This window comes from Lagopus muta, chromosome 13 (assembly GCF_023343835.1).
Source record: "Lagopus muta isolate bLagMut1 chromosome 13, bLagMut1 primary, whole genome shotgun sequence".
NCBI lineage: Eukaryota > Metazoa > Chordata > Aves > Galliformes > Phasianidae > Lagopus > Lagopus muta.
In genome coordinates this window covers 14,528,269-15,681,701 of record NC_064445.1, presented here as the reverse complement: position 1 = coordinate 15,681,701, position 1,153,433 = coordinate 14,528,269, and the positions used below count along the sequence as shown (strand labels likewise).

The 1,153,433-nt window shown below is 39.3% G+C and overlaps 6 protein-coding genes and 1 long non-coding RNA gene across 40 annotated transcripts; 4 read left to right on the top strand and 3 right to left on the bottom strand.

Moving 5' to 3' along the window:
* Positions 1-29,568: 29,568 nt before the first annotated feature.
* Positions 29,569-174,748, top strand: GRIA3 (glutamate ionotropic receptor AMPA type subunit 3). 8 transcript variants are annotated; one of them, XM_048959396.1, is made up of 17 exons: positions 29,569-29,674; positions 30,288-30,466; positions 32,904-33,062; positions 66,048-66,287; positions 99,210-99,397; positions 116,867-116,920; positions 118,426-118,587; positions 121,471-121,638; positions 124,568-124,672; positions 125,929-126,036; positions 127,228-127,434; positions 137,189-137,565; positions 144,842-145,040; positions 157,828-158,075; positions 170,882-170,996; positions 173,016-173,263; positions 173,660-174,748. In XM_048959396.1, the coding sequence occupies exons 2-16, from the start codon at positions 30,451-30,453 to the stop codon at positions 173,259-173,261; spliced, it is 2,592 nt and encodes an 863-aa protein (XP_048815353.1). In that variant the 5' UTR covers positions 29,569-29,674; positions 30,288-30,450; the 3' UTR covers positions 173,262-173,263; positions 173,660-174,748. The 8 variants fall into 8 exon arrangements, 7 of the variants coding, with proteins under 7 accessions (XP_048815353.1, XP_048815352.1, XP_048815357.1 ...); XM_048959395.1 differs by lacking the exon at positions 29,569-29,674 and having other exon boundaries at positions 30,231-30,466; XM_048959400.1 differs by lacking the exons at positions 29,569-29,674; positions 30,288-30,466; positions 170,882-170,996 and adding exons at positions 31,914-32,164; positions 158,639-158,753.
* Positions 174,749-181,229: 6,481 nt separating this feature from the next.
* Positions 181,230-232,823, bottom strand: THOC2 (THO complex 2). 3 transcript variants are annotated; one of them, XM_048959385.1, is made up of 40 exons: positions 232,644-232,823; positions 227,192-227,250; positions 226,238-226,329; positions 224,409-224,460; positions 222,628-222,698; positions 221,215-221,336; positions 220,265-220,398; positions 218,551-218,717; positions 217,706-217,798; positions 215,183-215,338; positions 212,084-212,256; positions 211,718-211,913; positions 211,168-211,209; positions 208,797-208,838; positions 206,744-206,874; positions 206,552-206,653; positions 204,302-204,386; positions 203,467-203,560; positions 202,943-203,023; positions 202,617-202,713; positions 200,767-200,884; positions 199,837-200,016; positions 199,069-199,233; positions 198,127-198,402; positions 197,192-197,333; positions 196,376-196,533; positions 194,938-195,066; positions 194,224-194,355; positions 193,959-194,143; positions 193,042-193,226; positions 192,657-192,759; positions 191,876-192,312; positions 191,007-191,065; positions 189,448-189,483; positions 186,003-186,140; positions 185,622-185,691; positions 185,376-185,533; positions 184,391-184,464; positions 184,244-184,291; positions 181,230-181,654 (listed from the first exon to the last, which is right to left on the bottom strand). In XM_048959385.1, the coding sequence occupies exons 1-39, from the start codon at positions 232,703-232,705 to the stop codon at positions 184,264-184,266; spliced, it is 4,824 nt and encodes a 1,607-aa protein (XP_048815342.1). In that variant the 5' UTR covers positions 232,706-232,823; the 3' UTR covers positions 181,230-181,654; positions 184,244-184,263. The 3 variants fall into 3 exon arrangements, with proteins under 3 accessions (XP_048815342.1, XP_048815343.1, XP_048815344.1); XM_048959386.1 differs by having other exon boundaries at positions 185,376-185,530; XM_048959387.1 differs by lacking the exon at positions 211,168-211,209 and having other exon boundaries at positions 232,644-232,822.
* A 9,912-nt stretch (positions 232,824-242,735) lies between these two features.
* On the top strand, positions 242,736-261,764 carry LOC125699651 (X-linked inhibitor of apoptosis). Of its 9 annotated transcripts, none has more exons than XM_048959409.1 (9): positions 242,770-242,846; positions 248,186-248,274; positions 248,981-249,146; positions 252,387-253,288; positions 254,967-255,066; positions 255,958-256,036; positions 256,562-256,595; positions 257,818-258,018; positions 259,418-261,764. In XM_048959409.1, exons 4-9 carry the CDS (start codon positions 252,415-252,417, stop codon positions 259,609-259,611), a joined length of 1,482 nt encoding a protein of 493 aa, XP_048815366.1. In that variant the 5' UTR covers positions 242,770-242,846; positions 248,186-248,274; positions 248,981-249,146; positions 252,387-252,414; the 3' UTR covers positions 259,612-261,764. The 9 variants fall into 9 exon arrangements, with proteins under 9 accessions (XP_048815365.1, XP_048815366.1, XP_048815367.1 ...); XM_048959410.1 differs by having other exon boundaries at positions 248,948-249,146; XM_048959405.1 differs by having other exon boundaries at positions 242,784-242,858.
* An 8,321-nt stretch (positions 261,765-270,085) lies between these two features.
* Positions 270,086-340,476, top strand: STAG2 (stromal antigen 2). Of its 6 annotated transcripts, XM_048959390.1 has the most exons (35): positions 272,308-275,548; positions 275,652-276,093; positions 302,851-302,995; positions 304,872-304,950; positions 305,556-305,717; positions 307,286-307,382; positions 308,665-308,741; positions 309,422-309,626; positions 313,269-313,420; positions 315,323-315,396; positions 315,519-315,642; positions 316,745-316,843; positions 316,946-317,025; positions 317,403-317,510; positions 318,032-318,143; positions 318,970-319,087; positions 319,662-319,765; positions 320,252-320,344; positions 320,549-320,638; positions 321,418-321,621; positions 323,124-323,194; positions 323,540-323,627; positions 323,741-323,821; positions 326,839-326,931; positions 329,316-329,490; positions 329,886-330,025; positions 331,086-331,187; positions 332,895-333,043; positions 333,315-333,443; positions 333,779-333,984; positions 334,390-334,579; positions 334,664-334,777; positions 335,331-335,457; positions 335,785-335,862; positions 338,183-340,476. In XM_048959390.1, the coding sequence occupies exons 3-35, from the start codon at positions 302,952-302,954 to the stop codon at positions 338,204-338,206; spliced, it is 3,789 nt and encodes a 1,262-aa protein (XP_048815347.1). In that variant the 5' UTR covers positions 272,308-275,548; positions 275,652-276,093; positions 302,851-302,951; the 3' UTR covers positions 338,207-340,476. The 6 variants fall into 6 exon arrangements, with proteins under 6 accessions (XP_048815351.1, XP_048815345.1, XP_048815348.1 ...); XM_048959394.1 differs by lacking the exons at positions 272,308-275,548; positions 275,652-276,093 and adding an exon at positions 270,086-270,277 and having other exon boundaries at positions 334,694-334,777; XM_048959388.1 differs by lacking the exons at positions 272,308-275,548; positions 275,652-276,093 and adding an exon at positions 270,086-270,277.
* Positions 340,477-367,617: 27,141 nt separating this feature from the next.
* Positions 367,618-384,586, top strand: SH2D1A (SH2 domain containing 1A). The gene is made up of 4 exons (XM_048959417.1): positions 367,618-367,897; positions 378,338-378,401; positions 380,328-380,463; positions 380,723-384,586. The coding sequence occupies exons 1-4, from the start codon at positions 367,761-367,763 to the stop codon at positions 380,758-380,760; spliced, it is 375 nt and encodes a 124-aa protein (XP_048815374.1). The 5' UTR covers positions 367,618-367,760; the 3' UTR covers positions 380,761-384,586.
* A 45-nt stretch (positions 384,587-384,631) lies between these two features.
* TENM1 (teneurin transmembrane protein 1) lies at positions 384,632-922,294 on the bottom strand. 10 transcript variants are annotated; one of them, XM_048959375.1, is made up of 33 exons: positions 922,242-922,294; positions 867,534-867,638; positions 616,921-617,199; positions 588,633-588,893; positions 534,559-534,799; positions 522,967-523,205; positions 511,571-511,723; positions 506,148-506,347; positions 504,350-504,560; positions 501,052-501,153; positions 500,086-500,280; positions 496,156-496,356; positions 479,806-479,991; positions 478,639-478,662; positions 476,255-476,401; positions 465,721-465,937; positions 458,756-458,875; positions 456,676-456,937; positions 453,347-453,614; positions 447,955-448,098; positions 443,215-443,464; positions 442,278-442,298; positions 438,064-438,296; positions 428,358-428,512; positions 412,896-413,262; positions 410,759-411,269; positions 405,895-406,067; positions 404,781-405,016; positions 398,361-398,657; positions 394,260-394,647; positions 392,362-393,582; positions 391,748-391,890; positions 384,632-390,390 (listed from the first exon to the last, which is right to left on the bottom strand). In XM_048959375.1, exons 3-33 carry the CDS (start codon positions 617,135-617,137, stop codon positions 389,632-389,634), a joined length of 8,142 nt encoding a protein of 2,713 aa, XP_048815332.1. In that variant the 5' UTR covers positions 617,138-617,199; positions 867,534-867,638; positions 922,242-922,294; the 3' UTR covers positions 384,632-389,631. The 10 variants fall into 10 exon arrangements, with proteins under 10 accessions (XP_048815332.1, XP_048815334.1, XP_048815335.1 ...); XM_048959377.1 differs by lacking the exon at positions 922,242-922,294 and adding an exon at positions 630,283-630,371; XM_048959378.1 differs by lacking the exons at positions 867,534-867,638; positions 922,242-922,294 and adding an exon at positions 856,399-856,464.
* A 165,744-nt stretch (positions 922,295-1,088,038) lies between these two features.
* On the bottom strand, positions 1,088,039-1,151,546 carry LOC125699655 (uncharacterized). Of its 3 annotated transcripts, XR_007379644.1 has the most exons (5): positions 1,151,450-1,151,546; positions 1,143,976-1,144,045; positions 1,128,381-1,128,443; positions 1,115,108-1,115,240; positions 1,088,039-1,088,980 (listed from the first exon to the last, which is right to left on the bottom strand). It is a non-coding gene; the product is annotated as an uncharacterized LOC125699655 (long non-coding RNA). The 3 variants fall into 3 exon arrangements; XR_007379646.1 differs by lacking the exon at positions 1,115,108-1,115,240; XR_007379645.1 differs by lacking the exons at positions 1,088,039-1,088,980; positions 1,115,108-1,115,240 and adding an exon at positions 1,123,122-1,123,421.
* Positions 1,151,547-1,153,433: the final 1,887 nt, after the last annotated feature.

Below are 1,153,433 nucleotides of genomic sequence, written 5' to 3'. Positions count from 1 at the left end.
TCTTCCAACTTAAGAGTATGCAGGACGCAAATTAAATTTGAAAATTTTGATTGGCACCATTCATTAGCCTTTCAGCAATGAACCTCCATTCCGTGGTACCTGTTTCAGTGTGTTCACTCATTTTCTGCTTGAATGTAACCGATCACTTCCCTTTGAAGGGAGCTCTGAAAATCAATGCAATAAATAAATACCAGTATTAAGCTCTATACTTGTTTGTTACGAAATCCATTGTCTTAAATGAAAATTTCAATACTTTCACATACTACAAAGTAGAATCATTGTAAATTTTAACCCAACATTCATGTACTGTAGGGTACACCCATAACATTTGTAGAAGTTATTGGATTTTTTTACTTGTAGGTTTCTTTAATATTGATTTAAAGCTGTTACCCAGAAGGCTTGCTGATATCAAGGCTTTTTTTTTTCTTCCACAGTCAGGGCTCTGTCTTCAGTCAGAGTGCAGCCTTTTAATGCATAATTTTGTGCAACCTTTTAATAATACAGCAAAAGGATATGCAAATCTATCAATTTCATTTAGAGTTGAAATCTGCTTCAATAATTCTTGTGAGATAAAAAGAGATAAACTGTGTGTGTTCATTTGCATCAAAAGCCCATTGACAGCCGCTTTTAAGAATAGCTCTGCTGCTTTCTTTGTTCCGTAGCACAAGTTTGAATTTTTCTTTTCTGATAGAAAAAGAAGATGCAAGTGCAAATGGGCTGTTTCATACTGGATACTTCCCTAGGAGACAGTCTGCAGTGCAGTTTAGCTGGAGGTCTATCTTCTTCAGAAGCCTAGAGAAAATATTTTCCTTGCTGGTCATTATTTAGGCAGTTCTTCTCCCACATCTCTCAGCCAGTTTGGAACAGTCTGCACTACAGATTGGGAATTGCAGTGTATATTTTTTAAGTGATTTGTTTGAATTTTCCTCCCAGAAAACAACTGAGATGCAATTAATGCTGAGATGATCCTGCTGCGATGCCATGGGATGGTACTGAAAAAATCTTTGACTCCTTCAAGATAATCCCCTCAGAACCTCAAATCAGAGTAGCATATACATTTTAAGAAACTATGATAGGGATCTCTCCACAAAATGGCCAGCAAACTATTCTCTGATTCCAAAGTTAATTGCCACCTACTGTTAGCAGTAAAAAGAATGAAACATCAGTCCTTCCCTCAGCAGCTTGAGGTTGCTTTCGGCCTATCAGTCTTTTTTGCTGTAAGAAAATGATTAGCCTACACTTTGCAGAGAAAATCTCGAAGTGCCTTAGCTCTGCTGGTCTAGAGATTAGCCAGCGAACATATATAAATGTAAGAGAGTGAACCAACTTCCTTGGATTGATAATTTATTCTTCAGGGTGACTGTATATCACTATTCTCATAAGTAATGCCACCAGCTTTGCAAATGAGTTGATTAAGGAAGGCCAGATGACACATCATTGTTGAGTCTTTGTTCCCCAATACTTCTGCTACTTTCTGTGCTACAATAGCACACTTTGCTTAAAGCAGGGAGCCAGTCAGAGAATCCTTGCTGTGTGTGTGTTTATCATCCAAACCCAGAGCTGGACATTTGGTGTGTGCTACAAAAGACTCTGGCTGCGTTCTTTGTCTGGGGAAAATTCCTGAAAGTAACATTTCCTAGTTGTTTCCCTGCTCAAATAAGAGAAACTATGAGGGAAAAAAATAATAGTAAGCAGTAGATTTCAATGCATTTATAGGTACTGTCATCTTCATTCTTACAACCAGCATGCTGAGGACAAGAGTGACAGGAAGATTTAGGGGGAAGGCATGAAGTTTAGCAGATGCTGCCTGGGTTTACTGCTGAAACGACATAAAATATTTAAAAGTACTGTAAGAGGCCTACAGTAAAGTACCTCTAATAGTGCTGTTTAAGTCTGAATTTATGGAGATGTAACACCTGGCAAAGCTTGAAAAAAAAGAAAAAAAGATTAGTAACTTCTGCGTCTTGACAAATGGCAAATAGAAACACAACATTTTTTCCTTGACCTACTTGTGATTGAAACCTTTAATTCCCATCCAATTAAAACTGGGCAGTAGAACAACAAGAGCATTGGGAACAAAGAGAACAAGCTGACAGTGAGTTATGCGGGGTTGGTCCTGTAGTTGATATGAAACGAGAAAGATGTTCCAATTAAGCTGAATACTGAAAGCTGAGGCAGTGAGACAAGTGAAAGTATAAGGTAGTATTTTCTGAAGCTCCTGACTGAGTTTCAGAGCAAATTATCTAATTGACTAACTTCCTTTCTCAGCGAAAGGATCTTCTGATGCCTTCAAAGCTCCAATACCCTCTGAATGTTGAGAGAGCTTCGTTGCTTTGCGATAGCAGTTGATATTACTGAGTCTGTGTGCCCCATCAGAAGTTACCACTTCCTCAGAAAAACAAAGAGAGAGTATCTGCTGGAGCCTTGGTGCCTTAATTAACCTTAGCAGCAATGAAGTTGTACCAAATTCAGTGGCTGGAGCCAGTGAAATCTGTGCATCATCTGCTGAATGCTGTTGGCTGTTAGCTGCCAGTAAAACACCATGAAAGGACTGCTGGGAAAAATACCTTCTTAAACTGAATAAAAGAACTCATGTCAGTGCCTTTTAAACTTCTTAATATTTGTCCCAGGGTTACCTAACCTTAAAAGTTTGGCTATCTCCGTAGCATCTCAGCTTGTGTGGAGGGGCTCACTTCCCCAGACTCCATCAAACAAAAAGGCTTCTGGGAAAACTCCTTGATGGATCAGCGCCTGATCTTTTCACTCTTCTACCTCCCTATATTGGCAGTACACACAAGATATTTCAGCTGAGGGATAGCTTTTGCACAGATATGCCTATTCTCTATACAAACCTCCTATTATATGCACATTTTAAAGAATATTGCCTGCAGGTGTTATCCAAGTATTAAAAAATGCACCAATTTAGGCTTTGTTTAAGCAATAATGACTGATGGAAAGGGTGGGGTTTTTTTCAGCTGAGTGTGCCAAGCTTTTCTGGTAATTTAACTGCTGGGAAAGTCCTCCCTGTCAGTCATCACTGCTTAGCTAATTATTAGATGGGGGAAGGTTTGTTATTACTCACCAGAAAGTTCCAGATAACTGCTTTTTTTGCTGTTATGAAACGTTCAAGTATAAAGAGAAACCACCAACAGTTCCCTTTCAAGGTATTCTACATTGGTCTTCAACTCTTCCCAGATATGGATCGTTTTTGTACAGCATTTAGAGATCAGCACAGTAGCTGATAAGAAAATAGGATGATGCCAAGTAGTTTTCAGTACAATTGCTGTTGCACTTGGTTGCCTTCAGCAAACTTTCTAGTAAAAAAAAGCAACTTTCAGAGACTGGAAAGAACTGCAGCCATCAGCCACAGGTCCAGGCAGTAAAGAAGCTGGTCTGAGCAGGCAGCAGGGGCTCTCTTCGCATTTGTCTGCTATGTGCTTCATGGCAATCTATAATTAATAAATATGAAACATGGCAATAATTATAGATGGCTAATAACAAACATTTTATATTTTTGTATATATAGATCTATATAATATCAAAACAAAGATTATATAGATGAATGTTAGATAAATATGCTAAGACAAGATAAACAAATTAGTATAAGCTGCCATGTGAACAAAATAAAAGAATGTCTTATATTTCTGCATGGGCAAAGGCTTATGGCTGTCTGGTGGTCCTTCAGCTCCAACTTGGGCAATAACAGTGGCATGGACTCATGCTCTTGTCTATAGAGAATGCTGTCATACTGTGGTATTAAGACAAAACTCGACTGCTCCAGCCCTCAGCTGGTCTATAGACCTAAACCTGTATTCCAAGATATGTGTGTAGTCCTGCTCCTCAAACATTTTGGTCCTACCATGAAGCAGATGCAGGCCAGTGGCAGCTGGTGCTGAGTTACAGTAGCCCCAAAAATTTGTACGCTCAGAGACAAGTGCTGTTCACCTGAGATGAAAGGGGACTTTGGTTACATCTGTCACTGTGTACATTTGTCTCTCAGGGAAGTATGAAATTGAACCCTGTCATTCCACAGAGCACAGCCACGAGCTGACTGCTGAGTCAAGAGGCCTCCATATGTGCCTCGCACGTATTAGAGAATTGCAAGCAGCTTCTACTCTCTCACATTAGGAACCAATAGTCACAAAAAAGCTTTTTCTGTTGTACCGAGAGAGTGATTAATGTCACTGCTTTCCCTTTTGTAGCAGCAACATTCGGTACCAAGACCCTTCGAGGCAATATATTCCAGGATGAATTATCAGCTAGTGCATGGATGCGATAAACATGACTAGATTTGCATGCTGGTGCACATATGGACTGAAATTCTAACCTCATTGGAATGGGTGGGAGCTTTGCTGGTCACTACACTGTCACCAGGATCTCATCCACTGTATCTTAAAATGTAAAATATGGCCATATGTGATGGATGCAGAGCCCTAACAGAGCCTCTCTGCTGTACCTTCAGCAGGTGTTCCATATGGTAACACTAAGATAATTTCTTACAAGTTTTATTGTCTTGAAATCATGTAATTTCAATTGTGTATTGATGATATCCAGAAGAGACCAACTGCTTCTAAATATATATTACCAAAGATACGTAATTTAAATCCTAAAATTTCAGAACAAGAGATCAAATATAGCTTCTTGAAGAATGTAAGGACATAGCAGGTAGTCCAGAGGCAAGTAAGAACTAAGGAAGCCACAATATTGATGTGGGCCCAAATGCATAGCAGACTTAACAATTCAATGCAGACAAATCCCCCTCTGCAACAGGATTGAAGTGTTTGCCTATTATACACCATTTGTGCATACCATATTATACAGCTCTTTTCTGTGCACACTGTGTAACACCCACAGACAAAAATTGTACCTTGGTTGGAAGAACCACCCTAGCAAAGAGAAGAGAACAGGAGAATATTTCAGTAAGCAGACAGCCCGTGTCAAGCAAAGGAAAAGATGGAATCAGTGATTCATTACTTTGACTTAGGATCAGTTTTTTTTGTATTGGAAAACAAGTAGAACAAAAGAGTACATTTTTGAGTAATCATAGATTATATTTTTGGATTAGCAAGCAAAGAGAGAAAAAGGCATTAAAATGTTCATATACCACTCAATATTTTGTTGCAAAAATTGGTGTGGTTTTTTAATAGTATTAAATCATTTCAGGCTGACCTGTATTAATGTTAACATTTCTTGCAGAAATGGTTCTCCCTGATTTTAGGGCTGATGTCTTGGTTTAGGATGCATTGTCAGTTTTATCCTGTCACCTACTCCCTCAGAACTTTTGGACAAGTCTATTTTCCAGTCTCAGCTTTTTACCTCCAAGATGGGAATAGCAATCATAACTCCTTTACTTGTCTCATCTGTTCATCTCTCTCACGTGTGTACGGCCTTCGGACTTTTTTTCGGACTTGGTGTATATCACAGGCAGTAAGATATGAGCCTTGGTAACATCTCTGGGGAAGTATTTTTCTTTCTGGCTGTGCTGTACATCCATTATTCCTTGATCCCGTATGACCATACTGCTGTTATATAAATGCTAAGCGGTGATGCTAATAGTTGCAGAGAGACAGTGTACAAATGAGTCTTCAACAAAGGAAAGTTGGTTACTGAGGGAAACAAAGATGAAACAAGTGCAATAAGCCGGACTTATACTTTAGCAGTGCAGAAACATCAGTGTCTAAAATGAACTTACGGGTACAGCTGGATGTCAGGCTTTTCTCTGGTGTCCAGTTCACCTGTTTGTCTCCTTGCCTTGAAACCTTTCTGTAGTTATTTTCAATATTGTTAGGTTTTAATTTGACCTAGGACACAACTTTAAATTATATCCACTGTTTCTCCAGGCCACATTTTTTTGTAATTTTTTTTTTCTTGTTAAAAGCAGAAGTTTTGTTTTCTGCTGTGTTAAGAGTACACTGTGGATGGCTGTTCTAGATTATACAGAAGAAGTAAAGAAAAGGGTACTCTGCAGTTATTTTTATACTTCTTATTTTAGAGCTCTTTACTAAGAGGAAATTGGAATTGAAATGGCTGGTTCAAAGCAGAAGCATTTAAATGATCTGCACTTGGTTTCAGTTATCCACAAGATAAAATCATGTTATTTATTATTTTATCAATGCTATCAGCATTGTTAAAGTAAGAGGTATCACTACCCCTTACTCATTACCAGTGTAATTTTTTTTAATTACTTTTTAATTGAATCACAGAATCACAGAATCACAAGGTTGGAAACAACCTGCAAGATCATCTAGTCCAACCCCCCTCCCATTCCTATCAGTGCCACAAGCTACTAAACCATCTCTCGTAGCTCCTCATCCAGGCGCCTCTTGAACACTGCCAGGGATGGCGACTCCACCACCTCCCTGGGCAGCCATTCCAGTGCCTGACCACTCTATGAGAGAAAAAGTTTCTCCTAATATCCAACCTAAACCTCCTCTGGTATAACTTCTTGCCATTTCCTCGGGTCCTACTATTTGCCTGGGAGAAGAGGCCAGACCCTTTTGCACCACAGCCTCCCTTCAGGAAGTTGTAGAGTGCAATGAGGTCTCCCCTGAGCTCCTCTTCTCCAGACTGAACAATCCCAGCTCCTTCAGCCTCTCCTCATAAGACTTGTGCTCCAGACCCCTCACCAGTTTCGTTGCCCTTCTCTGGACACGCTCCAGGGCCTCAATGTCTTTCTTGTAGTGAGGGGCCCAAAACTGAACACAGCACTCGAGGTGCGGCCTCACCAGTGCTGAGTACAGGGGATGATCACCTCCCTGCTCCTGCTGGCCACACCATTTCTAATGCAGGCCAGGATGCTGTTGGCCCTCTTGGCCACCTGGGCACACTGTCAGCTCATGTTCAGCCGAGCATCAACCAACACCCCCAGGTCCCTTTCCTCTTCACAATCATCCAACCGCTCATCCCCAAGCCTGTAACGCTGCCTGGGGTTGTTGTGGCCAAAGTGCAGAACCCGACACTTGGCCTTGTTAAACCTCATCCCATTCATCTCAGCCCAGCGATCCAGCTTACCTAGATCCCTCTGCAGGGCCTCCCTGCCCTCAGGCAGATCGACACATCCTCCCAACTTGGTGTCATCTGCAAATTGGCTTTGTTTCAAAACACTACTAGGTACTAATAGTAATTCTAGTTGTGATTTTTTTTCTATTTACAAAAGCTTTTCAGGGGCTGAGTACTTTTGGTTGTTATTCTTACCAGGCAAGCTCTTAGAACTCCCTTTAGAATCATAGAATCAACAAGATTGCAAAACCCTCCAAGATCATCTGGTCCAATGTTCCACCACTTTAGGAAGGAGCTCTTTTTTGCTAAAGCTACAAGACCAGAGTCCTATGAGTGCTCACTGGAAGGCACTCTGTAGGGCCAGCAGCCTCTGTGGGCTGAAGGCACAAAGCCATGCCGGCCAGTTTGGCCAGGAGCTCAGGAGTGCATTTGCTTCGTTGTTAGTGTCCAGTACACCAGCTTCTCTCAGTGACATTCTGTATTACCTCCACATCTGCACTTGATGTCCATAACATGAAAGCACTGCTTCCTTTGTAGGTCCAATAAAGAAGTGAATTAGGGAGATGGCCATGAGCCCTACTCTAGTTCAGCATGCAGTACCTCTGATAGTGGAAGGCTGCATGTGTATGTTTTGGCTGTTATTATTTCTGAAGCAGCTTCAAACTGCCTGAGAAAGTCACAATAAGCAAATGAAAGGTAAAATGAACTCAGTTAAAGTGGGGAAGGAGGAGCTGGATTTTCAAAACTGCTACTATGATTTAGAGCCAGAACTCCAGTCATAACTCCCAATTCACAGGGAATTGACTGTCTATATCTTTCAAGCTTGTTCGAAACCACCACCCAATAATTTTTCCCTGGGCAGACATCACTAGCTATTGCTTTTCCCCAATGAGATAAGTATACCATAAATAACATTCAGCAAAATACGTCCATAATAGACACTTTTTATGCACTGTTTATACACTTTCACAAGGGTAAATAATATCTGTATATAAAGTTAAAATGGTTTAGTTCTGCTACAGATTAATACATACTTAAACTGTAAAATATTGATTCCTTGCCAAATCTCATCTGTGGTAGTGCTTTCCAAGTCTGTCTTCCATTTCAGTTTGGTTTAAAGGATCAAAGAAGTTCCATTACCTAATAATCCCAGTAAATCAAGGAGACTGAAATCTGAGATATAAAATGAAGTGTATCTAAAGGCTAAAAAAAAACCTACTGTCTTATGTTAGAGGTAGGTAAATTCTGTACAAATGCATTTACCTCACTGAAATAAAATCCACAACCCACTTTGGTGGCTTACAAAGTTTATTTTTCAGTACACGTGAATGAGAGGCTTCTTCAGTTCCAAGCCAAGCTGAAGTTCATTGAATATTTAGAAGCGCCAGACACGTATGTGTGCAGCCCAGGCTGGTTGATGTGGGTGCTCTCCCCATCTTGCCATGCACAGCTGCACCCGGTAGTTCTTTACTTGCAGGCAAGGCTGCAGCACGATGTGCAGTTCTCAGTCAGACCCACTCCACTTGAAGGTACACGGAATAGTTCATATTAAATGTATCAGTTTCTGCTGGAAGATTTTTCCTTCTTTTTGTTGGTTGACAGTTTCAAATTATCAAGTTATTTTTAAAAAAAAAAAACAGCAAACTTGTAGACTGTTCCAAGTTGAGAGGATCTGGGGACCTTTGCTCTAAAACAGTACGACTTTTTTGTAAGCAAAGTATAACAGGAGAGGAAAATGAGCTGTTTTGCTAATGTAAGCATGTTTGCAGCTATTTTATTGAGAAACTCTGCTGATTCCATAATTTGAAGAAGATATTTTGCATGAAGTTCTTGACTTCAATCATCCAGAAACTTGATGTCCAGTTTAAATTTACCTAGGATTCTGTATGGCCAAGAAGTATCACAAAGTCATAGAATCATAAATGGCTTGGGTTGGAAGGGAACTTATAGACCATCCAATTCTAAGGGATACCTTCCCCCATCCAGCCAGTCCTTGAAGGCATTCATTCCATCTTTATTTTACTCAGTTTAGGGTAATATGGATTGCGTTATGGTGGCACCTATCTCCTGGCAATATGTAGAACATGCAATTTATCTTTGACTACTGCCTAATTTTTGACGTTTAACACAAGGTGAGATTAATTCTAACTTTAAAATTTGGCCTGAGAAATGTCCTGCAGTTCGGGAATTGGCTCCTATCCTCACTGTTTCAAACACTCAGTAGGGACTACCTGTGATATTGAATTCTCTATGTCAGTAACTCCTCCATACCACATTGTTCCTTCAGAGGAATCTTCTCCCATCCAGGTAGCACTGGGTCTGAGCTGAACTTCACCACAATTATTCTTTGTGCCCGCAAGAGCTCCCATGTACAATAGAAGCAAACAAGCAAGACACATTTGACTGTGTGGGATCGTGGCCTTCTCTGTCACTTCACATGTGTTGGTCACATCAGATCACATAATATCCAATTTTACCCACTGTATTTCTGGTGAATTAACAAGCCAGTGGCTGTTCTTAGGGTGAATGTAGATTTCCTGTGTGTCATTCGTTTTGCTCCTCAGCGTTAGCACAAGATGATGTTTTAAGGGAAGAAGCAGTGGGATTTAGAAATAAGAGCATTCCAGCTTGAGCATAACAGTTGCCAAATTATGTTGTAATATTTACCTCCGTACAAAAACACACCAAATAGGTGCATTCAACCATAAAAAAAGAATATTAGAAAGGTTGATATATTGATGTTATTAAAAAATACAGAACAAAAATGCATCTGAGTGTAATTTTTTTTTCAATTCCATTATACATTGAAATACGTGCACTCAATACTGGACATTAACTGTGTAAACTATGATATAATGGCTTCCCACCTAATCCTAAGCAAAGCCATTATCAGCAATTTTAGCATATTTTATTGAGTCAGTGGAAATTTTATTCTCTGAAAGAGAATGAATTGCTTTAGGAAAAATACAGCATAGTACTGCACGTGGATTGAAGTGCCAGTGATGTTCCCCAGCTTCAATAAATCACCTGAGTTCAGGAGCCACGTGCTTCTGCTCTGTGTGCAGTACCAGGGAATGCCATCTCTGGTAATGGACCTCTGCCCTTCGGACTCAAAAACTCTGGTTTGAAAACCACTGCAGTAAACTCACAGGTCAAGCAGTGGCACTGCCACTGTTTGTAGGCTGTCACTCACTTCACATTGCTTTGTCTCCAGACTGCAAGCTTTCCAGGGTAGGAACTTACTTTTTCTGTGTATAATGCTTAACACAGCAGGGACTTGATTTCAGGTGTCAATATTTGAACCCCAACAACAAATATCAGTAACGAATGAACACCATGATTGTCATCCAGTGTCAGAAAGCACGCTTCCAAGAATCAACCAGTGCAGAGACCTGAATACAATGGGACAGAGAAGGAGGTGAAAGATGCTTTCTCTCCCTCCTGTGACTCCATCATTTGCTTATCTTTTCTACTATTTTGTGAAGCAGGACAAAGTTGCTGGCCTGTAGTAACGCGTATTTTCTTTTCATAGCGACTCCACTTGCAACAAAGTGCAGTATTAAAGGTTGTAACCATGCTTGCTCTCTTACATGTGACTGTCTAAATACTGACACAAGTATTGTACCCACACTGTTCATTCCAGAAATCTGACATTTCTCAAGATGAGGCCAAATGTGTTTACAGATAGATTTCTGAGTGTATTCAAGCTGAAAGGTACTTCTCATCTTTTGAAATGTCAGACTGCTGCTCCAAGAAAAATGAGTACAAGAGATAGGGCCACTGTTGCACAGCTCCATTTTTAAATGAGCAATATCTGATTGAAGATTCCAGCATTCACACAGCTCAGTGTTTTGCTATGATATATTGGCTGCACTGGCAGAGTTTAGTTACTTGTGCCTGCTGATTTTTCACTTTCAACCGAACTTCCACTGCAGTCCCAAAATTCTAGAATCCTTTACAACCTTTCTATCTATCTCAACATCTGTAATACCACCTGAGGGGCTGTACCTTTTAAAACGATCCACTTAATAAGCTAGAGGGCACGAGTTTGCCATAGAGCTGCTCTGTATATAGGTAAAGAAAAGCACAAGGAGAGCATAATGTTGTTAATAGACTTGCTGTGAAACGGCAGTCAGCAGACTGCGTGTGTCAAGAGCAGGTTGGGATCTGCAGCGCTGAGAACATCAGAAAAGTGATGTTCTAATGTCTCCTGCTTCAACTCCCAGTGCCTATAGATTCTGTATCTCTATATCTAGCTCTGCATCCCTTTTGTACTTCAGAGTTCTGTATAAAGTCCACATGTAATAGCTAAGCAATTGTACCATACTCTTCACATACCTTCTGTATATGTACTGGCCAGAGGTGCTTTTAAACAGGAGTCATTTTTCAAAGTATGGAATGTGCCACTTTACTTTGAACCTAGATGAACTCAAAGAGTATCTTTGGCTATTTGCCTCAAAAGCATTCAGATATGGAGAATGCATTCCTCCAGAAAATTGAACAGAAGACTGGAACATTAAAAATGGTTTCTAAATCACACCTGTGTCACTTGACTGTTACACAAAGCTGTTTGGTTAGTCTGGTAGCTCTGGAATCACGTTAGAGCCTGCTGCAAGAGAGCAGTGTGGACCTGAGCTTGTAGAAGCTGTGATTTAACCTCTGTCCCGGAGAAGAAATGATCTGTTCCACACAGAGCTTTGGAATCACCTTGGTCCAGATCTCTGCTAGAACAAGGAGGATTTTGTTCAGTTTAATATTATTCTGTGCAAATTAAACGTTAGATTATCTGTAACAGCAGCCAAGTTTAAATGTGGCAGAACCTCTGTGAAGAACTGGGCAACGTAGCTAGTAATGGAAGTGAAGCAGCTTGGAAAACTGCCTGTATTTTACTTTGTTTTGTTCTGATGTTTATCTCTTAGGTTTCCCTTTCTTTTAGGTTTCACTTTCTTTTAGTGAAGGAGTCTTTTGTCAGCACATCACATATGATAAATCTCAGTGCTCGGCATCAGCTGTTTTATTTTCACTTGTCTCTTCAGACAATTTCATCATGGTCTCTCGTTTTTTTATCCCCACATGGCACCCTCTGTGAGAACAAATATCGACACCAGGTCTTTTCTGCTCACAGGGAGAAAGGGAGCTATAATGACTTAAATGACTTTTAAATAAAACAAGTACTGCTGCTTCAGAGAAGGTAAGGGCATGTGGAATTTGTAGTGCAGAATCTATTGGAAAGGAAAATTTATGTGATTAGATTTCTATGAACAGACGTTTCTGTAACTGCAAATAATAACAGCTCCTAAATAGCACTTAACCTCTACAGAGCTCTGTGGGAAAGTGAGTTCTGTAAGAAATGTCTGGATACCCTCTGTAGGCATTGGAGAAGAAAACTAATTTGCAGTCACTGTGCTGTGGCGGTCATCTCTGTGCAGTCATCTCTGCAGTAGAGGCCTGAATTCTTCCAGCATCTTACACATGTCTGACTCCAAGTTTTCTTCTGGAGACACTCATGAAACCCACTGGAAAATCCATCTTTGTGTTACGCGCTGTGTGAGCGGATGCCAGGGAGACAGAAAACGCAATTCCCTTTTCTCCCTTGATTTTGCAAAGCTGCACAAAGAGAGAGGACAGGACCTGTTAAAGAGTTCAGAGGTGCTGTCTTTTAATCCAGTGATTTTCTTTCCAAAGTATAAAAAAGTGATCCAAGTTAAGAACAAGGAGGAAAGGGATTAAATTGCAGTTTTCCTAGAGCATGTTTTAATTAAGAGAAACGATGGTGTTTTCATATAAGATGAAATACATTTGCTAAATATGTCAAATCTGGCATCAGGTTCGATTTGGATACGCACCTCTCAGAGGATCTCAGCGTCTGACGTTCATGAAGCTGCTTCTGGTAGGCTGCCTCTGTTTGCTGCTGCAGCAGAAAGCATTTACACCTAATGATGACAAGTATATCCTCTTTACGCCATAAACAATTGATTTTCAAACAAAGATAAGAGAATTATATATTATGTATTCCATCTGTAAAACTAATTAACTTCTTTGATTTAGCTGAGAAAAGTGATGTTTTCTGAAGCTCAGCTTTACTGAAAATTGACCTTTCCATCTACAAACATACCATTTAATTTACAAGAGAAACAAAACCTTCAGAATTGTATTTACTCAGTTACTTTAATAAAAGTCAACCCTTTACAGAAACAATTGTAAATGTGGCATTTAGCTTTTCATATTTTGGAAAGTGTTGCTTGAATCTCCACATCCAAATAGAACATTGCTTTTGAATTAAAAACAACTACATAAATAAGAACAAATAAATTTAAGAAATTGCTCTCTATCTAAGATGTTGTAATTAACCCTTAGCTTTTATGCTTCCCTAGGACTATTTTATTTCTCCTGTGGTTAAGGTCAACTAATGTTCAGTACATATCCAAAGAATGAATGTAATGTGTTTTAAAAGGTCCCCCAAGTTCATCAGGAAATAGAAGCAGCTTTTTCTTTGACCTTTAGGAAGGGAAATTGGCAAATTCATTGAGGAAAGCTTTTTTGTCTGAGATACGGAGGCCTCAGTCCAGCAAAGCACTTTAGTATATGATGACTTCAAATGTGTGTAGCCCCACTGCAGCCAGTGGGTCTGCTGCTGCACCTGCAGCACTAGTTATGATGTGTATTGTAGCTGAGCCCTGGGATGTCCAGCAAGAGTGCAGCCCCACTGTGTAACGAACTAAACAAACCCAACACCAAGCAGTGGAGTATGCTAGAAGCTGACCAGTGTTTGGGGTTGTGCTGGCTTGATGGTTTTTCTATGGAAAGTAGGGAAAGTGGCTTCAGGATAGAATTTCCTTGTTCCTTCTGTTTCTCTCTCACCTGTATATAGCTACCAGGAATGAATCTTTTAATATGCCAGTTTTCTAATAAAAACTGCAACAAATGAAAGATATTTGGATAAGAATCCCTTAAAGTTTTCAAACTACCGTACAAACTCTGTAGTACAAGCTGCAATGAACAAAATAAACAATGAAATGAAAGGAAAGGAAATGAACAAATAAGAGAGCTAAGGTGAGCAGAGGCTTTTCACTCCTGCCTCTTCTTTGGAGCTGCACTCTTTCTTAGGAGCTGACAGTGCTAAAGACAGGTAGAAAGTTTTCTGCCATCTCCTCTGAAGCTGCAATAGGAAGAAGGAGCAGAAGTGTTCGGTGGACCAGAAGCAGTTGTTTTAAGCTTGGGCTTGCTGAGGGAAACCTTGTCTCTTACAAGGTATTTGTGCTGCCTTTCAGCGTGTGGATTCTATAAGCTACCACAGATCCCTTCCACCAGCTTCAGTGAAGAAAGGATTTACATAAATCCAATAAAAAAGCTTACATTTGTCATCATATGATAACATTTCAAACTACCATGTGGAAAAATCTGCCTAATAGAATTAGCCTGAGAACTGGATGGCTCAGGACATTTCCGTCAGATTAATGCTAATTTACAACAATTTATAGTGCAAGGAAACTTTCTCTGCAGAATGAGCCAGTACAAAAATGTTGTAACTCTTGACTTCAGTGCTGTTGCATCTGGAATGTAATAAAGTTCTTCTCCCACATACCTTTTTTCTACAGTTCTTAACCAGCATTGTCACGCAGTCTTTACAAGCCTAAAATAATTGTGAATGAATCCCAAATGATTATTTGATTGTTTTCAATGTTGCGTGCTAATCCTGTGTTTTGTGAACTGAGAACTGTAGGCTAAAATTTAAGTTTGGGAGCTGCTGAAGCAAGAAATTGTTTTGCAGAGGCAGCATAAAAAATCCCCTACAACAAATGCAATGTACAATCTATAACGAGGCTAAACCATAAATATCTTACTAGATACAGAAATGTTCTGGATTGCTGAAGCTCCCCATGGTTTCACTAACATACAGGTTCAAAAAGCCTCTTGCCTATAAAAAGCTTGACCGAAAGTGGACCAGCTTCCAGCATCATTTATTCAAGACTATCATCATAGTTCTTGACTTGCCTTAAGCAACTGAGTTAAACTTCTACAGCTAGAATCTCATGAAGTATCTCAGTGAAGAGCCAGCCTCAACCCCGCAGCGCAGTGCACTGTGTGACTGATATCAGGAAGGCTGTTCAGCTCATTCCACCAAGCAAGCCTGAGAAGTGAAACACCTGAGCTTGCTCAGAAGGCACAGGGGAACCCACTTCAAATGACTCAGCAAATAAAACCAGCTAAAATTAACTGGCAGTGTGTCTTGACATAACCAAATGAAACCTATCTAGCTTTGACTTGGGGAGTTTTGTAGCAGCTTTTCCCATGAAGACATTTTGTCACCAAGCCGCTGGGGTCAGAATAGGTGGGCAAAATCCAGAGCCAGGACAGGTGAAAAAGAACAATTAGTGTTTCTGGGTTTCCTGGTGCCCAAAGCCCTGTCTGACTGAAAGAGGAAGGAAAGTGTGCTCATCTTTCCCTCTGTTCCTGAATAGTAAAAGCAAAGCACCTCGTTGGTGTTCTTACAGCAAAGTAAAAGACAATCTATCGTCTTACCATATTACTCCAATGGTTTTATTTGCTTGACGTTTCCAGAGGACTCTCCCGTGCAGTTTTTGACAAAAGCTATATACAAAGAAGAGGTGTTTGCTTCTGCAGCCCTAAATCTGTACAGATTTTCAAACATACAGTTCTGATGATACAAGTTCAGTTATTCTTTCCCACAGTCACAGTAATGCATGGTTCATCTCCATCAGATGACTGTGTTCTTTCAAGTCATTCAGTGTCCTTTGCGCTGTTGCAGTCTCGCTCAACAAAGTAATATGTCTCAAAGCTAGCTAGAGAACTCTTTGTAATGTATTTTAAGTGACACTTCTGTCTTGTCATGTGTCATTTGGACAGTAATGAAATGACAACAGTTGGCATGAAGCTTGAAGGATCAGACTTTATGGATTGGATCAGGCAACACATTCAGCTTTGTTACAGAATGAAAACACGCATTTGTGGAAAAATCTTATTTTGTGGAAGCTGTGATGCTGCTAATAATAGACAGACAAATCAGCCTATTGCAGCCGGGTTCAACAAGCCTTTTAGTGCATCCTTTCCTGTTTCTGAAACAAATTCTCCTCTGGGCTCAAGAGGTGAAACAGTGATGTTTGAAAGCCTCATTGCTTTAGAGATGAAAACATCAAAGGTAAATGGAAAAGGATATTTAGGTGTATGTCAGGGCGTTCGGTGATGTAAAAGAAACACCAATAAATGTATTGTTTGTCTTTCTGATTTTAATTCTGAAAACAAATATTTATAGCTTTCAGAAACCTCAGCACTAAATATTAAGATTTGCTGGAACTTACTCTGTCGAGATAACATATTTAGTAATAAGCACTGCCTTGAACCAAATAGTAGAAGCAGTCTGAGGCTGAATATTAAGAAGGTTCTTTTACTAATGAAGGATCTCCTTAAAAGAGAATTCCAAGAGATAAATACTTCCACTGTCAAGCACCAGCTGTGCTGGAGTTTCATGTTTATCTTATAGAGACCTTGGTTACAAAAAATGTGCCCTTCACTCTTTTGCAGTGGGAATAAATATTTCAGTAAAGGGAATTCTGAACATCCTTTCTTCCTTTTCTTGAAAGAAGACTAAGAAAAAATCCGTATTTGTGGGTATATGCTCAAATATTGCAGTATCATTTGTTATTTGTAATGGGATTTGTGAATGGGATTTGTGTTAAAAAACTTAGTCATTAGGGACTGCAGATATTGCAATTGCAAACGTGGTGCTTCTGGAAGCAGTTCCAACGTACCAGCAGCATGCCAAGGGGTTCATTGGCAAGGATTTGGCACACAGCATTATCTAACTCTGTTCACATTCCCTCACATTCTCCTTCTCCCCTCTCTTCCCGCAAGGCTGATGCAAATTCTTCTAGCAGTTTAAAAACTGAAGAGGAAAAATAGCCAGTTCCCATGTATTCCCTAAATATTCAGCAATCCCACTGATGGCAGTGGCAAGTTTGCATAGGAGAACATGACACAGTTGAGATGTAACCAAACTCTGTGTTTGAAAACGGCAGAAGCTCCTTGCCCTAAACTTTAGAGATTAGAACGCGGCAATCTCACGTTGCCATTCATTTGCTATTCTAATCTAAGCATCTGAACAGTATAAAGGCATAAAATCAATCAAAAGGTTATTATTCAAACTCCAGGCTGGGTTATCTTGATCAGTGGGTATTTCTTCATTGTGGTTTTGTGGGGTTTTTTTTCATATTGGTTCAGAAAAGTTAAGCAACAGAGAGCATCCCAACAAAGAATAGATGCAAAAGGCAAGAAAAACTGAAGCTATATTGGTGATGTCATATTTCATATTTCAGTGTCCCAGTAAGTTATATCCTATTTGTGGCTTCGAAGCAGCTTCAAGCTCCTTGCTAGCATTTGATTAAAACATCACACAGCGTCTCGAAGGTAATATGACAGCTGCCCCCAGACAACTTGAAACAAAAAATAGAGGTGTGAGTGCACCCACACGCATATGGGCAGTATTGACTTACACAGAGCTGATCTTCTATGACGGGTGACAGATAGCCGATGAGTCCGGGTCTTTGGCTGTGCTCCGAAAACCACTGTTCCTGGCTGTGGATTTTGCTGACTTGTTTGGAGCAGTGTATTAACTCTCGCATAAACTGCCTGTGCACATTTCTCCATTTTAAATGCGGTTCATTCTTTCATGGTTTTGTGAGCCTCTGCCTGATGACAAAGTAGCTCTTCGCTTGTCAAAGGCTGAATGCCACTTCTGTACAGCGCTGGAGCTTTTTGTGCCTAGCTATCAGTGCATGCCAGTGTTCAACAGCAAAGTGATGAATTCATAAAATGTACTAGCTGCTCGGCATTAACAATTCTGCACCACGAGGATGTGATAATCGTACTGACTTTTGAGAAAATGTTTTGGGGTTTCCTATTACAAAAGGTCTCTCTGTCTGGGAGTTGGTGCTCTGACCCCTACTAGTACGAGAAGACTTCTGCAGCGCTTCCCCTCTCTCTAAATAGTGTGCTTGCTGATGTTCAGCTTCAGTCTGCAGGTTCTAGGAAAGGCGGCTTTCCCCCTTTTATGCATACTGGTGACAGGAGGAATTTTCTTTCCCCAGGACTGTTTTTGGTAAATGAGGTGTGCTGAGGACTTGAGCAAATAAACATTCTCACTGGACATGTTTGGAAGGCCGTTTTGAATAGAGACGAGGTGCTTGCAAATCATCCAGGTAAGGATGAAACAATGGCTGGTGACCGAGGCAACCAGTAACACTTTGACAACCCAGAGGCAGTGCTTCATTCGTTCAGTATGTAAGGAAGATGGATAGTGCTATTGCCTTTAATTCCTCTTGAGGGTTTTTCACATGAATATGTATATGCAGGCCCTGCTGTTCTGTTTATAGATTAAGTTTAGAAAAACAGAGAGAGTTTGTTATTAATGCTGAAGCTAGGAGGGAAAAGCGCAGCCATTGACTATGTTTGGCTACAAAGTATCCATTTTATTATGTGCAGTCATTAACTTGCTTACAACTCAGGATACGGCTGTAAATGGTTATGAAAGTAGTCTTGGTTTTCATTTGCTCGCAGCAATGTTCTCAGGCTTATGGGAGCACTGGGTGAAGGGGCTGCTGGAGGCAGGTGAAGGAATGTCAGAGAAATGAGAAGAGTTCCACTTGTACACAGCAGTGAAAATTCTGCAACCCAGAGGTGTACGGATGGGTGCCTGCATCTGTGCCTCATCCAAAATAACCAGGCTGCTGGCTCACAGAACTCCTGCTGAATTCCTGATCTATGTTGTTTTCAGGTGTGTAAATTAGAGACTTCTTGTCTGAGAATATTATTCGTGGCCTAAAAGTTAATGCAGAATGCAGCTGCTCAGTGCAGTTATTCTGTCTGCTTTTGCACAGTGTTCACACGTAGAGTCGGTTGCCTAACTGGGGAATCAGAGTTTGTTTTTCACCTCTCTATTTCAGTTTCTTTCTATCAGTCAAACTGCTAAGGTTTTTTTTAGGGAAAAAAAAACATGTATCGCATAATGTGTTCTTTGAGGGTTTGAGCCTCTGCCCATTGAGGTCAATAACAAAGCCTCTATTGACTTCAGTGGTACAGAATTGAGTCCCAAGGCGCAAAGAATTGGTGCATTCTTAATCCCTTGGAGCTAGGAGGGAAAAGGGGCTTGTAAATGCATATCCCACTGCCAGCAAATGGATGCCAGGCAGTGAGCAATTCTTGCACCAAAAGCACGTGCACTTTATACCCACGTAGGTTTTTAGAAGTCTAAATGAAGGATTGTCCTTCCCTCGCCAGAAGTTACATCTCTCCAGTCCTTACTAAACAACACTGGCCAGATGCATTCTGAGAATAAGACATAGCTTTCTAAGAAATATCAGAGATAACTTTTCTGCCTTCCGTTTAAAGCATCATTAATTAGCAACCCAAATTTTGCTGAATTAATCAGACCAAATGCAATTCCAGCATCTTTATCTGAAGCAGAGCTATAGGCTGCTGGCTTTATTATCTCCACTGCCATTGATCACGTACAGCACATTCAGAGTAAAGTTTTGAAATGATTAACTGCCCTGTTCCCCCATAGCACTTTGCACATTTGATCGATTTCTAGTCATTTCATTCAGCCCTGACCTTGCTATGTAACAGGCATTCTATAGCCCCAAATCCAGTTAATCTGTGCTTAGTATCTGAATTTATCTCTGAACAACCAAAAAAATGAAATATTAACTAACCTTTGCTTGTGTTTATATTCTTTTTGGCTTCCTATGGCATGATTTCTCTACTTCACACACAAGCTGTAGGGCTAGATCCCGAGGTATGCAGTCCTTTCTTAGGCAGAAAAATGTTCTGCTGAAGAAGTCAGTAAACCCCCCAAAATTTGTTCTATCTCTCCTTTTTAGAAAACTGCCCTATTTGGAGGAGAATCTCAATCTCTGTCTTTAAAACACTGAAAAACATTATGCAGGAGAAGTGAAGTTTAGGAAGGATATAGGCAGTTTTCTAATAATCTAAACCCATCGGAAGGGAACATTATTGCTATGTTTGTGTGCAACAGCTTTCTTTTCCATGCTGCTCGTGCATCACCAGAGCTGCTTTTGTGATCAAACTGCCTTTCATCTCCAAATTGTCCCGGAGAAACTAAATCATGTACTCCGCTGAGCAGGAGAAGTCATAGAAAGAACTGCAAGCCATGCTAACCTTCACCTGAGCAGTTTTGCCCAGCGTGGGGAATGTTTATTGCACATCCTCACTTGGCAGTCCTGCTCACATTTTCCAGGGTTAAGAATCAGTTAGGGTGGTTTTCATGCCAGAACCAGGCTTTCACTGCTCTCTTGCTTCTGTTTCCCAGAAAGAGCTTGCAGGTGCAGGCTGGATTCTTATGAGCATTTTCAAAAGCACTGTGTAGAAGTTTCAGAAATTTCATTGTTATGGACACATGGCAGGCTTTGAGCAGCTATGGCATCACTGGGAGTACAATTAGAAAGCTGTGGTATCACACAGAATATGTCAAAGGCCTTGTATGGACTTTATAGACTGCACTTGGTAGTGAGACTGGGAGGGGAGAGCAAATAACTCTGGTGGTCTCAAATGAGTTTGCAGAACTGAAAGCTTGAAAGTGCATTTTTAATCTCTGAAGGAGTATGTTTGGTCATTTTGGGGTCATCTGGAAGCATTCCGTCTTCTGAATCAGAAATACATTTCCTCTGGTAGGGAATATACACATGCATGTAGTGCGTTATTTTAGGATGTGATAGTCATGGCATGGTCAAAATAAAATTAGAATAATGCTTCCTCCCTCTTCTTGCATTTGTGATCTCATAACTCAGGAGTCTAGTCTGATGTCCACAGGGGTTTCTTATTCACTGTACTCAGAACCCAAACTTTATCTCCAGGATACGTCCTTATATTTCTGGGCACAATCATCTCATAATCTTGAGGCAGTCTGTGAACTTTGGAAAGTGCTTTTGCCGTTGCCAAGTGCTGCCATTCAGTTTCTCTTTTTCTTGAATAGCTTAAATGTTCTTGTATGTCCCAAAACCTTAGTAATTCAGCAAAAGCGTTTTGATGAACACCAACTACACTGAGAACATAGATCTTCCCTGATGAACCGATTTTGGAAACTTTAGTTATGTTTTGTAGTCAAAAATGAACGTTGATGACAGACGTGACAAGTGCTGTCTGCTGATCTGTGCTTAGCTTACAGCTATAGTTCTGAGAAAAGAACCATTTTCATGTATCTATTTTAGAAGATCGCTATCAGCTTCTTTGAAATGTATCATAATTAAAGCATACGTGAGTTTGTAGTTATGGAGACCCATATTTGACCAAATAACTCTTAGGAGATTTGAAGAACACAGGAATAATTTTTAATGATTTTTGAAAAAGCTGGTTTGTACATTTTGTACTGAAAATATGCAGAAATTAATTGACTTTCAGTTCATTATTGTGCAAAGTATGGGAAATGCATTCACTGTGAATAAGTGAAACAGCTGGATTCTGGTCGTTTTAAATGCAAGTCTCAGCGCTCATGAAGCTCCCAATGTCATTTCCAATGTGAAATTGCTGTTTCAGCTTGATCAAAGCTTGCGCTGCCGTTGAGGAGGTCATGGTCTGAGCTAAAATTGAGGAGTATATCTGGAGTACATAACCAAACTCACATAGTCTTTTGTCTTTGTGGAAACGTGTCCGTCACGGCCTGGTATTTGACAGCAGGTCTGCAGCAGTATAACTAGGACTGCTAATTGTATCACTGACTTGAGTTTCTTTATATATTGCCTCACAGGGTGTCCTAGGACTGCTTTTGCCTTTCCTGAGTTGCTTCCATCCTCTCAATTACATTGTCATCCACAAGCCCCTTTTTCCCACTCAACCAGAGTACTCTCCTCAGAAATCAGAGGAACTGACCTGTTAGAGCAATATCACTGGGCTGATTATTATTTACTTGTAAAAAGAATTTCTGTTAACAGCTGACTGGAAGGGACTGGGGTTCCTCATACTCTGAGCCATACTTTACAGTTGGCCATTTCTATATCTACCACAGTGAAGCCTGCTAAGGTGACATCTTTCAGTGTTCTTCTGCAACGAAGGGTTAAAGGTTGAGTTAGATGTATATGAACTGCAAGTAGTTTCTAGCAAGAGCCAAACGGGAGATGAATGATTCAGAAACTACATAGTCCAGGAGTCATTATGATCCAATTAATAGAAAATTGGAAAAACGCTCTGTCTCCTTGCTTATGACAGAGCTTTTACTTGCTTTTCATGCTTTAATACATTAGGAAGTCCATAAGAGAGATATTTATTCTCCAAACTGAATCCATAATCCAACTGGATATATATAGCAAACACATGATTTCATGTGTGCCCTAAAGCCAATCTCCTCTTTGAGAACTTTAGGACCAGTAATCTACTTAGAAGACAAATTGAGCTCTAAAGGCAAAGCCAGGTTCAAAGTTCACATGTATCTATGCATGAGGGCTTGTGTGATGCTATGTGGAACGGGGTGGCCCTAAAGGTATGAACAAGCTTGCAGTGAAAACATAGCCTTTGGTGCTGCTGACATTGACTTTCACCTTTGACAGCAGAATGTTTTCCTAAACAATAACGGAAACAAGTGTTTTCCAAAAGATTCCAGCATGCTGCTTTTCACATATACTTAATACTTCAAAACCATATAACAGCACTCCAAAAATTTACAGCACCAAGGAGCCCTATTTAGCAACACCTTTCCATTACTCTCGTTTTTTTTTCCCTCTAACAGCATAATTATGTTAGCAATAAGGAAAGCAACTGTGTATTCATGGTCCAATTTAATAGGCCCCAATACTTTGCTAATAGCACTGCAGTGGATCAGTTGGAGTTAATTATTATACAAGATTAGATTGCAAATAACAACAGTATATCAAAGCAACGTGTAAGGTCTGCCTTGCAACACAAAAGCAAGAACTTTCAAAGTCAAGTCTAAAATTACACTTTGGATTTCCCCCTTAATTCATTACGTTCCACTTAACATATTATAGCCCCAAAGAAAACATGAGTGAGGCTAACCCTTCTGATAACAAAGTGATAAGGTCAGTTTCCAATTGTCTTGCTTTTTAAACTAACTAGTTTATCACTATGAAACTAACTGTTGAGCTGGTTGCCTCTCAGAGTCAGTACCCACAACCTGGGTATAAATGGCAAAGGTCTCGTTTCTGAGCAAGGGTGATTTTCACATCAACAGACCTCAAGTTAGAACTATAAGGCGATCGATCTCTGCCACTTTACCCAAAAAAAGAGCGGTCTGTGCTCTTTCATTTTATACTTTATAATATATGAGGAACAAATAATTTATGAGAGATTTTAAATAAAAATTCTTGCCTTGCTTCTCCTGTTGTTCCCTACCCTTCATCACAACTCAAGACTAAGGATATGTCTACACATCCTATAAAATAAGCTCTTAGACTTAATGAAAGACTGCTGAAGTCAACAGAATGATGCTTAACGAAGGTAATGTTTTTTAGATTAGGCTACTGGGCTACTGAATCACAGGTACCAAGGAAATAGCACTTCACTTTGAAAAGACGGATTTTACTCGATTTACTTTTATTGTTTTGCATCTGCTACGATACATGAATGATTATCTGAGAGGCCCTATCAGACAAGTCAAAATAATTTTCTTTAAGAAAGATTGATCATCCAGTAATGAGTTTATGTTTTAAACAGTTCTCTTTAGTACTAGAGGGGTGCCAGCTAGAAAGTGGAACCATCACAGAATATTTAGAATAACATTTAGAAAAGAATGTTTAGAAAGTAATATAAAAGATAAAATAACTGCTTAAAGAATTAAAAATAAGTCTTTCAAGATTTCAACGCATACTTGGAAGAAAAATCACAGGGCTCCTCATTTCAGCTTAATTTTGCACACTTGAGACATGGTTATTCTGGGGGTTCATATGCATTTGAGCTAAATAGTTTAAAAAAAAAAAGTACAAGATTATAGAATCAATTTTAAACAACAGCAAATTTCTGCTCTAACTTTAGTCTTAAGGGATGACTGGAAGGACTGGGAGGTCTGCTACCTACTTCTTAAACAAAAGACATGCAAGGCTGAAAGGAGTGCAGTCTGGTATGCTGGCCAATCTCTGTGCCATGCAAAATATGGTATTTCGTTTACATTGCAGAAAAGTCAAATAGAGTCCATGTACACTACTCCACAATAGCAATATATCACTGATCTAAAGTACTTTACACTGAATGAAGACTTGGCCCAGTATATTTGAAGAGCAACACTAAGAACTGGGTAACTATGAACACCAGACAGATGGGTGACTCTTCCTAAGCTTTGCTAGCGAGTTACACTTAGACAAATGCCTTCAAACTTGCTGAAAGTAATGTCTGTCTGTGCAACACAGTGCCTGGAAATCAAAAATAGGATGCTGTAGAAACATCACTGCTTAGAAAAGCTTCCCAAAAATGGATGTTCGCTGGGCATACCTTCATGTTAGTGCTTGAGTGCTTACTTATTATTACAGGATCACGGAATTGCAGGGGCTGGAAGGGACCTGACTGTTCATAAGGACAAAATAGAACTCAAGTGAAAACAAGACTCTAGCAGTTTTTATGTTCAACAGTAGTTTCAAGTTAAACTGATAATAAAACAAAATGTAGCTGCTGATAATAAATATCTATTTTCCTGCAAATTGGGTCTGCGGACTCCTTGGGGCTCAGGGGCTACTTCTGAAGAGTCTGCAAAAGGTAATTAAGAAAAGTAAATCTATTGTCAGTTGACTTCAATTTGCTATATAAGAACCATGTCAGATCTATTGGAAAATGCTTAAGACTCTTCAAATTGATATAAGGTGAGAATTGCTTTCACAAAACCATTTTGCAAGGTTGCTTTTTTTTCACTTCTTATGCCTTCTATTGTGCTGAAAGAGCAATCAGATAGCTAGTCAATTTTGTACTGTAGTTGTCAGGATCCAGTGCAATTGCTACAAGGTGTGAGTTACAAAGCCAAACAACTTTTAATTGGGAATAGAAATGTTATAAAGTGTAAGAACACTTCTTTTAACACGATATATATTGTTAATATCACTTCTTTTTTTCCAATAAACTACTGTGTTTTTGAAAGACTTGATGTCTCCCAGACACTGCAGATTATCAGAACCATATTGCTTTATTCGCATCAAGGTAAGTGTATACAACTGCAGCCATCTTTGTATTCTCAGTTAATCCTGCTGAAATCGATGAAACAAATCATGTTAGGTGGAATTCATCTCTGTGCAGATGGATAATGCAAGTCCTTCACAACAGGACAAAATATGGTTTAAAGACTGTGGATTAGATCTTTTAGTACACAGAGGTCAGACTCTCCGGCCTGTGGCTTAGACTGTGATGCTACAATCAGATATATCTCTTCTTCCTTTGGTTTTCCTCTCTTTCTTTCTCAGATTCTGGACTGTTCTCCCCTGTGTAGACACTTTGCTTTTTTCCTGTTATTATTTTGTTAGACCTTGAGATGCTGTTGAACTTGAGTGATAGATAAGGTCTTAAGGTAAGAGGAAAAAAAGGTCTAAAAGTACCAGTGATGCTCATTCTTCTCACACATGCTTTATGCACTTCTTTCTTTTGAAGAAATAGTTCATTTTCATGGAAGTTGCACAGGCAATTCTTTTTACCATCAAGGTGGTATTTCTTGGCCAGTGACAAAGCAAGGGAGAGACAAACACCCCATAGTGTCCAGAACTAATGGAGGCAAAGCTGCCTTTGCTGTTAAATTTTGTTTCCTTATTAGTACAGTGTCTATATGAAGTGAATTCCATACCCTAGTGCTACAAAGGTTCAATCCAGAAGTAAAACCAGAGGTTCTTTGAATGCTGATACAGAGCTGTCAGTATCTTAAAATAACTCTAACTACCTGAGTACTTGCTTAGGGAGGGTAGGAATTTCTGTGATTAAGTGGAATGGGCCAAAACTGGAAATCTTAAACTTCAGTGAAAAATGTAAATTCTGAGTGTCTAGAAATCCCTTTCTAAGAATCTTTGTGCTGTTTTCCAAATATATTTTCACTAAAAAAAACACTGCTTGAGATCTGAATTGAGCTGAACTGAGTTTTAGTAATATGCAAATAAACACTGGGAAGAAAGCAGACTTTTTGACTGGCAAGCAGTTATCTGAAGTGATTATTCACTACTTACAGCTAAAGGAGATTGTCTTAAATAATATATACTTCAGTAATTAAATTCAGAATTAAAATATTTTGAACTGGATATAACTCTCAAGATTGCTTGAAAACAGTATTCATAGGAATGGGAAAAAAAGAGAGAGTGGATTCACTTTATTAGCAGTGTATGGGGGATGCCACTACGCTTTTATTTGATTTACTGTTTCCTTAAGTAATAAATACAGATGAGCACAGCAAAAGTAAGGGTTTAAATAAGAATTGCAGGGCTATGTTTTGCCAGCAGTGCCTAGTGTACAATTCATCAGAAAGCAGAAGGTAATATAAATTGTTTCTGACATTATGGGACTGTAATAACCCTACATTTCCACCATCCCCCTAGCTCTTAGGACTAGAAGTATGCATCCTGAAAATACCACAAACCCAAGAAAAATGAAGACATTTGTACATGCTGACTGTTTCCACATTTGTCTTAGTTGTGCAAGTGTAGTATATACAGGTTATTGCTGTATCAGTCCATGTTCAAGTCCGATTAAAATTGCTGCAAGAATTTCTGTCTGCTACCTAAGGTTGAATTAGTCTCTAATAATGAAGTAATGACTTCTATTTATCAACGAGCTTCCTCTTTGAGCCTGTTCTTATACAAATCTTGGTCACCCTTCCATGAGCTAGAACATATTCCTATATGCCTGGCAAAATTATTCTGCCAGGATGTAATGGATAAAGTCCTAGCTGCAATGACCGAGGTAATAAACCTGTCATACGTTTCTGTGGTTCCAGGATTTCACCTGTTGACTATTCTTAGCAAAACAAATAATAATAATAATAAAAAGAAGCCAACAACCAGTGTTTCAGCTAGATTGCTATCCTGCCTCTGCAGAAACTTTCAGAGAAGGACAGACAGACTGTAAACTCCCATCATGCACAGGAATAGGAAGAACAGATCTTTCCTGAGGCATCCAGCAGCTACTTTTTTTTGCCATGAATTCTGAATATTAATCCCAATGTGTTGTGGTTTTTCTTATAGTTAGTCTGATGCATGTACTCTGCTAATCATATAAAACTTCAAAGTTTTAAAAATAATTATTTTTGCCAATAATATACCGTGTAGAAGGCAGCTTAATAATTAGCTATTAACTGCATAGCAAAGTATTTCTGTTAAACTGTCATCTGCTGCTTTTTTAATTTGTGTGTCTCTGTTACTGCTTGGTAATGAAAGATAAATAAGAGAGCTTCAACAGTTTGTTCTCAAATCAAATCTTAACTGCATGTCCTTTGACCTGCTCTCCAAAATACAGGAAGCTATAATGTCTATTTTCATTCTCCCTCTCCCAACCCTTGACTCCTGCTATCTGTAGTTTCATCTTCTCCCTAAATCCCTTTTCATCTTTGCTTCTGTCTCTCCCAGCTATCATTCCTCTCTGTAGGCTGTCTGTTGTAGAATTAATCAGTTAAGCTAATCAAAATGCTGAGATTAACATAAAGTTCCATCAATTCTATCTCCTGTTTTTATGAAGAAATAAACAGTTAAAAAATAACTGTAACGTAATTGGTAATACGTTTACTTACAGAATCATAGAATCTTTTGAGTTGAAAAGGACCTTTAAAAGTCATCTAGTCCAACTGTGATGAACAGGGACAGGCCCAATGAGGTGCTCAGAGCCCGGTCCAGCCTGACCTTGAGTTTCTCCATGGACGGGGCACCGCCACCTTTCTGGGCAACCTATGCCAGTGCCTCACCACCCTTACAGTGAAAACCTTCTCCTTATGTCCAAACTGAGTCTCTCCTCTCTTAGTTTCCCCTTATCCTATCACCACAGACACTACTCAAGAGTCTGTCCCCCTCCTTTTTATAGCCCCCCTTTCTGTATCTACCAACGGGCCGCTCTCAGCTCTCCCCACAGCCTTCCCTTCTCCGTGCTGCACAGCCCAGCTCTCAGCCTGTCCTCGCAGGGAGGTGTTCCATCCCTCACATCCTTTTTGTGCCCTCCTCTGGATGCGCTCCAACAGCTCCGTGTCTCTCCTGTGCTGAGCACTCCCCATCTGGACGCAGCGCTCCAGGTGAGGTCTCACAGCACGGAGCAGAAGGGCAGATCCCCTCCTCGCCCTGCTGGCTGTGCTGCTTTGGATACTCCCAGTGCACAGTGCTGGCTCATGCCCAGCTGCCATCCTCCAGTACCTCCAAGTCCTTTTCAACAGGGCTGTGCTCCATCCTTACATCTCCCAGCTTGTACAGATAGCAGAGGTTGCCACAACCCAGGTGCCAGACCTTGCACTTGGCTTTGTTGAACCTCACGTGATTCTCTTGGGCCCACTGCTCGGCCTGTCTGGGTCTCTCTGGGTGGCATCCTGTCTCTCGGGCCTGTTGGCTGCTCCACACAGCTTGGGGTCATCTGTAAACTGCTGAGGGTGCACTCGATCCCACTGCCAATATCATTGATGAAGATGTTATAGAGCACAATTTATTGCTATTTATAAACTTTTGAGGTTTAGTAATGGGAGAAACAACAGTTTCTAGATACTCACTATCTGAAGCTCTCTCTTGCAAGTAAAAATACAACTTACAAAAGTTAGAAAGTCAGCTTTTTGCTGTTAGGGCAAAGGTACAGTCACAGAATCCTGATGTAGATTTTGCCATGACTTTATGCGAAAACCATGAGTTTAGCCTAGTAACATCAGAAAGCTCAGTGAGAACACTGTGTCCCACATTCTATAGCATTTTTCTAATCCAGTATTAGACATTACAATGAGAACACGTTAGCTAATTATAAATCATTACCTCCTCTTGATCAGGTAGACAGTAGTCAGAATCCCCTGGTGTCCAAGGCCACCATAACTCATCTAAACACAAAGCTCTGATTATCCTGCAAGATCTCAGTTGTACTTAGTTAAAGAAGGCTTGGGAAAGCATCTGGTATGACCTTGGTTAACATGGAACTCATTAACTTGAGTCACGGAGCATCCCAACTAAAGTATGTGAACTACTTGCAAGGCATTCATATATACATGAAGCCAAATAAAATCATACTAAGACAGACTGGGTTCACTGTAAGAAAGAAACAGGGATGAAGCCTCTATGACATTCTCCAACATCTGCATGGTATGGTCACTGTACCATTTGTGTCCAAAAATATCACCATGAGACCAACTAACTAAGCAAAAAAAAATGAAGTGTGTGTTGACAATGCTAATAGTACTGATAGTACAGATATAGTACAGATCATCTTTTTGTTTAACAAAACATTCTGAGATGAGGCTGTGAAGCCACCATTTTATTCAGGATGAGGTGCTCATCCAACTGGCTGTTCATGGAAATGAGAGACTGCCCTATGCCCCCTTCATTCCTGGTTATTTGTGTCTTCTCTTGTCCTAACATTATAATGTTAAATGTAATTTCTTTCATGTTTTTTCAGTACATCATCAGAGGTGGCAGATAGCAGGAATACAAAGCTGGAGGGACAGGAAGAACTTGGTGAGAGCAAGTGAACAGAAACAGAAGTGAACAGTAAAGCTTTGAAGGTAACAAAGCACTGGAACAGGTTGCCCAGAGAGGTTGTGGAGTCTCCTCCTCTGGCTATTCAAAACGCACATGGATGCTTTCCTTTGCAACCTACTGTAGGGAACCTTCTTCAGCAGGGGGGTTGGACTGATGATCTCCAGAGTTCCCTTCCAACCTTTGGGATTCTGTGACTGCAGGACTGTGTGAATGCTGTGTTAAAAATGGGCTGGAGATAGGTAGAGCACTAAAAAGATAAGTAGCTTTTAACCAGAAAGGCAAATTATTGCCCTATGGGGACAAACTTTTCACAAGTATCTTGGAATTCTAATGTTCACATACCTGCCTGTAACTGTCAGGTCTGCTGTGCTTACTGGAGAACATTTGAGAGAGGTGTGCTCTACAGTAAAGCCCAGCTGTTGTTTGTGGTCTCAATTCTGAATCTGAAAATTCCTGCCTCGGTGAGCTGGGTGAGTTACTTCCACTGATATTTAAGTTTCTACATCTGCAAGAAAAGAATACAATTCTGCTTCAGAGAGATGTTTAGAGGAATTCATAGATAATATTTGTAGAGTGCTTTGAGCTCAGAGTGCAATAGATACAAAGATGGCATTTATGTTCCACATATCTCTACAGATAACCACTTATTTCTTCAAAGAGATAAAGTGACAACAGCCTAACAACCTAAGCAGGGAACATTACAAGCCACCCCACAGCCTGGTCTCTACCCCTGCCTGAGCTGAAATAGACTCCATCTCCTGGGAGTGATTCACATAAGGGAACACACAAGCAGCAGACAATGTATGCACCCAGAGGTAAGGAGTCACATTTATGCTGCTAAGGTAATGCAAGTGTTTAATGGCTCCTGCTTCATGAATATGATGCCCTTTTATTTATATGTGTCTTTGGCTTCCTTCAGGAGTAGTGGTTTGAATTGGTGATGTTCTTTAGTGATGTGTGCAGTCACCTGCCAGTGTCTTACATGAGCACTTACCTGAGCTACAGCCAGTGTCAGTGGCTGATTCTTCTGCAAATGCAAAGCCAAGTGCTTTCAGTATTATCCCTAAAGCAACTGAATGGAGAACAAAAACCCACCAGCTTGAGATTAAGAAAAAAAAGAGACAGTGGAGGACCAAAGGAAAGTGACCTGCTGAAATTAGAGGAAAAGGAACATTAAGTGGAGAACAGTCTTCCCTGGGCCTGGGAGGTGGACTGAGCGACCCAGTATCTCTTTTCTATTTCCATCTCGCACAGTGAGCCTCAAAGCAGCAAAAAGAAAAGAGCTGCAGGATCCTTCCCGTGAGGTGTCAGAGAGAGCAGGGTGCAAGACGAGCAGTCAGGGAACCAATCTCCAAGCAGAGGCACACCAGCTCCCTAAGTGCCTGTGCACTGCTGCCGGCACACGGTCGGAGGCAGTGGGTGTCTGCCTGCAGCGCTGCCCCGCGCCCGCTGCTAGGCCACAACTCGGCAAGGCACCTGGGAGAGATGCTCCCAGTTTGTCTTTCTCCAGCACGAGGGACAGCAGGGAGACTTTGCCGGATTTCATTCCAGGGGATGGCCTCATCCCCGGCTTTAGCGCTCTGCGGGTGGATGAATGCAGGAGCCCTCCCCGCGGCGCTGAGCACCGGAGCGGGATGAGGGCAACTCCGGCTCGGGGCGGGCAGCCCCGGGAGAGCTCCGTCCGCCCGACCGCCCCAGCCCCGCCGCCCCGCGGCGCCCCAGCCGTGCCCGGGCGGGACCCCGGCCGCCTCCCCTCCCCTCCCCGCACCCTCGCCCCGCTCTTCTCTACGCGGCCCCGGCTCTCCGCCTCCTCCCCTCCCCTCAGGCAGCGCACGCCCCGCACTCACACTCACACACACGCACACACACACGCAGCGGCGATGCAGCTTTAAAGGGACAGCCGCAGCCCGCGGACCGGCCCTCGCGAGGCCGCGCAGCTCCCGCCGAGCGCAGCCCCGAGCGGTGCCGCCCCGAGCGGCCGGGAGACGGCGGGGGCCGGGCGGGCCGAGGGCTGCGCGCCCGCCTCCCGCCAAGTTTGATCGATCACCCCCTCCCGGGCCGGCTCCGCTCCCACCATCTTTGGGGGAAGTCCCTGCGCTGGGAGGGGGGTGGGGGGGGGGGCTGCCGGAGACGGGGGAGAAAGGCAACCTGACAGCCAATGAGCCCTGCCCGGCTGGGGTGAAGGCAGGAGGAGAGGGAGCTGAGGAAGGGAAAGGAAAAAAAAAAAAAAAAAAAAAGAAAAAAAAAAGAAGAAAAAAAAAAGAAGAAGAAGAAGAAGAAGGGAAGCAAGGAGGGGAGCATCCTTTCACTACCTCCACCAGCATCGCCTCCACCATTGACACCGCTCCGCGCCTCCGCTCGCGCCCATCCATGCCCGTGCCGCCGGTTCGGTGTTAGGGCTGAACCGCAGCGGCTGAAGAAAATGGGGCAGCGCGCGGGCCGGGCCGTGCTGCTGCTGCTGGCGGGGCTGCTGGGCGAGGCGCGGGCAGGATTCCCCAACACCATCAGCATCGGTAAGCGCTCCGCCGCCCCGAGCGGCGCCGGGCAGCGCGGGGAGACGGGGAAAGGTCCGCGCCCGCCGCCGGGAGCGGTGTACGGCGGTCCCCGCGATGCGTTCCGTCCGCCTCTCGGCGACGCGGGGTTCGCTCCGTGCTCCTGCGGAATCGCGCCCTGAGGCAGCGCATCCCGTGCCGCGGAGCGCTGAATGGCGTGGATCCGCAGCGACGTGCCCCGAACCTGCGGCCGAATGAGCCTCGGGGCCGTGCGTGCGAGGAAACTTGCCTTTTTTTTTTTTTTTTTTCCCTTCCTCCCTGACGGGAGCGCTGAGCCGTGCGCGCTCATCGAGCCCCGCTTCCGCACGGCTGGCAGTCCGCACCGCGCCTCGCCCACCCCGCACCCCGCCTGCCCGTGCCACGCAACCCTCCGGCGGAGCTCCGGAGGTCCGCACCGCCGCTCCCGGGCTGCGCCGCCCCCTCCCCCGCGGGCATCGGCGGTGGCCGCGTCGCGGTGCTGCAGCTCCGGGTGGCTCCGGGGCACCGGGCTGCGATGTGCGTGAGCCTCGCAGCCCAACTTCGGACTCGGAGCAGCGTTCCGTGCGCGCCCTGCCACAGCTGCACGCTCGTAGCTTGGTGCTGTCCGTTCCCCGCCGTGATGCGCGATATGCAAATGTAACTTACTGCCGCTGCCTGCGCTAACAACCCGCTCTGAAATGCCTTCTTCCTTCTCTTTTTTTTCTGCTTTCTCCTCTCTTAGGTGGACTTTTCATGAGAAACACTGTTCAGGAGCACAGCGCGTTTCGGTTTGCTGTGCAGTTATACAACACAAACCAAAACACCACCGAAAAGCCCTTCCATCTGAACTACCACGTAGATCACTTGGATTCTTCCAACAGTTTTTCAGTGACAAATGCTTGTAAGTAAATACGTGCTTTTAAGAAATACGTTTCTTTGTTATCTGTTATTACATTCCCTTTGCCCCTGGCAGCCTGGAGTACTCCTTCGTGTGATACAGCGCAACAAATGTGAGTGCTGCCGTCAGGCTCCGTGGATTTGCAGCATTATGTGGTTGAATAATACCTTAGGGAAAGTTCCCTCACCACTTCTTTCCTCGTTTTTAGTTTTATTTTCCAGAAAAACAACCAGGCTGTGCATATAGCATCACTGTGCAGCTGTGATCAGTGGATTGCCACTGAGGTAGCATCTCTTCTCTGCTGAGGCTCCAGCCTGGCTGTTTGCAAATAATACTATGTAGGAATAAAACAGGAGCAGCTGATCAAAAATGACCTTCAGAAACAGAAGCAGAGGGGCTTACATACCTCCTCTGCCCTGAAATATTAGCTTCTTTCCTTACAGTGAAGTCCTGTTAAAAGCTGAGAAGTCTGTCAAGTGATGAATGTCTTTAGAGCTGAGGGGAGAGAGATGGAATCAGAATGCTTAGCATCATGTGAAACAGCTCTGCATGAGAAATGCATCTGTATAATTTGAGCCTTTATTAACAAAGGAAACAAAATAGAACTTTGAGTGGTGGAAATGTGTTAAAATGCCAAATCCCATTCTGAAAGACCAGTGCGTGTTCTGCATTTAAATAAGCATTCCTTTATCAGAAGTGGTTCCTGAATATGTGTTTTACTGATGTGTCTGTATTCAGTTTTATGCAGTTTTTATCATAGGCTTTTGAAAATGAATGGAGTCCCCTTGCAAGGTAGTTGCAGCACACAGCACATGATCCAAAGGACCTCTGAGTGCAGTGTACTAACTTTGTGCTACACACAAGATTCCTGTTTGTACACTCGCAATATTGCATTTTCAAAGAGGAGGCATTGCAGTGAGATACTGCACTGAAATGTCAGCGTACTGAAAATCTCCTGTTTTAAAACAATTCCACGTTTGAATGATCTTTTTCAGTTTCGTTTGATGGGGTTAGGATTGTTCTTATCATTTCCTGAGTATTCTTCCTCGGTATTTGAATTTTCCAAGAAATGTGGTGGCTGTGAAGTACACCACAAGGAAATTCTTGGATAACTTTTGGGTTGACACTCTAACGTATCCCCCATGTGACTGCTTCATGTTAATGCAGCACTACACTTTTTAAAGGGCCTTGAAGTAGGACCTTTAAAAGTTGGGGGGGGGTGTGAGGGGGTAATTATATCCAATTAAAATATTTGTAAAGTAGAAAAAAATAGGGTAAATAAAATTGTGTCTGTACTTTGCATCTTATTTTACTAATCCCATCCTGCCTCAACAGCTCTTACAACAAACATCTGACTATTAATCCTTAATCAGTGTAATCCCTTCAAGAGGGCTGTATCTCACACATAGTTTCCTAAATATCAATTATAAGGATTTGAACTAAATACATTAAACTGCTCGACTGATTAGTGATTAATTGTTTTTTAAAAGTTCTCCCAGCACTTCTTCACAGATCCCACCATGACCAGTGAACCACACGTGCCTTCAGAGACAGCCCATGTATTATTTAGTCAGCGTGCTTCTCGTCCTGTGACATCTAATGATTTTTGTCATTGCTTAGTGAAAGCTGGGCTGGCTGTAGCAGGATGAGCTGGTTTTCTGTAGAACAGGGCTGCATATTCCAACACATATATTACCAGTGTAGTAAAATTTGGGAAACTCAAACCTCTGGAGGAACCGTAGACCAGAGAATACCAACCTACAGTAACCTATTTAAAAATAGAAGATGTGAAAAATGAAGCAGAAGAAAGAGAATGAAAAGGTGACCTTGGCCGTAGCTATGTTAACCATCTGGTAACAGTGTTGGTAAGAAAATAGTACAGTGAATGGAAGTCACTAGGCTGATAGGTCTCAGTAGCTGAAATCAGAAGAAGGAAAGAAAGAAGGAAGTAGAACAGTTGCTCTTGCTAGATCTGCAAGCAATTGTCTTTGAAGATCAGAACGCTCATACATATCAGTGCATTGGGATGAATGAATTAAGCCCCTCATGCTACATGGCTAACATGTAAAAGGTGCTGGCTCCCAAGCCCCTAATCCTATCCTCGCTTCCTCCTGGAGTGGCAGATAATTTCAGGGTGCAACCACGAAGGAATTCTTCCCACAACATTTTTGCTTCTCTTGAAGATAAGCATAAATTGTCTCCGGTGCTGTCACACAACCTTTTGATCAATATTTGCAATTGGCAGGAATCCATATGAGAGAAAGCTGCAGTGACTCTGTCTGCACCAGAGACAAAGGCTGTGACTGACTTTGTGATGGGATATATAATGAAGCTGAAGGGAAATCAGGCAAAGTAGCCTATGCGGGTTGAGCTTAGTGCCTCTGCGAGGCCGTATCCATCAACTAATAATTTGTATTCTTTGCTCTGTGTTGTACAGTACTAGCTGTAGTAAGTGTCCATGTGTGTAGGAATTGGGCTCTGCTCAGAAGAGACTTAGGTTTTTACTGTACTACTGCACATCCCACTTGCTGCAATCTGGTGCATTCCCGAGGCAGGAAAAAAAATCTCTTCTAAAGTGTCCTCATGAGCCAGAGATAAAAGGCCCACCTCCAGTAGGCTTGATTTGGCAGTATCCCAACATGAGAACAAAGTTGTTTAGAAGCAAAAGAAAATTCCTGCCCTAAGCCCCTCCTTCTCATTCCTTTTTCAGTTAAATGATGCATAATCTGATTCATGTACATGCATTCTCTGCTTCACTGCTAGCACCGAGCCTCTCTCTGTATATTTAATTTACACGCGTGCAGAAGGTATTCATTCACTCTGTGTTTATCTACTCATCTATTTATTTAGCTGTGTGATATCTTCGCAGAGAAGATATGCAAACACAGAGGAAAATTCCAGCGTATTAAAGGTGAATTAAAGTTTATCATTTAGCCTTGGCAGGATTTATTGTACCTTTTAGAATAGAAAGCTTTTTGCAATCAGAGAAAAACAGAAAGGAAGAAAGTTACCTGAATGTCTAAAATGAGCTAAAACATGGGTGTTTTCTTCAAGAAGCTCAGTGTGAGCGAGCTCTTTTCTTTCAAAATAACATTGCTGTAACAACTGAAAGGTATAAATTCATCACTGGAAGCACCTTTCACGTTTTCATTGCAATCTGTGATGAAGGATGTTAGTATTAATGTTGAATTATGCGTGGTTCTGTGGATTGTATTCTCTAGAAATAGCCCATGTATGTCTTTCTGCTCTGCACTTGTAGTGCACTATACTAACACTGCTCTAGCCTCTGCAGTGTCAGCTCATTAGCACACAGATCTCATATTCCCTCTCTGCACTGTCATTGCAAAAAATTGCTGTTGTACACCTTTACAGCCAACAAATGTGCTCGTGCATTACATGCAGTTTTCAAGAAATATTTAGAAGCGTAGTCAATGATATACATAGTTCCCACGGAATTTCTCTGAAGAAAGCATTAGTTTTCATAAAAATCTGTTGATCATGTAATGATAGCGATGGGATGTGTACGGGAGAAAGGGAGTTTGATGGCAGAATCTCAGTAATCTACAGGCAGATTCCCTCTCTCAGCTGCACCCAGCCTACTGGCTGCATGTTCCTGTCCCATTATTTTTTCTGTCATTTCTTGTGCATCTTCTGAGCCCAGAAGGCTGTTTGACTAAATTTTGGTGTAGTGTTTTTTGTTTTTTTTTCTTTCTTTTTTTCTTCTTTTTTTTTTTTTTTTTTTTTCCTGCAGGCATTCCTTCTTTAAGAAACCAAAAAGAAAGAGGAAAGACAAGAGGGTAAATGTAATTACATGCTTACTTTAGGTTGCTAAAATCACTTGACTGATTGTATGGGCACTTTCTTAATGGGGTCAGATTTCTGACTTTCTTTGAAAATCATTCTCTAGCATCCTGCAGTCCTTTGTTTCATGTTGAAGATTCAGCTCAGATTTCAGTCAAAGTGCAGTTTGTTTCTGTGAGAACGTTACAGAAAATGATACCACAGGACTAGCAGCAGACAGTTTTGCCAGATGAACTGCATTTTTTCTTTTTCCCAATGCCCAGGTGCAGATGTACATGTATGTAAACATATATATATACATGCTCACATGCATACTCAGTCACACATGTGGACTCCTCCATACACAGGGTTTTTCCTTACGTGATGCTCAGCATTTCTTTTTGCCAGCGGGCAGATAATTTGCTTCCCTTGCATCTGTGTGCTCTTTGGCCAGCTGGCAGAGGACACTGATGCTGAAAGTGGTCAGCTCCCTTCTGCCAAAAGCATAAGGATGTCTCTAACAGCCTTGCCAAGTTTGGGCCATGTACTGGTGTCTTTGCTCAGTAGGAACCACAGGGTAGATGCCTAACTCTCCCCATACAGATTGCGCTGCGGTTTCTGCCACTGTAGTAAAAGACCAAAAGAACTTTGCTTTCCGTGTTGTTCCATTGATTACAGATCCCCAAAGCTTTTTATGTTTGGAACTTGCTCAGGCATTGTTTGTTACTGCTGTGGCAAAACAGATCAGCTATTTTTAGCTTATGAGCCAAAGCTTTTGTAATACTGGGGTAGATAAAAGGGTGACAAAGGGTGTATTCCAACTGAGGTTTGTTTCTGGTTCATGGCAGAGCAGGAGATTTGTCATTAATGTGAAGTTGACTCAGCGTTAGCAGAAGAAACAATATTGTTTTAAATTGGTTTTTATTATTTTGTAATTTTAAAATGAGCTGGTTCTCCTCTCTCTCCTCCTCCACTATGTACTTATGCATGCACATGTTAGATGTTAGGATTAAATTTAACTCACGTTGTAGAGAAGGAAGAAAACACTGGGCACTTTTTTGAGAAGTTCCGTGAATTGACTGAATGAGAGTACATCACGAGGAGATCCATTTACTTGCTCGGTTTCAGGAAGATGCAGAGATCCATTTGTGCAGTTTTCCTATATAGCATAGGGTCTGGAGGACCTGTGAGACAGTTGGCATGGGTTGGAGAGCTGCTGATTAACTTCAAGTCCTGGTGAAGGGTGTAAACAGCTATAGTTTATCTCTGGGAGGAAACAGAGATGCCATGATGGGATATGCCAACAGCATATGCCAACATCTTATGAACAGTTTCAACTTCAGAGCTTGCCAAAAAGCCACAGAAAATAGTGGGTTTCTTTCCTTTGGGTTCACGGTGCTCAGTGTCAGGGAGGTGGGAAGCCGTCCCACTGAAAGCGTGGGTTTGTTACGCAGGAAGGCGTGAAAGGAGGGAGCTGATGTATCTTGAGTGATTCTTTGTTGTCACAGTCCAGCAGCTCAATGTTTCTCCATTTAGAGTACATATTTTGTCATTATCCATTCTGGAATGCTAATTTTGATCTGGCTAGGCATCCTTACAATGTTATTGGAATATGTTCTTTTTAAAGCAGCGACACTTTGGTTTCGTGTTTTGTGTCTCAAATCAAAGCCAAATTACACTCATGTTCACTTATTGTGAAGAAAATGTTTGTATTGGTTTTGTATTTGGCGTTTAAGATGCAGCCTAGAGTCAGTAGTTTCCGTGCTACTGTAAAGGGTAATCATTGGAAGGCCAGGGCCTCTATTCTAAATGAGATTGTAGGCAGCCTAAAAGCTCCTTGCCCGTTGTCATAAAGGTACATTTGGTACACAGGACCTTGTAGCTCCACTAGAACAATGTAACGATCTAAAAATCAGAGCATAAAAATGATTGATCCAGATCAAGCCAGTTTCTCTGGAACTGTGTGGTGGTCACTGCAGTGAAGCAATTTCCAGCTTTCTTGCATGAGGATTCTGTTTCTCCAAAGCCAACATGTTTGTGTCACACTGCCCATCAGAGGCTGAGGCATGCTTCCCTTAGTTATGTTACCTGCCCTGTGTTACTGTTGATCTTCAGAATATCAGAAACCTCAAAAGCCTCAGAGCTGCAAAAATCCTGGAGTCTTTGACGTGCAGTCATAGAGGGAGGACTGCAAAGCAGACTCGCTGTTGGACTGTTTGTAGGCATTGCAGCATGGAGATCTGTCGCTATCACACGGCTTCACGTTGTGTCGTCTGGCCTTACTCTGTCAAGGAGCCAGGAGGTAGTTCTGTAGCACCAAACACGTGGAGTTCATTTATCACACATATCTATATATGAAGCATTCAAAGGCACCGTGTGCCTTCGTAGCTGAAACCACCGTGATGTAATTGCTAGAGGTTAAACTATCGTATTTGCACAGAGCAAGAGAGAAATGGGCAGTAAGGTTTCTGCATAAAGAGGAAGAGTAAATGTAGGAAGCAGTAATATCAATGAATCCACCTAGCAGCCATTCATGCGTGTCCCCATTGTGGAGTCTGAGGCAGTGGATCTGCTTTATCATCTTAAGTGCTTCTAAATTAGCGAGTGGCAGTGTGTAGCCCTCACACACACACAGCACAGGAGGCACTGAAGCCCTTATGCACAAGGATCAACCTGCAGTGGCACTGCACTCGGGATAACTTGCCCAGGCACTTCTAAAAAAAGGTGCATTGATCTCCTAGAATTGGATAGTAGCCCTGCTGAATGCTGTTCTGCTGCATGGAGTGACACAGCTCACCACCTACATGTAATTGTTTTGCTGGACCATGTGGATGTTTTAGATGTGCTGAAAGTTGTTTTTAAATGCAGTTTACAACATGATCACGTAAGTTTTGTGATTGCATCTGAATGCTTGATGCAGCCCCATGTATTGGGCTTACATTTGTTGGCATTCAGTCAAGTTTAATGTTTGCAATTCTGATCAGGAATTTTTAAAAATAATGCAAGGCTGCACTATGACTCCACTTTCTTGAGTCCATTTTAATATAAGAAGTGCATGATAACTCTGCTGTCTTGAATCCTAACACAAGAGCAGTCATTAAAATGATATGCAGTTGTTTGGGAAATGTATATCTGCTTCCTGATAGTATGTATTCCGTGCCTGCTTACTTTATTCAGTATATACTTCATTATTTGCACACTTCATTCTCCTGGACTGATGCAGGGTGCGTGCTGATTTCACCTGCAGTAGTTTTGTTACATGCAAACATTGAGCATTTGGGCCCAGCCCATGTGGTCAGGGGGCTGAACTTCAGAAATAGCAGTGTGTCTGATGGCACTTAGAATGATTAGGAATGTGTCAGTTTGCTACTTTTGCCATTCCTTATACAGCAGTACATTTTGCCTGTGTTAGGCAGGACAGTTTGCAGTGAGAAGCTTGTAGAGCTGTGGCTAGAAATGCCACTATATTGATCACTTCTTTCACTGCTAGCCCTTCTTAAAAACAAAACAGCAAACAAATTTGTACTCTTCATTCTTCTGAAAAAATAAATGGAAATGAGCTCCTACTAATTTGCTGTCCTTGCCAGAAAAAGGCATGTTCCCACCGATGGACCTAGGACAGCATGTGTCACTGCTGTGCAACAAGCTGATCTGTCACTTGACAGAGGAGAAAACTTCAGCTCTTCACCTGAAATAAGCAAAGCTGTTGGAAAGAGAGCAAGTTTAATCCTGGAAAGTTCTTTGCCTCCCACACAGCCTGGATAATTGTTACAAACATGTTCTGCAGCACAGTCCATGCCCAGTTCTTGCCTGCCTGACCTGTTCCCAGGCTTTTTATTTCAGTGGTAGGAGAAAGAACTGTCTTTAGTGCAAGCAGCATTGCCTGTTGCTTTCTCCCACTGAGGTTTGTAGAATGTGCCATAGTTGAAACCACAGGGCTGCCAGCTTTGCCAAGAGTTGTGGGGCAGTGCTTCAGGGGGATTGCCGCAGGATTCCATGATTTCTTTTATCTGATTTCTGATTCAGAGATCTCAGTCTGAGATGGACGCTGCAGCCCCTTGGTGAACATACCTTGGGAAACCATCATGTCTCATTGTGGGACAAATCCTGTTTGGTCTTTGTTTGAGTTCCCAAAGACTCTTTAACAATTTTGTTGTTCTCGTTGTTTTGGGAAAGGATGGAGATGCAGAGTGAGAGGTGGCTTGGGAAAAGAACATGTAAAGCATTGATCTTTATCAGCTGTAGGTTTGTCTTCTTAGGCCTTATCAGTTATGTCACCAAGTTTGGATTCTAATGAAGTCTGGTGGTCAGAAAACTCCAGTTCATGTGTGTTCCTTTTCCCTAGCAGTTAGATAAGAGCTAATTACTGTGTTCATTGATCTGCAAAGGACTGACCCAGGGTCTAACCTTGCATTGAATCTGAATTGGTTTGGGGACTCAAAACTGTCTTGCAAGTTTAATGTACTCAGAGTGTTCAGTGATCTCGTGACACCATCACGAGTGTCTTCTCTACCATTGTGGGGTACTGCAAAAGCAGTTGGACCTGAGGATGTTATGTCAGCATAACATTATCCTGCTCTTATTTTAATCAGTGGTAGTCTAAACATGTTTATGTTAACAGCTCAGGCTGTGTTCCTCCATAACACCACGATCTCACTGCAGTTCTGAGCATCCTATAAACGGATTGGATATCCCAGAATATCATGCTGCCTGATTTCAAAACCACTGAAACATGAAACATTGGGACATGATGGGAAAAGATAGCAGCTGTGTAACTCACTGGTCTTTCATTTCAAATATACTTGCAAAAAGATTTTGGAGATTAGCTTGGGATCAACCAGAAAATTGGAGAATTAAGAATAAAAGCTTCTATAATAGTTTCAGGCTTCAAGAATTGATTCAGTTTCAGATAAATCCAAATGTTTTGTTTTTAAAATGGTGGTTTCTGGGTTCTGTAATTTATTTTTTTTTCCTGACTGAAACAATTTGGTGAAGCCTGTATCAGTTAGCATAATGTTTCTGCAGACATGAATCTGTCTTTTTCAATGTTAGAGCACCTGTTCTGTCCAATTTTTCTGATGACATATAGGTGATGGATGAGAAAATTGTGTGTGTGTGTGTTTTGGAAGAAGCTGTCTATATTTTCCAGTGTATATTGTTCAAGCTGCTTGTGATGGATTTTATGGATAGACAATTTTTGTCAGTTCAAGTATGTATAGCATGTCTTTCCACACCATCTACAGGCAACTGACTTTATTGCCTGGAGAGGCAGTGAGATAAGCCCCAAATTGATCAAAATGAGGCCAGGGAACTCTCCTAAACCTTTCCACTATTCTAGTTTGGCTCTCCAGGAGCAGAAGTTACCTTGTTTAAAGCATGGATTGGTACAGCTTTACTGCATACACAGTGGTAAACGTAGCAATGCTTCCTACAACCACGCTGTCCTGTTTAAAAACTGTGCATTCCAATGCATTAGTTGTGTTTTGTGCTATGTAACACAAGAGGAAATTGCACACAGTGACACACAGCTGTGCATGGCTGCAGGGACCACTGAGAATGAGATGATTTTGTGCCTCATTGTTCAACCGTAGCAGGATTAAAAACCCCCCTCTGTATTCCATTAAATAAATATAGGCAGTCAAGATGCATAGTGGGTCCTTCTTCTGATCTGATTAATTTGCAGTAGCCAGAAAAGGGTAAAACCATAGCAGTCCCTCATGGAATGTTTCTGACTTTAGTCATGTGGGTGAAGCAGGGGTGCAGGTCCTGTGACAGCCTATGTATCCTTCAGGGGAGGCTGTGAGCCTCTTGGCAGACTGCACAGCTCTCAGCAGGACTGCCCAGGTTGCCTGGGCTCTCCAGCAGCCAGCTGAATGCCCCCTTGTGCCGCGTCGCACATATTTCCTCTGGCAACGTCAGGAAATTTAACAAAACATTCACGTTCAGCAGTAATAAGTGTCCCTTTATAAATGATGCTGGGTGTCTCAGAAGTATCTGTAATAGACTGTGTAGAGTAGAATCTGCCAAGGAAAGATTTTGTTTTTCAATTGAAACAAAATAGAGTAAATCAAATAGTCTCCAGTGCGAAGTGCTGACCTTGCTTTTAGCAGGAGTGATGCCATCTCCACTTCCAGGGTTTCATTTTTCTTTTTTCCCTTTTTCCACATGCTTGTATTTTTGCAGCTGTGAACCTTTCAATACTTTTCTCTCTCTCTGCACCAGTTTATGGATTTTGCAATTCTTGTATGAATAAAGGCTGGGTGACATTAAAGACCATAGATTTCCTTCTGAAATTTAAGTCATTGTGTCTCACCTTGCATCAATAGTTTTTCACTGTTTGAAAAACATGGCATCTTTTTCTGAGGCACTGTAGAGTTAAGAACAGGTCTTTGACAAAACAGTCTTTTGGAGGAAGTGTAAAGCTAATGTTTTAAGCTATTTTCATCTGTAAAAACACCCTGTTATTTTCCATGAGGAGTGATGCTGCTCACCCCTGCAGCCTGGTTAGGCTCTAGCCTGGATTGCTATCAACATAAATCAGTTATTGTCCTGGAAGCTTTATTCAGATAAATTATCTGCACTTCCTGCCTTAAATTCTCCCTGTGTTGTTCTGCAGTGTGAGCCCCTCAATCTCTGCATACACTGGAGGATGCAATTTGATATTAAAGTATGTTTTTCCCTGCAGGCTTTTCTGAAAAGATTTTATGCTTCCTTGATAATGTCTGGAGATTCCCTGTGTTAATAAGAATTGTTTTGTTAATTGATTCCAGAGTCTGCTGCTTTGGAATACTCTGCCTTCATCAGGATCTTCACATGAATTTTAAAGTGGCATCCTCCTGGACAAAATTGCAAGCAGGATTTATATGATTCTTCTTTCTACTATGCGGTCTCTCAAAATGCTTGTATCAGCCCTGAGTATTTCTTGTGCATGTCGGATTGAATTCAATCTATTGCAGGGTTCTCTGGAAGGGAATTAAAATCTTCTTGGCAATAACATAATTAATATTGATTGTTAATTGTGTTTTCCAGAAGGTTGGGCAACACTGCATGTAAAATATGAATCAGGCATTTCAGTTAACTGGAAATTCAGCTGTGTAATTCAGTGTATGTGCTGCATACTTGCAAACAGTATCAGAAATCTCCACAGACAGGAAATGTGCAAAATGGGTGTAGGATGGGCAATAGCACTTTAAGTTTCTCACATGCTGCCCTGCCTGTTTTATTCCTGGATGAAGGATCCTGTGGAAGTATGAGGTACTGATATGAAACCCAGTGGATGAGCAGGACCCCACAACTTTATTCTGCAGCACAGCTCACTGTGGGCTGTTTCTCCCCCATGCCCGCAGGCAGAGCTCAGTGATGCCAGCTGCAGCTCTGCAGCCCTGCATCCTCTTGGAGCTCTCCCTTTGAGCTCTCGTTGCTGGCTAACATTGTGGTGCACTGCTATCTGATCACTTAACCTGACAGTGAGAGACCAGTTTCACCATCTGCCTACCCACTTTAGTTTCCTTTGGTTTTGTGACTCTGAGTGCGGCAGGGAAGTGTACAGTGTTGTGCATAATTACCATGCAGGTGTAAAGAGTTATTGCCAAAATAGAGAAAAAAAATAGTGACTTTGATGATCAAAGCAATAAAGATCTGCAGCTCGATACATTCATCTTTAGAACCTGGCTCTTCTCTACAAATGTCCTCTGTGCAATTCTGTTTCAGAAATACCACGGCTTTCATGTTAACACGTATTGACTTTCTGTTTGCAGAGGCAGCTTCCATGTTGCAGCTGGACTCGTTCCACAGAGGCACCAGCTGGGTGGGGGGTTTCCCATTTGTCCAGTCAGAAGGGCATGTTCAATTTCAGAAGTTGTTGATGCCATTCATGCCTTTGCTGTTGACAATTAAGCTACAGGACATACCGGCAGGATGTGCTAATTGTCCTTCACATCATGACCTAGCAATGAGCACGGTTAGTGCTACAATTTAAAGATTATTTTGACTGTCAGTTTATCAATATTCTGAGCAACAGGCTGTAAGAATGAGCAGGGATTTCTTAAGGGTGTAGGAAGCACAGCATGATGTTTTAGCTCGGCACAGCAGCTGTTTGGTCACCCAGCCATTGTGTCCTGCTCAGTGTGTTCAGATGGCCTGGGCATTTCTGCAGAGCTCCTCTGAGGGAGTTTCCTGGAGTGCTGCACTCTGCGAAAGAGCTGAGGTGACGGAGGTTTGGCTCCCATTCCTGGTATCTGCAAGGAAGAATTTGCTGCAGTCCATGGTGTATTGAGCTCTCTGCAGTGATGTCTCGTGGCAGCACAAATCCTGCCTGGAAGCAGACAAGTGCTATCCCCTAGCTGTGTGAGTGAACTGACCATTCCTGTGTTTCCTCTGGAGCGCACACCAGGGATACTGTGAATCCTAACAGCTAAAATGGGGTCAAAAAACCCCAAATCATTCCCCAGGTTGGGAGATTTTCCCGCAGGCTGCATTCAGAGCCCCATCCTCGGGTTCTGCTCTGCAGTGTGTCAGTGGGACAGCAGCAGTGCCACAGCATCCAACCCCCAGCAGCTGGACCTTGCTCCATTTCACAAATCTGAAAGCGTTATGTGGGGTCTGCTCTGGCAGAGCTGTGCTTTTCCCCTTTAGTCAGCTGCCTTTATTCCTTTTCCTCTTCTTTGTGCCTGACTTACCTTAATAGATAGAAGTGGATAGAGCATAATTTTTAAAAAAGAGCTATTTCACTTCCCAGGGACACAAATTGGTCTGTGAATGGTGCTTTCTGTTCCCTCTGCCTGGGCTTACCTTGTGCTTCAATCTCATTCCCACTGAGCTGCTTGGCTTATTTCGTTCTCAGAACCTCCGTGGGTAGGGGGCAGGTTTAGCACTGAAGTAGTTAAAATCCTAAAGTTGCTCGGGTTTCCTCAGAACTGACACTGGTTACCCCAGGGTAGGCTTACACAGGGAGTGGGAGCTTCCTTTCAATCCGGTTTGGCTTTGATATGCTACAAATCCTCCAGACCATGCAAGCTCCCTGCAGAGCTGGGGCTGCCAAAGCACCAGAGGGGTGCTGGTGCTTTCAGTGGGATCAGCATATAAATGCAGTGAGTGGGTGAATGAAAAGGAGACATTCAAACTCTTCAGTGTTCCTTTAGTTTCTTGAAGCCTGCCGTGCCTTTTGCACTGATGAGAGACTTGTGCAGATCCCGGTGATGAACCCCCTAAAACAAACAGCTGAGATTAGTAATATTTATAGATAGCCTCAGAGATCATTCATCCATCTCAAGATGTTTATTTTTGGGCAGCCCAGTGAAACTGATGAGATTGCCAGTTGTCTGAAATGCCACTGCCAGTTGTTTGAATGAACGGTATTGATTATGGTTACAGGACTATTCATCTCGTACTGGCATGCATACAATACATGTATTATAAAAATGTTGTTTCTGTTGACAGCTGGGTTATGAAATGGTGCACTGAATTACACATCCTTAGCGACTACATATACATAGGCTTTCCTTAATACTTTCATGAATATTAAGAGTTATTTAAAGAAAAAGAAAATGGAGTAACAGAAACTGAGGATTATTACATAGTTCACTCTGAAAGTAATGCCTCCTATTTATTTCCATGCAAACTACAAGAGATACAAAGAGCACAACACTATTTCATTACTCAAATTTTCGTCTACAAGCATCTAGTTTTCAACATAGTCACCACCGTGAGCCATGCATTTTTGCCACTGATGAACAAGAGTCTGCATACTGTGGTTGTAAAGATGCATACTGTGCCAGATTCACAGCTGCTGTGATGGCATCGTTGCTAGGAAAATGTTGCCCATGCACTCCATCTTTCATTGGCCCAAAAAGGTGGAAGTCAGAAGACGCCAAATCTGTACTAAATGGTGGATGTGGTACAACAGTCCAGCCAAGATAGACAGTGATGCTCTGTCTATCTTGGTTGAGAAGAGAAAGATTGTCTTCTTCTCTGGCATGGCTCTGGAAATTTGAGCCGTCAGCATAATCAGCATCACGGTCTAATGGCCAGAACTGATGTGATGGTCTGTCTGGTTTCTTGGAAGTCCAGAAGAATCACCCCCTTCTTATCCCAACATCACTTTACCCACTGAGGGGCTGCATCTTGAACATTTTCTTTGATGGTGAATTTACATGTCCCCACTCCATGGGCTGCCATTTTGACACAAGCTTGTAGTGATTATACTGTCTCATCACTGGTAATGATGTGAATCAGGAAACTGCCACCTTTAGCCTCATTTTGATTCAGTGGGTCCTGACAAACTTGCATACGGTGTTCTTTCTGTTCCTGAGTGAGCATCTGTGAGACCCACCATTTTGCAGTATTCCATGTTGTCACCATCATTTCCAGTGTATTAGAATTGGTATTCAGCTCCGTACACAGCACCCTGATCATAATCTGCTGATTCACATGGAGGACCTGGATCAAGATGCTCTTCATTTTGTAGTATAACTGTGCAAGGTCATCAAGAATGTGGCTTGACTTTCACATCACTGTTGCCACTGCTGAAATATACCATCCACCGCTTCCGTGTGCTCAGCATCCACTGTTTGATCTTCAGGAACGTTCAGCAAGTGTCGATAAATGTCACTGAGTGCAGTTTTTGCTGCATGGAGGAATTCAGTTCCACCCCTTTGCTCCATATGTACTCCCATGTCAGATGCCTTTCTGTCGGAGTGCCCCTCTGCTGCCAGATGTCACACGGCCACGCAATGTAATGAGACAGTGGTTCAGTCTCTGCTGCCATACCACCAGCATCTGCCTCTGATGTTGTGGGCCTACATCATAAAATAGGAGGCATTATTTATGGAGCAGTCTTCATATGATAGCTGCATTAGAAACAACCAGTTAATGAACTTATGTTGAAATGAGCTGACAGTGAAACTCCAGAGGCTGCTAACAGGTGTAAACAATCTAAACCATGTCCTCAGGGACAGAGACATTTTTACTTTAACTGATTGAAGAACGCAGACTCAAAAGGCCATTTCAGGCTACTCGATTGCCGTGGTTTTGGTTTGGAATCAAACAAACCATGTGCAAACCCAGTCTGCAGTTCTACCTTCACAAAAAGTTCTGTCTCTCATTTTTTTTATTAAAAAAAAAAAAAAAGTGATGCATTGATTGTGTTCATCTACACTTACCCTCCAAAGTTTTCCATCCTTCATTCTGTCACTTGGTTAATGGTGTGTATCCCAATTGCCTGGGTGCTCCATCACCTTCTCCTTTTGCTGTGGGATTCACTGGAGGAGCTCAGCAGCTGTCCCCTCAGAGCAGCTTCTGTCCCCTCGCTGGCACAATCTGTTGTTCCAGCTCGGTGCTAAACTAACCCTGAACGTTGAAAGAAAATCCTCAGTCTCATTTTATAGGATGTGGCCTTTCATCGATGGCATTGCTATATTTTTAATGATCCTTATTTTGAAAAACTCTGATCGTTAAATAAAGATTAGGTTTTTAAGTGCTGTAAAATTTCCATTCTTTTACTCAGTAGTAATGAGTGATCCAAAATAGATTAAAGTGCTCAGAGCATTTTTGTTCATTTGCTTTAATGATGTTGACTTGATTATATCTGAAATAACCCCAGTGTCTCCTGTAGTTGCCCCAGTTTAGCTAGGTGTGCCTGTGAGTAGACCTTCCCCATTTCTGTCTGTATTAATGGGTCCACTGAACATAATCTGAATGGTGCACGTGGTGTGGTGACAGGTGTAACTGTAGGCTCCCTTCATCTGTGTCTTTAACATATACTTGAAATTACAGCAAATTTATTAAATGACTACATTTAAGTATTCATAAAAAATGTAAATCTGAATTCACAGCTGGAGCAGCTTGACTTGGTATGTGTGATTTAAGTGGATGAAAGCAGTTTTATATCGCCGTGATTCCTGAAATGGTATTGAGCAATTTGTTCTTTCTGGCAATATAATGGGTAGAAATCTGTACTAATTCATGGGTTGCTCAGTTTCCAAAGGATCTTATCCTTCCTCACCTTGTGTTGCCTACGGTAGTTTTCAATTTGATAATTTTTTTAATCTTAATTTCTGTTTTCTGCGGTATAAACTACCAATTTCCTGAGCAGGAAAGTCAGTCTCTTTCTTTTGCTCCTACTTCCTTTTTATTCACAGTCTGAGAATTTTCTTCAGTCACATGAAATACGCTTGTTACAATGAAAAAACATCATTTGATCAGCTCTTGTCACTGCTGCTTCAGATCCTTGCAAGATCCGTCTGTTTCTTTCTGCTTCATACTTCTCGTCCTTTGTCTCCACAGTGAATCTGTGTAATACAAACACGCTAAGTGATGGTGACTTGTTTTTGAAAATTCATTAAATTTCTCTAAAACTTTAGTTGAGTGTTAGGAGATGGGATATTTACGTGCTTATCCTCCCTAAAACTTGATGAGTTAGCAGAACAGGCGTCCTGTGTGTTCATGGAGAATAGCCGCCACAACTGCTTGCCATCAGCATGAAGCGTGAGGGGAGGATTCTTCTGATAACGTGCGTGTGCTGCAGCTGTGAATGAGGTACAGTAGCAGAGGTAAAGCAGTGCTGCATCACTTGCCAAAATTTAGGGGCGTCTTCAGCTGTGAATGATTCTGCTTAATTGTTATGGAAGCCTCCCCTGCTGAAATTACGCATCAGAGTGGCACAAGCTGAACAGTTGTGATGGCTGAACTTGCTCCTGTTGCTCATGAACCAGACAGACTGTAAATGCAAACAGTAGGTGCTCCTCTTATCTCTAATTAAAGCATGCATTCAAGTTTGACTATGCAGTGGCTGTATCAAGTTGTGCAAAGAGCTAACTTGGGAGTTGAGAAGCAGGCATCTTTGCTAGGTATGTGCTCTCACCTGCTTTGCCTTTCTAGTTTCCTTGGCAGAAAGGACAGTCTGAGGGGGAAAAAAAGTAGTGGTGAGTCTTTCTTTTCTCTCTTCCTCTCTCTTTTCTTAATTATGGAAAGTGCTGATGTTTTCTGCTGTTTATTTCAGTGTGAAGAAAAATTTTCTTGGAAATTTTAAGAAATTGCCTAAGCATTATTTTTCCTTTCTGGAGCTGCAGTATGACTGATTTTTGTCCTGCACTGCCTGGTACCCCAGGACGCATGCCCACAGGCACAAAAATTACTAACTTCACATATTGAATATTCCCATGAAAACTGAGCAGAATTGCCTTGGTAGAGTTAAGTGTGTGTGTGATAATACAGAGAATCAAGACTCATAACGGCGCTCCTATAGACCCCAATTAATATAATTCTTTCTCCTCATAGCTGTGCTGCTGCCAATAACTTATTCTTAAAATACCAGGTCGTTTATAATAGTAAGATTTATATGTGATGGTTATTTGCACTCTTAAGAAAACCAAGGGAGAGGAGGAGACAGGGAGAGGCCATGTGAGGGGGGGATATGTGTAGCTAAAAGTCTTCATGCATGGTATTCTTCAATATTCTGTGCACTCCTTAAACACAGCAGTTCATCTGTATAAATTGGTTGGTTGGATGAATTGGTTGGATACTCTGATTCAGGCTTGTCCTTTGATCTTTGTTAGCAGCAGCACTCCCTGTGAGAGCCGATGTGCAGTGTGTTTTTGAGAGGCACTGATGTAACAGATGATCACACACACAAGTTCTTCGCCCCGTCTTTCCAGGGTCATCTATTTAAGTATCTTCTTTTTTTTTTTTTTTTTTTTTTTTTTTTTCTTTTTCTAAGCTTAGGCAACAATTTAACTTTTCAAACAAATTTTGACTATGCAGTTTAAAGAACAAATCCTGTCTTCTTAGTCACGTTTCCCCTTGTGAATGATTTTACTTGTTTTTTTTTAAACTTGATTTTTTCCTTTTTTTCTTTTTCCTTTTCTTGTTCACAGCAAATGGTGTGAATGAAAAACATATTTCTGGTTTGTGCAGACAATGTCAGCTTGTATTGAGGGTAAAAAATTTTAAATTCTATGTACAATGCTATCATGGTGTAATATTATGGTAATCAGTAATTTCTTAATCAGCTACACAATGCGATTGCTTGGCATGTGAGAAGAGTCCCATAAAGATGAGTTAAGCTTTATGGGGTGGGACAAGCTTCTCACTCGCTCTCCTCAAATAACCCAAACCTGACCTTCAGAAATAAATCTTTTAGGAGGAGAACTTAATTATCTTGCATTTCCCACATCGTTGCATCTAATTAACTGACTATGCTTTAGACTTTCCCTCATATGGGAAGTTTGAATGGACTCTTTAGGTACCAGAGTTCTGGAAACAAACATCAAAATACATCTTGTCAGAAGACTACAGCTCCATCCAGCATGATTAGTTTCACTTGTTTGCTTTATCTGTCACTTCTGTTTACTGAAGAAAATGTTAAGACAATCATGGAATACCAGATACTCTATTATTTACATTTGTCCTAACGGTCCTCTTGGGAAGAGAAACACTTTTATGTCAGTTTCTCCTTATTCCCAATCAATACACTCCACAATACGTATTTATGCAAAGGTAATTTGGTGGTAATAGGATACTTCTTATTTGTGAATAGTTTGGGTTGGGGGGCTGGGAGGGGGAAAGGAGAGGACCAAGTGCATGCAGAGCAGCCACAGCTTGGAAGAGGATCCAGCACCTTGGGTGTTAGATACACTCTGCTTCTAAGACATGGGCTTTGTTCAAGTGCTCCTTGCTAGGGCACAATCTTATTCTTCTTCTTTTTCCTGATTTATTTGCACATGCAGGAGCAAATTCAGACTCATTGCAGGATTGTATCTCAATGTTACTTCAATCACTTTTTAGCTTTCAATCTTTATAAGGTAGCAAGGAAAAGGGGAAGAGCTGTGCGTAAAAGCATGCTGTTAAATCCCTAAAAATTCTTGAGGGATCTGCACAGAACACAAGGCCTGAAACTACTTTAAAAATGATCTTTAACAACTGACCTTATAACCAGTCAAGGATGGAACAAGTGCATTAAGGAGAGTGAGGAAAAGAAGCTAGGGCAACACAAATGTACTACTGGAGTCATAAACAGTTGCAGTCCAGTAACTCAAAACCTGGTTACTTTTCTTTGTAAAACAGCTTTAGGATTTAGACTTGGGATTAGACTAGTTGCTCTGAGCTGCTGAACCAAGCAGGGTTTACAGAATCAGAGAATCACCAGAGTTGTAAAAGACCTCCAAGATCATTCAGTCCAGCCATCCACCTACCACCAGTATTTCCCCACTAAACCATGTCCCTCAGTCCCATGTCTGTAGTAACCTGTTGGTTGGTTGGTTGGATTTTTAATGTGGATTTTTGGGAGTTGTTGTGGTTTTTGGTGGTGTTTTTTTTTTTGTTTGTTTTTTGTTTTTTGTTTTGTTTTTTATGATTATCAAAATCATGTTGCAAAACACATAGGAATTTTCCATTTGTGGAACTCAGCATTTGCTTGGTTTGATTTAGGTTCAGGAGGTCTCAAGACTTTTGAAATACTGGGCTGACAGTGTGCTTAACTACAACCAGTGACAGACCAACCTTGTTTGTCTTTCTGGCGGGATTTTGCAAACTTTTCTTAGTTCTGTAGAAAACTGTAAGCTTGCTATCTGTCCAGATAGTAATTTCAGGATGCAGAACCATTCTGCTAACCAGAAAGGAAGTTACAAATATATTACTATAATAAGAAAGATTAGAAACAAATGTGAAATATGTGAATGTTTCACAGTTATGGAAGATTCAGCAGAGCATTTAGCCCCATAGGCGAAGAATGACTTAAGAGAGGAACATGAATGCCTGTTTTTCTATTATCGTTGATCTGCAGAGCAGGAGCTAAAAAACATTGTCTGGGCTTTTCTGGGAAGCTTGGAGAAGCTGAGAAATATATCAGTCCTTTTTATTCAGCACTACCAGAGGATTTAAATCTTTCTGTCTTCAGTTTATTAAATTATTATGAGAAAGTTCTTCTGTTATCAAATTCCTTTTTCTCATGCAAAGTTTCTATACTGTTTTTGTTAGAGGAAAGTATTGTCTTGCTGATAACATTGCCAGTGGGAAGGAGGGCCTGGTCTGGCTCGTGTAAATTATAAATATACAGACACTATCAGAGTACAAAGAAGTCTTCTGTGCCTCTTAGTGACATTTCTTGGAAAATGAGATCCCTTGTGCCTTCTATTGTAGTCTGGAGAGACACTTCACTCACTCCATTAATCTATCTAAGAAGCCATACTACCTAAGTTCAGCAAAGAAATCAATTCTAAGGCCTACAACATTTTTCAAGTCCAAAAATAATCTGTGTATTGGCTGCTTTGAAAGAATTGACACTGTTGGTGAATCTACTTGAACACGGATTGCAAAAATTCAGTGCCTCCATACAACATACTGGTTTAAGCAAACACAAAGGCACATTCTCTCAGTGCTTTCTATTGCCTGCAGTTTTGATAAGGAGTATAGAATTGCATAAGGTATATGTGTGTGGGGTGGCATAAAGAAAGAGCTCTCTTGTTTTAGGGCCTGAGTTTGTGATGAGTTGATTTTTGCTGGGTGACACAAAGTGCTTTTCTTGATGACAATTGTAATAGTTTAAATGAAAAAAAAAATATTTATTCTAAATTTAAACTAAAATTGATGTTCATTTGCAAGTTAAAACTGGGTGTCATTATGTATGTTATTAGTCTTCAAGATATTGTTAATTAAACCAATACATTTATATTTGGCAGGACATGGATACATTTTCATGGAGTTCATGGTATAGTTCCAGCATCAGCATCCGGACAGCCCTGCCAGAACTTTTCTTAACACAAGGAAATTTATGGCCAGCTATCATCCATACTGCTCTAGTTTGCTGTTTGGTGCTGATATATTTGCTACAGGGACTGCTGTCTTAGAGGTACACATTGCTACTTTCTGGCTGTTCCCCAAAGCGTGGCACTGATCTGTGTCTGCGCAGTTGCATTTGAGGCACTGGTGAGACTCATCTGAGCAATGCCCCCTGATGGGCCATTTCTAGATGGTATTGGCTGCAGCTTTGTGAGGTAGGGAGCCACGCCACACTGCTGTTTTGAAATTCAGACTTGTTTTCTGCCGTAAGGGTCAGAGGTTTTGCTCCCACATCCAGGAAAGACTTGAAGAACATCGTGATTCCCTTGTTTTGGACTTTCCTTGGTTTTCCTCTCCTTCCTGGGGTTATAAAATGTTTTTGTGGAATAACTGGAATTTCTTGGTGTATTAAAATATTTAGGGATTGTTGTGAAAAGCCAGAGGAGTATTTTTAGGCATTTCAGATAAATGCTGCAATTACAGAGGAATTTGAACTAAGGTCACTAATTCGTCTCTGGGAGTGGAGCACCTCTGTGAACCAAGAGGGCCAGGGAATAAGTTGGAAAGTAGACCTGATACACATAGGAGGCATTACTTTCAGAGCAACCTATTTATTTTCATGGAAACTGCAACACATAGAAAGTATACAGTGACACTGTTTGATAGAGTAAATTCTCTGCTACAGAACATAATCACCACCATCAGATGTGCATTTTTGCCAGCAATGAGCAGAGCCTGCATACCACACTTGTAATAGTAATCCGCAGCAGCAGAGGTGTCCCACTGCTGTGGTCACCACAGCTGAAATGCACCATCCATCTCTACAATGTTCATATCCATTGTTTGGCCTCCATCGACATTCAGCAAGCGTCGATGGATGTCAGTGGGTCCCATTATTTCCACGTGGAGGAAGTCAGTGACACTCCTTGTCTCCGTACATGTTTCCATATCAAAGGCCATTCTGTCAGGCTGCCCCTCTGCTTCCATCTGTCACACGGGCACAAAATTGAACGGCGTGTTTGTGGGAAGGTTCAACCTTTACTGCCATACCACTAACATCCACCTCTGCTGCGGTGGGCCAGCATCACCGAATAGGAGACATTGCTTTTGGAGCAGCCCTCATAAATTGAAGAGTAGGTTGAAAAAATACTTATTTCAATAGCAACAAAGTTGCTTGAATATGTATTTTATTTGCATATTTACATGTACATATTTTATTTACAAAGAAATATTGTAGAGAAGCAGGCCTGTGTTTGAAGCACAGAATGCGTGATTAATCCAGTCATGTACCAGCTCGGGATGTAAAAACAGAAGTTTGCAGTGATCAAGCTGGTTAACCATATATCTGCAACAGCAAATGCACAGCACATACATTTTTTTCAATCAGAAGATTTGCCAGGTTGCTGCTTGCAGTAAAGTGAAAAGGGAAGAAAAAAAAAAAAAGCCACAACACAATGAAGATGCTTTAGCACATAAAATTGCTCCTTGAGTCACTTTAGGCTTTACAATATACATCAATAATTCAGGCATAGGAACCTCCTGATCAGGAAGATGTGAATGCAAAGCAGCCTTATACCCCACTGATGTTCATCAGATGAAAACAATGTGATTAGCTTGATAGACTTGATAAATGTCTGAGTATTTCCAGGAGAAAGCTATTTATTGACTATATTTTCCATATAGAGGAGCTGTAATGGAGATAACATAATCCAGAATTAAAATCTGCAGTTCTGCATTCATTTGTATTTGTGGAAACGAATGTGATGAGATCATAGCAGTGTTCTCTGGTCTAGATGGTGGTTGTGAGTAAAAGAACTTCTAACAAACAACACTTGAAGTTATGGAAGTCATGTCATTTTCTGTTACCTCTGTGATAAAGCTGGAGATTGAGAGATGGGAGAAAGGGGTAATAAGGGTAATGAGGCGCTGGCATACGTTGGTGGTGCTCCTTCTCTGGAGACACCCAAGGTCAGGCTGGACACCTGATGGAGCTGTGGTGTCCCTGTTCAGTGCAGGGAGGTGGACTAGCTGGCTTTCAAAGGTCTCTTCCAACTCAAATGATTCTGTGATTCTACAGAAAGGCTGTCACCATCACACACTCACTGGCCATGACCTCACGCTGCCCCTGATGATGGACCAGGTTGTTCTCTGCTTTCGAGTGTGGTGGGGTTTCATGGAGCCCAGAAAAACAGTGCAATTGCACCAGGTTATCGTTTTTCCTCACTGCTGGCTGACAGCAGAGCTGGATTCAGTCTTTGCAGCTTCAACAATCTGTCCAAGCCCTCTGAGATTATCAAATCATTTCAGACTCATTCTGTCCCTCCTCCTCTGGAAGGGCAGAGATCAGCTAAGAGTTAATATTTGGCAGTGTTTTCACAACCAGGCCTTTGCTGTAATGTTTCTATCATTTTTGGCTTCCACATTACTCAGTTGTGCACCAGACAACTCTTTCGTTATGTGCCAATTAACCCAGCATGATAAATAGTGATTATGCATAATTTATACGGAATATTATTCTTGTTGTTTCCTGTAAATAAGGCACTGAGTTAGCTGAGGGAACTGGGCTGTGAATTATTGTCAGATGTGATCATGATGGTCCAGGAGATCGGTAACAAGGACTCTTCAGGCAGCAAGGCAGATAGAAATGCTACCAAACTAAATGTGGGGAGAGGGTGGTGGTGTCTTTACAGAGGAAGTTGAGATTTAGCTTCTGCTAATAGTAGAAGAATAGTCCCATAGTATGCTCTTTCAGTGTGCTGAATGGGCCTCTTGGTGCTCATCCACCTCCCAGTGAGGTTCTTGGGATCTTCTCCTGCAGTGGTACTTTGGACTTGGGCTGCTCTCTAAGGAGCATCTTTGGATCATATCATTTCCCTGGCTGCAGAAGCCAAGTTTCATTGCTCTTTCCTCTTGACTGCATTAGCTGATGGCACGTCTCTCAGGTTGGTAATCTGACAACAGCATGGCACAAGGAGTGGTGAGAATTGCTCAGCCCCATGAAGCCTGGATAAACACAGGGAGGAGATATGGAAATGTGACATCTAGCCCACTGAACCAGGAGGCACCCACTGTGACAGTCCCCGCTGGAGTCCTGTTGCAGAGCCTCCAGGAAAGTGTTAGGGTCTGTTGTCTTGGGTAAGCTAGGCTGTATGTTGGCCAGTATGGCACTGGGCATACACAGAGCCAACTGGGAGCTGGAGGCTGCTTGCACAGCTGCCGTACTTGTGATCACATCCTCTTTCTCCTTGGCAGCCTTATCCCTGGCCTTACCTTGCGGGGAATTTTCCCCACGTCAGTGTTTCCAGGTGTGTTTACCATTTTGCCTCTCCTGTCTCACACTTGGTAATAGATCCCCACAGGCCCATAAATGGCACCACCTCAGCAGACTCAGCTCAGCTTTCATCATGCTGCCCGAATCTTGTTTTGATTTATTGCTTTTCACCACAGTGGCCCAGAATGAAGTCAACTTCTGAAATAAAGGAAGGATCTGCTGAACAAGCATACACTTAATAATATGCCCTCATCTTTCTACTTCTTCTGTACCAGGATGTTCCAATGAAATGGCTGAGAAATCTGTTTAGAGTATGGGAGTACTTTAGCTAGCCGGCCACTGACCTGCAGGTCTGATTGCCTTTAATCTTTTACATTTTGGGATATTCAGCCTAATGTTCTGCGTAACAATCTGAGTCTGAAAAATGCTCCTGATGGGTAATTTTTTTTCTTTCATATCCTTCCAGTTTCTTAAAGTATTGATGGGAGGTACAATATATAATGTCTGAATATAATATATATATATATATAATGAATATATAATATAATGTCAATAGATAATGTCTGAAAATGACAATGATAGTTACTTGGATATTCCTTGGTCAACAAGATTTTGTGAAATTCACATCAAAAATGCTTTTCTTGTTCCAAAGCAATGTGCTTGATGTAACTGTTGTTACTTTGAATAGAACAATAGGAAGGTTTATGATTTTATGTCAAGCTGTTCAGTGTTACTGTTTACCAGAATATGCATATGGGTAAAAATGCTCTGGCTGCTTCTATGTAAACTGCTGCTACATGTCTTTGTTTTATAACAACATGACTTCTGAAACAATGAAATTTTTTTTTTTTAATATTTTACCTCTTACCAATGTTTTTAGAAAAATCACTTTGGAGAATAAGGAAAATTAGTTATAATCCAAAGTAATGATGCTGGCATAACAGACTAGAGTGAAATAAGAAGCATTTCGAATGGTAAAACAATTGGAAACCAGGTATTTAACTCAAGCATATGTGACACTGGCATTGCATGCACGCTGTGTCTGCAGGGACTTAGCGTGAAGCATGAGGTGGAGTCTAAGATGTGAAGGACACAAGTGACCGTTGTTTGCTGTGGAGATATTTAATCTCTCCTGGGGAAAACTTTGCCAGGTCCTCTGACTCCTTTCCACAGGTGTTGGCTTATCTTGCACACTTTGAGGAGAACAGTGTGTGGGTGCATGTGTGACAGACTGATAGACCGAGGGAAGAACCCAGTGAACAGTGAGCCCAGAACTTGTGCTGGAGGCCAGTGGCTGAACTCTCAGCATCCAGGAACAAGGGGCTGTCAGGAGCTGAGCCTTGGCGTTGTGCATGATGCTGTTGTTGGCAAGGCAGGATTCTCCTGAGAAAATGAGCAGAAACATCCCTTCATCAAATGCTGCTTGTATGAAAGTCATACCAGATGAGGTATGGCAGATATCAGTTCCTTTCCATTTCTCTCCAGCACTGAGAAGAGAAACCTTGCTGCTCCTCCTCTGAATGCCTTTTTTGGTGTCAAGACCAGCACAGGTCGTAAGCTCATGAGACAAATGCACATGATTTATATCTGGATTTTGCAGTAGTGTTACAAAGCATTTCTAAAAGCCTTTTATCTCAAACAGCATGGTACACATTTGATGTCTTCCCCCTGAAAACTAAAGGGAAGTTTGCATTGTGAACAGCTTTTGGAGGTGGTGTGTCTGGGACAGAAGTTGGACTGTTAGTGGGAGAACATCATCCATTGCATGGATAGCTTTAAAAATAGAGCGCCTCGATGTAGTTTTGCAGTGCCTGATCTGAAAGCTTGACTTCATCTTGTAAAGGAGCAAGGAAGATAACGTAGTATTCTGATTAGCACAGACTGAAGTACAGTCCTCAAAAACTTAATACCTTTTTAAAAATCAGCCTTCAAGTACTGGTTGATTTGTATGGCATGTCTGAATCTTCTCTCACGTTTAATCCATGTTAAGCTTTAAACCACCTATTTTGGTTTCCTCAAATTCCAGTAGATTATCCTTCAAACTGAGCCATGATAATCTATTTAATAGTCTTTCAAAAGAAGTGTTCTCATGGCTCTCTGGATCCTGGGAGTTTTAAAAGATCAGTGTATAGTAGTGATCCTGGTTAAACAAAATGGTTTTGGAATTAGGATTTACTGATAAGGGGCTGACACTCTTCATGGACTCAGGGTGGCTGACTCCTGGGTTCCTTACTGGGTTACTAACACGTCAGAAACGTGTTGCAAATGTAGGGATTCTGAATACCATGTTTTCTTTAAGAAAACAGAAACATTTATGATAGTTCAGTATGTATGCAAGACAAAATATTCATTTTGTGCTGGAGTTTCATCAAGTTTATTAAAAGAGAGAGAACTCTCTTTTCAGACTCTATCATCTTCATCTTAGCTTTGAAAGCAGCTCAGGACTGATCAGTAAGCAGACAGGTATAGCAGCAAGTTACACAGTGTATTCCACATCACTCAGGTCACCTGTATGTATTCTCTGATAAGAAGAATATGGTTAGAGAGCTAAGTACATCTTTCTCAGGATGATATAGGTGGCGTTTAGCCTGATTTTCTGTCTGTCTTACAACGTGGTGCTCAAGGATGCCTTTGTTACTGACATTTTAAGTATGTTAGATTATTTTTTTAATTACTGAAGCTTTTATTTGTGTATGTGTAGAACTGGCAGTTTGTGGGCGGAGGTGTCTAAGTAATTTTACCTAAGTAAATTTATGCTAATGGACAAAGTCTTTCAGGCATGAATGAACTTGTCTTTTCAGAGTGCTTTCTGAAGCTGGGCCTCTCATCAGCCTTTCTGTCCAAAAGGCTCTGACCTTCTTAAAAGAGCAGTCACTGCAGATCTCAGCTGGCACCCCTTGGCACTGTGGTGTGCCTGTAGCTCAGTGCTGTTAGTGCTCCCACTAGCACTGCCATAGCCTAAGTGGCCTATTTTTATTGTTGCAAGCTGGCATTTTTCATACGCTCATAAAATTCATATGAATGTTTCAATCAGTGTGAAGAGGAGATCCAGCAAGCGGCAAATTCACGTACATTGTTAGGGTTTTATTTGACTATAGGAGGATAAACAGAGGCCAAAATGCATAAAATTTAATGAGTGGAGTCATGTAGGTCATAAATAATTGGGAATACTGAAAGAAATCAAGGTTGTGGTAACGCGTTTGTAGAGCACCCCGCACCCAGGAGCTGTGATTGTGATCAAAGTGATCTGGAAAGTAGAAAATAAATGAATACTGTCGTTTAGTAGCGTCTGATGGAGTTGTGATAGGGTGACAGAAGTGATCTAGAGTGGGATCTTCAGAGAGTGCTTTTGGGTGTGCTTGGATCTGGTCATTCATTTTGGATTGCTTTTCGTTAATGGGCCTGTAAAATAGGAATTGAATATTTCTTATGCCTGTCATTTGCAAGAGTGCTCTTCTCCTCCTAGTGGAATAAAAACATGTTTTTATCTTATTGGCTCTTCTAAAAAGAAATGCAAAGTGAGGGAAGAGTCTATGTATGAAGAGGGCTCTAGATAGAACATAGCAAGTTGAGTAGTATTTTCTGAGAATGAGATAAAGCATACTTGAATTGAATCACTGAGAAAACTGTTTGATTCCACGAATGAAGTACCAACAGTAGATCGTTATTTTATTTTGTTTTCTGCTGTGAGGTTTCTTTTCATTTGGGGGACATTTTTTATATTTGTAAAGGCATGTTTTTTATCAGATATGATGCAAAGTGATGTTATGGCCAAGGTCTCAGGAGGATTTGGATCCAATTTCAAGCTGTAACTTCCTTGCTTCACCCCCATCTCCATGAATAATTGCTATTAACTATCTCAGAAATTGTTTTCAGAAATGCTTCTTTTCTTCAGCTGAATTTATAACAGCACAATGAAATCTTTTCTTGACAGAATTCAGCGCCTTAATGTGAAAACTAGTTTTATTAGTAGTAGATAATTTAATTTCATTTAAATGATAATTTTAAATACAGTGAGTTTGTCTTTAAATGAAATGCTCAGATCATATTGCCTGGAGCATCCCCAAAGTAGCTCCTTCTGCATTCATGGGCACTACTGTGCTCATTTCCTCAGGGCTGCAAGTAGAGAGAGACTGCCTGTTCATTCCATGTATTGAAATGAAAGGGAAAGAAAGAAGTAGAGACATTGTCAGTCTCTCTAAGAGCCGGTATGCTTACTGTATGAAGTGGAGTTAATGATAACCCTTGTATTGTTGCAGCAAGGAAGTCATAGCGGGGAGACTTTAAATAGAAAGTAGCAAGTAGTCTGCAATAGGCTGTGTGTTATTGCATGTGAAAGTAGAGCCCTTAGTCCATTGGCAGAGTTTGACGATGAGAATTGTCCAGAGTCCAAGACAATTGGCAGAGGAAAGTGGAGGGAAGAAAATTATTTCACAGCTGAGAGAAATGCAGAACACAAAACTAGGGAACCAAAGTGAGCAACATACAGCAGTATTGGTTGTCACTGTACTCCTATGGAGAGTTTCAGCCCACAGAAGGATATAATTATCAATAAAACAGACTTTACAGTACGCTTGTGATATGAGTTTGTTTTTTCAGACCGTCTTACAAGATACTGGTGTGAACAAAGTGGAAATGATTTGTCCATACAGATAGTCATGGAGAGGGAAAAGTGTCTCAGGTGCTGTAATCCCAGCCCTGACTGCAGGGCCTGTAGGGTCTGGAGGGCACTGCATGCCATGCTGGGGTGCATCAATGGCATCATCTGGAGGAATGACACAGTAAGATCCACCCATGTACTTTTTGTTTGGGATTTATTCGTCTTTTCTTTGAACAAGTGCATGGGAGCTGCTGAGTGACGGCCTGAACCTCTGATCGATCACCTGAGGCGAGCCATGAGTCAGCCAGAGCACAGGTGAAGGCAATTCCTAGACCTATTTAAGAGCTGGCTACCAGTGGGGAAGGATCTCTTCTGGAGGTCACCTCTACTGGTGTTTTATGGGTGAGCCCAGGATAGGGGTAAGCCTTCTATTTATTCTCTTTTGTTATCATAGTCTACTTTGCCTAACTCTCTTGTTTGTGATTATAACATCCTACTATTCTTTGATTATACAACAAGCAAAATCCAAACCTACTTACAAATGTTCCTAGTGAAGTTTCAGGGTTTTTTGTTTTTTGTTTTTTTTTTTTAGCGTGAGAATTGGACTTAAAAAATAAAATAAAAAGGTGTCAGAGATATCTGACTTTAGCTTCCGGGCAACAGACAGTAGGGATGTCAGAGCCTGTACAATCTTGCTGTGTCAGGAGTACTCACAGTCACAAAAGGTAGGACAGCTAAATACAGCTAGAAAGCAAAAAATAAATTATAAAAAAGACACTAAACATGTTACAGCTTGTGTGAAATGGGGCACCTTTTGAGATTCTGACCTGGAGCCTTCATGGGGTCAGAGTGAAAAAAATGATTGTCTGGTTAATCTTGGCAAGTTTCTGTGAAGGGGCTGATGTGACTGGGTCTGCTGGTGGAGCAGCAGAAGTTGGGTTCACTGAGTCACGCTGGTGTCTGGATGGTTCAGCTGCTGTTCAGTTGAGATGCAAAGATTTAATTTATTTGGGTTTGATTAGGTTTGTGTTTTTATTGCTGGTGCTGTGTACGTGTTTTGTTGCCGTTTTTGCTTTTGTTGTTATTTGTTTGTTCATTGTTGCTTTTTACTATTACATCTTTAACAAATCTGCTCACTGCTGTGATCAGTCTTGCTCTGGGCATTTTCTTTCCTTTGCAGAAAGCAATTCAGTCTCATGACCCAGAAGTTCCTTCTCTTCTCTTGGCATGCTTGAGAATTCACAGGCTTCTGCCATACGTCGCTGCCTTTTTTGAACCTGATGGCATGTGGCTTTTTACTCTCATCTTACTCTGAGAGCAAATTCAGAGTTAAGCCTACCTAAGTAAAGTTGTGTCTGTCCTGCACCTGATGCTAAAGTTACAGCTTATTGTGGTCCTCCATTGCATAGGGGCTACTTAGAACCCTCTGTCCCTCTCTTATGGAGCTTGCAGCTCTTTCAGATGAGGTGATAAACAACTTGGATATGTGCTGTCCTGTATGGTTGTACATCCTCAGTATTAGAAGCAATAACTGAAAAACAAATCTTAAAGACATCTCAGAAAAAAAGAAAAAAAAAAGGCCATTTTGGGGGCAGCGAGGTTTCATCAGGATTCATCCAAATCAGTTTTTTAATGCCAGAGTATGAGTTTGACCATGTGCATTTTTCAAAGGAGGAGAAACAAATATAAATCAATGGTGGTTAATTAAGGAAAATACCAGAATTCTTACTCTAAAATGAGGATTGTTCTGAATGTCAATGGAAGGCAGTTTGCATAATGAGCTGAAAGCTAAGGTTTAGCTACTTTTTTTTAGTAATTATTTTGCTTTGATTTAGAATAATTTGATGTTAGAATAGTAATGTCATTAAAATGAATGTAATGATGTGTTTGGTTTTTGGATGGCCATGGCTTCATCAGTGTCTTCAGGAGCTTCATCTGATCGTAGGAGATTAGGTCACAGAATAAACAAAAGACCCAGTGCTACAAAACCATAACAAAATTGTCAGTTCAGAACACAAATGAACATCGAGGACCAAGATAATTGGTCTTTTTATCTCCCCCTTATAAAAACAAAGGTTTATTTGGCTTTTAAATGGGCCAGTAAAATTGAATTGGCACCCTACAGTGCATGCAGAATAGCTAGTCAAGAAGAATAAGCTATAAAGAAAAAAGCAGAGGAGCTTAAGAGATGAAGATATTAAAAGCTGGTCTACTGATAGCCTATTAAAAGTGTTAAATTTTGAAGATCTGCAGTGAACAGAGATCTAAGTTGGAAAAAAGTTCTGGGCAGGGGGATACTTTTGTTAGAAGTTATTGTTGATGTTCCTCCAGAATTCTGTAGGAAAAATAGGTGTAAGTATCCAAAAGGGCCAGATCAGAAGCTCTTGGCTGCAGTGGGTTGTCTTCTGCCAACAGTAGCTCCATCTTTGCTGTTAGATGGTGCTTGGAGAAGGACTTAATTATGGTCATAGAAGCATAGAATCCTGAAGGTTGGAAAAGACCTGATCCAGGTCTATAAATATCTAAGGTGTGGGGGCAGAATGGCGAGGCCGGACTCTTTTCAGTGGTGAGTGGAGACAGGACAAGGGGAAACGGCTGGAAACTGCAGCATAGGAAGTTCCGCACAAACATGTGCAAGAACTTCTTTACAGTGAGGTGACGGAGCACTGGAACAGGCTGCCCAGGGAGGTGGTGGAGTCTCCTTCTCTGGAGATGTTCAAGACCTGCCTGGACACCGACTTGTGCGACCTGCTGTAGGGAACCTGCTTTGGCAGGGGGTTGGACTCTATGATCTCTGGAGGTCCCTTCCAACCCCTACAATTCTGTGATTCTGACCTGCAAGATCATCCAGTCCAACCATCCACCGATCACCAACAGTTCTCACTAAACCACGTCCCTTAACACAGCATCTAAACGTTCCTTGAACAGGCTGTCCACAGCCTGATTTCAGTCTCTGCTTACTCGCTGCTTGAGAGCGTTAGCTTATGCTAACATAAGCATGAGCTTTCTGAGCCCCTGCTGAGTCTTCATTCAGGTTCCTATAACTCTGAGATTTCATTGGAGTCATAGTTCAGAAGTATTCCTGAGTCTCAGAGCTGATAAGAACGAACAGGTGAATCTGGGGTCGCTTGAAATGCTCTGGGCATTTGGCATCAGGAGGCTTTTGGAGGTATGTTTTGTTTGCATTGTGTGAAGGGATATTTCCTGGAATACAGTGACTTGCTCTCTTTTGCTTTCTCCTCAGTAAGAATCTACATAAAAACTGGTAAACTAGGCCATTAATAAATATGCAAGAGAAGCCTGATCCGTGAGATACTGACTCAGTGTATTTGAGGACACCCAGCTCCTGCTTGCCCCACTTCAGTGACTGTTATGATGGAATTAGAGAGTTTATTTGCCATTGAAATGATTTGGAGACTGCCAGACTTTGTTGCATAGTCTTTATTTTTCCCTTTTGTTCACCTGTAAGTTACTGCCTTTTATTTGTTACTTCAGCGGATAATTTTTATGGTAGCTTTTCTGCTTTCTATCCTGCTGGTATATAGTTTAATGAAATGCCTTTTGAAACCGTGTGTTTAATTCCTCAGTCGTGCCTCTGGGAATTAATTCTTGCTGCATGGTAACTTCTTTTATATCTCTTCTTGGCTGTGGTTGGGAACTTTTGCAAACTTTTCTTTAGGATATCAGTACTTATTCCCTCTCCTGTCTCATGTGCATCTCTTTTCTGCCTGCGTCAGCTGTTATTTGCTGCTGGTGTCTACTTCTGGTCAAGGCCTGTTAGAGTGCCTTAAGCACTTAAATTCCTTAATGGCATTACTATTTTTGCATCTGCACCTCTGGAAGAAAATTGAATTTTCACACCCGAGTACCTATCTAAGGTGTTATCTGTGAGACTAATGAGTTAATATGGTGGAGAATCCTTTAAGAAATTACTTTAACAGGTTTTGGTGATTCTGAATAGCATTTATGATAGGAAACGTTTCATGATGATACTTACAGAAATAGCAATGTTGTACTTTTTTTTTTTTTTTTTTTTTTTTTTTTTAGAAGTCATGTCTTCCTAACCAGTAACATATTCTCCTTGCTTTCTGAAAAGTTACGTATGCACAGTTTTGGCAAAAATGGTTAATGGGGCTATTTGAAAATTGTTGTTAAATCCAACTCTTGGCAAGTGGAATTGTTAACGTTGAGTCATTTTTTTTGGAAGTGTATTTTTCATTACAAATGGGACTTGCTTATCTCAGTCCAGAAATGTTTTGGTTTAGAAGTGCTTCTGTGCTGTATTGTACTTCATTTATCTCCCAGTCACAATCACAGTCCTTGCTATGGACAGAGCTTTGCACTTAGCCTGTGAGATTCCTTTGCCATCTCTGATGCAATCTCTCTGTCGGCTACGCTGAAAGTAGTATATAATATCTCACAAATTCATTTGGTCTATTGCATCATACAAAATAATTTCAGGATTCAGTAAGTGGGCTTACTTCAAATGTACTTCAACATGTTTGTTTGGTTGGTTTTTGCATTCATTGTATTTCAGTTTTTAATTCCTGTTTCTCTTTGTCAGTTTGCTCACAGTTTTCGAGAGGAGTTTATGCCATCTTTGGATTCTATGACCAGATGTCAATGAACACACTGACGTCATTTTGTGGAGCCCTTCACACGTCCTTCATCACACCCAGCTTCCCAACAGATGCAGACGTGCAGTTTGTCATCCAAATGCGGCCAGCATTAAAAGGAGCCATCTTGAGTCTCTTGACCTATTACAAGTGGGAGAAGTTTGTGTACCTCTATGACACAGAACGGGGTAAGCACTGTTGTTTGATTTGACTTCCATGCTTTATAATTTGCACAAGTTTATAGAATCATAGAATCACCAAGGTTGGAAAAGACCCACAGGATCACCCAGTCCAACCATACACTGATCACCAATAGTTCTCGCTAAAATAGTTCTCACTATTACCAGAATCAGTGGTTGCAAATTCCTAGAAAAAAAGTTTGTTTCGAAGGAACAAAAATGAGGGGATAGATGAGAAGAGGGCATCTTCATTGTACTTGTCATTTGTAAAGACGTTGCCTGGAGGATAATGTAAGCATTCAATTTGGAACACCTGGTTTCAACACAGCTTCAAAGTCAACACTCACCAGGATTTGAGTCCTTGCAAAATAAAATCAACAATATGAAGAATACTGTGAAGCAAGACTTTCCGCTCTGCGGGGCATTGTAAATCCCTCATTGCTTTACATAAATGAGTTTCTCCCATTGCTGGATAAAAACAGTCCATGCCAATATACATGCTGGAAACATCTGAGCATCAATAGCAGCCTAAGAATATAATGCATAAAATGCTTTAGGGCTCTGCTAGAGTAAAGATGTTCTAGATATGTCACACAGATGTTTAGAGATGAAGGTAGATACCTGACAAGAGTGACCAGAGATACACTTTGCAAAATGAAGATACGTTAAAGTCAGTGTATCCATGGTTAAACCAACTGCTGGCTAATTACTGCACCCTTGGTAACAAATCCTGTCAAAGGTAGATCTGAACAGCAGAGACCGTTTTCTGTGAAACTTGCATATTTCTGTGGAGCAACTGTTGCCAGGTTCTCTGAATATACCGAATTTGCTTAGTTACAGGTTTTTATATTTCTTTCATCAGGGAGAAGTGTCACTGCCCTTCCTACCAGTTTTTTTTTCATTAATAACTCCAACACCTTCAGAGGAGTCTGGGTAGAGCCAAAGAATCTCCGATTCCATTCCCAATTCCCGTGACAGAGTTCTGATACCCTGACCTACTACGTGTTGGGTGGAGAGCAAGTCTTCAGTGGCTATGGTTTTTACACTGAAGATTAATTATATCACCCAACTAAGGATGTACTGTACACTGAAGGTGGTTTTCAGACTGCTAAGTAGCGGAATGCCAGGAGTTCAGCATTTTTTAGTGATCTGGAGATGCTAAGTATTGCTTAGATCGAGATCAGGTAGAAAAGGTTGGTTAAGGAAAATATGGAAAAGCTAAGAGTGCCATGAGTTTTTAAATCACAGATCTTGCTGGTGAAATTAGCCCCATGAATTTTGCTTAAGCTCTGTTGCTTTCTGCCTGTGTACTTTCCATTCACATCCTGCTAACAATCTTAGAAACACTAATTAAAATCACATTGTGAACCCATTGTGGCTAGTGTGCATGCTATGCTAGCCAAATGTTCTGTCAGACATTCAGACTGAGGCTACCAGAGTGGGGAGTCTGAGTTAGATGAGAGCATAGCTGGCTCTAAGATTATAAAATGTAGCTGAGAGTTAGAAGATAAAGGACACCGGTGCCTTTGAGATGGAAGAGTCATCAGTGCATATACATAGCTTGATGATGTGCTTTGAGTTGTTTCTGATGTGCATCTGCCACATCTTATCTTTCCTTCCTTTACATACCCGCTCACTGCTGTTGTTTGATAACATATTTGCCTTCTGCTAAAATAGGAGCAAGAGTGAACTGTTAACTGTATTTTGTTACCCTGGGTTTATTCAGGTTATAAAACAAAGCTGACAGCAGTTCTATCAAAGCTGCAATTACTGCATTTTTCCAGCATTAGAAGAAATTTAAAAGATTTGTATAGGAGAGAGCATGGCATTAGAAAGTGAGAAGCAGATATTCTATTCCTTCCTTTGGCAAACAGTAATCATGGATGACAGCACCTGAAACTTTTGGCAGTTCCAGTAGCCTGCCTCATGTCTTGTGATAGGCATTTAGGTACAAAAGACATCCCAAGATCTTCCACAGTAATGGTGACTCTATGTTTCAGATAGCAAATAAGACTATATGTGTTCCTATCCTGAGGTACCACCACAGGTGAAAACACTGGGGCTGTTACAATTCTTAGTAATTCCTGTGTGAGAAACTTCACTGCTCTGGAGCACAAGCACGTTAGAGAGAAGGTGTTAAGCTATTCCCTGCCAATTCCTGAAATGAACTACCATTATATACTGCCTTTTAGGAGGATTATCATCTCATTGGTTTGTTCTGAGAATCTGAGAAATTGCAAAACATTAGGCTGCTCTTTCTTATGGTGAATATTAGTTATGGAGTAAGTTGTTCTTGCAAGCAAAACACTGCTGTGTATTAAGTATTGCATTTGCTATTAATAAATACCACTGCGTATTACAGATGCTGTACAAAGCCTTCTTGTGGTTTTATACTGCTCCTTGAACTATTTTAGGGCAAGCTTAGGAGAATGGACAGTCAGCTTCTTTATAAAATTGCTTTCCTTAAGCAATGTTTTTTTTCTTTCCTTCTTTGCCATCAAACAACATAATCATATGGTTTCCCCCGCGGTGCCAGTAGGCACAACACCACAGCATTTGGTTCCTGCAATGAGGACAAAAGATAAATCTCAAACTGTAGAACAAAGCTAATATCTACAATTACTTAGATAGGTGGTGAAGCTTTTAATCCAGTGAATTAATGCGTGTGCATTGCATATGTTTATTTTATGTAAGTACTTCATTTTCTGTTGCTATGTGATGACTGCATGTTGCGGATAGTGCTTTCAAATGCATATTTATGTGCAGGTGCAAAATTGCATTTCTTAAAAACAGGAACTTGGCTGCTAAAGCACACAGGGAAAAAAAATAATGCCTGAGATTTATGAATTCCAGAAGCAACACTTATCTCTTATTGCTTGCTTCAGCTGCTGGGCTTCTTCTGTGAAGAAGCTGAAATTTAAGAGAAATACCAAATTGTGTGTTTTCCCATACCAGCAGAAAAAAAAATACACATATATATATACTTTGCATTAGGAAATATCTGTTAGAGGAAGAAAGGACATTAAGCAGTGCTTAGAAGGAAAAGTGCCGTGTTTATTCCATGCCACATGGTTCAGTTCATGTGAAAAGGAGGGGCAGAGTTTTTTCTCTGTGTTAGCTGTATCAGAAAGTTGACACTGTTGGTTACTGTGATACGTGTGAAACATCTGATTAATTACATGTTGCTAACTGCCTCACTGGGCTTCTCTGCAGTAGAACTAAGACTAATTAAGATTATGTCAGGGTGAAGGAAGATGAGGTTACACACAGAAAGCCGTTATGAATTTGGATGATGCTTGTCACAAAAGTCACCTTTTGCATCTCGTGCTGGGGATTATATTTCATCAAAAATCTCAAGTTCATTTCCAGTCTTCAGGTCCATCCCTCCTCTTGCTTGGTGCTGCTGCAGTCCACGCATGATTCCACTGAAGGCAGTGGTGTGGAGTAACACCCTATGAAGGTGTGGAGAGGCTGGCTTGTGGTTTTCATAGCCTTCTTCCTGTTGTGGTAAAGTGAAGTACTTCTCTTGGTTTAATGATAAAAGTGGTACATTAGATTACAATACTGAAGCTTTTATTTATTTAAATTTCCAAAATGTTTCTTAACTAACGTTTTGGTTTATTTTTGTCTGAGAAACGCTGCTTTGTACAGCTTGTTCACTCCCCATCTGTCAGTACAACACAGGCCTCTCGTCCTAAATTATTTTGATTTATCCTGTCTGCTGCACCCAAACCACTGATTCCAGTCATGCAGATCACTTAAAGCAAATCTCACCAAGAGATCTCTGTGATGTGCATCTTCTTTCTCTTACTTAGATCATAATGAACTTCATCCTTGTAGAACTATAGAAGGACTTTCTGTTTGTATAATGACAGCTCACAGAGTGGGACCTCAGCCCAGACACAGGTGCACATAGACCACTGTATTTTGGCATTGTAACTAAATAGCTGTCCAAGCTTCCAATGCTTTCTTTTTTTTTTTTTTTTGTAGGTATCTAAGAATATTTAAAATCAATAAAAAAACCTTTGGTAAATAGGTTTACCATTGGCTATTAAGCATTTTTTGATTGGTTAACATTGGCTGAGTGAAAGCTGAGGTACATTAGCAGGTATCTAAAGGCCTGGCTTGCGTGGCTAAGATTTCCAAATATTTGCTTTAGTTTCTAAAAGCAACTACATCTTTAATCGTTACTGCCACAGAAATACAAAAAATATGATCTGAGCATAACTGATAGGTAGGTATGCAGAAGGGCAGAGCTCTGGAAAGTATAACCTGTCCCATTCACCTCCACTGTGGTACTCTGTTGAATAAACACCAGGTAAATAGCAAAAAAATAAAAAAAGGGAAGAGAGAAAGAAAAGGAAACAGTGTGATTGTAGGCTTCCTGATGATTATGCATAAGGCGTTGAGTTTTCTTCAACTGGGTTCAGTACATGGCAATGAGGTCTGATTCAGTGCTGCTGAAGACAAAGAATAACTCTTCTGTTTCGTTCTGCTTTTACAAAATGAGGTTAGTTATCTATTGCTATCAAAGGACAAGTCGCTGCTGTACTGCTTTCCCTGGGGAATGAGAGATCTGAGCTGATAAAAGAAGAGGCCTGTAGAACCAGGCTCATTATATCTTCCACAAAACTAAAGTGATGGATATGACTGGGGGAGGGTGAAATAGTTGCATTGAAAAAACACAGATGTGTAGGACACAACATTTTTGGTGGTAAGACTGGGATAAGACCAATTTTCTGTGGAATCTAGAAAGACACAGCTTTAATAGCTGGTGAGTTCTCAGGGATTTCAGAACATCAGGTGGTGGTACAACATACCTGTGTAGGCTGAGTATCTTCTGAAAACAGCAATGAAAAATGTAAATGACTGACCCCTGCTTTTAATCACCTTCCATCAACAGTCAGATGCAAAAGAAGTCCTCTTAGCACAAAGCTGGCTTCTTAAGTTCTGTACTGTTTCTGCATTTCAAGGAGTGTTTATCTCCGTTTGTAGAGATCATTCTTTTGTAAAGGGCAAAAAAAAGAAAATGGTGGCAGCAGCCACACCAGTGTTAGCAACACCTGAATTCAGCACCTGCTGAAAAGTCAAATGTCTGAAGAATCAACAGTTAATGCTCAACTCATTGTTAGCAGCATTAACATGTTTATTCTTCAGAGCAGGGGAGATCCACTGGCTCTAGGGCTGCTTTGACCCCAGTGCAGGAAGGAGAAAGGACATAAAGGAGATTCACAGACAGTTTTCTTGGAATTAAATGTGGCAATTTTCAATGTAAGGATGATAATTCTTGGTTATAAAATCTTGTTTACCCCTTTAATTCTTCTCAGTTGCATCTGTCAAGTTGATATAGTGCATTTTGTTTGCACTTCCCAAATAAGGAAAGGATTTAAAATCTTCACATTATTTCTCTGAATATCAGTCCATTATTGTCTCTAAATATGGCAAAGAATAGCAGAACATGCAGAGCATGTTTGGAAGCCTGTAAAACACCAATGGAGTCAAAATGGGCAAGAGTTGCAGTAAACCTTGATTCCATTGAGCTTTCTGGCTCACACACAGAGTTTAAAGACCCTTGTGGTAGAACATCCATTATCTAGATTTAAAGAACGATATAACTCTATGTAGTTATGTGCAATAAGAAAACGATCTGTTTCTTTCACTATCAGCCTTTAAAGAATGAGTGATTTTTACCATCTTGTAATGCCTAGAACTTGTATTTATATTGAATGGTAAGTCATAGATACTGCTTAGCAATGTTTGTGTGAAATATAAGTAATTTACCCTGACAAAGAGGCAAATTTTGACATTCTTATTTAGGGCACATTGCTTCGTTGCTTTCAGCAGTATAATGTATGAACTAAGGCACTGTTCAGGAAACATGCCAGAATCCTAACTGAAATATTCCAGGATTGCTTTACTGATCGACTTTACTGCATAAATGTGTTAGAGAGCAGTCTGAGCCTGAACAGTTAAATTGAGCTTTTTGATAATCACCCTCCATTTATTTCCTCTGAAACCTGTAAAGCGTCATACAGACTCCCTTTCTTTTGGTCTCTGTGGTACAGAGATGCAGAAGAAAGCTCTCTTACCGATCCTTCCCCAAACAAACACTGAGACCCTGTGTGAGAGAATGGATGCTGGTTCTTTTTAGTGGACTGAGCCTTAAGCATTTCTCTCCTGATCTTTCCCATTAGCTGCTATGTGTTTAGCTTAGCCCTGCTAATCACATAAACCCTTTTTCTAGCTTATGAACAAAAGGAGTGAACCAGCTTTGAAAGTCATCCAGCATGAGATGCATCATATTGGCAAGGCAAAGATGCAGCTAGAGACAGAGTTCATCCTGGGATTCTATACTGAAGCTCTGTGCCACTTTACAAGTTTTACATGTACACAGGGTTGGTGTTGAGATGTCCAGGCAAAATGCCTGAGCATCCCTTGAAGCTGCTGGAACATGCACTACTGTCAGCAGTACTTGCCAACAACAAGTAGAATATGTGCATGTGTGCAACAAAGGTGTCTTGTTTCATGGAGCTGCTGGGAGTGAGGAAGTGTGTCAGCCCATCCATGAAGAATGGGGACAGCAGAACAAGGTAGCACTCATGCAGCAATGTTGTGCTGTCATTCCTCCTCCCATACACACATAGCAGAGTTGGGATAGGGTGTTTATGGTAGCCTCACTCACACGGTGTGAATCCAGTTGTGACGAAGCACATCAGAATCTGACCTCAAATTGTGTGAAATCAGCTTATAAAAATGAGTCAGAACACTCAGTGGTACGGACTGTGAGCTGGGCAAGTCCTGAATGAATATTTTCTGGAATCTCAAAGCAGGGTGTGTGTTTCTCAGGTAGCACTAATGAGAGCAACTGGTACTCTTAGGAGTATGAGCTGAAGCCTGAATAACTTGCTTGGGAAACAGGAGAACTGACAGCATATTGCCTGTGCCGTAGGGATGAAGGTCTCAAGGCTTTGCATTTATAAACTGATCTGTCTAAATGCATGCGTTTAATTACTTAGCTTTTCATGTATATGCATCTCTTAAATGTGCTATGGCCATACCAAAAACTAGTTTTTGTATTAAGTGTACTAATTAAAGTAGCAGAAGCTTTTTTTCCCAGTTGAGCTTTTGTGTATCAGCAAGATTTAAATGATCAGAATCTCACATTTCCAGATTTCCTGAAACAATGGTAATAGTCAAGATATTTTCCAAGAGCAGGTGGAGCAGGTTAAAGGGTTGAAAAGATACATGAGAGGAATTGTTGGCTTTTTTGCTGTGAAACAAGGGCAAGGACTTAACAGAAAGCTGAGTCTCAGAGATGAGGAAGGGCTTTGCTTGGAACCAGAGGAGACAAGGTAGAACTTGTTTGTCTCTGGGAGGTTGTAGGACATTTTAGGCTAGAAAAGAAGGATGGGAAAAAGAGTACTCACATGTAAAGGATTGTGAATACACTTTTTATCAAACTTGTTCATTTAACCCATCTTATCCAAAAGCTCTAGGAGTATAGTAGTGCTTCTTTGGATCTATTATTTTGTACTGATATTTACAGCAAGGCTGGAAATCTCTGCTGACTTTGATTTATAGGTGCCCAGAGCTTTACCTGGGGGATTTGTGCTGGTTCTGTTCATGGAAGTGATCTGTCTTCCTGACTTAAAGACTGTGTGAAGGGGTCGATTCTTTGAGTGGTATGGAAGAAATCAGCATTATTTCTTGGTGAACTCAAGATGAAGTAGTATGCATCAGAGAGATGCGTAATATTGCATTAGTATATGAACTTTATTCGTATTTCAGTGGAGTTGCCTGCTGTGGTTATCACATGTTTTCCAAATCGGAGAGGAAGCAGCAGGACTCAGGTAGCAGGCCCAGGAGAGTTTGTCAGCATGCAGGAATTCTGTAGTGAGGATTCTGATGGCAGACACCTCTGTTATTCTTCAGCATCGTGATAGAGCACAGAGCAAGTCCAGGAAGGAGAAAGGCAGGTTGTGAGGCTTCTCATGGCATAAAACTTCTTCATGAGGAATCTTTTGCCAGAAAACCTCAACCTCATGATTGTAGGTCCCCTTTTTATCCTTCTTCTTCTGCTATCATGGCATTCCTGGGCACTTGGGTAAGAGTCACGTGCAGCACCTTCTGAGACAGCCATCTTCCTCGAGATAAGGCCACACAAAAGGCTGCTTCACGGCCATTAAGCTGCAGCTTATCTCTCTCTTGTTGCCCCTGGCCTTGGCCATCTGTGTCCCTCAGACTAAGGATTTCACAACTCTTGCCCAGGACTTGTTTGGACTTATTCATCTCTGTCCCCAGCAAGCTTTGAGACAATGATGTAAAAGAATAATCTCTTACAACTACTGATGTCATCTACCTGGACATGAGCAGGGCCTTTGACATGGTCCCCCACCAATCCTTATCTCCAAATTGGAGGGGTGTGGATTTGATGGGTGGACCACTCGATGGATAAGAAACAGGCTGCAGACAGAGGGTGGTGATCAATGTTCTGTGTCCAGGTGGAGGCCGGTAATGAGACAGGCTGAGGGAGCTGGGCTTGTTCAGCCTAGAGAAAAGAAGGCTGCAGGGTGACCTCATTGTAGCCTGCAGTACCTAAAGAGAGCCTACAAATAGGAGGGGAATCAACTCTTTGAAAGGCTAGATAACTGCAGGACAAGGGGAAATGGTTTGAAGTTGAGGGAGGGGAGATTGAAGTTGGATGTCAGGGGGAAGTTCTGCACTATGAGAGTGGTGAGGTGCTGGAACAGCTGCCCAGAGGTTGTGGGCACCCCATCCATCCCTGGAGGTGTTCAAGGCCAGGTTGGATGGGGCCTTGGGCAGCCTGGTCTGGTACTAAATGTGGAGGTTGGTGGCCCTGCCTGTGGCAGGGGAGTTGGAGCTTCAAGATCCTTGAGGTCCCTTCCACCCCTGGCCATTCTGTGATTCTGTAACGGGGGCAAGTGGTAAAAACTGCCAAATGCAAAGGAAATTTCTGCAGTGCTTGAGGAATGTACAACTGAATTGAAGCATCTGAACAAGTTAAATCAACAGTTAAATCAAATCCTCTTTCTTAGGTTGGCCTGGGATAGTGAAAATTAGGCTCTCAGCTAAGCAATAGCATGTTCTTTTCTCACTCTCTAAAGAGGGGCTTTATTTCTTTTGATAAGGACTGTATAGCATGCTGGATGAATGGTGTGTAAGAGTTTCACCTTGTTAGAAGCAATTTGTGCTTCTGAAGTTATTCACATTTGATGGTATCAAACAAGAATATATGAAGATTAGCCACACCTGTACAGAGCAAACAATGGTTTTGATCCTGTTTTTCAGATGGAAGATTCAGGCCCTGATTAGGTTAATAGCCTGATCTATGGCTGAGTCTACACCACATTGAGCTAGGATTTAGGAGATATGCTGAATGACAGTCTGCAAGCCAGTAGCCAGTTTACTGATGAAAAACAGCTTTTTGTATTCTTACACAAGGTTCATCTTCCCTTAAATTTTACTGTGAATTTCCCTTCTCACCTAGGAAAAAAAACTTGAGCCTTTGAAGAAACTTGTTACAGATTATTAAGAAATTTTGCATTTAAGGTGCTTAATCAAGTGGTGTGTGCCATGGAGTTTGTGTGAAAGATCCATCAGTTACAGCATCAGTATTTTCCTTCACCTATATTTGATCTACACACTTTCTATATTTGACCCCAGTAGGGTTAGTTTATTCTCCTGTGCTTTACAATTGACTAAGCTAGTTTGACTGTATGCCTTTTGCATCCTGGAAAATATCAGCTGATTCAGGAAGCGTAAAGATGACTCAGACACTTTGTAGAGAGAAAAATGCATTTCTGATAAACCCACTCATCTGGCAAGTGAAGTGACCTCATATTATATTTGGGTTAATGATTCTTTTAAGGATTTTTCTCTCAAGGAGACAGATTTTTCTCTGGTTTCTCATGAGATATTTGAAATCGCACCTTTTTTTTTCCTTTTTCCTTTTCCTCTTTCCTTTTCCTTTTTCTCCTCTGTCTTTTTCCTTTCTTCTTCTGCAAGCATGCATTCCAGAAGCTATGTAAAACAACTACTGTAGTACTGTAGAATGAAGAGCGTCTCCATAAAATGATTAAGTATTAATCTGTGAAGAAAAAGTGTGAAAAATTCCTGCCATTAATTTTATACTCCATAACAAGTGCTTGTTCATTTCTTCAGCTCTAGATACAGAGCTCTTGCTGGCCAGCTCTTTTGCTTTTATTCATAGTGCAGAGAAGAATCCATGGGTGAGAAAGGTGGGCTAAAGTTTGATTCCTCCTGATCCTAAGCTCATCATCTTCATGGCCTGTTGCTTTGCTCTTAAAAATATTTCTGGCTTACCTTGGTTGCTAACAGTTCAACGAAGCAGATCACCAGGGTGTGATTTGCAGAGCAGCATTCACTCAGAACTCTTCTTCAATTTAAGTGATTAAGCACAGAGCTGTCATCTCTTACAACAGCAAAATACATTCTTTATTGGTGGTGGTTCTCCTGTTTCTGCCGTGCAGATTAGGTGTGCCGTGAAGTCTGGATTTGCACGAGAAGTGCATCTGTGCACTCCATGTGAGTGGAATTGAGCCTGAGGAAGACAAGGTGTTTCTGCCAAGGCAGTGGTCATTTTGTGAGCAGTGTGGGCCAGTGCATCATGTCTGAAACTGAAGAATTTTATACGCCTGAACTGTGGCAACTTCTGCTGCCGGCCCCGGTGCAGTGATGTGTGCTGGAATTGTGCGTGTTATGATAAAGCACATCAGTCTGGAAAGGTTCGCAGATACCAAGCACTGGTTGGTAAGGTTTCTTAGAAGCTCCTAAGGTATTGTTGGCTTTGGGGATATTTTTGTCAGTGCTGATAATAATTACATGCAGTGAGTTGCTGGGGCTGTACACATACCAGATATAAGAGGACTGCTGTAATGTGAGTGAACTGCTAATATTTATTGTGTTTCTTCTGCTGCTTGTGAAGTTATAATTTACATCTTCACTCTCTGTTCATGTTCAGAAGAGCAATAATTAATTTCTGATAATACAGATATTGATAATATACCCAGCTGTACTTGAGAAAGGGATTATAAAGGAGCTTGAGTACTCCATACGCTGCATTAAACCATGTTACCCTCGGCCAAAGACAGATCCAATTTGCTTTGTTTGTGTTCTGTTCTTTTATCAGCACTTCTCTCTCATGAGTATTTAACTGAGGTGCCTTTCCTCTTAGTTAAAAGCCACTTCCAGCTCTTGTAGCTTAGCCTAATGACGAAATGGCCACTGATGGGTGAGTCTTTCTGTTCCTTTCATGTTCTCTATACGGCATGGTATGTGAAGCTGCCTCAAAGACAGTGGTTCTAGTCTGTTCTTAAGCAGGCTGGACTGCAAAGCCATAGTTAAGGAGACTTCTCCAGAGAGGAAAATACGCGGCAGTGGTTATTAGGGATATTCTCAGGGTATTTTAAATATTTTAGGCACCCTGAAGCAGAGTACATACCGCAGTCAATTTTAGGTGTCTTTTTCAGAAAGGTGATTCATGGTGATCACTCTAAAGGCATATTATCGCAATCTTTGTCACAAGGGCTGTATATGGCATGTAAATTTCTGCTGCGATCCCCTTGGTGATACAGAAATAATGATTTGGTCTCAGAATTAACATGGGAAAGCATTTGTTAGAACGCTGGGTGCCTTCAATTCAGTATGTGTGGTGTAGTTGGTGGTATATCCACGTATGGGTGGTTCTAATGGGTGAATACATCAAATAAACGAAAATGTTGGATAAAGTTATGATGTAAACAGTATATTTCTTCTATTAGATGTAATTTTCAATTGGTGTTACATCTTGCAGAGCAATCTAAAATATGTGGAAGAATCCATGATTATCACTCATCTTTATGAAATGTCAAAGCCGTATACTCCATTGACCTCAATCTATGTGCATTAATTCATGAAGAAATTAATTTGATGAGTTTAAGTCAGAGCTGCAGTATGAAATCCTTTCAGTGCAGTTTAATTATTTTGCCAGCACTATATACACGTAATACCATCACAGTCTAGACTGCATTGTCATGATCTGCTCCGAAGACTAAAGTTATTGTAAATGTGTTTCTAGATCAAAGAACGCTATTTGCTGCAATCTTATTTCTTAGTGGCTTTTTTTTTTTTTTACCTTGCTTAAAAGGGGGAAATTACAATGTGGTGAGCAAATGTGAGTCTTCTTTTAGTGTAATTTAACATATCTTTTATTGAGAAGATAAGGCTTTATTCTTAAATAGAAAAAAAGAAAGGAGACGGGGTGAAGGGAGATGGAAAAATAAAGCCAGTCCTCTGACATTGTTTGACTGAGCAAGATCAAACCTTTGTGCTGACTACACTGGTGTCAGTAATTGCTGTGTATGCTCTGTGGATAGAATTGCCTATTGCTTAGTAGTACTAGCATTATCGATCAGTTGTTTCTGTCCATGAACTGACAATGATAACCTCAAATGAGATCAACATTTTATTAAGGGAAGAAAATCAAATTATGCTTGGCTGTAGACAAATAATGAGTTATATGAACGTGTAGTTATTGCAGTAACAGTTTTTGCAAAGATTTCTTGAAAATAAAACTCAGGCCCTCCTGTTTTTCAGTCATTTGTGGCCCTGTTCTCTGCCTCCCTCCCGTACAAAGTGATGGGCAAGCCTACATGCTTGTAATGACTGTATCACGGCTGCCACAACCAGGGGAGAGGTGAGGGGTGATCTGAGCTTCTTTCTGAAAGGGAAATTTCAGGGGAGGTGTGTGAGGGGGTGAAAACAAGGATGCATAAGTTAGTGCAGCCTCAAGGCAGCAGTAATTTATGCACTGACAGTTTGAGTTCCATGCCACGCTATTTTTAAAGAGCCCTACAAAGTAACTGCCTCAGTTACGTTAGTGTATGTGTTGGTTTTAGAGGTATTCCACATCATGAAGGCAGTTTGAACACAAACATTTGAGGCACGTTCATCACAGTGTGGTGATTGTCCTCCTTCTGTGAGGAAAAACATATGAACGTAACAAGGATAGTTATTTTCCACATTTTAACAGGAATTCATGTTAAATTCAGTACCCTAAGGAATTCTTCAGGGTTGTTTCATTGGTTATTAGTTGTTGTTTTCGATATGTTGATGAAAGTGAAAATCATGCCTGAAGATGACACATGTATGTTGTATTGGAGTAATTATTATTTTAGTGGCATCATTTTGGTACACTTCTCAAAGAAAGCAACTGAATGGATGTGAATGGCATAGATTTGAATAGTGGCCATTTTGATTTGCATGTTTTCCTTATGCTGCAAACCAGAAAAGTCTAGCTGCACGCTGCATCAATAGTGCCAGGCAATGCTTCCACTTTGACATGAGCAGTATAACCATATTTATGTATTAATGTATTTCCTTAGAAGCAAGTATTCAGCCTTGCTGTTTGATTATGAATTCCCACTTAAACGTCAATAATTTCATTTGTTTTAGTAATTACAGTGAAACTATCTGGAAGGGTAAATAAGAACAGTGGCTTCAAAAGTTTGAAATGAATAGAATTACATGGAGTTTTCATTAATAATATATGTGAAGCCAAACATTAAGTGTGAGCAGCTGCAGGCCATTACCATTTAGATTTAATTTAAATAATCTCTGAACTGACCTTCTTCAAAAGCTTGTAGACAATATAAAACCATCATTGTTGTCTGACTTGTAGTGAATTCTAGATGCCAGCTACATCTTCATAACACTTTATTGGGTCTCCTATGAAAATTATGGATAAAAAGATAATGGGAGCAATGATGCTATTTGTTCCTAAGTTATAAGTGCCATTCATTTTGCATAGATATCATTTTGGTTTATACCACATTCATTTGCTTTCCTCTGCAAATAATGCTTTTGTGGCTACACTGACTTCCCTCTATAAAGCTGGATTTTGTCCATGTTTCTAACACTGAAACTTTTACTGCAGGGAATTCAGGCTTCTGAATATAACCAAGTCAGTTCACTTGTGCAGAATTCAGAATATGCCTCAGAGCCCAGTGAAAGTCATTACTACAGGTCTTTGAAAGCAATGCAGATTAGCAACAGGTAAAGATCTGACCTTTTGTGTTTACAAATAGTTTCATGACAGGTTCAGTGGAAACAGCGACAAAACGGTAACACAGACATAAAGATTGTACAAAACCTTGGTTGTGAAAGAAGATGGAGAATTTTCCCATATTTTGAGCTTCAAACATATTCTGTTTACCTCATCCCAGAGGGGTGACTTCTAGGACTTCGCTATTTAAACATTAAAATATGCCATTTAAACGTTTGCTCAAGAGCAATGGGTTCATTGTGCCAATAATGAGAAATGGTATTGTGGGTCGCTTTGTAATATTTGAATACAGTTTTTTATACCTTTTTTGCATTCAGATGGTAAAAATCCACCTAGTTATTGTATCTAACCTGCAGTCGCTGCTGAAGGTGGGGAGGGAATGCCTTCCCGCCTTGTGCTTCTGCAGCATCTGCCACAATCAGGGCTCTTGAAAACTACTTGACAAATAAGGCAAGAAAACAGGCACATATTGCCTGAAAAGAATTAGGAAATGGTCAGTGAAAGAAAAAATGGCAATTCATTTTTTTGGGTTTTTTTTTTTTTCATTTTCCTTCAATTTTTTTCAAATTCATTTGGACCAATCTGAGCAATTTTAGATGCAGTTTGTTATTTTAAAAATAACCTTTTATTTAATTTTTGCTTGGATTCTGAAGTGAAAATGCAGGTAGAAGGATCTTGAAAATATTTTTCCTCATTTTTTCAGCCAGAGTTATGAATTCAGCTTGACCTGAATTAACTTACACTTGTGCTCCCTTCACCTCCCTAAACTCTGTTCTTTCAGTATCCGTACTGCTCAATGAAAAGAGCTCACCAGCTCTATTACTGAATAGGTGCAGCAGGAATTACTCATAGGACACTTCCCTAAATGCTAAGTGAAGTTCTGTGCCCATGTGTGACTCATGCAGTGTATCAAAGAACATTTTTAATTTGTTTGAGAATGGCCAATGGCCACATTTTACAGAACAGCCAGTGGTAAGCGTGCTGCTTTTTGCCAAAAAGAAATGCATCGGGGTCTTTTTATGGCACTCTCCACATCTCAGTTAAATATTTTGTTCTTCTGCACAAATATATAGTTTTACTGAGACTAGAATTATTTGAATTGCTGCCTTTGTTTATTAGCATTAATAGTTAATTTTGTTTTAGAAATAACTTTAAAAAGATCATGGTTATGAAACTCTAAACATGTTATAAACCTTATGCTGAATTTGTTCAAAAGCAGAATTATTATTTAGCAGTGCTTTTTAAATCATTAGGTTACAGAATTACTGCCCTTCTACACTGTATAAAATTATTTGGTGTTCATCAATCATTTGGGGTAGGTTTTTATAAGTATGTCCTAATTAAAATGTCATTAACACTGTTGGTAAAGATTAATATAGCAGAAGTTTTGATTGCAGTTATCCAGGTATGGAACAAACTTTGTTTGTGTCTTTTTCTGCTCCATCTAGTCTTGTCCATATGACTCCTAAGTCCAGTGTTGATCATGTATTATGTTTGTAGATTTCTTAAGCATCATTTGCTTAAACAGTAAGTTAGTGAAGTGATTAATAGCACCGTATTTTATTGATGCAAACGAGATGTTCTCCCATTGCCACAAATGTTAGTTTGGATTTACTTTAGGAGTGATGATCAGGCACAGATGTCTGAAGTGCAGCTGTCGTAAGGAGCTGCTTAAGAACTGAGGCTGTGCCACCCGGATGCAAGGAAACCCTCAGACAAAAAGAAGTCAGGTACTGCTGTCATATTTCTTGCAGGGTACTTTCCGGAGAGTCAGCCTCATCTCTGTTATTTTTGTCTTGTCACATAGAGAAGATAAATAGTGCTGTGACACCACAGGGGTTGTACAAAGCCATGGTGAATGGTTGTGCCTTTTCATGGTGAGAGTATTTTTGCAGATGGGGTGCATGGACAAAGCCTTGCTTTGAAACTCTGTCATCTCTTACCCTTCATGGCGTGCATCAGTCATTCTTACACCCGAATCAATGAAGCCTTCTCAAATGCCATGATAAAAATCCCGTTACAGCTGATGACAGCTTTTCCTTTGTCCTATTCGGTTTTCAAAGCAAAAGTCCTAAGCATGAGAAGAGAGGCTCCAAAATCCATTTAGCTAAGTAACAAAAAAACTACCCTGCTAGGAAAGCCAGCTTGTCTGTACTGCTTGTGGAGGACAGAGAATTTGGTGTTCCAGAGGCTGTGTCCCTGATCACAGAGGACCACTGCATGCTCATGCATTCTAGCAAAATGGCACAAAAAAGGATCTACCTGCCACAGTGTTATAAGGCAGTGTGGCCCCTCTTCCTTGCCTTTTTTTTAGAAAAAATCAAATTGCAAGCTAATACCAGATTTTTCCCACACAGTTGATAGAAATGTTATCATTTAAGAGGCAAGCTTTTAACTCAGCCTTAAATGGCATTGAGTTGCTCCAGGGGAGGTTTAAATTGGAAATCAGGAAAGATTTATTTATGGAAAGGGTAGTTAGGCATTGGACAGGCTGCCTAGGGAAATGGTGGAGTTGCCATCCCTAGAGGTTTTTCAGAGGGCAGTGTTTGTCCTACTGTACTCTGCAATGGTGCAATGCTTGCCTCGAGCATTGGGTGCTTTTTTGGGTGCCACAATGTAAGAAGGGCATAAAACTATTTGAGAGCATCCAAAGGAGAGCTAAAAAGATGGGGAAGGGTCTGGAGAGCAAAATGTATGGGAAGCAGCTGAGGCTCCTGGGTTTGTTGGGCCTAGAGCAGAGGAACTGAGGGGAGGCATCATGGCGGCTGCAGCTCCTCACAGGGAGCGGAGGGCAGCACTGAGCTCTGCTCTCTGGGGACCACAGCAGGGCCTGAGGGAATGGCATGGAGCTGTGTCAGGGGAGGGGCAGTGGGGGTTAGGGACAGGCTCTGCACCAGAGAGTGGTGGGCATGGGACTGCTCCCCAGGGCAGTGGACACTGTCCCGAGCTGCCAGAGCTCAGGGAGCATTGGTACACTACTCTCAGACATTGGGTTTGGTCCTTTGTGGAGCCTGGGATTGGACTCAGTGGTTCTTGTGATTCTTCCAGGTTCTTCCAACCTGGGATATTCTATGTTTCTATGATTCTTAGAGACGTGTGGATGTGGTGCTTAGAGATGTGATGTGAAGTTCATCACTATCAGTGATGGACTTGATAGTGTTACATGTATGGCTGGACTTCAAGATTTTAAGGGTCGTTTTCAACCTAAATGATTCTATGATTCTATCATAAATTAAAACTTTAGAGCTTTGTTTTCTAATCATGCCTACAAGTTACCTTATGCACCAACTCTGCCTGTTTCATCAGTGGAATCTGGTTAGTATTTATAAATATCTGAAGGGAGGTGGGTGGCAAATGGATGATGCCACACTATTCTAAGGGGTGCATAGCAATAAGACAAGGAGCAATGGCTTAAAACTTGAACATAGGAAGTTCCATAGAAACACACAAAGAACTTCTTTATGGTAAGGGTGACAGAGAAGTGGAATAGGCTGCCCAGAGAGGTGGTGGAGCCCCCTTCTATGGAGATATTCCAGACCCATCTGGACAGCTACCTGTGCAACTTGTTGGGAACTTGTTCTAGCAGGGAATTGGAATCGATGATCTCTTGAGGTCCATTCCAATCCTCCTGTTCTGTGATTCTGTGGTTCTGTGAATTGTTGCAGCCAACTGCTATGAGTTGCTTTGAAAATGCCAAGTGGCATTTCCAAGAAGCCACACCTTCTATGGGGAGGGGCACAAATTAGGTGCATCACCTTCACTGGAACAGTAACGCTGTAAAAATTATCAGACTTGCTGACTGTTCTATAAAGGCCATTCTGTTTAAAACAGAATGAGACAGCCAGAAATTGCAGCTTCTGTCTGGGAAAGTAAATAAATGAACAAACAAACAGAGTAAAGGCGCCATAGTAATGTTTTTGTCTTTAGAGGTCCCTGTTTTTTTTTCTGCTGGGCATTCTTTCCAAATAAATGAAGTATATTATCCATATGACTTTCGGGAGGAAGAAGCATTTGAAATAGCTGTTTAGAGTGCATCACTGAGGTCAGCGTGTGTACTTCAAATACACCCTGCAGTTTTATTTACTACACACGAGAGGGATGCAGTTTGTCCATCCTACAAAGTGACAAAATCCTGATTTCCACAACAGTCTACCTGGATGCAGAATAGCTACTTTAGCATAGTCTGAATGCTGCCACATCTTAAGCTGCGTCTCACTGGGACCCATAGGCTAATGAATGTTCGTGTTCCTCTGGCAATCGCAAACCTGGTCTTCACTCACAACAGGAGAGGCATCTCTCTCTCAGTTCCCACCTTTTGAACCAAGTGCTAGTAATGGTGTGCTGCCACACTTCGAAAAAAGCCATAGTTTGGGTCCTCAGGTGCCAGGAAGATTTAAGTTGTTCTTTGAAACATGGCTACTGTAAAAGCTCATCATGTGTGGCAAGGGACTCCCATGGCACAGAAGTGTTAGAGGTGGATCCAGTGCATTTTTGAAGATCAATATTGCTGCTCTGAGAGAGGATGCAGGAAATGAAGCTTCAGAAGGGATTGAAACCTTTCTCACATTGTCAGTGCCAATTGTTTATTTAGGAGAAAAAAAATCAAGCGAGAAAATATGAATGTCTGATAGCAGAGATACTTTCTGTGCCACAGCAGATAGACAGCTGTATGCAAAATTCCTAGAGAAGCCAATGAGAGGTATGTCTAGTGCATTAGACATTTCCATGCAGCTTGAGTCTTATGTCTGTTATCTGTGAACACGTGACCAGAAATGCTTTTTGTGACTTCTTAAAAGATTGTCTTTGGGATTCAAATGTACCCTTTCTTTCTTCTTTTGCTATTAGAAAATCAACTCTGTAGAAAAGATCTAAGTTACTCCTGATAGACTGTGACAGCTACATACTAATTTCTTGTTAACAGACACGAGTTTCCACTTTGGTAAGTGCTGCTGGTACAAATTAGAGTCCTGGTGTTTGAAGACATCCATCAGGAGGGAGCTAAGAAAGATAAGCTGGAGATTATAAAGCTGACAGGTGTGGGCGAAGAGGTTCAGTTCCCCATTTCTACTTTGTAACAAAATGAAATTTTATTTTTCTGCTTCTGTAGTAACTTAGTGCACAGTTAGCCAAGTTAATTTTAATTCTAACAACATTATTTTTTACTTCAAGAGGCCAACCAGGTTACTGTATTTTACAAGAAATAATAAGCCTCCAGCAAAGTGGAAAAAATGCAGAAAATGCAGTGCAGAATCACAGAATCTTCTTGCTGCTCTGTGTTGAATGGTGCCCACGCTTCAAAACAGCATTTGATGCTGGTCCGTCTGCAGTAAATGGCAAAGCTCCCTGGAACTCAGTGCTGTTGGAGGCATGTTCGGTGCTTGGGATTAAGTGAATCACTTCGTGACTTCTCTGCTTCAAAATAAATATTTGCAGGTCTAGACTGTAAATAAGACTTCAGTATAGATGTAGAGAGGAGCTATTACAAACCACTCTGTGGCCATGGCCTGATGAGCCAAAGAATTACATGAAAAATACTGCAAATTGCTTGCTTTTAATTCTGAATGCCACAGGCTCCTTTTTCTTTTAGAATTATATACTTAGAACTAAACACAGTCTTTCTGTGAGCTCTTTTAGGAAAAACTCATACTAACCTCTTCAGGAATATGGCAGGCATGTTCACAACTGAGCTCTAAATTCCTGCAGAATTTCCAGATGTCTCTAGCTGAAGCAGATTTAGGCTCATGGTGATTGCCAGTGTTGTAAAACTCTACAGGGAATGGAAAAGAACTGGTCTAGAGCACATACTGTTAACTTAGCTTCACTCATCGTGCTTTGCTCCCAAGGTGTTGTGGTCCCAGGAAGAAAGAGGGAGAAGAAAATATTATTGGATGTGAAAAACAAGGTGGTGGTGCTATGTGGATGGCTGAGGAGCTGGGAAGTCAATTTGTTTCTCATCTGCTACTCAGGATAGATAAAGGCATAAATCTGTTCTCCTCTGGAAGCTTAAATACATAAAGACATTCAGGAATGCTCTTAAGTTAGGCTGAAGGTGCCCTGTGGCTTGTACCTGAACCACTAATGCAACACATAATTAATGGCAGTAGGTATGGGACGTGGTTAACTGCATGGTAGGACCATGATCTCAGCCCTGCATCTTTCAGCATGATTTCAGTTTTAATCATCCCTCGGTTTCACATCATCCAAAGTGACAGACATGGATCGTGATGGTGAGCAGAAGATGTGAGGTGTAGCAAGAGAGACAACAGTGCTACTTCTTGTATGCAGAAATGAAGATGCCAATAAGACCTCCATTACCAAAAGGGCTATCTAAAGAATGAGGGCAGAGGTACACAGTATAGGCAGTTGGGTTTTTTTTGTTTCAAAAGAAAAAAAAAGTAAAAAAAAAAATTAAGCAAAGTGATGGGACATGCTCCAAACAGTCAGCAAGGAAGTCTGGCATGAGTAGCTAAGACTAAATGAGAACTGGTGAGTATAGAATTACATACGATTCATGACCTTTTGATATATGCTGTAGTTTATATCAGTCATAAGAATCTGGTGTTTAGAGAACATCTGTTTTTTTGGGTTTGATTTTTTTTTTTTTTTTTTTTTTTTTTTTTTTCCAGAAACAATAGAACATCCTTTAGAAAGAAAGATGTTAGCTTGATATTTCACTGTAAGGTGAGGGTTAGTTAGTGTTGAGTACCATCAGAGGGGACTAGCTCCCTGAAGTAAGCCTTGCCATTGTATTTTGAGCCTAGAACATCTGTACATTAATAATTAGTCAGGTTAGATGCTTTTTTGTTGTTGTTGTTGTTGAATTCAATTCCAATTGCTCACAGGCGCAACTGACCTGGTTTTCCCTTGCTTTTCATACTTACATAGAGATTATTTCAGTGGTAGAAAATGTTAACATAAAGAAATCTTATCTCTTGTACCTTGGGGAAAAAATAATGACTAAACATCTAAAAAGTCCCACTCTACTGAGGGAGGGCAGTGGTGGAATGATAACCTTTTAAGTGTTCGTTTGTGCAGAACGCTTACAACCTTCCCATTCTGTCTGTCAGGGACCTCACTTGTTCTGTGAGACCTTTCTCTGCCTGAATGACTGCAGTAATGATAAACTAAGCGATAAGGACTGTCAGTGCTTGTGCTTCTAGCTCTGTGCACCATTCACTGTATATATTCTCCTTCAGATTAGATAGATGATACAAATTTTTTTGCATATTTTATCACTGTAGTTGGCTAACCATGCAATCAGATTTGTGAGACTTCAGAGTCACAGAAGAGTAGACACGCATCAGCGTAATATCAAAACAAATAGAGTAGAATAGTTATTTTGTTTTACTGAATATTGGCTTGAATATTCTAATAGCATATAAATGCTTTAAATAAAGTAAACACTTGGCAGTGTAATTGGGTGCGAAGCCCAAAGTAATTGGAGTACTGAGGCTGACTGGTCCCAAGGATGTGTTTGATACAGCTTCCTAATTTTACAAAATAACTCTAAGAAAATGTTAAGAACAATTTAGCTTCGAACTATGAAAATAAAGAGCGTGTAGATTATATGCAAGCTTCCTTCCTTTTAACTGTTCTGTCACTGCAACAACTGATAGCCTTTCTCAGATGTGTACATCCCATTTAGGCAGTCCTTATCTGTGCACTTGTTGAACACATTGCAGTGCAATAGCTAATTAGCAGTGTATTCTGTGGAGAATTCTGTGCTACTTTTTAAGCAGGCCACAAAGTACATACCCCTGAAAAGCACACATCCTATTTTCATAAGTGATTTCCAAAGATATACGGGACAGGGCTTTTTGAGGTATTTAGGGTTTCAACATAAATAGAGCCAAGTTGTGAGAAGTACCTCATTGAGATACATGCCTGGTTGTCCTTTAAATCAGAGGAGTGCTCTGCTGAGATGCTTCAGCATCTTAATTGCCTCTGAAAATCTGGCAGGTCCTTGCTAGGCAGAAGCAGTTTTGTCCAAGGTGGTCACCTGTAAAGTTGAGCCCTTGTGTAAATTGCCTTCACAGTTCTGTGTTGTTCCCTAAGTCCTGTTTCTGTCTGAAGCCCATCAGACTAGTAGTTCTAAATCATCAATTCTCAGAGTAGTAAGTTAGACAAACTCTGCCCATGCCTAGATAATCTTACCATTTTTAATTTTCTTTTTAAATAGAAACTGTGTTGTGCTTTCCTGTGCAAATTCTATTTGAGGAGCATGAAAACGAATGGGATGGCACCGCAGGGAAAAAGAAAAAATCAATCCTTGGGCATAATGTCTTGGAAGGAATTGTGCTGTAATCACAAGCTGGAAAATTTGAATCTGAGGCCCAGCTTAAGTGTGGAGCCAACTCTGAGAACGCTCTCTCTTTCTTTCCCTGGCTGAGAATATCAAAACTTGGAAAAATGAAGCCAGAGCTGAAGTTCTGAATCATGTTGATGTCTGCAGTTACTGATACCTATCCTGAAATGTTCACACATTTCCATATATTTCAGCTTAATGTTTCATCCATGCTGTCCCCATGAGCTAAGTTAAGTATAGCATCCTCAGTAACTGACCACAGATACATAAATCTGTGTGTTTTCTTTTTCCCCAGCTAAGGATACTGACTGCAACCCCTGCATTTGGGAGTTGCAAAATACAAATCTGCACCCAAAAACTAATGCGTGTGAACAGAGAAGGGGTGGCTAATGTTAAAATTCTTACTGTTTTTGATATAATGAAGCAGACTCACAATATTCAGATAGGATTATAAGGTTGCATATTAACAACAAGGCACTGTTTCACCTCTGCTCTCCTTCTCCAATAGCAAGTGAATAACTGTGAATCTCCTGGCTGGCCATTGGTAGTTTCAGCTCTGCAGGCAGCGTGCCTGATGCATATACCATCCTGTAGGATAAACCAGGTTTCACTGACCCACAGTCCACCACATCGTGGTGCAAAAGGTAGTGGAGTTAGGTTACCAGCACTGAGCACTGAGCCAGCATGTACTCATTCTGCCACCTCGTTTGTTTTAAGGGGTAACTTGTTAGCCCCCCAAGCTTTATGCTGATTCAGATTTTGTGTTGCATATCAGTGTCATGCTAATCTTCTGCAGAGTTTCTGCATCGTCATCCTGTGGCCTCACTCCAGCAAGATTTAGTATACAGCAAGTGGGGTGACATAATGATGTTCTGGACACTGCAGTCTAACTGCGCTTGTATGTTCAATCCCAGTTCAGGCCAAGTAATGCCAAGTAGTCAAGGAGGAGTGTAGATCTATCTCAAACTAATGTGAGACCTTGTAACTAGCAAATTCTTGGTTGTCATGAAGGGAAGTGTTTGAACTGAGAAAATAAAGGTAACAGTGTTGTGTGAAAGTGTTGTGTGCTAGCTATGGGCAATGAAAAGGCAGAAATAACAAACTGAGTGGCTGAAAAGAAACACACATGCATGCTGTGAGTATAGATCCATAAATTATCATCTATATTACCATAAAAACTCATTTAAATTTCAGAATACTTTTGAAATCAGCACTCACCCTTTGATTGCTGTATTTTTTTAGTGTTCAGAATAAATAAAAGGAAATTAACGTACTGGTTGAGATGTGAGACGTATTCCAGCTGCAAGGGCAATTAAAATGCAGGATACTGAAGGGTGAGATGTTGATGAAGAGAGACTTTGAAAGGCCGATAGCATCTGTTAATGAAAATTCTCAGAGGCAAAAGGTTTGTTTGCTCAGGTAGCTTGGAAAGCAGAAAATGTAGATAAAGGTTAGGGAGAGGAATAAATATTTTTCTAACGTGATTGACTGAAGGTCAGATACAAAGAGTAATTTTACTATGTTTGAAGACAATTCAACTAGCATAATTTTTTTTAAGACGTCTATCTGAGGTGAACTCAGTTGTTCTTTTGTGATGAATATGTATTTCAATTCATAGTCTGATTACCATAATCTCCTGTGATTGTTTCTTCAAAGGAATAATATTTATCATTTTTTTTAGGCTCAGCAGTTCCAGACATGTTTTAAGAAAGCAGTCAGCAATACCCTTGCATACTCATGCTAAAAACTGTTCATGTCATGGCAAAGAATTATCTTGTGTTATCAGTAGTCTGAAGTTTGCATCATTTATTGAAATTATATTGTAGCTCTTTAAATGAATGCAGGGGTTTATATATGATACACAAACTCTATTTTATTTTAGCTATTTTCAAAATTCTCTGCTGTTGATAAGTGGATAAGTGTCCCTGTTCCAATGCATCAGAATACATGCACCAATATTCTCTTCTGGCCAAAGAAGTGTTTTAAGATTAAAAAAAGGATTAATTTTTATTTCCTTTCTCATATAATAATTCCACAAAATATTTTCCTTTTAAGTTTATTTGCAGTTGTATCCAAATTGCTCAATTTCACCCAGAAGAATAAGAAACTCTTCCCATCAATATCCCATATCAGTAAGGGAATAGGTAGCTTTCAGTGCACTCTAGCAAATAGGATTAGAGGTAAAATGTTTCTGAGATAACGTCCTGGTGGTTTTACTATGTAGTTTCACTGGTGTTTGTAGTCCAAGAATCTCTAAATGTTTATATTCAACTATGTTGTGGCTTGAAATAAATCTCTATATGTGAATTAGGAAAACCTGAAATTGAATTTTGGCCCTATTACTGATTCTCTGTATGGCATAAGACAATTCATTCTTCATTCTGTTATTAAGATTTATTAAGATTTCTTTCTGAAAAGTGAATGATATTAAAACATCTCATGTCATATGCACTGCTTTGTGTTAAGTGTGGACTCTGTGTGCCCACATTTGTGCCCACACGTACTTCTGCAGTGACGTATGCCAATAGGAAGGACAGCATTATTGCACACAGGAGCAGGCCCTCTGTTCCCTAGATAGAGTCAATTTTCATTACAACACCCCCCCTCAATTTGACAAGCCTTGAGTAAGGTGCTTAGCAGCCCACTGTTGCACCATTGTGGCTTTCCATTCTGTCTTTCTCCAAGTGATAAATAAGCCAAGTATACCCCCTCAAAGATCACCTTGTCACCAGAAGATGAGCTGGATTCATCATGTGTCATTCAGCATCTCCACATGCTCCAGTTCTGGCTTCTGTAAGCTTTCCCTTTGAGAACTGGCTTCACATGATGTGCTTGAGTTGTCTTGCAGACATATTAGGTTTTCTTTTCCAGCCTGGTAATTGCTAACTCTGTGACTCCTAATTAGACTCTTTTTGCTGCGATAAACATGTAAACACAATTAGGTATGTATTTTTAACATGCAGTAATTAGCCTCATCAGTTGAGTGCTAGTCAACACGTTGGGATTTTTGTTCTCTTTCAGCTTCTCAATTGCAGGTGCAGGTCATGAACGATTCCTACAAAATGATGCCTTACACAGCTTCATGTCTGTGTTACCTTTCATTGGTTTCCATGCCTCTTACAAACATGGAAAAAAACTTTGTTCTCTTATGTTATCTCTCTCTCAAACTAGAAAGAGAACCAAAGGGACTGCGTAGAGGAGGTGCTAAGTCATGGCTTGAACCAGTGATTGAGCACCTGGTGGGAAAGTAGGGCCAACCTGTGGGAGCTCAGATCCATGCAATGCACCTGAGTGACTGGACGGGTGGAGCCAGGATCCACCTCTTCCCAGACCTCATGTAAGGGTTGACAGTGGAGATGGGAGTATCTTGATGGAGATCCCTGCCTATCTGAGGCCTTCCAAGGTCAAGCAATTTTTTTTCCTTTTGCTTCTGTGTCTAAGGCTGCTGCATTTGGGCATATCCTCGCATGCTGCAGCCTGGGACATTGCTGTCCTGCTATCGTTGCTGTGCTTTCCATCACATTGTAGCATTACAGGCTGTCATCCAAATGTGCCTGAAGTTAAGGGCAGACTTAAGGCCTCATTTTAGTCAACTTGGTAGCATCTGGCAGGCTAGGTTTTTGGTCTCCTGACAGCAGTTGGATGCAGAACTGTAGTGAGTAAATGATGTTTTCTGAGTTTGCTGCTGTCTCTTGGAGCATGTCCTTGCTGGAGAATTCAGAGCACTCAGGAAATAGGCACTGGGCAGGAATATCACTGGAGTTCAGCTCCAAGTTTTGAATCCCACTGTGTTTGTGACAGTATTGTGCTTGATTTGTAATTTCAGGCTTTCAGGTCTCTGCTGGAAAGAGACAAAGCCCTTGACTCAGTGTAGAACTTGGCAAATGAGATCACTCTGCACTTAAGCCATTTAATTATTTGCATTCAGATCCTAAAACTTGGAAGTTAATTATTTTTTATGTTTGTGTAGCTTCATGGTTCCACTGCTTCTGTGTAAAAACTGTTTTCCTTTTGGGAGGTCTCTGCTCCATAATCCTTAGGCCCATGTCTCCAAGATCTCAGCATCCTCTGGTGATGGATGCCCTCACCACTATCTCTGTCATCTTTCTACAGCATAAGTATCAAGAGGGGTTTTTTTCTAGTAGTAAATGCAGAGATAATACCCTGCAGCCTATGCCCACTGGACAACACAATGCTCTTCACCTTTTGTCACTTCTCAGATTATATTATTGCTTTATTTTGTCTTCTTGCTAGTTCTTCTGCATTCTCTGCACAATTGTTTACCTGTTATATTTTCCCCAGGTAGAATGCTCTGGTTTTTAAGTGCCTTCATCTCATCTGTTTTGTTACCCATTTGCATCCAGAAGACTATAACAGCTCAAATATTGTTATTCACTTGAAAACGTTTAAAGAATGGCAAAGCTAAAACTAGACACAGTTGTTTCAATAAGCTTCAGATCATAATATTGTGTTGAGATGTACCTGTATGTCATATGCTAGGAGACCTGTCAACATCATTGTGAAAGTCATATGTAAAAGTCCTCTTAGAGAAGTGACAGCATTGCTTATGGTATCTTTACATCTGCCCTTGGTTATTGTACTCTTTGCTCCCTTACTACATTACTCTCATTTTACACTGGCACAGCTGTATTCAAAATCACTGAGTTGCATTGACCTAAAACCTGAGTAAAATTTGAGATGAATTAGATGCAAGAATGTTAGAGAAGAGCAGATCAAGGTGAAAAGCATTCTGAAAGAAGAACTTAAAAAAAAAAATAAATAAGGCTTTTACTTGCCTTTGGCAGATCTGAATTCCTGCATGTTTACCTGTATCCCATCCTGAACAAATGCAGACCAGATGGTTCCTGTAAATTCTCTTTTAGAGCCAAGCAAGTTCACTTGCACACATCCAAGCCGACGTGCCTGTTTGTATAGATTTCTGTGTTTATGGGTGACAGGTTGCAGTAATATAATGTGTGTACAGGGGAGACTAGAAGTTTACTGAATCCAAATAGAAGCAACAACTAACATTACAATGTGTTTGCTGCTTGGTCTAGAAGATTGTCTGCTAGCAGAACAGCAGAGTGTAGCACTTCACATGTTGGTTACCAGACAGAAACCGGTCAAAAACAGTAGTCAAAAACAAATGGAATGTGGTTATTCAACTTTTATTTAATAATTTGAGCATACATGTTTTGGACTGAGAGAGCATTCCAGTGTAACACTCAGTTGCCGCCTCTCTTTCTGATGATTAATTTAGCAGCTCATTCATTGCTTCTTCCCCTACTTCAATATCATTGAGCAGATGCAGGCAAAGGGTGCTTACCAAACTAACATGCTTGCACTTTGAATGATAGGGCAGGATTTGAGTTGGGTAGCTGGTTTTTAATCACACGTGTTGTGTCGACCCATTTGCTTTATATTAGTGCTAGGCTCAGCTCCAAACACACAGAGTATCTGTGTGTAGCTCAACTTACAGACCTCTGCTACTCTTGAAAAGTAAGTTGGCATCATAGGACTTGTGTTTGGCTTGAGGAAACACTTACCTTGATGGCCTCCTTCCTGGTCTGGTCAAATGTGAGCCCACAGTTAAATCCCTGAATTTTGCTCGTAAGCCAGAATCTCAGTTCTTTGGGTCATGTCACAGATTCAAAATACAAGTGTTTGGATCCAAGCTGATATTCAGGATATTCACCAGGCAAAAACATGCTGCCTTCCAGGAAAATATACTCCTTAAAGATCTAATGTACTCATCAAGGAAAAAAGAAAGAGGGACTGCAAGTAAATAATCTTCCATTTCTAAATGGAGGTTAAGATCCAAGGTCTTACCAGGAACATTCAGAAAAGGAGTTCATTACATCACTGGTAATCTTTTCTTAGTACTTTGGTGCCATCTGTGAGGGCTCTCGTGTGATTTTACAGATGTTCCAGTGTGGTCATTTACTCATGGCATATTAACAACTGCTGTTGTCTAAATAAGTTCAGTGATGAATTATGTAGAATTTCATCTGGCTGAGCAGACTGTGTAGGTGAATTTTGCTTATGGGGTGTGGGAGATGTTTTGTGAGCTTCATGAACGGATGAAAAAGAGTTAAATGTCCTTTTCACCTCTGCTGGTAGGGTCAGACATTGTATCAAAATAACTATCTGAAAGACAAAGACAGAAGCATTTCTTCCTGTGAAGATGCTGAGCGTGTGTATGTCTGAGTCTGGCTGCAGTGAGGGCTGCCCAGAATGTAATTCTGTCTGGCTTGTTTAAAGCACAGATACAGCATTGCAACAAATTATATTTTCCATGCTCTAAGGAAAAATTGTATTGAATATTTTCTCTCTTTGCAAGTTTCAGTCAGCAAAAATCAAAGTACTTGCTTCAGCTCACTAAGTAGTAAGTTGGGCACTTGTTTTATTTGAGTTTTATTGCTGTAGTTTCTTCCAGCCCAGTCATTTTGCTGACAATTTAGGTGAGGGTTAGCTTTTTTAAATCATTAATAATTCAAGAATAAGTTGGTCTACGTTGCACTTGAATATTAATTCCAGAGTTGGTGCTTTTAGTAGGTACAGGTCAGACTGACTTGTGTGGTTGCATTCAGCAGTCACAGGTGAAGCTCCCCCACAGGACATGGTTAGAATCTCCCAAAGCATAACATGACTGTTGTGTGACCTGCCAAGTATGGACCTTGTCGTCGTGTGGCCAGAGATACCTGTATGTCAGTAATGCCAGTGTGTTGGTGTCATAGCAAAGGGACACGGTGTCATCAAAAGGGCTGGCGTTGAATCATAGAATCATTAGAGTTGGAAGGGACCCTTAGAGGTCATCTAGTGCAACTTCCCTGCAGTGACCAGGGACACCTACAGCTCCATCAGGTGCTCAGAGCCTGATCAAACCTCACTTGAATGTCTCCAGGAACAAGACACCCACCATCTCTTTGGGTGGCCTGTTCCAATGCCTCCCCACCTTCACTGTAAAAGTCTTTTTCCTTATATCCAACCTAAATCTACCTTCTTTAAGCTTGAAGCCATTTCCCCTTGTTCTGTCACCACAGACCCTGCTTAAGAGACTGTCCCCTTCATCAGCAAGATGCACTTCCAGCAGCAGCACTTCCAGAGAAATGTGTTCTTCATCCTGCTTCCTTCATAGCCACAGTCTGACTAAGGAAAAAAGTATTTAAAAGATCAGGTTTGGGGCTGACTGAGGTTTTCCTGTTGTACGTGTTCATATCAATAGCTATAGAATGAGCAACTGCTGAATTTCAGTCATGGTGTTGTTGTGAGCCTGCTTAGAGATGGCCTTGTTGCTGTCATCTCAGAGAAGAAAGTCATTTTTCTTGCCTTATAAGTATTTTTTTGGCTTTAACATTTGAAACAGCATAGACCAGCAACAATATTAATGAAAACCCTTTCTGCATTGCATCTTCACATATCTGTTATGGATTGCCAGTTCTTTAGCCTTTCCGGGTAGCAATGATGCAGACCACAGAAAGCTACAAAGCAGAGATAGCTGGGTGTCTGGCTGCTTCCTGCAGGGCAGCTGGGCTGCAAGGCACTCCTGAGAGATCCGCACCACTGGGGGTGTTGGAATGAGCATCCTTTGTACAGCATCCCTGCAGTGCACTGGCTGGAGGGCAGGAGATGGGAAGGCTCAGCATGCAGGTCTGGTCACTGATGTGTACAAAGCAGGGAGCACCATTTGTTCATTCATTACTCAGACGTAGCCCTGAAGAGCCACAGCTTGCATTGCATTGTTAAGGAGCAAGAAGAGTTCATATTTGAAGCTAAAATGGTCCTTTTGTTTACACAGTCTCACTGCTTATATAACAGCACTTTTAATGGTAAAGTACAGCTGGAGCCTGGACATGTCGTCTTTAGAAATAACACATAATGGGGAGCAATGCAAAATGCAGTAAATGGTGCTGAAGGCAATCAGCATAGTAGGCACCAGAGGTCGGGAAACACATGGTTGTGAAGGAGCACCTGCACTGCCTTTCTGCAAGCAGCAGTGCTGAGTGGGGTTTCTGAAAAGCAAGGGAATGGGCTTGTAAAGGGCCCCAGGGAGTTGTCAGAGGAGGGGCAAGTGGCACTTGCCATGGTGGGGAAGGCATCCCCAGCAGCTGGCTGACACGGCACAGGTGGTGGCCATAGGTGTGTTAAATGGGGAAGTTCTGCAACTTGTTTGTTTTGCATTGAAAGTGTTGTGATTGTATTGTTGTACTTTCACAAAGAGGAGAAAGGCCACTGACTAACCTTGTTTTTCTCTTTCTCGAAATGGTAACAACTAATACACATATGTGCAAAAACACCACCTCGCACACACAAATATAAGCAAACAGTGGGACAAAATCAGAAAAATTGCCAAGCTTTCTTCTGAGATATTCAAGATTGATGAAGTGAGCTCTGATTCAAAAATGAAACAAGGGCACATGGCAGTCAGTCGATGGCATCTGCACTCCAGCACGTTCGTTTCCATTTATTTCGTTGAGACGGTTTGTAAGCTTTGCATGTTATAAACCAAAAAGAGCTATTGATTTTTTAAAGTGTCAAGTTTTTTTACAATCTGTTAAACCATTTTTTTTCAATTCTGAGTGAAAAAAAATACTTATGATCTGTGTTCTGCTGCTTAAAGAAACTTCAAGATTCATACTTGCATGTCATATGAATGATGAAACAAAGTTATAAATATTCATTGCTTTCTAGAATCACTTTTTTAAAAAACATATCTTTATACTCAAAGTGTTTGTAAGTCCCCATTAGTGCTTTTTGTGCTCTCACATCAGAATTCCTAATTTTTAGCCAAGCAAGTATCTCAGGCCTAGATCTTCCTCCTACATGGAATGGAATCATAATGCTGTCACAGATATCACAGCCATTTTTGTAAAATATGATGTTAAGGAAGACCGAGTTCATTGTACTATACATATGTAAATGCCTCTGTTTCAATAGTCTCAGGGGAAAGCAGATGCCAGAAAGAATTCCCAACCAGTGTACATATTAATTGTCACCACCTATCGTGGTGAAAAAGCACATTCATATGAGGAAAAGCGTGAAGAATCGGGAAGGTTTCCTTGGGAGAGTAAGGGCATCTGCGTGAGACTTAAGGAAGCCACATGGTGAATTGTAATAATCTAACTGCAGTCTAGAAAATCACCCTTTCCTTCTTTGTATCTGTAATGCTGCTATGGTGCAACTCCTGCCTTCAGACGGCCGCTGTGGATTTACAGCAGGCTGCAGAAAATCAGACTCTGGCACAAGTTGTTTGTTATCAGCATAGCCCTGCAATGACAGATAGCTAGTGGTACAGCACGAAACAGTGAATATTTTGCTTCTCTGTAACTCAAAGTCTTTTCAGCTTCAGGAGCACAGGGGACGGGTTATCACAGAGCATGGTGAACTGATCTGTTGAACATGTATGCTTATGTAGGTGTTCGTGGGTGTGAAGACATCCTGAGCTTCTCGAGCCTGGATGTGGATAAGAAATCCACAGCATGACCAAATGATTAGACAGAAAGTTCTGCCTATAAATTATCTGGGCAGAAGTGTAGCTCATGTGGATGTTTCTATATCCAGAATCTACACTGGAGACAACTGTGTGGGTTTGAAGGAGATGAGCTCTGTATTTGATTGGCATCTACCCAGTTTGGAAAGAACAATGCGAAAAATTGAATTTCCTGAATCAAAACAGGCAATTCACCAAATTCTCAGCTACATACAGAAATAAAGGGATGCAAATTTATGTTCGGTGCCTCCCCTGCATGGCATGACTTGAAGGAAGTTGCCGTATGCAGTTGCACCATCTCTCACTTGGGGATTTGAGTTCTTCCTGCAGCCCAGGCACAGCTGTTCCCAAGAAATGTTGAAATGAAATGTTGTTTGCTTGTATAACTTCCCACAGTGCAGCCTTTGGTTGGTCCATGCTGATTCTCTCTGCTGTTTCGGCTGCTGAATAAGTTGGTATTCCCTCAACAGAAGCATTGAAAGTAGAGTTAATGCTGCTACGCTCCGTATTTAAAAAACATTTTTTGAAGTCCGAGTGAATGTCAGTAAAATATTCTCTCATGGTTCAGGGCTCCCATAGCTGGTACAATGCCTTAATTGGCATTCTTGTGCAGTGCTTGGACCTTTGCCAGTTAATGACCCATTGCTGCAGTCTGCACAGGCAAATTACCCCTTCTGTCCGGCTCTTCAAACTGATGGACTTTTGCCCAAGTAATGGCTGCAGGCTCCTATTCTCAGCTGGCATCAACCCCAGTGCGACTATAAACATCCCTGAGAGGGTCATAATATGATATATTGGACAGATTCTGATGCGCCTCACAGTCGTATACCACCAAACAGTTCTGCTGAAGTCAGTGACTTTGGCAGTGGCATAGCAGAAATAAGAAACTGGTCCTTACGCTGTAGCTCTCTCAAGTAATGAAACAATTCCAGGTTATTAGCTGGTCTGTGTCCCTTTGGATGATGTATTTTTTGCAAACACTTTATTAAACATCCAAAATAGTTTCTACTTTTGTTCTGATTTTAAATGGCTGCATTATCTCTCCTGCTACAGGATTTTCCATTCTCCAGGCAATTATGGAAGCAGCAGTTCAAAACAACTGGCAAGTGACAGCCAGATCTGTAGGAAGCATAAAGGATGTTCAAGAATTCAGAAGAATTATAGAGGAAATGGACAGGCGACAAGAAAAAAGATACTTAATTGACTGTGAAGTAGACAGAATAAACACCATTTTGGAACAGGTATGTTTTTGAAACTTTCTGGAACTGTGGTTTCTCAATGATACATTTTGTTAATGTTTCCATAACTGTCCATTCCTAGAAATTAATTAAATTTAATTAAATAATTAAAGGTTTGAGTCCCAGTGACCAGCCAGTTACCTAGTAAAGTTAAAATTCCTCACTGATGTCCACAGTTGGTGGCGGTACTTACATGTAACTTACCAGGAAATGTCTCTGTGATATTTTTTCCAAATGTTAATAATGTATTATTTTTAAGTAGGTTAAGATTCTGAAGCCTCATCCACCAGAGCAGCATTACTACTGCCAGGGTTTCTTGCAGGGAGTGCCAGGCAGGTGTGGTTTGTTAAATGGAACCTGGGACAGGAAATAAAAGGCCAGTTAAACAATTCTCAAATGCAAATATTGCTGATGAAAAATTCAACTGGTCCAAACGGTTCAAAAAGTCCAAACTGTTCCTTAGTGCTTTTGGGGACATTAATCCCTTCCCTCTGCACGGCTGGAGCTGTTGACGAGCCTAAATCGGAGGTGATAGAATTCACCTTTTCTGATGAGGGCCCAGTTTTGAGTCACTAGTTTGCTGTTGCCCAGCCTTCTTCACCCACAGCCGTGTCAGGTTGCAATCCAAAATACCTGCATCCCTCTCTGCACAGCATGCTTGAAGAGACAGACAGACATCATGGGAAGCAAAAACAGAGAGGGTGCCTCTGCCTGGACTTGCCACCTAGCCAGGGTTGGTACAGGACCTAATCTATGTGGCTATCTATCACTGACATGTGGAAATTCATTTGTCTTAAGACTGAAAAACCCTCTGATTACGACCAACTCATAAATTTAACTGGGGATTTACGATACAGAATAGATCAAAAGTATCATTTAAATTTCATGAAGCATTAGCATTCTTTTAGAAATGTTGTCTTGTATGCTAGTAGCAAGCTGACCTCACTGCTATAAACAGATCCTGGAAATGCAAAAGATACGTTCTCCGAGTTTCTTCCAATATATTCCATTTTGGTCCAGCCCTGAGGTATGGTGGAGGGCTGGTGTGTGGGGATGAATCACTGCCACAGGTCCCAGAGATGCTGGTGATAGACAGCAACAGGCAGAGGAGGGAGCTTTGTCTCAAGAGCGTAGCACAAGGCCATGCTGACCCAAAACTCTACTGCTAAATGATTGTAATACTAACATGTAGTATTGCATTCTACACTGTAATTTTCAGTCAATATGGTGACTATTCTCTTTGGGGAAGTTCATGAACTGTAAGAAACTTAACTTTTACTTTCTTCCTTTTGCTTATATTCTTGCAAAAGACTACAGCCCAATCTTTTTTCAGTGATGCAAGAGAACACCCAAGCCGAGATTAATAACACTTTGGGTCCACTCTCAGCTGGAGAATAGGCACTTTGTTTGATCTTTCTAAGTCCATTTACATTTTATTCACTCTTCTTATTATAATGTGCAAGTGAGAGAAAAATAGTCAAACCATTTGAAAGCCAAGCATGAAAGCCAAGCACCAAGCAAATGATCTAGCAGAACAATTGGCAAATGTTTCTTCTGCAGCCATTTGAAGCTGAAAGACAAAGAAGTTATAATTTTACTGAATATTTGATTCCACTTTTTATTCATGTTATTAGCATCTGTGTAACTAAAGATTTGGTGCTGGGGCTGCCAGGTATCCCTGAACTCTACAATAGTTTGCTCACACTTTGGCATAGTTATAGCCCTTTCTCTTGCCTTCAGTTTGCACACAGCTCGTCCCTGTATGATTAAATGAGGCTTTTCTCTGTTGTTATGCTCACTGTCCGTCTTTTGAACTTACTTTTCATGAAATCTTTATCCAAAATAATCTGAAATATTTCTAAAAGATCTAAAAATTTCCTTCTGGTTGGACTTTGTAACTCAATCAGCTTTAGCCAAGCAGTTGAATCCAGTTAGTCCATTGCTTTGCAACCAAACCTGTCAGACATTTTCACATGCAAGTGTTATGTCCCGTGTGTTGTCCCATGGGTGTAATATAATTATTTTCCCTTAGTTTTACTTAAGGTACTCATGAGCAAAATTGTTTGAATTTGCAGTATCAGAAATGGATTTACAATATTTTGTTTAGGAAACAAAAACCTGTAAGGCAAACCAAATGTAGCTTCTGAGACAAATACTTTGGTACTAATCCTGTCTCATTAGAAGTCCAACAAGTGGATTCCTGTTGTGCAATATTTTCATAGGCATATTATCCCATTTATTTCAGCAGGACCATTCACTTGACAGAAAAATTGTCCAAGCATATCCCTAGCTGGTGCCTCATGTGTTAAAAATACCTTCTGGCAACATTTTCCAGAGTTTTATGTTTGTTTTTTAATCTGGAATTCAAGAGGAATGATTAAGTTTCTGCAGGGAAAGTCAGTAATGCAGGTCCCCAGATTGTCAGCTGAATAACTATTGGTTTTAGGCATTTCGTTCCATCTCATCTCCTTTCCTTGTTATCTTCTCATAAGGTAGCTAAAAAATTTCACAAATACGTGCAGTATTAAACCCAGCCATCCAGTTTGCTCAAGGGAATGGTGAGTTGTCTTCGTTACAGCCAGCTGTGTTTGCTGATAGCATACCATTGAGGGGAAAGATAACTCTGGATTTGCATATTTCAAATCTGTGTTTGATTGCAGTTTAGAAAGTCAGATTAGTGCTATGCATGGAATCTATAGGGGCTGCTCAGCTACAAGGCAGTAACATCTCCATGCTGACTACATCACTGCAGGTATACCCAGCAAGAGAAAAGGGGAAACCATCAGGGCTCCCTGCCTGTGATGGCACAGATCTGAAGGACAGACTTCCCACAGCCGTTGCCATAGGCTGCCTCAGCACCATTACCCTTTCCATCCTTCTTTCTCTGGACCCCTCAGGGCCCATCCTCAAGGCTCCCCCCAGGAGCAGTGCCTGCCCCCAGGGAAGGTGACTGCCTACGGACACCCTGGAGGTGTGGCGACTGCCATTTCATTCTGCAAGGACAGCACTTGTTAGGGAACCTAGATTTGAGAAATGGAAATAGGTCTTATTTAAGAACACAAATCATAGCAGAAATAAATGGATCATAAACCACTGAACAATCTATGCACGTTCTGAGTTTGCTATCAGACTTTTAGGCACATTACCAGACTGTTCAGCAACTTGTCAGGTCTCTGCTCCAGAAATCACATATTGTGGCTTTGTGTTAGTGCTCAGATTAAAGAAGAGTGACCTCTTCTCAAGAGTCAGGCTGGTCAGTGAGTGCAGTTCTCTTCCTTTGATGTTTTTTTCAACCAGTTCAAACAGGGATGCGCCTCTCTTCCAAAGGTGTAGGCTTACCTAAAGCCAAATACCTACCTAAGGATTTTCTTCAGAGACTTCAGGTCCTACTGGAATATTTTGTACCTACCTCCAGTGGCATGCAGATATGTGAGACAGTGACCTTCATAGTCCACATGCCTTTAATGTCTGGCACATCTGTATGTCCAACTGTTTCCAAGTTCTGATGCCTGTCATATGAGGTATTTCTATCCTCAGGGCTGGCTGGTACCCATGAAGGGTTTTCTCCTGGTGGGTGAATGTAAAGGAAGAGAAGGAGGACACCATAGTTTGCACTCTTTCTGGATAACCTGTTTTGTGTGAGGTTTCCCTGTGTAGCACATCCGATTTCGTTCAGCATCCCAGAGAATCCTTTTGTGGCTCCATATTGTGGATAAAGGTGGAGGCCGTGCCCAGATCACCTCTAGTTATATCTTCTTACCTGTGGACTAAAAGGAAGCACAGAAATCAATAGTCATTCTCCTGGTTGCCGTCTGTTTCTTCATTTGCCCTGTAGTTCTGTAACCATGTGGATCCATATCACTTCTTGCACAACAAAGCTATATCCAATTTAATCATCTAGTGTCCTCTCAAGCATACGGATAGCAACACTTATGTCATGCAAAATTCATAAGCTCCCCACACTTCTTTTCCCTTGGTGCTAAAATATTACTGTATTCCTTCATGGACAGATATAATATTTTGTTCTCGTAAACTGAACATTTTCTTCTGAAAACTAACAGTAAGCTTTAGCCTATTCGACCGTGTATTTAGAGGCATGTTTTCGAGTTAAAAAATGTGTTTTTTCTTATTCCCAAGATAACAGACTGTATTTCAGACTAGAGTGGCTTTGTGTCCATTTAGAAGTAAAGCTCCCGAGGGAAAATAAGGAGGAAGAAACTCCATTTGGGATCAAAATGGTGAAACTTTACAAAAGACCCAATTATTCCAGAGACCGTGTGCTTTTATCAAAAGGGTACTATCTCCAAACACAGCCATATAGGTTAGGTTCCAAGGTAATCTCTTTTCTGAGTGGAGGCATCTCACAAAGCAGAAGTAATATTATAGCAGAGAATGCAGTCCCCAAAATTTTACGATGATAATGAAACTGTCAAAGATGACTTGAAGTAAAGCATCCATGGGATTAAGAAGGGTAATCTGATTGACTGAACTCTGTCCTATCCTGGCACTGACTGTGACTTGACATTTGAGTGTGAACGTTTGAGATTAAGAAGACTATCTCCAAGTTTTTCTCCCTCTGCATACCTGCTCAGATCACAAAGGACTGGGCTTGCTACAAAACAGCTTTGCCATTTGTCAGAAGAATAAATGCAAAAACACAGCATTAGGTTGCACCAGTAGTCATCAAAAATAGCAACAATAACTGCCTATAAACACAATAGGACACTTGAAGGAGAGAGCATCCAGTATGTATGGTGTTGTATAACATCATTCAGAAAGTGGTACAGTTCATTTTTATATTTCCAGCAAACTAGAAACTTAATATTTAGGGCATTCCTTCATTAGATGCCCATGAGTATTGTTGAAACTGGGATCTAAAGCAGAGTGACAGGTCACTTCTTTCCCCTCACATTCAGAGAGTTTCAGGTTTGTTTGGGCTTGTGGGAAGCAAAAGGGAACTACTTGAGTCAGTTACCCTCAGGACTGTAGCTAGCAAAAGGTAAGTAAAAAAAATGGGCATATGTCAGAACTGACAGCTGTATCTGCCTAAAGGGCCTACTGCTCTCAGCTGTAAAACTAATAAAGAGCTGGAGATGGATTGCTAAAGCAGAGAGAAGCAACATCTCGGGTTAATCTGCCCCACATGTGGCACACTGCACACGTACCTGAGGATAGAATTTCTAATTTGTAAATAGGAATGGCTCTCCAAAGCCATCACCCAGACTTCACAAGGCAAGGCAGATTCCAAATGACAGGAATTGAACAGTTTGAGTACTGGTCGTCCCACAGACCAAGGTAATGGCGCACAGATATTGAAAATGTTCAAGAAGCATTAAAGAACAGTTTTAAATGTATCTGATCAGTAATAATAAAAATTAATGCAAAGTGTCCTTCCATAAATTTACATGCTGACTTATGGAGAAGACCTCTGCCAAGCAAATCTGATTTCCTATGCCAGAGACATATGAACCTCAAGTCATTCAGAATTTTTATTTTCCTGCGATAGTAGCAGTTACTCATTTTATGTTTGTGATAACTCATGGGATATAAATGTGCACACCAATGCACGGACATGCATCTGCTTTTGGTATTTTCATATCTTTGCCACAACATCTGCAGTATGCTGTTATGCAGTTACAGAGATATTTATGTGGCAACCTCTGCATTGCCATTAAACGTACAGTGATTCAGAATCCTTTCTCAGTTACACTGCTGCAGGTGTAGAGTCAATCATTATCCTGAACATTATCCTGGAGACAATATTTAAATTGATACCATTCTACTCGTAGAGAGACTGTCCTTGCTTTGAATTTCAGCTAATAGGTAGCTGTGAAGGCACGTTTTGCTGCACAGTTTGCCTTTTTCTGCAGCTTCAGCACACAGAATTTGTGCATTTGCATTTGCACTCGCAAAGCCCTGTAAGCATCCCACTCATTCTTAAGCCCATGTCCACATCATGAGACATGCTCCTGCACTGGCATTAATTGTTACCCTTGCTGGCAGTCTCAGCAGAAAAGTTAAGCCTGAGGGCCGTTTTGTGATAGCCTCTCATTGCCACATTTGATGTTCTTTGAAAGTAAATGTACACATGGGTGCTTCCCATGCAGCGCTTGGACTGTGGGGACAGGATTTGGTCTTTCATTAGCTTTGCTGGTACTTTTTAAAAACAAGATTCAGAAGAAATCTTTTAAAGGTAAAGAATATTTGGGGGAGAAGGAACTGCTGGCTGCAACTCGCTCAACATGTGATCTCCTCAGATTTTTGTCCTGCTGCATCTGTCCATCTCCCTATTCCTCACAGCTCTGGGAATCTTCTTTCACCTCTTCTTAGCCAATGTCTGATTTTAAAATCCCTGGTCGCACATCTTTTCCAGGTTTTAAAAAATCAGTGTTGTATAGAAATTGCCTTATTTCAGTTCTGGCATTTAATGTAGGTCTTTCTTCTCCATATAAAGGATAAACCCTTTCGTCTTCACAGACATTACCTTAATTTCTGCATCTGTCTCTCAAATAGTTTAATGCTTGAAACTCTGCTTCTAACCAGAGGCTTTACTTAATTAGTTTCCAAGGCAACCACCTTGGCAACAATCCAGATGAACCAACTGAGGGGAGAGGAAGGAAACACGCTATCAAAATGAATGGTAATAGCACAATACCACTGTGCAAACAGGCGTTGTACATCACGGGAGGCAGTGTGATAGCTGTGGTGTCTTGTAAGTTCATTTACAAGAGAAGAAGTCCTAACTCAGTGAAAGAAAAGGCACACGAGAACTTATGTCTTTTTTTCACAGCTGACTAAACCGGAATTAATTGGTTCAGTGTGAAATGAATCACTGTTATCTGGGGAAGAGAACCAGTAGTGCTTCTCAGGACTCCTCTGCACCAAGATGTACCCAAACACACTTCATAGCACACTGAAATGCTGCAGTTCTCATTTTCAGGGTGAGACAAGCAACCAGTAGCTACAGCCTAATGGGGATATGGCTAAATATGAGGCCCCTAGGTGTGATCCACAACTGTGATACATTGATTGCCAGCTACAACTGGAATTGTATCAACCCTAATACAGCAAAATATCATCCCAGCGCAAATCACTTGCTACCAGTAATTACATATCCACATGTGATTCCTTTCTCTTATCCCAGCTTCACACCAGTGCAAATCCTTTCTAGTGTTTTGAATGGATTAAAGCTTGCAGGGCTATCCTGGGGTAGATTTGTAGAGACTCAGGTGCTAGAAAACATCAGCCAAGCCTGAAACGCCAGCATGCTGCAGGCTTAACTGGGAAGGTGCAAAACTGTTATAGAGGAAATTAGAGTGCACATGCTTTAAAAAGTTCATGTTACTATATTATGTTTATTTGTTTGACACCAGGGATGTGCATTTGTAGCAGTAATGGAGTATGTACTACTGGAAACTCAATCCTCTGGAGTAGGAGTTGAATAAAATAATGTGCAACATCACAGAGCCTTAAAAACACCCTGAGCATCTTTTATACTGGAAAAATGCACGTAAAGAATCAGAATGGAAAAATATTACTGCAACTTTATTACCTCATATGAGTTAGGAGGCTTCCCCTGCTGCATAGACTAAATCTAGTAAAAATAAATTAACTCTTCATAATCTCTTTTGGTTCATGATTTATGCACCAAGTTATATGGCGAATATTGCTGAGTGCTGTTTATAGTGAAGCAGAATAAACCTTTCAAACTCCTTCAAAGCATTGAAAAGAGAAATTGAATGCAATTCTAGTCACAGTAGAATTCATTTACAGTAAAAAGTAAAAGAAAAAGTAACCTTGTCTTTCCTAGAGAAGGTTGCACTGATTTCCTTTCCCTTAATTTCATAGGACATTTAAAGAGGAAAGGAAATGCTCAAAAGTAAAAAGAGATTGGCTGCTATTCAGTGTTTTTCAGTCTGCTTGAAGTGCAGTGCTCTGCAGTACAACCCCCCCTCCCCACAAAAGACTTTCCTCTGAGCATTGGGACTGAACGACTGCGACACTTCTGGGTTATATCCCAATAATAGTTGAAGTGATCTTGACATGCAATAATAGTTTATATAAACAGAATTCTGTTTCCAAGGACTTCTGTTCAATTCCAGGAACTAAGACTGGGATTTTAATGCTGAATGGAGGTATGGAAGGAAAATTTATGTGTTTTTAAATGATAGCTGTTCCTCAGTTTGCCTAATCTCTTCCTCTCTTCCTCCAACGTGTATGCATCCTATCATGTTGATAAAAGTTAGGACTAATAGAGTATCGTTTATTCTGTGGGCTATGAGAAGAAATGAACCTTGTTTATGTTTGTCTGTGACTGCAAGAGTGTGCTCTTCAGAAATTCCAATGCACAGGTTCACCATTTTGAAAGGCAAAAGGCACAATTAGATATCATCTCCTCTGTCAAAGGGGTGAGGTGCTGAAGATCACAGAAGAGTTGCTTGTTAGCAATGTGGGTATGTGGTTAGCAATGTGGGTGTCTTCACACCAGATGGTGGGGGTGAAACATCTGATTCCAGCAGAAGAACTGGAAACTTCTGAGTAAATGTATGACTGCTGTTGTTAATAGTCTTTGTGAAAGTGACTTTAGATGTTGAGAGTAATGGAGGCTGGTCTGGAAGTCAGTTTTGATGGTGCTCAATTTGGTATGTGTGATATGGATTTGCACTACAATGAAGGGACTCATAGCTGCTAACAGGCAAGAGGGCTGTCACTGTCATGGGTCTGTCTTTTGTTAGGGTAAGAGCAGGGCATCACATGCTGAAGGAAATCTGGAAGTTTAGCCATGAATGTTGCTGGAGAGAGCCCATCAAGTGTAATAGTACAGCCACATACAACCATTTGCTTAACTTCCCTAAGCCAAGAACCACTGATGTCTGTTGTAAAGGCGTTTGTGTGTCAGTGCAAAGCATGCGATGGTTACCAAAAAGTTCACCCAAATTAACAGAAACTCTTATTCCTATGGGCTGAGTAGGGTATCAAAATAGAGATATCAACACAACATATTTGTTCTCAAGTTAGCAAAACTTCTCAGAGATGGTGAACTTGCACAGCACGGGATCCATTTCCAGAGCCTTGACTGATGAGTGACAGTCATCCTTGACTGGGTAAAATGCAAAAAAAGTTGAGTGCTTCAGAATTTGTCAGAAGCAATAAGAACACAGAATACGATGAAGATCTTTGCATATCTTTTATCAGTAGACTCTGCAGAGTCCCAGATACTCCAACCAAATTAAATTCCAAAGAAGGCATCAAAAAGCATGATTGTGTTCAAAAAGATGTTTGGAATTTGATGGCAAGAGTCCTTTGAATTGCCTCAGACCAGGTAATTGTCCATCACCACACCAAAAATGTATCAGAGCAGAGAAATCCCCTGAGATCACAGTTGCTGACCTTCTGGTGGTGTCTGACCTGAGAGGTTAGAGTTAAGTGGGAGGAAGACAAAACACTGAAGCAGTAGATAGAGAAGATCCATCTGATAAGTAGAGTAGCTCTGCCTGCTTACTTGTAGTGAATTAAGGCAGTTATGGCACTGAAGGCAAAATACTTGCTGTGGTTTGAAATTTCCTTAATTTCATTAATTTCTGGTTAGTTTCCTGTGAGACATGAAGACTCTGTGAAAATACCAGCATGAGAATATACAGGAATCTCTGTGAAATCAGTTCATTTCTGAACATTTTTCAAGGTGAGATCTTTATCAGAGAATATACTAGAACTATGCAGACAATTAAAATATGGACTCCTTCCTAAAATGATCAGTGTTTGGAAATCACTGCTGCAGGTTAACATATTTAATTGATTTACTTTTCCTGTATGTGACTCCAGAACTTCCTCCAAACACAGTTTGATTTTTGCTTCATTAATCTCACTCAAAAAGCCAAAGAATTTACTGATTCAGAAATTCTGCAGTGCACAGGTCTCTTCAGGGAAGCTGTCACAGGAACAACTAGCTCTTCTTGGGAACATAAGAGGCAGAGCTCTCTTGGCCATTTTGGCAATCGTCTTCATACACTACAAAGAATTTTCATTGTGATTGTAACGAGCCTCTGTATCTGATCTTGGTTTCCCTGGAATAGCTTTAAGTGATGAATGGTAGCTTAAGTCCTGATTGATTTTGCTGTGAAGGTTAGGATCTGAAGGGTGTGACTTGCAAAGAGAGATGCAGTCCTGAGAGATAGAACACTGTTCTCATCTGTCTAAATAAAGAAGAAATTCTGACAGAAAGAAAAGTTTATGTAATGAATGTTATTCAGCTTACAGAGTAAACAACTGTGATTGTGAATGTCAGTTACTAGTGATTGTAAATCTCTCCATCTCAGCGAAGAGAAACCAGAGTAGGATGCTTTTGCAGAACTGTATGTCTTTTAACAATGATTATGCCATCAGATTAGTTAATCTCATAATACTGCTAAGTCACATCAAGGAAAATTATTTCTGGACACAGAAAATTCACAGAAAACTTTATTATCACAATTAAAAAAAATAAATAAATAGGAGAGAATATCATGCCCAAAGAACCTGTGTTGCAGTTTGTAATGTTTTGCCTCTGTAATTTCTCATGTAATCTTTCATGCATTATTTAAAAGGATATTCTACTACACGGTCTGCAGTCTTCAGACAGCAAACATCAAATTAGATGTGGGAAAAGAAAGAGTAGCTTTCTGGAGAGAGGAGGAAGCACAGTGTGCTTTTGGTTGCCTTGCTTTCCAAGGACTAACATGTATGACCATCATCGATACGGAGATGGCCTAGAAGTAAATTTTACTCTTGGGGTGATTAACATCTGTTAGAAATACGGGGAAGAGAAACACACAGAAGGGGACCAAAGGAAGAAAAAATATTAATGAAATGCTTCAAATACATTTCAGATCCTTGCTTTTACCACACATATTTTTGTACTTTCTAGTAGGAGACTCCTGTCTTCTAGGAGATTATTCCCCACGACAGATACATTGTGAAGGGCTGAAAGGTGTTTGACTAATGTTTTATAAGCCCATACTTACTATGTGTGCTATAGAGAAAGATAGGAATATGGTTTCGAGGTGTGGTTACAAACGTAAAAGGTATCAAGTGCACACAAGTTAGATCTGTATATTGTGCAAAAAAAAAAGCCCAGCAATCTAGACTGCCTATGGATTTGTGACATTCCCTAAAGAACAGGAAGCCCCTGAAATGGTGCATAAGTTAGTCTCAACCGTATATGCTATTATTTTCATCTGCAACAAACAATACGTGTGTAGAATCTTCATCTTAATATTTAATACATTCTTCATTTAATATTTAACTCAAATTTAATATAGTACTCATTCTTCATATAAATGAAATCATTGTTTACTGCATATTTTACAGCCTCACAATCCCTAGCGGCCAGATTTTCATCCCATTAATATTAAGTGAAGAAATAAATCTCCTTCACTGGGTTTGCACTGTGGTTATCATTATGAGGATTTGACCCTTTGTACAAAGAAAGTCATTTGTACCCTGTGTGGAAATGGCTTTATTTCTATGGAATTAAAGCCAGGATAAGTATTATCTGTCTGGCTGTGAGAAGACCAGTGCTAGCTGTGATGCTTCTTTTGCCACAACAGTACTGTGGTTCCTTTGAAATTTCGTATGTTGGTGCTGGTGCTGTTGGTGTGATAAACATAAAAAAGATGTCGACATGCTATTTGTTGTAATTTTTCTCAGGGCAGCCCCTGCCATGTCTTGTGATTAGAATCCTCAAAGGGAACTCCTTCTTTGGGCAGGGGCTTTGTGTGTGAGTGGTAAAACAAGGGAGAAGGCACTGTAGACTGCAGTAAATGTATCTGCTGAGGTTGCAAAGGATCTCATTTTTACTTTGCCGTCTGGTTATGTGAAGAAAATCCTCTTCTGTTCTCCAATTTATCCTACTCTAGTCTGGAAAATTTACATGACAAAAGGCGATCTGTGCAAAGTAAAGACAATGAGGAATGATTGTGTATGCCTGTCAAATGCACCAGGTTGCACCAGATCTTTTGCCTTTGCACACATGACAACACTTCCCACAATAATTACGTTGCTGTTAACAATGCACCCTCCTTTGAGAACCAATGTACAATCACTGCCAGCCCACGTGGGCAACTCATGGTAAGAACTTCTGAAGGCTTTCACTTTTATTGAACTAATTGGAGTGTCACACTGATATTCTGCTCCTTTCCTTTCTAAACTGGTCTTGAAGACCAAATTAGTCAATGCCTCTGGTCCAGTGAGGTGCTGCCATGACTTCTCAATTGTTTATTCCAATATCAAGTAGGAGCTGCTCATATCTCAGATGTAAAATGTTGCTATCAATAGGGTTGCAAGCTAGAAAATACCTGATGTGTTAACCAGGAGAGCAGGCAGTAGCAATTTAGGACTGCAAGACGTTTCTTGCCATGCTTGAGATAGCCAGGGCCAGTTGCCCATGCTGTTCCCACAAAGAACAATCAACACTGAGCTGATCCTGATGATGCTGTTGGAATTTTTTAGACATGTCCATTTCTTGAACACAGAACATTTTGGCTTGTTTGCCACTGAAAAGAAGGAATTGTGCCACTGCTTTGTCATAGGTGTATTTTGAAAGCAAGGCGTACTGGGACATTGCTGTTCGTATGGAGCTAGCTAAGCTTTCCTGTCCTCAGAAATGTAAAAGTAGACTTAAAAATCAGAAGACATGCTAATATGCTTGAAGTTAATCATGGGCTTTTTGCAAAACTGGGACCCAAATTAATGTATAAATAACTTCAACAAAGACAACAAAACTCCTTTTTGACTCTGAGCTTATAGGAAATCTCATTTTTCTCGCTGCCTTTTTAAAACCTAGGAAAGAAGAGTTCTGGATTTAACTTACCTCATTGTTCACAGAGATGCTAGAAATGGAAAGGTGCATTACAGCAGGTCAGATCTCTCCCTGCCACTCCATTTAAGTGGCATATTTCTTTAACTTGTCAGAAATGAAAAGCAAGGGAAAAATCTTTAGACCTTCTTTGTGACAATACTGCCAGTCAGCATCAGTATTGTATTTTATTGAAAGATCTAATAAACTCATAAACTACCAGGGTTTTGAGCTGCAGATGAGGTAGTCTGTACTTTTGTGATCTAATTTACTTTCTTCCTTTTTTTCATTTCTAAATAAGGAGAGAGAAAAAAACCTTGATTAAAAAGACTGAACTGACCGGATCAATTCAGGTGAAGGGAAGATGAGCTCTTATTTGTTTTCCTTACAGTGCTGCCAAAGTCATGATAGCTACTTGTCTACGTAAAAACACAAGCGTATCCTCCTAGCATGTACTTTTCAATGACACCTGTTAAACTCAATGCTCACAGAGACAACACTGCAGCAGTCCTAGGCCTTTTCTGATTCGGTATGTTTTAGTGTAGGGTTGCTACACTGAAACTGATCAAGTCTAGAAGTGCTTTCCTCACCTCAGTCTTTACTGGTGAGATTGCCTTCAGGAATCCTAGGTTCCAGAGACCAGTGGCGAAGGTTGGAGCAATGAAGACTTACCTCAGTACAGTATCAAGTCAGGGAACTTTTATGCAAGATGGCCTGAAAACTGAATTGCTGGCTTTAGAGGGTTGTAATCAGCAACACCGAGTCCAGCTGGAAGCTAGTTACTAGTGGGATACCCTAAGAACCAATACTGTTTAAACTTTTTATTAATTATCTTAATGATGGACAAAGGGCATTCTTAATAAGCTTACAGTTATTACAAAATTGGAAGGATTGTTTGATAGGAAGGCATGCATCAGGTGCCAGGGTCTTCCTGGTGTTTCCTGGCTGGAAAGCAGCTCTGCAGAGGTGTCCAGTGGCCCTGTCAGGCAAATTGAACACGACCATCACTGCATGTCACAGCAAAGATGACCAACATCTCTGTGGGCTGCACGGGAGGAGCGTCGGCAGCAGACAACAGAGGTCATCCTTCCCCTGCTCAGCCCTGGTGAGACTGCACCCGAAGTACTATGTACAGTTTTGGGCCCCCTAGACAGAGACACACTAGAGCAAGTCCCACGTAGGCCCATGAGATAATTCAGGGACTGAAGCATGTGGCACTCAAGGAGAGGCTGTGAGAAGTGGAATTGTTTACCTGGAGAAGAGAAAGCTCAGAATGTAACTTAATAATGTGTATAAATACCTGATGGGGAGGACTGAAGAAGAGCTAGACATTTTTTGGACAGTCTCAGTGAGTTTGAGTCTCGGTGGTGCCCAGTGACTAGACAAGGACACCGTCTGAAATGCAGGAAATCCTGTTTAAACATAAGAAAAATCATTTTTATTGCGAGGGTAGTCAGACACTGGAACAAGCTGCCCACAGGGGTTGTGGAATCTCTGTCTTCAGGGACGTGCAAAATGTGACATGTCCTGAGCAGCATGCTCTAGCTGTCCTGCTTTGAGCCAGGCTGTTGGAAGAGACAATCTCCAGAGGCCCCGACAACCTCAGCTGTTCGTGATTTCCTACATCCAGGAGTCAAAGACAAACCAATGGTAATTTTTAAAAGAGAAAATATGACTGCTCAGTTCCACCTCCCAAACCTGCGCTATTCTTTCACTTCTCCATTTCTTTTGAGCCCGAAGACCCTTCTAAAATTGTAAGAAAAGTTTAAAAGCTAAGGCAAAAAAATTAAGTTTCCTATTTGTTATCATTATGGCTAATGCAGTGAAAACCAGTATGTTCTTTATGCTTTCATTCAAAAAATTACTTCCCCAGGCAAATGAAAGACTGAAATTGGCAATGCTGATTTAATTTCTCAAATCTGGCATATAGGCCCACACTTCCAGGATGCCAGCAGTCTGTGACTTTTGTTTTAACATGAGGTACATTTTAATTATGTTCTCTCTGGATTTTCTGTTAATTAATCGGAAAAATTCAAAGAGTTAATTAAAAATACAAACTTTTTTTGGCTCCATATCAAACCCGACATTACATTCTTTTTATCTACACAACAACAATTGTTTGTGATCAGATGTCTGAGTTATTAATGATAGTTTCGTCTTTTTTTTCCTCCTCCTTTGTTCAATGCAAAATCCTGTAAGTTTTTCTTTCAGTCAAAGTGAAAGCAATATTAAGTCTTGGAAGTGAAACTTACCAAAGACATGTAGCTCTGTGAAATCCTTGTCCTGTAATCCTGGCTTTCTATTTACCACCACTATTCAATATCTCACTTTCTATATAAGCTTCACAATATCTAAGCAGTTGATGAGATGTATTGGTTATATTCCTGCTCTCTTTCTTCAAAAAAAAAGCTTTGTCCATTCCTGTACTCCCAGAGGAGTAACATTGATGTCTGTGATTGTTTCTGCTAGGCTCGCTAATCCAGCAGCTCCTGCAAGACGCTGGGCGGTTGGTAGAGGTGGAAAGCAAGAGGGGGGGGGGAGGAGAATTGCCCTCATGGAGATTTAGGATAGCATGAGTAGTGAGTTTTAAAAGCACTGCTAAGGTCCAGTTAAATAATTATGAACTAACATGGTTGATTGTAAGAATAGAAACAGTAACAGGTCGTTTTTGAAAGATGCTTTACAAATTAAAACAGGGCTGTAGTGTGTTGGGCCTTTCTAAGGAACTGAACAGAGTTAATTCTGGACATTTTGGAGGCACGACAATAGAGGAGATAGAAGTTGAATCTGATCTATGCTAATGAGTCCTACATTTCCTATGTGCAGTATTTCTCCAGATGCCTGTAGCAGCTCCATGCATGTTTTCCTTACAGCCCCTGACTTCATCTGTCATGGTATTTTCTCTTAAATAACCACATTTCTGGGTAGATCTGTAAAAGCTTTCTTATTTCTTATTAAGGTTAAAATGGCAAAGCACATTGTTGTTGTTAAGCTCTTTGTCTCTAACCTTTTAAAAGGAAAGCGCTGCCATTAAGGTGAAATTTAAACACACAGAGAATTCATTATGCAAATAGCGCGCACGCCAGATGATCTGAAGGAAGCCTGCACATTTCCATAGAAAACAAGTGTGAGTGTAGGAAGGCAGATGCTTCCTACCAACAGAGTGTACATACAGTTCTCAAGAGGACCAGAGCAGCAATTTATTTTCAGACTGCTGGAAGTATGCAAATTCCTACAGAATTAAATGTGAATTCGAAAGAAATGACATCTATTAAGGACAAGACAACCCAAAGAGACAACTGGGAACTTAATAATTTAATCAAGAACCTTAAGAGGCTCTTCTGTGCATCCAAAGGCAGTGACTCAAATGTCATCTCACTTTAGCAAGGACATAAGTGGTCCATCGAAAAGCATCACCTGACCACTTGACCTGCTCTTTGGTACAGTCTGTGATACAGCTGTGGTGTGTGGTCAGAGCTAGGTTTGCTGTTTCTAACTTTCAGTAGTTCACCCTAGAAAAGTCTGAGTTGGTTTCTGTCCTGACACACACGTTATCACCACATTCATTAATTAAATTCTTTCTCCTGGACTTTTTTCCCCCTAACCTAGATGAAACTAGATGGAATGAGATGGATGTTACTGAGGCTATAGCCTGAAGGCAGGGGAACGGTACTAAGTGCAGTGGCATGATTTGCACAGGAGCTGTTACTGGTGAGCCATTAGCCAGCTGCTTGAACACGGGGAGTTTTTTCTCTCCTTTCTACAAAAGTACAGTATTACTGGAGTGACAACAGAAGCACGTGGGATGGCAGAACTCAGTTGCCAGCCAGCACTGCCCTGGCTTGTCCTCTTCATCTTTGCAGTGTCCGACTGTTCAGTTCAGCCTGCTGCTTTTCTGTCTCTTTACTTTTCCATTTAATGGCTCCATTTGCACGCAGAGATAGCCAGCTGGGGTCAGGGAGGGCAGGAGATGTTGGTTTAGTGGAAGTGCTGCATTGTACTTAGTGCAAATTTTCACTAAACATGTAAGGTCAAATATCCCCACTTAGATGCGCTGGAAGTGACACGTTTTCAGTCCATTTGAACTCCATCTAAAGACAATGAAGGTCACTGCGTATAACGAAGAAATTAAGCATTCATATATGACAAGGTTTGGTCAGGGCTCTCATGGCAAGAAACCCCCTGTACAATGAGTGCCATCAGAGCCCCCTGTGCCAGCACAGTTCAGTAAGCAGAATGAGAGGCTGGGCTGTCTCATATGCTTCTCACACAGCCCCCAAACAGTGAGTTTACTAGGTAAGTAGATATATTGCTACCTCATTGCAGAGCAGAAATTGTTGAAGTGAGAGCTAAAATGAGTATGGTCAGCGAGGAAACACTGTGGTCACAAGGGTGAGATTGCCAAGTAAGGTCATTTCCAATGGAGAACAGCCCTGTGGGTCAGTCTGGTTGGTGTAGTGCCCATGTTTTAAAAATGCGTGTGACTGCATCATGTCTGTAAAGTCAGCTGTGTAATATTCATGCTCCCCATGGATTGGGCATAGAGGATTACAAAAATATTCATTTTCTGTACCATTTTTTACTGGTTGAGACTCATCCCCTTTCTTACACTGAGTAACGTAATTTTTTTCTTCACACAGGTTGTAATCCTTGGCAAACATTCTAGAGGCTATCACTACATGTTAGCAAACCTGGTAAGAACTTTTTTCTTCATTACAAGTATAGCTAAGGTTGAGAGGGTAATATATTCTGTTCAGGTTGTGTCAACTTTAATCAGCAGTAGAGAAAATGCCTGAGTGAGTTCTTGGATTATGAGAAATAACTTCAGTAAATACTGGGACTGGTAGGTTATAGCCATTTGTAGTCAATTATGGTCTGCATTTTATCTAAGCAGCTAATATCCTCTACTGATTTTAAAGTAATGATTTAATTATGTGTTTTCCACTAATTTGCGTCCTCATAAATAAGACACTTGGTTACCATAATCTTCTATGTAACACATTTGAAATTTAGCACTCTAGGAAAAATAATTGTAGGATATTTATGTATAAAATAAGTGATGAAAAGCAGCAAATTAAAACAATAATTCCACCAAGTGAAATGGCCAGACTGTTCAGCCATTCGTTTTTATTACAGAGTGAGAGTGTGGGTTGGTGACAGCATGTGTACTGACCTACCAGGATAAAACAAGACATTTTTATCTGTATCAGGACTACTTCTGGAATCTAAAATTGGCCTTCAGGGGTGAATGTGATGACTTGGAAACTGAATCCACTAGAGTTCCTTAGAATAAGTGTCATATTGTAGTTGATCCTTGCAGAATCTAGTTTTGGTTCCCGTGTCTGCTGTGAGCAGAAAAATGTTCTTCCAAAGATCACACTTTGGAGTTAGCAATCCCACTTGGTAGAATGTTCTCCGTATTCATGTTTTGATCTGATTAAAACAAGACAAATTTAAAAATATCCTTACTTAATATGAGTACTGCACCACTTTAAAATGTGCCATTTTGCTTCATAAGGATCAGTCGTGATCTGACTGATTAGACTGTAGAGTGTGCATAGAAACACGTGAGTTCTTACTCTGAGTTGCCTTTTAGCATGTGTAAGCACTGGCATTCAAGTAAACATGACTGCAATCAAGTCACGCTAATCAAAAAGACACCAATTTACTGCCACAGGTATAAATAACAAGAGAGTGGGAGAGAATCCTACCATTATGTTTGAAAGCAAAATGTTAAGCGGTGCGCTGACTGACGGCTGCCTAGCCAGGAGATTCGTGCCTCGCCTCCGCAGAACAGCGTGCCTCTTCAGTGGCTTTCTGTTCCCAGCACTGAAGCTTTGCTGTTCAAATGGAAGTGAGATGTTGGACAGATTTGCACCATGACAAGGAGGAGAGGAAGAGGTGTTTCAGGCTTCCCTGCTGTTTTCTTTCTGACCAGTGGATGTTACGTGCGACACAGCCGTAACACAGCAGGGCAGTTTTCCATTGCAAAGGTCTAAACCTTAGGACATTTACAAATTCTGCTATCACAATCCCAACTGCTATTGTGATAGTAATGGTCTCCGTGGCAGAATGTTCTCAGCCAGCAAGAACGAAATTCAGTGGTTTCTTTTGTGCCAAATTCCTAGCAGGTAAAACTGAGACAAAGAAAAGGTGGTTTAGATGGCAACAATTTTTGTTTTTTTACGTGTCCTCCCAGGGTTTCACAGACATTGTGCTGGAGAGGGTGATGCATGGAGGTGCCAATGTTACTGGATTCCAGATAGTTAATAATGAAAACCCAATGGTTCAGCAGTTTCTACAACGCTGGGTGAGGCTCGATGAAAGAGAATTCCCGGAAGCCAAAAACTCACCATTAAAGGTATTTATTTTATTCTGTCAACGGTGGAGATTAAATGAGTTACTTTAAAGCAATTATTTGTTATTTAACAATCGTATTAGTCCTCCAGTGCATAGCCTGTTTGTATAAAAAATAAAATGATCAGCTATTTTCCAGAGATACATCATACTGTAAGGTAAATGATGCTAGAAACTGCTCTCTAGTCCAGCCACCAAGAAAGATGGCATGGCCAAGCCCAAACTACCTTAGATGTTAAACTACCTTAACATCTTTAAAAGGTGGTAGCACCCCTTCTACCCATTGGTAGGTCCCATCGCATGCCTGGAGACTGGTGGCATAGAGTCTGAGTTGCTCCCCAACTATTCCAGGATGGTTCTGATCACCAAACAACTGCCGACAGTTGAGTGCGACTGCCTTCACCCGTGTTTTGGCAGAGTTTAGTTCTCTAATCACATATAGACACAATCAAATGTGTGCTCAGACAGGAAGCACTCAGCTGAATTGGCATTCGAGATGACTTGTAATAAACACAGAAAAAAACATAAGTGGTGCTAAGTACAGTAATATGTATGTTGGGAGATAAAGGGGCCTCTTTCACAGTGCATTTAAATGCAGTGGGTTTAACAGACGTACCAGGGATAGTCTATTCAGAGTGGCCCTAATTCAGAAGAAAGGAGTGGACCGGACACTGCACTGCAGTCTCTTCCATCCCTGAGATCACGTGATTTCTTTGGAGAAGGAAAATTATCTCATGCCATCCCATGGCCTTGCTGGCATTTCAGAGAAAGCAAGGAAAGGCAAACAGGGCTTGGCTCAGTGTGTTCTTTCCTGTTGATTACAAACTACTCCCGCTTTCTAAAGCTTTCTAGAAGCGAGGCAGAAGTGAAGATAAGTGTTGTACTAACCTTAAAAGCTCTGAAAGATAGGAAGTTAACCTGGGAATATTTTGTTCCACTTGAAAGCAATTTACCTTGAGGGAAAAATTATTCTCTATCCTTAAAAAATAATCTTAAGTGTATCATACAAACATAGAGAATGTATTACCTTTCCACAGATGTACCGCTCATTATAGAAATGTGCACAATATTTGTCAATCAGACAAAAAGCATACTTAAAAATTGACGTACAATATTTCTGATTAGGAAATAAAATTGCCTAGAGATTAAAGCCCTGATGTTTAATTTATTCCGTATTTTATCAGCCTTTCCCTTCCCTCTCTCTTTTTTTTTCTTTTCGTGTTCATGCATTTATAAGCAGAATTCAAATAAAGTAGAAAATTAGATAGCTCTCTTGGCATGACTTGGAAGGGATTGCATTAAGGTTACTGACAATTGACGCGTTCTGCTGAAAAAAATTATCACTGTAAATTCTATGTAGTGCTAGATTGGACAGCTATTACAAATTTCTTTTTTTTTAGCACAAGAACAAATGCCTGATAAAATTAACACCACATCCTATGTTGTTCTGTGGAATGTGATATAATCTTTGTTAACTAACAAAACAGTTAAGAGGAGAGAGTGAGCACTGCAAGATTACAGGAAGAGGTAAAAGAGGGCAGGATCAAAAATTGCCTGTGCCTTGCCACAGTCGGAGCAGGAACACCACACACACCAAATGAAAGTTTGTAAACTGCTGTCATTTAAAACTCAGTAAGAGAGGCTGCTTGTAACCTTCACAGTGCTACCTTTGCACTCCTTTTTCGTTTTGATCTGCACATGCAGGTATGCCTTGTTCTGTGCTGACTTCCTAAGGCTTTATATCATATTTGCAATAAGATGATACGCATTTCTAAGAAATGCAAACAACCAGTCGTGCTGTTCTGCCCTACAGGATATGCCTCTCCATCCTCATACAAAATAGTGGAAATGCAAAGGGTCACTCAGTTACAAGGGATTTGAAATCTGTTCTTCTAGACTGAGCACATTCAATTGCTGCCAGTGTGCACATGTTGAAATGGTTTCCCCTAAATTGCACAGACCCCTAAATTACAGGTGCGCAGACTGACAGTGAACACCAGCAGTGTTATGTATAGAACCTTCCTTCCATCCTAGGAGGGAAGAACTTTCAGACAAGCACAGGAACGGGGCAGAAATGTTTTAACAAAAAAAAAAAAAAGCGATATTTTGGTAGTAATACATTGGGAGATGTCAGCAGATACATGCATCAAGCAATGGATGAAGTTGACAGCAGCATGAACAATTCATTAAGGATTCCCAGGGTTTTGTAGAGGACTTGTTGCTACACAAAGCTTATCACCTTCCTCAGATTTACAGTGATGTGAGAGAAGGCAGATGGGCAATTACCAAGGAGATGTAATGCCTCACATGTGTTTTTTGATTGCTAGCTTGTATAGCCGTCTACTAAAAATGTTAACTGATCTATTCCTGGCCACAGATGCTACCTAATCAGTACTGTGGTCCAAACAGAAATGATTTATGTTAGCTTCAATTCAAAACCATCCTGACAGTGCTGTTGTAAAGAAAAAGAATTACTTCAAGGAGTAAACAAATATGAGCTCTTGCTATCAGTAGCAACAGGGGCCGGCATGGAATTGCCAATTTTTGTAGTGATGTCGTTTAGATGAACAAGCTTCCAGTTAAACTTATACTTTATGCAACTCTGAACTTGTTCTATTATTTTAATCCTTATTATTTATTTTAATGTATTTTTATTATTTATTGTTATCATTTATTTCAGTTAGTCACTTGAAATAAATTGAATTGTTAAAAAAAAAGCATGTGTGGCAAGAGAGACAGAGAGCAAGCAAAAGGGCTTCTGAGCATGATTCTTATAAGAGTATATTAAAGATAGAGGGACAAGACCCTCTATCTTTAAGGTAAAGATAAACCTAGGGTGATTCTAAGATTACAGTCTGTCATCATGTTCTATTTGCATCAATTTCAGTATACATCTGCCCTGACCCATGACGCTGTCCTAGTCATAGCAGAGGCTTTCCGTTACCTCCGAAGGCAACGTGTGGATGTCTCCAGGAGAGGTAGTGCTGGGGACTGCCTGGCCAACCCTGCAGTACCATGGAGCCAAGGAATTGATATAGAAAGAGCGCTGAAAATGGTAAGGGCAAAAATACTGTGGCTATTGGATGTGTATATTTCACAACAGAAGCAACTCTACTGGGGCAGAGCTACTCCACATGCAGTTTCTGCACACAAGAACAGCTGATTCTCAGGACAGAACAAAACAAAAACAGCAAAACCAAACTTTATGACAAACTCCAAAGGATGGCTAAGACGTATTCAGTAGCAAGCAAGCCATAACTAGTTAGTTCTCAAAGAGTTGGCCAAAGTCACATCCCTGTAGGACCAGTGTAACCCCAGAGCATCTGTAAGCTGACTTTTCCAAGACCTTCTGCCTCCCACGAGAGTGAGCATGAGCCAGTTTGGCATGTACTGAGGGCTTCTAAAGTCAAGCTCAGGCTGCAAAGATGACAATCAAAACCAGACTGGGTCTTCAGCATGTGTATTGTGCATCATGCAGGGGTACATATTTACTAGCTTGAAGACACGTATGTAATTTTTTTGTAGACATAAGAGACAAGAATAAAGTGTGCTTTTGATCTGGCTCAAGTAACTGTAAAAACATTCGGATAATTAAGTGACTGTAAAAATTTAGGCATGAAACTGAAGTGAGTGAGATCAGAACTAAGCCCCTGTTAGGGAAAAACAAATCCTGGGTCAGACTTCTTAGTTTACTGATGGCTTTTTTGTCGCCGAAGTGAAAAGATTATATCCAAAGGTTTATTCTCCCCCTCATCTGCTTAAGGAGAGAGACAGTTCAGTCTCATGTTGTCAGAGCTATTCTTATGCCATTAGGTTGCACCCTAACAAATGCACTACCTGCATATTCACTCATGTAGCATTGCCCTCATTTGAAGAAACGTTATCTAAAGTTAATCTTCATAATAGTTAAAGAATTTGTACTGTCTATTTGAACTTTATTGTAAGTGAAACATAAAACCTCTTTGAATGCGATACAAAGCGTGAATATCAAGAAAGAACATGAACACTGCCATAGGACACTACGTCATGTAGAGAATATATTTGAAAAAATGTCAATCACAGGATATACAAAGCCCAGATCACAACTGGCACAAAAGTAGGTGTCAAACTTCCAGCAGGTTGTAAATGAGGTTCATGTCATCTTCTGCAATCACTGCAGATCATCCCATAGAAGCACTGCCTGTTGGACCCCACTCCATTCATCAGTCTCCTCTGGTCAGAAAAAAATTTCATCAGGAAAAAAATAACAGTTTCTCCCCTCTGCTCCGTAACAGCAACTCAACAAAATTTTTTCAAGACCTCCCAGAAGTATCCTTATGCCAGCAAAAGATGCAGTGTCACACTACAGATGTCCTGCTGGCAAAAGGGAAATAGGCATTACCTGACTGCTTCCCTACAGCCTCAAAAGCTCTGCATGTCTGTGTTTCTAAATGTAAGGCACCAGATAAGTGACAGACAGTTTACCTGAGCAGATCTGGGCAGTTATAAATAGTCATTTAATTTGTGATTGCCTCTGCACACTGCTACCAGACACGTTCTGAGTCCTGGTGAGTCTTCCTGCCTCTCTGCAGCCAGATTTTGAGAAGTGCTGAGTTTTCCCACCAAAGATAGAAACAAATTAAATTTGAAGTCAAAAGGTGTCAAATGCACAATGCTCACATCTCAATACAGCTCAGGATGAACCAGACCTAACAAGCTCTGCTGAGACGTACCCTGTGCTAGGGTAGTCAGACAGCTTCTAGCAAGTGCCAAAAGCAGGCATAGCAGCTCACATCTGGCTGCAAATTATATGTCAACTGCTCTACAAATGCTCAGTCCACAGTTGATAAAACCTCTTTGGAACACATTTGGCTTTCAAAGCCTAGTGCACATCTCTAGCTTTCTGGAGACAGGAAAAGCTCACATATTCTTCCTGACTCTTGAGAACATGAGCTGCTAAAAGGGCTCAAATCCACTAACTAACAACAAAAAAAATCACACTACTTATATGTCATTCTCAGTTTGGCTCACTGGATAATTTGGGACCAAATTTATTTTTTAACTTTTTTATGTAGCCTTTCCCTGTCCATCATAAGAAGTTTAATTATACCATCTCTAAGGCATAATGAACAGCTCAGTAACCAGCTCTGAACATCTTCAAGGACTATGGTTTCACAGTTTCCCTCTGACAAGTTTTCCACCACGCATTTCTGTAGCTTCTGAAGCATTCTGCTGAATATGAAAGCTAATCTACTCCTAGTGCAGTTTCAGACTGTTACCCCTTCTGCCTAAGATGAGAGCGTGCCAGTGTCAATAAGTGATAAATGGAAATACCTCACACTTTCACACAGGGAAATAAGAAAGATTTTTTTTCTTTGAAACAAATTACTTCATACTTCCCTTTAAAGTGATTCATGTGAGTACGTAATGATAATGACTTACCGTCTGTACACCCATCCATCCAGATTGAGACCAAAACCCCATAAGCAGTACAGACAATTGTCTATGTTCATTCAAATACATTCATTCCTTTCTCCTACGCTGGGACTGATCTTAAAATAAAGCACTTCCCAGAATGAGCAATGACATGAAATTCTGGTCCATATCACAAATCACTCCATGCCATATTGCGAGGGCTTTAATAGCACTGAATTGTTGCAGGTAGCTCGCAGATACCCCTTCTACATCAGTGAACCTAGCGTGACTAAGCGTGGCAGAGTCAGTCTTTCTTATATTTAACATGCATGCAGGGCTAATTTCACTTACTTACACTTAAATGCAACTCACTCTGCAGTGGTGAGTCACCAGCAGAGTACTAACAAAGCATATGTACAGCTGAAACTGAGAGAATTGGGGCTCTTTTATTATGAGCAATACCACTGTCTGTCAGAAGTGCTACAGGTCTCTTATACGGATAAAAACTGTGCTATGGCTAGTGAGTTCCTGCAAAATGTAACAGAGGAAAATCTATTATTAATGGTTTTTTTTCTACTTCTTGCCTTCAGGTGCAAGTCCAAGGAATGACAGGGAATATCCAGTTTGATACTTACGGGCGGAGAACAAATTACACAATTGATGTGTATGAAATGAAAGCTTCTGGATCAAGAAAGGTCAGTTTCAAGATATACATTCAGATTTCATATCTTTGGAAATAATATTTCTGATAATACTATTCCAGCAAACTAGTGGAACTCAGTAATGCTGCACAGACACTGCAAAAACAAGACCCAGAGGAATCCCTGCCTTCTTGCCGTCTTCCTATCCCAGGAACCTTGTTCTATTCTGTTTCTGAAACATATCACTCATCCTATTTAATATCTTCATTGGTTTCCATTTGAAGTTAACCCCACTTCATCTGTTAGAAGACACCTTGAGCTTTTATGCTGAGCATGATGTCTGCTGTCATGTCCCTGTGTTCAGCCCAATCTCTCAAATTCCTCTCCATCTTTCCCTTCCCCTTAAGAGGCCTCAGAGCAACAGTGAAACTGGAATGAGTGCATTTTAGAGACCTTCTGAAATTATCAGAAAATAATTTGGGCTTTAATTAGGATTTTCACTGCTTGTTCTCTTATCTCCTAAATAAAGTATAGATGCTAAGTGGCGTGACTGCCTTTTATAAAAGCAATTTAGGGCAAATTTTCAAAAATAATTAGGTAGGCAGGTTCTCAGGGGTGTTGAGTGATGAGGCTGAGTAGATAAGATCATCATCCCCCTGATTTCAGAGACAGCAGGTACCTAACGTGTTTAGTCAACAGTGCCACTCCGTAAGTTCTTCTGCACTTATTTGATAACAAAATACCTCTGGACACGACCCAGCCACTCAGCTAGGTTTTACAGCAAGTCTGTGCAGAAATACAAAAACTAGTGTAGTAATAGCATAGCAACACAGCCACGGCACCATGAAGGTCAGCACAAGCCAGCTGACAAACAGTCACCTCAGACTCAGAGGGGTTTGTAATCCGCATTGAGGATTATGCTGTTGTGCCTGCATTGCTAACAGACTCTGTGCATCTGCTCTGAAGCTGCAGGTGCTGTCCTCACTGCCTGAACTGCAGCAGAATACTGATAAAAAATTCAAACCTGGATAATTTGATTCAAAGTGCTTTGCAGTGTTTTCTTGTCTTTTATGCTGTGGATACAGAGAATTTTATTCCACAGGTGAATACAGTGTGCAGTTAACAATGTGAATTTAGACACTGAGAATTTAGTATGTATTTTCACTTTGATTTGCCTTGTATCTATTAAAGCTAATGCAACCCTGACTAAATGTTACCAAACCATATGTTTTGACAGTTCTTGTTACAAGTTCACGCACCAAAGTCCTTGTAAATCTATGTAGTAAGGTTAACAATATCCCTTTTTATAGGCTGGTTATTGGAATGAATATGAAAGATTTGTGCCAACATTAGATCAGCTGCCCTCTAATGACACTTCATCTGTGGAGAACAGAACCATAGTAGTCACTACCATCCTGGTAAGTTTAATGTTCTTAGCGTGTTTGTGTGTAGGAAATAAGATGCACAGCTCCTAAGATGTGTTGAACACCTTGTCAGGAGTCTGATGTTGAATACTGTGTTACTTCAAGTGACTGAAAAGTTCAGTATCTGCCAGAGATTTGCTGAGGGCTTGACATTGCAAGCTTCTATGCATTTCCTTGAGTTTACTCACAGGAATCCCACTGAGCTCAACATTGTGCTTTCCTGCTTCTCAGACACTTGAATGCCATCAAATGCCTCATATAAGTGAAGTTATGCATGTATATGACTGCTGGCAGGATCTGGCCTTCCTGCTGTAGGGTCCAATCTTGCACCCCTCACTCAGGTACGGCTTCTGTAAACTCAACCCCTGTGGACTGAGGAAGGGTGGTGCAGTGAAGCCTGTAGAGAACTGGAAATGCTCTAGCACTGGGAGTAAAGCTATGTATACGCATGAAATTCCAAAGGAGTAAAGCTCTTCATGTGTTTCATAAACAGCAATACCTGTGTTAGTCCCATTGCTTCTAGCAAATGTGCTCTGTGTAGCATTGTTTGTAACTTTTATGTCTGTTACAATTCTACAAAGCATGATCTGATTTTATGCTCTTTCCTGAAGCATTGTGTTTTATACTCCTATGAAGTTAGCAAGATACAATCGGCATTTCAGCCAGAATTTTCCAAGATGGCTAAGGGAATTCAGTGGGGAAAAAAAAAATGCTGCTGAGGATTTTAGCCTAGCTTCCTTTAGGCTGCTTTGAAAATATCCCCATCAGAGCCCCATCCTAGGCCAAGGGGGACTTAGCAAATAATTCTGCTGCTACAAGTGTTGGGTATGTTCTAAAAACACTAAAAACTGAATTATTACTGCAGTGATGCTATTTGACTGTCTAATAACCTAAAAAATGAGGCCTAATCGTGCGGACAATAGTGCAACTTTGTTAAAGTGGAATAGTCCTGTTGTCTTCAATGGGTCTGTACTAGGAGTAAAATCTACAGTATGTTTGACTGTAGGATCATGCCAAGGATTTTTAAAGTGTGAAAGTCTGTCTGCCTGATTTCTGTACCATAGTAGGAAATACTGTAAATACTTGCCATTAATATAAAGTAAGGATCGTAACGTCTCTCATTTTGTATGTTTTAAAGCTGTGTTTTACATTCATAGACTTTTGATCTTTACTTTTGTTTCAAAGGAATCACCATATGTAATGTATAAGAAAAACCATGAACAACTAGAAGGGAATGAGAGATATGAAGGATATTGTGTAGACTTAGCTTCTGAAATAGCAAAACATGTTGGAATAAAATACAAACTGTCAATTGTTGGAGATGGGAAATATGGAGCTAGGGACCCTGAGACTAAGATATGGAATGGCATGGTGGGTGAACTGGTCTATGGGGTAAGTTTCTCTTAACCTTCATTTTCATGTTCTTTATTATGAAACGTTATGCTCAAAGTTAATAAACTGCAAAATAAAGATAATCTGTTTGAATACCACTTTTAAAATTCTAGATATTTCTTTGTAATGCCATTTTTGTAGCTTAGCTTTCTAATCATGTCATTAACAACAAGTGTCACTTTTTTATCACTGTTCTCCAAATCAGATTCCACAAAACATTGAAATTTGCATTGGGAAAATTTCAAATTCCTGATCTACAGCAGACTTTCTAGTTTACCCTTCATGTGTGCTCTTGTTCTTGCCACATCTTCTTTTTCTCCATCAGTCCTGTGAGTGATGGGGGCTGCCCCCAACATTAAGGGTGTGATCTTACGATGCTGAGCCTTGTTAGATCACTGAGGTCAGTTTTTGTTTGATCAGAGACCAGAGACTCAGCACCATGCTTGTTTTTTAGCATAAGAGGCAATACAGGCCTGAAACCACCCACAGTTTTTTCTCTTTAAAAATCAACTGTCAGACACACACAAAAAATCTAATTCATAATATTCCTCATTATATTTCTATATTGGGTGCATATTGCTTTCTTTAGTAAGAAGAAAAACAGTCTGGAATTGCCATTTTAGGAACTTCTTTGAAAATGCGAATTTTGGAATGCTGATACAATGAGCCAGATGGAAGGGGGAGAAAGTTGGCTTTGCAGAAAAGTCTTTACAAGCTGATATTTCATCTTTGCTTTTTTCCCCCCAAATGCTAATGAGATGATTTGTGATTCCACCCAAATCCTTTTTACAGTTTATTTTTAACAAGCTTTCCTTTATTAAAAATATCTTTATAGAAGTGAATGTTTCCATTACATCCTTTTGTTCCCTTGATAAGTGCAGTTTCTAAAAGTATCCTCAAAATTTCCCTATGATAACATCATACCATCATCACTTGCAAAATGTGTGGTGAGATAACTCTTTTCCAATGAATTGGTCTTTTCAAAATGTAGTTGCTAGGTTTCCAAATTTTTTTTTGCCTCTGGAATCCTAATCCTTCATTACATACTTTCTAGCCTATTTGAGTTCAAATATTTTATGTGAATGAAAATTATTTTCTGGTGTTGCATTAATGGGATGGAGGGAAATCTACTGTTGAATGTAAACAGGGCTCTGGATCCTGGGGTTGTATCTTTGTTTTCCTATTGCGTTGAAGTTTGACATTATCCGAATCTTTGAACATCCAGTGCCTCAGCTCTGTGACTTGGGAAAACAATATTTCCTTTCTTGAAGAATACAAGTACATTAAGAACATCTGAAGGAAAGATTAGTTTAGTTTCAGGCATAATTGCATTGCAGTGAAAACCTAAACCCTTGGTTTCCCAGTGTGCGGTTCAAGAAATATCAAGAGTATTAGCCGTAATTGGGTCCTTTTGATATATTTGCAAGTGACAAGCAATGAAACAGTTTATTCACTTAAAAGAAAAATCATATCATACACTAAAGACATGACAAAGAGAATCTAAAATTACTTCTAACAGCCAGGGCAAAAGGACCAGAGGAAGAAAGGTGCAGTACGGGCCACTGCTTCTGGGAGCCAAGTAGGATTAGCCCGAGCAGCTGCTGAGCAGTGGAAGATCCATCTGTATGAAGGGCCACCTGAACCCAGCCTTTGCTTGGATAAGCAGGCTCCCTATTGCAGCCTCTTCCCTAGCTCCCTGGGACGAACCTCACTCAGAGCTTGCCTCCTGAGCATCAGACTGAGCCCTCTGGCCCAACCGTGCCTGTCACCTGCCCAAACCTGTGAAGTACAGCCTCACGGGCGCCTTTGACCATATTTTAAAACAACCCCAAATCTGCCCGTGGTGGTCATTTTCCCTACAAAAAAGACCTGTTCCATTCAATTCTGACACAGTTTTCACCCATGCTTTCTCATTAATGAAAATTTGAGGATTGCTTCCCTCCCTGGCCCCCAACAGCTCCTCCTTGCACACTGAGGGCTCAGTTACTGAAGCCTCTTAACCACAATACTCAATTATTCAAAGGTCAGATGCACCCCTTGAGGTTTGACTGCAGACCTGGGTTAATGCTGATGTCTCCACACTGCTGAGCAAGCTCCCATCCTGCTGAGCTGAGCAGCGAAGCTGGAGAGCTGTGTGCAGAAATCCACCTGGCTTTCTGCTAGCAGGGGAGCAGCTCCTGGCCTCTGAGCACAGACCTCAGGAGCCCCTCAGGCACTTTCCCAGTCCTGTTTGCTGAGATCATGAGATGCCCTTGGCCCTTTCCTCCAGTTGTTGAGAGAGGGCTGTGTACAAAACTCACAAGGATGTGCGAAAAGCCCTTTAAGAAGGAACAGTACTCTAGATGTGCTAATTATTAGGAGCAACTGTCTCATTTTTGTGCTGACTTCCCTTTATCTCTCCAGGGCTTAAAACTCTATTAGGGATCTAAAACTGTACATTTCCCCTAATGCCCTTGTGAGCCCTGTCTGCAAAATGACTGTCATATTTGGCTCTTCCAGATTCCATTTTGGGAAGACAAGAGGGAGATTAGATTTTAAATGCGTTTATTAGCACGTATAGAAGATAGACATGGGGGAATCAAAGGGGCCTGATTGGTTTTGGTACCAGTTACCCAGCAGCTGAACTGAGCTGTGGCAGAAAACAATCTTTTAGATTGCATTTGTCTCAAGTGTTTCATCTGTCAAACGCAGAACATTCCTGGCCCGACAAGCATGCCACTGCCACCCACACTGCTGGGAAGTCTTACCAAGTATTTTTTAAACTGAGCTCTATCTTTGCATAGACTCATGCGTGCAACCTTTTTCTAAAAGGGCCCTTAGCACAGCCATAGGAAGTGAATGGCTTGAAGCTTGAATGCCAAAACCCTAATTAACTGTAATTAATGTTTAGTTTGTGCCAGTTCTTTATTGCCATTACTCCTGCTTCCTGTGGGATGCAGCGTGCAGCCAGGAAGGTGCAGCCAGGAAGGTGCAGCCAGGTCCTCACAGCCTGTAGAGCCTATACAGGAGGGGTCTGAGTAGGGAGGATGTGGGGAAGGAGAGGACGAATGGGGTGGTCCAACGCTTCAGGCCCAGGTGACCAGCACAGCCCTGACCAGAGTGCAGGGCCTGCCTCAGCTCAGCACCATTGGGGCTAACTAGGGCAGTCCCAGGAGCCACACATCACCTGGAACAAGCACGCTAAAACACTTTCCACTAGAGACTTTCTCCCTCTCCTGTCCCCTATAATAGTACTTCAGGGCTGGCTGGAGGGCACAAAGGCCTCCTGTGCTGTCAGCCAGGTCGACCTCAGCTGGCCCTGCTTGGACCTTTTGGTGTTGCTTTGCACCAGGCTGTGTGATAATCTGGCTGCAGTGCAGACTTGCTCTTGGCAGCATAGAGGTGGCAGCCCCAGATGCAGGGAGTGCTGGCCAAGCAGGTGTCCCCAAATGGCTTTGCTTCCTACCCAGAGCCCAGAAGTCCTGACAGAGATGAATTAGCTTTTGATTTGTTAGCAATTACTAAAAGTTGATAATAATAATTGTATAAAAATTTGACATCGGGAATGAAAATTGTTTAATTTTTGATAAATCCAAAAATGTCATTTTAGGTGGAACAAAACCTTAATTTTGATCTTTCACTCTACTGGTATCAAAATAAGACTTTACCTTCTACCATAAAAATGCTAATGTAATGCACTACTGTTTTTTAAACTAAGGGAAACTTCTAAAACATAATGGAAATATTTGACAGTAGCCAAGTAAGTAGTGAAAGCTGTTTTCCTGGGCATTTTAGAAGAGTACTTTGCATTCTTAACTGAGACTTGAAAAACTGTAGAAAAGTATTTTTAACTCTTAACTGAAATTTGAAATATATCAAGTTAAGTTTACCTAACACTTAAGCGTTCCCAGATGTATAAGTTTGTTTCATTTTAGTTGTTCCTGGTGGAGAATGGTTTCTAGTTCAGCCAGCAGCGAGCTCTAGGTTCTGGACACCAGGGAGCACCGGGACCGCTTTATCCCATTCCTGTGCAAACCTAAAACTTGCCATACACATGAGCTGCATTCCCCACTAAGATCAATGGTGCGTGCTTATTAAGGAAGCTAAATAGCGTGTTGTTAAGACAAGAATTATTCTCATCTCTCTACACAAAACACCACCCCATCCTAGTGCATCCCGGGGCAGCTCATCCAGGTCCAGGGCCTGATCAGACAGACCCTGCCTTCTACACCGTTACAGCAGCTGAAGCTTTCTCAGTTTGTGAGTGAGCTGTTTAAATCCAACCAACACGGCAGGTGTTGCCCTCCCCAGTCGGCGCTAACGAGCTGCCCTCTGCCAGCACCACTGCAGCCGCCCCTCCTGGAGCAGGGCTTTGTGCGCAGGGCTCTGTGCCCGCCTGCCATCAGCCCTTGGCACTGCTCTCCTCTCCTCTGCAGCCTTTGATTCCTTCCCGTCTCAAAGAACACCACTGTTCTGCTTTCACCGAGCCGCCAGGGAAAGCTCCCTCCCCGGGCCTGGTGCTTTCAAGTCACTGAGGCTAATTGAGAGTAGGCTGAACAGGTCTCTTAATTGTAGCTACAAATGCACTGGGAGTGGAAAGAGCAGACAGACCTTACAGCCCTTAAAACTCCCCTCAGGTGACAGAAGGTCTTTGTAAGAACCTTTCAATATGTAAAACAGCACAGAAGAATGAAGCTGGGATGTAAAGCTGAGGCGTTCCCCAGCCACAAGGCCTCTGGAGCCGCTTGTAGCAAGGCTGCCCACTCCTGTCCCTGCCCAGCTGGGCCTGCAGCACAAGTGCTCTGCTTCTCACAGCAGCAGCAAGACCGTGACTGCCATGGGAAGCCCTGGGGTTGCAGCAGCTGGTGGAAGGCTGCTCCCCCTCCTCAGTGTCCCTGTTGGTTTCACCAGGGCGAGGTCCGTGCAACACGGCTCCCAGCTCCAGCTGCACCACGCCAGCTGGGAGGCCGAAAGCAGACCTGCCTCCACTTCTCCTTTTTCGATAGTACCTCAGGAGGAACAGTGTGCATCCAAATTAGGCTTGTTTTGGACAAGGAATTCAATTAATGTCGACAAACTACAGCAGCCAAGGCCAACTGCAGTTTCAACACCGTAAAATGAGTTTTTTTCAGGGCTGGGCTAATACGCAGTGCAACTTCAGTGCAGTTTGTTGCTGCACTGATCTCAGCTGTTGTTTCTAAATAAGTGTGAGTAAGTGTGTTAGAAGCACAGTGTGCTCCTGGCCTTCCAGCACACCCTGATATCTGGAGAGATAGTGTGTTCCACTGACAAGGCAGCTGTCAGGCACCGCAGGTGAGGTGTTGCTGTGTCCGACATCCTGCACTGACGGTCTTACGCTGCACAGTCAGCCATCTTCCCAGCACAGTCTCAGCTCAGAAGCATTCGGTACCTCTGGAGTGCCTGGGGATTTGGCTCCCAAAGGAAGCTGGGCAGTGAGTACCAGGCACAGTGTTCCACTGTTTTGGTGTGAGCACAGGCTGCGCAGTGAGTGCAGCCAGCACCAAGTTTCTTGGAAAGCCATGCAGTAGTGAAGGAATTCTTCAGTTCTACAGGCACGAGCAACCAGAAACATGTACCAGCAGAAGCCTGCCCAGTGTCTCTTCCTACCTCTAGTGCGCGTCTTTGAAGATAGTGAAACTCATCTTCAGGCCTGTAAGCAGATTTCCACCCCACCTTTCAGATTACAGAGGTGGAACATCTTATCACTTCTTTCTCTGCACGGAGGGATATTTCCATTTAGTATTTTTCTCCCTCCCCTTAAGAGTTTTGAGATATGCAGCCCCTTGGGGTTGGCTTTGAGCAGAGTGGGCAGCGCTCTGTGCTGCATGTCCTCCCTAAATCCATCCTCCCACACTGGTAGGCAGAGACAGAACAAGCCTCAGAGGAATCCATGACATTTTCTCCCAGCTTAAATGCAGTGAGGATGATGTTTGAAACGCCATTAGTCATGAGTGATTAGCAAAGCTCAGTTGTTGAGGTTCTTAACTTCTCCCCCTCCAACTGCACAGGGTAAGGCATGTTTGCGGTTCTAAGGCATGTTTGCGGTTCTGTTGTGTTATTTTTAATCTAGTTCAATTTTTATGGGTTCTGCTTATCTGCAGCCATAATAAGAAGAGAGATTCACAACCATATTGCAGTTATTAATGATCTGTGGGGGCGCTTAGAGCTTTTCATAGGCTCTCCGTTTCAGATATTATATATCTAGATAAATAGGCAGCAAGTGCTCTTGTTTTAACTTCTCTGGTGTAACTAATAGTCAGGAAGCAGGCTCGGGTGCTGCACTGTTGCTGGGCTGCTTTCAGTGCCAGAGTTGTGGATGGTTTCCGAGATCCTATGGATACCTGGTTTCCTTTGATGAAAACAACTACTGTTGTATTCATTGAAGGCCAGAGGATGTTTATTTATTGGTGTTCCCAATATGCTGAAGGCCTACCAAAAACAGTGGGAAAGCAGGAAGGCTAAAGTGTATTAGAAAAATTGGCATTTATTTTTCTGCTAATATTAATGTAGTTTAAAATCATTTACAAAGAAATTCATGCTTTGTGATACGAATGAGGACATGGTAGCAATCAGGCATTTAAAAACTGATTTGTCAGTGCTAAACAGAGCATCAGCTCCATAATCCCAAATACCCCACAGGAGCATCCTGCATGAACCCAGATGTTCGTGAAGGAGATGCAGACTTTATTGCACGCTGCATCAGCGCTTAGGAAGAACTCCACTGTGTCTCCTTCAGCAATTAATATATTACTTTGGGAAAATTCAATTTCTTTGAGTTCAGGAAAATGCTACAGCAAATAATGGCACCTATGGCTGATCCAGCCCCTGACGAGCTGTCCCACAGCTGATGGCCCCGCACAGGCTGCGGGGCTGCTTCCTCCCTTGTATGGGAGCAATTCTCGAGCAGTCATTGCTAGGGGCTCTGCAGAGGTCCTCATCCACTCAGCTCACTCTAATAATGATTAATTTGTAATTACTTCATTAGTTCAATTCGAAATACAGTAGCTGTGGTCAAAGTGCTTAGTCTTCCAGCCAGCAGTGGACACTGACTGCATTTAAAATGGATGTCCTGTGCGTATCTAATACTGACTGGAGATGCTTAATGTTGAACAGAGGTTCAGTAAGCAGTAGCTAAAAGACAAATATGTGTTTGGGGAGAATTCATCAGCGAGCAAGCTGCAGAATCATCGAGTCCCTTCCCTACACTCTACCCATGTTCCCTCAGGTCTCCATTACTTCGGTTATTAACTCATTCATCTGCAAAGCCAGTAAACACCCAGCATCCAAAAGCAACTGGCACTTCTAGTTTCTAGATGCATGCCACAATAACATAGATTCTTGCAGCAAGCAACCACAGATTGGGTGAGGGTTTTCTCCTGAAGGAAAGCAGTCACTCAAGGGGAAGGGCAATGTCCTGGTACGCATGAATGTCTAAAGGAGCTGAGGAGGGCTATAGCAAAGTACACTGTGGGCCATGGTTTCCAAATGGCTTCCTTGTATGTGTGGATGTGGCTTATTTGATTATTCCAAGCCATGAGTTTGTACACATCCCTCATAGCTGCGCATGCAGGTGCAGACGGTTAGGAGGCCTTCCTGAGGGACTGGAGGAAGCCTGGAGGTTGTGTGTGTGCTCATGGGGAATGGAGGCAGGCCCAGCAGGGCTGCCATTGGCCTCAGCTGTGCAGCACCCAGGGGTGCCTTGGGAACCAGGGTTGAGGCACCTGCTGGTATGGGGCAGAGAGGCGGAGATTGCCTTTACAAAAGGCTTTGCCATTTCTGCTTATTAAACCTCAAATTAAATTAAATTAAATTAAAACCCACCACCACAAAGAAAATTAAACAAAACAATGAAACTGAACTTAGTAGATCGAGAAATCAGATCTTGGTGAAAGTCAAGTATATCAACATCAGATTTACATAAAGCTATTTTAAATTATTTTATGGCACAGATTTTAATCAGTTCTTATCAACATTTACAATTAATTTGTATTCAAACTTCTACTAAATCAGGATTTATTTTTCGGTCAGAAAGACACACACACTCACTAGTTGGAAACAAAAGTCTGATTTAAAAAGGTGCACAGTGATTTAGTTACTGGTAAGTTAAGCTTTCCCTAAGAATCATTTTTCCTTCTGAAATTCTTAATTATCAGCAAAAGGCCATCTTTAAGAGAATCAACATCATGAATAGTTACAGAATTGTTAAAAGTAGGCAGAAGGTTACGAATAATGTATGTGGACTCCTGCAGTAAAGCTTCTTCTTAAAATGCAGAAGAACTTTTTTTTTTTTTTTAAACGTTCCAGTCTCCTCAAATACAATTTCTGACACCTGCTTGAGTACTTTGCCAAATCAAGGCTAGGTTGTCTAAACAGCGTGACTTTAATCTGGTATAAAAATATAGACACAATTATATATATATTGAAATTCCATTATGGAATACAAATTTCTATCAAGTAACCAAATAATTTTTATTAATTGACTGATTGATTTTCACTTCACATTCTTACCTTCCCTACGGAATTCAGGAAAAACAGAAGGACTGAAATGAAAGGGTGTTGGTTCCAGCCAGACATTATCTCATTGCAAATTGCCCTGGTGAATGACAATGCAATGAGACGAGATTGTGCTTCTGTATGATGCATCCTTAGAACAGTGTCTATATTGCAGATCTGTAGAGTTGAGATTCTGTGTAACAGAATGACGTTACACTTTTTCCTTTTCCCCACATGATCTAAGCTATTTACTGCTCAGAGATTCATGGATCCGTATTACTGTTCTCAGTGACCACGGAAAGCTGCCTGGTTCCTATCACCCCACTATCCTTCCATCATCTTTCCTTTATTGTAATGGAGTTTCAGAGGAATATATAAATTACAGTGCCCAAATCCAGCTGAAATTCCGTGACTAATTACTTATCTTAGGTTTATCTGGAATAATCAGTAAGGCAACAGAACCTGCTGGTAGAATGAAAAAGAAAGCATCCAAATATAACAAACACATAATTTGTCCAGAGTCCTGAGGACACATGGACAGATACAGGCTGTTACTAGAAAATGACATAGAAGTCAAAAGGCAAGTGCTTGCGATGTCGCCATGTCTACCAGATAAACAGGGACACACTTGTGCAAGAAGGAAAGCACATGCTCTCCCACTTACCCAAGAACTACTTTTAACTCCTGGAATTAAAAATTTATTAATGTCGAAGAACTTTTCCTAAATAAAAAGATTAAAAAGCCATCAAACAATCCACATACCTTTGAAATCCTTAACGGTATAGTTTCTTTTTTGCTTTTTGTTTTTTTGTTGGTTGTTTTTTTTGCCTATGATTTAAATATGTTTTTATGTGTTAAACACTGTTCATGACTGAACTGGACTAGAAATCACATTTCATATGTGGAATATAGACCCTTTACATTACCCTAAAAAGTACAACTTTAATTGCAGTTTCGTTGTCCAGTCGAAATAGAGTTTATTCATCCATTTTAAATGAACAGAAACATAAATACACATTGGTACTGATCTCTTTCTCTCTTGAGGCCCTTGCACAGATTGGGTTGTAATTTTTCTTGTTAATAATTTTCTGTCGATATCACATATTTCTTAATCAAATTCAGTGATTGCCAAATAGGTTGAAAAGAAAATGCTTCCTACTCGGTTTTGTAATTCATCATCTGATTCATTAACCTGAGATTCTAGATTGTGATTATGTTGCAACTGTTTTGTCGCTAACTTGGCCTTGTTTTCCCTTTCCAGAGAGCAGATATAGCTGTTGCCCCCCTCACCATAACATTGGTGCGAGAAGAGGTCATAGACTTTTCCAAGCCTTTTATGAGCCTGGGGATCTCCATCATGATCAAGAAGCCTCAGAAATCTAAACCGGGCGTATTCTCTTTCCTGGATCCTTTGGCTTATGAAATTTGGATGTGTATAGTCTTTGCTTACATTGGCGTCAGCGTAGTTCTTTTCCTAGTCAGCAGATTCAGCCCTTATGAATGGCACTTGGAAGACGGCAGTGAAGAACCACGTGACCCTCAGAATCCTCCTGATCCTCCCAATGAGTTTGGAATATTTAACAGCCTTTGGTTTTCCCTGGGTGCCTTTATGCAGCAAGGATGCGATATTTCTCCAAGGTTTGTTTCATATCACTCCATCACCTTTTTGCATTTTATGGTCATTTTCTGATGCCATGGTGCATATATGTTCCATTTTCAAATTTATTTTTAATTCTAATTCTTTTGTTTTGACATTTCATTTAATGCTGAGCATCATCGTCAAGCCACTGTGTTTGCTAACAGTCACCTCCAGAGTGAGTGGCATTGCTTTATAATGCTGTTTATGCATTTCTGCCAAACTTATATACACCATGTTAAGGCTGTAAAATGCATAGGGTTTTCTGTTTTCAGCAATGCTTGGAGGGCTACCGTGTTTTTGCTGCATATCTCATTTTACGGTCATCTCCTTGATGCATAAAACACATTATGCTTTGCAAAATAAGAATTATTTATTTTTGGAAAACTCACATGCAACAGCACTTTAAAACACCTCCACTGTCACGGCTTCTGCTAGATTTTTTTTTTTTTTTTTTTTGCTTTCTTTTTTACCTAATTTCTCTAATTTTGTTCTTCTTGACCCATCCTTTCATTTACTACTCATTTGCTTACAACCACGTTTCATACATTCAGATCTGTATGTGCACCTGTCTGTCAGCTATTACATGCTGCCCTGTATGGGTCATCGTTTAAATCTAATCCATCATCCATCATCCCTATGCTCATAGTCAATATGGTCCAATAAGCATTGCCAGTTTCCATCCTTTTTTTTTATTCATGAAGACAGTCTTTCTGAGTAAGGCTTTGGTAAAGTATGTTTGATATTAGCTCCAGTTTAACAGAGAGTGCTGCTAACTACTGTGGAATTGTATTTCTTTTTCAAAAAAGCACTTTGAAAACCACCAGAGAATAGTGAAGTTCTTTGTAATTGAACAATGCAAACCTCAAATGTATTTTGAGTAGTTTATATGCAACACTTCTACACGCACACTGCTAAAATACTTTGGTGACATGCCTTTGATAAGCAGTCGAATTACCTACACGTAGTTTCTTAGTGATGGAACAGTAATTCTGTTTTATATGAAAATAATTTTAAATCCAGTTTACAGTTATTTTAATTATTAAAATGCCTGCGTAGTACAAACAGGATGCAGGATAACAGGATAAACAGGATAAAAAAGTTGCTAGTCAAATCAAGAGAGAGAGGTATTCTGACTGAATGCTTGTCCTCAGAATGCACACTGGTAATTTCCACATTTGTGCTCAAAAGTTACCAGGCTTTCCTAAGCTGATTAGTGGAAGACCTGCTGAATGGTCTCACTGCAGCAAGTAACGAAATCTCATGGAAGGAAGTTTCACGGAGAGTACCAAGATTTTCAGTTGGAATGTAAAAATGATTCTTTAAGGTCACAGTTATTGCACATTTAGATCTCCTAATTGCAGCCGAACCCAGGATTTGCAGAGATAATGGCATGTGCCTGTCAGTATTTGATGCAAGTCATTCCTATGTTTTAAAAGCTTTGATAGCAGCAGTTAGATTCCACGAGCAGTTGACAGGTGCATATATATCCTATATAAGGCACGCACGTGGCTTTTTTGCCTGGACAGAACCCTGCACTATTGTTCACAGCTCCCAGTGTTCCAGTGTGCTGCCTTGCTGTAGCTGCCAGCCTTCTCCTTGTGTTTATACACTGTGTTTCTGCTTTATTCCCAAATTCTGTAATGACACTTTGCCTTTCTTTCCGCAGCTAAATGTGATGAGTAGTGCTAGCATTTAAATTGCTGTTGACCATGTGTGTGCCCAATATGAAAGACCGGGAAATAAGCACTGGGACATCACATGGAAAGCTGCAGGCATTGCACTGTTTCCACTAGGTCTGTTTATTGACAGCAAATTGAAGTCCATAGGATTTTTGTTAAGCTCTCATGTGATCTTTGATATGTTCAGCCATTTACTTTATATAACAAGTGGAACATACTCTATTTTTTTCAATACTAACATGATAAGTGCCTTGGAAATACGAGAAAAAGAGTTAGCAGTAAACCTGTTTATTTTATCTGTCCATCAGAAGCTCTTAACTCAGTAACAGTATGTGGTCCTCATTAGAAGGCATTGTCTGGCTATTTTGTTATCTTCCATGATAACGAGTTCAGGCAATTATGTGCACTGTTACTGAAAAAAAAAAAAAAAAAAAAAAAGGAGATTGAATACCTTGGTTTCCATTCCAGAAACACCACTCCTTTGACTGATAAGTTGATTTAGGTTTATTTAATGTCAGATTTCTTCTCCGTCTAAGAAACTATTCCCAAGGGTTCCATTCCGAATCCAGATCTTTGTGAGGTTATGCCATTCACAGTACACTGATTATATGAATGTTTCATACTACTTTATTGCCATTAAAAGGGGCTTCATTCTTCCATTGTGAGTTTTGTCTGAATAAATTTCTTATTCGAGAGCATACAGCACTTGTAGAGAGATGCCGACAAGCAGTCTGGAGAGATCACTTTTGTACTTGCTGATAAAGGCTCTTTCAGCTGCCTTTGTGCGGAACAGCTGTGACATCTAATGACTAGTTAGATCTGTCCTCGGTGAGTATGCTGTGCGGATATTCCAGAGGATATATCCCTGTACTCTCCTCTCTGTATTTAATAGGAGTCATCTCAGCTGAGTCAGAAGGCAGCCAAAGGATGGTAGTTAGCTCGTCCCACGATGGAAGCAGCATTTGTTCCAGAGCTTTTGTTCTGCTATCAAAGGCTGCTGTGTTTTCTGCTTAGTGAGCTAAAGTATTGAAAATTCACTTTTGATGGCTCAGAAGCAGATTATTAAATTTGCTTTAATGTAAAATGTATACAGCAAATGGAATCAAGAGAAAGCAGTAGAATTTGTAACACTGTTCAGAGCAAAAGTACCTTTGAAATCTGTATGAGACCATATATTTTCATTTTGCTCTTTGTTCACTCAGAACAAAGAGGCAAGATTAACTAATTGCTGATAGGAAAAGACAGGGGGTTTCATTAAAAATTATCGCAAGAAGTTGGTCATTTGAGAGGATATATTTCTAGATCCCTGTTTTTGTAGCAGAAGGCTCAAGAGACTCCTATTAAAGACCATGGGAATGACTTAGTGGGAGTTTTGGAACGACAACAAGAGCTGGGTAGCTAGGCGCTTCTGAAACTCCCCCTGCCAGTTCCTATGATGAGAGAATAGAGCATCTCAAGGCAGAGCTTTAGATGCTGGTATTTACTGTGTTCTGTCTCAGGTGGGTGCCTCCTGGCCAAGTGGGGCCAACAGGGTAGGCAGAGTGCTTGCTGGGCTGGTGAGCCAAGCACTGAGCTCCTAGCATACAGGGCTGCGTGCTCAGAATGAAAAGGGGGTCTCAGACAGTAGATTTTGCTCTGAGGTTGGTCAGAGCTTTTTGTCAATATAACACCTATCTTGTATCGATCATAAGAGCCCTATTAAAAATTAAGTAGTGTGAAAAGCTTTTTTCTGTTTGTTATAGGAAGTCAAGGATGTTTTCTGGCCATGAATAGAAACAGAATTCAAGCTATATTGATAAATAAATGAGATTCTGTTTGAATGTATTTTTCTCTTGGAAACTGAATGTGAATTTGAATATTTGTTTTCTTTCTTTTCTTGTTACTAATTTGCTCTCATTTGACTCCATGCTTCCTTTTAAATTTCCTCTCAAGGTATGCACTCTTCCTGTTTACTTCCATCTGATCTTGTTTTGGTAATTGTGTCATAATTCTGTTATATCAAGGCTTTCTTACTTCTCTTGTTTGTTAACAGTCTAATTCACTTCAAAATGATGTCGTGCAATGTATTGATTTATTGAAGTAATTTGGAAAATGGCACGTTGGGATAAAACATTAGTTGCTTGTTTTTAAATTACAACACTGCACGCTTGGACCGGTATGCCTTCATCACAAAAAGTGGTGCTGGTATTAAAAACTGGGATTGATTTTTCTGTAATTGTTATCTGAGTAACGGAAAAACGTTTCTATGGTTCACAGTACAAAACAAACAAGTTTTCTCTTATTGCCAGCCTGGTGGTTATGTACTAACCCTTTTTCTCCCTCATCCCTCCACACCAGCCCCTGCAGTGGGTATAAGGAGTCTTCATATCAGCAGATGGACTGGGGGGAAACAGGGTGCTTTCAGAAAAGGAGGCTGCCAGGCCGTGTTCAACTATGCTCTTGTTCTTTGAGTCTTTGTCTGTCTTTCCAAAGTCAGCTTTGCAGTTTGTTTTGTTTTCCTTTTGCTGCATCCTGTGCTTGACACCAATCACAGCAGTGGTCACCCAAGGCGCTTCTTAGCAGCAACTGTTCTATCTTCTTTTCTGTGCTCATTGGAAATCTGTGGGAGAAGGAGTTCTGCAATGACATCCAGTTTTCTTTCAAGTGAACTCAACTCTTCTGAGAACTGCTCTGGTCCTCACCTAGCAAGACCACTCTCTTGCATGTAGGACCCAGAGGAACTGTCTTCTTCAAGGTACCCAGGCATGCCCTCCTGCCCTGCCTCTCAGTTGTTCTCTGTAGTTTGTCCTGTATCTGTCTGCTTGCTTTATGCAGGTTGCAACATCTTGGGGGCAAGATATTTTTATCTTCATCTATGTTATAATGCACTGTATGAACATGCAGCTCTACACAGACATTGTGTTGTTACAGGATTGTGGGTACAGTGGTTTGGAAAATGCTTCCCTTCCTGCACATCTTCACCACAGTAATCTGTGCTTCAAGCAGAAGGGGCAGTTCCTGATGCAAGTATCACATTTCCTAAGGGAAACCACAGGGAGGATGCATACATGCCTTTTTTTTTTTTTAACTGATAGTTCTATTAAATTTGTCTAAACATCCTGTCAAGTCTTTTCTTCATCTTCCTCTTTCAAGACCTACTGTAAAGCAAGAGGGCCACAGGAACCTGGAGATGCCAGATAAAGCTGGTCTTGCTGTGTGTAAGTGGATGCTTCATCTCCTTAGTCTGGCTCTGAAACTGCCAACGTGCTGCAAGGAGGAAAAATTCAAGTCTTTTTCACCTTGAAGCTGGAAATTATGTAGTGAAAGAGTGAGCAAAAGAGAAATGAGTTTCACCTGGTAGAGCCACCTGAAAGCAATATACTGTGTTCTAGTTAGGCATCTTAGGCCCTCCATGCTCATGGGAGACAGATGGGCACCTTCAGATCTATCCCACGCTATAGCAAGTGAGATAAATCTCATTCCAAGGGTGTCTGTCTCGTCTTTGTCTTGGCTTCAAAGGAAGCCTTACTCAGTGAGATCAGTAGGCACTGCTGTGTGGATGGCTCAAATTAAGTTTAGCTTATATGAGAGTTTGGTTTGTTGTGTAGGATATCCAGTTTTATGAAACAGCCAAAGCAAGCCCCTAGCTGGCCAGAAAAGGCCTTTACCATCTCTAAAATTGCACAAGATCGTTCTCTTGATACATTCCATGAATGTATAGTGAGGTAGAAAGATTTTTTATCTCACTGCGTTATTCTGGATTTGTATTTCTGGAATTTACCTTTGCAATCATTCAGTAGCCTTGTGTTAGTTAGCGGTGCTGCAGCATAGCCCCAGCTTGGAACCTGAAAGCCTTTCATCCTGCCGGGAGCCCTTAGGACGGACTGGGGAGCCTCCTGTGCTTGACAGAGATCCATCAGGCATGGTCCTGCCCTGAGGAACTGCACGCGGGCTGGAGCAGAAGCCATTTCTCTCAGCGTTCTCACCTCAGAAGTCACTGATCCTGATGGACAAAGAGGTGATGCTTCACTCCTTAGGCTTCCTGCAGCCTTGTGACCACCTGAACCCTGCGCGTTGGTATGGACCTGCCACGGGCGAGCAAGCGGAGCAGGCTGTAACCCACAGGTCCAGCCCAAACCTGCCCTTCCAGCAGGAACTGCTGTTCAGTTCCTGGGAAGAAGGGAGTGGAGAACTACTTTCTTTTGCCTTGTAGTTTGTTTCTCCACGTTCCTCTAACCTATTCCAGACTGCGCTCTCTGTTTTTATTGTGTTGGAAATATTTTTCTTTGGTGTGTTCTTTTAATGTTGGATGGATTTTTTTTTTCCTTTTTTTTTTTTTTTTTAATTTCTTATTAATTTAATGGGATTTTTTCATGGTTCAGGCAATGTCAGGCTCTGGCCAAGACTAGGCAGTTTACCAGCTCACCTCCCTCAAGTGGGCAGGGTGGGGGCCCGGCACCAGACTTTTTTCCTGTCTCCATCTGTTGGTAGGACAACTTGTACCCACTGTCTGGGGGTGGCACTGAGGGGCTGGAAACAAACAAACAAACAGGTAAGAGTTTTCTTGTTTTCTATTTCTTCCCTTCGCACTAATTGAGAACTGCAGCACACAGGTTCTGTGGATTTAATATATTTGGGATTGAATCTTCCATCTTTGATATCAGTAAAGAACAAAGGGAAACATAAGAAATAGCTTTGTCAGCTCCTGAAACGTTTCCCAGTCAATATGTTGTGTTTGAAGAATGTGCACAGCAGTGAATTCCCAGTGTGTTCTTCAGCCCTACAAAGATCTTTTGAGCTTGGTGCTCAATTGCTTTACACAGCCTAGATCTCCTGAGCAGTACGCATTTTGTAATTGTATATTAATACATATGGATTTTTTAAGTCTTCATGTTATTTTTATTTAAAAAAACACACACAAAAGCCCACAAACATTATTTTTCTACTTCCTCCTACATTGCTCTGGTGGCTCTAGAGCTGAAATGTGCTTGTCTTGAAAAAGTGGATTTTAGGCATGCAAATGTTAATTAACATAAAACAAAACAGCTTCTTTCCTCATTTAAATATTTAGATTCAGTCTTTAATTCCTGCTAGGATATAATGAGAAAATGGTACTGGATCACTTGTATTTTATTCGTTTGGATGCTTACTCACAACTTCTTGCAGTTCATTTTTACATTTTAAGAGTCAATACAGTAAAAGGTGTTTTCTTCCTCAAAACGGGTCAGTATCCAAAGAGCCAGCAGTGCTGGTGTGTCACAGCGGGTGAATCCAGACAGAGGGAAAGGCTGGCCTAGCAGAGAAGATTAAAGTCTTCTGGCTGAGGAAGTCAGGGGGGCTTACTCCTCCTCAGCTCTCCAGATGGAGTGGGCTTGGAGGAACCAGTTTCTTTGTCCTTGTTTTCAATAGCAGGATGAGGAGTGTGTAGCTAGGTAAGAGCAGGTACATGCCTATTTGCTCTCCCAAGGAAGGCTTCAGGAGCTAGCTATCTCTTCACAGATGCCTGGAGGATCAGGACAACAGGATTGTGCATGTGAATTTCTGTTCTACACCAAAAACAAATGAATAAATCAAGGGATGTATCTGAGGAAATTTGATGATCTGTGTTTTTCCATAGATCTCTCTCAGGGCGAATTGTTGGAGGAGTCTGGTGGTTCTTCACTCTCATCATTATCTCTTCCTACACTGCTAATCTTGCTGCCTTCCTTACGGTGGAAAGGATGGTGTCTCCCATAGAGAGCGCAGAGGATCTGGCTAAACAAACCGAGATAGCCTATGGCACTTTGGATTCAGGCTCAACCAAAGAATTCTTTAGAGTAAGTTGCATGCTTTAAAGCAGTTCTCTTGTATCTCCATTAAAGATTTTCTAAGCTGTACATGCCCGATACACGGGGGCCCGGTATTCAGTCATTTGTTTCTCCCTGTCTGTAATAGCTGTTCTGATGAAGGCTGCTTTGTGCAATCAGGGTAAGCCTGAGTGCAATATCGAAAGTCATTTTATCAAAAACTGGTAGTTTTGCTCACCTGAAACATCTCAAGATGAAAAACCTGAGCTCTACTTTTGCAGGAAACCAGATTTTAACACCAGTTTCTGAGCCTCAGCGTGATGAGCAATAATGCAGTTGTGCACAATATTTAGCGAACAACTTGGAGAAGTGACTGTCTTGACCTACTTGTTCTGTTTGCCCAGCTGGCTGCCATTAATGGCATCCAGCAGTGGTGTTTACTTGCCAGAATGAGCAGGGGGTGGAAGCTTGTGTTGCCATTTCTGTGTGCACTGATGGCTGCAGTTGCTGTGGCTGCCTCTTCACTGCTCACGTGTGTGACTGGGGCTGCATCAGCCAGGATGGAGGGGAACTTTTGTATCATGAACACAATCATGTGTTCACGTGGTTCAAAGAAATGCTGCATTTGCAGTATTTGGGAAGGGAAGAGGGCAGGGAAAGATATGCAGACTGGAGCACCTCCCCTGTGAGGACAGGCTGAGGGAGCTGGGCTTGTTCAGCCTGGAGAAAAGAAGGCTGCGGGGTGACCTCATTGCAGCCTGCAGTACCTAAAGGGAGCCTACAGAGGGGAGGGGAATCAACTCTTTGAAAGGGTTGATACGTGTAGGACAAGGGGAAATGGTTTTAAGTTGACAGAGGGGAGATTTAGGTTGGGCATCAGGGGGAAATCCTTTACCCAGAGAGTGGTGAGGTGCTGGAACAGCTGTCCAGAGAGGTTGTGGATGCCCCGTCCTTGGAGGTGTTCAAGGCCACGTTGGATGGGGCCCTGGGCAGCCTGGTTTAGCATTAAATGTGGAGGTTGGTGGCCCTGCATGTGGCGGGGGGTTGGAGATTCATGATCATTGAGGTTCCTTTCAACCCTGGCCATTCTGTGATTCTGTGATTTAAGATTATCCTTTATTTTTTCACATGCCAAACCACAAGCTGAACTGCAGAGGGGTGTCATTAAAATGTCTAAATATGACTTCAGACTGCTTTTTTTTTTTTTCTTTTTTCTTCCCTGTATCAGAAAATGTTATGACCTGGAAAGCTCTTTATTTCTGGCCTTTCCGAGGGTGAATGAAATACTCAGCCCTTGCAGGAAGCTCCTGGCTCTCTCTCAGCAGTGCCAATCAAATGCCATTCAGGGCAACAATTCTTCGTTTAGAAAAGTGGTCAGTGCTGCAGGATTAATTACTGCCTATCACGCATACTGGTCAGGTGCAAGTGTGAGGGAAAAGGAAGAAATAAAACCTTGCTGCTGTAAAGTAGTTAAATACTGACGGCCCCTTGAATTTACTTAAGATTTTGAATATTTAGTCTTCATGCTCAAATGACAATAGCAAGTAAAGACTGGAAAAACTGAGACGTTGTAAGATGAATATCTCTGCCATGGATAAAAGACTGCACTCACACATGCATGGGTGTATAAATTTGATACAAAAAGCTAGCAGTGAATACAAAGCTATTTTATGAAGCTTTTGTACTCTGCCTTACTTAGGTGTAATGTCTCTATATAAAGATGAGTACTTGCTAGTTCTTACTTAACAGTAGTGGGGGATGTATTAACAACAGCTTCTCTTTGTATTAAACTCCTACAAGATTAACACTGATCTTCCTAAAGATGAAACCAGTGTGTAGAATTTTGTATTCTGTTTAATTATCAGACTGTGGTGCTGTTATCTGTGTGGCAAAAATGAGCTGAGTGGGTCTGTCACAAAAGGTGGCACAACTTGATGGGTAATACTGGTGCCATTCACAGCCACTGTACTGTTCTTAGGGGAAAAAAATCCCTTCCTTTGAATATCTCTTTACTGTTAATTCTAAAAGAGTTATTGTATGGAGGTCTTTCTTCATTTAGCTGTTAGTTTGACGTAGCATGGCAGTCCCTTCTCACTATGCGATCAAAGTAATGAGTGTTTCTTGTGAAAATCTACAAAGTCTAGTGAATGTATGAATGCTTTGTCGTGCCGTTAACAGCCTCAGGATGAGCCATGGCTCTCCTGGTGCTTGAAGAAAGCAGGGCTCTGAGGGAGGATAATCTATCAGGAGTCAGTGACTCCACTGGGCACAGGGGAATGGGATGGGAAGGCAGGGAGGCGATCTGCAGTGCCGATGGAGTGGGATGTGATGCCACTCAGTGGGATCCAGGTGGACCAGAATGGGCCCTGAGAGGTGCTTGTCTCTTCTTGGCATTCTCGAGGCACACAACATAATTTTAGCTGAATTATCTTTTTGTAGAGAAATTAATTTGAATAGAGCCGTGCAGCCACAAAACTGTCATAACTAGAGTCTCCTTTAGCTGATGTGAGAAGGACAAAAATTTTGCCTTAAGTGTGTATGTTCACATAAATACTTCACTGTGCAGCCTTTATAGCTACCTAATAAGGTGGCAATGATAGCTGAAACTTGAAATAGGTCTTAGAGCATGGTGGGTTTCTGAACATCTGCTGCCCAGAGGCTGTCCTTCCCCCAGTAAGCTTTTCTCTCACCACTGCTGGAGCATCAATAGGAGTGATAGTTTGAGCCCCAAAGAGCCATGGGTTCTCCTGGATTTGGTGTAATGCTTATTCTCCTTCTGAGGTGTCCCTAACCATGGTGGGGGTTGGATGATCTTTAAGGTCCCTTTCAACCCAAGCCATTCTGTGAATCTGAGATCCCATAAAGAGGCTTCTATGGCTTTCTCTCTCCATAGAGGCATGAAGCTATTTCTCAAAGATACTGATCATATATTGATCTTAATGGCTGCTGCTGGCCAGTGAAAGGTGCCAGACTGGCCACAGCAAGAAAAAATCTGTAGCTTACAGCCAGATACAACATTGCTGTTTCAAGCATGCAGGATGAATGCTGTTGGTGTGACGTTACTCTCACAGTTAAAGCAATCAAGAATATTTTTGGTAACATTTTCACAGCAGTCACTGTTCGCTCTCCTCAGTCGTTGGTGACTCTCTGTATCAGGGTATTTGTCCTTGCAGTCCATCTAAGAACCAAATGAGCCTTCCTGTATTTTTATGGTTGTTTCTTGATTCTGCTCAGAAACATTTTATGTTTTGCACTGATTAGTTTATAAAGGCAGTTAAATGGCAATCAATAGATTACATCAATTCCATTTTGGCTTTCAAAGGGCATTCATCCATACTGGAGAGGAGAAAAACCTCTCCTTAAACATTTATTCACATACAGTCTCACATTAAGGGCTCCAAAATGCCTCTTTTTTCCTTCCTGAAAACCAGTGAAGGACAAATACTAGAAAGCAGTAACAGGCAGTGACATTGCAACTTCTAAGGGTATATCTGTTAGAATTAACATCTTCTAATACATTCAGTTAAAACTTCAGCATATCTGGGCAGCTCATTCAGTCAGTGTAACATCATTTGATCCAAATACAGCACTCACTATAAGTCTATTGCCACAGTCAGATAGGTTTTGGACCTGCAACGTGCGTACATTCTACAGGTGTGACCTTTACAACCAATTAGTAATTCTTATATAAGCTTGCTGTATTTAAACTATTGAAGAAATGAGTGAACGTGCTTCTAGACATTTGGAAATAGGAACTGATCTTCAATTTATTGTGGTTTCTTCTAATTGATAGCAGATAACTGTATTAAGAGGCTTTTGAGAGACTTCTCCGTGATACATTATAAAGCATGTGCTTGGTCATCAACAAAGGCAGCTGACCAGCTTGTTTGCTTTACTGGATACCTGAAATTTCAGAAAGTGTCCTTGAGGTTTATCTAATGTGTCAAGACTTCAAAGGATGAAATATTGAGATAGGTAGTACTTTGCAAGATCTTGCGTTATGTCTTTCTCCTTTTTGTAGGAAATTGAAGGCAACTCATATCATACCATTAATCACTCTTAACTAAAATTAGAGAAAAAAGGAGGCCTCGAAGTATTCCTGTTTCATTTTAGAGCTCTCTATTTTCCTCAACAGTGATTTCAAGGTTGTCTGTGACACAACAACTCTGTTGCCCGACAGCTCCCCAGTGCCTCAGCTGAAATGACTTGCTGCTCTCAAGTCAGTTCCTAATTTTTTTCCCCTGGCAATGGCATCAATTATCAGGGCTGTTAGGAGCTCCAGCAGAAAGGCCAGAGATCCTTCGGATATGATGGTTCCTGCTGTTACAGCTGCTTTCTCCTACCTGGCACTGATGTTCATTAGTATGGGATAGAGTCTGACATTAGCATTACTCCTGCTGTCGATAAAAACAAGACTTCAGACTCAGTGCCTACAGAATTCAAACAGGCTGACAGCCTTCAAACACAGCTTGGATACTTCAGATATTATTTTTAGAATTTTTTTTTTTTTTTTTTTTTTTTTTTTGCAATATTGTATGAAATTCACAGCTGAAGTTAAACTCTCCATTACCTCAGGACATCCAGGAGCAATAGTTGACTTGAGGACATCGAAAGGTCTACATATGCTTTCCTTATGCCTCTGTGGGAGTGCTTCATTTCTCATTGCATTTGGATAGCCCACTGGACACCTCAGTGGCATTTTCTCTAAATTGATGTTGTGCTGGAAAGTGATACCATTCTTTTACTCTTTGCAGGAGCACTCAGTGCTTGAAGTTCATTTTCAGCAGTTTTCCCTGAAAGGGATTCTTCCAGTTCAGGCTCAGATCTCAGACCTTTCTGGACTTCATTCATACGCAAGAATACGATACCGCATATTCTTAAGACATGGAATGTCATATTGAGGGTGGCCCTATGATGGCCTCATTTTTTCACTCCCTGGTTACTACCGGGAAGAGTAAGGACACCTATATGTTCTGAAGCACTAGTGTATTACACACCAGTTATAAGGTGAAGAGCTCATTGCTTTCCTCTGATAAATCTGTGGGAAGATAAGAAGTAAGGGAAATAAATGCTATCAGCAAGTAGTTAAGGAGAAGACTTGAATTACAAACCAATAGCTGCTATGTGATTCTTATGCAATCAAACGATATTGAGACCATCATTAGAGCCTGTTAAAACCACCATTGTGAACTCTGTATCTGCAGTGCAAAAGGTTTCGTCTGTAAGTTAAACTCCTTGATTTTTAATTTAAAATTGTATTTTGCTAGAGAAGATGAAGGACTTGTTTCCAGCACAGCATTCATACAAATGTTTTTCTTTTGCCTTCGGATAAAGCTATGATTAGCAGTTTTAAGCCTCCAGTGTTCTTGGCATCAAGCAAAACAACGCGGTGATCATAACAAATGCCTGACAAAAATATTGAAGTGTGGCTGTTTTTATGGACTTTAAAGAAGAGAACATCATAGGAAAGTGATAGCTTCAAAGATGAGCTGTGCAGATCTTTGATATGTAACGTGGCAGCAATTAATCAGAAAAAGTACTGTGTTTTAACTGCTTCTCAACACAGAAATATGAAAAGCTTATTCACCCATACATTCTCTCTCCCTTCCTATTTGACGTAGGTGAGTGTGCACAGATGCTGAGAGATGCTTGCACGTCTGCAGAGATCACCAGCTCTCCATTGCACAGTGATGCACAGTCTGCTTGTAGGTTTTTTTCTCTTAATTTGTCGGGTCTCCCTTCTGTCACATGGCTTACAGGCAGTTTTAAGGATGGCAGGAAATCAAATGTGACATAATTACACAAGAAATGGGTTCCCATGAAGTGATCTAATGTCTTTAAGTCTATGGATTGAAAGGGAAAATGTATCCTTATGGGAAGTAAAATTAGCAGCTCATCCATCACCTACTCCTTGGCAAGGAAGTGCTTGTATGGAAGTGGGGCTAGGGTGCCTGAACCACTGACTTCAGCAGACAAGCCAGGATTCAGCGGAGCTCTCAACAAACACTTAATAACAAATATTTGAATAAATCTCTCCTTATCTTCAGTAGCAGATGGCATTTGCCTACCAGGTCTACTTGTGCTCATTCTTGAGTCTTTCCAGCTTGTGTGCATTTCTGTACCACTCAAAAATGAGTTTCTCTAAGTCCAGGGTTGCAGAGTGCATTGTGCAGAGGAGCTGTGACCTGGAGCCCAGAGCGGGCATGGAGCATGGCCCTGCTGAGGCTCAGCATGCAGCCAGCAACGGGTTAACTCACAGCCATGCCTGCACCAGAGGAGCATGCAGAGAGTGCCTGGGGGAAAATCACTTGCTGTTTGAACTTTCTGCTTCTTGGAGAACAGCTATATGGTAATGCTAATGACATCGCTCCAGACACTGAGAACCCAGGATTTTCAAGTCTCTCCTACTTTATGTAATGTGACTGTGTCACATTAATATGTGCTTGTTGGGGATTCATTTAAAATACATGGGTGCTGATAAATTACTCACAGTGCTGCTGCCATTGCTTTTGCATAATTAGAAAATACGTCGAGGTTTAGAAACTCTAACGATGTGAATATGAAACATCTCCTCTTACAGTCCGCTGGGGTTTCTCTATCATTGCCTGTACGTTGGCCCATTCTGACTGGAGCTGAAAACTCATTAGGCCTGACAGCACTCAGATACTGTGCTGCAAATGCTGCTGTTAATTTATTGAGGGCTGAACCCAGGGCAGGGCTGGGCTGCTCGGATACACAGAGACGAGCCTGCGCCATGCACTGCGCCTGGAAGGATGCTCCTCTGCCTGATGTCATTCTGCCCCTTGTGTGTGTTGCCTCCTGCTCCCCAGGCAGTCAGACAGACAGACAGACAGACGGCCATGCTGGTGCCACCCAGCCTCACTCTCTGCCTGCTCACCGGGCATGGCTCTGCCCATGAATTACAGCAGGATTTACAAAGACAGCTTGTCTACTGGTGAAGACTTTCATTTTAATTTTCCAATCAGTATTGCGACATGGAGGAATGGATGGCAGCAGTAAAGTGAGGAGATGGATCTAGGCGTAGTCTGTGGCTCAATATTGTGCCAGGAAAGGATGTTTTAAATCTTGATTTACATTCTGCTCCCTGGACTGACATGTCAGCAAAGCCTCATTACGGCCAGAATGCCGATTTGCTCAGCTGTGTGTATGAGCAGTGCTCACCTGAAGCAGCTGCAGCACGCGATCTGCTCACTGCCACAGCCAGGGACCCCCTGCCCACTCCTTGCCAGCTCCCCCTGTTCTCTGTGGGGCAGAGCCTGCTGGCAGCTCACAGCCCTCTACCCTGTCAGGCCCTGACAGAGCCTGGCTGAACCTTCCCTTAATGAATGAGTCGTAGAAGGAAATGGGAAACTGGGGCCTGGAAGCCCTTTGAGCTTCATTCGTCTCAATTGGGAAAGGAGAATTCGATTTCTAAGCAGAAGTTATAGCTTCATTAATTTTGGTAGCAAACCAGCATGACAGTGTCTCCCATCCCAAAACCCATTCCTTTGTACCTAGATGCATATATGCATCTAATTCTTGCCAATATACGGACTAGTTGACAGTCTTTGGCCTTGCTTATTGGCAGCACCCCACAGGTTCATACTCCGTGGGCAGGATTTGGCAGTTTAGGGGCTGGGCTTGCTGAAAGTGAAGCGCCCTGTGCTTGCTCACGGCATCTGACCTACTTTCTTCTGCCCAGAATGTAATAAAAACAAGAGGCTCTTGTAATGATGGGATTGATTTTTCTGTCCATATAGGTAAGTAAATTGCTGGCATCACAAGTTATCAGTGGCTAAAAGCTGTGACATTGATCTATTAGGCTGTGCCCTATGACCTTCAGTAAGTGACATCCCTGCCTTCCCGTATGCAGCTGGAAAGGGAACTAATGTGCCCTCAGGCCTTCTCTGGGACCTATTTTTTCCTTCTTTGTGAAAAGCTTGGAAATCTCAGGCAGAGGCACCTTAGTAACAATGTTTATCATGTTTGTATTCCTGATGTGGCAGGCTAGGCCAGCCTCCGTGTGCTCCAGAGCTGGCCTTTGGCCAAGGGCACCAACCACTGCCCTGTGCTCCTTCCCCAGGCAGCTGTGGTTGCTCTGTGTCACGTTTGTGGGGAGCAGAAGGCACTCATCTATACTCGTCCTAAAGCCCGAGGCAGGGGTAGCCGTGGTTTGTCACGGCGGGAGCAGCTGCCCAAAATGGATGGATGTCACGGTGCTCCCAAGGCAGGCAGCGGAGTGGTAGCAGGGCAGTCGGCTGGTCCTTTTTCACTCCTGCTGAGTCACTTGCTTCTTAATGGTTCATAAGCTGCTGGATTCATTAGCTGCTGTAAAAGAGATAATTGCGCACATGGAAGAAAAGCAATGAATGATGATAATGAAGCTAAGGTTCATGCTTAACTACTTAGATTCCTATCGGTGAGGTGTGCATATATCTAAAGGCAGTGTGTATTATTCAGATTAAAGATCTGTGCTGTTTGTAGTACGGACCTCTGTGTTTTGTGTCAGCAACATCTGCCTGATTTAGGGCTATAAATTTCCCTTGTTAAAGAGCTATAAAGAGCTGGTGAAGTAGAAGAGCGTGTGCTGCGACAGGTCCCTGCTCACAACTGCTGCACGTTGACATTGCGTTTACCGCATAGCAGTGCATAGTGAGCTACACCAAAGTGTATGAACTCTGCATGGCCTGGACACGGCTCTGAGGCAATACAGACTCTGACTCTGAGTCAGCTGTAACTGGCATCCTTCTGGGTCTTCTTCCTCTTCCATCCACCTGCACCATTTATTAGAATGCTGGCTGATTGTGCAACGTTCTCCCACTTCTCATAGCACAGCTCTGGTGGCTTTAGATTTCTTAATATCTTAGTTTTGAAGACTCTTAATTTTGAAGAAGTGTAACATCAGTATAATCTAAAATGTTAAACATGTAGACTGAAAAAAATGAGAATATGCAATTAATTTTAAATGTAAAATTGATGTTGGTGAATTTGGCTTATGACTGGATTGTCACCAAAAATCACTCGTGAATAAACTTTGAGCTTTACTGCTGGGAAATAATTTGCCAGTGCCTGTCAGAAGAAACAGAGGTCCATTTTGGTCATTTTAATGAAATACTCCACTGGCACATGGGGTGAACATTTTGAAAAAGGTCTGTGGGCAGCAGAGGTGGTGACAGAGAGGGAAAAACCTTCAGGAATGGGCAGAGATTATCCCCTTTACTTTAGCTGCAGAGGAAAAGCACTGTTTCTTTCAAACATAACAGCTTTGTGACACTTGGTGGCGGAGGAGCTGACACAGTGTCACTTTTAGTAGAAGTGTGAGACAGGCGTCTGCTCTGGGGGGAAGGTGATGTGGTCAATGGGAGAAGCTTCTGTCACAAAGAGATTTTTCAGAGTTAAATTTAACCAGTGTCAAATAACCATCTGAGAGGTGTTGGGTTTTGCAATATTAGGCAGTTTGAACAGCAGTTTTGGCAACGAGCAACCAAGGCGCCTGGTCCCAGTGCTGCAGAGCTGCGCTGCTGGAGCTGGGTGGCTGGAAGCAGTCAGCAGGTACATCTGCTGCCTTCCTGCCTGCACATGCTGGCAGTCTGAGCCAGTTTGGCCTTTCCTTGAGCTGCTGGAGCCAAACACATGCACAAGGGGGGAAAACTGGAAGGCGAAGCGATGTTAAAAATGGGGACTGGCTCTGCAGGACACTGCATCTTGCAAAGGGATGCAGTGTTGTTGACAAAGCAGGGCCACTCTATTTATATCTGCAGTAAGGTTCTAATCATGAAAGGATGCTTTAATGTGTCCCAAGGCCCAGATGAAACACTGCAAATGTTGCTTTTAAGGAAAAAATGGTAATAATATCCCCTTGAAATCCCAAGGAAATGTGTGAGACGGACTTCTTGAGAGCAGTATCAAAGAAATGAAAGAAGAGTTAGAGTGTGCAGGGAGTTATTGCAGTTAGGGGCTTTGAATTGGCTTACATCTTCGCTTTTAAGCTTATTTTTTTTTCTAAATATCTCTTTAAGAGTAACATTTAATGAGAAGGAAAATGTTTTGCTGCCACTGAACCCTATCAGCAGTGCAGTTTTGTCCAACCTTACCTCTCTTGGGAGCATAAATCCTTTGCATGCCAGGCACCTCTGCTGTCAGCCCCCCTGGTGGGTGACACGGGGGATTCTGATATGGTTGGTTGGTTGCTTTTTTGGGGGGGCAATTAGAAATTAGTCGACCATTTACTGAAAATGCCATCATCTTTTATTTCATCACATCATATATTTGACAATCTTTAGCTAACTGGTCATTTTATTGAGTGGAGAAGGTGCAAAATAGGGTCTCCTGGGTGAGCAAAACCTGGAAGGTTTCTCAAATGCCAGCCCAGGCCTCAGGCTGCACAGAGCAGCTCTGGTGCTGTGGGGTGCAGTGGTGCCACTGCCCCATCCCCACTCATGGGACCTTGGCCACAGCACCCACCAAGCCTCTGGTCCTCCAAAACCTGTGTGTCTGATGCATTTTTTTTAACTATTCCCACTCAGTGTTGGCATTACTGGTTTATGTTTTTATGTGCTTACACTAGATTAGACCAGTCTGCTGTACTCATTTAGTTAATTTGCTAATAACAAGATATTGTGAAAATCCCCACTTGGCAGAAGAAGATGTGGGCAATGATGATCATATAGAAACATCATTATTTTTATTAACCAGATCATTCAGAAGAGCAAGGGAGCAATTTATAAAGTTTGGTTTATCTGTTAAATTTTAAAAGAAATCTGTAATCTCAAATGTTTTAATTGTGGAATTTTGTTTTCTGAATGATGGATGATTGTGTTCCCCCTTTGCCCTTGGAGCTTTGTTTGGACCATTTGCAGCTCTGACTGCGCTGTTGGCACTCATCAGATAACTGTTATTATTAACAATGCACAGATGTATTGGCAATTGCTTTTAGTAGTCAGGCCAGCTAGAAAGACTATGAAAGAACTTATTAAAGACATATTCCAGTGTGGGTTAGAAGATGAAAAGGAAAAGAAATTATGGTTTATCTGTGTAATTAAAGGCACGCTCTGCAGAGGAAAACAAGCAGAAGCGTACTTAGCATATGCACTGTTTTTGAAGGCAAACCACTTTATCTGAACGAGATAGAGAGAGAGAAGCAGGAAAGCCACATTTTTACCTTCCTTTTGTCCTTTAGATGCCCGTTGCAAATACAAATGGGCAGGTGCGTTTGTATTATTTATGTTAAAAGAAGATTAAGGTTGTAAGGACAAGCACCTTGAAAGTAGGACACAGCAGAATTAACACTGCTTATGCAGTCCCTGTGTCGGCCAAGCAATCCGTTTCTATTACATTTCTGCGTGAGCAAATTGCATGAGCGGAGCGGGCAGGCCTGGCCATGGTTAGCCCCGCGCCAGGGGCTGCCACCAGCTCTTCTCCTCACACAGCTGCACACCATTGCCCATAGGGCACCAGGGAGGTGACAGTCATCACTTGTGGGGAGCTTCCAGAGCCCCGTAGGGACATCCTTCCCATGCTGCACAAGTGCCCAGCATCCCTTGTGCTCTCATGCAGCCAACCTTGGCTCTGGAGGCATTCACCTCAAAGCCCTCAGGCTTGCTTCTAGCACCCCACCCTGCCTGTTAGCTCGTAATGAAGCCACATTGCATTGCTCTGATTTCCCATTGTTGATGGTGCTGCTTTTAATTGGTTAGCATTTTTCAGCTCATCAGGAAGGATAATTAAAATAAAATCCTGCCCTCGATGCTCTTCGCACTCCATCATAGCAATGCTAGCTGGTGTTTTAGTCTGAGGAACGGTGACGGCAGGATTTACTTCCCATGAAATGTTTGCGGGCTGGTTGTTAGGCACTGCATTATTCAAAACACATTAAATTGGTCTGAATGCAAAGGAAACGTGTCTCAATCATCAAACTGATGGACATTAACGGTCTTCTGCCACAAGTTTGTTAAATTTGAGCTAGATTTAGCTACTGCGTGCTTCAGTCCTGTTCTGCAAGGAAGGCTGTGGACAGGAAACTGGCAAGGAGTAGGAGGCATAAATTCAAGATAACCACAGCTTGGGCTGAAAGCCTTGTATAAATCCTTGGAATTTCCAGACTTCAGAGCAATACAGTAAGCATTACTGCCTTCTATCGACCAAGCAGGAAAGTTTTAACTGGCAGTGCCAGATAGCAATGCTTAAGAGTCTTGAGGTGGCTTTAACATCTGAGGGTGGTTTAAATCCCTCTGGAGGGGATGAGGATGAAGGAAGCAATACATTTCTCTGCTTTTCCAGCTTCACAAAGCCTGTGTGCTGAGCTGGAGGCTGTCAGCATTGGCTCAGTCTCAAAACCAGGAAACCTGAAAAAACAGAGGTAATATGTACATGACACACAAGCAGTTAACTAGGAATTTTCTCAGCTCATTCCTAACATTTGCATTTGTGATCTTTTAGGGGAATGTGAAACTGAATTTGAAAAGTTTGATTATGAAGAAGGGGTTTTTTGATTGCTCTCGTTTGAGCATCATAAGGTCTGCTTCATCTACTGTATTATGAACTTTCCACTGCTGTTGTGAAAAGCAGGCTTGTGCCTTGCTGGGAGTTTTCAGTAAGCAAATGTTGGCATTTCCTAACTCTGAGTGAGCCCAAAAGCCAGTGCTGAGGATTCATGTGCAAAGGAGAGGTTTCCTTTGCCAACACTGGCCATGCTGGGTCAAGCAGCCTCCCTTTGGCTGACAGAATGCGTACAGAGCCCTGCAGAAGGACAGCTGGGGCAGCATTTTTATTCTGCTGACCTGACCTCCCTTCACCTCCCTCCTTTCCTCTCTCCCAGAGATCAAAAATTGCCGTCTACGAGAAAATGTGGTCTTACATGAAGTCGGCCGAGCCCTCCGTGTTCACCAAAACCACGGCGGATGGGGTGGCGAGGGTGCGCAAGTCCAAGGGGAAGTTTGCCTTCCTGCTGGAGTCGACGATGAACGAGTACATCGAGCAGCGCAAGCCCTGCGACACCATGAAAGTTGGAGGGAACCTGGATTCCAAGGGCTACGGGGTAGCCACCCCCAAAGGCTCAGCATTAAGGTGGGTGGAATAATATAACAATATCCATGTTGTTATAGTATTCCACCTACCCTGATGTATTGTGTTGTCATTTTCTTTCTTGTGGATTTTGAGGTAACTTTTAAAGTTTAAAAATCTTCAATATTCCATGGAGTTAAATAAGACGGTAAATTACGGTTTCGTTTATTTAATGCATCCTTTTTTTTTTTAGTGCTCTCTTCGTGTTGTCCTTTCTGATTGTTTGTTGCTGTTTTAATTTTACAGTTCGATGGCTTTTTCAATTTAAATGGTAAAAGCCGAGTTAACCTGCCATACGTGACGAATGTTAACTGCATGATGTGGTGTTCTTGTTACTTTTTTTCTCAAAGACGATTTCCCCATCCCGCACACTTCAGTTTTGAGCAAATGTTATCCTCCATGCCACCTTCCAATATTTAACCCTGTATTTGCTGTACAAACATTTTTATAGCTCCACGTTCTGTGAAATTTTAGCCAATTTGTCCTCTTGTGCTCCTTTTTTTATACGTTACGATTTCCTAAGCATTTGTGCATTTTTCTTACAAGTTATGTTTTATCGTTTCAAGAAATGCTGTTAACCTGGCAGTATTAAAACTGAATGAGCAAGGCCTCTTGGACAAATTGAAAAACAAATGGTGGTACGACAAAGGAGAGTGCGGCAGCGGGGGAGGTGACTCCAAGGTCAGCCTCAATGTCACCACAATCGGGTACCTTAGTGGAGAGTAATCGGCAAGGCTGTTATTGTGCTCGCCAAGGAAAAAAACGCTGATCAAAACCATCCGAATCATTGCGATGGGGGAAAAAAAAAAGCCATTCACTTGCCCAGTAGCTCTTGTAAAGAAACAGCCATGTTCAATGGTGGCAGCAGTTTTTGGTCAAGCCTGCGAACCTCACTGAACTAACAGATAGCAAGCCCTGTGCTGGTGGGACCAGACCACAGCCCTAAGCACAGAGCTTCTCTCCTCTGTGACATAGGTTGGCTTAGACTTACTTCTGAGAGACCTTGTCCACTGAGGAGGGCTCCTTCCCCCATGCTCTGCTGGGGCTGGTCACCAGCCTGGGGCTCTCTGCAGACATGGGCTGCTGTGCTAGCGGCCTCAGAGCTGAGGCTGGTCTCAGAACTGAGCTGCTTCCTCTGCTGTAGGGGGGCTGCTGGCCCAGCGTGGGGTCACAAGGTAAGGGCTCAGCACTGACCACAGCAATGGCAGTAGCTGGGTATTATCGGTCATCTTAGTGCAGGAATTACCAAGGAATTTAATTTCAATTTTGTTGCTCTACTGAAAACTTAAGCAATGACGGGAATCATCCATTAGTGGCAAGGTAATAGCAATAACAGCAACATATAAGGAACTAGAGCTTGCAAGAGATGTTGTTTGCAGCAGTGAAGGGCATTGAAATGATGCACTGAAGTGGAAATTAATCTTAAGGAAAGGTTTGGGTAGCTTTGCTCAGAGTCACCTGTGTATGACAGTGACCAGCCTTCTGCACACAGGAGCACTGCACTTGTGTTTGCAGTGCTTTTAGAATATGGATTAAAATCCTGGCTTCAGAGGCATCAGTGTGGCATGTTCATGGGCTGAAGCCTCCCCCTGTGCCAGGCAGCCTGTGCCTGAGCCACACTCCCTGAGATGCTCAAAGGAGATCCTGTACTGGAGGAGCTAACTGGTGTTGCCAGCTGACATCCTTAAGCTGGTAAAGAGAAGCAATAGCTAGAATGGGTTGGATGTTGTTAGTCACCTTGGGTACAGGAATTACCGGGATATTTACTTTCAAATACAGTTTTATATTAAAAAAATTGAGATTAATTTTTATAGTGGCTAGTGATAGTAAAGTCAGTTCCTTAAGGAACAATAACTTCTGTTCTCCCTTACAAAAATGCTTCAGCTTTGGTCAAAGATCAACAATAACAGCATTTTCAGTAAATCACGGTTTTGGACAATCGCTGCAAATTACTGCTTCATTCCATTAATGTGAGTTGCATGCAGCTAGCTACCTAGGGAGTTCCTCAGCTCTTCATCTCTGGCATAGCAAAAGCCACTGAGTAGTAGTAAAAGGAAGGAAAAGGTCTTGCATCCTGGCTTGTTCAATGCCCACGTTTGCAGTGCACAACAGCAGCCTGCAGAGCTCTCACATGCTTTTTAGCTCAGTGGCTTATCCTTCATACAGCATTTTTATATAATGATAGACTTGCTGGTATATTAAATGTTTAATATTCTCCTGGGATCCAGCACTGCATTTTCTAATACTGCCTCCATGGAAGCAAACTTTCGTATGAAGCAGCATCAATGAACTCCGCTGCTTTGAGTTCATTGAATTAAAACCAGGCAACTAATGCTTGCAGCCCTGAGGAAGTTGAAGAGGATTTCAAAAATGATCATAATTAGAGCAGGGTCATTCTTCTATTCTTACTTGTGCCGAAGAAGCTTTTAAAAGAGCAGTGTCATTTATTAGCAAGCTCTGGCCTTGCTCGATGGATGCTGAGAGGCACACCAGAACAGAGGAGCAAATGTGATGGGCAGGCAGGGAAGGGTGACTTGTTATTTCTGGAGATGTAGTAAATCAAAAAGGGCTTTTTTTTACAGCAAAATGGCTTTTCCTTTGAGGCAGCATTCTGCGGGCATTTAATCCTGCAGGCTCAGGCTGCACAGCACTTGGACAGGAGTACAGACAGACAGATGCCTTCCTGGCAGCGCACATTGGCATCCTCATCCATGCCAGCCTCAGGCCGCTCCCCTCTGTCCTCCCACCAGAGCCTGGCTTGCCCTCGTGCTCTCGTATCCTATCTACACAGCTAATTCTCTGTACCAACGTGGCTTTATTAATAGGGGATCCCATGGGAGTCACTTTGGAGCTGTTCTTTTTTCCCTTTTCCCTTGGAGGAGGAGATGCTGAAGGAGACTGAATGAAGGAGGCAATACCTGGGAGAACTGAGTGAATGATGGAGGTGATACCTGGGGATGACTGACTGGCAGTACCTGCTGAATCGCTGCTCGAGGCAGGCTGTGGGTGGCCGCTGGAGGTGACCACATGGGGCCCATTGCTTGCTTGAGGCAGCTTTCTTTACTGGCAAAGCTAACAGAGCCCTTCTCTCAGCTTAGCCAGTAGAGACCTGGGCTTGGGGAGCAGCTGCCTGAGCAGGCCATCGACCCTGCCTGCCTCCAGTATGGTCTTGAGCTCTAGCTCATGCTGATGGAGTAAGTACGTATTTGTCTGCCTGTGCCAGCACCCACTGCAATCCTGTGGAGCTCCCTCCCATGTGCATCCTTCCTGTGGTGCAGCATATAGGTTCTGCACACAGTGCTGTGGGATTCTGAGCTGTAATTGTGAGTTTACCTCTTGTTACCACATGTTCCTGGCCACTGGAAAATTACCCAGTGACTCCAAGTATCAACAGGATTTTGAGTCCTACGGTGCGAATCAGAGAAGGAGCTAAATGGCCTTTCTGGAAGTGTTTAAATCTACTCCATGACAAGTGCATGGTGGGCACTGCACTGCCCTGCAGTGTCCTGGCTGCTGGGGCTGCCCTGGCAGGGGCTTCCACAGTCAGTGCTGGGCTCCTCTGAGCACAAGCGGGTGTGTGATACACGTTAATATATGTGGGGTGACTGACTTACCTGGTGCAGCATCCTGTACCTGTTCACTTCGCTCTCCTAAATGAGCATGAATTTAGGTTCGTCCATTGGATTTGTGGCAAAATTACACCATGTTCTCAACCTCTTATGCATGTCAGCTGCGTTCACAGTTGCGAGAGGACACAGAATAGCAGTTATAAAACAAATGTATTCCAGGAAATATGTTACAACATATTACCGGTTTGGAAACTAATTATTTTGTTTATTATACAATCCTATCATCTCATAGCTCAGTGATGGCTGAATAGGAATTTAACGAGAAAAAGACGAAACAGGATGTAGGCAGCAGCAGCAGGATGAGTGACTTAAGGGAAACTAATTATTCAGTTGCATAGGAACAATTTTCTACTAAGATTAATTTCTATAGTTCTGCAGTTGAGACATTTCTTGTATTCTCATACTTTCATGGCAATGCTGAATGACAACCAGCACGGAAGGAAATTGTCTGAACGTAGCGTTTTACCAGCTTCACATGCCAGGAGTGCTTCCTAATTATTTGACTTAATTTCTTTAATGTATTCTTTTTTAGGCTGTTATCTCTTTTGGAGTGCGTCTGTGAAATGGTACTTGATGCAACGCTGCTTCATTTTTTGGTCATTCCCTTTTAATCAGTAGATTACTTTTGCAGAGAGCTAGTTGAGTCCTGCCCTCAGAGCCTCACACTGTAAAGCACTGCATTTCCCAGCCCTTCTGAGACGAGAGCGGGGCCATTAGCAGACGGGATTTGTTCCCCCATCTTTCGCTGCTGTTTTGCTTTGATACATTTGCAGCACAGCAGTTAGCATTTGTGGCATCATTTTTTAAGTGGCATATTTTTAGAAGAAATCTGCTGGGCATCATTTTAGATGATACCTGACATCTAAAGAGCACCACTGCCAAACGTGCGGTGCTTTATAGCAAACATTTGGGTTAATGGTGATCTTAAAAAGATGCAGCACAATTTATTTGAGCAATTTGTTGGAAATTACGTTCAGTGGTGTGAATTTACTTGCCACCCATTCTGTAGGCCTGGGTTATGATCTGGAAAAAGATGGAAGGGCTGGTGAGAGCCAGCGGTGGTGGCACGGAGATCATTCCCACTCGGAGCTGGGAAAGTAGTGTGAAATTATTGCATTGTGCAACTGAGTGACAGAGCAAAGCAGTACTTTAATAAGATAATAGCGCTTTTGGATGAAGATATCAAAATATGTGCTTAATTGACAGCTGTTATTTTATAGCGTATTAGGAAGCAAAACTGTGTATGTTTTATATCAACAGTGAAGTCTTAGTGCTTTAAGAGTTCACTGGAGCATCTCGTTTACAGCATTGCCAGAAGGACAGGGGGCCTGCCTTGTTTGCAGAAACTTCTGTGCTGCTGTGGAGCTCATGGGACAGCCATGGGTTTTACTGGGACAGCCACTAGGATAGTCAGGATAAGGACTGAGGGCAAGCGGGTTGCCCAGGCTGGAAGGAGCTGTTGGGCTCAGGGCTGGCATCGGAAGACTGTGTACCTTTTGTTTTGTCTGTGTAACCCTCAGCAAAACTGCCATGGGGACTTGCTTTGCTGCCTTGACAAGGAAATGCACTTGTGCAGCGCTGACTGCGGTGGAGCAACCACACATTCTGCTTCACAGCCACAAGAATCCTCAGCAAAAGGCTTGTGAGTCATGCATTTGTTTTGATAATACCTGTGGTGCTTAAGAGTTGTTTTCCGTGAATTTCTTGCATGAGTCATTTATCCTGCATTGCAAGCATCAGTGCGGGGAGAACTGGGGCAGGGCTCATTGGGCCTGGAGAAGGGAAAGGAGAACGCAGCAGCTCCAAGTGGAGCTCCTAGGGCAGGAGCAGGACTTGTGCACTGAATGCCTGCATTCAGCTCTGCACTCAATTCTTTCCTCACCAATGGTAATGGTTGTCACATAAAATACAAAGGGAAAGATAAATGCTTCTCTTCTTCTTCTTCGAAGTAATTCTAACCTTCCAGCACTGAGCTCGCATGGAGGCAGGCACTCTGCGCGCACCAGCACTGTAACCATGCTTTGCACACCTCTGGTTCATGCCAGCAACACGGCTGTCCCACGGTGCCTGCGTGCCTTCGGACCGAGCTGCAGGACCTGCAGCAGGAGCTGCAGAAGAAGCCATCGCAGGAGAAAAGTAGTTCATTGAAGATGGGGGAAAAAGTGGCTATGTCTAGAGGCAAGAGAAGGAAAAGGTGAGGGGGTACCCTGCACGCGAGGTAAGTCGAGTCTCTTGCTCATATCCCCTCAGGCTAGGAAGGATGCAGGTAATGTCAGGAAGGCCCCACATTGCTGTGTCAGATGGTGTTGGCTGTAGCGTAGCATGAAGGCCCCACCATCAAGCTGTTCCTGCCTGGCAGCAGTGCTGCCCACCCTCTCCCCACGGCTGTGTCTCAAGTCTCAGGCACTGCTACAAATGAACTACAGTGACTTGTTACGGGTTGCATTTCCTAATCCAATATGCACGTATTATTGCATTAGCACTTGGCACTTCTATTAAATTATGATCCTGTTAGTACAGAGTTTAATTTATTTGAGCTACGTTTATGAAACATATAAATATACTTTCCTAGAGACAGTTGCTGCTGCCAAACACATACAGCGTACACTCTGCAGGTTCAGGTGGTGACACATCTGGCTCGGTGCAGGTGTGTTCAGAACAAGTGTTGGTGGTGTGATGATGGCACCCTACATTCACACTCGTCTTCCACGCTGCAGCAAATACAGCACCAGCAAAAACCTGGTTTGAAATTGAACATCTAATGCCTGCATGGAAAACTCCACAGGTTCCATGAGGATGCAATAAGTGCTCCATTGTGCCTATAAAAATAGTAAGCAAGATCTCTTGAATTGACCAAAAGAACACTTTTTATGGAAAATCATAGGAATGAAGACCAGAGCAAACATCTGTTAACGCAGCTACTAACTACTCAGCAGGAACTGTGGAAAACCATCCGCTGGGAGATCATCTGTGTAGCTTTCACATGGCCACTGTGCAGCCTGCAAGCTCTCCTTATAGGCAGCTGCTGTCTGAGCAGAGGGATGAGCTGCCAGCCCACAGATGCCCTCTGCATCGATGCAGTCCTCGCAGGCTGCTGTACCACATCAAAACGGCAGCACGAGGCACTGCCTGCACAGCCTTCTGGCTCTGATGGAACTGTTTGCATCCTAATTCATTCCGTGACACCTTTCGGTACTGAGAGGCGGAAAACAGGCAAGCAGTGCTGTGCCCTCCCTGACATCTCAAGTCAGCGACAGCCCCTGGGGACACCGTTCTCCATCCCCGTCAGCAAGGGAACCACATCCGGTTGTGCCACTGAGAGCAAGAGTGAGAAAAAACCCTTCTGCTGGAGGATTTAACGCTGTGACTGATGTCTCTGAGCACAACGCCAGCCGTCAGCGTGCGGCGTATGTCTTAGGTGGCTGGGGATGTATGGGGCTTGAGGTGCCTACTTTTAATCTTCTGATTTTGAAGGCTCTTTGTCTTTTCGAACAAGACAGCTTTCTCTTCTGTCCCATCCTCCGCCCAGCCATAAAACATTTCAGTCCCTAAGATGTCATGAACTGTGTAAAGGAATGTTGGAGGTCTGAAGTGGTGGCAGAGTACAACCCAGTGTTTGTTTCTTAAAAAAAAAGCAAACAAAGACACACCTGGTGCTTTCGTAATGAATAGTCACTGCTCAGTGTGAGATACAGATCACTTGCTGAGGCAAACATAAATAGGAATAGTGAATGACTGTGTTTTCAGGGCTTTGCTCATGCCTGCTTCGAGTGCCCTGCAACTGTGGGCTTTAAACATGCACAAAGCGTTTTAATATCGAGTCCATTTCCAGCCTAAATCTTCCCCATCCCTTACATGTGGATGCAGAGCAAAACATGAAACTGTGGCATGGAGATGCTGCTAAATTGGTAAATTATGACAGACCGTATCTTGAGAGAGAGCTGATCTAGGAAAGAGCAGAAAGCTTGGGCAATGCATTCACCCTCTGGTCAGAAATTATTTCAGTAATAAGATTTGACAAAAAGTCCTTTCAATAGTTACAGATCAGGCCAGGATTTATAGGGCCTGGGGGGATAAAGTGCCTTATTTGATTTAGACGGGTCTTTAACCTCGAGCAGTGCCCTCCAGAGAACGGTGCTGGATTTGGTGTCTCTTCCTGGATTCTTTCTGTCTTTCTATTTTAATGACGTTAGTGAGATTTGTGTGGTGCACTGTCAGGTTGAGAGGAGTGCTGGGGTTGATGCCTGCCTCCGCCGGTGCCCCTCGCCCAGCTCAGTGTCTGGGTGCTGGTGATGTCAGCAACTCCAGCAGTGCTTCAGCCAGTGAGGACAGCTGCAGGCAGAAGAAACAAGCAGAATTTGTGCTGCAGGTGTTGGAGCGCTCTAAATATGTCAGATTCCTAAATTAAAGGGATTAAGAAAGAAAGAACACAGATTAAAAGCAAAACCAGCTGAATGAGCACTTTACAGTGTGCGCATGGAGACCTGGTGCAGTGTTGGGCTTTCTCCTCCTTCATGTCACTGAGATTTGCATGGGAGGTGAAGGCCCCTCAAGAAAGCTGCATTTTGTGTTGCTCAGCAAGGCATTAGCACCAAGTGAGGATGTCATTCTTCATTAATCTTGCTGTCTTCAGAGGGACAGATTTGCCAGAAACCTCGTGGCTTTTTGTTGCTTGGATCTCACAGACTGGCCATAAAAATGGCCTCACCAGATACATTACACCAGATTTATGGCTGGTCTGCGCCCATGCAGTGTAATGCAGCTGTGGCCCAGGAGTGCCCTTGGCTGTGATGTTGCTTACCCTGATGCACCCTACATGGCCAGGGCCAGGGTATGTGAGAACACAAACAGCTTGGTTGTAAATGCCACATCCCTAATGTGCATCCGTGCTTCCACAGGACTTCTCCACTCGGAGTTTGTTGGCATCTGGAAAGGAAAATAAAAGGACCTTCTGTGGACTATTCAGGATTTCATGCTGTGAGAGATGTGGTTCTGAGTACACTGGGAACGGCATCTTCAGGCACTCAGCCAGACTTGTTTGCAGTGGACAGGCTCCAGCTGGCCTTGTGCACTGTGCATTTGGAGCCCTCCACCTGGGGAGGAGAATCCCCATTGCCACTGGCCCCAGATTTCCTATCCTCAGCACAGCTCGTGTTCAGCCTTGGAAGCAGATGCAAACACCCCTTTGGGTGGCCCTGGGGACACAGCAGCTCCCAAGCTGCCCACTGGGGCACCATAGGAGCAGGCTGGGCCTGGTGGCATTGCTGCAGCTCAGCCCCTGCTGCCATGGGCCCCAGCTGGGCCACAGGAAAGAAAAGGATGCTCTCCAAACCAGAAGAGCTCTCACTAGTGATGTTCTGCTCTCCCTTCAGCTTGTGGGTCACTTCCTCACCCTCTGCTCCCAAAAATGCTACTTTTGGACTCTCCAGATGCTGCAAGCAACAGTGCTGAGACAACACCATGTACCCTGCACACAGATCATCTATAAAACATTAGAAGATGGCTGGTAGTGGGTGAAGGAACAACTGCAGATTGAAGTCTGTAAAAGCTGGGTGGTGAGAGCCCAGTGCTGGGGACACTCAGTGCAGCCCTGATGGAGTCCTGCCAGGAGCCTCTCAGTGTTTGCCTCTTTGTGGTGCTCTTTTCTGAGCAATTTCATCTAAAAATCCTAGATTAATCATGAGCAGTGCTTCATCTGGTTTGAAGGGAGCAGTGTGCTGTCTGCAGCGTTCATTTGCTGTCCTTGGCAATGATCATTTTTGGGTATAACACTTATATTACATCAATTAGAGCATGGAATGGGATATGAATTATCCAAAGCTGTTCCAATCTTAAATCTTTATTGATTGCAAGTAATAAACATAACTGCAGTGTTGCAGAGAGTTTATGCCACACAAGCACCAGTTCCCCACAGCTGGTGAGCATCTGGGGTTAGTGGGTGAGGTGTTTCAGTCACATCTGAGTTGTGCTCTTGAAGCACCCTGGCCATAGTTCCCTTCTGCTGTGATGAGTGAGGGCCCAGCCAGGCACTGGGCCATCAGTGTGTCCCACCACTTCTTCCTGCAAAATGACACTTTCCTGGCAAGGCTGGCAATGGAGATGGTCTTCTCATAAACTAAAAGCACCTTTTCCAAGAAGCAGCTCAGCCTCGGTGGTTGTTCAGCAGTGCACTGGCACATCACTGCAGTGGGCAGGAATGGGAAGCTGAGCAGTGGAAGCGCCAGCCTGGCGGTGTTGGCAGCCATCCGAGGGGCTTCACTGCCATGTGCTCCCACAGCATGCAGTGACAACACTGGATAGCATCTGGCGCTGAGCATCTGCTTTCTATAGGTGAAGGTAAAACCACAGAAGCGGACATAAGAGGTCATTAATCAAATTAAAAACCTGTTATGGTTTATAATTTGTGAAGCGCATTTTACCTGCTAACATTTGAGTCTGATAAAGAACTGTTTCTTTGATAATTCATTTACTTTTCTTCAACTTCAAATTCATTCTGGCCAGAAAGAAAAAATCACCACATCACAGCCCTTCTTAACAGAGTAAAAAAGACTGCAACTAAGCTGAAACTTAGTGCTGAGGCACTGCAGCAAGAGCTGGGCAAGTCCCTCAGACAGGGAGATAGTGTCATGAAGAGAAGGAAAAAGAGAAGATGGGTTCTGTCTCAAAGCATTTTCCATATCCATGCAATGGAAAAATAATCAGATAACAAAGCAGAAATGCAGTAAAAGCTCTGCAATTTGCACATAGCAACTCTTTTGAGGGATTATCACACCTGTAAGCATGGGGAACATACCCAGGCTGGAAGCCGTGCTGTGTTTATGCCAGGAGGGGACAAGGAGGTGCCACAGCAATTCTGACATTTAGAGGGGAAGTAGCCAGGATTTAGAAACGGAACCAGAAGCCTAAGGGACACAGACCAAGGGGGTGGCTTCAAAGAGTGAAAGTACAGTGCCTTTCAGAAATCACACCACCAGCACTGTCCTGTGCAGACAGAAGCAGGATTTGGGGCTGCCATCCCAAGCCAGGAGGGGCTGAAATGTGCAGAAAGCATCCTGGGGGTCTGAGCCCCTCACAGCTGGGGGAAGAGCCAGTGGGTACCTTGGAGGCACCCGGCCTGTGGGGACAGAGCAGCACCTCATGTCTTCTGGCTGTAAGGGGTGGGTGCTCACACCAACACCTGCATGACCAGGAGCAGGGAAACCAAACTGCTGAGAGCAGTAAAAACCGTCTCTGTCCCAGGTGTAAAATAGTGTTTGCAGCAGACTCTTAGAAAGCATCAACTGTAGCAAATGGCTTAATTTGCCAGCAGGGCACTGTTGTGCGGCATTGGGCTACTGGTACCATTCCCCTTGTCTCAAGACTTGCAGTCTTACATGGACATTAGCAACCAAACTCTTCAGTAGCATCTGGGAAAGCCCAGCAGCTCCGACCTCGCATGGTTACACTGAGCTCAGCCAAATCTGGTTGTGAAAAAAACACAGAATCAAACAAAATTCTTCTGTTGTGGTGAGGAAGAAAACTGCAGCGAGTCTGTGCCCTGACTACTGTCCCACACCAAGGGATTCTGCCGGCCTGATCCCACTCAGTACAGCTTGCTTTGCTGGTATACAGAGCACAGAGAGCTCAAGATCTCAACCCCTGAAAACTTCACTTTCAGAAAAGCAGCCAAACTAATCAGCAGCTGGTCTGGAAACCACACAGGGAAGATGAAAAAGAATCCCATCATAAATTAAAGGCAGAGGAAAGGCAGCCGAATCCACCAGGGAAGGGGCTAAGGACCTCACAGAGCATCCCGTACAGCCCCAGAACAGTGACCTAATTAAAGAAGCAGCTGGAAAGCACATCATCATCCCAGGGAAAAGATGAAGAAACGTCTTTTGAGAGAGACCCAGAAACAGTGCAGGGGATCCGCTGAGCCACCTGTGTTGTGCCCAAGGGTGTCAGTGGCTTGGATGCAGCCTTCCTAATGCAAACGGTGCCAGGATCAAGCTATGAGAAGAAACCTTCCTGCAGCAAGCGCAGAAAAACCTTCCTGTATCTTGGGTACCGGGCAAAAGACTGAATCTGCCCCCAGATCCCAACCCTTTCCATGTGGAGGACTTTGGTACAGGTGGGTGCCCACCATCCTGCACACTCAGTGCTGGAGCCAGGGGAGCCGCGCGGCCACCTGGGGCTGTGACCAGCAAAGGCAAATTCCCCTCTGTTTGGTTAAGACAATTTTAGTTTACTTTTATATATACATATATATATATATATACTTCTTTTTAGCAGTTGCGTGTGCACAATTAACTGCAATCTTGGCTTTAAGAAAAATAATAAAGCGCCCTAATTAGCATGTTAAGCCTTCTCATTTCCCAGTACTGTATAATGTTGTGAAAGCTAATTTATAATGTATTGGATGTTATGCAAATTCTCTGTGTTCCGTAAGGGGTTTATAAAGGCATGCAAATTAAAAATAGTGTTTGGAATGGGACTGGGGGGAGGGGGAAATTTGCACAGTATAATGTGCAGAGGAGCGAGAAAGGTGTTTATAAGCCTCTCCCCATTGTTTGTGTATTCTCAGCCGCACGATGCTTTTCAGAGCAGGGAGATGCACTGCATAAAATCTCTCCAAACCGGATCGTTTTAAAATGAAATGTCGAATGAAAGAGCCGTCCTCCAAGCGGTGAGCCACCCGCTCGCTGCTTGCAGCACGAGGTGATGCAGCCTGCGGTTGCTGGGACCGGCGGTCCCCACACAGCAGCACGGTGTCAACGAGGATAAAAGCTCACAGCCCGGCGTGGGCACACGATCCCAGCCTTCCCTCAGCCACAAAGGTGTTTGGAGCAGGGCTGCTGGGCTTGCTGTCTGTTAGTGCCACTGAGGTGCCGTGGACCGGGCCCTCCAGCGCCACAGAGCTGCTGCCAGTGCTGGGCTGGGCAACGGGGCGATTGGGCTCGCTTTGTTTCTCCTACCCTCATTTAACAGTGAGTGCCGATTACTCAAAGCGATATGGGCAGGACCTGGTAATATAGCGTTGCTGTAGCGTTAACTTAAGGGGATGATCCAGTTGCCTGCAGTGTAAATACTTTGTGGCCAGGAACCCTGCTTTATCGCTTTGTATAGTTTTAAAGTAGTTTAAAGCTTGAATAACATAAAATAACATAATATAATGTTATTTATGTTATTTCCCACGTGAAGAACTCCTGTAAACCTTGCAGTATTGAAACTCAGTGAACAAGGCATCTTAGACAAGCTGAAAAACAAATGGTGGTACGATAAGGGTGAATGTGGAGCCAAGGACTCCGGAAGTAAGGTCAGTCGCTGAAGGTCTTTTCGTACTGATTAGCAATCACATTTTGACCCACTGTTTGTGTGTACAGAGAATGACTTTCAAAAGTTGCTATTTGCATTTCGAAGGTTGAAAGAAAAGAATAGAAAACAATTGTTAAGTCTCCGAAAATGACCGCAGTTTTTCTTAGATGCAGTAACAGACTTTAGTTGTAAGTATGTTTTGCTATTTAGTAATTTGCTGCACAGACATGGAAGGAGAATCCCCCAGAGCGCTCGGAGCTGCCTCCCTCGTTTGAATTTGCAAGTTTCCTCTCAGTCAGGGTGTTTTATTCAGGCCAGCATCTTTTTCCTTACTATTATTTTCAGTTTGATTGAACGCCTGCAATTTGTTTCAAAATTGTAACATAGATCCTATAGAGCTCAGTCTGCAGAACAGTCAGGTGCTTGCAAAGGGTAGACGAGTTCAGGACAGAGCCCTGGTGAGGAAGAAGCTCCTTTCCTGCCCTATTTTCCTCTTCAGTTCAAAATGTGTTTAGCTGAATTTTGGAGCTGTTTTTGGCGACTCTGTCTGCCGTTCCCTTTCCACCTGGACCCGTTTTGCTGCTGCACAGCCGCTGCCAGCTGTGTGCCCAGTCCCACGGGGATGCCATATGGGCAGGTCCGGCTGCATCAGCCGTGCTGGGTTTGCAGCAAACACTCATTTGAGCCATTCAGTTTAAGCTATATTAGGATTTCATTGTTGTTTTTTTTTCTTTAATGCCTATATAGCCACTGAGGATAACAACACCGGGGTGAAGGAGGCTTTCAAAGGCACCTCTAGGAGTTGTCCTGCTGACATCAGCACAGCTCCCTTGTGCCCTTGGAAACACTCACTGTAACTGATCCCCCCAAAATGCTCCCAATTTGGAGGCCCCTCCCCATGTCAGGCTCCATTCAGCATTCCAACCGAGCCAGCAAGCTGCTGCCCTGCTTTCAGCTGGGCTGGGGGCTGCTTGGGGTACAGTCCTGGATCTGCTCTGGGAGATGAAGGGAATCTGAGCAGAGTCCCTGCAGCAATTGGCAAGAGGCAGAAATGAGCAATATTTCAGATCTCAGCGCAGGCTGTTTGCTAAAATGCATCTATCTATCTAAACTGCCTATTTAGATACAAGACAGACACATACAAAGTGCATCCTCCTTTATTCTGAGTACATGGAAGGTTGGATGCCCCTGGAGATAGCTACACACTGTCTGGGAACACCTGGGCTTACTTAGCCTTTCAGCTCAGGCATGAACCAGCAGCATCTCCCATGTGCAGCAGCAAAAGGGTTGTATTCTTGCTTAATCTCATTACAAAATCCTGGTTTTTAAAATGAAAGCCTTCTCCCCGCCCCTTTATTTGCCATGTCCTGAAGGGATGCAAATCCCAGGCAGAATATTTTGTGCTGCAGTAATGTTTTCTGCTCCCTGCAGGTGCTGTCTTAGCTTAGGGCTCTCCTGACCTTAGCCCAGCTGACCATCTTCCTAGGGTTGTTTGTTTTTTTTTTAAAACTGTTGGGAAAAAAAAGGTAGAAAAGTTTAGCAGTGTGTATCTCACTAGTTATATCTACATTCACCAAAGCCAGGCATCTAGTGGCTTGGGTATTTCTGTTTACTTCCATAATGCAAGAACCTGCTACTTTAAGTAGCCCTGGGCTGTGCACTAGAGCTTCCCAAAGGTGCCCTGGCCTCCAGCTTTGCCCTGGGGCAGTGAAGGCCTGGGGAAGCCAATGGCAAAAAATCCTATTGACTTCCACATGGCCGAGGTTTTGCTTGGCAACCAGTGCAGGACAGAGCAGCTCCTGCTGCCATCCCTGTCCCGTGGGGCCAGCGGCACCAGTAGGGTCACGCAGCGTGACCACAGCGGGTAAGGCTGTTGGGTTGTGTGGGGGTGGGGGGGATTTGGACTTGATTGGAAAGTTTGTACCGTGTGTGGTCGTTGTTGGGACTGAGTGCAAAGTAACCTGCTTTCTGTCTGCCTCTTTCTCACAGCAAAACTAACGGTGTGGTTCGTTTCTCTTAGGACAAGACCAGTGCTCTGAGCCTGAGCAATGTGGCCGGGGTTTTCTATATTCTTGTCGGAGGCCTTGGGCTGGCCATGATGGTGGCTTTAATCGAGTTTTGTTACAAGTCTCGGGCAGAGTCCAAGCGAATGAAACTCACCAAGAACACCCAAAACTTTAAGCCTGCTCCCACCACCAATACCCAGAATTACGCTACGTACAGAGAAGGCTACAATGTGTATGGCACAGAAAGCGTGAAAATCTAGGGGTACGAGTAAGGTCCAGTCAACTAGAAATCCTCTTCCTTAACTTCTGTGTGTTCTTCTAACTTCTGTGGGGATTTAAGTGAGCCTTTCCCTGCACAGGAGCAGGCTGCTCTGGGGGCTCCGGGCTGCAGCACAGCATCATCTCCCCAGCAATCCGTGGCTCGCTCAGCCCACGTCTTTTGTTAAGAAACAGCTGCACGGGCAGCCATGGAGAAGCGTCCCGGGGGTGGGAAATGCCCCAGGCCCCCAGCGCTGCTGTGCTGCCTGCAGGGAAGCAGGACAGGGGCTTCCCCGCTCTGTCAGAGCTCCACGCTGCCTCCTTCCCCGTGCAGGTTGGTTCCTTGCTGTCTCATGAGGTCTTCTCAGAGGAGACAAATGAAGTCTTGTTTTTGTTGCAGATCCTCGCTCTGACAGCGTGCAGGAGGAGAAGCAGCAGAGAATGTGGCTACTTCATGGATTTGGACCACCTGAGCCAGTCGCACTCTAGCCGAGGTGTCAGGTATGACACGCATTGATGATGGTGCAATGAACTTTTAATAGGAAAAACTGATTTTTTTCCTTCAGTGCCTTATGGAAGACTCTGAGACTCACAACAATGCAAAACCATCACTGAAATATTCTTGCTTTGCTTGAAAAAAGAAAAAGAAAAAAGAAAAAAGAAAAGGAAAGAGAAGAAAAGAAAGGAAGAGAAAAAGGAAGAGAAAAAGGAAGAGAAAAAGGAAGAGGGAAAGGAAAGGGGAAAGGAAAGGGGAAAGGAAAGGGGAAAGGAAAGGAAAGGAAAGGAAAGGAAAGGAAAGGAAAGGAAAGGAAAGGAAAGGAAAGGAAAGGAAAGGAAAGGAAAGGAAAGGAAAGGAAAGGAAAGGAAAGGAAAGGAAAGGAAAGGAAAGGAAAGGAAAGGAAAGGAAAGGAAAGGAAAGGAAAGGAAAGGAAAGGAAAGGAAAGGAAAGGAAAGGAAAGGAAAGGGGAAAAAAAAAAAGAAAAGAGAGGAAAAGACGGAAGAGGAAAAGGAAATGAAAGAAAGTGAAGAAAAAGCAAAGGAAAGGACTGCTAACAAGATCTTAGTATTGAGAAAAAAAAAATCTTGTAAAAAAATCAGTGCAACAAAAGCCATTCTTTGATACCACTGCACAGAAACTGAACTCGAGTCCCGAGCGCGGCCGCGGTGCGGTGCTGGCAGCTGTGGGCACGCGGCTCCGGCAGCATCGCACCCAGCCTGGCCCCAGCGCAGCCGCCCGGGACCCGGCGCCCGTGGTTCTGAGCCGCTCTCAGCTGTCGGAGCTCTTCTGTATATCAGCAAAGAACACCTGAAGAAAAGAAAATGTGCATTAAATACAGCTAAGGTCACTGACTGTGAATCTGTAAATCCAAGAGAAAGCAATCTGTGGAACTGCATGTCCTGCTTCCAGACCAGTAAATTCATTTCCTTGACAAGGTAGCTAAGTGCAGGCAGAAATATTGTATTCCTTTGTTTTTCTATCATCGGGCATACCTACAGGTGCTTTATGAAAACAATATTGGGTGGCTTTAAACAAAACAAGCGACGTGCTGTTTAGGTTCAGACCATATATCTCTTTTCTTGCTGTGCATCTGCATTTTAATTCAATGTTGAATATCAAGCAACGAAGCAAGAGAAGCGCAGGTTAGTTTTTCCCAGGCCCGCTTCTGCCTCGCACCGGGTTCCTCCCAGCTCGCAGTGTGCTCAGCTAAATGCTTCTCGGCAACAGTTTCAAACCGGAGCAGGGAGCAGCGCCCCGAGCAGCCCCGCCGTGCTGGGAGATGCACAGCCCTGCCCCAGCAACCCGCAGCCTCCGCCTGGCAACCGCGCAGCGCCATCTGCAAACGAAGCAACAACGACAACAAAAGGTTAAAAATAATTAAAAAGAAATTAAGAACAAAAAGGTGAAACGTTGTCAGTCACGCCGGAAGCGTGCGGTGAGATATCTGCGTACTAATTACCTCTAATACGACAAGGCGTATTTTCTGTAGTTTACTATAGAATTTTGTTCCGTCGGTAACATGCGGCGCAATGAAGCTCATTTAAACCCGTCTGACCCGTAGGCGTTTAGTTTGCTGATGATAGATTCGAACTTTTAATAGGATTTAAACAACAACAAACACAAAGAAAAGGACTGTATGGGCAAAGTCTCGCTAAAAATACGTATTTCCAACCAAATGTAATATAACGACCATTTTAAAGGCTCATAGGAGAATAATTTATCGTTCCAGTTTTTAACAGGCGATTAAACAACAAAGTTGTGGCTTTGGTTTGGGTTCTTTTTGTCATGAAACTGTGATTTTTTTCACCTTCTGATCACGACCCGCTCCGGGTGAGGGCGGGCTGGAGCGGTGCGGTCCTCCGTTGGGTTCAAACCACGAGTTTTTCTTAAGAGCTGTATAAAAATGTATGTTTATCAAATCCATTTTTACCGAGTGGAGGCTTCACACCAGTGAAGGGAGTTTGGGAAACGGTTCGACATTTTTTAAACTTGCATGTAAAGCTAAAACAAAACGTGGTGATTGCTTACAAACCCCAGCTACCAGCTCCAAGCTATGGGAAGTTCGGCGGTAGTCTCACGACGATGTTCTGGTTTATTCTTTTCCTTTGTGTTGCTTTGGGCTCTCTTGGGTTCTTTCCTTTTCGTTGTCTTCTGGTATTTTTTTCTGTTTTCTCTCTTTTTTTTTTTTTTTTTCAGTTTGTAATTTAAGTTCCTATTTTTGGTCATTGAAACTGCACTTCAGTGAGCAGAAAAATTGCCAAGCAAACTAATGGCTGTAAAAGCATAAACTGCATGTGTGGGCATCAATTACTGAGCCTCATTTTAATGAGGTGTTGTACAAAGAGTTTTAATACATTTTGTAAATAAAACTGTAAAGAAAAAAAAAAAAGAACCCACAAAGAGTTTGCTGATGTTTTCCCCAAGGAGAGGCACTGCTGCGGCCACAGAGCTCTGCTCTGACTTGGGATGCCCAACGTTTGTTCCTTTTGGGGAAAGGCTTCGGGACACACAGCTGAAACGAAGCACAATGCTTTGGGAAATAGGAATTTGGGGTTTGGCACCCTGAAAAGAAATGGTGTTGCTCAGAGAGCTGTGGGTGCCCACCCCCTGAGGTGCCCAAGGCTGGGCTGGGTGGGCCCTGGGCAGCCTGAGCTGAGAGGCAGCAGGGCCACAGCAGGGGGGGGCTGTAAGGTTCCTTCCAACACAAGCCATGCTGTCATTCTCTTGGTGTGATGCAGGCAGGGTGTGCGGGGCTGAACTGGGGCAGTGCAAAGCCCACAGGGATGGCAGGGAGAGCCATCTACAGATGAGACAGAGACTGAGCCCATCAGCACATGGTGACAGCACCATGCAGGCACTGCTCAGCACCAAGAGGGGGCAAAGCCTTGGGTTGGCAGGGCCGCTGCCCCCAGCCCGGGCAGCCTTGTCCCCCAGCAGCAAACCAGCCAGGGCTCCGCACCGCGGTGGCCCCACAGTGCCCCGCTGAGGGCCGGTGCAGAGCATCGTGATTTGTTTTTTAAAAAAAATCCTTATTTGTGGTTATTAAAATAATAATAATAATTCACAGTTATTAAAATAAAATTACGGAATTTCCCTGGTGCTCATATTCATTGCTTCAGTCTGAAAAATTGATTCTATTTTGCAGGCAGCAAGACATAAACAAGCTCTGGATAATGATAGCTCTATTCAATTAAACTAGGGGATTTAAGTACAGTGATAACGTTTTCATGGGTATTGTAAATCTCAAAGCACTGTTAATTCAGACCATGCCCATCCACAACTGCTGCTGGGGACAAAATTGCCTGTAGCTGCTGTTGTCCACACCCAGCCCTGTGGTCTGGGCAGGCTGTGCAAGGGCCTCACCACCTTCAGTGAAAAACCCCTCACATCTAATATAAATTTCCACTCTTAGTTTAAAACTGTTTCCTCCTTGTCCTATCATTACCTGACCACATAAAAAGTCAGTCCCACTCCTGCCTATAAGCTCAAGTACTGGAAATCCACAATCAGGTCCCCCTGGAGCCCTCTCTTCTCCAGGCTGAACAAGCCCAGCTCCCTCAGCCTGCCTTCACTGGAGAAGTGCTCCAGTCCTATGAGCAGCTTCATGGCCTCCTCTGCATCCTTCTTGTGCTGCAGACAGCAGAGCAGATGTGGACAATCTTCTCCCTGCCCACTGCCACCCTTCTGGGCTGCAAATGCACATTGCTGGCTCATGCCCAGCTTTCCTCCACAGGGCTGCTGTCAAGGAGTTCTTCTCCCTGTCTGTACACGTATATGAGATGGCCCTGACTCAAGAGCAACACCTTGTTGAGGCTCATTAGGTTTACATGATCCTACCTTTCATGTTTGCCCACGTCCCTCTGGATGGCATCCCTTCCTTCTGTCACATCAGCTGCACCACTCACCTGGGTGTCATCAGCAGTGCTGAGGGTGCACTTGATCCCACTTTCCACGTCACTGATAAAGATGTTAAAGAGCCCTGGTCCCAGTACAGACCCTGGGGGCACCACCTGTCACCAGCCTCCACCTGGACGTAGAGCCACCGACCACAACTCTCTGGCTGTGACTTTCCAAGTGCTTCCTCACCCACCGAAACCCAAGAGGCTGAGGCTCTGCTCCACAGCCAGAGCTGTAAGAAGAGACCTGGAGGAGCAATGGGCTCGGGGCTGGAGCTTTGAGCCTTCAGGCCGTTACAGTGCTGCAAGGCTGAATGGGGACTGCAGTGCTGAGCTTTGGCACCGGTGTGGTCCTGGGGAGCACAGCTGCCATTGGTTTTGCTGCAGGTTCAGGCTGTGCTTTGCTTTAGTTTCCAGCAGTGTGAAAGCAGCAGTTGAACCCGGAGTTAAATGAGCAAAGGCCAAAGAGAAGAAGCTCTGAGAAAGGCCCGTTAGGCACAAGGCATGGTGGGGGACAGGGCTGCGGGCAGCACGGAGCTGAATCTCCATGGCAGGGGCTATAAAGCCTTTAAGCGCACAACATCTACGTTAGATAACGTCGAGCACACAAATAAAGCAACTGAGCCATCAGTGCACGTGAGGCAGATGCTCGATCTGCCATAAGCAGGGTTCTGAAGCGGAACCAAGGTGCGATTCCACGCACGGACCGCAGCTACAGGGCGAGCTGCAGCCGGCGCCCACCGCCCGCCCCACGGGTCCCAACGCAGCGCTCGGGGCCGAGCGGGAGCCGCTCCTCCGCACAGACACTGAGCCCGAGAGGCTCCGCGGTTCTTCGGAGCAACACTGACATGCAGCGGCCAGCCGGGCTGGAAGCCTGCAGGCAGCAGCCCCGGGGGGTCTGAATTCCAGATAGAAACTGAGCGGGCTAATCGCCAAAAACCTACCAAATTAACGTAAGGGCCGCGCTCTGAGCTGAGGCAAATAAATATAAATGGTATTTATTCAATATTCCCCTGCCCTTTGAACACGGGGAGTTGGCCATCTTCAGCCAAGCAGCTCATTAGGAGCCAGCTGACGCTGGCAGCACCCAGCTGTGAGCAGCCCTGGCTGCTTTCAGACGAATTTCGGATGTCTCTTCCTCTGGCATCTATTGGCCACAGGGGTGAGCGGTGCAGGAGAAAGCACTACAGCTGCGGCAGGACCTGTAGAGAGCCACCGCATTGAGCACAGCATACAGAATTCAGTGGCTGTGAAGTTTCTGATGTCATTTGTGTTTCCTCATGAGCTTTTAACGTAAAAGGACACACGGAGCACCAAGCGTTGAGCAGAACAAGGTGTGTTTCCCAGGCAAACCATCAGCATCCGTGTAGTGACAGAGGTGCATTTCCCACACCTGCCTGCGAGCAAAGGGCAGGGGCAGAGCAGTTCACACCGCACAAATCTGAGTTTGGATCACTTTCAGCCACTTCTTTTTCCAGAAGAGAGAGCCAGCAGAAGCACCAACGGAGATGGCTGCTGCTAAGCAGAGGTAAGGAGAATTAAGGCACAGAGATCAGTAGGGAGCGTGGCAGCAGTCATACAAACCAAAGCACTCCCACAAATAGAACACACCTCCTGCTTGTCAGTCTAAAAGCATAACCTTGAAAATCACAATCATCCCTTCCTGTTAGAGACCATAAGGGTGAGGACAGACTGCCTTCTGAAGGCCCTGAGGGACTGCCAGTACAGGCAATGCAGCTTTCAAGGGAATACAAGCTCTACCTATGAGAAACCTTCACCCTCCATTACAATTTTCCTTATAAACCTTACAAATCCTCTGCTCCAACTCATCTTAAACTGGCACGACTTTGCCTTTTAAAATAATTATTCAAATTAACTATTCAGCTCATCTTCAGGATAAAGCAGCAGCATGCACTCCAGCTTTTGCACAGCAGCCACAGTAGCAAGCACTGCTTCCACTGCCTGCCTTCTGAGGCTCCATAAGGGTGAAGGCTGTCAGGTTTCATCCTCCTGCTCACATTTGCCTTCACAGTGTTGAACACCTCTCTCTAGCATCCAACTCCTCTCCTCCACAACCCAATTTATCGCAACAATATCGAAGAGAGAGCACAAATGGACGAGGGGCAGAGCTGAATTAAAAACGAGACAGAAGATGCAGTAAATACAAAAGCTGCAGAGGAACAGTTGAGCACGGTATTACAGCTCAAGTGACAGATGTGAAGGTGTCACCAAAGGGGAAGCAGTGACCCGGAGAACATTCTGTTCTGCCATACCTATCGGCTACCAAAGCAAAGGGTGGCTCACAGAACGCTGCTGGCAAATGGAAGGAACAAGCACACAGAGTTCAGCTGCTCCAGGAGATAATTTGCTGTGAGGAAAACATGATTGCCACACCATCACCAAAATTCAATAAGAATCTAATTGTAGCATATGCATCTACAGTGCTGGACATAGGCAAAAAAGCTCAGCACCCAAGATACCTCTTTAAATAGCAAACAGGGCATTTGGGCAAGACACCAGGGCCATTCCTCCAAAGAGCAGAAGCTGGCAGTATTTCCCAATCCCTGTTTCCTAGCTTTAACTACTCATCACTTTCACTTCACAAGATTCACAGCTCCAGGGTGAAAAAACAACTCATCTTTAACATGAAGACTTCCAAATGCAAAGATCCCCTTACCCAGGTGAACACAGTGACTTCTAAGTGAGCTGCCACGCTTCATCAGAAGGGCCAAAGCCCTTATTTTTGCCAGGCATTAAATTAAACTGCCAAAACCAAGCTAAGAACTTTTAAAGTCAGCCTCATTTGACCAGATTAGGAAATCAAAAGGGGAAAAAGGCCCCAAAGATTCTTCGGAGTTTTGGATCACAAACATCTCAAGGTACAAACCTGATTGGATTCAAGAAAGCACACCTTGATCTTCCTGACAGCGCAGCAGGGCTACGTGTGGCAGCCCCAGGAGGCACAGTGGGATGCTGGCAGACAGCAGTGAGCACAGTGCTGACACAGCTGCACTCATCCCCTCACAGACGCCGGCAGCGGCACACGAAGCAATAAAGCGACCACACGCACACAATGATTTACGACCCATTGAGAAAACTATTGTTTATTTAGAAAAAAGGTTACACTGGTAGAATTCAGCAGATAAAAAAATTGGTTTTTTTTTTTTTTTTCTTTAAAAATGTCATTGTGAAACTTTTCAGACTAAAGTTCAGCGATAAAAAGCTCCTGCAGCTGGAATTGGAATTTTTCTTTTTTTTTTCTTTTTCTTTTTTTTTTTTTTTTTTGAAGAGAGCATTTCCAATTAATCTAAAAACAACATGACAAACAAAAGGTGGCAAGGGACAACTGAGCACAGGTTCAGGCTGTGGAGGGATCGGGGTTTGTTCTTTATTTTTTGTTTCTCTGTTTTAAACAAGCCGACGTTGTACACAGAATATACAAATAATCCCTAAGCATCGCATGAAAACAGTGCTCCCACTTCGTTGTTTTCTGTGTGTGTTTTTTTTTCTTCTTTTCTAAGTCACTGGTATTAAAAACAGGCCAAGTAATAAATAAAAACTGAGTTTAAATGAGGTAAATTCAAAAAGGTTCAATAACTGTTTATTTGTGGTTTCCAAACATCTAAAAGAACGCATTTCATACTGAAAGAATTACTAAACTCAGGCAGTATTTTAGACAACCCAAAGTGGAACTCTGTACACATGAAACCTCCTTTGCACTATGGCAACTGTTTGTTTGCAGCACATTGTGCTAAAATATGGAATAGGTAACACTTTCAGCCAGGTACTGAAAATAAATGTGTAAGAAACTAAGCAACAAGTTAAAATACAGTAATGTACAACTCAACAATTAAATCTTCAGCACGGGGAAATAAAGCAGAGAACTGAATAATTTAAGGAGATGCAGATGGGTCCTCTTCATTCACAAATTTCTGTGCAATCTATACTCTGGAAAATACATTTCTGGTCACAGCTGGACATCTTGTCATTTCAATCTCACCTGCAATGAAGGCACACACAACTGGAATTAGACACTGCTCAAATGAAAACCCAACTCACAGTTGAGTATTTTACTTCATTCACAATTCAAAGAATGTGAACCCTTGGGCCTCATCTGTTCCCTAACTATAGTTTATTCCATAGCAAGAGCTATGGTAACGTAAGCATCCGTTGGCAGTGAAATACTCATTTAAAGACAGAAATGAGGAGCAAGGAGTCACTTCTCAAGGCAGTATCTGCTGTGCACGCACACCTTCCTTGGAGCTGTTCCAGTCTCTAGATTAGACAACAATAAAAGCCCCAACCGGATGCTTTGTGCTTTGTAACTACAGTTCTTCCTTGACACTGAATTGCTGGTTGAGGGAAAAATTCTCATTTCTATTCAAGAAGCTGCAAGTCCACAGCAATGGGCTTCAGCTGCCAGAAGTATTTTGGAAGAAAACTCTTTTAAAGGAAAAAAAACTGAGATTAGACAATATGGGGTTCAAAAAAGATCCCATGAAATTCTTTCTGGAGACTATTCATATATTTTTCAGTTTGGAAGCTATTGACAGAAGCATGTTCTATTATTTCAAGAGGAGAAAATAAAAAATAAGCAGCAGTAACTTGAACTTTTACTGCTTCTCTTACACCAACATCCCCCACAGAGTGCAAGAGGTCACTGCAAGCTTTTTGTTACCCAGAACCCCTCTACATATTTGCATTCAGCTTCAGTAGCAGAATAATGGCACCAAGTGAAACTCTTGAGATCTTTTCCCCCCAAATAGTCCATTCCCCCAATTCCAACATTCCACCTATGGACAGAATCTTCAGAAGACACTTCTGGATGATCAGAAGATTTCAGCAAGTTTCTTCCTCTATTAATTCAAGAGCTAGTACTGAAGATGAGAAAGCAGATCTCTTGAGCCACTGTATTTCTGCTTACAAAGCAGAAAGCATTTGTAAAGAGAACTTTGCTTTTACTGTTTTGTATTGGGGTTTTGCTCACAGTGATGGGTTTTATCTGCTGCTTTGTTTTTAAGGCCCAAGCAGAGCACAAGTGCAGTCTCTTGCAAGGGAACTCATGAGAACACTCCTCCATTACGTTACACCAGCCACAACCCCTACAGCTCCTGAAAAGGAATTTCCAAACAGCAAAGCATCTGCACCTTTCAGGTTTGGTCTCTGTTATTTTAAACAGCCAGATGCAAACAGAAGAACTTGGGAATGTCACAGAAGGGTTCACTAAAACAGCCTGCTCTGGGCTATGCCATGCCAGGCCAGTTTTAGAATTCCAAGGCTAGCAACACTGTACCTCTCTGGGCAGCCTATTCTAGTATTTGACCACTCAAAGCGTTTTGCCCTTGTTTTCATAAGAATTATATTGAAAAAGTGTTTGTAAGAGGTTTCTTGGCTAAGAAAATGGACAAGTTCTCAGCTTCATTAACCCCTCTTCAAAGTCTGAGACAAAAAGAACCTGTCCAACTAAAAGTGTTCTCTTACCTCCCTCTTTAATCACAGAATCACAGAACTGCAGGGGTTGGAAGGGACCTCAAGAGATCACTGAGTCCAACCCTCCTACCAGAGCAGTTTGTTTAATAAGTTTAATATGCGTTTTTCTACAGTCAGAACAACATTATTTGAGGAGGCAAACAGCTCACACTGCTAAAACATGCAGCATAAGAAAAATAGTTAATTCCATTCACAGGTTCTGTGAGCTCCTCAAGCAAACGAGGAAAAATTAAACAACTCATCAGTTCTAAACAGTGAACAAACAGGAATTACAAAGCACTTGGATGTGGAAACAAAGATGATATCTTTAATATTTTTTGAATACCAATTGGTTATTTTCCTATTTACCCAATATATACACACTCTCTCAAAATAGCCTACTGGTCTACATGGAAATATTGCTAGTGATGTGTGGCTCAAGTTAGTAGGTCATGTGAACTAATTTTCAATCAAGTGAGGCACTGTGCTTCTCAAACAACCAAAAATGAAAGATGAGACTCAAAACTGTTAGATGCAAAAATACCCTCATATCCCTACAGCTAAACTTAAGCCTTTGTATATTTGCAATGGTATGAAAAAAATCAGAATAGTCAGCTTCAAATCACTATTTTTTCTAAGCTAGAGTTACTGAAAATAGGTGCCTGAAGTTTTTCCTTTCAGTAAATAGTCAGTACATTCGTGGAGATGAAGAATTGCCTTACTACACTACACAGCAATTTGATACGGCCAATACTCTCTGTACAGATAAAAAGGAAAGAAAGGATCAAAAGTTTCCAATGCATTAAGGGTATTCTTAACTAACAACGTAGGTTATTAAGACTGGCAACTTATCAGTATCACAGTGATTTGTCTTCAGTTTTGTTCTTGACCCTACCCACACCATCCTCCCCTTATTTTTGCCAAAGAAGTTTAAGCATCTATTCCAGTTCCCCAGCTAATGACAGGGAAAGCTATTTCCCTAGGACAGAATTTTAAATTGAGTAGTTTCAACCCTTTACCACTCAGACTGCTGTGTGTGTGTGCCTCCTTTACCAGCCAAGAGAAGCCACAGTAGCTGTCTGTTCAAAGAAGGTAAATACATTATTTATTTTTATTTTACCTTGACTGAAAAATTCTTCATTATCTGTGCTTGTCTGAAGATTTATGAGTAGATTCAGCATTAAGGAAAAATATTTTGTTTTAAATTATATAATAAAAAGCTACTTTTTTTGTATTTTTCCTGAAATGCTGACATGTAAAAGGATATTGTTTCTTTTCTTCTTTCCCTCCAGTGCTGTCTCGTTTTTCTTTCTTTTCTTTCTCTTTGTCATGTCTCGATTCCTGAAAAAAACAAACCAACAACCAGAAGTTACACATGCAGTTTATTACAGTATATGCTGTACTGTCAGACTGGATGTATTTTATTCTCCATGCTTAATACTCATCAGAATATCAGTAATCAGCTTTTAAGATAGTCAAAATTACAAACATCTCAAACAGCTCTGTGATACCCTTTACCAGTGTACAATCAATGATGATACAGTACATTCGAGAGCTGATGCAATTGTTACACCAGAACAGAAAAGGACACTTGCCCTGTCCTGGGCTCACGTAATAAACTCCGGTGGAGCAGATCTCCAGGAGAGATCCTTCCACACTGGCAGTCAGCTCATAAATAGGTCTAGGAGAGGTGCAGCCAGGCTTCACCACTTCCTACAGCACAGCTGAATTGCCTTCACCTGAGCTCCCCTGGCTGAACCATTGCTCACCTCAGGTGATCAATCAGAGGTTCAGGCCATGATTCAGCAGTTCTTGTACAATCAGTAAAGAATTACAACTAGGAAGCAGTTACTAAATACTTACCTAGCTCAACAGAAGTACTTGTGACATATGCACTTGAAAAGATGAATACAGCAGCTTGTATTTAAATATGCCCTGCTTTTACATAGCTGCAGACTGCAAATATACTTGAAGTTTTGAACACACTAGCATAAGAGCATAAGTTCTAAATTTTCCTGACTACTGCTGAAAGAGCTATTCCTCTAATTTATGCTATCAGGAGTGACCACTGAAATACTTAGAGCCAGAAGAAATTCCAGAAGCATTTCCCTACAAATTCAGGCCATACACAAGCATTAAAATGAGGGAAAAGGTTAGCTTATTCTGTCAAAAGCAAACAACAGCAGAAAAACATAACACAGGCAAACAAACCAAAAGGAAAAAAATTGACTAAATAATAGTAGCTTATTTACCTTTTTGCTACCAGAGGAGCTCTTCTCCATCTTTTCTGCTTTGATTGAGTCACCTTTTTCTTTTCCTGAAGATTTTGATTTGCTCTTCTCCCTCTCTTTTTCATTTGAACGAGGAGAATCAGAAGGACTTTCGCTTTTACTGTGCTTTGAAGAACCTGCTAAAAAAAAGCAACCAACACAACAGAAAGTTTTAATTCCCAGTGAGTAACACTGAACACCCCCCCACACACAACCCAAAACACGTACTTGTCCCATTTTCTTCCTTGCGCCGTTTAGTTGAATCCTGTGGCACCTCTCGGTCACTGTTGGAATGATCCTGGCACCAAACACAATTATGCAGATATTAGCCAATTAACACACACTGCTGAAGCAGGCAGCTGCTGACAAGGTTATTCTGAATAATATTTCTGAAGGCTTAAAATGTAATGGTGTAATTACAGCTTGTGTAACATTCCTTCAGATCGGTTTTGAAGGGAAAAAAATAACAGAAGCAAAACCAACCCTGGTAAGGATCACTCCTATTTAGATAGGCTGTGCCACCAGTTATTACTGCCAAAACTTGAAATAAGCAGCTTCCCACACATTTATCAACTTTCCATACTACTAGTTTACAAAAGTTTCACCAACCCTTTTTCGATCTTTCCTGTCCTTTTCCTCTTTCTTCTCTCTCTCTCTGGATCTTTCCCTTGACTTGTCCAAGTCTTTCTTGTCCACTTCTCTCTCTTTACTCTTGGACAGTGTTGGAGTAGTGTGGTTAATGTAGTGCTGTTAAATTAAGGCAATATCACCAAATATTAATATGTATTCCTAGATGTGTAAACAAGAAGTCTTACTCTAACAAAACAGATCTGGCTCAAAAAGCAAGACTTATCATTACTACTTTTACTGACAAAAAAGTGATCAAAGGCACTTTTGAACTGTTCATCTATCATTTAACCTACAGCATTGTTTTCTCAGCACTGAAAATGCAGGAACCCTTTCACCTAACTGAAAGACTTACATGAAACAGACACGTTTGTTTACCAGTATTGTCTGACACATCAAAACTGATCAGCAGTGCTACTGATTCAGGATATGCAGACTCTCAGACTTAGCACTTGCAAATTCTGCCTGGAATGAATGAATGGAAACAGTTTCTATTTTTTTGTTTGTTTGTTTTAAATAATCTTAATCCATAAAGTACTGTAAGTCAACTTTGAATAACATGTTTCTGCTGAAGTCATACAAAATTCCACCTTCAGCCTGACATTCCAACATGCAATTCTGTGCACTGCTTTGTAACACGCTCTAGGTTGTTACTGCACTCCTCCTCCTAACCAATCTTAAGTTCTGCAGAACAAGCTGAATATCTGTGACACGAACTAAGTAGGGAGAGAGGGGGACAGCAAGAAGAAAAATCATAGTACCATCAAGCTTAACACTTGGCAAAAATAAAAGGCTGTACCGTGCATACATAAGGTAGTAACTTGGTTACCGTAGTACATTCATACTTTTTTTTACAATAATTACATATTCTAATTATAATTGTATCTCTTGAAAAGATCAGACTATAAAAATACTTCTCATAAAAAGACCAATTAAGAAAACATTTCAAAATGAAAAATGCCTTTTTGTGGTATTTCATATACTTAAGTTACAGCAACACAGAATTAAGTCACTATACTTGAGGATGCCCTTTAGTTATCAATTTTATCTGAAAAATATTTGCATTAAGGTGTTCCCTGTATTTCTTATTAGAGAGACATTCTGCTTAATCAGCACTCTAACAAGATAAGCACAAGATTTGATCAGAACAATCCAGACACTATTAGAACCAGCCAAACCAACTCAAAGAAAAATACTGTTTCAAATAGTTTTAAAGTTAATTCTGTCTTTCTAGAATTCTAGCAGACATTTAACCTAAAATCAGCAGGCTCAAACTTTGATAAGAGGCACATAACAAAGGTTCCTTTTCCTTTTGGCACGTGCCAGAACGCTGCTATATAACTGCCACACCAGTGACTTCAGTAGCCCTTTCTTTCTGCTCTTTCCCCTCACTTTTTGTGTTTCTCCTGCATTTATTCCACAGGTAACACCATCCTTATTCCCTGCTTTGTTATCACCTTTTAACAATGACTTGCAACAAATACATTCTTTCAGCAGCCCCATTTAGTAGTTGTCACCCACGGATACTTTCCACATTTTGCTCTGCTTTCCTCTTATTCTGCTTCTTGCATTCAGATGGTTGTTCATGACAGATTCCCACTGCTCTTCTACCATTCCAATGGAGAGTTACGGAAAGTTTTATTCCTTTCTCCTTACAAGAAGAGCCAAGACTTGGCTTGTCAAACTTTATCAGCTCACTTCTAGAAATGCTGCTAGCTGAATCCACATCAAACCTGGGGCACTGCCACATGCTACGAAACTTAGGCAAAGGCCAAAGAGTAACACAAACCTAACTCACGTCTGGCAGCATGTACTTTATAACCTGCAATGTAAAACATCATTTCAGTGTTCTGCCCCATGCCCTCATCCTTCTCAAAAACAAACAAAAATAAAAAGTCAGCAGAGTCAGGAATAAAGAAACTTTGTTAGCACACAACAGCACTTGAGTCCCTAGCTGTGAGCAGAAGCTGAACTCAAATCTACATCCTTTCCCTCAAACACGTACATGAAGTGAAGCAAAAAACTTAGCTTTTGTTACATCATATACAGGAAAAAGCCAAGAACTCCAAGTTCAAGGCAAACATCATACTTTCCTAATTCTAAACAAATTGGATGCACAGAACGTCATGGCAATCTATACACACTATCATTTCATGATTTTAAATCTAAGAACCAAAGGATGCCTCCTGTGTGCAGTCCCCACATAGACAGGTACAGCTGATAAAGGACAGACCCAACTCAAAGCTAGCAAGCATCCATCAAGCAGTCAGGGCTATTTTGAACTGAAACAAGCCAAGCATTCTGAACACTCTGTTTCATCAAAGAGAGCAACAAGTAAAACATCAGTGCAGTGTATAACACAGCTAGAAAGCAATAAAGCCTTTGTGCATTGTAAATGAATATATGTAATCTTACATAAACCTACAAGTTATCCAGAAAGTCCAAGTGTTCAACAACTTCCAAGTGATAAACATCTGTGCTATATATATACTGAGTGCATGACCCAAATTCTTAATAGCAACTTCAGAAGACTTGATCCATTTCTATTAGTCAGATGCAATATATTTTAAACTCGCCCAAAAGAAACAGCAAAAAGCTTTCTTAATATTAGCCCACACTATTTGTGATTGTCCTGTAATTCATTTTAAAAAGCAACACAATGGCTGCAGAATTTGTCTAAAAAATTAATATTCTGAAACACCACTAAGATCTCAATCCTTTAGCACAGCCTCCTGTAAGACACTCTACCTTCAGTGTGTTCACAGGACAGAAATAAATGATTATTTAGAAAGTTGCCTATGAAGTGATAGAATGGTAGCAAGGGGAAAAGAATTGCATGTTTCTGTTTTGAAATAACTATCTTTTATTATTTCTATTTTTTAATACCAATTAGTTTAACTAGTCTATTACCTCTTAGTCTAGATAAATGACCTATGAACTTTTTTTAATTAAACATACATGTTTCCATGAGGACCAGTAAAAAGTTTACTTTGATCAGATTACCCAGAGCTGGATTTTACTTTTTTCAGCTCTGACTATTCAGATGGATCATTCGTTTAATTTTCTGAAAGTCAGTGAAGCCCAAGACACTAATGGCAGCTGTGCTTCTTTTTCATTCCTTCCTTTTTCATTCCTCCTTCAGCTTTAGCCTGTAGAAGGCTGAAGTTACCATTTGAAGGAGAAATTACTATGACATGAAATCTCTTCAAAATATTGGGTGAATGTTAAATTTAGGGAGTTTATGTTGCTTTCACCTAACAACTCTCCCTCTCTCTCCTGTAGCAAAGTTCTACATCCCTCGGGTCCAATGCTAGGATTTACAGGAGTGGAATTCGTATTTTCTGAGGTAGTTTGCCACAAGACCAAGGTTGCATTTTCTCCGAAACAAAACTCAAGTAAATTTTGGTGGTTTCTAAAAGATTCAAACCTTTGTTGAAGAGTCCTTGAGTTCGTTGAGGTTGTCCTGTAGAAAATGAATGGAGATGACACGTAAGCTGGAATAGTTTTCAGAAACCAGAGGAACTTTGGGAAGCGTGGCCGCACCCTTGAAACAAAAAACAGCTACTCCTTCTGGAATAAATCTGAGGTTAATACTTCACACACAATAAAATTTAGAAACTAGGGTTGTTGTTTTTTTTTGGTTTTTTTGTTTTTTTTTTTTTTTAAAAAAAAGGCTGAAAAAAGACAAGTCTATTCCCTACTCAGTTGTTATATTAACTACAAAATGTGTTCATACCCAAATCTTCACAGAATACTGAAAAACCGCTCTCCCACCAAGAAAAATAGCCTTAATTCTAAATACTGCTGAATCACAGTTGAAATAGGCTTAAAATGCTTTTAAGCCTGTATCTTCTCCACTTTCAGTTAAATGTGGCAGAATTCACTCTAGAACTTTACACTGCCACTTACAAAAACAGGCAAGAAAATCTTTTCAATTCTATTTTGAGTAGTTATCCCTGCCACCTGCTTCCTTAAAATTAATAAAAGCTACTCCAGTTCTTCAAAATTAATCTAAATCTTTTAAGCAAATCTTACATTGAAAAAGATACACTCTTCTGGGAAGAAAAAAGAAAAGAAAAGGTTGTTCTAAAGCTGGTAAAACGATGAATTTTAAAAGCTCACATAATCCATCACAGTGCTCTTGATGAAGTATTAGTGACTTACAGTTTTAAATGTTCAACGTACTGCAAATTCAAAGACTCCACGAACATGGTGGTTTAGAAATAAAATAAATATAGAGCAAGGAATGGCTACCCTGAGTCTTCAAAGTAGGCTACGCCCAAGGTATTGTGCTGCGCTTGAATGCTTGGGGTTTCTCTTTGCTGGGTAGTAGGCTTGGTTGCCACATCTGGTTTTATCGTACCGCAGGGCTCAACATGGTGGGAACCCATTGGAAATAAACAAACCTCGTAGGGAAGGTACGACAGAAGCTGCATGCTCACTGATTATACACAACTACAGGAGAACTGATCACCAAGGAGACTTTAAAATGGAACTCCTTTCAAGACTCCTCCTTAGAAGGCACATATCGGTATGACGCTCATCAAGAAGCCTGATGAATTCAGAGGTATCGTACATCCCGTATCATCCAGGAATCTTCAGTGTTAGAGATTCTTCAATGGAAGTGCAGAAAAATATGCTCCACTCTGCTGCAAAGACTCATTTGCTTGTAGCTACCATTGCACTCCAAAAAAACTGACTGTTTAAAACAGTGAGGCACTTCTGGGTAAAAATTCTCTTGCAATTTCCAAACACAATTTAGGAAATTTGTGCTAGGTCCTTGAAGCTTTACTTTGGTTAATAAAAAATATTTTAATAGAAAAAAAGACAGTCCACCAATAAAGAAAAGGAATGCATTTTCTAATGCAATATAAAACCTCCAGTGGTTCCAGTGTATACTTGGCACAAAACTTGAAGGAAGTCGGACATTGGCATCCCAAACTTGTGAGCCTAACATGGGCGCTGCCTTCCTCAGGCTATACTAACCTTTACTGTTGAGGAATGTGATGGAGAAGAATGGATATCAACTTTGCGGCGTTTTTGTTCTGAAAAAAGGAAGAAGAACAAGAGCATTATTAAAGCAGATTTACGAGAGGATATGACTTTTTGAAATACCAAAATAATCTGAGTAGTAAAACTTGATTTTAACTAAGATTTTGTTTTTCAAAACATGCCTTCAACTCCCTACGCAAGTTTGGAGAAAAATAGCTAAACATGAAGAAACTGCTGCAAAATTGTGCTCAAGCTTTTTTTTTTTCCCCTTAATCTGTATCTGAAGAGCTGAACAGAACTGACAGCATTCCAATCCAATTGCTTTTCCAGAAAAAAGTACTATAAAGAACTCAGCATCAGCCTCAGCTTATGAGAATTTAACACATAACATTAACAACTTGAGATCTTTAATTTTTGAAGGAACTGATAAAGTTTATTGTGCCCTTAAGGAAGCAAATCTTGCACATCCCTTGTTTCCTTTCAATTCAAAGGCTAAGACCAAACTCTCAGAGAACACTCTTCAGGAGGTTTGCATTAAATTTTTGCAAAACTTCTAAGCCACAGTTATATAAACACATTCTGAATGGTTGCTTATTAGAATAATTCTTACTTTGTTATTAACATGCACACAAAAGATTGAAAGGCTTTGCAGAAATCACTCTAAACGCAAGCTTTATACATTCACACTTCTCATTTTGGAGATATCCTGAATACCTTCTTTAGGCACTAAAAAGTCATCACTGCATAATAGCTAGCCTTTCTTCTCTTCAAAAGGGCTGAGGCATTGCAGGTATTGGCAGTCAGTGATTTTCTAATGCCATGTTCTTATTGTCTGTATAACGTTTTTTCTAGAACAGACTCACCCCTCTCACATTCTGATGTTTCTGATCGGGGAACAGGAGACTTCAAGGACCCAGCTACTGGAATCTTTTCTCCTCCTTTAGTATTTTCCTTGGATTTCATATCCTTTGCTACATCTTTTTCTCTGGATGGCTCCTTCTCTCTCTCCTTTTCTGTAACTGACTTTGACTCAATGGTGGTAACAATTGTCTTGGATTTTTCTTCCTTTGAAGCTTTTTCTTCTTTCTTGGCCTTCTCCTTCTCTTTGTCAGATTTCGGTGTTTTCTCCTTAATCTCTCTTGGTTTCTCATCTTTATTTGCCCGTTCTTCCTTTGGTTTATCTTTCCCATCCTTCCCAAGTGCCTTCGCCTCTGGAGTGGTAGCTGGAATCTTTTCTTTCTTTTCTTTATCTTTTTCCTTCCCGCTTTTTTCTTTATCATCTTTCTCTTTAATAATTTTGCTGCACCAAAATCAAAAAGGCCAATTAGGAGACAAAAAACTAGTATGTGTTATAGGTGAGTCTTACTCCTGATTAGATAGAATTTCTTCAATCAGTCACTGCCAGATTATTTTGCTGTCACTTCATCAGAGCATCAACAAGCAAGAGTACTAATTTGGTTTTCGTTATTTAAAACAGAATGCATTTAATAAAAGTGTCAGCTTAGTACAGCTATGTATTTTGGCAAAAATCTTATTTATTAAACTGAAATAGGAACAAGTTAAACAGCACATGAGAGGATTGAAAAGCTAGGTCAATCTCAAGGAAGACAACAGAGCATATCAAGGAAGGAGTAGATTTCTCACCTATTAGAAGCACTGTTTCCATTGCTTGTTGTCACCTTCGGTGTAGCATTGACAGTTTTATTAATGACTTTCACAGTACCCTGAGACTTCTCCTTTAGTTTATCTGTTTAAAGAAAGAGAACAGCTTTATTTCAACAACATACATCTCAGTAATAAAAACAAGCATCTCAGCACACTCACGCAAAGCTACATTTAGCTGGTAGTTCAAATAGGTAATTAAACAGACTACATTCCTGCAAAATCACCCACCAGCTGAACAAAGAACACATAATGCATATTGACACTAAGCTCACTATTAATAGATTTTTTTCTTTTCAGCTTAACGAGCTGAGTTTTGAGACAGTAGCCTGCAAATATCATTCAACTAAGAATCAAGTTTGTTTACCAGTCTCTTCAGCAGCGCTTTCCTCCAGTTTCGCTGTATTTATTGTGAGAGATGTAGGCATCCCAGCACCACCTGGCCCATTTTGTACTGTTGCAGCTACAGCATTCCTGGCAGGTGGGTCTTTGTGGTGGAATTCATTTTCAGGTATCATAAAAGGCTTCCTACTTTTCAACTGCCCAGAATAGCTGCAAGTCGCACAGATTGTTAAATATGCACAAACAAAGCAAAATATGGGTTGAATTTTAAATGAGGACTTAATCTAACAGTTCCGTCTGTTATTTTTCACAGTTTTTCCCAACTGATATGCAGTTTCTTCCCCCTTTATCAATAAACTCAGAGTAAAAAAAAAAAAAAAAAATTAAAAGAACAAACAAAAATAAAACCTCACAACGGAAGCAGCCCTACCTCAAAGCCCTTTTTGCTGCTACCATCACACACACACACACTCCTGCCAAACACACAAATAGCCCACTGTTAGCACAACCTTAACTACCCCTCAAGTCTCCGTAGATGATTCTGCAATCAGACTTATGAAAAACATAATTAAGCATTTTAGATTAAAATTTTAGAATCCTATCAACTTCCAAACTATGCAATCTTGCAACAATTGGCTTTCTCCATTTTACTCTCCCTTGTGTCTACTTGCTGTTATGCTATCTCTCTACAAATAAGCTATGCTCTTGTGAGTGAAAATCTTTACTATTAAATGTGTTTTACTAGAGTCTTGAAAAGGAAATTAGTGATCATCCAGCACGACATGAAAGTTTTCATTCACAATGCCAGCCCTGAGATGCAGGATAGTGAAATCTTCTGTGATAAGGTAAAAATCAAATATGTTAGGACTGTAAGAGTTCCAAGTCTTTAGAAGCCTTTCATGATCCACTTTTAACCACTTTCTTAAAGTAAGGTGTTGTTACCCCATAGCCAATGCATATAGATCAGGTCTCTTCTCTTTCTCTTCCTGACATATCTTATGTACTCTTCTTTCCAAGGCTTGGCCCAGGTTCAACACTTTTGGATACCATGGAAGGATTTTGGTCAGCACAATCAGGATATTTCTGATGTGTGTATATTCACCAGTTTCAAGGCAGTGTACAGAAGCCTAGAACACAAGTTAAATCTAATCAATTCTTTTCATTAAAGATTCAAAAAAATAACAAGTTTTTCAGCATCTTTAATTACCTTAGTTAATTTATAGTGCCATTTGTGCACCACGTGTCTGAAATTCTCATAATCCAATTGATCAGCTTTATTTCCACCATCAAACCCAGTTGCTCGTAATATAGTTAGGAAGCCTGGATAGTTGCCACATTCCTATATATGTGCACAAGAATAAAAAATAAAAATTCACAATTTAAAATACTAATCTTTTCCAGGATATATAAAAAGAAGACGACTGTTGCAATAGTTAATATTATCGAAGCACTTTCTCACTGACACATAACACAGCACTTCCTCTCTTCCTACAGACTAAGCACGAGCTAATTCTCTAGGACTTACATATTCATTTGTTTTAAAAGCTTATTTATGTTGAAGCCTTTCTTGGGGGTGAGGAAAAGGATTACTTGCAATATAACTAACTTTAGCAAGGAGATTCCATATGCTACTTAAATCTTCAAGAAAAGCTATGAGAAAGTCAGAATTCATTTCTTTTACTTCTGAAGCTATACAAAACTAACTCTGTTAAAAGTACATTAATTACAATTGATTAATTACAATTAGAATTGAGATAAATACAATTAGAATTGCTGTTCTAACATGAAGCCATCAGAAAAATTAAATCACATTCTAAATCAAGTGAATGATTTTAGTAAATCTGGTTCTGTTAGTCTGTATTATACAAGCGGTCATTATATAACTCTTCATGAACAAACAAGTTTTAATAACTTTACATACCTTCTCATATATGACTCTGTCACTGTGCCATCTAGTCACAGTCTCCAGCATGCAGCACAAAAACCTGCCATATCTACTAGCTTCATTTTCAGTACAACTTGCTACTGTATATATAATATCAGAGAAAACCTGTGAATGGCAGCAGTAAGAAGTTACTTTGACTTCACTGAATTGCAAAGAAGGATCATCAGTAATTCCAAATTGTTCTCATCTAAGCTACTGTTAATATGGTTTTTAAATTTAGAGAAGATTGGATTACAGAAATATTTGGAAACCAAATCAGATTTGCACAGAAAAACAAAAAAGGGCTTGTGTACTAAAGCTTCTTAGCAAATACTCTGTTTTCAGGACTTTATTATCCAATTACTAAATCTTCACTCTGAGCCCAGAATCCAGGTGCTGCACACATGTGCCACTGACACAGAGTCTTCCACAGGTAAGGTGCATCTCCACTGGAATGTACCTGTTTCAGCTCTAGATTTATCAATTGATTTGAGCAGGCAGATATCACAGAATTGTAGGGGTTGGAAGGGACCTCTAGAGATCATCGAGACCAACCCCCAGATATAAACACGTAGAACACAAACTGTGTCTTTGAGTAAGAATGCTCTTTTGGAGCAATGAGGCCAGAGCAGATCCCTACTTCAAAAGTCTCAAAGGAAAACGGACAACTTCTATTGGATGTTTACACACACACACACAAAAAAAATCTTCACCATAGTTTTCATAATGAAGCCCCACACAAATCCTCTTAATCAAAAGTTGTAACACAATCTGTTGCAACCATACAGATGACTAAATAGTCATGACTGAATAAATAGCTACTAACTAACTTAATCTGGCTTCTTACAGCAGAAAGCACCAGAAAGGTTCTGACGCTGCAGAATGGAACAGTCAGCCAGTACTGCTGGAGCAGTTTGATCCAGAAAATCAGGTTACTGCAGCTATCAGTACCTCCTATGGCATCGTATTTCCACATCTCAGCAGCAACAAAAATTAATCCCATGTCTGTCACCAGAGTCAGAATGTCCCAAGAACTATTCTTGTTAGGGCAAGCTTAAAGGAGGTTGCTACTACAGCAGCACAATACACACAGCTGAAGTTGGAGAATTAGACAAAGTCTTAGAAATGCAGATCACTGCAAGGCTGTGAAACCTGCATGCAGTTTGTATGACTGCTGATGACTATCCCATACAAGTTTAGCTGCTTTAGGATAAATCAGAAGGAAAAAAAACGCTCATGAAAGTAATCCCCATAAGGTCTAGGAAAGAGAAAACTTCATTTGTAGAACAGGAAGCACAAAGGGGACCTTTTCATTGCCATGTCAGATTTTAAAATTAAATCTAAGTAATGACTTTGTTGAGATCTCTTCTGAAAGAGAAAGAGGATACTAGTTTTGCATGCTTCTAACAACACACACACAGCTCTAAATACTTACTCTATCATAACAGAGAAGCGTGGAGAAGTTGGGTGTTTTCTGCTGATGAACCAGTTCTACAAAGTGAGCACAATAAACCGCATCTATTGCCGAAAAAATGCAGCGAGGAAATATACATAGCTGCAAAAACTTTGTGATAGTCTCATTTTTGGTAGACTCTTCAGAAGCAAAGAAACAGAGAGAAAAATAATCAGTACATTAATGGGCAAGCAATTAAACTACTTCTCCCAAGAAATGCAGTATTTCATAACATATTCCCCAGTTTGTATTCCTGTCGTATCTCTGACATTACTCACCATCAAAATAAGCTTTTTTACCTTTGAGTAATATGCAGAAGGGTAGAAATATTATAGCAGATCTTTATATCTTACAGGGAAAAGTCTTTTGTTACAATAGAAAAAAGCTCAGAAAAATTATCATGAACCACTTCAGTTATCCAGATTCTGCATACCACTCTTTATCACAGTGCTCAAAGTTAACTCTAATCACTCACTGGGTGTTTACATTTCTATGATCTGCAACACAGCAACTGATGTGCAAACCATCTTGTAACTATCACCTCACATCAAATCTGTCAAGCTCTCTTAAGTCAGCACAATATTAGAAAGGCCTTGCCATTGGAAGAAGCAAATAAAACGTCTCCCTAAAAGAACTAGTCAGCATTTGCAAAAAGACATGCTGCATTCTAGTTAGAAATTTCTTCCTGACAGACCTTAACCTATCAAGAAATCAAATGTTCAAAATCAACATTTAGCATGCTAGTGCAAACTGAACTTTCAGTTCTGGGGACAGCAATGACTGTACACATGCACTTACTTGCCAGAAGCCAGTTGTCCTTCTCTAATTTCAGTCTCTGTAAAACTCTTTGAACATGCTCTAACTGTTTCTTCTCCTCTTCAAGGAGCTTGTCCTGAAGAGCAGTGCAACGTTCTTTTTCTTTTTTCTTTTTATTTGGAGGCTGTAAAATGTCAATGCAATTCATTTAATACACTTACACTAATACACTAATACTACTTACATCTGCTACACAGCAATTAATTATCTGGTAATGCTAAGAAATATGCGAAAAGCTATTTCTTCATTATAATAACATTCAGCTCTAGTAATGAGCTGATTAATTAACAATGGATAACAAATGATGTAACTAAACAGCTGAAATACAGGTATCAAAAGACTGTTATCTGAAAGATAGGTTTTTCCAGTGAGTGGAACCACTGGTAGTTCTGAAGTTGGAACAATGAAGCATGGAACAGCGAGAAATCAGAATGGATGAGCCAGCAGACACAGACTTCTCTCAATGGACCAATTTATTCAGTTAACACAGGTTTAAATTCAGTTAGTTTAACCTGAAAATATGATTACGTAAAATAGAAGAACTCCAATTAAATGACTAACTCTAAGTAGTACTTTGGTATGCTGTCATGCACTACAAGTCAGCAGTTCATTTTTCACAGATCTCTACCAAACTAAATGCCTACACACCACCACGGAGACTACCTTGCTCCATGAAAGAGAGCAAAACTTAAAATGCAAATTACACTGATGCTTGCATAACTTGCAGTTGCAGGGAAGGTTTTGTCTCTGCTGGGAGACAACTAGTAACAGTATCAGTGATACCAGTGAGTGAAGATAACTCCCTTCCTTAGGGCAAAGAAGTGCATGCAAAAACTTACTTGTATCTTAATGTAGGTTTTCATGAAATAAAAACTGCTTTAGAAGTGAAACTGGAGCAAAAAATTTTATAAACATACCATTTCCTGATTGTCATCTATGGCTTTCATCTGCACTTTAAGTTTATTGACTTCTCTGTCATAGCTGCTATGTGGGACAGCAAGGTCATACATAGTCAGAGACCAGAATGTGGCATAAAACTGAGGACTGATGTCATCCCAAACCTTGGGAGGGTGTAGAGAAATCACAGCTTCATGAACTGGAGCCATCACCAGTTCACATGCTGTAATGTATTTGTGAACTTTGTGTTGCTGTTTATTTCCCTTTTCAGCTTTTTTAAGTTCATCATACTTTGACTGTGGAAAAAGAAATGAAAAAAAAAATGGTCATCTCTGTACATGAACCAAATTTAATTCAACTTCTCAGAAACTTTTCTATGTAAATCATCTTTACAAAATAAATTTATGTACGTAAGGCTCCTGAGAACATCACAGTGAACTTTTAGTATGCTTCCATGCTGGATATTTATCATCCTCACTGATGCTATCCTTTCAACTCACCTCTTCTTACAGCAAGCTATTATACTATGCTGAAAAACTGTTTTCAATACTTCTTTTAGTTGCAGGGACAAATTTATCCTGAAGCTTCCTTATATACCTCACCTTTTGACAGCTGCAACATTTTCCTCCACAACAAAAAAATTAAAATATCAACAAAAAAAAATTACACATTTGTGGAAATCTGGGTAGGAGAACTCTTGATCACTCAAATTATCAGAAGAGTTGAAATCATTAGCTACAACTGCTATCAACTGTGCAAAAGCTGGCACATGGCCTATATTTTCTATGAAGATAAAGTAGACTCTCTTCCAAATCACAGCTTCTGTTTCTATCTCAGCTCTTCAAAAAGCATCCAGAACTCTTATTCAGCAGACAATCTTTGCAGGAACCTAACACAATTATAATACATAGAAGGGCATCTCTTAACAGAAGACAGACAAAAAGGAAATGAGTTCTACTTACTGAAATTTGGTGTGCATACATGGGCCTTGAGAGGAAAAACGCAGCATCATGAGGCGTGTGGAACTCATTACAAAGAACGTCAATTGAAGGCACTCGCTTAATGTAATCCTCTGTGCTCAGATTGGATGCTAAAAACCCACCAAACTGTACCAGGGTGTCATGGCACTAGGTAAAAAGAGAGTTAGAGAGCAGGTTTTTTTGTTCAGAAATTAAGCTTGGGAGGGCTTGAAAGATCCTCGTAGGTTTGTTTGGATGGGGACTAGTGGCACCTGCTTGCTCTTAAAACAAAGGTATTAACACAATGGCAAGAAATTCCACTTGGAAGAAAAAAAATTTCCATGCCACAAACTTCTGCCCCTCATCGATGCTGACTCAACTGCATGTAAGGAAAAGCCTTATGAAAGCCATAAGAACTGAAAGAGGTCTCTGAACTGGAATTAAGCTACTTCCTATTGCCTAAGGCAACAGTGGAATTCAGGGTTAAAACTTTCTTCTAACAAAAAAGTTCATCTAAAAAAAGTAACACCAGAAAAAAATGATAGGCGACCTTAGAAATTAAACCCTTTTTTCTGATGACAAAGGATGTTTCTATCTTTTACTCAGAGGTATTAAGTATATATTATGTTGACAACTGACATTGATGTATTACAAAAGTGAGATCACTGCAGATTTAAAAAACCACGTATATATTGTGCTCATATAGAATACTGATACATTAGAGGTTACCAAAGAAAAGGATGCGTTCTTATAAACGTGGTTTTAACTTACTTGATCATACAGTTTTCCCACCAGCTTCAGATGTTTTTCCCCTCCTTCTTGAAAGATCACACCATTTCTCTGTTGAGCCATAAGCAGGCATAGCGGAAGGGCAAGATCATGGTCCAGTAATGCATCCTTCAACCTCTGAGAAGACTTCTTTGTATTCCTAATTTGGCCAAAGTATCCACCCTGCACAGTACAGAAAAAAAAGATGCTTAAATTTGTAAGCAGAACTTTAAAAATTCATACTGCAGAAATTCTGACAAATTAACATCAGCACAGTTTCTAGACTGTTTATAAAAATCTCAGTGTTGGAAACACTGAGAAACAAAAATACACTGGAAACAAAAATAAATTCATCTTGCATGCTACTGGTCTTCTACCCAGTCAACAAAAAATGACATCTCATCACAAGCATCATGACACGACACTACATCTTTATATCTAAAGTTTGATCTGCTTGAAGGCTCTTTCCCATTCAATAAAGAAACCTCTGATTTTAGTTCAGAGCATAGCTATTCGTGTGCCTTGGGAGTTATCTAGGCCAGACTCATCTAAGACTCTGAATAACCGTTAAGATGGGTTACGATGTTACTCCACTCAACGGGGAGTGACCACACTCCAATCAGTTCTGACACAGCAGGACTGCACAACATACAAGCTCGCTGGCTGCTATAATTTGCAACCTGTCATGGAACAAGAGATAACGACGGCTGCTTTCATTAATATGGGATGCTGTGAAGCACAGCAACTAAGGCTCAAGTGCACTTTGTCTTGGCTGCCTGTCTGCAATGCTCGTAAATTCAATGGAGTAGGAAGTTTTGTGATAAAAGTAGCAACACCTCTCTCAGCTACACTGCCAGAGGTCATGAATCAGAGTATTCAGAAGCACCATTAGCAAGCAACAGCTATTATTAATTAACTTTAATATGAACACACCTCAGCTTTTAGTTGTTCTCCACCAGTCATGGCTTCCAACTGTTCCATTGTCATTTCTTCTGTAATTTCTATCCCTGCCATTTTTTGTACTACCTCTTTTAAAATAAGCAAATCAAAGCTGCACAGAAAACAGAAGTGGAGTAAAAACAAGAAAAATTGTTTAAGAAACACAGGCTATGACATTTGATACACAGTAACAGGGTATCATTTTAATTTGGGAGAAAATAACAGGATGCCATTGCACAGAAGGATGTCTCTGTTACAGGTTTGTTTGTTTGTTTTTAATGTAAAAGCATTCAAGAGTTGTATTGTTCATTAAAAACATTTCAGCATTTCTAAAAAGAGCAAGTGTAGTGCTATTAGCTTTAAGTATCAACAAGTTATTAAAAATTCAGAGCTCACTTTTGTTTTTCAGCATGCTTCCTACCATATCTATATCATCATATCTACTACGAGCATGGAAATCTCAGAAAATTTTTTCTCTTTTAAACTTCAACAGCAGTACTGTCCTAGGAACTGACTGGCAAAATTAGTCTTGAGAGTTGATTTGGAACACAGCAGACATTTTTCACTTAGAACACAAACATACAACACACTCCAATAATCATGCCCTCCAGCAACAAAGCTTCACTTCACGCTCTGAGTTCTCTAAGGCTGATGACTTCTCCTCAACAGAATACACAAGTCGTAGCCGTAGCACAAACATTCAAAAAGACTTCTTTGTAGTATCTGAAATTTTTCGATATATTTTTTTAAGTAGGTCACAAAAAGTTCTGAATATAGATATTTTATGCTATTTGTATGTTTGTTTGTTTTCCAGCTATAGGTAGGTTTTCTGCTCAGTAACTGTGCAATGCCAGTATATACTCCAAACACTGGAATATTCCAGTCACAGTGGTAAGAATATTACTTCTACCATCCCAAATATTAATTTGAATACAAAAAAAAACACTTAGTCATAACATGTAGTTCATGGGAAAGAAGAAATAGAACTTACCCTTCTCTGTAGCTCAATGCCTTTGTACCACCATCAGAATACAAAACAAATTGGGGACAGGGGAGCACATGAGACTGAACGTCTACATTGCGGGGAAGGGGAAAAAAACCTGGAGTTCTCAATATAAATACCCTGAAGCAGCATGCTGTGTTACCTCCTGCTGGCTTTCAGCAACCATATAGGGGTTCATAATAGAATATAAATGAATACTCACCTATGCAATAAGAAATAGTCCATTAAAGTTAATTAAATAAGGAAGCAGTAATACTGACTGATGATGGTGGATGGACAAAAGAATAAAAGGAAGATTCAAACTGCAAACTTTGTTTAAAAATTTCTTGTGAATGGTCAACACTGATATACAAAAAAGCAGTTCAAAGGTCATTAAGTAAGACAAAGTATTGAAAACAATTAAAAAAACACTAGGAAATCCCTGCAGAAAGACATGAGAAAAAACCTAGAATTTTGAACAATTTAATCCTTTTTTAAAATTACAGTTATTGATAGTTTATTTTCTTTTTTTTTAAATAAGGTAAAGTGATTTCTATTACAGTATTACAGACTGTTAGGGCTTTTTTCTTTTTGCCTGGCTAGGTTAAGAAAATCATATTAAAATAAGTTACAGTTGAAAAAAGTGTCTTTAAAACAATAATGTGCCACAGCTTAACAATTACAAAAAAAAAGCCCAACAAATATGCTACTCTTTTATTGAAATTTCTTAAGCTTTCTGTTAAAATGAGTGGAGGATTATTACTGGAGTATCTACTAGTTGAGTCCTCACATATCAGCAGAAGCAGCAGCCAGAAAAAAAAAAGAAAATGGAGTTTATGAAGCTCAGTTGTGCAAGATTTACCTTTTCCCAGCTTTCAATTGGTTGGCTACGTATTGAAGTAGACCAGCAAGTTCAATCGGGTATTTTCTGAAAACAGCACCACAGAAGCTAGCCAGACCTAAAGTAAGGAAAAACATTTGTGATTGAACCTCAAGGCATGCAGCAGAAGATATTAATCCAATCCAAATAAAACGTTGGCAGCATGTCTATTTTTGTAATATAAAGAAAAAGTATTTTCTGATTTGTTAAACTTGTCAGCTCTCCATTCGAAAAATTCACCGGCAGATCCAAGTGAAAGACTGGGCACTTTATTTTCAACGTGAGTGTAATAAGATCAAAATACTAACTCTGCAGCCAGCTCGAGATAGTGGTGTCGTCATGCTTCATTCTCTCCTTCTCGGGGTTTGCCAGAGCTTCGATGATACAATCTTTAGTGGAGTTAGAGAGAACACGCGTTTCTCTATTTGTCCAAACAGAAGCTGTACAGAACTTTTGTTCCCAGTCCCAAAATTTGCCATGTATCAGCACGGTAAGCAAGCAAAGCAAACAATACAGAGGATCTAATAACATACAGTTCTGTTTTTAAGAAGTAATGAAGAAAATGGTTACTTATTCAGTCTACAATTTACAGGTTTACTCAGCTTTCAGGAGCAAAGTGAAATCAGTAAAGCAACATAAAAGAAGAATTTTCATAGTGTGAAAGTAGGAAAAACAAAGCACTCTAATTCAGTACATGTAAAAAATGTGTTGCAAGCTCACTAAAATTTCCAGCAAATAGCAGCAACAGCAGAAACAGTATTTACTGACAGAAGAGATTCACTGCAGCTACAACTCCACCAGCACCAGATGTATCAGTTACATAAAAGGATACACGCCAAGACGTCGTAATTCAGTGAAGTGAGGTATTTCAGCGAATCAACAACTGGGGTTATTAAGTTATCGTATTTTTGTATTTGTGATAAAATCTGAAAGCAACAAAGAGACACGATGAGCTGAAAAAAGAACAGTATCTCTCATACTTCACGTAACAGATCTAGACTGTTAAACTACATTTGTCTTTAAAACCTACACAGAGCACTCCTTGAAAATAGTTTTAGAAGGACCTGAACCACTTCCAAAGTACAAGTAACCTGACTGACTTTGTACCTTTGACAAATCAGTGAAACACATCTCTAAGTTCTAAAAATAATTCTACACTTGTACTTTCTTTAAAGTTAGACAATTACAACTTTATAACATCTAAAACCAAAAATCACCAAAATATTTCACTGTTCTGAAGACCTCTCAAGAATTCTAAACGTTACCATAAGTCTCCCTCAACTACCAGTTCAGAAAAAGAATACAGGCAAATTGCCTTAAGTTCCACAGTGTTTCCTCTCCTCCATGATTTATACACATATGCTTAAGTATTAATTTCTTCAAGTAACATCTGAACACTAACAGGTAGCCTGGGTAACCCTATCAGGGCATCTTCACACCTCACTCCCATCTACCAGTCTCAAACTAAACACTTAAGCAGATGCAATTTTCATTTCAGTTTCAAGCTATTCCATAGTTCTTGTCACATTTAGTATCTCAGATTTTTGTTTCTGTACTACCAGCAAGTTACCAGACTGAACTGCACTCTCTTATACCATAGGTACCTTTCCCTACTTAATTATCTATGGTTAGGATATAATGGTATTTAATTACATGTAATTACATACATAATCAAATAAAATGGTAGGATTGGCATGGCTGAGTTTCCCAATCTGTCTTCCAGATGGTTTCACATTTTCCTTAGTCAGACGCCTGTAAAAAAATGTTTTATTACAAAAGTTGAAAGAATAGTAGAATAGGTCAGCTCCAATGAAGAACTTGGTTAGCTGCACAGATTAAATCCTCACTAGAGCACATGTTTAGGAAACCGAAGTAGAGAAATACTGTTTCTCTAGGAATCTGAAGTCTATAATCCTATGACATACAGAGGGTGAAAAACAACCCATTAACCTCATGTTACTACGGACTGTATTTGAGTTTCAACTCAGAGCACTTTGCATTTGGAAGCTGCCACAGAACCTATATGACATAGTGAAATAGGCTGTGATGTCATGGTGACTCATGCAAATTTAATTCAGCCACAGCTCGGTCACTTAGCACTTGTTGCACTGTTTAGATGAGGGGAAGAAGAGCCCCCCAATGCCAATTTTGTTGTGTTGCATTTTCACAGCATCCCCCCAATGAAGATACTTAACATTAAACCTGAGATTGATACAAATAATCATATATGTAATATTAAAGCAGAACGTTAAAGCAGAATGGTGGCACCTCAGTCTTAGCTTGCTTCCATTTTATACCACAAAGATCTTTATGCACAGTTTCTGCTTCAGCAATCACAACAATAAACCACAACCACTAAGTAATCTGTCAAAAATTTCTATGGAAGAAGAACTCTCTGTACAACCATGCTGCAATTATTTCTTTCAGTATGTTCCAGAATGATTAATTTAAACTGTTTATACCAAATTCAAAAGTGCCCACAAATTAAAAAACCTCAAGAAACCACCACCACCCATCATCCAGACAAAAATGAAGGCTATTTAAGCAAGAAAAAAAAATTGGGAGCAGGAGGTGGTGTTCCACTGTTACAACTATTAGCACATAAGAAAGTACCATTATTTTCAAGTTGCATCACGAGGGCTCCTGCTTAAATAACACATACTGGTAAACAACATCCTTTCTTACTGTCCTTCATACTGTGAAACTTAGTTAACAGTGACTAATTCAGTGATATATTGTGTTTAAAATCCAATAGCACGTTTCTTGAATATTTAAGCTCAAAGCATAACAACCTGGAAGTACAACTTAATTGTATCAAAGTATTTGTGAAGAAATTTTGCCAATCATCAAACAGCCTCGATAGAACCCCTGCAAGGAGGCCATACTGCATTTCCAGTTCTCATGAGCACCTCCAGTATGAAGATGATCATTGGAAATGAATCTGGACTTTGATACTTAACAAGGATTTATAGAATAAATCAAGCAATGCTGTTCTCTTTTAAATTGTACTTCAAAATTCTAAATAATGACAGTTCCCAGTCTCAATTCTCTACCTGGAAGTGGAACAGGACGTAAATCAGATAACACCTTTAAACAAATTGGCCAATAACACAGTGAAATGGCCAGAACAGTCACAAACAATTATATCTTTGTTTTACAAGCTTCTCATACCATTAATAACTATCAGCATTGTAGCTCATTTGCATAACAGAAACCTACTGTAGCAGAATAGACACAAACTTTTATCATCTACTCCAGCTACACTCCAAGCCAGAAGAAAGGATCATAATCCTTTCTAGACTCCACAACTGCAGTTCAAAGCCTCTTAGGATATTTCTGTCTTGCCACATGGAAACATTCTAATTAAGTGCATTAAAACAAATAAATAAAACACAGCATTTGCTTTTGGCCCAAACTATATAACAAGGAGAATCCAAATCCCTGACAACGATATCATAGAGATGCTATTTTTAAGATAAAATTGTTCTGTGTCTGCTTGAAGATGAGAACAAAGCACCCAATTCAACTTGTGTTCCTCCTACAGAGAAGCTACAGAAAATGACAACACTTTTCACTCTGTTGAGACTAAATGGTGTCCACACCCAGAGAGAATCTGTAGCACTCCTGTAAGCAAAGCAATTCATCAATAGCAGCACATCCATGGAAAAGTTTTAAACCACTTAGTGGGTCCTTTTTTTCAAATGAAGCACTCTTACTTGTGGCCAACAACTCTGTATTATTATTAATTTGACAATTTTTAATCACTGTACATCAAATATTCCACAGGCAAGGATCATCGATGAAACTGAGTCATTAGAAAAGGAACACATTTGCCAAGGGTTTTTTTGTTTTCCTTCATTTGGTGAAATGCAGCACACTGTGTTACAGCTGGTAGTTTATGGAATCAGACAACTTACTTCATGATATACTTGGCTCTGTCTATGGTTTGAGCCTTAACTTTCACTAGGAGTGGATGGCTATTGTATGTTTCGTTCTTCCACTGTCCATAAAGACGGTACCTTGAAAAATGATCAAAGGAAAATTAGTTTTTATACTGATAGTTTAAGATAGACCACTTCCAAAGAACAGAAACGAGCAATTCTACTCACCGGTACTGGTATGGAAATGTTTTGAACATTCCCCACAGTTCTTCAGACATGCACGCATTGCAGTCCATCAAAGAAAGAGAAGGAAGCAGAACCTGATCGGTAATGCTCAACACGCAGCTGAACAGTACCTCCTGTAATAAAGACAAAACTCAAGGTAACTACCAGATATAAAAGCAACATGAATTGCACATCTTAGTAAAATAACAAAATACAAGTTGGCCACAAGATTATGACTTCCTAAACAACAAAAAACCAGACCAAATACTAAAAGAAATTAAGTATCCCATTGAACCTTCTCTTAGCTAACTCATGAACCATATATGTTGTCAATATTTGCTTATATGATGTAATTGAGCAATGAAGCTATTTTCAGTGCAATACATTAATATTTTAAAATAATTCATAAAAAAATACACTACAGACTTCCATGAAGTGCAATAGCAGAAAATGGATTTATTTTGGCAACTACCTTCAACATATTAAGGTATTCCTTTATCATTACTCCAACATTCAAAATTATGGATTTAAATTTGAAAGCATTATACATGTTCTCAAGACACAGAGTACCAGTTTTCTTCTTCTCAGTAACAACTTGTTTTTTTAAAAAACCATTTGTTCCCCACTGAGTACACTAGAGAAGCCACAGGGGAAATAAATAATAATCAAAAACACTTATAATTACTCTCAGCTTAATCCCTCAGAGTCATTTTCTTAGCACTAAGTGAACGTTCTCACAAGAGTACAAGCATTAGCACCACATCCTACACCACAGTATGCAAACACTAAAAAATTATCTTTGTCAGTACATAATTCACACTTCCATGTACAAACAGCTACTTGTGTCTCCAAATGAGATTTCTTTGCAAGAAAGGACTCAGTCATGGAAACAACAGTCCCAAGACTCTCAACCGCTTCCCAGTTATGAACTCTGTTCTCTTCCAAGCAGCAGTTCCCTTCCAGTCAGGGAAAACCAACCAGTTCACGCACTATTTGGCAGTGTCACTTTACCCTTAGGTCAACTTCCTACAAGACTTGGACAGACTCAGCCTACCACTGATTCCCTGAACCACACAGTTACCTCTCTAACCCACAGAAAGGTTCTGGAACGTCAGAATGAGTGAGATGAACAATATCTACAGAAGGTCAGTGACCTGTAGGCCACGAGCTCATAGCAACTATGGGTGACACTGGTCAAGTTACTCAAAATCTCCAGTGACTAGTAAGATCAAACTCAGTTATCCTAGTTTAATTATTAGTGCTTTTAGTAACAGTTCAGAAACTTTATTTCCCTCCACTACAACTGCAGTAATCAGTAAATCATGACAAGTAGTAACAACAACTTGCTGAACACTATACTAACTTGATACAGAAAGTCTGCTTGTTCATTTAAAAGAATGAACAGACTTTTTATTAAACAAGTTCAATCTCAACTGGATACCCAGATTTCACTGAGGCCAATCTTGAATTGCTCAATAAAGAAAAGTTGCCCTTTGTATTTTGAGTACCTTCCCTACATCTAATTTCTCCTGATTTCTATGCTTTTCCCCAGTAAGTTACTTAACGTACAAGATGCCATCATGAGAATCTGTTTACATAACAGAGGTGCTCCACCCAATTCAGAGCCACTGAGCAGTAAAAAGCACTATGCTAAAAGAATAAAATTAAATTTGAGGAATCCAGGGGAGGTGGGAAAGGCCAACACCACAGTAATGCAAAACTGTGACGTGCTCAAGCTCATCCAACAAGACTACATTGTATATTTTGGTAAATAATTAAATGGTACAGAGAAAAAGGCTACAAACTCTCTTAACTCCTTCCTCTAAAAAAAGCTCGCTCCTCAAAAAATAAGATTAAAATTGACAACATAAATTTACCTCCTTGAATAAAAATAGATTGCCATTTCACTGATGTAAAATACATAATGAAAATCAGCATGTGGGAGGGATGAGATTACAAGAACATTCAGAACTCTGCCAAGAAATACATAGTAGCTCTAGCAGAGTGGATTCATATGTTCGTTTTTTGATTGAAAGTCTCTAAGAAACTCACTCACCATTTTCTCCTTGTCTTCTTGCTTGCTTCCATCAGACTGAAACTATAACAAAGAGAATGAAGTTAATTTTAAAATAATTAGTCTAACGTTTAACAGTTTCAGAACAAGGCTTTCTCAGCACAAGCATACACGAAGAGGGTTACATGACTAGCAAACATTTAATTTTACAGATCTGCTAGCATTGAAATAGTTGCAGGCCTAGTGGGTGGAAGGGCATCTACACAGATCCTCTCCAACTCTTATTAGCACCATCTGCTGCAGTGTATGCTCTCAGTTCTGCATGCTGCAGTGCTTTCATCTATTCTCATATGGAACCTTCCTCCTGCAACCAAATCTTAATATCTACCCTCATCATTTCTGAATTGTGCAGAGGACACAAGTAAACTTCATGCATAAATACCTTGGCTTCATTATATTTGTGCGTGCAGCATTTGCAATCCCCTGATAAAGTTTAAAAAAAAGCTATACTATGGGCTGTTGTATTTTAAAACAGTTCTCTTGGAAAAAAACACAACAGGGAAAAATGAAACCCGCTGACATTTTAGAAAATACCATCAGGCTTATAATACTACTTCATGAATCTAACATTAATTCACCACCTGTGAATACAGAAGTCATTACTGTTCTGTCCTCTCCTATGAGGAAAGGTTGAAGGAACTGGGCTTGTTTAACTTGGGGAAGAGAAGATTCCAGGGAGACCTCATTGTGGCCTTCCAGTACTTGAAGGGAACGTATAAACAGGAGGGAGAATGGCTGTTTATGAGGGTGGATGGTGACAGGACAAGGAATGGTTTTAAATTGAGATAGGGGAGGTTTAGGTTGGATATTAGGAAGAAGATGGTGATGCACTGGCACAGGTTGCCCAAGCAGGCTGTGGATGCCCCATCCCTGGAGGCATTCAAGGCCAGGCTGGACGTGGCTCTGGGCAGCCTGGTGACCCTGCACACAGCAGGGGGTTGGAACTGGACGACCACTGTGGTCCTTTTCAAGCCAGGCCATTCTATGATTCTATGATTGTTATCATACAAAAACAAAATCTTGACTCTCCTCCAATCAAATTATACTTGGCCTTCTACCTTCTTTGAAACATTTTTATCTTGTTAAAATCGTCACTAAAACTATGTTTTCCTGTTAATTTCAGTATTAGCAACCATGAAATACCATTAAATCACACATTAAATCATCCTAAGAATTCAAAAATCAGATTAGAACCTACAGGAAGGAGTTTTGTTTTTTTGTTGTTGTTGTGGTTTGTTTTTTTTTCCTGTATCTCCAACAGCTTTTAAAGCAATGCAGAGTAGCATATTCTCAGCAGTACATGTGTGTGGCTTGTGAAATTATTTTGCTGATACAAGGCTTTCTGGACTCTGTCAAAACCCTGAAAAAGGAAGACTGATCTGCAATCCAAGATCAGCAACTTTAAATTTACAATAGAAAAAGCAGTAATAAAAAGAAGTTTGGATTTCATGAGGAAATTTCCTGGGCTTTGTTATACTTTTTTTCACCCAAACAAATGCGTTATCTAGAAATATATCTTGTGGTCAATTACAGAACAGAAAACACCCCAACCTCCAACTGGTGAGCAATTCAGTAACTGCACGCTGTGCTACACTGTAGTATCAATTTAAAGTTTTTGGCATACAAATCTAAGTACAACATTTTCTCAAGAGCTGGTAAGATTTACTATCATTAAGAAAAACAAAAACCATACTCTATCACTAGCTACACAAATTCCTTGATGAAACTGGTAACTACTAATGAGTTCATGAAGAACTTCTATAGAAGAGATACTAGCATACTTGAAAGCTCTTTAATTACTGTGAGCAGAACTAACAGAGAAATAGCAAGGTTGAACTGAAATTCAAATGCATAAATAAAATGCACTGATTACACGTGTAGTGACTCTGCATGCTTACATTGGAAAAGAGACAACTGAAGTTTTGAGGAAACCTACATCTATACACACACACACGTAGATGTGCATATAAATAAATATACACTCCATTTTCTTACTGGAGAGAAGCCTAAAGAAACAGGACTTCCAATTCAATTATCAACAGTCAGAATCGTTTCCTCACCTTTCTTTCACAATAATACCCACTCAAGATTTTAGTCTTAATTACAAAATTGCTTCCTTTTCTTTTTGCTCAACTCACCATTAAAAAGCTTATTAAGCTAACACACCAGTAAATGCAAAATCATCTTCAAGCTATGCATGAGCACGAAAGTTGCAATGCAATATTAGTAGTCAAACTTTAAACTACTGTATGGGTTAGCTTACAAATCATCTCCAGTTATAAACACATCTACTGAGCATTAAATGGTTTAACATGCTGTTGGCAATAGCGCACTAAAACTCTCCCTATGTTACCTTAACCATTCTGTCATTGATGAATTTCTTCGTAGCTCCAGCCTAAAGCAAATAGCTAAGAGTTGCTCATCCTTGTTGTAAATACATTAAGCTACCATTTTTCTACTACTTAGAAAGAAACCATGTGTATATATTTATAAATATGAACTAAACTATAACAAAGCAACCTCCATTTTAATGTGTGTATCCACAAAGAAAAAAGGGCTTTCCCACAAATCTTTGGTACTGAAACTTAATCACAAAGTAGTCCTTATAATCTGCTGACAGAAGTAAAACAAATTACTCACTTGAAATTATGATTTCCAAATTTTCAGTGCAATTTGGGGTATCTTAATTATCAAAACTGTAGTTATCACTACAGTTTCCAAGATACAAAACCACTATGTTCAAGCTATGCAAGAAATGTTGGTTTACGTTCATTGATTGTAAAATTGATCAAGAATTAAAATAAGATTCTCCCTTTTTTTTTTTTTTTTTAATTATTTTAATATAACAATGCTCGAGCACCTTCTGGCAGGTTCAATAAGCTGTTTGCTTTTATCTCACCAACCTCTTTCATAAAAGCTTTTCCAAGGCGCACCACTTTCGCAAATAAAATGGGATCGTGGGAGAGATGAGGACCAAGGTAACACAGCATGTTGAACACTTCCTTCCTCAAGTCTTCAAAGCTGTCTGCTTGTTTCGGTGCTCTCTTGTTTGGCAGAGGAGAAATTGGTGACCCTTTAGCCCCTTTTGGTACACCAACCCTAAAAATAAGTTGCACACCATTTCACATGATGCAGAAGTGAAAGTTTTAAGAAAAAAAATTAAGAATAGGACACTACAGCCAGGCTTATTAATGAATTTATGCTTGCAAGTTTTACACACTTTTGCACTATTCAATGGAAACTACTGTTGCAGTTACTTTCCTCTTTACCTGCGGTACAAAGGTTCAATTGTCACGTGTACAAGCTGGCAAAGGGCAATCGCAATGGGCTTATGTGAAGTAGCATAAAATGGAGGCATCTGATCCATAATACTCTGTGCGTGCTGCCAATCACCAATTTTTAATAAAGCTTCCAATAAACCAAGCTTCTGATTATCTGGAGGCTGCAAGACAATAAACAATTAATGAAAGTGTGCTCATCTGCCCTTTAAACAGTAGCCAGATGTAAGCTGCAAAAAGAAATCCAGGAAGAAAACATACATAGATACACATACAAGATATAAACACGGAAAAACAAAATTCAGCTAGATGTTTACACAACAAGGACACTTGAACAACAGCAATAAAATTAGTCCACACGAAAACTAACAGCTTCATGAAAGAAACAAGTTACAAAATAAATTAAATGTGTCTGGTCATGCGTTTTTCAAAAACACCAGTTTAATGCAGCTTGCTTCCTTACATGTCATTTTAAGAACAAACAAGCATCTAAGAACTCTTGGCATGACACGTTCTGGATTTTAAAAACATTAATTTCTCTCAACTTTTTCTCCATGGAATTTCTCCTACAAAATCAGATTAAAAATTAAACCTATCTCTCTCTGAATTTGCTTGTATCAAGCCAAGTCACTAGACTAAGTGCCAATGTGAAAAGTCCAGCTGTAAGGCTACAGAAGACTTCCCACATATCCCACTTTGCAACAAAGAGGGAAACCGTGTCTTGAAGCAGCTTTGCATAGGCATGTTATTGATATATTACCTCACTAGTCTAATACTAAATGACGCAGTGAAGTAACGGAACGTAGCTAAGTGCTGCAAGTTTGCCATTACTCTAAACCAAAGCTAACATTACATAGAGGGACAGAAGATTCCAACGTTTAAGTCAAATCGTTTAAGCATATTAAGGCCTCCCTCCCCCCAAAATAGTTTTCTTTAAAATTGTATAAACTGACATGAAAAACATGATGACAAAAACTGGAAGCTAAATGTTTCTCAAGTTCTATGGTTCGCATGGACTTTTTGTTCGTTTTAAAACCACTTTAAAACACTTGCAACTCTCTTTCCTGCTGGTTGTGGAATTAGCAGACTAGTATACAGTAAGAAGAAATTTTCAGAGTGAAAACATTCATGGTGAAATCACAGTAATGAAATTTCACACAATATGTTTTATTCAAAATATACGTGTGCACATCAGAATAAGATCAGCCTCTGAAATATCAGTTCCTCTGATGCCAAGGATTGTCTCTTTCAGTCACCCTAGAGTACACTAACCAAAGGGTAAGCTGATCCTTTCCTGCAATTGTTGGAAACTTCTCAGCAGTGTAACCAGAAAGCTTGAAATCCACTTCCAGCATGAAGGATTTCTTGAAAATCAAATTGCTTAAAAACAATTACAAGCTGTAACTACTCAGTCAGTATAAACATACTTGTTAAAACTAATGATCAGACTGCACTGTTGTGTGCTATTTCCAAAGCAGTCACTGCTCACACGTACATACTGCTGACTGCATGTCCTCAACTAAGCATGCACTTCTGAAATATAGCCTCCAACTGCAAAAGCACACAACACAGAAGAGAGTCAATTCGAACTTGCTATGAAGTCTAGTCATACTGCTGAGTTAGGAACTCAATATTTTTTTTTTAACCCCCTACTCATTTGTTTTCAGTATCATTTTGTTATGCATTAAATGCATCTCAAAAGGCAAGAGAAGATAATGCATTTGCCAACACTAAACTATTCTTATTAAGAGTTGATTATGACACAATAATTCATTTAACAAAAAACAGCACTTGACAGCTTTAAATTAAATTAAGTTAGGAATTGTTATATGTATTTTTCCCTTCTTACCCACATGTGTATTTCACAGTACTTTACCAAAAGTTGTCAAGCTAAAACTGTACGCTGGATAAAAAGCACTCAAATTGAAAATGCCAACAGCTTTCACTTGTAGTTCCTCCATAAACTGCTCAGAGCATATGAAAACATTAATATAGAAACTATAATATAGAAACATTAATATAGAAGGCTATCAAGAAACAGCACGCACTGCAGAGCAGCATGCAAGGAATTACAGAAGCTGTTTAAGTTCAGCTCATCATTTTCCCCACTACGCACACCCAGATTGTGCTACTTGTCACTGTAACCCTTCAGAAAAACACTGCAGCTTCCAGCAGAACATTGCCTAGTGCTTAAATTTAAATCTTAGCCATAAAAAACATTCTTAATCCGATATTACTTTAAATACATATGCTCCTTATGCCCAGGAGTTTATCCTTCCATCACTGTACTGTGATGTGTGCTCCAGAGGACGCTGAGAGGATACCTAGCTCAACTAACCATAGAACAGATAGACCAAAATGATTTGGCATAATAAAAAGCTGTGTGGCACAGAGATAAAAAACTTAAAACTAGTGAAAGGAATCAGTTTAAGCAGCAGATTACGACTGCAGTTGGGAGCCAGAGAGCAGTGACCACATCAGCTGCTTAAGGGATGAGAATGAAATTAAGTTTTTCAAGTTAGTCAAGAAAAAGAGAAAGAAAGGTCAGAGATGTTCTATCCTATCTTGATTCTGTACAAGTAGGAATAAGTAGACAAAACAGCTGGATATGATGAATCAGAAGGATAAAGAAAATGAAAAGCAGGAGATGTCAGCACTCATGGATTTCTCTCTCCTTTCCAGTACAACTACATGATGCAAATAGTCAGCAATTGACCTTTTTTTGTGCATTTTATTTAAATAAGACATGAGTAGCGCTGAAAACACTGAAATGAAGGGGGGAAAAAAAGTATCTTGAGAACTTTTTAAACTACAAAGCTTGAATACACTTAAGCAAGTTAGACCTAGGGCACATTAACAAGACATGACACAGTAGCACCTTAAATGTAAAGCACACAATTGCACCAAGATACAGATCTTAAGGCAAAGAGGACAGTTTTGACTTAAAATATACAACTAACACTTTTTTGTTCAATATTTTCTCAAATATAAAAATATTTTCATAGTCAATGCCTACACTCAGCTTACAGTTGTTTTCTTGAAGACTAAACACACACACACACACACACACACACACACACACACACAAACCTTCTCGGTTTTCTCCTCCTCTTTTTCTTTTTCCTTCTCCTTTTCCTCAGTTTTCTCAGAGGATAAGACAACCATGGTGAGTTTTCTCACAATCTGCTTAGCTTCCACTATCTCTCGCTTGTGCTCTTCAATGATGGCATTATCCCCTGGAAGAAGCTAAGAAAAAAGAAAAACATTATTCATTTTCAGAAATAACTGATTTATTCCTTCCTGATATTCACCAACTGAGCACCAGGCAGAACCTGTGTTTTTCTTTGACACTAATCACAAACTTACCTCTTGGAAGATTATCCTCCTTGTTATCATAGCTCCAACAAAAATTATACTATTAACAAACTTCTGAAATCAAGGACAGATCAAGAATATACTGTTCACCTTCTACTCCTTACCATCATAGTTCAACATTCAGTAGTAGATGTTTTTGTGACAACTGAGCACATGACTGATAATCACATTAAATGCCTTAAAACAAAGAGAATAGTCATGTAAAGAAAACTGTATTTCACCACTAAAAAAATAACATACAGTTATTTTTTATAGCATACATACAGTTCAATGGCCCTTCATTTTATAGAATCACTTAATGCTTGACAGCATTTCCTATTCACCAGCAATTTGGGTTAAGCAGGTGTAACATCTGCTCCTTAAAGAGGTGTTACATTAAGAAACCTGATACAGTAAAGCCTGAGCATCATCTGGTACTTGATTGAGTGAGGAAGATAATTCTACATGCAAGAATTAGAAGTTCAAGCTGTGACAGAGTAGAAAAGGTCTGCTCGAGAGGGACACGCTTCAAATCCACACAGATTTCATTCCTAAAAGCCAGGCTCAAAATTTTAACTGCAAATGAACAATCATAACTTACTGCAGAGTTTGGCCCCCTGGCAAAGTAATCTTCTACTGGTTTTAAACATGGGAATTTTTTTTTTAATTTGATTTTTTTAACTGTTCTCTCTTCTAATAAACTGATAGTAGAATTCAGACAATCAACAAAGAAAAGATATGAGAACTCTTCCATTTCTTACAAATTTGGGGGAAAGAAAGAATCCCAATAGGAAAATTAAGATGTTTAAAACACAATCTACTAAAGTTCACAAAGAAATACCTTGTGAGGAAAGCCAAGAAGTAAATTACATCTTTTGGGTTCAATATCTATTATATACATGATGTCTGTGTGAGCAAAAAGCAGATCTTACAGGACTGAGGGATGGAGGGAACAAGGATATTTTTAATGAGAAGCATAAGCCCAACAACTGCTGTACAGAAGGTGCACAATGTAAGTGTTGTATTCTAAGCAGCACGTGTGTTAGACAATTTCATGGAACTCCTCTAAATAAAATTAAGCCTGTCTGAAAAAGAGAGGCAGAAAATGGCACGTCAAACATTCAGTCAAAGGTAAAACATGCAGCCTGCCAGAGAACTTTGAAATGGAAGCAGATAGCAAATGAGGTCAAGAATCAACACAAGAAAAGGCAAGCAGTGCAAATAAATGAAGGGGGCATTCCAGCTGTGAGACTGCAACAAAGGCATGCATACCTATTCAGGTCTGAGCCAAGACTGGGCAAGTTCTTAATTCTCAACCTAAGCATTCACCTTGTAACTTTATTAACATTTCTTAATAAACCAAAACAATCATCATGCATTCCTCCCTCCACACTGTTTATCTGAGATACCCACTCCCACTCCTGCTCCACCTGACACAGTTTTAGCCAAAAAGAAGCACGAATGAAGAAACAGTCAGATTGCTACTAATGCCATTAACTGCCACACAAATCAACAGCACAACTACGTTCCAAGATTCCCATAGCTTTAATTAGATCTCACTTCCTTGATTTCAGTGGAAGATTTAAGGGTCTTGAGATACACAGATATTGTGAAATTAAAATCTGGTGCATAATGTAAAAATATTTTGATAACTGTAACATTCTGTTTACCATCTGTCACATCAGTATGCTGGGTGGATGATGGAGTGCCAGCCTCGAGAATACGTCTCTCAGATTCAATCAGAGTACGCAACTTCATTTTGCTCTGGCAGGCTAACAATTCAGAACTCTTGTATGTGAAGTTACATACCTATCCAGGAATACCCAACTTGTTTTTTTTTTTTTAAGCTAGTATTAAAATAAAAGGTAAGCTGTTGATCATTCTATCACTTTTTTTCAAAAACCAAGTTTAGAGAATTATGACACTCCAAGAGTCTAGCTCTTAGGGGAAATTACTCAGGACATTTAAAGCCCACTTCCTATCACTTAACTCATCTCCTGCACAGACAGGAGGTAAATAAATCTAGAGGATAGTACACTCAAAGGAAATAGTTTTCAGACTTCAGTGTGTGCTTGAGTGAATATGCATCATTAGAAAGCACTGAGAAATTTAAAAGACAGTAAGTGCACACAGACAGGTGTCAGAAGGCATATTATGAGGTTTAAGCTTTAAGAACAGAATAAAACATCTGGCCTTTTTTCAAAAACTATTTTTTTCTTTTCGCGTCTGACCAAGTAGCACTGTGACTTCAGCACTTACATGAACATAAAGATCTTCCAAATCTATGAGATTATGTTGCAACAGGACAGCAGCAACTCTGTACAGGGAGGAAGGTGTCTCACCACTGGGATCCTAAAGACAAGATTGCAAATTAAAAGTCAGGAAAGAAGTGAAAGTACTTAAAGGTACATTAACACAGTTCTCCTTGCTATCATGTTATTTAAGTGATTCAACTCCGAAGGCATATTGCCATATTACTAGAATTAACTGCAGCACACAACCAGAAATGTTCGGAAATGACAAGATTCAGCTACATACACACCTTAAGGTGCTTGTATGCAATTCCTCACATTGAAAAAAATATTTGAATATTCTCTGAATAGAGTGGTCAGGTATTGGAACTGGCTGCCCTGGGAAGTGATTGTCACCGTCCCTGGAAGTGTTCAAGAAAAGCATGGATGTGGCACTTATGGACATGGTTTAGTGAACATGGTGGTGGTGGACTGGCAGTTGGATTAGATGATCACAGAGGTCTTTCCCAAACTCACTGTTTCTATGACTTTCTCAAATATCATCCAGAATTCCCTTACAAACATGTTTCTGTCTTACAAAGAACAGTGCTTCTATAACTATGTAAGTTAAAATGAAAGCATCACTGTTGATTTTCCAAGACAGCCAGCTGACAGCATTCTGCTCTAAAATACATCAGAGAATTCTACTCAAGTCATGAAGTTGTTGCTTTTAAAACTGGAATGTTACAACAGATTAATTTCTATGTTTTGGGGTTTTTTTAAAAAAACAGCAAAATTCTTATCACTGACTGAGGTTCAGCACTGAGTAGAATCAACCACCAGAAACAGTAATTAAGAATGCAAATACATTACCTGATAAAATTTGAATTTGAACCCAAGGATATGGCATAGAGTTTGAGGTTCACACATGTACATGTAAGACTCTATCAGTGGTACAAAGAAATCATCATACTCAGGCCTGCACTCATAGACTTCTAGGATAATATCCAAAACTCTGTTAGGATCAAGGTTAAAACATCCTACAGGAAAAGAACAGAGAAGTTTACTATTGCTACTTCTCATTTATATTCTGTTATTAACCCACAAACACATTTGTTTTTCCAAGTTACATCAAACCTGAATTTTAACAGAAAAGAATTACATACAGCAGAACAATCTAGATTACCTGTAGCTACACTGACTGTGTTAACTCACATCTAATATTGAATTAGGCAAAGACAGTCAACAGGACTTTCAATCCAAATTACACAAGAAGTATGAAATGCCATCTTAAGGGAACCATTTTGATAAACACAAAGCAAACATCACTAAACCCACTGTGCTTCTTCCTTTCCTCCTTTTCCCTGTGTTGGGGCTCATTCATGCAGCTGCACAGATGAGCCATGTGAACACAGTGTTATTTTACATTCCCAAAAAGTGATAGTTGGACTGCAGCTGCATCCTGACCCATCTAGTTGCACTGTCACAGCAATTCAGTATTACTGCTAGCATAAGGGTGAACATTTATTTGAAGGGAGCAGGAACAAGGACACAGATCATCCTATGCCAATGCTGAAAATTTATCTGTATATCACCAAAACTGCAGGAGTCACACCACAAAATAACGTGCTGCAGTCTACACTTAGACTGCTTTCATCTTTGTTTCGTGAGAAAATTTAATCCAGGCACATCCAACTATGCAGATATCTAATTAGTTTTTCTTCCCCCAAAAGCTATTTCCACTGTATTAGGACCTGGTATGTCAGGAAAAATGACATTTTACAGGAAGTCTATCTGCAATATTGGAAATCCCAGCAGACAAAAAAAAAAAAGCCATCTTCTCCAGCTCTCTTCCAATAGGAGTACTACTAATGGGATTTGGCAGTTTCAAGCAAAACTCTGTGAAAGATGGCAGAATATAAAATATTAGCACAGCTTTTGGAACACAACTGCAATGTCACTGAATAAAACAAGCAATAGTACAAATACATACATTACACAAAGAAAGCCTAAAATATATTTAAAACAGGAAATGCCTATAATTCCCTGTACTTTACACTTCATAGTTCTACTGTTACCACGAATCAACAAAGAAATATGGAGGAAAAAAAGAAATCACAAACTGAATTACACACAGGAGTAACGTTTGCTCCTTCATGAAGAACCACTTTTTCAACTTCTCCAAAACTAGAATATTTATGAACTGAATTCAGTAAAACAGCAAGAAACACTGCTACTTTCTAATCCGCCTGCTGAAAGACAACTGGGACATCCTCAGAAGATGTTACTTCTGAGTGTGTGCTGAAACAAAGCCACAGAAGGTATGTGTGGAACACACTGAAAATAGAGTATTTAAATTAATTGCAACCACACAACATTTGCAAAACTCAGTTTTCCCAAAGAAACAGGAACTTCCAAATGTCATAATTCAGTCAGACAACCTAACAATATGTGTTGTTAACACAGCGTGCCTGCAACAGACCATTTGATCCCCAGATGATCTCAAACAGCTGCCTGAAGTCAGCCTCCACTGTTGTAAGACCATTTAAGAAAATCAGTGACCTTATTCGTCCAACAAATCCCTTACCTATTAAAGATTTGATATTTTCAAGGATTAAATCACTAGTGATGTTTCCAGATAGGTCTTGCCCCAGTTCTGCAATCAGCTTTGCATAACCTTCGTTCTCCTCTCGTAATAAATTGAATTTCTGTTGCTTGTAGCTGCAAACAAAGAGAAATCAAATGTTATTAACACATTCATAGTAAAGTTTATTCATGATCTTATAAATATTAAGTTCCCCACACAAATTGCTAATCTTGAATAAATTCAGTAAATAAGTTTTATCAGCTATTGGAAAAATTGAAGAATGCAGTCAAACAAAAACCTTCAAGGGAGCAAGCAGTCTCCAAATACATCCAGCTCTCCTTTTGCTTGAAATTAAGGTCATTTAAAAGCAAGATGATGTTTGTACTGACAATGAATCCTGTTCTTGCATCCTACACATGACAGTCTCAGAACTACCTATCACCTTAGCATGCTGCTCACTGGGACTTGTTGCAGCTTTCAGCGCTCTTTGACACAGAGACTGACACATTGGATGCAGAAAAATACACATACACAAAAACATATACTATGTTGCTAGGACTAGCATAACAGCATTTATGGAAACACCAAATGCCTATGCTTAACAGATGCAGCAACAAAAATTTGCTCATATTTTGCAAATTAACATTTGTGACAAATAAAATGAAAGTATTTCATCTGCACATACAGAAAATGTCACAGCAATAGGTCAAATTAGAACAGCCTTCAGTTTCCACATTCTTGAGAAACAGATGAGGGCTAATGAGGTTCTATCATCACCAGTGATTTCCTAAAAGCACAGCAAACCTTTTTCCTAAAAGAAAACTGAGTATTTTATTAAAACGAACTTTCTTAGAAAACACTGTTACCAAATCAAATACCACTGCTCTTTCTCACCTCACATTCCAAAAAACACAAAAAAAGAAAAAACCCAACCCTTGTCCACAACTTACAATAGTTTTGTCTTTATTTTAACAGATTTCTGGTTGAACTGTTGAGACTGCTTGATAAGTCCTAATGATTCCAGTGTTTCTGGATCTAATCGCTCCTTTAGGACAGTGTCAGATACAAGATACTAAAAGAAAACAAAGACACACAGCAGATTTGTCAGCTATGAAGACCTAGACACGTGCACATCGTATACCTTCATACTAGTTTTGTAACAATCCCTTTAGAACAAAACCTGGAAACTACTTCACCCAAACTGGAACTTCAGAAGGGTAGAAGTCAGGTACAAGAACACCTTGAATAACAAGCTGTAGAGCTTAATTGCTGGTTACTATACATTGCTTAGCATCCAGGGATGTTATTACAAGAACCACACATTTGTAAAGCTTATGCCCACTCCCCACCATCCATAAGAAAAGCCTTTATTTCATATGATGATTTTTCTTATGAGTTAAGCTTATTCTATATCATTAGGAATGCCACTTCAAAAGACAAGAGTTGGATGCATAAAGAAGTCCTACAACACAAACTTCAGAAGCAAAGTTTCTGTTTAACTGAAGGGAAAAAAGTTCAGCTCTCTCAAAACTCCTTAGAAGAACCCAAGGGACAACTATACCCATCTCACCATGATGCAAGAGGTAAAGGTACTCAGAAAGCATTCCGTATTAGATTAGCTAAAGTAGTTTAGAAATACAGGCATAGGAAATGGTAACAACACATCCTACTTAATCAGCTGGTCTAATTAAAAGATGTGGTTACCAGCCTTCTTCCAGTATTGCTTGTTTTAAGGATTTTTAAAATTCTCATTGAAGAAAAAAAAGAAGAAAGAGGGAGAAAAAAACCAAACAAAACATAGATGCCTTTAGGAATTTAAGAGTCTCCATTCAGAATGCAGGGCACAACTGTGGATCAAAATCACTTGTATTTTCCCTCTTTCCTGAAAAACCAATGCTTGTTTTTGATAGCACTTCTCGTACTTTAAGTTCTTACCTCATCATTCCTATGCTATATTCTTCCTCCATCCAAAAACCCCTCACTGAACAATAATGCAGCAGCCTTGCTGCACGACAAGGTTGTTTGGATTCCAACAAACATTTTGCTCTTCATTAAAAACAATGGGAAAGTAAATGAACTGTTGGTATACAAGCAACTTTGCTTGTGCTCTTGAACAAAATTACACTGTGGGTTCACACTGCTACAACATTAAAACTACATGCAGTATTTTCTAAAAACGGGAAAATAAAAGTGTGACATAGGTTGGGCCATATCTTCAACTTTTAATCAGGACACTTTTCTTATAAAAAAAAAAAAAAGGAAAGAATTCACCCATCATAACCACAGACCTTTAAAAATCTGCAAATCATCTTCTCAGATTTTGGCATACACATTTACTAAAACAATTTCTAAATGCAACTTACCAAGCATGATAACACCAGCTGAGTAAAACAATCCCTTTTAGTTTTTTCTTCTAAGCAACTTGTTTCAATATCTAGAACAAAGGAAGATGAGAATGGGGAAGAAGAAAAAGAAGCAATCATTACTTGTGGAAACTTGCCTGCCATACTCAAAGAATTTAAATACTTTCTTCCTTAATTATTATCCTGATAAGTGCAAACAACAACGCAATGCAAAGTATCTTGTTTGTACCTTGCTAACTTCCTGCTACCTTTTAGTTCACTTTGATGCCCATGCAATATTTTAACAAATCTCAAAGACCCACAAATCATGTGAAAAGATAGAAAAGAAACCAGAGGAACACCATAACAATGATTACTTCCATTTTCTCTTAGAACAACGTTTATAGCAAGCATTAAGAATCAATAAGATGGAAAGAATAGAAATACAAATTGCTGAAGAAAACTGGGTGATCCTAGCCTTAACATCATAATGTTCTAGATTCCTTTGCCTGGACTTCAGAGTAACTGCTGCTTACTGCCCAGTCACCAGTCTTTTACTAGCTATAATTCTGTATTTCAGTTCTTTCTTTCTTGTCAATGACTGGACACAATTCAGAAATTCATTCCTGTGAGGAGAGGCCATAAAACAATCACCAAGGAAGAATGCTCATCTAGAACAGATGAAAAAAAGGAGTGGAAAACCCAGTAAGATGGAATGTTACTTGCGGGGGGGAAGAGGGGGGGAATAAAGAAAGCAATCCTAATAGTAACAGACACAGCTCAGAGAGGGGAAAAAAAAAGCATTAAGCTCAGTCAAAAAATAAGCAAGCAGTTACATTGAATTTCATTTTGTCTCTGCAGTTTGAAGCATAGCTCCCACTCATACTACCTCTCTGCTACTTGTAGCTGCATGGCATTTGGCTACATAATTTCAGCTAGGGAAGCAAGCACATATATTAATTTCAGTCATTTAAGTAGTTCAAGGAGTGACCCATTCAAGTTCTCTAGCTCAGCTGAAAAGTAAAAGGTGACAATGTAGCACTGCATTATAAAAACCTAATTATTGCAAAGAAAATGATGATACAAGTAGACAGAAATATTAGGAATGAAATAACCAAACTGTATCAATGACAAGTTGCAGAATTCAAGCTACCTACTAAAATGTAACTGATTGTGCACAGCCAGGCTCAGCATTGGCTGAAGCCACATCTGTGATGAACAGACTGGCAACAGAATTCACCCAGATCTGTTGAGAAGTACAGAGGAGCACAGAGCAAGATGTTAAAGTGTGATCTGAAAAAAGGATATAAAAATTCTACTAACGATAGAAACAGCTTTGGATCAACAAAATGCAACACAAAAATCCAGAAGTTACTAACAGAGTAAGAAGTACACATCTCTAAGTTGTCATCGTTAACTAACAGTGACAGCAGAGGTAAGAGTCTTGACAGAGCCCGTTGTGAGAACAGAAGATGGCACAGCAGGAATGCAACTGATTGTCACTGGCTGCACTAACTGGCACCCAGCTCTCTTACGAGCCACCTCCCCTAACTTCTCTTGGCAGAGCCATTTCCACTCCCCTTAGTAGGTAAAGATATCTAGAAACTGTAACAGAACAAAGCAGAATAAAAAGACGTTAAGAACTTAGGTACAGAAGCACTGAACAAGAATGAACACATTTTGTAATTTTAAGTCATGCTTTGCAGATCAAGTAAAAAATCCTGCAGAAATGAATAACTAAAAGTACAAAACATGTATTTCTTCAAATCTGTCACAGCGTGGAAAGAAAGCTTACAGCTTACCTAATATGCAGAATGCATCAGCTAAGATGGAAGGCATGTCCTCACGAAACTCCTAATGAGGAAAAAGAAGAACACATAGTAAATACAGAATTTACAACATGTACACTGAAAATCCTTGCTCTACTACATAAAAGAATATTTGATCAAAACATTCAGATTAATAATGCGTTGTTAAATGAAGTGGCCCATTCAACAATACATAAATAGCAAATAATTACTGATTGCAGGGAAGATGCACCAAAAGACCCAGTAAGAATATTTGGGAAACATCTGAAAGAATTCCCTGACAGACAAATCTACATACATATTAGACATTTAAAATCTGAAAGGGATCTTCTACCACTAATCAATTTCTTTCATTTCTATGTGTGCATAGCAACTGATTTCTAGAAATAAGTTCTGTCTTTGCTTATGAACCATGTGGGAGAAAGGAGGGGAAGAATACAGGCGTGTGCACATTAAGAAAGAAAAAGATATGCTTTCCCTCCCCCCGCCCCCCACCCCAGTGATTCTCTCAGTCTGGAATATCAAACAAAAAATGTTCAGTCTTTACAAAAACTCACAATAATTTTCTTAAAGAGCCACACACAATTCACTGCATATGCCTCTGTAATTGTGCATAGCATAGTAATATGCACAGTAATAACAAACAGTGAGAATGTAATTTGGGCATTTAAGATTTCAAGACTGTAAAATAATTGATACTACATTAATGTAGGATTATTTGCTACTAATAACAGTGTGCATACACACACTTTCATAGATGTCATCCTGCACACGTTACAACTGCAGAACTTACACCCCAGCAGCCAATTAAGTATTTTCAGAAAACAGCAATGCCAGCTAACAGCTGCCCTAAAGGAACATCCTACCTTTGAACAGCTTCCCACTTGATATCCAAGATGGGGTGACTGACTCGCAGCATTAAACCTGCCATCAAACCAGCACCAATTCTGTGTGTGTTTTTCTTAAGTTACCCATGAGTACTTGGTATTCTCCCTATCACACACCTGCGTTTGTCCAGGAATAAGTAACAGGGAGAATGAGCTCTTAGGCATATTTGCCCATGTCAAAGTCTCAAATGAATAGCAATCACGGCAAGTTTTAAAGCAAGAGAGTTGCAGATAAGTGAGTTTATAATTAAAAAAAAAAAAAAAAAAAACAAAACATGCAGCTTTAAAGCTTTTCTAGAAAACCTGTTTTTCCATCCTGCAACTTCCAGTACCTTCTACAATAAACATGTCATACACAAAAGATTAAAGGGTTTTACTCTAGATTTAGGAGAGGATCTTTACAATTATGACGTTTATTTTCATTATGCATGCCTGTGCACGCAGATGAAATGCACCTAATGTACCTATTCCATACACCATGCACATATCTCAATATACACAAACACTGCAGCATCAAACAGGAACACTGTGTCTAAGGTGATCATGGGACCTGGCCATCTCAGCTGTAGAACAGTAAGCAAGCTTGCTGTTACATTAATATATAAATAAAAAAAAGGTAGGTGGCATTACTGGCATGCTGCATACGCAGTTAAACCTATTTCTAGCATTTACAAAAAACTTTAGTCTCCACATAGCCTTAAATTACCTAATTTGTAATTTATGCTAACATGAACATAACTACTCACCACAAAAGCCAGAAAAACAGAAATGCTGACAACCTGTATGTATTTCAAGTGACAGAAATGAAGAAAAAGGATTCGACAAGTTTTTAGACATGAAAAACTATCTTCTTGAATATCATCCATCTTAATCTTCATTCAGATTTCATAACAGACTAGAACTTCAGTAAGCAAATCAATACAAATATAAACTTACTATAATATCAGCAAGAACACCAGAAGCTTGTTCATGCTTTAAGTTTCCTCTCACAACATGAGATGAAAGCTCATACAAAGCCTGCTGGATATCTGTCAAAAGAAAGCACATTATTGAAGCACAAACTAGGTACCTCTTGGCCTACATTCTACAGCCAGGGATGTGTATGATATTGCTGTAGACTTCAGACACTTGACAAGTAAAGAGGGACACAGCGTATACGAGAGGGATTATTTTACTGATTCTGACAAAACTGGAGTTGACCATCAGTGTCTACAGCTTCACAAAGGAGAAAGTCAAAGACTATCTATTCTCATGAGTTTACTGAATAACAGTAAAATAGGATGAAAAACTGCAGTTTTCAGTGAGCGTAACGACTTGAATCTTTGCTGTTGACTTAAACAGACACCTTTAGCTTATAATTCACATGGGCATTGGGTTTTATTTCAGAACATTTTCTTATCTCATAACACATATGCCATCAAAAACTATTTATCTTTCAAGAAGAGAAAACTTAACAGGAATGAAATGCCTCAGAAGGACTTTAATTATTACAAAAGTCTGCCACAACTGAAGGAAACGATTTTCCAAAAGCTTACATTATAGTGAAATATTAAACACAGGTATTACATCTGAGAAAAATCTTGCAATGTCAAATGTGGTGGCTGCAAAAACAGCTACGGTCAGCTCGTAAGGAACTGTTCTTTAAAAAAAAAAACAAAAACCTGCAGCATTGCTATATTTTTGATGTACAAGAAATGTTAGAATTCCACACTTCCAACCTGCAATTGCAGCATGCAGTTGGCTCAATAAATAGTGCTTTCCATGAGCACAGCCACTGCGGAGCGCATCCAAACTTCTCCTTTACATTTCAAATATTTCCTAAAGCAAGAATTTAAAAAACCCTGGAATTTTAATGTCAAAGATAAAGGAAAACAAACGAACACAACTCACCTCTGAAAGTGAGGCTGTCATGGCTTTTGTCTTCACTGAGAGCGCGACACAGTTGCAAACTGTAGTAAAGAAAATATTAACAGTATTTAAAAACAGCTAGATATTAGGAAATTAGCATTAGATAACCCACAAATGTTTCAGGGCTGTTGTTGTTGTGGCTAAAATAATTTTAATTCAAGGCAGTTTAAGTGCCTACGTACATTTTGGCTTTCACACACACACTAATTCACAGAGAAAGTAAAGGAAGAGCAAAGAAACACAAAGCTCCTAATACATCACATACAGAATGCGATCTTCATGCTTCACTCACAGGAAATTCTGACCAATAATTTTTAACACCAACACAAACATGATTTCCTTATACAGTGCTTTAGCAAGAATAAAACAGACTTCTATCTCCAAGTACATGCTGTAACCACTGAGAATTCACTACAGGCTGCAAAGGCCTGTTGTGTTGTGTTATGTTTTCTTGGTCACTCTCAAAGTCACTCCTTAAGCAAATCAGCCATATGTAAGCAGCACACTAAACACCGTACAGACTGGTCCACAGAACAAAATTTTAGCTCCCTGCATTATGAAATGAATGCTGCAATAGCAGGCTACATGACACTGAAGGCTTAGACACAGACATGCAACCCAAGCTTCCAAGGGCTTTATCTTCCATTACAATTTTCACTCCAGGAGGAGGCTGCAAAAACAGCTTCACCTCAACGAGCATCAGCACTCAAGAGGTGGCGCTTTACCTCCTTTATTACAGCCACCAAAGGATGTCCTCCAAAAACCTTATTCACACTTGCAAGTTTTCAGTCAAGTTTACCATTTTTCCAGAACTTTCCATAAAAACAAACTGAAGGCAGCAACAGAGCTACATTGTATTCCTACATAAATCCTAAGTCTACAGCCTCCTACCTGACCAATTCTTTCACATTACCTAACAAGGCAAGTAAGTACTACTGCTACAGAGTCTCATTATGGAAAAATAAACCACAAAGAAGCATTTGGTAGCAATCCATCACTCCTGTTTGTATCCTGCACAAATTATTATCTCTCCAGCAGGACTAAACCACTGCTCCAGCAATCAAAGAATAATATTAAGCAAGGCATATTTACCCTCTAAAGACGACTGGAACATGGTTAGTTTTACACAGAAGCAGGATATGATCATAAGAAATACGCAACCTGAGCAAAAAGCGACGCCAGGGCAATGACATCTCTAATGCTATTGCACAAAACGAAATACATTCCTAAACTACCAGAAAAGACAGTGCAAAGAAACGGACAATACTCTGTGTTTCACAGGCTGTAAATGGTAATGCTAAATGCACTTCTTATTTTTGAAGCAAGGATGGGGTTTTTTCAGCCATTCTCAATGACAATTTAACTCACGTCAGACCTAAAATTTTGATAGCTACTCCACGCCCAAGGTGTGAATGAAGGAATCGTTTTTAAGCTCTGTAAACAAGTAACAGTGAGGTGAAACCTCCAATTCTACAGAATTATCAGCTTATCAAGAAGTCAAACACCAGAATAAAGGGAGCAGTAAGGAAGGAAGACAAGGCAGAAGCCCCCCATCCAGTACCAAAAAGCCATGATGTTAAGTTATCCAGTCTTAGCTGAGTACAGAAGTTAAAAAAATTAAAACATCAGCCCTTCCAAACCATCAGTATCTGTATGATTTACCAACCAAGAAAGAAAAAAAGAAACAATATTTTCCCACTTAAAGCCCAGAAAATGGAAACTTATCAGGTCCAGCTTTCAGTTCAACAGTCCAAACATCAAAAAGTTTACAACTCTAACTTCACTCTGGTTCATTTCTGCAAGTTTAGGATGTGGAACTTCCCTATCCTACTACATTCCACCTGGGTATAACCAATGTAATAAACCCAAACTGCAAGCTGAGTACAGAATAAGCCAGGAAATAAACATCTAAACACAACAACACAAAGAATCACTGCTGAAAAAAAAAGTTGTTTTGGTTGAAGATGGGCTGCGTTTGTTTAAACAACAGCAGCTCCAAAGTTCTGCAGGTGCTCAACACAAGTTTGCACAGAGCCAGAAGTTGGACCTCAGCCTCCCAGTTCACACACAACGTCCTACATACACACAGTTACACTCTCACACATAGCATAAGGCAGAAGTTATCATAAAGTGCACGTGTCTGCAAATATTGACTATATGCAGAACTCCACTGATGCAGGTAGCTCTTTTGTTGAGCTGAAACACAAACAATGGCATTTTGCAGCTAGGATGGCCAAACTACAACTGAAGCCTGCTTTCCTGACTCTCAGCCCTCTAATTGCTACTCAACCTTATGACACACCTCACGCACACAGAGCAACAAACACTGTAGGAGGGCCAGAACGACTTTGTCTCAAAATCTCAAGTTCACTGAACATTGAGCTTCTTCAGTTCATCATGAAGTTTAACAGACTGCATAAACGGCCAGCTGAGCGCGCTATTAAAGTCCTGCTTCTCTCTTCAGTCTGTTTGATCTGTCACACACAAAAAAACACCAACAAGCAAGAGCAATCCCATAAGCACTTGCCATTGCACATCTGTTCTCTACGTTCCTGTTCGCTACAGCCATACACCAGCACCTTGCTGTGGAAGGCACTACAGAAAACAATACAGCGTCCATACAAAAGGACAGTATACACATACACAGATAGATAGGATCCTATAAGCACAATAAGCAGTCACTCACACATGCCAACTCAATCTCCACACTACCTTGCAGTAGCAAAACAAAGAATTTAAATAATGTCTCTTCAGACAGAGAAGGATCTGAACAAAAAGAAGACAGGTGATGAGCACTTTGTGACAAACCTCTAGCTTTGGTAACTAAAAAAACCTCAAAACTAGTACGTGGTCTACATTCATGTATCCATATCAGACATTATTACACATTGGTTGCTGGGTTAATTAAATTAGAAGAGCTCAACAGTGCCCAAGAAGTGCATGGTCTCCACTCTGCAGGCTCCAGAATGCCACCTCACCTATTCACCTGGGACTTCTCAGGACACACAAAACCCTCATCTTTCAGGTTCTGACCACTGCCAAACCATGAGGACAAAGGGATCATATCAGAAATAATAAGTTTACTCTTTCCCATAGGAGTGAAAGAAAATATAGAAGATAGTCAGTCAAAAAACTGATTTTACTACTGCATTTCCTTAGGAACGACTCTGTATTTCACTTTCAAGTAACTTTTTTTTTTTTATTTATTTATTTTACTAACAGAACCTCCAAAAGACTACAGTCATATTTTAAATCTGTACATCTTACAGAATAGGCAGAGCACTGCCACACATCTCAGGACTGTGTAAGAACACATAACAGCAACCACCTTTAGCATTCGTTGGTAATTGCAGTGCAAGCCAAAACACTAAAGGCAAATCATTTACTTTTTTCAGTACACTGCCAAAATACCAACTCAGGCTGACCTAATCAGATCCTGTAAAATAATCCAGTAAATAAATATTTCTACTTAATTCATATTTTTGGGTCTTTGTTTTAGATAAGTAGTTTGGTAAAACAAGAAGTATCACTACATCTACTTTCCTTTTAATTTAGCACTTTAAAATATTTTGTGTGCTTTGGTTTGGAAAGAAAGTATAATCGTTTTATTTTCATCCAGTTAGAAGAAATGAATAGGAGATAAGTTTTGGAAAAACAAAGGCTAAGTTAAATACCAAAAAGTTCCTCCCAGAAAATGTGGTTTCTTACAAAGTTCTCCAGGACAGATGCATCTACGGATGCATTATCTTGTGCCTAGAAAATAATTTCATGCATATTTCACATTCATAAAGCTGACAACTCTTATCCAGCTGCAATCACATTGCCTTTAGAACTAATGGCATTTCTTGCAAGCTACTGTTAACACCACGTCTGAAACTGTATTTCAATTGGCATAAGGGCCACAGTAGAGGAATTTCACAAATTTTATTGCCCCCACAGGAGGTTCACACTTTCTTCACAGTCACGTTTAAGACATAGGGCTGCAGGAGAAAGGGAGACCCACAAGAGGTTTGTCCATAGCCTTCCCACAGCTCAAATTCTGAGAATTCAGTTGAAACTGTTAACTGATCAACTAGAACATTGCTGTCCTCAGGCTCCATATAACCTCAGAGCTCATAACAGGGAAGTTACAAAAATCATCATCTTATTTGATGACAAAAGACAAAAAATAACTCAAGGGCTACTATAGGAAGAAAAAGTGGATCTGTATGCACATCACATACAAAACCACATTTTATTAGAGCTACTAGCATACTTTCAAAAGACATCAGTATGTATGTTCTTACATGTTATCCTTTGTTGTTCATACAGAAGTTTAACTAAGTTCAGGCAATAAATAAGGAGACTTTTTACTAAGGATTCTCCAGCTGTTGTTGTGCAGTCAATGCTTTAAAGTCAGTGCAAACCTCCATTATCCGGGGGCTCCTGAACACTTCAGTTTTTCTTTTTCAAAATTCAGGAACTGAACAGACTTTCTTTGCCCTTGTTTCACACACTTAGAAACACATTAACTCCAGCACAATTCAAGCACAGCAGTGACACAGACATAAGAAGGTCCCTTCACTATAAAGCAGAGAGTCTGGTGAACGCAGAGTTTCGTGCAGAGCCTCTGTGTTTACTCTCTACCCCACTAACTTTCTCCTCAAACATGAGGCCAATCATCACCCTAACTGCTGAATCTAAATACACGAACAAAAGAAAACGTCAAAAGGAGCAAAAATACCACAGAGTGTTTCCCATAAAGTGATCCCCAAATATTTGCCTATATTTGAAACCTCAGGGCTTTTTTTAGTTATAATAAAGGGCTAAAGGAAACAGAAAAACTAAAATAGGATCATTTAAGAGCACACAGTAAGTTGGGCACCTCGTCGAAACTGATGCAGTACAGAAAAACTGACAGCCTGGTGAACGACGTGTGAGCAAAAGAAGGCCGTGAAAAGGAAGCCCACAGCACAGGTGGATCGATGCGGGAAGCTGCACCCAGCCCCTCTGGTGCTCGATTGCTCTCTAGGATAACTGGAACGGGCCGACCCTACCAAGGCTGAACTGAAGCGGCACAGCGCCAGGCGGCCGGGAACAGGCATAAAGAGCGAAACGGCGGCCGAGCTTTCCACTAAGGAGACGGGCAGCGCGGGGCCGGGTGAGATGGGAACATTACGAGGCGCCCGAAGCCGCGGCGCGGCCCGGAGCGGGAGGGGGCGCTCGGGGCCGGCCGAACTGGGCCCGGTACCGGCAGAACGGCCCAGCGGGCCCGGCGGCGCGCAGCAGGCCCGGCCCGGCCCCCGCCCTCACACGGCTTCGTCCCCCAGCGCCGAGCCGCGGCCCCGCGTCCTGCCGCCCGCTCCCATCTCCCCGCCCCCCGCCCCTCCCCCTCCCGCAGCCCGGAGGCCCGTCGGCGCCCCGCCGCCCTCCCGCGCGCGGCCCCAGCACTCACAACTCGTTCCTGCCCCCCTTTTCCCAGTTCTTTATCCACTCGGCGGGGAGCACGATCGCCATCTTCCCTGTGTGGCGCCGAGAAGCCCGGATGCGGGAGCGACGGGCGCAGGTCAGAGGGGACGCCGCGGCCCGCGAGGCACGACGGGACGGCCGCGCCGTGCCTAAGGAGACGGCGCGCGCAGGGCCGCGACGGCGCGTGCTCCGCAACGCCCCGAGGAGTGACGTCACCGAGCCCGGTAACAGCGCTGCGGCGTATGGGCGTTCCGTGCGCCGTCCTTTCGTGCCGAGGCGGGCGCTGCAGATGCGATGTCGCAGCTGTGCGTTTCGTAACTGCCATTTTTTACGTCTGTGTTAGAACTCGGAGACAAAACGTTGTGCTTTCAAATACGGGCTTGCATAATTTGAGCGTGGTGCTGAAGCATGCAGCTTATTCAGCCGTGGAGGAGAGAAGTGCTCCATGCTACATGCTCTCAGTTCACATAGCCGTGGCAGGGATTAATGGCAGAGCTGATTCTTAAAGACTGTAGAAATGCGGTTGGGACCACATGCAGAATGCACAAGGCTTTCAGCAGGTCTCGTATCTGTGTGGCTGTCACCCGAACCTTGGCATGTATCAGTCAAATATGGAAGCGTGACAGTTCTTGAAGGATGAGAGTTGTATGCAGGTTTTGGTTCCCAAAGCTTCACAGTGTGAATGTCACTGAAAAGAACTGCAGAAAATCCATGCAAGCATTGTATGTCAACCATTCCTTTCAGTGCTAGGTGTATGTGTTTAACTGTATGAGTTTCAATCGGGCCAAGTGTCGGGCCCTGTATTTTGGTCACAACAACCCCAGGCAACCCTACAGGCCTGGGGAGGAGAGGCTGGAAAGCTGCCTGATGGAAAGGGACCTTGGTGTGCTGATGGGCAGTGGGCTGAAGATGAGCAGCAGTGTGCCCAGGTGGCCAAGAAGGCCGATGGCATCCTGGCTTGGATCAGGAATGCTGTGGTGAGCAGCACCAGGGAAGTCATCCTGCCCTGCACTCAGCACTGGTGAGGCCTCACCTCCAGTGCTGTGTTCAGTTTGGGGCACCTCAGTACAGAAAGGAATGGAGGTGCTGCAGCAGGTCCAGAGAAGGGCAGCAAGGCTGGGGAAGGTCTTGGAGAATATGGCCTATGAGGAGAGACTGAAGGAACTGGGGCTGTTCAGTCTGGGGAAGAGGAGGAGGCTGAGGGGAAACCTTACTGCTCTCTTCCAATATCTGAAAGGTGATTGCACTGAGAGCGGGGTTGGTCTCTTCTTACTGATGACAGGACGAGGGGAAATGGCCTCAAGTTGTGCCAGGGTAAGTTTAGGTTGGATATCAGGAAACATTTCATTACAGAAAGGGTTGTTAAGCACTGCAATGGGCTGCTCAGGGAGGTGGTTGAGTCACCATCCCTGGATGTGTTTAAAAACTGTTTGGATGTGGTGCTCAGGGACGTGATTTAGCGGAGGGTTGTTAGAGTTAGGGTGGTAAGGTCAGGTTGTGGTTGAACTCAATGATCTTTAAGGTCTTTTCCAACCTGAGCAATTCTGTGATTCTATGATTCTAAGTGCTTTGTAATATACTCACAGTCTGTTTAGGGCCTATTCTTGTGTTATGTCTGTGCAAGCTGAGACTTGCAGACAAGGCATGAGCAGAGTTTTCCTTTTAGGCAAAGGATGCCACTGTCAGGTCCTGAAATATGAAATATTTTCTTACGTAAATATTGATTTGTAGCTCAACATTATCCACAGTTTTCAAAACATTGCCATTCTGAGTTCCAAATTACTTTTTTTTTCAGTTTTTAATAAAATGATAAAAATTAGTAAAAAAGAATTTAAAACAACGCCAAAAAGCATAGAATAATACACTTCATAAAGAATTTTCTTATAAATCCACATGAAATTAAGTATTTTCTCAGAAATCATAGTCAAACAGGCATATTTCTCCAATTTCCTGGTTATAACTAGATCAGAGCAAAAAGCAGTGGCAAGCATATATAAATGTATAACTATTACTTGTGTTTTAGAGTCTAGATTCATTCTAGTCTAAATCTGCTTTCCACAACTTCCATTAGCATCACTGAAACTATTTGCTTTCTCCAGTTTAAAACAGACGTAAGAAAAGCCTGATACAAATCTTCATAAAGGATCAAAATAAACCTGTATCTCGGTTGGCTAAAATATATTTTAGACATCTTTTAGAAGTTCTCTTGCAGTTAATTTAGCTATTATATGCTTCCTATTATTATTTACAAATATGCATACGTGTATATCATCCATTTATATTGTTACAACGTCTTCAATCATAGAATACTTCAGGCTGGGAGGGCCTTTAGGTAGCCACCTGCCCCAGGTACAAGTAGGCTGCTCAAAGCCTCATCTGAGAGTTTCAAATCCTTTTAAGGAGGTGATTCCACAGCAAAGATTTTGAGCACCGAAGAGATTTTTCCTTGAATCCGGTTGGAATTGTGTCTGTTCCCTCTTCTTTTGCAGTACTCTCTGAGAATAACCTGGGTCCACGATATTTGTGTAGAACTAAAGAAGCACTTGGTGAATGTGAATAAAATTTGTTCTACTTATGATACGCAGCTCCTAAAACACAGACATTCATACATTTGAATGGGTACTCGACAGCCTCTAATGTTTATTCTCCATCCATTCAGAAGGCTTTTGTGTGCTTGAAAAAAGTGTCATGGATATCCTAAGGTTCCTGTAAGTGAATCAAAGGCCTTTTTTTAAAAGCTAGGATGTTTCTCTCATTTCAAAAATTCTTAGAGATTTCATCTCAATCAGGATGGATCTATTCAGAGAATTTTCTTTTGGCATTTTGTTTCCTTCTGCTATTTTTATAAGCTTACATTTACCTGTCTAAATATTTGGATAAAAAGAAGTCTTAAAAAGAATGAAAAATAATGATGCCTGTAAAGCCACTATATGTCACACTGCAGTCTTGAGTCACCTGCTGTCCCTCCAGCCTGAATAAAGAAGAAATCTGAACATTTTTTCCAACTTCATTGAAGAAAATGCCTCAGTTGGGCTCTATGGTAACAGCTGGATAGCAGTAAGTTATTATTAAGCCTGACTGCAACTGTAAGGCTTTCAAAGCTGTGCTATGTGATGAAGCAAAGTTACAAGAAAATAAGTGTTAATCTTAAAAAAAAAAAGCATATGCTCTTGGTTTTCTAAATAAATACTACACTAAATGTGCAAAAGCAGAAGAAAGAAAATGTTTGAACAGTTTGTTTCCTCTATAATAACCTTCATGAATTTGTGCGACAAGGCACAACTTTATTATCCTCTGTGAGATACAAACAGCAGAAGGTTTTGCTCTTCTTGCACAGACATTTAAGAGTAGCAATTTGGAATAAAATGTCCTTTAATACTGTTGTGGGTTTTTTTAAGTCATATTTATGTAAGAATTAATTACTCGACATTCCTGAAATATGCAATTTTATTTATTAATTTATTTTTAATCAGTCACAGTTGGGTGTTATTCGTGCTTTTTTGCGCTTGTTTTTTTATGGTTTGCATTTTCTTTTTTCCATTTGTTGATTTTGGTTGTTGTAGTTTGATGGTGGATTTGTTTTGCTGGTTTTTTGTTTGTTTGTTTGTTTGTTTCTGGGAACATTTCCTGAATTCTCACACAAAAGAAAAAGGGGATGACTTCCATTTGGTAAATGCTGTTTAGACAGGGTTCCTCATAAACATTATCTAGTACTGCCTGTTTCTATTCCGCTGGGCTATTGAAAAGAGAAACACTGTCACGTAAGTGACTGCCAAATTGATCTTCTAACAGTTAGGGTATTTTCATAGCTAGACTTAGTATCCATCAGCCATAGATTTAGGTTCAATTTCCTGACCACATGGGCCTGGAAGGGGTCTGGTGCAGGTTTTGAAATAGTTTCATTCCACTTCTTAGTCTTTTGGTTCTGTGTATGTTCATGTGTCTGCTGATAGAGAATGGAGGGCAGAAATACTTTTTAAGCTCCCTTCCACACATTTCCTGTGAAAAGGTGGCTTATTTTATTAGAAATGATGCTGTGAATTTGGAGAGCACTTCATCATCTGACCTGAGATTGAGATTGTGTCTGACAGGAATTAGAATAGTTATTTACTTGAGAGTATTTCAATCTACCTCAAGGTAGCTTGGGTGTTTGGAGGGTGTTCTTCTTTCTCTGATCAGCATAAGTAAGCAAAAATAAAAACACTGGTTCAGCAATGGAACTGAGAAATTAGAAATATGGGGGAAAAAAGATAATTGTTTTTTTAATCACAGCTTCACTGAATGATCAAATGTTAGCTGTGAAATGAAGATTGGCAAGGCAGTTCCTGCTGGGATTTCCCTGTAGGGGGGGGACAAGCTGTTCTGATGGGTTGTGCTCCCAGAGCCACTGAGAACAGGGGTGGTTCCTTCTTGCCTGCTTCAAAGGCACAAGGAAGAAATAGCAAATGCTTTAAGAAACGTTTTGAAACACCTTGTTTTCTGGTACATGCACCTTCCTAGCAAGTGCTCTATCAAAGTCCATTATTAAAATCTCAGATATTAGTATTTAGAGTTTGAAAATATGGACAAAGTTAGGAGCTTTGCAAGTTTTGCAAGCTGAGCAGTGACAGTGTCACTGGCAAGGCAGCTGAGAGGCTTGCAGCATAACCTGGGTCCACTGCTGCAGAAAGGAGGAGTACAACTTGCAGAACAGGTACTCCAGACCTCACAGCTCATCTTTTGCTGTGCCTGATGGCTGGGTGTCCTGCAGGATGGCCCTACATCATTACACCTTAATGTAGCATACACCCCATAGAACTCTGTGTTTGACTTTACGGTATTTTGCTGGCAAAACCCATCGGATAACTTCAGTACATCATCAGCCCTCAATCCTGCAAGTGAGAGCATGGTGCAGCAGCTCTGAGGCAGAGGCCATGCTGGTGTCTGAGGAACTCTGAGGCAGCAGTGCTACAGTTTGTGCTCCTGTCCCTCCTGTCTGGGATGTGTTCAGAGGAGACTGGAGGGTTGGCTGGGTGCTGCTGGAAGCTCAGGGAGCCAAAGTCTGCCAAAACAGCCTCTGCTTACCAATAGCTGCAGCTTGCAGGAGCTGATTGGTGTGGCTGCTGTTGACGTTTGTGGGCCCTTACCTGTAGCACCTGTTAGTGGGTGAAAGTGTGAACACTGTAGTTGCCTCACATTTGTTAATTGTGAGAGCTAAGAGTATTACCATACTGAGAAAATATGAAGGTTTGAAGGTCAACCCTGCATTTGGTGAGTCCAACTCTTATCAGCATGGTCCATGCACTCATTACCGTTGTGTACCCCAAATATCAGGTATGTTAAAATGGAAGTGTCTGTGCCTGAAGATAATCATGCAAGAAAAACCTGAATTCCTAATCTTGGGGCTTGCAGACTGTTAGACAGAAAATATATTTCTCAAACTGTCAGTCCTGACTCTTTATTCTCAGTCTCAGATCAGAAAGCACTCCTCCATTGTTTCTCTGTTCTGCTGTTTCTTTTTCTTCTGGTATCTTGATTCTGACTAGAGTCCAAAGGCAGTGTATTCTTAAATAAACCTGCCTTTGTTATGAGTAATCATCGCATATATTGCTTACATGTACAGCAATATAAAACGCTCAAGAACTAAAAACAAGCCCTTCTAAGATTTAGACAGCCATCTTGAGTTTCCCCCATTTGCAAAAATTCTCAGACATCATCAACACGGTGTGGGGCAATTGAAAGACCAGGCTGACCAACTAAAAGGGATATGTTTGTTCCCCATAGCATCCCTCTTCATGCCTATCTTCCTCTTTTCTGCCTTTAGGACAGCCTGTGCTGAATACAAAGTAGGAGATAGGCAAGCACTGCCTTAAACGTGGCCTTTTTCAAGTTACTGTACCACTAAATTATAATGTATAGTAAGTACCTGCAATCCAATGCTAATATTGCAGCATGAAGGAGTTATGAGCAGAAAACCACATGTGGCCATATGCCAAATGCTTGCTGAGTTCAAATCCCAGCTCTAGATGATTATTTCTTGCATTAATCAGTTCAAACGGAGCTAAAATAAATCACTAGTTACACGTTTACCATTTTCCTTTCCATTTGGCGTTTCTCTTTACTCGTCTGCTCAGAAAGTTGTGAAGGAAAGTAAATATTCCATGCTTCTTCCTGAGTTGACATTAGATGCAAGTGAACTTGGAATTAGTTTCAGCTAGCAGTATACCAAAACACCCAAAGACCTCTTGTTTCATACTTAAACACAAACTTTTCTGTGGGACATCTGTTACTGGATTAAGTACGACCACCTTTATTTCATGCTTTAATTTTGCTGAGGATATTTTATCACTAATAGATTTGGGAATTGCAGGAAAGTATATCCTGCCTAAGATCTTATACCTGAAATTGAAAAAGCTCATCATGTTTTTTCAACTTTTCTGTGGTATGATGATACCCCTAAATATTTCTAGCTTCCATTTAGTCCTTTCTACCTTCACTGAAATGTAGTGGGAATGATGTTCATCACATGCTGATGAAAAGAAATAAAGGCCTGATGGGAGTCATGCTTTTCTGAAAGAGAGATATGATATTCTGTGGACCAAAATAAAAATGCAGGACTTCCATATTGCCTTCAGACAACTCCATCTCTTCCTCCAACAGCAATACAGCAAGAACATTGGATGTAATTCAGAGAAAAAACACAGATTTCAGGCATCTGTTCTTTATCAGTTATTTGATTTAGTAGTGCCATATTCATTAGAAAATGTTCCTAGTTAAGTTACTGTTCTGTACTGCACTGGGCATCAGAATTCCTATGTCAATAAGATTAGTAAGAAATAAGAAGTTACTTTAATTTCTTGCAGAATATATCAACAAAGGTGGATTCCCATATTAACTTCTGTGACTTGCAACCCCTTACTGATTAAACAGTCCATATCAATGAACTGTTTGCTGTCTAGTTCATATTTGTCCGACTCAAACATCCTGAAGTGTATTGAAATATGAAACATGTTTGTGTAAAAAAAAAAAGCCTGAAAGAGGCATTTGGTATGACTGTCAGATTTATTGTGTTACAGACTCACTGAATAGTTCAGATTGGAAGGGATCTCAGGAGGCGATGTAATCCAGCGTTCCAAGGATCAGCCATGAGATCAGTTCATGTTGCCCTAGTCTGGTCGTGAAACTCTCCAAGTTTGGAGACTGCTTGAATGTCCTCATGTCTGGAAAAGCCTTGTTTGTTTCTGTTTATCTACATTGTCTACCGCTCCACCAGGCACCCCTGTGAAGAGCTTGCCTCCATCCCCTTGGTAGCTCCTTTGCAAGTGATGGAAGGCTGCTGTTAAGTACTTCCCAAGCTGTATCTTCTCCAGGCTGAACAAGCCTTTCCTGTTCCCTCTGCCATGCTTCACCATCCTGATGGTCAAGGAGTGCTGGCCTCACCCCAGTTCAAGTTTTTTCTTGTTCTGGGCTCCCTAGTACTGAACGCAGCATTGTAAATGTGGTGTAGGGAATGCTGAGTGGAGAGGGATAATGACTCCTTTCTATGTTCCTGTTCACACCATCCGCAATGCTTTTCAATCTAACGGACTTGTTTCTTCACCTATTTGTAGTATAAATTACATGAGCTGAAAGAAATACATTACAGTACGTCATGCAGGTACGCAGTATTACGGAAACCACACTGCATCTATTCATGCTTATACTTCCACCCAGTAAGAGGATTTTCCTTACTGAATGAAGTACATCAATCAGATTGAGAGAGGTATTACCTTATCTCACTAAATAGTTCATCTTTGTAAAACTTCAGCTCCTTTTTTTGTTTATCTGGGAATAAGATTCAGGGATACGACAAAGACACTCAAACCAATGGAACTGCTTTGTGATGAGTTAAGATTTGTAGGCAGTGGTTACAGGTCCTTCCATGCAAATACAAGTCCTTCCAAAGCAAATAAAAAGCACTGAGAGGCTATCTCTGTTTGAAATCAGCAAACCAAAGTCTGTTGTTTTGTTTTGTTTATAAATACAGACTACTCAACCAATTCCAGCAAGTTTGTTTCATTTTAAAGGAAAGAATGAATACAGCAAGCAGGAATATTTGTCTACGCCTAGTTCAACTTGACAAAGATATTGCCTGTGATTTTCTGCTCAAAGTTTAATTACTTTCTTTGGCTCAGTTACCAGAACTCTGCTTACTGTGAAAGGTACTTCAAAGTAATACAATTAATTTTAATGTTGAGTCACCAAAGATGTTGTTAGTTTTGGCTTACAGTACAACTTACTGATTCAGAATTTTATTTTAAACTGAACTTAAAATTGTTTGTACAGAAGAACAAGAACTAGCTTGTGTAGAAGGTAAAACATTTTATAAGCATTACTCTTCTTGTTGTCATTATTTTTCTTTTCTGCTATGTTTTCTTATATTCTGGCTGTTCTGTGTATTGTGACTAGAAGTTTTGGGTTTTGTTTGATCAAAATGTTTGATTTAAACATCAAAACGCAGAAGTGGGTCACTGTAAAAACACTTTGTATGTATTTAAAAATATTTTGATATTTAAAAATGATTTGCCTCTTTGGAAAAGTATCAAAATCTCAACAAAGCAATGGCATTTGTGAAAATCATTGCTAATGAATGTATTGATGATGTGGGGGTGATGAGGATTTATAAGATCAAATATTCACACTCATTCTGCACTGTTGCAGTGCTAACCTCTCACCATGTCATAATATTTCTGAGATCTTTAAATAAATAAATATGCTTTGCTATGGTGTGAACTGAGTTTGGTTTGATAGGAATCTCTACTATTGAAATACAGCTATTTCTCATATACTGAAATCAGTACAATTATCATCTTGGATTTTTTAGTCAAGTTCTTTCTAGCATGCACAAATATTGACCTTGATACTCAACCCTTTTACTTTTGATTATTTTCTCTTCAGTAAATAGGAAATAAAATTAAAAGAGAGCAAGGAAGAGAAATGGCATGTGTATATGGAACAGACAGCAATTTAGACTATTAGAAAAGTGTGTTTTAATATTTCAGCCAGCTGTGCCTGAAGCAAATTGTTTTCACAGAACATTCATTGAGGCCATCTCTGTTCATAGTGAAGAACATCACTTTAATTCTTAAATAATATTTCTGTAGTTGTGTTCCAGAACGATGGGCTGCATTTTCAGTACAGTCGGTTTGCTCATCTAGAAATTACTTTGTTTTTACGCTGTACAGATACACCGAAGATTTCGGATAGGAGAAGTGCCAACCTGCTGAGATGTCAGCCTACACACTGCTAACTCAGGACTGGAAAAACTCGTTGTTCTCTTGAGAGAGAAGGCTGCAGTGACCTCACCAGATGCCTGAAGTATAGGAACAGCTTTACCGACACCATTACTTTCCTGAGCCACTACTTTGTTATTTTTGCAGTTCTGCAATGTAAGAACTACAGGACTTTAGTTAGATTGTAAAGCACGAGAGCTCCCAGTTTTCTATGGATTAAAAAAAAGAAAGGTTAGTGGGATATTTTAATATTGCAGAAGAATCATCTTGGTCTTGAAAATGAATAGATGGTTCTGGCTACAGCTACCGAAGAGACTAACCTGAGGTTTGTGTATGAGCTGGGATATTTGAGTACAAATACATGAAATGCAACGACTTTAATAGCTGCTGAGAGCAGAATCTAAAGGAAAAAAAAAAAAAAAAAAAAAAAAAAAAAAAAAGGCAAGTTCCTGGCCAAGTTAGCAAGCAGTGCTGCTGGCAACCCTCACCTGCAGGGTACCTCCGAGAGCAGCACCACGGCCTTTGCGCAGCCCCTGTAGGAAACACCACGGACTCCAGGCAGACAACCGCTCCCTCCCACCACTTTTCGGCGGCCCTCGAGCATCACGCCCGGCCTCTACGTAGCGGGAAGTGCTGACGCCCGTCCTGCGGGATGCCGAGTGGGGCTGGGGCTCTCCGGTCGCTCGGCTCTCGTGCGTTTCACCGGCACAGCCCACGAGGAGCAGGCGGGAGACCCGGCAGCCGCCGAGGGATGAGGCGCTGCCCGCCCTCCGCCGCTTGGTGCCGCCGTCTGACAGCGGGCGCCGCGCTGCCGCGATCCCCCAGCCCGCCGGGGGGCGCTGCCGCCGAGCCGTGCGAAGCCGAGAGGCTGCCGGGAGCCGCCATTTTCTCAACGTGCGCCGCCGGAGCGCTTCCCTCAGCCGGGGTCGGTGAGGAAGGTACGCGGCGCGGTGAGTTGTCAGGCGGCCGCGGCGCACACGGAGCGGTGGGCGGCTCCCCGCGCGGGGTAGGGGTGCTCCTTGCCACCCCCGGCGCTGCTCGGCGTCCACCCGCCCGACGTGCAGAGGGTCGCGGGAGCGGCCGCCGCGCCGGGAGGCGTTGCCACGGGGACGGGCGCGTCTCCTCAGCCCGGAGCGGAGCCGGGCGCTGCCGAGATGCCTCGGGGCTGTGCGCTGCTGAGGGGAGAAATGGCTCTGTGACAACGGCTGAATCACGCAGTCACGGACCGTCTGCTGCGCGGGGCTGTGCTCTCGCTACAGCTGTGCCTCCGCGCACTGGAGCTGTGCTTGAGTTGCCTTGTGGATGCTGTGCTTGAGTTGCCTTGTGGATGCTGTGCTTGAGTTGCCTTGTGGATGCTGTGCTTGAGTTGCCTTGTGGATGCTGTGCTTGAGTTGCCTTGTGGATGCTGTGCTTGAGTTGCCTTGTGGATGCTGTGCTTGAGTTGCCTTGTGGATGCTGTTCCTCCCACAGTGCGCTCATTTCTTTGCTTACACAAAAAGAAAAAACGTTTTGCTGCTGGACACTTATTTGTTGCTCAGTGGTCATTTTGAACTTTGCCTCCTCTATTTTTTCTTCCTTTCTTTCTTCCGCCTCTTGCTTTGAAGAACCTTCTTTCTGTTCTATCAACAAAAATGCAGTTCTGTTCAGGTTTTCTCAAGTGAGGTCCTTGTTTGCTCCAGTCATGTTTTCTTCACTTGCAATTCAGGGCACTTCAGGCAGTTCTCTTTGTCATAATAGCTATGTATTCATGCTAATCTATTTCTCTTTAACATTCAGTGTGGTTCTGTACTACTGCCTACCTGATCCTCCTATCGTACTGCTAGGTTCCATATCCGTGGATGTAAGGGCTGGTTTTGGTCTTGATTGCAGTGCTTTTTAACTGTACTATCAGTAGGCATTTGCTGAAAGCTACATTTGTTCTTGAAGCTACTTTCATATATTTTTTGCAGATCTGCTTTGTCTTGTCATTGCTGTTACCTCGTGCTGTGATTTTAGTACTTCATATAGCTAACTGGAAGGACTTTGTTTCTTAAATGAACAACCAGAAACTCTGAGACCTTATGCTAGGCCAATTTGGGGGGAAAAGCAACCAATCAAAGGAAAATATGCCTTATTATCTAGATAAAATGTCAAATCCTTTCTTAACTAATAGCTTGATGCAGTTAAATTAGATACTTAATTTAACTTAATTACTAACTAAGTTAGTATTTACTCTCTTTGTCTCTTGAAATAACTGCATAAGACAAACTCAATCTAAGAAAGCAAGTTTCTTCAATAAGTCTTTATTAGGATATATATATATTTTTCATTTCTTAAATGCTTCCTTTTGCTGTCTTGTAGTTTTATTTAGGGCCCTTTAGAGAACACACAAGTGCTTCTGTCCTTTGGAAGATGGACACCCACGCCATTGGCCAAGAAGGGCAAGGAAATGAGTTAATGATAGCCTTGTACTTCCTCTGACCTTGTTCCTTGTACCCAGCAGCAGGAGTGAAAGAACTCTGATGTGGGTGTGGTGGTTTGTTGTTTTTTTTTTGTCTGCTGCAAGTGATATGAGACAGACTTCCTTCTGTTATCAGAAGTTAGAAAACGGGTGTTCCTATCAAAGCTTTTGAAATACGAAGGTGGATTTTGCTGCAGGCTTCTGTGTGCCCTTGATAGTGATGGTGCACCTGTTGCTGTACTGCCAGGTTGGGCGAGACAGCCGAAGGGAGCTGAGGAGTTGCAGAATATCCAGTGCATAACTTGATGAAGCACCTCCCTGTGAAGGAAAAGATTTTATTTTTATTTATTTATTTATTTATTTATGCCTAAAGATTGGTGGAAAATAGGTGAAACTAATATCTGCTTTGGTTGATCTGCTGCTGACCTTGGTTGGTACTAATTTCCTAGGGGAAAGCCATTGTAAATACCCTTTGCATTCTTCTTTTCTGTCAGGAGTTAATGAGTGTAGTCTCCTGCAGCTTCTTATTTTTCATAGCAAGAGATCCACGAGGAGCTCTGTTCAAAACACTCTGAACGCAACTATTGGAAGTCAGGCTCTAGAAATAGATTTCTGAACCTAAGGGGAAGAAAATAGCAGTTGTGCAGCAAGGCTGAAGGCACGTGAACATGGAGGAAGGCGTGTTGCACAGCCTGAGTTGGGTTGTCCTTCAGGACTAGGAATGCTAGTATTGTAATGGGTGATGCTTTGTAACAGCTCAGACTATGTCACAGTGTTTTATTTTTTGCCTTTTCTATCCTTGGTTGGTCATCAAGTGGATGCCAGCAATAAGATGTTTGATCCTTCATATGTTGCTGTTGAGTAGGTGAAGAAGGGACAGAAGTTGATTTCATGAGGAGAGATTCTGCACGTCCAGTTTTAGGAAGGTTTCCTTTTTTGGAAATGGAAATTGTAATACTGCGTGCACAACTGAAAATTGTTACCAGAGAACCTGTGTGCTTTCTGTGTTAATTTTGGACTTGATGACTATCCAAAATCTTCTTTACTAGAAGGCAGGTTCTATTTTAAAGCTTGCTTAGTGGAATCTTGTTGGAACTGAGAAGCCGTCCTCTGTGAACAGTGTCACTTATGCAATATAAAACATGAAGTGAAGCTGCGTGTGTCTTGAAGTTTGCTGTCCTTCCCCTTCTGTGTCCTGAACAGTTTCTTATTAAACAGAAAGGCAAGCTGAGTGCTTTCAACAGGTGCAATTTTCATATTTCAACTTCTGGTACTGTGTTAGAATTGGTCCTCAAGTCATCCCAACTTGCTAACAAACTTCAAATTAAAGTACAGGGCATAGGTAATGTAAGAGATTCCAAGCTCACAGCTGTGTGTATGCACACCAATCTGTGTGTGTCATTTCATCATTTCAGCCCAGCAATGAATGACCAGGCATTGATGTTAGTCATTCTGGGCAGTGCCGTGGTGCTGTGCCCATGGGCTGCCGTTTGCACGTTGGAGTGTGAGCAGCCCTGCTGGGCAGAGCTCGTAGCTCCCTGCTCTGCCCTGCTGTGCAGCTTCTTCCTTTATAATCCCAAGGATTCGGCAGTTTTGCTGTGGCATTTATCATTTCACTGCAGCTGAAGTCCAGTCTTGTTATGTCCCCTTGAGGAGAGCTGATCTCTTGTTTCGTCTTCTCCCTCAGTTATAGGCATAAATGTTTTCTAGCTGAGCAGTAAAAGCGTGTGATGCTGCAGGCTGGAGCACGGCTCATACTGGAGGAGGGAGGTGTGCCCAAGGTCACTGCAGGTTTTGCAGGCAGCTTTTATCATTGCCCATTTAGTAAATACATTCCCATTGACTGGCTTTTTTTTTTTTTCTTCCCTAACCCAGGAGAGCAGTAACTCTGTATTCCTGCAGTGATACATTTATAATTGCTGATGGATACTTTTTTCCTGTTTCTAAACTTGGGAATTGACCCCAGTCGCTCCTAATGTTGGGTTTTAGGAGGGTTGGCACTGCACAGCTTGCTTCTTTGCTTATTGAAGTGCTTTGTTGTAGCTCAGGCATGTGTGTCTGTTTTGGTCAGAGCTGTCAGGGTTGGTGCTCTGTGAGGGACTGCTTGTCTAATTCAACTTGGAGGCAACTAATGGTCATCCTATTAACCTTAGCTTTAAAAGAACACAAACCAGTCCCCTGGAGTACTGTAGGCTTGAATGGATGAAAGTGTTTCAATTTGAGTGCTGTGTTAAGTATGGACTCTAAGCTCTTCGCTATCAAAACCAATGGTTCTGCAAGCTCAGCTGCAGTTTTCTTACGCAGATCTTGAAGTAAAATCGAATTCCCACTGATGATACAGAAGTGTAGGAGCTAAAAGTTCTAAAGTTAAAAGCATGAAAACAATATGGAATGGAATTTTGCACCACTTAAATTATACTTCTCAAATATATGTAGAATATAAAAATGAATAATTTGTGAAAAAATACATTTTTGTTTTCCCTTTATGTAATTGTTTTGTGGTGCTACAGAATTAGAAATGTGCAAGAGGCCTTTTGTAAGAGGGAGGCCAGTAAAGTATTTGAGAACATTCAGTTATTGGTAAAGGATATGGAAACAGCATGGGAAAAGCTGATAGGCTGATTTTCCAAAATGTGCAAAACGAAACAAAACAGAAAAAAAAATCCACTTATGTTAATTTTCTTATTTCCATACAGTTCATCTGGAAAGAATACTTACAGAATCTCCTCAAGCTTAAATGGTGCAATTCCAAGGATCTGTAATTAAAAAATGGCAGCTAAATCACAGACAGTTTCCTGTATGGCTACAAGAGCACAGTGCCTCTCTTGAACAATGTTTTGTGATATTTCCATTTATGCTACATATAGGACAGTCATCCCACTAGAACTGCTGGGGAAATTTGACTCTGTCAGGATTGCTTTTTCCTTTTTGTGTGTTTTGTTTTGGGGGGGTTATGTGAAGGTGGGTGCTGTTGGAGTTCTCTGCCTTTGCCTTTAGACTCTCTTTCCGCCTGTTCTCAATATGCTTGAGGTTTGGATTTGGTGGGAAGTTTTTGATTTTTTTTTTTTTTTTTTTTTCCTCCCTTATTTTTAGGTACTGTCATCTGCAGGCAATTCATTTCAGTGGCAGTAACTGTCAGATCTGAACTTCTGCTTTGGATAGGTTTTCTTGTGTCCAAATTGAAAAGGCCAACCTCTCTCTTGCGCTGTATATGAAGCACTTGCAAGGAGCTTCATTCCTTCCTTTTCCCCAGTGGGAAGCTAAGCTAAGTAGGGCTGGTCTGAAAACCCTGTATATCAGCTGATGCACTTAGATAAGATTTGGTGCCAAAGCAGAGCGTGTTGTGTACGTTCCTTCCCTCTTTACTTCAAACAAACCAATCTCTCCAAGCAAAATGGCTAGTTATTTTTCTTAAATCACTACTGATATGTAGATATGAATGTGCTCAAATTTGTAAATACTTTTAAGGCTTCTTTCCTTGTTCATCTTTGTAAGTACAGCTCAGTGAGTAGCTCCTTCTTTGATCGGATTGCAGCTGAGCAGGCACAAAGTGACATATGCACGGTGCGTGGTATGTGCCATCAGCTGGTACGGCGTGTCCTGCTTGATATTTACTTGGTGCACTGCTCTCACATTTCAGAATTGGGTCGACAATAAACACTAACATTGCTCTCATAGCGAGCGTGTCAAGCAGTACAAGGTCTGTGTTGAGTGCATGCTGTGGCCAGGAACGCGAGGCTGTGCCACGGGCCGGCTGGTTTGAGGGTTGCTGCCATGCTTGGCCTTTGGAAAGAGACAAGAATTAAAAATAACTCCTTATAATGTCATCTGTTTTAGGGCTGAGGATGGAAATAATAATGTGTGATAACGTGCTTGAGAGAGAAAAGCAGATCGGTTGTTTTTCCTTTGAAGCATTCCAGCCCGAGGTAATGTGATGGTGTGGTATTTTTGCATAAAATCATAATTTGCACAGAACTTGAATTGGAAATGCCTGATTGGTAAAACTTAGGCATACAGTTCTGCACGTTGAGTAAGGTTCTACTGTGAACTTTGGTCTTTTTTCCCCCCCATCTGAAGCTTAAAAAGTAGACCATCTAAATGGGTACTTCAGCCTGAAAGTGGGAGATGCCTTGTGGCAAGTAACCTTCAGGTACCTAAAAATAGGATGGAACTTGGCTCAGCTTCTGGAAGTCTTTCAGGTTAAAATAGGCTTTGTTTACTCACTTCATATAGAGGGAGATATTTAATAATACATCTCCTGCTTTCTAAGTGAAGACTAAGTTTAATCACAGAAATTTTAATTAAATCTATGTGGAAAGGATTAAGTAAATTCTTTTCTGAGCTCAGGCCCACTGTTGGCATGTATCATGAAGTGTTACATATGTGTGTGAGGTGGCTACATATTATTACTTTATGTTCCTCGGTCATAAACTGAATTTTTTTCTTTTGCTTAAATAAAGTTAAACAATATTTTGGAGTTCTGTTGCTTTGCAAGATACTGCTTTTCGTCGTTATCCCATCTGATATGTAGTCCTAAAATATTACACAACAGAGCTGATGTTTCAGTTTTGCTTTCCATTCTTTCCCTCTCTGCCCAAGTGTTCCCTTCTAAGCTCCTCAGTGTCCTTACAGCACCCAGCTTCCAGCAGACACCCAGAGGATCAGCAGAGGAAGTGGAATTAGGAATACAAACTGATGTACGTAGTAGTTTGTCTGATGCTGTTACTTCTGCAAGGAGAGTCTGTCCCAGTGTGCCACCCACGGGATATTTTGAGTTCTACAGCCTTTATTTTTAAAGGTGAGAAGGTATTTCAGGAGAGGAAGGAAAAAAGGCATGATGAAGCATGATGTGCTTATAAACATTCTGGAAACAAAACTTTCCTTAAAAAAAAGTTACTTTAAAAAAAAAAAAAGATTACTTTTGATGAAAATCTTTAGAACAGAGGGGGCTGGGCAGTGGTTCTGTGAAAGACACCAGAGAAGCAGCAGAGCCTGGGCTGGCACAGGCAGCAGAAGGATGACCTGCAGGGCAGCCCTGGAAAGGGCACTGCAGACTTTGGGGCCCTACTCAGGATACAATATGAGTTCAGGTTGCTTTGACAAAATACAACATTATTTACAACATGAAAAATGATGACTTACTGTAAGCAGTGCATTCATTTATAAAGAAGTTCACCTAGTGCACGTTGGTATTTATTTTTTCTTTACTATGAGAGTGGTGAGGTGCTGGAACAGCTGCCCACAGAGGCTGTGGATGCCCCGTCCATCCCTGGAGGTATTCAAGGCCAGTTGGATGGGGCCCTGGGCAGCCTGGGCTGGTATGAAATGTAGAGGTTGGTGGCCCTGCGTGTGGCAGGGAGTTGGAGATTCATGATCATTGAGGTCCCTTCCAACCCTGGCCATTCTGTGATTCTGTGGTGCTCAAAACCAGCCTTGTGCCCACAGCTGTGCAGTAAGCCTCTGAAGTGTTTTCTCAGCCTGCCTGCTGGCTCCTTCACTTTGTCATTGTGGCCAAGTGTGCCACGATCTTGCAAAGCATCGTAATTTTCCCCTCCCCATTCTGAAATGTAAAAAAAGCTTTTGCTCTTCCTGTAGAGGTTGAATCTAGTATTGTTTAAACAAAGAGAATAATTCAATAATTGTAATATCTGCACTGACCTTGTAGAAAATAAAATCAGCGTTAACACAGCTGTTGAAGGACTGAAGCTCAGAGCCAGTCAGAGCCCTACTGGTTTCTAGGTGTTTTCAGTGTTACACAATTTGAAGTGTCTTCTTTCTTTTTTCTTTTCCTTCAAACTGTCTCAGAGAAATGCTTCTCATTGAGTGAACAGAGCTGTCACAGAGGGCTGGATTTGGGTGTGCACGTGCTTCTGTAGCACTGTGCTGAAACCTTTGATGACAGTAACTGCTGGCAGTGCGGAGTGTGTCTGTCAAGTAGTGCATGGCACATGTATGGAAGGTTTCTCATTTGCTTTATCTATCTTATGGGTATAAAGCACATTCCTAACTGGCACAAGCAGCAGAAGGCTGTGTAGTGGCCACCTGGGTGAGAGAAGCTGCAGTGTGCTGGCTCAAACTCATTGCAGACAGCTGAGGAGCTGCTGTAAACACCAGGGGAAGCCAGGTGCATCAAAGCTTTACTCTCAGGCACCACAGTGTCATTCAGCTGAAGAAGCACAGCACCCTTTCTTGCACTTGGCACCCCGAGGTTGGATGTGCACTCCTGGGGAAAGGGCCCTGTGTGCCAAAATGGTTATGAGTGCTGTTCATTAATGATGTCCTGCCCATAACAAGTTAGGTAGGTGCTTACTTGAAGCATTTTTGTCACAAATGGAGGGAGCAAAACATAATGGTTTTGCAAGAGGAACTACTTAGGGGATATGAAGATTTCCAGTGATAATTGCCAGGGTTGGTTGCTAGTTTTGCTTCTGGACTTTCCTGAATGCTCTCAGTGCTCTGAAATCACTGTTGGCTTAGCAGCTCTAGAGGGAAATGTCCTTTGACCACTGGCTGTGACTTGGCATACCCTGTATTTGTTTGCATGGTACAGCTAAAAAAGGAATCAACCTTCAGTTGGTTGGCTTATTGGAAAGGTTATTGCTAGGAGTTTTGGGGGGATTTTTAAAAGAAATGCAATACTGTTTTATCCAGACCTTGTGTCATTTTTGCTGTGGGGTAAGGAGAGGAGTTTTTCACTCGTGCAGTTCTGTAGATGCAGCTACCAAAGCACTGCTTTTGTGAGGCACTAAAAATGTCAGTGTGTACTCAGAGAGGAACTAAAACTGTACTTTGTTTCCAGGCTGTGCTGTAAGTCCTGTACATGTTTATGGGAAGAAAAATAAGGATAGATGAAAGGTATCTGCTGGATTTGACATTGTTGATTATAAGGCTAAGCGTGCTTTTTCAGGATTAGCATTTGGCTTTGTAGCGTTTCAGTTAAAAGATGGGAAACTTCTGTGCATTTATTTTCTTTTCCTAAGTATTTTGTGCATTTCACATTGTGTAGAGCGAGGGGCCACAGCTCTTGAAGTCAGCATCTGCCTTGGAGCTGAAAAGGCTTGCTGTGTCTCGCTCTGCTCTGCTCAGCAGCTGGGCAGCACTTTGTGAATTGATGGGAGAACCACGGATGTAGGATTTGTCACTTCCTTCTGCTGAAGGTTGTTACAGACAAAAACAGCCAGATGAATCTCGTACCTGAGTCAGTCGCTGCAGTTGCTGGGCCTTTCTGGAGTCCTCTCCAGAGGATAGGGATATCTCTCTGTTGAAGACTAAGCTATTTGGCAGTGTATATTAGGAGATAGCTCTAATTTGTAATGCTTACCTGTACCTCATTTAGTTAGTTAGTTAGTTAGTTATTTTTCTGAGGCCAATTCCATCAATTAGGTCTTTGAGGGGGGAATATACTTTGCAACCTCAGAAAAATACTATTTTCTCTCTCCTCCCTCCCTGCTTGCTGGTCTCATGTATCACTGCTTTGGCATGAGCACATTCAAACAAGCCTCTTTCCTCCCCTCTGCTTTTCCTTCTGTACAATCCTGTCTAAGCAGAGTTGACCAAGAAAGCGCTCCAGCGTTTCTCTCAAAAGGAGTTACTGCAGCCAGTCAAAATTTGACAGATGTTTTATTCCATTAGATTGTATATTTAATTCTATAACTCCATATTCTTGGCTCGGAAGCCTTTTGACAGCTTTTGTTTAATTCTTCCTTAATTTCATTACTCTTTCAGTATTCACTTGCTAAAAAATAAAGTATTCTCTTAAACAGATGAATGTGTAAATCTGTGTAAATCTGTATGCTTTCCAGGCAAGCTCTTATTAGTCATGTTTTGTAATGCATTCCTGTAATGTTTCGTAATCTTCCTGCCATTTCTTATGCTTTATTTTTGTTTTGGTTTGACTCTGGATGGTGAGGTGGGAGGGAACAGGAGATGTTAATTTAATACATAAAATGCAGCCAGTTGAATGTAGCTCATTTCTGTGCTTGGGAGCGTGAGTCCTGAGTCCTTCTGTCTGAAGATAACACAAATATGCTTTGTTTAGGGAACTGAAGGAAGAGCCCTACGAAGAGATGACATGTAATGGCCCAGATAGCGCTGAACCCGGTGCCACTCCAGCCACTGATGGCGACCAGGAGTGGAGCCAGGAACACGACCGACTGGGAACCTTTGTGGAGTTTCCCCCTGATTGTCCGGTTTCAGCATCAGCACTTGCTCGAGCTGGCTTTGTTTATACTGGAGAAGGGGATAAAGTCAAATGCTTCAGTTGCCATGCGACTGTTGAAGGATGGCAGCCTGGGGATTCTGCGGTTGACAGACACAAAAACCTTTCCCCAGATTGCAGATTTCTTTCTGAGTCTGTGTTTTTGGAAAATAACGTACATCCTCTTGTGCAGAGCCACCAGCATAGAACTGAAAATGGCTCCAGCAATTTAGCTCTCTCGCCTGCTCTGGAGGACCTGTCTGATGTGGAGGCAGATTACCTGTTGAGAACCAGGCAGGTTGTGGACATGTCTGATACTCTGTATCCTAAAAACCCCTCTATGTGCAGTGAAGAAGCCAGGCTGAAGTCCTTTCACAACTGGCCCCCCTACGGCCTATTGACTCCAAAGGAATTAGCTAGTGCAGGACTCTACTACACAGGTGTTGGTGATCAAGTTGCGTGTTTTTGTTGTGGTGGGAAACTGAAAAACTGGGAGCCTGGTGATCGAGCTTGGTCTGAGCACAAGAGGCATTTTCCCAAGTGCTTTTTTGTCCTGGGTCGGGACGTTGGAAACGTTTCAACTGAATCTGTTTGTGCTGAGCTTGGGAGAAGCTGTCTGAACAACGAACAGCATCCGAGGAATCCATCCATGGTAGAATATGAGAGGAGGATACAAACGTTTCTAACTTGGGTACACCCTGTTAACAAGGAACATCTTGCTGAGGCAGGCTTCTACAGCACAGGTAAGACAGACCTCCAGATGACAAAGATATTTTACAAATAAATGTGCAAATATGTTTTATTATTATGAAAAATATAAGCATTTTCCTATTCTAATGTAGAATTCTGCCAGATTTTTAGTTGAATTGAAATTCATTCTTCTTTCCTCTACAAACTACTTCTTGCATTTCTCTTGCAAGATTATATCCATCCTACCAGGTATTTTTATTAGCATAATACAAAATTATCATATATATATATATTTAGCAGTAGAGCATCAAAGTGAGTTTTCCTTAGCTGCTAAAACCCTCCTAACACATCTTTCGCAATGGCAATTATTGAAACTAATAGTTTAAAAAACAAAGTGCCATCCTGCAGGAAACCACCTCAGGTCTAAAGAGCAAGTGTGTTGCTGTGAAGCTTCTGAACAAGACAGCACAGGTTATATGCCATTTTAATGTGCTTACATTATCCTGGCATCCAGACATCCAAAAAAAGCAAGTGTCGTTATTACCTACTGTAAGAGCTTTAAAGACAAGGACTCTGCTGGAAGGGATTTTACTCTTAGAAATACAGCATATCATTTGGATGAAGCTCTGATATCTTTGTGCGTTGCTTTTTTCAATCTGGAGAAGGCAAATAATTCCTTCTTGAATGCATGGTGCAGAGAAAGCTCTTTGAAATGCTTTACTGAGAGGTGCTATGTGAAGTTATGCTATTATTAGGTCACAAAGAAAAGGAGATTATCCGGGATAATTTCTTGCTCTCATCCTGGCTTCTCCCTTAGTAGCTCCCAGAAGAGCTTTTTAATCTGATACCATTTGTTTTACTTGTGGCCATAAATAAAACTCATGATATATTCTTACATAAGTGGAACACAGGCAATATTTGTACTCAGTAGAATTGCCATATTAGTTCCATCTTGGATTCCTAACAGTAAATAGTTTAGCTTGGCCAAGAGAGATCTGTACCATGGAGGTGAACTAAACAGGCAGTTTATCTGACCAAATGGCTTTTAAAGTGGCTTCTGCATTTCTGGTGGGCTGGGAAGGAGTTGGTTTTGGTGAAAAAACAAAAGTAGCCCTGCCTCCTCTCATTTCAATCAGCATAAATCTGAGCAATTCCTGTGCAGTGTTTGATGGCAGCAGGCACAGTGCTAGTGCTGAAGAGTGCTATTTATTCAGAAATTGCCAGCAGTTGTGCTGCTGCTGTGTAGAACCCATTAATTTTAGTGGTGAAATGGAGGAGCATAGAACACCCTTTAGAATTAAATTCCTGTTAGTGATTTCCATTCTTGCTTAACTGCTACTTAAATAGAAAGCAGAACTCTGGTCATGAGGACAGATAAAGTTGTGTCAATTACTTTCCAAATAAATTTTTTGTGGTAGTCACTTCATGGCTCGTTTATCAGTGGAATGTGCTGTCTGATAATAGACTCTTGAGCATTTGCTTTTTATCTGTTTAAGTACTTGCTAAATTAGAATTATGAAATATTATATGTGACTTTATTTAATGTGACTGTAAGGCCAATTTTTTTCCTGAATGTTTGTTTCAGATCATATTTATTGTGCTCTTTAAAACAGAGTCTTTCCCAATGACAATTGCTAGTAAGTAATACAAATGCTTGTTTTCTGTGATAATGTTTTAGCTGAGAACTCATTGTCACACCTACTAAAAATTGTCACCTGGCTGTTTCCCAAGGCAATGGCGATCACGTTGTGTGCTTCCACTGCGGTGGAGGATTGCAGGAGTGGAAGGAAAATGAAGACCCGTGGGACCAACACGCCAAGTGGTTTCCTGGGTGAGGTATTCTTTGTTTCTGCACAGCGTAGAACCATAGAATCCTTGGGGTTGGAAGGGACCTTTGAGGCTCATCTAGGCCAACTCCCCTGCAATGAACGGGGACGTGCACGTCTGAGTCGTCTTCCTAGTATCTTGTTTTTATGACAGAGCCTGCCAGGAAGGGCTTTAGAGGGCTGACTGTGACTTTGATGTTGTTGCTATTTATGGCAGTGGAGGTTTTTTGGTTTGCACATCCACATCAGTGTCAGTGTTTCAGAGTCTCACAATATACTACATAGATGATTCCAAAGGTAATGTCTCATTTATTTACAGGGAACCTACAACAGCTGCAAAAAGCACAATTGCACTGTCTGACAGAGCACATTCTCAGCTACAAAACATTCTTTTTCAGCGTAGCCACCACCATTAGGTGTGCATTTTCACCAGCAATGAACAAAGGTCTGTCTGCCACACTTGTGTAAATAAGTAAAATCTGCCCCAGCTACTGCCCAGTAGCTTGGACTGGTTGGAAAACAAAGAAAGAAAACACAAGGCATCTGCATTACCAATGGCTGCTTTTCTGTGATGGCAAACTACTGAAAGATCCAGTGCTTTGACATGGTGTTAGCTATTCGTTATCCACTGCAATTTTTCCCTTCTATAAACCTGTAGCATAAGGCAGCATGGCCAACATCTTTAGCTTTCTGTTTCACCAAAACTGCAACACATAAGTACTGCTGAAGCAATTAAGAACTGTTTGGAAACACTTAGGTGATATTACTGATGTTGAGATTTGGGAAGCAAGCACCCTATATGAAGTAGGGATTGTGTCAAACCTTTATGAAGTTACATTATTAACTCTGTTTGCTGCGTATGTAGTTATATGATAACTAAATGTTTTTGTTTATAGGTGCAAGTTCTTGAGAGAGGAAAAGGGACTAGAATTTATAAATAATGTTCACTTAAGAGATGGATGTATGGATTCAACAGTAAGTTTCTTATTAATAAAATATCATTTTACTAAAGTAGAAAACAATCTTCACAATTTTCATATGAAATCAATCTTCTGATCATCTGCATAACTTTTAGTCTTCCTGCTGTTTCTTTTCTTGGCAGAAAGTAAAAAACATGGAAGCATGTTTTGATTCTGCTATTTGAGCTTCATAGACTGTACAGTTGTCCCTTCTTAGGTAATGAATGCCAGGTTGGGTGCCTTATAGATGTTTTATATTCTGTACTGAAATGCTGATCCTTGTAGGCTGGGAACCAAGCACCATGTACATCTTATAGCAGCAAAAAAATATCAAAGTGAAAGCTTAAAGAAATGTGAATGCCATAACTAAGTATGGAGCCCTTTGCCAATGTTCAGAGCAGGACAAATCTGCTCTAACTATAGTAGTTTTACTCAATAAAATAACTGGGATCAAATAGCTGTTTTGTGCCCTGCAGCTGTACAGGTGTCCTTGTACTCATTCCAGAATTGTAATTTTGTCATCTTTTTATTTATTTTTTAGATAGAAGCTGCTGAAGTTACAGTACTTCCTAAAGGTATATATTAAAAATAACAATCATAATAGAAGCAAATTGTTAATTTCTAAGTTAACTCTATTACATTTTTCAAAAACAGCAGGCAGGTTGTTGGATGATACTCTTCTACTGCTTCGTTCCTTCCAAACAGCTGCACAGTGAATTTTGTTTCTCATGGGATAAGAACTAATGAGATAAGATAACTAATCATCAGTGGATAAATATTGTGGAGAAGATCTGTGAAAATGGCTGCACTGAATTAGTAGTGGTGCAGGACAAACACTGCAGGATACTGAAACGAAATGACTGTTGTTGCTTTTCATGAGTTGGGAAGAGTTAAATTGCAAAATGACAAAGAAGCTGAGAAAGCTCAACTTATGTGCAGGAATGTCTTCTGCTGGAATAAAGTTTCTTATGAATATCTGAAAGGAACAGTAGGCAGACAGCCGTGCTGCAGCATGGCGTGGAATTAAAGCTCTTCCAATAAGAGTGCTTGCACAAGACCTATTTTTAAAACTTTTCAAATATTGCTTGTTTGTGAGAGGAAATTGTTTAAAAATTCTGCTCTTTGCTCAGTAATGTGTGGTAAAGAAGAAATTAGTTGTACATGTGGTGGGAAAGTTGGCCATAGGGCACACTGCTGGAGAACCTATTCAAACAATTACATTGAAAAAGAGAGAGAGGAGGAAGTCCCACAGGCTGAAGAGCAGTTGTGTCTTAATGAGTGCTGTGTGGTACCCTGGAAAGGCTTCAGAAATTCTGAAATGATTGTGCTTGTGTTTCAGTTTCATAAATTCATGTTATGTGTTGGTTTCTATTATCAGATGGATGGGTTTTTTCTGAACTGCATTACAATTAATGTGAAGTTAGCAAATACTTTTGTGTTTATTGTTCCTTGGGATTTCTGACAATTGCAGTCAATGCTCAGTTTTGGAATTTGGGATGTTAATTATGTAGGATGTGATTTAAGGAATTATGTTGAAAAATGTTGAAGTAGTTGATTTGAATAGCAAATTGAGGAGGATTTCCATACGATAAGTGGATGAAGAGACTGGGAAAGCAAGGATTGAAATGCTCTCGAGTTCTCCAGTGCAGTACTTAAAAGTAGCAGAGCTGTGCAAACAGAAATGTAGTTCTTTTTGCTAAATATCTGCAAAGGAGTTTTAAATATAATGAATACTGTCACTTATTCAGTCTCATCTCTGTTAAACTCTGGTGTTTTTTTTCCCTTCTGTTGTTTTAGATGACCTCTTACAGAATCAGTTGGTACAGAATGCCATTCACATGGGTTTCAGTTTGTCTGAGATTAGGAGCATTATGGAAAAGAAGTTGCACATGTCTGGAGAAAGCTATACATCTGTTGAGGACCTGGTAGCAGACTTAATAAGTGCTCAGAAAGAAAATGCAAAGGGAGAACCACCAAAAGAAAGCCCACTTGAGCAAGGTGAACTTAGTAAATTGTAAAACCTGTGTGTGTACTTTCATAATAACTTGTTTGTCTGAGGTACATCCTATCATTATCTATTCATTCTGCCCTCTGACTCAAGTCTTGCTTAACATGAACTTACAGTGTTGAACTTAAACCTCTATATTATTTTGGTGCATCAAAGAAGTTGAACGAGGGGGTGTTAAAATACTTGAGTTTAGTAGAATGTATGCATGTCATGTACCAAATAAATTTAGTATTAATACCACAAAACAGTATAATATTGAGATAATAGTCCAGTGCCCTCTGAGGTTAACTAAAAAGTCAACACTACTGTGACAGCAGCAAGGATAATTGTAGATGTGGGGACTGTGGTGAAATAAACACAGTTGATTGTCAAAGATTCAATGTACAAAAAATTAAATACCTCACTGCTGAAGTTTTTCAAGTGTAAAATTGGTGGCAGTACGAAGAGCACTGAATGGAAGCATTCTCCTTCTTGGCCAATAAGGAAATGTACTTGTGGACAACGTTCCTTTCTAATTATTGGTGTTGCAGTTATGCTGGGGCGTGCAGGCCTTGTTCAGGAAAGCCATTGTGGTATGCTCTGCAGGTTGACCAGAAACAAGTTGTCTGAATCAAGAGCTTATTTGTAGTTTGAAGACAACCATACGGATGAATTCATAGGGAGAGAAAAGCCCATCTGGGTGGCACGACAGGCAGGGATCTCACTGGCCCATTCCTTTAAATAACCTTTTTCATGGATATTATGCAGAGAAAGAATTTGCAATGAAGATGGGCATTATTTTTGTGACTGACTGCAGGGAACTTTCCCCATGCTGTAGAAGGCTTCTGTACTGTGTATTTTCAAATGAGGCTTACTAGAAATTACAGAGCTAATCTACAATGCAAAGCAAATTATTTCTGTATGACAGTTCTTTAAGCTTTTGAAGTGTAGGCATTTTCATAAACAGAAGCAGGGGGGGAAGTGATGGTATCCTCATTCTTTAACCTGAGGAAAAGAAAATCCAAATTACTTAACCAGGATTGATGAACCTTTCCTCCACCTTCTGTGTAGGTTTTGAGAAAGCTGTCAGTGGGAAGTCAGAAAAAAATGGCCCCTGGTTGCAATATGCATATCCTACATTCCACAGATATTTCAAGGTCTTACCAATATGGATAGCTGAATTCCCTGCACTGGTCTGGGAGGTGGGGAAAAAACAACAGTTGAGGATTTCATTTTAGTTTGGTTTCTCATCTTGTGTGGGGTTTTTTGATTTCCTTTTCCTTTTCTTTTCGGTGTAACCTTTAAACAACACGGAAAGAAAATCCTTCCTCTTTCTGTGGAGAGGGAAAAAAATGAGATGAGGCACTATGAAAGCACGCTAACTACCTTCTGTGTCTTTATTTTTCTTAGATCTCAGTATTGAAGAGAAGTTAAGACGCTTGCAGGAAGAAAAGCTCTGTAAAATCTGTATGGCTAAAGACATATCAGTAGTCCTCATTCCCTGTGGTCACCTGGTTGCGTGTAAGGAATGTGCTGAAGCAGTTAATAAATGTCCTCTGTGTTGTACAAATATTATCAAGAGACAGAAGATTTTTATGTATTAATGAAAGGCACAGTACTGCGGATGTAAGTGCTCCTGCTTTGTTTCTTTAAACGTGTGATGTGACAACAGAAGGCTGGGTGTTCACCAGTCTAGCACACACTTATGGTGCATCTCACTTTGGAGATCATGTAAACACTAAAGCTTTAATCAACACCCTGAAAAATGAGTTGACTGTCAGAAGCTGCTAGATTTTGGTTGAGAGCACTCGTATCCTACTGCCTCCTTAGTGCTCTCCTCACTTTTTGTGCTTTTACTTTTTTCCCCCACCAATAAGTTTGAGAAATCAGACAGCATATAAATAGCAGAACAAAATCTACTATTTATAGACTGTGTTTCTACTAATTTGCTCAGCTCATTTATCAGAAATAGACCTGCTTAATTTTCTCTTCTAGTGGGACCAAGGGTAAACAGCCTCATCAGAGGAAAGAAATGCTTTAGGGTAATTTTTGTGTTGTTATTTTGAATATTTAGATATCCGAATGGATTTTATGGGGTTAAAATCCTTTCTGATTCATTGGATGCTACGTTAAGGACTTCATTTTGTGCATCGTATCCCCTACTAATCTGGTGTTTCTAGTTTGAAAAACATCAGCTAAAGTATCTTTTTGTTTTATTCTCGTCATTCGCCTATCTTAAGAGTAAAATCACATCAGTAGGAGCAGCTTTGCTATAGGTTCTGTCTTCGAGCTACAATTGTCTGTGTGATATTCTGTAGGTCACTAATTAGATGCCTTTACTGCCACTGAAGGATGTCTGTCTGTTTGTCATTCTTGTTTACACTTGTAAGCCTCTGTAAGCGGTCTCAAATAATAATTAACAGGCTAAGCAAACATGAGCAACGCAGGAACTAGCTCTGAATGGTGTTGGTTTTCTTCTCTTTTCTTCTTAGATGGACAGGTTAGCAACACCCTTGGAATTAATGGACCCTTATAAAGCTGCTCTAAGCTTTAAAAATACCATAACTGCCTGTGGATATCTGTGACTGACGAAAGGTGGAAATTGTAACTGATGTTAATCATGATGTTAATCAGAACACACAGTCTTAACTTCATTTCATGTGCCACCTACAGACATAAAATGCAGACAATCTTAGGATCTAATCACCTGGCCGTATTTAAGTTTTTTCTGCTGTCAAACTACACGCATTCAAATATTCTTAAAATTTTTCTTAATTGAGTTTTTCCACATCACATCTGGTACTGAAAGGCAAGTATGTAACATCTGGTAGCTTCACTTCATAGACCTGGTTTGGCAAAGCCTAAGCAATGCAGAGCTTTATTTTTCACTGTGGAGAGACTCTGTCTAGCTGAAGTTTGTGCAAACAGAGTTGTTTAAGAAATCAGGCCCTCTATAAAACTCATGCATGCTCATTTCTGAAATTCTGACTGCTATTCGTATGTGTCTCAGCTCAGGTTCCAGCATCCCAAAAACACCATACGATTGAAAATGTTAGCTCTGTAGCTTTGGTTTTGATGTGATTCAGAGAATGTGCAAACCTGCTGCTGAAATTTTAGACTGTTACTGCTACTTTGCCAGTTCTTCTGTTGTGATCAACAGCTCCTGTGTCCCCGCTCACTGTTTCTGTTGTTGCTGTATAAATAGGCCTCAGAAACTGGTTTTAGCCTTCTGCTTTTCTCAATGCGTCCCTCTTGTATACAGATGTCATTCCTTACAAGTGAACTCGACAGAAATGAAGGATGTTCTGCATACCTCGTGCCCTCCATTATGACAGGAGCTATCTTATCTTAAATCTTCCCCCCTGCCCATGAGACATTCAGTGTGTGTTTGCCTCACGTTTCTAACATTTAGCATCATCCTCACTTATTTTTTCTGCTCGTGTTGTAAGTATAGCTGGTTTACAGTAACACTAATTATGTGACTTCCTATTTATGTGGGCATACTAATTTGTTTCTGTTCATACAGAAATTTTATCTTGGGTCCTACACACTGAGTAATATATTTGATTAATGATACTTTATAAAGAATATATAGTTTTTCACACGATGAAGATTTTAAATGCAATATACAGAAATGTAACGCCTCTATTTTTGGTTAGATATTTGCTATGATTATATGAGATTTCACAGAACTGACATGTTGCTCCAGTGCAATTTTGTGTATATTTAAATAAAGTGCAATCCAGTTGTTCCCAGAGCAGTGTGTTTGATTCTTACATGCAAAAGAAATTCCAGAAGGTTGAATTCTCTTGCTTTTTTCTTTTGTAACTCAACTGTTCCTAATTTAACACAAGTGTTAGTAAGGATGGGAAGTATGTTTTAGGTTGAAAGGAAATAATATTTGATTTGTATGTGTTAAAATCCGATGCATTTTTGTTTTTAGTACTCATTTAGGTACTTTTTGTAATAAATTGGAATTTGGTTCCCAGGAATTGAGTAGAAACTTCATAAAGAACTCAGCACTAGGATTTACATTCCTCTTCTGGGAAAAAATAAATACATCATTCTGGTGAGAAAGGTTTTGGTTTTGGTTCCCCCCCCCCTCCCCCCCTTTTTGAAGAGTTTGGTGTTTGAGAACTCATGCATGCAGGGCCTTTCCAGGATTGATGCAGGTTGGCAGTTCTGGCAGCCTTTCTCCAGCTCCCGTTTTCACTTACAGGCAGGGCCTGTGTTAACTCTCAAGGGAAACTGAAGTGGGGGTGTTGGCCACTGGTGTCGGGGGTGTTAGAAAAACTCAGTTAAGAAAAGGAGCTAATCTATCTCACCTGAAATACAAGGAGCTAATAAAAGGAGCTAATCTATCTCACCTGAAATAGCACGTTTGGTTATTGGTGCAAACCGGGTTATGCTGCCTTGCCTAAGCAGACGGTTTGTTACCTAACCTTGATCCAAGTCATGTGAGAGCCTGAAGGAGCTGCGTCTAGCTTACAGCCTGCAACTTCTGCCGTGTGGACTAGACGAGAGTACCTGGGAAGAGGCTGACCTGTTCTGTTTAGAACTGTTACAAAACTGAACCCGAGCAGGGAGGTGATTTGGGGTGTTGTAACCATGTAACCTCCTCAAGGGACAATCAGAGAAGTAGGTGACAAACAGTAACTTCAAAACTGAAAGAAAAACATTATCCAGTTTCTTTGCAAATTAATACAAAGTGCTTCACTTTAAAGCTTCTTAATGCTTCTGAAAGGTATACTGTGTATCTGGGACTTTTAAAAATCAGATATGAAGGAGCACCATAGTGCTACACTGAAGTTGAATTCTTTGGGAACATTACAAGGTTAAGAGCCTGCTGGCCAATATGACAAGACTGCTCTGTAGGTTTAAGGGTTGTGTTTTACAATCAGAGTCCTATTCAGACTAAGTGCAAGAAAATAATTAGCATAGTCATCAAATTTTGACAGCTTGAATTGGGAAGATTTCCTTTAATTACTTTGATTTTCAGTATCTAAAGGAGCAGACACTGATACTGAGCAGAGTATTTAAAGAGAGAGAAATGAAGGATGCAAATAAATGGAATAGGGGCACAGGCCCTTTGGAAGAAAGCTGGTAGCAGGACAGAGGTGCCTGAAGTTGGTTTCTTAAAGAGCTGCCTGGAATCAAGAGCTGTGGGGGAAAGTCAGGTACCAATATTTGGTCGCTTTCTTTTACTGGTTACTACGTAGAATCTTATTTCCATTTTGCTGACAATAGCAGAGCTATTTGCTGCTCTATGTGAGAGACTTACAAGAGTTTTTGATATATTCTGGAACGTTTTATTTTAAAAATATGGAAATTGCAACCCCATTTAAGAATACCAGAACAAAACAAGGAAAAAATCAAAGTTTTTGTGATACCTTCAGCTTCCTCTCAGTGCCTTGAAATATGGAGCCCAAAACAACATACTGATTTATCCTACAGACTGCTGTAGCTGGTATCTGCACAGATGCTGAGCCTCCAAACTGATTTTTCATTTGTTTTGGGCTTCATGCACAGCCCCATAGCCTAACAGTAATGTCATTGATTGCTGAGGATTTGATTTTATTTGAATTCAGCTTTGTTTTTTAAAACTTCTTTTAATGTTGCATAAGTAGTTTTGACCATGATGAAAACCCAACTGCATATTTTGGTTAGCTGTATGCGTGGCCTGGAGCTACAGGACACATAGTTTGAAGCTTTGAAAGTGTTTTTGTTAACTGAGGATGTGGGTTTTTAAAGTCAGCTTTCATACTGATTTTTGTTAAAATTAATAAAACGAAATATAGTAGGCTATTAGAAATGAAATCACTTGGATGAGATGTTAATGCAAACACTTGATTACTGCATTTGTGGAAGACTTCAAGCTGAAGTGTTGTATATTAGAATTAAATTGAACAAGATGGAATACAGTTTGCTGACCATCAGATTTAGTAACTACTCAGAAGAGAATCTGCCCTGCCTCTCAAAGCATGGGAGCTGTAGTGCATCATGTGCAAGGCCTACCCTAAAAGGCCACAGAGTGAAGAGCGTGCAGATCTGCCTGGCTTCAGCAGTGCTTTCTGTGGAGGTAGATAAGTGACCAAGTTGTTGAACAGTGTTCTTCTTATACCTTCCACCTGGTGCAAGATTGACTCCTGCCAGCAAGAAGGCTGGGTGCCCCAGGCAGCGTGTGACAGTGTCTCCTGTGCTGGCCTTGCCTCCAGGAGCTGCTTTGAGAAGAGCGCTGGCTGCCTTCTCCATACCGCCACTGGTCCGGTGAGATTGCTCTCATTCCTCATGGAGCTCAACTATGAGTTAATACTCAACTGCCCTCACCCCCTTTTAGTTTTGTGTTCTGTGTGACTGAGTTTTGCTGAGTGGCTGGGAAATGTGATGAGGAAGAGCTCTCCTCGCTGTGCCTTCACACTGCTTTGGGTTGCTGACAGTACCTCTGTCTCTGTGAGCCACTGCTGGGCAGCTTCAAGGGATGTGCTGATGCTGCTGTAGAGAAATTACCGAGCCATAACTGTGAAGTGGCTCTCTGTGAGGGGGCCAGTGACCTGTGATTATACACAGAAACTGAATTTCAGCAGTTTTATCCTCAATTTCTTTAACCAGGACTCCATTTTTAAGCAATAGTGATGTTAACGTTACACTGAATTACAAATGTTGATTCAGAGAATAACAGCTCTGTGACTGACAGAGCACAAAAACTCACTTTGTTCCTGGGGCAGGGAAGAAGACAGTGCATTGCCAGTGATAAATTGCTTGGCTAAGCAAAACCCTTGAGAAAATTTGGAAGAAAATGCTATTAATTTTGTTGCAGGTATCTGCTACTGCAGGATAGGTGAAAACTACTTAGTTGCCTTTGGATGATTACTAATTGTGTAACTTACTTTTGCACAGCACGATGAGATTCATCACTTAAAGCAAATGGTTATCTTCTAGAAGTTATCTTCTCAATACGGGCTTTTCAAAGGCAGGTGTCAAGCTGTGGCAGTCTCTTGGAACTCTTGCATAAGTTCAGGAATCCAGGACTGCCTTTACCTCCTTTTCCATTACCTGACCCTGATAGCGTTACATGGGAGAGCCAATGGGGTCTGCTGTCCTCAGTGCTTAGTGCTCCCAGAAGGCCCTGTGGAGGGAGAAGCCCTTCAGCTGCTGCTGTTGAGGCTTGCAGTACTTCTGTAACCCTGCTAAAGGAAGTTGCGTTCTGAAAGGGTATTTTTATCTTAACTGTTTTGAACATCTGTGCAAGCTGCCAAGATGTCACGAACGAACTGTTGCACTGCCTGCTACTTGTCATGCATTGCTTTGTTAAAAGAAAATCTCAATTGCAGCTCCATGACGAGATCACACTTTGCTTTGTTTGTACCTTATGCTGTATCAGGGATTCAGGCAGCAAGAGCACCCTTGAGCCCCATACCGGATAGGAAAGACTTTCAGGAAGAAACCTTGAAGCTGGTTGATGATGAAAACTAAATGAAACGGTGACAAAGATACAGGTAGAACTTTGGGAGTCTGCTAAGTCAGCCCAGAAAACCATGCAAGCTTATCTGAAGGAGTAATCTGCTCCTTAACCTTATCTGTCCTGTGGGCACCGACCCCCATTGCACATGCTCCCACTGCAGCACTCCCCAAGCTCTGGCCTCAGCAGTTTGTGGGGAAAAGACCAAGATAAACTGATCCACTGTCAATATCCAAAATGGGTGTTTGCTTGAAAAGACAGGAGGGAGCTGACTTGTTTATTTGATGGATCATTTTCTTCAAAGCTTGCTGATGACAATTTAAAGATAAATATATTTGACTTCACTTGTTTATCATCATTTCGCTCTGTGATTTTGGGCAGAGCTTAAGCTGCAGAACAATGTTTCTGTCCCAGTTCTACTCACCTAACCACAAGCCAGCTGCCTTCCTTCTCATCTCAGGTAAAGCCCGGTTCTGTGTCACCGTCTCAGAGAGGCCTGTGGTTCTACAAAGCTGAGCAGCTGAGAGCTGCTGTGTGCTGCATGCTCCTGGGAGCAGAGCAGCCCTGTGTTCACAGTACTGTGGGGTCTCTGCGCAGGTTTTACTGTCCCAACTCAAGGTGCCTCCTCACTCAGGGCTAGCTGCTGCTGTTGGGCCCACCTAGCCTCATGGCAGCCATCGTCTGCTTCTCACTCCATCTTTTTGTTGTTGGACAGTCTGTTGTCTCCTGCCTCTCTGTGTACACATGCCTCTTCTGCAGGTCTTGTCACCAATGCTGCCGTGGCGCCCAACTCACAAAGCACTGCCTGCCCCGTGGTCCCTTTGCTTGAGTGGAAGGCTTGCTTCTGACTCCTGGAGCCTCCTGGTTTGGGAACAAGAGTAGATCCTGCCCTTGGCTCAGTGGAGGGCTGGAGTGGTAATGCTCACTGTCAGATCTGTAAGGCTGAAGTCATGCCTGCAGTAAGGGCAGCTCCTCTTAACTAGGAGAAGGGCTTTTCATTATTTCCTCCCAATATTTAGTTTGGCTTTTACACAGTTTAATGATGAAAGCTTTAAAATGTGGCTATGGGGTTATTATCTCAAAGAAGGAGAACTAGCAGCAAGAAGCCCCTCACCTCAAATATGGGAACGAGAGCAGGGCCCTGGCAAGCAGGTGGCACAGGCGGACAGCTGAGGGGAGAATGGCAGGAAGGCGTTTGTGCCATTAAAGCTTGATATGAATTAAAACTTGCTAGAGTTTTAATTCATATCTAGAACCAAGAGTGAAGCAAAGTGGGAAGTGACAAAGCTGTGAGCTGTGACTCCACACGCCTCTGTGGGTCTGAGAGCACGCTGGGAAGAAATGGAATCCAAGAAAATTCAGAGCTGAGTAGGGTGGAAAAGACTGGTGAAAAGCAGGAGCAAAAAGGGTGATTTATGTGAACCACAAAAGGAAGAAGTTATTCACAGAACAGGGAAAGGCCTAAGGAGCTACTGATGTGAAATCTCCCTCTGTGAGTTAGGGGAAAGTAACCCATTTCTTGGTCTTTATTTTAGTTTCTTATGTAACAGCTCATCTCCAAAAGGTTTCAGAGCAGATTTCCCTAGAGTGACTGAGTCAGTTTCAGAAACTGGAGAAAGAAAATTGGACTGGGAAGACTGCTTTTTGTCCCTGTCCCCAGCAAGACAGATAAAAATATGGCTGTAGCTTATTTAATACAGGTGATCAAGGTCACCACCTCTCCTTGCAATTAATCCAGTGCACCAATTCTATTGTTTTTTTCCCTCTTCTTTTTGTTCCAACACTTATAAGCAAATCTTTAGAAAAGATAAAAGGAATGGTCAAGGGATGTGCTTTTTATTTATTTATTTTTAAAAATAGAGAAGAGGAAACAGAATTGCAGAGCAATTTCCTATTCTGTTGCTCTCAAAGGGAGCAACATGAGCACGAGTCTCCTGCCTGGAGGAATGAATCAGCCATCTGGCAGCCTGGGGGTGTTCTGATCTGCCCGAGCAGCTCTGGCCATTAATCAGACACGGAACTAGTTCACTATCTGCCCCTTCCTAGCACTGTTTCTTAAATGGGTGACTGATCAAGAGCTCTCTTTGGATCCAGTGTTGTAACAATCCCTGTTGTAAAAGCCATTGTTAAATCATCTCTGAATTGGGCTCACTATCCGTAATGGTGGACTTTGAAGTCTTAAGAGTGACTGTTGTAAGAAAGGTGATGTCGTCCCATAAAGTTCTTTCTCCTCCCATCTTTCTCACAGCTCTTCTGTCAGATGCAAACCCTTTCTAGTGAGGTGAGAGCTGTAAAACGTCTCTATTTCCTCATGCTTGGATGGCGGATTTCGGAATTGTTATTTTATTGGAGAACATGCTGGAATGCTGCAGTTCTACACAGACCCTTCAGGATGTTCTTTGGTTCCTTCACAGGTTTTGAAAATGGGTCAAAACACATCTGGAACTGTCCTTAGAAAAGAGTAGTTATGTAGCAAGAAGGGCTTTTCAACACATCTCCCCTGTTGCTATAGGTGTTGGAAGGCTTGGGCTCAGGAGAATGATTTTCTTTTTGGGGAAAAATAGCAGAACGCGGAGCCTTTGTGGAGCCTTTTTTGTCTTTTGTCTTTCACAACAAATGTCGTGGTTCAGAACTTGTTCCGCTATTCTGTCTCCTGTACTCCTGTACACAGCTTGAGATTGTTGTGGTTGCTTTTCAGTTGTGTGTCATATAAACTGTTTTCTGTTTGCTTTCTTATCTCAGTGTGGTTCTGCAGGATGAATTCTTCCTGGGTGCAGCTGGGCGAAGAAAAACCCGATCTTCTGTCCTCCAGAACAGACAGGCACTTTCAGGGCCTTGAGGAGCTCCTGCACCTCCAGTTGTGCTGACTGAATTGTTTGTGTGGTTGTACTCTAAATAGCATCTGAGAAATGATCTGGTTTGCAGAAGGAGGAAAAAAAAAAAAAAGAAAAGAAACCAATCTCTCTAGAAAGAAATGGCCCATCCCACCTCTCCGATGATGCAAGTTCTGCTTACGCAGTGTCTGCAGATGAATGGAGCAACTGGGAGGCAGTGGAAATCCTCCTGGTCTGTGTGCCCAGCGATTGGCGTTGTGCTGCTGCACCTGGAGTCGGGTCTCTGGAGAGCTTCCACGCTGTTGTCACAAGTGCACAAAACCAACTGTCAGATGAGTCAGGACGTGCAGAAGTGTTATGAATCTGAGCTTTTCAGGTCTGAGTCAGCTTTTGTACCTGCCACGGCGCTGTCAGCACTTGTGCATGCATTCCTTCCAAACCGCGCCCTAAGAATAATGTCACGTTTTCGTTGTTGAACACAATTACCTAAAAAAATCTCAGCTATGAGGTCGAGCGTGTCAAATTGCACCGCATACCTGACGTGTATCTGAGCGCTTGGGTTTTCCACACAGCTGACTGAGGCCGCCTGCAGCGCCCAGTGCTTCTCCAGCTCTTGCAGTAAAGTGTTTTAATCTTTGCAAAACGTTGGGTTTTAGTGCGAGTAGCCACTGCTGAAACCGTGCAGGCAAAGCCTTGGCTTTGGGAGCGTGCTGTTTATTCTCACGGAGGAGTCTGGCAGCTGTCAGAAGCTACCTTGGTGTGGGGACAACACAAATAGGCTCAGCTCCTTTTGATTTTTTTCCATGTGTAATTGAATACCATGTGTAATATATATATATACATGCTATGATTAAGTTTGGAACATATGTTTTTATTTGTATTTTTATTTTTTTAACAGTGTTTTATTCACAATTTCCACACATATCTACAATCTGCACAGTGGCAGCTCACACTGCAGATAACAACTGCAACCAAACCTGGAGCGCTGGCTTACGACTTGGGGCTCAGGATTCCCACGTGCCCTAAAAGGAGACCTTTCTCCTGCCTTTCTTCACTCAAGGCTTCTTTCCAACCTTTCCTACAGAAGTAATGCAGTGAGCACACAGCACGAGCACCGTGCTGGGCATTGCACAAGACAGGAAAAAAAAAAACAGAACTTGTTTTTACTTCCAAATATAAGCACGTTTAAGTCCTTAGAGATGAAAAACACAAGAAAAAAAGAAATCGCACGTTTTTACAGGTAAGCTCCAAGTTTTGGGAGCCCACAGGCGAGCGGCGGTGCTGCGGGGTGGAAGCAGGAGCTTGCGAGCTCAGCATTGCACAAGGAAAAAAAAAACAACACAAAACGAACAGAGTTGAGAGACAAACGCAGCACGTAGGTGCGCCGCGCCGAAGCGCCCCGTGTCGCCTGCGTGTGCGGAGCTCCGAGGGGCGGCGCCCGAGAAGAACCGTGCGGAGCGCAGCCTGGCCCGCGGACGCGGCCGGCCCTCCCGGACGCCTTCCTCCCTCGCCCTTCGGTCACCCGATCCCGCCCCGCGAACGAAGCCGGCGGCCGCGCCTCCTCCCGCGGCTCGGCCCCGCCCGGCGCTCTCCTCAGCGCGGCCCCGTGGCTCCGCGCCCGGACGAGCCGGGGAGCGGGCCGCGCACGCGCAGCGCCTTGTTTACCCCGCGCGGCGCCGCTCGCCGCGGCCGGCCGGCAGATGTCGCCCCACGCCCAGGAGAGCGGGCCGCGCCCGGCGGCCGCCAGGTGGCGCCTGCGGCCTCCATTCGCTCGCGAGCCGCCGAGCCGCGAACACCCCAAACAATCCCCGGCGCCGCCGCCAAATTAAATAACCTGCCCGCTCCCCGCCGGGCCCAGACCCCCCCGCCGGCACGTCTCCGGGCCGGGCCGGGCGCGCGAGCGGCGGCCGAGCCGGGAACGGAGGAGCGCGGCGCCGCGCCCGGGCCTCCTCTCCGCCCGCGCCGACGCTGGGCAAGGTAAGTTAGAAAATGGCGGCGAAGCTTCTGGAAGTTTGGAGGGGGGACGCGGGAGCGGGGCGCGCGGCGGCGGAGCGGGGCCGGGCCGGGGCGCGGCGGGCCGCGGGGCTTCGGCGCGGCCAAGATGGAGGACGGTGGGGCCGAGCCGCCAAAACGTTCCGGGCCCCGCGCCGCGCCGGCACCCCCCACCCCCGCGCGCGCGGCGGGGAGGGGGCGCGAGAGCGGCCGAGAGCGGCGGGCCCCGAAAGCGGCCCCTCGGCGCGGGGCACGCGGGCACGGCTCCTCCGCCCCGGGGTGGGCCGCGGGCAGGCCGGGCCCGGCGCTCGGCGAGCTAAAATGGAGAACCTCCTTCTCCTCCTCCCCCTTCCCCCGAGCCGAGCGGCGGCTGCCGGCAAGATGGAGGACCCGGGCATTGTGTGCGCGCCGCCGGGCGGGGAGGGCACGGCCGGAGCGGAGGAGGGCGACGGGAAACGGAGCGGCGGCCGCCGGGGGCCGAGCCGGGACGTGCGGGGACATCGCGGCCCGCGCCCGAGGGCGCTCGGCCGCGGCTCGGCGCGACGCGCTCCTTCGTGGGCTCATTCTGCTCGGAGCGGGGCCGGCAGGAGCGCTCCGAAGGCCCGGGCCGTTCTTTCCCCCCCCGCCCCGACGACGCCCGCTGTAGCTGCGCTGCCCCGCTTCGCGCGGCCGGGCCTTTGTGGGACCCCGCGGCCTTTCCGAGCGCCTCGGGGCGGCCGCCGCAGCGCGTAGAGCCGGGCGGGTCGGCGCGGCGCTGCCGGTGGTGATTGCGGTGACTGACTGTGCGCGAAACGGGCCGGGCCGCGTGCGGCGGGGTGCAGCCGGAGCCTGGGCGGCTGCGGTGGGGGAGGAGGAGGAGGCGGAAGGTCGGCGGCCGTGCCGGGGGCTTTTGGCGCCACTTTTGTTCGGGGCGCTCCGCCCTGCACGGCCGAGCTGCTGCCCCGCTCGTGTTCTGTACGCGGACTGACGGCCAAAATAACATAAAATAAAGCCCGGATCCAACTCCAGCCGCCGACGCGGTGCGGAGCTCGGCGCGGCCGGGAGCTCGGGGCTTCTCCTTTTTATTATTGCGTTCGCGGTCGGTTTCTCCCCCGGCTCCGCGCTCAGCTCCCCGCGGGCTCCCGTAGCCCCGCTCGCCCTTCTCTCCGCGCTGCCTGGCCCCAACCCGCGCCCGCCTTCCCTTCCCTTCGGTGTTGGGCCGTGTGGAAGCGCTGCCCCTCCCGCTACAGCCCGCCCGCTCCCCCGCCCCCCCCTTTCCCGGGGCCCATCGGGCCGGGGCCGCGCGGCGCCGGGCGGGACTCGTGTTACCGAAGTGCGTCACGCGCGGCCCCGCCGGGCCTGCTCCGCCGCCGGGCGCCTCCGCGCCCCGCCCGCCCCGCGCCCGCCGCTCATTGGCCGGCAGCGGGCGGGAGGCGGCCGCTTCCTCCCGTCGCCCGGCGAGCTCCGGCCCGCGGCCCCGGAGCCGTGCGGGTTCGCGGGGCCGGTAGGCGAGGGAACGCCGCCGGGAGCGCCGGCCTCGAAGCCCCGCGCGGCCGCCTCGGCGCTCCCTGCGGCGGCGTCGAGCCCCTTTTCGAAGGAGCCGAGCGGTGCTGCGCCCTTCCTGCGGCGCGGCGGCCCCCCGGCGCCGGGTCCCGGCGGCTCCCCGCCGCTTCTGGGCGCTCTCCGCCCGCCTCTTCCCCGTTTCCGTGCCCCCTCCCCTAGAGCCGTCCTTCCGCCCCTTCCTGCCGTTCCTGGGGCGTGGATCTGCCCGGCGCTCGCCAGAACGCCCGCGTGTGGGTCAGTTACCGCAGGTACACGAATACCGCAGCGATAGTGCGACGCGGGCCTTCGTCTGCGCCTTCCTGGTGCCGCCTGCTCGCCCCCAGCGCTCCCTGCACGGGTGAACCTCTGATGATGGCAGCAGGGCCCCGCCGTCCTGTGCCCTTTGAGCAGCCAGGGAGGGAAATCTGGGAAGTTGGGGCTGTTGCGGTGAGTTTACCGTTGGGTAAACAAACAGGAAACAACACTGGGGCTGGGGAGATGCGTAAGTTTGGCTGTGGAGTTTCATCACGCTCAGACACCTCCCCTGTTGCCTACCTGGGCCAAAGCTGTGTATGTGGTTTTCTTCCTCTCATTTACATTTTCAGGAGGTCAGAGCCGAGTGCAGCCCATGAGTGCTGTGAGGGCCGGCTGGTGCCCTGCTGCACCACTCTGGCTCAAGTTGTGGACGGCTCTTTGGCTCACCAGGTCTCCACAGTTTGCAGTTGAAAGCAGAGCTCACCGGTGCCACTAAAGGGGTTTGTAGTGCTCAGAGTTCAGTGCATAGAATATATTTGGAATCTTTGTAACTACAAAAGGTTGGTAGCTTCGTAGCTTATTGAAATAGTTTGAAAGTCGTTATTTGCTTAAAGAGCGTTCAATTTTTGAAATAGGAATATTAGACTAGCTGGTTGTTGACTCAGATTCCATAAATATATAGCATTCCTGGTTTACATCCTAATGCATTTAAAGATGCAGATGTATAGAATGAAGTCACTCCCACTTGGAAGCCATGTGGATAACATTGATACATGATCTCCTTATTCTGTTTCAACCCAGTCTATGAACAGCATCAATGTTCTTAGGTTTTGTGTATTAAACAAAGCAATGTGGACAGGTTCTCTTGAATATTGCATGGCACTGCAGTCGCCTATAGAAGATAGCTGCAGGCTACAGACCACTTGAAAGTGAGCACTCGGTGGTGGAAGCAAGTACAGGAGGCTTAGTTGAATCATGGGATGACTTTAGCATCAGAGTGCTGTGAACCTTTTTATTACATTGTTCTTTGTCATTTGCAGTTCAAATTTAGAATGATTGGAGTGTCCCCATTTGTCATTCTCGTCTGTAGTGGTATTGCCTCAGTTTGTTGCTGCAGGCAAATATAGAAGTTTGGTTTTCTGGAATTGTGTGCTGTGTGTTTCACAGAGGCCCTTCAGCACTTGAATTGCTTGTTTTTATCAAGTGAATCCCAGAAGTAAGCAAGTGTTGGTGCTGGTTATTTTGGCCTCTTGGTTGTGTTCTTGCAATCCTGTGCTTTGTTGAAGGAGCTGAGGTTTTGAGCTCGCTGTGATCTCTGCCAACGGTGTGACCGTTTCTTCTCCAAGTAATTTAAAACCCTCAGCAGATGCTGTAGGTGTGAATTTCCAAAGTGGTACTGTCTGTTCTTGGGTGAGGAATCAAGGGAACAGATTGGGTGAGGGATGCCTTATAGATTGTACCTCTGTCAGCTGGATGCTGTTCTTCTGGGCTTCATCTGCTTCAGTAGTTGTCCTTTAATGGAAGGAATTGGTTGATAGCAGCCAACGTTATTAACAGCTTAAGACTGTTAAGCTCTGGTCATTTTCTTGGTATAAACAAATATGTCCACATTATGAAAACTTCAGCTTTCTTATATGAGGATCAGTGACAAAGAAGGGAGAGAATGAAGCAATAACCAGTCCTTGGGAAATGGGTGTGTGGGCAAGTGGGGCTTTGGATGGGGAACAGGAAGCTTGAGCACAGTGAATTCATGGTGGAGTGGAAAGGGCTGTTCCACACATCCCAAAAACTTACATGTGACGTGCAGTCCTAGCGCATCGGCTGAGATTCAGAGCAGTCCGACATTTAAGATCACTTCCACTTCTGAAGTGAAAATGGGAATCTTTGATGGTCTCAAACTGTTCTGTCACTGACCTCAGTGGTCCCCTTCTGTCCTGTCCTGACTGCGTGCCCCTGGACAAGTCCTGGGATTCCTTCTGCCAGGGAGGAGCTCACCGTGTGCCCAGTTTGGGCCGTAATGCTGCCAGCACTGGGCTCCTGGATCAGCTCTGGGAGCCCGTGTGGCTGCAAGGCACTGGGGGCAGCTGAGGGCCTGCCTCCCATAGCACCATGGAGCGGCATGGTGGGGAAGCCGTGCTGGCAGGGCAGCCTGCAGGGCAGGGGTGCTGGATGTTTTGTCCTGGTGTGGTGTGTTTGGCAGGGAGACCTTTGGGTAGGCTTTGCTGTGTTATGGCTGCGTAGCTGAAGAGCTTGTTTTAGTATGTTTTTATAAAGGTTCTTTTCACCATTCGACTTTTTCACCATTCTGTCAATGGTTTTTGCATCTAAAGATTATCCAGTGCCATCAGTTGGCTTTTTGTATTTGAAAAAAGACACCTGTTTCCAACAGGTCAGATATCTGCAGTTTGAGGAGGGGCCTTGAAATGTGACATGACTCATGATAAGGTCTGATATTTATTTGTGTTGTACAGTGAGAACTTCTGGGAGCTGGAGATTCAGAATGTGAATTCATACAAAATTTTATTGGAATCTGTTTTCTTTGAACTCAGTTTTCTCATGTTGTGGTTCACAAGATCTGGTCAGGTTGGATCTTTTGGAGAGTAAACATGGAGTTAGAGAAGCTCCTGAACAAGGCCCTCATTCAGATGCAGATGAATTTGGTGCTGGTGCTGGCTTGTTCGTGTTGGGAAACTTGAGGGACTGTTCTCTGAGCAGTCAAACGTTTTCAAAGGTATCAGTGCAAAAGCTGCCTTCTTTTCACGTTCGTTCAGTTTGGTGGCCAGGATCAAGTCCTAAACGTGTTACAGCACTGCTGCGTTTCACAGTGCTGTGTTTTTAGTGTTTGTTTATTTCCAAGCTTTGTGCTATTAAGGAAACCACAGATGGGCGAGGTACTGGGTGGAAAAGAAGGCACGTGAGGCTCCCTGCCTTCATCTCACTGAGTGCCCTGGACTTGAACGGAGCTGAGGAGGTCTGGCACCTGGCTTTGGAGAAGGGGACGTGGAAAATCAAGGTCCTGGAGGGCTCTTAGGTAGCCCTTTGTATTTCAGTGACAGCTCTTTTCTGGTCTTCAGTGGCTGCAGTCATTTGGAGAAACACAATCTGCTTTTAAACCAATTTATTCCAATGAGTGTAGAAATAAGGTGCACATGGACCCACATTTGTATGCTGTTACTTCATCTTATTGCAACGTCAGATGGAAATTAAAAGTTCACTGCCTCGCAACTGCTGTGTAGCCCTGGATGTACTTTACTGTTTGCTCTGTTGTGTTCTGTGTTTGTTTTGTTTTGCTGTAGGTTGCTATAACTTTCACTGAGGGAAGAAGTATTTTTTTGTAAAAGAGCATAAGAGTATGACTGGAAGAACGTGTAGACGTGAGAAGACTGGCATACACAGGAGGACTGACTGATCTGTGATTGAGAAGTGACAGTGCCCACTCGAAGCCAAGTGTCTGGAGTGGAAAGCATGCCTGGCTTTTTGGTGCGCTGGTACCTGCTTTCTTTTCTGTTCTCCAGTCTCATGGATTGTTGGTGCTGCACTTACATTGCCTCGTACATCTTACTTCTCTTTGCATTTATTTCAGTGAATATTAGTTGCTGGATTAGAGGAGAGGAGCAGGAGTGCTCAGGTTCAGTGGAAGAAGATTTGGTTTTTACAGCAGATTTCTGTGCAGCTTCTGAAGATGGAGGCATTCCTGTATTTGTTCCCATTGCCTTAGGGTTGATGTGACAAGCAAACTGCCACACACTGGCCTGTGACTCCTACATTATGGAAAAAAAGCATCAAGTGATGGGTTTTACCATGCAGTGTGCCTGCATTGAGCAGGGCAGCTCCTGCCACCTGTGCACTTGTGCCATGTCTGCTGCTGCGGTGCCTTGGCTGCTTCTGGGGCACACGTGGGGCACTCTGTGCTTTCTGGAAGAGATGCTCTTGTAGTCGTCGGGCAGCAAAGACAACTTAATACAGCTGTTTTCTTACTGTTCCATACACACCGTTGGCCTCAAAAGACATGAATACTTTTTGAGGTAATGTTGCACTTCTTGGCCATGCCTGAATTGCCTTTTTTACGTAACTAGAATGTCAGCATAAGTTTTATGAGAGAGTGCCTTCCTTGCAGCACGTCAGATGGGGAAAGAAGACTTTTGCTTTTTTTGCAAATAAAGATAAGCTGTTGAAAAAGAGACCTTTCTGTTTTTAATGCAATTACTTGCTATTCCTTTGGGCAAAAATCTCAGGTCGCCTCGTAACGTGGATGAACGCTGGGAATTTAGACCATATCAAGTCTTAGTAAGCAGATAATTTGCAGGTAATGTAATTGGCTGGTTTTATTTGTTTGAATTGAGTTTGAGGATAGTTTGTGTGGGGTGATTTGAGGGGACTGTTCAATGTCCCTATTTCTGGTACTTTTGTTCTCTGACTGTGGGTAGTTGATTTTGTAGTTAAACAGGGGTAATAAAAATCACTTTGAGTAATAAATGTCAGAAATGCAGTTTTGTAATTAATGCAGCATGCATTTGAGGTCTCTAGTTTTTAATTTGAGTGTGATTTTAGATGATACGAGTCCTGTAATAGGGTATTTTGTATGGTTATGGATGCAGTAGCCAAATAATTCAATTTGTGTGAGTAACAAGACACTACGTCCTGACCACTGGCAGTAACCTTTGTTTCACGTGTGATCTTGGAAGCAGGCAACTGACACGTTCCAGTGCTTTTTTCCAAGGTAAAAACTTGGTAAAAACTTTTAAAATGAGGATGAGCAGTGACTGCAGTGTAAATACGGCCTCGCTGTGCTTGTAGCAGACAAATGGGAAGTCAGAAGGATACAGACTTAACTGCTTTCATTTCAATTACCTTGAAAAAGAAGGAACGTGATCTTCATAACGTAAGAATAGCAGCAAAAGTAATTTTTGAATGTCATTATTTTCACCTATTTTGGTACTTCAGCTGTATTCTGACGGGAGAGTTCTGGTTTGGCATGCTGCCATGTGCTGTTCTATTTTTATTGTTGCTTTAGGTGCCTTTTGGAAAACCGTGTGCCAAGCTGTTCCTTTAGCTGCGGGCGGAACGGAGCTGGGCGCTGCGATGGGGGGCAGCCTGTGGTCAGGCTGGGGGACCCCGCTGGAGGGGTTGGTCCTGCCGTGCTCTGAGTGCCTCAGAAGTAGTGTTTTTGCAGTCACACTCTGGGAACTTACGCTGCTCTCAGTTGGAAGGACTGAAGTTGTCTTACGGTGCTGGCAAAATTAATTCCCTGCCTGTACCCTGCTGTAAGTTTGGGAAGTAGTCCTTGATGACGGAGGCTGGGGAAGCTACAAACCTGTTTTGGATCTGATTATGCTCTATGCTCCTTATTGGTAATTACTGTGGGAAAAGAGAGAAGTACCTTTCAGTGCCCATTCTCCTCTTCCCTTTGGTCACATTTTCTGTCTTTATTTTTCTTGGTACCCAGCCTCCAGCTTCACTTCTGTATCTGTGACAAGGCCCTGCCAATAAACCTGCCTTTCCGGGGCGACTCACCCGCTCACTGAAGTGTCCTCATGCCCCAGTCAAACGATTTTCCAGTACTGTGTCTTCAGTTTTCATATTTAAGCAGCGATATTTTTATTAATTCTCCTAAGTATTATTTCTAGAAACCTGCAGCTCATTGGAAACTATGGGTACCAGGAGGCAAGGCTGCCCCAGTAGCTTTGTCACCTCTGTGGTGCAGCTGGTTGTTGGTGGCCTAAGAAGTGGTTGGGCAGAAAAGGTGAAGCTGGCTTTTGCACAGTTGATTTACCAGGCACGGTAATATTTTATTAAACACACGCTTCAGGGATGGAGCACGGTTTGTTTTTTTCTTACCTGTAACGTGCTGCTGGCTTACGTTCACCTCCACTACTGAGTGTTTTATTAATTGGGCTTCCATCCAGTGTCGATAAGCCATATTTTATAAACCAATGTGTTTATGTCAGTATTTTTTTAATTTTCAAAGCATTTATCAATTAAAATATGTTGCTGATGCAGCCACGTGCCTGTGTGGTATTACTGTGCTAGTAGAGAACAGAAGGAATTGTGCAAACTGGGAGACCTGTGGTTTGACACTTGAAAATAATCAGACAAATCAGCCTTGAGGCGCTTTGTTTCTCTTGCTGCATTGCTTTGCCTTTCTGGTTGTGTTGCTCAGTTTCTGCTCACCAATGGGGTATTGTTATGGAAGTTAATAAGGTTCTCTTCTTCAAGGTTGCATGTTTGTGCCTCAAAGAGGGGCCATGGCAAACTGCACACGTCAGTACAATCCAAAAATGGCTAATGTGCAATCATGTAATTCCCTTCCCACACAGTAGGTCAGGCATTAAGATTCATCAAATAACAATAACAGTATGTACAAAATGGAATTCTCAGGTTTTTTCCCCTGTTCCACGGGGATATAAATGACAGTAAGCATACCTTGAATTCAAAACTGGTTAGGGAAGTTGTGTTTACAGAGTGGATTAATGGATTCTTGTGTAAACCTGCAAGTGGGCTTAGGCTTCCTCTGTCTCCAGTGAAGAGGAAAATGTGAACAGTTCTAGATTAAAGATTGCAGCCATGTTCTAAGCAGTTTGGAGCTCTAAGACATTTGTTGGTGTTTTTCAAGTGTGCTTTTTTCATTAAACGTAACTTGAGAGTGTCTATTAACGGATCCTAGGAGATGAGGTAGGGTTACCAGGTAAACAGAACTGTACCGAAGAAGATGGGGAAGTGGAGGAAGGTGTGTGTGCTTGCTGGAACCATTTGAAAAGCATGTTGTGTGTCCAGCTGCATCACCTTCATGTTGCTTCTGTAGTGAAGCATGCTGCCATTAGGCTGTTGGCTCCATCAGGCGTAGATGATGGCTGTCATGTAAAGTCTGAGTTGTGGAGTGCGTTGTCCAGTTAGACATGGGAGGTACGGATGTTTGCCTTAAATGTAGGAAGGTTATTTTCTCAAATCCTTTGGGAGGATCTGTAGGAGCTCAAGCTGGCAATCCGTTGAAAATGAAGAGCTGTTCCTTATGCGTAGAGGGCAGTGATGGAGAGAGACTTGCTGGAACTGATATGATAGGCCCAAATTGGGCACTTACGTAACCAAGAGTTGTTTTGGAGCACATGTTCATGTTCACTGAGCTCTGTTGGCCTATTCCACCTGCAGATGGTGTTCGTTGTGCCACCAGGCCATTGCAGTGCCTTGCTTCCACTGGTGGGATGGTCCTGCACATCTCTGTTCCTGTGGCTCTTTCTGCCTGATTTGCACCCCTTAGGTGAACCTGCCTTGAGGAGCTGAGCTGCGGAGCAGGAGTGGTTTTCTGCATGGCGAATGCCTAAATAAATCCCCATGGAGCCCATGGGTGGAAGGGCACAGGGCTCCTGGCAGCAGGAAGGAGGTGCTGAGCAGTGCCGTCCCTTTGGGTCCCAGAGGTGCTGCATTGGCCGTCTGGGCAGGCAGCGGTGGGAATGCCTTCAGTTACTGCAGGGCTGGGCAAATAAAACTTTACTCCTGCTGTCATCTGCTTTCCTACCTGATCTTACTCTGAAAAACCGTTTGGGCTATGTGCCAGTTCCAAAAGTAATCCTATAATCTGTGCTGTGATCTCCCTTTTATCTTTTTCTGTCTGAAATGTTACACAGTCTGTACTAGATCAGTTAGAGCTCTGTGAGGAAATTTGGGACTGCTGTTGATTTGCATTAATGTATGCAGGCAGGAAGATCACGTGCGTTTCTGTTTGGTTTCCGTCTGCACCCCACGGGAAGCTGCCCAGGTGTTAGCTGGGGTGGGGTGCAGGAGATGAGGGAGATCTGGGATCGTGGTGACAGGAACATCCTCTGCATGAGACTTCTTCTAGCCTCACCGCAGTTAATCAGATGCTGTTGTCAGAACCCTGCTAGACCTCCTGCTTCAGTTGGATGCGTACCAGCCTGCTGTGGTTAGATCTCATTATGAGCCTTTGCACTTTGGAGTTTTCCGTGGTTTATGTAAGCTGTAGTGCCAGTTCTACACTTGAGGTCTGGTGTAGGTCCATGTTCTGTGAACAGGCTGATGTGGGCCACCCTACTCAATAAGTCCTGTTCCTCCCTCTTTGTCTCCTGCTCAGCTTCTGGAAAGTAGACAAAATGATGCCTGAACGCACCTCCCTGCTCTTCTGTCTACCCCTTTTTGTTCAGAGCAATTTGTTTTTTTTCCTGCTGCTGGAAGAAAGCTTAACCAAACACGTTTTTTGGTTTCTTTTTTGACTAGGTGGAATTACCTGATTTTTCCTTCACGTAGAGGATGGTGGTTTTCCTTACGTGTTCAGGAGGAGCTTTCCTGTTAACTGATCAGAAACTGTGGCACGTAATAGACTGCTTAATTCCTCCACTTTGGAGTTTGCATCTGAGGAAACTGGTCTGCTTTAGGCAGAAGCTGTGATTTGCTGAAAATAAGCTTCTACGTGAATAATCAAAGTGACAGCTATGCTGTAGGCTGTGTGTTTTGCGCTGCAGAGTTGCAGTCTGGTCAGAAATACTAGACAGCCAGAGAACCAGATGTACAAAATATTTGGAGTTTTGTAGATCACTTTGGATTGTGGCGAGGACCGCAGAGGTTCAGGTTGTTGGTATCCTTCTGTACGAGCTGCCTTGGGAGAGGAGTTGCTTTCTGATGTCTAATTTTTGTAGAAGGATGTTACAGGTACTACAGTCCTGTAGGTGCTTCTTGGAAAGGCTGTTGTGGATGTTGCTGTGATTGCCTGATCTGTATCAGGTTCTCTTTACTGCTGTAAAAATGTTTCTGTGGGACTTCCCTGCTTGGAGGCATGCCAAAGTGAGTGTGTGGGAAGACTTAATACTTGCTGCTTACATAGCATTTTGTATGTTCACAGTCGTCTGCAAATACTAACTAATCTTTATTTAACGTTCGAGCCCAATTTCTGTCACTACAAATCAGTAACAGCCGGTTATGACCCCTTCTTTTTTAATGTCAGGAGAATGAAATGCTGTAAGCAGCATACTTAAGACTAATCTTTGCCATCTTATTAATGTACCATTTTTGTCACCACTGTGCTGGCAGTGCGATGCAGAGAAAGTGACGGATGGAGTATGGTGTGACTCTTCAGGAGGGCTGTGTGTTGTAGGATGCTGCCTGCTGGAAAGAATGGCAGTTTGCTCATTTTCTGTGTGGAATTCTGGTCTTTTCTGTGCTAGTTTTTGTTTCTGCTGCATTAATGTCTATTTTTTTTTTCACTTTGACGAGCAATAGCAAGTGATACTGTTATTGTGAGCATGCTTCTGAAGAGCCGTCATTCATTTGTCTTGAAACTTAGTCTTAAGTTGGAACTGATTTCAGTTACTGACTGTGTTTGTGTACTTAAAAGTCACTGAAGTTTTCCCTGTCTACGTTACGGCGTATAAATGGTAATTTTCAGTTAACTGGTGTATGAATACGGCTAACAGGACAAACTCATGGAGCAGGCGGTGGGTGAGTTTAAGTGCAGTTTTCACAGTGCCGAAACAGTGGTAGCTGTGGACATTTTTACTGGGATCCTGAACTCTGCTTTGAAAGCTAAGTGGCAATTTCTGCAGGAAATGGTGTAGATGTATGTTTTAGCTTGTGTTAACCAGACTGCTTTCCTGCTTGTTTTTCTTTTAAAGAAATTTTGAAATATTTCCTTCTCTAATGGAAGGTGGTAGATATGTGTCTGCATGGAAATTGGATGCATTTCCACCTTAAGCATCCTTCTAAATAGAGGCTTGAGCAGCTCTTATGGTTCAAGGCTTTGTCTTCTCCTCAGAGAGTTAGAGGAAAATTTAGGAGAGTCTGCACATAGTAAATTGAGTTGGAAACAGCGTGGACTCAAAGGAGGAAATGCCGAGGTCAGTTTGCAGGTAGGTGGGTTCTGTGCTGCAGCAGCTCTCCGTTCTTGTGCCAGGACGGCCTGGTGTCCTGGGGTCAGGTGCAGCACACCTGGGAAAGCCAGGGGTTGGAGGGTTGTCAGCAGGAGGTGAGAAGAAGCCTGAGTTAATGCAGTAAACAGTCTGAAGGAGATGGATGGTCTCTGGCAGAGTTTGCAGTATTAAGAATGAATTGATATTATTCTCTAAGCAAGTTTGAATTGTAACTTGTAACATTAGGTTGACTGTGTCAGGGGAAAAGCCTATAGAAGCAGGCCCTTTGCTTTCCGTTGCTTTTCCTCTCTGGCCAAGCAGTTCATCAGGTTTAATTTCATTGCACGCAGATGTTATTGAACTTTGGTGCACAAGGATGGTGTCTGTAGTAAGACACAGCATATTCACAGCCTTGGAACTTCTGGTCTCTGGAAGTGTAAAAATTATGTACCTTCTTATGAAAAGTAGTGTTCTAGTGTACTATATGAAGACCACAATAAAAAAACAAAGCCTAAGTAAGCCATATACAGGCTTGGTGCTGTTTCATACAATATCAGAAGATGAGAGCTCTCAAAACAACTAATGTGTGTATTTCTGTTTAGTTATAATCCAACTGTCAGTCAAACCAGCTCAGGGATGAGTGCTGCCTGAAAATTTTCATTTTGTTTGTTTTCTGATAGTAACACCATTTTAGAAGATACACAGATCAATGAAGAAGATCATTAGAAACAGCACTAGTTATCGCTGCAGACTTGAAGTAGTGAAGTGCTCGGTGGTGAGTGCTGTCTGTAATTGAATAAAGCTGGTCCTGGCTTCATACTGTGCTATGGCAGGCACTAACCACGTCTGCTGTGCTGAAAAAACACAGTAGTAGCAGTAGTAATGGATCAGAGAACTGAAATGAGACCATTTGTAGCTGTACTTGGTGAAATGAGCGGAGCTTCTTTGTTCAACAGGGATGTCACATGTTTCTGTCACATCTCTGCTGCCTTTGCTGCCTTTTTTAGAGGGTTTAAGGAAAGGTGATCAGCTGTTGGCTTGTCAGCTTCAGGCACTACAAAACAAGTGAGTGAAGTTCTTGTCGCTGTGGGAAGAGCAGCACATTGGGGCCAGGCTTCTGTGTGGTAGTGGGCCCTGGTACCTCTGGATGCTGGTCCTTGAGTGCTGGGCGGGCTGCGCATCGCAGTGCCACAGCCACAGAGAGAAGGTTGGTTTGGAGCCTCCAGTGGCAGTGCTTGAAGCAGTTGTGGTGCACCTGAACAACATGGATATCTCTTTTCCTTCGACATAATTTGACAGTCGATGACTCCTGCAGGAATGTCACGCCGCTGTGGCCTTGCACCAGCTGCACAACTCTTGTCAAGCCCACTCAACTTACTGAACCACTGGAAAGCTAATTCATCCAACACATTAATAGATGGTTGCTCAACTGGCTCAGCATAGGGTCTGGCAGTGGCTTGGGCCTGCAGACCTGGCCAGAAGCAAGCAGGCAGCAGGACTGTTGCTTTCACCAGTAGCTGCCCATCCCTTTTATTAACAAACGGCTGTTGGTTTTGTTGGGTTATTGTTTGTAGCTTCATTTGTTATTTAGCCAAAAAAACACAGTTTCTTCAAGTTGGTATAAAATATGCTTTCAGTTGATAACTGAAAGGAATGTTGATGGGGAGGAAGTGGAAATCCATAGTATTTGGGCACACTGATTCTGTAAATGGTTTTCTGAGGATGAATGACAACATGAAAAGGCATATAAAAGACAAAGGCTGTGAAAGAAGGAAGTAAATGGAACTAGTTGGCGTGCTTAAGTTTTACCAATTGTGTCTTGTACAGTGTAGATGTAACAAATTCTGTATTCCAGCTCATCTTGCAATAGTAAAATGAGTGTAAATCATACCAGCCTAGAGGAGAGTGCATTGATTCTCATCACTTCATTTTGAGGATTTGATGGTTCCTACACAAGTGACTTCACAACTCAGAGTTGGACGTGTTGCGGGTGCCGTCTGTGCATCACAGCTGGGCAGTGCGTCAGAAATCCGGGGTGTCTGCATCCTCAGACCAGTGTAATTCACCGTATTGTTGGCTCTGTTCTGTGGTTCTCTGGAGACACTTATGTGGGAGTACATCACCCTCTGAATAAAGAGGAGAAGGGTTGTGCAGTTTATTCAGAGAACACAGAGGTGAAGGAATTATTCAGTTGAGTAGGCTTCAAACAGTGTAACTGACATATTGCTGCAAAAATATTGCTGTTCTGGGCATAGTACAAAACCGTAGCTGTTGCAGTTGTTGTGCTCTCAAATAGTATAATGATACAGCAAACGAGAACAATTAATGTATCTTTATAGTCATGAAGAATAAGCAAAAAACGTTTACCATCAGTATGCAAAAAATGTTTATTGAGAAGCATTTCACCAGTGTTGTACTGGACCCTCAAATGTTGAGAAAACAGTGCTAAGGAACGCCTTACTATGGAGAATATACATGGGATGGGATTGAAAGGAGAAGAAAATAAGGAGTTTAGCTTAAGAGAAACATAAATGACCTGGAAACAGAATTGTCAGAAATGTTAATGTCAGATAAGAAGATATTTGTAAAGATACGGTGTATCAGGGAATGTGGAATTGAGCTGCAAAGAGTGTCTTTTGGGGAAGTGGAATAGAAAGTATGTGGTAATGTGATGGAAATACTGCCTTGGGATGGTGGCATTGGATTGGGGTTAGGCAGATGCAGTTAGGCAGATGCAGGCATTTTGTTTTGTTGCATTCCACGCTGGTTTTAGTGGACAAGTAGCACATTTATCTTTACTCTTGGAGTTAGTTGCCTTCTCCTGCTAGATGAATTAGGCTTAGTTTTCTTTTTAAATCACTGATGTGTTTAACTTTGTAACCTGTGGGTAATGTGATATTTGAAGTTCGGTTCTTCATGTGCTCTGTGCCTGCCTGTGCACCTGCCTCCTGCACCTCCCTGCTTGGTACTGGGAGAACACTGAGTTCAACAGGAGCTTTGTAAAGGTTGGGCTTTGGTTGTCTTTAGTATTGGTTTAAGTACTGCTTCACTGAGTTAATTCTTCTATTCTTCACAAAACAATCCTGTTTTGGTGCCCATCCTTTGTGAAAAATGCCTGAAAGCACTCAGAATCCAACTGTCAACAGATCAAGAGAGCTACAGCTGTAGTTTGAAAGCTCCTACCCATTCTAGCTGTTGGACAGCTTATGGTTAGAGCAGACTTGATGTGGAATCACATATGTCTGGTGAGCAGGACAGACCCTGCACGGTGTCCCTGCAGACTCACACAGGTACATCTGCATGCCTCAGTGTAAGCTGGGCCTGCTCTCATGGCCACGTGCCCTGCGGTGGCTTTGACCAAGTGCTGCCAGCTCCATGCTGGGTGGGCATCCTGTGCTCATCCAGCAGCTCCCTGCCTGTGGGCAGAGGCTGGGAGCTGGGGCAGCTGGCTGCAGTTTCTGCCTGTCCTGTAAGTTCGATCTTCGTGTGCTGAGGTTGTTTTTCAGATGACTTAATTCTAGAACGAGATGGTTATTTATTCAGTAAGATGGTTATTTATTGTAATATGGTTATTTAATCTGCAGACGTTGTATGATTATTTGGAAGAGGCAGTGTTACTTTTGCCCTGAGCATTGTTCCATCTGTATGGTGGCAACAGAGGTGAGTGCAGATGTTGGTGCTGCTTGTTTGCACCGCTGCATGGGGTACAAAATGGAATTCATAGGTTGTGCTTTTCTTGAAGGTGCTGATAAATGTGAATTATTACTTGATACTGAATTTCTTTTTGGTAGGAGCATGATTAAAACAGGCAAAAATATTACAGAAACTACTACTACTACAGCACTACTAATTTTTCTTCATAAAGGCCAAATTATCTGGCAGGTAAATGGCTGACAAGTGATATTCTGTTTGATAGTTGTTACCTTCCTGAACTAATTCTTCACCCATGCCCTTCCTGTTCGTCTCCTCCCTTTCCCCTGTTCCTGCCCTCACTTATTTAGATTTATGGATAGCATCTGTCTTATACCAATGTTAATTCTGCCGTCTTTAGGAATTCTCTGAGATGCATGGCAGTGCTGCCCTATCTAATAGTGTTTATAAGATCTTGCATTGATGATTGATAGTTCTTCCTATGAAATGAACTGTCTTCAGTGTTTCAAGTGGAATTGGATAGTTGGCAGTGATGGCGACATGTTTTCTTCCATGTTTCCAATGGTTGTTTGATTAGAGTGCAGGTTTTTGGGCATTAGTGTAAGGGTCTTATTTATGGGAGGTGCATTGTTATCCCTCATCACAAGAGTGTGAGCTCCCCATATCAACTTTGTCCTGACTCGAGGCTCATAAAGCTGTAGTTGGACCAAAACTTCGTTTTGCTCTTGTGTGTGTTGGTGGAGAGGAAAAAAGGCCCAGGGAAGGTGTTCACAGTACGGCAGTCAACTTCAAAGTATTTAGTTAGAATGGATATTTTACTCCAAGCTTCCAAGAAGTGTTCTCTTACCATAATTCTAGTGGCAGTTGTTCTTTAATGCACGTTGCTTCTCACCTGGTGGTGAGGTGCTTCCCAGGAAAGGTGCTGAGAGCTGCTGGGGATGGGGGGTCAGAGCTCCCAGCCTGCAACACAGTGTGGGTACAAGAACTTCAGCCTGGGAGTGTTGAAGGGAACGTGCTACAGCATTGCAGTTGTCCTTCAGTGTAAGCAGCGGCACCTGGGCAGCTTGGCTGTGCTGGATGGTCTGTGCAGTTCCTTATGTTTGACCAGCTCACCTTAAGTATTTCCATTCCTGCATTATGTATCCATAGCTGAAACTACAGATGCTTAGCTGAAACTAACTCATACCCTCCAATAAGCCCTCTTGCCATCAGCACTTGTGGCATTTTGCTGTTAAGTACAGTAGTGTCCAGTCACATCAGGGAGAAGAGTGTGGATTTGGATCGTTCATGTTTTTGTACATGGCCAAACCATGTGAAGTTCGAGCCTCCAGAAAAATTTTCAAAGGGTTGCACAGTGTTCTTAGCAACAGGGGCTTAAACTTAAAAATTCCTTTTTCTTGTCTTGTACCATTGATTGAGAACACCGTGGTGTTCTCAGGGAACTGTACAAAGCTTGTCTTGTCTGGAGGGTAAGTGGGAGGTTAATTGCCTATTTTCAAGAGTAAGTTAATGAAAATGTTGTCTTTTAAAATGAATAATGGCTAAATATTTGCAAATATTTCTGATAGATATTTTTTGAGTATAGGCCTTCTGCAGACAGATTTCTCTGCATGTCATCTTGCTTGTAGCTGTAGAACCACGAGCAGCATTTGTTGCTAACCACCGATACATCAGCTGATGAGTTATTGCCTGGGTTTGTCCCCTGACTGCCCCTACGCCGTGTCTTGTAAGATTTAGAGTTCATTGGAGGAGAACTGTGGAAGCCTCCCTGAAGCACGAAACAATGGCCGTGGGTTAAAGGGAGATGGAGCAAATGTAAAAAAGTCCAGCTCGTGCCTTTCCCTGATCAGTCAGGGATCGTAAAGGACGCAGGGAGCCTGTGCTGCTGTACTGCGTTAGAGCTGCAGTGTGGAGTGCTGGATGTGTGCTGATACTCAGAGGTTTTGAGAGCTCAGCTTGTTCAGAGGCATCGACCTGCTTCTTTCTCCCCACAGCTGAGTACAGGTAGCACTGGGGCTGACATAGCGGCAGAAGTTCTGTCTTCTGTAATGTGCCTGGGTAAGAACACGGAGGTGAACATTTTCTGTTCCAGCTCTGCAGTTTTCTTTGGGGTTTGGTTTGTGGGTGGCCATTCTTCATTCTGTTCTGAAGCAGTTTGATTGACGAATAGGTAACTTGCATCCAACACGAGACTTTTTTTTTTCATGTGTAAAAGTTTGTGAAAGATTTGTTTTAAATGAGTAGAAATTATTATTAAAAAAATATTTTCAGTCTTTCTTAGTGATGTTTTTCATGAATGACTTTATTAAAAATGCTCAAGTACCGAAATTTGCTGGGTAAGAGCAGAGATTTGCTAAATGTGGGATAACAAATGTTTTTCACCTTAAGTTCTCCTTGCTCTTTTGCAGAGTGCCCCTGTGCCCCTCTCCCATGGTGGCTGCAGGATTGCACTGGTGCTGGTTTCACTCTTGTGGCATTAAGGGCAAATATGAATGCAAGTCATGTGGTCTCTCACCTTTTTCCCCTTCCTTAGAAGTGCAGGATGCTTGTTACCTACCTGTGCGTAGCTGCTGTGTGTTACTGATGCTGCTTTAATCAAGCACAAGCAGTTTCCAGAGAACATCTTGAAGGCATATTGTTTCCTTGGGGATTTATTGCATTTGCAGCATCGCACCTCTGTTCCTGCTGCTTACAGAATATGATTATCAGCCATTAGTACTGAATACTTAAGCATGGCCACTGCTTTCCTTCTCATCTGTGATTTCCCTGCTGCTCGTTGTGAAGGATGCCTCCCCAGCCTTGTGCAGTTTTGTTCACCTTTCATGCTCTTTGTTGATTCCTGTCCTTGCAGTTCCAATATGAATTCTTTCCAATTCTGCTGACAGAAACGTTGGTAGGGTTGGTTGCTTGTTTACAAGATGTTCTTCCTACAAAATGCTTCATTTTTCCTAAGTAAAAGTTCCTTCTTTTTTTGCTAGTGATCAGTCAATGTCTTTGAGAGGAATTTATGTGTTTAGGGGATTACAGTGTCAATTTCTCCCTCTGCCCCATTTGATCTTCAGTTGTGTGCTCTAGAAAATGGAAAAATCTCATCCAGAGTTTTGGACTTCTACCTTTGTGTTGCTTAGATTAGAACTGCTAACAAGTAATAAATTATCTTGTGCATGACAGGCAGCGTCACATATGAACACATAAATTGCTGTTTCAAATCCAGTAGTTTAAATTCTTTTGTACTTAGAATCACCCTTGTGCATTTTCCTGCTGTCCTGCAGGTGGATGTTTTAAACCCTTGGTGCTTGTGTAAGACAAGATTGTGATTTCAGAATACAGATGCTTTAATAACCACGTGTAGTCTGTTAGCTGGATCTGAGCGTTGGACATCACGGACAAAACTTAGGTTTGTTCTTTTCATTTCAGCACAGCTAATCGTCCTAGTGCCTGGGTCTTGATGCCTTAATAGGTGAAGGCTTGGCCCAAATGTACAGCCATGGCACTTTGTTTTCTCTGCGTTGACGAATGCTAGCTTCCATTTGGTGTGGAAAAGGGGAACCCCCAATGGCATTGCTTTCTGCTGGCTCTCCAGAGGTAGAACTATTTTGATACAACAATTTGTTGGAGAGTTCTTGAAGTGGAAAATGTTTGCTCCAAGGAATCCCCCCATGTGTAAAGTGAATGATAAATACTTTCTTAGGGTCATGGGAGAAAGTGAAATAACGTATCTGCCTCTGAAAGTAATGCTGAGCAGTTGTCTTTATTTTTTTTCTTTTTTTTTTCCTTCCCCTCTGCAAAATTCATTTGCCTTCCATACAAATGGGGAGGAGTTGATTCCTGGGGGAAGTCAGGTGAAGATATGCTGACATCATTAATAATCAGAGGGAAAGCAACTTAAATTTTCTCCCTAAAGCATTCTTATATACTGAGTTGTGCTGTAATGCGCAAATAAATGTGGAAATAGCATAAAGGATAATTCTGCTTTCACTGCTGTAGACTGCTGCTTGTAGTCTGTAATCATCATGCACTTAATACATCATTATATGGTCCAGTAGAGAATGGCATAGCATTATTTTGCTTGTGAATAAGTGATCAGTATTTGGATACATTGGAGAGTGACCTGATGCTGTTCTCTTAGGCGTGAAGTGGTCAGGTGTCCTTCCTGAGCCTGCTGTTGTTGTAGACTGCATGAAATGCCAGAACTAGTGTATCAAGCACATCTCAGGCTGTAAGGTTGCTTTATGAACAACACTTCTGATGAAGTACTTTCTGTTTCTTTGTGTCACTACTACAAAGGTGGCAAAGGCTGTTGTAGGGCTGGTCTCTGGCAGTGTTTACTGCATGCTCATTGAGCACTAAGGTTTGATACCTGTTTTTTGGCACTTCCTGTGCTTTGTTATTCTGATTAATGAATGTGGATCTTAATTAGAATTGATTCCCTGGGAGACATGGGCAGAGTCTGGTCAATCAAAAGGTATCTTTGTTTCTTCAACCTTTTTTAGTTTCAGACGGTGGTTGCACTTCATACTGGTGCATTCTGCTGTTAAAGCTGTGGTGGTTTTGCCATTCTTGTACATTACACATCCTCCAGTTGCTCTAGCTCAGTCCTTAGACCGTTGCTTAACACGTAGGCTCAGTTCAGGAGCAGTAAGTGAATTACTGCCCGTTCCACAGCTGTGCTTCAGCTCCTGAGCAGTGCAGAGCAGTGCCTTGCTGCCCGCTCTTACCTCTGGTCCTTCCTGCAGCTGCAGCTCACCGAAGAGGAATTCACTGGTTTGTAGCTTGCTGAGCTCACCTGCGAGTGGAGCTTGTATACCTTTCTGCTTTTATTCTGCCTTGTTTACACACGAGGCTGTTTATTATACAATGTCCTGCGGTTCTAGAGTAGTTTTAATGCTTAGCGTATAAAGTCCTAAGTTAATTCACATAGTAATAAAATTTATGTTCTGTAATTAGTTTTTTTGGCAGGCATCTGTTTCACAGTAATGAATTGGTAGCAGTTCCTAAAATGTCTGTTGACTGTCTAGAGAATTGTAGGAGAGCTGGCATTCTTAAAATGTTTCTTAGAACTGAAAGAAGTGGGCTGCTTTATTTTAATTCATCTTTTCTCAGAAGGAAAAATCCCAGACTTTTCAACTGAACTGAAAATGAGTTGTTTGGTAGATTATTAGTATTTTTTTTTCTTTCATGGCTGAATTTAAAGGGTAATAGCTCTCTCTCATTGTTGAGTCCATCTTTAAATAAAGAATATTCTAAAGATGCAGGTAGTGGTTACAGTTCCTTAACATGTACTCCCCACCCTCCCCCCCTTCCTCCCCCCACCCCAAAAAAAGCAGCAGTGGCACAGTGTTATCTATTATCCATTTGTCTGTTCAACTCTTAACAGCAGTTAGAAAACCATGGCTCTGCTCGCAGGTTCATTTTAGGTTGCTTGCAAGACGAAATTCATAGCATTTAATGATGTAGGATTTTCATACCCTAGGGCAAGATTATAGTAAGTGGAGGTCAAACTGAACAACCGCCAGACCTAATTTACACTCAGATAAAAATGTTCTTGTCTAACAATTAGATTGAATGCTATTACCTCTTTCCCTGACTCTTGCTAGAATTTGGTGTATATTGTTTAAAGACCAAGGCAGTCTGATGCCAAGGAAATATGCTCTGATGGAATATTAGTTTGTGAAATTGCACGGGATCAGCTATCCATGTTAATGGCCCCCTAGTGTGCTTGTGCTGGAGGGGCTGGGAGATTTAATCCAGATAGGATGCTCTCTTAATATACAAACTCTTCTTAATGTACCATCGGCCATGCTGGAAGAAGTCTGGAGAAGAGATGGCCTTTTAAATGTATATATTTGAGTCTTCCCAGACAGATCTGAATCATTTGTTTCAGTAGAATTCAGTAGAATAGTTTCTTCCTCAGATCAATTGATGGGCTCATAAGCAGTGTTTTGCCTCCTCTGTATCTGGTCCTGACCAATCTCTTAAGAGCTTTCCCATACAGGTTAGCTGAGGAATGACACCTCATGGGTTACTGTGATTCCATTTGGTGTTGTATTTGAGTAACAGAAGTAAGGGAAAGGTGATAAATATATCAGTCAAAACATTCGTGTTTTGATAACTAAATATCGTGTAGTTTTTTTTTGGTCAGCTAATGTTAACTTTCTGTGATCTGTACATGTAGAAGATTCATTTAACTTCTGTAAAACTTCAAGAGCAAACCTATCTAGAAGAAGATACACTTGTAATCCTGGTTAGTATTACTGCAGCAAGAAATTCTGTGCTGCTGCCTTACTGTAAGAGCAACTCTCAGCACTAAGTGGCTTTTTGAGTAAGCAGAACACAGAGGTGGCAGTTTGCATTGCTGGTGTCGGAGATCAGTGCAACAACTTACAGCTCATCCAGCGTTCACATGAAATCAGTGTCTGGAGCTTTGGGAAAAACTGACTTTGTGATGCTTGAGAGTGTGTGTGTGTGTGTGTGTGTGTGTGTGTGAAGGTACCTGGTCACTGACCTTACTTCAGTTATTGTGCTTTAGTCTTCCTTTTCCCCACCATGAATAGCTCTAGCTCCTTGGTAACAAGCTATACGTAATTGATTTTTTTGTGTTTTTAAGTAGACCTTGGTTTCAGTAGCTGCAAAATTGGTATAAGCAGCAAATAATTTTGAAGAAGGGTGAGGTTAAAACCATTTATTTGCATTAAGTGTTATGGTTTGGTTCTAGAATCTGAGTGGTGATCAGGAGCTGTTGGTGGGAATAGGCTGCTAACAACATCTGTTAGCCATAAGTCAGAGCGGGGCTGCTGAGTTCAGCACAGGAGTAACAAATAGTCGTGTAATTGATGGCTGGCTAATTAAGTCGCACAAACGCTGCTCTTGAATAACAACATGGGGAAATTCAGCTAGATTAATTTTGTGTTTCAGAAATTTAAACATGTGGTTTAGAGAAAGTGGATTGGCTCTTATTTAAGTATTGCATAATTTCAGTGATAAACAAGATTAAAAAGGAGTAGAAAGATGAAAATCATCTAAAAGAATTTTTTCCCATTCGAAGTCATCTCTCTTCTTCACAAATGTTTAAAGTACTTGGAATTACTGCTTACTGAGAAAAGTTAAGGAAACTAAAGCAGGGCTGAGAAAGCCCTGTGCACTCAATAGAATGCTGGTCTTCAGCAGCTGAGCTGAAGTGAGGAGGTGGGGAGATGTCCTTGGGGCAGAGCACAGGAATGCAGGGCAGGAAGGCAGGTAGTTGGGAGACTGCAGAGATTGTTGGGGAAGATGAGGTGGGAGATGCAGCATTCGCACTCCAACAAATTCTTCTGACAATCGTTAGAAATAATTTCAGACTGGTAGATCAAATGCAGTCATCAACTGGACGCCACAAGATGTGAAACATCTCTGATATTAAATAAGGAGAGGCTGCAGTGGGCAGCAGCAGCATCTTTTGGTGCGAGGGCTGGGCGGGCAGCTCCAGGTTCTCCTGCTGGCTCCAGGCACACAGCTGGCAGTTTTGCAGCCTCTTTGCAGGGCGCCACGCGTGCAGCACAGTGGGACTTGTCAGCTCTTCAGTTCTCTGTGTTTGAGTTCGGGACGTTTGCCTCAGTTGTCACCAGAGATGGTCTGTCGTTAATAGATGTTAGCTTCAGTTGCCACTAGAGATGATCTGTCATTAATAGATCCGACTGCAAACCAGAGCATGTGAAATGTGAAAACTTGTTCTCTTTTTTCGGTGGTATGATATTTGGCCTAGTTGGCTAATTTTCCCCAAGGCAGTGAAAATGGTAAAAACGGCAGTTCACATTCTTTGCTTACACCTGAACCTGCATTTTTGTTTCAGCTGTAAGACAAGACAGCCCAAAGCCCTGAGCAGCCAGCTTTCGGACTTCTCTCACCAGTGAGGTGGGTGCTGGGATGCGATGGGTTCCTGCTGGTCCCCAGACACCTCTGTGTGTCACGGCATCCTGCCTCGTGCCCCTTGTACCCAGCACGGGTGGCTTGTTGGAGCCATGTGGTGTGCTGCTCCTTGCTTCCTTGCTTTTTAGAGGTTGAAAGCAGGAGTAAGAGAGTGAGCATGCCCTGCCTCATCTCATCTCAGTAGCTCCTCCTGCACTGCTGAGCTAGTGAGTGCAACAGTTGTGACTTTAAACATGTATTCTGTGTATTCAACATTGCTCAAGCAAAACAGGTAGAGAAAACAGAATATGATACTTCCATGGTGCAACCAGTAATTTTTTAACAAAATCTAAATCTAGCTGTAGGCTATAGCTCCCTTCCGAAGGAGGAGGGAGCTACTAGCTAGGTTTATTTACGTCATGAATTTGTAAGGATGCATTTTTTGGTACTTTTTTTTTTCCTTTTTACATTAAATGAAGAAACCAAAGGTTGGTTTTGGTTGATTTAACAAGCTGTACGTTTTTGTATTTTAGATCTGTATGGAGTGGATGCTCCTGTATCCCTTAGGTGCCTAATGCATTGCATTTGAGAGACTGATGAGAAGATAATTTCAGGACAAGGCTCTCTGACCTTTGCTTCAGAATATTTTATACACATCAGGAGTTTCTCATTATTTGTCAGCTTGCTTATTAAAATGAATTTAGTCTGTAAGAAATTATTCGGCTACTTCATGTTAGCTCTTACAATACAGGCATGGTATATCGTAGCTCTCACACTTAGTGCAGTTTGTTACCTGCCACAAATTAGCAATTACGGAGTTGGAACAACTTACTGATTTGAATAATGCCAGTATTTTTGCAGTGTTTTTAGGATGTATCCAAGTGGGCAAGCAGACATCCTCTGGATGTTCAGTGGGTTTCAGTAGCTAACTCTAGGTCTCTGTAAAAGAGATTCCAGCATCAGTTGTCTCTCTCAAAGTTCTTGTAAGAGCATTCTGTTATAGGCTAAATAAAGGAAAAAGAAGATGCTCTTTAGACTTGGTGATATGTGTTTTTCACCCATTAATGGATTATTATCGTTCCACATTGTTGGGTATATTCAGTTCTCTAAACTGTGTGGGGGAAAGTCATGCGTATCACAACTGCTGTTTCATATAAAATTAGTATTCAGTGCTGAAAATCTCCGAACAAACCCATTGGGATTTTAGCCCAAATGTTATGAAGTAGAACAGGAACAAAATGTTGAGTATTAAAATCTTGATGTTGTGACTGAGGCTGTATGGAGCGCAGATGTTCTGAGGCTGGCAGAACTGCAGGGAGAAGTTTGTAGTGAAAGTAACAAGATTTTTACCTTTATCTCTTCCGTTTTAGGGGCTGAAAGAACTTTCGCATACTTGAGTGGTTGCTCGAATTTTTATTTTATAAGGATGATTATTTAGATTGATCCTTGGAAGAGCCATAATCCACTTAGGGAAAGGCTTAGCTTGTAGCTGTTGTGCTGCCTGGTCTGGATGTGGAAACATATTTATTCCTTCTTTCATAAATGCTCCTTTTTCCTTTCTAATGGGATAGGTTTATTTGTGCTATTTAGTTGTCTTCTGCACGAGCTGGCTTGTCATCTGAGTTGAGATGGTTCACCTTGGTGGTGATGGAATGGTGGTTTTTGGAATTTCACTGTAAGCAGACTTTAGCATTACAGCAGCAAGGCTGCTGGTGCCCACAGTGATCCAGCAGAGCTTCCTGAGGACAACCCCCCAACCAGTCCTGGCCATGGGTCAGGTGAGCCGTGGGGGAGCAGAATGGTGCACAGGGAAAGGGAGCGCACTGATGGCTCAATGAGCATAAGGAAAACTGGGGTTTGTCTTCGGTCTGTGCTTGCTTCTTTATCTTACACATCAAGGATACCTATATGGTTTTCCCATTCGTTTTCAAAAGTTAGGATCTAGAGTGTAAGTATGGGGAGGAACACTTGATATTGCCACTGTCTGTGCTGGTGAAAGCTGCCCCTAAGCGTCCAAATCTTCAGAGTGTATCCTAGAAGAAAATGTGAGGAAGTCAAAGTGCACATACAGATGTGCACTGAGTTGGACTTGGTGGGTGTGTTGCTTCTAGAGAAGGCAGAGACCAGTGAAGGGACAGGGTCTGCTGCAGGTGGGCCTTGGCTGCGGTAGGGAGATCTGGATTTGTTTGAGTAGTTTGTGGATTAGTTCATCTGGAGACTCAAAAGTATCAGTTGGTCCCATGCTGAGGGTTCTTTTCATTTTTCTTCAGACTCAGACAGTTGCAGTTTGACTTCTGCTTACTCTTTGGTGCTTGTTTCTGTGCTGGACTTGGTCTCTTTAGTTGTCATCTGGAAGCAGTTGAGCTGTTTTTATGTAGTGTTGAAGCTTTGCTAATAAACTGGTGGATCTGAGCTGACGAAGCACAGAACCAACCTGTGCTTTGCTTCTCTCCTGCTGCAGAACACTCAGGGTGGGGAAATGTGGGCTGTCCACGTGCTGGAGAAGCTGGCTTGGGAGCTGTGGTGGAAGGATTTTACTTTGCACTTCTCAGTAGCTTCATTTTGGAGGCGTTTCTTGTGTTTGTAAAGCTGGCAGTGTCTCCAAGTAGCAGTGATGCTGCTGTGGCATGTACATGTAGCCTCCCTCCTAGATCTTACAGCTGAACACAGTTGTTGTTAGGCCCAAACTGCCTGCTGACCTGGGCTTTTCAAAGAAGAAAATCTCTGTGGCAGCAGGGAAAGCTGAGCTTCCAACAAAGTGAGACAACTTGCAGGCTCACAGCGGTCAGTGGGAGCACAAGAAAAAGCAGAGTTTGCTGGATGGAATGCCTTGTCTGCTGGAAACCCAACTGCTGCAGGGTGCTGCCATCTCACACCATTGCTGGCTGTACATGGAAGCAGTGCGTGTTCCGTTCTTGTGTCCTGCTGCCTAGCTGGCTATCACCTGCTCACTGCGGACAGTGCTTTAGCTCTAGCTTTGGCAAGAGCCAATGTCTTCATGGGTGATGCATTTCTGAAGAGTCTGTTTGCAAAGGGGCAAAGGAGCGTATGTTCTGTGTTCAGTTTGGAAACTGGGCATTAAGGCAGCTGCAAGGTGTGCTGGTTGTGTCATAAATTAGTGAGTGCTTCTAGTACTACTTTTGGCTTGTCAAAATAGGCATATGTGGCTTTTCTTCCTTTCTTTTTTTTTCAAACTTCGGTTGTCATCTGACTTGGCGGATATTCCTCCTAAGAGCCTCATTTTCCACTCAGTCGGACTGCAACATCTGGAAGCCATCTCTCCTTTGGCAGGAGGGATGTGGCAGGCACAATGAGGTGTAGCTTCTCCTTTTGTTATCTTTCCTTTGCCTTGTTAGGTACATCCAAACCAATTAAAACCCAGCTGGGAATTTCAGGTATGTTTTAGAGAAGCTCAGGGATGCTGTTGGGCAGAATAAGTAGAAAGTATTATTTCCTATGACGAGGGCAACTGTTGCATTTGTTGTACAGTTGATTCATTTTTCAGTATTCTGTAATGCCTGCATCATTTGTTTTAAACACTTCACTGGACAGTGTATATGAATAAATGCAGGCATAGGAACTTCATTTGGTTCAAACCCAAACAGTATTTACACAACGGAATAGCATTTCACTTACTGTGTTGAGGGAATTGATATTATTAGTGGTACTTTTATGAAAAATCATGACTGTGAAGCACTGTAGCAAACTCATTTCCTTTTAGAAGAGATATTCCAAATATTCATAGAATCTTTTATTTTATAAAAGCAGCAGAAGCCTAAAAAGTATTTGTAAGAGTGGGGCACCACTCATGATGTGAGGAAAGTCAGCGTTGGCAGTTGTTGGCTAGGGCAGAGGTCCCCATGTGCTGGTCACTAAAGTAAGCCTTTAGAGGTTGAAGAGTCAAACCGTTCATTTTAGGTTCTAGCATGACTTCTCTCACATCTTTGAACAGCCCCCTTCAATCTTTGAGCTCACTGAACTGTGGGAAAAAATGGCTTCTCTGTTGACCAGCTTGTGCTTTGTCTCTGGGGACCTGTGTTCTCCCACTGCTGGCTCTTTCCTGGCTGCTCTCCACCAGTGGCGAGCTGTGCTTTGCTCCTTGGGGCCGGTAAGAAGCAAACTGCTGTGCAGTTGTAATGGCAGCTCAGGAGGAAAAAGAAGGAGGGTGTGTGCTGGTGGGGTGGCTCTCTGAGGACGTGGGCCCTGGTGGTGCGTGGGGCTCTGCTGTGGGGCTGCAGATAGGAGCCCAGCTGGGCTGCAGGACCGGCCCCAGGGTCAGGTGGGAAGGTCAGCAGCGGTGTCACGAGGGCTCGGGTTGGCCATTCTTTCTCTTGGTGCTTTCTTTGGTCCCAGCTCTGTGGGTCTGAGCCACCCTGGTGCTGCAGCTTGGTTCGATGGAGAGCGAACCGCACAAAGATGAAATAATAAGGGTTTTGCTTTCAGAATTCTGTTTGCAGCTGAAGAGAAAGTTTTATAAAAGACAAAAGAAAAATGGCAGCTTGATGGCAGTAGGTTGTGAGGTTCTGTGTTGGGATGTTAGCTGTGCCCTGAGCTCTATGCTGCAAGCCACTGCTGTGCAGCAGACCCAGTCTGTGTGGGGCAGCGCGGGCTGAGGCTGCTGCATCGTGTGTGCTTGTGAAGCACTTGCAGGGCTCACTTGTTGGGCAAATGGCACAAAAATAGCCACGCATCTAACGGTTTTAATTGCATTATTGTTCAGTTTAGTCTTGATTATGCTATCGTAATATGATCAAACTGCTGATACAGTTAGAACTAAATCATGTTAAAGTGCGGTTGTTACAATATAGAGTGCTACTCGAAGTATGTTTTCTGTGTTTTACTCAAATGACCAAATTGCTTTACAGCTAGTTGGCTGTTGTTTAATTTTGGTAGAAATAATGCACACTTTCAGGCCTGTGGGGAACGCCAAGTGGGTGCTCAAAGTCTTGCTTAAAGATCCCTTCTGTAGTCTTCTTAGGAAGTTGAATGCAGATTATTTGTAATTAAAAAAAAAAAAAAGTATAATTATTTGGAAACAAATGAACCATATTTTATGAAAACAAATTCTGATTGCTCAGTACATATTGGGGGGCACACTTTATTTTATACCGGCTTTCTTCTTGTGAAACAACTCAAAGAAATTATTGGGAATACTTTTGGTCCTTGATGTAAATCTCGTCTGGCTGACATTTTAACTGTTGCTGCTGCATAATTGGTTCTGAAGAATCATCACCTCTCCTTCACGGACAGATAAATAATTCAGGGACAAACTTCTTCAGGCAGCAAACTGTTCTTCAGTCAGCTGAGAGCATCCTCCGAAGTCCTCTAATTTTCTGAATTAAGGAAGCAAGGTCTCTGCTTTTTATATATGATTAACTGAATTTCAGTGAAAAATCAATGCACCTCTGAGCAGTCGTTCTGCATTTCCTCAATCTTTGTCCTGACCGTGGAGCCATGTCCAAACTTTGTATCTCTTTGCTGTCCGGAAAATGAAAAGAGGTATCGCTCTGCTGAGTTACTTTGTAAAGAAAAGAGGGAAAGAGAGGGAAACAAATGGAACAAAAAAGGTGTGTGTGTATGGGGAACCCCTCAAAGCAGCCCCCCTTACCCTCCACCCAAATTGTTATACAGGCACACTCGTATTAGTGTGATTACACAAGAGTATAAAACCCAGGTTGTGGATCAGGTCTCAGGATTCGTTGCATTTTGTGTGTCTGTCTGTGCTGTTCGTATGCGTGCTCCCGTGCTGAGGGCTGCTGGCTGGGTGGTGCTGGTGTTTCCTTGGCCTGCTGGTGGCAGGTGGCTCAGCACCGGCTGCTTGCTGTGTCAGCCTCTGCTGGGTCACAGCATTTCACCAACAGATTTGAGTTGACTGCACCTACTTTGTGTTTTGGGGATAAGTACGTTTTGACATTTAGAACAGATTTCCAGTGGAGGCACATGGTGCTTACGTAGCTCATGCTTGGCACTTCCTTCAAACAGTCAGATTTTTAAATAGAAACTGTTGCACGTTGAGCTAGCAAGGTATTAGTGCTCCTGCGCTCCTTTTGTCGATCCCCTGTTGTTTAGTTCACAGACATATCGTTAGCAAAATGCCAAAGGCTGCTGCAGTAAGGAGCTGCCTTGCTTCTACGAAGAAAGCATATCTTGAAACTTTTCTGCTCCCAGAGCCTGCCTGTACAGCAGGAGCGAGGTGCACGTCTGCCATGGAATCAGCCGTGTGCGTGCATTAATTTCAGGAAGAGGGGGATCTTCCGGCGTCCTTCTGTAATTGAAATATACATCTGAAGGAAATGTGCTGCAGTATTATTGCTGTTTTGGCAATCTGTTATGAATTTTATTGCAGAGAAATAACTGGGTCAACCTCTGGCTGACCTGTCTCCTGGAGTTCCTTCAGTTAGCTTGAGGCTAGAGCTCCACCTTGTGATCTTTCAGCAGGATACATTTTCTTTTTATAGTTAATAATTTAATTATGATTTCACAAAGTTGAATGACTCCTGAAAGTTTCCGTAGTCTGAGAGGTTTCATCATCTGCTTAGGAAAATTAAAGTTGAGATCCTATGAACATACAAATATGCAAATATATATATATGTATATACATATATATATATATATATATGAAGAACTGCATTTTGTGATGCACTGGAGGTGGATTTAACTTACTAAAAGGATGTGCTTTTCATTGCATGTCAGTAGGCTATGGGGGATTTCCAGGTTTGGGATGGGATCTGCATGAATGTCACCTTCCTGCTTTCAGCCTGCTCTAGGAAGAGCTTGGTATTTCAGAAACTGAAATGCTCTGCTTCTGTGAGCAGTTCTCATTTCTCACCAGTTTCCCAGGCCAGGGCTGTGTGTGGCCCATCAGAGCCGCCCAGCAGGGCATGGCCAGTGGCACTGCTGGGAGCGGGGTGCTGGGGAGAGGCTGGCCCAGTGTCAGAGAGTGCTGGTGAAACTGGGATGCGGCGAACTTCAGGGTCAGCACGCGGCTCTTCGTAGCATGTGGCCTTGTTGTGGCATTTCTTGTGTGGAACATCATGGCAGCTGCATTTTGGGTTCAAAGTCAGTGGAAGTGTTCATGGGAAAAAATAGTGATTAGAGTAACACAGCAGACAGGCTCCTTTCAGGCAGCTTCCTTTAGGCCCTGCTGGTTGGGGTCACTGGACTGGCCTGGCTGCCTGCCACAGCTCTGGGACTTTCCTGGGGCCCTTACAGCTGTACTGGGCACTGTTGGGGCCTGGGCTTCCTGCTGGAGTTCCCTTACAGTCTTACCTTGTGTATTCTTGCAGGGCACTCACCTAAGTACAGTTCTCCATTAAGACCAGCGCCACGTTGCACTCATGAAGGCCAAACTTTTTCTTCTTCCTTCAAGAGGAATTCTCTGAACGTTAACTCTTAGTTGTTAAACTGTTCAGCCCCTAGAGGACCGTGGTGTTTCTTACCTGTTCTTGTGCCCTGGCGGTGCCATTTTTCCTGTCTTGTTCTGTTGCTTGTCCTGAGATGAGCGATTGGGTATAAACCACAGGCAGCAGGTTTCATGGTTTGGTCTGACTTGTTGACTTAGAAAATGCAGTTTGGTCATTTGCCCGGACTCTCATGTACTTTTGTTACTTTTTTTCTTTACAGTATTCGTCTGACTCTCAAAAAACAGACTTACACAGATGATACAGTTGGAATAATTATAATCCTGAGCGTGGAGCATTGCATCATGCATGCAAGGAGCAGATGACTGTGCTGACACCAGTGCTTGCCCCGCTGGTGGCTGCATGCTGGGTTCCCCCCTGCAGAACCAGCCCGTCTGGGTGATTTGGGATAGAATAGAATTCTTGGGATGTGTTCTGCCCCGTGTTAGTGGGGAGCTACAGCAGATGGTGCTGACTGACAAGCCCTCGGGAGATGGGCGGCAGCCATTCCCAGGCAGGTTGATGTCCTGGCTGGATGCAGTCCAGGCCCGGGGACAGAAGCGCGATGTGCTTTGTGCTGTAGGCAGGGGCCCTGGCAGCAGTGATAGTGCCCTGCAGGAGCTGTGCTTTGAAAACGTTGATCTGTGTTCTGGCTGCACTTGGCTGTGGCGTTTGTAGGCTGTCTGGGGGTTCTCCTGCCTACCCTGAACTTCCCTTCACAGCTGTTTGTTTCCAGTCTGGTTTTTGTCTCCACATTTTGTATCCGTATGAAATGTGAAGAAGCAGAATGAGATAAGTTTAGGGTTGATGGTTTCTCTCAGCTCTTCAAATTCTGGAAGCTGCAGTGGCCCCTAGCATTCACACACAGCATTTGCAGGAATAAATGTGCAGCCTTGATCTGTGTGTTGGGCTGAAATGCAGGCTTGGAATCACTGCTGCCAGACAGCAGGCAGAATGTACTTAGCATGCCGAAGTGACATCCTTCCCACACATACCTCATCAGCCCAGCATGCTGCACGGTCAGCAGTTTCCAGCTCTGAAGGTTCCTCTCCTTGCTGTTGTGACTTCAAACACCTGAATCTTGGGCTTCACTGATCTGCATGGAATTTATCTTGAGGGAGGCAGATGGCATAGGAGGTTTCGGTATGCATGGTGCAGTTTCATATTTGAAGCATTCAGTGATTTCTTTTCCTCCTAAGGATGGGAAAGTGAGTTAAATAAAATGAAAGAGGAACTGATAATATTATAAAAAACTTGAAAAACGAGGATTTTGCAGTCTTAAGTTTTCATGGTAAGGTGTTATGCTATTTCTGAAGATTTTCTTTCTTATAATTTATAGGCAGTATTTTCCTCCTTGATGTTGCTTGAGGCATGTCAATTGCTTTACATGTTCAAACTGTTAGAAGCCCAGATTGTTGGCTCTTAAGGGAAGGCAGTGAAGTAGCTTGTTGGGTTATAAGGACTTTAAGAGAGCCTGTCTTTGCACTAAGTGTTGGCCAGGTTTACACCTTGGAGAAGAGGAGTTGATGTGCGTAATGTCCTTAGGGGTGCTCACACTGGGCTTTAAGTTTAGCATCAGTTCTGCTTTTTGGTTTGTTCAGCCACGGTGTCTGAGTGCTGATGGTAGAGCCTGGGCTCTGCAGAGAGCGGCACTGAAGTTCAGACTTCAGTCTAGGACAGACTTAGGAAAAAAAGTTACTTTCAAAGCATAGGTGGAAACCTTTTGAGATGGCTCATACTGTTGAGAAAAACTTTTTGTACTTAATGCTGTTGTATTTCTTTTTACTGCGACTCTCCCAACGTTTGTGGAGGTGCTTTTCAGGAGGATCACGGGAAGGGTCAAAAACACAGCATCTTAAAGAGGAAAAGCCTTGGTTGGAAACAGTGGTGTGATTGAATGTTTTCTGTTTCCAACTTTTCTACTTCTTCATATGTGGGGGGGAGAAAAAAATAAGAACTGTATTTAATTTTTTATATTTTTTTTAATTGCAGAAGTTGACTGCTACAAAGGAAGAAAGGAAAGTAAGCTTGTGCTTCAGCCTGGTTTTTGAATATCTTTCTAATACAGTGGTGTTCCAGAAGATGATAAAGAAATGATAGCAGCTCCAGAAATACCAACTGATTTTACTCTCCTCCAGTAAGTGCTTCCAGAATTTTTAGTTTCATTTAGATGGTTTAAACTTTCTGGTGTGTGCTGCTTAGTGGTAAGAGCTGCGGCTGGTTGTTTCCCTTGGAAACAAAATAGAGGAATAGGGTTCTAGATCGTTTTTCTTGTTGAGAAGTTGATGAAAATAAAGCATTGTTAGAGTTCTTTCTTGAGCATTTAGTGGTGAATAAAACAGTTTAGAAGCGCTTGGTTTTTGTTAATTGTTTTTAAATCAATTTTTAATCTTTGCTAATAGAAAACAATCATGATCAACTTTTTGGTCTTGTGGCTTTGGGATTGAAGGTATTGAGTAAGAAACACTTTGAGGGGTAACAAAAATTCAAAGTTCCCTCTTCATAGGGAGTTGAAACCTTGGAGTATTTACCCTTGGCAACCTGCCCCAGTTGCTCATTTACAACCCCAAATGCCAAGTGTGTTTGATGGGACCGCTAAGCTTCCTCCAGTTCTTAAGAATAGGTATTAAAATTTACAGTATTTTAAACCAATAATTATTTCATTTCTGTATTCAAAATGTAAAAATGGATGAGAAGAATCCAGTTCCCTCCTTTTAGTTTGTTGTTAAGAAGTTAGCATGAATCCTTTCCAACAATCTGTTGACATGTATTAAACTGATTGGAAAAAAATCCAGAAAGACACAGTTTTGTGCTGGTTGTGTGTGTTCTTTTAATGAGAAAGCAAATTGTAATGGTTTTGGTTTTTTTAGCATGTGGGTACAGTTCATTGTTTAATGAAACATTTGGAGTTTGTATTCTGCTCTGTCCTCTTAAAGAACCCATAAGAATCATTGAAGAGTAAAGGTTTCTCATCATTCTTCTGCAAGATTTAGGTTTTTTTTTTTCCAATCTGTTACAGAATATATAGTTGGCAAAACCAGAAAATAAACGTGGCAGGACAGAAACCTCCTTTCAGGCAGTTCTACAGCAGTGGGGAGCCGTGGGTTTCCAGGGTGTTTTAGAATGTTAGAAGTAAATATATTGAATGGGTCTTTCTCCCCACAGTCCAGGTCATCTTTATGATTACATTGCTTAATTGCATCAGGAAAGGTGTACTAGAAATTTGTGATAGCAACTAGAATTGATACTGCTGTATGTGTTAAAATAAGCTCTAATGGCATCATTTGAGTTGTTTCCTACAGGAAATGCAGAAATAGAGAATCTAAGCTATTACTTTATAATAATTCAGATGATTTATTTATTTGTTCGTCTGTTTCTGGTTTGGACATGGCCAGTAAAGAATTTGCATTCTGATGCAGCATCTATGAATGATGTAGGAAATCAAACAACTTTGGAAGTTATCATATTAAACATCTTTTTATCTTATGTAACCTTACAGAGAACAGCAGATGATCTCTGGTGGAGAAATGTCACCTGAGACCTTTCTTCCCTTGCACGTTTCAACAGAGCTGCTCAGTGTGTCTCTTAGTGAGGTAGCAGGAAATGTATGGAGACACTTTGGTTGTGAAGGATGGTGGTGGATTCATTGTTGTGTTTTCTCTCTCAAGTATTCATGACAGATATTAACAGTGCTGTTTGATGGCAGAGGCACTGTAATTTTTGCACATGCCAAAAACAAAGTTTCCAACTTGCTGCTATTTATGCTGACCTTTACCTGTGAAAACCATACAGTGAGGCTAAAAGGAAATGATTGTGTTTGGCTGAGGCAGGGTGAGCTGTGAGCATGGGGATTTGCTCCGATTTGTCCTTTGAAAGTAGACTTAAACAGGAGGAAGAGACGGCTTCCCTGTTGGAGGTGGCTTACTGAACCGAGGGCATGGTGTGACTCCATGTAGTTTATTTAAGAATGATTCTGGTAAGATGTGTAAATGGTTTGTCTTTTATCCTTGCAGGGAGTCTGAAACACACTTCTCTTCCGATACAGACTTTGAGGATATTGAAGGAAAAAACCAAAAACAAGGCAAAGGAAAAGTACGTTCATTTTACTGGGACACTGAAAAACTTGTAGTGTTGTAGAAGTAATGGTTCAGCACTCATTGTGAAGCTGAGACAGAATTGAATTTTTTTTTAATTGAAATGTTCTGAGGGGAGAGTTCATGTTTGTATTTTCATTGGAATATTGATCTTGATTATTGGCGTGATGTTTCCTTCCTGCTGTGAAGGTGCTAGCAATGGGGGAAAAATGCAGTACTTCAACTTCAAGACTGCTAATAAGAAGTCTTTTCTGGTTGGTGTCATTAATTCTGGCTCTGTTTTCATTGGAAAAGTAAACAAAAAAACCAATAATTCAATTAAAAACTCATTAATCTTGTTTAAACACAAGGAAAACATTTTGTGTCTTAACTGTCACTAATAGCATTTTTAATTGCCAAAAGATTTTAAAGAGGAGGAGGAAATGGAACCTGTAGAATCCAGTTAGTCTTTGTATCAGTCAGCATCAGCTGTTATTCTCAACTTCAGATTTTAAATCTGGGTTTTGATAACATAAGGCCTGTGCATAGTTGTATCATGTAAGTGATACGTTAGCGTTGATCATTTTGTTTATTTTTAAGAAGTGTGTGTGTGTGTGATTGCAGACCTGTAAAAAAGGTAAAAAAGGACCTGCAGAAAAGGGGAAAAGTGGAAACGGAGGAGGGAAACCTGGTGGTCCAAATCGGATGAATGGACATCACCAACAGAATGGTGTGGAAAACATGATGCTGTTTGAAGTAGTTAAAATGGGCAAGAGTGCTATGCAGGTAAGGCGTGGGATATTCCTAAGACTTGGGTGGGTGTACAGGTTACATATAACAATGGTTTTCCATACAGATCATCTACTAAAATTAAGCTTGAAGTATTTTTTGTAGCTTTTAGTTATTGGTTAAGGTAAGGAAATGTTTTTACATTGTTAAAATTAGAATTTGGAAGAACTGGTTTTTCATTTCTAAGTACCAGATGTGAATAATCCAAGTGTATAATAAAATAAAGTTCAAAATATGAATCAGCAGAGTTTGCTTGACTCTGCACATCTTCAGTGAAGAGAGGGTTAAAGTGTGAGGCTGCCAGCCATGGAGAGTTCCTGCTGACTCACTCATGTGACTCCTCAGCAGCCTGGCAGAAAGGCTATCTTTGGGATTGAAAATGCAGTTTGCAGCTTCTGTGGTACGTATGCAGGAAGCTGGGTCTGTGTGCAGCCCTCTTGGCACTTGCAGGCTCCTGCTTCAGGCCCCAGCTTTTAGGGCGTGATATCAAGTGATTCTCTCCTGCTTGTTTTAATAAATAAATGGTATCCTGTATCTTTTGTATGTTTGTGCAGTAAATGGTTTGTACTATACACATGAATGATTTAAAGATGATTGTGCATGAATTCTTCCTGCGTATAACATTGTATAATCAATAGATATCAAGATGTTATAATCACAATATAATCAAGAGAGTTAGGCAAAGCAGACAACGATAACAAAAAGAGAATAAGTGGAAGAGCTTACCCTTCAGCTGAGCTCACTACATAACACCAAGAGAGGTGATCTCCAGAAGAGATCCTTCCCCTCTGGTAGCCAGCTCTTAAATAGGTCTAGGAGGGGTGCAGCCTGGTTCCACCCCTTCCGGCAGCACAGGTGAATTGCCTTCACCTGTGCTCCTCTGGCTGACTCACGGCTCGCCTCAGGTGATCAATCAGAGGTTCAGGCCGTGACTCAGCAGTTCCCATACAAACATTATTGCATATTTCCTGCTAATTTGCTTCCCTTGAAGGTTTTGTAGCAGAACAGTTCTGTTGCTTTGCCATTCTACTAGTCATTGTGCTTTGGTTTTAGTTAACACAAAGCAATTAATGCCCATGCAGCATAGGGCAGTACTGTTCATTATGTTACAGCTCACGTGCGTGCAGCGCAGTTCATCATAGGGGTAACGATTAGGAGGAGCACAGGGAGTTGCAGCTGTTGGAACTGATCACCACAGTTGTATCTTTAGAGAAGTTAAAGCAATGAGCAAACAAAAAACTCTGTTTCTGTAAAAAGCTACTTGTTATTTTTGATCTCCTCTTTGAAAAAATGAGGGTACTGTAAGGTAGTCCTGTGCTTTTTGTGCAGGTGTCACTTCTGTACCTGTGTATGTTTATGGATGACACTATTTTTATTATTGTTTTTGACAAAGCGGTGCTCTATGAGTAAAAGCTCGTCCAGCATGTTGTTCTACATCAGTCAAAAAATGCAGTGTTCCAGCTATTATTGTAAGGACCAAGAATCCCTTACAGAAAGCACTTACATAGTACCAACTGCTCAGTTTCTAAAAGCTAAACGTTGCCTTTGTATTTGTTTATTTTCAGTCTGTGGTGGATGACTGGATCGAGTCATACAAACATGACAGGGATATAGCACTTCTTGATCTCATCAACTTTTTCATTCAGTGTTCGGGTTGCAAAGGTAACATGCTGAAATGATACTGAAATGTTACTTTATATGCTCCTTATGTGCTGCTATAGCATGATTTTCTCTTTGTAGGCTATAGTATTTCTGAAGTTGGGAGCTGGGGGAGGAAAAGGTTTAGAAGTATTACAGAAGTACTTTAAAATGTAGATTAAATCTTTTGTGTTCACACTGGAGAGAATGGAGTCCTGGTACTTAATACTTTCCCACATCTTCCTCAATTGCTGGTATTATTTCAGAATACCATCTGTGTTTTAGTGTTGATAAACTTGACTTGCTTGGTCTTGCAGCTGTAGTTTATATTTAGTTATTTCATATCAGTGAGGTGTTCAGAGATCACTCAGTAGCCTTTTAGAAGTGTTTGATGTGCAGGGTATTATGGACAGCATCATGGTAGCCTGTCTTCAGTAGATTGTATTTCCATTTTTCTTTTGCTTGGGAGCTTCTGGTTTTCTTTCCTCTAATCCACATCCTCCATTCTTTTCCCTCTTACCTCCTTTAGAAGATGAGAAGGTAACTCTGCAGTGTCACAGCACTTGAGTATTAAGTGTGACTGGATGTAGTTTGCTCAGTTCAAGTGTCTCCTGATAAACTTATAACACGTATAAATCTTCAGAGAGCTTACAGCATTTCTCAGAGATGTTAATCGTCCTTTCCAGAGCAGTGACCTTTTGATTATTGTTACCAGCCAAAATGACAGAATCTCTTCCTACTTTCTGAGATGATACATGTCTTGAATTTTGCAGTACAGTTGCAATAAACTTTAGGAGATCTGTTTCTTTCAGTATCTCCCTTTGCACTCTAATAATTTGTGGCTAAGAGAAGTAGAAATTTCATGAAATCACTGAATTTATTACAGTGCAGAAGTCAATAGGTAGCAATGGAACTGTTCAAAATTTTGTCTGATACCATTTAGAATCTTGAATCCAAAAAGATCAGATAATTATGTTCTGCCAGCTGATGAAGAGGGCTGGTACACATTTCCTTGACTTCTGAATGTGAATGAATGAGTGAACTTCAGTGTGCACACATTGTATGTAGTGGCAAGAAAACTGCTGGTATTCCTCTCTTCTTACAGATGCCAAATTGAAGACTGTTTAACTTAGTTTTAAAAAACAAAACAACCAACAACAAAACCCAGCAATCAAATGTAAAACCCCCATCACTAAAAAAGATACCCATAATCTGTAGATTGAGTGAAAATTGGTCATAGCAGGAGGTACATCATCATTTGCCTTCTACCTGTTGAAGTGTTAATAATCTAATATCTGAATTGCAGGAGTTGTTACAGCTGAGATGTTCCGACACATGCAGAATTCTGAAATAATCCGGAAAATGACAGAAGAATTTGATGAGGTAATTTAATGAAAGTGCTGAGAATGTGTGTTGTTTATTTTTTAAACCTGTCCTAATCTTACTGGATCGTGCTGCTGCAGGTTTCTTTCGAGTGTAAGAATAACCATAAAAGTGTCAAAACCTCATGAAGGAAAATTGTATTTCTTAGTCCTACAAATTCAGTGAAGGCTGTGTGTGTATATGAGCTGGCTTATTCCTGGGTAAAGAAATCAATATCTGCTGCTCAGTTTTAGAACAGTGGGAACTCCCGTTGCTGTGGGGCATTATGACATGCTTCCTCTCATCTCCTCCACACCTCCCTGTGTTTGTGAGGCCCTTAAAGGCTTTTTTAAGGAACTTGTGAAATATTTGCTGTATTTATTTCAGTGTGTCCGTTAATCTGTAAGTGGTGTATTTTTTAATTTGGTCATGCTTCCTGTTAAAGGCATCAGTACTTTGTGCTTTTGGGGACTTGTAGCCTTTTTGCTTATTTTGCAGTATTTACTTCCAGAATGTTGTCTCTGCATATAACAAGCCTGAGCTGTAAATTATGGTGGATGTCTATTAGTGGAATGAGTTTATTTGGAGATCTTGGCTCTTAAGTTTTACTCATCTCTTTTTAATCTTCACTTAAAAACAACTTCTAAGACTTTTGAAAGAATTTCCTCTTTGTATATCTGTGCTTGTTTGTTTTTTAATAGGACAGTGGAGATTATCCTCTAACTATGGCTGGTCCCCAGTGGAAGAAGTTTAAATCCAGTTTTTGTGAGTTCATTGGAGTACTCGTCCGACAATGTCAATATAGCATCATATATGATGAATATATGATGGATACTGTCATTTCACTGCTCACGGGGCTGTCAGACTCACAAGTCAGAGCGTTTCGGCACACTAGCACGCTGGCAGGTCAGTGAACTTTATTTATCTGTGTACTGCTTCCATGTTATGTCTTGTGTTGCACAGGAAGAAATTGTTGAATGTTTTGATATTCAGCGTTCAACTCATGTTCCTTCGTATGATACACGTCTGTAATGCAGCTAGTTTTGGTACAGCTTTCAGCACATTACTGCAAATTACTGAATTATTTAAATAGTTCCTTACCAGCTGCCTTGTACTTCATTTTTGTTAGCTTTAGGTCTATTAGGAAAAGCAAATACCAACTGTTCAAAATGCACTTGAGCTTGTACGTGCTCTGAGTTAAGTCAAACCAGAGTCATGTTATAAATGGAACGCAATTTTTATTACAAATTTAAATTCCTTGTAATTGACAGTAGCATTTCCATTCGTTACATTAGCAATAATTATAAAGAATTCATCATCAGTGATACAGCCACCAAATTTCTCTGTTTACTTGATTTTTAAATTTGTCCTTGATGTGTTTTGAATATGACATATTTATTCAAAATTTTCCATGATGAGCAGCCTGCACAGGATAAGGAAGAAGGGCCTGGGACGGCATTGTGCAGCAGTTCAACCACGCGAGGATTTATTGTAGCAATTGTGAGGTGATTGGACTGCTAATAGTACTGTGCTAGAAGTACTTCTGTTAGTTGGCTGGAGCTGGCTGACTTATCTCTGACTTCAGCTGCAGGTGGCTGGTCAGATGCTCCATTTCACTGTCTGTGCATTAGAACACTGCACGTTAGGATGCTGCTTTGAGATTCCCAATAGCCAAGGCCTTTATTTTAGAAGGAGGAACAAAACCTTTTATTGCAAGTGAATAAGCTGATCCTGCTGCACCGTTGATTTGTTGTACCATATGGCAAATAGGAATTTTGATTCTTCAGAAACAAGGTTTTACTACTTTCTAAAACTTGAGTTGTGCATGAATAAAAGTTGCTGAAGTTACTCCGTTGCATGTCAATTTCTGTCTCACAGTGATTTTTGCATTTGTTCACGTCAGTGGTCAGTTCTACTGATTCTGTGTAGTGATTTCTGCAGTTCACATCCAATGTGTCACAGCCTGTACTCTTGATGATTGGGTTTTAAATGGGATTGAGACAGCCAACAAAGTCTTTTTACATATTTCATAGAATCATAGAATTGCTCAGGTTAGAAAAAAGCCTTCATGACCAATCTCAACCAAACCATATTATGCTAATAACAACCCATGGCTAAATCATAGAGTCATAGAATTGCTCAGGTTGGAAAAGACCATCAAGGTCATCAAGTCCAACCACAACCTGACCATACTACCTTAACTCTAACAATCCACTGCTGTGTTGTTGTATCCTTGAGCACCACATCCAAACAGTTGTTAAACACATTCAGGAATCAGCCACCTCCCTGGGCAGTCCATTCCAGTGCTTAACAACCCTTTTTTCCTGATATCCAACCTAAACCTCCTGGCGCAACCTGAGGCCATTTCCCCTCATCCTGTCACCAGTGAGAAGAGACCAACCCCACTCTCAGTGCAATCACCTTTCAGATATTGGAAGAGAGCAGTAAGGTCTCCCCTCAGCCCAGTTCTTCCCCAGACTGAACAGCTGAACAGCCCCAGTTCCTTCAGTCTCTCCTCATAGGACACATCCTCCAGGCCCTTCACCAGCCTTGTTGCCCTTCTTTGGACCTGCTGCAGCACCTCCATTCATTTCTGTACTGAGGTGCCCAAAACTGAACACAGCACTGGAGGTGGGGCCTCACCAGTGCCGAGTGCAGGGCAGGATGACTTCCCTGGTCCTGCTCACCACAGCATTCCTGATACAAGCCAGAATCCTTCTTGACCACCTGGGCACACTGCTGGCTCATCTTTAGCCCACTGCCCATCAGCACACCAAGGTCCCTTTCCATCAGGCAGCTTCCAGCCACTCCTCCCCAAGCCTGTAAGGTTGCTTGGGGTTGTTGTGACCAAAATGCAGGACCTGATACTTGGCCATATTGAAACTCATACAGTTTGCCTCAGCCCATCAATCTAGTCTATCCAGGTCCTCGTGTAGTTTTACTGTCCTCTAGCAGATCTCCCAGCTTAGTGTCATCCATAACTTACTGAGGGTGCACTCAGCCCCCTTGTCAAGATCACTAATGAAGATGTTCAATAGGAGCAGCCCCAGTACTGAGCCCTGGGGCACACCGCTCGTGACCGGCCGCCAGCTGATTTAACTCCACTGACCACAACTCTTTGGGCCCGGCCATCCAGCCATGTTTCACCAGCAGAGCGATGCCCATCCAGACCATGGGCAGCCAGCATCTCCACGAGGGTGTTGTGGGGACAGTGTCAGAGGCTTTACTGAAATCTGGGTAGACCACACAACAGCCTTACCTTCATCCACTGAGTCGGTCACCTTGTCATAGAATGAAGTCAGGTTTGTCAAACAGGATCTACCATTCATGAACCCATGCTGACTAAGCCTGATCCTCTGGTTAACCTTTAATTGATCCGTGATGGCTCCTGAGATTGTCCGTTCCATAACTTTCCCCAACACCGAGGTGAGACTGATAGGTCAGTAGCTACCAGGCTCATCTTCTTAGCTCTTTCTGAAGATGGGCATCACATTTGCCAGTCTCCAGTCCGCTGGACATTTCTGGTTAGCCAGGACTGTTGAAGGATAATGGAGATTGGCTTGGCAGCCACATCCGCCAACTCCTTCAGCACTCTAGGGTGCAATCCAGCTGGCCCTGTGTGCTGTTTGCAGTAATCCTGGCTTCTAGGATTAGCTCAGACTACTCCTTTTCATCTTGATGTCCTTGTCGCAGTGTATGAGGATGTTTAGGATTGTGTGCATGTCTTTGTGTCAGTATGTTAGCTTTCTGTGGGTGAGACATGCTCCAGTAACATTCTGTCTGTGCCCTGCCTGTGTAAGCCAGTTTCAGGCTTAGAGTTAAAAAGGTGATAGGAAAAATGAATTTACTGATGGCTACTCCTTAAATGTGGAGGTGGCCAACATGGTCTGAATTATTTTTCAAAGGAATGATTCAGAAAAAAACACTAAAAAAGCCACCAAAGCCAAACTTTTTACAGTGGTCAGCTCTCTTTCCTCTAATTGCCCAGCATCCTTTTGGTACTTGTGCACATGGATGAAGAGATAAACAGAGTTGTCTTGTTGAAATTAAATCATGAGAAAAGAGTGGTGCAGTGTGGTGTGATTAGTTGTCTAAAACATTTCCTTTTGAAAGAAAAGAGCTGTGTATTTGAGGCTGAATGATGGGGTAACATGAGTCTGTTAATTGATTCTAATAGTGGAATCCTTTTAATGTTTCTTGGACAACATTTGTAAATCCTGCATTTTGCCCATGTTTTGGGGATACGTGTCCCGTAGATCAATTCCATAATAATGCCATTAGCGTTAAAAAATTGATGGAAGGGAAGGAACAAAACATTATTTTGTGTATTGTATTGGTAAGTAATGATGCTTGGCAATTTAAAGTAAAGGATTGGTGCTGTGTGAAACAGTGCTCGGGTCCTGAAGTTTGCTTGTCAAGAAACAAATTTACATTGAATACTTTCGTAAATGCAGAAACTGTTGACAGGAGGAGGTATCAGGGTGTCCATCTGTCATCCATCATAAGTCAGGTGCCTTGTAAAAAGTCCTTCCTTCTGCTCTTTTGTAGCCATGAAGCTGATGACTGCTTTAGTGAATGTGGCGTTAAATCTTAGTATTAACATGGACAACACACAACGGCAGTACGAAGCAGAACGAAATAAAATCATTGGGAAGCGTGCTAATGACAGGCTGGAACTCTTACTACAGAAAAGAAAGGAGGTTAGTGCAATTTTCTTTTGCTGGAGTGCTTTGTGACTGCTGGAGGACGAATGCTGCTAAGTAATTATTTCTGCCCTGGGACTTGTGTTGGTTTTTTGGTTTGTTTGTATCTGTAAAGGTAGTTATTATTCTCTTTGTTTCATTCTTTAATTTGTTCGTGCTTAATATTCAAAAAACTTAATTACTTTGAAGGGCGCTTCTTCCATTCTGTTTTTCTGTAGAAGGAGGTACAATTCAGGTAGTGCCAGCTTAGGAAAGTTAGCAAGAGAGAATGCAGTCGGTAATAAACAAGATTTGTTAGGTTCCTTGATGAGTTTCCTGAAATATGTAGCATTACCATGCATGGGCTGCTTTTTGGCTTCTAGAGAAAAACCTGATGATCTCAATGTGCAGCACTGCTCACATTGTCTGTCTCAGTAGAAACTGCACTATAGGCTTCTGACAGGGTCCTTTCTTGTATACCAAACACCAAACAAGTTGCAGTGCATCCTACTTCTGTTTTCTTTCTTTCTGTACATAAGAGATCTGCTGATTCATTGCTGACAATTGCTGCCTTGCTGAAAGCTCTAGCTCTTTCAGGTTTTAGTTTTTAATTTCTGGGGAATGAGCTTTTTCTTTTTTTCTTTTTGGAATTAACTTTCTGATGATCAAAGGGAAAGCATCTCCCCTTTGCTCTGCAGCTTGTTGTGCTGTTGCTTGTGCTTTTACTGCCTTGAAACAGTTTAGGTAAACCAACAGCTTTGTTTGCTGTCACCTCTCCCAAATGCCTGTCTGTTTGAGACTGACTTCTTAAATACCCAAGAAGCACAATTAAGTGCAGTGTGCTAGATGTGTGTGCCAAACCAGTGCAATTCTATGTAATACATGATACACAGATGATGGCAGTGATGCGAATTTTTCTTGCATATATTGGCTGTTAGGATTCCTTTCCACCTTTTCTAGCTTTAGTTGAGATTTTTTGTTTTTGCACGAAAATGAAAATAAGTTTCCAAGCAACATTGATGTTCAGTTTTTGTTTGTTGCTCCATTGGTAACTCGGCCGTATCTGATGAGTGCATCATGTTCTTGGATTCTTTTTGTGTGTCTTTCATTTAAATATTGTTTTCTTCTCTCTCCAACTTAGAAGGCAGATGTTATTAGATTTAGGCTCACAGCATGTCAGCTTTTTTGGTTAGTTAGTCTGCTGCTGCTGCTTGCTTAGTTCTTTATCCTTCCTTCCAGTTTAAAAATCTTCTAATGGTGTGGAAATGTTGGTTCTTGTTGTTACGTGTAAAATTCTGTAGGAGATTTCTGTATGCAGGAATTCTGTAACACCTGCCCATCCACTCCATTATTCTCTCTGGGTAATGTCACATCACTGTTCATTTTGGTCTCCTCGGTGGTGGCATTTGTTGCGTGTTTGTATGTTTGCTGCAATCTGCCCTACTGGAGTGTCTGCTTCCCCAGTCTTCAACTTCGCTGTTGAAGAATACTGCCTCATTCTGTCCTAACATTGTAGTTCAAACTGCAAAAATAAATTGTCTTCCAACAATATTTAGTTGGTTTTGCATCTTTTAGCTGACTTTCTTATACATCTAAAGCAAACACAACTTTTTTGTTTTAAAGCACTGTACGCATCACTTTTCCAGTTTTTGCTTGATTGCATTGAGACTGAATTTGTCTCTTACATTATTTTTCAGCTCTGCATTCTTATATTGCTTGTTTGTGATTGATTTTGTCCTGCTGCTCCATATTCTTGAAATTACTCTTCTGCAATACTGTATTCAGATTTATATTTCAGGAAAGAACTTAATCGCTGCATTATTTGTAAATGATAACTTAGTTTGGTTTGTCTAGATGCAACACTACCCAAACAAACTAGAAGTGGTGCTCAGTGTTCATATGCTCTGTTCATTTTTTCAGCTTCAGGAAAATCAGGATGAAATAGAGAACATGATGAATGCAATATTTAAAGGTGTTTTTGTGCATAGATACCGGTAAGTTGTTTCTTAAATATTTTTTATATTTTACATGTTTTCATTAATCCAGATTATAAGTTGTGATAAGTTAATTATAACTATTTATCTTCTTGCTCCTTTTGCCTTTTGTGTGTCCACAGTGATGCAATTGCTGAAATAAGAGCTATCTGTATTGAAGAAATTGGAATATGGATGAAGATGTACAGTGACGCCTTTCTCAATGACAGCTACTTAAAATATGTAGGGTGGACTATGCATGATAAGGTGAGCTGCCCTGAGGATAAGGAGCAGAATCATCAGCCATAAAGTCCACATTTTGGTTGTTGATCCTGCCAAACCGGGTTCTGATCTCAGCTGTTCTAACCAATCACTGCTAGCCACTTGCTAACACTGGTGTTTGAGATGCATATAAAATACATGTAGGGTTTGAATGGTTTTAGAGGGTATGTACAGATCTGTAAGGAAATGGCCTTTGCCCTTTTATCTAGTTACTTATATTTTTGCTGATGTAGACTTTTGTTTTGTAGTACTATTTAAATTGCATGCATTTCATATGGAATAATCCAGCCAAATAGCCAAGCTGTTTTTTCTGTTTGGCCAAATTAATGATCTATTTTAACATCTTCATATAATTTTAAAAATCATGAGAAGATAAGTCCTCTCTGGTGCTGGTGAGTGCCTCAAACTGTTACTTGCAAACTGGAGATTATTCTCCAGGTGGAGCCGTCAAAAATCAGAGCTTATGAATGATCCTTGATTCATTGTAGAGTCAGCAGCTTGCTGCAGATACTGTATTGGAGATTCTCTTCAAGCTGCTGAACTTGAAGTGAAGGAAATGTGGGATTCTCACCCATGTTGTTTGCGAGTTTGGCATGGAAACAATGGTAGCTCCTGGCAGCTGAGTGGTAGGAAACTGTGTGAAGTCAGTTATCACAGACCTTTGCAAAGTGCATCTGTGGCTGTACATGTTGGGAGGAATACCTGTCCCTCTATCTACTTAGTAGCTCTGATCTCACAAGAGATGGTTGTTAATGCTATAGATGATCCCTGTTGTAATTAAGTGAAAGGAAGCATGTGGAATTTTAGTTCTAAAATGTTCTAAGCATTTAAAATTTATCTTCAGATAATGAAACGGGTATATCTTGACTTAAAGATACCAACACAACAAGACTTTATTTTTTTCTTCACTTACTATAAAAAAGGACATTGTTGACATTGTTATGCCATTAACGTGGTTATCAGTAGTGTATCTTGCCAGCATTCAGTCTTTGAATGAATTTGGACAGCTAAAGAAACTTGCCTTGTATGATCTGAAGATCACATTGTATACATGACTTTTAATCCAGTTCTTAAAATCTTGTTTTAGCAAGGGGAAGTAAGACTGAAATGCCTAACTGCTCTGCAAGGGCTTTACTATAATAAAGAGCTTAATTCCAAATTGGAACTCTTCACCAGTCGATTCAAGGTTAGTGTGACTTCATATTTTTAAGAACATCCAAAAATTGTGGGTTTTTTTGCTGTATTTCCTTTCTTTCTTTTCTCAAAATATCTTCTTTTGTATTCTTAGGATAGAATTGTGTCTATGACTCTTGACAAAGAATATGATGTTGCAGTCCAAGCAATAAAATTACTCACTCTTGTTTTACAGTAAGTATGTCTCCTCACCTGACCTATAACAAATATTAAGATTGCATAAGGGCTAGAAATGTAGAACTGAGCCTTGTGAGTTAGAAGCTATTGTGGAAGACTTGAACTGAAGCAGTACGTGTCTCCTGAACAGTAGTTGAACTGTGAGCATAATGACCTACCAAATACTCCTACTGTTTTGGTAACTTTTGTGTAGGAAGACACTGAAACTAAGGTACCCTGTTTTTACTCTTAGAATGCTAGGTTGACCTGGCATTTGCCTTCAAACCTTTGAAGGCAAAGGTTTAGATTCTTCTTTATTTCTATCTCCCATTGCTGGACTTCATACTTTTTTGAGACAGTCTTCTTTTCTTTCTTCCTCCCATCCTCACCCCTAGGAGTAGTGAAGAAGTTCTGACTGCAGAAGACTGTGAAAATGTCTACCATCTGGTTTATTCAGCTCATCGGCCAGTAGCAGTCGCCGCAGGGGAATTTCTTTATAAAAAGTAAGAGGGGGAGTTATATTGGCTTACTTGTTCTTCTGGATTTTGTTATTTGTGTGCATTAATACTAGATTTATGATTAGCTTTGATTAAAAAAAAATGAGTGATAAACACCCAGATTAAACATTTAAGAAAACAAGACCTTTCATCTAGACTTAAAGACTTAAAGACATAAAGACTTTTCAGGCCTTCACATAGTGTTTCTTGGCTACTTTCAGTAACAGGTTCAGTAAATATATTTTGCTAAAAGGGAACATGAGACCTCAAGCATCTGCAATTATCACTGATGTTTGTAAGGTACTTTGTAATTACATGTTCCCCTGGAAGCTGTCAGTGAAATACCAGCTCAGCAAATATAAAGTTGTTCAAATGACATTTATACCAAATCACTGGCTTTCAAAATAAAACATAGAGCTTCACAGGAAGAGAAGATATGCCCATTTGTAAAAACAATATCTAGATGTGACTTAACCACGGCAAAGGGAGTGACAAAGAAATTTATCTTGAGTTTATTCTTTTTTCAGGCTCTTCAGCCGCAGAGATCCTGAAGATGATGGAATACTTAAAAGGAGGGGAAGACAAAGTCCAAATGCTAACCTCGTGAAGACATTGGTGTTCTTCTTTTTGGAAAGTGAAGTAAGTTGAATTGTGTGGGTGTTTGTTTTTGTTTTGTTTGTTTTTTATTTTGCTTTTTCAATCCCTCCATCTGCCCCTGTTGGTTATTAGCTGTTAATCTGTCCTAATTTTCCTCTATTGCTTGGGCATTCTGGAGGACATAAGACTCTTTGGGTTGTGCTTACTTGAAGGATTTGCTAAGTGTTTAGTTATGAGACAGGCTGTGAGCCCTCCTTTGACAAAATGCTCTTCCCCACCATTCTCCATTATAACATCCATCTAAAAAGAGACTGAGTTGGAGTTGTTATGAGGAGGAAAAAAACTTTCAGAAACACAAAATGATCGCTGAGCACCTGATTCTAAAAAGGTGCTGAGGACTTCATTCAGTGAAAGAATTTAGGATGTTTGCTATTTCTCAGGATCACTCTGTAGGGTCCAGTCTTGTTACCTTGTTTCACAATCTACAGACTGATGGTTTTGCAGTATAGTGATGAGGATAAAACTCAGTATAAGGTCAAACAGGAAAAGAAAAGCCTGCCAGACAAGCAAGCAAAACCTGTCAGCTGACTAAACAACAACAGGCAAACACAAAAAGCCCTACCAGATTCTTACAGATACTGCAGCACTTGATTATTTGTAATAACTGATCTGGATTCATCTCTTACATTAATCAGGAAAATAGGCTTCTGTTAAACCAGAGAAGTCACAAAGTTTTCTGGTTTTGTTTGGTTTTGGTTTGGTTTTGGTAGAGTCAAAAGCTAGCAAGGCAAAAATCCTTCTTTTATAGCAACTTGTGTAGTGAACTTTATTGCTGGTAAAGAAAAATATTTTTTTGTTCTCATTCTAGTTGCATGAACATGCTGCTTACCTAGTGGACAGCATGTGGGACTGTGCAACAGATCTCTTGAAAGACTGGGAATGTATGAATAGTCTTCTGCTGGAGGAACCTCTCAACGGAGAAGAGCGTAAGAGATTTTAGTAGAACTTTCTGTATGTTGCTGTGTGGTTTCTGATAGCTGTGATTTATAAGGAAATGAGATGTTTACATCTGGGTCACCATACAGCCTCTGTTCTTGAATGACTGTAATAAATCACTAATTATGAAATTTGAGGAGAAGTAGAAAAATAAGGGAATAGACATGTGTTGTCCAGTACTCCTGTTGTTCCACAAGTTCAGGCTGTACTTGCAGCATTTGAGTAAGCAAGTTGTTTGTGAAACTAGTTCTTTTATTGAATATTAAAGCCACCATATGGGAGAGCACTGTCATTTCTTTAATGACAGTAAAAACAACCATAACAATAAAGCCCACCTGAGACAGTTCTCTAATTTGTATGTACTATTAATGGACCTCTGAATAACGAAGAGCAATTAAAATGATTATGAAACTTGATATTCAGTTGATATCTCTCAATTTCAAATATTTGCCTATGCTGTTCTGTAATGTAGTTATGTTCTCTATTCCCCTGCCCCCAGCTGGAATTGAGCTATTGACCTAAATGCCTTATTTATTTTTTAACATCTATTCCTTGAAATTTCAGCTTTAACAGATAGACAGGAGAGTGCACTGATTGAAATCATGCTGTGTACAATTCGACAAGCAGCTGAATGTCATCCTCCTGTGGGAAGAGGAACGGGGAAAAGGGTAGGAGCCAAAATCCTACTTATCTAGATGTGTGCAAGTGGCTGTGTGAGGAGGACTGTGAGGGAAGAAGGAAAAGGTTTTAGCCTGTTGCTACTGAGGGGACCAAATTCAGAAATTGAGTTTGTCACTGCAGCCTCCAGTGTCTGACAGCCATGGTTCTTTCATTTTTTTCATGCCTGTAGCACGTGTTTAATGTTGTTTGGACTGCTGTATTTGTTTTCATTGTTAAAGATGCAAAATTGATTTTAAAGGAAGCATTGTTTGGAAAGAGACCAAATTCAGTATTTGGAAAAACAACAAAATAAAACAGAGCAAAATAAGAGAGAGGGGATATGTTTCACAACCTCTTTGAAGGGAACACAGTACAACCAACTGGCTTTACTCTGATCATGTGAGGTTAATGTATCTGATTGTCATTTCATTAATGGCAGTGAAAATTTGCTCCAGAGCTGTTGTTGTCATTTTCTAACAATACCAATATTGTAGGTGCTGACAGCGAAGGAAAAGAAAACCCAGTTGGATGACAGAACGAAAATTACAGAACTTTTTGCAGTGGCTCTTCCACAGTTGTTAGCAAAGGTAAGTTTAATTCCATCTCTAGCTGATGGGCTGCTGTTAAAATGATAAACAAAAGCAGCTTCTGTAATTAACTGTATGGCTTACACAACTCTTCATTTTGCTTATTAGTTTTTACTAATATTCTATTGGTCTGTGGTTAATTGTGTGGTATTACGTCCCAAATTTTTTCCATTAAAACTTCCTTTTTCCTCGTCAATCTTACAGTATTCTGTAGATGCTGAAAAAGTCACCAACTTGCTGCAGTTGCCACAGTACTTCGATTTGGAAATTTATACAACAGGGCGACTAGAAAAGGTAAGGTAATGTTTAAGATCACTTCACACAAAAGGGGTGAAACAGCCACAATCAAAGGAGAGAATTTTGGCTTTCTCGCTTGAAATTCAGTCTATTGTAGGTGCAGCTTTTTTTACTGAGTGTGACTTGCTTTACTGGAACCCTCATTGAGGATGGGACCTGAACTTAAGCTGCTCTTGTCTCTGTTTTCTGCTTCTCAAATGCACTGTGTTGCTGCATTGTTGAGAAGCAACTAGCTGGAAGTCACTGGGGTCAAAAAAGGAATAAAATATTTAGTTGACAGCGTAGCCTAAAGGTGATAGAGCAATAATAAGCAACTCAGGGTGTGGAGAGGTATATGAGAGCAAGTGAAGTTGGTTTCAGTGCTTATTGCCTGGGTGTTATGCAACTGAATCTTAATTTGTACAGCTTCTAAGACCAAGTATAAATTTTGGTGTGGGTGGGAGATAAGTGCTTCTGTGTTGTTTAGTTGTCATTGCAAATTGAAGTGAAATGAAGATGAACGCGTACTGACAACAGCAAATTTTTAATTATTTCCTAAAAAGACATGAAATCTTCAGGCTCTGACAGGCTTCTACTTCATTTCAACTTGTGAATTTACCTCAGAGTTTCATCAGGTTTCTGGTGAACGGTTTTAATCTGTACTGTAGTTCTGAGAGGAGGGAAATAAATAGAAGCAGCATGAACTTACTTGTAAGTTTTCCATACGCATTACATGTTGTTGTCACAATGCCTGTGTGTTTGTATATTTAGGTTTCTTTTCCTTGTTGTTCTTGTAGCATTTGGATGCCTTACTGCGACAAATCCGGGACATTGTGGAGAAGCACACGGACATCGACGTTCTGGAAGCCTGTTCAAAAACGTACCATGCTCTCTGTAATGAAGAGTTCACAATCTTTAACAGGGTTGATATTGCAAGAAGTCAGTTAATAGATGAGCTGGCAGACAAGTTTAATCGACTTCTTGAAGACTTCCTACAAGAGGTACTTTAATGTAAAACACCAACTTTTCCTGCTCTTGTAAATACATCCAGTATGTTGGTTTGCCTTCCTGTGCAAGTCAGTGAGTTGAGGATATGAACTGCTGTTCCTTTATATCAAGACAGTGATTCTTGAATCTGCTTTTGGACAAGTATCTTTTGGGAATTGGAGATATATTTCAGATAAAGTGTGAAATTGTGTGACATTTTCACTCTGAGGCTTTGAAGCTCGTGGTTTTGAGATAGGTAGCTTTGTTGTTGTGCTGGGATTCTCTTCAGATGTATTGGTGCCACCACTCTTGCCTCTGATTGCACACTGCTGTCGATAAAAGCTCAAAATCTCTGGAAAACACTTCCCCTGCCATCCTTGAATTACAAGCAGATGCATTTATTAGCACAAGAATATTATTTTGTTCCTACACTGTGCTAATTAGAAGAGATGATTTTCTGATACGTTATTTAATGTGACCCTGTGGGTCTCTGACACTCAACTAAAACTTGTTTCTCCTCCTCTTTATCTGTGATAAGGAGCATGGGAAGCTTCTTTGCTAACTTCTGGCCCCACCTCTCAGATGCAGACATACTTTTGCTGAGCTCTGCTCCTGTCCCTCCTGCTCATTGGCCAGAACTGGGACTCCACCCCACAATCACAGGGTGCTGTGGCCTCAGGAGGGAGCGCTCCTGTAATGCAGTTACGTCCCATTTGTGAGGAATAGGAAGAGCAGGGGGTAAGGCAGGGAAATGGAATGTCAGACAGGAAAATGGCAAGTACTCTGGTGGGACTGGTGAAACCCGCAGTGCTTTGATAATGTGTGGCTGCAGAACAGTAACATGCAGGGGACTTGTGTAATCTCTAGCATGCTGATGAAGGCTTTCCATGGCTGCAGGTAGTTTATCCTATGTACTTCAATAGATGCCTTCATGAACTTTTTCTTTTGGCTGCTTTTTTCTCTTCAAGTGCAAACTTGTCAGAACTTCTGGGGAGATTAGAACAAAGCACCTCCCATATCCCTCCCTCCTAAAGACTTTCTAAGACTTTGTGATTAAAGTAAGATTGAGGTACTGACCCGTGGCCCAACTAGTCCAGTATCTATTGTCTGACAGTGGCCTCTGCTGGATTCTTCGGAGAAAATGGAAGCACCTACATTATGCCTTATGTTCAAGTAGCCTGAGTTTCTTTTCTCCTTCTCTCTTGTACCCCTCCACGCCCTGCCCCCCAGCCCAGCATATTCTTCCTTATGCTGCTGACTGATTTCTAAATGTGAAGGCTGATTGCTCTTCCTGCAGTTTGGGGCATGCCACGCATTACCTTCTCTCTCAAACTCTTCAAATCTTCTGAAAACAAATGCACGGAATTGATAAATAATTTAGTTGCAGTTCTTTTTACTGTCTCCCCCCATCCCTCTTTTATTATTATTTTTTTGTTTTTTAATTTTCCTCTTTGAAGTTCCCTGGTTTGCTTGGTGTATTTTGTTTAGGGTTTCTTATGATATGTTTTTGAAATAGGGGGAAGAACCTGACGAAGATGATGCTTATCAGGTCTTGTCAACATTGAAGAGAATCACTGCTTTCCACAAGTAGGTAGAACTCTGCAAATACCTGTCAGGGTCCATGTTACATAACTTTGGTTGTTGTTGTAGCTTTTGTTATAAAATTTGATAGCTCTAAGTTTTATGCAACCTGTGTTGCATAAAAGCTGGAGTGTCATGTAGAACACATCACATCTCTTGAATATATTAAGAAATAAAAATCTGAAATCTGTTTTGTTTTGGGCTGGGTGGTGTGTGTGTGCATGTGTGTATCTATGTACATATGAAAAATGGATATTGAAAGAACTTAAGCTCTTAGCAATTATTAATATAAAACTAAATTACAGAAGTGATGTTTGTTTTACATTTCTGCTTCCTTTCTAATGCTTCCAGTGCCCATGACCTGTCAAGATGGGATTTGTTTGGCTGCAACTACAAGTTACTGAAAACTGGCATTGAAAATGGAGACATGCCAGAACAGGTTTGTAACTAAAATCTGCTCTTTAGGAACAGAAGTAAATAGCTTTTGTTGCTGATTTTTTTTTTTTCAACTGGCCTTTTTCATCAAATATGTTGTTTTCTTTTGGATTTCAGATTGTTATTCATGCACTGCAGTGCACTCATTATGTAATCCTCTGGCAGCTAGCAAAAATTACTGAAAGCAGTTCCACAAAGGTAGGCCCTTTTCCAGATGTATTTGTAAACACGCATTTGTACTTACCTACATGTCATCTGTTGGGAACTGTGATGGAATGCATTAAAAATCAGGGCTGTTTAATTCAGAAACAGTTCTTCAGAATTCATCATTCCAGCAATGGAATGCTTGATGTTTAAGTCATACCATTTCTTTACATTACTGTGTTCTTATTATTGATGCATTCTGTATTTAAGTTGATAGAATTTTAAGAAATTTTAGTAAAGAAACAGAATGCCTGTTAGTCTAGGATGGTAGCAGTGCTAAGGAGGAGTAGGAAACCACCACTAACACAATAGCCTTACTACTCAGAGTAGTTTGAATTTGTTTGCAAACTGAAATATTGATGAGAAATCTGTGAGCAACAAAACCTGTGAGATAACAAGAGTTCACACGCTGTCACACTGCTCTGACTGCTCAGTTTGCTGCAGTCATGCTTTGTTGCTTTTCAGCAGTCCTTTAAACGTGTCATATGAAGACATTAAAATATTAAGCTACATTAAAAAATTAAGCTACACTTGAAATTTATTCCTGAAACAGTGAGAGGGTCTTTTCAAATTCTGTTTGTAGTAATCTTGCAGGACAAAGCTCGGGCCAATGCCCTATTTCCAATTTCACTTCATAAAATTGTGGAGGATTGTGGTTTCTTGTGTCCACACGATAGCACAGCTTGCAGAGTGGTGAGCTGGTTTGCTTTGTGAAGTGCCTGACGAAAGGAAGATGGTTTTTGGAAAGCCAGCTGTTTTCTAACAGACTTGATGAGTTCCAAAACATTTTGATGACCTTTTAAATTGTTCTATAGGTGCACATATAGATGATTTTAATAAAGGATGGTGCATTCTTTTTTTTATGATAGCTTTCCACACCCCATAGGAAGGGTGAATGTTGTGCTCTTACACCTGAAATTTCTGCACTTTCTGTTATTGGAGTTACTGATAATGCACCTTTTTTCAGAGCTGGAATAAGAAAATCCTTGAGATGTGTTTTTGTAGTGCTTTTTTTTCTAAATACTTTGCTATTGTTACAGTTAATTTAAGAAAAACATGTTGTGGACATCTGTTGTAGTTTGCTAGTGAGAAAAGGAGCTACTCATCAATAATTTACAATCAGTAAATTGTATTTTTAAATGAATAATTCATTGTTACAATACCTGTGTTTTTTTTTTAATGCTGATGATGTATGTATTTTTGCTTTTCTTGATTTTAGAATGTGGTAATGTGAGCACTGAGTAGAGGGCAGGAGTGGAGCAGCATGCTGTGTAACTTGTGCTGACATTTTCTATTTTTTAGTAATACAACATTTCTGTGAGATGTGGATCTTTTCTTTATATTTTCAGTCACATTAGGATTTCATTAGTCCAGTAACTGTGGCCTTACTGACTCAGTAACTTGAGTCAGCTAAATAAAAGATTGGTCAACATCCCAATGTTAACGTGTACAAAACAGGGAATGTCAGATACAAAGTGCATAGCTGTGCTGTTGAGAGCTCCTTACGTGAGTGAAGGACTTGGAGGCTTTATTAGCTTATTCTTTAAGAGAAGCAGCAGTCTTTTTTGTAATAAGGATTAAGATTTTACCACAAACCCAGAGACAGAAACTGAACTAAATTCTGGGGAGTCCTGTTGGAAAGGAAGTTTCACTTGGCTGTTTTGCAGTAAAATGAAATTTGTGATACTGTTCAGCAGGAATGAAAAGAACTTACTTGAAAAAGTAGACTTTATTAATACTATTTTCTGCTTCTGAATAATAAAGTCTGGTAAATAAAAGCTTTTGTAACTGTAGTTCAGAAGTGAAGCCTTTTTTGTTGTATTTAACTGCCAGACATACCAGGTACAAACAAAAGTTCAGTGTCAATGGAACACAACTGCAAAGAAGTTGAAGTGCAGCCCCAGAAGTGCCTAAACACACTGTGCCTGAAGATTCAGTTCTAACAAAGGCAGACTGCTAACTGCATGCTCTTTGTGAACAGGGTGACCAAGTGTGGGGATTACTTTCATAATATGGGCTGCTTAAAATAAAAGCTACGTAGGCAATTTGATTTTTATTAAAATTTCAGAGAATATTTTTGTGTAAAGGAAAGAATATTCTCCTGTTGGTAGCCCTTGTAACATTGTTAAGCAGTGAATGGTAAACGCTGAGAGAAAAGGTTGTATGTGGTGAAAGTGTTCTGAAAACATAGTAAAAGAGTCTGTCTTAATAAGCAAGTTAGCTTGTAGCAGTAAGCAGCTGCTGCTTTTCTTTCTGCTGCTGTGATGAAGTGACACATTGTACCAACGCGTTCCCTGTTTTCTTGACGGGAGAGACCTGTTGTGTTTTAGGTTGCATGACAGGTTTTTACATTTCTCAGGGGTATTCCTTTTTTGTCTGCCCCAATGCTGCTTCGTAATGTAACTTCCCCAGCTCTGTGTGAGCTGGAGTCTGTGTGTATGAGTAACTGAAGGAAGGACTCCAAGTAAGCTGCCAGTGCATGAAGATATTTGGTATTTGTGTCAGTTTGATACTTTACTTGCTCAAAATCAATTTCTCCAGAAGTAGTACAGCTGCTTTTAAAAATTAGTGCTTATTTTCTTACAGAAGGCAGGAAAGCCCCAGCCCTCATCTGGCACTGTGCTTTATCCCCAGGCAGAGAAATTAACAAATAGTCATACCTTATAGATGTGTCTGTTGTAGTCACAGCTACCTAACAGCCATCCTTTGGGGTGAATATTCAGCTCATTTAAAAAGAAAATGCACCCTGCTCTGAAGTTTTTGTTGCTGTTACTTTTTTTTTTTTAAATAAAGAGCTTTGTGAATTTCATCCCATGCCTTTAGTACATGGAGGATGACAGAATTGATGAAATTGCTACTTACTGCTTTTGTTTCTGAGTTTAAGTAATGCAGCAAATTTTCATTGACAACATAAGAGGTCTGTGGTGGATTGCTCTATGGGTGTGCATGCACTGCATGTGAATATGAAGTTGAAAAAGCAAAATTGGTGCATTAAATCCTGTTCTTTAAAGGAGGATCTTGTACGTCTGAAGAAGCAAATGAGAGTGTTCTGTCAAATTTGTCAACACTACCTGACCAATGTAAACACTGCTGTTAAGGAACAGGTGAGTGAGAACATTAAGATTTTCTAATATGATACTTAAAGCCATGTGAAAATATGAGCAAGATGACCTTTTCAAACTCAATTCTTGTCGCTTCAGCTAGCAGAAACTTTATTTGGAGTATGTTTGTTGTTTTTTTTTAAATTTAATTACTGCTTTTATTTTATTTAAACAATGATAGGCAGATGCACTGCATCAACTCTCCAGTTTGTGATTCAGTGGGAGAATTCCATCTCAAGTCTCGGTTGTCATGACACGCATCTGTACTGGAGCAGCTTGTGGACTCCTAGACTCAGAGTTGGAAGGGATAGGAACAGCCATATAAAAGATAGAAGTTATCTTTTTCTTCTGTCTTTGAATGCTAATATTCCCACATTTCAGTTATGGTGTGTATGTGCTCAAGTACTCAAGACCCATGAAAAAATCAGCATTCCTCCTCTCACTCTAAACATATGGGGACATACCTGGGCAACTTCTCTTATGACTGCATAGTGTGTTCCTCAGTTCTTGTAGCCGCAGGATTTTGTCTGGATCAGGAGAAAAAGGATGAGTAGTTAACATGCACGTGTTTATGGATGCATGCATGCATGTAACCTGAGGGATTGCACTGTTGAGAGGCAGCATTTGTTTTTCTTGGTCTTCTGCTGGTCCACTTAGGCAGTGGTCATTTGTTAGCAGTATTAGTTCAGAGAGAATTGGAGACCATTCTGTCGAGCGTTCAGAAGCCTCAGCAGTTATGTAGCGCTCACAAAAGATGAGATTGGAACTTGAGATCTAAAGAATTGAGCCATTGAGTAACGTTGCAGATTTTGGTTGAGTTCCAGTGAATTGCCTTTTCATTTTATCAAGTCAGTCCCCCATACAGTTGTTTTTCATTGGGAAGAGTTTTTAGCTAACATTATGTCTGAGGAATCTACAGACTTCAAAGCGTGTAGGTGTTTATTCCACATGAGTAGTGCCTGTTAGCAGGTAGGAGAGAAGGGTCCATGCTTTTTGAAGAAAAACACAGACATGAAGATGGGGGATTGGTTTTTGTTTTTCTTGTATTTTGAATGGAATTGAGATATTGAGAAAGTAGTTGCCTTGAATTCGGAGGGTAATTGAGTCAAGGAATGGGTTCAGCTGCAGGGACTGGGTGTTTTTTGTTCTGTGTTCAAATAGTTTTCTGGCCAGAATGTTCATAGGAGTTTTAGGTTCCACTGAAGCACATGGATTTCTTATAGCAGGATTATTTCTAAGTGAATGCCATGAACAAAATTTGAACGCTAGAACTTGAGCCATCTCAAAATGAGGAAGAACTAAGCTTTTTTCTGTATGCAGTTGTGATTTAACAAATAGAAAATAGGCAGGAGCTCTTTTTGCCACAAACAGTAAAAAAAAAAAAGCCTGGTTGAGCTTGAAGTTGAAAATCTGGTCTGCTTTGTCACACCAGTGCAGCTTTGCAACGCTTGCTGTAACAAGAATGTTTTCTTTCTGGAGCTGAGCAGGTGTGTTAAGGTCTGAATTATCTAGTATCAAAATCACAAAGTGCAGAGTGTGAAAGTGTGAGTAACAAAAATTACTGAATCTCTCAGTAGGTCTCCTTAAAAGGCTGTGTAACTAAGGTGAATGCCCTGGATGTTAGAACTGCCTCAGTTGTGTACCTCGTGTAGGTGTTTTCCCCTTCTAATCCTGTGAAAGGGGGCTTCAAGGGGAATGCGTTTACTTCCATGACTGGGAAAGTGGTATTTTCTTTGTGGAGTTTGAGAACAGATCTGTTCATTGAAGTGGAGGAGATTAGATGGATAGGTACATCATGAAGCAGTGTATTGTCCTGAACAGTGTCAGTCGAGGTGTGGGTGTGTTCAGACTTCGTGGGGATGCAGTACAGACGTTCACATCCTGGGTCAGATGGAAGTTTGCCAGCAAAATGAAAGAGGTTGGTTCCTTTTTTGGAAGCAAGATGAACCTAGGGATCTGAAAGGGTTGAATGACCTGAGTTGTGCTAGATGTTTTACCAGTGTGATTAATATATATTTATCTATTCAATTTTAAAAAGCAAAAACTGGACTATTCTGTGGTTGATGCCCCAAAGCTCTCAAGTGACCTCATGTAGCATTCTTCTAGCAGAAAGTTTTCATGCTCCTCGCATTTCATTCTTAAAATACTTTGATATTTAGCTGTCTTCATCCATGCAGCATCTTTATTTAGATGCCTGATCTCCATACAGCTGCCTCATGTAAGGAGCTCCTCATGTTTTAAGTTCCAATTAGCCTGTTCAGTTGATTAGGACTTAAGAGGCCTGTGTGCACCACTGGGATCAGTGGAAATGCTTTATTCTCTGTTTAAATAAATCGAAACTAAACTCCACTTTCCAAACAAGTATTTACTAAGGTTTCTTTTGGTAGGCTTTCACAATTCTGTGTGATGTTTTGATGATCTTCAGCCATCAGATTATGACAGGAGGACGTGACATGCTGGAACCACTTGTTTACACTCCTGATTCTTCACTGCAATCTGAGCTACTCAGTTTTATTTTAGATCATGTCTTCATTGATCAGGATGATGATAATAATAGTGCAGGTTGGTACAAAACTTCACGTTTCCTTCATGCGATTTGCTTTCTAATTAATTAATTAATACTTTTTTTATTGCCAATGCTCTTTTTTTTTTTTCTTCTGGCTGTGGTAATTGTGCATGAGCGTGGAGACAGGTTTGACTGCTAAATGTCAGCAGCCTGCTAAAGCATTTTATGTTTTGGGGATGCGTAAGGTGATAACGATAAAAATTTTGTGTCATAGGCACCAATGTTACGTGTCTCAAGAGGAGAGACTTGTCAATAGGCACTAAAGCACGTGGCTGTCACAACTGAGATGTTGGTTTTTCTAAATGCTGACCACTGGCCCGCATTGTTCTGTATTACACTTAAATTGGAAGTATTTAAACCCAACAGTTTTCATGTTTCAAACTCTTTCCAGATGGACAGCAGGATGATGAAGCTAGTAAAATTGAAGCATTGCACAAAAGAAGAAATCTACTTGCAGCTTTCTGTAAACTCATTGTATATACTGTGGTGGAAATGAATACTGCTGCAGACATTTTCAAGCAATATATGAAGGTAAATCTGAATCTTAGTGGTGATACTTCTTAGAAGTATTAAAGTACAGAGACTGAATTTTTTAAAATTGTTTTTAGTTTGTTCCTTGTGAGATAACTGATCAAAAGGATGAAGTCTATAAAAACTCCAAAGCAGTTTGTAGGCCTGCTAAAGTTATTCTTCCTTGAGAGGGGAAAAATGGCTGATTGTTTTGCAGTTCCTATGTAGGCAGTGGGGAGGGAAGAAGGAAGCCTGATAATTATTTTGTTTCTAGTTAATGTATTTTCTTTCGTATGTCTGTTTGATGGTCTGTTTTTACTTCAGCTAGAAGTTTAGCAAGATTTTTAAGAATCTTCTCACAGAGATAAACTTTATGTCTGGCTTCATTAAATAATTTAAGCTTGCATTTTTTGGAGGAGAAAAGAAAATTGATTTGCAAGTTTTCTTCCCTGCCCCCTCCCCCCCCCCACCCCAGGAAAGAATGTGCTCTTTATATCTGTTTCTGTCTATGTTAAATATAAAATCCCTTCTTAGCTCCTGAGATTCACAGCTACACAATGAGTTCTCATTTTGTGAGCATGTTAAAACTTTGCTCCTTAGTGATTACATTAAAAAAATTAAGATCTGGGCAGCCTGCTTTTGCCTGAGTGCCCTACATATGTTTTGAGTCACTAAATAACTAATTGGGTTTTCTTTGGACTTCAGATACTTCAGAAAATGAACAGGCGACTTCATTGGAAAAATTGCTATGAAGTTTTCCATAAGTGCTTACATTAAGCAAAGAAAATAATTTAAAAAAACCCCTCCCCATCAGAGTCATAGCAGTTACTAAAAAGATTAGATTCTAATCTCATACCCTGAAGGTGGTGAACATGTGTCATTAACAATTGTGTCATGGCCTTGAAGATAAATAGGTCGTTCTACCTCTAAAGTAATACTAGTGACATTAAACCATAATGTCACTACAAGCGTGAACATGTTAGTAATTTTTTCCTTTTCAGTGTCTGAATTCTTCTTTCAAGTGTAATGTTTTCAACTAAAATCAAAAGCTAACATATTCTGTGTGATTTTTTTTTCCTAGTATTACAATGACTACGGTGATATTATTAAAGAAACAATGAGTAAAACAAGACAGATAGACAAAATCCAGTGTGCTAAAACACTTATTCTTAGCTTGCAGCAGGTAAGAATGATTTACAGTATTTTATGCATGAAATTCCATACAGTATATCATGTGATGTTGCTTAATAGCTCAGGTGAGGTAGTAATGAAAAAAAGTCTTAGGAAAGGCAGGGAGAAATAGATTCAGACTGAAACGTTTTGTGCAACTATTTGAAAAACCAGTGAAAGCTTTCCTAAATATTGTCCTGCTGAAAAGTCTGTAGAAGACTTTCTGGCACACACCAAACATTGCAACTGTGTGATACCTTAAAACAACAATTTAAGCCACAAATTCAGAAATGTGTTGTGAAATTTCTGGTTAACCTATTTGTGAACAGATTAACAAGCAAAACACTTCGATATTGTGTTGTGCTGCACTTCTCCACACTCCTTAAAACCAATCTTAGTCATTCAGTATTTCTAATATGGTAGGGATTTGAAATTAAATCATGTTTTACTGCTCTTTTCAGTGAATGAGCTTTTTTGAGAAGTTCAGTCAGGAGTTGGATTCCTCTGCTTGCATGAGCCATCTCCAGGAATCTCATTATTTACAGTATTGAGGAGATCAGATCAGTAAAGCACATCACTGCAAGCCGCTTTAATCCAATGTAAATCTTTGCTATTGTTGAAAGGACAAAGCTATCCCAATTTGTCCTCCTTCCCCACCCCTTTATTTGAGCACTAGAGTTCATGCAGTTGCATTAGTCTAGTTGAGAATTACCCCCAAAAAATCCTTAATGAAGCCCCTAAACTGATCTATCCGTATGGATGTTATTGCCAGTACAGGAGAAGGATGACACCTTTATTTTTTGTAGAGCAGCATGACTTTAGCTGGTGGAAACTGCAACACAAAATAGGCAACTGAAGTCTGTGTTGTCCTTGTACAGGTTTTGCTGTACTTTTCACCAGAGTTTGCAACTACTTGTGATAGCAGCAGAGTTCCACCGTTGTTAATCTTTTCTGCCCCATATATTTTAAAGGAAAGATAGAGAAAGTAGATGTAATAAATACAATTTCATGCAAAATAGGAAGGCAGTCTACCTTACGTTACCCTAATGGACAGTAGGAATGGTAACATGAAAGTACCCAAATATTTAACAATATTTGGTACCTTCCAAATGTAAAAACACACAACCTGCCCACCAACTAAAGAAAAGCCACTAAAGCCAAACCACCGTAAACATGTGAGCTAGCATTAAAATAGAAACTGAGCAGAGAAGGAATACTGAAAGTGATGGGGATAAAGGAAATAACTGAGTTGGAGTGAGCTGCAGCAGCATAAAAGAGCTATGCTCTTGTGGTCCAAAGTCAACTCAGTCTGGTTTTATTTCCTTCATTATTCTCATTTATGAAAAATATACCAAAAATGAGTTCAGTAGGAGTTGTAGTTTGACAAATTGTCATAAAAATGCCATGTTAGAATTTAGCCCATTTGTTTCATTGCTGTCAGTATGCAGATCAGGGAATCATAGACGTCCCGCTTAGGGAAGGGCTGGAATCTGTTGTCTGATGTATTTGTCTTGACGCAGTCCTTGAGATGAGCACCTTGTCCAAGCTGGTCTCAGACAAGAGGGGCCTTATCTGAGCTTTCCTAAGCCTGCACGTTTCTCTGTTGGGTGTTGGGCTGTAAAAACACATTTTACTGAAACTTAACTTTATGAAGCTTGTGCAGAACTTGTTATAATCTTTTTAAAAAATAAACTGAAATCTCCTTTTTCATTTCAAACAGCTTTTCAATGAAATGATTCAAGAAAATGGTTATAATTTTGACAGATCATCACCGGCATTCAGCGGCATAAAGGAGCTTGCTCGACGTTTTGCTTTAACATTTGGACTGGATCAGTTGAAAACAAGAGAAGCTATTGCTATGTTACACAAGTAATTGTGGGCTTTGTATTACTTCCTCATTCATAAATGCTTCTTGCCCAGCATGGTTGAAGTATTTCTTTAGGCTAATGCTGTTAGTTTAATACAAACCACATCAGCACTACAGATGTTAACTTTATGTCACCTAGTTCCAACTTAGGTGCTGACTGAATGGTTGCCTTCTGAAATAGGGAAAAAGTGTCCAGTGTTGATAGCACCCAATTCTTAGAGCTTTTTCTACAGTTTTTGCCTTAACGTTTTTTTGTTTTTAATGTTTTCTTAGGGATGGCATAGAATTTGCCTTTAAGGAGCCTAATCCACAAGGTGAGAGCCACCCACCTCTGAATTTGGCATTTCTTGATATTCTGAGTGAGTTTTCCTCCAAACTTCTCAGACAAGACAAAAGAACAGTGTAAGTATTTTCTTGGTGTCATTGGTATTTGTAATGATAACTGTGAAAGGTGTGCCTCTGAATATGCATGTGTGTGTTGCAGTAACCTAAAATAGAACTTCAGGATCATAAACACAACTTCACAGTGATGCAGTCACATATAATCATAAAGGATAAATTGTGTTTTACTTTTGTTTTCTCACTTTATGGTGGATGAACAGAAATCATGGTCTGAGTTTCTCATTACAAGGCTGTTTTGTTAAATAGGTGATGATTTCAGTAGTTACTGATCTTGACAAAGTAATGTCACGTTGCAGGTATTTGGCATCTTTCTAATTAATGTTTTCCACTTCAAGGTATGTTTACTTGGAGAAGTTTATGACCTTTCAGATGTCCCTACGAAGAGAAGATGTGTGGCTTCCTCTCATGTCCTACAGAAACTCTTTATTAGCTGGTGGGGATGATGATACTATGTCAGTAATTAGTGGAATTAGCAGTCGAGGATCTACAGTAAGAAATAAGAAAACAAAGCCAGCAACAGGGAAGCGGAAAGTACCTGAAGGTAGAACTTTTCTCATTTTAAAATTTACTACAGCAGTTACTCAGAAACTGAATTTGTTGATCTCTGTTTGTTAGCTTGAGTGAATTGACATACTTCAATGTTGTTGTTTGTTTGTTTTTAAAGACAGAATAAGTTTGTGTGCGTTTTGGTTGAAAGCCTGTTCATCTGAGGAGTTTGAATAGCATTAACATTGAGGCACAAAAAGAAACAGAGGCACTGCACTGTATTAAGTTACAGAAAATAAAAGTATTCTAGGGTACTAGCCAGGGCTTTGGGGGTCACGTGAGAATTTGTGAACAAAAGTTAAAGAAATTGGTTGTCAGTAACAGGAAGTACATTTGGTAGATTTACACATTCCGTTTCAGACAAGTTTAAAAAGGTTTAATACCCAGTGTTTCCTTCTAGCTGAAGAAAGCAGCAGTAGTGACAGTATGTGGATGAACAGGGAGCAGACAATGCACACACCAGTCATGATGCAGACACCTCAGCTTACTTCCACAATAATGAGGGAGCCCAAGAGATTGCGACCCGAAGAGAACTATATGGGTGTCTATCCTATGCAGCCTGAACACCACCAAGCTCCACTGGATTACAAGTACGTAACCACGTAGGTCTGCATTGTGTTAGTGTTCATACACAAAACAGTTTTTGTTTAAAATAGAATAATGGTCTTTTTAAGCACGCAAGTAACGTGGATGTTGGCTCAAAGGCAACAGGAAGAAGCCGCACGACAACAACAGGAGAGGGCAGCGATGAACTACGTCAAGCTGAGAACCAACTTGCAACATGCTATGTGAGTGAGAGTGGAATGTGACTGTGGTAGTTTGGGAAGGGTGTTAAACACGGCATTACTCTTAGATGTCTTAAGTGGGACATGTTCTGATCTTTCAGTGTTATATTTCTGCCCGTGCCGTACTTACATTTGACCTAGAATTGACATAAAAGCTGAGAGCGGTCCTGTAGAACTAGATGTCTGCTTGTATAGATTGATTGTCATGCAGGTCTTCTGTAGAACTTCCCAACTTAGACAGGTATTCCTTCTTGCCTTGGCAGAAGGCATGGAAGAAGAGAACTGGATCGTTTCTCTGTTGAGCATGAATAGTTTCATGGAAGTCTCTGAACTAGATCTAGTTTTGATCTGCTTGTTGATTTCTCCTGCCTCTCGGTACCCATTTGGAGTAGTCTTGCAAAATTTACTCTTAGAATCTTCTAGCTGGTTGAATACTTCCTTTAATAGTAGTTAGGCTTTAATTGAATTACTTAATATCTATCTGAAGGATTTGTCATTTATTGGGAGTTTTTTGCTGAACATCAGCATTGAACATGCTTTCTCTTTTCAATTCCAGTCGGCGTGGCACAAGTCTAATGGAAGACGACGAAGAGCCAATTGTGGAAGATGTGATGATGTCATCAGAAGGGCGAATTGAAGATCTCAATGAAGGCATGGATTTTGACACCATGGACATAGACCTAGTAAGAAACTCACTTGTCCTTTTAGTTTGGTGTAGATGCGGGTTTCTGCTTTTAAAGTAAGGAGGCTGGAATCGAATTTTCCTTTTGGTGAAACAAAATAATTGATGTTAATCTCTGCATTCCTAAATGGCTGTGCCACTGCCTGCGTGCATATTCCATTTTATTTCAAACTGCCACACAGAGATCAAACACGTAATAACAACGTAAGAAAATCTGTGCCTCATAATTTCTTATCCCTTAAGACTTAGCTTCATGTATTACAATGGAAGCACTTCACGTGTATGTTCTGAAGTCACTATAAGGTGTTTATTTGCTTACTTTCTATAGCCACCATCGAAGAACAGGAGAGAAAGAACGGAACTAAAACCAGATTTCTTTGACCCCGCTTCGATCATGGATGAATCGGTAGGTTAACTTACGTAAGAGGAAAATAATGTTAAATCAGTCTTAAGGTTACAGCACTCTCTTCAAGTTTTAAATGGGAAGAATGCAGTCTTTACACTGTCTTCATTAGCCCATTTTGGCAGACTGGAACAGCCGATGAAATACTTTTTGCTGTAATTCAGCTTTATAACTTCTAAGGTATTTACACGTTCATAGGATTTTTGTTCTTAACACTTTACATGTAGCTCTGTCAAATTCAGACATCTTCATACTTAAGAAAAAAATGCAGAAGTTAGCAGAGCTTAAAATAAAATAGAATCAACAAAAACCTGCATACACAATATTAAAGCAACTTCCCTGTTACGATGAACTTAGTTGAGTGACTCTGATGGCATTGCCAGTTGTCAGTGTTGGATTGTTTGGGATTTTTTAAATTGCCATATTAACTTCTACTCATAAGTAAGATAATGAAGAAAATAAATAATAGAGACAATACAGATCTATGTTTATGGAGATGAGAGGTATTTTTTCTTTCCATATGAAGTTTTAGGTCCAAAACATCCGAAGTCTGTAGTTTCTGCTTGCAGTTGCCCTTTTTTCCGACTTGATAAATCTGCAGTCTCTATTCTCTTTTAAAAAACTGCATGAGGGATTCCTTCTGTCTTGAACCACTTGTAATGTATGCAGCCATTTTTGACCTTGTGTAGCTGGTACAAAATTACACTGGAAATAACAAGCTGCAGCAACCCAGCAGAGGACAGTACAGCAAGGCTTCCTGGGAATCTTGGACAGCTTGGTGGAATTTGGAAGACGGTTACATATTTTTGCAGTGTTGTTGCAGCGTGAATCTGTTCTTGTTATGAGAGAAAAGAAGTCCTAAAAACTGTTTTAAATGCAAATCCATATATTTTGTGCTAGTGCTGATGAATCAGAGTAGGTTGTGCATCTAGCTGTTGTGTGTTCTGTTCTTGAAGTAACAGCCAGAAAGTTAACCAGTCTTCTGACTTTTTGTTTTAGAATAGCTCTTCCCTTCCTCCTCTTAATTTTAGCTCATTGATCTGTGAAATACCAGTCATTTTTATTCTGGCAACACTGAAAATTTGGTCTTCTGCGGGTGTATCTCACTCCATTTCAGTAACCTTTCAGCTTTTCAGTTTCAAAAATTAAGAGTGGGTTTAATTTGTTTCCTGTTAGCTAGTTTTCTTCCCTGTTACTTTATTTCTCATTCGTTTTACCATCGTCCCATGTAAGCCCAAGACTTGCGAGGCACTCCTTGGCTGCAGTTGGGCAGCGTCGCCACATGATGGCAGCCAGCTACAGCCTCATTGCTCTGCAAGCTGTGGTAGTCGGTTCTGAGGCTGTAGCAGCGTCCTGCTTGTCTGTGCCAGAAGAAGCTGTAGTCTGTTTCCTGCAAGGAAGGAGAAGTGGCACACTGAAATAAGTCGGTGCAGTCAGGGGGACACGATCTAGCAGTCATCCCAGTGGAACATAGCAGGAGTGGTTGACCTGGAAGCAGGACTGCATTGAACAGCTGCATCACAGAGGAGAGCTGCTCTTTAGCATAAGCTCCACCTAAATGAATTTAACTGTCTAGATGGGGAAGCTCTACTAATGCTGAGAATAATTTGTCTTAAAGTAGAGCTGTGATTGATCACTGGGTTTTTTAAATGTTTGACTTAGTGGTGAGGATACGTGCTTTCATTGGCACAGAAAAGAATGTGGCTTGCTTCCACGTGGGAAGTGGAATCTGATTCTTTGTTTCTGGAAAGCTTTCCATTTAATCATGTAGCGTTCTGAAGGACAGTACTTTTAATTCTAGCTATTTACGGGTGTTTTGCTTTGCTTTTTCACTCTTTTCCTGGCAGAAATACTGTTTTTATTACAAAATGTCAGGCTGGTGTCCCAGCTTGGTGCTGCAAGCTGACTTGTGGTTAGGAACATGGGCATGGCAGCAGCCAGCACGTGGAGTGTCTCGTCTCAGGCTTAGTTGCCAAGAACTGCACACCTGATTTCAGGTTAAGACCTATAGAATTGCTGTTGTGAAACAAGTCTAGATTAGGCAACTAATTAAAAATGACTTTGTGATTATTATCTAAAGTAATTAAAACACAGAATCTAGTTTGTTTCAAGTGTGGGGGAAAAAATTTCTATTGAATGAGGAGCCCTTTCCATATAATGACATGAATCAGAAGTGTGGTAAATTTGGTTTGGAGGAAAAATAAACTTACAATGCCTTAACGTATCTTCAAGTGTCTTAATCTTAAACCATATGTTAATTGCTTTGCTTTTGTTAAATGTGTAGTAGACTACAAATTGACACCGTTTCTAACTTTTTTTTTAGGTTCTTGGGGTGTCAATGTTTTAATACCAGAGCAGCAAATAAATCAGTGGTGAAGTCATTTTCTAAGTGGAAGAGGAAGTTTTTTCAATACAAAATTGTGGTAGATACAGTGAAATTCTGAACAGATTTTTCTCTAAGGAGAATGACATGCTTTCAAGATCAAGTGCATTGAAGGGGCAGTTTTGTTTGCCTGCAAAAAAAAAAAAAAAGAAAAAAAAAGAAAAAAAAAAAAGAAATGTAAAGGACAAGTAAACAATTTGAGGATAAGCTACACTTTTTGTTGGAAAAATCAATATTTTATTTATGTGCTATCAGTTTATTTCCGGATCACAAGAAGTATTCCCTCTTAGTTTTAACCTAACAGTCTGAGAGGTGTTTGGTACAGATTTGAGCTCCTCTCTGCATACATTTGCTGGCTGTAGTAAATAAGCACGAGCTCTGCTGGATTGCCGTTCACACCACGAAGCGAAGCGATAGGCGGATTGGTTTTCTTGTGGCAATAGAGCCAGAAGAGTGTCAGTATTTAAAACTAAACGCAAACTTCAGCGGCAGAACGTTTGTGTGGATTACGAAGGCATTATGTGGAGCAGAATTATAACCGCTTTTTGATCTAAAACACTCTTTTATTCCAAAAGCTTCATGCTAGCCTTCTCAGAAAGGTCCAGAAACTACGAGTGACCAGAAGGTAACAGGTCTCAGTCATGCTTGCCCATTTCCAACCCTGAAAGTTTGCTTGTCCTTTAAGAAAAATGTAATGTTGTGAAATTCCTTCCAGTAGTGCCACTGTATTTTGTCTCCAAATAAAAGAAGCTTATTGTAGTATGTTTGCAGAAAAATTCTAAACAAAAATTATACAGCTTATTAGAGTGTGGGAATAGGGATCTAAATTTTAAATAAAATTATATATATATATAAATTGGTGCTGATTTTATAATTGCGCAGTTTGTTTAGTTTTTTCTTACTTTTAAATTCCAACTTAAAATTATGAGGTTTCAGAAATATATTGAAAGTTTAACAATGTTTAAAAATAGAAGAGCATGAGAAGTCATGCTTTAAAAATGATTTTTAAATTTGTATTTTATATTGTTTTATCTATCTGTCTTTGCAAGCAGTCTTCAGGTTAAAGATACTTCTAACAGGTTACAGTACATTTCCTCTGTATGTAAATTAGATTGGATAATAGAAATTCATAAACAACCCATAATCTTCTTTGAAAGCTAAGCTTTAAACTTCATTTTGTGTCCATTCACAAATAAATTAAATTTGGTCTAAAACAGAGAGTGGATTTATGCCATTTTGACATCGACTCATTTTGCAAGGCTTAGGCAGCTAGACATCATCTTAAAGGAAATATTAACTTATATGACATATGTATATTTTTTGTCAGTTGTCTCTCAGTTCTCCAGGTATATTATTTTAATCATTCCATGCCTTAATACGCTTGCAATACAAGGATCTCCCAAACGGGCGAACACAAAAAGGCTTCCTGTTTTTAGACTTGGAAATAAACATCGGGCTGTGGTAGCCAAAAACCATAGGGTGTCAAAGGATCACGATGAAATGTAATTATTTTACTAAATCACGGGATAACGACAAACTCGGAACTAGGCCTGCCTAACTCATTCTGCATAAATAAATACTCATGTCTAAAAGTACTGCCTATATTGTTTTTCACACCACTGCATTTAATAGAACTGCTGAGAGGACTGTATATATGATTTTAAACTTAAGTTGATTTTTCTTACTCTTGAAGGAGTGTTTCTTTGTGAAAGCAGTTCTTACAGCTTTGTTTTCAACCAGCTAAAAATGTTTTATATATTTACCTTAACCTGTTGTCCTCCACATTCTATTGTCCTAATTGTACTGTTTTCTGATTTGTATTTATGTCTTGAGACAGTAACTTTTTGAATAAAAATAAACCTGCAGTATGTTGTATGTTTGATCTTTTTAAATCGGGGATAGGGGAGGCCGGTGAAGAAGGGGGAACGAGTGATGCAAATGTTATGTTTATAGAAACCAGAATCTTTTTCCATGTCTTTTAAGTGTTTGTCTCAGAGTTGGGATAATGTATGGAAAAACTGCACTGTTTTATATTTGTAATAAATTGTACAAGTTTTTAAAATGTGAATAAAGCACTAATTGGGTTAATAATTTAAAGTAGAAAAGTTATGCAATCATGATTGTTTGAAATATGCTTTGAGTTCAACTTGTTAAAAGAATCAGCGGTGTAAATACAGAGCGAGCTTTTCCAGAGGTTAGTACCTGCAAATAAAATTTTTAACATTTGTATAGAACTTTTACATGCCCAGAAATGGATGGTTAATTATTTTTGTGTTACCTTTTCTAAAGCCGTACCGATAGCCTTTGTGCTGCTTGCTTCTTCCTCCGACCTTTGGCCTGACGTTCCTCAGAGTGCTTTTGGTCCTGATGCTGTCCACAGCCAAACAGGCCGCTGGGTAAGGTCAGCTGGAACGGGGCTGACTGCACCTACTGCTTTCAGCCCTTCTGTGTCTCATGCACCTGATAAACGTTGTCAGCTTAACTGGCGAGAGGGGAGAAAGCTCCTTCCTGGTAGAAGCCCTGAAGGGATCCCTTGTAAGATCTTAGTGCTCCTCGTCCCTGCGAGTGGGACTTTGTGCTTCCTCACTACGCTCCTGGCTAAATCTTGCTGTAAGTTCAGTAATAATACCTCCTGGAACATGGTCTTAGTAGGTCTGAGTTGATAACGCAAGGAAAATACCCTCACTGTTCAATGTACAATCTGTTCTAGTCAGAGCTTTGGGTACAGATGCCTGTAAATGAACGAAACCTGACTTTGGAAAGGACATGTGATAAAAATGTAGAGAATAACAAACGCTTCAAAGAAAGTGGAGGCTGTCCTCTGATTCACTGAGGAGGCCGCAGGGAAGGTATTGAGGCTGAATGAAACTGAAAGGAAATAGTCATCAGATACTCTGTAAAAAAGTATTTCCTGATATTAAACAACCAAAGAGAATATGTAAGAAGCTCACGATTGCTGTTGTGTTTTTTTCCCCTTTGGATGCTGCGTTCCCGATTCAAATAGCTTGTTTTAGGGTCAGGTAATTCACTTCTTCTCTAATCTTGGTTTAACTGAGCAGTTGCCACATCAAATTATTACTCCTCGCTGTTCTCCTGATAGTTTACACGTGCATTTGTCCCAGCACACAGCTTCACAGTCCCGGTACTGCTAGCTTCCTACTCATAAAACACTTAATGCTTATTTAGAGATTGACTGCCTTTCAATCTGTAGCTACTTGACTTTGTTTTTCAGTGGCCTGATTAATGTCACGGCCTACTTTGTTCATTGAAGCATTTATTGAAACTGACAATTTTTGCTTCAGGATTCTGACAAAGTGCAAATTGGTTCCTTAAAAATGCTGCTTAAATGTTTTGACTGCTTTCGTTTAATTTTAGCTCAATTTTGCATGGATGCCCCGGCCCTGGAGACACCCAGGGTCAGGATCCAGGCACCTGGTGGAGCTGTGGTGTCCCTGCTCAGTACAGGGCAGTTGGACCAGGTGGCCTTTAGAAGTCCCTTCCAACTCTAAGGATTCCATGGTTCTGTGACTCTGTTACAATGGATTTATGATACTGAACAGCTTGTGCCGTTCCTGCTGTTCATAATTGTAGGTGCACTCTGATAGTGAGAATTTTGATGTCGGCGTCCAAATGGAGTCATTTCTGTAGAGGAGGGAGATCGTACGTGGTTGCAAAATGCAGTAATGCAGGGCAGTGTTAACAGATCCATACGAAAACAGACGATTCGTATCCGCTGTGCTGTCTTTTGCCTCCGCTGTCTTTCCTGAATTTCTTAGAGTTAATGTTAATTTTTACATATTTATAAACAAACATGCCTTTTAACAGCTGAACTTGTTGTAGATGTTGGTAGATGAGATTCGGTTGCTTTATTGTTGTGGTTTTTGTAGTTACTGCCAGGTTTTACAGGTGGAAATCACGGTAGCATTACAGAGTGAAGCTCTGTGCCCCTCAAATTACCCAAAGCGTATTAAATTGGTTTTTGGTATCTGCCTGCCAGAACCCCACATTAAAACTATTATTATTGTTTTAGAGAATGTGTTCATTTCTTTGTGATGGAACCATGAGCTGCACTTCCAGTTTTGCAAGTGAAATTTATGTTCAGCTCGTAACAGCTTGAATTCTGCCCTTCTAAAGAAGGTTTGTTAAGCTGGGTATCAAAATATTAAATCCTTTAAGGGTTCCCTGAAATAAGGAGGTGTGAAGTCAGTAATTGCTTCTCATTAAGGCGCCCAGGTTCTAAAGGGGAGGTTTGGAGGTTGACTCGTGGTGCTGGGGCTCCATCGCAGCCTTCTGCCTTGGCACTGCCAGCCTGAGTGCTGCTGGAGCTCCACGTGGCAGCTCCAGTCAGGTGCTGCACTATGGCTGTTCCAGGAAGCCATGCAGTTTGCCTCTGCTTTTTAAATAGCAGTTAAACCACAGTTCTTGAGTGACAAACCTGCAGATCTCTTACCATTTCAGCACGTTCTTCACGGGTTTATATTCTGTTTTCTTCATTTTAGACTGTTGAACTCCACCAACAGCAAAAATGCAAACCACATCCACTTGTTTTTGTTAGCGTGCACAGAAGCGCTTTGAGACATGGTGTATCTTGTGTCTAGTCTGTTCTTGGTGCTTTTCAGCTTAGAATACCGAGCTGGCTCTTACATACCTGGTTTGGAACTGTCACCTGACAGAACCTGTCTTCTGCATCTTGGAAAGAGCAGATCCTCTGTTTGCTTTTTTCTTCTCTTTCCATGAGCTCTCCCTCTGCAGGCATGGCAGTGCATCGTGCACCCAGGTTGGGTTAGGGAGGTGGCTTTATTGGTGGAAGTCTCTTGTAGTTTTCTTTCTGTTGGAGGTACTGAGGGGTTACAGTTTAAGGACGAAGCACAAAAATGCTGGTAGCTGGAGAGTCCTGTGTGTTTGCACTATCAGGAGCTTGTTTGGGAACATTTCGTTTTTCTTGCTCATTTCAGTATCTTGTACTTGGTGAAAGCAGCTTGTTTGAAGTGCCATGAAGCTAAAAGGAACAGATGCTCTACTTAAAGTTGCTTTCATTACAAATTCTTTTTTTTTTTTTAACCTTGCAACACTTCATCTTCCACATCTTCCTCTTCAGAATGACTTGTAACTTGCACAGCTCCCAGGCTCACCTGGGCTGGGTGTGTGGATCCGACAAGAAGCAGCTCTGTGTACAGCAGTAAGAGCACTAAGAAGGGGATTTCAGCTGTTTGCATTACCTCCCTTTCTCTAGGGTTTGTTTTGCATTTACCAAAGAGAATACCTTGTTTATGTTTACTGTGTTGTGCTGCTGTTCTGTCACAGGTTGTGACAGATGCTTGGGTACTGTAGTGTAGAAGTGTCATCTCCTCCTATGGTGTTGCCTTAGCCTGCAGTATTAGAGCTGGGTCACACTCCATTATTAATAGTGAAAACATCTGTCATTTACACATTGGCTGAATCCCTGCTTCCAAGGGAGTTTATGTGTATATAGAATCTCTTACTCATTAACAGCTGGGGATGGTGTGTGGTATGATCTTGCTCATTGGAGACTGATGGGGTGGTCAGTATGAGCTGGGCCAATACAGGCAGCTCTCACCTGTTGGCACAATGAGGGAATCCATTTTTCATCAGAAAACATTATGGACAAACAAAGCTGCTTGGTTGTGGGTCTTTTCAGACCATGGTAGACGGGTGTGCTGCATCCATACCTCCTACCCGTGCAGGGGGAGCGGAGTGGGGGTGCTTCTACCAGTGATGTATTAGCTGAGACCTCTTCCAAAGTCTTACGGAGTAAAGTAGTTCCAACTCATCCCAGCCTATTTTTGAAGAAGTCCTCTTGCTTGAAGTGTCCCTGTTCTGCTCTCCCCTTCCAGCACGAATGTAGAAGTGCCCTCTTACTCCTCTCCTAAAGCGATGCTGTAGCTGTGGCAAGTGGGCAGAAGCATTCCTCTTGGGGTACTGAAGTGATGGGCATGCAGGGGAATCTGCTTTATCAAATTGTCCTCTTTAACTGGCATGCATACAGCAAAAGGACTATTTCCTGAATTTAACAACAGTGATTCTTCTAATGATCAGCTTTTCCCTTAAGATGTTAAGGTACAGAGGACAGAGCGTGCTGCAGGAATTAGGAATTAGGTCTGACTGGTTGGGGGAGCTGAGGCTTTCAAGGCAGATGCCTGTCATCGAGTAAACTGATGCACTTGGTACAGCTGATTACAAAGAGTTCTGCTCTCAGAAGAGGATGCTAGCAATTATGCAAAGTGAAGCTCAAGTTGGTAATACCACGCAGCTCAAATCATTGCAAGGGTGTTCTCAAAAGTGACTTGCAGCTCTTGCAAAAGTCAATTGAAAGTCTTAATTCTGCTTGCATTCTTGTACCCATGGTGTTCAGGGCTGAGATTCGCGTGGCTCTTAGCGTTGGATATAGGTAAATAATTTGTGATAATGTATTCATTCAGGTTGGCCTCTTTGATTTGTCCAGGCACCTGATGTTCTCTCAGTTATTTCTGGTAGGACTGTCCCTTGCTGAGCTTCACGATTTACCTTCCTGCAACCCTTCTGAAATATGGGAAGCTTTCCTAGTTAGCTGTGGTGTTGTGATGTGGCTGCTTTTGTTGTCCTTTCAGAGAGCCAGGGCTTTTCAATGATGTTTCAGTGCAGCTCATAGAATCTAACACATCACTGACTGAAGGCAACATTCATTTTAGCATAGGGCAGCTGTAGAGCTTTCAGACAGCCCCTAGTCTCCAACCAGACCAGGAAAAGCTGCAAGCAGTTTGCAACATCCAAGATATTTGTTACAGCATCCAGAATGCATGTTACACCATCCAGCCTGCTCGTAATTGTTACTGACTGAAGAACCGTTGGTTGAAAAAGGGCTCTGAAGGTCATGTAGCCCAGCATCCCGTGGAAGCTGTGTGTCACCTGCACCTCCTGACACCAGCCTAAGTGGAGCAGCTCTTCCATAGCTGAGGCCTCAGTCCCCTCAGTTGGCCATATTTAGGTTCAGCCAAATCTCTGCAGGTGTTTTCTGGATTTCAGGGCAAATAGAAATAGTGCTGTGCATCGTGTTAATGCATGACTGCTTTAAGGGAGCATTTAGCATTCTGGCTGTGCTCGCTCAGTCGCTTGGTGTCACGAGGAGAGTTGCTGTGGGGGATGAGCCGGGAGGTGCAGCCCCACACAGGTGGGTTGGATATTCCAGGCTGGAGCTGCTGCATCCTTCTGGAGCTGCCCTCTGTGGTTTGTGGCTCTTGGTGCCTTAGGGAAGTTGCCCTTCTGTCTGAAAATGAGTTAATTGCTCCATTTAAATGGGCCAAATTCTGTATCTCAGGAGAGTATTCGTATGTTAGGAAAATATTGAATTACAGGAGCTCTCTAATGGAAATAAAGAGCCAGTGGAGCATAAAGATAAAACAGATGTAGATCCTCCAGCTGCCTGATAGACGCCTGTGCTTCCACAGCATAAAACGATCTGCTGCAGGACTGTGGTGGGCTTGCTGGATTTCAGGAGGTGCGCAGACATCAGAATGGTTCCTTTATGAGACTCAAACCAACTGTTTAATTCCACACTCTTACCATAATGCCTTCTGGGGAAATATTTGGGCTTATTTCATGTCCTTACAGACATGCATTGCTTTGGTCAGCTGCCTTTGATCGCTGCCTAAGCTGGTTATTCCATTTCCATCACAGTGAGCACTCCCACTAGTTCTTCTCCCTGTTCAGCAGGCATTTAGGGCAGAAGCCAGTCAAATCCAACTACTGAGATTTTCCCTGAATTTACTTTTTCTCGAGGTCTCTTTTCCAAATAGACTTGCCACAGCTGCCCAGCTTTTCAGCCTGCAAGATGCTGGATTTACCTGTTGGCTGCTCTGTGCCCACCTGCCCCTGCAGCCAGCACCCATGGCCCCATGGTCTCTGGGCAGTGCGGAGCGTTTGGATAAGAAATGCCCAGCAAACACTAAAAACAGTAACAAGAGCTGGCTGCTGCTGAGTGCTAGCTGATGAAATACAATACACAGGTGTATTGTTTCACTGATAACAGTAAATCAGTTCATTTCAGCATGTGGATGAAATCAGCAGCCTCTCCTAAGTGCTGCTGTCCACTCTTTACTGCCTAACTTTCCATTCCCTAAAACTGTTACCATCTCTTACCTCATTTGCACGGTTGTTGGAAGTGTTCTTGGTTTACAGAAAGATACATTTTAAAAATGTGCTATGTATATAGATATATCTTTTTTTTTTATTTTCTTTTTTAACCTGAATATATGTGACTTCACATTCAGCTCCTTGGCTGTTGTTGGGACCAAACAGATGCAGCTCCTGACCTGGGCAGGTCTGATCAGTTGCATTTAAAATAATTTAGCACCTGTCAAGTTGAGCAGGTTTTCCACTACATAATGAGTGTTTCTGTCTCCACCCCCTTTCAGTAGTAGTTGAAGTCACTTTGGTGCTGTGGATGGATTTGCCCTAATCCAGGCTTCTCTTAGTGAGGCATCGCTGCAGCAGTGAAAAGAAATGTGAAGGGAAGCCAGAGCAGAACTCTTTCTTGATCAACAATCATACAGCCTGGGGGTGAGCTAGTTTCCTTGGTTCCCTAGTTTCCATCTGACCAACACACCTTTGGCTGCACAAACCCAGCTGGTGCTTCATGGCCTCTGCAATGTGGGGCAGCAGGGACCGAGCTGGGTGGCATCCCTGGGCAGGGGCTGTCACTGTGTGTGCTGGGGAGCTGGGTTTGGGCACAGTACTGATGAGCCGAGTGGGACAGCAGTGAGGGTCCTCACAGCAGGGACTGAGGCCCATGGGTCCCTGGGGAGGAGGCTGAGGGGGTAGATAGCACTTCTGGGGAGGAGCAGCGCCCCTCCTGTGTCCGTGTGAGCAGCGTGTTGGAAAGGCTCACTGCAGGAGATCCCTGTGGGAGGGGTTTCAGCCCATCCAAAGGTGAATTTTAGCAAAAGCGGGCTCCTCTGTCCCTGAAGTTGCTTAACAGAAGGCTGAGCTGTGGGGAATCGCAGAGCAACTGTCCAACTTTCATTTGTCTTCTCGGGTGCCAGGATGGTGTCTAAGCAGTTTGACAGATTTGCTTAAATTATTACAGTGTATTGCAGCATTAGTCAAATCTGTGATTCTCCGCAAGGCTGATGGAAACCGCATGCAGCCTCTCACCCAGGTAGTTTCCTAATCACCTCTTTCAGTGCATCACAAAAGACCACTTTGTGCAGCTTTTGAAAGCTTATGTGCAAATCAACCTTCATCTTTAACAAGTGCCACGTATGTGCATCTGAATAACAAGCCATGTCTCTCCCCAGGCTGCAGATTTGGGTTTCACTTCCCCATGTATGGGCACCTGCTTACAAAAGTGGTAACCTGTAGTGGTTGGAGGGGTCTTTAAAGGTCCCTTCCAGCTCAGTCCTTTCTGAAGACCCGATGGTCCTCCCAGGAGCAGGAGCCCATGTGGCTGGGGCTGTGTGACCTGAGGACAGAGGGATACAGTGCAGGGGCTGGGAGAAAGCAGCAGTTCCCTGCCCAACCACCTGGGTTCGTTGACAAATCCTTGGAATCCTCTTTGCTGTCCTCCAGTGGGGGTCTGTGTTTATCCTACGTAAATAAATGTAGTGAGGGATCTGGAGGGTTGTGCAGTGCACCCAACTATGGAGGCCATGGTGGGGCTGTAGGGCAAGCTGTGGCCTTGGCAGTGTGTGCAAAGGTGTGGCATGGGCTGGGGTCTTGTCTGGGCATCTGGAGGGGCCTGGGAGTGGAGAAGAGAGATGGGAGGCAGCAGTGGAGAGAGGATGAGATATGGGTGGGGAAAAAAGCACACCATGGAGCGCGGGGAAACAAGGGAATTGCGGCAATATCAGCCAAGAGATTGACCTGGTGGTTTGGTGGAGCTGCACGTGTCCCAGGATAAGGAGCCTGTAAGGAAAATGACCCCTGTGCAAGGGTGCTGCTCACTCTAGGCTGACTCATCCAGCAGGGAAGGCTGTGGTGGCTCTTCCCAACAGCTCCAGGGGCAGAGAGGAGTGTGTTTCAGTTGAAAAAGCGTTTCCTTTGCATGGAACGCTCCATTCTTCTCTCAGCTACTTGAATAAATGATGGTTTTTCTGGTGCAGTAATCCCACTGCATCTTTGAGAGCAAATTGAAGTGGTCTGAGCTGGCTCACTCACTTAAAAAAAAAAGAAAAAGAAAAAAAAGAAAAACATTTGTTTCTCTAGGTATATAAATATATCAGGATATTTGCATTTCTGCTCCAAATGGTGTTCAGAGCAGCCGGCTGCAGCGGCGGCTATTTGTGGGCGATGGCTGCATTTCATCTCTCAGCGCTGCCCCACGCCAGGTTTTTTAACAGCTCCTGAATTCCCCCGAGGATGAGGACGGCTTCAGGAGTGCGTCCTCTAATCTGAGCAACACGCAGCAGAGCGGCCTCGGAAGGGCCATCAGTGCAGCTGTGTGCTTAAGTCAAAGCAGTGCCTTTGAAAACCCAAATACCTGTCTTTTGGTCAAAGCCGCTACATGCTGGTTTCTCATTTTGAGTTACTTGAGTATCTAGCTCAATATTTGAGCAACTCTTTCAGGATGAGCTGAGTGCTGCCTTCAAATGCAGAGGGAGAAAGCATGCGCAGCATTGCTAGTGGGGATGTAGTGGGGAAGATGTGTGTTGTGTAGAGTGGCCAGGTTAAATAAGGGGTAAATAAGGGTTTGGGGCACGTAGCCCCTGTGCCCGGGGATATTGCTGGCAGCTTTGCATTTGGTTGTGCTGAAGACAAGCGGGGCTCTCGCTTGTGATTTTAACATCAGGGTGAATGGAATTTAAGGGGGCAGCTCAGAGGCCAACACGGTCCAGGCTGAGCCCTGCCTTGGGACCTCGCTTTGGCCCCTGCTGCTGTGACCGCTGTCCCTGGGCGCTGCTGTGCTCCAGCAGGTGCCCGGAGCTCCTGGCTTCAGTGCAGTCATGGCACTGTGAGTATTGCTGTGCTCTGCAGGAGCACCAGATGCAGGCTGCTCCCTGCCGCTGCACCCACAGCAGGGAGGGGGACGTGTGCCCACACTGGCTGCAGAGGCACACGGATAGGAAGAGCAGCAGCTCAGCTGTCTGATTAATATGTAAATGTACCCCGCTATGTGCCAGTGCTCTTAATGAAGTAACTCGCGCTTCTGCCTCCATATATCAAAGGTGATTGATGGAAAAAGCACTTCAGGTGCCTGCTGGAAAGCGTAAAAGTTGTTTTTGTAGACGTCTTTCCCCTAGAAAAAAGCTGTAGACCTAAGGCTGAGATTTCCTTCGGGAGAAAAAACAACTCAGCCCAAGTTTAATCTAAACTAATCCAAATTGTTGGCCACGCTCCTGCAGTATCTGTAAATTCTCAGATAGGAATAATCCATCAGGATCTCGTACAACAATCCGCCCGCTCTCTTAAATAAACCATCTCCTGGGCCGTGCTTGCAGCTGATGCCTCCTGTGCTGCTGCGGTGCTGCTTTATGGGGAGAGCTGTGGGCTGAGTCAGGGGGCACAGCCTCAGGGGCAGTGGGTGCTGCTTCACCTCCTTGGCCTTTCCTACCTGTAGCACATGGAGCACGAGCTGGCTGACAGTAGCTGTGGGGCAGGGGGGGCTTCGCCACAACAGCAAAGTTGGGAGAGATGCTGCAGGGTGAGTGCTGTGGAATGCCTGCTCCCCAGGACAAAGCTGCAAAGCTCTCAGTTGTGCAAGATCTCTTAGAGATAAAAGGTGCATCTCGCTGCAGCTCTGCCACTGTGGCTGGGGGCTCCCAGCTGGGCCCCTTGGCTGGGTGAAGCCCTGTTGCACAGGCTTGGTGATTAAGCTCCATCAAGTTTCCTTCCTACCACCACACACATGGGCTGTTGTCCTGCCTGAATGCAGCAACCTGGATGCATGCTCCGGCATTTCAAGTATTTGCTTACTTTTCTTCCCATTCCTCCAGTGCAGGAGTCGACCCCTCGTGAGCTCTGTGCAGATAATGGCTTATTGTATTCCGGATGACAGATTAGTTGAAGACCATTATTAGGCAGATGTTTAAAACTTGCAAGGTGGATCAGTGCAATTAAACACGAAATAACTCGTACAGAGGAATATCTCTGTGTGAGGCTGATGTTTGAGAGCAAAGCGCTCCATGAGGATCGCTCAGCCCACAGCACCACAAGGGGCTGCCCTGGGCTGCAGCGTGGGCTGGATGTGAACTTCAGAAACATTGGTCACTCTGCTGTTTAATCTTACAGCAGTTCATAGAGCTAAAGTATATAACATACGTAATATATATTAATATGACGTATATATATCCCATGCCTGAGGGATGGGATGCCAGCCAGAGACCCAAACAGGCTGAGCAGTGGGCCCAGGAGAACCTCATGAGGTTCAACAAAGCCAGGTGCACCTGCTAGAGCTGTAGGTTCATTGCAGGGGGGTTGGACCAGGTGGCCTTTAAAGGCATCTTTCAACTTAAATGATTGTATGATGTATTTATCTACGTGCATTCACTCTGCAGTTGTGCAACAGGCTATTCACACAGTAATCATAATTAGCAGCACAGATCTTACATCCTTCTGGCTGGATGGTGCCCAAGCTTCCAGCGGTTTGATCCTGCTTTAAGACTTCAAATACTTTGATCCCACACTACAAAAATATGCTGTAAGTTCTCACAAGACACCACTTCTTCAGCTGCTCCTTGATTTCTCTGTAATTGGGTTCAGCGTTCCAGTGGGGCTGAACAGCCCAGCCCCTGGGCCTGGCTGGGGCTCAGCAATGCCACCAGCCCTGGAGCAGCCCTGTGCCTCACTCAGCCTCGCCAATCAGCCTTTATTGCTATACCCAAGTCTTTCATCTTGTGGATTTTTTCCCATCCTAAACTGATTTTAAAGCCTTTCAACAGCAGCGAGCGTGCACCAATGTGCTCATTTTCAAGCTGCAATGAATGTAGTCCCTCCCTCAGCAGCATTAATTCCAGCACCTGAGGAGAGAAGGGCTCACCACCTCTGGCTGATGAGTGGGACAGAGCCGCACTGTTAATTAGCAGCAGCCCACTCCTACTCCCCTTGCTCCATCCCCGGCCTCGCGGGTGGGACAGATGCTTCCCATCGGCTGCTGGGAGGCTCTGGAGGGAGGGGGGAAAGGCGAGGAAGAGTTAGAGCTAGGAACAGCGGGATGTGGCGGATGCTTTGCATATCATTTAGCGTTTGTGAGAGCAATCATCGCCTGCTCACAGAAGGGTGACATCAAGGTCTGTCCTGTCAGCACAGCACGGCCAGGCAGTGGGGAGAGCTCCCAGCTCTGTGCTGGAAGTGGGCTGGAGACTGGGCTGGGGATGGCCCTGCATGACGCTGCCGTGAGACAGATGTGCGGCAGCGTGTGCCAGGGTACGGCTAATGAAGGATGGAGAGTTATTCCATCACTGTAGGGTTACAGAAAAGAGCTTGATATCTTTTTAATGAGATTGCAAATTAGACTGCTAAAGGTAATAATGTTGTTGTAATTTGCAGAGATATTTGGTTCTTCGAAGCTATTGATTAAGGATTTAGAATTCTATGACATTAATAACGTTTGGATGAAGCAGGTTTAGAGGCAGCTGCCTTGGAAGCCTCAGCGTGGCTGCAAGCAGGAGCAGGTGGGCTTCTTTCTTCCCAGTCCCGTGGGCTCAGACCTTGCTTGCTCACAAACTAATGTGTCTGTCGGTGGTTTGGGAGAGAAAAGAGAACATTCATAGCTGACATTAAAACAGAAGAAAGGTGAAGAGTGCGGTAGCAAGTCGCTGAGTATCAAGGGGCTGCAGCTTGGCACAAATAAACAGGGATTGTTTTTAATAAGGTCAAACATCAGGTCTCACATCCTGCCGAGCAGCAGCGGGCTGTGATGGCGGTGTGGGGGTTTCTGCCCAGACAAGCAGAGATCAAGGGAGCTGCAAAGAGATTACAGAGAATTAAAGCTCCTCATCCAAAGCCGTAGCCTAAAGGTGTAGGAATAATTCTGGCTGGAGAGAAAGGGTAATTGTCACATCAGGAAGGGGGCACTGTGATTGTGTGACACGGAGAAATTCCGCTGCTGGGTGTGCTCCATACGGGAGGGGGAGGCCGGGCTGCAAGCAGGGCCATCGCAGCACTCAGTGTGTGTTCAGCATCTTCCCTCTGCCCAGATAACCTCCTCCACCGTCACTTGTTGAGAGCCTACTGTGGCCTTCAAGCATCGCAAATACTTAACAACCATTCCCTTTTCTCAGGGGAAAGGTGGCATTGCAAAGAGCATCCGCGTTCCCTGAGCGATCAGTAAAGCCCTACAGGAAGCTAGATCGTTCTTTATTAATCTGATGAATTAGCCTAATGCAGGGAGGAAGAGATCAACGGCATGGAAAATAAATGCATGCCCTGCAGCAAAGCTTGTCAGCTATGGGAATGGAAGCATCTTTCCTTTTATCCATAACAAATAATCTTGAAAGTTGGGCTGGAAGACCAAAGTGACTGCTGAGGTTTATCAGTGCTGTGTGGATGGAGAAACTTGCTTCTCTTTGAAGAGCAATTACACAATCACACAGAGACAAGCAGTTCCCTGCTGTGCTGCTGGATTAGAGAGCTTGAATGTCTTCCTTCTGCTGTAAGAGGGCCTGATTCAGCAAAGTACTTATGTATGTGTTTGAGCATCAGGCTCCAAGGGAGCTCAACATCAGCCCTGCAGAATCAGGATCCTGTAAACAGAGAGAGGAAGCAGCACCCTCTTTCCATCTGGAACTGGAGAGGGCATGAGCAAGGAGCGAGTGGCAGCTCTGAGCAGGGGATGCAGCCCCTGTGCCAAGGTCTTCCCTGGGCTTCACAGGAGCACACTGCACACTGACACAAACAGAAGGAGCTCTGAAATTGGTGTGATCAAGCCGTGCCTTGTTGCAGCTGCATTGATTCAGTCAGGTCAGGGCTGGCTGTTCTGCAAGCTTTGTCCAGAGCTCAGGGAAGTATTTTTGAAGGAAAACATTGTTTGTCAGTGCAGAGAGTCTCTCACTCTGAATTGTGCCCCAGTGTTCTTTTACTTTTGGGAAGGACGGAGGGCTTCTCCAGTCGTGTCATTTTAAATGCTTTCTCACCACTCTCAGTACAGATGGTCCCCTGTAGGTCTGTGCATGCCCCTAGGTGCTGTCGCATGGCAAGGGGGCACTCGGGTGGGTTCAAAACCCAGTTGGAATGATTAAACCCCTTCTGGGCAGAAGCTTTGCTCTGCTCGTTTCCTTTCCCAGCCTTGTGGGCAAATAGGATTTTTTTGAACCTTTAATCTAAAGCACTCAATGTGTTATGTAAATCCGGTGCAAGGAGGAAAGTTTTTAAGCTGTGATGAGGGTATTGTGGTCCTCTCCCATTCTGTGAAATTCCTTACAGGGGACAAACATGCCTGGTTGAGTTTTGTCTCTCAGTTAATCTATGCAGTCACCTGGGGGTGAAAACGAAGAGCTGTGTGTATCTATTAAACTGGGGTGCATTGAAAAATTATCCTCTTATTATCCTGAGCGTGGAGATCCCATGGTGTAGCTGTAGGAGTGCACTTCTGGGTTAGAGGCTTTGGAAGCTTCTCATTATAACTGTGATTTATTTTTAATGTTTTTATTTCCTCCCATAAACTAGTACTAGAGATTAAGGAGAGTGTATTTCAGGTGATAGTGAAAAACTGGATATTAAGGCAGGGTGCTGCGAATGGGAGTGCGTTAAGAGATGGCGTGTGTGACTCATTTCTCTAATGCAAGGGGTGAGAGCTTAACCAAAAGGGTGAAGCTGGAGCATTACTGTCAGGTCCTGAGAAATGACACTGCAGCCTTTCCAGGGGTGCTGAGTAGGGAATGGCTGGGGGCCAAGCCAAGGAGCAGCACAACCACATAAGGAAGGGCTGGTACTCATCCCCAAGGGCCCAGCACAGCGTGCAAGGCTGCACCCATCCCTGAGGTGTATGGGGGCTTCTCTCCCCATGGTGAGGGTCATATATATGGCGAGGGTCATATGGCAGCCCTCCTGTCTGCCAGCAAGGGGGTTGAATACGTGACTGTGCCCCACTGCTGCGTGTGATGGATGACGACAACGGGGAGTGATGAGTCAAAGCGGAAAATCACAAGCATGGCAGCATCTCCCCAGCACCCAGCCCTCCATGCAGCCTCACTGCTGTGGGCTGCAGCACGAGCTCTGTGCGCAGGTGCTGGGCTCAGGTACGGGACATGGGGGCACACCTGGCCGGCCTGTCCCTTCCTGCCTCTGTCCCTTCCTGCCTCGAGGAGGAACACTCACGCCGCATTGACTTGCTCATGTGCACAAGGCGCACACCCTCAGGCTCCCCGTTCTCTCCCACCCAGCACCCAGCCACGTGCCGAGTGAGAGGCGCTGAGTGCGAGGTGCCTCGTGGAAGATGCGGTCATCACTCTGTGAGAGCCACCAACAGTGGTGAGGAAACTGCTTCCTGCGAGCTAGCAGAATGCGTGGGAGACAAAGGAACAAGAAGAAAGCCTCTTCGAGTTCTTTGTGGTGATCAGCTTTTACATTTAGCCACCCAGAGACTTGTGAGCAGACCGAGGTGGAAAGCGGTGGCCTTTGCTGAGGAGCAGGCGGTGGCGGGGTGCTGGTTTGTGGCTGTGCTCCTGTGAGGGCTGTCCTGCTGCTGGGGCCTCCAGGAAAAGCAGCGCACTCTGCACGTGGGCACCTTCCTCACGTAGCACATCGCTGCAATTTACTGCCTGGACACACAGCCAATACCTGGAGGCACAGACGGCTCTGTTGAGGGGGCAGGGATGCGTTACTAACTGTAGGAACAGGCCCAGCGTGTAGGGATGTGAAGCAGTGGCTGTGGGGTGTCTCGTGCAGCTGATGTTTGCAGGAGCTCATGAGATCTGTGCCAGACCCCACTCCTCGGCCATCCCAGCGCTGAGACACGTGTGCATGCTGCCAACAGGGCTGAACTCACTCTTGGCTACCCCACCTTGCACACCTCAGCTTCTGGCAGCAAGGCCTCAGTGCTGCCTTGGCTTTGGGTGCTGCTTGCCAGGGCTCCTCTTCTACAGCGTACCAAAAGGGAAAGACAGGTTATGCTACACGTGCCCAAGGCTCTGGCAATCTTTTTTCCTGCTAGTATTCTTTTACTGAGCAGCAAATGGAAGTGTAGAAGTGCTGTGTACGAGATTATATTCCCCTTGCTAATCAGACACTAATTTTTCTTCTTCATTTTCTCCCCCAGTGCTTTGTGCTGTTAGAGCACATTGCACAGGGGAAAAGACATCTACTGAATTTTAGCTCTGTCTCATGCAGTTCTAGGGGCCTAAACGTGACACTGAACTGAACTCTGGGTCTCTGAAACTCAACCAGAAAGTCTTCTCTGTCTGAGAATTGTCTCGAGTTAGTTACTGAGGATTTCACACTGAGGACAAATGCTTCACTTTTAAACACGTTTAAGAGCAACAGGTCAGTGTACTGGAGAAGATGCATGGATAGAAATCTTGTAGAGAAGATGAGGAAGGAAAAGTAGAAAGATAAGCCAGATACAGAAATGAAACGGAAAAAAACATCCAAAGAAGTACAAAATCATATGCTCCTTCCTCGCTGCAGAGAGCCCCACTGCTGGGCTGGCTGTGGCTGGGGCAGGGATGTGTTGCCCCCAGGTGCTAAAAGCCTGCAGCACCCAGCTGGGAGCAGGGGCCCTGCTCTGCACCCCGGCTCTGCCGTTTGTCGACCGCGTGTTTGTGTCAAACCTCACAGCACCCGAGTGTGAATCACACCATGGAGATGCAAGGTGTGCGAGTTGTTCCAGGGGCCCGCAGTGCACAGCCGGAGTGATGAAGGCCCTGCGGCCTCAGGGTTTTTCCAGCCCCGCTCAGTTGCACCGTCCCAGGGTTTCTCATTTCTGCTCTCCATTGCACCTCTGGTGACTGCGTAAGGGGAGAAGTGCATGCAGCCCCCATGCATGCAGCCCCCTGCGGCCTCCCAGCAAGCTGTCACTACACGCTTTATTTCCACAGCCCAGCACAGTGAGCTGCAAACATTGCTGATGTCAAAACGGGAGAGCCCTGCAGGCCAACACATGCCCCCAGGTCGGACATTTCTCCAGTGTTGCTGGTGCTCTGGGTGCAGATGATCCCTATTTTCCTAATCTGTTGTAGGCGTTCATTGGTGGGCAGTTTTCTGGGTAAAGCAGGGGTTGAACTTTTGAAGCAGATGTATGGGACATGACCTTTATTTCTCCCAGTCACCATTGGGCTGTGCTGAGTGCTCTGCACCTTGACATTCAACAGAGCAATAAAGAAGTGGTATGTACTAATGTAACCTTTATAAAACAGTTAAAATGATAGTTTAATATTTAATCTCCCGATGTAGTGTTAAAATAAGCTCAATAAACCATGGCAGTAAATTACATTCAGAAGGAACTCAATTTAAATAACATTATGGTTATGGTAGGCAGCAAATTATGTCCTGAACTGCTGCTTCAAGGAAAAATACCCTTCGGGTGGGGATGTTGACCTCACCCAATTTTTGCATGATAATTGGGCCACTGTTCGATTTTTGGTAGTTGGTCTGGATCCCTAGGTGCTTTCTTCTTGCATCTCCTGCCTGGACAGCCCAGAGGATGTTGTAAATATACATCTCTCAGCAGCCAGAGCAGCTGAACCTTCTGTACTTGAGCTGCAGTTTGGGGTTTCATTTCTTCTTTATTAAAGCACACAAAAAGCACCAAAATAATACTATACCGAGGAAGAAGTAGAGTTGAAGAAAATAAAGAATTTTCAGCAAGATCATACAGTTTCATGATAGGTGAAATAACTTCTTGTTCTCTGTATAAAATGGTGCGGTTTGCTGTGTGAGTGTCACAGCTCTGACAACCAGGCTAAGTTTGTACCTGTTGCAAATTGAAAGTGCCACAGGCTCACACATACAAGCGTCTGCTAGGTGCTGGAGATAAGGTGTGACAGTGCTGTGGGATGACTGAAGTCTGTATATTGAGATATAAGCCCTTCAGAAAGGCATATACAAGATTGTGTGTTGCGTCTCAAGCGGAGGGACCTTAAACTATTTCACAGACAGCTGTTTCTCAGAACTGTGTTACCCAAAGAGTTCCTTCTGCTTCTAGTGGTGAAACAGCACCTTCACCCTTTGGCCTGGATGCGATTCTGATCTCAGTGCTCCCTAACCAGGCAAAAATGCTCAGGAGAGTGAGGGATGATGGCCCAGTGCTGGCTTGGCTGGTTCCTGGAATCCATGGACATTATAAATGTTCTACTTGTTCTTTTGCAAAATTAAACCCTTTTCCCCTTGAGCCTGCTTTTAATTTGGCTTGTAGAGCTGAGAAAATGCCTGGACAGAGACCATACAAATACTCGGCCAAGTAGACAGCAGTAAGAAACCAGCCATGCCCCAGTACTGCTCACCCTGCCATGGAAGTGGACGTGTGCCCAGAGAAAGTGCGCCTGGACCACGACCTGGGGTAAGCCAGGAGCTGTTGCTGGAGGACTGGAGGTTTCTGTTTCTTTGACACTGATGACAGCACAGCAGAAGTGAGGGAGGTTCAGTGAGGGGAGAGATGGAAAAAAAAACCAAGGCTGGTACTGAAAGGAGCCAAAGGGAAGGGAACAAATCTTCAGGCTGAGAAATGATGGATACACATCACCTACTGGTGGGTGCCGTTTCCCAAAGAAAGGTGCTGTCTGTGGGTGGGCAATCTGGATTGCAGCACCAGTGGCTCGTTGCGTTGTTCCCAGTGCTCCTCTAGGCTGAGGCAATGTCGTGTTTTCTCTGTAAAGAAACAGCCTTCTGAATGAGTTTTACTGTATGGTTTCCACTGAATGTAATTTAAAAAGCCTTCAGTGAAACAGCTCTTTACTCCTCAATGGAAACTGAGAACTAAGAGGTCAGAAATTAGTGATCTAGTTTCATGTTATTAGATTTCCTAGCATCGTGGCAGCAGTGGATGGACTGCATTAATGTAGCACCAACCATATGGAACAAAGGGGTGATGATCCTTCTTTATAGTAATACTATTAATAGTTCATCCCTGCATACTTCTGCCACTGGAAATAAAGACTGACATTTAGACACATAAAGCATGATCTTAACTCCATAGAAGTTACTTTCACTTCCTCATGACTTAATGGAAAGATGGAGATTTTTGTCAAGCATCTGTCCTTTGTGCTCACAGATTGAGGCAGATAAGTCTGCTACAGACTCTTAATTGGAAGGGGTTTGTCATCTATGATGGTACAGTTATTACGTAGCGTTGGTAAGGTTTGGGACCTGTGTGCATTGTCTCAGAAGTAAAATTTGGCTCGCTCATTCAAGGTGACACTACTGATAAGAAAGGAATAGGCTCTCGGAAACTCTCTGACCCCAAATTCCTGGAAGTTAATAGCCAGGTGGCTTGTAATCCAGACATGGCTCAGCCAAGGGACCAGCACACATCTCGCTTTTATTTCCCAGGGGTTTGCCCCTTTGTCTGTTGAGTAAAATGTGCTCAGTGGTATCTAGAATCATCTCGTTTCTGTTACTTTTATTTCTTCTTTTCTTTTTTTTTACTCAGTAATTTCTCAGCTATTTTTCAGTTAAAGCATATGCATGCTATCAGAAAGTAAAGAAGCTGGTTTTACATCTCTGTATGTGCAGTATAAACTGGGGAAATTTTGAAAAATGTGTGAAAAAATATTAAGCCCAGGAACTGCTGGGGAAAATGTTACAGGAAGAATGGAGGAGGGTGAGTCTCACCAACACAGAAAGGTAAATACTGAATTTAATTAAACTAAATGAAGACAAAGTCATAATTGTATTTTGCTTAAAAATTTGCTCTAAAATATCTCAGTAAGGGACAAAATATCTCACATTTGTTGAGCTTTTCTCTGGGGGTAGGAAACAATTTCAGGCAGGAGTGTTCTGCTGGTTTTAGCTGTCAGACAAGAGCAAGAAATTGAAGTCAAACACATTGACATTTGGCAGCCAAAGAGCAATGTGCTGTCAGGCTGTAAGGACCCACCTGCCACGGTCTGAGCAGCAGAGGATGGCACCTTATCCTTACTGTGGGTCCTGGGTGCCCCTGCCCTGCTGCCTTGCTCCTGCACTCTGGGCTGCTCTCTCTCTGTTGGGCCAGGATCTCTGCAGCCTCTGGGTCAGGGCAAACAGGTGCCCAAAAATGTAACTGAGTGCCTTCCTCTGTAAGCAAGGCCCTAATGTGGTTTTTTGAACAGCCCTACGCGTGCTTATGAATAGTTCATAGTAAAAGCTTCCACTGAGAATATAAAAGGCAATTAAATGTTAATGGCCTGATGTTTACATTTTTTTGAACTACAGGTTGGAAAGCCTGAGTGCAAATCGTTCAGACACTGCTAACATCCTCTCATTCCTGCTAGAAGCAAATTTGTCGTGAGCACTGGGTCAAAAATGTGCAAAATAAAGCACCGATGCAGTGCCTTTTTTTTTTATATACACTTTTTTTTTCCCCTTGTATTTTTGAGGGGATTCAGTTGTATTTTATAAGACAGTTCCCTTGGCAAAAGGCACGGTGTCCCAGGGAGCAGGGAATCATAGAATCATAGAATGGCCTGGGTTGGAAAGGACCACAGTGATCATCTGATTTCAGCCCCCCTGCTCTATGCAGGGTCACCAACCAGCAGGCCAGGCTGCCCAGAGCCATGTCCAGCCTGGCCTTGAATGCCTCCAGGGATGGGGCATCCACAACTTCCTTGGGCAACCTGTTCCTGTGTGCCACCACCCTCTGTGTGAAAAATCGGGGAGCCCGACCTCATCCAAGTGAGGTGCTCAGGGTGAGGCTGCTGCCCCGAGAACCATTGGGATGCACTCTTAATGGCTGCACACATGTGACACAGAGTTCAGATGTGAGGTACATCACAGCTGGTTTTTAGAAGCTGATCCCACAGAGGCAGCAACTTCGCAGGAGCTCTTTAGCCTGACTGAGACTTGGGACCCAAGTCATGCATGCCTGCCAGCAGCCTTTCATGTGCATGTTGTGCCAAATCAAGCAGCAAGTCTCATCTCTGGATTAAATTTTCCCTTTCACACTAAGGAGGGTAACACCTCTGCAGTCTTGAGCTTTTCCTATTCCCCACCTAGCTGTTGCCACCTCAACAGGGCTGTGAGCCATAGGCCAGGAGCCCCATCTGGGAGACAAAGGCCTTCTTCTTGGCCTCTCAGACTTCACGTCATGTTGCCTGAGGCATTTTTATTTATCCTAAAATAGGGTAGCAATCTACCACATGTAGTCTCCTGCACCTTGTCCTGCTTCTCACCATGATCCTGGTGTTGGGGGTTCGGCCATGTGTGGGATGTGGCTTCCCAACCAGTGGGGCTGCCAGATCATGCCAATCAAGGGGAATGCTTCTCTGCAAGTGCTTATGAGACATTGTTGGCGCTCAGAAGACACCCATCCAGTACTGATGGAGTGCAGTGACCTGGAGCTGTGAGTCCTTTGCAGCACCCAGCTTGAGCTACCAGTTGGTGGAGAACCCCATGTATGCTTTAGAAAATGGTCTTAATGCAGGGAGCTGTGACAGTGATAGGATAGCCTCTCTTGGCATGGAAATGTTGTCTTGGCCAACTCAATTCTATTTGCTCTTTCCTCTTACTGTATTTGATTTAGCTTGCAACCAGTAGCAAAATGACAAAGACGTGGGTTTAATCCACCCTCACAATTTCATGGTGCTGCTTGGAGCTGCCAGTACTGCAGGGCCCTACTAATCTGCTCCACAGCACATGGCTCGGGATGGGGCTGAGCAGAGGCAAGTGCTGGCAGTCCTTGCCTGAAGATTGCTGTTGTCCAACACTCACTTCCTGTTTGCTGAGAGAGGTTTCACCTGTGTAAGCTCTCACTGCAAGCAGGAGATTCTGTTGGTTTCAGTCAGAGTAAAATGAGCCCTGTGAATAATTTCACCTTCCACAGAGCTCGTGGTATGACAGTGCAACCTGGCAGAGATTCAACGTACATAGGTTCTTTTTCCTGGGCTGGAGAAAAGTAACTCCATCAGTGCAAAAAGATAAAGCTTAATGAAGACATTTTTCAGAATCTGTTAGGATAAATGTAATATAATACACACAGGCATTTTAAAATACATAAGCACCCTGTATGAACACTCACATGATCGGTTCTATTTGCTTGGTTTTTTTGGACAGAAATGTAATTGCTCTTGTTGCTGCAGTCTGTGGTGTAGGCTGGAAAAGCAATTTGTGCACAAAATGCTAAGGTGAAACTTCCAGAGAGCAGTTACTGTGACCACAAGTTGTTCCTTTTCCTCAGCTGATATTGTGCCTGCTTTGCTGCCAGCCTGGTCTGTGACAGCAGTGGGCCACGATGTGTGCTGCTGCTGTGCTCTCTGCAAAGTGCTCGGAGTGGAGGAACTGAGAGCAGGGCAACATCACTGCTGTGGACTCTGATTTATGAAATGAAAAATCTCTCCTTAGTGCAAGAGGGAGTAGATGCAGGGCTGTACTGGACTATTTGCTCTAAAATTTATTTTGAACCTGGTTAATCGAGCATTTGGAATCTACACCTTTAAGAGGAAAGATATGTCTCTGTATATTTTCATTTTCTGCTGTTCTAAGTAAAGTTATGTCAGGAACTTCAAAATATTGGACACTCCAGCTGGCAACAGGAGAGCGCACAGCACATTTTCATTTTGCCATAAGCAATGCAGTTTGCAAGCCATCACCAATCACTGCTGGAGGATGACGAGGTGAGTACAGTCATAAATTAAATCTGGTTATACAATAAACCTGTCCTGTTGGGATGAAAGGAGATGTACTGAAGTTTGTATTTATGAAACTTCAGCATGGTGCAACTTCCCTTGCCCTGCAGCTGGGAGCTGTGCACTGGGAGGGAGAGGCTTTGCTGCAGACCACAGCTGATCAGAAGACAGCAACTCAACACATGCCTGCAGTAGTTCACCTCCGTGCTCCACATTGCCGTCAGCAGAAGGGGCTGGGTGCTGCTGAACCCATACCGTGCAAAATGCAAGCAAACACACGGATGGGCAGGAGAAAACACTTTACACTGTGACTTTTTAGAGTTCAGCAAAGCCTATCAGAAACAACAAAACAGAATAGTTCAGAGGTGACTTGACTCCAGAGAATAAATACTTACTGAGGGGAAAAAATAATGGGTACCGAAGGGCTTTTTAACTTAACTCTAGGAAGTATAATGAGAACCAGTGGATGGAATCTGGAGCCAGACAAATTCAAATTGGAAACATGACCTACATTTTTAATAGTGAATGTGATTAACCATTGGAACAAAGTACCCACAAAATAGTGAATTCGCTCCTCTTGATGGCTTCAAATCAAGACTAGATGCCTTTTTGGGAGATAAGCTTTAGTCAAAAATAGTTATGCTTTAGTCAAACACATGTTAAGGGGCTCAATATAGAGGTAATTGGGGAAATGTAATGGCCTGTGATATCCAGGAGGTCAGGCCAGATGGTATAATGATCCCTTCTGGCCTGAAACTCAGTGAATCTCGGAATGAATATAAATGCTATCATCTGGATGTGCATTTGAAATAATTGCAGGGAGAGATTAGACACGCAATTGCATATGGTTCAGAGTTGATAAACTTTCCTCCCCTCCAGAACAAAGGCCCTTATTTATACCTAATTACACGGTGCTGTTGTAATTCAGATAAATATCCGTTAGGAACTCAGCTGGGATGTCAGCAAATCAATTTTTACTACTGTGCGTGCATGTTGTGCGAAAATCTAGTTTTTAAAGCTTATGTGCAACTCCAGACTCGCTCACATAGGAATGCATCCAGGAAGAGCTCCAGCGTGGACATTTTCTCCACCCAGAGAGTGCCATTACACGCTTTAGCCCTGTCGACTTTGAAGTTGCCTCGGTGAAATCATGAGGATGCGGAGGCCCTGGTCTCCAAAGCAGCTGGGTGCGTAATGCTCACGACTGCCCGCACACTGCTGAATTTTACGGGAAAGCGTTGTCAAAAGAGTAATAGCGGGAAACAAAAAAGCACGAGCTCCTAAGAGTGGCTTTGCTCGTGCTGACATTATCACAAATGGCATCTCCGCTTGGGCAATGCAAACGCACCTGCAAAATGGCCAGCTGTTGCAATGGTGCTGCAGAAAGAAGCACGAAATAGTAACTGGTATAAGAAACCGCATTAAAACACAGATAACTTCTAATATGAATGTCATCATATTATGTAGCTTTCAATTTTAGTGTTATCTCGCTCAAAAAAACATTCAAAACAACTGCACAGGTAAGCTGTGAGGCCACGCAGAGGAAATAGCGTTGTTAAAGTTCAGTGAAATGATATCACTTATGGTATGCATGTGCTTATCTGTGCTCAGAAGAAAAATGTTGAGGAGCATAAAGGGTTTCATTCATAAAGGGCCTTAACCTTTTGTACTCTCAGTCTCCTCCAGATCCAACTCCCACAGGCAGTACCAGACGTTTGCCCACTTTGCCAGCGAGGAGAAAGTTTATCTTATCAAGTTCTGAGCCCAGTACAGAGCTCCAGACAGCACCTAAAGTGCCACTGGAGGACTTAATGTTCCCAGGTAAGGAGAGCTCTGCTTGATTTGAAGGGCTCTGCAACCTCCCTCATGGTTACCCAAAGATTTGGGCAGTTCTGTGTGACAGTCCAGTCTTACAGGTTGGCCTTTCTCAAAAGCAAATGTGAACTGACCAAACTATGCATCCTCTAGTATGAAGTCTGGAACCTGCTCCCGAATCCAAACTTTATATATTATAACCATCTTCTACTTTTTTCTTCCTTTTTATTTATTTTTTTTCCAAGCAACATCCACTGAGCATCATGACTAACATGAAGGCTGCAGAAGTGTATGCTGATGTATAAGCTGCACGACAAAATGTCCTCAGATTCTGCTTTGCTGATGCTCAGAACCCTGCAGTTAATTTCTCATTAGCTAATTGTAGCTGCATTTTTCAATCTCATTTCAGCTCAAAAAGGAAATGTGATAATGGTGACTCTGCAGGTACTCTGCAGCAAAACCAAAATTTTAATGAATCTCAGTATTACTTTTTCATGTGAATAACAAGGCTGTCTGCAAATACTATTCTATACAGTTGTTCTGATTATTTTGTTAGATTACACTAAAAATGAAAGTGACAAGAAATAATGAAAATTACATTTTAAGTTAGCTGCGTTTTAATGTGGCTTTTTGCCAATTAATTTTTTCTACAAAACGTTGCAATAGCTGGCAATTCTGAAGCTGCTTTTTCAGTACTTCTACAGCGATGGCCTTTATGATACTACTGCTGCATCAGCAGAACTACAAGGCCTTTCTGTAACAGTCCTGCAGTAACATTAATTTCTTACAGGTCCTAAAGGTCGTTCGTATTTTCAGTCAAATAGCAATATCTGCAAATTTTAATGATGCTTCTTCATTCATGTTATAATATCCAGATTTGTTATAAAATTCAACAACGTATGAAAATGTCATCACTAGGGATGAATGAAGCAGCTCATCTGAAAATGAAAATCGGCTCAAATCTTTGCAGGTGTTCAAAAATCTTAAAGTGATTTTGTTTTGCCTTCCCTGCCTCCACTTCTCAGGCCCTTTCACAAGTACCTGTCTAAAATACCATGATGGTGCTTAAAATACCATCCTAATTTACTTTTATAGACAAAGGAAATGCTTAGAGCTAATTATCTAAACGTAAGTACCACAGTTGGTACAGAGCCATATGGGAAATTATTAGTTAAAATAAGAGATTTGTGCAAAAAAATTGGGAAGTGGATAATGAAGTAGTAGGAGAGGATTGAGTCTGAGAGAAAGTAGTTTCCCAAGTGTTAGTCTTGAGCCTGATATAATTTAGCATTTTTTATTAATGATGATGGCATAAAAAATATAAGCATGTGCTACTTGAATTTACCAGTGGCATCAGGGAGGGACCTACTGTCACTGAAAAGACTTCTCATTTGGGAAGAACTGAGTGACCATGAGAACTGGGATAATATAAATTGGATGAAATTGAGTAGGATTTGAGTGCAAGATCATGCATGTACATTTGGGCACTCAATGGTAAGAACTTACTAAGATGGAGAAAGGCACAGAGCATACAAAGCAACGTATTTTACCTGGGGAAAAGGTTAGAAGGCAGCCAGGACAGCACACGCTACTCACCAGTGATTCACTTCACATCTGGGAAGCTACCAAAAAAGATAACAGTGACCATGGGAAGGGAGAGCCTAAAGTGTGAGAGTAGCTTGGCAAAACAAAGGGCAGGAGAGGCACTATAAATACTGCATGGGCATGAGCTCCACAAAGAGAAAACCTCTATTCAAACCAAAGGACAACACTGGCACAAGAGCAAATGAGTATAAATTGGTCATGAATAAATTTAGGATAGAAATTGGAGGCAGGTTTCCAAACAACAGAATAGTGATGTTCTGCAATTGCTTTCCAATGAGAACAGAGGGAACAACAACAACAACAAAAACAACCACCCAAGTTACTTTTAAGACAGAGTATAATGAGTTTCTGAAAGGGATTATGTGCTGTGTTTGGCTAAGATAGCAGGGAACTAGGCTTGATGACCCAAGAGGTCTCTGCAGCCCTGTCTTTCTAAGCCTGCTTTTCATGGCCAAATATTTCAGAGCGCCGTTAAGTATTTCCTTCCCTTCATGTATTTTTTAGATAAATTTTTACAGTGTTCTCCAGGGACTGCCAGCTGGACTGATTTAGTGAAGGACCGAAAAAACGGTGTCCAGAATATGTTGAATACCATGCAAACCAAGCAAGAGAAAGGGACATCCAGCATCCTACAGCAGGCAGGGGTGCTCAAAGGGACCATCAGCACACTGCTGCAGAACTCAGTATTTCCATTATTTCTTGAAGCTGCATATTCCCTTGTCAGTGTGCCCATGAAAGGATGTGTAGGGAAGCCCTGGCTTCAGGATTGGGTAGCTGGATTTTTGTGGGTTTCTCACCCGCAAAAGCAAAGGTGGGCCTTTGCAGCTCTTTTTTTTTTAATTCTGTAAAAGCTTCATCAAGCTGCTGGGAGGAGACAGGCTGGTCTGGATTAATGCAGTCACTCCCTTATTAAGAGATCTTCTTGTAGTCACAAGTTTTATGATTTTCTATGTCTGCTTCAGTTGAAAACCGATGAGGGGGAAAATGAGATCTGCAGCAGTGGACAACTCTGGTGGTTTCTCCTTTCCAACTAACACCAGAAACCTTTTTCTGAAATTGGCTATCAGTGTCAAAGATGGGACACTGGAAACAGTCAGAAGAAATCCACAATAGTGCAAGTAGTTTGGAAAAGGAGAAAAGATAGGCGGTAGCTTTACCAGGGAACAGTCCTTTGCTTAGTCCTTGTCACCGTCCACATCAGTCACACGTGCAGCAGGCAGCAACTCTACTTTGTTGCACAAATACTTCAACAATCCATTAAAAACAATGACCAGGATAGCCCAGTGCTCAAGTTCAGGAAATGAGGCAAGGAGCACCTGCATCACCAGACAGAAGAATCATTGAACAGTGGAAGTGGTCAGACTAATTTAAGAGGAGGTTTTCCTGCCTCAGCCCCTGGGTTGGGAGCAGACACCTGCCAGGACACGATGCCCTGGGGATGCTGGAGCCTGGTGCTGATGAGAGGGTGCAGCACCCTGATGCCAGCTGCACAGTGACATGCTGTTGGAACTGCCATCCTGCAGGGGAAAAACCTCTGTTCAGAGAAACTCCGTAGCAAGCACAACCCGTACTTACTGCTGTGTTTCAGTTCATGCCCTTTCCCCCGCACCCAGCTGTGGGAACATGGCTGCAGCAGGGATGCTTTAGGGGACACAAAAAGCAAAGTTTCAACCATGAGCTTTTGAGTAGGAAGCATGCTGAAGAACTGTGTGAGCACGGGAGCTGGGAGAAGCAGCTTTTTTCTCAGAGATGTCTTTGGATTTCAGGGCCTGCATGACAGCAGTGCTCATGGTTTCAGGAAGGATGTGTGGGGCCTCCCTGCCTGCACTGCGGCCTGCCTGCCTCCAGCAGGAACAAGTGCTAGCAGTGATTAAGTACCACCGACCAACGACTATGAAGACAACCCCTCAGAGGTAAATCAGCCTGGGGCCTGGGCTGTGGCTGGACACTCAAGCCTGCAGCTTGAGACCAGAAGTCTGGTGTGGCCACAAGCCCAAGCTTGCTGCCTTCAGTTTCTCACTTCTCAGGATTTTGCAAAAACAGAGGTTTAAGAACTCCATCTACAATTAGCAGAGAATCCTCAGGATCCTACTTTCCCCTCTTTTGTCAGCACTTCAGCTCATGCCAGGCACCACATCCTGCGTGGGCTGAGCAAGGACACCTGGGCAGGGTGGGCTGTGAGATGCCTGTGATGCTGTCACAGCCTGCGAAACAGGAAGACAAAAAGTGGCAAGGGAAAAAAAACCCAGTGCTTGAACAAAAAGCAAAAGATGCAATGTTCGTTCTTCACTCTTCCCTCAGTGCTGCCTTGCCCTTTGCGGAGGCTGAGAAGTGTGAACACATCCTGTTTATCTCAGCAGCACCACCACCGTGCTGGGTTCAGTGGCAGCGGTGCAGACACAGCTGGCGAGGCCATGGAAGCGCTGCCCATCTACCACGGGGGCATCACTCGAGAGACTGGGGAGAAGCTGCTGCTGGCGGCGGGTGCTGATGGCAGCTACCTGTTGCGGGACAGCGAGAGCATCCCGGGGGTCTACTGCCTCTGTGTGCTGTGAGTACGGGTGGCGGAGGGCTGGTAGGGCTGCTGCAGATCTCAACTTGGGAATCTGCATGGTGGGGGAGTCCCGTGCAGTGAGGCTGAGCGCACTCTGAGCACAGATGGGTGGGTGAGGGGCCATGGACAGCTCAGCTTTGTGCCTGCTGATTGCTGCTCCTCCAGCTCTTGCTGGAGAGGGCAGTGAAAGCATCGCCCCTGTGCGTTTTCACTTCACGGTGCTCTTGGTCAGGGTGCATCCTATAATCCATCAGGCATGGATTAAACTACCTTTAAAGAATGAGGACTACTGATGGGCAACAGACTAATTGAAAACATTTCACATAAAGTGAATGGGGAAATATTCAAGGAGGTGACCTGCCAGAGAGGTATTAGTAGATATTGCCCTGGGTGAGCTGGAAAACGATGAAGTCACAGGACCTCATTTTAATGAGCATCTTAGTTTCCCTACTTTTGGCAAAGGCAGAGGAATGAGACATCCTTCGAGAGACTATTGTACAGCCAAGTACCAATGCACTGTCAGAGCAAAGATTTGCCCATGCAGATGGTTGTATCTCTCTTCAGCAGAAGAAAAGCAAGAGAAAACAGTGCTAGGACTGGAAAGAAAATAGCTAACAGTGAGCAAAGAGAGGGCAGAAAAAAGCAGCGGAGGAAGAATTGTTAGTCAGGTTTTCCCCAGAGGTCTTGAATACATTTCCAACAATATGCAATTAAGCTCCAAGTGAGCATTATTATTCTCCTGTTGCAGACCAGTAAATGGAGAAATGCAAGGAGGTAATAGGCAATCCACAAATATACCACCTCATAGCAGAACGTCTTCATGGCAGAAGATATATTCTTTCTTCTCTTCATGAAATCAGAAGATGAGCCAAGACAGGCACTTCTGCTAACAAATACAGCCCTTAACAGCTAGAAGAATGTGAAATAAGAAAATGGAATAGAAGTAGCAAGGGGTAAGGAGTGCTATGATTCCTGCGATGGCAACAGGCAATAAAAGCAGAATCTTTTTAAAATAGCCATCAGAGAAAGTGATGATATACCTCCTTAACACTCAGAAGTCAGTCAGTGCAGATGGAACATCGAAGTGTTAGAGAAAGGGTCAAGCAGAACATTACAATGCTGCATAAAATAGGGAATTTTTTTATTAGTCTAAATCAGGCTGTAAGTACATAACGTGGTCTTCTACCTACATGCAATCAGTTGGGATTTTTTGCCACGTTAATGACACATCTTCAAGAAGAAATTTCGTGAATTAAATATATAAAATGAAATATATAAAATGAGATATATAAAACAAAAATAGGAAGAACAGAAAGGATTGCTAGCTATAAAGCTCTGCAAGCTTTGGGGAAAGAGCAACAAGACCCACCTAACTGTATCTGGAAATTATGGGCCTCTCAAGTCTTCTTATCATGTCACCTTCAAACACATATATGCTATGCAAAGGGAAAAAAGAAAAAAAAATTGCTGATGAATTTTATGCGGGTTTCTTGTAGAATAGAAATCATGAACATTTTTTCTTTTATTATAATCCTCAATGTATGAGGGAAATTTCCAATAGCATCTTGGATAAATTGTGAGAAAAAACTAAATGAAAAAATGTGGTGAAAATGACCATACAAAGATGGTAAGGTGGCTGAAAAGTGGTAGAGTTAAAGCTTGGATCTAATGCTTCCTAATATTTTAGCTCAGATAAACAACATATTACACAATAACTTTGAGGACAGTTATCATAAAGGCATCAAGGAGTAGCCTCTCACTGGAGGTAGCAGTGACAGGTTAGATAAATGTGTGCCATAAACTACAGAAGCGCCTTAATAGGCAAATTTACTAAAGCTAAAGGTAAAATGTCTCTTCAGAAGAGAGAAACTAGAGAAGAAGACAGGGAAACCATTAGAGGTGTAGATATATATTCAACAGATGATGCCAAGATGATGCCTGGCTTTGCAAAAATAAACCCATCAGTCCAAACCCTCTACATTCAGGTCCAAACAGCACGCACAGAGATGGAACAGGTGATGAGAGTGTATGTGTACAAGAGCTTGGTAAAATCCAAGGAGGAATCACGCAGCTCCCGTGTTCACAGTTTATCAAAAGGAAAACAAGAGTCAGGAAAGTGGCTGCCCTGCCCACCCTGATGCTGGTGAGTCCTGCAATTGCCTCCGCCTTTCTGTGGCTCAAGCAATGCCTCCTTTCTTGGAGAGACATTGTAAGTTGATGGTGGCACCCTGCTCTCTGCACTCCCCAAAAGCCTCAACATAGTTTGGCAGTCTTTGAGCACGCATAATAAGGGCAGTGGCGTTCACAGCCAGGTTCATTCACCTTCTGCTTTTTCAATTAAAAAGTGGAGCCCTGACCTTTAAAAGGGAGAAGAGTCAAAGATTCACGAATCCCTTGCGCCTGACACTGATTTTACAGGGCGATCATAAAAGAGACAGGTGGTAGCATAAAACCTGACCTGTAGAGATGGGTAGCTGTGTCAGGCATGCCCCTGTTGTCAGAGCATTTGTCTAGAAAACTCTGCTTTTTCTCTGTTTCTCCTGATGTATTCTCTGTCTCCCTGGAATGCTGCTTTCTGCCAGCCCAAGTCACAACGTACACGCAGCATGCCTGCCAGTCTGCAAAGGAGGAGCAGATTTTGGTGTGGCTGTGGCAAAGCACAAAGAACCCACTTTCAGAAATATTTTATGACCACAGTTATACTTTGCACGGAGGGGTAGAGGGGTAGAAGGGTTTTGCTTTGGACCAGGGTCACCTGGGGCTCCCGCAAACAAAAATGCTGCCTGCAGTCTTTGGCGAGGTTTTCTGTTTCAGATGATCTTCATGGTACCTCATGAACTTTGTGGTACCAATGCCATTATTACATTGATAACTGATCTTCATGGTACCTCATGAACTTTGTGGTACCAATGCCATCATTACATTGATAACATATACTTTAAGGCCATCCTTTGTTCCTGTTTGACAGTGACAACAGAGGAACACACTCATTGCCTGGAAATTTGTTAGGGAAGAAGGAGGGAGAAGACTTTTACTGCTCCTGAAAACTGGAATAGAAGAAATATATATGCTTTAAAAAAATGTACACGTTTTCTCTGTAAATGTGCGCTATGTGCAGCACTCTGAGGTGTTGCTGTCAATGCCTGGCTGTTCCAGAGAGCTTTCTTTACTGATACGGCTTCCTCGCCGCTCGATATTCCATCTGACGTTTTTAGCACTGTCAGAAATCCTCCGTGCACATTGCTCCTAATGAAGTCGATGGGGGACACAGGACTCAATAAGGGAGGCCAGCTTGGGATGAAGCCTCTTCAACGGCGCATAAAAACGCATGGAGTGAACTCCTGAGAGTGCCAAAAGCACCGCTTTCCTTTACAGCTATATGACAGCGTGTGCAGAAACAAGCAGTTCGTGCCTGCAATGGCACAGAGAAAGCAGTTTGTAGTTTGGGCCTTAACATTCATATACTTGGCGTGTTAGTAGCTGTTTCAGACCTTCAAATATTTCTCGGTGAATGTTCAGCTAAACATGACATACTTGTCAAATCCTATGTTCAGATCATTTGTTTGGAATCAGCCCTTCATGTGCTGTGTTGCATTCAATTTGCAGACAATAATCAAAAGCCAGAATAGAATATTGTTTAGAGGACTTGAAGCAGCAGCAATGGCACTGAGGATAGGCTGTGATATCTGTGCTATCAGACTTTTACACACACAGTTATTTCTGTCACCGTTACCACAGTGCAATGTGTGGAAACTTCCTGATGAAGCAGATCTATCAGGTGTGCAGTGTGAAGGTGTGAGGTGGGATCACGAGTCATTTCAGCTCAGCATTTCCTTTGTTTCCCATGTTTGACAGAAGTTACAGAATAATTGCATTCATTATAACGCTGCACATAATAAGCATCGTCCTTTGGAACAAAAGCTTCTCTCTGTGGGGGAGCTCCTCAACTCAAAGTTGATGTTGTACATATCATGCTCTATTTTCAGCTTTGAAAAAATCTTTTGCAGCAGAGCAGAGGTATTTCAGCTCCCTGCTGAATCTTTGCTGAGGAACAACTTGTCCCATGGCCTTCAGCTATTCCAGTGCATTTTCCTGGAAAGATTTTAGGTCAGCAGCCTGAATGATGGCTAGTCACCGTGCTAGGCAGGCTGCACACAACAGAATGAGTGCAGTTGGTAGATAACAAAATCTAGATCAGCTCTACTCGATTTTCCAGACCTGAGCTTTGAAGATTTAGTTCAAGCAGTGATTTCAGCTCCAGGGATTTTATGGTCAGAACTGTGCCTCCCTGCTCGGAGAGAAATGGGAAATCTAATTATGAGCTACAATGCATCACTCCCAAGCAGTCCTACAAATGTTTCAAAGGTATATGAAGCTATGAGATTTTACCTTTGTGATGTGCTGTTCTGTAGGACATCATCATTCACAAAGCTTTGCTACTGCCCCACTGGAGAATAAGTTCCTGCCTTTTCTTGTCTCAGATTGAAATCAATTCTTATTCCATTTCCAAATGTCAATAAATTCCCATTTGAGGCATTCCTTTTGGCTCTGCTATCCTGTACCAGACCACCACAATCACACCTGCACGCTGTCCCTGCAGGTGAACCAGCTCTTATGCTGGTCATCAGCAGTGCTCAAATGGCGATGCTGACAATCTTTCACAGCAGATTGCTTGCATATAGACTCACCGGCATTTCAGAAGCTTTGACATTCCTTTTTTCAGGCTTTTGCTCATTTTAGAAAAGAAAATCGTGAGAATGCCTTTGCTTATAATGCTGCAGTGTTATGGTAGATCTACACATTACAGATTTGGTAGCACGAGTAGGGAATCAGTGACAGAAGTGTAAACTCAGATGGGCGTGTATGGAGTGCTACTGTGAGCTTGGTTGAGCTTTTCAGACCATGTAAACACTGATTTAAACTATTCTGTGCACTCTTGCTGACAGAGAACTTGTATCTTGCATATCATCTCAATGCAAACGCTATTTCTTCAGCTTGGGTTAGCTGATGGGTGGTAATTGCTAAGCTGCTGTACCTTGATTGTGTGCCTGAAACCTAAACAAGGCAGGAACCAGGCAAGCTGCTTGTCAGCCAGAAAATATACATTCCAAGACAGAATGAGGAGATATAAGCTTAAGCAGAATTTTCTCCTACATTAACTAACAAGACTCTTTGGCCTTTCCGTGCTTAATAAACCAAGTAGCAATATAACAATTAAAAGAGGAAAAAGAAAGCTGTTTAAGAGGGTGTCTGGATCTGCCTATCTCTTGGCAGCTGTCCCTACAACAGCAGCAGGGATGAGGAGTGGGGGTCCCTCACGAGCACAGGTGGGCCTGCAGCCCCCAGACATGGCCACAGGGCAGCTGAGTCCCTCTTGGATTTCAATGCTCTGCTCCACTACCACCACCATGGGCCCACTGGGGTCACCCTCTGGGGTGCTGCCTGGGGCTGGTGCCCAAGCAGATGTGTGGGAGCCACCAGGCTCCTCTGGATGAGCTGGAAGAAGCTGTCATCAGACCCACTCAGTCTCTTGCATACTGTGTGTCCTCCAACCCCTGCTCTGCATACAGAAGTAGTGATTCCCCCATGGGCTCTCTTGTACTCATCTCCATAGTGTTGTGTGTGGTTTAACACTACCTCAGTTTGTGAGATGAAGATCTTGCTAACTCTGTTTCACACTTGAGAAACTGTGACGCAGGATGCTCAGGGCTGCAGTACTCTTTGGCTTTGGCTTCCCAAGGAGAATGGGACAGGAAAGCTCTTTGAGAATACTCAGCATTACTATCCTGTACAGCCTGCTGACTGCTTGAATTGCTGCAGGCTGTTTCATTGTTTTTTTTCCATTGCTTCCTAGCTGTTCACTTTCTCTGGCTGATTTTTTCAGCCCTCCCCACCTCCAGCTCTTTGTAAGGCCCTCAGCTGAAGCCCTCAGGCTTCATTTCCCTGTTCCCCTTCCTGGTTCGGCCCAGCTCTAGCCCAGCACTTTGATTCTCACTGCTGTGCCATTGCCCAGCTTATGAAGCAGCCTCCCTTTTTCTCTCATGGCATTTCTTGACATTTCCCATACTTCAAAAAAGATTGAGACAAACACCCAAGAAAAAAATTTCAGCCTGAAGTGCAGAGATGTGGTGAACATACAAGAAACCAAGCATGGTCAACATGCAGTGCTGCGGGCCACTGCTTTACAGCTGCAGCTCGTTCCTAAGCAATATCATAAAGAGAAATTCTCAAGGAAGATCAGGATGCAAGTACACCAGGTGAGAGGAGTTGATTAGTACATTGCAAAGACATCCAAATAAAAGTTATGTGAGGAGGAAGAAATTGATGTCATTTGTTGCTGACCCGGCTTTCCCTCATCTCTCCATCTTTCTCCCTTTATATTTGCTCCATTTTGGACCCAGAAATGAATACAAATTAGTTTAATAAAATTTCCCAACTGAGACACAAAACATTTGGAAATGATTTTAAAATACACCATGCAGCTGAAATGTCATGGTTAATTTTAAGCTGCAGCATGCAGCTGATATCCTCCGGCTATTTCAGCAGTGCAGAAGATTGTAATTATTCACCTGCTAGAGCAAATGAAGCTTTAACAAGCCTGATCGCAGTTGAAAAGGAGGAGTGGAGAGGATGGGGAGACAGATGCTGTCTCGGTATGTCATCTGTGAATGATGCCTTTGTAGCTCTTTGGGAGGAATTAGCCAGCTATAAAGAAAAAAGCTATAATACAAAATGGACCGTTCTCTGTAACAGCAACTTTTTCAGATTTCCCTTTGACAAAGTTTTCCCAGTTAACTTACTGCAGCATGGTCATGATAGTACAGTTCCCAGCTGGTATAACATCTATTTTTATGGGGAATTAAAAAAAAAAAAGTGAAATGAGATTAAAAAAATATTATCAGTGGTGAGCAAACTACTGTTTCTCAAGTGCTACCTAGTATTGTCTTTACAGCAATGGATGTATTCTACTTTTGATTTTTGCCTTTGATCAAGAGTCTGTGGGGCCCCTGTTCATGCTGCTGTTGATTCAGGATCGCTCCCATCTCTGGGAGCTTCCTAGGTGTGAATGAGGAGCTTTGTGACTGTGAGCAGGGCTGGGGCCAGTCCTTAAGCCAGGAGAAGGGGCAGGGAGCCTTGTGCTGGGTCTGTCCCAGGTGCAAAGAAATGTTCCTCTCCCAAGAAGTGCAGGGAAGGCAGTGCCACTGTGAGTGCTCTCCCAAGTCCTTCTCTCAGTGACGTGACCACCTCCTGATGATTCTCTCCAGCATGTAGATGAGATCAGGGCCCTGAGCACAGGTTTGGGTGGGTCTGGTATGCCTCAAGGTGTGCCACTATGAGAGGCCCCAGATGACAGTGCTGTGCCTGTGCTGTCCTGTCTCTGCTATTTGCCTGTAGTTTACATGGCCACACTATATAAAGGACCAATGTGTCATACTGGCAGCTTTTTTATCTGCCATAAATCAAGAAAAATACAGACAACTGAGCTGTCCCCTAATGGCGGCTGGGGATTTTCTCATCTCCTTGTACTAATGCTCCAGTAAATGTATTTTTCCTCTTGCTTTTGCCTGATGTTCTGTAATCTGCAGTTTTAGAGGCAACATTCTGCTCAACCACAAGTTTAATTTTTCTGTTTAATTTTTAAGAGAAACAGCTTGATCTTCCTTCATCCCACACTGATCTCAGTAAATATTAGATACTTTGAATCACAGAAACCTTTCTCACCGAGGCAGTGCCCATGTAGCAGTGAAAAGAGTTGGACACGTCAAAATGATGTCACTTGCTTGCTTGTGCATGGAAGTTAGAAAGCACTTTGAAGTGGCAATGAAGTAAGTTCCTGCTACTTAACAGAAAGTTTTGATAAGATCATATTTGTTAGCAGAATACTTACCAGAAGAGCTGTAATCCACTGTTCTGTGGAAACAAAGATCCTGATGGAGAGCAGCTGGTCTCTCCTTAACAAATCCGTCCTCACTCCTTGCACGTTTCCTTGGAAGGAGCTGGGTGGTGGGCGCTGGGCTTGGGCCTTTGACCCCCTGCTGGGTGCCTTTCTTTCCTGATGTCTTCAGAGCCAACAGCAGGTGATAACACTGTGTTTCTCACCTTCAGCACCAGGAACCCCTTCATGCCTTGCTGTCTCTCCTCACCTGAGAAAAATGTAGATTTGCCAGATGATTTGAAGAGCTCCCACTTGTGATAGGAATGTCAGACTCTCCCCACGCTCGGGGCGGGGATCAGCACTCCACAGTCCCAAATTCTTGTTGCTTTTTCTGTGTCTCATTATCTGAACTACCCTTTATATTTTCTCTAGGCTTGAGTGAGTGATTTTATAGCTGAAATTCTTTTTATACGAGATAGATGTCTGTAGCATACCCCACCCTGTTTTGGTCCTTGACATTACTTAAGCTGACCTTTATTTACCAGTGTCTTACTAAACCCACCTAGCAGAGTGCTAGGAGCCACCAGACATTTCAGAGCAGCACCCCAGTCTTTAAGTCATGCAATCTCTTAGGAAGAGAAAGAGCCATGTCTGGAAAAACCAGACTCTAAAGAAACTGAAGCAGCTGGAATGCTTCAGAAGAACAAAGAACAGGCACTGGTAACATGCACAGAGTGTTATGAAAAGCAGGAGGCAAGAAAGAAAGTCTAGATTTTTACTAACTGATCCTATTAGAGGCAAAAAAATAATTGTGGAGATGGCTAGATGCCTTCAAAGAGAGAGGACAAAATATCAAGATGCCCCTGGTATTCCCCAGAGCACTGTGGGCTGTAAAGTCCTGACTTCAGTAACCATACACTGACTGGCAATCTATGTGCACAGATGCAGGGAAGCCCCTTGTGATTTCCAGGAGTAAGACTGGAGTGAGCATTGTGACATACTGAAGACATAGGCACAGCTTGTGGAGGTTTTAATAAAGGACATAATAGTGCAAGATAGTCTAAGGGCACTGATGGCACTGAATTCCCTCAATGTGAACATATACAGTGGCTCATAAAGATGTGCTTGTAAAGAACCAGGCTTGAGCCGTGGCACCAAGCAGCAGTGGCTGGGGTTCCATGGGACAGACAGAGCAGCAATGCTCTCCTTCCATGGCCTTCCTTCCTGCTGCAGGCACAGCACGCTTTGCACACCTGGGGCTCCTTTGGGCCCATCCGCAGCCCTGATGGCTGCAGCAGTGGAGGTTGTGGTGGGATGGCGGGGCTGTTGGCGGGGCTGTTCTGCTCCTGGTGTTCCACTGTGGTGCTGGGAGCTTGGTCCCCTCATTCCTGGCAGGAGGCAACAGTTTTGTGTCTCTGGGAGGTGAGGAGTGGTGAGGAGAGCTCACAAATCATGTCAGGGATTTTTGCCCCAACTTCAAAGGGTTACAGCAATGTGACAACTGCTAACAGCTTCCTGTGCAGGTAAATTATATCTGAGCCTGCTTTGCAGAGGTTGCTCTAATGACTTGCTAACAAGGATTCATCCAGGAGCCATGACATGGAGCGTAAGTAATTGCAATCATACGGTGCCTGTGTCATTGACGCTTTCTGCTATTCTGTAATAACTACTATAATACTGTGTATAATTGGAAAGAAATGTAGTGTATTTTTGCTTTCTGAAGAACTGATGCTGATAGAGTGAACGGCCTCTAAAATCCTGCTGGGTATTCGTGTATATCTCTGTAGTGTAATATATGGTCTTCTTATCTGACACTGCCTAAATTAATGTTGAACCCGTGGAACTACTGTGAGTTCTCTCTGCTTCTGAGTTAGATTTCTGGATATTTACCATGTAAATCATTCACTGCATTGGGCTCTCAAGAGAAGCAGGACAGACTCTGCACATCAGAACACCTTGCGCTGTTAGTGGATGGCTCCTTCTTCTCGAGGGACTCAAATTAGATTCAAAAAGAAGAAAGATTTCATACTCTTTCACATTCTGTGTTTGAGAATTAAGAATGTACTCATGAAGCAAAAGGTAGTTTATCTGGATTTTGTGGTTCTAGCTTTCCAAACAAATTGCAGTCACGTTAATTTCTTCTGGGAACATCTGCATTTAAATAAATCATAAAACAGGAGGTTTATATGCCAATATTTCACTTTTTATTTATACTTTTTTTCCCCCCAGGGAAAATATTCTTGGTGTTTGTCAGTAAAAGAAGGTCAATGAAAAATTAAAAATAAAAATGCTGAAGCAGGAATCAACGCATTGTCACTTAACCTGGAATAACAGAACATTGCCAGACCAGATCTAAGTCAGAACAGTCCCTCATTCAAAAAAACCCCGTATGTTAAAGACTGCCTCTGGTCTGAGTTCCAGTTTTCTATTGACTTTGAATGTTTATGGGTGGATTTATTGTTAAGGAGTGGTTAGCAGATGAGCCGACTCCCCTGTAATGGAGTGAAACCTGGCAGTAGAAATGAGGAATAAATAGCTGTTGGCTTTTTTTCCCTTCACAGGCACCAGGGTTACGTTTATACCTACAGGGTATCCAAGACAGAATCTGGGTCCTGGAGTGCTGAGGTGCGTGCTTCTCTTTTCTGAAAACTTCGGTATCCTGTTTGGTGTTAGTATTGATTTAATGAAATGTATTCAAATTATTCATGCTTCTGCAAAGTCTGATTTTCATTGAAGGTAATCGATGTTGAGCGAACCCATCACAAAGATGTCTTGGTGCCACTTCTGACAATCTTGAACTCATAAATTAATTCCCTGTTACATTTCAGCTGTTGCATAATGCATTAGTGCATTACTTTGCATCATTTTCAATGGCAAAAAAATATTATGTTTTTATAATTTGACAAGCACAATCAGTATTCAATTCCTTTCTATCTCACATGCCATTAACACTAGAATATTTAAGGAAATACTTTTCAATGCACAGTGTTTTAAACTCAGTTTCTCTTCAGAAACTTGTTACAAAGTGTATTTTCACTTGGTTGATAAGAAACCAGTAATTCAGGCATAGCGTAACTCTATTTGCAATACAGATGACAATTTAGATTGATGGAATCTAAATGATAACCTCAGTTTCTTTTATGAAGATCTTGTTCTTTGGATGTAATCTCCATATTGCTTTATAATTGTATTTCTGTTTGCACATTAAGCCTGATTTACAGACACTAAATAATTGCTAGGCAGGCGTAATTTCTTGGTTACTGTGCTAGCAGAAGTGGTTGCAATGCTCTGGAAGACAGGAGTGAGTCGTGGTGCTACTTGGAATCAGGTCAAGAGATAAAACATGCACATTGCTGCAGCTCAGTAATTATCTGCCTCAGTCCTGAGAGCGGTGCTGAGGAAGAACTCACAACTTACTGCACAAGGGACACCCTGAGGATTTGTGCTGCCTGGCAAGTGGGTCTGGAGCACTGCTGGAACCCGTGGGGCATCTACCTGTCAAGGGAGCTCCAAGGGAGGCCACAGCATGCTTTGGCCCTGATAACAGCAATATCTGCAGTGCTCAGAGCTGAATGGGCCTCCTGCTCCTCCATGGTATCCATTGGATTCCTGTGCACGGGTTTTTCCTGGTTGCGTTTAGGCAAACTTCATCCGTGTTTCACAGAGCAGGCATTCTGAGGGCTCAAGAATCTCAGTGAAACCTCTGTAGAGGAAGTGCTAGTTATGACACTAACTATTCCTTTATGCAACAGTAAACCTTAGTGCAAGCAGTGTCAAGACCATGCTGGACTCTACTGCTAAGAACAGGAGTCTCTGTTTTGCCCTCTTTCTTGTCCCCACGGGATGTGCCTTCAAAGCTGATGCTGGAGATTTCCCGTCTCTGCTTTCTGCTCTGGGATGTGGTGTGTGAGCAACCCCAGACCACATCCATCCTTCAGGAATAATGCAGGGAAATGAAAACAGTGCCAGTCAAATCCCTCTTATTGGAAACCTCTGGCATATAGCAGTGGAGGCGGGATTTAGTGCAGCATTTGCAAAGATGCTAACATAAAAAGATTGAAAAAATCCCATTTTTTATCAACTAGGTAATGTCTGACTGCTTCCTTTGCACTAGAAGATGGGTGGGAATACTCAGTGAACACATTGAAAAGCAGTGAAGGCTTAAAGGCTTGCAATTGTGCAGTATCTGTGCCTGAGATTAATGGTGTGAGGTGAATGGTCAGTGCCAGGCAGCTCTCACAGTCATCTTACTGGTGTTTCCCAGGGGGACTGCAGACTGCCTTGACTTGGGATCATGAATAGCAAAAGACCACTTGAGAATGTGCTCAGCAAGAACCACAGGCTCTGAGTTTCATTTGCTGAGGCAGTGTTGGAATCATACTTGGATGGGAGGAGAGCAGGAATGGCTCATAGCTTGTCGGCTGGCACCTGGAGGGGCTGAGGGAAGGGCTGGCTCCATCCCAACGCATGGCTGCTTTTCTGAGGACAAGAGCTCATCACCAGGGCACTGACTGCCTCGCCTCCCCTCACCTCTCACCTTTGGGTTCACAGACGGCACCCGGGGTTCACCGGCGGCTCTTCCGGAAAATGCACAACCTCATTTCAGCCTTCCAGAAACCCGACCAGGGCATTGTTACACCTCTGAAGCATCCGGTCATCAACCATGCGAAAGCCAGGTGTTCTCCAGGTACCCATGGGGTGCAGGCAGCCTCAGCTGTGAGGGGCAGGGCCCTCCATGGGGGTGGTGATCTTGAGCCTGAATGAGCCAAAAATATGACCCATTAGGGAATTCAACCTGATGAGAAAATCCATTTAAATACGTATATTCCTGAGTAATACATCAGAGGTAGATACTTGCCTTCCCCGCTGCTGTGGCTCTGGTAGGGGTGGGTCATCTGATCTGTTCTTTTTCATCCTTCTGTAATTGTGTGATTATTTTTCTCTAGGTAGAAATGACGGTCGTGACTACCTGCAGCCATCATGAAGACGTTTCCCCGTGGAATAACCCCAGCTCCCAGTAGTGCCTCCGGTCCTGCTCTAGAACAGCACAAGCTATGATAGTTAGTACAACTCTGTGAGTTTCCTTGTAACATTTGCTGAAATGTGTTTCATAGTATTTCTAGCTCAAAGTTTAGAAGTTTTAGGTTTCAGAATGTTTTTTTTTTTAATTTTATTTTATTTTTTTTTTTGTAAGAGGTAAGAGAAAAGCATCAACAACTAAATGGTGTCATATCATTTTTTTTCTTTTTTGCAGTCCTAAGTGCAAAATATTTTCTAATCTCAAGACTAGTCACTCTATTTTACATAAACTGACTTTCAACTCTTCTATGCTTTCTTCTGATAGGCATTTATGGGTAAGACCCCTTTTGTAGGCTTAGGAAAATTGCTTATATCGAGTGTCCTTTCCTTGAACACAGACTTGGTGTCTGTGTGACTGTCGTACAGTTCCAAAAGGTATTCCAGACATGGCCTCAGGAGAATTCCCACTAGCTGATTTCCCATCATATCAGGCTCTCTGCAATCCAACAGAACCACTCAGTGCTGTTTCCACATACAAAATTTATAATTTGCACAAAGAATTGAAAGCTCAAGTAATGTTTTGAGTAAATGAGAACAATCACTAGTGGAGAACCTCATACTTTTTATTTTTCCAATATTTTCTCTACTTGAAAAAATCGCCACCACATGTAAATAAAATATATATATATATATATGTATATGTATTTACACAATATTTACTTTTATTTCATTGTCATATGTTTTAGTAAGTTGCTGCTGGGTTCCTGTAGGAGAGGCTTACATCTGGAGGACTTGTTGCCTTGCAGGGTTAGCACTGTCTCCAGTGCTGGAGCACTTGGCTGCTTAACTTGGTGAGCTGCCCGGGTTGGCCGGCAGTGGGGAACACTTCCCTGCAGACTCGATGTGCTGGAGCCCTCTTGGTTTGTGTTGTGTTACTTTTCACCAGCAGATATGGGCCTATCACAAAAGCACTCCCTTCAAAGGACACAGCTAATGTTGATTGCAATTGGGTGAGCATGGCCAGCAGGGCAAGGGAGGTGATCCTCCCCCTCTGCTCTGCCGTGGTGAGGCCACATCTGGAATGCCGTGTCCAGTTCTCCTCGGTTCTAAAAAGACAGCATCTCCTAGAAGGAGTCCAGCAGAGGGCCTGAAAGGTAGTGAAGGGCCGGAAGCATCTCTCGTATGAGGAAAAGTTGAGAGATCTGGGACTGTTCAGCCTGGGGAAAAGACAACTGAGGGGGGTCTTATTAATGTTTGCAAATATGTAAAGGGAGGTGGGAGGCAAATGGATGAAGACAGGCTCTTCTTGATGATGTGTAGCAACAGGACAAGGAGTAATGGCCTAGAACCTGAACATGGGAAGAAACATGCGGAAGAACTTCTTTATGGCAAGGGTGACAGAACACTGGAACTGGTAGCCCAGAGAGGTGGAGGACTCTCCTTCTATGGAGGAGGTTGTATTGCTTAAATGTCTAATACTTGAATGTTTCATGCCTGTACTTCCAACTTCTTCGGCACAGCTTGGAAAGCTGGAAATTTCTGAGAAGATGTAGAGAGCTTTTCCAAAACCACCAGGCTGCAGGCTTGGGAGATCAGGACAGATAAAATCCCACCAGATGGGGGCAAGCTGTGAACTGGGGGTATAGGGAAAGGCAGGGCTGCAGCCATGTTTGTAGCATCATACTACACTGGGGGGCATCACCCAACCATTCTACCAAGCAGGCAGACAGACTTTCGTAATCCATTTAGCTGTTTTGTCCCAGATTCTGACTTGTTGTCACTTCACTGAAAAGGAAACAGTGAAGAGTTAAAAGGGCAGCAAGAACGGGCACTCAGCAAGGTTCAGCCACTTGAAGCAGCATTTTAGTTTGGATTTGATAAGGCTGCAAGTTTTATCTTTTATTTTATTCCTATAAGTGGCCATGTGTGTATGAACGAGAATGAGAGAAAGAGAGAGAGAGAGAAAGTGCAGCAATAAAACATTCATCATGAAGCACAAAATGCTCCTTGTAAACCCTCAATGAGAGTAAATGCAATAAATAAACAGCTGTGTGATAACAGGAAGCGGTGGACAATGCTGTTGCAAATTTGTGACGATTGCTGTTCATTACTCAATGTCTGTCTAAATTAAGGCCACATTTCATATGTAGTGAAATGTCCTGCTTCCCCTCCCCTCCACTTTGCATCATATTTTACTCTCTGTATGTTTTGCTCCATGTCTCCCTGCTACTTATGCTGATTGGTTGAAGCAAGGGTCTTATCTTCATACAGTGCCATACAGTGAAAGATTCAGCATGATTTACTCTTTAATAAAATATTTAAAAGCTGTTTTTTTTTTTTTTAAATATTGTTAGACAATTCAGCAAATGTCAGCAGGAGAGGCGCAGTGCTGAACGCTACCAGCTCAAAGCACAACATTCAGCACCAGCTGATTCTGGGGCTGTGCTGATTGAACCCCTTCACCCCTTGTCTGTGCCTTAAAGGTTTCCTGCTGCATGTCTGTGGTGGATGCTCTGTGGCTGTTCCAGGTTTTTGCTCCTGCAAACCTTCCTTTCCAGGTGCAAGCAGTCGCAGTGTGGGCTTACTGGGGGAGCAAGCAGTCGCAGAGGCTTACTGGGGGAGCTCCTTTGCTTCTGGAGTGCTGTGCCTGAATCCTGGTTTAGGCTGGCTTTCTCAGGACAGAGGAACTAAGACAGGGTGTGCTGAGAAGTGGTTCCTGTAAATGACAGAACCATGGTGATAAGCATGGTGGTAAGCAATGTGCCTGAAGGCTGTTCCCTATAGAAATGTCCTGTTGACTTCGAGTGCCGCGTGGTACAAATCCTGTGGTGCAGTGAGATGAGGATAGCTGCTTTGACTATGGGTGACTCCAGAAGAGCAATGTTATTTTTAAAAATAGATAAAATAGGCCAGAAGTTGGCATTTTAGAGCTAAAGCTAAGAACACTGTATGTGAGTTACTAAGATAGAGTCTTGGTTGTGTTGTTTCTTTTGTGTTCCCTCTGGAATCTGGAATTGCTATACTCTAGAGCACCTCTTGTTTGAAGACAGGTAGAAGAAGCTGGGGTTGCTCAGTCTGGAGAAGGCTCAAGGGAGACTTCCTTGCAGACTTCCAGTGCTTAAAGGGAGCTTATAAACAGGAGGGACGATGACTTTTTATGTGATGGTGATTATACAAAGGGGAATGGTTTTAAACTAGAAGATGGGAGATTTAGATCAGAAATAAGGAGGAAATTTTCCAGCCAAGAGTGATGAGTCCCTGACATGGCTGCCCAGAAAGCTGTGGATGCCCCATTCCTGGAGGTGCCCAAGGCCAGACTGGATGGGGCCCTGGGCAGCCTGATTTGAAGGGATAAGGGATGTGTCCCTGCCCACAGCATGGGACAGAACTGGATTATCTGTAAGGTCTGTTCCAACCCAAGCCAGTCTGTTATTCGGTGCTTTTACGATGCTATGATTAAACAAGCTGCAGACAGTCAGAGAAGCTCACACTATCCATCACAAAAGGAGCTGGTATTTGGTTATAGGAACAGTAATATGGCAAGTACACAGATTTCATGCGTTTACTCTGCTAGGAAGAGCTACAGATCCTTTTAGAGAGCAGCGTGGGCAGGGCTTCATCAAGAAACATCTGTGTCCCCTTGTTCCTTGTTTCTTTCTACCAGCCCCTCTGGGCTCAGCAGCACTGACTGCTCCGTCCCCACCTGCCCTGGAGCTCCTTCTCCTCCTACTTCCCATTTGCAGGCTCTGGCTCTGACTGCTGCTTTGGTGGATGCACCAAAGGACTCTGTGTCCTGCCCCCCCCCCCCCCCCCCCCCCCCCCCCTCCCCCCCCCCCCATGCAGTCTCCTGCCCAGCGCAGGAGATGCTGCTGCTGGTCCCAAACAGTGCTGCTTTTACCTCAGCCAGACCCTCCCCTGCTCCCTGGCTGGGCTGTGACAGGCCTTCTGCAGCAATACATCAATATCCCAGGCCATTTAAAAATTCCTTTCTTACTACAGCATCCCTTTGGCCTTGCTGCCTCCTCATCCACCCAACACAATCCTCGTGCTGGGTCAGCACCCAGCCCAAGCTGCTCCCATCAGCTTTCTACCGTGTACCCCTTCCTTCAGCTTTAAATGCTCCTTCTGCTCCCCCCCTTCATTCTCTCCTCCTCTCTGCTGCATGTGCTGTTTTTTAAAATTTTTTTCTTGCACAGACTCAGGCAGTAGTTTATCAGCACCTGTTTGAATCAGGCTGGGAAATCAGATGTACTGAACGAGCAGATGCTTCATCTATGCTACTCGTCCCTTAGCACCACTGCCTTCACCCACTCAGTTCTGGGAGTGCAAAGGCACAGAACAACACGCCTTTTCACTCTCACACTTGCTCTGATAAGAATCCGTGCACAGAAACAAGCTGTGGACCAGCATGTAGTGCCACAGGAGTTGTACACATGAGCCCTGAATCAGAAGTGTAATTCAACACTGCCAGCAAACCCACTGCAACATTCACACTGAGAAGTACTCTTTGAGGACCTCAGTTTGATGTACGGAAGCACTTCTTCGTGACACAACCAGTAAAATCCCTAAGGTGTGGTTTAAAATAAGACAACGTCACATGCTGTCAGTTTGCACCTTTATTTTTTAAAAATGAAATAGTCAAAGTACTTTCTTTTTCAAATATCGACACATAATATATTAACTTTTAATATTTACAGCGTGTTGCTGGGATGTTCTTGTAGAAAATGCATGCTTCTGGTCTGAAACCCAGAGCAAAATGCATCAGACCATGTAACTGCAGCCATGTAACATAACGTGTACAGTATCCAGTCACTATTCAGCACAGGAGTTAGAGCAGGAATAAAAAATTGGGATCTATTGTTTCCTAGCAACAAGGCTGAGGCCGTTATAACACAATTTCTGTAAGATCAGAACCTCTAACTGGTGTCGGACAGAAACCAAGATCTTGGCATACATTGTAAACATTTTACTGTTCATGAGAAAGCGAAAAAGGAACGTTACTTTGACATATATCGTATGCTATGCTTCTCTTCTCTTTTATCGACACTTCTGCCCGAAGAGTATGAAGACTTAATGTGTTATCATGGTTCATACAAGTAAAATACTGTCAAGGACACAATCTGATATACTAACATTTATTAAAAGGCTAAAGTCCACCACGAGATCTAAGGAAAAACTGGGAGCTGCCGAACGCGTTTCCTTAGACAAGGAATGGCTGGTGGCCAACGTCTGGGCGCGTGCCCGATGCCAGCGCCCCGCTCCTGCTGAGCCGTGGTTCTCCTCACAGCCGGGACGCTTGTGACCTGGTGATGGTTTGTGTCAAGGACAGCTTGAGTAACAGTCAGTGTTTGTCGGGAAACCCTCGCGGCCGGCGGTGTCAGCTGTGCTCCCCGCAGCAACCAGCACCTCGGCAGGACCCTGCCTTCGTTCAGCTCCAAGCGCAGCCCCTCTGCCGCCTCTTTCACCCCGAGCTCTGTGCCTTCCCGCAGCACCGAGCAGCGCCCCGACAGACGGACGGACAGCCCTGAGGACGCCGGCAGGGAGCGTCCAGAGCAGCGCCCGCTGCGGCAGGGAGAGGCTGTGCCTGGTGGGTGCAGCTGGGAGGGCACTGCAGAGCTCGGCCTGAACAGCCGGCACATGAGCACCGAGTCGCACATCGACCAGTTCATATATAGGTATTTGGCTATGTTCTACATATAGAGCTATATATATATTTATACCTTTGAAATGTTGTAGGCTGGCTAAATAAATAGGAACGCAAAGGAAACGTTACTTGTACACACTATTGATTTGGCTGTCATAAAAAATACACAGCACGTGTCTCTCATGGTAGGTACTTGGCTACAGGATAGTGTGCAATAGTGGGTCTTATTTTTTGTTTTATTTTGTTATTTTATAATTTTATTTTTTCCTTTTGCAGAACCTTGTTTGCAGTGCAGAACGCTAGCATCAAATTATCTGATTTAAAGAACGATACACATTTCCATGCACTTATTTTTCCTTTGTTTACTTTTACTCATTTGGGTCTCTAGGTGATAGTGCAAAATTAAAAAAGCAAGAAAAAAAGGAAAACTACAAAACAAAACCCAATGCTCAGAATTATTCTAGCTACTAGAAGAAGGAAATGGAGACTGAAGTGTTCCCTGCCTCCATCTGAGGTTGTTCATGGACACAGTGGCCCACAGCTGTTTGCTGTAGCTGCAGTTCTCACAAATCACTGCTGGCCCACGTGGTGCTACGACTTCAGCCCCCAGTGCTCATTCATTAATGAATGCTCTTTAGCACTGCCGACTCGACACGACACTTCTTTTTAGTTTCCTGAATTTCTGAAACTGTTTTGATAAAGGCATTTTTTCCTGTTCTAACAGGGCCGAGTAATATCACCAGATTCTTCATTCATCCAGATTCTTGTAAGAAATACTATTCAGAAAGATACCATAGACTGTCCACCCAGGAACAGGGAAAATGCCAAACTTACTCTTAGAGACAAACTTGTAACACTTCCCACTCTTCGACCTTTTGGCATTATCTGAGAACAACAGTAATCAAGGCAGTATTAAAAAACACAGCTGTAGGTAATACAAAGTGCATTTCCTGCATATAATACAAATATAACTTTAAGAAACTAAAGGCACAAGCTAACTAAATAGGTATTACATACTAGAAATGCACAGTTCAATCTAATAGCTTCAAAAATTTGTTTATAATGGATATTTAAAGCAGTTTGAAAATGATACGTCATTATTGAATTGCAAAAAAGTATAATTGCTTAAAATATAAGTAAAATAGACTCTAATATTTGACATCTTGGATCAGTGATAAAATACATCATCACGTTTATGAATGCACTCTCTATATACAATTCATAAATTATTTTTCCATTGATTAAAAGCATATTAGAGGCTCAAGGATTCAAAGGTCCATTTTTAGGCTGGTGTGGAGGTATTCAAATTCTCCATGATTTTATGGAAAATTGTGTCAAACGGAACTGCTGTTGGCAGCTCCAAATCCTGTACAACAGTTAATGATGAGCCTGAGCAAAATGCGTTTTGGTCCACGGGTCCCCTTGGCTGTGATGGAGGGTGGTCAATGGGCCAGGATCTGCTCAACCTGACCCCGAACCTCTGAGCCAGACTCTGCACCCCCAGAGCTGCTCTGGCTGCAGAAGGAGTAGGGGGAGTCTGTGTGAGGCTGAGACCCAGAGGGTCCAGGTCTCAGGTTCCAGTTCAGGCTCATCCCTAACTTTGGTACAATCTGCTCCACATGCCCAAAAACAAGGTGAAAAAAAATGAAAATTTGAAAGGGAAGAAAGACAAAGAAAGCACTTTGTTGGCTTCGGGAAATGTGAGCAGAAATTGCTTCAATATATTCACCATGTCTGTTTTGAAAGAAATGTGCAATAACATCACTGTTACAGATAAACAGGTTCTATAACAAGACTTCTAGCTCTTTTGGAAAGTCAGCAAAGGAAATGTGCTTACCCAGCCTCTCTCCCAGGCACCCTCCCCTTGCCCGTGATAATCAGGTCTATTAAAATGACAAGTGAAAAAACAGGATCTCCTACTCTGCTATGAGAGAACTGTGCCAGCAGCGCATGATACCTTGGGAAATAAAAGTTTCTGCCCATGCAATATAATGCTTTTCTATGAGCTCTAGATATTGAGCTGAAAAGTGAAGAGTCATCCCCGAAATGTTCTACGTTTGTACAACATATGTACTATCCACACTTAGGTTCATCAACTCCCAACCCACCAATCTTCTTCACGCTTGGAATAATGATCAATACAGTGGGATTATCAATTTGAGATGAAAATAACATGATGCCTAAACCCAACACCACCACAATGATCTGTGAAAAGAAGGTCCTGGCCCAAGGACTACAGGCAGGACTGATCCCGTGCGGCTGCTCATTGCTGCACCGCGCGGACCCTCCTGGCTGAATAGTGAAGGTTGTCCCAAAAGCACTGAGCTAAAGCCCGTTCTGGAGCCTACTGATGTAGGTGGGAGGCTCGTGCTGACTCTTTGCTCACCATGTGCTGTTCTGGCCAATCCTGGAAGCTAGCTGAGCCCCAGTCGTGCAGGGCAAGCCCTGACCCCCTGCAAGATCTGCAGCTCCACGTGTGCTGCTGGGCTCCACAACCAGTGCCAGGGGAAATCTTGGGGAAGAGGCCCCTGAACGCAGATGCAGACACAACATGGTGTTCCTCACCGAGTGAGAGGCAGCTATGGCCCGGCAAAGACAAAGCTCATGTGGGGCAGCCTTTAAGTGCTGCATCCAATAAAAGTACTTACGTACTGTATCTAATAAAAGTTGGGTTAGAAAATCCCATAGATCACAGCTGTGATAAATGACATGTGCAGGGTTGGTGAGCAACTACAAAGTTTCCATACACAGTCTGGTTTTTGTATGCAATCCCTTGAACCTATGGGAGATCTCAATGGGATAAAACTACCCAGTAAGAATAGGTTGCAGAATCAGGCTCTGTAACCTCTTAAATAACCGGTGAATTATTAAACCACCACCAACAAAAAAAAAGAAGTAGTGTTTCTTTAGAAGAAGACAGAGCATGCTGCGCTCACGCCTGCCCTGCGCGCTCTGCTTCTGAAAGGTTTGAATACTGCCACACAAGAACTAAAAATCTTCACTGTAATCTCTTGAAGAATTAAACGAACAATATTAAAATACCATCTTCTGTCACATTTAAAGGCAGTTGGATATGTTTTTTCCTCTATATTTATATATACAGAGTTCTGATCTAGAAAAACCAATACAATAAACCATTTTACGTTTAAAAACAGGCAGTCTTTGGTGACGCAAAGGCAGAGATTTTCTTTGTTACCTTCTGCCTATTTCACTCTGTCTCATAAAGTGAATATTATTGGCACTGTCAGAAAGTTCGAGATACTGCTCCACTGACAAAACAAAATATCCATCGTAACCTTGTACCCGCCCAGTGTTTAGAAGCTGCTGTTTCTCTCCATCTGTCCATGCCCTAATCCCCTCTTCCCCCTCCTGCAGCCGTCTCTGCTCCTTAGTCCAGGCCTGAGCCACAGCTCTCTGCCTGGCTACCTCTAGGACATGGTTCTTTTCCTCTTCCACGGTCGTTCCGTAGCGAACGTTAAAGCACAGTGCGCCGTGCTGCAGCTGTATGTCAGCGAAGCGTCTAGTCCTCCCATTGATCACGGAAGTCATTTGCGACACTGTGACATTCACGCCGTTCTCCAGGATGCGTCGTCCTCCAGTGTTGCCAATTAGGGCCAAATCTTCTTCCAGAGACCCCAGCTTGATGAAGTAATGCGTGTCCCGGCCCTCTATGGTGAAGTGCAGGTTCTCCAGATAGTGAGCGTTGTTGAGTATGGCAGCGATGCGCCGGCTGTCCTCGTTAGCCACACCGATAATGTCTGCTGTGACAATGCCATCCTTGATAGCAAATTTGATGCCTTTTCCAAACACTGAAGGAATAGCTGCAAACCTCGGTTGCTTCACTCCCTCATAGCACTTGCCATCACTATACCTGGGGGTCATAGGAAGTTGATCCAAGGATATAAAGTTTCGGAGTTGCTTCTGTAGCTCACACTGAATACCAAGGATAGTCTGGAAAAGAAAACACCAGCAAAGTTTGAAGGAGAGAAATCTCACAGTCTCACAGTCCCTACCAGTATTTTAACTGCTTAAAATGGATTTGCAATTAGTTTGCAAACCATCGTACACATCTATAGAGCGTGGAAGTACGCATAGGCTTTCTAATTACCAAAGGTACTACTTTATATCTCTTGGACTCTTCAGTTTCTAGAAAACAAAAAGAAAACGTATTTATCACAAATGCTATTCTCATATTTATCTTCCCTTTTTTTTTTCCCCTCTCTCCTGTTGTCACTCTAACAGCTGGTCTTTTGAATTGTAGGCATGGGGAAATCTGAACTCAAATCTGTACTCTCATGCAATTCTAAGCAAATCACTTGTTCATTATATCTTCTGTAAAATAGCACTAACAGTTCATATTGCCCACTCTTCAGGGAAGGCAGGCTGTGAAGGTCTCAAGACGCTAGAAGAATAGGAACCAGGTAGGCACATCAGATCTGCAGATCTTCCCCCCACATTGTGCAGAAGAAAATCTCCCTCCAGCTGTCTGTCCATCAACACAATACATATCATTATACTCTTCTTGTGCCTTTGTTATAGCTTCTTCAATATCGCACTGACAATTCTGCATTAACATGCTCCACGGACATGACCCTCCAGCCTTCTGCACTCTATGTGGTCATCTATGCATGGGAAAAGAAGCGTATTCAATACTGCTGATGTGAACTCACAGCATTTTATGTTTCCTTTTCCTGGCTGAATAAGAGAAAGGCATCTATTCTATCTCTTCTATGTAAAATTATGTTTCTCTGTTAACAGATGCTCTTATGATTAAATGCAAAACACGAACACCCGCTCAGAACATCAGTAGCTGGCCCTTACAGTGATTGCTGGACCCTGTGAGCTGCTGCATAGCACTTCTTCAGTGACAATTAGCCCTGGAATTTTACAGACCCTCCACAAACCTGTAGTAACATTACTATTTTCCTGCAGTAACTATGCAGAGGAGCAAACTTGTACAGTTGTTTGCATTCTTAGTGATTTCGCACCTCTTGAGGCTTCTTTACTAAAAGATAACAGTTGTTTTAATTCTTAAATTCCATAAAATTCTCGCAGTTCAATTTGTGCATGCTTTTATCCATTTGCTGCAAAGTTTCTTCACGGTGTGCCTAAAAGCTTCTCATTAAAACTGTCCTCCACTTGATGCCAGTAAATAATGTGACAACATGAAGGCTTCTAGTGCAATTAGACTATTATTTGTCTTGTCAATCAAGCAAAAATACAGCCACATTGTTTCCTTGGTCTCCACACTTTCTAATCAAGCTGCTTACTTTAGAAACAGAAGCGACTGAACAGAGTGTTTGCTAACCTTTCCAGGGTCCCACTCCTGGGTTTTTGTTTGAAGCTGTAGAAGTTCATATGTTGTCTCCAAAGCTTCGATCTCTGGTTTTGGAAACCCAGGCAGTACGTTGTGCAACTGAAAACCAAATAGCTCTAGCCAACTTCCAATGTCTACAAAACAGACAAACAAAAAAAGGGATTCTGGAAATGAGGCATGTAAATCCTAGAAGAAGTCAGTGTAGTTTGCAGAAATCCAAGCTACGCAGAAAAATGATTTCATGTCAGTTTGTTTTCAATACTGGTTTACAGCATTTATTGTAGGAAAGAAATCATGCGATTATAAAGCATGGCAATAATCAAATCAATAGTGTACTTACTTTCTATTTATAATGGAAAAAAACATTTTCTTCCCCTTATTTTAGCACTTAAAAAAGCAGCAGATACAACTATTAATTATTTTACTGGTTACCAAAAAGACTGAAAAAAACAGATAAAGGTCTGTGAGGTGTTGGCTCCCAAAGGAATACAGTAGATTAGAGCCAAATACTAACTTTAGATGTCTGCAAAGGATTTCTGGAATCTTGAATCCATACCAGAATCTCACCAAAGAGTGTATTTTCATGAGAAATGTGTTACTTTTACCTGTTGTATACTTAGCAACATCTTGGATCCTGCCAACTGGGTAGTTGTTTTCAAATGAGTAGAGATTGAATGGTTGTGGGACAGCATTCAGGTGTTTCCATATGTGATGGTTTGGTGTTGTCCACCGACCAGCAATAACATCGTAATCCCGCTGACCCAGATGAACCAATTTGGTGAGAGAATCATAGAGCCCTCCATGAAAACCAATGACAACCTGGAAATCTGGATTAGTGTCCTGGTAGATCTCTCCATATGGAGTGTACAAAATTTCTTTTATGACTTGGCCCCGGCTGCTAAATACGGCTAGAGGTGTTCCTGTGTTATCGCAAGCAACATAATATTCTTCTCCACTGCTTAATTCCATTGCAATGAGATGACCTTGAAGATCATAATACAGAGATGTTATTTCTGAGCTGCTATGATTGTACAAGTGAGTAACTCGTATTGGGTTGGAGAGATCAGCATAAAAGAACTGCAGGTGTTGTCCCAGGCTTGATTTGCTTGCAACTCGTCTTCCAAGACCATCGTAACAGTATTGAACAGTCCAGCCAGACACTTTGTTGTATGCTTTGTTCAGCAGACCATTAGAGTTGTACTCAAAGATCTCATTGCCTCTTTGCCTGAGAAAACCATCTTCATCCATTTTATATTGAATTTCTCCAAGTCTGGTAATGCGATCTCTAAGGTCGTACCTCAGAGGAGTGAGGCGTGCACTGTTTCCATGGCTCAGCAAGTTGATGTTGCCATTAAGGTCGTAGCTGTAGCGCCACTGGGTTTTATCATTCACAGACACGGTCTGAAGCTGACCATCAGCATCATACTCATAAAAATACCGTGTGATATTGGCATCTACACCAACGCGTGTATCACAGATCACCATCCGGCCCATATTATCATACTGGATGGTCATCCAGTAAGCAATTGACTTGAGAATTTCATACTGAACTTCAATCACCTGGCCGTTGGCACTAAAAATTTTGGTATGTTTCATCACAGTGGTGGTTATAACTTGATTTAAATCATAATTAATTACACTGAATTTCCCAAATTGTTCAGTCCTGCCAGAGACATCAACGTAACGGTACAGATCAATGGGCAGAGGCGTCTCGTTTATCATGGCCTGCATACTGGTGACACGGAAATTGTTGTAACTGTAGTCAAACCTGGCATTGACGAGCCCTTCTTCACTAAACCTGAAGATCTGGCGACCGATAAGCGGACCTGTGCACAACAAGCAGGAGAAAGAGGAAAAGCAAGAAGAAAAATGAATTACGTCTATGGAATACTTTAACCTACACAACTGGCACAGACAAGCTGCGAACTCAAATGAACCCTTGAGCCTCATTGCTACTTGACTGTCTCAGGCAGTACCACTAACCATGTTAGATTATTCTCTCACAAACTTTTATTAATGTTTGCTCTATGTAATATTTATATTTTATTAACGTTTGTTTAAATGAATGCTTTTTTATTCATAATTATGATTTCTATTTACTTGCAAGATAATTCTAAACTGAATTTATTTTCCATGGTGATCTCTTTCCTTATATGAACAGTTCTCTTGAATTTATGTTACGTTATGGTATAAACAGGGAAACTTGAAAATGCAATCAATAAAACAACTTGATTTAGTATTTAGCAAATATCCACACAGTGGAATAAAAACAATCCAACACTGTAAGAGCTATTCCGAACCAAGCAATAAAAAGAAAACCGTATTTCAAATGGGGCAGCTATATATGCCTGTGGACACAGACATAGACACACACACACACACATTTTTCTATTGAAACATAAAAAATAAGAACTTGTAGAAGTAAAAATAATGGAATTTCATGACAGGTAAGTACAGAATCAGGGAAAAAAAAAATTAGCAAAGTAGTTATAGCTAGACAAACCTGTTTGCCTGTATCTGATGGTGCAGATGAAGCCATCATGCATTAAGTGTATGGTTTTAATAACGCCAGAAGATTCCTCGTAGGTAAATGTGACTTGAGTAGTGTCATAGAGAATCTCAGAAAGTCGAGACTGTTTGGAGTACTTATAGAGGACTCTGCGTCCCGTCCCGGGATACAATGTCTGCAGAAGCCGTCCATCTCTGGTGACATCCTGTATGAAGGCCGCACCACTGTCCGGTGGGGTGTAGATGTTGCGATAGTACCCAACAGAGAGCATGGTCTGCAAGGCATGGCGTACCATGCTGGGCATGGTGACCGACAGCAGGTAGTCTGACTGGTCATATTCAAAGATGTAGCGGCGCTGGCTGTGCAACAGGAGCATCACAGACTGCAATCAGACAGGAATGGCGGTGTAAGAGGCCGATCAAGCGCTTTATTATTCATCAACTAGCTGCTCTTGGAGGTTGCTCTTACCGTCTGTTTAACCCCAGGTCAAGCTTTCAGCTCCAGCAGACCTGGCCAGCAAGGTGACGTGGAACAGAAGGAGAATGATAATAGGGCTGGAGGTAAGGACCCCCAAACTGGAAGGCAGATGTGGCTCTCATTGTCATTTCAGCCTCATGCTGACTTGCTGCACAACTCTGAAACATTTAGGTCATCCTCTAAGGAAACTCCAACAGAGGGGACCTCACTCCTAGGTAGAGCATCTGTACTAGCAGATGTTTCTACAGGAGGTGGAAAGGAGAAACGTTCAGTGTTGTGTGCATGGTGTTTAGCTTTTATTGGAACTGTGCATAGTTCTAGCCCAGCCCTACCCCTTTTTTGTACATCTTCATACTGTCTCACAGCATGCACGCTAACTCTGCTTACACAGATGGGTGAAAATGGACTGCAAGTTCTTTGGTGTGACTACTTCTGTCTCTGTTTTTTTTTGTTTTGTTTTTGTTTTAAAATATATACAAAGATTGGGTCCCCAGCCCGCAGTAAGGTACTGGCTGAACTCTCTCCTAGCACCGATGTGGTGCTGCTCTCTACATATTACTCCCGTGCCTGTTTTTAAGCTGTCTGCCATTGACAGGGTATGAATAACAAGATCAGTAACATCACTAATACAACTTTAGTGCCCCTCTGTGTCATTTTACAGCACTTTGAGGCTTTTCCACTTTTGTCCAGAATAATGAAAAGACAGTCCATAAAATGGTTGGAGGCTGAGTATCTTGTCTGGCTTATTAGGGGACACTATAAAGAGAAAACAAAATAATTCCCTATTCATGCTAATAATATTGTAGTAGATTTTTGAACTATTTGCACAGACGGGGTTCTAATCGTTTTAAGGAGTTTTGGAGGCGGGCTCTCTGTGAAACATCTCCCAAAACTGTCACTTTGCCAAAGCAGCCAGAGCCTGGTCAGTGGCACAGATTGGTGCCACATGGAGTCCAAGAGCCGCTGGCAACTCCTCGCGGCTCTGCTGGGAACAGGCAACTGCTGGGCACGGCCGCTAGATGTCATTTGTGCCCAACACATCACACAGCCCTCGGCCAGCTCCCACGGCAGCGAGCGGCAGGATTTGGGAAGGGATCTCGGAGTGAGCACAGATTTGGGAACGCCGTTGGCTGACGGAGAAACGTGAGCCAAAGAAGGGAAAGTGAGAATTGCGTGCAGGGCCACCATCACGGCGCTCCTGAAAACACAGGAGGCTGGGACTAGCCCTGGGAAGTGGAAATCTTTGTGAAGATACATAATTAACTCATCAGGTGCTAATAGATGGGAAAGTAAATAAACAGGCGTTGGAAGAGAACTGTGTAATTGATTTTTTGATAAAAGGAATTATTGGTTCTTATGAGGTTTCAGACAACATTTAGTAATCATTACTTAATTAACACAATGAGCTATTGACTTTAATGGGCCACAAAATTATATCTCCATGTCTAATTCTGACAATGAATTCATCTTCCTCTGGCACGAGGAACAAATTGTGATGGAAGTACATTAAATAGCTGGGAGATTATGTCCATGGTGTGTATGACTTTCAATAATTTAATGACAAGTTGCAGCATAAATCAAGACTGCCGCTACCTAGGCCTGTAAGCTTCTGTCATTTGCTTTGACACGATCAGGATCTGTCCACTTGTGCAGGATTGCAGAATGACAGATTTAAGTCGTACGACTTCATTTATCAGCTCCTCATAAACTATGAGCAGACAAAGGAGTTGGAGGGATAAAAAAAACATACATCTTTCCAAAATTACAGTCCATTAGGCCCAAAGAAAAAATAACAGATTCCTCCAAAAGGCATGCTGCCCAAATATTTGGAGGCTGCACAAATGCCTGTTTACTTGCAATTTGCAGAGCATACAGACAAAAGGAGCCCTGACAAATTTATCTGAACCGAACTTCTGAAGCTTCCAGGGTTTGCCAATCTTGTTAACAAGTGCGAGAACCATACTGCATGCAGACAAAGAAAGAATCACATTTTTATGCATCTTTTTTTTTTTTTCCTCTGGGTTAGATTTAAGGTTTTGGTTGTTTTTCTTTTTTTTTTTTTTTTTTTTTTTTTTTTTTGAGAATCAGGCTTAAATACATTCAAAATAAGTACAGCAAAGTTTATCTTAAAAGTACACATTTGGAACTTTCTAATATATAAATAACTTCAAAGCTATTGGATTTCTTAGTGTAACATCCGCTATCAGTTTTACCTCACCTGCCCCTTCCCTTCCATTCCCTGCGGTAAACAGGTTCAGAAAACCGTTCTGCAAATTCAGAATATATCGAGGAGTCTGAGATGCTGCCATTCAAAAATAAAAAAATTTGAAGGACACTGAAAATAATCTCACACTGAGTTGCGAAAGCTTTCAAAATACAGATTTTTGGATTTGAGAGACAAAACAATTCTGAATGAGATGCTGCTACTGACGAATGTGATGTTGTTCTTCCTAAGACTATGCAGCATTTATTCCCCCATTTCATGACTATTACCTACAGTCATAAATGAAAATTACAACACTCAGGCAGTTTAGACATGAAGTCACTGTAAAAGCATGGCAATAACTCATTTTGTATTAGTTTATGTTTTTTCCTCATAATGGGCAACATAAATAGTAAAGTAATCTTTCTGTTGGCAGGATCAGTCCCTTTTTGACAGCAGAGCACTGAGCAGGCGCTAGCTTGCCCTCACCACTGTGTAATTCTGGCTTAAGAGAGCTGTGTTTGTTGGGAGGAAACAATTCCACTTCAATGCCTTTTTTCTGACTACGTCACACAGAGCAGCAATGCATTTTTCATCAGTGAGAGTGTCCTTTGTGCTTGGACAGAGACGAGGAAGCCTTTTTACCAACTGATTAAACAAACCTGAGGTGCTGATAACTTTCTTCTGAACTAATCTATGGCAGACTCAAAAGGATGACACGTAAGTCTGAGACATTTGTTTAGGTCCTCCCCCTCTACTCTGCCCTGGTAAGACCTCATCTGGAGCACTGCGTCCAGTTCTGGGCTCCCCAGTACAAAAAAGACAGGGATCTCTTGGAAAGAGTCCAGCGGAGGGCCAGAAAGATGGTGAAGGGCCTGGAGCATCTCCCCTATGAGGAAAGGCTGAGTGAACTGGGTCTGTTCAGCCTTGAGAAAAGGAGGCTGAGAGGGGACCTGATCCAGGTCTATAAATATCTAAGGTGTGGGGAGCAGAATGGCGAGGCCGGACTCTTTTCAGTGGTGAGTGGAGACAGGACGAGGGGAAACGGCTGGAAACTGGAGCATAGGAAGTTCCGCACAAACATGCGCAAGAACTTCTTTACAGTGAGGTGACGGAGCACTGGAACAGGCTGCCCAGGGAGGTGGTGGAGTCTCCTTCTCTGGAGATGTTCAAGACCTGCCTGGATGCCTACCTGTGCTACCTGCTGTAGGGAACCTGCTTTGGCAGGGGGGTTGGACTCCATGATCTCTGGAGGTCCCTTCCAACCCCTACAATTCTGTGATTCTGTATGCATTTTCTGTAAGTCTTATATCCTATTGCAAGAGATGAAATACTAACACAGCTCACAATATGGTGCCTGTATCAAAACAAACATTCTTGTGTTGGTACAACAATCCACTTATAAAGTGATTTACCTTTTCTAAGTACGTGTAACTCCATATTTTGCCATCTGCCCATGTTCTGGAAATGATGTTTCCACTTGGATCATACTCCATTTTCTCAGTCCAGGTTCCTCTTTGGATATAGGTCACTAATCCAGAGTGGGAATAAGTGATGTTGACCTCATTGTATTTGCTGATGGGTGACCACAGAACTGGCCGCCCCGTCTGGTCATACATAATCCGAAGAGTGAATTTTCGATGATCATCATAGATCTTTCCAGTTCTGGTGACATGGTCAAAATCAATGGAGAGCAGATTTCTATTGTGGGCCTAAAAACAAAGAGAGAGGAAGATGATGATATACCTTAATTCCAGATGACGGAAACATTTCTGCTTCGGCTCTGATCAGAACAGGCAACGCTTTAACAGCATGATTGACAATGTAGGGCACACTAAAGACAAGAAAATAGAAAAACGTTCAGTTGAGAAATAGGAGGACCAAGGAATAAAATGCTGCTTGCATTCGGTGTTACATATCACACTGCAGAATGCTTTCTATTTCCATATGCTCAGCTTTCTTTTCCCAAGCTTTTCAGCTTTCATCTCTCCTACAGGGTGTGTGATCCCAGCCAAAGATGTGTAGTTAAGCCCACAAATAAACAAACCTCTCCTAACTCACCTCCTCTCTCCTAAGCTCCACTAGTGCCAATGGGTCAGCTGCTGCTTTGGAACAGCCCATCCAGGTCTCATACCAGTGTGAAAAAGGAAGAGCTGTGCTTTTGGCTCCCAAAGACCCTACTCACTAGTGTCCTCACACTTCTTCACAAAAGCAGCCCACTCCCAAGGCTTGTGAAAGCTGGTGCCTTGGCAGGGGATCAGGCTGACTGCCTCGATCTGCTAGTGCTTGTAGTCCCATGGCGGGGGGGGGGGGGGGGGGGGGAGGGGAGCAATCAGAAATCAAAGACAAGGCAGACTTCTGAAGACAAAATATGCTTCTCCAATGCTTCCACCATCTACCTCCTAACATCACTCAGCCACTGGGCAGTCACTATTCAACTTCATTTAATTCTGAATTAGAATTTAGGGAACCATAAAACACTGCTCGTTGACTTGTCATTTTCAGATCAATGCCCAATGAACTCTTTGTATTAATTGACTGCATTTTGCCTAATCACTTGCATTAATGTATTCGGATTAATACATTCCTTACAGCTGAGATGATGTCAGCTCAGGTGTTAGAACTGCACAGCACAGTGCCTGCCTCTCCTTGAGAGCTGGAGGCGTTGCAGTAAATAGTTAAAAATATCTGTTTAATAATTCAAGCTGTGATGGTATGGTGGTTGTGGTTAGAATGAACATTATTTTCATTCCCTTTTCTGTTTTTAGATACAAAATAATTTGAAAATCTAGAAGAAGCAGGTGTTCTTTCTTCAACTACCATTCCTGTGGTTTTATATACACACATGTCTAACTTTAATACTGTTCATTTACAATAGCTGTAAAATACCTATACACCCCTGTAGACTGCTGTAACTATTACAATTTATGCTCTAATGATAGTTAAGGAGCTGAAGTAAAATGTGATGCTCAATTCAACTATATTTGCTTGTATACAGTCTGTTGGATTAAGTTTATGTTAATATATTTCTTTGCAAACTTCTTGCAATTTCTGAAAAAACCCTCTTGGTGGTAAAATATCTGAAAAGCAAGCAGGAGATATGCCCTGGCTCATGCTCATTTACTGTATATGTACATACTTATGCTCTTATTGCTAATATTATTATTATTATTGTAAAATGCAGCTAGAAGAAATGAAAGTCTTGAATACAAATTGCTTGCAATCTAATTTTCAGAGACAATATAATGAATAAGAATGGAAAACACAGAGAGACAGAATTAGCATTGAAGAAAAATAGCAGCATCATTTAAAGGCTCACAGTCGATGCACTGGGAGGCCTGGGCACAGGTTGCCTGGAAAGGTGGTGGTGCCCCATCCTCAGAAACACCTGAGGGAGCTGTGGAGTCCCTGCTCATTGCAGAGGGGTTGGACCAGATGGCCTTTAAGGGTCCCTTCCAACTCAAAGGGTTCTATGATTCTATGATGATCCTGTCATAGTTGAAACAAGGTTTGGAGAGGCGCCGTTGCTTCTTTTATATTCTGTATTTCATGCCGTTTGTGTTTATTTTTTTATATTAGATTTAAGTTAAATTTAACATCCTTCTTAAGACGAGATGCAGTGATACACGAATAGCAGGCTGCATTTCAATGCTGTCATTGAAATGCTGATTTCAAATCCCAGTGGCTTCCTACAGATAACTCCTCCAATGTATGTGCAAGTCTACAAGGAGCCCCTGTGAGAAACTGGAGCTCACGTGTGCGGTTACAAGCCGGTAAAATCTGGTTTCTGAAAGCAGTGTTGGGTCCAAATTCCACTGATGAAAATAGGGAGAAAATTCAGCTGATTTCAATAATCATGTTAGTACTTCATAACAAGATACGTTATATATTTTTAAACATTTTTTGGCTCTATTTCTATTGATTTGCTTGCCAGAAATTTTGCAGTTGTCAATGATTGCATAAACCTTCTCTTGACATTTACTCTCAAATCTAAACTGTCTCAAATGTGAAATCAGATGAGATGATTGTGTATTTCCTTGTCTGTGTCTGGACTTGAGTCAACGCAAACTGATACAGGGTGACTGAGGATTTGACCTTACCATTACAACTTGCTGCAAGGCTGGTAAATAAAGGGAGATAATTTGCTAAATATGATAATAAACATAGCTGTCAAAGCCTAAATTCAAAGGACTTTTGACTTGAATTGAGGCCAATGAGTTACTTCCATTTTTGTTATTTAAAAAGTAAAAAAAAAAAAAAAAAAAAAAAAAAAAAAAAGGTGAGACTGGCCAAGCATTCAATTTTCAATTTTGTAGATATTCAGTTATAAAACCTGGCCTGCATCCAACGCCAAGTTCCTCTAACTTATGCAAAAGACAGGAGGGAGCAGAGCTGAATTCTAATCAGTATATTACTATGCACCATGCTCATTGGTTTTAACAACAGCTCTGCTTCATTTTTAGAAGTCAATTAAAATAGCACTTCAATTGATAAAAAGAAGTCCTGCTAGATGAAGACTGATGTTAAAATGCCTGATTGTACATAGATTTATTATTAATATAAAATGCATACATGCCTACGGACTGTTTTATGTACTTTCATGAAGTGCCAGGGCAGGCAGTTCTGCACTTAAAGGAAAACTCTGATTAATTCCTGTTTCCAACATTGATTTAGATGCTGAGATAAAGTTAGCTGTCTTTTCCAGCATTTCCATTAACACACTCATTTCTGCTTTAATTCTAGAGAAAGGAATATGTATCATGGAAAAAAAAAACCAACACACCCTTTTCAAAACCCAACTTTTATCACATTATTGGGAATGTGCTAACAGTGGCCTCTTTCCACAACTTATTTTACACTAACAGTAACAGTAACTAACACGGTTTCAAGATGGGTTTTAATTGCAGTTAGGAATTAAAAATGTTAGGAACTGGCAGAAAAGGAGTAGCTTTCGTCTCTTCAACTAGGTCATCCTTTATCTCATCCCCAGTGACCTGCCTTCTAATTTACACCTCTTAGCATTCAAAGCCGTTTGTTTCAGTGACGGTATCAGGACTGATCTTTAAGTGACATCTTTAAACTTGATTTCTATGCTTTTTTATTTCCCTAGAAAACTTCTCCATTGTACTGTTTTCTTCCCTTAACTGAGGGCTCCTGCAGATCTGTTCATTTCCACCGAGAACTAGTCCAATCCCCAGAGCTTTTTTTTACATTTATTTTCAAAGTTCAGCATAGTTCTTTTTGCCCTACATTGCAAGCTTTCTAACACACTTCCTATTGTGTCAGTCATGGCACATTAAGTGCTTAACAACTTTTTTTTTTTCAAGCTGGAACTCACTAGAACTCACTGGAAGTTTTCTGTAGGTCTCATCAGAACCTCATCCTCGATAAGGGCTGCTACTGATGCTATGTTTTTTTTCAAGCACTACTCATGGAAAGGATTTGTCAACAGTGGGCCTTAAGTGCCTTTCAGTATTGGCTCAGTGATTCACTGTACATAGTGGCATTTTTGCTCCTGATGTCCTGCACGTTTCCTCTTATAAACAAGTTTCCAAGAAAGACAGCTGTCTGTGGGTATGTTCTGCTGCTTCTTTGCCTCCCTCTCCAGCTGCACTGTTCTGGCTTCTTTACACCAGCGCTGGCTCCCAACTCCATCAGCACCCCATGCAAACATCTCAGTGCTAAAGCTGAACCCTGGGAATCATGTATTTAACCTCTCCTCCAAACTCTATTCATCGGTCACAGCAGCCTCAATAATCCATTTGCCTTCTGTGCTTATTTGCATGGTTTATCTTATGTGCAGAATACTTCTGCTATCAAATCCTTCTTGCTATCCCACCAGATTTCTTCCAGCCTTTCTCTGACAGCCCTGACAACTCTAAAGCTCAGTGCAGTAAGAGAAGGGGAAACAGCATAATGTAGGCAGCTGACTTTCTTTTGGGTAGGCAAGGGCAATGCTTAATCCCCCCATCATCTTGGGTAGATATAAAAGGAAATCTATAATTCACAGAAATAACAATGCAATGTCCAGCTGCTGTGATGCTAGTGGATACTTCTGGAAGGACAAAGCATACAAATGGCATACTGGTATTGTTCTTACACCACAAACTTTCTTGCTGGAGGGAAGATGAAGGAGGAGGAAGAGAGAACACAAGTGCTTCTATGCACCAGCAGACTGACTCGGAGGCAGGTCCCTCAGGTGAACTCAAGATAGCTTCAGATTTTCAATATTTCTCTGAAAAATTTATGCCTCCAGCCAGAATCCATCTAATCCTGACCAGTTTCCTCCCTTTTTTGGCAAGCATTATTAAGGATCATGCAGAGGCAAGTGAAAATGAGATAAAAGAACTGGCAATCAATTTCAACAACAGAAAACATAAACTGAATAACAGGGAAGCTGTGCAGGACGAAGTACTTTGAAATGTAACGGTGATGAACAACTTGGCCCTGGCAGCGTAAGCAGAACAGATGACTGGCAATATCCTTTCCATTTGAGACTTCTATTCCGTAAGATCTTTAAAAAAGTATGTGCCATACAGTTACTTAAGCACAAAATCACACAGGAAACCATTTGATTAGATAAAGTGAGCCACGGAGGCCACAGCTTCAATCCTATGATCTTAACAACACACCTTTGCAATGACAATACATTCACCTGCCTCCCTGGACAGAGAGCTGGAGAGCAATACTAGGATAGGGCAGATGCAGTCAGAGGATGAGCAAGAAACACCACATGAAGATTTTTTCCCACTTGCAAGACCCTTGTAAGTAATTAATTGTGACTGCCAAGTCTGAAAGATGTCGTTTCAAATGTTTTTTTACACATGGTGGTAATATCATGGCCACATCATACAAGTTTTTTGTTTCTACCTCATAAGCACAGCTGAAAATCAAACTGATACATTTTTAAAGTAAAATAATATATGGGATATGATAACCAAAAAGAAATCCAGTGATTTAGTAACCATCTCCATATTTTTAGAGCTAACAGATGTACCTTCAGAGATAATACTCATCCAGCCATGTTGCAGTTAATAATGTAATATTTTAAAGTCCAGAATTCCCAGTTGTACTACTGGTACAGGTGCTTTATGGACTATTCATGTGAAAAACAGAACTGATTTTGTAAAAAAACCATCCTGCAAGGTAGTGGTCTCTTTGAGCCTTGGTGTTACCTAATTAAATGCTGAATGTTGACCATCTGTCATTGTAAACTGCGAGTTCTCCTGAAAATAAATATAAACCATGGATGTACTGTTAAAATGATTCTCTATTAGAGCTGTAAGGTAATGCAGTCAGAGGGAAGTGGGGGGGCTGAAAGCACACAGTGGAGGGCAGAATCCACAGAATTGTGGATAGATGGGGAGGCTCTACAACATCATGGCTTACAGGAGATGCCCTGGCACAGACACCCAAGGTATGCCCTGAGAGACCTCTGCACTGAGCAGCGGCTGGAACCTGCTGTATCCCCCAGAACAAAAAGGTGGTTAGATCTGAGAGGCAGAATCTGGCTCCAAGTCTGCCACTGTACTGCAGGAACTATGATTCGTCTGTTGCTCGCAGCTTCTTTCAAAGACATAATTAAGTTCTTAGTTGAAAAAGAAGAGGAAGAAAAGAAGTAATTATGTCTTGAGGTCAAGTCTAACAACCAAAATCAAACAGAGATTAAACACCCCTGCCAGTATTGGAGGAGTTTGGTTTTGAAATTCATGGCTGGGGCCCACCATTGATACAAACTTCCTATTACACTTCTTACAAAGTAGAGCATTTCAACATCATTTTAGTTCAACGGCTTTCAAAGGGAACACTGCACTTCACACAAGAGGAAACCTTACCCTTAGCCTTCTCTCAAACGTGGAGATATTGCCTTTGGTCTGCTCCCTCCTTTGCCTCCATTCAATGAGATTTGAGTTATGCTCTCCAGGAAGGGAGATATTGCACTTCCCTAAAGTGGGACTGACTACTCCTGCTAGAATATGAGGCTCTGTGTTAAGCGTGATTTCCATTCCACTGGCAAAGGTGACTCTCAGAGACCCATCTGGGCTGACCCGGTAGATATTCTGTGTGTTATCTGTCAAAAAAACAACAAGCAAAGACAGGGAATACAGAGAATTTCAGATTCACAGGTCTATGAAGAAAACGGGGCTTTGTTTGTCCCAAGTTTACAGACTTCTGTTCATGCACTAACTGCAGTGTGATTTTTGGAATCTGTAACCTCCAGATCTACACATCCACACATGCCTAAGCCTCTCTTTTTTACACTGGGACAACTGATTTCCGCTGTCCAGGTTTCTTAGGAGGAGTAAAGAGTTCTGCTTTCAGCCTAGCAATACATGAACTCATAGGCTGCATTCTGACCACTGTTATTCCTCTACTCTTCCCCACTAGCATCAGGACCCTGGGGCAGAGGTTCCATGATGGCCAGCCTTGAGACTGAGTTCTACTGTTTGCTTAGGACTAAGAGACAAAAGTGAGTGTCACCCTTAATAATCAACTCCTCCTTCCTACATGTGCTGCCATCAGATACAGAACTACCAGAAAGAATTCATGGCACCGGCCAAACATGGCATTTCACTACCAAAACAGCAGCAGAGCACATCACTCTTTGGGCACAGTTCTCAGAATTACAAAGCTTGGTGTATTATGGGTCAATCCAATTCCCCTAGATACTGGCATGGTTAATAGCATGTAAAGCTTGGAGACATCAGAGATTTCAATAACTAGAATCTACCCGCGGGATTTTTCTCGGAGGAAAAGAATTCACTGGTGGTTTGTTCCTAGCAGGAACCTCAGGAGAAATGTAAGTACTATCGAGCTATTTGTACTGAAACAAGGAAGAAACAAATGAACTAATTTCAGTGTCTTTCCATCAAACAGTTAAGAATGCAACAATATTCAGAGTCTGAAATGTGAAGACTAGGAAAGAAATAACAGAAATGCCTTCATTACCTTGTTTTAAAGTATATATTGTAGAAGTAGCTGAGAAGTTTGTAGCTGTGACCACGTTCTCCCGGTTTGAAGTATCAAGTTCCACTCTCGTCAGTTTTTCAACATCACTGTGGAAACTGCTGACTTCCCCGGTTGGGAATGTGGCATTGGTCAGGTGGCCATCAGAGTCGTACCTGTAACACACAGCATTAACACCACAGGAATACTGTGCCTGCAGACACTGCTGACATTTTTAAAAAACAGAGGGGAAAAAAAAAAAAAAAAGATGCATTTTCAACACTGTTCAACAAGCAAAAAGGTAAGAATTGGTGCATGTTTCATTCTGAAAGCCAGACCTTAGGCTACTGCAGCACTCCATAGTGTGAGGTGCTGCCCAGAGAGGTTGTGGATGCCCCGTCCCTGGAGGTGTTGAAGACCAGGTTGGATGGGGCCATGGGCAGCCTGGTCTAGTAGCAGATCTGGAGGTTGTGGACTTGATCCTTGGGGTTCCTTCCAACCCAAGCATGAGTCTGTGATTCTATAACTGCCTTTTGCTGCTGATGAGTGAAGCACATAGTATGAATGGCAAAAAATGAATTGAAAAAAAAGGGACTTAAAGCATAACAAGAGCAATAAAATTAGGTGGAAGTCTGTTTGGGCAGCTGTGTGGTTTTCACTCGTGTTACGTTTCTCAGGGGCCAGAACTTCTCATCACAAGTAAAACCACCAGAATGCAGAGTGCCCCATTTCAGTTAACCTAAACTGAATCAGTGCTAAAGAAACCGTTCTGGTTTAAAGTACTCTACGCAATAATCAGGCCACGTTATGAAAATGTCAGTGAGTAATTCAAAAGCTGTGGAGCAATGTTTCTAATGGGTCTCTTCAGTCTACAGATAAGTTTGTTCTTTCTGACGGTTCACACAGCAAACAACGCAGAACAATGGTTGGTATTTGATATAGCTTCATATTAGTGCCACCAATCTTAAAAATCTCATTGATCCTGAGACATTTTTACTCATCCAAGAGAACTCACTGAACATGCTGAAGATGCTTTTGCATGAGTAAAATCGACAAATGTTCATAAAATAGAAGCCCACTTAAGCAGGTAGGAAAGCATAATTAAGTTTTCATCTATTATTATCTGTCTCTCTTGCACTCGCAAAATGTATCCTCAGCTGGTGTACCAACTGGCACAGCCCTGCTCCCTCCAAGGGGAGCTCTTCCAATTTACATCAGTAGATGATCTGGCAATGTCTTTCACTTTAACAGGTTAGCATCCTTTCTTTCAGGCCCTCACCTATCCCTAATTAGACAAAATCTGTGCGCCACAGAAGATATTGATGAACAAAATTAGGAATTCCCTTTTCCATTCAATATGAAAAAGAAAACAGAGCAGCTGTTCTTCTCAAATGAAACACTGGAAAAGGAACTTGCCAAGCATCTTGTATTTTTTGACATGTAAATTCATTAAATGTTAAATGCAATATAATCTCTCTCTCTTTCACCTCTTACTGCCCTAACACATTTTATGTGACTTCTTTCCATCTCACCCTGATGTCAGTGCTGTGCCAATGGACTGAGTGCCACTCTATGTGATTAAAACAGATTAAGACCACCCCTCTTCATCATTAGAAAACTCTACAAACACTGGGCAACTATATTTCATTTACTACTTGATCAAACAGCTTGCTAAGCTATTTGGATTTTCTACATTACTACACAAAAATCCCCAAATGACACATTTTTATGGGATAAATGCAGCCAGTTTGTTGGAATATACTTGTGCGTAAGAATCAGGATCCACCTCTGCGGTTTTGCTGCTGGATGCTGCTGATGAAGAGGTACAGAACTTCCTGTGTAGCTGAAAACAGGACTGGATAGCAGACCAGACTTGGCATTGAACAACTAACATGAGGCTGTAGAGCACATGCCCATGTACCCTAACTCAAGTAGATGGTACAGCTGACTTCAAGGTCAATGTCTCCATAATGGTTTCACAGTGTAACCATCTAAAGGGCTTTTTTATTCCAGATTGCTTCAAGAAACCTAGCCCTCTGAGGACAGGTTCTGCCACCTTTCACATGATGAATAACAGCACACTTGGTCTCAGTTCTTGCAGAGCAATGTCCTACGCATACTAGTAGGGGCAGAATCATGACGTATTTCTTAATGTTAATTTGGTGCCCAGTTATTGCACTGTTAATCATTCTGGTGACCATTTAATCATGCAAATAATTGCACTGATTTCAGTACTCACATGAGGAAGTGCTCACCAATATTAGAAAAGCACACTTGGGTATAGAGCTTCACAATCTATTTGCATTTCTATGTGTAGCACAGTTAAGAGTTATACCATTTCAAAGGGAAAGCAGTCTAATTAATTTTTTCAGAGAGGGCTGTTTCTTGCAGATGTTTTCTTGTCCTTGAATTAATAGAGGCCCAGTGGCCCCCCTCCCTTTTTATGGCTTTAATGATATAATATTAGGAAAAAACCCTACATGACTGAAATTGTACATTAGTACATAATTTTATGCAAGAGCTCTTTCAGTGCTTCCATTCTATCAGATTAGACTAGATGGATGACAAGTACTTTTGTAGGTGGTTTTCTACCTCTTAATAATTTCCCTCTGAGCGAATCTGACACACAGGTATGTGTTCTGAACAGTTCATTATCTTTGCTATGTGTGATATGTGTTGTTAAACAAACTCATTCCTATTTCAGCTTGATAGTGACATGGATTGAACTTCTGGATGTAATGCAAATCTAGCTTAAACAGAAAAGTTGATTGCAGGCAACTGGAAAGTTGCTTGTATGTTAATTCTCTAAACTCCAACACTATGTTTATATATGACTAAGGACCATCATCTACCATGAGCTATTTATAGTGAAAAGGAAAATCAGCTTCTGAAAACACATCCACATTCAGCATATCATGGATTGTACCAATTGTCCCTCTGACATGGCATCTCAGCCACTCAGAAAGTTGTAACGTATTATGAAGATGACTTAAAATATTGGTCTGAACAATAAATATTAACAATATGACTTCACCATTTAATATTGCTGCTATTTTTGTAATGTTAGATCTGTAACTGTTAATTTTGCTGGCAGATCTACACTGGCAGAAGTGCACAAACATACGGTCTGTACGACTGAATGCATCAGTGTGGATACTGTCCCTTCATGTATCTCTGGGTGAGGAAATCAGTAACTACGTAAGTGGGAGGACCTTGCAAGCAGGCAAAGTCCTTTAAAAAGAAATCTTACTGAGTCCTGCATTACAAACTACTTGCCAGAGGACAACAGGCATGAGCAGTAATTGTCTGAAAAGGTTTACAGACGATGTCAGAGGGACAGAGTAGGAGTAGCAATATTAAAGCCACTGAGAAGCACAGCACTACACATTATCCCCTCTAACATGCTCGAACAATAAAGGCCCTGAAACAATGCGTAGTGTTCAGCATTTTAGGAAGCAGCAGACATGACTTGGAGCTACTGTGAAAGCTTTTTGAAAGTGTCATCTGTCCACCACCGGAATTGATCCCATCCTCTGGAAGGAATTTAAATGAATCCCTCTTCTTTCAAAGAAGCACATATTTTAATTAATTCAATTCTGTGTAGAACAGAAATCTCTCTTAGATCAGTGTTTAAACTGCACCAGACAGCAAGCACCAGCCTTGTGTTCTTGCATGAAACTTGCAACTTCTACTGCTAGATGCCAGATAATGAGAACCGAATCAGGGAGGCTCTGTATGGTTTTGTTCTGAATATCGTCAAAAACGGCCCCAGTTGTCTATACCTAGAGCAACTCTATCATTTATTCTGTTTTAGTGGTATAATGGAGGATAAAATGGAAAAATATCCCCTTCAACAACAAATCCCACACTCTAGACAGCAGTCTCCCCTGCTTTTATCCCACTTGCAGTTTAATAAAAAATAATTCTAAAAAACCTGTAATGATGGTGACTCAGCTGCCTTTCCAGGTGACTTATGCAGTAGCTTAATTTCTATTCATATCTCACCTGGATGGCTTTTCATTTTCCTTTTCGACAATGGACTCCTATGCCCTACAGAAAGCAGGCATTATTTTCCTTGAAGAACTTTGAACTAGTAGTGCAGTGTTAACATATGATTTCCATCAGTCACTTGCCATGTTCTCAAACAGGAATTATGACAATTATAAATAATGAGAAATCCTGATATATCACACCTCTGTACAAATCAAACATTGCTCTTCTCTGGGGTTGTTCTCTCCCAGGGACCAGACTCTAATGTTCTGACTGCACCTGTACTGCCTTGTCTTGCCCTTTATGAGTCCTGTCAAATGTCTCAAAGCTCCTTCCTTATAAGGCCATTCCTATACCACTAATATATATCTTTTCCCTACTAGATATATGTATATTTAATTATATATCCTCTTCCCCTAACAATGGAGACAAATCCATTCTTGCATTTGAATGTTCCTTCCACCAAGATTCTCTGTTTCTTTTGTAACACTCCTTGCTCCTATGAGTATGTTAATTTTTCCCATTTTGTCTTCCTCAGGGTTTTTGCAAATCTGTGATTCACATCACAACTGGCCTCTACTTCTTTAGTTACCAGAAATTCCAAAACCATATTTGCATTTGGAGAAACAGAGATTCACACTAATATGGTATGAATGACATGTGGTTCCAGGCAGTTTTTGTACATGTAATGGGCACTGTGTACATTCACATTGCGTACATTTACATTTGACAGGCTGTAACACTTAAGAAATGTTTTACTGTTTGTAAGAGCTTGTACAATAGCTTTGTCTTTTGTAATTACTAGAATCAAAAAAACCCAAAACCATTTGTTTAAAACAGGGCTCCTTACGTCAGAAATTTAATGCCATGGACTTACTCATACACAGTGGTCCATCCATTTTCATCACTTTTGGTTGCTAGAAGTCCTGTGTTTCCAGGATATGTCATCAGAGCCAGGTTGTAGCCTTGGGCATAAACCCTTTTCAGAACACCATTGCTGCTTATTGTCAGCCAGTATACCTGGCCGCCCGGCACCACGACCCACAGGGGCAGGCCGCTCGTGTCTCTGCGGATGTGCACCGAATTCCCATTGCTGCTGGTAATGGTGACAACGTCCCCTTCTCCGCTGTAGGTGAAGTTGTAAATGTAGTCCCTCGTGATGAGGTTCAGGGTGTGCAGGTGGGTGCCATTGATGGTGAACTGATACAGCTCTTGGTCTGCTGGTGACGCAATCTCGTACAGATTCGTGTCACTGAGGTGAGCCTTGTTTCGGCTGATGGCGCGGATGCGCACGTTGCCAAGGTCTGCTACGTACAGCGTGTCATCAGCAGAGACTGCTAGGGAGGAAGGTGCTTTCAGCTTTGCATCTTTGGCATATCCACCGTCACCTGGGACATAAATGGCAGTGTTAGTAATCTGCAATGTCTGCATTTAAGCTGAACCTCAAAGCCTGGCTTACTGCTGCTTCTCAGCATTTATATGTCAACAGGAGAGTATCTGCTTCCAATTCATTAAACCTCCATTATTTAAAGTTGGTGCAATTCTGGATCGGTCTCAGTAAAGACAAACTAGAAGACAAATTATCCAACTTACACCATTTTTACTAACTCCAAAGCCCTGATGCTCAGGGAAGCATCACATACTGAAACATGAAAGAAAAAATGTTAACGACAGGTGAAGTTTCATTTCCTACTTCTTGTATGCTGATATGTAGTCCAAGCAGAATTGTGGTATAAATAAAAATCAGTAATTCAAAGTAATTAAGGGAAGCAAAGATTAGATTGTACTTACTACAATCTCAACATTATAGAAAAGTAAATGAGATTAATAGCCAAAAAAGGCCTTGAAAATATACCCTCTCTTACATCAATCGTAATTGTACTTTGTACTTATAAATACTATGTGTTTTAAGATCCAAAGAGGATGTTTTCATGATCATGGGCTGTATACCTGAGTATCTAAATGACTCCAGATGAGAAAGATTTTATGTAATCAGAAAGGAAGCGTATTAAGCCTCACTCTTAGAGAGCAGCATGTTACAGTTACGACTGCTCCTTTTCTCCTGACTCAGAAATACAATTTGATGGAGAATTTGAGCATATCCTTTGCTGCCTTGGAAACGGACAAATGAGCTGGTCTCTGCCAACCGGTGTCTGCCTTTCACCAGCCCAGCACTGGCACAATCATTAGCTTTGCCACAGCACTTTTCTGTGTGTGTGCTGAGGGTAGATTCCCTCAATCAGAACCCCGGACAGGATGCTATTCAGCATCGGTACGACAGAGCCATACCTGAAGCTGGCAGCACGTGGCAAAGCTCATGAGATTTTGATTATCCATAATGGGTCAGGAACTCACCTCCTCTGGAAGACCATTTACATTTTTTTTCCTCTCCTTCTTGACATACTTTATGTTTTCTTGTCAGTCATTAACCTTTTACTCGAAATGGGCGGCTTATGAATTATGATAGCATTACAGAGCTGAACAAAGTGGTTCTTGGAGACGGCAAGATGACAGTGTACTGCCTTCCTCTGTGTAAGGGAACATTCTCTTTGGTTCCATCATGAAATAGGTTTATGTGAAAAAAAAATGCACAACAAGAAGGCGTGAGATAGCACTTTTCACAGGATGTGGAACATTTTGATAATCTCCTTGGCAAAAAGGGCTTCCACATCCAGGAGTATTCAGGTGCAATCTGCACAGGGGCTGCTAACATCTTCAGCATGAGCAAAGCTGACATAAAAAACCATACTTAGAACTCATTTTGAATGATGTGTAATCTCTGTATCGAAACAGGAAAATCTGTGCCCACTCAGAGGTTCTTCCAGTGCCAGCTGGAAGACTCATGCCTCTGCACCCAATGGATTAAACAAATTCATGCGGAGCTGCTGATAAGGCTTTCTGCTTTCCAAGGAAGTTGAACCAGCCTGTTACTCCTGTCGCTTTGCTAACCTGCAGCTATGCCAGAGGGTCTCGACAGTGCAGCAACAGGAAAGTACAGGATAGCGCTGTCTTACCTGAGAAACAGTCACAATTAGGATCAATCTTGCAGTCACAATCTGACGGGGCTCCGGCAATTATGGAGATCTCCCCGTTGGTTGTGACCTGTTGTATACGGTTGATCTTTCTTTCATCAGTCTCAGCAATGTAAAGAATCCCGCTGTGGGACACAGCGATGGCTCGGGCTGACTCCAGGGTGGAGTGGATGGCCACCTTGCTGACGATGAAGTGGTCGATGCCGGGCACCTGGCAGTGAATGGGGCGCCCTGCGATGATGCGCACACGTCTGCTCTCAGAGATCTGCAGGACGATGTTGTTGTCCAGGACGTACAGCGAGTTGTCCAGCGGGTTCACTGTCAGGTCTGTTGGCCACTCTAACCGCACCTGTGAAACCAAACCACGGGGAGGGCAGGTTCAAAAAAACAATGAAGACATAAAGCAGTTTTGTTCAACCATCTCTGAGGACCATGTCGTCTAGGGGATTTACCCGCTGCTGCTGTGCTAGGATGTACCTTCAATTGCGTTTGTCAGAACACGTTTCTACAAGCATACCCTTTTTGTGAGATCCAGCACCAATGTGGAGCTAAATTTGATTTCAAAAGTAATTTAACAACCCCTGAAAGGTATTTGCAGAAGTCCATTAAGGGCGGAACTTTATTATACCTATGCATTCATGCAAATAAAAGCATACACTTTGTGTCATGCAACATCAGCCAGAAAATTCTCCAGGTCTGAATGTTATTGTTTCAAGGTTGCACTCAACACTGGCAGAGTGGGAAAGTTAGAGGTTGTCAATGTCCTAACACTTTAATTGACCGTTAGCACAAAAGGAAAATGACACGGTAGAAGAGCATGACACATTGCCACAATTTATTTACTAAGCCAGAAATGTTAATAAGACTTATGTGCCATAAAATATATAAGCTCATTAATTCTTTGTAATGTAATAATGCACCGATATATCAGACTTCACACAATACAGTAGCCCAGCCATTATATATATAGCCACTTATTTTAGTTTGTGAATTCAGTATTTCTGTCACGTGGTAAGTAAATTTGTCATAGTTAAGGTGAGCTTTTTGCCTTTTGCCATGAAGGTCAAGGTATCAACCAAGCAAAGTTTCCAAACAGCATTGGAGAAGATGCTACAAGAATGACCTCACTGACTTGATGCCTGTTGCATCAGGACCTGGAGGAATTCAGCATGTTCCCAGCTGGAGGTGGGCAGCCTGTCACCCTGCAAGACAGCTGGTATGGAGGCTGCTGACCACAGTGTGTTCTTGCAAAGGCTTCAGATTCCTCCTACAGAGAATGCTCTGCAACCAGTGCAACAGTTCTAGTCTGGGAATGAGCAGCTGAGGAGACCGGTGCTTCTCCCCAGTTAAAGGCTGGTGGAGGATTTAGTTTGCAGCTTGTCTATGGAAAGGTCACAGAACAACTGAGTTGCAGAGATTGCAAGACAGACTATTTTTATCTCAAGATGCTTTGCTTGTTATCTTTTGTGAAGAGATGGCTGCTTTTATCTGAGTGGAATTTCTATGGACTAAATATTTCAGTCATCAGAAGAGAATAAATGCCAAACTAAAATGCAATGGTTTTATAGGCGCAGAAGCTTTCACTATTTCATGTACTGTTTTTGTTCGTGTTTCCACTGTGCTAATTAAAAGATCTATGAATGCAGAGCCCACAGATGATGATACAATGCTCAGCACTGCAGAATACCATATGGTAGAGTGTGTGGCCATCACAGGCCACCTGCTCACCCGGGGTCAGCTCAGGCACCAGGCTGAAGGCCAGCTTCTGCCTTTTGCAAGCATTGGTACTTCCAGATAATCTCATTTCCAGAGGCACGTTGCTGGTTTGATAATTGATGTTTTAATAAAGCGAGGGCACTGCGGCTCCTGTGTCTCGCCCTGCGTGGTTACGCGGTGCACCACACCATTATGAAGGCTCACAGAGTAATCGAACTCCTCCTCGTGCCCAGTCCATTTCACTAGACAACATAATAACTGGCATTAAAACTATTGCTGCTGGGTTCAAGATCTCTTCTGAACCAAGTGGCAGAATCCCTCCAAATGATGATAACTGCGGTGAGACAGCTGGAAGCAGATTCCTCCCATAAAAATGCTGAACTGTGTGTCCCACCCAACACGTATGGGCTGCTGCGCACTGAGCTGCTAGCGCATGCCTTCCTCGCTTCAGCTGAGAGCTCGATGGGACCTGAACAAAACTTCAGGCACATGCCAACCTCTACAAGGCTGGCTGTGGGAAACTTGGGAAGAAACATATCTGCAGTGTGCTTTCAATGCAGAACACTTGATTGCTCTGTCAAACCGAATGGATTATTTGCAATGGCAGACACCATAACGCCCCCTTCACAGATCACTCTGCTGTAAAAATAATCTGTGATTAACTGTAACTAGATTATTAGTGAGAAAAACTTTGGGTTGAAACTCCCTACTTTTGCCATAACAGCTACGCATAGCACCTGCCATATCTTAATACCTGGTTTGCCTTCACAGACCAGCCACATTGTCTTCGCCTCAGTGAATAAATTGAATTCCTCCCACTGTGAAGGTATGTCTGGTGTCTTGCAGATAAACAGCGTCTGATCTGGACCAAAACAACTTCTTCTCTGGTTGATTTGAGGCTGGTTTTGTTTATTGAGGTAGAATAAGCTTTATGGAAATGTCCATTTCACTTGCAGCAAGGTGCCTAAAACCTAAGAAGAAGCTGGATCTTAACAGCTGCCATTATCTGCAAGCGCACTGCTTTCATACGGATTGCTTCTGCAAATCTAGCTGCATTATGGTAAAAATAGATCAAATTTAAATTGAGGACATCTAAACAGTTCTGGCTACTAAACCTGACCTCCAGCTAGCTCTCTGCAAAGCTCGCAGAAGGATGACTGCACTCATTCCTGGGTTTAAAGCAGTTGTGGATGTATTAATGGTCTAATTCCAGGCAAAATGTTAAAGCTAGCATGTACCTGTCTAGAGACTGCAGCAAAAAAAACAGCTGCCACTTGCTGCTGGAGGGGAAAAAAAGGCCATGTAGACCAATTAAAAGCAATCAAACGTACGAACAAATGCAAAATGCAGAATGTTCTGAATCCAAAGAAGAATTTCAGATTTGGAAAGAAATCTGCACTGCTCTGGTCAGGATGCGGCTTCATGGCATTAAAGGAGTGTGAGCTGGGGCTGCTGCTCACCCCTCATCTGCCCCTGCAGTCCCCAAAGCAGTGCTGAGCTTTCCCTGCTCCTGCGGTGTGTGGGTTCAGGAACCGTGTCTGGCTGAAAACTAATCACCTCAATCAGCTTAAGCTGAAGTGTAAGTGCACCCTCAGGTTCACTGTTACCTTGAAAAGTCACCGGTTGTTTCTTTTCTTTGAAAGCAAGCTGCCCTCTGGCAGGTTTCTGTGACCAAACCATCAGTTGTGCTGCGTTCAAAGCCAATAAACATATTACAGAGAAGCACTTCAATTCTCATCTGATATGACTATGCCTATTAAAAAGTTTTTCCAGACAAACACTCAGTTAGGGTTAGAATATTAAGTCAGTTAATATACTTTTTAATCTGAAGCAGCACTTCATCTGCAGAGTCCTCTCCTATAGACGTATATTTTTCTTATAATTAAAAATTGAGCCAACTGCCAAGTGTGTTTGCTTATACCTGATGGGTTTTTATTTTTAAGCAGTGCTCAGAAATGGCTTTGCAGATTATCCCATTATGAGCAAAAAGATAAGATTTGTTCAGCGGCAGTCAATACCTTACTTCACACATTGAAATTTTCAGGTGACAATCTTGGTTTGGTTCACTGGAGACTGAGCGTATGCAGTGGAAATCACTGTGTAAACAAGTGAACCCTTGAGCAATGAGACCTTTTGCATGTAAGTATTAGCATGCCAGCTTCTCCAGGAGTCCAGCATTTAACTGTCAGCATAAGGCTTCAGCTATAGGTAATAATCAATGTCTGGTTTGAGAAGTGCAAAATTAAAACCCACTGGCCTGGCTTTCTAACAGTTTTTTTTCATGTCAAGTGTTCTGGAAAATACAAAATGCACTGAGATGGCTTTGACTTAAATACCTTTTCATGGGGAGATCTACATTTAGGTAGTTAAATAGCTCTCAGGCTTGAATGGTTGGTATATTTTCTTTCTTGCATCAATATGCATGTGCCTGTATAACCATCTGCCTATCTATCTATCTGGTTGTGAAAATCTTTTGTGCAACAGAACATTGGAACTAGGTAAATACTGTGAGTTTTTTGCAAAGTAGCACCCACACCAGCACATTCACCCATACACCTGTTAAGCACACAGAGACAGATATGGACACACATCAGTGTTAGCAAAGAGTACCATTTTGCTTTTTGTTTTGACCACATGACCAAAACATTCTGCACAACATTTTACAGCTGTGGCTTTTTTGGTGTTACTTTACAGAAATCAGATCAAAAACTGTTTTACTGTTCATATCAAAACAAGAAAAGTAATGAGGGAAAAACTTATCCTTGTCTACAGATGCAGATTTCAATTCACATGTTTGAGATGCTGGGGTAAATTTCACTGGGGTAAGTTTAATTTATTGTGGGTTAAAAGCAAACTGCATAAATCCATAGAAAGTCTTCACAGTTGCTTTGATTTCTTGCCATGCACTGATTGTATGTTTTGATTCAATTTCATGTAGTAGCACAAAATTCATGCCAATTGGTTCTGATAGTCCTGACTGATGGATTACTTCCTATCGGTACTGCTCAGCCTCAAGCATTTCTATTTATGCTAGCTTTGTCTTTATTCTGCTCTATGAAACGCATTTGCAGACCTCATCACAGCCTCCTCTATATTTCTCTTTTGCTGCTAACCTCATTCTCTCATCTCTTTCTCTCCACACTCACTTCAGATGTTGCTTCCAGCACAGCCATGTATGCACCCCACTGCTATGTGGAACAGTATTTTCCTCCTCCTGCTGAACCCCTTCTTTCTCCTCCTCCCCTGCGTACAAAGGCTCAGAGAAAGGACTTGCTCAGGTGGGGCTCTAGAGGTGAACACAGCTTACAAGGCTGGAGGAGCCTGCTTCTCCTTCCCTGAACTTTCTACACGATGTCTCACTATATATATTCCTCGCTATTTCCTCACAGTTGACAAGCACTGATATTTTTTTCATCATTTTCTGACAGTTTGCTCTCACTTCTGGGCTCTCTCTTTTGTTGACACTGACACTGTCAGCGTATCTCCTTCCTTAATGGCACAGAGACAGAGCTGTGCTCACGCAGCCTGACACAGGGAGCACTTGGCATGGTGGGATTACAGCTTCCTCCCACTCGGAGCCAGCCTTTGTTTCCCGTGCTCCTGATGCTGCCTACTACAAAATTCAGAATTATGCAGTTCAGCTGTAGCGGTCCCTGCTCTAAACTTCACAAACGTTGCTCTCTATGCATTCATCGTTCCCCAGTGCAAAATCCAAATAAATGAGTTTAGCAGCCTAACGACCGCTGTTTGCTGCTCTAGGCTAGGCAAGCAGCTGTGGCACATTGACAGAAGCAGCTCAGAGCTCTGAGACTCCGATTCCCTGGGATCACAGGGCGGGCAATGCTTCCCCCAGCCTGCCCCTACCCTTGCTAATTTCCAGTGGGTGAGGGCCCAGCAGAGGAGTGCAGAGCGAAGGCACACACCACCAGCCTTCAACACTCCTCTCTGCTTTGCTTGCTGCAAGCTCCACTGTTCTCTTTCCAGCTTTCTTCCATAATTTCTTTTTTATGCTTTTTTTTCCTACTTGACATCTTCAAAGACTGCATGAGGAATCTTGGGTTGACTAAATCGATAGGAAAGTTGATTTCTACGGGGACAGGTTTCACACTGTCTTTATTTAATAACAGACAGAATATTATCTAGAAACACATAAGCCCATTGACTATGAAGATCAATGGGACTTAGATTCCTAAGCCATTTAAGTCTGTTTAAACATAGCATCCATGGTTTATACAGGTTAGGAAGAAAATACTTCGTTAAACACCCAGAAGGAATTACAGTGTTTCAACCAGGCTGGTGCCTCTGAGAGGAGGAATTTGAGACTCTTCACTCAAAATGTCTGAAAATAAATCATGAATCTTACTCAAACTTGACTCCTTGCAGAAATCCTTCTGTGAGAGTATTATTTACATTCAGTAGGTACTCACAAGAAAACCCATCAGAGAGCCTTTGAACCTTGCCTGACACTGTAAACAGGCACTGATTTTGTCAACTGAGGGTATTTGTTACTGCTGTGATGCATATTTGGACATGCATTATCAGATCATGCCAGAAAAGCATAGAGAAATAAATTTTAGGACTAGTGCTCTCAAGTGAAATTCAAGACATTTTCAGAATGGTTCTTGATATCTCTAGCAAAGTTTTCAATCTCTGGATCTCAGGCTCTCAGGAATTTCTCAACTTAGAAAGCAACCACTGACCTCTTCCAATTCGTTCTATTTCTGATGTATCTTTCATGAGCAATTCAGTGCTCTTATTATTGTTCACACTAACCACCAAAGACATTGGCTTTGTTGTTTCCACTGACGTGGACACAGAAATCTAACTGAACTGGCAAGTATAATAGAAGAAAGAAATACATATGGATGGAAGACCTAGAGGGTTTTACATCATATCATGACTTTCTCCAGTTTTCACCAGAGACAGCTACATGCTGCTCAGTTCTCCATTTTGCTTTGAGCAGTTGATTGAATGGCTATTGAGTGATGTTCAGACATTTATGATTTTCCTGCAATGTGACCTACATTGCTAAACTTCATAAATTTATCCTCTAAGGCAGTGTATCATTTTGCATGCCATACCCATCCCAAAGGAATCTATCAGCAGGAGATGAGGCCCAGTTTGTACACGCCGAATGTCCTTCAGACATTTTTAGCTAATTTGTTTGCAAATGTGTGTGTTATTGTCAGCGTAACATACTGCATAAAATGGCGCTCTCTATCATCCTGTTTGCATTTCTCTGTGTCCCAAACTTAATAATTCACAGCCATAAACATAATCTCTGTATGGCAGGCTACAAATGGGTACAACCAATTTCTGTCTTGACATCTGCATTTTTTTTTCCTGCACTGACACAGTATCTATTCTCATTTTTGCTCATGAGGAACAATGGTAGAAAAGATGCCAAAGCAAAACCAGTATCATGAAGAGGGGAAATCAGACACTCCTCCTGCCATTTTATTCCTGAGGCTGCCACAGCTTGCTTTCATTTGACTTCAGCAGCCTGTAAGATAACTCAGTCCTAACAGTAATACTGGATATATCACTAATTCCTCCAAAGCAACTGGTGCTAAAACCTTTCCAGTCCTTGTTTATAATCAAAGCAGTGAGACCCAGAAGCATGAGATAGCAATGAAACAACACTCTCTAGAGTTCCCTCATGCTGACATGCTTCAAAGCCCTGCCCTTTGTAAGCAGTTATTATTACAGCATTGTTTTGACACCATCTACAGACTTCCAGGTTCCCCTTAGCACCCGGAAGTATTGCCATGCTGGCTTTTCTGAGCCTCCTCCCCGTGGTTACCGTGGTGCAATGTTTTCAGTCATACAACCCTTCCCACATTTGCTTATTATAGTTTCCAATGCAACAGTTTGCCACCACAGAAAATTTCAATGATCCAACATAGAACTGAATACCCATTCCCATTCCCCCACCCCCCCATCACTTATGCACTGGTATTATTCCTGTAATTTCTGTATGCTTTCTTCTGATCTGCTATGGAAAGACCAAAATCTCAAAGACCAGCCCTCACTGACCAGCAGGGTGTGATACATCACTGCAGGAAGCACACCATCATCCCTGGTGACTATTGCCTTCCACGCTCTCCTATACAGAAGCTCCGGACTTGGTCTCTCTCACCCTAGCACTGTGCAGTGTTTCCAGATGCTCAAAGCAGAATATGCTGGGCAACCTAAAATACTTGGAATAGAGGCAGTAAAGACAGATCCAGCTGAAATAATTCACTTTTTACAACATGCAAAATTTGTGCTTTTGACTCCACAGATTGTATTGGATTGGCTGGTGAGAGGAGGAGAGCAACACACACATTACCAGCCCTGCCAATCCTAAGAAACGGTGGAACAGTAACCAACTCCATCCAAGCACTAATTTCTTAAATCATACACGGTCCTTACTATCAGTGGGTGTGGATGAACAACTGGATTAAAATAAAGGAGGGACACTGCCTACTTGGCTTGCTTCTGAATGCTCCTATCAACGGTCACATTTCCTCCAGGTAACTCCAGGTTGACAGGGACTGCTTTATAATATCTGAACAATTATGGGAGCTCTGCAGGGTATATAAAACCCAAGAAATATATAAAAGTATATAAACAAAAGTATATATATACATACTTGCAAATGGAAGTATTTCCATATGCATCTATAGCATATAGTAAGTATAAATTTATTCTTCATGCATACATTTTGTTCACTACGTCTCCTTAACAGCTGAAAAAGTCAGATACAGTCATCAATATAACTCAACCCACTGCAGGCTCTCACCAACCTGGCAAAGGTGTGCTATCAATTCTCAGCAGTGCAATTCAGCACTGCCGACACCCCTGCCATAAATATCGCCATATTCTGTTGCATTGAAACCATCCTTAAACAGGAGAGATAATCAAAGATGACTTGTGCATAAGGACTAAAACATGCGGCAACCAGAGACATCAGTTGCTTAGGAAATTGCAACAGGAGGTCCTCAGTGCTGGCCAGCCCTGCTAGCACCTGAGAGCACTAACATGGCACTGAGATGCTACCTTCGTGCCAGCACCCAGATCTTGTAGACATTACTTACTTTCTCCAGTCTCTCATTAGGAAAAAATAAATAAAAATTAAATCTGTCTCTAGCAAAAAGTAAGGTAAAAGCCATGAAAGCGCTGTGCCACAACTCCTCTTTGCCATGGGTCACATGAAGCGTCCAGTGCCTCCTGCCTCGACAGCCAAGGAAAAGGCTGCAGGTGCTGAAAGCTGATTAAAATGTACATAGTATTTTTACTCAGTAGTAATGCATTATTTATGGCAGGTAATTGAAATAGATGGCTGTTTTGCAGGTGACCAATAGAAAAAGAGCACTTGGGACTTTAAGGAAGAAATTGAGCGTTTCTTCACCGCATGGTATCTCACTTCTATGAGTAATATTTCAAATCCAGTGATAGAATAATTTGATTAGAATATAAATTAGGTGTGATGAAACCATCCTGCTCTCTGTTTGATATTCTAAAAATCACATTATACACCTACAAGTTTGATTCATGAGCTCTCACAGATTCTTTTCCACCTGAGGTCCTAATCCTATGAGACTCCTTTCTCTCAGTCCCTGTTAAAGAGAGGCCACTTAACCTCTCCTCTACCCCCAGGAAAATATTATTTTATCCTCTACCTGAAGATCCCTTTTTGAAGAGGCTTTCAGCTTGGTTTTGCTTCAAAATATGAATACTAGCAAAGTCTTTTCCTTGCAAACGCGATTATGACTGGAATTATTTTGTATAGGTTTCTGGTTACAGGGACTAATTATTTGAGGGAGGGCTTTTCTGGACTACTATCAGCTTTTCTGGACTACTTCATACATCCAAAATCAGAAAAAAAATAACAAAACGAAGAAAGCTCTGACCATCTCCTGTAAAGGAAGACCACAAATAATTAAAGATCCTGTAAATCATCATTTTAGCTTTAATGAGCTTTAAGTTCAGTGATTTCAAGCATACATATAATACCTGCTTCTGCAAAGCACCAAAATGGACAGCACAGAGAATCTGTATATTTTAGGTGCACTAACCACACTTAATTAGAAGACTGTTTCAAAAGCCTCACAGAGATAGAGGACTAAAAGCAGATCAAGAGCAGGAGTAGTTTTGCTATAGGGAGAACCAAGCCTTTGCTTTTTGATGGCATGTAGCTCTTTAACAGAGTAACAGTACTAAACACATACCACTAAAATAAGGCAGCAAGAGAGCATTCTGTGCTTTCTGCTTTTATAAGAATGCAGTTTATACTGTCATGTTTATAGAGAAACACCTACAGGAACAGTATGTCTTCCTCCAGCCTGCAATACTAATTAATTAATGGGCACTTTGTAATCCTGTAGTTCGTTTGTGCTATCCTACTCTCACCCTGGCTTGAAAGCGTTCAGCCTGGAATCCATTTGGCTTTCATGCCGGTAGCTTGCTCCCTCTGCTTCTCACCTGCTCATCAGATCATGGCTTTGTCTTTGTATTTTCCTTTCCTGCTTCCGATGCACTCAGGGAGAGTCCTGTTGAGGCTGCTTGCTCCGATGAGCAGCCCCTCATCGCTGCACTCAGCTGAGGTCACTGTGTCCTGGGAGCTTTTTGTTCTGCTCAAAAGGCATCCACAATGCCACTGAAGCGTACTGTGCCTGTGCAGATGCTGGTGGGGAATGCCTGCAGCATGTGTGACTGCGGGAGCAATGTCAGTGTTTGCATTTTTGAGAAACAAACTGCATTTTAAAGCGATTTTGCTCATCTTCACTCCTGCTTTTCAGCATTCTTTTCTGTTTGATGTGGGTCTTCAGCAGAATTACTGCTCTCTCCTCTCTCCTACACATCATTTGTTCAAGGTAGGCTGCCCAGGATGTGGCACTTGTGCCACATGTGGGTCCGTGTCTAGTCACTCCCCTTTAAACCTTGTTCTGGAAATGTGCCTTTTAATTTGACCTATGCAAGCAAATTGCCTACATAAGTAACACTGACACATTTTTATGAGGGAGCAAAACATTTTGCAGTGTCACTGAAGTTTATGCGAAGCAACACAATATAGATGGTTCCCTCACATGGAGAACTGCTGAACAAAAGCTGATGAAGTGCAAATGTCAAGAAAAAGTCTTCAAACCAGACCTTTCATTTTGCAACACAGCAGTGACAGTTATTAACACCATCAATCAGGCCGGAGCTATTGCTTTGGCACAGACTCATGCCTGCTGGGACTGACATCAGCTTGAGAGCAAGGCCATGGTTTCAGGCTAAGAGAAAGCTCTTGGGATTCATTTTCTGTTTCCTTGCAAACGTTTAGTCTCTTCATTCGCAGGGAATGTGCTCAAGATTGGTTTACGCTGCTCCCAAAAACTAACTGCAAAAATATAAATGACTCGAGGTTCAGAGTGGTGGAAATTCAGCCCACATATTTCTCATGGGAGGAAAGATAGGAGGTGAAATTGCAAGATGGTAGAAATACCTGCTCATTCCCTCCTCGGCTCTCACCAAAGCAATGGAGGCAGAAGAGAAAGAAAGCTTATTGCTCAACCAGAGCTGAAATACGTTTCCTTTGACACAACACCTCCCACCATGTCAGTATAACTTTTAGGAACACTGGATCTAATGAAGTCCAGTTTCCTAAGGACTTGTGTCTCATGGCTGCCTGACTTGGGAGTTTAATAAAATCCAAGCACCAAACGAAGCTCTTCCCGTGAATGGGGCATTTATTAGATCCTGAGTGGATTCTCTAGAGTTTAATAAAAGAAAGCCCGTGCTGCAATATTTCCTTTTGAAAGGGCACTTTAGGTCTTTCTCCCGTAACTGGATTAATATTTTGTATGGGACTTGTAGGAATTTAATTGCTGTGAAGGCAATTTTCCTCTGCAAATTTGTTGGAAATCAGCCAAAGATTCTGGTTTGCTGTATATTAGTGAGGTGAATATTTACGCTCACAGATTGAGGGAATACTAGCAGCTCTTCTTGATATTCTTGAAAAATGTTTTACCTTAAAAGCTTAGCCCTTGTTCATGTGGCAATATTCAGAGTTCTGGGGTCGGCATTTACAAAAAGGATGACGAGCTCTACAAAGGAAGATACCGGACAGCTGACCTTAATGTAGGTAACCACCTAAATTTTGGCACCCATGGCGAGTGCTGAGCACATATACATGTGTAAAGCATGTTCACAGATCTGGTTAAGACATGCAGCTTTCTTTAGATGGGCTTCTCATTAATAAATGAATTGCACTGCGCTGAGAAGTCACTCAAGCTAGCTTTGCACACGCAGAAACAGAACTGAGGAGACCAGAATACCATATAAATACCTCAGCCTAATGTCCCGTTCCTTCTAAATTCAGATTAACACCCTCAGAGTGAAGTATGAGATCAAAGCCATTAGTCAAAGCCGGGTAGTTGAATTGCCACAACTCATAATCTTTTCAACCCCAGCTGTCCTTACCCCCACCCCTATCAGTTATGAATACAAAATTCTCTCTTAAGAATGAGAAAGCACTGAATAACAAACAGAGAGTGATTAGAAAGATGTGTTTCTGTCAAACCTGATATTGGAATAAATGATTAAACACTTTCATAATCAACTCATATATTAAAGTGAATGCCTTAAAGTGAAAGCATGTCATTTATAGTAGTTTTCACAACAGGCAGTTATTCTATGTGTTTACTTCAAGAGTACATTTTAGTATTTCAGTAAATCAAGATATATTGATTTTGAGCAAGTTGTTGATTTTATTGTCAGAGCAAATTTAGCTTTGAGAATTGATTTTATTTGCCTATTTCGTAAGTCCCGCTAAACACACAATTTGTGAGCAACCCACACTCACTTGATGTAAATGCCACTTGTAATTTAGCCAAAAAACTATCTAACTGAAGATGGCCAAATTCATTTTTCATTACTGTTGATGCCAAGCTGGAATAAACTCAGTGGTCTTGCAAGGACACAAAATTATTCTGACTAAGTGAAAATATCCCTTATTTTCTTAGATATAATTTCAGATTAACATGTTTGACGTCAATGGGGTGTGATTATTTCTCAGTTTTCTGGTTATCAGCAACAATTTTGAAAAAAAAACAACAACACCCTATCAAGCCAATTTGATAGAGCTACTTTTCAGAACACGCATTCCGGGTATTCATTTAGCATCTATGCTTTACAAAATATGTGAAAATACTCAAAAGTCTGGATTTTGCGAAAAACTTCAGTAAGAAGAATCTGTTAGAAGCCCACAAAATAAATGTTCCAAACAAGAAATGCTTCCTTAAGCAACATGTACATCTATGCTGCAGATTGCTAGCAGCGTTAGTTCACCTACCAGTGACAGAGAATTAGACAGCAATTACTACTGCAGCTTACTTTGCTGCTTTCTAGGTTTAATTTAATGGCTGATTTAATATGCCATCACTTATTTTGTTGTTACGAATATTTACTGACATGCATTCTCAATTTATCTGAAGATTATCTCACAGTCTGTGATAAGAAAGTATCTCCATTTCCCAGAATGCTGAAGCCTTTGCAAACTTTTCAGAAATTTGTTGCAACAGAAGCCTGTAGGTGCTGTGAAATGGCAGCACAAGGCTTGTTCATGGAGAAAGAACTGCCTTTCTGCTTCTGTGGAAAGAAGACCTTATCCCAGCTGAATGCCCATGCCCAAAAAGCAATACAAAGAAGAACTCGCTTTGTGAATGCATCTTCTTATCTATGATACTGCAGAAGTTTTTTTCTCTTTCTCTCTATGGTATTGGGCCTGTATTACCTTGTACTAAGGTAAATCTGTTTCCAGCAAGTAGCCAGCCCACCATAAAACAAGATTTTAGGGGACAGAGCTATTTACAACTTTGGTATGTTTGATTTCAACCTGAAGAGTTTTACCTTTTCAACTTCATTTTCATGTTAAAAAACAAAGCCATTTTATCTCCACATTTGCCAGACCCCCTGTTGAACGTAATTTGCTAAAGGGTGTTTGTATTTTTTAAAAAGGAATACAAAACCATCAACATGAAGCACTGCATTTCAGATTTAGGGAGGCATTTTGTTACTGAGCAAAATGAGGGAAATAAACCAAAATTTGCACGTAAATACACACTCACAAGTTATATGACCAAAAAAGCAGTTATGTGTACAGCCTCAGACGCGTATCACAAGGAGGAGGCAGGGAGCAGACAATTCCATGTCCCTCCGAGATCTCTAATCCGGTTACTGATGCCCCAGGCATTTGTTATGTGTATCCAAGAAGCAAGCAAACGTGCTTCAGGCAGCAGTAAGTTCCATGAAGCATGGCTCCTGCCAGCAGGTCTGCAGCAATGGAGCGGAGAGTCAGTGCCTCCAGCTGCAGAATACTGGTTGCTTCAGTGGGTTCCTGCTCATCATCTGCAGGACTGGCTATCCTACAAGATGAGGTGCCGGAGCAGAAGTCAAGGTGCCCAGAAGCAACATGTCCTTAAGACAACTACTAGGCTAGTTTAAGCTTGGGCTTAGCACAGCTAACTCAACTGACCCTGTTGTTCTGCTTTACATGGAACAGCTACATATCTACTGAACCAGAGAGAATAAGAAGGTATATATATCATTTCCCTGTCCTGCATTTTCAAACGCTTAGTGACATGTAAAGTGGAACAAGGACACTATCTTCAGTTTTGACCCTAGTAATACAATCCTCTGGTGCTGCTGTGACGATAGCACTATATTCTATTGTTTGTCCCTGTGAAATCTGATAAAAATTATCCAAGGCATTGACTCCATATTCCACATTTACATTTTTACTGCTGTAATTCAAACTCTATTCAGAATCCAAGAGCAAGTTCTTACCACTGTTATTTCTTACCACTGTTACGCAGTATATTTTAGCTGTGATTTTGCAATTGTGAAAGATTGAGGGAAGAGCAGGGAGAAAATGAAATGCAAAATCAACAGGATGGCTGTTATTAGCCTTCACAGTCCATAATATACCCTCTGTGTGCTACATGAATGCCTCAAGTTTTCTTCAAGTACTGCTTTCCTGTTTTTCCCCATGTTGAAACTGATTAATTCAGGTTTTTATTGGTATAGGGCAATTCCTTCCTTGTGCTACCTGTAAGGGTGGCTCACTGACTAGTCAGGAGTACTATTTATGTTTCTTCATGATTATCTAGATATCTTTTTAGTGTAAACTAGAGAGACGGTAAGTGTGCTTTAGTTCAATTTCTTTCACTCTGCCCTGAAAAGAACTGAAAAGCACTTGGAGAAACAGGCTGAAAGGCAGCAGCTTCAGTACACTACTGTTTTGTAATTACATACTGTAATGCTCTTCCGTGATTTAAAACAGACTTAGATGTCAACAGAATGTATATTTTTTCCATTTAGCAGTCCAAGCAAATTAGTCTGAATACTGGACTAAAGGAAAGTACTCTAAACATCCCATAAACTCCTAGGAAGCTGTACCTGAAATTAGCTAGCAACTTTCTAAAGCAGCAAATATTCATTATATACTCCCCACACACTCACATGAAAACTCCTGGATAAAATCAAACGCACAGTTTTGCATTTACATAATACACCTTATACATTTATATAATACACCTTGAAATAATAACGTGAATGAAAGATTCACTCCACACTGTGCAGTTCAGAGTTACCTGATTCACCTGGCATATTCTGATATATAATCCTCCTACAAGAAACCAATTTTTCTGTCTCCACAACGTGCAGAAGAGTGACAAAACACACAAAAAACCAGGTGTCTACCTGAGTGATGTCCATTCCAGAGTCACAGCTCAATGGCTGGGTTGATGTGAGGCCGTTGGAACCTATTATTGTTGTGATCACGCCATTCTCATCAATTTTCCGAATCATGGTACCGTCAACAAAATAAATAAATCCATGCTTATCTATAGTGATACCTAGATGAAAGGAAAGGGGGAAAAGAAAGTGTTAGCATTGACATTTTCCAGATTAAAGAAATATTTCCTCTCCTCTTAAGGCCCTGAAAATCAGATGATTAAAATGAGTATGGCTCAGTTTTTTTTCTACCTATTACTTATTTGAGGCTTATTCAAATTGTATATGGAAAGATCTTATCCAGACATCTGACTGTCTCTGACTCACAGAAAGAAGGAAAATATAAGGAAGAAACAGAACAAAGCACCAGATGCTTTTCTTGTCATATATATAACATAAAATTATGCTCAACAGCTTCATGGCCTTCATCACAGAGCGGGACAAGATCAGCTTTTCGAAAACCTTATCTTGCAGTTGATTTTTCTTCATTTTCCACTTTCTCAATTCTCATGCAGATGCAATTTTTTGTATTACTGCATTGTGTGACTTCCTGGAGCACCTGAACAAGGAGGAAGCACCAACAGAAAGCAAGAATGACTTCTGCAGTGCAGGGGCTATACATACTAATGGTACAAAATGGGCTCTGCTTACCAGGTGGAAGGAATACCTGTGCTGCAGAATATACTGCAGTGTGGTGTTGCCCAAAGCACAGGGTCACCTACTGGAACCAGTCTCATGACAAGAGTGGCTTCAGCAAGAGCTGGTGCTGCTGGGTCTGCATTAGCTCTAGCATCACTACACTGCAAAGGAGAGATGGACCCTGAAACAAACACGAGGGCACTGCAGAGTTCACGGTCTTTCCATGTTTTCTGTATTTCACTGGGGAAATTGGAGCACAGAGTGCTTGCTGTGTCCCACCAGCAGCGTGTGGTGCCTCCCTGTCACAACCCATGCCTGACCCTGGTCTATCCCAGTCTCATATTTTTTCCTCATTTCTCCCTGCATTCAGTATTTGTCAGACGTTCCTATATTGTGCGAAATGTATGTAGGATCTTTCTTTCCTGAAATGTTGAAATAGCTAGAAGAGCACTTCTATTCATGTTAGGTTTGTGAAAATACTAAACCTGCTCGATTTCTTGCTTTAAACTACTTCATAATTTCCCATTTAAAGTTGTGTAACTTGCAATTATAGCAGCTGCTGTGCACAGCCAAGCTATTTTAATAATGAATTTATGTTCTGCTACAGAGAAATAAAAGGCAGAGGGCTTGAACAGATGGTTTGGACAGTGGCTTATATGGTTCTTGATTTTTGTCCCCTGCATTTAGCACAACTGAAGGCTGCATGTTCTCTGAGTTTACAAAATACTTGTCTGCCTGCCAGCTAAGGATATCAAGCAGCAATTCCATGCACCGTAAGAAAAGAAAAGAAAAAAAAATAACTTTACCCCCATCTCCTAGTCCATCTTCCTGATATTTCACTTCTTTAAATACTTAGGAGCAGTGGTAGCTGAGGGTAGTGGGGAAATAGCGTGGGGGACAGAGGCAGGACCAGGCAGCTGTGATGGGCATCACACAGATCTGTGAGGCTGACAGTCCCTCCAGGCCCCTGGGTACATGTGCATCTGGCAGCTGGAAATGTGTCTGACCTTCAGGCTGCCTCTTACAGTGCTATCACCCAATGGCAGAGCCCCCGAATAAATCACCCATGGATGCTTTTCTAGCAGAGAGCAAGAATAACATCAGCACCAGTCTCTACAGAGGGGCCAGCAGGTTACAAGGGCTTGCCTTTCCCCCATACCAGGCAGACTGATGGCCCCGGTTTCATGACCTGATCTTTGGTTTGTATCTGTGTAAATGAGAAGGGCTATGTTCACCTCCTTCTACCGCAGTGTGGAGCCACAGAGCAGGGGGAGCTCTTGGTATCTTGTCTTGCTGAGGCACTCTGCATACCTGAGATCCTTCCTGGGCTCTGCACTGCTCTCAGCAGTGCTGCAAGGTAAAGTTAAAGCGTTAAAGGTGTTCATTAGAAAATGAGAAAGCTGTTAGGAAACCATATTAGGATTTCTTCTTGGATATGGGAAGGTCTCTTCAGATCCAGCCCCGTAACTCTTACAACTTTCTTGGAAGTCTCTTCAAGGCTCTTTCTGATGGAAGGGGGGAAAAAAAGCCTTGCTGTGGAATGGATGGTGTGTGAATGCAGCTATGATTGTTGGAGGTGTTTCTAACCTTCCTGATAATGCCTTATGGAGCTGTGTCAGTTGGTATATCAGACACAGAAAGGTGAGCTGAGACTTGCTTTGCTTTTCAGCTTAGCTCATGCTTTGAAGTGAGAAAGCTGATGTAGGTGGGACCTACAGCACAGCTGCTGTGCCTTGGGGCCTGCCTTTGCATGGGCAGCAAGGAGCAGTACTGCTCACCTGGGCCGGATCCATGTCATGGATAACCAAGGCCAGGATCCATCATCAGGGCAAGTGCATCTTGTTTTACGCAATTTCCCTGCAAGCAGATGGCTCTGTTGGCTGCAAACCAGCCATTATGTAAAAGTCAGAAATTAAGCAAAAATGAAGCAAAGCTACTCAGCTGTGTTGCTGAATGGATTTCAAACACTGCCTATACAAGAAAACCAAAGATTTTTTTGCGATAACAACACACATTTTACTTTCCAGCCATGGCAGAAAGGCAGGCTATCTGCAGGGGAAGCACATATGCCAGTGTGGCATGAACAAGCCCATGTCTTCAGTATTTGAGCAAAAGATGATAAATGCCTAAAGAGGCTTTCATATATATGTCATAAAAGATGATAAACTTAGCCTAGTTAGCTAAGTTTCTTCAAGTACTAGCATACAGATGTTCCACAGTGGACCTGTGCTCACTCCTATATACTAAAAGAATGTGACTTTGCCTTTTTGAAAAAATTACTTATGCATTTAAAACGTGTTGAGAAATGCCCTGTGTAAGGCATCCATTAGAAAACAAAACACAGGTTTGTGACTCAACTTCCCCAGTTTATTCATTGTTACAGCTGGATTCCATGATGCTTCACCTAATCCGTAGTCCAAGAGCTTATTTTAATCCTTTGCAGGTGTACAATGTAATGTTTAATCACTGAGGAAGTAGAGGAACCACGTGTACGCAATGTGTGATGATTTGCTGCTCTGGATGTAAGGGTTGTCACTGCTCACTCTGTGCTCACTCTGAGTGGGAACAGTCATTCCTAGATGTTGCTTTGCTTTATCATTTTAATTCTGCTAACCAACATTTAGCAATGGAGTGCTGCTGGTGTGATCACATGGGCTATGAAGCACCATCACGAAAAAGACAGCAGCAGAAGTTTTGCTCTTTCTGTTTTCTGCACAAAATAATGCTTGGATGGGCTCATTACAGCCATGACGTATGTAGAAGGCTGACTGTTCCATCTCCTATTATGTGCTCTGAGGAGTGATTTTGGTACAGGGTTATTTCTCCTGACAGATCTTAGTGTGCATAGATACGCTATTAAAAATGCAAATAACACTTTGAAAGTTAACTGATCACTTCTGTGTGTAGTTCCCATAGGTATAAATTCAAGATACATATGAATGTTATAGATCTGACCTTTACTTTCACTCTTGAAACTTGGCCTTGCATTGTTAATGGAGCTAAACTCATGGTGGATTTATAATTAAATTTGAAACTACAGATTAAAATTAATACAGCCAGTTCCCAATTAAGACAGATTCTTTCTGCCTCGTGTCATAGAGCACAGTCATGTTTTAAGAAGCTTCTTGGGAACAAATCCTTTTTAGAACACAACAGTGAACAACAGCTAGAGCTACCTTCTACCTTCTTCTGAATATTTACTTTCTGCTCAGCTTAAAACTTTGCAAATGATCATTTCACATTGAAAACTTCCAATTAAGCTTCTGAAGTTTATACATGAACATCTAAAAGCACTGGTGAGGACTGATAAAAGAGAATGCCACCTTCAGCTGGAGAAAAATTGTATTTAGAAGAAACTTGTGATTCTCATAAAACTTTTAATAGGAAGAAGTGAATCAAATTGGTTAATTACCATTTTATGGTTGGTAAAAGGGCAAATTACATGCCATCTATTTCTAAACTTCTAAATGTCTCCGGTGCTTTTAATTAAAGCTGCCATCTAGAAACTACTAAAGCAATTTTATGCAATTAGTTATTTATATGTTACCATAATACACCACTCAAAATATGATTCAAATGATTTGCAGTCTGGTGCTTTGTGATCTTTGTCATCTTTACTTCATTACTGTCTTAGTACTAGCGGCAAAATTAACAATTCTTTGTCAGCTGGAACATGACTTCAATACTTGCATTTCACTGTTGTTCTCTTTGGAGATGTGGAGCAGCAGAGCTGATGCAAAAAGCATTTTTAACTGTTGACTCCAGAATGTCCTGCTTCTAGTCAGAGACATGCTGGCTGGGGTCACGCTTACTGCTGACAGTAGTTTGCATAAAGATGAACAACTAATGCATTCAAACGAAGGCTGGAGCAAATTCAGGAAAATATACTTTCCCAAAAAATTCAGTTAGGTTCCACAGGCCTCTGAAATCATAGGTAACCCAGGCTGCTGAAGAAAAACAATGCATTTTGCTAAATCAAAAATGGCATGAGATGGATTTTTTACTACTGATGCACATATGATGATTTCAAGCTGCAAATTGGTTTATTCTTTACAAGTTGCTGCTGAAACATTCTGCTTTTCTTTTTGAATTGCGTGAAACGTTTCAAAAGCTGCTATGAATCTATAAAATGGTAAAGATTGATGAATGAGCAGGAGATTAACTATGAAGGAATCCTATTTTCGTGAAAGAGCATATTAGGAATTTGGTCTGCATTCTACTGGAGCAAAGGGGAATCTCCAGCTGAGCAGGATCAGGTCCTAAATGGCCTATTGTGATTTGACAAATGTAAAGGTTTAATCTGAGCAGTTGTTCTTGCAGCTTTATTTACTTTAGCAAGAAGTGCTGCAGATGGTGAGCAAGAAGACTGATTATTTCAGGATGTAAGCTACTGGAGTGAACACATTTTCAAAGCCATGATTCTTTTAGTAGTATTTCCTTACTAAAATAACTTCAAGCAAAATGCATAAAACTAAGCTGCAGAACTGATTTTTAATTTAAGCTTTCATTTGTGTTGCATGGTCATGTGCCTGAGTGGAATGCTGATTATTATGCATGGACTTTAAAACTTACTCCAGCCTTCTACTTTTCCCTGCTGCCTGCTTTGTGGTCACTGCACTACATTCAGGTAGGCTGAATCCCGTGTGCGGTTCTCAATTTCTTCTGCAGCAGTGACTCTCCACACAGCACAGATGTGACCCCCTGTCTTACAGTCCCAAAGTCTGGTCTGGACCCGGCAGTCAAAAACCATGCACTGCAGATGCTAAGATAGTAATTCTTTGGATTCAGTGCTTGTACTCCCAAACACTGTCAGTCATTTTGGTGACTTACTGTTCAGTCATTGGAGGGACTTGCTGGTTCAACTAGGTTACTCAGTTTGCTCTGCCATGCTAGTTGTCCTGCGTGCACGTTCTGAGTGTCTCAAAACACACAGTAATTCAAATCAGATGTTAATCTAAATCACCTTTCTTGGTATACTGATGCAGAAACACCATCTCAGCAAAAAACTGGTAACTTGATTGTCTCAGCCTTTCACCGCCTCTGTCATTTAAGCCTGGAAAGTCAAACCTATTTACACGTGCAAAGCCCATTGGTTTCAGAGGGTTAATGGTAAGTATCTAATGCCTTCGATATAGAAATTGCCTTTGCAGTGTTAAGTAGACAACTCTTTGGTATTGCTATTAATTTTAGTGCTTACTGCTCCAAAATTTAGTGACTAATCTAGTAAAATCGGGACGCTATTCCTTAGTGCCCTATTATAAATATTACTCAGGACAGTTTAAATGTTCCAGTGTTGGTGACTAGATATGCCATAAATACTTTTTAATCAAAAAATAACCCAAGCCACCAAACAGAATTCCCACCCCAAAATTAAAATCCGTTGCTTAGTAAAGTTCATGATATTAGAATTGAGTCAGTGATTAATATCTTGTGTAGTTACTACTTCATTTTCAATATCTTTTTGTATAATAAATGTGTTCAGCTTGTCACATATCTTACTTTATGTCCCCACCTTGTACCATTTCACATTTTGCTTAAGTACTTGGTCATCTATTACATGACTCATTACTCTGAGTTCTATACAGAATTAAAGAAAGTTGCAGTAAAAATAATATATTGAAGTTCAAGTTTCAACTACATCACCCATGCATGTTTAAAAACATCTTTCAAAGTCAGCTCCAACACACAATTGTGCAAGATTAATATTCAAAAGGCCCCATCGCCAGTTCTTTGTGGAGAAGTGGGAACAGACTGAATAAAGCCCCACACGTTTGTCAGGTGAGAAATGAAAGCTGGGGAATGATCAAATCATCACTGACTAGTGTGACCATGATGTTTTACTGTCTGACATTCGGCTCCTGGTCACTTGGCAAAGTCAGCCATGCCAGATAATTAGAAACAGAAATCAACAAAGGCCTTAACTCGTCAAATAATTACTCAGGACTCTCCAAAACTGAACTGAAAACCAGAACAACAAAGAAAACACCCTACCTCTATGCTCACTGAAGTAGAAAAACCTGAGTTCAAAACAGTTAAACTAGTATTTTTTGCAGTATTCCTTCAGAGAAGTAAATAAGTATATATGAATTTCCACTTGCTCCCATACTTCTGAAGACATTACCAAACAGGATTAAATTTCACGACAGTATTACACAACAGTTATTTCTTATCAATTTTAAAAGTGGATAAACCGAGTCATATAGATAAGGTTCTATTCACAGTTGCAAGCAGTCAGCAGCAGAAATGAGAATACAACTTCTGAGGTGTAACTAACCAAGGCCAGCCACTAAGCGACTAGATACTACCTTTCTACTACACAAAAGTACTTTATTTATTGCAGAAAAAGGGAGCATTCAGAGCAACAATAAGGCAGATAGACTAAATGGAGCCAAAAGGAAGTTCTACACCAGCCTAAGAATAAATGTACATCTTGTCTCGTCAAGTAATGCATTTAAATATAATTAATATCCTTTTCTATTACTTTGTCTTTATCTGTGTGATAAGGTACAAACTTTTGGACTGCAAAAAATCTCGCTGATGATGAAAAATTAAAGTAATTTGTTTGGTTCTGTGGTCAAATACTACATAACATTATGTTGCTTTTTGTTCAAATATCTTTAAATGTGGAAAAGATGCTCTGGGCTCACCAACACCTCTGTCTCTTCTAGAAATAATATGTACAATTACATTTTGAATGTAATTTTAGTAGAAAGGTGACATCTTCTAACTTAATCACGATTCCATTGACAAACCAAATGAATGACCCAAAATATTCATTAAATTGTACTTAGCTATGTAAGTCTTTCAGTTTTTTTTTTTTCATAAATGCTAAAAAGTGGGCACCAGGCAAGTACTTTCTATTGCTTCCAAGACTTTTCAATGTCTTTGTGTAGTGGAAAACAAGGACGTGCACTTATAAAGCCATCATGATAATGCACAGCTAACACTGTGCACTGTGCTGGTGACTGTGGGCTGATGCTGCGTTATCCCCTGCCCAAGAAGGGGCATGTGACACTCCATAGTGACTTCAAATGGAAATACAAAACCCAGAGCATAGAAAATGAAATACAAAACAGAGAAAACGATTTCAATTTAAGCTGACATCATTTAGATGTGTATATCAGCTGGGAGCCATTACCTGAATTTGCCAATGTCTGAGCCATTGTCTGTTTATGGTTAATTTTTTAATTTTTGCAGTCTGCCCCAGCATTCATGAATTATACTTTTTATTCCTGTTACTGTCTTTATGACTAGAACCTGTTGAGGAAAACAGCTACACATGCATATTTTTATAAGTAGATATATTACAGATTTTCACCAAGATACTGTCTGGCAAGAAGGTACAATGAAACAAGGAATTGTAATTAGATATAATCAATTGTAACCAACAACAATACATTGATTATTTTCCTGCTAAAGGATGCGAAAACCTTTCTTCTCAACTATTTTTAGAATTGATTCATAGCATTAATTAGCTGCCAGAAGATTAACATTTATTTGTTCTCGTCTCACACTTAACTTCCATCATTAAAGACATGTTGAAGTTGCTCTATCTATAATTAAAATGTGTCACTTGCTAAGCCTTAAAACAGGATTATTTGCTTGCCCTAGAAATGTTTGTCTGTACATACATTCTACTTTCCTACTGATACACAAGCCTTCCTTTATTAGCTGAAGAAAAATAATTCCTCAGAGCTAGTCATTAGGAGCAGCGGTGTGCTGCAGGGGGAGCTTGCTAAAAGCCCACTTACAGGCTCTGCCATCAGAGCTGCTGCTTATCCTCTGTTCCAGGGATCTCAGCAGGAGCTGAGTTTGATCAGCTTGTTTAGATGACCAAATCCAGGCCCTCTATCTCAATTCTAATGCAAACTGCAGTTTTAATGTACCTTGTGAGGTGATTAATTATGCCACTAGTGGGGATTCAAGGCATCAGGTGCATTTTGCCTGTGACAATATAGAATGAACTCTGAAAGAATGGCTGCAGCAAAATGCCCCCTTCACGTGGAGCTCCTATTTTGGAAAGTGCATCTAATGGGGAAGGAGAAACTGGATCTCTCAGTACACTTAATCCTACTGTCTGTTTGATTTAAAAAGCCCTGACTTGAAATGTATAAGTAAGCCCCACTAACCAGACTCACCTGATTGTATAAAAAAAAAAAACAAAACAGAAAAATTACAACAATACGATTTGCTTAGAAGTAAATTATGGTTAAATGCTGCCACCCTGCAATAGAAAGGTACTTAAGTAGGAGTGTAACAAACAAGGAAGGAGTACGTAGAATGACAAACCATGGGATGTGGGTTGGAAGGTACTTAAAGAGCGTCCAACTGTGATCCAACTGTGCCATAGGTGGCAGGAACATTTCTCATTAGATCAGGCTACCCAAAGCCCCCACCAACCTGGCCTTGAAAAATTCTAGGGGTAGGGTACCCAAAATGATCTGGAATAAACATGTTCCAATGAATCACCTCTCCCATAGTATAAATTACTTGTCTGAAAGTAATGCCTCCTCTTTATTTCCACAGAAACTACAACAGATAAGAAGAGTATAATAACACTGATAAAGCAAGTTGTCAGCTACAAAGCACTCTTTATCAACAGCAATAGTCACCAGCAATATCTATGCATTTCCACCAGTGGTGAACAGGAACCTGCATGCTGTGCTGATAAGTGGAAGCGCCCTACAGTCACTGTCACCGTTGCTAAAACCAGCACCCAGCCCTCACTGTGCTCACATCCACTGTTTGGTCTCCATCAACATTCAGCAAGTGTTGATGAATGTCAATGGGTGCCATTTTTTTCTGCATGGAGAAATTCAATTCCACAGCTTTGTTTCATACACCCTTCTACGTCAAACGCCATTCTGCGTGACTGCCCCCCTCCTGCCATCTGTCACATGCAACAAAATGTAATGGAATATTGATGGGAAGTTTCTGCCTTTGCTTCCATATCACCAACATTCACCTCTGATGTTGCTGAATGTAGGGAAATAACAGCTGACCACCGCATACTTCAAACATGCTCTCTTCTTACCTCTTGGGCTGTTGAGAGACGCCTCTGATGCCTTCCCACCATCTCCACAGTGACTCTGGTCAAATGGGAGGCACTGATCACCTGTTCCTGCCACCACATCCACGTTTTTGGCCAGGTCCTTTGTTTCAATGAGTGATTTTGCTTTGTAAACTCTTCTGGTATTGGTATCTGACAAGTAAAGGGATTCTGATACTGGGTCAACAGCCAAGTAATATTTATGTGCAGGACTTGTACTAGAAAAGAAGAACAACAAAATTATTATTTTTTCTTAATAATTTTTGTTCATGGTAGCCTAAAGCTTGTATACTCCTATTTAATTCTGCTGTGGAGATGAGAATTATAAGTGAGACCAGCTATCATGCAGCTCATCCAAGCACCACTGTAGAAGCAGCTGCAGAGCCTGCCCATCCTGGTTGGTGTCAGATAGTAAGCTCACCCACAGCAGTACTGCTGGGGTTGGTGTGGCCATGAGGACCAAGAGACCCAGTGTAAAGCTAACTGAAGTGACTTCAGCTTACTTAATAATTATTACTTTCAAAGGCAAGGCCATTTTTTTTTCCTATACCTTTTCTGTTTTAGTACACTTGGCATTGGCATCTTGGCATTGAAAACACATCTGACTTGCAGCAAAATGAATCACAGATTGCTCTGCAAGGGTATTACTATTCACTCTTGGTTACTTTTATCCGTTTCTAAACCTTAGGAAATATGAAGGTATGAAATATGGCACCTTAATTCATGCCGACTGTATTGTCAGGAGCAAGGCAGAAGGCCAAGCACTGTCAGTGCAACTAGGCATGAATTAATACACCGTAATTCATGCACCAAAGTGCCTTATTGAGCTTATAAAATGCTATTTAAAAAAATATTTACATACGTTAATTAAATGGTGAGGATTATAAATTCCAATCAGAAAAACTGGGCTTCATCTTACAATCAAGTATAACTTCTTGCTTCGTTTTGAGCGCAAAGTTAATTTCCCGTTTGAGGAAAATGCCTGGGCGCAAACCTGGTGAGACTGAGCTGTAGTCCTGATGATGAAACAGACCCTGGATGGGTGTAGATCCTTCAGACCACTCAGACCATTACTGAAAATCGAGGAGCTGGGCAGAAGCAGAGGAGTGGCCAAAACTTGGTGTATTGTTCAGTCTCAGGCAGCATTTTACTGCTGTCGAGTTTTGCCTAAGGAGGTGATGGCTGACTGCTGCCTGTATGTGACATGGTGCTCCTGCCACTCTTCATGCAGCAGTTCTGTATAAACATAGGGATTGCTATGTAGATTAGAAGATAGTCAATCTCTATCCTAATGAAATGCTGCTAGCACCTAGGATTTCTGCAACTAAGTTAAGAAATGAGTTCTCCAAGTTTTGTCAGTTTTGTTCATGGTGGCTTTGGCAGTGTGCTTTGCCTAGCCCAGTTTTCTGTGCCACGGCAAATCAGGACAGACAAAACAGAGCTGAAGAACCGGCAGAGATCCCAGGACAGCTACATAATGTCTGAAATGACATGGACTTACTTTACTGTCCAGATTCTGGGTTGCTGTAGCCTCTTTAAAAACAAGCTTTTGCTTGGCCCCTAACAGACAATCAGTTGAAATCTTCATTTGATTTATTAGCAATTAGGCCAATGCTGTAACTTTGATAAATGCGATGGAGCTCGGGCTTATTTTATTTCTCATTTTCCATTCAAAAAGGGACAGAAACTACTCAACACCTCTGAGTCATCAGCTAGAGTAGCTTAATGCTGACCTTAGTCATAAGCTTCTCCAAAAGACAGAAGGGGGAAGTAGAAGGAACGAGACATTCCCACATCTGTGGAACAGATGTGAAACCCAGCCCAAGGAAATATGGGGAATGGGAGATAATCAAAGCATCACGAAAAACGAGTAACTGGATGTGAGCAAAAGGTAATTAATGTTGAATGACACATCATCATTATTATAAAATTATTTGTTAAAAACATTTGAGAACCATTTGTGCTCTCAGGAGTAAGCTCAGAAGAGCCTGGCCAGCTAAAAAATGACTTTTTAATAAAATATTGCTGATGAAAAAATTGCAAGGAGAATTCTAGATGTTAAATAAACATATTCTCCAATATGTAGAAACTACAGAGAGCCAGGAGTCATTATATACCCTCCTTGTAGACACATTTTCTATCATCCTTGTCATTACATTTAATAGGCCGTCTGTTAGAAAATTCTTGATGTTATCTATGCTTAAAGCCTTGAATACTAAAATGTTTAAATTTATAGAATATTAGCAAAAAATGGAACAAAATCAAACACTCCTTATTGTTGCAGAAGTTTGCAGTCAAACCTAAATGCAAGTTTATTTAAATTAGTCTATCAAAAACTACATAAAATAGCCTAGGATTCACGATTCGTTTTCCAGAACAGGTGATTATATCCTGTAGTGCAGTTCACCCCTGTAACCTCAAAGCCTGGTTTCTATTTGACCAGTTACCAAGCACCCTGGTTAGATCTTATTAAAAGTTCAATGACAAAGTTCAGAAAACTGAAGAGGATGAACTGTTTTTAAGCAGTCCTTTAAACCAAGGACTGTCTCTTCGCTGTCTCCCAGTCTCCCAGCACTACCCTTTTTTACATGGTATTTTCTTTGTTCTGGCAAAACCTTCTTTTTCTCTCTTTTGTGCAGACCAGAGATTGTGTGGAGAACTTGGTTGTTAAGCCTTCTCCTCCTGGGACTGTCACAAGCCTCTGACAAAATTCAGTTGTTTCTCCCAGGTATGTGGACATCACAGAAACGTCCAAGAAATAATGACCCTGTAGTCATCCTCACCGTGGCCATTAAAGCCTGAACAGAACAGCATACACTGGGACTGACGAGTGCTCCTCCATAACCTCAAGGACTACAATAACTTCAATTTACTTCCTCAGATCTTCCTCAGATTTCACTTGGACAGGATATGGATAGAAATAATTATTACTGTAATTACTTGTGCATTCTCACAACTTGATTTAATTAAGGCTTAAGCTCTTCTCAGAAAAAAAAACAAAAAAACAAAACCAAAACCTGTTCTAATGAGAAGGTATTTCAAAAACTCTACTTTCCAAAGAAATCCCCAAATTAAAAACCTGATAGAAGGTCTGAATGCACTATAGAATAAGTACATTCAATTTACTTCTTTTCATCAGTGCACAAAGATACTGATCAGTTCACCATAAAGGCAAATGGAAATGACCCTTCAGCTAAAATATAAAAACCTTGCACTTTTAAGCTAGGAATTATTCATTTTTAATTAATCTCTCATTGTAAAATATATGAAATATGACATCATCTACAAGCAGGCTGGCAAATAATCTATAGTATTCAATAGCATCCTAGCGACTACATCAATTAATTCTGACCACTGCTTTCAGTCTGCAAAGCATACACTCAGTCCATGCAGCACTTCCTGCTATGCCATGCAGTCATCAGCCTCAGTGGTTTATTTATCTCATGTACTGAAATTCCTGAAGTTTGCTCCTAAAGGTACACAGTGTCTCAGTGCCTTGCTCTCTCTTCCTAGTCTGCAATGCTACTTTTGCAGGTGGACTGTAATACCTTACTGTATGTTACAGAAGTCTCGTTTCCAACATTTCAACATTACTTCTTTAAAAGAAAAAAAAAAAGAAAAAAAGAAAAAAAGAAAAAAAGAAAAGAGACTTTACATTGCAATGTCAAAATGTTACATAGAAATGGGAGAAGGAACTTGCTGTAGCTGGAGGAAGCAAGGTTGGAGATGCAATATGCTTTGGTACTGCCTTGTTCTCGGTGCACACCTTGTAATTATGGCAGCTTTTAAAGCTCAGGTATGCTAGAACCTCTGAAGAATGGGCTCTTGGAGGACTCTGAAGCCCTTTTTTTATTTCTTCATTGGCAAAACCCCAGCTTGCTTGTCTAGCTTTATCTATGATCATACAAGCATAACATGAAAACTGTATGACAGCTCTGGACAGCATCCCAGCGTGCAGGTTCAAACCTCTCCGTCTCTGCTTGGTGATTAATTGATTTTAGGACCAATCAGTTGACAAAATCAACTGATTTGTTCCCTTCAAAGGGAAAATATCAAACAACCTTAAAGGTGAATTTGATTAGCATTTACATTTATTAAATTCAGAGTTTCTCTGTATCAGGATGTCTACAAGTCAGGACTTTTCTAAGGGTATTTCCTTGAACATGGTTCACATATTTGCATTACCGTGTTTTACTCACCTGTGCCTTGTGTCTCTATTCCTGGTAACACAGTCCGGTTCAGGTTTAAAAAAAAAGGAAAAAAAAAAAAAAAGACAAGAAATATTAATTCTCCAGAAAAGCTCTATTTTTTTGTCTGACTGCTGTACAGCAATAACAAAACACTGTTTATCCTGGCATTCAGTATCACTTCTTCCTCTCAAAATATGTTTCCCTTCTGCCACCCACCACCTGCACATTTTCAAGTTCATTCTGAACAACCAGCTCACAATTACTGCAATGCTGCAATGCTAGATAGTTAGATTTGTGACTTCTAAGTAAGAGGATTTTAGTGTACCAGTGTCCAACATCTTTCCTGCTTTTCTCCACATCCCTGACTCCAAATCATGGGACTTCAAATCAGGACTCATTAATACAGTCAAGCCGCCCTGCCTGAAGCACATTGGTCTGCAATGCCAATCTCGCTCAGCTGCTTAAATCCAGCCACATCCTGTTATTTGTGAAGAATGATTTAATTGTATTAATTTCAGCCGAGGCAGGTATATCAGACCAATAGATCAGACACACTGAACATCTGCTACTGAGTGGGGATGATTCTTAAAGAAAAGAAAAAAAAAAAAAAAAAGCTTCCTGAAATTTCTAAACTTTTTGGGGGAAGAAATAATTGCATGAGAATCCCCATGAGAAGAAAGAACAGCACTATTAACTCTGCACTTCGTAGAAATTCATTATGCAAAACCCATTCTAAAGGCCACTTACGATGCCCTTTTTTAACTTATGATTTTAAGGAATGCATAAGTTTTCTGATGACCGAGTTTCACTGTCGATGAGATGCGTGCTCAGGAGACAACTAAACGCAGCTGTGTCTTTAAATCAAAAAGGACAAAGTCTCGCTGTAGTTTTCATAGGCGTATCACAGCCAGGATAGGGACACAAGCCAGAGCTAATCTCTTTTTACCTCAACTCTAATATGCCAATAGAGTTTCCAGAGGGAAAGATCCGTCTGACAAAATTGAAGTCTCCAATATACACACTGCCATCAGGCCCAGAAGTCAGAGCAACTGGGGCAAAGAGTTTGCTGTTGAGTGCAAGACCATTGCAGTTGGAGCAGGAGACACTCCTCTGGTGTCCATTGCCCATCACAGTGGAGATGACCGGTGGCTGCTGGGAAATGAACATGTTTTCACCATTTCCTTTGTGCACAATTCCTAGGCAGAAGGCGGGAGGGGATGTGAGAAAACAAGAGAAAACACAACAAACAAACAAAGCAGATATAGAGCACTTGAACTGTTCTGCCGTTTGGTATTTTGAAATGCTAGGGAAAAGCAGACCAGCAAAATAGCAACAGACATCAGATCTGTGAAAACTTCATCACAGGGCTCCAGGAACCTCCTCTGATTTTGCTCAGTCCCAGGCTTCGCCATCACCATTTTGTCGATTAGTGGTTAGCGGCTATTTCAAAAGCCAACATCATGAGGAGAGCTCACGGTTGGTTAATGCTCTAACAAATTGACTGTTAATTGCAGCGCTATCCGATTTCTCAGGGATTACTACTTTAATATTCATTTTATTCATAAATTTTTATTAGGTAGCAGAGGAATTTCTGAGGCAGTTTGAATATTTAATTAAAGGAGATTAATGGGACAACTATGCATTTTTCACAAAGGAGCACTGAGTGGCAGTACAAAATCAATATTCACATTTAAATGCGAGCCCTTCATGGTATATAAAAATGGTGTGGCGTGCAGCAGAGCCAAGCTCGGGGTCACAGCACCGCGGCACCAACACATTTCTTACCAACAGGAGTGTGTTATGTTCTGCCATAAAGTTCAGAACAACTTGTCAGAGGATCAGTTATTTCAGCACTGGTCTGCAGCATATGGTGTTGAATTTTCCTGATCACTACATTGGCAGTACCAGACCCGCGACAAACAATTATTTTCTCAAGTAGATATTTGCAGCACTTATTTTTAAATAACATAAAGGGCGACATATTCAATGACAACTGCAAAATTTTGGCTGTTTCTGTTTCTATTCTTAAAAATTTCTTATTCCCCTTCGAGAGCCCAGTACTTCATTAGGAACAAAGTGACATAATTAAAGGAATAAACCCAAGGGAATGTGCTTTCTGGAGGACTCTCACTGATACACCAGGAAACGAGAGACTGCAGTAAGGACACATTAAACCTCCTCAGTGTTTTCCTGAAATGCGTGTGCTGCCTCTACCTGCTTTTCTTAAATTCTTCTACAGCATGCAGTTAAGTCCAATTAAAATTTACTGCGTGTTGCCATTGCTGTTTTGAAAAGCATTCTATTAAAATACAATAACATTCAGAACAGTAAAGGACAGAATGCACATGTTTATTCAAATGCTGGCTAAAAGAAAAACAAAAAAGGTATCTCGGCAATACGCCAGCAAAACTAATGGCAATACCCTCCCTTATGCACCGGACAGAAATAGTGCTAAATGAAGATGCTGCCCTTTGTCTGAAATTAACAATATAAAGGTAATCGTTCAACTGGCTCATACAAATTCCAGTAAATAATTAGGGCTCTCGGGAATGTTTCGCTGTCAATACATGTAAACGTGTGCTTAATTTCAGGCTCCTGAGTTGCTGCTTTAATTTTAGCCAGTGCTGTGCCGTGCCGGGGCTAGAATTACCGTAAAGCACAAAGTCCCCTCAAAAGTAAATCAATACCCCTGCCCATCAGAAGAAAATTCTAATTCAAAGAATACTCCGAAAAATCGGTTAATAGCACATTTATTTCTATTCATGAGATAGCTGTGCCTCTACAAGGACCCTCTAGAGGAACCACTATTTATAGTATGTGTTCTCTTCTGGATTATGAGAAATGCCCTGAAGATCTTCCAAACTGACCAATGCCTTCATGTTTAAACATCAAACTTAGGTCACGTCATGAATTGTAAATGACCAAACATCTGCACCAGAGGGAAGAAAAGTGGGAGAATAAGAGTTCACGATGGCTGAGGTGAGGATGTGATCCTCAATGTGATGCAAAAATGCTCACATTTAGAAAGCTTGAGCTTGAGACAGCCACACACTGGAATACATATTTCTCATATCTACACTGCAGGAATCAGATATTTTCCTTTCTTTTTAAGATACTTACATTGGCACTAGAACACAGCTTTTAATTGGTATGGTTTCTGCATGTCACTACTTGTCCCTCCAAAGCTTAGGCTGTGCTATGAAGTGCAACCCTATATAATTGCATCTATTTGTTTCCACAACTACTCTATTCTACTTGATTTATTTTGTAACATCTCTGAAAGGAATAGATTTGTGAGTGGGAGGGAAGCACAGCTCCCTTTCTCTAAGTATGAACAGCAGCAGATCTGCTGGAAGCAAGGCTGAACTTAAATGTAAGCTCTTTAGGACCAGTTAACTCACTAAGCAAAATGGGTTTAGTCTGAAGACAAAACTGCAATTTTCAGTAGGGAATTTTTAGAAAGACATTCAGTGTCATTTCTGTAAATTAATCCAGGGATGGTGTTTCAAAACAGGATAAATTTCATGCTACTCAGAAGTGTAGCTCTCCATATGTACAGAAGTATGCTTTAATTACAAATGGAATTCTCAATATCTTCATACTTGAGAAGGCTCCTCATGCTTTCTATTTCACTCATGGTGGTATGGAGATAGGTCTGAACTGTACAGTTCTGAGTCTGAATCTTGTCCTTATTATAAGCACAGTTTACATATCTGAAATGGAAGAGCTGTCTGCTAGTTTCAAGATCAGAACTGTACCAGTTATTTTTAACCTTCTGAGTAATGCAATTGACTATTTAGTTTTGTTGCTTCAATAGGAGCCTACAAACTGCTGTTAGGAGTGTACTAGCTATGACACAAAAATCTTTTTTTTCTGTTCTAATTGCTTTTCCAGTTCCTACATACATATATAAGCCACGGACAAAGCCTACTACAATGAAGAGGAATGCTCAATGACAGAGCTGAGCCGTGGCTGAGCTCCATGCTCCTCACGACTGCACACACGTGCTTACACCCTGCCAGATGTGTCTCAGTAGCAGCAGATGAAGACGTCCAATGCTTTCCCTCTGACGTCAGCCCCCTTCATGGCCAGTGCCGCAGGAACACGTGAGGAAGAGGAGCAGCTATGGGAAGCTGGGGAAGTGTGCACAGCCTGTATGATTTCAGAGGAGGTGCTGTGTGACTGACAGGTCGCTGCTCTCTGGTGCTTCCTGTGTCACACAGCTGGGATGGGGCCAGCAAGCAATTCATCACAGTATATCCCATGGTCAGGAGTGGTTTAGCACTGCTTGCATTATAATTGTGTATTTTACAAAATCTGAAAACTTAGTGACTATAGGGGTGAATTACAGCAGGAAGCACCGCAGTTAGCAGACAGCCATATAAACTGGAGTTAGCGCCAGCAATTTAGTCTTGAAATTAAACTATGCAAGTGGTAAATTGGCACTAAGGAGGAGACTATAGGGCACACAGTTGGGGGCTGAGCTGACTGAGGTCAGATTTCTCTTTGTGTTAAATGTCAATAGCTGGCATTTAAAAGAGACAATCTATACAAACCAATAACACAGGGTATGAAAGAACTGCTGCTTAAAATGTCAAACTATTTTAAATCAAAACAGAAATCCAAATAATTTACAAACTAAATTTGACCTTTTGTATTTGGAATATTTATACTCTAGTTGCGCATTCAACAACAGAACTTGTAAAATCCTGACAGCCATACATCTGTGCATGAATCTTCATTATAGAAGTTTGCAGATGGAAATAGATTTCAGTGGAAAAACTCCCAGTTGGAGCAAATTGAGATAAATTGACTAAATCCAGCACTATGTTGGTTCTTACGAGCTGAAATCTGACCCCAAGTCTCCCAAGGAAAGCGAGATACCAGTTTACCTGCAAAATCATATTTTTTCTGGTTGGCATAACTTGTATTAAATTATTGTTTTGATAGTTTAATTCCTGATTACAGATATTGAGGGTAAAAAAAGAAAAAAGAAAAAAAAAAAGCAAAGAAGCAGGAATAAAATAAAAGGAATGATAAGATAGATTCAAGTCTCCATGCTTGAAGAATCTCCATGCTTGAAGAATCTCCATGGAGCGTTAACAGCACGACAAAAGGAACAGCATGACATCAGTTTTTCTAGTGCTTTAAAAGGTGCTGGATTGCTTGTCCTGAAGAGTAATCTACTGCACTTCTTCACAAAGAGGGCAACCACAAAAGCCTCTGCACATTGGACTTTCCATCCATCATTCAAAAGTTCTGATTCCACACCTGCTCTGTCTCCCTCTATCTGTTGGCACCAGAGATACCGCTAATCAAGGTTGGTCGTCGGATGAATTACAGACTTCACTGAGAATATAACATACACAAACTCACCTAAAATGTAATACTTCCTTACCAACGGTGTGAAAATGAGCCTAAATGAGAGTGCCCTTTTCCCATGCAAATGACCAAAACGTTGTAGTGATCACCAGTTAGAGATTATTAGCGTTTAATACCTGGGAGCCAGAACATTTAAAATATCCTTTCAGATGGCATTTACAGTTCATTTCTCAAGAAAGGAGGATGCACAATCAAAGAAAGGAGATTAAGTAGTAGGAACAGTAACACTGAATATCTGAACAATTAATTCCTTTAGAATTTGTTTTCTTCTTCTGCATGGCCAGTTAATAAAGGAACGACTTACCACTTTGTGGATTTAATACATGGTGTTTGTTTATGGACCAGCCTCCCAGATTTGAAGCATCCATTTCAAAGCCTTGAAGGATTACTGTTCTTTTCTCCCACAGAATAAAATCAGGACATGTCTCATATTCATATCCCACCGACACTGCAAACAAATAATTAAAGATCTATCAGTCTATTTTTTCTTCCTCTGTGAACTACTATGTAATTTTTCTTTCCAGGTTTTGATATTCACCTGTCAAGTAATGACAGCACGGATTTACCTCTGCTTGATTGCTATTGTTGAGTAGTATTTTTTAAAAGAGTTTCAGAGATTAGTACCTTACAACAGCTATGGTTAGTACCACTTCAAAGCAGAGAAATGTTTGTATTATCAGTTATAGTTGTCTTAAGAACATCAATCTTTTCAACTAGTGTTTCTGCTAATTATCTGAGCAGTAGCCAAAGGAGAAAAACAAAATCCACATTAAAACTCAATGAAGGGGTTTTGCTTGTTTGTTTGCTAGGTGCGAGAACACTGGTACCAAATTCTCATAAATTAGATTTTTTTTGAAATGCAGCATTCTTCCACCTAACCTTGCTCTAAGGACTGCAGTTAGACAGAAATGGACCTCCAAACAGAAAATTAGGCTATTCTGACAACAAATCCTAGATGCTTGGTGTAGGAAATATTGACATATTTTAGCCTTTCCAAAATAAAAATGTCTTCAAATATATTTTAATATGAAATAGTTCAAAAAACACAGTTTTCTGACATTTTCAGTCTTCTCACTTTTTTTATCTAGCAGCTCTAGGTACATTTTGCTTGAACCATGCATAGTTTATAATACCATCAAAATTCCATTATCAGATTCAATCACAACATTTTGATTAGCAGGGAGCATTTTTGTTTGTAAGATAAATGTTTCATGGGAAGCGGAAAGCCGTTCCTTACATCAATTTCACTTGCCAGAGCTGCTTCGTTATTTTAGCAGAAAGAACCTGGTTTTGCAGCTAAACTCTGGCTTGGAAAAATCACATCTCCTTAAGTACTGCTGATGTTTAAAACTACAGGTTTCAGTATTCTCTCATTTTTGAGCTCCAGGAGCTCTTGTGACTAAAACCAGCACTCTTTCTAGGTGAGTCCATGGCTGCGTGCCCAGCTGTGTGTACGGAGCTTCTTCCAGAATGGCCACTGACCCCCTGTGCTGGGATGAGCCTTGAAGGTTCAGTAGCCAAACACACTATTTTCTAGGTGTTAATCCAGGGGGAAGATAAAGGGTAGATTTTTCCTATGAAGCAACCTCACACTTGTCACCTACATGTTAGCATCTTCGCCCCATTCAGCCACTTAACACATGCAATCCTGGGTCAGACGTGTATAGTTGAGAAAAGGGAAGACCTATAAGACAGAGTCACTCAGCCTAGCTAAGTGAATCATTACAGACCCCCACAGGACAGAGTTTCAGCTGCTGTGAGGTACCACGCTGATATTTAGGTCAAGGGAGGTGTAACAATCCATACCATCTGAGAATCTGTGCCAATGGATCCACAGTGGCACACTTAACATCGCTGTAGCTAACACTAAAAGTGCACCTGCTATTCCCCCCTTACATCTGATGTTTCTGAGCTGTCAAGCACCCTCTAGAGACTATCATTCCCTTCTTAAAAGTTCCCCTGCTCACAGGCAGTGTCTAGCTGCCTTTTTGTCCCTTTCCATCAGCAACACTCAGACATGCACTCACTCGGTGTGTCTACATAAGTGTTTCTATGCATACGCTAAGAATTTTTCAGGCACCTTATGCTCCAAAAAGAAATAATGGGATGATCTTAATGCAGGACGTCTCAAGCCATCTAAATGGATGTTCCATACATTAAATGTTCCATACATTAAAATTTCCTTTCAATTGTTTTGCATGTAAAATAATCAAGGTGAAGCATAAAAATTACAAAGGCAATCAAGTGGCTGTGCTTGAAAAGTATTTGTGTCTGGCAGCGTTTGAAAAATGCTGTGGCTTTTGTAAATGAAATGACAATCTCAATTTTAACATCATTGTGGAGTGTTATTTTCTGGCCAACTTCATTTATAACTCTTTTATGAGGTGACTGAGATTTCACTGCAAGAAGGAGAAGAATTGCAGTAGCTATCTTTTTGGACACTAACAGCCAGCAAGAGCAGTTGCAGCCTTAAAATGGATTTCAAAAGATTTACTGAAATCACCTGAACCAAAAATCTATTATTTTCACACAATTATTTAGAAGAATCAAGAATAATTTGTTAGCCCCAGCATATCACAGTTTCAGGGCTGCTGCTACTGTTCCAAAATAAAGGTATAAAAACATACGATATGATTAAGCACAACAGGAACCTCTACTTCAACCTCTCCTGAAGTATTTGTACTTATCAGTGTCTTACTTTGAACAGTGAATATAACTCAACAGAAGCAACAAGTAGAACAATAAACTGAGGAGACCTAGGACTAATCTGCTTGAGAGTTTACATTTGCATCCAGGAGTGTAAGACGTAGCACATCGCTTGTCCCTGTTCTAGGGGACGCAGTGTAAGATTGACCATTCTGAAGGATTTACTGATGTTTCTCTGGAAATCTTGCCTTTTCCTATGCTGAATTACAGCAGCATGCAAACTATACCATGGAGGGTTGCTGTTAACATTCACATGATATTTTTTTACTTCAAACAAAAAGAACCAATCCTATTTTATCAGCCTTGCTGCTACTCAGAGAAAAGCAAGTGGTCTCTCGTTAAAAAGACTTCTGGAATAGAGAAATACCAACTAACATTTTGGCAACAAATTTAAACAAAACTATTTTTGTGGTGAAATGTACTCAAAGCCATCTTTCCTGTAAACAATTCCATGATAATTTCTGTCAGCGACCTCAAAGAAGAATAAAGATGTTTATGGTAGTTATAAAACCAAATGCAGATGGTTATATTCCTGAGTTACAGGACTTCAACCTGCTGCAATTTAATTTAATTAAAATAAAATCTGAACAGAATGCATTATTAAATATTGGTAATACACTGGCAGAGAAAATTATTTTGACAAAATTTACAATAACAGATGCAGATAAAGGCCCCTGAATACTACAGTGTGTCATATTAAAACTTTATTACAATCTAACAAGCATGCTAACAGTTCTCTTAAAGATTTTTGATCCTATCTTGCAAGAAGCATGACTAAAGTAAGCAAAAGAAAATAAAATTACGTCACAATTAAATGATTAAGAAGTTGCTCTCCTGCACCATTTTGCAAGCCTTATTCATATTTAAACATAAGACTCATCTATTTCTAATTTGAGAACATGTAACCACAACACCATTTCATAAGACGTTACGTATTTGATTTCCAAACATCCAGGCATGTACTGGACTTGATCATAATAAGGTTCTTGAATGATGTAGAGGGAATTGGCATACTGAACATTTCCGTCTCCAGAAGGTTAGTGTTAACATGCACTGACAGAGCCTTGGTACAGGGCACATGTAAACAGTCCAAAGAAAGGCCCTCACTACCCTTCTGCTCCTGCCTGATTACCAGTGGGAATGCCAAAGGGCATGCTGGAATTTTGCTTTATTTATGGACTAGTAGAAATTTATGTGAAAGCAACAATCCATTTAACAACTTCCCTCACTCCAAAACACTAGCAGGAATCTGTCAGTATGAACTGAGATGAGATTTGGCCTCTAGTAGTGGAGTTTCATGAGATGAGCTACAAAGCTCCTGCTCCCTGCCATGTGCCAACCCAGAGGTTCAGAGAGCTCTCCCGTGTTAGTGCCAGCACCTGACTGTTCCCTTAGTAAAGCAGTTCACCCTTCTGCAGGTTTGAGCCAGATGTGGTAGATCAGAGGCAGATGGGATAATGCAGCAGCTCAGGATGCCTTGTGCTAAGGATGGAGCTTTGATTGCTTTAGGCCAATTGTAATGTGTGAGCTTCAGCTGAAATGAGAAGACCTGTGTTTCAGCACTAGCATTCATAGCAGATCAGAAAGCTAATGAAGCTGAAAATTTGTCACTTATTTTCTGGTAGCTTCAGTTTTCAGCTGAATTTGTTCCCGATCTGGCTCATTTCATGATCAAATATATGTGAGTGGTGGCCCAGGGGAGATGGAAGGACCACGGGAACGTTCCTTCTGGCAGCAGTCTGCACTTCTATCAGCTTAAATAGGCTGTGGGATTGCTGTCCTAGAATAAGCTCCTTGTTTTCTGATATATTCCTATGTACACCTCATGATATAAAGTCATACTCAGTATTTTTGTTTCTAACATAATCCTTTATGGCACCAACAGCTACGTCTGCACCATTCTCCAAGCAAAAATGGAAGTGCTATCGTCCTCCTTTCTTCCATCTCCTATCCACACAGCTGCTTTGCAGCCTGCCTGGGAGCATGTGATAAGAGAGTCAGGTATGAGATGTGCTGGGAGCTGCTGGGGATAGTGCAGCCTGGATGGCACCTCTTGGCTTTGCATGGGCCAACGTGCCACAGACAACACGACAGGTCCTAAATGAAGCTTCTGGCTGCTGCCCAGATTAGCACTTTGCTCTCTAGAATGAGGCACGCTCCTTGTGAGGATGGATGGCTTCATGGAGGCCTTGCTATACTTGTTTTATAGCCTGTTCCTGCCAATGCCTCTTGCTATTATCCCTCAACTTAAAAAGCAAACCAGAACTACTAAAAAAGTGAATAGGACTCATTCACAGCTCTAAGCTTTGCTGATAAAACAAATAATCTTGACAGAAATAGGTATTAGGATATGTAGGATTAGTCCATTAAGAAAGAGAATCCCAGAATCAATTAAAAGAAGTAGCAAGACGAATCAAATAATGAAAACCATAACAAAGAATGTTGGATAAACAAACAGCACTTTCACAGACACCTTTCCTGTTGCAGTTTTCAACATATCTGCTTGGTAAAGAAAGCCTTTTTAATGTGATCATTTTCTTATAAATACCTTCAAACAACAAATCAAGAAGTTGTAACTGTTAGAGACACGAAATGTAGAAAAAAAAAATGCCTGAAAGTTAGAGTTTTGCAAACCCTAAGTGGAAATGACATTTTAAATGTCACAGCCAAAAAATGAGAGAAAAAATGACACACCAAAGGTCATATTCAAAGTAACATTCAAAAACAAAGACAGCTGAATATAATGCTGTTAGTACATAGCCATTCTCAGAGGGAAAAGGGGATTTTCAAATTGATTAAATTAGAAAGATGACATTGGAGGAACAAGAAAATAAATATTCCTAGGAAACTACAAGTCATTTTAGGCAAAGAGGCATTTGATTAAAAAAAAAAAAGATAAAATGTAAGCGTGGCTACAAAATGTATAAGCTGTACTTTCTAGGCTTCACTCATGTTAGTGCTTTTGCTTATACCAAGGTGATTCTACATACCCATAGCTTCTGCCAGACCAGAAACCTTCTGTCCATATATATCTGTCTTATTCCAGGCAAATGTGTAGACCAAATTGGCTGCAGCAGGAAACCATTTCTGAAGCAGGCGTCCCTCAACAGCAATGATCAGATGTACTTTTGTCATTCCAGAAGGGATGGTTGTGTGCGTCAGAATGACGCGCAGCAAAGTTTTGTACCCCGGCGTTCGACTGCTGAGATAACTCAGCTTCACAAAACTGGAAGGAATTGGGATCTCCTCCTGGACCACCTTGGGGAAAAAAAAAGACATAAAACATCCTTGTATCTATGGCTATGGAAAATGCACAATTTATTTATCTGCAACGACAACAGAAGGCTACTTTGCAATTCACAATCACAATAGTGATCGCTTCTGTGTTGATCTGAGCAATGCAGTATAGAATCACAGAATCATGGAATGGCTTGGGTTGGAAAGCACCCCAAAGATCATCAAGTTCCAACCCCCTGCCACAGGCAGGGCCACCAACCTCCAGATCTGGTACTAGACCAGGTTGCCCAGAGCCCCATCCAACCTGTCTTGAACACCTCCAGGGATGAAGTCTCTCCAACTGTCTCCAACACTGAAAATTTATTGGACAGTGGTCCATCTATTTTGATAAAGAACCTCTTCCTATAATTCTTCATGTTTACCTACTGAGGAGCAAATGCTAGCTCCCTGTAATAAGTACTACAGTTCATAATGATCTGGATGACTGTTATAGCTTTACCTACGCTATATTATTTGGGGTACTCGATGAGTGTTCTACACTCAAACATAACCAAAAAAGTGTTTTTTTTTTTTAAATTATTATTTTATTTTAATATGCACACACTTCATACATTACACCATGATTTGAAGACACTATTCTGTTTTGGAGGCAATAACTCTAATGTTGGGAGAGCAAAGAAACTAGAAAAACTTTCCTGACAAACCAGCTTCTGTGCAGCAGTGCTTGCACTGGGGCTAAACTCCAGCAAGAGGGGGCATGGTGTTAGAAGGCAGGGCATCAGAAATCTAACAAGCTAACTGGGGACACACAGCAGTGAAGATGAAACAGTCGGGGCATCCGTCATCTCGCTAACAGGTGAGTCAGTCCCCATGGTGTGCAACAGAGTTCACATCCCACAGCACTGCTGTCAGTGCCGCCGTCTGAATCACTGGGATCAGAGCTGGCGTGGCTCTGCCCATGTGGAGTGGTATCAACTTCCCAGCTGCTGCGAGAGGGACTGCAAAGACAGTGAGCTTGCGTGGGAAATGGAGAAGCTTGGCCTCGACCTTCTGAATGGCACAGGCCTCCGAGCTACAAGGGATTTAGCTCTTGTGATCTATTGAGAGAAAGGAGCTCTTGTAGGAATGGCTGAGATGGGGAACAGGCAAGAGAGGGGAACAGCTTCCTGAAGAATGCCAGCACAGTTGCTCCAAAGCCACTGGAAACCTTAACACTGAAAACCTTAAAAAGGTCAGTGATTTGAGTGAATTTCAGTAACAAGCCAGTCTCTCACAATCTTAAATTAGCTGAGTTCAGAAAAAATACAAACTGTTTTGTTTATATTCCCATTTTCCCATCTTTGTTGTTTAACAATAAATTCCCTCACTCTCACAACATCCTTATTTACGTACTGCAACAGTGTCACTGCCACAGCATTGCTGCAGTACAGCTGGAGGCCTGCCAGCACTTGTCCTTTCAACATATGAAACGCAGTGTTGCCAGGGAAATCCTGCTCCCTTTGCTGTTCCCGATTTGCAGTGTTCCCCTTCTTTCCTGCTGACATCCCAGCTGCCCCCTCTGTCATGCATCTGACATCTTCTTATTTTTAATAGAAAAGCAGGAAGAAATATTCATGCATTAATACATGCTAATCTACATTATTCTCCCATTATTCTGGGTTATTTTTTGCTCTTTTCCCAGTACTGTACAAGTTGACACTCTAATGACCCTCCAATGCTGAAAAATAGACAGGGGCCAAGTTCCCTCTGAATAGACTGCATCTTTATGGACCTCATTGTTGTTTTCTTTTTAAGAAACAACCAGGAAGACCTCGTGTGGAGTAATGTAATCCATTTTTCCTTACTGGTGCACATCAGTTATTAATTTCTTAGTTCTTCTCAGTTCATTACTTCACTTCATATGTTTTTTGATGATGGTCACCAGCTGGCTGAACCAAGATCTGTTTCTGATCTTACTGCTTGAATTCTGTGGAAACAACATACACTAATAGTGGGGTTTAGTTTAACGTGACCTAAAACTGGTGTTGCTGTATCTCGTGGGGCATTTTACATACATCACCTTTATTAAGAGCAGTTAAAGGCAAGATTAATACAAAGTGGTACTAAACACATAAAAGAGATTCGAGAATAAAAGATATTTAAATGTAAACAATCCAAAAGATCACATTAAAAGTGCTCTATGTTGCAAAGAATAATAGAAAAGAAAAGCAGCTAACATATCACTGGAGAAGCCATTGTAAAGAAGATGCGAACAGATGAAAAATCCCTTGGAGTCTTTAAGGAACTCTGTGGAATGTCTCACATTGATGTATAGTGATGTTGTACTGTTCATCTGTAACTTAGGAATGGTTTTGTTCATTTCTATAAATAAATAGGGATTTCAATAATAAATCATGACAAGACTTCCCCTCTCCTCCTTCTATTTTGAACGAAGGAATAAAGTATTTTAAAATATTAACAAAATGTGAAGAAGGAGAAAAGCATCTTGTGTAACAGTACTGAAGAGATCTACGCTAACCTCACTGCGATGAGTAACATCACAACGGTTCATTGCTTTCATTGCTCCCTACTTGGTAGCAGTGTTTTCACAGCAGAAAAAATTAAAGCAGAATACGTACAGAGAACACTCACCATACTCCACATCTACAAACTGGTTTTAAAGTCTGAAACTGCAACTTTTGAATTCAATTTTAATGACTGACTTGAGTGAAACCCTTCTTTTATTTTTTTTTTTTTAAACTTGTGTAGATCTGAGGTCTATGTGCTCTTCTGTTAATGTGCACTGATCAGGAAAATGTAAGCCTTCAGTAGAAATGTTTGATAAAATTGTAATATGATCCTTCACTGATAGGAGTAATTCGGTGACCGAGTTTAACAAGCATGGACTTGTTTGGCTTTCAGTGTCAAAATTCACTGCTATTTGCAGAACAGCCAAAGGAAAATGTTTCCATGTCACTATCACCAAATAACTGTGCAGGTTACATTAACGAAGATGAGGAATGGTAATTTTTAACATTGTCTAGAACTTGTTCAGCAACCAAACCCATTTTTAAAAATGTTAACTTAAAAGTATTTTCATTACCTGTAGCTCTGGAATAACAGTTCCTCTTTCTGGACAGGAGCCTCCAAATGCTGTCAGAGGTGAAGGGAGTACAATAGGATTTGGGCTGATGAAACTACTGACGTCACAAGATGGTATATCTGACTCTGCTCTTTGCATTACAACTTTGTCTACAATGACAAATCTATTCCAAGGCAACCAAAGTGTCCTTTTTTCAGATATGAAAGGAGATCTGTCAAAAACCAGGGTGACAGAGATGCCTCCCACAGCCACAAGGTCGAAACTGGAAAAGACAGAACAAAATTCTTAATTCTTGTATTAACATTACATTACCAGAACTTTCAGTGCATCACAAACAAAAAACTTTATATTGCTCATTATGGTCCTTAATTTACCAGGTAAAATCATTCCAGTGTATCTTCCTGATGTTACCACAGTATTCATGAAAGAGCTTCACCTCTCCACAGATCCTTTCTATAGGCATCAATAGCAAGGTACAATGTTTCACTGCACTTCTGTCTCTCTCCCCTCTACTTATCACAGAATCATAGAATGGCCAGGGTTGGAAGGGGACCTCAAGGATCATGAATCTCCAACCCCCTGGCACATGTAGGGCCATCAACAACTTATCAACTAGAATTGATAATAACAAGTCACCTGTAACAAGAATCTGGACCTAGTTGATTTGGATTATAGAAAAAGAAATCCCTAGCTCAGGAAAGGGACACTTATAATCTGTGTGGGTATGGTCTGCAGAATAAGAAGCCCAACAGTCTGGTAGGCCTTTTCTTAACATATCCCTTTTCCATTTTCTGAAAGTTGCAGGAGAGTAGACTGAATAAGAGACCCCTCTGTGCAGGATATGATTTTGGGAAAATTGTGGATTATTTGAGCCAGCAATGAATCAGCTCTTGTAAATAAGGCAGGTGAACTTCTGAAAGTTACATTGAAGCACCTTTGGAATATCTAGGCTTCAAAGCAGTGGGATATAGGAGGCAAGATACAAAGTGTTAATTTTCTGAGTTTCTGACATCCATATTCAAGCAACAGAAGACAATATGTAAATAGATACTTCACTGTCTGTGTTACTGAATGCATCTATTTCTGAGACTTTTGATGGTAACAAACTGTGATAAGAAGTCAGGCTTAATTATGCATATCTCATCACATTTCTCAAATGACACCGATTACGTTCACAGCAAAATACAGGTAGCATATTTCCATGCAACAATTTTATCCAGACTAGTGTAAATAAGAAATGGTAATTACCAACTTTCAATAGTGTGAAAGTCAAGAAAGTAAAGTAAAATAAATATGCATGCTCCTTATGGTGATAAAGTGACAAACAAACAAAAAAAAACCGAAAAAGTGACAAATTATACTCTCCCCTTGCAGGAAGAGAGCTTCTGGCTTCTTGTCTTTCGTAACACAGCCAAGAAAGATGAAGCCAGTAGAAGCTTAATACATCTGAAGTTTAAGAGTACATCATGATCCTACTGCAAATGGGTGACCATCCCTGCAGGGCAATGTAGAATATATAGGAACTCATCTGTCTTTGAGAACTAAGCTCAGTCGATTAGGTCAGGGAAGGGATGGAATGCTGGACAGGATGCAGAGCAACAGCGTGACAGTTCTGTCTCCGTGAAGATTCCGTCCCCAGTTTTACTTGTATGGCTTAGATGATCAGCTAAAGGAGTTAACTTCATTGACACTTCAATAAACTACTTCCCAGATTTACAACAGGAGACAGAAAAAAGAGGGAAGACAGAATTCTCTGGAAAGCCTGACTACTGAACATTTTCAAATGTCAGGGATGTGCTGGTGCAGCAGTACTGTCAGATTTTGACTCCACGTGTTTGAATGTCACTAATCTTGTTTCTGTTCAGTTTTTTTTTTTTTTTTTTTTTCTTTTTCCCTGTCTTCTTTGCTTCTTTACCACAGGCAGCTCTAACAGGTATGCTACCAAAGAGGAGTCAGATGGCATCCTGAGTCCACACTTTGACGAGTGAATTTTATGAGAATATTGCACATGAAGGGGCAGAGGTAGATAGATCCAAATTAAAAAAAAAATAATAATCTGGACTGTACATAAAAATCTCACCTTCCATCTTGTCGACTGATGGTATATCCATACTCATTGTGGTGTAGAAAGCTGACATTCACACCAACCAAAGGAGTTCCATCTATTGCTACCACCTGGCCACGAATGACACATGCACGTCTGCAAGAAAAAGCATAGAGGCAACAATGTCAGACTCATCAGGACAGTGAGAAGGGTACTGAACTCAGAAACTGAGCTACGCTTCTGCCCCAAGCAGGGAGAATTGCTGTAATGTCATCATGACTTGATTTCGAATGAAAATTCAAACAAGCCCAGAAGATCAATTTGAAAAAACATTATAATGAAGAAGTCGCACAGGTTGCCCTATGAATCGTTAGTGTATCAAGAATACATTTCCCTTTCTGTCTACATTTCAGGACACCATTTGTTCTGCCATTGAATATCAATGCAAATGTTTCACTGATTTAGTTTGCTGCAGCTCCAGTGGTGATGATTTGTGTAAGGGGAGAATGAAACCTCTTTCTCTGCTGCTAAGAATAGGGCGTTGCTGCCTGTTAGAAAAAAAAAAACCTGAACTAATGTGGTAAGGCAGCAGTGAGGCACATGATCATACCTCAACCTCAGAAAGTTACATTGATAAATCTAAAGAGCACCTGAACAGGTTATGCCCTCTGAAATTCCCTGTAGTACATGTTGAACTTGTTGCCATTTTCCAGCATAAAAATCTTCCCATTCCACTAAAGAGGATGGAATATGGCAGCATGACAGAATGCACCAAAATCAACAGGTAGGAAAGTGAAATCATAAGTGGGTCCAAATATAGGCTGACAAAATCATACAAAATGAAAGCTGAAAGGAAATACAAGACTTAATCTTGTCTGTTCCTTTGCCTCAGGTAAGATTAACTATGCCTACATTACTCCAGACAGATGCTTGTCTATATCCTCACCAGATAACTCACTCCAATCCTTCTGTATGAGTGCTTTACTCATGACAATTTTTTCCTTCTGTCCACGCTAAATTTGTACGGTTGTCTTTTAAGACTGTTACTTTTACCTTAGAATGCTCTCTAAGCTTTGGCCTTTTATAAATTTGAAGACTGAAGAATAAAGGAGAAAAACACCATCAAGGATGAAGAATAACATATGAAATATTCTCACTGTGCAAATTAAGACCTGGTGAGATTTTCTTACACATCTATATTCCACTGAAATACCTTTCAGCATTTTGCCCCGTGCCCTCAGGTATTCTACATTAGCACAGCTCTGCTGGCTGCAAGGATCCAGGCTTTAGGATCTAATGACACAACTGCACAAATTTCCTGGAAATATGCTTTCACACAATGAACTGAACAGTGTAGGCAGAAGTAATTGGATAACGTTAAGACACGTAGGGTCAAAAACATTAGGATGCCTATAAAGACAACTGGTATTATTTATTATAACCAATAAGCATAAATTTAGACATTGTAATGTTTCCCTTTCAAGTTGAAAGTTTGCAGCAGACCCCAATAGGAACACAACAACTTTGTGGTGTGAATATGTAACCAAAAGGGAAAACATGGGGCCTTAAGTGGGAATTATTTAAGAGTCTGTATATAAACTTAAGAAATATCCCTTGAGAGACTAATTGATCAGGATCCAGTGAAATCATATATGTGAATTAGAGACCATAAATTTCTGAAAATCTGGACTTGTTTCCTAAGATCCAAAGCCACTTGACAGAACAATAATTTACCGCTATGATATCATCAAATTGAGTTGACTGTGACCTGAGAAAATGCAACTGGTAAAAAACAGCCTCTTTTTCTGTATGCTATTCACCATAGCTGTTAGTAAGAATTTCATGCTCCCAGGACACAGAAAGATACTAATTATAAGCAAAGTAGATGAGAGTTCTCAGAGGAATGGGAAATGCTGCACTAATGTCAGTACGCACCTTTCTGCTCCCTACATTAACTAAGTTGGTTGTGGCTTGAGCTGTGGGCAAAGTCCGCTGCTCCACTGAAGGCAATCAAACTCTTGTGTGTTTCAACAGACACTCAAGACTCACTGAAGAAGAAAAGCCAGGCTCAATTACTCTCTGATGTATTAGAATAGTATCTACTGGTTCCAATTGTTTTCTCGCATTTCTGACATCGACAGACTTATCTCTCACTTTCCAATCCTGTTATTAGTGCAGTCCATGTTTAAAAAGCTTGTGGGTCTAAGAGAGACTTGTAGGAGTCATCATTATTCAGCACGTTGTTCTAGTACTCCTGTTTGTTCATTCACTGATCCTCATTCCACAGATCTATCTTCTGACTCCACTATTTCCTCATATTTTATCAAGCGTACAGATTTCTGTGATAACAACTCATCAAAGTCTTCATTATTTCATACACAGTTCTTTTCCTCTATTCATTCACTTCTCATTATTCATAAATAATATTAAGAGACTTATCTTTCAACTTCCTGCTCCTTTTTTTATTCATCATATTTTACAAGCCACACACATTTACACTATGTGATAAAGACTCCTAAAACTCATTATTCTACGTTTATCTGTACTGAACTGTCTTTCCACTCTTTTAGATTTCATATGTTCTAAACCTTCCTTTGTGTCGACACATTTGTTCTCATTATTTACTGTCTTTTTACTACCCACTCAAGTTGAAGAGTCTTCACTCTTTGGCCTCTTTTTGAATTACCAGCACCTACTAAATCTTCCGCCAGGCGTTTGATCAGAATTACTTCTAATTTTTGCATTTACTGCAGGCATTAAGACCTTTTTCAGTTACTTTATGGCCAGCATGAATCTGCAGGGCTCTGGGAAGTAACAGAACGTCCCCACACTGCAGCCACTGGCTCTGCTTCCCCAGGGTCCTGACAGCTCACAGAGCAGATGACCACACTCCGAATGGAGTGCACTGGCTTGCAGAAGATCTCGCTTAATTCCTTTCCTTAACAGAGTTTTTAGGGCTCTTTCCCCTCAGTCATCTGACTCCACCTCTGTTTCACTCTTTCCTCGCCTCAGTGAGGAAATTCACTCTCTTTGTTGGACCTTGCTACTGCTCACTGCTATTCTTAATTTTAATGAAGAAAACTCTAAACATCATTAGGCCTCCACAATGTGCTGCATTTTCCTCTTGGATTTTCAGCCTCTAAGGCTTTTTCAACACATTTGTGACTGACCTGCTTTGACTTCTCATGTGGGGTAACAACTCATACCACTCATCCTACAGCCATTTAACTTGCAAAGACTGCACGATCTTGGAGTAAGGTTGTTCAGATGTTTAAACTTTATAGTGAGTGCAAAAATGACTTTTACAATTAGGAGTATTTCGGAAGGGAACAAGTCCCTGATAAGCTGCCTTTGTGTTTTCAATGGATTAAAAATGTTTCTAGTCCCCTGATATGCTGTTCTAAAGCTGCAGCTCCAGAGGGAGCAGTTGAGAGAAAGCAGAGATTCCTATGGGTTGTAGGTGGCCTAAAAAAAGTAGAATTTCTCTGTAAATGCTTCATGGTCATTCTGTGCGTAAAAGTGAGGAGCTCAGCTCTGTGACTCTCCGATCTCTGCCATGTAGTTTGTCTGACATCTCTAATTTAAAATATAAACAGCAGTTTAAAATTCCAGATGCATTCTTTCACTGCTTGTAAAGCACTTCATTATTCCACCACCGTTCTGTCTTGCTCTGCTACTTCTTATTTGTTATTTTTCTGCTTTTTGTTTAGTGTGTTGAGCTTCCAATATTCTCTGAGCACCTCAGGCTGAGACATTAAGCTCAGATGTGGAACTCCGTCAAGCAACGTGTGAATTCGCAAGTGTCACATTACCAGAAGATGTCATTTACTGTATTACATTTCTGATTAAAGCCTTCAATCAGAGAAATTAAGCTAAAGGCGAGCAAGGTACATTCATTTCTTCCTGCTGACAGTGTTGCTATAAGCAGCCTTTGAAGGGTAATTAATTCAGTACCATGCACTGGACCCCTTTTGTAGGCAATTTGCAGTGAGTCAAATAGCTTGCCAGCAGCATGCATTAAAAACTCTCAGCAAAGAAACAAGCTGAAAATCTTCCTGAGAAAGGAAGTTGATAAAACATTTTAATCCTCTACACCACGCTACATGTAGTGGCTCAAAATCATTCCTGATGTAAGCTAGCACATTTCCATTTATTCAGAATTTGTCTCATCTGCCTTCAAGCATGTCACTGTTCAGGTTAGCAGCATGTCAAAAACCCTGCGCAAGCGACACAAGAAGAAAATATATTTTTTGAAAACAATGAGTTCCTTAATATTCATTTTGGTCTATGCACTGAACAAACACTGTGCTCTAGAAGCCTAGTTTTTAAAAAATTAGATCTAATATAAAGTCCATGATGCAAAAGGACAGACGTCCCAGTAGTTGTCAGAACTACTCATTTTAGTATGTCAGATGAAAATGCCAGGAATATGGCAGAGACCAAACACTTTCAGGCTTAAGGACAGAGATAATCTTTGCTGTTTTCTGATAGCTCTCCCTAAGCAATTCAACATGAAATCAGCATTATCTACAGTGAGATTCATGTAAACATCGCCCATACTGGAGTACCCCTGACACACAATACAGTAATACATTTCACAACGTCATTTTCATCAGAAGACTGAGAACATCAGTTTTCAGATAGAAGAAGAAATAGATATTTCTTCTGTAATCCTAATGACCCTCCTAATGATCTTGGGGACTTGGAAAAAGTAAAAAAAAAAACAAAAAAAAAAGCCAGTTAGGGCTTTGCAAAATTCTGTATCTGAGCACCAGTGTGAATGGATGCCAATGCTCTGAAATAAATGAATCCTTACAGAACTTCTCATTTAACCACTAATGCTACAAATACGGCATTGCAAACAGCCAAGAGTTAATGTCATCTGCACAGACAGAACCTCTTCAGCAGTAGCCAAAAGGAGATTAGAAAACTCAAATATTCTTTGGTCTTCTTTGGATAGGCAGGATCACAGATTTTTGATGTATTTACAGTAGTAATAGGAATCTACCTATATGTTTTTTTGTTTTTTTTCTTTTTCCTATAATCTTAACTCCCAGGAGACAAACAGACATAGATGACAACCAGACTGACTATGTCAGGGGAAGATTCTGAACACATACAGTGCTGCCAGGCTACTGCTTCCTTCTGAGATTTTGCTTATCCACGATCCTTAAGGAAAATTCCAGCAGTTTTTAATAATGTTTGACTTATGGATGAGCAATTTTTCAACAGCCTGGAAGACTTGGGGATCAAGTGAAGTGTAGACCGATGAACTCCTTAGGGTGCCCCATACATGGCAGATCACTGCTGACAAAACCCCAGAGACACGGTGCAGGGCAAATCTCGAGGCACTGCCCTAACTCGAAATGCAGAAGCAGCCACATCAGAATCCCAAAGATCTCTGATCTCTTTACCAAGTGAGGAAATGATATCTGGGGTGTGTACAATGCACCGGCCCAACTACAAGTCACATTCCTTTATATTATAAAGCCTGAATTATGAAAACATGGCAAGGATGGGCTGCTGCTCACACACAGACCTTCAATGCTCTTCATTCTCCTAAAGCATACCAGACATTAGGGTAAAGAAATGAAACACTCAGGAAAAGCTTTTAAATCCAAGTTAAATCCCATCAGTGATAGCTTTAAAAGATCAGTTCCTTATATCTACAAAAGCATAGTGATGGGATTACGTGCAATCTGGCTGCTAACATTTGCAATGCCACAGAACTCCATTCAGGCGACTTGAGTGCTAACCTCCTCTGTGAAAACACCTCATGGTGAGACATTTCCATGAGGAAGATCTTTCACTGGTGACTTCTGTTTTAAACTGCAGTCTGCTGCATGGCATGTGCAGCCAGCCAAGGATCTTGTAGGAGGTGCGATGGCACTGTTCCATCAGTGCTGTACTCAGAAAGACCCATCTTTGTCAGCTGGTGCTCTTCACACAGTTCATTCTCATGCCCTATTGTTCTACATATTTATAACATCCTGTTTCGTTATTAATACTGATTAAACGTCTAGGTATTACAGATCAATAAAGACTCTGTTTACATATTTACTTTATTAATAATTAATAAAGTACAAAGACAAAGTGCACTGAATTTGTGTGCTGCTATGGAATGAAGTTGAGGTTGTAACCTAAGTGCTATTTACTGTGCTCTGAAAATAAAATAAAAAAATCTTATGCCCTTATTACTGGAACATGGTTTATCTAATGTATATGCCTAGTTGACAGGGTAATAGTTAGGTGATGTGGATGATTTGTAGATCTCTTTGTCAGCATGTAAGTTATAGCTTCCCAGGTGAACTACAGCATAAAAACTTATATGTCCCTATATATCAAATGCTCAAGAAAATGTGTGTTACTGGGTTTCTGAGCATGTAAGTGCTCCTCTTCTATTGCACGCTTTTCCTATTGAAGGGCAAGCCAATCTCCAAAACACTCAACAATCACACACTACTGTTTACATGACAGCATAAGAATTATCTGCAACACAAGATAGTTAACTTCATACTCTTTATGCATATGTAATTAAAAAAGCAAGTTTGTTAATTAGATAGCTAGATTACACATAAATAACTCACGTTGAATTTATTACTCTGAATACTAAACAAATTCTATCGAATAGCATATATGAATTCAAGACATTTGTTTCCTGCCATTACGTGCATTTGCAGCACAAAGAGTTGTATGTCCCCTCACTTACTTTTCAAGTACTGATAGTTCACAGCAGTTCAGTCTTTTTAATAAGAATAGTAGAGTTACTGTGATGCTTTTATAGGCTAGATGGGTAACAATGAGAATATGATAAGGAAGACCCATGAGAATATGACAAGGAAGACCCACAGCTGTTGGGGCTTCAAAGTTTGCTATCTTTTAAAATACTTTTGGATTGTCAGTGAAGACTTCTCCATAATCTACATAGCACTTTCTCCTAGTCAACTAACTTCCTTGCTGTTCTCAATATTCAGAGGCATTACATCTAGAATAAAACTCACCTGCTCTCAAATGAGATGTCTCCTGGGATCACGTGAGTGCTTTCCTTCCCAATAAGAAATCTGATTCGATCATAAAAGAGCCTTGGAGGATGCTGAGAGAAAGGCAGTTGGCTGTGTTGGATAAGGTCAAGGGGATCAGGCGAACCCTGGCAGAGAGGACTCACGTAACAGTTGTTTTGCTGGCAGCAGTCGGGGTCTACGCAGTCTGTCAAGCCATCTGAAACAAAGAGAATAGAAAGTTCAGAGGACTGAGTGATTCTGAGAAGCACAGCATTTACTACTGGAAAGCACAGGAGGTATTTAATCAATTGGAAGGCATGCTGATTATGATACATTCAAACTCAATAAAGCATTTATATACATGTTTAATTCCGGGTAGGTGTTTCTAATTATTAACACTGTATCACCTCATAAAATCCCCACGTAACAATGACAAAATAGAAGTTACAAACCCAGTGTCCAGGGAAGAGTGGGACTGCAGAACAAACAGAAGAAAATCACTACACAATACTGCCACATGGGGCAGCTGATCTCTCTCACTGTCCCCTACTGTATGTTCACACCTGTGAAGGATGTACATTCACTAAGCAGGCTGCAATAACAAGAAAATCTGAAATGTTATATAAGTTCCATGAGCATCCTTACTACAGTAGTAAAAAAAGATCCTTGTAGCAGTTTTCTAACTTCCATTTTAAGCCCTACAATAGCTTTAGATGTGCTTCAGGATGTTTGTTTTCATTTATTGGTTGCAATACTGAGATGATCCCAAAAGGGCAGATTCATGACTACAGTCCTTTGGCAGTTGGTGATAAACAAATTCACACATCCATACAGGCTTTATCCCAGTGACTTGAATGGTGCAGTCTTCTCCATGGATGTATGCCCAAGGAAAGGAAATTTGGCGAGTGAAAACAAATCTGTTTCTCCTCCCTTCACTCCTCAAGCATGAAAAACTGAAGCAATAATTGATTTTTCAAAAATCTACATTTCTTCATGGAGAAACTTGCAGCTATATTCGAGGGTGACAGTAACTTACTTAAATGTCCAAATCTTATGATTAAAAGCAAAGTGAAGCACTGAAGTAAATCTAAATTAAACACCTAAATAAAACTTAAAATTGGGCCATCAGCATTTAATTGCTTCCATCAGCAGCCCAGACGTCCAAATTGCTTAAATTACATACTTCAGCAGAAACTGTCAGATTTAATAAGGTATGGTAAAATGTCCAACTATCCTCTTAAAAATCCATTTCGTGACTTATCAGTTGCTAACTTCCTTGGGTTGACAAACACTCTAATGCATATAAAGGAACAGTAAGGCTTCATATCCTTTAACCTTCAAAAAAGGCATCTCTTCTTTGTATTTTTAACAAGGTCAGCCTGTGTAAGTGTGGAGTCATCATATCACTGCATGGATTTCCCTTGTGTTAAAATTGGAATGCTACAACATCAACGTACTGTCAGATATTTTCACTTCAAACTTTGACTTTTCCTGCTCTCTTTGTGCCGACACTTTTGTGCCTATAAAACCCTACCTCCTCAGGGCAAACTGCATTATCAAAGAAGCTGCTGTCGTTTTGTCATTGACTTTAATGGGTGCAAGACCAGCTCTCAGTCAACTCTGCTCTTTTCGCAATAGAGCTCACTGCACTATGTGAGTATTCAGTAAATAACAGCATAAAATATGCACTTTGAAAAGAAAGCAAAAGCTCTTCAACTGAACAAACAAGTATAATGAAATGGGCTTTCCTGAAAATCTTTGCCTGACCTTGAGCGAGGTAATTGTTTGGCTAAGCAAAAAATATTAACAAATCTCTGCTACTGCAGCTGGGAAATCAGATAGTGCAGGCTAGCTCTTGTGATGATGAGACAAGGGCAACTGTAGGTAGCTAATAACAATAATCCGAGCCCCTCAGGTCTGGCAAAGCTGGCATAGCTACAGGTCAGCTCTTGCATATTCCCCCAGTCCTGGAATGCAACAGGCAACTGCTAGTAGTGGGAGAGGAGCTTCACAGGGCCATACTGAGCTCATTGACTTTGAGAGTAGCAGTCACCTTATATTCAAGAAAACCTAAAAAGCTATTTAAATTTGCTGGGAAATCTGTTAGCTGAAATAATAAGAGATCTCCACTGTAAAGAAAGCCACGTATGAAATAGAAGGAGAAGTAAGCAATATGAGCCAAAGGAGAGAGTTTCAATATGCTCTCATGAAGGAAGAAAAAAAAAGGTATTTTTTGGGTTGAAAAGCAAACTTGGAATTGCAAGGAAAAAAACCACCTATTCCTACTGCTTCCCCTTTCTTTGTCCAAAGTGAGTCATTCTATACTCTAAATATCTGAATTGAGCAGAAAAAAGCACCAAGTTTACCACTACCCCCTCCAAGACTGCAAATACTTGCAAGAATTCTACAAGACTTGAAAAGGCAATGAAGAAAGTAAAACCCCTTGCTTTTACTCTATACTTTTGAAGAACCCTGCGTGGGCTCTGATGTGGCAGGCTGTGACCACTCAGGTCAGGTCTGTACTGGTGGAGCAGTTCCAGCAGTGACAGCTCTTCTTCAAGGAGCCCAGGCACTCCCTGCAAGGCACGAGTTGCTGTGTACCTGGGAAATGTGAAAAACATTGGTCTGGCAGAACGAGTACCAACCATTAAAAAGACATGCTTATTCCAGAATAAGTATCTGTGGGGAAGCTATTTTGGAGTAATTTATTCTGCTGTAGCTCCTCTGATTAATTTTTTCCTTGTCAACAAGCCATTCAATGTGGGAACTGAGCTGACCTGATTCTCTCACTTATGCAAGAGGCAAAAGTGGAAATTCTCAGAACTATTAGAATCTGAAGATTTGCTTAGAAAATAAACAGCTAAAAAGGCAACAATTAAATTCTTTACAATTGCTTTCTCTAATAGAATCCTCATTCTTTTTTGCATTGGTCAACAGCTGACGTCTGGCAACAAGCACTTGGCATTCATGCTGTGTACTTAAAGAAAGCAGGCAAAGGGAAAAACGCTTTCTGTTTTCCAAGCAGAATCAGTTGTCATCTGTTCTTTGCAAACTGACCATCTTATAAGCCCATACAGATTCTGCGAATGGTGTTATTTTGGCTTGAATTACACATATTCAGGGCTGTGAAAGGGGTGGGTTTCCCACTAGGAAGGGTGTGAAGTCCTGGAAGCCTATCAGAATAACCCAGGGCGGCATTTGAACTAACAGCACAACAAATGGATACAGAGTTTGTATTGAAGACTTTTTAACTATAATACTTTTAAATAATGCAACTTTTTAGCTTTTTTTTTTTTTTTTTTTTTTTTTTTTCCCCAAACAAACAGAATTTAGGAAGTTGAATCTTCTTCCATAAAAGTGAAATCAATTTCTTACACTTTGCTGAAGTAAAATAATAAAACATCTACTTTGGGGCCAATTTGGAACTCTTATCCAAAACAAATCGTTTCTTCCACTTAAAGCTCATTAGTCTTCTGCTTTAATAAAAAAAAAACACATATATATATATATCCTACAAATATAAATTTAGAAATCAAACATTTTATTTCGAATAAATCCACATGAAATATTCTATGATTTCTGAGCAGAAGTGTTTGAATAAAAATTATTGAGGACATTTTGTCCCAGTCTCCTCATACACGTAGCTTGCCTTATTTGGATCTAGTGGCACAGAGAAATGAAGGCTGACTTTCCTCAGCTTAAGCCTCCACTTACACGCATTTCATAAATCAGAAATTTCTGTCTCCTGCAAAGGTTTGCTTTAGCTATCTTCTTGTCATTTACTACCATAATTCAGCATCATACCCGATAAAAGGAATTAGTAAATGCATGTTTAGATACTCAACAAGTTCTCAACAAGTCAATCCTATTTAAACAGATTTTTAATCCATGGGAATAACATGGGAAAAAAAAAATCTCATTTATAAACTCATTCATTTGGAAATAGCAGACACACATAATTTTCAGTACTCAACCAATGGTCACAGTTGTTTGTGCTTTTTTAGTGTGTGTGTGTATGTGCTAAGTTTTCAGATCAGGAACATACTATTAAAAAACTTAGTGTGTTAAGAAAACAGCAGGGTTTCTATTAGATCTCAGGAGACAACGGTAAGGAGTATGAACAAACCACTGCAAACAGCAGAAACTGTAATTCATACAGCAGGGGACTCTGTATACTGGAGTTTTTATTGTCAATTACAAACAGTGCATCACAGCATAGGTGTAGGCTAGGATGTATTACAGGGGTGTAAATGACTCTAGTTTGCTATTAGCATTTTCAAATTTATCTTACATAAAAGGCAGCCAGGACCTTCACAGTGCAGTACAGATTATATAAAAAAGTGATTCAGATTTTGGTGAGACAAATTTCAAATTCGAGAGGTGGCAAGAATTACGTGTTCACAACTTCCAGGTATTTTGCTTTGTATGCAAAAGGTAATTATAGACCATTCTTTTTTTTTTTTTTTTAAAAAAAAAGTAAATAAACTAGGCAGTCAAAATACTTCTAACATTACTGCTAAAACAGAATCCACAAAGACCAACTCGAGGATAAAAAGTGCTTCATGGCACTCTTAAATAATTTAAGCAACTTCAAAGAGAAGGCAGAGCATGCCAAAACAAGCTGTTCTGTTCTCAGCCTCACCACTCCTCTCTGTGCTGCTGTAGCAGTGCTAGGATGAGGTTTGCTCATTTCCTTGCTGGGAGAAGGATCCTTTCAGGAAGTGTTCAGTAAGGAATAACATTAATATTTATTGTGTCGGAAGTTTGTGTCAATGGAATCACACAATGTTGTTCAATAAAAAAAGAAAACAACACATTTTCTTGCTTACACAAGTATTTTGTATTCAATATGATGGAAAAAAAATACATAAATGTGATGAAATTAATTCTTTCTCACCTCTTTCTCTACTGCAGCCACTGAGGGTTCTGTGTGTGCTGAGTACAGCACACTCTGTAATGTACGGATTATGCAGCAATCTCTCTTCTACATGGAGGAGCACCCTCAGCATCTGCCTAACTTGGGAATGAAGCTATGGACCCTCCTCTTTACTTCCCAGCAATATAACTATTTCCTTATCAGGTTTGAGAGAATGCTTCACAATAACTGTATTTTATATAGTTTGTATTTGAGCACGTTACCTATATTAACAGCTCAAGAAAATACAGTAATGGTTGGAAAACGAAAAGGTACATTGTCAGCTGAGGTGACATCTCACTTGTTAACGTAAAATCTAATAGCAAGACCACAGAACAAGTGAAATATTTCAGGCACGGTATTCACATCTCCATGCCACCTACTTTTAAACTCATGGCTTTGTGAATCTTTCCATCAACCCTTGAATTACTTTCAATTTGTGTTGCAACAACATGATGCTGAAAATGTATCGGTGTTCACAATTGGTTTCCAGGTGGCAGAATACCATGAAGACATTGGAGAGGCACTGGGAAGGTCAAAGAAGGAAGCAAAGAACAAAGCAGTTCCCACTGCAGCACTGGTCCCTTCCCCAGCTCAATAATGCAAAGCGCAGTAACTTTCACCACAGCTTCTTTTCTATTAAACCACTCAGAGGCTTTATTGGCTGGATATGGAAATGCCAAATTCAATTGGATTCTACTTCCCACATTACTAGGCTACTGCAGATTTTAATAATCTGTCCCCATTATCAAATGCTGGCAAGCAAAATGCAAATAGTAATACAAATTGCAATTCTTCTGCTTTAAAGTTCAAAGAGCACAGTTCTCATCTCTTCGAGCCTTTTCATACATGGAGAAGGCACTGCTAATGTTCTCTATTTAGGTTTGAAGTTTTATGTTTACCGTGAAAACCAGAATGCTGCACGTAGCAGCCTGTATGCTCATACCTGCATACACATGTACACAGGGATACTCCCAAACACATGGACCAAGAGACATATGTGCTCACTCGCATGAAAATCGAGACCATCCCCAAGCAGTGAACTGTATTTAATACAAACAGCACCAGTGCCCTTTGCCTTCCCTGCTGCAGTGACCCAGTGGTGCCTGTGTAAGTGCTCTCACTCTCCATACTGATCCTGATGAGGGCAAGGCAGGGATGGAGCTCTGAGAACAAACCTCCAGAACATTTTCACAGAAAGCAAAATGAGCTGCAAGTTTATCCCTTCAGTAAACAGATTTTGTTCGCTGAACTCCTTATTCACAACAATGTAAAAAAACTCAATGCTGAAATTCCCAGGTCTTGAGGGATTTGAGCTTTTCAGTAATTAAACTCATGTAGTCAATTGTCCAACACTTTTGTTGTTTGTGAAGAAAAATCCACAGGAGTCTTCAACTTACATTTGCTTTCTTTTACAGATTTCAAATAAGCTTTAAACAATGCCTGTGCCAACTTGTTTCACCACAGGCTCAGTTAAGCCCAATTAGGGTTGCCAGGAATCTGGGTGAAGTGGATCAAAGAGGAACTTTGGAAGAGACCGGGCAGCAGCAATGTTAATGAGACTTATTTGTAACGCATTAATCCAAACATCTCCCCAAATTTCAGCTGTAAGAATGCAGCAAAGAGTGAGGCTGTTAACTGAAAACATTGCTGTTGTGTAAGGACATTGGAAACTCAACATTATGTCCCAGGAAAGGCTGTTCAGTGTTCTGTTCAATGGGCAGGAGTATTGTTTGGCCTTCCACACGCAGCAGAGTGCAAATACATCATATTTTCAGAAAAAAGCATCCCTGGGGAGCCCTCGCTGCTCAGCAACAGCAAAAACCATTCCCATCAGTATTATTTATATTGTGTAATAATAGCATATTACTTATATACGGACTCAATATCCCTGTGACAGATAGGTTATTAAAATACCAATGGATGGGTCAGGAATACATCAATATTTTAGCAGCGACGGCTATCTACCAAAGGCTGTGCTGAGTCACATGTTTTCTTGTGCTTGGAAAAGCCTGGAGAAAGCTACAATAACTGTCTGAAGTGACTGAAGGGGTATTTGGAAGGGAATTCAAAGCTTGCAGTAAATAGCATTTTCCTTAAAAACAAACAGTCAAGATTGATCCAGGAAAGAAAAAAAAAAGATGAAAAGTGATCCAAGCAAATTTAAAACAGAGATCAGTATCAAAGGAATTCAAGGGAATGACAGGCTGTATCTTTGAGGTTGTAACGATGACCCACATGTGCAGCAGCAAGGTAAGCATGGGTAAGAAGAGCAGAAGAGTGTCTGGCAGGCTGGTGGTGGGATGGTACCCAGCCCTTCACACATCCCAGCACTCAGGCTCTGCAGCCATGGGACACTAATGCTCACCTTTGGAGCTACCAAAGCTTCCAAAGAGAGTAGAAGACAATGGCAGGACAAGAGAAAATGACCTGCTCAAAGGAGCAGCATGCTCATCTTATAAATTGAAAATGAAATCATGTCAGTCATGATAACAAAAGAGTGAGAAAAAGAAATGGGGAACTTGCAATGCTGAGGAAATCTGCAGCAGGGGAAAGGCACACCCCACTGTAAAGGACATCTTGACGTCTTGCTGTTATTTAATGGACATCACTGTGCTAACAGACTGCAGATGTACTCCACAAGAGCAAGTGCAAACCATGTCGTTGCACATCTGTTATAATGCTAAGACCTTTCCAGTGGTATTTATAGTGATATTTGAACAGGTAAACATGCCCTTAACTCTGCAAGGAGAGAAAAGCTAACAGAGAGTGATGAGAAGGAACAGTACAGCTCTGATACAGTCAGGGTGTGAGTACTGAGCATACTAACAGAGCTCTAAAAGAAACATCTCCCTGAAGATGGGTCTGCATGTGTTTAACTTCACCATCAGGAGCAACTGCCCTGGTGTGGAACTCAGTGTTTCAGTGCCTGCAGAGCTGGGATGCACATGAGCACACTTGTGGCTTGCCTTTAATATAGCAGGTCTTACAAAAACAGTTCAGGGCTTCCTCCTCCCTAAAACTTCTGTGCCATCGCTACAGATCACATATATAATATATATAATATATAATGCTAACGTTTCACGCCAAACAAATGAGATTATTTAATCTCTGAAGATGGAATCACTTAAACTCTTCCATTTTTATAATAAAATATTTTTTTCTACCACGTATTTTGATATAGTAACAATGTCAGGTTTTCAGTCTCAGAAAGTACTATATAATAAATCTACACAAAATTATCATGCTGAGCAACTGCAAATTTGAAGTTGTTGAAACTACTGAAATTACAGTTTGTTTGAAGTAGCATTTGTCCAATGCTACCACAGATTTGGTTGTAACTTCCTTCTAAAGACTCAAAGCACAAAACACCTCATAAGAGCTGATACAAAAATGCTTGATTTAAACATGACTGCAATAAATAAGACCTTTTCTAGATATGAATACCATGATTTGGACTATGCATGGCACTAAATTAGGTCTGGAGCACAATTTTTTAGGCTACGTGTTGCTGCCTGTATGTGATCCTATCATAACTGACTGCTTACAAAGTGACTACCTGCCAGCTGAACTTTGGCAACTTGACTAAGTGCACACTCTTAGCATACCACAACTGCAGGCAAAAACTTAATAGGCTCCACCTTTATGAGCCTAAACCTGTTATGTAGCCTGATGGATGGGAACTCATCATGCCACCATAATGATCTCATAGTCTAAGGCATAACCTCATGGCGTGAGGAACTTAGCAGGTAATGTCACAACTCCTTCCCAATTTTGTTTTTATGGTTGCAGAAGTACACAAACTATGAAACAATAGCAATCAGCTTCTGATTTCATGTCAAATTAAAACTGGTATAGCTCTAATGACTGTAGGGATATTTTTCTAATTTATGTTTGTCCAAATCAGGTCCCATGAATTTCACATATAAAGAGAAGTGGGTTTAATATGTAGATATTATTTCCTTTTCTTATATAATATTGATTGTGAAGAAAACTTAATTACTTTTAGCCCATCTGTACTAGCCAAATTAATTAAATATTTCTCTCTGTACTTATCTCTAATTGTAACGTCAACAGAGCTGTCCTAGTACATGTTATGTTACCATTAAAAAAGAAAAAGAAAATTACTTTTAAAACCTGCAGTGAAATGATGTTAAGTGTCTGCCTTAAACTGACAAATTCAAGGAGATTTAGAGTTAAGACTGCCAACTCTTTCAATAACTCACCTTTACTGCTGAATATAAAGCATAGAAAATCACAATACAGCACAGTTTATACGGAGCCAGTTCAGAGTGTATCAGAAAATGCTTTACATACATTACAGGGAAAACAGGATTTTTGTGGGCAGATTTAAGAATGTACACAAGTGAGTCAGAGGCTCGGACAGCAGGGGAGAGCACTGGACAGATGGGAAAGCAGGCGGGGGGCAGCGATCCCAGCTGTGGGACCTTGTGTAAGAGAGATGCACACTAGCATAGAGGAGCAGAGAGAGTGGGCAGAGACATGGTTGTCAGTGCTCTTGGAAATAAGGTAAAAAAGGAAGGATGAGAGAGGTATAAGGCAAATTTGAATGGGATTCAGAAATGAGGAAGCCTTTGCCAAAGGACAGCATGGTCTTAGAGACCACAGGATACAAAATCAGAAGGTCTCAAAATATATCTGTAAATGAGGAATCATCACTGAGTCACAGTGTTTCTATTGAGGTCCCACAGTGACCTCAGTTCTTGGCTCTCAATCAAGTTTAATTTATCAATGACCTGGAAGAAAATAGATAATTATTATACTAAGTTCTGATACAACGTTGAGGCACGAGATCTCTCCCAAGATACTGAGATGTATAATAACATGCATCCCAGTATAAAGTCTTAGGAAGAACACAACCATATTTGGGGCAGATGCATTCACAGTCTGACCAAGAAACCTATTCAGCTCCGGGTACGGGGTGAGCCAATGGGGACAAATAAAAGCAGAGGAAGCAACAGTCCTCCTTAACTGTCTAGTAAATCAAGTGTTCCTAAAAAGATAGGAACAGTATTTTGAGAACAACCTGTGAGGAATACTGCTGCTTTTCTGGAAAGTCTGAAATAAAGACTGGATGTTTTTGTTGGAAAAAAAAACGCTGCTTCCTGAGAGGGAGTGTTCTGTAGCCAGAGATCCTCATCACCACTCAAATGAGTCAACTTTTTTTCCTACAATACTCGGCCTGGTATCGCAAAGAACTTATCAGAAGCAGTTTCGCTGCTTCCAAGAGCAACAGAGGGTTTTTCATTTGGGTATCCATTCACTGATGAAAGAAAGGAAGAAAGGTGAAAGAAGAGGTGAAAGAAATGACTCATTAAAAGATTTTTTTTTTTTTTTAAATATATTTTAGAAAATACCCAAGTAAAAATACCCCTAGGATGCTAGGTATGGCACATACATAAATTCTGCCTTGGAGAACGTCTAACAAAAAGGTCCATTCTGTCACTGCATTGATGAAGTCTGTACAGCAACTGTCTCGAGTAAACAAACAAAACATTGATATTCTGTGATAAAAAGTAAAACATACAGCAAAACTATAGATTCAAATGGGAATCGAGGATGTGACAAATAAACAGAGCCATGAATTATGTATCATACCTCCGTCATTGTCCAGGTTATCCCCACACACCATTTCCATGACAACGTTACATCCTGAGCCGCTCCAGCCCACTTGACAGACACAGTGCCATCCGTTCTGATCAAGAGTACACCTGCCATTTCCATAACAGAGACCTGGGCAGCCATCTATTGAAGAAAAAAAGAAAAAGTGAAAAAAGAAACAATCGTTGAGGAGTTTTTTTTTCTCTTCCTGTAAAGTTGCAATTATTCAACGACATTCTTCAATCCTTGCTGCCTAAAAAAGAGAGCAATACAGCTCCTTTGCATGACATTCACACTCTTGGCTGAATATGGAAAAATACCTGTACTTATCCCTACTTATACTTGCCCAGGAATCATTTGTCATTGAGGAGTGAGGATTTTTTTAGTGTGCAACTTTTTGTGCACAGGCAAAAGTGAATAAATGTGTAAGAAGTTACTTAACAGCCTGCTGTGTCAATCTCTTTCTCTACACATAGAAAAAAAATGTTGTGTACCAGGAAATGTATATACATACTCAATGTTTATATCAAAGGTATACATGAGAAATATTTTTAAATGACAAACTGGCATTTTTGGACATGATCCTATATGCTGCAGGGAAACGAGGTGATTTATTTATTCTGATTGTAAAGACTGAGCTGAATGTGAAAAAGCCTGTCTGGTTTATTCTACTACACAATGACTTTCTACAGAAGGAAAATGAGGCAGCATTTCCCTTCAATGTCTATTTCTACCTCTTTCAATGAGCTGATTCAAATGTGACAAACAGTTGCCCTTTAGTGGTGCTGGTTCTAGATAAAAACTGGAGCAGCTTTTGCAGTATCCCCTGGATTATATGCTTGTAAACTCTGAATCAATAGCAATTTGGACATTCTCATCTAGACCTCTTGCCTATAAAAGTAACTGAGTAACTGTCTCTTGGATTCATACTCACATGTCCATCTGCTTGCATAGTCTAGTGCCAGCTCAGACATTTGTCAAATCCTTGCCCTGTCATGCATGGAGCCAAAGGACAATGAATAAAGCCCAGCAATAAGACTAACAGTGCAAGCAGCATCCTTTCTAAGAGGGCTCCAGTTTACCAGTGTGAATTTAGAGGATTTCAATGCTCTCTTGAATTTGAGAGTGAATATCAGCAGTTAAGTATGACCAGAGAGAATTTCTTTTGAGGATGAGGAAGAAAGAAAAGGCCTCAGGCTTGGAAGAGGCTGACTGGAGAGTGCCTACAACTGGTCTGGCAGATGGGACTTAAAGGCCGAATGCAGCATGTCTCCTAACAACCTTACACCAGACACATCATCTTTCTCCTCCCCCCTTCTCTGGACAGTTTATCAATCACATCTGGAAAGAGAGAGGAGAGTCTGAGTCTCTCGCTAGGAGGAACTGAAGACAGGTGGCATGGTTTTCTCACATTGGAACTCACTGCTCTAAAATAGTTCGAGGTTGGCAACCACCAGACATACCGTAAAACCCAATTATTTGTCTTTTTGTGAGCTGGGGGAAAGGACAGGATTTGCGAGGGGATGTTTTTCCACTTCAATTTACCATCCTACTGAGTTAATTCATGTCTTGTACACGATTATATTTTGCTGTTGTGTATGGTTATTGTCTAAGACTATAAATGTAATCAAATGAATGCTTACATGTTTTTATTATAATCTAATTCTGAAGAAATGAAATAACAAATAGATACCAAGCACTCAGCTCTTTCTGGAATATTGGTTAGTTTGATATTTCAGCTCGGGGCAGTTCTGTAAGGGGCAGTGTGCATCACTGCTCTGCACAGCAGGGCTAGGACTGAGGGACTGCAGCCAAGCACGGGAAGGCACTCACACTCCCACGACCAAGCAGGACCTGAGGCAAGGCGTGGGAATCAAATGAACAAAACAACACAAAATTTAACCCTTGTATCAGGCGATTTGAAGAGAACTCTATTACGCATCTAGCCAAGACAGCTGTTATAAACAGGTCCCTCTCTATCAAACAAAACGGGCAAAAAAATAAAAATATTTTCTTCTCACAGAAGACAGGATCAAATTTTTCCAGCAAGTCCTCTGCTACTTTGCAATGGCAAGAAAGAACAAAGATCTGACTTACGGAGCAGCACATCAGATGTCTGCATGAATAATGTGTACGTTGCTATAACTTTGCAAATGAGCTGAGTACATTATTTGCATAATCTGCAAAAAACTGCACAAAGTCGGCATATTTTTCTGTAAATCTCTCTTTGTATATACATATATCTCTGTGAACAAATATTTGATCTGTTTTGGCAACTTAACAGTACAGAAGCTCAGACAAAACATATAACACAACACTTAATTCCCAATACTTTTGTATCTTTTCATTATTCTTTTGCAATGCTGATAGGAAAAACTTACCTCGAACCGCATCTAAGTAGTGAGCTTAAAAAAGAAAAGAACAAAACTGAGATGGATTGAACTTCTGTACCAATATGAAAAAGACAGAAAGCGTTTGCTTATGGCTTGCCACCTGTTGGTTAGACATAAAGTGCCTCCTTTCTACTGCAATCATATCTATTCCTACCACTGTGATCAAAGCATGCTGCGCTTGTGATTGTTCTCCATTTGATGACAAGCATGCAGAGGAAGCTTGGGCCACGTGTGCAGTGCCTACACTGCGAGTAAGAGTGATGCAAAGCTTTACTTCTCTTTGTTATTATGTTTGCCCTGTCTGGATTTGCTCTACACAATCTCTGATAATGTAAGCCGTTCCTTCTTCGCGTATCTAAAAGTAGATTTAGCAAATCTGATGTAGTAAACTCTAGAGTCAGTGAATTAATTGTCTTAATTATTAATTACCTTAAAATTATCAAGATAAAGATTAAACATTCTACTGTATTCAGGAAGAAAACATGAAAGCTCACACTGTTTACTTCTGAAAATTAGATATGCTATGCTTATAAACAATTAAAATGTTTATGAATAATATTGCTCTGAGACATTTTAGGGTGAAACACTATTAGATTTTCTCAAAATAACCTTTTGCATTTCAGTAAACATATAACTATTACATTTCTACAGCAGAGAAATGACTTCTGAAAAGATCTGAGAGTATTGCATTTACTAGAAATACTGTTAGAACCCAGCTACAGGAAAAAAGAACCTCTAGAACAAAGTAAAATGTGTGAATCCTCAAATGCTATGGCAAGAGACAATGCAAGAATTACTTAAGCTGAACAACAGCTTCATCCCTAACACCTCAAAATCTCAAAATCAACACTTTCTCAAAACCTTTTTTTTATCCATGACTCAAAGTTCATGCACAACTTAGAGATACGCAGGGACCTACACAACTATGCTTTGTGTGTGTGGTTGTTTTTGTTTTTTGGTTTTCTTTTTTAAAGTTAATTCTTCGGTGCTATTTCCTCTAAATAAGAGTACTGTGCTGTTGCCATTCTGTGAATGCCATTCTGATTGCTGGCTCTGCGTTTTTCTAAAACGTGAGTCCTGATGGCCCTGGCAGATCTTTGCAAAACTGGTTAAAACGTCATTCATTTTATTTACAGAGGTACAAATCCCCCTTACCAATGGTGCAGTGGTCCCCTTCCCATCCGGGGCTGCACTCACACTTCCCATCTTTGCACTGCCCGTGCTCAGCGCAGTGGGAATGGCAGGTGCGCTCCTCACAGGTGGGTCCCACCCAGCCCTCCTCACATTGGCAGATTCCTCTTGAACACACACCATGGCTGCCGCAGTCCAGGGTACACAGCTCTGCACAGGAATACAGAAACACATCACGTGAAAGAGCAACTTCATACCGCAGGTGGACTTTGCGCTGATGCTAAATGCAATCACTTCTATCCTAACAGCGATCAAACATGGGATTCTGTCACCTAGCACAGACCTCACACAACGTGGCTGCATCCTTCTTTAACAGCTTGTATTGGACTAGAGACTATAGTGATGGCTTTGCTCATGGGGGAGCAATGGGTCCGAATCAGATGCTAGTGACACAACAGTCCACGTCCTTTGGCTGATTTCAGCTGAGAACATGTCATAACTGTTGGGCTGTGCAGGCTGGAGAAGCATAAAGGGAGGCTGTGAGAAGGAAGGGGACAGAATCCTTAGTGGGGTCTGTTGTGACAGGACAAGGGGTAAATGGTTTCAAACAAGAAGAGAGGAGCTTTAGATTGGATATAAGGAAGAAGTTTAATGGAATAAAGGCAGTTTATGGTGGTGATCCATCTCTGGAGACACTCAAGGTCAGGCTGGACCAGGCTCCGAGCACATGATGGAGCTATAGTGTCCCTGTTCAGTGCAGGAAGTTGGACTAGCTGACCTTTAAAGGCCCCTTCCAACTCAATTTATTCTATAAATCTATGATAGTCATGCCCACGGGCTCATTTCTGAAATTTGTTATAAACTCAAACACTGTGTGTGGGATGAGCTAAAGGATAAAGTGGCGTTCTGAACACACAAAAGCAAACCAGCCTTTGATTCATTCAGATGTTTGCAGTGCAGGTAAAATGGCCTTCCCTTGCAGTACAGAGAACCAGCAAGAAGCCAGCACAGAAAGAAGGGGAGCCTGCATCCCATTCCACTGAAGCTACCACAGCTCTGCCTGGTTCGGAGAGAGCTTTCAAGGTTTAAGTCTCTCTCCTTTTTTTTTTATTTTTTCCTCCTTCCTTCCTTCCTCTCATGAGTCAACTGTTAAAAACCAGAGGAACTGTGTCAGGAAGGCAGGAGCACCTCCTGCACTTTGTTCCAAACAATTCCTCCACCTGGGCACTGGGGAACGCACAGTGAATTGGAATGGGAGTCCTGAACTGCTTCAATACATCAAAATATGCCAATTGCAATTCTGCTTCCACTTAGACTAAAGTTATTCTGTGAAAAGAATGGCTTCATTATAGGGGTTCTGTGCAGTTTGATTTTATTTAGAATAATTAGTGTCAGGAGACAGAATTTGCTTGTTATTCGGCAATTAACCTGCCACAGAAATGTTTCCTCCTTTTTCTTCTTGGAGAGCAGCTGATAGCACAAGTGTGAGCCAAGTAACCATGCCTGCTCCGATTTCAAATGTCAATGTTACATATTTAGTTGTGGGAAGATTTTTCCCTTGACAGATCTTAAATAGTGATCATTTATATCCTGGAACTATTGTATATAAACATGCTTAAAAGCATTTGTAGCGATAAATGCTGTCACTGAACACGCCAAGCCAAGTTTTTAAAGTTTAAATTGAAATCTGATCAATTCCAATCATTTTAACATAACAAGAAAAGCAGCACAGAAACTGAACCACGCTGAGACCAATGTGCCTGGGATCTAATTCGAGTTAGATTTCAGCTCTTATTTGCTCTCGTCAACAGCCTGCATGATGCACAGAGTGCAATTGAAAGGAATGGTGAGTGACAAACTGTAGCAGAGTGAGGTCAAACTCAAAACCACCTTCAGAACCTGGAGGTGTGGTAAAGAACAATGAAAGATGCAATGAAAGCAATTGCAAAGTGCTGTGCCTGAGGAACTCAAAACCAACTACATAAAAAATAATTAATTTTTCTATTCAGACAGGGACTTGAGTTATATTGGAGAGCAAAATAAACACAATTATCTGTTGCTATTCTCACAAAAAGAGAAAATTGTACGTCCTTTTGTATGTAAGACCAGAAAAGAGACTGCTCTGCCAAATTCAACTGCAAAGATGCCTCAAATGAAAAACTCTGCTGAAGCTGGGGAATTGTTCTTTAGAAAGACTTGATTGCTACCTGCTGATCGTGTATTTAATCTAATGCTTCATGCTTTCAGCTGTCTGCCTGCAGGTTCTGGGCAGGATTTCTTCCCTGTCACCACACGATTTGGTTTGACTTCTTTGCTTGGCTACTTGATCCTTGGAGAGCTGGGATACTGCTCAGGGGGCACTGGATTGCAGGGGAGAGCCTCCTTTGTTACTTCTTTGGTATTAGAGTCACTCAAATACTTTTTGGTCCTGTGATCAGGGATCACAAAAGTGATCATGGCATCCATCTACCTTCTGATCATAGGACCATCAGGTATCACAAAAGCATCCCCCCTGCCCCTCAGCCAGCCCGAGGACAACTGGCATTTCTTTCACTTACCTTTATACCATGGGGCACAGGCAAACTCCTGAGAATTAAATCCAATGAATCACCTGCTACTTCAAGGATTTAGGCTGCTGGAGGGATGCCTTTGATCTCTCCTGATCTCCCTGTAGTTCATTATAATTATAGTGCTTGCTATTTTACTTTAAGTGGCATAGATTGTTAAGAGGATTTTAAGAAATATTCCGTGGCTTACACTATGCTGGGATAAGTGAAGCATAGAAGGTTTTTTTTTTAACTCTTCTGGATTGAGTGCCTACTAGTTTTTGCAGATGTGGTACTGTTTTAGCTCAACCAACGCCAAAACTCCAGGGACTATTCTAGGAACACACAAGGGAGCCCGTGGCAGTGTAGGCTGGAAATGTTGAAGTGGAGAAACTAGGTGATACATAGAGCTTCTGATCTTGTCAGCAGCTCAGGCAGCTTCCTCCACTTCTCTAACTGTAAATAAAACAAAGAACCAGCTGTGGAAAACCTTGAACACATTCTCATACACGGCATGACTTCCTTCTGCTTGTCTACCCCATAGAGTCTGATCTCGACATCTGCATCCTCCAAAGAAACAAAGAAATAGCAGGGGGAGGAAATGTAGGCACAACTCTACTGCTGGGATGTAGAATTTGACTATATTCCCACTTTACAACCTAAGGAAATAGCCCTTAAAATACTGGACAGTTTTCCATTGTTTTCTCCATTTTTCCAGCCTCTTTTATCTATTTCACACAAGGAATAAAACATTTATACACTATTTAAGCACATTAATATAATTAGATTAATAAAGTGGAAACAAAGAATACCCTAGGCCAGACAGTACATGCTGTAAGCACCAGATTAGAAAGAAAAGCAAAGTCCATGTTTTTCTGTTTGGACCAGACACCTTCCCCAGTAGCAGTCATCCAACTGCTCAGCCCACTCATCCTTTATGGCCATGAGGCCAATTTTAGGAGCTGTTTCAGTGATTTAATGTGAGGCTTCAGAAACACTGTTTAATGTGTTAATGTGGTCTTCTGAAAAGCAAATCCCAGATTCTTCCCAGACCTCTCATGCAAAGCAAGGGAAATCAAGCCTAACACCATTCTTTTTATAACATGATAGTACACACAGATTCAATTTGCAGCTAATTCAAACAACTAAGATTAAAGAAAAGAATGGTCAGTTTAATTTGTCCTCTTTTTAAATGCAAAACAATTCCTAGTTCCTTCTGAGGATAAACAATGATGGATGACATCTATCTGGACTTCTACAAAGTCTCTGACGTGGTCCCTCATCACATCCTTCTCTTTAAATTGGAGAGGTGTGGATTTGAAGGATGGACTGTTCGATGGATTAGGAACTGGCTGGCTTGATACTGGCAAAGGGTTGTGATCAAAGGTTCTGTGCCAGGGTGGAGGCTGGTCACAAGCGGTGTCCCTCAGGGATCGGTGCTCTTCTATATCTTCATCAATGACAAAGATGTTGACACTGAGTGCACCCTCAGGGAGTCTGCAGATGACACCAAGCTGAGCGGTGCAGTCGATACATTGGAAGGAAGGGAAGCCATCCAGAGGGACCTGGACAGGCTGGAGAAGTGGGTCCATGAGAACATAATCAGGTTCAATAAGGCCAAGTGCAGGGTGTTGCACTTGGGCTGGGGCAATCCCAAGTGCTTACAGAGACTGGGCAAAGAACCCCTTGCAAGCAGCCCTGTGGAGAAGGACTTGGGGGTTCTGGTGGATGAGAAGTTGGATATGAGCCAGCAGTGTGAGCCTGGAGCCCAGAAGGCCAGCTGTGTTCTGGGTTGCATTAAAAAAGGGATCATTGTGGTCCTTTCCAACCCAGGCCATTGTATGATTCTATGATTCTACGAAGTACAGAAATATCAGCACAGTAAGAAATCACATTAGCATTTGTGTTTGTACCATGGGAGGGTTTCCACAGCACGACTAAATGAGACACTGAGTAGACAGTGATCAAATAGGAAATGAAGGAACAACCTGAAATAGACAAATAGCTTAAAACAAGTCTGATGTAAGAATTCAGAAAGTACAGAAGTCCTCAAGTCAGATGTCATTCAAGTTGTTGGCACATCCTCCTCCTTCCATAGCAGTTGGCCCTACAGGATTCAGAAGCACCCCAAAATGCAGTGAATGCTCAGGAAGGAGCCAGCAGAGCAAGGCATGGCTTTGAGATGTGTGTAGACACAGTAGCCAAGCCAGAGATCTTACCTGTATGTGAATCAGTAGTTCCACCCCAATCCTCTCCATCCATCTCCTGGGTCTGTGTCCCTGGTCTTATCTGGAGCTTATTTGAAACTGGTGAGCTCACTCAGAACATCAAACTGGCAGATCATTGTTCACTTTATCATCCTAGATTAATACCCGACAGCTTGCTGAGCTAAATCAGCCTGCTGAGGGATAAGAGGAGCAATGTGGGCAGGGTAAAGGAGGAGATGCAGAGCCCAGCCTGTCTGGAGCTGTCCTGAGGAGCCACAGTCTTTGTCCCAAGGGAAAGTGACACATATTAGGTAACAAGGGAGGCAGATGACAGGAGGATACATTTTATATTAGAGAAGTGGACTTTGGGGAATATTTATTATAATATTCTGAAGCCTTTAGTTGTGCTGTTACATCATCAGTCTTTCTCACAAGGTGCAGTGCAACACGTAACTCACGAAGATCTTCATCTGCTTTGGTATTCAGGCTTGTGGATGTGCACAAAAGCCATTTCCTCCCCTTCACTCTTGCTCACAGCTCCATGGGATGCCTCCTGCCCAGCTCTGCTGCCCGAGCTCCAGGCAGACTGCAGTGCTTGTGTAGGGCGCTGGGCTGGAGGCTGCTCCATGCTCAGACATCAGATCCTCAGCAGCTGCGAATTTTCTCTGCTCCTGGGAAACCAACAGTCACCCTAATTCACACTAATTAAAGGCTTTGTTTCAGTTTTGTACCTGTACACTTCGCAATCAAAACAAGGTTCTGTAAGTGTAGAGCTGAGAAGTTAATTTCCTGATTTAAATAAACCTCAGCTGTGCAGGCTGACTGTGAGCAACACGCTGGCAAATTGCTGGGAGCTGGCCTCAGCCGACCCCTGCAGTTTCTTATAGACTTTCATGAAATACAGCCTTTATCAAATCTAAAATTCAGATTCCCTGACTTAAACCAATTAATGAATAAGAGACTTAAAAAATGTTCAACTCAAGCAGTCTAGAATCCTTACTGACACGTCTTTAACTCTGAATGTTCATTAATTTTATTGAAGGAAGGCAAGTGTGAGCTGTGAAGCATTATTTATTCTTGAGAACGAGACAAATATGTTGATCGTTCCTGAGCTAATCAAAAAAGCATTAAAAATTCACTCCACATTCTTCATTTTAATTATCTAAGTCAACAATGAGTTCTTTTAAATGTATTTTATAATATGTTTCTACTTACGTGACACGAAAAGGGAAATGAAAGCTAAATATTTTATAATTTGTAATGATAAGGGAAGATATTAATGTTAATTCAACATGTTTCAGGAAATTCATTCTTGGAAATTCACATAAAGAATACAAAAACATATGTAAGCAAAAGTGGTCCAATAATACGAAAACACTTTCATTTTACTTTTTATCACACACGATGAGGAGCCTTCCGTTACTGACTCTCTAAACCCTTCCATATCGCATTCAGAACTTTGCTATCCATTTTTTAATAAGTGGATTTCCATAAAGATTAGAAATTAATCTAACCCAACTTTCACCCAATATTCTTAACTGCTGGAGGCAGCAAAAATCACCTATCTAGGCCTAATAAAGAAAGTTTTTTCAATTTAAATATACATCACATTTAATAAGCTTGTATGATAATTTCAACAATGTTTCTGAGCTTTTTAAATTACATTCCCACTGTGTCCTGGAGACAACTATGTTCCAGCTTTCATTTTCGGCATCTGACTTTATTAACAATTTTTTTTACACCATAAAGAATTTCATAATGTTCAAGTTCTATAAGTTTCTGAGGCATTTGAGCTATTTTTTTCCAGTGAAACCTAATGGAAAGCTGTCCCCATCGGTTACCTGGCAGAGTGCAGTAGAGAGATTTGATGTGGATACCAAGTTTTACAAACTTGTAATAAAAACTATACTATTTTTATGGCAGAGCTTATCTAATTTCCCTCATTTAAATAAACTCCTTTGGCAATCTGGGTGTTACAACTGCATCTGGGTTGGGCTCCTCCTACAGAGTTACAATCTGCCACTTGGGTGTGAATGTTTTTCACATTCCTAGCCAACCCCAGCTATGCCACTATGCTGCTCAGCCAAGGGCAGCTTTCCTATAGGGGCATCACAGAAGTGGGCATGGACTACAGCAGCATTCAGGGGTATCTGATCTTGAAGCTCAAGTTAAAAATCGGATGGACTTGGAAGCAGCTGCAGAACAACAGCCAGCTTTTGTGAGAGTGCTTCCTCCAGCAAACAGGAATGAGGTTCCTATGTGCAAGAGGCAGCATGGTCCCAAGCCATTACTGCTAACTTTTTATGAAATTTGGTGTCATGAAATAAAACTGTCCGGACAGATCATCACTGAAATGACTGACAATTGTTTTAATAAACAACAAACACATAAATGAAATTAATGGAAATTTACTAAAGACAGCGATGCAAAGGAATTCACATGATAATCTATAATCCATCCCTGTTTGAAATCCAGTCATGATTGGCATCCCTCAGCAAGCTCCCAGCAACAGAGAACCTACAGACAGCACTGAGCAACCAATCCCTACCATCCCTGAATTCCTGTAGCTGACAAATGCTTTTTCAGCCTAAATTTCTTTCTTGCTGCAATTCTTCTCATCCCTTTCCCCACGGCTCACATACCTACACACCTGACAATATCCCAGCAATTTGTGGATTTGAGCTTCGCATTTTAATTGTGTGAATAAATGCAAAGTAACACTTCCTTGTTAATTATATGACTACTTCAAAACGATTCCATTGAGTTGATTCTCACCCATACCTCCAAAATCATTTCCACAGATGTTTCCAAAGATTCTGCTCTTGCCCAAGGTGGGAACACAGTGGTGCATCCCAATAAAAGGCACAAAGATTCAGACTCATCTCACCCAACTTGAGACGTCTGCATCTGAAACAGTTTTCTACCGCAAATCTGGATCCACTTCAAAGCAGCAAAAACTTATCTTGCCAGTAGTATTATTAATACATTAACACACAGTGATCAAATATTTCTACCAAAGGCAAAATGAAGTTTCATTTTAAGCCTTTTCCCTGTAATCTTTATGCAGTAAACCTTTTGCCATGTTGCTTCACAGATATCCAACTACCTTTCTTATCTTCTTGCCACAGTCCAGAACACACAGAATGAAACCACTGGAACGAAAATAACCAGACCTCGCCATTTGTTGCTCATGATGGTTCACCATCAATCTACTGATGGTTTTAATTGCTTGCTGAAAATAATCCCACTATCATCTCGCTGTACCTAGTTCTAATGCATTAAGTATTCCATAAATAGCACTTCTGACTTCCAGCACGGATGCTGCCATTAACACTATTGTGTATCTCAAAATATATGAATGCAATTTCATTAAAAAAAAACAACCCACCACCACCACGATACTGTAATGTAACTTGTGATAATACTATTTAGACGGTACCTTTTTCACACTGGGGAGACTCCTATTTCTTCAAAATTTGCTTCTCTGAAAAAGTAATCGGTGAGCAAATAGAAAGGTCCCAGAGGCAGATTCTGCAGAAGCAGATGGGAATGACAGAGAAACTTTCCCTTTCTTGGATCTTTTATCACACTTTTCTTTTCAGCTTTATTTTTCATGCGATGAAGAATATTCTCTTCCTGATTCAAATCCAATTTGTATATATAAAAAACCTCACCCTTTATCGATTTCACTATGGCTCAAAATGGTTTTTTTACAGTGGAAAAATTTAATCAATACAATCTTATGAATCTGGACTGGTAATGGTAAACACACTCACTGATATTTCATTTCAGGGAGCCAAAGCTCTGCAAATTGATACCACTGAAAAGAATTACTCATTTGCCACTGGGTATATCTCTGTTTACCCAGCCATAGTATTGGTGAAGCAGAATACGATTATGCTGTGCTGACACACAAGGGACTCTAGCTGCAGAACCCGTCTCGTTCTTAGAGATGATACACGTTGGCAGGTCAGATAAGGCCTTTGTGGGAAATGCTTAAAATAAATGAACTGCAACCTAACAGCAAGGAAGATGAGACTGACACAAAGGTGAGGAGAACCACAATGCTCTGACCAGCCCTGTTTTTTAGTGCCCTGTTTCCCACGTAAACGCTTTCTTGTCAAATCTGCTCCTGTTTTACAATTTGTCCCCACTATTTGATTTCCACTTGTACTTCTTGTAAAGCAGTGAAATTACAGTCGTCACTGGAGAATCATAGTCTGACTAATAAGCTCCGAAATCCTTCCCAGTGTTCTGAGAACCACAAATGGAAATGCCTTGCAGTGTCTGCCTCATTTGATATTTTATGTGATCGGGAGACTAGTAAGAAAAAGCTGTTCAGAATAATCTATCCTGAGTCAAAATGGCTGAGATGTAGGCTATGAAAGCTTTGCCTTCATGTCCACTTACAGAAGGAAAATGCAATAGCCAGTTCCTTGGGCTGAAAAACAGTCATATAGGAAAATGGGAAACCTAAAGAGTAAGTGACAGACCACGAGAAACAGTTTGGGCAGGAGGCAATACATGATAATGATGAGAAGCCCAGAGAGTACCCGAATGGCTTAGCAGACAGAAAGGTAACAGGCAAAGAATTGGCTCTGCTGGTACTTTTAATAATGCTGTCTCACAGGCACAGCCTGAGCTAATACAGCATCAAAGGAAAATAAAGATTTGGAAACAGCTGTTTGCAGCAAAGGTTCACAAGATTGCCTGAGTGGATCAGGGTATGTCTTTATACAAGCACTAAATCTTTCATGATACACAGAAGTATTATTATTAACACCAAATAGGGCTCTGCTCGGAACATGAAGTTTTCACAATTATTTAATCGGTAAATTTGATTAGTAATATTCAGTAAAGAAATAATGAATTATTTAAGCACCGCAAAGAGCAGACACCATCTGTAATACAGAGGTGTAGAAGCCGACCTCTAGCAAGTGAGTCTACTCACAAAAACTACAGTAGTGAAGATAGATATTTTACTGAACACATCTGCAAAGGGCTAAAAACGCTGGAAAGTTGGGAATGGATTCTGGTTCTCAGAATATTAAAGGAACATCTATTGAGAATCACTTGTGTAAAGGCAGTGGCAGCCCAGAAGTGGCATGCATGCACTTGTTGACTGATTGGGCGTGGGGCTGACCCTGAGAAGGAAGGGGGACAGTGGGGCACAGTCAAAAGGACATCCATCCATTTTTACAATTCTTTTGTTTTTGGTGAAGGACACAACAGGAACACTGGATCAACTAAATTATTGGGAACATTGTGTTCCCGAGAAAAAATGTTTTTAGCACAGTAAAGATAGTAAAGAGGAGAAATTAAATGTCATTACCAGCTTCTGAGCAGCACCTCAGTGTCACAATCAAAAATAAAATTAGCTGAAGAGGTTGGAATTGCTTCCTCTCTTTTTAGCACAAATAAGGAGTTTCCTGGGGAAACTGAAGAGCCAAGCATAATGAGCTCTTCCACCGGAACCAGGAGCACAGCCCCAAGTCATGCAGTATTCGATGGCTTACTATGAACCCCGCTCGCACAGACTAGGAGCAGACATTTCTGTGCTCAGTGCTGTGTTTGTGAAGATCAGCACACTGCAGCTCTCAGCAAATAAACCATAACCTCCTCTGTGTCAGCAGCACTAATAGAAATAGCGACATGCGTCTGGCTGCTGCTGCTCTGCTTTGTTGCTGCTAATGCAAAGATGTAGCTCCTGGCTTGCACTTCTCTGGTACTGGTGAGAAGCAGCACCTTGTGCACACAGCCCTGGCTTTTCAATGTGAGCTGCTGCCCCACTCCTCAGCACCCTAGGCACAATTGCTTTCTAGATTTTAAGAAGCGAGTGTCCTTTATAACTCTGTGCTCCCTCTCCCTTCTACACTGCATGTAATTTTCCACTCACTCTTCATTTCTCCCTGGTTTTGCCCACGCTGGCACAACCTTGCTGAGCAGTGCAGTTGTCCTCCGGCCGTGCTGCTGGGCACAGCCTGCTCGGAGGGAAGCTGTCCCTTCACAGCTGCCTCTCCCTGGGCACAGCTGGTGGGGCACAGCCCGGCTGTTTGGTGGCGAGGTGGATGGGCACGATGTGGGACTGAAAATAAAAAGATGCCATGTGAACTACCTGCTTTCTGCAGCACATCAGAAAATGATTTCGGAGCACAAGGTCGCAGATACCATTTTAACAATCTGCTCATAAAATGGCCAAGGCTTCCTAAATTAAAGAGCACATTGCTGCTACAGTACACAAGGAATTTATTCTCTATCATCCCTAACATTAGCTTGCATAATTACAGTAAGTCAAATTTTATTTTAAAACTGTTACTGAAGCCTAAACATTTAAGCAAAAGTCCTTGCTTAAAGAAGGCAGAGACCACGATTTCCTTAAAAGTCTACATATATTATCCTTGCAACAATCTACACAATCAGAAACCTTAAAAATGCAGTATGCAGGAGAAAAGAAAGTTTCCATGATTTCAACTTTTATCAGTAGCAATTTCCTATTTTCAGAAGTAACTTGAACTTAATAGAAAGAGTCTGCTGCATAAGTGTATTGAAATGATAGCTATTTTTGTAGAACTCTTACCATGACAATAAAAAATATTTTAAATAGCTGCTTTTCAGGGACCTGTGCGACACATCTTGCATAATAAACTTCAGAGGCACAAAAACTCTAGCTATCCTAGTGGTTTTTTGTACTCTTGCTCTCATCTGTGCTTTTTCAGCTGCAAGGAAGGGAAGCTGCCTCCTGCTATGAGCTCCCTTCTTTAAATGCTCCTGGCATGGGTAACTTGCTGGATATAATCACTGAGTTTGTCTTTGCAAATTAAAACGTGAAGGCCTGTGCATCTTTATTGCCCTTTTCTCCATCTCAGCTTTTCTATTCTTCCTCCATTACAGCACCAGCAGGAGCTTCCCACAACTTCCCTGCTTTACAGAGACCTCTTACAAAAGGGTTCTCACAGAGTATGATCCTTTCATATTCAGAGTCTCCATCTTGATATTTTCTTGCATAATGAGTGTTCACATAACTCCTTTCCATATGATAACCTATCAGTTTTTTACTATGTTTTACTACAAAGTAAATCTTTCTACCAGATCACCTACCATATAGTTGATAGGGATGAGACGCATAAAGGGATGTGGGCACCTAACTACCACTTTAAATGTCTGAGTTTAAAATTTAGGTTATAAAACCTTTTGCTCAGCTTACCTAAATCTGGATGCACTTAAACCACTTTGGCACTAGAATTGCTCCTAGAATCCCACTTATTTGCCAGGTTCTGCTACCGGATAATACCCAACCAAGGTCATACAGCTCTGCTTCAGCCTCTGTGACCTCACAGTTCACAAGGTCCTTACACAGTTGTTGACTGTGGATACTAATGAGTATTATCCTTAAAACAGATCTGCTGGATTAGGCCTAGAACAAACACGTTGAGGTGGATATTTCCTGCACACAATGCACTCCTGCACTCCTTATACAGATGCTATGCTAAGCGTGCGGAGGAAAATCTCTGTTAGCTATGTGAATGGAGGAGGGACAGGACAATAATGCTGTTGCCACAAGCAATTCACATATCTTGGTCCTGGATAAGGGAAGAGCTCCTGGGACAGGAGAATCCAGATTTGCAGCCATGGGTTCCTCCCAGGGGAATAAGTAATACTTGTCTGTGGACTGTAGCAGGATTTACATACCTGACTTTATTAAATCAGGTTTACATTTGAATTGGGGATATTTCTAGTAACTGCTGTATAGCTGCAGACAACAATAGATTAAGGATCTTAATTTTCAGGAAGGAAAAAGAAAGGAAAAAGACATTTTTGGCATATCTAGAAAATAAGCAGCACTCAGTTGAATCACAGAATCACCAAAGTTGGAAAAGACCCACAGGATCACGCAGTCCGACCATCCACCGATCACCAAAACATCCCAACTTTCCTCACTGTATCTTCCATCCTTGACTTATCCAATTTCTTAAATAGGGACATGACTACATCAGGTATTCCTGGTTCATGCTGGACTGATCTCAACATGTACGACAATTAATTTTTACTGGAGTGCTTCTTCATTGCTTTAAATTTCTCATGTTTAAAATTCTCCAGTAAAACATATTAGCCGTTCCAATCTTGAACTATTAAGCTTTTAATAGAAATCCTGCTCACCAGATATCTTCTTGCAAACTCTTGCAACTCGACGGGAGATTCAAGTCAAATGAATCACACATCACTTTTTTTCTATTCGATGAAATATACAGTAGTAAAAAGAGTCTTTCGACAATGTCAGACAACTTACAGCATGGGAAACTTCAATCATCCTTTTAATTAGCAGAGCAGTAATAATCAAAGCTCTTCACAAATTAAAGAAAGCGGACAGTTAGATGAAATTAAGTAAGTCCATCATTTCTTCAGAGCAAAACAATGAAGGATACTTACAGTGTTAATTAAAAGATTCTTGAGATTTCTCTAAAATAGGGAGTAAAATGCCAACATGGAAAATAACAGTCTGCAGAAAACGTACAGTGGATTATATCACATACGGATCCGAACACTGCTGTGAGTTGTTTGTAGTGAATATCCTTGTCCTTGGCAAATCAGAATGACTGACACCCATAATTTGCAATTTCCTAAACCTGAAGAGTTTTCTGATTGCAATGAAATGGTTTTACCTAATTATTTTTTCAAGTTGCAGTTTTTGATGTTTAATTTTGAAATCAATTTGAGATGTCTTGAACTATATTAATACACTGTATTATGCCTTCATTTCTTTTTGAAGCACTTTACTTTAAAAAATGCATACTTCTAATGATTTTTAAATTACTCTACTCTGCACATATCAATTTACAACAATTACAACATTTTGCATTTTTCAAAGCACTTCAATTTTAAAGAGGTTTTATGCCTTGCAAGATACTGAGGAAAGAGGCTGCTGATCCATTTTTACCCTTTGTAAAATTACCACCAATCTTGCTAGAGAGCTTAACCAAAAATAGATATGCTAAATATATACCATCTACATATAATCATTTTAGGATGAATGTTTTTGTGACTAAGAACTGCCAGTATTCTTTTCCCAATCATAATTAGGTTGCTTCAGTGGTATAAATGGATTCAGTGGAAGTATGACAAATGTCCTGGAGTAAGGAGGACGAAAGTGGCCTACTTTGGCTGAACAGAGTCTAGAGAAATGAATACAGGATGGAATGTCAGAGGCATCAGCTCTGTCACAGAATTCAGGCTGTAAGTTCTAATATGAAACCTCATCACAATAAATTAATGACACGGGGCTAGATTGTCACCTGGACTGGCTTTGCACAGTGACACCACTGCAGTTATGCTAGTTGATGCTAGCTAAGGATCTGCTCCCCTCAACAACTCTGCCATCCGTTTTGATGTTTTACCCCCTTAATCTCTAGGCTCCACATTATACATCTGAGAACAGAGGATGAGGTTTTCTCTCCAGTTTGTTGATGCTGCACCTTCAATTTACAAGTTTCCTTTCTGCCTGCCAACGAGTAGATAGTATTCACAAGTTTGATTTTGTCTTTTCGAAACACACTGCCTATTTGCCTCAAATCCAAATGACTCATTAACATCAAGGAATCACAGACATTAAGTAGAAATTTGACTCTCCTGATGTACTACCAGGCTTACAACACTATCAGTGACACCTCTAACGCAGACGGATGTGACAGTGCACATGACTGTTTGGCCATCCATCATGTTGCAGAGCCTCATGAGCCTTGTGTAAGGGCATCTGGGAAGGTGAAGTGGGCCAGGAGGGGATACAGCTACAGCTCTGAGCAAAGACCTGCTGCCATTCCTCTCTACCTCTTAAATGACCGCCCTACTGCCTAGCGGAGACAGGGCAGGAAATCCTCTGTATCATGTGCTGTGATTGCCTGACACCTCTGTCTGAGCTGGCTGAGGGCTGTCACCCTGCTGGACTGATGTTCTGAGAACCCTAAGGCTGCCCTTGGAGGTGCAGGGGCAGGTCTGTGTGCTCTGCAGGGGATTCCCAGCTCACGTAGGCCAGGCACGCTGCAAATTCTGCATGAATGTGCCAGCCCTAGGACTTGTTATGTGCTTCCATAGGACGAATGAACTAGGAATAAGCTAAAAGTATGTGAGGAAAGGGATAAATTAGATACAGAGGAATCAACATGTTTGTTGATGGTGAGGAAAGCATCCTGTCTTGATAACACAGTGGACACTAGGGACACAGAGAAGCATTTTCCCAGATGGTGTATGAAGGTAAGAAAAAAGTGACTTTTCTTCCAGAAATTCAACGAAGCAGCTTTGAAGGTGAGAAAAACATGAGAACTACGATCCTAGCACAGAACACGAAAGCTTCACTGCAGTTATTCATTAGCTTTTTGTTCCCTTAGTATCTAATTGCCCCATGTAGCTGACACAATGGAACCACTGGAGTTTAACATCTCTTTTCAAGCTACAGTAGTTTCAGGCTAGAGCAGAATTAGTTTGCATACTTTTTGAGGAAAAAAAATAACTAATAAATTACTGGCAACATTCCTAATTATTTGCTTAATCAATGGAAGTCTTATTTTAGCACATAATAAAAGACATAAAAAAAATGCAAGCTGAAAGCCAGTAAAAATCAATTCTTATCAGAGCAGGTACCCTATCTAACAGAAACCACACGTGCTAATTTTGGAGTATGGAATGAGTGTGGGGTCTGTGTAACAAATACTCAAAATTATCAACACATCGATAGTTTGTGGCTGAAAAAGTTGGAGTCAGCCTAAAAATCATAATCGTGAACTTTAAATAAATGAAATCTAAACTATTCCATGTGTTCTTCTGAAGGATGATTTCTAAGGAAAATTGGTGACATGGACCACTGGTTGTATTCCACAGCATTCAGCAGATCTGTCACTTAGATCTCCTCTGTACTAGGATGCATTACTCATCATCTGAGAATCTAGTCTTCTGAGCTCCAGAGGAAAAAAAAAATGGCAGTACCTACTTTAGTAATGATATGCTCCATTACAGAGTAAAATATCCTGAGTGCTCTTGATTCAAGAAAACGAAATGTAAATGTACAAAGCACATAAAAAACCCATTTCAACTCTTAATCAAATTCAGCAGGATTAAACTCTGATAGTCTTCTAAGAAAGGAGTTTCTATTCCAGCATGAGAGAACAGATGACCATTTCTGTTTAAATATTTTTTGACAGCAATTTCCTACTTGTGAGTCACTGAATTCACACTACGATATCCTCCCAGTCTCTCTCAGGATTGTATATTTCCTCATTGCATGATCCTGATAAGCACTGAACACCTCAGGAGAGAATCCTGCTTAACTCCTGTCCAAGCTGGGAGCCACTTGCACTCTTGCAGGCCTACCATTCTCACTGTCAGGCAGTCAGCATCCTTGCTGCAAAGGAAAAGCCATTTTTATCCTTGTTGGCACAAAACCAGTTGTTGCCAAACCCACTGGCGTATTTACCAAGAAATTGGCATGCAATGTCACAGCACCCCGGCTCATCTCTGTCTTATTTTTCAAAGCAATACTCGCGCAGCAACAGAAACTACTTTCCTTCACAAGGCAAACAGCAAGCATAAACTTTTAACTGGCTTAATTGTAAAAAGACAATCAGCAAACAAACCTGTAGAGCAGTCAGAACCCGTCCACTGTGGCTCACAGCTGCAGAGCCCCACATCCAGGAGGAAGGTGCCATGCCCTGAGCACTGCTCCTGGCAGATGGGCAGTGATGTCTCGCAGTTCACGCCGCCCCAGCCCGCGGAGCAGTGGCACTCCCCTTGAACGCACACGCCGTGACCGGAGCACATCGGATCCAGGCAGTCCTCTGGAAAGCAGGGAATGCACAACTTAAGAGAACTAAACACCTTTACAGCGGTTTCCCAGAGACATCCAGCAATAGAGATTAACTGCAGACTGAAATGATGGTGACTAAAACACAAGAAAAAACTGCCTATACTAACATCTGTGCAAAAATATAAGCTAAAAAAGGGAAAAAAGTCAAGTGCATAGACTCACGGAGAACATGGTTCTACTCATTGCAGATACTCTTATATCTGTCGATCTAAGTCAAGGCAGTATGGATTTCAGCAGCAGAGCTGGGAAAGAACTGGAGCAATTAAATGTTATTTTTACAATTATGCGTTGTGTTTTCATTCTGGTATTTGTGTTCTATGCTTTATTTACATTTGGGAAAAGACAGATTTATCGTTTCACGCTCCTGAGGAAATCTCTCTCTACAGCTGAGAATCTGGTAGGAAAAAAAAGGTCATCCACTAGCTCTAAATTGTGACTCTCTGAATACACACTGTGAAGAAATCTCATATTCTCATAAAAAGTATGTGCTGGGCAATTGAAGATAATGAACAGATTCATAAAAGTCGTAACATATTGATGAACGATTTGCAAACAGACAAAGAGCTAAATTTGTTCTCAATTTGGATTAAACCATTCTTAGTGAAAAATTCAGGAGCTCTGTAGAAGAATTTAAATCAGCTGGTTAGTCCCACATAATCAGCATATTCTTTCATCAAGATCCAGCATTTCTTTAACAAGATAGACACGAAGCAGAACACAGCCTGCCGTCTCTGGAGGCCACAATGAGGCTACAGAGCTAGAGAGGAATTCGTGGGGTGTTTGAGCATGCAAAACAATTAGCCTATTCATATTAGATCGTGCTTCATACCAACATTGTTAAAAAAGGCACTTTGGAAGTTCTTGTATGCATTTTTCAAGTATTAGCCCAAATACAGTTTTAATAGTTAAATAGTACACTTAACAAACAGTATTTCGTATTACAAGAATGAAGAGATGTTCACTGTTTCAGCAGCAGAAGACTAAACATTTCTCTTTGAGATTAAGAGCATCCAGTTTACAGCATCTTTTGACCTACGAATTAAGAAGCAACGCTTTGTATCTTTGTGCTGCTGGCCCACAAGTTCAAGATCTTAAGTCAGCTTTTATTCTGTATCTTTTTTTAGTCTTCCAGGCTTGTGCACAGTGCAGTGCAATTCTGAAAAAGAGAAATCAATATTTCTGGACAAAGTACCTAGGTTGCTCTGAAAGTAATGCCTCCTCTTTATTTCCGTGAAACTACAACAAAGAACACTATTTGATAGAGCAAATTCTCAACTACAAACACTCTTTTTCCAACACAGTCACGACCATTAGCTATGCATTCTCACCAGAGATGAACAGAAGCCTGAATGCTGCACTTGCAACAGTCTGCATCAGTGGAGATATGCCACTGTCACCAGTGCTAAAACACACCACCCAGCCCTGACTGTGCTCACATCCACTTTTTGGTCTCCAGAAATATTTGGCAAGTGTTGATGAACGTCAATAGGTGTCATTCTTTCTGCAGGAAGGAATTCAGTGGCATCGCTTTGGTTCATCTTCACTTCCATGTCAAATACCACTTTGTCAGACTGCCCTTCTGCTGCCACCTGTCACACAGCCACACAATGGAACGGGATATTGGCAGGACAGTTTAGCTTCTACTGCTGTACCACCAACATCCACTTCTGACATCGTGGGCCAACATCGTAAAATAGGAGGCATTACTTTCAGAGCAAGCCTCACTCACCTTGGTAAGCACAGCACAAAAATACTCGGCAATTTTCTTTTATCCTGAAAGACAGCTCTTGATTTTGCTGATCTTTTGAAACTGGGAGCCTCCATAAGCAGGTTAAAAAGCATTATTTCTTTTAGTAATAATAACCTGACTGCACAACACTGAAGGTTGTCCATAGCTGTGAATACATACAGCTACTGGTGTGCCCTGGATTGAACATCTGTTACTGTCTGCTGCAGTCACAATGCAGCTGCAATATTAAACTCATATTTACATACAATATTCTAATTCCAGTCCCCGACAGAGTTACCTGCATTATTGTACCAGTTATGAAGCACAGTACAGTAAATGGAATGGTCATGTCATGCACACACTATTACAATAAAAATCCACTCCACTGTATAGTTCTGTTTTATCTACCCTCTTCCTACATGATTCCACTTTTATTTTATAATTATTTTAAAAAATCCAAGGTTTTCATGCACTTGTTTTCAATACCTGTCTAAGTACATTCATCTCAATTATTTTTTCAACCATTTTGTAGGACTACATTACGCCAACAAGCCAAGTAACTGCAAATGGCAGTCTCTTGTCAGCTTCAGGCTTATTTAGCATCACGGCCTCAGTGAGTATATTTGTGCATAACTTGCTTTTTCTTATCTGAGTTTTCTTGTTTTTTTTTCCATTCCTGAAACTACAAACAGCAGAGAATGTCAGAAATATTCTGTGGATCCTCCCTTTAAAAACCATATCAGGTATGTCAAATCCATCAAATCCATCCTGGACATTTTTCTGATTAGAGAATTCAGGCCCCAGAAGAGCTTCCTCTGTGTGCTACTCAAAAGAATTACCTAAAATCTATATAGCACGAAGCACAAAGTATGCTGGCACTAGCTTCAGGCTAACGGTACTACTGAAAAATCATCAAATCAGGGCAAGCATGAAGAACAGCTCTGCTTTCCGAGGCTATGCACAGGGGAAGAAAGTCATAGCTGATGAGCTATCTCAGAAATGCCAGCAGCCAAATAACAACTGTTTCTGTAGATGAGGGCAGAGACACATCGGTACTACAAGCAGCTGAAGTACAATTACTTCTTCTCGTAATTTCCCACTTTTTATTAGCCAAGCTTTAAAGGATGCCAGTTTAGTACCCTGAATAGAGGCTCACAGTAAAAATGACATATGGCAACAGAATTACACAGCATGCCCTGCTAAACTGAACCTGTTCGCATCTCAAGATGCAAAAGAATGAAGAAAGGGAAAAGATGATTATGATCTGCTGATTACTTTGGAGAAACACCAGAGCCTATTTTGTTTAGATCATCTTCTGACTGCCTTATCTCCTTAGATTTTGGCAGAAAAGAAAGAAACAAACAAAAAGAGTCTTTGACAATGCACACTAAGGGACTGAGGTTTCTGGCACAAGGAGCCTGGCAATCCCAGCTGCCCTTTCTGAAAGAAGCGTCAGGGTCTTGAGAGAAAAAAAGCAGAAACAAACATACTGGGATGGTCTCACTGCTTTCTCTCAGAAAAATGTTGTGACATTTTCCTTACTGGATTGAGAAGCCCCTTCTTGCTGAAAGGCAACAACATCCCCCCGATTCTTGCTATCAGGATTTGGAGGAAGCGAAACCACCTGAGAATTCATCGTGGACAGCATTTCAGAGGACTGCTCATGTCCCACTTACTAGGTATACTTATTAGACAATGTTAAACACTTCTAATCTTTTAGGATATAAAATGTTTTATTCTTGGAAATTGTGTGATTAACCCCCATTGACTGTCACTGAGACCTGAACGCCTTTATCTTTGAAAATTTTCTATCTCACGTTCCCCGAGACTTTAAAGGTGCTTTTGTGAAAAGGAGCATTACCTTACAGTAAGTCTCTCACATCTGTGTGAGTTTTAACTACCTTAAAACAGCTTTGGAGATTAAAGACTGAAATGAAACTCCCTAACTATAGAGAGGGAAACTTCACAAACCTTCCTCACAGATCTCCCCTTTGTATCCAGGGACGCAGATGCAGACTCCCATGATACAGGTGCCATGGCCAAAGCAGGTCGGGTCGATACACTGTTCCTCAGGAACATCACACTCTGGTCCTTTCCACCCATTTCGACACACACAGTGACCTTTCTCATATTCTCCATTTCCACTACAGAGCACCGGGCAGGAATCTGAAGAAGGCAGATTGACCTTTTTAATATATTTGCATTCTTACATAGATTAACATTTATTGCATTTGTCATTCTGTAAAATCACTTTTCCACTCCTGCTCTCCCAATCCTTCACTAGATTTGAGGACTGTGACAAAGAAGTAGTGCAGCAGTGATCCAGGCAGCCTAGTATCCTCAGCCTGCTTCACTACCATACTTAATTTTGACTTGAAATGGGACATCTTGCAAGACAAAAATCCCTCCCCTTGTTGGGCCTCTGCAGAAATTTTGCACAGTGATGCCTGCTTCTCATTTTTTTAACATTAATATTTGTTCCCTGCGAAGCAAGACAGTGCCTTATTCTTTCTTCTAAGCAAACCTCTTACTACCCAAGTTTTTAGCCATTGCTGAGCTACATGCACACCACTGATATGGAAGCTAAGTTTTACAATCCACTATCAATTTCAGACCCAATCAATTTCATAACACATAAAGTCAATCTAAAATTTGAGGAAACACAGGAAAAACATGAGAACCTGCAGACAGAATAGATGACAATACAGAAATAAGATCATATGATCTCTTTAGCAAGTTTTTCTCCATGTGCTGAAAAATCTTAGCTAAAGTACAGCATAAAAAACTTTCTATGCCTGTGCTTGTGGTGCATTTGCCATCTGTCTGTAAAAAGGAATCAAGTCTCATTTAATGACTTTGAATCTTTGTAAGCTCAGCCGTCACACTCCATAATCACGATTCCTGTCCTGCACTGCAGGTTGGTTGATATGAGATTACCTTTTGCACAATCCGGACCAAGGAATCCTGGGAAACAGTGGCAGTGCCCCGAGATACATTCTCCATTCCCATTGCAATTAGTAGAGCAGTCATCCAGGACTTCTATTTATTCAGATTGTCATGCAGAAAGGAAAACACAAATTAGTTGAATTTGAAAAGCATGGCATCTTCACCCTGCTTTGTGGGACACATCTCAACATACAAATAGGCGAGGAAGCAGTAAAAAGCCCATTTCCATTCACAGGAAGAATAAAACAAGATTCCTGTTCAAGCAGCTTACAAATATTAGATTTTGTCTTGACAGCTTTGAGATAATAAGTGCATCATTCATATTACACCAGAAAGCTTTTAAAGTAAGTGTTCATGTAAAATTTACCACCATTAAAAGCACTGCAAGAACCAAAGTATTTGTGGAGAAATGTTCACCTTAAACACTTTCTTTTACTGTTGAAGTAATTTGTTGGAAACTTGTCTATAGAGTGTATCATCTACTATGGTGCTCACTCCAAGCATGTGCATTGCATTCTTTGGGGGAAGGCAGGGTTTTCACTTTTATACAAGATGAAAAAACATCTTCCATAAAGCAATACAACTCAAGGCCTTTACAGGCCTAACAAGAAGATTTGAAGAAAAAAATCCACCTTTAGGTCTAATCTTAAACTACTGCATGCTTCATCATACAGCGTTGGATAGGAAACCACTTAACCTCACACGTCTTGGGGCAGGCTTATGTCTGTACTTCTGTTAGCTGTCCTTAATCTACACATGTATTTCCTACAGGATTTCAGTGGATTCAATGACTTAGATGCATTTTATGTGAAAACTGTGAAACAAATGTAAGGCTAAGATGCTTCCAAGATGGGTCATAAGCATACGCTACCATTAATATGAATAACTGAAGTAAGTTTATTTTGATCTTATTTATGGACACTTGGGCAGACAAGAATTGATTCCTCTGGAAATCTTGTACTGATACTGAAAAACATTAATTTCCTTCCAGGCTTTCACTTTATACCGAAAAACGGGCATTTTCTATGTAACTGCTCATCAGATATGCACAACCTAGACATAGATATTTGTTTCAAGGTCAAGAAATCAGCCTTATTTTTTTTTTTTCCTTTTTCTTTTTTTTTTTCCCCCAAAAAACAAGTTTTTTGCAGATATACAGCTTGTTATTAATTTTTACATATTACTGTTCATTATCAACTCTGCTCCTTGCCTATTGAGAAGACAGAATCCCTAGAATCGCATGATGAAGGTCCCCTACACTGACTTGAAATGAAGAATCAGCTGTTCGAACAGTTAATTCCGTGGGACACAACGTCCAGTTTGAACTGGCCTTTATTCAGTCTATGGAAGTACTGGAGGCATGACAGATTTTGCAAGCAAATTACACACCATCCCACTCCCCTCTGAGGGGAACTCGGATCAGAGCTTTAGGTAAAGTGTCAGCAAAATCAATTTTGTACAACACTGACATCCAGCAACTGAAAAGACTTCCTAATGGATGCTCAAGAGGAAGCCAAGAGTGCCTCACGCAGCCAGCAGTGACATACAGCAGAGATGCGTGCCAGCTCTTATACTGACTGTTTCAGACTGCAGTCTTGGTTGATTCAGTTGTTGGTAGAGTGGTAAAATATGACTCTAGCTGTAGACACTCCCCAACGTCCGTGGTAAGGAGCACAGCTCAAGGATCAGAAGATGATTAGATTTTTTTTTGTGACTCCCTCTTCTCCACCCTCCACTTCCCCGCCCCCCAGAAAAACCCAACACAACAACCAAGAACCACTGTGCAAAGAAAAATATGAGAAGAAGATATACAGGCTGTGAAACCACAATAGCTAGCAGTATGTTCAAATCCATCAGCAGTAGATTCTTGCAGCATGAAGCCTCATTTTCCCCCCAAGTTCTTTCTGCCCAATTTCTTCTCACAGCCATTTCTCAGGTTAGTGGACTCCTGTCCACCCCATGGCCCTCACTGTTCCCCTCCATAAGATTCAGCGTGTTCTGCTTATTGGCCAGAGAAGAGATAAGCAGCTTCTTCCTCACCAAATTTAATGGGAAATGAATTGCAGTATTCAATTGCATCTATCATTATTATTTTTTTTGTGTGTGTGTGATTATATGCTACTCAGTGATGAAATACTGTTTAGACTCCCCTGTATAAACACTGCTGTGTTAAAGTAGAAATAAACAAGGGGGCAGACATTTGGATTCTGATCTGGACTGGAGTTTGGCCAGGTTTTATGCTCCTCATAGAGCATCTGTGAGCATGCTTCATAAATTGCTTGAGAATTATTTTCTCACATAACACTGAACAATTGTATTTCTCCCACCAGTAAAAGATTCATGCTTCTCCACAAAGCAAGTATGAACTTTTAAACATAAAAAACTCATTGCATTTCTATTTCAGTTTTAAAATAATTCCTGTAAGTCCTTCACCAGTCTTGGTACTTGAATCATACTGTCCTGCTCCACAAGGTGTTTACCATCAAGTAAAAATAGCATCCAATTGTTCTGAAGAGCAGATGGCATGTCCATTACTAGTAAAGACATCTTGCTAAACATATGGCAGAACAGGTTAACTAAAGGGCAAAGTGGTTAAAGTCTTGCAGCAAAGCAAGGCACTCATAAATACAACACTTCACCTGAAATGAAATTCCAAACAAACCCTATGTGTGAGCACTGCTCTGCAACAACACTTAGAGTTGCAAACATTTGTCCACCTTTATTTATTAAGGAGGCAACAGGGATTTCATATCCCACCAGCACAGGGTCTCCTCTGTTTGCCTTTGAGTTCCAAAGAAAATGGCGCAGTTGAATGATTGTATAAAACGACAGCAAACACCCATCAAACAGCAGCAATCAAATCCACAAAAGCATCCTTTTAGATTTTCTAACTTGATTAAAATACTGAAAACACAAACATATAAGGTGTGGATAATTTCTGTATGATTTATGGTTCCAGTGTAAATAGATAGGGCAGACATATCCTCTTTCTGCTTTGAGCAAGATAACACCAGAAATTACTCAGCTATTTAAGCTATTACATGAAAGTTTTAAAACACATGACAACTTCACACATAATTAATTTAACATCCATCTTTAACACACAAATGTTTCTATTTGCCTAATATCAGCATAAATATGAAGTCACTCCACTGAGGTTAATTAAACAGAACTGAAATAAAACATTTTTAAGAGAATATTTAAGAGACGCTGGGATCAACGATCTACTTTCAGATGCAGCTTTCCAACGCAGTAATCACTGTAGCAATTTTACTGTAATTGTTCTTACCGATTGCCGTGGTCAGCACAAACACTTGCTCCACTTTCTTTCCATCATTGTAAAATGCCATATGCCAAGCACCTTGATCCATGTACTCAATGAAGCCTGTCTCTTGTAGTGAAGTTAAGATCAGATTCCTGGGAGCTTGCTGAGGCTCCTCTGAGTTTTTTGGTTCCTGCTTAATTAACTGCTTTCCGTCCATCAATTTTACAAAATCAAACTGAAATAATAATGAGCAACAATTAACCACCTAGTAAATTTTTATGGAATCTGCTCTCCGTGTCTCATTCAAACAGCAACAAGCAGCTGAAATCTCGAGAGGAATGGCCTGTTTGACTAAATGTTCATCAGTGTGGACAGTAGTTGCATAACCTGGTCTGTTTAGCATCAGTTCTTCATTCCAGATACAAAGTATTATGGTAGATCAGAAATTTGGCATCAGAGCTTGCTGTCTGCTATAGTAGAGTAAATTCAGACTTGCTGCACTAAATGTAGCAAACTAACTTCAAATTACATCTCCTTCATGGGAATAATTCCAAAATTCCTAAGCTATAATGCTTAGGCATCTCAAATGCAAAAAACAGATAAAATGTGTTATTCTTCCATACAAAATTTTAAAATATCTCTTCCTATATATCGGTATCAAAAGCTATTTCTACTTTTTATTTATAATTAATTTGACTCATGGCAATAATTGACTATTTTGTGACATGGAAACAATATTGAATGGAGTTGATTCCAACAATTGATTTTCAGTAAAGTTCAAGTTCAGCTCAACTGAAGGCCTGCTTTTTATTAAAGCCAATGATAGCTAAAATCTCTCATTTTTAAGGTCTAACCTCCTGTAAATCGTTTTTGAGGTTAGACTACACAATCTCCACAGAATCACAGAATTGCATGACTTGGTAGGGACCTCTGAAGACCCCTCAGTCCAACTCCCTCTGCTAAAGCAGCTCCCTACAGCTGGTGGCACAGAAAAGCGTCCAGGCAGTTGAGATATCTCCCAAGGAGGAAACTCCACCACTTCTCTGGGCAGGCCATTCCAGTGCTCTGTCACCCTCACAGTAATGAAATTCTTCCTCTTGTTCTTGTAGAACTTCCTGTTGCATTGCCTCCTACAACTTCCTGTGTTCCATATTTTGCCTACTGCTCCTTGTTCTGTCATTTCCAAACAATCTTTCTGTGATTCTGCATCTGAGTTTATCACATATGGTGTAATCCTGCTATCAGACAGCAGAAAAGCCTATTATCATCCATTGAAATGAGAGCTTCATATGCCAAATGCATTAAGGAAAAAAACCCAGTTGAATGAAACCAGCAATACTGCACATTCTTTTTGCAGAGATAGCCTTTCTCCTGCAAATCCCCTGCAAAAAATAATAGTTGTATCAGAAACTAGAATTATAAGCAGCATTTTTTCTTCCTCCTATTTACACTGACTGTAGTCTGCTTGCTTTGATGAATACCTAGAAAGATGAAAGCATTTTCAAATGAACTGGGAACTGGTATTTCATGCCACTACCCTAAGAGAAGATGCTGGATCTACACACTGTGCACCTGTCCAGGCTCCCACAGTCATCTGGCAGTGGTCAGAATTGCTGATCTTGTTGATACAATGCTGCCTCTCCATCTGAGTGGGTGTATTTTCAGGGTTCAGCTACACCTCAGTAAAAGGATGAGATGAACAAAATGCTCTGTGTGGTTACGGTCAGTTCTTTCCTTTCTCCCTGCCTTGCAAGTGCATGGGGAACACTAGCAACCATTGCTCTTTGAAACTGTAATGCACGATACCATTGCTAGTAATTACCTGAGTGTGAGTAGGTGGAATGTTTCTTCTGCCATAAATTCCCAGCAGAGAATCCTTTGCCAGTGAAATGTTAAATTTCAGGTACACAGGGTGATGGATGGTGATCTGAAAGCGCCAGAATAAGCCGGGTGGGATTGTTTGCATAACTTGTGCTCCAATCTCAACTTCTCCTGTGTCTATGGCCCGTCCCTTCTGAAACACTGATTTTCCAGAAACAAAGAAAGCAATCAGTTACATATTCATAAGGGGGAGAAAATACCACATCAGATATAATAAATAATGTCTACACTGAGGACATTTCTTTGAAATCACTGTGTTTCTCATTCAGCTAGATGAAAAATAGAAATGAACTTGTGTGCAGAATTACCACGATGGGTGTCACAGCATGTTTTTACCTCGGAAATCCTGGAACACTTTACTGACTACAAAAAGGTACCGGTGCTGCTGCAGGAACCACGGCCTTTGCGTCTGTCTATCAGCTGTGCAAACAGAACCCATTTGACAGAGCGTGGAGAGCACGCAGCAGGACAGCTTCCTCTGGCACGGCGCTCCAGCTACTGTCGGGTGGGCATTGCATAAGCTGCACAAATGGACACCGGCGAACAGAGAAAAGCCATCAAACTGCTAGGTTAGAGCCCAAGCCCGGATTTCTGTTAAGCACCATTCCAGTGATAACCTAGTCCTAGAGAAATAAGGAACATCTGTTTTTGCTTGGATTTTCTGCACAAAAGCATAGCAGGGGCATAAAGACGGGGACAGACAATTTAAAGGGAAAACTGGCATCATTTTGTAGAGCCTAACAATAAATCTGCAGACATCTACAGTATGCAACTTCACATGTGGGTATGAGAGAGCTGAAATAGAAAGGGAAATGAAATGCGTTAAGGAAGCCACTGCGAAACTAAAACAGAGCTCGCATGCTTTGCTAGTGTGTATCATCATCTTTGTCTATTTTAGTGCCTGCCTGTGATCAGCATCCTGACATGCTGCAAGCTACACCAGTCCTGCTAACATCTGAGCTAACTCCTGCTAACATCTGAGCTAACTCTACTGAAAGTTTTGCAAAACTCTAAAGCTCATTTGTAAGCTTTCTCTCAAGTAGAAAAAAAAAGTACAGCATGCTACAATGGAGAGTGAATCAAGAGATCAAATTCAGCAGCCATATCTATTTCTGTGTCATTTCCACATGATTCCAACATCGTGGTGATGGATAAAGAGAAGCAATCAATGTGACTGGAGATTCATTTTTTTACAATAATGCACAGAAATATAGGATGCAAAATAATGTACATGAAATGATATAAATTGTCCTTGGAAACAAACACAGCAGTAGTGAAGCTAGGGCCAGATTTTTCCTAAACATATTAATAACAAAGATCCTCGGTGGGATCTTTCACTGGATTTAACTTGTGTAGGAAGTACTTAGCATTCTTAATGAATAGAGATTTAATTTACAAGGCAGGAGCAATCCTCAGGGTACTGGATCTTCCAGTTTATGGCTGCTTTGTGTCATGGGAAACAAAAGCACAGCAAGAACGAGGAGCTGACTTTTAACACCTTACTATATAAACGCATGAATTTTTGGAGCACAGAAATTGTTTGCTAGTACTCTAAAAATATATCTGTTCCTTAATTAACAAGCTAAAAAATTCCCAAATCACTGCTTTAGTAATGTTCAAGGTGAGATTTTTTTTTTTTCACCTCCTTAGTGAAAAAAAGTTGTGTGTTGAGTTTTGAGAAGAGATTTAAATGCCTGGTGTAGCTGGGCAAAGAAAGCGAGTCCCTCCCACGCCAGCCCATACATTAGATCCCACTCAGCTGATGTAAATTTAAAAACCTTTTCCCCCATTTCCAGTACTCCAGAGATATTAAATCTTAATGATTCTTTGCAAGCAATTACCCTGGGTTAAGTAAAACACTAAGGAACTTTTTGGTGATATTGACACATGGTAATTAACGTGATTCAATTACAAGATGGTGGAGCACTAAGTAAAAAGTCAAGGATACAGTATCATTTTTGAAGTTAATGGCATTATTGGTCCATGTTCAAGGTCTTTTAAAATACAGTAACTGCCTTTGAGTTTGTTGAAGTGAGGCAGCCTACTTCGTCGTTGAAAATGAAACACAAAAGGCCTTTACGTAAGGCACAGGCATTCTTTGAGAAAGTATTTTCACTAATTGGTGTTATCAAATTATGCTGAATAGCAGTGAGTGTTGCTAGGCTCAAAGCAACACTTCTCTGAAAAGTCATTCCACGTTCAGATGAAAATGTTGTTTCAGTAACGACTTCATATAATTAAAAAAACCCCACACATGTACTTGGATTTACTGCTATTTCTCTGAAAGAAGTGCATGCTGTTGTTGACAATGCTAAAATGAAAAAATCCACGTTATCTTCCACCTACTGAAAGCAGCACCGGCAGCACCCCTACCTTTCCAACACTATTTGTTCAGATAACCACGCAGCATGAGAAGGCGACTGTAAGCACCACATCTGAAGTGCATTTTCATATTCACCGAGCCACTGTGCTCTCCTCTATTGAAAAAACAATTTAGCTCTGTTTTTGTGCTTAACTGAATGAAACAGGTATTTGGCCAAACAAATAAGGCAATGAAGATATGCTATTCACAGACTATCCTCAAATGCTTTCTTACACTTTCTTGTGAAGTCGTAGGTAAGCTATTAAAATTACAGTGTTGCAATACAATTTCTACACTTGTTCTGAAAGCTTCTTTCTCATACCATTTTCCCCATGACAAAATATCATTTAATTACCTACGTTCAATTCCTAGTACTGCTCCCAGTCTTACAAACTGGTACTAATTCTTCCCCATTCTTCCTAAGCACACTTTTCTCTACAATTCTAAAACAGAAGATAGACTCCTAATCACAGGTTTCTTTTGGCTTCAAGAAAGTAAAGCTCTAAACAGCATGGTGCCAATTATCTTCACAAGAAAGAACCCATATGCTGATTATTACTGATCCTGAAACAATCAATCTCCTTGTACTCTCCTGGTGAATATCAGCATCGATAGGACGCCTGAGATTTTAATCACATTGCTACATATTAAAATGTTAACTCATAGCCATGGGTCACTGTGTTATAAAATGACTTCTTAAAGAAATCTGACTTGCTGGTTTGTAAATTTGATTTTCATTAGAAAATTAGTTAAATATATGCTTTCAAGGTCTGTTACAGCATCTCGTGCTGTTGCACAGAGTTGGGAAAATAGGGGGTCACAATTTCTGATAATATTTATTTATCCTTGTGAAATCACATTAGAGGCTTCAAGGCAAAGTATCAACTTTCTGAGGTACACTGTTGAAGTGAGGGGAGTTCCATGTTTCTAGTCCTCCTTTCAAGACATCAGTGTACAGTATTTGGCACAAGTATTGAGTATAAAATTACTGATACATATTGAAGATGATGGAAAGAGAGAAAGAGAAGAAGGGAGGAAGGGAGGAAAGGAGAAAGGAAACTATCATAAAGCTGCCAGAGATAGATTATGCACGTATCAATGCTTTGCACTGAGTCCACATGGCTATTCTTATGCTTCCTCAAGCGTATAGCCTGGATTGTAGGTTTCCCAAGAGGTGAAAGACAACAAGATGGACAACAGTCTACCTATGTTCAAGACTGACCCCATAAACTACCAGATAGGCCCTTGGAGAAGTGGCTCTGGTGTTACAGCTCTCCACACTTTAGTGTTCTCTGAGAATTGTGACATTAGGATCACTTGAGACAAGGGGCTGTTATTTATTTATTTAAACTACTACATTGTGTTCCCTATTGACTCATTTGAGTCTCTTCTCTATTATCAAATATCTAATTTCTAGGATCATGTTTTGATGTTTTTCCTATATCTTCTCCTCTGGAAGCCAAACACTTTGGATGGGTTTTTATTAAATCTGTAATATATTGGCAAAGTGATTTAATGCACTTTAGAAGAACTATTTGAGACATCTTAGACATTTTCCATGGTGCACCAGGAAAAAATACAAAAGTGTATAGAACGTTTACTGTAATTCACTGTCAATCCATTCTAAGAGAAGAAATAATGGATAACAATATTATTGCGCCCTCATATATATTTCTGCTGCTCATTTATCTACCACGATCTCTATCCAGCTGTGCCACATTGATTTGTAAGACTACTGATGTGAGATGCAATCTTCCTTCTGGACAGAATGGTACAAACCCTGCCCCACCTTGTCTCATATTTAGAATCATATATCTAACCTTGCAGACACAGAATCAAATCATTGCTCCACTATAAATGCTGGAAATTCTGGAAATCTTCCACATTGCAGAACTCTCAGTACAGTTTTACTTTCCTTCTAACAACTGAAAGACTAGGGTTAATCTTCTATTTCTATTCATTTTTCTCTGATATAATCCATCTGATTTAACAACTTTTTCTGAGTATTTTAAAAAGCAATGAGAGCAATATCTGCTTCTTAGAGTCAGAAAACATCATCTTACTGTATTATGTAGTGGTCAATGGAAAATATGGGTCAGGGTTTCTAGCTAATATTGGGGTAGGTGAGCTAACAACACTGAATTAGGGACTTGAGAAAAAGGAATGATGCAACCGCTCAACAGCTCTGCTCTATTTTACATTGCTGGCTGCACAGTCAACCCCTTTCCCGTGCCAGCTCTGGCACTTCTCTGCCCCTTCAGAACAGCTGGTTCAGCCTCTAAAATGGCTATACAAGACTATTCGCCATACCACCAAAGCTATTTTCTGCCACCACAGTATGCTGAGATGCTTCACTCATGCCCAAGACAATTACTGCATTAGGCATGGGGCTGCAGAGAGCAGTGCTGTGGGTCCATCTCCCCGCTGCCAAATTGGCTCGGGCATTTTGTGAAACCCCAGGAGGTTCCTGCATGCTGATTCAGTATGACTGGTTAAGGCAGGATGTGGCAGGATGTGACAGGATGCTGTATTTTAGTTTATGCCTTCAAGAACCGGATGCCTCTAAAAGCATTAGGATTCCTGCCCTTCTGCATATTCTGAACTGTCAGCACAAAGATTTTCGCGTGGCTCAGACTGGCTTTGGTCTTCAAGACATGGGCATGGCAACAAGCCCTCAGCACAGTGAGGGGATGTGGCAAATACACTCTCACCTTCCCTCTCTAATAACAGAAGCCAGGCCCTCTAACCTCTTACAAAAAAAAAAAGACAATTACTTTGCTATTCAACATTACCTCCTTAATGACTTGGGTCAGCTGCTAATTTCAGTGAGACTTCTGATAAAGCAAACAATCAAGGTGTGGGATTCTGACATCTGTTTTAAAATTGTTCCAGAGAAGCTAGAACCTGACTTCAAAACATTGCCAAACTGCAGAAAATATGGAACCTGAAGCATAGAAATATTTAAAAGTTCCTCACCTGTCTGTCTGCACCTTCGCACATACCTTTTTTTTCTGTTTTATCAGAAACTTTTCCTCCGATCGGTGAGAAAGTAGTATCCGTGGATTCTGCTCCCTTATTTCCTTTGCTAACTCCATTTTCATACAGCTGCCCTTCAACAGGCTGTAGCTGCCAGGTTAAACCGAACAAGTGTACTGCTGCAAAAAAAATGAAGACCAATTAATTGATGTCTAAGCTACAGCACCTTCAGTCACATAAAGAAAGAATGCTATGACCCAGTTTCTGCAAAGTCAAGTATTATTTAGTTCTGTTAGCAGTAAATCAGAATTTCGAGGGTTCTAATGAGCAATTTACTACTTTACCTTAAAACTCAACGTTTAATTAGTTTCCACACTTTCTTTTGGAGCTCAGCCAGGTCAAGGTGATGAATTTCTACAGCAATTAATGGAAGGAAATACTTGCAATTAAAAGGATAACAGTTGAATGCCTTAAATATTGTGTGACAGATTCTAATGCTTCTTCAGTGCTGTCCCACTGCCTTCAGCTGTCACAGTTTGTTGGATTAAAGCACAGCCACCAAGTAAAACTTTCCAACCCATCTCTAACTGAAACTTGTGCCCACCATATTCTCAGACCTTTTCAATTAGATCAGTTTAAGCACTAGTAAAATAGCTGACTTCAGCAATTTGCCCTAGAATTATACTGCAGATAAAATAAGGCTTTGGATAAAAAATATATACAATGTTATGTTGTAACACATTAATGGAAATAGGCTTTTATTTATGTACACACTGGGAAATCTATAATTCTTTTATGAATTTATCTCCATCCATAGCGTCTGCTTACTCCTTTTTGGCAACAAAGTCATTCATTTTTTTTCTGCTTTCTTCTCTGTTCTTTCTAATTTTAGGTACAGAAGAACGGTAGGTGAATTAAAGAAAACACACAACAAGAGATGACCTTATTTTAAGCATACTATGATAGTAATGCAGTCATTTGAGACAATTACCTTGGTCTTACTGAGACAGGCAAATTCTTCCAAAGAAGACATTGCCTTAGCATTGAAGTAACTCAGCAGGGAGCACTGATGACCCACTAAAATATGGATTGAAGATACCCCCCACAGAGGAGCTGAAATCATCACAAAAGGAGCAAAACTTGAGAAACAGGTTCTTTAGCCACATGCAGCATTTTGCACTAAGTTCTGCCCACAGTGGGCGCCTAAAAAGGCACCATATCTTCCTTTCCTGAATTAGGAACCTCAGAGGCTCTCAAGAGAATTGAGGAGGTTCTAGAATGAGGCCTTGCTTTTACCTCATTTTTCCCTGTATTGGATATGTTTTAAAAGAAAAAGAAATCTCACTATAGGAAACTTATCTATTTTCTACACATTTGCTCATGTCTCCCTTGCCTACTTCAAAGTTAGACTACACAGCAAAACCCCCATGCCTTCAGTGAGTTCCTGGCAAGGGTTTGCCAAAACTACAACACGAAAGCAGAAGTGTCAGTCTACAATCATTAATTTCAGATCTGTGTGCTCTGGGATCACCCAGCACAGACACATGATCTGAATTAAGCAAATGACAGCACTTCTATCAAATCAAGGAGGTGACACAGCCCAAGTACAAGCAATGTTTATATTTATGTTGGCTTCAAGTTGAGTGACCCAATTCTCACTGAATTCTAAAACCGCTGCACTAGCACCAAGTCTGGGCTCTGAAAACACAGCTGAAAATTCCCACTCTCCAGAAGAAGTGCTGGAGGCTTTCCCCACTGTGCCAGTGGAGACATCTCCAACTTGAGACCTGCTGGACTGCTTCATATTGCATGGATTTGAAACTACCAAGGGACTGTGCCTTCACTTTGAAAAGGGTCTTGCAGTCAGATCACATAGACCTAAGCTCTGATCCTTCAGCTTATTAATGCAAGACAGATTACTTCTACTTACAGAAGGTACAATAAAAATCAGTGTGCCTTGATATCTCCAGAGCAGGCAGCGCTGGCTCCTGGCTTGAGCTTCAGGGCATTATGATGATTTAAAGAGTTAATAACAAGAGAAAGGAACAAAGTGCAATGGGACTGGTAACTAATGCATGTACATTTCTTTATCCTAATGAAAATAATTATAATGAGCACTTGAAACAGATCAACACCAGATGCAAAACATAACTGCATACATCAATAAGTTTTTAGTGGCTATACAATCATGAACATAGCCTAGTTGCTTTCTTATGCTATTTCCATTGGTGCTATTATTCATTTCCTAAGACAGTATTTGCATGTGCTGCAGAGGGTACATCACTGAAGCAAGTACTGAATATGTAATACATATTTTTCCTTACTGTATATCTTTTCCAGATAACACACACCATGCATTCATTTTGTCATCCATTTGCACCAATTCAAAGAGTTTGCTTGCTCAGTCTTCCCTTCAGGCTGGGAAGTGCTGTTGTTTTTATAGTTTGTGCCAAAGCTTGGCAAGCTAGCAAAACTGTTTGTATGCATGTTTGACAGTCTGTTTCCTTCCTGAGAAACGCCAACTGCATTGTAGAGATGATGGTCTCTGCCAGCATCGGACTCTTGAATTCTACTCTGTGGGAGATCACATGTGATGCTGGTAGTGCAACTTCATGTTAAAGAACATTCCAGTCTGAACATTTGAACTGCTATGAAAATAAGATCCACCTGAATTAAACTAAATGATTGTCACTGCAGAAAATTGCTCATCTTGCAATCTTTAAGTAAACCTGAGTTTCATTGCATCAGCTATCAAGTTGGTATGTATACAAACTACTGCTCTTGTCAGATTACCTTTGGATTCCGGCATGACTCTAGCAACAAACAGACCACATACCACAGAGAGGCACTTATTCTTAGGGTCACTTTGTTCAGAAGCTAACTGCAGGGACTTAGCAGACACAGAGCTTTGTCTTCCATTTATCTTTGCTGTGATACTTTTATGTAAATGTAATTTATACAAAACCTCTGTTTCCTGCAACATATGTGCATCATATTAAAAATACACAGGTATTTTACCAAATAAGATTAAGTAACATTTTCAAATCTTTCTCACAAATCTCTTCAGAAGTAGGCATATACAGAATTCCATTAAAACACTCAAACTTTTCTTTTCAGTCATTCTCTCTGATTTTTCCAGCAGATCTCTTGCTTTTACTGTTTCTGCTTTACAAGGAGAAACACAGTGATATGGAATTGAACAATGGGACAGAACGTTATTTTCCACAGTGAAAATCCATCTGTAAGATGCTCAGCTGTAGGTCCCATGTGCAGTACACAAGTATAAGGCTTCACTCCACAGACCAAGCATCTGTCCAGTGCAGGATTGGGCTGAGTAGAGCAGGAATGTTTGTCTTCTGATGAAGATATCTGCTCTGTCCTCAAGATTTAGTCTTCCAGACTGATGTTTATTTAAACAAACCGTAACTACAGCATTTTTGAGGGCATGTTCTGACTAAGCATCGAAAACCATCATTACAACTAAAAATGCATTAATTTACATAAGTCAAGCTCCTTAAATATACAGCCCTCAAGGTATGATGACTACACCGATACTATAGGAAACACAACATTAACTTTGGCTCTGGCCACTTGGCATTCCAGAAAAATTCCACCATCAGATACCCTGTATTTTGCATCACTTAGAATACCTCAGTTACCAGTGGGGTGCCTAATGCCAGTGGTGGATGCTACAGTTTCAAGCAAAACCAAAGACTATGAGGTAAGTGGATGTTACTGTCATGGTTTCATTACAGCTTCTTAGGAGCCTCAGTATTCTTCACAGCTACAACACTCCTTCTTAAAGCTACCAAGGATTGCAGTGAGTCACTGGGAGAATCAATCCAAGATGTCCCCTCACTGGGGTCTAAACTAAGCCTCTTGTCCAAAAACAGTGCCAGACTGTCACTGCTGGCAGCAACCACGCTTCTCTACCTGGCATTCTTCAACATCCAGCTTGCTTTCTGTCTCCTCGATTCTTCCATCTTACTTCAAATCTCATCTGAAAAGACATTCTTTTTTGGGTTGCTTGAACTTCCAGTATATTCACTCCTCTAACATGACACTATCACTTGATGCTATGTAATTTATGAGTTCCATTCTGCCACAAGCAAAGTCGTACGTTGCTCTCACTGAGGTGACTTGGAGGCAGGCAAATATAACTGAAGGCAAATTCTGACTCTCTTTACGTAATGTTTGGAGATGGAGCTTATGCAATGGATGCCAGCATACCTGTATTTTATTGAACAGTCCTGTTTAATTCAAAGTTTCAGATAAAATTGCAGTATAACAGAGGAAGTGTGTTTTTTTGTTTACAACATACATTATGGATGGCAGTCCAGATGCTAAATTTAGAGGCTTCTCTGTTCAATGAAGTTGAAGAGAGGATACCATGCGAACACGGTGAAACTAAGCTTCTTCCTCAGGCACCCAGCCCTGGCTGGACCGCATGGCAGAGCTGCTCAGGGGCATTTAAGTGACCTGTCCTGAATACAGAGGATTCTACCTGCAGTGCGGAGCTTTTCTTGACTAATTTATTGTGCTTCTTAGCTAAAAAGTAATTTTTAGATATAAAATAGATCTCTTGCAAGAAGAAGATAAATTAAAGACCTATACCTTCTAACCTACCTATAATTTTCCTTCCTAGAACAAGGACACAAAAGGATAATATAGCTGTATGCCATCTAAGGAATTTTCTCTATCTAGAGGCAGATCTCTGGTTACTTAATTGCTTAAAAAGAGCTGAACTGGGCCAAAACTGTGGCACAGATATATATATATATATATATTCTAAACTGCTATTTACTGAATTCAAATAGAATTGCTCAGGTTGGAAAAGACCTTAAAGATCATCGACTCCAACCACAACCTAACCATGCTACCCTAACTCTAACAACCCTCTGACAGATCATGTCCCTGAGCACCACATACAAACAGTTGTTAAACACATCCAGGGATGGTGACTCAACCACCTTCGTGGGGAGCCCATTGCAGTGCTTAACAACTCTTTCTGTAAAGAAGTTTTTCCTGATATCCAACCTAAACCTCTCCTGGCTCAACTTGAGGCCATTTCCCCTCGTCCTGTCACCAGTGAGAACAACCCCACTCTTGCTGTAAACACCTTTCAGGTACTGGAAGAGAGCAGTAAGGTCTCCCCTCAGTCTCCTCTTCCCCAGACTGAACAGCCCCAGTTCCTTCAGTCTCTCCTCATAGGACACATCCTCCAGGCCCTTCACCAGCCTTGTTGCCCTCCTTTGGACCTGCTCCAGCACCTCCATTCCTTTCTGTACTGAGGTGCCCCAAACTGAACACAGCACTGGAGGTGAGGCCTCACCAGTGCCGAGTGCAGGGCAGGATGACTTCCCTGGTGCTGCTCACCACAGCATTCCTGATCCAAGCCAGGATGCCATCGGCCTTCTTGGCCACCTGGGCACACTGCTGGCTCATCTTCAGCCCACTGCCCATCAGCACACCAAGGTCCCCCTAGCTTGGTGTTATTTGCAAACTTACTGAGGGTGCACTCAGTCCCCTTGTTAAGATCATGAATAAAGATGTTAATTAGAGATGGCCCCAGTGCTGAGCCCTGGGGGACACCGCTCATGACCGGCCGCTAACTGGATTTAACTCCACTGACCACAACTCTCTGGGCCCGGCCATCCAGCCGTGTTTCACCCAGCGGCGTGTACGGCCATCCAAACCGTGGGCAGCCAGCTTCTCCATGTGGATTACTTCACACTACTGCTGTAATTCAAACCAGTTGGGCTCTATTTGGAACCAAAACTTGGGGTTTTACGTCTGATGTAAATAAGCAAGTTACATTCAAACAAAATCAACTGATATTTCCAGATAAAGTAACTGAGTCTTTGCAATTCTGCAGCATATTTAAGTAAATATTCACAAATATACCATTTTTTTTTCTTCAGAACTCACTTTGTAAACTGGATTAAACCACCATCTGCTATGAAGCCAATGATCTAATTTAATTTATTCTTATCTACCTTCTGTGTAAGCACAGCTTGTCAACTCCTCTGCTACACGTTTGGCAGAATATGAATAGGAGCCTTGGCTGCAGTGCAAAACAGGCTCTCCGTAGTGAAGAGATGTCAGAAAAGTCCTGTGCAGTAAGTACTTATCAGTCCCCAAGACAAACTTCAGAGGACAAAAATCCTGCATACATGAAGTCTCTCCAAATTGCTGACCTCCACTAAGGGCTTTTGTTTAGCTTTCTGCTCTGTTTCCAGTTATTCTGGAAAATCTCAGTAGATCATCCCCCTGAAGCCTAGTCTTCAGAAGAGCTGTAGTAGAAAGTATCTCAGCAGCTGACTACTCTTCCTGCACCTGCTCTGACCGAGTGCCAGAAAAGTACTTATTTTCTGTAACTGCGAGCAAGTTCCGCTTATAAAACTGGATTTCTCTGTGGCATGAAGCCACATGGTGCATCAGTTCTCCAACTGCAGCTGGGCACTGTAAAGGTGGATTGATGTGAAAATACCTGAATATATAAAAGTCAGAATCAGGGTTCTGATATTTTGGCCTACATAAGAGAAGTTCTTTTGCAAGTTCACTCTGTAACTAAAATGCTAGTGCCATTCTGCTCTGAACAAATTTGAAAATTTGAGACTGTTAATATCATTTTGAACCAAAGAAATGCCATTTCAGAACACGAGGGTTTTTCCACACAGTTGCTGTGTTCGTCCTATCTCAGGCATTCTCCTCATTCTCAAGCAGCCTTCTCTTCATCCACAACATATTTCTATACCTGAGAACAAGAACACCCCCCCTCACCTACAGTCCTCCTACTCAGAGATATAATGACCATCCTGGCTTCACTTTTCATTACTAAACCATCCATTAGTCTTAGGAACAAACAAAACCTAATCTTAGACAATAGTACAATGCTGTCAGGCTTACTCCTCAGTGCACTTGAAGATTTGTGACAATATCAAGCTCATCAGCAGGATGCAGGCTCAGAGAGAGCAGAGGCCATGGTTTCCAGCTGCAAAACCCTGATGGACCTGTCTCAGCCAGAGTAATCTCACTGATGAGTTCAGAAGCATTACAACGTTGCACATCTGTATCATGGCTTTTACTTAGACCTGAAGCATCCAGCAGCATGGAAAATACCACGGCATGTTTCAATGTAAAATCAGCACATTAGCCCCTTGACCCTTTCCTGCAGAGTTTCTAGCCCCCACCTTTTTGTATTGCATAAAGGTATGCAACCAATATAATCAGTTGAGGGATGAATATCCTTAAAATTTGGTCTAGCCTTTCCCAGTCCTGAAGCCATCACTCTGCCTCGTAGAGTGCAAGAAGTGGTAGGTAACAACAACAAACACAGAGGTTTTAATTTCCTCACCCTCTGTATGAATATAATTTAAGACCCAACACACATCAGAGATAATATCACGAGGAATAGGGACAACTTCACATTCATACTTGAGAATTCATTTGTATATAAAATAGTCATTTTGAAGTCAGGGATGGTTACATCTAAGTACATGGGATCCAATTTTCAGAGGCACAGAACATTTGCATCTCCTGCTGAAATCAATGGGAACCGTAGGAGTTCAGCACCTTTAATCAATAGGACCAATGATTTGCAAGTCCAAATCATCTGCTGATAAAAACGGAAGGTGTCATGGAAGAAAATTCCTATTTAATAATGGGCTAAAAATAACTGACTAGGTGATCAGGCACATCATAAATATTGTATTGCCTTTAAAAAAAGAAAAGGCAGGGTACTGAAAACTACAGAAAAAATAGTGCCATTATTATTCTATCTCTTGCATTTGCCTTGTACACTCTTAAATGTTGCTTGTTTTTCTTCTTTAATTAATGATGGCTGCTTAGGCTTTTATTACAATGAGATTGAAAAAAGAGGGTATTCAGTACATCACCCAAAAAAGGTAACATATTTTACATGTTTATACCAACACAGACCAATAGATGAACAGAGAGACTATTAACTGCATTGAATCACACCGAGACGGTCTCATTTTTCATTTGATAATTAGGAATCTATTTACCTTTGGCCACTAATATGTGCACAGAGTTTGCTAGCTCTCACCTTACTTACCAAATCTGAAGGCTATTTGAAAAGTATTTCCCAATGTTTTTAAAGAAAACTCAGTTTTCTTTCCCACCCTTTCGAATGTGCCATCTGCAGAAGTACCTGAGCCCACCCCAGTGACACACATCCAGCTCTGCTGATTGAAAACAGCCGATGGCGGAGAAATTGGCGTGAGTGCACTGAAGTTGTCAACATGTATGAAATTACAGGAGAAAAAATTAAAGCACAATGCTTTATTCTACTGAATAAATATATGTAATTCAAGACGTTCACAGAGACCAAACGCTGCTGTACGAAATAGGCATTTTTTGCAGTAACTATTATGGCTTTAAAACTTATCTGTGGAAATTATTCCTGCTGAAGTGACAATGTTTTTCACTCGATGCGCTAAACATTCTGCTTAAAAGTTTTCAATAAATCAGTTGTTGTACAACCGTTTTTGGGGTTCTATACATAATTTTCTTACTGCCCATGTAGCAGACAGATTTATCTCAGCAAGGTCCAAGTAATGAGAACACTGATTTACAGGGCACCAAGGGAATCAGAGAGATTTGTTTTTCCAAATTGACCAGTACTTCAAAAGAGAGGAAATGCAGAAGTATTTGCTTTCAGGTGAAGTTTCTCTTTTGAGCCTCACTGATAATGGGGAAAGGTTGAAAAACAGAAAAGTATTTCAATACTTTATCTTTCAAATGGAAAGAAATCACAGCTCAGAGCACGTTGGCCTGCACAGGTCTCAGATCTTCACAACTACAAGAACTACTTGCACATTTTTGGTCTGGAAGAAGCACTGGATTTTCCAGGACTTTGGGAACATCCCAACTCAAGGCTGAGATCTGAGTTTGGTTTTGACAGTAACACGTAGCTCTGGCATCTAATGGTAGCGCGAGGTATTGAAGAAAGCACATTTAAGTTGATAAGGGGAAGAAAAACCTTAATCTTAAATTTTGATCTACCTTCAATTGGCTTGAAATTGCAGATCATTATAGTTTAGTGCAGATCATACCATAAAACATAATGTTGAAAATAAAATTGCCTTGCTTTTCCAGTACCAACCATGGAGTTGATCCCAGGTATGTCTGACTCTGAGTTCACCATGAGTTCTGCTGCACAATTTGGCTCCAAGTCTTCAGCCACTGCTTGGCCCTAACTCCCTCTGACTTGAAGGAAACCCTGAGCAAGGACTCAGGGAGCCAACCCAGTGTTAAGCATGGTGAGCAAAGAGAAGGTACCTGCTGCAGTGAAATCTAACTGCACAGGTTACATGCTGTCTGATTCCATACATCCACTTATTCTCGTATAAAACACATTTAAATTCTTAACGTGGAATGCAAAATGTGAAACCCTACACAGCAAGTGAACTTTGAAATCAGTTCGTATGCTGGTATCCATATCTAATCAAATGGAAAGAATTAAGGACAGATCACAAATGCATTTAAATGTACCAACCAGAAATGGGCAGCAGAATGTTAATTTGGAATAAACAAGCTAACTGCCAAATTTACAGGAAAAACTTATGCAACTGAAAAAAAAAAATCTGGTGAAAATAAGAGCAAATAATGGCATTTTGGAAAATCTTTTAAGTTAGAATTTCTGGTTCATTGAATTTCTGGTCTTCCAGGCTGCAAAATGTAGAAAGCCGGGTTTCTGTTGTAAATATGCCACGGTTTTTAACCTTAATTCCAACTCATGTTTTCCTAATTACATTTTTATGTCTAAAATATAACTAGAAATACTAATCATTCATATGCAATTCAAAGGTACATTAATTTTACCCAGTTCTGCCTGAATCAAGAAAACATGTTATACTTGCATGTTACAATCTTAAGAGAAAGACAGACATGTCTACAGGCAGCTCATATAGAGTTTTTAACATCCTAGTGATATTGAGCACTTACAGCCTTCTCAGGCCAATGATTTACAGCAGAACATCTCAAGAAAGTTAAAAACTATTCACTGGCAGAGACTGAAATCTAAGCAGGGATGAAACACAGAGTGCTTCAGATAAAACAGAAGCAGTGTTGGTGAGATATATATGTAGCAAGCAGATGAGGCTGCAAAAATTATACAGCCAGTCCTAACTGAGGGCATATGTTCAGCAGCTGTTATGTAAATCTGCAATTAATGTAGCTTACTAGATCCTCAGGTGCTTTCAAATAATCATACACCAGAAACGATCAAATCTGCTTTCCCATCTGCATTAGATCAGGATGTCAGAACAAAATCCCTTGCGATGAGCAGCTCACCAACAACAAGAACTTTGTCACTATGGGACAAAAGATACAGTGGGAAATGGAAGTGACAGGAATTTTCATCATCATCATTTTCATCATGGAAGCTTATGGATGGAATGCAGAAAACCAGTGGCTGCTTTTCTGCATGGAGCTGCATCTCAGTATCTGTACCACTTTTACCAAGTATCAGCTTCTGGGCAAACTCAGAATTGTTCCCACTCACACCATAAGACAGTGGGGATACTCTGGCTTCTGCTCACCTTGAAACAATTGATAAAATGAACCTTTTATAACATTTTCAATTCAGACTGAAAGAACATTACAGTTGGTGTTCAGCCAAAATGCCATACAGTAAGGAAAACATTTTTCTCTCATGTATGGTTTTAATCACACAGATTCGAAGCCCACCTTCAAAAAATAAACAAGGAAAGAGTTTCTAGCTACAGTGATAAATGCTGCCAATCTATCATGCCAACGAAATTGCAAAATTAGTTACTTACCAAAAATGAGTTTGAAATTAAGTACTTGTACTTCAATCTATGTCACATTGTTCTCAAACATAAAGACAGAAATACATTCTAGAAAATATGTAGAAATTATGGTTTAAAACACTACATCATTTTAGAGCTAGTTGCAAGGTTAGTCAGTGAAATGAGTATTAAAAGGAAAATAGGAAAGATTTAAACAGAACAGATTGAAGAAACGAAATATGGTAGCAAACCAAAATACTGTTTAGAGTTACAGATAGCTGTTCAGAACAAACATTTAAGAGAAACAATGTTGTAAGCCTTCATATGAAAATCAGATGTTTAATTTAAGAAAAATATCACAGCAATTAAAATCAGTAGGAGTCCTCTGTTGGTATAAATATGTCATCCTGAGTAGTATTTATTTCTGTATTAGGCAGCATCAAGGTTAACAATGCAATAAGTTAATGAGAATTCTGTGTTCAACCTCTGGCCAACCTGGGATTTTGCTCGCCAGAATTCGCAAAGCATCCCACAGCAAACATTATTAGTAAAACACAATTTGTAGAGTAATTCAGAGTAAAAGCAAGCATGACAGCAGAGCAGAAAAGGTACAAACAACTCAGCATAGAAAAGAAAGAGAGGCTTACCGATAACATAGGCCAGCAACAACGCCAGCGTAACCGTAATGGCAGTAGCACTCAGAGCAGTGCACTTCCAGTTGCAACACCTGTAAGGTTTGCTAAAAGTGAAGGCAGGTCTAGAAAAGGTATTTCTAGGAAGAGGCCTAGGAGGTGGAGAGTAAACAGTATTGGATGTTAAAGGATAGTTCTGACTGGCTGCACTGAAGATTGCTGAAGACCCCGATCCATGTTTAAATAGGAAATGCCTACAAAAAGAAGACAAAGAACCACATTGTAAAAACCAGTTTGTGCTGCAAGGAGCAAAAGGCACTATTAAGCATTGCATGATAAATAGTGCATACGTCTACAGAAAACACAAAAGTCAGGAAAAGATATAGTTGAACATTCTCTGCTCTAGAAGCATATATGACTTTGTAACCACACAGCAAGATTTCCAGCAGCTTTTCAACAAAAACAAGATGAACACCTCCTAAGCTGCCGGCACAGAGCAGTGTTGGGATGGGGCAGCCCAAGGTGCCAGCCCTGTGCTGCTGGCACAGCCGTGCCTGGGATGCAGACTTGGCCTGCAGCACCTGCTCTGCATGCAGACACACAGCCAGCTGTGCTCATCTCCCCAGGAGCCCCAGGAAAAGAAAGGGAAAAGCCACCCCCGTTTTGAGTATTTGTTTTTATTGTGGATTCTCTCCAAAATACATCCTTTAAAAAAAAAAAAAAAAAAAAAAAAGGAAAAGTAGTAAGAGTCTACTTAGTAGAAAATCAAAAGTACAATAAATTTTGGAAGTCTTCTGCCTGTAAGTACGATTTCTCCAGTATTCTTAACTGAGCTATTCTGAGAGCAGTTTTTCATCAAACGTTTTTGCTTATTATGGTGATTCTCATCATGCTAAGAACGAATTCATTTGGAGACCAATTTCAGCGAAGGCTGGAGGGCTGATTGACTTCAAGACAAAGTAGGGAGCATCTACGTTAGCACAAAAAACAAGGTACAGAAGTGGGCCGCGCAGCATGGAGGCTGGTGCAGAAATACAGAGTGGTTTCCTGCAGGAAGGTGGATGGCATTCAGAGCTCTCCAAGAGGATTAGGAAAGAATGTTTAATTTGAAACAATAACTCAGAGTGCTGTGCACTCTGAAATTGTGGTAGAACGGGACAAAATCAGGACTGATCACAGCAAATATTCCTTTGAAAACACCGATGTTCTTTGGTCTTTCATTCTTTATATGAGCGATTAAACATCTTGAGTGCACTCTTTTCTGACGGAGGCACACCTAGGTCTCCTGCCATTCCCTCAGCTGCTTCAGGTGTGTGTTATCTCAGCTTTCTGCCCCAAGCAGAGGTGAGAAGTGAAGAGGTGGTGACATGACACAGCTGGCATAATAAGGACTTCCCCTGAGGTGCTGCTTCAGCCTGGGTCTCTGTAGCCCTTCTGTATACCCAGGTACTGCGACTTGTGTGTGCCAGAACTGAAGGACTAGCATCAGGCACTGGATGTCTGCAAGTCAGAAGCCCCAGGCACACTTCTCAGCTTCAGACAGTTGACCAGCACTGGGCTGGTCCAGAGTCTTCCCAGTGCTACATCCACAGTGTGAAGTGCACGGGATCAAACACTCAAGAGTATGAAATATTATTATAGTGTGACATTTGACTTCAAGAATATTGTAAATACTTGTTCCTGAAAAGGTAATTGCTAAAAAGGTGTAATGAGTATGGTATTATGTATCTCCATTATAACATTTTGAAAGAAAGGTTATGGTTCTCCAAAATGGCAGTTTGTAGAAAATAAAAAGATACTGCAGAGCAGTTGTAACTGCTAAAAAGCCCATTGTTCAGGCAATTCCACAAAAAAAGAAAGCAAACAAGGATAGTGGCCAGCTTGCACTCACAGTGCCTGTATGTCATGATTCCTGTGATGAACCACAAGCAGGAAATTCTGTGTTACTGACACCGAGTACCAGTCGTTCTTGCATCATACTTCTTGCACAAGTAAGTGGCACTCAACCAACAAACGGACAACTGAACTTTATGGAGCACAGCATCCAGAAGTTTGACTCTAATTTCCTTTCTTTTCTATAGTTGTAGATATATATTCTATGGCCCTTATTTGATAGATGGGAATGCTCTGAACATGGTAATGCTATCTATATTGAGTATTTGAGTTCAAAAACTCTAAATTCAAATATAGGAATATAATAAATTCCAAGAAATAACACCACTGTCTGCAGGACTATATATTCTGTTTTGCTCCTATCAGACCATCAGAATACAGTTGGTTATTTTGGTTTCAGTGCTTCATCGTCACACATGGAGGCTTCTGCAAGTACATGAGGTCTTACTTTTTAGTCAGCACTTACAAGATACATAATCACTTGGACTTGCAGTGGATAAGAACATTGCAGCAAAATTCAAAAGTCCTAGTGATCTTCTAGGGAGCTGACTCATCATATAAAGTAAGAAATGTGTTATTATACCAGCATGTACATATATTATACATACACATATGTACATAGCAACATGCACAAAGATTACATATATTAATCAGTTAACAGTAATTTAATTGCCTTACATTATTAAGAAATAACCTAAGGAGACCCACTTATGTGATATTTTTTCCTTCAATTTTTTGGGAAATTACTGCAAAATGGTCTGATATTGGCAGCACTGATTGACCTTTAAGGTGCACAGCCGAAAGGTATCAGAGGTAAAGGGAAAGAGATGCTGAACCAGAAGTTATGAAGTTATTAAGTTATTACTACTCCTCTAATAGACTTGCAATCAATAGGCAGGAATATTTTCATTCTTTTGCACAAGGATTTAAAAATGTGGCTTCACAGCCTAGTGGTAAAATACTAGCGTGCAGATGGGTTTCTTTAATAGCAGAAGTACAGACAGATGCTGGATCCAGCTCATACCCTTGTAGACAGATGACTACACTGACACAGAGGAAAATTTACATAGCTCTAACTTGTTCAAATAAAATTGAGATCATGGTGAAAAGAGAGCTACCAGTGAAATAATGTCGAGAAAATGTTAAAAATCACAATTGTTTATGCATTTCATATTTTTTGAGAGAGTTTATTGAGTGCCCAAAGACACTTCGACAGAATTTGAAAAACACTGGTGGCACAAAGACAGATTTCCAAAGCTAGACTGCAACTACGTTCTCATAAACTCAGATGACTCCTCATCTGTCTAAGCACATTGCTGCTCCCAAAGGTTGTTAAGACACGCTAAGCTGTTGCTATCAATTCCATAAAATCAGGCTCCCTCTGAGGAGCAAAATAATAAAAACTGCAGTTCAAAAGTTTATATGTGACTGCAGCCTGGCATGAGCCTTACTATTCGATCAGAGAGAAAAGGTAAAGCTTTTTTAATTTCTTTTTAACTTGACTGAAAACAAATAAAAATAAATCAGAGAATTTAAAGAACATATTACATTATCATTTGTTTTAAGTGGGGGAAGTTCTAAAGCATTCACAAAAACATCAAAAACTTTCAAAACCAAGAAGATAATATCCTCAACAAGAAGAGGAATAAGAGGAACAAGACATAATCTGCACCCATTCACGAAGTCAGGTCACTTCACAATCACCATGCCAGTTCACCTATCTGTCCACTTGTTCATCTCTCCAAAAATAAAGCATCCAATCCTTGGACTCTTTCAATCAAAAATAACAGGAGGAAAAAGATTCTATCATAAGAACAATTCTGATTTTTGCCAAAATGAAAATATATGCAAAGTTGGTATCAAAAGGGACTGGAACTGAAACAGCTGCCCTTTTAATTTACTTGGGCAAATCCCAAACAAACCCATTACTACCTGACTCTTCTAGAAAAGTGTTTCCTGTGGCACTGGAAAGAAGCAGAAACTTGCTCTTTACTCATTTTCTATCTATTCTATTCCTTGTCAGAAATGGAAGAGGAAAAAAAGAGGAAACTTCTAAACTCACATGATGATCAGAATATGGACATATGTTTGTAAGTCACTCCTTTATCTCCCATATTTAGCAAAGAGTTTAGTATAAAGATGTGACAGATATGGTATGGGAGGTATATAGTATAAAAACAACACATTTACTTAACACAGAAAGATACACTAATCATCCTGGCTTCTTTAAAATCAACCCAGCAAAACAATATGGGAATTATATGATATGACTTATGGAAAAAATCTGACCCATAATTTTATCCAGTGCAGTGGTATGCCTGTTTTGCCTCTCTGTGTACAAGGACTGAGAGAAACAAAATGCCTGAGTCAAAGAAGAGGGAAATGGCCATGAACAGTATTTATCTAATTTATTTTAATCATTCTATTTTTATGTGTACAATTGAAATACCTTTAAATCTCAGTGGGACAGCAGAGATTTGTCTTTGGGAGTACAACTGCTCTGTTAAGATTTCCTCTTTGAGCAGGGCTTGGTTTTTAATCATTGATGCTTCCCTTTATTCACCACTGTTTACTTTACTCGGTGTTTGAAAACCTTGCCCTGTGACTCTGGATGCTAAAAGATGTGAAGTCTGTGTCCCTTACTTAGCACTTCAGCACAGCCAACAGAAGTGACACGGTGCTGACTCACTTGCCTGTTGTTGCTGTAGGCGAGTCAGCTCAGCAAAGCATGTGATGAGACTTTGAAGTCCTTGGAAGAAATCTGGGACAATAATTATATAAATACAGGATTTATAAACACGCATTTGCATCTTTTCTGTAAAGAATAGTATGCAATATTTGCAGAGTACTTTGAAACCATGAAGTGAGAAGGATAAATATATTAATATCTTATTTTTTTCCCTTATAATCTGTGGTTAAAAGTATGACTTAGACCAAAAGAAAAGAACATGACATAACTAAAGTAGACAGGCAGCCATGGTTCTCTTTGCCATGAATTTCCTCCTACGAGTATTCATGCATGTTCCAGCTGAATTTATTACTACATCTATGCTCAAACTTCTGTACGGTCAAAAGCCAAGGTGTAAATCTAAAGTGACAAATGATACTATCAGCACTTCTTACTTGATGAGATGTGTATCATATTTCCTATGGAAAATATTATCTAGTTATCCAAAACAGATTTCCTAGAAGTAGCAAGCTAGGGAATAGATACACATTTTAGGGCAATAACATTCCACATGCCTATGTTTCTTTCACAAATAAAATGATAGGCTGCTCTGCAGATCTGTGACTCCCTCTGCTGCAGTGTCTGTTCTCCAAATCAGCACAGACCTGTTGTATTAATCTGGAATTCTTTTTCTCCTTCCAGATTTACACTCTAGTCTCTTTCTGCTTTTGTAAATGAAAATACTATGTTTTATAGAAAGATAACAGGTGCTCTTGCTTATTGGTGGCCATAAAATAGCAACGTAACTTTACTTTTATTTATTACTTCATATACTCTTCCATTATTCAAAATAATGAGCAAAGACTATATGCAGCATGACAGCCTAAGTTACTACATTAAGGCAGCATAAAACCACTTACACATGCATATACAATCATCTTGTTCCAGGGAAATCTAAACCACAGCCTTTCCCAAATAAGCCTTACAGAAGAGTACATGAGCAATCGCCTCATTGACTGAAGTGACTGGGTCTCAAATTTTTCAAAAGAAGGACCCTCAAGTGCCAGAGCTGCTGACATTAAAATTGTAATTCACTGTAGCTGACAAATGTTTACATTTTTATTTCTGTAAAGAATGGTTTCATTCGTGCATTATTAAAGTTAAGGTCATATTTACAGCTTTTATTTTAAGTTCATTGTCATATTTACTCTTTTCAATTCGTCTTCTACAGTTCAGAAGCCTTAATTTTTTTAGATCTTCTGCATGGTGAAAACACATAGGAGTTGGACTGGATTTAAACCCCTTGCCACGTGTTGGTTTTTAATATGATCAGTCTCTCTACTGCTTAGATTTATTGTTTAATTAAGTAGAAAACAACAAATTACAAGAGAAATGTCAAAATAGCAAATACCAAAGAATGTTGGAAGGATCATAAATGAAGCTCCCTGGGTTTATATTTTTGGAACAACCATGAGGACGGTCATTTAACCAGGGGAAGGCTCCATTCACAAACAGGTTCCTAATGAATTGCACTGCTCAAATGATTGCTTGGAGGTTTATGATCACCAACACCTGCATGCTTCTGGACCTATAAAAGCCATCCTGTTCACTATGCAAAACTTGAACTGGGAAACAAAGTAGGCACAGAATTACTTCCTGTATCTCCTCACTGGGGGCTGGATTCACAGGTTGCTCAAACAAGAGACCAAGGAGAAATAACAAATTTTCAAGAGCTCACTCTGAAATGTTTGTGTACTCCTATGTATGCATTTTTCTGTAGTTATTTCTGCTTTTAGCAGTACTACAGCCTGAACAGAAAGTGAGTGTGTACAGATTGCTGCGGTTTGAAAGGCTATCAGTGCATTTTTGAAGAGCAAGAATAATTATGAGTTTGATTAAAAAAGAACAAGGAAAAACCACAGCACTGAATTCTCCCTTGCTAAGTGATAGTTGCTAAGACCTCCCCTGCTCTAAAACGCATCACAAACAAGATGACCTTTGCAGGAAAACAGAAACCCAGAGCCTCAAACTTGCACCTCACATAAATATATGATAAAAAAAAAAGAATGATACCACCTACATGAGGAGCTCAATAAACTTGAACTCCGAAACTCTCAAAACGTCATCGTTCAGAGTCACAATCAAACTTGAGAACTCTGAAGTACTGCTGAATACTAAGGCAAAATCACAACTGCCTTGAACCCCAAATACTTCTCCTAATATTCTAGTATTTCTAAGTTTTATATGAATTAATGATAATTGAATCACAGGTTCATGGTCTGGTACCTTACTGTCCCTTTAGAGGAGCTATTACCGCGGTGATAAGATTGCTTAAATTAAGCTGTCTTTTTCACAGTGCTTGGCTCATTGCCAGTGCATTGAAGGGAGATTTCAGTCCATTCAGCACAGCATTAACCTTACTGCCAACACTGCTAAATAGGTTATAGGAACTAGAAAAAAATTGGGTTTCAAAAAGGACGGGACAAGCAAATATGTAAAATACTAACGCACAATACGGGAGTAAAAATGAGCACACTGAAACAAAATTAAAATGAAGTAATTCTTGATATGGAGACAGAAAAAAAAATTCAAATCCTTAGGTAATTTAAATGCAAAACTTTACCCAAAATAAGCATGTTTATCTATGGAGGGCGGTCTGCAATATACTATAGGGAACCTCAGGAATAATTTAAGCTAATAATACATATCTGACGCTTTCTCTTCTTATTTTGAAATTTAACTGAACTGAAAATAAAAAAAAAAAGAAAAAAAATAAGTAAAAATGAGAGATTTATGGAAACAAACACTAAGCAACTAACAGGGCATGGAGGAAATGAAAAACACTCCGCTGAATTGTCAGGATTTAATACAAATTCCATAAAAAGCAGTAAGCTATGTTCAGATGGGGCTGTCAGAGATAATGACAATGTAAATCATAAGATTTGAAACATTAGAGCAAAGTGTTCATGAAACTTGAAAAAAACAATTATTTTATCGGAAAGGAAGAGAACAGGCAATAGGTTGTGAGTACTTATTCTAGGGGAGTAGAAGAAATCAATTTATCTATGAGCCCAATAATGTTATCCTGAAGAAGAGAATCAATGTTTCCTGTGTTTTCATGTGGTGTGAAAAGTCTTTTCAGTCTTTTTCTCATAATACTTACAAATTAGTTTTTTGTGTGACAGAGTGAAATTACTGCATGTTCATAAGACATTTTAATAATGAATAAGTTGTTTTTCCAATTGCGTGCAGGTGCACAGGCAGAGTTTGCACGTGCATTTGAAGGCTGCACAATGGTCAGTCGGCACAGTGAGCTGCTGTAAGTTCTGCAGCTACAGTACAGTTTGTCTCCAGTTTCTTCATCTGCAGCTACTTTATGACTTGTACCTGAAAGATTTAAGGCCTTCCTAATTCCTGCCTTCACTTGGGTTGCTTAGAGTCATACCCACCAGGAGGGCAAAGAACTTGGCAGTGGCAGAGCTCTGGACTGCTCTTGGCTTTGCCAAAGGTTGCACAAGCCATTTCCTTTATAAACAGTTGGGCCAGTAAGGTGGGTGCTGCTAAGAACGTTTTGTGGATCAGCCCACAAAACTGAGTTTCAGAATTGCCCTTTTAAATAAAACATATAACCAAGTTTTAGTCAACAGAAAGCTTCCTTGAACACATATCACAGTAAACGTCTTTACTACAGGCTCTTCCAGCCTGAAGTAGGTTTCAAAGACCAACTGCATAAGAGTACAACTCTAATAATAGAATCATAGAATAACAGAATATCTTGGGTTGAAAGGGACCCCAAGGATCATTGAGTTCCAACCACCCTGCCACAGGCAGAGCCACCACTGGCACTAGAGTAGGCTGCCTCATCCAACTTGGTCTTGAACACCTCCAGGGCCAGGGCATCCACAGCCTCTCTGGGCAGCTGTTCCAGCACCTCAGCACTCTCTGTAAAGAACTTTCCCCTGACATCCCATCTAAACCTTCCCTCTTTGAGCTTAAAACCATTCCCCCTTGTCCTGTCACTAGCTGAGTAAACAGTTGATTCCCCTCCCATTTATAATCCTCTTTTAAATACTGGAAGGCTGCAGTGAGGTCTCCTTGCAGCCTTCTCCAGGATGAACAAGCCCCATCAGAGTATGTTCAACATTTTCAGAACTACAGGATTTTCTTTTCCATAAATATGGCACATTATGAGCAGCCTCATAAACCTGCCTCATTTCTGAGTATGCAGAGTGACCAGGATTTCGAGTCACACGATTAGGTTTAGGGAATCTTTTTCTGTCTGAAAAATCTCTAATAACTACGTGGCTGTAGCTAAACCATGCAAACACATGTGCTGTTTATGGATTAACAGGAGATACGGTTGAATAGAAAAGCTGAACATGTGCATTCTGATTTCCGCCCAGTTATTACAGCAGGGAATGAATTACTGTCTCTAAATCTTCTTTTTGATTGCAAATGTTCCAAATTAGAAAAAAAAAATCTACTTAGATGTATTAGTATGCACATATTAGGTAGATTCTGCACTGTTAAAGACTTAGCGCAGAAATGCAGCTGCCATTGACATGCTGCCCTTTATTTTACAGGATTATTTTTAATGGACAGATAAACATCAATGCAGGAGGAAGGCAAGAGAACCCAGATATTAGGCCAATATTTTTATTCAATTCTGGCTGAATCACTGTCTGTTAAAGACAGGAAAAAACAAGCTGCTATCTTTTCTTTTTCTCTAAAGCTGTGCTGCATACTACAGCCTTCTGAGAAGCAGTGACCACAGATGTTCTTTATTACAATGCTGCCCTACTATGTCACTTGTTCTCACACCAACTGCAGATACATCTTGGTGAACAGCCTTGCAAATTCTCCTTTCAGTCACCTTGAGGAGAGGCTGCAGCCAGCTAACAGAGGGTGCACAGAACAGCTGAAACAACCACCAGAGGTCAGGAATGTGGTAATTCCCAGAGGGAGTGAATTGCCAAAGGGGAGCCAGCAGTATGGATTCCAGTCTGAATCCCCAGTCCACTGCACAGCCCTCTCATCACTATGCAGTTATAGAGATTTTAGCTTTAGGTAGGTACCTAGAAATTACACTAGAAAACGCACCTCATAAGGAGTATGAAGTCTGGAAAACTTAAAAAATAAAAAAATTAAAAAAAAGGAAAGAAATTGAACAAGATTCAAAATGGGAAAGTACTTTCCCCAGCAAGGAGGTCTGAAGAGGAAATAGTGAATAGGGATACAGAAAGGCTAATTAAGATCTACTTAAGTGTTGACTGAAGGAAGCTAAAAGATACTCAGTTGGCACAGAATGCCTAGGGAAAAACCTTTCACATAGCAGAAGGTATGGATAGATAAGCTTGTTACATCACAAGGGGCAGAGATTTATCTTTATAAAGATTATGTGAACAGAAGCTCTGATCCTAGCCATCTCTTGAATATTGATTTTTTTAAAGCACATTTAAAGAGTAATGGAATTTCAGTGATACTTAGTGATGCATTAATATCTGAAACTTGTATTTTTTATTATCTTCAATGAATATTATTTCATTATTATTCCTTTATTGCTTTTTTTTTCCTGAAATACTCTTGTTCAATAAGATAAATATATTCTTTTTTGACTCAAATTTAAATGACAGTTTTTTATTTTGAAATTTGATAAATGTAGTTAAGAAGGATTTTCAAATGTAACAATTTGAAAAATAACATTATCCTTGTCTTTCTGTTTCTATTTTGAAGAAACATACAGAGATGAGGGACTAGTTAACGAAAATTTTCCTTATGTTCCCTTTTGGCAGAAAGCTTCCAACCTCTTTCACTCTTTTTGTAATTTATCCTTAAAACAAATAAAGAAAGTCTGACTGTAAAACCAATCAATTTATTTCTCAATCCCAACTTAATAACCTTTCAGTAAGGAAAAAATGAATTTGACAGTTGTGATTAGCAGCAGTTAAGTGTTTAAAGATGTATACTAAAATTAAATTATGTAATAAAATAAAAACTTATTTCTATAAAAGAGAAAATACAGTTCTCGGTGATAATTGTGATAAATGGCAATACACATTGGATATATGTGTATAGACTTCTTTACATATTACCTTACATTCTGTTGATCAGATTGGCTAAACGTCAGAGATTTATCTGTGTTTCACCAACTACAATTTTACAAGACCTAAAGGAGACCCTAGTCCAGACTTCTTGGTGCTCTGCTCACAATGAAGTGGAAGAAGATTGTAGAAAATCAAGGGTTTGTGTTCAGTACCAAACACAGATTTGCTGAAAGCCAACAGATTAGGTAATACCTACCAGGAATAAAAAAATGTACGATCAAAATGACAGAAGAAGCAGTTCATGTACTTCTGCAGGCAGAATGCTGAGTACTGATTCACAGGTTTGCTGGACATGGGACATACTTGCTTTCCACTATTTTCAGAATATATTATTTATAAATAATCACATCTGAACCCGGAATTGAACTGTCCTTCTACCAGCTCCCAAAGGTAGGGCTCTTCATGCTCCATAAATGCCCTGGACCTGTATAACTTCTCTATTATCAGATGGTGTTCTTTGTAGGTATGTGCAATAAAATGTTTAAATACACCTTGATGAAAACATTATTTTAATATTATTTCCTACTGTTTCTTATCATCTGGAAGCCAAAGCCTGAAGACGGACCAAGACCAGAAGTGCCATAGATCACCAATTAATCAATACTTCTACTTGCTGATTACAAAATGTCTCTGGGAGAACGTTGGATCATCATACAAGTACATAAACACAAGTCTTTGCTGCACACACCTTCAAAGTCATAATTTACACTACTTAAGAAAATCAGTCTCTTCCCCAGCTTTGCAAAACATATGCTTTTACAAGCTCTGTCAAGCTAGATGAATCAAGTGAAAAAAAACCACACATGGCTACACAACATGGATTCAAATCAAAATGCTTTTGCATGGTAATCATGCAGTCCTTCATCTTCTTACATCGGCATCAGACCTCCCCCCTCTTTCTTTAACATTTCGGTAAGCTGTGTAGAACAGGTTGGTCCATACCTGGTTTCCAGCGGTATGTTGCTGTTCAAGACCCAGCTGTTATGGAGATGCACAGAATCCTGTGTGCTGGTGGGGGGCGTTGGGGCAGCAGGGCTGGGCTGGCTGCGGGTCGTCATTGATCTCCTCTGGAGAGAGTCGGCCGCCGGCGGTGGTTTCCTGGTGCAGGTGCACGCGTGTGGCGGCGGAGGCGGTGGTGGGAGAGGTCTGAATGTGAACTGGTTGTGCGGGCTCCCCGGCATGTCTGAAACAACACAGAGAAGAAACCCGGGGGCTTACTGCTTGGAAAACACTGGGAGAGCATTGGGGATGATATACGATTTAATGGGATTAAAGGACTGCGAGCATTGTGCGACCGATCACATTAACTCAGGTGTCTGTAAGCTGTTAGTGCAGTGTGAAATAATTTAAGATATAAAGCCCTACTGAAATGAAGACTATTAGATACAGACACTCTTCAGCACTGCAGTTAGAGCAACAAGGGAAAAAAAAAAAAAGAAGATATAACTTTCACTTAATTTGTCCCAGGATTTTTGGGGAAATAAATAAATCAAGTTGGCATTGAATTGCTGCACCTACACCATTTGATTTCATGAGGTATAAATCTCATCTAAGAAGAGCATTGAAAGACACAGACACAATATAAGAATTAGCCCAGCACTTCATATAAAGAGAGAAATAACTGAATAATTCCTACCACCTAATAAATGCCTCCCATAAAATAAGGTCAACGCATTTCACCTACCTTGGCACAGCACTTGTGAAATGACGGCTGGGAGAAGGCCACCTCACAGGCTGTCTGAATGACCCACCTACCTGCAGAAGCTGAAGGCAGGTGGGCAGGGCAGCCCAGGGGTCCCACAGCAGAGCAGGCAGGGATGGGTGATGGGGACATGGTGCGGGGACACCTGTGGCCCTGCCCCATGCGAGCCCGAAAAAATTCCCTGCAAGGAACTGCTGCTGCCACCCATTTACAACACACGCTTTCCTGAAATTATGACATATTTTGTCTTCAAGGTGAAGGATGAAAACATGCCCCTTCCCTTCTTGGAGTAGCTGGCAGAAAAACAGCACTTTTTTTCCTCTGTGACAGCCACAATTTACCCCAATTGGAGGAACAAGGTTGTTCAGTGCTCCACATAAGCTTCTCTATGCTGTGGTAAGCAAAGCTGTCACGGATTTGGCCCAGGCTTAATCCTTTTAATTTCATTGATCTTTTATCAAGGCAGAATTCTTACAGTTGCATTAGGGTTTACACTGCTATATTAGTTTGCATATACCAGAAAAGCATTTCTAAGCATATTAGAAAATTGGAGGCCTCAGTAAATTAAATCACTGGAGTCAACAGTCCGGAGCTCTGAAATAATCTGCTAAGACACTTTCATATAATAATTAATCTCAGTAAATCCTGTATCCTGCTATTTTAGAATTGAAGCTACCGAAATTTTGGATATATCATTTGACGTCCAGCATCCTCAAGTATTTGATCAGTGACTTTCTCAATCTTGTATCCAGTCTACAGAAGATTTGCAGGATTACCATGCACACTACAGTTTGTGTGACACACAATTCAGTGGTCTTACTGCTGTCCTGTCAGTTAGAAAATCACTGCCAGGAAACACAGATAGATGCTATAAGGTGCTTCAAAAGCTCTGCAGTAAACATTGAGCATCCAAGGTGACTGCTTCTCTAGGTAAATGGGAAAAACCTGTGGAACCAGTATGGCAACACACCTTTAAGTTCCTTTCTTCCCCTTTTACTGCCCCTATGCTGTCAACAGCTACCATTTGCTAATATTTTTCTTTGCTCCATGCAGTAGGCTGGAGCCTACTGCTTTGTGAACCGTAAAGTATTTCTGGTCGGTGGGGTACGCAGTATCTCCCAGTGCTATTTCTCACAATAAATTAATGCACCAGATTTCCTGGGGGATTCCTTTTTAATTATCACACTTGTCACCCTTTCCTGCAGCTACTGGCGTCAAAGAAAACCTCACATCACATTTGGAAGTATTTTGGTGATTTGAAGACAGGTCTTCCCGCATTAGACCTTTACTTCAATGAAGCACTGAGAATTCATCAAGCTGAGAATCTGGCCTGAGTTTCCTATTAGCTTTTACAGACTTTCCTAATTTTCCCTATTTAGAAAAGTTATTTTTGTTTTGCTTGAAACTAAGTCTACATCTCATTAGCTTTATTTTTATACCACAAACACTGTTGCTTGGAATATAAAACAGCATTGTATCTAAATCTGCACACTCACAATTCTGCAGGGCCCTGACTAAACAGTAGGTTCTGTAAAATAATTTCTGTAAAATAATGCAAAATAATAAAATAATTGGAAAACTATTTGAACACCTAAAAAGAGAAACTACACAAACTAATCTGTCTAAAGTCACAAAGTTTCCAGTGTATGAGAGCAATACAGAAATTAACTGAACTGTAAATTTTATCCTACTGCAGCATAATGCCACCTATCCACGAGAACACCTGCTTTTATCTTTAATGATTACTTAAAACATTTAGATTTAAAAATTTTTTAGACAACAAAGTTTATGCATGCTATGCAAACATAACATTGTTCCCAACGTGTTTATTGACAGAGTAGAAGTTTGAAGTAATCTAAAGATGCAATGACAAACACAACTTCATCTCAGTTTCCATTTACAATGATATCCTACAGATCAGATTCTCATCTGAGCAATATGCAAACAAGAAGAGGTGCTCCTGGGCCTCACAGATGGACTTCCTGTCAAAGTTGCACTGTTCCCACCTGCACATGAACTTAGCTTTTATTTATTTCCTTATTATACAGTCAGAAAAACGTTCTTTAGAATACTTAAGTTTATTCTCCTATCTTTTTTAAGAGTTCTCTCATGTCCAAGAGCATGTCTAGAACTTTCCTGTTTTCCAAAGGCATAAATATGACATTCTGCTCTCTTTGTACTTCCCTGTTGAATACTGGATCTGCTTTAACTCACACATTGCCCATCTACTCCACAAACTGCACTTAAACTTCTTTTCAGTCCCCCTTTTTAAGGATTTCTCTTTCATTCTTCAGTAAGTGTTCATGTGTTCATCTTTTTTCTTCTGAGACAACTCCCTAAGTCAATGCATGTGATCCAAAGGAGAGAATGCTCTATTGACGTTAGCTATAAAAAAAGGAGAACTCTCATTTCAAGGATTTTCACTCACTGTCCTTTCTTTTAAGCTTGATAGGAGGAGTTTGGTTATGTCCTGAATGTTTCTTCATCTTTACTTCTGAATCATTCCTTTGGATTGCTCTTAGTCAGTTTGGAATACAACCCGCTTTGTAGCAGTGGAATAACAAGGCTCAATATTCTGCAGCTAAAGAGTGCAGAGCTAAACAGCTCCTTTCTATCTGTTGAGTTCTCCTGCTATTGCTTTTTCCTTCAGGGAACACCATAATTCATATCTTTCTCTTCTAGTAAGCAAGCATTTCTTTCCTACAACAAGAGGAGAGGTCATCCACTTGGAACTTCCCTTTCTTGTTCTTGCTGGGCTGCTGGGCTGCCATTCTGATCAGGGCAACTGACCAGCCATTCTGTGGCACAAACCAACGGACAACAAAAGCCTTCACATCTACTCATTTTCCCCAAAAGTGAGGATGAAAAGCCTTCACTATCTTAAAGATGCAGCAGAATTGTTTTAGAGTCTTGCAAAAAAATGAAATAAGAAACTGTAGCTACTACCCAACGCAATTATTTTTGAAAACAACCCAGAACTTTGGGAACCATTTTCCTAACAGTTTTGAAGCATAATTTAGAGTACTTCTCAGATCCATGAAGTAAGAAAGAGTAATTGAACAGTTTTATCATTCACTGACAAGACTACAACAGCCTGCATTGTGACAAAGTGAAGTATATCAGAAAGAACATATTAAGAAGTAATGAACCTTAACAAGTTTGCATCTAACCTGTAGTACTTTCAAAGTATTTTCATTTTTTCAGTTCCTAAATTCATTACTTACTGCTATGTTTTATTCTACCAGGCATGTCTCAGCTGAGTAAAAATTAGTTTGCAAGTCATTATTTAATGAACTAAATAGCAGCATGTGCTCAGAGATGTTAGTGTAGGTTTCTACTCTATGGGTACAGTACTACTCAGTTACAAACCAATCAGTAATTTTTTATTAAGTGGAGGTGAATTATAACAATCCTATTTATGAAAATAAAGCCTTGAAACAGGTAACTCTGCACAATGCAGAAAGGCATGTCTGACAGAAGGATCTTGCCCAGAGTCTTGCATCCAATCCACATGAATGGGCATTGAAGAACTGGGAAACATTCTGCAGAGAAAACAAGCTCAGTGCTGAAGACTACAGTTAAAACCACAGGATAAAAAAATTCAATTTTACAATGAAATGCATGTACTGGGTCTAAGCAGACAAACTAAGAATTAAACACAGCCCTTAATACTGCAGAGTGCTACATGTTAATACTCCTATTGATCTTGTGCAAGTCTTTACACCCTTTCCTTCCATTCCAGATTCAATTCTATGATTCTATGATTCTATTCTATTATATCTCCAGACTTATATTTCCACGAATGTCCTAATGGCCTTTCCAAGTCCATCATTATTTGTTATTTCTCTGAATCCCTTTTGTTTATCCTGTGATATATTTTGAGAAAAGGCAAATATATTAAAAAATGTAAATTAGATTGCTCTGTTGATGTGTAGATTTGTGCTGTATTTTGATAATCTGCTTTGCGCTTGCTCCTTCAGACACAGCTTGGTGTTTAAATGGCTTACTATATTTGCAAAATGCTTTGCTTCTAGCACTTTTTCAGAGCACTAAATTGTGAAAGTATCTTTAATACCAATTTGCCCTTACATTATAGTTCTGCTCTATATACATTCAGTTTTTCCCCTCCATCTTTTACTCTGTAAATCCACCAGAACATAAATTATCAAACATCTCTGAAGAATTCTACAAACCATTTGGTCTTATGCAACATAAAGATTATAATGCAGTGAAAGCTTACAAACTACAGGACCCATGGAATCAGAGTCCACATAGTAAGCAAGAGAGAGACCTCCAGAGACCTCCCTGTCACAGGACATCCAGACAGACTGATAGAAGGAGAGAACAACTAAGCAAAGTACATAACTTGGGGGTTCTGAGCCCTTTATGAATCAGTATGGATATAACCTGATATAGTCAAGACTAGAATTTTGCACCACAATGCCAACTCTAAGAGTAGAACGAACCCAATGTATCATGATTTAGGGGCTGTACAGAAAATACTGGGCAGCACTTCCAAGGAAAAAATAACAGAGGTCGTAGGCCATGTGTTTTGAACAGCCCCAATGAACATAAAATACAGTCAGATTTGTACTATGATGATGTAATGATATAAGACAAATTTGTTATATTTAAACATAAATTGTCCACTGTGTTCATAGAAGTCCCATTAAATGTTTCCTGCATATTAGTTCAATTCACTTGAATCCCTTACAGTCATTCATACACACTAACAGTGTCTATCTTGTGATTCCTAGATCACTTTAACAGGAAAAAAAATGGTGACGTAAGAATACTGACAATTTCCCAATGCCAACTTGCTTCTTCTGCTTTTTCTTCAGCACAGTCAAGTTTAGCCATGTTGAGAAAGGAAATACAGACATTCAACTCTTTCACAAAAGCAAGTAACATGAATGATGTACAGCCTCTGTGCAGCCCTGTATTTTGGCCACAAGGAAGGTAGGAACTTCATAGAACTTTTGCAGAACATCTTTTTCTATTTTTACAATAAAAACTGTACTGTGACAACATTTTGTAAACACTTGTAAAGAACTTCATTCTAGTGAATTTTATGAGAATACAAAGACCTACTTTCAAACACAAGGTAAAAAGGAAAGCAAGTCTTTATCTATTGTGCTTCTACAGAGGTCAGTATTTTCTCTTTCTGTAACTCTGCTTAGCATACTCTCTTATGAAACAGTGCTATATTCATCTAAAAATCCTTCTGAAGTCCACATTTATTTTGGAAGATTAATATAAAACATTATTTTAATTTACATTTTTGGTCTCTTTCAAATAAACAAATGCTGGTTTACTTAAGGTGCACTAGGACTTTGCAAGTCACAGTATAAATGATTTTACATGCGTATAATACTGGTATCAGTACCTTACAACATTATCTGCTACTTGATCTAAAACCTTCTTGAAATCCCTTCCAACCCAAGCCATTCTGTGATTCTATGAAAAATCCAAGCTACAGAGAGTATAAGGGATTTTCACTAGCAGGACTTCTGTATTTGGGCTGTTGCTGTTGTCATGAGGGTGATGCTGCTGGGCTTCATTAGTAGTGTGTCAAAAGCAGAAAAAATAAAAATACTGGAGACCTTGCAGCATTTTGGAAAGTAAGAAACAGCTACTTCAGAATTGTCTCTGTAAATAAACTGTTTAGGAAAGATGTGGGAGAAATTTTCTCGCCAAAGAATGGAGGTTTGTACTCATTAGAGAAGGGAAGGCAGTGATTTATCACTAGGGAGCTGTCACACAGCAGCCCTTTCTAACTTTGCTGATAGGATGAATTTAATAATATTCTCCCTTTCAAGATTCCAAAGATCCTGGCATTTGTCTTTTTTGCTCACCGTATGCCTAGCTTGTCAATTTTTACTTTGTAAAATTCTTGTAACAAGACTGATAAGATTCTTTTTTTTAGGTGTGTGGGTGGAAGTGTTTTTCTTATCTTTCTGATGATACAAGTGTTAATATACTCAAATCCAAAGAAGTGCTCGTGTGCCCAAAGCCTTTTTTTTTTTCCCCCCAGCTATATCAGCTAGTGCAATAAAATACATTACCTTTCCTGACAAACTTTGCCTCACTTAGAGGCACTTATATCTGTAGACCATTAGAGCTCCAACAGCACTACTCCTCCTTAATTAACTCCATCACTCAGTGTTTTAACTTGGGAGTTTGACTGCTGAAGTAGAATAATTTTGGACATAAACACTGCACTGTAAGGTGCCATCTCTGTGCTGCAGTTTGTAACCAGCAATGAGTTTCAGGTTATAATGCTTTGTAATATGCAAGTTTAAAATGTTTTCATGCAGAAGCACCTGACAATATAATCACACTGAAGGGTGTTTGTAAAATATAAGCATTGCCAAAAGGGAGCAAAGCATCACAGCTCCTGAGGTGCTTTTATTCTGCTGAATTGCCTGAATTATAGCTTTACTCTATGGTATTTCTTCACGTGTCTGTAAGTATCAGTATCCTGTTCGTATAATATTTATATGCAAAGCATCACATTTACGTGAGATGCTCACATGTACATCAATTAACATGACAACTTAGAAATGAAACAATCTTACTCAGTCCCTTCATGTCATTTTGTTGCAGGTGGTAAAGAGCAGACTGGAATGGATCCATCATCTCAAATCTCCTCGTAAATCATTACAGCATGTGCAGACATGATAGGCCTGTTGGTGTCTGAGTCACAGGGGTCAAGGGAAGAACATGGGGGGAGGGAGAAGAAGCACAGCACTCCAGGTACAATGGAGAACAAGAGAACTGCCTCACCAACAAGCTTGGGCTTCCAGAGGTCTGTTTGGCAGATCAAGCAGCTGCTGGTACAATTAATATCACACAGCATTCCCACAGAGGAGGTGATTGACAGCCCTCAGTCAGCTTAAAGGCGTTATTTCAGGAGAATGCATAATCCCAGCCCTTACTTAAAAGCGAGGGGTTCATTCAGTATCACAAGTTGTGAATTCTACTGGTGGTAGATCACTGGGGACATTACAACCACTATGCCAAAACAAAGCAAGGGAGATTATGGTTTACACAGTATGCCCGGCTTTACAAGAGCCTGACAATTGCAGGTAGCCTGGCAGCAAATTTTGATGACCTTAGAGGTGAACAGATTTTCATTAAAGAGCAGTTTATGATTGGTAAAATAGGTTGCAAGCAGCCATAGCTGTAAAAATTAATGGTTCCCCAGTTATTGATGGCTTTCGGACAAGTGATATATATTCAAGTTTTGCCCTTTGTGTCATTAAATTCATTAGCTGTGAGGGCTTTTAAAAAGGGATCTATGGGTAATGGAATTAGGAACTATAAATCATACTGAATACACAGTGTATTTAGCCCAGTGGTCCAGTGGAACATGGATACATTAAACCATTTTGTTAACAACCTCTCTATGACAGATGGCAACCTTGCCTCTGACCTACCCCAATGTGTTCCTGCTATTTTGATGCGTTCTCAGGAAGCAGGCCTGCTGAGCTCTAACCATGTTACAGGCCCAAATACGTAAAAATCCCTGCACTGTTTGAGCTCACTGCACAGGGATGGCCAAGGAGAGGACTGGTCCACTTGACTGCCACAACAGCTTCTGGAGAGACACAGCCCTGCTCAGCATCCCTGTTTGCCATGAGACAGAGCATTTTAGTGAATATAAAACATCCTGCAGCTCTACAGAAATGTGAAAGGATGGTAAGCCCTATTTAAACCTGTGGGTCACACTGGGACACAACCAGAGCAGTAGCACCGCCTGCCCTGCATGGCTGGGATGACGTACCAGGGATTGCCCTACCTATGGGAACTCACCAAGCTATCACTTGGTTGGCAGCACTCAGTCTTGCTTTAAGCTTCCTTCTGGGTGTGCGTTCCTGAACACTTTGGATTCAAGCACAAATCCCAGGTCCAGCTTCTTCTACTTGCATATGTAAAGGTTTAGTGTTCCAGCTCACTGTATCACACCCAGCACAGCTCCTGACATTATTTTGCAGAGGATAAATAAAAATAACCATCCATTTGTATCATAAACAACGCGTACAAACAAAGGGGCTTGAAGCTTTTCTGGCTCGTTCAGTAATTGTGCTTCTATCCTCATATACTTCATTTTAAAGACAATCCTTTTAGAAAGACTTAAATAAGAGAGCATAGGGAGAGATACAGACCAGTTCCAACATTCATAATATTCCAAAGAACAGGTTTATAGCTTACATAAGAAAATGAAGGAGTCTGTTTTATCCAATAAAACAGCACCCCATATGCTTTTATTATAGATTTCATGCTGACATCAAATCACTTGATAAGAACATCTTTACAAATATTTCCAGTGACTGTTATATGACTGTAGGGAGTATTAAAAAATATATTTATCTGTGGTTATATAGTAACCTGCGGAGGGGAGGAAATAGCTCTGAAATGTGTCTGCAAAGTGGAAATGTGCAGAGTTTAACTATGGCTTTATATGCCAATGTGTATATCTATCTCAAATTCATCCAAATAATATTAATTTAGCACTGTTCACAGAATTACCATGGTTGGAAAAGACCTCCAAGACCATCCAGTCCAACCATCCACCTCTCACCAATAGTACCCACTAAACCATGTCCTTCAATGCAAAATCCAAACGTTCCTTGAACGTTTTTATAAATAAATGTTTTTATCTGTCTCTACCTGAATATATTCAGATACCTTCAAATAAATTAGGAATATGAACCATTACTCTTCCCAAATGTAAAAAAAAGAGACTTTCACTTTGACTTAGTAAAGGTTAACTTTAAACACAGCTGATGAATTTACAAGCAACAAGAATGTGTGCTTCTTACGGGTCAGGAAATTCTGATGACAGTTGTTTTTTAATTTTTAAATGCAAAAGGATGCAACCCCTCCTTTCCTCTACTCTGAGCAATCTGATCTATAAAATAATTTGCAACTAATATATAAATTGCAGTGGGACATTCCCACTTCTTCCAACAGTCCTACTGGCTCCCTCTTGGCCCGAGCAGAGAGCTGGTAGTACACCAGACCATTTCCTTCAGCTTTACTTTTGTCCTGCTTCACAGACAACATCTGTCATCCTTCAGCTAACAGATTTCTTAGCAAAGAGTTAAATCAAATTACAGATTTAAAATATAGAAGGGCTACTCTAAAACTAGCACCTCCTATTTTACTGTGTTGGCTCACAACACCAGAAGTTGAAGTTAGCGTTATTTCCATGGAAATAAAGGGGAGACACTACTTTTGGAGTGACCTGCACATATATATCCTTTTAAAGTTTCATTTCTGAAAAGAAAAAAAAAAAAAGAAAAAAAAAAGGAATAATTTTCAAAATAATTTTCAAATTTCCTAGAATTCTCATTTAAATATTGACTTAGTGCTCTAAATAAGAGAAAAAATGTATTTTATAAATACAAGGAACATGGAAATCCTGGCTGCCGAAGAACCAATGTCTTATTTAAGAAGGAGGTTGCATGCCATTGTCAGAGAGCCTAACAGAAAGGTGTTTGTCACTCACCTAATGATTTTACACGGTATCTAATACCAGCTGAAGAATATGCTTCAGTGTAGAACGAGCAGACTGACTGCTTCTGCCTTTTATCCCAAGAGGCAGCAAGTTGCTGCCCCTCGCAGTTCAATCCACAAATAAAAGAAATACTTTTACAAAAAGATCTATTCCTGCCATTGATGCTTGCTAGCATTTTGTTTCAGAATGCTGGCACTTCTCCTATAGCACTACGCTTGCTTGGAGGAAAGACAATGTTACATGTGTAAGTGATGGCAAACAACAAATCGATTATTTTCACAAAGAAAACAAAAACTCCTGTACGGGAAGACCAAATCACAACTCACAAACAGCCTGAAAATGAATGTAACAGACTAGGCGTAAACCCACAAGCTTTCAAGTCAGTCTCTCAAATGCTTACTTAGGTTTTTGCAAGAGAGAGTGTGGATTTTCAGGCACACCAACATGCTGACACCGCTCTGCTGAAGCTGCGGCTGTGCCCTACTTCTTCACAAGGGTTCAGGACTTTTAGCTGCACTCTTACACGCCTTTGAAGACAGGAGCTGAGCATCCATCAGGTAGCCCTCAGGTCACTTTGGTACCAACTAATTCAGACAACCAGCTTTAGGAAATGGGTTTCGACAAGCTTCTCCTATTGCTCTTGCTCAACTTCCAAAGGAAATCCGGCGCAATTTAAAATTCACAAAGATGACATCATTTATGGCATTAATAGGTCATAAAAGTTCTCTGTGATCATTTCCTCAGTTAACCTCGATGCTTTTCTAAGTTGCTTTTCATTCAAAGCTTATCTATAGGCAGTTATTTAAACTCTTTGTAACTAAGACACGCATTTTTGAATATTATTAGAAATTACATCTATAAAATATCGAATAAAACCTTCAAAACAAAAGCATAAAGAAGTATCAAGGGTAACATACTTTTTCATAAGAATCTAACCAACAAAGTATTTTAATGAGTGCACATCTATTAAGAGAATTCTCAGGATGCAGTAATTATTATTCATTTTCTAGAATTGTTTCACCATGAAGCTTTATGCTACTACGGGGACTTTAATGTTTATGTTTTGTGACGGCTGCATTGACTATTAAAAAGCAATTTGGCTGACATTTTAAGTCTTTTGTTGCCAGTTTTAATTGGATTGTTCACCAAGCATCAACTCCCCCGTTAGCTGCAAAAATTACAGGCCGACATCAGTTTATAGTAATGACTGTTTAATGATTTTTATCCTGTCAGTATGCCCGCATCGTATGGATGCATGCATGATTAGTTTCATATCAAGACCTGTAATTAAATAATTGAAACCTAAACAAAGCAGAATACCAAACAGGAACACATCTTTAATAAAGGCTCAAAGATTTTTCAAGACACTTGCTACTAATTAAAAAATAATTAATGTTTTGAGGTCTAACAGTGCAGAAGTTGGTGTCAGAGGAAGAAGTTCTCTGCATCTTTTCCAAATTCATGGCTACAGAAGAAATTTCCTTTTCAGTAATGCAAAGTTGGAGAGCTCACAGCAACGAGTCTTTGCTTTTTGGTTTTAAAATTGACTCAAAACTATTCAGTGTTTGTTAGTAGCTGTTTTTATTTGCTTCTGAGACCAGTCCAAGCTTCTTTTAGAATGACAATTCTAAGAGACAACAACAATTATACCTCCACTGAAACTTACAACACTTACAATCACAAAATGAGCGTGCAAACTGCAGAAACTGCAATTCTTGCAAGAAAACTATTATTCTCTATGTGGTTCTGAATCCCATGCCCAACTCCTGCATACTTCAGAAGTCCTAATAGTTATAACCAACAGCGGTCTTACAAAAACAACTCTTTCAAAATGTGAAATATTGCTAGAAAGTGAAGAGCAGTGAGCCCAGAGCAGGGCCAGCCCTGCAGAGCCAGTGAGTGCCTTCCTGCTCACCTGGCTACAGCGGAGCTCAGAAGCCGGGGGCTTTCTGGGCTCCACACTTCATGTTTTTTTGGCCATCTGACACAGCTAGGAACTTCCTGTAGGCATTTCAACTCTTGAACCTTTGTATTTTGTATTCTGACAGCTAGAAAGCTCAGGGAAAAAAAATCACCATCGAAAGAATAAATTCTCAAAGGGTTTTCACTATCTTACTAATAAGCACAGCCGCACTATAAAATCTGGGCTGGGCTGCCTGTCAAACAATGTCTCTATAAACAGAGTTGGGATGTGTATCGATTCCCATTAAACTTAGACCCCAGAGTTCAAATACCAGACTTCATTTTGTTATGCGTTTGGTAAGTATTCAGGCAAATTTCAGCAGTTTATAGCAACTTGGAAGATCTTCTGTTCATCTGTTTTCAGGCTTGATTTTATGGGCTATAGTGACCTGGTAGAAAATGTTAACCTACTGGAAAGTCAATAGATTTTCAAGGTTGCTTCATTTTTATGTACAAAAAGCTGTATTCCTAGCAGAATCATTCATTTTCCTTTTACTGCCTGGATGATGGCTTAAAACCTGTTCTGACCAAACTTCTGAGCAGATGGCTTTATTTGAAAGATTTAGGGGTAAATTGAGGACCCATCTCTTTTCCCAGTTACAACAGCATGACACGGGATTACCTCCATTGATTTCAATTATGCTATTCCAGCTTGATTCACTAGAAATAACCAGAGAACCTTGAACTCCAACCTTTTTGGAGGTATTTTTTTTTTTTTTTTAGTATTTATTTAGAAACAGAAAATTTCCCACTTCAGAACTCCAGCTGCGAAGCAACGACAATTCTGTTCCAGGAAAAGAGGCTCCTGCATTTGTGATTTAGAAAGGGATGATAACTGAATCAGTGCGATATAGGTTGGCACAAACTTATTTAAATCTGTAAATATAAGAGGGCCAGCAAAGGCATGTGAATCAGTAGATGAAGACTTACAAATGCAACATACCTCCAGGTGCTTGCTGAGTTCTGCATTAACTCCAAGTGCTCAGAAAATGGACCAATGTTACGCCAGTGAGCAGCTGGATGAAAACCTCTTTGCTGTGCAGAGCTTTACTAATAGAATGTAACAGTATGAAAAATAAAGCAAAGTTGCACAAAAAGCAAAATAAAGCTAAATCATTACTTATACATGAGGTGAAATACGTTGCTGCTCTTGCCACTTTTTTTTTGGGGGGGGGGGGGGGGAACACTTAGGCATAAATAGAAGGGATTTGCAAACAGGTGAGTAGAATAATGATGTGGAAAAGCCACTATGTCAGAAGATGCTAAACAGACTGTGTAGTTTAAAGACAAGCAAGATGTAAATGATAGAGAAATAAGACAATTAGAATTTAATAGGTAAGCAGATATTTACTCTCTCAATAAAAGTACGATGGATCACTAAGTGAAACTGTTAGGAGACAAATTTAAAACTGATCAAAGGAACTTGTTTTTCTTCTTTTTTTTTTTTTAAACAATATTTAATCGGGGAAACTGTGAATGCTTTACATATCAAATCCTATATAGATAATTATTCATTCACACAGAGTAAACAGGCAAACCCAAGCGTATCTAAGTTTAAACTCCAAATATAAAGAGGAAGCAGTTTTATATGTATGTTATATATGTATGTTTTATGAATACAAAAAAAAAAACACAAAAAAACAAAAAAACCAAAAAACTCCACTGAATACAAATTCCAATGGAAAATAAAATTTAGACAGATATTTGCTCAGTTTATTTACAAGACTAACTTTTTATCACCTGGAAGGGTTTCATTTCATAGACCTTAACATACCAGCGCAGAACAAAACCTGTACTCATTGCTTGCTTCTCGTACCAGCCAGAGAACCCTAACTAAATTCAAGCCTTTGGTGGCTTTCTTTTTTTTTTTCCTATTTGATCAGGTCAACCCTGTTCTACTCAGAATATCCTTGGGGAAATAAGAAATGAATGGCATTTACTTAGCCAAAAAGTCCAAAGTGATCCATTCTTACAATTGAAAAAGAAGAACAGATGAACCCTTCAGTCTTGTACCACCAATAATGCAAAAACAAGAGATGCAATACTCAGTCTGTGGATCTTGGAGTCAGCTAGGTATGGTTCTTCAAATAGCAGTTTGAAACTCACCATGTATGAGGAACCACTGCTACAGCATTTGTTGTGCAGAACAGAGAAGCAGTTCCAGCTGTCCCTCACCCTGATATGTTTCAATTCTGATTTTGAAGCTTAATTGCAGCCCTCTGAAATCCGTAACTCTTAGCAAATACAGTAAAGAGCCTCATACTGACTTTGTGACAGCAATGGGAATACCACACTTACACCTGGATGATGTTGTACAATAAGCTTGTAATGAAGTACCCTGTGCCAAACTCATCTCACACTCCTGAATAACAGGATAACAAAGGAAACTAGAATACAACAAATAGTGCTTTTCATACATTTCCTTGTCCATCTGCCTTACAGTGCTACAGAACTTGCAAACAGAAGGTAAGGAAAGCAAATGTATCACAGAGATGGACGAAGGACTTAGGAAGAGCACTAGCTGTAGGTACCTTTGACTGAAAAGGGTGGACATAATGGGTGAGGATCAGCAGGCAGTTTCAGCTCGTGTAATTTCAAAATGACCTTTTAAATGTGATTATTAGAGCTGAGTCATAGCACTCAGCTGAAATTGAACTCTTCGGAATTCCACATACTTACAACATACAAATCATAAAGAAAAAATCATTATATGTATCAGAATGGAAGGACAACTCAGACAGTTTTCTTCCTTCTCCTCCAGTCTGCTTTTCACAATGTCACGCTGACAAAAAAGCAACACACCACACATCCATCAAAATAAAGCATATCCTTCCGCAGAAAAAATACCCTGCTGAAAAATGTACAAGTAAATATGTCAGTAAATTCATTCCAAATGAAGAAATAACAGAGCACAAAGATAAAATATAAGACAGCTGTATGTATAGTTCAAAGTGAGATTCTTGGGATGAAAATTTTGCATATTGTAGGAGGGCTTGTAGGGATACTCCAAGGCAGTCTGCAGCCTGTAATGGTCTCCAAAGCCCTAATTTTGTCATTTTTTATCAACAGCAACAACAAAAAGGGAAGGGGGAAGGGAAAGGTACTGTCGTTGACTCAAGCCTGCAGGGAATGTGCCAGCACCATTCTGGCCCTGCATTCTGCAAAGGAACTGGTGTCAAAAGGGCCACAAAGAAGGAATTGGTACCTTTGCCTGGAACCACCTGGTTCTGCCAAGCCAAAACTCACCTCACCCTTGTGAATTGATTCATCACCTTCCAAATGATCTCTGAGTATGACAGCATTGTGTATATTTACATTTCTCTTCATTGTGAAGTGCTAGTTAGCTCCATTTAACACTGCTGTGCATTATCTGTATAAAACTACTTTACACTACTTTCAGAATGACTCTACCACCATAAAAAGGCAGATAAAAAACAAAGCAAAACTATAAACAACAACAACCTAACAAAAAACGGACCCCACGGCAACAACTGCAAACTCCATGTCTTTGCAGAGATCCAGCAAGGCAATGGTACATCTGTTCTATTAGGTTGAACTAATAGAGAATTCTTGTATGGCCAGTGTGAAATTCTGTGCATGTCATCGCTGAGGATGTAAAATCACCTGGAAGATTTCCAGCACAGACTCCATGAATTACAAGAAAATTCTGCACTCGGTAACACCATAAATTCCTGCCAGAGCACAACTGCGTACAAGCGCTCGTGAAGCACACAGTGAGCACAAGCACAAGAGCTCCCTTAATGTGCCAAAAGCAAGGGCGAACTCTTGTCACTGGAACAGAGCCAAACCTCAGAGATGCTCCTTTCTCATAAGTGAGAAGCATGGATGAACTGAGACACTGCCTTATTGTACTTTCCAATAACCCAGCTGAACACAAGGGAGCTGCAAAGCGTGTTCCCTTGTTGGGCACAGTAATACAGTCCTTCTCTCAGTCTCTCTTGTTGCTTTCACTGGTGCAATGAAGCTCTTTATTTTCTGTCCTAAGTTCTTATTGTCAAGCAAAACTGAGCAATGAACTGAGCAATGAATAGTTGAGCTGACTGCAGAATTTGATTTAATACTCCTATAACACATTGAACATAAAAACGCACTACGGAAGTGCTAAGTCTTATTAGGCCTGGCAATAGTGGATGCAAGGTGACAGCTTCCCTAGACTTGACAGTATTGCTCACCAGAAGACTCCAGTGTGTAATAGCATAACCAGGCATCACATATAATACTTAAGGGCAGAAAAAAGAGGAAGTGCTCCTCCTCACAAATCCAGAAGTCTAGCTCTGGTGGCTTTCATCTGAGCATGGGAGGCTCAGCTTTATTTGCTATGTCTGACACAGAAGTGGAGCTTGAATCCAAGGCACTCATAGCAGACACCTACTACTGAATGCTCCACTCTGCGCCCTTAACAGCTAGTTGGCAGAGGGATTTGAGCTTCTGTCACATAACATGGGAGCTCCTGGCCTCTGCACTGCAGAGCAAGTCTGTCTGTCTTGCTGCTCCAATAAATATTTCATTATTTGTATGTTCTGAAGTAGCTCCCAAGAGATGATTAGGAGAAAGAAAGAGAGATGACTGATGGTGTAGTAGGTGCTAGGATATCATTTTCAGTCATCTCCTTCACTGTCATTTGACTTTCCAGGTGAGTATCTTGACAAGTGCTTTGTCTCTGTGAACTTCATGCTCTGATGAAGAATTTCACCTCGGAACAGAAAACTCTTCTTTGGGGAAAAATCATTAGAATTGACATGCTCCCTGAAATGTTTGGGTTTCAGCACAAGTGCAAAGGAATCTGATTTAGCATTTTAAAGCTCTAGCACAGATCTGCAGGCAGCTCTGCAGGGTGAGGGAGAAGGCACAGTGATGGACTTCCCTCCTGCAAGCAGCAGCAGAATGCTTCCAGCAGAGAGGATGGCTCAGGTGAGATGCAGATGGCCCCATGTCTATCAGTTGGGGAGGCCACCAGCTCTTCCCCTCACCACTTCTTACTGTACCTACCAAAAGTAATGCAAAAAGAAAAAAGGGAAAAAAAGAAGGTAGCCAACAGGAGCTTTTTGTTGATTTCAGTGGGAACTGAGTAAAACTCAAAGTGCATAATTTCAAATCCATTTAAAACAGTGAATAACCAATTTAGCAGTTTTCTTCATATAGATGAAAAAGACTCCATGAATGCTGAATGTATCGACGCACTGCTGATGCCACAAAGACAGACTAATCTACTGTAGAGCCCAATAAAAGTCAGATACCTGGTAATCTGCCTCTTTGTCAAGCAGTGCTCCCTCTAATCTCATACAGGAGAGATAAGAGACAGCACGGAAAGCTAAGAGGACAGCACTTTAGCCCTTTGTTTGAAAATTTCAATAGAGAACATTTTTCAATGCACTAAATGGGTTCTATTCAAATGCAGCACGAAAGTAAACGGTGTCTAGTTCAGTGCGCATGGTGACCTGCCCCAGTTTGTAGGTGAACAAAAGCATAAAAGCAAATGATACAAGTTCCATTTTGCTCTCCAATATTTCATTAGGGAGCTAATTAAACTGGCTGCACTCAAATGCAGCACATAAACAATATTACACATGAAGGGGAGAATTTCTGGGTAGATATTAGCTGATAGCACTGACATAAATGATTTTTTTTTTCCTTTTCTCAACAGTTAGGAACAAAAAGCTTTTTCCCCATTACCTCATCCTAAGTAGTTTTTCAAATCAAGCCCATGTTCACACTCACGCTGTCACTGATAATGGATCTTGTGTCAAATAAGAACAGAGTAAAGGACTTGATAATAAGTGCAATTATAAAACATCAAAAATGGTAGATCAAAGTGGATTTCCTTTATTCCACTGTGTACAGTCACTTCACAGCTTCTCAGTGTTCCTGTCATGTGGTCCTGACAGGATGTATTAATTTTCTCTATTATCATAGCAACAAGAATGGCACACTTCAGAAAGCAGCTGACAAATGCAGCTCCTCATTATTACTCTGTCTTACTTTTATTCATTTTGTTTATAAAAACACTTTTTAAATCTCCTTCTCCTGAGATTCTCAGGCATGATGATAGCCCTCAAACGGTTGATAGCCTTGCAATAAACAAAGCCCAGGGACAGTCTGAAGCCTTCTGAGCACTGACAGTCTCCGAAAAAGAACTGAGTTACAACCTGCAAGACTTTCAAAGCCAGTAATAAGTCAACATTAGGAGAACTTGAAAACTTCAGCTAACCATTCCCACTCTAATTCGTTTTAGAAAGGTATCCATTTTCTCTACATTTACTAAATTCTGTATGGGAATTTACAGCAGAGATTGGTAATTTAACATACAGATTGCATTTGAAGAAGTAATAAAGCACAGAGTAGCGCAAAGCTCGGTTCCATTCCTCCTCTTCTGCCCCATGGGTGCTGCGACAGCTCCTGGCAGCTGCTCAGCTTGGTCAAGGCAGTGACAGCCAGATCCTTCTGAAGGGAAAGGTACAAGGCAAGAAAAGAGTTTTAGAGCATTTTGCTACAGGGGAAAATACGGTTAGAGGCATTGAGCCAGTGGCCTCATCAAGAAATTATGCTTAACTCTCCAAATACGAAAGCTCACAGAAACGGGTTTTTTTTGAGCTGATTACAACACGTTGCCATTGCTCTTGTTAATATCCAAAGGAACACAGAATTGAGCCCAAACTGTAAACTGCATAATATAAACAAGCTTATGCAAAATAAAGTTCTGAAGCAATACACTGTCTTACAAAATTGCACGCCTCTGTTGAAGTGAGTAAACCATAACAATTTGTACTAAGCGAAAACTTAATATCCACACTAAAAAATGAAAATGATTGTATTCAACATGTAGAATTTCATAGGATAAATTCTGCTTTATACAGGCATGCCACTTGAAGCACCACATCCAAAGCCTATAACGTCACCCTGAATTTAGAGCATACTTGCATAGTATTGACTTTCATGACTGGTTTGAAAGGGTAACTCTAAATTCTCTACAGCAGTTGTCTACAACATGGCTCTACACAGCTGGAAATAAACCGAAGTATTATGCCATCCTGCCGTCACAAAGAATAACTACCTTGAATATTAGTATAAAAGTGGATGCAGCAGTTTCACATCCTATCATGAATATTGCGGCAATGATGCGTAGAAGTGATTTACATCTTCATTATTCCTAGAATGTAAGAATCGCTATTACTAGCGCTTTGTAGAGTCATTTGCCTGCATTTAAGCAAGTTATGATTAATGTAATTTGAGTAGAACGCATATTGGACAGATAGATTATAGCCCTGCTGATATTGTATGTACAATAATTAGTACTGTGACAACAGCTAATTATTTTTAATTTTAAAGCTGAAGGATTTTATCTGCAAATATTGTGGCTGTAGTTAATAGATCAATCCTTTCCGCAGCCAAAACAAGGTGACAGAAGTGATGCATTAAGTAAATGAGTAATTTCTTATCAATATTTAAAAGTAATGGAGCGCCAATCAATAACAGCACTAGACATTTAAAGCGCCGCTATTAAGTATTACTGACAAAATTAGTATATAAAGTATCCACATCACCAGCTCACCCAGGGTGCTGCGCAGCACAAGGGAACTTACTAAACGACAATTGAAAACATAAAAACTACCTGCTTTAAATTCAAGAGAATTGAGGTACTGAAACGCTGTTTCAGCTGCATGGAAGACCATCTGTCTGTGTAAGAATTGGAGTGAAGAAAAATATTCTCAGATGAACCCAAACAGAATTACCTCATTGATTTTGACAGTAATAGTCTGGAACAGCATGTCCAAATCATATGGTCTGCAGTTAATATTGGGACCTTCCTTACCTGCTAATTACCACACTAATGTTCTGTATATCATGATCACATACATCTAAGAATTCAGGTAGCAGAACACCAGGGAAACGGTGACATGTCCAGTTAAAAATGAGCACCAGGTTTACTTTGGCCTGGAAGCTGTCAGCTTAAAATATTTGAAAAAGAAAACAATAAAAAATGTGCAGCTTTGGGAAAGGAGATCTGAGAGCTTCCAAGAGCCAAAAAAGTAAAAAAGCCGTTCACTGGCACGTGAAGATGTCACGCAACATCCAGTATTCCATAATGGGCAATGAAGTACTTATTCCAATACGAGGCACTAATCAGCTATAGGTATAATATGGGAGAAACTAATAGCACTGGGGAGACTGCTTCAAGCTTTCACATCTGCTTTTTCTACCCCTGGAGAGTCCATCAATCACCAAGTAACTGGTTCATGCACAAACTGCAGCTACCGATGATAGCACTGCATAGCAAATTCTAAGGCAGCCTGCCTTTGTGCTGAAAGACCCTATGATATGGGTCCAAGCTGTTGCCAAACGGGTCAAACCCCAACATTTTGACAGCTTAAATCAATACAAGGTGGAATGGAGGAAGGCAAACAATATTTATCATCCCACTGTTCTGAAATAACGAAAGAAAGAACAGAAAACACGGGATAAGTCTAAGTACGAGATTTTCTTAAACCCACTTATCCATTTTCCTTGGAGCTCCTTTATCCCAAAGAGAACGATTTCATGCTTTTATACAACTGAGAGGAACACTACTCTACTTTAAAAGAAAGCCTCATCCCGTCAGTATCGCCTCCGCAATGCTCCTGGGGGAGCAGGCAAAGCTGGAGGAAGGCTCTGCCTGCAGACTGATCCGAATTTTAGAGGAGTCTTGGGCATGCTCCATCTACATCATTCTCTGGGATTGGAGCAGCACACTGATTTTCTTTCAGCCCTTTCAATTTTATGGCAATACAGAACATTAATAATTGATGTTCCATTGATTCGGTTATTTTCTTTAGGAAGTTGTACAGTTCTTCCACAGCTAAGAGCTGCAGAATGTTCCCCAATGCATTCATTTTTAGCATTACTCCTCTGTTTCACTTTGAATCAGTTTATTAGCCTTAATTTGTACCCTTGTGCTTAACATCAAGGAAGTTACTTTTTGATTGACTCTGAAGAAATAACCCTTAAAACCAGAAACTAGCAAACAAAAGCTTTCCCAACAGAACAATATTTAAAACTTAGTGATACTAGAACAAACTTCTTGGTATCATTCACTTGAGTGGTAATTGCTCAGTGGAACAAAGAACCCATTTCTAATAGAACACTAGAATATTCACGTCCCTAGATCCTTTAAGTGCTTTTGGTAGCAGATTAAATATTAATACAAAATAATCTGTACTGCTATTCAACCATTTCTTGCATTGCTCATCTATAAGGGATCACAGAATGGAGCAGATGAAAGACTGATGTCAATATTATAAAATACTTACATACAAATACTTATAATACAAATACTTTGCTTTTCTTTGAAGCCAGTCAGTCTTTACACAACAAGAGAGGGACTCATCTGCTGGCCCTTAAGATTTTCTTGAGCTTCTACATCTCAGAATCTCCACAAGGTAGAAAAAACAGTCAGAAATGTAAATATTGTTTTTATTAGACAGAAGTTCCATTATGTTGAGAAGAACCTAAGAAAACCCATCAGGAAACTGCACCTGAACATGCAGAATGAGAGATATGCAAAGCTGGCAAGAACAAGCTTAATTTCAAGGTAAAATTTTGCTACAAATCTAAAACAGGCTTATCAGAAGACTTATGAGGCGTCTGCTCTCACCACAGTGATGCCTGTTTCCCTAGCTAACCCATATATACACACCTGTACTGAGCTGCAGCAGAGAGGACCCCAGCTTCCCTGCATTCTGTGAAGTCTGGGCCACATCTTGTGTCCTTCAGATATCCAACAACATACAGGCTTAAGTCACATGAGATGACTAAAAGCAATCCGACCCAAACCCCAGTCTCCATGCTATTACCCAGTATCTTCTCTCCACACATCCAAGCCTTCAGAAGCAAACATCAGCTTGAAGCCCGATAGTGATAAAGATTGAAAGTGGTAACAGATATCTACAAAAGAAGCTAAACTAGTAAAACTCATGAAAAAGTATGGGTGGTACCACTGTATTTCCGTAGATTTTAATGTTTCTCTTTAAATCACAATTGGCACTGACTGCACTACTTATATGTTAATGAACAACACCTGGCCTCAGCTGGATATAAAGAGGCTGGTAACATTTTCTTCTCACCTCAGCAACAAGTAATCGAACATGTACAGTTTTACAGAGCTAAGCTTGCCAAATAAAAAGCATCAATAATTAGAGCAATGTGTAAGCAACCTAACTTATCTGCAAAAGTATAACGTTACAGAATTATGTTTCTGAATTATTGAAGAACTGGACTGAAACTAAATCTGAAACACAGGTATAGGAGAGAAGCCAAAACAAGAGAAAAAAGACTGACTCAGTTATCTTGTAAACAGGATGAAAAAACGCCCCACAATTCTGTCTGAATAGATAATCTCCTGTATTTTCCTTATAACAAAGGCCATTCTGCTGCAGCACTTAGGGAGGTAAGCACCCTCAGACAACTGCACCGGTGAGAACAACACAGCCGTGATGAAGCTCAAAATTTATACCTATCTGGTTTTTAAATAAAAAGCCATCTTCCCACGGAGTTGACCTGGGCCAACTGAAAACCCCATTACTTCCTACTTTTGGTTAACAAGTGAGTCATTTCCAAAAGAGTTACTCCAAAAAGTGTCTAAATTAATTTGCTTCCTCTCTTTCAAATGTGCACTTTCTCAACAAAATTGCAGAAGCTATACAAGCGCTGCTCCTGAAAACAGTCATTTATTCTTGCTAATGACCACATCTCTGGAATTCATTTCAGAACAGCAGTTCTTCAGCATCTCACAACTGGAAGACATGACAAAAGCCAGAAAACTAAATGTTATCGTATGCCTTACCCAATTCCAATGACTCCAATCTTTTCCAACTAACATTATCACTCCCATTATAGACAGCTTGAAGGATTCTACTTCTCTAGATCAGAGAAAATATAATCACTTGGATGTGTTTCTTCTGTCTGATTCTCTAACAATTCTAACTGCATTTCCATAATACAAATGTACATTCTGAAAAGATCTGAGGTAAAAAAAATGTCCTCATGAACAGAAATACAAGTAACATATAATTAGCTGTATGTTCCCCACTGTATTTTGTTTTAAAAAATAGTGCCTTAATTACTGATTTTTTAAAATGTTCTGATAAGGAAAAACCTAAGCATTATAGTAGCTTGAATAACTACTGTCACATGTGGCATTTGGCAGAAAACAACATAAACAGAAAAGCTAAATCCATTCAATGGCACTACTCAATATGAACAAGCCGTACCTATGACATGCAGACAGCATTTATATATTAGGAATATTTGTGTACAATAAAACTCAGCTCATGAAGATTTTCTTCAGAATAACCAAATATAATTTTATTTAACAATACTGCATACAACAGAACAAAAGCAAATTCTGTAAGACATGAGATTCAAAAGTGGAACATAACCTGAGGGGACTTAGTCTGATAATGCTTTGAACAGAGGACAGAAAAGGAAGATGTGGTTAAAAGAAAGGGCTGAGCATAGCTGCAGGAAGAATTGCCATGTTTAATTTAGAAAAGATGGGCTCCAAGTCCAAAGTTACATTTTAACAGATACTTCAATTGGGCTTTAGCACCACACCTTAGGGAAAAGAAGGTCCACAAATCGCGATACGCATAAAACCAAGGTGCACAATATGAAAACAAACACTGTTTGTTCGCCCTTTTTCTGAACTAGTGGGAAACGGTGCCATCCATAAACAAGCTCTGTGATAGAGTAATTAATTAATACAAAAAAGACATAGATGTTGGAGGGAAAAGAAAGACTGCAGGAGGAAATGCAAGTACTGCCACACTTTACTTCAGTGTACTATCAGCTTTACTTCAGTGACTGAAGATGGACAAAATAGGTAACCAAGTGGTATATAAACACGAACGAAATTCATTCAGCTCTTACACAGTGAGACTGATCAGCCTTCCTTTCAATGCCATAGCTAAATTTGGCCTTAGGTTCTAGCTGGGACACTGCAGAGTTGAGTGTGTCTCTCAGCTTCCATCCGGAGGACTTGTCAATAGCCTTTTGTTATCTCTGCAGATGATGAAGTGAAAGCCAGAGGAAAATAGAGGAAAACTCATACAATTACTGCAACACCTAATGAGAAAAGTTGCTGCAAAGTCATCATGGCTGAGCCAAAAATACAAATGTTAGAAGTGAAAGCCTAGAGTTAAAAAAAAAATATATAGAAATTAAACCACAAGCAGTTTCGACAGAATCAAAATTATCTTATCCAAGTTTAGCCTTGGAACAAGGGGAAAAGGCACCTGAATTCCTTATGTACATCCTTCCCAAAGACACTTAACTGTTCAACAGTCCACACTTTGCAGCTATGTCTCTCTCCAATGATGAGACAGATTAATTATGCTTCCCCATGAACACCTGAGTGAATGGAGCCCTCAGTGCACACATACAGTACCACCACCACCACCAACTTCTGCATCAGTGATTCACTCCCCTCTCATGTACACTGGCTTTCATGCCAGCTGTTTTCCAAGTAACAAACTTATTCAGCTTTCCATCTAACCGTGATATATATCACCTTTATCACAATAATTTTCCAATATTTTCATACGATAGGGAAGTTACTTTAACAGCATTGCTATTTGACACAATAAAACATGCATTATTAGCCATGAGTGCTCATTTACAGAAGTTCAGCTGTATTTCATTAAAACCCAAGCAAAAACTCAGTTAGCAAGTAGCCTTTTTGCTATTATATGTTACAGTTTCTTGCATATTACTGGGCGCTTGCTAGGAAAGCAAGTTAGTGAATCTGATCCCTCTGCAAGGACACATAGAGGCAGTTCTAGAACATACTGATAGAAAAGTATAGAAACACTATGCTAAGGCAGGGAATGATAAAAATTACAGACTGGTCTTTAGGAAAAGACCTACCCCTAAACTAATTTCTCTGCCAAACTGTAATTTCAAATTGGTATGGAAATACCATAAACATATGTATAGAACTTGCGTAGACATTCCCTCCATAAAATGACACTGCAAAAACGTACACACTGTACACATGTGATAATTAAATCACTGACAAAACTGCTTTCATTCTTGCTCTGATTTTTCGTAACAGGATTTAGCAACAGCAGCAAAAAATATGAAATGCAATCTTCATGAAACTTAGAGCTCCATCAATCAAACAAGCAAAAACCCCATAACTTTATGAGAGTTCAGGAAGAAAAATCTAAGGCTGCAGCAGAACGTCAGAGGCATGCTAAAAGGTGTGGAGTTCCCCAGGATTGGGGGGAAGAAAGATTTAAAGGGAGATGAGAAGCAACATTTCATATAACACATAACTGACATAAAAACATAGTATTTATGATTGAGAAAAATCAATAGGGGAAATAATTTTGGAAATAAATAAAACTTAATCATTCACAACTATGAAAACAGAATTACAGAAATTAATTATAGCTAAGGCTGACATTCTGTGGCAAATGACTTTGTAACACACACCTGACATGACCAGATTTTATAGAAATTTTTTACAGGGACAAACAGGTACAGATTTGAACTTGATTTCTCAGTTTTTGTCAATTTTAGTTATGGCTTTCTTATTTATTCGTATTTCAAAATCTCGTTTCATTTTGAAAATTTCTTTTTTTGAAAGCTGAAATTGTATTTTACTTACAGTTGCTGAAATATTGATTTGTAACACAGATCACAAATACAAGTGCTGATACAACTTCTCTCCCAAAGGAAACCAGAGCCAGTAGTGGTCATTACCTACACTTAAAAGTACAATTTTAATATTGAACCAAGTTTCCAACTTGCTGAGGATAGTTGGAGGCTATCAATTTTTCTTCGCATCGAAGAGAACTGTCTTTGTTAGAAATTCTCCTCAGCTCCCTCCCCTCCATAAACAACAGACCTTGCTGGCTCTTGTTTTATGCCCTGGAGCACCTCTGCTTATTTTTCCAAATGATACTCACAGAGTACAGCAGTTCCTTTTCTTTGACTACTGAAGTTCATTTTTCTTGCTCATGTTATTTAAAGTAGTTTTACATTTGGAAGATAAAATAATGTTCCTTGCTACTGTACATTTGAATGTTCTAATATCACAAAGAAAATACAACTCTAATAAAAACATGAAATGTACATATGCTCAACTCTCCAACAACTGATAGAATAAGGGAAAAGATCCTATGCACTAGGAGTGAGGTGTATATGAAGAGTTAAAAAAAAAAAAAAAGAAAAGAAAAGGAAAACTTTACAGGACCTTGTTTTGGCTCTTTGCACAACTATTTTTATTATTTAGAAGTCTAGGTTTTGTGGCAAACCTGATTCAATTAATACCACCATTGTGATTTGACTCTTGCTTAAGACCAAGATTTCCTAAGGAGGAAAATCTTTAAGAAATAAGTTGAGCATTTAAAAATAAGGGCTCCGAGCCTCCTGACAAGTAGTATACCTAACACATTCCTGACTGTAAACCAGATTAGACAGGTGAGATTTTCCATCTCGAAGCCCCGATTTTCCTCTGACAATGTTAATTGTGATGTTTTTACAGAGGTACATTTAATTACCCTTGCTATCACTTCACCTAGTCATGAATCAGTAAATATCACGAAAAATCCTTGTCTGACATTTTGTGCTGACTTCTGAATTATGCTTTTTTTTTTGCTGTTACGTTTATTAACAAGGCTGAAAGTAATTTTCTTGTTATAAACACGAGCTTCTTTGCCATAGCATAATATCGCATGTGAGGCACCTATGCACAAGATAGATGTGAATTAGAGACGGAATCACAGTTCTACAGAAGATTGATCTCTCTCCCAGAGCTGTCATGTTTCACGGAGGGAAGGAACAAGCTGGCAGTGCTCCAAGCACAGTCATATCTGCAAGATCCACGCCAAGGTGGATTTTTTTTCCCAACTGACCTTTAAAAAAAAGCACCCTGCAGAATAGAGGCCTCATGATAGCTAATCTTAAGGATCTCTCATGGCAGTGAAAAGTCGCAGAGGCATTTCCCATCTTCCCGAGACTCATTAACATCACACAGCATCTCTTCCAGAGTCAGACAAAAATACTTGCATGGCTCTGTTCACCACAAAGAAAATACAGAGGTTTCTTTGATTTGGATTATTTTAATGGAACAAATATAGTACAAACTGCAGCCAGGACTAAGGACGCTGTAACATCCATGCAACAGTCAGGCACTGAAAGCTGCACAAATGATTTCTGATGAACAGAAGACTTATGCAAGATTATTGCACTTGCAAAAATAAAGGCCTGAATCTGGAGTGAGAAATCAGAGAGGAATTTTCCAACAAAATTAAAAATGTTTGTGTGTGTAACACCAATGAGGCTACGACAGCCAACTGCAGGAAACAACCTGAGCAGTGGCAGGAGCTGGGGCTGAGCCTGAACCTTCAGCCCTGATATGCTTGAAGGGAGCAGAAAGGAAGAGTGCACAAACAAACATAACTACTGCATGATGAAACAAAGGGAGGGCAAGCTCTTTCTTTCAGTCATGAAAAATAACCTTGCATGAAAATTATTATGACAAACAAGCCTTGAACTTCCAGGGACAAAGCCCAACTAATATCAGAAGTGAGAGCACGCCAGGGCTGCACTAGATCCTTCTTTGCTCCATCTCTCGAAAACCAAGCAGAATACAAAGTAATAAGCAGATCTGAGAAGTGGTAAGCCAGCAGTGTGAATAATAAGTTTTGTTATGGTAAACTACAGCTAAGAAGAAACATCCTTGCACATAGCTCATTAGTAAAGAACACAGTCAGGTCTGGAAGTGCTGCATGAGCATCAGCATAATACCAAGAACAGAGCTATGTGAATGGGCAAAGTGTGGTCTAGAATCATACTGCAAAACTATGCTCTTGTAGCTGTCTACCTTGAAAAATCTATTTAAGGGAGTCTAACTTTCCTGCAACGTTTACAATCTTATTAGCCACGCCATAATAAAAATAAACTGAAATATTCATCAAAACAATTAAATGCAAGTCACACTGTATTGAAAACAAATTCTAGAGTGCCCTCCAAATGCGATTTTGTCAGTGTACGCTGCTACACCTCTATTTACTTATTTATTTAATCCCTGCCACCTTCTCAGGATTCATCAGGTGGCCTTCAGTGTGCTATCAGCTATCGTGTGTCAATTGATAAACCTGCAAACAAGCTGGATGCTGTAAATAAATCCACCATGAGAGAAGCAGGTAACACTGCTCTGAGCTCTTATGCCATTCCTTCACCGGAATGTAGTGAAGGTGTATCACAGTTTAAGAGAGTGAAGCTCTGAGAAGCCACACGTTTACTCTTTCCCCTCTTTTTTCTTCACTGGTCCTCACCCTCCTGTGCGCAGTGAACTGGTTCAGGGCCCACCATGAGGAGCATCAAGCTAGCACCAGCACTACCTTTACGTAAGATACGGACACTAGGCTAGCATCAAGGAGATGGCAGGAGATGACTGGAGTGGTCATCTTATCTGTGGTGTAACTGAATTTCAAGAGCAGTGAAAGAACAGCCTGGGGGCAACATACTGAGCATCCCCCCACTCCAACCCACCACCACCTGACGATTCCATGCAAAAGCCTGCAAACACATAACAACTGACTTCCGACCATGGCACTGTAATTATATATATATATAAATTTTATATATATATATATAATTTTATATATATATATAATTATATATATATATAAATATATATATATAATTATATATATATATAATTTTATATATATATATATAATTTTATATATATATATAAAAGCTAAAACTGAGAAAAAGCATAAAAGTCAGCTGGCATACACCTATATATTCAGTTGTTCAATTTCAAGCTGATTTTATTGAAGGAAAAAAAAAGAAATTTGACTTCACTGTGCCACAGACTAAAGGATGACAGAACCTGAACCATAATTAATTGCTAAGTGAAGCTGTACTGCTTTTTGTTTCCCCCCTGAGCCTTCATATATACAGCAAATATATAAGGAAAGCAGCAGCCTCATCTCATAAGCACTGAAGAGCAGGGCACGTGCCGAAGTCAATCGCAGCCCTGTTTGCGCAAGCTGGCGAGACAGGGACCCTTGTGTAGAAATGGTCTCATAAAAATGTATTTTAAAAGAAGATGATTTATTTTTATTTAATCACCTCACTATATATTCTTGTCATCCTGGGCAAACAGCCAGGAGGAGATTAGGGAAAAAAAAAAATAATCTTCTGCAACAGTAATAAAACACATGGAATTGGTAATGTTATGATTCAGCCATTTTTCCTACATGCCCCAAATACAAAGGAGCAGATTGCATTTTCAGGTTGAAATAGGCTCCATTGGGTGCCAAACAGAGGGAAAGCATTTGAGATTTTTCTTTTAAAGAAAGAATAAAAGTTGCAGCCATAATTCCTACAGATTAGGAATTTGCTGTGATTAACCTCCAGCATTGCAGTGTTCTGGGAACACCCAGTGCCTATGTGCTGGGACTGGCCACGGGTGCACAGTGGATTCTCCTGGCTCAGGCCTGCCCTGAGGCTTACACCATTGGTCCAGGGAACCAATAATGCCAACTGCAGCTTTTTGGGTTTTGGATAGGAAACCCAGGTGGCTAATTATGAGCATTGAAATGCCAAGGTCCCTTTTTAACTATTTCGTTGTAGAACAGCAGAGCAGCAAGATCAAGGTAATGTGCTCACAAATGCAATGAGGGGTTATTCTCATGTCCCAACCTTTCTTTCATTCAGGAAGTTGCTCTGTGAGAACGAAGTTAATAATACACTCTCTTTTGGCAGTGTTTGTAAGTACACTCATGAATATTCAGACAGGTATCAGCTCAGGGAATCTGTTGTTTAAGTTGTTGGGTTGGAATGTGTTCACTGTTTGGCAAATGCCAGATGGAATAAAAACATTTTCTACACGCTTCAGAAACGGAAGAAGAGTGGATCACTATAATCTCACTATAATCCTTATCTAGGATTAAAAGCACAGAGCATGAGAGCATCTTGCCTATAACATTTTCAGCACCAGCAACATAAGTCTCTATCAAGGCTGACTTCCAGACTCTCTGTGCTAGTGGAGCTCATAGTAACTTCCTTCTACAGTTACAGAATGCATGCATCTAATCATTTGAGTATTAAAATTTGTAAAACATTTAGAAAGTAGTTAGAAAAAATTCCTTTTCAGAAAGAGTGGTGAGGCTCTGGAATAGGCTGCCCAGGAGGTGGAGTCACCGTCCCTAAAAGTTTTCACAAAAAGAGTAGACGTGATTCTTAGGGAAATGGTTTAGTCAGCAGGGTGCTGATGGACTGATGGTTACACTTGATGATCCTAGTGGTCTTTTCCAAACATTATGATTCTACGAGTTCTTATTTTAATGCTAACATTACAACACAGAAGATACACTGACGCCAAGTAGGGAACTGTCGAGAAAGAAATAAGGACAGATTTACTAGAAGTTATTTTCAGTACGAAAGTCTGTTAAGTAAGTTCCTAACTATCTTCCATTTCAAATACTTCTAAAAGTGTATGCCAGAAGCATACCACAATGCTTGCTCAGCTCCTCAGAAAAAAAAAGTAAAAAAAAAACCTCAAGGTATAGAAACACACAATCATAGAACAGCTTGAGTTGGAAGGGACCTTGAGGATCATCCAGTTTCAATGCCCCTGCCATGGCCTGGCTGCTCTCCACCAGATCAGGCTGCCGAGGACCCAAGCAACCAGGCCTTGAGCATCGCCAAGGATGGCACCCAGAACTTCTCTAGGCGACCTGTGCCAGGTCCTCCCCATGCTCTAAGCAAAGAATTTCCTTCTTACCTTCAATATAAATCTCCTTTCTTTTAGTATGAAACTGTTTCCCCCTTGTCCTATCGCTATCAGACCATGGAAAAAGTTGCTACCCATTTTTTTTTTTAAAGCTCCCTTTAAATACCGGAAGGTCACACTGAGCCCTCCCCAGAGCCCTCTTTTCTCCAGGCTGAACGAGCCCAGCTTCCTCAGGCCTTTCTTCACAGGAGAGATGCTCCAGCCCTCTGAGCATCCTTGTGGCCTCCCCTGGATCCGCTCCACCAGTCCTACATCTTCCTTGTGCTGCATGTCCCAGGCCCAGATACAGTACTCCAGGTGGGACCTCACAAGGGCAGAGCAGAGGAGGATAATACCCTCCCTTGCTCTGCCTCCACCCCTCTGCTGATGCAGCCCTGTCGGCCCTCTCAGCTCTAAGTACACATCGCTGGCACAATATTTTATGTTGGCTTTTAAATAGCACAGACATTTAAAGTACAGTTTAACTTAAAAAGAGCACATGGTGAACCTGCAGGGGAAAGGAAAACCAAGTTGTTCAGAAAATGTGAATTCAATCTCTCTGGACAGCATGTTCCTTTGCTCCAGCACTTTCCTAGAGAAGTTCTTCCTTGAGTTGTATGGAACTTCCTGTGTTACAGTTTCTGCTGGTCAGCCCCTAACCTGCAGCCCATCCTCAGGTGCAATCCTCTACACTTGCTCCTACTGAATCTCATCAGGTTTCTCTCTGCCCAACTCTCCAGCTTGCTCACGTCTTATTGAATGGCAGCACAGCCTTCAGGCATGTCCACCACTCCTCCTAGCTCTGTATCCCCGGCAAACTTGCTGAGGGTGGACTCTATCCCTTCATCCAGGTCACTGATTGAAAAAGATCCAAACCACATTAATTTAGTCTGACTGTACTACTTTAAGATACATCTATTTGGTTTGTAATAGAAGTGCAAGGCTCTTGGTGAAGACTTTCTGAACTCCAGTATCTACCTTCTTATTCACTTATCTGGGAGCCAGTATGCCCTCCAAGCCAAAAAGTGGTCATTTTTCCTGCTGGTAGCAAGCATTTCTAACTCCAGTAGATCATAACAGATTACAGATCTGCCATTGTGCCAGGACTGGAATACTGTCTCTTGTACTTAAACAGCACATGAACAAATCCTCCAATAGAGGAATACTGCAGAAATTTTGCTTGCATTCATAGATTTCTTGTTTTAAGTTTTTTCACAGCAAGAACTACTAAAACTAAGAGGGGTGGGGCAGATAGGCTTGGTAGCAGCCACATCTGTCCCTCCTAATGTTATTAATACAACACACATACACTCTAAATAGACCTCAAAGTGATCTGAAGTTCATGAAGTTCCATGAGAACAATATGGTGAAAACCACTTATGGGACACCTTTTATAATGTAATTCAGCAGTCTGGAAAACATATAAAAAATTATAAACTGAAAAGATTTAAGTACAATAATAAAACTGTTAAATCACAAAGCTGCAAAGTAGGATGGAAGGAGGAAAGCATTACAGCTGACAAATTTGAATTCCATATTCAAGAGCAACATAAAGATGTCACAGCCCACTTCAGTATATATTCAGAAACTACATTTCTCTTGAGTAGAAGTAAACAAGTAAAAGTATCAGAAACAAAACTTAAAAGCACAGACCAGCAAAACGGAGTTGTGAAATAAGAGAACCTTTCTTTTCCTAAATGAAGTGTGCAGGAGAGGAAGGAAAGAGCCTCAGAGTTGACAGAAGGCCCAAGACAGAAATAACTGCTTCCTTTCTCAAAGGCTTGTACAGAAAAACCAGGAGGAGAACAAATTCCCCTGCAGCTGCCCTTTGCAAAGGTGGAAAGGTGGCAGCAGGTCTCTGATCACCCCTGTGGGACCATGGCTGTGTGCCAGGTAACTGTGGAACAGCTGAAGTGAACCCTGACTCAATCCCTTAGGTATATGCTAAAATTTGCAGGAGAAATAAGCATTTTTTTCATTATGCTATTAGTTTGTAGCTTTTTGGAACCACATAACACAGAGAATGTGAGCTTTTCAATTTCTAAGAGCATAACTCAACCAATAAAGCTGAAGATCAAAGATGTTTTCTCCATTTGTCTGGTCACTAAGTGGTAGCACACATTTATTTTCATAAATAATTAAAGCTAATGGAAGTATTAACTTTAAAGAAATTACTAGCAAAAATAGTTCTTTTGATAGGAAGCACAGCAAGCAGTATAAACATATTGATACTCTTGGGAATAATTACATTTATACTCATTAAATATATCTATTCCAAGGGCATCACTGTAGTTAAAATGGCTTATTACATAGCATTCCTTGTGACCTAAGTATGACACTACATGGAAACCATTGGGCTGGATTATAATTTCATAATGAAGACAGGCTATAGTTGGACTACAGCAGGTAAATTTACATGTTTAAGTAATATAAATTAAAATATGAATAGTTGCACTCTTTCATTTGATATTAACTCTTCTCCATACCCATAAATAAATCACATTACACCAAGAATGAATTTTTTCTTGCCTCAAATGTTAGGACATTCTACAAAACAATGTATTTCTCGAACCATCCAATTTATAGTGAGTCAAAGTAGGATGATCCAAAAGAAGGATTAATAATCTCAAAATTAGATTATGTGCATTATCCACAATCATTAATAAAATAGAACTCAGACAATGTTTGACTCAAAACCAAGGAAATATTGGGCAGGGTCTGTTGCAAGTGGAGCAGCTGCTATTTGGTATGCAATCAAAGTGACTGGACTAAATACCGAATATTTTGGGGCTAGTGGAATATTTCAAATCTCAGGCACTAATGAAATACATTGTAATATGACCTCTAGGTCACCGTCTGCTATTTGAAATTGAAACTATAGCAAGTGATAACCTCTGTACAGCTGAAAACAGACAAACATCAACCACATTACCTGTAAATTAAAAAATGCTTCAGACTACATATCACCCATTTTACTGAGTCGAGATCTATACGCACGCATACACTTTTAATGCTGTCAACCAATTATGTACTGCGTGCAGAAATCACATGAACAAATGCAAGCATTTATAAAGCAAGATGAAAACAGCCTCTGAATGCAGCACTCTCCAACAGCTATGGCAAGGGCTTAGCCTCCAGAATTAACAAACTGCAAACATATCCTTCCAAACCCAAACCAAACAAGCAGGCCAGAAATTAACCACCAAACCAGCACCACTCCCATAGGGAAAATCTACCGCAAATTCAGCAAGACAAGCAGCAGTCCAGCTGCCCCAAGACGAGCATTTGGAGTCTGTAAACACACGAGCACATCTCCTTCGCTGAAGCAAGCAGAGGAGGAAAAGAAAGGAAAGCTTCCCAGAGAAGTGCCAAGGTGGCGTGGAAATTGCACATATGGCAATGCAGAAATGACAGCGTTACCAGAAGAAAGCCTAACAGGCTCGTGGAAGAAGCTATTGTAACGAAGTTTAGATTTTACAACGGGTAAATCTAAACACTTGCTGAAATAGAAATGATTATAATTTGCGAATTTACAAAGTTTACATTTGTTGGTATATTGGTTTTTAAATATTTATACAGTGAAAATTTATACCCGTTCTCCTGTAGGAGGAAAAGAAATCTTACATAAAACACTCCAGGGTCTTCCTTCATAACTTTTGTCACACTTCATTTAGAGCTTTAACTGACTGTCTTTGAACAAATGTTTTAAGTAAGGTAAGCCGTAAAATCTTTGCACAACTCAATTCTCTATTACCATACAGAGACAGATGATCCTGTGCAGTCACTTCCCATGACAGGGCTTCCCAAAACTCAGGAACTATTTGTATTACAAATGCATTCAAAACGTACCCAGAAACACCCACCAAACAGGACTCAAATCGATAATTTTGATCAAATCACAAATATTTGTGATCACAAATGAGAATCACATAACAGGGAATATGCTGGAGACTTGGGCCAAAGGAGTTGCAGAATAAATAAACCATTGGGAAGTAGTAGGGTGCCGACCACAAACTCAATGTTACAGGATATAAAATATCTTGAATTATTTTTGAATGAATTCATTTCAGTGAAAAATCTGTAGGAAGCTGGTATATAGGCTATTATCCTAATGTGCTTAAACAATTCTTTCTGCAATATGACAACATGGCGCTTGCATTTGTTTGTTTTCACTGAAATTCTAACCGTTTAGCACAAATCTCTCATCCCAGGTATGTACCCCAGGGTGCTTGGGGAAGAGTTACTCAGATCCCCCCAGACACCTCTGAGGAGGATGTTAGGGACAATGTGTTTTACATATGTTGCTGCAGACTTTTCCTCTACGATGTTCCAAGTCCCCTAAGCTGTTAGAACAAGAGATTTGCAAATTATCGTAGCATTAGCTTTTCTGTCAGTCTTGCATCCAAACCAAATGCACAGAAGTCCTCAGAAGCCTCTGGGTGGCCAGAAAGTGCTGGCTCCACACTGAGGGAGGCTGAGAATTCATCAGCCCAGGGCAACAGTGGTCAGGTCTCTGCTTTCACTGCTACATTTCCTTCCCCAGAAAGGACAGCACTGGGGAATAAGTCAAAGAGACAGAGGTTCCTCCTCCTACGCCCCTAAAGATCTCTGTTTAATGGCACTTAAGTAGGATGGAGAAGACAGGCAGTTGATTTAAACTCCTGCACAAGAGAGAGGATACAATGAAAGCATCTGGATACGAGGGAATGGTTAGAAACTATAATTTGCAAAATGAGAACAGGTAGGAGCAGACAATAGCTATTTTAGCAGGAATAGTGAGATTAGGCTTCCTCATGATTAGTTATGGTAAAACGGCTGGAATTCTAATGAAAAGCACAAAAAGAAGAAATTAAATGTAAGTAGGAGAAAAAGCCTGGGGTAAAGCTCGGGCTTGGAAAGAAAGTGCCTGGGACTGCATCATGGAAAGAAGTCAGCTCCAAGGAAGGGGATAAAAAAAAAACAACAAAAACAACAAAAAAAGCTGTCATGTAGCATTTGTGAAACCAAACAGCAAGGTATTGATTTCTTCTCCTTTCAGTGTTGGTTTCAAAGAGAAGGTGACAGCTTGCTCCTGCTATTAGCAGCTCTTCAGCTATGTTAGATGCACAAGTTTAGTGGGTATTTTTTACTTTAACTTGTACATATGTGAATTCACCACCCATAAAATGGAGGTAATACCTCTACCCCTTCCCAGGGTTACTGCAAAGAGAAATACATTAGTCCCTGTGAAGTATTAGAATACTACGGCGAAAAGCACCACAGAATTGCCAACAGGAAATTAATATTGTTGTAAGAGCAAGGTTTGAATAGGAGTAATAAATAAGGCTTAAGGCTATACATTAAACAATGTACTACAAACAATAAACTAAAATATTGAATGGCTTGTCATCATGCTGCCAAAGGCCATTCTGTACGCGCAATATGTGGGGGATACTGCAGGCGAGGACATAAGCAATGCCTGTAATGTAATGAATATGCATACACACCTTTAATTCTGACACTAGAGTTTTTTTGCCTTGATATTCGTAAAATAATGATCATTACCATAACTGAAAGAGAGCATAAATATAGGACAGCTACATTGTTCACACAGAAAGGTGAAAAACACTGAAAATGTACCAGTGGGCAGAGAGGAGTATTCAGCACTGCTGCAGAGTAAGGTTTAACAAAGGTGGTGACATGCTGTAAAATTCTTTTTGCTTGAAGCACTTAATTTACCAGTGAGCATTTATTATAACTGATGAATGCAGGAACATGGGTTTCCTCTGTTCTAGATTTTTTTCTCTCTACACACGTCTTCACACAGCCACAGAAGATCATTACTCCAACTTCTTCAGGAATATATTCTGTTTAATTTCATGGCATAATACATTACACAATAACACACACACGTTTACCTCTTTACCTCCTTATTTCTTTGTGATCTTTGTTTATACAAAGAATAATTAAGTAGAGATTTTAGAATTTGCTTTAATAACATGATGAAACAAACATATAAGTGGAATTTATAGAGCAGGTCTGAAACCTCCTCATTCATAAAAAGTATGGATTAGCTAGCATATAAGCAACTGCAATAATTAAATTACCATAGCCACGTGTATTTACACAGAACAAGTGCCTTCACCATGATCTATTTTCAGCACTTATAAGCTAATTCAGGAGGAGGCAGTAGGCTCGATGATGCTAGCAAAGCGCTTGTGCTTTGAAAGCAACCTCAAGAGAAGCATCAGCTCTCCTCTGTTCCTGCTTCAGCAGCTCACTCACTACATGCTGAATCACACAGTCCTTCCTCATGCGAGAATCCCAGGTCAAACAAATATCTTCTCCCAAGGAAAAAAATCCACAATACAGTGCGAAGTACAGCTGGTTCCTAGACTACAGACTTCCACTGGGCTGTGCCAGCAGTACGGAGCTCTGTGGGCCTGCTGCCCTGCCCATGGTTGCACTGCTAGCCCTGCTCTGCGCAGCCATGCGCGCTCCATGTGCTCCTCTAACAAAACCAGGCTGATGTGTGACTTGACTCTGCACCTTGTTAAAAAATTCCAGGCCAAAGGTCAAGGATCACTGTTTCATATGAGATAATAATGATGGGGCACTCATGAGGTATAATTCTCTCGTGATGGACAATAAAAAGCCTTTGGTACGTTCCTCTGCAGTAATGAAAGAAAAGCAGAACACAGTATAATGCTTAATAAAACAGAAGGTAGCCAGTTACACACTCCAAATGCTTGTGTAAACTCATTTTAAACACTGATCTGCTGTAGTGAAGTTAACACACTGTTTTACATTCACATTCCAGTCCAATTTCTCTTTCTCAATTAGCAGTGACAGCACCTGATTTACACAAATAAGTATCACAACCTGCTTTCTAAATGAAGTACCCTTTATTTAACTGACTACTGCACAAGTATGTCTCTGATGTTCTGGATTATTATTTTACAAATGGATTCTACCAGCTCATTCCCAAATGTATAGTCTTATTCAATGAGCTTTCTGTGCAAACAACAAATTGAATGGCCTTTGTCCATCTTTGCTGATAGAAAATTAATTTCTTAGTATTAATTTTTGGGTTTGGGCTAGTTGCCAAATATATAGGGTAGAAGCTAGAACTATAGACAATATCACACAAGTCATAGATGGAAAGATCTATTAGGTTATTTTCTTCGACTACAAACTGATGAAGAGCTGCAATCAATGAATCACATGCCTGTCATGTCCTCTACAGTGTGTACTCAATTGTGTTGGCTCGTTTTAAATAGCTGCGGCCACAAAACCTCCACCACTTCATTTATTGCTTCATACTACTCTAAACAGATATGTCTGAAAAATGTAACAGTCAGTAAAAACATAATAGTTTTACAGGGTACGAAGCAAAGCAAGAGCTGATGCGCCCATCCAATCTCATCACCTTCACAATCTGAACTACTGTTTCAACCAGTGACCCTCGCATTAACCCTAATGATGCAGGGGTTAGCTTAAGCATGTTTTGGAAAGCATTTAATCCCTAAGGGCTACAAGTGTTAAGGGCTTACTGTCCCCTGGCAAATTACCCCCGTGCTGAACGACTAAATCATTCTCAAACTATATTTGATTTTATATTTAAACATTTCAGACTGCAGATTACAGCTACTGAGAAAACATTTCTGTGTCTACGTTCCCCTGTATATTCTGTACCTTATTCTTAGTGCCCCTGTGATACCACACACCTCCTAGAGACCTTCTAAACTCTCCTCCTTCCCTGTGTTCTGCCTGCTTCTGTTGTCCTTCTTCCCCTCAGGTGTCACTCGGCCATTCTCTACACGTTCAGACCTTTTAAAGACCTTTCCTTCACTAACAAGTCCTGAAGACATAATCGCGTTTTCCCTCCTCTTGAGAATCTCTGCAATTTCATACACCCCTGGTGTTGAACTGGCTAATCACAGAAGTCTTAGCAGCATCTGCTGTACTTCACAGACCCCAGAAAAGTCAGACACACGCAGGCAGCCCAAGGTAGTACTCGACTTGTTGGCTCCAGTTATCTCACCTACCACACCTTAAGGTCCCTTACAGTATCGCTGCTTACCACAGTAGACTCTATTAAACATGTTATTTTTGGTTATCATCCGCAACACTGAGTCCCACTCGATCTCCTCTATATCATTCTGGATCTCTGAAGTCTTTTTACATCTAATTTTGTGTCACTTTCTTTTTTAACATCTGCAGGCTAAGTATTGGATAAGAAGCACATTTCTGACATCCTTAGCTATAATTTTTCAGAGAGGTCTACATCCCTACTACAGGTTCTGTGGCACACTACACTTCTTCACCTATTTGAGATATAAAAGTAACCAGACAAAATAATAATATTGTAAGAAATTCCTGTATTGTCTATGCCCTAGTAAAAAAAAATAAAAATAATAATAAATCAAAGAATTTTAAAAGCCCAAATATTCTGTTTAATTATTTTCAGTAATTAATAATTCTAACCATAAATAGCAGCAAAAGAGCAAACACCATTTTAAAAATCTGTTCCATTTCCAATTTTAACTGCTATAGCTTACAGCTTCTGGGCTACAGAAGACCATTGCAAACAAAGGTTTCAATAAATTAAAAACATAAAAAATGACCTACAGAGTTTTGCTTGATAAAATAAAAAGATTTCTTATACAGAAACTAAATATTTGTGCAAATTCTGAATTGTTACCATATTAACAGACAAGATAAGGATAATAATGAAGTTCACAGCTGAATACCAAGTCCTGTATCTAAGAGCTTTGTGCATATTATATGAAGCTCAGAATGAACCTATGTGAGATAGAGGAGATAAAATAATCAATACACATACACTGCTTGGGTTCTTCAGAGGACTGTCTCATCTGTTAACCACGTCTGTGTGATATGAAGTAAAATAAGCCTCAATTTTGATGGGAATCTCAGTACTGCAACATAAACAACAAACTGCCTGGAAGCAGCATTTAGGAGATGAGCAAACTACCAAATGATAAGGTCAATACTGTTAACTAAAACCTCTTATTGTGAGCTGCATTTAAGGCAGCGCATTATTATGACTTCTTATGTTTTGTATTTTTCCTACTATTTCATTAACTGATGAACTTCATTGCATATTCTGAACACAGGTAAACATTTCAAAGTAATACTACACAAGCTAAAATGAAGAGGGAATCCTGTATAATGAGGACAAATACAGTATTTCCAAATGCTTTGTACTGCATCCAGCAGAACAAGGGTAACTAAGGCTTTCTCATTACTACAATTCGTCATGTTTTAGCCACAACAGCTCAAAGAGAATGGGCTTTCTACTCACAGTTTATTCTGGTTTAGGATGACTGCAAATTTCAATCACACTTACCAGCTTACTGTACAACTGAAGTGAGCCAGAACCATACCTCTAACCAATCCCCCAGGTGCCCCTACATGAGCACAAGCAAGCAACATTCAAAAGAAAAGTCAAGAAATTAATTGAGAGGTGTTGAGTTCTGAAATGCTATTATATCTGGTAGGCATTTATAAAAGCAGTCAGGTTAGGCTGCTCCTTGTTCTGCTACCCTTAAGGAAATAAAATGGTGGATCAAGAAAAAAAGCACATCCAAGTTTTCTGTCTGTTTTCAGGTCTCCATTTAAAGAGAAACTAAAGGAAATATTTGTAGAAGTGATTTTATCATCTGTGAGACTGTAAGGAAAATATGTAGTAGAGAATTTGTAGTTAATTGTCTCTTTATCTGCTAACTGTTCCAGGTGCTCATTGGAAGTTTCTGAAGAGGGGTCAAATCTGAAATTACCAACAGAAGCTGCTTCACCTGAAATGGAGCGAGATGGAGAAATTCTGCAAATAGAATTGTGAATTCATATGAACAAGACCACGTGTTCAGTTGCCAGTCAGCTGCTATTCGGTATATTTGCTCTTCTTGCACATGGATCAGTGTACAAAAACAGGGGAAGTCTCTAAAGAAGTCTGAATTTTGAAACACACACTTTTCAAATTAATTTAAGTTTCAGTGCAACATTTGTGCAAGTCAGGCTAAAAAACAACCGCAAGTTTATCAGCTGAGATGCACAAATTCAAGACTTACATGACTTTGTTTCGTGACTGCACAAACCTGAAGCCTTGAAATAAAACGAGCTGAAACTACTCGAAAATGGTAATGCAATGCCATTTTTCTTAACAGAGGTTTTTTAGCACAAATTTGATCATTCTTCAACTGTTATTACCAAACTTGACAGAGATCTCTAACTCAAACTGCAGAATTTGGTGTCGGTTTCTGCAACAGGAAAGCATGCGTATTTTTTCTTCTACTTTCTTTCTTTCTTTCCTTCTTCCAAACAGAAGGTAACCATTTCTAACTTATTACAGAAGCTAGGACTTAACAAATAATTCTGCAAAGATTAATTTAAAAAATTAATGAAGATTTAGACAATTTATTATGGCTCATTATTTAACATGAATAAACACTGTTTAAATGCTAAAGTAATATACATCTACACATTTTATAGTATTTCTGTCTTTCATTTTAAAAATATGTAAAACAACCTTTCTACTTTATTTTCCAGAATCTTCTGATTTAGGTTTTGGGGTTTTTTTTCCCCCCTATTATTAGCCACTAACCAATTTGTAAGTTATTTACAAGTAAGCTAAAAAAATTCAGCTAGAATTGACTGCTAAATTACAGAAAATGCATTCTATTTGATTCTGTATTAAAAGGAAATTGGATATCAGAAGACTGAAATGGCAGTGCCAGCCAGAAGGATATTTAGAGACAAAACGCAGAAGACTGTCTTCAGAGGAAAGATGTAAACAAAAATGAGTGACTGTAATAATGTGGATCACTTCAGAAATGGACAAGAGGTACTAGGGATCAGAAATGAATTATTATGCTCTAAAACGATCCAATAAAAATCGAACCATAGTGCAGTAATCAGAAAGTGTATTGGAAAAAGAGAAAGGTTATAAAAAGAAAAAGGAGCTTCCAAGAACTGCAGGTTATTAGCTACTATAGAGAAATCTGTACTCAGGAGATTATATTCCTGGCAAAATATGTACACAACCAAACACAGTTGAATTTGCTGTTCTAAAGGAAGTGAACTATAAAAATTAAAAAGCTAGAATGGAGACAGAATCACAGGCTAGAAGAAAAATAATCAATGCAATCACTGATCGGACTGTTGGGATAAACACTGAACTGACTGAACATACAGCCAGGCAGGCTCGAGGAAGAATGACTCGATTATAATCTTCCCCGCGAGCAAAGACAACAAGATAGTTGTAGGCACATCGAACACATGACAACAAAGCATTTGGGCAGTGCCCCTTGTTAGAGAGATGAACTGCACTTCTAAATGTGAGTTCTTACAGCCACTGGAAGAAACACTGCAGTTCTGTTCCCTTCGGCACCGCAGCACTGGCAGACCACAGCAGTGGCGCCCAGCTTCGTGTGCTAAACAGCACTTAATGCTGGCTCCTGCTAGCCCTGACACTTGTACAGAATGGGAGGGAAGGTTTTCCTCTATTGAAGCAATCAGGAAGCACTGGAGCAGCCCTGATCTCATTAATTTCTGAGGTGGGGGTGAGTCGAACCAAAGGTTTTTGATAACGGCACTAACCTATTTCTTAATACTTTGATGCTAAACTAGAACAGGGAAGAAGTGGGATGCAAGGGCTTCCCCAAGCACATATAATCTCTCATATCTTTATATCAAAGCAGGCAGATTTCGGAGGGCTGCAGCATCCTTTAGTCCACTGGCAGAGACACAACAACAAAATGCTGCAGGGACTTGGCAGAACACCAACAGCCAATCCCAAATGCACTTAACCACATATGGTGAACATACACTGTTTCCAGTGGAGGGAGGCACCTTCAGAGCAGCCTCTTGCTCCTCCTTTCCATTGCCAGAAAAGAATGACTCTTCAGGATTTTTCAGTCTTTAGGACTTTTTAGTCCTATCTAGGATACTGAGACAAGAATGTTCCTTGACAGTTAGGATAGCATACTAGAGCATGAAGAGGACTAAATTGCTGCACCATTCCCTACAGGAAAATCTATATTGCAAATATATGTGTAGGCATAGCTTTTTATTCATAGTTGAACTAATTTGAATGAGCTGCTACAAATATATACATCACCTTACTTATCAAGATATGGCCTCTGCTAAATCTTTTATAATCATATCAGGAGGGCAACTATTCCTGGGAGCTGGATATAGATTCTTTATCTCAACCTCTCAACAGTAATTCCTCCAACTACTTCCTCACCTCATGGATGAGCAGCACAACCCAAACCAGTACCCTTTTCTGGTAAAGGGACAAGGGAGTGCAATCCATTGCCGCCCCCTTGACACAGTGGTGCTGCAGACAGTAAGATCTGGTTCATGGAGACAAGCAGCTAAAAAAACCTCTGAAGACATTACTAACTAGTGAAGGAGTTTGAGAATCTGCAACAGTAGCTGATACTTCAGCACATTCTGCTTCTGATATTTTTGTGGAAATCAGAAAGTGCAAGCATCCATAATTTGTTTTGTCATAAGTATAAAGTAAATTAAAAGCTTCCAGTGCTCAGCTATAAATACTGCACCGCTCATCAGATCTCGTTAACTACTACAGATCCACCACCAGTAAGCAGAAGTGCTGTATGATCCCAATATCACAAGTTCAAGAAGATTCAAATCACATAAGCCTCAAGTAAATTACATCAGCTACTTTCTGACTGTGCAACTGAATTTATCTGTTTATATCAAATGCACAGAGAGGCATAAATTCAAAGCATGCACTATGATTTCCCCATTTCAGCAAACAGTGAAACACTTGCTCAGAATGAGCTTAACATGATTGGGCAATGACAGAATGTTTACTGTCTTGAAAGCATTGTTTGGGGAAGAATTAATCAAGTATGCTGTTCTCAAACCAGAAAGGCCTATTGAAATTGCAATTAGACAAAACAATGAGAGGGGAACACTTAGGTCTAAACAAAACTCACCCATGGCTGTGGTACAAAGCGCAAGTATTACTTTTTGCTTTATGTTTACTCAAGAATAACTGCAGGCAGGGAGGGAAAGTCATATTGTGCAAGCAGCTTAAGAGCTACATTGAAAGCTGTAAGTAATATCCTTTCCATTAAGTGTTTTACTGTACTGTCTATAGACAACCTGGAGAGTATCTGTGGCAAAAAGACCCCTTTTCACTCATCATCTTTTAACAAGACAAAGGCACTGCTTCAGAGTGTAGGAGGGAGCCACCTCATTCTCTCATAAATGCTGAGCAACCCTCTGGCTGAATTATAGCTAGGTGGAATGATAACATGGTGAAGATCCTATGGGCAACCGTACCACAGAGCAAGGAAACACCCTCTTCAATATTTGGTTCATTAAGGAAATAGCTCTACCCACTTCAAAAAGAAATATACCTTCTATGCTTCTTTGGCCATGGTGTTTGAATAATAAAAAATGTAGCAATATTTTGCAAAAGATAAGAATAAATCACCGCAAAATATTTCAAGTCCATTTACAAATGTGAATTATTCTTTTCAGCTCCAAAACAAGTGGCATGCTTATTACATTGATGTAAACAAGCCCAGAGCAACATTCAGTAATGCTCATTATAATGACTGGATTCAAATGCCAAAAGAAAATTAGCAGTTAATCAATAACATTCAACTGCTCCACAAATATACCCCTAAAACGAGACAACATCAGCTGCATGAAACCGGAATAATACTCTGCAGTATCTGTAACCAACACTAAAACTATATGGAATCTTCAGAGAAAGAAAAACAGGGATAAAGTCTAATAGCTGGAGTCACAGAAACTCAGAATCATCAATATTCATGTGCTCAAAAAATGCAAAACATCCTTATCATTTAAGAGAAAATTTAACAGATGCAAATATTTTTCTTTCCCTCTTTAAACATAACTTTTGTTAAAATATTGATTCTTTTTTCCCATTTTTGATCTAGCACAACACGCTGCCTTGCTTGCTTTCCTAATGGTGCCAGAGAAGGAATAATTGTATAATGTATAAAACTGATGAGATGTGGGGAGAGAAGTGCTGTGAACCATAATAAACAGCTTAGGAATACACCAAACATTGTTTTTCCTACATTCTTTTGGTAGCTTAAGCTGCCTTCAGCAAGGTTTCTGATGAATAGCATCGAGCAACCCTGACCCAATGTCCTAAGCCATTCTCACTTGCAGTCATTTTCTCCAGCATACAGGACCTTTCAGCAAATTTGGTGTCACAGTACAAAGGAACCTCAGGGTTGCTGACCTTCCACAGCTGCTGTTCCAGATACACACAAAGGTATGTACCTACTTTATACCACTTGGTATCTGCTGCCCAAGGGGCTGGCTGCTCCTCGGAACAGCCAACATGTCTCACGTGGAGTAACTTGCTATCAGGTGTGGACACGTGCTGCTCAATTCAAAGTCAGCACTGTGAAGAACTATATAAAATCTACATTGCAAATCATTACAAGTAGAAACTTAAGGTAAAGAAACAACATTGGCAACATAATTACTCATCAGAATACGTGACTCTAATTAAAATATTACTGAAAAACATCTGGTAGGGAGAGGAAGCAGCCTGCAGGAATTATTCAGTGCTCCTAGGCCCGTATTCTAGAAGAGCTAATTATTCAGATTCTCTTATGCTCCTGTTACAAAATAAGAAATTGAGGAATAGAGCCAGTTACGATTAAAGAAAACAAAATTGATATCTAAGATACTGCATTTCATTTCATACAAGCTGTACATAAAAGCAAGTTGAAAAGAGCTGCATTCAGATCTGTATTACTCTGCACAAAGCAACTGTAATTTTATATGCTACTTCCCATTCTCATCTTATTCTCTGTTGCAAAAAGATAAACTAGTCAAGTACGTTTGGGTGAGCTTCCATTTTTAGAAGACTATGGAGGTCACAACCATGGAAGGCAGCCACTTTTTCCATTTTCTATGTTTCTTCTTGATGGTCTCACCAAAGCTATTTCCTGCTATCAATAATTCCTGTGTGTAAGATGAGGATATGCTAATATTTAGTTCTAAATAATGCAGATTTGTGCTGATCTGATTTATCATGCTCCCCAACAGGAAATGAACTACTAACGAATTTGAAAATGGAAGATAAGACTTCCGTGTGTAATACACAATGAACTACATGGGTGAAAAACAGGGAAAAAAGGCTGAAGAGAAAGGATGAACAATCTTTTCTAATCCACAGTAGGACAGAATAATAAATTCTTTGGAGATCTCATACTATTGAGAAGAAATTATATTTAGATTAAACTTTGCTAAACCCTTAAAAGATGATTTGTCAGTATTCTCCATTCACTACTAATTTTGTACTCATTTGGTCGTTCACTTTTATCAAATTGTTACACAGTTTGAAATTTCTGGAAAGCATCTTGCTGGGGGGAAGAAGCTCTCAGGTATCTCTGTACTGAAAATCACGTTGGCTGAGAGAGCAAGGAAGTAAATATGAGTAATAGCATCTTTTTGATCTAGCAGCCTTAATAATCTCCCGGCTCCAACTGTAAGGAACATTTGCATGCCAAGACATATAAGCAAGAATTGCATATAATTCAAAATAAGTACATAAAAGTATTAGCACTAAACTAAAATAAATATTTTATTCCAAAGGAAATCTGTATCAAATGACTGCAGGTTGTTTCTGCAAAACAGCTTTCTGATCTTCAAATACATTTTAAATTTTAACCAAAGAAGATGAGAAATAAAACATTATAAATTTAATAATAAAACAACATAAATAAAATATAGGGACAGGCGTGTCTATTGTTTAGCATTGAACAGTTCCTAGTTCAGAGCTGTCCTCATGTAGAATTCACAGTAAACATTCCAAAAGAGGATTTTGTTCAGGGGTCCCCTGTTCTCACCAAGGTTGCTGGAATGAAAGGCTGGATAACCCTCATTGCAGCGCTCTGACAAAAGGCAGGGGCTGTATGCTGATCTCATCTCTCTGCTTACCCCCATGGCTGCCTAGATAACAATGCCCAAGAACTGCAGAAGCATCGCGACATCACCTCGCATTGCGAAATGTTTGTGCAAATACTTCTACCGCGTGCTCATTTCCATCTGAGAAAGTCAAAAGGATTTAAAACCAAAAAAAAAAGCAGCAATAATTTGTATTGCTACAGGCTCCTTAAGCCACATTCACTATCCTTTCTGCATAACACACAGGGGGAAAGTCAAGAGATTGTTTTTGAGCTTTATAGCCAAGTTACTCCCTTCTGGGATAAAAATTAGACCTGACTGCTCTCCTCAAGATTCCCTCCCCCCTGCTTTGAGTTACCAATGAAAGAAAACAAAACAGCAATGCTAAAAATATTACACAATCTTGAGTAAATACACAGCTACATTTCACTGTGCTGTGGGCAAAGGTTATTTGAGTTAGGGAATACATGAAATCTCTGTTATGTTCTAAATATTATTATTTTTAATGTAAAATAATACTTCTTAATGTTTGCCTTTAATGTTCACAGCGCTTACAGGACAAACATGGGAAAGGGAATATTTCAGCAACAAAGATTGTAACTTAGCATATGAAAAATGTTAAAACAACAGACAGACAGGTGTAATACCCATGTCAGTCAGCGTAAGTAATGAAATCATCCTTTTAAAGGGCAGAATTTTCCCTATAACATGGGAAACAATTATTCATCATTAGCAAACTTTCCATATATGAGAAATTTCATAAAGGGCTTTAATACCAAGGGAACAAATGCAGGAATGTCATGATATTATAACAGAGGTGATGCTACAGTGCTTACAGATGCATGTCTTTCTTATCCATAGCAGTTCAGATGACTTACATGCTTCCTTTGAGACAGGAACATTTCCAGAGGAACCTCTGTGAGGTCATCAAAAGCATCCTACACCATTAACAGCTCCAGCAGAGCAGTAACAATGTCAGTGTATACTCCAAAACTCCCACAAAAAGCACTGCTATGTTACTGCTGAGATTCATGCACTTCCTTTGACAAAGAGGAGAAATCTCTAAAACAACAGTAGAAGTAACTAACATAAATACTATTTAAACACTAAAAAAGTTAAAAAAAAAAACACCAAAAACATGACAGATGCAAAATAAATCTTTTATTAAGGGAGGATTACTGGCCTGTTCCTGTCAAATATCCAAGAGTCTCATATATCAAATAACTGACAACCTACAGTAAACTCCAAAAATTCTAGCTATTTCACACTGGGGCTTTGTATTTATGTGTAAACCTTGTGGTTGCCTTGATCCATTAGGTGTCTGAAACCACCCAACAGTCAGTCATCCAAAAGGGAATTATAAAAACAATACCTGCTCTGAGAAGAGATATGCACGTGATTCTCTATGCAGGATTTTGTTTGTAGTAACAATGACTGTCTGTGCAATCCTTGCCACAATAAAAAACAGTGTAAAGCACACTAGGAATGGAGAGGAAAGAATAAATGACACACACAGAATGGTAGTTAGACCAATATTTACCTGTGTATTTTCAAGCTACATGCACATATTTGACCTCACTCCTCTACTTGCAAATTAGTAACTCAATTTCCTAATTGCACCATTGTAAACAAGAAGCGACAGGACAGCAGCTAATAGAAATACTTCAGACAGTCATTGTTACTACAAACAAAATCCTGCATGGAGAATCACATGGATATCTCTTCACAGAGCAGGTATTGTTTTTATAATGTAGCTGTTGGTAATAATTTCCTGGTGAATTGAGAACGTGAGCTATCAACCAAATGACTGGCTTGTTTACAAAATAGCAGTAAATAACAGCAGCATTAATCCAAATGCTCTCAATTGCTTGTATTAAAGCACAGGACTTTTACAAAGTGCTAAATTCAAATTTAATTTAAACAGGTGTGAATTCACAGTAGGTCTATTGACACACACTATAAATTAGATCAGAGCCTTGTCCTTAGCTAAATCCTTCCTGGGGTTTGAATAGCTGCAGTGTTCACAAAGCTGCATTTCTCATACTGCATCAGCAATTTCAACATTTCTTTTACTAATTAAGCATCTTTGCCCCCTTAGCAAACACTGCTAAGATACTGAACCCAAAGTGCAAATTGCTGAGGTGATTTGCCCCAAAGTGACACATCCACCCAGCAATCAAAGTGACAAATCCTCAAGGATTTAGCCAAAGTCAGAAGCTCCATTAAATGGGCCGCTGCTCTCAAGGTATAAAACAAACACTTAAGTGAATTACACAATATTAATCTTATATGTTTCTATGCCATTAAACTCAGCTTCGATGTTGCCCAATAAATACAGACTTATAAAGGAAAGCGTGATTTATCCAGGGTAGAAGAGAGGAACTGAATTCTGATCTCATCAGAATTGATTTGTATTGATACCAGTAAAGCTATGCTTGATTTATATTTTAAATATGCATTTAAATGTTTGAAACTTAGTCCCAGGATGGAGCATTAGGGACCATCTGACACTATTGCTGGTTCACTGTCTGAACACGGGCAAAGACCTCATCTTCAGCGCTCTTTGTTTCTCACTTACTTTACTTCTCCTCATATATAGCTAATAATATTTTGTCTTTACAATTGGCTGTTTAAAATTATTGATATTATTAAAATTTATTACTCTAATTAGAATCTGATCCTGGACACCGTTGTTAAGAAAGAGGTTTCCCAATAATTTCTGTAAAAAAAATGGAAACAGATGAGTTTCTTTATTTCATTTTCTTCCTGATTTTAGGTGACAAGTATGTTATTTAAAAAACAAAACAAAACAAAACACAAAAACATCCTCTGGCCTCAAACACTCTGTAGCTATACCCCATGATAAATCTAGTGGTATTTCAGCTTGTAGCATGACCTTAATTTCTTGCTTGCAAATCTCAAAGAAGCTATTGTGAATTAAAGTTAAGTTGACACAAAATAAGGCAGTCAAAGGAACGGAACATGAATTTGGATCCAAGTGAAAGTCCTTTCACATGGCATGGGAATCCAGCATTACGCTGGTTTCCTCTACTTACTGAAGAAATGGTAACTACTTGCAAAAGAACATGTAAGTCCATTTCAGGAGTAAGCAAAACCAATTAGTCTTTAAAGGACTTTATAACTGCCTGAAAATCTGAAACAGGTTAACAAGTGCGTTATCATGGAGTCCCTTACTAATGTTCAGCTGAGATGTGGTAACAAAAACTAAGAGTTGGTGGCTGTGCACATAAGTCAAATGTGGCTTAGAAATGGATTACAGTGTGGCACGAATGAACTTGAGGTAAACCACACTGCTTCATGACTGCACGGGCAATCGGTAAGGGAAAACACAAGATCGGCATGAACGATTCAGTGGGGAAGAGTGCATGGATACAAAATGGACTTCAGTCCATTATCAGCGAACTGGCTGGAAAGGGATGTAGTTTCATGTCATTTGAGCAGTTTCAGATATATGATCAAAGACAACTCTTTTTGTAGATCAGGGTTTTATTCTTTCCCGCACTATATATTTTGTTCTAGAAAAATACATTTGAAAAAAAAAAATAATGGAAAAACAAGATGTGCCAGCTCAGTATTCTGGCAGACTAAATCACTGAACTCAATGTTCTGATATTCTGCAATGACAGATACTATTGTTCCAGTGAACTGAGGCTATAGCAGAGGGATTGGAATTAGATGATCATAAAGGTCCCTCTGAACCCAGACCACTCTGTGATTCTATACAGTCTTCTAAAATGGAGTAAGTAACTATTTTTAATATTGTTCTTTTGTAGCATTTCTGTCCAAAATTTACATTTCCATACCACACAGTATTTTAGTGTTAAAATAGAGCTGTTTATACCATTCCAAGATAACCAATGATCCCCAAGAAATTGGTCGTTCATTACTTGCCATTAATATATATTTTGCTTAGCCTCAGGCAAAGCCTCAGGCAGTTTGTGCACTAATAGGCTATTATTAGTTGCCATTAGCGTTGACAACACTAATTTAAATGGGAATGTTGGTATTTCACACAATCTGTTCAATGCTTTCAAAACAACAGAGTATGTTTAAACAGGGATAATGATAGAGTTGGTGTGTCTATGAAGGAAAATATTCCTCAAATAAATTCTCAAATCTGGCTAGTTAGAATACATGATGAAGTATAGTGACATGAAAAAAAGTGCATCCAAGAGAAAATTTACAACCTTCATTAGTTACTTGGAGTAAGAAGGCACTGTTAGCTATGTAAGCCAAAAACAAAAAAGTAGAATTTTTTGAGCCATTACCTACAATTTCCTAACGGTGTTAAACACTGATATGTTATGCTTATCTTCTTTCACTAGATTTGGGTTCCACTTTACCTCATGTAAATTTCTAAGGTTATTTCTGACCTTTTACACTAGAATACAGGTTCTCAGAGTAACAGGCAGTCAATGGAGTAGGCACATACCCAGAATACTGACACAAAGGGTTTACCAGAGGTTCACTTAAAAAAAAAAATAAAATCAGGTCACTTTTACAGCTGCTGACATAGAGTTCTGAGTTACACCCACTCAACCAACTGCCCTCACAAAGATCAAGGGTTTGAAGTAAAAGGTTGTGCTTTGTCTGTTCACTTGTTCTTCAGAACACAATTGTTCTGCACCACTAAAAATATTTCCATCCAGAATGTTGTAAGTACAAACCCATCAACGTTCCATCCCTGGAATAAGAAAATCTTTCTTTGATAAACTCAAATAGATTAAAAAAAAAAAAAAGAAAAAAAGAAAAAAAGCTGAAGGCAGTAGTGCAAGATCAGTGTTTTTTTTTCTTATCTGGAATAATTTCTACTTATTCAGTCTTCAGGTTATGTCTGCACAATAATAGCAGCACAAAATATGCAAATGACCATTCAATTACCTTATTCTATTAGTTTTAGCACTCAAAGGACACCAGAATTTCAGTCAGTCCATGTTACCTTCTTATACCCTTATCAGATTTGTGAATGAGCAGCTTGTCCCTTTTAAGTTAGTTTGCACTGAACAGTACTGCAGGTACAGATATATCATGTGTCAAGAAACCTCTCTAGAGCTTTGCACGGATAGGACAAACTCAAGGAATAACTTAACAGAATAACATTTGTAGAAATATATTGGAGTTCTATGTAAAGCAAAGCATTTCCTGAAAACAGGTTTACCTGAGTCTATTGCATTTGACTATTCTGCATTCTACAAAAAAGCTACTATGCATTTGCAGCAGAAATTTGCCCACAGATTAATAAAAAACAACAACAAAAAAATCAACAGATCTTTTCAAAATACAGAGAGTAATAGCACTTAGTTTTCTCAAACAATGCAATAATGGCAAATTACTCATTAATTTTACTCCAGTTTCAAATCGGCTGTACCCACCTGGCATTTGGACAACCCTTCTGCAGCCAGAATTTCTAAATCTATTTTTTTTACAGCACAGTATCACAGAAACAAGAATTTCAAGAAACAAGAATTAATGGCTTCCAATGTACTCAACCATTTCCATACCACAGAAGTTTCTGGCTGGCATAAAGAAAGTCTGCTTACGTGGTAGCAATTGACAGGAACAAATGCAGCACTTGCAGCTCTTCAATAAAGCTTTTTGCACAAATAACTGCTTAAAAAGAGAAAGATTTGTCACGTGTTATTTCATTTACTAAGAGATTTACGAATGTCTGTGCTCTAAGAATCCTGAGAGTTACTGAGAGTCAGCCCAGATAGAAAACAGTTGCTCTCTGGGTCAGAACTCTTGACTATGAACCAACCTGTGTAGTACTTCACAATCACCTTCATCTTCAAATTTATCCACATTAACTTTCAAGACTAATTATTCTTACAAATACTCAGCTCCCTAAGAAACACTGACACCCCATCTGTCTACCCTGTCTGAAGAAAACTTAAGTTCATTTCAGCTTGTGGTCTCAATTTCTCTTCCAGCTTAATTTTGCACTTGCTTTCCTCTCCCAGTTTCCTACTTAAAATTTGTATTGAAGCATCTAAAACACGAATCAATTAATTGAATTAATTAAAAACGTGTTATTAAGCTTACAAACACTCAAATATTAAATCTACGTGCAGGACTACTCTGCTATATGCTAGATCATGTAAGAAATGAGTTTAAATTGATTAAATTCATTCCTATTATAAATATAAAAAGGATATTCATGAGTGAATCCTTTTTCATATTACTATAGATCCATTAAAATATATCACTGTCAACACCGAAGTGTCATCTGCCACTTTCACTGGTTCCCTGATCTCTTATCAATTAAAAAAAAAAACAAAAAAACAACCAAACAAAACCACTTATTGACCACATTTAACTACTAATGTAGCTAGCATTTGGTTAACTACATTAGCTACAAGAAAATCATTGAGTTGCAAGGGAGACACAAGGATCAACAAATCCAGCTCCTACATGTATCTGTTAAATGTGCAAACTGAGATATGAGCTAAGCAGATTTTCATTAATTTTGATGCCTTGAAATAATCAGTGGAATTCTTTTCCCCATTACTCAATTAAATACACATTTTCCATTTCTAAAACATAAGGTAAGCAAATAAGTAAAAGGATCCTGAAGGAGAATGAGTGCTTAAAACAAAGAACTACTAACCGAGAAATTCAACTTCCATGCACAGAATCAAGACCTGACGGAGACCAGCTTGGTCTGCTCTGCTGATAAAGGTACCTGTTCAGATATAGCCTAACTCTCAAGTCTTAAAGCTACACTCAAAAACCAGCAAATACAGGATGGATTGTACACAAAATGTGTGATGTAAATGTACACATAAAGATTTAAGAACCTAATTCATAGTTCACGAAATTAAAATGATGATCTTCCTACTGCATAAAAACAGAGAATACAGGAGAGCAATTGTTCTCTAGAACTACACAGTCTCATTTGTTTTTTGCCTTATTTTTCATCTACACTATAAGCACAATTTAAACGTTTTTATCTTGTATAAAGAGTAGATGATCTAGTAGAGATCTAAGGATGAAGGAGGAGAAAAGAAAGAGAGGACAATAAAGGAGAATAAGAAAGTTTCAATGAAATAATACTTCTATTCAGTATGTCAGATGTATTTCTTTATTACCATTCTCCCCATCAGACTTCCTCTCATGGTCAGTGTCAGTCAGGGACAATGCTGAGTTGGCCCGGCTTGACAGACAGGAGCTGTGTTCTGACTTCATCCCCCTCATCCACATCCTCAGGGCATGATCTGGTGATGCTCCACCTTCGGTTTCAGTATCCACGTCTGAGCCCACCTCTAGTGGGTAGCTGTGCTCTGATACACCATGTAAGTCTGTTTGGTAGCCAGAGCACAGAATATGGGGTGTCTCACAGAATTCCATGTCTGGGGGGTTGAGAAAAAAAAAAAGAAGTGTTTAGAAAAGAATTTGGAAGTTAAAAGCAACATACATTTGATGTTCCTCAAGAGAATCTGCTTTGAGAATTAATATTGTTAACACCATTAGAAAACTTTTTTTGATCAATGACTTACTGCTATCCAATCCAATTTTTTTAAAAGAGTGCTATTTTAAAGTATATAATACAGCACTATTACAGTGCCTTTTTGTCTGACAGAAATATGAAACTTCAGTTTGCACACCTACACACTAATAGCAACATATCAATTTACAACTGACCTGAGTTCATATCGAAGACTTAAAAATACAGATACTCTTTTTTTTTTTTTTTTTTGCCTGAAAGATAACAGTTCTAAAATTGATCTCACAAATCAGAACGATGGTTGTTTTTATCATAAGGACTACAAGTGAATTTGCAAATACAGAATTTACAAAACAATGTCGGAAATATTAGGTTAATCACACACACACACACGAAAAAATAAAGACTACTTACCAATGACTTGCTCTTTGAGAGTGCTGTCCTTGCATATTCACACCAGTGGGTTTTGGTACTCCAGTGCTGGTGAACTACAGGAACCTCCTGGAAGAGCAGTGACTACTAGGACTGTACAAGTGCCATCTCATGACACCAAGTGATCAGAGATATTGGAGAGTTGTACAGTGCTCAATACTTCAGTTATTCTTATTGAACACTGCAACTGTAGAGCATCAGAAATCCAAGGAAAAACAGAATGTGGACAGGAACCATAATGTGAATATGCAGAGAAAACATTCTCGAAGAACTACAGGTAAGTAAGACACATTAGCAAATTATAGCTTTCCTTTGAGGTGGCCTCTGCATATTCTCACTTGTGAGAATCCAATTACAAACGCAACTCCCAGGGAGTCAGACAAGGAGTTCTAATTAAATAAGGATTACAGAACTGTACTCCCTAATTGAACATCAGACCTGGGATGCCATCTTCAGAGACTAAATACAATATCAAACATGCATACAGTATTCTTTCAATTTCTAGAAAAGAAACATTAGAGATGAGGGTCATTGAGAGAGACTGAGGACAAATATTCACTCCTACTGTCATCCTAACGAAAGCCGCAATTTGCTGAACTAATCCACTTACCAGCTGGTGAGAGGAATGGTTATTACTTTAAGCATTTCCTCAGAAATAACAAAAAGCCCTGGTATTTTCTTGAAAGCATTGACCAAAATCTACAAGCCAAATGCTAAGCTAAAATAGACAAGTGGCTCAATATTCAAGTCATCGATCTCTGTAAATCAAACCTCTTGGCCAACAAAACATTTCTGAAGGTCTCTGTTGTGGCAACAGCTCATACAAGCTCAGGCAATGGCAATGTGTTTTCTAGAGAGCAGGAAAGTGGGCAGGGGCAGAAAACAGAATGAACTGTCCACAACCTCAGTTGAGTCCTGGAAGATCACTCAGGTTCCTTGGTGCTACTGCCCAGGCTGCCCCATCCCACAAGCACTGACTGTGCTGCTCATGCTCCTCTCAAGCCCCAGGGAGCTTACATGGGGGCCCTTTGGAGAGCTCTACCACCTCCCTGATCTCTCCTCACAGGCAGAGGACCTGATCTCAGGTCTGTATTTGTGAAACCGCAAAATGCATCAACTTCACTAGCTCTGCGCTCCAAGTCTCTCAGCTGACTTGAGGTGGACTCTGAGGTTTGATGGAGATGGCTAGGAGATACCAGGAAGCAGCTGCATAGTTTCTGCAGAAGAGGGAATAGCTGGCATTCACTTTATCTGTGTTTACAATGCAGTCTTCCTTCCTGTTGCCTGGAGTCTGTTTAAAATTGCCACTTGGCAGACTGGAAGAAGGAAGGCGGAAAAGTGGTTCCAGTGGTTGCAAATGGAAGCTGAGGCTGGACTTTGCACTGACTGCTGGTTCTTAAACCTATGCAGATACCTGCAAGAGGCCCTACTGGCCTTTCTGAAATAAACTCTCTGTATCTTATGGCTAGAATGGTAAACACAAAACATCCAACCTCCAAAAATCCTTGCTTTTCTGAGGCCTTTAAAGTTCCTTGGACACAGGAGACATACACAGAGGCCATCTCACAGGAAGTTATTGAAGATAAAATACAGCATTGTTCATATAATGACTTATTTGTACCTCTCATTTTAAATATACACAACTAGTTCCACTTGGTTTAATTACCCAGCATTGACCAGATTTTCCTATGACGCAGTCTAGATACTGATACTGGACACAAACATTGCAGCTGTATTACACTCAGCCTTTACTTTCCTTTTGACAATAGTAAATGAATAAAACTACCTTTATATAAAATACAGTTCCAAATGGTGCATGGTATCTCTTATTTTTTCTTGACAAAGTTCGAGAAAGGACTTGTACATAAACTAAATAAAAAGCCAGCAATGGTACTAAATGACTAACCCATTGCCTACTATCAGTGAAATAAAGATGAAAGCACTAAACAGGCTGATACTATTCCACACTGAATAAGGCCTGTTCATTTAAATGGAGGCTGTGGACGCCACTATTTCACCAAACATTTCCCAGTAACAGTGAGGTGACTGAATGCTTCCTTGTAAAATAACTGATTTAAAGTTCTGCTTAAATGAACTGAGCTGCTATAAAATGTGACAAGAGCTCTAGTCCATACCCTGCCCTCATGCTGTGAAAGGAAGGCGAATGCTAAATCTTGCTGGCCAACAGTAGACAACTAGCAATGAGGAAGCTTGTGACAATTCTGACAATTATCACATGTATTAACAGATGACATAAAAAGGAGGAGTACTGGCATTTCAAGAAATGTGCTATCAAAGAAAACTAAGATTTATCTGCTAAAACCATATAAAATCCAAGGAAAGTAAATTAGACAAATAAATTGGATAGCTGCATTAAAAAAGACTAGCAGTTCTGTAATGCTTCTCATCTACCCTGATGAGAGCGTATTTCCAAAGGATGAGAGTTTATCGATTTACATCAAGAAAAAATTATGGAAATGACACTTATCACCTCATGAAACAAGAGTTAACAGACTTAATTACCAGTCTTAATATTCATCTAGATTTTGATCAAGGCTACAGAAATAACCTCTGCTAAGTCCGTCTGTCCCGTAACACTTTCTGCAATTCTGTCAAAAAACAGTTTTACTTTCTTTTTTGAATTTAGACTTCTGTAAAATACTGCAGCAGTGCCGTGATCTTAGATTATGCCTCTCTTTGTCAACTGAACAACAATTTCAAGAAGCATCTCCTTCCCTTTAAAGCCAGTATCTCCTTATTTTTAGCAACTAAGAAACTTTCCTGTAATAATAAATACTCTGGCAATTTCAGGAGCCGTGTCAGCTGATGTCAGCCCCCCGGGAGCTAAGATGCAGGCACTTCCCTCTGCGGATGTCCACCACAGGCAGACTGTCTGCCCCTAGCAGCCTGCAGCCCACAGCCTTTCCGTTTGCAATTGCATATGCCAAGGGCAAAATTCATCCCAGTAAATCTCACAAATGCTAATTAGATTACACATGTTTAAGAAGCATAGAATTTAACCTTCAGTCTAGAAGTTAATTCAAAATGTAGCAGCTAACAAATTCAATATTTCAGCTATTTTTTTCTCTGGCAGAGTAAAATAAATCGATTTTTTAATACTATAACTCACAGCCAACCAAATCCAAACTCAATATATTGCATGAATAGCCTATTCCTTAAGTATACAAACCTTTGTAGTATTTCAGCTCTCATGGGATGCATTTTCTGAAAAGCACTTAGCGTGCCAAAATTGTCTGGTTTGGCTTGCACGTCTAACCTTGTTACCTAAAATACTACACATTTCCACAAGGAGATAAAGTTCAAGTGGATTTATGTTAGACATAGTCTAACCAAAGAGACACAGTCACAAAAGAAATGAGGGAATGTTAATGTGAAATTCAAGTTCTTGCATGAACTGCCTACAGAGGAAAAAAGGCTGCTATTATATACTTATACAGAAGATCACGATAGGATTTTCACATCAGAAGCTTTGTGGAGTTCATTTTAAGTGAGCTTTTAAAAAACAAATATTTAATCTTCTGCTTTTGTAAAAAAAAAAAAAAAAAAAAATTGATATTAAACTAACACATAAAGAAATGCAAAATATTTTATGAACAGGAATTGGAAAGGAGGCTGGTTGCATTAAAAATAATAGTTTCAGTTAACTCATTGCTTTCTTTCACTTTCTGCAACTTAATTTTTATGAAAAATAAAATCTTCACAGAGGATCAGCTAAACACATCTTTGTGCACACTGAACAATATTGTTTGCTCTTCTGTAAGACGTTCAAGCTGACACAGGAATGATGGAGTTCAGTAGTAGCCAGCTCTAACACTGCTCTTGGCAATGTAGAACTGCTGAGAACTTTTGCCTTCTCTTTCCAGATACACACTCCAAGTTCTGAGAATCTTACTACAGCTTTAATTTAACCACCAGGACAGTTAATAACTTAGTTAGGTTTACACGTGTATGCACAGCCTTTATCGCAATGCATCTTCAGTACTATCTCATCCTCCTTTGGATGGCAGTAACTCATGTTTACTCACATAGTAACAATGGAACAAAGTCCCACTGCTCAGCTCAGCATTTCTGTAAATTTTAGTGGACCTTCAGGACTTGTGGAATTTCCACAGTGTTTCCATTTGCCAAGAAGTTTGCTAATAAACAAACATTAAGCAAAATAAACTACTGTCCACAGGAACACATAATGAAGTCATTTGGACTTACATATTTCAAAGGTCTCTGAATTCATTTGAGTCACAATCTTTATTTTTTTTTTTTCCTAATTCTTGCTCTAGCATTCTTATTCTGAGGAAAGTTTCACCCAAGTACACAACCACTCAATTCTCCACATGGAATTCCACAGAGGATCATAGAGCTGTCTGAATTGGAAGGGACCTTTAAAGGCCATCCAGTCCAACTCCTCTGAAATGAACAGGGACATCTACAGGTAGCTCAGTGCTCAGAGCCCCATCCTGCCTGACTTTGAATGTCTCCAAGGATGCGGCATCCGCGACATCTCTGGGCAAGCTCTTCCCTAACAACATGCCTGAGAAGCCCCTGATAAATCTAAAGACACGTTCGCTCCAGTGCTTTCTCTTGTACAAAACACAGCCTAATTGCTCTGGTAATTAAATCATAATATCATGTTTGGCTTCAACATATGCCAGTTACTATTTGTACCATGAACATAATGTTACTTACCAGGAGCAGTCGCTGTTTCTCAGTCCCTCACCACCATACATGTCATCTATAATATTTAATCAACAGACCAGAATTGGATAAAGTCGGGATGGTGGCTAAGCTTTAAATAAATTATTGCAGAGATGCTGCGCGCAGTCGATGGTGGGAGCATGCTGTGAGGGCTCTGCCCACAGTATCTGACAGTAAGCAATGGTGCTGATGACAAAAATCAAAGGAAGATGGATATTTCTTACGTAAACAAAAACACAGCTTTGAGGAACCATTCAGCAGCAGGTGCTTGGGGATGAGCAACAGACATGGCGCAGACACCCAGTGAGGAGCTAATGTGTGCCCTTGGAAATGAAGATCTTTAGGTTCTTCACCAGTTAATGTTGCAAACAAAAAGTGAAGCTTGCTTATTAATTTTGATGGACAATTTATCCGGCTCAAGGGGTTGATTTGACTAGAGAAGGAATGTGCTTTTTCATAGGCTAAGACAACAAAAAGATTGGAACACCACCTGCCCACATACTTATGATAAAAAGATGAACAATGTCTGTTAAAACATTAATTTCCCAATCTATGGGAGAAATGTGCAACTCACACCCAAGATGGTGCACTCGGTGGTCAACCCATTTTGGCTAGGCATAAGCTGTGCACCTATCATAGCCCCATCACATTGAGTGTGTGATGGACCTGAGTACATTGGCCTCTCTGTCCCTTCAGCTGTCCCCATGCCTGGTGGCCTTGATTTCCCCATCCTTCCTCCGTCAGTTCCAAATTGCCTGTGCTACGCACAGGGTGATGCATTAACCTGAATAACTTCATGCCTACAGTAGTTACCAAGCTAGTGTCTGAAGGAGTGATAGCAGGAAAATCAAAGGAAGAAAAAAAACAAACATGCAGTTTGTTTTTACTGTGTTACACAGTGAATGCACTTTCACACTTTAACACCAATAGGTTAATCAGTGAGTGCATTTCTTTTACTTCAAAATAAGAACACCAGCTGCTTATGGTACAAGATAGACAGACAGGAGGAGGAACAGAGAAAGGAAGGGAGACAATAAATCAAATGGAGAAAGTGAAGCTCACATTCATTTTTTGAAGCCACACACATGCACCCTCCTAAATGAGAAATTTTGAGGGCTATTGAGCACTCCGCTAAATTCAGTGTGTTCAATGGCCCTGAAAATTTCTCATTTCTCACCTGAGCACCATGGTTTACTGGCTGTACCCTGGACTTGAGAATTAAATGTGCAGACATCTTAAGCTGCTTTATAAAGTTGTTTGCGTAACGTAAGCTGCGGGATAACTGTGTGAATGCTCTGTGTGTGTGTGTTCACATTTGATTGAGTTAGAGATGGTTATTTTTTAAATTTTTTTTTGTATGTTCCTAAGTTGAGAACATGCTGCTTCTTCCCTAGGACAATATTATTTAAGGACATCAAATTTCAGTAACTTTTCATATTGGAATCATTGAGACAGAAGCCAAATATCCATTAATTTGCAAAAGCACTTTACAATAACTGTTAATTTGCTTTTTAAATCAACGTTTATCACTTGATAGAGTATTATCACAATCCAAGACAGATTTAGTTGCATCTATTTTAGTAAAAAGTATATTACACATAAATATCATTTGAGCTTTTATATTTAGGTATCAAATGCACAGGACTGGATGTTTTCTCCTACTGTATTTCAATTTTTCCTTGTATTCTTTTCTCTCTTTATTTTCTTATATTAATCTCTGGTTACCACCAGAAAATCTAGAAATTTAAAAATAATAACAAATAGTAATACAAATTATAAATAACAAACAGTAATAACAAAAGGAAGATTAAAATGGGAATCCAAATCTGCTGTATGTATGAGAAGGAAAGAATCTATTTCTCAACTCCTTCCCCAGAGGAAGCAGAAGATGACAAACACTTCTCCCATCTCGTCTTCAAACCAACTCTTCAGACTTAGAGGGAAAACTGTAATGTTAGAGATCTTGTTTTTCCAAGAGTAACTTAGCAAGGTGCCAGAGGTAAAGCTTTTACAAATACAGTGTGGATGCAGTGGGTCTCATTTTAACTGTGCAAGAAACACTGTCATTATCAGATAGACTGGGAATGTAATCCTTCAAATTCAAATACATCTTAAGTATCGCTGGCTAATGCCTTCCCTATTCTTAAAGTGTGGCTTTATAATGTAAAATACTTCCATTTACACAGGTTCTGTTAAAGAGAAATTTCTATTGTGAATACTCATAAATCACTTTTAACGAACTTTAGAGTTATAAAACCACAGCAAACACCATGCGCTAGCATTTAACCCACATTTCTGTTAAAAGAAACCTACTTATTCTCAAATAATGACCACGTTAATGCTACTCTACAAACAGCAAGAGGAAAGAAATACTATCACAGACAAGAAAGCACCTCAAGTATCATTTGTGAGAACAAATGATGTTTTTATAATGCAGCAGTTGCAATAGAGTTTGGAAAACTTGTCTTACAATACATTCAATTTCAATATACAAAAATACATCAGGAAGGAAGAATTTTCAAGGAAAAAAAAAAAAGACTGGCTGTTTTCAAAAGCTGTATTATAAGAGAAGCATTGAAATTTTCTTTCAGAAGCTTAACAAGTTTCCTTGATTCTAAAATCATTTGTCTGTCACAATTTTTGGTATTTCTGCACGTGTTTAAAGGAATCAACAGATGCTGAACCCTTTCTTCTCATGATTACATTTTCATAATTAAAGCTAGCTAGCCACAATCTTGCTGTGTAGAATCTGTTAATTTCTTTTATTTATTAAAAAAAAAAAAAAAAAAAGGAATTTCTTGAAGGCCAGCACAAGCATGAATCAAATCATCTGGAGAAAATTGACTTTTCTCTTCGAAGGAGTTTTAAATGAATGCATATTCTTCCTCAAGGTTAACTTCAGAAAGTGAAAAAGTGGAGCACTGATAGCTTTAATCCAGTATGTTTATAACTTAACAGGCATGGATAATGTAGTGGTTCCAGCTTGAAGGCTGATCTCTCGTTTAGGAGAATGAAGTCTGACAATTTCTTTAACAGACTAAGTTGTATACCACCATTTCTCAAAGTGACATGACTCTCTAACTGTTGCTAGATCCCTACAAAGTTCTTGAAGTCATTTCTGAATGTGGTTTACATTTAAAGTAGAATCACTTTCATTCAAATATCAGTCCTTGAAGCTTCATGACAGATATCACATCCTAATAGCATTCTGGATGGGAATATAAAATTAATTTCTACCAACAGTTTTGATTCTGGTTTGTAAAGTATTTTAAAAATACACCAATTGTTTCTAGAAGTCTTGAAATTGTTTCCCCTTTAAAAATTCTAGTGGAACCATTCATATGCTAAATGAAAATCAAAGCCTTTTTTGAATTAAAAAAGTGCAGGTATCTTTACAATATTCATTAATTTAGTGTTAGAAGGCAAAACAAACAAACAAACAAACAAAAACAAAACAAAAAAAAATCCACAACACAACAAAGTGTAAAATCTGATTTCATTTACATGCTGTAAATCCAGAAATACCTTGAATGATGCCAGTAGGGCACATCAAGTAGGTAGCACGTAGGCTTCGGGTCAGTATGGCTGTCTGGGAATAAGCATCTGCAAGTGCACATCTTCATGATGATGAAACACTTTTAGAAAGCCAACAGAGACGTAACAGAGATGTTCTTTGCTGATGGGTTACTAAAAATCTGCTTAAAAGAGTATCTACTACCCATTTTCCTTTGAAGATGGAGGGCTGAGTATCAGAGGCAGGCAGGATTGGAGGAGGGCTGTTAACGTCACCCTGGGCCATCTTCAGGGAATGCACTTACAGTTACTTCAAGACTGAAACAACACAAGCAGGACTGAGGTTTCTGTAGGACTGCTTACTTTCATCCATTGGCAAAGTTCACAGCCGTGCTGGCAAGTTTTTAAAAAACCCTGACATTTTGAAAAATGTATTTGCAACAGGGTGGGTATCACTGAGAATTGTAAGTGGGATCCTTGAAGGAAAGGGTGAGGCATAAGGCTCTAACAAGAATCAGGTCGTGCATTCACCAAACAACAAATGGGTGCCATCACAGGAACTAGGGAAATGGAAGAGCAGTGGCTTCGGGCAGTGTGAGGTCTGACCCTCACACGTCTCCTCAGCAGCCCCTTCCTGCCCTGCAGCTGTGTCAGAGCCAACATGGTGTGAGCTCTGAGGCATAGCAGCGCCAGTGAGGGCTCTGCTCCTGCCTTCTTGGTACGCTCACTGCTTTAAGTATAATCATCTTTTCCACCAAAAAATCAATTTAGACTGTGAGATAGCTCCTACTTCAGAGTTTAGGACAGCTAAACAGATTAACATTGCCTTGTTTGGATTGCAGGTGCACAAATTTGCACTTTTTCCAACCTTTTCCCCCAGGATCTTCGAAAAATTTACTTATAGCATACATGAGCTTAACATCTATGCAGCATATACTTTTAATTTAGATAAAAACAACTGAGTAAAATTTAGACCAACAAATACCCCCTTTTTATTAATCCTGTAAGAAGAAAGGGAGAGCTCGTGCACGTGAGCCCTTCAGTACTTCCATTCACATCCAATTACATCCAGCTGCCAACCTGACATTGCTGAGAACATATGAAAGACAACTTGGCACATCCGTTGCATTTGATTAACCAACTGGGGATACAGATTGTCAGTCAAATAACCTCTCTTTCCCCAAAAAATCTCTTGAGGAGTTTGTCACCAAATGTTCCATCTGATCAAGAAAAGGGAGATTACACTCCCTTCAAAAAATTTGGACCAATTCAGTTCCCTTCTTTTCTCAAGTGTTCATTTTACCAAAGGGCTATCAATATCAGCAGTTCAAATGTTGCTGTTTAAGTAATATCAAAACAATTTAATGGAAATAACTGGGTTTTTTTAATCTCTCATTTCTACTACGTAAACCAGTTTTTCAAGTGTTTAAACTCATTTCCCTCCTTTAGATCTTTATTAGTTCGTTTCACATTTCCAGAAACTGTTTCTTCAACACTACATTCCATGAACTAGTTACTTTAAAAGTCTCATATTCTGACTCAGTAACTAGAAAATCGGTTTTCTTTTTGTTTTCATACTATCAAGATGGCTTAAAGTAAATGGTGCAGTAATTGCAGGTGTGCACACCCACAAAATACACTGTGGTAATCTTAAATAAATATCACAGGACATTACTACTATTTAAGTTAAATAAACATCTCTTAAAATGTATTTCACCCTAAAATGCATGTTGTGGTTACCATGGAAAGATGAAAATCGCAGACATTTATGTCAGCATAATAAAGTTCCTAAGCATACAATATGGTATCTACAAAACTCAGGGTCATAAAGTAGAGAAATTGAGCACAGAAGGGAACAACGTACTTCCAAGAACATTTTTTCAGAATTACTCCAATAGCATTTGTCTTTACGCTGTTAAGCTACTTAAATAGGTACTACAAGATGGCCTATTCCCTATATATTAGGAGGGATAATATGCTTAGAATACCAAGAGCTGTTTTCATCTAATTTTCCATCTCAAGATTTGATATAGGGCTCCAAAAGAGGGAATAAGTAACATCATCCCTGTGCTGCGCCAAAGGGAATGAAGTATGAATAGAATACCAAAGCATACCAAAAGACCTCAGTACATTTTCACAAAGTTTAAACAAGTGCTGTGAGTCTCTACCATCTGTCACCAAAAATTTATCCAGGCTTTGGGAACAAAGCCACTACAAGATGAAATACCTCCAGTATTTTTATGTGTTTAGGAGCACTTGGCTACATTTTTTTCTAGCTCTAGACCTCTTTAATTCCCCTGCCCTTTCTTAATGTGTGTTCTATTTGTTTTAAAATACCAAATAGTTTATTTGGGTATATAGTACTCATTTTAGCTATTCGAGTCACTGACTTTGAACACACTAGGCTGCAGTTTAACCACACAGCATCTTTATCTTTCATTCTGACACAGCCATGTGATAGATACCTTGAAAATAACAAGTTACCGACTGGTAAGCATTAAAATGTGATTCTTCTCCTTTTGAAAATGAGTAGACAAGCAGCTCCTCTTTGATGCAAATCACAGATATTGCTGACTAAAACAAAGTCTCCTTCATTGTGGAATAAATGGATACATCTGTATTGCTAATGTGATGGTTGGGATGCTAACCACCCAATATGAAACAGTTAGAAGTTGGTAACTAACAAATTCCCCCAAAAAGAAGTTAGAAAATGAAATAATTTGTTTGGACCTCAACAGACTGAAAAGTAGAAGCAGAATAACCCACAAAGTATTTTACACAGACAGAGCTTCTAAAGGTTCCCAGCTCTACCTCAGAGAAAGTAAACCAAACCAAAAGAGCAAGACATCTCACTACCAGATAAGCCTGCAGTAGCCATGTAAACTCCTCCATGCCCCAAAGGAAGGCTTCCCATAGACAGACAAGCAGAACTCAAGTTCAGCGTTGCTGGAAATACTTTCTGCCTCCTTATTAAAAAATTCACACAGTTGGAGGTGAACTAATTGAGGTGGTGGAGAAAGTAACACAGAAGGCATTTAAAATGTAATTAAGCCATGATCAGAAAAGGGACGCATAAGGGAGACAGCTCTCAAAATAGAGACTCCAGGGAAATACCAGATTCAAGCACAAATGAGAGCAACTGTGCATTGAACCACATTCAGAAACATTTATACATACAGCTAGAAGAATCTGCACAAATATCAATTAAAGACTTAGGCTACAGCTAACCAGAAAAACAAGGAGGAAAAAATAAATTTACAGTTTGAGATAACTATCATTAGCTTTACTGCACATCAAAGAGAAAGGTGATCTGACAAGAAAAGGGCCCAATCCTGCACCTGAGGGATTCTGAACCACACTGGGGATTTGAGAAGAACCCCACAGGATCAGTAAGCGTCACAATTCTTTTGACATTATTTTGTCAAATCATGCTTTAACTCTGCTTTCTGCTGTTCTGGAAGGATAGCAGCAGCCACTATTTCACACAGTGAAAAACACAACTCACACAAGTAATTCACTACATTAAGGAGAAGGAAAACAAACAGAAGAGTAAAAACACGTAATTTATAAACCTTACAGTTTTGACCTAACATATTTAATAAATATTCCCTTTGTGACAAAAGCTGCTTTGAGAGACTCAAAGCAATAGCCTACAGAATTCGGTTCAAAAATTTCCCTCAACATAAGCTATTTTACAGAAAAAAATGCATTAGAAAAAATACAAGCTACTACTCAGCCATGTAATGAATTGTTTTCAGATGACAATAGGAACTGCTTAAACATCCTTTTGTACAAAGCTTTGTTATCTAACAGCTTTGCATTTAAACATATCTTCAAGCCTTTTTCCCACTACTTTCTCCTAATAAATTTGTTTCATGCAAGCCTGCTGAGTTCAGTGTCTTCATGAGTAACACTTTCTCTCTAGAGCAGGAGTCCCATGTGGGTTTTGCCTTTCTAGGCATTATCTACCTTATCTTTGGTATTGTCTCGTTCTCCTACCAGCTGCTACACCATTTCCTGAGCTGCACCACCTGGTACTGTGCCCAATATTAGCTATGACAGGAACAGAGCAAATAAGAAAAAAACCAGCACAGCTGAGCAGGATGACTGGCACAGGCTGCAGGCAGTAGATCTAGAAGTGGCTGCAACTGAAAAAAAAACCCACATTTGTAGGAGCTTTAATCGCTTCGCTCTAGAAACACAGCAGGAACCTCTCAGATACTAACCAGATCAAGCTCATACAAACTAGTCTCACTCATAAGTCAATGTGTGAAGAACAGAGCGTTGAATTAGATGCCCTTTAGTGACAGATTTCAGTGCAAACCATTGAACAAGGATGTGGTGGCTCTGAACAGGAGGAAAACTTAATTTGAAGGAAAAAGAACAGGGAGTTGTAGTGCTGTAGAGAATTTAAAAAAAAAAAAGCACAGTGCAAAGAACCATTTTCACCATGCTAATACAATCTACCTCTCTGAACCATCCTTTCAAAAAAAACCCCACATTCAGAAGAGTATGTATATTCCTCGTTGCTGAAATGCTTCCTCATGCCTCTGGTTTATTTCAATTCAAAATGGGTCACATATGAACCAAATGGGTGGACACCATGATGGAGATTGGAATACCAAACGAGAAGGAAGCTGTTGATGCTCTGCTACAAAAGAATTTAAGAGTTATTGGCCAAAAAACTTCACAAGTCGGTGTTTTTGTGTTTAACACATTACTTTTTTTGCTTAGAATAGTTTGCTGAATTTTAATAATTAAACAAAGACAATAGCCTTTACTTTCCTTTTGTTCTCCTTGAAAAGGACCTATTAGCCAATTAAATGTATTTTATACATATGAGTCATTTTAAGGGGAGTATAAAATAAAACTGAAATATGAATATTTGCTAGCAACATTATTCCCACTAGCAATCTACAGAGATCCATTCCTGTAAACAAATTAAAGACTGAGATTACTATTATTATTATTATTTTGTAACTACAGTCGTAGAGAAAAACTTTAAAATACTGGAATATTATGTCTGAACACTCATTTGATCATAATATGCTTTCTAAATTGGAGCATCAAGGTACAGCAAAATAACTTTGGCTGCTGTTCCTGCCCATTGTGCTGTTCCTTCTCAGTCAGGTTTGGTGTTCCTAAATCACATGCAGTGCACACAGGCAGTTTTTTAACACTTGACCCATATCTGATATCCCAGATGATGGAGCATTATTAAAGCATAAGGAACCATAAGCTCCCTGCTGCCAGAACAGTGACAGAAATGACTGCTGGTGAGAAGTTTGGTGTTAGTGGAGCTGTGCGGGGATGATGATAATTATCTGTCAAATGAATATTTATTACATGGAGGAATTCAACAATGAATAATACTTCATTGAAGAGTGGGAATAATGCTATGGAGAAGTTGGCCAAAGCAGACACGGCTTCCTTTGTGCTGAAGTCCAGTGCAGCTGTATGATATACTGATGGGTGCCAGGAATTTGTGAACTAGAATAACAGCCTGCAATAAGTAGACCTATCTCCCTTATATTAGCCTCCAAAGACAAAGCTGAAAATTGGCTAAATGAGCTTTTATATTCCTGAAGGCATGCTCACCCTACCACAATAAACGCACTGTGGCTAATGATTCTGGAAGAAGCACTGAGGTATCGAACGTCACACCTTTGACTCCACAATTGCAATTTCTTCTCCTGTTGTAGAACATGTTTATTTAGAGTAACATTCAGAGGCAGCCATTTCAGATGTTCAGCCTGTCTCTGCTGATTTCTTTGCGAGTGGCACCAGCCTCCAGCTAGCTGAGACAAACACCTGGCGAGTGGCTCAGTGGAACAATGGTCACCACAGTGGGACCGAAGTATGGGAGCTTAATTTTAGTTGATCAGAATCAAAAAAAGCTGGAAAAAAATCTCTGTGTGCCAGAAGACCCTTTTTTTTTTTTTTAATAAATATTCCCCACAAATAATATATAAAGCAGACTCAATTGTTTTGAAACATCCTTTCTTTCATGACCAACAATGAGCAGAGCAGCAACTTGTGATAACAAACTTGAGAAGAATCCAAGAGGAAAATTAGAGAAAAAAGAAAATACTGGCTGTATCTTCTACTTTCTAAGAAGCATCCAGGGAAGCTGTGACACCCCCTAAACTGCAAAGCAGCAGTATTCAAGTGAGTAGCAGTAAGTAAACCGGTGAACGTTGTAAGCATGCATCAATAAGATCTTTAAACATCTGATCCAGCAAGTAGGATATTAAGATAGACAAATAGTTCAGTAATGGTGGAGGGGTTTTTTTTTGTTTTTTTTTTTTGCCTTTTCCCACTTTGTTTTTTATCTGCAAGTAGATTTCAAAGTATAGAACAAAATCAAATAATTACAGTCATTCTCCCCAAACATCTAAAGTCTACAGATCAATAGCCAACAATTAATTGCAAACATCCTATAATCACTACTACAATATCAGCTAAAACTCAGGCTACATCTGTAAGCCCAAATCTCCCTGGTACTAAAAAGAACTGTATCCCTAGAATCAACAGTTTGATGAAGCCTTTGAGAATCCACTTGCAAACCAAACCAATCACACACATCCTACAAATATTTCCTTTCCACGACCACTAATTTATACATTACTGAAAAAGTACTCTCCAAGGTATGCACTGACACAGGCTACACCACATAATTTGTAACGTAATTTTTTTGTTACTATAGATAGAAATATTAGTTTCTGTTTGCAGCAGTAAGAATAGCAAAGTTGAAGAACTGATTGCATACAGAATTAGAAGAAAAAACAGACCCATGTTTTCATATTTTTTATCCACAAGTAGAAATACAGAATTTGATCCTATATATTCACAGAAATATTTTACAGAACAGTAGGTGTCTTAATCCAAAGACATAACCATTATGCAAAACTACATGACAAATAGCCCCTTCAAAAATAAATACAGGGTAAAAATGAATGCATTAATTTATTAGGGAGATCAGACCTCGAGAAAGGAAGCTTTAAAAGACCATTGATAATTGTAATAATACAATCAAAGCACAAATTCTCAAGCTAAATTTAAATGTTGAAGCAACAAAGCCTGCACCTTGAAGTCACGCAGGTAGAACCTGCGCTATGCCACTACTCCATGCGTATCTTTCTGTGTTTAGACACACATATGAAATAAGTAATTTGAAAACTCCCATGGAAGGAACAATGAGACATCACTGAAACATTTTAAAACTAATTCATGCCTCCAGCTGAACATAAAAAGTCAGTGTATGTAGGACAATATGTGATCCTTTCTACTGTCTTCTGTTTCTACTAGAAATAATTATTCAACCACAGACTTTGTTAATTTCTTTACTCGGAGGAATTAAAAGTACGTACCAAAACATTACAAAAGATCAGATTATCAGTGCTCTGCTATGATTGTCATTTAAAAAAATTCAAAGCTCTATTTTTTTAATGCAACAGCATAAGAAGTTAATTTTCTCTTTTTTCCTTCATGCCAATAGACTATGACATAAAAAGGTCAAGCTAGTAAACACCTTTAATTTCATGCAATTATTTGAAAAGAAGGGAAAAAAAAATATGCTCAAAATTAATAAAATGCAATTTTCTTAAACAATATTTGGAGCTCCCTTTTATTGGAATTCCAATTCTAGGAAAACTGAATGTATCTTTCACAGGCCACAAACAGTTGTCTGAAGAAAGAAAAGTGTATTTTCTTTCTTCTCTGCAACCCTTAACAGCAGGAGTTGTTAAGTATGTTTCTAGATATCATGGATGCTTATTTTCATTATTTTACTGCTTTCAAATAATATTGACACAATCGTGCAATGTCAGAAGTTAGCCAGTGTAAGTAAGCTTCTGCTTTTCAGAATCACAAAAAAACTCCAACAAACAACTAATAAATTTAATGGATTAAGAAATCAACATATGAGTAAACGATCACTTCTATGTGACCTGAATTTCCATTTCTAGAACTTTCACAGATAACATAAAACCTACTTCATGTCTACATTTTATTGGATTATGCTGTTAAGAAAATCTCATGTGAATGATTTTCGCTGTATAAATTAAAATTAACAGAAACTCAAGATTTCATACACTTCTGAACACCAACCACTTTTATCCTATTAAAATATCTGGAATTAACTGTTATGCATTTCTGGCAAATGTCCACAGCGACTGTGCACAGGGGAAAATAAGGCCATCGATACTGGAAAAGTTATGGAAAGCTTAAATAAAACTCCCCAATAAATCAGTTTAAACTGTGCCATGTTATTTTCTTTCTTAAGTCAATTTTACATCATGCTTCTTCATTTGTATAATGAAAGCAATAAATAAGTTGAGTCTGAATTAGTGAGAAAGAATGTAGCAAATTCAGAGAATAAAGAGTTCTCCTTTCAGTGGGAGAAATCAAAATAAATTTAAAAATCAGGCGAAAATAAAAATAGATTAACCACAGTGAGCTCAAACAAAATAACTGTATCAACAGAATTTTTGATGAACAACAGTTCATGAATCTTCAGTACATTCTGCTTACTGTTTGTCAGGGATTGGAAGGGACCTTGAAAGATCATTTAGTGCAAAGACCTGATGAGATGATTATATTCATTTTTCATATTATGGTAGCCTTCTAGCAGCACAGGCTATGTGCATTTGCAAGCACAAGGATTCTGCCAGGCCACCTCTACTGCCTGGCTGGTTGCTCAAGAGGCAGCAGCCTGTTTATGAGGCTGTATCGTGCAAAGCTTCTTAGAGACAACACCCAGAGGAAACTGGAATGACTTTGAGCATCTCTAAGATTCTAAAGGTGATTCACTGTTCTTTATTATTTTCTTTCTGTTATGTTAATTCCATTCTTATGAAGCAACCTAAAAATTCCAGGAAGAGTGCCTTACTGGTAAAGTACTGAATGGCTGAATTATGAAATGCACCACTCCCATTTAATAGCTTCACAAGGAAAGCTCTGCAGAGTTTGCAATACACTTCTGTGTTAAGGAAGTGCTCACTGAAGGCAGGTACAGAGTATTCTCCTTTTACAGGTATGCAGGAAGGCTGATTTTGGCACTTGAGGCTCGAATACAGATTTGCCCCATTTCCAGAGACCATGGCCAGTATCATCTGATTCTGCTTCTCTTTATTCAGCACACGTAACCTCTACAGCTTTCTATTTAAAACATGGCAACCAGTCTGGCCCCAATGCTTTATTCTCAGCATTTCAAAAAACCTCCTCTGAAGCCAAACAACTTACTTTGACTAAGCAGCAGCGCCAAATCAAGCTTTTCACTTACCAGAATAAAGGTCCAAGACACCAGGATTTCAAGTATAGTCCTATTCTGAGTGCAGTATTTAAGAGAGTCCCCTTGTTCATGTTCTTTCTCAGCGATGTAACAGTTACAGATTCCAGTATTTTGTATTATCACACTAATACTGAGTAAAGCAGAGCTGATCTTTACAAATGTTTACGTTTCTTGACAGTCAGTTTCATTAGTTGTCATGTTAATATTTTAATCTGAATTTGCTGACTTCCTAATCTCTTGCTGATTTTCACACCAACAGTTTATATTTTGATAAAGGACATTTCTAAGCTTTCGGGTGACGGTTGGAATTGTCAGTACTCCCTATTTTGTTGTGTAACTGGTGCTTACAGTGGAGAAAGAATCAATCTGTTGGTGTTGAACATTACCTTATTCCTTTCAAGCTGTTTTTTCCATCTGAGCTAAAGATGCTTCGTCCACTTGCAGAGCATTTCTAATGAGTGGCAGTCAGCAGGAAACTGATTTTTGAGCAGCTTCCAATAGAAGTGTGGCTTCAAAAGGAGAACCCTAGATTTTAAATCACATCCACAATTTATTTCACATAAATACCTTCAGAATGAAGTTCAGAAGCATTTGAGTCTAATTCTAAAAACAAAAACTAATTCAAGTTCTAAGTTAGTACATAACCACTCTTCTGATTAACGAGAAACATTATGGAATCACTGAGCTGCTTCTTGACAGTTCTTTATTTCAGGAGGTACAAAATCTTCTGACAGATACGTAATTGAGAAACCCTAGGAAGAAATGTTATTTTGTTTCAGCACCTGCTCTGTAAATGAAGATAATCAAATCAGATTTCTGATTCCAGAAATTAAGATGACTCTTTGTTTCAAGAGTGACATAAAAGACACAGCAAGAGTGCGTAGAGCAAAACGCCTTGCAGAACAAGTGCAGAGCTCTTCACTCGATCTGAAGCTCTCTAATATTTGCTTAGACATTCCCTGTGTTCTTTCATATCCCTGTTTTAACTTATGGCAGAGCTTGGACACTTTCAAGTGTTATATAAAGAGGCTCTATTCATACAAGAGCATCCCCTCCCTTGACCTGAGTATGGCTGGCCCTTTTGGATAGATAACCAGGGAATACCTTGAGTTGGAAGGGTTACACAGTGTCTACTGCAGATATTCTAGTATCACAGGGTACAAGTTCCTGTAAAGATTGTTTAGTGTTTTTTACAGTTACTCTTCCCTCCTGATTTTTATTTCAATGACTTCAGGCATTTTATATCATGGAAAACTGGTAATTCAAAGAAGAGAATGGAAATTAGGGTTGTCTTCTGTATCTGTACACTGACAAATGGATTGTTAAGCTTGTGTAATGTTTGGAGAGTGCTATTTTAATCCTTAGATGAGATTTGTTAGCAGGGGACTGGAAACATGCTGTGATCCTTCTCTCATTTATTTCCTTTCTCAGTAGTTTTTTTCTCAGTTTTCCCCCTTGTCAGATATTCACTTTTAAAACAAAAAAGATTACATATGAGAATGAAACTATTTTTGATAATACAAGGCACTAAGATGATGGTAAACACTGTAAGGTTGGAAGCAGCACTACTGAAATGGTGACAGCAGGCTACAAGGTTCTGTAACATACTTGTGATACCATATGAAAGCACCCACTCCATTCTTGTGGGAAAAATCTCTTTGTACGTTCAGTTTACTTGGGTACTTTGATCTGACGAGGGAAAGGAAAAGTATTCCCTCTATGAAGCTTAAATGAAGCCTCAAAATCCAGTTTTCTCACCGCAGTTATTCCAAAGAGAGAAATTTCCAATTACTTGGCAAATCAAGAAGGACTGTCCCAAGGAGGCCTGAAACTAAGTGCATCTTTTTCCTTCCTTGGAGTCTGCTGATACTCCCCATGCAGAAGAGAAGGCTGCAGTCCAGGAAGCTGCAGAGAAGAGCTCATCACACTATTTTTCTCTGGGAGACAGTAACATCATCACCATTAGACCACAACGAGCCAAACAAACACAGCACAGCACAACAGGAATCTGTATTTCTGCGAGAGAATGCAGCAGGAGGCAACGCACTGAAGCTTTAGGAGTATGGATTCTTTTATTCTGCCTCATACGGAATCTTTTTAGAACAATGTGAAGCTCATAAACATTCAGGCCAGATGGCATAACACAGCAGCACAAGCTGGAGCTTATTAGCTATTGCTTCTGTTCATTAGTATATGGCCCAGAAACCTGAAGGAGCTTTAAACCACACTCTGCTAACAGCTGAGCAAGGGCAGTGCGGTACAGACTGCGTGCCTCTTCACACGGCCATCATACTTGGGCTATGTTTCACATTTCTGCTCTAAAGCATACAGGTACATAACTCTAAAATAAAGTTCACAAAAGATCTTCTAAAATTGATGAAATAATGTGGTCGACAACATAAAAAGTCTAAAAGTTAAGTATTTGGCATTTACAAACAGGTGAGAACTGAATCTGATGATACAGTGTACATCAACATTTTTGATACAAGTCCTATTTAATTATTAATTATATTTTACCAAAATATGTACTATCAAAGAAAGCCTTTTATATTTTCTTCCCTAAGCTATGGGGTTTCAAGGAAAGTACTAACAAAAATAATTGGTTTCCTTTGTAATCAGCCTCTTCCTATCTTCCAAATCTCTGTAATGCTCCATTCCACAATACTGCAGTCACTTCCCAGATAACTTAATAAACAGCTCTAAACAAATTAAGCATCTTAAAGGTTCAAAAAAACAAAAACCAAACCCTTTTCATTAACTCCACAATTTTCATCATGAAGAAAATATGGGGAACAGAATTAAACAACAACCCAAAGAGTACCTCACCTTCTAAAAGCACACGTAGCAATGGTTCTTCCAAAGGAAACTTTTCACCATACGATGTTCCTTTCTTTTTCAAAACTACCCATTCTCCCCTCCACATGCAAACTTAAATAAAAAAAACCAATACCTGTTACTGTGTCTTGCCTCACGTTAATCACTTGTAATCTTTATTTTGATAGAATTTATCCCAAAAATAATGCTGGCAAGAGCTACACCAAACTGCTCTATCACACTGCCCTGAACACCAGCTCAGCACTGACAATACTTGACCACTGTCTTCTGAATAGCAGTCATGCACAGAGATGCCTCTCGATAATACATTTTCCCTTCATGAACTGCTGGAAATGTCAAAGCACATAAGTCCTAAATTCACACAGATAAGACAGCATTCCTGTTTTTAACAAATGATGCCAAATTACACAAGCTGTAGATACGACTGTCAAATAATCATCAGTTCTAAATCTCTATTAGAAACGATGAACTTCACAGCCATTCTTTTGGCACCCATCTCCACTAGGAAGGCTCCCAAGATCTTTAACTCACACTATGCTTGAGTATTATTTTAATGTTTCCAAGAAGGGGAAAAAAAAAAAAGCTGATAAAATTTTGCTTCTTTACCCTTTTATGTTATTAAAAAATGAAGAAACTGAAACAAAGAGGACAAATTTGATTCTCCATCGCTCCACTACAAGTGCAAAACAGATCTGTTGGGCCAGACGGATTTGCTTAATTCTTACATCAGAGAATAATATAGCTATTATGTAAAAAGCTTTTCTGTTTCACAGATGACAAAAAAACACCGTGACATTTTCCTGACAGAACCATTTCCTACCACTCCTTCTCAGCATACCTTATATTTATGTCTCTACTAATAAATAAAAGTGCTTTTGACTGGTCAGATGAAGTTAAGATTTGCATGTGTTTAAATCTTTCTTCCTGGTGAGTTTGTGTTTGCTGACACGTAAAATGCCCCCCAATTCCTGCACTGCACTGCATTTCTTCTTTTCCAGAGAAAGTGCTGTTGAGCACCAAAACATGTCTACACACAGAGCTGCAATGCTAAGAAGTATAGGAATGAGAATATGATGGAAGCAGCAGTGAGCTAAAACAACGGAGTTTGTTGAAGGAAGATGTCGCACAACAGCCAAATCTACTTACCTCTTATTCCTTAAGACAATTTTATACATCTTCTCTGAAATATTTATCAGTCTGTAGCTCAAGGCCTACTTACAGGGCTAAAAGCAGAAAATGACAACATTTGTGGAGCACTCTAAAATCTTGTTTTCTGGAATAGTAGTAATGCTGATTTTTTTTTTCCCCACACATTTATCAGAAAAGTTTTGGCGTATCCTCTTTTCAGGAATAACACCACTTTGCCTTACTTATAATGTAGTTCAATATATCTGTCTTGCCAGGAAACACACGTTTGCCTAACCAGAAATTTACCGCCGTATGCTCATTTTGTTAATGATCAATACACTTCGTCATGCCAAAGATTCAATCCCAGATGCTTATCCTATCAGGGATTCATTCCTCTCAACTAGTGTTTTCTACAGACCTATAATTAGCCTAAAAGCAATAAAGCTTTTTTTGTAGGGACAATATTTGCAGAATACAACTTTCTTCATATCTACTTCGGTGGAAACAGAGAAAGCTGTGGAGGAAAACAGAGTTTTAATGATGTAAATGTGTCACAAACAAATTAGAAATGAAAACACGTATGGTACATTTGTGAGAACTTATTTCTGCATAGCCAGGTCCATCGATGAATTTCCTAGCAAGAAAACATTTCTGATGGCTTCTGCCAATTCTACCCCAGCTTTTCCAAGTACAAAACACTGTGTTTACCAATTCTTCCAAGAATTAATTTACTGTGTTTGCCAATATGTACAAGCTATATGATATTGGGTCTGGCAGGAATTCATAACATCTTCTTGCCAGGATGAGATATTGTAGATTTACACATCTTCAGATAGACAGGAGTTTGAGCATTCCAGTGATTAAAAAAAAAAAAGCATTTTAAAGATCACTCATCATACAACTAGCACTGACTTTTCAGGAGTGAATGATGACACTGACATAAGATTTGTTTTATCTGTTTGCAATGAGTTGTTAGGTGAGGAAACGATAGCTGAGCTTACTCCAGAACTGCAACTGATCTTGCATTGTGCTCTCCAAAAGGGACATAAGTTCTAGATGTCAGGAAAACAATCTAGAAATGATAGTCTCTCAACAGATTAAATCCGTATTTACTGTAGATTTTCTCTCATATTCCCATCTATTAAAATTGTGAAAATTGACCAAGAAATCCTCTTTGAAGAACAAGATTTGAGAGAAGATTTCAGGAAATGCAAGGAATACAAGAGTAACAGAAAGTTAAGTACTTTGCATCCGGGTGTTGTTTTCAATGTGTAAAACCAAAAAAATCTCCAATATCACATGAATTTTCAAATAATATTTTGACATAAAAAGATGTTTGCAAAAATATTAGCAGTGCTATTGAATGCTGTAGGATATAACTGAGACTTCTGAAAATATTTTGAGACATGCAAAGTTACAGTTTATACAGACTGCTTATATTCACAGAATCACAGAATCGTAGGGGTTGGAAGGGACCTCCAGAGATCATCGAGTCCAACCCCCCTGCCAAAGCAGGTTCCCTACACCAGGTCGCACAGGTCGGCATCCAGGCAGGTCTTGAACATCTCCAGAGAAGGAGACTCCACCACCTCCCTGGGCAGCCTGTTCCAGTGCTCCGTCACCTCACTGTAAAGAAGTTCTTGTGCACATTTGTGCGGAACTTCCTATGCTGCAGTTTCTGGCCGTTTCCCCTTGTCCTGTCTCCACTCACTGCTGAAAACAGTCTGGCTTCGCCACTCTTCCCCCCACACCTTAGATATTTAGAGACCTGGATCAGGTCCCCTCTCAGTCTCCTTTTCTCCAGGCTGAACAGACCCAGTTCACTCAGCCTTTCTTCATAGGAGAGATGCTCCAGGCCCTTCACCATCTTCGTGGCCCTCCAATGGACTCTTTCCAAGAGATCCCTGTCTTTTTTGTACTGGGGAGCCCAGAACTGGACACAGTACTCCAGATGAAGCCTTACCAGGGCAGAGTAGAGGGGGAGGATTACCTCCCTCGACCTGCTGGCCACGCTCTTTTTAATGCACCCCAGGATGCCATTGCCCTCTTGGCCACAAGGGCACACTGCTGGCTCATGGCCAACCTGTCATCCACCAGGACACCCAGGTCCCTCTCCGCAGAGCTCCCCTCCAGCAGCTCATCCCCCAACCTGTACCGGTGCATGGAATTATTCCTCCCCAGATGCAAGACTCTACACTTGCTTTTGTTAAACCTCATCCGGTTTTTTTCTGCCCAGCTCTCCAGCCTGTCCAGGTCTTGCTGAATGGCAGCACAGCCTTCAGGCATGTCAGCCAATCCTCCCAACTTCGTATCATCAGCAAACTTGCTGAGGGTGGCCACTATCCCCTCATCAAAGTCACTGATGTTGAACAAGACTGGACCCAGCACCAACCCCTGAGGAACACCGCTAGTTATAATTCTCCAACCAGACTCTGCATCGCCAACGACGACCCTCTGCGCTCCGCCAGTCAGCCAGTTCTCAACCCACCTCACTGTCCACTCATCTATTCCACACTTCCTCAGCTTTGTTATAAGGATGTTGTGGGAGACAGTATCAAACACCTTGCTGAAATCAAGGTAGACTACATCCACTGCTCTCCTGCCATCCACCCAGCCAGAGACAACATCATAGAAGGCTACCAGGTTGGTCAAGCATGACCTCCCCCTGGTGAACCCATGATGACTACTCCTAATAACCTCTTCTTTTTTCCAGTTGTCTGGAGATGGCATCCAGCACCAGCTGTTCCATCAACTGTGCAGGGACAGAGGTGAGGCTGACTGGCCTGTAATTACCTGGATCTTCCTTCTTGCCCTTTCTGAAGACTGGATTGACATTGGCTATCCTCCGGGGTATTTGCAAATATATATATTTCTACACACATATATATATCTACATCAATTTACATAATCTCAGATTTCAAAGCTTTTCACAGAAATAAATCAAGAATACTGAAAGTAATAAATAGTCAAACTGCCCATATAGAAAAAAACAAAAATAAAACTTAAAGAAATTGCTGAGATATATCAATATTCTAAGATACAAATCACATATACAATGTTCTTATGTACATTAATGGAGACAGAAATACTTCCAGTTTCCATACACTTCTGAATGATTCTTTTCACAAAATAAGATCAATACAAACATGTCTATATTTGTTATTGTTATAAGCTCCTCTGTTCTACTATTTTATTTTATTCTGAAGTGATGTTCTTCTCACATTCAATCATTAGAATTCACATTTGACTGCTGTCTCACCCTTCATCATTATCACTTTATTCATGACTGTTACTATGTGCCTGTTTTCTCAACTATTCTCACACCTTTCATGCATGAAGTTAATGGATTTCACCCTCATTTTGCAATCCATTAGTTCATCACCTACTGGGTACTATTTCAATCGTAGCCAGTGGCTAGAGAAGAACACCTGGGTATGTGACTATGAATATCGCTTTAGCTTTAAAATTTAGGAATTTTTTTCAGTTTTAAGTAATATTTCAGTTAGTAACAACCTGAAGCAACTGCACAGTACAGCTTTCGCCCCACCAAACAACCTCTTCTAGGAAAGGGCACTATAGGTTTTCTTTTTTGTGTGTTTTGTGTTTTAAATTCCAAAGATGTGCCAAACATGAGAAAAACTTTGTGAAAGATTCTGAGAAGGAATTTTAGAGAAGAATGCATTCCATGCACAGTCTAATGGATTCAAGGCAAATTCACTGTTCAAAATGGAACCTGCTGTTTTTCTAGTACCGACTGAGCAAATACCAACATTCACCAAGGACTCTAAAACTCAGAGCACCCAAACCATGAAGCCTGGCTGCCCTTTTGGAAACAGTACAATAGTACTGCAGTCAAATCAAACTCTGGCTGAAGACTAAATATTTACACTCAGCTTTATAACCTTTTTTTACTCTTGTCTGAATTTTGAACTCAATCAGTCGAGCTGCCCCAAGGTAAGCAATCATTCAGGTGCTTCCCTACTGAAAAACTACCACTTGGCTGCAAACACGAACGTTCAACCTCATACTGCAGTTTGAAGCAGTACAAATCTGCATTGCTTCTAACAAGAAAAAAAATACATAGGTTTTAAAATAGAAGACCTGCAAATTCATACTGCATCTCCTAAAAATTAATTTGCCTGGAAAAATCTTCTGGCATGTATTTCCAATAAAATCATTTTACAACATGAGTATAAAATACCTGCTGGCGTGCTAAAGCACCAATTTGATTCCTAACATATCAGTCCTGAATAAGTGAGGTAAGTTCATGCCTGACACCTTCTTGCAGAAATGCACACTAATTTGACTTTCTGCAAAATTATCATCATCACTGCTTTCAGAGGCACTGTTCTGAAAGAATAAATTTGCATGACACAGACTGGTTCCCTGTGCCTACAGCTGAATGATTACTTCATGCTTTTGTCTAGGCCACCAACACTACAGCTAACACAGGCCTCCACAGCAGTAAACTCAAGGAGCTCTTCAAAGGCTTAGCAATGCAGAAGCTATGCTTTCAATGCTCAAATTTTCAGAAATGAGGTGGCTGCTTTAAAGAGGTCTGCACGAACATTTACTTTATCGCCAGCCTCAGAAACATGGACATATCTTCATTAGCCAAGCTCTCCTAACAAGAGTGCAAGATCAAATCATTTATCGTGAGTCAAATGTGTTGGTGAAGTTTTCTATAGGACTCTAAAGATTTGTATTTGTGACTTTTTCTTCCCTAGTACTGGAGAGATAATGTGTATATGCATAGAGGCTATCTCTGGCAGCTAGCTAATTATTCTCCCATGAATTACAGGTACTTCAGACAACACCAGCCCTATGAAAGCTACTTATCTGTAGTAAAAGTTAGAAGACTATATGAACTATGTAGCACAGCTATTCTAATTTTTGCATTAATTTACACATCACAGAGGAGACATTTTTTTCCATCTCCAAAAGCATATTCGTGATTTTCTTGTCAAAAAATGAAAATTATTTTAATACCTAGAAGACTAGGGAAAGCTTTTGCTGAGCGAGGGGTGGAAGGTTGTTTTATTTCTCTTCATAGTGAGTATGGAATTTTTTATCTGAGAAATTGTGGGCACACGATTTAACCGCTTCCTTGAAGAGCAGGAAGGGGACTGCTCACAGAGACCTTTTCTTCTCCTCTGAGGGCAGAGGCCCCTCTACTTCTGATAAGTACTCCAGTTCCTAAAAATGCTCTTCTTTCCCCACCACGCTGCCTAAATCTGTGATGGAGCTAAAGGCAAGAGATAAGCCACCAGTCTGTATGAAGTGCATTAAATTCAGCATGCAGGTTACCAGGAGAAGCAGTCCATCTGGGAATGCTGCAGTAAGTGCAGCACATTTTCTTCCACTTTAGTCTCAATTGTCATCCTTTATCTGCATCCAATGAGTAGCTTTTCCTAACCTTGGCTGCAGCATCATAAGCTCTCTAATATTTCTCCTAGACTTCCATCCATATCAAGCAAAAGGCAAAAAAAAAAAAACAACCTTCCCCACACTCAAGCCTCCAAAAAAAAAACAAAAACAAAAAAACCACCACAACAAAATACTAAGCCATCTGATAATTATCTGTAATGTTTAAATAGACTTTAAAAATTACAAATTTTGTTAAGAGTATGGTAGCATTTGAATTCACTGTAGACATATGCAGAGACAACCACAAAATCAAGCTGATTTTGTACCAAAATGCACACAACATGTAAACGTAGTAAATCTTTATCCACTCAAAGTTACTGAGAAGAACAGCCACTGCTATGGAAAAATTTTTCAATCATGTGATGTTCTCCAGAATGTCACTAAATTTATACTATTAGAATAATACTTCTAAAAGTGATTTCCCATATTTATGATATAATATCACAGGAAAAAAAAATAAAAATAGAAAAAGCAGTTTATTGCTACATGCCTCTGTAAACAAAATGGCTGCTTGCCTGCTAACATCATAGTATTTCACAGTGAGTAATCAAAAAGTAATTTTTGTAATTAGAAGACAAAATAAACAATTTACCTTGTGTGGATTGGTCAATATTTTTTCTTTTTCTGCTTTGACTGTTGTAGTTCAGTCTTAGCTCTTGGCTGTATTCATTCAGAGTTTCTCTTGAGTCATAAGACTGCCTTTGCTTTCTGCCATCTTCACTCTCATCTGAAGAACTTGTGTAAGTTAGATCCACTTCATGTTTAACTTTTGACAGTGGCTGGTAGGGTTTGCAATCCATCTGCTCCATCTCTGGCTGAATAGGCTCAAAATCATGAAAACAAGCAACTGGAATTCCTTAAAGAAGGAGTCCTGAGAAATAAAAAAACACAAACAATAATCCCATTCAGATATCATATTAACGCTCAAAAGGCTGGTGTTATTTTCAGTCAATATAAACCAATCAAATTGAATTTGAATCACTATGATTCAAGAGAAATTATGAGTATGCCCTATTTTGCTGTTTTGCTTTAAAAAATGGTGTTCAAATAACAGTAACTTTAAGTACTAACCCACCATGCCAAGCAATAATCATGCTTTATGCACAGAATCTGTTACCTGTTTTGTGTTAAAGGTTCTTGAAACTGTTACTCTTTCTCTAAAGAAATATTCATGTGCATTTATTCTAAGTGAAAATAAAATCTTAATTTATTTTAAAATACGAAGCCTAGAAACCAGAAAGTTCACTGTTTTGAAGTATTTTCTTGTAAATAAAATTACATTTAATTAAGAATAACAGACTTCTCACTTGAGAAAATAGTCAGACTTAGAAAAACAAGAATATCCTTGTGTTACTCTACAAGAGCAAACAGTGGCTCCAAAAGAGGACATTTTCCTTTCAGGCTGTGTAGGCATCTCAAGAGGAGGCTTCCACCATGCAGCACAACCCCTTTTTATCCTTCTCATCACCTGTCTAAACACTTACTGACACGGGGGCCATGCTGATCCTCAACAAAACCTTCTGAACTGCAACTTGCAGTTTGGGATGTCATTAAAACGATGCTCAAATACTGTATCATTAAAATCAAGTGGGCTGCAGTTGCATGCGTACTTGCAAGGTGTATTCGCTGTACAATCCTGCTTTCGTGAAGCTGTTTCTATCATGCATTTTAATGCAAACTCTGTGATGAAATAACAGGAATGGATGACACACTTTCTACAGCAGCAGCATGTTTCTCAGACAGTAAGCTCTGAGAAAGTAAGCTTGCAATTTCATTTAGACTAACAGATGGCTATTATCTTACACAATGAAATGCAACAAAAAGAAGGCTGTAAATATCACTACTAGATGACCAATACCAAACAAGGTAAGCAAGATTTTACTTAATGAAAAAGTAATCTATCACATCTTCATGCTGATCCTAAAGTCAGCAATGGAGAGAAGGAAGTTAATGCCTAGTCTGTCATCAGCCTAACTTCCCATCTGCAACACGGACTTGTAATCCCACACGTCCTCAGCAACCACAGAAAGTGAAAAGACACAAAAGACAAGCACAAATGTTAGAGAAAGCACTTCTTGTCACAGGACTACAGAGTTGAATTTAACTTCTGCAATTGTCTGAAGGCTTGAAAAACACCAGTGCTACCACTGCGTTTAAGCACAGCAAAAGCACATCTCCCGTGGACCCCCAATACTTTTGAAGGACTCAGCATCCTGAGCAGGAGTGGCAAAACCCTGACAGGAAAGCAGAAACGAGGCCAACCCAACTGCACAGACAGAGGTGAAAGACTCATCTCTGCTCAAAACAAAATCTCCAGGAGTTTTATCCAACTATTTAACCAGAGATGGAACAGCTCTTCAGAAACAAATAGAGAAGGACCTGAATAAAGAGCTCTAGTGTACTAAGAAGAAAAAAAGAAGCTCAAATCTCTTACACAACAAAGCGGACTTGAAAGCACACGAGCTAATAAAAACTCTTCAACAGGGAAAAGGAAAACAAAAAGCTGAGCCAAACAAGCTTCCTGCCTGACAGAGACGCATGCACTGCGGGCACAAAGCTCCATGCTCTGGGTATGATCACATCATATCAGGTCAGTGTTAAGATGGTTTTGTAGACAAGCTACTAATACTGCTATCTACCTTTCAAAGGCTATTTGCCTAAATAATTTACTACTATTTACCAACATTTCCTAAATGAATACTCATTCTATGAGTTGCTTTAATACTCTGTGATAGAAGAACTCAAAGTGCCATGTCTCAGAAGCATGACGGTGGCTTAAAAGATTACTTGATGGCTCTGTAGAGATGGTCAGTGGTGGGGAAAAGCCTCCCCACATATCCTATCTGACAAAGCAAATAGAAATGATGCTACAGAAATGAGGGAAAAATGGGGAGATACTAAGGGCCTCTGCTGACAAAGTGCAGGAGATGACAGAAATTGTGCCGTGAAGACAGCTAGTGTGAGGTTTCTCACACACACACAGTGCATCCCTCTTTCAGAAGCACAAAACATCCAACCTGACATACTTAGCCCCTTAGTACAGTTATAAATAATAACAGAAAGAAAAACCCACGCATTTTTGGGCACACCTTTTGCTCTCAAGGTAGAATCACAGAACTCCTGGGGTTGGAAGGGACCTCCAGAGCTCATCCAATCCAATCCCCCCAAAGCAGGTTGCACAGGAAAACATCCAGGTGGGTTTTGAACTCCTCCAGAGATGGAGACTCCACAGCCTCTCTATGCAGCTTGTTTGAATGCTCTGAACGATTTAGGAACAATTAAAACTCACAACCTACTTACAAGTATCCCAACCACATTGCCCATCCTCTGGGACCCCCTGACATCTCCTGCAGGGTCACACCTCCACCTGCAGGGTGCTGAGGGCTGGCCCACGTGTGCAGGCTGCAGTGCAGCCTTTCACAGTGCAAGTGTTGTAACTGGGGGCCAGGTCTAACCCTGGCTGACTGCAAGGTGCCAAGGGCTGTGCTTGGTTTTCTTTCATTTTCACCTGGTGCGTGAATGTGCCATAAGACCATGGCTATATGAAAGCAGGTGATAAATCATTTGCAAGATAAGGACAAAAAGAAAACCATCATGAACTTTTTCAACACAAAGTCATTTTATATGAATCAGGAAGACACAATAAAGTTGAGACCACTTCTTCAGACTTTTTCACAGCAAAAGTTACTTAAATTCACTTAAATTTAGAAAATGATGGTGTGTTATGATAACTTGAATTTAAACAGCAGCAATCGAACACTTGACTTTCTTTTATATTTTGTTAGGAAAAAGGCAACGTACCTAAACAACAACCAAACTGCTGGAGTAAGTCTGGAGTTTAAAGAATATTGCCTGGATGTTGACACAGGTTTCTGCTCAAATAACTGGCCTTCAAGTAACTAAACAAAACACCCAACTGATCAATATCCAGCTGACCTTGTCAGCAAAATAATTAAGTCTCATAAAAGCTTACAGTTGCTCCAAGCGACCTTTGTACGAGTGTCTTAATGCTTTCCTTCTCATTGAGCACTTTTTCCATCTTCTCATTAGCGTTCTGTCATTAAAAGTTTTAATTGATATTTAACAATATAAACTTTATAAAATATATCAACCTGTTACATCTAATATGTAAATTATATAAATATTTTCATGTAGGCACTGAAATGCAAGTACTACTCAAACAAACTCTGAAATAGGTATCACACAAAGTTTCCAGTGTTTAAAGAGATGTGAGGATATGGATAACGGAGCTGAAGAAGGTCTTCCATAAGCATAAAGAGCAAGGACATGAAGCGCTGGGACCTTTTTTGGCCTTAGATGATCATTACATCCAATCCTCAGAATGGACTCATAAACTAAGTACTTTGAAAAATTTGGGGTCCTGAGACCCAAACTACATAGAATTAAAACGTAACTGCAGTTACAATGCTAAAATATAAGCAGGCAATATTCATTGTTTGCAACATGAATTCAAAAGACAGCCTTCAGTAATTCCTTTTTTCAGTCTGAGTGAGTTTTTCTATCAATTACAACCACCAAATGCACATTTGCTGAATTCCCTCATACGTTACTTTGCCTTCAATATACACCCTTATTTGAAAGTTAGCATTTGCTTATTACATCTTCAGACAACTGATTTCTGAAAACGAATGACTAAGCAGAAACTGCATCTCTGAGTAGCTGAAGGCAAAATGATGGCATCGTTATTATGAAAATCTATTCTGAAATACAGAACTGCAAAAAAACAAATGGGAAACCAAAACCAAACACAGGATTTAAATCTTTGAAAAATGCAATATGAGGAGGAAAAAAAAAAGAAAAAACAAAGGGAAACAATCTTGTGACATTGTGCTGACCATCAAAACCATACCCCTCAAATATTTGTTTAAGCATCAAAAGCAAAGAAAGTCCTTTCATCCTTTTAAGTTCTACATTTTACAGAACGGTTAAACACACTAAGAAAGCTAGCAGTTGAACAGCCATATACTAGGAACAAACTAGATCCTATACAGCACATAAAATCACAGTATGAACATATATGGAAAGTCTGTTTAGTTTTGCAGGATGGAAGTAGCTAAAACTTTCCTCTGGAAGGAAAAAAAAGTCATACAACAACCAAGAAAGAATAATTGAAGTTACCCCTGATGAAAGACTGCAAAGAATTTGAAAAACAAATAAGCAAATCCAAAAGTAACCTAAATTTACGTGAACATTTTTAGTGGATTATAGAATTGGAGCACATCAGAAGATGTTGGAAGATGGCATAACAACGTGTGAATCACTGAATACCTTGGGGCCAATATGTCTCTGTGTACAAGATTCTGAAATTGACACATTGCACAATTCCTGCCTTAGAGTGGACTACATAGTAAATCAGACATGCATATGCAAAATGCAGCTGTCAGGAACACACCATGGGTTTAACACACTCCCTAGAGGATGCATGGTTATAACCTGTAGGCGAATTATATTTCTCCATACATTTACATGCTGTGATAGACAGAGGAGGGTTGTTTCATTTCCACACTTAATAGCCTTCAATTAAAATTACTCAAAGTATAATTTAATTTTAGTTAGCAAAATAATTCAGAATGTTTTCCCTTTTATCCACAGTTTCAGAGAGAAACCACTATAGAATAAAACCATAAATAAAGTCAGTCAGGTTGCTGCAGACTGACAAGACTGCAAGACTGACATGAACAGAAAAACACACGTTATATAATCTGCTCAACTGCAATACCCAATTCTTGGCCAACATGTGCCCTGCACTTGGAGAATTGCTACTGACTGCAAAATCACACACATCCCTAATGCTTTCTTTTGGATGCCAGTCATCTGATGCTTGTGAGCACAGGAGTTCAAGCACGAAAGATCAGTCTCTAATGCTGGTGGATGATGCACATCCATGATTCAGGGAAACACATCGTGGACAGGCTCAGAATATTCTGTGGAGCACAGATCTTTCTGGAAAACTGTTCTTTAGGTAATACAATTGCAGATTATGTTACAGGATAACCAGCGTACACTTTTAATTTCAGATCAAGAAAACATTTTGAAAAATACTTCAAGCATCTCAAAGCTTTTGGAGTGCTGCAAACGTGAAGGAACTCTACGCTTAAGTAAAACTAATCAAGTGCTTTACATCTACTGATCCAGTACAGAACACAGGACCATCACCTCATTCCTAACTATAAAGCAGGGATGATGCAGGGAAGTGTAGCCTGTGTAAGGGTGCGTAGGCTGAGCTTATTCCTACACAGAGCCCTCAGAAGTCATTTATGACTCCAGGGAGGATGTATGATCAAAGTTTTGTTTTCTAAATTTTAAAATTAGAATGGGATTGAAGAAAGGGTCATAATTCCACTTCAAACTCAACTATGCTTGGGACCACTAAGCTTCCTGCCATTGCACAGACTGTTTCCAACATGCACTAGATACTTGTTTGTATTAGACATATCTGGATGTAGCGTTAAAAATTCTTTTCAGTGGAAGTTTGTGTTGCTCTCCATTGCAATAATGGAGACAAAAAGAAAGTTTTGCATTAAAGAAAAATTAGAATTTTGAGCTTTCTATTAATAGCTTTTTTTTTTTTAGTGTAAACATAGTTTAATCTTGGAACTCTTCTGAGCAAAAGATGTTTGAAAATCATTTATCTTTGTGTATACAAAGGCTGCTCTGAAAACAATGCCTCCTATTTTATTACGCTGGCTCATGGTGTCAAAGGTGGATGTTGGTAGTATGGCAGCACAGGCTGACACTTCATGCCAATATTCCATCACATTTTGTTGCCACGTGACAGATAGCAGCAGAGGCCAGTCTGACAGAAAGGCATCCAACACGCGAGTGGGTATGAAGCAAAGGGGTGGAACTGATTTCCTCCATGCAGAAGAAATGGCACCCACTGACATTTACCTGTGCCTACTGAACATTTGTGGAGACCAACCAGCGGATGTGAATGCAGTGAGATGGTGGGTGGTGCATTTCAGCAGTGGCGACAGTGCCAGTGGGACACCTTCACTGTGAATTATTACAAGAGCAGCATGCAGGCTTTTGTTCACTGCTGGCAAAAACTGCCATAATGGTAGTGACTATGTTGAAAAGCAGTGTCTTGTAGCTGAGAATTTGTTCTATCAAGTAGCATTATTGTACTCTATCTGTTGTGGTTTCCATGGAAATAAGAGGAGGCATTACTTTCAGAGCGATTTATGTATTTATCATGCAATTGCCATCACCTAACAATAGAATATGATAAAGTGAGGTGTACATGTACTTATGTATATGCCTGTAGAAACAAGGGGATCTTCACCTAGTAAGCAAGCATTGCCCTCTGTAACACAGTGTGATTTGAAATACACTGACATGGTGGAAGCATTATATTAGAAAACTGAATTGTGTTTTTGCTATTTGTTGATAATGCAGATTGTATGGTCATTAAATTGAGATAATTACTTTTACGTCCCTTTTCCAACTGTGTGCCTAATTAAGACGACCCAGTAATCCCTAATTAGCAACAACATAATTTTTAAAACCCAATTTAGTAGCTAAGAGATTGCAAAAAATGGAAATAACATGTTCAATTCAGACATTAATTTCTTGAGATACCAATTTAAAATTTTTAATATAATAAGGTTAGCACGTGAGAACAATTTACAACACATCAATGCCATGGAACATCTAAGAAAGCAAAGTATTAGATTGTTTGATACTAGGATGCATTGGCAATGGCATCTGAAACATTCTGTTTCCATTTCCATTTTTCCTGGTTTTAATTAGAATAAAGAAAAAATTCTTCATTGAAAAAAAATGTGAGGTTTTCACCAGAGCACTTATGGACATATCAAAGCACAAGAATAAGTATCATCCTTGATAAAACCAAAGCTTTGATCAGTTGACATCACAGTGAACAAAGGCACAAGAAGGGAAGTTATTTCTTTCTGGCACTGTACTTGTGCTTTCATTCTTCTCTCTGTGAAAGACCCCATAAGACATGATAGAACATCCCAGGGGGCCTCAGCAATTTTCTTTTCCACCTGCAAAACCAAAAAACCCTACCAAACAAGCATCTCTGAAACAAAACACTACAGCCTCTCAACTGAATATTGCCAATCTTAAATATTATCATTATCGCTCATTTTGTCTACTGCTCGGCTTTGTTGTGGCTTGTTCATTTTTTCAGTTAAAGTTTTGCAGAAAGGAATAACTGATTCATTATTTTTGCTATATTACAACTTCAAGGATTTCTGAAGCAGCACCGATTTCAGCATCAGGTTAGTTTCCAGTACAGCCTAAAATGTCTGAGCACTTAGACCAGGCATATAATCTACACTTTGATGTCTGCCAAGTTTACAGATATCTGAATTAACTTGCACAGCAGCTTTGTAAGAACTTCTACTTGCAAAGCCAGCTCAACTGACTAGACATCGAAAACAAACTTTTCATTCTTCTCCTACATACTTGGTTTTCTTAACTTTTGCTCTTCTAATTCTAGAAAGAAATGCCATCAATTATTATACAGGTTTGACATCACATAAGTTACAACTTAAAAAGCTTTTCAGGCATTTGATGTACCTTTTTTTCTCTTTTTTTGCAAGAAGACCTGCGTACTGCCTTGACCACACGACCAACATCTGCATCGCCTCCATTTGAAGTATCACTCAGGTTGCTGTTCGCATGCCTGACACCATCACGCCTGAGAACTCATCTTACTGTTCCTTTTCTTCTTGCTTTGATGTCTGCCAAAGTATTCGGTGTCTTCAAGTGCCATTGTTCTGACAAGCAGACCCTCCCGATGGACTTGTACTGTACGGTTCCCAGAAGTGCTATTATTTGAGCTGGTGTCAGATTGATTTTCCTTCTCTTCATGATAATGCTATGATCTTGTGGGATTGAAATTACTGCTGATTTATGCCTTGATGCAACCCCTCGAGAACTGCCTTGTATCAGCATGTCACCTATGAAAAGCTACATTTAAATCCTTGGAGATCTTTCTAGTGGAACCTTTGTTCTCATTTCAATAGAGAATCTTTTGTAATGGATGTTTGCTAGAAACTTCTCCTGCAAGTGCCAGAAGTCTTCTGTAGTGCAAACTGGAAGTACATTATGCACCTCTTCATTTTTACCACTCACAGCTGTGGGAGACTTCTTGGCAGAGATGAATTTAAGATAAGTTCTCCATCCACAACCGCACACTTTTTGCAAAATGATTATACCGTGTTCTTCACAAAGGGAAGTGCTGGCACTGGAGGGTAGGAACATTCCTGAGCTTTATTTCTAAAGGTTCACCTACACAAGGAAATGCATCCAGCTAAAACCATACAGCTACACCTCCAGAGTTCCCGTGGAACTAAATCCCTTTATGCGCGACATTCTTCTAGTTGGATTTCGGAAAATAATTTCCTCTGATGTTGTCTGAACATTATTCACATCTTTAAATATTCTGCTTTTCAGTGTCATGGACATTTTTTGCTTTCTCATTACAAGTACCAACTTAGCAACATTTTTGTAAGCATTTTTTTTCCATAAAATATAGTATCTCTGGAGGAACTATTCATTAACAAGTAGAAAACGATTTTACTTTTAAATAACTGACCCTCCAAGTTGCAACTGAAATCCTCTCACCTGTTTGTAAAAGCAGTTTCTGAAATCCTAAAATAATCTCAAAAGAATAATTTTCTTTCTGTTGATAGAGCTAATTTAGCTAAACTAATTATTTCCTTTTTGTGTTCATCTTTGCTTCCACAATGGGAAAGAGAAGACAGACATGGGGATGCAGCCATGTTTGTTATGACTTTATGAATGACATGGCCATCTGCTTCCATACTAATATATAATTCCAAATCAGGGAAAGCACATTAGGTAGATAAAAATACCATACAAATTCAGACAGTTCAGTGTTGAAAATGAATTTGTTGAACTATCTATGAACTAAGAACAGACAATTTTTAATAAAATCCTTAGCCTCAACTAACTAGTCATTTCCATTTGGAAATAATGCTTTTAGACAGGTAGCTGTTGTATATTTACTAAAGCATTGTTACATAAAGCACCTTGTCACCTCTTGACACACCTAGACAGGCCAAACCTATTTCGTTGAGAGGTTACTGACCAATTCCTGTTTGTACATGTCTTTTTTCAGCGTAGGTGCTACTGATACAGATAGATACTGCCCTCCCTCTGAATTTAGGCTCAATACCAAAAATACTATAAGCGGGACTGAGGGTGACAAATTTTTTGTATTCCGCAATAAATAATGTTAGGTCAAAAGCAGACGGCATTTGTTCCAACTGTTTCTTCCTTTAAACAAGAATCTAAACAGAAGTGTGTAAGAAGCCACATGGCCCCACTTTCTGGCCTTGGTGCAAGAGGAAGGTGAGCCTCCAGGAAGCCACCAGAAGGTCCTGTGTGCCCAGCGACCTCCAACAGGGACAAGGATGACAACAACCCCACCACGTCTCCCTCAGCTGGAAACAGTGAATTTGTGCCACTCCTCGCTGATCGGAATAAGTTATCAAAACCATACATCATGTACCTAATTACATTAGCATCTCCTGTGATCACTCTGCCACATCACTTCAAAATCACATTCTCCTTAGCACTTCAGCAATAACTCCTTTTAGCTCAGCTTGCTTTCTTCAGCTGTAAAAATCACAGGAAGAAGAAAGAGAAGGATGAAATTGAAATACATGGCTTTTGTCTGTTGCCTTTACACATATCTATGTACACACACATACACGCATATGTCTCTGCAAAAGTTGCCTTTAAAAGAAAAACACAGAGCCATTATCCTTGCCTCACTATTAGGATCCGCTGTTGTCACAGTGAATCATTTTTCCTCAGGGATGTTGTGTGGATAACAATTCAGCTCATGTTAATTCTATTTACATTGGGAAAAAGTGGGAGGACTGTAATGGCTGTTTAACTGAAGCTCTCTTCTTTCATGAGCAAGTAAAATGTCACTTCCCTTACCCAAAGCACCAAGAGGCTCCTTTTACTGTCACAGAACACAATTATATGTTAGGGCTCTGCTGTCTTTTTCCAGCCAACAAGGCAAGAAAATGACCTTTCTTTAACCTATGGCTGAATTGCATTATATTCAGTTCAGTGAACAGCCTTTTTTGTATTCTCCTGTATCAAGTGCCTTACCGAGGTTAGGAGATGGGCACCTGCCTTTCACATCTGCCAGGGATCTCACACTTTCCAAAAAACCCTTCTTTTCAGTGGAGAAGGGCTGTTAACTCTCATCGCACATTTCAATCCCTGCTTCGTAACATTTGTAAATACCTGACACCATTCAGCTCTGCAAGGAGCCTCTGCCAGCAGCATTGGTTACTAGCTGCTTGTTCTGCTTTGTCTTATTTGCAGCTCGGCAGTGAAGGGAAAGAGACATTTCCCACTGCACAGGGATCAGCCGCTCTGGGTTACATGCTGGAGACACTTGGGGAAGCAGAAAAAAAGTGGCTGTGACATTAATGAAGCAAACCACAGCTGATCTGCACAATACAGCAAGTCAGCAGTGACGGATTTGCGAACATGATGCTGAACGACAAATACTGCTGAAGAAAATGGCCGTGTTCAGTTGTCACAGAGTATGGGGCTTTAAAATTAAAGTCAGCAGATAGAATAACATGAGGGAAAACATCAGGTATACACAGAGCTCATCTCCCAAGTATAAGCATCCTCAAAAGACACCCAGCATCGGTTCTTCTGCAGAGAATTCTCACCCTTGTGCATTGCAAATATTCACGTTAATGCTTCTAGGTGAGCAGGAGCTCCAAGATTCAGCAGTTCGGCATGCAGCAAGTTTTCTGACAACTGTTATTAGAGATGACTCAGACTAATCACTCCTCTGCCTAAGAAGGAAAGGTGTGTAGCTTGAGGACAGCTTCTTAAACACTGCCATTTCTCTGACAGGTTGCTTGTTATGTTAATGCTGCAGGCACCTTAGCACTGAGTTAAGATGAGACTGAGGATGCCAAAGTAGACAGAGCAGCTGCATGGGCTACATCAAGCTCAGGGAGAGCTCCAGTCCCTTGCTGAACCCCGAGCAATTGCTCTAACACTGCACTGAGACCAAACGGGAAGGAGAAAATGTTCAGAATGAAACACCACACATTTCTCATGCTACAGTAAAAGGAAGCTCTCTATATAGTTGACCTTTACATACATCTGGAAGCACTTCATTCCCAAGTGAATGCTGCTTTGTGAAACATCTGGGGCTACACATTACGGCAAAGCCAGAATCTAGCATGTATGGACACCACTGTGCAGAAGAGACATCAACACAAGGTGTACCTGTATACGTGATACAGATCCTATATCACTTTGAAAGGACAAAAGTTTTTTTTTTAGTAAAAACACAGTAAAAAATTGTCTAAACATTTGCTTACAGATGTTGAATTCTGCAGCAGTAACACATCAAACTGTCAAGATGGTTGTTTTTTTTTTTTTTTTTTTTTTAATTGATACTGGCTTTGGAGTTTGATGTGAGCTGAAGTTAAAAACCTCCACTATGAATAGTGGAATAAAAAACACCCTAATAAATATATGCGTTAATCCTTCTTAGGAAGACTTACAGGCACCTACAGTAGGCTATATAACTGTGATTATGGAATGAACATGCATTGTCTGTAATAAAGAAGGAAACAAGCAAAAAACCACCAACCCCCTAAAACCAAACCCCAGACCCCACCACTGTAGATGCAGAACACAATCTTTTTTTCTAGGAGCACATCTGAACATACTCCTAGAGCATGAGTTTTAACTCCACGTTCACTTGGTAAGTGTCAGGCTCTCAAACAGGGTTCCTTGTTTATGATTTTTACATACACAACTATATATACATATATTTTGCTTCAAAAATAGTGCAAAGTTATGTTAATTTATGCAAATTTTTACCTCCCAGGAAAAAAAAGCACAGAATTTCCTCCCACAAATAGAACCTTCTTCTCTTTTAATAGAACTGCAAGTAACACAAAGCTGCAGGCTTAACAATAAACATGAAATTTGTTACTAAAGTGATCATTAAAGGAGCCATTTCTCATGTGAGCTTCCACAGTTCCTAACTCTGTTATTAACCGACTTCCAGCTAAGCTTTGATGAGGACTGGAGACCTAACCACGGTTAAAATACAGACAAAACAAATCCTTATTCCTAGCTGTACATCCAGCTCTTACAGCAGATACAACTTTCAACTACACATGGTACAGATGCCACCACAAACGGGAAGAAAAGAAGGAGCTCCAGTTCTGCACTGCTCCCAGGGTGAGCACTGCAGCTGCAGCACTCTGAGGAGGCAGCACTTCCCTTTCCAGTGGCTTCAGCCGATTTATATACTTAGGGAAGGAAGCATTCCTTAAGTGATCATGATATGGCAAGCATCATATTAACGAAAATAAGGAAACAGTCAACTTATTCCTGGGAAGAGCTAAATAGTTGGGTGGAAGAAACCTTGGTTAATGTCTGGAACTGCTGAGAATGGAGTCTCATTTTACTCAGCTCTTGTCATTTTTTTTTTCTTTCTTCCCTTGAGTTAAATCAAGAGCCAAGTTTCTTTAAAAGCACAATGATCATTTGCTCCTGAAACTGACAATCCCACTTGAGTTTCTTGCTCAAATCCACTGTCTAGGAAATCTCTGTCTGTTCAAACTGTTGCAACACTCAGCAAAACGGAGCAGTGGATGCTCCATCCCTGGAGGCATTCAAGGCCAGGCTGGACGTGGCTCTGGGCAGCCTGGTCTGGTGGTCGGCAACCTTGGATATAGCAGGGGGTTGAAACGAAATCATCATTATGGGCCTTTTCAACCCAGGCCATTCTGTGATTATGATTTATGGAACCTCCTGGTAGCTCAGCAAAACAAACAAAAAGCACCCTAATGCTAATGGGAGAAGTTGTGTTGCATGTTTAAAGGAAAAAAGAGATAGCACAATGAAACATGAAGCTCCACTAATCACTTACCAGGAAATCAAAGGTTGAAACTTGAACGCTCCTATTACTGCACTGGACAGAGTGGCTTGATTTCACAGAAACAGAATTCAGGGCAGCATCTATAGGAAATCACCAGAAATAGAACTGCAGCATCCTGCCCCACGGGCAGCAAAACCAAACTTTTACTCAATTCCAAAAAAAGCCAACAGAGCACTGGCACGAGTCACACAGAACATTTTCATAAGCACTCTATGAATTAAAACTTCATTATCCGACATAACACAGGCCAGATCTGTAACAGTGCTAGGCACCACAACTGCAAGCAGGCTCACTAAGCCCTGGTGATATCAGTGTTATCCAAACCTGAAGACCTGCAGAAGGCCTATCTGCACAGAGCTTAAGTCTCCTGACGTGCTCCATGAAAGAAAATGTTAAACTGTGTAAGAACTCGGTTCTGCTCTACCTCCAAAACCTGGATGTTCAGTAGAACACACGTGGGATTTTCTTGTCTGAAATAGATTTGGGTATAAAGGCTAATTGAAAAACAATTTTTAAAAAACAATGTCAGCACTCTCAGCCTAATAATTATTAAGAACACAATGCTTATCAGCAAAAAATGTCTGCTGGAAAGAACAAAGTAGGATGGTTGTAATTTTCTTTCCTCTTGTGTTTTAAGTTTATTCCTCTTTCTTTTAAAGACAACAAAATGCAAATAAATGAGTTTAGTTGATATTTTTTCTAAACATGAGTTCTTTGGTAAGTGAAAAACTATTAATTTTCATGTGACATCCTAAAAAATACAACTTTTTGGTTATCTGACTTGTTCAAATATAATGCATGCTTCATTAAAAAACAAACATGAACAACAACTCCTGTTTCAGACTGCGCTGTAAACAGGTTTTGGAACCTCCCTGTATCCACTGGTTTCTTATTTGACAGTTTTATAATTTATGATGCAGACAAAACCTGTCTTATTAGCAGCTTGAGCAGGTCCATTTTATTACACAGATGTCTGCAGACTGAACCACTTCAATAGCTAGGCTTTAAACCATCTTAAGCTGTATTTCAGCCCCAAAGTAATTTGGATAACAAACAGCATTAGTTGAGTCTGGAATGAAAAATCCCCTTTCATCTATTTGCGACAAAAGGAGAAGAGAAGTTGATATTCCAGTGAAAGTCTGTGGTGCACGAGATGTTAAAAGTCAATTCAGAATTTACACCCTTTTTTGGATCATATCCAAATGCTGATGCACAGAGGTCTCAAATTAATCAGCTGACCAACACACTGAGTAAATTTGTCTCCCCTATGACTTGGAACAAAAAAGAAAACATGAAAAATTGAATTCTTATGGCACAAATACCCTGGGTGAAATCTGGAAGGTAATCAACACTGCCATGCTTACCAAAAGTTGAAAGACTTAAATTATTGAGTGCCACATGTTTATCTACCAAATTTCAATTTGCTAGTACTCCACCTTGATCATCACTTTCCAAGTCAAGTGGTTACAAGATGCAGTCAATAAATGCTTAATAATGATCAAATGTCTTTTTACATCAAAGCAAACAACCCGAACTTAACCCAGCATATGATTTCATAAACTTCATTCACAGAAAAGGGAAACAGGTCTGCTAGGGACACTGCTGTTTATAATAATGAAAAATAGTCTTCCACCATAAATCGATGTATTCTCTGCATTGACAAGATAGGAAAGAAACTAGCACATCCACTGAGCGACCTCTGATTTCAATAGTACTAGTTCACATTTTAGCTAATGAACACACGATCCCATACAGAATACGCATAAGTAATGAGGACAAAATGTGGAGAAATGTGGCACTGGTGCACACACACAGCTGCCTCCTACCATCAGGGCCACTGCCATAGGAACACGAGCACTGCACAGCTGTACCAGGCGTCCCTTTTATCAGATCCATGTTATTTAAAAAAAAAAAAAAAAAAAAACACACAAAAAAAACATTATTAAAGAAATAAAATCCACCCAACTGTCAGTTTTTCAGTTCAGCATCCACTCCCAGTTCCCAGCTGACGAAAGATTATTTCTGATTGAGTCACATTAAGCGGTGAACTCCACAGTCGGTTTAGATTTTGTAATTCTGAGTTCTGTCAGCAGGATTAGGTTGATCTCAGCAGAGATGCATAAATTCCTAAGAAGTTAAGGTCTCCCAGATTTAAAATAAACAAATAAGGAATTTGAAGTTAATCATCAGAAACAGCCTAATCAGATTAAGGTTGTGAACTCTGGACTACCGCTGCGTTTCCCAGCAGCTCAGCATGCTTAATCCACAAGTGGATAATATGATACAAAGCATTTCTATTAAATATTCCCCTGAAAGACACTAAACCTATCATTTTGGTAAAGGAAACAAATATCTCTGCTAAATCTGAGATTTAACCAAGATCTTCAGCTAAGTCATCAAGGGCAATGACATTGCCATGTTAATCCTTTTTCTTGCCAAAAATATATTTCTTCGGGTATTTGAACTCATTGTCATTCAAAATAAGATAATTGAACAAATATTTCACTAAAAATGTATTAGTGTTCATCCTTCTTAAAGCACCTTGTAGTAACAACTAATTAAAAATAAAAAACCACAAAATTTCAGCAGACACATTCATTAACAAGGGCCACTCCTCCTCCTCCATGGGCAATCTGATTGCACCAAATTTGCCCAGCATTTCATGCTGCCTCATGCATCTCTCCACGTATTCTGAAGGTATCACAACCCCTCTCCTCCTACTTCATGAAAGAGTGCCCTACTGAAAGGGGGTCCGAACACAGGACTGCTACAGGTCTTCCAATTAATGGATAGAGAATTTGTTTTCACATGAAATATCACCTTCTGTGCATTGCTGAGGAATACCAAATTTCACCGCTACATTATTGTGCGCAAAAGGATAAGTGTTAAAACCACTATAATTTCTACAGGCTTATTTTTATGGGTAATGGTAAATTCTAAGGCTGGATATCCCCCTGAACAAGCTGCGCTAAAAACGTGACAACTTCTGGGAATACAAGTGGCAAAATTTCCTACTACTGCACCCACAAACTATAAAACTAGACTGCATGTAAAGACAACATTAGAACCCAACAGAAGAATTCTTCCTCTATTCCTTGTTCCTTTCTCCCTTACTTTCTATGAAATGTAAGGTTACTTTCCAGAAAATAGGTTCCTTCACCTTTATCTATAATGGGATGAAATAGCACAGAGCCATTTCAAAATACCATTTCATTACAAGTGGCTTAGTGTATACCACGTGTGATGTAACTTAGATTGCCTTATTAGCAAAGGTCATCCCCATAGTCTAATCTTAGCAGGTACATTCTACTTGACAGTTAAGCTTGGGTGAATAAATACAGCTAACAGATTGAACAAGCCCCACAGATGTTTCCTATCAACTCTTGACAAATGAGAGATAGATAAGGCCATACAGCTCTCATGAGTTGCTGATTTTGACATGCTGGTATCTGTACAACAAACTGTGTGCAATTACATGCAGAAATTAAAACTGTGCCACAGAATTCAATTTAGCTTGCAGCTAAGAAGCTGCAAATTACAAATCATCACAAATACGATACCATTCTAATACATGTCATGTACTAGACGTGTGCCACAGAAGTTCTGGGGCCACCTAAGTAGTCTCAAAATATTTGTCCAGCTATTTTACAACGAATACACAAAACCACTTTTCCCTGAGTTGAGTAGGAATCTCTCTCACCAACAAGTTTCTTTCCTACAGCTCTTTAGAAAAGAGCTAGAAATGCTTTTCTTTGTCCCCAGTGCTGCCTTCGTGTTCCTTACATGGCTTTCTACATGCTTTTCGGCCACCTTCTTGGACCTCTCTCTTCCCTCCCTTCGCATGCTCTACGTGTCCCTAATGTTCACACTGCCAAACGGATGGTGCAGTGCCTACATGCAGCTCAAACAGCTGCACGCTGCTGCACAATGTGTTCAGAACAAGTGCTACATTTCAACTCCACACTCTATAATAGAGGTTAATTTTCGCTTACGCTTCACCTGAAGGAGTGACAGGAACTCTCGTCTACCAGCCCTAAGATTTATCTCAGTCCCCTGCAGGAAAGCATTAAAATTTCATGGCATTGAAAAAAGCTAATCAGACCATTCACGCACAATCCTGCTCAGTTTACAATGAAATAAACTATGTCTCAAGAACATGCAACTTCAGAATATAAGCAGACAATCTTTGAAGACTTCAGAATTTGCTTCTGGAATCTTGGATATTGCAAGATACACAGTAGAGTCATTGTTTCTGAAGTACTGTTATAAACAATACTCTCCTCCCACTGCAAGGTTAAGGTTAAGGAGAACATTCATGCATGGCTGATGTTTCCTCCATCCGTCTTTAAACACAGAGCCCAAGGTGAAAGAAGCAAAAGCCAAAGGACTAACGTGGGTATCACAGTCAGTACTTCAGCAGGGCTCTTAGAGAGGAATTGCCAAAGAAAAATAGCATTTCATAGAAAGGACAAAAGGTGTATGATGCTGCTTCCTACCAACTGTTCTTGGACAGCCTTTTCTCTCAGGATTGATCCCTGACAAGCAGAGCTGCTTTTCTGTCTGCAAAACTCCCAGCAGAAATACCATGTTCCATCACACGCATGCAGTGAGTTTGAAAGTTCTAGAAGCATTGGACTTGTGCCCACACCGCATGGTTGATCCACACACATGCCATGAATCCAGAGAGTTGAGACGCACTGGGCTTGCCTGCAGCACGATCCACCTTACCAAACACACACACGCAGCAGAAATTGTCAAGGATTCCCAGCGAAATGAAATTTTGCCCAAACAAAATTTCTGCAAAGAAAGCAGAACATGTCAGGACATTACCCCAACTGTAGCACGCCTCCTGAGGTGGCCAGATCTGCTTTGGAATTTTCAGAGTGACCTCTGCAAGGGGCTCGAGGAAGATGCTTACTTATACCTGAGACATCAGACTGGATTAATTCACAGCTAAGTAGTATTCAAGCAATTAAATTATGTTGGGCAGGGAAGACAACAGAGGCTCACATATTTCACTGCACTCCTCCAAAATATGAGCGCATATCCAAGAGGTAATGCTGAGAAAGAATGAAAAGAGCTCTAATATGGAATAAACATGGATAGCAGATGGTTTAAAAGAACTACGTGTATTTGTGTTTTAAAGGCTATGCAAACAATACTGCATTGGGTTGTGCTTTTTTTTTTTTTTTTTTTTAGGCTATAAATCAGTTCTTGCACTTTCCCATTCATTTTTCACAGAAATGCTCAGAGTATGTACTGGACAACTTCCAATTAGCTATCATTTGTTTTCAAAGAAGCAAAAACATTTTTCTTTTGAACAAAACAATCCTCTCCAACAGGAATGTAAATTAGCTGGCTTCTTATTCTCCAGTACTACTCATTTACCAATGTGAGTATCAGATCTACAACCAATGGGTATTTATTATCTAAATAAAACTGTATCACTCTTCAGTACAATTAATAAAGAACAACTTGACTTCTAACACATTTTTTAAGTACAACTCAAGCAGCCCCTTATGTATAAATATTGTCTGAGTTTGTTTAACCATTTGTTTCTGCTTGATCAGTTTGTCCCTATGAAAATTACAGAGATAAGACTGAAATGTGTAGACCAGACACAAGCATTCCTTTGTTCAGAGAGATGCCACTAAAATGGGATCATACATCTAAGTTATGTTAAAGCATCAGCAGTTTTTGATTTCTTTGATAACGTTTCTCCTCTCTGGATTTCTGGTGAGCCCCCATTACTTTGCAGCTCCAAGTCATGACCCGAGCCTCTAACGAGCTACTCTTTCACTAATAGCACAGTCAGTTCCTTTGCCAGTCTCACCAGTAGGAGGAAACCTCAGTTATATTGGAAAAAAAAAAAACCAACACATCCTAAATATCTATGTGAAGTCTGAATTTCCATCAATAGGTGGCAATACTGTAATGTGTGACATATGAAGCATGCATGTTTCTGTGCACTCGTATGCCCCCCAAAGTTTCTAGTCCACTATGCTGTACTTTATTTTTCCATTTCAAATGCTACCCAAAGCCATTTTTCAGGTAGATACAAGTGAAAACTATTTGGTTTGTGCGCTTTTTATAGAACTTATGTATCATCCTGACACTTTATTTTAGTGATTGTCCTTGACAAACTGCATCCCACACCAGCTGGGTTAGGAGGCAAATATGTGTATTTGGTCTATGGTCATCTGGGTGACATACAGGGCTGCTCCATAAAAACCAAAAGGATGAAGAGCTGCTCTTGTCACAGGTGGAGCCCAACCTGACTGTGGGGGCACAGGTGGGATTTTGAGGGTATTAAACCTCTCTGTTGTTTGTCATCTCAAATATATTTAATACTGCACTGTGATGCAGAGAAAATCCAATTTCTGAACAGAAAATTTCAGTGGTGACTCTTTTTATAAGGTATCTTCTGTTGAGTCTCAAATCCTAAAGTGCTACGGGGAGGTAGTACCAGTGTGCCACTCGTCCCCTCCCCTTACAGGTGGCAGTGACACAGTTGGAGATGTGAAACCTCTGCTTCATGGAAAAAGTCAGGGTCTGGGATTTACTGGAGGTCAGAAACCTGGTGATGGGACAGTGAGCCTGCCCTGCCAGTAGCTGGGTGCCCTGAGCCCTCTGCCAGCTCCAAGAGCTCTGCTTCCAACCTGACACCTCCACAACACTCACCTGCACACAGTGCATTGTGCTAATTAGTTCTCTTTCCAAATATGTTCGTTTCTTTTTTAAACTTTTATCAGACCAAACAAGAATAGCACTTTAAAGCCTAGTGTTGCTAAACCTACGTTTCTAGAGATGCTGTTTGTCTACAGAGAAAAGGCAAAGCTTCAAAGAGACAGGATTATACAATGAGATAGCAGTTCAACACACACAGATATTCTTTTGTTATTTTCTGAACTACATTCATCTCCCTTTTCAGCAGGGATTTTTTTTTTTAAACTAAAAAAAAATCCATCTGTGTATTCCCAACCGATAAGAAATGGGTGTCAGTGCAATAGGAAAGCTATTTTGATAAAAGCTCTTTCTGAAGAAAAAAAAAAAATGGCATCAAAGAGGTTATGTTGGACAGTATATTAGATATCATGGTTACAGCTGACCAGAGAAGGAGGCTCTCTCTACTACTTATCTTTGGATACTCCATTAATTTTTAGTTTCACAGCAATGTCACATGCTGGCTAGGGTTCAAATATGATAAAAGAGGCATATAAATGAAAGAGATTTACAGATTACTTAGATAACATTAAAAGTCATATCAAAATTTAAACTATTTCTAGTATTATGAGATTAATTAGTATTGTTAATCCATCAGGATTAACATCTCAGTATTGTACAAACTCATGAACTCATGTTGATAAACACAGATATCTCAATACACGCACATGTAGAGCCACATCCCAGCAAAACTCTCATGTGGGTGCAGCACTTTTAATTCTACTTGTCTGAAATAAGAAGAAATGATTTAATTGATTGCATAGTGTGAACATATGCAGATTAAGTAACTAAAACTCAAAATACATATATGTACATACAGCAGCAATACTGCTGGGCAGTTTTAAAACGGGGGGAGGGAATTATTTCCAGCTACCCATGATCTGTTCACCTTCATTATCATCTGCTAGGAAATACTTTATTCGTTTAAAAATTATGGCCAAACTTAACTTTTTCCTTCATTCTCTTTTCTACTTACTCATTTATCTTCCGAACACAGATACATACCGCACACATACACAGCCCTTCAAATAACTGGAAATCAGGCTGCCACCTTTACTGAAATTATTCCCACTTTTGCAGATGATGAAAATCACGTCTCTAGGACTGCAATCCATGGTACTTTGCAAAGGCTAACAAATAACATTGGTACTGTTTTGAGCTTTGGTAAAACACATCTGCCGCAGGGAAACCAGAGGATTTTTAGCAGTCAGACTGCAAAGTTCCTTGCAGAATCTACTCAGATGTATTCTGTTTCAGGACAGCCATTTGTTTATTTTTCCTGCCTCCTAGGCAAAACTGTCAGCCAAAAATCAGTCTGTAGAATAAAAGAGATATCTACATTTTCTCCATGAGACGCTTGTGTTCTGCTTGTGCTCCTCACCCTTACAGCACAGGCAAGCTGACCTAAACAGCTACCCTGACCAGAGAGCTATTAGTGGTAGTTTAGGGAAAATACGTAGCAACTGCCTATGAAAGTGACCGTACCATGCTTTTAATCACACATGAAGTACTAGTAAATTCACCACACACTTACAAATATCCTCCTCATCCTTTCTATCTTATTTCTTGACTGCAGAGTGAGAATTACGCATTTTCCAGTTACGAAAACCACCATTAGCACTCATTTAAAAATCCTCAAATAATGACATGTAACTCAGAGGTGAGTGCCACAGTTAGAAGTGTTCCTACATACACTTCACTGCAGAAGTAAATCTGTAAGGTGACTGCATGCTAGTCAGCAAAAGAATCCACCATTTTCTAAGCGTGCTGTAAGTGTACGTGATGTCCCAACTTCTGGGCTTTGTTTTTCTATCTATGCTTTACCTGAAAATGTGTAAGAACCCATATCTCTTGACAGCCCTTTATTGGCTATCCACCTGATGATGCTCAGGAGAGTTAGTCTAGCAAAAAGATGGTGGTAATTTACACTCAGTAAAAACGCTCAATAAATTGATCCTCTTTTTTCAGACTGATCCATGAACTAATCTGAAGATCCGCTAAGGCTTCATTTCTGCAGGTCTGTTATCACGTTTAGGGGTGGAAAGACAATAAGGAAAACACTTCTGCATCAAGTCTGCTATTAACACCATCATCCAGGTCAGGCCCATGTAAAATATATAGAAGCACTAACTACGCAGGCAAAACATATGTTCGTGCAATCAAAGGCAGGCAGGGAGAACAGATCTAGAAATGAATATTAGGGTACCTTGACGTAACAGAAGTGTGAAGCATAACTACTCTAAAATACTGCATGTTCAAGATGGGGAAAGATTTCCTCTAACAAAATGAAGTCTCAAGCTCTTGCAACAGAACACAGTATTTCCAGAACTAACCCTAGTAACATACCTTACAAAATGCCAACAATCAGGCTATCAGAAGTTGGTAGAGATAAAGAATGTGACAGCTCACATTTTACAAGCAGAGTTCCAAGTTTCTTAGAAAAAAATCTGACATAGAACGTAAGAATATTTCAGTGCCGGTTCAGATATGCCAGTTTGATTTTATCCAGACATAACCGAGCTGCCCTCTTGCTCCTATTTTAATTTGATTAATATAGCAAGGTCTGCTTTTATGTAGTGTTTAGAAATAATCACAGCAAGATTTCACTTGATGCGCCTTGCATGCCAGATTGTCAGAGCACTAAAACTTTAATTGATAATAAAGATAATATCATTGCCTCACATTTATATAGCGCCTTTCATAGTGAGAGATCCCAGAGGCACTGTTGACTTCCAGGTACCACCGGAGTGGAAATGTGGTTGCTATTTGCTACCACACAGAAACTGTGCCACAAGATGGAGCATAAGTGACATCACTCCTCAGAAGTTCAGGATCCTCTTCTACTTCGTTCCCCAAGTACAACGGTCCTACTTAATAATTGGGATTAGATAAGGAAAAGTAAAATCTGAAGCTCCAGGTACTGAGATGAGGAACTTGCAGGCTGCCTGGCCAATGGTTGCATTGTGTGTGCCAGCACTGAGTGCAGAGCCAAGCATCCAACTCCCTGGCCAGGACAGCCCTCTCCCTGTGCAGGGATAACAGCAGCTGAGCGGTGCTCTTTCTAAAAGCTTTGAAACAAGGCTTCTCAAAAGCAGTGATCATCTCCATATTCAAAGAAAACCATGATCTTCTGAACCCAATCAGTGTGCTTTCTACCTGGTGGAAGAATCACAGTCAGCTTACCTCAGGACAGAACTCATCACTGCCTCAAATAGGTGGGGGAACAGGCAGACCTTGTTCTATGTTCTTTGGGCACACCATAGTCCAAACAACACAGGAAACATCAACATGTGCTGGAGTTTTCTAACTGCTGTTGGACAGCAGACTGCTATTAAGAAAGGAGAAGTGCCTGACAACTGGCTGCTCTTCTAGACACAAAGTCGAGGTCCTGCTCGAGTCATGAAGCAAGAAATGAACCTCAGCAACACTGATGCACAAATCTCTCTCCAGCGACAAATGGTAAACAGACATCTGTTCCCACACTCCTTCCCTACAGCGGTTAACACTGTGGATCAGAGAGATGGCAAGGATCCAAAGAACTGCTCTGAAGTCATTTAAGTCCTTTTTGAAGGCACAAACAGAAAGTAAGGAGGCAAAAAAGCAATCTCAGCAATGCAAACCTGTCCTCGGAGACGTGACAGAGATATAGTCTCTCCATTTGCATTCAGGATAATATGGACCAATGCAGCAGCAACAGACATATGGCACTGAAGCCTAAGTTGTATTTATCTCGTGTAAGTACAGACAGCCCCCAAACCAGAATTTTGTAAGGTTTAGCTGCCATCATAACTAGAGTTCAAATCTGAAGCCAGATTCATTCCAAAGTGAAATACTGAACAAGTGCCAAACATCAGTCCTACAACTGATAGTGAATGTCAACCACAGTCATCAGTGCCCAGTCATCACAGCTTCTGCACTCTCCACAATTTCTTTTTCCAGAGCAAGGTCCTGCAAAGCAATGCTTCTAGTTACCATAGCCTCACCACCTCACAATGGACTGGATTTGGTATAAATCATCTGAAGGCAGGTTGATTTCAGATAAAGTGGGAAACATTCCAAGAAGAGCAAAATTACCAGGAAAGTCAGCACTTAACAAATCAAATAATTTAATTCTACCTCTCAGCTTCCTAAGTATGATGAAGAAGACACTTTTCTAAGCTCATGACCTTGGCCTACACAGCTACGCATACTTAAATTGTTCCTTAGACTACAAGAAGAGAAAAAGACAGATACTGCATTTTTTCCCCCAATCTGGCGTGCAACGTAACAGAATAATTCAGAATATCTTTGTATTTTCAGAAATTGTTAAACAATCATAACTGAATTTGCCTCATCTCACAAGTTGTTAGGTCAGCTTATTTTGCTGAAAAAAATAAAGAAGAGGAAAAAATTAGTCTTCTACTAAAATTAATCTCTTACTCTTGCACTTAAAATACCAAATTGGGTATTTCAAAGGAAGGAACAAGTGCTGAATTTATTCCTTTTACTTGAATATTTTTCACGTCTTCAATATATGAAGGCTCCAATAGAAAATAAGATAAACATTTAAAAAAAAAAAAACATCATCCAATTTAGAACCATTTCATTAACAGAACTGTCTTCCACCCATATAAAAAAAACGTGCAGACATGCTACTGCTCTCATCTTCGCTCTCTATGTTGACATAATCTGTTTCAATTGAGTTATGTGAATGCTAAACATGCGCCTAAAAATGGATCCACTCTGTTTTCAATGGACATTCACAGCCATTCCAATTTATGCATTTGTTGCTGAGCTTAGAACACATTTTCAATTTATATATTTTGTTTGGGTATTTTCCAATTTATTTACTGCATCCATGTATTTCATGGGAAAGAAAAAAAGACCCAAATGAAAATTCTGTTATCTAGATAAAAGCAACATATGGATGTATTTTCTGGTTTATGTTTACAAGAGCAGATGTTTCTGGCAACAGAAATACTTTTATGGACGAGTTGCATATTAAATTTGGAGGAGAGGGAAGCTATTAGTAGATTCAGATTAATTTTATTGTTGACAAACGCCAGGCAATGCATTTATACAACTGGGCTCTAAATAAAACGCATTTACTCAGGAGGAAGACCTTACTCATATCACAGACAATTTAGTGAACGTTGCTGTTCTCATATCCTGAGAATAAAAACTAACACAAAAATAGTGGGGTGTCATAAAAAAGAAAGCACAACGTGAATGATTAAACACTGTAATTGACATGTGGCATTCAGTTCATGCTAAGACTGCAATACCGTCCTTACACTGTTTACAGCAAAAACAAGACACATTCAGAAACAGGCAATGAAAATGATTATCGAAATAAATGTGCTTCAGGTTTTGAACCCTCTGGGGTATGTTTTCTGCTGTTATCAAGTGAGGACGCAGCACTTGTTGGACTGTGCAGTATTGACGACAACAAGCTAGTTACACTTTTTTGTTCAGCCATAAACCAGGCACACAGCCCAAAAAGCAAACATAAACTGGAATTTAAGTTAGAACATACCATTGAAAGACAACAGCAAATGCCCATCCAAATCAGAGTCTTGCACTTCAGACAACTCTTACACAGAGTGAGCCCTAGAATTCCTATCATCTACTTATTCTCATTTAGAGTGACTACACATTGAAGGAACCATCTCTTGGGATGCCTCCACTCGAGCTGCCAGCCGCTGCCCTCACACCCAGCAGGCCATTTTCCTTGCTGCTTAGCAGGATGCTTTGCATCTGGCTGCACAGTGATGCCAAGCCTTGCCCATTCTGCTGCTAATCCTCTCCATGAAGCTCCTCTGATCTATTACAAACATAAACCCTCATTAAGATCCATATCTTTTCTCCTTTAGGAAATAGACACAACCCTCCTGTCCAGGCCTGTACCCTTGCACCATCCAACCAACCCCAATGCCTCAGCAATGCCCACGCACCAGAGGCTTGTGCCCTTCTGGTCCCCGAGCAAGAAACCACACCTATAGAACAATATGGCTTTTCCTCACAGCTGCAATTTTAACAGATTCTATTCAGGTTTTTAAAAAATATATTTCTGAAATCAGTTTGCCCATCCATAACACAAAAGATTCTTTGCCATTAGGCTTACAATATCTTCCCTAAAAAACTCCTTCCACCACCACTTGGATCAACCATCACTTGGCCCAAATGGCCTCACTGAGAAGCAGGCAGGAGCATCTCAGGCACATCACGCTGAGCACAGCTTCTCTGGGTTGAAAGAGAACAAGCAGGAACATGTCAGAACAATAAAAACAAGAGCCTATCTATGTTCTCAAATTTTTAGTACCTGGGGAAGTACAGGCACACATGAAAACAAACAAAAAAACATTTAGAATTTCTTTCTGCGTCAATATATAGACAGAAAATGGGTACACGGTTTTCTTCCTGGACCAGATATATCTGGAATGTAACTTCAAATTCTCACTAGTTTTCCTACCCACCAATAAGCAGTATATGTTATATTTGAAATTGAAACATTGAAAACAGTATATTATTGACAGACTAATCAGAAAACAGTATTTTGCCTTAAAATTCTTGCTTCAGGGAGTTACTGCTGCCTAAAAGCCAGTGGTGGTTTTTTGTTTTTTGTTTTTGTAAAAATCTATTTTATCAGCTCATGAGCACTATTAATAGCAATGAAGTTCTCCTGAACAGTGCAGATAATGACTTGAGAGACAGCATGTAGGACTGTGAAAGAGTGGCTTCCCTAAATGCTGGCATTTCCAGAGAGAGGAACCATCCCTTCCACCACCAAGTGAGCCAAGAAACAAGACAGATAAATGCATCATTTAGACGTATGAAGAGATGCCATAGAAGGAACTTGCACAAAATTGAACAGTTGCAGAAACAGAATTCAATCAGGTGACCAGGAAGGATTCACAGAAAAATCTGCAGATTTTGATAAAATGCTGATCTCATTTCAGCTCCAAGAGACTGACATCTGCACTAGGAAAATTGCTTACCGTGAGCTTCGGACTTGCTTGAGTTCAGACATGTTACACAGCTATCTCTAAAACAGTAATGTAGTATTATTTTCATTTCAGAGGAATTATTTACAGATCAGAAATGCTTAAAAATAAATCCTTGGATAACTGCAAGCTAACAAAAAAAATGTTGCTGTCTTGTTTTGTTATTTTTTTTTTTCTTACATTAGAAAGGGTTTTATTATGCCACTGCATGCAAGTTCAGAGAAACAAGGATTCATCAAACACCTGGGCAGGTAGGGAAAGCTGGGCTCTAGAGTGCAATTAAGCATACACTCTGGTGCTTGTTGTAAACTCTGATTGAAACAGGACTGGCAAGGAAGCTTCCCAAACATAACAGCCTGCAGCAGAAAACACTGTTTTATATTGTTTCATGTTTGTTACTGATCTTCCTTTAGTCATTAAATATATTATAGACAAAAGATTTTGCAGTTAGATGTAGGTGAAAAACAACTTCACTTCTACAGCTGCACAGCTAGAAACTTTGAGCAACAAAAGGTATGAACTGGAAGAGAAAAAAAAAAAGAAAAAATCAGCAAAAAGAATTTTCTGTCCTTAAAAAAGGAAATGAAAAATGACAATAGACAACTATCAAAAGCTCAAGAAAAAAAAGATCAATGGCAAAGTTTAGGAGCTATATTTATCTCCACATCAAACCTTACTGTAGCCTCTCAACCCAAGAGCTATTTTGCAAAGAAGGGTAACAAGAAATTGAAATCCTTTTTCTTCTATACAAGTAAGCAAAGACATGCCAGGTATAGGTGTACAGCACATGCATCTGAAGCGTTTGGAGATATATGAGATTAAAGTGCACATAAACGATGGATTTAAGAGGCAAGCCAGACAGAAATCAATGATCTAGATGCAGTTCTTGGAGTGGAATACAATAACCATGTTCCATACTTGAGTAACAGAGAGGGCCTTGCAAAAAACACAGAAGGTAACATCTCGATGCTGGTAGCTTTAAAACGCCAAGGAAAACTCTACTTTGCAAGCAGAATAGGCAGTATGAGCAGATTATCTGCTAGGTGGCATCTAGGTCTGCATCTAAACATCTCCCAGACAGATAACAGAATACTCACTGTTTTACAACAGGGAAACCTAAAACAGCAAGATCTGAACAATTTTAGTGTATTCTGCAGTCCCTGTCAAGTTTGTTGGGAAAAAAAAAAATTGTTTCAGTCTGGAAGCATTTATCATTATTTTAAAATAACGTCAAGAAGTTCTCTACGAATCCTCTGTCATATATCATCTGTGTCCTACAGAGGATTCAGATGGCAAAAAGCAAACAAAACAAAAAAACAGATCCACTTTTTCTGATCTGAGAGATTCTGGAAATAACACTATATATCAACAAATGAAAACTTCACAGTTGCTATTGTAAAAAAAAAAACAAACCAAAACAACAACTCTCTATTCAGTGAAAAAGTTGCTTTTAAAGCACCATTTATTTCATGTTGCTTCATCTAGAAGTGCATTTTGCTCTGGGATTTCAAGTTCTTTCTGTATATCTTCACTGTCAGAATTCAAATCCTGACAGCGCTAGTATTAAGTACTGTGGGACAGTTCCTACTCCGCTGTTCGGCTGTCCTTTGCAATCAGGGCCTCTGCTCAGCCCTTCACTCCAGTTTCACCCCAGACTCTCTGTACTTCTCACCTCTAACTCAAAGACACCAACTCAGACCTCTGCTATCCAGCAGCCTCCAGTTTCTTTACACTGGAGTGCAGACTAGCTACGATGGAACTCTAACCATTCAGTTGTGCTCCTCTTTCATTCCCCCCACGTGGCATTTGCCACATGCTTAAGGCGGAAAGAAAAGCCACAACACCTCAACAGTGCCGTGAGCTCATGCAGACCATACCATGGCCCCAATGGCCTTCAGGAGGTGTTTCCACCATGCAAGGAAGTAGTGCTTTTCTGAGGCCATTGGGAGATGAATATCCCGAACAAAGAGATATGCTTTATCTTCTCACTGTCTGTACCAAATGCACATACACCTACATACCTACACAGCAGAGATGGATATGCATGTCAGTAGGAAGTGCTCCTTTGCTCCATACACTTCCAGCTCTATTCCACAGATTTCTATTGGAGAAAGAACACGAAGGTCTGAAAGACATCACTGACTTCCTTAGCTGCCGTATTCTCCTGTTTAGCATCAGCAATAGAAAATTGCTATGATGGTACATAACTAGCAGGCATTTCAGGTTCCTCCCTTTAATGCCACTAATCACTGTACAAAAAATAAGCCTAATCAGAAAACTGATTTAAAAATCAATACGGGATTGAGCTACTAATAGCCTTCAACCATAATTTCTGAGAGAAAAGCAGAGGCAGACCACGGAAGTCAATAGGTTACTGAAAGTCACTCGCTATTTGGCTCTCTTGGAAATCTTTCCTTCTTCCTCTCTCAAAAAAAACATCTTTTCAAAAGATCTCAACCCTTTTGTTAGACATAGCATGGAATACTAAAGCCTATATATGGCATAGACAGTGATGCATTCAGGCTGACATGCATTCAAATCTGTTGCAGAAATCTCTAAAGCTTCCCATTAGGAGAACCACAGAGGTGTGAGAGCTCCTGCAGCTGCCTTGCTATCAGTTCCTGCTGAGTACTCACTAGTCCTCCCTCCGCTTTTTCTGACTATTTCCTTTCTGCCCAGGCTAGCTGCTAGGGCTGCTAAATCAGATCACTGCAGCTAAGCTACTTTCTTACAGCTTTAGTATTGCTTGTAAGGCTACGAGGTTGGAAATTAGGCGCGCATTTTTACCTCTGCCCTGTACACGTGGTAAAGTCAAAATAGTGTATGTATTAAGGGATACTCTTTCACAATTACAGCACCACTAATGCTGTGCTAAACTGAAAACCAAATAGGAACCCTAAATCCACTGCTTGTTCTCATTCAGAACTACATGAGAATTCTGTTGTTGTGCAGGACTACAGGAAGTTTTTTCTTGTCACACTAAGGACAGGGAATTCGGCCTTCAGACCTCAGCACTGGGGCAATCTTGTGTGAACTTTGAAAAACTTTTCTCTATTTCCTTTAATAAAACAGTAAAATTTTTCCTAGTTTTCCAGTGCGGCTTGCATCACTTCATCCCCGATATACAACTCTTGGGTGCTGTAGTCACAAGCTTCATACACCTGTCAATCAGAGAAACCCCAAACGAGGGCTTTGGAGAGGACAGGTGTGATGCAACACAAAGCTCACAGAATCAGTCACTCTCAGGAAGGAGCTCACACATAAGGAATTTTCAAGAACCAGGAACTCAGCAAGTATTCTGAGCTGTCTGCAAACACAAGGAGTAAATACTGCGCCTACACAGATAGAAGATACCGTCTACTCATTTACTTGATGAGTTTGATTTTAATTTAACAACTGCATTGATATCCAGTCGCTAAACAGATTTCATGTTTTGTAAATTGAATTCGTTTGTCTACTTAGTATTACATTACTAATATTATAACATTAATAATTAGTAATTCAGACACCTCTCTAAAAAAAAAAAAAAAAAGATGTGAGATAAAGCTCTAGAAAGGACAGTAATTCCCATGTGTGCTACACAAGAGGAGTTAGCATGAAGTTTTCAATTTTCTTTTTAGCTTGCTGTACTAAAGCTTACAAAGACAAACAGAGAACTCCAAGTCCACCGCCTCCGGCAGAAATAACGTCTCAGTTCTTTTAGCACCATCCTTCCTTTGGTGTCTGGATTCTCATACAGCTCTCAAAAACTGATCTCCTCCCTAAACATTAGACATTTATAAGAACAGACATCTGCAGCATGACAGCAGTGGAGGAAGTGTGTCCTATAGGGCAGAAAAGAAAGACTTCACTGACTAACATGCAGCTCTCATACAATGAAGTAGTTTTTCTTAATGTTTTAAATAAATGCTGCTTTTCATTCCTCCCAAATCGCATTTATAATATAATTATATGATTGCTGGGGGCTTCATATAGCTGAATTATAGGGTGTCTCTTCTACATTAGGATTTGTGAAAGAGTCTCCTGGCTTCCCTTCATATTTTTTCTAACCACCGACAGGGATACTCACAAGGCATTCTATAATTCAATTACAACTATCCTCTGAGAAACATATAATTTTATAGAAAGAAGATTTAAACCATCATGTACCCATTTTTTTCCTCTTATGAAAGCATTTGTCTAAAGCCTGGTATTAAATTTAAATAGGTCTGAAACAATCTTAACCCAATTGTTTTCAGCTGTGCCATTTGACAGGTGTCAGACTGGCACAACCCCCTAGGCTCATTTCTAACTTATCTTCCATATGGGCTAAGGCCACGTTGAACTGCAGCGGATAGGGAACAGCACACAGAATGAAAAGTTGTGTGTGCGTGCAAATATTTATGGTATATGCATTCACCCCAACTGCTGTGAAACTAAATTTAACATAAATAGACACACTAAACCGATGCAATGTAATTCAGCTATAACATCACATTCTTAGGTGATGTACTAAATGTGGTATGTTGATTATAATTCAAAAAACAAATGTCTGAGCTAATAAGTACATGAAATAATATCAAAATGCTTTCGTGTCAGGTACATTTTCCCAGGCACAGAAGTACTGACATACAGCAAACCAGAAATTGTTTTATACTTTATTTTTTTCCATAAAGAAGGATACAACTCTTGATTTTAGCAAAAACTAAAAGCACTTAAAGCACAATGGCCACTCAGTTAGTTTTCATACTTTCAGCAGTAAAGGAATGCCTATCTACCACAGGTAGGTACTTGCAATACCTGCAGTAAGGCACACATGCCCCGAGTTTGTATTCTAACAAAATATCCAGAAGCAAAATGAGTTTAGATTCACAAATCATGACCAAAGGTTTCTCCTCTCTTACATTAAATCCACGGTAGATATTTTAAAAAATTGAATAATTTCAAAACACTGTACATAAGTGTTTGAAGATTTTAACCTAGCATTTTTCTAAACATCAGTAGTGTAAGACACAACTTATATTTCATATATTCTACGCTTCCCTAAGCATTATCACAAGAATACCACATTTGAAACTGGATCTCCAGGTTATCAAGCAAAATCAGAGGAAAAGTGAGTAAATTGGGAAGAAAAACAATGCAAGTACTCATAAACACACACAGTTCTGAGAAGAGCAAAGGAAAGAAAGCAGTCTGCCCCCAGGTGAGGAATGCTTGGACACTGCCAAATCTCATCTCTTCACCAGGGACAGGATAGTCAGCGTAATTAAGCAGGACTCTATGATGTGAGGAACTCCTTCTGGTAGGCATTTGAATGGGTTGGTGTTTTACAAAGCCACCACCAACAGCTTTCCCAAACGCCCAATTTAGCTGAGGAACTGTCTTTGTTCTTGATAAATTCATCTGGCACTTATGAAAACAACATCTCTGGAAGGAAGTATACCAGTGGACCTAGAGCCACGTTCCAGATGTACAGTCTTCTTGACAACACAGTCTTGCTCAAATCTTCTGATTTGGCACTATACACTATACAACAATGAGGCCAGAAAGCAAGAATGTGCACCATCAATACATATTGCTTTATTTAGACACATCACAAAATATCTTTGTGTATATAAGTAATCATTTGTAGTTTTTAGATGCCACCTGAAATGGATTATGAAAGCATCCTTGGGGCACAGAACCCCAGCTGTACCATGCAAAGAAAACAGACCCTCTGCATTTTCAAGTCATCTTTGCTCTAGTTCATTTTAGTGTTTTTGAAATCTGCAGCCTCAAAGCAATCTCTGACTCATCTTTTTCTCCAGCAAATTCAAAACAAGCCATCAGAATAATTCAGCTGCACCATGGCAGTTATTTTCTATTTCCCAGTATTTCAAGCATGACTGGATGGCAGCCAATGCCAAATGCTGATTTTTGTAAGGGTAACCACTACCTACCTAGGGAAGGGAAGAAAGTTGCTGGTTGACATATCATATTTCATCTATCATAATTTGTCAGCTAAAGCCAAGAAGGGTTTCTAAAAAGAAAACCGAGACAGCATTTCAAGAGCTTTAGTTTCAGATAACTCTCACAACTGAGAAAGAAAGGGATCTTTAAAGCCTTTCCAGTCTTCCGATTAAATTAAGCAGATACAGTGAAGCAGCACAGAATTATTTTCATAGGGATGTTTCTGGATCAAGCAGTCTAAAATGCTGTTACAAACAGCACTGCAGTAATGTTGAATGCACAGATAAAATTAGAGGTGAATTTATTTACCTTCATTTTGCAAAACAGACTGCATTAGCACAACTTCCAGCACACAATCCAATTGCTCTGTGGCAACCATCTAAACAACAAAGCTACTTTTTGTATTTTGGGGGCTAATTCAACAGTAGTAATATCTAAAATAAGTGAAAAGTTGTGACCTATATCAAAATAATCCCAACAAAAAACGCATTTGAAAACTATGAGAAAAGTATAAAGAAACATATCAGAACATTCGTGCTTTCCAGTTTATACTGACCAAAAGATACCTCATGAACATGCAAGTAAACTGAGTATAAACCACTGCATCGGTTCTGCAGTGCCTGGCTGCTGCTGAACTAATGATTGTCAGAGAACAAAAAGCTTTAGGGGAAAAATAAGAAAAGAGTCAATGTTCCAATTAGAATATTATGTGTGTACCTACAAACACACACAGCTGTCAATATTTTACTTTGTATTCAATTTGGATGAGTGTTGTTCATTAGATAATTTTGGTGGTTTGCAGCAATATTCATTTTGGAATCGCTTCCCTTTTTAAAGCAAACAAAAAACAGATACAAAATGTCCTATCACATAATAATCTGAGCTGTAGTTACAACTGTACATAGAAATAACATTTATTTCCATAATGAATTCAGTCTTACTCAGTTTAACTGGAAATAAGTTTTCACTTTAACTCTTTCATGTAAGAAATGCTGTCCAGCAGGCAACCTTCTAAGCTTGGGGCTCGAGAAGCATGCTGCCTTAAACTGCCCATGTGACCTTGCACAAATCACTTCCAATGTGTAAGGCTGAGATAACAGCCTTCTCTACTTCGTAGGAGTATTTGGAGAATAAATATGTTAAGGAGTGCAAATTACTGGGAAGCTGCAATTGTAAAAAAAAATAAAATAAAAATTGCAGAGGGAGATTAGCATCCATTTATACAACAACCCATTGTCAAACTCAGATGTAGCAGGAACAGACAGAAGACTGGGAAGAAATACTTCTTCTCTTGGATTTCCAGGAGCCTTACAGCAACCAGTTTAATTTTGTGAAGATAGATAATGTTTTGACACTTCTATACAAATCAATTTGTTGATGCCTTGAAACTTGACAAGGTCCTGTCAAAGGAAGCAGAGTGTTTTGGGTGGACCTTCCTTCCCACTCCCCTTTGCTCAAGGACTGGTCAGTCCATCAGCATCAGCACAAAGACCAGTCTAACAGTTCAGCAGACTGACCAGTCTGTCAGCTCGATTTACTGGGAACTCAGTTATTGTTACTGTAGGTTCAACCGCCCTGCACTTATAACTGGGACTGTGTACAGGAAACAAACAAATAGAAACACAAACACTCAAAAAACCCAACATATTTTGTCTAGATTCAAAAGATAGTATATTAACACAGGAGTGATGGCTTTGGAGTTACCTCTGCAGGTAGACAGAGCTTGTCAGCCATGTCAGGCCTGATTATTTATCAGTCCAGCGTAGCCCAACAGCACATAACCTGGTTTGAATATTTAAAATAAATAAATAGAACTCATCTGAAGAGATCTATCTAGAGTTCATGGTGTGCCAACAGAAAACAAGCAGTTGTATCCAAGAGAGGATATATCTTTAGATCCATGGAGAAAAGGTCTCTTCACCCTCTTCAGTTTGTAATGATAGTAATGGACACAACGGATTTGGTCACCATCCTGTCTCCATTTGCAGCACTTGGAGCATGCAACAAATGCAACAGCTTTCACTGTTCATTCTCCTTTACTTACATGTTAGGGACTCACAAAATGCTCACCCAGGCATCTTCCCTCTGTGCTAGTACTATAGCACATGTACCTTCAGCACAGTTGAGGTGTAACCCTTGCTTTGAGATACCTAACAGGGCCAGCAGACTCGTTTGTCTGAGCAACAAAGCACTGGGCCATAATGGCTGAAATGTTTCTTAAAGATAAAAGTGTATTTGAGAAAGATGAAAAAGACATCAACATTATACTCTAGATCTGCCACCAAATGTGAGCTCGTGGTTCTACATTTCCTCTGCGCTTCCCCTATCATGCGGGGAAGCATTCGTTTGGATGTCAGGAAGCTGCCTGGATTGAAGTACAGGAACTCGATCCCTTGGTGCTGCCAGGGAAAACCCAGGGCTAATGCAGGGAGCCAGCTTGGAAAGAGGGAAAACACAAGTACAATGAGGACAGAAATAACAGCAATGGGCTAAATATCAGCACTGCAGGCCTTCAAAGAGAAAGCTTGCTGGAAAGAAAATATCACATCAGATTTGTTTCTAATAAGAAAGTGAGACTATGCTGAGAAGCCCTGAAGAGGAAAACTGCTAAATCTTTGTGACACTGATCCTTGGAAGACGGCAGAATAATACATTTTAATACAGTGTTGAATTTTAACAAACTGCAAAGGCTTTGCTAAATGTTAAGTGAAGAAATGAAAAATTATCATTATTTTCCAGTTTGTGAATTCCTCCTAGCTGTGATTTTTAAAAGGGAAATAAAATACGCTGATAAAAATGTAGTAGGCAAGTATCAGCAAGTATCCTGACAGTTAATGAATAACCAGCAAAGAAGAATAGGCATGCTCGGATTGCTGTTGTGACAAGTTGTATCTAGCAGTAAGCCAAACTAAACAGTATTCTTCTTCTTTCTATGTGTAAGATGTTTCCTCTGTTTTCAATGCAAGTCTTAGAAAGATAAAAATTATCATTTTATTTTTGCCTAAATTAAAACCACGTTCAAGAGGAAATCTCTTAGATGTTGTAATACTTCTGTGAATATCATAATCCGGTTATCTTTGCAGCAAAAAATAATAATCATCATACATATAGAATACACAGAATTTCGTCTAAAATTCTTCATTTACAAGTTTTTCCTACATCTCCCAAGAACAAAGACTAAGTAAAAATTTCCACTCTTCTATATTGACCGTATCAGTACAGCAGTATTCTGATCTCTGAGGATGTCAGTGCCTGCTGTGCTGAGCCCCATTTACATGCTGTTACTCCCCAGGGACCCAAAGGAACACTGCAGCCCATTCTGACTATATAATATTGACAATAAGAATGAGTGAATATTTAAACTAGTTAAAGCACCTTCTGCTGAGTTAGTGGCACTTTTTGCCACTGCTTCTCGTGCTGAGACTTCTATTCTGCAAGGAATCACATAAAATAAATAATTTCACCTAAGCTAGGTGGAAAAACCTGGCAAGTAGTATTTATTAATCACCTGAATTAGAGCCTGTTGTGAAGTAAAAATTATCCTCCCATGATATCTAAATGAAGCTTTATTCAATGACAGTGAGAAATCTCAATACCATTGTACATGACTTACAATACCTGAGAACATTTTCATTTTGCTGCCAGATTAAAAGGTAAACTTTGCAGTCTACCCAGCGAAGAGAACTAGGAGGTCTTTGAACAAGACTACAAAGTAATCTTCTACTGAAACGAAGAAGGAAACATACCTCAAAAAGGTGAATCAATTGCTTTCATTAAACTCACCCTAGTATTCTTGCATAGATTCATTTGTTTTCAGCAATTGGTTGATGCTAAAAGAATCTCTCAATATTTCAAGAAGCAAACAGAACAGGAAAACTCAAGTGCAATCCACTGAACCTCCATGACCCTCACCCATGTGTAGCTGAACCCTAAGGCTCTGCTGCAACTGGCCAGTGGCAATAAAGGCACACTTCATGCACTTGAGCCAAAATGCTCAGAATCCAAAAAGCCTCCCAGCCCACACCAGCTTAGGTGCTGGAATTTAGGTAGGAGGAAGTTGTAACCTTTTTTCATACAATGTAGGAAAGGAAAAGAATATTTTATTCTGCTTCTGCTCCCAAGTTTGCCAACTGTACCTATGTACAATCAATAGGTGTACAAAGGTTAGGCTTAGTAAGATCATTGCAATGGAAAGAGAATCAAAATAAATGGAAACGCTCACCAGTGTCATAGGCTCACAGTAAACTCCACAAGGAGCAATCTCCATAAAGAGTTCCTTCCTCAGGGGCAGTCAGCCCTTAAATGGATCTAGAAGTGGAACCAGGCTCCACCCCCTTCCAGCTGAATTGCCTTCACCTGTGCTCCCAGTGCCAATGCATTGCTTGCCCCAGGTGCTCAATCAGAGGTTCAGGCTGTGATCAACAGTTCCCATACAACCTAGTCATTAAGCATGTAAACTAATAAAATGTATACTATTTAACATGTATCAGGTATAAAAGTTCATGAAGATAGCATCCCACAACTTTGAGTTTGTGCCCAAAGACAATTTCCTTAGCAAAGATTAAGAAATCATCATGGATGCTAAGATTATCACTGCCACTAATTTTTTTGAAGAAGATGCTGGAAAGCTGTGACTGCAAACACATTTATAGATACACATTACATTTTTGGAATGGAGACTTCTGCTCAGAAGAGCAACCCTATGAAGATAAGAGCAGATAATTTCTTTGTGCCTTCTGCTTGCCACCTGACACCATCTTTTTTAACTATTTAAATGCCTTAAATACATGGCCAGACTGAAGAAAATGTTTCCTGTGTGTTTTTCTGAAGACATAAAATAAAACTAAGAAGCCTAGAGAAAATGCAGTGGGAAAAGTCAAAACTGCTATGGACTACTGTTGCTAACAGCAGCCATTTTAATGAATTTCTCCAGCAGCTGGTAGATAAGCGACGATTTCAAGAGTTTGTTGAAAAGAAAAACCCAGAAGAGGTAATAGGGAAGAGAAATGTTTGGGAGTTTAGATGCACTATCATACTTTCAGAGTGCTTTCTTTCTGTCAGTATAAAACCTGACTGAGAATGTAAGCAGGATGAAGATATCAACCGTGAACATCCATCACTCTTCTCCCAAAAGCCTGGAATAGAGCTCCAGCCCTAAAATTCTGATGATGGGGGAGGGAGAATGGAATAGCAGAGGTAGGGGAACAGTTTCACTCAACTTATAATGAGTTGGTGTGCTGAGGAGAGGACAAGTAATTTCATGCACATTTATGCACGTAAATAGCATATGAACATGACAAGGAATTTCTGGGTGCCATGAATTCCACTAAGTCCATACCTTGTAAGAACTGTATCTTCAAGTAATAAAGGAAAAAGTCCAGGATTCATGCTCTTCTCAGTTACAGAAAAGCATCAAAAATGTGGGAGAAAGACTGGACTATTAGACAGATAGTAAAGCAAAACACAGGCTTATTAAAGACTATTGTAAGCAATGGATCAAATAAAACATAACATCCTTGTTCAGAAAGTCCATTTTTCAAGAAATGTGATTACGAATAGAAAGCGATACCTTTTTAATCACTCTGGAAATATTAAGCTGTTTAATAGGAGAAATACAGGTGTATTATTCCTTAACAGCAGAAAAGTAATTGGCAAATCAGTCTGATCCCAGCTGGCAGGATCCATTATGTATTAACATATTCCAGCTGGTAACAGGTGAACACTGTTGGACTTGTAAGCTTCCTGTTGACCCTCTTCCAACATTTACCCAACTATTATTCATGCATATGTAAAAGGATTCCTTGAAACTGCAGTCACAGTCTTTGCCAGTGGCACTATCTCTGAGTCTGAGGAAGGAGATTGTTCCCCTCTGCTCTGCCCTCACGAGGCCCCATCTGGGTTTCTGTGCCCAGGCTGCAGCACAAGAACTGTAGGAGCAGACCCACAAGAGGCCATGAAGATGCTCAGAAGGCTGGAGCACCTCTCCTATTGAGAAAGACTGAGGGAACAGGACTTGTGCAGCCTGGAGAAAACAAGGCTTTGGGAAGACCTTCTAAAACTTGAAGAGAGCTTATAAACAGGAGGGAGACCAACTTTTTACATGGGTCTGATAGATGGGTGGCACAGGCTAGGCCTGCTTACCTCTGCATTGGATTTAGATATTTGCAAGAAATGCTCCAGCTGAAAATGCTGCTGGAGACACAGTGTTTATGATTTCCTAGAGAAAATTAAGTGAGGTTGGGTTTTCTGGAGCAAGGAAGAATCCTACAGAAAAATAATCCTGAAAGCACTAAATGTTGATTTAAGGTGAAACACCTATGAATGAAAACTCTGACTTTTGACATTAGGCTGGCTGGTCACTAATGTAAAAAAAAAAAAAAAAAAAAAAAAAATTCCTACAGAAAAAAAAAAATCAACATAAAACATGTTAAAAACTGACAGGGCTATTGCAAGATTTTTTAATTATTATTTTATTATTATTATTTTTAATATATACACATTGGATATTAAGTGAAAATATAAAAGAAGGAAAGTAAAAAAAAAAAGAATACTAAATAATACAGACATCATAAAAGTTGCAGGTGGGAAGGGATGTCTGGAAGCCCAGCACCCTGCTCAGACAGGTCCAAAACTAAGCAAGGTTCCCCTGAGAGTAGCTGTGGGCAGCAGGGGCTGCCATCCCTCCGTCCTCCCTTGTGGAGGCAGCCCAAACCTCTGGCATTGACCTCGTGCTGCTCCATTCATCAGCTCACACCCAAGGCTTATGGAAATTCCTGCCTACTGGTCTGCTAGCTGAATGTACTATTAATAATTAAACAATCAAAACTATCTGTTTTTGCTGCTTCCAATACGGAAGGTCCAGTGTGTTGTACGTTGCTCAGCTGTAAGGAAGCAGGCTGAATCCTGCCTTGTTCTGTGTCTTCTGGCAGACTGGTTTTCTTGCTGTCCACCTGAATGATTTCCTTTTGTTTTTCAGATGGGAGGAGGTGAAGGTCTCTAAAGCATTTTTATTTCTTCGTAACACACTGCATATTCGATATGTCTTTCCTAACAAGGAAAGAATGAGGTGTATATTGTTGGATTCTTACACCCAACAGATTTTGCCTAATTGTATTTAAACATGGAATCATAGAATGCTTAGAGTTGCAAGGGACCTCTGAAAGCCACCTGGTCCAACTACCCTGCAATGAACGGGGACACCACAGCTAGATCAGGCTGTCCAGGGCCTGTCCAGACTCATCTTGAAAGTTTCCAGGGACGAGGCATCAGCCACATCACTGAGTAACCTGTTCCAGTGCCTCACAACCCTAGCACAAACATGAGTCACTGCACATGCATTACATAGATAGTATCTCCTCTCAAACTATCAGTTTTATTCTACAAAAATAAAAAATTAAAAAAAAAAAATCAATAGAACACAGGAGCGAAAGGAATGATCTAGATCCAACTATGTAAAATAGAAACTTATTCCTAGAAGGGGCTGACTGTTCTAGCCAGACCCTGCTAAAATGCGTTAGCTCATCTCCTCCAGAAGCAGAAGAATCAGTTAGCAAAAAGCACTCCAGGTAGAACATCACTTCCAGGCAGCAATGCACTGGCAACGAACTTCTGTTTGCAGAGTAGCCTGGCTGCTGGGCAGCTCTGGGAAGGGTGCTGGTGGATCACAGGGAATCCTACAGATCCATCCATGTTATGACTTTACTAGTAAGACTAGAGCATCCTGTAAAAGCAGCTTTTCCTTAGTGACTGAGAATTATATTTTAGCTTTATTTCAAGACACACATAAAAGTTTAGTGGTGAAAAACATTTTTCAAATAAAATGATTATCTAACAGAAAGTTAGGGAGATGCTGAAATGATGTTTTTTTTTTTTTTAAATATATATATATATATATATACATATATATATATATATGTGTTATGCTAGAAAGAGTATTTGGTAATATAAGACCTAGGACAATCAGTAAGAAGCCCTGAAAATCTCATTTCAGTGTCTGCAACCAACCAGTGCACAGTAAAACCCAACAGGCCAACACACTGTTGATGAACAGCTCATTTGCATTCTTTCTTCTGCAGTAAGACAAGCAGCCAGCAATAGAACCCCATTCTCATCAGAACTACAGAGACAGAGCTCGCTACTGAAGTGGAAGGCAGGAGGTGCCGTGGGGCAGTGCTATGCCCTGCTGCTCAGGGCACCATGCAAGCTAGCTGGGGGCTGCTAGACCCGCTGCACTGCCCTGCCCTGATGACACCAGGTGCTGATTCTGCTGCTTGAGCATTCCAGGGTGTTTCAACCATTGCTGGATTCCAGCATGATGTAACATTAATGTAATAAACCAGCCTAGCAGAGTTGGAAATGTAGTAACACTCTGCTTAGAATGACAGTCAACCTCAGGGGGAAAAAAATACTCTCACTTGCAAAAATGCTTTACTTATTTTCTCTTTATTTTTTTTTTTTAAATTTACTAATGTCTTCAAGAAGATTTTTTTGCATAAGAAATTAATGATAGTGAATAAGAAAAGTAAATTGTCTCCTCAAAGTACCTTCCTGTATTTTCCTGTACTTTTTTCCCAAGGAAGAAATAAGACATCTGAAGACAAAAATATGTCTTCAAGCCACTAATTATCATCATCCTTTTGTTGTAGAGGCAATGCCTTCCATGTGTTTTATATTTCATATCCTTTGGACAGATGGCTGCAGCCCTGACTGCAGGGACATGAGGATAACAGCGAGCCAGGAAGACTGTAGCAGCACAAACCCAGCACACAAAGCCCAAATTTAGCCAGTGTTAACAGGGATGTTATGTTGCCTTTTGCAAGCCTGGAACACGGTCAACCCACTTCAGATCCCCAAAGTGGCTGACCAGCAGTAGTAAGAGCCCATTAATAGCTGTATGTACACAATTTACAAATAAAATTAGTATCAAGTGAGCTAGAAAAAATGCAGTGTTTATAGGAAATGTATGGCACTGCACAGGCTTTTCATACATTGAATGCAAACACTGCCTTACCAACCAGCAAAGTGTTTTTTCCCTCTCTTGCATATAGATGAGCATCTTGTTAGTGGAGCAGTAAAGCTCCAGGACTTTCAGCAGTTCTGGAGGAGAAAAAGACTTAATACTCCCTTCTAATTAAATTAATTACTGCAACTTGGAAAAAAGGAGAGGACAAAAATTTACCTCTATAAAAACATACGCAGGGTTAAGGCAAAAGAAAAAGGGACATATACAAATCAACATTCTTTTCCAGGACAGTAAATCTGATAGGGCTCCAGCTCTTACAAGTCTGTGTGGATACTAACTCATCAGATGGGCAACATCAGGAGAACAAATTCCCTTCTCTCAGGAGGCCTGTTTTTTTGTATTCTTGTTCACTCTTTGCCCACAGCTCCTATTTTTCCTATCTTTACTCTTCTGTTAATATTCTTTGTGGATCTAACAGAGATTTCAGCAGAATTGATCCAATAAATGGTAATCCACCACTACAAATGAAGCAGCTCTTATAAGCAGCATGCTTAATAATTGACATTGATCAAATGCTCTGAAGGATCCTGCTGGGATTTAGATGGAACAGAATGCTCCTCTGCAAAGTCACACTGCCTTCTCTGTGAAGTCACAGTGACTGATGAAGGAGTCAGAAAAAGATGACGTGTGCTAAGAGGACGTTTCGTTGACATCCATCAGAAGCGGAGTTCCCTTTCGTGTCTTTGTCCCTTTCTCTTTCAAACTGAAATGTATTCGAACAATTCCTTTGCTCCATTTCTCTCTATCAATCTGGCAAGATGAGTAGTAAACGCCACAGTACCATATGGTAGAAGACAGCTGAGATATAAACGTGTTGTGTAATGTCAGGTCTAATGAGTGATAGAAATAAAACTCAAAGAGCTAAATATCTGGCTTAAGCATCAGAAAGCATTGAAAATTCACAGTTAAAGATAAGAGCCTATTATGTTGCAATGCCAAATATTTCCGAACTATAATGCTGTACCTTACAGACCTGTGGTACAAGTTTTGCCCCCTGAAGCAGGCTGACTAGAACAAAAGACATGTTCTCCAGAACTACCAGTGATGAGCTCAGTAATGCTCTCAGCTGTGCCTAATTGCTCAGTGCTGCTGGAAGAGAAAAGGAATATAAACACACGCATTTATCTGTCTCTATGTGAGCACAGAGATGAATGGAAGAGAGAAGAGCTAGAAGTTATTTTCAGACTCTTCAGTGCGGTTTATTGCGTATGTAAAAATTCAGCATGAAAAGACCGATAATGAGAAACACTTAGCATTTGAGAAAGTGTAGGTTTTAAGACATCTTAAGCATTGTAGTTGTGGGTTTGTTTGACATTGAATATATCACTGACAATCCAGGCCAGAATTTCAGAGCTAAAAACAAAGCAAGAAAAGGCCTGTTCTTTCCCCTTTCCCCTCTCCACCCCCCCTTTTTTTCTTAATTTATATATCTCAAACTTTCTGTTTAACATTAAAGCTCTTTTTCCCACCACCACCCAACTCTTCTTGGATTATACTTTAAAATTAGGGGAATTTAAGCCTCCACCAAAAGTGACGGTTATCAAAGCCCAGAATGTTGTACAGAGAAGAATTTCTCCTACAGTGTCAAAGACAGAGGAACAACTAATATGGGAAAACCTGAACCTGCTGAATAGTCCTCATGCTAGGCTGCTGAATGCACTCCTCAGAGGAATCGATCTTGGTCGTTCCGTGCATTAACCACTGCTGACAACAGCACCAAGGGCTCTCAAGACGGCTCCCTGGCATTGCCCTCACTGTTCCATGCTGTAGCAAGGCCCTGCAAGCACAAAACGGGCTGCTACTGCATGAAACTAAGCCAGCAGGATCCACTCCAGCCACTACCCTGAATACACCTCCAAGCCAACGGGAGAACAGCCATCAAGACTTCTGTATTAATACCATCCACTCCTATAGACTCTATGGTTGAATTTGGACTTCTCAGGAGAGAGACACAAATATTTAAGATTGGAATACATTAGATTTCACGCTCAGGATTATAGACTGATGCTTTATCCAACCTTTTTTCAACTAATAACCCCACTTTTAGTCTGAAACATGTACATTTGCTGTTCTGCTTGGAACAAAGTCACAAAGCTTACGTTCAGTGAATCCACCTGCCTTATACAGTCCTCTTTACACGCACATTGCCTGCCATTGCATTTTTAATATTGTTTCATTGCACTGTACGTGCAAACTAAAGATTAGGAACTCTTATTTGCTTCACTTCCCATGTCATATAGAGATTTTGGCAAGGATAGATAGTACATCAACCTTGTTGGTTCCAAATACACTAGCATTTAAATTCAGCTGGTCTGCCAGTGCATTTAGGCTTGTATCACACAACAAAGCAAGCAGCCAAATGCAGTGAACTCAAAAAAATCACAAGAGATGACTGCTCTAAGCTCTCTGACTGAATGCTTCATTTTTGGTCCAACAGGTATCGAAGTTTCCTACACAGTTTACGCTACAAGATTAACAAAGTCAGCTCTTCTATGAATTCTTAACAGAAAATTAAACATGGAAAATTTCAGTTAGCATTTCACCTATTAAGAGTCATTAGTTGGAAGGATTTAGTGAAAAACATAACACAGAATGTAAATCTCACTTTTCCTAAGTCACAAAATTCAAGCCTAAAGAGTCACTGCATTAGAAGCATTACCACAGACCGCAATCCTGACTTCACGATCTGGTAATCAGAAGTTGGCTACTAATTACTTCTTTATAAATTATACCCAAACACAATTAGTCGTGCTTTAAAATTCAGTAAATTTGGTTTTAAATATCTGGACTATTACAGCTTAGTTCAGAATCATTAAATAAATATTGCTGAGGACGTTCGCATTTGCCTTCAGTTTTGCAGCCAGGTAGAGAGTATAAATAAATTTAGACCCTCCTGCACTGGCCAGAGAATAGCTGCATGCTCTCCCACGGCCTTAAGCTCTGAGGAATGCATTGAACATAACTGTGGAGGGAAAGGACAACAAGGAGAAGAGAAAGGAGTAGAAAGAACAGCTTCTCCCCAACATGTTCACTTCAAATACCCCTTACGTGCAGCTTCATAGCACCTCAGTGTTAACTTTGCCTTAAAATGATCATCACTTATTTCAGCAGAACTTGCAGACTGCTCTCCTAGCAGACACTGCACAAATATAAAATAGAAGTGATCTAAGTCAAACAGTTTGTGAATCAAGAATGAGACGAGAACAGATTAATACAGCAAGCAGATGGGAAAAGAGAAAGGAAATAAATAATGAGACAATACTGGTTAAAAGGCAGCCTTGGAGCATAATCTGAAGTGACTGGGGTTAAATGTTTCATAGAATATTGTGAATGCAGAGTTCTACAAAGGCATTTAAGGATGATGAACCAACTTGGCAGACATTCATGGGTAATGTTTTAGCTGAATAAAAGGGACAGAGGTGATTTTCTAAACACTTCACTAGGCGGAGGCAAAGCTTGGCACGAGTTTTCTCTTCTAAGCCACAGAAACTAGATTACAGAGATCCAGAAAGAGAAAAGTCAACCAATTTATATGTGACGAGGCATAGAAAGCGATTTAGAGGAGATGCTGGAATGACAAGCCAGAAATCTAGTTTTCACTAAACAGCTTTCAACAATTATAAAGGGAATATGATTAGGGAAGACTAAACAAAATGGCCACAGCAGTCAAGAATGACAGAGCACCATTGAGATTTAACTCTTATTTCAAAGGATTGATTTTATCTTAGAAAGCAACTCCAAAAGCACGCTCACTATGCCAGTTTGGGTCAACCAGAAGTAATAAAACTGGGCCTGCTGCAGTGCTGAGCATGAGCTAGTGAACCCTGCCAGATACCTTCCGGGAGAATGCAAGAGCAGATAGAAGGAAACGACTGCTGAATTTGTAATTTTAAGGTGGCCCAGGTTAAAGTTATATGAAGAGAAACAATCAGTGCCAGATCCTGCCCCTGGGATGGGGCAGCCCTGGCTCTATGCACAGGTCAGGGGGATGTGAGGCTGGAGAGCAGCGCTGAAGAAAGGGATGGGGGAGTTCTGGTTGGAAGCACACTGAATCTGAGCCAGAAGTGTGCCCTGGCAGACAGAGAGGACAACAGTGCCCTGGGATGCATCAGGCCCAGCACTGCTGGCCGGTGACTGATTGTCTTGCTGTGCTTTGCACTGGAGCCACCTCACCTACAGCACTGGGTGCAGTTTTGCATGCTACAACATAAAAAGGTCAAAAAACTATTAGAAAACATCCAAAGGAGGGCTACAGAGATAGTGAAGAATCTGGAGGGCAAGATGCATGAGGAGTAGCTGAGATCGCTGGGTCTGTTTGGCCCAGATCACAGGAGGTTGAAGGGAGCCCTCATGGTAGCTGCAGCTCCTCACAGGGAGTACAGGGCAGTGCTGAGCACCAGGGGAGAGCTGGGGAGGTGGTCAGAGAAACGGTCTGCCCCAGAAGGCAGTGGGCATGGAACAGCTCTCCAGAGAAGTGATGACGGCACCGAGCTGCTGGAGCTCAAGGAGCATTTGGATAACGCTGCTTGAATTTTGGGTGGTCTTCTGGAGAGCCAAGGGTTGGACTCAGTATCTACGTGGGTCCTTTCCAATTTGGGACACTTCATGATTATAAGGTTTTAATAACAGTAATTCAGGGAAGTTGGTGAAAATTCAGCTGTAAAGGTAAAAGGAAGAAGAAGAACAACAAAAACAAAAAAAAGGATTAGTGACTAGCAGATGATCAGGAAAAGGCTGAGCCACAAACGTCCAGGGATTTCATGAATGAAAGGTGGTATGAAATGTTAAAAGCATTAAATGGCTTTCAGAGGATAAATGCCTTTTGTTTTGACCTTTTCTTTGATATTACTGCCTAAGCAAAATAAAATACATTTAGCATCCCCCACAACTACTGTCAGAGGACTCCTAACAAACTACTAAAACACTCGGTCACCAAGAGTTATCTTTAGCAACCCCTTAGGTTGCAAAAAATCATTGAAGTCTTCACACAGAGGTTTCTCTCAGTAGCTCTCTACTTCCAAGGAAATTCTATTAATTATTAGACTTCAGAAAAACAAGTTCAAGAATGTATTTTTATCGACCCTGTAAGCCAGAAATCTTCTGCTTGTGTTCGCACTAACATGGAAAAATAGCAACTCGTATGACACAAAGGCTCCCATCCCATTCAGCTACCACTGACCCCAAACACAAAACAACAGCTCCACTGGTCCCACGCCATAGCAGAGTTCAGCAAGAATTTCACATGACAGTGACTACTACGTTCTTTCACCTGCACACGAGGAATTAAGTAAGTGAAGGCCAGTGTTGGTAGTATATATTGAGGCAGCTGAGGAGCAGTAGCAATCTGCATTTTAAGAAACTGGTTTTTTTCATTTATTTTTTTTCCTCCTCTTTCCCCCCTCCATAGCCTGAATGCTGAGAGACACACTTGGAAAACAGGTCACAAACTATGAGATGATTTTGTTGCTTGAGCAGAATGTTATTTATTTTTTCATGTATATGTATATACACACATACATACACACACAAACACACACACACACACACAAAAATAGATGAAGCTAAGTTTATTTTCACCACTTTTTTTTTTTTTTCTGAAAAGAAAAACACACAATAATGTTGAAATTTTTCATGGTTACCCTCCTCCAGAGTAGGAGCAATGAAAATAAAAAACATCTAACCCAGCACTGGCCTCAATATCTAACTGTCCAACCAATTTGTCAGGAGTGACTTGACTTCTAAAGGCAAGAAGATGCTGAACCTTATCCAACTTTGTTAATTAATAGCCTCCCTAGATAAATTCCTTCTTACTGTTGTACTTGATTACTAAATCTCTCTGCTTCAAGGCAACAGATGGCTTAAGTTCTTCCAAAATTAAAAAGTCCAGAACTCTCTGCATTACAACAATATAAATTTAGTCAGATGCTTAAGTATCAATACCATTTTTTAATTGAAAAATGAAACAGCCATGGATTGATGGGAAATTCTCTCTTGCAAATTCTCTTAAGAGTTAAAAGGTCAGACAGTTGTTTATAAACTCCAGTGCAGTGAATTGTTGATCAGCACCAAGAACATCAACATAAGCACCAGATCCTTTACACCAAATCAGAAACTGTTATGACCAGATTGGGTCAATCACACACACCTGTTTAATTTTTCACTGAACACTGTCCATCACAACACACTGAAAAGACAGTACAAATTCCCAAGTTTTCAGTCCTGTATCCACCTCCCACTTCTAACTTGTTCCCAATGGAAGGAGAAAGCTCTTCTGAACTGACCTAGATTAATTGCATAGTTTAAGTGAAGGCTACAGTAACCGTTTTATTTTGGAATAACTGGAAGACTGCAAACACAAGCCACTTATTTTCTCCAATTTCTATGGCATCCTGACCTAAAGGCCAAAGTCAGCAGAAATCTTTTAATTGATTTGAAAGTATGTCTTCTGACCCTCATGTTGCCAAGACCCACACAGATAGATCCTTGCTTCAATGACTGTGCATTTCTCTGTTGAAGCAGGGCAACTAAAATACAGCAGCAGATTCTTTGTAGTAATTTTAAATTGCGTTGTATAAAAATGCATACTACAGCTCAAGTTGTGGAAAACACTGCAGGGTTTCTCTATAAAATTAAACCAGTCCCATAAAAAGAAAAAAACGAGTTTCACACGAACAAGTGTTTCAGAAGCCAAGTGCAAAACAAAGAGGTTGGATATCAGAAGCTGCTCATGAGTGTGGTCCTGAATATATCACCTCTGCTCATTTATTAATGCTTTCATAATGGGGTTTAAAGCAATATTCCTACACAGGTTACTTTAAATTGCACTCTGTGTTTCCTTTATTCTTCTGGAGTTCCTTGTATCTCATCCTTTGTATCTCATGTTTAGAAACGTTCTCAGATATTTGACAGTGTTTTTTCCAGGTCACTCCGTTTTCCACTACGGCGTTACTCCTGACTGCATTCTGCTTTCTCTAAGATTGATGTACGGCAAAGAATTCATCAGCACTTCAATTATATCCCCCCTCCCCTTTATTTTATACGTATTTTTTTAATTTAAATTTTCATTTAAATTAAATTTAAAATTTTAATTCAGAAGCAGCTTATACTAGAATTAAAGACAAAGACCATCAAACTTCTGGGAGCTGAAACTCAATTATATGCATGTGTCCACTGGTGCTGGGGGAGGAGTTGATCTGCATCTGTGGAAACCACAACACAAAATGCTCCACTGGTTGATGGAAGATGAAAAGCTTTTGTCTGTTGTGGCAGTCACTACATGAATACAAAACTTCTAATCTGAATTTTAATTATAAATTAAGCTGCCCTGGATACACAGGGTACTCCATCAGCTACACGTAAACACGAGGGTTTCACAGCCACCCCGGGTTTTGTGACAGTGCTACAAGCACAGAGAGCACTGACACTTGATTTTCGAGAAGAGCTCAAGTGCTGCAATAAGCAATCCCAATGGAATAATATGCTCTTGCTTCTCTTAAACTGTACTGTCTACTGAAAGCAAGTCTAATATTAAAGGTACTCTGGCACTTTGCAGGAGAGTGGTGAGGTTATTTGACTTGTAGGAAAAAAAGCAGCCCTACGCTGGGCAGGAAAGCTGCCCAGTTCCTGCGGCTCTTATTTACATGAGCAGCTCCCCTGAGATCTGTGAAATTCAAGAGACAATAATGCAGCTCCTTCTCACAGTTATGACTGGACTACTCGTTCAGTTCACATGCAGGAAGTTACATGAGCTCATTTAAGGCTTGCATGTATTTAGAGAAGTATGGGAACCCTTTGTTGCACAAGGTTCACTAATTACAACTGTATTTTGAATCAGTAAGCCTTACTTTAAGCCAATAAAATTAGGTTGCTATAAAACAATGTTCAAAAGCACTGTCGTGATTTATTTAAATATAAATTCCTAAGTGCATGCATGTGACAAAGGATGTAATTCAGAAAACCAGGTACATTCAGTGGTCGGGTTTTTTTCAGTTCAATTTGCTATCCTCTGTCCACATATTTAAAACTTATTTTGTGCCTGCATGGTTAATTTTCAGAGATAATTACTGCACACAAAACTATTTTAGGTATAATAACAACAGAATAGCATGGTTATCTTTCCATTTATTTGAAAATACATTATTCCAGGAAGACTCCTCCCGTGTCACATTTAATTGCCTTTGAAGATTCTGCCATTTGAATCTGTCTTCTGGAACATGCATTTCATCATTACTTTTTAGCCTTGTTACATCAATCACCACAACTGCTACAGAAGATTTCTGGGCTGTGAAGTGATAATTTGTTCCAGCGATATTAATGAGGCAAGCAGAGGTCTGGAGGGAGGTGACAGCCCATTGCTTTACAGACAGCAGCAGATTAAGGTGTTGCACTATACATACTTTGAAACATACTGCTGGAGCCTTCAAAATATTATTTGTTGCTTCTTAGGGTTTTTATTTTTTATTTATTTTTTGCCAATTGAACTCAGGGAGTCCATTGCAGCCCTCACCATCACAGCATCATGCAAGCAAGCAGTAGCAAAGTTAGGTGCTTCAGGGCCACCGGGAGAGATGCAGCAGAACCAGAAAGAAATGATTTGTTGGCGCTGCGATGGCGTTCCCAGTATGCTGCTGCAGGAAGCAGTACAGCTGGAAACAACAGATGGCCTGGGTTTAAATGGGAGCGAATCGACTATTTTAATACCCACACATCTCTAATTCAGTTCTACAAGTTTGATTTCTATGTTTTGTCAGATTATGGAGTGTTACAGGACCGGTATGACAGGCTTTATCCATATTACTGTTGCTATCAATGTCGCCAGCTAAAACCCTAATGTTGTACTATCTTTATCTGTGAACTCTGACTTCGCCATATGTGCACTTTCAGAAAAGCAGACTTGCTCTTTAAAACAAAGCTTCAACCAGAAATTTATATGAAATAAAATGCTATTCATTACAGGCCAGATGCTCTACCACCCTGAATCATTCATGATCACCTGCTTAGCCTTTCCACTTTATGGTATACTTTCTGCAGGTACACATGGCTCTACACATACAATTTTAGCTGAAAGGAAAAAAAAAAAAAAAAAAAAAAAAGAGTGCATGTGAAAGAGAGAGAACACTTGTGAATCCTTTACATACATCCTTTTCATATAAATGCCTCAAGCTTTAACTGATTTTTACATGAGAGCTACTTACAGGCTTTCTGAAGAGTAATCCTAACCGTGCATGATTTACATTTACACATTTTGACTCAAGGGAGGAGAGGAAAGAGGATATGGCCATCTGTGGAGTTTCAAAGCCTTCTGTGGATAACAGCTAGTGCAACCAGCTCTCCCAGTTACTAATGCCAGATTGAACCATTTGTAACTGGTGCATAGGGAATGGCTGGCTAAGAGCTGGAAGATAAGCTTCTAGAAGAAAGACTGCATGCAGTTTTTAAGCAGAAAGCACATTTATCTTCCTGATGATTCATCTCCAGCAGAAAGATAACATGGTAAAGATGAAGGAAGTATGACACTTCTAAGAACTCTTGGCTTTTCAGTATTATACACTCTCAAGGCATTTGACCTTTGAGCACAACACATCGTAAGACATATTAAACAGGTAGGTTATACTGCAGATACTGCTGTGTGTTATACAGACCTAACAAAATAGATATTCACTTGGAAATGTAAAGACGGGCTTCTTACAAATGGCTGAAATTGGAAATTTGTTCAAGCATAATTAGCCCTTATGCTTTGGTAATAGAGGTCAGCAGCTGTTTAAAGTAGGATTTGACATCAACTAAAGCATATGGATGGGAATCCAAACTCTTTTTCTTGTTAGAAATACACCATTTAATTTGGCTAAACTCATGACGATTAGCAATATGTGCCCAAAGAAAAGCATACAACTGGAGCAGGCAGTGTTGGCTTGGGCAGAAGCGCATGCACAGAAGAGAATCCAGAAGCTTGTAAAGATGGCCTGCATACCCCATGCCAGCCTCCCACTAATACTATTAGCTCTTCATTTTCATAAGCACTCAGACATATTAAGTAATCAGCCAACAAGAAACATTTAACAATGACACATAAACAAATGAAACAATTTATCTGTCTAAAATAACCAGAGCCCTGTCTTCCAAGCTTTCTAGAAATAACAGATAAAATCCCTGAAATGTTATTTACACCTAAACATTACTAAAAGTAGTTAGATTAAAATAGGCATTTGAAGAAGAAAGCAAAACTGCTATGACTCATCGTTTAGAAGAATATGCAATCAAATGCATTGGCAAATCTAAGGCTTGTATAGTTACTGAAATGTAAGCTTCAAAGAATGCTGCAGTTCAAGAAGTATGGTAGAGATTTCAACGTGAAGCCATAGCCCTCTCCAGTAGCTATCCTCATAGAAGCTAAAACAAAAACCCGCAGCCTATTACCTTAGCACTGCTGTAATAACTTCATGCTTCAAGATTATTTAACTGAAGTCAATTGGAAAATAGGAATTCGGTGGCACGAACTTTAAAACTTCAACACTATATTTTGTGTGAAGTTTTAAAAAGAAAGCAAAAGCTTCCTTCCATCTAATTTCCTTACATTTCCTCATTTTGCGTACCGAATATTTATGTGTAATCTCGCTACAAGATGAACAAAGCCCCCACATCCCAACACAGCACATCCTTGCCTCCTGCTGGTATGCAGGCATCTCCTGCCCATTCATTCTGTGAGTGGGATGACCTGATAACATCAGACAGACACTTTCCAGAGCACTGTCACTTCATCATGATGTAACCATGGCACATCTGCTTACAGCTTTTCCTGCTCCTACAGGAAGTGACTGCAAACTCACTTCTCTGCGTGCCAGTATTTCTAGTGCTGATGCTGGTACAAAAGAGAACACAGAATCTCTGTCTGTGCTCACAGGTGTACAAGTTCACTTGTGCGTCATTTCTAGGTTTGATTTAGCAGGACCTGTATCAAAAACCTTGCCTTGAGGCTCTTGACAAAAGTCCTTTCATGTTTCCAGGGCACAGCGTTACGATATAAAAATGCAAACATCACCACTTCTACACAGCCCTCCTCCTACTCTTCCTAAGAAACTGGTGGAAACAAGATAGGCCTTAGTACATCTTTACTTTCACTATTAACACATTCATATAACTCTCACATAAAATTTATCTTTTTTTTTTTTTTTTCTTCCTAATGTGCTTTTCATTAAGAGACTCACTAGATTGTGTTTAATTACAGATTCTTCTTCATCTATTCAAATAACGAATCAAATTTTGGAAAAAACTGCTTTGCACTGTAGCTCACTTCTAGTTAATTTAAAACCCCACGACACTCTATTCTTTGACTGTCAGTTTGAAAAGCAGAATAAGCTAACCGGATCTTTCTTCTTTCTTAATAGGACTGAGTGTTTGCATGAAATATGTAGAGAAGAAAGGAAAACAGGCTCTTACTTTTTTCCCTTTGGATTTTTCAGCTAGGGAGAATACACTTACCAAATGGTTTGAAGAATATCAAAGTAAAAACCTAAATCTTCAGCTACATAATACAGTCATTTTCAGGGGGTACTATTTCATGGTGTGCTGAATATAACAATATTAAAATGTACTTAGAATGGCACTACTATTCACTGCTGGTTTGAAGGCACAGTAAAGAAACAGACATGGCTATACAACAGAGAATTTTAATTTGCCTAATTATGAGAATTTGCCAGAACAACTTTACCTCCAGATTCAAGAATTAGCACACTTTCAAAGCAATTAATGCTAGTTTGTTTAAGCAAAAGAAAAAAAAAAAGGGGAACAAGGGAGGAGAAAATGCCCAAAACAGCTCCTCCCCCCATACTAGACTGATTATTGTACAAGATACCTTCCAATCACAGTCACTGCTTCCAAAATTCAAAATATGAAGAATTACGACATATCAAATTTGTAAGGATTCGAGTGGCTTAACATTATGTAAAAAGGTGTTCTGTAAAAACATGTTTTATAAAGGACTGCTGTATTACAGTGAGACAAACAGCATTATTTATTGGACTAAGAGAAATACCACAAATGCTCACAATTCTGTGTGCTGGGACAGACACCCTCAAAGATGAAAGTGACATTCAGATTCCCATAATTATAATTACAAAAAAAAATAATAAAAGATAGTGGAAAGTTGGGTGGGACTCATTACTGGCTCATAAAAAGATTGTTGCTTAAGGCTGTTAATATGTGTCAGTCTTCCTGAATCTGAAAAAAGGTCTGCTTTTCTAGCTAGCTGCAGTACAGTTGCCCACTAGCAAATATGATTGGCCTCCAAATTAGAAACACAGATGTTTCCAGAAGAGCAAAATCACATATCTGCAGAGTGGAGTTTTCCAATCTTTTGTTCAGGCTGAAGCAGAACTCTCATCACAAGCGAAGGTTAGTAGCTGTATTTGGGTACGCTAATTAAATCTTAAGGTACTAATTTTTTATTAATTCACATTAGAGTTAAATATTTTAGGAAATAAAGTTTTAATTTTTGCTGCTCAGCTGCAGTATCTTAGTCTAACTTAGCACTGTGCATGGCGATACAGATACAAGGACTGCCACAGAGGAACGTCAAAATAATAAAGCAGATGTTTTAAAGAGCTGTTTCTAGTCGTATCCTTTTCCTATCATTCCTCAGAACTAACATAACAATATGCATGGAATTATGACAGCTCTTCACACTAAACAAAAAAACGGCCAAATGCTGAAAGTACAACTAGCAAAACACAATCCAATTTATAAGCATTCTTCTAAAGAATCTACTTACACACTGAGTAGTGTTTGGGTGTGTTTTTTTTTTTCAGATAAGCAGAGACTCAAGCATTTGTTTCATGTATCCAATATTTAAGATTTGTTTAGTCTAACAGAAAACTAATGTTTTTACAATACACAACCTCCTAACGCACAAGCAGATTTTGCCTCCCCAAAACACTCCATAATATTAGACTACACTGCATTGTACAAACTTATTCACCCACTACTGTTTCATTATATGCAAGATTAATAATAGTCATCTTTTTATCTTTATTAACGAGACAGATAAATTGAAACAAAATCTGATATCTTTTTAGATTTGAAGACAGAAAGAACTCAAAATTTTCCATCCATTATCTTGCGAAAGAGAAAAACCACACAGTACCATGCACAAGACAGAGTACCAGCCTGCCCACTTTAAATTGGGTGCTTCAGTAACTGAAGTATCCTCGACCTGACCTATAGCTTGAACCTCACCTTAAAGGGAGGGGGGAGGCGAAAGGAAGTTGCACCATTTCCCTCCGTGATATTAAAAAAAAAAAAAAAAAAAAAAAAAAAAAAGGCTGTAGCTAGCATAAAAGCCTGAAAAGACTCTTAAAACTTCAAACTGGAACCAGAGCACTGGGGAGCAATTGCAGCTGGGAGGAGCAGGAAAGTGAAAACACGAGACCCTGGAGTCTCCTGTCCTCTGGCATCATAGCAGAGGGCCTTCGAATGCTGGTTTGAAAACAGCAGTAGTCCCACACTTATGTTAATCCACAAATAAAAATAAATACATGATGAGTCCAGTATTTCATTCAAAAAAAATAATAATAATTAGAAGAGTCACTGACAAAGTTATTTTCAGTTCAGGACTTCAGGAATAATTCCATTTTACCTTAGAAAGCTTGGAAACTTCTGGATTAAGTGAGAACATCTAAAAAGGTTATTTACACATCAAAATTTCCAGCAAACCCAATGCTTGGTGCAAGACAGAGCACAGCCTTGCTGGGAGCACCCCCTGGGCTTCCCACGTCCTGCGCCTCCCAAACAATTCAACCATTCTCCAGGACCTGCTTGAACATTCAGGAGAGATGGGAGTAATTCAACAGACACGGGAGTTTTACAAACTGGAAAGCAAAACGTCCGCTTCTGCTACCTTCAAATCCTAGCACATGCCTCTCCTCTTTAGTAACAGCAATTTTAAATCACCAATGCAAAACAACAAAACATTTTTTTCTTTTTTAATGCAAGAAGTTTCTTAATCTCAGAATAACACAGAAAGACCATTTGTCTTTGAACAACTCTTTTTTTTTTTTTTTTTCCCCTCATAATAATGTAAGGACAATAAAGAAGATTTCACACATCCTCTTACAATCAAGAGAAGAGGAATGATATTTTCCTGAAGATGAACAATTCACCTGCAGAAGTTTGTTTAGAATATGGTTTAAGGAAATACTCTTCATGAGAAAGCATAGTGAGATATATATGAATTAAGAACAGTCCTGATTATCTTCTGCTGGAGTAAATACTTATGAAAGCTTTAAACACCATATACATTCAAAGCAAACAGTCTTTTATCATACCTTTTCATTAGAGAGGGAGGGGAAGATTTTGGAAAAAATATGATGTCTGCAAGAATGCAGACAGAAAATGCTGCTGTATATTCTCTTCAGTCAACAGGGAAGGCTAATCTAGCAGCTGCTGGCTTTCACCAAAATCTAAGCTGATAACATCTTTCAAAGACAAAAACTTACACTGAAGCACAGCATACATGTGCAAAGCATTCCAACCCATCTCCATCTCCATACCCAAACACTTCCTGCATCACTGAGGTTCTGTGTGAAGATGAACGTTATTACGGCATATAACAGCGATCGCTCCTTTCTCTGCATCCCACCTAACCAGCATTCATACACTTGGCTGCATATTTAAGCAACATACAATCAATAAAGCTGGACTTTAAGCATCACCTAGAAGAAGACCACAACACCTTTCATTCATTGAAGATCAAACTAATGGAGATACACGATCCTTTGCCATCTTACAGCAGACTTCAAACAGACCATGAAGAACATATGAGGGCACTCAGGAGGAGTTTCAGGTCCTCGCATGCTCTCCTAACCAGCACTTTAGTGACTCAAAGTTCAGGAGTGGGGCAAGAAATGAACCAAGACAAAATACAAACACATTTTTACTAAAAACGTTGTAAACGTAACGTACGTAAAACGTTTCATGTCTCACTTACCATATTAACAGGATACATAAATAAATTGGATTCCAGATATGGCTGACCTAAAAGAATGGAAGATTATTATGACATCTTTCTTAGCTTAGTCTCAGCTGGCATACGCACAAGTATAGTTTTAAAAGCAGGTTTCTTCTCAAATGTATTTCTGAAAATCTAATTAATTCCCCTCTCTGTACAAAATCTACAAGATACTACTCTCTATTAACAAGCATCTTAATGACGGACTAGTACAATGATAAGAAACAAGAAAAACATTGCCACCTAGCTGTTTCTACAGTGACCATATAAGATGGCATGTTCAGCTTACGTCTCTCAGATACTTCAGAGAAAGAATGGTCTGAATCAGCCATAGGTGAAGGGCTCCCTAACAACATGGAGAAGGAGACAGCCTCTGCCTCTATTACCTTGAAGCTGGCAACAAAATACACGCAACAGAAGCCTTATCATAAAAGTGATTCAATACAATCATGATGTGGTGTCTGACACCATTATTTTTTATGAGATCTCAGCACAAAGTCAAACAGACTAATGTACGGGTATATATATTGGTATTTGTAACTTAAGAGCACAATGAAATTCATGCAAAACCTAGAATATCCTTGGAGGGGAGACCCATCTGTCTGTAAATAATGTAAATACTGATGGACGGCTGTGTTTCTTCAAAATCTATTTCCTGCTTTCTTGTTTTAAATGTACTTAACCAGGGTAACACTTGAAAAGAAGTCCCGGCACAATTTACAGAAGGCAGCCAGCTCCATACCTGCAGCACAGTGACTCCCCAGAACACTCAGAACGATGCAGCCCAGCTGTAATGTGACATCTCAGACACCCGCACCGGTATTTCTGGGTGGGCAGCTGTAAAAAACGCTGCGGTGGAAGGGCAACTTGCTCCTGCCCTGGGCGAGAGGAAAGCAGCATGGAGCTTCTCAGGGTGCTGCTGTGCTGCAGCTGGCAGCTCATGCCTTCCCCCAGCATTCCATTGCTGCTCTGAAGCTCCTCAGTCTAACATGCTCCATGTAGCGGGATGCAGCACTGAGTAAACCACCAGAAAACCGGATAAAGCTTCTGTACTGCTGCAAGGCTTCAGACATGATTTGATCCCCTAATCCTATGAAAACTTGTATCGTCTTTAATCTAGAATGCTGCCATTCTCTGAGGAATGGACTAAGGCTTCCTCTTGTTAGGAAATGAGATGTGACAACACACCAAGCCCGTTACAGCCCGCTGTGGGTTGTACAACCCGCTGTGCTCTCTGGCTGTGGCAGCCATGTTCCTGCCCAACCCACTGCACTGCCAGGCTGTGGGGTGAACACCAGATTTGCTTTGTGGAGCTGCCCACCCTTCCCAAAAGGCCCCATGTGCACAGCTTCCAACTGAGGCCTCCGGCCCTGTGACACCCATTGGGCACCTTCATTTGGGGCCTGCAATCCCCACTGCGAGGCGTTCGTGTCCCCTTACTTTGCATCAGCCAAACGTGTCCCATTTAATACCACACTTTCATGACAATCCAGCAGGAAATTACCATTTCATAGAGGAGGATGGTTGGGGAGGATATATAATACTTTACACTTCATTTGAAACAAAGTAAAATAGAATATTATTGACTAGGATTACGCCCATTTATTAAAGGTCCAGCTAATTACCAACTCTTCCCAAGCCAGGGCACTGAAGATCTCTCAGCTGTGCTGCTTCATCAGCCTGGCACTGCAGCATGAATTTGAGCCACAGAGAGAACTCATGTGTCTATATCACATTCAGAAGCACACATGAACTTGGCAAAACCTGACTATCACATGCAAATAGCAGAAACAATTATTCCAGGTAAAGACATTTCCATAATAAGCAAGTATGAAAACAATCAATTTGCCTGGAATTAGTAAACATGAGAATTAACTCAGCTGCTGCAGATATGCCAAACATCCAGTTGTGTACAGTAACTGGTAATCACCTCAATTCATTTACAGAGATAAAAACAGAAATTCTGCAGAAATTAATGTAAGGTTCTGAATATACGTAACGTTTAGCACTGGTACAAAGGGACAGCAATATTATACCAAATAAGGTGAATTCCACCAAATAAGATGTATACAAATAAAAATTAAAAAACGTACAAAAATACAGTGAATAGATTCTTTTTCCTAAATAGGAAATTGAAGTGACCCAGGCTGACAAAGGCAAGAGTTCTGCTTTAAGCTGCCTAAAGGACAGCACTAATTAGGAAAAAATGCACACACCAGTGATCAGTGCAGATACTGATGTGTTTGGGGGATCGAACACATGAAGAGCTTGAAAACATACACCAGAAAAAATGAAAGCACTCAGTGTAACCATTTATCACAAGCACAAACTTCTTTAAAGTAAAACTGCACTTTTTTCTCCTCAATCAAATCAGAATGTATAGCTTCATCAGTGGAAGAGATATATATCATCAGTATTTAGTATAACTATCTGCAGTTATTATTTGTTTGTTAACGGCTCAATCTCTGCAAAACTTAGCCTGCAATAAAGAAAACACAACCACAGATCCTAGAATTTAGTTAATCTTTTCCCACCAACGCTTACACTACTTTTTATTTAGAAGTTTGTCATTCATGTTTGCCATCAGATATTTCTTTATGTGCTTATCAGACACGAAGTCCAAGTAATAACTTAGCCAAAGAAAAGAGATTTACATGACTGCACTAGTTCATCCGTTCCAGTATTTCTTTATCTCTGTCCCGTGATTACTGAGTTTATTGAGTTAAACTCGGTTGAAATTATTCAAAGAATCTGAAATTGTCCAATCAGATACCCAGAAATGCCATGGAAAAAAAAACCTTCCACCTAGATATAAGACAAGTGTGTGCAGTGCTCTCACACATACCTCCCTTCTTTGTCCAGTTTGACAAACATACATTTGGAGCAGCCACAAAAACCACTGTCACATCTGGCACGTCAGGGCCACGACAGCTGAAGGACAGCAAAAGAGCAAGGAGTCCCTGGAGGCCCCAGGAAGAAACTCAGACTGTTCTCGCCTATTTTTATGATGAAAAAAGGATCACAGAGAGTAGATTTGGCAGCATCAGCTGTAACACAGGATATAACACAGCCTTCGGGAAATCACCCCTATTTCTTTTGTTTTTAGAAAGAACAAATTTTAAAAACGGATTAAACTGTTTTTAGCTTTCTGCTTCAAGACGTGAACCTATGAATATCTGGGCACCGAGCAAGTGTCACAACCCACAGCCTCTCCTCCCTCAAAAGAATTGCCTGCCTATTTCAAAAGGATACAGAAAAAGTACACATATTGAAATTTATGACTGCAGTATGCTTTCAAACAAACATATCTGTAGATAATGAATATATATACACACACAAATACACACACACACACACACACACACACACACACATATATATATATATAAAACACATTTTCAACCAAAACAAAGCAAAGAACATGCTTTAAACTTCTTTCTAACAAAGAGGAAAAAGATGGTCAATAAACATAATCTGACACGCTACTCGCATAATCGCCACTGCATTACGTTAGTTAAATCTTAGGGACTACCAATGTATTGTTACTGATCCCGAGTTTCTCTAGGCTGCATGGACTTATTTCTTACAGTTATGTTGAGCTGGTTCAGTATAAAAGTAAGGAAAAATTTCAGAGGCTTAAAAATGCAAATAATCTAAATCTAATGTAAGTGAACACAGAAAACAGGATTCGCTGCATGAATCCTAATCCTTCCCTCCATGAAACACTGCATAAAACTCCCATTACATTTTACTGTGTAACTAAAAAAGAAGGGGGGAGAGGGGGGAGGATAAGACAAAGGGATGCTCTTGTATTTAACTGAATTTATGAAACAAAAAAGGAGACAAACATCAGGTATAAAAGAATTACCGTAATCTCATTCTGTAAAAACAGTATTATTGTGCACACAAAATGGAGAGGAATAGGAGCTGAGAGATGCTAGTAAGCAAACAAACAGAAGGCTAATGAGAACGTGGGCTATTGTCACTCGTATAATGTACGTTTAAAAGCTGAAAAAGACTGAGAATACCTTTTACAGTTCTGTAGGAGGGCTTTTGCTAATTAGAAGTGAGCCAACATCTTCACCACCAAAGTCTGTCAGAAAACAGAACTATTTACTTATTTGCCTAATATTTACTTTTTAATTATTTTTTTTTAAATAGGAATTTCAATCTAGAAGAAGACAACTGCTTTGCATTTGTGCCCAGAAAATGCAGTTCTAAGATGCAGGGAGTAACAAAAGTTTAATAAGTCAATTCCTCTTTTACATCCCATTTAACCCAATGTAAATGAACCCTTTCTCCACTTTAGGAAGAAGTAATACTTGCATTTAAGGTGAACACAAAACCTTCTTTTCTTTTTAGCTTAAAAAAGGCTGTTAGGTTACACTCTTTCCCCTCTAAAACTTAGAAAATAGGAACGGAATCCCATTTGCAGAACACAGTTTTACAAACTTTAAGCCATTTGAATTGTAAAGGTCAGAATGGACTATGGACTAGGTCATTTCTACAGAAACAGAAAAATGAGATGTGGGTCAATATGCAGGAAAAGTATAAACCCTTTCCTTCTGTGTCACCCAAATTTCTCCTACAAAATCACTACAATGTATTGGGGGAAAGAAAGTCATAGGAACCAGATACATTTTGTGAGAAAACAACAGTTCAGTCTTTTTGAAAAAAAAAAACAAAAAAAACCCAAAAAACAAAAAACAAACAAACAAAAAAGAAAACTGATGAAAAGACATCATAAAGAGAACAAGGAAGTGCAGTAATTAAAGCAGGCCCCAAAACCTCCAAGATTGAGCCTGGGGAAGTTTATGTGAACGGGTCTCCCATGAAATACCTTGGCCATGGTGGAAATGCCCGGCCCTTGGTTGCTCTCCTGTGGTGCCACCACCCTGGCCAGGGTCACTGCAGTGCCAGCACTCCATGCCTTGCAGCATGGACACCTTCCATTTTTTCCCTAAAAATGAAGTTGCTCTCTGCTTACACAGAGCACAGGCACAAGTGCAAGAACTGTCCTTGAAAGAAACTACTATACAAGGTAAAAAATAAAATGAAAAGACGAGGCATCAAGAAAACCTTACAGTCAGTGTTCATGTCAGAATAACAGCAGCAATGTACTGCAAATTAGTCCAGTAACCAGGTCAACACAGCCCATAAAGATGGAGTACAAGCCACACCTGGCAGAGCTCTAGCCATGGCTTCTCTTCAAGATTTGATGGTGATCAGCAACACCATCTACCTTATCCAGCACTTCACCAAGAGCAGAAACTATCTTGCCGGAGTTTGAAGGAGGTGTTAAAAAGGTGTAAATAATGGGGATCTTAAAAACTGATGACCTAAGTTGGTCCAAAGTATCTTCTGTGATATTTTGCCCGTACACACATTTGTAGAGACAGCAGACAGATATGCTGGGTTTACAGAATCCAAAACTAGCATCTGGATTTCTTCTGACATCTACACCTTCATCTACATCTTCACATCTTCATCTTCTTCTGACTTCTACATCTACACAAAACATGCTATTGAGAATCAGGCCCCTAATATCATTTGGTATTCATTATTCATACACATCGTAGTCAGTAACCAACAAACTGTACTGTTCAACACTTAGCACAGAAGTTTTCCTGAATTAAAAGGGAAAGCATAAAGCAAAGCAAAGTTCACACTCACGATGGAGCTTAAAGCACAAGTGATGCATAAAAATAACATCAAGATGAGTCAAAGAGAGAGAGTAAATGGCATTTATCATTGCTGGGTGGTACATTTATTTTAAAGTTGAATATTAGGACAACTGAAAATAAAGACCATATCCATTTCCACATGATGCTGAAAAATCACTTCGGCTTTTACGTTGTTATAAAAATCAATATACCAATCATTTCACAGTAACACTGCACTCAATTTGGTACCAATGCCAACTATATTACTCATGTGAAATACATCAAAGTATACACTATCACTTTGTGATCACTAACTTTCATTATTTAACAGACGTATATCCTGAGCCAATGGATAGACAGAGTCTGAATACTGAAATGCAAAGTTTATTACATTCCAGAAGAAAAAATGAAGCACTTTTACAGACTGCCTTGGTCTTCCACTGTGGAAGTGTCCTGAAAGCAGCAAAGTCAACCCTCAAAAAAAAGAGAAGAGCTATTTGGAAACTTCCCTTGACATCTCAAAAGTTCTTGAACAAAATACTAAATGACAGATAATTTTTAAGGCATGTAAGTGCCTAATTCCCATTACCCTGTGTGGTTCTTAGCCTTTCTGTAAGTAACTTGCTCATAACAGTATGACTGGAATCCAATTCAAATTCTGAACACTCCAGCAGCTCGTTAGCATTTGTAAAGAACACTGAGTTTATCAAAGAGGAGTTTCCTCAGTTGAAGATGCAAAATATTACTGTTAATAAAGCAACACAGTCTCTAATGGTTAGCAACAGAAACACAGAATAAAAAGGAATCCACAGGATTCTCAAATACTAACAAAAGTGTCAGAAGAGACAGATCACATTTATCACATTCATCATTTAGTGGTTCTTGCTTTTCAACACATGGACTTCAAGGATGTTTATTGTATTCTATTGTGAACTGAAAGAAACTTTCCTGTTCAGGAGAGCTTCTTGCTCAAACTGATATGTTGAGTAGAACACAGAGGAGTAAAATATACAAGATACCCAAAAGTCAAGCTTTGAGAAGCTGCCAATACGCCATAAGAGCGTAAATAAAAATAGTAGTGAAAAATTATGATTAACAATGTAGTAATATGGATAAGGAGACAATTAAGTGAATAACTGTGGAAGGAAGTAGAAAAAATAATGGAAAAAAATCTGACAAGATGGAGGAGGATAGACATTAAGCACGGCTTGTTCAGTCACTAATACAGCTCTGAAATTGTTGCTTGCCTATGCCTTCCTAGATCTTCCTCAATATAACAGCATGAATGTCATTTAAAGTATTCCTCCATACAAGTTAGAGCTGTCTCAGTTCAAACGCTAATGCACGAGTAGTTACCACACAACCTCTAGAAGCAGCTTTGTGCAATTCCAGCAGAAAGTCCTGAAGAGGACGACATACTGGTTTTGTAATGTCCAGGCAGTGTCTTTCGTTCTGAAGTAAGAAATAATAGTGCCAGACCCCTGCATCACAGCAAATTCTATCTGCGTTCTTAGAAGCCTCTGGTATCAAAACAGCAAAAAGGAAGAAAAATAAACTTCAAGGTCCAGTATAGCCTATTTCTATCCTGTAGGATTTCCTCCCGTAGGAGGAATAAATAAAATTCAGATAACAGTTAAATTTGCTACAAGACCCATAATGCAGCAATTACACAATAGACTAGAATCCTAAATACGATGGCTGTGGAGAGGGGATGCTTTGGAGCCGGGCTTTAAACACTGCACAGTGCTTCCTGGCCTGGCCCATGCCATGGGAGTTTAGTTAAGAGGTGCTTGCCGCAGGGCACGGCTCACATTAAAGTTGAATAGAAAGATGTAAAGACAAACCAGGACGGAGCACAGGGTTGAAGAAAGGCTCCCTTCTTCTTTAGAAAACCAGAGGCAGAAGGAGCCAGGAAAACCTCAAAGCTGCAAATCGCAGAAACGTGCAAAGCAAAGAATCAGCAACTCATCTTTTTAAGGTCAACTACGAGAATAACTTCAAAACAGCCAGCGTAATTTGTGGTTAAATAGAAGCAAATTCTGGCAGTGATGGGACAGATACGTAACAATGCTCCTGGCTGGTTACTTCATCTGCTGAATGTGTAGGTTTGTGGCAAGAAAAGCTCAAGTTTTGGTGTCGAAAGTATCCATGGAGCTGCAAAATACTAAAGAATCATAGGAATAATGTCAGCTACCTTCAAAACATGAAGCATGTTTTTCAAGATAATTAATTTCTTGTTTTGTTTTTTTGTTGTTGTTGTTGTTTTAATAATTTGCACCGATTTGAGAACTGTGAGCTGCAGTAGTTAAAACCAGAAGTAGCATGAAGGTCTGCAGAAGTTACAGCTATTTGCTGCCGTAGCTCTCACACAATTTACTACTCTGTGCCTTAAGGCTGCAAATATGTATTTTTCTCCTCTTATCTAAACCTGAGAAATATACTGACATTCTTTTTCTTCAGAATAAAAAGGTGAAGGTCTATTGCCTGAAGAACTATGCAGATAAGTCTTACCATCAAAATTCCTTTACAAAAGGGGTTTTAAATGCCAGTCAGTCATCTTATCGCTTCAAACTGCAGCTTCACTCCTATCAGGCAACTTGAAGAAAAGATGAAATTGTACCACAGCAACCAAACTCCCCAACTCTTTGCTATTTACTTATTTTTAATAAATGTTCAGAAGCACTCATTGCTAAGTTCCCTTCACTCATTCCACAAACAGCTTGGAACCTTTTACTATGGAAACAATTTTTATCTGACATCCATTGAAGTTCTTTTGTCTATTTAACTGCACAAGGGGAACGAACTGCTTCTAATTAATTTTTCAGTGAAATAAAATACCAGTCAAGTATCTACAGCATCCAAAATTCAAACTGACAATTGTCATCTTGAACACCACTTCTTAAAAGCCACTGATCTCCAGGAGAATTATAGTTTTTAGCCAGTGAGACCTGCTATTAGATTTATCATATAAAAATAAATGCTTGCTTTTTTAGAGGTATGTTCTCTAAACATCTGTCTTTATGTTCAATAAACACACATTTGTTCAGAGCAGAGGTGTATTAACAACAGAGAATGCATAAAAAACAGAGCCCTGGTGAGTCTGCCACATCTCTACAGTCAAACGAGAAGTAGTTAATTGGAATACAATAATTCTGATTTCTGGAAAAAAACTTGCCCAAGGATCTTCAGGAAAAGGTTGACAAGTTGTTCCAAGAGCTTACCATTTCTACACAGCATGTATATGCTCTTTTTGCTCAGTTTATAAGCAAAGACTTCATCTAATAACAAAATCACATGCTGAGTTACCTTTAAAGTAAGCAGCAGTTGTCTTTAAGTAAGATTCTGTGTCAGAATCCTAGTAGGGTAAAAACCTAAGCAGTGAAAAACCACCCATATATCAATGCGCAGCAGAACCTCAGAATCCTGCAACCTCGGAATCCGCTCCTATTCTGCTTGAAAAATCTATCCGATCACATTTTGCTTGGACCTGTGCCTCCTGCGGATGGCGGCTGTTCATTGAGCGGTGCTTCTGGGACCTTCTCAGAAGAACAACCCCGTGGCAGGGAGGACATCGTGCTGCCAGGGTGAAGGAACAGCTCCCGGGAGTAGCAGACCAAGCAGCGGAGGCAGATACAAAAGTACTGTTTTTTTCCCCCCATTAGCTACATTTACCAGAAGGGCAAAAGTGAGTTTGGATATATTCGGGGAATGCTTAGAGACTGGATGCGGTAAATTGCACTTCAGGGAGCATCATCTACATATTTCCCAAAACAGGAGAGTTATTTTTGCAAGCAGGAAACAAGAGATCTTTCTACTAATTCTGTCATCGTTTCCCCCAGGCCTGTAAGCCCATCTAGAGTCTGATTTTAGCTTTATATTCCCCAGAAACATAATTTTTCTGAAACAGTGCCCTTTTCTGCCCTTCTTTTTAAATACACAAATCTCACTTAGTATAAAGAAAGTGCCAATCTAATCAAAATATTTAAAAGGGCTAAGACAGTAATTCGTTTAAATGGTCATAGTTTTTAGTAAGCATTACTTGTTGAAGAGCCCTACCTAAATACCTCAGGTAGCCACAATTCATTTTTCCCACCAGGAATGAATGACAGATTTTGATTCACGTGTGCCAGGTTGTTCAGCTCCCAGGATAATGGCGAGGAGCAGAGCTCCCACTCTGTTTCTGCAGACAAAGCAGACACCAAACTCAAGTTTTTGTCCCTAGGAGCTAAAACCATAAAAGAAGACAAGCTTTGTTAACTGTTTATGGAAATAACCTTTTAAAAGTTTGCACACTATACAATTACATCCTAAAGCATTTTGATTCAAATTTCCTATAGCTGTAATCTTCTTCATGCTACATATTGTCATCTTCTCATCTATTAACAGTCTTCTAGTCCTGCAGCCCTGTTGTGCTGGCACACGAAGTACTTCATCTTTGGAAGGGCATTTTGCTCAAATGAGAACAAACAGCTTTTGTTAATAGGAGTGATACCATTAAGTCTTCTAGTGCCATGATCCGCAGACAGCAGGCATCAAGAACACATTTCTGACCCCAGGCAAGGCAACAGAGATGAACTGAGAGTAGAACTTGGAGGTTTATTTCTTAATTACAGTGAGCTGCCTGCAAATTCGGGGCATGACAGTCTTGAATTGATCCATCCATTCCCAGTGCTGGAAATGAATATTTAAGTGGTTTCTGGGTATCAGTTTAGAGTATGTATAGACCAGAGTGTGCCACACACACTATTTGAAAAATTCTTCATTTCCACTTCTGATTTATTTCCAACTTTATCACTTACAGGATTGTCATTATTACGGTTTTTTTGCTTCGTTTTGTTTTTTCCTGAGGACTACTGTTATTTAGCCTTGAATTCATGCTCCAAATAACAATGCAGAAAGTAGCAAACAGATCTGCACTCCTCCACTGCACTCCCTCGTACTCTTCATATGAAATCCGTGGAGCAGGTCATACTTCATTCAAAACAAACAGAACTCCTGCAGATACCAAGATGTGTTTTTTCCCTCAAAAAGCAGAGCAATCTCAGCTCAAGATAAATGAAGTACAACCACCAAAAAGAGACTTGGGAAACCTCGAGTTCTTTGCAACAGCAGAAAACCTGAACCGGAACAAGCAGGCGAGCCATTTGCACAAGGCAACTTCTCTACTTATTTGTGGAAAACTAGAAATATTGTTCTACCTATATAGAAGACATGAAATTATGAACAGTCCTTTTACAAAATACTTGTGCACGTGTACACGTGCTTTAAAGTTGTCCCAGTAAACAAAAGAAAAAAAAAAATACACCTTCCACTTTTCCATTTGTACACATCTTCCATGTGTGAGTCTCTCAGAGCATTTCTCAGAACAAGAAAAGCTGTTTCAAACCACAAGATTTTGAGATATTGAAATGCAAATGCAGAGCCCAAGACAGACGGCTATCACCTAAAGAAGAGAACAAAGATGAGCACAAATCCAAAGCGGAGCAATTCACAGTTGATTTATCAATGGATATCACAGTTCAGCCTAGCTCCACAAAAGCTCACAAATCTGTGATGTCACTGACACTGTTGCTATGAACCTTCCCATGGGCCTTCACATCAACAGAAAATATACAAGAAGTTAATTACGGAAAAATCACACTGTAATCTAACGTAAGCTCAGAGCTAGTGGAAGAGCACGTGCATGTCACTGCAAACAAGCAGATCGGCATTTGAGTCCGTCAGTCAAGGCCAATGCAGAACTGCTCACAGCTGCCAACAGCACTTTTCCATTGAGTGCCATCGGGAGCCAGCAGCACAGAGCTGCCTGCTGCCAATGGCCTGGAACACAGCAGCCACAGCTTCCTCCTGCCCCAGTGCCACAGCGGTATTCCCCAGCTCTGCCCCATCCCTTCCCTTCGTGATGCACATTTTTCAGTTCACCTTCAGCTAATGTTTTGCACAGGGCTGTATTTGCAAGCAGTTTTTCCTCTTGGAGCATTAGCAATTTGTGGTTAATTTTTTTGAGGTTCGAAGCGTCCTCTAAACATTCAGTTCTTATTTAAAAGGCTCCTGGAGAGTTACTATCAGGCAGAAATTATGGGCATACAGTGCAAATTAAAAAAAAGAAAAAAAGTGAATTTATAGTTCAGTTTTATTCAGGACAAAAGGCAACTCCTAGGAGTATCCTGGTACCATAGCTGTGCCCCTTCATACAGAATATTAGGACCTCAATAGCTTTATTTGGCACAAAGCAGGTCCTTAACATTCTCTTAATGCAGTATTTTAACTGATATGGTGCTTATGCTTGCAGAATGTTTTGATGCATTTACATTACATTTGTGATTTAATCTACAGCTCTACTCATATCCCTTAGGTGTGCGGTAATCCCTGCTGTTAAAAAGGCAAAGCAAAACAAAAAAGCTGAACACACATTATTTAAGCAATCTATTTTAAACAGATGTCAGAGACATATTTTATTATTCCTAAATTAGGCCATTGATCAGCAAGATGATGAGCAAAGAAAAAGATCTGCTAACCTAGAACGTGTTATTTACACTGCACTTCCAATCAATAAGGTAAAAACATTAGTAAAATATGAAGTTGTGGTTTGGATTTATTGCTGCTTCCCATGTTCCGATGTGGGGTCCACTCTCACTCTGCAGTAGAATCGTTCATACTTCATGACACTAAGCCTTTGTCACTGTAACAGATCATTACGGATGCAGAAATGGTTGCTGTACGATCTGAATTAACAAGGTTCAGAATTTTAAGCTCTAATAAAGGCGCCAGGTTTCTCTGGCTGGCTGACACAGCTGTATTGCTGGTCATTACTCCAGATACTAGTTCATCCTGTATTCAGACAGCAATTATTATGATGAAATAAAAGCCTGCAAATACTTATTCACAGTTTCTGGGTGGTTTTTTTTGTTTTGTTTTGGTGGGTTTTGTTGTTGTTGTTGGTTAGTTGGTTTTTAAGACTAGATCTGCAACAGAAACATTTAATGTCCTTTACTCATCCACAAAAAAAGCACGTGTGGAGGAGGAGTGGGTAGTACACATTTCTCTTGCATGATTCCTGCTTTTGACCTCGAGTAATTTCTTTTGAACATGAGAACATAACTTGTCTCCATCTGATAACAATAAAGACAGTGCATTTAGCATCCAGCGTGATGATGTTCACTGAAATGTCAACTGTTACTCGTTAAGAATGGGACTGGAATGACTAATGCTTCAAGGCCCCCATTTGTACTGCCTTGATGATTTATAGCACTGTAGTAATAACTAATGATAAAACACAGCACAGTCATATGGCTGTGAAAAGTTCCAGGCAAAGCACATTTTAAAATTAGCAACACAGACATCTACCTAGTGCTAGTATTCACCTTCTGAAAGTTCTAAAATAAAAGCACTTCTTGATTTTGATTATTTTCATCATTTTCACTGATGTGTGCTTACGGTCTAAAGTTTAGTGTGACAGCAGCTGCACAGACTATCACGGAATACACTGGGACTTTCAAGGCACTGCTATATGGCTGAGAGCACAACGGGTGACAGTCTGTGTGTAAATAACAGGGCTCCATTCAGCAACCACTCAAACTCGAGAAACTCAGCATTAAGCCTCATTTTGAGAGCACGTAAGCTTTCTGTATCTTACTTCTCCAGCACCCTCAGTCCCAGCTGCTGAATCTAGTCATCACGTTCTTGTTCTGCTCAAGAGAAAATAGAAGCAGACTCACTACAACCCAGGAACTTCAAAGTCAAGAACGGACAAAGCTTTAATGCTACTGAGAGGTGAACTTCCCAGTGGGAAACAGTTCTCCTCTTCAGCCTAACTGGAATGTTAGCAGAGAAACACTGCAAACACCACCAGTAACACCTGACACCCAGTCAGGATCCAACAGGGCTGGAAACTGCAGCACCCCACCAATAGGCCCTTTCTGTGCAAAGGGCAGGCGTACCCAAATGTCCTTGGCTCCAGAAGAAAAGGAAAAGGAGTTTATGCCAGGCAAGTAAACAAGGACTACTCAGCACCAAAAAGAACGCCGCGTTTTCTTGTGTGCCAGGATGCTCCTCACAACATTTGTCTGTCATTTTTTTTGCCCAGGGACTTTTTAAGAAGATTAATTTTGATGCCTCATATCATTATTATTCAAGAAAGTGCTTTAGATTTTCTATTCAAATATAACACCAACCGTTACGTTACAAACTGTGTTCCAGGATGCATTTCCCCAACATTTTAGAACTCATTTCAGCTTTTAAAACACCTTGAAATTATTTCCAACACACAAGTTACAATAAAGGAGTTAGCATTTCTAATCCTTTGGATGGTATTTTTTCCTGACATTTAATTAACCCTGTATCATTGATATTAATATTTCAATTTCCACTAACGTTACCTTTCAGCTGCTTTTTTTTTCACGCTCAAATACGTTTTTAAATTTATTGAGGGTACATTAAGGTAAAACCAATGGCATTTAATGCAGTGAATTAACAGAACAGGTAACACCTACAAGCAATTTAAAAAGCAGAGAAGCATCTAAATTACATCTTCTGACAAGTATAAATACTGGTGGCATTACTGTGCTACAGAATGCTAACTACAGCTATAATTTATACACAAAGGGTTCCACACTATATTATACCAAATTTTAAGTTGGAGAAGAGCTTTCAAGCAGAGACCACTTAAATACCAACAAATAAAAAACATGCAGCTTCTCCAAAGTTAGACAGGGATGGCAGAGCTTATCTTCATCTATGAGATCTAACTCTCTAAGTGTACCAATAAAAGCACAACATATTTTTTTAAATAACTTATAAAGTTATGTAGTATGGAAACGTTTATTTATTATATTCTCTCTCATTGTAAAATGCAATGGGAGATTCTCAGGAACACTTATCTACAGTCCATAAGAACATAACCAAGACCTTAAAAAGCCTCTCCTTTTTACTCAGGCAGCATGAAAACCTTATTTTTCTTCCAGTGGAAGTACCACTAAACATAATTTCAGGGTTTTTTTATTCATGGGGACCCATTTACACTTTGTACATTCATGTCTCTTAGCTAATTGCTTGACTCATGAAAAGCAGAATGATGGTGTGATGTAACAGGCTTGACATTCAGTTGGAAGAAGGCAGACAACTCCATTGGAGCTGCTGGAACACACTGCAGTGGTACAGTGGAATAACCACACAAATGCTCAGCCAAGCATCGCTGCACTCTACTCTTGGCCAAATAACATGAAGTAGTTGGTAACTTGGGGAGGGCAGGTTTGCCCCTGATTTATTTCGTCTCCAGAGGGATTTCCATTTAGTCTGTTACAAACTAGCATCACACTGACGTAAACAGCACTGGTAACGGATGGCATGCCTGATAATCTGTTCCATCATCTCAATAACCACGTGCCATAAATCAGCATCTATAAGGGAGCAATAGCATTGATTTAAGGTGTGCCCATCTAGGATTTTAAGTAACCTTACACAATAAAAATCTTATTTTTTTTTAATGTGATATTTTATTCTTTAATCCAAGGCCCAGCAAGTCTTACCCTCAGCACAGCAAACATTCTCACTTTCAGACAACAAGCTTTTTTTCCCCATCTCATCAGAGAGGGCTGCATTTAAACACTGGGATCAACACAGAGGCCTCAAATTCACTCCTTTGACACTGTGATATTAACTGGCAACCTCTGCACAGCTTTTACAGGTTGTAACAGGAAGAGCAGAGAGCTCCTCACACGAATGCCAGCAACTGGGAGGTTTGTAGATGGTATCACCACTGCTCCAGCCCAGGGAGAGCTGCAGAACAGTTATGGCACTGAGCACAGTTACCACTCGACAGCAGCAAAGCCAGCAAACACACAGACTGCTATATGCTACATTGCTTCTGCTGCTCATGCTGCTCTTTCCTAAACTACAGTCTGACTTTACCCTATTTGCACTAATTTCAAAGGCAGAAAACCTTATGATTCAAATCAGTGAGATTGGGATTCAGCCTTTAGCAGGAACGCAACACTATATTCAGGGTGGTTTGGTTTCATGGAAAACTTTGTTTTCACTACTTATCCTCCATGTCAAGGACAATACGGCAACTGAAAAACAACATAAAAATTACACAAAAGACTCCTAATGATTCAGTTGCACAACAAAAACAAACAGTATCACGTCTGCTTCTTAAGTCTTTTACAATTGCATTCAGTAGTTCAGGTCCCTGGAAGCTCAGAAGCATTTGCTCAAAGACAACAGTAGGTTGGACACCAACATACCGGCCTCGTGCAGCCCCACCAGCTCACTACTCGTGGCCCCACACATTCACGGTAGCAGCTCTTGCACACACAACTAGAGGCAGTAAATCCACGTGGTACTGAGAATAAAGCACACTGATTAATGCCTTGGGTTGTTTTGAAGCTGCTGTTTTTGAAGATTATTTTCTATCACAAAACAATGTTGAGAGTGTGAGCTGGGCAAGTGTTTAGTTGAATGTTTTCATCACTGAACTATGCAGTTTGGTTCTGATAAAAAACTATCTAGAAAATTTGAGAGAATTTGTGGGTTGGTTTTTTTTTTCTTCTTCTCATTCCCAGGGGATTTTTCTTCATATCAAAGCAATACTTCCACTTAAGAAACTGGCTAAGAAAAGTTATAAAGTTGTACTAGAAACTGCTCTAGTTTTCTGTTTTATATCAACACTAGATGTAGTGTTTCTCAGCCCCAATGTTTTCTGTTCTTAGTTTGCTCATGAAATAAACTTCAAGTAATTCCTGTGCTTGGTTCTGTTCCCAGTTCCAGCATGAAAAACTGGCACTGGGCATAAGATGCAAGATCCTCCTGTTTTTCTATAATGTCTTTGATGATAGACCATACTTGCACAGAAAAGACATCAGTAATATAACAAAAACAAGCACAGAAAGAGAGGAGGAAGAAAAGAGTGTAAGAAGTGAAAACAGAACATTTTCCCTTAGTTTCACCATATGGACAGCAATTATTTCTCTGACCTGCAGTCCAGTGCCACCAAAGCTAAAAACAACCTATACCTTCTATGGTCAGCATTAAAACAAACAAGCAAACAAATGAAAGTTGCCAAAGAAAAAGATTAAAAATAATAATTATTAATATATCAGTAAGGTCAGTGCTATTACCTAAATGAAGCCTTCAAATAGCAGTGCAGTAATATATGGTAATTTCTTGCCTACTTTACAGTTTTGCATTAGGGAATGGCACCATCAACATATAAAACTTCTCCTGGTGTATAGTTGCCTCTCTAGAAAGCTTAGGAAGAAGCACTCAGAGCAGTTCAATACAGTTCATACAGGCTTTGTGATTCCAAAATTCAATTTTCTAACTCATAATCAACCACAAAAATATGACAAACTGAATACAAGTGACATTAAAAGGCCATTTCTTCTCACTATTGACTACTTATCATCTGACAAGTTAGTCTGTTGAAATTAAAGCAATTGGTATATTTTATGGTGATTGTTAAAGCTGCTGACCATAAGTAAAATTACTGTGCTTTACAGACTTATAAATCGCTTAATCTAAGCAGCCAATTCAATTCTAACAATTCCAAAGAAAGACAATGGAACTTAAAATAAAGTATGTTAACGAAACACTAAAAGGTTGCACAATTGAATTATAGTTGAATTATATCCACATTAACTCTTCTCTCCAGTACGTCTGCTGAGATAAGAATCTGCTTTAGTTACACAAGAAAATTGCACAGCATGTCACAGAAATGATGTCTGCACTTATAAAAGCTCAGATGAAAGACATCTTATCCTTCTCCTCCTGTTCCCTGCTCAAACCATTAATGAGGTAACACATGAGGACCAAGTCCTTCGCTGAACCCCTTGGTATGACTGCATGTGGAAACGCCTATTTACACCTCTCCTTTAGTGCCCTGTGTAACTAGCACCACCAAACCATTAATTCTCAAACCAGCACTGCAAGGTTCAAACAACAGGCAGCTGCAAAGCTCCCACTCTCATCTTTCTGTGCTGCATTTTTCTTCATTAATAACCAAAATAGCTGCTTACTACTGACATTTACACTGCTATGCTTTAAAGACATCTAGGCCATTTTGACTCTGATTTATTGAAATACTTGGCATTTATGGAAATCCAGCTAATGCACTGATAAAACTCCTAACGTTGTAATGCTGTAATTACATTGTAATACAGGTTTAGCTATCACATCCTTGCAAACATGCATGAAAGTGCACCACACAGATAAGGAACCTTTCATGGACACCACATTAGTTGAACAAATGCTAGAGGCATCGTTTGCAATAATACATTGAATAAATTCAGCAGATTTGCAGTATCCCAGAGAGCTTCCCTGTATTAAGCTAAAAATTTCAATATCAACAAAAATTCTGTTCTATGAAAAAAAAAAAAAAAAAAAGGTCATCTTTGTCAAGAAATGCAACTAGCCTGTATGTTGTAAAATCCATCTTGTCCTAGGTGAGGTAAGAGCCTGGTCTGCTATCACTTGACTAAGGGTTTTCCTTCTGCAAGTAGTTGCTTTAAAACGAGAAGAATGAGGAAGAAACAGTGCCAGACTGGTCATGGGCAGGATCAAAGCTGCAAAGAAAACAGCTGGAGTTGGAACTGAGTTGATTTCAGTTTGCCGGACTTCATGAAGGAACAGTGGAGACAGACAAGATGATACAGAGCTCTGCAGGAAAGTTAACACAATTCTGAATAACCTGGGAGCTCTGTGAAAGGGGCTGGAGAAGAAACTGAGGAAAATGAAAGAACACGAGATCATAGGTGCACCTGTAACGCAGAACGTGAGGAATATCTAGTTGTTATGGTTTATAAAGAATATCAGGTTCTGTGAAAGAACTAGAACTGTAAACATGGCTCTCAAATAGAAGCGATCAGAATTTTGTGAAGATAAAATACACCGAAGAAGAAGAATGGATAAGAGCTGTGCAGGAGTGGGAATAAGAGGAATTGGAAAAGGAAGAGGAAAAACTGTTTGGTGAGTACGGTAAAGAACCAAGACAGAAAAACAGCAGCAATTGGGAGCCAGAAAGAATTTGGTGAAACTCGAGTTATGAGAAAAGCAATTTATTTGTTTACTTTTTAAAAAAAAGTATCTGTGCAGCTTCATATAAACAGCACAGCTTCCATGGACCTCTTTCCCACTCACCAGAAGTGGAGCAAGAAAGTCTCATTCCTCTAGCCACTGAATAGCATCACTGGAACAGCTTGGGCTGGAAGGGGCATTAATGCCCATCTGGTTCCAATCCCCAGCTGTGTGCAGGGTTGCCACTCACTGGATCAGGGCCAGCCATGCCTGAAAGGTCCAGCGTGGTCCCCTCTCCACTCCTGGCTGAACTTCCCCCCTGTTCTTCCACACTTGGAACACTTTCCTGAGGATCAGAGCTCAGGGAGGAGGAAGCATGGGGGGGAGTCACCCATCTCCTGGGCTGGGATCACACAGCTGGCCACCACCCGTTACCACTGGAAAGAGCACAACGTGTAAAGGTTTGGAGTTCTTCTTTACTTAAATACTTGAGGTTACAGTAATTAACACCCAAGTTTATCAGGGAAAAAATGTAAAGGTAGTATTTCATTGTAGCACACCTAAGAGGAGGACCCAAGTTACTGATACTCCATTCAAAGCAAAACCAATACAGTGACTCTCATGTATGAGAACCTTTATTGCTAAACTGCTTTGAGTGCTTGCAGTTAATGGGACCCAGCTCAGAAGTCTTTGGTAGATCAGGCAAACACCACATGCACTAAGGACGGTCCAAGTTCTCAGAAACTTTTTTTTAGATGCTTGTTTAAAAGTTACTTTTACACAGCCTCCCTCCTCCGCATTCCGCACCTCCTCTGGCAGCCCACAAACCAAAACCAACCAGGTATCACTTGGAGTGCAAACTGACACAGGAGTGACTGTATGGAAACACCCCGCAGAAGAGCATCCCAAACTACTCCTCTACCTGTAGTCCTGAAACCAAGCTACAGAAGGGACTATTTGCGCTACAACAGTTGCTCACCACCCTTTTTAGGTTTAAAAGCAAGCATTTCAGTAACGGAAATATGAATTTTCAAAAACTTGTCAAACTGTTGTCAATTCTTGCAGTCTGACGTCCACCCAGACAAACAGATGGACAGAGCAGACATGCCCCCCACGCAAGCTGGGAACACAGACAAAACAGCAGAACATCACACCTAAAGCCCCACGTGCCTTTGCTAGAAAGGAAGAGTTTGTGGACTCTTCACCATCCTTGGAAAACATCTGTCTGCACCCAGGGAAACAAAAGAACCAAAAGACCACCAGCCAGAAGGCAAACCGGAACAGGAATCTACATTGGAACAAGCAGCACTATCCACTTAAAAGGCTCTGAACTGGACGAGTCAGTAATTGGTCATTAAGGCTACAGAAAACAACTGCTGAGTGAAGGCTTCCAAAGCAGCAAGCCAGTACCGAGCTCCATTCAAAACAGTCAGTTTGATTTCAGTATTCTTCCAGATGACATTTAACTACAAGTGATGTTCTTCCTCCAACCTTACACTAATTACATCACAATACTCAGTAATGGGGAGCATTTTGTACTGTGAAGTAGAAAATAGTACAATAGCCTCACACAGTAGCTTCAGTCAAAGAGATTAATACCAAGTACATCTGATTAACACCAAGCAGTTGACTGCAACAGAAGCAGAAACGAAGAAACACTTGTTTTCAATAATATAAGCAGTAAGCTGAAATTCAGATTTGTAGAAGAAAAAAAATATACTAAAAAATGAATTAGCTTAAGTGCATTTTAATCAGTTTTCAGAGCATAAATGTTTTGTTAAAGCAGTAAATAGAAGCACAAGAGAAATGGACATGTTTGCCTAGTAACAACTGGTGCACTGAACATTAAGCTTTTGAGCAGGTGAGTTTTTGAGTATCCTTAGTATTTTATTGGAATGAATTTTTACAAAAGAGATGTTCTCATCAGAAGAACAAGAAAACCAACAACAAAAACAGAAAAGAAAAACCCACTTATATTCAGCTTTATACACATAGGTAGAAAGATAGATTTATATATTTTTCAAAGTCATAAAAGCTAATCATAGCAGATCTCGTTTTTCAAACCTCTAAGGCTCTACTGCACATTTTCAGCTTGCTTTGGCCCTAAATATTTTGTGAGAGGACCTCAGACACAGGAGCACGCTGTAACGCACCAACCCAGCACCATGTGGCTGCTGCAGCTCAACTCCCCCTGCCTGCATGCTTTGTGCAGCTGCACGGTGTTGAACACTCGGTCTTTCTGAACCTGTGAAATGTGATCAGCAAACAGCAAACTCTGGAGGAGCAAGCAGCAGACAGCAAGGCAGAAGCATTCCCTGTTCAGACGCAGGCCATCACTTCCTCAGTCGGGCTCCAGAGCACGCCAAACCTCGGTGTGGTACTGCCGGCACTAAGGCTACCAAGGAGGGGCACGCTGTGCTCCCAGTCTGCAAAACGGGAACAGAAAGTACCACTGACCTAATAAGATGACTGCTTTTCCATAATCGAAACCCTGAGCAAGCAGTTGGTAAGCAACGTTGTACCCTTTGTGTTTTTCAAGATGCCTTTTTCCTGTGCAGACCACTGAAAAGTTGAATTCACAAAACGCAGACCTGCGAGCAGCGCTGTGCCAGCATCAATGCCCACAGCCTCACAAGCTGATGGAGAGGTACATGTACTCCTCTGAGCCAGGCAATGCTGCACACCGGACACATACCTGAGCAGCAGAAGGCTTTCTGCAGCTCCTAAAATTGTCACTTCAAATTGCAACGCCCCATCGAACAAGCAGTAATAGATTTCCTTTGCAGCATCCTTGCTCACGTGATGCTGCCTCTATAGAACTCGGAGCACATTTCAATGGCTTTTTTTATATATAAGCCATCAATACAACACTTTCATTTACTTCCACACTCGGCTGCTCGAGGCTGTAAGAAGAGTCATTCGCACTCACACCCTTAACCGTAAGGGTTGTTTTTAGTAAGAATTCTCTATTTTTCATTTAAACTTGTTGTTCACGAGTTCTAAAACTCAGCACACGTTTGTCTTTAAAAGTAAAGAGATTCATACTTTTGTCCATCAGTTGCACTCCTCTGATATAGGGCCAGGCAGCCCCGAGGGGACACGTTACCCACACAGCATGGGTGCTCTGGTGAACAAAAGGTGACACCCACAGAGACGCCTATATCCCCGAGCTGCTAAAAGCCCTGAGTCCTTGAAATAAGTTGGATCATAAACACTACACCACCTTTTGCGTTTTATACTACTGACAATCACGTAGGGAAGCGCGGGGATTAATTTAATAACGACGCTACCTTCCATCTGCGGAGAAGGACGGCAGGCTCAGCCCGCAGCTCTGCGAGTCAGACGCAGCACAGGTCGGGGAGCCGCTCCGGGCCGTGTCTCACCGCAGCTCCTGCCCACCTCGGCGCTCCGCTCCTCCCGAGCGAGCGGCGCCGCGCCCCGGGCACCCGCAGCACAGCAGCGGGGCACCGCCAGCGCCCGGAGCTGGCAGCGGCGGGGCTGCGCTCATCAACGCGGCGGCACCGCCGGGATGGGCGTCCGCAGCCCCGGGTACGGCGAGCACCGCCCGCCAGGGACCCGCGGAGACAGTTCACGTGCGGACTGAAACGGCAGCGCAGGGGACGGGAAGACGAGGGGACACGAGTTACAGCTTTCGCACCGAGCCCCGCGGTGCCGCGGCACCGCACCCGTCAGGCAGACTCCCCGCAGGTGTGCGTGGAGCGGGGACCCGCGGAGCGCGGCCACGGAGCCGCCTCGGCGGGGCGGTGGGCAAATGAACACCTGGGAGAGGCGGCGGAACGAAGCGAGGACCGCGCACACGCCCAAACCGCACGCTCAGACGCCGCGGGGCCGAGTCCGCACGCCGCGGGCAGCCCGCAACAGCCCGCCCCGGGCACCGCGGCTCCCCGCGCCCCGCCCTCCCGCCGCCGCGCCCCGCGGACCGCCGCGCTCTCCCTCGGCCGCTGCAGCACCACCGCGGGCGGACAGCGACGCGCGGGGAAGCGGAGCCCGGCGGCGAGAAACGCGGCGCGCACGGAGCCGCCCCGCACAACTCCTGCGAGGCGCCCGCTCCTCTCCGCTCCGGCCGCCCCCGAGGCGAAGTTCGGAAGCCCGCGGCGCCGGCAAACTTACCGCGCTGCGCGGCCACCGGCTGAACTTTCAGCAGCGCCCCGGCTCGGCAGCTCCCATCGCCTCTAAGCTCGGCTCCCGCCTCCCGCTCCCCGGCGGCTGCGGCGCGGGCGGGTATAAATCCACATCGCCGGCGCCTCGCGGCTCCCTCCGCCCCGCCGAGGGGCAGCACCGCGGCGCCCCGCGCTGACGGAGCCGGGGAAAAGGGAGTGGGGCCGGGCTGGGCGCAGCCGCGCCGCCGCCGCCGGTGCCGCTCCTCTCCGGCGGCTGTAGTGGCAGCGGCGCCGCTCGCTCTCTCGCTCGCTCTCAGGGTGGGTTTTTTTCCTCTCTCTCTCTTTTTTTTTTTTTTTTCCTCCCCTTTTCGGCTCCTTCGCCGATAATGAGCATGCCCGGGAGATGTGCGCAGGCGCGCTGCCGGCCACCGCGCCTCGAGCCGCTTCGCGCCGGGCGCCGCCGCGGGCTATGAGGGAACGCCGAACGGGGTCCGCGCCCGCAGCACCCGGCCGGGGGTGTGGGGCGGCGGGGTAAGCGCGGTGCCCAGGTCCCGCGGGGTGTGGGGGGGAGCACCCGGCGTCGCACCGCCTCAAGGAGCGCGGACTGCCACCCTCCCTCCCGCACGGCGAGCGGTTTACCTTGCCGAGGAAGCGGCGTTGCCGCGGCTTCGGGCGAGAAACGGAGGGGCCGCGGGTGGAGGCGGTGCCGCGAACGGGGCTCACGCTCTGCCTCCCTCAGCAGCTCGGCGCAGGGAACTTGGTGGTGACGGCTCCGCGATGTCACCACCGCGAGTGCACGGTGCAGCTCCGGGAGGACACGCACAAAAGGCACAGAGGTGGTTACAACCGCCTTTTTTTCCTTTTTTTCTTTAAACGGTTAAATCTGCACCTGCAGTTTCTTGAGAAGAAGCCGAAGAGAGAGGAAGCTGGACGCTCTGCTCTCTCCTTCGTCCCCTATCTGCGCACGCTGCGGCCACAGCTCCCTGTAAAGCACCGCGGTCATTGCTCTGCTGAGCGTCGGTTATTTCCTTGCACCTGGCTCAACCTGAAGTCCAGTTCCTCTTTCTGCTCCGCTCCTGGGTTACATTTCTTTGAGGAAGTCAGCTTATTCCCCCCCCCCCAAATACCCAAGTAAACAACATAACACATACAGCCATATGTACACACACCCCAACAACAACAAAATACAACCAGAATGCAAAACTTCCTGACGGGAACTTAAACTGATTTTTAAGTAAAAAAAGAAAAAGCACTATACATTATTACATGTTGCAGTGCATTCCTGAAGACTAGCTTAGGCAAGGCAAGCTGTGGTTCTAACACACAGCCACCATGCACTTCCCTGCCACTTCTGCTCTTAGATACAGCCCTGCTCCGAGTTGGTTCTGTCAAAGGCAAAATCCAGGTGCACACAGAAAATCTTAACAAGGCTAAGAAAGCCCTAAAGGTAAAACACCTACACACAGGTTTTTCATGTTCAGAATGACTTTCTACTAATGAGGTTCCAGGGGGCACTGAACAGCACACAAAGGTGATGATTGAAACTGGCTTAAAACGCTACCCCCTTTTTGGAGCATTTATATCAGCATCCTCATAAATACGAAGTGATGGAGATGCACATCCCCAGTTTGCAGGCTGCAACCGGATTCTGAAATATCTTGTGAGGTTACAGTAGTTCCAAAGACAGCGTCTTTGAAAAACAAAGGACGGGAAAGATGAAAAGAAGTTTGCGGAACAAGAAAGATAGTAAACAGTCTTCAAATCTAGCATTAACAATGCTGTTTACATGAATAACAAGGTAAAGCACTAACTTTGCACCTTCCTTTCTAGAACATGCATTTTTTCCCTTTTATTCTACAAATCTCTAGTGCTGCAAATACAAACTATTTAAGATGGAGGAGTTGGTCCAGTCCTTCAGAATGAAGTCTCCTTTGAAGGAAATTTTGGGAATCTATATCTGCCACTCCCTAAAGAAAGGGCAGCTGTGAAGATCCCAAGGTAAATAGAATGGACTTCCTAAAGGACTTGCACCCTCCTTCTGTTAAAAGCATCATATGCAGCAGAAAGGAAGTTTTGAATGATTGCCTACAGATTACTTCCTTAGAAAGGCCAGAAGTATCAACCAAAACTCATTTCTAATGAATCTTGCAGCCACTAAGCAGACATCACTACCGAGTCTAAAAAAGAACCCCCCCCCCCAAAACCCAAGCATTTCAGCTCAGAACAGTCATCTGTCAAAAGCTGGCTCAAATGTCTGTAAGTTAGTCCCAGTAGGTGGAATAATTCTCCAGCAATATAGAAGAGTCATGAACTATTCTGAGTTACGGGGAGGAGTGCATTTTCCTTTCTGGGAGACACGGTTGCTTTGGCTTCTTCTCTCTTTGGGTAGACTTTAACATTTGCTTTTCATTAACACAAAAATTAAACACAGAAATAGTTCAAAACCAAAAGGTGTTGCATGAAACAGATACGTTTGTTACATAAAGCGAGACAGCTGGGCAGTCTAGGAATTGATTTTTTAGATACTATCACATTCAGCTAAATACTGTTCTTCTATTAATAGACATAAATATCACAAATTACTATTAGTGCTTCTGCTGCTATGCTTTGAAATTGCCTGTTGTATTTGTTAACATATGATGGCCATTAAAGGATCGTGGCTTCATCAAGGGAAGACAAATAGATAAGCAGTGGACTTGGATATTTAGCCCTGCCTTTCTCTACTTAACTACTACAGAGATAAATGAGCCAAAGCTGATAGTTGCAACAGAGAAAATTGTTGCCAGATATCAAGTGGAATACCTGGTAATTTCAGATACCCGTGGGATGCTCCTGAAGGTAAATCTCATGCATACTCCAACAGAACTAAGAACAGATTCCAAAGAGATGAGACCAAATGGGTGATGAGAGCATTTCTTTTGGAGGAATTACTCCTGAAGAAGGAACAGACACTGATATAGATTTTTCCAAGAATCAGAACAAATATATTTATAACTGCCAACAAAGAGCCCTTAAGCATATCACACCTAAAAGTACATCTCAGAAGTGCCTCAAGCAAAAAATAAAAATAAAAAATCTGACCCTCAGATTTCTCAACCAAGTATGCTGAACTGGTTTAGAAGAGAGTGATAGATTTAAAAAAAAAAAAAAAAAAAAAAAAAAAAGCTGGATAAACTGATGGCAAGTGGAACTTCCCTGAGTGAAAATGATTGCAAGTTTATATGGTGTTGCAGCTTCCTGCAATGAAAGAGTGACAAAGTATATTATCTCTAGTGTGCAGCTGTAATAATATTCAATGCTGTGCTAACACACAGCACTGTCTTGACATCTTCTGTCTAGTTCTAGTTCAGAAGAGCCACTTCGGTGATTCATTGTCCTCTCCTTTACTGTTAACAGAGCTATGCTGAAGCACTGGTTTTAAAGCATCTTTGTGCCTCCTGTGGGAGCAGAGACTGTTGACTGCATTGCAACAATTTCTGGTAGAACCTGAGACACAGCTGCTGGTCTCTCTGCTGAGTGGGATCTTTTCAACCTGTTTGGAGTAGGATGCCATCACACTTAGAAGAGCTCAGTCACACTGCATTTGAGGACGGTGTTGAAATGCTCTCTTTTTGCTCCTTAGTCTTTCAATCAGATGAAATCTTCAAACACTCATCTGTGAACTTCTGGGGAATTTTCCGAGCTTATATGACTGCATATAAGATACTTCTCCGTATTACTTAAATGTTTGCTTGGTGTGCTGCTTATCGCAGTCACTCCTTATACAGCTAGCAGGTTTCAAAAACCAGAGGTGTGAAATCAGCCAGATCCCTGGGCTTACTGTGCTATATAACAGAGGTTTTTTTTGAAATACAAGGATTGATTTGTTTTAGTCTTTGCAAAGAAAACTACTTAGAAAAGAAGATGAAATATTTACACTAAGTCCTTTAATACTGGTAGAAAGCTAGCCAAATATAAAGGGCATTGAGACCCAACTACCTGCCATAATATTACAGAAAAATCTGAGTAGTGTAAGCACTGCCCTGCCTTTTATATGTAGCAAGCAAAAACAAATAAATCTAAATACTAATTTGAGACAGACTCTGAAAGAATATTGTTTTAGAAGTTCTTCTCTGTGTACATTAACACGAGATCCCAAGCATATACCAAAAGCTTAAGTTATTTTAAAAATATCTAGTTATTTACACTTGATAGAACTAATGACATTAATTCATCTGTTACAGTAGTGCACAATGGTTACAGAACATTGGTATTGTTTGAAACGATACCTGCCATCTGTAAGATGTAGGTATTATGAGGTGGGGATGAAAAGCAGGATCAAAACAACTCTCACTGCATCTGATGCTCATTCACTTTGACAAGGCACACATCATTACACAAGCAGAGATGTAAGGGGGAAATCGGGATCACTTCTTTTTTTTTTACTTATGAATACGTTATATGTTTATATATTTTTATAGCTATATTTCTACTGAACAGGAATTGGTAAGTTGCACTAAAGAAACACACACAACTTTGCCCTTTATCTGGGAGTAGTCAAATTTGTGCGAGATCAACAAAAAGTGATAGAGAAAACACCATTTAGAAGTTTACTTTCTGGACCAAAACAAGACTTCAGAAAGCAGGGAAAGTTATTCTACTCTTCCCCTTTCACTGAGAAGCAAGGAATTTCTTAAGCTAGTCTACGTACCATATACCATATATATACTATATACCATTATATATACCATATAGTCTATGCACTATATACCATATATATATATACTATATACCATTCTATGTACCATACACAAGTTGCACTCCAGTAATATTATCAGACCCAGGCAAGAAATAATTTGCCCCCAGACTTTCTACCAGAAACAGTCCATCACACAGAGCAGAGATAAGAGCAATGTTGATGGTATATCGCTGTTCAGAAACTGTATCCTAAGAAAACAATTGAAAAGGAGTTGATATTTTGAAACAGAAATGTAAACCAGTGTATTTTGAAAGTCATCTTGGTGACAAGTGTACCAGAAATAGATTTGTTTACAAAACATTTTCTACTACACACGAATGACTGAAGAAAGCAAAGCTGCCTTGTGCCACATTTGCAAGCTTTAAAAGAGTAGTGCATATGTACAATATTGGCTACCTCTCCATTGCTTTCTGTCATTGCCCGATGCCCATCTCCTCACTTTTTAAATTTTCCAAGAAAACACCTTCTTGGTTGTCTTTCACATTCAGAAAGAATTCCTGTGCACAAACCAGGTTTTGTTTTGTTTTTTAAATTCCCCACTAAATGATCTTGTTTGAAGATGCTTACCAGAAATCAGGCAATACTCAAGCTCTCTGTAAGCTATGACGACAGCCTAGCACGCTGACCAAAACACATATGACGTCTGAAGATATACAGCCTTGCCACAAATATGGCTCCTTCGTTAATGTGCAGCAGAGAGAACAAAAGTGCTGCACTATTAATGGCTGAAGAGGGGTGTTGCTATTTTCCTACCACATGAACACAAGGTGGTGCTACTGCTCCTGTCACCAGCACTGATCCTCCTCTTTCTCCACTAAGCCTTACCTGAGTGATGGTAGATGGCTTTAATGTAGCTGGTCTACCAGACATGTTCTTTGTTTAAACAAAATAAAAGAAATAATGTCCGTTAAACTAACTTTAAATGAAATATTTTAAGAACTTGCTTTCATTTTGGTAAACTGAATAAAAAGAACCGATTCCCAGTTGATGTAGGCAAATATCTTCTTCAGTAATTTGGCTTGAATTCTACAAACAGACTGGTTGTATGCCTAACTTCCCTTCGCAGACATTAATTAACATGAATTCTAGGTCAAAAAAGAAAGAAAAAGCCTTAAGAACATCAATATTTTTTTCAGTTCTTAAGACAGACTTTAAACAAACATGGAATGAACAATGAAATATATAAATAAGTATAATCCCAGGTGATCAAAAAGAGCTGGAAAAGATCTGTTTAAATACCTTCCAGCTGTTAACAGAAAACCCTTTGGTACTACAGAAAGATGCATCTAAACTAGAAAATTAAAACCAAACCAACCAACAATATTCTACTAAGAAAGATGACTACGCTTGCAGCCCAGAAAACCAACTGTATCCTAGGTGCAGCCAAAGCAGCATGGCCAGCAGGGTGAGGAGGTGATCACGCTGCTCTGCTCTGGTGAGACCTAACCTGGAGTGCTGTGCTCAGATGTGGGGTCCTTGGTACAGGAGAGACAGGGACTTGTTAGAGCACATCCAGAGGAGAGCCACAAATATGGTCCAGTAGATGGGATGCCTCCCTACAAGGACAGGCTGAGGGAGCTAGGGCTGTGCAGCATGGAGAAAGGAAGGCTCTGGGGAGAGTGGCCTAGTGGATATATGGAAGAAGTTTATCTTACGTGAGGCACCAGCACAGGTTGCCCAGAGAGGTGAGGAGTGCTCTGTCCTTGGAGACGTTCAGGGTCAGGCTGGACCAGGCTCTGAACACCTGATGGAACTTCAGATGTTCTTGTTCATTGCAGAGATGACTTTTGAAGGTCCCTTGCAATTCAAGAGATGCTATGATTCTATTAAAATGACTCAGGAAAAATAATGGAAATGTTTGTTCTTGAACATGAGTACATGCTAGGAGAGGTTGAAGTTGATAAGCCTACTCTTCAGAGTGGTATAGCAGTTTTGAAGAGAGATTAAACTTCCAAATGACAGGCATCATTTCTTTCCCAAATAAAATAACACTGCATTGAAAGATTACACTGAAGAATAAGCACAAAATCAAAGTCATATTTCTTAGGATATTTTAGATATATTATTTCAAAGTCATTGTTAGTCTGCAGTGTAATTTGTTTCATAGGAAGGAAATTGTAAAAGGAGCTTTCTTTTAAGTACAGTGTATAAAGAGAGTCCCTTTTTCATATTTCTTTTTAGGTCTGATAGTTACATAATGATTGTGTTAAAGAAATTCTGACTTAATATTTTGCAATATTTTTTAAGGCATTGAAAAGCAAACATACTTTATATAGGATCCGACCTGCTGCTTCCTGCTCCTGTTCTCTTTAATTACATAACAATTCCTGATGCTACTACTTTTCTTTGTATTTTACTGATCTCTGTTGCTCATGTATTTACTTTTCCCTTGAGAAAATATATAAAAAAATAAAAAAAATTAAAAAAAAAAAAAAATCAAACCCAAACAAACAAGACCTCAATATCTTAATCTCATCAGCTTAATTAGACACAAAAGTAACTCTGGCCTCATTAAGAAGTATCCTAAAGCTCACCCGTTAGCAGGTGAGCTTGAAAATACATCCAGAGATCAGCTTGTCAGCCAGCCCTAGTTGTTACCAAAACCTGGGATACAGCTAATGTAGAGAAGGAGAAAACTAAACGCTCAGTAGAAATCTCAGCGGAAGAGATGACTAATTAGAGATAATTACACACAGATTTCTTCCATTAAAAGTGCTTTAAAACATAAACATTCAAATTTTACTTAGACTCCCAAGTGCTTTCCAAGAGGTAAGCTTGCAAAAAATATCTTTCAAATGATGTCAAGCACTTTTAAGCCCAATGACTGATCTGTTAAGAGCTATCTCACTGAAAAATTCTGGTGGCTTGGATTTTCTTGTTCACCCCCAGTTTAGTAAGAAACAGTAATAATAAGTAATATGGCTTAAGTTAGTACCATAGTTGCCCTATAGCAAAGATAATCAAGTGCTCAGTCCCAATTTGCTACTGCTCACCAACCACTGCAAAAGCTAGACCAAACATTTACTTGATATGAAGACATGGAACTCTTCAGAACTGAAGCTTAAACTACCAGCGAATTTTTAAGTGGCATTGAGAGAAAAGGATGCAGTCCTAAAATTGCATTATCTGTAACATTAAAAAGCCTTACTACGCAACCTATAAGAAGGGTCAAATCTCTGGAATACTTACGGACAATTTCTAAAGTCACTGTAGCAAACTGTGAAATATCTTCATCCCTTACATAGCTCTACATACATCAGAGCAAACTCAGAATTTCAAATTATACAAAAGAATTCCAATATTCTTTCAATTTTTTAATCTGTCAACACCAATCGCATTACACCATGCTCTGCTCACGAAAAAGCAAAATTGCTTCTGACAGGTTCTTGGCAACACCAAGCAAAGTATTCACAGGTAGGCCAACAGCCATTACAGAAAGAAGAGCTGAACTCACCCAGCTGGTGAAGGGAATCTCTGGCTGTGCAGCACTCCTCCTCAAGAAGCAGCCTAGCACCAAGACATGCTCTCTGTTCTGTGGCCAGTCCTTGTATGAGCCCAGGTTGGCTTTCCCCTGGCTGCTTAGAGAGCACAGGTGCAAACAATTTGCCTGCGCTCCCTGGGCAACCATAGCTCTTCACTAGGTGCTCAGTCACCAGTTCAAGCCCTGACCTAACAGTTTGCTTGCAACCCACAAAATCCTTAGGTCAGTAACATACTGTGAAACTAGTTAGTAAGATACCACAATTCACAGCACATTCTTAAAATATATAATAGTTATCATGCAGGTACTTAGGAACATCTGCATCTACTCATTTATTTGAGAAGTTCCAGTTTTCATCTTTTAAAATAATTACAATTTATGCAGCTTGTTTTGGAGATACAGAAGAACACAGCATTCATCTATTTATCCATGCAGTTGCCTGTCAGGTTCTATACCTTATTACCATGCATTCGTGGCAGAAGAACAGTTAGGATCTATGGGCAACTCACACAATGGGCAAGAACACACTCAACAAGTTTGTAGACAGTAATATCAGGTTATGGCAAGTGGTCCATACAGCGATCAGGGCTCACAGGACCAGATCTGGTATACTGTTTTGAGCTCCATGATTCAGGAAAGACATAGCTTTACTGGAGTGAGTAATATGGGACGGGACAAGAAGCAAAAGATACATGTTGGAATGGTTTCATTCTAGGAGATTTATTTTCCAACCTGGGATCATCCAATGTTGGAACATTTGAGAAATTAGGGGTTCTCTGTGTAAGGAAATATACAAACTCGACAGAGCCAGGTTCCAGCAAGCACTGGACCAGAAGTCTCCAGACATGTCTTCCAATTTGGTTTTATTCTTGATGAATAAACTTTTTCACTGCATCAAAAGAAAACAAGGCAAAAATACCTGCATATAAAACCTCATAAAAACTCAATCACTGTATTTACAACAAACTATTCTAAGCAGCTTTAAAATAAACTAAAACCTATCAACATTCTTCCAGTGAGGTAACAGCCCTGAATATCCACAAAAATGGCAAAACTTTTTTCATCCAGAAACCTGAACTTCAGCACTTCACTTGATGCAGTTGGTAATACTTGATGATACAGGTGACAGTGACACAGTTTACATCACTGCCACCATTTCAGTGCATTACTGTCCTCCAACAAGGGTTGTTACTATCAGCATATATGTAAAAAGATTATAATTCTAAGTAGGTAAATGTAACTGTAGGATAACTGTAACTAAGTAGGATATGTAACTGGACATACTGATAATGTATGTTTAATCTCTGCTAAAGCATTAAAAGGAGCTGTTTCCTAGGAATACAAATCTAAATTGTTATAACTAGAATATACTACTCGTGTCAGTAGCTAGAAGCTAATAATAGCACATGCACCAGATTGATATTCTGTGTTCCTTTTATTCTCTCTTGCTATCATCAGAACACACTGGAAGAGCTGATGGGGTAGACAGTCAACTAAAGCAAAGAGTGTGGTCATACACACTTCATAGAAAACACACTGCAATGAAATGAATATTGCAGAGGCTGTAAGAATGTCAGAAAGAAGCAATGAATTTGCAAGATTTGTAGCAACAGTAAAAACCAAAATAATAAAAAGAATATTGTGGCCACATTTGTTCTGTTGCTCAGGTCATTCAGAGGTTTCGAAGCAGAAAATATTTACTTATTTATTTATTTATGAGAAGCAGACTTCAAGATAGAACAGAACCAGAGAGCTGTTATTTATCAGACAGAAAGTATTAATCAGTTGTTGGAAACTGCTCGAGTCTCAAAGGGTTATAACATATAGATGGTAACTGATTGTGATATGTGTGCAGTTTGGGGCACAAGCTTTACAAGACTGGTTTCTCCAGTCTTCAGTACTTCTTTAACTAAAAGCAATGTGATGGAAATGCTGGTATTCAAGGCAGCTAGTTCTCTGCCAATTTACATTTATATTCTTAATGTCTAGGCTGAGCCTAGGGAAATTTAAAACTTTATTTCATTAATGCTAACTTCTACAGAAATCCCAACATGCACAGATGTTCCTAGATTGCAGGGCTAGTTAGATGAGAATTCAGAAGCTAAACATAATTGCTGGGTGGTTATGATAGTTAAATATATACTGTCAGTTTTGACTTTTAAAGTCCCTACGGACATAAATCCACTGTTCTGAAAGTTAAAAATATAAAATAACAGAGTAATGAACTAAAATATCTTTAAAACACGTGGTAAGTTCAAACCTTTGTTTGCAAATATGTTTTAATCTGTTAGAGAATAACAAAATGGTGTGGCTTGTTCGGGAGAAGTTTCTGCAAAATGCTAGACAATGTAATCTCTGTCTTTGGCTTTTGAATGGATGGCAAATTACAAATGTGCAGCTATTTTAACAGCCCAGATTGGGTTATGTTCTGGCAGGCTTTTGTGAAGTGCTGCAGTTTTACAATGCTAATGCAGCATTAATGTGCACCCATTTACTGGCTGTCATCAGCTCTGTGCAGAAAGCTCTGATACAAGTTCTTAAAAAAAAAAAATCCATGTAGAGGTCTGTGTGCAGAAATGCTGGTCACAGGCAGAAATCCTTGCAGAAGTACAAACAGAATTAAAATCACCAAGGTTCGTCCAAATTGGCTGTGTGACTTCTCTCCTGCAAAGCTGAACATCTCTTTTTATACCAATGAAACTGAGGAATAGCAAAATAAAGGCTTGCCAAATCGACACATCTGCTTAGGCAAAAATTAGCTCAGGATGAATGAGACCTACTAGTTTCGTTATACAGTGATTTACTGCCATTAGCTTTGTTTGTAGCTGATGACAGGCTCATGCCTCCAGAACGTAAAGCTTTGCCTCAACCCTATTGAAGCTGCTTAATGCACACCTAATGTCACACTATATGAGCGCTTCTTTAAGTATTGAGAAGGTCCTGTTCTGATCTAGTTCATTTTCATCTTGCAAGATAAGACTGCAACAGTACAAGACTGTAGAGAATCAGACCTAGAATAAATAAATTAAAAATGATTATAAAATATGCATAGGGCATTTATATAAAACCATATTTTCTGCAAGGGAATCTCTTATGAAATTTATAGTACAGTATATCACCAAAGACGGAAACTGAAGAAAAGGTTAATAGCTGAACTAATTATAAGTCCAGATATATATAATTTAGTCTCCTAAACAGCATCAAGCCCTTGCGGTTTAAGTAAGAGGTTATAAGGGAAATACTCTTTTGGAACCTACTGGTCTTTTTTGTAATATTTATGAGTATGCTAGTATTTAATTCATTATTTATAGGTTTCTGACATTCATCTCATTTGATTCATATATATAATTTTTATCGGTACTTTACAAACAAGCAAGTACTTCAGGAAAGCAGACTATAATGTAAATCTGCAATAGCCTTTGGGAAAATGTGTTAAGTATGTAAACCTGACTAAATAATGTGCGGACATATGGGACACTCTGTTAAATTTACAATTTTGCTGTAGCTGAGGTAAGTTTTAACATTCACGTTATTCATTCTAACTGCAAAAAAAATTAATTTTAAATTTCACTGTACAGCAATAGATAAGAAACACAGTCTCATGAGAATTAGAACTAAAACACTCATGTTTCTCATGTTCCTTTAACCTAAGGCTTCATTAGACTGTTAGCTCATTGGATGGGAAGAGTAGAATGAGTCTGAAACATTCCAGTGTAACATTTGTTATAGAAACTAATGACTGGAGGAGGTCTGTTGATAAATGAGTGAATAATGTTCAGTTTACCTGTACATAAAATGATAGCCACATGTATGAGGGCTGCTCCAAAAGTAATGTCTCATATTTTATTATGTTGGCCCACAAGGTCAGAGATGGATGTTGGTACAGCAGGAGAGACTGAACCTGCCTGCCAGTATTCCACTACATTTTGTTGCCATGCAACAGACGGCAGCAGAGGGGCAGACTAACAGAATGGCATCTGACACAGAAGTGTATATGAGCGAAGGGGTGGGATTGAATTCCTCCGTGCAGGAAAAAATGGCACACACTGACATCCATTGACACTTGCTAAAAGTTGATGGAGACCAAACAGCAGATATGAGCACAGTGAGGGGTGGGTTGCATGTGTTAGTGGTGGTGACAGAGACAGCAGGTCCACAGGTGCAGATTTTGATGAGCATAGCATGTAGGCTCTTTTGTCACTGACTAAAATGCACAGCTAATGGTGGTGACTATGTTGAACAACAGTGTTTTGTAGCTGAGTGTTTGCTCTATCAAACAGTGTATTTTGCTCTTTGTGTCTATTCTAGTTTCTATGGAAATAAATAGCAGGCATTACTTTTGGGATGACCTACATATATATTTATCTATAATAGGTAGCTGTAAAGCAATGTCAAATGATTACTGTTCATCTTGTGGTCTACGACTGGAATGTAAGTAGAAGAAAGAAGTTCTAATAGCTCTAATGTAGAATTTTGGATGACAGGACCTTAAGCCTATAAATTGTTTAAATGAGACTAATATCTCTCTGTGGAAATGCATATGAACATTTTCTGGTGTGAGCATAAATCAAGTATGTCAATCTAAGTAGAAAAATATAGAAATACTGTGACTCATGAGGAGAAATAAGAGTCAGAGACAGACCCAGTTGAAAGACAAAGGCAAAAGCACAGTAATACTCTTTGAAGTTGTGCTTAGCTAAACAGTCTGACCAAATTTTTACAACTGAAGATTATACCTTTTGGTTTTAGATGCTTTCTTTGTTTCTCCCCGTGTATTACTCTGTCACAATTCTCAATTATTTGGTAATTTCATTTAAGTTGTTGTAAAAGGGGAATAATTTTTTTTAAGGCTTCATCATATGTAGTTATCCTTTTACCAGATAACCTTTCAAACGCACAAAAAGCTTCTCCCCATGACCATGGGGAACAAAGAATTAGAGGCATTTTCTCTCAAAACTAGCAAAATGGACAACTAATGAAGCATCTCAGTAACTGGAATAAATGCAGTGACTTTCAACATTTTTGGAACAGGATTCCCTACTGAGTCCTACTCCTTCAGTTCTTGATGGTGGTAAAAGCAGCAGCACCAGGATTGCTTGGGATACAAGCTGCAAGGGTCAAGGGAGTTACTGTTCTGAGGTCTGCTGGAATCAGTCTTGCCAAAGGGAAGTAAAAATCAGTCTGACCTGCATGTAGCTACTGCTGCCTTCCTGACAGGTCAGATGGGAATAATGCAGAAGTACAGCCACTGTGTCTCTAGGAACCACTGCCTTGGGAGTGAGCACTAAACTAGGTCTCTGTCAGTGAGTTCCTACTCCCACTTTGCCAACTAGACCATGTTCTGGGCCCCATTTTTTCATCTCCTAGAATAACACTGACCTTTATAAAAAGCATTCATCTCTACCAATGGAAAGTACACAGTATGAGTGAGAGAAGTCTCTATTGATATTGTGTGAAGAAGAGCAGAGAAAAAGGTAGGAATCATTTTAGAAACTCAGAATAAACATTTGGTGTATTTAGCTCTGTGGAGATGCATGTAGGTTTGCTGGACAAATTCTTCTGAACCAACATAGTATGCTTTTTTTACAAGAAAGTAAACAAAAAGCAGTTGACAACAAGCTATTTGCAATACATTTAAACTTTTTACTTTCAAATGTGAGCAGAAAAGTCCTTTAAAAACCAGTCAAAAAATCCCCAAACTTTGCCCTCGTTGATATCTCATGTAGGCCTCCCATAAACACAAGCACTAAATCTTTAACTCATTACCTCTTTTCTTGTTAGAGGCTAAATGATACTTCTTCCCATTGTAAGAGGAATGAAGAGTATGCATTTTCTGAGCTGCTGAAGCTTGTTATTGAAATTAAGCTTTATGACACTGCTGTTTTCCATACTTGGCCCTAGTCTATTGGATTTGTGTGGCTGCTTCCAGAAATAAGAAGGGCAAGTGTCAATGCGTTTTCAAAAGCAAAGGCAAAGATCTGGTTGTTAAATGGGCTGAGTGAAGCAATCTCCTAGAAAGGACACCTACCAAAAGCTGTACATAGAAGAACTTGTCCTAATATGCTCCTCTGCTTTTGTTACAGTACAGTCCAAACTTAACCATGACCTTTCCTTTAACATTTAATACCTTTGCATGTCTGTGGTTTTCATTAAGATCGATTGCTTTAGAAAGGCTGGGTGACAGGGAAAGTACCATCCCTTTTACTCATCTTTTAATAAAAGATAGTGTATTTCAGTGTTTATGATGTAGTGAAGAAGTACTGCCTCTATTTTCCAAAGAGTTCTTGTCAATTTTCCTTTCCACATGTTATAAACCATATTGATGTGAATGCCTTCTGAAGTTACTCAGTCAAAAAAGTAATTCATTTCAGTAGAACGATTTCTGAGGCACATCACTGCCTTGTAGACTTTCATCAGATTCCTTTCTTCACATGAAAAATGAGTACATTTCTAAACTGCAATTCTAAATATTGAATAAGGCTACTGATATCAATAAGTTTGATTATTCAAGGCATGAGCTTACAAAATGTTGAGCGCTTCCTCTCTTGTTATCAAGGTACAAAGTGAGAGTGTAAAATCTTTTCTGTGTAGTATGCAGCACTTTGCAGGACCAGACCCTAAAGAAAGATGATCAACAGTTCACAGAAATTCACAGAGAGAGCTGGAAGCACACACAGTATTAGCATGTATTGAGTGACATTCACAAAAAGATATATTAGGTCATTTGAGAACATTAATTTAGAATTAGCAACAGAGGCTGATGTACAAAGTAATATTATCAACGGCATTGCAGGGAAAAACAGATATTTTTTAGCTCATATACATCGAGATGGTAAATAACTCACATGTCAGCTTCATATTTTCACGTGGCTGCAATGGAAGTGGAAGAAAACTGAAATGAGATTTATGATTACAACTCTATGTTCTTCTACTCAGTATTGTACTGTGTGATACTTCTGGAGTTGGAAATCAGCATCTATTTTAGTTTTGCATCCAGTCAGTTTTCTAGTTAGGTTTTACTATCTGAAAGCCAAGAGAAATTCTGATGGGTAATGGCCTTATATTTATCTACCTGCCATAAATGTATCATCCTGGAGCATTAGTGTTTCCATTAGGAGATACCCCGTATTAGTTGAGCACTTTGATAGATGGCAGATGCAATTGTTTGCAGATTAGTTTTGTTAAGCTGATTTTAACCATACGCAGTACATTCTTTGATTCCTACGGCATTTTATCTCACTTCTTGATTTTGTAGTTTTCTTTTTCAAGGATTACATGCTTTCAGGTGGACATTTTGCTGTTTTGCCTAGGGTATTCCGATTCATCTTATTCTGGTCTGCTTTCTGTTCAGATATTTGTTCTGAATCAAAAATTCATTTTCTTTTTATCAAGAGTTTTCTTTTTCCAAGAGGTGTAATTTTATTTACTTTCTCCCTTTTGCCCTTTTTTTTCTCGTTCTTTTTGATAATTCATTTAAAGGAAACAATATTTTATTTAATGCCATTGAAAGCATCACTGAATATATTACTTTAATGCAAACTGTTTTTCTTTCATGAAATACAATAAGAACTCTAATAGAAATTCTGTAAAGTCAGTGGAGTAACTTGATTGAATGAGAGAAAACAGCATCCTCTCATTTCACCAATCCAGGTAATACAAATTAGATAACAAAACATCAGTAAACACCGACAAGCCTATTTTGCAAGCGTTAAGGGCAAATAGAGAGGTAAATCTTGAAAAGCTTCATCTTAAATCTGGGCTGTTCTTGCTAGACAGCATTTGAAAGCACACACAGCACAGACCACAGTAACGCTGCCTGTAGTAAATCTGTCTTCCTATCTTCTGTCCATCAGAATCTTCTACATTAAAATTTCCAGCTACTTAGCAGAAATCATTAATCATGTTACTCATCTTAAATGCCCAACTTTTCAAATATAAGATCAAAATACATCTTAGGACACAATGGAAGAGTCTTCAGAAACACAGAATTTCTCAGGTTGGAAAAGATCATTGAGTCCAACCACAACCTAACCAAACTACCCTAGCTCTAACAACCCTACCCTAAATCAGTCTGCAATCAACAGTGTCTCAACCTGATATTGTCTTCTATAATTTATATCATAAAATGTATACTACATAAATATGCTCCATGCATGAAGAAATATTTTCCACAATGAAAAGATAAAAAGAAGGAAATATTCTACCAATACAAGAAAATTCCCAATTTACATTGGAAATCACACCACTTGAAAATCTAATGTGTTGGGTAGAGATAAAATATTGTTTTTTTTCCAGCCTCACATCGAAAGAATCTTATTTTCCAAGCTGTACATGCAAGGCATAAGAGAGCCAAAGCAGCCACTGCTGTACACAGAAAGAAACATGATGGACTTGGGAAAAGGAGAAAAACTACAGTTAAGTAGAGAATCAATGTATTTGCACGAAAGCTACACTTTAAGATTTTAAAATGCAAATATAAAAACCTTGATTTTCACTTCAGATCAGTAACATGTCAGGTGCAGCTTTGAAATAAGCTGGTGAAATACATGTATTTTTTATGAAAGATCGTTAAAAAAAAAAAAAAAAAAGAAAAAGATTAATGAGCAGAATAACAGAAAAGTTGAAGTTGAAGCAAAAGTCTCTTTGGTCCCTTTTTCCTATACCCTACCCTCACGTGGAGATGAAAATTCCAAGAAATTCTATTTAATAAAGGCAGGAACATCTCTTCCAAAATTAAGATATTGTAAAAGGGAACAGGAGAAAAGGCCACTCACAGTGAATAATAGAAAACACAAAGAATAAAATAGGAAAGTAACAGAAAACACAGTTTTAATAAGTGTTTTAAAATAGGTTCTGTAAAGGGATAGCAAGATAACAGTTCCTGTAAAAATAGCCGCCAAGAAAAGAGTCTGTGGTGGAAGAGTAGCTATAGACATACTTTTCAATAAGCATTCAACTTCTACCAGTCTTTTAAACCTATGACCTTTAAAAATGTGACAGCTGCTATACTTCTCATTGCATAAAATTTAAAAGAAAAAATTAAGACCATTGTTTCCCTACACACTGTTAGAAGCTAAAAGGTTGTTGATGATTTTAAGAAGGACTCTGAAATGAGAATCCTATTTTTCATATAAAAGTATTCTCTCTTGAAGCATTTAATTCTCACTTTAAAAATATTGATCTTTATAATTTTACCAAATTCCAAACCTTCCTATGGAGGAATTCTTTGGTACTATTATGCTTTATGTGGGGCTGATTCGATTTGCGCATCTCAGAAAGCAAATAATCATGAAAAACAGTTCCTTAAATAACACTGTGGTATTTTATCTTTCCACAAATACATTCCTCTATTGTAAGTAAAATGGTGCCTGTTTATCAGGGACAAAATTAATTTTGTGGTTTAAAGATCAAGCTCTCAATACGTAATCTATCCACAGATTGCAGAGAAGGATAATGACACATCATTTATTTTATATTCCCACTGTTTTAAAATTATGTCACCAATTTAACCTACTCATATGAAACACTATTAAAATGGGAACATTTTATAATGAGAAAGTTTACAATAGTGTATGGATTTCTCTTAGTAAAGTGAGAGGTACTGAGGCTTTTACTTCACTGGAACTGCAAAGCTGCAAATGAAGGCCTAAGATGTGATAAGAGATTTCAAATGTCTTTATTTTTTGGATTTTTGTTCTGTGAATGTCTGCCTTTTGCCCAGAACTTGGCCTCTGCTTGAATTCAGCTATGAATTAACTGTAATTGGAAAAAATTAAGCAACCACCGATGACAGTGTTTCTGATCCTATCTGAATAAAATTCTCTTCAATCTCTTCACTTTTGTTGGCCTAACTGGGAGGAATGCGGCAAGAGAATTATTTTTACTACTGAAATATGCACAGAAAGCAGTACTGCTGCATAAGCAAACATCACATTTGTAATGACCTGGATATGCACCTAGATCCATAAGCAGCACATAATAAAACGTATAGCTCACCAAAACATCAGTTACTTTTTAGTGACGTTCTCACACGTATCACAGTTTCTCTTTAACTTTTGAACAGTGGTGTGTCTTGCAGTTTGTATTCCTCATGGAAAATCCTGTACGTTTGCAGTACCTCTGCAAGTGCTATATATAGCCCAAGTATTGTTCATGCTGCTTGCAATCCTTCTGCTGTGGAAGATCTACAGTATGCAGATGTTCTGTACTGGTATGAGTAGTATTTACTCCATTTTTTGGAAAGTGTTTCTCTTATCTGATAGGATAGTACAAAAGAAAAGGCATAGCAGACAAGGAAAGGTTTACCCTGGCAACTATCCATGTGAAAACGTGTCTTTTACTATACAACATCCTACAGAAGCCAAGATGCTTATTAGAGGATTTCCTACTCTCATTATCTGCGTGCTGTTGCAGAAGATACCCACCATCTACTGTCATTTACTTCCATGCAGAATGATACCCTCAATAGTGTGGCGTTAGGTATCTAGACAGCATTAAGAATAGAAAGACAGTATAGAAAAAGAACGTTCCTGCTTCCTAAGAACTGGTGAACATTGATTCTCATCTCTGTTCATGAGAATAGCTTTTAGTTTATGGTTGGGATACAGGCTCATTTACTTCTAGTGCTGAAAGAAGCCTTCCATCTCTGCTACACATCTGTACCCTCAGACAGAATATTTCATCAGTTGGTAAAGGCAGCTGTGATGGAAATTTTTATCCAGAGGACATTTCAAATACAGAGGAGTCCCATCAAGGTGACATCGGACGTGTGACCAAAGCCATACAGCTGGCATAAACAATGTGCCTTACTTCTACCCCTGTAGAGCTGTGGCATGCCACCAACTTCAGATAGGGTTGCTTCTGTGTGTTGAAACATACGACATTTTGTGCTGCACTGTAGAAGAATAACTGAGAAAATAGTTTTTACTGCAACATGAAAATAAAATTAGCAGTTTGGCAGTAGTCAAAAGCCACATCATTCTCATTGCAACTACTCCAGATGTCCACAGCTGACTGGTATCACAGCAGTGCTTGGTGATGCAGATAATTACATCATTAACAGCAGAGTAGCTACTACTAAGTGAAGGCTTTGTCAGTAGTCTTGATAAAAAAGGCAAGGATTTCAAAGAAGGCAATGTGAAACTTCATCCTGTTTTGTACATAATGACACTTCAAGGTCCTGGCATCGCAGTGTTGAGAAAACTCCACTGTTGCAACCTGTGCTATGTCAGCTCTTCAGAAAACGTGCCTTTCGGTGCTGCAAATAAAGACTTCTCACCGTATTAAAATTTACTTTCAGAAGATTACTGTATCACCTGAAATATGCTTAAATCTATAAATAGAAATAAGTATTTCAGCTTGATATGGTGCCAGTGAATACTAAGGAATGAATATCATTCTGTTACTCTACTCAGCTTATTTCGTTTTGTTATCTAAGAATTCTGATCTCTATTCCTTTGCCCTTACTGAATGGATGTTCCAGGATTCACATACAGCATTTTGATAACTCCTGCTTTAAAATCTGTTTGTTATATCTATTGCTACCCCTATAAATTTGTCATCCATGTCGTACCATGGAAGATGCAACACTGCAACCTTAAGGTAAAAAGGATGAACATACGAAATTCTTTTGCAGCTATATATTTACACAGCTTTATTCTGGTTGGTCTATGAGTTACTTAAAACGAAGGCCCTATTTTGCAATGCGCTGGGCACAGTAAAGTAGTATCTTGGGGCCTAAGACAATCTCAAGCAAACTCTGCATATACATATGAGATGTGCAGCTGACAAACCATTTACTGCCTTTTAAAAATACATATTTTTATATTCTATTTTGGAGACATGGCTCGCTACTGGTAGACATGAAAATCATGACTGACAAGTCTCAGGATATAATCTCCTCCATTTCTTGCACTCCACTTACAACTCTAGGCTCCCGGTGCGGTGCTCTGGTCTATCCCAGCATTGCATACGCAGCATGAAGGTGATTGACAAATTGGTGATATGGCTGCAAGCTGAAGATGTCCAAACACACAAAGAAACCCTGTCTGCAGGACATACTTTAGACACTCTCCTGGTCAGCTCAGCTCAGCTGAATGTCTCTCCATTCACTAGAAAATATTTCCAAGACTGTATTTCAATGTGTACCTTGACTGCTAGTATGTTTCTGCTTGATTCTGTTGGACTTCAGAAGGTGCAGGATTCCATCACAACTGCTTTGTAATAGTCCAACATTACAAAGGAAAAGTTTCAACTTCATAGGAGGGAACACAGAAAAACGATGAATTAATTCACGACTTTTCAAAGTATTTGAAAAATGATTACATTTTTTAATCTGCTTTATATTTGCTAGTAGCCTTCAGATTTCAATGATATCAGGAGACAATGATAACATGAAGGGCATCCACTATCAGGAAAACTGCTGCCAAAAGGAGAGAAAGAAAAGTAACTTCCTCTTTTTCTATACTGTTCCAATAGCGTTGTTTGTTTTTTTTTCTTTAGCAAACTTGAGTCTCTCACCTCAACAATATTTAAGATAGGCGATAGCCATTTAAATTTTGACTTTTAAAATTCAACTACATCTCAACATTATTTTGTCCTTAGCTGACTGTGAGCCTTGTGTATTCGCTTTAACTCAATCTGTATATTAATGGTGTCACATCTGTTTCCAGGTTTTCAAGCTTACTGTTGTTAATAGAGAATTTTTCTGACAGTTTTGCGTAGCATTTTCCATTTTAGTTGTAATGCTACTGACCTCAGAGTTTCCATCATGCACTGAAAAGTATTACTGGTATAGATTTCAGTTTCTTTTAAAAATTCATAATACTCCAAGCTAAAAATTTTTCACGCCAGATTTCACAAAAAAATACAGTTCCTATCACAATAGAGAAAGTAATTCTAACCTGCTAAAATTAACATGAGTTATTTTAACTCTAATTAAAATATTACTGGAGTATTAGTAATAGCATTTAAACGGGCTGTGAGTAGCTGCTTTATAAAACCATGATGGGATATTTTTAGACACCCAGCCTTCTCAGATGGAGCTCTGAGAGCTACATTAGGAAGCTCATATTTTTGTGTTATAAAAATCTGTTATTAGCAGTGAGAAACAAGGACTGGAGAAGGAATGTATGTTCCTTGCATTTATTCCAAATAACCCAAACTAAATGCAAAGTGAGAACGTTGATGCCAATGCAGATTGAATACAAGGTGCATACATGCTTTGTCTGAACCAAGTTACAGCAGTAGTATCGAGTAATGTTTGCAGTACATGAACTGTAATTAGTTTTAACGCAGACAAATCTAAAATGTGCCTTATATGTAGACCACCCCCAAAATAATGCCTCCTATTTATTTCCATGGAAACTACAACACATACACAGAGCACAGTGACACTGCTTGATTCTCAGCTACAAAACACTGTTGTTCAACACAGTCACCACTATTAGCTTTGCATCTTTGCCAGTGACGAAGAAGAGCTTGCACGCCACGCTTGTTCGAACCCTCACCAGTGGAGGTAATGCACATCTGCCTTTGACGTCGTGGGCCCACATAAAATAGGAGACATTACTTTCTGAGAAGCCCTCATACTTCAGGTTCTATCATAGAGATATATGGGGCCAATGGCTCCCACTGAAATAAGGTGTTCTTATTTTTAAGCTCTCAGGAAATGCCCGAGGCTCACCCACTGAATATTTGGGAAGCACACATACATCAGCAGATGCCAAAGACTCTTTAGTTCATAGGAACGAACACACCTTCTACAAATAATGAAGAGTATGAAAGAGAAATCAATGTGCAGAAACACAGATCTTCAAACTTTTATGCTGGAAAGCCACACACGAAGATCAAATTCAGATCTAAGCATCAGGCTTAACTTTGAATGACCTGATTTTGGCCCAATGTGTCACAGCTTTATTATCATTTAAATGTAGGCCTTTTTTCTTGTGTCTGTGAATATTAGCAAAGTCCTTGCTGCTATAGATAAGCAGATGACATTCCATTCCTCTTCGTTTCCCTCATTAAAGCAAAGAAGTAGAATATTAATGAGTGTGGAGAATTATGTTGTCATGCATGTTAGCCTAGAAAGTATAAATCTATCTCATAAAAAAGCCAAAGGATCAAAGAAGGTTTTTACTGTTAATTGGAAACAAAGTGTCAATGGTGTCCTGATTTAAAGGGCGGTCAAGGATGATAAAGCAGTTTGCTGTTGTTTTGTTTGGTTTTTTTTTTTTTGCTTGCTTGTTTTGCTAAAAAAAGGAAATTTAATTAAGGTAGAGTTACTATTAGTGCTCCTTTACCAAAATGCTTTACATTGCTTGTGGCATTCAATGAGGAATTCCCAATGTGCAAAGTAATTTTAAAAATAAAAAATACATTATTGCAAACTGCCTTCAAAATTACTAAAGGTAATATTTTTATAGCCAAAAGCACCTTCAGTGTTATGGTTGAAAGTATTTTAAATGTGGTAGTTTTACATACTTCTTTTAAATCTACACATTTAATGCGACTATTAACTTTTCATATTTCTTTTGGAAAGTGGATTTAAAAATAGTGTATGTGTCTCATAGACCAGAGGTTTTCAACCTTTTGGCTTGCCTGAGCTGCACTGAAGGAACGGGAATTGTCCTGGGCCACCTAAACAAAGGTCGCTCTGAAAGTAATGCCTCAAATTTATTTCCGTGGAAGCTACAAGTGATACAAAGAACATAACAACACTATTTGATAGAGAAAATTCTCAGCTACAACTTAGTCACCACAAGTGAAAATGCCTTTTCACTAGTGATGAACAGGAGCCTGCATGCCACATTCATAAAAATCTGCACCAGTGGAGATGACCCACTGTCACAACTCATGAAATGCACCACCACTACATCACTGTGCTCACATCCACTGTTTGGTCTCCATCCACAATCAGCTAGAGGAGGAATTCAGCTCCACCCCTTTGTTTCATCTTCACTTTCATGTCAGATGCCATTCGATCAAATTGTCCCTTTGCTGCCATCTGTCAAACAGCAACAAAATGGAATGGGATATTGGTGAGAAGGTTCAACCTCTACTGCCAGACCACCAACATCCGCCTCTGACATCATGGCCCAGCATCGTACAACAGGAGCAGCCTTCATAAAATATATAATATAATTCATGTACTTAAGTTACAAGATTTACGGGTGTGCTCCCAGCTCAGGCTGCTCAGTGGGTCAGAGCTGCCACCATGATGGTGTGACAGAAAGGAGGCAGGTTGCATTGCAAGCTGTGCTGGGCCCATGGGTTGGACATGTTTGTCATAAGCTAGCTGCCAGACAGAAGGTAAGAGAGCATGACCTCTTCATTTTGCATTCCTGGGTTCAGCCCTAATTGCAGCAGCAAAAATTAAACCTGTATTTTCTGAGTAAGCCTAGAAATGTTATATTACTTGCACATGCATATGTATATCAGCATAACAGACTGAGTTTATTATGCTACCATGGAATATAAATGTTAGCATTTCCTCCAGTTTGAGTAATAGATTGGATACACACTGCACTACCACAAGTGTATCTGTCTTGACTGCTTAGACTTCACAAAGCTCTGAGAAGGAGCAAATGTCTTTTACAGGTCGGAGAGCAGACTATCACAGGAGTATAGACAGGGAACAATTTTATGTTAATGTTCTCTCTAATTAAACACACAAACTGTAAACTCTAAAGTACAAATCTCTAACTTTTCTGGTGAAGTGCTATGACTTGATACATTGCAAGGTCATTTTCACTCGTTTTCTTCAACTTTAATTGCAGCAGTCTTCAGATTCCTCTTGCAAAATAATCTTATTGGTTACTGTAGCAACTGTACTGGTTATTTTCATATAAACAGAAATTTGCTGAAGAAAATGAAAGCCTATTCTTTAAATTAACCTTGAGAGACAGTGATAAAGCCAAGTGGATATTGGCAATACTATCTGAAGCTCTTCTGATCCTTTTATATGATTTCTGAAGTTCCACTTAAATGGCTACAGAATTAGATAGTTCGGGCAATCAATTAAAATGATTTTACATTGATCAAGTTATAAAATTCACTTACTAATGAGACAAAGTTTAAATAAAAATACTCCATGCGACCTTCCATACGCACCAGCGGAAGAACTGAAATATCACTATTCCATGTTATTGGTATACTAGTTAATAATATCAACAAGTAGGAATTCAAATGTAATATTAAAATGCATATTATCACTGCTTAGAACAGAGTTGCCTGAACTTTTTTTTTCAGTACTAATAAAATTTACACAATCACAAGTACAGCATATGCCACAAAAAAATTAACATTTGCCACCATCTTGTCATTCTAAATCTGCATATATTCAGAAGCAGTGATTTTGGAGATCTTAAAGCACCTGCTGCATCAGTATAAATCATAAATAATATTTCATCATTAAATAATTTTAATCTCTGATGATAGGATTTTTCAGGTGGCTGAACTTGCTGCTATTATTGTTCTTTTAACACAGACCTTCTAGATCAATCTTGACCCAAAAGACTGCTACACTGCAGTTGTCCAAAATGCAGGAATTCATTTGCCATTTTAAGGAGATTCAAATCTACTCCAAGCACTTGAGGTCCCAGAATGGATTCTTCTTTTCACTGGCAGCTAGATTAGAAATATTTTCTAACTGGCCTTCATGTCCTTACTTTGAAAAATATATTTGCACCTGTATTACCGTAGGCTGCATATGCATGAAGAATGATTAATAGTACCTTGCTCATGCTACCCATATATGTCTTTTTAAGATTTCCCAGCTGCTGACACCCTGAATGCCAGAGACTCCATGAACTCCCCCCAGCAATGGCAACTGTCCCCAAAGCCAGAGGGGGAGTCCCATTCTGCACTGGAGAGAGGATACACTGCCTGCCAGGGGAGGGCAGTGGGATACACAGATGCTTTCCTGATCCTTGCAGTACAAAGTGACATTTCTTCTTTGCCGACTGAGCAACTCCAAGGGATATTAATGTTCAGTGGTACATTTTCCACAGAATCACTTGACATTATTAAAAGCCATAAGCAGAAAAAGGCCTCAAAGCTACAGAAGATCTTACTTTTATTCAAAGCTTTCAAGGCTGGCCAACTCTTCTGCTCCTCTTGTACTGGCATCATGATCTGCCTGCTTCTGTCTCTTTGCAAGCAAGGTTTCTTCCCTAAAAAGTGAATGTAAAATGTAATCTAGTCTGCTGCCATTTTTGTGTGTTTACTGTAATGTCCTCACCATGAGAGTTAAAAAAAAAAAAAAAAAAGAATCTAAGAAAGAAGTCCCACAAAAGTTTGTCAGATCTCTCACTACATGGGATGAGGATGGGATGTTGGCTCAAGACTGATCCACACTCCCTCAGGCTTTGTTGGAAGCTCAGTGTTGAACTACTTGGAGTTCACACCTTGGAGCACTCCCAGCACTGATTGTGCCCAAAGTTTGCAGAATTGCAAATCAGTCAAGAAAGCTCTCCGTTAAAAACATTCTTACCTAGAGGATATTTCAGCAATCCCTCCCTTCTTCTTTGAGGAATCTGCAGACATGAGTTAATCACTCAGCTCACATAAAAAGGACTTCTGTGTGCATGCTTGGAAGGGAATACCCATGTGCCCATAAAGCAACTCAGCAATAGATATTAATTCCAGCATGACATGAAGTAATATCTAATGTGGTTTCAGACTGATGAGAAATTAATCATTTTTTCTCCTCCCCACTTGAGTTATGAAGGGCAACACAAATTGGAGAGCTTGGGGAACGCACGATGAGAATCAGAAGCTTTTAGGCTTCAATTTCAGAGCAGAGCACTGCTGGAGTCAGCCTGGGAGGGAGCAGGGCAGCTCACCTGGCTCAGGCTGGGTGAGGCAACGCTGGTGAGACGTAACAGCTCTGACATGAACATTCTGGCTGAGCATCCTGCTTTGTAATGTAAGAAGGGAAGCAGAAAAACCAGCTTTCTGCATAATTGCCATGTGTTCTGCAATCACATCTAGACTATCAGTATTCCTGTAGATCTACCTAAGGGGCAACAAAGGCTCCAGAACTGACGACTGAGCATGCTAGGACATCCAAATGCCCTGACTTCTTCAGGAGGGCACTGAAGAACGACTAGCCTAGCTGCACTGCTTTGCTGGAAATGCTTGTAAAGTTTCAACCTCAAAATGACATCAGTATACTCTTCTATTAAGCTTGAGTGAGAAGAATAACAAAATAAGATAGTCGTTACCTGAACAAGAATATTACATTAACTTCTTCAATTACTTGCTTTCATATGCTTGGCTTAGATTTACATCTATAAATCATAGCATCAGTGCAGTTAGAAATACAAATGACCAATTTAGGTCACCTAGTCCATCTTTGCCAGCACCGTATTATTTTCACCTCTGTATTCTCTATCTTCTCTTTAAATCTTGATAGTCTGTGAGTCATTAAAGGGTCATAAACTTGGTTCTTAGCAGAAATGTTATTTGCTGATGATAATTACAAACCAAGAAAAAAACAGCATTGCAACGTACACTAAATTTGTTGATTTGGTTTTGTCCACTGCAAAATGACTATTGCTATTGGTATCCAGCTATCTGCAAAGTCAAGTATAACACAGACATACAATTGAGGATTTTTTTGCATTTCGGCTACAGCATGCTGCACAGAATTGCAATTTCTATTTGAAGTGGGCCTAGGAGAACTAATTCATGCTGGTCCGCTGAACAGAGAATCATGCTGTCATGAAATTTGTTTCACAAACGTGTCCTAGAACTCCCCAGCACAGACACTTTGCTATAGGAACATGATTCAAGATTTGTGAGAGCACGAGCACACAAAGGGAAGCTAACTGTGGAGGTGCTTATTAACAACAGAGTCCCTACAACTGAGTGAGGCTCCCGTCTGTAACATATTAAATTCAGTTAAGGTGAATTCAGCATTCACTTAATATTGTTTTTAAGTGATTATAAGTTTAAGAACACCCACATCTGCTATTGAACCATAGAGAGGTAACATCTGTGGAACAAGAGGGGAATACAACAACCTAGAAAGCAGGCTGAGAGCTGCTGCTTAGGCTGAAGTGAAACAGAACCATTACCCATGACTTGCAGAAAACTCAAAACCATCTCCAAACAACTCTAACAGATGCAAATATATTTATACTTAAATATATATTTAAATGCCTTATGAAGGAGATGCTTGATCTGGAATCCCATCATTAACAGATTGTTGTGTTAAGTCTGAAAACTGAAATGAATGCCTCAGTGCTTTCCATGCTTTCTCAGCACAGTAAAGATGAACTTAACGAGAACATTTTAAACACTGATACAGTCAACTGTTGCACTCCCAGAATCCTGTGACTGTGGAGGTTGCCTGCAGTCTAGCAGAGAAATAAGTTCTCAAGAGAGAAACAGTGAAAAAGGTGCTGTCTGGAAAAGACTGCTAGGACAATGCAGGATGCGTAGAATAAGACTAAATGTTCAGGCATTTTGGTCACTAGAACCTGTACCTTTATGAAAGTGAAGAAAGAGAAATCCTTTTCCCATATCTTCTGTATGCTCCAAAAACCCCCTTGTCCTTTTCCTCCAAGCCAGAACAGTCTCTAGCTAGCTGTCAAAGACTCTAGCTACAAATTTCCTGCTTTTATCTATATTTTTGGAAATAAACACCTCTCCAGTTCTCTGTGGAGTACTCTAATTAATGAAAGCTCATGCATTTATTCTGCATAGCATATAAGCCTTCTTACAAAACAAAGCAGAATAAAGTTCATCACATCACTCTTAGTCTGAATTTTCCATTGCTGGAAAGCAGAAGGGGTAAGAACAGTTGACAGATTCAGGGCACGGGATGACAGTCAAGGAGTGGAACAGTGTCCCAAAGAGTTTGTGCATTTTCTGTCTTGGAGCTTTCAAGACCTAGAGATAAAACCCTGAGCTGCCTGGCTGGACTTCACAACGGACTCTGCTTTCATGGGAAGCTGGGCTCCAGCCCATCGAGAGCCACATTCCTGATCTACTGTATGATGCTTTGACTTTTTGCCTCCTTATTCAAACCAGTTTTAAAACAAGAACCACCCATAAAACAAAGGGTAATTAAGAATAGTGATAAGTAGACAGTTATCAAGAGTTACTAGAACTCAGAGATTACATGAATACCCTTTTGAACAGCTTTGATCACATTCCCACTTCTCGAAGTCTTTTGAGTTTGTGATTATAAAGTCCTTCAAGATGAAAAGCACTCCATGAATGGCATGTATATTCATTTTCCCTGTATTTATAACCCTTATGAGGAATCAACGCAGACACAGTTTACTTTGATGACAGTTACCTGTTAATTTTGCTCTGGCTTGTGAAAACATGCAACTAATCTGGAAGTTCCGTGCTGATTTATTACCCTGTTCTATCAGGCAACTCTCTCCTATTAATTCAGAACATTAAAATCTATGCCAGCATGCAAGGGATTCAGAAACACTGTGCCAGATACTTTGTGTGTAAACCTACAATCCAAAGATAACCTAAGCAACCAGAGCACAGACTCCATGATACAGGAGTGTGCAGCAGTGATCAGGATTATAAACAGAGTAGATGAGGATTTTTTAAATACACAAAATTGTAGAATTCCCTCCAGTGAATCTTGTATGCACTATGTACAATCTCATTTATTTTAAATTCTTTCTGTTCTACCATTTCCCTTTTAATAGGAAAATGCTTGGAAGGGTGTATTTTATTCTCTCCAGTCTTTATTTCTTTATCGTTGATAAGCGAAATACACTATCAGCTGTTCTAACACTTAGAGAACAATCTGAAGCATCACAGAACAAATACATGAAGTGAAAACACTTCCTAAGAAGAGCAGAATTTCCCATCTGAATACATCCCCCACTCCCATTGACAAACTGTACCTACATTTGGGTATGGGCATCCTACCAAAAAGGTCAAATTCCTAAATGCAGTGGAAGTATTTTCCCCCTACTTCCTTCCTAGCACTACTACATATGAGATGAAATGCAGCCAATACAACAGACATCCATGACAACAGTCTAGGGAAAAAGTAAAGCACAATACTACATTCAGTAGAAACAACAAGGAAGACTGAACTACGCGTGTTGTAATTTGATGAACATAACATAGCTTTTGTGGTGAGAAGTTTTAGTGGATCTTCACCAACTGCAGATTGTGGAGAATCTCCTGCAGTGCCCAAGTCCTCTTCCCCAGTTAGAATTCAGACTTTCTACTGAAACTTCTTTTTCTCCTTAGTCTGTTTCTTGTAACATGACATTTTGTAGCCTACCAGAAGTGAGAAAAGGAAAACTGCAGCAGAGGGAAAGAAGGGAGAAGATTGCCTGCATGTAAACTGATTTTTTCTCCCAAGATTCTTGCAGTAACTGAAATAATTGCTTAGTTTTATGAAATCCAAAAAATACTCCAAGTAACAGTTTATCCCTGGCATCACAGCAATACTTGAGAAGCACAGGTGAAGAACAAACCAACTCCCTTGCAACTTCTCCCAGAAGTTGCATCCCAGCCCTGAATCTTGTACATTGCCTCAAATGAGCTTCAGTCAAATACTAAACTGCCTCACATCTGCAGCGTGAAATCACACGGGACTTTCAGGTCAGGATAGCAAGTCTGCAAGTTGTACACTCAGATATACTCTTATTCATTATTTTTTTTTAGAAACGCACATTCCAGAACTAAAATCTGATTTACAGAGAGTGAAATTCTACTAAAGATAGGTAGATTCATTTATATTTAAAATGGCCTCACCTGTCAAGTTTCAGATGAGATGCAAGAAGTTGCAGTTTTAACTACTTAATTAACAGTTTTTCAGGCTGCATGTTATGGACTATGACTTACTATCTGAGTAGCTAATGAATGGGTTGAATTAGGTGACACAGTTGAAAAAAATTCAATACCTTTAGCAAAGGTATTGGTCTGGTAATTTCGTACTTCAGGAAAACACTTAGATATACTAATATGCATTTGTTAATGCACATCGATTGTTTTAAGTAGAAATTATGTAATATTGAATGTATAGTAGATACCTAAGAGAGGGGGAACATATTGATTGCATTTCCATCTCACAAGCATTATAGAAAGTTAGTGCCTTAAAAGTGTGTTGCCCTTGTAGAAAGAATGATCCAGCTTAAATTAGGATACTTGTAACCTGTTCTGGTAGGTAATATTAAAATGCCTACTTGGAAGGCCTTCCTCCAGACTTATGACTTTGAAATGAGGACAGAAGAGATGCTTGAATACAGCAAAGCCAGGTACAAGCCTAGCAGCCTCTAAGTACGCCCAGACGTTGCACCCATTTTCTCCAGGAGCATACCTGGAGAGCTTACCTCAGCTCTCTTAGTGACTCTGCAAAGAATGGGAACAGTGGGATGCAAGTGGGCCTGAGCACAGGCTCAAATAGGGTCTCTATCACTTTGAAAAATGTAGCTCCTGAACTCATTCCCATAGAAATATTGTGTGTGCTATCCATGTGCTGATGTGCTTATTATAGATGTGCTTGGAATTCGGATAAGCAAAAATAATGTAGGCTGTGTCCCTTGGATTTGACAATCTGTATAAGAAAAATAAGGTTTAACTCTTCTGAAAAGAGGATGATGGATAGAGCCACTTTATTTACCCTGACAGAAATATCTTCGTTGATTAGCTTTGTGTTTGCAAAAGAAAAGGAACAGCGAGTATCTAGATTTATAAACGTGAAGTGAAATATTGCTTTTTACGCTGGAATGTATAATTTCATAGATTATGAATTTTGTTTAATGACTGACTGCAAAACTGATATTTTGGTGTTTAGCATTTCAGTGATTTATGGTCTTGTCAGCAAAGTTTTAATATGCTTTATGCCCACAGATGTTTTTACTATTGTGACATGCTGTACAAAGTCACAGTGGTCAAAGGCCCTCTGGTGCTTTTCATGGTCTGTGGCAGAAAGGTCAGAGTTCTGCTTAGCAGAGCTGAATGAATAGCGGGTAGGGAATTTTTGTCATTAGCTCGTGAAGTTTCTTGTGGTTAATCCCTGTTGGCAAAGACACCCGTGCTTCCAGAGGTGTCTAGAGGAGAAAGATTATTTTAAATAAAAGCAAGGAAAAAAAAAAAAAGCAGTAGAAAATCGCTACACCACCTTTTCAAACAAAGAAATGAGTGTACGGTCCTGGCTTACTCGTACCTAATCTGAGGTTAAATTGTTCCAGCTAAATGGAAAGAGCTTTAATTAGAAAAAAAAATACATCCAAATGTCTCATCAAAATTATTTCCTCAATAGAAAAATCCCTCACTACATAAAAGAAACAAGCAGAATTGGAGTAAGTGGATTTTATGGGGTTCATGAATATTTCATAACATTCATACCTACTGACAGTAAAGTGTTGCTCTCCAAATGGTTTGGGGTCCACCAGGATGGTGTGGAGGAACTCTCATCCACAGCAATGCTGTATAATACGAAAACATCTGTACAATCTCTTGGCACATATTTGTCAGACTTGAATAAAATTAAACATCAAAGCACTCTCAGTTCGCAAGAGCAGAATTTGCTAGATCCCATGACTCCTATTCTAAAAGCAAAATATCTGGTCCTTGTTTTGTTGTTTGTTTTAAGGTTTATTTTTATCCTTCCACTCCGTTCACTTCATTTTGAAGGTCGTGCTCGCTACCTATGGCTGTTTTTGTCTGAGTACTTTTGTCTCATCCTAGGCCTAAGAAAGCAGAAGAGAGTTGTGACATTATGTGGCAAACCACGGATAACATCGTTAGCTTGGTACCTGATTGGGAAATTATTTCTTCTGCCTTTCTTTAAACTGCTCTGCAGTCATCAGTTTCACTTTTCGCTTGACAGACCTATTTTCAGTCTAACTGAGCTCATTGAATTACAAAGGAAACTAATGAGTATGAGCACTGCAACACTCCCACAGATCAACTCTTCCACCTGGATGCCTAACTGCCACACAAAACCCTTGCACAACTCTGCTGGATTCGTTGAACAACAGCAATGTATCAGAACAACAATCAACAGAATTTAAAAAGCTCTTTCCTCATATGAGTAGGTGAGAAAACAAAATAAGCAAAGCTGTGTTCGAAAAGTTGAGCATGTATAGGAAAAGTAGAGTACCTTTAAAATCTGCCTGACTTCTATGTTCTTTTGCTGGTGTGGCTGCTAGGAAGCAAACAAAGTCAAACAAGAGCGATACCATTTTTCCCCCATTTGGATTGGCTGATGTATCTAATATTGTAACATCAAAAGGACATTCACAAAAGATAACTGGGATGAGTATCATTCCTAACATACACTGCTTCTTCCACAGCATCAGCAGGTCTGACTGCCGCATCTCTGCAAATTCCTGGTAATTCCACATTCCTCCCCAGACGGGAGGACTACAACACAGGTCTAAGGATGTGTGAGAAATCAGCTCTTCTGAGATAAAGAATATAAAAAGTCAGTGGCTTGGGGATATTTCAAGTAGGGTCACATCTGGCCATGCCTGGTTTGCAATTAGCTGTGTGCATTAACATTAGTTTGCAGGAAGAAAAACAGTTCTTGCTTCAAAAAAGGGGTTTTGAGCTGATTGCTTACGAACATGGTTACACAGAAGCAATACTGTGAAATAAGAACTTCTCTGCTCTTTACTGCCCTGTCATTATAATTAACTTCACCATTTATATTTATAAAAAGGATAAACAAGAAGGTAAGCTTAATTTTAGCTGTGAAGAACAGATGAGCCTTAAAAAAATACTATGAGTGGTCAAACACATAGCAACAGATTTCAGCTCAAGTAGAATACGAACAAATTCCCATATGGTAGCATGAGCAATCATGACCAAAACAACAGTATAGATCTTGCAAATGGAATAACAAACAATCACATTTTACAAAAGAAAAGAAAAAAAAACAACAAAAAAGACAAAAGCAACAGCAAGAAAAAAAAACAAAAACATCCAACAAACCAGCAAAACTTCACTGTTTTATTGGCATTGAAAAAATAACTATGTTTATTTTGACATTGAGCAACAGCAATTGCTGGTTTACTAAACATAAAATGGCCTTCACCAAACTGATTCCAGGAATCACAATCAGCTTATATCCTTATTTTCTGCAGGATAGCGTTCATTAAAAAAAACTGTGCAACTTGTTTTGTAGGCTTTACTCAGTGCACATCCAAGGATATTGCTGAATTGAAATTCAGAGAAAATAAGCTAGATTCCATTTGAAAAAGGTGTTAGCAAAATAAATCTGGACATTTTCTCTGATTGTTTATCCCATATATTTCTACTGAAGTCCAGGCAGTGAGTGATATCTGCTGCTTCTGCAGAATTCAACACTCTGTGGATGCTCTGGGATAGCTGCCCAACCACAGAGGGTTTACAAAGCAAAGAGTTCCAGTGGAATAAGCTCAGAGCAGAATACCTGATTGCTTGCATAAGGTCTAATTGGTTGGACACCCCTAGAGAAGATACCTTCACTTCTTGTATGCAGAAGGGGAGTGGGAGGGCTGCCTGCTGCCAAAAAGCTCTCTTACCTACGATGTCTTCATAGCTTTCAGTACAAGTGCATTTATGCTTCAACGGTAAGCGTAGTGCACAGTAAATGAGGTGACTATGACATTTCTTTTATTTCTTACAACTGTTAACTTTTCCAATTTTAACTTTACAGTAAATAAACACTACTGAAATTTAAAATAAAGGTTAAAAAAGAAAAGCACTTATGTGATACCCCATTCCCAACAAAAAAAACCTCTACAGTTTTGATGCATTCTCCTAAGAAACTTCTACATTGCTTGCCAGGTGGCATTTCTGACCTCAGAATCTCTTTCCAAACAGCCTGCTGTTGCTAATGCAGTACAAATTCAAATTACTCCTTCTACAGAAAGAGGTTGAATCAACATTCAGACAAGGTACAACACCTACATTTGTTCTATATTAATTACACTTCTGCCTTGTTCAGTACTTTACATCTGGCTCAAAGCCATCAAAAAGTCAGTCAGCTGTACAGAGTATCAGCGTGCCAACTCAAGAAGCACACAGAACAGTCTCAGACACTGAGCCACGCTCCTACCTGTCAAACATCACACATAACCCATCTCTCTCTTATAAAAGCATAAGATCAGTTCTTGTAATGGTGTAGCAAAAATTGCTACGTTGCTTCAGAATTATCTTACAGTATGTTTATCTATTCATCAATATGTTAAAAATAGCTAACTCCGTATTTTTTTCTCTTACACTGTAAGAGATAGCATAGGGAATTTCTTAAGTGCACACAATAAATAGAAAACCATGTCCTTAGTTTGTACTGGTATTCTACATACTTCTAAATTCAGTACAAGGACTTGCATACCCTCACCAGACAATGGTAACACCATCCACAGTTAATATTAAGAGCTTTCTGTTTCCGTATCTCAAAGAACATTGCAAAGACATCAGTATCAGTATGCTCACTTTTCAGCCAGACACACAGATTTCTCATGTTTGGGTCCAGTGCTACGTGAACACTATTAAACATAGCTGGATAGCAGACATCACTTGTCTTCAATAGAAATACATACCACACACCATATGCACCAGAAAGGACAGCTTCAAGGAAGCCAGACATCGCACAGTGTGTGTGGCGTTTCCATCATGGAGCTCTGAATAAAAGCTCTATGAGCTCAAGTTGACTGTATACAGGTGGTATGTTAGTAGCCTCGCAAGGTGTCAGTGTTTTTCCAGAGGTACTGCACAGTCAGAAGATGGCTATAGAATTGATAATTACAGCAGAAAATGAGCAACAATACTACAAGTCAGCTGGTCAAACTCCCTCTTCATCTTACAAATTGCATTTAAACTGTTGGCAATGACTACTAACAGCAAGAAGTGACCCCTGCTGAGAATTTATGCCAGACATTGAATAAGTGGGTTCATAATAACCATAGAATCTTCTCCTTTGATTTCTGTGATCAGTAACTTTTGAAGTCAAACACAAGAAGACTGCATGCAACAGTTTTTGAATTTGTTAATGCTTACTCGCTATCAATGTATTTCTTCCTCTCCCATCCCTTTTTAATACTCTAAAGCTCATTTTAAACAGCAATCACAATTCTAAGGACAATTCTAAGAGCGCTTTACAAAATATATGTTTTTCTTTCCACCTACCACAAACTGCCATACAGTAGATGTGATTTAGAAAAAAAAATAAATCAGGCTGTTTGCCAACAACGAACTGTGAAGAACTTCTGGACATGCACAACATATGCAAATCCACCTCCAGCAAATAATCTGGTGATAGTGAATCTCAGTTTGCTCAGTTTTTGATTTGTAGCCAATCACTCCTGATCTCTAAAAAAGAAACAAACAATTTAAGCTTTTTAAGCATTCACTTATTGCTTCCTCTGTAATATCAGATTTGAATACAGTCTAAATTCCAGTACACGTAAGATATATAGTTAGATCCACTAGCTTCATGCAGTTTCTGTATGGATCAATCTGTCTATCTATCTACCTACTATCTATCTGTCTATACGTATTAATAATTCACAGTATCAAGATCTATCTGACTGCAAATCAATAGAGACACTTAATGTTAGAGCCACTGTTAGAAGAGTTCAGTCTCTGAAATTCATTGTTCTGTTTTGGAAATCACACAGTCTGTGTGATGAAGTGGCCCGATTCTTTCACTGTCCTGAGGTCCATAGTATTAAAACTGTGCTGCAGTATACAGCTGCAGGAAGCACACAAGACTTCTATGCTCTTCCTGGTGTGCACAGTATTACCATGAAATGCCAACAAATCACCAGAGACAGTGGTACTGAGTCACTGTTCACTACTCCCATTCTCTGTGACCACTTTTTAATTAATAAGAAAGTAATGCAGGCATGTGCTTTTGATGTGTCAGCATAGCTGACTGAGATTACTCCGTGGTTTGATTTTCAGCATGACTGCAAATTTTCCATGTCAGAACTGGAAAAGCTCCTTCCCTGTTGCACCAGCATTGAGATAAATTTGCCCTTCTTGTTCTACGTAAGCAGCAGGGCAAATCACCAAATTTGTAAGACCTTAAAAATCAAGTGCAATCTTTATACCAGCAATATTTTTCTCATGACAGAAAATCGTAATGCTGCTAGTAGAAAGTTTCCACTAAAAATCACAGCAGTGATTACTGTCTGATGCTAGAGAAGCTCAGATCTGTTCTTCTGTTCTTTATAAGAAGTCTGAACAGTCTGCTAAAACTTTTTTTTTTAAGCCTATCAACTGAGAAAATACAAAAATAATTTTGTTCATTACTCTAAGTGACTTTGAAAACACACATTTTCCTGTCTTATACCACAGAAGTAACTAGATAGGTTAAATAAGAGGTCAGTAAAAAAAAAAAAAAAACACAAAACTTTGGAGAGCTTCTTGTAGAACACAGTAGGCTGCAAAACCATATTCTTCATAACAGTAAAGTCTATCAACTTAAGCTCTTCATTTTGTTTGTTCATTACCTGTCTACTTCCCAAGAGAATTTCAGAAATTAGCATATAATTATAATCAGCAGTTATTTTCTGAGGTCTACAAGACCTCCCTGAACTAGATGACTTCTTTTTCAGTCGCAAGCCTTTCTGTACCACTAGTAATTTCTCTAAGAGGTCAATCTTACAAATTTAGATAATGAATAGCAATCTCCGTTCCGCTGCTTTACCAATTGATGAGCATATCTTATATAATATGACTTTTCAAGTGCAATTACTTCTATTTCTGTTATTTTTATCTGAAGTGAGAACCTTTTGGCTCTGGTGATAGACAAGGTACACCAGCTGTACTTTCTAAAAAAATAATAAAAAAAAAAGAAACAAAAACAAAAAAATCCCGAACAAAAAAACAAAATCTCAAAAGCAGAACTGATATTTTTTTTGTTAATTCTATAATCATTTTATCTTCCTTTGCATTATTTTCCTTGTCATTCAAAGGCTGCATGCAGTTCGCTACTAAGACATGGCAAAGTTAAAAGAATATTTTAAAAGGAATTTTCAAAATTATTTATACTTGCATCAAATCAGATTACTTTTAAAGTACTTGCAGGGGAGGACTCTACTCAGAGTTTCAATTTGATTTTACATTTTAGTTCACATTTTTCTACCTTAACCATCTGCAGAATGTAATAAACTATGCTAAAATAAAATGAAGAAGTAATACTTCCAGTGTTCATAGAATCATTAAGGTTGGAAAAGACCTCAGAGGTCATCTAGTTGTAACATCCACCTACCACCAATATCGCCCACTGAACCATGTCCTCACTACCACATCTCCAGAGGTGATGAATCCACCACCTCCCTGTGCAGCTGTTCCAATGCATCTCCACTCTTTCTGAGAAGTTCTTCCTACTATCAAACTGAACCTTCCCGGGTGCAACTTGAGGTCATTCACTCTTATCCTATCACTGTCATCAGGGCGAAAAAGCCAAAACGCACCTTGCCATAATCTCCTTCCTGGTTGTTGCAAAGGGCAATAAGGTCTCCCCTGAGACTTCTCCAAACTAAACAATCCCAATTTCTTCAGCCACTCCCTATCAGACTTGTGCTCCAGTCTCCTCACCAGCTTCATTGCCCTTCCCTGGACACCCTCCAGGGCCACCATGTCTTTTTTTTTTTAATGAGGGGCCTAACACTAAACACAGAACTTGAGGTGCAGCCTCACCTGAGTATGAGTATAGATCACCGCCTGCTGCTGCTGGCAGCACTATTGCTGATACAAGCCAGGATGCCACTGGCCTTCTTGGCCACCTGAGCACATTGCTGGCTCATGTTGAGCCAACCATCAACCAATTACCCCAGCTCCCATTCCTCTACACAGTCTTCCAGCCACTCTGTTCCAAGTTTGTCACATTGCCTGGGGTTGTTGCAGTCAAAGTGCAGGACCCAGCACTTTGTCTTGTTGAACCTCCCACAGGCAATCAGCCTGTCCAGATCCCTCTGTAGGGCCTTCCTATTCCCAGGCATATCGACAATTCCTCCCAACTTCATGTCATCTGTAAACTTACTGAGGATGCACTCAATCACCTCATCCAGATCATCAAGCAAGATATTAAACAGTATGGGTCCCAAAACTGACCCCCCTGGGAAATACCACTCATGACTGGTCACCAGCTGGATTTAATTCCATTCACTACTACTTTCTGGGCCTAGCCCTCCAGCCAGTTCTTTATCCAGCAAAGAGTGTACCAGTCCATGCCAATTCACACTTTGAGATAAGTGGGACCCCTTTGCAGCCATCAGGCTGGGTGCTGATGGTCCATAGTGAAGATCACAGAAGAATTTCACTGAAGATCTCATGTTGCAACAAAAGACATCTACATTTACAATGCTAAATACAATTGTACATCCCTGCTTTTCTTTATGAATATATAGTTTATACATTTCACTGATACTGATAACACTCCATAAACCAGACAAGTGAAACATTCCCAACTAATGTTGGGAAGCATGTGGAAACCTTTTTCTTTAAATTATTATTTTTTTTATTTTCACTTGAAGATGCAATAAGCTAGCACTCTGAATAGTGGACAAAATACAACAGATGGTCACTGAAAAAAAATGAGGTCAGCATAGTAGAAGGTGGTGGGTTTAGAATGCTAGGAACCAAAGCACTGGCACAGTTTTTTGTGACAGCATGGCTCCTCCCAGTCATGAGCATGAAGTAGAAATAGAATACAGAGCACATAGCTGTGCACCCCTCAGCAACCAGAGGCAGAAACTGGCATCCCAGTAGCTAAAGAAAAATGATATGTTTATCTCTTTATGAGCCACCATTCTACCTGTCACACTTAAACAAAAGCATGGTGCAGCTGCGCAGTGGGAGGTGAGATGTCAGGATTTCAGGTGTTACTTGGATCAGATGGGGATGCTAAGTGGAAGGTGAATAGAGAAACAAAAGCCCTTTGAGGATTTCTGGCACTTCACAGCACAAGCGAAGTTTACAGATGGGGTAAAGAAGAACTAAGTGCAGCACAGCACTTGTGATTTCCCCCCCCCCCCCCTTCAAATACTTACAGGTAGTTTTCTCTCTACTTCAAAACCCTCTAGAAAGTAAAGGTCATTTAACTTGGTGTATCTGCATTTAGCATAGTGCATACTTAAGTACCACCATGCCACAAACACAAATATTAATGCAGCTGTGCAAACACAGACTTAAAGTCAGAGTGGTTGAAAAAAATACTTAGAAGAAACTCCTAGAGAAAGAAATGTCAGGGGGAAATTCTTTACAGAGAGAAATTCTTTACAGAGAGAGGTGCTTTACAGGTGAGGTGCTGGAACAGCTGCCCAGAGAGGCTGTGGATGCCCCATCCATCCCTGGAGGTGTTCAAGGCCAGGTTGGATGGGGCCCTGGGCAGCCTGGTCTAGCATTAAATGGGGAGGTTGGTGGCCCTGCATGTGGCAGGGGGTTGGAGATTCATGATCCTTGAGGTCCCTTCCAACCCTGGCCGTTCTGTGATTTTGTGAAATGAGGTAAGTAAAAAACAAAACAAAACAAAACCAGTGTATTATAAACATCACCTGCTCTGTGTAAGCACAATGCAGCTGGTAAGATTTGCTCATAGTTTGCATTCTTACCAAGACTCTATGATTATCTCTAATTAAGAAAGATTTCTTTTTGCATTAAAAGATTCCCATGATCATATTATTCACCTCTCTCTGTTCACTCTGTATACAAAAAAAATCTGCTGGACTGGAAACATCCATCATTTACTTAAACAAAAAACCTACAAGGTGTGTGTTAAAATGAGATAAAACATGCCCCACTAGTCTCAAATGGTCCAATAAAAGGACTATCTTACAATACCACACTCTTGGAAATGTCTTATTGTGATAATGAAACGGCACCAAAGTTCGTTTTGTTATAGGAAAGCTGTTTTCATCGGCATACTGCATGACTGTAAGCAAAAAAGAAACCCAGCCTTTCTATTATTCTGAGGTACAAGCAGAGAAACACCCACTTAATGATTTGACACGAATTAAATAATGCAGTGTGATAATATGTGATAACGAAAAAGTGCATAATCATCACCACATTGCAGTGTACCAGGAAAATGCCAATTGCTCTGCTAATTTCCAGTAAAATTCCAGGCAGGAGACTGACACTTTTCTGTATTAGTAACATCTGCAATAGCATGAAAGGAGAAAAAGTAATCGGTATTTTTTCATATACCTGGAAGTCTTTTTCCCCAGATCCATCCTACTGTCTCTACTGACTTCTTTCTACTGGACAATTACCACCGTTACTGATAGTAAATTTTCCTATCACACATAGTACTCTATAATTAAGACCTAGAGAATCAAAATACATTCCCTGTTTAGATTGTCGTAATTTAGAAACTTGGAAAGCAAGGAATCGCTGCAAGACAGGAAAAATTTGACATCTATGACCTTGAATATTTCCAGTCATACATCAGAGTATGCACCAAGGGCACTTGCCCATACAGCAGTGATGGAACCAGGCACTGAAGGCATCACTCCTTCCATTTCTCATGGAAATGGGGACTCCTTAAAAGCAGCGGCAGCAAGGCTGCCACATTATTCCTTCCTCTTCCTTTCTTCTCTGGAGGGTGGCTAAAGCTGAGAGACTGATGTTCTAGTCCAATTCTATCACCGCTGCCATAGATTAATTCTTAAATCTTTGTCTCAGTTTTACAATGAAATGGGAACAAACAATTTCTCACTTTTGTAAAACATTTTCCTTCCAATGAAATCCTAGAAATGAAAGATCTTAAATTGCCTGCACTTCTACCTGAGGAGAGAAGAAAATCTGAGTATTTTGGAGATGCAATAAAGGCTATCTTCAGCTTCTGTCCTTCAAACAGTAAAAAGGCTGAGAGGAACAAAAAAAAAAAAAAAAAAGAAAAAAAAAAAGAAAGATTACTAAACACACTCCAGTGCAGTATTTGAAATTGAAGTGAGAAACAGTGACCCATAGCCAGGAATTTTCATTACCAAGTTTTATTTTTTCCCCCTCACTGTCTTCATGTCTGACATAGATCATCACTAGGCACACTGTTCTCTGTTTTGATGGTGAACATGAAGATAATCAAAGAAATTGGCTATTCCTTTCTGAAATACTGTAGCAACAAGAGTCTTTGGTGGAATATGAATCTTCTTCAGAATAGTACGAGAGTATTAATAAATGAAGAATAAGGTGAAGATTGCTTATATATTGCTTTAGATTGCAACATTTCTTAAAGTCATCAACATTTAATTGGAGTTAATACACTTTCCAGCTTTTCCTTTTCCATTATGCAAGTTTGTTCCTACATTAGAAGTTACACACTTACTAGTTTTTTAATTGCAACTCTTGCTTTTGTCCTACATCTTTAAATAAATGCACAATTGGACTAAACCTGTAGCATTCCTGCCATGGGACAGCTGAGCTACTTTGTCAACATACTGACGCTCAACATTGCAGGCTTGCACCTTAAGAAAACCTCATGTCTTGGAAATAACACAAGTAATATAAACTAGAAATTTTGGAACTCAAGGGCAGTAAAGATATCCACCTACCCATGGACCACTGCTTTAAGTTTGTGGAAGAATTATGTAATTAGCATGTTGGCTTGTGATGATAATTCCATGCACTGAGTCTTTTATCAAGGCACAAATTTGAAGGTTGCTTGAATTTGGGAATAAAACCAAATATCATTGTTATCCCAAGCACTACACACCCTGAATGTCTTAGCACTTGAGATAGAAAGGAAAGGAGACCGGAGCAGTTAGGAGCTCCTACCATTTCAAAGACGAGGCCCTTCTCTCTCTCCCTCTCTGAGTGGAAGAAATTAGTAGTGAAAAGAAATTACAGCAAGATGACTCTGTGGCTGTATTTTAAGGGAATCCACAGACCAAATGGAACACTTACAGTACTGATTTCTTTTTTTTTTTTCCTCCATTCACAGATTCCTTCCAGAATTGTAAAGAGAGCTATTGGGCATTAATGTAAACGTGTAGATTTCATGGGGATCCTTAACCAGCTGTCACAAAACAGCCACGTCACTTTTTAATAAGGGGAAACGTGGACTCCAGTGGTCAATTTAACTGATATTGAATCGCTTGACAAAAGGTATTTACGTGGTACCTCAGGTATCTTTTTACTGCCACTCACATTTCATGTCTGAATTTGTAGTAGTGGAGCAAGATTCCTAAAAACTCCTCAGATGCACTGTAAGTTGTAAATTCCTACTGCACTGTAAACAGGATGTGTTGTTTACAGCTGTTTAGATCCACTAAATATTTGTGGATTTGCTTCCTCAGCTCTAGCAGGAACTTACTGGTCATAACTCCCTGCCTTGTTCAATAACTTCCAGTAATTATCATGAAGAAAATGCGATAAATTTATGTAATAGACTGCCCCTTTGCTGTAATATACAATGAGAAGCAATCAATGCTCTTTACAATAAAGGCGAAGAAATACAGCTGTGCTTTATTTTATAGCTTTAGCAATGCAGCTTCAGAAACCACCAGAGGGAGTGCAGGGAGCTGGAGCCCAGCCGGAGAACCACTGCCCAAGGCTGGCGTTGTACTAAGTGGCAACAACACCAGTTGTGTACTCCTTAGTAGACTATTTTATTTGTTCACCCATCCAGTAAATATAGCTATGAATTGCTACTCTTATTTCATATGCTTGGGAACAAGGGCAATGTATGAATCTCATAAATAACCACCAGAATTAACCTTTGGCAAAATATTCACACAGAAAGGAAGATGACAGCAAAACAGCAACTTCTGCGATTACCAACAACAATCTTGGAAAACAGGATGGCTATATTTAATCACAGTTTTAATACATAGCTTTACTATAACTTAAATCAAAGAGCATTTCTGAGGCCTTTCTAGTTATGCTTGAGGTATAATTACACGCTACATATCTCAGAAAGTAAATGAAAGCCTTTTCTTGGTGATTTGTTATACATCTCTTTTTTGCCTCTGGCTAAGTGAAGGCCAGGCCTCTAAAGAGTTTCAAGTATAATGCACAGTGAATATAAAACAGTCCATTAATTGGGATAATAGGTCCCGGCATGTAATTGCATTGCTAAGGTACTATGGATAGCTGCTGAGTGAAATGGTATTTATTCAAGGTTGTTAGTCACCCGTGGATAACTTTATTTGTTCACTGATGCTTAAATAAATGCACCATCCATCAGTAAGAATACTTAGGAAAAAAATTATAGCAAAAATCATTATCATGTCTCAAATTATAAAAAGAAACAGTATATAAAAATTGCTGAACAGCAGTACAATAAAGCCATGTCATGCTGCAATTTGCTTGTTTTTCTGCAGCGGATGGTAGAATATCATTGAAGAACCAAAGCTCAACATCAAGTTCTCAAATTTACAATATTTCTCCTAATCACTGAATACACTAATTATATCTCTAAAAAAATAATAATTCTGTAAGTATTGTAGAAAGCAGTCTAAATAAGAGAAATATGTACTCAAATTGTACTTGCACACCATCTGAAAAAAAGTAGATAATTACCAGTGCTGTGTATATAAGAGGCAGCATATTTTGTTCATGTCATCACTTCGTTATCTTGTGATGATCGCTAATCCCAGACAAAAATCATGAAAAGTAAATCATAAACATACAATAGTAACACATAAATATTTTGCTTGGTCAAGGACCATCCTAAAGAAAGCTTCAACAAGACAGAAAACACCTTCAAAGAATTCCCACTGATACTGCCAGTAGCTTAGCTCAGAACACCTTCATATCTCATATACAAAAAGAAAGAAATTATTTATCATCTGATTTTCAGATAGAGCGCAGCCACATTGCCTTCTATCTTTAGCTAGATATGCACACTCCTATTATTTTGAAAATCCTATCCTCAAGATCTTATCTTGTCATGCGTTCCTTCTGAATAGAACTGACTAATATCTAATATACAGGGGATACAAGTTCCTAAACAAGATTTAGAAGGAAATTAATGCCTGAATTGAAATAACACTGCAGAAAATACTTGAATTTTTTTTTTTCCCCTATCCTAAGTACTATGACTGGGATCACGACGCTTGTTCTCTTGGGTTCACAAGTACATCTCTTTTGAAAGAGCTGGTCTCAGTATTTTAGATAGATACAAAGAGAAAATCTTTCTTGAATTCAGAAGTATAGCAAAAGCTTTCTTTGCTGCACGAGATGGCTTTGGCCATGTCTGATCTTTACATCTCCCACCACTGCACAGTCACTGCAGTGAAAATTCCCAGCTCACAGAAAGGTTTAGTAGTTGCATCTAAATACAGTGCTCATCAACGCAACCTGATCCTGCCAATACAGACTCCTACCACCAATTTTAAATATACAAGGTACTGCAAATAAGTAACTCACGCATTAAACTAAATGCAGCTATATTAAGAGAAATAGAACATAGCAGCACTGTGTTTTCCTTAAGATTCACATTGAGGACTTCAAGAAGGTATGAAGTTTTGTCATATCCAGTAATACTATATGACTGAACAACAGTAAATTGAAAAAAAATCTCTCCTGTCCTCTATCAAAGTCAGTCGGGGCTCAAAGCAAACATGCAGCTCTTCCTCTGAATTCAATTCCACAGTCCATATGTGGGCTCCAGTCTCACTGCATGTTACTTTACTTTCACCTGTCTAGACCAAATATTTGCAGGTTTATCAACTACACTTCTGAATATGCTTCTGTTTTATCCCCTGATATTGCTGTTCCAAGTATTGAATTTGCAGAAGTCTGCCCTAATGCTTATTCCCTATGAAGAGGTCTATAAAATAAGTTCTATTTCATATTAAATGTCCATCTGGATACCTCAGCCTTTACTGCTGCTATACAAGCTTTTAACACTACATCTGCCAATATGTATGGAATATTTCTTTCTGACTATCACCTAACTCAATACCTAGTCCAACTTGTGTATTTTTTTTCTCTGGCCCCATATCATCATTAAACACTTGGCTTTATTGTGTTTAATTTTTCACCTTCCTGTCCATCCATTTAATTTATAAAAATTACACTGTAAAGCAACTACAACAATCTGCTGTTTAAACAATCTTTTTAGTTCAGCAGAACCTGAAATATTTATTACATTACACACTTAGCTTAAACTAAATCAATAATTAAAATACTAAGGAGAACTATCCCAACAAAGAAATCAAAACCGCTGCTCTTCAATGATCCTTCTAAATCTCTGCTCTGCTTTCATTTATCTTGCTCTGTTTTCATGCATTTTATTCTTGTTACTTAAGCACTCATCCCACACGCAGCAAGATTATACCAAAAACTGTTGTGTGAAATTTCAGTCAAAAGAAAAAAAGCTTTCTCAAAATTAAGGAATATATTCTTCTCTTTTTCCACTCACGTTCAGAGAATTAATTTAGTTGCTTAATATGATTCTCCTTTCCGAAGTCCTTACTGACTCAAGCTGATCTGTAAAATTAATAGTTTTTTGCTAACATTCTGAAAGTATCACATTTATTAGTGCTCTAACTTTGAAACTGTTGATGTACACTCGCAATTTATGAACAGTAAGCAAAGTTACTTTTCAACCTCCTGGAGAATTTTGTATCAAAGACACATTGAAAATAATAATATTATCAACACTTTATTTTTACTGTGAAATGTAAAGTCTGTTTCTATACTACATACTTCTAAACTGGGCCCAGCGCTTGAAAGAATGCCATAAGGAGAACAGTAATTAACACAACTGACATTATTTAAATGTTTTTTTTTCATCTTTTCAACACAGTTTTCTGGCTTACACATATTGTACTACGTATGATGGAGCCCCCAGTTCCTGCATATGAGGCACAGGACTGTTGACACCTGTAGTGATGCCTTTCAAGACCCCTTGGAAATGCATGGTGCTCAAAGCATCCTAAATGCTGAAGGTCTTACACTTCCGTTTTACATTCCTGCCAGTATTTAAGTACCTATTTGAGTGCCTCCTTCCTTGTGTTCCACCCATGGTTTTATTTATGAAGACAGACTGTATGCTTCTGCTTTCAATAAACTAGACTAAACATGTCCTATTATGTAAAACACTTTCACTTCTCACATGATAGATTCTCCATTTTGTTAATCATTGTAATTGCATTTCTTTCCATCCTAATTAAATCTCATTTTTCTTGAACAATTAGTCAGTTTGTACTGACTCATTCCTCACTATTTCTTTATTTCTTTTTGAAATACTTTATGTGATCTTTATATTCACCTTAAAAACAAACAAACAAAAAGCACAATACCAATACATCACACAGCAAGAGAAGAATTGAATTACCAGAGAAGTCTAGATCAGTTATGACTCACAACTGTGCAATCAATTAATATGTGGATGTTATAATCAACATACAGGAAAGTTAGGCTAAACAGGTTATCCCGTTAAAGAAGAAAGGATGGAAAGCTTACCCTTGCCCTCATCCTAGGCTTACTAAGAAGACTCCAAGAGGAGCAATCTCCAAAAGAGATCCTTCCCCAGGGGCAGTCAGCTCTTCAATGGGGTCTAGAAGAGGTGCAGCCAGGCTCCACCCCTTCCCTGTCTTCACCTGTGCTCCCAGGGCTGACTCATTGCATCCCTCAGGTGGTCAAGGAGAGGTTCAGGCCATGATTCAGCAATTCCCATAAAAAACTGAAAAATATTCTGACATATTAATGAAAAAATGCTACCCAATAAACTTGTTACTTATGGGTTCAGAATTTAGGATGAGGTGCACTTTGTATAATCAATGTTATTCTAGGCATCAGCTTATGTCTGGCTTTTGAATCCAGTAAAACAAACTGTACAATCATCTGCAAAAAGAATCTCCTTACGGAATTTATTTCACCTTCTTTTTAGTCACAGTATACAATCAGTAAGTTTGAAATTCTCCATGAATGTAAAAACTGCTGTCATAGTAGAATTTGGATCGTTCTCCGTTTTTAGCATTCCTATTTATTTTCTCTACTTTTGCCCAACTATCCTGCAGCAATACTAGCTGTCAGAAAACTAAAGACAAAGCAATAAGTCTGTTTTATTGTTACACAGACGTATAAATGTTACCGTCAAAGGTAGTTAAATGTTCTTTAAATATCCTTATTTTTTCCCCCTTTAATATTATTTTTCAAAATTTTTCAAACACAACCAGTACTATCAAGTTTACAGTGAGAAGAATGAATGAACTGTTATTAGAAAATCGCCTAAATTTAACACATGACAGGCACACAGGAGGAAGGAAAAGTCAATGTTAAAGGTTTCATTAATTTACTTACCCAACTCAGTGAAAAACTATTTGTTCTATATTTTGGGAAAATACATTTCTAGACAACTCAAGGTCAGATGTAAGGCTTTAAAATGGTGGAATTTGGAAAGAAAAATGTATATGCTCCTTACCAACTGTATTTAGTGATGAAGCAGATATTTGTTCTAACACCAGTGAATAAATTAGCTTCTAAAAAGAATCTTCAGAAGTGAATTCACTTCATAAAAGAACCATTCTCTCAACAGAATGCTACACCCATATCTTAAAATCTCAGCACTTTCAATTATTTGCCATTTATGTATATACTAAGAAAATATTGGAGAAAAACAAATACATTTCAGTTCCTATGGTACGAAATTGAAGTCCTTTATGGTCCATTCCCTTTGAAGAATTTACTATTTAGCATAAAATAGAGCAAGCAAAATTGCAAATGGAAAAGGTGAGTTTGTAAAAGAACACAGCTATACTATTGCAGAGTACTGTTAAGCTACTCAATGAAGTTGGCTATTTCTGAAACAGAATGACAGAATAATTAAGACTTCTCCCCCCTTTCTACTGTATTGTAATAAAGAACACGCTGAGTACATATTACTAAAAACTGCTAGACTACTTCCTGTTATAAGGAACCTTGATAAAAAATAAAATTGTCTACTCAAAAACAATCCACCCTGAAATCACATGTAGCTTTTAACCGAGAAGACCCTGGCTCACAGCTCCAGGACTGCATGATCTGCTGGCTCTTCTGTAATTTGCATGAGCACAAAACCCATAAAATCATTCCCCTACTTTTCCAAAAACACATTTGAACAGCTGACATCAGTAATCACAAAGGAAGAAAAGGCTCAAGTAAAAGCGCGCAATACGTTCAATCATGAAGGGAATTTTCATTCACTTGCATATAATTTTCACATTTAATGCTCTAAAATTTACCCTTTGATGGGGTAAAACCACTTTGTATTTTCTGGTAAGGAAATAACTCAAAGGAAGGAAACGTTTTCCTACAGCAATGCTTTTAAGAAGTCATTCACACAATTTTAGAATTCAAATATATGACAGACCCCTGCTCCTCATTTTCAGCTTTGCTCATTTTAGTGGGGGTTTTCCATGTCCATATAGCCCAGAATTTCTAAGCATCCTATGAGGTACTAAAATTCAGCTGAAGACTGCAATAAAAGCTAATCTTACCCCTTAGACTAATACTTTAAAGATAATGCCTTTTCTATCTCTATCTTGCTCCAATTCTGATAACAAAGGGATTTTTTTTTTCAATATAAAGGGAGTAATTTAACGTAGAGTTTCTGAACATCAAACTTAAGTCCAGCTGTTAGCACAGGAAAACACTTGCATGACACTTCATCAAGATTTATATATGTGTATACACACATATACATATATATATATATATGTATATACACACTTCTGAGTGTAGAAAGCACATGGATATAAAGGTTCCTGAGGTTTCACTCACAGTTCACAAGGACCATCTTCTGCTTCCCCTATTGCTATGTGTAGTTAGCAAGATAATTCTGCTGAGCAAAAGATGGCTCTTTGTTAGCAGCAACAAATACAGGTGAATGTTAAGGCACTGCAGCTGACTTTGCTAATGATTTTCAGTCATTTGGTACAACTGCTGTGGTTGGTTTTTTTGTTTTCTTTTGTTCTTCTTTTTTTTTTTTTAAGGAAGTCAGTTGCATCTCTTCCACAGAACACTGCTCCAAATAAAAAATGGTATTTGAGATCTTGGAATTTACTGATACTAGTAGTAATACTTCTTTCTATAAACGTATGTCAGATATGTGTGCAATAATGGACTTCAATTGCTTTGTTGGGTATAAAATACTAAGATGCAGTATTTCTCATTTCAGACAAAATTTCCTCCACTTGACAAGATAGCAAAATAATTACAGTGGAAAAAAAAGAGTGTACAGAACCCTTTTAGTTTAATAAACCCTTCATACCATACCCACATCATCCTGTACACAAAATGCAATCAAGTGTCACGCTGCAGACTTCTAACCACTTAATTTGAGTTGAACATCAGTGCAGCTGAATGCCAGTTTCCAGCTCCAGATGCATGCATGCATGCATACATGAGGCATTAACCCACTGCCCTCTGCACAACCCACCTCATCCCCACTGTCACATGCAGGCAGGGTGCACAGGTGGCATTTGGGGGTTTGTCTTGTTTCTGACTTTCTCTTGACCAATGAAGATACCAGTGGATCCATCCCAACATTCTTCAAAAACCCAAGGAACATAAACTGGCTGCAAGCCCCAGTGCCTATACTTCCCTCTGTTACTTCAATGAACAACAGCATAAGACAGCAGAGAGACTTGACCTAGTAGCACAAGCTAAGCAGGAATCTCTTAAAAGGCAGAAGAACATCACTAAGCTGATGTCTTGGACACCTGAGATAAACGTGCCCTTTTTTTCTTTTTTATGTTGCTGATTTCTAGATTTCAAGGGTACAAGGATAACAACAATTATTTTCTCAGCATATGCAATCAAAACAGAATATAAAGAAGTGAGGAGTATACTATATACTCCTGTCCTGTCTTGAACAAAATGAGAAAATGCAGGAGTGCAAAAAGAAATTACCTGTAAACTTATTTGTAGTAGAAATGTTTACAGTCAATGGGATTCTTGTTTCAACTATCAACAACAACTTATAAACACTATGAAAATCAGAAATACAGTTTAGTCAGTTACAGGCTACACATAAAAAAATACCCATCTGAATACCATCAGAAGAGAATTTACGCTGGAAGCAGAATAAATGCAGTATTCTGGATGCTGACAAGCAGTACGTGAGAGCATGCAGCACACTGAGAAGGATTCCAGTTTTAGCTACTGGATTTGAGTGAAGCCCAAGTAGCTGGGAGAATCCATCACACATCAGTGGGCCCACTGTGGTGCAGGGGATGCCAGGAACACTACGCCAGTTAGGGGAGTAACATTGGTGAGGACAGATAACAGGAAGGTTGGCTTCTGTATACGGAAGTGAACTGATATATGCTCCTATCCTTTGATATAAGGAGACATAAGCACAGTGCAAGGTCCTCCCACCAAGTTACTGCTCCCCTTTCTTTACCTGACAGATGTAATCGCAGAGCTGAGCAAGCTAAAAACACAGCCTAATAAGAATGAGTATCAAACAACCATTGGAAATTAAGTATTTCTGCTGCATTACATAAAATGAACCATCACTAAAAGTGAACATGGGTTTTGTTATTTTTTTTTCCTTTTAATGACAGAGAAAAAGAGGCATGAACCTGACATAAAAGCACACTGCATGTTCTCCTGTTGTCATAACTAACAGTTTGGGAATGAAATCTGTGCTCATCTGCAACACTACAGCTCTCCTGATGGCAACCCACTGGAAGCTCTGAAGCCTTTTCAAGTCTCTGCTGGCCTACACCAGAATGCACAGCTCACTCTGAATCACTGATAATGCTTCTGGCTGTCTTAAGTGCTAGTTAGCTCCTGGTTAGCTAATAAGTTTGCATCACTAAATGCAGAGTTAGAGAAATCTGTCAGGTATGTTTCAATAATTAAGGAGCTGCCTAGATGGCCCAAATGGATTTTGATTAGTGTGGTACTAGTAGCTGCTCACATTTCAGAAGTATAAAGTACAGGCCATGTTTTAAGAAAAAAAATCATATTTCTCACAAATTTTCCTTCAAATTGGATAGAAAAGAAATCACAGGGGAGGTCTGTGGATTATCACATGCTTTTGATATAGGAATTTGGGGCTTTCTTTTCATTGAAAACTGGAAACCATCTCTTCTTCCCTAAAACACTTGGACTGTTCATATCAATACCAATAAATCACCTGCAGCTTTGTACTTTCTCTCTGAATGTCTGCAGAAACTTCTTGAAAAGTCTGAGTAGCAATCTCAGTGCAGCAATATAATTACAGCACTTTTTTCTTGCCATGATATACTCTTCTCTCATAGAACTGCAGTATCCACTTTGTAAGAACTGATGTGAGTTTTACTATAGAATGCCTTTCACATGACTATGAAAGGGTTGCTAATTTGTTTTGTCTTGCTTCTTTTTTTTTTTAATATAAAAGTATAAATACATTTCAAGCATTTAATCTCATGGTAGTCTTCAAGGTAACAAACACAAATACAAAAAGGATAATCAATTTGGTCTGGGTTCTCAAAGAAAACTAATGGCAGGACCTGAATTCAAACTCTTAAAGTTGTAGCTTAGTGAGCCTGTCAGTTTTGTCTTTTGGATGGCAGCATAACTAAAAGACATTAAAAAGAAGGCAATGTTAACCAAATTGTAACGAAAAAAAAAAGGAAAAGTACATTATATTTTGAAGACTATATATATTTTAATGTATATTTTATATATATTTTACTCCTTATAAAGAGAAGCTGTACATGCCCTGTGCATGGAGGGTTCAAGGCCCAGCTGGATAGGGGTCTGGGCAGCCTGATCTGGAGCCTGACTTAGTGATTGGCAATCCTGTACACAGCAGTGGGGTGGAATTAGATGATTTTTGAGGTCTCTTCTAACCCAAGCCATTGTATGGTTCTATGATTATATGATTTCTTAATTTTCCCAGCCCATCAACACAGCCTCATGAAGCACGTATGCTATGAGTCGTATGAGGAACCACCTTCCCTCCCTGAGCTCTGCACTGAAAACGAATCGTTCATCCAGTGCATCAGCACCTCAGATGTCTGAAAAGAATCACCAAATCAAAATGATGAAAAATGAGTAAAAAAAAAAAAAACCAACAAAACCAAAACAAACAAAAAGACTATTTTTCTCCCAGCGTTTTAGTAACTCTTTGGAAAACACGAGCAGTTCAACAGCATGTTGCACTCAGGAGCAATGGCTGTTAGAGGAAACGTGGCCAGCAGCTGGATAGAAAGGAGCTGGGCAGTTCTGGCAGCTGGAGCTGCTTACGCCAGGGTGAGCAGAAGCTAACCCTGCATTTCGTTGTCAGAGCTGGCAGCTCTCTTCTGAGCATGGGCAGAAACTTGTCAAAGCATTAGTATTTCACCAACTACAGATGGATTTTCACAGAAAGGATAGAACATTTGCGAGACAAAGTTTTTCCCTCCTCCTGCCAAATATCAAGCCTCTGCTTTGTAAAATGTAAATCAAAGTGGAGTCAGACCTTCCATTTTCAGAATCTCTTTGAATTTGCCTTGGCAGTTTCCTACTCTTTAATGAAATAAATATGAATCATCTGAGAACTCCTGACCCATTCTGCAAGTTTGTTTTGGTTATTAGCTGTTTTCAAGATACCAGTTTCTTGTTTGCCTTGTGCAGCCAGTCTATCAAAATTAAAACACCATTTTTTTCCAGCTGTATTATTGCAAATATTTGTTGGAGAAGAACATTTAGAAACAGAAAAAAAGAAACTTTCCTACGGCATTTTTGACAAGCTGCTTTCACAGTAAAGTTTTTGAGCAAATTAAAAGTCAGTTCTTTAAGAATTCATTTACAAAAAGGCATATTTTTGAAAGGACAGACATTCAAAGGAGATTAAATCGAGTGTATACTCACAGAGGATAAAGAAAATCTGTCCATAAATACAGCAATAAATGAATTTGGAAAGCAGGAGAAAAGAACAGGACAAAAGTCTCTTTGGCTTTGGGCTCAAACACTCGACACAGATGGGACTGAAGTAGAAAGGGGATGAAAGGGACAAACATTCCAGAAATATTAACAAGTGGATGCATATAAATAGATGTAGATAACCAAAACATTTAGTGAGAGCTTCTCTAAGGGTCGAACTATTTGATTTGGGATATAAAATACCAAAATAATTTCCTGTGTTTTTATTTTGCATTAACTCACATGAATTAAAAGCACTAATAAAAGGGAACAGTTAATTGAATAAAACCATGCTGTTTATTTCCACTTCTCTTTATAGCAGAATGCACTCTTTTCTGTAGAAAAAAAAAAAATTAATTGAAAAGAATCCAACTTTCTCTAGATTTGGGAATACTATCAAACAATAAACAAGTATTCTTCCAGCACTCGATGCTTTTCAAACCACCAAACAGCATTAATATTTAATGTCTGAAACAGATAAATATTGTTAGGGATCCAAGACAGAAGTTATTTTCCTTGCTAAAACCACACAGCAATTTGAAAGGAAAGCTGAGATGCAGCTCTGTATTTTTTCTGTCTTTTTTATTTTGTGTATCTGTGTGTGTAGTTTAAATGTAACATCTTAGTGGAGGTTGGGGTGCACTGTTGAGTCTTAATCCTGCCTAGTTTCATCCTGAAGCACACAATTCCCCCTTCTTCCCCACCTTTCCCCCATTTTTAATTCCCTTCTCTTCCATTTGAAAATCAGGAACGACATCTGCAAATATTTTATACTCTTTCCCTTCTTCTCTTCATTCCAACACACAGCATTCTCAACATCCTTCTGATATTCTGCGTTTTATTCCACAACCATATTTTCCTCTCTTATCCCATTATTGTTATTTAAGCACTTCTGAGGTTAATCCAGTCTATTAAAGTGAATGGGTGCCTTGCCATTAACTTCAATGGATGAAAGATTAGCCTCTAACCTCTCTACTCCGTTTAGTTCTTTCAGTAGAGCATTCAACACTTATAACTCTTTATTCCTTATTTATACTGCTGTTACACATGTCACATATTCCTCCCACTTTCTTTCCAAGTTTTCTGCTAGTTACTTCCTCCATTTTAAAAGGTACTACTTGTTATTAATTTTGTTACTTTAATTTGTTATTAATATTTGAAAATGCTTATCTGAAAACATCCGAATGTTCTTGCCACAGCTGCTCATTTCTCTGTGCTCATATATGGCATTAGAGGAAATTCTCTGGTAACACAAGAGAGCTCTATTAACATCTAAGGAATGGCATAGGTACAACCAAGGGCAAAATTTTAGGCTTTCACAGAGCTGGAAGCCACCGCAGAGTAGTTTATAGCCAATACAGCATAGAAACAGAGAACACTACAGTACAGCTTCTCTGTCTCTTACTGTATGCCTCCATACCATTAATATCACAGCTGTCAGGTAGAACTGGCCTGGATTTTTCCCCTATCAATAATCACAGTGGTGTGTTCACATTGCTTCATTCTATCAGCATATCTCACATAAATGTCTTTCACCAGGTGCTTTTGGGACAGTCTTAGTAACGTGTCAAAGGCATCAGGACTAATCTTGCTGATGTGTAGCACTGCCTTCAGTGGGCTGAATTCACAAAATAAGTGACATCACTTGAGTGTGTGCTTGGAGCATCTAGCACTAAAGGTACCTTTCAACAAAATAAAAGAATAAAACCAAAAGTAAGAACATTAAAACAATAGCAGGTCACAATAGGATTAATCATGAACAAAAATATATTTTTACAGCTTTAGGATTTATTGTTTAGTCTTATTACAGTTCAGTTTTAACTCTTTATATCTGATAATCTTTCTGGCCCTCCTCTGGACCTTCTCCAACAGCTCCACAACTTTCTTTTGCCAAGGACCTGTGCAGTTGAAAATCTCTGCCTTTGGTCTTTAGCTAGCTACTAATTTTCCAAAGAAATGACAGCTATAGAATCATCCATCTCTTTCTGTTGAGCAGATCTATTTATAATTACAAACTTGTGGCCTTTCTGGATGAAATATTCATGTAAACTCAAGTGCCAAGCTGCACTTAGTGCATAGTAAACTGCAAACATTATCATATTAAAAACAATTCAGCAACATGCTTCCTGCCAACTTAATAAAAATGCCATCTTAAATATTGTTTAGGAGCACCAGTCTAAAAAATTTTACAATGTAGGATCCCAAAATGCATTCAGGAGACAATATTTCAGAAAATGAAAGCAAAGAGGAAAAGAGCTGAGCCCAGATAAATAATTTCCAGCTACTAGCAAGGTATTTTATTTGGTTAGAAGTGTTCTCAATTGCTTTCCAAGATCTGCTATAGGTACTCCAGACTTTTGTGTGCTTGTCAAACTCACAACTAGTGAAGTAAATAACAGTAGTGAGGTTATTTAGATGGCAGTTGAAAATAAATGTTTATGATTTTTTTTTGCTCATACATATGTAAACTGATTTCAGAGATTCGTAAGAAAACTTTTAAGTCTGATGGTTACTCAAACTGAAAAGAAACAAGTTATTTTAATTAAGTAATACATATATTAATTCAAGAGGTATGTACATAAAAACAAAGATGACTTACACAGTGCAGAGGAATACTAAGATTATATGGTTATGGTATCATTAATGAAATGTTCAGAAGTAGCATCTCAGGTTTATTCTTGTTCCAAGAAGGAGTGCTAACTTAACAACAGGAAATCCCTGCCATCAGAATTTCTGAAACCATCAGACTGGAAAATTGAGGAAAATTGCATTTCCAAAGAATAATGAATTGCTCAATCACTATGAAAAATAAAGCAAATTTGAGGAAAACTGGAATGATTTTTTAGCAAAATAAAATTAAAAACCATATATTTTTATCTGTATTAAATGAAATATTTGTATTTCCTGACGCTTAACAAAAGCAAAAGTAGTTCAACGGTGTCTCAGGGGACAGGGACAGGGCTTGAGGGAATGGCATGGAAATGTATCAGAGGATGGTGAGGTGGGTGTTAGGAAAATAATCTGCATCAGAGGGTGCTGGGCACGGAACAGCTTCCCAGGACACGATGTTTGGCCCTCCTTGAGCTGCTGGAGCTCAGGGAGCTTTGGTACACCACTCTCAGACAATGGGTTTGGCCTTTGGGTGATCCCTGTGAATCCCTTCCAAATCTGGAAATTATACATATCTTGATTCTAAATCACCATTTACAACACGAAAGTAAAGATGGTGGTCCTGGGACTTAGTTTTACATAGCAGCTAGTGGATATGGTACCAGTTTCTCCTTTATTCATTATTTAATACAACACAGAACAGTACCAACAGTACAAACTGAACATCTTAATGTATGTCACTCTACATATTCTCAAGGAATATTCTATATTCAAATTTTACTATGAATTTGCTGCTGAAAACTCAAATACTCTTCGACACAAGTGGAAACTGAATCTGTCTTTCACCTCCAAGGTCTAGTAAGCCTGAGTTGTTCTGAAGAGTACCTGGGGATACTTCCAATCTTTGCTCTTGTTCATCCTGCTCACACCACACAGCACACCCAAATAATCTTTCTAACCACAAATACTGTGCTGTTTTACATTTCATTTTTATCCTCACTCCACATCCATTCCAAAGTCCAAACTTTGCTTTCTGTTTTATCACTGTAACACAAGCAATGTTCACATAGCTTCCACAGACTTATAAAAAAATTTATCTATTTTGATAAACTCTTCTCTCACAAAAAAAAAAAAAAAAAACAAACCAAAAACCTACAGGACAGATAAAATAAGGAAGAAAAGAAGAAAATTTCCTCAGTAATCCCCATATTTTCCTAATAGGAATGTCAATGAACTTACTTCTAAGAGAAATAAAGCAAGGAAATTAAAGGAAACAGAGAAATTATTGACAGTGATGTCCAACAAGCTTGCTGTAGGAAGGTGATCTGGTCATACTCATATACTTCAGCGATTCTGTGCTTATATTTGAAATCATTTTCTACCAAAGTAAACAAGAGCTCTACACATATAACCCCTGCTTATTTGTTGGCAGGGCATTTGTCCACAGAGACTGCTTTTCTACTCAAGGCAGCGCAGAAGGCACACAATTTGTGCTGACAGATATTTGCCAATATTCTACTACCGTTTTGGTTTTTTTTGTAGTTGCTATGTTCCAACAGGCTTCACCTGTAGGAATTTTACTTTTAAAACACTTAAGTTATTCAGGCTTACTGGATGCTTTCTGTAAGAGAATTTCAGAAACTAATTTTTATTAGCTAACACACCTTCCTAATTTATGATAAAAAATTTAATGACTCCATATTTTATATTTCTTCCTAAGAAAAGTTACAAAGCACTGAAGAGAAGCTTTACTATTGAAATTTTATTCTGTGGCAAAATATTTTCTATAGTAGAATTTCATAAATGTAACACCTTCCATATCTGGAAGGAAAGGGAAAAACTACAACAACAACAACAACAACACACACGCATTCTCACTGCATTTGGCTTCAAAGTAGTAAAAAGGAATACGAACCGTTGGTCTGCAAACCCCACTGAGTTCAGTGCTCAGTGCAAATGAAGGCAAAGCCAATGGCTGGTACCTTCTGGGGATGTTAACATGATTTTTTTTTATTTTCTTGCTTTTTTAACATTACAAAAATAAATACTGCAGCTCTAGAGGTTTATTCAACCAGAGGAGACAATTTGAGCAAATAAGCTCCTGAAACTCATGAGCCTCCTGACTTTCCCACTGAAAGCTCACATCTTACCTGGGGCCTGTCTGCACGATGCAGACTAGCTCTAACATAATGATAAGAATAAATCTAAATAGTGCCTTCAAATCACTTGGCCTTCGGGAAATTCACACTTCTTTTATGCAGAATCCAACAGACCCACTCAATAAAATGCTGCTTTACTGACAATTCAAGTAAGTTGTTCTCTTCATAATTCACAAGATCACAATCACTCATCTAGGTACAGATAGAATACCACGTTCTGCCCTGTTGTTACTGCTTAACTGCAATCATTTCCATCTTCCTGATGAGAGCTGACATGTTTTCCTTTTTTTATTTCCCCTTAACCAAGAAGAAAAGCTGCTGGTGGTGATACCATCAAAGTTGCTGCACTGCCTAGTGTGGTCTTTAGGACTTGCATATCCATATTATCTCCCATTAAAAATGTTCTATAAGGTCTTAAACATTTGTTTCTATAAGTGGAAAAAGTAAAAGCTCAAGTAATAAGCAATAGACATTTCACAGCATATAAAATGACTGCATGCTCTATGAGGTCAGATGGATGAAATGTATTCCTCTCCTGGAAGAAATTATTTGTGCACAACACTGCACAAATTACTGAAGTTTCAGAACCAGGCATTCATAAATTATCAAACTTCATGATTTGGATAAGCTGCTTTCTATATCCTATCCAGTTCACAATCTTTTAGTGATAAATGCCCAAATTAATTTTCCTGCAGAAATAACTGCCCTCCATCAGTACACAAGATGGCAATAAATCACCTCATGATACTTGTTCAATATTATGTTTTTCTCCCCACTGTTTACTGTATGGTACCATGCCTTGTTTATTGTATGCTATTCAAACTTGTAGACTAAATGATTAATTTCTTTAGAGCCTTTCTGTGACATCCATCAAGGCAGCATTTAGGTCCTCCACAGCACATTCATGACAAGTATCTGAGATAAATGCATATTGTTATTCTAAAGATAGCAGATGCAATGCCAGAAGTCTAAAATCAGATTTAGTGTTATATTATACATTATATATCTGAGGCAGAGCAATTTACTTCAGTTGTAGCCATGAAGACTCAGCACTGCTATATATTACAATCCTAAGTCAGATGTCCAGCAAAAAACACACCTGAGGTAAACCTCTTATCAAGTGTTGGTTTAGCAATGAGCATAGCATTACCGTGTGCCAAGAGCATGAAAAAAAACAATTCTCCAGGTCACTAACCATGAGGCCACTTTTTTCTTCCTGTAACACGCTGCCTCATTCACTGAATCCTATTCAGCTGCTGAAATAAATGAGACAAGGGATCGAAACAGTTTTTATTTCTACAGAAGTCATTGGGTCACAAACTGTTAGAGAACTGGAGAGTTGTCTGGAGGAGGATCATTGCAGTTTTTCACTCAGCTCTTGTCTAACCATCCCCTGTAGGGAATACTGGCAAAGATCAGCCTCTCTTGATGCAGAAAGTTCTTGCTAATGTTCTTCTCTTGGACAAAACATCTGCATTGTTCGTAACTCCCTTAAATTCCTTTATGCCATCTTCTTTAGAGCCACATATCTCCTTACAAGTGCTGGAACGTTACACCCATCACAAAGGTAAAAGAGCTGTCATATTTCTTGTGGGCCAGTTCTGGAAAATGGGTATAAAACTACCACTGTGGGTTTCAGGAATTTGTTGATAGCTGAAGAATGGGCAAATTCAGCTATTTCATCTGCTCTGCTGAGGGGCTACTGACAGCACAGGAGGGAGAGTCTTCCTACCTGTGTGCTCTCTCTCCTGGCAGAGCTTACACAATCAAAAGCTGGAGTTGCAAGAAAAGTCTTGTTTGGCTCCAGGGCTGGAGCATACCCACTGTGAATAAAACTTCTGCAAAGTTATCCACAGAAATAAAGCCTGAAAAAACAGAATTTATAAGAAGGTTTTTAAATTGATTTAATTTTCAGTTCCATATTAAATATTCAGGAATAACACCAGGATATAACAGCTGCTCTTTTTCCTGCGTAAATTTGAGGATAGCTTTATGATGTCTCAGATTATCTTGCAGTTGAGCAGAAGAATGTCTTTTTCCCTCGCTTCATTCTGGACATATACTATATTTTTTGCTTATTTTTTGAAGTAAATTCAGATGGAGACAGACAAATTTTAAGTACAAATTCTTTCAGTCTGTATAGAGTGATACTGACATATGAAATCTGGGTCCGATGACAAAGCTAGCTAAAGTTGACTTGGCTGGTGCTTTCCACTCTGCTTCAGTAGGAAAAGGATGCCCATATATTTGTCCACATGTTTGGCTTCTCAGATCATCACAAAACTATTTTGAAACAGATATGTGAGCATCTTCCTGTCAATATCTAAATGGTTTCATGGAAATTAGCAGAAACATACACATAGCAATTTATGATTGAAAATTCAACAAAAGAAAAAACACGGAATACCAAAAAATCTGAAAAGTAATAACATTTTACTTAAATAGTGTATTGGGGGGAAATAAGCCAGAGCAGGGAACATGTACAGAAATATAATTTGTGAGATTTGACTTAAAAAAAAAAAAAAAAAAAAAAAAAAAAAAAAAAAAAGTTAGAGGTAAGAAGAGCGAGAAAAAGGAAAGCACAATTTCCAGGTCAATTTGTTATTAGAAAAAAAAAAAATAAGAAAGGATACTTAATTCTTCTTGTCACATTCACTATATAATATATAAACTATGTATTTTTTTCCCTCTTTTCTTATAAATAAATGGACTCCAAATTTCAATTTCCATTTTTCTGCTTTTCTTTTACACAGAGTGCAAACTTAGGCAAATAGCATTCAGGAACAATTGTGGCTCAGTTCTTTCAGCATATGAGAATGAACTAGAGGATCTCTTGAGAGCACTTCCAGGTCTAATCTTCTATGATGAGTACCCAGAGACATCTGTAACTCAATGCATGTTATCAGTCATAGAATAAATATGCATACCACATAGCAATCATTATGGCACTATTTCTCAGCACACAGTCACTCCAGTACTGGTATATTATTTAATTGTGATGTGATCCTCACTCTAAAAGGAAAAATGAGACTTTGATGCATGAACTTTTTAAAATAAAGTGCAGAGAGACAGTCTTGAAATCCCTTACTCCTCAAGTCCACTGCTTTCAACTGCCTGTATAGCTGCAGCACACATCATTTTCCCATTAAAAAGCACTAAATGTTTGAAGGACTGAGATTTAAAAAAAGTCACTATGTGCCCAAAGAAAGCATGTAAGGAAAGGATAAGAATGACAATATTTGCTAAGTCTTGCATCAAGCAGTAAACAACAGAATTTATGCAGAGACTAGTGTGCTAGAGAGAAAATTTATTCTTTTTTTATAATTCCTCATCTTTCCTCACACATTTCACATTTCTTGTTGACACAAAGCATAGCATTGTTTGATCTCCTTGCTTACCCATTCTTTCATGACATAAAGCTATCCCTAACTCAGTAACATCAGCCCAATCCATCAATTCACCCTAATCCTCTCATTGAAGCCATGCAGACTCGCTCCATTTCTACTTTACAGTACAGCAATGATTCACGCTCCTTAACCAGGCATCTTCCTCTGGAGCTCTGAGAGCATTCTTGGATCTGAGTAGGATTTTATTCCTTTCAGACATTGCACTGAACAACACACACTCTGCAGACACCACAAAAGAGATGCCAAACTCTTCTCTTACTGACCAGTTGCTCACGTTTACGTTTCTTTACAGACTGTGAAATTGCCTGTCTGTCACATGCAGAATCATAGAATGAGCTGGGTTAAAAAGGACCACAACGATCATCTCATTTCAAACCCCCTGCTGTGTGCAGATCGCCAACCAGCAGACCAGGCTGCCCAGAGCCACATCCAGCCTGGCCTTGAATGCCTCAGGGGATGGGGCATCCACAGCCTGCTTGGGCAACCTGTTCCAGTGCCTATTCTCCCTCTGTGTGAAAAACTTCCTCCTAAGATCCAACCTAAACCTGCCTCAGTTTAAAACCATTCCCCCTTGTCCTATCTCTATCCAGCCTCGTACTCTGTTCAGAAGCCAGAACTAACAGAAGATGTTTGTGCTTGGAAAGAAAACATTCAGGAATAATTCTCAGTAACGCGCAGAAACTTACACTGATAGCTTTCTCAGTCTTCCCACATTTTTGGGAAATGGAAATAAATTTTCACAGACATGTAGTTTTCAGAGCATTTAAAAACAGCACACAAGAAAAGTGCAGTAAATTAACGGAAATGAACAGCTAATTATGAACTATAATTCAGATGAAGAGAATCAGACTGCAAAAAGAAATGGAAGATTCAATTTGATCACATAAATCCTCAATCACATATTTCAGGGCAGCACACCCTAACAGAAGCAATTAACTGTTGGCAGCAAAATATTCTTTCCTACTGCAGTGTCTCCCCCCAACCCTAGATCCTAAAATAAAATAAAACTTCTAGCAGACCTAATGGATGTCAAATGATTCTCGTTGCATTTTAGTTTTATTCAGATGAGTGTCCCCATCTACTAATACCATTTCATTTCAAAACTTCATGCTTATCCTTTGTGGCATATATACATTAGTACATTCTGTGCATTTTAGTTGACAGCTCAATCTCAATTAATGTGTGACTCACTCAGTAAAATAAATATATTTTAAGCTATTAACTGCTTAATATTTAGGGACTGTCAATGACAGAAGCTGTGACCATAAGAGAGAAGAAAATATGTTTCTATTTTTCTCTGAGAATCTAAGAATAATGTGAATGGCTTTTCTGTGACCCAGTGAGCCAGACACTGAGTAAGATGCTTCAATATGCTGGTAGTGAAAATGCTTCACTGCAAACTGACTGGTTATCCACAGTAAGTTGAAAAATATGCAAACTAAATGCTGTTTGTTGAGATATGCAATGTAAAGAGACATTCAAGGCAAGGCTGGATCAGGCCCTGGGCAGCCTGATTTAGCTGTGGTGTCCTGGTTCACTGCAGTGGGGATGGACTAGATGGCCTCAGATATCCCTTACAACTCCTGAGGATTCTATGATATGCTTCTATGATTAATGAAATACTAACACGACCAATTTATACTTTCATCTTTGATTTTCAAAGACTAATGAATGTAGACACTAAAAATGTACTTTTAGAAGTGTCAAAATGTACAGTAAAAGAAATTTTGGTTATGCTTATCCATATTGTATGAGATAGAGAAAACTCTAGGCATCTTTTGTGGAACACTGAATATGTTAGTGCTATTTAAACTTTTTTGGTAAAATCTGCAGTGGAAAATTTAGCACCACCTTCTGGCAACCAGCAAATATAGATTTAAAGTGTAAAAGCTTGTATCCACAGTTCCTTCTTTGCTTTGTAAGGTAAATTTTCAGATAGAATGTAAGCATTGATTGATTTTCTGATCTGAACTGCTATAATTTTACTAGAAAAGAATACTAGTAACATAAAGTCAAAATGTCTTTTTAATTTTATTCTGGTTTTAAAGAAGAACTTGAGGTAAATATGTACTGAAATAAAATCAAAACTAATTACAAGCTAATCACTAAAAATAATTTGTGGTTTTAATTTATAGATGGTTCTGTCCTTATCAAAATGATAAGCTATTCATATCACTTAGGGCAAGGACAAAGTAAGGCCAGCTGAGTTCATCACTGCTCTACGCTGTGGCCCATTACCTGAACAATCCTTACGGTCCCTGGAGAAGACACCTCACTCTTTAAGTCAAGAATGAGAAAGCGCCCTTGTACCCTTAAAGAGCATATTATTTCAGATGTATCTCACAGAATCATAGAAAACCATAGAAAATATACACCAAAATGGCCAGAAGCTATCAAACAAACAAACAAAAAAAGGGTTTGAGCAGAAATAATGATAAAAAGACTGAAGTTAAATTGATTTAAACTTTTTTTTTTTTTTTTTTTTTTAATAGACTGCATCACCTTGTAAGAAAGAAACAGCATGGGTCTATAATGCTGCCTTGTATTACCTCTTTCAGCATTAAATTGCGCAGAGAACTATTTAGCCACTGGGGACCTTTTCATTCAAGTGTTTATACATCCAGGCTTTGTGATGCTCTAATCAGTTCCATGGTAGCTACAATCGCTAAAAGAAAGTATCAGATGTGATATTAAGTGCGAGCAGACACAGCAGGAAAGGCTGGTCGTTTGGAAGAAAGGTTCAATTTTGTTTATATCAAATATTTCAATCACGAGCGAAATAAAAAAAATAAAAGCTATGATCCATGGTGTGCTGAGGTCTCTTGAGGTATTGTCTTATGTCCCAGCTCAACCTTCAGAAAATGGTCTTTTTTTTTTTTTTTCCCTTAAGAAGAAGCTCCCTTTCTTAGTACTTCCCAATATTCTCTATTCTCCAGACTGTTTCTTTCAGGGTATTTGGGAACTGTTTTTTTTTCCCTTAAGGCAGCTGTAAAACATCACACTTGAAAACTTATCCAAAGTTTCAAAAGACTGAGTAGATCAGAAAGCAACAGTTCATTTTCATTTTCATTTCCTGCATTATAAGACTACCAAGACAGAAATCTCCACATAGCCAAGTTGCTGACAGTTTTTCTGCAAACAAATTCCATTTTTTAACTTTTTTACTTATTCTAAATGTTCTGACATTTAACAGTTAATATAAATCCTAGACAGAGAAAATGAAGTAAAGAAATGGTCAACACTGCTTGACTGAAGAATAGAATAATCCTCAAGCCAAACTGGCCCATAATGCAATTTTTGCAAATTATGATAATGCACTATTCCATTATTTCTGCATTTTACCATGAGATAAACACTTTACCTCTATAGGTATGTTATGAATACTCTTAGCTGAAATATTAAAATACTATGATTACTCATGAGAGAGAGAAAGCTATGTTTCATATGTTAACATGTAATAAAATACTAGTTGTTTATAATTTAATCAAAGCATAGACATTTATGGCATGTAAATGCTGATGATAGTTACAGCCTATACTAAATACATAACAGTAGAGTTAACGCCCACAGCAATTCAGATATTTATAGAAGAAAGGCAAGCCAGCTTGGCACACACAAATACAAATGGACATGCTTTCAGCAGCTGAAAACCATAAATATTACTGGACGTAGTGTTTTATGTGAAATTTTAAATAGCTGCTAAACTCTTACTGCAGCTCAGACACAAAGGCAGTCATTTTGGAAGCATTTCTGGTAGACCAGTCCTGCCTGACCATGAGGATCTGAAATAAGGATCCCTCAACTTTTGATTAGTTTTAACAATATAAGAAAAAGTAATAACGTCCCAGTTACCAAGTATAATACTCACCTTCATCCCTGGAAGTCTATAGTTTATTCTAAGGCTCTTCTTTCTCACCACCTCAATAAGGCCATATATACCCTTCCAGTATTATGCAATGCGTACAATTTTTACTTTTTTGAAGGAAGATGTGAAAACTTTGTCTCAGACATTTTTTTGTTGTTGTTGTTGTGCATAGCAATTCTTTAAAGATGTGTGATTGGTGTTGCTCTGAAGGAGATGGATAAATCAAGACTGCTAAAACTGCACAGTAAGTGTACTGATATCAATACTGCATGCATTGTGAAAACAGAAAAATTTTGGAAGTACATTTTTTTTTAATATACACCATTAGTTGCTGAAGGCATAGCTATCCCACGGCACTCCTGCCTCCAGGTTTCCCTTACATCCTGCTCCATGTCAGTGACAAACTGAAAGTGGACTGCAGGTGGAAACCAGATCAAAGTTACACACTAAATGCCACTGCGTAGCATCTGGCTGGAATGTGCAACAATAACTCAAAGGAAATCAAACTGTACAATATTTAGGATAACTTCCCCTCTCGCTTTTGCCTCTATGTGAATGCTTAAATTGTGTGTAAATACACAAAAGGCACACAAAAAGCTTACATATGAGTACCACAATACTCTTGCATCAATTAGAGATGCATCTGCACTTAATTGCTTTTTGTTAAATAAGGAACATGACAAGCAGCATCACAAAAATTGATAGCACGCTAGATGTACTAGGCTGCTCTTTTGTTGCGGAGCATTGCAGAAAACAACAGCACATGTATGACAGAAATTATGAATTGTACGTGCAGTGCCTGAAGGCAACCACCAATCCATTTCAGTGACTTGTAAATATCTTGCCCTTCTTATGCTATTGATAATCTTGACCTTAATGTCAACTCTTGAGCTATCTCAAAAGCTCACAGTAAAGAATTAGCACGCACTCTGGAGGGTGGGTAGATGACAAGCTAGTGGAGCAAACTGATAGCGTGGGAGCTAATATACAGAGGTTAAACCATAAACTATTTCTTGGAAAACAGCTACTCATTCAATCACGTTAAATACAAGCTTGAAGGTCTTTTCAGGAAAATACAACACAGAATATTTTAGCTCAAAATGCAAAACCATTGAAGCTCTACTGTTTTTATTTAATTGAAGGTTATACTTTCACTGGTAGCACTACTACCTTTTACATACTTTAGTTAGTTAAAAAATATATATCTTTGTAACAACCAGAACCGGTAACAATATGTAAGTTATTACTGAATGACATTTACTCTCTGACTTGGTTTTAGATGGAGAACAACTTAAATGGGCTTATTGCTGATCCTAGGAGGTATAGCACAATAATCCTTGAGCAAACACAGCCAGGTCAATCTACAGCAATACGACGAATAGTGCAGAGCTTTTAGCTCCACGAGGGGCAAACTGGGTAGGCAGCCTACATGGCATGGAGTGCTGCATCCTTCCAGGAAACTCTCATCTGCACTTCGATACTTTAAACACCTCAGGAACCTCTACATCATTGGACGATAGCAAATAGATGTCTAAATTAACTCACAACGCAGTACAAGTTCCTACACTTGAGGACAACACCATTCTAAATATCAAAGAGACTAAAATGAGTAACACATTAAAGCATAAGTGGCTTTCCCACTGCTTCCAGTGCAACACTGCAACATTTTACCTTCCTGCTCTTCGACCTGATGAAAAGCTCTAAAAGACATTTCCTGGCAGCCAGCAGCCACGAACAAGCCATGAACGCTGTGCCGTGCTCTTAATAACAAGCCCTATTCCTGTCTGGCAACCTCTGATAAATACATTGTTCAAAGCCACTGGAAGTTGGACCAATGTAAAGAAACATCATCCCAAAGACATATGCACACAAAATTTTTTCAAAGCAGGAAACTGCTGAGAGAGAAATGGCATTGTTAGCATGGCACAGCATCCAAGCAGCTGTGCCCAGGCCTTGGCACTACCAGTGAAATGTCAATAGACTTACTAAAAATGTTTCAAAAACTCTTAGCATTGCAAAAATAACTATAACTACTACCATCTATAAACACAGGGGATTGTTTTCTTCTTGTTGCCTTCATCCCCACCCTCAACTCCTTTAGTTGTATTCACACTTTCTTTTCGTACTTCAAGATTTATGTACTTCAAGATTTAGCCAATAGAACCCTCAATATGAATCGTAACCAGCATGCATTCACAGGATACTTACCTGCATTCCTACAATTAATTCTTTAGTGCAATTACTTGGAAAAAAAAAGAAAAAAGCAAAAAAAAAGCAAAAAAAAAAAAAAAAAAAGCAAATGAGTAGATTTTTATTTGGACTATATAGCAGATAATAAGTACAAACCTATACAGATTTGTCTTCCATTTTGCAGTACCTGAATCATATTAGAAAGTGAACATGTCACAATTACCATAATTTATTTTATTTTATTTTATTTTATGCAGGGGTGGTTGTGCAATCAAAAACTTACAGATTAAGGAATATATTGCCTTTGAAATTACGTGAAACGAAGCACAGGGCTATGACTGTTTGAAATTAGAAAAAGTCATGGTCAAGCAATCATATAAATGAACCTAAGTTAGAATGATATGAAAATCACTGAGATCTGTATTTCATCCTAGTCTTGCAAATTCTACTTTAGAAATGAAATACTATGCGGGGGAAAAAAAGGTAACATCAACATTTTTTGCATCAATACCTGAGTATTTTAAGATGTCACATATGCTTTTTCTAAGATAAGGTTTCTAAATCCATCTACTTTGAGGTCTTTGGTTGATAATTAGAAGAATTTTAAAGAGTTCTGAATTACCCCACAAAGACTCCACACAACTCTAAGCTGAATACTCACTGGCTCTAATACTGTCGCTTCTATGGCAGGTGGCTATGTGTTTTTTGGCAAGTAACTAGGGATGAAACTTGATTTACTGAAGTGAAAGGGCATTTCAGTGCTACTTTAACGAGGCCAGTTTTTCCTAATCAGATCACTCCCATCTACAGAGGCACAGTCAGAAATGTTTGAAGACTGCATAACATCATTTGCGATTGATAAATAAAATCATATTCTAAAATGCAATCTTTTTAGTCCTAAATTTTAGTTTCTCTGGTAAATATGCACTTCGTGAGCATCAGAGATCACCAATATTTTTTCTAATTACGTTTGCAAGTAATTAATGCCATTGCTGCATTACTGGATTTGTAGTATTCCCTAGATGTCCCTGTACTGCGTAAATGGGGAATACTGTGATAACATACCTAATTGAAAAATCAAATGGTAAAGATTTTTAATAGCAACCACTTCATAGCACTTTTAATTTTTTGTCTGCTTCATGAACATTCAATAATGATTTTTCACATCACCCATGTGAGTAGGTCACGCTACTTCTGCCTCTAAGCATCGTATATTCTCATTCTACTGTGATGTTGAACATGTTATGCTTGAGAGGCACGTATTTCACTTGCAGAGGCTGACTACTACTGTTTCAAATGAGTCTTGTTATTGAGTTGTGTAGCTCCCTAGCATCATCCACGGAAATTTATGTTACATGATCTAGCAATACCAAATTTGATTTCTGTATGCAGACAAATTTGGAATGAAGATTTTCTTTTTCAAATTAGCAGATGATTACTCATGGAATACTCTGAAAGCACCTGCTCTAATCTTCACATTTTAGCTGTTCATATTCTAAATACCTGCTGTCAAATATACACTTTGGTGTTATTACTAGGAGCCAAATTATGGTCAAACTTAGTGCCACCAGAAGACAGGAATGCTGTAAGGGTATACGTGAAATAATTGTCACTACATTAAGTGTTCACACTCTCAAAATATATTTTTGAAAGGAAAAATGCAAGGTTCTCCTGGAAAGCAAAGAAAGGAGGACAGATCTTTCATCTTTCACAAGTCAATGACCAATTTTTCAGCAAAGGCAGCTATGTATGACTACCCAGTTTTTCTTGGAGCAAAACCTTTTTAAGCCATAAGTCACTATGTGAGTTCAATAGCAATCTTTTGTAAGAAGGGCAGACTAACAGCTACCACTAGCTGCCCAGAATCCCAATAGACATATGGGCTGTAGCAGCCCAATCTATGTGCCGGAAGGCAGAGCACTCACAATGGGTTATCTCCAGGAAGCTTGAGAATTTTTCTTCAACATAACTCAATTTTTTCCTGACAAATGTGCCACACACACACTCTTCCTTGGGCCCTCTACTTACTTCTCATTGTACATGACTACCAACTACCTAATCCTTTAGGATGCCTAAGTCACTGATACATTTTCAAAAATGACAGATTATAAAGGGAATCACTGTAATAATTTGCTTTGATTTCTTGAAAAACACAAAGCATGGGATTATTTGAAAAGGTTTTTTTTTTTTTCTGGATACAGTATCATTAAGAAAAAATTCTGGTCTTAACTTAAAGATACTATGACTTTTTGAAAGCTTTATCAGTGCTTACTTCTTTAATTGATAGCATGTGGCGGTTTTCCCCCCCCCACTTTTAATTGCAGCTACATTCTCTTTCCAAAGGTTGTTATTTTTGTTGTTCTTCTGTTAATGCTGAAACAGACAGAATTGGGTCTGTTTGGAGATAGGCACATGTATTGATAAGTAACTGATGTGCCAACTATTTTGAATATATTAAACTTTTATATAATTTAATAAAAAGGATGGAAGGTCACAAACCCAAGTTAAGATTAGAAACTGCTTAAAACTTACACTGGTAAAATTCAAATCAAGACAGAATGGTATACAAGAGTTCTTCATTGGGGTTAGTAGGTTGTTAAATGCAACAAACACTCTTTCTTTAAAGTTGTCTTGGGAATCTATTGTTTTGGGCCAACAAAGACAATTTTCCTTCTGACAGTCACCTGGACAGAAACCTAGTAAGCCTGACCTGGTGAAACTTGGAAGTTGTTATCTTTAGGTATCACCCCTATCATCTTTAAACACAGTTGAGACAAATATAAACAAATCAAGTCTAGAGGAAGAAGTAAGCAAATTCAAGACGCCACAAGATTCACTATGTGTTCTAGTCCTATCAAAGAGAGAGGCTTGAAAAAAAGAACTTGAAGACATTCTTAAGAAATTAATGTGTTTGCCACACAAACTATGAGATGACAAATTTCAGCAACAAATAAAGAATGTACAAGAGATTTATGCTAAGTAGCAAATAACTAGTTCTCATCAGTTGTACCAGTATTCTGTAGAATTTGAATGGTCCAGTGCATACTCTGTAACACCTCTAATCTGTAGATGTTTAATAGAATAAAGGATTTCCTTCTTGAATTTTAATTCCTGTCTGACACAACTGCCTGACACTGATCAGTCATTTTAATTTTATCTATCCATCACATTTTTCCCACAACTGTGAATATTACAGGTGTGGAAGACCTCTTCTATGAAATTACACCAGAACAGAAAGGAATGCAAGGTTTTGGGCAGAAGAACACTACTCAAAACTACATCATCATAGACTTAAACAGATTTTTGCACATATATTTGTGAAGCTTAGGTGTATGAACATTATACAACAGGAAAATTTTATGTACACTGTATTTTTCAGATCTGCTTTCATTTTGTAGAAACACAGAATGGCTTGGGTTGGAGGGGACCTGAAAGATTATGTATTTCCAACCCCCATGCCATGGGCAGGGTGGCCAACCACTTGATCAGACTGTCCAGGAAACCATCAACCTGGGTTTCTATTCTGTTTTTCTACAATTAGTTTAGAACAAGCAGAATAATCAAGCACATCAAGTTAGCAGAATTAAATAAACCAGCCTTACTGCTCGAAACTGTCTGATAAATTATAATAAACTATTCAAACCTTAATGTATTTAATGGAATCATATTTGAAAATCAGAATAATATTTGAAATTGTATGAGTTCGTTTGAGCCAGCAGTGCAATGCTATCACTTTCCTCATTCGTGTTCAGTGAGGTAAGAATTTCTTGTCTCTCCTTCATCTCATGCCAGAGATGCCCTCCACTTGTCCTTTCACCTTGAGCCATCTCCTATAGTTCATCCATGTCCTCCTTCTTTTGTGCTCTTTGTTCTGCACCCAATTCTCTCCCTTTTTCTGTACATTTTTCTCTTCACCATTTCTGAGTGCTTAGTGATTCCAGAATTTTTGCTAATTAACAGCCACAAAATTCCTATGAGACTCATGCTGAATGACAATGTCTGCTAGATAGGTAAAATTAAAGGAAGGAAGTCTAATTAGTTTGACCAGGCCCCTGCAGGATTCAAAACCAGAGGTGCTATCAGGGCATAGAAATCCCTCAACAGCGCTCCTCGTTCCGTAAGTAGAACAGTCAGGTAGGTATATACCAGCTGCTCTGGGATTCGGTTATTCTTGGTGACAGCTTGACAAGCATCTTCTGCAAAGCCAGCACTGCTCTGCACAAAGCTGTAGTATGGGGAATTTATGATTTTTACAAAGAACTCAATGTGAAAACCTTTTGATCTTACATGATTACAACCCATAGTTAAGGCTTTTGAATGGAAGGACTGAAAAACTACTTACAAAAATGCAATTTCAATGCCAGCTTCTGAGCAAAAAAAATCACAGTAGCAGAAGGGAAGATGAGCTAAAACTGACATAGACTTACAGTGTGAGGGCCAAATTCACTCATACATCTGATTTCAGAGTAAGCTTATAAAGAACTTCCACTTGCTTGGGAATGTCTTAGGTTTGATTTGGATGAGCAACAGAGAAGCCAAGCAAGAGTCATTTCATGGAGGAAAGACCCAAAGCTTATAGACTGCTATTCACATATGCACCTAATTTACCCTGAAAACTTTTTCAGCTTTTGCTTTGCTACTTTTTCCTATCTGCAGGTAAACCCAGTGTATAACAGAAAGAGATTAATTTCACTCAGCAAATCCAAGACTCTGGGATGGAGTTAAGCATACCTCCTTACATAGCAGGCAACAACTGTCCCAAAAGGTTACTTTTTAATGGTGGAATAGTATATACAGAATAAAAATTGTTACCTATTTTTATCTACAATGTTGGGGTTTTTTTCGTCAAGTTATGATCCTTACTACCTGATTTCCTCCTATTTTGGGGACACAGGGAAACAATGTAGACTGAGCCTATCATTCTCAAGATCACAAGAAATGGAAAGCCATTGCTAATGCCTTCACTGCAAATACACCATCAAATGACTGGTCAGGGAGCAAAATTTATAATTTCATAAGGGTAATTGGATACATTTTCTTCTGTTACAAGCAAATTGCCCCTTGGCACAAGAATTTTAAAATCTTTTGGCAGGGGACTGAAAATCCATCTGTGTTAGAAATTAATTTTTTGCTTTTGGGCATACTATATTTACATATTTTGGTTTTATTTCTCAATATTTAATCTAGTGAGAAAAGAAACTCTTAGGGCAAGCACTGAAACTTCTCAACAGATATATGCATATATTTTAAAGGCAGCTCTCCAGAAGAAATTAGCCATATTCACACAGCCAATATGCAAACCTGGAAGTGACTTCACTTTTATTTATGAGATTGTCAAAAGTTAATTTTAAGCCCATCTATTTTTAAACATCCATTATTTATGATATTAAGCTGCAGAATATCAAATAGCATTTACTACAAAAGCAAACGGATGACTGTTCTCTCATTCGTTTATAATTTCCCCAAACTTTCCTTCAGTGCAATGTGCCATGCATGGTCTCCTAGCAACACTGAATTCCTGTTGTTTTCAGGCAATCTGTTTGTTTAATATAAGCAAATTATAAGATGATCCCAGCTACAAAAGCACTGGATATGAGCACATACTCATCCCACCTAATTTAGTAATTTAACACACGGTCACCTGGCTCCATCTCCATCAATGGCATGAGACAATGGCATGCCACATAGTAATCCCCAAGGTAAATCTGTAGTTTAACTCAAGTTTCTGATGAACATTCACCTTGCAGTAGCAGGAGTATAACAGAATGAAAAGAATATGTCATAATTTCAGTGCAAAAGTAACTTTTAAAATTGTACTTAGTGTAAAAAAAAAAAAAATCACAATTTTGAGGGGAGAAAAACTAAGTAGTACAAATTGTAAAAGCATGGTTGTCCAAATCAATAGTGTGCTTAAAAGCATTTTCTACTATGCAATGGCCGTGCTTCTTAACATAGAGGTATGTCAGCACGCAGAAAAACTTCATATTATGTGCTATGTGCACAAGAGAGAAACATCACTGTAAAAGCTTGACCTAAGTTGTAGGAAAATTGCACTTCAACTATTACTAAGCCAACAACCACTTTAAAAACTAACAAAAAGTACTCAAGGTTATAAAGGGTGAAAACTATGAAAAAGACAGTATTAGAAAATCTGAAAGAAGAGCAAAGATGATTTGCAGAGCTGACACAACTCAAAAACCGTAAGTAGAAAAAGCAAATGCGACATTTCAAAGGACACGTTGTGAAAATGATGAACTTCAGGGCACAAGCTTGTTCCCAGATGAGGTTTGGAACAAATTATTTTCTTCTACAGCATCTGGCGATGTCTACTGCCAAAGAAAAGGATACCCAAGTAGATGAGCCACTGCTCTGATTGGCAACTTCTATACTCTGGCTTATTTGGGGAAATGATACACTTATGTATGCTGTATGAAGCATACGTGACCAAGGACAAAAAGAAATTCCTCCTGATGGGCACGCATCAGATATTACCCATTGTTACAGACATGAAAGGGCCGAATAACCCAAAGTGTTATAAATAACAGGTCAGAAAAAGAAATTCCAGTTGTCAAATACATGAGCAATGTGAAATTTTTATTCATATGTGGATAGGTTATCTCAATGCCACTAATCAGCTATTGCATTAAATTCTCCAAGTAGATAGATGATAGAGATAGATGTAACTGCTAGCACTCACATGGATGGCAAAGGATGTTAGCAACTTCTGAAGTACAATTCCTACAATGTGACATATATGGGAAGTATGATAAGGTTCCACTTTGAATCTCTGCCCAAAGAATGTGAAAGGCATTAAAACAACCAATCCTCAGAGAAAGCAGCAGATATCATCTGCAGCTGATACAGTCTCAACAGAGGGACAAGAAGAAAGGTAGCAAAAATTCTATGATGGCCAGATCAAGTAATATGATACATTGCTCCTTCTGTCATCCTTAAATCTTTCTTGTTCTCAATATTTCTCAATGGATCAACTAACTTTTAACCCATTGTTTCAGCTCAAGCATTTTCTTTCACAGTCCTATCAAGGGGCTGTTGTTCTGTGGTGCCAGAGCTCAGAGACACGCCAGGTGCTGCCAGGGATGGCAGATCCGGGCTTGGCACTGCCAGCTCATGCCTTCAGCAAAGCATCACAGGTGCATCTTGCCTTGGAGGCATAGCTCCAGTCTGTGAAAAGCATCAGATGGCAAAAGGAACATACTCCATCAATTTCTATTTTCATTTTTGGTGGATATATTTTAATTTCCCTCTTTTTCCAAATTCTGAATAGAGTGCCAATATTTCAGTTTCTGTATATCAAGTTTCTGGCAGTCCTCACCCAAACTTTAACCTCTGCTAGGCCAGCAGTGAGCATTTAAAAGGAGATCGACTGAATGTTCATGAGACAGCCATACTGAAGAGTTTTGTTCAGCTTTCTCCCAGAGTACACTGAGTGGGTATGATGAGATAAAAGACCATTACACATCACATGTGTGAAACCTATGAGTATATCAGTAACTCACTGTTAGAGTCAAGCTATATTTTAGTTGTTCAAGGTGGAGCAATAATGAAAAGGAAGGTTGGACTTGTTACCTCACCAGCACCTAAGGACACAAGACAAGCAAATACAGAGAGGATACTTCTCTTCTGTCATAACATAGCACTGAAGGAGTTGAAAAGGAAAAACAGTTCCAGTGTCTGTATCTAGAGCACAGCTGGAACCTGACTGAGAGGAAAGTACTCTGTTAAATTCCATGATGAAATTGCCTGCTACAAAGTAGGGCATCTTCTTCACCAAGAGCAGATGTGCTCATTTTTGGATGAAGAAGAGAACAGTTCCTCATTCAGGATAGCCAGAGCAAAGCATTCCAAAGGTTTTCTGGCCAGAAGGGTTCATCACCATTATCTGCTGTTTTGCATAAAACAGACCATACAATTTTGTTGAATAATTTCCACATCATCCCCTAGAACAAGAAAGCCATAGATAACAGAAACAACACTGATCTGAAGAGAACTTTCTAGCTATAAAACTGGAAAAAAATCTATATATCAGAATAAACTAAACATATAGAAAAGAACTAGTAAAATGACCAATAGCCTTAATTTAAGGCTTTAATGTAAGCTTAACAAATATAGGCAGTAAAATATATAGGGAAAAAGTGAGTCACGTTTCATGACATAAAACTGTATGACTGCAACATATTAGCATATATATATATGCTAATTAGTGTGTGTGTATATGTATAATATATATATATGAAAACAAAGTAACTAAGCTTTAATTCCCGCTTTTCATGATAAGGCAAGTAGGAAAAATGAAATTGTAAATACACCTCAATTTGTAGCTAAACCAACGAAATAGTCTTTGTAATATCTTCCCATATTGGCATTATGCTGAGCATGTTAAAAGAGCATAGGAAAATGGCTATATTAAAAGCTGATGAACTTCAACAAAATGAGAGCTGTAGACATATTTGGTTTATGAATATGATGTTTGGAATTTAAAATGCATTTTATTAGAATCTTGAAGTACGTGGAACAAAAATGTGTGTGATGAGGAAAGAAAGCAAATTTTTATATCTTAAGTGCAGTAGTAATTTATTTGTATTTTCATAGCATTCATACTGATAGCATAAGCCCCCAGAATAATACGCAAGGAAATTTCCATGAATTTCCATGTTGCAGCTTTTTGCAACATTTGCTCATGAAAAAGATTACACTTTTACTAATTCTTTAATAATTTAACAACCCCAACGCTCTTCTTCAAGTAGGAGAAAACCATTTGTTTAGTTTTGCTGTATTGAATAGTTTTAAAGACAGGCAACATACACTGTCAGTAATATAATTATTAGATAAAATTCCTGAATTTTAAATGTAGGAAAAAGTAACATTGTTTTTTTGTTTTTGTTTGTGTTTTTGTTTTTTACCAGACTTCACTGGTAGAGATAGAACTGCATCTGTGAAATAAACCACATAATCACATTAGCTTTAGAGCACTGATTACTCCACGTTCAAATAAAAACCAAAGAATAATTCATTTGATGTACTTGTTAAGCTAAAAATGCAGAATTGACAGAATATGGAACTTCTTTGATCTTTTGTAGGTGTTCAATATAATCACAATGCTTCTTGATGAGTGACAACAATTCATCATGTTTTAAAAATAAACCTCCCATGCAAAGAGGGTTTTTTGCAGCTTATTATTATTATTATTACTGTCTTTAAGCTTATGCTTTCATTATGTAACTGCTGCTTTGAAGATTTTTTTCTTATTTAAACAACATATTTTATGTTGGTCTTGGAATGCAGAGCAGGGAGCCGAAATAGGTTTGTGAAAGGGGAACAAAGTTGAGTCAGATTCTTTTTAGAGAAGGTAACATTAAAAATAAGGCTGGTGGGGTAAGGTTCTCATTCACTTTCCTTTTCAAATGCGATAAAAAGTGACAAGAGTCAATTTGGGGTTCACTGTTGCAGCATCTGAGTATGACTTTGTGAATATCAAGTTCAGAGTCAGGTCTATCTTCTCATTTGTCTTCCATTTCCCACTCTCTCTTTCACCACAGAGGCAAGCTTCTGTGGAATATGAAAACACAAACTGCGTGCAAGCTTCCCTCTCCTCATTTCCCAATGCATACACTGCTAGTTCTTGGCCCCTCCTAAAAACAAGTCAAGATTTTCTTTAAATTACAGTTACTCTAGCATCAAAACTGACAGGAAAACTCACTCTTGGAACATTTTTAACAAAGAAGCAAATTATATTTTCTAACTAGGAACATTTTTAACTTACAGACAAGCTGTTCCTGTCACTTTCTTTATGTATAGAAGTGAATCAAGTTTATGGTGTCTCTTTAAAACTACAAAGCCATCATTTGTTGCATTGGGACTTCTCATCTGCAGTGGACAAAAAGATTGCTTATTATGGGTTTCCCACTTAAAAACAATTAAAAAATTAGAGGTAAGAAAGAGCAATCTCTAGCCAGTGTGCAGGCTGGATTTGTTATCTCACCAAGTCTGTATCAGAGCAATTTGTGCAGAGCAGCCAGGTTAGCTAGATAATGGGGGCAAGACATTCAGCCTCACTGAAAATCCATTTTCAGGCAGTTAGTGAGGTTGGTAACAGAATGGAGACAGTCTGCATTTCACTAACTCTTCCTTATTTCTTTAACTACGCTCTGAATTTGCCCCCACAGGAGTCCTTGACATGAAACAATTCTGTGCTGTTGAAATATGACCATTAACTCAAATAGAGCAGAGGGGTCTGAGTCATCCACAAGGGTACAGTGAAAAAAGTTTCAACAAAATAACCTGAACATAACATAGGGTAGGGGAGAGAACACAGGATATTTTTACCCCTAATTACACGATCCCTTGTTGCCTCACAGAAAAGAAAGGAGATAACAGCTATTATAAAAAGAGAAGATATATTATGGAGGAAAAAAACCAAATCAACTGTGTGTACCAAGTGTGTGATTCCAAGTGTATTTTACATGTATATGATACACGTATCCCAGAATCATAGAAGGGCTTGGACTGGAAGGAGTCTTAAAGATCATCTAATCCATGTGATTGTAATTCTCTTAGTTATCAGAGGCTGCTTCAGCTGCACCATGAAAGGACACATTAATTAGATTCCTAATGTAGTGTTACGCCAATTCATATCAGCTTGACTGTGTTTTCTATTCTGATGATATTTATATTTTTTATGCTTTTTTGCTCTTTCACCTCTTTGACATTTGTGCCAGAGCACCAAAATAAGTATCTTTTTCAAGTTCATACTAAAACAAAAACTCAACCGTAAGGGAGATAGAAAAGCAGCATTGGTGGTTATTAAGACTCAGCTGCATGTGTCTGCAACAGCGTCAGCACCAGAAACAATCTCTTCCCATGATTAAGTGCTCTCATGTGACCTTGTAAGCTGAGCTCATGAGGGATTTTGTGAAAAACTGTAGTCTTGAGCATGCAACAGTGACTGAATTCTTCACAAATCACATATGATTTACATAAACGAGCGCCTCAACTCTCACGCAGTCAGCACTAGACCTAGTTACTAACACATGAAAAATGCACTCCCAGACTTGGCACATGGCTTTTGCAGCTGCCAAATATGCTCTCTGTGAGATGAGAGCAGGTGGACGAGGAGGGCAGCAAAAACATTTTCAACACCGCTAGCGACAGGAAGAAGAATGAGAATTCTGTTTATCTTGTTAGAGATTTTCTGATCATATTAGTGATTTCATTAGGCTGTTCCTAGAGACCAAATCTTTTATAATGGTATGGAGCTCAAAAAATGCCCTTTGAAAAGAACTGCTATAAATCAGATTCATGTCATCTTAACAGCACAGGAATTATACAGTGTCGTGAGAATACAAGCATACCCCAGAGCCAGAATGTGAACAACCTTGAGCTCTCTGGTTCACACAGCTGCACCTGTATGCATCCCATGGATTTACTCAGAGCCTGATCTGTGGCCTGGCTCCTCCAGAACATCAGCACGCTCATGGGCACAGCTGCTGTGCTGCTTTCAGGCAGGCGCTGGGACATGGGAGCAGCGATGGATGGGAAGCACCTCTGAGCAACCAGCACAGTTCAGCCATGACTGGAAAAGGTCCACCAGGTTCTTTTAAAAACTCATTAAATTTCCAGCCTGATAAAAGAGGGGAACCTCAAAAATTCTGGTGAAGTAAGAAAAATTTACAGCAGATATTCTTCGACAATTCAGACAGAAAGCAACACAGACCCAACATGCCTAATTGTGTCTTCCACAGTCAGGATGACAGAGGCCTGCAGTGAGGTTAGAGGAATGCTACCAAGAGATCTGAATATGTTTCTAAGACTTGATCTTTTTGGTCTATAATATTTTTCATTTCCTTATTCATATTTAAGTACTTTTTACCTCTTTCCCTCTCTTTAAAATAAAACTTTTTCTCTATGTCTGTATGTAGTCTCCCTGCCCAACTTCAATTGCCAGCTGATCTCCTCTGTTGATCAAATCCTTCACAAATAAAAATAAAAAATCACTTTTTGGAGACATCCCAAGCCACTTTGCAAGAGAGCTACTGTGACTTCACCTAATCTAAACCTCAACCAACATTTATTGCAGAGCAATCTGATAACGGGGATAACTGATAAAAAAAAGATATGATGACATACACTGACTTGTTTGTACACAAACTGGACACTGAGCCTTCAACAGAAATATAAGTAGTATTGCTACCACTAGTTATTAGCCATATTTTTCTTGTTCAGATCATAATCTTTGTTTCTACTTCAATTCTAATCCTTACTTGTGGATTCAGCTTCAACTTTCCAGTTGTAAAAGACACGGAAAAAAGCTCTCAACACAATATTTTTGAAATTACTGTTTCTTGTGAATGGACTGTGAGAAAGAGCTGGTGTTTGTGTGGCTTTAGTATCCTGGTACCCATGAAAGTGTGGGGAAGAAAGTAATAAAGCATTGACATAGCAGCATAAAGGATAAATAATTTTTGGTGTTACATAGAAATATTAGATATTACTTGGAAACCATTACAGAAAGGTAATAATCCAGATAGAAGTCAGACTTCGGAGAGAAAGACTGAGTATTTTCCTTTTTTCCTTTATTTTAAATGGGATCTCACAGCCACACTCCTCCAATTTCTGCCTGTGTCGCAAATGCAATTACTGGACCCAGGAACTGTGTCCAGTGTCTCTAACAGAAATTGAAGCAGACCTTCTATGAAGTGAAATACAAGCTTCTTGCTCATCTCTCTTTTAAACCTTAATGTTCTTACTCAGACATGTTTTTAAAAAGGAAGAAAAAGTGAACTTAGTTATATACAGTAGAACTATGTCATCTCCTCCATAATTGAGGAGAGTTGGCAGAACTCTGTATGAGAAAAAGAAATCTGTTATCAATAATAACTTACAGAGCACAGGAAGATCCTAGTCTTGATTTTCTTTATTTTGGCTGTCCAAAGAAAAAGCATCCAATCATTCCAGGGGAGAATGAACTGATTTCTTTTTTGAGAAATCCAGAATTCCTTTGTTGTGCAAGACAAGTAAAGATAGAAGCAAGCATTTGGCTTAATCTTTCCTGTATTTTGGCAGTCTACAGAAAAAGTGGCAGACAGGATTTATCTGGAATACAAAATCTTCTAATCCTAGACTGATTAGAAGTACCATTCTTTGTCAGTTTTCCAACTAATGCCTCTTTTGAAAATGCTATTAAAAAGGAATATCTACAGCAGTAGAGTAGGGAATAACTGCAGCACTGAACACAGCAAGTGAAAATAAAGACTATCTGATATCACTGAATATTAGAGCACAGAGGAGATTAAACAGATTTGTTACAATATGTTGGACCTGTATTCGGTAGTTTTCTCTGCTTGAATTGGTGGACTGGGATAGCAGTGCTGAACCACAAAACGGTACCCAACCTCTTTGATAAAAATTACTATAATTTATCCCACAGACTTGACATTTTGCCATTATACCTAAACAAAATGCATGTGGATGTGCCATACTTGGCATGTCTAGAATAGTATATTTATATTTTCCAGAAAATACAGAGAAATATTTAAAAGATTACAACAGCTTCATAGAGGAGAAAAATAAAGAATTTACAGTCTCAGTAGTCTTATATGCAGCCTTGTTTGTAGTATCAGGTGTCTGAAAATTCATTTGGCTGAGGAACACACATAAGGCAGGTGTACTTCAAACTGTTTTAGAAGTATCTGGGTAAGCACCTCGTCTGTTATACTTAATTTTACCCACAGTAAATGCAATAAGGATGCATCCATGCTTGTTATCTACTACTTTATTTTTCTGTATTAATACCACTGTTTCTGCTACTTCTCCAAGTTCTCTAGTTAGCACTGGTGGAATTTTTCATGCTTTTCTTCTAAATTATGAAAAGTAAAATTTTTGCCAGGATACTGGTACCTTGATTTTATTCTCAGAATCACTCTCATAAGCATGGCAGAAGTGATCGGCAAGATGCTATCTATCATCTCTAAAAGGTCTTGGAAGAGGTGTCTGAGGGACTGGAGAAAAACCCACATCACTCCAGTCTTCAGAAAAGGCAAGGAGGAGGAGCCAGGAATCTACAGGCCAGTCAGCCTCACCTCCATCCCTGAGAAAGCGATGAAACAACTTATTCATCTTCAAGCAAGGAGAAATGATCAAGATGAATCACCAAGGGGAAATCATGCTTGACCAACCTGGTACACTTCTATGATGTCATGACTGCCTAGATAGATGAGGAGAGAGCAGTTGATGCTGTTTACCTTGATTTCAACAAGGCATTTGACATTGTCTTCTATAACATTCTCATAGGTGAGTTTTGGTCATTGGAGACAAGTGGATGAACAAGGTGGATTGAGAACTGGCTAACTGGCAGAGCTCAGAGGATCGTGATCACAGTCTAATCAGAGGCCTGTAACTAGCAATGCTCCCCAGGGGTCACTACTTGGTCTGGTTTTGTTCAACATCTCCGTCAGTGACATGAATGAACAGATTGAAAATGCATGCACTCTCAAAGATTGCTAATAATACAAAGCTGGGAGGAGTGGCTGACACACCAGAAAGAAGCTTTTTGGAGAAGGACATAAGTGTTTTGACGGAGAACAGTGCAACTGTAAGCCAGCAAGCAGTATGCCCTGGTGACCAAGAAGGCCAATGATATACTGGGGCAAATCAAGAAGAGCATCGCCAGCAAGTTGAAAGAGTTTCTCCTCCATCTCTGCCTACCCTACTGAGACCACATCTGGAATTTTGTGTCCAGAGTTGGGCTTCTTAGTTCAAGAAAGACAGGAAACTGCTGGAAAGAGTCCAGCAAAGCGCCTCAAAGAGGATGAGAACCATGGAGCACCATTCTTATGAGGAAAGGCTGAGAGACCTGCAACTGTTCAAAATGGAGGAGACTAAGAGAGGATCTTATCAATGCATAGAAATGTCTTATGGGCCGGAGTCAACTGCATGGAGCCAGACTCTTTTCAGTGGTGCCAGTGACAAAACAAGGGGCACCGGGCACAAATTGGAACACTGTAAGTTCCATATGAAATGAGAAAAAATTCTTTACTAGAACAAGATGCCCGAGGTTGTGGAATCTCCACTAGAGATATTCAAGGCCCTTCTGGACATTTTCCTGTAAAATCTAATCTGGGAAACCTGTTTCAGCAGGGGTTGGCATAGATGATCTCCAGAGGTCCCTTTCAAATCCCTTCAATTCTGTAATGCTGTTCCCTCTCTATGCTGTTCTTTAGCCTCTAGACAATACTAGATTTCACACCATAGTGCTATATCACAATCAGTAAATCCTTGATGGTGGTATGATACACATTACTCTTACCTGCACTTGCCACACAGAATTTGCCCCTATAGCTTTCCTTGTCCAAATAAGTAGCATCCCTTGATAGACTATTATCCAGGAACTCAGCATTTCCTTTGCAAACAGAACAACTACATTGTCCGATGTGTTCTTAGTTTCAATTCCTTAAACTAGTCTCTTCTCCCCCCATTGTTTCTCCCTCAGAAGAGGAGCTAAGATAAATGATACCCCATAAAGTTAGAAACGAAAGAGAAATATGAAGAAGCAATACTGCAGATATTCCAATGTCATAAATGATGACTGTATTTTGAAACTATTAGTACTCATCCTAATATTAAAAGAAAATACATGGTAGATAAAATGAACCGATGACATGACCATTGATGGTACTTCAATGTTGCATGGTTTATCCTTGCCCTGGAAGGCTTCTACCACAATGCAAATATCACAGCTATGTATTAAAACCATACACAGAACTATTTGTCTGAACATCTAACAGATAAATGGCTTTACTGAAGTGAAACTTATGAAAACATCAAACCAACTCCTAATCCAGATCTAAAAGTCAATAGGCTAAGCTACTGAAAGTCATCCCCATAATATTAATCTGGGAAATCTCAGCTATAGGATTGTCAGCTTGCCTGAGTAATACACAGACAATAAGCACTGTGATGCTGGTGATATAAGCCTTAAAATAAATGTCTTTAAAGGTATAAAACAGGTAAATAGCTATTCCCTAGGCAACAAATACAGGACCATGGCAATTTATAATTTAGAGAATAAATTCTTTTCCTTATTACAGGAAAAGAATTTCTTCTGTTGCTCACTGTGAAAGTTTTCTCCTCTAAGTCCACTCAAGTTCGATTGGACTTTTCAGAAAAATACATTCTTGACATTCTTCAAGAAAAGCAGAACCACATATATTGCTTTTTCCAGTTACTACAGAAGATATTATTACAAAAGGTGATATTATATCAGTGATATATTTTGGTTGACAGACTGTCACAGCCCTCTAATATTCATGATTTGGTTGTGTATGCACCCCATTTAACAGAAAGGCTACAATATATACAAGCATACTCTTTATTACACTATTATAAAAAATTCAAAGAAACATTATCATAGTTACTTATAAGATGAAGTAAAATTAGGGACACCTCACATATACATAATGTTATAAAAGTATTAAAATATGTCAGAGGGAATTGATGTTCCTAAACACCAGAATACAATAATATCCAAGGACACAAGACTGGAAACACTAACTGCAATGGCTAAGTGAGGAACTGGCTTTTAAAAACCAGGTGTGTAAACTTATTTGGTCATGAAGTATCCTGCACAGAAGCTACATTGGCCGAGTCAGCCTCCCAGATTCTCCTCTTCTAGTCCATGGAAAACTGACTGCTGTTCTTTTGACCATTTGCATTCCAAAAACATATGGAAAACTTTATTACTGCCTTTCAATGACACGCTAGCAATAAAGAGCAGTGAAGAGATCATAAATTGGTCCAGCTTGAAGAGAACAGATAAATAGATTTATGTCACATTCTGTTTTCGCAACTTGTCAAAAACACAGAGTCATAGAGCCAATCATTACAAAAATCCTTAATTTATTATTATTATTATTATTTTATTTATTATTATTATTATTTTTTACAGAGACCCCTATCAAGATAATTCCTTTCTAACATAATGTTGTTGCGGGGTCTCTTAGGGCCTTCTTCTCTCCATTATTGTTTTTTTAAACTTCTTTCTTTAATCATGATGAGGTTTCCCTGATTATATTTATTTGCTGTATATGAAATAAGTTTCTTTTGGAAAATTAGGCTGCTACAAATTCATGTATTCTTTACATAATTTTAGGAGGAAAATGGTTAACATTTTAGACTCATGACTTGCAAATGAAAGAAAATAATAACGCTTAGCAAAAGACATTAGAAGAACACATTCACCATGAATCATACTGCCCTTGAAGGTGCAGCTTAAAAAAGCAGAGAAATAGATTTGACACCACTTGGACTTGCAGCTTGGACATGCTGCATTAAACTGTTCAAAATTAATTTAATCTGAGCATGGAGAATAATAGCCTCTCAGTTCAAGGCTTCTGATAGCAGTAATTTGCACTCGAAAGTATTTCCAAAGGGAAAGAATAAATGAAGGGCGACTCTCCAAAACTGAGTGAGCAAATGTATTCACTAAATGAAAGCCTCTTGATCACCCTGTAAAAGAGCATTCAGGAAAACGACACATTCTATATCGTTCTGTGGGCTTTTTTTCTTGGAACTGCTCTGCTGCTACAAGGATAGATAATGTTCTTCCCGGGCCGATGGTGGGACAGGTAACTGTTCTCTTTGAGTCCTTATGTTTCAATTCAAAAGCCATGAGATGTTCGCCTAAGAAACAAGCAAGGCTGGTGTAGACAAAAATTCTCATCTCACAATTGTAATAATGCCCTCTGTAGGCTATCTGTATAAAGAATACCTAGCATTTCCTTCTGCTTTTCCAACAAAGGATTAAGACCTAACTAACAAAGTGTTTTAAGTTACTTATCAAACCCAAACATTCTGTATGTTTGAGAAAAGTCCCATTCTTCTCTTTCATGTGTTCATGACTTTCATCTCCTTTCACCATGTCTGCTGACAAAGCTTTTTGGTTGCAGTTTTTCTCACTGTTACTAGGAGGCACTGTGAGATTCCACAAAAAGGGCTCTGCAGTGGGTGACAAGAAGTGCTGGTTCTCTGCTCCAGCATAAAAATGTAACTGGTGCTGAAATGATCAGAATGAATCCCACAAAAACTTCTTGGGTCACATGAGGTCTACTAAAAAAAAAATTCATTCTACTGCCAGCATATGCAATCTTTCTGTACTAGTGAAGAGGACAAGCCAACCATTCCAATTGTAATAGTTATTTATAGCATAGCAGGGAAGCAGTGAAACACATGTGAGAGTCTTGCCTGCTCTTGAAACAGGCAGCTGTGAGAAGAAGGCTCAGAGCCCTAAGCTACGCATTACTGTAATTTTATTGACTTCCATTCTCCTGTGCTGTACATTTGCAGCTACACCTCTGAAGGAAGAAGTAAAAAATACGGTTAGGTGTCATTAGGTGTGCAGGCTCATGCAGCAAAACACACAAACGATCTTTGTTTTCCTCTAAATCTAGCACCTTTAGGAGCCATAGAGTGTATGAACTGCACAAAGCAAAACCACATGCTTAAGCAACAGTAATAATTAACAATATCCTCCCTATCCAGACAATAATTTGCAATGGTGCACTGACAGCTTGAAAAATGAACTACAGTAAATGATGAAAAAAATAACTGGACAAAATGAGCTCTTGACATCCTTTTATTTAATTTTCTCCTTTATTTCCCCTCCCTCTCTCTATTAAGAATACACTTTTCTGAACAGCTTAGTGACTGCAAGGAACTCTTAGGAAGAGATACAAAGAAAAAGTTTAATCGAACAGTGGGAGAACATATAATGTGTTAGTATTCGAGTTTCATTTCCAATCCCAGTTGCATTACTTCTGCAAATTTGCAACGAAAAAAGCTGAAAGGTCTCTTAAAATTCTTTGGTACTGCTTAATTTCTTCTGAATAATTTACCTGCCTCTAGCTGTTTGTTCTATAATAATTCAAAGAAAACTGGTTATGCCAAAAGTCTTAAAAAAAAAAAAAAAGAAAGAAAAAAAGAGAAAACATAACATATTTAAAAAGTCAAAATAAATTGAAAGCCTTCAGGATATTTTTGCTCATACACAGTTAGTATGAACCACGAGGTCCTGTTTTGCTCTTCTAAAAGCAAAATATAATGTTTCTGGTAACTCTTACTGGATCAAACTGGGGACTAGACTGTGAACTTCCATTGTCTTTATGAACATTATTCTTCAACGAAAATGCAAGATGCATTTTCAAGTCATTCAAGTCTTGGGGGCTCATACCTCTGCATCCAATTTTCTTAAAATGCCTATTTTTACAGTTCTCTGATATACCTAACACCTAAAGCACAATGATTGAAATAAGAATGATACCTCTGTTTCTAAAATTTGCTTTTTCAAGCACGCGCTCTTTATTTGGTTAAGTAAATTTTATCTAACTCTCATTGAAGTACAATAGTATTTAACTCCTGCCTTTGCCATGCATTAACGTAACAATATTTGGGTGAGTTACAGAAAAAACACTGCAAGCTAATGACTGGTACTGGTGAAACATTGGAATACATTAGCTCACAGGTTAATTTCTTAATAATACTGATAGCAGAGAACAACATGAAGGGAACAATCAGTCAATAATGCAACGCATCCATCTCTCAAAACTCACGTTCAATTGTATAGACAACTATTTACAAAGAAGTATTTAAGTTTCTTCTCCAAACTAAACAGGCATGCCTATGATAACAATTAGTTCACAACCAAGTGTGGATTTAATTCACGCACCTTTCAAGAGAAGGATGGAACAATAGTAACCTATGGTTTAAATCCAAACTCAACAAAATATATATCTGAAATAACAAGAGGAATGACAATCCCATTTTTGTTTTGACACAATGAATGACTTTGTAGATTTTTTGGTATCTGTGGTGGGGAACAAAAGTGCTTGGTTTTACAACATTTTATAATATATGTGCATTTTTTATATTTACAGTTTTCACAGAAAAGAATAGACCATTCCTTGATATGATACTAATTTTTGTTAGGCCATGAAGTCTTACAGCATGAATATGTTTCAAAACTGAAAGCTCTAACACCGTTGTGAAGAACTGAATTTTATAAGCAGGTTTAATGTAAACATTATGTCTCTGCTTTAAAAGGTAAGTGCAGGCAATTAACCCGTTCAATGACCTCTGACTGCACATCCAGCTAAGGAGCTCCCTCATGCCCATGTACAACCAGAGCATATTTTAAAAAGATGAACAAAGCAGCACGGACCCAGAGTTCATGCAAGGTTTATGCAATCAGGACATTAACATTTTTTGCTTTCAGAAGAAATAAAAGCTTTTCTCTGGGAAAGCAAGATCACATAGAAAATTGCAGAACATTCAATTTCAGTCATCAGCTTTTTGAGAACAGTGGCACAAGACGCTGAGGAGCTTACCCCGGCCATGGTGGCAGGAGATGAGTTGCTACCCAGTCTCTGTCCTGTTTTCCTTCCATTGCATGGGCATGAGTACTTCCCGTAAAATAAAATCAGAAGGCTCAATTATGCAATCCTTGAAATAATTTTCTTAAAGTTAAGACATTTTAATTGACTTTCATCATCATACAGCAACTGCCAACCACAACATATGAGGAAGGCCATCATCTCTAAAAATGTTGTGGCTCTTTTATTATTACTATTTTAGCAGTGGGAAAATATTCTAGAGGCTGAAAAAATGTATACATTTGCCTTCTAAAGATAAGATAGGGAAAATGAAGATGCCTACCATAATAATTCAGAGCGGGATAAATGTCTTTGTGAGCTATCCCTGGGATAGCATATTGAGCTTTCTAACAGGTAAGTTCATACAAATTTTAAAGGTTCGTGATCCACTGCAAAGAAGGATCTGTGCAGAATGAGCCCTGCTTGTGGGAACTTGAAAAGTTCTATCCCTCTGTTGATAGGAGCATCAGATCACGAGTTACCTACTCAACCAACATCAGACAGTACTGGTCTAATTTATGCTAATTCCATCCAGATTATAGAGCACTAAGTGCCATGGATGTGCAACGATAACCAGTTCATTAGTAACAACAACAGAGATTGATGCATGCAGGAGAGAACAGAGAAGCTGAAGTGAGAATGAAAATTTACTTTTGGCACAGCACAATGCAGAGAATTAAACAGACCGCAAACCTCTAAAGACCAGTCAGGCTTGTACTTGTATATCTTATTGTGCCACAGTACTCGTAGTTGAAGGAAGATGGATTTCTCACAGCATCTGCAAGTACTTTTCTGGTCTGAATTTCTAGTGAGCACAAATTTTTTTCCAAAGTTGGAAATATTAAATATAATACAAATTCTGCTTTCAGGCAACATATCATCATTCTTCAGCTTGGCAAAATTGGCATCTCTACCTATTGAAAGCAAAGCAAGCACTTCCCAGCAGCCAAAACCAGTGGAGTCCCTAATGTTTAAAATGCTACCTGGGGTCTTGGGAGATCGGTGGAACCTCCAGGTTTGTTTCTGATTAAGTCCAGATGCAGCCTGTCACTAAAATAGCATCATTATGCATAAGGATAGTGTGCTGTAGCTGGATCCAAATGATTTTAGAAGGGTAAACAAAGTCATTTTTCCATTCCTGGAAATCATCAATAATACAAGAAATAAAGTTAATATATCACTTACAGATAGGGTAACAGTTGCATTAAAATCTGCGTATTAAATAAATGAAAGAAAAAAGCAAATAGTTCATTTTTAAGCCTTCAAATAGTGTACTTTCTTTCTACCAAAAACAAATAAATTTTGTTTTTGAAATTTTTGAAATTACACAGCTGATCCAGTCTATTGTGGCAAACCAAGAGTTACAGAGTGTCACCACTGGGGTCTACTTGAACTAAGCCAAGAGGTAGTGAAGAAAATCAGCTATGGTAATACTATGGCAAAAGAGTAATGTTTCTTTTGAAACTTCTCAGTTTAAAGAATAACTGAACGAAACCAAAAACATGAACTATAAAGGCTATTAAACAAGCAGATGGTGTGAGAATAATTTGGAAGCTGTTATCCAGTTAAAAACACTTCTGCCTAATGACTGACAATGCAAGGGATTGGCGGCATTTGTTACCAAAGTGGGTACACTGTGCTTTCTAGATGAAGACCAGCTGCAATGTAAAAATGCAGAAAAGAAGCAAAAGGAAAAGCAGCAGAAACAATTATTGTAAAGAGGAAATAGAGCAGAAAAGTGGAAATGTGGAATTAAAATGAAAGCACGGCAATCAAGGAAGAAGAGTAGGAAGCAAAATATTTTGTTTCCAAACAATTAATTAGAAAAGTAATTTATGATCTTCATCAACCGTATGAGAAGTCTACTGGATATGGATCACAAACTTCTATTGCTATTACTATTATGTCAGTCACCACTCTTTATTAACTCTATTACATCATACTCTGTTCACACACTTACCTATAATTAGGATCCTCTCTTAGGCTGCACCTTTTAACAGTCCAAATCACCTTGAAAATGTGGCAAGCTGGCCTATCTCTCAGCACAGAGATCATGAACAAGTTCAAGAACATCGGATTTACTGTGACTGGTTTTAAGAAGTATTGTTTGAGAGCATGCCTGTGCTTGACTTCATTCCAAGCCTTGCTAAGTTCTGACAACATATTTTTACCTTCAAACATATCTGGCAAACCTTGCTAATCTTCCCAGGGCATGTATGTCACCACCTGGCTGATAACACATGAACCGCATTTTAAGAAGCCAAATGTCATTTCTCTAGAGGCCTTTTAGCTCTTTTGAAAATGCTGATGCACAATCCCTCCCTCTCACTCTACCCTGCCTTGCCCTCTCTAAGTGATTAGCACCTAGATAGCTCAGAACTGCAGCTCACAAAACACCTACTCAGAAATGCTCCCAGTTGACCAAATATTCATGCATCCTTTGTCAGAATATACAGCTGGGCTTCTGTAGAAAACAAAGCACTGAAAATCTTTCACCTTCTCAAAAGAAGTATGCCATAACATGTTCCAAGGTAATGGCCAGTAATCGCTTATATAAAATATTGGCTTCCATGTGAGCTAATCTCCACTTTTTTTTTGTTTTAATTGTCTTTCTTTAGTAACATTTGCACAGTAAATATTGCTTTTGCACATTCAGATCTTTTACCACAATATTGCTTTTCCTTGCAACTATAATGAAGATTGATTTAATCTCAACAGCATTAGCCTCTTGCCAAATACTGTGCTGTTTCCATGAGCCAGAAACAAAACTCTTTATGATGGCATTGTTTATCATTCTGCTTTCTAAAATATTGACTTTCATAAAACACAGTTTATTCACTTTAAGTTAGGAGATCTCTCATACTAAAGGACCAAAGATTAAACAAATATTTTTGTCATTTCTTTGAAGGATCATGCAGTAAGTTACAAGCATTCCCCTGCTAAGATCTTTAAGGAATCAAATAATTTATCTTTTCAAGTGTCCCTGAATTGAATGCCACTTTACTCATTTAGGTCATGCCATATCAATTTCATCAAAATTAAAGCATACATTCAATAGTGTGTTGCTAATGACTGCGATCCTAACGATCTTTTCACGGCACATCACGTATGGGAGAAATGGCCGTAGACTGCAGCTTTCAGAATGAGCAGGAGGTCCCTTTTCTGTCTTTCTCTTTTAAATTTCTGTCCATCTGAAAAGCAACATATCCATCTGCTAGCATACTTAAGGAGAGAATCAATTTTTTGTTTCAAACATGTTTCTCACTGCAGGGATCATTAAATGCTTGGACTCATCAATAAATGCAAGGATTTATAAAGTTTTACCTCCTGGACCTAGACAACCAGAGAAACCCTCTCCAGCTGTTTTAGTTATGCTTTCCTAGCTGAACTTTTATCACATGGCTAAATCAACATCCATTTTAGTCTAATCTTCTTTTTCAGGACTTGGAGAGTGAATGCTAACTCACGTCTTCGCGTGTGACAAAACAGAGTGAATAAAAAGACAGAGTAACACAAAGACAGTAAGACATTAGTGGCGCAGAGGCTTGACTCTACTAATACAAATGTGTTCTGAAAGTACTATTAGATAATCATAAAAATAATGAATAATGAGAATTAAGTAATTCTGACAAAGATGGCATATTACTTATGGCATATACACGATACGGCAAATCCAAAATACTGTCATATGCAGGGGAAGGCAGATGGCGGTATTTTGAGATCAGTAACTGAAAAAAAGATTGGACAAGAACAGTGAAATAACAAAAAAGAAAACACTGACAGTTCCTGTTACTGTAGCATATAAATTTGACTATGATGACTTTTCTTTCTATAGAATTAAGAACTGATTATGATCTCTCTTTAACTCAGATGCTTTTTTCTACACAAGTTACTTATATCTGCTCTTCAGATACAGTAAACAAGTACTGCCATAAAATGTGCAGGAATCTACTAATACAACTGTTAAGATAGGGTATTATTCCCTTTTATCAGTGAGAAGTAAAGAAAAAAATAATCAGTAATCTGCATAGGAAAGAGTTTCTGTGCCTTAAAGAAAAAAAATCAGGCCTCAAGCCGGACCTTTAAATAACTGACTAAAAATAAAAAGCAATCATGAGCTAGTTTTTTTTAGTGCTCATGACACCCTAGATATTTTCAAAAGACCTTTTATGTCTTTTCATTTCTACCTTTCAAAATGAAATGGATATTTACCATTTCAATTCCCTGTATTTTTAATCATTTCTAAATCTGTCATTTTAGAGATCACCAGAAATAACCAAAAGCATATTCCAGCTTCAAAGATACACTGTCTGCGACACACAGAATCTACCTGAAAATGAAAGGTCTAGGCTACGAGGGAATTATAGAAGCTTAAAGACTGATTTTTCACTTGCTAGCTCGAGATTATTTTAAGTTCACTTAGCATCTTGGTAGGATGCCAGTACATTCAGGAGAGCTGTCAACAGGATGGGAAGACATATGCAACTTAGAATTGATAACAAGAGCTGTGAAGATACAGCAAAAGCAACCTCGAGCACACCAAGAACCTCAAGCACTTACTGAAAAAGTTAGCCTAGGCTGATGTTCGTGCTATCACGTCTTCACTATCACCAAAATAAGTGAGATTACAGCTTGGCTATGGAAATTTATTCTCACAGCAGGTACTTTGGATAGGGATGAAGCTAAACAACATATGGAGAAACTTTAATATACTCCATAGCACTTTTTTTGTATTCAATAGTTTGGTTAAATCCTCCACAATCATTAAGTTATTATGCTTTGATTGGTTAAATCTCACTTTTTGTGAGTGGAGAATGCTTCACATGATAATGCAGTATTCCTGTTTTTGCTGCCCCAAAACAGCAGCCTTTTCTGCGGGTGAGGGAAGGCAGCAGCCACCATGGGATTTAGTGGTGAATCAACCACAATTTTCTTCTAATCTTTTCTTTCAATTTAAATGGCATAAAGAACAACACTGCCAATTAGATAAAAACTTTGGGAATATAGCTGTTTTAAAAATCAAAGGATCATATTAACCCACCAAGTCCCTGAACTTACCACCAGATATTGTCTCATGTGGCTTCAGCATGTAGTACACCCTGAAGTAAATGACATGTCAGGAATTCAAGAAAAGCACATAAAGAGGGAAGGAAGGTAAAGATGTACCTGGAAATATTATATCCATGCTTTTAAAATTATACCAATCAGCCATTTCCTTTTGTCTTCAGTTAATCATTGATTTTCACTCATTCAAATCAGAAAGTTCGATTTTACTGTCCCTTTCTCTGCCATTTTTTTTTAATCCATTAGCATTTGATATACACTTTCAACTTCTAAACAGATTTTTTATATTTTCCTGTTACAATGCACTTAATTTTATTTAATCTATTAAAATGCTTTCAAAATGTAAAGTCCCTGATCTAAAAAGTGATACCCATGAGCAAAAATGGCTGCACTGATGCAGTCAATAAATAGAATTCAAACAGAGCAAGCAGCAGATTACCTAATCAAACATGGTCAGAATGCCCATGATTTTAAACCACAAATCACTGATTTTCCTGATTTTCTCCTCACTCCTTTTTCCTCAAAAGCTATTGGTTGAATGACTTAATGCTCCTGATACATCTATTACTATTGATGTTCTTACTAAAGGAATATTTGGAAGAAAGTCTGCTACTAGATAAACTGTTAACAAATGCCTGAGGAAAACACTTTCAGAGACAAAAATACAGCTTTGAGCTTCCTTTATCAGCTCTGCCAAGGGAAGCAAACTAAAAGTTAGGTCAGTTTTGGGACAGACCTTTTATTTTCTTGTGTAGATGCTTCTTGCACACTTTAGAAATCCAAAAGAATCTGAAAATGATCACGTACACAGCTCAAGAGGCTGATAAAGCAGGAAATAGTACAGCCCTCAGCCCTACTGATGAAAATTCCTAGTGTATTTGCAATAATTAATCTCCAGCTTAACTGGTGAAAAAACTTTGAGAAGAAATACTGAAAAAGAAAGTGGCTGCTGCTTACAGAATGAGTAAAATTATTGACAGTGCTCTATTTTGACAGAAATTAAACATATTCCTCCAAATTATCTCACTTTGCAGAATAATTTGAACTGTTTAGAGATCTGTTTCCACAGCAGTGTGTGGTGGGTTTTTATCTTTTTTTTTTTAAAGACTATTTTTCCTGTCATAATGGGACAATCAGCTGTCAATCCATGCCGTAAAAAGTTCCTGGGGAAAACAAAGTATGCCCAGAAATCCTCTTTAGATCCTACCTACTGGTGTCTAAAAATATTTTTAGAAGCAAAAATGAGGCACATTTTTATTCTCTGAAGGATTGGCAACCTTCTTGACCTCTCATGTTAATTGGGTCCAAGTTCCTCACAGTAGCTACATACGTGTACCTTGACTTTCAAACAGGCACATTCTGCTTCCAGCTGAATCCACATAATTATCCCCTAAATCAGTCAATCACTTAGCATTCAGCCAGCCATACTCTACAAACCTGACTATTTAATAAAAATTTAAATGTGCACACAAATATGAAGCATACCAGAAGAGATGCAAGTAAATGTCAATCTGGGAAGAAAATCTCCAAAAAATCATAAATCATGAAGTCTGATACAAGAGAAGGCAATAGATCACATACTCAGCAAACGTCATCCCACTTCATTCCGGTTTGCCTCCAGGAAACTAAAGACTGGAGCAGTTCAGGAACTGCTCTATTTTGTTGACCAACTAATGTATAGTTCTAATATTTACTACATTAAAAAAAAAATAAACAACACACTGATAGTTATAAACTTTTGCAGTAAGTGTCTTGTTATTAATACATTATTAACTTCAAAAAAAAATCTAAGCTTTGAAGTATTGCAATTTTTGAGGAGAAAGCTCTGACTGAAGTACTTCACTGCACACACACTGTATTTAAGATGGAATGTTTAATGCAAAAGCTATGGATGAGATAAGAACTTGATGTGGGGAAAAAGATGTTTTCATGTAAGGAAATGTAAAGAATTCATGGCTACAGACTCACTTATTTTCTGGAGATGTATGCTCTCAAAGAAGAAAGAAAAAATGTACACAAGAGGAAAACTTCAGAACTTCACCCCCACATTGCAAAGAAAGCAAAAAATAGGGGCATGCAGGGAGACATAGTCTATACGTAGTTCATGAGGATCAGCATCCTGTTAAGAGCACATTCACTGTAATTTTGGTCTATCATTGCTCTCACTTATGATCTTAGGCTTTTTTTCTATGGATTGTTGACCCTGAGAATTTAAAGAAATTTCTGGTATCTTGCATTTCATCTGGATTTCCTTAATGCCTAACAGGATGGAGGGAAATAGTCCTCTGCAGTACTGTTGCCTGTCATTTTCTGAAGTAGAAATGAGCAGAAGTACTGGACCTGCAGAAAGCGTAAAGAAGTGAAAGAACGCATCAAACAGGCGAAATACAACTTGCATGAGCAGACTCATCTATTTCTGAACTTTTGTGCAAAGCTCTTGTAAACTAAATAGTTGATTTGTTTCACCTCTCTCTCAGAATCCCTAATTTCTACACATTTTAACCAGCTGCCTAAACTTTGTCAGCTTTCTGGATAATGTGATATGGAGTCACTTGACTTTTCATCAGACGGGGGCTAAGTTCTTTTCTTTTCAAGTGCCTAGCAAATCTGCTGTGGAATTGAGAATCCTTGCTACTCACGGTATTTATAAATATTTGTTGAAGGCAGATAAACTTATCCTTTCCTTTTCCTCATAAAGCACTCCAAGAAAATCCCGGGTTTTAATGATTTCTTGAGCAGAGTAACAAATAGCCTGTGACTAGACTTCTGTATACAGAAGTTCTTTTTGAAATTGTGCTGACACGAAATGAATGTAAACTAGAATCAAGCAATTTTTAGACCTACTGAGATCTGTTCTTTGACAACTGACAGAAAGACTCAGAAATTAGCATTTTGGTAAAACCTTTATTTGTTTAAGACGCCTCTTAGCCAAAGAGACTGTCTGTACAAAAGGATTAACCTATTGACAATGACTTTCCAAATCCTAACTCATTGAATAACAAGCACTGTTGTGTTTACCTTCCTAATGCACCCACAATTCACAAGAAGCAGACTTTCTTGAAAAGGTCAAAATGCACAAAGAGCTGAATTTCAATAGGAAAACCCACAGAAATTTAAAGCTGAATAGAATGTTATATATTCAGTGGGAAAGATGGTTTATTTAAGTGCATTTTGTTCATCTACATGGATACAAGACTTAAAAAGGCTACCTTTATAGGCCTCCTTCACTCACCTGGTCAACCTCTAATTGTCCGTGCATTAAATACCACATCCAACCACTTCTCAACTCCACTTTATAGGAACTTGCTTATTTGTTTCATTATTTGAAAAAAATATATATATATCAGGAAATCAAATAAAAAGCATAGTATCCTACTTATTTAGATAAGTGAATATGTGCATTTATGCTTTCATGTTCATCAGTTTTATGCTCCCTCTGGGAAGGCAGGTTCAAAAGTGCGAAATGAACCATTAGAACTTATTTCAGTTTTCTCCTGAAGAACCATTTTCATCATGCGAGGCAAGAACACTTGAAGGATTGTTTTCTTTGCCTATGTATAGAGCTACTTATAAAACAGTTTTATTTATTTTACAGACTAAATAAATATATGTTGCTTATTCAAAATGGTGCAGACTAAGTAATTATTAAGACCGCTTGTAGAACACAAACATTCTTTCAGGTAAGATAATAACTACAAATATAGCAGTTTAGACTAGGCAACAGTCAGTAAGCTGCAGATATCATAATCCAAGTATTATGCACATGAAAGTTTTTAAGGAGCAAGGTAAAAAATGCAACAGAACCAACACAGAAGAATGTGCTTGCAAGAATAAAGCCTTCACCACAGAAACATAAGTTCCCCCTTCCAGTTTTCCCCCTTACAATTTCTAAAGCAGCTAAGTTATGCACGGAACTTAGAAGTAATTTTTGAAACATTACACAGCCATCACATTCAGGTGTGGGTTTCACATCACATTCTGCTGGGTGGATAAGTCATGGCTAAAAGCAATGCTTAAGTCATACAATCATTAAGGCTGGAAAAGACATCTAAGACCATGTAGTCCAAACATCCACCTACCACCAATGTAATCCACTAAACCATGTTCCTTAGCACCACATCTACACGTTTCTTGAACACCTCCACAGACTGTGTCTCTACCATATCTCTGGGCAGCCTGCTCCATCATCTGACCACTCCTTTGGAGAATTTTTTTTTTCCAAACATCCAACCTGAACCTCCCCAGGTGCAACTTGAGACCTTCCCTTTCAGGGAGAAGAGGTCAACACCCACCTCACCACAACCTCTTTTCAAGTCACAATAAGGTATTAAGGCCTCTCCTGAGCCTCCTCTTCTCCATACTAAACAATCCCAGCTCCCTCGGTCCTGGTAAGACTTGTGCTCCAGGCCCCTCACCAGCTTTGTTTCCCTCCTTAAAAAAAAAAAAAAAAAAAAAAAAAAAAGTCATTTCTCTTCCTGCTATAAGCTCCTTTCAAGCACTAAAAGGCCACAATAAGATCTCCCCAGAGTCTTCTCTTCTCCAGGCTGAAGACCAACCCCCTCAGCCTTTCTTCATAGAAGATATGCTCCAGCCCTCTGAGCATCCTCATAGCCCTCCTCTGGACCTACTCCAACATCATTCCTTTGCTGGGGAACACTTCTCCAGATGGGGCCTTACAAGAGAAGAGTATTTCCCTTGGCCTGTTGGAGACACCCCTGCTGATGTAGCCCAGGGTTCTGTTGGCCTGGACTGCAAATGCAGAGTCCTTGCTCACATCCAGCTTTTTGTCCACCAGGACCCCTATATTATTTTCAGCAGGGCTAATCTCAGTGAGTTCTTCACTCTATACTCAAGGCCCTGGTGAACCTCTTTAGTTCTCACGGGTCCACTTTTTGAGCCTATCCACGTCCCTTTCAATGGTATCCCTCCCCTTCTATGGTATCATCTGAACCACTCAGCTTAGAGTCATCTGCAGATTTCCTGAAGGTGCACTCAATTCCATTAACTACGTAATTGATAAAAGTATTGGAGAGCACTGGCCCCAAGTCAGACCCTTGGAGGACACCATCGTATCTGACCTCCACCTGGACATAGAATCATTGACAACAACCTTCTGGCTACGATAATCCAACAATTGCTTATACATAGACCTGTCTTCAAATCCATCTCTCTTCAACTGAGAGATAAGGATATAGCATGGGACCTCAAAGGCCTTGCGAAGTCCAGGTAGATGACATCTGTTGCTATTTCTTTGTCCAGTGATGCCACCGATCCATTACAGAAGACCACAAAGATAGCAGATGACTTCATTAAAATTGAGAAAGTGTTGTACCGAAATAATTCAATATTCTTAGAGAGAAACCTGAAATGAAGCTTATGTATGCAAACACACAACTATATTTATAGGTGCGTATGTACTCTTATACATACATATTTAATCACAAATTTGCCCTTTAGGATACAGAACATCAAATATGCGGGGAAGATAAAGGGCTAAAATGATAGCATTATACGGTAACTCATTTTCTTGTTTTGCAGTACAGAATCCTGGAACTTTATATGCAAAATGGGTACTGTGCAGAACAAGCTCTGAAATATAAACTGCTTAAACAATCAGACTGAAGAGTTCTGATTGTCAGGAATGTGATTTGAAAGACAAAAGCTAGAGATTTAAATGACAACTAATACAGTGTTAATATATATAAGCATCTGTAGATCATTCAGAATATTTCAACCAAGAGATGACTTTTCATTAATACCAGCTGAGACAAAAAGAAAAATGCAATATATGGTAATGACAATAGAATGAACAGATGAAAAATTCATTCTTAGCTATAAAGCACAAGGAAATGACAATGTAATAAACCTATACTATACACATTTGAGAACAGCATATCAATTCCTCTGTTATTTGGAGTACCACATCCAAAGATCTTTCCGAAGTTACGAGAATCACAAAAAATGGCCATTGTCAGGGAGAAATACTTATAATAATTTCTGATGTGTAACCATACATGGCATTTATTTTCTTTCCCATTCTTCAAACTTGTTCACAATTGTCAGGTGCAATTTGCATCAGTTTTAAAATTATCTGGAATTACTAGAAGAAAATGGAAATATCTATTGCTCTTTTAACTACATATTAATTCACTTCTGTCTGGTAGTATATATAGCAGGAAAAAAATCCACAAATGAATTTAAGGGCAACTCCGCATTCACATAGTCTTAATGACATCAGGAAAAACTATTATGCATGTGTTCAAAGGTCCAATTGACAAGTGCTTGAGCCCAAAACGCAGAATTAAGTTAAAGGTTAGAACTGCTTATAAGCTATTATTTTCCTCCTGACAGTTCACTTCAAAAACATACTGTGAACAACAGGTGTGAAAAACAGAGGGTTCAATAATGGAAAAAAAAAAAAAAAAATCCATATTTTAAAAGATGTTTTAAAAGTACTTAATTTTTCAATAACAAAATTTAGTTAACTGTAGTGCTGTAAAACACTGTGGCATTTCAAATAAAAGTCAGTAAACAGGCTACTGAAATTAAACATGTGGATAAAGTTTTTATTGTTAGAAGATGAAAATCTTTAAAATCCTTTTGACTTAAGGAGTGCATTCAGATGCATATCTAATCGATTTCTTCCTACTGCACTGATTGCATGCTGAAGACAGGATAGCATCATTTTTTATTCTAGAGTTGTTTCTATATTTTATTACTACATAGAAATTAAGAGTTTCCCTAAATTTAAAACCATTGGAATCAATTAGAAAGTATCCTTTACTCTTTCCAGATGATAAATGTTTTTCAATAATAATAGGAAAATTCACTAGGATTAGAACAACCTAACAAAATAATCAAGGGCTCCACTCTACTGAGTAGATGTTTTTCTTTTCTGTGTGTATTTAAAACGTGTTACATATGACTCTCATCATATAACCCTCTGTTTTACTATTCCTATTTTAACAGGATCTTACTCTATCAAACTTTTGATTACTTATGATAAAATTTAAAAGTAATATGAAGTGAACATGCAGTGTTTCTGAGTCATGGAGAGCTGTAAATGCAAACATCGAAGAGCTAATGTACCTGCATTTAACGCAGGTCCAAGTTGTGACTGTTAGTTGAATGCATTAACATTTTACTTGCTTTCCTGATGTAATCCAGCGTGATTTTCCCTTTATTTTGCTTTTTCTATTGTGGTAGATCAGTTAAATTAAAGTGGTATGTCAGTGCTGAAGTGCTGAACATCATACTAGATATTAACCATCATATTGCAACCAACTGATCACAAGCTGAGGTCATTTCTGCTTCCATGCATTTGCATGGAACTCCATCCTCTTCTCATGGAATCTTCACAGGGATGAATCCAAGAGCAAATGAAACTATTTAAAAGCACTTCAGCCACAAAGACTTCTTTTAAGATCCACAGGCATGCAGGTTTAAGCTCTGTGCTGAAAATAGCACAATTGGTTTTAAGAGGGTTATTTATCATATGCAGTTTGGACAAAAGGAAGTAAATATTGTGTGTGCGTCTACAGCAATGCAAGAAATATAAGATGTGATTTGGAATAACTGCTTTCAAATGCAGTCATTAACACGTTAGGCAAATGAGGAACTTAGTAGAAAGCAAACAATAAGTTGAAAACTCTAATATCAGCAAACAGTATACAGAACTGTTTATCAGCAAACTGTACAGAATTGCAGTACATCATTCTATGTTAAAGAGCACAGCAAAAAAAGGAAGTAATTTACCAGTATCAAAGACTCAAATACCAAGCTTAAATAGAAAAGAGATTAGTATTAGACCTATAATAGTGACAATGTGACCAAGGGCAAGAGTATGTGAAATCCTAAGGCAGATTAAACTACAAGGGCAGAAAACAGAGTGGGATTGAAAGACTTCAATTATTTGAGGCAGACAATGTAAATGTCAGCAATGGTTGTTGGTTCTCACATCAAATTTACTCTTATAGAGGACACAATTTTCCCCAAAGACAAAAAATCAGGATCCTTCTATGCAAAACAGTGCATGTGTACTCTGCACCTTTGTGCCTATCGTGGCCCTCTTCCTCCTGCCTCCAGACTTCAGCAACCAAATCTTTTCGGTCATACAGCTGAACACTGCTACAGAGGCAAGGCATGCTACATAGATTGGTAAAATTACCAAGAAAACTCCTGCTCTAATTGCATTCTGACACAGGGAAAGCAAGATGACAACTAAGGAAAGTTTGTGCATGAAGATATGGAAATAGTAATAGTCCTCTGGTTGGGATTTTAGAAACAGTGAGTCAGTGACATTTGGTTTCAAGCTGAAGCTGTAGTCCTATGCTGGCTACGTGGGATACTGTTACCATCTCCAGTTCTGAGTTCATACAGAAGGGACTCAGCAGCATACAAATTGACTAGAAAGAGAATAAAATCCATAACAAGATGATCTTATTTCCCAGGGAGGTTAGGGGAATATTTTGCTATGGAAGAGGCACATCTTTACATGCTCCACTGAAAATTAGCTACACTGCTTTACATTCATGATATTGCTTCAAGTACAAAGAGCAAGTTAAAAGTAAGGTGTAAATCATAGGCTGCTTTGGATCACTTTATCTAATCCTTTACACATACATTAGTCACACTGTAAAACAGTTGTAATTTTCCTTTGTCAACTCTAACTAAATTTTAACATTATGTAAATAGACATCTGTTCCTTTAAAACAAAGCTAAAAAAGCATCAAGTCACATTTACTGTGCAGGGTAAGGCAAAAAAAGGATATTATTACAGTCTTCCTTTACTTGATTTGCTCCTGCAGTACCTAGGTTTAAAAGCACTGAATTTTTCTTTGACCCATGTGGCAATTAATGTTTCTTTGAAGCACTGGTACAGCAACAAAAACCTCCGTACAGCAAATCACCACTCTTCATATGCAGCATGTTTAAGGCAGCTACTCCCTTTAAAAGCATAGCATCCAATGCAACCTGACCACATAGTTTTAAAATACCTGAAACATAAGGACACAAGATGGTTGTACGCTTGAACAAGAACACCTGACTGCAACACAGATAGCAAAATTAGGTACTGAGAAAACATCTCTGCATTTGCAAAAATGTGTGTTTCTTTGTGTTCACATCTGTTTATCTTAATATATTTGTTTTCCAGTAGAATGAAGTTTTCTACCTTTTTATTTTCACTAGGAGTTGTTAAAATGCAGAGCTGCATTTATGTACTTCAATGATGTCAAGAAAAAGATAGGAGAAAACAGACCGGGGAAAAAAAATGCCCAAGTATTTCAGGCTGTTTCTAAAATCTTAGAGAAACTTCACTCAATAATTATAGAAATTTCCTGAACAAATAAAGTAGGATTGCAGTAGACATATAACCTGGAATTCCTTGTCTGGTCAACAAATATTTAGTAATTTATGCAAATACAGTACAATGGAAGTTGGTATACTTCTATTGGGAGTCAGAATCCAAGACTATACTTGCAAACATACGATCATTTTACCATGAGATTTTATGTTCTGCATGCTGTAACTGAGGACATCAAACACCTTAAACTGCTTGCGTGGGTGGTATTCAGGTATAAGGCAGAGAAATTTGTACAAGATTATATTATACCAGATGATGCTCAAAATCCTTGAACCTCTAAATGAAATTCATAGATATGCTGGTGTTGTTTCATGAAGAACTGATAACAGAAGCAGTTTTTCAGAGATTACAGTGACAGGCAGAAATATAAAGTTCATAGGAGAGAACAAAACACACATTCAGTCAGATTTTGAAGTGCTCAATCAACTTTACATTGGCAAAGTCCAAATTATTTTAACTGAGGCTCCTGTACGGATGAAGATGATTTCAAATCACTGGAAAAAAAATCTAAAATTAAGATGCTGTTTAGCTTTATCTCAAAATACTACAGAAATGTTACCAGGTCTTCTAAACCCAAGATTAAGAAAAATATCATGTGTTGAAGGTTGCATGCACTAACAAAACAGTGCTACTCGTTTAGTTACTGCATAGTTTTCTGATACATCTGGGACAGTAAAGAACATAAAGGAAAATGGAAACTGCTCATAATTCTTGACACTGTTATGCATATGCAGCAAAATAGCTGCATATCCAGTCTGTTCTTTATGTTGCTTTACACTGGGCAGAATGCAGATCATGCAGCTTTCTATGCAGAACAATACTGTGTGACAGACAAAATTCATTTTTACCTTCTAAAATTCCTAGCAGTGGCTGCTCTGAAGAAATAGGACTTTAACCTAATATGCAAAGGGCTGATTCAACTGAATATTAAATTTACTATATTGTACCCAGAAAAGCTATGTGCTTATTTAGAGGATAGATCAAAATTGTTCAAACTCCCTCTGGGGGCTTTAAATTTTTGAACACTATGTCCAAGAATACAGATTAGGATAGAACATGAATTCCTTTTTCCTTTGAATTCCAGAGAGTAAGAATACACACTGTAGGAACACATGTTAGATTTTATAAAAAGGTTTTCCAATACTGGAGCATGCCTCTTACAGCCTACTCATCTCCAGTGAGAAACTAGATAGGAAGCTATGTTGTTGACCAAAAAGGCATCCATCTTACGTATGAATCGAGAAAGATAAGTAACCAACTTTTAGAACTGTACGTCACAGTTATCTCTCTAAAGTGGTTTTGAATGATTTAGCTTGCATAGAGCCGATTCAGCACTTGTCTTCAAGTTCTAGAGCAGTTTATTGTATTTTTTTTATATAAGCCTCAAACATTTTGTGTGTCAGGAAGGGTAGTTGTTTAACTGATAGACCTCAACAGTCTGAAAATAGTTTTGCATTTTCTTTCTTACCCATTACTGATCCCACCAATTAATTCTGTGACTCTCGGAGGTTTCGGGAGCACTGTCTAGTCACTACTTGTCTGCTGGTGCCCCTTTCAGTTTGTTTTCTAAACACAGTCTCACATTCATATGAAAATACAGTGACGTCAGCCTTTGCTTAGACCAATCTGTGTCCAACCAGAAATCATACGTGGAAGCTGGGTGCCCCAGTGTTTTGTTCCAGAGAGGGGATACTTGGGAGTTGTGTTCCTATAGCCTGAGGTGGGCAAGGCATTCACATTGGCATGTGGATTTCAGTTATCAAACCTCTAACATTGGGGTATTTCACACCATGTTTCACAGAGGAAGAAATTCTACTCGTGTTTCAACAAATGATACGTTTCAGCAGATACTGATTATTGGCAAGGTTTTACATATTAGATAAAATTATACTTCTGTTCTTTGCATGACAACATAGTTGTAAAAAAATCTATTGGAGCTACATGATGAGAGTTTCTGGCCCTTTACATGACAATATTGTCTATGAGGTGACAGCCTCATTTGGCTAAAGAAAAACTCTGCATAAGCCAATTACATACAGCAATTCTGCCTGGAGGAAGATCAACTTCAAAGTAAATAATCTTTACTGGTAACAAGATTTCTATACCAAGTATTTCATTGGAAACTTGGAAATCCTTTCAAGTGCTTATTTCTCACTTCAGTAGCTAGAATGGTTTAGCTAATTTTTTCCTAATTCCTTAATTTTTTGAAGACAATATTGACAACAGGAAACTGAAAGCAAATTGTACATTTTCATATTATAGAACAATTAAAGATGTTGACTAATTAATTTTAATAACATGCTCTTCTTGACTAACCCAGTGCAATGTATTTAGCAAACTCTCTAAGTTTGCTATTTTAAATTCATACTCTTCTCCTTTGCAACAGAATTCTTTCTTACATGAGTTAAAGGTATCATTTCTACTTATGGTCTCGAGCCTCACTATGAGGATCTTATGCTCCTCTGTAAGCTAAAACATCTGAATTTAAGTGTTTTCATTAAAAAAAAAAAAAAATTTATTCTGTATATATTGCTCACCTTTGTCATTCACAGAGTCTTTATTCTAAGATATACAACAAATCTAAACCAGAACACAGTAAATCTATACCATCTCCTCTGTATCCATATGGAACTGAGCAGGCGTAAGTTTCACAAACTATTCTGAATACCTTTGGGTGACATTTCTAAAATCAGTTCACTTCTCTTTCCAAACTGATCGTCCTCATGGCAGAACTCAAAAATTGACTGGTCTGAGGCAAAACAGACCACAAGACAGGAGAGCGGAACATGAACAACAGTTTAGAAAAATACAAAAAATTATCACATCTTACTCATTATAAGAACAACCCTCCCTTACCTCCGCTTTTTCTTCACTGCCAAAAAAGAACATATTTCAGTGGATTTCAATCCCTCAAGTGTTAAACACTTTGTACTCCTTGGACATATGTGACCTCCTGCTCCCTCATGTTTATAGGGCTGCTGTCAAACAGCCACCACTGTGCTTAATGCTGAGATTGCTGAAAGCAGTGCATTTTCACAGAAGAGTTTATGATTTTATTACATGCTTTGCTTTCTTCGCAGGCTTGCCCAAATTTGTGTCTGCTTCTCTTCCAAATTTCACATCGAAAGGTAAGCAAAGATAGCATTATTTTGACAACGATACTAGAAACATTTGTTTTCATGCAGGCCCACTTTACCTACTCTGCAAGTCTTCGTTGTATGATCAACTTTGTAAAAAGGGTGTCTTTTAAAACAAATTAGTGCCTGAATTTCCTATGTTTTAGTTGCAGAAATCAAAAATACGATTTTTAGAAGAATTATGATTGACATTTGGGATTTACAAGTGCAAGGCACTGATATCCCCAATTTCATTTACAGGTAGTAGCATAGCAAGGATTGTTATGTGAGTGATTGTTATGTATGTGATTGTTAAGTGAGGTCCTGGCCTCCAGGCAGGAAACCAAATGAGCCCCAGGACACATTGCAGCTCACTAAAACAGACTTGCCCTAAGGACTGATTCTTCGAGCCAAGGCTCAGCTGATCATTCTCTTCCACCAATTAAATTAGTAGAACCACTTAGAAATGCACAAAAGAGATTTCTGTAAGGGGTAAATGGAATTTATATTTCACAGCATGAGCAGTAAATCTGAGGAAACAATGAAGACAGGACAACTGCTAGGAACTGGCTATTCTTTCACTGAAGTAGCATACACAGTTCAGGAACCCTCTGGAGAACATAGTATTTTCTATAGTTCAACAGAAACTCAAAAGAAATGAAATAGGCACTTATAGCCTTCACTTTCTGGTATTGGTTTTTTGTGGAGACAATGCTTACCACGCTTTGCTGGTTCTGTTTGTATCTCTGTCTCCATTATCATTAGATTCCAGGTTTCAGATACTTATATTTTGGCTCTGAAACAAGGATTACCTTACAGTTCAGGACATCAGCACATCATTATTTATGGGACTGAAGGATAGGGATAAGCTTTGATTTCACTTTTGCAAGAAGGTTTACAGCTAAGTTTTACAGTGAGATCCTCTTTACACCAAACAGAGTACAAAGCATTGAAGTAAATAGAATCATTTTAAATCAAATTCAAATTCCAAACTTTCCAGACTGCTGGCAGGGACAGAAAAAAATGAAATACTCATTTTGGAGTATAATTTTTACTTACTTACGAGACACCTAGAAAGATTAAACACAATAACCTTATGGAAACTATAACCCTCTTCTGGCATTTACCTCAACACAAAAAGGCATTCTTATGATGGCATACAGCATTATTTGATTTGACAAAAAGTTCCATTAAATACATATTTTTTTTATATACATGGTCTAATTACTTCAGCATGGCAGTATGATATCCTATATGCTTTGTCAAGCTCTTATTTATTATTACATTTGCAAAGAGTATTATTTAAAAAAGAAAAAAAAAAAAAAAGGAGTTGAAATTCACAGCTTCTGGTAAACAGAAAATAAACTCAATATGGAAATTCGGTGATTGTGTGAATTATACACAAAGGCTTTCAGAGCTCTGCTCAGTAATTGTAAAAGCTGCAGAACTGAACATAAATAAGTAAACTCCATAGATCTCCTAAGCCCTTTCCTGCAGCACAGAAATAACCACCTCCCTCTTATCTGCTCCAAATAGGAATCAAAACTTGCCATACAAGGAACCTGGATTGAACGACAGTTGTAAAGGCTTCCACGTTTCACGTATTTATTAATCTCGTTATGGGATTAACTAATCTGGCTGTTGTATATTAATACAATGCTTATTTGAAAGAGTTGATGCATTTTTTGATGCCTTCTTCCAAAATTTTGCACAGGACCAAGAGGAGCACATCAGACACGCTCTCTGAAACAGGGGAATTCATTACACAATCTGTTCTCAAGGAAATTCTGCAAGTTTGTCAGAACCCCTGACCTCACGAGATTGTAGTCAGGCAGTGATTGAAAACCTGTTTCATTCATGACATGATCAAAGCCTCTGAAACATTTGAGACGTAAGAATATGAGAGTGTAATATGAGGTTCCTTACTGTATTTCCTTGCACATAATAGCCTATCTAAACTTTATTCCTTACAATATTTACTCCAGGACTGATGCTTATCTGCTTGCATACAGTTAAATGCAAGAACTGTGATAAAGGAAGCCATGACAGAGCATCCCTGCTATTTCATGCTTAGCTTTATTTTTGCTGATGAGAGAAATAGTGACTAGGTAGGGAGCGAGCATAACTAACTGCTGACTTAATGTAAGAGACAGTTAATGCCTACTACTTCAATAACTTGCAGGCTGGACTGCATATGGCAGTTATGGAAAAACTTGATTTAGAACCACAGTGATAGAAAATACATATAGAATTTACAGAACACCTAGAAAGTGGGAGTACAGTGACATCATACACATCACACAAGTCTACAGATTCTAGGTGCAAGAAGCAATATTCTGAGTAGTGGAAACTAAAGTAATAATTGCCCAGGAATGGGTTCATGTTGGAAATAGGAAGGCCACTCATTTTTGTTCAGATAAAACTCATTTTCATAGTGACTGCTGACTTTACTGAGTGTACATTTATCAAATGTTATCTAGATTTTTTTGCCCTTCGTCTTCAGAAAGATTAGATGAACACAATCTGTTTTGTCCAGGACTTCTACAAAGCTACTGCATTTATTCAGAGGAAAGAAGGAGTCAGGTTTGCACATACTCTCACTTCTGCTAAGGCACGTTTTAAAGTTTTAAGTGCCCTGTGGACATCGAGGAATGCAGTTCGCGCTGAAAGAATCTGAAAACTTAGCTTTTAAGAAACAGAAATATTTCCTGATTTATGTGAGAGCTGGAATTTACTTGTGGCAAAAATTCTAGGATATCCCTAGTGCTGCTTTGTCAGAAAAAGATACGTAAATAGGAGTAAGAGAGCATGAAGATCTAAATCAAGCTAGCTGTGTGGCAAGCTGGAAGGCAGAGATCAGATCAGAAACCTAAGCTATGGATGAAATGCAGAGCCCATCAGAAAGCTTGACTCCACTTTTAGGTCCCATGATGAAAAAAAACAACACATATCTGGGGTCATTTGGGGGACATTTCATGAAAAGGCTGCATTAAGTGAAGATGTGAACAAATCTGTTTCCTTTAATGCATCGCCTACAGTAATGGTAGAAATGTTTGTAGCCTAAAGTACTCTTAGATTCTTTCAAAACCTGCGAAGTGTAATATAGTGGAAACTATGTATGACTTAGTGTAATCTTCTGTGCCACACTTTCAGTAGAAGCTTTTAAAAAGTGTGGGAAAGGTTTTTTTTATAATACACGTGGGAAATCAGAAGCAAAGCCTAGATCAACAAAACGAGGTATGTGTGTCTAACTTGGAAAATCTGGAAAGGTCTTCAGTGTGGTGTCCTCATAGGAGGTTTACTAAGACTACCAAAGCTGCTTTCTGAGTTCACTAGGACATGCAGGACTGACAACACCACTCCAATAGTTTCTAGTCCACATAGACAAAACAGCTATCCCTAAATCCACTCAAGTGTTACAGTATTTACCAATGTCATTATATATTCCTGAACAGATAAATTTATCTTAGCACCTTAATAACCTTACAGTTGACACAGAAAATACATTAACATTTTCCTCTCTTCCTCCAGAAAGATAATTGTAAATCCTGGTACTTTCAACATCTGAAAACTGCGAAAAGCGTTTTTCAAATATAGCCTAAATGTTAAGCAACATATCAATTCTATAACAATTTACCACTAAACTCAGATAGAAAGATTTCCAAGTGATTTAACCATGAATATAAAACAACATGGATCTAAAATTATGTTAATTTATCTATAACACAGATATGAGGAAGAGAAGACACCATGCTAATTTATGTGCATTTTCTAGGCTAGGGCAAAGTGTGGAATCCTTCAGTCTTGACTTTCAGTTATCTACGGTAATGATTAAGAGTAAAAATAATAAGCTCAATATTTTATTCAACAGTAAGCTCCATATAGTCAAACCAGTGAAGTGGCAGGGGTAGGACAAAGGGAGAGTTGATTCTGACTTACAGAAACCTTTTCAAATGAAGGTGTATAAAGTTTATCCATGGTACTGCAAAACCTGCCCCAATGGATACAGATAGCATAATATGTGTTTCTACCTTCACTTTCCAACATACACAAGTATGGTAAAATGAGTTGATTGAACAGCTATCAAAACGAAATTCAAATTCTGCATTACAACACAACAAATAAAATTGATTGCTTTCTACTTAGTTTTTTTTTTTTTTTTTTTTGTTTTGTTTTGTTTTTTTCTTTTTTTTTGCTACATTTATTACTGCGTAAATCATCCTTGGTTTACATTCATGAGAACCGTAAGAGCAGATTTATAGGTACCCTATAGATGAATTTTGACTTGTATTGTGAGAATTAAATCTAAAAAAAAGGTACCCTGCTTTTTTATACAATCCAACTGATGTAGGTATCCTTTCCAAAAAGCATGTTCAGAAACTGCTTTAAGAAAATAACACATCTTTAAAAACACATTGCAGAGCTCCTGCCACTGAAATATGTGAATTATACTCCATTACTGCTGGCATTAAGAAAGCATGTTATTTGCTGATCTGGATACAATTTTTTTTGCACAGCTAGGAAACGATGCATTCCAAGAAACACTGTGATATTTTAATTAGGTAATTTTACTATGGCCACCACTACATTTTATATACGTATATTTTACTTCATACTCAACATTCCAGACAATAACTGCTCTTAATAAGGCAAGACATAATATATGTGTGGAAAAAAAAAAAAAAAAAAAAAAGAAAAAAGTATTTCAGCATAAATCTCTCAACTCAGAATACTTCCAAAAATTGTTTATGTCTTTCTACTGAGAGGCTTAGATATAAATGACTTTGAAATTAATATTTGAACTTTACCAGAAGCATGCACTCCAAAGTCAATGAAGCAATGCCTGAAGCATTAACAGCAGATGCTCTTTCAAGAACCTCCCTGCTCATAGTGCACCCATTTTGCTGACCCTGTTATCCTGTCATCTGTGCCTGGAAAAACTGCATTCACAGTTACTAGACTGAATTTTGGAGTAGTTCACCATTATACAAGGTCTATCTAGAGCATCTGATCATCCTTTATTTATTTAGTTACCTTCTGTTCTTCCTAGCTTGTAGAGACCTTTAGGGTGAATGCCCCAAAATGAAAAGATTTTCTCGATATGGATATTCTTAGCTCCAACTCTGGAACTTGTTCCACTGTGTGAAAAATCAAATCTTCACTGAGACAGAAAAAAACGTGACTCACAGCCCTCTGGGCTGGCACTCAAGAGAGGAAAGCTATCCAAGCTCCAAAAAATTATTCTTTTATTTTTATGTGAAAATATTATTGATAAAAATGTAGAAAACACCCTCTAGCATCAGCGCATGAAATACTAACCTTTCCCATCAGCTTAGCACCATAACTAAGAAATTACGTGCTTTATGATCCAGTCAAAACGATACATATTACCAAAGCATAGTTTTTTTCTAAAGAGACAGTGAAAGGATGAACGGAGAACATTTCCTGTGGTTCAACGATTCTTCTGAGAACAGAGATGTAGGCTTGTACTCTCAGGCAAACTGAAAACAGCTTTGATTCTTTGGAATATTTCCTAAATACCGAAGTGCCATGTGAAATGACAGTGCCACTGTCACCATCAGTTTTAAACAACAGTAAGTAGAAATGCCTGTTCAGCACTTCAAATCAAAGGAGGACACCTTTTGCTGCAAGACTGCACATGGTTTTCTCCAATGGGACAGAGACTGCCCAATGGGGAGTGAAATTTGAGTCGTGCCTTTTCTCAGCATTTCCACAGAATTCAAACAGTGAGCAACTACAAATAGTACTTCGATATGCTCATGTCCTGCTCACATTGAAACGTCAGTACTTGTGTTCACGTACAAGGTAGTTAAATAAATTACATAGCCAGGTGTCAGCCTTTTCATAGAATCACAGAACCATTGCAGTTAGAAGACTTCTGGAACCTCCCCCAGTCCAATCTTCTTGTACAGCAGTTCGCTACAGCAGGTTACACAGGAAAGCATCCAGATGGGTGTTGAATATCTCCCAGAGAAAGAGTCCACAACCTTCCTGGGCAGCCTATTGCAGGGCTCTGTCACCCTCATGGTAGAGAAGTTTCTTCCTCACATTCACATGGAGCTTACGTTTTACCTACTGCCCCTTGTTGTGCCACTGCTGAAAAGAGTCTGGCCCCATCCACCTTATTCCCACCCATTAGATGTTTTATGCATTGATAAAAGCTCCCTTCAGTCTTTTCCAGACTAAGCAGTCCCAGAGCTCTCAACCCTTCCTTATACAGGTGATGTTTCAGGCCCCTCATCATTTTTGTGTCCCTTCCAGTTGTTAAAGATTAAGCCTGGATTAATAGCTGCTTCTGAGCTGTCTGAGCTGAGTGAACAGCTCAGACAAAACACTTCCTGTAATACGCTTGAGGTTTAACCAAGTATTTTTGATGTGGATCCAAAAAAAAAAAAAAAAAAAAAAAAAAAAAAGTCTTCATAATTTACCTGAAATCAGTGAAAATGTGAAAATGTATTTTAATAGCTATCAGTATCAGGGCCACAAACCTAGGTGTGATGGACTACTCTGGATGCAATATAGCTGAAAGAAGGTAGAGAGCAAAGCAAGCAAGCAAGACTCCACCAGCCTGAGAAAAGAACTTCATCACTAATATTAAACTAAGAATTTTTTTAGAGGAAGACTTAAGACTAGTGAACAAGTTAAACAGGACTGTAGAGCAATTACTCAAGTAACTTTAGAATGGTAACACGTAAAAAGTTCACAAAAAAAATACAATTTAGGAAACATATTGTTCTAAGATGATCATATGCACTTTCCCACCATTTTTATTTCTATTAGCAAAACTAACTAAAGATACCCAATCCAGATCATCATCTCAGTATCTACACACCCACACAACTTCCATTACAGGTACACTAAGGACAGTATGAGATTTCCATATTTACCTCTGGCCAAAAAGCCAAACCTCCATTCCAAGGGTTTCTTTGCTTACTCAAGTCTCATGTTTTGCACTCCGGTTTTCCATGACTTCAAGCAAGTGGAAAACATTGGCAGGAAGATTGTTTTCAACCGATAACTCAATGAATGGTGAATTCCCTATTCAACAAAGAAGTTACTTAAGAAGCAACTTGTTTGTTTGTTTAAAGCAAGATGTTTCCCCAAGCTTTGTGCTGCTATTTGCACTGGCCAATGTGGCACAAGGGCTGAGGGTATTTGCCATGAAGCCTTGAAGTCTTCCTCTGAGACTGAGCTGAAATGCCTTATCTCAGATGGGAAGCAGATGTAGGTCCAGGATGACAGCAATGACACCTGCAATGGCACCCAGCAGAGCACTGCTTGTGAATTACCCAGCCTGATATGGACAAGACTGGGACAAATAATACTTGTTCCTAAGTCAATTATTTGAAAAGAGAACCCATAATGTGAGATTTACTGTGATACCGTTAACTTTGTAGTGAGTTGAAGTGTTTGTAGCATCTGTAAAACTGATGGATTGTTTCTCATAGAGCTGGCAGTTCAATAGCAAATATGCCTTTTATGTGCAGGAACCCAGCAAGGTCAAACAGCTGTGAAGGATACACTGGAAACACAACTGATTTCTAGGGGAATAATACATACACTAGAGTTTACTATTTGTTTCTTCAGAAAGAAAGCAGATGTGAAAATATCCACAGATGTAATCCATTATTTTTTGCCAGCTTTATGCATCTAATGTGAACAGAATAACTAAGAAAAAATGCTAGGTTTTGAGTTTATTGTTAACTTTCAGCAGGTTTCTATACAGACAAATCTTTTCCAAGAGGATTTCAAAACCTGAAATATATGCTCAATTCCTTTCAAATGTAGAAACAGTGCCCAGTTTGTCTCTGTACCGACTCTAGAACTCTGCAGCAATAAGGGAAGGAGATGCAACTTTTTTCTACTCAAGCATAAAATAAACGCAAGTTGGGATAAAGCAATTCCCATCAAAATTTTGCTTTTGTTACCTTCTCACTGCCTTCAATTCATGCTTCTGTCATAAACAAGGAGAGAGGAACAGAATATAACTCTTTAGAGAAGATATTTCCCTATTGTATGAAAAAGTATTGTAAGTTTCTCAACATAAAGCCACATTGAAGAACTGACTAGAAAAAGTCATCACAATGTAGTTTTTGGTTTTGAAAATATAATGAGTAACATTTGAACAAGCCTTCTAAGAACCAATCAGTGTGAAAAGAGTTAATGATGTTCTATAGTTTAATGAAATCTTTGTGCCTTGTCATCAGTGAAGAAGCATTAACCGTTAATCTTAACAGTTAACATATTAACATATGTATCTTGTCAAGCAAGGAAAGTTGGCCTGACTTAGGCTATTGTTCAGTCAAAGAAGTCTAGCTGAAGTGCTGAGAAACAGTTAAATGAGAAATTAGTTATTACAGATCTGTTGAATTCCTAGTTCTGCTAATCTTCCTTTCACCTTTACTGAGGCACTTAATCTCTTTATGTAACCAACTCTAAGTACTTGTATAAGAATGACTATGGTATGCTAAACAGCATATAAGAAACAAGCAAAAAAACCCTAACAAATTATTCATCTGTTGTATGAGAAGCTTGCCTCCAGCATGAGTAAATAGAGCTTTTCAGCCTGAATTATGGTGTACATTTAGTATTTTCTTTACAGTGAATTCATTTTATTTGCTATCTACCTTACGCGCCTCCAACACCAGTAAAGTGGTGTCAGCCATTCTCTCTCAGGTCATTTATGATGAAATTACAATTCCACTTAACAAACTTAGAACCTAAATACCATTCCTAACACCTCCTCAATGCAGATTTCACTCTTCAAGGTACAGAGTTACCACTTAGCCTTCAAAGGATTATTTTTTCTCCTACATTCAGAAAGTAGTAAAAAACTCTTAGTTTGAAACACTTATGCAAGTTAGATCATCCAGAGGAGCAGGCCCCAAAGGATAATTTTTGCATAGATCTAAGTTAGAAGGATAACAGGGACAGTTGATCACCTAAGCAATTTCCCATTTCTTCCCAGCCAAGAACCCAGCGAGGATCCATCCACCCTGCCAGCCTTCACCACTGTCTCCAGCAGCAACTGGCACCCCAGAAGACGACAGGAAGAGAAAGCTCCAGAGAGCAGGCAAGCCCACCGCTGCTTCACACCAAATCCTTTGCCAATTTGTTTACATCTCCCTCGCTTTTATTTAGCCCTTCTCCCAATTTTCAGCCTCAGGAATGTGAGGTCATGAGCAGAACTTGGAAAACACTGAATACTGTTCCGTGCTTTCTTCCTTGTTCAAATTGAATGATGCTAAGACAAAAAAAAAAAAGTTAAAAAGTAGAGCAATAAGCAATTTGTTTAAAACTATTTGACAAGTCAACTTGAAACCAAGTTTCACAGATTTATCCTTTTATCTACATAACCTTCAGTGTCATTGCTCCAGTTATTTCATAACATGAGGTCAACCCAGCCTTCTGTGAAATAAAAGCTCTGCATTCCTAGAGCAGTGTGCATGCTGAAAGCGCTCATGATTGCTTGATGTAGAAAACAGAAATTAAAAAGCTGATTATACTCACATCCAGTAACTGAGCTATAAGTGTGATGACAGTAAAGTAATACCCCTTCATTAAAATGCATATAATTAATTTCAAATTTGTGCATGTCAAATAGGATGCCTTGTTACTGAAAGAACCTTAACTCTTCCATGATGTCATGAAAATAAATTCATGGAACTTCTTTCCTATCTCATTTAACAGCAAGATGCAAATGTAACTAATGTTTCTCTGGAAATTGAAGAAAATATCAACATAGTGCCTAATCAACTTCAGCAGTGTGATGCCATTTATCACCAACCAGAAGTGTAAGATTGCTTTTGCAAAACACGTAAGTACTGCTTGTGGTTTGCACTGCACTTTAAGATAACTTCCAAGCTAAGAAACATTTTAGCTAAAATATGAACAACGGATTCAGATTTTACTTTTATCTTTCAGTATGCATTACTGGACCTGATTCCAACACAAGCTCAGGAGAGGAAATTAAAGAAGCTTCAGTGAGTGAAGTGCACACATCAAATGTATTTGATTAATAATTTAACAATTTGAACAAATAATTACATAAATATAGATGTATAATGAGACACTTCTGAATCCAAAGCGATTGCAAGAAGTTGAAGCAGATCTTCTAAGAGGACAAGCTCTAACTTACTGCTGGACTTTACTAAAGTAAGATGCCAGCTCCTTCAATTAACATTTTACATGCTTAATATGTCAGAAACAAAACCCCCTTATTTCTATTTCAGATAATCCTAGTGAAATAATTCCATATCTGGAAAGAAATTCCCCTGGTACAAGTTAATAGTGATCCTGCAAAGTAATAATTATTGACATGCACTAAATGAGGAACAAAAAAAAAGAAGTTTTCAAAGTACAGTTAATCTTACTGTGCATCTGATCCTAAGTATCCCTTCAGTTTCTATAAACTCCTTAAAAATAGAAAAAATTATCGATATCTATATTTCTTGATCATACAGAAAACATACAAACAAAACAAACAACCCAAAACAAAGTAACGAAACGTGTACATTATTTGATATTGAGCTAATTATTTAATATGAAAAGGAGACAAATTAATTCAACTGGGATATAAAAGTGTGTAGTATCGCAGTAAGTTTGAAACAGGTGGAGAATGTAAAGCTCATTGACACTATCCTACATGTAAGATCATGCAGTGTGATTCTGTACTTCACTCGGTTTATTTTAAAGCATTTCTTAGCACTCATCAGATCTCCCCTTCACTCCATTCTCCAATATCCTCCTACTGATAGTTTTGAACCCTGCGACTGGCCTGAGCATTGTCACAACTGTTCTCTGGTATTTCTTGATGACACATTTACAGACACATTTAACAACCAGTTTCACCCCAAATCTGGTATGGGATAGAAAGACTGGGTACCCAATTACTCCGTGTTTCCAGAAAGCTATTTTATAATTGAGCAGAATCTCCTCAAGAGAATAGTATCTGGCTAATTGGTTTCAAGATAGTTCGGAAAAATTTCTTCTTCAAAAGAGTGATTAGGCGCTAAAATGGGCTGCCGAGGGGGGTGGCCAAGTTCCTGGAGGTATTCAAGAGTTATGTGTTATATTGAGGGACGTGGGTTAGTGGAAAAATTTTGGTGGCAGGCACACAATTGAACTGGATGATCTTGGTGGTCTTTTCCAAACTCGGTGATTCTGTGAATTACTGTACAGTCTGGACAAGGTGGGCAAAACAATTCTAAAAGAATTAAGGTTTTATTTCTGGACTAGAACTCTGAAAGGACCCTTCAGCCCTCATTCTCACCAAAGCAGTTTCATTGAAATAAACAACATCAGTAGGTTTAAAAGAATTCAGAAGTTCAGCTCCTCATTTCTACCAGATACAAGCCTGCCTATAATGAAAGAAATTTCTGTACAAAGCATGAAGCAGTTTGAAAAATAAGCTGTGGCACTCAAAGCAGCCTCAAAGAACTGTGAAGTAACCTACAAGACCTTTTCTATATGAGAGCCTGAGATGAGAATTCAGATCTTCTTGCCACTACCGGAATCACTTCTGGAAAGTCAGGATCGCTAACTCACCTGATTGAAAAAGAATTTTTGGATGGATATAAGACTCAAAGCCATAAATCTTTAACATTATTTTCAGTCAAAAACGAAAAGCCACGGTTATAATATTTTCTGTTTATTAGAAATAAAACCAACTTCAAACTATATTAGAATCTTTAGAATTTTTTATTGCAATGTTAGTTGAACATGTTTTATGTGGCACCAAAACCTTAAATAGGGAAAAAACAATTGCTTGAAAGTTATGGACAGACAGATCACAATTTTTAAAAGCTCTTACTGCTGTTATGAACATGAAGAGGAAGCCATTCAACATTTCACCTCTTCTTAACCACACAAAAGCATTTCTCCCCTTGTTCTGCTACAGCTTTTATCACTGATTTCATCCAACTTCATCATTCCCTGTAGTTAAGTCTTAACTGCTGCAACACCAGCTTGAAGTCTCACTCAAAGCATGAATGACATCAACATCCTCTAAAGACTCTTTAACCTTACTGTGCAATGGCAGTTAATATAATTTCAGAACAATGCTCACTAAATTGATTCATTTTAACAAGCAAGTTTCAACCTACTTGCTATTTTCCTGACTTTTCAGCTCATCCCTATTCAATAAACTGTCCTGTCATATTGTTATTACTCTGATTAACTGATCAAAGAATGACAGCTATGAATGTACAAATGGAACAAACTTTGGTGCCTTCATATTTCTATGCAACCCCTAATTGCTTGGGCTACTGAGAATACGTGAAGTAATAAATCTCAAGAAATTGTTTATCAGGAGGCATTATAGAGATCAACTTGCAAGTTAAGCAAGTGCATTCATCCTAAGATAGAAAATTTTCTCTTAATAAAGAATGGTTAGCATCTTTTGGTGTTGTATCCTAGTGAGTTTACCAAAGTTAATGAATACCCTGAGAAAAAGATAATTCCTACGCTAAAATATCCCCCACTTCCCATATCTAAATGGGAAGTGAAAAAGACTTAACAAAAAAAAATAGAGATTGATATGTTCACTTCATTAAAAATGAATAGTATGCCACTTCATCTTTGTTACCGTGCTGTAACAAAGGTAAAAATAACATCCATTTGCACCAAATCTAACTGAAAGTCATTACTCAGTCAGATCTCTTATTTGGCATTCACACGCACAGCAGGACCACATAGCAAGGTAGAAACCGCAATGGAACACAGTAAGAACCTAGCTTGTTTCAACAATTTTACAAATCCAGCATTTATTTATTTATTTATTTTTAAGAGTGGAAAGAGGAAGGTAGAAAAAGGAAAAAAAAAAAAAAAAAAAAGAAGAGAGAACAACTACAACCAACTATCTTTTATTTTTGTTCTTTAAGAAGGAACGCCTTTCATCCAGAACAAGCAAGATGATGATGTTGATACTGACTGGTTATCCACAAGTTATGCAGACATCAAAGCTATCAAAGCTGAAAATTCCATTAAACTTTCCTTATACCCAGCTTTGTTATTTTAAGCAGTTTGTACTGCACCAGTTCAGGCTGCCCACAAATCCCAATGTATTTGCAATAGGCAACGTAATGATCTTTCCAGGAAAAAAATAGAATTTTGTCTGATCAGTATTGAACGCCATACAGATAGCATTTAGAACAGAGAGTTGCTGTAAATTTATACAAGTTCCAGTAGACACACAAATACCTATGCAAAAAAAATACACTAAGGAGCAAAAAGTCAAAAATCACACTGCTTCTTTCTCACTATTTTCAAAGCACAGCCATATTAAGTCTCCAGCTCAGCTATGCCCTTTATATCTCCTGAAGGTTAAATCTTATTCCACTACTGACAGTCCAGTGTCAGGAAAATTGTCTGTTCCAGCCATCTTTAGACCTCTGGTTTCTAGGTTCCAGAGAAACATGTTCCCTAAAGATCGTGTGTTTCTAGAGTCAAGTAAATAGCTTACTGAAATCAATGCTCTGGCTTCTATTGACTTCAGATCTCTGGTTAATCTACGAATTTATGAAGCTTAGGATTTAAGTTACCCAGTTTTGAAAAGTACTGTATTACATGGCAACCTGAGATAATGGAAATTGCTGTACCAATCACAGAGACTCTGTTTGAATCAGATAATTTCTGCTCTCTGTTATCATTTAACTTGAACTCCATTTATCTATTAGATGTCTGCTCGTCTGCAATTTCAGTTTTCAACATACCACTTTCTACTCAGACAAATAAGTAAACAATTAAGAGGTTGCATTTGTGCATCACCTGAGCCTACAAATAATGGAAGAGAATAGTGAGAACTATTTGAATCTTACCAGTTAGAGACAACAACTCACACTGCCAAACTCAGGTTACATCCATCAAAATAAGGAAGGAGCTCATCGGCTTTGGTGTTTGTAGTTACAAGCTACCAGGGCTACACAGATTCAGTGTTGCATCATCTTCAGATGGCATGGAGCAAGAGTAAAATGGCTACTGATAAGTTCAAAACATACAAATAACTAGAACACACGTACAGAAAAACTAATGTAATTGTCCCTAAGGAGCTGGTGTGAAAATAGCCCTAGGAGCAAGAGACACTTGACAAGAGTCACTACGCAGGCTATCATATGTCTTGTTTGGGCATTTGAACAAATCAGAAGTACAGAGACGCCTGCCTGGAAGATGCTCAATGCATCTTTCTACAGATAAGGATATTCAGGTTATGAGACATTTGGATATCAGACAATATATAAATCATATATTTTATCCTCTGTGAGAGTGAGTCCATGGAAAGATAGAAATGAGTAAGGAATTCTTAACAGGACATTCTCTCTATAATGTCTACCATCAGTACAGTACTGCTAAGTAGCATATGAGAACTGACAAACTGTAACAAAACTACGACTTCAGCAGTTATCTCTGTTTGCAAAGATTTTTGAATACAGATATTCAGACAACTTAAGACAGATATTTTACCTTTAAAAATCAAAGAGAGCTCTGGTGGAGAATATTCCTGAAGTAACCAATTTAAGGAAAATGCAGAGAACTACACAGTCACTGACAAACTCTCCATTGAAGAACACGGCTGAAAATAGTATGCTCAGCATCACCAGATAGGTAGCAGGGAAGTACCTCTATCTATATCATCAGGTTGCTATTACCTTACACAAAATTAAAAATAAAACAACCAAATACACAACAATACAATAAATAAGTATCCTTACTCACGTCTGACAGGCTTTTGCAATACCAGGTGAAGAACCCACAGCTAGGCCAATGGTCACACACAAAAAGAAGAGTTGATCTCACCCAACCGGTAATGGGGATTTCCAGCTATATAGCACTCCTCAGAAAGCAGCCTGAATGCTCTCTGTTCAGTAGCCAGCCCTTGTTTGAGCCCAGGGTGGCTCCCCCTGGTTCCACCCCTTCTGGCCAGGAGGGGAGCACAGGTGCAAAACAATTTACCTGTGCTCCCTGAGCAGCCACAGCCTTTCACCAGGTCCTCAATCACCAGTTCAAGCCTGGAGGTAAGTTTCCCTACACAAGGTGAACTTAATTGCACACCATTACCAAACTACGCTTTTTTTTTTTTTTTTTTTTTTTTTTTTTTTGCTAAAAAGTGAAGGCTTAATGCTGGAAAGGAAAAGAGAGACCAAAAAAAAACAACACAGAAGTGTTTTTATTTAGCAGTTTAACAGAACTTTAAGAAATAATTTTTAAAAGTTGTCATAAAAGTAGCTGCTCTCATCTTTGTGACAGACCATATCTGTACCTTGTTCCCTGAATTAGGATAATCAATTCCTTAGCAATTGCTTAGATTTCTTTTTGAAAGTAGAGCACGCTATTTACATGATACAATTTTTTACCAATTTTTATGTACTGTTAGAAAGCACATATTTTAAAGCTAGGATGTTTATCTCAGATTCCGCTTCAGAATTGTTTTAGAATGTGACAAAAATCACATTTTACGGTGAATTGGAAATTGTCAGGCAGTGAAGGGGTCAACTTTCTGGGAAATGTGTAAATATGTCATATAACATTAAATTATTTTATTTGAATTTTATCTTAAGTGATGATTTTCCATCAGTTTCAAATTTCTATATAAAAAAAGTCAAAGTTAATATCCAGTACGGGGGACTGTGATCTTACACAAAGGTACAAGAGTTCAATCAGGTTCATTTGAGCCGAATTCTAACAGTGCTTTCACATTTCTGGGTGGACACATGGCAAAGTAACACTTCATAAGCTTGATCCAACTCAGCTGTCAAAGAACATACAGCCTTTCCTTGTTTTCCCTGCTATTTCTCAAGCAGATCTGGCTCTCAGCTTGCTCTCTGATTAAGATAAATCTGAGAGTAAAATACAAATTAACCATTCATGTTATTTTGCATCTCAGTTTATTTTTGCAACTGGCATCTTAAATTGCACTGAGATTAGATACAGACTAAACTGGAATACTAAAAAAAAATACAGTTTTTTGTTTAGACACCTACTTTATTACATCACGCTGCCTTATCTGTGAATTAAATAATTCTGCCTATCAGCTTACTACAAAGCTATATCATGTAAATAATCTATATGCAAAGGTTGTAGCAAAACTAACATTTTAAAAATAGAATGACATCAAGCTTTCAGGATTAGGTACCAAATGTTACCCAAGTACAGATGATATTCAAATAAGTGAGAAGGAAAAAGAAGCAAAAGTTTCCAAGAAACCACTGAGATTGTAAAGATGTTTTTGAAGAGGAACGTATATAGGAAAAACTCACTGAGTTCTAGAACTGAAAATATTGTGCTTTCTTAAGAAAGAAATAGAAAATGAAAGAACTTGAGGTAGCTGTAAGTAGTGTATGTACTGCAGTTAAAGCAATAAAAAAGAAGTGTACTTAATTTCAGTCTGCATATTCGTTAGAGCCAGCCATTCAAGCATAAAAGTGGATTTTCTGCTGTAGCAAGAGTTTTAGTTTCTGGTTTTCATCATAAAACTAATTAAAAGAAGAGAAGGGTTGAATTGCTTAGAAAAAAATATATATGTGGTTATATTTCAATACAGGATTATTCATTGAGATATATATCATTTACCAAACATGGTTCACTTCTACAGACTTCAGGCTTTTCAACACAAAAAGCTTCAGAGTTTGCCTGAAGCAACTTCCACAGAAGTAATATCCCTAAAATTACCCCAAAATATGTTTGTTTGTCTCCATAAAAATATATACTTCCTCTTTCTGTGTTAGCTAATAAAAAGCAACGTTCTACCGTGGATTTGCCAGGAGGAAGCATCTACTAACAAAAGCTGTATAAAATATTTGAAACAATTTTAATTAAATGTGTATATAAAAAAAAACAAAAACAAAAACACCTCAAACGATTGCTCTTAAACTCCATTCTTTCACATTCCTATTTATGTATGTGTAAAAGTAATGGAACATTTCCTGAACTGAACTGTGTATGCTGAAATATTTTAAAGTCTAATCCAGCAAACCTCCTACTTGTTTACTCATGCATATGTGTATAACTTGAAGCATTTTCAGGAAGAAGAGTAAATGGAAGAGACAGTTGGTTTAATAGATAAACCATATCAAAACTCAAGAGAGATCTGAAAATGAAGATAATGGATGTGTGTTAAGAAAGTTACCAAAGACTTGATAGAATATAGACCTGGAGGCCAGAAATGGGTTAATGAACCATAACTTTCCATTTCACATTTCTTATTTCAAGAGCATGTGGAGTGCTTGTATTCTCAGCCCAGCACCTACCTAGCTGGCAGCTGGGGACAGGGGACCTCAAGGTGGCCAAACCTGGGGCATGCAGCACGGATCAGCCCCAGCCATTTGTTTATTATGGCTGTTCCAATACCTATGAGTCACAAGCACTTGTGGCCAGGAGTACTGAAACCATATTTTACTAAAAACTGGTGTAATTATTTTCAGGTTGTATACTTAAATAACACAGGCACCTGATGCTCACCTGCAGGGAAGCAAACAATTTGAATAAACTCTGTCCTCCTGATGGTTTCAGCTGTCATGGTAAGCTCAAAATCCAATCCTGTCCAATTTCTGATTAAAAGACATGAATGAAAAGCTGACGTGCTTTTGTACCTGTGAAGATTCTTTTACTCAGAGAAATAATATACTGTGCAAATATTCTAGAAGCTGGACGTTAATTTGACAATTGAAATATATTTCTGGTGTTTAAGTCATGCAGAGCATCTGTAATATTCAGACAAATATTTTGTTACCTGTGATAGCATTTAAAGTTCAAGTACATTTCCCCTAAATGCCTGCAGCCTAGCAAAATCATTTGAATTCTGAATAGATATGTATCATAGTATAAATATTATGAATAAATAGTTCCCTAACTAGAAGTGCTTATAAAGCAGAATTTAGTTTTTAATAAACGCTTTTTTAATAAACGCTTCATAGGTATGTAAGCTTATATATGCAAAACTTATTGGTATGTTAATAATTTTATTTCTCATTGTTACTGATTGTTACCATAATGACAAGACAAAGGCTTTTTGTCATAGTTCATCTACGGAAAGCTATTCAGATTAAGACAACACAGCAATTAAAACTTTAGAACAAAAGAATAGTTTCTTCCACAAAGCACAGTGCTTTAGTTTATACTAAGGATCACCTACAAACTTACAAATGCACATTTTAATGAACAATTTCAACATGTCAAATAGCTTAAGAGAAGGATCAAGTACTGATTATACCTGAGGAATATAAATGTATGCATAGAAAGAAAAAGCTGGAATTTTTTTCCTTTGAAAAGGAAGCAGAAATAAGTTAGAGCAAACTGGACACAACTGATAAAAATCAAATTGATTTCCCTAAGTTAATTTACATAGAATTCTCTTATCAGTATAGAATATATACATTACTATCTACTGATGAAATGAAATTTTCTCAATTATCCATATTCATACAGTAGTTATACTTGCTGCTGATCAATAGTTGTCAAAGAGCAGTTAACTTTATTAATGGCCTAGGGTGACTGTCCCAAGCTTAGCTGTAAATTTGCAGTAAATCCAAGTAGGACAGAGCAATCAATGGAAATATAAAATGAAAGCAAAGGAAATGAAATGGGTTTGGATTATTTTGTGTTTGTTTGTAACATAACACTAACTGACAGTGGTTACCTGACAGTGTGTGCAAAGCTTTAAGGAGGCTAGATAAACAAATAACAGTTATTGCCTTGCAACAATTTAGATAGATAGCCCTTTAAAACTCTAGAAAGACCACTTCCCTTTCTGGAGGTGGTACTCATACTCAGTATGATTACACCTGTGCAAGTCTCACCTTGATCAATATCATGACTTATGCTTGAGAGGAAGATGACAAAGCACATACATCCATGGTTTGATTTTGAACAACAAAATTGTTTGCTCTTTCTTAAAGCCTGAACATCAAAACTATTATGTAAAATGACATTTAGAGCTCCCTATTAATTTTTGTAGCTCCGCTATGCAGTTCTCAGATTTAGAGTAACAGCTTTATTTGGTTTCTATATTTATCTTACTCATAATGATTTCTTCATGTACATGCACAAATAAGGAATGCCATACATTTCATTAAACAAACAGACATTCATACCTAGCAATATTTCACATGGCAGCTCCAAACTGGAGGTCAATTTAGAACCTTCAGGCCAGGTTAATGCAAATGCGACTTTGTTAACTCAAGCTAGAAAATAGCATCCTAAAACATTCCTTCTAGCAGAAGTACGATTTACAGAAGACAAAGCCATGAGCAGACTGGCAACAACAGTGCCCACAGACACTGCTAAAAGCTACCAGATTCCTTCACTAAAGTATTGCCACATATCAGCTAAGAAAAGAAATATCCTTGCTGCAGCTAATAATTAATCTGAAAGTACTTCCAAACAAGTGCTTATTACAAATTGCACTTTCAATTCCTCAGCAGAGGCTGAATGAAAATGAAAATGCATATTTTAATTTAACCTATGATCTGATTCTACAAAGTAATCACTTGATAAATTCTTGTCGTAATGTAAGGCCACCACTTGGTACAGAAGTATTATTAACAAAAAGACTCATAGATATACTTTATTTTTTAAAAACCCCTTTCAGCTTCATAGTGTAGAAATTAAGCTAAAAGTCTGTAGACACGGTGTAATTTGCTGTGATTGCAACACATGCATTCACAAAGAAATTACATGAAACAACTTCAGGAGGCTTGTCTGGGGGAAGTCAAGTCATGATAGATCTACACAAAGATCTTCAATATGTTACCCATCAACACTTACTCCATCGAGTGCTTGTGATTCTTCTCTCTGAGCTTTGCTTCAGTTTTGTTCCCTAATTCCACTCTATCAAAAGCAACTAAATTAAAGGTTGACTTAAACATAAGGTTTCAAATGACTTTGTTCTGTTACTATATTGGAGAGTTTTGAATGCACGTTCAGAGTCTTCTAAATTGTTTCTGCTTGGAGAAGAAACTTGTCTTGATTTGATCATTTTGGCTGCTAAGCTTCCTTAACACATTGTTCTGCATTCAGCTTTTCCTTAGCTTAAAGTCTTTTGTATAGGCATCTTAAAGGCTTTTGTATATGCCACTTTTTGCACTCAGGCCCTAAACTTTCTTTGTTTACGGGACTCATCTTCTACTCCAGTCTAAATACCACACTCGAGTTAGGTGGTGATTCCCACTACTCTGCTGAGTATTGGTGTGGGAACTCACTTCTTACTCACAGGTGTGTGCACATGTGTATAAACTCTTTACAGGAAAGATAAAGCATTTGCTACTGCTGCCTAGTATCTTCATTCTTCTCGATATTATGAATAGCTGAAAACTAACTGCCGTGAAATTTTCACAGAATCACAGAATTGTAGGGGTTGGAAGGGACCTCCAGAGATCATCGAGTCCAACCCCCCTGCCAAAGCAGGTTCCCTAAACCAGGTTGCACAGGTAGGCATCCAGGCAGGTCTTGAACGTCTCCAGAGAAGGAGACTCCACCACCTCCCTGGGTAAGGTAATTTTCTGAAAGTACCAAATCTGCAGGATTCCTCTGTGACTCCCCAGCTTGCACAGTGACAGCCAGCCAACTGAGAGACATTCTATCTCCACACAGGCTATAAATGCTATATCTAGAATAATAACTTTGTCAAGTGAACAAGAGAACAGAGAAATCCAATAGGTTACCAATGACTGTTTATTTTCCTGAGTGATGTGAGAGAAGGGCAGGAGCTTCCTCTCATCCTCTATACCCAGCACAAAGCTCAGACTGAAGCACTGAGAATCAGTTTCCAGTTGGCCTTCACCTTGCACCTCGTAGGTATAGAGATTATTATTGTCCTAATGATAAGTACAGGATGGGAGACTTAGAGTTACACATGCTAATTAAAGCACCATTATTTCTATCTATTATTACCCTAGAGAATGGTAGAGACTGACTTTCATATACTTTACCAAGTATTCCTGGACATTTTACTAGCTATACAAATTAGGAACTGGTACTTGTTGAAGACCATTATTGGTTTCCTTTTTTAAAACAGTTTCTTTTCAGGTATGCAGTTCAGCTGCTATACTTGGTCTGATTTGTTGGTGAGCTTCTGGACTCTTTAAAACATTTTTTGTTCAAAAATATAGATCACTGCAGCAGTTAGTAATCAAACAGATGATGGATTCTTTTCAGTTTGGGGGTGTTCAGATGCCTGTTTATATCTGGAGTGGTCTTCCATGACCAGGTCAAGTGGAACTATGTCATTAGACACAGAAAATTCAGTGTTAAGCTTCTTAGCTTATTTCTGTTTAAATATACCAGAACAGATCCACAATTTCCAAAGCATTTATCAATAGTTAATGAGGTGAAATATGAATTGACCTTTTTGTGATGATATTTAATGAGGGTGCCAGTCTTGCTGTGTGACAACTGCTAAGTCAGCTCTCTATCATGAGTACAATGAGAACAGAAAAAGACCCCACATAAACAGTGCAGTGCCTACAAGGAACTACAGCCACAGACTTTTCATGATTACTAAACTGAAGGTTTTCCCCATTTCTTTATGGACTATTTCATTGAGCTTTGCCTTTTCTTCCCTTCCTTTCTTTTGCTCTTCTTGTATTCCACAAACACATGCACATTCCTCCATGCGTTATGGAGGTCTGGTCTGTGCTAAGTCTCAATATAGAGTAGTATTCCCATAGCTATCAGATCACAGCTGTATGCTGTGTCAAAACAAACAAAACCCCAAATCATCTCTACAAAGCTTCTGGTGAACTCAGGAAAATTTAGCACAGTAATAGCCTTTGAGATTCCAAAATCACAACTTCTTTTATCAAAAATATTTTGGAAATTAATTTCAAGCTGGCAAGCTTTGCGAAACCCAAACAGCTAAAACTGGCCAATCTACTATTTTAATGAGAGTGAAAAATGTGCACTTTTGTTGTTACTGCTACTGCAGAGATTAAGCAATTTTCTATTGAACTGTTTATTGTTCAGTAACGTGATTTACAATATGTGCTGTGCCAATATTTTGAAAGGAACGCTAAAAGAACATTCCTTTCTGTGCCTTTTTAAGGAAATAAAACTTACCCAGAAATACTAAGAAATATCAGAACTGGGAGAATTCCACTGAATTCAATATCTGCAATGCTTACTGGACAAGAATAAATACCAATCTATACAGTCCTCACTAACAGTAAAATTCAACTTTACTCTTTATACTTAGGTATATCCATCACCCCCTCCCAAAATTTTCAAGTATTTGCATATCACTTTGTCATTAAAATACTTGCTGTGTTACAGGACCATTATGTGTCACCAGCTGTGAAAGAAATAACTGCTCCTGAGTTGTATAGTCCATTATATTTTTACATATAAAATACAACTGAAAAAAAACAACGAAAAAAAAAAACCCCACCACCACCACCAACAAAAAAGCAAAACAAAAAACCCAAGGACTGCATTTATGTATGTAAGAGGTACAACATCACAGCAGGAAACTGGATTTGATGGTGAGTACCAGCGATAGACTATTTCCTATGGAGGATATCATAGAGTAATAGAATAGCAGTTGAAACAACGCTTTTGGTAACACATTATACTGGCTTCATTTATCTGTTCAATGAATAGGAAATCTACTTAAGCCATAGTGCCAAGATATGCTATTTCTTTCTCTTTCAAATGCATTTTTCACATTGCTGTACCACTAATGGAAAATGTGTTACAAACAAGAAAAAAAAATGTATTTTCTCTCACAGAACACTTAATTCATGCAGAGAAGATTTTAACTGAAGTTTCTGTCATTTTAAATATGAATGAGGTCTTTTTCTACCCCCGAAGTTTTATGACCATTTTAAAATGATGTATTTAGTACAAGTTAAAAATACCTATATGGATCATGGTTGTCTGTTAGCAGTGCATATAAAAAATAAATGCCTTCTCTTTATTTAAACTGTCTGTTTCAAGTGGTGGTCAGTAGTAGAAGGCTATTCGATGCCTAGCTTGATTTGCATTCTCAAATTTCAGTAAGGGCCAAGAATGCACAGTTACAAACTCCATTGGTAAGAAAATTCTTCCCAGTTCAGTCTGGTCGTTAATCATGGAGAAGCATGACTTAATCATTTCTGCACTTGACCCAAGCAGCATGATCTATCTGGTAGATGACTGCTGACTCACAGGATAACTCAAACTCCAGTCAAGGCTATCTGCTGCTGAACAGAACCAGAAGCAGGGGCACGCCAGGGATCTTTACCATGTGGTGGCTTTCAAGGTCTTCAATAGACATCACAGCATATAAAAGAAAGAGAATGGTTTCTGAAACTGTATCATGGAAGCTATCATTTTTAAATAGAATCATAAAAGCATAGAAAGGCTTAGACTGGAAGGGGCCTTAAAGATCATTGGGCTCCAACCCCAAGCCATGGACAGTGTTGCCCCCTGCCAAATCAGGCTGCTCAAGATCCCATCCAGCCTGGCCTTGAGCACCTCCAGGGATGGGGCATCTACCACTTCTCTGGGCAGCCTCACCACTCTCTGAGTAAAGAATTTTTTCCTAACATCAAACATCTAACCTGAATTCCCCTCCTTTAGCTTAAAACCATCCTGCCTTGTCCTGTTGGTATTAGACTGTGTAAAAAGTCTCCTTCTCACTTATAAGCTCCTTTCAAGTAGTGAAAGACCACAATGACATCTCCCTGGAGCCTTCCCCAAGTGTGTGAGAAACAGTAATCACTGAACTCAGGTCGGAGGCACATTATGTACTGCTATATATCGCCGTGAACAGTTATATAGCTTTATTTTAATGGAGGAAACAAAGGCAGTTGAACAGGATTTGCATTTTCTGAATGCAGCAGTCTGTGTTCTACATACTCAAAATCAAGGCACAAAAAGTTCGTGCTATGGATGTGATAGAAGAGAATCAATGTTAAAATCAGAGCTAAGGGATATTTATAAAGGATAAAACATTTTGAAGTTTCCAACGAGGGAAAGGTGTGGAAGGCAAGAATAGTACTATATTTATTTCTCAGATTTACTGTCTATTCAATAGACTCTCTTAAAAGACGCATAGCCATAAAAGACCTCTCGTGCTATGACAGTACTCCCTACATTATACCCACTGAAAATTTCACCCAAAAAAGAAAACATTCCTGGTACTATTATAGTAAAAAAATTACGGAAAATGGTTATGTCAAGCAATATTCAGAAATCTTTGCCCCCATCAAATTCACTTGTTCTTCAAATTTCAGACTAATCAACGTGTTCAGGTGATCCAAGTAGCAGCAGTCAAGCATTTCAGAGTAAAGATTTTAGGCATGTTGCCCCATTCACATTAAATTGTTTTATTTTCAGTGCTGCATGGCTGCATTTTTTGATAGCATAGAGTGCTATGAAATAAGTTCTTGTGATTTGTGAAGGGCACAGGCAATCAAACACAACTCTTATGTCATTACCACTGCATAAAAGTGTATGTTCGCAATAATGTTCTAGTGCTATAGGAAATGCCAAGTAAAAGAAAAACAGTGTTTGATTGTTTACTCACTCAATTTATCCCACATTTATGTGAAATAAATAAAGGAGCTGTAACAGTGCTCCAATGGCACACCACATTTAACTCTTGCTGTTGAAAAACTGGAATATCATAGATATTCCCAGAACATTATGGAGAAGTTTATGGTATTCACTTTCTCATACGCTCTCTATCCCAAAACACTGCATTAAAAATTACAGAGGAAAATATTAAAGAATATTTATAAGGTACATGTGTGTTTTTATTACACATCCTATTGCAAACAAAAGTAACTTTTTGCTTTGGCAAATATTGCTATACTAACACTTTGAAATACAACACTCATTTGTTCTTTAGAGCAACAACTTTTTGTTGGCCTATTGCAACAGCAGGTAAGGTTGCTTAGCATCTACAGTGGCAAATGTCACAATCTGTCTGGAATCCTGCAGATCCCTACCAAGCTGAACATATACTTAATTGCACTTCAATAATGTATAAATTGCACTTGGTTTAAGATAGCAGAGAAAAATGCAGAGTTACTGGATAGGCTTGAAGTGTATTTTCCTATTCATCATACAGATGATATGCCACTGAACTCAGTCTTAATGTAAACAACAGATATGGCTTTTGACATGTGCATTCTGATTGTTTGAGAGAGATTAGCAAATTAAGAATCTATAATGCAGCAGTCAACACACTGTGACTGCCCACGTTTAAACTATTACCTGCAGCAAAAATGAGGTATGTTCCATTTGGAGGAAAAGGGAGCTATCTTACCACCCTATCCCACTCACTGAAAAAAAGACACTTCTTAACTTCAGACCTTATTGCAATGTAATTGTTTTAAATACCTTTATACTTTCATTCATCAGTATAAAAGAGATGTTAGCAACAAGAAACCTTTCTTTGTTACACACAGTGATTCTCCAAAAATGAAATTAATAGTAATTTTTACAAAAGACTGTAAATAAACTAAGCCCAGAAGATCATACTTTCATTGCCACACTTATCAGGAAACGTACTGGCCTTCCCTATTAAAACAGTGAATGTTGCTCTCATGACAGCAGTAATCCATCACATCTATTTGTCACCTCTTACAGTGTCCACTAGCAGAAGATTCAGTTTAACTTGGAAGAAAATCTGCATGAACAGAATAAACTATATAACTTAATTCTTTGTCTCTTCATGGAGTTGATGATTTGGGTTAAACTTAAAACTTAGCATTCTGTCTCCTTTAAAGAAATCTTCATCAACTGTAATTGCTTTCATGTGGTTCATTTGTAGTGCCAATTCTCTCTGGAACCTCGAGTCTCTAGTTTTCCCATTTAATTCAGTTTCTTCAATTTAGAGTCTAGCTTCTTTCTTTGAATGATTAGTTTTCTACTTTCTATATTCATTAAATTTCTCTTGATGTAGGCAAAAACAGAATGGCATGATATGCTTCACTCTGTTGTTCAATAATTTCTACATAACTCTATTGTGTTCCAAAGATTAGATTATCTAATCTTTAAAATAACATTTACATCTTGTCTTCTTCCTTTCAGAGGTGCGACATACCGCTAATATATTTTTTTCTTGGTTAAATTTCTTTTGTATTTTACTTTTTTTTTTTTTTTTTTAATTTTTAAAGAGACCAAAACCAGAAGAAAATATAATAATACAAGACAAGGGAAACTGTAAAATTTTCTTTTTTTTTTTTTTTTTTTTTTTTTTTTTTTTTTTTTTTTTTTTTTTTTTTTTTTCCCCTCCAGTGGCTCTTACTATTGTACAGTAGGTTTACTGAAAAAAAGCAGCAGCAAAAACCAGTTTAGGTACACAGACCACTTCCTCACTGATGATGCCCAGGCATTTTTTTCAAGGTATTACAATCAAAACCATGTAATAAGTACAAATATCTGAAGTGCTATGCCACCATAAAGTACATGTTTAAATCATCTAAACTGGAATGAATTGTCCACATACAGCTTATTTGCCAATTTTGTCAAATGGTATGTCTTTTTCTTAAACAAAAGCATCCTTGTTTCTTCTAAGAAATATAAATATTTGCAAAATATATTTTTAATTAAAGCTTGCCATTTTTAATTTAACAACAATTCCTCAGTCATGTTATGATCCTAATTGATAAGAATTAAATCTTGAAAAGACAACCACAAAACTGAGATAACTAAGATGAACCCAGCTTAAGAGCACAGATCAAAAAATCACCATTGATTATGACAGCAGAATAACTGAAGTTCCTACAGTGATCAAGGTTCACCTGAACAACAGCATGTGTGCCTTGAGAATTTGGTTCAGATGTTTGGAGATAACATAACCATGTTGCTAAGGTAACAAGTGTGTCTTTTTGCTTGGAAGAATAAACAGGCATGTAAAACCAGTATAAAATCGACAAGTAATATCTTGACACCCTAGGGCTTTTCTAGTTTATACATTGCACTTTGCGTAGACACTTGATATTCATCTTTCACAGCTGATTACCCTTTTCCAACTTTAGAGATTCCTTTAGAAACCCATTGTGTAAAATGGAGAAATACTGACGGATTCAGAAGGAAGAGCAACATGGGCAGGGAAGGCAGTGCTAGTCTTACCCAGCTGCTGCATTCGTGAGTGAAATGCTGACTTTTTTTATTTTTATTTTTTTGTCTAAAGTACAACAGAAAAAAATGCCAAAGCAAAGCAATTTTTCATAAGGGAATGCTAAGTCATACATAAGTAAAATTATGAAAATAACTTTTACATTAAATAAAATTCGGTATTTGTAGTACTGTGAAAACTACAAAAACAAACAAATAAACTATAGGATAAGATTCCGGTATAATTAAAATTATAGATGGAATCTTCTACCATTTTACATTAATTTTTCTTCAGCTGTGATATTTCATTTTCATGAGTATTCTTGAAAAGTATTTTTAAAAAAATGCATTACAATGGTAAATCTCAGGGTCCAGAGAAAAATTACTACCAGCATTCATCGTAATATTTTATGGATTAAATTAATTAGGCACATCTCACTCCACATGCTGAAATAATATAGGTCTAAGGTCTGGACATTATACCTCAACTGTGCTTTTCACTGCTGTCTCATTATCAGGTTTTATTCAGAGAAGGCACAAATTGAACTACCATTTTACTTAAGTCAACCACCCTTTTCCACTACAATCTTCTTTTTCTTCCTTCCTTCCTGCTATCTAGTTCCTTCCTCTCAGGGAAAGAATAATTCAATAAAGACTCAAAGAAGTTTACAGATTTGAACTAGACATCTATAATACAGAATTTAGCTGTAGTTCTGAGGTTTTCATTCCCTATGAATCTATTCCTTGTGCTTCTGGGAAATCATCATCCTTCCATTTACTATTAGGAAATTCAAAGCTCTGCATTCTTCTGGGGAGTGAGGTCAAAGGCAGGAACACTATTCTCACTCAGTACTTCCAATCTGTCCACATGCATCATCACTATGAAAAGAAAAGCTACTTATAGTTTAATGAATACCATTCAGTGCTTTCCCAAGCTAATGAGCATTTCTAGGTTATACTTGAACACATGATTTGCTGTCAGAGAGGTCTAATTTGGCCATGGCAGTCATTAATAATAAGGTGACAGGAGGTGACAGCATAAAACGGGGCTGAAGCAGAGAGATATGATGGCAATGGCATCTCATAGAGCTGGAGTAGGAGCTGTGCAAGGGGATAAGCACAGACACGAAGAACAGATGACTGAACTGATGAGAAGAGCTGGGAAACTCAGCTGGGAGATGGCGGGAAGAATAGGGTTCTCTGAGATGGGAGTGCTGCATTTAAGAAGAAAGGATAGGGCCTCTGTTACAGTTGGAAAACCTTAGAAAACTAGATGGAACAAGGCTGGGCAACTGGACATCTTTTGTCAGGAGGAGGAGAAAGGGAGTTGGAAGAAAGGGAGTGTGGAAGCTCTGTGTCCACAGAAGTGAGGGGATGCCTTTTTGGATTAAAAAAGCTGGGACCTCAGGACCTCACCTTGTAGCTTTAGAACAATTCCAACTGTGCTCCAGTTGAGCAATAGACATCACATACAAAATCACCAGGATGCTCTCATTTTCCTCTCTTACTGAAGTCAAGTATACTTCCTTTTTGCTATCAAAAGCATGGCCTAAACTGAAATTCTTTCTAACTGCAAAGGTTTGAGGGAAAACAGAATGACAGCACCTTACTGGGAAGGAAATTGTGATTGCAATCCGAACCAGAGAGCCTGCACAACTGCAGCACACTAATTTATAGAAGTTTCTTAGTCAAGGAAAAAGAAACAACAAGTAAACTCAACACTTTACAACAATAAAATAATACAATACAGATGTTTTGGTTTTTTTTCAATATATAAGATGTTTAAAAAGTAATCTGAAAATGATGTTGACGCAACCCAGATTGTCAATCTACAAGTCATACTTTCTCTACTGGAAAATTGCAGCGTATTCCTTCACAAGACAAACAAACTTTAAATTATACATTATTAACTCAAAACAATGTATTTATGTAATAAACATTAGTATGAATAATGAAGAACAATGTTCAAGTTTTTGCATTCTGACTAGAGAATATCAATAATTTACAAGAAGCCTTCACCTGCTTTATCATCAGCTACTTGAAATCCGTCACACTCATACACATGGAACAAAGCTGTGCAATGCAGTATTTGAAGCCCTTACATCCATTTTGGTAGCAGAACAAATGTACAAAACTCTGAGATAAAACAGAAGAAAATGAAAATATTTCAGAATATGCAAAGCAACTGGCCAGCAAATGTTATTTGCTGGATCATATTACACATTGAATCATAATACTGACAATTACTGCTATCAATTGCCATTATTATGCATTTAGTAACTATTCTCAAGAAAGCAAACAGGGAATGAAACATATCTGCAGCACTTCAAATTAAATGCCAGGTTTTTGTACATCACAGATCCTCTTCAACAAGCTCTCACAAAAACAGTGCTCAGTACTGGAATTACAACAATCCAAGCTTTTATCCAAAGATACTGACATAAAAGGTGTTTCCCGAAGCTCTTCCAAATGACTTTTCCTCCTACAAGTCAACCTTATTTTCTCCATATCATAGAAATAATACTTCCACAAAGCAGTTCATTTAGCTCACTGATACCTCTGACACTATTTGCACAAGTCCTTTCCAACATTCTTGAAAAAGATTTTAAGGAAAATGAACCTAATTAATATTACAGATAGCTATAAATATTTTGCTTTTGGAGTTTGGAACAACTTGAGATTTCCTGTTTGATTGCTGAAGGGATCTTGTTTGTTTTAAAAACTCTAATGAACTCTAGACCTTCACAACTGAGTAGAAGCACCAACAGTACGAGGTTGTCTCTGTATGACTTACACCAGCTTGTTCAGAAGCTGCAGTCTAACCGCAGCCTTTGGGAGTTAATGGAATGGGTAATTTAGCAAAAATAAAACTCAGTTCTGCACATTTGCTTTCCTCTTCCTTCTCTTTTTTTGCTATTACCTGAAACACAGTGAAAGTGCTCTTGCTGCTAACTTCCCACCTGAAACCTTAATTATCATTAGCAACCATTTATGATATCAAATCACTGTATTATAATACAAAGCTAGTAAAGTGTTGTAGAAATAAATATAAGCATATGAAATAAAGTTACTTTCTAATATGACTATTTCCATAATTTTTCAACAGCTGCTGAAAATAAAGAGTGTCCTAATTAGAACATTGTGGATTCTTTTTAATAAGGTCATTGTGGATTCTTTTTAATAAGGTTTGGAAGAATTAAAAAAAAAAAAAAAAAGCCTTAGACTTACTGTGTGGTATACTGCATACCTTGCTTAAGGTACAGTGCATTAGAAAAATCTTTAACATACGTTATATCTGCTCTCCATTTAAATAATGTCATATGTTGATTTGATGTGTAGTAACTGAATTGAACACACGGAGAACTATTTCTAAGGCATTACCTCCTTTTTTTTTTTTTTCTTCTCCCACCTCCCCCACTATGTGCTATGTGTAAAAAATTTATGCATTTGCATGTTAAAAACCATACCCAAGATTCTATAGATCCCACTCCTTATGCTGCCTCACTCCTTCGAGCAGCAGATCTCAGGGCAGCTGTAGCAAGGTGATGTTACCAGTAATCCTCAAGAATTATCAGATACTCTCTTCTGCTCATACCGTTTATTCTGAAATGTAGTGACTGGCAGCATCAGAAAGAAGAAAATCCAGGATGGATTGAACTTACTGGTTTTCTTACTATTAATCAAAAATAAACCTTGTGTCATGAAGACATGTTTGTATCTTGGAGACCTACATGGGATGAAATAACAGGCCTCCTGCGTAGGCAAGCAGCTCACGTGTACAACCAGCAGGCTCAAAGCAGTCTCAGCCCCTCGTGTCTGGGCTTTTGATGGAGATAGAACTGAAAATCAATGAATCTTCTATGAAACAAAGCAGGCTGCCTTGGAAAAGTCCCAGTTATCCAGATTGGTTAGGAAAAAAACCCTAAATGTCCCATCTATCCAAAGATTCTAAAGGATTGAGAAGAAGTCTAAATTCTGAAGAATACTGATACGGATGGAAAGCAGCAAAACAGCGATATCTCAGGTTTGAGAAGAAGCATCACATTACCATCACGGAGCTGACAAGAAGTGACAAACGTTTGCCTCATCCTATAAGCTTGTTTAACAACCAGAAGGGGACAAAATGTAATGTGTCTATCACAGACACACACTGTTCAGAATTCAAGTGGTAACTCAGAATCTCAAATACAGAATTTTAAAATGGAAAAAAAAAAAAAGTGTGCCCATTTCTATTAAACCACTGCAAGATGCAAACTCATTGTGATAGCCCTGTCATCCAGTTTTATCCCCAGCTCCCAAAACTTGCACAAAGAATGCTGCAATCAGCTTCAGGATGACAAAAAATCTCCCAGGCCCTGACAGGCATAATCCTTTGGTAAGATAGGCTTCTTTATCTGTAATGCTATCATCTGTCGACAGAAGTGATGCGATGCCACATCAAGGACAGAATATAATGCGATTCAGATACAGATTTTTAAAAAGTTTCCTGTGCGTGAAATAATCTGGTCTAGAGATTTCTGACAAGTGCTGTAATTATTTGAAGTGCTTATGACAAAATGGCATCATTTGTCAATATAGGAACCATAATTGCAAGGTGACTTGTCAAAATAATTCTCATTAAAACACTTTATAGGTACTGTTTAGATGATGATATAATAAGAACGACACAGTCCAACTACTGACGTTTAGAACTCCTGGAAATATTTCAAACACCTCAGGAACGATGTAGATGGAAAAAGATTTTCTGTTTCAATTTTGACATTACAGAAGTGTTTTATACTGGGTTTTTTTTCTGTGGACCTGTTAGCGAAAGACTCCAGCTTTGCACAGGATGTTCCATCTGTCTAATATGACTGTTCTGCCCTGTGCATTCAGGAAGAGACTCACCACTCCTGTTGTCTTTTCTACACAAACCTGGGTCCCTTCTCAGCATCTCAGATGACTGCGAAATAGTATTAGGCAACATGCTTTACAAATTATGTTATCTATTTATTTCAGGATTTCTCTCAGGTCATTACATTTAACCATTTATTCCATACATGCAAAAATTTTAAGGACAGAAAGGACAGTTTTATGATCATTCAATTCAGTCTCCTGCATAACACAGAACCAATAATTCAGGTTGGTGGATGAAAAGTTATGGTAGAACTACAGTTTATCTTTTAATAAGAATCTGGTTTTGATTTAATGACTTAATGCATTACCAACTCTAGCACATTCCTACAAAAAGATTTCTCTTCTTTATCATGTGGCATGGTTATTTCCTAGGATCACTTTACCAAATTCCCTGCTATTATGGAGGACAGTGGTGCTGCCCTTCATTTCTTCTACTGTCTGTTACAAATAGCTCTAGGCTTTGGTCTCATTAAAAAAATTTCTCATTTATAACATTCAGCATGTACGTTTTGCAACCTGTGTGATGCAGGGAAGTTTAAAAAAAGATGTTCCTTTGCATCCTTCTGAGAGTGACAAACAAGACACTGATTGCAAGCAATTGGACTACATGACTACCTGCAGTTAGATTTGTTAAATCAAATAGTTTCTTCTCACTCTGCACTTCCATACCCCTAGAATGACTTAATAACCTTATTAAAAATTAGTACTTTCATTCTTGTATTCCTGCTACCTCTTTGATTATTTTTTTTTGCCTTTATCTGCTAGTTTAGAGATCCACTTATATCAAGATCTTTTCTCCTGCATGTTTCCCTAGATACATTTTTCACAAGTTCTTATTTCTCTTGGAAAAAAAAAAAATGAAAGAAACAAACAACTTATTTTAAGAAAGATCATTCTTTTATTATTTTTGTGATTGGTTTCTAATTTCAATTTTTTTTCTGAAAAAATATTCTCTCTTAGTGACTTATTTCATGTCATACACGGGCAATAAAGCACCCACTTTAACCTAATATCTTTGCACTTAAAGACAAGAATTACCTCTCATAGGTATCTTTCCACAGACGATAAATGGCAATGGGTTTCACTATGTTGACACTTCAGCTATCTTCAGAATTATATTTTTCAAGACTATATCATCACTCTTCCCCTCTCACCAACTTCTCTCTTTGAAGTGTGGCAAATCTTTTTATTCCTTGAAGCGTGATCTTCCATTTTAATAAAGAGTAAAACTATGTGTCCTAGGTGATCAATTTGCAAAGTGACCTAAAATTCTATTGAATTAAGCTTTTATGACATATTCTTTTCTCATTCGGTCTTTGAGAAGGTTTCATCCTCTGACCCAGCAAAAAATACAAAATCACAATATTTATTCCAATTCCTCCCACTTCAACTACTAAACAAAACAACTGTCACTCCCACAAACTTATAATTAGTTCTCTATTTTCAACTCAATCTCTTGCTCATGTCTTGTCTACTGCTTTGATAGATAGATAATAACAGAATTTTAATACAGGTGATACTTTCTCTTGCACTGAGGAATGGTAGAGTACAGATGAAACTCTTGTGTTAGTTTTATATGAAATCAATATGTCAATTAAAAAGAAAATATATGCATGGAGGCCTGGCTTAAAATTCATTTTCAGCACAGAGGGTTGATATCAGAAACACTGATCTGAATGCAACACGGTTTTAAGCAGCTTTAACACATTCAGATTATCTATCCAATGTACTTACTGAAGCCTCACAGTCCTGACAGACTCATAAGCCTTCAAAAGAAATATGACCACCAAAATGCACCCTTGAACTTGGGAGGGCAATGTGCAGTAGATCATTTTAATAGTGATTTGAGAGTCGATGTCTTCTGGTATTTTAATAATGCCAGCTAGTGTTATAGTAAAAATAATGTGCTTGAACTTTGGAAAATGCAGTTAAACTTGTGTAGCACCTTCCAGATTTTTTTCCCATCTACCTAAAGCCTATTATATGATATTATATGAGATGGTTGATTATTTCTTGATTCTATTTTATAAAATTAAGACAGTTCTTTGCAGAGTAGGGTGAAAAATATTAATTCCCAGAGTTTTCAAAATCTAGGTTTTTTTTTTTTTGTTTTTTTTTTAAAGTATTCTAGTTACTTTTTGCTTTCATTATACTTGGAGACTTAAAAACCAGATATTTCCTAATCAGAGCAGAACTACCCTTTCAAGCTTGACCCTCCAAATCTTGACTTCCAAATCAGGTCTGTCTTGTAGGAAGAAAACAACACTTCCACATCAGAAAGCAAGCAGAACAGCACATAAACAGGGAAATAATTCTGCAGCTGTATTTCCTACACCTGTACTCTCAGCCTTCTGATGGTGGATCCCTTTGGCATCTCCTGCTCCATGGGGCACATTACACAAGGCAGGGGCTGGGCTGCATTGTGAGCGGCACTGGGCTGCATGCATCCCATGGAGTGGACATGCCTGGGTTAAGGGCTACTGGTACTGCATTGAATATATTATACAGAGAACTTTGAAATCTCTGAAGAGCAAGCTATGAAACAATTACTATCAAATAAACAGTCTTTCTAAAGGCATGCTAACGAAGAAATGTTCATTTCACAAGAAAAATTATGCCAGCTACCTTTTTCTTTCTTGGTACTAGTACATTTCCATTTTCCAAAGAACACTTCTCATAGAAGTTACAAACCTGATTAAAAGTATAGACTACCTGTAGGTAAGTTTTTCCAGTGCCTACCTTATTATCACTGTTATCTCTGCCCTAAATTTGTCAATCTTCAGCTTTCACTTATCAGATGTCTTTTAGTATATATTTTTAAATCCTTCTCTGCTAGATTGAAGGTACATCTGTTATGCATTTTCTACTACACTGACATTTAGGAAAATTCTGATCAACATCTTGTATTTGATAAACACTTCAAGATTTAGCTTCTTGAAATTTTTCTCTATGAATTGCATTTTCTCCTTAATCATTTAAGTTTCTCTATTCTTTAACATTCGTCTTCAATTATGGACACCAGAAATGAATACAGAGCTGGCAACAGTACTGACAGAGAATTCAAATAAGAATAAAAAGTTACTACAAACCTGAAAGAGAAGATGCCTCTGTTTAAGAACCACTGTCACTAGAAACTCAAATACACAATAGTAAAAGTTCTGTCCCACTATTTATTCCATGTGTAGATACGTATCATCTTATTATAAGCAGCATCCTACACTATGGAGGTATTTAACAATATTTCTTTGATGACTTCTACCCAGTGCCACTAGTTCACTAATTCAATGAGACCACAGCAAAGGCTAAAACCCCGAACTGGGTGAATACAGAGATTAAAGTCTTCCCAATACTCACTGGTAGTTCATCACTACTCTTTCAAGGACATCATTTAGGATGGCAGCTGATTAACTCCTTATTAGTACAGCTTAAATCACATGGCATTCACTGTATTCAAAATTCAATACTTTTAAGGTACCTTCCTAGAAGTGCTTTTCATGGGAGTAAGGAAGGATGTCCTCAATTCCAATCCTTTCTTAGCTTATTTTCAAGCACTTTGGCTTCTTGTTAAATGACATTACAGTGTATTTAATTTTCTTTGTGGCTACTTCCCTCATTTATTCCTCCTGTACACATTTTAAAACAACGTGTTTTAACAATGAAGTTTAGATGAATTTACTTCATTCAAGGCCACCTAATGCTAATTACTAGGGTGAATCAGCTGAAATAAATTTGTTTACTAGTTTCAAATGGAATAAATTGGCTGGCCATGGCTTTTGGATCACTCTCCAGGTCAACTAAGTAAAGCAATAGACTATTTTATACACAGAGACAATCTAAACTGAAGTGCTTTGAAGTCAGTTATGCACAACACCTGAAGAGCGATGCACTACATGTTGATTAAGTCTATATTTAAGTCTACATATTTATTTCTTAAGCAGAAAGAAAAAAATGTGCAAGTGAAAGTAAATGAAGAATCAGTGACTAAAGCAAGGTAGCATTTTGATTTATAAGGACAAAGGGCAACTTTCTGTCAACAGAAGTGTACACACAAACACACGAGGAATGTAATTCACTGTCCTGAAGTGAATTGTCACCATTTTACCATTTCACTGTCATCTTTCAATCATCCATAAACTCTCTGGGGACCTGTAAATAACAGCAAACCATATTCTGTTCATGTCATTTTAGAGAGAGATTGATGTACACTCTCCTGATCTAAATACATAGCAAAGATGTCACAAACCTTTGTGAGGCCACAATTTTTTTAAAAACTAGTATAGAAACAGTGCTGTAATCCTTCAGAATTACACTGAACTCTATAGTCTATTATTACAGTAATTTTTCAATACAATAACCCATCCCTACTTTTAAAGCACAGTTGTACTCGGAAGACCATAACAGGCCTCAGATAATAGAAATAATGCTGGTAATTGTAATCCTTCTGACATGATCTTGCCTAGCACTAGCCAGAGTATCCTCCCATTAACTTTCCATTATACTTAGCATCATTTTTGCAGCTGCTATGCTATTTCTCTCAGTATGTCTCACTGAAAAAAAAATAGCATCTATATTTTATAGTAAGAGATCACCTAAACATCCAAAGAAAAAGAGCACGCTATACTCTAATTTACCTGTCAACAGGGATTATATGTGCAGAACAGTAGGAATGTATAGTTCCACATTAAAGAAAATGACTTGAACCCTCTAATTAGGAAGATGACAAGCAAGATAGGAAAAAACACAGAAATGAATCATTCACAGCCAAGGGAACCATGCAGCTGACCTCTTGGATTTCTATCAGCCAGCAGAGCGAAGAAGCCAAATAAAAAAATTTCCTCAAAAACAGACACTGAATGAGTTTTCTTGTTTTATTTTCATCCCTTGGTAATTGATTAAGTAAATTGTTACCTAGTTTCACGATGATAGTTTATAATCAGTAGTACTACTGACTCACTTGAAAGTGCTCATCAATAGAACGAATTCCTTCAGCGCTCCTTGTGTTACTTTCATCTACCACTAAAAAATAATGCCTTTTTCCTGGTGGTGATTTAATTAGTAGAGCTCAGAAATGCTGTTTTTCATATTCTAATCCACTTCTTGTAACTCAAAATATTTTTTAAATAGTTGATGTTGATTGGTGAGTACGTTTCTTAAATAACACTTATGTGCCATGCGTAATGATCTAATGATAGATAGAAAAGAAATGAACATAATTTAATTTTAAAACAAACACTTTTTAACAGTCTGAATGGGACTTTGAGTAGCTTACAAGATTACGTTTTCAAACATTAGCAAAAAATACTAAATGGAACTTTAGCTGCTGATGTGTTTTCACCATCATTAGCTGTTGAAATGCAGCTAATTAAAATCCAGTTATATTGAGAGGTGATGGGCGTAGCTTCTTCCTTCTTTTTCTCACATTGAATCTTCCTTTAATTCATTTTATTGATGTGAAATATTTCCAGTTTTGCTGGTTACAGAAAGAAGCTATAAGATTAGGAGTGAAAACCGTTTTGTAGAATGAGAGGTTCAGTCAAAAATGTTTAGCCAAGACTCTCAAATTCGTTTTTACAACCTCTTTGTATGGCTCGTTCAAGCTAGTAGCCCACTGTTCAGAACAAACATGTCATGAAAACTCACATGGCCTCACTGGCTTAGGGAACAATCACTTTTTACACCAGCTGAAAAGCAGAAATATGCAAATATTTATATAAAACTAAATTACGTAGAAATCATTGTTGTAATTATAATTTAAGAACAGAATTTGAAAATACAATCTTTCTAAAGGAATAAGTTGTATTTTTTCTGTCCATCTCCTAGGAAAGACTGAGTTGGTCTATTTAAATTTTACCTTATTTACCAGACTTAAGATGAACCGTGTTAAGGACACATCGTTTTTAACATGTACAATCTCAGCCAAATTGATGTCCTCCTCCTTTTCCTACAAGATGTTCCATACCACAGGCTCTAATAGAAATATGAATTAACAAATAATTGATTTTCCTTGGAAGAGACTTCAGGTAGAATGAATTGAGAAATTTAATACACAAAAAGGAGTGTTACACTAAATGCTTAAATAAAAAACAACACGCATCAAATTCTTCCCCTACATCTTGACTCAGCCAGAGTAAACAGGTATGAGAGAAATAAATTGAGACCCTATATAAGTTTTAGTTTTCCCTCTCTGCCAGTACATAAACATCAAATTTACACTTGAACGTGCAAGTCCCTCACCTCCTGGAACTTATGGACCCATCTTGTGAAGCACTCTCACTAATATTATTTTTAATAAAAAAGATGTTCTTGGATAAAAGGAAAGTCTTTCACAGTGAAAGTGTTGAGGCACCGGAACAGGCTGCCTAGAGGTGATCCTTATGCCCCATCCCTGGAGACTTCCAAGGCTAGACTGGATCAGGCCCTGGGCAGAGTGACCTAGCTGTGGTGTCCCTGTTCATCGCAGGGGAGTTGGACTGGATGGCCTTTAAAGATACCATCCAACTCTAAGGATTCTATGATTCTTTGATTCTATTCTATGATTCTTCATGAATTTTCTGATGGAACAAGCTTGGAAGAATTCATCAGTGCAGAAAAGGTTCAGGATATTATACAGAAGGAACTTAAGGTCCATAAAGGCTTAAATAGTACAGACAAAACAAAGTTCAGTAGTGCAAGAAAGGTAAGGCTAGAGAATTGGAAACTACCAACAAAAGCATCAGCAAGATTTGAAAGAACATGAAATGGAAAATACAAAAGAATAAAAATCTTTAGGTACTAGCTGGTTAGGAATGAGATGAGCAAATGCAGTCAGTGAGACTTGACTGAAAGAAGCTCGGTACACAGAAAAGTATTAGCAAGCCATACTCTTGGGTATAATTCATCATACGTATTCAAGGAACAGTGCTGAAAGGAGTAGCAGCCTGAAACTAGATTCAGAGGGAAGTAGGTTCCCCAAATAATCAAGAAAGTAGATCCTTTGCATGAGCAAAGATGACCAGACTCTCTAATTTCTACTCGAGCAAAATTGAAGCCAAGAGAGAGACACAGATTGACTTTGAAGACGATTTCAAATCCCACAGTAGATACGCAAAGCATAGCTGGGTTTCAGATGAGTTCAGGAGATATCTTTTTACAAGGTTTCATTTCTTGTAACGTTTTCTGTCTCTACTTACGGGAATGAAAAATAATTGCCTTTGAGATAAATACTTGTAGATACAGAGCACGGAACTGCAGAGTTTTGTTAGCTGTTTACACCAACTAGAGTATAAAGCAATTTCTATCTTCAAACCATGAACTTAGGAGACCTTATTTTTCTTTACACTTACTATGTTGTTTTTACAACACATCTAAGTTCTAAATTACAACAACAAAGAAGCCCATTGCTGTATCTTCTTATTACACCCAATTATAGAACCAGAGTTGCTTTGTTAAGGTATTCATTAACCTTTTCAGAACTTATAATAGGAAATCTAATCAAATAGAGGTGGTAGGGTGCATTCTTAAATGAGAACAGTTGTCATGTATAGTAAATTTTAATACCCTGACTGTTCTTAAATTAGCTAGTTTTATTAAATTCTATGAGGTGAATTTCTTTTAATCAGCACTAACTGTACAAAACAGAAATTATTCTGCACTGTAAAAATAACATATGTGTCTGGAAGGTGTGTTTCAGACTATTTTGATTTTTTTTCAAATTAGAAGTGTAATATTTATTAATTTATTATTGTTTTTTAAATTTTGTGCCAGGTGAATTTGCATTCTTGTAGAAATCACACAAAATTATAAATAGACCTAATTCATTTCTTCAGTATTCTAGAAATACAGAACATGCTTTAAAACAAGTAGTGACTGAAACTGTGAACAGTTTATAGAATAATTTTATCAAGTTACCTTATGATATTATTTTTATAAATAGTCCCTGTGAGAGCAGACTATGCATGAGGTGAAGCCACCTGGGGATGTGTTGCACTGTGGCCTATAAACCTAGGCAAAGCCTCCAGTGAAAGTCTAGGTAAGAAAGCCAATGAAGCTGCTCTTTGAGAGATATGGATGAACACAACAGCTAATTAGATCGGTTTCATGAAACCTGGGACATCTGGGATCTAGTCCCTGTTCTAATGAAAATTTTAATGTTCTGTATGAAATGATACAGCTTCAGAAGGAAAGATGAAGAGACCTCATAACACTTTACTGACTGACATATTAGCAACTTACTTGGGATAAAAAAGGAATTGCCTTTGTTCTGAAGGAAGTTTAGTGGATTTGAGCCCACATCTCTTATTTACCATAGGTATAATGTAACTGCCAGAAAGTATTTATTAAATGTAGATCCTCATTATGATTCTAGCCTTTGGTTTTTACTTAGCTTGAAAATCAACATAGTTTCCTTCAGTCTTATTTTTTTTTTTTTGTCACTTGTCCAAATATTCTGCTGAGCACACGAGATTTTTCTTTCCTAAAACTGCTTCAACTACCCTAGATAATGTTTTTATTTATTTGTTTATTTATTTAGGCATCATTGCAATCTTAATGATCTATTCAAGAGCACTTGGTGCTCCTCCTCCCCTACACCTACATATTCCTGAATGTAGGAAGACATACGTGAGGCAGTTTTAGGACATTGGGCTCTATCAGACCAAACATTCCATCTACTATACAGCTGTTTTGGGGTGTTTTTTTTTTTTTTTTTTTTTTTCCTCCTCAGAGATGCCCTATTCTGCCTGGTTTCCTCATGTCCATGCTTCACGGGGTGGTTACTGATTTCAGTGGTATGGAAATTGCTTGCTGTTCACATTTGATTCTCAATCCTATTTGGAAGTTGTACAGTGACATTTAGCAACATCATACAACTGTGTTCTGCTGCACAGAATCAAACTAGTTTGAAAACAACTATGGTGGCACATAGAATACCTAACCAGATGAAAATTTTTCAGTGCTGCTATGCTAATTTAATACTGTACACTAGCAATGAGCTCACTGCTTTTTGAAGCAGCAACACTGCGTGAAAATGCAGTTTTATAGCTTACAATACCAACAGTTAAAAGCCACAACTAGAGCTCTACATGCACTGTTGTTTAGGTACAAGAAAATAAATGGAGAGCTTTATGAAATACGTAACACTTACCATAGGTTTGGTGAGTTGGTTTCTACCCCTTATATCAAATCCTTACAACTTGTCTCAATGATAACAGCCAGTTAATCATCACTAATTGTTCAAGGGATTATTTCCCATACATAATTACAGTTTTTGGTTCACTGATTTCCTGTAAAATATTGGCCTATAAAAGCCCCTGTTAACTTGACCTTGCTTGTAAAATACGTTATGAAATGACTAAAGCTATTAGTGAGGAAAACTAAAGGCCAATGTGTGAAGGACAGGGACATCTTTCTCCACATTTAAATAACTCCAGTACTAGATTAGAGTGTATATGAAGCCAAGGTCAAATAATTAATGCTTATTCTTACAAGCAATTTCCTTGGGTTACTAAGTATTAGCAATTCTGGAGCTGAACGAACAAACTTGATTAGAATTATAAAATTTCAATCAAAATAAAAGATTCATGGAAGCAAACAATGCGTTGTAATTTGTGTTTGTACTATGTAATTCCTATGCTGAAGTTGACAATGAGATCACAGACTAAGACTCTACTGAAAAATTCAGATATTCAGGAAGCTGTTGAACAGCTAGGAAGTGAAAGTGTGCAATACAAAGTAAAGGAATATATAATATACATCTATTATACATTCCTTAGAACTATTTACTTGTAAAAAGCTTTCAGTTTAGATACTTGCAGTAGATGTGCTGTATAAACCTACTACACTAACACTTGAAAATGTAGCAAGATGATGAAATCTCAAGAGTTCTTGGGTTTAATATCTATTCTCCAATCTTCATAGAAGTAATCGAGTGCCAATCTCAAAGGTTTTTGGAAAGAAAAAAAAAATATTGGTGTGTTCCCCCCTCCCAAAACAAATACATAGCTTATCAGGTGCAGAAATTATTTCCTGGACAGAACTGCATACCCTAACAAAACACACACAACAGATGTGTTGGAGCATGCAAAATTCTCACTAGATAATACAACAACATCTTTTCAATATGAAGGTGGCCAGATACTTGAACAATGATTCAGAGATCTGGTGGAACTTCCATCATTGGAATTATTTGAAACAATTGTACAAGCCGTTGAGCCAACACAGAGCCAAAAATGCTGTACAGTGAATACGAAGCAGAACTGAGGATAACAAGGTCTCTTCCAAACAGAATCTTCTGGGGACTATTTTACTAACCTACTGCAAATGAGTAGATGTTACCACCCAGGATGTTGCTATTCTTGTAACTTGTTAGCGAGCAGTTTTTGAATTAATTTCTTGGTGACATTAAGTTTCAAGAGTGCTACTAGTATGGTGACAAGAATACATCAATATTTTTCCAACGTCAGCTCCTAAAATGCAACAATATTTGTTAATAATAATTTTCAAAACTGACAGCATGTGCTCACTTCATTTGCTTTCAATAATGTGACTGTTATTCCTCTGCCATCAAGATCACTTCAAAGAACCTGTGCAACTATAGAACAAAGGAATTTAGGCAAACCTACCATGACATTTCCACCAGCAAACCCTCCCAGTACATTTCACTATATACAGTCCTGGTGCTGTATTATTGCTTGTTAGGATTCAGATTTTGATGCAGATTTAAGCATTCATGGAGACTAGAAAAAATATTTAGAAAGAAATTATAATAGAGGACAAAAAAATGAAAGAACATCCGGAATGTAACCCTAATGCATGACCCTGAAATGAATCAAAGATAGAAAAATGTCATGAAGCAAAAAGGAAAAGCATTGTTTACATTGGTATGGTTTCCAATCATTTTCATTTTACATGTAGTTCTGTTACTTCAAATATAGAGCCTCTGGGCAAAGAAAAAGCACTGCTCAAAGCATTCTTCTTTTCCCTTGTTCTCCCAAAGAAGAGACAACAGACTCTTTGACTACATCCTCCACGGAACAAATGTTCTGCAGTGTTCAACACCATCAAAAAGAAAACGAAAGACAAAGGTGAAATCCTTTCCTTTCAGTGCAGTTGAGCAGCAGCCTTACTTGTAGAAGTTGTCAATTTCTCTCCATCTCACAGTGCTCTCTGCTTACCCCTGACCTATCACTCCCTTGCATCCAAAAGCTGCATTTCCAATCCCCAGTGTTTTATAGCACTCCTTACTATCTCACACTCTTCTCTGAAATAAAGGCAGACTGAACATTCAGAGTGAGCTCATGTGTAGAAGGAAACAGTTCAGTGCTGTCTTGAGTCTTCTTACACAAAGAATTGCTATTTTTTGACTCCTGTAGTTGAAAAACTGAAAGGAGAAATTTTTCTACATAGATCACATTGTTTCTTTAAGAAATGTTTCAAGCTGAATTAAAAATGCTAAATAATGCAAAGCCTGTCTTTGGCAACAGCTCAAGGGATAAAAAGAGGTTTAAAAACAGCAAGGCTTTCTTTAAAAAAAAAAATAATAATTAAAGAAAGCACGATACACTTGGAGAGACTTAGGGATCATCTTTTAGAACAGAAAAGTCATAAAAAACAATGACAGTCCACAGTTCTGCTGTTAATCATGATGTAGAATGAAGAATTCAAAGGACAACATTTGAATGCGTTTTTGACATAGATATCTGTAAATATGTGCTAACAGAACATCTTATAAGAATTAGTACACAGCAGTATAATCCAGGTTAATCTTAGAGACTGTCATGAAAATTAATTTGTATTCATGAAGTAATTCAGAGTTAAAAACATTAATAGCTGATGTAATTAGTTTATTCCATGTGTTCAGTAAATGTTCATCTACTCATCTGAAAAGTGTAACACAAACAGTCTTAGCATCAAAAATGATCTCACACTAGTAGTGTATATACATATATATATATATATGTATAGTAGTATATATACATATATATATATGTAGATGGCCCAAAAAGTAATGCCTTCTATTTATTTTCATGGAAACTACAGCAGCTGCAAAGAGCATAACAACACTATCACTATGGATAGAGCAAATTCATAGCTACAATACACTCTTTTTCAGCACAGTCATCACCATAAGCTATGCATTTTTGCCAGTGATGAACAGCAGTCTGCATACCACATTCATAACTACATATCTGTTGCAAAAAAACCAACCAAACAAACTTGTTTTACAGGTCCCTGTCACCACTGCTGAAATGCACCACCTACCTCCTCACTGTGCTCACATCCACTCGTTCAGCAATCATTGATGAATGTCAATGGCTGCCATTTCTTCCACACGTAGGAATTCAGTTCCACCCCTTTGCTTCATATGTCTGTCCATATCAGATGCCATTCTGTCAGACTGCCCCTCTGCTGCCATCTGTCACATGGCCACACAACATAATGGAACAGTGGTGGGAAGGTTCAACCTCTACTGCCATCCCATCAACATCCGCCTCTGACATTGTGGGCCTACATCATAGAACAGGAGCAACACTCTCAGAGCAGCCCTTGTAATCCCTACTCCTTTTTCCCCCTCTGCCTCTCCTAGAAAAAAAAAAAATTAAATGCTTCACAGTAAATTGTTCATTTCTGCTTTCCCACTCACATGGCTCTGAACACATCACAGAGCTTATTTCAGCTCATACCCATCTGTGTGAAAAGTAGACTACTCACAGTACTGCAAGAGGCAAAATTTACCGGTAGACATATGTGAAAGGGTGTTTTTCTCCGTAAATCAGGTATTTGCAAGTCAGCAACAGCAGTAGGAGAACTGTCAATAAAATTATTTAGGAAACGGCTTAAGTCAGAGCCAGCAGATCGCAGTAATGGTTTTCACATTTGTGATAACTGAGTGAAGTTAAATGCAGAAGCTGAAGAGATGCTTATGGAGCATAAGCATAAGTTGGTACAAGATTAGGTTTTTATTACTTTTTTTAAAACCAGCTTCACACGAAGTTTCTATCTTCAATGAAAGGCTGGAGCCAACATACATTGTCATGGATCAAATGTGCTACTTTAAGAGGCCATAGAAGTGAGAAGCTGAAGAGAGAACTACTACCCTTAAAAATTAGGCAGGAGGGCTTGCTAAGCCAAAGGTACAGACTGATTATATCGTTTGCCTGGCATCTTCTCAAAAGGATGGCTTCTCACCAGCCACAACTATCTCACTGGAGAGAGGCTGGGACTTTCTTTTGACAAGAGCCAGGGTGCTATGCTGCACTGCATATGGATATGTGACTGGATATGTAACTGCTTCCTGGCAACAGGCAGCAAACACCTGTTCAAGGCAATATGTGCAAGGAGTGGATATAAAATCTCACTTCCCAGTGTCTGGTAAAGATTCCAAGTACCTATCTCTATATCCAAATACCTAGTTCTGCTGGCACTGAAGAGCTCATCCCATGTAACAGATCAGCATTGCTTTGCAGGACAAAAAAGAATGCATACACAAAAGAATAATTAGTGTATATTTCCTGTTGCTTAGTTTCACTAGGACATTAGTAGATGCTAAAAAAAACAAAATGCAAAATTATTGGAAACAGATACCTATATTTTTTCCCCATAGAATGACATACCAAGGAAAAAGTACCAACTAGTTTGATTTAGTTAATCTACTCCCCCGTTTTCTAAAAATTGGAAGATAAAAATTGGAAGAAACAGAACTATAAATTTGCAGAGCTCTGTCTACATGATCTGCAGTCAGAAGTCATTTTGCATCCACCTTTTAAGATTCACATACACACATTTTAAATATGCTCTCAGGCAGAATTTCACACAATTATAGAAATGCTGATAGATGTAGAAGAGAAAAAGTCATCATTCTGTCCTCAGATGTTCTTGCTCCCTTCCTTCTGGAGAAGATAAGAAATTCATCAGCACTATCAAAGAGAATCGCTTGTCCACAAGGATGGACGTGGAAGTTACTTTATGCAGCATTAAAATGATAAGAAATTTCTTGAATTCCAACCACAAGTGAATGAAACACCTGACCACTGTCATATTAACCACCACTCTTTGGAATTTAAACACAGTTATTTCATCATCATTTGAATTTGTTTCTCACAGTCCTCTTCTACAGGACTGAATTCTAATCCTCATTATTTTTCAGTGGAACATACTTGGAAAAAGGAATACTACAATAATACAGGATAATCTTAACGTTGATATATTGGTATAGCAGATGGATTAGAGTGTTCATAAGTAAATTAAGCTTTATTACTTTTTCTTTGTATTTGCTTACAGCATAACTGTGATTTCATAACAATAATTCCTCTGGCTAAATGCACTTTTTAATTAGCTGATCTGCAGTGATACAAAGAAATGTAATATCTGTGACAAGAGTGGTATCCAATTGCTCATGTAACTCAGTATCTGCATTGTTGCTAGGGAATATGTTTGCATCTCATCTGTTTTCCACCATTTTAAGGCTACTCCTAATGTTATTATTAAGGTTACCATGTACTTCAGGTGACAACAGGTTTATTTGCAGTTCAATTATTTATAGATAAACCATGCAGAACTCTTTGCCAACCAAGCTAAGTTATAAAAGCAGGCTGGTCTGAATTTTGAAGTGCCCCACTGAAAACTGTGTCTCTCTTACCTAACAGCTATGCTTCTAACATAAGCACCTCCTAGAAGAGGTCAGATTGTACACTGAAAGCATACTAGAACTGTTTACCCTATTGTTTTAAGATTTTTATGTAGAATTTGAGAGGGTTTTTTGGTTTCATTTTGCAAAATGAGTCTTTGCTTTAGACTGCTGACCTGCCTCCGCAGCTTCAGAAGAGAGACTAGAAGCATGACCTTAACCCAAATGTTATAAGACTAACCGCACTTGCTTCATTACTTTTTGAAAACCTGTCCAAATATCAAACTAGAAGAATGTGAGAGAGCTGAGCTCTTCAGAACACTGAGTTGCATCTGTCCTGAAAACGCAGACCAAGAACTACAAGCAACCTAGAATTTTTAGTCTTGCAACGAAATGGTATTCACAGAAGTTTAATTTTGACAAAAAGTTATAAATGTGAGAACTTATGAAATTGAATTATTTTCTTCAGGCTGAGTTTCTTCTAATTCTCACAGTTGTACCTTTTGGCAGAAGCCATGCAGATTGCTAGTGGCATTTTGTTTATAAGCAACAAGAACCAAAACTGCAGAACAACTTCAAATTGAAGAAGCCTCTGCAGAAGTAAACAGTTATCTTAAAAGAATTATTTCATGCAAAGGTAATAAATCTAGCAAACAGAGAAGAAAAATAAAACAATAAATGAGCCATGAGCACATGAAGTAATAAAAATTTAGCTGAGCTGCCATCTAAGGCAGAAAAATAACTAATTACTGTGGATGAGAAAAAACACTAAAAAAACAGAGTTTCATCTGCTGATGGATGGAAAAAACATTTAGGCCTGCTATGCAGAGACTTACATTGCTGGTGATGCACAACTAGGTTGGAACTCGGAATTCTGCATGGGGTTTTCAAATGCTCTTCAAGCTGCTGCTCCATACTTTTATTTTTCCTGTAATCTGTCCTGTGTATTACAATTGAATATGCAACTTCTACATACTGCTGGCACAAGCAGCATGGCAATACCATACACAGCAATGTGTTACAGAAAGCACACTAGAAAAGGAAATTAAATGATCAACAGTATGTTCTAGCACCAGTAACAAAAAGGAAAACTTAGTAATACTACTACCATCAGGAGTAAGTGGTAGGAAATTTAAAATCCATACCTCAGACAATGAAAAGCAGCAACTTCACTTACGCTCCAGAACCGTTGTTTCAGGTATGACAGTGCAGACAGTGCAAAGAACTACTTACTGAAATTCTTAAAGGAGACAGCATAGTGCTAAAGATAAGCATTGACTGAATTTCACGTTGATCATCCATTTACATAAAACACTCATTTTTATTCTCAAGTCAGTGCTTCAAGATGCAGTAATACACAAAGGTGATTGAGCTTTATGCAGAGATCACCTAGATTCTACACCTGCTTTCTAAAAGTTATTTGGTATATAGCTTCTGAAAAGCACTTATTGTTTGCAATCTGATTGATGCACTGAAAATCAAGTTAGTAATGGCTGTAGTAGAATATTTCTTAGAAATACATCCCAATGGTCTGAGAGCTCTTCCTTCTTTCACTTTAGATAAGAGTTTGTTATGTGGACTGACAGACTTCCTAGAGAAAGTAATAGATTGTATCAATAGACAAATATCACTGAAAGCAAAACAATAACAGGATTACTAGATGAGAAAAGTAGTTCTGCTAAAAATTTACTACCAGAATTTCCTATTTTCTGCAAGAAAAGCCACAGTGACTTTCCTTATTCTATTTATTCTACTACAATGAAATAGGGAGAGACAGATGCTAAACCACTCAACCTGTGCCTAGCATTCACTTTTAATGGAACAAACACACAATTTGAGAACACTAGGAAAATGTGAAAATATGGACATTTATGAAAGAAATGACTGAGAACAGGTCTGAGCTTAGAAGAGTTCATCAAAGGATAATCAGTAACACTGAAGAGCGTGTAAATCTGGCAGCAAAGCAGAATCTAGGAAGTAACTCAAAAAGGATGAAGGTAACCTGGAAATACGTTACATATTCTAGGAATGATTATTCTTTGGATGATATTCTACACCTTCCCTCCACCATCACACACAACCTTCCCCCTTTTATTTTTTTCCTCCCTCTTGTGATGCCCTCAAATCAGAATCAGATACTTCTATGGAGAATGAGCTCAGTAATATCAGTGTGAACAAAATAAAACACAAGGGTACACAATGTAAAATAACCTCTGATATTCATTGGGCTAAATTAGATTATCTCACGATGCGACTGTGCCTCAGACTCAGAAAGCTGACACTTAAATCAACAGGAGAAAAATCTTTCTCATGTTACACTATTGCGCTCAGCAGAATTCCGTTATTTGAATTTTAAATAACACTGCCCTATGATATACACAGAGACTTACAGTCACCATTTAAGATAATTAAAGGACAAATGTCATATTCAAGCAGAGCTTTTGTGATTCCAGAGCTCCCATTGTCTCATAAGCCAGAACTTGAAAATATACAGCCTTAACACATTTGTGCACTGAAGTATTACACCATCTAAAAACCATATAAACATTTAACAACACCGACTTTATTCTGCTATCTGCTAGGTAAGAACATCTCACACCTAAGTTAAGTAACTGTCAAATCTTTAAATGCTTCAAAAATCTATTCAATTTAAAATCTGCTTCATCTCTCAAGGCAGCTCCTTCGCCTTATTTGTTTTGGGCTGTGGGATGGGGATATTTAGCGGTGGTTTAAGATTTGTTCCTGTTTGTTTTCAAAGATGAGCATTGAAAATGTTCTATTGTTGCCATTGATGAAGTATCCTCTCTATTTCATTAAAAATTAAATAAAGACCCTGGGGGCTGAAGGAAAATGGATTTTTCATTTTTCTCCCTTTTGCTCTTGAGAATGATTTATGAAGTACAAGTGCATTCATAAACTAGATACTATACCCTGGAGAAAATAAACTAGCTATTATTCAATTGTTAGTGGTTCATATTATAAATGGCCACCACCAATTTTACATTGTTTGTTGAAATCATTTTTAACCAGATAACTCTCACTCAAACCATGAAAGATTGGACAGAAAATGCCCCATTTATCATTCAGATCAAAACCTAAACTCACGTCTCTCTTCCACTGTTATACCCAAAATTATCTTGTCATGTTTTATTTCATTCATTAAACACATTGAAATAATGCAGTCTTAGAAAAGCTGGTCATTCACTTGGCTGTCACACTGAAGGAGCACACCAACTCATACCATCAGTTACATATGTCTCTCCAATTATCCTCCAAAACTATATAACACTCACATTATTTTAACCTGTAAACCGTGAATGAAGGAAACATGAAATAAAGAATAAGGATGGATGTTTAGAGTAACCAAAACAGCATTTGTCAGCAAACCTGACAACTGGTAGAAGAATATTTTGGCTATTTCTAAGACACCTATAAGCTTGTGTAACACAAACTCTCATTCTTCAAAGATTCTCCAAGTCTCTTTGGACAAGTGGACATGAAAATGGTCCAGTTCTCCTTAAACCCTTTCTCACTGTATAAATTCAGAGGCGATCTACACATCAGTTAATTTTCATAAGCCAACCCCAAAAGAAGCTATCAGATACCACCACCTCATAACTGAAGAAATCTAAATAGAGATTGAATAGGGCTTTTGTTTTTGCTACTATCTAAAGTGCAGTCAAGCTAACAAAAGTCTTAGTTTTCTTTCATGGATCCCAGTTTATCAAACACAGGTGAAACTGTAGTTTTAATGATTTAAATCTTAATGAGACCCTAATGTTACCTGACAATGCTCAAACTGCACTGTCTTGTCATTTCAGCTAACACCACTGACAGATAACAGTTACATGTGTATTTAGAGTTCAATTAACAGCCACTGGCAGTAAAACTGCAACGAACTGCATGTAAACACAGTCTCTGCACTGCTACTTTTTCATTCATTCCCAGCTGTAGAGCTTGAGCTGCTGCAGAAAAGCTTTCCTACAGTTTCTACATTCCTACAGTTCACATTCATGCCCTGCATCTCTAAAGCTCAAATAATGATGAGACTAAGTGCATTTAGCACTCCATTTTTTAGGAGACAGCAATGCAGTCTCATCATGTAAATATTTACTAGCTCCAAGAAAATGTACAAGCAGTCTGGATGGGAAAAGCAATGGTACCCAACACAACTTCCCAACCTGGCCCAGGTTAGAGGCACTCTATCTTCCTGACATTGAGGTTTCACTGAGAGAAAGGAAGATGACCTGTCTCAGTCACCAAGGCTCAGGCTTCTTGTTTGGTAAGCTGCGGAACAATTGGCACCTATGAAGAAAAGCCTTTTATTTAATGTAGAGGTCTAAGGACATTCATTTTGCCACATCAGGGAGAAAGTTCAAATGCAATACAATTAGCTGTCTAGAGGAGTCACGTTCTGGATGGGAGTAGAAATTTCAGCAAGAGCCTCTTTCCTCCTATTAACAAGACAAGTCCACTGAGAACCAATCAACCCTGCCACAGCAGAGCCTGCATGAGGACTGTTCAGCCTTAATAGACTGTAAGAAAGTAAATAATGACTTTTTAGTATTCTGAAAGCTCTGTCTAAATCACAGAAGGCCCTAATAGCATAGTTACACACTTAAAAATAATATTCACGTAACACATGATGTTGGGAATGATTCATAGAGTAGGTTTCAAAGTCTTCCCATCCCCCTGCATCACAAAATAGCAAGAAGCTGTTACAGCAAATGATTTTTTGCTTTATGAACATGATAGCTTTTGTTTAGTGCCTCGCCAGTTGGCCTTTAAACAATTACAGAAATAGCAGTTTTAAACTGAGCACTAAATTCAGCTCCGTATTTTAAGAAAGGCAATGAATTTGGTAAGGATGCAAATCACACACCATGCGTTTGTATTTCTTCTTCAGGGAAAGCCTAGAACAACTCCAGACAAAAGTAGTGTGGCTATTTGCACTATTCACATAGAAGAAAGATTCACGTTCTTAAAAGTCCACCCTATTTAGATCTCTTGAGAGCATTTAAGCACTGGCTTGCTAGTGTTCATTCTGCTGAACTTCTTCAGGAGCAGAGCACACACTTTATGAGAAGAGAGAAAATTAAAACATATTTAAGTTACAGTAATGTGAGTATTGCACTTTTGACAATATATATCAACCTAGATTATTTTACAAGTACAAATTTGGTAGCATTCCATGAATTAAAACTGAGTCAAATATTCCAACTTTGGTGGTACAGTAGATTACACTGAACAGCCCATAAAAAAATAAAAGATTAGGAAGTCTACTGTAATACAAGAAAAGGACGAAGAAATACTTGGAAACTGGCTAAAATAATAATATGACTAAATTCAGTGGATTCTTAAAGCAATGAACAGGTATGTCTCAGGATGGCACATACACACTAAGGTACAAGCCAGGCTGGTTTCAGTAGTAGACATACAATATTTAAAATGGATATTATTTGTTAATACTTAATAGCAACTGCTGCATATATACACTACTATCCACATATAGACTACTATTTGTCTATCACAGAATTACAGAATTGTTGGGGTTGGACAGGATCTCTGGAGATCATCCAAGCCCAAACTCTCCAAAGCAGTTACTACAGCAAATTGCACAAGAAAGCATGCAGGTGAGTTTTAAACATCTCCAGAGAAGGAGACTCTACAGCTTCTCTGGGCAGCCAGTTTCAGTGTCCTGTTGAAGTAAAGAAACCTTTTCTCATGTTCATATGGAGTTTCCTATGTTTCAGTTTGGACCCAGTGCCACTTGCTCTGTTGCTGGGCACCACTGAAAAGTGAAAAATGGCTCCATACAACTCACTCCCATCCACCAGGTATTTATAGGCATTGGCAAGATCCCCTCTCAGTCTCCAGGCTGAATTCCCCCACGTCTCTGACCCTTTCCTCATACAAAAGATGCTCCAGGCCCCTTAACACCTTCCAGCTGTTTGTAGAATGATTCCTTAATTTCCTGCTCCTGATCAGGTGGCTGTAGAAAACATCCACAAAGGTGTCATCTGTATTATCTTGCCCCTAAATTCTCACCCATTAGCTCTCTGCTCATTCATCATTCACACTTAGGCAGAGCTTGATACGTTCCAGTTATTCTCTCACATAAAAAGCAACTCCACCATGTTGCCTTCCTGGCCAATCCTTCCTAAAAAGCACATAACCATTCATGGCAACATTCCTGTCACGTGGACTGCTAGGTCTCTGTAATTGCAGTGACACTCTAGCCCTCCAACCACACACAGATCCCTAATTGTTCCTATTTATTCTCTGTGCTGCATGCACTGATATAGAGGCACTTCAAAGAAGAAAAGAGAGCAGAGGGTGCAGGTATAGCTAGAGAGATATAGGAGTATACCTTTACTGTACATCATTTTAAAAGTAAAACCTTCCATGTTCTGTGGCTATTTAATGACTCTTTTCTCCAACTTGAATGCCTTCTCACTTTAATTTAAAGCACTATCATGCTTTATATATAGCAGATGATATTATTGATTTATACTAGTTTATGATTTATATATATATAGTTTACATTTATATATATATTTTGATTTATATTAGTTGATTTCTTAAGGTACACAAGAGGCCGATCGCTGTACTACATGAAATCATTAAGTTTATCAAGATAAGCATATCCATACTAACTATAACTGTGAAGCAATGCATTTCTTTGGAAACGGCTGGGTTATTTTAAATTGAATACTCCATGTTCTTTCAACCTACACTTGACTTATCCCCCCAGTTTAATTTTTCCAGCAGATCTCAACTGAGCTCACTTGTGCTTTTGTGGAGGGGAGGCCACATCTTGACTTTGACATGTTTCTGACATGGCACAGGAGCAATCCCCAGGTACTGTAGTTTAATGATCTTCTCAGATGTCTACTAATAGAACTCTACAGAGTAAAACTGCTCTGCAATTGCAGAAATGCTTCATCACAGAATTAAAAACCAACTCCTCAGGAAAGAAGTATGTGTTTCAATGAAAAAGTACTGCAGCAGAAAACTGAGAAGAAGGTCAGCTTCTGAAATCATCGAGCAGACGATATTTCCTGCAGCTGAGGGCTAGAATTGCTTTCTTAAAAATCCTTTCCAATCCACTTCACATATGCTTATTTTTATTTAAAGCATGGAATGGACAAATTCTTTCTCTGTGATCTCCTAGAATAACACTAAATATTAAAAAAAAAAAACAAAACAAACAAACAAAAAAAAAAACGCAAAAACCAAATCACAATAATCTAGAAAATACAGTTTTCTTCTGATTTTTGCAGTTACAGCGTGATGTTCCAACAGACAGGCACAGAATTCAGTAATATATAGCCACAGCCCATGCACTCCTTCCCACATCCTCCTCTCCTCCCACCAGATTCAGACACTACATTACTTTGGCATTAGACTAGTACTCCTTAAAAGCTGGCTTTCAGCCTGGATTCTGTTGGCAATTAAACCATTACATTGTGTAGATTTATATAAGCCAAACTAGACATAAATGAAAACAAAGCAAACACAAGAAAACCAATAAATCCCACTAGTTGTGTAACTCAAAATAGAATTGCACAATGGCTATTAAAATATTCTGCACCTATTCTGTAAGAGATAACATCTAGTATATCAATGCCTGTTTCATATATACAGGAAGCAACAAAGCTGCAAGAGACGTGGTTTAATCACTCTATAACTTCATTAACTTTCTTAGAAACTACACATGGATGAATTATGCAAAGCAGAATATCACATACCTCAAAAAAAGGTTCTTTTCTCACAGCATTATTAAAAGCTTTAAGCAGTTTTTTTTTAAATAATGATAACTGTCTCAGACTCATTAGTAATTGGATGCCCTGGCCTTTGCATCACCCAGCTAACCACGCAGCACAGATAACGAAGAGGGCCTACCGGGCAGGGTTGGCTGCATCTTCTGACATCTGCTGTCCTTCTCCTCCCAAAACCAAGGAAATCCCTACAGGAGGAAAATTTTGTTCCTCATTAAGAACATCTTCATTAAAAACCACACAAATCAGGGGCTACAGCAGCAAGCAGCCATTTTTAGTCAGACAGCAGAATACCATCCTAATGCGCTGCAGTGCCCTTCTAATTAGTCCAGCTTTGTAACTCAGCTGCAAAGTTTTGCTCCTCAGGTTTCCTTAGAGTCTAATTAGGGTTGTCATCACCCTGCTAATCAACACTAATCACCCTCTAACAAAGAGGCCCCTTGGTGCTGTGAAAGGGCAGGTTTCACTGAACTCTCCCAGCCCAGAACTGCCCTGCATGAGCAGGCATGTCTCTTAAGGGACAAAATGCATCCACAAACCTTCCAAGGCAAAACTCCATCAGGCTCTATATAATAACCATTTTCTGAATGGTAGTTACACAACATAATCATCCATGCTGCACCAAAATTAAATGTACACTCAAAGATTTTCTTTCTTTTCTAAAAGGAATATGAAAGACCAGGGATGCAATTTGATGAGCCACTATGTCCTACCACAGCAGCATCAGTACTAAGAAATTATATCCTAACAGCATCAATAATCACAGCACTAAATCATCACAACTGAAATATTACAAACAGCACGAGCAGTAGTCACCATCTGAGCAACAGCTTGAAGCTGGTTGCATGCAGTGACTATTCAGGGCTGATGGGGCAGAGAAGCCCTGAGCAGTGGCATTGTGTCCTTCTGCATAGGCTGCCCTTGCACTGCCTTCATGTCCTGCTCACAGCTGTGAGCAGTGAGGCAGGCACAGCCCTGTGGAAGTGGGAAGTACACCTCTTTCAGAACCAGCTTATCATCCAACAAGTCCAGATAGATACGAGTATCTGAATGTGTAAGGAGGACTGTGATGATCATGAGGAATATTTCCAGAGTGCAGGAACAGAAAATGATGAAGAGAATGCTCTTGAAAAAATATGGAATTGTATGAGAAAAGAAGCAAAGCTTCAAAAATGAAAATTTAATTGGAGAAAATAAGCAAAGAGTAAGCAGAGTAGATTAAATGAACTAAGAGATAAAGATGAGTGATATCAGGACTTTGCAAGATACCTTAAATGCTGGAATCTGATGCAGTAAAATACTGTGATGGTGCAGAATCATTTAAAGAGAAAAAATAATAATATTGGGAGTTGTGGGAATGGAAGATTTCTCATCAGATCTCTACAAAACAATTGCCAAGCAAGGTGAAAGACAGGAGAAGAAAAAAGAAAAGAATTCACCTTCAGTATGGCATGAAAATCAAAAGGCTTAGCTAAAATATATAGGAAAGAAAAGCAGGTAGTACATGAAGTCTGGAAAAGTAAACAAAACAAAACAAAAAACAACAGCCCCAAAAAACAACCAGTGCAGCCATTGGTGGAAATCAGGAAATAGGTAACAGAAAAATTCAAGGAAAACATGAGAAGACCAATTCTGAGAACAAGATATGTAGCCACACATTTCCTTTTGAATGGTTCCTTTCCTCTCCTCTCCTCTCCTCTCCTCTCCTCTCCTCTCCTCTCCTCCATTTTCAAATAGCCTGGCAGTAAGGTCTCCAAGTGGAGAACAGGCCTGACTTACACAAAAAAACTGATTCATCTTTTGGAGCCTCTCAATTTTTTTCCCCCTAATATCTCAAAAATTACATTTCTGCATTAAAATATATCATCAGTATCTATCTGATGATGTCTTATATCTTATCGGTCTTTATCTCAGTTTAATTCAGGCAGATGCAGGGAAAGCAATACCTTATCAATAAAGAATATTATATCTATATGCAACCTCCATCTCCCTTCTCCATTTCATTTGTTAGAGTGAGAATTTTTGTGCTGTACTCTGCAAATACATGCACTATTATAACAAATTAGCTCTTTCCACATTCTTTTCAGGGTAACACAAGTCTACTGTCTCTGCGGATACATTATGAAATGATTGATATTGAAGAAGCATTTCCTTGTACTTTTGAATGTTTCAATGATAGAAAAATAAATGGAGTTTGGAAAATTCCATCCTTTTTACTCTCTCCTCCTACTGTGGGGACGTCATTTTTTTTTTAAATTAAAAAAAAGAAAAAGCGATCACATTTCAACCATTATTGTTCTCACTGAAATTATAAAGCAACACTAAGTATATCCCTTTGACAGACATATATGAGCACCTACTCACTAGTGTACTGCTAAAAAATAAATGATTATACACACTGAAGTGATTGAGCCAATGATTCTAATGCAAGGAGAAAACCTTGATTAATAACAAGTGCCACTAAGAGAACAGATTGTTTTATGAGGAATGAATCACAAAGGAAGTTGCAATACGACATGTTCTTGTTCATTGGCTGAGAATTGGAAAGGAAAAAAATAAAAATACAAATGCTTAAAGATCAGTAACATTTTGCTAGAAAGATTTCTAGAATAAATTTATGGAATAAACTTCTCCTCTCTTTTCCTCCAGTTCACAGTCTGTGAATGATCTTCTATACTCAGCACCATGCTGCTGCTTTCATGGTTTGTACTTAATGCACAAGAACCTAAAAACGACATAAGGTGATTGATCACAAAGTAAAAACAGTTTTCATTTTAAGTTTGCATGCCAGTTCTGTAAATTAAATATCATACAGAATCATGGAATGGTAGAGGTTGGAAGAGACCGCTCGATCCACCTGGTCTGCTCCAACTCCTGCTCCAGCAGTGCCACCCAGAGCAGGGTGCCCAGAATTATATACAGATGCTTCTGACCATCTCCCAGAAGGGAGAACAGCACAGTCTCTCCGAGCAACCTGTGCCAGTGCTGTATCACCCATATAGAATTGCTTACTGGAGTTCCTGGAGAATGTCCTCCATTTCAGTTTGTGCCTGTTGCCCTCTTGTCTTGGCACTAGCATCCACTGGAAAGAGCCTGGCTCAGTCATCCTTGCACACTACCTTCAGGTATTTATGTACAATAGAATTGTTCCATCTGCTTTTCTGGAGCATCTGCCCCATACTGTAGCAGGTGAACTGTACACATGTGTGCAACCAGTAGAAACTGCTAGCCAGCAGTATGCCTGGCATCATCCTTGGCTGCAGACTAATGAAAAATCACCTGTGCTGCAACATGATGCAGCTCTGGATATGGACCTAATCAAACCGTACCACTGCTTCTATTTCTTACCAATTTTTCACTTGTTAGAGTGCTTAAAAAAAATCATCAGACAGAATTACTTATTTGGCGCATATTTGTTTCAAATACTCTCAGGGGAATGTGCAGTCCTGCTTTCCTGAGAATACAATTCCAGCCTTTTCAGCAGTACTAACCAGATAGTGGCTTTTCTTCTTGAAAGCATGCAGATTTGTTGTTCCACAACAAATGGTTTCAGATGCAATATTTGAGCAGAGCAACTTGAGAAACTTATTTTGGGGAAGAATGAGGTGACAAAAAATATGGAATGCAAATAATTACCCCTGCCCTACTAAATGTTACTGTTGAAAGAGCATGATTTGTAAACCAATATTTTGTAGGGACAATGCTAGTTTGTACAGGAAACAGCTGAAGTTATTGATGGAATATTGAAGAGTTTGGTAAGTAGGCTGCAAATGGCATATTTCTGATTCAATAGGCTTTGCCTCTATAGAGTACTCAAAAATTCGGGCTCTAAATCAGCAGAACACTTAAATGTCTTAATTGTATAATTACACCAGTAAGTATAAGAGTAATTCCATTGATTTTGACTCAAATGTAAGCACATGCTTATTTCAAGTATTTTCCTGCACAGTGACCTTTAGTGTCCACCTGAGCTGGAGTGTATTCTTAATTCTGTGTTTGTCGTTACTCCTGACCTCAAACTGAAGCTTTGCATTCCACCAACATCTCTACACTTCATTTTGAAAACAAGGTAATAGGCATATTTTCACAGTTCTTTAAAACAAGACTTCCTTGCTGCTGTAATAGAACAGACCAGTAAGCTCAGCAGAATAGGAATTGAACAAATCCATATTGATGACACTGTATTATTAATAAATTACCTTCTGTGAACTTTCCATGAATTATTAAAGTAAATAAATCCTATTTTCAAGTATTATAGATACTAGATAATTTATAAATATGGGATCATTGAATAATAATTCAATCTTTTCCCCTGATCTCTCTGTATTTCCATTTCCAAATTGCTTTTAAAATGTCCATGCAGTATTATTGGCTATAGCTGCTTATATATGAATTGGAATTTTCCTACTTCAATGCACTGTTGTCGAGCCTGATACATACCTGATGCATTGCGGGCACCATAAAAGGCTGCAGTGACTTATCTGGAATCCCTGATTTGCAATGAAACGACTCTTTGCACCACCCTTTCTAGCAGGAGAAACATATTCCCCTCTACACCAACAAGTTTTTCCAGTCTCTTGTTCCTGGATAGGGAATGCTAACTGTACTTGAAAGAGCCTGACAAGGGAAAGGGAATGAAATGTGAATCTGTCTATCAAGTATTCAAATAACTTCTACTGGCAAGCAACCTTTCTTTACTCTAAAATTTTACTTCTGCCCTCTAACAGCTGATGGCTTCCAGCAGTTCTGCCATCAGATTTCTGGCAGAGATTCTCCAAATGCTGTGAGTAGGTGACACATGCAGTATTGTCCCAGGGTGAAGCTGGGGGTGGCACAGCACTGAGCAACATGTGGCAGCGTGCTAATGACCAGGCATTATTGCTTGAACTCTGGTAATGGCCTGAAGTTCTCCATTCCAACTTATACAGACAGCCTGCATGCATACAGAGATCCACTGGACATATTCAGTGGGGGAACTGCAGATTTTATACATTCCAGTAATGGAAACTAAGAGCCTAAGTCATGGGGATGGATCTATGCAGCTGAAAGACCTGCTGACATTGGTGTGTAGGATAACAAACCCCTCCAAGGGGGTTCTGGAAATGTCAGGGAGAGTGATCTCCTGGCATCTGGATGGACTCCAGTTGCTGCCCCTTTCCTTCTCGACCTCAGAAAGAACCAGAAACTCTGCTATCAAGATAACCAATATAATATCCTGAAGTTTGTTGCATGTTGAAAATAAAATGAAAATAAACCTTAAATGACAGAGTAGAAAATTTAGGAGCTCTCCAGCTTGTAAGTCTACAGAGAGCTTAATGGAAAACACTGTGCATTGGAATGATCTATTTTTATTCTAGCAAACAATTTCTCTCCTGCCTGCTGTGTTTCAGATACAAATCAAAATAAATCTGCAGTAATTAAATTAAGAGCTTACACATGCTGGTTTCGTTTGTTTTCATAAAGTTTTTTTCCACATTTGATACCTCTTTAGGTTTTTCAGCTGAATTTAGCACGTGTACCATGAAAGATAGTATTGCCAAAGCAATGTTAGGTTACCACAGTTCACCCTTTCCCACCCACACACTCCCTGACCTGTAGCACCTATTATTTCAAGTAGTGACCTACTTGAGTTAAAATTAAACATAATTTTTTTAAAAAGCAGTAAACCCAAAGTATTGTGAGATTACAGCAATTGTAGTTTTAAGATTTGGACGCATGTCTAATAAGGATTAGGATGAGATCAGTCTACTAAAATGGTTTTATCTAAATCTCTGGAGGCAGAACTTCATTATATCATGCCAGTGTAGAGCCATTACAGTTACTATCCAAGAGAATCTCCAAATAAATTCTCTGGGAATGGAGGGAATAGTTGAAGTAGAATTTGCTGCATTCAAAGAGAAATGATAAGAATATTAATTCTGAAGTTATATATATTTTTTCCTTAGCTGCAAACAGAATCAAGTTATCAGTAAAAGACATTAAGCTGTTCTTTACGTAAGAATGGTCTTAAGTAAAGTTAAACTTGGACAGCAGCTATTTAGAGATCATGTACTGTCAAGGAACAAAGAAAACACCATCATGCTCCACTTCACTGCCCCAACTCTAGAGTACAGTGAGGCTTAGATGTGCACAAACGCTCAGCAATTTCAGCGGAAGACCTTGAACCTACCACCTTGCTGCAGGCCTGCGCAAGACCGCACCAGTGTTAAAATGAACCTTTGAGCTCTCATGCCTAAAACAATTTGAGTTTCTCTAGTGTTATTTGTAGCTTTGCTGTTCACTGTCAGCTTAAGAGAAGGACAATTTAGGGCTGATTTCCTATTAAGCAAGGCAGCATTCAACCCCAATAGCATTCAAGTAGACTGAGAACCTACTGTTCAGTGCCTTGGGCTTCACTTGTGCTGGAAAACATTCACTAGTCGAACAGTAGAAAGAACAGGATATGAATACTTCTGTGGGAGTCTTAAGTAAGATGTGCCAGGCAGAAGACATTATATGTTCAATCATTTATTATCTTTCTGATGCCAGCAACATACATCAAAGAATGTACTCACATGATCTGTCTAATACTAGTAAGAACACATACTATGATATTTACAGATATAGTAAAAAACTATCATCTTTATCTATTCCAAAAGTCATTTTATCTGTAAAATAATGGTTTTGGGCCAAAAAAAAAAAAGAAAAATATACTGAAGATGTGAAGATGTAAGCAACTCTTCTCCTCGGTCAGTATTGATAGCTTTTGAATTACTCATTTTATCTTTCTTGTTACTGATGGACTGGTTTATCAAACACAGTGAAAGTAGTTAGAAACATCTCTACCACATACGGGCTTTTGCTAGAACAAACTCAGATAGATGATTAAGTTAATACATCAGTGATTTCTAAAATGAGACTTTAAAGATTGTAAAATAATTTGAATTGCATAAGGATATATTTTTCTTAAAGGACAGAGCTCTGGAAGATTGCAAGTAACCGTCTCCATGGTGAATTGCTAAGAAATTGCTCTGCTGGAACTCTATAGCAATATTTTTTTTCATGTACACAATTAAAGAAGTAACGACATTTCTCTGCTTGATAGTTCAAATTCTCTCTAAGAAATGTTTTAATTCTGTTTTCCATGTTTTGTTGTTGTAAGTGAAAAAAAGGAGGATATGAGACCACAGTTCAAAAGGTAAGGTATGGCATGTGATTCATAGTGCCAGACACTATATAAAATATCAATTTGCATTATGGACTGCTGCTGACTTAAAAAAGATTTTTTTTGCAAAGAAGAATATGGGATTCAGTGTACAGTTGTCTACTTTGCTACCTCAAATTCACACCAACAATATTCATATACTTTGGAATCACTATGACATACTGCTAGAGCATGTATAGCCTGTGAAGGTGGAATGAGGTTCCAGGAGAGAAATTAATGAGACACAAACATCATAATGGGACATTTTTTAAAAATGGATAATTCAGTAGTTCTTATCCCACATTAGGCCACCTTGACTAGGAGCAGTAAATATAGATTAAGACTATTTTAATAAACAAAAATCACTTTAAACTTTCAATAAACACGACAGAGTTTTAGTTAATTAAAAAAGCTGTGCTTATAATATTTGAAGCAAAAGTGAATAGCTGGTTATTCCTCTTTGTCTTTAATTCATAATTACTCCTCTAGGTTTTCTGCAGTGTAGAACAGCCACTGAACACAATCATTCTAAGAGAATATCAATACGTACACAAAGTGAATGCTCTCCTTAGGACGATGATTTTACTCTTAGGGATTTCAATGAACTTACACCTCTCCCGTTAAAACCTTTGTTTCCTATTGATTCTTCAGACATCTTTAAGATTTAGATCAAACTAATAGAAATCTCCTTACGGAGCAGCGCCCTGACCAAAGAATCAAAGCTCTCTCAAAAAATAAACTCCAGTCCCGGGAAGCTGCAGTTCATGAGTATTTTTGGGAACAAAGTTTCATTGCCCTCCAAGATGGTCCACAGAAAACATGTAAGTTTCCACTGCCGTAGTGCAGCTGTTAACCGTTTTTATCTCAGTTTGCAAGTTTCTAGGACTGAATGCTCAGGAGCTTACTGTAACACTTTATTAACGTTAGCAAATTGCTTTCACAATCTAAAATGAAAGTAGAAAGAACAGTATTGTTGCAAAGTGTTTTTCATTGATTTCCTTGTGATTTCCAACAGTCTCCTATTTCACTATAGCATTATTAATAGAGAATCTCTGATAAGAGTACCACTAGAAATGAATGTTTAAGATCCTCAAAGTGAACCATCTACTACATGGAGAAGAACCCTCATGCATTTCAAACCATGCTATATCTAAAATAGAAAGTGCAAGGTATGCTTTATCATATATAGCTTGCAAATCCAAATCCATCTTGAAAACATGAATACTTAAAGACACATTATACAAATTATCCAGGAAACCACTTTTCATCTTAAAGGTATGTAACACTACAGAGGCTTGGCAAAGGCTGGGAATTGTGTGTGGACATGCGCTGCATGTCCTTATGGGTTTCACAGCAGAAACCTTCCCTGACTGTACAAGCTAACAGGAATTAATAGAATAGTAATGTAAACATAGTTTATAAGAATGATATCTAATCACACACCTAGTATACCTAATAACAGAGATAAATCAAATTCTTTCACCCATGGTATAAGGATTGTTACTATTCAATAAGAACAATAAGCTGCCCTATAAGTAAAATGAATGTGGGTGGGTTTTTTTGTAGTTTACAGTCCAAACTGCAAATATAATAAGCCATAAAACACTGTGCCTGGCAACCATACATACAATAACACTCTTTGGTCTTAAACACAAAAGCTACAACCTGAACAGAAATGTTCCTAGCACTGCAAGATTGATCCCCTAGTTTTGATATCAAATGTCAGCATCATATAAAGAAATAGGAAACATGTTCACCGCACAGAGCAGGGAGTTTGATTTCCATTGCAGAACCCCAGGACGATTCCCTGCATTCACAAATTTACTCCTCTGTGGATTTTCCCGTCTATAAAAGGCACAGGTTCTGACTAAAACACTTCTCTAAGCCTGGCACATTAATTAGGTCTCTTTCTTTTGTAGACTGTCTTAGAGGAACTTAATAAGCAGCCTTCCCTTAGGGCATTTTAAAAAATCCTTTTTTTCAGCACAGCCATGTTTTTTCACTAGTATGCCAGGAACTTAATTTTCTTTCCAAACCATCTTTCCATTAATAAAAGTCACTGGGCTAAAAAATTTCTTGTCAGTTAGGTCAGAAGTTATTAGGGGATAGAAACACAGATATTATTATTGTAATCAGGTGAGTCTAGAAACTACAACAAAACCTTGACCATTTGCTTTATCAATAGGGGTTCCAATTAAATTGCATACACAGTCAGCATGTTTTTCATTTCAGTTGCCAATTCAGTGCACAGTCCTTGAAAAACACCATCCACACTCATCATCTCAAAGTATTTAAGATGTTAGCATACATTACTAGCAGGATTTTGAAGACATAAAAATTTTAAAGGTGGAAATGTTAGGGTTTTAAGCAACAGAATACCAGAAAATCTTTAAGTAGATTTCTAGCAGATAGGCATAGCTTTGAAATGTAATTATAAGACACTGAAGGGAAGAGCTATAGATGGATCAAGTGCACTTTTTCAAAATTAATTGTAAATTTAAAGTTTGAGGGTTTTTTTTGGAGAATGGGCTTTGTTTATAAGAAGTTCTATGTGAGCTTTTCATTACTTCCATATACAATGCTAAAATGTCATTTTTTATTTAATTGTACAAATGTCTTTATCCTCTTATCTTTTGCTGTCTTAGAGACTAATACAATTGAGATTTGTTTTGCAACTGCTCAATAAATGGACAATTCAGTCAAATTAAGAAAATCAAAAATCAGTCAGAATGATTTCCTGTGACCATCCCCACCTTTTAGCAGAAACAATGTCCTAGATGGGTGAGATAGAAGACAATAGCACTGTAAGACACAGTTCAAGTAAGATGGGATTCAGAAACCACAAGATTATTTGGCAAATCTCTAAAGATTTACACACCACATATAGAACAATCTTCATATGTAAGAGTAGTTTCTGATAGCAACTGTATAGAAAATATTTTAAGAATGTTCATAATAATACATATTATCAGTTGTATCTGGAGGTACAAATCTCCCTCAGTGACACATGTTTTAAAAATACACCTATTGAAACCAGTTTTACTCATGACTGATCTCACACTCCGGTGATGCCATGTGAGATATTTTTTCCAGCTACATAGTGATATCCCTTATGCAACTAGAAAAGCAAAATTATAAACAGTATTCTTGACTCTGTAAAAGGTGTATGTTCAACAATCCAGAAACAAATCAATAACATTGTGTACTGAAAAGCAGAGAAGCCAAAAGACTTTCTAGTCTGCTGGTTTTTGTATGAGGAGGCTGAGTAGTTATAAAGCCTAGTCTGCACCAGCTAGTATTAGTTTGAACATGATCTATGGCACAAATTTGAAAATGCAGAATGGAGAAGAGAATGGGGAAAATCTGAATGTCAGCAGTGACTAAAAAGGTAGCCACTGCAGGCTATACTTTTCAAACCCAAAAAAAGCTTATATTTTTCAAACCACATCTCCCTTACCTACTTATCCCATCAGAGTTAAACCACTGTACTACTCCCCTGTTTCACCCGTAGTTCTGCCTGCCTTACTAGATATTACTGCAATCCTAAGCGACATTGAAAAAGACACTTCCAGGTATTTCCAGAAAGGTCCATTATCAACAACAAAGGGAATCATTGCTCTAGGTGCTGGAATGTGGAAGCCTTCATACAGCACCCAATATCGCACTGTACTTATTTGGAGAACATAAATTTAGACTGGCTCCAAACTGAATTTGAAATAACTTCAGAAATGTAAATTACATTCATAAGTTCAGCATCAAGATGTCAAACAATCTTTTAAAGGTCTCCACAGTACAGTGAGGTTCATTTAGCAATTCCAGAGCTCTTGTTCCTATTTGTCATTTGTATCCTGTGGCTACATCTACAGTAAAGCACTCACACAAACCACCCAACCTGCAGTGTATGCAAGAATATAACGATAGTAACAGACCTCTTAGTATTAAGATGCGTAACATAAACACATTTAGTTCTCAATGAAATTTTTTAATGTCATTGATCCTGGATTTTTTTTTTTAAAGCTACTTTCTGTTCCTTTGACAGATGTGCTATGCTGCATTTCATTACTTTCTCTCCTTACCTCGTTCTTCTTTTGTTTTAGGTAAGTGATGAGGCTTTCGGAAAAGATTAAGCACTGGCAGGCAAAGCAATGGCCCAAACACTGTTTTAATTGGAACTTCAAATCCTGTGGAAAAAAATAAGAAATTAAACCATTAATAATTCAACTTTACTAGCAGAGAGAGTTCATGTATTCTGTTGTAGGCAGCTTTTAACATATTTCTTCATATTTGATTTCAACATGTATAAATTTATTAGTCAAATCACATTAGAAATGAAATAATTACCACAAGATTTCAGTGAGGTATGCACAGTTACTTAGAAGTGTTACTGTGACTACTTCAGATCTAGAGACATAGTCCACTGATTTCTAGTACAATTTACTTAAGCTCTGAATTCAAAAGTCTTTGTTCTGTAAAAATCTTGCCCTTTTTGTATAACATTCTTAGTACTATTTTCTTATGCTGCTGTAGCACACTCTTTGCCCCATGAATGCTTGACAGAGTACAACCATTATAGAGCAATATGACTCAAATGCAACCAAGACATAATGCTAAACAATTCAAGCTTCAAGACAAAAGGTAGTGAAAGATATTTCATTCCTCTTGAAACTGGCCAAGTCTCTAAACATAAATAACTCCATAAAAGTAAATCATAAAAGCAATATTTTTAGCGAGTCAGAGGTTATGTATTGTAGTACTGGGCAAGCAGTAACCAAATAACAAAACAAAACAACTCATTGTATGAATAACTCGGTTATTTCTGCAAACCAGACATTCTTGCATTTATAATTTCTCCTTAGGGATACACGACAAAAAATCCCAGATGCATCATAGAACACCTTTAAACATTTTCTGAGAATTTCACTTTCTGTTTTAAAAGACCTTGGGCCACATTCTTACAGATAGTAACTGGCACTGATCCAATTCCTTCAGTGGACCAGCAGTAATTTGTACATGTAGCTAATCTAGCCACAAGAGCTGACATTTTCTAGAATCTCAAAGGCACATCAGGAGAGGAGGTTGTTTCATTTCTTTCTTTGGCCTTTATGGACAGTAAGTGTATGTAAACTTAACTTGGGATTAAAAGCAACTTTATGTACCGTGACCTTAGTCACACTAGGCCACTGGAATTAAAAAGACATTTTTTAATAGGCAACTGGTAATCATTACGTGTGTTTAATTGCACATAGTGCTGCTACTCAGTGCGGTAAATATATCTAAAGCCTATGCAGAAAGTGGTGTATGGTGCTGCCGTGTGGTCATATAATTCCAAGAACTCCTTTCATAATGATAGTTTGGATGAATAGTGCATCTATTTGTTATTATTTGTTAATTGAGGCCTGCAGACAGCCAGAAGGGTTTTAAAGTCTAAATTGATGCTTACATCTGGAACAAGTGGGATTTTTTTATTTTTCACTAAACTTTTTCTAGAGAATGAATTTGCTGAAACATTTCTATAGACAATCCACTGAGAGCATTTCTTCAGACAAAGAAGGAGTATCTGGTCAAAACAAAGGTAAGAGAAATGGAAAGCCAAGCTCCAAATTTCTAGTAGACCAGTTTTTGAGAAACCTTATAAATAACATTCTTCTTTCTCAATTCTACCCAGGACTCAAATCCACATCAGTGCACACTAAAGCAAACTTTAGTCCACAGTCAGATTACCTAGAGTACAGCAGTCTAGCATCTCACAGAATTGACTGGCCAAAAACAACACAATGCAGATGTGACAGCCTGCTCAGTGAGCTGCTTGGGATCAAAAGTAGCTGCAGTTTCATTGCATAGCATAGAGATTAGGTTCCATGCTCACAGAACCTGCAAGGACAAGACTAGATATCTCCGTGTTATCTGCCCCATTACGTCCTCTCAGAAATGAAGCAGATGCAGACAATAATACAGATACACCAAAGATGCTGTGTAGAAGCCAATGTAAACCAAGCACAACTGATGACACATGGTTAAGCAAATCTGAGCACAGTCATTCATATTAGTCTCTGCATTACACTCTACAGTATTTCTGGTCATTCCTTGGTTATCAAGGTCTTTTCAACTGCCGAGGTAGGTCAACCTTTCCTCACCCTGCTAAATAACAATGGGAGAGATAGATGTTATTGCTTTATTAGGTGCAAAGTCAGGTGATATTTGTACTAGATGAAAACTGTCATGAGCACTGGGAATGAATTTTAACCTGAACAGAGATGGAACCAAAACAGAGGTAATCTAGACCATCACGTTTACAGTAAAAGTTCCACTACTCTTCACGTAACGACACACTTGTAGATTTCTAATGTTCCATATGTAGCAAGCAATTGATGTTCCACACCAGAAATTTAGCCTTAAACATTTTTAGAGGTTTATAAGACTTCTTATTCTCCTTAAGCTCAGAAACAAGAGCTTGACGGGGAAAGGGAGATATTTCCTCCTGAAAACAATTTTCAGTCCAAACATCACTTCTTCACTTCTCCATTAAGAAATAATTTTAAATACAAGTATGGACTCTTCTATGTACATTTCACAAACGTCTTACAAACTGCAAGCTTTCTGAGCAGCTTTGCTCCTCTTAGTAAAAAGAAACATTAAAGTCAGCCATTCAATACCTAGCCATTCAGAGGCATTATTAACATTTCACAGGAGGCAATTTCAGAGCCTGGTTTTCTAAATGAGATCCACGGACAAAGTCTCTGCCTAATTTTTAAAATGTATTTATTTGCCTATGGAGCTATAAAAATAATAAATACTAAAACAACAACCATCGCAATAGCTTTCATTATTGTTTTGTAGCCAAGCCCGCCAGAACCAAAAAAGGACAATATCTTTGCTAGAGCAGTAAAGGAAGGACAGAGTGGCAGTTAGACTGCCTCTGGAAATGTGTGAGCCCCTGGGGCATTCAGGTTGTGCTGTATGAGAACAAAGAATGCTCTAGGTGTGATCTATGAGAACAACAATGGAACAACAACAAAATAACAAAACTTTTGAATAGTTTAACTGCAAATATATTAATTGATGCTTCGGGCAGAGAAAATTCAATAAAATGGTGAAGTACAAAGTAAAAAACCTCCCATTAGCCTTCAAATTAATTCACAGAATTATCATAAAGATAACTTTAAGAGAGAGAAATGAACTCCATCTGACTAACAAACTCAATATTTATTTAGTGAATAAAAACATTTTGCTTGATTTACTACCAGCATGTCCAACAGCTCTAGCAGTTGTACATGCCAATTTGCTCTTATTTTACAACTAAGTTTTTAGTATCAAAAGAGGGCCACACTTTACTAAATTCTTACATAATATAATACTAAATTTCTTCTAAGTCTACCTTTCCATAGTGAACATACGCTTTGATTGTAACTAGAGAAGAAACATTGGCATCTCCTCCACAGCATGTGTTTGTATAAGAATATACACAAAAGAAGAAGAGAGAGAACCTGACATGTCCTTGGGGTATGATTAAAAGCCCATAAAAGAAAACATTTCAAAAAAGACAGCTCTAACTTTAACCACTGCTGGGTACAAGAGATCTTTCACCTAAGTCATGCCAGTTATTCATAAGTGCAACTGAAATCATACTGAAGACAAATGATGATTAAGATACAAACTCCAGAAAAAATAAAAGACAGAATTTAGAACATATTTTATTTAGTAGAGAAGAAATCTTCTCTAGGCTGGTTTCTGTCTGATACCACATTTGGGCCATCTTAACACAGTTGTGTAGTAGAAGTCCGAGTTTATTCAAAGCTATTGAGATTTGTAACATACAAATTTAACAATAAAAATTTTAAACTAATGCTGTCCTTTAAGTGGTTGTATTTTATTAAATATATTGTTTCGTAAGCTTCAGAGCTTGTTCCACTTTTGTGAAGGCTGAGAAAGCCTTCAAGATCATCCAGTCCAACCATCAACCCACCCCCATGCACCCATGCACTAACCATGTCTGGCAATGCCACACTGAATCTTTTCCTGAACGCCTCAGACAATGGTGACTCTACCATGGCTCTGGGCATTCCATTCCAATGCCTCACTACTCTTTCTGAAAAGAATTTTTTCCTAATACCTAATCTGAACCTCCTCTGGCTCAATTTGAGGCCATTATCTCTTGTCTTATCAGAAGTCACCCACCAGAAGAGACTGAACCCCAGTTAACCACAGCCTCCTTTCAGATCACTGTAGAGAGCAATGAGGTCTCTAAGCCACCTCTTCTCCAGACTAAACAGTCCCAGCTCCCTCAGCCGCTCCCTATCAATCTTGTGCTCCAGACCACTCACAGTTCCACTGCCCTTCCCTGGACACGCTCCAGGGACTTGATGTCTTTCTTGTAGTGAGGGGCCCAAAACTGAACACAATACTCAAGGTGCAGCCTCACCAGGGCAGAGAACAGGGGGACAATCACTTCACTGCTCCTGCTGACTGCACTTTTTCTGATACAAGAAATGCCATCGGCCTTCTTGGTTACCTGGGTCCACTGCTGTCTTATGTTCAGCTACTGTCAGCTAACACTCCACATTACTTTAGCAGGGTTCAAGGTTTTCCCAGGATGTGCAAGCTTGAAGACTCAATGGGTAGTATTGCACCAGCTTTTAGAAGCAGATCATCAGGTGGCAACTATAAACCCAAATAATCCAAACTCTTGGGAAAAATTCTGCCCCTTAGAACTCATCCTTGCTCTGACTGAAGTCATTGAGGGCAGGATGGAGATTCTTTCCCTTTGAGGGGAATGGTGTCACACTCAGATTTTTTAAGAACTTCCTGCAATTGCATCTGGTATTATCTGTACCGAGATATAATGAATGGATGATTCCTACTGTGCCTCAATACAAAACATGCAATAAGGTTTAAATAGAATCACAGGTCCCAGGTGCTTTACTTTGAATTGTGTCAACAGTTTATGGGCTGGTTCATCCCAGCTCTGTGACTAGCGGGGTGGAGGGATCCAAGATCGGCACCTTCGGAAAAGGGGATAAGAGAAAAAGGGTAGAGAGATGGGCTCCAAAACGACCTGCAGCAACGACCTGAGAAGCAACAAACTAATTTACTAAATATGGTATCGGAATGCAAGATAACACACTATAATACAATGTAGTTAGAATTGAAACTAATAAATCAAATATAATGAGAGAGTATCTGAAAGCTGCAGGCCTTACACTAATGCTGAGGCGATTTATGTGGTCAGGATGAGCAGCAGGGAGGAGAGCCAAAAAAAAGGGAAGGTCTCATCACATTGCCAGGTGTTATATCTGCTCTCTGAACACAGAGTCCTCTGGGATATGTAGTTCTTCTCTTCTGGAGAAGGGCCCGGAACTGGAGCATTAACTCTTCAACTCCCAGTGCACTACATGATATTATGATGTGGAATACTGATAACCAAAAATCATAAAGTCATGAGAAATTGCTATGTCCTTGTACAACAAATTCTACAGCAGGATACTGGATGTTATTTACTCTCAGTTTTACTTACTGCTTCTACAAACCAGTGCCTAGCTTCCGTTTAGTACCTACTAGGTGAGACTGTGTGTGTCACTGTACATGCATGTATTTTGTTTTGTAATGTTGAATTCATAGAATTATAGAATCATAGAATGGCCTGGGTCAAAAAGGACCTCAAAGACCATCTAGTTTCAACCCCCCTGCCTCGGGCAGGGTAAATGCCTTCACAGACGGGGTATCCACATACAGAAGAAAACAGAAGATTCACTTGATGCTTCCCCTTGGAGGTTTATCTTTTGAAATTAGCTATAATATTGCTTTTATATTAATATCAAGCCCATTAGTAACAGACTACAGCAATTAGTAGATAGTCTCTGTCTTTATCAAGCATCGATGCCAGCAGAGAATGTACAGTGTTCAAATTGCTTTCTCTGATGTGCAGGGTGTCACAGTTTTGACAAGCCTAAAATATGCAGTTTCCTGACAGCAGTGAAAACTCCAAATACTGGTGTTTTCCAGTTGAGGAAAGATGTTTACAGACAACAAATCTAATGCCAATAAAGCAGTCAAACCTCTGAAGGCATTTTTCTTATCCATGAACTCCTGCTTTGCTACACTATTATTCTCAGGCATCCCCTCCCTTTAAACAACTTCCTTAATTAGTGCTGAAATCTTCTAGCTGCTATTTTAGTCCATAATAGATTTGTGGACTTGGTTTAAGGCCTACATTGTCTTTCCTCTTTATGTCACCATGTTAGGATTTTCTATTGGCTTTCCAGCCTAGATGGAAAACCAACTTCTGAAGCCCTTGGAACAGACTCTTAAGATCAGGATGCCCATTTCTGAACAAACATAATATTTGGTTTTTGAACAATAATCCCATTTTTATTAACAAACTAAAAGCTGAGTGAAAGCCTGCTTTCTGTCCTAATTAGACTCAAAGAGGGCTGCTCTTTTTTTCCTCTATCTGTGCCCTCCTCCCTGCAAAGTGTTTACATACTTCTACCATATAAATATTTTTCAATCTCATTACTGTCAATAAAAAACTGTTATCGACAGTAACAATATAATTCAAATTTTGCTTAGGTTGTTTCTTAAAAATATATATATCCATCAGATAAATAGATTTTATTACTTACTTGACTCACTCAGTGTTATTGGCTGTTCTGGCAATCTAAACACATAGTTGTGCTGGTCCCTACCAAAAGGGTCCCAGCATTATCATGTAATTACTTAGTTAAGCTTCTAATTCATTTGTTGTTAGTTTTGTTCCTTTGAATGGTTCCTCATTAAGTTATTGCAGGGAGCTGTGTTTACACAGCAAAACAGAAAAATACAAGCTCTTTATTGCATTCTTTTTATACTCCTTTTTATCTAGCCAATTAGCATATTAATTAATTAGATTATTAGCACTCATGATTCTACAACTGACTATGGGTACTACATTCTACTGATTTAGTATAATGCCAGATGTACTTACATCATAGTAATATCTTCACTAAACTTTGTTCAGCCGTGCCAGATATTTCAGAACTAAAACTTTGAGTGCTTTAACATATCTTATTAAGGGTAAGTATCCAAATGAGGGGTTTTTTTTTGTTGTTTTTTTTTTTGTTTGTTTGTTTTTGGGTGTTTTTTTTTTGTCAAAACTTTCCAATCCTAACAAACACACATGGCTCATTAACTAATGAGTTAGTTAGGAGAAATGAAATTCCACAAATTAAAAGCTTAGTTCTTTCCCAATTTTCCTAGATTCCATTTTTTATTTTTATCAGATCTCTTATTTTGCTTTTTAGACTGTACTGATTTTCCTGACAACATCTACAATTCCAATGGAAGAAAGAAAAAATTGAAAGCAGTGGCTTTGAATGACAATTGCAAACCAAAAGTGTTTTCTGCTCCAATGCATGCTTCTGCTGAACGGACATTCCAGGCATTGCCAAAACCTTACCAAGAACACCTCCCACCAACGCAGAAATTGGTTTGGTCCCTCCCACTTCACTTATTAACATTATATCTGCCACAGCTAGAATTACACCAAGAACTCTACCCAAACTCAAACTTTTACCCTTCCTAAAGACACCGCCTTCATAGAATGAAAGCAAAGTTGTGCTTTTCACATAATGCAAAAGCCATGCAATTGACTCCACCATGGATGAAAATGGTGAAAGTACGTCAAATGCTATTCTGTGCTTCATGTAGCTATATGCCCATCAACATCCACACTCGGCATGTGAAAGGAAGAGAGAAGCAAACACAAAAACTACATTCCCTCTCCTGGCATTAAGACCTCAAGGAATTTTTTCCATCCAGGTCGCTTGAGAGCAACTCCAAGACTGTCTGATTGGTAAATAAACAAATAAATAAATAAGGTCCTCAAACAACAGCTGCACAATATTTCTGGTCTGTTAATCATGCCAAGCTGGCCTCATCCCTCAGAGATTTTTGGAAATTAATTTGTCGTATGTGGCCACGTAGTTGCTGCATCAAGGTAGCCTTGCTGATCTAAAGATAGTACAGCTGTTAGAAGGCATGAAGAATCTGTAATCTTGGTCAGTCTCTTCAGGAGCTGTACAAACAGAAGGAAAGAACAGCTACATCCCTCATACACAGACTATGCCTCCCCAGCTTGGCTCAGCTGGGAATGGACACTCTAGCTGGGGCTTTTTTTGAATATTAAGCAGCTCGGTAATAAACTCATAATTGAAAAGAAATTCTCATTCACAGTGAAATAAAAGAAATTTTGCTTTGCATTAGCGCATCACAGATTGGTCTAAAATAATTCTGACAGCCAATAAATATCTGATGACAGCTTCAAAATAAATGCTCCGATTCGCTGAGTAAAATTCATCTACTGGAGCAGTAAGGTTACATTTTCTGTAGCTGAGCATTTTACAATACAAAGAATTTTCATTTAAATGTAACATTTGGGAATGCCCTCATAAAACTCTGGTTACCGGGATCTATCTTTTCACAAGAAATCAAAGGAGCACAAACATTTATAGCATGGCTCGAGAGCCTGAATGCAAAATGCCAATCTGAATAGTTATAAACTGACTTCAACAAGGATGTAACAAGACTGAGGACTGCACGGCTGACTGCACTGTAGGGACAGAGCTCCTGTACTGCAATTGTTCATGATAGTTTCCAAAACATAAAAAGACCTGCTCCTGTATGATTTGATAAACGTCAGCCTTGTCTGCACTGCTCCCTCTCCTTCCTGTCCTATAACTCCTCAGTCCTCTGGATTCAGGCAGTAATCCAAAGCAATTTTAAAAATGAAAAGATAAATTACAGGCTGCCCGTTTATCATATTTCTATCTTTGCAAAAGCCTATTGATATTAACAGGTGTTTATGAAGTCACATACACAACAAGACAGTATTTCAAGCTGGCTGTGGCCTTGAGGGAATGTACATAATGTATATTATACTTTTTGAGAAACCTGGCAGACCTGGGCATTTTATATTCAGCTTCATATAGACATTGATGTATTGGCTGATTTACAGTGTGTATGCTTTGCATTTGTTTGAAATATCTGACAAGTAGATATTTTTGAATTAGTGATCTAAAGATTTTTTTGATGATATAATTATGAGCTTGAGGCTGAATTTTTAGAAGTGAATTTGGTGGTAGATTTGCAATTCAAAGGAGTTACTTAAATTAACAAAAATGCCCTAAAAGAACAGCTGTCTACCTGACTGATCCAAGAAAATGAACACTGAAAATAAACAGCTGCCCTGTAGAAGACTATGTGATAAAAACTAATCACCCTTTGCATAATGTATTTATTTTCCCCTGTGCTTATTACAGACATGGTGAACCTTCAAAGCTATAAATATTTAAAGGTAACAGACATCCCAGGCATGTGGGTTCAAATGAGAGCAGCCTAACTACAGCAAATCCAGATCTCTTAAAGAAATCACTGGTTCTGATAGTTATATAACACTCTAAAGCATTTTGGTTATAACAATTAATCCCCATTAAAAGGACCTTTCTGCTTAAATCTGGATGCTCTCCAAACAAAAACACAGGCAAAGGCTACAGCTCTCTAGTGTCATCACAACAGTGCAATAGAAACTGCAGATATCAGGAGTACATATTTAAAGTCACTAGAATAAATGCCCCCAGGTACTGTACTTTATCAAAGATCCACCAGAATCAGATCACTAAAAATGACCAAAAAATGACACTATCCACTAGTTAAGATGTCTTAACTGTATACTTTTTTTCCACTTTCAAGAAGCTAGATGGATGCACTGACACAAGCAAAGATGCTTTCCGGTATTTTTGGGGTGCAAGCCAGGGATTAGCTTTAGGTGAAGGTTATTTCATAGCAGTGAGGACTCAGCATTTGCAACCCAGATAAAGACAGTTCATGGATTTCCAGCTGGAAGAAACTGCTGTAGAACAAATGAAAGTGTTTGGACATGGATCAAATTCCCTCTTTTTCCATGCAATGAAGGAAGGTGGGATATCCTATCCTTCAGATCTCTCTCTCTACTCCAACAATTTTCAGTGGCTTCCACCATTAAGATACTCCTTCCTCATTCCCTTAGCATCAGATCTGACTGGGACAGTCCAAAATCAATGCCAACAATCTCTCCTATGGCAAATAGCACCAGAGAGAATATCAAAGCAAAGCCAATGCAACCATCTGTCACCCGTGCTTTATTATGGGCACAAAACAGCTTGGTCTGATTTACCAGGAAATGTGTGTTGTCCTGAAAGCCTATTTTGAAAAGCATGATTTGGGGTGCTGCCACTGGCATGGAAGCAACCAGAAAAGCTGTGAGAGCTATGGATGTGGTCTCTGAAATGAAGCACCATGGATGCACACTTCATAGCTTCATTCATCCCAATAGACCCTGCTGTACACAGGACTTACTGCTAAAAGCCTCCTGATTCCAGACAGACCTCCCACATCCTGCCAACCCTGCTGCCATGCTGCACAATCTCCAGAACAAGTGTTTTTTGTACTCAGCATTAGAACAAGCTCCTCTCTCCAGGGGTTCAGTCTCAGCAGCAAAGATGAGGGAATCAGGCTGACACCCAGACGTACCTTCCTATGCGCCATACACAGCCACCCCACAGTCAGCTGAACAATTATTTCATTTATCAGACTTTGCATTTTACTTGTATTCATGCATGGTCTTTATCAGAATAAATAGCCGCAAGATTCACTAGATAGAAACACTGTGATAAGTAAATATATAATATTTACTGCATTCAACCTACTAAAAAGTTTATGCTAATTTATAAAGGCAAAGATCTGCCTATTATCCAGTCAGTTCCCTGCCTCCTTCAAATCCATTACAAAATCCATCACTAAAAATCAGATGCAGTTGTTTCTTGCCCAGGTACACAGCAGGAGGAAGATGCAAGGAGCAGCCTTCCTGTCACACTGTCATGAGAGGTATACATTAAGACCAACTCCTATAAAAACAGATGAATGTAAGTAGAGATGTTCCAGTCAGACAGCAGAGGTGCCAGCCTGGACAGGAGAGAACAAAATTGACTTACGACAGCTTTGCCCTTAGGGCTTTAGCAGAGGTCTGTCTTTTTGAGGCTCATATTCTTCTCACTTTACCTGTTCAAAAGGGCACTCTATGTAGAAGCTCCAGTTCCCACCAAAGTCAACTGGAGGCTTTTCTCCGATTTTAATGAGGCTGTGGGGGTTGGCCCTCAATAAGGCCAACTTTTTTTTTTTTTAATTCCAGAATTGCCTTGCACAGGCTGCCTGGAAGGACGTAAAGAAGATTATCAACAATATTCTGAACTAGCTTAACCTAAGAAAAAGTATTTGTTCTAAAAGGTCTCCATGCACTCACATGCACTACACGCTATGAATATTCAGCATAATCCCTCACCTCCCTTCCCCCCATAGCCATTCTTTGCAACACTATTTTTATTAAAAACCATTTTCATGTGACATATAGAAAAGATAAGACTTCTTATACTAAATAGGATTCACTGGAAATACTTTCTAATGAAATTTTTATTCTGTGTAAGCTATTCTGCCTGCATTTCTTTTGGCTCATTTTACATTTGCTGCTACAATACATTTGACTGCAGAGCAAGTTAAAAGAAAAACCAGTGTGATCATCCATAAGCCTGTATATAGGAATATGCTATTACAGTCAGAAGATGACCCAGGCACTTCTCAACAGTGAAATATTTACCTTGCATATCCTCACTATGCTATCAAAATTGTTACATGTCCTTTAAAATTAGTAACAAAAATAAATCTTAAAGGACAGTTAATAAACAAGCGCAAGAGAAAGGAATTTTAAATAGCTCCTGTTAATTGTGTTTATCTCAGTGTGAAGTCATGTCAAAAAGCCTGCAGCAAATGTATTTTGTTGAAAGTACCACTTGCGCAGCAGGCGCTGAGCATTAGAAAGCAAGCTTGTCATTAGTGGCCTACAACTGAAAGGCTACTAAGACTCAAGTAAATTATTAACGTGCTAACTTAATGTGAGATCAAGAATTAAACTCCTTTTGCAGTACAAGATTTTAACACTACTTTTTCATGATGTTATTTTGGTTGCAATGTCCCAGTTCATATAATCCTTGAGAGAATGGCAGAAGGCAGCCCTGTGCCAGCCCCTGGCTTGCACTCTTCTCTGCGTGAAGTCTCCCTTTCCCTTCCATCAGCCTTCTGGGGATCTCATATGTAACGTGTGCGTTCACGCAAATGGAATTAAGAATTTTGCTTGTTTTCTCAGATTATTTATATGGTCAATGAAGCACAAAAGATGACTATTTTCTTTTATTTTTTAAATTTAAAACCCTAGTGGCATTTGGGAACCCTACTATTTCTACAGATGTTGTTTCATCTAAGCCAGTTCTGCTGTTGTCTCTAAGTTCCTAACCCAGTTCATGCCCAACTAAGGACTGAGTCAGTTGTCTTAGAAAATGAAATGTACTCTTTCAGGACTAATTTTCCATTCAATCAGCCACACTACCAGAACAGAAAAAAAACAAGAAGCAGGTGGTTTTTTTAGGCAGAAACATGCCAGTGAATTAGTTTCTTTTAGCATAAAGCCCAAACCTCAAATGTACTGATTTACAGAGAAGGGATGATATCTGGAAGATACCTGCGACTACTAATAATTTCTTGACCATAACCTCAGTGTAGGAAATGAGCTACCTATTGTGTTGTCTATTTAAAGTTTTGCTTGCTTTTGTAACTCATTTGCAGCTCTCCACCATGAGCAGGCAACGTGCAGACAATGGTAACATTTTTTCCTGTTGCTCTTTGAATCTGACAGAAAAAAAGAAAGATGAGAAATATGAGAGATCCCTTAGCAACAGAGCTATGATCAGAAATTGTGTTACTTTGAAACGTGAACAGACTCTCACCCCAGCACGCTATAGAGTCTCAACCACCAGCTGCATGGGTCAGTGCTCACATTAATCTACCAAGCCCAGAAAAGAACTTCTGGGGGTTAGAAGCTGATTTTGCTTTATGGTTTTTTTGTTGTTTTTTTTTTTTTTTAACTGACAGATGTTTATGCTCATTCTACAGATGACTTTTAGTCAAAGAAACCATCCTGGAAAAGACAATGAAAGCCCAGAACCGCAATTTCATCCAATTTTTATAGCTGAAAATAAGGTACAAAAGGTTATGTACTCCAATATCATCGTGGGTTGCAAAGCAAAAAGCTGTACGAAAAATATTTTATTCAGAAGAATCCACAGCATTTGCTATTAGTTTGAGTCCTTTTTGTAAAGGTATTTTGTTCTAACTTCAGAGAGGATCAAGAGATGAAAAAATATGAAGAAACTCATCTCCATGAGAGAAACCTGGAGTGGGAAATGCCTTGGCGCCAAGTGAGAATAGCTAACTTACTTTAAAATTACTTGGGAAACAAAGAGGGAAAGACTAGTGACACATGCCTTCACTGCTGTCTGAGAACCTGGTGTTCAGGTGCCACAACAGCCCAACACGACTTTTTCTCAGTGGTCTCTGAGACCAAATGTGACATCAGCGAGCAGCTCTGGTGCTGTGTAACCCTGAGCCAAGCTCCAGGCCACTCACTGCACATAGGTGTCCTGGAGAGCTCATCAATGAGTTATTTCCCAAACTTCAGGGTTTTACAGACTGGAACCATACTTAGGATGTTTACATGTCAATAGAAGGCTCCCTAACACACCAGGCATTCGAGATTTGATGAAATACAGCGGAATCCTAGATGCAAGCCAAAATTATAAACTTGAGGTTGTTTAAAAAAAAAAAAAAGCACGAAAATAATCCTCCACAGAGTGTTTCAAGGCAGTCTGGAACCTAGGGTGTTCAGCTGAGGACCACAAAAGTGCATCACAAGCCTGGTCAAAGTTCCCTAGCAGTACTCTCTCTGCTGCCCTCTAAATAAAACCTAAGGTCTTTCATTTTACTTATAAAAAAAAAAATCTTAATGTTCATGTTCCTGCCTATTTCAAGGATCATATTCTCCATTAAAAAAAAAAAATACTATTACAGAACATATTCAAGGCAGAAAGTCCTTTCTGTTTAAGAGATTATTGTCAAGATATTATCTATCATACAACTCCAGATGACAGTGTGCTCCTCCCTACTCCAGTGGAAAAAAAATATTAAAATTGCAAATTTCAGGGAATATAGGAAGACATTGCTGTCCTTAGAAAAACAGGGGTGGGGGTCAGTTACAACCAGCTTTAAGGATGGACTGGAGGTAAAAGAGCCAATTGAAAGAGAGGGATTGAACTGCAAGAAAGACTGCAATCTGATGTTTTAATCCAAAATGGAATACACTTCTTAACCATCTCATCCAGCCAGCAGATAACTTTGTTTCAGTTGCTTAGGTAGAACTTCCATATTTTTAATAATTGAACAATTTTTTTTTTCCCCCAAATAAATTCATTACGTTTGGGAAGGTGGGGATATTTTTATGTTTATAAACAGTTATGGTTAATTAAAGAGAGAGAAGCAGAAGGCTGCACAAAATTATGTGGCAGAACTGGGGAGTAAAGGAGACAGGAAAGTTTCCTTAGCTTGGTGCTTTCTCAGAGCTTAACTCATAACACTAGTTACCATTAGACTGCTTCCCCCTTCTGCTTTCAGGCTCTTAACTCTTTGTAGTTGATTGAACTCCCTTATTTCAGTTACTTAGTTATTCTATCTTCATTTTATTATTAAAAAACAAACAAAAACCAAAATACCCAATGTATCAAAATAGGTTAATCATACCTGTCACTCTGCAAACCTCCCCTCCTCCCCCAGGTTTTATACATCATTGCTTTCAACTACATTAAAAACTCTTTAAGTACTTCAGCCTTTGAGCCCCCTTGAGAAGCTTTATCAATCATTGAATTTTATAGGGAGGATCCCAAATGTTGATGTAAGTGTGAAGGTTGACAGATTAAGGTAAGAATAAATAAACTAGTACACTACTGCAGCAAGGATGCAGCCAACGTTGTGTGAAATGAGGTGGTCTCTGTTCTGAACTGCCTTGGGAGGCCGGGGAATGTGCAGCCATTCTTTCTGAGCACAGTCAAGGCCCACTTAACATCAACATTTAGAAATACATAAATAAATCCCAATAAGACCAAGACTTTGCTGAAGAGACAGCTTAATCACTCTTTTATTGTAAGTTTAGGGTCTGTGCTTTTATCCTTAGAATGATTTGCAGAAGTACTTGGGTGAAAACACAACAATATTTTCATCAATGTTATCTCAAAAAAGGACATCGTACTAAGATCCTTCTGTTCACATGTGAGTTGTTTGAAGGTTAAATTTGACAAAAAGTGCAAATACCAAGCACCCAGTGTCTACAAGAAGCTCATCTGCGTGCCCCCATTAGGATAACCAAGGCCCCCTAGCTCCCAGCAGCACAAGCAGAGCTGCAGCTCTCTGGGAGCTGACACACATCCACATCTCATGGACAGCACACGAGCAACAGATGAAATTTCACAATGGAAATTCAGCACTTAGAATTTATTCTCACTTCATGAAGTCCAATTTGCTTTCTTATTGTGCTCAATCAACAGTGCACATTACAATGCTTTATGCCATGTTGCAGTGTCAGATGGACTCGTGCTTGTGTGGGGATCAGTTGCAATGGGATAAAGTCTCTCCTTCATTAACGGTTGAGCACAAAGAAGATCACTACAGGTATTAGCTCTTTAAATATGGGCATTCTTTTGCTCTAATCAGCTTCCTCTTTCCCATTTTATTCATGATTAATATGGAGGTAGGGACTTTGTGTGTCACATCTGTCAAACAGTGAGGTTCTGACCTACTTTGCTGTTATAATAAGGACAATATTCCATCTACAGAGCACTGCAATAAAAATCTCCTTTTACCACAGTCTTTTGGAGGTAAAAGCGACAGTCTTAAATTCCTATATATATATATATATATATATATATATATATATATATATATATATATATATATATATAAGAGATGGATATTTAAAAAACCCTTAACTTTTCAGAAAATATCCCAAAGAGATGTTACGAGAGCAGGAGTAAATCATTATCCATCACAACTTTCCCAAACATTCATTTGCCTAAAACAGGTAGGAAACCTAGAACTAGGCAGATGCCTTGACACTTTTCTCAAGAGATTCATAACCTTATGGTTCCCAAAACTTTAATGTTCAATAACATTTCATTAGTATACTCCAGCGTATTTATTATTACGCATTATTAATACAGATATGTGCCTAGGAGATGTACAGTTTGTAATTATTTTTCCTTTCAAAACATAATAGCTTCACACTGGGCTTGTTGCAGCTACAATATTTCATCTCTGAATGCTCCTTCAAACATTCTGGGACTGTGACAGAAATTTGTATTTGAACAGAAAAGCTGTCATGGAGGTGCTATAGGGCTATCCATCACATTTTTAATCCTGACCATACTTAGACATTAGTGAAGCTATCTGTCCAGGACACTAAACAAAGACTGAAATTATGCCTTCTGTTCTTACACATCAAAGCTAAAAAGTTAGACTGAATTCAATAGGTCCGTATTACACTCTATTAATTTCCTATTAGTTCTCAACTACGCAAAATCCAGCCATGGTGTCACTGTGGTTTAGACATGCAACCTTGATTTCAGCATCAAAAAATGGAGCCTGTCACTTTTCATAATTTTACAGGAGATTCTACAAATGTAAATCCTTTTTCATCCTGTCATCCTTTTATGTCTTTAATGAGTTTGCTCACTAACAGCGCAGAATCTTAATTTTACACTCAGAAATACTAACAGCTACTATAACTTCCAGCATCTGAAGTAGCTGCTTAATTAAAGTGCAATTTCTACTTATTTTTAGAAACAGCAATGACATTTAGAGTTTCAAGTTTTTCCTTCCCTCCCCATTTACATTTTACCTTCCTGAGAATGAAAAAAAAAGATGCTGTTAAAAACCGAAGCAAAGATCCTAAAACAAAGTCTTTAATCAGGAGCAGATTATGTAGTATAACATGATTCGTTAGCAGTTAAAATCTAACATTTGTAAAAACAAATGGCACGCACTTGACAGGCAAATTACACATGGATTACCAATTGTTAAAATTTCATCACAGAAAATAGTTTAACTGTTGTGGATATGAGCCAAGATCAGCCTGACAAGTACTCTACATGAAAGATTAGCATATTCTCTTCCAGAGGTTTATGCTTAATTTAGATGCATTGACTTCTCACCACCATTGCTGACCTTTATGTCTAATCAAAGTCCCTTTGAATCCAAATCCACAACCTTTTATCTCTCCTGACAGCTTTTAATTTGAAGCCTTGTAATAAAGTCTATTAAAATTCAAAATGTATCTGTGTTTAAAGCTCGGCTCAATTTGCTGGATTTTTAGATATGAAACTTCAAATGGGCTGATTACAGAGACAGCAAACTTTTCACTCTAAGATTTAGACTGAGGTGAAAGAGCCCTTTGGAAGGAAAATCAATCTACAGAATTGGTGAAGACCCCCTTCTCCTCACAGGCCCCCTCCTATTCAAGTATGATGCTTCTGCAACTGGCATTTTTTTTTAATCCTTTCACAGTAGCATGCACAAATCCAAACACACATATCTGTTTGCACACACAGTCCTGGTATTTCATCAGGTAGGTGATATCAGAGGAGATGTAGACAGAAAAAGGAGATTAAAAAATATTCTGAAATAAGCCAACGTTACAAATTCCTTTAACAAAACATCAGAAGAAGTCTAGAACGAAACCTGAACAAAGGTTATATTTTATATCTTTGCAGCTGTACTTGTTATAGAATTATGTAAACAAATGAAACACCATCAAAAGTCAATCAACAAACAAACAACCCACCAACCAGCAACCTGAATACTGAACGCTGCCTTCGTGCAAAGCGCTGCAAAGGTCAGTGTTTGTCCATAAGGTCTCAGAGATTCCTCCATAAAGACCACAGCAAAGGACTTTATTTCCTTGCAGCCCAGAGAAGAAAGGGAAAAGAAAAAAAAAAGAACCTACGTTTTGGCACATCTTCTTCTTTTAAACTCTAGAATTTGTTGCAGTACTGAAGTTATAAACACAATATTCTTTGACTGCCACTGAGCACAAATAGGTTTAAATCACAGCGCTTTTTACAATGTTTAATTTCTTAAAATTTTAACAGTTTGCAGCTGCTCCTTATTCTGCTATAAGAAGTCGTAACTTCTCACATCTGATTAATTCATTCCCTAATCCCATCCCAGCAAATTATGCATCACCCTCATGTGATACAAGTGAGACACTGGGAAACACGAGGAATGTCTAAGTACAGAATCTAGGACCCCAGCTCCAAGGCTGCACTGAGGAACCCAGAAAGGCTATTTACAAAGTTAACACGGCTACATACACATAAAACAGAAAGGACTGACCTCATCTCAGCACTGAAAGCAGTAGGAGGTTACAGGTGCAATTGTAGCTGAGCTACACTTCCATATTATCCTGTTGCTCACTTCTCATATTCCTCTTTAAAGTCTCTCTAACATCCTCCTTTCCAGAGGCTGGAAACTACAATAAGATGAACATCTTCCCATCGCTCCAGCTGCCTTCCACGTGATCTCAGAAGATTTCCAAACTGCCTCCAGACAGATGTTCCTCATGCCCCAGTGCCACTTTCTGGCACCGAGCTGAGCACATGCTGCAAATGCATTCAGTGTCATCCAGAAACAGCTGGGCCGTTTCTCCCAAAAAGAGCTGTTGTATCACACAGATTTTTTTTTTTTCAAGTAGAAATTGGTTTATATTATTTACTTACTTACACGTTAAAGTAATTTTGGTTTTGTGTCATTAAAGACCTGTGCCCACATTAAACACATCTTCAAGCAAAAATTTATTTGCTTTGTGCTGTCATTGGTTATCAACACAAAAGTAAAAATTTCTCTGATCCTGAAACAAATCATAGAGACTTGTTAAATTTCATATTTTAAACTCATTTTTTTCCTTATAATCCTTTTTTTTTTTTTTTTTTAAATCATAATTTACAGTTATCAGAAGTTAACAGCTCATAGCTAGGAGACAACTTCTGTTTAAGTCCTTGATTGAGTTAAATATTTTCTTTTTAAACAGATAGATTTAAACAAATTCACCTACAAATAATCAGATAAATAAAAGCTAAACTTTAAATTTCAAAGAATGATCCCTGTAGAAATTACCAGAAATGATTATCACAATCAGAGAGATATTACATTAATAAGGAGCAAATCAGTTACAGGCTTAGATTTTAAAGTGCCCTGCATCAGACAGGAGATGGGCTTAAGCATTTGGGTAGCATTTTCATTCTGATTTTTACCTTTGCACATTATTTTTAATACATTCATCACTTGATTCAAGAGACAGTTTACTTCTCCAAGTTTGAAGGTGCATAATTACTCATTACATCTAATTACACAGGTTCAAGTTTCAAGCCTCATCCCCATGAAAAAGAGGAAATTTGGACAGTATCATTCTGCTGCTTCCTACACTGTGACGTACTGTGATGCTTCAGGAAACTATGATTTCTAAGAGCAACCTTAAGAACACAAGTTTTTTGAAGTCTCAGCTCCAGGTAGCATAGGTAAATTATTTTAAAATTTCTCCTTTTCACTGATTTCTGAAAGTAAAATGTGGCTGACTTGCATATGCTGCTCAGCCCATGCTTTGAGAAGAATCTGAAAAGTTTGCTTCATTTTTACTATTCTTTATGCTGTTGTGAGCATCTGTAAGTCTATGGATAAGCTAATTTTCATAGCAGCCTCAGAGAGAAGAATCAGCTATATGATTCCCATTCTATAGATCAGGTACAATAAGTACCAGGTAAACAAAAAGTCTGTTCATTTTAGACACCTAATTCAAGATTCATTTAAATAGTTTCTATTCTAGCACACTGTATTTCCAAAGCACAGCTCCACCAACTTCAGTACAAGGAATCAGCACTCAGTATTTCTGTGAGTCAAATCCTGAAATAATTAGATATCACCTAGATGAAAAGCAGCCAGCCAGCAACTATCTGATCTTCTAGCCTTATACGACATAAAAACTTTGTGCAATAGGCTGGGACACAATCAGATCTCCAGCACAACATTCAGCTGCCTTATATGAGACTATTTCCCCCACTGAGCTCTACATCATTCCCTTGATGTTCTCCAACTTCTGTAACTAAGACCGGGATGCTGCACAGAAGATAAATCCACCTGACACCATTTGCTCTTGGGTAGCTTGAGCACACTGATTCACAGAACCCTTAGAGTTGGAAGGGACGGTCTGCTTTCATGGGTGGGCTTCAGCTGCTGCCTGTGATTCCCATTGGAGCACACCCAGTGCCCTGCCTCTAAAGGAGAAAAGAAGAAATCTCATATTGTATTATTGCCATTGATGTGCTTTACTTCTCTAAGGGATGCCAGATGTAAGTTAATAAATGTACATGAAGCAAGTCTTCTGATTCTGAAAGTACCGCCACAAATTTCTAACACACTTCAGAATAAAATCTGCAATATGCCACCACTCCACACAAAAATGACATCAATATAATTATCCCTACTTTAGGGAGATATTATCATTTTAGCTAATTAAGTCAAAATGTCAATGAATACAAAGGAAATTGAACTTTTTTTTTCTGAAAAATCTCCAGTATCTCAGGGGATGATTTCAGAAACTCACATATGATATCCAGTGGAACATTCAGCATGGTTAGGGACAGAACATTTAATATTCAGAGTAGTGAGACAATTTCCCAAAAAGCTGGTTTATGTAAAAGACTAATCAAAATATTCATTTCCTGTTTGTAACTTAACTTGAGCCCACATCAATTAAACTATAAAGCAATAAAATATGCTTAATGGTTAAGCAGCAATAAAATGCTTAATGAGCCAAATTATACTTTCTAATGCCACCGGATTTGTGTTATGGGAGGAAAGACAAACAAACAAACAAAAAAAATCCAAACCCCACCAACTTGGATTCAATTCTCAGTTAAAATGGATCTGCTCCATGAAGAGAAAAAAACCAAAAGGTTTTCTTATACAGCATTACAGGTGTTCAGGAAAACAGAGGGTCTACACAGAAGTGTTTACTCGTCTTTCTTGGAGGGGGCTATAGAGTTAGCACATGCCACAGTAACGTGTGCCAGGGCAAACAGACTACATTACAAGATTAATTATTGAATCTTTCACACATCTGTACAGCTAAGATAAAAGACTAGGTCTGGTAATTCTAAACCAGAAAAAAAAGAAACGTGAATTCCATGAGGTCTAGTGCTGTACCTCTCTACCAGAGGTGGATCTGCCTATGGAGAGCACCTGTGTATTGGGAAAGTTTTTCCAGAAACACTGCACTTGAAATAATGGGTCTTCCTTGCAAACACTCAGTTACCATCAAAGGAGTTTCAGAATAAGAAGTATCATTTTCCTATTCTCGGTTTGGCTCTCCATACTAAAAGGTTTTGAAAGCACCTAAAAAGTCAGTCTGCCCTTTAATTAACAGCAAAAAATGTATATGAAAAAAATCCCATGCAGGAGGCACAATGTACTGTATCTGGGAGGCTGTTCAAATAATGAAGAGAAAACCTGATGAGATTTGCTATATAAAGAGATGTCTTTTGTCAGTATTAGAGTCCATTTGAAAGAAAAGAGCTTTTCATTACTTTCTTGAGGCTTTACCAACTCAAGAGTCTGCACCATCCAATTTCTGAAAAAAAGACCTAGAATGACCACTGGGAGAAAGGTCTACAAAAAAAGAGCTAATAATTGTTTAATTTACCTGTAAAGATGAAAAAATAATAATGGTTCTATGTATTTAAATACCTCATTTGATAATATCTAATCCACACATTTTTAAGAGGGGGAAGGCTCTCCTGAGTAACAGAAAAACCTAGACTTTAAAAACATAAAAAGGTAAACTTCCAGAATAATTAAATCCCACTGGAAATCAAAATCAACTTCCTGGTTTGGACTTCTTAAGCAAAACCTTTGTGCTCCAAAAGCAGATATTGCATTCACCAAATTAAGAAATAAAGAAAAAACAAACAAACAATGATTTACCAAAAGATTCCCTTGTGCTCCTGTTCATGGCAACTCTGTGCCACAGGGCAGGGGCTGATTAGTTCCCCATCAGCTCATTCCAGTCATGATGGCTGAAGAGCATGCTGCAGACACCCGTGGGAAGGTACTGGCTCAGGTTGGTCTGAGCTCTGGGGTTACTAGCTTGTGTTTCATTATAGTGGACAGTTATGCCAGAGGTTGTCTTCATGCAGAATGTGTGTTGATGATTTTCCCAAGCTGAAAATGAGGAAGAGGTCAAATGGTTCTCCTTCAACATTTGCGCTGCATTTTTTACCGTTCAATTTTGGCTCACGCAAATACAAACGCTATTCTTCACCAGAACCTCCAGGAGCAAGAAAAGCTCTCTGATCCTTTTACATGGTGCTGGAAATGAGAAGGGAAGTTTTCTCAAAGGATGTAGATCATAACTATCTGTCCCCTACCATCTGGTCCTTGAAACCTTGTTAAGGAGTCTGAGGATATTGCATCCCAGCCATCCTCATTGACAGACAGTCCCTCAAGATTTGTAACAAATCAGTGAAGTTTAGAACAACCTCCAAAATTCTAAACATCACTGCAGCCACAGTTGTCCTATATTGGCTGGCCCATATAGAAAACTATAACCATCTCCTCCATCCACCTCCCCTCTCACTACAGCTGATCTGTATGTTTTTGCATTCAGAAACCATTCACACCTGAAAGTCGACTATTTTTTCCATGTAATCCTCTTAATCAGCCACAGAGCGTTTATATATTTAATTCTAGACCACATTTGATGGTGGTTAATACTTTAATTAGCTATTTACACATGGTAAAAATTACAGAAGTAATTAAGGATATTCAGATTAATTAAAAGCATTAGGTAGTATTAAATGTGAGAGAACAGATTTTAATTAAGTCTTACAAGTTTTTTTTTGTTTGTTTTGTTGTTTTTTTTTTACATCTCTTCTGTTGAGAAATAAACTGTAACATAACTGTATCTGAATCAAATAGCTTAGCAACATCATCACACGTACAGCTTAAAGAAAGAAGATCCAGAAGCACTGCATTAACTTACTCTTCATTGTTTATTAAAACCCTGCCCACACAGAAACTTTCTTTTCCTTCCACAGATTTGTTCTACTACTGCTGATATGGAATGCTCTCTTGGTTTCACTGTAGCTTATTCGCACCCTTCTAAATCATCTGAGATTAATATCTTTTAGCTTGTCTGAAAAGTGCTACTTGGAGAACGATCCCTTCTTTATCTACTCTAAACTCAGAAAAACCAAGAGCACTGCAAATACCTGTGGACCGGAATGTTGCTGTTCAGACAGCCTGTAGGCAGACCATGCAATCAGGAATCTACCAGTGTATGTGTGGGTCCCACACTCAGATTTGTGCCCAAGGTGGTGTCACGATGCACTGTGCAGCACGTGCCCTGTGCCAGCGGTGTGTGGGCAACCTGCATTGTGCCTCGGTACACAGCGCACGGAAGGGCCAACAGCCTCAGCAGCTCTGTGCTGAATCCTCACCTGGGCGCTAAGAAATAACGTGAGAATATTTTCCCACCAGAGTGAAATACCAGTTTTGTGATTACCTGTACATACAGACAGCATCCTGAAGCACAAAAGCTACTAAGCAATGGTGGGCTGAAACAGCTGGACAGCCGAGAGGAAAAAGCAATGTACTAAGACAAATTCCTGAAGAAAAGCAAAAGACTTGTAGATCCCACAGTATCTGGCATTGTGTCTGGTGAACACCAGTTCCATCTACATGATTGCCCAGCAGATTAAGTCAGCAGATATAATGTCTATATTTTAAGCAAGCATCGCAGGTTCATGTAGATAAACAGCTTTTGGATGTTGGGGCATATAGTGAAATAAATGGCACAGGTATTTACATGCAAACTACCAATAAGTTGTGTGCTTACTAAACCATATAGCTCTTCTCAAAATATCACCTTGAAAACCCGAAGATGTTTATACTGTGTTAATGGTATATATGTGCAAGCCAGAGTAAGTTATTTAAGTTCTGCCTTTTTTACTCACAAATGAATCACCCACATGAACACCTGTGCTGTTTGTTCCATTCCCATATGCTCCAGAATACTATTTTGTCCTACTTTTGTGTGTATACAAAATTAGAATTGTAAGACGCATCAAGTTTAATCTCTAAATTGGTTTTACTTACCTCTAAAGTTCCAAGATTATTTCTAGTAACATTTGCATCAAATGTTAGCTTAAATTATTCATCACATATCAGTTACATCATTGCGCGCTTCAAAGTAAAACTCAAAGTAACTTTTCAACTTCTCTTTCCTGAGAACAAAAATATACTTCCCTTGCTCTCAAGCAGAAATTCATACAAAGATGAAAGAAATACCAAGAATTGTTAATAAACAAATTTGTGGAGTAAATTATAAATAGAAATAAGTCTTCCAGTTCTGATGGGAATATTTTCTAGCTCTAAAAAAGCCTCCAAACTCCAATTAAGTGTAACCAATTAGGATAATATTTGATTTATGTAGGTCAGAACTCAAAATTTTTGCCATTTAAGTAGCATCAGAATGATGTACTGCTTTCTGCGTAGGACTAGCAACTGGAGCAAGTAGTACTGCCACCAGACTGACCCAGAGCTTCTGAGGGCCATATGGAGACCTGCTGTAACCTGCAAGCAAAGAGCTGGTGCCAGACAGCGCCCTGAGACCCTGCTTGGGGCTGTGACAGTCTCCCCATCACATGCAGGGCTTAGGGCTGGGGCTTATGGTGCCAATAAAGGAGACCAGCAAGCATAGGGGGTACACTTCAAGCCCCTACTGCCATCCTCTCCTCCAACAGACACATCTTTTCACATACAGCACTAGAAACAATGAACTATATATAAACATGTAACAAGGATTTCTGCTTATTTAAAAGATGAGAAATTGGGCTGAGCTTATTAGAATTTGTCACCCTAAACTCCTGGTCTCATTTTCATATTCTGGCTGTGAGACAAATGTCACACATGTATGACTGTGGAAGAGCGGCACATTACAAAGCTTCTGATTGAAAGCCTTGAATCAAAACTATCAATTGAGATCCTTTTTCTTTTCTTTCAGTAAATAAATAAAATGCCAAATTTTTGAATGTGAGCAATAACATTTATGACTAAAATGCAACTTTACAGTAAACGAACAATTAAATTTAACATTGAGGTTTGATGGTGACTTATTTCTCAACTACCTTTAAAACAATACCAGAGAAGCACAGATTTATTTTTTGCTTCCTCAAGAGGTTTCCTCAAGTGCATGATTAAGCATATTTTTGTTATCACAACATGTTTCTGATTTCACACCAAATCATGTGAGATGTGAAGTTTCATATGGCTCAGAATCACAACCAAGTGGAAGTGTGTTAAAGGCTGCCAATATTTGACTGAAACACCGCACTGTGACAATAGCAGTTGATTCTGATATGCAAGTGAAACAGGTCACAGCAACTTACTGAAGTAGGTGATTTATTTCATGGGAAAATGTGTTGTTTTTTTTGTCTGTTTGTTTGTGTAAAGTTTGGACAGAGCAGCCTTCCTTGAAGAAGGATTTAATTGAAGTGTAGAAAGAAAAAAAGCAGCTTTAAGCTGTATTTCCCTTATCATCAGCTTCCACATTAGAAAGCTAAGCAGCTGCAGTTTGAAATGAGAATTCTGATAAAAGAACAGATTGCTCTCAGGCTTTGTTTCCCTTCTTTTTCCTCTGCTGAGTTCCCCAAAGAGGCTCACCAACACAGAGGGGCAAAAGCGAAGGTAGCACCAAGGGGCCTGCTGTGCATGCTGTACTGGTTGTACAGGGGACCTAAGGCCATGGCACCCTGCCTACAGGTCTGGCAGAAGAGCACTGTGCCCAGTGCCAACCAGCATCTTCCCATCAGCCAAAGGCTTCAGCAGTTCTGCAAGAAGAGAATTTAAGGGATGAGAAGGCAAGAGAGAGAAAGGATTACAGCAAGACATTTCCGCATTTCTGTTTCCTGTTTGCCCTCCTGAAGTTTAGCGAGGAAGGAGAAGAATCACCTCAGGGGGAATATTATTTTGTAGCAATGTTTCCATTAGCTCAAATGTGAATGATGTTGCCATCATCTACCACACTGACAGGAGTGGAGGAAAGCTTAGAAATGAAATTCACATTTTAAAATCTACAAATATTTACTTTCTTTGTGGCAATAGAAACAGGGAAGAGATACAGCAAAAACATATGTTAAGTTGTTAAAACTGTTCAGGCTTAAAGAGATATCTATGTGCCAAGATTTGATATCTTAAAGAATAACTATTATTCTATGCTAAAGACCTAAAAGAAATGGACTGAAAAGAGAGACATCTGCTAGGAATTATCTGAATAGAAATAAATGACTAATGATGTAAAGCTAAGGAGACAGATGGTCCACACTTCAGAAGCTAGCTGGAGAGGTGGAATGAGCTTGAGCTGTTCTTCAGGGCAAGGCTGGGAGAATGGCATGCTAGGAAGCTGTTCACATTTGCTTGAAAGGTATTATTAACTTTTTCTTTGTAAAACTTCCACTTATTTTTAGAGTACTGTCTGTCATTCTAACATTTACTTGCTCTCAATATAATCAGAAGATGCCAAAGAAGAATTAAAAGGTTACAATATCCAAAGAAAAAAGGTGATGCTGGAAACAAATTTACTTCTTAAAATACGCATGAGAGTGAAAACATCTGATGTGGAAACACTAGCAAAATAGAAATCTGCAGGTGAGGAAAAAATAAAGTCGCTAAAACGTATTGGGAGAACCTTGAAAAGCAGCATATTAGAGTTTCTTTCTTAAGATGCTGCTCAATATTTTCTTGAAGATCAGCAAATTGAAATTGAATAAGCACACTCTTGGAGCTGCATTAGAGAACTTACAAAATGACACATAACTTCAGAGATGAAAACTGCCAACCTACTTAAATTTCTTTAAGGCAATCACATTGTTTAGATATGATCACACTGCAACCGTCACCAATCAAATTATCTGACCTTCATCTAGCTAAAAAAAGGAACAAATAAAAGAATTATGAAATCTACATAAAGAAGGAAAAGGCTTATTTCTCCTTCGTAGGTCAAATAGTCATTATTATTGTGTTCTTTGGGATCTGGAACTGACATTTGAAAAGCCAGGAATGTTTTTTAATGCAACTTATAGGAAGGGAAGCACTGTCTTTTCTACTAAAAGAGATGTTATCACAGCCTGTAAATAAGGCAGAGTTGAGGTTCAGTTTTCACCAATGGAAAGTTAAAATCTATGTGAGCATTTTGGATACAGAAAAAGATTTTCCTGTTACAGTCTTTGCAGTAATTATCATTATTTGCAAACAGTGATGTACGGGAACCACTGCCCAGAAATAAACATTTAATTTAAGATCTTTTTTTCCTGAAATCTAGCTTGTGTGGAAGGAATGACTGCCCTCATGTTCACAGGAAAAAAGAAAAAAAAAGAAAAAAGAAAAAAAAAAAAAGAAAGAAAAAAGAAAAAGAGGGGAAAAAATAAATCAAGAAATAAAATCTTGCAAACCCTCAGTCTTCGTAATTTCAGAAAGAAATAAACACCATCTGACAGCAACCTCTTACTACAAAGAGATACATTAAGCAGAATATTTTTCTGACAACACGCAGAGCTGACTTTTAGCACTGCTCTGTGATACATGAGTAGACTGAAACCTCACAGTCACTCACACTGAAAAAGCGTTAGTGATGTATATTGAGAGACTAGCTCTCCTCTGCAATGTATTACTACCTGTCTTCCTTCCATTCCACTAAAAAGGCTTTATTATAAAGCTGAAGAACCATTTCTTTTGTTGTCAAGACAAATACTGACCAAATCAGCAAATAAAAGCCTCAAGTTTTTTGGAGGTATCAGCTTGACACCAGTTCTTATCAAGGAGGGTAGGAACATACAGATTAGGATACATTGTCTTCTCATTTATTCACAAACTAATTCCCTAGGCATTTGCTACAATCTGCACTAGATATCAGTATTTGATATGATATCAGAATATCAGTATTTAACTCCTTTTTGGGATGATTCCTGGAGAAAAGTAGAATACCAAGCAGCAACAGCAAATGGCCTTTGAAATGCAAGTGCATGCATTTATATAGTAGTAGCTGTCAAGACAAGATAGCTGATCTCACATCAAAAGCATTCCCAGGCAAAATAGCTGGAGTTGTAGGGGGAAAAAAAACCCACAAAAACAAACAAACAAACAACAACCCTCCCCATGGCTGCCTTTCTCCCGTTACAAATAATTAAAGAAATGGAACACAGCAACAAGGGAGTTAACGGCCATTTATCTCAACAAGGAAGAAAAGCGTCTCTCCCTCTCATGATTCACGCTGCTGGCTTTACAAATTTGGCTCTTCTTCTGATGACATATGAGGTAGCTGTAAATAGCAATCCTGGTTATCTGGACAGGTCCATATCAGCTCTATTTAATAAAGCAGGAGTTGTGGTTATTTTCTGCCTCTGATTCGTGCACTGTTTTTTCTCCCCAGAGAACTCTGAGGTGCAATGCTTTCTTTACCTGGAAGCACTCCAGAGCAGTTGCCTACTATTTGTTCAGTCTCTGGTTTTGAGCTTGCCCCAAGGTGGTAGGACTAGAAGTACTTCCAAGCTCCAATAACTCTATTAATTAGAGATTAAGGAACAAAACTTTAAACGTTTATTGAAACAGCTGCCCTCTCAGACAGTTGTGTTATAAGAAATCCTGGGCTAGGATCCTGCTGCCAGAACTGACATTTCAGCTTCTCTTCTGCACTGCAAAATTAATCTCATTAGGTTCTGTTCATGTGCTGCTGTTTTGAGGGAATTTTTACTGCACTTTCAGTGGTAAAACAGTGGTTTGACAGCACTAAGAAACACTGAAGTAAGGATTCAAATAAGAACAATCATTGAAGCTGCTTAAACCCCTACATGCAGCTTATGAATAAATGTGGTGAAACAGTCAGAAAACAAGTAGAGCACCTGTTTGTGAATCATAATTGAGGAAAGCTTGGAGAGATGCAGCTCCCCGTGTCATGGTGCCTGTGCTGTGCGCTTTCATTCTCCAGGTAAATAAATATGACCTTATTGATTTACTGTCATGAAGGCATTATCTTTAAACACATGATGAAGTACAAACAGAGGAGAAAAAACTACTTTTTCCAGAAGGAAAAAAAATAAATCACTAACCCCAAAGTTTTATAAAAAGCTGAAGTCCCAAAGTCCTCTAGAAAGCCTTAACGCTGTTTTGGGTCCTCACCCTCCCACAGCAAACAAAGATACATATACTGTCCTAACTTAATTGGTTATGCTTTTACTCTACATAGTGCTGACTAAAGCTGGAAGCAGAATCAAAACCTGTCAAGCTGTTGCTGCCTTGCTAGCAGAAGCCCAATCACAAATGCTCCCTCAGGCCTTCCAGTCCAATGCCCAACTTGCTATGGCCCCACTTCTCCTCACTCTGCCATTCTGTCCTTTTGCTTAAAGGACTCTTTCTAAATAATCCCCTCTCCTGGTCTGAACAAAGGTCTCTTTCGGTCCCAGGTAGGTCACACTTTAGATGCTGACAGGCTGTTTCCTGCACCTGGAAGGTTTGTTTCCTGCTGCGTCTTGCTTTCATCTCTTTCTCACAAGAGCTTTCCATATACAAGCAACAGAACACTGATATAATTCCATTCTTGACAATATTCTCAGTACAAAGATAACATCTCCATACAGGTATCTTCTCAAAATTAATGTCTAAAATTTCACATCGAAACAACTTTGCCAAGTCCACAAGGAACAGGCTGGCCATTGCTGTAGGGCAGGAAAACCCCTTGTAGGCTGTCACATAGTCTGGAGAAGACTACCAGTTTTCTAAGGACTGTACATTCCCAGAAATACTGCTGCTTTTTAACAAACAAACCAGTGCCATGTGCATACTAAAAGAGTTTGGGCTGCACAGCTGGCATTACTGAACTTGTGCATCTTTGATGCAGTTGGGGAACTCACATTAGACCCACTCTCCCATGACAGCCTTCCTGGCTCAAAGATACCATCTACAAACTGCCTTGTGTGGTTAGGTATCAATGCAGGAACATTCCACCTGCAAAACAAACACGTTTAATTAAAAGCAACAAAAAAAAAGCTTGACTAGTAACTAATGAAATACACTCAGCATTAATTACTTCAGTTAGTCAATGGCTTATCACTGTTCTTACCACATAATATAATCCAGTGACTGAAAAACACACCTCAGAAATGATAATTCTTAAACAGCCATAGGGCGTTAACAGGGAGGCTGTCATTTCTAAGCTATCTGTTTAGTCCCTTGACTTTCTAATGCTCAGCATTTGAAAAAAAAAATTAACAATGCAGAATTCAGCTGCAAAACTGCATACACTGTGAGTGGGCTGTAGAGCACTGCACTATCTTCCTGGAGGCTAATCACTTTATAATGAGTTTAGTGAAAAGTACCTATGCAATAAGTTGTAGCTGACAGCAGCCCAAGGGAACCTCTAAGTGCTAAAAATTAGCTGCTGAGGGATGTTGAATCTCATCTTTTTGAAGATAGAAAACAGATTTCTCTCTAAAATACAGGCAGTTTAAAAGTAGACATAAATCAAACAGATGGTAAAAAATTTGTTTTGCTATGGGCTTTATCCTGTTTTTATTCTTTCATCCTTACGAAGTAACAGATACTTTAAAAAGAGAGTAAGATTAGTCATCCTGCTAGAGATCCAATTATACTCATTTGTGACACCACGTATTCTCAATTCAAAACAGACTTTTTTTTTCTGTAGTGAACTACACAGCAAAACAGAAGCCTCACTTCTATGAGAACAGAAACCCAGAGGACCCAACTCATCCCAAACCCAATTCAGACAGAGCAGAATCACAACTTCCTCCATGCCACCCAGGAGGAAGATCTCTCTATGTTGTTATAAACTGCCAGGACATCTTTCTGCCATTCAGAACAGTCATTATCACTATCTAGCATATTACACTAATCTCACTTATCTGCAATTCAGAAAACAAAAACCTTTATGTTATGGCACATAAAGCTAGGGAGAAGTTCAGCCCTTTGAAATTCAGACCTTTGAGCCACAGGAATCTAAGAAGAAAACAATTCTGAGCTATGAAACTGGTAATATATGCAGATACAGAACCTCTGAACTACATTAAATATCAGTTTTGCAACTGAGATCACTGTACTGACGGGCAGTGAACCTACCTTTGCCAATATCTTTTCTGGGTGATATGGTAACTGTTCACAGCTCCTGTTCGGGATTTGTTGTAATCTGTATCCTATAGATTTTACAGTACACACTCTGGAAATTTAACTAATATAAACTAAGGATATTGAATAAAGCAGTCTTCAGACTTCTCCAGCACTATAATGGAAAAGCTATAGGAAACAAATTCCTTGCCTATTAGAGCATTTAGGAGAAATACTGTATGCAGTTCCATCCCAGCTTTCATAGAATAAATGTGTTTATTGACTCTGAGATCTGCATTTCCTAATCTATTATCAACAAGAATGGCACTTATTAACCACATCTGCTTCAGAAATAAGAGTTTTAATACATAAATCTAACCCAAAGCATGCAGTATAGTTAACTTACAAGAATCAGATAGCGAGTTACTGGAATGTTAATCGACAAATACAGACGACAGATCTATAAAACAGTATGAATGCACCTAAGTAACCATTCCCAGCTCTTTACAAGCTAGGATAAGACTGCTGTACTTTGACATCTGTATTCATACTTGATTTACAGCTATACAGTTAACTGTAATCCTAACCAGTGTATCTACCCCCATTCATGATACATACCTGCTCATCATACTTCAATCCAAGCTGACTCTTAGTTAAACATTTACAAAATAAAAGCCCATAAGTATTAGAATAATTTCTTATTTTGTAGTGTATTATAATGTTAAAATGGTAAATAAAAATACTTCCATTTTGCACTAAGTTTGTTACCTTCTAGAACTGTTGAGAGTGCAAGCAACTCAACCTGAATTTTAATACTTATGAATGAGTGACTTGGAATTAATTCAAGCTTATTTTCATGTCATAAACCCTGCTGAGATATGAAAAATATGATTTTAGAATTTACTCTATTAATTTCTCTCTTTTTCTTTATTTATGGTTTTCATTGAGATCTGAAGATGCATTTTCAGAGGCACATGAAACCTTTAAAAAAGCCTGACAACAGCTTAGTTTTCCAGATCCAGAGCATTCAAGATAAGCTTCAAATATGAAATGCTGCCTGCTTATCTCAATTGGAATCCACATCCAAAGCGTTTCAAGTGAGTCATTATATCTTGCAGACTTTAGGTTGCTTTAGCAATCGGCAATACAGATTTCATTTGGAAATGGGATGAAATTCATAATTCAATTACAAGGATGACTGCCTAGTCCACTGAATAAAACAGACATAAAAGGTAAAATAAACAAAATTTCCACCTTACTTTAATGAGATTACTTAAAAGAAGTAAATTCAGTTAGATCGCCCACAAATAGTTGCTGAAAACATAAATACTCATTGCTTAAGTCCAGACTTAATTGTAGCATAAATTCAGTCTAAGCAGAATGCACTGAGTTGCAACTATGCTGTAGTAACTGAAAACATCACCCATTAGGTTAATCCTAATATGCAGAGAAATCATACTTAAATAATGAGCAGTATTCAACTTAAAAGCATATAAGTATGGTAGGTAGAATTCTGCCATCAAATAACAGCACCAAAAAGCAACTTGAAGGAATTATTAGGGCTGGAAATATTGATCTTCAGAATTGATACCACATTTAAAATCCAGCAAGACACACTAATGCTAATTCAATTAGCATAAATTAAATCTGACAAGTAGAAAGATAATTGTTATTAACATTTGAACAAAGGGCAAAAAGTGGGTAAATAAACAATAGAGAAACTAATCTAGTTATAAAGGAAGAACTAAATTTATATGAAAGCTGCTATGTTCTCATTACAGACAAGTACAGCAGTTTAATCTCGATTTAGTTCTTTTAAATTCCATTCACCACGCTTGATAAGTGCTTTACAGATTTGCTGGACTTCAGTCTGAGAAAGGCAAAAATGTGCACTTAAGTTGACTTTTCAACTTCACGTTCACAAGCTGTTGAAGTCTAAAGGCACACCTCAGATTGTGTCTCACATATCTTCTATTCAAGATCTTTGCTTCTAATTTACAGATACAGGATCCACTTTGGCATGTAACTACTGCTTCTGATCTGCCACACAGAAGTGCAGTGAATATCAGGCTGAGCGCTGTGTCTGGTGCCATTCTGATACGCTGTTCCAAAGTAGAGTGAAACCCACCTTCATGCATCAACTTAGAACAGTTTACCCTAAATCTTTGTATCAAACCTCTCTAATTCATTAGAGTGCTCAAGTGCTGTTGCGTATTTGTCAAAATTGCTGTTGTGCAGCAAATGCATGTTTTACATTATCAGTGAGAAGGAGGAACATTCCAAATGAAACTTTCTGCTCTGTGGAGCACACGTTCCGCTCCTGCAGCTCCTTTGGGCACTTTTTTTGTCCCCTTCACTCTTTTCCAAATTCATTTTTTTTTGATCCTGGACAACTTCAGGATACAGCACCATAGAGCAATAAACCCTTTTCCTAGGTTGCATTTGCACCAGCTGGGAAAACTCAGGCTTGCTCCAATCCGTTTGTTTTATTCTTCTCATAGCTCTACCAGAAAATTACTTCGGTAAAACAGAGGCTAGTAACAGTGTGTACGCGGTCCTTGACATTAGAGGTATAAATCTCTTCTTTCTGACACAGGGGGAAAAGGCAATCCTTACTTTAGAACAATGGTTTCCAAAGTTATCCTTGGACATCAGTTCTCGTTCTTAAATTAACAACGTTAAAGTTGATGAGAGAAGGAACAAGTTGGGGAACCCGACTTTTGCTTACTGAAAGCATTACCATAAACCCATACCACTTAATCTCACATAAAATGAAGAAAACTAGGGAAATACATCAGTTTTTATTTTGGTTTCTTACTGTTAATGCAACCATCAATACTGTAACTTATGTTACAGTCTGGATATAGGACTGAAACTGAAATGGATGTAAACAAAAGCAACTTCTTTGTCACAGTCTTGAAAGTAAGCCAAATCCCTACTTGTTCAAAATGACTTGGGGAAAGTAGTTCTTTGATGAGATACACAGGGATTTACTGCAAATGCTCCCACTTTCTAAAGGGAAAATACTTCTATAATCTGTGCTAAGATTGAAAGGAAATCTAGAATGAGAGAAGGAAAAACAACAAACAACAACATACTTTGAAACCACAACCAATATGACTTTCTACTGTCAGGAAATGTCTTCCAAAACCCAAGACATTTTCTGAATGAGCTCCAGAATTTGGAGAAATAGCCAAACAGTTGAATATATGTTTCAACTAAACCAAAAGCACGCATTAAGAGGGATGGGCAACATTAACTAATCTGGAGAACAAGAATCCCAATATCACATTAGAATCATCATGCATTTTCACATGAAATACAGTTTCAGAGAGCTTCTATGTTGTTACTTTTTGTTGCTGTTGTTCACTTTTTTTTTTTTCCAAAAATAGAGATGCAGCTTGTTTCAACAACATTACAAAGATCTACTTACACTATCATCATAGTAAATGATGTTTTCCTTTACTGCAGTTGTTTTGGCTTCTTTGTTCTACGAACATAGGCTCTTCATTACATTTTTACTGTGGTCACTGAAAATCCCTTTGAACTATAACAATGGTACCAAAGCTGGGGGGGGAAGGGGAGTGGGGAGTCGAGAGGGGGAGGGCTAATGGGCAATAATTAAAAAAACCACCATGATTAATGGACAAAAGCATTAGCATTGCCCATTGTTGTTTGCAACTGAAAGAGTCTGAACAAATGATTACTTCAGCCACAGAATAGGTGGATTATATTAACTTGTAAATGCAGTGCTCTACAAATGCTTTCTTTTCAAAAAATATTTCCTGGCATCTGTCACTAAATGAATATATAAATTTCACCAAGGTTAAATAGAAGAGACAAAACCCACTGTTATAATTACAACTCAAAGATATTAAAACACACTATTCACTTCATGAATAAATACATATGGAGAATCACAGTGTTGTATTTGCTGCTGGTACAGCTGCTCCCAGGGGTGAGATAATAACTAGGAAGAAACAGACTTGCACTCTCAGCAAAAATGGAAAAGTTTACGTACTAAAAATCTGTTACATAGTCACATACCTTTTTAGAGGAAAGCAATGAACAAACAGGTCAACATGTTTGGGCAACTAACCACCTCCCTCAGGACTCAATGAGCAAGGCACTGGTGGCAGAACAACCTTTTTTTTTTTTTCTTTTTTTTCTTTCTTTTTTTTTTTTTTTTTTTTCCAGTGGCGCATAAGCTCTGGCACACAGCTAAAATACCACAAGCATTTGAATGTTAAAAGGTTAAGAGAAGATCTGTTTTTCTGTGGGGCCATTTCTGCACTGTACCAAGTTCCCTCTGAAAGAAGCTATGAACACTGATTTCCTCATTTAAAAATACTCCTAGAAAAGATGAAGCACTAACGTATGCAGCTCTATAATGCAATGCTTGAAAAGTTTGCAAAATAAGAAGGTGCTCAAGAAGATATTGGCATAATAGAAGTTCCCACAGTAAGAAGTCAGCTGATGTCATTCAATTTAGATTTTGTGGTCTTTGTAGTAGTTTATTAGCTATCTGCATATAAATATTATATCCCTTATTGAGTTCCTAGTATCAAAATGCCTTCCGTCCGTGTATGAATGAGTCTGTAGAACTTCTCATCTAATATTTATAGGTTATAACAACTTGAATACAGAAAACTCCATCTTTCGAGCAGTGCAGATTATGGGCACCGCTGGACATGCAAATACTGAATGTTTCCATCCTCAATAAGCACAAAATGACAGTATGATTTTATTCTTAAAGACAATTTCTCAGAAGATAAACAATTGACTTGGAATTCCTTCACAGAAAAACGAACAGAGAAAAATCACATGAGTTCAAACACTGGTAGTGTACTCCTGGGACTAAAATTGAATTCTTTTTCAAACATTTTACCAAAAAAGATTTCAAACTCATGATGCAACATCCTGTAGAGATTATGTCCCCCATACCTGAAATGACGCAATTAACTCAAGCTAACAGTCTTGCTGTACTAAAAAACTGATCTGTAACTGAAAAAAAAAAAAAAAAGCAGAATGCTTTTTTAATCCAACCAAGAACATCCTTTGTTACAGAATAAATTTTATTTTTTTAATCTAATATCTAGAAATGCTTGTATCACTCTGCTTTGTTGATTTAAAAAAAAAAAAAATCTACACTATCCTCCTTCCAAATGCCTACTTATGCCACACTAAATGGGCTCATTTGTTCATCACCTTCAAGAAGTAACAACAAGGTAGCTTCAGTGCTTTCTCTTCACTGCTCTAAGCTCTGTATTAAAAAAAAAGATCTTCAAAGTAAATTGAACAATTACCCTTTTGTCTGTCTGTGCCTCTGCTCAGCTCAGCCACAAAATCATTCATTAACGAACTAAACCATTTGAAAACAAAACAGTAGCCTTATTTTGTCTTCCAGCTCCAGGAGACAGTGATTTCATCTTCCTAAATCACAAGTACACTTCTCTGCAAAATGTTTTCAGACAGTCTTTCCTTCCACTGCTTTTTCCACAAGGTCGCTTTACCTTTCTATTACCTTCTCTAGAGCTACAAGTAAGTAAGAACCATGCTTTGTGTAAGCACTGAATTGACAGCACAGGCTACGTTTTGCAAATGTGGAATCATTTAAAGTAATGTTATTGAAGCCACTTCAGCTGAGAGTATGCATTCAAACTCTTGTGAACCACTCCTGAGAGCCCCACTCATTATTTACTTGTTACCATCTATCTGCATTCAAATGCAGAATCAAAACACTAAAAATGTTTGTTTCAACATAAATAAAACTTGATTCACACACTTGCCAAAATAAAGAAATGAACAAGCCTGAAAATTGTTTAAGATATGCAGAAAACTAGTAATGAACACTTAATTTTTCATTTAAAAGAAGGTTAAAATCCATAACTCGAGTTGGGATCAACCTCTTAGTTTAAAACATTTAATATAAGAAGAGGTGGATTTGTTTGGAACTGTTTGAAAATGAAGTGTTTAAATCTGCACTTTAAAAAAAAAAATCAGAAGAAAGATCAAGAGAGAAATGGTCAAAGAACACCAATGTACGAGCAGATTTGTGCTGATGTGTCATTTATCTTCTTGTTGCATCTGTCCTTACGAAAAGGGGGGGGCTGAAATGCAAATTTATAAAACACGCATATAAAAAAATATCAATTAGTTGTCAGAATTTGGGCCTGAGGTTATTACTTTATTCTATGGAGAGATAATACAAATGAAGCAGAATTAAGAACTCTATTTCAGACTGATTTTAATGTAAAATTTCAAAGACGCAGTATTAAAGCGGCATTGGTAAATATTATTATTGTTCCTCTGTTATTACAATTCTTTTGCAGTATTTCAAAAGCAAAATTGAAGATTATCCTAGTTGCCTTGTTATCACTTATAATTGGTTTAGGATGATTTGATTATTCTTACAGCTATCTGCTTACATGCTAAACAATTATTCTATACTCTATGAAACTGCTCAGCCCCAAAGTGGAACAAAAAGGCAGCATAATGTGTGCATGCAGACATTCTCTACTTGCCCTATCCCAGCACCCTGTTCACATCCCACTGGTCTCTTTCTTCTTGCCCCTAGGAAACCAAGCACCCCATGGCTGTCCAACTCACCTGTCAGGGCTGCTACTTTTTTCTCATTTCATTATCTGAGTGAGGAATCAAACACTATTAAGCATTAGCTGATAGTAACCATCTCGCAAGCTCACAGTTCAAGCACTGCACAACATTGACACGGAGTAACATTACTAAAGTAATTAAACTTGCTTTAGCGCACTTGAAGCACAAGAAAGATGCTAGATTATTTCAACTTCTAAAGAATGAAGAGTGAAGAAAACATGCTTTGAACAGAAGAATGAGCAACACTGGGGCTCACAGCTTTTATTTGCCACTTTTTAAATGGTATTTTTTCTTTTTTATCAGTTTACCAACCATTTCTGCATCACCCATATCTATACCATAAACTTACAGGAAAAAAAATCTTGAGAAATCCCTGTCTGACAACAAATTACAATCTTGTTGACTTTATGCCAAAGTCACTGAAGTTGAGCACTGAAGTTAGAGATCTGCGGGAAAGCCTATTTGCATCTCAGCTACTTTGTCATGATTATATGCAAAAACACTTCGCCAGACTCCATGCAACAAAGAAATGCCACTGGAAGGACTAAGGCACCTTTAAATTTACTATGCTTTTGTTTAAAACAACATGCCATAATTATACAAAATGGTGTTTAAGTCAGGTATTACTAATCATGCCTTCTCAGAGTGACAATGTGCATAGTCATATTGGCTTCCAGCGTTCCAAATGAGTTAACAGCTATAAGAAAGTGTGCTAGAATCAAGGTTTAATTGAAACCTGTAGCAACAATAGAAGTTAATATAGCAGAAACACATTAAAAACAAACCAAAACAAACTTCAAAGTTGCTGCTTTCACAAACATGCAGTCTATTGACCTTAAGCAGATTTTTATAAGGTTACTCTTTCACCCTTAAAATTGATCAGCATTTATTTGTGAGAAAGGCGAGTAAAAAAATGGCTTTAAGTTATATTCTTAATGTAGCCCTTGCTTCTGTTTAAATACATATAAAGATCAGGGACCTTTCTTAAAATTCCATTATCTATTTAATTTATGAAAATAATTGCCTCATCGTCTCTGATATGACCCAATAGATAAAATCTTTCACTTTATAGCAACTGTAGCAGGAAAAAAAAGGAAAGACAGACATCCTCTGTCTGGGCTGGGACAAAGATACAGGAACTGAAATCTGAAGAAACAACTAGGATTTCCAGGGCAACTTTGGACTGCTTCCATGTCAACACAGCTCAATTCTGTAATAATATCTTTTCTCAGCTCCATAAAAACATGTTCTTGAAGCAAGTCCCTTCAATCAAAGGATTGCTACTGTGTTAAAAAGTACTTCACCCCAAAGTACATAACTATATTATTTAGGTATAAGGTGTCATTTCACAAATCTTGTTTGAAAATCCAGATCTGGTTAAATTTTTTTCTTCTAGGAATGCAGCAGAAAGAACACATATTTCCATGACTAAGTTCTACGACCTTAAGACATGCCTTGTTGGAATATTAAGATAAAGGTACATTGATCCTACCTCTATATTTAAGTGTTCACACCAGGTTTTGCAGCACTGGAAATTCTTTCACTCTAAGTTTTTCAGCCTGATGGTACCTTCCTAAAATGGGGCATTTATGAGGAAACGTCACTTTCCTCCCTACTAGCTTCTTCTCCTAGCCATCATGACAGAAGTTATCCAAAGCTTGCATTTAATACAATTCTTCCCAGATATAGCAAGTGTGCTATGGTCGGCATGTGCAATACAAGTAGATTCTAGCAGAAATTCAGCAAACTGTAGCATTGCCAACCACAGTCCTCAGCCTATCAGCTTTGCCTTCACAATCTTGCCTTTCAAGAAGATTTTAAAGAGATGTCTGCTGCATTCCTCAACATCTTGGTAAGCTCATGCTTTCAGAAGAAACCAGCTTAAAATTAAGGACATCTCACTTGTGTCGACCCCTATCCTATCTCTGATACCTGTTAGCAATTATACGCTTTCTTCTACAGCCTTTTCTTTTCACCTTTTTGATTACAGCAGCACGTGCTGCAGCCTAGAGGCCTTTCCCTGATCACATTGGTTTCTCATTGGGTACAAGAAGTCGTCCAACACCATGACATCCTGTCTTGTGTTCTATTTATCTACCAAAGAGCTGCAAAGCAAATAGTTTGCCTAAAAAGACTTTCAGAAGAGTTTTCTTCCATATTTACTTTTAATCGACAGGGGAAATTATGCAAGTGCATTCAATGGCTTTGCTGCACTGTTATTTCTCTAACAGCAGTTAAATAAAAACCACAGAAAGCATTCCTGTCTCAAAATCATTCTTTTTATATATCTAAAAAAAAAAAAACCCTCAATCATAATCAGCATAAAGTAGAACATTACCGATTTAGATAAAAGGTAGCTGCATGGCTTAAGCCAGTTCCACTGTGAGGGGACTGGCACCAAAACCTGCTGTGAGGAGGAATCCTAACTTGAGGCCAGCACTTAGAAGCACAGTAATGATACTCTTGTTGGGGCATATCTCAGAGCTGCTCTAGTCTAAGAATTACGTTAAGGAGATTTTGGCCATTTTCTTCCTAGGATGAAAACTCTCTCTTCTCTTTGAAGGGCAATCTACAGATGTGCAACACATGCCACACACAGAAGCTGTTTTACTGGATTCTGGGAGATTAGCTGTGCCAATATTATCTATGCCAATACAAATAACTCAGATATTAAATATTTACAGGAAATGAGCTCGTAAATGCAATTAAACTGTTTTTTGATATTCATACAGTTTCTCCACATTCCAGCCAGCATTGATACCTAGCACTTGTCTCCATGGGGACTAAAATCCTTTAATAAACTGGGTTTAATTTTTTGAAACCAAAGGATTAGGAAAAAAAAAAGGAAAAAAAAGGTGTTTAGTGTACCTCATGGTGATCAAATACAATATTGCTACTTCCTGATGAAGAAGAAGGCTTGATGAAGAGCACAGGTGCAGGTAGGAGCCTAAAAGGATGCTGCAGCCTGCAGTCATAATCTCCTGGGTGTTTCGCATCTGAATAAACGAGTTGTATCATCATTCTTTCATTTGAATAATCCCTCCTTGGAAAAAAAGTTCTAATCTGTTTATTGCGCAAAGCACAGAAGAAAATGTGATAATAAGCTGAGACTATTACTTATCTATTGTAATTCATAAAACAAGAAATTAGGCAATTATGTTAATGAGATAATATTCGCAGCCCAGACTTTAAAGAATTATTATACAAATCACATCATGAATTAGGAAGGAAAGCAAAAGAAAAGTTTGTGCAGAATCAAACCACTATGCCAGAAAGCATAAACCCTACTGAACGTCAATCTGAATTAATGGAATTAAATCACACATTTTCATACTTTTCTAAACATGGAAGACAGCATGCTGAAACCATTCCACCATAGGTGCTAGCCAGCAGAGAGAACACACAGGCTGCACTGAAATTATTTTCAAAAAAACTGACAGAAGCCATATTGCCATACCTTCAATCTACCTGAACTCTCCATTTTCTTCAGTTCAAACCAAAAATTTGATGCTTTACTGGGTAGCACAGCATGCTTTTCCAGCCAGATTCTGCAAATCAGAATGCAGTAAAAGGCTCTTTCAAAAATGACTATGGGCAACAGGGTCCCATAAATAAAAAGCCACACGTGAGAATAGGTGCACATGTTCCAATGACCCTGTGATAGAAAGGATACTTTGTTAACTGATCTCAGAAAAAGGAAAGCATGATGAAGAGCTGAGCCCAGGACTGAGAGGTGAGCACTGAGAGGGCAGAATAACTTCAAGTTACTTTGCTGACTCTCCTGATGAGCTGGACCATGCCTCCTCCTCCTCTAACTGTCCTCCCTCCAGCAGCCAGGGAACCTCCTCATCTAAGAGAGCTCAAGTGCTTTCACAGAAAATCAGAGTTCAGTAATCCTCAGATTTATGTAATATTCAAATACAAATATTTTAATAATCTCTCACTGTGGGATTCTAACACACCATCTTTTATATGTCTTAAAGTTCAGTGACCTGATAAGAAAACTCCAGCAAGTTACACCACTCAGCTAACCTACTCTAAGATGTTTGAGCTCTAAAAAGAGAATGCTTCAGATAATGGAAAAGTATCCTTAAAGTCTGGCAATGCAGCTGTGGAAAACTACATTTACTTGAAGGTGTTATTCCACAGTAAGACCAACGAGGCCATGAACAAAACCCCACCAGCCCCCTTTAAAACTAAAAGGTCAACACATTCATTTCTCAGTTCGTTAAACTATGATCTCTATGGCATTTTTTAAAAGGTAGGTTGATGAGCTAAAGCTAATTCTAATGGCAATGGGAGAAGAGCCAAAGAAAAGTTTGAAAGCAAGGAGCTGCATGACCTTGATCAGTGGCTTGCTCCATCAGCAGCAGGCCAGATCCGTGGCAAAGGCTAAGGAAAAAGCATCATGTGCCCAAAAGGATGGAAAGATGAACAACACCAAAACAATGCTATTGATTATCTCATCACTTCAGCTCTTGTCCTCCTCATCCAGCAAAAAGAAAGGTTACACCTGGGACAGCTCAGCCTTTCATGAAAGGGAAATCAAATAGGATTTACTACTTCTCTGATGTATGACTGACTTTTGTAATGAGGAGGAGGGGATTGCGATCCTGGGAAAGCTTTTCTCATTAAACTGTCAATTCTGTGTTTCTGAAAAATTGATTAAGCAAGGTATGTTGATGATCCTGTGAATTTTAACAACTTGAAGTCAATTACACCAGCAACCCAGCGCAGAGTTTCAATATTGATGCTGGGACATTGTCTTTTACATCTGAATGAAATAAAGTCTTTAAAACCCAGGGTCAGGAGGGAAAGTTGTGCAAGTGCAAAAGGCAGCTCCCTCTGTCTAGCTGTCATAAAACACACTGTTGTTTATAGCATTTAACAGTAACTACAACAGGTTACTTAGAAAACACAACAAGGCACCACTTCTCAGAGCCTAAAATTATCATGATGGAGACAGCCTTCCTTCTCGCTTTAGCTGACAATCAGATTACATGAGAGGAGGTGAAACGGAAGCCATCAGCACAGAAAGTCTACAGTGTTTGCTATTTTTAGCTTTTTAAGCTGCAAACGAGGCAGGCTGCTACTGTTAGGAACAGGAGTCACACGTCCCCTTAAATCCCTGCTGGAGGAGCGCAATATCCACATGCCCTCCTGAAACATTACTGTGGGACATACGGGAACAAAGCCAACAAATCAAAGAGAAAAACAAATGAAGACACCTTGTAATAAATAAACTGCCAGAATTAGTCCAGAAATACAAATTGAAATGTCTTATTGGGGAGTACTTGACTTTTTGTCCGACACTTACAAGTTCTGTGAAAAAGGAATACGCTTGCACTCTATGCAAAGCTGCAATCAGTGAAAGCAGTGTTCTGTTTCCAAATGCGATGTTTCCAAGACTGTTGGTAGAGAATGATCAATTTTATACGTTAAATGTCATCATTAGTTTAGAAATCATATTGCTATTACAATCACTGAGAAAAACAACTACTTTAGTGAAGCACTGCCCTTCATGAAGCAATTGCATCAAGTTAACATCAGAAAAGTTTTCTGAAGGTTGGTTTTAATCATTTTTAGAAAGTCAATGCTTAGGAAAATACGCTTAGGGAGTGAGCATATGTATTTCCATATCAGTTCAATAATTCATACGAACACAAAAGCTTAATGCTGTACCTAACTTTTTGAGGGGGAAGAGCAATATGTTGGGTAAAACACAGTTTTCAAATACAGGGAGGCAATTCTCTGCATTAATTTATTAAGATTTAATCTATAAGACACATCTTATAAACCCAAAGGACAATCAGAGTGCACTGTCAAAACTTCATCCTTGTGTCCTAGACTGGCTACTGCCCCAGCATTACTTGTTACCATAGGTGCCTATGCAGCTGATATTTTGCAGAGAATCACAGAATCACAAACCAAGATTTCCGCAATATGTTTGATTTTGCTGCACGTGCTTTACAAAGAATGATTATATTGCACTTCTAGTGCAAACGCATTCAGTATGCTCTACTTAACAGATCAAAACAAAAAGGGACTAAGAGTTAACACTTGATTCTCCACAGGTCAGACTATCACAAAGGCTGAACAAAGCAACTACGAGCACGACTTGAATGAAATGATTTCATTGAGATTTAACTTGAAATTTAAGTTATTAACTCTGGTTTTGGAGAAAAATCAGAGAATGCTTTTCTTTCTCTTGGCACTAAGTTTACTTTACATTTCAGCTACTTTTCAAATACTTTTAATATTACCCTTGTGCAACAGCAACCATCAGTTCAGGTCTGATTGATATCTATACGCTGACCCACATGTCCCAAATCAAGAGCAATCTCACCAGCACAAAAGATTAACAACAACAACAACCCAGGAGAGTACTTGGTAAATTATTTTGTGCAGTCTCTGCCTCTCTGTTCTAAAACTAAGCCTGGGGAGCATTAGCCTGCTGTGGTAGTTTCTTTAGACAACATTTAACCTTAAGCACTGCATACCTCTGTGCAGTCACTGTCAGTCACCTGACACTGCACCAGTCTTTAAGTACTTGCTACAGTAAAATGACTTAAGTGCTATTTTCACTATTCTCAAACTTGTGTAAGAAATACTAATGATGTGGAATCCTTAAGAATCTGTTCTTAAGCAGGGAAAAAAAGCATTAGTGTCGACTACATTTGAAGATACATACACATATATGTTAAAAAACAAAGCTGTTATTTTCCTTCAATTAAAAACAAACATGATCAATATAAGCAACATCCATCTTGAAAGCACTAGTATAATATGAGGGCTGCTCTGAAAGTAATGCCTTGTATTTCATTATCTTAGCCCACAGTATCAGAGGCAGATGGTGGTACAGCAGTAGAGGCTAAACCTTCCCACCAACATCCCATTCCATTTTGTGCCCATGAGACTGTTGGCAGCAGAGGGGCAGTCCGACAGAATGATGTCTCACATGGATACGCATATGAAGCAAAAGAGGTGGAACTGAATTCCTCCAGAGGAGAAAATGGCATTCTCAATCCCACTAACATTCACTGATGATGGCTGAACATTGATGGAGACCAAACAGCAGAGAATCTCCACTGGTGCAGATTGTTACGACCCTAGCATGCAGGTTCTTGTCCATTGCTGGCAAAAACATGGAGCTAATGGTGGTAACTATATTGAGAAAGTATTCTGTGGCTGTGAATGTGCTCAAACTGTTACTGTGCTCCTCGTATCTGTTGTAATTTCCATGGAAATAAAAAGGAGGCATTACTTTCAGACCAACCTCTATACTTCAAACAAGTTTACAGACTTACAAGAACAAGTCCTACAGCTATTTATTGCTTAGTATTTTATTGCCTCCAGTTAGCAGTACACAGACAAGTGGAAGGAATCAGTTGTATACATAAAGAGCATGCTTAGGTATGCTTATAGATTTTATTTTTATTTTATTTTTTTTAAGCATCAGAACTCAAGATGTTTTCATGCTCAAAATTTTAATTAAAAAGCTTGAAACATTTAACATGAAGCTCTTTTCTGAGTGGTTACTCTGCTCTTCTGTTATCAGCTACTTCAGATGTATCAACTGCAAGGACATTTTTACGTTTTTAATACACTGTAACACAAAATACAAACTAGCAAATAGTGTAAATTAATCATGGCTAACACTAAGTCAAACTTAGGGCAGGTAAACTGATATTCCAAAGTTCCTACTCACTGTGCTCACATTTCTGCCTTTCTCCTAGTGGAGTACTAAGTTTTCATTATTTTACTTTAGGTTTTGTACTAATACATTAAATCCTCTATAACAATGCCACACAAAACCCCATTCACCAAATCAATTAGCTCATTCAATTTTTAAGAGGTTGGACCAGTGGTATATTGAAGTTTTAAAGCAGTTCTAGAGGCAAATTCTACGAAGACCTACATTTTTAAGCCGCTTTTATTGGATTGTTTCACTGCTCACCTTCGGGACTTTAAAATATCAGATTAGAGCTTGTGAATTCCAGACTTCTGTTGATAAAATTGGATTCCTCAAAGTTTGACCTGTGGCAATGGTTTTGTTTTGCTTTGCTCTCTTCCCCAGCGGCAGCACTTTACAGAACAAATGAAATACGCAACAGTCAGAGAATGACTGAGCGGATGCTGCACCAAATATTGTCACAACAACACTCACATGGTAGGAAAAGGAAAAGATGACAGTTAAAAGGGACAAAAATGATTTAATGGCATTCATTTTCTCCCTCACCCGACAGATTGCCCATTGGTTCAAAAATTGATGTGAGGCACATTTTGCTGATAAATCAAACTAGCCTACATTAATCTTTAAAATGAGAGCTGTTCAAGCCTTTGTATACTCAAGGAGGTGTTTTTTTTTTTTTCCAACAGTGAAATTTTTACACATCTACAAATATTTCAGACACGTTTCTGAGTTCGGGCTGAACAGGGAGCAATTCAGCAAGTGTTGGATTTAGTTCAACTGCGAAGCCTAGTAAATGATATGGCATCTGCATTCCCTCTTCGTCCAGAAAACAGGGCTTCTCACTAACATGCTAAGGCTGCCCATTACAGTGATGGCACTGGGATATAATGCATTTCACACTAGGTTGAATTCCATCTTCCCATTACTCAGCATTGCAAGCAAATTACATTTTAGCCTTAAATCATAGGCTTAGATGAACAGAGAGGAAAAGGTGATTTTCCCTCCCTACTTTCCCCTCTGTATAGTTTTAGGCAGCTGTGATGCTTTTCACAGATATATGTGCTCAACACAGATTCTTCAGAGCCTTTTAAAATCCCTTCCCAGAAATGTAGCATCTTTTCTCTCAGAAATCTTTCCCCCCACTTCATGTAAACTTAGAATATTTTTTCCTTGTTAAATTTCTGCTGAATTCCCAATATCTAATACACAGTAGCTATACGATAAAGATGATTTAGATTACAAATAAAGCACACTATTTTACCATGTGGATAATTAAAGCTTACAACAATTTACCTACAGGTGTGCTCAATTCCCCATCAGTCAAAGTCTCCAAATTACCATTCAGTATCTCTTAGAATCATAGAATGGGTAGGGTTGGAAGGGACCTCAAGGATCATGAAGCTCGAACCAACACCCCTACCATGTGCAGGGCCACCTTGAATGCTTCCAGGGACAGGGCAACCACAACTTCTCTGAGCAGGCTGTTCAGCACCTCACCACTCTCTTGGTAAAAAACTTTCCCCTCATATTCAACCTAGATCTTCCCTCCTTCAACTTAAAACCATTTATTATATAAAGTCCTAAATCAATCAAGAATCATTTTACCTGATGTAAAAGTTACACAGGAAGTTGCATTACACAGAACAAACCAAATTATTATTATAGGCTATTTAACTTTAATATCTGTTAATATTTAATTAGAAAATTAACACAAAGGCCCCATAAATCCCACACAGTTACCATGTGGAAAGATCAGCACGTAAACCTAAACAGGAAAAGTCTTATATGTGAGAAAGCACAACAGGGAGGTGGAATATTTCAGTTAAAACCAGCATCTCAGAGTCACCAAAAGCTTCTTGAAAACACTAAATTTAATATGGGCGAAAACAGTAGAAGCCTAATGTAGAAAAAATCCTCCTTGGTCTTGAGAAATGAAGGAAGGCAGCTTGAGCATACCCATCGAGTTTGGCCTACATATATCTTACAGCACTATTAATACTAAAGTTATTAAACAGGATTATTGTTAGCAATTAATTAGCAGTGACATTCAAAATAATCGAAGAGCAGCCAAATGAATATCTGCATATTAAGCAGGTTGAAAAAAAAATAGCTGCTATGAATGAACAAAACAAGGTAAACTTAAACTTGCAATGTAGTCTTGGTGACTTCATAGAAAGTCACCTTTACAAGGCAATAGCACTGTTGAGATATTTATTTTTTTTACTTCTTAAAGTAACATCTTCCCTTCCAAAAAGTTTTTATAGAAAAACAGTGACTGAGGAAATGTGCAAGATATAATACATGCATTTACGTACATGGGGTAACATCTTTAAACCACTAACAACCAATTTCTGAAGAACCAAGAGCTCTTTTTCTCCCCAAGTGATTCTTATCTTACGAAAGAAAGTGGTTAGCAGAGCAGGGTACTTAAAGGCAAAAGAAGGAAATCTTATTTACTTTTTTTTTTCCCCCCACATTTTTAGTAGTGCATGCTCCATTAGAAATGGTAGTGACATGCCACAAAGCTCTTTTTCCAGTAGCTACTGGTGTTGCTGTATCAGCAACAGAGGCTTGGACTCACCCTCTGACAGCTGACGTAGCTGCGCAGGTCTCAGGCTGCAGGGAGTGCTTGAGGCCTCTCTGTGCAGCCTGGTCTGTCAGTCAGCTGTCCTGCAGAAGGTGTACTACTCTTGATGAGTTGAGGCATCAGGACAGGGAACTGCCCAAGGAAGTAATCCAGCTTCTCAATATTTGAGAAGATGTGCAGGAAACAGATGGGCATTCAGTGCGATTATGCACCTTCAGAAGATCCAACCTCTCACACCAGTGGAGTTGCTGGAAGGCTCTGTGCCATGAGAAATGGCACATCTCAACACTGTCGAGGATGGCTGGAATGCAGTCACTTCTCATATTGCGAGAAAGGCTCCTACTCCTTCTAAAGACTCACAACAGGTTCCTCAGTTGTAGCTCTTGAAACTGAGGAAGAAGTTGGAACAGAGATTCTCCATAATTCTTTTTTTTTTTTCCCCATGCACTCTCCCACAGAAAACATCATGACTCAAGCCATGTTTTGCTACTCACTCTGCCTTTATAGTCCTCTCCTTCCTTACCCTATCTTACCTATTTTAAAGCCCTCTTTACCAGGCTGGCCAATCTGTTAGCAATGATGGGCACCCTCACCAAGTTTGCTGACACCAAGCTGTGTGGTGTGGTTGACACAGGCAAAGGAAGGGATGTCATTCAGCAGAAACTTATTAAACTCAAAAGATGGACCCTTGAGAACCTAATGAGGCTTAACAAAACAAAGTGCAAAGTTTTGCACCTGGGTCAAGGTAATCCCAAATATGTATGCAGACTGGGAGAAGAACCCCTTGAGAGTAGTTGGTCTGAGAAATACAAGGCTCCTGGTAGATGAAAAACTCAACATGAGCCAGCAGTGTGAGCTTGCAGCCAGAAGGCCAACAGTATCTGTTGCATCTGAAAAGGGGTGACCAGCAGGGCAGAGAGTTGAATGTCCCCCTCTACTCTATCCTTGTAAAGCCTCATCTACAATATTACATCCAGGTCTGGGGCCTCCAATACAGGAAAGCTGTTGATTTTTTGCAAAGGATCCAGAGAACAGCCACAGAAAAAAAGTGATCAGACAGCTGGAGCACCTTTCCTGTGAGGACAGGTTGAAGGAACTGGGCTTGTTCTGCCTGGAGAAGAGAAGACAGTGAGGAAACCTCATTATGGTCTTCCAGTATTTAAAAGGAGATTATGAACAGGACAGAAGTCAACTTTTTATATGGGTAAATAGTGATAGAATGAGGTGAACTGGTTTTAAACTAAAGGAGGGAAGATTTCGATTGGATGTCAGTGGGAGAATTTTCACTGAGATGGTGGTGAAGCACCAGAACAGGCTGCCCAGAAGGGTTGTGTGCACCCTGTTCCTAGAGGTGTTCAAGGCCAGGCTGGATGGGGCTCTGGGCCGCCTGATCCAGTACTTGATATAGCAGTTAACAACATTCCCTGCGGCAGAGGGCATGGAAATTGATGACCCTACAGGTCCTTTCCAACCTTAGCCATTCCATGATTCTCTGAATATAGTGTTAGATTCTAGCAGCTTGAATGCTACCACTTAGTTACGAAAATGTAAGGGATTAATCCTAACTGAAGAAAACTTATTACAAGCGAATGCCAAAGCACAGAGTATTTCTACTACAAACATAATATTTCTATTAGGTCATTTTATCTTTTAAAATATTTTTCTCTTAGCTCGACTGTGCCTGAATTCAGGCAAAACTAGCCTCTATCCCCACTAATCAGGGGAAATGTAAGCTCTATCCCTTACATTCAAAACAACAGAGAACAAAAGTATCGTATATTACTAATATTAACTTTCACACTTTTTGAATAAATAAAGTTTGGAAAACAATACATAAATTCCTTTTTTCTTTTTTCTTTTTTCTTTTTTTTTTTTAGTATCAGGTAGATGGCAAATAAATGTTACTATCTACCAAAATTAATGTATTTTTCTCTATTGAAAAAAACAACCTTCATTTTCTATGTTTCAGAACTACTGCATTCTGCACGTATCATTCAAGCCAGCAAATCACTTGAATATACACTTACAGTTAAATTGACTTTCATAAGTCCATATTTGATATTAGGCATGTACTTTACTGAATGCTGATAATGTCAGTATATTACTTTGCTGGCCCATTTTCTGTACCTCTCAGGCTTGTTACAATCACAGTTATATTTAGTCAGGCATATTAGTAATGCAGCTCTTGATACATAAGATATAGTGCTATAATATCATTATAGAACATTTGTTCTATTAGATTTTGCAGAGATACATATTAGGACCAACCCAACGTTCAACCCTTCATTCTCAGGAAATCAAGGGCATAAATTTATCTTGAGCTACAGGAAAACCAACTAGGGACTCCTACACATCAAATTCCCTATGTAGAAAACTAACTTCACATTGTTGAGTCTTACATAAAAGGACTTTAGGAAAAATTAATTTCTACTAATACAGATGCCAAGAGGAACTACAAAGAAAAGCCTCATATTAGATGTCCAGCTTCAGATGTTGTAAATCAGATGGTAATTCAGGAATAAATGCTCAAAACAACCCACCAGAGTGCTAGGTGAGTCATTTTTCCCTTTTTTTTTTTATTAAAGGAATTCAGCATTCTGCTCATTGTACCTAGTGTTTCCCTTAAATCATCTTCACACTGAGTACTTATCCTTGTGGTTTTTCCTAAGGTTTACATTATTCAAATCAGATGTGCAGATCTTTGACTCCTTTCTTTATCTTCTTTAGGCATGGTTCAGGGCCTTGATGTCTTTCCTGTCGTGAGGAGCCCAAAATTGAGCGCATTATTGGAGGTGTGACCTCACCAAAGCTGAGTACAGAGGGTTGATCACCTCCTGCTCCTGCTGGCCATGCTATTTCTGATACAAGCCAGGATACTATTGGCCTTCTTGGCCACCTGGGCACACTGCAGGCTCATGCTCAGTCAGCTGCTGACTAACACTCCAAGACCTTCAGACGGACTTTCTTGAAGGAAATGAAATTTTACAGATGGAATAAAAGCTATCTACTCCCAATGCACAAAGAACTTTAGAAATATAGATTGAAACCTTAGCCTGAACAGATAATCCTTAGCACTGGGCACTGGTTGTTTTCTATTTTCATGCAAATTGCAGAGTTGTAAAACTTTCTCTTCTGTGTAGTGAAAGAGTCCCCTGGGATGCTCCTGAACTCCATGAAGCAAAGCAGCTCTCAATGAAGATGCAGTAAACAGGATGAGAAGACAGGATGGAATCTATGGAGCTACACAGCACAACAGACAGCACTTACAGACAGGTTTTTGTTGTTTTGTTTTCTTCTCCTGCAATTGAAATCCCATCTTGAAAGCAGAAATATTTGAAGATAAGCTTTTATCTCTCTTCTTCGATATCTTTCCTAAACTATTTTGTTTGTTGCTTTCTATGAACGTGATAACAGCCTGAGGATCACAGGATTGCAACATTTTTGAATCGCTAGATGGTCTGTGGTCAGTTTTGAAGTTTCCAGAAGGTTTAAGGTTCACTGTAACCAAAGTAAAATCTCATGATTCTTGAAGACCTGATAGGGAAGGCTACCATTCTTGCTTTGTCTCTTAAATATAAAAACTCCTTTTTAAGGCAAAGGAACAACTTATGTAATTGCATGTAGAGACAACAGCATCCTGAAACTCAAACAAAAAAAGACATCCTGGACTTTCTTGCTAGAGACCACAAAAAATGCTTCTAAGACTTTATTCCCTTACCAATTTTGAGACCCTTAAGGAGTAACTACAACAGTAAATATTATTTTATTATTACCAAATCCATATTTTATATTTTTAGACAATGGAGTTGTCTCTTGATTAGTAGATCACCTTTATAGAAATGGCACCCGAATTTTTACTTATTGATATGGGCTGCTGACAGCTCATTGAGCGAAAACCTGATATTTTTTAAAAGTTTGTGGCATTTCTCTTGTGGCACCCAGCATTAATAGCAGGGTGTAACTGAAATCTATACCTTTACCTGTGTTAAAGCAAAGAGTAACTAACATGTTGATTCCAGCTAGATTATTTTGTCAAGACTCCAACATATTATATGGATTTGTCTATGGTCTTAGCCTTAATAAAAGATGTTAGCCATCACTTTTTTCAGACACCTTCCTGATGATTATAGTGCAGTATCACAATGCCCAACTGCTTCACTACTCAGTTTTCAGAACATTCTTTTACCTTAGCTTGCTCCCTAAAATAGCAAATCTAACAAGAGTGGAGAAGTCCAAACTTGTTAAATTAGGATTTAAAAATTATTTTGCATATAAAATTCAGTTTCAAAGAAAGTAGGAGGTATAACTTAATTGAAGCCACTAGACTACTCCACACGTTATAGCGAGTATATATAAAATCACTTGGGAAAGTAAGTAAAACTTAAATAGATAAAGTTTCCCAACAAAATTTAATGCATTTATCTCTTTTGCAATGAATCATGTACAGAAGCTGCACAGGTCTCCAAAGTACCACATTCATAAAAACTAATTACATCCATCCTAGACAAAGGAATGCATTAAACACCAGTTTGTTCATCCATTCATTTACAGGTATACTTCATTATAAAAAAGAAGGCTCAGCAACTGGATTATAAACCAATTCCCATTTCCTTTCTTTTTTTGCAGCAAAATTCCCATTCACTGGGATTGGCTTTTTTTTGTAGAATTTCATCAGTAAGAGTCAGAAGCATATTTAAAAAAAAAAAAAAAAAAAAATAGCCCCAACCTGAGCCAGAAAACATTCAGATCTTCATTTTAGCAACCACGTTCTCACATGAAACGATACTGTTTTCTTCTTGCATAATATTATTAACCCTGAAGTACGTGAATAATAACAGCATATTTTTAATAAACATGAAAGAGATTTTAAAACAAAGATATGAGGACCAAATCTCCACCAGCAGTCCTTGTCCCATACTCAACCAACTCAGTTTTCAAAGACTTCCATCTCTGTATGACTACAGGGAGCTGCAGCTAATGGGCAATAAAGATGTCAAGAAAAGAATGAATACAAGAACATACACCTAAGTAATTATCCCTGGTCAGCTGGTCACAACTCATAACAAACTCTATCCATCACACACTGAATGTATAAACCAATGGCCACTGAAGAAAAAAATAAAGATATTTAAAATGTATCATTTAAAAATTCTCAGCCTGCACTTACGCCTGATCAACAAAAGATAAATGCCAGTGACACAAGAACTGAAAAACATGCACACTATTATTTAAGTTGTATTTGTAAGATTAAAACATTCTGGTTTTCAATCCAGTTTTCAAACAGGTCAAACCAGAGCATGGAAAGAACAATAAGTGTTGCATGAATCATGGTTTGTTTTTTTTTTTTTTTTTTTTTTTTTTTTTTTTTTTAAAGGGAAATGTCTATGTGCCTTTTTAGCATAATGTTATTAGATTTCAGAATTTAGTGCTGGAGAGGACAAACAGTGCCGTTATCAGACACTATTGTCAGCAGATTACAACTGAATTGTAAACAACATCAGCGCAATTAAAACTACAGAAAATGTGCTGGTCTTGGCATGGCACGGGTATAACAGTGCTTGCTGTCTCTAGAAGGAATTGTGCAGGTTTTACATAGGTTCTCTGTTTTGCACACATCTCATTTGTATTATGTCCAGACCTGCGGCTCCCAGTACAGGAATGACATGGAGCAGGTCCAGAGGAGGACCACTAAGATGATCAGAGGGCCTGAGCATCTCTCTTATGAAGAAAGGTTGAGAGAACTGGGATTGTTTAGCTTGAAGAAGAGAAGGCTCCATGGAGACCTCATAATGGCCTTCCAATACTTGAAGAGAGCATATAAACAGGAAGGGGAACAGCTGTTTATAAGGGTGAATAGTGATTGGATAAGGGGGAATGGTTTTAAACTGAGACAGGAGAGGTTTAGGTTGGATATTAGGAGGAAGCTTTTCACATAGAGGGTGTTGAGGCACTGGAATAGGTTGCCCAAGGAGGTTGTGGATGCCCCATCCCTGGAGGCATTCAAGGCCAGGCTGGATGTGGAGATGGGCAGCCTGGTCTGGTGGCTGGCGACCCTGCACACAGCAGGGGGTTGAAACTTGATGACTGTTGTGGTCCTTTCCAACCCAAGCCACTCTATGATTCACAAGCACATCAAGGTTGCATCTAATAGGACCCCACACAAAAAGTTCTCATGTACTTCTGGATCGAAACTATTTCTTAATTTTCCTGTGAAACAAACATTTTTGCATCCCAATTTACACAACTGATTGGTACCCCTACATTTCCAAAGCTACAGCATCTACTGCAGTTCAAGGAGGCAGTGAATCAAAGCTAACTTGGGACTTCCGGTGGATAAATTGTTTTTCAGTGGAGAATAACCTCATCTGCATGAATTAAGTACTAATGAGCTAGTAACGTACTGAGACAGACTAGGGAGAAGTGAATTGGGGTGATTTTAAAATACCATCTGTATGCACCGTGGAGTAAATCAAATAATATTAATATCATTAATATCTTTTCATTGTAATATAAATAGTAAAGACAAACAAATTCAGTGGACAGAGTGGTTGTAATAAAACAAACTACATAAGCCACATACTGCCTTAGCAAAAAAAAAAAAAAAGAAAAAAAAAAAAAGAAAAAAGGAATCTTAAAGAAGTGAAAGACCCACTTTAAGAAGTCAGCTCTTTTTAAAGATATAATGTCATATGCATATGTCAAATGCATATTGTCAAATCAGCTACTCACATGTTAGCTTTCACTGGAGAAAAGTGCCCATGGAGCAGCAGGACACTGCAGCTGCATCCCTTTCCAGTAGCAGGGCCCCTCAGCTCCAAGCTGGCAGCCCTGCAACTACAGATGGGACATTTGTATACCACTGCAGCTTGCTCTGAAGTTTCTGATTTAGCTCCTTTATTTCAGGCAGAACCACTACTTTAGTTATTATCTCAGCAACATGCAAAATGACTAAAAATGCCTATGCAAAAAAAAAAAAAAAAAAAAAAAAAAAAATCCACATAGAAGAACCATCAGGCTTTGTCTTCTAATCACTGTGCAGACTTTAAGGCCCAGTCCCACCATATTCATCGTTTGAAACCAGTGACAAAACTCAGCATGTCCAACTGTCCTTGAAGTGAGCGTGAAGAGAGCATCGGAGCAAGCGGTCTCATTTTTCAAAATCTCAAATTGCCTTTTTCACCTTTAACAATCTCCCTGCTATTACTGCAGAGGAGATCCTGACAGGCTCTTTGCTGATGCACAGGAGGCAGCTTTTTAGAAAGCCTTTCATTCTCTGTTTTTGAATGTGTCAGAACTGCTGTGGTTCCAGGAGAGAAAGAACATGTCACAGCAGGAGCAGGGGAGGCATTTTGAACCCCCTCTCCGAAGGATTATAACAGTGTCCTTTTCTTAGGCACCAGATTGCACCATGGCAGGAATGGGGAGAAAGAGATCCCGCTTTATCTGAGACAACGGAGGACTCACAGAGGACTATGGCAACAGAATGTGGTTGTACACAAACATTTGGAGAGGAAATATTGGTCATAAATCCAATAACAGGCTGCTGCAGAAACCTGAGTAGAGCATAGAAGTGGATTACAAGTTGTATGAACGTTACCCCAATAAGTCACTCACTAGCTGGCTGCACAACGGACATGCTTGGACTTTGTGTGACCCTTCCACTGCTGCTAGAAATGTCTGTCTCCATTTGCCTTCAATCACAACTGAACAATACTTGCAAAGACTGAAACAAGAAGCTGCTAGAAACTCAAGCTACATCGATCCTCCAGTTCCTCAATAAACAGGCAAGCCAACTATAAAAACAACCCTGCAGTTTCCACACACTGAAAATACAGTAAAGATGAACAGCTGTGGACCGTATTCACCGATTAGAAAACAAAGTTTATGGCAATTTTTACTTAAGGTTCATCTCAAATCAATTTACAATGTCAAAATAGAAACAACAAAAGGGAAAAATCATTCACTAAACCTGGCATTTAAAGTTGGAGACAGAAGTTGAGTGCAGTCAGGACTACTTTTAAGTGACTTCTGTATAAGAGCCTATAGTTTTAAGCATAATTTCTGGGACCATTCATCTGACTTTTCTTCTACAACCACTTCTGTACTATTATTTTTTTTTTTTTATCACCACTAGGCCTAAATTTGACTGCTTAACAAGTTGCATCTACACTGAAATGCTAGCTATCGTGATTTCTTAGGCCTTTTGAAATACTGGAAGATCCATCACTGTAAGGTACACATAATACAGGAAACACTTGCACAGAAGACTAAGCTTTACTTGTAGCAGAGTTTGACAGCACAAAACCCAATTTCTAACACACAAGAATAACTGAGAAGGCCAGAAAACGTCTGCAGACAGACTTAATACAATATAGGTCATCAGTGGGCTACTGCTCTGTGCATTTGAAGCATTCATTTGGTCAGATAAAAGGAAAACTAAATCTCATACAGCAAATAGTCTAGCAAAAGTAAAATACCAACTTTAGATGGTAGTACTGTTAATTAGCACAACACTTTCTAATTTGATAAACATTTCTTGCAATTGGTTTAGGTAACTATTACAGTATTTATTAGGACAAATTGAGATGACTACCACTTCCCCCTTTCTTTGCTGTGAAGAACCTCTAGGATCAGAGACTGTGCAGACAAGCACTGCCAGCCATCATAGCTGCAGATCCTTAATATATGCGATCCAGGTTTTGCTATAATGTTTATTTTAATACCGGGGGTAGGAAGAATTTTTCTCCTGCATTCAGAACACACTGATGCTGTAGGGTTATTTCTTTTAATATTTTCAGACATGGATAAAATTACTTTTGAAATAAATGTTGATCATAGAGCAATGAATGGAAAATCCATATCACTAAACTGTGCCAATGTAAATCATAAGCCTACATTTCTGCAGAAGTGTTAGTTAAATGAGCTTCTCTCATCTTTTAAGTCTCTTTTCAATAGCTTGCAACAACTTCCATCTCATGGAGACATCTCCCTTGTCACTAACAGGAAAGCCAGAAGAACTGGTACCTTACCATGACAGTATGAAAAGACAGATGACAGCAAGTCTCCATTACCATTACCAGATAATGAACCGAATGAAAATTTTCCTTACTTGGAGAGAGTACCTGAGTTGGAACAGATAGAAGAACCTTTCACTACTCTCTGCACTGATGGGCATGAACTGTCAAAGGAAGGACACAGAGGAGTGGGCAAGCAAAGTGAGTAATACTGACTCTCTTTGTGTAAAGAAAGAGGAGAACTCCCAGCAGTAAGATGAGATTTCCAAAGCTCTCAGCACGGGGATGCTGAATCAAACTAGAAAATTATACAAAGAAACACTCCAGTTTGCTCTGAAGTTTTCAAACTGCAAAGCCAGGTCTCAAGTCCTGTACACAAAGCTAATACAAGCTAACGTTAAATAGAGGATCTGTGATACAGAGTGAAGTGATACTGATTTGCACAAAACGAAAACAACAAGAAAACAACAACAAAAAGCCCAATGCTTCTGAGGTTAAGCCTTTATTTGTATGCCTATGCTCCTGAGAAGTTTAATGGTATAACTCACTGATGCAGAGCACAGGCAGGGTAGGCACTTGGTTTAAGCACATGCCCACACAGGCGTATACACTTACAACAAACCTTTATGAAGAACTAATAGCATATTCCTGTCTCTTGCAGTTATATAATGCCACTTTCAGTATACTGGACACCAGAAATAAACGTGGAGAAAAGCAGTAATGAATACATCCTCCTGAAATACCGTCTTCAAGTCCTAAGTTACTTGCCTCTACCTTACACTTACTGTTTAAAACATGAAAAAGAAATGCAGAATCAATAAAAATTCTAAAGCTAGCTTTTTTTTTTTAATATAAAAACATATTATTCTTAATTTTAGCTGTGGCTGCTAAAAGAACGCAGTGGGCAGTCAGATACAAGATAACACCGCTGCGGAGAGTGGTTCACAGGATTTGAGATCCTACTACTACACCTTTTCTAAAATTGTCACTAATGAAAGAATCACCAAAGATCTCTGGTGGATTTTTTCTGAATTTCTGCAGAGCTTTCAAAAAAAAAAAAAAAAAAAAAAAAATTCTGCCTAGGTTACTGTCCTCAGCATTTGCTCCAGCAAGACCTTTTGTAGACAGAAGCTTTTACAGTGTCCACCATAGCAGAGCTGTCTGTTTTACACTTTAAAACCGTGAATAAATGAACAACCTACCTTCAGGTCTGACACGGAGTTCAAGGGTCAAAACAGAAGATGTAAATCACAACAAGATTTATTTACAAATGGAGGACAAGAAGACAGTGAGAAAAGTCCAATATTGTTTCAACATTGTCTGGTTCTTATCCCATGTAGGACACAGTCCTAGAGCTAGCTCTTTCCTCAAAAAATTGACGGTGCAGACAAATAAAAAAAATGATATTTGTGATCAATATATCAAACTTCACATATAGCTGAAGGTATATTAGACTTTAAAAAAGAAGTCTATTTGACATAAGAATGAAAGAATGAGAGTCAACAAGCAGGAAGAAATACTCAAAACCTGAGTTTCTATTTGTGGAGTTCTAGAAGTTCATTCTCTCACTGAAACACAAGCTTGCCATTCATACTTCTATTTACAAAATAGCTAAAGAAAGAAGAACGAATGAAATATATCTGGATTGACAGGAGAGATAAATTTCCAAGAAATGTGAGTAGAGGGAAAAAAAAAAAAAGAGACAAAATAAAATTTGGGTTTCACAATTTTGACAGCACAATTTTAATCTTCCGGCTGCAAAGGCATTCGAGACCACAACGTTCACTATTAGAACAAAATGAATTCAAGATTTGCTATCTGCAGACATTCACGTGGAATACAACCCTCTGTCTACTGTGCAGCTTTGAAATCTGTCCCAAAAACTAAAGATACAGCCCTAGCTGCAGTGTCTTGAAATACTTCACATAACTCAGTTTAAATATATGGATAGGGACATACACTCTTATTACACAAAGCTCATTTCTGGAGTAACAACAATAATACAATCTTCCACATGCTCTACAACCAAAGAAATCCATGCTTTGGATCAGAACTGTAAAGAGCATTTCTTAAGCAATGGATTGGTCTAATCCACTAAAATTCATAGAATCATACAAAGATTTCAGTTGGAAGGGACCTTTAAGATAATCTAATTCCAGCCCCTTGCTACAGGTAGGGACACCTCTCTCTAGACTAGATTGCTAAAAGCCCCATCCACCCTGGCCTTGAATTTTACAAGATATTATCTACTATAATCTGTTTACAACGCCAATGCTCAAACTAAATACAGAATACGGTGTCATAAGAGCCAATATCCATGTCTGTTGTGTGCAAATTAGTTAGCAAATTCCTAAAGAGAGTTTGTACAGTTCATGCAAAATGAACAGACTCCTCCAAATGAAGTGAAACAAGGCTGTACATGAGATATCCAGGAGGACAATGCATTAGACTGATAACTGCTAATTTCTGAAAAGACTTCAGAATACTCCAGGAAGAATACTTTTGGAAAATTAATGACTTCATAAAAATTGTGTAAAAGCAATAAACCCCTGAGATTAGCAATAGAGCATCTGTTAAGTAGTTAATTTTTTATGTTTGTGCAAAGTCTGACAAAGAGGTCATGCCAGGCTACCATGTATGTTGCAAGTTACATTACGTTTATTTCTCTGTGAAGCATAAAATATTTACTATGCTATAATATGTTTCTGAAATTAAATAATTCCATCAAAGCCAAGACACACACAGGGGTTCGCTGACTTCCTAAGAAAATATCAGCATAAATCTTGGGTTTCTGTAAAATTAACTAAAACAGCCAATAGACCTCGTGTGGATTCCTCAGGCTCGTTTCTTGAGGCAGCAATAGAAACGATGCTTCTTTGGGGGGAAATCGCTCAAATACGTAGACAAACACTGGCTTTCAGCTCCACGTAACCTCATTAACTCTCCTGCTATTCTGATTTCTAAACTTCATCAACACAAATTTACCCTCTGGTACTAAACTGCACTACCTGAATACACACATGTGACTTTTAACTTGAAAGAATTGAAGCAATGACTGTTCATGTCGGGATGCAGCAAAAGCAATGGAAGAACCATCACTGCAAAAAGTGATGAATGTGTTACAGAATGGGTTGGGCTGAAACAGACCTTAAAAATAATCTCATTGCAGCCTCCTGCCAGAAGAGGTCACATAGCTCTTGGGTTAGAAGGGTTATGTTTTAAGTGTCACAGGAGGAATGCACTCATGCTTGTACCCCAAGAGATTTGCCAATTAAGGCACTCACACATGCTGTTCATCACACTTAAGCTACTTTGAACATAGTTCTTTGCTAGCCATAACCAAAATATTATTTTGCTTAAATCTAAGTGCTCGTTTGTCTTCAAACACCACTAATTTGTGGTATAAGCCACTTGCAGTGAATGTTTGCTGCTACTTATTGTGGATAAACAAGCAATACAGTCAACAAATTTGAAATTGTTTTGGCTACTGTGTTCTGCAAGTGGTCACTGATTTCCTCAAGGTCTTTTTATGCTGTAAGTAACATTTTATTTCATGACATTATCAGCCTAATATTCTTTGTGGAAAGCACAGCAGCAGGGAACACTGAAATTTTATGTAATTATAGTGGTTACATTATGAAAAGCCTGCCAGTCCACTTTTTTTTTCCCTATTTCATTCATACTCCCATGAACTCCCTTTTCAGAAGGAAATAGAATTTTACATTTCTGCATACTTGTGGCTGATTGTGTTCCTCTAAAGGCTACCATATAATCAATGCCACTTAACGTTGTTTTCAATTTAGTACTTTCCCACTATTCGAATTCAAGCTAGCTTAATAGCTAGGAAAGATTGTTTTATAAACAAACAAACTCATTTAAAGATCAGATAATCACAGAATCATAGAATAGCTTGGATTGGAAGGAACCTCAAGGATGATCCAGTTCCAACTCCCCTGCCACCGGTAAACCCATTCCACATTAAGAAAATAAAATAATGTATCAGAAGAATCTTTTTAAGAACATTGAATGTTATGTAATGATGTTGCCTGGTCTCCAGTTTTATCAGTTCATATATTCTCTTATTTTTATCAGTAAAGACAGACATGACAACTCCTAACATATCAGTCATCTGCCTAATAGTATATGCTTCTGGTCTGTCATGCACTTTAATAATTGTGAACCCTGGTCAAGGTCTGAAGCTCTTTTCATAGCTGTGAAAGCAATCAACTCGCAACACACAAAAATGGAATCAAGACCCTAAAGTAATCATGAAAAATATTACTAAACTCCACAATAATGCTTCTTTCCAAAACTCTGGAGATCATTACTCATTCCTTTTTGAACTGGTTTTCCCCTTTGACTTCTCATGGCTGACCTCTGAGAGCATCTGGGACAAGTTGCCCTTGCTGTTTCGTATATTAACCCCTCTGATCTCCCTCAAAGGAAATTAAAACAACTTTGGGAAGAAAGATGGCACAAGATACTTCTTCCTTTGCACATTCACTCATTCAAGCTATGGATTGACTGATAGGAGGGCTCAAGGTTAGTCTCATTTCAAGAGGGTCTGCTTCTCTTAAAGCACATCTGTTAAGCCCCTAACCTTTTCAGAAATCTTTTCCTTGGACATATAATTTGTATTTGAAGGAAAGAAGTTTTCCTAATAGCTCCAAACACATGCATTACTGCTAACAATCACGTTTCGTCATATAAATATTTTCCTAATTATATAATACTTTTAATATTAATGTGAAATATTTCTTCCTATGTCCAAATGCTTGAAAAAAATTAAAGAGAAAGAAAATAGCTACTGTATCTGTGTGTGTGTGTGTGTGTGTGTGTGTGTGTGTGTGTGTGACACAATATAATATAGTATATATATTTTTTATATATATATATTTTTAAGAAGTGAGTTTGAAATGCCCCAAATGCATTTCAACTGACATGGTTAAACAGGTACTGCTACAGCTGACAGTTTATTCTGACACCAGGAAAGAACCATATAAAATACTGCATTCATCTTTGTCTGATGTAGCAGCTCTTTACCAAGTTGATCAGGCTGTGAGTGGTTAGCGGGAAGACAAGAAATGCAATAAACAAGCACAGATTGAGGAATTGTTCACAAGGACTATGATCAATCCCTTCAGCTGCATGAATGATCAAACTTTATCCTTAGGCAGTGTGAGACAACTTACCAAAATAATTGTTTCAGTGTGAACTAGTCTATTCAATAATAGCAGGAGACAACACAGGAATTTCATTAAAGAAGACTTGCAATACTCTGCTATAATTCAGATTCCGGATGAAAACCAAGAGCTCCCAGCAAGCATAATGCCACTGCATTCAGTGTAACCAATACATATTAATATTCTAATATCTAACAAAGTTGTAATTAATTACAGACTAAATCTAACAGAAGAAACAGGAGACAAAAGGAATGAAGAGAACAGGCATCAAAAAGAGCTGGGGCAATTTTGAGACTGGTTTTTTCATCATTGCTCATTCTAAGCAGATCTTTCTTGTCCCAAACATTTAAGCACCTTTTGCTCTCCAGCAAGACACACATTATGTGCATGTGCCCAGGGCTGAGAAGCCTTTACAGAAAAAAGGAAATTGTATAATGAGAACTTCGCCCTCAATTCTAGCTACATTGTCTGGTCTAAAGGGGAAAAGGAACAAAATCTCTGATTTTGATTTATTTGAAATGTTCAACGCAGACATAATTAAAGACTGTCAGCACACTTCCTTTTGAGCATCTCATTACAAGCTCTGACAAAGAGATGAAACCCAGAGCTCCACAGTATGAAGTTTCTGAATAGCACTGTAGCTGCCTGGCCACACAGGAAAAACTTCCTAACTCAGAGAACTCCTTTCTTCCACAGTTGCAGCACTCCCACAAATTTCTCTAGGAATGAATTTACACAGACAGGCACAAACAGCAACCAATTCCACCAAAACATTTGAGAATCACTTTAGTTCCCACAACATAGCCTTCCTGTTTTGTGCTGTTCCTTCAAGCAGGCTCTCTGTCACAGAGGTTGAGGTCCTGTGTAAGAGGATGAATACCTAGGTAGCCAAACTCAATTAAAGAACATGACATTTGTTTGGGAGTTGCACAGAAGTGCTGCACATTCGGCCATCAGCACTTGCTATACATTAGCTAAGTTTGCAGAGTGGTTTGCCATATGTAAATTCATTGTCACGAAAACGAGGAGGAAATGCTACGCAAGGATGCACTGATGTGCCTCAGTCCCTAAGGAAGACGTAATGGCTCGAAGTGATAAGCTGTCTTTTGCACTGTTTAAAAAACACATGCTAAAACCAAATAATACCAGGGACCAGACTAAATCTTGTCCAAACTAACACTACTGAGGCTAATACAAGGGTGTCAACATCTACTGTTTTCATCTGGTGAACATCAGAGATTGCAATTAATTACTCATTAATATAGGCTGTTACCCTGTCTCCTCCTTCCAAAGGATTCAGACTTTAGAATAACAGAACAAGCTGTAAGCTAAGAAATGGAGCACAACATGCAGAATACATTTGTTACATATCCCCCTTATGATTTCTCCGCACAAAACTGCCAAATAAAAAAATTAAGGTGTATTTTAAATTCTGATCTATTACTTATGCTCAAAAAATGTGCTCAGCTGTTAAGGTATAGTACTGTACAGCCAGGCTACATTTTATCAACGGACAGTTTGCTACAGACAAACATTATACGCCCTACAGTGGTTATAGTTTTGTAATGTGAAGTTGAATCGAGTTTGTTCAAACTTGTCAACTGTCTCAAAATTCATATCCTATCAGATTTAAAGGCAGAGCAAGGAACTTACTGTACGATTTAGTAATTTGGAGCAATGAGACCAAATGCAAACACAGCTCATAGGGACTAATAATAGAAACTGTCCTTAATTTCTGGCAGCCTTACAGAAAAGACCTGTCAAAAAAATTTCTAATAGCTGTTGAAAAGAAATCCGTTACCAACCCACATCAAAGGTCCATTGATACAAAAGTCCTTGATATAATGGAGTCATAGTGATTTGAAGGTTTTATGAAGAATTGCTACTCCCCATGCGAGGAAAGAAGCAGACTACTCACAAGGCAACGTGCTGCTTTCTGTAGCAGGCAGAGCCACAGAACGGCTGTTACACATGCGCAGCACTCAGAACATTCTGAGGGTTGCACACAGCTGAATTCCCTGCCTTCCCTCCCAGTTTTAAGTTTCAGTCATTAGCACTTGGGATTTGTTCTTGAGTAATAGACTGAAAAAAAGGATGGCAAGTGCTTAACTTAAGTGAGATGCCACAGCCCGGTTGCACTGGGCTAAGCTCCTGCAATGCTGCACTAAGAGGAGCACAGCTGACATGAGCACTGCTCTGACCTCCTCAGGTAACAGGAAGGGCAGAGCAAGGAGGGAATAGGTTATACCCACAACAGAAGGTTCATCAATGGTTGTCCTAGATTAAAATATAGCTATTTATCAAAACCAAACTAGCATCAATTTGCTTTGTATCTCAAGAAGCTACCATGCAATACCGTCATTTAAATTTTGCATCTGGGACAACATCAAACACATGATAAAAGACTGCTTCTTACACATACATACTCATGCTGTGCACAGGGTGTTAGCAAGCATACGAGAGCCTGGTGCACTGGAAGTTACAATAGGCTTGCTGCCTAGGACAGAGGGACTGGATCTCATATTCCCCAGTAATGAGCTTTTAAAATTTAATTTATAGCCACTCTATTTTTCCAAATGTGCACATGTTTAATTTTTTAAATTTTTAATAATATGCTTATTAACCTAGAAATGATTTACTTTTATCTACCTTCTCATTGCCAGTAGAAATGACTTTGATTGGGACACAAAACCACAATAATGCCACAATGAAAAATACAAACCCCTTTTCAAAGTCTCTTCACACCTGTTTCCTAACATTTTAATTCATTTTCGTACTCTGCACATCATGCTTTTATCTTCATCTTCACAGCGCTGTTTATTTATTACAGCTAAATAATCAGAGTCTTTATTTTCTAATCTACAGGGCTGTAGTGTTTTACTCTCCATATATAAAGTGGAAAGGCTATCAAGTTAAGATCAGATTATTAGAGTACATTAAATATTCTGCATAATTATGGGGCCCAGTGGAAGGTTAAGAAGGATAATGCGTTATAAGTCTCATTTATCATGAGTTATTTCTTATTACCTAAATGAAGCTTTCCTTATCTTAAATTGTATCTCACTTGAATTCTTGCTGAGCTTGAGAATTGTTGGCCCCTCTGTCTAAAATGATTGTTATTATACTTAGCTGTGCATCAGCCAGAGGATTTTGAAATGAAAGAACCCTCCAGAAAAAAAAAAAAAAAAATAGTAACAAGACCTTCACAACTAAGGACCTAATGCTTTATTATTTGTCAAGAAATGTTGAAGCAAAATAAATACATTAAAATGATGCACCACTTTAGTGAGAATGATAGTCTGTCTGTCTGTCTTAAATATAAATTTAATCCCAGGCATTTAAGTTCGTGTTCCACAGTAGCATTAAAACACATAGAATCCAATTAAAACCATGTTGGATTCCAAGGACATTGCAGTATTCACTCTGCTCCTGTCATGTAAAATAAATTTACATCTGATTTAGTGCTGAATGCAAGAAATTAGATTCTATAATGATTTATTTCCTCAGGTATTTTTCAATACTATCTTAAGAAATACTGAAAAACAGACAAAGTTAGCTGAGCCAAGAGGTACAGACTTATTTATAAATATATCTAATTATTGGGGTAAATCATTAACAGACCCAGATATCAGTCCCCAAATCCACATGCAAAAGTGAGTCTTGAACAGTTCTCAAGGGGACAAAATAAAATTTAAAATCACAGAGTACAACACAATTCTGCTTTTGAAAGGCAGCCCGGCAACAGAAGGAAGAGCTGCCCATTTATTTTGCCCTGGCCTCTACAGTGTGGGTCCAAGCAAACGACCCGGGAGAAGACTTCTCCTTCAATGAGCTCCAGTGGGCACTCTGATGCAGGAGCACCAGCTCCATTTTACTCAGTCTCTGCTATTTATAGAATTATCTTGTCTTAATTTGGTGTTCCAGCAAAGCACAACCCTACATTTTAAGAAGTTTTTCATATAACAGCATGTTCTTATCAAGGAATTGGTCATCCTGAAACCTTGCAGTTCAGTTTATTCCCATTAGTCAACTGATTTCACAACCCAGAAACACCAACAAGGGAATGAACTTCAGAATTAAACACAACAATTAAGAACACATTGATCTTCTGTAACAGTTTTTACCAGCAGCCCATGCATCTCTATATAAAAATAATATAACAGCGTTGTGCTACATACAGAGGGAAAAAGATCTCAGGAATGCCTCTACATATCTCTCAAAGCAATGAAATAATTACTTTTATTGGAATACATGGTTTCTTTTACAAGTTCGTTTTTGCTGATTGTACTCTCTCTATATTATCTTCCTGATATCACAAATGCAGAAAAATCTAGAAGTGGTTTGGTTTTAAACTGAAGAAACTTTATGACATTTTTCATATAGGTTCAAATTTCACTACTGATTTTTTCCAGGTCTCACAGTAAGCACAGCCCACTTGCTTTCCAAACACATTTAGACAGTAAATTAGATTATGTACAATAATAAATTGTGCTGAAAATGTTTTGGTATGACCGCTAGTGGAATGTCTCAATAAATCAGGATAGAAAAAATATACAAAAAAATGTATTTTAGTGTATTTTCATTATGAAGATTATTTTTTCTTATTAGGTGATTAATTTAGTCACTGTTGAAAAATTAAGTTCTAATGATCACTTTTCAATACAAATGCTCTACCATCAGTTCTGAAGAAGGCAAGTCCTTATGTAGGACTCTTTCTCTTCTTGAATTCAAATAGAGAAAAACTCCCTCAAGTTATTAATACTGACAACAAAAGTTCATTACCAAAGTGCTACTTGTGCAGCAACTTTGAGGGGAAATACACATTCTGTATCTTTATTTCAGCATATGAAAGATTCTAGTTTTTATCGCGCCCATCTATTACTGCTGAAGTGAAAAGCCTCTTTTATTTAAGCAAGTCTCTGCCTTTTATCTGTAATAACCTTTTTGGGAGTCTCAGGTGATAGATCCTAGTGACCTGAGATTAACATCTGGTGAAAAACAGGCTACATATCTGTTCTTCCCCCACTGAGCACAGATTTGACAAAGTGGTGTCTTGTAGAACCTACAGATAAAAAAGCATCTTTATGTGTGGGGAGTGGGGAAAAGCTCTGCTAGCAGGGCTTACAGTTTACACTGTCTGAAGAAATGGTGTTTGCAAAAATCTGAATACATACTCAATGACTGAAAATCTATGATGATGATCACATTAAAAATTTGGGCAATAGGATTATGATACTTTAAGACACGGCCATGTTTATTTAAGTTATGATAGCAAGCTGCAAAAATAGCTATGAAAACTCGGTTGCATCTCAAACAATCAATGTCAATATCTATTAAGTATGCTTGGTGATTGTACCTTACAGCAGAAACATAGCAAAACAGAACAAACAGAAGGAAACTAGTCATACACCTCACTCAATTATTCAAAGGACCCATTCACTCAAATTTGAAGGTTAAGTAGCTTCAGAAAGTTGTGCACTTGAAGTGTTTTAGACTAAATAGGGTTATGCGTTTTTCTGTCTTATAATTTCCTCCATTTACTTTTTTGAAATGTACAAATAAGACAGGAACTGCAGAGACTAAGAAATATACGTTCATATCCCCATTGTCTACAGCAAAAACAATTCTACCTAAGCACATCAGACTGTTGGTATTGATTTTTCTCTTTGCTATTCTAAAATATTCAGTATATTCTACAGTAATTTAAGGGTTGGAAAAAAAAATCTTGATTAGGGATCACATTTAATAAGGATGATTTATAAGTTGATGTAAGGAAACCAGATTACACACTTTTTAGGTTTATCTCAGGCTTTTGCAAAATTTATTTGGGAAAGTTTGCATTGTGATCACACAAAAAAAGCTTCAAACATTATCCTCCTGCTCTGGAGACCCTTTGGTATGCATCTCTAACCACCTTAGTTATCATCACGTTAGTTCAAAACTGCTACAAAGAAGTAGTAGGCAAATTGGATCATTTTGAACCACAAGAAGGTTTGTTGAATTGATTTTAATATGAATTTAATATGAATTCATATACTGCTCCATAATTCTGGACTTACATAAAGCTGTCATTCTAAGTACTTAGAGATATCTGGAATTTGCAATTATACATATTCATGTACTTGGAGCATCATTTTTAGGAGTATAACTCTGCCTGCCTCACATGGTCTGGATATACAGGAGATACACAAGAGCCATTCAGATTTATTTCCAATATCAACATGTTCCTTCCCATATACTTACCCAAATAAATTACAAAGGACGCATGACAAATGCGATCAATATGTAAAGTGCAACCCCATAAGGCCAACAACAAAGTAAGAACAAGATGCAGTTTTACATCTGTTGAGCTGCATTCCTCAAGATCTGTGTCATTTCTGCTTACGAGGAAAACCTGAGGAGTGCTAAGACATCTCGACACTTGTCTCCTAACCCATGTTGTTAACTGCCTCCCCTACCTATAGATGTAAATTTGATTCCAGAAGGATTATTAGCACTGCATTATGTTTCCTTTCAAGAAGTTCTATCGCCTGCTCTCCTGCTGAAAATTATGCAGTTATACCCAATAAATCGTATCAGTGATCTCATATGCAAATCAAAGCACTATGAACATCTTACCTGTGGGCTAGCAAATACCACAGAGTTCATTGCTACATCAGTTTCAGTTGAACCATAAAACACATCAACATTTACTACATGGATTCCAATTTTTAAACCTTTAATAATATATTAGCCATGTCCATTTTGAAGAAATCAAATGAATATAAATGTAAAGATCTGAAAGAGAATTTCCAATAATGATTGCATGGCTAAGTACTGTAACATGCAAGATTCATATTTTATACTTAGTCACTTCTTCCATCAAAAAATATGATTTATAATTTAGAAGTTGAGTCCTATTCTCAAAATACTGTGGTCTTGCATTATAAAACTGACACGGAAAATTTCTTTTTTTGAAAACATAAGTCTATAAACACATTAGAGTTTCATAAAGTCTTCAATGTGCACAATGGATAATTATGAGAATATTACAATTATGAAAATATGCAAGCGTAGATACTCAAGTTAAATTACAGTATTTCACTGCAATGTATTCTTTATGACAATATTTAGCTGGAGAATTATTCTTGCATTGCATAAGTAAGTGTAGAATGGGTCTTTCAGATTAGGACACTTCTAAAAAAAGCCATGCTCCCCACCAAATACTGAGAATTTTGGTTTGTAATGCTACAGTAAAGCTACCTTTCAACTGAACTTACTAGTAGTCCTTTAATGGTATAACTCATATTTGAAGATATTACTCTGATGAATAACCTTGGTATTGCTTCTTCCTATATAAGGCATCACACTGTTACAACCTGTGGTTTTCCCAAGCTGCCTTCTACTTCATTAAGGTGCCTGCAAAGTCAAATACTAGAGAATCACCCTGAAATCAGCCAAGCTCTCTGGATTTAGCAGAACTTCACTAGCCAGCATTTGACTCCTTCCCATTCCTGTTTCCTGTTACATTGCTGTTCTGCTACGCCAACTGGACCCAGCATCAGAGCAGGAGACAGCAACACTGCAGGCCAGTCAGGGGACATGCAACTATCTGCCAGCAGGCTCCATGCTTAAGTGGGCTACACAAGAAAGCTTAATGTCTCTTGCTGCAGCCTAATCTCACAGGCTGAAGGGCAAGCTGCAGGAATTCCATTGAACTTAATGTATCCAGCCAGAAAAACACCAATAATCTGTTTATCATTAGGAATCTATGTTAATGCGTAAATTACCACAAAATACAAGGGGCAAAGAAAAGATGAAGAGATCCTACAGAGAGTGAAGGGAGTTGGAAGAGGTACTACAGGGAGTTACATCATTCTTCTGCCAAATACTTGGACCACACAGACATACAGCTACTTCTGCAAGACACAACGTCCACAATTACTTGGTGCCTACAAAAACAACAAAAGTAACTTTCAAGAAGGAATAAGGAAGCAGGCTCTGGCCTGGCTGTTATCTTAGCATGGTAAGATCTTCCAATGCAGAAGATGATGCTTCAAGGACAAAACATGCTATCGCTGAGTCTCACAGAAACCATCTTCAAGTGAGGCATTAAAAACCTTAAAGGACATAAAAGAAGGCCTGATTACTAGCTTCACTTGGTCAGCTCTGTAGGGGACATTTTAATGTCTTCTGGTAGGAGGACATGAAAAAGTAACAAATATCTATTAGCTTGATTTCCTAAACATGAAATAAATAGGCTTCTCAATTTCCACAGAGATAAAGAGGGTAGTCAAAAGATTTGTAACATTTTTTTTTTGTCTGTAATGATAGTAGCCCAATAAACTCAACTTACTCTGTGCCTCTGAAGCCTTCTGACAGGAAATGCATTTTCAGAAAAGTGCACATTTCAGAAACATTAATAGATTTGAAGACAACTTATTTTTCAAAGCACCAAAGACAGCTCAGCAATTACCGTGTTGAAAACTGATGACAATTAAGCAGAACACCAGATGTACAAAATGACATTCTACTCTGCAAGTCATTCAGCAGCACAGTCTGATTTGAATACTTTCCATAAGGAAACCATACAAGAACTGTGAAGAACGTGCAGAACTTTGACATTTGATGGTACAAAACTCCTAAATGACTTGTGCCATGTGTAGGGTCAAGTTTTAAAACGCAGAGCAACGGAACTCCAGGGCAGAATCTATTAAGACCACAGACATCAGGAGGTTTTCCAAGTTTGTTTCAGCAACAGTTCAAAGCTATAAATTCCACACCACAGTAAAGTGTTCAACAAAGGTAGAACAGAACAGCCTTTAAGATGCAATCACTTCCAGTTTTCAGTGTTCATAATATGTTTCTATCAGTGCTCTATTTGAACAGTAGCACATTTTGCATTTGCAAGCCCCAGGAGTATTTATGTGACAATACCAGACTTCCAACTCAGTAAACAAGACTGTAGAAAATCCCACATTGAAACCTAGAAACACACATACTTTCCGCATCCAAAAATTAAGGAAAAACAATAGCAAGAAATAAGGCATCCCCAGCTGCATGATGAGTGATGCATCTTGAGAACTCCCCCTTAAAGCAGGTCGCATATCTGAATCAGACTTATGTAGGGGTAGTTACTCAAACAACAGTGGATTATTAATGAGAGAAAGGAAGGATATTAGACAAGAGAATATTATAACAGAGACAAACTCCCACCAAGCAATATGAAGGCTCAAAAGGTTCCTAGTAGCCAAAGTCTATTTGTCTGTTGCAATTACCCATTTGGTAATGACCTATAAAACACTGATAATTCATCCCAGAGGTGGAATTATATGCAGCTTTGATACAACTTTACTACTTTTCAACCATAAGTAAATAAAACACTTTTGCTCCATTAAATATCCTTATCTGAGGAAGTACAGAGAACTAATCCTCTGCTTGATCTCTGACAGATGCCAATACCAGCAGAAAATCTGAAGTGGGATGCACATGAAAGAAAATCCCTCTTGGGAAAAGTGGTATAACTAGCTGAGACAAGCGTGCCAGGTGCAAAAGCCTATTGTAGAGACACGAAGAACTAAATGGATGTTATGAAATGGATGCAAGGAAAGCAATGTTAGCCATCTTAATATGGATGATCCCTTCAAGAAATTAAAGAAAACAATTTTTTTCCTCTCCTAACAGAGAAGACAGGACTTTCAATGAATAAGGACCCATATATTCAGACTTACTGTCAAACATGAGTTCATCAAAATGTGATCTTACCCCTCAGAGGAATAACAGAAAGTTACTCATTATTTCTAATAAATAGCTTCAATAACTTGTTATCTCTAAGAAAGATATCCTAAGGTGAAGGAAAGTTGATTACAGGAATAAATAAATATATAAAGAACATATAATGTGGGAAAGAAACAATGCACCTGGAAAGAGAAAAATATTTTTTTCCAGCAGAACATTTGGGCAAGAACTCCTACTCCTGAATTATTCTTCCCTGCTGAAAATGCTGTCTTTCTTTAATCAAGAATCTTGAAATAAGCCACCAATGAACCTGAATTTGAATATTCTCATTCAAAACTTTATCCTGAGAATACTTGTGCCTAAATAGACACACTGAAACGGAATATTAAATACGTATGAACTGAAGTTCACATTAGTTAAAATTCTTTAAATGGATGACAAATTTTTTGCCATTAAATTGTTAGATCTGATATTAATTAACGTGATTATGAGCACCACAACAGCTGAAAAGTTCTTTTTGTTTGTTTGTTTTTTTGGTTTTTTTTTTTTTAAGTCATATGAAGACTGGCCAACCAATATGCGCTGCGACTATGAGTCATGAAGTAACTTGGGCTTTATATCATGTTAGTATGCAGTATTTCTGAGCTGCAAGTCTCTGCTGGCTCCTAATGGAACATGCAACAGAAAGCTTAATGAACTTTAAGAGGAAGACGAATGTTGTCAGACAACACATTGCAATTGTTTAGTGAATTTCATCCGTGAAACATCTTTAGGTACAGCAGCTAAGTCATTCAATATGAGGATAGAGATGCAGAGGAACAGTCGTTATTGTCTATCTAGTCTGTCACTAGTAAACATTTTTATGAATTCTAAATTCACATTAAATAGCCGAACACCCCTTCAATTCCCCAAGATGATCCTAATCTGATTTAATAATTTAAAAGGTAAGTAAATAAAAATCACAATCTACAATTCATTTTTATTCAAGCAACCAATTCAAAGTTCAGGACTTTGTGGGTTTTCTTCTGTCAAGGGGAAAAAAAAAAAGAAACAGAGTCACAGAATCTTAGGGGCTGGACCTCTGGAATTCATCCAGCCTATCCCTCCAGCTAAAGAAAGCTCCCTACAGCAGGTTACATAGGAAAAAGTTCAGAAAGACTTTAAGTATCTCCAGAGAAAGAGACTCTCTGGGCTTCCTGTTCCAGTGTTCTGTCACCCTCAAATGAACAAGTTTTTCCTCATGTTTGTATGGAAATTCCTGCGTTCAAGTGTGTGCCTGTTGCCCTTTGTTCTGCTGCTGAACACTGAAAAAAGCCTGGCCACATCCACTTGACTCTCACCCATTAGATGTGTACATATTTAGAAGATCCTCTCTGTCTTATCTTCTCCAGACTGAACAACTCCAGGTCTCTCAGCCCTTCCTCGTACAGGAGATGCTCCAAGCCATTCATCATCTTTGTAGACCTCCGCTGGACTCTGATAAAGTTCTCTGTCTTTCTTGAACTGAGAAGCCCGGAACTGGACACAATACTATAGATGTGGCTTCACCGCAGCAGAGCAGAGAGAGAGGATCACTTCACTCACCCTGCTTGCCATATTGCTTTTAACACTCCCCAGGACACACTGACCTTACAGAATTATAGAATGACAAGGTTGGAAAGGACCTACCAGATCATCTAGTCCAACCGTCCACCCATTACCTTTGCTACCACAGTTACTAAACCATATCTTCTAGCTCCTCATCCAGACGCCCCTTGAAAACTGCCAGAGACAGCAAGTCCACCACCACCCTGGATGGCCATTCCAGCACCTGACCGCTCTCTGAGAGAAAAAGTTTTTCCTTACGTCTAACCTAAATCTCTTCTGGTACAACTTGCAGCCATTTCCTTGGGTCCTTTTGCTGCCTGGGAGAAGAGGCCAAACCCCTCCTCATAACAAGCTTCCTTCAGGAAACTGTAGAGTGCAATGAATCACAGAATCACGGAAACACCAAGGTTGGAAAAGACCTACAAGATCATCCAGTCCAACCATCCACCTATTACCAATATTTCCTCACTAAACCATGTCCCTCAACACAATGTCCAAACATTCCTTGAACACCTCCAGGATGTTGAGTCCACTACCTCCCTGGGCAGCCCTTTTCAGTGCCTGACCACTGTTTTGGAGAATGATGTTTCCCCTCAGCTTCCTCTTCTCCAGACTAAACAATCCCAGCTCCCTCAGCCGCTCCTGATAAAACTTGTTCTCCAGACCCCTCACCTTCTCATTTACAAGGGCACCCTGTTGTCCACCAGGACGCCCAGATGCTACACTACAGAGCTGACCATCAGGTCAGCTCCTAAACTTTACTGATAGAGTTATTCCTCCCCAGGTCCAAGGCTCTACACTTACTCTCATTGAACAGCATCAGGTTTGTCACTACCCAGCTCTCCAGTCCACTTGTTGAACACCAGCATTGTAGAGTGTCAGCCACTCCTTCCAGATTTTTATCAACAGTTAACTTGCTTAGGGTGCATACAATCCATCATCCAGGTCGTTGATGAAGGCACTGAAAAAGACTGGACCCAGTATCAACCCCTGGGGAACACAGCTAGTTACAGGCCTCCAACTAGATTATGTGTCACTGTCACAACAAGGTTCTTCGTTCTTTTTACACATACATTCTAAAATTTTATGGCAACAACATTTTTCAGAATTCAGGCTTCTGCTGATTCACATGTGTCTGCAATAACTTTTCACATCCAGTCTCTTCTATTTGCGCATCTAAGCAATCTTCTTCCTTGTCTGATTCCTACTGAAAAACGTGTTTTCATTTTGGATTGGGAAGTGCACCTGAGCTTGGAAGTAAAATTAAAATCAGTTAGTAATAAAAGCATTGCTCTTTCTTTGCAAGTGTATTAAGAAAAAAAAAAAAAAACAAGCAGTAGTTAAAGTAACCTCAATAGCTTTTTTTTTTTTCCTATCAAAAACCACCACAAATGAAATATAGTATTAAATTTTAAAGCCACAGAAAACCCATGTGAAGCTCTGAGGTTAGTACATTAGCATAGTTATGAAGCAGATGTCAATTCAACAATTACTAGTTTAACTGTAATTTTTAATTTAACACATTTAACACACTATAACTTCCAGCAAATACTCTATAGCCTTCAATGGATGCAACCTGTTATGGAATAATTTCAAATGTGTCCTAATTACTGTTGAAATCCATATGCATTAAATATTGAGGATCTGTTCCTCTAACTTTGGTCAGCTCTCATACCTCTGTTTTACTCATATTTTATTTAAATTGAATGGATTTAGAAATATTTAGGTTATTACACTACTGACCATAACAAGACAGACCAAAGCCCACCTATTCCAATATCTCAAATCCAGCAGCACCTAACAAGCTTAACTGACAAAGAAAGATGAGAATAAAAACACTAAATAATGACTTTCCTCAGGCCTAATCTCCTGGGCTCCACCAGAGCTCAGGAACTTCCTAAGCAAGAAGTAGTTTCATTGCATCGCAGTAAAACTAGAAGTGTAAATAAATATAGTTCACCTCTAAGAATGTGCATAAATACGGTTCTACTGTGGTATCTCTTCACATTTGCTGTTACCTTTCATAAATAGTTATTCTTTTGAATTTTTGGCTCATTATTCTCTAATCTACTTCGTAGAATGATTATATCCAGGTTGGTTCAATGTCTTATTCCTTATCATCCTTACAGCCATGAAAGTGCTAAGTCAGGACCCCATATTTTACTTAATTCCAGTTGATACTCTATTTCTTTGGGCTTCAAACTTTAAACTTCATTTCTTTGCACTTCAAACCATCAACTGCTCCTAGATCACCACCTTGTCAACTGTTATTTCTTTATTCTTTCCTTCAGTGCTGCAAATGCTTTACTCTTTTCCTTAAGCTCTTGTAGATAACAGCCCATCTTGAATTACTCAGTGAAGGACAGGATTGGCAAGAGATTATTTTAATGCTGTTATGTTAACAACAGTTTTCGAGATTAAGGGGCTGTCAGAAAGCTATCCTGTATGTGTTTAGTCAGGGATAGCATTCAGAGGTTGTTCTGATCTAACAACTGCAGGAAGTCTTTGACAACTCCTTTAATAATCAGTTTAGTGATGGAAAAAGAATTGGGGGAACTCGTTCTATTTATCATTAGAGTTTTAAATCATGATGTATTACTTTCATTCTCTGCTTTGTTCTGAGCTGCAAGTATTTTCAACTAATGCAGTGCTTTGATGCTTCAGAAATTACTCCAGAGCAAACTGAAATCAGTGAAACTCACAGAATGCTTCCTGGTAGATTATGAAATGGACCATACAAACACTGAGAAAGCTCAAATGCAGTTGTCAACAACATCATGATTATTTAAAGCACAGAGGGGTTACTTAAGGACATCACATCAGAGGGACAAGATGAAAGCACAAAATTCATCTAGAAAAACCTAGGGAAGAGCAAATATGGGTTGGTGTTAAGAGTCAGAAAACATCTTAAAGCTGAAGTCATAAGAAAATCCAGACAATCAAGTTTGGTACGTTTAATATGTAAGTAGAGGCAGGCCAAAAGTGTTTGAGCCAGAGTCTGTGAGTACAGTGCAGGTATTAAGAAAGACCCTGAAAACAATGTGATACGACAAAAGCTAGAATATATGTTTGGTAACACCCAGGGAAAGATGAAGAGGGTAACCACAAAGAAATGCAGTAGCTTCTACAAGACATGATTACACAGCTAGAGTCGCTCAGAATTTAAGAACAAGGTGATGCAACAGACAACGGACGGTAGAACATGAGTGGCATGGATAGGCACTCACACCTTTTCTTCCTTAAGTAGCTGAGCAATGAAAGGGCAAACAAATTGACAGATTGCAGGTTCAAAAGAAGCAGATTCTTCACACCATGGTATCAAAACCATGCAATAGCTTGCCACAGGACACTACATGCAGATGCTACATCTAGTGAGGCTGAAAGGCAAGCTGTATCATTTATCAAATAAAAACCTGTTTGTTAAGTTTGTTAAGAATACAGAGACCACCTCCAGCTCTCAAAGTTCCTCACAGAGTTATTTGCTGGAAAGAGTAATCTGGGGAAACATCACTTGCTGCTTGGTCTGCTTCCTAAGCTTTCTTGAGCAGTTGCTTCAGGCAACCACAAAACAGGAAACAGATAAACGGCCCATTTCTTACACTGTGTTTTTATGTGCCAGACTATTCTAAGAGCAACAATGAATTTGTAGTATTAGTAGCATATGTAGTAAATAACAGAGGGTGCTGTATGCAGATACTTCACATGCTTCTTCAAAGCATGGAATACATATATAACGTGAGAAACTTTCCTCCTCCTTGCTTTCAGTGAGCGAATCTCTCCATTTTGTGTTATCTGACAGAAAGAAGATGCAACTAGGGCAACTGGAAGGAAGAAAAGATGAATGTTTGCCATGACTTAAAGGTTGACCTGGACTTTATTGCAAATTCTGATGTTTTACTAAAAATAAAAAAAATCTTAAGGCCAATTATTAGAATGCATGCAGCCTGTTCTTAATCCATATTTTTTTTCTCCAGCAAGTCTTAAGATGTTACCTTAGGCAGTTGATTCAGCCAAGTATTTCTGTCTGCTCAGGTCACAGCAGAGAGGCAAAAACTCAAGTTGTCAGACATTTTGGCACAGAGAAATCCACATTTGTAACTCATCAGTAATTACAGTGTCTACACACATGCCCAAGATGTGTTTTCCACATATACTAAGTATTTGTTTTAAATTTCAGCTTCAATAAAATTCCATCGTTTTCCTTCAGAGTAAAGAAAAAAAAAAACAGGTATGAATATTTTACCTTTCGTGCTTTCTTTCTTTTTGCCTTCCAAAATAATAGAATTAAAGACATTAGCAGCCAAAAGAATCTGACAATACTGGAACTTTCTGAAATGAAGTTTTGCATATCTCACTTGGCAGCTGGCAGCAGAATATGACAAATGAGAATTCTCACTCCAAGCTGCTGACTGCCAGTCATGAGTTATCTTATTCCTTGCAGTGAGAACAGGCCACAGAAAAGAAATATATATATGAGCAAATAGACACAACATGTAAGAAAGAAACTGGAGAGGAGAAAAATAAAATTAGAAGAGGAGAAACATCAGATAATGCATGCAGTGGCACTTGTATTCTTGGTGCTTTATATAACACTGAGAACTCGTGTCCGTCATCACAGGCACTGATGAAGTTTACACAAAATTAAAATCACGGGCTTTGCTATAGGCACATTTTAATTTGTTCTTCAGTTTATTTGAAGTGTGCCAGCATTTAATTGTTCATTCAGAGGAAGTCATGACTAACTGCTCATTATAATGCAGGGCCTATAGCTAAGCTGAGTGACAACTACCAGATCATCATCTCGTAATGGTCTCACTGACTTCAGAATATGCTCTGACCAAATAAACACTTTTTCACACCAAACTGTACACTATGCTTACTCAAAGGAAGCGTTCAAGTGAGAAACAATGCCTTTTGTGTGTGCGTTTAATGTCTTCAATTTGTTTTGCATTTTATCTTGCCTACTGTTGACTTTTTTGCCCCTTCATTAAGAGCCTTCTCAATTCCAGTCTTGTAAAACCCCCATAAACAATTCATTTGTTCTTAGATTTTAAGTATTCACACACATTCTCACATCAACTGGCAATGGGGGAACAACAGGAAGGCCACGTTGCAACAACTTCAGAAGATTATTTCCTTAGCATAAAACATTGCTAATATTATCAGAGAGAAATGATTGGAAGGCTAATATGAATATTGTTTTCCTCATCTTCCTCCAGCCCCATTCCTTTTCCCCATTCCAGCCTTTCATAGGGCCTGCATCTCCTCTGGCAGAAAAGCAAGCTGCCAGGGACCAACACTTCCATGGCGCAGCTTATAATTATTAAACCTCATTATTTCAAAGGAGGAGTGCCAGAACAGAGCAGATGTTCTGTGGCTTTTCTTAGCTGTCCATGTGCCCCTACTTCCCTCTGAGCTTCGGCAGAGAGTCAGCCTGGCTCTAGGTATCTTGGAACACTTGTGCTCAATGTTTTCATCCTATAAGCACATGGATATTTCTACGGTTAGTTCCACTGAAGTTTGAAGAAGCAACAGATAAAGAAACAGTAGCACCACCACCTATCGGTGAGAACAGGTAATTATAAAAGTTATTAAATCATATCAGGTTACATAAATTTGGATTTGTTAATATTTCATGCTTTAGGGCAGATATTTTTTATTCAGAAAGCTGGGTGGCCATACTTAACATTAAATAGAGTTCTAAAACACAAACGTGGCTTGTGAAAAAAGCAGAATGCTATGGGATATAAGTGCTGAAGCTCCATATAATCTTTTTGAGCAACAGTAATGAAATCTGTAAGCAGGATACTATATACGTATGGTTTCTTAGGCAGTTTTAAGATTAAGTTTAAAAACCTTTTAAAGGTTGCTTATCACCACAGACTACTGCAATTACAATTCCTGAATAAGATTTATGACTTCTCAGGCATTTCACAACAGCAAACTGGAAATTCTTAGCGTATGAGATTTTAGGAACAGGAAGGAAAAAAAAAAAACATAACAATAGATGACATCTGGCAACTTTGTAGTATTATGCAGTTGTGAGGGTTTTACTAAGATTCACTCCAATATAAATTTAAAAATAATCTTGTGGCTGATTACTTTTACCTCCTTAGATTATAGAGCTCAGATAGTCTTACTGAGTCTTAAAGATTCCACATGTGGTGCAGTACCAGCCCTGCTGTATTTACAGACATTTTTCCTGAATTTAGAGGATATGAGGTTGTTTTTGTTTGTTTGTTTTCAATGACACCATTATCTCCAGCTTGTCTTTCTCTTCACCTGCCAGTGCACTTAAGAGCAGAAACTCCACAGATTAATAGACACCCCAGGACCATGTTGATCACTTCAGCATACTACCCTGTGGCATGCATTACCTATTTAGGTAAAGACTAGATTTTGCTAAATGCTATTTTTTAAGAAGGGGGAGAAATATTGTCCAATATTTCTCAAATCGAGTTATAAACAATGAATGTAAACATTTTAAAACAGCAAAGTGAAAAGCTGATGCTTCTTGACTGACAACTGAGGTGTAATATTTGGAGATATTCCTGAATAAGATGGAAGAAGAGGTTTTTGAAACAGATTTTTCCAATAAGAAGAATAATAAATCCTGAGACAGCACACTTACCTAGACACGCAGCAATTCACCACTGCTGCAAAGCAAAGAGATGCTTGTAATGTGAAAGATTAGTTCATTTTCTCCATCATTAATAAATAACAGCTTCCTTAGAAGCACTTCAATAAAGATATTCTGATGATACTTGCCTAGCGCCCAGCTGGTAAGAGCAAAAAATGCTACTGCCTATGAAAGCCTTGCTGGTGTGTAGTGACACTTCTAGATGTTATCTATGTGGAAAAGTGCATAAGAAAATCTTGGATAAAGGAATGGAAAAAACACTGGAGCCGTTTATGACCAGTAGTGCTATAACAGAGATAGCTCTAAGGCATATAACTTGGATAACTTTCGCCACAGTAAATCAGTGACCCCTATAAAAAAGGGATTTTAAAGAGGAAAGAGCAAGACATCGGATGTGAAATTTCCAGATATTGTCAAAATTAATCAGTATATGAAAGTCAGACAATAGAAAAGACATGAATTAAATTAAAAGAGATCTTGCTTTGTCCTTGAAAGACCAAGAAACTCAGCACCCTAATATCTTTAGCAGAGAATGGAAATTCCTGAGACCATTCCCAATCACTCCTATTTCCAGCATGAATCCAAATACCAACAATTGTATCCAGCTGAAGAAGGTTAAGATTCCAGGGTTACGTGAACATATGGTTATATCTATTAACTATGGTACTGGCACAGTTTAAAACAGCCGTTACAGAAGCATTCAGATTTTCTTGGATATCAGCCACTTTAAAAAGCCCAGAAGACATAAGAACAGACTGATGGCCATTAAGCATGCAGAAGTGGATTTTGATGACAAGTCAGCCACCCATCTTGGGTTTTTATGAAAGAGAGAAGCTTTCACAAAAACTTCAGAACTCCAAGTTTGAGAGCCTTGATGCTTCATGAGGTGGTGGTTATAAATCCCAGACTTTGCAGCATGCAAACACTATGTCAGCTGCAGATGATTAAGATGCATCCAGATCAGCGTCAGATGTCCACAAGCAGCCAGGTCGGAATAACAGCACACACATCACATATGATACTTCCCCTCAGTGCATGAGGTCCAAAATGTTTTCAGAACAGAAATTCTGAGTCATGTGTGTTTTTCAGAAGTCTAATAATCTGCAGTAAAGCTCTCATTTGTTTTCTAATGAGCTCCACCATTAAGTTTTGCCTAACCATTGCTAAGTAATGAGTAACCACGTACACTGACCATAGTTTGTGGTAACAAAGGTAGTGGGAGGAAAGTTGGACTAGATGATCTTGCACATCCTTTCCAACTTTCTGATTCCATGATTCTATGATAGTTCCTCAGTTCCAAGTGATCATAGGTTAAAGCACAACGTCCCACATACAAAGTTGGGATCCTACCCCCATCACTTCACATAAATCTGCAGTGAAATTTAGTTGCTGTTTTATTGTTCAGTCTCACATCCCATCAATCCTAACAGGGACATGCAGGAAACAGTCAGCTTCAGTGATGTGGTCTCATCACAGAGGAAGTCCACCACCAGCCCATCCAAAGCAATTTGCTTTTGCAGTTGCATACAAATATTCTTCCAGAAATGCAACCCTCAGCATCCACTGCCTGCACCCCTGCATTTACAGAAAGGCCAACCAACCACACAACTGTGCCTCGCATGCAGGTTTATATATCCTAATCAATCAGGCTGATTTTAATTAATCCTAATTGTCCTATTAAGGTTCCTGGTTAACAACAACACAGCAAAAAGGATTCCCTATGCAGCCTAATTGACTTAATCAGCTCCTTAATAATCTTTCTTCAGGCCTTTAAAATGAACTAACCTCTAGTTCATTTTAATAAGCATATTGAAGAGGAAGATAAAGCTAACTTCTTGATTGTAGTAGTCAGACTCCATCATAACAATAAAGAGCATGGTAGGAAACAGGTCAGGTTCTACAAATAGCAGAAGACTATACTAGAAAGATGGGACCAATTTTCTCCAAGCACATATAAGCAGTGGAGAGAGTTTAAAAAATTCCAGCTGCATTTTCTCAAAGGAAAATCTGGATTTGTAATCTTAAACTACAGTTGCCCTTGATGATGCATCTTCAGTCTTACTGAAAATACTATGTATTTTCAATGTATAGTCATGAGCTAAAAACCCTAAAAATCAAAAGATCCCAAGTTGAAAAACAGCAAGCAACTTTTGGAACATTTTTATTGCTGAAACTTGTCAGTTTATACATTTAAGCTGTGGGTAGACATTTACAGGTTCGGGGGGACAGAAAGCAAGCTAAGCACATGTGATTTGGTTCTGACAATTTGTATCCTACTTTGCAATTTTTTATCCTTTGTTTGCAAGAACAAAAAAATCTGAAATTTTCAATGCTTTTGTGCATGCTGAAGTCACATCAGCTCTAAAAATTTCTAGTTGTGTATCATATTCATCATTCATCCCCATTGCTTTTATATGTGGAGCAGTTGCTGTATGCCTGACATTTTACAGACATGAAAGTTTCCTGATCTCAGAAGTTTGTAAACAAGAGTTTTAGTCCAGATTTTTTTAATATTTATTATTATTTTTTATAACCACTAAGCGTTGAAAAATGCAGATGAATCTCAGCAGGATTTTCAGAATTGCCTGCTTTTCTTTTTTTTTTTTCTTTGAAGTATTTTTGAACTTTTCATAAAGCTTTCTAAGCAGCAGACATGTGAGATATATGCCCTCCACTAGCTGTATGGTGCATGTAGTACATGCAAGTGGGATTTGATATTCTCTCATTCTTTCACTGAAGATAACAAGATGAACACAGGTTTAGTAAATGTGAATCAAAAAGAAGTTGTTAGTCTGGGGAACTGTGTCACAAAGTTTTGCTTCTGACTCTAGTAAGCATTTATTCATGTAAGTAATCATTAGTTCCCCAATTACTACCTGGAATAAGCCAAATAATGAAAGGTCAATTGCAAAAGCAATGTATTGTTTTCTTTCGGCCTTCCAATTTATTTAATATTTTAAATTAGATTCACTAGATTTGTCTGCAATAAATTTTGCATTATTAGTGAGGAAAAAAAGGAAAACCAAAGCCACAACAAAATCCATTTTAGTTATTTGCCAAAACAAGATTATTTTGGTCTTTCAGAAGAGAAATCACATTTTATTGCTGTCAATCAGGTTACAAGGTTTACTTTCTCAATAAAAATCAACACAAAAGAAAACAGAACAGAAATGCAGAATGCAATCCATTCTAGCAGAATGCAGTGGGCCATTCCAACTGGTGTCCACAAACAGCATAGCATGCAGACTGTACATTAGTGTTCCTGTTGTGACATTTGTGCATCTTCAGAGAATCTATGTTTGTTACACCTTGAAATAAAGGATAATTATTAGCCCCTTAAGCTCAACACCACATGGCTGCTTCCTGAACCCGTCTCCTTACACCTCATAACCACTCTTGATATTCTGGATGAAGAAATTGCAGAAGTCTTTATATTTGCAAAAGTGCTAGCACCCTGAACTAGCAACAGCTACTTAACACTAGCCTCACACTGGGAATAGCTGCCCTACTGTATTTTTACTCTAGCAGACAAAACTACAGTACAGTAAAGGTTCAGGTGAAATTCAAATATTATTAGCCTTTCTGATGTTTTTGAGAAAAATATTTGGGAAGAATATTACCACTTAAGCAATTTTTAAGTATCTTTCAAGCTTGGTTTGATAACTGAAAGTGATATGACAAAATAATTCCCCTTTAAAGGGAACAAAATATGACAATGAATTCAGACTTTCAACTCATACATGTTATCCAATGCTGATTAAAACTAAGACTTTTGGATGCAGATACAGATAATTTGCAAATGTAACCCTTCTAATGGTTTTCAAAAGTTGAGATCTCTCATTTAATTAGGAAAATGACAGTAATCAAAATAGAATCCAGGAACGTGAAGATGGTTTAAAAAGAAACCCTTGATTCTCTAGTTTTGTAGGACTTACTTAATGGAAGTAACATACTTCCAGGTTCAGGATGAATTTTAGTATGCTTACTGTACATTAATAGCCAAAGAAATTACCATTAAGTTGCCACTGAAATGAAGCTCTATAAGTGTGCTACCATTCTTCCATTCAATAAAGGTCAAGCTGTTAGTTGACTGTCATTAGGCACAGTCTCTTGACTGCTTAAAGGTTATATAAATATTAAACTTTATGAAGTCACCTAGGAAGCTTTCTGGTCAAATATCTTTCTACATTATTTTTATCTTCATCCAGAAACAATTATGCAACATACAAGAGGGTGAGGTGCTTTTCTCTGAGACAAGCACCTGCTTTCCATAAGTAACAGCTTTTTCCATGATCCCGTTAACCAAATAAAAGGATAAAAAAAAAAATCTTAGCTGAAGGAGTTGATTCACATGCTTATTAAAAACAAAAACAAACAAAAAATCCTCTGACTTTATTCATTTATCCAGACTCTGAGAAGCATGGCTTTCATTATTAAGTTACAATAGATCAAGATTTACACTCACACTAATGTTGTCCTCATTTCCATTTATATTAAACTGGTATTTGGTGTTTTTCTTTTAAAGAAGGCACATGAATGAGCAGAAACTTGCTCAATCTCTGTTTGTTCAGCTTGTTACTTGCACAATAGCAAATTCAATCTCGTTAAGAGGCTTATTCTTCCACTGTAGAACTTACTTGAATTGCAAGAAAGTTTGAATCTGCATAGGCCATGTATTTATGTGAAAGAAAAAAAGAAATTAGGAAACGGGAGTTTTGATTTGCAGTAATAAATTGCATGTAACAGGTTCATTTCTACTATCCTTTGCCCATTTTATTACAAAGCTAGGACAAATGCCTTCACTTGACAACAGCAAACGAAGTTCCTCTGACAACACTACAGGAATAACATTGAAATTACATTTCCCCTCCCACCTCCAATTGGTAGTGCATTTCGTATCCTGAATATCTGTCCTTGCCTAATGATCAGGAAAGGAAGGAGAAGCCTACACTCCTGACACGATGCTGCTCTGGCCCCAAGCAATTAATGTGGAGGCTATTAATTGATCCTTAACTGTTCACTGATTTCTACTCTTTGCCTGGCTACTCGCTTGCTCTCTACAGCCTTCAGCAAGATGTTGGTTTACTTTTGTGTTTTTTTTTTTTTTTTTTTCCTCCAACCGCCCAGTTTGCAAAACAAGTGAAACAAAGTAGAGCTCTCATACATATACAGGTAATTTCATTTCTGCAGTATTTCTAAGCCTGAATTTTCAGTAATATTACCTGAACATAGTTGCAGGAGTAAAACACAAGTATAGCATCTTGTAAACGACACTGATCTTTAACTGTCATGCTAGCAGGGGGAAGCAAGCCTGCTTGTTTGTTCTAGTACCCTCAGTAACAAGAAAATTAATATTCCTCAGTGCTGCTCACTCATATGTGACTAATGACGACACATTATTATTGGATGGATCAGATCACTTTTCTTTTTTTAAGCCAACTCCTTAAAACCTTTTTTTTTTTTTCCTTCAAGATTCCAGTTGATTCCCTATTTTCTATGGGTCTTGGCTGAAAGCATTATCCATTTATCAAGCTTGTCTTACTCCTACAAGTAGGAAGTATCTTGAATTCCTTCCTGTTTTGAACTACTTTATTATCAGTTATTTACAGCCAATTTGCTTTTCTGCTGCTTACATAAAATCCTTAAAAACCCTCCCTCAAGAAATGGAAATAGCAATAGGTTTTTGTTTAGAAGAAGGATATTTTTCAAAAATACAGATAAGAAAAGACTGCTTTGCCAAAATGAGGATGATTGCAACCAAGTAGCACTACTGACTTTTTAATAACAATATGCTTTTAAATTATGATTGTTATTCTCTCACGGAAAGGGATGTACATCACCTATAACCATCCAATAAGTTGGTTGGTAAGTCCAGAGAAGTAATTTGCTGATGAAATAAGGAGTATTTAGACAGGCCTAGTCAGGCTAGAAATGAGTTATTTTAAGTTAAAGCAAAAGTAAATTCTTCCCTGTGCCCAGGAGCACTATTGAGGATTGGAGTGCTAGATCATTAATTTCTGTGAATAAAGTATGTTTTCTCTGCTTCTCTAAAGAAGTTTCATAAAGATTCAGGGGTCATTAACATATAAAGTTGTCTTTCCCTTTTAAAAAGCTGGCACTTTGAAACTTGCTTCCTTGGAAATGACTATCTGTAGATAGATATAATCAAGTGCAAAAATGAAGACAATTGCTTAATCATTAGTTTTACGTTGTAGGCAACTCAGCAGAACAATGAAGCTTTCTCTTGTTCTCTTGTGTTCTTACACAAACATTCCAATTTGTGTTCACAAGAACTACAATTCTTTAACAGTACTATCAAATTGTCAGGTCCCACCAGCTCAGATTTCTGCAGTTCAGATGTTTATTACTAAGTTGAACAAATGGGTGAGAACACCAAACTGAATCCCTGAGCTAAGTGCTGCAGAGAACATTTGCATTCTAGCTTGGAATTCACTTAATAAGATAAGTATCATCCTATGGTTGTTTCCCTCTGTGCTGAGCACGTTTCAGAAATCATGAGAACCACTAGCTTAAACACATCCTGCATCTATCACTCTGTCACCTTCCCCAAGGCCTCACACTTATAGGACCAGGGCAAAAAAAAAAAAGAAGTCTTACAGTAAACAAAAGGGATGGATCAACTGTCAAGAAGCTTAGCAATACATTGGAAAGGCTCTTTGCAGCAAACAGTGATAGTACTGATAGTTATTTTATATAATTAGGTTTATAAAAACTCATGAATAAAAATGAAATTGTGGTACCTTTGAATTAATTTTTTTCTGAAGTTTTTGACAACAGAAGGGAATAGAACATTTCTTGAGCTTAAGAGCAGGAGGGAAAGTAGCTTTCTGGAGTAAAACAAGAATGTAGAGACATAGTAGAGCCTGTTTTCACTAACAGAAAATTTGACCACAATAATTAGGCACAATTACAGTTAAACTACAACAGGCAAAAATTAATTTTCCAGAGAACTTAAACCAACCCTGACACCTTTGAGTTTGAAACAATTTCCATTGTCTCCTACCTGTGAGACCTGCTACAGCAGCTCCCTCTTACCTGTGAGACCTGCTAGAGGACCTGGGATCTCTACAGAACCACACAGATGACGTTACCCAGGACATCAATGATGGGTTTTGATTTTAGATGTCCCAGTTGCCTCCACTGCAGTTGATCCTAAGAAGCGGTTTCAATGACACAAGAGCCATATCTTCACAGCTGAAACTATGCCAGAAGAGTATCTCACTAGCTACCATCACCAACAGCCTTCCAGCCTATGTGAGCAGCCAAAAACCAATGTGAAGGAAAATCCCTGAACCACTTGTACTGTAGATCCTGGCTCATCAGTACCAGCTGCTTTGCTTAACAGCTCTGCCTGGCTTAGGCTACATTACTTGCTAATGTAAGCACAGCCGAAGCAATTAACTTCTGGATACTAAAGCAAGACACAGGTTTTGTGGTTTAGCAATCATTACTAATTGTGCTGCCCACATTCAAGTAGTCTGGGAAGAGCTACATGTTCAGCTTTCCCCAAAGAGAGAGGAAGCGTTCATAACAAAAATGTCAGGGTTATTCAGGAATAAAGAATGTTTCTCACAGCAATAGAGCATCTGAGTTATAGCAGTTCAGTTACTTTTATTGAATTTTATATCTACTCTTTACAGCTTTTCAAGATTTTGCCTCTCTTCTAATACTTGGGTATTTCAGACAGAATTTACAAAATACAAGACATAGAATGGACAATTACCAGACTGCTGAACCCTCAGCCAAGCTCAGTAATCTGCATTTACTAGGTCCTGAGCATAAAACACTACCAGCAAACGAGATGATGGCATTTACTAAAAGAAAACATTTGTAAAATCAGATCTATGCCACATCTCATAAGTTTATGTATAGTTATCTACACAGAATGGGATGCTTTTGTCTCAATTAGACAAAAGGGAATTAAGTTTCAGAAATCCCAAGCAACAGAATTCAAAAATATCCCTTAGTTTTTATTTTACAGTGTAAGCTTCGCACTGGAGAGTTAGATACATGTTTTTATATCTCTTACTCTAATAGTCATTCTAGAGTTCAGTCTTGATCTTCAAGGAAGATTAATGTTACCTTACTGGTAGTGTTGCTGGTCTGCATCTGGTTAATCAAACTGTTAATATTTAGGAATGGTTTGTCAATGAAATACTTTACCATGATGTAGTATGTACAAGATCTGTATAGAGTGCCACTTCCAATATACTACAGGGTAAGCCCATAACCAGATACTTCTGTTTGAAGCTTCTAGAACTACGCCATTGCCTCAAAGGATGAAACCTTTACACAGACATTGAGACTAATGCAGAGAGCAGACATTTCTGTCTTGCAAAGGAGCTCTCAGTAGAAATATGCTGATAGGAAGAATTGAAGCAGAAGTACCAAACACACCGTAGGTGCACTAAGTTTCTGTGTAATGACTCCTAGTACCTAAGAGGAAGTTCTTGTCTGAAAAAAAAAAACTAACAAACTTCAGACATTTTCACACTGCAAGTTCAACATCTTATTAATCCCGATTATAAATAAACTCTAATTAAACGCTTCTGTTGTAGTTACTTTGTACAAAGAGGCAGCTGGCACATTGGAAAAGGTGTAGAAATTACTATTAATTCATATTTGTCATCTCTTAAAAATATTTGGGCTGTGTTTGCTCAGTTTGTAGTAGGAGGAATTTTATTCTTAAAATAGCTACACAGTCAAGTAAAAACGTGAAAGCTTCTCTCTCTGCTTGATTGCCTGTTTTAACTTGCTGAACATGAAAGTAGAATTGATTCTTTAACTAGAAGTTTTGTTAGCATAAGTGCTCAAAGTGAACCCAGCTCAGGCACATACAGTGCTGTTGTCCCTGCTGTGGGATTATCACAATTAAAAACTAGCAGCTACTTCTTTCCTGATTGAAGCACACAACCAGACCTTAACTATATGCAGGGAGTAATAAAAAGTTACCAGTTTTAAAGGCAATTTATCTCCTAAAAGCTAAGTTAATAACTTTTCCTACCAAATTTTCAAAGCATAACTCTAATGGAAGAACATTATACTTGCTATTGTAACATTCTTGATTAAAAGGGAACTGCTGCAGTCAGTGATTTGCAGCGATTTATTTGGTGATCTAGAGAATTTTAAACTTTTAAAGCTCATTTAGTGTACTGCAGGTGACATATGATGGAATATTACTGTAGAACTACAGCCCCCAGAAGGTTTACTCCATACATTTTTCTGTTCTCCTGTATCGTAACCAGGGGTCTGCTTTGCTTTATTTTCTCTGAGCAAAACAGGTATGTTTTGTACTCAAGGAAAAATGAAGAATTACTGAACCCAATCACTGTGATTCTTATCATTTAATTCATCTTCTATAATGCAAACCACATCGTAATGAATTATATTAAGGAAACTTAACAATAGCTTCTTCTATTCCTACTGCTTTACAAAGTGTTTTTTTGTTGTTCTTGTTCTCTTTTTAGATAGCTTCAACAGACAGTCTGGAATATCTTCCTGTGCTATAGAATTAATAGTAGACACCCATCTGATGAAAGATGCAAAAAGAGGCTGACATGGAAAAAAAAAATCTTACATAGTAATACTGTATATTAGTTTTGCTACTATTTAAAACATCCATTACTTTTGACAAAATACACTGAAATGTCATTTAAATGGAGCTTAACTGAAAAAGAAAAGATTTTGGAGATCACTTGGGAGCAATAAGTTGACATAAAAATTATGAAGAATTTATGACAAGCAAAAATTCATTAATCGTTATATTAGTAAATAGTTACATTAGTAAAAGCTAGAGCTGAGCTAGAAAAGATGTCTGGATTTCTTAATCGCTCCTGGTACTCTTGTACGTTCACAGTTCAATGGCCTAGTTTTCTATTTTGCCTATTACCACATGACTGAACTGTAACATCTTGTCTGAAAGCCACAGGAAAGATTTAAAAAAGAAAAAATGGAAGAAATTTCTGAACTATCTCCACAACTTCTCCGTTTAATTAGTTTTCCTTAGTTGCTGCTGTACCACTGAATTAATGATTATTAAGTACTGCTTAAACGCTTTTGCTAAAAACAAAGTCACAATGTTTTTGTTTTTGTATAACAATTAAGAGCTTCACAGTTGTAGAACGCAACAGAGCTTAGGAGCAAATAGTATCCTCAAAGAGAACAAAGCAAGGAGAAAAGCACAGGAGTTTTACCATCACAGAGCACGTACCACACACTGCAGACTTACCTAAAGCGACTACAGATTTAAAGAGTGTAACTACATGAACTAAAGGTTACTAGCAAAGAAACATTTATGAAAAAGCTTCTTCCTCTTCAAATCACCCTCTGCCAAAGCTGACCACTTGCATTGCTTCAGCATCAAGGCTGACCATCTGATCCACAGCTCTACTCAGGAGGATCTAAAACATTTCCTGCTTAAATTTCAGTGAAATGCAAGAGAGAAATCCCGTAATATCTTCTAGGAAAAGACTGCAACGCATATAACATGAATACCAGGCAATGAGGATACATAAGGAAACAAATGAAAATGGAGAAGCAATAAATTAGAAGACAACGGAGTTCTGTCGCTGCTGCTAACAGCCTATTTGCTAAAACCTTCTGCATGTAGTAAAAGGAAAAGTCCATCTGCAGCACAGAAAATAAATAGGAACAATTTTTATTTCCCTCACTCATATAGCTCATGTATATGAGCTATAGTTTTCTCCTACTTGCGTATTTTGAGATCAACTTTTTATTCACAATTATAATCCTCATTCTAACAATCATTTTGAATTATTGTTTTGTAGTCCATCCAAATCATAGGATACCAACTTCTTTTATTCTGCGAAAACTGAAGCAAAGAGGACTCATACAGTTCTCTTAGCACACTCAGTGAGGAAGACAGAAGCACAACCACGGTGTTCTTCATACAGAGCCAATACTGCAAATTTCTGTATTACCAGCAAGCTGAAAACAGGCATATTCCTTAGCTAAGAGGTACATGTTATAGCTTTTCAATTTATTTCCACCAGATGGCAGGTGAAAGTTTGATTTTCATACGCAAAACTCTAACAGCAAATTATATTGACAATACAGTTCCTGTAAGTGGCATCTTGATGCATTTTTAGTGTTTGAGGTACATTTTTAACTTTGATTCACTCTGTCTTGGTTTCAGCTGAGACACAGTAGATTTTCTTCTTAGCATCTAGTATAAATGCTACCTTTCAGCTTTAGGAGAAAAACAACATCGATAACACACTGATGTTTAGTTGATGCTCAGTGGGGCTGTACAGAACCGAAGGTGATTTGGTTTCTCAGTATCTCATACTGCCTTGCCAGTGAGGGGGCCATGAGGGGAGCTGGTGGAGACCAGAACCAGGCCAAAGGGACATTCCGTACCATATGACATCATGTGAGGAAACAAAACTGAGGGAGTTGGTGAGGGAGGCTGGTACTGCTTGAGAACTGGCTGGGCATCAGTCAGAGGGTGATGAAAAACTGCTTCGTGCATCACTTGTTTTGTGTACATACATAATTCATAATTATTATCATTACTGTTATTTCTCTCTCCTCATTTTGTCATAGGAAGTAGTTTTTAATCTCAGCCTAAAAGTTCTACTTTTTTTTTTTTAAACCTCTTTCTCATTGCACTCGCAGGTAGTAGTGTGAGCAAAAGACTGTGTGGTGCTCAGCTGCTACTGCCAGGTTAAAACACAACAGATTAAAAATAAAGCATCTCAGGAACCCTAACCAACACAAATACCTTTGGGTGCATGAAATAATTTGTGTTATTCCTATAGCAGCTCTCTGCCCTTCCCTCTCTTTGTGCGTGCTGGCAGAGCCAGGATCTCTGCAGAGCTGCACTAATGATGTTAGCCAGAACATTAACAGGAGCATTAAAGAAAAAAGTAAAATAATTTTGTTATTCTATTCCACTAATGTTTGGAGGATGTGTTTTTTGATATTTCAAGATCTGAAGACTGATAGTAAAGTTTTGTTACAACTCAAAACTTTCTGACCCTCATTTAATTGCTTTCTTCAACAAAATCAGTAGCACCTGATACACACTATATAAAGGTCACCCTTTCAGTTGGAATCTGAACTGAATTAGGAAGCATGATTAAGCCCCTATGCAATAGGCATTGGTTTCTACGTTTATTTTTTTCTGTAAAACAAGTCATAAGTTTTTTCATCACTACTACTCTTGTTTACTGACAATGGATTATTGTAGACCAGATTTTTAGGGAAAAAAAAGAACAAAACAACAAAACATGAGAAGAAAAATCCAATTCACTCTTACATATGCACATGCACACTTACACACCTAGAATTACAACAGTAAACATGCCTACAGAGATCTCAATCTCTGATTATAAGCAGACAAAAGTAGAAACAGCAAATGGCACAATTAAGCAGAGACCAAATTAGTAAGTATTTAAGTGAACACATGTACAATCAATAGCTGTACAATCAATAGGTGCACAGACATTAGGTTTAGTAAGATCACCATGATAGAAAGATAATCAAAAGAAATGGAAACACTCACCAGTGTCATAGGCTTACAGTAAGCTCCCCAAGGAGTGATCTCCAGAAAGAGTTCCTTCCTTAGGGGCAGTCAGCCCTTAAATGGGGTCTAGGAGAGGTGCAGCCAGGCTCCACCCCTTCTGGTAGCACAGCTGAATTGCCTTCACCTGTGCTCCCATGGCTGACTCATTGCTCGCCTCAGGTGCTCAATCAGAGGTTCAGGCTGTGATCAACAGTTCCCATACAACATGTGTGTCACCAGCTGGTGAACTGATCCAAACTTTTGGTGCCAGTTTCCAAACTTAAGTTGGTCCAAAATATCTCAGTGCCATTCATTGCTAACACTGACTGAGAGAAGCACGCCAAACTTTTCCATCTAAATTGGTTCCTCACGTTCAGCTGGCATTCAGGTCTCAAACCTTACCATCAGAGCTTGGACGCAGGTCAATGCATGACCAAGAGGTGAAATGAAGCCTAGTGACAGCTTTGCTCTACTTACACAATAGTATTTCCTACAGAGACGGACATTTCTATGCAGGAGGCAACATACCCTCAGAACGAAGGAAATCAGTCATATTTTGGGGAGACTAATCTTTTTACCTTTTTTTTTTTTTACAAGAACACAGCACATTGTATTGTGGAGAGACAAGGTTATGTAAGAATGAATTCTACTGCAGCCAGTATATCTCTCAGCAAAGGAGGACAAAACAAACTTCTGTCTGATAGCCATTTAGCTTAATGCACAGTAATCAGATGTTCAGACGAAGTAGTGTTGCAGGGAGTGAAAAAAAAGAATGCATGCAGCATAATACAGTTCATCATCTGTATGTACTTAAATTGTGGGGGAGAAATATTTTTGTAATGGTAACAAATACCTGCCCAAACATTCACCTTTAATGCTATCCTCTCTCCTGCTTCTGTCCACAGACATAAGATAGCTTAAAATTTAGGACACCTGTTTCATAGAGTCTAAAGATGCCTATCCAATTATGTCCTTTGCCAGACATCACAAGAAGCTGCCTGTCTCACATTTGGTCAAATAGCTGAAAAAAATCCCAGCAATTGTAACACAGCAAAAAAGCAGCACCAATTGTAACACTGGAGGTGCATATCTCGTTTACCAACGTAAGGAATTCCCTAGTACTGTATCAGGGATATCCATCACTGATCACACTAGTTGAGTTGTAATAAGTTAACGAGGAATTCAGACTATGAAAAAATCTCATTTTCCTCCTGAATAAAGAAATTATGTAAGCAGTTAGAAGAAATGAGATCTAAGCAGTAGGCAATAGAGTAGTGCAAATTTTTGCTGCATCTAACAGAAAAACTACCATATTTAGCACTGTGCTGATGCCCATCACAGTGATATTCCCCTAAATCTATGTGCCTTTAGAATTAAAAGAATAATGATAACCACACAGAATTACTGAGAAGCAAAAGGCGTCTTTCCTAAAACACCTCATTTCTGTACCTCAGTGGCCAAGTGGAAAATTCTGTGCCTGTTAAGTATGTGAATTAAGCTGCAGCTTTGATAGCTCTCATTGCCAAATGAGAGCAATTAAGAGCTCCATATCACTGAGCATTAATGCTCTGGAAACTATGTTATAGTCACAATCAATCCTGATTCCATGTAGGAAGAAAAAGAAAAAAAAGTCATGTTATCTCTGTATTAAATAAAGAGAAGAATTACCCCACCTGCTACTCCTTTTTATTTTTATGGATTTTTATGGAGGAAAAAAATGACAGTAAAATCCATTAAATCCTTTAATGCCTCATTTTGCACTTATAAAGTAACACCAAGAGTAACTTAGAAACAAACAAACAAAACCTAAAGTATTAGTATGTCCTGTTGAAGTCTTTCAATGTTCCGGATGACTGAGCTCACTTTGAACAAGAACATGATGCATGCAATTGGTGCTTTGGAACACAAGCCTCATCGTCTTACTAATTTTACCACAGGAGTCAGGCAACATGCTTCAAAAAGTGCCAAATGAGATGATCTAATCTCCAAACGGAGAAAATGTATCAACACCTGCACTTTTTAGAATCACACTTATTGTCTGACCCTGATGGAACAAAGTCAAAGAAGAAACTGGCAGGAAGACACAAGTGGTCCTTTGCCAGATTGTATTCCAAGTGAGATGTGAGAGATGTGGAGAAAGAAGGACAAATTCAATGAAATAAAACCATCAGGAACTCATGGGGGCTAAGGGACAAGGAAGGCAGAATTTTGCAATTTTTAGAAAAGGACGGAAATACTGATTTCATGCCAAAAGGGAACATATAATAATAAAGGCATAATTGGCATAAACCTTTATGCCAATAAAGGTCCAAATGGTTTAACTGGAACACTGTGGCTCCCTTGAATTGCCATTTTCTTGCTTTACATCTACATTTTAATGCAATGTCTGTCATTTCTGTGCAACTGAACATTGCAAAGAGTGAATGAAATAAGCTTTTGTGTGATGCAGAGAGGATCAAGAACTTCTGCTAGTCTCAGCTCCAGAATATCCACAGCTCTGGTTCAGACAGCACAGGAAACATGCCTGCAGCCCCTGGGGAACTGTCAGATGAGGCTGTGTGTGGTTCTGGTACCTGAATTCCTGCTCTCCAGTTGTTATTCTGTGCTCAGTCACGCAGCTGGTTATTTAGCAAATGTGCACCAACTTCAAAAATTGTTTCAGCATTTTTTAGGAGAGCCTCATTCCTTGTAAAGGAATCAGTCACCTAGGAAGTCGTGATGAAATCAGGCTTAAGGATATACAGGAAAGAGAATTAAAAACTATAGTATTGCAGTGATAATTTTGTAAAGTGAAGAAAGCAGGAGCATTTGAATAAAAGAGAAAAATATCTTCTATAAAGAAATACTTTCAGGAAGTTTTCAAAAGCAGTGAAAGAAAACAGCCTTCTCTTTCAGCAGTAAACAATCTAGTGTAGAAGATAAGCATTCTTAATCAAAAAGAATAACAATTTCTTTCTGATAAAAAAAGCATTTAAAATTGTTTGTGTAAACATGCCTCTCTGAAGATTGAAGCCAAATCTATTGAGAAAACGTATCAAGTCCAGTAGCAGCAGGACTATTTTTTGCACTGATCGGATCTGGAGCGTAATATTTTTAATCACTGTTCAAGAAGATTTCTGCATACAAGCTACCTGCGCAGCCTCCAGCTTATTGTGAACTTCATACTCCTTAGTCTTAAAAAACTAATTTACTACCACTTGCATGGTCCATGTCATAAGGCACGCAGATTGAAGCTCAGACATTTTGTCACAAAGTCCCTGCTCTGTCTGCAGAAAGGAAACCAGCCCCAGCGTGTGCAAGTGAGAAGAAGCACGCTGCAAGTTTAAAAGCGTGCGGAATGGAAGACTCACCCACGTGCTGACTAGCTGTTGAAAATTAGACTCCCAAAATTCAGCTGTTTTAAGAAAAACACAAGGCCAGGTTGGATGGGGCCCTGGGCAACCAGATCTAGTACTTGATCTAGTGGTTGGCAACTCTGCCTGTGGCAGAGGAGTTAGAATCTGATGATCCTTTCCGTCCCTTCCAACCCAAGGCATTCTATGATTCTATGACTCTATGATACCTGCTGGTGAAACCGATGACTTTCAAATAAGATATTTTACATGTCTTAGAGGAAGTTAATGAGACAAAGAGACAACTGAAAGTATATGTCAAGAAATGCAGGCAAATACCACATCTGAATTAACAGAAGACACAAAAAAAACCAGTTCAGTCATGTATAGGTTACGTTGTTCACTGATTTGACATAGAAATTGGCTAGTGCAGCAGTGAGAGCCTAAGAGTTAAACTGATTTTTCAAGTCTGTTCAAAGATGAAAACAAGGAATTTAACTGGGTAGAAAAGTAAATGCTGTTGAAAATGAGCTGAAGTCAGAAAAACCTGTCTTGTGGCTTTTATTTTATTTTATTTTCAATTGGTTGGAAACAGAAATGCTGAGGTACTGACAGGCTGACTCCTGTTCTTACTCCTGCCATCAAAATGGTTCCAAAGAATGTTTATCAATCAGGTGATAGGCGCCTTATATATATAAATATAAATATAAATATAAATAAATATATACATATATTTATAAAAAAAAAATTTCAAGTTTTCTTCTGAACTATGTGATGCAGAAGACTGTATAGTTTAAGTATACAGTTAATTATAGATTAATTAACAATCACATTTATAGACAATTTTAGTTCATTCAATCTAGAAAGATACTCTCATCAATTAATATTAGAGTCCAAAAAAAACCCAAAAAGTGGAAGAGTGGAAATATTTGCTCAGCTATACTGACGACAAGCAACATACACTTCTGGATGTCAAGTACACACTACAGAAAGTCATGGTGCCTGTCTTCTGTCACTATAATACAGTATTATTACTGTACTCTGATAATAATCCACAAAAATAAAGCCACCTCAGTTAGTTCATCATTGAAATAAACAACTTAATCACAGTATTGTACATCTTAAAGAACAGAATGACCACACGTAAGTAGACTGCCTGTCTTAAATCCTATGAGCACAGTGCAGAAGAGAAAGAAAAACTAAAGCAGTGCACATGAGATTTACTCTTTTGAAGGCTTTTGGTTCAAGCTTTTGTTTCAAAATGAGCATTTGGACATCTCTTGACTGAATAACAACCATAATGACCACAGATTAAAGGGAGATGCTACTTTGAAGAAGCTAACTCATGATAAGATTTTATATTTTAAAAATAAAAATCTGCATACTCCTTTATAAATCCATAGCTATATTCACTGAGTTTCACTAAGCTGAAATTTGACCTCACATAGACTAAAACAAAATACATAAAATTAAATTATATTTTGGAACACAGAAAAAGAAAATTCGTGAGTAATCAGAAAGTCAAAGGGACGACATTAATAAGTGTGAAGAATCCCATAATTTATCTCATAACAATTGAACACATTCTTAATCAGTGACTTTTGTTACAAGGACAAAGAAAAATAAGAGCATCCTCCCAAAGATCTCTATTCAGGCTGCAGACAGCTCAATTCTTAAAAGCTGTGAATTTGATTTCAGTATTATAGAAAATCACACTGTACAATCTGTTATGCTTCACAATCCTAGCACATGTAGAGTATTTATGTCTATATAGTGGAAAATTGTTGCTAGAAAGATATCAGAGAAGATCATTAAATTCGTATATATTCTTTAAAACACTGTGAATCATAGCTTTTTCTTTATTGGGAAACATTTATTTTATTAACAAATGGCAAATCAAAGGAAAGGTGTTAGAGATCCTGGGCTGAGGAAGCATTTCAGTGCCTACAAAAGAAAGCAAATGCCTCTCTGACAAAGGTAGGGAAAGCCAATCATGCACGGGAGAGGGGCTCTTCCCTCAGCCATGACATCCACGTGCAGAAGTGAATGGCATCCAGTCAGCTGCAGACATCTCTGAATGATAGAAGTGGCCAGTGCCCTACCTCTGTACTGACTGGATCATGGTAAATGCCCGATGGGGATGGTGAAAGCAGTGAAAGCAGAACACTAATATGTGTGGCTTAAACTAAAATTATTCTTCAGGTTGCTTGCTATTCCTCATATCCTCAAGGGACGCATTGCCTGTAATGGAAGAAAGGAGTTCATTTGTGCAGCCAATTCTAGAGCTTTGTTTTCTTGTGTTACACAATGGATCAGAAATTCTTCCCATATTACATTTCTGCTCCCCCAATATGCAGTTTGGAATTTAGAAGCGTTTGACAAACATATGAACAAACGGTAAATACAGAAGTCAGTGGAATTTAGTGTGCTTTATAGTTTTGTGCACTGAAGATCTCTGGGTCAGGTACTGAAAAAAGGTTGCTGGAGATTTAGTTCCCTGGGAACGACTTTTCATTAATCCATCTGCTACCATACTGCATGTTACACAATGACACCACAGCATTTGTTTTAGAAAAGAGAAACAAAGTCACAACATACATGACAATGCACTTTCTTACTGTTTTCCCATTCTTGTATCTTTATCAGCATTCCTCTTCCAAGAAACTAGGCTGTTATGTAACAGCAATAGAGTAGCACTTGGTTCAACGCTCAGTGTTTATTGTAAAGTAATTAGACCCCAAACGCAAATAGTTTCCAAGCTACCAGCTAGATAAAATGTTAATTGCTTTTTAGTAGCTATTTGGGCTCTGAATTAACTATTTTCTCACTTAAAAATCAAAATAGACAACATAGTAGCAGAGGAGAAGAGAGAGAGACCCAGTAATTCACAGTGATACAGACCTCATGGTAACTCAAACTTACACACGGAATGGAAGAGCTAGCACAGCATTGCTGTCAAGCTCTGTAACACAGGTGAGCGTGCTTCATCAAGATTTCTCTCACTTTTTTTCCTCTCTTTCTTCATCAGCATATTAATGCTCTTCATCATCATTCTTTGGAAGTGTGACACACATCACATTCCCCATCCTTCTGAGCATATGGTCTGGAACTATTCAATAGCTGCAATATGATGATTCCGGGCTGCTGAGCGCAACTGATTGGCACATTAAACTGCTGGGAGACTCTTATCTGGGGCAGACAGGATTCTTTCCAGTGCAGTCCTAAGGGGCCCTCAGTAATGAAAAATAGTAATTCTAAGTCTTTTCCACCTGTCTGTTGCCAGGCATTTTAAAATGGAGTTTCAATAGTTTTTCTTTCCCCATAACCCTTATTAAAGCAAATCAAGTGTAAGCCGGAAGAACTTGAAGAGCTTCACTAGAGACCTTGCAGTTATCAATTTAAGAATAGGTATTTCAAAGCTGATTTAGCCTTGCCTTTAACACTGTAAAGCAGCCTAGTGTACAAAAGGTGTTAACACAAAACGGATATCAAATTAACCAAGTAAATATAGCTGTGGAATATTTCGATTATATTAAACAAATTCTCATATTGTAAAAGAGATTTCTCCCTTTGTCAATGAATTAATAAAGGATAAGAAAATAATAATTTGTTTTGCATATAAGCAAGATCAAAAAAATTGAAAAATAACTGAAATTATAAAATGTACCAGATACAAAGAGATTCTTTCAGCTTCTGCAGCCTCCCCTTAACTGTGACTGTAGTGGTGAGCACGTTCTCTTACTGGGAGTGACACTGAATCAAGCATTTGCTTCTGATCCCCATTTCTCCCTCTATGGGAAAAAAAAACAATCAGCTTCCAGAATCATGACTCTATGAAACAACGTGAAGACTTTCTGGAGAATTTGTGTAGGAATTGGATACTGGTATCATGATCTAAGGACGGAGCCGTAGTGGCTGACATGGTGGCATTTAAACGGTTTACATGTATTGCTTTTAAACTCAATAAGGTAATCTTACGCTTTGATTCATCTACAAAACTAGACAGGCCAACTCTTTTCCCATCAGTGTTCTGTTTTATTATGTTTAGACCCTTAAACTCTGTCTGTATTTTTCCATTCCAGATGATATTAAATCCTGAAGAGATATAAGAACGTACAGGACTTTGTGGCAGATGCACCTTCTGCACTGGTGCACAAAACTAGATACAGGGTGCATCAAGGAGAAGTCTTGGAAATATTCTCAATTGTTTCGAAATTTTTATGCACGCTCTCTTTTTTATCTTTTTAAACACTGGTACCATTTCCTGCACTGGAGGCTACACACCTTTAAATAATAGTTTCTAGAAGCATATGAATTTGCTGCTCTCTGTCACAGATTTGCATCTTCCCTGGATACAGAAATAATTTTATTCCATAGGAGTCAGCCATTAATACTACATAAAGTGTTTTGGAAATTACAGTTCTTTCTTTTGAGACTGCAAAAATATTCTGAAGAGACTTCTTCTTATACAGGTCCTCCTCAAAAGTGCTGTTAAAATTTGCAATTATTCCCCACTTGCAGGGATTAGCTATTATCGCCTGAGTTTGAAAAGCTTCATCTCAGAGGAGAAGCAATCACTTTATTTTAAGGCTGCTACAAAGTAATCACAAGCAAATCTGTTTATTTTCACATAAAGGGTAATATTTAAATGAAATGCTTGTCTTTACATTTCACATAAGAACTGCATTAACATTTACATTTGTTGTGAACCAACAATTTCTTTTTTAACTTCATTTCCCATGTTGATGTTTTAGAAGTCTTATTTTCTCCAGCATGAATGTGCACTGGGGTTCCTGCAACGTGATGTACATTCACATTGGTAAAACTGAGTTCTATTCAGTGGTGATATATTAAAGCAGTTGGATGCATTAACGTTTGTGCAGCTCTCCTGCTGGATTTCAGCTTTTTCTATAAAAGGTAAAAAAACATTTGTTTGGAGAACTTTAGGAGCAGATTCTTGTGGAGTAATCTACTGTGAGAGACAGACCTGTGGCAACAGCCTGCCAAGGAGCAGCTCAGATATACAGCAGAATGTGGAACTTTTTGTACTATCACTTCTGTTCATGTTTCTTCATGCTTTTCTGTGCTGTGTAAGAAGGGCCAAGAAGCAGTTACTAGCTGTGCAGTGGCCAGTGATAAAAACATGGATTGAAATGAAGATTTCACATACTGGGCACAAACTCCAAGTTTTTAGGGCTCTTGGGCAGAAGCAGCAGGTATGGAGTACTGCTGTAACCAGGTAGACAAGACAAAGTCGTGTTTATGTCAGACTGAATTTATAGCATGCCTCACATTTAGCCAGCTATCATGTCCTAATGTACATTTGCAGGGAGCAGTAGTACAGGTCAGAATTTTCCATTGGCTTGTGTTTATTCGCAGAAGGGCAGATGTCACATCACTTGTATGATGTAGTATTTCCACATACAATAATAATAAACTAGGAGTGGCTACGGTAATCCCAAGTGTTCAAGACTTGGAATTTTGAAAGCAATCTAACCTGGGTGCCTTCTCTCCTAACTGACTCTGAAGGGTTGCTGAATCATATGTAAAATTAAATACTTGTTTTATTTATTTATTTATTTTCTGACAGTTGTAAAATTGTCATTAGTAATCTTAATACATCTCATAAAACAATGTCATTGAAAGTCAGCAGCAAAACACAAAACATGATCTCAATTTTCCTGAAGTGTTGAGGAACATACTTTCCTAAAGAAAGTTCTGCATTATGAATGTCTTTATTTAATGAATCAAAATTTTAATTAATTATAAGAGATGGTGCAGTCTGGGGAGAAGAGAGCATGCATAAAGAAAAGCTGAGTGCAACAAAGGAAAATGTTCTCATCTTTTTTGACTTCTTAGTACACAAATCTCAGAGATGTGCTCCTTATCCCACCTCGACTAGGTATCATATTCCCTGAAAGACTTTAGAAGGTATTCTTCTGCAAGTCAGCCTGTCATTAGCACAAAGTAATCCTTACTGTAATGGTCTTTAATTGCCTTTAATTATTTTATATCTGAATTACCGTACACTGCAGGACATTTAAAGTCATAATAATAAAATATCTTATTATAGTGGCTTATTGAAGTACTACTGGGCTTTGACTTCTGGGAACCGTTCTCAAGTCCAGCAGTGACTGTAAATCACCCTGAGCTCTATCATGTTAGTCAATGGGGATATCACATTAGAAATGGAACTTGTAAACTTTGAAACATTAATTTTTACTAGAACTAAAGGCACTAAACTGCCTCCCCGGTCCTATTAGGGTTAGGCTCAAAACAAAAGGCAAACTTCAACTACAGCACAAAGGTAATGCCTGCATGTTGCAAAACACGTATTACTTTCCAATAACACATCACAACCATTTCTAACCTGACAACAGGCAAAGTGATCTCCCATAAGGTAACAAATTCATATAAAGTACAGCAGAAATTACAGACAGCATTTTATAGGAACTTCACTGGAAATCAAGACAGACACAAGAACCTCAGGACAGACTAGGGATCTTCAAGTCAGACTACTAAACATATTAACTTTCAGATCTTCAGCTGGTATTTTTAGTGACACTATAAACAATAGAACACATTATTGGCAAAAATCAGTAGAATGCTGTAGTTTCAAGACATTTTTACACATTTTCAAGACATTTACTAAACCCTTGCATCCCTTGTATTTGTGATCATCACCATTTTTTCCCCATCTTTAGATAGCCAAGGCAGATGTCAAAAAATTACTACCCCGACCATCCCAGGCTAGTTTTACCATCAAACCTTGTCTGCTCAGATATAACACAGGCATTCTGTCAGTACTATGTAACAAACTATGCCCTCAGCAAGCCCAATCATTTTATATTATCTTTCATTAATAGCGTGTATTAAAAATTACTTATGGAGAAGACAAGCAAACATAACTTTGCTCTTTGGAAGAAGAAATGTTTGTTAAATTTGTTGGCATATGCCTACCAAACCAGCACAGCTGAGACTGATAAATAAGAATTTGATTAGAATTCAAATTATAACTTGTCCATTCCTCTTCATAATGACAGCTTGACTGAGATTGTATTTGTCCATTTTCAGAGATGAATAACCGTGGCATTTAGTAAAGAAGTGAGAAAACCATGTTTGGTTTTTAATTTGCTTTAATGACTTTCTTGGCCATGGTTATTTGAAGAAGAGTCTTGCCAGCTGCCTTTATTTCCCTTCTGTCAGATTACAATCTCTCTCAAAACAATATTTGAAAATGTCTTTTCAGAACAAAATTCAGAAAGTGCTACAGAGCAGCTGACTAGAAAGAAAAAGCAATTGTGCTAGTATCACTAAGATAAATTCAAGTTACGTGAGCAAAGTACTTTCAGCAGAATGATTTATGCTTAAAACCTGGTGAAAATAATTTGTCTTCAATCTTCTTTATATTTTGATTTATTTTGGTATGCATTATAGCACCAGGCTTTTCTTTTTCTCCCTGTCCTGAAGCATGAGACATGTAGTGCTGTTATACACATTTTCAAGAACACATTGCATTATGCATGCACAATCCACAAGTAAAGATAAGGAATTTCTGTATGCTGTAACCTGGAGACAAAGTCTGCACACCTGTACTATTATACCTGTGAATCACACATGAGCTTGACTGATACATGACTATCAGCTCTGAAATGTACATTAGAAAGCATGTTTCTTAAAAGAAACATACTTTTTTATATATAAAATACCTGTATTGAACATATTTTTCTTTGGAGCACTGCAGGAATGTCATGATATGCCATGATGGTTTCTATAAACTGTTCTGTCTCTACAGTTATGCAGTATTTTCACAGGTCCCATTCCCCTACATTCTGAAGTAGATACAGCACTCTAACAGTTACTCCCATATTATTCTATTTGGTAAGGAAGTAGGACACGGAATGTTTAAAATAATTTTATGAATAGAGAACACTATACAGATATACAAAGATAAATTTGGTGTTTTCGTGACCAAAGGATGAGCAAGAGAACGTGCAAAAAATCTTAGCTTGTGTATGCTGAGCAGAATGAAAATCACCAGTTCCTCATTTTGCTACCATCTTCCTATGATATTTTTGAGGTTATTTATTAATTAACATCAAAATCACTGACCAGAGGATATTTCAGAAGTGTTCTCTCTTCCACAAACTTCTGGTTTATATTAATTTAATTTTACAGTATGGATTCTTACTCATCTATACTGCATATTCACAAAACACATACTGACATAATCTCAAACTCTCTTATAAGGCTAGCACATTTGAAGATACTTGATTAGCACGTCAGAAAAAAAAAAACAAACTATGGAAGTACTACTCAGACGCTGAGCTGCTTCAGTTTACTCCTTCCTTCTGTATTACAATTTGCCTTAGTTTTAGAGATGTCAAGTTTACACAGGAATGCACTTTTAGCTAAATGGGAAGCTGTCCAAATTGCATTCTACCAGTAAGGTGTTTGAACATGCTAAACACCAGCTTGATATTTGACCAGAAGTCAGTCTAATTTCTAGAAATGTTCAGGAACGTGTGTGGCTTAGTACAAGCCATAGATCAAGAATTCAAGAACATCATGTGAGAACATTCTCTTAGGCAGCACAGCCTAAGAGAAGTTGTAAGTGCACACAAAGGAGAAGCCTATGGTATTTCAGCATCATGGAATGAAATGTAAATGTCAAAAGTCATTATTTGGTAAACTATTTAAACATTCACATTTTCAAGTATTTGAATATGCAGTCATACCCTCTGTCTGAATATGGAAGAGACTGATAACCACAACTGATTTGTAGAAAAACTTCAGCTGGACATACTGGCAAAATGATTCCTTGCAGCTTCCAACCGTCTACGTGCTGCACAATAACTTGGAGGTCAGTATAACATGGCGCAGCACTTGGAAGCAGACAGAACCTGCAAACTGAGGGCAGCAAAGAGCCATGGCCAAAAATCTCAAGTGTCTCAAGCTGTTACCTCTGCTTATCATATGGAGTAGTAGGCCACTGCATCTTTTAAATCAGTTTATTAAGTATTTTTAATGTATTATGCTACACAAAGATCATACTTAAATGCATAAGATAGTGGTTGTGTAATTGATTGTTATAGCCCTTTTCTGCAGTTACACAAAATCCTGTCCTCTCAGCAAAAATTCCAAGATTTAGCAAAATATTTTTGAGTTTCTAGGCACATTACCATTTTTTCCTAAAGACTATGTGGGAATGCATCTCTGTGCTGAGTTACAAAAGATTCTCAATATGATAATTAATTGCAGGGGAGATTTCCCAAATGGCACTGGATTCACACTGGATTAGAACGAGCAAACAGGTTTCCTAGTCAACGGAGTATTTGTTTTTACATTTGTGTAAGATGTGTTCATAACAAAATACTTCAGATGGTTCAAAAAAGCACCTACTGTACACAGTTTTGACCTTTGTAATGGAAATCAAAATATTCAGCATATCAATAAAAACCAAGATTTTCTACTATTCTCCAAATGAAAGCTATGAAAGTAGCAGAGGATTCTGCTTAGATTGAATACTGTCTGGTTGCACATAAATTCCTATGTTAGTAGATGCTCCTAATGTTAGAGTACATCTGGTATGATTGCTATTAATGGGCAAAAATTTAGAAAATATCCAGAGGCATATTCGCTGTGTGGCTTTGAAACATGCAGGAATTATCATATCCAAAAGCAAGCATCCTGCATGCATACAGTGAAACCTCATAGAAAGACTTCTGATCTGACCTTTAAATTGTGTCTATTTAAAGAAGTTGAAAGGTTTATAATCAATACATTGTGGAGATTTTGAGGGGATGGGTGATTTCGAAAGAACTTGATTTCAGGATCTTCTTACAATTGAGTTGCATATGTCCACATGTGCACTTGGAAATAAAATTGTTTTGTGGCAGTGGCATTTGAATCTATCAGTCTGGAATAACTGTTGTTTGGATATTTACTGTGTTCAAATGAATTGCTCATCTCTTCTTTCTACGTCTTTTGACACATTCACCCTTCATTAGTATTTTCTCTTTGCAACAGTCATGACAGGCTTGACTGTAAATTAACACTCTAAAGATTTTCCTGAATTGTCTTTCCTTCTGTGAGCTACAACTAATTTTGCATGCATTTTGTTAATGCCTTCGTAATTATCTTATCTCACCAACAGCTGTAACATAGTAACAATGGCTTACAGCTACTAGTAAGCATGAGGCATATTTTCTTCCATGAAAAGCAGAAGATATGGAATATTTGCAGCTCCCAACAGGATTCCTGGGTACAGTACAGATCCCTTGTGAGTCTGCAGTTGCTCTCAGAGAGTAAAGACTTTTTTACAAACTGTTATGAATCTGTAAATGATGAATATATGACAAGAATGTCATAGTGACAGATAAACATTTACAGTGAAGACATTAAAATAAGAGCTGTCAATGGTTCTCTAACTTATCCTTGCTCTCCTGACTTGAAACTTCACAAGAGAGAAGGGCAGACCTTAACAGTGTACGCCAAAGCATGAGCAATGACTGCCCCTTGTGCCTGGTGAGGTTAACATCAGCATTCACACACCCTATGCAGCTGCACCACTGAACATACTTTCACAGCTGCCCTACCTTCCCGAGTTTAATATCTCTTGGATTACTACTAGATCCCCAGCTGATAAAAATCCTGATAGTTGTATCGATTTCCTAGAGCTATCTTTATTCAAACCAGATCACAAATACCAGGTCACAGTAAACTCATCTGTGTGGGTTAAATACGCAGGAGTGCAAAATCACTAGTTCCTATCCTCCATTTTTACATATTTTCCCTTGCCTTGGAGAACTTGAGAAACAGAAGCTGCAGTTTCACATGTCATACTTTGAAAGAGAACATCCGAGTGAGTCAAGAAAAAGCATTTTTCTGATCCAGGTCCTGATACTTCATGATTGCAGAATGTAAAGATGCCCTGGTATTACTGCCGAGCTGTCTGCACTCATCAGACACATTGAATTGACTTGTTCCCTCTTCTGCAGATTCAGTTTGCCAAGTGAATTCAAAATGAGGGAAAGAGAGAAAGGAGGAAAATAACGGGAAGGGAGGAATGCAGCACAGCTTCGCACCATCCCTGCCATTAAAATGGCCCAGTAACAAACGTTCTGAAAGCATGAATGTGGAGCACCAAGCAGTGATTCAGAATTCCAACAGCAGACAACCCAAGATCCAGCACTGCCATAACAGTGCATCCATGCACCTCACCCTGCACATCACAGTTTGAATGTCAAGTATATAGTACCAAAAACACCACTTGCTGAAAACTGTTAACAAGAGAGACTTTTCTGCCTTCCTTAGCATTCACTCTTCTTTGTCCCTCCTTACAAAATCAAGTTAAAATTTTCCTCCATTTAAGAGAAAGATGAATCGTGTCTAAAGCCACTAATAAAAAAAATATGCCTATAAATTTTATCATCTACACAGAGACACTAGTGCACCCAGACATGAACTTATTAGCAATGCAGGCCTCTCATCACACCACTTACAATTTCATTTTCACCTGCCTAAGGGGTTATTGACATTAATGTTACTTACTCTTAGTAAGCGAGGCTGCAGGTAATCCTTACTATTTTTATTATTTCAACTCTCTGGATCTGATCCTATTTCATTCCAAGAGTTTCCATGTTTTCAACTTGCAAAAAACCTTATAGAAACTGGAGACTTATGAATAAGGATGATTTTTAAAGCCACACTTTTTAAACAATATTAATATTTATTACATATATTTTATGCATTTTCTGGTAAGATAAAAGAGCATCATATGGACACTTCACAATCTTTAAAATGTCCGGATTTATTTAGAAACTGAAATAAAATCAAACAACAACAACAGCAGCAAACTACTTTTCAGCTGAATATTGTAAAGCTCATTTACAGCAGACGAACCATCCAAATTTCCTGTGGACAGAGTAAAGAAAAAGTGATAAAGACTGACTAATTTGATGTTAAGTACATACAATAGTTGAGACTAAACACTTTGACTTTCCTCTGTTCTGCAAGATCAGAATGACCTTCCCTGTTAGAGCAGCAGTCCTCCATGCAGTATCTTTTTTTAGCAGAAATGATTTCAAATAAGACATCCTGAAGAAGCAGTATTCTTCTGGCACCACTAAAATCTTTATTGTCGTCTTTTATCTGAGGTTAGACAGGCATCAACATTCCTTTTATTTTACTTCTAATATATTTATTATTTTTTTGCCCTGGTTCTGGCTTAGTTATACATAAATCCTTATGATTCCCAGTGGCAGGAATGGAATTGTTGAATTACACCACAGTTTATTGGGTTTTACATTCAAATATAATCCAGCTACCTCTTAAGTTTTCTTCCACTGTAGCGAGATAATGCATTTCAACACTTGGAAAGCAATTTTCATTTAGAAATGAGCTCACAGCAGTTGATGATCCAGTTCAAAAAAGTGTTTGTTGAGGGGTTGGAGAGCCACAACAAAATGTGTCATTATCTTATTAATGAGAAAGAAACAAAGCAGGTGTTGCATACTTAGTGGCCTTAAAAAGGAAAATGTAATAAGCAGCCGCCAGGTGTAAAATAACTACTTTGTAGTTTATCTATCTCAAAGGGAAAAAGACAAACTCCATAAAGATATCATTAGAAACCAATATTTTAAAGGTATACAGTGGATAAGAAGGAAAGCTGGCTGAATATTAAAGCCCAAAGCAAATGGGTTAGAGAGTGATGCCTGATGACTTCTAAAGGATACCAACTTTCTATCTGTTTTTTACTAAGTTGAATCCTCTGTATGGAATTTGAGTGATTGATAGAAAAATAGACACATTATCCTCTCCTCTACACATTATTCTCTCCTCAGAGAAAAAGAGCTACAAACTGCTGCTGGGAACCTTATGCTAATTACATATCAAGAGTTCAGGCACAGCTATCTTGGAAAGAGTTATTAAGTCACAGTTAAGTGAAGTAGCCACATTTCTACATGCCTCCCTCTTTATTTGCAAAGAATTGCAGGTGACAAGGAGGCTGTTAAGAGTTTCTATTCACTCCCACTTTGCATTTCAGTACAAAGCAAAAGGGCACAAAGCACATGAAACCTGCACAGTGACACATCTGTCCTGACAGCCCATAATGTTGTGTCACAAACCTGTCCAGCCCTTTGGTCTCAACTGGGCTTCAGGACCAGGAGCAGCTCTGCTAGTAAGGCAAGAGAGAAGAAGATAACTGCTAGGTTTATACTCCACACACCAAGGATGAGTTTTTCTAAATCTAATCATTCTTTCTGAAAGTGATTGTGAAATACATCAAGAGAATTAAAAACATTTATTTTTACCTTGTCAGGCCACCTCTTCTGTTGATTATAGAAAAGATAAGCCAGGAACATCAGTTCAATGCATTCCAAGTAGAATAAAGATTTGCTTATTGTTCCTGACTTAGAGAAGGAGCAAGAGCAGGCACATCTGACCCACAGCCAGGCACAGGGCATGCACCCATTGCTCACAACAACCAAATATCAGTGTGAAAACACCACTGTCTGGGCTGAAACCAGGGCACGGGGAGTATGCAGTACTAACTCAAGCTATGACAATAATTGCATGCGTTTTGTATGCTTAACAAAGCCTGATGAACAGCAAAAAGCATGCAGTTCTGGTTTCTGTTTTGATAAAGGAATTTGAGAATAGGTTTCAAGACAGTGGAAAAAAAAAAAAAACATCAAATTTTTTGTATGTTTTCAGCTCCACTTTCAGTTGACATAAATACATTACCTACAAATTTTAAAGTGGAATGCACAGAGTTGAAATCAGACATTCAACTCAAAAATTGATTATGTCTCTTTACCAGGCTTTTACGAGATCTATCACACCCAAGAAAGATTTCCTTTGCTTCACAGTCACACCTGAATCATATCATCACTTTTTGGCAGTACGTGCATCTGTGAACAGCTATTCTCCAGGATAAAGAACAAGAAGAATAAAATTTCATCAAAAATCTCTGATGAACACCTTGAGAACTCACTAAGAATTGCAACCACTGCCACCAAACTGGACTCATGCCTTTCACAAATGCAAGGTGAAATACCCAACTAATTTTACATGTCCGTTGATCTTTTTTTTTAATGCTTTAGTAAAAAATATATATTACAACTATTTGTTGGTTACATACATTAATTACGTTACATATTTTATTTTCTCTTCATTCTGTGTGGCTCAGGAAAGCCAAAAGGTTAGATATCTGTGAGCTGCACAATGGTTTAAATATTTTCACTGACCAATATGAAGAGACAAGTTTCCCTTGTATAGCAAATATTTTAATGGCACCTGTATCACATTCCCCTAATCACTTGGTGTCTGGTGCTTCCTTTTGCCTCCCTGCTCTTCTTCCAGCTGTGGCTGATGGGAATTTACACTGGAAATAGCCGAGTTGAGGACAAAAGAGATCTCTTGTGTACACAAGAATTAGTCCAATGTGATACGCTGCATAATTTTCCTCAAGGAAGGCAAGGCAACGAGAACACTGCCATGTCCCTGTATGTGAGGACATGCTGCAAGGGAGGAGGACTGTCCTTTTTTTTTTTTTGAGAACCATAGGATTTTCTTCATTAGAGAGGATTGAGGCCTCAATTACCATTTCTTCTGCCTTTTGAGGGCTAGAGTTTAATTTTAGAAAAGAGGGAAAACCACAATTTTTTCCTAGTGACAGTAAGACAGTTTGTATGCAAACAGTGTCTTTGCTTTAGTGTGTTTAGGGAGCTGGAGCCCTCAGCTTCCATCTGTCAGGAACAAGGGATGCATATAGGTGCCAGTTTCAGGGGAATTCAGGATTCAGCAGGATCCGTCTTAAAAACAGGTGGCATTGTTAGGCTGCGGGGCTGTTTGCTAATTTAAGAGACCCATAACCTAGCTAGAGCTCATTAGATTCCAGCAGAGCTGATGCTGGTCCTCTGGGCTCATATTTGGGCTTAACCTTCCAAATGGACTAAAAGGAAAAAAAAGCCAGCTCAGAGCTTGTGCTAGAGCTAAAGCTATCTGAAACCATCCGCAGTATTTTATAGGGAAAGGGGAGCAGCAGTGCTAATGTGCAGTCATAAAATATGATCTCAGTTTGAATGTTTGCCATGTTTGAGTGAAATTTGCACTCTCACTTCAGCATGCAAAAAAGAATTTATTTTGTTGTGATGAAACTAAGAACATCTCTGCAAGTAAAGAAGGATTTAACAACAGGATTAGCCAAGTAGTTTTTGTTCTGTTTGTGAAGGATTGGAATTTTCTTCCTGTATTTAACAAAATTTGTGCATAGCACCAGAAATACTGTTTGTCAGTTGTCAATAATACACAGTATTAGAGCAAACATTAAAAAGGATTAATGATCCAAAAAGAATCATAATTTTGCTAGGTAATCACTTGTGATATGTATAATATATTGACTAGTAAAATGCCCCAAGGTTTCATATTTATTTCAATTTTAATATATTTATTACTGATAGCGGGGATAGGCAATGAGGGAGCAAGTGCAAATAACAGAGCCCATTCAGAGAAGGTTATGAAGAATTCTGGGGGAATTTTTCCATGCTGGGTGAATGGGAAATGGATAAAGAAGTTCAATGGGAGGGAAAGAATTCAAACTATTTTCACTCCTTATATGTTTGGATGTTTTTGTACCATAGGAAGCTTGGAGAGAGCCTCTATTCTCTGTTATCACATTAAGATGCATCAGGAATGAGCAGAAAACGATGTGCAATACATTCTAATTCAGCCTCCTCTGGAATGCCATAAGCTGTACTGAAGAAGGACAATAAAAATAATACAAGCATAGAGAAACTCTCACACAAAGAGAGCCTGCAAGATTTAGACAGTTTATCTTGGAAAAGAGACAAATAACAAAGGACATGAAAAGGGCATATTCAAAAACAAAACGACAGGGAAGATAGATCTGACATTACGATTCCACACACATCATAAAGCAGGAGCAAAAGGAAAGCTAATGAAAATGAAAGATGGTTGAATTGAAATGACTGAATAAATGCTTTCTCTGTGCACAATTAGACTATGAAACTCCCTGCCACCAGGTGCTACAGATGCAAAGATCTGCATAAGGATGTCTATCCTGTTTCAGTGGCGTTTGGCCATTTGCATGTATAATAAGGATATCCTGAATAAAATGCATAATAAGAATATCCTGGTTGCCGATTGAAAAGATCACTGAAAAGAGAATTGGACTTCATTCTATAGGGTTCAATGGATACCTAAGAAGGGCAGCTCAGAATCTGACCTCGGGGAGAAAGAGGGATATAAAAACATTATTTTACATGTACCTGCTGTGCAGTTTCCAAAGAGTCTGCTATAAACCTCTGTCAGAAGGCAAACTGTAGCAAGATGGAACACATTTAGTACAGCAATTCATGCCTGTTAATGATCAGCTTTCCCAAACAAATGATGTTTTTATACATTTTTAAACACGGTGTTGTTCAGTCTTCCCTCCAGCAGACACTTTCCATATCAGAAATGACACCAGAGCCAGGATGTCTGACTCCTCAGGCTTGGGACCTGCCAGCCCCAGGAGCCAGCACAGAGAGCCTTCTCCTCTTACAGCTTGGCATCTCTGTGTAGGCCTGCATATGAATGCTTATCCTGCTGTCTCTCTGAGCTGTCTAAAAACTGCCTGAACATACAGTCTGGCTCTTCTACAAATAGGTACACAGTGTAACACTTGCAGGCAGAGGTCTTTAACCAGAAAACAGCCAAGCTGTGATGGGGGTTGCACATGCCAGAAGCCATAGTCATGTGTATCAAACAACATTCAAGTTACTTATTAAAAACAAACAAATAAAACAACAGCTTCTCTTACTGCTTCTGTTTTGTTTTGTTTTGTTTTTCTCTTGGCTACCAGAATTAAATCAATAGGTCTGAAGGCAATTTCTTATTGCTGTTTTGATCCATTAAAAGACACAAAGCCCCACTCCCCCTAAGCAATCTCAAAAAGAAAAGGACACAAACTTCCAGTATTCTTTATGTTTCCAGTATGCTTGCTATGATGCAAGAATAATTTCCTATATATATATATAAAAAAAAAACCCACAAAAAAACTTTGTTTCCACTGTAGCATAATACAAAGAAAAATGTGATTGCAGAAAAAAATAGCCTAATGATCCCATGTCTTGATGCCTGAAATTACTCTCCAAGAGAAAAGGCTTTCACTGGAAATACATCATTTCAAATTCTTTCTTCTTGAATGACTTTGAGAACACCTCTTTCTCAAAGGAACTGTGGCTAAGATGTACACACCAATAATGTTATTATCTTTACAGACAAGATGCTGGATATTTATGTGTTGCCAACTACTTTCCAGTGCCATGAAGAGGTGTGCATTAACATAAAAAGGATGACCCAGACTAACAGCACTTTCTGCAGAGGTGTTTTGTAATGTTTGGGGAGCAGTGAGACAGTTCCTCCTTGCAAAGAGGCTGAGAGCTGGGTGCTACCCTGCTACCTCCTCCATTTGGAAATGAACCAGCATAAAATCCTGAACATTCAGGGAATAACTAAAACCAGCTCTGTTGCTTCTAGAAAGACCCAAGTGAATCCTGCCTACTGAAATAAAAAACCCTTTCTCCTTCTTTCCCAGCACAACATGACTTAGTGTTTCATAGTCTTTGCAAGGATTAATCAGGAGAAAGATCGCTCCTGAGTAAAAGCATTATTTTCTAATGGTCCACACACTCATTATGAACTAAGAAAGTTTTCTGCTTCTAGAAAAACTGAATTCATCACTTTCAATTAATTTTACCTTCATACAAATGAAATGACTGGAGAGGTGAATTATCACACAGCATCATCAAAATTTGCCTCAGCATCTTAGTTAATACAGCTTTTTCTCACTAAACTTTAAACAGTAGCACATTTAAGATAGATAGTCATCATTATCTATTCAGCTGGACTCAAAATAATTTGTTACAGTCACTTGGTTTTATCATTACTTGATACTGAAAACTGGCAAGCATCATAACTCACTGGCATTTTGAAATCTCTTCATGTTTTGACCCTTCAAAAATTTGTTTTCGCTTGGTAATCCAGGTCTGGCCTGCTAGGCTAGCAGTAATTAGTTTCATAAGTATATTACTATCTCAATGTGTCTTATGGCAAGAAAATGATGAAGGGGCTTTGTCGCAATTCAAACTAATAGTCTCTCCAGCCTCTTTGTGAATTCTCTGAGCATGTCCTCCTCAGCTGCTACACTGCAGGTCTTTTATCTCAGGTAAATCACATGAAGCTTTCAGACCAGAAAGTGCCCTACTGATTAACCGTTCTTATCAAGAGGGCAATTCTCAAACCTTATTTATTTTTTCTCCCATCTATTGCCTCCTCTGCATGACATATGCACCCTCTCTCACCACTGGTGCAGTACTCCTGCTGCTCTGACTTCCCGCTCCACTCTTTCCCTGGGCTCCATGCTGCCAAAGCTCTCCCTGCCCTCCAACCCCCTCCACCTCCACTCCAACCTATCTGCCCTGTCTTTCTCTTCCTCTGCAGTCAGTGCTGCTGTCCTGGAAGCCAGCTCCAACCCGCCTTCACCTCCTTGCAGGCTTACACACTTGTACACCTCTCGGATCAGTCCTGTCCTGCTGCATGCATGCTCCACCAGCACACCTCTCTTGTGGGTCCAAGCAAGGGGCTGGATCTGGGAGATGGAAACACTCTTTTTCCAGTTCCTTGATCCCAAACAACATACAGTCACATGAACAAGAAAGCTGAAGACAAATGTAGGTGCTGCTTAGGGTGGATAAAAGCTGCTGTTGCCACCATGCCCTGATGTGCCTTCATCTCAGCATTCGAAAGAGTGCCCTGGAAGCACGTGAAAAACCTGCTTTTGTCCCAGTTCCTGGAAGAAATTGTTTTTTAAAGCACACAATGTGCTTTAGCCTCTGTATCCACTTGTTTGAGTTACTGAATTGCCAAACTTATACATGAAAATGCAAAAGACGAAGGAAAATACTGTTCTGTGAATGCTGATAAGTGAACAGCTGTCTGGCTCCCTTCCCCCTTCTAGAATCACCAGGATGACTCCAGAGTTACCCTATATTCAAGAAACATCATTTTGATTATTCAGATAAATGGATAAAGTATGTAGGATTATTAATTTCACCACATACAGATTAACATTTGAAGAAAACAGAAGACATTGTCACTTTAGAACCAATGCTTTTCTTCATTTTTACATTCAAGCAGCTGTGGAAATCTAAAGTTCACTTGCTATGCTTCCTGAAAGATCCCCCAAAATTTGTGATACGTTCTGTACTGGATGATACTTCCCCCTAGTGTGCATTCTATGTAAAACCCCTCTGACACCAAACTCGAATTCTTAAAGTATGCTCCAAAACAAGCAACATAACAAAAAAAGTTGCAAAGCTGCAAAGCCATTAAAGCATGCCACCTTGCAAAATCACCTCATTTCTCTTCCGACTGCAAACAGATTTTGGTTCTCGCAACTTTTCCATCTTCTGAATACAGACAGCATACCTAAATATGATAGAGCAGCTATAAGCCGAGGAAGAAACTTCTCAGTGCAAAACAAGCTCAGACTAATCTATCATCTAGAACTTGTATGAGAAAGTGATCAGAAATAATTAAATATTACTCCTTTGGTCCAGTAATTAGACTTCTGTAATAGAGTATTTTGTCAAAGTAAATTTAAGGAGCATGTAGAATCTGTTATAATCTCACTCAAAAGGGGTAATCATTTTGAGTGTATTTCCCAACAACCCACACCTCCCCAGTAAAGTAGTGTAATCATTTACAGCATGATTTGAGTCAATGTAACACATTTATCTTGCTGACAGTCTGACTTTTGCCTAAGCTGTGGATAACTATGAGAATAAGCATTCAAGGAGAGATCTATTTCTGTCATTTTAAGAAATAATCGGGCTTTTCCCAACCTCTGAGTAATATGGGTATTATGGGGGACATTTCAGAATTAGCTACTTCAACTGAGCATTCAAACCTCACATTCACATTAAAAAAAGAAAAAACAAAAACATTAAACTTTCCTCTTGGACAGTCTTCCAAAACTGTCTTCAAAAAAAGTATATATGTTTACTCCCAAAGCTCAAAATCAGGTGTTAATATACTATGGCAACTTGCCTTTGGGTCACGAGAGAGAGCAGAGACATGGAAAAACCCTTGAACGCACAGCAAATTTCATGGTCCTTGCTTTTCCCTTTTCTCAATTTCCATCCTAAGCAGAGGAGACATTCTCTCAAAACAAGGATGTTGTTAATTACACATAAAGACTGCCTGTCTAGTAGCTAACTACTTATTTTTCTCAGTCTGCTTCTATGGGCAACCTGCACATTTTCTGAAGAGAAGTCCCTGGCTTTTCTTTAGCTTCCCTTTCTCCAGCATGCCTGTCAACCTGCTGCATCTGCTGCAGCCACTCTTGGGGCAGTGCAGGAGCTGTGCAGCTGTATAGTTTGGTAGCCTAGAGAGAATCAAACGAATTTAAGTTAAACAAGTTTGATAACTGTCATCAACACCACAATGCCTAGAGAGACGCCCAGGTGTTAACAGCAAGGAGGGAGAAAGGAGCTGTACATATACACATGCGTATCCTTTTGCTATTGCTACGTAACATGAACTCCTAGCATCTCCAAGAAATCTGGGAACGCTGAAGTACAAATGTGTACAATAACAACAATGCCTTAAAGCAATCTGGGAGAACAACCATAAGATTTTGTGTTCTCACTGAATGTTAATCTGTATCTGAAAAAAAATATACGTCCTGATGCTATCCTGATAATAGACACTGACACCAGCCTGGTGTCTGGAGGTTAACAACACTGCTTCTAGTTCATCACTAGTACAGCCTTCTGCACAACTGAGAGGGGTGTAATCACTTTATCCCTTCAGACCACTTCTTCCTACACATTTGGGTGCAGTTAAGCCAGCTCTGCTAGCTCATCACAACTCCAGCTCCTACTCCTTTCTATTTTGGCCGCTTATTCTCACATCTGAGTTGAACTTCATGGCCGCTAACTTTACTGAAAAGGTCTGGGTTAAAAATAATCCTTTAAAAACAACAGCAGAAAGAAAAGGAAGATTAAAAAAAAAAAAAAAAAAAAAAGCAAAAGCAAAAGCAAAAGCAAAAGCAAAAGCAAAAGCAAAAGCAAAAGCAAAAGAAAAAGAAAAAGAAAAAGAAAAAGAAAAAGAAAAAGAAAAAGAAAAAGAAAAAGAAAAAGCACTGGCTATGCTCTGGCTATGTGGCCAGTTCAGAGAATGGGGTGAGAAAATATTTATGCCATTTTGTTGCTGAGAAAGTCAAATTTACCACACTTGTATGCATAAATATAGTTCTTTCAAGTAGTGACACTCGTTCAAACACTGTCTGGTATAACATCACCTCAGCTATCCATGGGAGTCCCAGGTATTGTGTACTGTAATACAAACAATTACGAACTAAAAGTGAAAATGCTATTTAAATCTACAGGGTTTCTTTCCTATCAGGTTCCTTTTACCTTAGTTGTATTATTTCACCACAAAGAAACCAGGACCGTACTATAGTAATTTCAGCCTTGATTTTTAAATAAAATACATGCCTATTTTTCTTTTTCTTTTTTTTTTTATTCCTGCCTGCAGATATGTAGTACAAAATAACTAACTCTGTAATGAAAACTCTTTAAGAATCATTGTGCCCGCATTTACAGTCCTCTGCTGTCATCATCTATTTTCATGTACTTTTCAAATCAGTTTCTAAGAAAGAGCCATGCTCAAACTTGTAATGCTAATGAACTTATAGATGCCCATCTGTCTTGTTTTTTATCCATTCAAAGTGTTTGCAGCCTGTGGCTGTGCCTGAGGCAAAGTTATATCATCTTGACACAAAGAAATACGAAGTCTTGCCTCAGAGATTTCCCTTGCCTGCAAGCAGCAGTGCCCTAAAAGCTCCAAGGTGCTACAATTAAAAATGTATCAATTAGTTACAGTCAACTAAAGGAGAATGACCATTAAGAATTCTTTTCATGGACATTGCAGGCCTTTCACTGTTTATCTGGGCTTGCACTTCTAAATTATTGGTGGAAAAGCTGTGTTCCTTGCAGGAAAAGCATGCCAAGAGGTCTTCAGTGCTCCCCAGAATCACCAGTCGGTGAACCTACAAACTACTCGTTATGTATACACTTAACACACTATTCAAAAATGTCAATTAACCTGCAGGTTTTCTGACCTTTGGGCAGCTGGATAGAGTCTCTCTCCAGAAATGCTAATGAGAACTTAATAGCAGGCATGAAGTTGAAATTTTAATTAAAGAATGTTTATTATTATTTGATCCTTTCTGGTGCGCGCACAGATGCGGAACAGAATTGGAAATATTGTAAATAAAGAAACAAGCACTGCAGGCTAGCATTGGAAAGTTTAGGGCAATTTCAATCTTTTACCTCTGTGCCACATTAGCAAATTCCCTCCCTCACACAATGTTTACTCAACAAAATCCCCAACTCTGGTCCTTTACAATGAGTAAGACCGGTAAGAACAGGAATATTTTATCTTGGTGGCAAGGGGAATACAATAATTCCTACATAAACTAAAAGAAAAACCCCAAACCAAACAAAAAATCAGTTCTATTTGAATGTATGCAAACATTATTATTACTATTATTTCTTATGGAGTGTTGGTTTGTTTTATTTTTGTCATTATATTAAATAATAGATTCAACCCACTGCAAATAATTGCGGTGCCAATTTCACTACATTGCTTTGAACAGAAACTAAGGCAAAACTGATCAATGTTAATCAATTTCCCTGCAGGAACAGAGCGCTTTCTGACAGACTTGCATAATGGATGAAGCGCAAAACGAGATACCTGGGAGATCTACTTCCTCGCAAAGTTTCTAACTGCATCAGAAAAGTTTCTTCACATTCCTACATTAACTCCTTTCCCTGCATGAACAATGTATGCTCATAGTGAAACCCAGCAAAGGCAGGTTTTGGTAGTTGTCAGCTATTTAAACCTGTGCTTACTTTATTATGCTAATAAAGGCCTTAGTCAACAGACTTTCACCTTAGGCAATCTTCAGTAAACTAAATTAATAAAACATTAGAAGAACGCTTAAAATTTGCTATGTAGTTTCTTTGCTTTCAATAAATGCACCAAGTGCATAAAATGATGACTGCTTAAACCTAACTTAAAAAAAACTCTAAATCTCAGTATTTATCATTTATTATTATTATATTTTATTATTATATTATATTATTACTTTATCCTATATTATTGTTATATCATTAGTGCAAAAATAATATAATAAAAACTAAGAGCTGTAGAAAACTGTAGACAATAACAACTCAGACACAGCATTTTACAATAAAGAGAAATATCTGGCTTACAACCTGGCATTATAAGCAGCAAAAAAGTAGAAAATAAATCTAGAGGTGTCCTAAAAGTATAGCTTTAGAAGTAAAATATTCACCAGAATAGTAGGAAAGTCTTTTAAGTGAGGTTTCAATCAGATTCCTCACAGCTTCAGGGAGATGTTGGGGTGTTTCCCCTATTTTCACCTTTTTTCATTTGACTAAAAAGGAGCTAGAATACATGAGAACATTCTCTTATTTTGCATATAGTAATGAAACATATATGAAATAATTTTCCTGATACAAACCAGAATACATTTTTCCTTTTAATTTCAATACTTTGTTTCCTAATATGTTAAAGTTAAGATCCTTTATAAAAAATATGTACGTGACAGCAGCAAACACACCAGGACAACCTTGCATTTGTTGCCAAGCACTGGAATGGGAGCCCCAGCTATATATATAAAACTGATATTAAAGTAGTGGAAAACCACGTTGAAGTGCAGCTCTTGTCGCAGCCACAAATTCAATTCACTAAACTGAGTTGTTCTGCAGCAGTTGCACAGCACCTGGTGAAGTTTTAGAATCCACCTTAAAAAATAAAAAAATAAAAACCTGCAGCAAAAAAAAAAGAAATTGAAGAAATTGATCTCCATGCGCAGTTCTGAATGCTTTTAGCAAAGATTTGGGTAACATTTTAATATTTTGAATTGATGTAGATTCACCTCATCTGATAGCAAGTGGATCATATCATAAGGAAACACCGGAGGTGTTCAGCAAGCATTACACAGTGAAAACTTCACAAAATTTGCAAAAAAACTGCAAATATGTCATGGCACGAGGAACATAATAAACACAGGAAATAAATAATATTCTACTAATGAACTTCTGTCTGGGAGGGGCAACAGGGTTTCCTAACCTGTACCTACCTTTTAACAGCACAGGCAAGTAGGCCTCATGCTACACCCCACGCTACGTGTTTTTCACTTCTGGCTTCTTTTTCTACTCTTTTTCATGTTTTTCTACCTGTCTATGCATGTACACATCTGTTGCCATCAACACCTAAATTGCACATCAGTGTTCCTGATGAAAATAAAAAAATGTCATGGCAATAAGAGAATGTTTTGAAAGCAAGCCAGTTTGTCAGTAAATTATAAGCTTCATTATCATAAAACTCTAACAAATTGAACCCACATCTCATTAACTGAAAGTACAATATGACTGCAGCAGTATTCATCTCCCAGAAGAGTGCTTATCTATAGGAAAAAAAGATAAAAGTTTTGCTGAGAGCTGCCACTAATGATAGCATTAACTTTATTTATTAAAGAAGGCCTCAACATTTCTGAAAAACATACTTCCACCTTCAACCACGCAGTTCTGATTAAGTAAAATACTGTATTAATAAATTATATGAATTTAGCTTTTCTCTGTCACAGGACTGCACTGTTTAAAGAAAGAAACAGGCTTTGTCTTCGGTTTTATTTTCAGTGGTTTGCCCATTTCCCATTCCCTCCAAAGGAATAATCTGTAAGTTAAACTCTCTCATGACCAGTTCTACTCTTTTGGCATATTCATAAGGAATATCAAATTAAAACTCCCCAGTGTTATTGAGGTCACCGGGCTTAGCTTGTATTTCTGAAGATATTTCCTGTGCTTCTATGGATTGCTGGAAACTTAATTATAGAAACCACTGAGAAAAGTCTGCAATACATGAACGAAGCATTACAAAGCTAGTATTAATTAAGGAAGACAAAGATTACAATAATATTTCCAAATCACTTCAAACTTCTTATGAAAGAAATGACTTGGTGCTCTCAACCAGCATTCCACACTCATACTACTAACAAGAGAGATCCCTGAATTGCTTAATACAAATTATGCTGCCCGTGTGAAAGGACACATCCACAAAGCCCACAGGATTTTAGAACCCAGTGTCCACCACAGCACATCTGCATGCTGCTTTAAGAGAGCAGAGTGAATAACGATTTCAAGCATACAGCAGCCTTCCTGCTGGTCCTCCTTTATATCTTGTGGGGTTTGTATGAAATGAGTTGCCAGAAGCCAAGAGTAACTTGCTTTGATCTGAGTATCACATTCAGAATCTCTAATTCTGACAAATATGAAATTCACAAGAGAAACAGTCTTTACCATCAGTAGCTCCCAATAAGCCACGCACACCTGAATCCACAGAATCATAAAAATCACACTTTCACCAGTTGAATTGTTTGTTCCCAGTACAAGAAATGTATGCCATGGAAACAATTTCACCTTGAAGAAAAAACAATGGGTGGAAGGTGAAATTCTAGGTGATATTATAATATAGTTTGCTCTTGAAAGCATGCATATAATAGAAAAGGTTACAGACAAATCATTAATACGGATATACATTGCAGAAAATTACTAGTTCTGAAGTTCAAATAGTCGCTCTTTCTTTATTCAGTAATGAGGTCAGCCTGCTTGATTTTCTCCTGTGAGGATAATATATTAAAGAAAAATACCACTTTGCAATTCTCTTTAAATATCATGTTTAAGTCAGTGAAATCTTATTTTAGTATTGTTTACTTTACAAAAGGACTTCAAACCTCTCCAATGGACTCCAGCTTACAAAAACAACAATAAAAAGACAATTCTGAAACTCAGACACCAAAGTTAATGTTATACAACTATTTATGCTGAAGGGAAAATATCAACTCTGCGCAGTGAAATCAACTGTGGCTTGTTTGGAAATGATATTGGAGAGTTCAAACTGGCAAATATTTATGCATTCTCTGAAATTATTTCAAGTCAGACATTATTTACTTACTACCCAAAACTATGGAGACAGCGAAAATATTTTACAAAAGCATTTATGGTCAAAGAGGGTAATAAGAAATACAACGGAAGCAAAATCCTCTGTCTGCAAAAGGTTAATGAACCCGCCACTGATGTAAATCAGGGCAAAATTAAATCCCTGCACTAACAGATTCTGTCTGATCTGGTGGTTCTCTTCAGCCTCCATGGGGCTCCCTCTGCACCTGATGTTATTCATGCCAAGTCACACCGCAGCCCGCAGCTGCTTGCCAAAAATCTTGGTTTGAAAAACAGCTGAGAAAAGTAATAACAAAATCAGACTACTATCTTACTTTGAAAAGTCTCTCTGAAAGCATAGAACAGAAATCAGTCCTAACTCCTAGGAAACTGTGAAAGCGCTGTGAAAGCCATAGATTCTGCTAGGACTGGTGCATTCAGCCTCTGGGGAGGCTCCGGGCAGATCAGTCTGTCTAGCAAACCTGTTCTTTTTGCTACAGCTTCTTCCTTGCTTTTATTGCTCCATATGTACTACTGCCAAGATGCCAAACCTGGTTTCTGCTCTTGCTGTTACCTATAGTTGCATAAGTGCGGAATGTAGAAAGATTATTTCCAAATGTGTTTTATACATCAAAATTTTACTGAACTTTAACTCCAAGATTCCACAGTCATCTCCTCCCATACTAAGAGTGTCTAAAAGCTCTTTTTTTTCTATTTTGTTTTTAACTCTGATCTCAGAATTCTCCTTCATTCTAAATACTTTGGGCAAATTTCTGTTAACTGTAACAGGTGATAAACACAATTCACAATTTCCCTAATCCAATGGATATAAGGAAAAGGCCTGGTTTTGCTTTGATTTGGAATGTTATCAACACAGGTTTTTTTCTGTATGCTACAGCTATTATACATACAGATATATGTCGCTTGGTAGTTACACCCCTTTTCTATTTTCAAAATTATCCAACTAGTTGGACAGCAAACTGGGAAGTTCCAAGAAACAGAAGGTGATGAAATCTGCTTCATGTCACATAGTTCAACTTACACTATTTCTTTAGCAATTCATATAGGTCCAACCTGAGGAAGGAGGAAATCAAAGGCTTGCACACAGTGGAAGGAGCAGGGTTAGCACGCACACCCAAATAAATTCTCTCCCATACCAGTTATTTACTATACTAATATCCAAGACGAAACTAGCTTGAACTCATATCTGCTAGAGGAAGCCATTACCTATGTTGTTCCTGCCTGCTTTACCTGTGACCTGCTGTTCCATTCTACTCAGCAGGCAATTTTTTGACAATACTGATAATGAGAGGTAATTTATGGGTTCTTTTTTTTGAGTCTATGATCGTACAATATAAACAGTTTCAAGTCTTTTGCTTAATAGAAAGATATGAGCTGGAAGATGATTGGAGACAAATAAACTTATATGATTATTATTAATAAAAGCATATTAGATATTCAGCATTTACATTTTCTAAATAGCCATTCCAACAACTTTACATTCCTGCTTCTACAGTTGTGTTCACACCATTAATCCTGCAGTCAGTCGCAAAAGTTTCAGTTTCCTCTTGACCCCTTTTTCACAAAACCCTGCACAACAACTAGAACCTGCAGACAAGGACATAAGAAGAGAATATAAGTTAGCAAATTGCTCCTATTCTAATGCACTGATAATCTCCTGGCAAAAAAAACCCCATGTGCAGATATCCACAACAAGAACTGTGTTCAAACGCTCCTCTTGGTCTTCCATTTTGGACCCAATCTGCCTCTGAGGTACAATCCCAAATAACTGTTCATCACACCTCTAATAGCTTATGATCTGCTGCATGCTTAATTGCTTTCAGGATGGCATGTCCCATATCGAATCCATTAAATTATTGTATTAAACCCAAACAATGTTTATGAATGATCTTTTTTATGCAGAAAAGGGATTATTTTCACCAAAAGATTTCCCCAAGCATTTCAGAATATTTTTATTGGACTTCAGAAGCCTTTACACGTTAAAATCCAGCCCATAGCCCAGACAAGCTGCCTACATGTTACAATGAATAATAAATATATTGCACTGGCACTTCTAAACTTTCCTGTGAATAAGCCAAAACACATAACTGCATTTTAGCTAGGATAAACAAATATAATTAGTTTTTGTTGTAAAAAGTTATTGTTTGTTTAAATGCTATAATCCTTATGCTAAATGCAAAATGGAATTTAATTTGGTGGCACCAGTAGATTCTTCAGGGTCATTTCATCAAAGCTATCTAACATAGTTTTTCTTTCCTGATGACAATTCTACAGTCCCATAATTACAACTCTTTGCTATTTTTCCTGCTGTTTCCTCCAGCTTGGTTAATGGAACTCTCATGAAGAAAAAATAAAAAAAATAAAAGGGGGAAAGGGAATAAGACTTCTCCTGATCTGTAAAGATACATGTATTTCTCGGTGTGCATACACTAGATTTATGTGCAGATATCATGCACTAATGAGGAAAACCAAATTGCGCACCTGAGCTTTTTGGTTCAAATATTTCAAACATCCATGTAATTCCTGCTAGGTGGTTTAACCACAGTCTCATTGATCGAGGTCTACTGTGTGCTTAAACCCTCAAATCTTAAAGTTCCACACATGATCTATGATAGTAATAGCTGTAGTATTTAACTGATGCAGATACAGGTTTTGATTCAATACATACAAAGGAAACACCACAGTCATGAGAATTATTTTATAGTTACTATGCCACTAAGTGGCAGGCCTCCTTGGCTTCTTATGTGTTTAATCCCATCTGTTTTAAGAAGTAACTACATTAGGCAACTTGTGCAATTCTGAGCTGAACTGCCTCAACCTTAAGGATCTCTGCTGTAAGCAAATCACAGTGCTGAATGAGGGAGGAGAGCAAAAAGATAAAGATGTGCCTGAAAGTGCAAAATCAATTCACTCCTAGAAGTTCTGAACTCCTAGGACACTTTGCACAGGGACATCAGACAAGAATCGTGACCAACCTGGTAGCAGCAGGAGGGAAACGAAATTCTAGCCATGCCAAATCTTCTGTCTTTGCACACTGCTTGTTAACATTTGTAACAGTCAATTCTTTTTAGCTTTTACTAACTATGTGGGTAAAAAAAACCCCTAAGCTTCCTCATCTGGGGATAAATTAATGTTTGTGCATTGTTACTGACAAGAACAACGTGATTTAAATGTCAGTCAACAGTTGAGGTGACCAGACTAGCACATAGTGTATTTATTACAAACATACAAGTATAGGTACATGTTCTGAAAGATCTGTGGAGAAGCAGAACATTTTTAACTCCTAATTCTATTTGGCTCTTCACAAATATCCATCTCTAGATTTGCTTGTATTCAGACCTTGCTAGCTGAAGAGACATCTAACTGGTAAGTTCCTATGGGACCATTCCTGACCCAAACAGTCAGAGAGTAAGCAGAAATGGAATCAACTGGGAAAGGCATGACTGAAATAAAAGAAAATTTTACAGTATCTCTGCCTACCAAAGCATCTTCAGGGACATGCTGCTTATTCTATATCCTTCCTGTGATCTTTTTTGCTGAACAATGGGTTGATTTTGCATAAGCACTTTCAAACCTTTCTGTTTGCAAGGGATGAAAGTGTCATCCTTAAGGTTTTTTCTTACAATTCTGACAAGCTTTTCCCTGGAAGTCTCATCTAAGAGTGTAGAACACAGATCATTTTGTTGATTTAGTAACTAAAGAGTGGCTCTCAGCTCATTGGAATCCATCTTACATTTCACTTATTTGCTTTAATTGGTTTCAATGCTAAGAGCAAGACCATTTTTATGTCTCTATTATGCTGTAATTTATTTATTAACTTTGAATAACATAGTAAAGTGCAGAGCACTAGTTGGCAAGAGGTATTTGTGAAATATAAAGGAAAATTATTGTTCCTTCAGAAGAACATAATGTCCCTCATCAAAGGCCTTGAAGTCAGAGTCTAAGTGCTAATTCTTATCTAATTTCTTTAAATAAGATCTGATGAATCTCCATTCCTCCAAATTAAAAAACACTTAGGAAATGGGCTAGAGATGACTGTAGCAAGGTGAAAAACAATTAAATCTGTCACTACATTTTTAACTCATTAATACGAATTTACACAGGGCAACGGTCTTTTATTTCAAATAGACCTGTCAATTTGTAAATTCCAAGTATCTGCAACCCTTAGTTCCAGCCACACACAGAAAAATTCTGCCATTAAAGAGGGTTGTCATGCTTTTCTGTTGGCAGTCAGGCATGTAATTAATCAATTTCAAAATGCTGATGCAAATGCTGGGTTTTGCATGTGCATATTTACCATCTTCAAACACTGTTTCAAAATTTGGACCACTTGAGTAAATCATCTCTAAACTGCTCCTGGTTTGCTGGTTTATGTCTCTTTCACAGCAGTTTAAATTTTACATGCAGATTTGTACTGAATGCTTTGTTTCCTTGCATAAATAAATAAAATGCACAAGGATAAGAATAATCTATTTCCACAAAATGGCAAACAATTTCAAAATAAAACAGCTCTCTTCAGCTGACACTGGACGTATGTTGTCACTTCAGAACCCAGGAAAACATACCTGTGTTGTACAGCTAAAAACACATCTAATAAGTCTGTTTTCATCAGTTCTTCATATGAAAAAAATATAAAGGAATCAATTTGACAAGACAAACACACATGGAGGGGCAGCATGACATGTTCTATTATCCATCATAAATAAGGGTAGAAGCCTTTTGTCATTAGTGATTTTACCAAAGGCAAGTACAGAGACATAATAATACAATGCACTTTAAAAAAAATTAGAACTGCTCCCTTGGGGTGGACTTCCATCATTTTAATTTTGGGTCTCATCAGCATATTTTCTTGCATCTGGAATTATAGGCAGTTTATTAAGCTCCATCTTGCGAGTTGTTTATTACAGTACATCAGGAAAAAATATTACTGAAATTGTTTAATGTTTTAAAATCACTCAGTCACAATCAAATAAGCATTCTCAGAAGCAACAGAGAACGGCCACCGTGAGTCCCTGTTCACTTAACTGATCGTCTGCACGGTTTCTCCCTCTTGTGAAAGTCCATATCAAAGTCAGTTCTTGAAAGTTAAAACCTTGATTACAATTTGAGGTCACAAAAAGGCGACTGCTCCAGAAAAGGAGACAAACACTTCCACCTCCTGCCTGCGTGGTAGGACATTACACTCATTGCCATACACTGCAGTCACCAAATGGAAGGAAATGAAGCAGTTCACACGCCTGGGTGCTGCGTTTTACTGTTTTCTTAGATTCTCTACTAACAAAAATGACGGCATCCAGTTACACAGGACTTGAGACTTAAAAAATAAATTTAAAAAAGCTCTCTAGTTGCTCTTTAGTTGCTGAGGGTTGAGTATTATAAATCAGAAATGTTGTCATGACTCTTCAGACAGAAAAACACACCTTGACAAGATTGCCTCGCACTCAGTGCCGTGAACAATGAAAAGCTAAATCTCAGCAAGCATTTTTTCTTCAATTAATTTTCACTGTAACATTGTTCTTTTTCTTTTTATTTTGAAATGAAATTCTATCCAGGATTTTCATGCTAGTAAGAACTGCAATATTCTCTTTTACGCAACCTGTACTCATTTAAGATGAGTAAGTCCTGCATAATGCTTAAAAGGAAAATCCTTATCACTGTGAGCCTCAGCACTCCTAATGGTGTGGTAGGACGTTATTCCAACCCTACCGCTCCATGTGCTCATGAAAATGACTTCACTTTTCTCCTTCTCTAAGAAGTTTCTCTACCACTACACGGATACAGTAGTTACCACTCTCTGTGATCTTTTACATCTACTTTACACGATAGATACGTAACAATGGACACTCTATGTGTTAACAGTTCTCTAAACCTTCTTGGTCTCATCAGCCTGTGCCCCTTCAGTTCACACCAAACCTTGGATATCACAGTAAGAGCAAGGAAGCAGCAGCTAACAAATACAATTAGCAAATTAAAGCAATGCCTCAAGCTATTTAGCTGCTGAAGTAGTTGCTATTGATTTAACTAGAAACTTCTTATCCTTGACTCAGCCAGCTCAGTATAACAGAGCTCAGCCTTTCTCTTCTTTGACCTTCTTGGCCTAATTACAGAAAGGTGTCTTGCAAACACAGGAGAATGCTGACTGACAGCAGCAGCCTTTCATTCAGTCACGTTCACAGTGTGACTAACATGGTCATTTCAGCTTCTCCAACGCATTTATTTCTTACTAATTAGAAAACTCCAAACTTGCCATTTCTTAGCAACACTGACAAAGAGCAGCACCTGCACTGTCTCAAAGCACACCGACACTTGGCCTTGAGCCACATCTGTTAGTGGATCTTCTATTTTTCAGACTGACTTTTGAGGAGAGTAATATTTTAGACTTTAAAAAGCAATAATACAAAAACCACTCTGGGATCCACCTTACATACGAAGTAAAACCAACAAATTTTTAAGGAGTACTTTTCTTTTTGTGGCATATAAAGCTTAATTCAAGAAAAATACGTTGTTTTGGCAGTAATGCAAATGTTTAATTACTTTTCTATTGTTAAGAAGGAATAAACATACACATGTAAGATTCCCAGCTGGAATATCTGGAATATCAAAGCAAGCCTCAAAATAGTTCAAAAGCAATGAAACAATCTTTGAAAAGGCCATAATAATCATAACAGACTAAATTTGTAGCTATTTTACTGGCAACTTCTCAATTTCTGCTACCTATCCAGCCCTCACAAAGTCAGATATTCTGATCTCTGATTGTCTGTATTTCTCTGCCTTTACCACGATTTTAAAATTACATCAAACTACTCACATTCTGCTCTTTTCCCACATCCAACTGATCAAGATACCCCACCACCCATATGGGCAGATTTTGATTGCTTTTGGACTAAGATGGAGATATGACTCCAATGTGATGCTGAACTCCATTCCAGAGATAGACTTAAATGTCATTACATTTCATTTAAAAAGGGAGATTACAATAAGAACATTGAAAATCTGAAGCAAAAAAAAAAAAGAGAAAGTTTTCAAAAATTCTAGAAAAGAACAGCAAGAGATTTCAGCAATTCTTTTGAATACCAAAAAAAACGCTGTAAGGAAAATCCAATATATAAAATCAAACTGAAAAAACATTAAAGGTGTAAACAGAATAGTTATAGATTAGTGTAGTTTTGAGTTTACTGGATTCTGTGGTAGAACTGTGAGAAAAGTGGGGTTTTAATCTCATTACAGGAAGGTAAGCGTGGTCTCAGGTAGATTAAAATGTAGTTTGAGATGTGATGGAAGTATCAGTAGTATAAAGCTGATTTGCATCTCTTGATCCTCAACATGTAAACTGCTATAAACGAAAAGAGGCTTCCGAGTTTTCATCTTCAAATAATAGGTCAGAACTACCATGACTTCACCACTCAGTATTTAAGTATGCAAATATATTTTAAATCTCTTAGGCATGTAAGCATATAAAAAGTATTTCAGAGAACATAGGAAGGCTGAGCATGATGACCACCTTCTGTATTTTCAGACCTCACAGAAAATGAGTTGGAAATCATTATGAAGATCAAAAATAATTTTTTTCTCTACAACCTGCAGTTTTAAAACCTCCAGATTTAATGACACATTGTTTTTAAACACTGCCTCAATAACATCTTCCTAACTATCTGAGTCTGCAGTTATTTCAAGTCTACAGTCCTTCTCAGTCTTATTTTTATCCATGTTATCCATAATATTTATTCACATTTACTCACTAATACCTCGCTTGCAAAAAGAATATTATATCCCAGAAAAAATATCCAGCAAAACTAGCAATTTTAAATCTCCAGCTCCTTTGCTGGACTCTTTTATAGTTAAAAATTCCTTTTTTTCCCCCTTATCCTTTTCTAGAATACAGACACTTAGGAAACACACATCCAAGTAGAGTTCTTAGTATAGTATAAAGGGAATGAGTTAAGGGTTTTCTCTCTCTTATGCTTGTTACAGTCATTATCACAGGAAGAGATTCATGTTGCGCTGTTTATTATTTATACTTCTCATTATATTCTTTGTCACAAGACTGCAGCATCAGAATTTTAATGGCTCATATATTCTGTGGAAGATAATAGTAAAGTGTACTACTTTGACCTTTTCAGTGTCCCATACTTTGATTCATTAGCCATTCCTATTCTCTTCTATTAACAGCATCAGTAACCTGGGAAGAAGAGGTAGAACAGGCAACCAATCAGCACAATATTGAAAATTTAGATGTATAAATCTATTCAAAGTTGATAATCCTTTCCAAACTATAGTTGGTATTAAAATTATGTCAGTATTCTGGTAAAGATTGCAGCTGGAATAAAACCAAAGTAAATAAGTTTGAAACAAGATTGAAATCCTTAGCTCTTTAGCAAAAGTCATGGGTCAATTACTTCATTAAGCAGCCTATTTGTCTTACATCGTGTCTGCCAATTTATGCCCACGTTACAGATACAGTTAGAGGGAATTCTGTAACCACTGCATTGTCATGTAATAAAGATAAGTGAGATCACTGAGAACTGCTGCCTGCAATACAATGTAAGAAAAATATTTTGAATAACATTCTGTTTGCAATAAAAAGATTCTCTAGTAGGAAAGCCAAAGTGGCTTACACACAATTATTTCATGATCAGCAAGTATCCTCAAATGATTTCTTAGACAGTGTTTACTGCACAATAAGACTAGACTCTTGTGTACAATATAAACACATTCCTATTAGAACAAAGATAATGATGCTAACGGCAGATGAAAAAAATGAGTGTAGAAGTGAAAAATTCATTCTTATCACTATTCTATTTTACTTCTGCATACTCACAATTTGTTTTTAACTTCCTTGAAAGTGAAACAAAACAAAACAAACAAACAAACAAAAACCAACAAGGAAATGAAGCCCTACCCTTTATGTGACGTTGGCTTAAGTTCTGATATTTTACACTTTTGTGCTACTGACTGCAGGATGCAGAAGATTCTACAGTTAAGTAATTTATTAAGCTAATAGGGATTTTATAGAAATCAAGTTAGTTTAAAACTCCCCAAATTCCTTTATTTCTTAGCACAGTACAGCATTCTAAGTGGAAGATATGAACAAAACAAACTTGAAGCAAACAAATTCTGTTAAGTCGGAATTTCTTTGCCTGACTCACATTAAGATTTGGTTTGATGATGTATGTAGTGATAACTGAAAAGAGCTATTGGACGTTATCACTGAAAATAACTTTGTTAGAGCAACAGAGTCATGGAAGATTTAATCTCTGCTTCAAACACTTTGTCGTAACGGATGCTGATGAGTTTAGAATAAACAACTGCAATATTTTCTTTTCGGTTATCTGAGAATGTTTTGTTTCTCATTTTCCACATTCTTGGCATTCTGTTTTTTTAACAATTCAAGGATATCTGTTTTTATTCAATGCGATCTTCATTAAGCAGCCAATAAATGTGTTTTATTGCTCTTTGCATCGTATGCATTAATATTTCAACTATGTAAAAAAGGACATATAGATTGGGATTTTATATTTACTCAATAGCTAATCAGGAGCTCATACCATTATAAATGAGCTGAAGACAATGCATAATGTCACAGCCTGAGCGCTGATTATTCCTTACAGAAGAAACTTCTATTAGTAGTAAGTCATTTACGTGATATGATGGTTAACTCTTGGCATAAATTATTATTTAAACCCAAATATGTTTATATAGTGGGCATTTTTTAAAAGATCATCAATAGAACATAACACATTCATACAAAATACACGATAAAAATGATTTCCTAGTGCTAGCTTCATTCCCTCCTTTTTCATAGTATATACTGCAGTCTCTACAATCAAACACAAACTTCTTTCACTTTTGCAAATGCTGCTATACTAATGTTTGTCTTAGTAATAAAGTTCTAACATTTCCACATAGTGCATTAAACACCTGCATTATTATGCAGAGCACTAAGAAAGTATTTTTGTAGTTTCATAACAGCATTAGTGTTTTATTTCCTGTGAGTTTTCTTTGTTATGCTTGCACTGTAGTTGGCATTGCCAGATGCAAAAGAATGTGTCCCAAGTCACTGGCATCCCTTAACGTAACCACCAGAGCACCCAGTAGAAGCTCTCAGTGAGAACCTTACCCAGAAGTTGAGCAGAAACTGCCATGTTCTGCTTCCAACTCACTACAGTAATTCCTGAATAACTCAGTAGCAAACCATCTTAGCAAGAAAAGTAGCCTGAGATCACCTGAAAACCATGAATTGCAGCAACAGCACAACACATCTGTTTTCTACAGGTACGTTCTTCCTGCCCACGCATAAGGTTTGAAATGGGGCAAGTTTCAAAGGCTTTTAGTTTTCAGTTCTCCCAGGTTACTCAGGCTTCCCACTCTTCAAAACCATATGTGGGAAACGCCTGGCATAATTCCCATCAACTCCACATCTGGAGCATCTAAAGAAAGGCAGAATCAGAAAGGCATGTGTCCAAGCTCTGGAAGCATTTATGTATACTCCTGGGTTCTCTATTACTTTCTGTCATAAATATGAAAGAGGTCTTCCTCCTTTGCTTAGTCAAAAAAATAAAACACGGAAAATATAAGTCATTTTACAACATTCCTTACAAAGCAAAATTTACTTACACCTCCTCATCACAACAGTCTTTTATTTGAAGTAGAAAAGAATGTATAGACAATAATATTTAGCTTATGTTGCATCTTTAAGAAAAACTTTTAAATTATTACAGATTTAAGGTCTGACTATTCATATGATTTTTTCAAGTGCATATATTTTCTATTTTCAGACAACATAAATGTTATTGAGCATTTGTGTTTTAGAATACAGACCAAGTTCAACAGCATTTTAAAAGATGATAGATTTACAGTAAGACAGAAATATGAGACTTATTTTTTTCTCCAGGACTTCAATTATCATCAAGACATTTCTGCAGATTCTTTCATGTCACACCAGTCCCTAAGACAGTCTATACAGGTAGATGTCAGTAGAGATGAAAAGTAAAACACTTCAGAAATATTCATAGCCAGTTTGACACAAGGGAATGTATCTTCAGGTATATTGTATGGAGGAAAAACATAGCACCGTTACGCTGTTAAGAAATTAGAAGCCCTAATGTAACTATTAACATATAATTGTAGTATTATATTATACTACATATTAAAATAGCATGGAAATTGTAATTAAGAAGGAAACCCTTCACAAGTAGGTATCACATACTTTAATAATATACTTTGTGTGAACAAGTTTCGTCCTAGAGCTCCTTTGTTTGCCACGCTTTCAAAGGTATTATGTGGCACACAACTCCTTAAATGTAAATCCATCAAGCACTGCAGATCTATTCACATTCCAAGTGAAGCAACTTATTTAACAATTTCTTAGGCAATGTCTCTTGGGTTTAGCTGCAGGCAGGAAATGAAGTATAATTAGCACTTTTATGTGGCATTAACAAACAATCTTGTTAGTTCATTACTTTTTAATATTTGCATCAGTCTTCTGAAAGCAGATTAAGACCAACTGTAATTTCCATATGTGAGATTCAGTGACTATAAAGCTCAAAGAATGTTCACTTTAATCAAACCCACTGTGATGTCTTCAATTAATGTTTTTTTCCCAAGATCTTTTTGCAAACTTAGTTTTATGTGAGTGAAGTACTAATCTGTAATGTTCATTTACTTCATTCTGATTTCTGAGTTCACAGACATGCCCAGGGTCATAGGGGAAGGCTGCGAACAACGGCACAGAGCTGAATTTATTTTTAAGGACAAAAAACAATAATGCTAAATAAAGTGCTCAAATGTGAGAAGAACACAAGCATTCTAATTGAAGAGAGGTCTGACAAGTGAAATTAAATGATCAACACAGGTTCCCAGTTGCCAATCTGCAGGAATACACAAACCATTAGGTTTTTAGTAGTAGATGCTGTTGGACATGTGAGATCTGTGTATGTGGATCCTGAAGAGCATTTTCCCAAAACATCTAGCATATGCTCCCTTGCGGTGTTAAGTAAAAACCAACTCTAATTAGGTTTACTGGAGCTAATAAGTGGTCTAACACTCAGACCGCACAAATATACATACTCTCCTGCAACATACAAAAGAGAGAAGGAACTTTGAAGACAAAATTCTCCAAAAATGTAACCATAAAGTGATGGTAATAAAAAGCTTTTCTTTTTAATATGCGCAAAAAAGTTTGGTAACACTTAAATTGAAAGTAGCAAAGCGGTGTACAAACTTAGCATTGATTATGACCTCAAATTACAGAAGGTTTTCTTTTAGGACACACTGCATCCCCGTAGTCACAGAGAACTCAAAAAAGTTCCATTTTAAGATTTTCAGGTTCAGGTTTTACACTGAATTAAGAACTTTATGTTCATGGCATTAGATTAGTTAAGGGCAATATGCCGTTATAGAAAAATTTTTACAGCCAAAATCTACATCTTCATTAAATTCCTTTTTGTTTTGAGTAGTTTGCCAATTCCATACTCATTAAAATTACTGCTGTAAATGTTGCATTCCATTATCAGACATATACTAGGACTTCAATGTGCCATGCACTGATCAGGTAAAGAGAAAGGCAGGCTAAAAAAAGTGTAACATCTTCCAGTTTTGTGCAAATAACCCTTGGGAATAAGAAATTTAGGCACAATCAGAAGTTTATAAATCTCCTGGCGACAGATTTGAGGAGAATCTGAAAGTACGTGAAGAATTACTGTATCTGTTAATTTCTGGATTTTTTTAAGCAGTGCTGAAAGAGGAAAGTGTTTGTTTTTAATTTTCGCAGGAAAGTAACCTTAACAAAACTGAATCCCAGCTGAGAGCCAATTTGCCATTCCTTGGTGAGAAACATTAGTTAGAGCCTGGTAAGACTTGCATACAAGTCTTTTATCCTTTCCATACAAGCTAGAATCAAATAAACCAATGCCATCAATGTGTGGCGCAGCTTGACTATATGATATTTTATAATCAAAGCTGGGTTGTTTTCATTTGAATGGCACACTATTGTTGACCAGTACATTTCGTTGTCCAAAATAAAATGCTGGGTTCAGTTTACTTTCACCTCATCCAAAGCAAGACTATTTACTTCTTTTTAAACATTCTCAACAGGTTTTGCCCGCAACCAGAGAGAAATTTTCTCAAGCTATCTAGGAGGTCATGCCTGAAAACTACTTAAGAAAAACATGATGCCTTCACAACCAACAAAGCAGCACACTTCAGACAGTTCACAGGCTTCTATGCATATACATGCATACTCACATATGTACATACACGCTTAAATTTAATAACCAAGAAAATCAGAAGAAAATGAACAAACCAGCTCTTAGATCCTAAAATGTATGTACCCAAACACTTCCAGTGGCTCAGCTAAAATTCTAAACAACAACAAAAAAAAAACCCTGAGACATGATTCTGAACAGAGAAATGTGGAGGAATCCTATTTATCAGTCAGAGAAAATGAAGGCAAAGTAATCAAGATGCAACAATAAAAGCCTCTGCAACAGATTCAGTTTTTCAATAATTTAAATACCAATGGATTGCTGTGGTTTAGACACACGAGGCAAGCAGTATCTGAGCATTCACAACTGCATGTAATATACAGTAACTGGGCTATTATATGAACCTACCGCACTCTGTTTAGTGCACATTCTGTCACCACAAAGCCTGGTTGTAAATGGTGCCACAACACAAAGGGAAATTGCGGTGAGCTGCAATTACAGCTTTGGCTTGAAACAGTTAAAGTTGGTCAGGCTAGCCTGAAAGTTCCCTGTTCTATGGATTTTAGCCATATCCTTAATGGTACTTGAACATTTTTATTGTGCTACGATTATGTGCTGGCATATTAAACATTCACTATAGAAGCTCTCTGCATGCGAGGTAAAAGACTTGAAATGCTACTCAACAGCTCCAAAATATTCTGGAAAGAAATATATGGAGACTGGATACAGCATGGCATTTCTAACTTCAACCTACGTGACAAATTAATGTAAGTTGTGTTACAAAAATATTTTCCTATTTTGTTCTATGGTTTATATATATTTCCCATCAAAGGTGGCAAAGAATGTCTTTCACAACGTCTGTAATTAATACAGTAACAATTTGATTAGTTAGAATATGTACTCTAGATTTTCAAAACATTTTGAGCGGCATATGTTGAACTCCTGACAATTTGGCAACCGGTGTTATAACGGGAGGTGCTGCTGGCACTCTCCAAAGTCTAGCTGCTACTCCAGCGCTTGTATGTAAGCTGAGCTCTCTTAGTCCTTATTGCAGATGGTGAACTGAAAATCTGCCATTGCATTAACTTTCTGAGCAGTAGTTTGCTTTCTGTACTTACAAATGCTAAGGGAAAGGACTCGCATGTTTCAGTGCCTACTGTATAATTCAAGAACAAATAATAATATAATAATACATCACAATCTCCAAACAAAACGAAAACAAAATAAACTAAAGTCGCACACTACACACCCTTCTTAAAATATTTGCAATGTGCATACTTCAGAGTGCGGTGTGATCTATTTAAAATCTATTCCATGCATCACAGAATAACAGAATCACATCTTACTCTTTCCTAATATCAGTGGATGAACTGATTTTATAATCAGAGGCACTGTCAGATTGTCACTTTCTGCAGTTCACAATGTCAGATACACTGTAAACAGGCTCAGAGTAAGCCAGACACTTCAGAACAGAGAGACTGCACGCTGGGTTTGAATGTAGAGGATAGATGAAGTCTCTCTATATTACACAGAATAATACATGAGCCAATAGTTGTTATAAGGGCAAATTTCCTTTGAGGGATTATGATGAACAGGATAACTGTGGGCACTGGAGCACCTATCAACATAGCCTAGCAATCTCATTTCTTTTCTCTCTGAATTATCCTTTAAGAAGTGTGCATGCTGTACCGTTACAGAGATTCTAAAATGTTTGTATATTTCAATTTCTTATATATCAGTTTTGCTCGTTTTCTCTTCCACTCCTCCCCATCTACCCCTCAATAAAAAGTTTAATGGAAAAATCGGGTGTAGGTAACCATCTGAAGGTCTAATGCAGCCATGAGTGCAAAAGACTGTGAACAGTCTTGTTCATTTCAGGAGGAATCAGGGAGTCCAGAGAGTGTCATGTGTTGAAACACAGTATTCATTTCCATGTTTTCAATTTCTGTGGGGCAGAAAGGGTAGCTTATCTCTTTTTTCTTCACAGCTTTTCTGCCTAAAAGCTGCCTAAAAATGTAGATTTCACTGAAAATCTAGCATTTCATCAAGAGCTCAATAAATTTATTAGAATGAGAATAACACAAGCAATAAGGCACTATTTCAATGATTACAGGCAAATAAAAAATTCTTTAAAAGAACTTTTAATTTTCATTAGAAAAGGACTACGTTTTTGCCTTAACTGTATTGAGCCCAAAATGCTTTCCTTTGGAACCAAACAGTGAAGTACTGAAAACACCTCAGTTTTCCTTTTGGTGTGTCAAAGAACATCTCTAAGTGAATCCTCATGTCTTTGATAGCGATGTTTTGAACAGACACTGCACTCACACACTAATCCTTGCACAGCAGCATTCCTGGGACAGGATGGATTGACAGTTATGTCCTAGACAATAAAAGCTGGGATCCCAAGGACCGGAAAGCAAGCGAGCTACCACTCCTTCATTTACACCAGGTATTGTGAAGAGCATTGGACGGAGTCCACAAAGGACCAAAGCCTCTACCTCCAAACTCTGCAACTCACTTCATTAGTTGAAACTGTGGGGAAAGGTAGGAAGATGCACAGACACACAGGAGATCATAAATACAAGATGCATCTCGCCTGCATGGCACAGAGGCCAGCATACACTTCATGCACAGACCAACATATGTAGGTTGCACCAAAAGTAATGCCTCCAATCTATCTCCATAGAAACTAGAACAGATACAAAGAGCACAATAAACACAGTTTGATAGAGCAAATTCTCGGCTATTAACACTATTGCTCACTGTAGCCACCACCATTAGTTGTACATTTTGGCCAGCATAGAACAAGAGTCTTCACACTGCACTTGTCAAATCTGCGCCAGCAGAGATGCCGCACAGTCACCATCACCACAGCTGAAACACACCATCCACCATCTCACTGCTCACATCCACTGGTTGGTCTCCATCAACATTCAACAAGCACTGACAAATGTCAACAAGTGCAATTTTTTCCCCATGGAGGAATTCAGTGACATCCCTTTGCTTCATACACATATCAGATGCCATTCTGTCCCACACAACAACATGTAACAGAATAGTGGTGGGAAGGTTCAGTCCCTACTGCCATACCACCAACATCCACCTCTAATGTCTTGGGCCAACAGAACAATAGGCATTATTTCCAAAGGAAAGTAAAACGTATCCCAGTACATTAAAGCATACAGCACACAAGACTTTGCTCAAAACACTTGTTGCAAGCAAACTCAGCAGTCAATCTGCTTCAATACCTCTTTTAACAGGGTAAGATAAATTTTAAGTAGGAAAATGTTATTGATCACCTCTCTCAGTGTGTTCATTCTGCTGTCTTTTTCAATGCCTGTAGCCTTGCTCTAAAAGCATAAGCGTTGACATTAAAAAAAAATTTATTCTACTGGTTAAAATCTATTGGTGCTAATGTCAGCAAGTGTCACTGACTTAGGCTGCATTACCCATGCATTCTTCTGCCTTTGGTCAGACCCTGAAGGATTATAGTCAAATGTTTTGTCCCCAGAAAGGATTTACACAAAAAAACATTCTCAATGCTTTTGTCAATCCCTGATTTAAAGCCAGAGATTTTTCAAGATTCAGGTGAGCATTTTAATCACAGGAAGGCAGAAGGAGAAAGAAGGATCAAAGGACAAGAGAAGTTATTCACAACAAGAGGCAATGAGAGGAGGATCCCCTTGAATATTAAGAAGCACTTGTTCACTGTGAAGGAGAGAGGCCTGGCAAAGGTTGTTCAGAGAGATTGTGGAGTCTTCCTCTTTAGGAAAACTCAAGAGGTCTCTGGGCATGGTCCAGAGTAACCAGCTCCAGGTGGCCCTACTGGAGCTGATGGACTCAGTAGTTCCTGCCAATCTATACTGCAATTCTGTCTGATCATTACATAATCTGAGTGGATATTTTTTGTAAAACTCCCATATTGTTTTGCCTAATTTCAAAAGAACTTTTATTCATTTAATTTTGGTTTCATGCACAGAAGTGCAATTCATGTTAGCATAACTTCTTTCAGGAGGCAGTACAGTTACATGTGCTTACAGAAGGATCATCTCAAATTAACACTGAAAATGCTTAGCAGGTTTCTTCACCTAAACAATTCTCCAAATGACTGTTATTCACAAATCTCTGTCAGCTTGATACAATTTGTTATATTGTGAAGGTAAAATATCAGACTTCCATTGATTGTGTTATGCACTCAGTTTCCTATTTCCCTGTTTTTAAGGAATTCAACATGGAAGATTACTGATATCAATAGATCATATAGAGAGAAGCAACAGAGCAGCTTGGGGTTGGGTCCCAGACACTAAAGGATCTGCTATTCATAAAAGATAGAGTACAAGATAAAGGTAGTATTAGTCCATTGGATATAATGCCTATAATAAATACCAGAAAATGAAGGCTGATCCATTTGGTCAAGCAGGTACCTACACAGAAGGGTTCAGGCCCATTAATGGCGAAGAAATACAGTAATAGTTCTACATACTGAAAGACTGAAGGGAAAAATCCAGGCAGAGTGAAACTAGAACGCTGGATTCAGCATTTTGCCTGAACAGTATCAAACAGTAAAAAGAAGTATGTAAGATGTGGCTACAATATTTTACTCCAAATGAAAGAGAAAGGGGGAGAGGGAGAAGAAGGAAGGGAAGAAGGGAGGAAGGAAGATTTCTAAATATAATAATCAGACTTTGTGCACTCCCCATCCTAAGGTACTTAATAATTGTCTCTGAGCAGAATAAATGTCATCAGTCTGGGAAGACTAGTTGCCCTAAGTCCCTACTTTTGCACTGATTCAAAGCTGGTGAAAGGACGATAACAATAAAACCTCTTTTACTTGCTGCCTAATAACGTATACCAGACTCCTTTAATGCTAGTACTAAAAATTTTACTGATACTTACATTGGATTTTTTGTCTGTTTGAAAACTTTGCAATATCCATTTGGATTGCCATGATTAATTAATCTATCATCTGGGTAGGGAAGAACATATGTATGTTACAATTTCAAGGACAATTTTCACTTCTGTACAATGTCAGGCTGATCTTTTCTGCTGACAAGTGGTCTATTTGAATTTCAATGAGTTGAAAATCAAGTCTTTTTCGATTTCTTAGGTGTTTTTTTTTTTTTTTGTGACAATTCCATTATAATTACACATTGTTCAAAATGCTTGACATCACATCTGCCCTAAATGTAAGTAGTCTTTCTAAATCTATTACTTTAACTTTGAAAACATATGGCTTTGTTTTTGAATGACTCCTTTTTGCTTTCTTTATCTACATCTACACTGGGAGACTTGGAAGCACTTCTGAATATCTATGGTTTTTTTAACCTTACATGTGGAGTCAGTAATAAAACTGCCTTCTAATGCCTCTTCTCCCACAAGAAGATTGTACATCGCAGAGCTGACCTCTGGAATAGTTCATGATAGATAACTACAGCAGTATATCCTACATTAAGCTGAGAATATTTCAACATAACTTGATAATTTCCATGATAATAATGGCAATACATATAACTAATAGTAGCTGTTAAAACCACAGTTTACTTCTAAGCATGTTTTCTTCTAAATGAAGCTCTTACATTTCTTGTATCTTGACTTAAAGACATATCAAAACAAACACGATGCAGAACACTCCGAGCTGCAAGGTACAGTCTGTAATCCAGGCCAATAAAATAAAAGATTTTTGATGCTGGATCAGATCAAATATTCCCCAGGGCTACATGCTACTATGTGGGGAGAAGAAAAAATATTTCTCCTCCATTTCTGTGTTCCTTGGACATCTCTCCAATTCTAAGTAATACTGATTTGCCATGTAAGTACAAACTGAGAGGGAGCAACTTTCTTGATGGAGCAATGCATTATTCACAAGGAGAGAACCACACTGAGTCAGATCTGAGTTGCTGAGTTGTTTTGTTCCCTTTCTGAGAATACTGCTTCAGCTTAACAGCTCCCTTGCTCAAAAATTTATCACCTGAGCTTTCTAACCAGTTCTGTCCTGTCTCTTTAAAAAAATAAGAACAAAACAAAGAAACCAAAAATAAAATAATAATAATAAAAAAAAACAAACAACAACAACAAAAGAGCAAAATAAAAGCCTCCAGGGACAGAATATAAAAGGAAGAATCTTGACTAAGCATACCTATCTTAGGAAGAATGAAACATCTTAGTACACCTTTTCAAGCCCATTACTTTACTTTCTCACTGACTTCAAAGGTAACAGTTATCTTGTTTGGTATGGGCAGCTTGACAAACGTGAAGAAATTCAGAGCAGAGGGGAATGCTAAAATTTTGCTTATGTAAGAATTTTTCATTGGAGCTTGCTTACAACCACAAAAAAAGTTAGTTATTCCTAGAACTCCTGAATCTTCTAAAACACATCAAATTCCTATTCCACAGACAAAGTGTGCTCACTCCCCAAAAATACAGTTTGAATACAGTTGCATGAAAACTCATACGGCCTCACAACTGGCCTAACCAAGGTAAAAAATACGTGCCTTCTTTTTTCAACCTTGGGTTTTTATGCCAATTCTTTCACTCTTTTCTCTCTGTAGAAACTGCCATGTGTAGTAGGGAAGTAAGATTCAAAGCTGAATCCATATTTTGCAAACCGTATTCTCAAGTCAGAATCACGATCCTCAGGATAAGAAAACAGGGGGAGGAAAGTTTGATTTTCATATCAATATTCTCACTTGGCATCTCATTCCCAAAGCAGCTATTTTTTACCTGGTTGGAATATGTGAAAACCATCACAGTTGCTTCACCAGCATATTGGCAGAAGTGTTTCACTGTAACTGGCCTTCTATGACAGAGATATGGTATTGGTGGACAAAAGGAAGGCAACTGATACTATCTACTTGGACCTCTGCAAGGCCTTTGGCGTGATCCTGCACCACATCCATATCTGTAAATTAGAGAAATATGGATTTGAAGGGTGGATAAGGAATTGGTTGGAAAGTAACATGCAGAGAATTGTAATAAATGGCTCTGTGTTCAGGTGGAGGCCAGTGATGCGTGGTGTCCCCAAGAGGTCTGCCTTGGAACTAGCAGTTCAATATCTTTAGATGTTAGAGATGACATAGATTATGAGATTGGACGCACCCTCAGCAAGCTTGCATACAACATCAAGCTAAGTAGTACAGTTGATACAACAGAAAGAAGGGGTGACATCCAGAGGGACCCTGTCAAAATGGAAAGGTAGGCCCTTGTGAACCTAATGAGGTTCAACAAAGCAAACTGCAAGTTTTTGCACTTGTGTTGGGGTTATCCCAGATATGTACACAGACTGGGAGAAGAATCCCTTGAGAGTATCCCTGCTGAGAAGAACTTAGTGGTCCTGGTAGATGAGAAGCTTAACAATCCCATCTGGAACACTGCATTCAGATCTGGAGCCCCTAGAACAGGAAAGACATTGAACTTTTGAAGAAAGTCCAGAGGAGGGCCACAAAGATGATCAGAGAGCTGAAACAACTCTCCTATGAAGGCAGAATGGAGGATCTAGGCTTGTTCAGTCTGGAGAGAAGAAGGCCCTGGGGAGATTTCATTACAGCCTTCCAATATTTAAAGAAACAATGAACAGGAGAAAAATCAACTTTTTACATGAGTAGGTAATGATAGGACAAGGGAAAAAGGCTTTAAAATGAAAGATGTTTTTTGATTATACTGAAATACATGTGTGAAAACAATGTTATGAGAGTAAGGAATCATCTAAAAAGGAGGTAAAGGAGAAAAATATATTTTCCTGATACATCTTGTGCAAGCATAAAGAAAGAATAATACAGAATAATGAAAATTTCTCCCTGAACAGTCTTTTGTATAATAGTGAACTACTGCAAATTATCTTCCCAGTTAGTATTTCCAAGACTAGGATTCAATTTAACAAATCAGAATAGCCTAGGCAAAAATGACAAAAATACACTATAACACAGCTACTAGAAGACCCTTATAGCTGTTGTCTTAAAGTATACACAATCTTAGAGAAAATGTGTGTGATAACACCACTGTACCTAATATCCTGACAAAAACATATTTCAAAATAGGTACTTGGTTATTATCTAGTATGTCAAGATAAAAATAATAATTAAAAATCGTAAGCTCTAGGTGGCATAATGAATGCAGCAGATGTGAACACTTCCCGCTATCTCATGGCATGTGATCTGTGGATAGGACCGAAACAGGGAAAGATGCAGCAGGACTGGGACTGCCATGCAAGTTCCTCATCCTGTGTCACAGTGATCATTCAGGACACATAAGTTTGTCCAGCATCCTTCTGTTTGTAAGAAGTATTTTAGAGAAAAGCCTCTTGTTAAAATATAGAGGACTTTTGCAGCTTTATCAGGCTTGGGGAGAGTACTGGGTTGTTTCAGGCAGGAAACAGGAACTGCCACACTTCAGTAACAAATTAACATAAAAAATCCTTTGCAGTTCCTCATCACTTCTTAGATTCTTTTCTCCTACATTTCCACATAACATAAAGTGCGTGGCACACAATCACTACTTAAAGCTGAAAAGCAAATGGATGAATTTATTTAATATTTTTTTTCTAGAGAAAAGCATCTACCATTTGAAAGAATGATCTATATTGAATGTCATGATACCAATCATGCTTGTTTTGCATTAACAATGCATATATATATATGTGTGTGTGTGTGTGTGTGTGTATGTATTTGTTCCCCAGAGGATCCTTTTTATCTTAGGAATAGATAATAGAAGAGGGTGCAATCTTTTCTTACGCATACATGAAACTGGTAGAACTCTTATCAGAAAGAATTCTAAAGGAATGTAACAGAAAAATTATATATTCAAGTAGATTTTCACTGCTTGAACTTCTGATAAAATTGAATATATTTTAATCCTCACAAATTGAGAGTTTTCCATTAAAAAAAAATCAAAAATTTTGAAAATATCATTAAAAAATTAGAACACGTTTCAGTGAAGCTACATGGATCCCTGTTCACCTACTGAAAACTAGCACTGAAGACATGAACTAAAAGATTGGCTTTAAAAACCTAACAAAGTTCCAGAAAAATAAAATTATAACAGGAATTGAGTATGGCACATTTGACATTCCCCTATTCTGCTTGTGCTGATTTTTCTTTTTTTTTAATCTTCCAATACTTGAGTGTCCCTTTCTATATCTTCTCTGAAACTGAAAAATAGAGGAAAAGCAATGCAATCTTCATTTCTGTCTCACGTTACTATTGATGCACTGATATTCATAGTTATTACCAGGAATTTAAACCTTCACACAGGACCTGATAAGGCATAAAAGGTGCCTCTTCATAACTTTTGAATCTACTTAAAGTTACAAGTCAGTATTTTATTATGCAATAAGAAATCATTAAATAGTTGATGCCAGTATCTGGACACAAACACATACCAATGCACCACAAAAAGGCAAATTTCATTTTCATGCTGAAATTACAAAAACAACATCAATGTTTTCACCTAAATAATTCTGAGAATAAAGAGAAAATCATTTCCTCTCTCTCTCTCTCTTTTTTTAAAGTAGGTTTTCTGACACTTACTGGTAAATGGAACAACAGAAAGAGCCAGCAGATTCCCCCAGACAAAAATTAAGGGCAAACATTTGTTTCTACAAGGTGATGTGCTGTAAAGCAATAAGGAAATCCTTGAAAAAATGAAAGCAGTGAAACTGAATCCTGTACAGAGACACAGCAAAGTGTCTGGAAGGTGCTGCACAAGGTTTGGGTATCTGCCTGCCACTTTTCTAACACAGAATGCTGAATGTAGAAAACAGGCGAAATACAGGAGTCACATATCTGATGTATCCTGATGCCTTATTCATAACAGAGACATTGGAAGCAACAGTGACTAGAAACATAATTCCTTATGGTTAGGAGAATGGATTTAATTTTGTCAAAACAGATTAATTATGTTCTGCTGCTACATAACGTCACAATTTATGTGTGCTGCCATGCCAGGCAGCTATTTGAAACACATTCAAGGAGTGGCAAACAGCAGATTACCTGGAAGCACACAAAACGTGTCTTCAATCTTCTTGCCTTGTTTGTGTATGTAAAGCTTAAGACAAGTTTTAAACATCAATATTGTCCTCCAGAAGTACATTTCTTTGTTTCTGAGACAGAACTGCTCTGCCTCTGGGGACTTTTGGGGGAGCACAGGCAGGTTTGCTTGGTTGGCTTTGTTTGACAATCGGTAGTTACCACATTTGTAATCTCTGCCATGCAGGTGGAAATCGTTCTTTTACAAAAAGCCTGTGCAATTTTAGAAGGACATGAGCCATTTTAAGAAGTGACAGGAAACTGGGACAAGACCACAGATGACAAAAAAAATGTCTCTCAGGTTACATTTAACTTGATTAAATAAGAACTGTTTGTCCGTACTCACTCCCCAAAGCCTTGTTGGAGCTAAGACAACAGATGTTTGTCAGCACAGCTAGTCGTGTGCTGCAATTTCACTCTGGTGAGCATCTTTTGGAAACAGGCTAATGGGACGATCTGCAAGAAACATGTTTGGTCCCCTCTGGCTAATATTGCCTTGCCAATGTTATTTATCCTCCATAATGAGGGAGAAACAACCTGTAATTGCTTTATCCTGTACAAAAATATTGCAAATATAATAATAAAGTGTTTTGCACGTACGTGTCTAGGAAGTCATTTTACACAAGGAAGTATGTACTCAAAATGGAAAATGTTATCAATGCTATAAATTATGGAAAATTTGAATAATTCTGTATTCCAAATAGTTCTCTGATAGTCTGCCTGTGTACACAGTATACATATGATTAGGCCATAAAATGAGTCAAAACAAAACCATGCACACAGAAGACTGAAATTTATTCCTCTGTAACACATTTTTTCTTCAAACCTGAGATACAATTTTTTACTTCTTGAAAATTAGCAGTCAGACAAACAAAAAACCATCAATAAGTTGCATAACCCATTAAGGTACACCCCGAGATGCTAATGATCATCTGTATATTAAAAAATATTATCCAAAGATAGGCTCAAACTATTATTTAATTGTTCAAAGATTCAATATCTAAGAATCCCAACCAGCTGATTAGGTTCATATTAGCTACTATCATCTAACTCCTTAACAATACGTTTTAGACAGTAAGTCCTTAATCAGAATGAAAAAATCTCAGTTCTCTCCTCTGCACTACAGTGTAACTTTTACCAAGTTTACTTATCAATCTCTTTCAAAATTAATGCAGTATTTCCAAAGTTTTGAACCAGAATAATTTTTGACAGATTTGGACTTCTCATTGAGAATTTGAGATTTTGCATGGATAAGAATTCATTTTCCAATTATTTTTAGTAAATGTAAATTAGTAAATTACAAGCCAGTAAAGTCTACTGCTGAAATGCTTGCTGTCTTAAGGATAAAAAATAAATTTTACATGTACACCATTTTGCATTTACTGGTCAAAATTAGATTCCTTCCCATCTCCAAAAAACCACAGACCTGAACAACAACCCGACATTTCTAAGAGCTTATCAGCTCAAGTCTTGGCACAACTGAGCCCTTAACAGTTTAGGAACTATAGCATTACATTCAATCTTAAACAAACATTAGTCACTGTAAGATCCTGCTAAAAATAATTAAAAAAAAATAATAATAAAAAAAAAAAAGTCTTTTGCTGAGGTAAATATTATCTAAGAGAGTTCTGATATTACATATTGTGTGAAAACATTCCTGGAAACTTCATACGGTTTCAGCTTTAATTAGCCGGTTCACTTCTGTGTTCATCATGACAGGAAAGAAAGAAAAATAAGAATCTAAGAAACAAAGTCAAATCCGAAGGAATAGCAAGTGAATCTGGATTGTGATGTGTTTTTTTTCCCCCTAACGATTTGCTGTGCATTTCTTTAACGAGACATTTTCACATTTACGTCTAGTCAGTTAAAAAGAGAATTAAAAGTAGTTTCAAGCACTACATCTGCCCTTGAGTCATTCTGCCAAATTCTGTGATTTTACAAACACATTTCTTTCAAAATGTTTTTCTCTTCTTAGCTGTTGTGTGAAGCAATCAGACATAAAACAAACTGAAAAAAAAGGCTTTCATTTATAATGTTGTCTTTCATAACAATGATAGGATACAGAGTCATTGGACAGAAATGCAAAGCTTATGCAGAGCATTAACTTGAAGCTGGATTTCAAATCATTTTCCATTTATCTGCAGTGGAATTGCAGAATACTCTTGAAAGCAGAATAAAAAATTAATCTTGTGGGACAGAGGCTATGCCACTGTTGAGTACGATGAATACAGCTACAATTTTAAAGGAAATTTAAAAAAAGAGTGGATTAGCATTCACTTAGCTTCACTTATATTTTGCTCTACTTGTGCCTAGTGAGATCAGAGGGAGCAGATTTGCAAAGTCTTGAGGACAAGACACGAGAGACAACTGATGGCAATACTACTGCATCCAGGGACAGTGTGAGCCATGTGGTCAATCAAACACTTCCCAGGGCGTTCCTGCAAAACAGCAGCTTGTCAGAGACTGAAATGGATGAGCAAAAAGGCAAAGCACTAAATCACCACTGGAAAAACAAGCCTTTCAACGTTTCTTATTAGACATATTTTCCCTCAGAATTTTTAAGTTTTTTACTACAGCTTTGAGTTTAATGTGACATAAAAGCAATACTGCTAAAATTTATCAGAGCATGTTAAAACCACTCTCAGTCACACTCATATGACAAAATTCAAAACAAATCAGAAATTCCACAGTCCTGACTCAGCAAACTCCAGTAGATGACTGTTTGGTAAAGTCACATCTATGGAAATCACAAGTTTTAAGTCACTCTCAGACCCTTAAAAATTGGCCTGAAAGAAAATAATGATTAATCATAACTGTTTTTTTCTGAGCTCTTCGCAGTCTCATAGCAATTGCCATTATAAAGGACCAAGGTTCTCACCTAGCTCCTCTGCACCTTACATACTGATGTGTTTTTCCATCCCGTGTCATTGTGTGTATGCAGGACTGTAGTCTCAAAACTCAGTAAAATTTTAGGGTACTGGAAAAAGTCAACATAGTTTTCATGAATTTAAGACCAGTGTTTGTCAGGCATCTTAAAGCAAATATGATTTTCATAGCATCAAAGAGTCATAGAATGGCTGGGGTTGGAAGGGACATTAAAGACCATCCAGATCAAACTCCATGCCGTGGGCAGGTTTGGCCCCTACCAGATCAAGCTGCCCAAGGCCCCCTCTATTTCCTTGAGCAACTCCAGGGATGGGTCATTCACAGCTTTGGACAGCAGTGCCAGGCCAGCACTGTCCTCTAAATAAAGAATTTCCTCCTCAAATCTAACCTATCTCTCCTCTCCTTTAGTTTAAACCATTTTCTCTCGTCCCAGTGCTATCTGTCCATGTAAAAAGTCCTTCTCCCTTCCATTTATAAGCTCACTTTATCTACTTGAATGCCATAAATAAGATCTCCTTGGAGCCTTCTCTTCTCCAGACAAGCTCAACTCCCTCAGCCTGTCTTCACAGCAGAAGTGCTCCAGCCCTCTGAGCATCTTCACGTCCCTCCTCTGGACCCACTCCAATAGTTTCATATCCTTCTTGTGCTGGATCACATAGGTCTCCAAATGGGAATTTACAAGAGCAGAGGAGAGAGGGACAATCATCTCCCTTGGCCCACTGGTAATCCCTCTGCTGATGCAGGCCAGGGAACTGTTGGCCTCCTGGGCTGCACTTTACAAGTCACTTATCGTATCATATCTACAACTACGTCTGTACTATACAACTAGCTAAGAAACTAATGTGTGAATTAATAAATAGTTCAAATCAATTTAGATGCCTCCAATAGTTAGGAAAGAAAGCAATCTCAATTATGTTTTATTAACCTAAAGTTCTAAATATATTTTTCAACCTTTCTAAGCTTTCAGCTTTTAAAGTATTAGAATTCTTAAGTTCATTTTTTAATATCATCATTAAGAAGTGTATATTTTGAAGCATTTCAAGTTTGAAAAAATAATTTGGTTCTAATGGCAATAATGCCTGGACAAGTTATTTTTTTAGTCTGTTTTTCACTTTTTACCTTACTTCATTTCAAATCTTTTCATATGGCAATATTCCCGCCCTCTTCTTCATTTACTTCTATGTGCATCTGAAACTCATACCCATTTTTTTGGAATATTATTATCACTATATATATACAAACAAGTAACTGCAGGGACTGCAGTTCCTGTATTCTTGCCATTTCTCTACCATGACATGAAGTTCAATAAATATTTTCTCCATCCTTTTCACACTTTGGACCAAATCTAAAGGGAGCTAAGTCAGTAACGCTGCTGAGGAAACAAATGCATAGTAAAGATTTATGATGGCACGTAAGATTTTCTTCTTGATTTACAACACATCACTCTATTATTTTTAGAGTAGCTTAGAGATTTTTTTTAATTATTATTTTTACAGTAAGATTGGACTGGACTTGGACAGTAAGACTGGTAAGTTTAGGCAACAAAACAAGAAATTCTGCGGTACTTCATACCATTTTTTGCAAAGGGATAGGAAATATAGATGTGGAAGGAGCATGAGTCATTCTGTAGAAATTTGTATTTAGAAAGACAGGAATTAAACAACCACTCTTAAGAAAAGAGCTTGTATTAGATGTCTGACAGGTCTCTGACCACAGTGATGTTCAGTGTTATTATCTGCAGTGACAGATAGTCACTATACAAAGAGTGATAGACAAGCAGTTTATAAACAGTCACTTTCAGTTTGTTGTTGAGAAAGAGAGTAGGACTGAGAATGGAAACCTCCACTGTGTGGACTTAGCTATAGAGATCTGCTTTCAAGGGTTTCAGAAGTTTTTAATAACTGAGGTAAATGGTGATTTTCTTTTGCTCCTGCCTCCAGTTGGGCACAGCCCTTACTCAGCACCAGTCCCAGCCAGACAGTGGCCAATAAACATGGAGCAACCTGCTGCTCTCCGGCTGCCACAAGACTACAACAACACTCCCAGTATGGCAGTATGCTTACACTCTTTTATTTCCCTTTTATTCTGGATTTTATGAATTCTTATGTGAATAAATCACGTAGTTATTTGTTTTCTTATGATATAAGTGTATATATATTTGCATTCAATGATATAGCGTGGAGGTAACTTTTAGAATGATGATGAATGATGTTTTAAATTACTTTTTGAATATTTCTATGATATATATCCTTGATAGACTCATGCACAGTGTAATCATTTAATATATATTCAGAAATAATATTATTTAAAAAGAATGCAAGCTGACAAAAATATTTCTACATAAATAATTCCAGAAATACTCTTAATTAAAATTTGAAGCGCAAAATATATAATAGTCAAACAAACACAAGAAGGTAAATTATTTTTTCCTATATTGAAATGTTTGGGATTATAACTACACCATTTCAGAAGACAGAAACATAATATGTATTCCAGCAGTGTTTCAATCTTCAAAATAAATAAAAACATAAATTTAAATATGAAGGAGTTGATAGTTTTCATTTGCAGTAAGAAATTCAGCAATGGAGTCATTTCCATCAAATGTCTTTTTCAAGTAAACAGAGTTGTAGAAGAACTTTGATGATATAGGATATAGTCAATATTCTAAAGAATTAATGCATCAAAATCATTACAAAATTAGTTACTATTACATGCAACTTTATGTATTTTCAGTCTTAACCTATTATAGTCAGAGCCTTAAAATTGAGTTAAGCAAGGCTTACTTGTTTGAGGAAAGTGCTCTTTACTAAGATACTTTATTCAATACACAAGTCCTGGAAAGTTGGCTATTCATACCTTAAGATTCTGGTAGTGGTCAATGCTACAGTTGAGAACTCAGGTATCAGTTTATAAGAACAAATATGTCATGTGATGGTGTGATATCCACTGCAAAATCCTAAGAACTATCCTTTCTGTATTCTATCTGAAGGGAATCATATAGATTAGATCATCCTCTAAGAGCTGCCCAAATTCTTGAGTACTTCACTTAAGCAATCAGCTTAGATAACATCAGACTAGACCATAACATCTAAAACAAATAAATCAGGCAGCTATTAATTAATGCTCTCAGTCACTACATGCCTGACTTATGTAAACTTATGTAAACTGCAGATTTTACCTACGCAAAGGTTTCTTCTTCTGTTTTTTTTGTTTGTTTGTTTTGTTGGTTTTTTTTTTGTTTTTGTTTTTGTTTTTTAATACATTCGTTATTGGGCTTTAGTAGAGGACAGAAGAACATTGTAGTAATAGGAAAAATTATAACTTCTAATCACTGATCTCAGCTATCATAAACTAAATAATGCAGGAATGCTAATTTAAACATGCTTTCATTTCTGGGCAGACTGCATTGTAATGAATAAGCAACAGAATGTCATCCGAAGAGTAACACACTCTATCAAAAATCATGAGTTGTATTTCCTCCTTTATTTTTAGTCCAAAATGTGATTCTGAAGATATCATTAAGTTATAATACCTTAGTCATTTTCAAGCTCGAGGCACTTCAGGTGCTGAATTTTAGATTGCTTTTTTATATTCTGCCTGTGCATTTCTTCCTTACTGTATGTTAAGTTATTAAAGCTGCCTGCTCCAATTTCCCCTCTACTTAGGAAGATATGACAGAAAGATGAAAGGGACCACCTTTAATCTTGAAAAGCTAAACATACCGTAAAACATGAAACAGTGGAAACTATAAGGAAACAGTGGAAACTACTAGTGCCTTACCAAGGTAGTTTACATCGTTGTAGTCACTGAAAATAGATGAAACCAGGAGCATAACACAAGTTCAGCTCAAGTTCTTCCAGAAATAGCACAATACCATTCCTCATGTTTTCTAATAGAAAAGCACTAATATATATAAAAATAGTAATAATCCATTAAGTCAGTCTCATCATAACAGTTAAAAAAAATTCAAAAGGTAATTCAATGCAGTGAGAGAATCAATTTTTAAATGTCACATTCTAATTAACAAGAGAGGTTAACCCCTGGGGAGAATATTTCAATAAGGTAATCAATGAAAACTTAGTTGGAATCAATTTGAATTCTCATAGCTTTCAATACTTAAACTAAATTCCATCCTGGCAATGTTTTTATTGGCAACTCTTGCCGCCTTGATAAAATAAGAAAGATCAAGGTATGTATTTCTATGACCAAAGTACCAATGGTCACATTTCTATCTGCATTTGGAAAGGTTGCAGTATGCTACATTACAGACTGTTCTGTAGATAGGTGGTGTAATTTGGAAGAAAAAAAGAACAGCTTTTTTATATATTTGTTCAGCTATGAGCCACTGAGTGCAATTATGTTTTGCTTGTTCTGCGTTAACGTGTATCTAATGCATACGAAATCTATCCAGCTAAATTACAACAGAAAAGATCACCACAAAACAGTAGTAACAACAAAAATTTGAACCCAAAGTCACCTGAAAAGAACATTTATGTCCATGTATTTAAGAAGACTGGCTTTAAGCCCATTTGTTGCAAGTGGCATTTGTCCAGCCACAGGCCAGGAGTAATACTACATGTCTTAAACCCTTTTGCTTAATTCAGGAAATTGCAAATGAACCATGAAAGTAAACTTCTCAGCCAACTTGATAGGCTGTGTTTTAATTCCCATAATACTTCAAAAGAAATATCCAGAGCCATTAGTAACACTGAAGGTAAATAAAAATGACGACTTCGGAACAGAAAAAAATGCCCTAAAGTGGCTCATTAAACTAAGCACTAAATGGATACCAGCCTGTGTCAGCTTGAGTGGGTTCCATGCTGACAAAGCCCAAGGCCCAGATATCGCAGTGCCATTTGGTTTGGTTGGAAGCACAGAGTCAGACTTCATGTCAATAAGAGAGCATTAGTCCAGCAACACACACTGTGATACACCAAGCCACGTCACCAAACCACCATTCCAAGAGCAAGGCAAGTGCTGAGATCTTCTGCAAGCTTAGAGGAGAGTTTTATGGTTTTCCTTGGAGCACTTGTCATTAATAGTTAACTGAGCCTGTCCCCCCTCGGCTGCTCAGCAAACCTTTGAAAGGCATGATGGCTGTGGGTTGCTTTAGGCCAAGGGGAACCGCTTGGTGTTTTTCAAGTGCTGGTAATAGGAGCAAGGCAGATTTTATGTGAGAGATTTGCATTAGTTTTATGCTAACAGTTTATTTTTTAATGTCAGGGGAATCAAGCACTACAAGACAGAACAATAAAGCCAAATCTTCCTCAGTAAGGGACTACAGCGAATTACCCTTCTCCAGAGGTGAAAACAGTGGTACCTCAGGTACCCTTGTAAAATAAGAGAAGATAAGCAGTAATTTGAAAGAGGCAACTATTTCAAACATACTTATTTGTCCACTGGTGGTAAATTGTCTGTATAATTGGCGGGTGGTTTTTCAGACTGAGATAATTATTATTTAAAAATTCTGCCAAACAGTTCTGCTATACTGATAATAAAATTTTCTACTTAGCAAACTCATAACATTTCCTACAAGCCATCTGTGACCTCGTGTCAGTGCTGATGGCAATATTTTTCAGAATTTTCTCTCAAATAGAACCGTATAATCAAGACAAATTATTTTCCTGTACTGCCAAAGCAAAAATCAAAGATGTCAGCTCCTATTTGTATCCCACTAGCAGCTCATCTGGAAGATCTGATAGGAAGAGCTTCCCTTTAATTACTAATAGAAATGCTGATATGAATATGCTGTAATTACACAGGATAAAAATCTATCCATCCAAAGCGGTACTAACATGTATAAATTCATTCTACTCTGAAAGTCAGCTTATAAGGAGAATAACTCTAATAAAGACTAGCATGATCTCTGTGTTATGCATACAGCAGAAGGAGGAGAGAAAATGAGTGCAGCACCTCATGTGATTACACAGATATCTCTTCTTCATTCGGCCTTTTTACTACATTCAAACACACCAACTTGCAGGCTTCCTATGTTACACCTCATTTCAGAAAATATAATAAAAATATTACGTATATAAGTTTAAAATAATTATAACATATATTAAAAGATTAAGAATTTAACTTGCAGGCATAGTCCAAACCCTTGCCATGAAACGTGAGAGAAAGTGACTAAATCCATATATGAACAAAAAAGGATTTTGTTAAGTGTTCAGACAACAGATTCTTGAATTTAAGAATTTAAGAGAAATTAGATGTCTATTTCTCTTAATTGGGATATGCTAAAACAAGCATACTTCTTTCAGAAAACAGAATATTCACTATCATTCCTAGATATACTGTTAAGTAAACAGTAAAGTAAGTTTAGTAGAAAAAGAGAGAAACCTGCTACAGAAGAAAAATGTATCTAGTCTCAATGTTCCCATTTCAGCTAGACAGCTTTACTGAGTATTAGTTGACTGTTACTTGCAGTGACTCTGAGTTACTCTGGATGGAAATCCTTACATACTTACTGATCCAGGGCAGAAATAACTTTACTAATACAGCAGCATAGCTGAAAAGAAGTTGCTATAGAGGACATTCATGGTGGGAAGTGGAGAAAGATCTGGGATGTATAGGTTCTGCTATCTACCAGAAGGAGATCATGAATCTCTCCCTTAGAAGTCAAAAGTGTCTCTCTCTACTCGATTTGTTTGATTGTGTAAATTCAGGCCGCTAAAAACAAAACACTGGCTCCTATTATAACAGCTAAAAATAAGGCTGAATATTTTCCAGTTCACTATAATAACAAGAAGTGCATTGTTTTCTTATTTTGAAAATGTAGATAGAACAACAGTAGATGAACAAAACTTCAGCCTTGATAATGTTCTTCCCACTTACAAAGAAAACACATAAAGTAGAATCCATCAAATAGTCATATTGTGTAAACATCAACTATTCATTAGCTCCAGTATACTGCTCTTGTAAGTATTTTACGTCCAGCCCCTGCTGAGCACTCAACACAAGTAACATTAAGTAGCACAAATTTGGTGGAGCTCACAAGGAATGACATGTGGAACTAATTAAACTATCATGACCATGAAGAGAGGATAAAAATGTTCAGTGAGTGGACAGAAGAAAACAGAAAGGAAAAACAAACTGATCTTATCTTACTTCTTGCGAAGCTTTTGGGGAGAAGTAATATATTATCATGTATACAGCAATCACAGATTTGCAATAACAAGCAAACAAAAAATCCTGTACATCAATGAGAAAATTACAGACTGCAGGCAAACAGAATATTGATTGCTGTTTTTATATAGCTGGACTATCCACCTTCTAGATTACCTGATGACTTTCTGATCTCTAGCACATGGCGTTCAGTATTTTGTAGCACACACCTGAATTTGGGGAAGCACCTTGTACATTAAAGAAACTACACATTGTCTTCCCTGTATTTCATTTATTTCAGAAATTGCAGTTGTCAACAGCATACTCCACTAATCTTTCAAAAACAAGAGGATTCGGAAGACCTCCATGAGCACCTCTCCATTACAGCAACCTCCTTCCTTTGGTTTCCTATTCTCTTAAGAACTGTAGAAGATGTCAGCCAGAAGGTACACAGGTACTTTCTTGACAACAGGCATAACTAGAGAGAGTTTATTACCAGGGAAAAAAAAAAAAAAAAGAAAGAAAATGAAAAAAAAAACCACAAAAACAAAAAAAGCACATGCAGAAACAATGGCCAACAGTGATTTTCATCAACGTATCTTCAAAGACATTCTCATTTTGCACTGACAGGCAGCAGCTGAAATAAAAGCAAGAATCCGACCATGACAAGCAGCAGAACTTCTGTGTAGATTATAAAGTCTGAAATCTATGAGGTGATAAAGAAAAATATATCCTGTTTCCTATGTGACAGAGGTGCATGTTCACTGTTTAAACACATGGCACGAGGAGCAGTAGCACGGGAAAGGAAGAAATCATGTTCTCATCATCATGTTCTCTACATATGTAGTACATTTTTACCATCCCTCTCAATAGGGCTTTTCTCATAGAAAAGAAGTAAGGCATAATCTACAGATTGATCATGCAGCTGTGCATATTTGGCTCAAAGGTGTGTCAGCTTGTATTCGTTAGAAAGTCAGCCAGCAGGCACACATTGGGGGTGCCTGGAATGGGATTGATACAGACGTATGTTAAAAAGAGCAAGCAGATCTGGGTGGGTTTGCATCTCCATACAGCTTGGTGCTTACAGTGTGCCCACCCTAACTACGGTGTTCACTGTTTCTTCTCTGTTTATTGACTGAACAGGGTTGCTCTTAGAGTTAACGTGCCTATATCCCAATTTTTAGATATTATTCAGATCCCATTTTTAGGTTAAAATCGAGTTCACTGAAACTCCAGGACAGGAGTACAATGTAATGGTTGCACTTTGGATGATTTCTCTCCAGCAAAAATAGCACCTTTTCTTACACACACACACACACACACAGAAAACCAAAAAACAAAAAACACAATTAAATAGCTTTTAAACCATCATCTATGCAGAATATTAAATCATGTTTTTAATTTGCCCCAGTTATGCAAATACAGTTAGAATAATAAGGATAGAAAAAAGAAAAAAAAAAGAATAATCCAATAGGAGAGTTTACTGTCATAGGATGTGGGAAGTGTTAATGTGATACATGCTGTAAAAACAAACACTGATAAAGAAATATATTTGAATCTTCCTATAATTTTTATTAGGTATTTTAGCGATATTTCAACTCCAAATTCAGCTCATTTTTCCTGCGTGCCCCCTCCTGCAACCTCTTCATTTCTCATCCACCTTCCTTCTGTGTATTTCCTAGCATGCTCTACATCTAGAGTTCTTGTTTTTCCTCAAAGCATAATTGCAAAACTGAGGAAAAGAAATAAAAAATAATAGGAAAACTCCATATACAGCAATTCAATGCCTAGCAACCTGTGATAGACTGAAGGAAGAAATCACAAATTATCTGCAAGAGGCAGTTGGAACTAGGGCTCGGGGTAAACAGACACACAAACAACATGTCAGCCATGATAAAGAGTGTAAATTTGAACAGATGTCACTTCCAGAGCAGCAGCAGGCAGATTAAACAGAATTGACTTTGGATGAAATCCAAGGAAGAGCAAGAAAATATGATGCTTTCACCCGGAGCTCTCACGGAAATCGAATCTCCAGAACCTCTTTTCTTTAGTAATCATAACTAAGGATGGCTAAAAAGAGGAAGAGACTTTAAGAAAGCCAGTTTAAAACTGCACTGATTACACACACTCACCCATCTATAAATATTTCCCTCACAGGAAAAGAAGAAAAAACACCAATCTGTTATGAACAGAAATTGCTAAATAAGTAGTCTTCAAGTTTTAATAATTCATGGTAGTATCAATTTCATCAACATGCTACTAGTGCTCAATGAATCCATGTGAAGCCTGTGAAACAAGAAATAATGCTGAAATTCTCCAAACTCGGTAACAGTCATTACAAATATTTTACGTACCATACTGTTTCTTGAGTAACTCTTGAGTACTACCATTCTATGCATGTGTATTTTAAATCAAGGTTTCTTCTTACTTGCATACAACAGCTTATCAAATATAATATACAGTCCCAAAGACTCTAATGTCTCCTTGACTTTAAATGCCAAATAATGAAACAAAACTTCATTTCAGTGGCCATAAGATTAATGAAGTCATGACCAAAAGAGTTCTGAGGTGCTCCCTTTGTAATTATTCTATTAATTTCAAACCGTCTGAACTCAAGAAAAATAAATCCCAATAAATTGCCAGCTGTCTATATTCACACACCCCAGAATTAAGGAGATAACACCTAAAAATCCAGTACAAATTCTGAATTAATCTGCCATCACAACCACCATTATTACTTTTAACTATTAGGTACAAATAAAGAAAGGAGGGAAGCTGAATTTTGCCAAGTTGCAAACGAAAGAAACAAATTACAGAAATAGATTACCAAAACAACTGCATTTTCAAATATTATTACTGAAATTAACTCCATCATATGACTCAGGATTACTCCTCTGGTTTCACAGAGGCCTGCTTTCAGTATGACTCACAGAGAAGCATAAACTACTTGCATGAAAGAAAAATGAATGTCAAGTCATTTCTAAAATTAATTAATATCAAGTCTTCTAGTTAATGCTAAGCTTTGTGTGGAATAGATAAAAATCACACTCTTTCTTTAATACGCACAACTGATGCTACTGTATCTCCACACATCTGAAAGCACTTTCATGTTTGTAAGTCCATATTTCAAGCTGAAATGTTACAGACTTTTTCTAAGTCTATCATACAAGCCTACAAAATTAAAATGCACTACTTGTGTCAAACACAACAAAATCATTGTTTGTTTTTTTTTGAGGTGATAATAAAAAAGATTAATGATACTGCTGGATAATGAAACAATCTGCCGCAAGGCAGGCAGCAGAATATAGAGCGAGGCTCTAACCACAGTTCTAAGAAACACCAGTTTTCTCCCAAACACATTTAGAAGTCTCTTTCATTATCAGGTGACATTTTTGCATTTAAAAGAGAGTTGATTTTCATGCAGTGCTTAAAGGTCAAATAGTTAATCTACATCTGTAAGGAGAGCATTTTCCTCTGAAGAGATTTCTAGAGGACATCAAATCATTAAGAGCCACCAGACCCTAAAAAAATTCAAGTCTTTCAGTGTTTTTATGACAAAACCTTACATTAGTCCCAAATAAACTACATCTAGCTCACAAAAAAAAAATTTCAGATATCACATGGCATATAGAAGTAGCAACGTCTACAGTTGAGTAGAGATGTAAACGTTTCAATATGGTTAATTCAGAAGAAACATCTTACTTAACATGGACCTTGGCAAAATTTCATCATAGATATTCACTATGTCTTTTCATTTCTAAGTGGAAAAAATCCAATGGTAAGCTGTTTCAACAATAGAAAGTTGCACTCACCTTGCTATGAAGTGCTGAAATTTTGACTAGCACATTCTTCATCTGTCCTTCAGTCCTCAAGTCATGTGGCATAAAACCCTTTGCTTTCTCCTGAAGCAGAGAAAAAGAGAAAAAGCAGTCTCGAATGAGAAAAGTGTAGATCTAACTGTACAAATCTTGTTTTATTTTTCCATTTGTTCAACATATTAAATCAATTTCTTAACTTCCTCAGACATCAGCCACTTGTCCTGTACACAGTGGCTTAAGAATTTTGTTAGGGACACTTCAAATCATAATGAAATACTGAGTTCTGGAAGCTAAAGACAAGTAATTCAAAAAGATATTTGGCTTTGACAGTTATTGTCTTGAAAGAAGGCTATTCAACCTATTATTTTAGAAGGGGATTCAAAAGAATTGCTTTTACATTCCTAGCTCTGACACAAACTTGTGCAAGAACTACTTTTTTTTATCAGTTTCATGTTTATAATAGGAACTATTACAATGCAGATAATAATACCTTTTCTGGCCTTTTCCACAGACTGGTCTGTGCGACTGTGTCAAGACAGGAACATTACATAGAAATATATTCATGCGTACACAGAAGCAATAGAACATATTGGTATTTTATTCTCACTTCAAGGCAGCAGGCTCTTTACAGCACAAATGAAGGGAGTAGCAAAAAAAGAAAAAAAGAAAAAAAGAAAGAAAATAATGAATTTAAACTAAATGAGCATAAGATGAGGTTAAGATGAAGATCAGAGATAAGGAAGAAATTCTTAACTCAGAGAGTGGCGAGGCACTGAGAAGATGTGGATGCCCCATCCCTGGAAATGTTCCAGGCCAGGCTGGACGCGGCTGTGAGCAACCCAGAATAGTGGGAGGTTTGGAACTGGATGGGCTTTAAGGTTCCTTCCAACACAAAGCCCTAAACCATTCTGCGATTCTACAAAAACAAGTTTTGACCTTCAGTGCACATGAAATATTCTTATGCGCTTGAAAGGAAGGTAGGGCTGTGAATTACATGAGTACTAAGTCTTCTACAAGGACAGCTGTTTGTATCTTTCTGCAAGTACAGAATAGCACCATCTGTGAAGTTTTTGCCTCTGAAGGAAATTTAAAGAATGAAATAAAGAGAGAAAGTGAGAAAAAATAAAAAAGCCAATGAAAACTAAAAGGGTACATTGTACAAGGTACACTGTACAGACAGCACTAAAAATAAGTTTTTGTTTGAAAATAATTATTCAAGCCACAGAAAAATAATTCAGCTGCCTGGTCTGGACTTCTTGTTGACAAATTCACCTTGACAGTGACATTGTCATTTCCATCTGAGCATTATATTGAAGTTATAGTACATACATTTTTAATTTTCATTCCCTTTTCAGCTAATCTAGAATAAATCTCAATAATTCCTTTGTCTTGCTTGCTTTCAGACCCAAGAATAAGAAATCCATAGTGTATAGGCTTTGATGCTTTTTGTTTTCATGATAACTGATTTTAATTACAATTTTGTTTGCCAGGTCTCTTCAATGAAATTTAAAATGCAATTATTTTCCTCACAAATACACGCAGTAATTTGAATGACTTACATTTTGATGTAATTAAGGTAAAACTAATCATTATATAAAAAACAGTTTTGAACGTCTCTTGACAAAATATTATTTTGAATTCTTGCTTCATTCATCATCATAGGTGTTTTTACTGCACCTAATGATCAATTTTATCATTATTAGATGTAGAATTGTTGGGAAAATATTTGCTAAACAAACTTATCTTCCCAATTACTTTAAACAACCTGAAGCAGACTTATCCTCTTCTAATTAATGCCCTGTGCTTCTATACATGGTCACCCTTGTCACAAATTCTCATTTAAACAAATTTGAGTCCTTTGGAGGAGAATCAAAATTCCAGATCCAGGTCACGGAGGAAACATGACCTTGTGGAAAATTGTATCTTCCTTTCTATGTCCTCTTCATGCATCTGCCTGTCAGCATACAAACTTCAGTCTGGCTGTAGAGTAACCTCCAAAACAGATTTACGGTCATCTAAGATCCAAGTTAACAAAGCACTGTGAAAGAGACCTAATTGATATCCCAAATTCCAGACATCCAGACAGACTTCAGTTTTGGGTATGACTTTGCTTGCGTTGGAAAAGTGAATATACAATATAATACAGCACAGGCCATCCAACATGTAATACAGTTCTTTATTTCTAAAATATTTCAAAAAATTATTTGTTTTTTTTTTTTGGTCTTGTCAACTTACTTGCTTTCTAACTGGTCTTCCTCACAAGTACGTTTTTTACTGCAAAAGATTACATTATTTTGAAAGTTCGTACCACAAAAACACACGTTGTCTTTTTCTGAGCTTAATGAAGAGAAGCATTCCACCTCCACCTTTCAATCATTTTAAGACCTGCCCTTTGGAAGGCTTGCAGAGCTAAAATTCGTAACTAAAAGCACTGGTGGATTTAGACTAAATCAAGTTGACAGTCTTTTCCATTCCCTCAAATTTTTAGTAGGGCATTCCCAGGAATTAAGGCTGCAGTTCCATATGAATGCCATAAAATCTTAATTTTCAGTTGTCTCAGTCCTTCTTTCTTCTCCATTCTGTCGTCTCATCAAGATCTACTTTTTGACCAGCAATCTTCCTGAACTGGCTCACCACTGGATTTTGAAGGTCCTTGCTGTTTTAAGAAGAGTTTCAATTGCTCTTCGCTCCCATTATGCCTGTGGCTTCCCTTGCTGCCTTTCAGGCACAAATAATTATCAGACCAGAAGCTGAGCCAGAGAGGAGAAGATTCAGCTGAAAGGCACATTAAAGGCAGCCCAAACTCAAGATCAGTTTTCAATCTCGTGCATAATTAGGTATAGATAGTGAAATAATCTTATCTAAAACAAAAATACTGAAACAGAAAAAAAAAAAAGCATTCTATTTAATCATCAGAAAGTATAAAATATGAAAGTGCAACAGAAGACTTGTTGTATAAATATATCTCTCTCCAGGTTTAAAAAGAATGTCAAAACAAATTTCTAAATTAATGGATTCTTCAGTGAATACATAGGCTTTGTGAGCAATGTAATATAACCAATATCAAGTCATCCTTCCTTGTCAGGAGGTTAATAGTTATTAATAGCACACTGTTCAGCAAAATTTTACTGATGGTAAATAAACAGTACTAACAGGGCTAATTTAATTCTGATGACAGTATTTTTCCTGGTGAAAGTATCAAAGAAAATCCACAACACTGAAGTCAATTTTCTCTGCAAGAGGTAACTTGAGTAGAATAATATAGAATCATAGAACCATAGAATGGTTGGGCTGGAAGGGACCTTAAAGCTCATTTGTTTCCATCCCCTTTGCTATAGGCAGGGGCACTTTCCTTTAGACCAGGTTGCTCAAAGCCTCATCCAACCTGGCCATGAGTATAGGTGTTATGCTGATGTTTGCTTCTGAATAGACAATGAGTAGAAGTAGACTATTGGATAAAAGGGAAAATGAGAATACACCATGCTTTAAATGGTGGTTTATTCCTGTAATAAAAAAGAAAGTGAAATTATCTATTTCATCTGAAATGGAAACTTTTTCCCTAGAGGAAACTGGTATCCTTGAAATTGTTAGTGCCTGAGAAATGTAAGCTCAAATGTTACAGATGTATACTGGAGGAGGTATATTCTCCTGATTTCTTATGATTAAATAGTCATAGGGTAGTTATGTCTTCTTTACTTACAGTTTTACTAAACCTACTGACACTTTTAGCTGCCTCTTTAAGGACTACTTCCGTGTTGTGCAATTAAATAAATCAATAAGACTGTCCTCTGCAGCAGTTTATTTGCAACTGGTAGCACAATTCTGTTGCATTAACAGTTCCTAGAGGTTCGAAGGCCTTCCCTAGACTACACATCCCCTATCACAGTACTCCAGCTGCACAAGAGCTGGGCTGCAGGCAGATTCCATGCAACCCACACTGTTATGTTATCTGGCAAAGGGCACGTGTGATGGAAAGAACAATCCCTGTGAGATCTGCCTCCCTTCTGACCTACTAAAAGACACAACAGCAACTGCAAGATCAATGTAGGTTTTCTCCTAAGGGGCACGGGGTGCCTGTGGTTACATCAGAGAAACACACCCTAGGACACAGCCCTCTGCCCTCAGCTTCTCTAGGTTAGTCCCAGAATGAAGAGGGTGGGATCTTTCTAAGTCTAACAAAATATACAAAAATATGGGTACGGACTTATCTGTACCTTCACCTTTGGTTCTGATATTGGGGGCTCAATATTACCTCTCTTTTACATTTACTTAGGGTTTACACTGTAAAAAGTCAGAAGCAATAACAGATACTTGTGATCCTTAATTCTAGCAATAATTTACAAAATGATTAGAGATGAAACATGAGTTGTACACTATGAAAAGAGAACGAGATCTCAATCAACAAAGAGTGTAAGTTGGAATTTTCCCAACAGGAATTATTGTCCATTACAGAGGAGGGGAACAGCATTATGGGGATCACATACTCAGTTTTGGAACATAACTTCACATAAAGTTTGTATCTTTCTATAACGATTCAGAAGGGCAAATGTGACTTGGTAAAAGAAAAGTAGAGGCAGCTCAACCACCCTGTGCATTTTTATAGAACGAATTTATCAATTATTTGAACCTGTTTACTGACCAAACAACTAACTAAACAGAACCAAGGTGAACAGAGGCTTTTCCATCTTGCCAACTAGTCAGCCACTGGACAATTGAAATGGAAGTTCACAAGGTTTTGCTTTCCTCAGCTGTCTACCGTAGAACATAAAGCTGACTCCCAAACTCAAAAAGCAATGAGTATAGCATGCACAGCAACTGCCCAAATCTATCCTTACTCTAATTTCAAGAAGGAAAAAAAAAAAAAAAAAAAAAACACTTTTTCCTGGTACAGAAAAAAAAAAAATCCCTCTTTATTTTGTAGAAAACCACAGAAGCAATTCCACTGAATGAAGAAAACCAACAGCTTCAAACTGAATAATTCTCTTACCTCATCTGTCCCTAACTTACACAATACATTGCTTCAGCCCTTATAAATGCAAGTGATCCTTTCTCCTGTCAATCTGTCAAAGCTGATCTTCTGACAACAGACTCAAAACTTTCCATATCATTAATGATATGGCCACAACCTTAAAATGTCTCATGCAAAGAACTTTAAACTCGGTTTTACGGTGTTATTTCCTTCCTAAATTTGCATGCACAAACTAATACCAAACACATTTTAGCTATCACTGGCTCCAATACCTCACAGCAATAATTGTAGTGTGTTCACTTAAGACATCTCTTCTGGTTTTAAAGGTCATCAGGGTTTAAGAGGCATGTTCTATACTTAAAAAGTTTCCTCACATTCTAGACCTATTACCGGATCTCATTATATTTTCCATATATGAAGTACATCTCTTAAAGTTTACATTAAATTTTAAATGGTTAGAATTTTGAAAGGTCAAATAAATAATGAGGTATCTCACTGCCACAGGAAATATATTCGCTATTTTGCCACAAGGTTTCCTAAATCAGTGACTTCTGGAAGAAAATGCTTTGCTGTACTGACTTACTGCATTAAAATCTTATCACGCCTAGCCTTACAGAATATACAATACAAAATCACGTTAGGCAGAAGCATAACAAAACCTGAAGCAATGCTTTAGACTTGATAACTTTTCTAAAAATGAGAAAATGTACTTAAACATAAAAGATTACCACCAGAATGTGTACAATACATTGTATAAAATCATTTTGTGTGTGTGTGTGTGTGTTTGTCTCTTTTGTCTTGTTCATTAAATGACAATGGTGGAGAGTGAAGTCACGTCTGGATCTTTGTTAACCTTCTGGTATACGTTTTATTGATCTGCTTTTCTTGGGGAATCAGCCTCACCCAGGTACAGCCTCACCTGCCTTATACAGTGACACAGTTGCTTTTGTTCCATAGCTTGCATAGTGTTACATTAGCTTGCAGCTACGTAATCTAAAACTCAGAATCCTGTGCTAAACTGCATGTCTTAAGTATCTCAAAATTGAGATGCTATGAAAAGGTGAAGGAAAACATTGACACTGATGTCTAATAATTTAAATCAGGCTTGGAGAAGCCTTAGACAAAAAGCATTCATGATACCAGGGCTGCTCTGAAAGTCATCTCTCCTATTTCATGACGTTGGTCCACAATGTCAGAGGCAGATGGTGGTGGCATGGGAGCAGAGGTTGAACCTTTCCACCAAAATTCCATTATATTTGGTTACTGTGTGACAGATGGCAGCAGCGGGACAGTTTCTCAGAATGGAGTCTGATGTGAAACTGTGGAGGGAGCAAATGGGTGGGACTGAATTCCCCCCTGCAGAAAAAAAATGACACCCACTGACATTCATCCATGTTTGCTGAATATTTATGGAGAACAAAGAGTGGATGTGAGCACAGTGAGGCGGTGGGTGGTGCATTTCTGCAGCACTGACAGTAACCTGAAAGACAAGCCAGGGTTTGGATTGTCATGCACAGCTGCCACACCACGAGATGGAGAGTGCCTCAATCAGCTCACCTGTGCAAATTGGCAAATAGCGGTGACAATGTTGAAAAACAGTGCTTTATAACTGAGAATTTTCTCTATCAGATGATGTTATTGTGCTCTTTGTACCTATTGTATTTTCTGGGGAAATGAATAGGAGGCATTACTTTTGAAGCAATTGATGTATATAAGAGTAAATAGACGTAATCTACAGTAGGGACTTGAAATGTCACTCTCTAACTCCCCATCCTAGAGATGTTTCTGCACTTGTTATTCTTGCTGGAGACTTTCTCAAACTCCCCCATGGCCTGCTCTGCTATACTGGAGGAGTAAAATGAATTTAGATTTTAATAATTCTTTATTAAATACTTGATTTTTGTCTGTTGATCAATGCAAGCCACATCTGAAATTAAAAAGATCGCCAATCCCATTTGAATTCTCTAGTCACCAAGCTAAATATTCTTAGGACACCTTTATCTTTTTTTCTTCTCTTTTCTTTTTGTAATTGTTACACAAAAACCAGGCAAGCAAGTACCTGGACCCCTTAATAAAATGTTTGACTCCACAGATGGTTTTACAGCACAGGAAGCTAAGTACCTGTTTCACCAGTTAAGCTCATCCTCTCATTTCCTTTTCCATCAATCATCTCCAGAAACAACTCCCTGCACAACTGAAGTACCATCTCAGAGTAACTCATCGATAAGACACTGAGGATCACATTAGGTTGCATGAAATATAAGTAAGCATTTCAGTATTTAATCATTTCTAAGAATGTACTGCTTGGAATATTAAAAATATGTATCCAAGAAAGAAAAGCCTTGTTATGTTAACCACAAGGCATCATTATGAAGCAACATAATCAAATGTGGTACTCAACTGAACATCCAGAGAGTGATTTGTGCTGGAGTTGTCAAATGGAGTTGACTCCAGAGTGAAACCTTTTCCAAGTCTGTGGTTGTTTGAAATGAAAGGCCAAAGTCCCACAGTTTTTCTACTCCAAGAGCATTTAGATACCCCAAATTTTGCAATCTCATAAGGCAAATTTACTTCATCATTTACTATCTATGACTTTTACATTTTTTATACTTCCCATATAGCTATATAAACAGTTGAACTTTCATAAAACTTTTACTTGCTAAGGCTGTTAGCTTTACAGCAAGATAACATAAATTTAATTCAGCTTTCTGCTTTATTTTCATTTTCTTTAATAATTCTCTGTAGGAAAATTCTTTTATGCTTTGTTTCTTAGCTATAATTGTATAGAAGAGCCTTGAGGCAAATTAGAAACATAATAATCAATAACAGAGTTTTATTAAGAGATTGAATTTAGACATGCAAACTGAACAATAATGTACCAATTTATCCTGCTACTTGGCTTTCTACATAAGATTTATTCAGAAAAATGCTGAATGAGGCAAAAAATGCTCATATTTGTGAACATCAGATTTTCTACATTGGCACTATTTGTAACTGTTATCTTTTTTCTTTTTATTTTTTTTAATTTTGCCTTAGTTATGGCATATGAGACATGACACTTAACCAATTAATCTGATTTTCTATAATCACAAGACTGGATACCCAGAAATCCTGTCATATGGCAATTTCTAAGTATCAACTCTTATGTGAATGGCCTATATGGAGCCACTTTATAAATTTCTTGTGGATGTTGCAGAAGGAAAAGCAGATCAGATCCAGTGACAAAAATGCATTTGCCTTTTACTATACAATGAAATGTAGGGAATTTTTAGGAGAAGGGCATAATCAAATTATTGAACTGACTAAGCAGAAATAATGAAACACATTTGGCATTATCGTAAGAACAGTAAATATCAGCATCCTCAAATATTTTGTTCCAAACATCTTGACAAAGAGCAGCACAACTGAAGGCTCAAGCTTAGTGGTGATGTGAAATTTAATACACTGCAGCCTAGATGCATGAAGGAGGCCTCATCTTGGCTATAGGAAGCTAAAAAATTCCATACTTCTATAGAGCAGAAAGCTTGCACTTCAAGGGACTAATTAAAGCCCAGTCCTAAGCCAGTACCATCACCGTCTGCCTCCAGTGTAACATGAAGGGTACCAAAAGAGGTGCAAGATCCCTGGTGAGATCAGATGGGCTGGGCTGATGTGAGGACATCAGAAAGCAAAGGAAATGCAAATAAAGGCACATCCCGCATCACCCACAGGATATAGTGCTAGGGCACTTGGCCTCCAGAAAGACTTGCTGGTTGCTTTTCATACCTCCCACCTCTCCAGAACCTGCTCTGCCACTGCCAAAAATCTTTGCCTTGCCTATGAACCATTCTGCTTTGTTCTGGCTGCCCTTTCTGCACTGAGACAGCACCACAGTCATCACACAACAGCAAAGAGTTGAGCCTTCAATCAGGCTATCTCTCACTGCCATAACACATATAATCACAAGAAAGTTAAAAGAAAATATGCAAAGAGGTATTGCTTTTTCTCCTCTTTCAAGTCTGAAATAAACATGAACTAACTGTCTCACACTATGCCAGACCTGTCTAAATAGATCTGTATCTTTGGAAGAAAAAAGCTGATGCAAAATAGGAAAGACATGAATGGAATTAGATAAATAATGCTCCAGAGAATGTTGATTTTATTTTATAACCCAACTGATCAAATATATCAAAGAAATTTAATCAAAAGAAAGGTGTGGTTTGAACTAACATTTCTTTGACCTTTAAGAGTCTGTGATTAACAGAAACTTCATTAAAAACTGCAATCAATACTTGAATGCTTAAAGCAGTTTCTAGGTGATCACATTTTAAACTAATGTAATACAAACCCATAATGAATGTTTGCTACAGAGATTTCATGCAGGCTCAAACCATACCCAACTTTCTCTTCATTGTGACAATCTCTAGGTCAGTCCTTCCATATTCTCACAGACACAATAGTTGCCACGAAAACAGTACTGTCCAGTTAAATTTCAAGAAGCTTCTTAATAAGCTCTTAGAGTAATGTCTTATTCTGCAATTGTTCCAAGTTACTTTAGCCATTGAACACTGCATCAAGCAAATACGTCCATCCAAGTGCATCTACTGACAAAGTTCTAAATCCTTTCTTTTAATGGAGGAAAACCATTCAAACTTGATCTCAGCATAGAGCCTGCATTAGAGTCATTGGATTGAGAGGTAGAATCTGAAGTTATCTTGTTCGATATATACTGAAGTTGAACACTTAACTGAATTGTCAGAGAACACTCTATTAAGTATAGAATAGTACCATTAGGTAACCACAAGGAAATCCTAATTTTTTTGTGTGCTCTTGAATATCAGAATTATTTGATGATTTTTTCTGTTTCCTTTATATGATGATCATCAACGTTGTTTCATTTCCATCTTTAGCATTCCATCACTAAGGCATATGGTATACAACTGGCTGTATGTAATGCATTTTGCCCAATTTTCCAATTCCATCTAAAAAATTCAAAGCCAGAGTTCTGACAAATGACTCACACAATCAGCTAAATTAGGGTATTCCAGTTGGTTTAACTGGCAACTTTCAAGCATGCAAAACAAAACAGCAAGGTTTTAATGGTTTAAAACCTCCAAAGTGAATCATAATACAAAATGTATTGCTCATCAGCTGGCATAGAAACCAAGGAATGCCATATGCTTTCAGTTTCATTTGTGTTGTTTATCTTTAGTACTAAATCCTAATGCAATACACTTTCTATTACTTTTCCATGTCAGGCTTTTTTAATGTGTAAGGGGGTCAGGAAAACAAGACAACATTGGTTTCAACAGTCACAATATAAGCTCTACTAATTCCAGGGCAGCTGAGAGCTGTGAAGTATTAAATTACCTTTTTTTGTTGTTCTTTTTTTTTTTTCTCCATGCATGAATTAGAAAGCCCATAGTTAACAATACAGTCAAAATACCTGTTTGGACGACTACCTATATGCTTCAGGTTTACTTTTAGACCAATTTGAAAACAAAACATCAGTAATTCAAAAACATAGATGATCAACTCAAGAATGAAAAATGGAATAGTTGAGACCTACATGTGTAAATACAGGTTAACTAGCTGGTGGATAAGGGAATTTCCCCATTAAGCAGTACTGCTTTAATAGATTCAGATCTACATTTTCACTTACAGTACAGAAGGAATTATAGTGCCCTGGTGACAGTGACTCTCCGTCTTGCAAAGCAAGAAGTCAATACTTATGAAAACTCAGATTCCATCTAACACAACTCAGAAGTTCCCATATCCCTACCAGGACGCTGGTATTTGCTTTCACTTTGTTCTATTCTGGTATAGGCAAATATCAGCATTGTGGAATTATCTTTGAAATTAACTTAAAGACATCTTGAAGTCAAAAAAAGATGAAGAAACAAATATAGTAAGATAAATTTTGGAGGATTCCTTTGCCTTTTAGTCACTGAGTTATTCCTCTCTATAACCTAGTGGATGTTCTTCTTAATGACAAGCTGTTTTCATAAGTATGTAAGTCTTGTAAATGGTGCTAATAACCATCAAGTGACTTTAGAAGTTTCCTGTATTATCATAATCATCCTGTCAACTATAACTACATATTGAATAATCACTGATCAGGGCATCCAAAAACCTGAAGAGCTTCAAGATCATCCATTCCTTTAAAACTTTTCCTCTCAACTTCTGGAATCTTCAGAGATGATTCATTTTGCATGCATTTCTGCTATTCACCTAATGGAAGGCTTTTTATTGCTTCCTTGCTCCCCTTACTATTTATGTAGTACTTTTTCTGATTCTAATGCAAACACTTTTGGTTTTCTGTCTTCTCCTGGACCTGAACTACACCCACTAAGAACAAGTAACATGCTGCAAAATGATGTGATAAAAGCTCAGAGAAGGCAGTTTGCCAGCTGGCTGCTGTCCTAGGAACTGGGAGAATGACAGAAGGCAGCACTATCGAATTGCTAACAAGAAATATGGCTGAAGACAGAAAATGTAGCTTAATAGAGATACTGTAGAAATTAAAGCAGGAGAAAGAATGAATTGGATGAATTTGATTATCACTGGGGAAACAGTCACCTAAAACAGCACTCAACCACCAGACCATCAAAGTCCGTCAATTCAGTTTGACTCAGTAAAAGAACAATTGCTTGGTAAGGAAATCGGAAGAGATGGTTGACCACAGACAGTTCTGTCTACTTGGATGACAGAAAGCTGGAAGATACGCAGCTAAACATGGAGAAAGAAGAGTTAAAAAGCAAAGCAGATTTTGCTGAAGAGAAGCACATTAATTACCTTCCAGAGAGAATTAAGTCCCTGCAGTCTTAAAACACTTTGAACACAGTTTCACTGGGAGAAGGTCAGAGAGGCAACTGCTTTGTTTTCATTTAAGAAAAAACAAAACAACCCAAAACAAAAAAATGAGGAGAAACCCCAGGGAACCATATATTCACTACATTGTCTGTTTTATTTCAGAAAAAGCAATTAGAAATAAAAATTAAAGTGCAATTAAAATACAAACCCCGGCACTCCTTCATGTATCTGGGAAGTATTCATCAATTCAATAACTATATTTGCCAAGTATTGATTAATATTTAGTAAATAAAAAGCAGACCATGAGGTAAAATACTTTTTGGGAAAGGGGAACAACTGCAGACAAAGATGTCTTTAAAAAGAATTTGCTAGAGGTGTCCCAAAGAGTTAGAGCCTCATAGAAAAATGTCTTGCCTTTGATTATTTTAAATAAAACAGTCTTAATATTCTTGAAACTCATGACACAGCATTCTCTGCAGGTTTTACAATGTTCTCCAGTGCCAGCTTTAAGGACATTACCTATGAACAATTTCACTACATATAAACGTGCTAAGGCATAGATTAAAGTTTAATTAATCAGATGAGTATTTTTCAGTGCAGCCTTTGCATGGACAGTCTATATAAATATTTTTTCCTATAGTTATATAATTTTAAAACTAAATTTCAAATAGCGAAACAGGAATGTAATACTAAGAGGAAATATTATTCTTGATCTTAATTTGACAATATTCGAACTAAGGCAGCTTAGGAGCCTTGGAAGGTTTTGATTTGCTTAAAATATTCCAATATCTAAGTATGAGCTGAAGTTAACTTCTTAAAGAAAAAAAATAATTATTTGTATAATGCCTTCTCTAAGGCATAAGGCCAGGAGTTGGACTCAGTGATCCTTGTGGGCTTCTTCCAGCTCGGGATACTCCATGACTCTATGACATCAAATTGGCTAAAGTAGGTTGCTCAGAACCGTGTCCACTTGGTCAAACACAGAGTTTGACTAACTCTGAATATGGTTATTTAATATCCTCTCTGGGTAGTTTCTGCTAGTGCCCAGCCACCATCATGGCAAAAAAAGGTTTATCTTATTTAAATGGAATTTCTTGTATTCCACTGTCCTGTCATGAAGCATCACTGAGACAGACCATCCTTTACTATCTTTCATCAGGGATTTAAGGGTAGTCAGGTATTTATTACTCTACTTCCTCTGGTTGCTGGATCTGTCCAGTAAAATCAAGTCTTACTTAAGGTGGGGAGCACAGAACTGGACAGAATGAGCTTGAAGATGATTTATTGAACTATATTCACAAAATTTAAATTTAAGATCCCTCTCCTACTCTTATCTAATGCCGTTAAAATAATATCTTTTATCTCAATTACTTTTGACTGCTTAGCTGAGCTTAAACATTTTGTTTCCTTTTGTTTTTAGATGACACATTTAGATATCCATTTCTTATGTAAGTAATTGCTTATCATCCCCTTAATTAATGCCTAGCTAGCCCCCTGCACAGCAGAAGAGAGTGAGATGAACTCTCCCTCCCTCCAAAACTCCTTCTGCATGATGTCATACGGCATGAAAAAGCCCTTTCGCCACCCTACGTCAGCTGTCTTAATTCTGTTCTCTCCCAGTTCCTTGGGCTCTTGGTTATGAGTGGCTCTGGCCCTTTACAACACTGCTTAGTAGTAGCTATAAACATCGGAGTGTTATCAACATTGTCTTTCTCCTAGAACAAAACATAGCATCATCCAAACACTCTGAAGAAAACAATTTCATCCCAGTTGAAACAAAAAGACACCTCTTTTTCTAAATATATATATCTTTGTGAGTTGAGTTTCTATCATGCATGAATTCTGCTTTGATGACTGGCTTCAAGGACTGTGTTCTATGAAGCGGATTTTTAGACATTACCTCTGTTGTTTCTGACAAAGAGCATGAGCACTAGCAGGTGCTCCATTTGCCTGGCCTCTTAAAAGCCAAGAGGGATCAACAGTGGAATCTCTAGAAGGTTAATACTTCCAGCTCTACTACTTCTTTAGTAATCTGAAGCTCCAGGAGTAACCCCAAAGTTTCAATCTTGCCACCATTCTGAAGAAGAAAAGAGACTGGATAAAGAACTCACATGCTTCTAAGACTGTTGCATTGCCTCCTCTGATTGCATTCTCTAATTTGTAAATTCTTACCCACTGTCACATTTATGTAACAGAGCACTCAGAAGCCATCTGTTCTCCAGCCCATCCCTTGTACTTTGGTACCGTGGACCTACAAGCACAGCCATCACCAGCTCCTACCTGAATACCACCGCTTGCACATGCTGCCTAGAGCTCTGCAGCCAGCTGCTGCTCTGGCACTCTGAAATGCAATTAACTTGTAAGAATAAAAACCAATGCAGTTTTAGAATTCTCCAGGGAAGCTAAAGAAAAAGGATTGACATTAATTATATTATATAATTCAAGTTTTTATTATATATAATTGTGCACCTGAGTGACCTGGATATCACTGTGAGCAAATTCTCAAGAGCAAACTAAAGCAAGCTTGGGAAATTCCTATTACCAAAACGTCGTGGGCTACTGTTACTCTTGTGAAAGTACATACTTCCCACTTGTCTTGATTTCTCTCACAAAACATCTACACATCTCAATCCAAACTTAATATCAGAGCAAATCTTCACGACTACTGACATCATTTTATGATATTTTTGATTTTTCACTATAGCTCAGGCTATCTCAGTCACAACTGTTCTTGGATATGATCAGTTACTGAAGAAATACAGACCATGCTCAGAACTTCTAGAAAGATTTTCTTCCCAGAACAAGTCTCTGAAAACACTTGGAAAACCTTTTGTTTTTTGGATCTTTTTTTTTTTTTTTTTTTTTTTTTTTAACGCTAACTCATCTGTTCCCCACATAATACCCTAACACTTATTAATCCAGTGCTTTCAAACAAGGAATGGATAATTCAGGAAAAATGCCATCATCTTGCACCACTAGATCTAAAGAATTGGAGACAAAAACCACTTCATCTCAGGGAGAGTAAGTTTTTGTTTATGCAATCTCACAGTATCATAAAATTGCTCAGGTTGGAAAAGACCTTAAAGATCATCAAGTCCAACCACAACCTAACTATACTACCCTAACTCTAACAATACTCCGCTAAATCATGTTCCCTGAGCACCACATCCAAACGGTTGTTAAACACATTCAGTAAACCACTGCCCTGGAGAGCCTATTCCAGCACTTAATCACCCTTTCTGTAAAGACGTTTTTCCTGATATCCAACCTAAACCTCTCCTGGCACAACTTCAGGCCATTTCCACTCGTCCTGTCACCTGTCACCAGTGAGAAGAGACCAACCCCACTCTCACTGCAATCACCTTTCAGGTATTTGAAGAGAGCAATAGCATCTCCCCTCGGTCTCCTCTTCCCCAGACTGAACAGCCCCAGTTCCTTCAGTCTCTTCTCACAGAACACATCCTCCAGGCCCTTCACCAGCCTTGCTGCCCTTCTCTGGACCTGCTCCAGCACCTCCATTCCTTTCTGTACTGAGCTGCCCAAAACTGAACACAGCACTGGAGGTGAGGCCTCACCAGTGCCGAGTGCAGGGCAGGATGACTTCCCGGGTGCTGCTCACCACAGCATTCCTGATCCAAGCCAGGATGCCATCGGCCTTCTTGGCCACGTGGGCACACTGCTGGCTCATTTTCAGCCCACTGCCCATCAGCACACCAAGGTCCCTTTCCATCAGGCAGCTTTCCAGTCACTCCTCCCCAACCCTGTAGGGTTGCCTGGGGTTGTTGTGATCAAAATCCAGGACCCACCTCTTGGCTCTATTGAAACTCATACAGTCTACCTTGGCCTATCAATGCAGTCTATCCAGGTCCCTCTATATTGCCTTTCTCCCCCCTGGCAGATCAACCCTCCCTTTTCCATCATCCTTTTTTTTTTTTTTTTTTTTAATAGCTGCAGCTGTCCCTGTACAGAAAAACTGAATTTCTCATTATAAATCAATATAAACATATTAACTCATTTGATAAAAGATTTGTTCTTCAATCGCAACAGGACTGGGAATTTCTAGCATCCCTTGATGTATCCGACACACAGATACATTATAGGATCTCTGGGCAGTTTACATGCAAGCCACCAAAAGAAGGCCCTCTGACTATCTTTTGGTCCATGTCAGATCTCATCACTCAGTGAGAAGCATCCTCTGAAGCTAGAAGCACATAAACCATGACACCACTCCAGTGCATCTTTGGACTCCACAATTCATACTCCATGATCCCACAGGTCTCAACACCAAACCTGCATTCTAAGAACAAGCCAGAGAATATGAAAGCAGTCCTTTTTTTCCCACTCAGGTCACTAGCTGATCCTCTTCAACACCTTCCCAAACACAGAAACTATGAAATGCTTTACCAGGTTTTCAGTTTCCAATGGAAAGTTACAATACATGGGTATCAGCTGTCACCCATTATGTCCTATCCATCTCTCTCTGTCCCTTTTCATGAACTTCAGGTTTTTTTGCCAGAAAGTGAAAACAAAAATATCGCTATGCTACCATATGAATACATGATGAGTCTGCATCTTGAATGCTGCATACAACAATGCTCCATCCCGCCTCAGCAAAATAAAAATAATATTAATAAAGAATAGAGAAATCATCAAGAACGTTGATGAAAAATGAGGTACTGCTTCCAAACAAGGAGCAATTAAACAGGCTGGAATTCCTCAGCTTAGAAAAGAGATGCCTGAGACACGTTATCTACATGCACATTCACAATCCAGTTTTATTTCCAGGCCATCAAAGGAGTTCAGTTGACAAGAGCCAGGGCTCCTAATAGAGAGCAAAGCTAATCAACAGTTCTAAAATCGCACTTTGATATGAGTCCTTTTTTTTTTCCTTAAATCATTTTACATACCATGTTAATTTCAAAATTTAATCAAAATTAAATGCAGTATCATCTGCCGCTTTGCAGCCAACTCCATCAACACTATCATGCTCACTGTTAAAAACTGCCATCCAGAAAGAAGGAAAATCAAGCTAGTCTTAGAAGAGATATTCTCAGCTCGACTATGCTCAGTTACACTCATATTCATCTACTTGTTTCTTTGCTGTTCAACCCAAGTACTGATACTGTGGCACTACCCAGTACTCCTACAAACACTTCAGTTGGCTGATGCATTTGCCACCATTCAGCGTTCAAAAAGAACTCTTAAACCATTTGATAGACAACAAGTCCTGCAAGTCCCTACTTTAACAAAGGTTACATTACAGCTTGATAAACTGCTGCAATGAACAATATTTAATCAAGTGTATTGTGTGCATACACGCTAAATGTATAGTTTCCTCCACTATAAATTACGCACATTCCAGAATGTTCATAATCAGCTGGTACCTTTGTTAATATTCCTTTATTCTCAGGATCCTCTTACTAATGATACTATTTACAATCCTTATATTTTTGTTTCCTTTTGCTTTATCAGTTTCTCTCTGTAGTTCCCTCTAAATAACATGCCTTTATTGCTGCAATCAATCAGCTTCCCACTCTTCCCATTTGTTATAGTATTTTTGTTTTTCTTACAGATGCTGTAGTTCTCTCTCTACAGCAGGTTTTATAGTATAGCATATAAAATCTTTAAAAAATTAAATCTAACATACTCGACAAGATATTTCCTGGAGGGACTTGAGTGTCACAGAGAAGCTCTGAGAACACTTTAATTAAAATGGAAGACCTGGTGCTTTACATTTAAAAATCTCACAGAAATAAGAACATAGTATTTCATGAGCTCTTATTAATGTAAATGATTATTTTGTCATATAACCAACTAATTTAATTTAATAATATTTTCAGTTCGTTAGAGGATTTATAGATTTTGTGTTCTTAAGTCTGTCTGTTCTCATTGGTTCATCTTTCTAATGAATCACTAAGAAAAGCAACTTTTGTCTTTGCTCAGTTTACAAACAGTAAACTAAATACAGAGCTAATTACTCACTGAATATTAAGGAAACTTCTAACCTACTGTGCTGCTTTCTAACTACAATATAAAATGAATACAATCCTTAGATTATTTTATTTCACATTTCTGTGAACATGCATTACTTTGCACACAAAATTGTGTGCAAAATTTTACAAAAATGTGAAAGCATTTACTGAGAAATATTAGCAAACTTGAAAATAAAAACACAGAATGAATACACAAGTAGTGTGAATCAGTAAGAGTAGCATAAGATCTAGACAATGGATCTATCATCTCACAGCATCATTTATCATCTTTTTCCAAGCCCATTTCGAAAGTATCCAGCCAAGTACAAAAGTCTGAAATAATTTTATTAGGCATTTACTTAGCTTAACAGAGATTGTTTTAATTGCTCTGAGATGAAACTAAGTTTTAGCTCTCTATATACATTACTCCCTACCTTGGATGAATTAAAAAGGAGGTTTATACAAAAACTAAATAAAGTAATGAATGTAAATCATCATTATTACTTTCAGATGGAAAGCATTTTCAGTCCAAACACCTTGAAACTGTTGTAGAAAACTAAACATTGACTAAATATTGTATTACCAGTTTACAAATACAGCTGCTGACTCAGATAAAGCAGGTGGAAATAAAGAAACCCATCTGCCATCTTATGCTTTATGACTGCAGGTAAAATTCGCTTGTCTTTAAGTCTGGGAATTGTTACAATCAATAGAAATATTTTTAAAAGATTTTTTTTTCCTCTAAGAAAATATTTAATTTACGACATGTAGCCTTTTGTGAAGCCAAAAGAAAGATCAGGTGAACAAGAGATCAATCTGTTGGGGGTAGATCCTGGGTGGACTACATCTAATCAGGCAGTGAGGTCATCATAAATCATCTAACCACAACCTTTCCCAGGGGCTAACTGAGCAAGACAAGGCCCTGCAGGACTAGTGTGGTCATGGCTTCATTCCCTCCTGAAAATTTCATTCTTGTCATTGACACCTGAGGTAGGATGACTCCTTTCAGATTCAGAATCATCACAAATGAACAGAGACCCTTCCTCACCTTGAAAGGGTTAGGAACAGACCATCTAACAGACCATCTAACCATCTTGTCTAATTTTTCAAACAAAGTATATTTTCCTTTTCTCTATTTCAGTACCTTTGAGCATGTAGTGCCTGAAGACTTACAACAAGCTGCTAATGTTGTATGAAATTAGAAATTCCTATTCAATGCATAGCGAGATTATTTTGTGCATTCGCTATGGTAATATTTGTTCCAAAGCTCTACTCAAACATAATAAAAAATATAATAATAATAATAAAAATAATAATAAAAACATATGAAGTTTCTCAGTGTCACTGATAAAGGAGTCACAAATACTGGGGAACGAGTTCATAAAATCAAGACAAATATTCTGAAAACCAGGCTACCATCCATTTGTATATTTCTTATTTCCAAATGCATCTAATGACCAGAAAACACAACAGCCTCAAAACAACGTTGACTGAAAAGTAAAATATTAACATTGAAATATATAGTATAATATTAAAAAGAAAAAATATTGGAAAGTCATATTGTACTGTTGCCCCATGCACTGCTGCAGGCATCTACTAATGAAGGCACTGTGAAACAGAAGAACTGATTCACTAACATGATCCAGATAGGCGACTCCTGCTCCTGCTCCTGCTCAAGGAGCAACACGTGCCTGGCTCTGTAGGTTGTAACATGGAGAAGCAAAGATTTTTAAGACACCTTATGCTTTGGTTATTAGCTGAGAAAGGTAACAAAAACAAATAACATAACGACAAAGCATAACCAAAAGAAAACAAAACACAGAGAACTTGATGAGATGTTACTCCTTACTTCTAGAAACATCATCAGCATATCTGCATGACATTTCTTCAAGCCCAAAGTGTTAATCCATCAGAAAATGAATTTGGTACAATCAGACAGATTTTACAGTGAACATGCTTTCAGTAAATCTCAAGTGGCTTAAAATTCCTTCAGTAATTAATTATTTAAATCATAACAGAATTTTTCATTACACCATGTAAGTCCTTTACAGAATTGTTATAGAAATCTAACTTACAAAAATGCACGTAACCACTGTGGAAAAATGTCTTGGTGTTCTGGTACCTTTCTAAGTAATTTAATAAGAAAGCTTTACAACGTTAAGTATTTAATTTAACTCTATTTAGTATTTTCTAGGATCCAACTAGCTATTTCTTTCTTCATGTAAGAATGCCTTTTTTCTTGAAATCCCACGTACTCAGCTGAGTTGAGAAAAATTTGCCTCCATCTTCTTTCTTTGATTACCTTACAGCTTCACCTTTTCTACCCTCTCCTTTAGACTTGAATACTACAGAAACCAGAAGATGTGAATGCAGCAGCTGAAGAAGCATTACTAGCCTATGCTCTACTAAAGGGACTGTACACAGTGTAGGCCACAGAACCTCAGGCACACCACAGAGCAGACCAAACACATTAATGATGTCTGCTAGAAGCCATTTTTATGAAAACTCATCAGTTTGAAAATGCAAAGAATAGCGAGTTATACAACTAAATTCTAGGTATATCAAGCCATTTCCAAAATAATTGAAGTTACCAGCAAAGAGTTATTAATTATTCTTGAAATTTCCATTGTTTTGCTCATTATTCTTATGCCACATTCTTGTTTTGTACTCACAAGCCAGAACGCAGGAGCCTGAGCTTCCCAAGCAGCATTCAGAGAGCCTGTTACCTCTCATCCTACTTAGAAGCCTCAGCTGTTGGCTGTCAGGCAGACCTATTGAGATCTTCCCACTGTCTTGCTAATTCTTTAGTTTCTGCCAATATTAGGATCAAGCTTCCTTCTGGTTTCCTCTCCAGTGACCCTTTGTACAGTATCTTATGCACTTCCATGAAAGCCAACTCACCAGCAAAGCTTACTAAAAGGAAATACTGACATCAATCAAAAAATGTATAAACTTTCTGTACTGCTTATGGCTTTTTAAGGGATGTTTCCATTTACCTGACATTTGGTTGATACACAAAGGAAGCTGAGTATATCATTAAACATGAAGACAGGAAAATAACATACAAATAGAAGGTAAGGAGTTATTATTGTGTTCTCAAAAAAAAGTAATAGCATTCATCAAACTTGTTATAGTCCCCTGGAAAAGCATTAGTATGGATAGTAGGTAAAAATTAAGTTGATAAAGGAAATGAATAGAATCATTTGGAAATAAGCACAGCCTTGCAGAGCTATGCATTTTGAACACAGGCAGATGAAAATCACAGGCCTGACCTAAAATGTAACCCTTTTCTTTACAGATTGCATTATTTGTGTTTGACGTGTCAATCAAAAATAGCAGGAATTCACTTCAGTAGCTGCGAAATTTGATTAAAACTTAATGCATTCTATCTTTTACAAAGTCTGAATGCATTTGGATGGTGAACAATCTGTGATATCCCAGTTCTGTTCAACTGGATTTCTTCCTCAAGCAGCTTAACAGCCTAAGATGTAAAAAAGATTAGGAAGGTGATGAATTATTTTGTCAATGTATATGATTAAGATCTATCACAACATTTACTAATTATTATTTCTCTTATAGAGAAAGTTATAACACTTATCTATCAGACACTCTATAAATATTAGGTACATTGGGTCAGAAAAATATGATCTTTATTCATTTGCCGAAGCTTCCACAAAAAAAAAAGTTATAATTAAGATAATTCCATCCCTTTGCAGCAATAAGCTCCAGAGTGTTTGGAGTCCTAATTTTCAGCTTCCTTGCAGTCCCTAAAAGAAGCAGTTTCAGTAGTGCAAATGGAAGTGAAAGCATTTTATGACAAATTAAATTTTATGATTTGGATTTTATCTGTATAGATTTATCTAATTGTGTCCATGTTTCAGATGTAGTATTTTACAATGCAATAACATCAATTGCACTAATATCTGTAGCACCAAATTGGTAAGACTGGATTTGAAACTCTTTCACTACCTTTACTACTTTAAAGTGAATAATTTCAATAATTATGATATTCTTTTTATTATAGTCTTCAGGGGATAGTGAAAGAAAATATATTCAGTCCTTTTACTTTCATGGGAGACATCTAATAGCAGCATGTAATTATTTTACTGTATTTACTTAGTGAGACACATGGTGCAGTTAGGTGAAGGAAATACCAACAGTATATGGCATGATGGTGACAGGCATGCGCAATCTCAAATTCATATGAAAGCTGCAGAACCAGTTTTCTCCCCCTCCTGAACTCAGGAGTTTGAAAGGACAAGAGAATGGCCTCAAGTTGGAGCAGGGGAGATTCAGGACAGATATTAAGAAAAAATAGTTATCTGAGAGAGTGGTCTGCACTGGAATGGGCTGCCCAAGGAGGTGGTGGAGTGACCGTACCTGGAGATGTTCAAGGAACGTGTAGATGTGGTACTAAGGAACGTGGTTTAGTGGGCAGTATCGGTGGTAGGCGGATGGTTAGACTAGATGATCTTAGAGGTCTTTTTCAAACTCTATGATTTCACCATTATCAATTAAATCAGTGACAATTTAGTGCTTTTTAAGGTTGTCATTACAATGTGGAGTCTACCTCCACAAATTACTGATGATTGTTATCCACAACACTGCAACATCTTACTCTAAAAAGCTGAGTTTTCTGTCTTTGTTCATCAATTTTAAGATGTTAGAGCATTTTTAGAAATGTTGCACTGAAGGCTGTGTAACCTCCCAGAATTCATACTGAGAACTGTCTTCCCCAAAACCACGTCCTATATTTAATTACAAAAAAGTGAAAACATTCCCCATAATTCTGCTTTTGGGTTTATTGTAGACTCTCTTCTACCCTTTCAAAAGAAGATAAATGTTTCTAGGGGCAGTTAATTGGCAAATAGAGCAATGTGCAGAGAAGATTTAGACTACAATACAGTTGGAATTCTATATAAAATCAGTCATAAATCATTTTGGCCTCTGATCTCCATGTTTTTTTCTTTGAATGAATACAATGGACTGCACCATTTTTTTCTTCAGGGTTATCTGGAGACCTGGTCCCATAACAAGATCTCAATTTCAACTGCTTGTAGCAACAGTAAATACTGTCTCTCAAGATGGTGATTTCCAAACATCTTTGAAAGATGTGTGGACAGCAAGGCCAAAATGGAGGGAAAGCGTTCCTGCAGTGCAGCTGGACCACACTGCTTTATTTCTCTTACTGCTATTCACTTGAAATTCGTGGACACAAATCTATGTAAAAGACAACTTACTGCTTGCTAACATTTACCTGGCCATGTAGAGCAGCAGGGATGTGGGGCAGATTTAAAGATTTCCACCAGGTGAGAGATGTAAGGCCCTGGTGCTGGTGTTGGGTTTGCACGACTCTGTGAGGAAATAGAAATGACTCTGGAACCACTGCATCTAAAATAACCCTAAGCAACCCCTGTGTGAGAAGGATTAGATGTCACTACTTGAAGACAGTGAAACACTCAGGGATTTCTGTGGTGGCCTGTTGCCAGAAAGAGCCATCGATTCACATTTTCTTGGGCAGATTAATGCAAAACAAAACAAACAAACAAACAAAAAACCCAAAAAACAAAAACAAACCCAACCTTAAGACAAAAAAGAAAAAAAAAAATAAAATCTGTTCATTAAAACCGTGACCAAGAGCAACAGACCCCACATTTTCAGGCATCCTGAACAAATTCATTATGGAAATCAGTGTTAGCAGAAAAATACCAACCCTGGAAATATGCTAATTCTCTTAATCCATCAGCATGTACTTAGCCCAGTAATGCATGCTAAAGCCATTCCTTTATTAAAAATAAAAGAACTGTACAGTTCTACAGAATCTGAAAAGTTCAAGTCTTATATTGATAAAAAGTAAAAAAAAAAAAAAAAAAAAAAAAGAGTACATATGCACAATATATCACAATATATTTTCAGATTACTTTCTGTACAAGGAACACACAAATTCATCTCATCTCAGTAGCTGTGCATCATCCAGCCCTAACACACTGCCTACTGCCCAGCAGTAACTGCAGCAAATAACAGGTCACCTGTCTTCCAGCTCCTTCCCCTTGTACCACATTCCTCCCCATCAGGAGTCACTCAAGATTTTCTTTTTGCTTGTCAGCCTTGAGTTTCACCCACATTAAGCATAGGCTAAATCAGGAGATGTGCTATAACTTAACCACAGAGATTCAGAGTCCACACACAGGAATGGTAAACAGCCTCACATAGAACTCTGCAGCACTGCATTTGTGCCCAGGCCAGCTCAGGTATCATTCATATGACACTGGATTGTGCAATGTAGACATAACTTTAACTTATGCAGAGGATATGATTTTCAACGCCTGAATCCAAGATGAATAATTCTCAAACACTTCCCACTAAAATAACGTATGCAATCAGTCATCTTAAGCTGAAAAAAGAGGAACCTTAAAAATAAGCTACACAAACAACATGTCTGTGCTTACAACTTGTAAAGTCAGGGGTTTATGCATTAGTATAGAGATCCACCTAAAGACAAATAATTGCAGCTTCAAGGCCTTCATCAGTAACCTCTTTGTTTGGGGGGAAAATAAAAAATAAAGAATAATGTATAGTTCAAAACAAATTTTAATAGGTTTACTCTTCACGTACACTCCTGTAGCATCTTAGCCACAAATCAAATTAGATTCTTTAAGCATTCCTTGTCCTCTTGTTCCAAGTTTCTTTTATAAAGCCAAATCAGACACAGCTGTTACGAACAAAGCACTGCTAGAAGGGCAAACCCACCAAATATCATTATAAATTTTAATAGAAATACCATTCGTTCAGTCAACAATTTATAATAATTTTATAAGAATAACTATGCTATTATACAGATCATAAATATCGCATTAGTTCATAGTTCATTTTTGTGCATTCCATGTGCTCTCCACTTCCTTTTAATGGTTTAATGAATGAACATCACAGATTCCACCTGTAAAATCTCTATTTTCTATTTCCTTAGATTATTGAAAGCTGCATAATAACATGAGAAAGATGTTAATATTCTTATCCATTAGTCATTACTTGATAGAAGAGGATGAATATGTTATCACACTCAAAATAGAAAGATGGTTCAGGCTGTCAGCGGGAACTTGATTAGTTTGCAAAAGAAACTTGCTCAATTTGTATGCTTATGAGACACACTGTCAAAATTCTGTAAGATTAAAGACAGAGGCCCCATTGGAGTACATAGGCAAAGATAATGTACACGTAAATGTACCATCAATCCAGATAGATTTGCATTTTTCAAACCGCAGTCTAATTCAGAAAGGTCTGAATGCACTTCATTGAAGAACGGTAACAGTCTGAGTGCTGACTATTACCACCAGAGAGATTTCTCATGTGATTTTTAAATTGAGAGGCATCCTGTAATATTTCTCTCACTCTTCAAGCTAAAGCAAAGTAAACTTTTTCCTGAATGTGATACAAAGTAGACAAAAAGTTATTTGGGGCGAGGAAAACTTTGTTCCAAATATTGAGAGGCAAAATGAAACTGCAATGAAGTATTTTACATCCACATTCTTACCTTCATTTATTACAGCGCTCTAAAATAGCTATAATAATAATTCAAGCAAGGCTTATTATGGACAAACCTCCACTCTTCACTGTGACCTCTACAGAGCCTGCTAAAGTCATGGCTGCAGTGACTTATGCATCAGAAAAAATACTTATGATTGATTCATTCTGATTAAGCACAGGGACAAATGCAGAGGTAATGTGTATGGTGGTGGAATGTTACACATCAGTGAACGTAATGTCAGATCTCAGGCAGTCTTAATCAAAAAGGCAACCATGCTAGTATAATTTATGTGCCGGAATGCTGGGGAAAAAGAGAATTTTATTATAAAGCAAGGATGTGCAATATGTACATTAGTACACTTTAAGTTGTTGTTCTCGCTAAACCAGGTTGCCCTGGCATGTAAAGAAATACCAGCCCAGAATTCTCATGTGCCTGTCAATTTAGAAGCTATCTGAACAAATCAATATCAAAAAGCAGGAATACATATAATCCAGTCTAGCCTTGTCAAACAGAAAGAATTGAAGGAAACATGAAAGTTACAATTTCTCTTGAAAATTTCTTCTAATCAGTTAGTATGACTGCGTATACTTGCAGCCAATCTACATACATTCCCAGTTTAGCATGATCTTTGGAAAATACACTAGCAAAAACAACAAAAAATATGGTAGAGGTGATTAAGAACACAGCAAGTTATTCACATTTTCCCTCTTACCCCTGGAATACTTGCCAATTTCTAGGAAAAAAAAAACCACATCTAGTTCAATTAATAGGTTTAGGTTTTTATGACTTATCAGTATTACATTTGCAACTAACTTTTCTAATTTTCAACAATAAAACCTAGACATTATTTTAAAGGAGCCTGGAGAACCTTTGGACTGTTCCAGAGTGGAACAATTGCTTTGGCTAATCTTTGTATGAATGAAGATAAAGATATTTGGTGGGTAGTCTATCTCTGTCTGTAAGACGAGAATTGCTCCATTCATTTCTCCTAGCTGAATGAAGAAGAGGAATTATCACGTATAAAATATGTTCATACTGCAGAACTATGCAACAGATTTGCACTTGCTACACACGTCAAACACACAGGCTGTGATCACGTTTCTCTAAGATCACACAAAAAATTGTTCTACCACCGTAGCCCATGAGTAGAATAGGTACTGCTCATTAACAAAACCACTACTACATTCAGCTAACACTAGGGTAAATCAAGAATTTCTACTGTGGAGGATAATGAGCTTAGAAGTAAGCAGTGCTACTCATTCGGCACCCAGAAGCAGATGGAACTGTCTTGCCATCTCGTGAGATATTAGAATATCCACACCCCAAAGCCTGTTAATAACATCTGTTAATCTAATTACAAAGAATGTGCATCTGCATCAAATGAATTTCTAAGTCAACTAGCTTCCAGCACATCTATTATGACTGCTGATTTCAAAGGCCGACAACTTATTTTTTTCAGAGAATGAAAAAGGCAACAAAACATAACCACTGTATATAACCACTCCTGCCAGGCATTTGAGTATCTTTACGGAGGAAAATGCTAATTTTTTATTAGCATAAAAATTACCAGCCTGTGTACACAATAATAAACATAAGGTTCTCCCAAAAAGTCTTGAAAACAAGTATTCAGATGTAAAGATATTTCAGCTCAGTTTCAGATCTTTCTTACTGATTTCTGTATTTTCTTCTTTTACCTGGTTCTCAGCTGAGTTTTGCAGTTGTTACTAATGGTTTGCATGTGGATAAATAGGCACAGTTAATTATGCAGTACCTGGTGAAAATAATGTTGTATCTGTTTCATCCACAAGTATCAGTAAGAAAGGCAATTTCATACCCAAGACTAGGCAACCGATTAAGATAACTCATCACATCACTGAAGCTCATTTTACCACAGTTATTTCAAAGGACTCTGGCTAACAATTTCCATCCTTTGGGTTAACATGAACCCGTTTCTGATGGGATAACTGAAGAAGAGACACGCTGGATATTTCCTGCCAGATGGATGATGTTTGCAGAGGGAAGCTGTCATATATTATCTATCTGTAGCGTGTATTAACTTTTGTTTCTTCTCAGGGAGAGCAATTAAATACATCTACACTAAAGCAGGTAGGACTATCACCTCGTGACTAACCATAGGCATACAATTAAATTAATCTAGGTTTATAACTATTCACCAATACATTGAAAAATAGCTGGCAAAACTTCACTATTTGATATATTACATCTGAAAGTACTGCAGTGGCTTTTGTTCTAAATGAATGGTTTAACTGTAGTCTCCATCACTGGCACCAAGCTTTACAATTCTTTCCAAATAATTTTGTGATAACAAATCCAAGACAGGTGGACACTGGCCATTACTGAAATTCCCCTGCATTGTTCAGTGCTCACCTCCATGTTTGCCAATAGGAATGAAGACACTGCCCCTTCTGACATATTTTTATCAAGGCACTAACAGTTTCAGGACAACACTGCAATTATTACATTTGATGTATGTTTAAAAACAGACCTAATTGACACAGGTTTACGCAGGATTTAGACAGCATAAGAAGCACGAGAACACTGAAATGCTTTCTAAATAACATTTTTCCTCTTCTACAAAGATATTTCTTGTAGTACATATATCCTGCAACATTAAATCCATTTGTTGAAGCCAAATTAGCATTGAGTAAGTGTATTTTTTAACAGAAAAATACAGGAGAAAAGCAGAACACATATTTTGAATTGTAAGGCATCACCAAAAATGGAAACATTTTTCACTCATTTTATAAAAGCGACAAACTAGGCATTTATTTTTTCTTGTATGGCTGATAAAATGCTAAGTGCTGCATTTCATATATCTCTCTGCATTTAGTTACAGAACAGCTGTCAAAGGCTCTAGGCACTTCTGAAAAGGTGATGAAATTCCACTTTTTAAAATGACCATTTTTTGCAAGAGACACTTCAACATTTTCTATCTTCTCCTTTATATAAAAGTCATTGTTGAGATACCAGATATAAATAGACTTTGCTTTGTACAACAGATGCTTTTCTATCGTCCTTTCTTCTTTCCTATGATTCTGCCCACTGAATAAGCACCTTGCTGAAGCAATTCAAGCAGCATAGTGAAATCAAACATTGTTCTGTCTCTCTACTCATTTTAAAGATAATGAGAGCTGGCTACAGTCTTCTAATATGTTTCCATCTATTGTGGTATGCCAGGATTGTGTTTTCTTCCAGTTTTTCACATGTTAGCACTGACTTTGGAGGTTTCAGATAGGCGCCTGGGGAGTAGTGCTACTTTATTACACTTTTGTTCCTCCAAAAGTCAATTAAAATTACATTTTTATTAAAAAAAAAAAAAAAAAAAATCCTCTGGTATTGACAAATGTCATCCTAATAGACCAAATCCCATTTGAGTAGTTGTCCTATTCAGTAGAAAGATTCATAATCTCTTGGGATCACATTTAACTCTAATGTACTCCTTCTCAAAACAAACCTCCCAAAATACAGTCAAAATTCTGCAGATAGATTGTGTCAAATCACAGAGGAAAGAAGTAAATCATGCCAAAATGGTATGGGTAAACAAAAGGTAAAGGCTTCCACTCACCCTGAAAACAGTAGAAATTAATCTTTAAGTTAGAGATATGCTCTGCTACACTAACCTTCCATCAAAGAGAACTGAAGACAGCAAATTGCATGTGCAATTACATCCCTTAAAATTTTAAAAGCTCAAGCAACATATCTGCATTGAGAGAACATCAGCACTTAGAATATTCATGGTTCTGATAATGTTATTTAAAGAGCTTCTCCAGTAGGAAAGACATAAAAACACATGACAAGTCCTGATACATTGCTGGCTGTAAAACAACTTTGATTGCAAACCTTAGTACGCTGCCTACATAATGTGATGCAGAAATCTGATAGGCAAAAATAATCTATTACACACTTACCTCACCAAGGTGATAGTTTCCAAATATTTAAAGTTAAAATATATTGGAAACAAATCTTAAGAAATAAGATTCATATGTCGTTTAGTAGTTTTAGAAAAAAAAGAAAGTTCTATATCAAAGATATTTTTTACTAGTTCTGTTATTATAAACATTAAGGAGAGCGCACACCACTACAATGTGAAGGCATGCAAATTCAGCATAAGTCCAAGATCAGAGTAAACACTGGAAGATTTTTTTATTATCATTTTTCGAAAGAAATCTTCTCTAATTTTTCAAATCTACTTGATTAGAACATTCCTGCCTTCAGTGACCGAGACCTCTCTACCTCTACAGGTGAAAGTTAGCAATTGATGCCCATCCTTTTGCTCATTGCCACCTAAACATATGGAGGAGTAAAACTCACATCTTTTGTGTTGGCGGTACACACATTGAAAAGAGATCTCTTACGCTAATTTGATTTCAATTAGGCTGCATTCTGTTCCTAAGTGTTAGTCAAGATATCTGCCTCCTGGACCCTTTCTAGCTGGGGCACAGGGGAAAGATGCTAAAAGGCCCCAAATGCCTTTAGGTGACAGTGTCTTTGCTCTTGTAAATTCCTTCATGCATGCCTTGTCTCCATGTTTTTTCCATATTTCTGTAGATCACACTGTCCTCTCAGTCTACACCCTCTAATTCAATTTCTACCTCCATTTAACCTAAAATTTGCTAGCTGCCTCCTTTTCATACGCCTCATCCTACGTCAGATGTTCACAACACTGCTCTCATTATGCTGAAACAAAATGTTACTGCTATTTCAGTAAAATTTGTAAAGTACTAGGAAGATTTTTAGAAGAGTTTCTGCTAGTTCCTGTAATCTTTGCAGAAATGTGCATATTTTATGAGTGCATACAAATAAGGACAATTTAGGCCTTCCTGTGCCTTCTGCAGAATTATAGCTGTTACATTCTTGTCTTTCTGGGATTCATTTCCAGACTGTCAAAATTGTTGCATTTACTCCAGTAAATAATTCCTGCTGATTTATCTAAACTGACGAATTGGCAGGTATGTCTTCAGTTGAATTAACTTCCCATAAATTTGTAGTTTTCCTCTGTAAAAAAATATTATTAATAATTAAAATATATTTAAAAATATAATTAATAATTAAAAGGTTTAGTATGAGAATATAAAACAAACCAACATTCTGTATTTCTTAGCTTCTGTGTGGAACAAGATAGTAAGATTTATTTAAAAAAAAAAAAAAAAAAAAGATTTAAGGAATGACTTAGAAGAGGGAAAATGGATTTCTTGTTTTGATTTATTTTTTTTTTTAATTCATTTCCATGGGATGCCATCCAAAACTACTAGAAGAATGACAGTTAGTCTCTTAGCCACGTTCAAAGTTGTTCAGTGTCAATTTCTGGAAGTAAGATCAATGTCAGAAGCAACCAACACAGATAGCAGCATTGTGAATAAGCTGAAAACATGACACTTGGGGTCTTGAAAATATTTTTTCCTGCAACAGAGACATGTAATTGCTATATGTACATACTACTCCTTTCTGATGTCTGTAGCTGTTGCTTTGAGATGCCAAAATTTGTCCGCATTTTCTAAGCTGAAAAATAAAGAATGGAAACCCAATGCTGCTTTATGTGAGCAGGTGGATTTGTATGAGAAAAAAACTGAAAATTATGAAACTGGAAGCTAAGGCAGGTACTCGTGTTCAGATGCTCAGCTCCATGCTAAACAAAAGCTTCAAGTTCCCAAAAACAACAACAAACCATCAAAAAAAGAAAAAAAAAAAAATTGGTCTTATCTATTTAGACTAATTCCTAACAGAATTACAAACAGAATTTCAAACAGCAAATTTCAGCCTATTCTTCAATATATGATAATTACTCTGAAGGCAATGACTCCTACCTTATGATGTTGGCCCACAACGTCAAAGGTGGATATTGGTGATACGGCAATAGAGGTTGAACTTCCACATCAGAATTCCACTACATTTTGTTGTTGTGTAACAGATGGCAGCAGAGGGACAGTCTGACAGAATGGGTCTGACATGGAAGTGCAGATGAAGCAAAGGAATGGAATTCAGTTCCTCCATTTAGGAAAAAAAAGGCACCCATCGACACTCACTGATGCTTGCTGAATGTTTATGGATGTCAAACAGTGGGTATGCACAGACTGAGGTGGTGGGTGGTGCATTTTAGCAGTGTCAACAGCAACATGAAAATAAGCCACGTTCCAGACAGTTATCCAGAAAATCCAGAGGATTTTCACAATCACAGCATTCAGGATCTTGTTCATGACTAGCAAAAACGCATAGCTTACAGTTGTATCTATTTTGAAAAACAATGTTTTTATAGTTGAGAACTTGATCTATCAAGTAGTCTTATTGTGCTCTTTGTATCTGTTGTATATTCCATGGAAATAAAGATGAGGCATTACTTGTGGAGTGTCCTACGTACATATTCCATTTAAATTAGAAATACAGAAAAAGCAGATAATTCAGTTTCAGGATAACCACACTTTGCCAGTGTGGTTATTACTATTCAGAAATAATTGTGCTTGCTCCATCAGCCCTTTCAGCTGTGTCTTCTATGACCACTCAATTTGAAAATGCTACATTCTGGTACATTATCTGAGGAACAAAAATACTTTATCTGGGCTTACTGCTTTTATTCAACACCCAGAGCAATCTACGTCTATTCCTTTAAGCTCCTTGGGATGTGAAAAAAATATGGTTACATAAATCTTTGTAATCCTGAGGGGAGGATAGCATATAAAGAGTTTACTGGTGTTAGGATTAAGTCTAGTATATTACAGTGCAGTCTTTAATCTGCTAAAATCTACCTTGGTGTTGCAAGCTGTTTTGTGCTTGTAGATGAAGCACTGGAAATAGGACACAGCTGGCAACACTGATAGAACACCTTAGAAAAGGAAGAAAAGAAAGAAAAAAGACAAAAATGGTGAATCTGCTAATGAACAGATCTGCCACAGTTGCTTGCACAGTGGGTTCTTATGAGTCTAAAAAATGACAGATGATGGAGGAAATCCTTGTAACTGAAACTAGGAAGAAACAGTCACTGAGGTTGGAAACACTGCCATAGTCATCACAGAAAATTACAAACATGGAGCAAAACCCGTGTAACGTTGCTGTGCAAGATGCAAGAGTCTTACTTGGTTCTGAGATTCATCAGTCCAAATGAATGCAACAAATGAGTCTTAGGTAGCTAAGAAAAATGGAAAATACCTCATGCTGAAAGAGAGTTTGTTCTCTCTTGATAAATCTATATGAAATGATAACATTGTTGCAGTCACGTGCTATTTTAGAGGAAAAAAAAAAAAAAGGAAAATGGCTATTTTTAGGCATTTTTTCTACTATTTGAACTTGTCTATTCCCAGTCAAACATTTTACTGTCAAGCTACACATGACTTCTTCTGAATTTAAAGATTCAAAACCTACGTAGATCAGCAATAGTTCTAACTGGGAGAGAGGCTGGGGCAAGGTTTCTAGCTCTGCAGCCCTGGCTAAAGCATTTTTTTGGCAGAGCTGTGTGCTCAGGAAAGAAAACAAAATATAAACATTTGTTTAAGAGCTACTGTGACCTATGACAGTTAAATATCAGATTAAATGAAAATCTAATTAGGACCCTAGGTATTAAATACAGTTGACTAAGGAAAGCCAATTAATGTTATCTATTTTGGATCTGGGTAAAGCTTTAGATACTCTTTCTCTCAGTATTCTTGTGGTCAAAATGTCCAGCATACAGCCAGACAAAAAAACATAAAGCAATGGATGAGCAACTGGCTGATGGTTTGGGTCAAAGACACAAAGAAGAAGAACCAGCTATTAGTGGGGTTCCCCAGGGCTCCATTATAGGGCCACCTCTCTTTAATGTTTTCATAAATGACTTGGATGTAGGACTGGAAGTTGTTTTGAGCAAGTTTGCTAACAATATTGAATTGGGAGAAGCTGCTGACTCCATCAGGGATAGAGTGGCCTTGCAGAGAGGTCTAGACAAATTAGAGAGCTGTGCAACCACCAACTGCACGAAGAGCAAGAGCTGGATTCTGCACCTGGGAAGGGGCATAGCTGGCTATACATACAAACTGGAGGATGAGATGCTGAAGAGCGGCCCAGTTGAAAGGAATCTTGGAGTCATGGTTGACAGCAAGTTCATCATGAGTCAGCAGTGTGCCCAGGTGGACAGGAAGGCCAATTGTATCCTGGAAACAAGCATGGTCAAGGATTGATGTAGAGTAGATTGCCTCACTCTACATGGCCCTGGTGCAGCCTCATCTTGAGTACTGGGGGCAGTTTGAGGCACTGCAGCACAAAAAGGACATACCACTATTAGAGAACATCCAAAGGAGGGCTAAAAAGATGGTGACAGGTCTAGCTAGGAAGAGGTATTAGGAGCAGCTGAAGTCCCCTGGTTTGTTCAGTCCACAATAGAGAATGAGGGGAAACCTCATGGCAGCCTATTGCTTCCTCACAAGGGGAAGAAGAAGAGCAGGTGCTAATCTCTGCTCTCTGGTGACAGGAAAAGGACCAGAGGGAGCAGCATAGAGCTACATCAGTGAAAGGTAGATTGATTGTCAAGAAAAGGTTCTTCAACAAGAGGGTGATCGGGCACTGGAAAAGGCTCCCCAGAGAAGTATAATGGCATTGAGCTTGCCAGAGTTCAATAAGCATCTGGAAAATGCTCTCAGTCCTGTGATCTGATTGTTTTGGGTGGTCCTCTGTGAAACCAGAGGTTGGACTCAATGATCCTTATGGGTCTCTTCCAACTTGGGATATGCTATGATTCTATACTGTTTCTGAAAAAAAGAGAATTCATGTGGGCCTTTTCCATAGCTGAAAGCCCTATAGGAACCTCATATATTGCAACAACAACAACAAAGGTTTTTTCTTAAGCTTTTAAGTGAAATTCAAATTCTGAAACTGAAAACAATTGTTTTGAACAATTCAAAGTCTGAGTGTAACAGATTATTAGACATCAGCATAAAATTCTGTACCTTCCTGGAATGCTGCTAGAGTGTTGTTTTGTTTGTTTTGTTTTACTCTTTGTTTTGTTTAATGGAGATGCATATTTTTCTATAGCTGGGATTGTTTCATCTGCCCTTGTCAAGCTTTAAATATCCTAGAGCTTGTTAGAGCTAAATATAAGCCTTAATACACAGACTTTTGTTTATCTTATAAAACTGTGCAAATTATCCTGCACATAAACTGATATTGATCAGTATTTCTGTTAGATAAGTTAAGCTTTAAGCAACATAGTTCCAGCCTTGGAAGGAAGCCTTAGCAGAAAGGAGTCATGAGACTTCAGAAGCTATAAGATCGTATAGTAGTAGCTTTTCTTTCTTATTTAGTAGTTTGCATTTCCAAAGCACTACACAATCATGAACAAATTAATCTAAGACATTACAGTGAATTTTACAGATAAGGACATTAAAAGCCTTTAGTAAATGTTTAATTGAAATAACTGCCACACATTAATTCCAAGAAACTTGTGTCAGTATCAGAAAGATTTAGCAAGTATCTAGTGAGAGTGAACTCAATATACCCCATTTCAGAGAATCCCACGTGCACTACTCTTCCCCCTCAGCTAGAAAGAACTGCTTTGAAATTAAATCTTAAGAGTAAATGAGGAGCACACTAAGAATAGAAAGAAGTACACAATCCCATGGAATAGACAGGGCATGTGCAGAAACCACGTTCTTTATAGCTGCCCCTTAGCTGACGGCACGGCTTTGCATGGAGAAAAAGCTTTCACTCGGTCCTCACAGTACTTCCAACTCAAAGGATTTGAACTCCTTTAAGCAAGAACAACTGTCACCTGTTTTCCCCCTCCAGAATGGTAAGTTAATTCTAATCTCTCAGGAAAACATGACAGAGGATGTCCTGTGGTGAACACAAAGGTTTTCTCAAAGAACTGTGTTTTAAGGTAAGCACCACTGCTTCTGCATTCTGCCATCTGCCAACAGGAATCCAATTGCTTCAGGTTCCCTACTACATACCACTGCCATAAAATAAACTTTTAAATTAAACTTCTGTTCCTGTGCAGTCGTTTTGGAGCAAGGTGTCTGGCATTTAACCAATTGGTCTTTTCCTGGGTAAAGGTCATAGAGAAAGAGGGAGGATGTGATCCTTCACATCCAATTATCCAAGACATCTCAAGACATGTTATACTGGAAGATTTTTGCCACATCTCATCTACTAGGATAACCCTTTTCCTAGCACAATACAAAATTGTTGTGCTTCTTAACAGATATCCAATAGTGATTTCATTATAAAAGAGTGGATGGAAAAAAATCTACTGGAAAAATAGCTTTTAATGTTTCACAATAACATGCATATTGCTTATTAGCAGGCATTTAGGTCATATACGGGCAGAGAGTTTGCAGTCCAGCCATGTGACTATCCAGCCAGAAGCACACCACTCAGTTGGATGGGCAGACCCAAGAAGGCTTACGTATCCTCTGTCAGCCTGGTTTACTTCTGTAGATGACTTTTTAAGAAATGTCTCTTAACTCTGATACTTTTGGCTTCCTATGCATGACAAGGTTATGTTTGATAAGTGCATAAATAGACTATGGCATTTTAGACTTCTTGCTTACTCAGTTTTGGGGGAAAAAAGGCTTTTTGAGTATAAAAGAATCTGGGATATTTTGACAATATTCTGCAAGGGGAAGAAAAAGGAAGGCAGGTGGCAGAGAGCTAGGAAGGAGAGAGCAGAAGAATGAATAATATGATATTACTAATGAATGATGGCCTGCTGGTATCAATTTGAAGTGCTTTTAAGATCCACCCCATCAAAGCTGAGCTTACCTGAACAACATTTTGCTGAATCTGTAAAATGTTCTCTAAGTTTTGATTTTGCCTCTTGTTCTTCAGGGTAACATTCTCAATTTTGGATTAAAATTAAAGTATTTAAACCTGGAACTGCTATTTATTCAGGCAACAAGCTGAATTTCAGTCTTACATTGGTTCGTCTTAAATAAACATAGATGTATACATGGAATACAGAAGATATATTTTGCATAATAATGAATGACAATAAATAAGTATGCTAAGATGATAAACAGAGAAACTGCTTAGGCAGTAAATAGGTGGCATTCCTAAAAGAACTAAAGGTAGACATGGATCAGCTTTTGCTTCTTCCTATATGTCTACCCTTAATATTTGTGGGCTTTTTATTATAAGTGAATTTAATGAGTGTCATTCTGCTCATTTACTAAAAAGGGCACTGTGCATATTAGTCTGTGCTCAGAAAAAAATTCAATTAAAATACATAAATGAATAACCAAATACACTCACTACAAGAGCACATTAAGAAACAGAAAACCAAACACCACTCTGTTGAATGCTGACTGTCTGTGTTTCGTGCAGGCCTTCCCAAATCCTCTCCTATTTCCACAAAATCAGGATAGTATATTCTCTCATGTCTTAGCAAAATAAAAATGATACCTGGCATTTCATCTGCTTAGTTGGCTCTGCTGTTAAGGGATTTAATTCCTCTCAGCAGATATACAAATGCAACCATTTGTCTTAGTCCTAGAGACAGAATCATTTATGTTACACTGCTTTGCATTACGTTAATAATTTCTATCCTAAGCGAAGTCACAGGAAGTATTTGTCACTATCTCCAATGGGACTCAAATTTACTTGATGTATGTTAAGTATATATAAAGTTCAGTGATTTCACTAGAGTTCTTAAATTCATAATAATTTTTTTCTCCAATGCTTTTCTGAAAGGAGGAAAAAAATCACATGCATGCATATTCACAAAATACTGCCACAGAAGAACTAGAATTGCACACGATTTGAAAGAGCACTGAATTACAGGGGGGGGTTAAAGCAACTTCACCTTAGTGAAATATCGTATGGTGGCTTTCATTATCGATTGTCTGTCAACATCATGTTAGTTCTTTTCTAAATCTGCTCTGTGGCTTGAACTTGAAAAAGACCATGATGCAGAGTCCACAGGTTCATTCTAATTGCTGCTTTTCCTGGTGGACTCCACCGTGCCAGCCTGTCACTCATCAAGACCATTTGTCTGTGAACAGACTTAATTAAACACCTCAAATCCAATTTCTTTGATCTTTTACACTATTAAAAAAAAAAAACCACACTCAGTCCATCAGCTACAGAGAGTTTTCTGAAGAAAAACCTCCTTAAAAGACCCACTGGTGTTATTCTCTTCTGTCGAAGAAAATTTAAAAACAAAGAGGTGAATTAGAACAGGAATATAAAATAATTCTAGAGACAACAAAGAATTTGTTAAATCCTAAATATTCAAAAGATTTAGGCAGTGATTTACAGCACTGACCAACTGTTGCACTTTTTTTCTCTTTCAAGAGAGAAATACATCCAGTAGAGACTTGACTTGAAAATAAATGTTTAGTTACCCTCCTTTCAGGTTTTAGCAGCAATTGCATTTGTTTTTGTGAAAGAGGTATGCACTTTCAGCATCCTTTCTCACTGCTCAAATATCCAGCACATTGGTAGAACTGGTCAGGTGGAAACACTTTAAATAGAAATAACCAGATTCATGAGAACAGTTCAAGAGCTGCTTTTGTTTTGTTTTGGTTTTTTTCTATTAACATTCTTGCCATTTACACTGTATTTACTAAATTGTTTTCAGAAAAGATTTACCTGTGCCTACTCCTATAACTGCTTATGCAAAACTGTTTGCATTCATAGAAAGATCTGATCTCACAGCTTTGTGACAGCGATGATCCTGCACTCAATGGCTACTCACTGCACCATCAACCAGAAACCAATTTCACAATACAGATCGTTGTGAGTAGTAACTTTGAAGGATTTTTTAGTAATTAATTTATTAATAATGACTGGATTCCACACTGGGAAATAAGTTATTTGTATTTTAGAAAATGCTGCTTCTGTAGGTGCTTTTCTGAAAGATCACTAGCTATAGTTCATTCTATTGTTGTCAGGGTCTCTTTATGCCTTGTTAGCTAATTTTCTCTTCTTACTGTCAGTTAAATATTTTCCAGAGTTTTAAGGCCATGCAATGGAGATCTGGCTTCTGCAGCCACATCTGAAGAGCAGCTCCTCTGTGACAAATGCTTAACTGGTTAAAGAGTGTTTTACAACTCTATGTAAGGCTGAATTAACAGGATAAATATTCAGGCCTAAATACAGTCATGGAACAAAGTTGATTTGAAACAGATAAAAATTGTTAATTCAAGCTTTGTGAAAACTTTGCACATATATTTGTATATAAATTATTTTGTTCACTCTTTAGCGTGAGACTATTTCCCCAATTAACAATTCATTATGGACTATGTAACAACAAATGTAAATGAAGTGGAAATCTTCGGAGACCATGGGATTGTTCAGCCCGGAGGAGGCTCAGGAGAGACCATATTGCTCTCTATAACTACCTGAAGGGAGGTTGTAGTGAGTTGGTGGTCAGCCTCTTCTCTCGTGTAACTGGTGATAGAACTAGAGGGAATGGCCTCAAGTTGCTCCAGGGGAGATTCATCAGATGCTGGAATGGGCTTGTAGGTCTTTTCCAACCTTGGCAATTCTATGATTCCATACATTATTGTTTACAATGATTACAACTATCTTCAGACAACAAAATTTTTATGTGCCAAACGTAGTAAATTTCCTGCATTTCTTTTAGAAGCACTTCTTTGTCCTTCACAAAACAAGTATCAGATTTATATTAGAGTTTACTTTGCTTAAATTCCTATTGGATATGACAGATATTTACGTTAAAAAGTAGTACAGAGATTATCTAATTACTTTTCCAGTCTCTATTATCTATTCTATTCCAGTTCTCTCTCAGAATATAAGGTACATTTGGAAGTTTGAAGAATTGTAAGACAAAACTTATGATGAAAGCTGAAAACTGGCATTAGATTTGATTAAATAAATCACTATTACAAGAAGGTAGAAGGAACCCTGAGCAATGCTGTAAATTCCACAGTCTTAATTTGTTTTCACTTCATTTTGCAATAGTGTTCACATGTGCTAGCTTATAAGATAGCACTGTTTTTAGCCATTGCTGTTTTCTCTTCTAATTACCAACAAATTATGACCACAACAAACTATGTATGTTTTTTAAAATACCACTCTTTTAGTCCTTTATCCTCAATGCAAACATGATGAGAAGTGTGAGAAGTATCTATGTTTATTAGGTGTCTGACAGCACAGCACAGTTACCCATATGAAGTCTCAGGAGACAGGACTTTCTTGTGACCCAGATATTTACAAAACTGGAAGTCAAAGTACAGCAACATGAGCAATTGGACAAGCCACCAGTAACAGCTAGCGAGAAACGGTGTTTTTCTAAAAACAGTCTAATCTTAAAAACCATTTTAAAATGATTTTGACTGTAGTTTTCCTTTTGCCCTAAGAAATGTGCATTTATGATATTAAATTAGTGAAGTGTCACACCATCCTTAATCCCTGTCTTCATATTAGTAGGGCTTGATCTGTACTGCAAATAGTAGAGGTCAATTCTTTTCTTCGTAATGTGGCCGCAGCAGATACAGGTTTTGTGCCAAGCCCCAGAATGCACATTTTGCTATGATTCCAGACTGTCTAAAATGACATAATTCTGTCAGATACAGAGGTATCATTAGTACGTATTACGAGACTCAGAGAGGGTTAAATTAAGACCTGATGTGTTTTCATTATCCCGAGAAAGTCCTGTATACAATATTTCATTGGAAACTCCTTACTGAAGCAAAATATCAAGCACACATTGTATATCTCTTGAATCAAGACATCATAAATAAATATTTTCAAGACAAAATAAGCAAACTTGCAGTTAAGTAGGCCATTAATCTGCCCTCTTTATCATGTACTTCAAAAGAAAATCACCCTGACTTCTTTTTATTAACAGCCTTCTCTCACCATCCACTAGAATTTTCTGACAGAAAACACAAGGGCTCTGAGTTAAGGCAGGCTGAGCTAGCTGACACAACCAACTCTGATTTCCATTCAGTATTCATCTAGCTCCAGTCACCAAAGGGTCTTAAATTAAGCTAACATGAGATAAGAGGGAAGATCCTCACAGGGATAACTAACTAAAAGATTGGAAACAAAGAGCTGCAATAAATGGTCAATTTACTCAGTGAATGGAAGGCACCACTGGCATCCCACAGGGATCTTCACTGGGGCCAAAGCTGCTCAACATGCTCGGGGCTGATCAGGAGAAGAGAATGGAGAGGAGATTAAGTTTGCTGTTACTGCTAAGTTTTCATAGTAAGAAAAACAGAAATTGACTGCAAAAAAGAGAGTTGCAGAAAGACTCTGTGGCACTGAGTGATTGGGGATAAAATGTCAGACGACATTCAGGCTACACAAATGTAAAGTAATGAACTTGGCAAAAAACAGCTCACACTGTGCCCAGTGATTGATTCTGAATTCACTGCTACATCAGACAAAATAACAGCCTTGCGAAAATATCAGTTCAGCAGCTCAGGAATCATTATCAGAGGAAAATCTCAGAGAACGTAATGCTTTTGTGCAAAGTCAATGCAATGATCACATCTTGATTGTTATGTATAATTCTGGTCCTTTCATCTAGAAGAAGCACAGAGTAGAATTTGAAAAAATGTGGACAAAGATGATCAAAGGTAACCAAATAACTCACACAAAAAGATGATCTGTAAGAGCTGGGGCTCTTAATCTAGAAAAGAGCCAACACAGAGATAGGTAAAAATCACAGCAGATAAGGAGAAGGGATAACCAAGCTGCCTCTTCCATTGCAACAGGACAGCCCCAGCAGAAAATGAGCATGTGGAAGTTCATCAAAAATTAGCTGTGTAGTTCTTCACATAAGGCAAAAGTGAGCAGTGGCATCTCCTGACATGAGATGTTGCAAATGCTAAAAACATACACGGATTCACAGATTTTGGGAAATACTTGTGAGAGAAATGTCTGACAAGCTATCATAAACAAAGAGCCCCTTTTCCTCAGAATACAGGCAAGTCCTCAACAGACTTATCAGCAAATGTCTCCAACCATGTGTTCACTATCACCCAAGCATGACCTGGAATACTGAGCAAGATTGGACATTAGTGTAATCCATTACAGATATTTTGCTGAGCTCTACAGAAAGATTGCCAGTAGCCAGAAGAGTCAGGAGGTTCAAAAGCATAGCAGTATCAGAGTCCCAAAGGTACCAATTTAACACTCCTGTCATAGTAGGACTAATTCTGAGTGGGCAGTCCATGCAGTCTATCTTCTGCTATTTTTCTAAGCTTTTACGTAAGAAACAGATTTCTAGAAGCAAACATCCTTTTGGGAGGACAGATCTCCATTCTGGTGGAATGAAGCATTTAAAAATGAGAAACAAAGAATAATATGCCCACTAATAATTTCACAGTCATCAGTGGATTCAGAAGTCCTTTATAATGGTAAGGAAGATTAATAATTCTATTCTACAGATGAGAGGAATAAATGGTAAAGCTGTGCACAAAATCAATCTTATTTGCTGTTTCAGTGCTTACTGCATGGAGCACTTCAGTCTCCTAGGACATGCAGTTAAACTTCAGTGAGAGTTAAAATAGGGATTTTATTCTGCACATTGTAAAAAGGGATTTTTTTTTCATATGCAAAATGGTTTACACTTCAATCTTACACCTGGCCCTAACTGAAACAAATGTGTTCTAAAACTTGCAGTGTGTGAAAAAAAAATAATAGAGGAAGAAAGAAAGTAAAGCTACATCTCACTTCACCTGTAATACTAAAAAGACTGAATTCAAGAGTTCTTAATGATTGTTTCTGGAAAATTCCCAGTCTCTGTTTACAAAGATGTGAGTTTCTTTTTCCTCATGAATTGTACTTAAAACATCATTCATCTGTTTTCCAGCTCCAGGAACAGAAAATAAAGGCTATAGTCTTATAAAATAAGACTTGATGGTTGCTTGAGCTTCACATTTTCTATACAGTTTTTGAAACTGCCACAAATATAATTTGTTATTAGGAGTCCTGCTTTGAATATTTATATATAATACACAGCTTAGCTGTTAAAAAACAAAACAAAACAAAAAAAAAACCACCAGAAAAACCCACAAACCACACACAAACACATAGGTTTTTAATTACATCTCTATGCAAGACAGAATGACAAAATTGCACTTAGTGATTTTAGAGTTTTTTTTCCCCCCTTTTGGGAATGTGATGATATCACAAGCAATACCTTGCCTCCCTAGCACTAAAAGGGAACGTGAGCTGGGTTAGACTGTCGTGAGATAGGTTAGTTTTACCCTACTGATGATGTGTTGTTGCACTAATTGTTTGTTCAGTCTGTGTTTTTCACTGAAAAAAATTACCACGTATGATAAACAGAATGTGGTAAAAATTTGGTCACTCATCTGTATGCAGCTCATCTAAAAGACAGCTTCACAGCATAAGCAATTTCCAGTTGTGAGAAGCTGAAAATAACATCACAAGTTGAACATTTGGAACAAGGGGTGATTTTAGCTCAGCAAATTCTAGAGAATTCTTTCTCCTCATCTCCCATTGTAAGATTAAAAATAAAATAGAAAATTACGTATAAAGTTCTGAGGTGGCATTTAAATGTTATGCTTTGCCTTGAAAAATGGCAAAATGCTGATATCGTTCTTCCTCTTTAACGTAATGTTTTTGTTATTGTTTGCTTTTTTGTTTTAAGGGGGCCAGAAAACATCCAGTATAGTTGAGAATAGGTAAAATCTCCCCATCAGTCTATGAATAATAACTTACTTTGTTCAGCAAATCATCAAACATTCCAATTCTTGTTTTTAGACTTCAGGCAATAGCTATTCTATTTTCATAATAACATTTCTAACTGCAGTTCCACTGATTTTACATCATCCAAATCCAACAGATAGCATTCTAAAAGTGCTGAACAAAAACATTACATATTTTGTATCAGTGCTATGCTAGGGACAACATAGAAGCAATGGAATATATAATGAAATGAGCTGAATTTAAAAGCTAGTAGTAGGACATCAGCAGGATAATAAGAATCAAATTCTACTGTTGTAGGACTGATATCTCCAAAGCAAAAAGCTAACTCTGGCAGGGAGGCACAAACAAGGATAAACTAAGATGGCAAAGCATTTCCTTAACTTTCCAGACAGCCTCAATGGAAATTGCCTGGTAATCCTAACATGTAGGCTCATTATCTTGCAGACTCTGCACAGCTCAGTCAAACCTCTCTAAGCCTTGGCCAGTGAACATCACTGAGATGTGAAGATTATTCATTTTAAAGATCAAAGTGAACAGCTGCTTGAAGGAGCTCCAACTAAGTCCATTAACGTTCCTTTTCCTGGGAAACTCTTTTTGTACAAAGCTCAAAATCCGGCCAAAATCATCATGCATTCAATTGATCCATGAATTAGCACTACATACGGCACTGAGGTAAATGTTTGGGGATGACAAGAGCTAGGTAAGTAAGAAAAGGTACACTGCTCTCATATTAGCACATTTCACATCAGAGAAGGATTCCAAGCAGCTTAAAAATAGACAATTATGCCAGAATTTTGCTGAGTAAGAAAAATCCATTGAATTGCTAAGTGAAGTTTAAGTTTTGCGTGCAAATCCTCATGACAATTGATTCATAAGTATGTTTTACTGCTCTGTTGTTGTGTTCCTCACAGTGGCTTTCATTTGTGTTTACCCCTGGTACCTTAGAATTAAAAAAATGACTGCAGATAAAAGATTAGAAGGTAAAGAATTAGAGTTCTTTTTCCAGCATGAATCTTTCCCTTTGTCATTTATGAACAAGGCAGAGTTGCTCAACAAACAGCACGGGCATTAGCAGGTTAATGAGCAAACATTCAATGTTTTTGCACACCGTCTGATGCTTGCTGTACAAAATGCAAACTGTGAAACGAAATGTAATAATTAGTTTTGTCTATGTTATTCTAGAGTACTCATCACTATGGTATCTAATTTATTCACAAACAAATTAATTTTCACCATGCTCCTTAGGGACAAGCAGGGCCAAACTGCTGAAAACAGTGAGTGTTATATTAGGAGAACAGCCTTCATCCAGTAATTTCCTTGATTCTGAGCGCTGGATTTTTAAGCCATAAGCACAAGATTCTGATTTGATAAATACAAGGTTTTTCATGCCTAGATCCTAGTGTATGTGTGTTTATTTTTCAAGGCAACAAAGATTATATTCATTTTATGATCATTTGCCACTTGATTACATGGAGTTAACTGACAGAGGAACTGCCTTTCCAAATTTTCCCAGTCAAATTTTTCCAGTCAAAATCAATACTCACCTCGTTTTGACTGTGAATTATTTTGCTTTTTAAGGTAAGAAACATAGTTCTCTTTGAAAAATAATACGATATTAATGAGATTACTTCAATTCATCAAACTAGAAGAAAATCTGTGGGATTTCAGTAATGCAACTAGCTGATTTGAGAGACCATCCAACAAACGAAGCAATACTGGTGATAAATTATTTCACAGTAAAATTATTCATGCTCAGCAGGAAATTAAATTGTCATAATATGATAAAATGTTAAAGAAACAGTATCTCTTATCTACACCTACATATGTCTTATGAAATCAGAACAGTAATTTTTCATACTGTTTCGTAGTGTGATGAATTCTTCTTTATACATGGTATAAAGTCATGTTGATCATTTAGTAGAACAGTTACAGCCTTTGTTAATGTTATATAGGTACCACCCCCATTAAACAGAGTACTCTGAAGTGAAGGAGTGCTGGAGCTGCTGTTCAGGGTCAGTGCTATTACAGAACATATTTGATGCAACCCTTCTTAACCAATAATTCTATAATCAATTTTACAAATATATAGGTTGACTCATTTAAGACTGAAGTGATTGCATAGCACAAGGTTTACCAGTAAGTAAACTAAGCCTAAGTTTTCCATTTCATGGCTTAATAAGAATTTTTATTAGCGTTTTATATAAAATTATATGCTTGTCCAGATGATCAAATTTATGATTATCCACATCTTGACATAACAGGAAATGGCCAACACCAAATATAAATCCTTCACTTCCAGTTGTACTGGTTTCCCCTCTTCATTCAGTTTGATAAATAGCTTAAAAGGTTTGGATCCTCAACCAGATCTATCAAATAAACTATTGGATCTACCTAACCAGACTTGGTTGCCACTTACAATGGCATTGTGTAATCATCATAGAAGCGAACCACAGCAGATACATGTAAAAGTGGCAGATAATTATTTACTACTTCGTTACCAAAAAGTACTTTCTCATTGTCAGAAACACGGAGGTATTTCAAATACTTGCAGAATAAAAATGGTTGATAAATATATCATCTACTTATGATTACCGTACCTGATGAATAACTTATTTTGTCTGCCAAGAAACAGATGACTTCTTTTCCACAAATACAGAACCACCCCAAGAAGCAAGCTGGTCTTAGAGACTTTACACCAGTGCTGTAATACTGAGAGAGATATTCAAGGACATTAACTTAGAAACAGACAACTGGCCAAAACAATTGGCCTTTCCCCAAAATTATCAGAACAATCTGTACAAACAGAACATCTGTACAAACAATTCATTGCTTTTCTTTACAGAGAAGAGAAGGTATGAACAACATTAGAACATTTTCTGCTCAACTTCAGGAAGATACAAACACTGCTCCCATTGATTTGTAATTGACTTAAAAGAATCTTCAACATTTACAAAACTTCCAGGGAAAACAGCGTAAGGTTCTGACTGCTACAGGTCTCTATCTAAATTTAAAACTCTTGCCTCTGGAGCTGGAATTATTGCACTTCTCTGTACGAAGTTGTCATGAATTACATCTATAATGTAACTTACTCCTAAAAGGAACCCACTGAAAGGCAAAGCACTCACAAAGTGCTAAGGATGATGTGAGACTTTTTCCTGCGTGTCTCGCTAATGGCATTTCTTTTCTGAAAGGAATAAAAATACATTAGATTTTCAGAACGTACAGTAAAAAAAGCTTGTTTTAAAGGCCTGTTTTCCAGTCTGTTATAGCAAATTAACACGAGCCTATTTTTTTTTTAATCTAGTAAACCAGTTCCCTGAAAATATGTTTTAGATGTTTTAGAACACAAAGGACTTTTAGCTTAAAGCATCTGTTAGTCAATCAGTTTTGCTTTGCTGGGTAAACAGTCTTACTTTTTTGAAAACAAGGAAGTTTACGTTATAAACTCCTCTTGAGAGAGCAGTCATTACTACAATTACATTTGACCTTTGTTGCTTCAATTCCAGGGAAAATAATCACAATTCACAGAGTTAATTAAAAACACAAAACGCTGCAGAAAAAAAAAAAAAAAATTGAAAACTGAAAATAAAGAAACAAAATTGTATTCAGTACGTAAAGCTCCAGGTGCATCTATTTCTTAGATGATTAGATAACTTTAAAGTATCTCTGCTGTTGTAATTACAGAAGTAGTTGTTATTCTGCAGTTTCTCAGTTTTTTAGTCAATACTACAGTTTAACCCTGCAGTAAAAATCACATCTGTTGACAAATTAAGTATTCCATAGGCTGGCCTGAACTGGAACTCCACGATTTGCATGTCATAGTTTTTCCAGATACCTAAGTGTGAGTGCTTGTGTGTCTGCATACACAAACAGCTACACAGTTCCTCTACGTCCACCTTGAAATTTAACCATCAGGTTTAATGCAGACTCCAACGCAACGCAACACTAAAATAATCAGTTTGCTTTCTCTTAAGAGATTTAAAAATACAAGAACATGAATGATCTATCTGCTCTATTCATGGAGGCTCCTGACTATTTTGTAACTTTTTAAACAATAAATTCCAATGTAACAAAGAGTTACAGCCAAGGGGTTTCTCCACAATTGGGATCTTGATAACGGTGTTCACTTGATAAACTAGACACAGTGCTTGTCAAGGAAATTTATGACTGCATCCTGCATGCACTATATCAAAGGGCAGTGCACTCTTAGGACTCTAATGAGGAAGTAAACAATGCTGAGGGTCAGATCAGTAGGCTACAACACGCTGCTCTCTACAGAGAAAATAATAGCTGAATTAAATCCCGTATTTGGAAGCAGCGCCACATGAAGGAACATATTTTACTCTTTAGACATATAAGCTGTTCTGGAAAACCATTTCCCAGCTTATTGTCACACAGGTCTTCTATTGATCACAACAAAAACAACACTGTGATTGATCCTTCTAGCCTGTAGTATTTCTAATATGCTCATAAACTAAAAGTCCAGGTACCATTTATGTTGAAGTTAATGGGACAGTATGCTTGAGCCTAGGTTACTCAATCCGTGTGCAGTTAAATAGAACAGAGTCTAACCTCTTTGTGTCTACTGGTTTTGCTGCAACGGAACAGATTAGTTAAATAGTATTGCACATAAAAATACCACTTGATAATACTGCTTAGAAAAACCTTTCACAATGTATTCACATCTCCACTGACTCACACTGGTCATGTAAGTTTTTCCCTCCTGGCCCTAGGACAACATTGGCTGTCATATTTATCACCTCTGTGTTCAATGCCATCCTCTGTTATTTCAAGCCCTGTCTCCTTTCCTATCAGGCTATGCTCCAGGTCATGTATTTATGCTTCTCCTTGAGCTTCACTGTGATAACCAAGAGGCTTTTACTCCTCTTAAGAGTCTCCTGTTGAGACATGCCCTATGCAAACATGCAACCATTTCTCTAAATAAAACCAGCCTTTGCTTGATAGAACTTACCATATTACTAAACTCAACCAGAAAAGGAAATTCAGGAGGAAAAAGAAGGAAAAAAAGCAGCAAACAAACGAACAAAAATGCACACTATGTGTAGTTAGCACTAAAGCAACCTCTTTATACCTGCATATTCATTAAATCTGTGCATAGAAGTATGGAATGGAATTGCTTGCAGTTTTACCATAACTTGAAGGATTTTCTTCAGCAAAACACTCTGTAATTTTAAGTCTGTTTTTCCTGCCATATACCAACTCTGGAAGAAATTACAGAAACAAAGGGAAATATGGTCATAGTCAGTTCCACCCTGAAACAAACTCCTTCACTTTTAGCTAAATGCAGAGGTGAGAAAAATAGACAGCTCTCCAACATTAGTTCCCCTTTTTATTCATTTGTTTCAACACTTCATGCATACTTTTAGTAAAATCATATTTGGCCTCAACCTTTTTATTTTAACTAAACAAATAACTAAACTAACAAATTCTAACTAAAATTGGAGCACTGTCCCAACTGTTTTTCACAGACTAGATATGATGAGGATCCCAAGTATTCCTGTTAACCAGGAATAAATTCTATGAATTGGAAAACTGTCCAAGACTTGGTCTGAAGCATAGGGTTTATTTGCAGAGAAATTCAACTGCAGTAACAATTCTTCCAAAACTCTGTGGTACTGATGAACTTTTCAGGGAAGGTACTGTGTATATTTTCACTTTTTCTTGTACAAGAGAAACAGCAGTTTTTTCATCAAGAACAAACTACAGTACTCATGACACATGGCTGTGCCCAGTCCGAAACAGATGTGAGTGGAGGGCAGTCAGAAAGGACAGAAGAACATCAATATGTGAAGAAATCTCTCCCAAGCAGGAAAGGGCAATGCTGATGTGAATAGACAATTATTTAAAGCCTCTGGAACATCAAATGTAGAACAGACTAACCAGGTCAGAACGTAACTCTTTTCTGGTAACCTCACTGGTTCAAATAAAAGTGTGAGACTTGAGAACAAAATTAAAATTAGGTATTTTACCAGCAATTAATTTTGAGCAGGTTTTTCCAAACGGTGCGAATTTTCAGTTAAATCCCCAAATTTTTCAGTTTCATTGTCTTTATGCTGCTAATCTCTTTCTTTTTTCTCACAACACCAAGTTGCAGTTAGGAAATATGCAATGCTGATTTTTAAAAAACTAAAATCTATGCACACGTATACTTGGAAAGCAAGTTCTCAGCTAATAATTCTGATTGTATTTTAAACTTGCTCTGAAAGCAATGGCCATTCCTTTGAAGTAAAGAAACCTGTTGACTACAAGACCAATCCAGTTTGCTGACAACAAATTTTGAGCTGATAGTCTTTGCTCATAATAAAATCCGTGCACATGCAATCTGTACATTAAATATTACTTAGAATAGAATTTTCAATAAATGGAAGGAAATTGCAAGTTCTATACAAATCAGCCTACAAGGAATAAAATATTTAGAATATACTTGTCTCTAATAATTCACTGGTCTATTTTAGTCATTATGTAAATTTTTCCCAGACTTGAATCTGATACAATATCTCTGACAAAGGGATTCATAGCAAAATGTTGCTGCAGCTGCTTCTTTTAAACTCACCTAATTATTAGTTCCAGATGTCTTTCCTTTCTGGAGACTCAAAGACAACTCTAATTTTATTCACACATACTGCTTTTCTAGGATCAGGCTACACTGTAATCCTCTTCTACCTCGAAGAGGTACCTAGAAAATTGAACTTTCTACCTAGAAAATTGAACCTACCTAGAAAATTGAGCTTTGTTTACATTTGCAGCATTGTATTTTTTTTGATTGTTTTTTCTGATACACATAACAATACTGTACATTCATGCTATGGATATAAATATATTCAGAACAGCTGCAAGACACCATAAAAAATTATTATCTTAAAGCTGGCAGTGGTTTCAAGCAGATAGAACACTCACTACTTCATCTAACAATCAGCATTGCTAAGGATCAATTGATAAACTGACCTGATAAGACATCCCAAATGCATCACTTTATTTCAGTATCACACTTTACTGGGAAGAATACATTGATTCATCTACATCAAAAATACTTTCAGATGATATATAGGGAAAATTAATTCCATAAACAGCATGCAAACTGCTTTTTGGGTGTTTTTTTTTTTTTTTTATCTCAATTTAGATGAGCTTATTTGCAATTAAAAAAAAAAAAAAAAAAAGCAGCTTTCAGCTCAGCTTTCACTAGAATGTCAACATGCAGCATGTTCTTTGCTGACAACCACTGGAATGGCCCATACATCAAATGTATGGACTGGCTCTTCTCCTTGACTTCGGTTAGTCCCACAAAGACAAAAATATTTCCTGTTTGGCCAAAAGATACTAGTCATCTTTGCACTGTGAATAAGTAACTTAATTCACAGAAATAGCTGCCCAAAATAGATTGCCCCTTCCTGGAAACAATTTCACAAAGCCACACACACACAACAACAACAACAACAACAACAAAAGCTGTATATCAATACAGTTCCCTGAGAGTCTTAAGAAAATGAAGACTGAAAGACACTTGTAGCACAAGTTCCTTTAGCAAACTTAACCTTACTCTTTTTTGAGAAGGTCTTGTTTCTACTGAAGATGTTTAGAGATCCAGAAGAATTAAAATTGCTTTTGCCAAGGAAATCTACTCATGTTTTATTGTGGAAAAATCTGGAGCAGCGGTGACAACAAACAAACAAACAAATAAAAAGTTGACATTTTATAAATGAAAGGCTTCTCTTAAAAACTATCATAATTTTTGCTTAACTTACTTCCAAAAAGCATTTTTTAATTTTAGCTTGAAATGGAATTTCACTTCAGAAATACTTGAAAGGTCAAATAAATTTAAAAAAATCTATAAAGCATTTTTGCTTTCATGTTCATTTTTAGGTCAAATTCCATAAAAATGAAGTGATACATTATGGATTATTTGTTAAACTTTTCTGTTCCAAACCTCCAAACACTTCCATCTAACCACCCATACCACCTGCTAATCAATTTTTCCACTCAGCTCTATTTCCAAAGCAATTTCCTAGAGGTCAGGTGAGACATGTATTGAATATATATCATTTTAATCTAAGCAACAAACTATAGGACATGAAACAGCTAGCAGAGCTAGTAATTTCTCTCTACAATTGACCTTTCAGGCCTCTTTCTATTTCATATTTCTGTTTAATCATATAGCTAGGATTATCCTTACTCAGCTACTCTCTGGGTATTTCACAGGTTTTTTTCAGTTTTTTACCACAGTTCTTTTCAAATCAATCTTGACAAAGTTCAATTCCATAAAAAAATTACCTTGAATTTTCATCAGGTTTAAAAATAACAAGATCCCACTGTGTTTGGAGGTAGTATATCCTTTGCTATTCTGTCATCATTTTTATAATTTGACTAGTTATAATTTGAAAAACAACACAGAAATGTAAGAAATTAAACTGATCATGAATGAGTTGGCCATTATTTCTCATAAATACAAAAAGAAATTGTAGTTGTTACAAAAGTGTTTCCTAACAAGTTATTCAAAATTAATTTGCGCATTAGAGAGCATTCACAAGATTTATTTGAAGTTTAGTAATATCTCCTATTAGAAAAAAGAATCTATAAACAGTCAGAAAACTGTTCGGCTTGGTACCATTCTCTTTCCAGAAAGTCATGTTTTCATGAAACTAAGAGCAAAGCTACCTACTTGAAGTCTCAATGATTATAATTTGCAAATGATGAAAAAAAGCCATTTTCTACAGAAAATGAATATTTTTTACATTGAAAATGTAATACCCAAACCTCAAATATTTCAAAACACAACAGAAGCATAATTTGACCACTACTTTGATTTTTTTTTTTTTTTTTTTGGTAGATGTAGCTGTAGATTTACATCAACGAGAGAAGAAATGAGCTCTGCGTCCGTAAGTAACGCAAAGGAGGACTTCTGATTCAGGAAATGGGAAGTATATTCAGGTAAATTAGGTCCTACTCTAGGAAGCAGTTATTTTCCATTGCACAGACCTAACAGAACTGGCTTCATGCTTTAATTTATTTATTTTACTTTCAAGTATGAAGTGCGGCCATTGTCCAAGCCCTCTCTTAGAAATTTCAGCAGCCTTATAGCTGGTGGAGGATCTGATAAACCAAAAAATACACACAGAAGTGCAATTTGACATTACTCAGGAATATTTCTACTTCATTCTTGAGGAAGATCTAGGAACAAAAAATAAAAATTAAAAAAAAATCCTGCAGACAGAACAAAGTAAGGAAGTAAAAATGATATATAGATGTGTCTGTTTTTCTCAAAATTTCCATTCACAGCTCATGGACCATAAAACTCGCATCAGTTATATCAGATGGAAAAGACACTGAGCTATATGTCAAGGCATGACCCAGGCTGCACTGTCCTCACCTTCAGACACTGATCAAAGAGGTGTGGTAAATATCTGGCACTCTGTTACACTTGCAGTTTTCACTTCCAGTGCATAAGGAAGATAAATATGAAGAGAGTCACACAAGTTTTTGAAGAAAACATGGGTTTGCACAGCATTGACGGCCTGCACCTCCCTATGAAATATACTTGCAGGAGTAGCAAGTTAGTCACTTGGTTCCCAGGTAGTCTAGTAATTGCCTTCCACCAGTGAATTCCTCAAACAGAGCAAGTTTCAGGCTAATCTGACTGTTCAATCACATATACGCTTGATAAGGCACATAAAATACAAAACTAAGAAGAAAGATGGAAAATACCCTCCAGCATAGAGTGGTTGTTTCGCTTTCTTTTGCTGTGTCAGGAAAGGAAGATCACTTTTCATTCCTCTCCCAGATTCCTCTCTAACATCCTTCAAAGTCCTTCCTTCGTCGTATTACCTTCATTTTATATATACTGCCTGATAACATATCACATATTAATATTAAGCTTCAGGGCAAAATCCTAACTTCTCTGAAGTTAATAAGTGCTCTATCACTCAGCTTCCTGAGGCCATACTTTAATTGCTGGAAGAGATATGACAAGTCTCAAGAATTTGCAGGTGTCATCACTGTAACTAATATACTCTCCAAGGTAAACAAAAATCATGAAAATAACTTGGTATTAACACTATTAACCTAGCATCCCTTTAGCTCAAAAAAAGGGCTTGTCTTCATTAAAATTACATCTAAATATCACTTATCAAATTGGCAGGTCTCATTAGTTAGATTTTGCCTTTAAAATCTAATCAGTATCTTGGTCCCAAATCACTTTTATGCTCTTTCCTCATTACAAAAACTGCTATTTTCAACTTAATCAGTTTTAATGCTTAGATATATTTCATTAGACTCAGGAAAACTGCAAGAGCAATGTAGTGTATTAAAAAACATTGAACCTTGAGCTTGCTTTTGGAGAAACGAAGTGTTCTGTGAGACACCTAACAGCAGATATGGGACAAAACACTGTCCTAACAAATTTAGTAACTGTACCTTGCACTATATTCTTAGGCTTAAGATGCACTCTGTTTAAAAGAACTCTCAACTTCATTTAAGTGGAATTATTGCCAGTAATTACAGTCAAAATTATTTTTTCCAGCCTGTAATCCCACTAAACCAACAGGAATAACATTCAAATCTCATACCAGAAACCTGATCATTTGTCAACCTCACTGAAAAGAATACCACCACAAGCAAGCAACTAAAATAAACTCTAAAGATATTTTTGGAGGTGAGAGCCATGACAGATGGCACTGAGCAAACTCCTTTGTTTGAAGGCTATGAAGTTACACTTACAGAGCCCACTTGGAATTACCTCCGCAACCCAAAGAAACAAAATTCATGTGACTTCTCAGGGGACATAAACTGCATTACAAAGCAAATCTCTACTACTGTATTTTGGTGTTCAGCTGTTTTCACAGCACATACCAAAAGTTCACCAAAATATTTTTGTTTCAAAGCAAGAAGAACTTACTTAGCTTTTGTTCACATTTAGGTCATGGATCTGTTCAATTCATCTCATACACGAAAAAGGAAAGAAAACCATGCAGGTGATCAATGCAAAACTTGAAACCTCACAACAGTACTGTAGATATTCCAATTCAGATTAGTTGGAACTAAGAGCGGTACCAGATCAGTAGCACGAGCAGCATCAAGGCTGAGGCCAAGATAGTTCAGAATAGTAAAGAGATGCCAAATGCTTAACTTGCAACTCCCTAAAAAGGCTGAATTCCCAAAAGCACCAAAGGTAAGATGGAAAAGTAGGGCTCTCTGTATCACTTCCAGTCCATCACCCACAGATGGCAGCACTCTGTATCAGCTCTTTTCCTTAAACCCTTGGTTAAGCATCCAGCTTAACCAAAGTTACTAGGGAGCTACACCAGCAGCCACAGCGTTAGGAATGCTGCACTTAACATATCAGAACTCAGTTCCAGCCTTCTAATATGTTGAAGGGGAAGTTGGATGCAAATAAACCTAAAATATAATCAAGACTGTACCTTAATGCACTATATATCCACACTGCAGCTCTGCAGGCCCTACCAGGTCTGTGACCATTTCCCAGTGCTGTTTCTCAGTGTTCATGCAGCTGAATCTATAGACTAATTCTCTGCTAGGAGCTTGTCCTAAGCGAAGACTGAAACAATGTGTGTCCTCAGTCATTTTAGCATGGAGTCCATCTGGTAGTTTAAAAAGGTCTCTGAGTACTTGTTTATGTCAACTTGTCTGATTTTCCTCTGAAAGACACTAAAAGTATCCAAAACTTTCCCTGTGTCATGGCTGAAGGTAGTGACCAAAAGCCACAAATTCAGGAAACTGCCCCAGGTTACTCTCAGACATTCTTCAAAGCATAAGCCCAAGAAGAAAATCAGGAAGCAAATTACTGGTGTATGGGGCTCCATAACCCCCTTCTGATTCCCTACCACATCTGTTTAAGCTCAGGCTGCATTTACTGCTCATACTTTGTCAATGTGTGTGAGTACAATGGCAGCAGCTCTGGACATCTGCCCAGCCCAAGCCCAACCTAAACTATTTAACAGGAATTAATCTGCAAGTTCACACCAGTAAGACTGATGATGTCTCATCTTTGGCAAAATAATTTTCTACCAAATGTTTTTTATTCTAGGAAGTGATACCTTTTCCTCATTTTTGCTGTACAGACTCAAGTAAAACTCTATCATTACAACAGAGTTCCAAAAAGCAAAGCAGACTTGACCACAGGACTGCTTGATTATAGCAGAGAATACATGCAATATGAGCTTTGGGCATGTAAGAGATACTGCTTATGTGTCTGCTGCCCAGAAAAATTTACAGCACAAATGTTGTATGAATCAGTGTGATAGCTGCTGTCAGCTACAAATATCATCTGCATATTACGCACCTACCACATGCAAAATACTCCCACAATGATCTTATTAAGGAGGCTGTGCCATACATCAAAATAATGTTATACCTACAGCAGCCTGTAGGTACTAAAATATGCCCTTCCTGCTTATTTTGAACACAGTGAAAAATGACACACTTGTGGGTAAACTTGCTCATTAATTCTGACAGATTATTCAGAATACACGGTTGAAACCTCAACTTAAGTATCGGAGAGATGTAGAACTGGAAGCGTTCTAAACGTTAGTAAAAAAGGAGAAAGAGGTGGAGGAACAGAAATGACAACATAATTATTTGAGCTGTGCAGAATTTTAGATGGGTAATAATTAACTGCGTGGTGAGCGGCTCAGGTAAGAGAGAGAAAAATCTCACAAGCTTTTTTTGAGTAGTGTCTGAAAGTATCTGGATCAGAAACAGAAGTGTGTTTTGCAGCAATCACTCCTGAGTTTCCCTCTTCCACCTAGCTTCTCCCATCTACTTCATTATCTAAAAAGCAAAAGATACTCTAGGCACAAACATTTAAGAACTGAAAACTAGCCTGAGCTCATTCACAGCCTTAAGGAGATCAGTGTTCATTGAGATGGGAGGAAAAGAGAATCTCCGGAGAGTTTTGTGTCAAAAAGGCCCAACAAACTGCAGAGCTGTGCGCCCATGGCTGAGGTCTGGCCAGCCTCAGTGCCTCTGAGCAGCGCAGGTGGGAGTTCCTCCACACTTAAAGCTGCGGTCCCACATGCAAGGCAGGGCTGCTGCCCTTGAGAATGCCAACCAGCAGCAGGAGCAGCCCCAGCAGCGCTGCCTCTCCATTCCTTACTTAGAGCTAAGGATGTCCAAGTATGAGGCTGGAAGTGGGAAGCCAGCAGTCCACTCCTCCCAAGCGTGAGGACACAGGGCCCAGAAGAGATGTCAGCACAATACAACATCAAGGACATGAGTTTTATCTTGCATGTCAGAAATCAGCCATAATTACTCCAGGTGCTGTGATCTGACAGAATCAAAGCATTTCCTAGAACAGTTTTGTGCCATGAGCTGAACCTGCTTCTCAGGAATCAAGGAGATTCCCATCCTCCACCATCCCTTTTCTATATAAAACCTGTGCATAATCCACCCTTTCCAATAGTTTTCATGCAAAACCATTTATACTGTTTGTTGAAAGGCCAGGCAAACACGTGCAATTCAGTACAGTAAACATGAAAACATTTGCCATTATTGTAACCCTCAATTATTGTAATCCCCAAGCGAAAAGGTAAAGATAAACCACTACCTACAAAGAATATTTCATTTTCTATGCAAGGAGATGGCAGTGGAAGCTTGCTAGCAACAAGCTAGGCAGGCAGCAGTAATCTGAAAGTTTATATATGTAGCAAGGGCTCCAGCCAGCAGATAATGCAGACAATTAGTGCTACTGTTAATGTGCCTGCATGCCTCATTTCTGGAGATGATGCTGAGTGCTCACCTCTTAAGGTGGCTGGAGCAAGTGGTCCCTATTTAACAAACACAGCTGTATGCAAGGAAAGCAGATCTTTCAGGAGGACAAGCCACAGTTTTAACTTGTTCTTGATTGTCAGAGCAGAAATTGCAGTAAAATGGAAGAAAAAAAAACAAGTATATATCTACTACAGACAGATGGCTAATAAAAAAATGGGGAACTCTTTCAATACAGAAATTGAGTAGTTAAAAAGACACCTACATAACAAATGCTTGGACATGTTGTCTCCTTTTACAGAACACAAACATTTGCCCTTTAACTCAGCAGCTCAACTATTCATTCCTTTGCTACTTACTCTATGCAAAATTTCAAAACAGGTATACAGCCAATATTTAACCTTTACAATATAAGATTATGAACCCACCCAAGCAATAGGTGCAGCAGGTATTAATCACTAAAGTGCCATACTCAACTACAGCAATGGATTTTTGTCATGAAGATCCTGGATTTCTGCCCTATCATGCCAGGTGTAGAGTAGTCCCTATGAATTAGCAGGTTTCTATAACCAGTAAATACACATCTTGGCCCACTGAGGTTTGCACACGCCTGCAAACATCTGCTTTTGTTTTGTACTTCCATCTGAAGACAAGAACAAATATTTCCATTTCCTCTCAAATGTTGACAGGTGAATCAGTGTTTCAACATTAAAGTAGGTCAGCCCACGTTGCATTATTCAGAGAAGCAGCATGACACTTCCCAATGATAAAATATTGTCTAATGCTAATTTGGAGTGATACAAGCATATATCTGCTTTCTGCAGAAGAAAAGTTGCTTTAATTTGAAATTGTCCCTCCTCCATCTGGAAGGAAAATGTGAAGGATTACAAATCAATTCTTATTGCCTGCCTATCCTCCTCATCCAAGTCCATAGCTGGGCAAGCCCGTGACTTGCGGACAAGCATATGTGTGCTCTCAGGAAGCACAAGTGACAGCTGATGTACAGGGGTAGCAGCAGCTCCAAAAAAGAAGAATTAAAGCTACTTCAGACACAACAAACTTCTGGGAATCTCCCCTAACCATTTACAGTCACAATCACAGCATTTTCTATTCCTTAAAGTGATTTCTCTCCCATCTCACTTTCTCTTCTGCATAATCTAGGGAATTATTCATGAATTAGGAAAATCACTGAGCACTTGTACAACAATCTCAAACTTTATATTAAGGCATAGCCAGTCTGAAATGTCACTTGTGGCATTGTAGAAAACAGGCTCTATTTGCTTTCATTTGTCTTTATTTTCAAGTAGATACACGAGGCTTGCTCTGAAAGCAATGCAATCTATTTTATGGCGTTGGCCTGTAACATCAGGGGCTGATGCTGGTGGGACGGGAGTAGAGGCTGAACCTTCCCACCCATATCCCATTACATTTTGTTGCCATGTAACAGATGGCAGCAGAGAGGCAGTCTGACAGAATGGTGTCTAATATGGAAGAGCATATGGATCAAAGGGGTGGAACTGAATTCCCCTGCAGATAAAATAGCACCCACTAACATTTACTTGCTGAACGGTTATTGAGACCAAACAGTGAATGCCAGCACCGTGAGGCGTGTTTCTGCAGTGATGGCACAAATGGGAAAGACAAGCCACGTTCCATGCACAACTGTCACACCATGAAAGGAAGAGCATTTCAGTCAGCTCATCCACGTGAATTGGTGGCTTATGACAAAGGAACTGTGTATGGAGCTGAATTTCAGCTCCAAAACATTGGAAACTACGGTGGAAACATGGGAATATCGCAAAGTTTACACCAGGTGGGTCCCCCAAATGCTCACAGAGGATCAGAAATAACACTGTATGCAAGTTTGTCAAAACCCATTGGACTAAAGTGAAGTAAAAGTGACAGTTTCCTGGATCACATCATTACCGGTGACAAGATGCGGTGGCACTACAAGCCAGAGTCAAAACAGCACACCCATGGAGTGGTGACATGTGACTTTACCATCAAACAAAAACTGCAGAATGCAGCCCCTCAGCGTGTAAGTTGACGTGCACTGTTTTTGGGGATAAGAAAGAGGTGATCCTTCTGGATTTCCTGGAATTCAGACAAACCACCAACTCCAGCCACGACATCCTGATGCTGACTAAGCTGGAGGCTCAAACTTCCAGAGGCAGGCCAGAGAACAAGACAATCTTTCTTTTTCATCATGGTAATGCCAGGCCCCATTCCAGTTAGAACACCGTGGAGTACACTGTCAATTCAGCTGGACCTGCCACACCTACCATATTTGGCACCTTCTAACTTCCAAACAGATTTGGGCCAATGAAGGATGGACTGTGCAGGCAACCATTTTACCAGCAGTGACACCATCATAGCAACTGTGAAAAAGTGGGATTTGTACGAATGTGGCACGCAGGCTCTTGTTCATCACTAGTGAAAATGCACAGCTAATAGTAGTGACTATATTGAAAAATAGTGTTTTGTAGCTGAGAATTTGTTCTATCGTTGTGTTCTTCCGTTGTAGTTTCCATGGAAATAAATAGGAAACATTACTTTTGGAGCAACCTATGCACTAAATAAATATACCTGAAAATATCCTTGCAGATTAACAGCCTATGATCATAGTTGCAGCTGATGAGATGGAAGAAAAATCCTAGAACCTGTTACTGCAGTATCAGCAGGGTTAACAGATGTGGATTTATCCAAGGGTAGAGATGAAAAAGCTAAGTCTTTCTCTAACAGTAATCCCCATTAGCAGCATGCTCCTCTACATCAGTTTTATTTGCTTCCGACCCTTTGCAGCAAAATTTGTTTCTGATTTTTAAAACTTTTCAGATTAACAAGAAAAACTCAGCAACCCTTCAGACACAAATTTTACAATAAAACTCCCCAACAACTCTGATCTTTCTGTGTATTAACATGAGCATGCTGACACGTTCTGTAGAAAAGAGATGTTGCCAGCAACATGACAGATTTGGCCAAATGTGTGGGTGGGAAGCTTTATTGTGGCTACTAGCATTAGTTTACCAATTCACAGAAAGGAAGGGGAGGAAAGAATCTAGCAGAAGCAGTAATGGATAAAATCACTGCTATTCTTTCTCTCAGTCCTTCTCTGTGCCACAAATTCTCTCTCTTCCAAATGCACAATGACAGACAAGTCAAATGACCCAAAGAACAGCATGACAGCACGTGTGCTGCCGCATGGTGTTTACAAACACTGGTAAAGACAATTATTTCCATGGCATGGATTTCCATGGGCTGCCTTCTTGAACATGAGTTCTCAAATATACTATTGTCAGCAAACCAGAGAAGAAAATCTCCTAATATTTCAGAACCACGCCTCTGCATCCTGTCTTTATATAAACTTTCTTCCAACGCTCCTCTTAAATGCTTACCAATGGGAAACCAGAAAGACTTTTTATCTCTGAGCACGCATATTAGCCACACTGATAGCACTTTTTTATACTTTCTGATCAACCATAACCAAATACATTTAACATATGAACAAACTTCATTGCTCTATCTGTTCCAGTCACTGTATTTATCACAGAATTGCTCTTGTTACTTTTTTAAAGCAGTTTCTTTTTCCTCTAGGAGACTTAGCACAGTAATTTAGAGACTTACAATGTTGTGTCTGACCAGCATATTGTCACACAGCATCAGTGTGAGCATTTAAAATGCTCCTGACAGCTCTTGCTTCCATCCAGGTGATTCTAATCATGTTGCAGAACCAGATTTCCTCAATAATTGCAAATTACTCTAAAGTATCATCAAAAAGCATGGATGAACCACTTCAGATGCTGGTTTTCTGAGCAGGAGTTGGCAGTGTCTGCAATGGAAAATGATAGCATTTGCTTGCTTTTTATTTCCTTTGCTTAGCTTCTGCTAGATTTTTGTTGTTTTTATTTCCCCCTCTTCATTTTCCTTCATTAATGACAGGAGAATGTTTGTCACAGAAGAATCGCCTCTTCATTAGAAGAAGACTTGTGATAAGGTGACATATCAGTTACTAATTTTTTTTTCATTTGTTTTTATTGTGTCTTGAGAACACCAAAACAAGACTGTTTTTCCAATTAAAGTGTGAATCTCCACAGAAAACTGACTAAACAGTGACACCATGGGGTGCCTTGCCTGCTGGTGTTAATTAATTTGCACCTAGAATGACACAGCATACTTAGCATTCCAGCTGCTGCCCCTGTGTAATTAATGAGGAAAATAGAGGGCCTTTTTCACCCACCACATCGTTGAACACTACAGATTACTTAATAATTAGAGTATAATTGTGATGCCCACCAAACACAACCCACCTGCTCTCCCAAGGAGCACAGGACTGGCACTGCAACATGTTCAGACAGCCCCCTCCAAAGGACAAAACAGAAGCATGCTTTGTGATATGTTACATTCTTTAGAGGTCTCTTCCACCTGAACTATTCCAACAGTAAGCAAGGTCAGGATATTGCCATAACGACTTTTTGCTGAGGTATCAGTGGGTCCCTGAGCTGAGCAAATCTGTGGTCATGCTCCGATATTTTACACAGACATTGTATAAAAATTGCTTCCTAAACCAATCTTTCCCAAAAATAGCAAAATAATGCTGAATGCAAATTAAGCTGAGGATCCTAAAGTGGGTCGAACTTCAGAGACAGCAAAGTTGTAAAGAGATCATTAAAATGCTGGTGACAGACATGCAAATAGAGATACATTTGTTTTCCCATATTTTATTTTAAGCACAAATTACTTGCATTGATATTCACTTCAAGGGAAAAAAAAACTTCAAGTTAGAAACACGGGTTTAAAAACATAAATGAAAAGATATTTCTGGAGATGAAGACTGAAGTGCAGATGAAGTGCTATATTTTTAAAACAATTTTGACAGTCACAGTTATGTCCAACCCATTAATTTAAAGATCTGTTTTAATTACAGCCTTCCCTGTAAGCTTGGTGGTATCTCTGATATAACTAATTTATGAATCCAGAACAAAATTAATATTCATTATTTTAATTTTAGTCACATGAATTAATCCCAAATGAGGACTTAGGACCTCACTGTGTTTGGCATTGTACACGTTGACATGACCCCAAATCTCTGATACATATTTTAATATGTTTAAACAAGCCTAAAATGCAAAATCTGTAAGAGAAAGTCAAACTAAATCAAAAGAAGACTGCAAGCAATATTATCTTAGCTAACTATTTCTCTCATTGTTCTTGATCTTTGTTTCCCCTCGTCCAATGGAATTTTCCATTCTCACTTGTTTAGAGGGACAAAAATGAGGCTGATTAACATATGCTTCAGTGGTATTTCACACAGCATTCCTAAGCCAATCCTTACTTTAACAAGCTGGACAATTTTCTTTCTACAACAAGTTCAGTCAGTTTCTAAAGTGTGCTCGCCATGCTCGACCTTGCCATGCTAAAGTAACTGGGAAGCTTGGCAATGACCTCAGTGAACCTACAGCTTCATGTTCTGATCCACAGGTCACAAAGGCTACAATTGAACCTTGAATGTAGTGATCCAGATCAACTCAGAAAACGGTCATTTCAAAACATTTCAAATCTGGATTCTGCTGCTAATGATAAGAGAAAAATTATCCCTGTTCTGATTACACAAAGAGTGAGAATCCAAGCTTCGTTTGCAACTGAGACATTTCCATTACAGTAGATAAGCTGCAAGAATAGTAAAAATACCATTAGTATTAGTAATCACTATTACTATTAGTAATAATAGTAAAAATGCTATCAGGCTCCACACCTAAGGTGCACAGAAACCATGATGCTGATGCTATACAATCCCTTCCAAATTTCTGTGCATTTGAAATATAGCCCATGGGGCTATCTGCCCTTGTGAGCACCAAACATGGCACATGTCACATCAGCTCCTTGAAACCCAACACATTTCGAAAGCTGCATATCCCAAAGTGGAAGGCACAGGAAATCAGTTTTAGAAGCCACTGTGCTTTAGGTGAGGAACAGTTAATATCGAAAAAAAGTTATTTTAATTCTTTTCTAAATGAGGTTCATTGAAGTGGTCTGAAGAAAACATCAGCTCCCTCAGGAAATGAAGCCAGCATGCTGGTGCTTTTCTGACCATAAACTACTTCTTTTGGGTGCCCATTGCTAGAAACGATGCCCTGGGTTATCTGTTTTCCTAACAGAGTTTTTGTGAAACCTGCATCTCTCCAGATCTTTCAGGGTGACACAGCACTGTGAGAGACATCATGTCTGATTACATCAGTCAGATTGCATTAGGCTGTGTCAGTAATGCCTGCCAATGTGAGTGATGTGACTGGGTGTGACACCATCAGGCCAGCTCCTAATCTGTGCAACATCACATAGATTTCTGGTGAAAGGAGGGCAGGAGAAAGAAAAAGCTCTGAGGTCTCATACAAACTGACAATGAATTTAAAAAAATCTTTTTGTTGTATATAAGAAATCTTTCAAAAGCAAAACTGACAGAAAAACCATTACATCAGGGATGGAGTAGCCAGGTATAAGATGTCCCTGCAGTCAGCTGTGCAGATGTCTGTGCCATACTAAGCATATCTTTTTGAAGATAGGTATGACCATGGCAGGGCAGAGCTGTTTGCATTTAAGGAAGTATCACTTAAAAAAACTTGCCTGACCATCCCTCTGATGCTTCAACAAGAATGCTCTCTAATAATTCTGTATGTGTAAGCACAGCAGGTAAAAGAAAGCACTGTAACCCTCAGACACTTCTGGAAAACCATAAATTCAGGTGGACCCTAAGTGCTTCTGGTTACTGTAGCATGATGAAGTATTTTAGTGTTATTAACATGCAAGTCACTAACAAATTGCTAAGAACTCTTCTGGTGCCCATCTGATCCTTCTGGCATTGGCTCCAAGCTGGCAAAGGCATCTCCTTCCCTCGGTGAGTGATAGGGGACTGCAGTCTGAGTGCCTGGGCTGCAGAGCAGCAGCCAGGAACGCTTGCAATGGGACCTTTAAAATCCTCTCTCCTGCAGTACTAATGTAAGCTCACAGATGAGATTTAAGCCATCCTCAGCAATGCCAGCATTACAGAACTCAGCACATTACTTGCCATGGATGCATCTCCCCTAACCCTCAAAACAGTAGGCATTCATGGGAATACAAAACAAATCAAAGCCAGGAAAGCATCTAAAACACTTTGATTTTTACATGGTAACTGATAGAAAAAAAAAAAACAACCAACCTCTTCTAAAGCAGATCCCCTTCTAAAATCCCACTCAAAACTGAGGCAAAAATTCTGACAAGTAAAAGCACATAAGGGCCATTTATCCTTTTAAATTCCTAGTAAATATTTTTTCCTTTTTCATGGCCAGTTGGAGAATTCTCATGGCCAAATACTCAGAAAAGCAAGCTGCATGGGAACTGTCACACTGCTATTTCCAATGTAAAGCACTTAACTCAGACTGGCAGAGCCACATCTTGAGCAGCAGCTCTTCACCTTCCAGCTTTGCCTCTCTGCTGAAATGATGAGCTGTGTCACTATTTCGTGTATCACAAGTGGTAGAAACCAGAGATACCACACACTTCAGATGGGCTGACGCTCACTTGAAGATAGGAGTTCACCAGCATCAACTTCTGCAGAAAAGGAAATGGCGCGTGACCAATTCACACACATCAGACTAAATGTGAGTTTGCTCCAGTGAAGAGTAAGAGAGGAGAGTAGATTCTTTTTTCCCCATCTTTTGAATAAAGCCCCAGTGAAGGACTTCTGGGTTTGACAGCATCTAGTGTGTGGCAAAGAGTGCGGCACTACCAGAAAGAACAGGAATCATAGCCCATGTAATTCAGGGGAAAAGCAGTCTGTTTTGTTTCATCGGTTGTCTCAGCAGTTAAGAATATTGTGCCCTACAAAAACAACCAGGGACTAGAGGAGCTATGCCTTGCAGTGGCTGGAGGAAAACAAAGTTGTGCACACAGAGAAATGCATGACATGCTCAAAGCCAACATATTGATCCCGGGTACCCAATCCTAACGCATGCTCTCTGCCAAGCCCATATTAGTTCAAGCTAATAGCCCAGCTGCAGGGGTAGACATGCCTGCCAGCAAGAGCATCAGCTCCAGCAGCAGTGCAATTTACAGGGAGGAGGAGAGGATTGCTGGCATTAAAGAGATCTTTGTTCTGGGTAAAGCAATACAAAAGCTGACAATGCTCTTGCGCTGTCTGCAAGTGACTGTGCAGGCCTTTACACCAGTCTTGTGCGTCACTTGGAGCTCAACCATACAAGAAGCAAAAGATAAAAACGTTAACGAGTGCTTACTGTGGGAGTAAAGTACACTGAAATACGTTTTTGCACGTATGCACAAGAACTAATCCTTAAAAACATATTCATATATATTAAAAACTTCACTTTTGTGGGTTTTTTGTGGGTTTTTTGGGGTTTGGTTTTTTTTTTTTTTTTTGAAGAAAGAAAGATTCCACATTTAGACACACAGCAGCACCTACTGCAGACTGCAAAGGAATTTAAACAAACTGACCATGCTGAGCTTTCACTTCAAAAACTCCTACACAACAAGCAGAAGAAAAATAACAGGCCAATGCCGAGTCACACGGGTACATTTGAAGGTCCATCCCTATCCTTAAACTCCACTTCCAAATGTATCCAAGTGCTCTGATCGAAATCAGCCCTCAATGTGAAATAAGAAGTAAATGCATTTTTGCTTCATTTCAGCTTTATCATTGAAGGTCATCTGTCCCCGCAACACATTTTGCTTACAACAGAAAAGAGACAATATTTTCCATGATGTTGCCTCGGTAAATTGCACGAGTCAAATTAATTTGCGTGTCCATTTTCCACAAAAAGTTTTCTGAAGCCTAGAGCTCTGTACAAGTGAGCATGTATAAATTAATTGTCTTCAGAAGGATATTATGTGAATATTGAAACTGGGATCTTGGTATGCAAACTTCAGCATTAAAGAGCTGAGCAGAATGCAGAGCGTAAGCCTGCACGGAAATATAATTTATTGCAAATCATTTTGTACCTCATGCAGAAGAGTTGCATTTGCCACTTCTCCATCTTACACTCCTGAAGAGAAATAGAAGATACTTCTTGCTGGACTTTCCAGTAGGAAAGAAGTTATTTATATTTCTAACTTGAATTGATCAAACCTTAATTCTAATTTCTGTTTCAGAATCTGCTTTTCAGTTTTACAGCCAACCTCAGAGAAATGGATTTTCCAACAAGTCCATTTGAATATCTTGTTCCAGCAGCTGTCATCCAATACCTTTTCTAGGATGCAGCAAACCATGCTACTTTTGGGAGTTTTTCCTGTCCAGAACAGTTACAAGGCTATAGGAAACCCGTCATGTACCATCACATTCAGTAGCAATAGGTTGCAATAGCAATAAGGTCATAAAGTCAAGACTACCTAGTTTTACTAGCTACATCTTACCCAGTGCCACTGAGAAATCTGTCTGTGTCAGCCATGCTTCTGAAATACCTCTCTGTGAACCCAGGTGACGGGTTTTTAAACTAGGATACCAGAGTCTGAATTACTGTGTTCTTTGGAAATGCCTCTTCTGAAACACAAAGCATCACTGCTTGCAAGCAAGATGATTTGAAATTAGGAATTTCCAAACACAATCACTTCACAATTCCTCATTCAAGTCTTCCTGCAAAAACGGCAGAAAAGGTACAGGCTTAAACCTGCCATGGCTGCCTTCTTCTTTCTCAATTTAGGTGAGCTGAGATTCATCAGGGAGTTTCCTAGTCCAGAATTTTAGAAAGATATCAACCTTGTCCAGAGCACACGATGGTCTAAATAGAGCTTTAAAATTGCTAAACAGTGGGTGAGAATTCATTCCCTACAAAAGCTCATACCAGAAAGCAAATTCTTGGCCACCATTGCGTATACTACGAATGAAATTGTGAAAAGTTAACCAATCCAATGACACCTTGATCCCAGCCCTGCCCAACAACAGGCAATGAACAAAGACATGACTGAGATGTCTGCCTGGAAGCTATCCTCTAACCCAGATGACAGCAACAGGAAAAATACATTCAAGAGCTTGGCATCTGAGTCTTGCAGCTGTCAGAGCAGAGTGGCCACAGGTGTTACTTCCAACCATGAAATGCATTTGGGAGGGAGAAGGCAAATTAGAGAACAAATGCTACCAGCAAAACAGGCAGAGCAGGGCAGACATAAAAACCTTTCATGTGCCCCCATAGCAGCTTAGATGTTTTCTGAGTACAGGTATGGAGAAATGGCAAACAAATTGGTAACCTTGCCTTGTTGATCGTGCACCTTGAATGCAGGTGTGTTGGCACCTCCCCCAAAAAATATTCACAAAAGAAGATGAAACCAAAAGACAGGAAAAAACCTAAACACTGAAAACACTCTATTTTCATATACTAAATACACATTATATGTTAAAAATATGTTATAGCACGTTATAACGTTTTATCATATGTCATATATATATATATATATAAAATTGGAACTCTGAATGACTGTAAGGAAAACATACAGATGTTTGCTTTTTACCCCCCCCCCCCCCCCCCCCCCCAGCGATTGCTCAGTGATCTGGGGATGTACCTCTTTTCTATTCATTTTTCCCCCTGCTCTGTCTAGGTTTTCTCCTTTCATCCCTATGGTCAGCTGTCCTTTCTCATTACAAGTGCCATCCATGCAGGATGCTACTTCTGCAAGTGCCACCCTTACAACTGTACTCATGTCTTCCCCTGTGCTATGTAAAGAGCTACATGAAAACTGGTAATAGTAGAGGTGAGCCCGTGAAAAATCTGGGCACAGACTATGCAGCTCTAACAAAAAGGTAATCAAATGAAGGAATTCACAAAAATAAATACACTTAGGTCCAGTTTTCAATTCTTTTTTAAAAAATAATATGAGACCGAAGAAGAGAAGCTATAGAAGGCTTCATAACACATTTTGCTTTGGCTTATCTCTTAATCAGCAGATAAAACAATTTAAACTAGTTGGACACGGCAAAACTGTTCAGAATGCCAGCTCTCAGCCTCACTACATTCATCAACTATTACCAGCTGCTGGTTGGCTGGCACTGAAGCTGTGGTTCTACACAAGCATGAGTGAAGCTTCCCAGTTATCTTTCCACGGCTAACTTGCCTAGGCACAGAAAACAACTGTACTAGGATAGGACAGCACAGAGTGCAAAGGGATGTGGAAACAGAACAATCTGTTATCTACAAAGGACAAGGAACTCATGTCAACTTTCTAAGGCTACAGAATTAGGGTAATGGATCAGCAGCCCCAATGACAGCAGGAGAACGATCCCTCCCACTGAACCCTATTAATGCCATCGCTTCCCCCTCCATACCCCTCCAGAACACTTCTGGGAATAAGGAGGGAAGTTATAGCAGCAGAATGCTGTGGAAATTGTTATAGCTGAAGTTCTGCTACGCACAGAAATAAATCGGGTGGTTTCACTGTGACAACCAACGGCAGATGCAGGGCTCAGCTCCCTTCCTCTAAGCTGCTTAGTCACTCCAGGAATGGATTCCACTTTACCTCAACTCTCTGCAGTTTATAACACCCTTCCCCACCTCTCCTCTCCTTTTTAACAGAGAAACTGCAAGCAGTAAGGGAATTTGCCTCACTAAAATACCTTAATAGCAATGTAAAGCTTAAATCATGTGGAGTTTCAATGGAAAATATCCTTCATTTTTCCAACAACAGAGTAAAAAAAGATTTTTTCTTAAACTCTCAAATCCAAGTGTTTTGACATTTAGATTTTCCTTTTCTTTTGTTTCATTTATTTATAAGTAAATTTATGATAATTAAATTTGTAGGCAATTCTAGCAGTTGATTTCTTAGTCCAAACAAATTGTGAAAAATTAGCTAAATGTTTTCCTATTCAGCTTCAAAAAGACACATTTGTCCCCATCAAAACATCTGGGCCTAAATTCTCATTCCATGTAGCCTTTTGAAAATGCAAGAAATCAGTCACTGCGTAACCAAAATAGTTAGATTTAACATGGTTTAAGTTCCCTACTTTGTAACTGTGACATGTTTGAACTATTAAGGCAGGTGTCTGAATCCTGAGAAACGCAGAATATACAGATCTATCTCATGCAGAACTTTCTACAGCCACGTAAAAGAAGCTTATTCCCTTGGTAGCCTTTCCCTCACAATTGGTCTCTGTGTCCATTTATCCCAAACCTTTTCCATTGAGAACCCACACTTTGCAACCCAAAGACTGGGACTATGAGCTGAGCTACTCAAACTGAAAATTCAATGCTGATATTTAACACTCAGTTATTATGTAGCTAGATGACCTACAAAGTGACGGGATGGTGGTATACACCAGGTCCACAAGGTCACAGTTATCAATAGTGCAGAAGTTCAGAACAACAAATACCAGCTCAAGAACCCACGGCTCTTTTTGGGTTTTGGCTGCCTCTACTGTTTTCAGTCCACTAGGCATCATAAAGCTAGTAATTCTACAGCTGTCACAGAGCTAGTAACAGCACTTCACAAACTAAAGATGTCTGTAGCATGTACGAGTTTTACAAACAATAAGTTTAATTACAGATGGAGTTTTAGCATTCAACTCATTCAGGTGCTTTGTTATCCACTGTCACCAATTTGTGGCTAACAGTGCCTAAATACATTAATTGTAAATAGATTTTGTCCGCATGCATCACACAGCCCAATTTCACTTTAGGAAAAATACAGCTCTTATGGAATTGCTATTTATTACAAGATTTATTTTACATGGGCATCTGAAAATACTATGCGAGAGACTTGCAACACTGAAAACCATTTACTGCTTTCAAAACAGAAGGCAAAAAAAAATTCCAACAAACCCACCAGGTATTATTGTTGGTTCTATTACTGCCCATCTTGGGATAAGGGACTGACTTTCATTAAAATCACAAAAAAATCTATTACTGCCTTCCTGTCTTTATTCTCTTCTGCTCCTCCACCCCAAGTTCCCATTACAGACTACAGCATGAGTTTTTCAGGTTTGATGCCTGACAATGAGATGGAGAGACTATTAAAGAATTGAATCCAGTCATCATCCCAACTCTCATTATAAGTTAGATACAACCTACAACTTGCAAAGCCTCTATTTCAATGGCTATGAACAATGGAGATACATTGTATGAACTCATCTTACCAGCTTTTTCCAAAACAATAATATGTTCTACTTTCTCCAACATCTCTTCAGTGTGATCAATAGAGAGAACTGAACTAGGTAGGTATCAGGCTCTGCAGAAGCCAGATGGGCAATTTAAAAAAAACGGGAAATACAGTGAAAATGTTAAGGTAAGGCTGCTTTAGGAAGGACACGACTCATAAATCTAAGGATTTCCAAACATTTGCTACTGCAATGCACAACTATTAGAAAACGTAAAGAGTAAAACAGAAGTCTCTTTACAACATACTGAGCTCCAATTTAGTATAATGAATTTTTTTTTCTGGAACAAATGATGTTTGTTTGAAAGTAATGTCAAATGCTTTTCTTCCTGTTCCAATGCACACTACTGCATTAGAATGAAAGAGCTTCTCAGCCTCGACATAGAGGACCTGAAGCTGGTAATTATCTTGAACAGAGGCTGTCCCAGTCTTCCCTGAGAGTGCACAAAGCAAAAGACTGAAGGAAATACGGCATTTATGTTCTGTACACTAATCTGTGCCTTCTCTTCATCATGGTGGGCAGGACTCTGTTACCTGTCACAACTGGAGATGCCCTGGGGTGTCTACATAAGATCACGTACACCTGTTATCAAGGGAGATGGTAATCATACATATGACTCCATGGTTAGGAAAACAAAAAACAAACTACCATTATCTACATAATGCTCCCAATAAAGTACGGTTTGGTTTTTGTTTTGTTTCTAAAAAAATAATAATAATAATTTCTGTGACTCAATTTAATTGTAAATTTGAGATTGTTATGCTCATGAATAATAACTAACCTAGTGTGGATTTCTTGCAATAAATGTTTAAAAATGTGGTGATTTTCTGGGAAATGTACCTTCTGTTTCAAAATGCTAACTACTTTGGATATAGCTCTATTAATTTCATTAACACATAAGATATAACAATATATTACAATGTTAATTGAGGAATAGGTGCTTCAAGCTGCCAACCATTTCCCTAAACAGAAAACTTTAATGGCACAACACTGATGTATATTACAGGATACTTGACTGCCCTTACTGGCAACACATGATGCTGCATATTTCAAAAGAAAACTGTCTGAAGTATTTTGCAATTAGACTACACAACATCACTTAATTTTTTTTTCCCGTCTAATAGTTTTCATGATGGAACCTCCATATCATTCACAAAATTAAATGTGGGGTGAAATTCACAACTGATATTTGCTCAGCTAATTAGTTTTACACTTTCCCTACGAGAGGGGATCTCCCCAAAACCTTTCACTTGTTTTTTCCTAACAGAAAAGCACAGTAACAAAGTATAATTTCCTTAATGATCTGCACTTACTAAGAACTATATTAGTAGGTAGGATGGCTGTTTTGATATGATAATGATTTTTAAAATGTTATTAAGTCACTTTACAATGAAATTAACAGCAACTGCATGATTTTTCCATATCGTGGAATTTGATTAAATACCATTTACAGTCAGATACTGAATTGCCTAGAATTGGATACGAGTTTTGTTACATGGATTCAGAAGACCAAGACAACACCCTGCACACTATTTGGATCTTAAAGATCAAATTCTGAGTTCGTTTAAAATGTCATTTACTGTTTTGATCAAGATTTTTAGGAATCTGAAAATGTGCCCAGTGTGAAATGTGAAGCTGTCCAGGAGCCACTTTTCAGTCAGATCACTGCTTTAGATTTTGTATATGCCTGCTGTATTTGCTGAAGATAAACAGCTCTCCAGTCAGACTTTGTTTCTATGAACCATGACTAAACGCAATGCTCAGTTTCAATTTACCAGATGAAGGCCCTAAAAAAGCTTTTTTTTTTTTCAAATTAGATTTTTCCTTGTTAGCATCAACATTTGTGTTCTGGTGTGGGTGAAATTCATCAGCTAAAAGGCCTGTAAACATAGCAAGACCAGGCGATGAGGCACATGGCATGGGAAAAAAGATGAAGTGCAGGCAAAGAACATTAGCTCCCATGTAGTGTCAGGGGAGCATTCCATTCTTCTCTATGTTCAAGCACCTACTGGGATGCAGGCAAAACTTCAGCATGACACAGTATGGTCAGACTGCAAAAGCTATTCCACCCTACCATCAGAAACTAAGAACACTGAAGTTCTTAAAGCAAAGATCAAACACTGCCATAAGGTTTGCTAGCTCACATTTACCACCAGATTTCCAGCTTGCAAGTCGAGAGTATTTCATTAGGGGAAATACAACTGTATCTACACTGATTTAATTTGCTAAGCTATTGCTTCTCCACAGCTTTACTACAAGATTTGCAAATAACTTTTTTTGGCTTTTTAATGTAATGACAATATCTGGTATGGAGTAAACCACATTTATGGCACTTCTGTTTTCTTCACACATAACAAAGAACATATTTGACATGAAATCTTTCATTTGATCAAATATAAAAGGATGGCATTGAACAGAGCCATATATGTGAAGGAAAACATCATACATAATACTATACAGGTCTGTAATTTCTGATCACCTCTCTAAATGCCCACTAACCATTTAACAAGGTGACAAGCATCATGCTATGCTTCATCTGGCAAATAGTGCTAGATGAAGCATAGCATATAGAAAGAATATATATAAAGAAAATGTTACTGAGTCATCTCTTGGCCTCTCTGAAGAGAAGCCTTGAGATGCCGCCTGAACTCTGGACTGCCTGCATTCACCTCTGCCTTGGGAAATCAGCAGGAAACTCAGCTGCTCACAACCCCGCAGAAGCTGCAAATATCACAGTCAGGACTTAAGTTATAGAAAGACTTTGAAGTTACAGTTTAAAAGATATTTAAAAATATATTAAAAAAAAAAAAAGTATCCATCTTGTTCCATTTATGTCTTTGTCCTGAGATGATTGTACTTTCTTCACATTAACCAATATCTCAAACTCATCAGGTTTTAATGACCCCATCAGGCACTGTGAGTGTACAGATGCACAATCACCAAGATCTTTAAAATTATCACTGCCTTTAAGGATGTCAAAAATCACTTCAGATGTGATGGGAAGGGCAGTGTGGAGGCAGCTGCTCTTGAGGCAAGACTCAGTATCAGAGCTGCATAGAAAAAAAACACTAAAAAAAAACCCAAAAATAAAACACTCAAGGAAAAGTTCTGTTATTTTTTTAAGCCAAATCTGGATGCAGTACATCTGCATCTTTCCCTTATGACCTCTCCCAAAACTCACACTTCTTCCCTTCACAGCCTTCTCTTTTGCCTTTCTTTTACTTCCTCAAATAAATTCTTATGATCTCATCCAATTGCTCTGCTTCCTTTACTCTTCCACTCTCTGTCTTTGCTCCCAAGTGCTTCTCCATTATTACTTCTTTATCCTTACTCAGTTTCTTACCAGATTTCATCTCTTTCCATCACCAGATGCACTTTCCAATATGTAGTTCTATAAGCTCTGCTTCTCCAGCATCTCTTGGGGAAAAGCTGCCTCCACCTTATTCTAAACACAGTGAAACTGAAATTTCATGTTAGGTACAGTGGGGATTATCATAATACTATCCCTGCTTTTTACTTCTTATAACTTATTTTCTCTGAGTTTGTTTTGGTGAAATTAAGTATAAACTGGAGACTTGAAAATGCAAGAGATGCCGATGTCCAAATCATCCAGGACAGTGGTATTGCTTGGCTTAAATTCCCTTGCCTCTTTCAGGTGTTCCCACAAGTTCCATTAGCATTCACTGCAGGCACAAAGGACACAGTGTGCTGGGCTCTGTGCAGGACCAGAGCCAAACTCCAGTATAAATGGCTACAGGTTTGCAACACAGAAAATATCTGCAATGAAAATCTGCAATCCCCAGGACTTAGAGAATTAATACATTCAATTAACATAGGCATTTGCACATATTCTGAAGTAGTATCTCTTTCTTTTCATGCTGAATTTTGAAGGAGATATTTAGTATTTGATTATTTACCTGTAGAGGATTCTCCATCTACAGTATCTCCTACGTGCAAAATTATTACAATAAGGAACACACATTTAATTTAGGGCAGAATTTTTAACAGTTTCCAAAAACAAATACAACTTCTGACTTAATAAGGAGATTTTTAAATCTATTGGATTTATGAGGCTACAAAAATATTAAACCCATGAGAACTCAACTTAGAGTGTTGATGAGTCAAAGTCTTATTTCCAAAGTTGATGTTTTATGGAAATATTATACAATGTTTTCAGTCCCATTGGAGAGTTTTGTCTATTCCCACTTCTTGAATGAATGGCTGAAACAATGTACTCCCAATCTGTTCTGGACAAAAGTCTTAAGACGACATCCTGTTGCTCTAAAACAGATCACAGCACAAAATTCATCACCAATACTTGGCTGGAATCCCTACTGGTATCTTACAGAGTGCACAGCCACACTGGCATTGGCCCTGCAGCATACTGTTCTAGGCAACTAGAGTGACCAGAAGGACACAGCAAAGGCTTGGAAAACACCACCACATCGGAATCGTTTGCTTGGTATTATTTAACTCTTTTGCATTTTAAATGGTGAGATTTTGAACTCAGATGTGTCTTTGTAGCTTTGCATTGCACCTATCAGGACCACACTGTCATTGCCATTAAGAAAACAAACAATTCTGTGAACTGTAATTATTTATAATCCATAATCTCCATTTCTACTAAAATTGATCTAGCCATTATTTCTTAGTAACACCTTCCCAAATGACTGTTGCAGGAATACAGTAATTTACTTCTCTGTAGCTAACAAGGTTACATGCCACTGTTACTTCAAGATGATATATACCATAATATCTACTTTTCCTTTCCTTTTTTTTTTTTTTTTTTCCAAATTATTTAATGTTTAAAGTTTCCTAATAGTTTTCCCCAACCTCTGAAAAAATTACAGCTAGGACACAGGTTTTCTACACTATTTTTTTCCATCCACACCCAAGTCTGATTTGAATGTGAACATACCTAATTACATTTCTAAACTAACTTTGCATTTTAGCTAATTGATTGTGTCCTGCATGCAAACACTACAAATTAAGACCTGTTTACATTTTTAACTTTCTGCCCCTCTATGTTTTTAAAGAAGCCATAAAATTTGTTTACTGTTATAATACTGTGTGGGGGTCTTGACTTTTGCTTTCTAATCTATCTGCATGCTAAAAAAAAGTCACATGTTTCTTCCTTAAGCCTCTTATATCACTTCAGCATTGAGTATCATTGGGGTATTTTAAGTAGCAGCCACATATTCCACTGCTTTCAGTCTTTATTTACACTGTTATTCAGTACTTTCAGAGAAACTGAGCGTGTTAGCATGGTGACAAACTCTGGGGTATTATGCTGTCGCAAACAGATAATCAATTGAAAGGATCAAGTTTGAAATACTCTGATTTGATACAGAATTGACATAAACTAAGACAAATTGGGAGAAAATAAGTATTCTGCATTGGGTTTCAAAGAAGAAATTACAACTCAACAGGAAAAAAAATAAAGAAGCTTGGAAAAAAAAAAAAAGAGAAAAAAAAAACAAAACAAAACCCAAAATTTCAGAACTTGATCTGCCAGAGGTCAAGTCAGTAAGAAATGGACCAAGAGGAATACTAAGGAATACACAGATCTACTGCAGGGGAAGGTAAGAGAACAGTACTGCAATAATTGATCCTCACTTGGCAGGGCAGGAGCAGAGACTCAAATATTTTGTTTTATGAACTGATTACACTCGTGCTTTTAATTTTTTGGCATTAAAATTTCATAAGGACTTTAATGTTGACTTACTGCTCATTTACAATAGCTACACTGATAAAATCGACCATGATGACTCTAAAAGCTTTTTAACAAACTACATGGACTATAAACTAGTCTTCAGAGACTTTCAAATGTAGCAATGTATGCTTTATTAGGACTTGTTGTTCTTTATGACAGTCTGAAAATTGGGTTTTTCTTTATATTAAATTTCAAAGCACTAAAAATCTGTGTGAATAAGGTAAGATGAGGTCTCTTGGGGTCAGCTTACAGATTTCTCCTAATTGCTTTAGATCCTACCACCTCAGTTGCAGTTGAGTTTCCTGAATTTCCAGGATTTACACAAATAAGCCAGAACACAAAATGCTCCATTTACCCTTCTCAATCACTCTGTATTTTCAAGCACTTGAGAGAACCTTCCCTGTGTCTGCTACTGTGTTACAAATGCAAATCACACCATTTCATGGGGTAGATATGCCCCAATTTTGAGTAGTAAGAAAAATCAGCTTTCAGGAAAGAAATAAATAAAATAATCTGAGAATAGCTTTCTCTAAAGTTGACCAAAATTATATTTCTCTTCCAATCATGACCATTCTCTTCATCTATATACTTCCCTCCCTCCCCAAAAAAGGGTACTTAACTATCCCATGGGGTAAAGAATGTATGAGAAACATTTACTTGTAAAACGGGGTTGGGAAAGGCAACTGAAAGACAAGTGGAAAGGTGAAGAGTTGAAATATCTGCTGGAGTCTTGTTTGTTTAAATTTGCAACTGATTACCACTTGCCCACATCAACTGCAATCAACAGTATTTATATTTATCCTTGGCATTTCCTTCTGAGCTATCAATCAAAACATTTCTTTCTGGATTTCATGTTAATGTCCTCTCCTAATCTCCAAAATATGTGGACTTAGAGCCTAATTCAACAACACCTCATTAAAAGTAAGAAATACTGAGTAATTGAGCAGATATGGGTGATTTTTTTTTACTTTCGATACAAAGCTGATCCATTCCTTTAGAGTCCAGGTAAACTGAAGGTTTACTGAGATCAAATTTGCTCCAAATACTTGGAAACTTACTTTTCTAACAAGAAAATATTGGAAGACTACTGCTTTGTACATAGCAATAAATTTCCAAACCCCAGTTTCTTTTGTTTCCTGAAAATATGACTTTAACTGGAAATACACTTACGAAGCTTAAGCTGCAAATCCATCCACTCATCCTGCCAACCTAAACACGTTCCATTTTTACAAGAATCCATTACACATGAAAAAAGCTAGTAGTTTATACAGAGAGATTTAAAATACACATTCATGCTTGATTCACATATTGGATTTTTTAATTATTTTGTTTAAACTCCACTAAGCCATTTCAGCAACTACTCAACACTGCTGTCCAAACATGAGCATAGCAGACCCTACTACTGTCGAAGACCGCAAGCACCCCCAGAGTGTTTCCCATTTGCAACAGTTATAAGACATTTCCCTTATCTGGAGAGACGATATTTTCTTATGTGCATTTACTTTGCACCTGCAAGCATACAGGCTCACAGCCTCCTAGTTTGATCAGTTTTTCAAAATGAGTTGGAACACACAAAGGAATGTTCAGTGAGTTTCTGAAATCGTCTGATTGTCCTAGGGCTCCCTGTTTGTATGATATTCCACTCCTGATAATGTACTGAATTATTATTTTAAATACAAATATACAGAACATTCAGGCTGATAGAATCTTATGAATGACTTTTTAAAACTTAAAAGCCAGGCAAAGACTTTGCATTTAAATTGATTTTTTAAAAAGGGTTTCCTGAACAGCCCTGTTTTCATGACCATACTTAGTGATACCTACCTACGAAGATACCATAAAGTATGGGTAGCCTAAAATAGAATGACATTCATTTACATACAAATGAACTCATTACTATTGATTTTTTTTTTAAACCAGCTGTTGATTCAAAATTTTAAAGATGTTTTATTAAACTACAGAAAACATTAAGTGATGGCCATTCTGCTATCAGCGACTGTTATTAATTCTTTGTACTGCTTTTTAATCTGCATTTTAGTAACCGTCATTCCATATGTTGATTTTAATCAAAACTTCTGCATCTCAAATCTTACTCCATGTTAGAAAGTATTTACAACTGTAAAGCACATCGTATTGACTGGTCTCAAGAAGTTTTAACTACGAAATGACAAGCTAACAAAATATATACTCATATTTTAATGGAACAAATATGTTATACTTCCTGTCAAGGAAATACGTATTCTACCCATCGCTTAAAGCAATATCAAATTTACAGGCAATCTCTGCTGAAACCTCCTTCAATAAACATTGACTTCAAAAGGATTAACATACATCTTTTCAGAAGCCAGCTTTTAATCAATATTCCAGGTTTTCTTTGAAACAGCAGGATCTGACGTTTTACTCTATAATTTACTGTATAGCAGGTAAAATGCTACTCCCACTTCCAAAACACTCACCTGGGTAACTCTGGAAGATAACTAATTCCTCTGTGCCTTACACGTTTGTATAGTCATTATCATTCTGTAAATGACTTTTATTGGATTCATGTTGTAGCTGGTGGATTCTTTACATGGCAATAGCATGAGAAGGCCCAAGGGTCATACCCTGGCTCAGGAGAAGATCTGCTGAGAAATACCAACCAGAAGGGCATTGCATACTTTCAGTGCTGCTGTCAATAGTTTCCTTTGCAGATGGGCAAACTAATTAAATGATTATTGGTCATTTAATACGAATACATTAAAACTATATAGAGAAAAAACAGAAAAATGAAAAAAAAAAATCTATCCTAATGCAGCAGTACAGTAACTGGATATGCGCAATAACCTTGACCACAGTGCTGAAAATTATCCCTCAAGAAATAATGTCCTCCTGAGCTGAAGCTAGCTGAACAAGGACTATCGTGGCTCGAACAACAGAATGAGGATGCCATGAAAGTAATTGCAGGTAAATGGAGAGGAATACTGACTCCCAGCTACCAAATCAGTGTCCTTTGCCAAAAGTTCCCAACGATGACCGGAAGCCCTTCATGTCACGCAGCCACTTTCATCCTACAGACACTAGATTTTGTCCCTCCTCTCCCATGCCCACAAAGCCCAGCTCATCCTCTTGCCATACTCACACCTGTCCTGCATCTCACCCACCGTGCATTGCTACATTCCTCAATCTTAACCTTGACAGAAGGCAGAGCACAGCCTTTTGCCACTTTGGGACACAATTTGTTTAAGCAGTGAGTTGGCACACAAATCAAAAAATGAACAACGCAAGACAAAAACAAAACAGCTTGGTTCTTGCCAAATGCTGACTAAAAAATAGCCCAGCTTGAGGGCCTAACCACAACATTTCATAGGGATTTCAAAAGGCAGTTTTAGACACTGACACCATTTTTTCATGCCAGATTTTGATTATTACAAAGTCGTAGCAATGTACAATCCGACTGAGATATCCTCTGGACTATAAACCTTCCCATCACTGAGCATGAATTAATAATTTCTAAAGTGGCGGATTTTAGTTTAAACGTTGCAGCACATTACTGTTAACATTATAGCCTCTGAAACTGCAGATTGTGTACTACTGTTCATGAGTTTCCTTCCTGCAGAGTTTTTGGAGGAAACAAGCATTCAAGAACAAAGCATTGCTAATTAGCTTGGAGCCTGCCTGTCTGAAGGGGCCATCAGTAATGAAAAATGAGACGCAATCATTGAGAGACTTCAAAACAGAAGAAATTGGCAAGAAGAGCACAGCAAACCAAAACATAATTGTGTTTTAAATATTGCATCGACTTCGAAATTAAAAATATATAAATATAGCAAAATTCTTTAACAGAGATGATAAGCATAATTGGAAGGTATATCGAGCTGATTAACACATTCAGACAAATCCTTTCTATTCTGAATACATTATTCTTTTGTTGCACTGGTGGGTAAATAGCTAGCTCTAATTTTTTAACACTTTTTAATGAATTAGCCATGCTAGAAAACCATTGAGGGTATCAACAAAAACACAACTGAAATTCCATCTTATGCATTTGAAATGCATCTTGCACAGGTTTGACTGTTTGTCTTGTAGATGATTTCTCATATGCATCAGAACATAACACTGAACCAGTAAGAGAGGTTTCTGCAGTGTTTAACAGAACATTCCAGAGCAGATGCAGAGATTTACATGACGTGCACTTAAAATGAAAGATGGCATCCAGGTATTACACTTAAAGATGTATTTATCTTCACACCATCGTAACTCCACAGTGATAAACCAAAAAAAGTGTAACAGAAATCCCAAATCTGATTACCAATGGCTATGTAACAGAATCACGTACTCCATTTCAAGGATCAATCAAAGAAGTGCTTGCAGATTTTGATTACAGTGGAACCCAAGCACGCAACAGTGGTCCAGCATTTCTTATGGTCCTAATACACGTGCAATCATCCAGAGAACCGTCTCTGAGAAACTGTTTGCATTCACATAAAAGGCTGTGGTTATTTAGACTATTTCCAAAGACACAGAATATTCTAGGTTGTTTTTTTCTCTCTCTCTATGCTAAATTTCTCAGTACAATTAACAGCAACAACAATCTTCACTGCAAGATATTTGCTTATTTTATGTTCATACTATCCCCATAAGAGAGAAGTGTTGTCAGAATCTCAGCAGTGTAAATTAAAATATTTCCACTACATTTACTTTCCAAAAACATTCTCTTTGAGCAAGGATTGTTGCTCTTGATGAATAAAGCAGCCATAAGTCGGACTAAGTTTGAAGAGAAGACACTTTCCATTTCACTGTACCTTATAATTTAGAAATATCAATACTCATTCCATGTTAATGGACTGTGCCAAGGCAGACATCCAAAATAACAAAAGAAAGTACTGCGGTAAATTCTGAAGTTCCAAGAGAGAAATCAGGTGTTAACAAAAAACTCACATTTCAATTATTCAGAAAAGAGCTATAGGCACGTATCAATATCTACATTATTTATTCAAAGCTTAACTTTTTAAACTTAAGTTTGACTGTGACTGATTGTCTGAGAGATAACTGGTAAGTTGGAAAATCCATATTATTAGCATGAAAGAACATAAAATCTTTGATTTATAAACAGTTTAGGAATAGACAGGAGAGGGAAGTATTTAATACAATCTTTACACCTACTTAACACAGAAAATAGCAAATAACGTAGAGAAAGTGCTTCCATGAGAATGGAGAGATTTTTATTCCTTTTTTTTTTTTTTTCCTGAGAGTATATGGAAGTAAGGAAATTGAGAGCAAATTGTGTTCTATAAAGTTTATGCACCACATGTATTTTATATTTACAACTCTCTGGCTTCTGTCACCTTTTATTTCAGAGTCATTGTGCCAGTTCTTTCCCTGCTGAAGGGCACACACACTGGCTTGCCCTTCCTATACAGCTAGCACAAAACAACAGTCCCCAGGCTCCAGAACATATTTTCAGAAATATCACATAGCAGTATTTATGTACATATATATACACACATAGATGCATCATACATAAGCACCTCACATAACGGGTCATTAAATTGGATGGAAACAACAGAAAGAGAGGAATAAAGTAGAATCTGTAATCCAGTATCATTTGCTTCAATGTAATGGTAAAATACTATAGAGTATTTCTGTACCAACGGAAAAAAAAAATGTAAAAACTGGAACGTTGACAACTTCACTGAGTTCAATGAATAACTACTTGAATAACTAGTTACTACTGTTGCTTATTTTTTAAGATAAAAGGACCAGTAAGAATCCACATTCATGCATTCATTATTTTTTAAACCAGGCATTTCCAATATTCAGCTGACTACCCACGTAACCTACAATAAAGCATTCTTCCTCTTTTCCTTTCAATAGTAGTAATATCTCTATTCAAAAATATATGTATATTATTAAAATACACATGATTACAATGAATTCAAAGAAAAGGCAGAAAGTGCTTTCAAAATATTCTTCTAGATTGCAAAAGAAGTTAGTTTTACAGAAACCTTGCCATCTAGGAAGAGCTATCATTAAACAACCATCTACAAAATCTAATCTATGCTCTGTTCATCTTCATAAATTCAAAGGCTGGAATGCCTATCTTCTGTGCAGAAAACAACAACTCAGTATTTGTCCACGAATGGAAGCACAACAAACTTTTTGACAGAACTGCTTCTTCATTTTTACTTGCTGATCAAAGAACGCAAAGAACAAGGAAGGTAAAGCTGCACAATACAAGTTCCAGTGGCTAGGCTATGAGGAATCCCTCACACTGCCTTCTCATCCTACTTAAGACATTATGCAAATGGACACACAAACAACGACCCAGAACACATGCTGACATCTTTTAGCATACAATGTTTAAACAGTTAAGAAATACTAACATTGGTTCTCTTCCTTAAGTCCGCAAAAATTCTTATGCTTCACCAAAAGAAAAGAGAATTATTTCAAACCATTAAGAGATAAAGCAAGGAAGTAAATAGCTGTGTACTGTTTGCAAGATTTCAGGCAAAAACTGACCATAATATGGCTGATTTGAGGAAACTGCACCATGGGGAAAATTGTGGTGTTTGTTGTTGCTCCCTTAAATTGCAGGGATTGCATTTTATTGTGTGTACAGTTTGCAGAGCAACATAAAACATTTTCAGCTGAGCCAAATTTCTGGACACTAGCAGTGCATATTAATTAATAAAGTGCTTGATTTAAAACACAGCAGCCATTTCATCATGAGAAGGTCCTAGTAGTAAAAATTAAATAATTCAAATGCAAGTAAGCATAAATCTACATCCTTCAGAACACCTTCCTGTACATTTATGTTGTCTCTGTAGAGCTAGACTATCTTAGAGTGACTCATATCAGAGACAACATACTGGAATGAACAGATCACTCCTCCAAATGGAAACTCGAAGATCTCTATAACGGCACTCTCTTCCACTGGTGCAGAAGTTTTGGTGTTATCCCACGGGACCCAAAATAACCCTGAATACACTATCAAGAAATTATGATATAAACAACTTCTTTTATGAAAAATGATATCATTCATACTAATACCAGTAGGACAGTTTTGCTTCATTAAAAATGAGATAAAATATTTTATCATTGACGGAACTTTTATGATTGCAAGAGATACACGTGGGAAATAACAATTGAAACCATTTGCAGATAGTAATGCATTTACTAATTGCTTCAATTCTCAGGAAGTGGAAAAATATCCAAAAGTTCCTGGCTTTAATCTCCTTCTTACTTCAGTTTTTTGTTAATTAGATATCAAGTAAACCTCTGTACAATATGACTGTATGGTCCTCTGATACTCTGCTTGTAATACACAAGCACTTCCTTACGCCTCCACTTGTTTCACTTTAGAGAATGGCGTGACTAATTTGGGTGTATTTTGTATATTAGGCAAAATGGCCATTTATTTGGGAAGAACTACATTTTTCTATCTATATGAACAAAATTACTTTTCCTATGAGAAACTGTTAAATATGAGAGAGAACAAAAAAATAGTCTGTTGTTAACATGCTATTTAGGTTCTCGGTGAGGTTCCATCACATGTTACTGCCATACTATTTCACTGGAAAATCTGTTTTGAGTCTTCAGAGAAGCAAGCAACTAATCAAGTACATGCATAGTATTTATTATCAAGTACATGCATAGTATTTCCAATAACACTGCTGAAAAACAAACTGAAATTTGAACTTAAGTGCTATGAAAGGACTAAGTTTCCTGATAAAGACACAGAAAGATTACAGGATTCTTATTCATTTTCTGAGCATCTAGATATATGTTTCTAATGTTCACTTGTAGGTTAAGAGAGGTTGGTTTGTTCAATCAGTGATAAACCTAAAAAAAATCTTTTCACAGAACAAATTTTGAATACAGTGAAAGGTCATCAAGAAGGCTAAGCCTTCAAAATGAAAGCGTTATGCTCTTTCTTCCCCTCCTGAGATTTATCATCTTGAACTACTGCAGGTCCTCAGACTCTGAAGATAAGGAATAATCCTGCTCATATTTTTGTACTCGGAGGGCTTTTCCTTTGTGGACATGTAAAATTAATCATTTTGCACTACACTTTTCAGCAAGCATTACATTTCTGCTCCAAAGTTCATGTATTTCCTCCAAATACTTGCTGGAAGTTAAGGGAGTTCTTAAACAGTGGCACTTCATGATCTGATTTCCTGCTCCCTGCCCCCTTCATATGTTATGGTATCATTTTACCCTAAACATGCTTGGGCTACCCAACTGCATTACTTACAAGAGCCCAAATATCTAATAGAGTAACCTAGCACTTAAACACACAGAAGAATCTTACTGCACTCTAAAGGAAATATGAAGGAAGTAGAAAAGAGGAGTGATCCATACAAAATTTAAATATCACTGTACAGAAGAAAAATAACCTTAAAATCATTAACGATAATGAAGCAAAACAAATTTCTTACAAGAACTAAATTGTAAGAAACATTTTAAATTGAGTGTCTTCTCAGAATAAGTTACTCTTCATGTTCAATAAAACACATCTTTCAAGACTGACTAAAGACTATTCACGTTTCAAACGCTAGCTGTAACAGTAACTATAGATGTCGGCTGTTCAGTACTTGAAATCTTGCATTTGGTGGTAGGGGTTTTTTGTTGGCTTAAGTTTTGTTAATTTTTGTTTGAATTCTCTGAAAGTGCCAAAACGTTCATACCTCATCCATGTCTCCAAGAGATTTAGAGTATTTGGAGTACTTCATTTCCCAGCCTTAATCTCTCCTCTTTTTTTTCCACCATTCCAACCACATGCTTTGGATTTGATTTTTGAAAGTAAAAATAACTAACGAGGAGAAGGCCCCATCAGATAAGGACTGGGAACATGCTGATGTTTTAATCTGAGCAGGAACAAAGCAGAAAACATTTACCTCCTTGCTCCTCAGTGCAAATGTTTGTTTTTTTTGTTTTTTTGTTTTTTTTTTTCCTAAGTGCACTCAAGAGAACTGTGAAATAGAAGACATCTGGGCAATCAAGTTCTGCTACTTTTTTCTCCCTTACACTTGCACTCCTTACATACCTGCAGCCCACAGCTCCTGGTTGATTCTGTCAACTTACAATAGGAGATAAAACGTTCACAGAACATCAATGGATTGCAGTTGTATAAAGTAAGACCTTTATTTTCAGGTTTCTGTTAGTTTTCAATACTAAGTTCCTTTATGTTTAAGTTTCTTGCCTTTTTTTGTAATTTTATGCACTTAACAGAAAAGGTGTTTTTTTTTTTTTTTATCAATTCAAGCAAATTCTATCTCGGAGAAAGTAAAATAACACATAAAATTGCAGTTGCTAATGCATTCAGATATAAGAGCTCTAACATTTCCTCAAAGGAATTTCAATTTCATTTTTCAGGAAATCACAATAGACATTCAATGTTGTGAGACAAAATCCCATGGAGAATACTTCACCTTTGTTTGTGCTTCTGAGGCTGTAGGTATTATCATATAAGAGGTCTGTGATTTTGCAACTACTGTTTCACTTGGGATAAGAACATGTTTATGCACATCCAACAATTTATTCTTGTTTCTGCAATATTAATCACATATAGCAAAAATATTCCACCAGAATGATAGAAACAGAAAGGCTCCATTAAATAGCTTTTATTTTTAAGAATTGCAGGAAAAATAAAGCACTTGCACTAAGAACAACAAATTACTCGCAATACTACCTGGGAAGGATTTAGAAGAGACAAGGGAAGACAGGCTGAGTGCGCCTGCTGGCTGACCCACTCATATTCTAACACCCACTCAGCTCCTAACACCAGGATTGGAGTATTACACTCAAGCAAGGCCTGGGTGATCTGGAAGATACACACACAGCCAGTTTCATTTAAGATGTCCTGTTCCAACTACACTGGTTTGTGTTCTTCAGTTAAGACCCCAAGCACTGAAACAGAGACTCCTTTTGAAATGTGTTCTAGATAATCTGAAAATCACAGCAGAGTTCCTTGATATCTGATCTATTGTATAATGCTGGAATTGAAAATCATGGATATGTAAGCCACAAATTGCAGATATCTACAGTTTTTAAAAAAATACCACAATAATATATTTTAGTATAGGGTCCTAGGGGTTAGGAGGCTCTAGTATTAAGCTGAGCAAACCCCTGCATAGATCTTAGCCTCAAAAGAAGCTCAATCAGAAAACTCTTGCCTGAGGAAGTTCAGGCAATAATATTTTCATTTAGAAATAAACATTCCACAGGTTATTGAATAACAAAGTAGGTGCTACAAACATGAGCAAACCCTGCTGTACAGAACTAGGGATGTCCTCTGCAATGGGATGAATGAGTTTCTCAATGTTTTCACAAGACAGCACTCCTCAGCAGGGATTTGTATCCCCTCTACATGAGAAAATAGCACAAAGATCCACAAATGCAAACCCAGGAAGAGCATGCTTTAAGGAAGTTCTCATGAAAGCAACATGTCTTTCATTCAGATACACACAGTGCTATCTACAGCCCAAAACTGTAGGACTTGCTCTGCAATAACTGTTTCTGAAATGTCAATAGCTCAATTAAATGAGAAGGGGAAGCTGGATATGAGGAAAGGGGCCCATATTTTCCAGCTGCATGATCGAGACATGCAGTGCAGTGCACATCAGTCTTTTCTCATGTGCTTAAAGGTTACTGTAACCATTGTGTAATAAAACTGCTAAGTTATTGGGACGCTATGTCCCAGTGTGGTGATTAGCCAAGCCTGTTAGCAGCTCTGAATGCTTCAAACTATAACAATGAATATCAGGATTAAAAGAAGAGAGAAACTCATAATATCTTTCACCTTGAAGGGACAGTAAGCCTGAACAGTTCTGTCAGAAAATATATTTTCCTTTCAAAAAGGATCCTAGAGAATTCAATAACGTCATCACAGTAAAGTCATAGTTGCCAAGGATGACCTCAGTCCCTTCTAAAACATCAACTTTGCTCAAATTCAAGTCAAGTTTGTGTTCCTTTACTCAGTCTCAGGTCTCTGCTGCTAAGCAACCATAACGCACGGAGTCACACATTTGCTTTCAAAATGCAATGATTAAAACATCATATGATCATCCTGCTCCACAAAAGTAATTCAGCATTTGCCAACTTTTAATAACTGATTACAGCCTAATGAGGACACACGTACCTCCTCTTGCGCCAATGGAAACAAGATAGAGCTTGGTCTATCAATTTATGTATAAGTGGGCTGCTCCAAAAGTAATGAGTCCTATTTTATTCTGTTGGCCCACTGTATCAGAGGTGGATGTTGGTGGTATGGCAGCAGAGGCTGAACCTTCCCACCAATATCCCATTACATTTTGTTTCCATGTAACAGATGGCAGCAGAGGGGCAGTCTGGTAGAATGGTGTCTGACATGGAAACACAGAAAGAGCATAGAGGTGGAATTGAATTCCTCCCTGCAGATAAAATTGCATCCACTGACATTTGTTGATGCTTGCTGAATGGTTATTGAGACCAAACAGTGGATGTGAGCACACTGAGTAGGTGGGTGATGTGTTTCAGCAGTGGTGACAGTGAGTCACCTCCACTGGTGCAGATCTGTATGAGCATGACACACAGGCTCTTGCTAATCACTGGCAGAGCTAGTGGTGGTGGCTATGTTGAAAAATAGTGTTTTGTAGTTCTATCAAACAGTGTCATTGTGCTTTCTGTATCTGTTGTAGATCCCATAAAAATAAATATGAGACATTACTTTCAGTTTGATCTACATACGTAAAAAGTTGACCAAGTTATGCTTGTTATGTTTTACCTTTCACAGTAAGATGAATGCTGAGTTTCCTCCAAATATTTATTACTTTCATGGACCAGTTCCAACAAAAAAGAGAAAACCATAAAAAAACAAAAAGCCCAGCAAGTTAGAGGAAGACTTTAACTAGGTCTACCAATTACATGAACACTGGATAAAACTCTTTTAATAAATAAATCCAGCTGTGAAGACAAACTGCAGAACTAAGGCAAAAAATACCATCATGAAGCAAATTAAGCATGATTTTGTGCAATTGAGCCACGTTGAACCTCAAAACAAATGGAGGGAAAACAGTGAATTACGTGTAATTCAGCGTGCATAATGCAGTTCTACCTTTCAACTGCCAATTTCTCCAAATGGTGTAATTTTTTTTTGTTTTATTTTGTTTTGTCAAACACTTCAATTTTAGAGATTTGTAGAAAGGTTTACATAGCATTATGCTCAAGAAGTACATCTCAAATCACTTGTTTTTCTGCACTTTTTCCTAGTGAAACTTTACTTAAGGTAATTGGAAAAATTCTTTGCACTCTGAGCTTAGCTCTTTGCCCTCCGCATTGTTTTCCCTGATGCTGCAGCTCACCTGCTGTTACTTCCTCACTGTTTCTCTAGTTAAACTTGGACTGTCTAAGAGCTCAAAACCTAACTAGTTCTCACTGAGCCCATTCAGAACTGTACAACATATCTAAACTTTGCTTCTCAGTAACCCTAATTCTGGAAATGGGATGCAAAGTCCCAGATTGGCCCTACATAAACCCAACAGATCTGCAAGAGTATTTTTGGTTTTGTTTCTGGTTCTGTCTTGCACACAAACTATAAAGGTCTTATTCCTCTTCATGAGACATACTCACCTGGAGAGAACATTGTCATTTGTGTCAAAATGAAGTCTGATTGCAATACCTCTACTGTCAGTACTGATAGCTTTCTTACAATTACCACGTCTATCTACTGCTACAGTTAAACAAGCCAACGTGCATTTTGATCCATAACAAAATCCTATTCCAGACAGATTAATGCAAAAGAGGACTAGAAATGACATCTCAGCTGAAGGCATGTTATAATTCTACAAATATTTCAATGAATACCAGAAATAAAATGTTTTTATTTGTTGTTGTTGTTTTTGCAGATTTCCCTCTAATTGTGAACTGACTTTTATAATAAATTGCAATAGAGCTGCACCACGAGTACTTCTCCCACTACAAGTCATAGAAATATTACCTGAAAAAGAGAATGCTTCAAAGTACACGCCTGGATGGACACTACAGCATTCATCCCCCAGTTCAGGCTTCGTAGATTAGCTGTTGTCCATTATGTTACTAACTCAGATATTATTCTTGACATAGCCAGGACACTAGTAAAGATAAATGTAAGTTTTTAAAATGCTATAGACTTTAAAATAATATATTTTTACAAAGAGAGATGTCACACTGCCTAATTCCATGCCCAGAATTAGATTTAAAGAATAAAAATAAATTGAAATATCCTGAGACATCGGTGAAATCAATGGCAACAGTCAATAAAACAGAGCCCCACCCCCACCACCAGACACTAAATCAGATCAGATGCCTTTTCTTCTGAAAACACTTATTGTCCATTTTCTCTGGACTTCACATGTTACAGGCAAATAAAATCATGTAATTTTGCTTCCCTCAAATTTTCTCAAGCTATTCAGAAGCTTATTTTCAATGGAAAGATAGCTTAGGCAGTTAAAACTATACGTTAGTCATGATAATTTAATTATTTTTCTATTGATCATTTTTATTACTGCATTTTGCACTTCATCTAATTATTTATCAGCTACTGTAATGAACTTCTACTGCTTTATTGCATTATTTTGTAAACAAAGTAGCAAACTACAAAACTGGAGCAATAAAGTTCCTATGATTTAGCAATAAGGCTGAATTTTAATTAAGTTATGGGAAGATGGTTTTGAAGACACTAAAGCAGGATGGTTTACTCAATAAAGGCAGAAAAAGCAGTTCATTCTTGCCTAGCAGAAATGAAAAAGTGTCTTCATACGACTTAAAAAAAAGAGAAAAAGTAGATACAACTTTCAGAATAATGAATACAGATATTGTATGGTAGCTCTGTAAAGAAAAAGAAATGAACATTCAAGCTGATTCCCTTGTTATCAGCATTTCTTTAAGCCATTATCCCCCAACAGAGACATTCACAAAACTTACAAGGGATGATGATGGATGGAAAAAAAAAAGAAACCTAAACCCCAAAATACGTAACCCCAGATGGTCCTAAAACATTAATACATGCATAACATCTATACAACTTGGCATTTCTGAATACGCTAGGAGATATTTCAGCTTCACACTTCTTTTAACAATATATTTGAGATCTGTAATACTTGTAGATTTTTAAGACTGTTTTCTTGTATTCCTTATTACTTGGGAAAGCTACATAACTGTATTTCTTGTGTAGTACTGTTTTTCTTTTGGCTTGTGCACTCCACACTGGCTCCAGCACAGTTCTGGTATCCAGTTGGCCCCTCACTGGACGCAGTGTTCTCTCCTGTTTACAACCTAAGGTTGTAGGCTTTGCATTACAACCTAATCCCTCAACCCAGAGAATGGGGCCATTTTCTCTGGACACAAATTCACTCCCTGACACTCCACAAGAGGTCTGTAGGTGTTCAACTGAACCACAGGAAAGCTCTTTCTGTGTTCTACCCAATTAATAAGCTAATTTCTTCTCCTCAATTAAGACCACATTAGTTAGATTTCCCTTCAATGTATGTTGAAGAGTTAGCTTGTCTTTGGAGCAAGCTGGAGAGCAGAGCAAGCAGGTAGATTCAGCTCCTTCACTCTCAACGCAAATCTCAGAAGAGAAGCCCATGACAGGATAAGGCAGTGCATACTCTATCTCTGCAGGAAGCATACCAGTTTCTGTAATGCACAGCTTTTATTCCTCACTAAATATACACCTAGTACTCAGCTGGCATACATTCAAACTGAAGTTATCGCAGAAATGAAGTTCTGATTAAAAAAAAACAACAACAACAACTATTTCAGCCTAAGCAGGGGTGTCTCCATTCTAAAAATAATGTCTTATGATATGGCTAATTTCATGCAAATCCAACCACGTTAGAGAGTCTTATTTAGAATTTATTTTACTTTTATTTATTTTCTCAGCAGTTTCTTTCCTCTATTATTCAAAAAGGCATTCCACTTTACTTCAGTTGTAGAATAAAATTCCTGGGTTCCATGAACCTAATTTACCTTCACTCTAGATAAGAGAAGCATGAGATTATTTTTGTTAATAGTATTTCCCTTTAGCTTTCTGAAGATAGGAGTAAAAATTTAAATATGATATTTCAGAAAGACAGTGTTCTCCTGACTACACCAAAATAACCCAATTAATTAGGAAGACCAAAGGTTTTTTTGTTGCTCATGCAATGACATTATGGAACTTTTATTCACTTATGGAACAAAATGGAAATAGAATTACAACATACTCCATGGACCAAAACAAACTTGATGCTCTTCTCTCCTAAAAATCATGGAGTACGAGCAATAAGGTATATATGCAGCAAACATGGTTTTTAGACAAACATCATCTTTTCCTAGCAACTACCTCCAGTATGTTAACTTAAATAATTGATGAATCTGCAGAGGAGATGGAAGATAGAAAGCCAGCAGCACCGTGTCCACTATAACACAAACTGGAATGACCAAATGACAGCAATGACTGAGATGACAGATGACAAAATTAATATTAATAAGCACTAGATGTCATTCAATCACTGTCCAGCCCTGGCTACAACAAAAGGTAATTCAACATTAAGCACAGCAGTAGAAGAGAGATGACACTTAGGTTTTTTGTTTGTTTGTTTTAACAGCTTCTACCACTAGCAGGGAAGGGACAAAGTTAAACACATCTGTAAAGTCCCCTTGGCAGTTCTCTCTTCATAAAAGCAAAACAGGTCCTTATCTTCCTACCCTGAAATAGGATCAGAAACCCCTAGGCCTTCCACAACATTGCTGTGGCAGAGGTGAGCAGGGTCAGGCACTGCTGGGCACTCAGCCTTGGGAGAGCTCCGTGTGCTCCATACAGACACTGCAGCTACAGCTATGGTATGACCGTACCCAGCTAGAAGGCATTCATGTCACACTGACACAATGACCTGCTAGGCACAAGCATAGCAGAAAAGTGTGGTATAAATTTAAGCCTACACATATACTGTTGAGTTTCCATATAGGTTAATATTGAAGATCTGAAACTTAGCACAAAAATCAGTAAATACAAACAGTATACAGCTTCTGTGGTAGAGGTTCCCACTGATGTGCACACAGGTATTTCTCCAGTTAGCCTCAGCTTTTCCATAACTGTAAACCTTCCCTATGTTCTGTTATTGCATAAAGCACTCTCAGTGTTTGCATAAGGCCACAAAAGCCAAATATCTACAGCTTGTCTTAGCAAAAAGTGTGCTGCACCTAGCATCTTTTCTGTGTGGATACATACCTATGTATCAGCTACAAAATACCAAGAGAAATGCCATGTTTCTGCAAAGTAAAAGCGAAAGGTGAAAGCAGTTTGCATTAACAAAGCAATGGGACGTACATCTTTTTCAGTACAAGTCAGGAGATGCAGCCAATGGGATTGTTATTGCAGGAGACAGAAAAATCAAAAGAAAACGTTGAGTAAAAGATTAAACAACACTGTTCTGCGTGTCATGGCTGATGGTTATTACTGCAGTTATTTGAAGACAGATAACGCAGAGAAATTATAATTTAGGAATGTGAAGGAAGACATGCTCCAAAATATTAAAGCAACATATATTTTAATATAAGGAGCAATGCATTTTATCATATTCTCCTGCAGAATTGCTCATAGCAGACCCATTGAATAGCTAGGCTTTTAAGAGAAAGGCAAGAAAAGAAAGCAAGAAGTCTATAGGAAGTTACAATTCCTTTAAAAAGCTGCTAATATCAGATATCTCAACTGCAGAGTTTACTCTGTAAGTGCTTTTTTTTTTTTTTTTTTTTTTTTTTTTTTAAAAACAAGTCAGAAGATGCTGGCTAAGCAAGGTATTTACTTCATGCCTTCCATGCAGCACAGAAAACATTTTGTAAGCCATCTGAGTTACAGGTATGCAAGTTGACATATTCAAGCCTTAGTGTGGTTTGGTCTCGTGTTAAAATTTGCTATTCTCTGTGGAGCTTTGCAAGCAATGATGAATTTGACCCACAGCTGAGTGAAACACGGGATGACTGGCAGTATAGGCCTTCTACCATGCAGCAAAATGACTCACTAAAACCACAGAAAAGAGCATCCAACAGCCCCATCTTTGGCCAAGCAGCAGATGTGCTCATGAAGAGCACTGCAAGCGATGGGTTTGCAGCTACTCCTTGTGGCAACTACTGCAACTCTGGGTAAATGCAACATACCCTACTGCAGGAGGGGATCTCTGCTCAGCTGTGTTTGGATGCTTCAACTGTTATGCAAAGACTTTCTAGAACATGGCAAATCAGTGAGAAATTGTTTTCAGATGCAACTTCTTCCAACAAAATCTACACAATAGGATCCCATCCAATGCCATCATCACATACTTTCCTGTTGACAGAAAGGAGATTCAGGTACTTCCAGGGCTCTTATATAACAACAAAGATGTGTATATATGAAAAATTGATGAACTAAGTCTTGCCATCTTTGAGTAAGTTTCATGTAATGTTTTCTGAGTATTCAACTATCATTTGATTGTGGAAAGCACTTAGAGTTCAATAATCAAATTAAAGCAAAATACACTTTCCAGGAAATCAAAAAAAACTCATCTGGTATCAGCAGGTATAAGGATGTGGTTTCTGACAACATCTAAATTCTCTATCTTAAGCAATGAACTCTCTCTCTTTCACTAGAGATTTCTTTCCCTTTGTTCTGTACCGAAGAACATTATACAGAATTAAAGAGAAGAACAGCAGACTCGAGTCTCTTGAGAGAGTGTTGAAACAACATTTGAACATAAACATTGGGAAAATCTGATAACAATTTATCATTTTCCTACCACATGGCTTCAAATTCAAACAACCAAAAGGTTTTCTCTTGGAAGAAAACTACTGTCTACATTCCACGCCAGGCCTCAGAAATCTTCCAGCACCCATGACTGATGCTAGCTGCACAGATTAAAGGTTTCCTTCAAGATCACCACTTTTCCTATGACAGAGATTGTTCCTCCCCATTGCCCCTTTCCAATGCAGCTGTTTCTCCACTGCTTTTTTCCAAGCCATACCCCTGGTCCCTCTCTACTGACTGCTCCTGTTTTCATCAGGCCGCTACCACTCAAAGCTGCAGTTTAATTTTGCTTCTGGCTACTCACAGCTGAAGATGTGCTCCATGAGTGGCACCTTTCACACTGTTATTCTCCTGATTTATTTCCATAATACTTTAATAGATTTTCCTCTTTCATTCTGCATAGCCAAACTAAAAGATTCAGCATCTGCTAGATTCAGAGAGGTTGTACACAGTGGATCCAACACACTAAATGAAGTACTTCCAACAACAACAAAAAAAATACCCTCAACAAAAGAGAGAATTTTTAAGCCTCAAGATTAAGCCTGTTAAAACAGAGACACAGAAAGATATAGGATTCTACTCCACAGGCTGTAGGACAGGGTAGTAAGACCTCCAGGTCAGCCTCAGACGGGTGCATAATCAATGGCAGTCCAGTCAGCTACAACAGCCTTCCTGGGGGCTTCCAGCTCAGCTGTTCTTCTGCCAAGTTCTGACAACCTCCCTAAACTCAGCCACTAGCACTCTGCCTCCCCAGGAAAAGAAAATATAAAATGTTATTTCTTACAAAACTATAATAAAACAAAGGTAGAGCTCTCCAATTTCCTAAATGCGTTAGATCACAGTTTAGCTTTCAGATATTGCACATTCCATTCATTCCTGAAACAATTTTTTATTCCAGCACATGATGTTCCTGGAAAAATGCTCTTGCAAAATAATGCTAATTAATCGTGTGGATATACTGGGGATGAGGGCAATTATCCATCATCTGTAAAGTTTCCAATCCATTTGTGGCATGGAAGTTACATGAACATGGATTCTTGGCAGCCAGTATTATTCTGTATCTATATAGACATGTAAAAATGGTTCTCCAGCAATATTTCATAATGCATTTGCTAACACTGATTTTATGAAATACACAGAAAATCAACTGCAAGTTAAGTGCAGACAAGCTCTACACTCAAGAGTACCAGCACAGCTTTAAGATGTGCACAAAGCCACAAGCCTGGTGTAAGAAGAAAAAAGGTGAAGATAAGTATATTTATTCATATCTTATTATATAGCTGTTGATAAGCAAGATGCAACATAACATCAAACTATTCATGTGTCATATTTTATGCTTTGTGATTACAGAATGCACAATGGATACTCATGTCAGTGTACAAATGTAACTGCTGACTCCATACGTTCTGGATTTCCTTTTTTCAAATGACAGTTTGCCACTTAAGTGCATTTGTATTTCCCACCAAGGGAACCAGCTGATGTTGACAAATGAAGTTCCTCTGCAATTTGTAACCACTGATAAATCTATTATAATAAAATTATTGATATATTACACATTCCTAATGTCTTCAGGCTTTATTTAAAGTCCAAAGAAACCTCAGTGAATTCAGTTTCCCTAAACTTTAAGTCCCTGGCTGTAATCAGACTATTCCAGAATTTTGAAACAATATATAATGCAGATTCTAATGGGATGGTTATAGAGATTCTAACAAGATCAAAATTAGGATAAAATGTTGAGTTACAAACCAGAGAAAAAATTATCTCTGTACAGATACTAAGAAGTTGTTAATTGAGTGGACTAGAACCAATTATTCCCCCTAAATCAATGATAAGGGAATTAAAGCAACTGCTTTCTATATGCAACCATTTAATATCACATCACAAACCAAAAGTCAAATAGAACAGATGAAGGAGATACCAAATATATTGACTGTATCTATTTGGACAACTTAACCACCTGTCTTGAGAAAAATCTTTAACAGATTTTTAACCAAGGAGTAAAAGACTGTTTCAATTAAAAAACTGGTATTGATACATGACCACTAATAGCTGGAAATCATAAAAGCTCAAATACACTTCATGGCGACTCATAAATGTGCTAAGAGGCATTTGAACCCTGAACAAAGCTTCTCACTGTGCACTCAGTCTCCCTTGCATGTGGCAAGGGAGTTGGAACTTGATGAGCCTCAAAGTCCCTTCCAACTCAAGCCTTTCAGTGGTTCCATGAATACATCATTCTTGTGGGAATGCCTCTTACAGCTTGTGCTCTGCTCTCAGGATCTAAGGTAAGAATTTTTCCTGCTGGTTAATTGCTTTGCACTTTTTATCCTCTTGTTTGTTAAGTTTTTGTTTTTCACTTTTTTTTCCCCCCCCCCGAGAGAAAGCTTTAAGCAGTAGATGGTAACAGTGAGAGCATAATTTGTAGTGGTGGAACAAGCTACTGAATACAGATGTTGAGTGTTATTTAAACAGCAACATTACTCTGAAGATAAGTTGTTGAATCTGTGTACTGTTCTTTTTCTAATACTATTGCTGCATTCCAAAACAAAGTGAGCTGCAGTAATTAAAGCTACAGGTCATCTAAGTATGATGTACAGACAAAGAACTAAAAAGCTAGCAAGATGAATAATGCCATTGAAAAACAAGCTAGGGTGATGCACAACAGAGATCCTTATGGCCTTGTCATTAACTGACATACTAAGGTATAGTGATTCTGTAAGTCTCCTCAGAAATATTAAGAAAAAAAGATATTAAAAGGTTACTACATGTACAGATAAATGCCTAGGCATGTCTAAGTGATGAGAAGCAACAAATACTCAAATCAAGCCAATGAAACAGCTATAAAATGGTCCACTGCTACTGATTTCATAAACATGGTGAGAGTTTGAGGTTTTATCTGAGGTTTCTAAGAAAGCATGAAATCCCGCATTTCCTTCTAGTAAAATATGTAATTCTTTGTACAATTACAACTTCCTGCTCTGCAGCAGGCAGTGAGAGAGGAGGAGAAAAATTAAAAAGTCCAAAAGCTTACCAAAGGCTAATCCACAGAACTTTAGATGAGACAGAGAGGGAGCCCACCCTCCTGAGCTCCATTTCACTGCTGCATCCTCTCGGTCTGACTATATCAAACATGAATTATTCAAAGCCTTCCGCTGGGAAAGGTGAGACTTTACAGAATGGGATCTCACCTTTTATTTATTAAAATCCTACTTGTGCAGTGTGCACGCCCAAGATAAAAACATACATACAGATGGGAAACACGAACACCGTTATTTTTAAGGCAGAACATAGCATTGCACGAGAGAAGTCACCACTCAATATTTGTAGCAAGCAAACTACCAGGTTCTGCCCGTAGCTATTAAAAATAAGTATTAATGAGTTCTAAAACTAAACATACATATGTATCTTTTGTATAATTAGGAAAAAAGCTGGTTTTGTTTTATACAGAAAAGTCTCTGGGTGTTGCTTCCAGTAGTAGAATGTAGGCAGTGCAATCACAGAATGGCTGCATCTGTTGAGGATGGATATCAAGGGTTGAATAAAACATATCTTAACATTTCAACACAGTATAGCTTTTACAAACTTTTTTCCCCAACTGATTGGAAAATCATTCCCACTCCCTTGCACAAATCATTACAAGTTAAATGAATTTAGTAATAGCTTGTTGGATACAGCTGAAAGAAAAATCATATATGAGGCTGAACAAACTACCATTTTACAAGAAGTTACAGCTTTCACTTGATGAGCTATATGCAAAGTAGTCATACGGGAATCCTCACTATGCTGTTTGGGGATTAATGCTACTTCTCCAGAATTTTAAAAATTGCTTTACATCTGTTTGATATCCTTTACAGTCAGTCTCCCTCAGCTGAGTATGATTCACAGCTGAATATGCCAGCAGTTATTAGCCAATTACACAGAGTTCATGCTTTCTTGAATATTCTTCCTGCATTTATATCGTGACCTGCAGACCACACTAACATTTAGCTCCTAAATCACAGCATAATTTTTCCAGAAGTGCTGAGCTTCACAACTCTGGGGAAAAGCTGCCACTACCTCCTATTAGATTGTCAGCCTCTTACACGACCGTGTGCTTACTGCAGATGTACTTCCAGCACCTTCAACTAAGCAACATAAAGGCTCTGATTTAAAACATGCTATAAATACATGCTGTTAAGCAGGTATGGGATTCTTCACAGTATTCAGCAGAGATGTAAGCTTGAGATTCAATCATTTCCTAAAGAACATATTCAGCTTATATTACTGTCATTACTATTACTATTAAAGACTCATGGAAACTGTAGAGTAACTACACAGTTACTCTAAAGAGCACTGAATTAAGACAGTCACCAATATTTTCTTTGTTGTATTTTGCCAGTAATCACAAAGTATTTACCAGCACAAATCATGACAAATATTATTATGGTTTATTTTAACATATTTAGTCATATATTTGGAAGTATTTCTATAAGTAATAAAATGCACATCGCAGGAATTTTTGCTGTGTGCTGGTTGGATTGTAGATGAATTCTTAATTTATTTTTATTCATAAAAGTTAAGTAAACTTAAAATGAATAAGCCTAAACTGGAATACAAAAACTATCTGAAGGCATGTAGAAAAATGGGTGTGCAAAATTAATAACACTAATTTTAGCAATACATATTTTGAAGTTCCCTGCATTGTAGTAACACAGGGACTCCTGTTCTTCAGTTACAGGTGTTGGCTATCTCTGAAATTTCCTTTTAGTATGATGACTATGGGGTAGCATTTCCTGCCACAATATTTGACAGTGACCCATGCCACTAAGTATCAATATACAAAGTTTAGAGCACTGTGAACAGTCCCTGAACAATAGGAAGATTTGTTAAGTTCCACGCTGGAGGGTGCAAAAGCATTTTATGATTTGGTTATATTGGGATCTCATCTTTAACCCTCTCTATACGAAAAAAAAAAAAAGGCAGATAAATTGTTTAAAACATCTCAATTTGACTAGGATGCAGTATTGAAGGAAGGCTGGTTTATGAAACAGAACATTTGAAAGGGATTTATTTGAATAATCCTCACCTTGGCAGAAGAAAGGCCTTTTTTACATGTTTCAAATTATACAATAAAACTTGATTAAACCACTGTGACATTATCCTGATTCGTTTTGTTTCCACTTTGACATATTTCTGCCAGCAGTTGTTACAGCTGGTCAAGGAGTCACCGGTCACTCCTTTGTGAAAGAGTGCACCTACCTCAGTTTGTGCCAAGTGTGCCTAATGAGTGTATCAGAACATTGCTAGATAAAAAAGGGCATGAAATAGAGATGAAAGATAAGTTCAGTTTATCATGACTTTCCATTGGAGGCTCTAAGGACACTGCCACTTCATCCAATAATCTGTAGAAATCATCTTTCCTCTGTTCTCCCATCTATATTTATATTAACTTTACTAGTTTTCTATTTAGTTTCAAGGACTGCAGCAGAAGCAGTGGATAGCAACATGGAACTCCCTGGGATTTGTGTTTACGTTTTTTGTTTTGTTCCTCTGTAGAATTTAACATACTGCCTACCTCTGTCTCTGGTTGATAAAAATTATGACTATGAGATCCTAGTAGGAAACCTGGACTGAAGGTGTGGCAGTTCACACCTTTAACTTTATGTACATATTCAGACCTAAATCTTGGTGTCTTTTCTGCCAGACAAGGCAATGGCCATTTCTATCTACACTGTTACATAATCTCTGCCTCTTAGCACTGATATTCACTCAAATCTGCTGCATCTTGCAGACACGTAATACTATTCTTATCTGTCCTGTCCCTAGAGTTTCTAAGTCAAATGCAAGAACTGTTCCATTCTAAATGAAACTAGAAGTTCTAATAGATCTAAAACCAATCCATTTACCTTTGCTCAACCACGTAAGACCTGTAAGACTCAGTATTAAGCTTTCAGCTTTGGTCCTAACCATACAAAAATCCCTCCCCCTCAGGCAAGCCCAGAAAACCAGTTACCCAGAATTTACCATAACCCTTTACTGTTAAAAATACTCTCCCACACTGAAAACCAGTAAGCCCTTCTGAGCTACCACGTAAGCCTGAGATTTACTCTCAAATACTAGCCTTCTCTGAAACTACTGACAAGCTCCTTCCTTATGGCTCACATTTCATCCCAGATAAACTTCCAGAATCCCAGGCACAAACTTTATTTTTTTTTATTTTTTTATTTTTTAATCAATTCAGGATCTGCAATGTCTTATGGCCTTGGCACTATACAATGTCTAAACAAACTCAAGGCATCCTCTACTAAAGAATAAGTCACAGGCTAACAGCACCCACTCCTCCCTCAGTCTACAGAACTTTGTGGAAGCGATCCTTGACAAAATCATGAGACACATACCTGAGGCTTACACAGGACTTCAGCTAAGCCCCACAACATCTGGCTCTTAGGCCCAAACCCCAGCCCCTCATTCCCAAATCCGTACTCCACATTTTCAGCACGGCAGTGGATGTCAGCCACAAGGCATCATTCCAGGCAGGTGGACCTTGCAGGATGCAGTGATAGAACTAGAACTTCTTCCCTGTAAATCAAAGCCCTAAGTCCAGAGATCTCTTCTGGTCACCTGAGCTAGTTAGGAAAGTGACTTCTGGCAGCCATTCTGATCTTAACTCCAAGGTCTTTCACTATGACTCTAGTTTTTTCTTTTTCTATCCAAAACCCTGAGCAGTCTTTCCCTACAATACCAAGTGACAAGGGTCTACTCATCTCTAATGTCAAGAACTTTAATACCAATTTACATACACTATGAGCACTAATGCAGAAAATCCAAACAAAAATCCTAAGCTTTACTTAACTTCGGACTCCTTAACTAGCCATGAATTTTGATCAGGCTTCCATTGGCATTCTCTCTGGACTTCATCCTATTTCTGTCCCAAGTGGTGGCCCAGAATAGCAACTACCTGTTCACCCTATTCAAAGGATGTTACAAGGTTTTCTTAGGTCTAAGCTTTGATCTAGGGCTTGGGAAAGGTACAGCAGATCTTGATGCATTTAGTCAATCTTGCAAGGCTGCAAGACTAACAGTATAGCAACACTTACAAAAATTACTGTTTAAGAAGGCTGAAAAATGCTTATGGTAGAGTTTGAAATAGGTTTGAATTTACTATGGAAGACAAACATTTATTGCTGGACCCTGAAAGGCAGTCCAAACTAGAATGAATGCTTGTGCAAGACAGGACATATGGTTTATGCTTAGCTTTAAGCAGACATATATCCACTAGACTATGGTTATATCTAGAATTAAAGGTGATTTGGAAAGCAGAGGCTGAGGATCTCAGTTCACAATGTACTTCCATACTCATAAATCCTCTGAAATCCAGGCATAAACTTACCTGCTCAAACTCTGCTTTCTCAATACCAGTCCCTATCTCACAATTAACTTTAAGCATACCTTGAACTAACTACAAACAATTTATCCTACCAGTTCATATAATCATGAGCAATTTGTCAAATTCAGAAATAAAAAATTTGAACTCTTAAGGCAACTTCTGTTTCTTCTGCTACTTCTATAGGGTTTAGAATTAATTTTGTGGTGTGTTTGTGCACTTATGTATGAAACTTGAGGGAACTAGTTGAAAGTGCTATTATTTCTATAACAGATGTAAGCATTTATTAAGTTGGGAATAGTTCAACTTTTAATAAAGTGATAGCATGTGTTTTTCATGGAATAAAGTAATTGATAACGTAGAGCATTCATTTTTTTAACTTGAAGTGTTTGTAGCTGAGGTAATGAGGGAATTTGAAGTTCAAATGTTCTGATAAGACATCTGTGGAGTCGTCCAATGTTAAAGCTTAAGTTACTTCAGATGCTTCCAAGATGAAGCTCCCATATTGATGCAGATGGCTTTGCGCTGCTATTAATATCCTGGTAATGGGAACGCATTGCTAACCAACAGAGTAAGGTTTCCTAAATGTATTATCAGATAATCAAGCATGTGATTGGAAGACATTAAGGAATAAAAATACACACTTGAGAAAGCTGTTTTGGAAGGTCTTTTCTGACAATGAAATCCCTTTTAAAACTTAGGCATCAAAGTAAGTATATGAAGCCACGTTGTTTGCATGTGTTTAATTCAGCTCAGAGTATAAAGTCACTCTGCATTTTTTTTTATTGAGAAAACATTTAACATGTTATTAACTAATGTTCTCCATGTGCCTTTTCTGAGTTTCAACCTGACCATGAGCTATTAAACTGACTGATTTTTGGCACTGCAGTCAGTAAGTGGTAGATGTTTAGTCAGCAGACACATTTTCCTTCCCTTCCACTTTTAAAACAATGATGCAAAAGATATTTCAAATACCAACATGCTTTCTGCACCTTAGTTCAAAGCTTAACATCTTTAATCTCTGTAAATTCATTTTTCAGAACAAGGAGCAAGTAGTCATTCAGTTCTGCCAAATAGCATACATAAAGCAACTGCTTCCTGACTTACCTGTTAGTATATACCTAGTTGGCTTGTCAAGAATACTGCAGCTACCTGGTCTTCAAACTAAATCTGTATAGATATGAAAGTAATTCAGTCAGGAGTAAGGATACTCATCATTAATTATTTTCTACCATCTTAAAGTCCAGTCCATCAAGATACACAAAAATGAATCATGAATAATAGCACACAATATATATATACAAATGCTCCAGAAGCATGGAAAATGCATAAAAGAGCTGCTAACATCAAGAGAATAAGGCAATTTATAAAAGTTATGAGTGACAGGAAGAAGGCGAACTGAAAACAAAGAAAATAAATAAAGGGCTGCTGGCTTTCAGCAAAGGAACTGAATTTTCCACAAGAAGCACACAGCAAAGAAGGAGGAATTCAGCTGGCTGCAGTCAGCTTTATGCATATGTTGCATATAGTTTCATTTGTTTATTTCCACGTTTTCTTGTGCAGTGTCTTTGGTGTGAAGCGCACAGGGAGAGGAGAGCATGAACTCCTAGCTTTCTTCTCTTTCTGTGTTTTGACTAGATAAATTAATATACTCTTCATAACATCCTGCCTCATCAACAGCATATATTTCCTTCACTCTTTTCTCATTAGAAGATGCTAAGGTTTAATTTAAAAAAACGTATATATTGATTCTTAGCTGATGCAAGCCCAAATAGTCATAAATAGTAGACAATGAAGAAACTGCAAATTACTTCAACTTACACATGGACAAATCTTCTTATGAACTTTTTGAGGCAGTTTAAGAACTTTCAATTATTATCATTACTGTTCATCCGTTGGAGAAATAAGGAATCCACGCAGAAGAAAGCACGTATTGCAGGATAGTCATTCCAGTTTAAAGAAGTCAGGAAGACTGTTCAAATTCAACTGCTAGCTTTCTTATGAAGCAGATGATAAGGATTCATCTAGCACTCCATCCTAGTACTAATTAGTTGGAGAAAGCCTCAGCCTATGTTTTCTAGTTTCTTAGTGACACAGTGACCACAGAGCCAGTGTCCCTTGCCCTACCTCCACACTTATGCTCCTCACACAAATGCTGCTCAATGCAAACAGTAATGGATTCCAGCACAACAGCACATATGCTATTAACTGCCGTTCAGCTACCACAAATTCATGCAATGCTACAGAACTTGAATTTAGATTTCAAGTATCTTCACAGCTAGTAATTATATTGAATACATTTCTACAACCAATCACATGAAAAAAAAAAAAAAAGAAACGTGGAATTAAAATATTACAAGAAACCACTAGCTGACAATCTAGCATACGTACACCACACTGTTTTCACTGAACAGTTACGTCAACCAAAGCTCTGGCCCAACGATTTCTAAAAGGACTTTCACTTTTTAAAAAGATCTTCACCAGATGTTTGAAATCACACCAAAATAAAATATTATTCCTTTAATTTAATTATAAAAAATCCCTTATGAAGTTGAATTGGAAACATACCAGAAGTTTGAAGTCTGAACAAGAAAACTATTTTTCATTTATATCACTCCATGAATATACATATATATTAAAAAAAGTATCAGTAAGCCTATCACTGTTCTCATTCATTCAGACAAAATAAACACAAAACGAAACACAACTATGCATTCTTAGAGATGAAAACCAGATGCAACAGTAAAAATTCTCCCTGTATCTTTGAATCCTCTTTCATTCCAACCTTCTTTACTACCTGTCTGAATGTATTACCCTTCTGCCAGGAAACATCCCTAGCTTTGACAGGCACCATCTGAACAGACACTGCTGAAAAGAAAAACATGCAGGATTCATGTCTTCTACAAGGTGCATCTACCCAACAGATCAGCATGACTACTGTGCATAAGGACAGTCCTCTCTTTGACTAAATGAGAGATGAGGAGGTCATCTCCACAACAGGATTTCCTTCCTGCTGGTCTGAGATACTGAAAGTAACAGAGCAGGTCAAATTTTACACTCAATTATGCAAATACTGTTCCCAGCTCTCTCCATCTGTATAAAAAACAGGTTGTTCACATGCAAGAAAATGCCAGAGTGTCACAGACACCACTTTCCTATTTACTATAATTTCTTATTTTTACAATCTTACTTGAGAATGAAAAGAAGTATAAATTAACACATACGCACTTGGGTTCAAAAAAAATCAGTTTTTATCCACAATCTAAAAATGGCAAGATTTTTTTAAAAAGTATGTGTTTTAAACCATTACAACAGACATCTTCCAAAATGAATCACAGAATCACAGAATTGTAGGGGTTGGAAGGGACCTCCTGAGATCATCGAGTCCAACCCCCTGCCAAAGCAGGTTCCCTACAGCAGGTCGCACAGGTCGGCATCCAGGCAGGTCTTGAACATCTCCAGAGAAGGAGACTCCACCACCTCCCTGGGCAGCCTGTTCCAGTGCTCCGTCACCCTCACTGTAAAGAAGTTCTTGCGCATGTTTGTGCGGAACTTCCTATGCTGCAGTTTCCAGCCGTTTCCCCTTGTCCTGTCTCCACTCACCACTGAAAAGAGTCCGGCCTCGCCATTCTGCCCCCCACACCTTAGATATTTAGAGACCTGGATCAGGTCCCCTCTCAGTCTCCTTTTCTCAAGGCTGAACAGACCCAGTTCACTCAGCCTTTCCTCATAGGGGAGATGCTCCAGGCCCTTCACCGTCTTTGTGGCCCTCCGCTGGACTCTTTCCAAGAGATCCCTGTCTTTTTTGTACTGGGGAGCCCAGAACTGGACGCAGTACTCCAGATGAGGTCTTACCAGGGCAGAGTAGAGGGGGAGGATCGCCTCCCTTGACCTGCTGGCCACGCTCTTTTTAATGCACCCCAGTAAGCCATTGGCCTTTTTGGCCACAAGGGCACACTGCTGGCTCATGGCCAACCTGTCGTCCACCAGGACACCCAGGTCCCTTTCCGCAGAGCTCCCCTCCAGCAGCTCATCCCCCAACCTGTACTGGTGCATGGAATTATTCCTCCCCAGATGCAAGACTCTACACTTGCTTTTGTTAAACCTCATCCGGTTTTTTTCTGCCCAGCTCTCCAGCCTATCCAGGTCTTGCTGAATGGCAGCATGGCCTTCAGCCAATCCTCCCAACTTCGTATCATCAGCAAACTTGCTGAGGGTGGCCATTATCCCCTCATCAAGGTCATTGATGAAGATGTTGAAAAATAAATGATAATGAAAATGATAAAAAATGAAAGATAAATGATTTGCAGAATCAACTTTTTGTTAAGGGTAGGCAGGGATATGACAAGGGGAATGGTTTCAAGCGGAAGGAGGGAAGGTTTAGATTGGATATCAGGGGAAAGTTCTTTACAGAGAGAGTGGTGAGGTGCTGGAACAGGCTGCCCAGAGAGGCTGTGAATGCTCTGTTCCCAAAGATGTTCAAAATTAGGTTGGATGGGGCTCTGGGCAACTTGGTCTAGTACCAGATACAGAGGCTGTTGGCCCTGTTTGTAGCAGGGGTTTGGAACTCAATGATCCTTGTGGCCCCTTCCAACCCAAGCCATTCTATGATTGTATGATTCCTGTAAAACATCTAAGTTGACTATATAGACTATTATTTCCTGCATTTTTGAATAAAAAGCTGTCAAATCATTACTTTTTGGTTAACTCTTTCAAAGGTGAAGCACTCAAAAATACCTTTGGAATTTAGTTCTACTTTATTTTCAGGTAGGCCTCAGCAGCACTCAGCAGGTCTGGGCAGCTAGCCACACTAGCCCTAAATGCTATGGCAAGTATAAAACACAACCCTGACAGCAAAACATCTTTAAGCAGCATGAATTAGGTTAAAAGGAGCACCGATCACCTGATTGGGATTCCCCTGTGCTATGCAACGTCATGGTGTGCAGAAAATCTTCCAGGGATGTGAGAAGGTTTCAGAATTGAAGATTGGAGCTCTAAATTACTTGAAAATGCAGATCAAGATTTGCTACAGAACTGAAAGACATCACATGTTTAAAATAAACATGGGTTCTAAAAACAAGAGCAGACTCACAGCAAGTCATCAGATGTACATAACTAGGAAAAAGGTTCCTCCTGTCCAGCAAACCCTTTCCAGTTTGCTTGGGCTGTTCCTGAAGTACACATTTATTATTTTTGCACAGTGTATTACTTCTCATTACCCAACCGTAGTGTTCTGAAAATCCACAAGCCTGCTTAATTAGGAAGTAATTCACAGTTTCGCATCCCATCCTTGGTAAACTTTGCATTCATTACTCCCTGAAGTTTGGAATAATCAGCAAATTTGCAGCTTCATGTTTGGATTCCTCTGCTTAGGCTATTCATGCAGATTAGGAATGGAGCTAACAAGTGACTTCTCCAAGAATGCATTTAATTCTCTCTGCAGCTAAACCTGTAGTAAATCTGTATGCTTAAGTACTCAGAGCCCACTATTTTAAAAACCTAGTTCTTAATCTACCTTCATACTCACATTCTGACTTCAGAAATACATCCTGTGTGTTGTAATCTGCCGTGCAGAACACAGCTTTATGTGAACCACAATGGTGCATGCATCACACTATTACAATCTAAAGTCCAACTTTGTTCCCTTTACTTGCATGTTGTTCCATATAAAGACAACTAGTATTGTGAAGGAATTAAAAGGAATCTTCAAGGACAATATTACTAGCTGTATAAAAACTCTGTATCAGAGAGAAGGAAGTGCTGAGACTTTTCAATGAGCAACATGTTTGAGAAAGAAGCACCAATATCTGTTCAAACAAGAGGTTATCACTGTATCATGAAATTTTCACGTTTTTTAAACAAAACTCTCTGACTCAGAGTGATACATTAGACTGAATTGCAAGAAGGACAGTAAGTGACACGTGTAGGTATGACATTTTAAAAATCCTTAGGGATAGACTGAATAGTATAAAGTAGCCACATAGGGCAATAGCAGAGATTGAATACACCGCTTCTCCCCTGCATTATAAATCTGTATTTACTCTGGGCCATTTCTCAGCTTCACCATTACTCAAAGCCCTAAACTTTGTAATTTAGGGACTTGCCCTTCTATTACTTCTGAAACAGCACAAAGAGACATGAATTCAGACCTTAATGCAGGAGGCTTTGGAGATTATCCAGCTTTAAGGATTGCAAGTAAATCGCTTCTTGCCTGAACATGATACTGCTTGATGCCAGCCCAACCGTGACTACCAGAGCTCCTTCGGAGCAGCATGTATAGATGCAAGTACACATGCATGCTGCATCATTAACAAAGACTGAATAAATAGGAAAGGGAATAAGGTGGCATTCTAGTACAACCACAAACTACTACACAGCCAGCAGTACCTGCTCTTCTATCTGTGAAGCACTCTGAAAGTCTGCACTTCTATAAGCTCCCATCATGTTCAAGATATCAAGGGTCAGGCGGCCTTTGCTCATTCGCTCCTCTCCAAGGCCTGGTAGCACAAGTAACTGTTCTAACACAGAACTCAGATGTGATGACCCAGCGGTGCTTCTTGTTTTCAAAACAAGCAGGCTTTTGATTGCTACCACATAGTTTGGGTGTCCTGCAAACTTGCCTTCAGGCAAGCCCTGAGGATCAGTGGGCAGCAAAATACAATCTGACTTCTAAGTGAATTTAGAAGCTGATAATTAACACAAGATATAAATATGACAACTAGGGACCACGTGATTTTACGTTCTGACCATTACCAGTATATGTTAAATAACTTGATTCAAATGGAAGTAATATCACCATTTAGAGACAATGTTCTGAACCAAGAGTTCTAGTTGCAGCAAGCACAGAACTGTGATATTTGCAGGCACATTGGCAGACTGCAAAATTTAGCAAAAAGAACAGCTAAATGCCATATGATTCTACTTTCCATTGCCATCCATGCATTTTTTCAGGTTGTGTAAGTATGCTTAGCTCCTTTTAATATTCTCACAACTCTTCAACCAGCTGTAGTAATGTTTCCCACTGGTTTTTCAAGCCAGCAGTTTACAGAACAGCTGTATTTACCTTCTTTTGTTCTTTTTAATCTGCACTGATTATAGAGTAAGCAGCTAACATTTCACTCCTATTTTCACTACTTCAACAGTTTCCCAGTTTTAAAAACATAACTGCATAATTAGGCCAGTGTATTCATTAAGTCAGAATGGACCATTTAAAACTGTTCCTATACCTCCTTTTCCCCTACAAAACTCACACAGCACACTTATTCCTGTAACGTAATAATTGTTGTCTAGGGGAAGCCTACCATGAAGTCAGTTCCTACACTGCTGTGCACAAAAACATCCTCAGGGCACAAGTGATTGACAAACAGGATCAAGTGGCATGAAAGGACAACATGTCTTTTGTAGTGGTAACATTTTCTGTGTGGGCATTCAGGCTTAGATCTCCTGAGGAACATGAGTACCATGCTGCAGTGATTCTCAGGCCTAGCAGATGTGCGCCAATGTACATGTTTCTCATAACAACACGTGCATCAAAGACAAAGCATTCAGCTTAATCAGTTTCTGTTCAGTGCAGATTTTATCAAGGAAAGGATCAAAAGCCAGCTATATGGCCATCAGTACAACTCCTCCTAGAATCTGCAAAGCGGAAAGGACACCAACAGGTAAGCTGTGCCATAGGACAGCCATGCCCTATATGTGTACTTAGAGTTACTGACTTTTATCTTTCTCTATGTGGGGAAAAATAAATAAATAAATAAAACTAGAAAGAATAATGGAAACCTCTGAAATGTAATTATAATCAAGTATTTACATAAAAGTTATCGTAAACATCAGTTGGGCTTGAGATGAATTGAAGCAGCTATGCTTTAAGTTCATATTGTACACACGAGAGAGGTGAAACTACTTCTCACATATGAGAAAATCAGAGTCAAGTGCTATTTCTAAAAGCTGAAGAGATGAGCATATTTGCACAAAAGCTTCTGCACGGTGTTGTGAAATAAACACGTCTAACACGTTTTTTAGCATCTCAGCTAATTTTGCTTATCCAGAGCTCCTCAGCCTATTTCAAATGCTAAGGAGTTCTGAAAGTTCAAGACAGCTCTGAAAATTCTTATTTCAGAGGCAAAATGTGTCTTAACAGCAAAAAGACCAGATGAGCTATAACTACTCTATGTGCTGACTATAGCAACAGTGGTGTCTGCATTTTATTGCTTTGACTCTGATCAAATGCACGCAATCAATGCGAATTATTACAAAAGAGTTAGGAAATAATTTTGAAAATATGTCAAAAACGCAAAAATTTGAAAGTTAGATGAAGTTGGGATGGCTCTATTGATTTTGAAAAGGTTTGTAAATTACACAGAAATATCATCTTGTTTTAAAGTAGATCTCAAATCTTTTTAAACAACTCTAATGCCATACACAGTTCCCAATGCATTATTTCCTTCCATGAGCAGAACCATTCTTAACCCTTAGCCTCCTACATAACCATTTGTTTTCAGAAGCAGGAATCAGGTCCTGTGCTACTAATGTTAGCCAGGTTGTTCTGCAGTCATTCTCTTTTGAAAGCCTTCTAGACCAGGAATATAAGCATGACCTCCCTAGCTATCACCCAGTATTCTTATTTTATTTCAAATGCATTCTGAGGCTAGAAAGAAGATACTCTCTGAAAGCTACATAGCCATTACAACAGCTATTGCCACCAATACTTGATTAAATATCATAGACTCAGCTGAAAAGGACCACAAAGAACCAGTCCAACTCGTAACTCCACACAGTACCATTCAAAAATCAAACCTTACATCAAATCTTGAGCAACAGAGGTAAAAATAGAATAAAATCGAGACTAAACAACACATAAGTATATGAAAGAGGAACCAACATCCTTCTTCCTTCTACGTGTTGAGGTACTCCATGGGTATTGTCCTAGGCTGAAGAATGTAATTTTCTGCACTCTGATGATCCCACCCTGAGGCTTTCATAAGAATCAGGGAGACTCACTGCAAAGTGCTCTGAAGCTTCTAGAATTTCCCCAACCAATAAGTTGAAGTAAGTTGAAACCCCTCAATGTGTTTATTACAGAAGTATACGAAAAAGCAATTTAAAAATACAATCACCATCGTGACAATTCAGTCTTAATAGTAAGAAAAATTTAACCAATCCTCTTTCCAGCTGCCCACATCAGATTATTCAGACTTTGTTTTTAATTACATTGATAACAGAGTTTTAAGAAAATTCTTTGATCTTCTCTCTGTAGCAATAATGAAAAAAAACTACACACACACAATCACTCTATTATATTCCTATGAAAACCTGCTATTTTGCCTTGGGTTTACATGTTGCTGAAATACACATTAGCGAAACACATGAAAAAACATGAAAAGTACACAGGAGGACCAGCAGTGATATTTCCAGAACAAATCATCAGACTACAATATCTGTGGGTAGGACATTTTTTCATTTGATAATGTATATTTAACGTCATCTAAACAAAATAATACCTTATAATTAATAATAATACAGTGAAATAAATGAAGGACATTGATGGTGACTGACATAGGCAAGGAGAGAAATATTTATGTCTGTTGGGCAGTTTTTAAAGCAGAGATGCAGAGGGGTTGTGGATGCCCCATCCCTAGAGGTGTTCAAGGCCAGGTTGGATGGGGTCCTGGGCAAACTGGTCTAGCATTAAATGGGGAGGTTGGTGGCCCTGCATGTGGAAGTGGGTTGGAGTCTCACGATACTTGAGGCTCCCTCCAGCCCTGGCCATTCTGTGATTCTCTTGGGTTCTGTGAGTAGACTTTGTCAGAGCCATAGAGCTCATCTAAGCTCTCTCCCCACTACTTATAGTGGAAGGAAAACAGAGAAATAACATTGTAAGGAATAGCATCCAAGAACTGTCCTAACCTGAAGGAGTTGCTGGATCATCAATTTCAGCCAAACTTTGCTGTCTTTAAATTTCAAAACTGAGAGCATTAAAATGAAGTCCAGAAGTCAGTAGTGTAATCTTTAGTTATCTGATGCTTATATTGGCTTACAGAATAAATTTGATCTCCTTGAAACATTTAAAATACAGTGAAGCTATATAGGTAGAACAAACAGAATTTTTAAAAAGGACAATATGACCTTAGTATATTATTAGAAATTTGAATGTCCTAATATATAATTCTTTTTTAGTAAACAGAGCAATTATAGTTAAGGGGATTCAATCACGGCTATTAAAAACATTACAGGTAATTAAAAAAGACCTTAATTGTAAAGATGAACTCATTTCCTCAAGAATAATATTTTTCCTGTCTTGAAACTATACCTTTATTTCTATTAACAAGGTGTACAGTAATGACTCCGGCCATTTGAAAACTTGAAAGTCTGTAATTGAATAATTATTAGTGTCATGCTGCCTAAGGGCATTACTTGTCAAGATATTTACATGATGGGCAATTATATCCACTCATCCTTGAAGGATAGATAATATCTCCTGATGGAAACAAATTACCCTTATATTTAAAAAAATAAAAATTAGAAGTTTATCTTCTGTATTTTATTAGCTAGACTTTCCATACCAAAGCTATTGAGAAGATCCGTTATTCCGCCATAAAGCATTATCGACTTCACCAGATTACAGTATAAAAATACAGCCATTATTGATTCATTATGTTAATTACTCCACCAAACAGAGAGGAAGAAAAAAGCAGCACATTAGTTTATGTATTTGGCCTATTTTTTCCTTTTTTGTGGTTAAAATTCTGTAACACGTATAACTACTGCAGAAACAGAGGAGAAGAGAGAGAAGCTTAATGAACAAATGAATACACAAATGCCTGCTGTATTTAATTAAAAACTTATTCTTTATTACTTAAATCTGTCTTTAAGAGATTGCCATTTTAAAAAACACAGACACCCAAATCCAACCATTCTTTCTTCACAGCTTTTCACGTCATCAGGAAGAAAATATCACACCCAACTTCCCCTCCTCCATTTGCACCTTTATCTCCCATACATTTATAAGGAGGGAAAAAAAAAACAACAGAAACACCACCAAGAACACACAACACTTCTGCAATCACCTCAAATCAGAAAGGCTATGGGTGGACTCCCACAGCATTACGTATTTTGTAAGGTCTAAAGCCTAAAACAGGGTAATTACAAAAAAAAAAAAAAAGCTCCACAGGTTAAATGCAATGATTTCTAAGTGCAGAGGATATTTATTTTGTGTCGCCTTTTTCAACAGAGAGTGACTAAGATCAGGGAATCTGATCAGACCTAGCAGGTCATGATTTGAAGGAGAAACAATTAAGTGCAGGAGCTTCAGACCCTGGCAGGACACCAATCCAGTGCCTGAAGGATACCACAAAGGAACAAAGGTGTTTAGGTGGTGCTTTTTCCCCCCCTCTATCTAAAGTGAAAAGTGATTAGTCCTGGAACCATTCTTTAAGCCTTCACATTGTGTGCTAAAACTACCACCTGTCCCTGGGGAGATGAACTGCAAACTGGCAGTCTTACAATAGATTTTCAGACCAGAAAGGTCCATATGTCTCCTTAAAACATTTCCAACGCAGATAATCAACTTAGAATTCACTCAGAAGGCCAAAACCCAGAAACAGTCTGCCACAAAGAGAGCAGAATGATCTATAGCATTGCAAACATCCTGTGCTTTACTACAGAGAAAATAAACCAGCAGAGCCATCCTTTTGTGATAGACAGGGCAGCGTTGAGCTGTACTAACACATAGCTTATTCATTATGAGTAATCAGAAGCTGGGTGTAATTAGGAAATGAAAGGAATTACTTATTACATCAAGATTGCTTCAACTGCTCAGTGCTTCACAGGAAGATAAAACATGGCTAGTGACTGTCCTAAGACAGTCTGAAGAGCCACTTTAGACATAACAAGAAGGAATCCTCTCCAGGAAGGCTCTGAAATCTGTCACTCATTATCTTCAGCAGCCCAAAGGAATTGAGAACCAAAGCTGTACGTTCTCTTTTTGGAAGGCTTAATCCACATGTTTCATTGACACGCTGCTATTATCAAAGCCTGAAATGTTCTCCGTGTATTATTACTTGCATTAAATAAAACACAGTGGTAAACACTTCATTCTTTTCACAAATTCTGTTTCCATCAGCTCAACTATTATTGTTTTCTTCTTGTCAAGTTTCAGCAAATAACCTGCTAAAAAGCTATCTGCAACTTAATTAAAATACACATTATTAATGCCATGTTTGTATGAAAAGTCTTTGGCAAAATAAGTAGCCTCTAGCTTTTCAAGCAATTGCAGTTAAGTCTGTCAATACACACTAGTTGTAGAAACGCATGATGAAAACAAGACTAAGTGAAGCAATTTGACCTGTTTCAACCTCCTCTGCATAAAATACCATTTCACATAATATTTCATCTAGAAAACCACCCTTGGATTAATTACCAGCAACTGTCAGTTGCACAACTGAATGTAAAACTAAAGGTGCTAGGCAATTTAAGCTAATTTTATTTAAACAAAATGGGTAAAATCCTATCTTGATACGTAGTACCCTTTACCAGTAATTTCAATAAAACTGTTTTCTTTGGATTACAAAAGAAATGCTAATTTAAATGCAGTATAAGCAGTGGCCATTGCATTCTCAGGTGAAAGCACCCCAGAACTCCAAGACTGACACTTTGAAATATCTTTTGGGGTTGAAAGTTCCCAATACCACCCCTTAGTTTTATAAATCCTCTCTGCAGTTCTATAAGGAAAAGAGCTATTTTCCCTGGATGCTTAGCCATCATTTTTGTATGATGATAACAGAGTTATTTTTAAGGCTCCAGCAGACAGCACTGCCTTTAGTACCAAAGAAGTTCAGCAACCGTATCTGAAGCAGAGGTCACTGTGAGAGGGAAGGTGCAGAACCACCCTGTAAGCTCCTGGCATGGAAATGCAAGGGAACGCGAGCACTGTCAGATGCACAGCTGCATTGCATGTCTGACAAGCCTATGGAAAAATTCTTCATTCTCTGTCTTTGTGAATATCAACACAGCTTTATGTTTTTGAACCACATAAAATAGTAAATATTATTTAAAATGCAATTATTATGCAATTTGGAGTGAAAACATTAAACTGCTGGCAGAAAGGCATTGAAGTAGAAGATTTCAAGGCAGAATCAGTTATTTTGTTTTTATTTTTCAAATAAAAAGGTGCTACATTTCCTGCTGTGCTTTTGTTATTTTGAATTCCCATATTGATCTCAGAGGAAACACACATCAAAGAACCTACTTTTCCCAGGGACGGAAATCCCGAGAGCCAATCTGCTCCATTAGTAAATGCATATCATAATAAATGGACAGGCACTGAATCTGGATTGCCTGCTAATTTTTAGTTGATTTAATACTGCCCGTATCTCACTTTTACTCCACATATCTAACAGAGACCCCTCAGACCTCATGACCAATTACATTTTTATTCAGTCAGTTGAGACTTAAGGAAAAAAAGCATCTATATTTAAGACTCTCTGATTTTTTTCAGCAAAATAATAATTGTAGAAATTGTTTTCATATCTGCAAATCAAAACCTTGTGACTATGCAACATGTTTGGACTTAGTGTAAGACCAGAAGCAGATCACTGTACCCAACTTCACGAAGTAGCCACACTAGCAAGATGTTATTATCACAACCATAAGCATTTAAACAGGGTTAGAAAGAAGATGCAGGATTTTCTACTTAGTGAAATGTCTCGTGGTGCCATCATCACTTCTTTCAAATGCTCTCAGGCTCAAGTCCTGCCTACACTATAATTTCTATCAATGCTATCTCTAACCAGACACCGCAGGACTTGGGCTTCCCAACACAATTATAGGCAGATGCAAAGCAATAATGCATTCCAGGTACCTTCTGTAACAACCAACATGCAGAGTTCTGAGAAACTGTAAGTACAACGAGGTGTAAGAAACTTGGGAAAGGCATGATCTCTTCACGGTTTGGCGTGACAGTCATAGACAAAATGATTTTGTACGCCCTGATTTATGAAAGTTCAGGAACAAGGAAACACCCACCAAATATGAAACAAACTCACAAAAGCTCAAAGTATGTGTTTTGCCTCACTGGTTTGTTGTTCCCTCCCAAGAACAAACTTCTAGCACATTATAAGCTATTCCAGACCCAGTGAATACAATGACATAACTCTTGTTGATTTCAGAGCCACTGCATTAGATATAATTTTTTAAATGTTCAAATACCATTTGATGGTATGACACAATACTCAAAATTTGCAAATACTGAACAGGTTTATGGGGTTAGAAGCAAATTAATTCCTCAGATACCTCTTAAAAGATTAAATCAGTGCCTTTGTAGTCCACAGTTGTGATGCTGGTCAATGCTTCTTATAATACGAATGAGATGGCAGGCCATTTTATAGTTAAAGATGAGGAGATCTTTGAGGAAGATGAGACCTTGTTTAGGTCTTTTAATTATGCTTCATCTTTACATTCACTCATGAGTCCAGAATCACTTGGAAAAGTGGAAACATAAGTATGCATAATATGAAAATTAAAGTCGATTAAGTAAATAAAGACCGAAAAATTAATTTTTCGTTGACTGTAGAAGATTGAGCTCAGATGTTACAATTTCAAGCAGTAAAGGGACAGAATTCATTTGATGATTTCCATTAGTTAAGTATCTGCACATACTCTTAAATTACAGAAATTGTCATTGCTAATTTACTGTTATTTGAGCACTGAAAAAGAGTTTAATGCATACGACGCATCTTAACATTGCTTGTTTCTCACTTAAAAATTGTTCTGATTGACATTCTGCTGTGAATAGCTAGTGCATATATCCATAATGAAGCATAAAGGTTCCCCTCTCTTAGGAATTCCATTTATCTGTAAGAGTCATTAAAAACAACCCCCAAATAATTAATATCACATCGGTAAATAAAGTCATCTTAAATCAGAACAAAATGAAATATTCAAGCACACAATGAAATTATTATAAAATAACAATTTCAGTGAGTTGCCCCTGATTACCCATAATTTCACCTTCATTGTTCCTAAGTAAGCGCTGAGAACGAAAAACTCTGCCTACAAAAGATGGTATCAAGGAAAATACTGCATACCCCGCACACAAGTTCAGTAGTCCCTTCAATAGGATCCTTGAAAAGCAACTTTGGATCTCTCTTTTTACCCATATTGCCTGGTTACTGATGGCCAATTGTGAAAGATAGGTTATAACTTTAAAGTTTCGTTGTCACTGGTAAGAAAACGTAGAAAGACTTTCAGAAGAAATCTAGATTTTCACTTTTATTAAGTGCTCCCCTCAAACAAATATTCACAGGAAGATGAATTCCAAACTATTTCCATGCCTTGAAAAACTTATATTAAACATTTTTCACTCTGCCAGAGGAGCAGTGCAAATAATATATATCTTGCAGAATATCTGAAAGGCCAGATATCCACCTTTACTGAAGTATACATTTGGCTCCCATAGAGAATAATGCACTTTCTCACATTCTAAAACTGTTCACATATCCTGATAATGTATTGGTGCAACAAATACTTCTTGTGGAATAAAATATAATCTTAATATTTCCTAAAAAGAAGACAGTAAAATTTCTATTTCAGACTAAAGAATGTCCTTACTGAAGCGATATTTGAGATGAGAAAACTTCCCTCCCATCTCAGAGCTATCAGTCTATTTTTCTGACAGTGCTCAAAGTGACCAAGTCATAAAGTCCATTCTAACAGGGAACTGTGAAATTACACTAAAAAACATCACTGAAGTTTTTTCATAAACCAATGAAAAAAATATTTAAGAACATTTTATAAAACTAAGTGCACAGAACCTAGACGTAAGCACATGTATTACAGTCTATTAACATATAACATAGTTGATTTTTTTTACACTATTTCAGTGTCACTGTAACAACAAACATAAGGCAGAAAAATCTCACATAATAATGAACATGCTGAGAAGAAAGGGAAAGCTGGACTTAAACTTCATAAATTGTTGATATGGATATATTTAAATCCTCAAACCTCTTCCCACACATACAGAACGGTCAAGCTCACATGCCTGTGTGATCTCTTGGGTAGTTATTGTAGTTACAGTGTACAAATCCCAATGGAACAGTATCACTGTTCTCTGAATTATTCTCATTATTCAGAAGATGTAAGCAGGGTTTTATTTGGTTTGACATTTATGTGAGAAAGCACAGAATGACTAAGTTTTATAGAGAACTGCAAGGAATACGCAATGTTTGGCTTACACATCAATCTAAATCCAGCATTAATTGTTTATACCTTCAGATTCAAAACAAATCTAAGAACAAGCTTTCAAGCATCTCAAATAAACTCAATTTCTTCTTCATCTCAAGAGAAGAAATAGCTTTGAGTTCTTCACTAGTTTATACATTGCAGATAATTTTATCTGGCCTACACAAGTTTAACGCACTCTCGTACTTCCAGAAGCATTGTTAATCTCTTATTCTCAGTATGCAACTCACCAGAACTAGGGCAGAATGGGATCAAACACTCTGTGGGCTGCAAAACATTTAATTATTTTGAATAATATAGTATTCATTAGATTAAAAAGAACCCTGAAATTTAATTCTTTCTTACAAGTGAAGGAAAACAGACTGTTTTGTTCTGCATTCTCTGAGATGTACTTAAAAGCTTTCAAAAGAAACATTCCTAAAAACATTGAGGTTCAAAAAAAGAAAAGAAAATGGATACTCACGTTGTGGTGAATGACAAGAAACAAGACCCACTCTGCCCACAAAGAGAGGCTTCTGGCTAGAGGCAACAGGCTGCAAGAGAAGGAAAAATGAACATTAATTTGTTATACTGGACACTGTTAACTAGTGGAAACGTTTTCAAACTTCTTCATAAGTAGGTAGTTATTCAACAAAGGACAGAGCTGTTGTCAGCATTCCAAACATTCTAGACCACATGCTATATACTGTTATGATTTTTTTCCATAATTCAAGATAAGGAGGGCTAAATCAGGATAGTTTTTTCTATTTAACTCCGAGCTGTGACTGACCTTCTGATTAAATTTGCTGCAGTAAGTTTTCCATTAATATTAAATGATACCCAAAATACTACCTCTGAACACCAGAGTTAGTTTTCCCATGAACTCTCAATGATTTCTGTTCTCCAGTTATTTACTTAGCCTACTAACACAAAGATACCCCAAACCAATATCATAACCAGCCTACCAATTTCAATACTGGCTGAATTTTAATTACATGAAGCATCACCGTACTCAGAAAATATAGACAAAAAACCTTTATGTTTCTCATTGTTAGTCCTGCCTCATCAATATGTTGACTATTAACAGCATTTCCCAGTCACAAAAAAAGTTATTTTCTTTTAATCAGAGTTAAAAATGTAGATTTTTGAGAAGCCACAAAGCGCAGTTTCCAGATCTCCATGTGACATTTCTGATGCTTATTAAAAATAAAACTATTACAAAGAAAAAAAAAATTAACTTTCAGGTTAATAAGCAAGGGTCTTTCTCCTCCACACAGCAACCTGATTTTGGAATTTATCACTGATTATCACCTCTGTCAAATATTGAAAAATGGGCAACCAAAGAAATGCAGAAATGAGTCTAACTGAAATGCTCAATTTTGGGAGAAGCAGTGACAGAGACCGTAAATTTTATTCTTTCTTTCATAGCTGGAAAGAAAGTGCAATTCAATTAGATAATATCGAAGAGAAAATCATTATTCAATATTCTCAAGACCCTCCTACATATTTTCTATTAACAAATAAACATACATATACATGATGGCATAAAGGGACACCACGATGCTGCGTCAGAAGAAAGTCTTCATACTGCAGTCAGTATTCCATGAGCCTTTTTATCCCACAGAATTCAGTAGGTTCATGCAAGTGTATAGAGAGAAAAGGTGTCAACAAAATGCTTATGCATACACATGGAGAAATAAGAACAGGTGAAGAAGTGCTTACAAGAGTGCTGGGAACCTTTCCCATGGGCAGTCTCCAGCAGAAGGGCGATGGTAGAGGAATGCCCCCATTTTGTACACACATGCTTATCACACACCCACTCTGCACACAAACCAGTAAGGCAGTTTCTGTACTACATGAGAAACTTTAAGCATATTAACATGTATTTTGATAATACATGCAAGTTGAAGTTTTCCAGAAGTCACCAGTTTGACCTTCACAAAAAAGGTGGCGCACAAAGCATATGCAGAAGTGCAAGCAAATAAATGACGTTGAATTGCCTAAAGAATATCCACTGGATAATTTTATTTTAGAGGAATAAAAGGTTAAGCTTCCGATACCCATGAGATATCTAGCCTTGTCACTGACAAGAAACATGAATCAAAGAACAGCCTAGCTTAACAAAAAATTTGGGTCACAAGCAGGGGGTAAAAATATATCAAAAAAGATAACTCATTCAACATCCAACCAACAGCACCTCACACCCTGATGCATTCAAAACAGTAATAAATGCAAGTATGGGATGCTGCAGACTTATTTAAAAAAATACCCTTGGCTCAGTACTGATACATTAAAGTGATATTTTTGAAATTATTTATGCTTTCTTTTAAAGGAATAAGCTACACCTTGGAAGTAGTATATGAAGAATAGTCTGTTATGTATTTCCTGTACCTGGTAATAATCCCAGGATACAACCTTTTAGGAAATCCTTGCAAGCCAAGTACCTCCATCAAAATTATCATTGTGTTTAGGTTTTGGATAAGCAAATATTTTCATAATAACCTTAAACCAATTGATTTTCTCCATTTAAGAATGAGGAAAAAAAAAAAGTGTTTTTATAGTAGACCTCAGGCACTGAATCATGATTAGAGAATCAAGCAAGCGTCAAAACGCTCACAGTACCACAAGCTATTTTCTTCTCTGCTTCCTATTCCTGGACAGTTATTGCTTTTGACAAAGAATTATAGAGAAATATTCCTCCAGGTATTTGAAATGTAATGAGACATGCATTATTAACAGAATTTTTTACCTTGCTAACAGTGTTGTGTCAGAAAGTACCTTTCAGGGGGCTTGAGGGAAAAGAGTGAGGCAGACTGCTGGACACCACGTATGTTCTGCCAGAGGTCTGAAAGATCATCCAGCTCTATTTTTTTTTAGATTCATTATTTATTTCAACTTTAATTTTTTGTGGCTGCCAAACATTTTCTCATTTTACAAAGTAATCTACAGAAATAGTTGGCCAAAAAGCTTGCTTTGATAATGACAAGGAAGCTCGTTCCTTCACAGGTGAATGCATACACTTATGCACACTCCTCTACTTTTTTCTGTTTTGTAGCATATTGCAGGTCATAATTTAATTGAAAGACTGAAAGTCATATCAAATTATTTTTAATTTATTTTCACATCTAGCCTGCCTAAGGCCAGTATGAAATTAAAAATAGATATAGATGTTTCAAGTATTTAGTAACACATTTTTTGCCCTTACTATTGTTATCAAGGTTCAGTTATGAGAACACTTGAGGAGTGACTTACCACTCCACCTGACGGATACAGGACTCTTCCATACGCCTGTTTCCCAAAACAGCACTAAGTTGATTCACTTTGACTACGCAACAATGATTTTAACAGAGGAGGCACAAGTCAGAACCAAGTAATCTGACAAAAAAAAAATCAGGTTCTTTTACAAGAAGGAATTGTAGCCTGATACATAACATCTCATGATTTGACAGCAAGTTTTATTCACTCCAAGAGTTGGCATTGGATCATTTATGCGACTAATATTGAAAAATGAAACCAACGGTACTTGGGGTGAGTGTATTAGAGCCTCATTCTAAATAGTTTAATGGAGCGGATCTCTGCAAGTTAGTTAATAACACTGTCAAGAAACTGTACTCTAAATCCAAAGTATTGTTTTCCAGCTATTGGTGGTAAACAGGTTTGGAAAACGGTTTTAATTATCTCAAAATTGAGATTTCCAGGTACAAAAAAGCTGTTAAAATCAATTGCCTTATGTTTCTTACAGCTTTTAGAACGTGGTCTTGTTCTTTAGTAGGGCAAGTTTTCACGTTCATAACATAGCAGACACATTTGACCCTGTTCCTATTAGAAACAGGAGTTGAATATAACTGATTTAATTTCAAATCAGTATAGCTTTCCACAGGAGACAATGTCAGAATGGGTTTTCCCTTGCTATTGCTTCTGCAATAGTAGAGGCAATTTGAGTCACTCAAATCCAGAGCTCTATATCCTGATATACCTTGATACCTTCATATAAGAACAGTTGATTAAAAAAAAAAGTGTGTATATTTTTATATATATATATAAGTAGATAGATATAGATATATATATAGCTATATATGGTACTTCAAGATTTCAAGATTGTCAAAGCCACTTGCAGATGCACAAGGCTGTCAGACATCTCACCATAATGATCATGATTATGGTCCTTTTTCCATCACTTTGTGATAGAAAAATTGAATATCACAAATAAGAAATCTTCAATTTATAGTACATTATTTACAGCTATACAGATTTACACAGTAATATCATAAAACTGAAACATCTATTTTACCCTTGAAATGTGTTTTGATTCCTGTTTTAGAAGGAAGTTAAACAGTTCTTTCATCCAATGCTTGTTGATATTAAAGCTCAGAAACATTTAACGTGTACAGTAATGTTTATGATTGAGCACCACTCTACTAAATAAAGGAAGGAGGAGGACAAAATAAAGCAATACTAAAAAAATAAGAGTACCATCATACATGTGTTACAAGGAAGTGGAGGGCAGTCAGCCTTGGAAATCACTACAGATAAGTGGTCTAAAAATACAGTCCAATCTTTTATAGATCAAGAAAATATTTTTATTAGACCAACAGGACTGGAAGAAGCATGATTTCTGGCATGCAAGTAGTTGTTAAGATTTGAAACAAAAGAATAAAATTAAAAAGTGAAATGTAATTAAGACATTGAGATCAATTACTCTGAATTCCATTAAATATGTATTAAACTATCCAGGAGAAGAGGAAGGTGTGCCTGGGGAATCAAAGAGACTCATCAGGGAGGAGAGGTAAGAGGTCATTGCCTTCCAGGGGTTAGAGCTAGATATAATTTATACCTTGTGGACAAATGTGACCTTAATAGTAGATGGGAGTGGGCAGGGGATAGGGACTTGCAGGTAACGGACCAGTAAAACAGAATTTCCAGTGAATCCATGGTTTTTGATATCTACCAAGTTATGAATCCAAATTGCCAGACTTTGAGAAGTATTTTTTAAGTCATTCCCTAATTAAGTCAGAGCAGTTTCTTCCAACCTGAATTTTGCTTTGAAGTTTACTGCTTCTGTTTCAGACCTGAAGAACTACTTACGTGCCCAAAAGCTTATCTGCTCTTTTTTTTTTTTTTCAAGGTATACTTAGTTTAATTAAAGACATTACCCCACCTGTAAATCTGCTCCTAATTAGCAGCTTCATGGATTTGCTGATGGCAACTGCAAGAGTGGATCATTCCACTGCTATCAAACCAACAGGGAATTAAACTAAACCTGCTGACACGTCACATCTTTATGTAAAAGATGCAGTAACAGCTTTCCCTTTCTAACGAGACTAAGACAAAAAATTCTGCCCTACGAGAACATAATGTTCCTGGGAGATTCAAAGAGATCAGCCCTCTTATGTTGTAGTGGCTGCAGAACAAAGATCACTGTAGTTGAAAAATCGCCAAGTTTCTCTGACTTTCAGGTGCCACAAAGAAGAGATGGGACAGAACTAACATCTGGAAAGAAATAAATGGAAGCTGGTCTCACTGAAGAATAATCTGCTGTTAGCAGAATGGAACAGGACATAAAACAGTAACATTGGAATAGACAAAGTGAGAGTAAGCATTGAGTTGATTGGTATACTGTCGAAATGAGAAGATCTCCATAGTCAGTATGTATTCCCTACAGCATGTACACGGAGATGTCAATCACAGACTTGTCTCACTCTTGGGATTTGAAGATTTCAATTGAAGTTTGTATCTCCACTTTAAAGCCAAAGCCGGAAGATTCAAAGGGCAAACCATGCAGATGGGACATCACAAGTGATGCAAAAAACAAGTGAATTGTTTGTTGCAGCACTGCATACTTAAAGACTATGCAGTACGTAAAACAAGAAGGGAGGCTACGGAGCTCACCTAAGAGACTGCCATGAAATAGAACTTTTTCCACCCACTCTCCAAAGAGAAATAAATCCATTATTAGGGAACAGCTCTTCCAAAACTTTAAATGAGATTTCCTCCAGATGCTCTCAAACTTTCTGTTCTCACATACCACTAGTTTTCACTACATTAGTAGGGGGTCAGAAAGGGATCATACAGATGTTCAGCTGTTAAACTTCAAAATAAGAGAGATATTAAGCTTCATGAATACTTTCATGCAGTTGTACAGAAGATAACACATAACAAAGACTTGACCTACTACTTTATTGTGGGGAGGAAAAAAAAGTTAAGCATTCAAACAGTAAAAAGAGAAGGATATGTTCAAGAGCACAGAGTGCAACCATGCAGCTAAAACAGTCTGAACTAAACCCCTTCTGAAATATCACAACAGGTGTGCACAGCAACAGACATCACTGATAAGACCAATAAATAAAGCAGCTCATGTTTCAGTAAGCATCTCTTACAAGATGGTGTGTTAAATCTGAGTCCTTGCACAGTACAACAGAGAGACCATGCTCTCCCCACACAACTGCCATGTAATCCGAGTTCAACAAGTCAAATAATCATTGTAGCAATTTGGAAGTTTACTACAAACTCAATCTCACAAGTCACAGGCTCAGAAGACTCACTAAAAACAGCCCATATTCCTTTTTGGCATCATAGAAGGAATTGTACAAAGCGTCCTCTTGGCCACAGAGCATGTGGAAGGATAGCTCCTGAACTACCAGCCATGCTTCACCTCTCATATGCCATCTATTTGGTTTTTTTTTGTTTGTTTTTGGGTTTTTTTTTTGTTTTGTTTTTTTGTTTTTAACTAATACAATAAACAGTGAATCTGTGCATTAGTTCTTATTTTCAGTTTTAAGTCCTTAACTTAATTATCCTTAACTACGGATGTAATCGTAAAAAGTATTGCTTGTGCTGCCATTTCTTCTGATACTGTTTCTTAAATTAAAAAAAAAAATTAAAAATTAAACTCTTCATTAAAATTCAATTTGTGTATTACTGGGTCAACAATGGCTCATCCTCAAGCACAAACTCTGAAATGCTCTATAATATCTCTAACATCCAAATTCAGACAGTACAATCTGGAAGCATCATTCCTTTAAGCATTTGAGAGCATGGGAAAGCTGTCCATTCCTTTTCTCTTAATAATAAACACATCATGTTAAGCTTTTGAAATGGCTGAAGAAACATGCTGTAGAATTCAGTGATTCCAGAGTAAAAGCTGATAACACTGACTTAGAATAGAGTATTAGAGTAGTCTGAAAATAAAGAGAAGGAAAAAATAATAACCTATGATTACAGCCCTCACTTGTCACACACGCATTATATAAAACACTAAACACCTTTAATTATTAGGTTAAACAAAAAGAAGCATAGTAACCTCATCTGTTCAGGCTTTCTATTAAAAATAACAATGAAACAACACAAATGAAACAAAACACAGAAGATGATTGGATAAGAGCGATATAAGTGATAAAAATTACTCATTTCAATTGGAAATATGGAGCTTCTCTGCCGTTTTCTTTCCTCCCATAAGAACGATCATTTAATATTTTATATTACAGATGAACAGTTTTAGAAGGAGGCAAATTCAACTCAACTAAAGGACACCTGATATAAAATTCCCAAGATTGAAATATGCAAACAATATCATGGAAACCACCTACATAGCAGAAACTTCAATCTCTGGTCTCTACAGACATTACCAGGAGCAAGAAATAGGATTCTGACTCTACCTCTAGGTAAGCATTGACAAAAAGCATAGGATCAGTTCCACTACTGCTTGGGTATTTAGTGAGATGAGAAGAAACAAAGCTCCCAGAACACGTAGGCTGAAACAAATGAAAGCCAGATGATCCTGTTATTTGTTCTCTTCTAGAGGAAGAGCTGAGGCCAACTGGGCACATTCAGGCTCACATAAGTGCAAATGGATCTGTTCTGCTCACGAAGCAGAAAAATGGTTCTGAGAGGTTCTTAGCAATACACAGGTAAAGAACACACAGGTAGGTCAGTAGCCACAAAAGAAGAGTAGAACTCACCCAACTGGTGAAGGGAATCCATGGCTACCCAGCACTCCTGCTCAAGAAGCAGCCTAGCTCCAAGTGATGTTCTCCTTCCGTGGCCAGCCCTTGTATGAGCCCAGAGTGATTGCACCTGGGTCCACCCCTTCTAGTCACTTGGGGAGCACAGGTGCAAACGATTTGCTTGCACTCCCTGGCCAGCCACACCCCTTCACCAGGTGCTCAATCACCACAAGCCCTGAGCTAACAGTTACTCTGCAGCTGAGAACACAACATCCATATGATTAGCAATATAATGGAGGAACATAACACTGCTGAAACGCTCCATCCATCGCCTCGCTGTGCTCACACCGACTGTTTGGTCTTCCTCGACATTCAATAAATGTTGATGAATGTCAGTGAGTGCCATTTTTTCTGCATAGAGGAGTTCAATCACTCTTCTGCTCCACACACCCTTCCAAGTCAAAGGTTGCTCTGTCAGATTGCCCCTCTGCTGCCATCTGTCACATGACAACAAAACCTAATGGGATAGTGGTGGGAAGTTCAACCTCCACTGCCATCCCACCAACACCTGCCTCTGACATCGTGGGCCAACATCATGAAATAGAAGGCACTACTTTCAGAGCAGTCCTCGTATTCTTTTAACTTTCCAGTGTAAGTGGAAGAAGTGTTGCTACATTTAGCACAAGGTATCAGCTTGTGCTTGACTGACAATACAGAAGCTAAAAGATAATGTTCAGGAAAAACTACATAGATTACTTTAGCATACATATCTGTCTATATCTTAATTTCAGAGGGTTTTATTGTAGTGTTTCTCATAAAAGATTCAAATTTGAAATTCAGAGTGTCTGGAAACAGTTTAAGCAGGCACATACACTGTATGTAATCACTGAGGACCCTGTACAACACGGGAAGCTCGAGATGCAAAACAAGAGCAGCCTTACTAAAGCCATCTGGAGAGAGAGAGGGAAAAAAAACCAACAACAAGAACAACACAAAAACAAACATACAAGCAAAAAAATCACAAAGACATTTCAGCCTGTATTTAGGTGTTTACTAGCTGGGGGACTACTTCCCTGTTAGAAACAAAAACAACTCTAATGTGAAGTCTAGTATTCATTCAACATCAGTGTACTAAATGAATACAGTATTTGGACTGTCTTTACTGAAGCAAAGAGAATGCTCAGCATAGGACATGATGCTGTCCATGATTGTGGATAAGTTTCAGAGGAGTCCAGGCTAATATTCATGAATGTAAGGTCATGAATATTATTGAACATGAATAATATTGAACAGTGAAAGAGGAAAGCATCACATCTATTTAACTATTGGTCGATGCCTTAAACCAGCACAGAACTTCAAACAGGATTTAGTCAATTACTAACATCAGCTTCATCGCTTTAATAAAGAACAAGACACATTAAGTTTGAAAGCTTGCTTCCAAACTGGTCACTTCAAAGTGAGTTGTTACTGCTGACTGCCCGTAGCAAATAGAGAGAGTATTTAACATTACATAATTTTGTATGGATGTATAACCATCAGAACATCCACAAAGGGATTAAATGTCTGGATTGTGGCCTTAATCCTTGTACTTTGAATTCAGGTGCAAATGTGGATTTATACAAAGATATTTTCTTTAAATCCCTAGTAGCAAATATCAGGGAACTTAGCATAAGAAGTCGTCTGCAAACTTTCTTCTACTGATTCTCCTGATGAAATACATGTTAATATTGCCAGATTTACAGACAGTAGGGCTAAATATTTCAAATGACTTAAGAGTGCAAATTTAATCAACACAGGTGATGGCTATAATTGGGGAAATGAGCCTTATTTCAAATGTTAATAGCTGTAGGAGACTAAATTCATTTCCATAGAAAACTGGACTTCGCATGTTGTGAACTGATATACATAGAATTGAGTTAGGCCTGCTTCTGTTGGGTCAAAACACGGTGGAAGTGACACACGACAAAAGAGCACCTGTTGGTCTACTATACTAGGCTCT

What these genes read in the sequence shown, in the direction of transcription:
- GRIA3 (XM_048959400.1), top strand. Translation starts at nt 32,074, where the DNA reads ATGGGGCAGCGCGCGGGCCGGGCCGTGCTGCTGCTGCTGGCGGGGCTG. An exon ending in ACTACATGTTAGCAAACCTG is followed by an intron (nt 116,921 to 118,425) that starts GTAAGAACTTTT and finishes GTGTCCTCCCAG; the next exon opens with GGTTTCACAGACATTGTGCT. An exon ending in TGGGTGAACTGGTCTATGGG is followed by an intron (nt 127,435 to 137,188) that starts GTAAGTTTCTCT and finishes TTCCCTTTCCAG; the next exon opens with AGAGCAGATATAGCTGTTGC.
- THOC2 (XM_048959385.1), bottom strand. Translation starts at nt 232,705, where the DNA reads ATGGCGATCGTGCTCCCCGCCGAGTGGATAAAGAACTGGGAAAAGGGG. An exon ending in AAGGGGGGCAGGAACGAGTT is followed by an intron (nt 227,251 to 232,643) that starts GTGAGTGCTGGG and finishes TCTTTACTACAG; the next exon opens with TTTGCAACTGTGTCGCGCTC. An exon ending in GGAAACAGTGCTTCTAATAG is followed by an intron (nt 192,313 to 192,656) that starts GTGAGAAATCTA and finishes ATTTTGGTGCAG; the next exon opens with CAAAATTATTAAAGAGAAAG.
- LOC125699651 (XM_048959408.1), top strand. Translation starts at nt 252,415, where the DNA reads ATGACATGTAATGGCCCAGATAGCGCTGAACCCGGTGCCACTCCAGCC. An exon ending in GGCAGGCTTCTACAGCACAG is followed by an intron (nt 253,289 to 254,966) that starts GTAAGACAGACC and finishes CTGTTTCCCAAG; the next exon opens with GCAATGGCGATCACGTTGTG. An exon ending in AGTTACAGTACTTCCTAAAG is followed by an intron (nt 256,596 to 257,817) that starts GTATATATTAAA and finishes CTGTTGTTTTAG; the next exon opens with ATGACCTCTTACAGAATCAG.
- STAG2 (XM_048959388.1), top strand. Translation starts at nt 302,952, where the DNA reads ATGATAGCAGCTCCAGAAATACCAACTGATTTTACTCTCCTCCA. An exon ending in TCTTCACCAGTCGATTCAAG is followed by an intron (nt 316,844 to 316,945) that starts GTTAGTGTGACT and finishes TTGTATTCTTAG; the next exon opens with GATAGAATTGTGTCTATGAC. An exon ending in TTGAAGACTTCCTACAAGAG is followed by an intron (nt 321,622 to 323,123) that starts GTACTTTAATGT and finishes TTTTTGAAATAG; the next exon opens with GGGGAAGAACCTGACGAAGA.
- SH2D1A (XM_048959417.1), top strand. Translation starts at nt 367,761, where the DNA reads ATGGAAGCGCTGCCCATCTACCACGGGGGCATCACTCGAGAGACTGGG. An exon ending in CTGGGTCCTGGAGTGCTGAG is followed by an intron (nt 378,402 to 380,327) that starts GTGCGTGCTTCT and finishes TTGGGTTCACAG; the next exon opens with ACGGCACCCGGGGTTCACCG. An exon ending in GAAAGCCAGGTGTTCTCCAG is followed by an intron (nt 380,464 to 380,722) that starts GTACCCATGGGG and finishes ATTTTTCTCTAG; the next exon opens with GTAGAAATGACGGTCGTGAC.
- TENM1 (XM_048959375.1), bottom strand. Translation starts at nt 617,137, where the DNA reads ATGGAGCAGATGGATTGCAAACCCTACCAGCCACTGTCAAAAGTTAAA. An exon ending in AACATACCGCTGGAAACCAG is followed by an intron (nt 523,206 to 534,558) that starts GTATGGACCAAC and finishes TTCTTTTTGTAG; the next exon opens with GCATTTCCTATTTAAACATG. An exon ending in GTTGCTGGCCTATGTTATCG is followed by an intron (nt 511,724 to 522,966) that starts GTAAGCCTCTCT and finishes TTTTTTTTGCAG; the next exon opens with CAGTACACTTGTTCGGTTTA.